A 1,040,732-nucleotide genomic window follows, 5' to 3' on the forward strand; every position below is an offset into this window, starting at 1 on the left:
AAAATAATTTGTTTTCGTTTCCACTCAACCTGTTCTTGAAAGCCAGGAAATGGGGGAATTCAGCACAGCAAACCATTTGTTCCTAGCTCTTACAAGGAAAAAAGCACAGGCTTCTTTGTACATCATTTTATTAGCATTTTTTGAAAAAACCCAAAATGTTCGCCCTTTTTGCTTATTTTCTCTCACCCCCCTACAGCAACCTAGGATTCCTGGGTGGTGTTACGACCGCCTGCATGTGGAAAAAAAGGAGCCAAATTTGGCCGAGATATCTCATTTAACAAAAAAGTTACAAGGCTGTTAGGCAGAATCCTGTGCAGTTCCCTTGGGGACCACTGCAAAAAGATTAAGACTACAGGAGTAAACAGTAAACCCAATTGGTGGCAGTCTGTACCACCCAGATTTACCTGGTAGCTGTGGCTGAGAAGTCAGACTTCTCTCAAGAAGAGTAAGGCAGTATATAGAGTGTACACAATAGGGCTAAAAACACAGTGGAACAAGCAAACACTGACCAGAGCTTTGTATCAAAAGTATATAATTATTTAACACACACTTTAGAAAATACACTAGCACTATAAATCAAAGCAAGTTCAAAACACAATCAGAAAAGTATTTACACCTCCACTAGCAATTACTAGACAAGTCTAAGTTAAAACACCACTTTTTGTCAAAACAGAGGTGAGCGTGTAACTTAGATGGCACTCCACTAATTAGGTGAAAGGGGGAGAAAAAGGCAGAGCATAAAAATAAAACAGTTCCCAACACTTTTCTAAGTCCAAAGCAAGTCAGTGAAGGCAGTATACACTGTAGAGCGAAAGTTCATAGGCCAGGCCCACTTTAAAGGGAGCAAGGCGAAATATGCCCAGGATCACACTGTTTAAAATGCACTAAAAGTCTTTGCAGAGTGTTCAAAAGAGGATGGGGTGATTTGAGAAGTAAAGTTAGAAGGTCTGGAGCCAACCCAGTTGGAAGGCCAAGGATTTAAGGGTCACCTTTAGCAATCAGAAGAAAGGGAGGCCAGGTGGAACACAGTACCTTAATTCGAGAGGAAGCTCCAGCGGCGGCAGTTGTTCCTGGCAGTGGATGCAAGTCGTGGATTCGACCAGGGGAAGAGAAGATCTCATCGAGGAGGAACCTTGTAGTCGTTGCACTGCCCAGGGAAGAGACCAGCCGTGGAGTTTGTTGGTAAAAGGTGCATTCCTTTTCTTCGTGGTCAAAGTGGTGAAGCTTGGCTATCCGGTCGCCGGGGTGCTTGGCACGGGCGAGTTGACCAAGAGACGTCTTTGGAAGGCGAAGTGGCGAGCTGGTTGATCCCACCAGCTCAGAGGGAGAAGACTCTTCCAGCAGAAGATCTCCTCTTGTCGTCGGGAAAGTGGTGAGGTCGTTGCAGCAGGGCTCCACCGGTGGTGTCGTCATTGCAGATGGATCAGCTTCTTCCCTCTTTGGATTTCTTAGATCCTGTGGCGACCTCTGAAGTTCCAGCCCCAAAAGTCCTGCTTTTATGCAGAAAAACCCCCATTCAACAGCCTAGCTGTCCCTCAAACATGCTAAGTGGTGAGCTGGGCGGCTCACCACTGGGCCAATCAGAATAGAGTGTGACTTGAGTTGCTAAGGCAACGCAGTCCAGGGTGCAAATTCCCCTCCCCGCACATCCTGTGGAACCCAGACAGTGTGGCACCATTTGGAGGGCTTCTGTGGAGAAGCCTGCCAAAAAGTGGAACAAAGGGCTCGACCTTGGTCAGAGTTACAGAGACGGACACGAACACCATTTTAGAAAAGAGTTCTGGCAACAAAAAAAACAACCGTGGATTTAATATTAAATAAATAAACCGGCGGTATCTTTAACATTGCACCAAAAAAGTGGTGCGTTTAAAATCAATGGGAAAATCCCATAGGAAATATTCCGGTGGAATATTTTGCGTGGTAACCACTGCCACCAGCCAGAAACTCGACAAGGGGGGACTGGACAGTGCCCCCTTGAAAACAGTCCCATCACTATCTTGTTAAGAGCTTTCTGTACTTCTTTAGGAAGTTCCCTCTTCACAACAAAATAAAAGAATGGGATTATTCAGTCCAAAGAATCTCCCATTTCTGTCCTTTACATTTCCTGTATGTGTAATATGTACTGAGCAGGGTCCTCATCATTTCGCATCGCTCTCATCCTGAATGATTGAAGATCGGCCGTATCTGGGTATGTGCGCCATAGGCGTGGACACACTTGGGGCCTAATGTCATTAAAGTGCGCTACGGCATAGTTGACGTCAACGATCGTCACACCTGGATAACCGGCTTTAACCCATATGTCATCAGTTGGATGCCCCAGTATCGAAATAAAGAAACTTTTTAGGTCCCCTATAGCCATGGTAGTAGCAGCCGTTTGCTTCTCAAAGGCATCTATCCATTTACCTGCTCCAGCGCTACAGGAGTGCCTTTGTGAGGTTATTTTTGTCCATTTGTGTCCACAGTATATACTGTGCTCTTCCTGGTCCCTAGTGTAATAATGGCAACTGCGCCCCTACTGTCTTCTCCGTTCCCTTCTTCCCTGTTGCCAATTTCTTAGCCACTGCAATCTGCCCATACCTGTTTCGTAAACCTGGTCCCCACAAACGTTCTACTCATGGGAAAATTGCAGGTGGCTGTTCCTCTTCCAACTCGTCTACAGTATCCCACTCCTCATCTCCCCCTTCAGTATGGTCATACTCATCATCCGACCGTACCGCACCGTAATCCAAACTTTCTGTCTGCCTCCTCCTCTCCTACTCTATATGCGCATCTTTAATAGCAGTACTGTCTATATGAAAAAAAATGTATCTCCAGCTCTCCATTCATCTGTTCCTACAGGTACTCGTTGCACATCCCTCCTATCCAACTTCCATCTAATTCATTCTTCTTCCACCTTCCTCAATACATCTACCAAATCTTTCTGTGGCTTCTGTCAGTTCCTTTGAGTGCTCTATCTCTCGCAGCGGCAGACGCTATAGGGTTGGGGAGGTTATGATATTGGGCCGATGTAGGTGGTGGGTGAGTGGTAGTAGGCAAAGGAACAAATGTGGTATTTGTACCCCCTGATGCGGCATTAGTAGAATAGCATCCTAGCAGGGGACAATGCTGGGGGGTTTGTGGGGTTACTCAGAATAGCTGACATGGTCATTATCGGGGCTCACAATGTGAACCACTTGCTCCCCGTTTTAGGGGAATCTATAGGGACATCGTCCAAATCCTCCACCATTTTCCATAATTCTAACACTTCCTTCCTGTTCTTCAATGTTCTCCCCTTGTACTTAGCCACCAAGTATGTGTACATATAGAGATGCTGGAAATGCATCGGAGGGACAGTGCTTCTGTATCCTTGTCCTTTATGCCTTTATCATGTATGTTCTGTCTTGTTTTACGCGCAGGAGTTCATGTGGTTTGGTGTACAGCCCTTTGGGATACCCTTCTCGCAACCATGGGTGGGGGTACAACCCTATACCCCTAGTGTATATTTTTGGGCACCTTTGTGTGGTCCACAGAGCAGAGTATGGGCTGGTGGCAGCTCGATGCTGAATTGACAGGTGCTCTGAGTATCCTCCATTTTGGGATACCCAGTCCCTGCCATTGGAATCAGTTGATTCCTGATAGGAGACAAGATGGCCCCTGTGGCCTCTTGCTTTCTATCACCTGTTACCTTGTTTTCCCGAAGTCCCGGGAAGCCCTGACTCTGTCCCTTCCCCTGACTGGCTGTTGGGTGGAAGTTCCATATACAGTATTGTGGGGAAGTCCAGGCCAGACTAGCTGGAGCCTTCTCAAAGATTGTATGTTGTGGGTATGCCCATGGGGTGGGACCTGGATGAATGGAGTGTGTGACAAATATGCATTTCCTCTTATGGGTGTCTAGTATCTGGTGTGTGACACAAAGACCGAGACAGCCCTGCCCGAAACTGGTATGAATGCAGGGTGTAGTGCTGAATGGCTGGGTGCTTGTCCGAAACCACATTCCGTGTTGTGAGTGTCTGGATGGAGAAGAATGGCCTGAATGCACTGTGAGCCCGATTGGCTGCCTGACTGCGTGAATGCCCTTCTGAATGATTGATTGCCTGAGTGTGACCCAGCGGAGTGAATGGGAGACCAACAGTATATCTGAGGACCTCTCACTGATGGAAATCAGTCAGAAGCTGAAGTCGATACTTGATGTTTACTCTCAAAGCCGAGCCGGAAGAAGAAGGTGAACCGCTGTTCCCTTCAACGTAATCTGAAAGCTGCTGTGCCTCCAAGAAACTGATCCAAGAGGGGGCGTGGCCAGCGGCGAGGCGATGTAGACGTGCGCCTCCATCGCTCCCGTGGCCGTCCGTGAATATCCTGGTCAATCAGCCTGAATCCGATGTTTTTGCAGCACCAAAAGACCACTGCTGATATCGCACGCCCGATCACAAATGCAGCTGAAAAAATTGTTCGGAACCTTGGACGAAATCCTGCCCAAATAACCTTCAGAAAATCGTCGCAGAGCCAGAAATAGTGGAACCAAAATGGCCGCCCGCCAGGCCCTGCCCCGACGCGCCTGAAACAGAGGAGGCTGACGCAGCGGACAGCCCTAGGTGAGGCCCTGCCAGGGCACCGGTGGTGATAACAACCTACAACCCACCCGGGGCCGCGTTGCCGGAGCGGTGCGCCCTGGTGGTCCGCTGGGGATCCCCGGCGGGGGAGGAACGCGAACACGCTGCTGCCGAAAGTGTGTGACCTCCCTCTCGTCCCATCCCGGCTCTGCACTGGAGGCGACATCACGCCGTCACAGGCCAGACACCATCGCCCTCACCCCGTTACTGGGCGGACTACGTGCCTCGGAGCCGTAGCGCATCGGGGCGCTTTGGGGCTGTCATACAAGAGAAGAAGTGCAGTTTGGTGATCCTCGGACGCGGCCTCACCTCCGGCGGAGGGACCCGCCGGAGGGGCCAGGCTACAGATCCCACAATACAGCGCGCACATCATAGTGGCAACAGCTGAGCCAGCCAGAACCACTCTCTGGCCCACTGATGCCTCGACGAGCAGACACCCCCCTGAACGGGTGAGCGCTTGCCCCCCCTGATCCCAACAATCGTACTGTGGAACGCCTGACAGTGCACCGCTCCATTGGCCCGCAGAACACAACACTACTGAAGGGAACTCTCAGAACCCCACGAGAAGCTGCACACTGGATCGATGTTAAATCCCACCCCGGGCGGACAAGGAGAGGCCCGAGACGAGCTTATAAACTGACTGTAACTGTAGAAAACACGTGGAAAGAAGGAGCTGACGGCCCCCTCGCCAAGAATTTCATGACCCTAGGAAGGCATCACAGCCTGGAACACCCGCTGTGAATCTCCCTGGACGACGGCTCGCACTCTCCGGATACCGCAACCCGGGAAAGAGCCCTAAAAGCCTCAACAAAAGTCAGAAAGCCCTAACGTTGTTACAGGAACTTTTGAGATACCCGCACCTAGCACCTGGCAGCCTGACCTGGGGGAAAGCTTCCCCCACCACCATCCAGTGCCATCAATCCATCTAAAAAACAACTGAAACCCACAACGCCACGTCGGAAAAGTGCTTACCCCCGAAACTGGCAGAACCAGCGACCATCATGGGCAAAGATAAACCCAAAAAACTCGCTGTACAACACAAAATGGATCAATATACCATGCCAACCACACAAAACCAAGAGGAGCCTGAACCGACCACAGATGCCCCCAACCCAGAAGCCGCAATATCGCTGAAAGATGTCATGGCGGCGATAGCCGACTCATGTGCCTCTATGGAGCAAAAAATAGACGGTATAAGCATGGACGTGTCGCTCCTCCGCCACGATTTACAAAAGCTGACATCTCGCACAGGGGAAGCGGAACAACGCATCTCTAACACCGAGGATGAAATGCGCACCCTACAACACCAACTGGCCAGCGTCAAAATGGAGCTTAAAACACTGACCAACCGAGTGGACGATAGTGAGGGCAGATCAAGGTGCAACAACGTCAGGATTCTTGGCCTGCCCGAAAACACAGAAGGGGCAAACATGGAAACCTTCTTTGAACAGTGGTTCACGGACATGTTTGATGCCGACGCCTTCTCTAAATTCTTCTCGATTGAAAGGGCACACCGCATCCCCTCCGGGAAATTGATTCCGGGTGCACCTCCCTGCACCGTAATTGCCAAGTTTCTCAATTACAGAGATCGTGACGTGTTACTCCGGAGAGCAAGAGTCAAGGGCACACTGACATACAACAGTGCAAAAATAGCTTTCTTTCCAAACTACACAAGGGAAGTCCGAAAGGCCAGACAATCCTTTGATCAGTTAAAGAAACAACTACAAACCCTGAACGTCAAATGCGGCCTCTTGTTCCCAGCACAGCTCAAAATATATTACAAAGGGACGACAATTCACTTCGAAGATCCGAAACAGGCCCGGAATTGGGCAGAGCAACACATTGAAGGGGACTGGAACACCCCGAGCAACAATAGGCGGAGGAACTCCCGGGTCCACCGGGACCGGAACCCACAGCCACCACAACAACCACCCGAAGACCCCCATGCTGAGGGAATGGGGTGACCATGGATAGCATCTACCGAACAATGACAGTGTGGCAGCATACACACGTCAAGATTGGAGCAATAGGACGGCCGCGGCAAAGGTGGGCCACCCCATAGATAGTTAATTGTTTGATCGCTGGCCACTAGGACCAGCCTTGGTTGTTGTGTGAAATTTAGGCGACAGGTACTTCTAGTTGGGAGGAGTATGGGGAGGGGGATGATACAGTTTATTGTTATTATGTTCACCATCACAAGGGTCCTGGATAGTACACCTACACACCATGAGAAGGTCCCACACACCACAAAACGAACACCACTACATCCACGCGCAATGTGTGACAGCGCACCTAAGGCCCCGAATACACAGACCAATGTCACCTAACAGCAATGAAGTCAGAACTCTCAAGTTCCTGACTTGGAATGTTAATGGCCTGGGTGGAGGAATCAAGAGACGACTGGTCATGCAGTTCCTAAACAGACACAAGCCAGGCATAGCTTCTTTAACAGAAACACACCTTGCAGGCACCACATGTAACCTTTTCAAACGCACTAACTACAGACTGGCAGAACACACAGGCTTTACCATGGACTCCCATGGCCTCCTCATACTGGTACACAAAAGGTTACCCTTTACCCTTAGGAAAGTCAGACATGACCCTAATGGGAGGTATGTATATATTACAGGAGAGCTGTGGAATCAGACCATAGCAATGCTGGCGGTTTACGCGCCACCGGCGCTACTACCAGCACTCATAGCTGACATCACGTCTATAATCACGGAGGATGAATCTGACCTGCTGGTCACTGGCGGGACTTCAATGAAGTCATGGATATAGAAATGGACCGCACACACTTGAGAGGGAGGAACCCGGCCAACCGCACCAGACTCGCCACCTTCGCCGCGGCATTAGGCCTACGTGACGTGTGAAGGGACCTTCATCCTGACAGAAGGGAATACTCATTCCACTCTGGGGCATATGCCTCACTATCACGCTTGGATTACTTCTTTCTTCCTGCACCAAACATGCATAGGGTCATAAAGGCAACATTACTACCCCGAGGCATATCAGATCACTCCCCCCTGCTCATTGAACTGCGCACAACCAGACCACAACCTCCCCCCACATGGCGTTTGAATAATTACTACCTGGGTTTCCCAGAACTCCTAGAACAGATGCAAACGGCTACCACAATGTATTTTGAAACAAATGTTGGTTCCGTTGACGATCCAACCGTAATATGGGAGGCCCTTAAACCAGTGCTGCGCGGCGAGGTCATCTCCTGGACCGCTGCACATAGGAAAGAACACCAAAAGGAACTCTCGAGGCCGAGCAATTAGTCACGCAAGCCGAGGCAGACCACCTAGCTCTCGACCAGCCCAACACCCACCGCCAGTTAACCCTAGCCCATAAACGCCTCCAGAACGCGGCCCTAAATTGTGCCAAGCAAGCTCATCGAACAATGCGAGCTAGGATATACGAAACAGGAGATAAAGCAGGCAAAATACTTGCATGACGGAAAAAAGAGACGAGGGCAATCGCCAAATTAGAGCGATCGTAACAGAAAACTCAGAAGAATTAGTGAATGATAAAGACATAGCCGAAAGCTTTGCCTCCTACAATGCTGAATTATACAGATCTCCCGAAACACCTGCGAACACTGACATATTGAATGAAATCACCCTTCCCACCCTCACCCAAACACAACAAACCCTGTTAGAGAAGGATATCACAGAAGAGGAGCTGGTAACAGCAATGTCCCAGCTTCAAACTGGGAAAGCGCCAGGCCCGAACGGCTTCCCGATAGAAGCATGGCGAAAAGTGGGGACGAATGTAATAGCCCCGCACCTGTTGCGAATGTTCCAACACGCCAAATCCCGAGGTGCTCTCCCCCCAGACCTCCGGCGAGCCACGATAGTGGTGATTCCGAAAGCGGACAAACCACCAGACCGCTGTGGTTCATACAGGCCCATCTCCCTTATTAATACAGAGACCAAAATTCTCGCAAAGGTACTCGCCAACAGACTGCAGCAGGTGATAACATTACTGATACACCCCGATCAATGTGGATTTATGCCGCAAAGATCCACCCGTATGAACATACACAGGCTGCACTCAGTACTTGAGAGAGCTCCCGCTCTCCAAGGCCCCTTAGCATTGCTCACAATAGATTTTGAAAAAGCCTTTGATTCTGTGTACTGGGATGCTATATGGGTAGTGATGCACCGGATGGGCTTCGGGCCCCAATTCATAAGTTGGGTTCAGCTATTATAAGAGTCCACTGAGGCAGAAATGCGAGTCAATGGGTGGCCCTCGAATCCCTTTGCGCTGGGAAAGGGGACTAGACAAGGGTGCCCTCTGTCTGCAATGATCTTCGCGCTGGCCATTGAACCCCTGGTGATATTGTTGCGTACATCCACGTCTTGGACAGGTTTTCAATGGGAAAGCGACTGGGAAGACAAAGTTTCCCTATACGCAGATGACCTACTTCTCTACGTAAAAGACCCACACACCGCATGCCCCGTAATAACGGAATTACTTGATAGATATGGGTCATTTAGCGGGCTACGAGTAAACTGGTCCAAATCAACACTATTTCCAATTAATAAACACAATTTTAGAGCCCCACCAGATTGCCCATACAAAATTGTGACGGATCAGTTTCGGAATCTGGGAGTGCAGGTCACCAACGACTTAAAAGAATATGTAACTAAGAACCTCCATCCAATAACGATAAGATTTACATAGATGTCCGCCATTGGGTCCCCCTCCCACTAACCCTACTAGGCAGGGCTGCATTGTTCAAAATGATGACACTTCCCCGTTACCTGTATATACTACAGAATGCCCTATTATACATTCCGAAGGGAGAGTTCCAGAGAATCGACCGCGTGTTGAGGAAAGTGCTATGGTGCAACAGACACCCTCGCATTGCACTGAGCATCCTCCAATGCTCGGTATGGGAAGGGGGGATTGGCCTCCCGCGCCTACAATCTTACTACTGGGCCTTTAAAATGGCCGTAGTCAATGATATGTTACATGGCGCTACATCACTGCCGCACAACAAGGTGGCGAGTGCTGGGGACCCAGGCAGTGCCCACCTAGAATGTCTTTACTGGGCAACGAACCCCAGGAATCCCCAAACCATGCACTCCCACATCACACGAATCTGGGAGGAGACACACAAATACATAGGCTGGGATGCGAAAATCACACCCTTACAACCATTATGGGGAAATAAGAACCTTCCTGAACTGAACAAACTCCCGAGATGGCACCAGTGGATGAACCAGGGAATCACCACGGTTGGTGACGTAATTGTTGACGGCGGGCTGGCACCCTTCGAGCACCTAATTACCCGCTTCCACCTCGCACACACGGAACACTATCACTACATACAAATGCGACACGCACTAAGACCCCACCTCGCAGGCCTCGCAGACATGCCCGAAAGCACTCCCCTTGAAAGAAACATAGTTCAAGCAAGAATCGACACCAAAATAACATCCACTATGTACGCTGTTATAACATCCTTTCCCACCACTGAATTGTTGAGTCTTAAAACAAAGTGGGAACGGGATGTTGGTGCCATCCAACCAGAGGACTGGATGATTAGCCTAATGTACCCACGAGAGGTAGCGATTTCCGCCAGACTTCGACTCATACAATTCAAAATCCTGCATAGAGTATATTACCCTAGGGTTGCACTCCATAGATGGGGAAGGGCTACCGACCCGCTCTGCCTACGATGTCAAAAAGAGGAGGGCACCTTCTTCCACATATTATGGGGATATGATCGGATCCAACAATACTGGCAACAATGCTGCGATGAACTCACATGAGTAATGGGGAAAGAGATTCACAAAGACCGGAAAGTACTGCTACTCGGGATGGAGGGTGAAGAAGACCTGTCCAGATACGAAAAACTGTTTCTGTCCACAGCCACGGCACTAATCAAAAGGAACATTGCGAGACTGTGGGGTTCAGCATCACCCCCGCAATACGAACAATGGGTTGCGGATGTGGACATGTGCGTGATGATGGCTGCCCAAATAAGGTGGAAAAGATATGGTAGAAATGGGAAGATATGCAGTGAATCAGGTGACCGTATGTACATAACTTGATTTAAACAATGTGGGATATGACCGGGAAGATCCCTATATGAACGATGGTGTTGCTCCCGAGACCCAATTCAAAGGTGTGAACGATTAGTTGTTAAGGGTCCGTTGACCCCATTGTAATGTTTGTTGTTGTAAAATGTGATTAAAAACAAACAATAAAATGTGTTATTAAAAAAAAAAAGAAACTGATCCAAGAGAGGACCCGGCTAGGAGACCTCTTCCCGAGTTAAGAGAGACCATCGTGCACCAGCTGATCTTTGCCAAAGCTCCCTGGAAGTCAGACCCTCAAAAGTCTGCCGACCTAAGAAGGGGACTGCTGCGGAATCCGAAGTGAAGCACCCGGAATTCCGTCCATCGTCGTTGACCAGGGTTTGCAGGTTTGCTATAACCGCTGGAAGCACATCGAAGTGGGTTGCCCAGACGTGGGGACAACTTGACGTCGTGCTGCTCAACGACCGGAGCTGCTACGCTCCATCTTTGCCTAAGACATTTGATTCAAGGACTCCCTTGATCATCATCGCCGACCGCTTTGTCTGGCTGGCGAAAGTCAAGATTGTCGATGACCAGGGAGAATCCACCGGTGGGTTTCCTGCCACCCGAACACCTCAGACGCCGACAAAGTCCCGAGAGCCAGCCGTGGTCACATCCTGATCGCCAACGCCAGACGCCGACGATCCAACGCCCTTGCTGGGCCAAAGTTCTTCATAGACTCTTCGGCAACTAACTATCGTGGTCGAGGTGTACCGCACGCCTCATCTTCACAGAACGTTCATGAGATTTCATCAACGAGCACCACGAGGATCGGAGCTGCTTCCCTGACAACAGCGTTCAGGTTTTCTTCACTTTGAATCTTGACGACCCGTGGCTCCTGCCTTAAAGAGAGTTCACTCAAGAAGGGCCTGTTGACAACTCATCGAAGAACTCTACGAAACCAGGTACAGTGGGGTTGTAGAACCTTTAGAAGGAATCAAGACTATATTAAGCATATCTGGACTGGGCTTGTCAATACGCTTTATTTACAGGTTTCCCAGGTGGAGGGATCCTCACGCAGAACTGTGTCGGGTGGTAGCGACCCAGTATTCTGCCATTGCTTGATTTAATTTGCATTCTTTCTGTGGTCTATCGTTGATTCCTCGTATGATCTGATTCGTATGTCATTTGAACTGTTAATAGTTGATGCATTTCAAAGGAATCGATAGTTAAGAGTGGTACCACGTAAACCTGTATATATTTGCCATTATAGTATTGGCAGAGTACAAAGTGTGTTATTGTGATTGTGTACATAACTTTGAACCTTATGTATATAAAGTCTGTGTTTTCACTAATGTAGTGTGTGGACATTCCTTTGTGAGTGCTTGGGGACAACACTGTACTTAAGAACCAGCCTGCATCACCTCCTGAGAGCTTAAGCCTTGATTGCTCGTCCACGGTTTACCTGATAGAGAATCTTGGCTGGGGTGCTCTGTGCCTCAACTCTGCCATATAGAGATCAGGAGTACAGATACCCCCCTCCAGTCCCTTTACACAGATGACTTAATATATCTCTGTTATGTGTTCCCTGTTCCGGCCATGGCTTATACATACCTCCCTTAGTTTCCACCAATCATTCCTTGTGATACTTGAGAATGTTTTCTCGGTACAAGCGAAGTGCTTTGCACATGTGCTCCAATGGGGTTTCTGGCTCCATCATAGCCGTCCCTTTATCACCATTATGCCATATGACCAACACCCATACTCCGAACCAGCAGAGCCATACCCACCCAATAACTCTCCCCCCTTTATCGCCCTCTGGCCGTCAATGCCCAACCACCTGCTCAATACTTACAGCCTTACACACTCCCCTTAAGACCCATCCCCTCATTGTTCACAAACCTCCTTTCACACAACAAATCAGGCTCCCACTTTTCCTCTTCCAGCCACAATAAAATAAGCAATAACAAAACATATTAGAACTATGTTTTTGTTCCACCACTCCCTGTATATTGGATGAGAAGGTCCAAGGCCCACAGGACCTCTACAACAACTGCTTCTTGTTCTCACGCCCCCCCCCCCATGCCCACTAACTAGAGGGGGCCTCTATCCATATCCTCTTTTTCCTCATTACACAGCGCTGTCTTCTTCCCTAATAACATAGGAAAGGGTCTTGTGACACCATAATCCTCTATATAAAAATCAAAATGACTCATATACAATTCCACGTGACTTCCAAACTATCCATGCATTCTTCCCTCACTACACGCGCACCACTCTTCACATACTCAAACACTAATGCTCTCTTCCCGTACCCCACTTGTTTTTCCCTAAAAAAAGGTGCACTTACATCTATGCGTTCCTCTGTCACTGGGTCCCATCAACAGGCTGCACAATCCAGAGACAGCGCCCCGCTCCAAAGAACCTACAGAAATTCTGATAACACGTCTCCTCTAAACCTCTTGAAGGTGTGCACAGGGGGACTGTTTGCTGCAGGTGGGCACGTCCCCTCCGGATGTGCGGCCAGGATTCCTCCGTCCTCGTGGTGCGGTCTGGGATCATGTCGGGGTCAATAACAATGTAGGGTAACTGCACAACAACCAGACATATAAAAAAAACACTAGGCAAAAAGGGTTGATGCAACCTTTTTCGAGAAGAACAAGAGCTTTATTTTGCTTACAAAAGAAAATGGTGACAGTCCACTACCACGGAGCTCTCTGCCTCCATCAAAGCAAACATCACATTATAAACATAGAAATCGTCATGACGCATTTGATATACACTGTCCATCCCCCACCCTCCTTGGGTACTGCCTATTTACATGCTAATATTCACGTACAGGCCCCTCTCCTCACCTTCTCCTCCATCTTCTTAACACGTGGGTAATGGCCTCGTCACCTGGGATTACTGTAAAATTATTGGTTGTGCTTTAAAATGCACCACCCTGTCTTAAGACCATACCACGTGATGTGCATCTGGTCATCAACATGAGCTCGGCAGATAACGTTGAGGTTAGCCTGGTCCTTCCAAACAAAGTAACTCATTTCTCAACCCATACATGCAGGCACCCCCATCATGCCTCCCCGCTGCAATCTTATAAGCATTGGCATCATCCTTTGCTCTCCCTGGTACAAAACACAGACCTTGTTGTTCTCTGCTCCCGCTTTATCAGTTGCTCCACCCAAGGTATAGGCCTGGAATCCCTGCATGTCCCACTAATCCATCTAATTCATGAAGGATTTAGGAGTATTATTCCTGGGCATCTGGTAGTTCAAATGGAATGACCATTATTCTGGGGGGCGCTGGTGTCCTAAATCTCAGCTCGTGTTTTGGCAGCTCAGGACCTCTGACCTGGCTCCCATGAGTGTGGCCTTCGAACTGGGCTGCAGCCCTACTTCCATTTGGCTGCTCGCATTTCTGCCTAATTGTACAAAGTTCTAGCTAGATACATTTATATGTGGTTGTAGGTGCGCGTTCCCTGCCATGCCTGAGAACTGGAATGTAATAATCACGTGATAGAAGGGGCCTTGTTGTTCTGTGTGTCAAACACAGCCTGCGACGATTCAGGCCTACTCTCAAATACAGTGTTAGTTCATGTTATAGATATCACGCACATGCAATGTGTTCAAGATGACACTTACAAAGCAGATGATTAGTTTCCCTTATATAAATTTCGACAATGCATGTGTTTCCTGCCAGTCACCTCCACCCATCAGGTTCCCTCCTCCCCCTACAATAACCTCTAGAGGTTCCTAACATATTAGTATATTTTCCTCAATAAAAATAGTTTGGGAGGCACAGTGATTTGAACGTGCATCCCAACAGAGTGCAGGCCTGAGCAGCCGTGTACAGGGCTAGCACTTCCTGCTCTTGCTACTCCTTCATCGCCTTCTGCTCAGCCACTTTCCACTCGCAGGTCATCCTAAATTTCCTGTTGCTGTTGCAAACGTGGAAGAACAAATTGCTTACCCTTGGTAATGTACTTTCTACTGGATGATCCTCCCATGGATTCCTCATCTTATATATATATTCTCCTACTTTGCAGCTCTCATAAACTTTTATCCCAACAGGGGCGTTGTACGCAATGGCGTTGATGGTCATCGAGTCATCATCTCTGTAACCAGACGTGACATTGATGCAGGTACATATAGCGCGCTCAGCGCCCTGTGACCTCAGTTGTATTTTTTCTGATTTCACAGCCGCGTTACAGATTGGAGACAAGGATAGCTGGTGAAGCGTTAAAGTTATAATCATATTAGGGAGCTCCTTAACCGTGGAGTAGGCTGGGAGGGCGTTGAGGAATCTCTGGTGGCGGCCACGGATCTACCTCCAGGCCTGACCTGCCAGTAGATCAGGCCTCCACTGGCAAAAAGATGCCACAATTACCGGCACCCATCTTACTGGTGACAGTAATTGCGGCAATCCCCTACACTGACTCATCTTGCCACTTCCCTGCTTCCTGCTCCCAACGACAACGTTGCAAGGCTTTTCCATCTGCCTCACCATGCTGCCTTACCATCAAAGATTACTGGGGTAAGCCTGGTTTAATTGTTGTAGCGCTCATTGGCGGGACATAATTTTTCTTCACAACAAAAAAGAAAAACACATTTAAAATATTTAATTTAAGCCGCACTCCGAGGATTCCACTGGATCAGCAGTGTTTTCACATTCACTGCCTTTGCCATCTGATTGTGGGCATCTTGCAGGCCCGCCTCATTGTCTTTTGCCATTCCAAAATGCTCACCTTTCTCCACCGGACCTGCTGACTTGGCTTGGCTCTGCCCCCGCCCCATTGATTGCACTTGGCTTTTAAGTCAATCACAGTAACCAGGAGGCGGGAGCCGGCCACTACTACCTAAGGCCCACAACAAGGCCCCTCTACTCATCTTGCCACTTCCCTGCTTCCTGCTCCCGATGACAACGTTGCAAGGCTTTCCCATCTGCCTCACAATGCTGCCTTACCATCAAAGATTGCTGGGGTAAGCCTGGTTTAATTGTTCCAGCGCTCGTTGGTACAACATCATTATTTTTCACAACAAAAAAGAAAAACGCATTTTAAATGTTTAATTTACGCCGCACTCAGAGGATTCCACTGGATCAGCAGTGTTTTCACATTCACTGCCTTTGCCATCTGATTGTGGGCATCTTGCAGCCCTCCGTCATTGTCTTTTGCCATTCCAAAATGGCCTCACCTTTCGCTACTGGACCTGCTGACTTAGCTTGGCCCTGCTCCCTCCTCCTATTGGTTGTACTTGGCTTTTAAGCCAATCACAGCAACCGGGAGATGGGAGCCGGCCACTACTACCTTAGGCCCACAACAAGGCCCCTGTCTGCTCCTTGTCTGCTACCAGAATGCTGCTTGTGGTATATTCCTGACACCCCTGCTTTTGGACTTCCATGATGCCGCTACCTCACTTTACTAAGAAATCTGGACTTCCATATCACACCTACATAACTATGGGTTTATTCCCTCCTTCTGGACATGCCTATACCCTCTTTTGACTATTAGTTTCCTTCTCTTCTTGTCTCCCATGTTTGCACTTGTGACTGCACTGCGTTTTTGCACCCACTGCAAGCTTCTGATTCTGGTTGCTATTCAAATCTGGCTGTGTTTTATGCATTTAACTTAGTCCCAAATCTGGCAGTGTGGTGTATGCATTTAACTTAGTTTCAAATCTGGCTGTGTTTATGCATTTAGCTTAGTTTAAAATCTGCCGGTGGTTATACATTTAGCTTAGTTTCAAATCTGGCTGTGTTTTATGCATTTAACTTAGTTTCAAATCTGGCTGTGTGTATGCATTTAGCTTAGTTTTAGATCTGGCTGTGTTTATGCATTTAGCTTAGTTTCAAATCTGGCTGTGTTTTATGCAAACTTGCTCTGCCATTTGAGCAGCCCCTCTGCTGTATGCTTGTGATCCCTGTCTGCCTGCCTGTTTGCATGCCTTTTGTACTTGCTCCCCCTCCCCCTCCTGCTTGCCTCTTCTCTTTCACCACACTCACCGTTTCTCAGTCTTCTCTCCCTCTCCCCATCTTTTTCCCTCTCCCCTTTTCCCCTTCCCCTTACTATATTCTTTGCACTCTATCTGAAATGTCTTCTGACCTAGTACGATACTAGCTTGTTTGTTTTCCTCCCCTTCCCTCCTTGTTTGTTCCTCCCCTTCCTCCCTCCTCCCCCTGCTCCGCACCTCATGTCAACTCTCCGGCTCTACCAGAAATGCTGTCAGGCCTAGTACGATAGTTGCTTGTCTGTCTCATCTCCTAACCCCCTCCTTATCTTTTTCATAGCTCTTGCACTAGTACGATAGACACTTTTTTCACATTCTGAATGTCTCAAGGTCTTGTAAGAATGGCATTGTATTTTCCCGTGCTTCCTCCTTGCCTTGAAGCACTTTAAAACACATTGGCGCTATACAAATAAACTATCAACCAATTGAGTCCTCTGGGACTTCATGGAATGGGGAGTTACCTGCATTCCCGCTGCCCATAATATCCGGGAATGCCGGGATACCAGGCAGTGGGAATGCTAATTCAGTTTTGGTGGCATCCTGCCCACCAAACTCGGAATGAGGGCCTATCAGTAAAACCATTATGAAGGAGGGAAGAAGCGAACTCCAAGGCGATTAGGTCACCACTGGTTGGAGGACGGCACAGCCGAAATGAGACTCATTTGAGGATACTGTGTCCAGGCAGTAGTGTTTTGCGAATGTGTGCATAGAGGACCAAGTCGCAGCCTGACATATGTCCTAAACAGCTTCCCCCTTTTTAGAGCTTTGGAGAGCAGAGGCAACTGCCACATCTCTAATGGAATAATCCCTGAAACCTTTGGGAACTTCCTTAACCAGTCTTGTGTAGCATTCAGAAACACAAAACACTATCCATCTAGAGATAGTGTGCTTTGTTATTTTTTCCCCATCTTCTGGCTTGTGCATCCAATCAATATCTGATCTTCCAGCCTGAATTGTTTTGTCTTGGAGATGTAGAAACTCAAAGCCCTCTTGGGGACAAGTCTATTCAGTCTTTCATCCTCCTTGGATGGATGAGGTGGTGGATAGAAGGCTGGCAAACAAATTGTCTGCGATAGGTGGAATTCTGATACGACCTTTAGGAAGAACAAGGTCACCTTGCCATTCGAAAAAAGATAGTGAAAGGTGGTTTACAGGACTGCAATTAGCTCACTCTCCGGGCTGAGGAAATGGCAACCAATAAGGCCTACTACTAGGATAGCAGCCTTACAGGACATGAATGTAATGGCTCAAACAGGGAAGCCATGAGAAAAGTGGACACCAAGTTTAAGTCCCATGCTCTGGTGTATGCTTAAAAATGGATAGCGCCACTGGGCAGCCCTACATGGTGGGGAGCTGAAGACCCTGTCTTTCCAAATGCTGAAGGAAGGCCAACACCCTGAGGTGTCGCTTATGAAGGGATCCACATCATGTGGTTTGAACCAGCTCCAGAGTTTCTTCCAATGGCAGCAATAAAGAGCTTTTGTTGCTGGCCTTCTGGCCGAAAGCAACACATCCATGACGTCTTCTGGAAGGCCCCAGACCCTGTATCTTATCCTTTCAGAAGCCACACATACAGGTTGAGTGTGTGTACGCTCTGGTGGAGAACCAGCCCCCTCTCCTGAGAGAGGTCTGGCCTCCGGGGAAAACGATGTGGAGGACAGATGGCCATGTCCAGAAGCTCCGGATACCACAAACTACTGGCCCATTCAGGGGAAATCAGGATCATGGTTGTTCCGTAACGATTCAATTTCCTGATCACTTGAGGAATGAAAGGCTTCAGTGGGAATGCATACTTGAGCTAGAAGTTCCAATACACCACCAATGCATCCCCCAGTGCTCCTGTCTGGGGAAATTCCCTGGAGAAGAAGAGTTTGCACTACTTGCTCACACTGAAGGCATACATATCCACCTGAGGGGTCCCCCAAAGGGAGAAGATCTTTAGAGGAACTTCCTAGCACAGCTCCCACTCATGGGAGACCAAGCGTTGCCTGCTCAGGGCATCCGCTTTCATATTTTCCTTCCCACCCAGCTAAATTGGTGACAGGGAGATCTTGCTCTGTAACGGCCAGAACCAGAGCCTCATCGCCTCTCTGCACAGGGGAAGTGACCCTACACCACCTCTCTTGTTGATGTAGTGATTGACCATTGTGTTGTCCGTCATGCTCAGGACAGTCTTTCCATGTATGGAGGGCAATAAGGCCATCAGAGCCAGTCTGATCGCCTTCAGCTCCAATAGGTTTATAAAAGGTTTTGTCTCTGCCAGGGACCACAACCTGTGCGCTGTCCGCTTGTTCAGGTGAGCGCCCAAGCCTTTCAGAGATGCGTTCGTCACCACGGTTCCCTTTGGCCACTGTTGCCAAAACAGTCCTCCTGCCAACATGTTCTCTGTGCGAGTCCACCACAGGAGCTCCTGAGCGACTCTGCTCGGGCCTTGAATCAAGTCCATGCTACTGCCAGAGAATGACGACAACTGAGATCTGGGGGCCCATGTGAGAGTGTTACCATCTTGAATTTGTTCTTCTGATGAACTTGTTCAAGCGCCTCAGGTACAAGATGCGTCAGAGACCTCTGCCTTTCTTTGGGACCACAAAATAGTGGGAGTACACCCCCTGTTCCTTTCTTGAATACCAACTATATGTCGCCCTTATCCAGAAGAGAGGAAACCTTTTGTAAGAACAGTGAGTCTAGAACAGGTGGTGGCCTGGCCAGAGTGGGGCAATCCAGGAGGCGCTTTAAAAATGGGAGGCAGTAACCTTGGAAGATTGCCTGAAGGGCCCATGCGCCCGTAGTACTCATGGGATTATGGGAATCATAGTCCCTGTTAGGCAGAATCCACTGCAGTTCCCTTGGGGAGCACTACAGCAGATTAAGACTACAGGTATATGCAATAAATTCCCTTTGGTATCAGTCCGTACCACAAAGATTTAGTTGGTAGCTGTGGCTGAGCAGTCAGATTTATCTCAAGAGGAAGATGAGCAGTATTCAGGGTTTACACATTAGGACTATAGCACTATGGTACAAGGAAACACTGACCAAAGCTTTGTATTAAAAATAATATATATATTTATTTTACACACTTCTAGTTCAACACATAAATCACAGTTGTCAAAGTAAGTTAAAATTGTCAAGAAAAGTATACACAACTCCCAAATTTAAATTATATACAAGTTTGAGCCAGAGTGAAAACTGAGCAAAATGGCACAGGGTCAACCAAGCAAAATGGCACTCTAGTAATTTCTCAAAATGGAGGGAAAGGACAAGTTATACAGAATTAACCTCTAAAACACACAAGCAACACTTCCCAAGTGGATTGTGAACAAGTTAGGCAAGGTAGCACTTTAGTATTAGTCATACATAGGAGAAAACCGAGCAAAATGGCACTTCAGCAATACTTAAGAGGGAAGGAAGAGTGGTTATAAGAGTTTTTGGTGCACCAACACAGTTGAGGGTGAAAAGCAATCTAGTGAAGGCAGTTGTAACAGATCTAGCCAAAGTCAATAGGCCTGTGCCAGAGTTAGTGGTACAGGGCAATGTGCCCAGGATCAAACTGTTCTAGTCGCTGCAGTCAAGTCTTTAACGATTCAAAAGGAGGGTGCAGAAGGTAAAAGATAATGTTAGTTGATAGGGGCGGCCAACCCAGGAGGTAGGTAAAGGATTTCAGACACCTTTAGCAGTACCCCTCGAAACGGGAGGCCTGGTGGAACAATGTACCTGAAAAAGTGGAAGCGGCTTGTGCGGTGGCGGTAGTTCCTGGCAGTTCTTGCAGTTCGTGTTGTCCAGAGGAGGAAGAGAATCTCATTGTGGAGGAGGTTCGGGTTACTGCACTGCCCAGGGAAGAAGCCAGCCGCGGTGATGCTGAAACTGATTAAAAGGTACGCTCCTTTAAATCGTGGTGGACGGGCGCCTGGCTATCTGGTCTCCAAGTGCAGGGCACTGGCGATTCGACCAAGGCAGGTCCTGGAAGACGATTGGTGAACTGGTTGGCCCCACCAGCTCAAGGGAAGAATACACTTGCAGAGGAAAATCTTCTCAAGTCGTTGTAGAAAAGTGGTGAGGATCTGCAGCAGGGCTTCACCGGTGGTTCAGTCGTTGCAGATGTCTTCAGCTTCTCTCCTCTTCGGTTTCTTAGTTCCAGTGGCAACATCTTGTCCTCCAGTCCTCAGGACCCTGCTTTTATGCAGCAAGACCCCCATTCATACAGCCTAACTGTCACTCACACAGTGAGGTGTCTCTCCTGGTGGGAGAACTCCCCAGCCTATCAGGGCAGAGTGCGTCTTGGGTTGGGTACGCAACCCTGTCCAGGGTGCCTATTCCCCCTCCCACACATCCTGTCTACCCCAGACTGAGTGGCACAGAGAGGAGGGCTTCTGTGCAGGAGCCCGCCAAAATGATGAACAAAGGGTCCCCGACCTGGGTTAGGATTTCAGAGAAAGACACGAGAAAGAAATATTATTAAAGTTCTGGGGAAAAAAAAACACTGGATGAAAGTTCATATTAAAATAACCCGGCGGTATGTTAGAGGCTGTCAGTAAAAGTGGTAGCCTCGAACAATGGGAAAATCCCTCAGGAAAATATTTGCGATCGAATATTTACGGTAGAAACCACTGCCACCAGCCAGAAACTTTTGAGAGAGGGACTGTACGGTAACCCCTCGAAAATGAACACTAGAGAAAAATGATTAACCCTTCCGGGTACCTCCGTAGTAAGATGGTTTGTACTGGTTTTGTTCATAATGATTGACTAGTAAAGTCAATGGGGACTTTACATGCCCTGGGAGACAGTAGTCAGTCCCAGGGTATGGAGTCTATGTTTGGGGGTCACTACGACACCCCTGTGGTACGGCACAGAGGGTGATGTGTACCACACATGTAAAAAGATGAGTCCTATGAGGGTGAGAAAAACCCCATAGTCCATAAGCACACAAGATAGCCTAAAACACACTCTAGCAATCTGTCTAAGAGTGGGAAAAAAGGGTCTCACCCTTAGCAGGAGAAAAAATAAACCCCTCAAATCCAGTAAAGCTGCTGGGGGACTCTATAGGTAAGGCAAATTAGCCTTTTTTAAGAGAATTCTCCCTAACGGTCCCCAACAACAAAGTTAGTTATTTTAACTTCTGGTGTTTGGCACACAGCCATCAAAAGTGTGGGATTACAGGGAAAGTCTTCCTAGCCTGTTCCCCCCCCCAAAACCCCCTGTGATCCTTCCGAAGTACACCACCCCCACGGTCGGGATCAGGATGCGTCTGCCTTTCCCTGGCCACATGAGAAGGGTCCCAGGCCAGGTTTCTGGAAGGAATCGTGACAGATTCATCACACTTGTCCTGGAACTCCTCAGGACATCCAGGAAGCCCCATGCGCCCAAGCCCAAAAGGAACCAGGTCATCATCCTTATCATAAATGTCATGAAAAGTGCACATTAAATCCCTAGCAGATTTTGGGATGAATCTATTTGAGGGATCCTTGACTGTTTTCAACAGTTTAGTCTGTGACATCGATGGTGCTGATGGAGTCGATGCAACGTCAGAAAACGCATCAGCTGCTGATTGCGTCGATAGCGTCGACAGACAGATCGAGGATTTCACTGGTCTCAGGCTCTTAGTCACACAATGTGGTTGGTGAGGTCCCTGCCGGCCTTTTCGGGTGCAGTGGACTCAGAGGACTTCTTCCCAGAGGAAGAGAGAACGGGCAGGCCCGCTTTCACGAAGACCTGCTTCATTTTGATGCAAAACTCTTCCCATTTTTCTGCTAAGGCGGATTTTCGGCAGGAACCATACCTGTCTTTCGGGGGATGAGTGAGGACTGGCAAACGTCATTTTTGCACCGAAATCACAGCACTTTTTGAAACCGGAGGGTTTCGGAGTAGACATGTTGTAAAGGCTACCAGAAAATTCAAAAGAATTTTGAAGAAAACTGAGTGTGCCAGAGGATTTCTGAAGCGAAGTTCTCAAGCATGCTGAGAATGCAGAAAAAAAGGAACTGAGGTCACAGTTCACCAAGCGTGCTATTTGTACCGGCATTGACCTCACGCCCGGTCATGGAGATGACTCGACGGCCATCGACGCCAGTGGGCACGACACCCTTTGCTGAGAAAAAAGTTTCAGAGAGCTGCAAAGCAGAAGAATACATTTCTAAGATGAGGAATCTGTGTGAGGACACAATCCATTTGAATGTGTAGTTCCAACTCATTGTCCCTTTATCAGCCTTGCAACAGGCATTAGAATGCTACTGATGGGTTAGGGTAGGGAGAAAGGCGGAAATGCAGAAAACAAATACAGCTGTCTGTTAGCTCACTGCCCCCACAGTCTGAAAAATAGTCATAGAAAGGACAATGGCACAGGAGTCAAGGGAATTGCAGTGGTACACAATGGTAACAGTGGCAACCCCTAAATGATGTATATGATCAAAGATTTTTTTAAAGCATGAACTAATCATCTGTCTTTTCAATTCAAATGGAGATGTATTCATACAAAGAGGAGTTTATCTGATTTTGAAGCACAGGATGAATTCTCAGTTTGACATCCTTCTAGTATTTTTCTGGATAGGTTTTGAGCAATCTGGATAGGTTTTGAGAATACATTTCTAAGATGAGGAATCTGTGTGAGGACACAATCCATTTGAATGTGTAGTTCCAACTCATTGTCCCTTTATCAGCCTTGCAACAGGCATTATGATGCTACTGATGGGTTAGGGTAGGGAGAAAGGCGGAAATGCAGAAAACAAATACAGCTCTCTATTAGCTCACTGCCCCCACAGTCTGAAAAATAGTCATAGAAAGGACAATGGCACAGGAGTCAAGGGAATTGCAGTGGTACACAATGGTAACAGTGGCAACCCCTAAATGATGTATATGATCAAAGATTTTTTTAAAGCATGAACTAATCATCTGTCTTTTCAATTCAAATGGAGATGTATTCATACAAAGAGGAGTTTATCTGATTTTGAAGCACAGGATGAATTCTCAGTTTGACATCCTTCTAGTATTTTTCTGGATAGGTTTTGAGCAATCCTCAGCAGGTACTTGTATCTTTTTAGAATTATAGATCCTCCAAAGAGAAAGGGGCAGACTCTTAGGTGAAACGTCTAATGCTTAGGGTGGAGGACCTTGAAGGTAGCCAGGTCAGAAGATGTAGGGTCTGTACCAGTGCCAGATATGATGCCTGGTAATCTGTACCTTTGTTGAAAAGTAGGTGGGGTAATTATTACAGAACAGTAAGAGAGAAAATAACTGGATGATGGTAGAATCCTCATCCCCTAGCAGGTAGAAAGGAGGAAGGTCTGTATCAGCTTCTTTCAGATGCATACGAAGCTGAAGGGGCTGAAAAGCCTGCTGATTTGACTATTTTCAGAGAGGTCTGAAATGTCTTTATACTTTCACCTACCTTTGTTAAAAAAAAAGGAGGAACCATCAAGCGCCATGTGAAGTAACTGTGCCGGACAGAAATTGGGGTTTAAACAGCCTTTAACTGCAGCTAGTGGGTCCCTAATGATTGTAGGTTTGATTCATATTTAACAGGAAATTCAGGCTGCAATGTTGGATCCAGGCTGTCCAGAACCTTGATCCTTATAGTAATGTCCTTGGTTGGATCCTATTTTATTGCGCCAACAATGTTCAATAATGATAAGACATATTAATGTGCTGTTTTGTCAAAGTAAATTTATTTTGATCAGACTTCTTATGTAAAAAATATAATGTCTTATTTTACATAATTTTCTGCTTAAGTTCATGGAGTTGACTTTACATCATTCAAACTTGATTGTCAGCTCGATGAGTCAATTTGCATATACAAAATTCTTTCAAAGGGTCTTTTTGACTATTTCCTTTAATCTTGAATTAAATAAATCAAATGACTTGCATTTGATTCATACTTGTTCTGATTGTCTCTATCCTCCTGCTAGTTCTGATTGCCTCTAACCTCGACCGTCTTTGAAAGTTGGACGGTTCATCAGGAGGTTTAGGTAGTTCTCGAATTCAATTTAAGTCAAGTAACTAATGGTATAATTGCATTGCTTCCTTGTGGCTTGAAACTTGAATAACTACTTTCCAGTTTTGCCTTTGTATAGTTATTACGAATTATGCAGGTTTTCCTGAAAATATATGTTTTCCTTGCTAGGTGCACATTTCTATCCTCATTATAGAGGTGCTTGTTGTCAGAATCGTTGCATTTCAGTTTCTCTTATGCTTTCTAGCAGTATAGATTGTACTCTTTCACCTTTTGAGTTTGAGTGGCTTTTCCTAGTTCTAATATGTCTCCTTGTGTTACGAATGCCTTAACTGTCATCAGCCTCAAAGTTAGATGTTCTCGCTCAGGTGTGACTCTTTATTATGGTCCCGATGATCATAGACTTTCCCACGTAGCCCATTGTTTCTAGTCCACATTAAAAAATATTTCTGGCAGTGTCGTTCCTATCAACCACCAGCTCTTAGAAGGAAGCCTGCAAGCCAGGATGGAAATTACTCCCAGCTACCTCGACAGCCTGCCACTGGGCATGAATATAATGAGCAAGTGAGCATGGGGCAATTAGGGCACTCAATACTTGGCTATCTGAGGTAAACATTCTTCTGCTCCAAGAATCAAGCTTTTTTGATTCTCTATCAGCAGGAAATATGGGAAACACAGTTCGTCTCAACCCTGCAGTGGCACCTGAACCACAAAGCTCCTAACAGATCTGCAGCACCAGCCCTATGTATCTTTATCAGGTATCTGTGTAGGATAGTAATTGAAGAAGGTCTATTCCATGCAGCTATTCGCTTATCACTTAGGGCTTCGCCCAATGGGGCAACAGACAGTTGGGCACTTTTGGAACCAAAATATCAGTATGGGCATCAGTTCTTACCTCCTGTGAGGGAGCAATGAGGCCCAGGGAATCAATTGCCCACAATATCATAGCTTTTAAGTAGACCAAATTTGGTTCTGTGGTCTGAAAAGGAGTTACTATAATTTCAAAATCTGGAGAAGCATCAAAACCACTTGCATTTCACAAGCTACTTTGGAGTTCAAAAAGAGATTCTTCTGAATGGCACGCCATATACAATTCCTCTGGAGGTTTCACTTTTCTCTTGTAAGACCCCATTCTAAATGAGAAGGGTAAATTGTCATCATCATTGTTCGAATAAAAGATATAATGGAATTTTCTAATCTTAGTGCGTGTACTGTGGCTCACAGAAGGCGAACATTCAGTTTCAAATATCTCACAAAAATGTTCTACTAAAATTTGTTGTAGATTCCATTACTGGAAATACATGTGACGAGACCCGTTCCAAAGGACAGGACTCCAATTGAATCCATGGCTGTGGCACTGATAATGCTAGTGCTGTAAAAATCGGCACCAAGGACTTTGGCATCAGAGCCGATGATGTGCCGGGACTGGCATCAAAATTGATGATGTGCCAAGACTGGGGCTAAGGGCGCCGATCATTTTGTCTCTCTCTGGCACTTACCGGGGCCTTGGTCTTTAGGGTTGTAGGAGCGAGGTATGTGAAGATCAGAGCTGTCCTTGATAGGATCACCAAAGTAAGGACTGCCCAGAGGTGCTTCCTCAAACCTTGTGTAACATTTTCCACTGCTTGGAGGTGGAGGAGGCTGTAGGCCTACTTACTTCCACTAATTAGGCGGGCTCTCTTTGGAGATTTGCAAATGGTGCAGTGATTTGTGGTACCGCTTCCGAGAGGAAGAGGAATGGGAGTCAGAGTAGGAGGCCTCGCTTTGGGGGTGGTGTTACCTCTTATTCTTTTTTCTCTTGAACTATTCTTTGGTTTGGAAAAAAATTCTCCAACTCAGAATTTCCTGGTGTGGGTCAGTTATTTTGGAGTAGATTTTGTCACCCTAAGGTATCTGGGGGGAACCCAGAGGTGGACCCCTTGCTCACTGTGCTCAGAGAGGCACAGCTCCACCTCACTGATGAGGCCCAACAAGGCTGAAACACGTGTACGGGGTTGCTGTTGGTAGTATTGTTCAAAGGAGGTTTGCCTGGCATTTCGGTCGTGGAATGCCCTTGTGGCCAGGACAAAGATTGATATGCAAATGTATATTCGTCCTTTGTGAAAAGTACAGTGAGCTAAAAGAGATGGCTGCGGACTCTCAAAGTGGGAAAGAACCATAGAACAGGTTATCATGCCATGTTCTTTCTAGAGAGGGGCGCCTGATACCTTTTTTGTATTTTTAACAGCTCAAAATACTTGCAGCGTTTTGGATAAGCCAGACTCAGAAAAACAAAATTGGCTTTATATTTTAAAAATGACAACCAGTAAATTGAAAATAAACTGCAATAAAATGCTTCTCCTCTGGCAAATTGCCGACCAAGGCCTGTGCCTAGTCGGCCTTGGTGTAAATATGTCTGAGTGCTAGCACTTCCATTATCTACAAGTGCTTCATAGAAGACTCAGTCAGTGCACTTGCGAGTTTAACTAAGAGTTGTAAGCTTTGTAGGACTGTGCTTGGTGTGTGCTTGATTTGCATCAATGAGGGCCTTCAGGGCAATAGATATGTCATTGGTGTTGGTTTATACAGCCGCTGGTGTTAAGCAGGCAAGTGTGCAACATATTTGTGTAATTTTCACATGAGCACAAGCGTGCACATTCCCTGTTATTCGTGCCAGATGTTTGACTTCTTCAGCACTTCCATGCGTAGACATTGCTTTTCGGTACCCTGTAGGAATTGTTCCTTTGTTCCCTGTGTTCCATGTATGGCAGATGTTGTTGGAAGGGCCGGTTGGTTTTGTTTTCTTGAGGAGACTGTAATCTCACATAGAATGTTGAGGACAGCGTCCTACAGTCATACCACAGTGTCTTTCAGTGATGTGTCATTAAGTGCATCCCCATGTAATATATTATTCTCACTGTTCTCTGACTTAAGGGGAGGAGGCTTGATTAGCCGGTCCGATAGCACAGCGAGTAGAGCGCTCACTTCGACATCTTTGCAGAACCTGCTGACGCAGGTGCGAATCCCGGCAGAACCAAACTCAGCCTTTCATCCTTCCCACCTCAATAAATGAGCACCATACACGGTGCTAAGCAGCACTCAGATGTCTGAGGGTTCGTAGCGCTATATAAATGCTAAATTAGTATTATTATTATGGATAAACACATTGATGCTGCCGTCATCTTATCTGCGATTACTTTTTCTACGTCCATATGTGTACCATTGCCGGGCTTGTGTTTGTTTTTTTGGCCCTTTCTCCTCATCGCAGCCCTCTTTTTCAGTATGTACATGTTAGATCGAACACTTAACACAAATATCTGTAGTAAACAATGTGTACACATTAGCTAATGCAACACATCATGCTAAACACATTGTGCACAGATATGTCATAATAAATCTACAGTTCACTTGCAGGTGTTCACTTACAGGTGTTCGTGCAGTGCTCAATTCTACCAACTCCTTTTTCAAATGTGTGAGTACCACTGGCTTTGTGACTCCCCACCTTTTCTTCAAGAGTTTTCATGTGCCTTCTGTGACCGGGTCGTGAACCTTATCCTGCCAACAGGGTGTGGGAATCCCTCTAAGTCTGAGGTGTGAATTGGAAAAGTCTCAGTCCACATCCCTTCTACATGTGCCTGCATTTCTGAAATAAGAAGCACCCTTTCTTGCCTTATACCTGTATTGTACAATGCCGACGGATCCGCGTACAAAAAGGGATGGACTTAACACCCATTAGATGTCTTTGCTTACCTGTTATCCCACTCCTGAGGGTATGGGGGGATACAAAAGACAAAGATTGGCACAGGGAACCAGGTGGGCGTCGGGACCTATGGGAGGGGTGAGAAGGGGCATAAAAGGGGACAAGAGAAATAGGCAAGTGTGGGTTGTTCAGGTGCGGTCAAGGAGGAGGAGGAGGAGGACCAAAATACCAAGCAGAGGAAGGAATGTGCAGAGGAGCGTGGAGAAGGTTTGCTGAAAGAGTATGCCACGCAAGGTACTGGTTGGTGAGAGAAAGTAGTACTTGGGTGTAAGTGTGCATGCAAGGAGTGAGAGTGGGACTAGCAGAGTAGGGGTGAATGAAAGTGAATGAGAAGGTGACTGACTGGGAGAGTGAAAGGGGGTGACTCTGGGAGGTGTGGGTGAAGAAGGGAGAGTAGTACGAATGTGGAGGGAAGGGTAGTTGTTCTGGAGAGATTGAAGAATAGTAGTAATATGGAGAGGTAAGAGTAGTCATAGTGGGGAGAAGGCAGAGACATAGTAGTGTGGAAATGGGAGAGTAGTAGTAGTGGTGTGGAGAGGGATGGAGAGTAGGTGCAGCAAGAGAACATCAGAAAGATGAAGGGAAGACAGGCAGAGCGAGAGACAAATGAGAGTGTGAGGAAGAAGGAGAGGAGATTATAAAATAAGGAGAGACAGGATAGGTATGAGAGCAAGGAGTACAATGGTGTGAAAGTAAAGGACCAAGTGGGAGCTGATTCTCTGGAAGGAACCTCTTCATGTAAAAATTATATTGTGGGACCTAGTTTAGGATTCACCTGGATTGTTCCCAGAGGGAGTTAGATAAGGGTGTTTGCCCTTAGGACATCACAAGCAGGCGGGCAGAAATGTAGACAGTGCGGGGTTAGCGATCTCTAAAGAACCTCCAAGGGTAGATAGATGCCTTGGATAGGGAGGCACTCATACTAGATGAGAGAGACATTGCACAGGGGTCCTTAGAAAGCCCCTTTGCAATGTTTTAAATAACCCTTGAGCTGGTTTCAAGAGTTGGTGTGTTCTCTTGAGGCCTTCTATGACACTTGCCACACAGCGACACAGATCATCCCAATGTTTTTGAAATATGTTTGCTTCTGACAGTGCCAGAAAAAGCAATTAGTTTGGGCAGTATATCATAAGATAATTTTATATGAATGCGCAAAGCTACTGTAGTTCTTGTGATGTCACCTTTTCCAAAAGGGTCTCAAATTCAGCCCACTGAAACTACCCGTCCTCTTTCTAATGGCTAATTTATTCCAACCTTAGGACTTCCATAATTTATTGTAAAATATGCAATTTTTTTTTCTTTTTCAGTTGTGCTGCACCAGCTACAAAATTCCACAGGTGTGGAAGACTAGTAAGTGCAGCAAGAGCACACGAAACACACATGCATTGCATGTGTTGGCATGCTGTTGGCAAATAAGCCATACCTTAACAATTAAAGGCCTAGCATTTATTTGGCTGGAGGTAAATCAGTGCCCCCACCGGCAAACTTGCATTTTGCAGATCAGGTAAAATTGCTGGTGCTGGAATGACCAGCAATTTTACTGTACCAGCGAAACTGTAATGAGGCCCCTAGTCTGAAGTGGATTTATCTCATCCAAGTAAGATTATCTTCCCAGTGATGTCTTGGGAGATAAATGGGCAGTGAGTCTTGTTAGAGTTCGAGTCATTTCAAACTGTTTTTCTAGACAGAATAATTGTAATCAGTCCTTGACATCTCTAATATCATTCATATAGACCATCACCACTTACTGTAAAAAAAACACTTGTCTAATTGCTTTTAACATTTTTCGCATGATTATACCAACCCCATGCCTGGCCCCCTTGTGAACGAATGACATCCCATGCCACATCCATATAAAAGGTCAATTCCTTAGTAGAGTATATAAGGAGCCAATACAATAGCACTTTAGAAGCAATTTCATAACTGATAAGGTCACTCTCTGAATATAGAAATAAGAACGAGGGTGTGCTTAATGGTAAACAAACCATTTGTTTTATACATTTGTTTTCTAAACTCGTTAAATTAGCCAGTTGATAATAACCCCATCTTTCCCTGCTGTATGTGGCAGCCGAGAGAAACAGCCTGACTTTTGAACACTTTCAGGGTAGTCAGTGGCAGATTATTCCCCAATTTGCTACTCATTGATTTTAAGTTTTTTTTCGAAACTTTTCAAAACACGTTGGGGCTCATTTACAATGAGCCTTGACTTAAGACACATGTAAAATCCTTGCGTACATTTGTATGGTGGAAAGAATGTGTGGAAAGCAACTTGCGTTTCAGTCACCTCCCTTCCTCTTAGCCATACAAATGCTGCAGCATTTGGGCCAGCATGGATTTTCATGCCAGCGGAAATGCTGGGTGTCCCTATGGGGCCAGCCAGCTTTATTCACCAGCTAAAAGCAGGTGGGACCCCATATGGATCTATTGTAAATGCCGCCTGCCATGTGTGCATGGCAGGCATTGTTTCCACCATTTGCATGTCGGAGTGCAGAAGTGGAGTGCAAAAGGTGGCATACATGTTTGTATGCCGCCTTTTAGCCTGCGATTAAGCGCTACAACGTCTAAATGACCACAATTCTGCGACCCGCCTGTGTGTACGTCTATATGACTGTATGGAACAGATCGCGCCACTGGATTACACGGCTCAATAAAATGGGCCCCATTCACTTTTTACCATTTACCGAGGAGAGGTTACTTTGTATACAAACCCCCGAATACTCCTAATGATCTGCCTGCCTCAGCATTGGCCCGTCTGACAGTATTGTATGCTTCCACTTTATGCCTGAGTGATGACAAGCCTTGACTCCTGTCGTATTTATGATAATTGTACATTTTCTTTCTGCAAAGAAAGCGGGTTAGCTCTAGTTGCTTCATCAACCCAGCAGGAGTTTTAATGAAGATTACTGTGCCATCGGCATAAAAGAGGACGCCTAATTTTCTCCCAACGACTTTTGGGGCATCCATATTTCAATTTAATATTCTAACTTCCAGGTCTTTTATGTAGATAAGAAATAACAGAGGGGCCAAATCACACCCTAGCACTATTGTCGCCAGATACTCTCATGATTAGATTGAATGTTTGGTTTAGCGCATTCACATTATGATAGGTTATTTATAACGTACTTAATACCCAGAGGTTTGTAAGCGCGGACCCGGGGATCGAACCTGTGTTGCTCCATGACGTCTTGCTTCCATGGCGAGCACGGCTGAGTGCATGTTTGTAGTTGCACATAGCTGACTCTGATTAGCCCAAGAGGTCGAGTCCTCTTTCTATTTTTCACGGAAGGCGGCATGGGTATTGCTAGATCTGGAAGGCGGTCCCTGCCTCCTTCGTGTTCTCACACCGGTATTAATGTGCTGTGGGGAACGCCCATGCAGCAGACGGGTGCAGCGGCAACAGGCGCGTTTAAGGCAGGACCGTCTGTGCCAAGGACGTGATGACACAATGTTGTCACTACAGTAAATTACAGCTGCCGTCACTCACTCCCACTAATACCATTCCCTCGGGGACGGAATGTTACTCTCCCTATCCTCAAATCTGCTACATCTGGACAATTGTTACTAGCGGATGTTACCCCCTCTTCTCCATCTATGCTGTTATTAAATACGCGGTCACTGCCTGCACATACAGATGATTTCCATCATCTGTTAACTGACCGCCGTCCGACATTACTTTGCCTGACTGAAACCTGGCTTGAAACCCTGCAGTACCTTCTCTGACACCCAGTCTTTTCTTCAGTTTTACTGCTGGGGGTGTGTTTCCTGCTACACCCTACACCATAAAACACCTAAAACACCGCGGAGCGGCGCGGAGTGGCGGAGAGTGGCAGTCCTGCAGTACCTTCTCTGACACCCAGTCTTTTCTTCAGTTTTACTGCTGGGGGTGTGTTTCCTGCTACAGCCTACACCATAAAACACCTAAAACACCGCGGAGCGGCGCGGAGCGGCGCGGAGCGGCGGAGAGTGGCAGTCCTGCAGTACCTTCTCTGACACCCAGTCTTTTCTTCAGTTTTACTGCTGGGGGTGTGTTTCCTGCTACACCCTACACCATAAAACACCTAAAACACCACGGAGCGGCGCGGAGCGGCGGAGAGTGGCAGTCCTGCAGTCATGTCAGGCAGGACGGGCCCGACCACTTCCTTACCTCCTACGCCACTATTACAAGACGCTGAAGACTCGACAAATCGAGTCTTAAGAAGTAACGCTAAACTGTTGCTTAAAAACACACTTACAATCCACCCAGTCAACTATAACCATCCCCCTGTGACCAGGGAGAATCATTAGACGACCATCCATTACCCCAGAGCTGCGGACTCAATTCACCAGCGCACCTGGGCAAAGGATACTTGACTTTGGGAAAAGGTACTGGCAAAAAAGCAACCGATACGCCTTTAGGCGTTCGTAACATCAAACAACTTCAAGTCCTCAACGAAGCGGACTCACCTGAGGAAAACGCCACAAACCCGGACCTCCACGACGCTGAACCTCCACCGCCCACGCTGCCTGTGGCCTCCACTCCACCTTCGCGGACTGGCCTAGTACCGCCGGGAGCTCCGCGGCAGCCCGGAGGGGCGGCCGCGTTGAGTCCCCCGGCTACCCTGTTTGGCCTACCGCGGGAGGCCGTGCCGGCGAGACGGGCCGCAGTCGGCGAGGGGTCCGCTCCGGAGGGCGGGCTCACACCAGCGGGGCGTCGACGGACGCTCGAGGGGCCGGCTTCGGCCGCAGCCGTGTTTCCATGGTCTCCTGAAGGGGAGACGGCGTCGAGGGAGCCAACGTCGGTGAGCCTGCTGAGCCAGGCGAGAAAAGACAGCGCCGCCTCGGAGGGCGGCGTTTCATCCCCGGCACGGGGGGCGTCGGGGGTTCGGGCTCTCGATCTCCCTGGGGGGTGCCGATTCAAGGCCCAAAAGCTGCAGAGCCCGAGCAGGCCGGGAGCGGAGGGTGCGCTCCTGGCGCGGATGAGTGGAGGCGAGACCACAACAGCGCCCCCTGCTGCTGGAGCCCCGACAGCTTCATCAACCCACAGTGTAGACACTCTTAACCTCACACCAGCCCTTTCTAACGCCGACAAAAACGAGGGGATCGCTTTAGACCCACCACCACCACGCGAAATGAGGGCCTCACCCCCTGACAACATAAAAAAGAGATCTCGGCTCTCGGATGTCCCCAACAAGAAAAACAGCAACCAAGACCCACCTACTAAACAAGAAAAACCTTCGAACTCGGCCAAACCCGCATCAAAACAGGCGATCTTTTCCAAACCACTACGGGTGACACCCAAAATCTCAAGAAAGGGCCTCAAAAAACCTCAACGCCCCCTGAAGTTATTATCAGACTTCTTTCACAAGCACTCTAAAGCTATCCAAGAGAAATGTAAAGAACTGACTGACGCGGAAATTCTCGAGGCTGCAGACGCAATTACTCCCCCCCGAAAACATCGCAGGCTGATACAAGCAAGTCGAAAATTACCTCACCCTCTCACAAAAGAAGATAATAGTGCAGCATCCGCCCGGAAGCCGACAAAAATGCACTTTTCAGGCCAAGTTACCCCAATAATTCCACAAATAACGTCTGAAAACGAGGGGGGGACCAACACCAGAACCTCAACCCCACCAACAATACCCATCTTCACACCAGTTGCACCTACAGTTAGCAACTCAATGACCCCAACCTCAGTTCTTACTCAGCCTCTTCTACACAGTCAAAGCAACACCAATCAAGAAATCCTGATCCAACCCCAACCTTCAAATCAAGAGACCCGGGGAGAGGAGGGGTTTATACCCCACCCACATAGTCCGACGTCCTTGGAACCAACAGACCCCCCCACGACGAGCACCATCCAACCAGACTCAGAAGAATCGGTCCTCGACAAGGCTCCAAGACCCCGACAAAGCGACAACAATACCAACAAAGAACAACCACCAGAGACCTCGCCATCGTCTCCAAGTGAGGCGCTCAAATCAATGCAACAGATCCAGGAAAGGGATCCTGAAAGCAATTATCCTGTCAGAGCAAAAAACAGACATCAGTTCGAGAAAACTCTAGACTCCTTCTACTTAAATTTGGACAGTTACAACAACCAAAGAAGACACTCTTTCGACCTTCCTCGTAGAAGGACCTTAGCTACTACAACGCCAGCCTTTCAACCACCTTCACCCCCCAGAAGCAGACCGTCTCCACGTAGTCACACATCCTCAAACGACTCGCAGTCCAAAAAACTCGACACCTGTACTTTGATGTCAGCCTTATCGATAGCTCTAAATCCATTCGTCAAATTGTACGAAACAATCGGAGATACGATGAAAGATCACACGGCGATACAATCGTCAATGTTAAATAAATTAACACTCTTGGAAGGTTACATCTTGGCCCTAGAAGCAAAGACCCAGTTAACAGAGAAAAAACAAACCCATGATCCTCTCACGCTCTTACCTCAAAAACAGCCGCAACCCATGTGCCTCTCTTCACAGGAAAGGACACTAAAAACTTCTAAAGGCACGCAAACTCATCTATTTATCGACCTAACGGTACCTCAAATCACCACGATAGAGAATACCAAGTTATCAAAAGGAGGGAAAGAAGTAATCCCTAAAAGAACCGGAACTGTGGCACTTGAACCAATCTTCCAACAACTGGCTTCAGTCAATTCAGACGCTTTGATAACCCAAAAAGGTTCAACAACCCAGTCAAAAGAAAAAGGAACAGCCAACGTGTCCCGGGAAGCAAACAAGGCCAAACACGAAATAGAAAACCTCTGTTCAAGAGCAGTCGAAATATCCCCAAACGAAGATGATTTGATGAACACTACCCAACACTTTTCAGATCAATCCTCAACTCTAATTCAAGAGGAGCAAGGAACAACAGACCCTCTTACAACATGTACAACCTCACAGGACAACTTCGACATAGAACAAGAGCTCACGGAACTACCCTCCTCCATTCACAAAGATCGAATACAGCGGCCGACCATGACCAATGACAACCAAAAAGATCGAACACTGGGAAAGTTGGCGACTGAACCAAACCTCACCCGTCATAAGTCAAAAAAAGATAAGCGAGAAACACAACCCTATCGGCAACCCCCAAGACCAACCCGAAGATCGTGCAGTAGCCCCCCCTCTTGCAGACCTAAAGTCCAGTCACAGAACCCACAAACCAGACCTTACGCAAAGGAACCCATGAGGAGAACTTATAAATCGAAAACGGCTAAATACTATCCAAAACCTCAAATACGATGGATATGGAAACTAGAGCAGATTCCGGGTAACACTGACAAAGTGACACTAAATAGAAGAGCAGTCATGGACCTGTTCAGTTACATTCCGACACTCAGTCTAGTTAAATCAGCCGATCTCCAGATTGTCGACCCAAGCCATAGGGGCCATAAGGCTATCTCACACCTATACATAGCGTCACAAACAATAAACAACGCTTTCAAGTCAGCCCTCGAAGAACTTTTAATCATGGGCTATGACCTCACGAAATCAACAAGAGAAATAAACTCACGCGACCACCAAGAAAACAAGTACTACCAAGAGCCCAAAAAAGAACTTGAGCACCATCGATCGCCACGACAAACCCGTCCTTTGTCTAGGAACAAATTATCTAACACCCTCCTGCGGGTTCAAAAACCAACCATGAGAAAAGCGAACCAAAAACATGACAATATTAGACCCGCTAAAGGCAGGGAAAACTTAACTCCAACGCCCAAGAAAATTGAAAATCCTAAGACATCCGCAAGAACCAATTATTCGACGGAACATCAAAAGCTTCAAAGGACAGTCCAAAACGAACTACACCAGGCAGCAGCAATTTCACCACAAACCCCGCCTCCTCACTCCTTTTGGTCCTGGCTGCCGAAAGCCCTCAAACAAAACCTACAAAAATAGCCATCCAAGAGAAGGACTCACAGCAACTTCTCTAACTACCAGACCTTAAACCCCCAAGACAAAATAAACATGTGTTCGTGGAATACCCGAGGTTTTCTTCACCTCACATCCCCAGGATCCACGAACATAACAGATTATGACATCATCTGCCTTCAGGAGACATGGCTGCTTCAACCGCCCGTCCTCGACGGCTACGAGATCCACACAGTGGAGGCCAAGAAGGGCCTTCTAGGCCGCCCAACAGCGGGTCTGCTTATCGCAATCCGCTGTGGACGAGGCCTAACAGACTCACAAAAAATAAAAGAAACTCACTTTATGATGATGGTCAAATTAAACTGGATCACAATAGACGAAAAAGTAAACAAACCAATAACGAAGAAAATAATAATTGTTACCATCTACTGGGACCCCGCAACTGTCGACTGTGCGAAGTTCATCAAAACACTAGAACAAGATTTGGATTGGGCGCAAGTCACACACCACCCAGACTACGTCGTCCTATCCGGAGACTTAAACATCTCTAGCCAGTATTACGAAAAAACAAAAGAGCCCAAACTGAAAAAACGTCCAACTGACCAGAGATCTACCAAATGGCAAAACCTTATGAAATCCAGATCTTTTGATAACCTGGACCAAGTCTTTGCTGACCCAAACAGACTACCTACATGGGAAGGAGCGAAATCTAATTCTACAATTGATTATATTCTGGTATCACGTCCTTTACTACTACACATCAACTCTTTTAAAGTGATCAAAACAAGGGAAAGCGACCACAACCTCCTCGAGACCACCTGGACCACTAATCCACCGAAAAACCATACAATGAGCGCAGACCTTGACCTTAACGCCCAAGGGACAAGACTCAGGATTACGGAAAAGGACATAACCACTATTACACAGCTTTATAACGACCGCACTAAACATCCACACCCGATGGCGGTGGACTACACCCCCTTGTTGACTGTTTGGAGAGTTCCACAAAGGAACAAAAAGTCAACTGCAGTCGACCAAAAACATAAGTACGACAAACTGGTCGCCGAAAGAAAAAGAGAGCTAAGGAAAACAAAAAGACTAGCACGAAAACTTGCCTTTCCACTGGCTACGTCAACTATTGAAGAAGCCGTTTTAAAATATAAATCTTGGCTAAAGGGCCATCGGCACAAGCTTTACCAGCAAGATGCAGAAGACATCCTGAAAGCTGTAACAGGAAACCATGCCAGAGACTTCTGGTCCCTCCTACATTCGACAACGCCAGGCGCGCGACCATGCCAGTTGAACGGAATTGGTCAGTCGGCCTGGGAAGTGCACTTTAGCACTCTTTTCAAGAGTACCACGACCACAGCTTCTAGGACGGTAAACAACGACACCCCTTGGATTTGCTTAGACAATATCGAAGATATCATAACGTCAATTAAAAAACTAAAACCATCACGCGCTCCTGGTCCTGATGGCATCACGAACTACGATTTGAAAGCACATCCGGAAACCTGGGCGCCTCTGTTAAGCCAAATCTTCAGATGTTGTTCTATCACAAAATCCATTCCTCCAACGTGGAAACGTGCTAACGTGGTACCCATCTTCAAGAAGGGAAACAGGCTAGACCCTACCAGCTATCGGCCGATCGCTCTTCTCGACCCAATAGGAAAGTTGTTTGGGTCCCTATTGCTAAACCATTTCACAACATGGGCGAACAAAGCCCCTTGTCAGGACAACCTACAAACTGGCTTCAAAAAGAACCTGGGTACAAACGTCAACATACTAATACTGAGCACCTTGAAAAGCAAAATCATGGAGTAACGCCCACGCTTACACATTGCCTTCGTTGATCTAACACAGGCTTTCGACAAGGTGGATCGGGAAAGACTATGGAAGAAACTGGTCCAATGGAAATGCCCCCCAGACATACTCAACCCAATCAAAGCCCTACATGCTAACACTTCTATGCGGGTACGTCTGAACCAACAAGGACTGCTAACAGAAGAGATAACAACAGCCAGAGGGGTCAAACAGGGTTGCCCTAAGGCCCCAGCCTTGTTCTGGTCCTACCTAGGCGACTTCCAAGACACAGAAAAAGAGATCCGAGCCTTCCCTCCTAAACTCGGAGGTGATCAGATCAGTCGTCTTCTATACGCTGATGATTTAATCCTCTTGGACAATACTCCAATAGGCCTACAACGCCAACTTACAAATTTACAACAATATATGACAGTAAACAACCTGGAAATCAATCAAGCAAAAACTAAAATGATGACTATAGAGAAATTCGCAAAAAAGAAACCCACTTTAACCTTAAAACTAGGCTCAACAACCATCAAGAAAGTTTCGAGTTTTAAATATCTAGGGGTCATCCTAGACAGCTCACAAAGAGACAACGCGATGAAAGAGACATTGCACGGAAAAACCACAAAACTAGCTGCACAAGGAAAAGCCATCGACACCAAATTCGGCAGATTCTCAATCATACCAGTACGAGACTTCTATAAAAAGAAAGTCATACCATCCTTGTCATACGGTGCCGACGCAATGCCGAGCCTCCCCCAAGATCTGTGGCAAAACCTGGAAGCAACCTTTTGGAGAACAGTCCTAGGTCTTCCCAAATCTACCCCAATAACACTGATTAGACGCGAACTTACTCTCTCATCATTAAAATCAACTATCGACTGCAACAGTGTCTTGCTCTATCGGAAGTGCATCCAGAAAGACGCCTTATACGCCTATAAGCTGATAAGTGAAGAACTTCGCCTTGGAACTTGCCAAATGCTGACTCATTGGGAAACCAAAATCCTATCCATCTTAGACTCAGTTGCCTGCAGCACGGAGGACCTCATCTGCAACCCAGTCAGAGTCACCAAAAAAATCAAGGAACTGGACTGGATTACCACCACTGATACCGCTACCCGATACAAACTTTACCAACCATCTTCCAGTCTTTTGTAAGAAACTTGACTCTGTTCAACCGTACCTGAAACTATTTCCAAACAGGTCCGCGCGAAATTACTACTTAAAAATTCGACTTAACCTTTTGGAAACAAATGAAATCTTAGCGATCAGACACTTATCCTCTACTAATAGCTGCCGCCTCTGCAAATCCACCACGGCAAAGGAATCTATACGTCACCTTCTTCTGTCTTGCCCGACAACGACAGACATCCGCCACATCTACCTGAAAGAAATCTTCACAAACTTCACCCTACAAGACGAAGAATCGTGCTGGAACAAACTGATAGATGGCGACAAACAGTCATGGCAGTTTGCAACAATAAACATTATGACACACATTTTCAACGTGCTCCTTCCGCAGCAGGCCTCAAGAAACGTTCAATCAACATGACCACCAAATACGCAGGACACCTTCTGTTTTTTTTTTTCTCTGACTACAAACGCCCCAGACGCTCTGGAAGTTTTAAGTGCAAACCAACTCGAAACCTTTGTTAAAAAATCTTTTAAATTAAAAAAAACAAAAAAAAAAAAAAGAAACCTGGCTTGTACCCAGCTCTTCCCCTGCTCTGATCCAGACCATTCCATCTGACTACTGCCTGATACATGTTGACCGTCCACCACCTCAACGTGGAGGTGAGATTGCGGTAATCTATCTGCCAGAACTCAATGTTACACAGTTGAGCTGCCCACACAGCTTAAACATGGAAGTGCTCCTTTTTAAATGCACCATTTCACCTAACTGACTTTGCTATTTTCTCCTTATATATCGCCCCCCTGGCCCCTTTGGGAATACAGGTGAACTCCTACTTGATCTTATAGCGGACCTAAAAATGCGCTACGCCCATCTGGTAATACTTGGAGATCTTAATTTAAAATTCAATTTACCGAGGTCACTGGCTCTCAATTTCTTTTTTGATAGCCTTTTGGACCTTGAACTGCATCAATTAATTCAGGATCCTACTTATAAATTGGGTAACACACTAGACCTAATCTTTGTTAGTGAATCTTTACTCACTCTTCGATCAAATTAAAGGGATAGTCCAGTAAAAAATTTTATTTTAAAAATAGATAGGCAACATTAAAAAAATACTAGCACTTTTTTTTTTTTAAACTTCCTATGTAAAATTTTGAGCTATTCAAGCTCAAAATTCGCAAAAGCAAGCACATGGGCGCATCCATTTTGTGAAATGGATGCCCGCCTGTGCTGGCTTTTGCTTTTGCGGCACTAATGAAGGAAAAGCCAGCCAGCTGTAGTAAACAAAAGCTACCGCTGGGTGGCTTTTCCTTCATTGGTGCCGGGACTCGGAGGACGCGGACCGGAGACCAGAGCAGGAAAGCTGCAGCTGAATCTTGGTAAGTGCTATTTATTTTTTTTTAAAAAAAAGCACTAGCTGCGTTTTTTTTTCTAAGTTTTCCAGGCTGGAGGAGCCTGGAAAACTTAGAAATAAAACCGCAGCTTTAAAAACGTTGTATTTATGTTTGCGGTTGTTAGGCAGAAACCTGTGCAGTTCCCTTAGGGAACACTGCAAAAGATTTAAGACTACAGGGGTTGGCAGTAAACCCACTTGGGAGCAGTCTGTACCACCCAGATTTACCTGGTAGCTGTGGCACTTCCCTCAAGAAGAGTTAGGCAGTATGCAAAGTATACTCAATAGGCACTCAGATACAATAATACAAGCAAACACTGACCAGAGCTTTGGTATCAAAGTATATAATTATTTATTTAAAAACACACAGTTGAAACACTCCAGCACTCTTATTGTAAACTTATCCTAAACACAGTTACTATTATGATATTTACACCCCTTTTTCCCTATTAGATAAATCACAGTAAAACACCACTTATTTTCATACAGAGGTGATCTCTTAACTAGATTGCACTCTAATAAGTTTGTGAGAAAGGGAGGGAAAAAGACAGAATATGAAGAGGTACACCACTCTATGATTCAGGAACACTGTTAGCAAGGCAGAGAGCAAAAAGTCACTGGTGAGCCAAAGTCCAAAGGCTGGGCCCACTCTTAGAGAGAGCAGAGCACAAATGCGCCCAAGATCACACAGTTACACTAGGCTTAGAAAGTCTTGCAGAGGGCTCAAGAAGAGTTTAGAGAGGCTTAGAAAAGTTTAGCCAAGGTGTCCCAAGCTAACCCAGGTTCGAAAGCCGGGGGCTAAATCTACCCCGTACAGTCGGTAGCAAGGGAAGCCAGGCGGGACACGGTACCTTAAGTGGGAAGGATCCTCCAGCGGTGGCTGTTGTTCCTGGTAGTGGGTGCAAGTTGCGTCGTCGTCCAGGGGAAGAGAAGATCTCGACTTGGAGGAAAGATGAAGGTCGTTGCACTACCAGGGAAGAAACCAGCCGCGGAATTTTCCGGTTAAAGATGGTACCTTGGTTTCGCGGTCGTGGTAAAACGTGGTATCCCGGTTGCTGGGGTGCTTGGCACGGGCAAGGCGGCCACGAGGTACGTCGGGAAAGCGAAAAGACGGTGAAACTGGTTATCCCCACCAGTCAAAGGAAGAAGACTCTCCGGCAGGAGATCTCCTCTGTCGTTGGGAAAAGTGGTGAGGCAGTCCAGCAGGGCTCCACCGGTGGTGGTGTCATGGCAGGTCGGCTCAGCTTCTCCCTCGTCGGATTCTTAGGTCCTGTGGCGACTTCTGAAGTTCCAGTCCCCAAAGCCCTGCTTTTATGCAGCAAACCCCCATTCACTCAGCCTAGCTCACTTGGGCCAATCAGGATGGAGTGCGACTTGAGTTGCCTAGGCAACTCAGTCCAGGGTGCCTAAATTCCCCTCCACCCCTTCTAAGTACCCCAGACATAGTGGCACCACTTTGGAGGGCTTCTGTGGAGAAGCCCGCCAAAAAGTGGAACAAAGGGCTCGACTTGGGTTGGAGTCACAGAAGAGAACACAAACGCCATTTTAGAATCAAGTTTTGGCAAAAAATACCAACCGGAGAATTAATATTAATTAAATAAACCGGCGGTATGTTCGAGGATACCGTAAATAATTAAATAAAGATAGTAGCCTAAAACAATGGGAAATCCCATAGGAAAATATTCGCGGTTGAATATAAAAAGTAGTATCCACGGCCACCAGCCAAAACTCGATCAGGGGGGACGGAGACGTGCCCCCTCGACTAACAGACCCAGCCAGTACGTCCACAATATGATGGTTTGTACTGGTTCTGTTCAGAATTTAAGACTAGTAAAGTCAATGGTGACTTTACATGGCCTGGGAGACAGTAGTCAGTCCCAGGGTATGGAGTCTATACTGGGGGGTCACTAAGACACCCCTGTGTCACTGCACGGAGGGTGCTGGGTAACACATATCACAAAAACACATGAAACCCTATGGAGTAAAAGACCCCATAGCCCATTAAACACTTTTAGATTCAAAGAAACACACTCAAATCATGTCCAAGAGTGAGGGTAAAAGAGTCTCACTTTTGGCAGGAGAAAAAAATAAACCCCAAAAATCCAGCAAAGCTGCTGGGGGACTCACTAGGTTAGGAAATTCAGCCTAAACAGAGAATTCTCCGTAACAGCGGCCGCTTTTGAAGCGACCGCAAACATAAATACAACGTTGTGTTTGAAAACGCTGCGGTTTTTCTTTCCAAGTTTCTCAGGCTCCTCCGGCTCGGAGGAGCCTGAGAAACTCGGAAAGAAAAACCGCAGCGTTTTCAAACACAACCGCGTTGTGTTTCTGCCTGCTGTGGCTATCACTTTGGGTCTCCGGTGCTCCCCCAGAGCCCCAAATGGGAAATCATATTTAGGCAGAAACACTGCAGCATTTAGCATTTCCCATGTGGGGCTCTCGGGCCCCCCATGGGGAGCCCGAGAGCCCCAAATGGGAAATCAGCTGTAGGCAGAAACACTGCGGCATGTAAACACAACCGTGTTGTGTTTCTGCCTGCCTTGGCTTTCAATTTGGGTCTCCGGTACTCCCCTAGGGGAGCACCGGAGACCCAAAGTGATAGCCACAGCAGGCAGAAACACAACGCGGTTGTGTTTGAAAACGCTGCGGTTTTTCTTTCCGAATTTCTCAGGCTCCTCCGAGCAGTGCCAAACAAACATGAGACATTTGCATAGTAATCAATATCAGCCCATTTGAGGATTCGATTCACCTGCTTTTGGTGACCAGGATGTCTAGGTAGCGATATTTTCTGTTGAAAAACGAGTAATCACAATTCCCACCCTTCCTTACAGATAGTCAGACTGGGTCATGGTTGATTTCTATTTGTTGCAGAACCAAAAAAAGTTTTTTTTTCTAAGGTTTTCAACCTCCAACCATGCCCCAGATATAATCTACGTGGCTTGTGTATTCCGCCTGTCTGCATGTTGGTTTTGCTGGCCGATCCCCTAAAAGGTGACTGCTGCAATCTCTGAGTCCCAAAGTACAGAACTGAGCTTCCAGTTTATGATATACCAAGGTGCAGTATGTAGGTGGGCAACAGAGTATATTAGCTATCTTCTTCCTGTGATAAGATAACAAATTTCTCAATGGTTCAAATTGATTGTTAAAGTAACTGGCAACCAACAACAGGGGTTGCCCCTTACAACTGTCCATGCTACCATATTGAGAGATCATCTCTTCAAGTATTATTATCAGAGAGGTCTTATCATGAATTAACAAAGTTATTAAGTGTCTATTGAACAATCCAGTTACTAGGCCTGAGGGCAAAATAAGCTATACACACATCAAACCACAAACACCCAACTAGACAGATTCCATTTGACAAAAGCATTTGTAAAAATATCTTTCACAATAAGGCTGATCAAAAATGGCCTTTTTTGGACATGTCATTTCTTTAAAATCTTTTTCACTTAACAGGGGTCCACTCTGTAGGCCTCTTCCGCTTTCCCCTTACTTATTAAAGACATGTTTTCGCTGTAACCTTTTCCCCACTACGCAATGTATTTATTACGTTGATCTTATTTGGATCAGTCTTTTGTAGGAAAGGATTAAAAAAACAAAATCAATACAAAAAGAGCATCATTAATAAAAGTATGCAAAAGGTATTCCTCACCTCTTCGACGAGCTGCTGCATGTTGAAGGCACAAAGCACTAGTACAATTGCTTATAGTGTCGCTTGAACTGGTCTTTAGATTTGCATTGGCAGTACTTGGCACAATAAGAAGTTTTGTTGTATTAGCAGCACCTTGCATCTGAAATCGTTTTGCAAAGACACACATTAATAGCTAATTCAAATAACCTTGTAAAATTTCATTTTATATCTGACTTTCTACTTTCATGAACATGTAAGAAAATGTTACTTACCATAGTGACTACTGTACCCCTCGTCTAAAGACCCCTTTCCTCTGTACTTTGTGGGTGCCTGTCCCATGGGGACAGGACCAGCACATTTTCACAGCAAACAAAACAATTTCCTCAAAATTTTAAATTTGGGGGCAGAATCCATGCAAGCACAGGACATGCTTTTTCGAATGCCAACTTTGCTCACTGGCAACTCTCACCAGTCCCCTTTCTCAAGTGTTATGCAGGTCAATGTAATATGGCAACTTTTTAAAGTGGCTGGAGGGTTAGGCATTTAGAGAAAGGGGAATATGAAATAGGTGCACAGTAGTCACCACAGTGAGTAACGTTTCCTTACTCCTACATCCTGTCCCCTTTCCTCCATACTTTCTGGGACACTACTAAGCATTCTCTCCTCCGTGTGGAGCACGACCACAAGCAAAAAGATTTTGGAGTACTGACTGACGAACTCTAGTGTCCGCTCTGCTATTTGTATAAATGCAGTAGTTTTTGCAAAAAGCAGAAGGGGAAGACCAGGTAACCGCCTTGGCAAGAACATCTGACAGAATGTTCGTGTGAAAAGCCACTGTTGTAGTATTAGCATGAACAGCATCCATTACGCAATAGTTGCCTTTGACGCAGATGACCCCGGTTGGGTTCCGCCGTAGGTGACAAACAGGTGGGCTAATTTTCTGAATTAGCTACTTTTGTCCAAATAGAATTTGAGGGCTCTCCTAACATCCAGGAAATGTAAATCAAGCGCTGCCTGTGACTTTCTTTGGAAAAAACACTGGTAATGTGACCTCCAGTTTAATGTGATATGATGAGACCACTTTTGGTAAACTAACTTTATCTATCTGGAACATAGTGTATGCTTCCAAAATAGCCAGTACTTGCTTCTCACTGATGCATCTGGCTGAAGTCACCGCCACTAGGATACCCTTCTTCCATGTAATTAAAGTCTGCCGACACCATGGGCTCAAAAGGTCAGTGAGATCACTGACAGGACCAATTTAAAATCCCACACCAAGTGCAGTGTTTTGACTGATGAATACATCTGTAACATCTCATCCAAAATTCGGCCAATAATGTGGTTGGAAGTAGAGAAGACCGCTCCCTCGGTACTCTTCTAGCTGCCTTTGGCTGTGATGTATGTATGGCAAGACTCTGCTCACTACAAGTGCCACGAAGGATAACACACACAAGCACCTCACAATATTAATGTTCTTGTATGGGGTCCAGTGACAGAATCTGGTCCACTGAGTCTTATACTAAACTCGTGTGGAAGGTTTCCTGGCAGCCAGTTGATTTTTAGATTCTCTTGTGAAAGCCCCAAATGCCCCTGTGTGAACATCTCAGGAAGCAGCTTATTAAGCAGAGCGACTGAGGTGATTGATGATGAACTGTCCCTGCCTGCAGAGATAGCATCTATGGAAACACAGGAAAAATGATAATTCCTTCTGAAACCAACTTTATCAGATCTGAGAACCAGATCGTAATATCCCTGCGATGCAGGCCTCACTCACTCGCTGATGCAGGAAGACTACACAGCTTATCATTTGGCACGTAACTGCTGTTCAGTGGATTCCACCCCTCCCTCATACATAATGGTCACATGACCTCTCTCACCTCCCAATGCTGTCTCGTCAGGTGCACTGTGCCACATCACATCCCCCCCAAAATACAAAATAGCAATGTCCAACCTCATTTCTTCGATCCATCGTCTGGTCTATTTGTGGTCCGGCAGGATCGCCCATCAGCACCCGGGCGTTCGTTGTTGTGTTCGATTTCCCCTTCTGCTTCAGACTCTTCTTCATCTCCAATGTGTCCGGACTCCTCTCTCTCTTCTCCTTCCTTGTCACTATTTACTTCTGGTTCTTCATGGGGGCTCCCTCTCACTCTTCTGAAGAAAGAAGCATTCCGAGTCACTCGCTTGTCATCTCGAACCACTGTGATCATGGATCCATTTTGGTCCGTAATTATTAGCGGTCGCAGGTCAAAAGGTGGCATGTCTTTGTGAGTGACTGTCTGTTTCAGAATGACGCTGTCCCCAGTTAGAGGTCAGATGTTCAAGCGTTCTGGCGGGCATCGGCGTATGCTTTCATTTTTCCATTTGCTGTGTCGTCTCTCACCCTTATTTTGTGATCTTCACGGCTCGTGGTTCGACAGCTGGAGTCGCGAGGAAGCCTTGAGCGGACAGGCCGGCCAAACATCAATTTAGCATGGCATACTCCTGTGGATCTATGTGAGGTGTTGTGATAGTCCTGCAAAAGCTGGTAGAATGTCTGTCCCAGTGGTTTGTTCATGATGTTGGCTACCATCACTGCCCTTTTAACATTTGCAAAGAAGTGTTTAACTGTGCTGCTGGCCTGGGGCCACAGAGGGGTGACCTTCCTCTGGTGTAAACCCATGTACTGAGTAAAGTCTGTAAAGTGGGAGCTGGTGAAGGGGGGGTCTGTTATCTGACTTCACCACTTTAGGGATGCTGTATGCTGAAAACATTCTGTCCAGTGCTGGGATTACAGCCATGGCTGCGCTCGATTGCAGGATTTCCACTTCGGGAAAACGAGAGTGCTCGTCGAGTGCTACCAGGATGTATTCGATGGTCCGGTGAGGCCTGTAGAAGTCGGTGGCTATTTCTTTTCAGACGTGGTTCAGCAGGGGCGTCGTCTGAAATGGTTCGGGGACCGTCTGTGGCTGGAGGCTGAGACATACATGGCAGGAATTCAGCGTGTTCTCAATCAAGTCATCCGTGCCAGGGAACCAAACCTTCTTGCTTAGCTGTCTCTTGGTTGATACAATCCCACGGTGTGCCATTGTTGTACTGGTGTTGGAGTCACTATTCTGTTCCCTTTTAGTATCAAGTTTGGCGGTGTGATGGACAGCTCGTCTTTCACTTTCATGAGTGTTTTCCAGAGTTTGTGGTCGACCGCTGGGTTGGACTTTCCTGCGTTTTCTAATGATTTCCACCTTCCATCACAAATACAAGATGCTGCTAGCTCCAGTGTAGAGTCTTTGGCCATCATTCACTGCAGTTCAGTCAGAGATCATTGGTGGTATCACGTGGAGTACTACATAGTTGACGTAGCCATCTGCCCGATCAACTGATGGCCAGGTTTGCATTACAGGGTGCCTGGATAGATAGTCTGCTGGGTTGGCTTCCTTCCCTGGCTTGTGGACGATGTTGAATCAGTATTCTTGTAAAGATGTGCCCCACTGGGTGATGCAGGGTGGCATTTGGGCTGTCAGCTTGCCAATATGGTGACAAGCGCTTGATGATCTGTAATAACGGTGAATGGTTTTCCGTATAGAAACAGGTGGAGGTGATGCACGCCCACACGACAGCGAAACTCTCCTTTTCCGCTTGCGAATAACGATGTTCTGTGTCTGTCAGACTCTTGCTGGTATATGGTACGATCCGCCTGGGAGCATGGTCACTGCCCGGGTGGTTGGCCATGATGGCTTCAAGGCATACTGGACTGGCGTTCAATGCTGCCTCAGTGTGCAGTTTGGAGTCAATGTATGACGTACATTGTGACGCTGCCATTACTTTTCTGATCTGGTCAAACGACTCCTGATGAGACTGCGTCCATGTGAACTTGCTGTCTTTCTTGGTAATGGTCAGGAGAGGGGGCGGTCTGGGAGGTAGCGTGTACAGTAACTTGCCAGCCCTAGAAATGACAAGACTTGTGCAATGTTCGATGGGCGTGGGGCTTCGGTTAGGGCTTTAATCTTCTCTGGATCTGGGTGAATGCCCTTGTCTGAAAAGATGTGTTCGAAAATTTTGAGCATTGTTTTGTTGAACGCACATTTCTCTTTGTTGAGTGGGAGGTTCGCTTTGTTGAGTGCATTGCATGCTTTCAGTAGTGTGGCTTCATGGGACTCTTCTGATCTTCCAAATATGAGGATATCATCACTGTAGTTGATGCAGTGTGGTATGTGACAAAAGACTTTCCTTTTTCTTAAAAGATTTTGGCTGTTGACGATATGCCGAAATGTAGTTGTTTGTAACAAAATAGACCGAGGCGGGTAGTGAATGTGGTGATGTAGTGAGACTCCTTGCTGATCTCGACCTGGTGGTATCCTTTGTTGAGATTGATTCTGGAAAAGACTCTGGCTCCGTTCAATAGGTGCATCATGTCGGTAATACGTGTACATTGATTGCGTTCTCGTCATATGGCCTAGTTGGGGACAAGCATGTCAATGCAGAGTCTTTTCTGTCCCTTTGGCCTTTCTTTGGAACTGGCACTACCGGCAAGATCCATGGGGTGGGGCCAATGGCGGGTTTGATGATGCTGGCATCAAGAAGTGACTGTAGTTCATTCTCTACTTGGCCCTGGATATTGAAGGATATGCCTCTGTAGTGTTGTGTGAACGGTTTTACAGGGATGTCAATATGAAGCTCAATCTTCTTCCCTTTCATGTTTCCAATACACTTAAATAGAGCTGGGAAGGATTCCAAGATGGCCGCCGGCACTGTGTAGACATGCTGACGGCGCTCTCCGGACCCGTTAAATGTAAGGTGCCCACCACCCCATTTACGGACCGAACTGAGAGCCCCCCAGAGTGGCGGGGGTGACGGAGAATAGTGGGTCGAGCCACCTGTGTTGAAGAGGCAGCGAGGAGGCAAGGCTGCGCTGAGCATTCGGGCGGGTGCCGGAGAGGCCGCCGAGGAGCGCAGCTCAGCAGAGCTGGGAAGGCCAGCCCGCCTTGAGAGACGAAAAGGAAGCGCATCCCCCAGAGAGGCGAAGGGCCATGCAGTCGGGGGATCCCCGTGAACATCTGCGCCGGAGCAGCGCGAGACGGAGACGCCCTTGGGGAGTGGTTGGCTGCTATCCCGGAGCCAAGAGAGAGAAGCCGGGACGTTCAGCTCTGTGGGCGGCCCGCTCCTGCTGACGGGTCCGGCTGCGCCCGGGGAGACGCTCTTGGGGAGCTGTCGGCCACTGACCTGAGGATAAAGGAGCGGGGCCTGGGCGGTCGGCCCCAGGGGCGTCCCGTTCCTGCTGGTGGATGCGGCCCTGCCTGGAAGGCGAGAGGTGTGCGGCCGGGAGCGTCATTGGAAGAGAGCAGCTGAACGGAAGACAGCCGCACGGGACAGGGTTCCCAACCCGTTGGCGGTCCCCGAAGGAGCAGCAGTTCTGGAGCAGGTGAAGCAAGGAATCCGGGCCTGACGGGCTTCCCGTGTATGGGAGAGCGGACTGGTGCTGCGGGGCCCCCGGACAAAAGAGCAGCAAAGAGGTGGAAAAGTGTGAGACCTCGTGGACATGGACTTACGCCCACAGTCACTGGCACTATTATTCAGGGACCCTAAGTGAACTGTTATCGCGCCATCACCCCACGGACAAATAGGGGGTGGACGGAGACGCGATCCACCCCCCTGGAGAGTTGAGAGCCCGGTGAAGGGGGTGGGGCAGGTTGGAACCCTAGTATAGCGGAGGCAGTTGTGCGCCCTGCGCACCGGTCAGAGGGAGAAGAGACGAGAGGGAGGCCGGTCGGGGTGCTGGCTGAGAGCAGAGGGGGAAAGCCAGTCCCACCCGCCCTAACATTCGGTTGGATCGGCCGGGAGCTGTTGAGGACTGGATCAGGATGACAGCCGTGGGACGCGCCTGCTGGAGAGTGAGCGGCATGTCTACGAAACCCAAAGGGAAAGGGGGGAGAGGATTGCAGACTGCGGGGGACGCCCCGGGCACTTTGCAGGCGATGTGGCCACCCCAGCCTTTCAGAGAAGGTGCGGGGACCCCCCGGGGGCGAACAGGAGAAGACCCCACGCAAGGGGAATCAGAGGCCATGGCCCCCATGCCTAGACAGGAGTTCCTGGGGGAACTACAAGCCTTGCAAGCAAACTTAGCAAAGACCTTCCAGGAACAATTCCAGCTGATGCACAACAACCTGAATGAAGCCCTTGGGGAAAAGAAACACGAGCTGCGACAACTGGGCGAAAGAACGGATGCCCTAGAGAAAGGGCTCCAAGAGGTGGACACAGACACGACAGCCAATAGTGAAGCTATAGAGAGGCTAGACATTGCCACCAGAAACCTCGAAATCCAAATGGAGGACCTAGAAAATCGCTCTCGCAGAATCAATATAAGAGTAAAACTGCTGCCGGAATCGGTGATGGACAAGAACTTGAAGGCGGTGCTGCAGGGCATTTTTGCGGATATCATGGAAGGGGACAGCCCAGAGAGGGTTGAGCTGGACCGAGTGCACAGAACTGGTCGACTATCTAAAGGCCAGACAACACGGCCGAGAGACGTCCTGGCAGCGTTTACGAGGTACGCTCAGAAGGAGGCGGCCCTCAGAGCAGCAAGACAAAAGGAACCAATCATGTATGAGGGCCACCAGATTGCTCTCTATCAAGATCTGGCGAATAGTACACTCCTGAAAAGGAAGCAAATGGCACAACTACTGACAGCCCTCAAAGAGAAAGATATCCGCTACAAATTGACTTTTCCTTTTCGCCTGCTTTTTGAGTGGGAGGGGACTCGGAGGCGGATCACCTCTCTCCAGGAAGGGTCGGATCTTCTGCGACTGGATCGCGAGGAAGCGCCGGCGGGAGCGCGCCAGAAACCCTGGAATGGTCGGCCGAGACCTCGCCCATGGGAATGGACGAAGGTTGGAGATAAAAGACGGAGAGAAGCCAAGAAATCCAGCGAAGCACGAGGCGAATCTGGGACTGAGCCCTAAAACGGACAGTTTTGTCAGGGGTGGTGGGCCTCTAGAAGGGTGATTTGGCAGAAGGGTTGCAGGCGGAGCAACCATGTTGGAACCGTAAGGGCGGTGATGCCCGAGTTGGGAGCGAGGAGAGGGCGGGAAGGCCTTAGCCTTTGGGGGAGGGAAGGGGGGGGTTAAAGTGGGGGAAGGGGGGGATGGCGACTAGCAGTGGATTGGGGGGGCGAGCAAAGGAACACTCCAGGATAGCAATAGCCCTTATATGCTAGGAATCTTCTCAAGTGGCTAACGCATAACATAAGAGGGTAAACACCCCTCTTAAAAGGAAGAAGTTGGAGCACTTTACGCTGAAGTAAAAGCCGGATTTCATGGGGCTTCGGGAAACACACGTGCTGCTGAAAGATCAGGGCAGGCTAAGGTTGCAAGGTTATGATCAGATTCTCCATGCCTCAGGCCAAAGCAAAACAAAGGGCGCAGCCCTGGCTATTCGTAACACGGTGGGCTTTACTGTTTGCGGCACGATCAGGGATAAGGACGGGAGGTATGTAGTGGTTAGAGGGAAATACCAAGAGTCTCCCTACACAATAGCCGTGGCTTATGGCCCCAACTCAGGCCAAGAGCAGTTCCTCCAACGGGTTTTAAATATACTGGAAGAGCAGAGTTGCGGCCAAATAGTCTTAATGGGGGATTTGAACACAGCATGGGACAGGGAGAAAGACAGAGCCGGCAGACAAGGGGGAGGGGGAGGGGCAGTGATGTCTGGGGAACTGAAGGAGAGGATCAGCAGGATTGGGTTAAGAGATGTTTGGAGGGAATTGAGGGGGCAAGAGGATGGCTATACCTTTCTGTCAGGAGTCCATGGATCGCAGTATAGGATTGATTATATATTGTTATCGGTAGGCCTTCTGGGGAAGGTCGGGGAGGTCTGTACTGGTCCAATTGGGATAGCTGACCATAAGATAGTTTCCATGGTAATGGATCCAGGTCGGAGGGCTAAGGGGATTTGCGGCTGGAAACTACCAGGGGCGTTATTGAGAGACCCGGAAATCTGGGGGCGTATTGAAGAGAAAATTAAGGCCTTTTTCGAGATTGACGGGAAGGAGGACACGAGTGAGGGGATAAGATGGGATGCATTTAAGGCCACCTTTAGGGGGGAACTCATTGCGGCATCAGCCCACCGGGCGAAGAAACTGCAGGCACTAGAAGCCCAACTCGAGGCTGAAGTGGAAACGGCTAGACAGGCAGCGAGAGGAACCCCCTCCCGGAAAGCTATGCGAGCCTATAGGAAAGCGGTGGGGCAACTGGAGCTCCTACGCACGAAAAGGGCCGAGGGTGCCTTATTAGCAGTAAGACAAAAGTATTATGCTAAGGCCAACAAATCAGACGCACTTCTGGCGCGTCTGCTGAGGGGCAAAAGGACGAGAAACGCGATCACGGCTTTGAAGGCAAACGAGGGGGTCCGTGTCACGAGGCAAGATAGCCTGCAGGAAATATTAGCAGGGTATTATGATTCTCTATATACTTCGCAGAACCCCTGCGATGTCAAGGAGGAGCAATTCCTGCAGCAAGTGCACCTGGGCGAAATCAGTAGGGAAACAAGAGAATTTCTTAAAATCTCGGAGGAGGAGGTAAGAGAGGCGATAAGAGACCTTCCGATACACAAAGCCCCGGGTCCGGACGGTTATACCGCAGCGTTTTACAAGATGTTTGTCACGCAATTGGCATCACAGTTGACGTTGCTATATAACTCCTTCCGCCAATCAGGTAGATGTAACGCTCACCTGACTCCCACGGAGGCGCTGGCCTGGTTCGCGCTGCTGTGACCTCTTCTAAGGTGATGCGCAGGGTTCGGAAGACGGACTGGACCAGGCACCCAAATTTGGCTTGTCTGGCTCGCAGAAGTATCCTTCTGTAGGCGAAAATAGGGGATTAACTGTCTGCTGGGTAATGCAATCAGCCTCCCACTTTCCCCTCTCACCCTCCTCGAAACCCTTCTGTGATTCCTTGTAGCGTCTCACCTTAGGGTCTGGAAGGACGAGCTCTCCATCCTGCTTCTGATGCAGGGGCGCGTTGGTATCCAGTTACTTCACTGGATTTTCGGATTGGTGAGAACCAAACTTGCTTGGCTTCCAGGTAAGTTTTTTGATAAGAGGTTCCCCTGTGTCCATGCATTAATGTACTAATGCTAGTGTCTTTTTCCCCATAGGGGCCGGGGTACGGAATGCCGGGGAACAGGCACCGACCCGAGATGAGAGGTGAAATCCTTGTAGAAATAAGGTAAGTCTTTAATGAGCTTTTTTTGGTAATGTCTTTTCATTCGCTCATTAACGCTGATGTCTCTTTTTCCCCTTAGGGGCCGGGGTCCGGAAATGCCAGGATGCGGCGCGGACCCGAAATGAAGAGGGAATGAATCAACAGGTAAGTCTTAAAATGGAGATTTAGCTTTCCTTATTCCCTTCTCTCTCTCACCTTTTGTTCTGGTCTTTTTCTCCCTAGGCGCTGGGGCGTGACTGCGAATCCGGATGATCGCTGCTGAACATGGAGGCGCCCTGTAAAGGTGAGTGGAATGCGGCGCTGCAGCGATCGACGCGATGAGCTTTTAAATAAAAGTCTTCCTTTTCAGGATTGTCGGCGAGATGTCTCCGGGATGCGGATTTAGCAGGTAAGGACTTTTCCTTCTTCTGTTCTCTTCTTCTCTTCCTTTGCAGGTGATCCAGGATGCTGGCAGGCGTGGCAGAAGTCAGGATGCAGGAGCAGACACGGTGAGCGTCCAGCTGCTAGATGCAGAACAACGCGAAGCACGTGTGGCTGTTCGGGTGGGGTTTAAATAGCCTTGGATGAAGTTCCAGGTATGTATCCTTCCTCCAATCAGGTATGTATCCTTCACCGACCACGCCCGGATGGTAAATTAGTCCCACAGGTAAAGTAGTTCCTTTCAGGCCTCAAGGAGGCCGGGATCCTGCAGCATGGTCTGCATCAGGTAAGTGCACCCAAGCACTTCCATAATGAGCCTGGCGCCTATGGACACTGTCCAAAGGGCCCCTATATAGGGTTGCTGGGTCCTTCCTTGGGGACTGGATGTCCGCTTTCGGGGACGCAGGGCTTGAACCGGCTCCCCGGGAGCGGGCATCATGACAGCACTCCCCCCCAAGGCCCCTCCCAAGGTTGTTCCCTCTGGGGGTTTTGGTTTGTCTGGGAAGAGTCGGTGGAATTTCCTGACTAATCGAGGTGCATGCACATGGTCGCTGGGTTCCCACGACCTCTCCTGAGGTCCGTACCCCTTCCAATCAATTAGGTAGAACAGTTTTGACCTAAACATTTTTGAGTCTAAAATGTTCTTCACTTCGAATTCGGGCTCCCCATCTATTAGAATAGGTTCTGGAGGTTTGAGTAGTCGGGTTCCGGGTACCACTGGTTTCAGAAGTGACACATGAAAAACAGGGTGAATTCGCATACTAGCTGGTAAATCAAGTTTAACAGCCACTGGGTTAATTATTGCCGTAATAGAATAAGGTCCCAGATATTTTGGGTTAAAAGTTCGAGGCCCTTTGAGTGGTAAATGTCTGGTAGCTAACGACACTTGATCACCAATCTGATACGGAGGTGCTTCACTCCGATGTAGATCAGCATTCTCCTTGTATTTTCTCTTGGCTTGTTGTAAATGCGTAGTTGCCTCTTTGAAGGCTTGGGTAATTGTAGAATGCAGATGTTCTACTGCAGACATTCCGAGGTTCTGAGGTGAGTCAAGGTTTGAGGTTCGAGGGTGATGCCCAAACAAAGTATAAAAAAAACTGTGGCCAGTTCCAGAGTGTACCGAATTATCATATGCGTATTCGGCTATCCAAAGAATGTCTTTCCAGTTGCTTTCAGATTGCTGTAACATACACCGTAAGTATTGCTCAAGGGTCTGATTTGTCCTCTCGGTCTGACCATCGGTCTGAGGGTGGTGACTGGTCGATAATCTTACGTCGATCTGCGCCATTTGACAACATTTGCGCCAGAAGTGGGAAATGAATTGGCTTCACCGGTCAGAGATTAGTATAGATGGGAATCCATGTAGCCGAACAATATTTTCGAGGAATTCTTTGGCTAGGACAGAAGCTGAAGGTAAACCTTTCAAAGGAATAAAGTGGGCCATTTTGGAAAACAAATCCACAATTACCAGAATAGTATTGTACCCCGAACAAGGAGGCAGGTCCGTAATTAAATCCATTGATAGGGTGTGCCAGGGTGCTGCTGGTATGTCTAGAGGTTGAAGGAGACCGGCAGAACTTTTCTTTTGACTTTTATTTTGGGTCCAAACACCACAGGACATCACAAAAGATTTTACATCTTTTCGCCAAGAGGGCCACCAAAATTGTCGTTTCACCTTTTCCTCTGTCTTGGCAATACCGGGGTGTCCCGCTATTAATGCATCATGATAACCGGAAATAACTAGTTTGTGTAATTCCTTATGTGGCAGGAATAAGCGTCCTTGGAAATAAGGTAAACCATTATCTATGGTAAAGTCTCATCCCTTTTGTATCCAATCCTGTAAGGTTGTAGGGTCCAGGAGTTGTTTCACTCTGGCTTGAATGTCTTCAAGCGTCTGTAACGAAGTCATGCCTAGAATCCTCTATTTGGGAATTATTGGTACTGGTTCTGAGTTTGGATCAGATTCTCCCATTCCGATTCGGGATAAGGCGTCTGCTTTGCCATTCTTGCAGCCAGGTCGATAGGTAATCACGAAATCAAATTCAGCGAAAAACAAAGCCCATCGGAGCTGCCGTGATGACTGAGCCTTGGCGGTTTTCAAATACTGTAAATTCCGGTGATCAGTGATCACTGTGGTATGTCAAGCGCCAAGCAGATAATGCCGCCAGGCTTTAAAAGCGGACTTAATGGCTAACAGTTCTTTGTCCGTGATTGCATAATTAACCTCGGGTGCCGAGAATTTTCTGGACCAAAATGCTACGGGATGCAGTTGGTTGGTTTCTGGATCTCTTTGGGACAGGACAGCCCCCATGGCTAGGCTGGATGCGTCAGTCTCGACGACATAAGGGAGACCTGGACGCGGGTGTTTCAATATAGGTGCAGAGGTAAACTTAGCTTTTAAATCCTGAAAGGCCTGCTCGGATTCTTCAGACCATTCAAAACGTTTATTTTTCCTCAAGAGTGCAGTAATGGGTTGTACCACGCGTGAAAATTCCGGGATAAACCTGCGATAGAAATTGGCAAAGCCGAGCATGCTTTGAACCCCTTTTACAGAGCTAGGTGATGGCCATTTGAGGATGGCATCCACTTTTCTTGAGTCCATTCGGACTCCTTTGGGTGTCAGGATGAAACCTAGAAACTCGACTTCTGTGGTATGGAAAACACATTTCTCCAATTTAGCAAATAGTTTGTGTTGGCGCAGTTTTTCAAGTACTGCCCTGACGTGTTTTCTGTGATCAGATTCCGAAGAGGAGAACACCAGAATGTCGTCGATATATACGACAACACAAACATCGATGAGTTCCCGAAGGACATCATTCATGAAGTATTGGAAGGCAGCCGGCGCGTTACACAATCCGAAAGGCATCACCTGGTACTCGAATAATCCGTATTTAGTACGGAAGGCAGTTTTCCATTCGTCGCCTTCTTTAACTCGTACCAGATGATAAGCCCCCCGGGGATCTAACTTGGTGTATATGCAAGCGTCCTTCACCTGGTCAAGGAGTTCAGGGATCAGAGGCAGAGGATAATGGTTTTTAACTGTTATCTGGTTCAATGTGCGGTAATCGATACAAGTTCTAAGGTCGCCTTCTTTTTTGGGCACGAAGAACAAAGCCGAGGATGCCGGGGACTTTGACGGGCGAATAAAACCATTAGCTAGGTATTGATCCAAATATTGTCTCAAATGCAGATTCTCAGGTTCGGTAAGGGCATAAATCCTGCTACAAGGGGGTTGTGCACCGGGCACCAGATCGATTTGGCAATCGTACGATCTGTGAGGAGGTAACGTGTTGGCATGTTCCTTTTGGAAGACGTCCTGAAAGTCTTGGTATTCCGGAGGTAGTTGCATGGAGGCAGAGGTTACAGATGCTAGATTAATCTTCAGGTTTTCTGGGTAGCAGGTTTGTGTACAATCCGGGAAGGTTATTCTCTTAGCTCGCCAATCAATTCGAGGATTATGTGTCTCTAACCAAGGGATTCCAAGAATAACCTGAAACTGTGGAGCCTTGATTACATCAAACACAACACCCTCCCGATGGCCATCGGGACCAATAAGAGTCACCTCAGTAGTGGAATGTGTTACCGGTCCAGAGGCAATTTCAGTTCCATCGACTGTGGTGATGACATCTTTGCTGGTTTTAGGACGGAGAGGGAGGTTAATCCTAGAGACCAATTCACGATCCACATAGTTTCCAATAGCCCCACTATCGATGTATGCCTTTATTGCATGCAACCGCTTAGGCTGTTCTGGATCTACGAGAACCATTGGCACAATGAAATGCGAGGTCTGAGAGTTAGTTTTCAAGCTCGGCAAGCGGACCCCTACACTTGTCGGGCGGAGTCGTTTCCCGAAACAGAGTCTTCATGGTTTTTATCAGCGGCTCATACCGCCTTTCGGGGCGGTTTTGCCGAGCAACCTCGTAGAAAGTGTCCAGAATTCCCACAATAAAGACATAATTTTAACTGCCGCCTCCTTTCACGTTCCTTTTGAGTTAAGGGTCCTTTAACCCCTCCAATTTGAATAGGCTCAGAGACATCAACTCCCTTGGGATTAGCATGGGTCTTGACCAACACCGGGGTCTCAAACCTGGACCGATCTGCTTTTCTGTTTTGAAGTATGTGATCCAATTGGACCACTAAGTCTATATACTCTGTGCATTCTTGGGGCGGATTTACAACTTGGGCCAAGACATCTTTAAGTTCTCCGCGTAGGCCTCGATAAAACAACGTGACTTTTTTATCCTCTGGCCATCCCATTTCCACAATTAGTCTATTAAAGGTTGCAATATAGGATAGGAGGTCCTGATTGCCCTGTCGCAGGGATAGGAGTTCGTCATCCAGAGCCTGCCCCTGAGAGTGTCGAGCAAATAACCTTTCCATGCTTGCTTGAAACCTTTGAAAATCACGGAGAATCGGGTCATCTTGAGTAACCAGTGGAACAGACCAGTTGGCAGCGCAGCCGCTGAGATATGACAATACAAAGGCTACCTTGGTCTGATCATTAGGGAAGGCCCCAGGTCTGCATAGGAAGTGCAAACGACACTGATTCATGAATACGGCGAATCGTTTGGGGTCCCCAGCAAAGCTTTCGGGTGGGGCCAGCGGCATGTTTCCAGGTAGATTAATCTGCACAGGGTTACTGGAAACCACAGGAGCGGGGTTTCCTCCGGAACCGGGTAGAGGAGTTTGCCCAGCTTGACCTTGCAAAAGCTGTCTGGCCAGCTCATCAGTTCTTTCCTTTGATATTATTAATTCCCTCCTGAGGGCATTAGTCTCTTGACGAGCGGCATGTACTTCGGCCCGTAATTCCCCCAGTAATTGGGCCAACTGATCAGTCTCAGAACTTTCCATAGCGCCTGGGTGGGAATTTGTAGGAAGGCTTCGCGTTCTGTAACGCTCACCTGACTCGCACGGAGGTGCTGGCCTGGTTCGCACTGCTGTGACCTCTTCTAAGGTGATGCACAGGGTTTGGAAGACGGACTGGACCGGGCCCCCAAATCTGGCTTGTCTGGCTCACAGAAGTATCCTTCTGTAGGCGAAAATAGGGGATTAACTGTCTGCGGGGTAATGCAATCAGCCTCCCACTTTCCCCTCTCACCCTCCTCGAAACCCTTCTGTGATTCCTCGTTGCGTCTCACCTTAGGGTCTGGAAGGACGAGCTCTCCATCCTGCTTCTGATGCAGGGGCGCGTTGGTATCCAGTTACTTCACTGGATTTTCGGATTGGTGAGAACCAAACTTGCTTGGCTTCCAGGTAAGTTTTTTGATAAGAGGTTCCCCTTGTGTCCATGCATTAATGTACTAATGCTAGTGTCTTTTTCCCCATAGGGGCCAGGGTACGGAATGCCGGGGAACAGGCACCGACCCGAGATGAGAGGTGAAATCCTTGTAGAAATCAGGTAAGTCTTTAATGAGCTTTTTTTGGTAATGTCTTTTCATTCGCTCATTAACACTGATGTCTCTTTTTCCCCTTAGGGGCCGGGGTCCGGAAATGCCAGGATGTGGCGCGGACCCGAAATGAAGAGGGAATGAATCAACAGTTAAGTCTTAACATGGAGATTTAGCTTTCCTTATTCCCTTCTCTCTCTCACCTTTTGTTCTGGTCTTTTTCTCCCTAGGCGCTGGGGCGTGACTGCGAATCCGGATGATCGCTGCTGAACATGGAGGCGCCCTGTAAAGGTGAGTGGAATGCGGCGCTGCAGCGATCGACACGATGAGCTTTTAAATAAAAGTCTTCCTTTTCAGGATTGTCGGCGAGATGTCTCCGGGATGCGGATTTAGAAGGTAAGGACTTTTCCTTCTTCTGTTCTCTTCTTCTCTTCCTTTGCAGGTGATCCAGGATGCTGGCAGGCGTGGCAGAAGTCAGGATGCAGGAGCAGAAACGGTGAGCGTCCAGCTGCTAGATGCAGAACAACGCGAAGCACGTGTGGCTGTTCGGGTGGGGTTTAAATAGCCTTGGATGAAGTTCCAGGTATGTATCCTTCCTCCAATCAGGTATGTATCCTTCCCCGACCACGCCCGGATGGTAAATTAGTCCCACAGGTAAAGTAGTTCCTTTCAGGCCTCAAGGAGGCCGGGATCCTGCAGCATGGTCTGCATCAGGTAAGTGCACCCAAGCACTTCCATAATGAGCCTGGCGCCTATGGCGCCAGGACTGATGTCTTTTATGAGCCTGGAGCCATAGGCGCCAGGACACTGTCCAAAGGGCCCCTATATGGGGTTGCTGGGTCCTGCCTTGGGGACTGGATGTCCGCTTTCGGGGACGCAGGGGTTGAACCGACTCCCCGGGAGCGGGCATCATGACAGTAGAATTGCTCCTTCTATGGAAAAGGTTACCCTTATACTTAAACCTAATAAGAACCCGGAGGAGAGGACATCTTACCGCCCTATAGCCCTGATTAACATCGACGCCAAGATCTATACCAAGATCCTGGCGAAGAGACTCAACCCCTTCCTCCCACAGTTGATACACCCTGAGCAGGCTGGGTTTATTAGGGGAAGGCAAACAGCTGACAACATTAGGCGAGTGGCCCATATAGTAGAAAAGGTACACAAAACTAGCACTCCCGCGGTCCTAGTAGCTTTGGACGTGGAAAAGGCTTTCGACCGCGTGGAGTGGACGTTTCTTTTCCGGGTGATAGAGAGGATGGGCTTTGGGGGGAGTTTATGTCGATGGTTAAGGCTAACTATCAGAACCCCTCGATTAGAGTAATGGTAAACGGAGTTCCCTCGAGACAGATATTGCTGCAGAGAGGGACAAAACAGGGCTGCCCGCTCTCTCCGCTGTTATATGCGATCTATCTAGAACCCCTTCTGCAGGCCATTAGAGACTCCACTGAGATCCGGGGCGTTCCCTTTGGGGGGTTACAACACAAGGTTGCAGCTTTTGCCGGCGATATGCTGCTTATGCTTTTGTCGCCAAACGAGTCTCTTGGAGCGAGTGTGGCCTTGCTGAAGACGTACGGAGAGGCCTCAGGACTAAAAATCAATGTCAGCAAATCGGAGGTTTTGAACTTAACATTAGGAGCGGCAGAACGGGATAGTTTAAGGAGGAGCACCCTCTTCCAGTGGAGCCCGCGGGGGATCCGTTACCTTGGGGTGCGGATCACAGCTACCCTGGATGGATGGTATTCAGCTAACTTCCCCCCCGCTCCTTAAGATAAAAAAGAGGGATTTCCAGAGGTGGAAAGCTTTAAGGGTGTCATGGTTGGGAAGGTTGGCAGCTGTTAAAATGGTTATACTCCCGCACCTACTATACTTCTTTCAGGCGATTCCCCCAACTGGTCCCGGCAAGCTTTTTTAAGGAGTTGGGGGTGCTGACTAGACATTTTATCTGGGAAGGGAAGAGGCCCAGGGTGGGGTCCAAGCTCCTGATGGCTCCTAAGGGCGAGTGGGGGCTGGGGTTGCCGGATTTTCGGCGATACTATGAAGCGTCCCAACTTCGGGTCATCAGGGAGTGGTTACATGACGAAGACGCCAAGCAAGACAAGTTATGGGTGCGGATGGATAGGGCGGTGGCGCACCGCAGTTTGGCCGAAGTGCTGTGGCTCCCGAAGGCGTGTAGACCCAGCCATCTGTATCAGAGCGCCATTACCAAACTAATGGCAGACATATGGGACAGACTAGTGGGCTCGGAGGGGATTACCACATTCCCGTCCCCCTTTACTCCCATTTTCGGTAATGGAGAATTTACCCCAGGGTTGGAGAAGGGGGCATTTACAAAATGGCGGGAGGGAGGCTGCGAGAAATTGTGTGACATGTTCAGGGAGGGGGAGATACTTTCCTTTAATGACTGCAAGAGGAGCTTTGCTGTACAGGAGGGGGAAAGGCTTAGGTATGCGCAGATACGCCATTGGGTCCTATAGCCGGGGGTCAGGCTCGCAGCCACCCAGACCCCAACACTATCTGAGAAATTCTTACTCCCCAATGATGGATCGAAAGGGCTCATCTCTAATATATATAAAATCCTAGTCGCCGCAAAGGCAGGAACGCAATGGGCCTACATGCGGCAATGGGAACGGGTCTTGGGACGTGAGATTGGTAGGGGGGAATGGGAAAGGCTTTGGAGGAGAATACCTAAGCTGGCCAGGGCGTCCCAATTACAAGAATCTTGGTATAAGATACTGATGGGATGGCACTATACTCCTGCACGGCTTCACAGATTTGATCCTGCTCTATCAGGGTCCTGCTGGAGAGGGTGCGGACTGGCAGGCACTGCGGAGCATATTTGGTGGACCTGCCCAAAGATCAAGCCCTTTTGGGGAGAGGTACGGGAGGCGCAGGAACAGGAATTTGGTCAGGGTGACGACAGAACTCCACTGCAGATCCTCTTGGGTATGCGTGACACCGCAGGTGCTGGGGAGGATAGAGGAAGGGAGAAAGCAAAAGCGATTCTGACCTTGGCGGCTATGCAATTAATAGCGCAAAATTGGAAAGGACCCGAGGCACCTAGATGTCAAGACTGGCTGAGGAAAGTGTGGGAAATCGTGGCTTTGGAATGGGCCACCTACGCCATGAATGACAAGGTGCAGACCTTTGCAGCCGATTGGGGAGAGGTTCTGTCTGTACTTAAAGATGACTTTAGGGTGATGTGGTGCCCGCAGCGTTTAAGACTATTGGAACTACAATAAACTCGAAGATACAGCCTGGAGGGAAGGAGAGAATCTAAGCTAGTCGCTGAGGGGGGGGGCGTGGGAGAGGGAGGGAGAGCGGGGAGGGGAGAAGGGGTGTTTTTCTTTGACTTCTTTGACTGTTTTGTTGTAAAACTTAATAAAAAGAGTTTACAAAAAAAAAAAAATAGAGCTGGGAAGGCTGCTTTGATGTATTTGCGAGATGTATTTGCTGGCCATGAGGTTGCAGGGATATGGATGAGCCCCATCTGGATTACTGACTGGAAGCTGAGGATACAGCCGCAGGCCACTTTGGCATCGATAACATGGATGGTGAAACAGTCTTGTTTTTCTTAGTGTGTGCAGGTGGCTGTGAATGCTCCAATACAGGGTAGTGGTTGCTTTGCACCGCATGCTTATACGTCTACTTGAGGCTTCTTGAAGTGGGGTGGATGTGCTAGCCTTTGAAATTCATCTTCAGGCATCACATTTACGGTTGCGCCTGAGTCTATTAGGAAGTTAAATATATTTCCTCTCACTGTGAATGGCAGTGTGGCGCTGTGTTCCGCCACATTGCGATTGCCTAGGGCTTAGAGGTACTCTCTCCTCCTGCGTTCTGAGCTTGACAGTGATTCTGACTCACTCGTTGAGGGGGAGGCAGTGAGCAGGTGGTGGATGCGCCTCCTTCCTTTGTGCCTCGCATCTGGTGACGGTGAGCGACAGACCCTTGTGCCACGCCTGTCTCTGTTATTGTATTTTCTGTTATTCTGATTTTGCCTGTCATCCCTCAAAGGACGGGATGGAGACCTGTATTGTGGTGTCCTGTGTTCTCTCTTTCCTTAACAGGGAGTCCTTGGAGCGCGGCACATGGCCTTGAAGTGGTCTTCCGCTCCGCACATGGAGCATTCCTGCCCTATAGCTGGGCATGTGCCTTTGTGTGGCAATTCACATCTGCACCGGAAGCAGTGGTTCTGGTCATCCTTCGGCGTGGCAGGATGTGTTATGACATTTTGCACTGTCTCTTCCTTGATGGTGACTAAAGGGTTAATGTGTAGGTTAGTCATGGCCGATACTTGGACCTCCAAAGCCGTGGTCATCTGGACCAGGAGCAGTATTTCAGCTAGGTTGTGTGGTCTTTGCAGACATTTTTTCTCGAGGGTCATGGACTCACAGCCTGCGATCACCTGCGACTAGATGGTTTCTTCGTTGGAGTATTAGTGGAATTCGCAGTGCTTCACTTTTGCTCTCAGCTGTGTCAAAAATGTGTCCATCATCTCTCCTGGTAGTTGCCTGGTGGTATGAAACACATGACGTTCGTAGTCCACTTTTTTGTGAATGGCGAAGTGTTCTCCTAGGATGTTTTTCAAGTCAGTGTATGTTTACCCGACATCTTCAGGTAATTCAAATAAAATGTTTCTGACTTTGGTGCCCATTGTAAGGGTGAGCAAGCCTGTAATGGTTTTTTGTGGGCCAAGTGCAGCTAGGTATAGGTCAAATTTCTTGATCGATCTGGACCATCTTGGGCCAAGGTTTGTACGATTTGTTGTGTCAAAAGGGAAGGAGTCGCTCATCGCTCACCTGTTCCCCTATAGGTGCTGGGGACGGGGCTGGATCCTGGACTCCCATACTGATGCTGTGGTCTTGATCTCCCATACTGATGGCATGTTTCTTGGGTGTTGGTGCTGCTTATCTGCCAGGTTTTGATGGTGAACCAGTGGTGGGCTTCTGTGTTCCCTCAGGCCCCCACTGTGTGGCTGCAAAGTGACAGACTACCGCTTCCAGAATCCTGCATCTGAGGTGTCCCTTCAGTGCAAAATGTGGACCAATAGGTAGGAAATATATGTATTCATTACACCTTGCATAAATACATGCTGTCCTCCTTGTATTCCGATATCCTGTTTATTTATCAATGTATTCTTCAGTGGAGATGTTTCCTATATGTAATCACACCCTTTTGGGTACTTTAGGGCCTGGGGCCTTCTGGCCCACACCAGCGTAACACACAGCGTGGCAGGGAGCCTTCTATGGCAGCCCAGTGCCATGGATGCAGCAGCTTGGTTGTGGGGTGGCAAGTGCATTGTGTATTACTCTGTGCTGGAGCAGAGGAGCTGCACGTCTTACTTGGGAGCTCTGGTCTGGCAGCGCTGGTCGTGCACAATCTGGAGTGCGGCTGGGCGTGGGTTCCCCGCTGAGCCACTGGTCCGAGAAAACACTCCGATAGTGATCATAGCACTCGACTGAGTGCCTCGGCAGGCTGTGCACGGCAAGCAACACACAGGCTCAAGCGGGCTTCCCATTGTAGCCAATGTAATATCCCTGAGAGGCAGGCCTCACTCACTCACTGATTTAGGACATAGAAGGAGATGACAACACATCTTAGCGTGGGTATGTTACTGCTTTTTAATGGATTCCGCCCCTCCCTCATCCATAATGGTCACATGACCTCTCTTAACTCCCCGTGCCGTCTCGTCACTTGTCTCGTGATGGTCCATGGAACGACATTACACAGGTGCTCAAAAGCCAATGAGGCATTATGAGCATCATAGAAGCTTGGCGTGTCAGGCGCCACTTGGCAAATGTCCTTATAATGAGAGGAACTGGAAAAAATGCATAAAGGCTCATTTTGCACCAAGAAATGTGGAAGACATCTCTCTGCAAAAGATGCCCCATGCCCCCTCAAGATGCAAACCCCTCACATTTCATGTTGCTCTTGGAAGAAATAAGCCTAGACAAGGGAGACCCCCATCTCTGAATGATCAGCAGAACTATGGACGAATGAAGCACCCACTATGGTTGTAATGGGATAGTCTGCTTCCACGTTCTCTGACCCCTGTAGGTGTATGGCCTGCAAAAGAATAGAGTGCTTCGGGCCCATTCCCGGATCTGAAGAGCCAGCCTGCAGACAGCAGGAGATTTGGCTCCTCCCTGCTTGTTTATAACATGTAGCAATCAATCCTTCCATATACCTTATTTGGCTGGGACCTATACAAGTATACAAAAGTTAACAGATCATACATTTTTTACAAATAAAATCATATGAATATAAACATTTAGATAACAGGTTGATATTTAATCAAAGACATATAAAGTGGCCATTGTGGGTTGCGGCATCGTATCACAAGTATGACACTGACACAATGAATACAATTTGTAAAACCTTTATCAAAGTTATTGGGCTGGAAAAACTCCTACTTTGCCTTATAGCTAAGATGGGAGTAGTCTCGACCATCAAACGATTAACAAAACAGTCCTAGTGGAGTCCCCCAAATCAATATGGCCTATGCTAACAAAACCTAATACCTGCCTAATCAGTGTTCAAAAGAATAAATGTGGTTGAACCAGCTCTCCTTCCCAAGTTAGACCTCACGGAGTAAGGTTGTCCCTCTAGTCAGGATGACACACTCTGGCTCGGTTTCAACACAATAAACAGTTCAACAACGTGGATTGAGACCTGCCTGTCCTTCCACGTTAAAGTCTCTTTTCCTGACTTCCAAATAATGTTTCACAAAAAGTTCACGCAGGTCTCCCTCTGTCTGGCTCAGACCTTTCCCACCAAAGTTCACCTATGTCCCCCTCTGTCGGGCTAAAACCTCTCACAACAAGGTTTGCATAGGTCCCCCTCTGTGGGGCTCAGTCCGTTCACAACAAAGTTCACCAAAACTTGCAGGGAGGTTCCCTTCCCCAAGTTTATTACACTTTGGGTCTCCCTCTGACATGCTCACACCACTTCCGGATGTCAAAGACTTTTGAATGTGCGTGGCTTTCTTTACAGACTACCACAGGACCACTTTGACTCAAGGATCACTATTTAACTTTCGCTCTCCCCTTTTGTAGGAGTTAATTTTGCTTCATTTTTGCCGTTCATTCGCCTTATTGCTTCAAACAATGTACCTTTCACAGAGACCTTCGAGTGGGCTACTGTCTTTCGCTGGACCACTCCGATACTTAGTATAGTTGATTTCACAGCTGTCCTTAGTTCAAAGTTCACTCACAGGTCTGCCTCTCTTCGTGTCTAACAACACAGGCATGCAGCCTTCACTTGCGATACAATGTTACCACTTCAAACCATAACACACACGGTCTCTCAGGTCGATTGTCAACTCACCGGCTGTATGTGTTTCCCCTCTTGATTTTACGTTTTCTGATTCATGAATCAAGGTTAATACCACAGGCTTGGCCTTGCCTCCCCTTCTCTGCCGCTCACCCGGGAGAGTCGCTGGCATCCTTGAAGCATAATTCAGTTTTCTTGTTTTCTCCAGTGGTCTCCCTCGATCAGGCTTGGATCCCCTCCTTAAAGTTTACACACGGGTCTCCCTCAGCCAGGCTCAGGCCCCTCTTTAATGTGCAGGTTTTAATGTCTTTGGACTTCAACTCCCAAAATACACTCTTATTTTGCTCTCACTTCCCTAGATCTCCTTTTGGCACTGGCAGTTTTGGGAGCACCAAGAGCACAAGGGGATGTTCTGTTTAGGTCAGGATCCTACCACCTGCCCCTCAAAGGCCTGGGCCCTCCTGTTTGCCATGGGGAGGAGCTCTGGTAAGGGCACTGCCAGGTGACCCCAGCTGTCCCTGGTTTGGCTCCTTGGCACTCCCTCGCCTTGCGGATCCTCCCAGGAACTCACAAGCTCGGCAGTTAGGCAGTCCATGGTTCTCCAGGCCTTCCAGGGTCTCCTCAGCTCGAAATCTCCTCCTGGCCTCTGCACTGCATCCAGCATCCCCAGCTTGCTCAAAACGTGCTTGTGTTCTGCTTTTTATAGTGATTGGGAGTCTTGATAGATTTCAGGTGGAAATGGTTATAGTGGGAGGCCTGGCCTTGTCACTGGGACAAAATGGTGACTGCCCATCGGAATCCCTGGTGCATTGGTTCCTATGGGTAATTTTTACAGCTTTTGTTTCCTCTTCTTCATCCCAGTGGTTTTTGGAAACAGCAGTGGAGAGGAATTATGGGAGTTGTGGTATTTTACAAAAAGGGATAAGGATATTGTGGATTTATATTAAAGAAAGGGGATCTGAGTGTAGGGTTGTTGAAAAGTGGGGGTCCAGGGAGGAGGGATAAAACTTATGTTGGGATTTAGGGATAATTTTGGTTTTTCCGGACGGTTTTCGGTATAGGGAAAGGTTGCGGCATGATGGGTCTTTGGTGACAATATCCCATACAGACAGAGGAATGTCGGGTAGGGGTAAGTCAAAAGAAAGGTTATACTGCATCTCACACAATGGCATTCCTTCCGCAGTCCCCAAGGATCCCCTGCCCAGGTGATCCTCCCTTGCTTGTCCACCTCCAGGGTTGGGATCTAAGGGCAATGGCTCTTCCCTGGCCACCTGAACAAAGGATCCCTGAGGCATACCAGTGAGAACACACTTGGGTTTCTCACACCATGCAACAGTAAAATAATCCACTCGACATACAAAATACAAAACTTGTTATGTCAGTAAAAAATGATAAAATCCACATCAGATGATTAGGCCATTATTCTGAGTAAGTGTATAAGTAGTAGTATCCACATCAAGAGATTTAAGTCGTTATTTTCAATAAAATGTAATCCCTTAATCCATTTTACTGAATTTACTAAGAATTTGATTGACAATACAATCTGTGGCAAGTGACCACTGGAATACCTTAAATTACATCTTGATTCCAAGAGCTCCTATTTGTCCATGGATTGGGAAGACTGTTAAATAAAATTGTCTATCACTTTCTTTCTACACATCTATGATATAAAAAATGTGCCGCAAGTGAGAACAAGGGAATCACGGTTAGTACATTTACATGCTTTTATAGCATTCACAGTATTACGAATATTCAGATTGTGAAATCTGCTTTTCAGCTAAAACATTCTCAGATTAAAATACAAAGGACATATGAAGAAAAAGTGAATCTCAGTTTCACTTTGATATATACAGTGGGGACAATGATCACAAGGGGTCATGCCGCACACAAAAGTGTGAGTGCCTAATGGTAAAGTGCCACATCTAAATTTAACAAATAACGTACAAGCTGGATTGGGTTTATTCATGTCAAGATAATGTTTGTATCCAATCATTGTTCTGCAAGCTCAATAGTTTATAACTTTGTGTGATTGCATACTTTTATCCATAATCTGCTCTAACGCCTTTTATTCGAATTCTGCCTGTATGGCTCTTTTAATGTTAAAACAAACTGTATTTGCGTGCATTGTTGGGAAGGAAATGAGCCTTTCCCGCCACCATAGGCGCTTTAGAGTGAGGCGAGTTCCATAGATAGACGTGCAGTGTATCAGGGGGTAGAGGGCTGTGCTAAGAAAAGCGTCACAAATACAATATTGCAAGAATTATAGATGCATAGAATGAGTGCATGCATATAAAGAGAAGCCATTTTATAGTTATGATAGGCACAGTCATCCCTGCATGGCTGCGCGGTAAAACGTAGGCCAGGAGGAGAAACCTGAACAGGCCCAAACACAGAGAGCAGATGAACCTGTGCTGCTAATTCTCATAGAAACTTCCCTTTGTTCCCTAACTGTTGAAATTATGTGTTATCCCAGAGAGGAATGCGCCCTGCAAGGCCATGAGACAGCACCAGGCACACAGCCAGGTCAGCAGCAAACCTCCAACCCCCACCCAGCCCACCAGGAGTAATGGCACCGCCACTGACCCAGTCCAAAGACCCCTTCATTCCACGATAGTGGGTGACCTTAGACCACCACCCATAAAACCAATAATCATAAATGATCTAAACGAACACAACCATGTCTCCTTACCCCATAGATATGCCCTTCGTAATACGAGGTAGAGGGAGGAATACATTATAGTTCAAAACAAGGGTGGCAGCCTTGGGTGAGCAGAGTGTGATATGAACTGAGCAAAGAATGTGGGGGTCAGCGTGATCGTGTTCCTCCCACTGTGCCAGTCCCCAAATTTCCCAGGTGAATGCCATAATGATGTAGTATTACTATGGCACAATAGTAACTCTTTACCAGCAACATATGAAGAGCTTGACATTCAGTCCCCGCAGAGATGGGCCCAGCTGACCCCGTGTGATGGAAGACAGGCGGACAAGACTGCAGCCAATCATAGCCTGACATCCCCTATGGAGCAGGCCCATGTATAGGGTTTTACCAACCAGCCACATTGGTTTCTACCATATGTAATGATGTGACTAATGATACTGTATCCCCTTATAATATGTTTCTCATGCAGATTCTGGCAGAACGTTCTCGAGCAGCAGAGTTCTTTGCTTGCACCCTTACTTTTTGTACGATTAAAACTTGTTTTCCTTGCAAGAATTCTCTTGGCCTTTTGTAATTTTTCTGGCGTAAGCGTACAGGGGCATGTCTTCAATTGGGGACCCCGACGTGATCCCAGTGCCCTGTACCTGCGGAGGTATCCAGGCAACTTCTCTGGAAGGACCACGCCCACCTACAGCGACTAGCCCCAAAATGCATACTTCCCAGTGGCTGTGCAGTAGCCGTCTTTGCAGAACCCTGTCTGCTCTTTGGAGCGGGGTGCGGCCCCAAGGAGAGGTGCATGCAGTGTTGGACCCCTGTAAACGAAGGATTTTGGGTGAACGTGCGCACGTGAGTATAGCCTTGCAAGGGATACCAAAAAGGGATGTGGAAGTGTGAACAGTGTGAACGCGCAGAGATTGAGATTGGGATTGTGGCATTACTGTGGTTTGTTTTGTTTTTTGTTTTTATGATTTTTTTTACTGAGAATAATGAAGAGAAGAAAAAAAAGGCGATAAGGAGCCTCCCCGAGTGACGGGGGAAGGTGGCACCACAACCTTTGTTTAACGGAGAAGAAAAGACGAAATACATAGGAGTTCGGAATAATTAGAGAGCTTGGGCATGGTAGTGATAGTTATTTTAGCTTGTTATTTTAGTTTGTTTTATTAGTGCATTTTTATTATGTAGGGAGGAGGCCAGGAGGGGCGTTGTGTGGTTGTGGTGCGTGTGCGGAGAGTGTGAATCGCTTGAGTAATTAGACCAAAAGGGGAAAGAGGGAGTGGGAAAGAACATTTTTTACTTTTTAGTTTTTTGTTTCGACAAAGGCGGGGGAATTGAACTGTGTTTTTGACAACATCTGCATTACTGTGGCACATTAGCACAGGGGTAGCAATACTAGCAGGCACACAGGAGATGCAGCCATAGGGGGAGAAACGCCCATAGAGCACATGTGCAAGGTTTTGCTGTTGTACTGCGAGAAGATTAAGAAATATCACAACCAGTGGGTGACCAAGACTAAGGGAGGGGAGATGCCCTGCTCCTGGCCAGAGCAGGGCTCCTTCGACAGAAGTGTGCTGCAACACATGGCCATCTTTTTGACAGCGAAGTACAAGGGGAAGCAATTACAGAGCAGAAGGGAACTATTGAGCCTCTGGAAAATATTCAAGGATACAGAGGAGTGCAAGGCGGAAGGAGGGGTGCGCAATGATAGTAAAGGCGCAGACCCGAGCATAGATGGGAATGCCTTGGCAGGGTGCAAGGGAATATATCCTTTACCAGCCAGTCCTGCAGCGGGATACACAAACCCAACCCATATGTCAACAGTTTTGAATGTGTCAACACCAGCGTCAGCACCAACGCCCCGATATGTCTCCCTTCCAGCTGTCGCAGGGCGTGCAGATGTTAGTCCAAGAGACCTAGAAATAGCACTTGCATTGACACAAACAGAATTAGCCAAACTGCGGGCGGCAAGTGACATAACAAAGGCAGACACACCAGTGCAACAGGGGATGGATGAGTGGAAGGCAGGAGATTTTTTATTCAGAATAGACAACACACCTATAAAAAACATGCACATAGAGCATGACGGCGACGCAGACAGATTGGGTTATGAGAATGTTGGGCCTGTAGGGGAGAGGAAGACAAGTGGAACGAGTTGGATGAGGTTGAGGACGGGGAGGATGGAGAGGCAGAGCAAGCGCCTCAACACACCCTGAGGGTGGAAATCTTATGGGATGGCAGGTTGAGGAAGAGGTTTGGCCTGATGGCAGTAGTAAGGAAAAAAGAAAGTGCAACAAAGGGCAGAAAGAACAAATTGAAAATACAAAGGCTGCTAAAACACAAGGAGGCAGGGAGGCCGCAATATGTAACATGGGCGCAGATGGAAAAGAATAACCTAATAAAGGCACTTCCGGCAATAACGGCGAGCACAGAGAAGTGGATATACACTTTCCAAAAGCCCATAACGGAATATCCCCTTGCAATAGTAGAAATGAAAAGCTTACCGGTGGCTGCAGTTGGGGATCACGCTGCCAATGTGTTGGTGAAGGCGGGGTTGTAACGTTCACCTGGTATCCATGGGGACGTCACTTAGCCAGTTCTGACCTCTTACGACCTCGAGCCCTTCCGTGGAGGCTATTCGACTGGAGACTGGGCCTGAAAAACAGGATTGGTAGAGTTTAACTCCCTATTGTCTCTGTGTGCTTGAACCCCTTCTTCCCCGGGGTCCAACCCTTCCCTTTGATCCACAGCTCACCTTGTTTTCTTGGATAGTGTGCTCTCCGTCCTGCCTTCAGTGCAGGGCTGCGTTGATTGATGCGAGCTCGTTGCTGCCTAGTTACTTCATTGGCAAGAGTCTGACAGGTAAGTATAATGAGTCTTTTGAACAGTTCTCTAACTTCGTTCCTTTCCTTCCTTAGATGATGGCCCGCGTCCGGGGATGGCGGCGTGCTGCTTAGATGAGTAGCGCTGACGGTGAGTGAGAGCGCGATGCACCCCTTTCGTATTTGCATTGGACTGAGTTCTTTTTCTGTGCCTTATAGGTGCCGCGACGTTTTCAGCGTGTATGCCGGTTATGAAGAACAAATGCGGTGGGTAAGCGCGGTATGCGGTGCCTCTAGATGTTTCCACGCTAACCTGGAGTGTCTTTTCCCTCTTGCAGATGGATGAGAAGTTCCAGAGACAGAGTTCCCCCAGAGTGGCTGGGATTCAGGTAAGCGTTTGAAGCTCGTACAGTATTTAAAAATAAGCGAAGATTTGCAGAATGCTTACTAATGCCTTTTTTCTGTTCTTTTCCCTTTTCCTTAGGAAGCGGCGTGCCGGGATGGGAATGACTCCGCCGAAGATGCCCGCAGAACAGAAGGAGCGATGACTGATCGGAAGAAGCCCCGCAAGGTAAGGCTGTTCCTAATGGTGTTCTTGTTCTTGCAGGAGCTGAGCGCAGAAGAAAGATGCAGGCCTACTGGAGACCTATCCGAACACAGTGAGTGTCATGCTGCAGGTGCAGAAAACGCAAAGCATGTTTCTTAGCCTGGGTGTGGCTTAAATAGTCTCTGGGTATCCCAGGTGCCTCTGGGCTGAACCACACCCAAAAGACTAGACCGCACATGCAGTTCTGGGAACCAAAATATGTGGGGGCATCCATCTTGTCCCCATCAATGTACTACAAGTCCAATCCCCAATGTTATCCTATGGGAGTGAGTGAGTCTGGTGCCACAAGCGCCAAGTCTGACTCCAAGTGGGTCTTTGGAGGGATGGAGAGGCCCTTAAGGGCCATGTAGGTGATTGTGGCCTTGCTCCAGCCTGACATCTTGGAGGGCTGGGGACATGAGGGGCAGGAATCATGACAGGGCTACCCGGGTGCAACACTGAGTAACGATGCTCACAATGGAGCATCATTTAACCAGATCAGAGCAAAAGTTTGGGATGCGCTGTGGCGAGTGTTCCCAGACACTCCATATTTGCAGTCCATCATGCAATGTACAATGGGCAATGATGAGGACGCTGCACAATTCATTCTTAAGTTCCAAGAGATGTGAATCGCAGAAACTGGTAACGCCTGGGACCAGTCAATACCCTTTTTTTATTTTATAGTAAAGCAAGGCCTGCCCAAAGAAGTGAAAAAGGCGCTCAACAAAATTGTAGGGGTCGAGGCGAAAGGGGGGTCTGGAATTCAAAGCATTATAATGCATCATTGTGTGATATATGATATGATATGATATTTTATTTATATCGCTCTCATACACAAGTGGTTCAGAGCGCAACCAAGCAAAGGGAGGGGAACAGGGGAGAACAAAAATAACGATCTTACTAGGCCCAGTGACATTAGGAACATGCAAGTGCATGGAAAAAGGAAAGGGGGGAGTGTGTGGAAGAGAGAGAAGTGCAAAGTGCAGAAAGAGGAGAGACAAAAATAAATAAGTGAAATAAATAAATGCAGTGAAAAGGGTAGTGCAGCCAGCAAGTAGCAAGTTCATGATTAGTCAGATGGGGTATATCTGATAAATGCGGAAGAGGAGTGGGGGACTGTATAGTAGGAGAATAAAAGAGCATAAGAAAGAAATGATTCAGAGGCGACAGGCAGAGGAAGCAAAACTGGAACAGAATAAATTAGCCAAAGTGGCTGTGGTGGCATCGGGACCAACGCCAACACAGATAGAGGAGGGAGGATATGCCCCTAGCTTTACAAATGCCAGAATAGCTGCATTGTGGGCCGAAGGACGACAAGGACAGTAAGGGCGGAAACCTACAATTCTCTGGGCCACAGTGGCAAGGAGGGCAGCAGCGAGGATGAGGTGGGTTCAGAGGATTAAGGAGAGGGGAGTTTGGGGGTGTGGGACTGAGAGGAGGAGGACTGGGGTAATGTTGGACCTGTGGGAAGTGGGGGCACTTCTCAAGGGAGTGCAGGAGTAGACAAGGTATGGGGTATAATTATGGCCAACCACCCCAAGAGGCCCCTCAAGGACCACCCCCCAGATTGACCTTAATACCATATGGGATTCACAAAGCTTATACTCAGTTACCCCAACAGATACCAAGCATCCCAGCCGCGACACCCCCAACAAGCAATGCAACATTACCAGCCCTACCCCAACATGCAGGAGGCTGGGAATGCAAAAGCGTTTGGTGGAGCGCCCAATGGTACAGTGGCCCTGTTTCAAGTCGCTACAGTGGTGGGGGGAAACCCTTTCTCATTTCCAGGAACATAAACCTATCCTGACTAGTACAGCTGAAAGAGAACACTTGTGTGTCCAGTTGTGTCGATGAACCTAAACCCAGAAGAGGAACCCTTGGTGGGGCAGATACAGGAAACAATCAATTCATCTTTATGGTAGAGTCAGGAGCCGAGAAATCGTGCATCAGTGAAGGTGACTTCTCTGTATCAGGTAAAACTCTCAACACGCAGGGATTTTCTGGGGCTGTTTTAACGGTTCCATGTACAAAAGACTTAGATGTAAAGGTGGGAGGAAGGGTAGTATGTACTCCCCTACTGTATTCTGAGAGCTCTCCTTTCAACTTGCTCGGCAGGGATCTGATTAGCAAGTTTAACGTGACAATCTCATTCAGGGACAACAGCATTGTCTGTGCCACGACAGGCAAGTGCTCAATGAGAGCAATGCTTGTAATACACACCATGGGACATGATGAAGTGGTGCAAGGCATTCCTGTTGTCACAGAAATGTTCATCTATGGCATAACAGTGCTTGTGCAAGCAGTGCCACCGATTACCAAGGCCTGCTGGAGAGTGTCAACTGATTTCATTTTCCACCCTGTAGCGTCCCCAGAGTTAGTAGCAGGCACCATTCTGTCCATAGATCTGCAGGGATTGTTGGTACCTGCCAAGAGAATTGTGGTCCTAGTGAAAGACACTCAGGGATGCCAGTGGTGCACCGTCTTGTGCATTGATCCCACTTTACCCTTGAAGGAATTAACAGATGCTGAGCATTTTGAGGATAATGACAATGACAGGGAAATAATACTCAAGATTTGCATCCCTGCGATATCATGGTGCAGTATAGGAGAGTGCAGAGCCCCCTCATTGTCGCACCACCCCCATTCACCCAGGGCGACTTACAACATGTACCGACACAGTTATGGACAACTAACCCTCACTATGTAGGGCTACTATGGTGCTCAAATGGGAATGGGGAATGGTTCCTGCAAGGAGGACTTACCGGGTCCTCCTATGTCGGAATGACCCGGCAAGTCCCCATTGCAGGAACCCGGTAATGGAGCCCGGTTTGGAGGCAGCCATGGAGCTAATAGCTCCATGGTTACCTCCAAACTGATAATGAGGCCCATTACAGGCCTTACTACACCAAGGGATCATAGTGCCCTCTACCCCACCATGCAACAAGGCCATATACCTTGTCAAAAAGGCAATGGGGGTAACTGGAGGATGCTTCAGGATCTCTGCTTCCTCAATGATGCAGTACAGAAGGAATTTCCTCTCGTTCCAAACCCTGCCTCCATTTTGTGCAGTATCCCCAAAGAAGCGACGCACTTCACAGTGGTCAATTTAAAAAATGCTTTCTTCTCGATACTACTGCACCCAGACTCACAGTATCTCACAGCATGTACACATTGCGGAAAGCGCTATGAGCACACTCGTCTTCCCCAAGGATATTGCGAGAGTCCTAGCATATTCAACAGGATATCGCACAAAGAGTTAGGTAACATCCATGTACCCAGCATGGTAATCCAGTATGTAGATGACTTATTGGTGTGCAATAAAGTGAGCAGAACTGTTGCAGAGACTCTGTCACCCTGCTGCAACTGTTAGCCCACAAGGGATATAAGGTTGACAAGGCCAAGCTCCAATACTGTCTGCTTGAAGTACTCTATTTAGGACAGCTCATTTCAGCAGACGTCAAGAGAATTATACCTGACAGAGCAGCGACAGATTGTGCCACACCCAAGCCAGTTACAGTAAGAGACATTCATAAATTCCTGGGGTTAGTCAACTACTGCAGGGCTTGGATTCCAGACTATGCAGCATATATGAGGCCACTCTTACAGGGCCTCAAGGAAGCACAAAAAGGCAGCCACAAGCTAGAACGGACAGCAGACACGAAACAAAGTTTCGATGACCTAAAAGAAGTGATTTCCACAGCTCCAGTTCTCGCCACCCCAGACTGCACACAGGAATTGTACATATTTTCACACTCAATTGGCATACTCATGACAGCTGTACTAACACAGAAGAACACAATGGGCCATAAGCCTCTGGCCTACTACAGTGGTACACTAGATTCAGTGATGCAAGGACAGTTTCTATGCAAACAAGTTCTTGCTGCAGCTGCCTTCGTCATGGAGAAAAGCTCCACAATCATGATAGGGTGCTCAGTAACATTGTACGTGGACCACTCTGTATTTGCGATATTGGAAAGATTGAAGTCCACCCTCACCATCCTGAGAGCATCTCCATGTGTGATTATCATCTCAAGCCCAAATGCCCATGTTGTAAGATGCAAAACAGTGAATCCTGCCACATTCCTAACAGAAGCGTGCACAGAAAAACATTTAGAGCAACACAACGGCGCCACCTATGAGGGCGAAGAGGATGACATCCCCAAGGCCAAAGCCAGTACACTAGGAGAGGGTGAGGTGCTCTTTGTTGATGGGTTAGCGACAATCAACCAGGACACAGGACAGAGACATAGGGGCGGCAGTGGTGTGCTTAGAAGCGGGGAAGTATGAAACACTAGTAATGAAAAGGCTACCTGTGCACTACTCAGCAGAAGCAGCAGAGCACATAGCGCTCATAGAAGCGCTTCGAGCATCAAAGGATTGTCATATAACCATTTATTCAGACTCAGCATATGACATTACAACGGTGCACGTTGGTCTGTTGTGCTTGAAAAGACGGGGCTCCCGACGGGCAGACGGATCACCCTGCAACATGCAGCGCTACTAGATTCCCCAATTTCTGCCCTGACAGAGCCATCTCTAGTGGCGGTCGTCAAATGTGCCGCCCATACGGATAACAATGACAACATTTTGTTGGAAAACGCGGCCACAGATGTGGCAGCCAAAACAGCAGCGTACATCCCAGTGCCTGCACCTACTGAGTACGTTGTCACTACTATTTTGAAATGGCCAGAGAAGGACCTGTACACAACACTGCCCACAGCACAAATAATTGGACTCCAATGTAGAGCAGCACAAGAAGAGAAAGTCATTTGGCTCAAGCGAGAGTGCGTACAATCACCAATTGATATCTTATGGAAACAGCAATGTACAGGAAAGGCAGTAATGCCCACTGAACTACTGTAAATGGCATTTGAGCAGTTGCACTACCCTTCTCACTGCTTGCAACAACACCTTGTAGCAGACATCCAGGAGGACTGGTTCAAACCAAATCTCCAGGAACACCTCTTAACCATGGTCCTACAATGCACTACATGCCAAGTGTTCAGCACTGGAATGACACTCTGCATGTTACGAGGCACCTTGCCCCATCCCATCGGGCCGTTCCGCAAGCTATACATTGATTATGCAGACATGGGTGTACCCCTTCTCCCGGTGGGTTGAGGCTGGCCCTTGTTCCCACCCAGATGCCAAATGTGCTGCAAAATTCCTCATACGTGAGGTCTTTCAATGATGGGGTGTGTGCAATGTTTTCATATCCGTTAATGGCACCCACTTTTTCAATGAGCTCTTCAAAGAAATCATAGCACTACTTGGCATCAAGCACTGCATGTGCTCGATTTATCACCCCCAAGCAAATGGCATTGTGGAACGAATCAACAGCCTTCTCAAAAGCAAACTTTCCAAACTTTGCACCACCCTAAAAAAGAACAGGGTGCATTATTTATCCCTGGCCCTTTTCAATTTGCACATTCAGCCAAATAAAGACCACCATCTCTCACCACATGAGATAGCAACAGGTAGGCGCATGCACACAACCATCTCCCCTGTCAGGTGAGCATTAGATGCCCATAAAGCTGCAGCAGTTCTGGGAGAGGAATTCAAAGAGTACTTGACGAATTTAATAAGTGCAATCAAATGCATTTCATGACAGATCGCGATACCTCACCCTGACAGTCCTCAAAGCACTACAGATCAATCCGGCCCAGACACCACACCGACTCAGCCATTGTTTCTGGGTGAGCTGGTGTATGTAAGGAGCTTTGTGCGCAAGTAGAACAACCCTAGGTTCCACAGACCTTATGAAGTGTAGTTTTCCACCCCTTTCGCCTCTCAGACATTCCCAAGGGACCGCCAAATTCCACACCAGTATCCTAAAATTCGACAACCAATCTACCTCACCTTACTTAGTTAATGCTGCCAATATATGTGCATGTACAAGATACTAAACATGCATTGCTGCTAAAAAGCATTAAGCTCTGTAAATTAAAACAAACTATCTCTCTATCTCCCTTCTCCCTCCCTTTCCCTCCTCATACCCTCCCTTTCTCCCCACCCATTTTTGTTCCCATTTCAGGAGGAAAATGCAATGTTCAACATCAAACTGTTCATTGCATAATTATAGAAATATTATTAGCTCACCTAGAATATATTCCTATCACTGTGGCTTGCACTTTACTGTTATCCTGTTTACCATACTTATATTTAGCTTGGGAATTTATTGGGGGTCATCTTTTATCTGGGCAAGTCATCTAAAAGAGGGAGGAGGGGAACCTGAACAAAAGTACACATCTCCTTACACCCTTCTTGAATTAAAGTACATCTCTCAATAAAACCGAACTACTAAACACAACTTTATATATGTACAATACGTCCCAAACAAGTAACACCAGTGCCCGTATGAGCGTATGCATGAGTAAAATGTTTGAAACATTACTCTGCACTATTCAAAACCTTCTTTGTAATGCAAATAATAATAGCAGCAGCAATGTTAGCAGTAGCATATCACCAAAGAGGTATATATCGCGCCATGATAGAATGAAAAGACAAGCAAGTAGGCCCAAATATGATGCTTACCATGGCTTAGGCATGGATGCTATCAAAGATATTCATCATCCTGAGCACTCCAATAGTTGGTATTCTGACATGACTGTGGTGGGTAGACAAATTACCAATAGCAGTTGCTATGTATGCTCAGTGATACTGCATGCATCAGGGGCGCCTAAGGTTTTAGTACCACAAGCAGTCCTTATTATAAAGGCACAATGTCTGATTCATCTTACGTTATGTAGGCTTAAAGGCACCTTCAAGGCACACAGCGTGTGTCCAGAGCTTGTCGATCCAGATGACCAGAATTGCAAGATCAACCCGACAAACACCAACTGTTTAAAGCAACCATATTTAGTGATAGATAGAGCAAAGTATGCAAACAGCAGGTGGCAGGAAACAACCCTCAGATGCCGAGCTGAAGGCCTCCTGGGATACGTAGAACAAACAGTGGCCTTTGTGGAAAGAACATGTGCACAAATATGGACAGAGCATGTCACATAACTGACATGGATTGTAGCAATGGAGAAGCCAGTGAAAGTGCACAGAGAGGAGAACTATGAGTTCTGCTTTCACAGCGAAGGAACTGTCTTTGTCAGCTCCAACGAACCATGCAACAGAATATTGTTGATTCCAGATCTGAAGAGAGGCACGGCAGCACTGATGGACTACTAGTACTGGGTGTGTGGCCAACAAGCGTACTTGCATCTCCCACCATCATGGAGGGGCTATTGTTCGCTGGCCATGCTACACTCAGCACTATTAGTAGTACCATAAGAACACCTGAAAGGGGGGGCCACTGCCTGACGAAGCACAAACAGTGTCCCCAACAATCGCAGAACAAATTGCACTACCACCACCAGAATTTCGCATCCTCCTTGGGAAGAAGCCATATGGCCAACTCCAAAGAAAAAATAGAACATGAAACTATCCATAAAAAGATGACTGATCAGCAGCGCTTGAACAAATAACCGAAGAATACAAGTTGTTCAGCTCAGCAGAGACGTTCTTTGCATCACTTTTGTTACCTAGCGTACAAACACGAGCCAACGCTAAATGTCTCCAAATTATGCGCTGGGAACTGGTCCTGTTGGCAAATGACACTGAGCAGGGGTTCAACGTCATAAGGGTGAAGCTGCGTGCCCTGAGACTGATGACGATGCAGAACCGCTATGTCTTGGATATGCTGATGGCGATGGAAGGAGGCTTGTGCAAAAAGATCAGGAGCTCATGTTACACGTTTGTGCCTTCTGAAGAAGCAGAACATGGGTCCCTTTCACACGTCATAGGTGCATTGCATGACCTGGGGGCCAAAATGAAAAAAGAAGCTGGCATTCAATAGGAGGACTGGTTTACAATGGCCTACATCTGGGCTCCTTCCTGGCTGGGAGCACCAGTGAAGATGCTGGTACCTATGATCGTGTTCATCCTGGCACATGCCAATCGGGGCTCCGAAATTATGCCAAAGCAGTGCCTAATAGCGCAATGATGATGGTTTCAATTGGAGTTTCAAAAGTACCTCATAATATGAAAGAGATAGAAGTGCGAACTGACCACCCTATCCCATGCATGGTCCCCATGCCCTATGGAGTTGAAGTAGATAAGGTCTACCACCTTATCATTGTCCCTACCCCAGACCCTGAGAATTATAAGGACGTATGGATAGACTTAGCAATCCATGAGGCTGCATCTATATGACAAGTACTGAAGAGTATGCGAAATCAGGAGAAAGCCTGCGAAATGTGTATAGGGCGTGGATACCAATAAAGGGAACGCCCCCATAAGAAGCTGCGGTAAGAAGGGAAAATTAGTGCAAATATGCAGAAGAATTTGTTACTGTAGAAGTAACGAAAGGGGGCAATGTTGGGCAGGAAATTAACCTTCCCCACCCCCCAGGAACTTTAGAGTGAGGCGAGTTCCATAGATAGACGTACGGCGTACCAGGAGGAGAGGGCTAAGAAACCTGGCATGAACAAAATATTGCAGAATTATAGATGCACACACTTAATGTGTCTATAAAAAGAGATGCCATTTTACAATTATGATAGACACAGTCAGCCCTGCATGGCTGCGCTGTAAAACGTAGGCCCGGCAGAGAAACCTGAACAGGCCAAAACACAGAGGGCAGATGAACCTGTGCTGCTTATTCCTATAGAAAATTCCCTTTGTTCTTTAACTGTTTCAATTACTTGCTATCCAAGAGAGGAATGAGCCCTGCAAGGCCATGAGACAGCACCAGGCGCCTTGGAGGGCACGTTCATCACAGCCAGACCAGAAGCAAATCTCCAACCCCCACCCAGCCCACCAGGAGTAATGTCACCTGGCACTGACCCAGTTCAAAAACCCCTGCATTCCACAATAGTGGGTGACCTTGGACAACCACGCATAAAACCAATGGTCCTAAAAGATCTAAACAAAGCCTACCATGTCACCTTACCCCATAAATATACCCCTCATTGTGCGAGGTAGAGGAAGGAATACATTATAGTTCAAAACAAGGGTGGAAGCCTTGGGTGCGGAGAGTATGATATGAAATAAGCAAAGAATGTGTGGGTCAGCGTGATCCTGGTCCTCCCACTGTACCAGTCCCCAAGTTTCCCAGGTGCATGCCATAATGATGTACTAGTATTATCGCACAATAGTAATTCTGTACCAGCAACATGTGAAGAGCCTGACCTTGAGTCCCCGGAGAGATGAGCCCAGCTGACCCCACATGATGGAAGACAGACGGACAAGACTGGAGCCAATCATAGCCGGACATCTCCTGTGGAACAGGACTATGTATAGGGTCTTACCCACCAGCTGCACAGGTTTCTAGCATATGTAATGATGTCATTAGTGATGCTGTATACCCTTATAATGGGTTGCTCATGCAGATTCTGGCAGAACGTTCTCGAGCAGCAGAGTTATTTGCCTGCACCTTTACTTTTTGTACAATTTAAACGTTTTATTCTTGCATTCTTGTATTTTTCTGCCGTGATCATACAGAGGCGTGCCTTCAGCATTCAGCAATTGCTGTAACCAAGGCAAGAGGATACTTCTCATGTGGGTACAACATATTCACATGTTCAACATATTTCACATGTTTCACCCATTGTAAATTGCTGCCACCTTCTTGATGTATAGCATCATAAGTGCATTTTTATATTTTTCAAGTATGGGGCACTCCAACTTCAGACCCAATATAAAAGGGGTTTAGTGCAGCTTCCCGACCAATATAGCTAATTCCTAGCTGCTCATGAAGAGAGATCATATGAGTATATATAAATCCATTTTATCGGCGGCCTCCAATTTCTTGTTATTACAGTGTCTCCATAATTCCGATCCATACAGTGTGTCCTGTCAAGCTTGTAGTTTGTATGTGGTCAAAGTTGGCCTCACTTCATCATAACCATCCTCTCGCGCATATCTAGCCATAGCCTCGCTATACCTATATAGGGTGAGATTGGATTTCACTAATGTTGTATCCAACTTCCTCTATAAATTAACATTAAACTGAGACAATCAAAGGTCCTAACTTGTTCAATGGGAAACCCATTGATTTCCAGGTCCAGATTTAGTTTAAACTGTTTTTCCCTTGGAGTTTTAAGTACAAAACAATTCGCTTTGGAATGATTTATTAAAAGGCTATTTATTCTTGCAGAATGTAGTAAATTAAGTAGTTTACTCAACCCATTCACAGTCATAGAGACCAATACTGCATCATCTGCAAACATCAATATTGGGAATTTATTTTATCCCAAAGATGGAGCAACAGTTGCAGTGGAGAAGACAGACTCTATAGCAACTTTGATGGCGTAGCCGCCACGATAACCCCTCTGACTCTGATGGCAAGTCTACGGGTCTTTATTTCAAAATATAAGACAGAATGGGCCTCATTACGAGGTGGGCGGTAAGGGATTACCGGCACCGTTAAGGGCACCAGTGCCGGTAATCCCTTACCGCCCTACTACGAGTTCCCTTTGCGGGTCCTTCCTTAATGCCTGTTTTTTTCAGGCGTGAAGGACAGGACCTGCAAAGGGACTCTAGAGCTAATAACGGTACCGCAATTTGCGGTACCGTTGTTAGCGCCTTCCCCATTCCCATTGAGCCCTACGGGGGCTCAAATGGGAATGGGGAATGGCCCTGGTGAATGGGGAATTACCAGTCCCGCCAACCTTGGAATGGACCAGTAATTGCTCCATTCACCAGGGCGGAGTCGGAACGAGTTTGGAAGCAGCCATGGAGCTAATAGCGCCATGGCTACCTCCAACGATCTCAGAAAGGTCTTCACTGCCCATCAGGCTTTTAAGGAAGTTTGATGCTGTGGCTGACCCTTTATAACTCCACTTCCCCAGCCTTTTCCTCACCACCCTAACCCATGCATCCCTAATGGGGATGCTAGCATTCTCGCCAACGGTGACCACAAAATTTCTGATGTTCTAGCTGGTTTCGATTAGTGACTTACCTTAAGTGATGGCTAACTGACTCCCCAGGGGCCTTCTAATCTTTCCCTGACTCGCCCGCTTAGTGTTCTACGAGATTCGTTAGGGATGGTGCCTTCTTTTATACAGTGTCACTCTCTCGTCTTTCACATATGGTCTTACCATGAGTCCAAATAGGCTTGGAAACTATCATGCCAATATCTTGCCTTGCTTGTAAAAGTGGGTGATTGTCTGTTTTATGTCCTTGACCCAGTCCTGAGAAGGGATACCACACCCTTTGGCAGAGCCCCATTAAATACTGATACAAAGAATGTTCTGTGTGGGCTGAAAGTGGGATGTCTGTTAATTCACTGCATACCAAGAGCTGCCCCTGCTTTGTCTGCTGCTGCAGCTCTGATCATCCTAATAACCAGGTGCTGGTAGATATGAATACCTCGCCAATTTAAATGTGCCCCAACTGGTGCTGGCAATTAATTTTGTAAGCACTCTGGGGGCTGCATACTGGCTGAAAGGTAAACCCTCTTTTGGAAGGGCCAATTCCTCAATCACAGGTACAGAACATGCCTATGTAGGGGTCAAATTAGAATGTGAAGGTAAGCGTGCTTCAGGTCCACTGTGCATAACCAAACTCCTTGCTGGAGGGCAGCACTGATGTTAGCAGGTGTTGTCATCTTGTTCTGTGGTGCAGGCCAGGCTGGATTTTCTTGGGGAGAGTGAAGAGTCTGGTGCATAATTCATGGCTGTATTGGACCACAGGAACCTAATCAAGAGCTCTCATCTCCAGTAGTTTGCCCACTTCCTGGAGGAGACTTTCTGAGCCTGCCTGTCTCAGGAGAGGAGGGTGAATAGCTGGAAGGTATAACCTGTACCTTGTGGACAGCACAGCTAAAACTCATGGATCCTTCAAAAAAGTGTTCCACCCTGCCACAAAACCCAAAATCCTGCCTCGGACAGGAGCTGGGAGGATCATAAGAGCATATCATTCTTGCTTCACCTTCTCAACCTCCTGATCACGTGAGGAATGGCAGGAATCAATGGGACCGCATACAGGAGCGGGAAGTTCTAGTCCACTAAGAATGGATCCCCCAGTGCCCCTCCTGGGGGAAATTCCCTGGAGCAGAAACATTTGCACTCCCTGCTCACACTGGATACAAACAGATCCACCTGTGGGGTTCCCTAGAGGGTGAAGACATCCAGAAGGACTTCCCGCACAGCTCCCATCCGCGTGAGAACCAGCCCTGCCTGCTTAGGGCATCCGCCACTGTATTCTTCTTCCCAGTGAGATGAATTACAGACAAAGAGATCTTGTACTGTAACGTCCAGAACCACAGCTGCATCACCTCTCTGCGCAGGGAGATTGACCCTACACCACCTCCTTTGTTGATGTAGTGCATGGCCACTGTGTGTAACGCTTACCTCTGGGGCCCTGCAGGAGTGCCTGGTCCTGTCTGTTGGCGGGCGATCTCTGATCCGGTCTGTGGTCTTCGTGGATTGCCCAGAAGCACTCCCTCCACTCTGCCCACTGACGGATTAATTACCCTATGGGCAGAGCGAGGGGGGTGGTTTGGATTATTAGTAGTTCTAGGTCCCTTGGTGTTGCTGGGTCCCTTGAAGCCTGTAGGGCTATTGTCCTTTATTGTGTTTCCGGTTCCTTCACTGGAGGTAGGCGGGCTTTCAATGTTAGTCGCAGTTCCTTCACTGGTCCTAGGTGGCCCAGACCTGCTGCGGCGCACCTACCCGCCTTGGGGGGCACACTCTTACTGAGGGCGCAGGTTGGTGTGGAAGTCTGCCCCTTAGTGGCACTAATGAGTGTCTTAATGGGTTCTGTATAGTGGTAACCTCCCCTTGGTTAACTTCTGCTGCTTGTATTTATATTTGGGTGAGTCGCTACTGGAGGGGCGCGGTCTTGTTTGGAGTCTCTGCTTACCCCATGTGTTTTTATCTTGACAGGCGGTTGCGGCTGGGAAACTCGATGCAGGCAGTGCCGACGAGCTGATCAGCTGCTGATGTCCCACGACGTGAAAATCAGCTGCTGAAGTCCCGCGAAGTGAAGATCTGCTGTTGGAGTCCCGCGACGTGAAGATCAGCTGTTGGAGTCCCGCGAAGTGAAGATCTGCTGTTTTGGAGTCCCGCGATGTGAAGATCAGCTGCTGGAGTCCCGCGAAGTGAAGATCTGCTGTTGGAGTCCCGCCACGTGAAGAACAGCTGCTGGAGGCCCGCGTGCAGAAGAAGCCGTTCCCTTCAGCTTACTGTGGAGTTTGGAGGGGCCGCTGGATAAGCAGAAGCTGGATCGTGACAGGGAAGCGTCACGCTGCAGAGCCGGAGAAAACGCTAAGCGCTGGGTGTGGCCCAGGGCGGGTTTTATATAGCCCTAGGCCCATCCAGCACCGCAATACCACCATGGATGTTCAGGTTGCAGGCCGCTTTGGGGGCCATGTTGAATTCTATTTCCTGGGCCAACCCGGGGGCCATTTTGGAAGGGGCAGCTGCTTGAGGCACTGTTCCCACGCCATGCAGTCATCCTTCTGGTCCAGATTTCCCCAATGTTACTAACTGGGGCTTGTGGGGTCATGACGCTGTGTTCCCTGTCATGATCTGGACAGTTTTCCCCTGTATGAAGAGCAAAAGAGTCATCAGCGCCAGTCTGATTGCCCTAAGCTCTAAAAGTTTAATCTGAATCTTTGTCTCCTTCAGGTGAGCGCACCAGCCTTTCAGAGAATGTCATCTCTGGCTATGGTTGGCAAATGGGTTGAAAAGCCATCGCATTCTCTCTGCCAATCCACCACAAGATCTTGCTTTGCTCAGGACTTGAATAAAGTCTGTCATACTGGCAGAGAAATATGACCATTGATATCAGAGGGCCCGTTGGAGTGATCTCATCCTCAACCGGGCCTCTGGCACCAGGAAGATGGAGCAGGCCATGAGGCAAAGCATCCATAGGAAGTCTAGTGCTGCCAGGTATTGGGCATTCTGGAATCAGGTGACCACCCGCTGGATGTGTAGAGCCCTGTCCTCGGGAGGAAAAGCTTTGACTGAGGGAGAATCTAGGACCACTCTGATGAATTGAAGTGTTTGAGAAGGTATCAGTTGGGACCACTTTAAATTGAGGAAGAAATCCAGTCTGTGAAGGAAGTGGCAGGTGCAATTGAGATGATCCAGGGCTTGGTCTGAAGGTTGAGCCCTGTTAACAAATTGCCCAGATAGAGAAAGCAGTCCACCCCCCACCCCTTCCTGAGACTGGCTGCCACTACCGCCAACAGTTTGTTTTGTTATTCCCTTGTCCATTTTTGGACCAGTGTAACCAATGATAAGTTGGTCCTCCAGCCTAAATTGATTTGTCCTTGCAATGTAGAAGCTCAGGGCCCTTTTGGGTTCGAACCTATGTAGTCTCTCTTCCTCCTTAGATGGGTGAGAAGATGGATAGAAGACTGGCAAAAAATTGCTTGCAAGAAAGGAAACACAGACATGACCTTAGGAAGAGATGAAGGACATACCCTAATAGTCACTTTGTCTATGGTAAAAGCCATGAAAGATGGTGTATAAAACAGGGCCTGCAATTCACTCACCCTTTGAGCTGAAGGTATAGCAACCAAGAAGGCTGTCTTCCAAAAAGGAGCCTCAGAGGACACAAATGAATTGGCTCAAAAGGAGAATCCATAAGCAAGGTCAAAACAAGGTTCAAATCCCTTGCCAGCACCACAAAGCGGGCCAGAGGGAAAGTGCTTGTCAAGCCTTTTAAAAATTAGACCACCAAAGTATACCGAGAAATATTATCCTTGTTTGGGAATGCGCTTCAAAATAAAGAGTGCTACTAAATAGCCCTTGATGGTGGTAACCTGAAGAGCCTGTTTTGCCAAATGAAGAAGAACGGAAAACACTTTTGGATATAAAAGGATCAACATTGTGGGCTCTGCACCAGCTGCAGAATGTTTTCCAAAAACATTGGTACAACTCTTTTGTTGCTGGCCTCCATCACGTCTTCCAGAACATCCAAATATGTGTACCATAGCCTTTTAGAAACGAAGCTTGCATGCTGAATGTGTGTACGCTCGGGTGATGAACCAGCTCCAGCTTGAGAAAGAAGGTCTGGCCTCCGGAGAAGACAATGTGGAGGATGGCCAAATCCAGGAGGTCAGGCTACCATGTTCTCCAGGCCCAGTCCAGGGCAATCAGGATCACGGTAGCTCTGTACCTCCTCAACCTCCTGATTACATGAGGAATGAAAGGAATCAGTGGAAACGCATACAGGATCTGGAAGTTCTAGTCTACCAAGAATGCATCCCCCAGCGCTCCCCCCGAGGGAAATTCCCAGGAGCAGAAACATTTGCACTCCCTGTTTACACTGGATATGAACAGATCCACCTGGGGGTTCCCAAGAGGGTGAAGACCTCCAGAAGGACTGGCACAGAGACCACCCGCGTGAGATCGATCCCTTCCTGCTCAGGGAATTCACCACTGTATTCTCCTTCCCGGTGAGATAAATTGCAGGCAAAGTGATCTTGTTCTATAACGCCCAGAACCAAAGCTGCATCACTTCTCTGAACAGCAGGAGTAACCCTACGCCACCTCTCTTGTTTATGTAGTGCATGGCCACTGTGTTATCTATCATGATCAGGACAGTTTTCCCCTGTATGAACAGCAAAAATTACATCAGCGCCAGTGTGATAGCCTGAGGCCAAGCATCCGTACGAAGCCTAGGGCTGGCAGGAATTTGGCATTCTGGAATCTGGTGAACATCTGCTGGATGTATAGAACCCTGTCCTCGGGAGGAAAGCTTTGACCGAGGGAGAATCCAGGACCACTCTGATGAATTGAAGTGTTTGAGAAGGCATCAGTTGGGACTTGTTTAAATTGAGGGGTTAATGCTTTTGACTAAAACATGGCATCTGTGAGAAGTGCATTTTGGTCACTCCCATAGCCACAATGGACATTTTCTTCAGGCCTCAGCGAAAGCTGCATTTGATGTGAACTCGTAACATGGTTTATATTATTCCACTGGCAAACATGTTTCTTGATAACGTTGCAGGGGAATTTTGCAAAGCTGAAGAAAAGTTATGTACCTGTTTTCACACTTTCATGGGAAAGGGAGAGTTTTGTCTCTTGGGGTTGCCATGAGTCACACCGGCCGAGGGCCCATGGGAACTCTTCACAGGTAAAGACTTTGAGAGCCAGAAAGTTCTTGAAAATGCCATCATGCATTTGCAGATGGTTTATAATGAGGGGCACCAAAGCAGTCAGGCAGAAAGCTTCTTTGGAAGATGTGACACGCTGCCTCCATGCCCGTTGATGCGAGAATCTCTCTGCCTGTGCCTGTTGTGTGGCTTTTCAGTGCATTCCTGGCGAGTTGAGGATTTCTCTTGCAGTTGCTTCCACAGAGAAGTATTTTGAAACTTTTTATATTCCTTATATGTGTAGTAATTAACCATGAATTTACTATTTTTACTGCATTTATTCATTCATGATTACTATTTGTGAATAAATGGCCATAAAGAGCCATTTTACTGTTTTAGCTGGGTGTTTGGGTACATAATTGCCCTTTAGTGTTCAAGGTTTCTTCATTTTGTGTGCTGGGGCTGTGAAATATTTTCTGTGCACTTTTGAAGCAAAACAAGAGGGAAGCCAAGTATGTGAAGGAGGTGGCAGGTGCGATTGAGATGATCCAGGGCTTGGTCCGAAGGCCGAGCCCTGATTAACCAATTGTCCAGATAGTGAAAGCAGTGAATCCCCACCTTCCTGAGACTGGCTGCCACTACCGCCAACAGCTTGGTGTAAGCCCTTGTGACGAAGGTAAGCCCGAAAGGCAGAACTCAAACCTGGCAGTGAGTATTGCCTATGATGAACCTCAGGAATTTCCTGTGCTTTGGCCGAATCAGCATATGGAAGTAAGCATCCTGAAAGTCGTATGACACCAACCAGTTCTGAATTTCCAGGGCCTGGATGATCGGCAAGATTGTTACCATATTGAATGTGTCCTTCCTATGGAACTTGCTGAAGTGTCTCAGATGGGTCGTAGTTCACCGTCCTTTTTTGGGACCAAAAAAATAAAGGGAGTACTGCCCTCTGTTTCTCTCCTGTGCTAGTACTAGTCTATGGCACCCTTCTCCAGGAGATCAAAACCTCTTTCATGAGCAGTGGCTCCGGAACAGGCGGCGATCTGGAAAGAGGGGGCAGTCTGGTGGATTCTTTAAGAAAGGGAGGCAATATCATTGAGAAACCACCTGCATTGCCCATGTGCCTGTAGTAGTAATGTACTATTCTTGAGAATGGTATGACAGATGCCCCCCTACCAGTGTAGAATGGCACAAGTTCTCAAAGAGGTTGTGTGGCAGGGGCCTCACCGGAGGGGATAGATGCAGAACTGGTCTGTGCTATGTTACCTCATCTACCTCTGGAGGGGCTAGAAAAACACCACTGGCCTTGGTGGGTAGTGGCTTGTTTTCACTTTTGGTAATTACTATAGTACCAAAAGGGTTTGCATTTCCAGTGCGAGGAAGTCTGAGCAGGCTGTCTTACCACAGCCCCTAGGGACTTTGCAGCGGCCTTGGAGGCCTACAGTTTCTCCAGGCTGTCCCCAGCCCTGGGTCCAAATAAATGTGACCCATCAAAAGTCATATCAAGCTGTTGTAATTGCACATCATGCTCAAACCCCAATTTACAAAGCCAAGCAAATCTTCTCATGACAGAGATTGCCACCATAGACCTTCCAACACAGTAAGCTGTGTGAAGTGCTGATTGTAGGGCTTCACGATTAGCCTCTTTTCAATCATCTATAATTTTAAAGAGCCCATTCCTCATTTCCCCCTCAGGGATGTGCTCTGAGGCATCAGCCACAACAGAATATAGGGTATGTGTGTACTTCACAAGTGCACAAGAGCCATACTGCCCGAGGCAACCACTTTTTTTGGCAACAGCATCATATTTTTTGATGTCCCTGTATGGGGCAAGGAGGGGTAGGAACGTGCCTTGGAGCCAGCAGTAGCAGCTTGCTCCATCAGACAATCATGAGACTGGTGTCTAGTGAGGAACTCTGGGTTGGAGGAAGATGGTCTGTATTTCCTGGCAAAATCCTTATGGACTGGATTTTTTTATAGCATTCTGGAAAGGGAGGGCAGGTTCAACATGTGTCCAGAATGTCAGTGAGATCACATTACACACTCTCTTTGACCAACATCCTTCTATATGCCACACTAGGGTGGGCTTGAGGATTACCTTGAGGAAACCCCACTTTAGGGGAGGTATCCAGGCCATTTGCATCAAGCAAAATGGAAGCCAGATCCAGCAAGAAGGACTCACCTTGCCTAGTGACCCTGGGTTGGGACTCATAGCAGCCTTAGAAGTCCAAAACAGGCCAGGAATCCTGTTGCACTGCTTCGTGCTGGCATCAAACTGCTTTGACTGTGCATAATGCCTTCAAGCCCTCACAGGACTTGTGATGGAGATTTTGGCAATCTTTGCATCTTCAAACCGCAACCTGCATGTTTGAGCTCATTCAAGGTCGTCTAGCACTGGTAGCACTCCACACCACCTCGACTTGAACTCCGGATCACTGATGTGGAAGCACTTGACTTGTTACATCTTCGAGTACTGCTTCGATCCTACAGGATCTCCTATTGGCCTAACTTGATGGCGATTCGAATCGCTGGATGCCATTGTGTTACACATCAACTCGACTTAGCAGAAGCATCGTCTCCACTTGACTCAACCTCTGACTCAATCCTGTAGGACCAATCGAACCGAATCGCCTCAAACACTAACCTGAACCACACAGTGCCCTATCTCAATGCCAACCCAACACGAACTGGCCCCAGGATGAACATGACTTGCATCATCTCAAACTTGGTTCAACTGCCAAAAAGCACAAAGAAGCCTATCTCAAAGCTGTAAATCCTCCCAAGATAGGAATACAGTACTATTAAGAGGCCCTGTCCCCAGTACCCTTTCTGGTACCATAGTGATTTATATGCCCCCTTGTTCAGCGTTTTATTCTTCAAAAACATATCCTTTTGAACAGTTTATATTGCTACAATTGCTTGCCTGGTCAGCCCTGCTCAAATATCCAGACTGCCGTATTATACAAGCTATGCATTTTTTGTGTTCTCTTTACATGGAGGAGCTTTTGCTTGCGTTTTCTAGTTAGTTACTTGCATTTGTATTGTTTAACTAAAGTACATACATTTTCATAGAACCTTGAATGGACTTACTTTTTTTGGGAGAGTTTGCACAAGCACTATTGCTGTTTTGGTTGCTACTGTTATCACCTCAAACCCCACCTGAGAGTATAATCTGCCCTCGGCCAACATTACCACAAAAGGCAAAGGGGTTATACACGTTTGGCTTTATGACTGAGACCACTGCTGCTTTAGTAGAAATGTGGGCCTGAGTAGGTGGTTTAGCCACTACATCTCTGTAATCCTTTGGAGCAGCAGTCATTTCATTACAGGGAGACCCTAAAGCTGAAGACTGTAAGCACTCTGGTTATTTGATTGAATTACTGGTTGTCCTGAATGAACTCACCCGCAATGAACCTGAAACACCCGAATTTTGGGTAAATCATCAAGGATGAAGTTTTTAAAACTTTATCTGAAGATCGTCCACAAAGTTTAAAGGAGCACATGTGACTGAAGCTCCCATTCAGTCTTAGGTAGTTTCAGAAAGGCAAGAGGTTGTTGCTGAAGGCAGGTTTAGGATATATAGGGAAGTGTATAGATATTTAAAGTTGTAGGGAGACGTGAGCAACTGATAGCCATTCAGAGAGTAAGAATTAGGGTAGGTTTAGCTTACGAGGCACTGTGTGACACTTTCAGGGAATCGGAGTGGGTGAACAACACAAGTGTCATCTCCAGAGATTTAGGGAGGTGGGTGACACATCTGTCAGTGCACATCTCTTGAAGTGAGTGGTGAGAACATGCCATTGGGTGAACCCTGGGAGGAGTGGGAGTAACCAGAAATTCTTGAGGGCAGCTTCTGAGAAAGTCAGGCTCACCTGATTTATTTGGAAGTTAGCTGAGATGTCGGGAGGCGTGACACACCAGTCAGGGTTTGTTTCTTGATACATGTGGGAGAGACACATGCCATCGGGTGACACCCGCGAGGAGTAACAGCAAGAACCGGGAATCCTAAAGTAGCTTGCAAGAGAGTAGCGCTTGCCTGATTTATTTGCGGGTAGGAGCAGATGTTCAGGGAGGAAAGAACCACACCAGTCAGTGTCCTTCTCTTAACAAGAGTGGGAGAAACAAGTGCTGTCGGGTGACACCTGAGATGGGAAGCGGGCAGAGCTTGGATTCCCTGAGGGTAGCTTGTGGGTGAGTCATGCTCACCTGATTTGGGAGCAGTAGAGATTTAGGATGTTGGAAGACATACCAGTCAGTGTCCACATCTTGATGCAACTTGGCAAGACACATGCCATCAGGTGGCAGCTGGGAATAGGAGCTGGAGGAGCCGTGGATCCCTGAGGGCAGCTTGTGAGAGAGTCACCTTTTCCTGGTTTACCTGGGAAGGAGCAAAAGTGATTCAGGGAAGTGGGTGACATACAATCAGACACATTTGGAAAACATTGTCCACATCCAAACGAGAAAGAGGTAGGGAGACTGGTGGACTTTCCACTCCTGAAGCAGCACTTGCTATGTGCATTGGGGAGGCCAGAGTTGCACATGGTCAATTGAGGTAATCATCCTGCTTCCATTGCACTCCCTGATCACAAGTCACTCAGGAATATATGCACTAGTACAAGAAATACACATGTATTATGAACTGGACTTAAAGGGGCTGAAACAGGACTAAATGAGTTTGACAATGTGCTGCCCAATTGAATACATTTTGGAGTCCATGAGTGTAAAATGGCTTGCAACCAATCAACCGATAGTGGTGTTGAAGGTTTAGAGGAAGGTTTATTTTCTAGTGACAGCAAGAAATGGAAATGGCTTTTTGAGATACTTGCCTGGTGTCAGGCTGCACAGGTAGGCTTCCCCAAACCAGATACTAAATAAATGACCACAAAATAAGACATTCTAAAGTCTTCTGTAACAGGGTGACGTTTCTGCCAAGAGTGCAGTGTCCGTGATATGAGAACACACACGGTAACCAGGCGGCTCAGGCGAAAAGATGGCAGGAGCCAGATGGCACAAAACATCACTCCCATGCTGCAAAGAAAACAAACAAATAGATTGTCATCAACAATGAAAGGATAAGGAACGGAAATAAACAACTCCCCCCGAATCCCCTTCTCCTACTAGTAAAGGAGGGACTGATGAACCTACGTGTGTCATGCACATTTCAGCAGTTGTGTAGAGAAACATTACTGAGTACATAGACCAGATAACCGTCCCGCTGGGTTGTTGACGAAGGGGGGGTTAGAAGGAAAAAATAGATGCGCAAGGGACATGACCCGGACGGCACGAGGACACCAAGCTAAAACAGAGAAAACATGAAAGGAAACCCAAAAAGAAGAATTGAAATCCAAAAGATGGTATCCCTAGCAAAAAGTCTTGATGTCCACAAACGCCAACACCAGAAGGTATAATGCAAAAGAAGAAGTCGAATTAAGGCCACAAAGCCGTTATTCTAAATTGGTCACCAATGCCAGAAGGAATACACAGTAGCAGAATCCAGGATAACAAAGCCAAAGCGAGGGAAACAATGTTAGTATGACGTTGTTGAAATCACCATCCATGTAACGTGGAAGAGGACACAGGGTTCATGGGAAGGGGAGGGCCGGGGAAGGGAAGTTAGTACTGGGTTGGAGTTGAAGGAATAAAGACGTGTGGCATATTTGAGTGAACCCTGTCGGGTCCAACTCGACAGTAAGCAGAGAAAAGAGGAGTGACCAGAGGTACCCGGCAACTGTTTACCTTGAGATGCACCGAGCCCAGAAATGCTGGTGTTTTTCAATGCTCGTCGTAGGCTGTCTGATCCGACGCACTTGACATCATGGCACATGGTCCGCACGTTGTAACGTCACCAGCCCACGTCTCGTCCAGCCCGTGAAACTCTGCAGAATGTAGTTCATGAATGGCGGTGGCACTGCTGAAGGCGCCATGGTATCGCCAGCCTGTAGGGCTTCTGGGATTTCAAATTCTCCACATGATGAAAGAGGGAATCCTGACACCTGGCTAATTTCTGTTGAGAAAATACTTTCTTAGCAGCAGCCATTTGGAGTTTATATTCCTTTTTGCTGGCAGTTAAATGACCTATGTCATTAGAAGTGGATCCTTTTTTCCACTTATGCCAGAGTTTCATGACAAAAGATTGTATTTTATGCAACTCTGGAGTACACTGTTGGTACTCTTGTTCAGAAGAGAATTGCCATAGCATTTCGGTGCTGGACTGCCCATGTGGGCGGGACAAAGACTGATATGCAAATGGATATTTCCCTTCTGTGAAAGGTACAGTGCGCTAAAGTGTGGCTGCAGACTCTTGAGTGGGTACCTTCCCAAAGAACAGCCCATTTTGCCATGTTTGTTTTTGCAGAGGGGCGCCTATGACTATTTTTTGATTGTTTAAGGGACTTTGGTTTAGTCACCCTAAGTTTCCTAGGGTCATCCAGATGTGGACCTCTTGCTCAGGCACTATGCTCAGAGAGGCACAGCTCCACCTCACTAATGAGGCACAACAAGACTGAAACACGTGTCTGGGGTTGCTGTTTGTACTCTTGTTCTTGTCTTCCCTTCTTATAACTTTTGCTTCCGAACATTGACAATATCGAAGTACTTTTGGCTCTGTTGAATCGTGAACTGTTAGACCGTGTGATCTTCGGCAACTGGCCCCGGTGTCTTTCGACCCTGGCTTCGGCCCTTTGGCTTTTGAACTCCTGTCTCTGAGTGTTTCTTGATTCTGCCTGCCTAACCAAAATATTGCCTGTGATTTTTGCCTCCAACTCCCTCTGGGTATCTCAGGTGCTAAGTGTGTTTTTGCCCCGGTAGCATTTGATGTCACGGATACGCGTTTGTTTAGTAGACAGAACTGTCAAAAAGTGATCGCAATCGTATCCGCGGTATCGTGTTTTTGTGCCTAACACCTGTTCATTCCAACACAGGGTACTTACCTTGAGACTTACTGAACAAATTGAATTGGTTAGTTGTAGTATATTTAGCGCGTGGTTTTTATTGAAGTTTAATAGAAGTGTTGTGTTTATAACGAATGGTTTAACAATAAATGTACTTATATTTTTCTACCTGAAACCTTGAGTCAGTGTTTGCTTGAGTCACAGTAATTGTGATCCCTTTGTGTAATATCTGCTACTGCTTATATACTCTTGAGATAAGCCTGGCTGCTCCGCCACTGCTACCACTATGACATAGTAGTACAGGCTTGTACCAAAGGTAAAACTTGTATCACCACCTGTAGTCTTAATTGTGTGTAGTTGTCCCTAAGGGCACTGCACATGATTCTGCCTAACAAGGATGTTTGAAGAAACACCCCCTACAAATAACAGAGAGAAAGAACAAGAAACACCAGCCATGCCAAAGGGTGGGCCAGAGGAAAAGGAGAAGGAGGGGGCAGAACCAAAGGAATTATACCCTCTACTCACAAGACCTGCTGAAAGGTATTGTGACCCACTGTATTTGCCACAACCAAGCGCACCAACAACCCCAGTAGCTCCACCACCTTCCCCATATGTCCCAGATAACCCGAAAGGTGCCTTGGATTTGGAAGTATTAATGACAAATACACAGGCTGAATTAGCGCGATTGCGGACATTATGCAAAACAGCATTTCCAACCCAGAGGAAAGGACAGCCACAGTTACCGCACCCATTACATAGCTCCACTGCACTACCAGAAGATTAATAGAAATCTGGAGATTTCCTGGTCCGAATAGACAGCACACCAATCAGAAAGGTCTGGGTGGAACGAGAAGGAGAAACAACGAGCGTAAGATATGACACAGTAGCATCAGATGGGGAAGAGGAATGTTGGAGAGTCTTTGACGAGTTAGCGGAGGACAAAGCGGAAGGAACACAACAGATAAAGTGGGCAAAACCACAGGTGACAGAAGCAGGAGAAGAGGTGTGGGATGGAAGGCTTGGCAATAGATTAGGGCGAATGGCAATATAAAAAAAAGGAGTTAAGGTAAGTAAAGGAAAAGTAAGGTCAAAATTGAAAATGCCTCTCATTCACAAGGGTGCACGGCACCCCCATTACGTCCCGTTGGTGCTGAAGGACAAAACTAATTTACTAAAAGCATTCCCCCCACTTTCAGGGTGGAGCAGGGAAATGGATATACGCATTTGAGAAAAACACAGCAGGGGTAACCTTAGCAATTGGGGATATAAAGAGCCTCTTGGTATCGGCAGTGGGTGATCAAGCAGACGGAGTGTGGGTGAAGGCGGGGTTCCCGCTTGTGATGATGGGCAATGACTGACATGACGGGGTGTCATTTAATAACGTAAGAGCACAAGTATGGGATGCACTGCGACGGACTGTCCCCGACACCCCAGATTTACACTCGGTTATACAATGCACTATGGGTGACGAGGAAGAGGCTCCCCAGTTCATTCTTCTGACGCAGGATATATGGCAAGCGGAGAGGGGTACAGCGTGGGACCAATCCACCTCCCTATTCTATTTCATTATCAAGAAAGGCCTCTCAAAGGAGATATAGAAGGCCCTTCATAAAATTGCTGGGAAAGAAGCCAAGGGATTGGCAGAAATTCAGAGCATCGTAGTGCACCACTGCAGGAGGATCAAATAACGAGAAAAGGAATAGCACAAAGAAGATTAACAGACGAAGCAAAGCTCGTACAGAGCAAATTAGTGAAGGTCGCCGCGTTGAGAGCAGGACCGCCCCAAGAACGGCAGGGAGATGAGAGGGAGGGAACAGTAGCATTACAGGCTAGAATGGCATCTGCATGGGCAGAAAACAGTCAGGGGCATTGGGGTGGAGAAGAGCAGTGCACAGGACCCCAATGGCAAGGAAGGCCCACACTAGGAAGAGGTGGGTACTGAGGGCAGCGTGGAGGAGGATATGGAGGGCAAGGACAGAGGGGAGGAGGGCAGGGTGCATGTTCGTTGTGTGGAAGGTCGGGCCACTTTGCAAGGGAATGTGGTAGCTGTTCTATGGCTAATTATCAAGACAATCAGAGATACCAATATGGGCACTCGCACCCATGGACCCCTTATGGATTGCCTATGGGAGGGTATGCACAGGATGAGAAAAACAATAACAGATATACAGCAGGACTCAACGCACCCAGACAGCCACTCAAAACATGCAAACACATTTCACACGTCAAAACCGAATGACACACACACATGCTAACCCCTTTGTCACCACTGCAAATGGTGCACCAGTACCGTTTCGAGGAGCAAGTGTGCTCTGTGACAATGCTTTCTCATACCCCGGAACTGACACTCATCCAGATTAGGACAGCCCACAGAGAGCCCTTCCGTCACCAGTCCTATCCACTACCTTATGCCCAGACGAGGAACCACTAGTGGGGGCAGAGATAGGAAACAAACAGTTCATCTTTATTGTGGACTCTGGGGCAGAGAAATCATGTCTATGTGAAGGCAAGTTTCCGCTATTTGGCAAAAATCTCAAGACGCAGGTATACTCTGGGGCTGTGGTCACGGCACCTTACACTAAAGCTTTGGATGTAAAGATGGGGGTAAAACAGTGAGAGCACCCCTACGGTACCATGAAGACTCACCCATAAATTTATTGGGAAGGGAGCTCCTCAGTAAACTCAATATGACCATTGCATTCACAGAGAGGGCGTGGTATGTTCAACACCTGGCATGTGCCCCTTATGGGCGATGTTAATAATACATACAATAGCAAATGAAACAGCAGTGCAAGGATTTCCCACCAATGCAGATATGTTCAGATATGGCATACAGGTATTGGCAAGAGTAGTACCGGAAATAACATGGAAAGAGTGCAGAGTACCTTTGGATTTTGTTTTCCTGCCAGTAGCAACATGTGACATATTACCTGGTACAGTGCTCTCACTGGACTTGCAGGGAGTGCAAGTGTCGGCAGAACATATTGTGGCAGTTGGACTGGACAGGCACGGGTGTGAATGGCGACCTGTGTTATGCAGAGACCTAAATAAAGCTTTGCACAAATTGACAGATGAGGAGTTGTTCACTGACAATGACCAGGATGGAGAAATAATTATGGAAATATGCATCCCTTGTGATACAATGATACAAAACAGATGGATCACGAACCCCCTCATGGCCATTGTCAGTGCACCACCGTCATTTTGCAGTACAGACTTGCAGCAAGTACCACCAGATTTATGGACCAGTAATCCCCATGATGTAGGGTTATTAAAAGAAGTGACCCCCATAAGGATAAAAATAAAGCCAAGGGCAGTGCTACCCAGAGTAAAACCATACCCTCTATCTAGAGAAGCGGAGGAAGGAATACAAGAAACAATACATGCATTACTCCAACAAGGAATAATTGTCCCCTCCAACTCCCCATGCAATACTGCAATCTATCCTATTAAAAAAGCAAAGGGGGGTCGTGGAGGATGGTGCAGGACCTTCACCCTCTTAATAATATTGTCCAAAAAGAATTCCCTGTTGTTCCAAACCCGTCGTCCGTCTTGTGCAGTATCCCATAGAAGGCAATACATTTTACTGTAGAGGATTTGAAAAACGCATTTCTTCTCTGTGCCCCTTGACCCAGGCTCACAATACCTGACAGCATTCATACTAGGCGGGAGAAGGTACGAACATTGTAGATTGCCCAGGGGTACTGTGAAAGACCTAGCATTTTCAACGGAATATTGCACGAAGACCTCGGCAATATTGCTGTTCAAAGCACAATAATTCAGTATGTGGATGATCTGTTAATATGTAGTGAGGGAGAAGACATGTTCAGGAAGGATTCCATTCAACTACTCACCCTGTTGGCCCACAAGGGGTACACGGTGGACAAATACAAACTCCAATTTTGTCTCGCAGAAGTATTGTATCTGGGACAATTGATCTCAAAAGATGGAAAAGGAATAATCCCTGATAGGGCTGTAACAGTAAGAGCAACAGCAAGGCCCCACACAGTGAAAGACATGCACACATTCCTTGGCATATGTAATTATTGCAGAGCATGGATATTAGATAATGCTGCCTACACAAAACCATTACACTAGGGCTGAAAGAAGCACAGAGGGACACAAAACAATAACATGGACACCCAAAATGCACACTGCCTTTACCACATTAAAGGAACTGATTTGTACAGCAACCGTCCTTGCCACTCCAGATTATGAACGGGAATTCTTCTTATTCACCCACCTCGGATCGAACACTAATGACTGCAGTGTTAACACAGAAAACATCATTAGGTCACAAGCCACTAGCATATTACAGTGGCACTCTTGATTCCATGATGCAAGGCCATTTTGCTTGCAAACAGGCTCTTGCCACAGCTGCCTTCGCCATTGAAAAAAGTTCCACCATCATGATGGGATGTTCTATCACCCTGCTTGTGGAACACTGCCTGTTCACAATACTCTAAAGATCCAAATCCACCCTAACAACCCAAAGAGTAACAGCATACGAAATAATACCATCAAGCCCAAACATTCATGTCATACTCTGTAAAATAGTAAATCCAGCCACTTTTCTCACAGGACCCTATACAGTAGAAGACATGCAGAATCATGATTGTGCCACGTATGAGGGGGAAGGAGACGACATTCCCAAAGCAAGTGAAAATGCATTGAGTTAAGGAGAAGTGTATTTTGTAGATGGATCAGCTTCAATCTGTCCAGAAACAGGTGAAAAGCATGTGGGAGCAGTAGTGGTGAGGTTGGAAGAAGGAGAATATGAAATACTGGTACAAAAACGTTTGCCCATGCACTATTCATCACAAGCTGCCGAATTGGTAGCACTAATAGAAGCACTCCATGCAGCTAAAGGTTGTGCAGTGACCATTTATTTGGGCTCAGCATATGTAACCACTACGGTACATGCTGGGTTGTCTAGGTGGAGAAGGGGGTTCAGGAGAGCAGATGGGTCTCCAGTACAGCACGCTGAAATTTTAAATGAACTAATAAAGGCACTTGAAGAACCATCAACAGTGGCACTGGTAAAATGCCAAGCACATACCAATAAAAGTGACGAAATATCACTAGGAAACACAGCGGCGGATTCTGCGGCAAAAAGGGCAGCGTATCTTTCAACAACGCTGCCTGCAGAATGTGTGCAAAAAAGTAAAACTGAAGAACAAAGGGAAGATGGGTACAATGCTTTGCCAATAGCACAGGTGATAGAATTACAAAAGAGAGCTCCACCTGCAGAACAGGATTTATGGCTAAAAAGGGGTTGTACACAATCACCCATGGATCTCCTCTGGAGACAGAATACAACAGGAAAGGTGGTAATGCCTGTAGAGTTATTGCAAATAGCATTCCAACAATTGCATTTCCCGGCCCATACGACAAAACAGCACATAGCTGCAGACCTTCAGGAGGACTGAGTTTCAAACCTCCATGAATACCTTACTAAAATGTCTATCGAATGCATTACGTGTCAAACATGCAGCTCAGGAATGACCCTCCGCACACTACAAGGAACACCTTGCCCCATTGGACCTTTCTGTGAGCTGCACATTGATTACGCAGATATGGGAGAGAGGTGCAATGGTGCAAGATACTTAATAGTGGTGGTCTTCCCCTTTGCACATTGGGTAGAAGCAGGACCTTGTGCACACCCGGACGCAAAATGCACGCTGAAATTCCTGGTGAGAGAGGTGTTCCCACATTGGGGCATATGTGACATAATTCACTCCGCCAATGGAACGCATTTTATCAATGACCTATTTAAAGAAGTCACTGCATTAGTAGGAATAAAGCATAAAATGTGCACAATGTATCACCCGCAGGCAAACAGAATTGTCAAGAAAATCAAAGTACTCCTTGAGAGTAGATTATCAAAATTGTGTCACACCCTTAAGAATAATTGGGTGTATTGCCTACCTTTAGCCCCGTTCCAACTCTGTACACAGCCCAGCAAAGACCACCACTTGTCACCCCACGAGATAGTGAAGGGGAGACGCATGCAAACACCACTTTCCCCAGTAAGAAGAACAGCAGATGCCCACAAAACAGCAACAATAGTAGGGGAAGAGTTCAAGGAATACTTGACGCATTTAACGCGAGCAGTTAGAAGCATTGCTAAACAAAAAGCACCACCCTTCACACAGAATAAGAAAACAGACACAATGACAGCAGCAGCAGACAGCCCCACAACTGCGGCAAGGGAACTGGTATACGTCTGCAGTTTTGGCAGGAGATGGAATTCTCCAAGATGTCATGACCATTATGAAGTGGTATATTGTACTGCTACGGCAGTGAAGGTATAGGGCCTGACATATTGGATCCATCTGACTGACATTAGGAAAGCACATGGCAGCGTAGCACCATAGACAGTAGTGCCAGAGGAACATGAAGTAGCAGTGCCATGATGAAGAGAATTTAACAGGGGAGCACGAAAGAGTAAGGTGCGCAAATAACTATAAGGAGTACTGTGCAATGGTACTATTTTTGTGATTACGAAGAGAAACTAAAGAAAAAGAAATAATGAAAATGTACAGTATATAAATGAATAGTATTTCTCCTACCTTCTCTCTCTCTGTCTCTTTCTCTCTCTCTCTCTCTCATGTACGTATTTTAATAAATATGACAGTGGTCTAATCACTGAATATGTACTTAACCCACTTTTATTCCACTCTATAAGAACAACCATGGCTTAGACAAGCCCTCTGAATACAGACAGAAGAGAGTCAGATAGTAGTAGGGCTTACTCTTATAATTGTGGACATTATTTCGTAGCAATAGTGTTCTCCATTATATTATTGTGTTTGGGGCTCTACTGGAGTGTGTCTTTTATCATTGCTGGTGTAAAAGAAGGGGGTAAGGGGGAAAACTAATACAAGAAGGTACTAAGCTAATATGAGATGGAGTAAAATTGATATGGGATCACTATACTTCTGCATATCTCACCACATTACATAAGAACCGTACAGATACCCCTTTCCAGCCTGATTTAACTATGATGAACGCTAGTGAAAATGTAATATATGTATATAATGATGACCAATCTACTACAGAAGCGTTTGCAACACCACACATTCTTTTACAGACAACCTCTGACCCTACCTCAAATGTTGAATTCATGCACACTATGGTACCACATTACCTATGGCCCCAAATACACAGTATTGGAAGTATAATAATAATTATAAGGAACTTTTGAACACAGGTATTTTTCCTATTTATTTTCAGAATGCTATGCATGCCCATAATGGTCTAGGGGGGAAGGGATGAGGAAAAGGGGAATCCAACAGCATAAATATGATGCCTATCATGGCCTGGGATTAGATGAAATTGAAGACCCCCGTCACCCTGAACAATCCAACAAATGGTACTCGGATATGAGCGCCACCGGCAAGCAAGCCACTAATGAAAGCTGTTATGTGTGTTCACTGATCTCCCATGCATCAGGAACACCTAAAGTTTTAGTGCCGCAAGAAATTCCCATAGTTGAAGCCCAATGTCTCCTTCATCTTGCATTGTGCAGAACTCGAGGCACACACAGTAAAACTACAACTACAACCTCTTCATGAAAACATATGCAAAAAGATGCAAGGCAATGCTACTTGTTTCAAGGAGCCATTTTTTAAATCAAAGGAACTATGTTTACTGAAAGCAAATGGCATGATGCAACAGTGATGTGCAAGGCTGAAGCACTACGTGAACAGACCGACGAGAGATTGAAGTGGATGGAAGATACATGCGCAGGAACGTGGTAAAAACAAATCACAAAGCTTACCTGGGTCACAGCTCTCGAGAAACCCATCAAAATACAGCATGAAGACATAGTCAAACTTTGTTTCTGAGAAGGAAAAGTGGCCCTGGCATCAATCAAACATTGCAACAGAACACTTGTCATCCCTGACATGTGAAAAGGAACTGTTGCTTTAATGGACAATTATTGGGTATGTGGCAACCAGGCATACTTGCATCTCCCGCAAATAGGGAGGGGCGATTGTGCTCTGGCATCGCTGCATTCTGCCCTGATGGTGATCCTGGAGAGCCATGTCCAGGGGGAAGGGGTGGCCACCAGACTGAACCCCCATCCAGAAAATATTAACAGAACACCACCTGCAAGATCAGGTATCGCACAAAAAGAGAGCATCCAACTACCTCTCTCGTGACTCTTTCAACCTCCTGGCGCAGATACCTGATTGATATATTTTGTTCAGCTCAGCAGAGACATTCTTTGCATCACTAACACCAAGCATCCAAGCTCGAGTAAATGCCAAGTGGTTACAGATAGTGAGATGGGAGCTGATCCAACTGGCCAATGACACTGAAGAAGGGTTCAACGTCCTCAAGGTGGAACTCCGAGCCCTGCGGTTAATGACGATGCAGAACCGTTATGTCCTGGACCTCCTCACAGCAATGCCAGGCGGTGTTTGCCGGAAAATCAGTAGGGCATGTTACACATTCATACCTTCTTCAGATGCCGACAATGGGACACTGTCACATGTGATTGCTGCTGTGCATGACCTCGAGTGAAGATGAGAAAAAAGGGAGGGATCCAACCCAGTGACTGGTTCGACACGGTGTTTGACTGGATACCATCAGGGTTCGGGACTGCCATGAAGATGCTGGTCCCCATCATTGTTTTTCTGCTGCTGATTTTCTGTGTGTGCCAGGTAGGGGTTTGATGTTGTGCTAAAGCAATCCCTAGTAGTGCTTTGATGATGGTAATAGTGGGTAATCCAAATAAGGTGCCTCACAACACTAGGGAAGCACAAGTACAAACAGGTGAAAATAATGAGCCCAAATACTGCATGAAAGCAGTGTATGACACAGGAGATAGAGTGGATAATCTGTGGGATACAACCATTGACGAACCCCAGGACTTAGGGAACCATAAGGAGGTATGGGTAGACCTGGCTGGGGATGGTGGTTGTATCTATATGACATGCACTCCTGAAGAATATGCTAGAAGGGGTGAAAGCTTGAGACTTGTATGCTGTGCATGTATGCCTATAAAAGGCACTCCAGATGGGATGCAGCAGTAAAGAAATTAGAAGAAAGCAGAAACATTGGCCAAAGGTATTTGTTACTTTAGTAGTAACGGAAGGGGGGAATGTGGGAGGAAAGGTCTTCTAGGACCCCACCTGACATTCCCACATGAAATGGATCTCATGTTTATCCAAATGGAGGGGGACGTCCCCGCGTTTGTTTGTTGGTTCTAGTAATTTGGCCTTAATGTAATCACCAAAAACATAATAAACAAACTCCATTTTGTGCCACCCTAAAAAGCCATCTTTTCCTAGCCCCCATCATGATGTCTGAAAAGCCATCTATCCCTCTGTCCAGTGCTGCGCACAGAAAGCCCAGCCTCCCCCTCTACCTCATGGCAGCTCCGCACTGACACATTTCTCACAGAAGCGCCTGGCTATGTATTGTTGCAAATATCCAGTATCCTTCTCTCTTCCTCTGAGCTCATGGCCCTGCATGTGACAGGAGCACACCCTGGCCTGCATGCTCATCCGTCTCCACAAACCTCCCTGTGCCACCTCGACCCCCACCTTTGGAAGTTACATCTTACAGACTCTTTGCCTGCATTCCTCACTCTCTCCTTGAAGTAACTGCTGGAGGACCCTTGCCCCCAGACCACCCTAAATTGCACATCATATACCTAATCCCGTGTAATTGTATATCCTCCTTTTAATTAACCTCCATCCATTCATTTTGTTTGAGTCGTGAGGCACCAGGGGGAATAAATCACAGATCGGGCTCTGTAGATAAGGCACCTGGGAGCAGGGACAAAAGTATCCTGGCCCTCATAAAAGTATGGGTTAGAATGTACATATATCGGATCACATTTTATAGCCTCCTTCATCTAAATAATGGCTTCATGTCTAACATTATTCTTTGCATGTCAATGGTCACTGTGTAGCTTAGATTAGTTAGAATTGTGACACATTGTGAATCAAGCCTGACCTTCACCCTGTGAAGATGAGCCCAGCTGACCCACGTGCCAGTTGACCGCCCGGCCGCAGCAACCAATTGGAGCCTGATGTCACCTACAGCCCATACTGCGCCGTGTGGGCCATCCAATAGAAACTGTCAAACTGCACTTTATTTCATGATGATTTTTCAATTCATAAAGTGCTGCTCATGTATTGTTTGGCAGAGCGCTCTCAGGGCAGCAGAGTTCTCTGTGTGCACATCTTTATTGATATAAAACGTTGTTCAACTTGCAATCTATCTCCTGGTCTCATTCCCCACTAGGGTCTGTCCTTTTCTTTGGTTTTATTTTGTATCATGTTTTAACCAGGCGCCTTCAGAAGTCATAAGTTATGTCAACACCAAGTTCAAGCCTCGTGCCGGGACCACAAAGGGGGTCGGAGAGAAGGTGCTTGAAAGTCCTTTTAAAAATGGAACCAACAAGGCGATTGTGAAATACAACCCCTATTCGGGTGTGCTTAAAGATAGTGCACACAGATAAATAAACTTTGACAGTGTTGACCTGGAGACCCTGTCTTGCCAAATGAAGCAGAAAAGACAACACATTAGATATGTTGCATAGAAAAGGATCCACATAATGTGCTCTGCACCAGCCGCAGAACTCCTTCCAATGGCAGCTTCACAAAGTCTTTGTTGCAGGTCTTCTAACCGAAAGCAACTCCTCCTTTGCATCTTCTAGAAAGTCCCAATCCCTGTACCTTAACCTCATAGTTTCTCCAAACCTCTTCAACCTCCTGATCACTTGACGAATGATGGGAATTGGTGGAAATGCATATAAGAGCTGAAAGTTCTAGGCCACCACAAACATGTCCCCCAGTGCTCCTCTCAGGGGAAATGTCTTGGAACAGAAAAGTTCACACAGGACACAAACAGATCCACTTGTGGGATCCCCAGAGGGTGAAGATCTCTAGACGAACTCCCTGGCACAGCTCCCACTTAAGGGAGACCGAGCCCTGCCTGCTCAGGACATCTGCCGTTGTATTCAACTTCCCAGCGAGGTGAATTGCCAACAAGGAGATCTTGTTCTGTAAACACTGAGAACCAGAGCTGCAACGCCTGTCTGCACAAAGGGGGTGTCCCTACACCATCGCTCTTGCTGATGTAATGCATTGAGACTGTGCTGTCCGTCATGATCAGGACAGTTCTCTGCAGTATGGAGGGCAAAAATGTCATCAGCGTCAATCTGATCGCCCTCAACTCCAACAAGTTTATGTGAAGTTTTGTCTCCCTCCGGGACCAAAACCCGCTCACTGTCAACTCGTTCAGGTGAGCGTGCAAGCAGAGAAGCGGCCGTTACTATGGTCTCCTCTGTCCACATTTGCCAAAACAGTTCTCCCGCTATCACGTTCTCTCTGGAAGTCCACTACAGGAGACCCTGAGCGACTCAGCTCGGAACTTGAATCAAGTCTGTCATACAGCCAGAGAATTGCAACCATTGAGATGTGAGGGCCAATTGGAGCGATCTCATTCTCAATCAGCCCTCTGGCACCAGAAAGATGCAGGGGGCCATAAAACTGAGCAACCATAAGAAGTCTAAGGCTTGCAGGTATAAGCCATTCTGGAATCTTAAGGTCATCCGCTGGATGTGTGGAGTCCTGTCCTCTGAAGCAAAAGCCTTGCTGAGGGGGAATCCAGGGCCGCTCCAATAAATTGGTATAAGGTGAGACTTCTTTCAATTGAAGGAGAAGCCCAGTCTGTGAAGGAGGTGGCAGGTGCAATTGAGATGATCCAGGGCTTGATCTAGAGACCTCCCCCTGATTAACCAATCATCCAGGTAGGGAAAGATGTGAATCCCCCTTTCCTAAGACTGGCTACCACTATCGCCAACAGTTTGCTGAAAATCCTCGGGGCAGAACTGAAAATTGGTAATAAGTATTGCCTATGATGAGCCTTAGGTACTTCCTGTGCTTTGGATAAATTTGGCACATGGAAGTAAGTGTCCTGTAGGTCGAGTTACACCAACCCATCCAGAGGATTTGCGAGAGTGTTACCATCTTGAACTTGTCCTTCCTGAGGAACTTGTTCAAGCACCTAAGGTACAACATGGGTTGCGACCTCTGTCTTTCTTTGGGACCAACAAATAAAGGGAGTACCAACTCCTTTTTCTCTCCTGTACTGTTACCAGCTCTATGGCACCCTTCTCCAGAAGGGAGCAAAGCTCCAGAAGACAGGAAACCTCTTTCAGGACGAGTGGATCTGGAATAGGAGGTGGCATGGAAAGAGGCAGGAAGTCTTGTGGACGCCTTACCAAGTGGAGGCAGTGTCCCTGACAAATCACTGCCGAGCCCATGCGTCTGTAGTAGAATTGCACCATTCTTGAAAATAGTGTGAGAGATGACGCCCCACTGGCGTGGAGTGGAACAAGTCCTCAAAGAGGTTTTGCAACTGGGGCCTCACTGGAGGGGACAGACACAGAAGCTGTCTGTGTCTTACCACCTCAATCCTTATTTTGTTTTTACTTTCTTTATTGGTGTATGATCCAACATAAAACAACAATCAATCATTTTGGTAGTAGGTCAAATGACCTTTTTCTTTTTTCCAAAAGGAAAAAAGACTGATTTAGAAAGACTGCTTGGTGACTGCACACAGCGGTCTTTCTAAATGGAACAGTCAGCCCCTGCACCGCACACAATTGAGTGCAGGGGCTGACAGGTGCAGCGTGATGGAGAAGACGTGCTTCAGGAGTCAGAGGTAATTGTATGTGTAGTGTGTGTGTCTGTGTGCGCATGTTACGCTCACCTGGTTTCTGCGGAGGCATTGGGGCACGGTTGCAACCCTCCCTGAACTTCAATCACCCTCTTCAGGCCTCTCCCTCAATAGAAAAGCTGTGAGCGGTGGTACGTGGTGATACTGCACCTGAGTGGAGATAAGAGTGTGTGAGTGCGCCAATCTGTGATTGTTGTACCTCTCTAACTCTTTACCCCAAAGTACGGTTTCTGTGAGCATACACCGGCCCATAAAGCTCACCTGTGAATTATGGAAGATAAGCTCTCAGTCCTGCTACTTCTGGGGGGGGCGCGTCGAATGTAATCTAGTTCCTTCACTAATTCCTGATAAGGATTAGTCCAGTCCAGCTGCAACTATGCTTCTCCTTATGATTGGTAAGTCTTTCTTGAGCTCTTGTGATGCTGTTCGTTCTCTTTAATGTCTTTATATGTTGCTCCTATTTATGCCCGCAACAATATCTCTCTTCTGTTTTCTTCCCTTAGATGGAAATGTGGCCTCAATGCAGCTGTGAGACGCGAGACACAACTGGATGGGAGATGGATGTTACAGCAATGTTCGACAGGAGGTAAGTATGGTTTAAGGAAAGCGCGAAGTATGGCGAAGCGCAACCTTAAACTGACTGTTTTTTTTTATGTCTAACCTTGTCTTCTGTTTTTCCTTGCAGGCGCTGCTGTCGACGATGTAACGTGTCGTGCTGCGGTGCTAAAATGAAGATTTCGGCATTCCGGAAAGTGTAAAGATGAATACCTGGTTCGCCGAAGAGATGTACAGGTAAGAACAGCTTCCCCCAGTTGGTAAGTATGCTGGCAAGAAGCAGTATGTCCAGGAAGCAGGATTTTCAAAGGTAAGTCTGACCTCAGGCGACGGTGAGCGTTACGCTGCTTGCAAGTGCAGAATAACGCGAAGCGTCTGTCTTGAGGATCGGGACAGCTTATATAGCTGAGATCGTGGGCACGCCCATTGGGGCCGGCTTACCAGCCACACCCTGCCACTACTAGAGAGTGAGCACGTGCAAAGGCAATCCATTAGCAGCCACACCCAAGAATACACTTGGGGCTGCTTAATGGATGGAATTTTCAAGGTTAATGCATCCTGCTTAATGGATGGAATGTTCAAGGTCAATGCATCTGAAGTGCTATGTCCATAATAAAAGCTTTTTAGTGTTAAATGGATAATTCTTGTTTACTTTTGTTCATGAGACTGGTGCCAAAGGCGCCAGGACAGTGTCCACCCAGGTCTCCTGTGCATGCAACCCCTGCATGTCTGTGCCCCTGACTTCATGAACATGACAGCACTCCCCCTCAAGGCCCCTCTCAAGGGTGGTTCTCCCCTTGGTCCTTGTTTGGTGGGATTATTGCGATGTAACTGTCTGATTAAACGCAGAGCATGGACGTGTTCACTGGGTTCCCAAGTTCGGTCTTGAGGTCCGTAACCTTTCCAGTCAATTAGGTAATGCAATTTTGATCGAACCACCTTGGAGTCCAGGTGCCACAACTCGATTCCCCTTCTTCAATCCCCTCCTCACCTGGATCCGATGAAAGGTTATCTGAAGAGTCCTTCCTTGTCTTTTTCTTTCTTTCCACAGCGGCCGCCTTCTTTTTTCCCTTGCGGTCGTGTAGATATGGGCGGGCTCCTCCGGAGGCCACCTTGCCCAAGTGGAAAACACTAGAGGCAAAAGGGGGAACTCGGGGGAGCCAACCCCCTTCCAGTCAGGGAAAAAAGCCTTGTTGGTGTTAGACAGAATCCTGTGCAGTGCCCTTAGGGACCACTACACACAATTAAGACTACAGGTGGCAATACAAGTTTTACCTTTGGTACAAGCCTGTACTACTATGTTAAAGTGGTAGCAGTAGCGGAGCAGCCAGGCTTATCTCAAGAGTATATGAGCAGTAGCAGAGATTACAAAAAGGGACCACAATTACTGTGACTCAAGCAAACACTGACTCAAGGTTTCAGGTAAAAAATATAAGTACATTTATTTTTTTTAAACCATTCGTTATAAACACAACACTTCCATTAATTCAAAACCACACATTAAATACACTACAACCAACCAATTCACTTTGGTACACTCTAACTCAAGGTAAGTACCCTATGTTTTAACAAACCAGTGTTATGAACAAAAGATGTTACCGGGTGTTAGGGAGAATTCTCACTTATGGATAATTTCCCTTACCTATAGAGTCCCCCAGCAGCTTTGCTGGATTTGAAGGGTTTATTTATTTTAGCCTGCTGAGAGTGAGACTCTTTTTCCCACTCTTAGGCATCTTTGCTATGTGTGTTCTAGGCTATTTTTGTGTTTAATGCCTATGGGATCTTTTCTCTCACCCATAGGAACCATCTTTATGCACATGTGTTACACAGCACCCTCCGTGCAATGACACAGAGGTGTCGTAGCGACCCCCAATCATAGACTCCATACCCCGGGACTGACTACTGTCTCCCAGGACATGTAAAGTCCCCATTGACTTTACTAGTCAATCTCTATGAACTAAACCAGTACACCCCATCTTAATATGGAAGTACTGGAAGGGGTTAATAGTTTTTTCCCTATGTTCATTTTCGAGAGGGTACCTTAAAGTCCCCCTCTACAAAGTTTCTGGCTGGTGGCAGTGGTTACTACCTTTTATATTCAACCGCAAATATTTTCCTATGGGATTTTCCCATTGTTCAAGGCTAACACTTTTACTGACAGCCTCTAACATACCGCCGGTTTATTTTATTATTAACTTTACTCCAGTAGGTTTTATTTGCCAGAACTTTAATATAACTTCTTTCTCGAGTCTTACTCCATTTTCCTAACCCAGGTTGGGGATCCTTTTTTCGCTCTTTTGGCGGGCTTCTGCCAAGAAGCCCTCCTTTCGGCGCCTCTGAGTCTGGGGTGGGTTTGTTGTTTGGGAGGGGGAGTAGAACCCCTGGACAGAGTTGCCACAGCAACTCAGGTCGCACTCTAACCTGATAGGCTGGAGGGTCTCCCGCCAAGAAGACCACTCCACCGTGTGAGTGACAGCTAGGCTGTATGAATGGGTCTCTTTGTGCATAAAAGCAGGGTCCTGAGGACTGGAAGGGGAAGACGTCGCCACTGGAACTATGGAACCTAAGGGGAGAGAAGCCACAGACATCTTCAGCATCTACACCACCGGTGAAGCCCTGCCGGATCGTCTCACCACTTTTCTTCCACACGACGAGAGGAGATCTTCAGCGAAAGAGCCTCCTTCCCTTGAGCTGGTGGGGTCAACCAGTTCACCTATCGCTTCTTCGGACCTGCCTTGGTCGAATCGACAGTGCCCAGCACTTGGAGACCGGATAGCCAGGCAGCTATCGGCCCGGACCGTGAATAAAAGGAGCGTACTTTTTAAACTTCGTTTGGCAGCACCGCGGCTGGTTTCATCCCTGGGTAGTGCAGTGACTCGAACCTTCCTCCACGACGAGAGCCTCTCTTCCTCTGTTGGACCCCTCGACCTGCAGGAACTACCAGGAACAACCGCCACCGCAGGAGCCACTTCTCCACGTTTAAGGTACATTGTTTCGCCAGGCCGCCCTTTCTCCGTGGTAGCCCTAAAGGTGTTTTAAATCCTTTAACTACTCTCTTAACATTGTCTTTCGCCTCGCATCTACCTCTTCACTATTTTTCTACTAAAGACTTGACTGCAGCTACAAGAACATTTTTGCTCCTAAGCTCTTGGTCCTTTACCGCTGACTCTGGCTCAGGCCTATTGACTCTGGCTGATTTGTTAGATCTGCTCTCACGAGATTGGTTTTCAATGAGAAATGTGTTGATGTACCTAAATCTTCTAAACCCCTCGTCCTTCCTACTGTTTTAACTTGTGGAGTGCCATTTTGCTCACTTTTCATTCACTTATCTTTTGTCTAAAGTGTTACTGTGCATTACTTGTTCACAAAACTTCAGGGAAGTGTTGCTAGGGGGTGTCTGAAGATATTTCGGTTTTACTTGTGCTTTGCCTCGCTTTCGTTGAATTGCTAGAGTGCCATTTGAAGTTGGTTTTCATTGTGCCGTTTTGCTCAGTTTTCACTTTACCGCAAACTTGTCTACAATTGAATAGGGAGTTGTACATGCTTTTCTTTGACTAAACTTAACTGGTTATAGGTTAAAGGATCGAAAAAAAGGGTTGAATGGTCAAAGGATCGACTCAAAAGTACAGAAAACAAAAGGATCGAATTCTTTATTTTTTTTAACATTCTTTTTTTTTTGGGGGGGTCCCCCCACCCGTTTTTTTGGTAAAAAACATTTTTTTACCTATACGAAAACCAACAAAAATATATATATAATTAAAAGAAATGTGATCCTTTTGTTTTTGGCCCTATTGTGTCGATCCTTTTGCATTCGATCCTTTTTCATTCAATGCTTTAACTGGACAGCAACTTAACTTACTTTATCAACTGTGATCTATGTGTTGGAACTAGATGTGTATAGAATAAATATCTTCTCTTTTTGATACAAAGCTTTGGTCAGTGTTTCCTTGCTCCATAGTGCTGTACTGCCTATTGTGTAAACCCTGAACACTGCTCATCTCCCTCTTGAGATAAGTATGACTGCTCAGCCACAGCTACCAACTAAATCGCAATCAATTTTTGACAGTAATGACAGTTTGGTCTTACTAAAGAAACGCGTATATGCGGCAAGAAATGTTACCGGGGCAAAAACACACTTAGCACCTGGGTTAACCAGAGAGAGTTGGGGGCAAAAATCATAGGCAATACTTTTGTCAAGGCAGACAGAATCAGAGAACACTATTTGACGGAAATTCAAAAGTCAATAGGCCGGAGCCAGTGTCAAGTAGAACCGGGTTCCTGTTGTCGAGGATCACACAGTTGGATAGTTCAAGATTCAACGTTGCCAGGAGTACTTGGATATTGTCAACAGAGGAAGCAAAAGTTATAAGAAGGAGGGAAGACGAGGGCAAGCCTTGGAGATGAAGAAAAGGGATTCACCCTGATTCCTCAAGCAGAACACAGTACCTTATTCAATGAAGAAGCTGGTGCCACAGCAGTTGTTCCTGTTGGTTTCCTGCAGACCCACGATTCCTGGAGCTTCGGTGTGAAGGAGGACATCTGGAGGGGTCTGCACCACACAGGGATGAAGCCGCAGCAGCGACGGTGAATAAAAGGTGCGCTACTTAACAATAGGAGAGGCTCTTCAGATGGCTATCCGGAACACTACAGCAGTGTGCAGCAATTTCGACCAAGACAAGAAGAGGATCCTCTGGCTGAGGAAGAAGACTCCGGACTGGATCTTATCTGGTCGTCGAAGGTTAGATAGCTCAGGACTGCAGCAGGGCTTCACCGGGACGGGGTAGTTACAGCATCCGTCTTCTTCTCCGCTTCTCTTCGGTTCCTTGTAGTTCCAGTGGCGACTCCGACTTCTAGACCAAGAGACCTGCCTTTTATGCGCAAATCCCCCATTCACACAGCCTGGCTGTCAATCACTCAGCAGGGGGGTTGTCCAGCCTGGACAACCACCTCAGCCAATCCTGGCAAAGTGCGACTTGGGTTCCCTAGGATACCCTGGGCAGGGGGTGACTACACCCCTCCCTCACATTCAGCCCACCTAGACACGCAGGCGCCTGTAGGAGGGCTTCTGAGCAGAAGCCCGCCAAAAGACGGTGAACAAAGAAGGCAAACCTGGTTTGCCGCGCAAAGTAAAACACAAGAAGGACTTTAACAAAAAGAAATGGCGAATAAACCCGACCAGAGCCAAAAGAAAAAGTATTTGGTTAGGCGGGTTTAAGTTTGATGCTAATATAATAGCCCAAAACAATACCACGTTTATATAGTTTAATCGCGGTAGAAATGTAAGGGTAGATACCACGGCCACCAGCCAAGTCTAAATGTTAAAAGAGCGAAACAATGCTCTAGGAGGTACAGATACAAAGGGATACAAAGTAACCCTTTTCAGTACTCCATGGAAGATGGGGTGTACTGGATCTGTGGTTAAAATGACTAGGTAAAGTTAATGGCAACTTTAACCTTTTCTGGGGGACTGTAGCCAACCTCAAAAATGGAGTTGATGGGAAGTCTAAGAGACAACCCTGTGTCACTGCACTGAAGGTGCTGTGTAACACACAAAAGAAGGGGACTACTGAAGTGGTGTACTCCAGAGCCCACAATCACAAAAACAGGTAAAAGACACAAGGCAAAACATGGGTAAGAGTGGGGGAAAAGCTCACACTCTTACCAAGTGAAAAAATAAACTCCAGAAGTCCAGCAAAGCTGCTGTTGGACTCACTAGGTGAGGGAAATTAGCCATAAAATGAGAATTCTCCCTAACAGTTGGCAAAAAAAAACCCTGTTGTAGAGTCAGATCTTCGCGGCCGGATGTTCCGTGTAAGGTAAGCTGAAGTTCTACGAAGGTGTGAAGTCCCGTAGTTAGCCTGCCTTCGTTGATGGAATACGAAGGCCAGGAGGCGGTGGGATGAAGAGAAGAGGATGAATCTCTAGCAGTGGGCCCCTCGGTAAGGTGAAGGTAGCAGTAAGCGCCGGAATGACAAAGTTGAAGCAGAGAAGCAGTGATGGCAGACATGCACAGTACCAAGGAGGAAGGACGGGAGAAAATCACAGAATATGAAAGAGAAAGAGAAGGAGGAATACCTGAGCGGCACTTGAGGACCAAAGAAACAGCGGTCTGAAACACACACAAGCGAGCGTACCGGCAAGTGAGCACGGTTGCAACGCTCCGATCCCTCTACAGTGGGTTTTTACATAATGGTGGTGGCCATCTTGAAATAAACTAGACCGCCGAAGTAGATACAGAAGGTAACATAATGGCACATCTAATGGCGGTGCCACCTGGTCCACAGGCGCCATGACCGAATCCTGACACCAGGATGGATTTGACTTCATATTCCGGTTCTCCATCTTTAACTTTGGGCACTGGCAGAGAACTAAGCTGGGTATTGGACTTCATTGGTTTGAGGAGAGACACAGGAAATACACAGTGAATTTTCATGTGAGATGGTAGCTCCAATTTCATGGCGACAAGATTGATTATGGACTTTATAGTATAGGGGCCTAGGTATCTTGGGCGGAAAGCTCTTGGCCCCTTCAGGGGAATATATTTGGATGCTAACCACACCTTTTCTCCAATCTGGTAGGCGGGAGCTTCCTTCCGATGTCGATCAGCAAACAGTTTTTGTCTTTCCTTAGCCTTGGTCAGATGCTCTGTCGCCTCCTTAAGAACCTGAGTGATGGTTTTATACATGTTTTTTATGGCTGGCATTTCCAGGGTATCGGGTGGATCAAATATTGATGTCCTTGGATGTCTTCCGTGCACAGTGTAGAATGGAGTTTGCCCTGTGCTTGTGTAAACTGAGTTGTTGTATGCATACTCATCTATCCAGAGAATATTTTTCCAGGAATCCTCGGACTGTTGCAACATACATCTGAGATAATGCTCTAAAGTTTGGTTGGTTTGTTCAGTTTGCCCATCAGTTTGAGGGTGAAGGCTTGTGGACAACCAAAGATCGATTTTGGCAATCGTACAACACTTTCTCCAAAAGGCAGAAACAAATTGCGTTCCGCGATCAGGTACTAAAATTGATGGAAATCCATGCAATCGAACTATTTGCTCTAGGAACACAGAAGCGAGAGTTGACGCAGTTGGGAGTCCCTTCAGAGGGATGAAATGGGTCATTTTGGGGAATAAATCCACAATGACTAATATGGTGTTGTATCCATTGCAGGGTGGAAGATCTGTGATGAAGTCCATCGAAAGGGTATCCCAAGGTGCTGGTGGTACTGTTAGGGGATGTAGTAAGCCAGCGGGGTTCTCTTTCTGAGACTTGTGTTGTGCACAGACACAGCAGGTTTTGTCACACTCAGCCCCTGTTCTCACCTGTTTGCCCTTGGTCGTCGTCTTCTTTGGAGGTCTTTCAGTGTTCCGGGACGTCCGGGATTGTGGGGACTGTAGGCAGACTCGGAAGGAGACAGGAGTTCAGGATTCCAGGAAGGTAAGAATCAGGTAGTCTATATCTGGGATGAAGCGTGGAACCAGGAAGGGAATAGCACAGCTCGCACAGGGGCATAGCTGCGAGCATGGAAGAAACGGGTTGGTTTCCAGGAAGGAAGGAAAGAGCGGCCTCAGGCGGAGGAAAAGGCTGCACTTAAAACTCCAGGAAGGAAGAGGAAGGGAATGAATATCGGATGGTTGGTACAATGAAAAGGAAGGAAAGAGCGAGCACACTAGCCACAAACTCGAAAGGGAGTGTTGAGATGCGCAGCACCGCAGGGGTGTGCCCGTTTTCTAGGAAGCCAGAATTCCTGCGTAAAAGGTGGACCGCTACGTGTCTGGGCTGTCGGCCAAGTTGGGAGGATCGCGGCTCCAATGTTGTGGTGGGCCATGGACCAGGAAGTCCAAAAGGGGCGTAAACGGCGCATCATGATAGGTTTCAATAAATTGGGCGATGTCTTTTCACCAGGTTGGCCACCAGTAGTTTTGTTTTACATTAGCCTGAGTTTTGGCTATTCCTGGGTGTCCTTCCACTAATGAATCGTGGTAATTTGTGATGATTTGCTTTTGCAGTTCTTGGTCTTGGACACATAATCATCCTTGGAAATACAGTACATTGTCTTCGATGGTGTACTGGTCACCTTTTAACAGCCATTCCTGTTGTTTTGATTGATCCATCAGGGATTGCAAACTGGTTCTTTGGTCATCCACACACGTGGTGGCAGCTATTCTGGTTTGAATCCTTTCCTCAGGAATTATGGCCACGGGGTTGGATGCTGTAAAAGCCTCTTTTTCTTCACTCATGCATGATAGAGCATATGCTTTCCCATTGCCTATTCCAGGTCTATAAGTGATAATAAAATCGTATTCCGCAAAAAAGAGAGCCCAACTAAGTTGACGCGAAGATTGTGCTTTGGCGGTTTTCAAGTATTGCAAGTTACTGTGGTCTGTGATGACAGTGACCGTATGTCTCGCCCCAAGAAGGTAATGTCTCCAGGCCTTGAATGCTGCTTTAATCGCCAGTAATTCCTTTTCTGTGATTGCGTTGTTCAACTCGGGGGCTGAACATTTCCAGGACCAGAGTGCGACAGGGTGTAGTTGTCCTGTTTCAAGGTCTTGTTGTGACAATACTGCTCCCATGGCTTTTTTTGAAGCATCCGTCTCAACTATGTAAGGTAGGTCTGGTCGTGGGTGTCGAAGGACTGGTGCTGTAGTGAATGCTAGTTTCAACTTCTGGGAGGCTTCTTCAGCTTCTGTCGACCAATGGAATTTTTGATTTTTCTTTAACAAGGAGGTAATTGGATGTACAATTTGTGAAAACCCAGGTATAAACCGACGGTAAAAGTTGGCGAATCCAAGCACGCTTTGCACTCCTTTCGTGGATGTTGGTGAGGGATTGGAGGATTGCATACACCTTTCGTGTATCCATAAGTACGCCTTGTGGTGTGAGCATGAAACCGAGAAACTCAATCTTGGTTACATGGAAAAAACATGTTTCATACTTGGCATACAATTGGTGTTTCGAAGCTTCTCTAAGACTGTCCGGACATGGCCTACATGTTCTTCCATGGAATTTGAGTATTTAAGAATGTCGTCAATGTCAACAAGAGCACAAACGTCCACTAGTTCACAGAGTACATCATTCATAAAGAATTAGAACGCCGCAGGGGCACTGCATAGTGTTAGGGAGAATTCTCTCTTTTGGCTGAATTTCCTAACCTAGTGAGTCCGGGGTTTGTTTTTTTCTCCTGCCAAGAGTGAGACTCTTTTTCTCCCACTCTTGGACATGATTTAGGGTGTTCCTTTGACTGTTAATGTGTTTTCTGGGCTACGGGGTCCTTTACTCCATAGGGTCTTGTGTGTTTTTACTATGTGTGTTACACAGCACCCTCTGTGCAGTAACACAGGGGTGTCATAGTGACACCCCACCATAGACACCATACCCTGGGACTGACTACTGTCTCCCAGGGCATGTAAAGTCACCATTGGCTTTACTAGTCCCAAATTATTGACAGAAACTGGTACAAACCATCATATTGTGGACGTACTGGTCGGGGTAATTCGATAGCCCCGGGGTCTTTTAGTCGAGGGGGCACGTCTCCGTCCCCCCTGATCGAGTTTTGGCTGGTGGCAGTGGATACTACTTTTTATATTCGACCGCGAATATTTCCCTATGGGATTTTCCCATTGTTCGAGGCTACCAACTTTAATTATTTTATTCTCATAGCCTCGAACATACCGCCGGTTTATTTATTTAATATTAATCCGCCGGTTGGTATTTTTTGCCAGGGCTCGATTCTAAAATAGCGTTTGTGTTCTCTTCTGTGACTCCAACCCAAGTCGAGCCCTTTGTTCCACTTTTTGGCGGGCTTCTCCACAGAAGCCTCCAAAAGTGGTGCCACTGTGTCTGGGTACCACAGGGGGTTGGGTGGGGGTTTAGGCAGCCTGGACTGAGTTACCTTGGTAACCCAAGTCGCACTCTTGTGTGATTGGCCCAAGTGGTGAGCCGGCCAGCTCACCACTTAGCATGTTTGATTGACAGCTAGGCTGATTGAATGGGGGTATGCTGCATAAAAGCAGGGCTTTGGGGACTGGAACTTCAGAAGTCGCCACAGCACCTGAGAATCCGACGAGGGAGAAGCTGAGCCGACCTACAACGACGACACTACCGGTGGAGCCCTGTGGAACCGACTCACCACTTCCCGACGACAGAGAAGATCTCCCGGCTGGAGAGGCTTCTTCCCCTGACTGGTGGGCACAAACAGTTTACCTTCTTCTCTTCGCATCCCAGACTGGTTTGTGGTCGAATTGCCTGTGCCAAGCACCCCGGCAACCGGATAGCCACTTACCACTGGACCGCGAATCAAGGGACCGCTCCTTTTACCTGAGAAACTCTGTGGCTGGTTTCTTCCCTGACAGTGCAACGGACTCCTGTCTTCCTCCCCGACGAGATCCTCTCTTCCCCCGGATGAAGCACCGACTTGCATCCGCTGCCAGGAACAACTGCCCCCGCTGGAGTATTCTCACCACTTTAAGGTACCGTGTCCGCAGGCCTCCCTTTCTAAAGATTGCTACAAGGTAATAATAACCCCTTAACCTTCTGGACTGGGCTGGCGGCCTTGACTCTCTAACTGGTCCCTTTCTTTGGTCCAACTCCTTTTTGAACCGTTACAAGACTTTTGTGCACTGCAACCGTGTGACCTTGGACACATTTCGTTTTGATCCTCTTAAAGCGGATCCGGCCTACTGACTCTAAACTCACAGTGTTACTTTGCCTTCCTCTCTTGTTGTGTTTGTGAAAAAGTGTTGGGATCTGTTTCAATTTATTCTCTACTTTTCTCTCCCTTTTTAAATCAAATTATTACAGTGCCATCTACGTTAAGCGCTCACCGCTGTCTGAAAATAAGTGGGGCTTTACTTAAGACTTGTCTAATATTCTTCTAAGGGAGTGTATATATTTTAGTGACCATGTTTTTGAATTGCTTACTATTAGTGCCTGTGTGTTTTTCTAGATGTGGTTTTAAATAAATAATTATATCTCTTTTACACCAAGCCCTGGTCAGTGTTTACTTGCTCTATTGTGTTCTTTTGACCTATTGTGAATACTCTGTATACTGCCTAACTCTTCTTGAGGGAAGTCTGACTGCTCAGCCACAGCTACCAAGTGAATCTATGTGGTACAGACTGCTACCAAGTGGGTTTACTGCCAAACACATGTAGTCCTAAATCTTTTGCAGTGGTCCCAGAGGGAACTGCACAGGTTTCTGCCTAACACATAGCCCGAAGGGCATGACCTGGTATTCAAAGAGGCCGTACTTCGTGCAGAAGGCCATTTTCCACTCGCCTCCCTCTTTTGCTCTTACACAATGGTATGCTCCTCTTGAGCATGTTTCACTTGGTGCAGGACATCTGGTAAGTGGTAAAGGATATCGATTTTTTACTGTGATCTGATTAATGGCTCTATAGTCGTTGCAAGTTCTTAAATCCTCCTCCTTTTTTGGCATGAAGAATAAGGGCGAGGAGGCAGGTGACTTGGACGGGTAAATGTAACCGTTTGCCAGGTACTGATCCAGGTAAGTTCTAATATGCTGATTTTCCTGTTCTGTCAGAGCATAAATTCAGCTGCAAGGGATCTGGGCTCCAGATACAAGATCTATTTGTCAATCGTAGGATCTGTGCGGGGGCAGAACGTTGGCTTGCTCTTTTTTGAAGACATCCTGGTAATCTTAGTATTCAAGCTGTAAGGAGCTGATGAGGGCCAACATGATTCCTTTCTTCGGTTTCAGTTTCAGATTGCTGTCATCTTTTTTGTAACATGTGTCGGCACAATCATGAGGAAAATATCAGAACTCGTTTTCGCCAGTCGATCCTAGGATTGTGTGTCTCCAGCCAGGGCATTCCCAATATCATCTGGAACTGTGGAGCACCAATGAGATCGAAAATAATGTCCTCTTGATGCCCGTCCTGACACAGAAGCTTGACTTTCTCAGTGTATTGTGTCACTGGGCCGGATGATAGCTGAGAACTATCCACAGCAGTGACGTTTTCCGATTTCTGCTTCTGTCGGAGAGGAAGACCTATTCGGAGAGCCAAATCTTCGTCCATGTAGTTACCCACAGCTCCACAATCAATATATGCCTCCAAGGCATGTATATTTGATGGTTTTTTGTGATTCACCAAAAGCACTGGAAGGACTAGATGTGAGGTCTGTACGGATTCCTTTTTCATGCTTGACAAGCGGACCCCTACACTTGCCGGGCATTGGCGTTTCCTGAGTTCTGTTCTTCTTCTTCATCAGTTTTGTCTGTTGCCCCAACCATTTTCTTGGGTGGGCTTACCGGGCAGTCACAGAGGAAGTGACCTGTTTGTCCACAATATAAGCAAAGCTGTTGTTGTCTTCTTTTTTGCTTTGGTAAGGGGACTTCGTAATCCACCAATTTGCATTGGCTCAGACTGTTCATGTGGTTTAGTCTTATTCTCACGAGGTCGTACGTAAGATGACCGTCCCTCTGATCTAGCTCGATCCATTTTCCGATTCTGCAACCTATGATCGAGTTGCACCGTCAGGTCTAGGTAGTCCGCACACCTCTCAGGCGGATTCACCACTTGCGCCAACACATCCTTAAGTTCTCCACGTAACCCTCAGTAAAAGAGTGTAGTCCTCTTCTCTTCTGGCCAGTTGGTTTTGACTATGAGATGATTGAAGGTTGCAATATAGGATAATAGATCTTGACTCCCTTGTCTGAGTGACAACAACTCGTTGTCCAGAGCTTATCCTTGAGTATGACGGGCAAACAATTTCTCCATCTCATGTTGGAAATTCCCAAAGTTCCGGAGTAAAGGGTCATCTTGATTTACCAGAGGTATAGACAGACCAGTCTGCCGAACTACCTCCTAAATACGAGAGTACAAACGCCACTTTGGCTTGGTCATTAGGAAAGGCTCCTGGTCTGCACAAGAAATCAAGGCGACATTGGCTCATAAATACAGCAAACTTGTTTGGGTCAGTGATGAAGCGTTCGTGGGGTTGGCTAGAGGCACTGCTCCTGGAAGAACCACCTGAACAGGTGTTGATTGTTGTGGTCTGGAAGAATGAGAAGAATGGGTCACTCCAGGCAGTGGAACCTGTCCTGCTTGTGCTCGTAGCATTTGTCTTGCCAATTCGTCAGTTCTTTCTCGAGTTACAATAAGATCCCTCCGTAATGCACTGGCTTCCTGTCTTGAAGCATGTACTTGTACTTCAGCCCGTAATTCCCCTAGTAAGAGGGCTAACTGATCTGTTTCTGAAGTTTCCATAACGCCCAGGCAGAGAGTATTGGAGGCTTCACGTTCTGTTACGCTCACCTGGTCTTTGCGGAGGCGTTGGGGCATGGTTGCAGTCCTTCCTGAACTTGAATCACCCCCTTCAGACCTCTCCCTCAGTAGAAAAGCTTTGAGCGGTGGTACGTCGTGATACTGCTCCTGCGTGGAGATAAGAGTGTGTGAGTGAGCCAATCTGTGATTGTTGTACCTCTCGAACTCTTCACCCCAAAGTATGGTTTCTGTGAGCATACGCCGGCCCATAAAGCTCACCTGTGAATTATGGAAGACAAGCTCTCTGTCCTGCTACTTCTGGCAGGGGAGCGTCGAATGGATTGTAGTTCCTTCACTGATCCCTGATAAGGATTAGTCGAGTCCAGCTGCGACTATGCTTCTCCTTATGATTGGTAAGTCTTTCTTGAGCTCTTGTGATGCTGTTCGTTCTGTTTAATGTCTTTAAATGTTGCTCCTATTTATGCCCGCAATAATGTCTCTCTCCTGTTTTCTTCCCTTAGATGGAAATGCGGCCTCAATGCAGCTGTGAGACGCGAGACGCGACCGGATGGAAGATGGATGCTGCCGCAATGTTCGACAGCAGGTAAATGATGGTTTAAGGAAAGCGCAAAGTATGGCGAAGCACAACCTTAAACGGACTGTTTTTTCGATGTCTAACCTTGTCTTCTGTTTTTCCTTGCAGGCGCTGCTGACAACGATGGAGCATGTCGTGCTGTGGTGCCGAGATGAAGATTTCCGGAAAGTGTAAAGATGAATACTTGGTTCGCCGAAGAGATGAACAGGTAAGAACAGCTTCCCCCAGTTGGTAAGTATGCTGGCAGGAAGTAGGATGTCCAGGAAGCAGAATCTTCAAAGGTAAGTCTGATCTCAGGCGACGGTGAGTGTTACGCTGCTTGCAAGTGCAGAATAACGCGAAGCGTCTGTCTTGAGGATTGGGGCAGCTTATATAGCTGAGATGGTGGGCACGCCCAATAGGGCCGGTTTACCAGCCACACCCTGCCACTCCTAGAGAGTGAGCAAGTGCGAAGGCAATCCATTAGCAGCAACACCCAAGAATACAATTGGGGCTGCTTAGTGGATGGAATGTTCAAGGTTAATGCATCCTGCTTAATGGATGGAATGTTCAAGGTTAATGCATCTGAAGTGCTATGTCCATAATACAACTTTTTGGTGTTAAATGGATTTTCTTGTTTACTTTTGTTCATGAGCCTGGTGCCAAAGGCGCCAGGACAGTGTCCACTCAGGTCTCCTGTGCATGCGACCCCTGCATGCCTGTGCCCCTGACTTCATGACCATGACAGCGCATGAGTGTGAGTAAACGTGTTTGTATGCAGAGGGGGTTGGAGGGCAGCAGGAAGCAAAGGGGAAGCTTGAGGGGGTGAAACCCCCATGAATTAAAAAAAAAACAGTGGTGATGTCCCTTCTGGGGATCGCACACAATCGTCCGGGAAAACGTTTTCTTTTTGAAATGCGACCTTTGGAAAACAGGAAAATGACATAGAACCATCATTTCTCATCATACATGTATGAAACCACCTCCAACCCCACCAAGATGGTACATACACCTGATTTCTAACAGCAAAAAAGTTGTAACCCAAAACAGACAACAAACAATGTGGGATGGGCTGTTCCGTTTGTACAATCATAACTGTGTTTACAGTACTGAAGAGTGCTTTAGTAAGAGGGTCTGTAATAGTTATGTTCCCTATCTCTTACCCATCGTGGAATGGGAGCCACACCTTCAGAAAACTTCTGATAGGACCCATCCACCAGCATACCTATCTTTTTCATAGCCATTCCATTTCATATTCTCACACATTTTAGAGCTGCCCCTGGCCCCTCGGCCACTTTCCATTGGTGCGCCAGAACCATTCTAGCAGCAGTTAGCATGTGCGTAATCAGGACTGCCTGTGACCCACTCACCGCATAAACTCCCTCCACCACCCTGAGGAGAATCACGATCGGCTCAAGAGGCAGTTGGACCCCTACAATATCTTTGATATGCCCAGGATCTCTTTCCAGAAAATTCTCACCTTTGGGCAGGTGCTCCACATGTGAAACAAATCCCTGACCTCCCAATAGTTCCTCCAACATAAAGACGAGTAGTGTGCATATATATTCTAGAGCCTCTGTGGTGTTAGGTACCATCAAAAATGTAGATTATATGCTACCTCTTTAATCGAGGAACACCTCAACACCTTGTGGGACCTCCTCCAGATCTGCTCCCACTCTTCCACATAGATCACCTATTCCATGTCCTTTTCCCATTTCTCCATGGATGGCATTTTGTCTTCCGGAACTGCTATATCTAATAACGAGGTAAATTTGGTTATATGTGATGTTACCGAAGCAAATTTCAGAGTGGTACATTTCATCACAACCAAAATACCGAAAAAATACTGAATTTTCTTCTTTTTTTTTATTTGGGGTGTGTCACCCCCAGGTCCACCATTTTTTTTAAAAACATCTTTATTTATTGACCGAAGGCATACGAAACTGCATTATCATAACATTTTCAGTGAACTAGTAACTTTAATCTATATTCGGCTTGCATTCATATCCTCCAGTTCAGTGATTGTCCCCTTTGCCTCAGAGTTTTCACATTTATCCCTTGACCTGCCCCGCTCCCACCACCCACCCGCCTCCCAATTCCCTTTTGTTTATATCATCTTACATCAAACAGCATGAGATCGCTCACAGAAGATTGACCTGGGGTAATGCCCTCGTCGTGGGGATCAGATGACATGTGTGTTTTTGAGTAGACGTGGTCTGAAGTATTGGGCTTCTCTGTCCTTCACCAGTTCATGGAAGGGGTTCCAAACTGTCAGAAATGTTAGGTATTTCCCTGTGTTGAGGGCACATATCTTCTCCATGGCCATCACTCCCCAAACTTTGACCCACCACCAGGTGGATTGCCGTCTGGCTTCTTTTCCATTCCTGTGCGAGGGTCATTCTCGCCGCAGACAGAAGATGAGTGATTAAGGTGGCTCTCGCCCCCGACACAGCGTATACTCCGTCTATGGGTGCACCTAGCAGGATAATTTTCGGATGACATCTGTAGTTCCGTTCATCCAATGTCTTTGATGTGACCTAATATTTCCTTCCAAAAAGTCATTGCTTTAGGACATGACCACCACATATGGAATAGGTCCCCCCTCTCGCCACAGTTCCTCCAGCAATGGGGTGGATAAATCTTGTTGATTTTGTGTATACGGTATGGGGACATGTACCATTTCAGGCATAATTTGTATGCTGACTCTTTAATCGTGGTGCATCTGGAAGTACCATGTGCCCTTGCCCCATGTATTATTCCAATCCTCCTCCGTTATTGTCTCTTCCATGTCTCTTTCCCAATTCGCTTATATGGGAGATTATTCGTTGGTTGCACCTTGGAGAGCAATCTGTAGAGCCTGGTCACTCCCTTCATGGTCTGATCCTCCTGCAGGGTGAGCTCGAGACCTGACTGTGTCCTTGTGCCCGCCTTCTTCAATGTTGGATGGGACGTCCAGTGTCGGACTTGAGCGTATCTATACTGCTCTTTTTCCGCTATTCCGAACTTCAGCTGGCAGTCTGTGTAGAGCAGTGGGGAGCCACTGCTATACATGTCTTTCAGGGTAACATTTTCAGCACCTGACCACCCCTCCCAGAACTTCCTCTGGAGGCCCGGTATGAAATCCGGATTGTGCATTAGCATTGTACAGGGGCCTAGGCTCTTCCACCTTCGAGCTTTATAACAGCTTAGCACAGACATTTTAGTTGATTCTGGGAGCATTCCCCCTTCTGCCGGCACTCCGCTTTTAGACCCAGCAGGGCATGTAGAGGAATTGTCATAGCAGACTGTTCAATCCGACACCAACCTTTGTGATTTTCAGGCTTCGCCCATCTCAGTAATAGGGCCAGCTGTGCTGCCAATATATATCTGTCCACCTCTGGAACTCCCGGGCCTCCCAGGAGCAGAGGGCGCATTAGGATGCGTTTTTGAACCTTAGGTTTTTTACCCTGCCATATAAACTCGAGTATTGCTTTTTGAAGCTCTTTGGTCTTGGCAAGTGGGATATGCACCGGGAGCGATCCCACCATGTAGAGGAGACGGGGAGGATTGTCATTTTTACCGGTGTGATACGGGCGAACCATGACAGTTCCTGGATTTCCCATCTGAGCATATCGTCCTGGAGCTGTTTCCATAGGGGTATTATATTAGTTTTGTATAGCTTATTTAGATCCCTTGTTAGATGAATCCCCAGGTATTCTAACGATTCCCCCACCCAGATCACCGGGAATGTCTACTCGAGAACCTCTATCACCTCTCGTTTCTAAGTGATGTTCATTGCCTTGGATTTGGAAAAGTTAACAGCGAGCCCAGAGACCTTTCTGAATTCCTGCAGCTTTATCATGGCTCTGGGCATTCTGACTTCCGGCTCCCTCATGAAGAGCATGATGTCATCTGCATATAGCGTGATTTTGTGCATCTCCTGGCCGTACGTTACCCTCTTGATCCCTGCATCCTGTCTAAACTGCATAGCACACTGTTCCATTGCCATCACGAAGACCAATGGCGAAAGGGGACGTCCTTGACGTGTACCGTGTCTTATCTTGACGAACTCTGATCTTTGACCATTGAGTGTGAAACCTGTTGACCGGATCTGGTAGTTGGCCAGCACCATCTTTGTGAACTCCTGGCCACACCTGAAGCCTTCGAGAACCAGTTTCAGGTATCGCCAGTCCATGCTGTCGAAGGCCTGTCTAGCGTCCAGGGCGGCCACCGCAAACAATTGTTGTGTTCGAGACCCCACGTCTATCAGGTCTATCACCATTCTCACGTTGTCCTGAGTGTGGCGTCCTGTAATGAACCCCCCCTGATCGTCATGTATTATTCTCGGTAGGACCCTCATTAATCTAGTTGCAAGGATTTTCACGTACATTTTAGCATCTGTGTTCAGTAGTGTGATGGGCAATAGCTGGAACATTCGTGGGGGTCTTTCCCCGGTTTCAGGGGCAATATGGTCATAGACCTCCCCATATCGGGTGTTACCTGCCCCCCTTCTCTGATTGCGTTGAATAATCTTGTCAGCAGTGCTGCAGCTGCTTACGAAAGGCTGATCTCCTGTGCTGAGATTGAGGCCCCTAGGTTTAACCTGTTTAACATGTCTTGTTCTGTATCTGGGGTAGGGGGATAGATTGAATATAGGCGAGTTGCTGTGCTGGATCTAGGTTCTCGCATCACTGTTCCTCATGAAAATTCATCATTATGTCCATCTTTTCCTGCTCTGCTGTACAATGATTGCCATCTTTGTTGGTTAGCTGTGCTATATAGTTTCTGGCTTTTTATTTTCTCAATTTTGCAGCAACAAATCTGTTTGCCTTGCCCCCATGTATCTAGTAGGAGTGTTTTGTGTTTAGCAGTGACTGGGCCACTCGTTCCGCCGTGTGGTTCTCGAGCTGGGCACTGATCTTCCTGAGTTCCCGTAGGGACTTTTTTGTTTGTCGGGACTTGTGCTGGGATTCGGCTTTGCTCACCTCTTTCTCCAGCTGACGAGTTACCAGGGCCCTTTCCCTATAATTTGCCGCTGCCTGTGATATAAATTCTCATCTGACCACCGCTTTCCCAGCGTTCCAAATCACCCCCAAGGCTGTTTCTCCATTATCATTCTCTTATGGGCTCTCAGAGCTATGTCTTTCAGGAGTATCTCATTTAGTTTCCTGGGTGGCTTTTGCCGGTGCCCTTCCTCCCCCACTCTACCCCCACTAACACTGTTGCGTGGTCCGAGGGATATTCCACTCCAATCTCAACCTTTGTTATTTGTGGGATGTCACACACCCTGCACGTCCTGCACACACCTTCAGCGACCTTAGGGTTCCTTCAGCTCGACCTTGTCCCATACCCTCTCTGTGTATCCCTCACAAGGTTCGGGACTCACTTGTGCAGCTAGGGGTCCCTCGTGGACGTGCACGGCATGCCGGCAGCATTCCGCAGTCCTGATTGCGCCCGTTTCTCCATTGGCTTGGGAAACGGGAAAAACAGACGAACGCTTCCGTGTCACGTGACCGCCAGCACCCGCGATTCGAGATCCCGTTCACGTGATGTGGTTCCCCGTCACATGACCAGGAAGCGGCTAGTACTAAAGCGGCGATTTGCTGTACGATCATCGCTTAACAGCTGTTTCTTGGAACTCTGTTTGGCGTCGCTTACCTGGTATTGGTATTTTGGAAATCTCGACCTTGGCTTTTGCTTCACAGACTCCTTCGGATCGCCCTTCTTGATTACTGGTACACTGCCTTTGGACTGCCTTTTCTGGTAAACGGACTTTGGATTGCTTCAAGGACTTCTTCGGATTCCCCTCCAGTTTTTGGCACCTCATTATCCAGAATTCAACCTTGTACCTCGTCACTGTCTGGGAACTATTCCATAGATTCCTGGTCCTTGGCTCCTCATCAGGTGGGCCCTTTTACCACAACAGCTCAGTGGGCTTTCCACAGTCATCATCATCATCATCTGGGACTGCAGCTCACGTGGGTCCCGGAACCACATTGTCCCCACCTCAGATGGTTAGCAGCACTCTAACTGCCATCACGTGGTAAGCCACTTTCCGTTTCTTCTCATAAATATAGTCACTGTGATTGCCTGGTACTTCTTCCTGTTTCCTTTGCAGCGGTTTTGGGGTCTCCAGTGTTCCGTGGTTCCGGACTATCTCCCACCTGTGGCCTCAAGGGTTGCGCAGAGAGTGGCTTTGGTTTCTTTCTGTGCGGCACTTGGGGACGGAGGTCTCTCATATCTTCACAACACTCAAGTCACGACATGGGACTAGAGTATCGGTAACCAGGATCATGTCTATTCTGGAATAGCCTAAATGGACCGCCGAATAATGGGTATATTCCCGTTTCTACCCTTGAAAAAATCGTCAGGTCTCTATCACTCCCAATTCCCTAAAGAAGCGACCCAGTGCCTGCTGATTTCTCCCATCAGCTACTGTGGGAGGGAGAGTTTTGTCCAACAGTGGGTCCATAACACAGTTAAAGTCCCCTCCTATAATCAGTTGGCCCTCACACCAGCTGCCTAATTTACCCCGTAATCCTGTTATGAACACGTCTTGTCGTTCATTGGGAGCATATATAGCAAGGATTGTGTATATGCAGCCTTTTATCGTCCCTTTGTGCCCAAGTTATCTCCCCTCTCTGTCCTTTCAGAGTTGCAACTTTTTAAACTCTAATGCCCGCCCAATCAGAATGGCTACTCTTCTCTTTTCCCCCCCACTGGATGCATAATATTGTTGTGGGAAGGTCCTTTCTCGTCTTTAGGGATCCCTATTGAGGCCTACATTGCCAGCAATCTTCCCAGAATCGTCCGGCGTTTCATTGGCGAGTTCAGGCCCTGTGTGTTCAGGAAGATTACGTTCGACTCAGCCATTACTATTTAGGGGGTGGCCATCTGTTGATCGGGTTGTGCTGTGGGATTCTCTGTTGCCTCCATCGCTTCTCATGCTGCCTAACTTGCTCTCTGGTGCGACCCCCCCTATGCTTCAGACCCCTAATCCTATCCCTTCCCCCTCCCGCTTCCCCTCTCCACCCGCCCCCTCCCCACCCTTCCCCTTTGTGAACATCGTGACCGGGATTAACAAGAATCCCCCCCACGGACAACCTGGGGTGTTGGATCACTGTACGGTGCACAAGTTCCGAGTGCCCGAGAAGTTCCATGACTCAGATTGGATTCCAAGGGTCGGGTTCGCCTGTCCCTGCACAGGCAAGCCTTTAGAGTTGTTTGTTGGATTCATGTTGTGAATTTATGTGTCTGTTTGAGGGCCTTGATGGAAGTGCCATTCTAGTGCCGTTGCTCTTCCAGCTGTGGTTGGTTGTTTTGAGGGCCCAGCAGTTTTGGTTCTCTCCTGGACCTGCCTTTTCGGGCTGTGGACCATTCCCAGGGGTTGGCCCCAGGGGGCTGGGTGTTTTGAGTGGGGCCGGGTCCTTCACGGTTCTGGACCTCGTCCAGTTTCAGCAGGGCAAGGCCCTCTTCGCAGGTGCCGATCTTCCTCTGTTTTCCTTCCCAAGTAAACGTTCGGCCAAAGGGGTACACCTAGCTATAGGATACGTGTTTTTCCTGGAGGGCCTCTGTTACCGGACGCATGAGTCTCCGCTTGTGGAGGGTTGAAAGCGCCAGATCTTGGAACAGTTGAATCGGATACCCATTGACCGTCAATGGGTTCTGGCCGTCCTTAAAATATTTTCCTTCATTGTGCAGGATGTGAGGGCCACCAGTACATCCCTGGGCCGTGCGCCCGGGTCCGACCTTGTGGGCCCCACGTGGTGTATCCTATCAAACCCGATTGTTTATTGCATGATGTCGTGTAGCATGTTGCTGAAGGTTTGTTGCAGCGTGCCCCTAAGGTCCCCGTCCGGTATCGACTCAGCAGGCCCTTAACTGTGATGTTGGACCGTCGGGATATATTTTCAAGATCCTCCGCCTGTAATTCAAGGTTGGTCGTGGCTACTGCTATTTGATCCAGTAGAAGACTAGACTGAAGCTCTCTAGCATGGAGGTCTTCCGATCTTCCCTCAGCTGACTGATTTGGGCTTGAAATGCGTTCGTCATCCTAGTCTCCATGCCCTTCAGGCAGGTCAGCAGTTCCTCCTTGTCGGATTCCATTGTACTTCGGGGTGTAGCTGGGGATATCTCTGTGGTGTGGGCTGAGGACTCAGCTCCTGCGGCTGCCTTTGACCCCAGGACTTGGCCAACTGCTTCTCCTGCTTTTTGGGCGATCCTTTCACTCTTGGGGGTGCGCTTTTCATCCTGGCGCCTGGAATCTAGGCTGTCCGGTCGGTTCCCATGCTCTGTACAGACTCCGCTCAGGTCGTCCGCAGTAGATAGGTCTGCTGTCTTGGGAGTTTATGATTGCCGGATTGGAAACTGCCTGACCGGCTGCGTGGGTCCTAATTATAGTTCTCACCTGGTCTTGCTTTGGAGGGGAAATATGAACTCAGAGTCCGAAGTGGGGGTCATCCGGAGGCGTTGTACGCCAGAGCTACGGTTGCAGAGATGCACCAGTGATCTTGTGGTTGTTTTAACTCGGAGTGGGTGTTATGGGAGAGAGGAGCGCCTCTCCCAGTCCTCTGGCTATACAGTGTGGGGCAGAGCGTTCTCGGTTGGCTCCCCTGTGGTTTGCCGTGTCACTGGTGCGGTGGGGCCACCGGGTGTCAGTAGCCCGCCCCCGTTCGATCCAGATGACCCTCTCACATTTTAATGCCATGTTCGTGGGCGGGAGCTCCCCGTTCTCTGGCCGCCCCACGGGAGCTTCAGGACCGTTGTGTACCTCTCTCCTATGGCTGGCTCCAGCCTAGGAATGCTTCCCTGGGGTACCCAGAGCGGCCAGACCTGGCTTGTCGTGTGTGCTGGGGGGAAGCCTACCTTCCTGCGCCGCCGTCTGGCACTCCGTCTGGGGTCCCTCGTCTTGCCGGTCTCCCACTGGATTCTTTGGCTGGAGCTTTATCCTCAGGATGGATGAGGCCGTGACTGTGGCCCACTTCAGCCTTCCGCTATCACTGTCTTGTCGGGCCGTGATACGCGCTGGGGATGTGTGCTGGGCGGCCCGGTGGGGGGCGGGCAGGCCAGGCTCGCCTCTGACAGCTCTGAATTCGCCACCTGTGGAGCCCCCAGTCCGTCAGTCTGTGTATGGGGATTGTTAGCAGCCCTTAACTCTGGGCGTGTGCCACGGTGCACTTATTGCCGGAATGTCTTCCCACGCCCGACTTCGGACTTGCTGCTACGGCCGGCACAGTCTTGTGTGGGGGATGCCTTCTCTCTGTCCGATCAGGACTCTGCTAGTCGCCACTGGCCATCCAATGGTGCTCTCAGGCAGTAGTTGGCCACGTTCCACTTCACTTCACTGTATGGGGGCTGGTTGACCTTTTCTCTTCCTTTCTGCTGGCGGATCGCGCCCGTGGATGGGTCCTGCGTTGGGCCTAGCCGCTTTATCTGAATCTGTAGGGAACCATGGGCTGCCGTCGGCTCCTGTGTGTTTCGGGCTGCCGGGCCCACTCCCTCAGCCACCAAAGCTTCTTTCGCTGTGTATGAGTAGCTCTGGCGGTCTGCACTCCGGATCCGCTGCCCGTCAGCATCCTCGTTTCCGCCTGTTCACTGAGGGCTGCCGTGGTGTCTGTGCTCACACGGGAGAGATGTCTTTTCGTTTCGGGCCGTAGGCCGCCTGAAAATCCTGCCAGACCGCTGTAAATTAGCCTCCTGCTGCTGATTAATTCTCCTTTTGAAACTTGCAGATGCGGAGCGCAGGGGACCTGCGTCAACTTTAGCTGGCGGCCATCTTGGAATCCAAGTCCACCATTTTACTATCCTTATAACCCCCTAACCCCATCCCAACCCATTTCAACCCCATACCCCACTACCCTATATATATTTATTTAATATTTTCAGTATTATGGTTGGAATGAAATGCACCACTCTGAAATTTGCCTCAGTAAATTGACCTGTACCGTAAGTTCTAGATACCCTCTTTTGATTAACTCCTTCTCTCATAGATATTTCCAGACCAATCAGGAGTTTGACTCCTGCTGGTTTAACCTTCTTCTGTGAGTGCAAGTGTCAGAGTTGTATGTAATGGAACCCCTCCCCCTCGCATAGCTGGAATTCCATTTTTCAGAGGGGGGAAAAATCCTCATACAAGTCTGCTAATGTTAGTGTGGAGTACTCACGCCAATGATCCCAAAATGTACCGGACTAGCCGGGACTAAAGTCTGGAATACCCCTCACAGGTCTATAAGGGCCCAGTCCTGGGGTCAGGCCTCTGTGTAACAAAGCCTGGTTCCAATAGCGCAGTGCATATTTGGTGGCCTCAAGGGGGACCCCTCCCTTTGTTAGCACTGAATTCCCTCAAAACGGTAAGGCTTTCAGTGGTATTATTTATTGATTTATTTTGTCACTTATATAGAGCACAAAGCCCAGAGGCATCCAGGCGCTGTTAACTTAAGCAAATGGTTACAGAAAGTGCTTCTGAAAAGTAGGTTACAGGAGTTACCTGCCCTGCATACATAGGTCATGGTCAGCGCAGACAATACATGCTAGCAAAGCCTTGCCACCTCTTATGGGGGGCTGCATCAGGCATGAATACATGAGACATAATAGATACAGTCAATAAATGCTGGGAAAGCTTGCCTCTTGTTTTGGGGGCTACACCAGGCATGGATGCATGGGACATAATGGGTGCAGTCAATACATGCTAGGAAAGCCTACCTCTAGTTACGGGGGCTATACCAGGCATGGTTGCATAGGACATAATAGGTACAGTCAATACATGCTAATGAAGCCTATCTCTTGTTACGGAGGCTACACCAGGCAAGGTTGTATGGGACATTATAGGTACAGTCAATGCATGCTAATGAGCCCTACCTCTTGTTACGGGGGCTACACCAGTCCTGGTTGCATGGAAAGTAATAGGTATAGTCAGTACATGCTGGGAATGCCTGCCTCGTGTTACAGGGGGCTAAATCTGGCATGCATGGAAGCTAAGGAAGACAGGATGAGTAGACTGTCTGAGACACGTCATAGTTTGAGGGTTGCAGCAGTCGTGCGTGCACTATTCGATAGATGTAAAAGCAGAAATACAAACAAGAGGCAGCACGACTCATATTGCATAACTGTAGAGCTAAAGCAGTTATTGGTGGAGGTAGAGGGTACAGATGTATAGACAGTAAAAAGGGCATTTTGAAACATGTAGACTAGACGGTCTTGCATGTAACAGCGAAGGAGACAGTGCAGTGCATAGAGGAGCGTGTCCGAGCTGGATTGCAAAGCTGCGTGCAGTCGCTTTTATGCAGTGACAATGCGCTTTTACTGAAATAACATTAATTGAAATTCAGAGTTCATTCTTAGGCAATGTCTTACCTCAGATGGGTGCAGCATGACCAGATCTTACATGTGGGGAGGCTCAGGCAGTGCCAGTTACTTATCGTGGTTCAAGACATGTAGTGGAACGCCTGGTGTGCTATAATCCATGCATCAGACTTGTAGGGTAGTTAGAATGTTCAGCAATGATGGGACTAGTCAGAGTTTGGGCCGCCCTACTGCACAGACAGGGGCCTTCTCTGCGGGCCTTGCCTGCAGGGGCCAGCTTATGCCTTCCGGCGACCGGATAGGCTGTAAAACAGAACTACATTGATGGTTGCTAGGCATCCAAGTAAACAACCAGCGCGCTCATGGAGACTGGTTGTGCCGCAAACAACACAGCCATTTTGTTGAATGCAGATTGCCAATTCCTAATGCAGGCTGCTCATATGAGCCGCTTTGTGGGTCACTTGATGGAAATATTTGCGGCGTAGCTGTAGTCAGAGAACGTCGTTGTGGTGTAGGATGAGGAAATGCTGGAAAATAAAAACAGAGTAAGCAGGGGGAGTACGTTCCACTCCTGGTCGTTATAAAGTCTGCTGCGTGTGAGGCTGCTTCAGCAGCAAGGTCGAGGAAGCGGGCACCAGAAGCGGGCACCAGCCCTCATACCGTCACATGTAATCATATCCTGCTCCAAGTTGTACCATCCCCTGCCCAATCCAGCATGGGAACAGTTTGTGCCAGCATAATATACCATTTAATATCAGGGACACCCAGCCCTCCCAAACATGTAGCGCATATTAGTACTTGTCAAGTGACCCTGGGCTTCTTCTTTTGCCATATGAAGGCGAAGATCTCCTTTAGCAGTGTCTGCACCACAGGCACTGATTTGCGAATCGGCAAGGCATTCACCACATATAAGAGCCTGAGATGGAGTGTTATTTTGAAAGCTGTTATGCGGGTGAACCACCACAGGTCAAACTTGTGCCATCTCTGGAGATCATACACCAGCTTGCCCCATAATGGAGTTATATCGGTTTTATACAAGCTTTGATAATCCACTGTCAATTTTATCCGCAAGTAATCTATGTCCGTTGTTGGCCATTTCAATGGGAATCTGTCACACCATTCACTCAATTCTCGGGGATCCTTGGTTATATTAAATACCTTAGAATGTGCATAATTGATCTGGAACCCTGATGCCCCTGCAAAGTACTCCAAGACCTGCATTAATTTCGATAATGAGTGCGAGGTGTCCATCAGAAACAGCAGTACATTGTCTGTATACAAGGCAAGCTTATGCAATTGGCCGTTCCCCCCATATCCCCTCTTCACTATGCACCATGGCCACTAAAGGCTCCACTGCCATGGGGGAATCAGCAGGGGAAAGGGGCAACCCTGTCGAGTGCCTCTTCCAATGGCGATCCTCACAGAGAGTCTCTCATTGACAAGCAGCTACATCCCAGGTACCTGCAAATTCGCGAAAACCATCTAGACAAAGGTCGGCCCACAGCCAAACTCACCTAGAACCTTTAGCAGGTAGCCCCAATCCATGCAATTGAAAGCCCATGAAGCATCCAGGACTCTGAGCGAAAAGCTCTGCCCCGTTCTGCATCCCCAATCTATAACGTTTACGGCCCTTCTGGTGGTATCCTGAGTGGGACGCCCCAATACGAAAACCCGCCTGATCAAAATGGACCAGATGCGGAAGAATCCCCATTATCGGTCTTGCCAATATTTTGGCCTATGATATGATACGTCATTTAAAACTTGCCTGTACACAAGTGTTTCTAGGCGCGACATGACAACAGAGGGAAGACAGAGGAGGACAAAACAAATGATCTTACTAGTCTTTGTGTATTTTAGATCGTGCAAGTGCAATGCGCAAAAGTGCAGGGGGGAGGGATAGGGGAAGTGCCAGGGAGAAGGAAGGGGGAAGTGCAATCAGGCAGCATTGCTCTGAGTAAGTGCAGCCAGGGCTTTGTGGATCTGGGTAAGTGCAAGGAGGCAGGGGACTGTAAAGTGCACGGTAGCCCTGGAGGCAGTGCAGGGACTACTGGTCATGGGGGAGCCTGGTACCAGTGAGACTCTGTGGGTAGCCAGGCAACCAGTCAGTGCGGCATTCAGGTTTGCCACAGGGGGAAGAGAGTGAGAGGGAGAAAGCAGAAGTGAAAAGGAAGGTATTGAGCTGCTTCAAGAGCTTCAGGTGGTCCGGCTCAAGTTTGAGAGCAGCAGGGAGGCCATTCCAGAGGGAGGCACCTCCAGAGGAGAGAGATCTACTCCCCACTCTCTGCCTGGAGAAGCGTCTGACCCTCAGAGAGCTGGAGGTTGCTCAGCGAAGGGCTTGAGTTGGAAGGTGTTTAGGAAGCGAGAGTTTGATTAATTGCAGGCCCCGGCCCCAGAAAGCCTTGTGGACGAAGCAGAGGGTCTTGAACTTGATCCTTGGAGCCACCGGGAACCAGTGGAGAGAATTCAGACTGGAGCGATACGGCCTTCGGGTTTGAGGCCAAGGACATGTCTCACAGACCTGTTCTGAATTATTTGCAGAGGGCACAGAGTAGAGGAAGGCAGATAGAGAAAGGCGCTGTTCCAGCAGTCCAGCCTAGAGAGAACCAGGGCTCTAGAGACAGTGAGCTTCTGAGGGAAAGTGAGAAAAAGAAGAATACCTCTGAGGAGGTGCAGCCGTTAGCGGGCCTTGTTGGCAATATTCTTGATGTGAGGAGAGAAGGAGAGAGTGGAGTTGAAGGTAACCCTAAGGATTTTAGCCTCACAGTAATACGAAGGAAGATGGCCCAAAGAGGGGAGCCAGAGTGAGAAAGGGAAAGCAGGAGCAGGGATCCCAATGAGAAGGATCTTAGTCTTACTGGCATTAAGGCAGAGATTGGGTAGACCACTCCTGAATCGTGGAGAGACAGTCAGGAATGAGCGAGGGAGGAGAGGAGAGTGAGGGTAGCCTCAAAGAGAGGTGAGTTTCATCTGCATAACACAGAAAGTTAGAGGAGAAGGTAGAGATAAGGTGGGCCAAAGGGGCACGTAGACATTGAAGAGCCAGGGTGAGAGGTTAGAGCCCTGGGGAACACCACATGTGGAGAGACAGGTGGCGGAGAGAAAGGACCAAGTTGGACCTGGGAGGGTCGGTCCAGGAGGAAGGAGGTCAACCAAGCCAGGGCCTGATCCGTGATGTTCAGGTTCTCATGGAGACGATTGATCAGGATGGCATGATTGACTTTGTCAAAAGCAGAGAAAAGATCAAGGAGGATGAGGCCAGAAGGAAGGCTATAACTGGGATTATGCCTGCCTTTTCGGGCTGTGGACCATTCCCAGGGGTTGGCCCCAGGGGGCTGGGTGTTTTGAGTGGGGCCGGGTCCTTCACGGTTCTGGACCTTGTCCAGTTTCAGCAGGGCAAGGCCCTCTTCGCAGGTGCCGATCTTCCTCTGTTTTCCTTCCCAAGTAAAGGTTAGGTCAAAGGGGTACACCTAGCTATAGGATACGTGTTTTTCCTGGAGGGCCTCTGTTACCGGACGCATGAGTCTCCGCTTGTGGAGTGTTGAAAGCACCAGATCTTGGAACAGTTGAGTCGGATACCCATTGACCGTCAATGGGTTCTGGCCGTCCTTAAAATATTTTCCTTCATTGTGCAGGATGTGAGGGCCACCAGTACATCCCTGGGCCGTGCGCCCGGGTCCGACCTTGTGGGCCCCACGTGGTGTATCCTATCAAACCCGATTGTTTATTGCATGATGTTGTGTAGAATGTTGCTGAAGGTTTGTTGCAGCGTGCCCCTAAGGTCCCCGTCCGGTATCGACTCAGCAGGCCCTTAACTCTGATGTTGGACCGTCGGGATATATTTTCAAGATCCTCCGCCTGTAATTCAAGGTTGGTCGTGGCTACTGCTATTTGATCCAGTAGAAGACTAGACTGAAGCTCTCTAGCATGGAGGTCTTCCGATCTTCCCTCAGCTGACTGATTTGGGCTTGAAATGCGTTCGTCATCCTAGTCTCCATGCCCTTCAGGCAGGTCAGCAGTTCCTCCTTGTCGGATTCCATTGTACTTCGGGGTGTAGCTGGGGATATCTCTGTGGTGTGGGCTGAGGACTCAGCTCCTGCGGCTGCCTTTGACCCCAGGACTTGGCCAACTGCTTCTCCTGCTTTTTGGGCGATCCTTTCACTCTTGGGGGTGCGCTTTTCATCCTGGCGCCTGGAATCTAGGCTGTCCGGTCGGTTCCCATGCTCTGTACAGACTCCGCTCAGGTCGTCCGCAGTAGATAGGTCTGCTGTCTTGGGAGCTTATGATTGCCGGATTGGAAACTGCCTGACCGGCTGCGTGGGTCCTAATTATAGTTCTCACCTGGTCTTGCTTTGGAGGGGAAATATGAACTCAGAGTCCGAAGTGGGGGTGATCCGGAGGCGTTGTACGCCAGAGCTACGGTTGCAGAGATGCACCAGTGATCTTGTGGTTGTTTAAACTCGGAGTGGGTGTTATGGGAGAGAGGAGCGCCTCTCCCAGTCCTCTGGCTATACAGTGTGGGGCAGAGCGTTCTCGGTTGGCTCCCCTGTGGTTTGCCGTGTCACTGGTGCGGTGGGGCCACCGGGTGCCAGTAGCCCGCTCCCCGTTCGATCCAGATGACCCTCTCACATTTTAATGCCATGTTCGTGGGCGGGAGCTCCCCGTTCTCTGGCCGCCCCACGGGAGCTTCAGGACCGTTGTGTACCTCTCTCCTATGGCTGGCTCCAGCCTAGGAATGCTTCCCTGGGGTACCCAGAGCGGCCAGACCTGGCTTGTCGTGTGTGCTGCGGGGAAGCCTACCTTCCTGCGCCGCCGTCTGGCACTCCGTCTGGGGTCCCTCGTCTTGCTGGTCTCCCACTGGATTCTTTGGCTGGAGCTTTATCCTCAGGATGGATGAGGCCGTGACTGTGGCCCACTTCAGCCTTCCGCTATCACTGTCTTGTCGGGCCGTGATACGCGCTGGGGATGTGTGCTGGGCGGCCCGCTGGGGGGCGGGCAGGCCAGGCTCGCCTCTGACAGCTCTGAATGCGCCACCTGTGGAGCCCCCAGTCCGTCAGTCTGTGTATGGGGATTGTTAGCAGCCCTTAACTCTGGGCGTGTGCCACGGTGCACTTATTGCCGGAATGTCTTCCCACGCCCGACTTCGGACTTGCTGCTACGGCCGGCACAGTCTTGTGTGGGTGATGCCTTCTCTCTGTCCAATCAGGACTCTGCTGGTCGCCACTGGCCATTCAATGGTGCTCTCAGGCCGTAGTTGGCCACGTTCCACTTCACTTCACTGCCTTTTCATGTATGGGGGCTGGTTGACCTTTTCTCTTCCTTTCTGCTGGCGGATCGCGCCCGTGGATGGGTCCTGCGTTGGGCCTAGCCGCTTTATCTGAATCTGTAGGGAACCATGGGCTGCCGTCGGCTCCTGTGTGTTTCGGGCTGCCGGGCCCACTCCCTCAGCCACCAAAGCTTCTTTCGCTGTGTATGAGTAGCTCTGGCGGTCCGCACTCCGGATCCGCTGCCTGTCAGCATCCTCGTTTGCCGCCTGTTCACTGAGGGCTGCCGTGGTGTCTGGGCTCACACGGGAGAGATGTCTTTTCGTTTCGGGCCGTAGGCCGCCTGAAAATCCTGCCAGACCGCTGTAAATTAGCCTCCTGCTGCTGATTAATTCTCCTTTTGAAACTTGCAGATGCGGAGCGCAGGGGACCTGCGTCAACTTTAGCTGGCGGCCATCTTGGAATCCAAGTCCACCATTTTACTATCCTTATAACCCCCTAACCCCATTCCAACCCATTTCAACCCCATACCCCACTACCCTATATATATTTATTTAATATTTTCAGTATTATGGTTGGAATGAAATGCACCACTCTGAAATTTGCCTCAGTAAATTGACCTGTACCGTAAGTTCTAGATACCCTCTTTTGATTAACTCCTTCTCTCATAGATATTTCCAGACCAATCAGGAGTTTGACTCCTGCTAGTTTAACCTCCTTCTGTGAGTGCAAGTGTCAGAGTTGTATGTAATGGAACCCCTCCCCCTCGCATAGCTGGAATTCCATTTTTCAGAGGGGGGAAAAATCCTCATACAAGTCTGCTAATGTTAGTGTGGAGTACTCACGCCAATGATCCCAAAATGTACCGGACTAGCCGGGACTAAAGTCTGGAATACCCCTCACAGGTCTATAAGGGCCCAGTCCTGGGGTCAGGCCTCTGTGTAACAAAGCCTGGTTCCAATAGCGCAGTGCATATTTGGTGGCCTCAAGGGGGACCCCTCCCTTTGTTAGCACTGAATTCCCTCAAAACGGTAAGGCTTTCAGTGGTATTATTTATTGATTTATTTTGTCACTTATATAGAGCACAAAGCCCAGAGGCATCCAGGCGCTGTTAACTTAAGCAAATGGTTACAGAAAGTGCTTCTGAAAAGTAGGTTACAGGAGTTACCTGCCCTGCATACATAGGTCATGGTCAGCGCAGACAATACATGCTAGCAAAGCCTTGCCACCTCTTATGGGGTCTGCATCAGGCATGAATACATGAGACATAATAGATACAGTCAATAAATGCTGGGAAAGCTTGCCTCTTGTTTTGGGGGCTACACCAGGCATGGATGCATGGGACATAATGGGTGCAGTCAATACATGCTAGGAAAGCCTACCTCTAGTTACGGGGGCTATACCAGGCATGGTTGCATAGGACATAATAGGTACAGTCAATACATGCTAATGAAGCCTATCTCTTGTTACGGAGGCTACACCAGGCAAGGTTGTATGGGACATTATAGGTACAGTCAATGCATGCTAATGAGCCCTACCTCTTGTTACGGGGGCTACACCAGTCCTGGTTGCATGGAAAGTAATAGGTATAGTCAGTACATGCTGGGAATGCCTGCCTCGTGTTACAGGGGGCTAAATCTGGCATGCATGGAAGCTAAGGAAGACAGGATGAGTAGACTGTCTGAGACACGCCATAGTGTGAGGGTTGCAGCAGTCGTGCGTGCACTATTCGATAGATGTAAAAGCAGAAATACAAACAAGAGGCAGCACGACTCATATTGCATAACTGTAGAGCTAAAGCAGTTATTGGTGGAGGTAGAGGGTACAGATGTATAGACAGTAAAAAGGGCATTTTGAAACATGTAGACTAGACGGTCTTGCATGTAACAGCGAAGGAGGCAGTGCAGTGCATAGAGAAGCGTGTCCGAGCTGGATTGCAAAGCTGCGTGCAGTCGCTTTTATGCAGTGACAATGCGCTTTTACTGAAATAACATTAATTGAAATTCAGAGTTCATTCTTATGCAATGTCTTACCTCAGATGGGTGCAGCATGACCAGATCTTACATGTGGGGAGGCTCAGGCAGTGCCAGTTACTTATCGTGGTTCAAGACATGTAGTGGAACGCCTGGTGTGCTATAATCCATGCATCAGACTTGTAGGGTAGTTAGAATGTTCAGCAATGATGGGACTAGTCAGAGTTTGGGCCGCCCTACTGCACAGACAGGGGCCTTCTCTGCGGGCCTTGCCTGCAGGGGCCAGCTTATGCCTTCCGGCGACCGGATAGGCTGTAAAACAGAACTACATTGATGGTTGCTAGGCATCCAAGTAAACAACCAGCGCGCTCATGGAGACTGGTTGTGCCGCAAACAACACAGCCATTTTGTTGAATGCAGATTGCCAATTCCTAATGCAGGCTGCTCATATGAGCCGCTTCGTGGGTCACTTGATGGAAATATTTGCGGCGTAGCTGTAGTCAGAGAACGTCGTTGTGGTGTAGGATGAGGAAATGCTGGAAAATAAAAACAGAGTAAGCAGGGGGAGTACGTTCCACTCCTGGTCGTTATGAAGTCTGCTGCGTGTGAGGCTGCTTCAGCAGCAAGGTCGAGGAAGCGGGCACCAGAAGCGGGCACCAGCCCTCATACCGTCACATGTAATCATATCCTGCTCCAAGTTGTACCATCCCCTGCCCAATCCAGCATGGGAACAGTTTGTGCCAGCATAATATACCATTTAATATCAGGGACACCCAGCCCTCCCAAACATGTAGCGCATATTAGTACTTGTCAAGTGACCCTGGGCTTCTTCTTTTGCCATATGAAGGCGAAGATCTCCTTTAGCAGTGTCTGCACCACAGGCACTGATTTGCGAATCGGCAAGGCATTCACCACATATAAGAGCCTGAGATGGAGTGTTATTTTGAAAGCTGTTATGCGGGTGAACCACCACAGGTCAAACTTGTGCCATCTCTGGAGATCATACACCAGCTTGCCCCATAATGGAGTTATATCGGTTTTATACAAGCTTTGATAATCCACTGTCAATTTTATCCGCAAGTAATCTATGTCCGTTGTTGGCCATTTCAATGGGAATCTGTCACACCATTCACTCAATTCTCGGGGATCCTTGGTTATATTAAATACCTTAGAATGTGCATAATTGATCTGGAACCCTGATGCCCCTGCAAAGTACTCCAAGACCTGCATTAATTTCGATAATGAGTGCGAGGTGTCCATCAGAAACAGCAGTATATTGTCTGTATACAAGGCAAGCTTATGCAATTGGCCGTTCCCCCCATATCCCTTCTTCACTATGCACCATGGCCGCTAAAGGCTCCACTGCCATGGGGGAATCAGCAGGGGAAGGGGGCAACCCTGTCGAGTGCCTCTTCCAATGGCGATCCTCACAGAGAGTCTCTCATTGACAAGCAGCTACATCCCAGGTACCTGCAAATTCGCGAAAACCATCTAGACAAAGGTCGGCCCACAGCCAAACTCACCTAGAACCTTTAGCTGGTAGCCCCAATCCATGCAATTGAAAGCCCATGAAGCATCCAGGGCTCTGAGCGAAAAGCTCTGCCCCGTTCTGCGGCCCCAATCTATAACGTTTACGGCCCTTCTGGTGGTATCCTGAGTGGGACGCCCCAATACGAAAACCCGCCTGATCAAAATGGACCAGATGCGGAAGAATCCCCATTATCCGTCTTGCCAATATTTTGGCCTATGATATGATGCGTCATTTAAAACTTGCCTGTACACAAGTGTTTCTAGGCGCGACATGACAACAGAGGGAAGACAGAGGAGGACAAAACAAATGATCTTACTAGTCTTTGTGTATTTTAGATTGTGCAAGTGCAATGCGCAAAAGTGCAGGGGGGAGGGATAGGGGAAGTGCCAGGGAGAAGGAAGGGGGAAGTGCAATCAGGCAGCATTGCTCTGAGTAAGTGCAGCCAGGGCTTTGTGGATCTGGGTAAGTGCAAGGAGGCAGGGGATTGTAAAGTGCACGGTAGCCCTGGAGGCAGTGCAGGGACTACTGGTCATGGGGGAGCCTGGTACCAGTGAGACTCTGTGGGTAGCCAGGCAACCAGTCAGTGCGGCATTCAGGTTTGCCACAGGGGGAAGAGAGTGAGAGGGAGAAAGCAGAAGTGAAAAGGAAGGTCTTGAGCTGCTTCAAGAGCTTCAGGTGGTCCGGCTCAAGTTTGAGAGCAGCAGGGAGGCCATTCCAGAGGGAGGCACCTCCAGAGGAGAGAGATCTACTCCCCACTCTCTGCCTGGAGAAGCGTCTGACCCTCAGAGAGCTGGAGGTTGCTCAGCGAAGGGCTTGAGTTGGAAGGTGTTTAGGAAGCGAGAGTTTGATTAATTGCAGGCCCCGGCCCCAGAAAGCCTTGTGGACGAAGCAGAGGGTCTTGAACTTGATCCTTGGAGCCACCGGGAACCAGTGGAGAGAATTCAGACTGGAGCGATACGGCCTTCGGGTTTGAGGCCAAGGACATGTCTCACAGACCTGTTCTGAATTATTTGCAGAGGGCACAGAGTAGAGGAAGGCAGATAGAGAAAGCCGCTGTTCCAGCAGTCCAGCCTAGAGAGAACCAGAGCTCTAGAGACAGTGAGCTTCTGAGGGAAAGTGAGAAAAAGAAGAATACCTCTGAGGAGGTGCAGCCGTTAGCGGGCCTTGTTGGCAATATCCTTGATGTGAGGAGAGAAGGAGAGAGTGGAGTTGAAGGTAACCCTAAGGATTTTAGCCTCACAGTAATACGAAGGAAGATGGCCCAAAGAGGGGAGCCAGAGTGAGAAAGGGAAAGCAGGAGCAGGGATCCCAATGAGAAGGATCTTAGTCTTACTGGCATTAAAGCAGAGATTGGGTGCATCACTCCTGAATCGTGGAGAGACAGTCAGGAATGAGCGAGGGAGGAGAGGAGAGTGAGGGTAGCCTCAAAGAGAGGTGAGTTTCATCTGCATAACACAGAAAGTTAGAGGAGAAGGTAGAGATAAGGTGGGCCAAAGGGGCACGTAGACATTGAAGAGCCAGGGTGAGAGGTTAGAGCCCTGGGGAACACCACATGTGGAGAGACAGGTGGCGGAGAGAAAGGACCAAGTTGGACCTGGGAGGGTCGGTCCAGGAGGAAGGAGGTCAACCAAGCCAGGGCCTGATCCGTGATGTTCAGGTTCTCATGGAGACGATTGATCAGGATGGCATGATTGACTTTGTCAAAAGCAGAGAAAAGATCAAGGAGGATGAGGCCAGAAGGAAGGCTATAACTGGGATTATTGAGCAGATCTTCAAGGGTGTTCAGGAGAGCAGTTCCCATGCCTCTGGCTGCTCTGAAGCCAGACTGATGGTCATGGAGACAAACAACAGATTCAGTGTGGCGAGTAAGCTGGGAGATGGCCAGCTTTTCCAGGAATTTGCAGAGGAAAGAGTGATCGAGATCGGGCAGTAGTTTGCTGGACAGGAAGGATCGGCACAAGGCTTTTCCAGGAGCGGGTGCACAACAGAATGCTTGAGGGGAGAGGGGAACGTTCCAGTGGCAAAAGAGTGATTGCAGAAATCGTCCAAGGCTGCAGCAAGGGTGTCAATGTGGTCCTTGATGGTTCTGGAGGAGCAGTGGAGCAAAGAAAGTAGCGGCAAAGGCATCCACTGACACACGCTTCATGGGCCAAATGAACGAGAGGTAGGTGGCAGTGCTGGGGTCGGCTTCGCCTGGGGGACAAAGAGCTTCAGGTGAGAGGAGAGCAGAAAGTGGTGTGGAAAGAGGAGTGGTGAGTGTTCAAGAGGGAGATGTTTAAGGCGATAAAAACAGCCAAGGTGTGTCCAGCAGAGTGTGTCAGACCAGATGGTAGAATGGAAAGAGACCAGAGTGTCGCAGAGGTTGCGGAAGAGCCCAGAGGAGGGATTAGAAGCATCCAGATAGATGTTGAGGTCTCCGAAGAGGAGAAGTGGAGAGGTAGAGGCAAGGAGAGAAGAGGAGAGGTCAGCCCACTCTGAAAGGAAGAGGGCGACTTGGCCAGGTGGCCTGTAGATGGTGGCCACAGTCAGAGAGAGGCTAGTAGAGTTAGAGAGGCTGCAGACCAGGCACTGAAAGGAGGAGTAGGCCTGCATAGGAATGACAGAAGCATGGATCCACTCCGGAAAGATCAGAGCTACTCCACCTCAGGGATGGCTGATTCTGGGTTCGGAGAAGATTGTGTAGCCAGCAGGGAGGAGTGTCAAAACTCGGTGAGAGCAAGGGCATCCACGTAAAGATGTTAGAGGAGTGTTTGACAGCAGAGTGAGAGTTGAGAGCAGGGACGTGGAGCAGGTTGCCAAATTTGAAAGACTTCCATGGAGGGGTACAAGCTTGAGGTACACCCAGCAGAGGTGGTAGAGGGGCCTGAGAGTGGGCAGAGGAGGTAGAAGGAGATGGCAAAGCATCCAGAGAGGATGAGGAGGGTACCAGAGAGGTGGCGGAAAAAAAGTGGCGGAGGAGCCAGAGAGGTGCTGGTATGAGTAGAAGGAGAAGGAAGGAAGTTCATAAAACGCGGGAGATGCATATCAAAATGGAGGAGATTGGGCTGAGGGCCCTGGACCAAGATGATGCCATTCCGATAGACAAACTATTTACTTACTCCTTGTAACGTTCTTTCGATTGGATGTTCCTCCCACGTGTTCCTTATCTTATGATAATTATCCTTCCAGCTTCAGCTGCTTCGGAAAATATTTTGACAAGGGGCACTGTGTGCCGTCTCGTCGATGTCCCTCGAGGGCATCCATTCGACCGTCAACGTCATCATCAGAATAAGTAGCGCACGCAGCGTCTGTTGGCTTCAGTTCTATTTTACCCCCTCCTGAAGTGGAATCACCAGGCATACCATAGACCGTAGGCTCCAAGAAAAGGTAAAGTGTAAGAACACGTACATTCTACGGCAGGGTAGGCTGGGAGGGGCGATGAGGAATACGTCAGAGGAACATCCAATTGAAAGAATGTTACCAGGGGTAAGTAACTTGTTCTTCAAATGGATAGTGTCCTCCCACGTATTCCTCATCTTATGATAGACTCCCAAAGCAGTGAGAATTTGGAGGTGGGAGTACGAATTGTGTTAATTGTTGTCATGGAATGAATGAAGGACCACTTTTGCAAATTGCCCTTCCTGACTGGAAGATTAATCCAGGCAGTAATGTCTCACAAACGTATGCATAGACGACCAAGTGGCCGCTGAATAAATGTCTTTGATTGGGACACCTCTTTGAAGAGCAGCAGAGGTTTCCATGGCCCTTGTGGAATGTGCTCTCAAGCCTTCCGGCGGGTCTTTGCCCACTAACCTGTAACATTCTCCAATAGCCAGGATGATCCATCTGGATATGGTTTGTTTTGTAACAGCTAAACCCAATTTTGGGCCTGTATAGCCAATTAATAATTGGTCATTTTGATGAAATTTAGCCATTCTTGATATGTAAAAACAGAGAGCCCTTTTTGGGTTCAGTCTATGTAATCTTTCCTCCTCTTTTCCAGGATGAGGAGGTAGATAGAAAGTTGGCAAAATTATTTTTTGCGACAAGTGGAAGTCAGCAACTACCTTAGGTCGAAAAGAAGTTTTCACCCTGAGAACAACCTTGTTTTTATAGAAAACCATATGTGGGGGTTTACAGGAAAGAATCTTCAACTCGCTTAACGTGCGAGCTGACGTTATTGCAATTAGCAAAACTGTTTTGAAGGTTAACAGTCTTAATGGGCATGATTGTATAGGCTCAAAAGGAATGCATTTTAGAAATGTTAGCACCAGGTTAAGATCCTATTCAGGGACTTTGAATAGAACTGGTGGAACTACATTAGTAAGACCCTTAAGAAATTGAACAATCAGAGGGATTTTATAATATGAATCCTCCTCTGAAGAGCGCTTGAAAATAGATAGTGCCGACAGGTAAACTTTATTTGTTCCAATCTGGAGCCCCAGATTTGCCAAATATAACAAAAAAGAAAGCACGATAGGTGTGTCACATAGAAAGGAATCCACATTCTTATCCCTGCACCAGCTGCTGAACTTGTTCCAACGGCAGTAGTACAAAGATTTTGTTGCTGGCCTTCTGGCCAAAAGCAAGATCTCCATTACGTCATCGGGGAGGTCCCAATCCTTGTATCTCAACCTCTCAGAAATCATACGTGAACGTTGAGAGTCTTGACCTCTGGATGGAGAACCCAACCCTCCTCTCACAAGAGAAGGTCCTCGCTTTGTGGAAGTTGCATTGGAAGGCAGATGGACACATCCAGAAGGTCCTGATACCACGTCTCCCGGCCCAATCCGGCGCAATTAGGATCATGTGTTTCCTGAACTTTCTCAACCGCCTGATCACATGAGGATTGACGGGGACGGGAGGAAATGCGTACAGGAGTGGAAATTCCCAGTCCACTACAAACGCATCCCCTAGAGCTCCTCTTGGGGGAAATTCACTGGAGCAGAACAGTTCGCACTTCCGGTTGACACTGGTCACGAACAGATCCACTTGAAGGGTTCCCCAAAGGGTGAAGATTTCTTGAAGGACTTTCTGTGCTAGTTTCCACTCGTGGGAGACTGTGCTCTTCCTGCTCAGAGCGTCCGCTGCTGTGTTTTCCTCTCCGGCTAGGTGAACTGCTGATAGAGAGATTCCTTCTTGAATTGCCCAGAACCATAGCTGCATTGCTTCTCTGCACAGTGGTAGCGACCAACCGTGCTGCCATCCTCGCTGGGAAGTTCTCATGGCTTCCTTTGACTCCTTTAAAGTCATCATTAATGTCTGCCTAAATGGCACTGTCATGGTTCAAGGCCCTCAGGCCAATATCCTCCTCTTTGATAGGCGCTTCCATCGCCTCATCAATTTCCTCTCATTTCCTGCTTTCCCCTCCTGTTCCCCCTTGGCTAACTTGCCCTCTCTCCCCTCCTCCTCTGCCCCTCCTAGGGCTCTTTCTCCTCTGCAGAGCATACCTATGATCTGTACCCCTCCCTGGAAGGTCTTTAAGGCTGGCAACCTTCTTCATATAGCCACTATCAACTCTCGCTCTGCTGTCAAATACTCCTCTGACATCTGCCACCTCCTTGAAGAACTACACCTTGATGTCCTTGGTCTTACTGAGACATGGTTCACGTCCAGCTCTGTCACGAGCTTTGACTCTCTCCTCCCTGATGGCTACAGGATCCTTTCCGCACCCAGATCCTCCTGGTCCGGTGGCGGGGTAGCCCTGATCTTTCCTGAGTGGATTCCTGCCTCTATCATTCCCACTCAGACCTACTCCTCTTTTGAATGCCTTGTCTGTAGGCTCTCTCTCTCGCCTACCCATTCTCTTACTGTGGCTACCATCTACCGGCCTCCTGGTCAAATCACCTAATTTCTCTCGGAGTGGGCAGACCTCTCCTCCTTCCTCCTGACCTCTACCGCTCAACTCCTCCTCAGTGACCTCAATGTACATTTAGACTCTCCTTGTTCCTCCTCTGAACTCTTCTGTGACCTCTGCGACTCCCTCTCCCTGTCCATCCTTCCCTGTGGCCCGGCTCACTCTGCAGGGCACTGTTAGGCAGAAACCTGTGCAGTTCCCTCTGGGACCACTGCAAAAGATTTAGGACTACAGGGGTTTGGTAGTAAACCCACTTGGTAGCAGTCTGTACCAAACAGATTCACTTGGTAGCTGTGGCTGAGCAGGCAGACTTCCCTCAAGAAGAGTTAGGCAGTATACAGAGTATTCACAATAGGTCAAGAGCACACAATAGAACAAGTAAACACTGGCCAGGGCTTGGTGTAAAAGAGATATAATTATTTATTTAAAACCACATCTAGAAAAACACACAGGCACTAATAGTGAGCAATTCAAAAACACGGTCACTAAAAGATATACACTCCCTTAAAAGAATATTAGACAAGTCTTAATTAAAGCCTCACTTATTTTCAGACAGCGGTGAGCGCTTAACGTAGATGGCACTCTAATAGTTTGTTTTTAAAAAGGGAGAGAAAAGCAGAGAACAAATTGAAACAGATCCCAACACTTTTACAAGAACATAGCAAGAGAGGAAGGCAAAGTAAAACCGTGAAGTCAGAGTTAGTAGGCCGGATCCGCTTTAAGAGGATCCAAACGAAATGTGTCCAAGGTCACACGGTTGCAGTGCACAAAAGTCTTGAAATGGTTCAAAAAGAAGTTGGATCAAAGAAAAGGGACCAGTTAGAGGGTCAAGGTGGCCAGCCCAGTCCAGAAGGTTAAGGAGTTATTATTACCTTGTTGCAATCTTTAGAAAGGGAGGCCTGGCGGACACAGTACCTTAAAGTGGTGAGAACGCTCCCGCGGGGGCAGTTGTTCCTGCAGCGGGTGCAAGCCGGTGCTTCGTCCGGGGGAAGAGAGGATGTCATCGTGGAGGAAGACAGGGGCCCGTTGCACTGCCAGGGAAGAAACCAGCCGCTGAGTTTCTCAAGTACAAGGAGCGGTCCGTTGATTCGCGTTTCAGTGATGAGTGGCTATCCGGCCGCCGGGGTGCTTGGCACGGGCAGTTCGACCACAAACCGGGCTGGGGTGCGAAGAAAGAAAGCTAAACTGGTTGTGCTCACCAGTCAGGGGAAGAAGCCTCTCCAGCCGGGAGATCTTCCCTGTCGTCGGGAAGTGGTGAGTTGGTTCCGCAGGGCTCCACCGGTGGTGTCGTCGTGGTAGGTCGTCTCAGCTTCTCCCTCATCAGATTCTCAGGTCCTGTGGCGACTTCTGAAGTTCCAGTCCCCAAAGCCCTGCTTTTATGCAGAAAACCCCCATTCACTCAGCCTACCTGTCACTCAAACATGCTAAGTGGTGAGCCGGCCGGCTCACCACTTGGGCCAATCACACAAGAGTGTGACTTGAGTTACCACGGTAACTCAGTCCAGGGTGCCTAAACCCCCTCCCACACCCCCTGTGGTACCCAGACAGAGTGGCACCACTTTTGGAGGCTTCTGTGGAGAAGCCTGCCAAAAAGTGGAACAAAGGGCTCGACTTGGGTTGGAGTCACAGAAGAGAACACAAACGCTATTTTAGAATCGAGTCTTGGCAAAAATACCAACCGGAGAATTAATATTAATTAAATAAACCAGCGGTATGTTCGAGGCTATGAGAATTAAATAATTAAAGTTGGTAGCCTCGAACAATGGGAAAATCCCATAGGAAAATATTTGCGGTCGAATATAAAAAGTAGTTTCCACTGCCACCAGCCAAAACTCGATCAGGGGGGACGGAGACGTGTCCCCTCGACTAACAGACCCCGGGGCTATCGAATTGCCCCGACCAGTACGTCCACAATATGATGGTTTGTACTGGTTTCTGTTAATAATTTGGGACTAGTAAAGCCAATGGTGACTCTACATGCCCTGGGAGACAGTAGTCAGTCCCAGGGTATGAAGTCTATGGTGGCGTGTCATTATGACACCCCAGTGTTACTGCACGGAGGGTGCTGTGTAACACACATAGGAAAAACGCATGAGACTCTATGGAGTAAATGGCCCCATAGCCCATAAAACACATTACCAGTCAAAGGAATACCATAAATCATGTCCAAGAGTGGGAGGAAAAGAGTCTCACTCTTGGCAGGAGGAAAAAAACAAACTCCAGAAATCCAGCAAAGCTGCTGGGGGACTCACTAGGTTAGGAAATTCAGCCTAAAGAGAGAATTCTCCCTAACAGGCGCACACTCGATGTCTTGATCTCCTCAAGACCTCCCCCTCTACATCCCTCTGACCACTCCTCTCTCTTGGAGAGATCACTCCCTCCTCTCCTCTCATCTCTCCCTCTATTCCCCCCAAGCCAAGCCTACCCCAACATTGCCACCTACCTTCTCGGATATCTGGCCCATGAAGCGTGTGTCAGTTGAGGCTTTTGCCACAACTTTCTCTCCTACCCCTCCACCTCAGGCTGTCTCACATCCAGACACAGCCCTGTCTCTGCTCTACTCTTCAATTTCTGATACTCTTGATGCTCTTGCCCAAGTCATGAGGCTCCATTTGAAGTCCGAAGCCAAGTGCAATTCCTAGTATGACTCCGACCTAGCTACACTTAAACATAAGTGTAGGGTGGCTGAGAGGAAATGTAGGGCTTCTTGATCATCCTCTGACAAACTGGCTTGTTGCCTGCTAAAAAGGCAATACCGATTCTCTGTCCTCACCAAGTGGAGAATCCACATTCAAGCTTATGTCTCTGCGGCATCTAACAACTCGGCCGAACTCTTTAAAATCTGCAAGGAGCTGGCCAACCCTGCTGCAGTCACTACCCCTCCTGTTGCCTCCCAGGCTCTTTGCAATGCCCTTGCCTCTCACTTTATCTCAAAAACCCAGGACATCCTGTCCAGCCTCTACACCCACACCCCTCCTCTTCCCTCTCCATCTTCGCTTGCTGGCCCTCCTTTAGCCACCCCGTCACCTTCCTTCTCGTCCTTTCCTCTTTTCTCCCCTCACAAGGTCGCTAGACAAGACCGATCTATGAAAGCCTCGTCAAAACAGGTTCATCCCTGTTCCTCTAAAACCATCAAGAACCACATTGACACCCTCGCTCCGGCCCTTGCTGTTTTTGCAACCACTCCTTTGCCTCAGGATCCTTCCCCTCCCCTCTGAAGCACTCCCTTGTGCATCCTCTTCTCAAGAAACCCACAGCTGATCCTTCTTGTCCAGCTAACTATCGCCCAATTTCCATTACTCCCTTTCTGGGCAAACTCCTGGAAAAGTTGGCCATCTCTCAGCTTAACCTTGATTCCAATTCTGTTAGCTGTCTCCATGACCACCAGTCTGGCTTCAGAGCTGCCAGAAGCACGGAAACCGCTCACCTGAACATCCGTGAAGATCTGCTCTCCAACCTTCACTCTAACATTCCCTCTGTCCTCATCCTCCTTGATCTCTCTTCTGCCTTCGACACGGTCAACCATACCATCCTGCTCAACCGTCTCCGTGATAACCTGGGTATCACTGATCAGGCTCTGGCCTGGCTGACCTCTGAAAGGTCTAATGTGAACCATACCTCATGAAGAACCGCACATAATGATGAGCGGGGAAAACACGTGTCGAGGTTTGAGGTTTTCTTAGCAAACAGAGGTTTACCAAGCAAAGAAATAGATTTACTCTGGATAAAATATACTGTTTATTATTGTGTATTCTTTTTAGTACAACTGCAAACCAGGACAGCCCTTTTTCTACATGTATGTTCTAGCTCAGGCCAGTCTCTGAGTAAGTCCAGGTTGCAGCTACTACTTTCAACTTGCAAAACTATTATCTGTTTAGAACTTCTTTGGAGTGCGCCATGCTGCTCAAGACTGGAATTCAACATTACGCATCATTCTTACACAGCAGGCAGCCTCCATACTTTAATTTGAAACAACATAACAATGTTGAGAAATTTCTCACAAAGAGACGAAGAAGCTGAAGTTCTTTTTTCTGAACTCCACACACAGGCTTCAACTGAAGCTGGTGAAACCACTAAATCATTGCGGAAGTTATTCCAACATCAGGAGAAATTACTCATGTAAGAACTTTCCCATTGGTGGGAAATTAAATCTTTAGAAAAGTACTTACAAGTTAACCGCATACCGCACGGATCACGGATCTGCATATTTCCACCCTTTGAAGATGACGACACAGAAGGAATTCTAGATTGGGAACAATTATTAACTACGACTTCCAAAGAAATGATTTACAGACTCATTAATAATGCACAAAAAATATGATAAACTAATTAGAGACATAACTCAAGTAAAAGAAGCCATTGGACAACTTAACATACTGGAGAAAACCTTTAAAAATGATGAAATATTGGACGAAATCATAGACCAATTCTTTGCACAAATCAAAGTCAAAATCAAAGACAATTTTTACGGGACAAACTCGATTACAAGTTCAAAAGAGTTTATACCTTCAATAAACGATTTACCTCAAGTACCAAACAACCCATTACATCGCTGCAACCCAAATCATCAATCACACCATCAACTTCAGACAACGATACTGTCAGCGATTCGGAACTTAAAGAAAGACCCTCTGCATCTCAAGACCTACAACCTACCAAACAAGCAATTCCCTCTCAGCCCAAGACAGCATACACTGGTACCCCTTTTTTAAGAGGAATTTATTCAACAAAAACATATGAGAAATTATCAAAGGCTGCCTACAAACAGAGGAAATATTACGACACAAAATCTAGGACCCGGAGGGGCAGAAGGGGTAGAAGATCCAAACACAAAAATTGCCAAATCAAAAACAGGAGTACAAACTCGATAGTAGAACCCTCTACAACACCGCAAAACTTAGTGGTAAAACTTACAAGTACAGAGTTTTCTCCACATCTAATCATGGCACTTAACAAGGGACTTAACTTTTGTCCCACTAATCATTAGGACTATTTTTCTACCATTGTAGACCTGTTCCAATTTTGTAGAAAAATTAAATTCCAGAAATTCTTTGCAAATTTGAATGCACAGAAACATCCCACTATGCAAGACGTTCCATTAGACCTAACTGTACAACAAGTAGAACAAACAATAGGTTTACTAAACATACCGGATCCCGATGATCAATACACTATGGAAAAGTTCTTATCTGAACAAGAAATTGACCCAGGACTTTCAGAAAGCACCAAACTTAAGCCCAAGTCTAAATTTGTACCACTGTTAGCAGCAGATAATGTAATTGATACTTTCTTCAAAGCAACACAAAACGATTTAAGAACCATTTATCTCAAAGGCATCACTCAAAAAAACCAAAAAAGTAATCTCACTTTTCTTCAAAATGAAGCACTCGGAGAACTACAGAACAATCAAGATATTACTATCAAGCCATCTGATAAAGGAGGCAAGATTGTTTTACTCTATACAAAAGACTACGTCAGAATGGCAATGCAACACCTCCAAGACACTGAATGTTACGAGCCACTACACACCAATCCATTACCACAGCTTCAAGCAGATTGGAGGATTATAAGTAAACATTGGAAAGATCAGTCTCTATTAACAGATGAAGAATACTTATACCTGAACATCCAATTTCCTATCATTTCAACAATATACTTCTTACTTAAAATACATAAAACCTTCACAGAGTTACTTCCATGCAGACCAATCATTAACAGCATTTGATTCCTTATAGAACAGATGTTAGAATATATTGATCATCACATTTAACCACTCACCACGTCATTATCATCTCACATCAGAGATACAACTCAAATCATTCAATAATTGGAAACCACTCGTTGGGAACACAATTACTGGCTCATCACGGTGGATGTCTCCGCACTCTACACTAGCATTCTCCATAGCAAGGGATAACTAACAAAGGAATACTTTCTCAAAACAAGATCCATATCTTACCATGAGCAGAACCAGATGATCTTGGAAATGTTCCATTTCACTCTGAGCAATAATAATATATTCACATTCATCCAACAAACATATAGACAGATTCAAGGTACCGCCATGGGTGCTAAATATGCTCCATCATATGCCAACTTATATATGGGGCATTGTGAACTGGAGCATGTATGGTGGCACCCATCATTTACCGACCATAACAATGTTATCTTTTGGGGTCGCTACACTGATGACATTATTATGATTTGGAACGGCACTATCCCACAAGTTCAGAATTATTTTCAACACCTCAACCACAATACTTGCAACTTGAAAGTTACTACTGAATACAGCCAATCAAGAATACATTTTCTGGACATCACCTTTTACATAGAAAATAACATGATCCATACAACTTTATATACAAAACCAACTGCAGAAATAGCTTACTTCATGCAACAAGTAATCATCCCCTCCATGTCATCAACAACATCCCCTATGGAGAAATGTTAAAAATAAAGAGGAACTGTACCACCAATGAAGAGTTTGTTGAACATGTATCACACACAATGAACAATTTCAAAGAAAGAGGATATAGTCAACATCTCATCTCTAAGAGCTATCGTAAGTCCCATAACAAGACCAGAGCTCAGATCCTACAAAAAAAAGGACAATTCTCCACAACAACCAGTTCTCATCGCAAAACACGATTTATCACCACAGACACTACCAACAACAAAAGCATCGAAAGGATCCTTGAAAACAATTGGAATATTCTAAAGGCAGATTCAGATTTACACAAATTATTGGACAACCATCCTCTTATCACTTTTCACAAAGCTAAAAATCTAAAAGATCAATTAAGTCCATCACACTTTCAAACAAAGAAATCGATCGCAACAACTCCAGAGACAATGTGGTTGCAACCATGGGTATTACAAGTGTGGACAGTGCACAATGTGCAAACATTCAGTAAATGCCAAAACCACCATCCTTAAACCTAATGGCACAAGAGTCAAAATTCAACAAATGATCAACTGCAATAGCAGATATATAATCTATGCAATTGAATGTTTATGCCATCGTATATATATATATAGGAATCACTATTCGTCAACTCAAGACAAGAATGAGCGAAAACATTAGAGCAATTCAAAATAATGACTTAAGATCACATATAACCATGCATTTATTGGAAGCCCATAACCCAGAACAACTGCAAGATCTCAGGTTTTTTGGCATAAAAAACTATGCCCCCCCCCCCCGAAGGGGCAATCAAGAACAACTTCTCAGAAAACAAGAAGCAAAATGGATCTGTAATATGGACTCTTTTCATTCTGGTTTGAATTTGGATCAGGAGTTGTTTCATTTTCTATAAACAATAGCAAGTACTCAGACAATTGTATACTTTTGATGTGACTACTTCTCTTTACTGTCCCGGATACACAACTGCTAAACAGCTCAGGAATATATCTTTGGTCTTGTTTATAACATTGTCACTATGTTATACCATGTTTATTATTATTTGAAAAGTTCAGCTTATTCAAATGTCCATTCCACAATGGACTTTATACAATAATGTTATTATGTCTCATTCTGGTAAGCAACATTTAAGAAATACAGTTTAAGTGCATCTCTCAATTTTCATAAGCCAAACAATAATGGCTATTCAGTCAATTATTTCACCCTATAACGAAGACAAATCATTTGTAGGGCCATGTCACTTATTAATCTAGTTCCTTTGGTTTTCACACAATTCGAGAACTCATGAACAGATCACCACTGTCAAGCCTATGTGCTTACCTATCCAAGATGGCCGCCCTACGTGCATCTATGACATCATCATGTTTACGCACGTGATGACGTCATCGCACACTATTTAGGACAGCCATTTTGGTTCACATTCACGGCTATTGGACTGTGACTATCATACTGCCTCTAAATTCTCAGTTTTTCTGACCAGGTAAGCGGCTTTTTGAACCTCAATAAAGTAAGTCAACTTGTCTCTAAGATTAATGATATTTAATCAATACCACATCATAAGAATTACCAATAACAAGGACGTTTATTTAATCCCAGGCACTTTATCTGTGATGAACCTTAAAGACATGAATATAATAAGAATAACCCTAATCTAAGATCCTAACACCATAGAGTAATCATAAGTAGGTACCATTTTCTATTTGGACCTTTTGCTTTACCTACACATTTAAATGGCCCACAACTTTTGATCTGTCTTCGGTTTACAGGGTACAATCCATATCATATGGCATTAATTGAGCAACTACCAGGCACAAGCAAAACCAATGTATGATCTCAATACATACCAAAGACTTTAACACTATCAAGTGCCACAAAGGTCAACTTTGAACTTAACTGTATGAAGTTAATACAGGTCTCCAGTTACGTCAACCTTGAAGTTAACTGTATGAAATCAACACAGGGGTCGATAATCAAGGATTGTTTCTTTCATTTGAAAACTATTGTATGAAACCAATACAAGTTGAAAAGGTCTAATGTGAACCATACCTCCTAAAGAACCGCACATAATGATGAGCGGGGAAACGCGTGTCAAGGTTTGAGGTGTTCTTAGCAAACAGAGGTTTACCAAGCAAATAAATAGATTTACTCTGGATAAAATATACTGTTTACTGTGTATTCATTTGAGTACAAACGCAAACGGGGATAACCCTTTTTCTTCATCTTTAACTCCACACTTTCCTTCACCGCCCACATCTCTGATGTCTCTAAAAAGTCAAACCTCCTACTGCACCTCCTCAGAGGTACTCTGCCTTTCCTCTCCGTCCCCCAGAAGCTCATGGTCTCCCAAGCTCTGGTTCTCTCTAGTTTAGACTATTGTAGCAGCCTCTTTCTAAATCTACCTGCCTCTACTCTCCGCCTTCTGCAACTAATCCAGAACAGGACTGCAAGACTTGTCCTTGGCCTCAAGCCCTGGGATCGTATCTCTCCAGCTCTGAAATCCCTCCATTGGCTCCCAGTGGATAAAAGGATTAAATTCAAAACCATCTGCATTGTCCACAAGGCTTTCTGGGGCCTGTGTCCAAAATACTTCAGCTATGCCTCTGCAAATACCTCCCCTATCAAGCTCTTCCCTCCTCTACCTCTAACTCCCTCAGGGTCAGTCTTTTTTCAAAGAAACAAGCTGGTGTAGATCTCTGTCTTCGGCTGGGGCCTCCCTCTTGAACAGCCTCCCTGCCACCCTAAAACTTGAGGAGAACCATCTCCGGTTTCGGAAGCACCTCAAGACCTTCCTCTTTTCTTCTGCCGTTGCTCCCGCTCTCCCCTGCTGATCTGTTCTCTCTTGGCGCCGTGCACCGGGCCACCCTCTGTCCTCCGGGCCCAGGTACCTGCTCACCCTGCCACCCTTTCGGACTGCCTCAGGGCCACTGTTAGACAGAATCCCGTGCAGTTCCCTCAGGGACCACTACCCAGGATTAGGACTACAGGTGAGAGCAATAAATCCCCTTTAGTATCAGTCTGTACCACAAAGATTTAGTTTGTAGCTGTGGCTAAGCAGTCAGACTTATCTTAAGAGGGAGATGAGCAGTATTCGGGGTTTACACAATAGGTATCACAGTACTATGGAACAAAGAAACACTGACCAAAGCTTTGTATCAAAAAGAGAATATATATTTATTTTATACACATCTAGTTCAACACATGAATCACAGTTAATAAAGCAAGTTAAGTTCAGTCAAGGAAAAGTATATACAACTCCCTATTCAGTTGTAGACAAGTTTGCGGTAGAGTGAAAACTGAGCAAAACGGCACAGTGAAAACCAACTACAAATGGCACTCTATCAATTTAACGAAAGGGAGGGAAAGCACAAGTTAAACCGAAATATCTTAAGACACCCCCTAGCAACACTTCCCTGAAGTTTTGTGAACAAGTAATGCACAGTAACACTTTAGCAGAAAGATAAGTGAATGAAAACTGAGCAAAATGGCACTCCACAAGTTAAGACAGTAGGAAGGAAGAGGGGTTTAGAAGATTCACGTGCATCAACACATTTCTCATTGAAAATCAATCTAGTGAGAGCAGATCTAACAAATCAGCCAGAGTCAGTAGGCCTGAGCCAGAGTCAGTGGTACAGGACCAAGAGCTTTGGAGCAAAAATGTTCTTGTAGCCACAGTCAAGTCTTTGGTAAACTAATATTGAAAAGGTAGATGCAAGGTGAAAGACAATGTTAAAAGAGAGGGCACCCAACCCAACAAGTAGATAAAGGATTTAAAAGACCTTTAGGGCTACCACGGGGAAAGGGAGGCCTGGCGGAACAATGTACCTTAAACGTGAAGAAGTGGCTCCTGCGGTGGCGGTTGTTCCTGGTAGTTCCTACAGATTGAGGTGTCCAGCAGAGGAAGAGAGGCTCTCGTCGTGGAGGAAGGTTCGAGACACTGCACTACCCAGGGGTGAAACCAACCGCGGTGCTGCCAAACGAAGTTTAAAAGGTACGCTCCTTTTAATCGCAGTCCGGGTCGATAGCTGCCTGGCTATCCAGTCTCCAAGTGCTGGGCACTGTCGATTCGACCAAGGCAGGTCCGGGGAAGCGATGGGTGAACTGGATCTTCCCACCAGCTCAAGGGAAGAAGGCTCTTTTGATGAAGATCTCCTCTCGTCGTGTGGAAGAAAAAAGGTGAGACGATCCGACAGGGCTTCACCGGTGGTGTAGATGCGGAAGATGTCTGTGGCTTCTCTCCCCTTCGTTTCCGTAGTTCCAGGGGCGATGTCTTGCTCTTCCAGTCCTCAGGACCTTGCTTTTATGCAGAAAGAGACCCATTCATACAGTCTAGCTGTCACTCACTCCAGCCTATCAGGTTAGAGTGCGACCTGAGTTGCTGCGGCAACTCTGTCCAGGGGTTCTACTCCCCCTCCCAAACCACAGACCCACCCCAGACTCAGAGGCGCCGAAAGGAGGGCTTCTTGGCAGAAGCCCGCCAAACGAGCGAACAAAGGATCCCCTCGAAAATGAACCTAAGGGAAAAACTATTAACCCTTTTCAGTCTATGTTTGGGGGTCGCTACAACACCCCAGTGTCACTGCACATGTGAATAAAGATGGTTCCTATGGGCGAAAGAAAATCCCATAGGCATTAAACACAAAAATAGCTTAGAACACACTTAGCAAAAACGCCTAAGAGTGGGAGAAAGAGTCTCACTCTTAGAAGGTAAAAAGAAACAAACCCTTCAAATACAGCAAAGCTGCTGGGAGAGTGTAAAGGTAAGGGAAATTAGCCATAGAATGAGAATTCTCCCTAACAGCCACCCCTTGCAATGGGGTCTGTATCTATACCCATACAGCCCCCCCTTTTCTTCCTGCACTTATCAGACCTACCCTGTCTGCTGCCTTAAACGTAGCACATGCCAATTGCTGGCTGCACTACCACTGTTTGTTGCCTTTATTATTTATTGATTTATTATTATTTACCTGTTTCTCCTTTGCTTCGCACTTTCCACTTCTTCCCCCTTCCATGCACTTTTCCCCTCCCCCTCTCCCATACACTTGCTCATTCTCAATGTCACTGGGCCTAGTAAGATCGTTGTTTTGTTTGCCACTGTTCCCTTCCCTTGCCTTGTCGCGCTCTGAAACACTTGTGTACGAGCGTGATAAAAATAAAATATAAATATCAATATCAATATTCTGACCAAGCGGACGGTAAGAACACAGTGAAAAATAAACTTTTGGGGAGGAGGTCTAGACAGCGTATCGGTGTGCTGAGACACAATCGGGCAAAAGGAGGCATCGTGTAAACTAATTGCAGTCAATTACAAACGATTGTATTTAGCACTGATTGCACACACACTGTACAGCACCGGCCTCACAACAAAACAAATTGAATGGATTCTTTTATTATCTATGGACGGAGCCACAGACTCATAACCTGGGGGAGCAGGGACATAGTCGGGCTGCAAAGAGGGGGGAGAGGGGACGCATTAATACACAAAGCACTATTTCATAAGGCCCCCCCGCCACGACCCAGGTCTGTCAAACAAGCAAACAGAACACGCCATCTTACATGAAGCTATGGAGTACAACGCATGCAGACGCAACATAACCGTCTGAATGGGACGGATCCTATTTGGAACCCCTGTCCCAATCGACTACAGCTGAAACGCCGATAATGCGTGAAATTGGAACTGCTCCAAACAAAATGCCTATAAAAATCAAGGCACAAATTCATAGAACCAATCCTCAGGTAGAAAAAAAAAGAACGAAACAACATCCAAAATGAACTGACAAATCAGTGGAGACGAGGATTTGAACACAGTCACTGTTGTATAGGGAAAAGGGACATGGCCCCTTTAAGAGGACCAAGGCGAAGCGAGTGGCAGAAAGACGGAAGGGGAGGGGCAGAGGAGGAGAGGGCAGAAAGTGTGAGAGGGGGATAAAGAAAGTTGACAGGACCCCAGGCTCCGTGTTGTTATTTCGGTGTATGCATGAGCAGTGCATACGGCAGGCCCAACACTGGCGACGAAGCCGATGCGGAAACTCGCGTGCCGGCAGCAGCAACTGGAGGGCCCGTGTGCCCGGCAGTTTAGGCCCGTGCGAGGTGAGGCCTGTGCGTGGAGGGCCCGTGTGCCCGGCAGTTGGAGGCGGCACCGTACACCCGGAGCCCAGCAGTGGCCCGTGTGCCCTGCAAGCACCTCGAGAAGAGGAGAACTGCGTGTGAAGGGCCCGTGTGCCCAGCAATCCTGCAGCGGCCCGTGTGCCCTGCAGCCGGAGGACTGTGCGCCCCGAGAAGGAGAGGGCCGTACGGAGGGCCCGTGTGCCCGTAGCTGACTGAAGGCCCATGTGCCTTGAGAAGGTGTGGCCCGTGCGCCCGCCATCGACCGGCGGCCCGTGCGCCCGCACAGAAGAAGTCTGCGCACCTCGAAGGACGCTAGAGGACTGAAGAAGAAAGGGAAGAGCGCCGGAGGACCAGAGCGGGCCCGTGCGCCCGGGAGGGAAGAAGAGCGTCGGAGGACCAGTGCGGGCCCGTGCGCCCGGGAGTGAAGAACCCAGTCCGACGTGGAGACTGGCACCGTGACGACCACGTGAAGTAAGGAGAGGGGGAAAGGAGCCTCGCATCTCCCGACGGTGACAGGCTAAAGCAGTCGGGACAGACCGCACCTCGGGGAAGGAACCCGTGCCCCCCCACACGTGACACTCACATACCACGGGAGAAGAAGAACCCCGTGTCTCCCCATGTGACATTTACAGGTGACACGCGGAAACCGCAACCTACACAGGGAAGCCCCCACAAAAGAACCCTGTGTCTTCCCACGTGACATCTGCAGTTAACACGCGGCAACCGTAATTCAGACAAAGGGGCTCCCGCAAAAGAACCCCGTGCCTCCCCATGTGACATTTACAGTCGATACGCAGAAACCGCAACTTACACAAAGAGGATCCCACAAAACAATCCTGTGTCTTCCCACGTGACACCTTCAAAAAAAAAAAAAAAGAGAAAGGAAACCAATCGAAGAAAGGACGATCACTACACCACGCAGGAAAAGGAAACCTGCACCCAAGTGGTAACGGTACAAAAAGGACCATAACGCCGTAAGTAACCACCACATGCACCCAAGTGCTACCAACCAATAAAAGGAACTTTAGTGACACCATCATGTCGGCTTCAGACGCCGCAGACCCCAATGCACAGCCTGCACCACTAGAGGTACCATCCTCATACGCCAGCCTAATGAGGAGACCCGCGCCGTTCACTCTAAACCCACAACATGACCAGGGCCAACGATGGGAAGAGTGGATGGAAGAATTTGAGGATTTCGTAGGTGCCATAGGAACACAACAACCACCCAACATACTAAGCATCTTCGCAAATGTAGCTGGCAGAGAAATTAAGAACATCATACGCACGATCCCGCTACAGGACCGTTCCACATATGCAAAATTACGACAAGCCATCAATGACAAAATTGTCATCTCACCCAATCGCGACTACGAGAGATATACGTTCAACCAATGCAGTCAACTACCCCACGAGTCAATGGGAGAATTTGTCTTTCGCCTTCAGAGGAAAATATCGAAGTGTGACTTCGCCAACTTTAATGATGAGGAAGCCATCAGGTTGCGTATAATAGAAGGCTGTGTATCGTCGATGTTCCGGAAACACCTCCTAAAGAAGCCCTTATCCCTGAAGGAAGTATTAGACCTATCCAGAGTCTACGAGAGGGTGGACATCCAAGCAGCGGCCATCGAAAACCGCAAGAAGGGTGAGGTAATAGCAGCAATACATCCCTATGCCCGGAACACAGCACAACAAACAAGGATGAACATGAGGTACCCATCGCAACGGACACAAAGTGACCGCCAATGTTATCGATGTGGTTTTGAATACCCACACAGAGGTCCCTGCCAGGCCATCGGCCAACGCTGCATGAGATGTGGCATGGAAAATCACTTCCAGGTGATGTGTAAAGAACTACTACCGGAAGGAGGATCATCACGCCCGAGACCCGTCGCTCGCACGATGGAAGCCCACACAGACCAACTGCGCCGGACGGACAGAAACATGCCAACCTCCGCGAGTGGGTATCAACGGCCAAACACTATAAGAGCCCTTGAAGGTCTCCAGATCGAGCCAGACAAAAAAGATCATGAACTATATGACACACACAGGAGTAACATCATGCAAAACGTGGAGTATGAAGTGACCCACAGGGGAGAGACCACAAGTTTATATGAGCAAGACAGAGACCCATACCTCAACTTCCCCCCCCAGCATCACCCAGGAGAGAATGACCACACTCAATACCTGCAAGATGGCTACGACAGAGAGTACGTATGTCTCCTCAGTGTGGAAGAGGAAGACACGTCGGCCCCCAGAGTAACGGTCCAACTGGGCAACATCAGAAACAGATTCATCCTTGACACAGGAGCGACAGTAAATGTCATGAATGAAGACATCTACCGCAACATAGCGTCGTCATACCCACTACAGGAATCCAGAACACACATTTTTCAATGGGGAGCGACACAGCCCATGTCGTCTAAAGGGAAATTCCAATGCAACCTACGGCACAGAAACATCACAATACCAGCCACGATACACGTCGTGAGGAGCCCATCCGTCGGCCGCTGCCTCCTCAGCTACCGAACAGCTAAGGCCCTCGCGCTAATTGACCTACACTACGACCCGTCAGAAGAAATAGAAGGGCTACCACTGCCCCACGGACTCATCAGATCAATAACAGACAAGCCCCTATCGAAAGAAGACCTCAAACGCCAATTCCCCAGGCTATTCGAAGGGGTGGGCATGTTAAAAGACTCATGCATCAAGCTGCACATTGACAACAACGTCAGACCGGTCCCACAGCACCCGCGCAAAGTGGGTTTCCACCTTCAAGAACAAGTATCAAAGGAAATACAACTTCTTCTCTCCAATGATATCATAGAGAAAGCAGATGGTCCAACACCGTGGGTATCGCCAATAGTTATCGTCCCCAAAGATAACGGCCGTCTTCGCATATGCGTTGACATGCGCATCCCAAACACCGCTATCCAAAGGGAAAGGCACCCGGGCCCGAGCTTAGAAGACATGCTGATCAGGCTCAACCAAGCCAGATTCTTCTCGAAGCTTGACCTCAACCAAGGATATCATCAACTTGTCCTGGACCCAGAGTCACGGCCCATCACTACATTTGCAACGCACGATGGGCTATTCCGATACAAAAGGTTAAATTTTGGCATATAATCAGCCGCAGAGATCTTTCAAGAGACCATCAGACGGTTCATAGCATCGGAAATGAATGCACTAAACTATAGTGACGACATCTTGATATTTGGGAGAGATCAGGACCAGCACGACAAAGCCCTTAGAACTGTCTGCTCCTTCCTACAGGACGCGGGACTGACCCTCAATGAACCCAAGTGCGACATTAACAAAACAAGCTTAAAATTCTTCGGACACACTTTCTCGAACAAGGGCATAACAGCCGACCCGGACAAAATAAAAGCAATAACCGAACTCAGAGCACCTACGACTGCTGCTGAGCTACGCTCCCTCTTGGGAATGGCAGGATACTGCGCGCGCTACCTCCCGAACTATGCCTCAACAACTGACCCGCTCCGCAACCTCCTAAAGAAAAATACACCATTCACCTGGGACGCACCTTGCCAGAAAGCGTTCATGGCAATCAAGGAAGGCCTCTCCAATAACCGTCAACTGGCATACTTTCGCCCAGACTGGCATACCATTATTACGGTCGATGCGAGCCCGGTGGGACTAGGAGCCATCCTAGCCCAGACCGACCCCTCGGACAGTACTCATCACGCAATAGTCGCATATGCCAGCCGTGCCCTGTCACACACTGAAAAAGCGTACTCTCAAGCGGAGTGAGAGAGCCTAGCTGCTGTATGGGCATGCGAAAAGTACCACCATTTCATCATTGGTCGAAACTTCACTCTGGTCACGGACCACCAAGCCCTGCTGTCAATCTTTGGAAACCCCAGGACGAAAATGCCGCCCCGCATTGAACGGTGGGGGATAGACTACAAGAGTACGATTACTCCATCATCCACAAACCAGGGGGAGGTGCCAATCAAGCGGACTACTTATCCAGGCATCCCCTAAGGGACGAAAAGGACACACTAGAACACGAAGCCGCTGAATACATCTCATACCTGTCAGCAAACGCCACGCCACCCACCATCTCCTTAACAACATTCGAGGAAAGGAGCAAAGCAGACCCGACAATCAGAGCCGCGATCTCCCTCACCCGCTCCAACAAATGGAGAGAGCACCGCACAAGAAAAACGGAAATGGAAGAGGTAGACCAGAAAGAACTCGACCGGCTATCCAAGATACACGAAGAACTCATAGCAACCGACCAAGGACTCCTGTTACGGGGGAAGAGACTAGTAGCACCCAGAGACCTGAGAAAGACCCTAGCAACCCTAGCTCACGAAGGCCACAGGGGCATAGAGAACACCAAACGATTCCTCCGGAACTACGTCTGGTTCCCATTCATGGATGTGATAGTAGAAGACATGCTCAAGCACTGCAGACCCTGCCAACTAGCAGCGCAAGAACCGAACCCAAACCCTCTGCAGCTAACAACGCTCCCGACAAGACCGTGGCAAAGAGTCGCAATGGACTTCTACGGACCCCTAGAAGAAGGGGGCTATCTACTAGTAATAATAGATGAGTATTCAAGATTTCCCTTTGTCAAACAAACGATGTCGACATCTTTCGAGGAAACCGCACCCATAGTGGATGAACTGTTCAGCGAATGGGGCATCCCCAATGTTGTCAAAACCGACAACGGATCTCCATTGCAAGGAAGGGAATTCGCAAACTTTGCAAGCCACCTGGGATTCCACCACCAAAAGATCACCCCCTGTGGCCCCAAGCCAACGGGATGGTGGAACGATTTATGGCTACAATCAAACTGACAAGACAAAAGGCAGTGGCAGAGCAGACGCCACATCCGAAAGCCATCTGCAGCATGCTCCGGGGCTATCGGAATACCCAACATGACGCGATAGGAAAACCACCAGCCGAGCTCATGGTGAGATACCAACCCAGAACACGCATTCCCCGATGGGAAGATTATACACCCGAGGAAGACCTAGCCATCAGAGAGCGGGACGCCGAAAAGAAGAGGAAAGCAAAGCAATGGGCCGACACGAGAAGGAGAGCGAAGGAACAACAGCTAGAGGTCGGACAAACTGTCCTTGTGCGACAAAAGCAGCGCAAGAAAACAGACACCCGGTACAGTCCTGAGCCGCGCATAATCACGGCCATCAAGGGACCCATGGTCACAGCAACTGGGGACCTAGGAGACATTACCCGAAACTCCTCATTCTTCAAGAAACTGTATTTAGAGGAACCCGAGACACAAGGAACACCCACTGAGGACCACAGCGAAGAAGAAGAAACAGAGCCCCCAGTGGAATCGACTGGCGAGAGCCGCGAATCACCAGGGAGACCCCCTCGGACAATAAAGAAGCCAATGAGACTCATTGAACAGATGTAATTGGGCTTTCGTGTTAAGCACGGGGGAGGTGTTGTATAGGGAAAAGGGACATGGCCCCTTTAAGAGGACCAAGGCGAAGGGAGCGGGAGAAAGACGGAAGGGGAGGGGCAGAGGAGGAGAGGGCAGAAAGTGTGAGAGGGGGATAAAGAAAGTTGACAGGACCCCAGGCTCCGTGTTGTTATTTCGGTGTATGCATGAGCAGTGCATGCGGCAGGCCCAACAGTCACCACAAAAAATATCCAGAAAAAGATTAAAGAGCACTTCGGGAAAAGGAGAAACAAAAGCCTGAACGACGTTATTGGAGAGGCAAATCCAACTTGGTGTCTACAAATATCACCAATGAAGGATGGGGGCCATTACCATTCTAGGGAAGGGCAACTGCAAGACACCCTCCAAATGGCCAAAATACAAAGGACAAGGGCACGCTAGACAAGCTGACCCCTTTGAGGGGTTCAGAAGAAATACAAGAGTCACAAACGGAGAAAAACACACCACTGCTGGGGGTGGAGAACATAGAAAATCAGCAGCCAAATGACACCATACTGAAGGTCCTCAATTTTGTATTGAACTCCCTGGCCTCGGAATTTGAATTGTTAGAAGGCGAGGTGCAATCCCAAACAGGGATCCTCATCGAGTTATCAAATGAAGTGGCAAAAAGTGACTCAGCAATAGTGGGTCTGAACAATATAATCAACTCCACGAGTATTCCAATGGTGATTGACACCAGAATTAAAGTGGCTAAACAGGGTCTTGATATTTCTTCGATCCTCTGCCACCTCTCCGAAAGTAAAAATGAAGAGAAAATAACAACAAGCCAGCTGCAGGAAGTGCTGAGGGCTGTGCAACCATCAGCACTACCACAAGAGATTATTGGGACAAAGACCAGCGAGAGTCTGCAGATCTTTGATGATACTCGACTCTCAGAGTCTGTGCTGGAAGAGTTCAGGTTAGCCCAAGTAATAGAAGATTAACCGGAAACAATAGGGGAGGCCTTGCCCCCGCAACAAGATGAGCCAGTACCAAATATGGAAGACAAGGAACCATCTTGGATTGCGGCAAGCAACCAAAGCTACAAAAGGAGAAGAAAAATAAAACAAAAAAAGCCAAAGGGAATAAGAAACTGGAAAACACCCCTTGGCAGGTAACTAAAAAGAAGGAAAAATATCAAGAAATCTGAAAATAATAAAGTGAGAAGAACAAATTACTTCTTACCTTGTAACGTTCTTTCGATGGGATGTTCCTCCGACGTATTCCTTATCTTGATAGATTACATCCCAGCTTGCTGGCCTCGGAAATCTTTTCAGTAGAGGGCGCTGCGTGTCAACGTCCCTCGAGCTGGTGTCCCTCGACAGCCTCCGTCTCGGCACCAACGTCATTGTGCGTATAAATAGACTTACGCAGCGACCGTTGCTCAGTTCCGTTTTGAAGCTTGAAATTAGCTGTGCATGAATTGGTTATTGACCTTGAAGCTGCAACTACAAGGGAAGTTTTACTGTGGGGATGGATGGGAGGGGCGATAAGGAATACGTCGGAGGAACATCCCATCGAAGAAGTTACTTGTTCTTCGAAAGGATTGTGTCCTCCGGCGTATTCCTTATCTTGATAGACTCCCATAGCAGTGGTGTGAAAGAGGAGGTGGGAGTAAAATTGGAATATTTCCCTTTAAGAATGAACAGAATGTAACACAGCTTTTCCAAATCTTGTCTCCTGGCTAGAGGAGGAATCCAGACTGTAGAATTTTGTGAAGGTATGTGCGGACGACCACGTGGCAGCCGCACATATGTCCCGAATCGGCACCCCTCTTTGGAGAGCCGAAGAGGCTGCGATACCCCTGATTGAATGAGCCCTAAGGTGTTGAGGGGGCTCTTTCCCTGCCAATTTGTAGCATTCTAGAATGGCTAAAATAATCCATCTTGAAATGGTCTGTTTTGTGATTGCCAATCCTAATTTGTGTCCTGCATAACCTACAAACAGTTGGTCTGCTTGCCTTATCCTAGCAAGTCTGTTGATATAAAAACTCAAGGCACTCCTTGGATCCAGCCTATGTAGCCTCTCTTCCTCTTTCCCTGGATGCGGAGGTGGATAGAATGAAGGTAAGGTTATCTTCTGAGTGATGTGGGATTCAGAGAACACCTTTGGGAGGAAATTAGGCTTCACTTATAAAACAACTTTGTCTTTGTGAAAAATTGCATGAGGAGGTTTGCAGGATAGAGCTTGAAATTCGCTCACTCTTCTGGCAGATGTTAGAGCCACTAGGAAGACTGTTTTAAGGGTGCGAAATCTTAATGAACAAGAATGGAGTGGTTCAAAAGAAGTACCCATCAGAAAATTTAAGACTAGATTTAAGTCCCTCAAGGGAACTTGGAACGGCTTTGGGGGATAGACATTATTTAACCCTTTCAGAAATTGGATTACTAGCGGTAATTTGAAATATGATGGCTCCTCCGCAGTGCGCTTAAAGATTGACAGCGCTGCGAGGTAGCCCTTGATCGTATCAACTTGAAGACCTGAATTCGCCAAATAGAGCAAAAAAAAATAACACCATTGGTGTACTGCATGAAAAGGGTTCGATATTCTTTTCTCTACACCAGCTGCAAAATCTGTTCCAACGGCAGCGGTACAAAGTCTTTGTTGCTGGCCTTCTAGCTGAAAGCAACACCTCCATGACGTCATCTGGGAGGTCCCAATCCTTGTATCTCAACCTTTCAGAAACCAAGCGTGAAGGTTGAGGGTTCTGATGTCTGGATGGAGAACCTGACCTCCCGTCTGCGAGAGAAGATCCTCTCTTTGCGGAAGACGAATTGGAGGGCAGATGGACATGTCCAGAAGGTCCGGATACCACGTTCTCCTGGCCCAATCTGGGGCAATTAGGATCATAGTCTTCCGGAATCTTCTCAACCTCCTGATCATCTGAGGAATGACAGGGACTGGAGGAAACGCGTATAGAAGTGGAAACTCCCAGTCTACTACGAACGCGTCCCCTAGAGCTCCTCTCGGGGGAAATTCCCTTGAACAAAACCGAGCACTTCCTGTTGATAGTGGTGGCGAACAGATCCATTTGAGGGGTTCCCCAAAGGGCGAAGCTCTCTTGAAGGAGTTTCTGAGCTAGCTCCCACTCGTGGGAGACTGTGCTCTGCCTGCTCAGAGCGTCCGCTGTCAAGTTCTTCTCTCCAGCTAAGTGAACTGCCGATAGAAATATTCCTACTTGAATTGCCCAAAACCAGAGCTGCATCGCCTCTCTGCACAGTGGCAGTGATCCTACGTCTCCTCTTTTGTTGAGGTAGTGCATGGCCACTGTGTTGTCTGTCATTATTAGGACATTGTTCCCCTGTACAGATGGCAGAAAAGCCTTCAGCGCTAGTCTGATTGCTCTCAGCTCCAACAGGTTGATATCTAGTCTGGACTCCGATGGAGACCAACGACCGCTGATGATCAAGTCGTTGGCATGGGCTCCCCACCCCGTAAGTGATGCATCCGTGACGACTATTATCTCCGGCCATGGTTGCCAGAACTGTTCTCCTTTCAAAATGTTCTCCCGACAGGCCCACCACTGAAGGTCTCGAGCCACTCTGTCCCAGACTTGAAGGAGATCTGTCATTTTTCCTGAGAATTCCGACCATCGAGTTCTCAGCACCCACTGGAGAGATCTCATTCTCAGGCGAGCCTCTGGTACTAGGAAGATGCAGGATGCCATGAGGCCTGGCAACCTCAAAAAGTCAAAGGCTGGAAGAATTTGGGCATTTTGAAATTTGGTGACCATCTGCAGAATATCTTGGGCCCTCACCTCTGGAAGCTCAGTTTGTGAAGAAAGTGGCAGACATAATCTAGTTGGATCTGAGCTTGTTCCAATGTTACTGCTCTGATCAACCAATCGTCTAGGTAGGGATAGACATGCATCCCTTCCCACTTTAGACTCGCCGCCACTACCGACATGAGCTTGGTGAAGACCCTCGGGCGGAGGTCAGCCCAAATGGCAGAACTCAAAATTGATAGTGAGAGTTGCCAATTGCAAACCTCAGGTATTTCCTGTGTTTGAGATGGATTGGCACATGGAAATAAGCATCCTGAAGGTCTGGAGATACCAACCAGTCCTGAAGCTGGAGGGCCTGAAGGATCTGAGAAAGAGTTACCATCTTGAACTTGTCCTTCCTGAGGAATTTGTTCAATTCTTGTAAGTCCAAGATGGGTCTCAGTCCTCTGTCCTTCTTGGGTACTAGGAAGTAGGGGGAATACCAACCCTTGTTCCTCTGCGCTGCAGGTACCAGTTCTATGGCACCTTTCTCTAGCAGGTCTACAATCTCCTGCATAAGGAGCGGATCTGAAAACTTCAAAGAGTTGTTCCCCGGTGGATGACTCTGAGGGGTATGTAGAAAAGGCAGGCAGTAACCTTGGGCAACTGTCTCAAATGCCCAAGCATCTGACGTAATAGCCTGCCATTCTGCCAGATGTTGAGTTAACCTGCCCTCTACTGGTGTCTTGTGAGGGGAGACCTCAGAGGGGTTTAGAAGCAGCTGACGCAGATGCCGAGGGCAAAGTGGCACCTGCTACTGCGGTTTTTGTACCTTTTCCCCGTCCACCACGGGTGAATCGTTTCTGGCCCCTTTGAGCTGGCTGTCCTCTGCCTTTTCCGAATGCGGAGTAAAAGCGAAAGGACCTACCCCTCCAGGAGGTTCCTGAGGGGCGATTCAGAGTCTGTCAGATTGCAGCCCCAAGAGATTTCGCTGCTGCCTTGGATGTTTGTAACTTCTCCAGGCTGTCATCAGCCTTCTTACCAAATAAAGAAGTGCCGTCAAAGGGCATGTTCAAAAGTCTGGCTTGTACATCTGGAGCAAAACCAGACTTCCGCAACCACGCAAATCTGCGGATTGTGGTACTTGACGCCATGGCCCTGCTGATACTGTAAGCAGAAACAACGCCTGTTTGAAGGGACTCGCACATTGCATCTTTCCCATCTTTGATGATGTTTAAAAATGCTTCCCTTTCCTCTCCTTCTGGGAGACAGTCAGCCGCAGATGAAGCACACTCCCAGAGTGTATGGCTGAATCTTGCAAGCGTGCAAGTGGCGTTAATAGATTTAAGCGCCATGCTACATGCCGAAAAGACTTTATTTGACATTGCATCAAACCTTTTATCATCCCTGTCCTGTGGAATAGTAGGGTATGCAGATCTACTATTTGATTAAATTGCTGCTTGTGCAACCAAACTCTCTGGAGTTGGATGTTTGCTCAAGTATTCAGGATCTGTAGCAGATACCCTGTATTTGGCAGATTGTTTCTTGTTAACTGCGGGGATAACTTCAGGAGTTTCCCAATTAGCAGAGACCTTTCTTTGCAGAGCAGTATGAAAAGGAACAACAGGATCTTCCTGTGGACCTTTAACTAAAATGTCAGTAAGGTCATCCTGCTGAAAAGAAGGTGTAGGTGTAGACCACCCCATGAATTCTATTATTCTAGCCATCAGAACCCTATAAGGGGTCTTAGCATGCTCCTCAGGGTCTGGTTTAGCAAACTCCACTTCTGGAGAAATATCTAAACCACTTGCCTCATGTAAAGAGTCTTGAAGATCTTTTAACCTGTTCTCTTCAGAGATAAATTCCTCTGGTATGGGTGTTGTGGTCCTTTGTAAACCAAAAGGTCTCTCATGGTCAGAATCCTCCCTTTACTCATATATAGAGGACAAAGCTCTAAAGTAATCAGACCTAGGATATGGTTTGAAACCGATTTCTAGAGTAGAAGGGGCCAAATTGGTTGTCACCGGTTGAGAAAACGTCAAAGTTCTCAACGTGGAAGTCAAAGGCTTTGACAAACCCGAAAAGGGTGTCGAAAAAGTTAGAAGAGGCCTCAAAGTACTCGAGAGGATCGGAATCCTACCCGGATTCGTTGAAGTTGTCGACGGCATCCTCGAGGTCATGGTCGAGGTCCTCGCTACTGTCTGAGATGTAGTGACAGTTGTGGATCTGTCTTTTATCGGCGTCGACATTGGCGTTGACGACGGTGTCGATGCAACCGATTTATGCGTCAACGGACCCTTCGACAAAGGCGTCGATGACGCAGATTTATTAGTCAAAGAAACCTTCGGCGACGGCGTCGATGACGCGGACTTGCTGTCTTTACTCGAGGATTCATGACGCTCTCCGGTAGTTTCTTTCGCAGGTGCAACGACTTGCAGAGTTTTGATTTTTCGGGTCTTCCACCCAGGGTATCACCTTTAGCCGTCTCCGAGGGGGTCGAGGCTGGTTTCTCGCTGACGCTAAGCATTTTCTTACGGAATGCCTCCCACTTAGCTGGAGTGCTGTGTTTCGTGGGGCAGGTGACCCTTTCCGGGGAGACAGAAGAAGACGAAGAAGAGGGAGATCTACAACGCCTCTTCTTAGAGTGTTTCGATCTCGAAGACTGATTGGAACCGCTTCGAGACCTTTAACGGGAATGTTTCCTGTGACGGCGAGGAGATGAATGCCTCGACTCTGCCGAAGGAACTTTTGAGGGAGTAGACGTTTTAAGAGTCTTACCTCTTTCTAGCTTCCCCTTATGCACCTTCAAGGCTATCGCCGCCATGGACATACAGTCCTCGCATTCCGAACAGTGATGCTCCGATCCCAGGCACCACAAACATATCCTGTGAGGATCCGTCAACGACCTTTTCTTCACACAATCACAACACTTTTTGAAGACGGACCGTGGGGTCGACGGTTTGGATGAGGAAGCCATCCAATTAAGATGATATCTTCGAAGAATAAGTTGAATATTCTTGAAGAAAGAACTGAGCAATACAATTCCGAGGCACACGAAGCGCGGAAAAACAGAACTGAGAAACGGTCGCTGCGCGAGTCTATTTATACGCACAATGACGTTGGCACCGAGACGGAGGTTGTCGAGGGACACCAGCTCGAGGGACGTCGACACGCAGCGCCCCTATACTGAAAAAAATTCAGAGGCCAGCAAGGTGGGATGTAATCTATCAAGATAAGGAATACGTCGGAGGACACAATCCCTTCGAAATACTGGTTTACAAAAGTTCCTGGAGAACATTATAATACCCTCCTCAGATAAACATATTGAAGCAACGGAGAAGAATTTGGGCACCAGCCCACAAGAGTCAGAGCAATCAAGCACCAGGCAACAACAGGGCAAAGCAAAACAAAAACAAAGAAAAACATTGCAGGGAAATCTGGAGATCGTGAGTGTGCTCAAAGATCCCAAAGCCAAGGAAGAGAAGGCAGAATCAAGAGTGGCAAAATCCTCGTCTGCAGCCCACACTAGCACCAACCTCACCATTCCTACATCCCCCATTGGCCACCGTGGTCAAATTCTACTGCTGGCCCCAATATTCAGGCAGAAGAAGATGGTGCAAAAATAAATGTTGATATCAGAAAAAGAAATAGACAACGAGATGCAAAGAGCACACATAAAAGTGCCACCGATCTTCCTGAATACGAAAAGAACTGGAAAGAAATTGACAGGAGAGGAGCAGAGAATAGCACAAGATGTGTTTTCCTTGAAATTGGGCGAAGGGAAACATCAAGCACTCCCAGGTGTATCGAATGGAACAGGGAAATCGAGAGCAGTTGAGTATGGTCAGGATCAAGGTCATCAGCTCCAAAATGATCCTAGAGAGATAGATGACACCAAAGAAAAAGGCCACTACCGGATTCGAAATACCAATGCATGGTCAAAAACCGTAACAAAAATGAAGCATCAAACCTCACTGAGCAGACTCGTGATTCTATCCATACTCAAAAAAAGTCAAAAGCCTTTTCCTATTCTCCACCACAGACATAGAATATGTAAAATTCCCAAGCCGGAAAGATACTTTTATGGTAGAGATATGATTAACCTCAAAGAATGCCCAACTGGCTATACTGACGGCTGTGAAAACTACAGTAAAACACGGCTTAAGAGTAGCAAGGGTACAATTTAAAACAGAGGAAGAGGAGTTCCTACAGGGCTCTGAACTTGCAAGGGATTGCATTCAGAGAAATGGAAGAGGCCCTGCTGGTCCAAGAAACGAAGATTTAAAAAAAGAATGTGAAGGTATAAAGGCTTATTGGCTGTCTGCGGCACCAGTTCATTCCCCCCCACGCTGTCAAATAGGAAGGAGGGCAGGAGCCCCCCTTCTCCACCTCCGGATACTGATCGCTGCACTACGCTGCAGACATCATCCCTCATCATCCCTCCACCCACCCACGAGGGTAAGGCATATGAGATTCAGGTCTCATTCGATTTGTACAGATTGCACCACCTGACGACCTTTACCAAGCCATATTTACTCATGCTTTCTACTGCCGTTCGAAAGCTAACGCTGATGTCCACGAGGCCTATTAAGATGGCCGCCACGTTTGTTGCTCGTCCCTTTGCCTAGCAACAAGTGCTCCAACCCCATTGGCCATCTAAGCCCACATTTCGCCTCCAGAAGAACCGGAAGGTGAGAGCCCGCAGACCCGCCCATCAAAGGCCTGGCTTCTAAGGCTTATCGGCTGTCTGCGGCTGTCCGCGGAGGGACGCAGTAAAACGTACAATTGTGCCCAAATACCGGGGCTCAACCTCTTTTAACACCAGCCATCACAACCTGCAACTAAACACCCTGCACAGAGCACCGCTGCATGACTAACCGTCAGCACCATTGTCCTCCTCAGGAACTTCACAAACTCGAGATGACAATTATCATTTTACCATCTAAGGTAACAACCCGAATGAACTATAGCCAAACCTATGTCCTTTTTACCTGTAATTTGAATCAACCCACCTGGCTAAATTATTCTGTGCATTTTGATCATGTCTCCCAGTACCTTGTTTCTACTATGTGTCATACCCTCCCTGTATCCTGAACCAGCCCATTCCACTGTAATGGCAGTCTACTCTGCCTATACAAAACACGTGCATCTGAGACAGCCTATTCCAGAATAATGGCCAGGTTCTTGTGGTAGCCCATCCTGCCTAATTGTGACTAGCATTTGAATGTACCTGTTATCAAATGATGCTGATTTTAAACTAGCCTACACCATTATAATGTCTTAACATTTGTTGAAGCCTATTCTGCCTGCACTGTGTCTTAGCGCCTGAACTTATTCTGTTTAAACCTACCTTGCATTCAAACTAGCCTATCTTATCATAATGTCCTCGCATCTCGTGGTAGCCTACCTTATCTGAACACTGCCTGCCCTAGTTTGTTGTTGCAGCCTACTATCACAGCTTATTCTGTCCACACTGTGTCCTAGCTGTATTGGTACCCAGAGTCTAGGTCACGCCTAACCAACCTTTCATCCTACTCAGAATAGCTAAGTCCTAGTGACCTATTGCTTTCCCATTGCCTCTTACCTGATCTATGACCGCCCTTGACTGTCACAATCTGCCTAATCTACCTGTCCTAGTGACCCATCATCACACCATTGCATTTGCCTTGCTAGCGATCTACTGTTTGCCCATTGCATATTGTACGGAGTCGCAGTATACTATTTGCCTATCACATCCTGCCTGGCCTAGCAACCTATTACTTGCCTACTGTATTGTGACTAACCTAGCAGCCTATTGCCTACTCACCTTAACAGAATAGTCACTGGCTTGTATACTGTATCTTACCTGGCCCAATGGTCTTGCACTGACCATATACACCCAGCCAGCCTCAGCTCACAAACCTCCTATCTATCTACCCTAGACTTAGTACCTTAGCTCAGTACAACTAGCTGCCTAGCCACTAACCATGGCCACTTTAAGAGTGACACTCACCATGGCCACTATCCTCCCACTATTCCACAACATATCACCCTCTAACCTCCCACCTACCACATGGTACAAAGAATTGCCTACTACACCAACCGTAGCCTCCTCCCTCTCAGGACCACCTCTGGCTCCGGCAGAATGGATCACCAGATTTGCCACCCCCCCACACTCCTCTCATCCCATGTCCCACACTCTTGAGAAACGCAAAACTAGGCTCCCATACCAGCATCAAGCATAAGACCCCTAGGTCTAAGTCTCTCACCCTGCTCACCTGGGACAACAACCTTCTGCCCCTACTCATTCAGTGACACACACTGACACTCTTAATGACCACAGTCCCTCCACGTCATCTGAACCCCCACCAGAAGACCCAGCGTCACCTGCCACTACCACAATCAATGGCGCCCTCATCAACGCCTGATCCCTAGTAGCTCACACTCCTGATATTGAGGACTTGATCACGTCCAATCACCTAGACTTCCTCGCAGTTACAGAAACATGGCTACATCCTGCTGCTGGCCCAGCACTCTCAATAGCCATTCCAGAGAACTACTCTATCATACGAACAGACAGAAAATCTGCGATTGGAGGTGGAGTGGCTTTCATTGCGAAATCCAATCTGAACATCAGAGAAGTCGCAAACCTAAGTCTACCCTCCGCTGAACTTCTATCCATTAAACTCCCACTATCTAACACACAAACTATACTACTACACCTCATCTGTAGACCTCCTGGTGCCATCTCCTCACTTGAGGAGGACATCTCCCATCTACTGACATTCAACACAAAACCAGGCTCACAAATTACTTTAATGGGCGATTTTAACCATGGCCTTCATGACCCCAACAATGCCAACACTTCACTGCTTAATGACACTATCACTCAATTTGGGCTCACACAACACATCAATAAGCCTACACATGCCAAAGGTGGAACCTTGGATTGTCTGGCCGATGTGAACTGTGACATCTCCTTGATTGACTTCACACCATGCGCCTGGACCGACCACCATCTTATCTCCTTCACCATACCCAAAGACTCTCTAAAAAGCACACCTACAACCACTACTCCACAAACTATGGCTAGGAACAATCGCAATATCACTATAGAGAACCTAACCTAAGACCCCTAATACATCCAATCACCAATACTGATCATACCATCACTAACTTCAATCCAGTCTCACTAGTCGAACTCTATAATGACACTCTGGAACAAGCTCTGAACCAAATAGCCCCACTCAAATTAACAAAGGCCAACTGCCCACCCGAACTAAGGGTTCACTGCAGAATTAAAAGCACTTCGTAATATCAAACGAACTGCTGGAGAAAAGGCCCTTCTCTCTCTACTAAAGAAAGGTTCTCCACTGCAACAGCCACCTACAAAGCTGCCATTACGAATTCCAAAAAAGAGATTTTCAACACAAGAATCCACAATGCCAAATCTGGCACGAAAGAGCTATTCTCTATCTTAAGAGAATTGGAATCACAAGTGCCCCCCACCGATGACTGCATCAAGGGCAAGGCTTGGTGTAATAACATCCAACAAGTGCTCTGAAACAGAATAGCTCTCTTACAAGCCAAGATAGAATCCAAAAAAGCTAACCTCGCCACCAAAGACCTCTCTAGCAATAAACATAGCTCTCCCCAACCCGACTGCCCCCCTTCCACTTCTCCTCAGTCACAGAGGACGAAGTAGTTAACATAATTGCTAGCCTAAAACCCTCGTATTGTTAAGGCGAACTGTGCCCTCTGTCAGTTATCAAGGATGGGGCAAAAGACCTAGATCCTTTCATCACCACCTTGATCAATTCTTCATTTAAGAACTCATCCGTCCCCAACAACCTTAAAGAAGCATGGGTACAACCTCTTCTCAAAAAACCTAATCTAGACCCTAATATACCGACTAACTACAGACCCATCACGACTGTCCCTTTCCTCTTGAAAATAATATACAGAGTGGCATACCTCCAAATACAACGACATTTGGAAGACGACAACCTCCTAGGCCTGCGACAATCTGGCTTTAGGCCCAGGCATGGGACCGAAACAGCCCTCCTGGACCTAAAAATCCAAATGGATAAAGCTAAAGACAAGGGCAATCTGGCCATCCTGCTTTTGTTGGATCTGTCCGCAGCCTTCGACCTGGTCAACCATCAAATTCTGACCGAATACCTCTCCTCGGCTGCCACATTCTCCCAGAATGCCACGAAATTAGATTTGGTCCTTCCTGTCTGACAGAACGACCAGGGTTTTCACCCCCTCTGCGGCAGCCAACCCCATCCCAATCCAATGTGGAGTCCCCAAGGATCCTGTATTTCACCCAAGCTTTATAACATCTTTACCAAGCTCCTCTTGGACCGTCTTGACGACCTGGGTGTCACATATACAAACTATGCAGATGATACCCAGTTCCTCATCACACTCACTGGGAGCTATGAGAAAGATGTTGCAAAACTCAATTAAATCTACCTCGAAATCCATGGATGGCCACTCATAGCCTCTGCTTAAATGACGACAAGACTGAACTGCTTATCGTCGGTTCCTAGGCCCGTCTCAACAAATTCTGTCACCATTGATGGCAATATCATAGAAGACTCAAAAGAAGTCAAAACAATGGGCGTGTATCTCTCGCTCAAAAAATGAATAAACGCTGCTATTTCATCCACTGCCTACACTTATAAACTTATCAATGCCTGTAAAGCATTCATATTTACCAACAGCTGCCTCACGTTGGCTAGGGCTCTGATATTGTCCAGATTGGTTACCAGAAATTTGGTCGAAAAAAATTGGTCGACTGGACAAATGGTCGAACCAATTTGGTCGAAAAGCAAATGGTTGAATTTTTTAAATTTTTTATTTTCACCCCTTTTTTGGGGGGGTCCCCCCCAACCCCCTTTTTTTCTAAAAAACCCTTTTTTAAAAAAACGAAAACCCGAAAAATATATATATAAATAAAAAAAAAATTCGACCATTTGGTTTTCGAACAAATTGCGTCGACCAAATGTCTTTCGACCAGTTTTCAGTCGACCAAATGTCTGGACACCGTCCTGATTGGATTACTGCAACACCCTCTTCGTTGGCTCTACTAATCACAACCTAAACAGACTACAGGTTCTACAGAATAATGCCCTCAGATGTGCCCCTAATCTCCCCCGTAAGGCCCACATCTTCACCTTCAGAAAGGAAGTGCACTGCACTGGCTCCCTATCCATGACCGAATCAAGTTACGCTCACTCGTCATCACACAAAAAATGCCTCTCCCAGACAGACCAATGCTACTTATCAGATAAGTTCACCAGACAAAGCTCATTCAGACCTACTTGATCCCCATATTTGCACCAATTTAACATTCCGAAGTTTAACCTGAAAACAGCAGGGGGAACAAGCTTCCCTGTGCTAGCAGCGAAATGCTGGAACGCGCTTCCCATGGCAATTAGAGACGACGCCTCGTTTTGGTCGTTCAGAGCCAAGGTGAAGGAGCCGCTCACGACTCAGCAATAGCCGGTTATCTGACTTCAGCAAATTCTCTAAACCTGTAACACTGTGCTATCTATAGCTGCAGACCATTCTGTAACCCTATCCTCAGCAAACGCTCACACCCTGTAATTCTGTGTTATCTATAGTGTCGGACTACTCTGTAACCCGGTCCACTCTATAACTATTTATGCTTTCTACTCTCTGGACCATCCTGTAACACGGTTCCTCATGATATTTATTGTATTGTCCTCTGCCATCTAATACATGTGCAACCATCTGTAACCTATGTTGCTTCACAATTCGAATGCGCCGAGTTACCCCAGGGTTTGGCTGAGCTATATAAATAAAAAAACGAAACTAAACTGAACTAAACACAAGAAAAAGTGATAGCGGCCCTGCCGGAGATACTATCTCAGGTTCTTATGAACATGGGATTGGGGACACAACAATTTTAATTGGAAAGGCTTCAACATCACGAGCTGGAATACGCAGGGCTCTAGCATACTGACATCAAGAGAAACAAGGGATTACCTGTTAAAGAAAATTGATGTTCTCCTACTTCAGGAGACCTGACTGGTAAACCCCATTGCTCTGGAGGGATTTACATTGTACTGCTTACAAGCCAGTCAGAAATCAAAAGGAATGCCAGCGGGAGGGATGGTCCTGGCATTTAAAAACAGTGCAATAAAGAGAACTACTCTGCTTTGTAAAGACAAGCTGGGAATTCTGGCCTGTAAAACCCATTTAAATCTGAATATAGGCAATCCAGTATTAGTATTAATAAACATCTACTGGAACCCTGCCTCTTCCGAACTCGTTATATTCCTAGCAAAGCTGGCAGCGCTCCTGAGAGCATCAAATTAGAAATGGGTGAAGCCAATATTATAATAGCTGGAGACCTCAACACTGAATGCGTTCAAACAAAAAATGGGACTGGGGCAGCAAAAATGAAGAAGATCTCCAAAAAAGGACAGGATTGGCTAGACTTTATGGAAGAATGGGACCTAAAAATTATAAAAGAGAGCTCTGGCGACTACAAGGGCCCTAGTAAGACATGGCACAAAGGCAATTCTTCATCAATTATAGACTATACATTTGTCAGTTAGGGCCTTCTTTCCTATGCAGCCAACCTGGTGATCAAACAGGATCAAAGAAGTGACCATTCCCACCTAGAACTGTCATTCACAGATCTAACCAGAGCGCCCCAGATGGTGCATAAATAGAATATAACAGGGAAAAAAGGAAGACTCAAACTAGTAAAATATGGGCATGGAGGTATGGATCTAAACAGAGAACTAACAGAAATTACCCAATCTAGGCTGCAGGGTTGTTGTCACCCAGACAAGTTTATCAACTTTATATGGTCCGTGGTTCCCCCAAAAAGACCAAAAATGAACATCAGGCAAATACATATACATGACTTTGACGAAAGTACATGGATCAAGAAGCGGAAAGTAAGGAGAGACATTCGCAGGATAAGAGCAGCAAACCCAAATGAAGAAACATACAAAAAAAATCAAAGAAGTAAAAATAATTACAAGCACTGGTCAAAAAACCATAAAATGATGAGACTCCAAAAAGATGGGGAGCTAATGCTAAAACTCCTGGCAGAAACCAAAACAAGAAGCTTCTGGTCAATAATGGGCGAATTAGACTCTCAGTCTAATGGCCTTATGTACCAGGCCCTCAAGAACAACGTAGAACTTTGGTCCAAGCTTCTAAAACAACTATACAATGAGATTCTGAGGACAAAGAAACCCCCCCTCCTCATGGAGCAACAGCTCCAATTATCCCGTTTTTTAAGGGGGGGCGATAGGACAAAACCTGAGAACTACCGTCCTATGGCCCTCCTGGACATCGAGAGCAAAATCTTTATGAAGCTGCTGCTTAACGATCTCAACATGTGGGTGGATCGAGAGGAGATCATGTCCCGCTTCCAAACAGGTTTTAGGCTAGGTCTCTCAACATTGATAAATGGATTGACTCTGAGCCTGGCTAGTGAAGCAGCTACGGGTAGGGGGGGAGATCCAGTTTATGTTGCATGGATAGATCTATCCAAAGCATTTGATTAGGTCGACAGTGCGAAACTATGGGCCAAACTCAGCGCCAACGGAATACCAGACACTTTGCTGGCAATGTTAATGGAGTTGCATAGCAGCACCAAGGTAAGGGTCCGCTATACGAGCAAGGCCATCTCTCAGACTCAGTTCAGGTTGAGAGGGGTATAAGGCAGGGGTGCCTTGGAGCAACCCTGGTCTTTAACCTATTTCTATCGGACCTGGGAGAAAATCTAGAGTCTTTGGCCCTGTCCAGCCAGAATTATGTGGGAGAAAAATATTTTGGCTGGCCTATGTGGACGATATTGTCCTACTGGACAAGACGCCCATAGGACTGCAAAGACTTCTGATAAAACTGTGAGAATACGCCATCCTGAACAGGTTGGTAATAAACCCCGGGAAATCAAAGATCTTGGTTTTCAAGCACCCATTGAAGAAAACTAAATTTAAAAAATGGTCATTGAATGATCAGAGCATCTCCCAGGTGGAGTATTTAGCAAACCTGGGATATACAATCTTTGTAAATCCCACGGCATCTGAATTGAAGCTGGACATCCTAAACGAAATGCAGAAATTGGTTCCACATATGAAAAAAATCAATAACAAATACTGCAAATTCTCCCTTGTGTCCATGATCAAGTACTATACAATGAAAGTGGTCCCCATCCTGCTTTATGACCTGGAGGCCAAACCACATCTATGGAACCAAAACTGGGCTAAAATTGAAGGCAGGCTTTGGAAAGAGGGCCTGAATCTACCATCATGCACCCCAGGATGGAAGCTGCACTTTGAACTGGGGCTCAAATCGTTAGAATGCCTAGCGGAATGGAAGTTAGTATCACTGTATAGAGAAATCATAAATCCCAGAACAAAATCTCTATATGAGGATGTGAAAAAATTATTACTAACTCGAAATCCAAACTTCTGGGAGGACTAGGAGAAAAAGTGAAAACCATCCTGGCAAGAATGACATTAGACCTAGAGATCCTCGTTACCAACCCTTTAAGGATAAAAAGAGATTTGGAAGTATTAGATTGAATCAAGACAATATTAAAAGTTCGGAACTCAGTCCCGAGAAATACTTTTTTGGTAGTAGATAAAAAAGTAGGTTTTCTTCCAAGATACCTGGAGAAGTATCCTGATTACAAGGTGAGGAACAGCTTCCTGCGGATCAGGCTGAATCTACTACCTACAGGCGAAATCTTAGAAACACGACATCAGAGTGCCAGAGCGGTCACATTTTGCAGAACCTGTGCCACCCCACTGAAACAGACCTTTTATCATCTCCTAATGGAATGTGAAGGGACTCTGACCTTGAGACAAGACAAATTCGAAAGATTTGTCAGGGGGGTGGAAAGAATTACATCAGAGCATTTGTGGAATAGATTGAAATGGGAACATGGAATCCTCCTCACGTCAGCAGTGGTGGAAGAACTGAGGGCACTTAGCCTTCTAAATTAGAACATTGGTAAATCGGCCATTGGCAGTAAGATGGGGGAATGCATAAGTACAAACCAGAATGCAAATAAGATGAGCAATAAGGAAAATCAAAGACTTTGATCATATACCTGAACTTAATTATTTTACTTGGAAATGTATTTCTCTTTTTGATATACAAGAAACTAAGAATAAATCTTTGTAAAGGTTTACATTTTATCAAACCAAACAAATTTTGTTTTTAAAAAAAATCCCCAGAACCAAAGCTGCATTGCTTCCCTGCACAGTGGTAGTGACTCTACACAGCCTCTCTTGTTGAGGTAATACATGACCACTGTGTTGTACGTCATTATCCGTACAGAAGGCAGGAAGGCCTACAGCACTAGTCTGATTGCCCTCTGCTCCAAAAGGTTGATGTTTAGTTTGGACTCCGATGGAGACCAACGACCGCTGATTTCAGGTCGTTTGCGTGGGCTCACCACCCAGTGAGTTAGGCGTCCGTCACTACAGTTATATCTGGCCACGGCTGCCAAAATAATTCTCCCTTGAGAATGTTGTCCTTGCAAGCCCACCACAGAAGTTCCCGAGAGACTCTGCCCTGAACTTTCAGGTGGTCTAACATTCTGCCTGAGAATTGGGTCAATTGAGTCCTAAAAGCCCATTGGAGGGATTTCATTCTGAGGGGGGGGGCCTCTGGCACCAGAAAAAGGTGGGAAAGTGCTGGGCACTCTGAAATTTGATGACCATCTACAGAATATGTTGAGCACTCACCTCGGGTGGCGAGGTTTTCCCTTAGGACGCATCCAGGACTGCTCCAATAAATTGGAGCTTTTGAAATGGTATTTTGGGGGACTTCTTGTAATTGAGGGAGGAACCCAGTCTGTGAAGAGAGTGGCAGGTTACGCTGAGATGTTCCTGAGCTTGTTCAGGTGAACGTGGTCTGATCAGCCAATCGTCTAGGTAGGGGTAGATGTGAATCCCCCTTCTCCTGAGACTTGCTGCCACCACCGCTATCAATTTGGTGAAAATCCTCAGGGTAGAGGGCAGCCCGAATGGCAGAACTCGAAACTGATAATGAGAACCGCCAACCACGACCCTCAGGTACTTTCTGTGCTTGAGATGGATAGGCACATGAAAGTAAGCATCCTGAAGGTCCAATGACACCATCCAGTCTTGGAGTTGGAGAGACTGAATGATTTGGGAAAGGGTAACCATCTTGAACTTGTCCTTTCTGAGGAACTTGTTCAAGTTTCTTAAGTCAAAGATGGGTCTCAATCCTCTATACTGTTTAGGAATCAGAAAGTAAGGGGAATACCAACCTTTGTTCCTTTCCGCACAGGTACTTGTTCTATAGCACCTTTCTCTAGCAGGCAGTAACCTTTGGCCACAGTTTCCAGTGCCCAAATATCTGAAGTAAAGCCCCACCATTCTTTCAGATGCTGAGTAAGTATGCCTCCCAACAGGGTCTTGTGAGTAAAGGACTCAAAGTGCTTTTGAGGCGGCTGAAGCGGCAGGTGGGGGGTAAAATTGCTGCTGCTTGGGTTGGCTTAGCACCTCTCCCTCATCCACCAGGAGGGAATCTTCTCTGACCTCTTTGACCGGCTTGTCCTCCTTCCTCTTCCAATTGAGGAGTAGAATCAAAAGGAAGTACCCCTCCAAGAAGATGAACCAGAGTAGGGGTGTTGAGGCTGTCTAATGACAGCGCTAAGGGATTTAGCCGCTGCTTTTGAGGTCTGCAGTTTTTCCAAACTCTCATAAGCTTTGCTGCCAAACAGCCTTGAGCTGTCAAAGGGAATTTTGAGTAGTCTAGACCGCACATCTGGTGCAAATCCAGATTTCCTCAACCACGCAAATCTGCATAACACTATGCTAGTTGCCATGGATCTGCTGATGCTGCCTGCAGTATCCAGACCTGACTGGAGGCATTCACCCATTGCCTCCTTACGATCCATGATGATTGCCAGGAAGCCATCTCTTTCTTCGCCTTCCGGGATGTGGCCAGCCGCCATAGCTATGCAGTCCCACAGGGTAAACGTAAACCTGGACAAGGTACAAGTTGCGTAAGTTGACTTTCATGCCATACTGCCAGCAGTAAATATTTTTCTCGCCCAGGCATCTACTCTCTTATCATTCCTATCAAGAGGGATGGATGGGTATGCTGACTGCCTGGTAGATGTTGCAGCCTGAACTACCAAACGTTTTGAGTGTTTTGTCATCTGGGTCGCTGCTGGATGATCTATATTTTCTAGCAAAATGTGTATTCACTGCAGCTGTAGTCTCTGGTGTCTCCCAATTTGCAGAGACCCTTTTTTGTAATGCAGTGTGAAATGGCAAAATTGGATCTTTTTGGGGGCCTTGATCCAAAATATCTGTCAGGTCATCCTGCTCAAAAGTAGGCCTGCTCAGTCAACTACAGAGGGACCTCACCCCGTTCGAAAGAATCCTCGATACTTGCACGAGCTCGATAGGCCTAATAAGTGCAATGTACTCAGAACTGATTGAGGTCCGTATAACACCATCCCTCATGCTGAAGAGTAAATGGGAAGCAGACATGGGCAGACAGATTTCACGAAAGCTATGGTTACAAATATGTAGGAGAACAGCGAAATCATCCATATCCTGCCAGTACAAATTACACGCCTTTAAATTGATATATAGATGGCAGTATGACCCACTTAGTTTGGCCAAAATGTATCAGGGAGTGAGCCCATACTGTTGGAGGGGCTGTGGGAAAAAGGCCGACTATTGGCATATGTGGTGGCAATGCAAGGTGGTCCAAACTTATTGGTCTGAAGTTCTTAGTTGGATCAAAGAGTTAGATGATGACGAATGGGAAAAGCAGCTGTTGTTGATCCTATTTGGTCTAATTGAAACAGAGGAGACTACCACTAAAGTACCCAAAATGATACAAGGTCTACTGATGTCCGCAAGGGCTTGTCTCACTATGGTGTGGAAGAGGGCTACGCTCCCTACCAAAACGGAATGGATAAGCGTTTCCCGAAATATTTATAGAATGGATAACCTGACAGCAGCCCTTCAAGGGGACTGCACATCCATTGAAAATGAATGGTCAGAATTTCGACCCAAATACATTGATATGATATGATATGGCATTTGTAACGCGCCTACACACAGGTGTTTCAAGGCGCGACGAGGCAAGGGAGGGGGAACAAAGGGAGGACGGACAAACGATCCTACTAGGCAAGGTGTCATTCAGATCATGCAAGTACGTTGGAAGGGGGCAGGGACAGTGCAGTATAATGGTATAAGATAATAAGTAAGTAACGGCCAGCAAGTTGCAAGTGCATGGGCAGGTAAGGGGACTGTAGGGATACAGAAACAGTCCCCAAGTGTGGGTGTTGCCTTGTGGGCAGTGCAGGTGTGAGACGCTGGCGGGGAGGACAAGGGCCCTAGATCGGGGGAGGGGAGGCGGCAGTCCAGGAAGCCAGTGCAGTTCCGGTTACAGCCAGGAGGTCAGCAGAGGAGAGGGGTAGAAAAGGCAGAAGCAAAGAGAAAGGTTTTGAGGTGCTTCCAGAACCGGAGATGGTTCTCCTCAAGTTTAAGGGAGGCTGTTCCAGAGGGATGCACCAGTCGAAGAAAGAGATCTACCACCAACTCGTTGCTTGGAGAAGCGACTGACCCTGAGGGAGTTGGAGGTGGAGGAGCGAAGGGCTTGAGAAGGAAGATATTTAGGAAGAGAGAATGTGTGCGCATCATGCCAAAATGTCATAGACATTCTATAAAACAGCCGACAATGTCTGCAAAATCAAAATTAAAATGTACCAATGTGTGCCTCTGCTCAATGTTATGGTTCTACTATTGGCCCTGATATGAAAAAGTTGAATTATATTGATCTTCCCTTGGACAATATGAGAAAAGGGCAGGGGTAAATTGAGGGTGGACAATATTGGAAATGTTATTGAGAAAACGATATGCTTCACAGTGATACCATGTGTTATGAGCGATGTTCTGAATACTCTTCATACAATGTTTTGTGGAAAATGTTTGTAAATGAATGTTGAAACCTCTACTTTAAAACCAATAAAATTGAAATAAAAAAAAAAGTAGGCCTGCTCCAACGTAAAAACTCTATGGCCTTATGCATCAGTTTCCTATATGAGGAGTCAGCGTGGTGAGTGGTTGCCAGACATTTGGTCGAAAAAAATTGGTCGACCAGACAAATCGTCGAACCAATTTGGTCGAAAACCAAATGGTCGAATTTTTTTATTTTTTTTATTTTAACCCTTTTTAAAAAAATTTTGGGGGGGGTCCCCCCCAACCCTCTTTTTTTCTCTAAAAGCCCCTTTTTTTACTAAACGAAAACCCGAAAAATAAATATATAAATAAAAAAAAAAATTCGACCATTTGGTTTTCGACCAAATTGCGTCGACCAAATTGCAGTCGACCAGTTTTTTTTCGACCAATTGACTGGACACCGTGGTGAGTAGGATCTGGTTTGCCAAATTCCAGTTCTGGAGAGGTATCTAAAACACTGTCTGACTGAAGGTTATCATATAAGTCTTTTAATCTAGACTCTTAAGAGATAAATTCATCTGGCACATTAGGGGTGCCATATTGTAACCCAAATGGTGGTGTGTTATCATCTGAAGGTTCATTATCTTCATAAATGAAAGTTAAAGACTTTAAAAAATCTTTCTTGGGCAAAGGTTTGAAAACCTTTTCCTGGGTTACCACTGGCTTTGACAATTTCGAAGTAATCGTCGACAATGGCTTCGAAGTCTGAGTCGTTTTTGTCGGAGTCGACTTTGATATTGGTGTCGATGGCTCTGACGCTGACTGTGTCAGTGAAGGTGTCAAACTTGTCGACTTCTTATGCTTTTAAGAAGGAACCCTTGATGGACTGGGTTCCTGACTTGTCGAAGCCCTCGATGATTTTAAGTCGTTTCTTGATACTGGGAAGGTGCTTTTACTTACCTGAACACTCGTTCCTGTGTTAAGCGAGTCTGCTCTTCAAGCAGCACTGCGAGCCTTGCTCTTGCTGCCGGCCGCTTCCTCAAGGGGGCGGAGCTTCTGCGGAACACGTGACCAATCACGTGACAGGATTCGCTTTGAAAACCAGCGCCCAGCCGCCCGAGCGGCGTGTTTCTTGATACTGGGAAGGTGCTTTTACTTACCTGAACACTCGTTCCTGTGTTAAGCGAGTCTGCTCTTCAAGCAGCACTGCGAGCCTTGCTCTTGCTGCCGGCCGCTTCCTCAAGGGGGCGGAGCTTCTGCAGAACACGTGACCAATCACGTGACAGGATTCGCTTTGAAAACCAGCGCCCAGCCGCCCGAGCGGCGTGTTTCTTGATACTGGGAAGGTGCTTTTACTTACCTGAACACTCGTTCCTGTGTTAAGCGAGTCTGCTCTTCAAGCAGCACTGCGAGCCTTGCTCTTGCTGCCGGCCGCTTCCTCAAGGGGGCGGAGCTTCTGCGGAACACGTGACCAATCACGTGACAGGATTCGCTTTGAAAACCAGCGCCCAGCCGCCCGAGCGGCGTGTTTCTTGATACTGGGAAGGTGCTTTTACTTACCTGAACACTCGTTCCTGTGTTAAGCGAGTCTGCTCTTCAAGCAGCACTGCGAGCCTTGCTCTTGCTGCCGGCCGCTTCCTCAAGGGGGCGGAGCTTCTGCGGAACACGTGACCAATCACGTGACAGGATTCGCTTTGAAAACCAGCGCCCAGCCACCCTTGCGGCGTTAAGCCCTGGAGACTGTAAGGGCTGGAGATACTGTTTTGCTGTTTGGCTGTGATCTGTGAGTACACTGTTCTGGCCCTTCCTAAGCCAATCCAATTGAAGTTGCATTCCTATTACGAGGGTTTGGGGTGGAGAGTCGGACTCTGGCAGCTCCACAAGCCGTCGGGCGTCCCCTTCCCAGAAAATGACTATTACGCTGACACAACTCACTTACTAAAATTTTATTTAATTGAGTGTGTAACATTGCTCTCTATTTTAATTTGGTCCTAATGCTAGGCTACATATATATTTCGTAGGATTTTTAAACAATGTACTGGTTTTTTAGAGTTTGATTTTTGCTATTTGTGCCATATTTTAACACTTGCACTTTTTAAAAAACTTTTAAAAAACTGCCTAGTATTCTTTGCTGTGTGTCTATATGTCTAACTTCCCCTGACATCTAGGCTTATTTCCAGTGTATTTCTGGGTACCTTCCCAGGCATAACTCTTATTTTTCTTTCTCTTTCTCCCTACTGTTAGGCTGAGGTTTTATCCGAATGACACGTAGGGGACTTAGAAGTCAGACTGCTATGGAGGTCTCACTTCCTTTGTCCCCTTCGCCCACTGTTAGTATGCCCTCCATGCCATCTACAGTTACTGTGCCAGAAACCCCCATTCCTATTGCTATGGGGAGTTCTGATGATGCTCCACTTCAGGACCATTATAACCCTCTCTTTTTAAGGGATATAGCCCAGGCCCAGAGAGAGAGGTCCGAGGCTTGCAATGCTTTGGGTATCACTTCACGTAATACAGCGTATAATAGCTGTATTTTCAATGGAATACATGACATTTCTATAGATACTCAGGAAGAACGTCTAGCTGCTACTCTTGCCTCCAATCTTTTGGTTGGGGTCAGTTTTTCAAAGATTAAAACTAACATGGCTTATGACAACAACCCTCTGCCTAATATCCCTGTTCCATCGATTCCCTCACTGAATCCTAGTATGCCCATACCCCCAGTCATGGTGGGTGAATCAGAAGTTATTGTACCACAACTATTAGAGAAGAAGGACAGTGGGAGCGTTGCTATTTCTCACACTCTACCCTCCTTAGGATCCAAAGCTTTACTCAGTGATTCTAAGCACACATCTTCTTCTCACGTTAACCTTTCTACTAGTGTGGTGGGAACTCCCTTCTCCCCTAATGGGATCTCTTTGCCGTTCAAAACCCCTCTTAACAAGCCCCGCAACTCAATATCAAAAATAAAAATTAATCTAGGTACCCAGGGTAATCCAATCCAGGGGAAAAACATCACACATTTTTTTGGTAAGAAATCTGTTTCTAGCACTCTGGCTAAATCTCCTCACCCTCTTCCTTCAGTATATACCCCGGCCCATACTAACTTAATTAACGTAGCTAAGAAACTGGATATTGAAGATCTCTCAGTCCAGGATATTGATGATATCAGTATCATAGAATGTGCAGATAGGGCAATTGCTGATAGCCACTTGGACTCCCATCTTAACAAAACAAATAATGTAACACAACAAATTTGTGATGAATCATTGGCAGGTTCCCCTTCAGATCTCACCAACTTTATTGACGAGTATACTGAAAAACAAAACTGGTTAAAAGAAAGAGGTCTTCTTCCAGACTTCAAAACTGATCCGCCCAGTGAGTCTATTCTACATCATACCCTTAAAGATGTTGATGATAGAATTAAACTCTCCCATCCAACTATCTCTGCGCTGAATATGGTTCTGAGTTCTTTTGTGAGTCTCTATGATAACATCTGGTCAGAGGTTAGATCCCATTCACGTATACTTACCGAAATATATTCTAGGCTGGAGGGCCTAGATAGATTTGAAGAATTAGTAAAAATTATAAAAGAAGAAAATCAATTTTTGACCACTCAAGGCCTTGACCCTACCTCTTTCAATCCACCTTTGGCCCCTACACACGATTTTCATCAGGGGCCTACAGGGATCACGGCAACTACTTTAGGGGTGGTCCCCAATGCGGCCCTGGGTCTTCTGGTCCTCCAACCTCCAGATCCTGATTCCCGGGGCTCTTCCTCTATGACTCCCCGTGCTGCCTTTGATGGTTTGCGAGAGGCTGACGACCCTACAGATATACTTCCTAGTGTCCCGACTGTATTCTCTATGGAAAGAGGAGAGGACAAAGTACAGGAGGTTCTGCCAAGGGTATCTCTCAAACCCTCTATACAAGACCATCCATGTGCAGGTGGGACTGCAGAGTTGGCCGTCCGTTCTAAAGGTGACCATGTCGCATCCTCAGGAGAAAACATGACTATCCTAACTCCAGAGATCGCAGCAACTTCCTCTGAGCCCCCAGTGGAAACTTTCTGTCCAAAAGTCCTCCCCTGTCTAGGAAAGAAAAGGAAAATGACCCAACAAATGAAGAAAACAAAAAATCAGAAGAATGTCAAAAAGATTACTAATCAATTTTTCAAAAACCTCTTTATGGCAAACTCTCTAGTCCCTTCAACCATTCTTTCAGTTCCACAGGGGACTGATAACTCTGTTGAACCAATCCCCTCTCCCATCCATGTGACCACTCCAGATACCGCCAATGCTCCACCTATTTTACCACGCGCATCTGTTTCAACGGATGCGGTGGGTATGCTGATTAACACCTCTGCTTCTATAGATGCAGGCCCAATGATTGTTGGTACTGGTGAAATTGCAGTTTCTAGCATTCAGATAACACCTCTTACTGTACCAGCATCCACTAGTACTAACCCTGTAGCACTGCCAACTGATATTGTTGCAGCGGAGGTTATGGACTCTGCCCCAGAAGCAATTCTCCCCTCTACTTCTCTGGAGTCTATTTCTGGTAAAAGTCTGAATCACCCGGACACTTCTCTAACTATGCCGACTGTTAATATGGTTAACATTGATATGGCTAAACATTTACTTCAGTCGCTACTTGTTCCCAAGATCTGCAAGGTGACAGTGTCTAATTCAAATGTAAGCTTGCCACAGGACGAGGTTCCTACTACTCGGCTCTCCTCTTTTGACCCGGCACTCTTCTCTGCTTCTGAGGAGCCCCCTGTTAACATGGGCTGCACTAAGAGGGATGGAGATATGACAGATCGATCAGACAATGTCTTATCGACTCTCCCCCCTTCTAACCATGCTTCTCTTAGCATCTCAAATATGCGCATGTCTGCGGTTCGAGAAGCGGTCCCCTCTGGGTTTGACTTTGCCCATAACAAGAACGTTTCCAATTCTTGGGAAAGATTTCCACTGGGGCCAAATGTCAACCATAATAGGACTATACTAAGAGGGGCGAGGGGTTGTGATCTGGCGGCTGACCCCTTTGGGCACTTTACTAAAAAATTCACTGAGTCCTTACCTGTCTCTGCAACAACAAAAGTTTCTGGTGATGTTATACAGCTTTCCAGTCTTTGGGGCGAAGATATGCCAATCTGTTTAAATCGTGGTAACATACTTAAAATCTTTCACCAACTCCCTTCGCTTTCGCTTATTTCTAGCTATGACATAGATTGCATCTTATTCCCTTTCCATGATCGGGTAGATGTTAGTAATATCATTCTTAGATCGAAGGTAGTTTTAGACTTGATCATGGGGCATATGGAAGGGTTGAAGCAACTAGGATTTGAAGCAAAAATAGTGGACTCTTCTCAATTTGCCAAAAATAAAGGAGAGGGCGCGGAATATAGAGGTAACCTCACAATGGTCTACCATCCAGAAAGAACTCCCCCACCCCAACGGAGGCATTTCTTGCCCAAATCTAATGGAGACTTCGCGAGCTGGGCACATGTCACCGCAGGCTTATGGAAATGATTTAACTCCCGCTAAATCAGAATCCTCTTCGAATGCCCGCCCTCTATATAGCTTCGGTTTCTTTTCTTGGAACTCTAGAGGTAACTCTCATTTGTTCACGAACCTAGAAACGGTTGCCGTGATTAAGGCTTCGCATTGTTTTTTTCTCCAAGAAACTTGGCTACTTTCAACTCCAGTTCTTGATGGATTCGATATTTTCTCTCAATGTGCCAAACCTAGCCTGGGAGGCCGCGCATCGGGGGGACTCATTATAGGGGTAAGAACCTCCTTCGGTTCTGTTGCTAAGGAGCTTTCGGATACACCTTTTGGCTTTATGGCCTTAGAGGTGTTTTTTCCGGACTCTAATTGTTACTTTCTCTTGGTCAATGTTTACTGGCATATGGGAATCTCTCCTCTCGAATTGTTTCTGGAGAAGTTAACTGATACTATCATTGCCTGGAGATATCTGCACCCCACGGGCAAACTCATTCTGGCGGGCGATTTAAATTCAGACTGTACTCTCTGTCTGGAATCCAATTATGATGACCTGGGCTTGGTTATGGAAGACGATCCACGTACAGGACTAAAACTTACATGGGGTCGATCTTGGAATCTGGCCTTGGATTCAATTGGCCTAACTTGTCTTAACAGCCATTATGATGCTACTAATCCTTCCTGCCCAACTTGGCGTAGATCGTCTTTATCTTCCACCTTAGACTACGTCTTTGTCGACCATTCCCTGATTCCATTTTCTTCTAATGTCGAGGTGTCCTTCAATTCATGGAGTGACCATGGTATTCTCCGGGTTCAATTTCTATGCCCCTTTTTTACCAAGCTTCTGCCGGAGGGTGGACCCACTCAGCTTTATACTGTTAGGCAAGGGACAGGGATAAGGTGGTCTCCTTTTAACATCAGTGTTCTCAATAACAAACTGATCTCTTCCCTTAACCACACCTCGCTCTGCTGGAAAATAGCAGTCTTTAACACCTCTTCTTTTGATAGCTTTCTCAATGTCTTACAGAGTAGTATTTATGGCCAGCTAAGGAAAGGAGTCTTCAAAAAACTCCACAACCATAGTTTCGACCAACAATTGGCCGATGTAAAGGCCCTTACTAAGAAACTTATTAGGGATGTTCAAGCCCTAGATATGGATTGGGCAGATAAAACTACAAAAATTAAAACCATTCGCCAAAAATACAAAAACTACTGTAAGCATAGAAAAATTACTATGATTCAAAATGACGCACAGTATATGCTTGCAGTATTAATAAAACGAGATGTGAGGGCCTTCTGGGCTTCGGTTTCCAGCCTAGATAACACATTGATGGCTGATCAGCTTAATGCAATCCCAGAGGCCAAATGGTTTGATTACTACTCTAAACTTTTTGATATTGGGGAGGAAGACTTGGCTTCGGATGCATCGATGATTTACCCATCGAAAGACGCATGGAAACCAGTCTTTGATCTTGAGACAGTGATCTGTCTTATTTCTAAGGCTAAGAAATCTAGGGCGCCAGGTCCAAATGGCCTTACGAACAATACATTCAAAGCCGAGCCCGAGATTTGGGCTAATCTACTTTTCCTGCTTTTTCAGGACGTAGTAAATTCCGGGAAGGTCCCTATGAGTTGGCATACGGCCCATATTGTCCCAATCTTTAAGAGAGGCCTACGTTCTGAGGTAAAGAATTATAGACCGATCTCTCTTATAGACGCGGACTGTAAGCTTTTTGCTTCTCTGCTCCTCTCCCATCTTAACACATGGATTAGGGAAAATCATATTCTCCCCAAATACCAAACTGGCTTCAGGGCCGGCCACTCTACCAATCTCAATGGTCTTATTATAACTGCCCTTCAGACCTCCTCTTGGGGAAAATCTGACGGTCCTCTGTATGTCGCCTCTATTGATTTATCTAATGCATTTGATCTGGTCATTAGATCCAGATTATGGGAAAAATTAACTAAATGGGGCATCCCGGCGGGCCTCCTTTCTCTTATTATGGCCCTCTATGAAAACTCGGGGGTACACATCAGGCTTGATTTGGCTGGTACTCTCTCTAGGAGGATTAGGAAACGTATTGGGGTGAGACAGGGTTGCTCGTTAGCTCCCTGTCTATTTATCCTCTATTTGGCTGATGTGGATAACTTCCTGAAAAATGCAGGCATGGTTAGTGCTAAACTTGGGGACTTGAGATTCTCCTGGTTGGCATATGCCGATGACTTTCTCTTGTTCGACCAGACCAAAGTGGGCCTGCAGAGGCTCCTGTGTAAATTTGAACAGTACGCACTGCTAAATGGGCTGAAGATCAATCCTGGTAAAACACGTATCATGGAATTCTCAAAGGGGAGAACCCGAAACAACAAAGTATGGAAAATGGGGGGAGCAAACATTTCTCGAGTTAACAAAATCGTCTATTTGGGCTTTTTGATCTTGGCCCAACCATCGGTGATAGAACTGAGACGATTTCTTAGACAGAAACTGCTGCCTCTCATCTCCCAATCACGTACTTTGGAGAATAAATAGTGTATGTTTTCCCTCAAACCCGTGGTAGACTTTTTCAAGGGTAAGGTGACTCCAAAGTTATTGTATGGTATGGAACTCCATTACTTTACACTTTTGCCCTTCTGGGACTCTCTTGAGGGCATTTACTGGAGGAAAGTTTTAAAACTGCCCAATTCAATTCCTACTGTTGCCATCAGATATGAGTTGGGTCTGGTTTCTCTACGAGCTAGGATTCTTTGGAGGGTTCTCTCACTGTTCTCAGCCTTGCTTTCCCCTAGACCTGATACTTTATATGTTGATGTGGGCCGCATGATTTTTTCCCTGACACACTCGGGCCACAACATATATCTCCATCTTTTTTCCACTCTCTGCGATAAGACCCTGATGGATATATCCTCCGACAGGGATACATTACTTACAAACCCTAATAAGGTTAAGGAGTCCCTCTTCAGCCATGATTGGAGCAACACTATCGAAAAACTTCATGGTTATTCCTCACTGAGTGATCTTCAATTTGATCATAAGAAGAGAGGTGTGTTGTCTTTTATTTTGATCCAATTTCCTAATAGACATTACCGCTCTCTTCTCATTAAACTCAGATGGAACCTTCTTCCCACTCGGGAAGTCCTATGCAAAAGGAAGAAGTTTTCTGATTTGGATCCCACCTGTCGTTTCTGCAAACTTTCGGGGGTCACTGAAACTTCTCGGCATCTCATTCTTGACTGTAAGGCCTTGACCTCTTTAAGGGACAAATATCTAGGCATTTTTAATGTTATGGGGCGACTGGGGGTAGACAATTGGATTTGGTCACAATGTCTCTCAATCTCGAACATCAAGGTTGGTCTGGCTGTGGCGGGCTTTATCAGAGCCCTTGACCTATATGCCCCTTTGGTCTGATTCCTGCTCCTATTTTTGGAATTATGAATTTTTTACTATATGAGCACAGTGTTTTTTAATATGAGCAATGTATTTTGTATTTTATACCCTGCATTTATTCTATTTGTTATTCTCCATAACTAGTACTTTGTATTGACTTGACTAATCCTAGACAATCAAATTTTAAATCTGAAACCGGTTGATTATCTATTGTTTGTTCCTTTTTTGTAAAATTTGCAAACTTTTGCAACTTATGTAAATCTGTAATTTCATATTTCTTTAGTGGGTATTTTTCTTTTTTTTCTCTTTTTTTTTTTAAATGCAAATGCAAAGCAATGAATGTTTATCTTTTCTTTTACTATCTTGTTTTTCTAATTATAAAGTTTGTTCTATTTGTAAAGGTTTTTTGTAAACCATATACAATAAAAAAAAAAAAAAAAAAAAAAAATTTTAAGTCAGTTCGAGATTTCTCTCGACACAGTTCGGGTTTATGGCTCAGTTTCAAAGATTTCGTCTTTGACATCCCTTTGTCGTCTTTATGCAGATCGACAGGGGCATGAGCTTTCTGCTTGTCCTTTGAGGGGGTCTCAAAGATTTTAAGCATTTCATTACGAAACACATCCCATTTTGCTGGGGAGTCCCACATAGTTGGACATTTGATGATTACCTCAGCCGAGGAATCACTGAAGGTCGAAGGTGACCTGTGACAGCGTATCTTGGCCTTCTTCGAAGAAGATGACAAAGAATGGCGTGATTGACTTCTTGATCAAGAACATTTAGATTTTTTTCATCGAGGAGAATCAATCGACTCATCAGTCTTTCTCTTTGACCTCTTCGAAGGACACTTCAAAGGCAACCTCCCGACAGTCAATTTACCTTTATGCTCCCTTAGTGCCTTTTCGGTCATAGCCTGACAGGAGTTCCAGTTGGAGGTACAGTGACCGGTACCAAGGCACCACAGACATATGCTGTGGGGGTCAGTGATCGTAATCTTCGATATACAGTCTTGGCACTTCATGAAGCCCGTCTTAGGCGTTGATGAAGCCGACAGGGAAGACATTTTCGTAGATCACAGAAGAACTGAAGCGTGCCGTAATTCTTCGAAACGTTAGCTCGGAAAAAACGGAACTGGAGCCAAAGGACTCTCTGTGCGCTACTTATACTGATGATGACATCGACAGTCGAACTGAGGCCCTTGAGGGACATTGTCACAATGAGATGGCACACAAAGCCCCCTGTTGAAAATGTTCCAGAAGCAGCTGATGCTGTAAGGATAATTATCATAAAATGAGGAATACGTGGGAAGACACAATCCATTTGAAATTAATGATGATCTTGGAGGAGTGGAAGGACGCCAAGAGGACCTGCCATTGCGTGCCACCATTAATGGGAGAGGAGGAAAAAGGAGAGAGAACAGAGACCATATGAGGGGTCCATAGGTCTGGAGAGGGAACGAAAAAGAGGATGTCAGTAAGAGTCTGTCTGGAGGAAGCACTGATACAGATATCAGCGATAGGGAGGCCTGGGTTGGAGACCACGATGTCCCGCTTGAACTTCTTCCTTCCTGACTTAGTGAGAGGGATAGGATAGGAGATAGAGTAGCAGTTAGAGAAGATAGGGGGGATGGAAAGCACCATAGAGGGTGCGAGGAAGAAGTCAGAGTAGGAGGGAGCAAAAGTGAGAGAATGTAGGATGCACAGACAGGGTGGGGTGGGTCACACAGTCGGAAACACACAGAAGGGGCAGACAAGTACACTCAACAGTACAAATGGTACGCCCAGCGAGGTGGGGTCCTAGAGAGTGGGAGAGAGCCTTAAGGACATTGATCATAGTACAACAGTAACCACAGTTATGGGGGGGACCTAGAGAGACGGAAAGAGCCTAAAGGACACATATAGCAGTAATCACAATTGGGGGAAGAAGGGCTAGAGAGTGGGAGAGAGCCTAAAGGACTCAGATCAAGTACAATCGTCACCACAGTTAGGGGGGGGGCTAGAGAGTGGGAGAGAGCCTAAAGGGCACAGATCACAGTACAATAGTAACTGCAAATGGGACCTAAAGAAAGACAGAGAACACAATGTATGGCTAACTGCTGGAAGGGAGAGAGCATAGGATTTTGCAGGGACAGAGTATGTTATGTCAGACAGTTAGGTGGAATTATGCGCAAAGGCTGGGAAGTTTAGTAGAGAGCAGTAGTGGCTGCTCTCCCTCCCCAAACCTTTCTCGCCTTTCAAACGAAGATTGTCGACAGCTGCGTCGCGCGATCACACTCTGTGCCACTGTCCCTTCGCTGCCAAACACCTGCGTCGCACAACACTGCAGCCTTGTCCTTGGAGGGCTTTGCCGCAGAGGGTTTGATCCACGGTTCTTAAAGGTTCGGATGCATGGATGTAGGCACAATGTATTATGTATCGACAGGCAGCATCTCCTGCGCACCTGCGTCACACAACACCGTGGCCTTGTGCTGCGAGGGCTCTGCCGCAAAGGGTGCAATCCTCAGTTCTTAAAGGTTAGGATGCGTGGACATAGGCACAACATATTACATATCAAAGGGCAGCATCTACTGCAGAGCTGCGTCGCACAACACCATGGCCTTATCCTGCGAGGGCTTAGCCGCAGAGGGTCCGATCCTTGGTTCTTAAAGGTTTAGATGCGTGGACGTAGGCGCAACATATTACGTATTATGTATATCGTCACGTCGTTGTTCAACAAGGACATAGGGTGGTAACTATCACAATCTGTTGCATCCTTTTTGGGCTTAAGAATCAGCATAGTGGTGGCGATACCCATATCCCAAGACTCTAATTGTTCAAAAGGTTTAAGGTAGAAATGGTTCAATTGAGAAACAAAGGGGGGTCATTACGAGTTGGGCGGTAAGGGTTTACCAGCATCGTTAAGGATGCCGGTGCCGGTAAACCCTTACCGCCCTATTCCGAGGTCCCTTAGCGGCCCCAGCAGGAACGGCTGGTCTGACCAGCCGTTCTCTGCAGGACCGTTAAGGGACCTTGGAGCTAATAACAGGCCCGCAATTTGCGCCTTCCCCATTCCCATTGAGCCCTAGGGGGCCTCAAATGGGAATGGGGAATGGTTTACTGAATGGGGATTTACTGGGTCCGCATACGTTGGAATGTCCCGGTAAGTCCCCATTCAGTCAGACCGAACCCGGGTTTGGAGGCAGCCATAGCGCTATTAGCGCCATGGCTACCTCCAAACTCATAATGACCCCCAAAGTCTATGTGCCCACACTGTACGTATATGATGTATGTATGGATGCATTATTGTGGCAATGTGAGCCTCCGTAAGGCCCATACCGGGGTGATGTGTCACCCAGAAGAACCCAATCCCACTGTTGTTGCTGTTGCACGTATATATGATTCCCATTGGTGGCTATCATGTGACTCATTTAAAATTATTTCATAGTTGCACCATTATATACTCTGACACTTGACAGGGTGCTACATGTGTCCATTCTTGGCTGATCACTGCATTGCATCAGCCAATAATGGTATGATCACAACAACATAGGATTCCTGGCTAAGCTTAGTACTTCCAAAGAGTGCTTGCATTACTGATACCCTGTATCATTCTCATCAGTAGCTTGTTACACTTTCCTTTATAGTTACACCAATCTATATGCAGAGACATAGCCCAGACCCACCTTTGAACGAACATGTCCCAATTGCTGCTGGTCTGTTACTATTATAACAACAAAGGATTCCTGGATAAACTTGGTATTTACAATGGGTGCTTGCATTACTTGTACACTGCATTAATCTGTCTCTTTGTCTCAATCTGATTGTTTTGTCTTATTTCATACGCAGTTGGAAAACTCTGTTTCAATTAACTGGGGGATCAAGTTCGAACCTCCTTTCCCTGGATGATCAAGTATAATTCTCTCTTGTCCCACTGTTGTCATCCCTGCAAAAGCTTTTGGGACTACCAGACTGTCCCCATTATCAGTTTAGCAAGCCATTCCATTCTATGGCTATTTTCAGACCATGACGGATGCTGTCCAACATGTAAATCCATCTCTTTTCAAATTCTCCTAATCGATTTCATTGTCACGTCCTCTTATGTTTGCACTTTACAGTTTGTATCACAACCATTTTCGGTCTCCATCCATATGTTTCAATTGTCTGTAATGATCGACAAGGGGTTTGTCCACTACTAAATGTCTGCTCCATGAGCGGTGCTCAGAAATCCTTTGCTTAATGGGTCTTTTCCTTTTCCTACCATAGATCAATTCACATGGGAATTGGATGGCATAAATCACCATTTTACTGTTGCAATTGATGTGTCCGTTTAGGTTCCAGAGCACATGGCCATGGTCAAATGTGAGTTTCCTTTCCGTGAACTGGCATGCTACACATATCCCACACTTGTGGTGTCCTTTCACTGGTGGTAGACCCCAGGTTCTCTCTATCGTAGGTTGTAGCCTAGTATTTTCGGTAAGTATATACCAGATATTCCCTTATATTCCTGTTCTTTTTGAAGGCAATACTGTTTTCTTTTACTAAGTGCCAGTGTTTTTTATTAGGTGCCAATGTTTATTAATGGTGCTCTTCAAGATGTTACTGATTGGGCTACATGTAGTGACACAGACAAGTCTTTTCAGCGGTTCTTTCACTTTGGCTGTAAAACAAATTTCTCTAGGCGTGTTGGCAGCCCTTTTTCGAGTATGCTTCTCCATTTATTTTGAATATCCTCTTTGGATTAGCTGTTGTTGTAAACCTTTTGCCTGTTTGATGAACGTTTCTTGAGCTGTACAATTTTTCCGGATTCTGAGGAATTGTCCATATGGAATGTTTTGTATGAGTCCTGCCAGATGGTAACTGTCAAAATGTAAAAGACTATTACGAACTGTGGTTTTGCGAATAGTTCACTTTTTAAGACCGGGCCTGATTTATATATGTGGAGATCCAAGACGTCCACGGCATTGTAATCCCATTTTATGGTGCTCCCCAACCAAAAACTGTCAAAGAAATGCAGATGTTCCTCGGGCTGTGTAATTATTGCAGAGCGTGGATCTTAGATTATGCTGTGTATGCTAAACCCCTGTTGCAAGTCCTTAAAGAAGCGCGGAAGACACACAATAAAATAACATGGACAGAGGACATGCTTACGAGCAACAAATGGAAAGAGGTCATCATTTCCACTGCCCCCGTGTTAGCAACTCCCAATTACATGCAGGAATTGTACTTGTTCTCCCAGTCGAATGATCAGATGATGATGGCAGCACTCACTCAGAAGAGCACTATGGGCCACAAGCCATTGTTCTATTACAGCGGAGTGTTGGACTCTGTAATGCAGGGAATGTTCCCTTGCGAGCAGGCGCTTGCCGCTGTTGCATTCACAATTGAGAAAAGCTCTACAATCATCATGGGGTGTATCCGCATATGAGGTTATTCTATCCAGCCAAAATATCCACATAGGGCGGTGCAAGACAGTAACCCTGCTATGTTCTTGACAGAACTGTTGTGCACTGAGGAAGACCTGGCTAGACATGACTGTGTAACATTTGAGGGGGAAGTGGAGGACATACCAAAAGCAAAGGATAGCCCGCTTGAGTGTGGGAAATCCTGTTTGTTGACGGGTCAGAAACTATTGACAAGGGGACAGGCCTGAGTCATACAGGTGCAGCAGTGGTCCACCTAGTGGATGGTGAGTATGAGGTAGTGGTGCAGAAAAGGCTACTCATGCATTATTCACCTCAAGCAGTGAAGCTCATAGCACTCATTGAAACACTTCTAGCGTCCTAGGGGTGCTGAGTGACTATTTATTCTGATTTAGCCTATGTCACTACAATGGTGCACTCAGGGCTTGCAAGGTGGAAAAGGAGAGAGTTCAGAAGGGCTGATGGGTCCCAAGTTCAACATGCAGCATTACTGGAGAAATTGATTGTTGTCCTTTTTGAGCCCGCCATGATGGCAGTGCTTAAATGCGCCGCCCATACCAATGACATAGACGCAGTTTCACTTGGCAACACCGTCACGGATGAAGCGGCGAAGCATGCCACTTATCTTAGAGCGCCTATCATTTCCGAGTATCCAATAGCATAGAAACTGAGCAGTTGCCGGATCCATACACTTCCCTTTCGATAGCACAGATAATTGAATTACAAGGTTGAGCCCTACAGGAGGAGAAAGAGTTGTGGCAGAAGAAAGGGTGTACACAGTCCCCTATGGATTTGTTATGACAGCAAGATAGTATGGGTAAAGTTGTTATGCCACGCAAACTGTTGCTGATTGCCTTCGAAAAGTTGCATCATCTGTCTCATTTGTCAAAGCAACATATTGCTGCAGATATACAGGAGGCCTGGTTTGTTCCCAATATCCAGGAAGTTCTTACTAAAATGGTAATAAATTGCATCACATGCCAAACCTAGAGTACTGGTCACAACCTGAGAACAATATGAGGTACGTTGTCTCGCTCTACTGGGTCATTTCCGGAGCTCCCACATTGATTACACTGATATGGAAGAGCGGTGTAATGGGTGTAGTTATTTGATTGTAGTGGTATGTCCATTTTCCCGGTGGGTGAGGCAGGTCCTTGTGTGCATCCAGACGCTAAATGAGCTGCCAAATGTTTGGCGAGAGAGGTCTTTCCTCGTTGTGGTGTCTGTGATGTGATGTGATAATGGCACCCATTTCTATAATGAACTCTTTAAAGAAATGAACGCATTGCTAGACATCAAGCATCGGATGTGCACAATTTACTGCCCCCAGGCCAACAGGCTTGTAGAGAGGATCAATGGATTACTTAAAGCAAGACATTCTAAGTTACGTATCACCTTTCAGAGAAACTAGGTGCACTGTCTCCCCCTTGTTTTATTCAGTGTGTGCACGCAGCCCTCTAAGGATCATCATTCATCACCACATGAGGTGGTAACAGGCAGGTGGATGCATATGCCTCTATCTTCTATAGGGAACGCCTCTGATGCTCACAGGTCAGTGTCCGTTCTGGGTGAAAAATATAAAGATTATCTAACTGTTGTGATTAGATCGATTACATTTATTTCTCATTAGACAGCACCACAGTGGTCTGAAGAACCAACCAGCGCTGCATCTACTACAAAGCAGTCACAGCCTCTTCAGTTGTCACCAGGTGCTTGTGTGTTTGTGAGGAACTTCGTGTGCAGGTGGAGTGAACCAAGATGCAACAGGCCTTTTACCGTTGTCTATGCCACTCTGTTTGCGGTGACGGTCCAAGAGCTGCAATATTGGGTACACCTTTCCAATGTTCAAATGGCTCCTGATGCTGCACTCCCCACTGATGAACACAACAGTAATATGAATACACTTTCCTCCAGAAGCTCACTGTCTCCAGAGCCCTGGTACTCTCTAGGCTGGACTATTGCAACAGTCTCTTTCTCAATCTGCCTTCCTCAACTCTCCGCCCTCTGCAACTAATACAGAACAGGACTGCAAGACTGTTCCTTGGCCTCAAGACCGGGGATCGTATCTCTCCAGCCCTGAAATCTCTCCACTGGCTCCCAGTGGCTGCAAGGATCTAGTTCAAGACCCTTTGCATCATCCACAAGCTTTCTGGGGTTGGGGCCTGCACTACATACAACTCTCTCTGCTTAAACACCTTCCTTCTGGAGCCCTTCACTCAGCCACCTCAAACTCTCTGAGTGTCAGACGCTTCTCCAGGCAGAGAGTGGGGGATAGATCTCGTTTCTCTGTAGGTGCCTCCCTCTGGAATGATCTCCCTGTCCCTCTCAAACCTGAACCAGACCACCTGAGGTTACGGAAGCAGATCAACACCTTCCTTTTCGCTTCTGCTTTCTCTCTCTCCCCTGCTGACTGACCTGTCTGCTGCGTTGCCTGGTTGCCTGGCTACCCTCAAAGTCTAGCTGGTAACAGGCTCACCCACGACCAGTAGCCCCTGCACTGCATCCGGGCCTACCACGCACTTAGGGGCTGTATCTGGACCCCTACAGTCCCTTGCCTCCTTGCACTTAACCAGAGCCGTGCTGCCCTGGCTGGACTTACTGAGAGCAATGCTGCACTGATTGCACTTTCCCCTCCCTTCCCCCTTGTCGCCCCCCCACCCACACTTTTGCAGTTCATACTTGCATGAGCAGAATGACACAAGGCCTAGTATGATTGTCTGTTATGTCCTTCCTCTGTCTTCCTCACATTGTCTTGTCGCGGCTAGAAACACTTGTGGTCAGGCGCCTTATAAATGACTTATCATATCATATCAGGAGTGAATGTATATTTGCAGCACAATTCCCCAGATGTATATATGTCTCTGAACTACACACACAATTTTTTCTAATTGCTAATTTTAACATAATAATGTTTTTATTCCTGGTTTGGTGTATTCCCATTGTGTTTCCTCTCCTTTTCTATTTAATAATGCCAGTGAAATCGCTCATCAAGTTGCCTATTTACAATGTGGACCTAAAAAGAGGTTTGATAATTCTGTTCTTTTTTTTCTATGTATATGTGCGTGATGCGTTTCACATTGAAAATATTTTTTTCATATTTGGTTTAGCACTATATTTAGTATGTCATTTTATATGGTTAGAGCATATAAAAGGGGCAATACCAGAGGGAGGTGTACCAGGGGCAGGTGTGGATATCAGAGTGGGAACAACAACACAGTAGTGGGAATCCACACTAATAGACTAGAATGAAGTAAACAACGAGAACGACTGTCGTATCATAGGAAAGGGAGCCCGAAATATAAGTGACTTCGCCCTGTGCTGTTTGAGGAGAGAGCGGATCAATGGCAATGTGAAAGAAGTAACATCACAAAGGACTTTGTAGCCGGAGTGGCGAAGAGTGGCAGTCTTGCAGCTTACCCGTTGACTGTGCTGAATCTGAGTCTGTTTCCTGTGTTCACGCCTGGAGGCGTGTCTCTACAGCTGCTCTACCTCCCTACAAAACACCATCTCCTCCGCGGAGCGGACGTGGAGTGGCGAAGAGTGGCAGTCTTGCAGTCATGTCAGTCATGGCTGTCAGGACTGCCGACTCGTCCAAACACTTGGAACAAGAGGTACAGGCTCATGATTTGGAAGAAGGATGTTTCTTGCGCAGTGCTCGCCTGCGCGCACCACCAAACAATTCCAAACCGGGAATGCGCCCACTCGAAAAGGACTGTTTCTCCCAACCTCTGAAAACCATTGAGGCTGTGCTTTCCAAGAAACATGTTCTTAGTTCGAGAGTGGAAACCAAAACGACCAAATCGACCTTACCGCCTTTTGAAGCTGTCGTTTCAGAAGAGCAGTCAGCCAGGGACTGCAGAAGCTCAGGGGAGGACCTTCGAACCCAAGAGCCATCGTCCCATTCCACAGTAACATCAACAAACGGCTCGCGGGCGCCCACTGCTCCCTCCACCCTTTTCCAGCTCCCTAGTCCCTCCGGAGGGAGGGGCGGGCGCAGTGAGCCAGAAGGGCGGAGCACGGGTTTGCCGACGCCGAGCAGCGAAAACCGGGCTGACCGTGAAGCCGAAGCGACTGACGACCTGCAACGCGGGGGAGGCGGTGCCGAGGATCGATCAAGCCCAACTGTATCAGTGCTCTGTGATCCCATGACAGCGCCGCCCAGACGAATGTCCAACACCGTGCCCGAAACCACAGCAAGGTCGACACCTGCCTTACCATCAAACAAAGTGCCTCAGACATCAAATGAAGAAAGAAACAAAGTGCAAATTACTGCCATCATTCACACGCATCCAGAAAACCAAACGTGTGAAAAGATGCTAGCAAAGGAAAAAGTTCTGAGAAAACTATCTCTGCTTCATGAGACCGATCCGTACTTTTCACATCAGGAAGAGGTCCAAGAAACCAAAACTTCAAACACTCCAATGCTGGAAACCACGAGTAACAAAAAGAAGCGACGCTTGAGTCAGACAGCGTCCCCAAAAAAGGGGAAAAAACATTGTCAAAAAGCAAAAGTGAACGTAAAGTCAAACACACAGAAAAAGAAAATGCCCATTCACAAACAGGAACAATGCAAACCCAGGAGTAAGAACGATAAAAAAACTATGGGCACTGGATCCTGGTAGAACCCCAGCTGTAAGTCTAGTAACTGACTTCTTCAATGCTTTTGCCCCACAGGCCAGGGGTTCCCAAGATGATCTCACAGACGACGAGATACTAGAAGCAATAAACTCTTGCCAACCACCTCAAAAAACCAGGAAAACTGATATTTCCATTCCATCTGCCACCCCCACTGGTACCCCCCTGAAACAATCGACTCCCCATAAGTCACAACATTCACCAACACCCGAACACTTGCCGCCAGTGCCGGGTGCTTCAACACAGGACCCACTTTCATTACCAAAAGAACATGTGCCAGGGGTCGTCGCAGTAAACCTACAACCTTCCTTGGTAAATTTAGCAACTCCTTGCGAAAATACTCCAAGTTTGGCTCCTTTGACACTTACACCACCTGTAGAAAACCTAACACCGAATGAGGAAAAACTTCCGGGATTGGACGGAAATCTACCTGTCGATTTAGTAACACCGCCAGGGACTCCACCACAACGAATTTCGCAAAAATGGCCAACGCCGACTGAAAAAGCTGAAGAAGGAAAAAGCCTCGTGGTTACCCCGCCGCAAAGGAGCCCTGAGCCAAATCACAATTAACGACAACAAAAAGCGGGCGGGAGAGCCACTTCAGGTGGGGGACCAGAGAAAACCACAAAGGGACAAAGGGACAAATCAAGCCGGGAGACAAAAATCCATCAGGAGCCACAAATGAATCCCCGGCAAAAAAGAAACTGGACTTTATATCCATCATGTCTGCAGTCTCGATTGCTTTAGCGCCGTTCACAAAGCTATACAAATCTATCAGCGATAATCTTAAAGACCACACCACTATGCAGGCAATGATGTTTACAAAACTGATCTTTTTGGAGGGATGCATTACTGCACAGGACGAATGTTTAAAAACAAGCACCTCACTGTCAAAAGAACAACCAAAAGTTGTACCTTCTTGAAGCAAAGAAAGGTCTTCTGTGTCCACACAAACACAAAGTTTACCCACCCCTTCACTGACGACGGTGCGGTCAATTATGAACAAAGTGAAATCATATACATCAGTGAAGAGACATCATCAAGACCGCCCAAAAATCAATCCGAATCCAACGAAAAAGAAACATCACCAAGCCAAAATGCAAAATGGAAACCAAATTGAACCAGACTTACCCGATCTTCTGCCTACAACATGGAACATCGGCAGGGAAAACGGATATGCCAGAATCAGGGCCTACACTTCAGAGGCCAAAGAAAATCCAACCTTCAAAGAGTAGCCCCGCTACACTCCATGGGCCACCCCTCATCTTCAAGATCACAAATGATACAGGAACTAAACACTCGTCAAAAACAGTAGAAGATTTTCTGGCTGACGACCAGCTAATGAACATCAGCGAACACCTAGACAAGGATCAGACAAGTAGTTCGCAAATTGGAAAAGATGAAGCCGAGAAAAGGGCCAATACGAGCAGTCCTCCTTGCCAACAAAAGAGTCCACCTTTCTGTACCATGGAAGAAAGAAGAAACAATCTCCATCATACTTCAAGAACCAACCAAAACAATACTAGCCAAAGAAAAGTATCATTCTCCTCAAGAACTGAGTCTCCCTCAATGATCCAGGAAACCCCAAAATTAGATAATCGACACAAACTCAGAGAAAGGGACAGAATATCAAGTAGAGATGACCTACGGTGTGATCCAAGGAAAAAGAGCCCAAAGGACCATTCAATACAAGAAAAGGAACCGTCAGTGAGAGTTCACTACAAATCCAGAACTGAAAAATACCACGATCGACGTAGTTTCACCAAAAAGTCTGTTTGGACTTTAAAAATAGAACAACGGTCAGAAAATCGTGATGAAATAATTCTCAACAGAAAAGGAGTGCTAACCCTCTTTGGATTAATTTCAGCACTTCGATAGGTTAAATCAGAAGACCTGAAGCTAGTGGATCCTTACCACTCCAACCGTAGAGCAAAAACCAACTTGCACATTCCTTCAAAGAAAATACAGACGCAAATAATCGACGAAGCAGAGGATGTATTCAAACTTGGCTTCAGGGTATTCGGAAACTCGACGAAACCTGAAGAACAGAGAGACACTCAGAAAAACGATCAAAGGAAGTACAAAAGCAAAGACTCCACTGGCTACAAGATAAAAGACCACTCTGTTACTGAGAAACTGTATCAGGAACAGGCACACCTAGGAAGAAGAACCGAAAGGAATTCAACAAGCGGGACAAACGGAGACTCAAACACTCATAAAAACTTACATAAACCAGTGAATCATGAAGCTCCAAAAAAATGCACGCCTAAGGTGCTGCAAAAAACCAACTTACTTCCAGTGAAACTTCCAGAAACTCGTCAACTAAATGGAAATTCGCAGGGAATCTGGTCCTGGCTGCCAAAAGCACTTTCAAAAAATCTGAACAAATAGCAACTCGAAGGTTGGCAGAGCGCCGACAACGACACCTTGCCAGCCGACACATTCCCCACAGTACTAACTGTGGATGTACCCGAGTCGTCAGGTGGATGTACCCACCTGACGACTCGGACTGACGCCGATCTGGTTTCATTCGACATGATTTGTCTCCAAGAAACATGGCTCGTTGACAAACCCATCCTGAATGGCTACGACGCAGTCCTGGCAGCTGCAAAAAAAGGCCTCTTAGGCCGCATCATCTCGACTACTAGTGGCATGCAGAAATGGTGTAGGCTTAAAAATAAAAGAAACCTTGCTGTCAAATCTATTCATATTGGCAGTCCTTATCGATATCGAAGGCCCTGAAAGGACGCTAAGCTCAGAAATAGCGATCTTAAACACCTACTGGAACCCAGTGGCAATAGATGCAAAAAACTTCACCCACATGATGGAAGAAATAATCGAAGAAATTCAGTCAAATCGCTAAGTTTCGTCCTTTATAATCTGCGGAGACCTTAACATCACTCTTAAAAACTCCTGTTCAACAGAGGGGAAAAACTCCAATCCAACACTAGCAACTCAAAGAGGAAAACTTTGGTGCAAACTGATGGCCTCACGACACATGTTAAATCTCGACACAGTCTTTACAGAGAAAGATCGTTTGCCGACCTGGGAACAGGGAGTGTTGTGAGCAACAATTGATTATACCTATGTCTCCCGCCCCTTCTTGGACACTGTAATGACTTTTAAGGTGCACAAGACAACAGACAGTGACCACAATCAACTAATAACAACTTGGTCAACCAACTTCCGCAGAACCAGCAATGAACCATACAGTATGTAAGTAAACAACCAGGGAAATTGCCTAAAACTCTCAACATCGGCAGTAAAGAAGCTCACACAAAAATATTCTGAAGAGGGTATGTCAGAAGAAAATCCTGAACCAGACTATGTGCCTTTGCTCGTGGCGTTCTCCATAAAAAAAAAGACAGCTCTAACCACCGATTCCACCCATAAACATACCTATGATGTTCAGCCAGCCCAAAAAAGACGTGAATTCCGAAAAATCAAGAGACAAACGAAGCAAACGCAGTCCAGCGACCAGGAGATAAAACTATCAGAAGCTTCCAGAAACTATAGAAACTGGGTTAAAAACCATCGCTCAAATCTTTACCAACAAGATTCGGAAAAAGTACTGAAGGCGATCTTTGGCAATAAAGCGAGAGAATTTTGGTCCCTTATAAAAACCACAACATCGTCAAAAAAAATTCTATTATCAACTCAATGGGGGAACAGAAATGGATTGATCACTTTACAACACTCTTTGAACCCGCAACAAAAGAAGACGATGACTCTACAGAGAACGACCCCTTGACCTGGTTATGTTTCGACGACCAAGAAGAAATCCTCGAGACTTTAAAAAAACTAAAAAACTCACGAGTGGTCGGCCCAGACGGAATTTCCAACATGGACCTTAAAAAAAATCCGGTAGAGCGGTCAAATCTCCTAAAAGAGATCTTTACGAGATGCGCTAAATCGAAATCCATTCCACCCTCCTGGACCAAGGCGACCATCGTTCCAATTTACAAAAAGGGGGATGTGCGTGACCCTTCAAATTTTCGGCCAATCGCCCTCTTAGATTGCATTGGAAAGGTCTTCAGAGCCTTATTGCTGAAAAGGCTGCAAACCTGGACTAAACTTACACCATGCCATGATCGATTCCAAACAGGTTTCAATAAAAATGTCGGTACAGCGGCCAACATCCTGGTCATCAGCATACTAAAAAGCAAGGTCCTCGAAGGGAAACCAAGGTCCTTTGTGGCCGTCGTTGACCTTTCTCAGGCCTTTGACCTGGTAGATAGGTCGAGACTCTGGTCAAAACCCGAAGGATGGAAATGCCCTAAGGAGATCCTTCTACCATTGAAAGCCCTGCATTCAAACACCACTTTCAGAGTACGATTAACTCCGCAAGGACAAGTCTCAGCAGAAATTCCCACGGGTAGAGGGGGGTCAAACAAGGGTGTCCTCTCGCTCCAGAGTAATTCCTTGCATACATGGGCGACTTCAGTGAAACGGAACACCTTACAAAAAGCTTTCCGCCAAAACTGGCCAAGGTACAAATCAGCCACCTCATGTACGCCGACGACCTCGCCCTGTTCGACCAGACCCAAATAGGCCTGCAGAGGCAACTGCCAAACCTCCTATGTTACACAGCGAAAAACAACCTACAAATCAACAAAGAAAAAACTAAAATACAAATTCTAGAATCAGCACCGAAAAGATCAGACAAATTCAAATGGTACCTAGAAGATACAGAGATTGAAAGAACAAAAGAGTTTAAGTACCTGGGCGTGACCCTTGACAGTTCCCGCACAGAAAGTGCAATGCAAGAAAGTCTGAAAATTAAAATCAGAAAGCTAGCAGCACAATGCAAAGCTATAGACCTGAAATTCTGAAAACTTTCAACAATCCCGGTAATTGAATTCTATAAGAAAAAAGTAGTTCCTTCAATTACATATGGAGCTGAAGCAATGCCTCAAATCCCCAAAAAGCTCTGGACAAAGCTGGAAGGACATTTTTGAAGAAAAGTGCTGTCCTTGCCGAATTCAACCTCAACGCCGGCGATCCGACGAGAACTGAGCCTCCTCTCTTTAGCAGGCACAGTAAATATCAACTCGGTCCTGCTCTATCGTAAGTGCATCACCCAAGACAAACAGAACATCTATACAATGATAGGTGAAGAAATGAAAATGGACACAGTGAAAATGCTGACAAATTGGAAAAACAAAAACTTAGCCCTATTGGATTCAGTAGCATGCACAGAAGCTCATCTGTCTTCGAATCCGGCTAGAGTGACCGATAAACTCAAAAATCTGGACTGATCAGACACCATAGCAGAAGCAACAGCAAACAAACTTTTAGCCCACCTCCCTCACACTCAGTGTAAAGTAAATTAACTCCAGAGATATATCAAAAAATTCCCAAATAGAGCATCTAGAAACTACCTGCTCAGGATAAGACTGAACTTAATCGAAACAAATGAAATTCGTTGCATTCGAGGTATCACAGAAACAAGCGAATGCCGATTTTGCGGTGCCGAAAAGGAAACCATTCGCCACTTATTAATGGTCTGCCTAAAAAATCAAGCGATAAGATCAGCTTACCTCGACCACCTATTTGTAAAGGAACACTTTGACGAGGACCAATGGTAGTTAAGATTGATTGGAGGAGATCGAACAACGTGGCAAATCGCTTTGGTAAAGATCATCCAAGAAACACTGAAAAGGCTGGGCAAAGGCCCCTGAGGACTTGCGGAAATACAGGAATGAAACATTTTGTAAAGTTCCATTTAGGAACAAACACAAGTAAATAAAAAAAATAAAAAAAATAAAAAATACACTAACAAATGGGAATGGGAATGTGATGACACAGAAAATAAATATAAATGTATTATGAGATGTAAAGTCATATGTGCCATATGCAAACATATAAAAGTGTTTTAAAAGACTAACTAGGAAGAAATACGATGACTATAGAGGTTTAGTTTTTGATATGATAGAGGATGTGCACCACCTAGAGATGAGTAATAGTCGGTGCGCGGACATGAGCTTGATGGGGAAACAGAGGGTAAATGGGAATTCTAGTATTTGCTCCTTAATACCCCACACGTCGGTAGCTCCCAAGATACTAATGCCGCAAGAGGTTTCACTCTTGGATGCTCAGTGTCTTGTCCATCTAGCAATATGTCCATCCGAAGCACGTTTCAAATGCACAGCATACACCTTGTGATGATGGATCCAGACGAACAACAGTTTGCTCGTAATGCCAGAAGCCCACAATGCTTACAAAAACCATACATGCAGTTAGAAGGAATGAGGTTCGTGATAAGAGACTGTGATAAGATGTCTGGAAGATGGACTCATAGGACACAGAAGAGAAGTGATTGAGAGGGTAAACAAAGTATGTCAAGAGTAATGGGTGAAGCACGTGGCAAAGCTAACATGTATTGAAGCAAAGGAGAAACCAGTGAAGGTGCAGAAACAAGAAGAATATCAACTGTGCTTCTATAATGCAGGGGATGTCTCTGTGGGTACCAATGACAAGTGCAATGTGACAATAAACATTCCAGACCTCAAGAAAGGAACATCAGTATATGTACTGGGTCTGTGGCCAGCAGGCATTTTTGTACCTCCCAACATCATGTAGGGGCTTATGCTTGCTGACCACACTGCACTCGGCTCTACTCGTGGTTCCTGAAGCACACCTAATCATGAGACCATGCAGCTTGGTTACCCCAACCCCATCACCAGGGACAACCGGATCTGCATCGCCACTACAGCCCCCTGTTTTCCGGTTCTTGCCAGTGAAAAAGGAAAGCATACTTTTGAAAAGAAAAAAAGAGATCAATCTGTCACAAAACTCAACTCAATTGCTTCACAAAATACCTGATCAATATAGACTGTACAATAAGGAAGAGTAATATTTCACTACAACGTTAGTGCCAGAAATATAAGCAGCGGCCAATGCTAAATGGCTGCAAATAGTTAGGTGGGAACTGATACAGCTGGCAAATGACACCGAACAAGGATTCAACGCCATCAAAGTTGAACTGAGAGCCTTCCGCTTAATGATGTTGCAGAACGGGTATGTGCTCGATCTCCTCGCAGCCATGGAAGGGGGCGTTTGTAAAAAGAAATAGGAGAATCCTGCTGTACATACTGCAAATATGTCTCTCACGCAAACAATAGAGCGTGTGCACACCTTCGGAGAACATATGAAGACGGAAGCAGGGATCCAAAACAGCGATTGGTTTGATGATCTCTTCTCGTGGACACCATCATAGAGGGGAGCAGTTGTGAAGATACTAGTGCCAGTGGTGGTGTTCGTGCTGGTGATCTTCTGCACATGCCAGTTGGGACTTCGATGCTGTGCGAAAGCAATCCCTAATAGTGCAATAATGATGGTTTCAATTGGGTAAGCAGTGCACCTCACGGTACAAAAGATGGACAGGTAAAAACAGAGGACCCAAATAAGCCTTGCATGGTGCAAACAGAGCAAAGAACTGATCCCCCCAGACCAGTTATTACAGCCCCACCAGATCCTGAGAACTATGAGGAGCACTGGGTTGATTTAGAAGGAGATGGGGGCTGTATATATCTTACTTGTACCCGTGATCAGTACACCCAAGTGGGAGAAAGTTGTGTTCATTATGTAGAGTGTGGGTGCCCAAGAAAGGAACATGGAGGTATAAGGAGGCTGAGAGGATGGTAAGGGTGTTCGTTAATATGGAATTAACAAAAAGGGGGAATTTTTGGGGAGCAGGGACAGAAGGCCCAGGTCCCTCTGCAATTTAGGATGAGACAATTGTAGAAGGAGATGCTGTGGGGGAGCTAGGAGAATGGAGGGGGAAGGGTGTCACCCATAAAAAATGGATTGTAGCGTAAAGTAGTGGATTTCAGAAGTAGTTTCCCATGTGTAAGGAAACTCAATTTTAGAAATTAGACACCATCTTGAAATTGAGGCCTAGTACCATACCTATGCCAGTACACTTACATCCAGTCCTGAGTGTTAGAAGAGCATGCGTGTGTTCTTTGCTCGCATTTCTGGTAGCTTTGCAGAAGGTTAAGCTCTTGAACACACACACACACAATTCTTTATTGTGTCTTATCAGTAGTGCATGCAACCCAGAATGAATGTGCCCTGCAAGGCCAAGAGAGGGTCACAATGGGTCTTTGAAGAGTTATCCCATGTGAAATGGGGTGACGGCTTTAGGTCCATATTTATAATTTATAATGGCTCGAGACACCCAAATCCGGGACACAAACATTTTAGTACACTGACCAGCCCAAGACCCCTGGCCGTAAAACTGTAAAAATTACCAATTGATCAGGAAGATCAGAGAGCAGGGGCAGGCTGCCCCCAACATCAGTTCATGTGATTTGTGCTGCGAGGTGCCAGGGGAGAAGGTAACAAATGTATGCCGCGCGTTGGGAAAGTTGTGGGGTGCCGACATGTCTGGGGAAGGAGCGGGGGTGCACGTATTTCTGAGGAGTTATCGTGACGTCAAAAGTATCTACCTCGCTCATGTCCATGGTACCAGGTGCACTGTAGAGCTTTGAAATAATGACTTGTGTAACCAAATTGCCAATTACAGTCTTTGTACTTAATGACGACAGCAGAAGATTCCCATTTGGAAGAAGATAGGCAGAAGATGCTGCGATCAATCGCCTGGCATGCCGCATGGAGCAGGGAATATGTGCATAGGGTCGCACCAAACAGCTACCTGGATTTGTAACCTATGTGATGTATGTCTCTTGTGACGCTGTGTATCTTTAAAAGCCGATGCTTATGCTGTTTCTGTCAGAGTGCTCTGTGGCAGCAGAGTTCTTTGCTAGCACGTACTTGTATTTTTATGAGAATAAACCTTGTTATCCTTTCAAGAGGTTGTTAGGCAGAATCCTCTGCAGTACCCTTAGGGATCACTACAGGTGATTAAGTCTACAAGTGGAATTACAATTTCACCTTTGGTACCAATCTGTACTACACATTTATAGTGGTAGCAGTAGCGGAGCAGCCAGACTTATCTCAAGAGCAAATGAGCAGTAATAGGAATTACACAAAGGACTACAATTACTGTGACTCAAGCAAACACTGACTCAAGGTTGCTGGTTAAAAGATATAAGTACATTTATTTTTTAAACCATCTGTTCACACAACACTTCACTTCTATTAAACAAAACCACACTCTTAAATATACTACACACATCCGATTCCCTTGGTTTAGGACAATTCAAGGTAAGTACCTTAGGATTTGACAGACCGGTGTTGTGAAACAAAAGACGTTACCGGGGGTTAAGAAACACTCACTTTTTTTAGCAGTAATGACAGTTCAGTCTTACGAAAGAAAAGCATACCTGCGGGAAGAAATGTAACCGTAGTCAAACACACTTAGCACTTTGAATAAAAACCAAGGCAAAGGGGATAAAAATCATAGGCAATACTTTTGTTAAGGCACTAGAATCAGAGGACGTGTTCAAAAATACAGATAAAGTCAATAGGCCTGCGCCAGTGTCAAATGGAGCAGGGCTCTGTTGTCGAGGATCACACGCTTTAGAACAGTTCGAGATTAACGATGCCAGGAGTACTTGGATATTGTCAAAGGGAGGCAAAAGTTATAAGAGGGAAGGAAGAAAGGACAAGCCTTCGGTAAGAAGGGTTCACCCTGATTCCTCAAGGTCAGCAGCAGCAAAAGCAACAGTGAATAAAAGATGCGCTCCTTTAAAACAGGAGAGGGCTCTACTGATGATTATCCGGACCACTACAACTTTGTGCAGCGATTTCGACCCAGGAGAGGATTCTCTGGCTGTAGAAGGGTGAGCTGGTTGATCCCACCAGGCTCAAAGGAAGGAGACTCCGGACTGGATCTTCTCTGTCATTGAAGGGTAGATAGTTCAGGACTGCAGCAGGGCTTCAACGGGACTCGGGAGTTGCAGCAGCCGTCTTCTTCTCCGCTTCTCTTCGGTTCTTGTAGTTCCAGTGGCGACTCTGACTTCCAGCCCAACAGTCCTGCCTTTTATGCGAAAGTCCCCCATTCACACAGTCTGGCTGTCAATCACACAGCAGGGGGGTTGTCCAGGCCGGACAACCCCTTCAGCCAATGGACACAAAGTGCAACTTGGGTCTCCAAGGAGACCCTGTGCAGGGGGTTACTAAACCCCTCCCTCACATTCAGCCCACCTAGACACCCAGACGCCAAAGGAGGGCTTCTTCGTAGAAGCCTGCCAAAGGTCAGCAAACAAAGAAGGCAAACCTGGTTTGCCGCGCAAAGTAAAACACAAGAAGGATATTAACAAAAAGAAATGGTGACTAAACCCGACTGGAGCCAAAGAAAGAGTATTTGGTCAAGCGGTTTTATGTTTGAGGCTAATATAATAGCCTAAAACAGTACCACATTTATATAGTATAATCGCGGTAGAAAAGATAGGGTAGATACCACTACCAGCAGCCAAGTCTTAGTGTTAAGGGAGCAAACCAAGGCTCCAGGAGGTACAGACAAAAAGGGCTTAGAGTTATCCCTTTCCAATACTACATGTAAGATGGGGTGTGCTGAGTCTGTAGGTTAAATGACTAAATAAAGTAAATGGCAACTTTACCTGTTTCTGGGGGACAGTAGTCAGCCCCAGAAAAATGGAGTCAGTGGGAAGTCTCAAAGACATCCCTGTGTCACTGCACTGAAGGTACTGTGTAACACACACAAAAAGTTGGGCTCATGAAGTGGTGAGGCTCCAGAGCAGAAGATCACACAAAAAGTAGAAATACACATGGCAAAACACATGTAAGAGTGGGAGAAAAAGGTTGACACTCTCACCAGGTGGAAAAAATAAACCCCAGAAATCCAGCAAAGCTGCTGAGGGACTTACTAGGTGAGGGAAATTACCCATAAATGAGAATTCTCCCTAACAGAGGTGTGCTGTCTCCCTAACAGAGGTGTGCTGGGCCTTTTTCCCTAGTGAGTTGTATTTGCTCTGGTGTGAGCGTTGAGTGGTTACTCTACATTGGTCATCTCCAAGTAGAACGTTAATGCTCTGTATACATCTAGGCAATGCAACACTTTATCTGCCTCTGAGATGGGATTCGGAAAAAAGGATTCGGAAAAAAAGGTTGGAAGTACTATCTCCTGGTTAAGATGGAAAGCTGATACCACTTTAGGAAGGCAACCTGGTATGTTCTAAGCACCACCTTGTCCCATTGAAATACTGCATATGGCTCCTTACAATAGTGTTTTCAATGTGACAAATGTAATGTCGACGGATGCCATTGGTTTGAATGACTTAGGAGCTAGTGATGCCAGCACAATATGTATATACTGTATGCGGACGAGAAACCAGGGGATACATTCTTGTAAGACTTTGTAGATGCCTTTTGACTATTGGGTTAGCTGTCGATAGCAGCAGATGTTCAGAGTTTCTGTATGCACTTATGGCAGCTAGATAGGTCCTGCAAGTAGCCATCTGCACCCCTGACTGGGCAAGGTAGGATGAGAAAGAAAAAAAATAAGTAATTGTCTAACGATCACTGCGATGTTTTGCTATTGCTGCCTGTAGCCCAAAAGCAAAAGCTAGACCATTTACTCTTGTATTGTGCCCCGGTAAATTATTTCCTGGCCTGCTGAATTAACTGGACGTTTTGTTGCGAAAGACCCAAGTTATCCAATGTTAATTCCTCAGTAACCAAGCCCTCAGGGCTAACTGGTCCTGGGCTGGATGAATCACAGCCCCACCTTGTTGGGTTAATAGGTGAAGCTGCTCTCTGTAACTGAATAGGCTATTTGTGGGCTAAATGCAGGAAATCTGAGTATCACACTCTAGTTGGGCATTGTCATACTATTAATATCATCGTACAATTTGCAGAGTCCCTGAGTTTGCGAAGGACTTTCTGAATCAACAGAGTCGGGGAAAAACAAATAACATCACAACCCGTCCAAAGAAATGTGGAATGCATCCACCAGAGATCTTGCACCATGGCCTGTCCATGAAGCATAGAGGGATCATTTGGTGTTCTCCTGTGCTGCGAACAGATCTACCTCTGGATGACCCAAACATTTGAACACTCTGCTGAGCACAACACTGTTTAGTTCCCATTCGTAGGGTATGGCGTCCAATCTGTTGAGCCTGTTCGCTTCCGTGATCTCCTCCCCTGGAAGATGCACTGCCTGGAGGTCAATGCCCTGACTCACCACCCTGTTCCAAGTGTCCACTGCTAATCAGCAGAGGAGTGGAGACTAGTTCCACACACCTTGTATATGTAGTACATTGTTGTGAACTGTCCTTCCTGATGAGACCAGCTTTGTTGGTTATGATGCGCTTGAGCGTTCTTAGTGCTAGTGCAATCGCTAACAGTTCCAGATAGTTTATGTGGAATTTCTTCTCCTGAACATTCAGGGTCGCTCCGCCAGCCTTCCATGAAAGAATCTGTGGTGATCATTTCTGCATGCAGGATTTGACAAAAGGGAGCCCCTTTCATAACATTGGACTCCTGCTTCCACCATAGGAGGTATTGATGCAGAGAGGGGGAATGGAGATTTTGTCCGATTGACTCCCCATTTCCTGGTACCATGAGGTGGCTAAATTAATCTGAATTACCCTCATCCTTAGCCTGGTGAATGGAACTGTGAGGACACAAGAAGCTAGCAGCCCCAGAAGATGCGGGTACCACCAAGCTGATGTTGAGTGCCCCATGATGAAATTATTGATTGCTGGAACAATATCCCTGAATCTTTCCTGGGTTGGGAACATCCTATTTGCTACAGTGTCCCACCTTATTCCTTAAAACACTGCATTTTGAAATGGTGCTAATTCCGACTACTTGAGGTTGAGGGAAAACCCTAAGTCGAATAGTATCTGCAGCACCCTGTGGAACGTGGATGTCACCTACTGTAGGGAAATGGCCCGGATGAGTCAGTCGTTCAGGTAGGGATATATGTGGTGCCCCTCCATTGTAACTACAGTAGCAATGGCATTCATTATCTATTTGAACAAACATGGAGCTGCCTTAAGCGCAAACAGGAACATTTTGTACTGAAAGTGATGGCCCATTACCATAAATCGTAACATTTGCCTCTGCCAAATGGGACATGCGTCCTTCAGGCCCTGGGAGAACATTCAATCTTCCGTAAAGAGTGCCTCGGCTATGTGAGCTGGCATCACCATCTTGAACTTTTCTATGGGGTGCAAAAGGTTCAGGTAGGATAGACCTAGGACTACTCTCAGACCAGCCTCATTTTTCTTATGAATAGCAAATATTCTCAACTTGTAGCCCAGACCATCCTCCTGTGGGACTTTCTCCACTTCTTGATCATGGACCAGCTTCATTATCTCCCAGAGGAGAGCTGGTGATCCTATTTGAAGAAGGGGAGGGAATGGAGGATGGCGGGCAGGAAGCATGAGTCGAAAACCTGTGGAAATGACTGATCTGAGCCAAGGGGCTTGAAAAAGGTGACGCCAAACCAACATGTCGGGCTAATATGCCCCTCAAAGGGGTGTTGTGGACATGGAAGCTGGCCTCATTGCTTTTTAGGATCTGAGGCTTAGGGAGAGGAGGGGGATGAGAAAAACCCCTTGATTGCCATACGTTGTTGTTTTCTACAGTGCTTACAGGATGAACAATCGGGTTGCCTGGCTCTTCTGTCCTGAAACCTGGGAGGAACATCCAGTCGAAAGAACATTACCAGTTGGTAAGTAACTTGTTCTTCGAATGGATTGTGTCCTCCCACGTATTCCTCATCTTTGATAGACTCCCAAAGCAGTGACAATTTGGAGGAGGGAGTACTACTTAGATTTATCATGAATGGAATGAAGGACTGCCTTAGCAAAAAGACCTTCTTGAGAAGAAGAGGAGTCTAAGCAATAATGCTTAACAAAGGTGTGAATTGACGCCCAAGTTGCCGCTGAGCAGATGTCAATTATAGGGACACCCCTTTGTAGAGCCGCGGAAGTTGCCATGCCCCTCGTGCTTGAAGCCTTTCCGGCGGCTCCTTTCCAGCAAGTCTGTAGCACTCTCCAATAGCCAGTGTAATCCACTGGGATATGGTTTTTTAGTTACTGCTAATCCCAATTTAGGACCGATATATCCCACAAAAAACTGATCATCATGGCAAAGTTTTGCCATTCTTGCAATATAAAAACCCAGAGCTCTTTTTTGGGTCCAGCCTATGCAGCCTCTCTTCCTCCTTGCCCAAATTAGGAAAAGGGTAGAAAGTTGGGAGTGTTATCTTTTGCGACAGATGAAAGTCAGAGACTACCTTTGGCAGAAATTATGGTTTAACCCTATCATTATGAAACGTAGTATGAGGAGGCTTGCATGAAAGAGCCTGCCACAAGAAGAGCAGTTTTCAGAGTTAAGAGTCTTAACGGGCAGGAATGTAAAGGTTCAAAGGGTATACAAGTTAGAAACTTTAACACAAGGTTTAAATCCCAAACAGGGACATGAAATGGGAATGGGACTAGAGGGTACACATTAGTGAGTCCCTTCAGAAATTGCAAAATTAAAGGTATTTTGAAATATGAGACCTCTTCAGAGGAGCGCTTAAAAATGGAAAGCGCTGCCAGGTATCCTTTTATGGTTCCAATCTGGAGCCCCAGATTGGCCAGATGCAACAGAAAAGAAACTACCATAGGAGTGCCACATTGAAAAGGATCCACATACACCTCTAGAAACAATTAAAAGAGGATTTGCTCAGATGGGGTTCCCAAGAAATGTCTTAGTTTGCGAGAATCGGGGCAGTGAAGATGACCCTCCTCCCCCGCTTGTTGTAAGTGGTAGGCCCAGTCCCAACGGATATACTGCACCGCTCACTTCAGGAGCTTCAAAAAAGCGATATACACTTTTATCTGGCAAAAGAAGAAACCTAGTATCCAAAGACAGATCCTGGAACGCCCACCTCTCCTGGGGGGTTTGGGAGTCCCAGACATCGGGAGATACATACTGGCGGCCCAAATGGACCTGATGCTTAAATAGGGGGGACAGAACACCTTGAAAGGGTGGTGTGGGTTAGAACAAGCGGCTAGGACAATCCCACTGAAGGTGCTGAAATCCCTCTCCAGTGGAGCCTGCAAATGCCGGTGTACCCTATTGGAGGTGACCACAGTGGCGTTACGTAGCTGAGACAGCGCACTGGGCATGAAAAACATGCAGTGGGGACTCGGTCCATTCTCACACCTTGCGCATAACGCAGATTTCACTCTGAGTCTACAGCAGAAATTCTGGGGGGTTGGCTGGGGGGGATTCACTGACCCTCAAAGATCTGTACCACAAGGGAGCCCCCTTATACTTCATAGAATGTAAGGGAAAATTATATAAGTATGCACAAGTAAGGCACTGGATCTCTCACCCATCAGTGAAAAGGGCGGGAACTAGATCCCCGATCGGACTGGAATTAACCATGCAGGAGGGTTCAAGTGTGATGGGGATAACAAGATTATACAGACTACTGAATAACACGCAAACAGGAGACAAACTCCCGTACAAGGACAACTGGGAAAAAGATATAGGGGAAGCACTCACAGAAGAGGAATGGGGCCAGATATGGCTGAGAGCGCACAAATCGTCCAAATGCATAGTAATTAAGGAGTCGGCGTACAAGTTCTGCTTTAGATTGTACATGTCCCCCCTTCGGCTACACAACATTAATGCAAAATACCCTCTGGACTTTTGGAGACTTTGTGGGGAGAGGAGGGACCTGTTCCACATGTGGTGGACGTGCACGATGGCAGTAGCATACTGGAAAGAAATCCTGGGGCACATAATGGAGATAACAGGAGCAGAACTGCTGATGTCATCCAAAATAGTCCTACTGGGAGCTGTTTCGGAGGATTACTACCCGGCCTCGGGGCATAAAGCCACCTTAATCACGCACCTATTAACAGCAGCAAGAATGGCACTCGCCCAGAGATGGAAGAATAAAGAAGGCCCAACGGCGGCATGGTGGTGGGTCAAGGTTTGGTGGCTGATGGCAATGGAAAAAATAAGTACTGTAAATGCTTGTTTGTTTGTTTGTTTGTTTTTTTATTTTATTTCTATAGCGCTCCGGACCCGAGATTAAAAGGGCGCTTAGTACAGGTTACAAGGCACAGTACATGGTAATTAGCAGTGATACTTTAACAGCAGTTATATACAGTTATATACAGTTATATACAGCATATAAGGCAGTGATACTTTAACACCTGTTATGTACAGAATATACAGACAGTGGAAGTAGAAGCAACCAGTAATGACATAAGTGAGGCATGTGCAATATGTTCAGTTTATAACTAGGTCCAGCTTAAAGGTTGACTTTTTGTCAGTAGCCACCCAATGGCAAGTTTCCTGAATAACTGGAAGGATTTGGATGACTTGATGTTCAGTGGCAGGGCGCTCCAGAATTCGGAGTCGAGGACAGGGAAGCTCGAGCCTCCGGCTCTTTTGGAGATAAATCTGGGCATTGTGAGACATAAGGTGTTAGAGGATCTAGTGGTTCTGATGGAGGGCTTCATGGTGAATTTGTTGGTGAGGTGGGGGGGCTAGTTGGTTGAGCGCTTTGTAAGTGAGGCAGAGGGTTTTTAGATCAATTGTTTGTTGGATGGTGAGCCATTTGCATGTAATTCTGGTGGCAGAGATGTGCTCTCGCCTAGGAATGTTTAGTGCTGCTCATAGCGCATTATTTTGAAGGACTTGGAGTTTGCTAATTATCGCTTGGTTGGCACCTAGGTAGAGGCTGTTACAGTAGTCTAACTTAGATTGTATGAGGGCTCTAGCTAGTGTGAGGCAACTGTTAGAGGAGAGAAAATGTCTGCAGGCTCTAATTATTTTTCCTGTATAAGCGGTGGCTGAGGCGGTGGAATTGACTTGTTTAGTAAGGTTGATATTGGCATCAAGATAAAAGCCAAGTGTTTTCACGTTTTTGGCGACAGGGATGGTGTTGCCATCGATGATGATATTGGAGTAGTTAGGGCTCAGCTTTTGTAAGTTGTTCGGTGAACCAACACTGAGCAGTTCAGTCTTCTCGTCATTCAAGCAGAGGCCATGTGTGGCCATCCATGCCTGAATGACAGAGAAGATTTCATTGATCCTGGTGACATCAGTGTTGTAGTTGCCCGAGATGGTGAGGAGTATCTGGGTGTCATCCGCATAGTTTGTGTAGGTGACACCCAGACAATCCAATTTATCAAAGAGAGGCTTTGTAAAGATGTTGTATAGGGTGGGGGAAACACATGAGCCTTGTGGGACACCACAAGTGATGGGGATGGGGTCTGCTGTTGCCACCGGGGAGAAAACCCTCATGGTTCTATTGGCCAAGAAGGACTGTATCCACGTGACTGTAGAGGGGGAGAAATGGGCAGCAGAAGAAAGGTGATTGCAGAGTATTTTATGGTCGACCAGGTCGAAGGCTTCTGAGAGATCTAGGAGGAGTAGGAAAGCAGCCTTGCCTTTATCTTTAATGTCGTTGATCTGACTTTTGAGATCAACAAGGGCGGTTTCTGTTCCATGTTGAGGCCGAAATCCAGATTGACGCAAACCGAGTAGTTGGTTAGACTCTAAGTAGTTCTGAATTTGCAAGTAAGCAACTCTGTCTAGGATTTTTAGCAGGAAGGGCACGGTGGTGATAGGCCTGTAATTACTGGGAATGGCTGGGTCCAGGGTTTGTTTTTTTAGAAGCGGGAGGACCCATGATTGTTTCAAATTGTTAGGTATGGAGTTGGTGGAGAATTAAGTGTTTATAAGCTTAGAAATGAATGGGGAGAGGTCTCTTGCAACTTTTATAATCTGTGCAGGGCAGCTGTCCCCTTTGCCGTTTGATGGTTTGAGAGAAGTTATAATTTTTTGCACTTCTAGGGCAGATACTTTTTTGAAGGTGAAGCCATGGTTAGTGTTAGAGGTAGTAGGTAGGCAAGGAGTAGGGGGAGGGGGTTACTGTTGGAAAGTTGTAGTCTTTTGTTTTCAATTTTCGTTTGTAGGCCAGTAATTTTATTTGCAAGGGCATCTTGGATGCTCGTGCACCAAAGTTGGTCCTTCACAGACATGTCCGTCGGTGGATTGGGGTTTTCTAACTCCTTCAGGATGGTGAATAATTCTTTGGTGCTGGAACTTGTTATTCTTACATTGTAGGCTTCCTTTTTAGTGCAAATTATTTCTTTTTTATAAAGAGAGGATGCATTAGTGAGGTTGGTTTTGTGTTCCTCTGATGGGTTCATTTTCCAGAGGGTTTCCATTTTAGTTTTCTTATTTCTTAGCATTTTAAGTTCAGGAGTGTACCAGGAGTTAAGATGGGCTCTGGGTTTACCTTTACGTAGTTTTAGTGGGGCAACAAGGTCGATAGCTTTGGTCATGACATTATTCTAGGTGTCTACTAGTAGGTTGAGGTCCGATGTGTCGTGGATCCTGTTTGGGGTGGGTAGAACCAATGGGAGGAGGGCTTCAGCGGTAATGTTGCGCTTGATTCTCGTTAAACATGCAGGAGCAGGAGGGCACTGTATATGGAGCGGGTTATTAGTGCTAATGGCGAATGAAAGTAGGAAGTGGTTGGTCCATATAAGTGGTTGGGGGTCCTTGCAGATGGTGTTACAGTTGTGGACAGCGAGCCAGTCTAAGGTTCTGCCTTTCTGATGTGTAGGTAGGGTGTTAAGTTGAGTGTAGTTGGCAAGGGAGGATGCAGGGGTGTCGTGAGGATCATTGTATCCCAAGTTGAAGTCACCTAGAATAATATTTTGTGAGAGAGGTTTGGATTTTTCTGCTATGAGGGAGGTTATATCTTCCTCGAAGGTACCTGTGGGGCCATGGGGTCTGTATATTAGTTCCAAGGTGATGGTGTTCTTAGGGGTGGTTTGGATTTTGATGGATAGGTGTTCACAAGAATTTAGTAGAGGGGAGGTAACAGATCTAATGTTGAGTGAGGATTTGAATATGAGTGCTACACCTCCTCCACGGGCATTGGGTCTAACGGCCCTGAGGATGGAGTATTTGTCGGGAACCGCAAGGGTTAGATAGGGACCTGCTGCGGCATGGAGCCAGGTTTCTGTGATGGCGAGGAAATCCAGGTCTGCTGAACGGATGATGTCGGCAATTTCAGTGGGGTGAGCCACAAGGGATCTAACATTAAGTAAGGCTCCTTTGAGTGGCACGGAATTAGCAATGGTGTTTTTATTAGTGACTTTGGTTGTAGGAGTAGTGGGCATTTTTCTGGGTAAAGTGAGAAGTCTGCAACCTAGTCTGTTGTTACGGGTAATGAGGTTGGGGTAGGCTGTAGGGCGATGTTCTGGCGTATTGAGTGAGTTCTGGATATTGTCAGTGTAGGCATCTTTGGCGAAGTTAGGTGGAGGGTTGCCTAAAGTGATACTGATTTTAGCACTAAAATCTGTAGGGGCACTGTGGGGGAAAGGAGGCAGGGAAAGCAGGAAGGGTGTGGGGCAGGGAATGGGGTGGTGTTTAGGGCAGCCAATCTTGGCGAGTCCATTACTAAATGAGATATAGCTATTTCTACTACATGGCGTGCAATCGGGTATAATGCAGAATGGCAACAGGATGAATATGAGCCAGGCTGGCATAGTACAGATGTGAGGTTGGGACGGGATACTAGAAGGATGGTAGATGTTGACTGAGCTTGTGCGTGTAAGACCTAGGGCAGTTACAAGCGGTTAAGGTTGGTACAGCTAAATTACAGCTGAAGTAGGAAGGCATTCGTAGGTGCTGAGTCTAGGTAGTGCACCAGTTAGATTCGAGTTATATGCAGACTGGCAAAATAGCTTGCACATGGGACAATGAGCAATCTAGTTAAAGTAGCAGCTAGATTCGAGTTATATGCAGACTGGCAAAATAGCTTGTACATGGGACTATCAGCAATCTAGTTAAAGTAGCAGCTAGATTCAATTTATATGCAAACTGGCAAAATAGCTTGTACATGGGACAATCTGCAATCTAGCAGAAAAGAGACTATTGACTACTCTAGGCAGCAGTGTGAGCGGCCGGAGGGTAACGCTAGTAAAGGCTGCTTACCCTATTGGATAAGTCAGATGAGTACAGTTAGTGCAGGCAACAGGCCACGTGGTCAATAGTTAAAGCCGGGGCACAGAGAATATGCTGGTGAGTATCAATCCGGGTCGGCAGGTGGCTAACTTCAAATGCAGGTCGGAACGGATGTTTAGGTGTCGGTAATATAATGCGCAGATCAAGGGTGCTGTGAAGACGCAGAGCCTACTGATTGCCGTGGGCGAGTAGAAGGCTTAGTGCGCAAAGGTTGGTAATAGTAGGCAGTCTTTAGTGGGGCCAAGGGGTGAGAAAGTACTTACAGTTGTGCGAGCAATGAGCACCAAATGCAGGGATGCAGGGGTACTGGTCGACGGTCCGACGGCTTCGGACAGGCTTAAGAGAGGCAACAGCCTTGGAAGGTGAGCCTTAGAGGGGTGGGCCGGCTTACGCCTGCCGGTCTGGGATAGGTGCAGATGAGGCACTGGGCAGCCAATCGGCACTTGGATAGCAGGTCTCAGGCTCGTCGGGTCGTCGGAGTCGATTCGTGATCAGGGCGGCCATCTTAGCCTGTTTCACACCACATGGAGTGTAATGGAGAACAGGTACACTGGATTCAACACTTTACAGTGGGCGCAGGTGGGGTGCCCCTGGCACTATACTAGTTGTGCCACTATAATTACAGCACATTCCACAGTGCCGAGATAAAAATTCTTCATAAAACGGTCGTGGATAGTGTGAGGTCCTTGGGCTTACCTCGCGCCGAGGTAAGCATGGACTTCTCTTCCATGGAGGGGGACACTGCTCCTGCAGTGTTTTAGAGCTCCGGCTCCTGCGAAAGGGGAGGCAGCAGGCTAGTGGGCTTAAGACAGGCAACAGCCTTGGAAGGTGAGCCTTAGAGGGGTGGGCTGGCTTACGCCTGCCGGTCTGGGATAGGTGCAGATGAGGCACTGGGCAGCCAATCGGCACTTGGATAGCAGGTCTCAGGCTCGTCGGGTCGTTGGAGTCGATTCGTGAGGCAGGGCGGCCATCTTAGCCTGTTTCACACCACATGGAGTGTAATGGAGAACAGGTACACTGGATTCAACACTTTACAGTGGGCGCAGATGGGGTGCCCCTGGCACTATACTAGTTGTGCCACTATAATTACAGCACATTCCACAGTGCCGAGATAAAAATTCTTCATAAGACGGTCGTGGCTAGTGTGAGGTCCTTGGGCTTACCTCGCGCCGAGATAAGCATGGACTTCGCTTCCATGGAGGGGGACACTGCTCCTGTAGTGTTTTAGAGCTCTGGCTCCTGCGAAAGGGGAGGCAGCAGGCTAGTGGGCTTAAGAGAGGCAACAGCCTTGGAAGGTGAGCATGTGCAAATGCAGGTAAATATCTGAAATTCCTGGCGACATGGGACCCCTTCCAGGACTTTGTAGAAGACAGAGAAGCCCACTTTCACAAACCTCAAATTCTTAAAAACATCCATATACGTTAACGAACTCAAGAACGTAAAGGCACACTTACACAGAGCCAAAAGACGCTAAAGAAAGCGTGGAGATCCAGGGGGACATCTAAGTTGCAGAACCGGGAGGGGAGGGGGGAGAGGGAGATTATATAGATACATTTTTTAAACTTTGAGGGCACCTGAGTGATTGGCGACAGGGAGAAAGTCAGAACCACCGCACAGGTGTGAGATTGCTATGACTTATGTATATTGTAATGTGATTAAGCCCTGGATGAATAAATAAAATTGGGTAAAAAAAAAAGAAAAGGATCCACATTCTTATCCTTGCACCAATTACTGAATTTATTCCAATGACACCGGTGCATGGATTTGGTTGCTGGCCTTCTGGCCGAAAGCAAAATCTCCATTACATCTTCCGGGAGTTCCCAATCCTTATATCTCAGCCTCTCAGAAACCATGCGTGAAGGCTGAGTGCCTTGACCTCTGGATGGAGAACCCAGCCTTCCTCTTGCGAGAGAAGATCCTCTCTTTGTGGAAGACATATTGGAGGGCAGATGGACATGTCCAGAAGGTACGGGTACCACATCCTCATGGCCCAATCCGGAGCAATTAGGATCATGGTTTTCCTGAACTTTCTCAACCTCCTGGTTACGTGAGGAATCACAGGGACTGGAAGAAACGCTTACAGAAGTGGAAATTCCCAGCCCACTATGAACTCGTCTCCTAGAGCTCCTCTTGGGGGAAATTCCCTTTGTTAACACTGGTCACAAACAGATCCACTCGAGGGGCTTCCCAAAGGGTGAAGATCTCTTGAAGGACTTTCTGAGCTAATTCCCACTCGTGGTACACTGTGCTCTGCCTGCTCAGAGCGTCCGCTGCCGTGTTCTGCTCTCCGGCTAGGTGAACTGCTGACAGAGAAATGTCTTCTTGTATTGCCCAGAACCAGAGCTGCATTGCCTCTGTGCACAGTGGTAGTGACCCTACACCTCCTTTCTTGTTGAGGTAGTACGTGGCCACTGTGTTGTCCATCTTTATCAGGACATTCTTTCCCTGTACAGAGGGCAGAAAGGCCTTCAGCGCTAGTCTGATTGCCATTAGCTGCAAAAGGTTGATGTGTAGTTTGGACTCACATGGAGACCAATGACTGCTGATTGTCACATTGTTGGTGTGGGCTCCCCACCCAGTGAGTGAGGCATCTGTCACTAGCGTTATCTCCGGCCATGGTTGCCAAAAAGATTCTCCCTTGAGAATGTTATCCTTGCAAGCCCACCAAATTAGGTCTTGAGCAACCCTGCTTGATACTTGCAGGTGATCTGACATATTCCCTTAAAATTGGGACCACTGAGTCCTGAGAGCCCATTGAAGGGATCTCATTCTCAATCGGGCCTCTGGCACCAGGAAAACGCATAATGCCATGAGACCGAGCAACCTCAGAAAATCGAAGGCCGGAAGATGTTGGGCATTGTAGAATTTTGTTACCATCTGCTGAATATATTGAGCTCTCACCTCGGTAGGTGAGGCTTTGCCCAAGGAAGTTTCCAAGATCGCTGCGATGAACTGGAGTCTTTGGAATGGTATCATATGGGACTTCTTGTAACTGAAGGAGAAGCCCAGTCTGTGTAGGGAGCGGCAGATGATACTGAGATGTTCCTGGGCTTGCTCGGGTGAACGATCCCTGATAAAACAGTCGTCCAGCAAGGGGTAGACATGAATCCCCCCTCTCCTGAGACTTGCTGCCACTACCGCCATCAGCTTCGTGAAAACCCGCGGGTGGCGGTCACCCTGAATGGCAGACCTCAAAACTGATAGTGAGAACCGCAACCGCGATCCTCAGGCACTTTCTGTGCTTGAGATGGGTTAGCCCATGAAAGCAAGCATCCTGAAGGTCCAATGATACCAACCAGTCTTGGAGTTGGAGAGCCTGAAGGATATGAGAAAGGAATACCATCTTGAACGTGTCCTTCCTGAGAAATGTGTTCAAATTTCTTAAATCCAAGATGGATCTCAATCCTCCGTCATTCTTGGGAATGAGAAAGAGGGGGAATACCAACCCTTGTTCCTCTCTGCTACATGTACATGTACTATTGCACCTTTCTCTAGCGGGGTCAAAACTTGTATCCCGGTGGATGATCCTGAGGTCTTTTTGGAAAAGGAAGGCAGTAACCCTGGGCAACTGTTTCTAATGCCCAAGCATCTGAAGTAATGCCCCGCCATTCGTTCGGATGCTGAGAGAATCTGCCTCCCACCGGGGTCTTGTGGGTCAAGGCCTCAGAGTGGCTTAGAGGCGGCTGCAGTAGCGGCTGAGGGTACAGTGGCTGCTGCTGATGCTGATCTAGCACCTCTTCCTCTCCATCACGAGGGAATCTTTTTTGTCCCCTTTGTCCAGCCTGTCCTCTTCCCTTTCCAAATGAGGAATAGAAACAAAAAGGACAACCACTCCAGGAAGATGAGCCTGAATAGGTTTGTTGCTAAGGTTGGCGTAGGGAGGCGCTAAGTGATTTAGCCGCCGCTTTAGAGGTCTGCAGCTTCTCCAGACTCTCATCCACCTTGCTGCTGAACAACATCAAGCGGTCAAAAGGCATATTGAGTAGTCTACCCTGCACATCTGTTGCAAAGCCTTACTTCCTCAACCACGCAAACCTGCGTAGTACGGTGCTAGAAGCCATGGACCTGCTGATACTGTCAGCAGTGTCCAGTCCTGACTGGAGACACTCCCCCATTGCCTCCTTTCCATCTTTCACTAAAGTCAGGAAGCTGTCTCTTTCCTCACCTTCCGGAATGTGTTGAGCCGCCATGCTAACACAGTCCCACAGGGCGTAAGTAAACCCCGAAAGGGTACAAGTAAAATTTGTTGACTTCAAGGCCATGCTACCCGAAGAAAAAATCTTGCGAGCACAGGCATCAACCCTCTTGTCATCCCTATCCGCGGGAATAGAGGGGTAAGAGGACTGTCTAGTTGATGTAGCTGCTTGGACCACTAAGCTTTCAGGTGTAGGGTGCTTAGTCAAATAGTCCGAATCAATGCTAGGAGTTCTACATTTTCTCGCAAAGTTCTTGTTAACAGCTGATCCGGATTCTGGAGTTTCCCAGTTTGCCATGACCTTCCTTTGAAGGGCTGTATGAAACAGCAATACTGGGTCCTTCTGAGGGCCTTGGCTCAGAATATCTGTCATGTCGTCTTGTTCAATGCTGTTCAGTTGGATCAGGCCTGTCAAACTCCAGCTCTGGCAAAATGTCTATGCCACTAGCTGATTGAAGGCAATCATAAAGATCAGACATCTTAGAAGCCGGGTCAATAAGCTCCTCAGAAGCATTTTCTGTACCATAACTCAATCCAAAGGTGGAAGAATCCTCCTCAGAGGCTTGCTCCTCTTCATAAATGAAGGCCATCAACTTGAAAAAGTCTTTCTTTGGCAAATGTGTATACATCTTACCCGCGTGGTTAGAGGCCATGAAGGTAACGACACTGACTTCGACAATGGCGTTGATGACGCTACTGGAATCGACCTTGTCTTAGACAATGACGCTGATGCATCGATGTCGTTGACGCTGGCTTCGACAAAATCTTCAATGGCGTCTTGAACAATGGTGTCGATGGAGCCTTTGACAAAGGTGTCGATGAAGCCTTCGACAATGGTGTCGACAAAACCTTCGACAATGGTGTCGTGGAAGGTTCCAACTTTAACGCTGATTTGTCCGGCGTTGCCTTTGATTTATGCACCGATAGGCTTGTCGATTTTCTCTTTTTCAGGTATCAGAGAAGGTTCTCTAGACAATATCCTCGATGATTTCTCACCGGTTTTAGAGCGTTTGGTAGTCTTTGACCTTCCTCTGTCATCCGAAGTATGAACCGGGGCATGGTCTTCACGTGACTTCTTCGAGGGGGAGCTGCATTCTCGAAGATACGCATCATAGAATTTTTGAAAGCCTCCCATTTTCTGGGGGAATCATTTTTAGTTGGGAATCTGATAACCCCTGTAGAGGTATCAGAGGAAGAAGAAGAAGGGGGGGACCTGTGACATCTTTTCTTCGCCTTCTTCGACGAAGAAGACAAAGATTGTTTTAAATGACTCTTCGATTTTTTGCGCCAGGATGAGTACCTACACTCCCCAGACTTCTTATCCCTCTTCGAAGAAGTCTTCAAAGTTTCCCTCCCCACCACCAGCTTACCTCAGCACTCCCTGAGAGCTTTTCCAGTCATGGCCTTACAGGACCTGCAGTCATCGGTCCAATGTTCAGAACCCAGGTACCACAGGCAGACGCGGTGGGGATCAGTGATGGACATTTTCTTCCCGCCGTCATAACATTTTTTAAAGCCAGACTTTGGGGTTGAAATGTTTGAAGAAGAAGACATATTTGACATAAAATTGAAACGCACCGTTCAATACTCGAAGCGAAAGCTTTCTGAAAAACAGAACTGAAGCCAACAGGTGCGGCTCAAGCTATTTGTACTACTGATGATGTCAACGCACAACGACGGCCCTGGAGGGACATTGACATCATGACATCGAGCACAGCGCCCTCTGGTGTGGAATTTCTTTTTCCAAGAACAGCAAAGCTGAAGATTCGAATATCAAAGATGAGGAATACGTGGGAGGACACAATCCATTCAAAAAGGTCTGTTCCCTCAAAAGGGAGATCTAGTATCCTCTCCTATACATCAGTTGTAAATTTAGTTGTGTGCATTCACGCAGACCTCCTCATATCGGTAGCAACACACATGACTCAGCTGGCCGTATCGATGTGTGATACTGATGCCTCCAGAATATCCTGGGCAATCCACTTTGCTTCTGATAGACCTGCCTTAAAGGCAACTTGCCATTCTACTGGCAGATCAGGCACAAAATTCCCTATTTCGCACCATAACTTCTGGTTTGCCCCTGCAAACAGTGCATCCGCATTAGCTTGCCTGAGATGCAAATCTGCATTTAAATATACTTTTTTCCAAAGGATTCTAAGATCTTGCTCTCTCTGGATAAACAGGCTATTGCCGATGATGCTGAGGAAGAAGGCCCTGCTGATGGCATTGAGTAAAGCAAAGCCGCGGCTCTAACAGAAGAATGTGGCTGAGGTTGGGAGACTAAAAGCAATTCGGCAAGACCAGACGTGCAGTCATGAAATGTCTTTTCCGAGTATGACGTATCTTCTTCATCCTCTTTATCAGTATCTCGGTGGGGAGACTTTACTCCCTGAGCATTGGGTTCTAGAGCCGTACTGTGAATTGTGGCTGAGCCGGCGAAGTAGGAGCTGACTGCGCTGGTGTAGCCAGCACCTGCACCAAAGGAGGTGGTGGAGGAGGAGGTGAAGGTGGTGGTGGCGGAGGAGGTGGAGGTATTGGATCCAAAACTTGAGGATCTGGCTAAGGCCTTGGTGGCTGAACCAGTGGAAACATCTTCCTGATCCAATTCTTTACGATGCCTGTCAGCTGTTGGGGCTTCATCAACAACATAAAACGGTTGAACCACTTCTCACCTGCTGCTTGAGATGAAGATTGCCTCTGTGACACAGCTGACATAGCCACAGCTGTTGGTGTGTAAGGGGCCACAGTCGTTGGTGTATAAGTGGAAGCAGCCCTTGGTGTATAAGTGGCAGAAGGCCATCTGACATTCGTCTAGTGTGGTAGCCTATTGATTCAGATCTATTCCCAGATGGTAATGGGAATGTTGTACACAACAGCAAAGGAAGCTGCTCCTTGAGTCCCCATAGCCTAATGGTGGATGACTGCCTGGCTGTGAGACCACTCTTAGGGAGATGAACCAACTGAACATAGTGGGCAAGGTTGCTCTGGGATACTCAGAGGCTGTTTGCTCAAAGTAGAGCCCTGATGAATAGGCTCTTTATTGCCCTCAGGATGTAATCCGGTACTGTGAATAACCTCTGACATGGGTCTGGGAGGCTTAATGCCCTCAGGCATTAAGCCTCCCAGACCCATGGCCTGCTAGTCTTATCGCGTATAAGTGCCCCCTCAAGTGTGGACCTGGTTATAGATCTTCAAAGCCCCTTGGACTGCTGTCTGGTAGAAGGACCGTTAGGCCCCTCTACGGCTTGCCTCTTAGAGTCAGACAACCCCTCAGTAAGTGTACCTGTAGCCCTAAGGGCATCAGGCGCACCACCAGTGCGAGAATCTCTAGGTCCCTTGTTAGCCAGAGTGCTTCCTGGGAAGGAGTCTCCAGGCTGAGGTGGAGTGGAAGACATATGACTTACCTGTTTCTTGGAGCTCCGTCGAATGAAGGCCTTGAGGTGCTGCGGCAGGGACCTTGAAAAGATTTCCCTCCACCAAGCAAGATGGCTCTTCAGCGACCGAACATTTTAAAGTTTGAGCCCAGGAGGGAGATTGGCCTGATGGATTATGTCTACTCCGCTGAATTTTAAAACTCTGGTAGTTAATTGCCTTTTTCCAGGAATCAGGAAATTCCTGGACCCAACGTAGCATTGCTATTTTTTCTATATTTAAGAGCATATGACTAAAATAAGTTGTTCGCACTCACATATATTATAAAATCGAAAATAATACATTGCATGAAATACAATCATTTCAAAGATACAAATATTCATCATGTTTCAAAAAGATAGATAATATCCAATACAACTAAAAACCACTAATAATGGAGATGCTTGTATGCCACCACCCTAACCCACCCAAGAAATATGTAGGCATTAAAGCAGAGCAGGAATATAACACTGCAATTAACAATATATCCAAGTGTGGTGTTCGAGAATCCATTCACAGATGTAAAAAAGAAGCAGCCGAAATGACCAAAGATTAGGCTGAGAAGATAGCGGCCCAGAACTGATCTGAGCAGATACTTCTCAAAGAGGTATCAAATTTGCTGTAACCTTTGACATATTGCGCCATTAAGCACATACAGTTAGTCAAGATGTGATGTGCGGTCTCTATTTTTGGCCACGTATACGGCAAAGCCGCTTCTCCAAAGGCAGACCAATCCATGCACCATGATATTCTAATACTGGCAGATTATTAAAATGCAGATATAGTATGTATCACCTAAGAGAAGGAAGACCCATCTTAGTATGATTACTGCATGGAAGGCCCGCAGTGTTATAGTGTGGCGGTCCGGAGAGGGTGCCGGTACTGTGTGACCGGCATCCTTATTTCCAGACCGCCACACTTGTAATAAGGTCGAGTGAGTGGTTAGCATCCGTTTTGCTGATCTCAGCCAGTGCAACAGAGTTTATTTTTGGTTTAGATTTGAAAGCAGAAATATGGGGTATCAAAAACTGCTTCCTCCTATGACATCTTCTGCGTTTGCCTTTTCTCACCCTTCTTAGATTGGGAAGGATCCTCGATTACAGAAGAAGGAGCTGACTCAAACTCTTTAACTGCAGAATGACTCAATTTGTCATTAGTTGTCTGTAGGATATCCAGAGTAGGAGGTAATGAGGAAGTCATGGAAATGCCATTCTCTCTCCCCGCAGAAGGGGACAGATTCTCCCAACTGGTGTTCAGCTCATTATTCAATCGACATTCATCACTTTTAGTCATTATCACGTCTACCACCCGCACCAGAATTTATTCCAGGGCGAGTTGATCTTGAGCTATAGGTGAGCATAGACCAAAAATGGCATCCATCATTACCGCAATGGCGTTGAGACTTGGGGTATATTCTTACTCGTCCAAGTAAGAACAAGTCAAATTAGCATTAGAATTAGAGCCCTTAAAGGAACTTTCAGATTCAGATACAGCTTAGTTGCAAAAGGCTCAAGGCAGCAGATAGATTAGTCCAGAGACTAGTCCAGAGATAACGTTGCTGGAGATCTCCCCCCTAAAGGTGGGGCAGGGTCAATTCCCCCTAACAAATCACGCAGCAAACTTAAGCATACATTTAATTGGTGTTATCAATTGAAGGCGAGATCGCAGGTGTGCTTGCTATAGGTAGATTCAGCCAAACAGATGTTCAAAGCTCAAGGGCAAAGACTGTCACCATTGTAGCAGCCAGGAAAAATCCAGTGATTTTAGGTTGTTCATCATGCACAGTCACAGCATCGGTTTGCTTCTTCTTATTGCCAGAAACTCTGGCAGATCATCCATGTGCAGTAGAAGAGTGAGACCAGGCCATAGATTGGTTAGCTCTACTACAAATAGCGTATGAATGGAGGAGAGGTGGTTTAGCAGACTAACCTGAGACACACAAGAAGTGGATGCTGTCATTCTAAGCAATAGTCATTGATTGCGTGTGAATGTTCACCTGGAGTTAATGAAAAGTGCATCAAAATACACTCACCAGAACTGTTCATGTGCAGGCTGAGCATGCGGGGGGACACTCCAATAACCAGCAAAAGCCCAACTGCTTGCCAACTGCGCTTTGATGCGCTTAGCTCATGCTAATTTAGAGCTGGGTTTTGTTGTCAAAGCCCCTCCTCCAGAATCGAACCACTAAGCTGGCATTTTTTAAAATCCAGAAAGTCTGCAGGCAATACGTCCTCTCTACTCCAAATATGGTCCCCAACTGCGCTTTGACGCGCTTCACTTGCGCTCAGGCATAGCCGAGTTTTGTTGTCGAAGCACCTCCTCCGGAGTAGCACCAATAAGCTTGCACTGTTTAAAATCCAGGAAGTCTGCGGGCAAATACGTCCTCTCTGCTCTAAATACACTTGCCAAGCTAGCTTTGATGCATTTCGCTTGCGATCAGGCAAAGCCAGGTTTTGTTGTCAAAGCCCCTCTTCCAGAATTGCACCAATCAGCTTACACTGTTTAAAATCCAGGAAGTATGCAGGCAAATATGTCTTCTCTGCTCCAAATACGCTAGCCAACTGTGCTTTGACGCACTTCGTAATTTATGGTGGTTGAGGTTTTGATGAGGATGTCAGTTTGAAACGTTCAGAGACAGAGACACTCACATAGGTGCTAGAGGCAGTGGGTTTGCACTCAGTTGTGCCCACATCTTCAACACTAAAGTCTGGCCCTACTTCTGCATCTGTAGGTCCATATTGTGATGAATCAAGGGTATTCGTTCCTTCTCCCTAAGTGGGAGCCAACCCCTTTGAGACTTGGGATGTGAGCACACTATGCAAGACCTTCCCCAGGGGTCTGGGCAAGTGGGACCTCACTGGAAGTGACTCCCCCTTAAGAGACAAGGACATTCATTCCCACAAGGAACTCCCTAGACCAACAACCATATATGCCTATATGGGACTGCCTTCCACAAAGAATACTGTGAAATCCTTCTATTTGGCTCCAGGCAATGCTGAGCCAAACGAGTCATCCAAAGGAAAGAACAAGTTACTTCTTACCTTGTAACGTTCTTTCGATGGGATGTTCCTCCGACGTATTCCTTATCTTGATAGATTACATCCCAGCCTGCTGGCCTCGGAATATTTTTCAGTAGAGGGTGCTGCGCGCCGACGTCCCTCGAGCTGGTGTCCCTCGACAGCCTCCGTCTCGGCGCCGACATCATCGTGCATATAAATAGACTCGCGCAGCGACCGTTGCTCAGTTCCGTTTTGAAGCTTGAAATTAGCTGTGCATGAATTGGTTAATGACCTTGAAGGAGCGTAAGCTGCTACTACAAGGGAAGTTTTACTGCAGGATGGATGGGAGGGTCGATAAGGAATACGTCGGAGGAACATCCCATCGAAAGAACGTTATATAGACTCCCATAGCAGTGGTGTGAAAGAGGAGGTGGGAGTAAAATTGGAATATTTCCCTTTAAGAATGAACAGAATGTAACACAGCTTTGCCAAATCTTGTCTCCTGGCTAGAGGAGGAATCCTGATTGTAGAATTTTGTAAAGGTATGTGCGGACGACCATGTGGCAGCCGCATATATGTCCCGAATCGGTACCCCTCTTTGGAGAGCAGAAGAGGCTGCGATACCCCTGGTTGAATGAGCCCTAAGATGTTGAGGGGGCTCTTTCCCTGCCAATTTGTAACATTCTAGAATGGCTAAAATAATCCATCTTGAAATGGTCTGTTTTGTGATTGGCAATCCTAATTTGTGTCCTGCATAACCTATAAACAGTTGGTCTGCTTGCCTTATCCTAGCAAGTATGCTGATATAAAAACTCAAGGCACGTCTTGGATCCAGCCTATGTAGCCTCTCTTCCTCTTTCCCTAGATGGGAGGAGGATAGAATGAAGGTAAGGTTATATTCTGAGTGATGTGGAATTCAGAGACCAACTTTGGGAGGAAATTAGGCTTCACTTGTAAGACAACTTTGTCTTTGTGAAAAATTGTATGAGGAGGTTTGCAAGATAGAGCTTGTAATTCACTCACTCTTCTGGCAGATGTTAGAGCCACTAGTAAGACTGTCTTAAGGGTGAGAAATCTTAATGAACAAGAATGGAGTGGTTCAAAGGGAGTACCCATCAGAAAATGTAAGACTAGATTTAAGTCCCACAAGGGAACTTGGAACGGCTTTGTGGGATAGACCTTAGTTAACCCCTTCGGAAATTGAATTACTAGGGGTAATTTGAAATATGATGGCTCCTCCGCAGTGCGCTTAAAGATTGACAGCGCTGCGAGGTAGCCCTTGATCGTACCAACTTGAAGACCTGAATTAGCCAAATAGAGCAAAAAAGAGAACAACATTGGTGTACCACATGAAAAGGGTTCGATATTCTTTTCTCTACACCAGCTGCAAAATCTGTTCCAACGGCAGCGGTATAACGTCTTTGTTGCTGGCCTTCTAGCCGAAAGCAACACCTCCATGACGTCATTCGGGAGGTCCCGATCCTTGTATCTCAACCTTTCAGAAACCAAGCGTGAAGGTTGAGGGTTCTGATGTCTGGATGGAGAACCTGACCTCCCTTCTGCGAGAGAAGATCCTCTGTTTGCAGAAGACGAATCGGAGGGCAGATGGACATGTCCAGAAGGTCGGGTACCACGTTCTCCTGGCCCAGTCCGGGGCAATTAGGATCATAAGTCTTCCGGAATCTTCTCAACCTCCTGATCAACTGAGGAATGACAGGGACTGGAGGAAACGCGTATAGAAGTGGAAACTCCCAGTCTACTATGAAAGCGTCCCTTAGAGCTCCTCTCGGGGGAAATTCCCTTGAACAAAACTGATCGCACTTCCTGTTGATACTGGTGGCGTACAGATCCACTTGAGGGGTTCCCCAAAGGGTGAAGATCTCTTGAAGGACTTCCTGAGCTAGCTCACACTCATGGGAGACTGTGCTCTGCCTGCTCAGCGCATCCGCTGTCAAGTTCTTCTCTCCGGCTAAGTGAACTGCTGATAGAGAGATACCTTCTAGAATTGCCCAAAACCAGAGCTGCATCGCCTCTCTGCACAGTGGCAGTGATCCTACACCTCCTCCTTTGTTGAGGTAGTGCATGGCCACTGTGTTGTCCGTCATTATTAGGAATTTTTCCCCTATACAGATGGCAGAAAAGCCTTCAGCGCTGGTCTGATAGCTCTCAGCTCCAACAGGTTGATATGTAGTCTGGACTCCGATGGAGACCAATGACCTCTGATGGTCAAGTCATTGGCATGGGCTCCCCACCCCGTGAGTGAGGCATCTGTGACTACTGGTATCTCCGGCCATGGTTGCCAAAACTGTTCTCCTTTCAAAATGTTCTCCCGACAGGCCCACCACTGAAGGTCTCGAGCCACCTTGCCCGGGACCTGAAGGAGATTTGTCATTCTTCCTGAGAATTGCGACCATTGGGTTCTTAGTGCCCACTGGAGGGATCTCATTCTCAGGCGAGCCTCTGGCACTAGGAAGATGCAGGATGCCACGAGGCCTAGTAACCTCAAAAAGTCAAAGGCTGGAAGATGTTGGGCATTTTGAAACTTGGTGACCATCTGCAGAATATCTTGAGCCCTCACCTCTGGTGGCGGGGCTTTCCCCAAGGAAGTGTCCAGGACCGCTCCAATGAACTGGCGTCTCTGTGATGGTATCATCTGTGACTTCTTTAAGTTGAGGGAGAAGCCCAGTTTGTGAAGGAAGTGGCAGACATAATCTAGCTGGATCTGAGCTTGTTCCGAAGATACTGCTCTGATCAACCAATCGTCCAGGTAGGGGTAGACGTGGATCCCTTCTCTCCTTAGGCTTGCAGCCACTACCGACATGAGCTTGGTGAAGACTCTCCGGGCGGAGGTCAGCCCAAATGGCAGAACTCAAAATTGATAGTGAGAGTTGCCAATTGCGAACCTCACGTACTTCCTGTGTTTGAGATGGATTGGCACATGGAAATAAGCATCATGAAGGTCTAGAGATACCAACCAGTCCTGAAGCTGGAGGGCCTGAAGGATCTGAGAGAGCGTTACCATCTTGAACTTGTCCTTCCTGAGGAATTTGTTCTTTTCTCGCAAGTCCAAGATGGGTCTCAGTACTCCGTCCTTCTTCGGTACTAGGAAGTAGGGGGAATACCAACTCGTGTTCCTCTCCGCTGCAGGTACGGGTTCTATGGCATCTTATTCTAGCAGGTCTAGAATCTCCTGCATAAGGAGCGGATATGGAAACTTCAAAGAGTTGTTCCCCGGTGGATGACTCTGAGAGGTGTGTAGAAAAGGCAGGCAGTAACCTTGTGAAACTGTCTCTAATGCCCAAGCAGCTGACGTAATAGCCTGCCATTCCACCAGCGGTTGACGCAGATGCCGAGGGTAAACTGGCGACTGCTGCTGCGGATTTTGTACCTTTAACCCGTCCACCACGGGTGAATCGTTTCTGGCCCCTTTGAGCTGGCTGTCTTCTGCCTTTTCCGAATGCGGAGTAAAAGCGAAAGGACCTACCCCTCCAGGATGTTCCTGAGGGGCGATTTGGAGTCTGTCGGATTGCAGCCCCAAGAGATTTCGCTGCTGCCTTGGATGTTTGTAACTTCTCCAGGCTGTCATCAGCCTTCTTACCAAATAAAGAAGTGCAGTCAAAGGGCATGTTCAAAAGTCTGGCTTGTACATCTGGAGCAAAACCAGACTTCCGCAACCACGCAAATCTGCGGATTGTGGTACTTGCCGCCATGGCCCTGCTGATACTGTCAGCCAAATCAATGCCTGTTTGAAGGAACTTGCACATTTCATCTTTCCCATCTTTAATGATGTTTAAAAATGCTTCCCTTTCCTCTCCTTCTGGGAGACAGTCCGCAGCAGATTAAGCACACTCCCAAAGTGTATGGCTGAATCTTGCAAGCGTGCAAGTGGCGTTAATAGATTTAAGCACCATGCAACATGACGAAAATACTTTTTTTTGACATAGCATCAAACCTTTTATCATCCCTGTCCTGTGGAATAGTAGGGTATGCAGATCTACTATTTGATGAAGTCGCTGCTTGTACAACCAAACTCTCTGCAGTTGGATGTTTGCTCAAGTATTCAGGATCTCAAGCAGCTACCCTGTATTTGGCAGATAGTTTCTTGTTAACTGCAGGGATAACCTTAGGAGTGTCCCAATTAGCAGAGATCTTTCTTTGGAGGGCAGTGTAAAAAGGAACAACAGGATCTTCCTGTGGACCTTTAACTAAAAGGTCAGTAAGGTCATCCTACTGAAAAAAAGGTGAAGGTGTAGACCACCCCATGAATTCTATTATTCTAGCCATCAGAACCCTATAAGGGGTCTCAGCATGCTCCCCAGGATCTGGTTTAGCAAACTCTACTTCTGGGGAAGTATCTAAACCACTTGCCTCATGTAAAGAGTCTTGAAGATCTTTTAACCTTTGTCTTCAGAGATAAATTCCTCTGGTATGGGTGTTGTGGTCCTTTGTAAACCAAAAGGTCTCCCATGGTCAGAATCCCCCCCTTCCTCATATATAGAGGACAAAGCTCTAAAGTAATCAGACCTAGGATATGGTTTAAAACCCATTTCTAGGGCAGAAGGGGCCAAGTTGGTTGTCACTAGTTGAGAAAACGTCAAAGTTGTCGACGTGGAAGTCAAAGGCTTCGACAAACCCAAAAAAGGCGTTGAAAAAGTTTGGAGAGACCTCGAAGTATTCGAGAGGATCGGAATCCTACCCGGAGTCGTCAAGGTTGCCGGCGTCATCCTTGAGGTCATGGTCGAAGTCCTCAACACCTCTACTGTCTGAGATGTAGTGACAGTTGTAGGTCTGTCTTTTATCGGAGTCGACAGTGTCGTCGAAGACGGTGTCAATGCAACCGATTTATGCATCGACGGACCCTTCAACATAGGCGTCGATGATGCAGATTTATGAGTCGAAGAAACCTTCAACGGCGGCGTCGATGACGCAGATTTACTACCTTTACTCATGACGCTCTCGGGTAGTTTCTTTCGCCGGGTGCAACGACTTGCAGTGTTTTGATTTTTCGGGTCTTTCACCCAGGGTATCATCTTTAGCTGTCTCTGAGGGGTTCGAGGCTGCTTTCTCGAAGACGCTAAGCATTTTCTTACGGAATTCCTCCCACTTAGCTGGAGAGCTTTGTTTGGTGGGGCAGGTGACCCTTTCCGGGGAGACAGAAGAAGACAAAGAAGAGGGAGATCCACGACGCCTCTTCTTTGAGTGTTTCGATCTCGAAGACTGATGGGAACCGCTTCGAGACCTTGCACAGGAATGTTTCCTGTGACGGCAAGGAGACGAATGTCTCGACTCTGCCGAAGAAACTTTCGAGGGAGTAGAAGTTTTAAGAGACTTAAGAGACTTACCTCTTTCTAGCTTCCCCTTACACTCCTTCAAGGCTTTCGCCGTCATGGACATACAGTCCTCGCATTGCGAACAGTGATGCTCCGATCCCAGGCACCACAAACAGATCCTGTGAGGATCCGTCAATGACATATTCTTCCCACAATCACGACACTTTTTGAAGCCGAGTCGACGGTTTGGATGAGGAAGCCATCGAATAAAGATGATATCTTTGAAGAATAAGTTTAGTCTTCTTGAAGAAAGAACTGAGCAACACGATTCAGAGGCCCACGAAGCGTGGAAAAACAGAACTGGACAGCGGTCGCTGCGATGACCTTGGCGCCGAGATAGAGGCTGTCGAGGGGCACCAGCTCGAGGGACGTCGACGTGCAGCGCCCTCTACTGAAAAAATGTCCAAGGCCAGCAAGCTGGGATGTAATATATCAAGATAAGGAATACGTCAGAGGACACAAGCCCTTCGAAAGATGATTTCTCTTTTAGAAGAGCGTTGAACATGAGTGCAGAGGAAGCCCACTAACGTAATCACATCTTGGAGAGGCAGATCAGAATGAAACCGCAGAGCCTGTGACATTTCAGCAGTTGAAGTATGCCAACTCGAGATGCCAGAGGGAAAGCGAAGCAGACAATGGGGAGTCTGTTGTAGAGACAGGGAGAGAAGACCCATTGAATGCGGTAGCGTGACCATGACCATACCGCGGTGGGCCAGGTGCCCATTGAAGAATGACAAGACCACTTCAGCCAGGAGGGCTGTCAGCTCCCATCTGCCAGCGATTTCGTGTTGAAATTAGTAATCATAGGTAGAAGGTAGGGCCTCAACGGCAGAGGCAGCATTGCATGCACTAGGCCCAAATTGTGAGACGAGGGAAATCTCCAGCCATGCACGAGCCCCCATGAGGACAGCCCACACCCCCAATTGCCACAGCACCTATTCATTGTTCTAAACAGTGTTGCAAAGATGTGTTTGAATTCCATGGAACCAGGTGCCATTTCACCATCAACCCCAAAGTAACATGTCCTGAAATGTTCAAAGAGGACAGACAGGGTACATCATTGAGTGACAAGCGTATGATTTCTATTGCGAGGTGCTGGGAGGGATACATTATAGTGCAAAATGAGGGTGGAGACCTTAGAGCCGGATGGCGCAGAAGGGAGTGAGTGAAATGTGTGTGTGCAGGTTAGAGTGCCCCAGAACCTCCTTTTTGCACATCTTAAAGCCTGCCAGGTGCACAGTATAGTGATAAAGTAGCATTATGTTAGGAATGTAGTTCATTTGTTCTTTGACCTTCGACGTGAGAAGAAGATGATCACTGCAGCACCCACATGATGGAAGATGGACGGACTTAGCTGGAATTAATGACCTGGCATCTCTAATGGAGCAGGTGGATCATGTATAGGTGCACACCAACCAGCCGCGCAGGTTTTTACTGTATGTATTGCATCATCTATGATGATGTTTTCCTTTACAAGAGTCTGCTTGAACTACTTTTCGGCAGAACGTTCTTAGCAGCAGCTTTCTTTGCTGTTGCTCTCATCTGAGTGTGAGATTAAAACTTGTTATCCTTACAAGATCGACTTGGTCCTTTCTTCCACAGCGGTTGCATTTTCTCTGGTGTAAGCGTTCAAGGACTTGCCTTCCATTGGTGACCCCAATGTGATCCCAGCACCCCCCGTATTTGCGGAGGCTTCCAGACCGCTTCTCCAGAATGAGCCACGCCCTCCTACAGCGACCGGTTCTGACAGAACAAGTGTTTCGAGTGGTATAGCAAGAGCCATTTTAAGAGAAGTCCTCTCTGCTATTTGATGCGGGCGCGGCTCTGAGGAGAGTGCATGCTGGTGTTGGAACTCTGTGACAGAGGAGTTCGGGTGAGCATGCACATTTGAGTAGATTCTTGTAAGTGATAACATGTAGGGGACAGATGCATGGGGAAGTGTGAAAGGTGTGAGTACGTGGAGAGTGAGGTTGTTGATGTGATGTGGTGGTGGTTTGTGTCATTTCATATTGGTGTTTGTGCTGGTAAGATATTATAAGGTAAGGCAAAGGTAAGACAAAGGTAAGGTAAAGGTAAGGCAGGGAGCTCCCCCTCGGAAGGGGAGGGAAGGTGGTACTATGATAAAATATATTATTTAAAGGAGGAATATGGAAATAAAAGTTTGTTCTCATATAAGTAGTAGACCTGGACCAAATAGTGGTTGTTATTTTAGCTTGTTATTTTAGTTTATTGTATTTGTGTTCTATCGGATGAAGAACAGGCCCAAGGAAGGGCAGTAACTGTGTGTGTTGCGGCTTGCGTGGCATTGGATGGTTTTGTGGAGTGCTGTGTGTACGCAAGAAAGGGGGACAGAAAAGGCTGGGGGGTTGATTTTCTTTTCTGTCACAAGCAGGGCAGCATGCACAACGCGTTAGTGGGGCTTTGCGGGGTGAATAAGGGATAGACATCACTAGCATGGGGGGAGGAACACCAATAGAGTATATGTACAAGGCCCTGCCACTATATCGTGACGGGGTGGAGAAATACCATAAGTAGTGGATCGCAGACACATGAGAGCAGGGCTCCCACAATAAGAGCGTCTTGGAACAAATGTCAACATTTTTAGTAGCTAAGTATAAGGGGAAGCAGCTACAGAAGAGAAAATAACTCTTAGACCTCAGGCGCATGTTTGAAGATGCAGAAGACCAAGGGGATGGAGCGGGCACAGATACAGAAAGACAGAAGGTGCCAGAGGGGAGAAGGAAAGGGTGGGGCACCAGCAGAACGCAGGGGATCATATCCGTTGGCAGCGTGTCCCGCAGATGGGTACACAAATCCAATCTATATACCCTCTGTGGTAGGGACCCCTTCAGCACCAGTAACACCACAAGCTACCGCTCCTCCACTTCCATACGTACACCCGCCAGAAGTATCAGCAACCATGGGTTTCAGGTCAAGGGAGTTCGAAGATAGGTTGTCAGGATTACTAACATAATTGAACAGGATACAGACATCCTCAAGAGCAGTGAGGGATGTAGGGGTGTCGGGAGAAGGGTCTGGAGAATGGAGATCAGGGGAGGTACTGATTAGGATGGATACTGAAGGAATAAGACATGCATGTGTTGAGCAGGAGGGAAACAAGAGTGAGTGGACGATTCTTGCATAGGAGAATACGGCGTTGGGAAACAATGTGAGGGAGGAGAACAATGATAAGTTTGATGAGGGTCAGGGTGAAGAAGAAAGGGGTGAAGAGGCAGTTGAGAGTACCCCCCAAGTAGAAGGTTTGCGGGGTGGGGCAGGCTAAGTAATAGGGCCTGCCGGATGGCGTTGGTAAAGAGGAGAGGAGTAATTAATATAGAAGGGTGTGGGAAATGGGGCGAAGTTGCAGATGCCACTCATACATAAGGGGGCAGGGAGGACACAGTATGTGCCCTGGCCCCAGATGTATAACAACAATTTGATTAAGGCTCCCCCAAAGCTCACAGCAGGGGCGAGCAAATGGCTATATGAGTTTTAAAAGCAAACAGCAGGGGTGCCCGTGGCAATGGGGACTTTAAGAGCTTGATTGCTACTATAATTGGGGACCAGCCAGGGGACGTGTGAGTTAGGGCTGGATATTCGGGAATGACCCTGGGGGATGATGGATATGATGGAGCCTTTGTGGGGGAATCCTCAGTAATTGTCCTGCTCGGGAGTTTTCTCAAGCTGACCTTGCTCCCTCCCTTCACACCATCCATCTTGAGCCTGAGGAACTTTGCATTGCAGACTATCACTGACTGCAGCTTCATCATCGCTCTTATCTTCCACCCGGAAGACACAGAATTTTCAATTGCTATTACCAAGTGGTTTTGTGTCCCTCCTACAGTGGTGTCATTGTTGGAACTTGCGGTGGTTGCCAAATGGCAAGCACACCCTCAGGAAACCAAAAAACTGCTTGCTGCAAAATTGCATTGCACATCTTTTTTTTTTTAATTTGGTTTTATTAGATTTTACATAGAAGAAAAAGAAACAATGTTCTCGCATTCGAGAGTAAGCAACCAATGAGTGTTCATACATATATATTTGTACATCAAAATATTGTCAGAGAAGCAAACAAAGAGGAAGTGAACAACAAAAGAACATGAAAATATTGTACCTGTTGGTACCCTAGCATAGTATCGTACATTCACAGGTCGATCTGGTGACCAATTTTGACAGAGCACAACGAGTTACTTCTCTCGTTCTCGTTTCATCAATCCCCCCTCCCAGCCCCCGGGCTGGGTCTATAACTTCTAATTTTAATGTGCCTACGGGTTCTGTACTTGATATTTTACTCCATTTTATTTGGGATCTCCTTTGTTGGGGGGCGCTCTTGCGTCATCAATTCAGTTTCTTTGGTCTTACTCTGTGACGTCCAATCGTGTATTGCTGGGATTGAAGAGGGTGTCATTACTCTACCGTGGGGGCGCATATTTCAAACTAAGCTTGGGTGGTGTCTGCCCCATTCATTGCGCATCTTTTAATTTTCGTCTCTCTATCCCCTCGTCATCAGCAATGGTCTTCTGTGGCCTAAAATCAATCAGAAAATTTGGAAACTTCTCCTTGTGACATTTTCACAAGAGGGCTTGCCCAAATCCACATAAACTGGCTGCTCTTGTGCAATCGTAAAACTCCTGGCAAGGTTAGGAAAAGTATTTTAATCCTGTGATTGCATTTTCCCTTCTAGGAAAGACTATTTTTAAACTTCTAAGAACTCTTAACTACCTGTTGCATTAATTTTAGGAATTGTACTTCACTAAGTGTAGTATTTTATCTCTTGCCTTTTTTCCATGTAAATCATAGAATTTAATATAAATATATTGTGTGGCCTTGCTCTCGTTCTGTATTTGTGAGAAGTGTGTACTGTACCCCTTTACAACCCCAGTTGTTTTGTAAAATAATTAAGCAAGGAAGGATGTCCCCCTCTTCATCGCGGGACCCCGTCTGCCGGACCATCATCTGCTTCTGCTGATGCAGACTTCGCAGGCCTCGCACTACAGGAAGATGGCTGCTCCGTTGGCGTCCCATTCTGGGCTGCCTGTGATCCCGGCAGAGGCACCTCTGAATGCCCCTCAACCTGATTGGTTGTTGAGCCCTGCAAATACAGAGGCTCGGCTGAGCCGTGAGGCGAAGCCGAGCCCGGTAATAAATGCTGGTTTTTAAAGCCACCTGTCTTCTCCCTGTCACCTCCATGGCGCTCCAGGAATCCAGGTACATTTTCTCCCACCATCACTGAATATTGTTCATCTTCTGAAGGTAAGAAAGTTGTTTCTGTTCCGCCGTGTATGCCTTCATGTTTTGTCTCAAAGCAGCATCTACACGTTCCTTTTCCGGACTAACGGGGTCATTCCGAGTATGGCGGTAGGGGCTTAACGGCACCGTTAAGGATGCCATTGCCATTAAGCCCCTACCGCCATATTTTGAGGTCCCTTAGCGGGTCCCAGCAGGAACAGCTGGTCTGACCAGCCGTTCTTAGCGGGACCCGTTAAGGGACCATGGAGCAAATAACGTCCTTACCCATTCCCATTGAACCCTATGGGGGCTCAAATGAGAATGGGGAAAGGTTTTCTGAATGGGGACTGAATGGGGACTTACCGGGTCCTCCAAGGTTGGAATGACCCGCTAAGTCCCCATTCCGAGAGACCGGACCCGGACCTGGGTTTGGGGGCAGCCATGGCGCTAATAGCGCTATGGCTCGCTCCAAACTCGTAATGACCCCCTAAGTCTCATATATCCTTACTAGTCAACTTGTACACATGTCTATGCTCATGTGTTCTGATCATGCACTGGCCACCTATATACTGTTGTCGCCCTGCAACACGACATCTGTTGTACTATGTGAGCCCCACCCTATGGTCGCCCATGTGCTATGTGAGCCCCCATCCCTCCCTATGGTCGCCCGTTGTACTAGGTGAGGCCCCACCCCACACCATGGTCACCTGTTGGATTATGTGAGCCCCCACCCCATGGTCGCCCGTTGCATTATGTGAGCCCCCACCACTCCCTATGGTCGCCTGTTGTACTATGTGAGCCCCCACCCCACCTTATGGTCGCCCGTTGTATTATGTGAGCCCCCACCACTCCCTATGGTCGCCTGTTGTACTACATGAGCCCCCGCCCCACCCTATGGTCGCCTGTTGTGCTACATGAGCCCCCACCCCACCCCATGGTCACCCGTTGTATTATGTGAGCCCCCACCCCTCCCTATGGTCACCTGCTGTACTATGTGAGCCCCCACCCCACCTTATGGTCACCCCTTGTATTACATGAGCCCCCAACCCACTCTATGGTCACCTGTTGTGCTTTGTGAGCCCCCACCCTAAGGGTGCTTGTTCTGCTATGTGAGCCCCCACCCCACCCTATGGTCGCCTGTTGCACTGCATGTACCCCCCACCCCCTTCCCGCTGTTCCCTCCCCTCTCTTTTCCCTCTCCCCAAAGTCATGCACGACAAAACTGTCTCTATGCATTTGAGTGCTGCTGCCGCCCTGAAACTTGGGGCTGGCCGACATGCTTGTGTCACCTATACTGACTTTATGCATTTGTATGCTATTGCCACCCTGCAACGTGGGACAGGCAACATGTTTCTGCCACCTATATTGACTTTATGCATTTGTATGCTGCTGCCGCCCTGCAACATGGGGTTGGGCAACATATTTGTGCCAACTATATTGACTTTTTGCATTTGTATGCTGCTGCCGCCCTGCAACATGGGGTTGGGCAACATGTTTGTGCCACCTAAATTGACTTTATCCATTTGTATGCTGCTGCCGCCCTGTAACATGTGGCTAGGCAAACTGTATGCCATTGCAAGCACTTATGTAACTAAGCAAGCCGCCCCCTGCAATATGGGTTTAGGCAACATGTATGTATGTATGTTTCTGTAGCTCTTATGTAACTAAGTAAGCCTTCTGTAACAGCACTGCGATGCTCGAGGGCTGCTGTGTGCTTTATAAATGTAAATAAATACATTTTTTTTTAAATTAATAATTTACAGGGGACTGTGGATATGATCAAACAGTTTGACGATCTAAAAGAAGTCATTAGTTCAGCGCTCGTACTGGCTACCCCAGACTACACACAGGAATTTAACTTGTTCTCACATTCAGATGGCCAGCTCATGACTGCAGTGTTGACACAGAAAAGACTTTGGGGGCCATCACGAGTTTGGAGGTAGCCATGGCGCTATTAGCGCCATGGCTGCCTCCAAACCCGGGTCCGGGTCCGGTCTCACTGAATGGGGACTTACCGGGTCATTCCGACCTTGGAGGACTCGATAAGTCCCCATTCAGTAAATCGTTCCCCATTCCCACTTGAGCCCCCATCGGGCTCAATGGGAATGGGGAAGGTCCTAATAACGGGCCCGCAAATTGCGGGCCTGTTATTAGCTCCAAGGTCCCTTAACGGGTCCCGCTAAAAACAGCTGGTCAGACTAGCCGTTCCTGCTGGGACCCACTAAGGAACCTCAGAATAGGGCAGTAGGGGCTTAACGGCACTGCCATCCTTAACGGTGCCGTTAAGCCCCTACCGCCCAACTCGTAATGACCCCCTATGTGCCATAAGCCATTGGCCTATTACAGTGGCACGCTGGATGCAGTGATACAGGGGCAGTTAGCATGCGAACAAGCTTTAGCAGCTGCTACATTTGCAATAGAAAATAGTTATACTATTGTGATCGGGTGCTCGGTTAAGTTGTATGTGCAACATTCTCTATTTGCCATCCTAGAAAGGTCAAAGTCCACCCTGACTACACAGAGATCCTCGGCATATGAGATTACTATTTCAAAGTCCCACATTCATGTTGTTAGATGTAAAACAGTGAATCTGGCTACCTTTTTAACAATTATGCCCACTGCCGAAGATCTGACAATGCACAACTGCGCCACATACAAGGGGGAGGAGGATGACATCCCCAAAGCAAAGGATTGCGCATTGACGGTGAGGTACTTTTCGTTTACGGGTCATCCACAATTGATCAGGAGGATGGGCAAAGACATACAGGGGCAACTGTGGTACGACTTGAGGAAGGGGAGTATGAGACAGACAAGATTGCCCATACACTATTATGCAGAGGTGGCAGAACTCATAGTACTTATCAAAGCATTGAAAGCATCCAAAGGGTGCAATGTCACAATATATTCAGACTCAGCATAAGTCACAACTGTGCATGCCGGTCTATCCCGCTGGAAGAGGAGGGGTTTCAGAGGGTGGATGGATCTCCAGTCCAGCATGCAGCACTGCTAGCAGTATTAATAGAAGCATTATCCCAGCCATCTGTTGTGGCCGTCAACAAGTGCACAGCCCACACCAACGGGACAGACGAAATATCAATGGGGAATGCAGCTGCTGATGCAGCATCCAAAATGGCGGTGTATCTGCAAAACAAAACGCTTATTGAGTATGTTGTGACTGACCCACCAGCAAGTGAACATCCAGTGCTCTACACAGCATTGCCCATCTCCCAGATTATCGAGTTTCAAGGAGGGGCATCTGAAAGGGAGAAATAGTTGTGGTCACAGAGAGGTTGCAAGCAATCCCCGACAAATCTGTTATGGAGACACGAGAGCTATGGGAAGACAGTGATGCCCCTGAGTGGCTCAAAGTTGCATTTGAAAAGTTAATTTACCCATCTCACAGTTCGAAGCAGCACATAGCAGCAGAAATACAGGAAGATTGGTGTATACCAAATATACAGGAGCGTATCACATAAATGGTTGTACATTGCACCACATGTCAAAGTTTCAGTACAAGGATGGCACTGCAAACGTTACGGTGCACCTTGCCCCGCCCTACTGGGCCATTCCATGAACTACACATAGATTACGCTGACATGGGTGAGTGCTGTAATGGCTCTAGGTATCTCATTGTAGTGGTTTGCCCTTTCTCAAGGGGGGTGGAAGCAGGGCTGTGTGCACACCCGGATGCAAAGTGTGCTGCTAGATTTTTGGTATTCAAGGTTTCCCCTCGATGGTGTGTGTGCAAGGTTTAAAGGACCAACAATCGCACACATTTTTTCAATGCATTGTTTCAGCATGTCACAGCACTACTTGGCATCAAGCACCGGATGTGTTTGATTTACCACCCACAGGCCAACAGCCTTGTGGAGAGAATAAACGGGCTCCGCAAAAGGAAATTGTCCAAAATGTGTACCACGTTGAAGAAGAACTGGGTGCACTGTTTCACCCGGGCCCTCTTCCGTTTACGCACACAGCCTAGCAAACACCACTATTTGTCACTTCACAAGGTGGTCACTGGTCGGTGTATGTACATCCCCAGATACCCTGTGAGAACAGCTTCAGATGCACATAGGGCAGCAGCGGTGTTAGGTGATGAGTTCAAAGATTATTTGACTACACTAACAAGGGAAATTAAATGTGTCTCCCGACAGATTGCACCTCCCAGGATGGAGACGGCAGACACACTGGATGTAGCAACCATGACAGCGACAGACCCTGAGTGCAGGGTTACAACCGCTGCTGTCTAGTGACTTCGTGTATGTTTGCAATTTCGTGCGCAGGTGGTACAACCCTTGGTTCCACTCGCCATATGAGGTGGTATTTTGCGCTCCCTTTGCAGTGAAGGTGAAGGGCTTGCGATATTGGCTCCACCTCTCCGATGTTTGCAGGGAACCTCCAGACAGCACAGTGGCACTTCAGTTATCTTAAAAGGAGGGGAGGGGTAGCACTACCTGCACCCTATCTACCTCACCGGCCCATCCAGGTACGATACATGTGCATTGTAACACTTCGTTGATGGCCCGAAGCCCAGCTGCTAGCTCCTTATTTGTCTTTTTTCAGGAGCTCTCTTTTCCTCTCTCTCTCTTTCTCTCCCTCTCTCTCTCTCTCTCTCTCTCTCTCTCTCTCTCTCTCTCTCTCTCTCTCTGTAAAAGTAAGTCTTGTATGTCTCTCCTTTTATTATTTGACAATGCATAGGGTGCAAACTATGGCCTAAAGGCATTTAGGTGCTAAAAGGACGGCAGCCCCACAACTAACACTTCACACTCCTACTTGAGGAAAAGAAAACTGAGTTAAAACAGATGGGTTTTCAACGCTCTTCTAAAAGGGAGATACTCAGCAAGAGTTCTCAAGCATAACAGAAGAGCATTCCACAAACTGGGGGCCAGGGCTGAGAAAGAGCGACCACACAATCACTCTCACTGATATTTAGGGATCTTGAGAAGCAGGTGGTACGCAGAACGCAACTGTCTAGCTGGGCAATACCACTCTAATTTCCCTTTTAGATATTGGGGACCAATGTTGTGCAAAGCCCGATGGACGACAAAAAGAATCTTAAATTCGATGCGGGCTGCCACAGGCAAACAGTGGAAACGGTGCAGGAGCACTAATGAGGGGGTCAGACGAGGCGCGATAAGTGCCAGTCACGCTGCCGAATTTTGGAGTACCTGCATCCGCTAGATCTGATATTTGTATTTATTTATTTGTAACGCGCAAACCCACAGGCCCGGAGGCATCAGGGCGCAATTTGTACAGGTTACAGATATACATATGTACAGACATAATATTAAAAAATTTACACAGAGACAGTAGGTGACTAAAGGAATCTATCTGCATATACTACAGTTGCACAAAGACAGTAGGTGACTAAAGGAATCTATCTACGTATACTACAGTGATGCCGGTGCTGTTTGGTAATAACAGAGGACAGCAGGTCAGAGTGTGTAAGACAGAGGCGCTGAGCAGGGCTTAAAGCTGGTCAAAAAGCCAAGATCTAGTATTAGCTTTGAAAGTGTTAAATGAGTCTTCAGCTCTGATGGTAGCAGGGAGGGAGTTCCATAGCTTGGAGGCTAGGACAGGGAAGCTTGATACTTGGGTTGTCTCAGGTAAATTCCATTGCAATAGTCCAAGGACCCCATTATAGTAGATGTCAGCAATGTTGTTCGATTGGCTGGGGGAAGCAAAGGGAGAATCTTCCTCAAAGCCTTTTCTTTGTTTTGTGTTTTTGCTTTCATTTCAGGAGAGAAGAAGATGGACGTGACTACTGTAAATAATTGCTTGTTAAGTTGCAATCAGAGGTGTGGATGCTCGAATGAGAAAATATGGACATATACTTTCTATTGTGGGTGGACCATTATTGCAGGTCTATGTGTGATATTAACGATACTATTGTTACCGTATTGGGGGAATATGTTATAGGGGAGGTCCTATAAAGGGGAGGGGGTGGAATTGTATATTATCCAAATGGGACAGTACATATAAATGTTAATAATATTATAGATTTACATATATTAGTAGCAATATGAATATGAATGCTAATAATAATAGAAATGAATATAGGAATAACAATAGTTTTGATATAAGTATTAGTGATGATTATGACAGGTACAATATGATATTGAAAGTACGTGAACATTTGGCAATGGGGGAAACACTGAAAAGGGCATTTTTAGCAAATAGACAATTGGTTAATAATTCAAAACAATATGATGTTATTTGCGATAGCAGTGTTACAGTTAGCACCCCTGAGAGAATGTACAAAATAATGAAAAGAGAGGTACGAAAAAAGTATGATACATATGAAGGGCCGGGTTTGGAGGTGATTGAGGATATCCGTCATCCCAAATTTATCAACTTGTGGTATACTGATATGAATGGCATGGGAAGAAATGTTGTGAATGGACGCTGTTATGTGTGTTCATTCATTCCACATGCATCATGGGCTCCCAAGGTGTTAGTACAGCAAGCAGTCCCAATCATAGAAGCACAATGCCTAGTTCATCTTGTGCTATGCAGAATAAAGAGAACGTTCCAGGCACACAGCATGCAACTTCAAATGGTAGGTCCAGGTCTTGCACAGTGCAGCGACGATTCAAAAAACAACTGTGTGCAACTACCCTATCTGATGGTGTAAGGGTGTAAACATGTGAATAACAACTGGGAGGACACCACGCTACGTTTTTTGGCAGAAGGACTGGTGACATATAATAGCAAGGGAATTATAGCACGAGTGGACAATTTTTGTGCACAAATATGGAGAGAGCATATCACAAAGTTGATGTGGATTGCAACAATGGAAAAGCTGGTGTGAGTGCACAGGGAAGAAGAATACAAACTTTCTTTCCGCAGCAAGGGTACAATCTTTTGAACGAACATTGCAATAAGACTCTCCTGATTGTAGACATGATGAAGGGAACAGCAGCTGTGATGGATTACTACTGGGTCTGTGGCCAACAAGCTTACTTGCACCTCCCACCATCTTGGACGGGCTGTTGCTCGCTGGCCATGCTGCACTCAGCACTACTAGTAATCACAGAAGACCACCTGAAGGGGGGAGCAATGTCTGTTGAAGAGCCAACTAGTCTCCCTGTATTCAAAAATGAAGAGAAGAACCCCTTACCCACACAAGAACTCTGCATCCTGCCAGGGAAAGGACAATTCCAACAACTGAAGAGGAAGAAAAGGTCGAATTACATATCCAAAGATTTGTCTGCATTGCTTGCTGAAATACCTGAAGAATACAGGCTCTTCAGCTCAGCAGAATCCTTTTTCGCATCTCTACAATTGGCGGGAGTGCTGGCTGCCGCAAACACCAAATGGTTTCAGATTGTAAGATGGGAGCTGGTCCAGCTCAGGAACGATACAGAGAGTGGGTTCAACGTGAACAAGGTTGAGTTGCGTGCATTAAGACTTACGACGTCGCAAAATCGATGTGTGTTGGACATGTTAACAGCAATGGAAAGAGAGGTTTGCAAAAAATGTGGCGATTCCTGCTGCACATTTGCGCCTCCAGAGGATGCAGGGAACGCATCATTATCCGACATCATTGCAGCTGTCCATGGCCTGGGTGTTCACATGAAGAAGGAGGGAAGGTTACAGAACAGTGACTGGTTTACTTTGGCATTCAATTGGGACCCGTCGTGGCTCAGAGCAATCATGAAGATGTTGATGCCCATCATCGTGTTCATCCTTGTTATTTTCTGCACATGTTAACTGGTCCTTCGATGTTGTGCCAATGTGGCACCTAATAGAGCAAGAATGATGGTATCAATTGGGGTTTCAAAAGCACCTTGCAAGACAAACTATATTGAAGTACAGACTGATATTCCACAAAGTGGCCCTAAGTATGAAAAGCTCCCCATCCCGTATGGAGATGAAGTTGACCATCTATACCAGACTATCATTTCTCCACCCCCTGATATAGAGAATTGCACAGAGGTTTGGGTGGGCCTGGTAGGGGATGGGGGTGCATCTATATGAATTTGTGTTTTTGGTAATTTTGTATTTTATTGTATTTTATAAAGCACCTCAAACCAAAGCGCTTCACTTTATAACAGGGTACAGTACAAAATAATGATAAGGGAGTAGTTTCTTACCTGTAACTCCATTTCTCCAGCGTTGGTATCTTTCATGGATTCACATGCTGTGAATATTCCCCGTCGTCAGGTTGGGAACCCCGGTCACTTTAACCTAGCGCTTTTCTATTGAAAACCTTGACACTTTAGTGTCCTATCAACGTCCTTTTTGCATGCTTAAGTCCCCACCAATTGGACGTAGGCTATAAATAGCCCCGCCCCGCGGCTTCCCTTCAGATTTTAACCTCCAAACTAGAGGAACCCAAACCAGGTTTGCCTGCAGGGGCGGCCGGAGGGCGCATGTGAATCCATGAAAGATACCAACGCTGGAGAAATGGAGTTACAGGTAAGAAACTCCTCCCTACTCCAGCATTGTGGATCATGCATGGTGAAGTGTAAAGGCCAACCAATACAGAAACATCACCACAGACATGAGACCAATAAAACCCATACAGTGATCAAGTTCAACAAAGAAAACACCCCGAAGCTGCAGGGCTTACCTTATTGAAATGAGCGTTGCTGGACCGCCCGTCCCACCTGCACATCATCACCATGCTGCTGCCCCAGACAGTAATGCCGGGTAAAGGTATGCAGCACCGCCCAGGAGGCCGCCTGGCAAATGTCCACCAGTGGAATCCTAGAGCATGAAGCCACCGACAAAGCCGTAGACCTCGTCGAGTGTGCCTTCGCAGTCCTTCTCAAAAGCTTCCCAGCTTTAGTGTGGCAGAACGAAATAGCAGATGACACCCAACGAGGCAGTCCCTGTTTGGAGATTGCCCGTCCCTTGATGGACGGCCCATAAGCCACAAATAGCTGTTTAGATTTCCTGAAATCATGAGTACAATGCAAATAAAACTTCAACGCCCTCTTTAGTCCAGCGAATGAAGAGCCTGTTCAGCAGGCATGGACTCTGAAGCAAAAAACAAGGGCAAAACAATAGAAGAGAGTTTGTGAAATGCCATTGGCACTTTAGGGATAAAGTGCGGATTGGTGGCCAACACAAACTTGTCCTTCAAGAACCTCAAGTATGGGGCATCCATCACCAATGCTTGCAACTCAGATATCCTCCTGGCCGAAGTAATGGCCACCAGAAAAGCCACCTTCCTTGACAGAATCTGCAAAGGAGCCGTCGACAGCGACAGTCTCATCAGACCCGAAACTACCCCATTAAGGATCCACACCAGTGCAAACTTCTTGACCGGAGGAAAAGTACGAAAAAAAACCTTCAAGAAATGCTTGATTAGGCAATCACTAAACAGAGGAGCCGCATGCCGCCTCGGAGTAAATCTAGAAATCGCGGTCAAGTGTACCTTTATGGATGATAAAGCCAGTCCCTTTTCCACCAACTGCAACAGGTAGGGAAGAACTTGTTCAGGGGAAATGTTCAAAGGGTTCACCGGTCCGCGAGGAACTCTTGCACCGGCCGCATAAAGAGACCTAAGTTTGGCAACAGCGGAATGCAGCACGCCAAGGGCCCACAGCAGCGACATGTAGGTCCGTATCGACACCCTTGCGACGATCATCCACTCGGCTGCCCTTTGCAGGAGCTTCACGACCCTTTCGGCCGAGGGCCTCACAAGTCCCAGTTGAGTCCAAAACTCCGCCCCCAGAAACACCAAGTCCTTGGAAGGCGACAGAAAGGATTTCTCGAAGTTTACGGCGAAGCCTAGCCGTTGCAAAAGCTGCATGGTAGCACCGAGACTTTCCTGTGCCTCCCCTGGCGACAAGCCTCGCACCAGCCAGTCGTCCAGGTACGGGTATACGTGATGACACTCCTGTCGGAGCCACGCTGCCACTGGTACCAAACATTTGCTAAACGTCCTAGGGGACGACTTTAGCCCGAACGGGAGTACCCGAAACTGTTAATGATCTTCTCCTACGACAAATCGCAGAAACTTGCGGTGCCGTCGGCACATGGGAATGTGGAAGTATGCGTCCTGTAAGTCCAAAGACGCCAGAAACTCATTCAGGTGTACCGACCAGATAAATTCCTGAAGAGTGAGCATCTTGGATTTCAGGTGTTGCAGAGTCTTGTTCAATGCCCGAAGATCCAGTATGGGTTGCCACTTGCCGTTGGGTTTCTTCACTACAAAGCAGCGGGAATAGACCCCTTGCCCTCTCTCTGGACCAGAACCAATTATATAGCCCCTTTCTGTAGCATAAGCACTACCTCCTGCCGTAGAATGGAAAGGTGAGGTTGCAAGGCATACACCGGAGGAATGGAAACCGGGGAACACTTGAACTCCAGTGAGTGGCCCAGACGCACTGTGTCCAACACCCAACGTCCGAAGTAATCTTGTACCACTCGTCCACGTGCATCGCCACCCTGCACCCCTAGTAGATTGTTCTGAAGGCAGTCATTGTTGGGGTTTAGCCTGCCTCCCCTTAGAGGTAGAGGGCTGCGCACCCCTCTTCCGCTGGGCCTGAAAGTGCTGACTCTTCTGCCCCGATTGCACTGATCTCTGATACCCCTGGAAGGAATAACCTGACCGACCGTAACCCCGGTCTCTGGTAGAAGCAAACCGGGTATTACCCGAAGCCCCCTGGAATGGTTGAAAGGAGCAAAAAGAGCGCCCACTTTGCAAAGCCCCCAATGACTTAGCAGTCTCCGTGTCTTCCTTCATCCTTTTGAGGGCCTCATAAATGTTCTCGCTAAACAACTGCTTCCCCTCACAGGGCATGTCGAGAACCTTATAATGCACCTCCGGGCGAAAGTCTGTGCACTTAAACCAGGCTTGGCGACGCAGCACTACCCCGTTGTTAATCTGCTTAAAGTCGGTCTCCGCTAGGTCAACGGCAATATTAATACTGTGATTGGAAGCTTCCTCCCCTTCACGCACCAAAAGCATGGCGATCTTGCGGTGCTCCTCCGGCAGATGTTCCAAAATAGGTGCTAGCTGATGCCACATCTCACGTTCATAGCGTGCCATGATCGCTAAGGAATTGGCCGATTTCACTGTCGTTGCCCCAACAGTCAAAACATTCTTCCCAAAGGCATCCTGTCTCCTGGCTTCACTGTCCGGAGGAGTAACACACTTGTGTTGACCCCGGGCTTTACGGCTGGCCGCGCCGACATCACAGACTCAGGAGTGGGCTGCGACACTAAGCACTTCGGGGTAGAGTCCGCAGCATTGAACTTTTTCTCCAGTCTCCCTTTGACAGCCAGTTCCAAAAAGGGATGCCGCATTGTGCGCAGGCTGTCCTGCCACACGGGGTCCAGAATAGGCATGGGAGAATACCGGCTTTCCATCTCTTGCCCATGTGATGGAACAGGAAACACTCCTTCCATTCTTCTTCAGGTGTCAGCCCAAATTCCACACACGCCCTCGCCATCATGGCGTGGAATGCCCCAACATCATCGGGTGGGGAAGGCTGCGCTGGACTCCGAGGCTGTTCCACCTCCCTGTCCGTATTCCATACATCGCCCCTCGTCGGCGACGATGAACCAGTAGACATGGTGTCCCGAGGCACACTCTCCGACTCCGATTCCGGCAGTTCACCCTCCTCCGGGTATGAACGTGGACGGTCTTCCCTCACCGGCCACGGCACCAGCAACCCAGCCGTGGCAGACGAACGCGGTGGAACACCAGCAGCGTCCATGACAGGCCCCACCGGGACCCCACTCAGCGGAGGCAAACGCGCATCCAGCTGGCCTAACAATGATTGCAGCGTGGACAGAACCTGGAGCGACAGCATAGACTGCGGGTTCAGCAGCGGGTAACTAGCAGGACCAGCCCCGACAACCACCGACGCCGACGGTCCAACACTCTGCAGACCCAAGGCTGATGGGCCCAACACTGGCTCCCGGTTGTCGTCCACCTCCGAGGACACTGAAAAGCTGCCGTGTCCTGATGTAGAATGGTGTCAGGCAGAAGCAAGTCAAAGGCGAAAAACTGCCAAGCCCCACTCATCGGCAACAAACTGTCCCTGTCCATCCTCGAAGATGAGAAAAGTATCGGCCCTTTATCCAACACCTTCGTGGCCGTAGCCGATGACACAACCGTCGATGACGGAACCGTAGATGGAATAGCAACCGTCGACGACGGAACCCCCGTCGACGAGGACGTCGTCGGAATCGCCACCTGCAGTGTAGATTTTGCAGGAGACCCGGCCATCCTGGAAGCGCTGGACTGGTGCATAGAGGACTCCCTGTTAGAGGATGACCTGCATACTTCTCGGGCCTACCATCAGACCCTCGGGAATGGTCCGACCGTCCATGCTTGGACAAAGAAGCCTCCTTCGACAGCTGCTTACTCGAAGAGGATCTACCGCTCTTCCCCACTTCCGACACAGGAGCAGGACGAGGTTTCTTAGGCGGAGGCTCGGCCAACGCCACCCGGCGATGTCCCGCCAACTGCACAGGCCGCTCTGAGGACAGGGACCGGATCGACCCCACCTCCGAGGCCGGGTAGGTGCCTTCATTAAGCCAACACACCAACCACTGATTGTGGTCCTTAAGAGTCTTTTGAGAAAACCCTCTACAGATCTCACAAGAGTTAGCAGAGTGATGAGGGTAAAGGCAGTAGAGGCATTCCATATGCTTGTCACCCTCATACACCTTCTTCAACCCACAAGTCGCACAGGGCTGGAACAGAGACTTCTTCGGAGCCCCAGAAGTCATCCCAATACGCAAAGAGCACACGCACGTGCAAAAAACACAACGAACACGAGGTGATCCCAACAGTTAGGAGACGGTTGAAATCTGAAGGGAATCCATGGGGCGGGGCTATTTATAGCCTACGTCCAATTGGTGGGGATTAAAGCACCCAAAAAGGATGTTGATAGAACACTTAAGTGTCAATTTTTTCCATAGGAAAACACTAGGTTAAAGTGACTGAGGTTCCCAGCCTGACGAAGGGGAATATTCACAGCATGCGAATCCATAAAAGATCTAATGCTGGAGAAATATCAAAACATCAATTCTTTCTGACTTGCTCACCTGAGGAATATGCGCATAGAGGGGAGAGTTTGTGGTCAGTATGCAGGGCGTGGGTACCGATAAAGGGGACACAGCCATACATGGAAGCATAAAGGAGACAGCGGGAGTGGAGGGGTATTAAAGAGTTTGTTACTGTAGAAGTAACAAAAGGGGGGAATGTTTGGAAGGGGCAGCCTGTCCCACCCCCCCTAAGCGCTTTAGAGTCATCCAAGATGCATTCGAAGCGCTTGATGGGCTAGGGAGAAGGGGGACGGCGAGAGGACCACCTCCCAATATAAAGGACCCCACTTCAATATAATCAAATATAATCAATTCACACAGTGTAGCGCAGGGCACGAGCAACATTGCTATTTTGCGTTGATATTAGTAATCATAGGTAGAAGGTAAGGTCTGCGTGGCAGAGGCGGCATTGCATGCACTAGGCCCAAATTGTGGTATAAGGGACATTTCTAGCCAGGCACGAGCCCCCATGAGGACAGCCCACACACCTAGCCACTGTTAGGTAATTCACCTTTTGGTATAGGTCTGTACTACACAAGTTGGTAGTGTGACTGAGCAGCCAGGCCTATCTCAAGATGGGTAAATGTGAGCTGTAGAGCTGTACAGATGAAATAAGTTAATACAAGTAAGCAAGTAACACTTACACTCTCAAGGTTTCAGTTATAAATATTTATTTATGTTGTGGGGACAAGAGGTTGGACATCTGGCGGGCTCCTGCAGCAGTACTCGGGAGAGGGCTTCGTCAGTTATGGATTTTTTGGATTCAGCGGCTCTTCGTGATTTCAGAGCCTTTCAAACAGCACTGATGGAGGACAAATATCCCTGGTTGGACTTTCCTTGTTCCCTCGGTCATGGACTCTGGTGAGGGCACTCTGGATTATGATTTCCTGCTTCTGGAGGTTCCTTAAGAGGTTCCTGGAGCTTTTGGCTGGTTTTGTTCCTCGGAAGACGTTGCACTCGATAATGGACACTCGACCCCTGGCCTTGGGCTTCTGCAGCACTGGAGAGGTACAACAAGTCGGGGGTTGCTCCAAAGTGGAGTTCGTCTCGGGGCTAGTTGGTCCCACCAGCCCAAGGGGAGAAGTTGTTTCGTCTGCAGGGTCTCTGTCGATTTGAAAAAGGAGGTCAGCACAGAAGCAGGGCTTCACCGGGCACTTTGAGATCCAGGAGGATTCAGCAGGCTTCTCTTCATGGTTTCTGTGGCTGTTTCTTCAGTGGAAGACTTTGCCTGTTGTCCCAAGAACCTTGCCTTTTAAGCTTGTTCTCATTGATTCACAGCCCTAGGTTATCAATCACCCAGCAGGGTGGCTGTTCTTTGCAGACAGCCAGCCGGCAAATCAGGACTGGTTTCACTCAGGCACCCCTAGAGGCAAAGGACAGGGGAGTTTCGGGATCCTCCATCACTTCCTGTCCTTCCAGACAAATTGGAGCCAAAACCAAGAAAGACTGTACAAACAGAAAATGGCGAAAAAAGAAGACAGGGGCCATTTTGACAAAATGGTCACCCATGGGTGCTGTACTGCAGCTGAGAGTTCAGCCTGCAGTAAAAATGCACACTGATAGTAAAAAGTAAAACACTACCACCAGCCATTTAAAGTAGTAAGTGTAAAAAAAAGTTACATGAGAAAGTAGGATAAGGGGCTACTAGGTAACCCTCCAGTACTCCACATAAGATGGTGTGTGCTGGACCTACAAAGTAAAAAGGTAAGTAAGATAAATTTCAACTTACTATTCCTGGCAACAGTAGATTACCCACAAAAAGATGCTTAAATCTTAAGATAAATCCAAGGGATTTCTCAGTGGCACTACACTGAGGGTGCTGTGTGTCAATATCCAAAAAGCAAATGCCTGTGGAGTTTGTCAGACTCCAACAACAGTGAAAATATAAAATCCTAGTTAGGGAAAACACAGGAGGGAGTGAGAAAAAGGTCCCACTCACTCCGGAGTTAAAATTAAAAACTCCTAAGTCCAGCAAAAGAGCTGGGGGTCTCTAAGGTAGAAGGAAATTAGCAACTGGTAACGGTCTTTCGAATGGATGTTCCTCTATCATATTCCTCATCTTTGACATGAAATATCCAGCTTCGGTGCCCTCTGCTGAATATGTTTTCTGAAGCAGCCGAAGCTGGACATTACATGTCAAAGATGAGGAATACGTTGGAGGACACAATCCATTTGAAATAAAAATTCTCCCTAACAACCGCCACAACACATATTCATTGATCTAAACAGTGTTGCATAGATGTGTTATTTACTCAAGAGGAATGTTCCCTACAAGGATGTGCTCAAAGACTGGCGCCTGGTGTGCATGTTATCTCACACTGGCCAAAGTATGACCCAGCCGATCCCCAGGCAACCACGAGTTATAGCCCATATAACTGACTAAACGGGGGCGTGGCTTGGCGCCGATGGCGAGCGGTAGCTGATCCGCCGAGCTCCGGCCGAGACGCCGTTTCCTGATCCTTTTTCTCCGGCTCGCGTGCGACCCCGACTTCTGAAAAGGAACGAGCGGTTGGGCGAAGCAGCCCTGCACCTGAATAGTTGTTGGGCCCACCAAATTGGACCCCCCTGAGACTCCGGTGGCCCTGAATCGGTTCTCCCCCCCTCCCGTTCTTACTGGATCCAAGATGGCGCCCCGCACAGCATAGCGGTGCCTGCGAGGGGTACCCCCTCCCCCAACGGATTCCAGGGCCCGGCGGGGAGAGGCAGCAGCAAAGGAGAGGCTCCGCTCTTCTAGAGACCACCTCTACGGACCACACCATCACACACGGGGGCAGACCACAGCTCACGGCCCGATATTTGGCCAGGTGAAGGGCCCCACCAGTGATCTCACAAGTGAACTAACTTTTGAGGCCTAAAACACCCGCAACCATCGCCCCAAGATGGCCGCCAAGAACAAGACCAGAGCCGCCACCATGGACTCCTTTGTTTCCACCAGGGCGAAGACCCCCACTCAATCCAAGGCCAGCTCCTCTGAAGTTGCCCAGTCGAGCGAAGAGGTGGCGGCCGATAACCACTCTCAGATACTTGATGCTATAGCCTCGCTAAAGACGCATATCGACTCCAAGATCGACGAATTCAAAGTCGATATTCAACTGATCCGCCAAGACGCTCGCAACTTAACGGAGAGGGTCGCGACCGTCGAACAGTCGGCAGAGGAAGCCTCCACGGCCATCACAGCCATAAAGTCCGAAGTTGTCCTCCTGAAGAGGAAAGTCACCTTTTTGGAGGAAAAGGCGGAGGAGGCCGAAGGTCGGGCCAGACGGAGCAACATCAGGATCCTGGGGGTCCCGGAGGGGAACGAGGGAGTAAATACCACATCCTTCGTCGAAACCCTTCTGCTACAAGAAATAGGGGCCGGCAAATTGACCCAGGGATTCTCTGTCGAAAGGGCCCACAGATCCCTTCAGAGGCGCCCTCCCCCCGGATCGCACCCCAGACCCATAATCGCTAAGATACTGAACTTTCAGGACAGAGAAACTATCTTACGGCGATCCAGGGAGGGGGGCCCCATCGAGCGAGGAGACTCCAAAATCTCCATTTATCCGGACTACACGCAGAAGGTACAAAGAGAGCGGAACTCATTTGTCCCGATAAAAGCCCGGCTCCGACAACTGAACCTAAAATATAGACTACTTTATCCATCGCGCCTAAGGGTTGTCTACAAGGAGAGAGTGGTGTTTCTCGAGAACCCAGATGCGGCCAACATGTGGCTTGAGGATAATAACCTGGCGGATGGCAAGGACAACTCACAGACTGAGACCTAACCCCCCAGCGACCCCCATGTAAGAAACATCGCACGTGAGACCGGAATACAGAAGATAATCCAACTACAGTTTTTTCACTTGGAAACGGCCTCGTTCGGCTCTGCCGCCAGGCCCTTGCCCCACCCCCAGCGTAGTATTTACCCGGTCTGGGCACCCGCCTGACCCAGCTCGCGCCCGACTCCCGGATGGGCTCCGACGGCTCGAGAGCGCCTGAGCACCGCGACAATGTTGTAGTTGCTGGGCGCACCAGTTTAAGTTTTGTTGTTAGTTTTATTAGTTGTACAGTCTTCATGCCTCTTTTGCCAACGCAGACCGAGATGGGTCTGGGACATGACACCGATGAACGAAATGCAGTGGTATCCCCCCTGCAGCCCACCCGAACAAGACTAAAGTGGAGTCGGACCCCAGAGTCCCACACCAAATCTGAAACTCGAACCGGATGGCGACACAGCTTACTGTAATGACCTGGAATGTGCGGGGCATGGGCTCATACCTCAGGCGCAATCGTATACAGTCCTACCTCAGGAGGAAGAAAATCTCCATTGCACTCCTTCAAGAGACTCACCTCACGACGGAGACCATGTCTAAAATTGCAGACCGATGGGCTGGGACTGTTAGAGGGTCCCCCTACTCTAAATACGCCAGAGGGGTGCTAATATGGATAAGCCCGGACGTCCCCTTTCAGATGGAGGGAAGTGAACAAGATAAAGAAGGGAGATTCACAGCGATTTGGGGCACATTGGAACAAACCCCAGTCTGCTTCATCAACTCTTACTTCCCTCATCACGGGATATCGGCGTACCTCGCCACATTGATAACGAAGCTGACTCGGTACCGGGACCGCACCTTCATATGGGGAGGGGACTTCAACTGTGTTGCTGACACGAGTGCAGACAGATCGCTGCCCCCCCCACGCCCGAGCAGCCTCACATCCGGTGCCTTGAGGGAAACTCTGGAGCAACTCAACTTAGTGGACATCTGGAGGGAACACCATCCGACCGACAGGTCCTACTCCCACTACTCAGCTCCACATGGAGTTCACACAAGAATTGACTATCTGTTCATCAATAAGGAACTCACCCCACACATAGCAACCACAGAATACCTGGGGCGGACGATCTCCGACCACTCCCCACTGACCATGTTATGGCAAATGAGAGGCCCCAGACCCCCGATCCCCATGTGGAGGATGCCGACCGCGGCACTTGCGGACCTCGAGTTCAGGGAAACCCTTGCCGAAAAATTGGAAGAATACTTGGAGAACAACATCGGTTCGGTCCCCTCCTGGGGCACATTATGGGAAGCAATGAAGGTGGTGACCAGAGGCGAAATCATATCGAGAGCCGGCGGAACTCGCAGGCAGTTGCGGAGCACCCTGGAAGCACAGGAAGCTGAGATCTCCCGACTGGAGTCCACATGCGACAACTCTATGGAGACAGAGACCAAGCTGAAGGAAGCCCGCACAGAATGTCAGCAGGCATGGGAAAGACTGGAAAAATTTGATTTCGCCACGCACACCGCCAGATCTCATAAAGAATCGGACAAACCGGGAAGACTACTAGCATGGCTCTGCAAACGGGAACACCCCAAACATCTCCCAGTGGAGATACGGGACGCTAATGGGTCATCCCACTCGACTCAGCTAGGGATCAATGAAGCCTTTGCTAAATTCTACACAGAACTGTATACCCACAAGACCCAGATTCCTGCTGCAGACATCATAGACACACTCGAGGAGATAGAACTTCCCCACATTTCGCTCGAGCAGAGAGAGGAGCTGGAAACCGAGATCACTCTTGAGGACGTTCAAGGGGCAATCAGGTCCCTCTCCAACAACAAAGCCCCTGGCAGTGACGGCCTCCCACCTGAGTTCTATAAAGCGTATGAGTCCATCCTTGCCCCAGTTCTCCACGAGGTCTACCAGGAGGCACACACGGATGGGATTCTCCCCAACACCATGAAGGAAACCATAATAGTCCCCATGCTCAAGCCACACAAATCGCCCACCGACTGTGAGTCCTATCGCCCTCTGGCTATGCTAAACTACGATGCCAAGATCCTCACATCCATATTGGCCCGCAAGCTAGCCAGGGTGGTGGGTTCCATCGTTCACGAAGATCAGAACGGATTCGTTCCTGGGCGCAACACCACTGCTAACCTCCGGAGGCTGCAGCATGTAATGGCCGAAACATATGACAGGGACGAGGACCTGGCGGTGTTGTCGCTCGACGCCATCAAGGCCTTCGACTCCATATACTGGGAGTGGATCAGGGAGGTCCTGAGAAGATTTGGCTTTGGAGAGGGCTTCATCAGGTGGGTTGAGGTCCTCTACAATTCCCCGACGGCGAGAGTAAGAACGGGAAGAGTGGTTTCAGCGGCTTGGGATATACAAAGGGGAACAAGGCAGGGCTGCCCGTTATCACCCATGCTGTACATACTGGGCCTGGAACCGATTGCATTATACTTCAGGCAGCAGCTCTTCGATGCTGGCATTAAGGTGGGCAATGCACACCACATAATATCCTTGTATGCAGACGACGTCCTTCTTTACCTAAGCTCCCCCGAAGTTAACGCGCCAACCGCGTTGGAGATACTGGACAACTATGCGAAGTACTCAGGGATCCGCTTTAGTAGGAATAAGTCCTCTGCCTTCCCCTTGGCGGGCTTACGCAACATTCCGGAAAACAATCTCCCAGAGATAGGAATAAGCTGGCAACTGGTCCAGTTCCGTTATTTGGGGATCAACATAAGCCACACCCCGCTACTCATGCATGAACACAACACCGAGGCCGCCATCACGAGTCTCCGAAGTTCTATAAAGTTTTGGTCCAAGCTCCCATTGGCCATGGTGGGCAGGGCAGCGATTGTCAAGATGATCGTACTCCCCCGATTCCTGTATTTCTTCGTAAACATTTGCCATTACATTAGACCGTCCTTCTTCAAGAAGCTGGAGGCCATCTTCAGGGACTTCCTTTGGGGCCCACACAGGCATAAACTGTCGCTGTCCGTCCTCTCTCTCCCACACAAAGAGGGCGGAATAAAGTTACCGGATCTCCAGTTGTACTACCTGGCTGCCCAGCTGAGTCACATAACGAGATGGCTCTCGGATGAGCCTTCAGCAGAGACCGAACTGCTGAGGCAACCCTTGGACAATGTGATCCCCAAGGAGATCCTATGGCACCCTACATGGCAACCCCCGGTCCCCTCCATGGTGATTGACCTGGGAAGAAAGATATGGGCCAGGTCCTGCTGCATCAGGCGAATACGACACCCATACTCTCCGGACAATCCCATCCTAGCAGACACCTGTCGAACGGCTGCAGACATCTCTACGGCAAGGAGGTGGGAAGAGGCCGGCATTTACACATGGAGCGACATGTATGAGGAGGGAGAATTCAGGGATTTCGAATCTCTTAAGGCTGCCGATGGAATTCCCCCGGGCCAGTTCCTCTGGTACCATCGCCTCAAACAAACTGCTAAGAAACAATGGACCGGATGGCCGGAGGAGCCCTCCCCTGACCCTCTGCTACAAGAGATGCATGACCTCTCGGACGGCTGGAGACCTGTCTCCAGGCTTTACAGCAGACTATGTGATAAAACCAACCCTAAATGCGAAGATCTGAGGACAAAATGGGAGGCGGACCTTGAGACCCCGATTTCAGATAAAGAATGGGAAAGAGCGCTGATATTTCCCAAAAAAGTATCCAGGAACACCAGGTTTGGCCAGATCCAATTGAACGTTCTTTACAGGACATACATGACCCCACATAGGGTTGCCTCCTTCAATAAGACATCCTCCCCTGCATGCCCCTGGTGCGGGAATGATAAAGCAGATGTGATTCACATGTTCTGGACCTGCACCAAGGCGATGGCACTGTGGTCCAAGGCCAAACAGACCTGCATGGACGCCGGAATGACAAGATACGAATGGACTCCTGGCGAGTGCCTCCTGGGGACCTACCCCAGACCTAGCAAATCCAAGCACGCTGTTAAATTAATGGACATCTCATGTATCCTGGCTAAAAGAACAATAGCGATGGCCTGGAAGACGCCGTCGGGCCCCAGGCAAGAGAGATGGCTCAAAGAACTCGAGAGATGGACAACAGCTGAAACCAGGGCCTGGCAGGAAGGAATCACGAACAGTGGCGAAACCGAAGGTGGCACTTTGGAATCATGGAAGGCCCTCCTCAGAGACATACGCTTCAGCGCTGACTACAAACCCCCCTGAAGTCCCACACCACTGCATTGACACTGCTCGGATGCCGGCATTGGTGGAACCACCTCTGTGTTTGACCCCTCTTGCTTCCTGAAACTGTGGGTCATTGCCCCTAACCCACCCGTCCACTGTAAGTTTGCTACAACATGAAGACTGTTGTTGATTTGTTTGTTCCCCCCCCCTTGTTTCCCCCCCACCGTCTCCTCCCCAGTTCAAACCAATGTTGATTTCTTGTTGTATTGCACGTTTTCTTTTTCTTTTTTCTATCAAAATCAATAAAATACGTTTTAAAAAAAAAAATAACTGACTAAACCTTAAGATCTTTGAAATACATGGCATCAGGTGCTCTTTGACCACCAACCCCAAAGTAACAAGTCCTGAAATGTTCAAAGAGGACAGACAGAGCACATCGTTGAGCAACAATCGTATGATTTGTATTGCGAGGTGCTGGCAGGGATAAATTATAGTTCAAAACAAGGTTGGAGACCTTGGAGCCAGATGGCGCAGAAGGGAGTGAATGAAATGTGTGTGTGAAGGTTACAGTACCCAGAACCTCCTTTGTGCCCTTCTTAAAGCCTGCCAGGTGCATAGTATAGTGATAACGTAGCATTATGTTAGGAGTGTAGTTTATTTGTTCTTTGACCTTCGACGTGAGAAGAAGATGATCACTGCAACATCCATGTGATGGAAGACACTTGTACTGGGCTGGAACCAATGACCTGGCATCTCTTCTGGAGCAGGCGGTTCATGTATATGCGCACACCAAACAGCAGCGTGGGTTTTTACTGTATGTATTGCATCATCTATGACAATGTTTTGCTTTAAAAGATTCTGCTTGTAATACTTTTCGGCAGAACTTTCTTAGCAGAAGAGTTATTTGCTGTTGCTGTCATCTGCATGCAAGATTAAAACTTGTTATCCTTACAAGATCGACTTGGGCCTTTCTTCCCTAGCGGGTTGCATTTTCTCTTTTGTGAGCGTTCAGGGACTTGCCTTCACAACTAAAAATACTGGGGTGAACGAGAGAAACGGGAGGCCAACCGGGCAAACAGGAGGAAAGAAACTCATCAAAACCACAAGGGTGAAATACGAGCAATATGCCAGCATAACTGGACATGTGAGAAACAGATAAATAACATGACAGATAAGAGAGCATCGGAAACAGAAGGAAAGTGTAAACAAGCACACTGGGAAGGAGGGGGCAAGCCATGAGAAGTCTGATTAAAGTGTGGGGTAAGCACTTCACACACATCTGTAACAAGTGTTGTGAATTTAGACTGGCAAGAGAAGGAGTGTCAGATTTGCGCCATACCTTGTTGAATCTGATGGTCCTGTTTGGGTAGAGAAAGGACTTGTCCTTCCATACACCAACAGTGTAGCCTGAGGTAACAGAGTAAACAGTGTACCCTGAGGTAACAGAGTAAAAATACTGTGGCTCCCTTGGAGGAACAGACCACAAGGAAGGAAAAACTTGAATGAGAAAAACCCCGCTTTAGGTCCAGGAAAGTTGTTGAAACACTGGCTGAAGATGCAGCTGTAAGTAGTTATGAGCCGCTCAGCAACAAGATGGTAGTAGGGGTAGCAAGTTAGGGTTTCAAAAGATAATGACGGAGGAGAACAGGTTGGAAGAAAGCAGGATAAGGGATCAAAAGGCAGGAATAAGAGCAGAAAAAACACAAGGAACAGAGCATCATGGAACGATGGGGGGGGGCAGTTGTGATGCAAGGCTTACCGTTTGCTGCGATTATCTTCGGGGTGCCTGGATTCCGGTATGCAACGTCAGCTGACGTGCATTACCTGGAACCTTGTTGCAATGGGTCTGCTTGGATTTATGGTTCGTCCATCTCGAAGAGGGAACGGCACGCCCCCCCAGTGCAACCATATGGCCCAGCGGGGGAGGATCCTAACAAACAGATAATAAGAAACAGAATCTGGTAGAGAGAACCCAGCAGAGGGGGATTCCTGAGTTGGGAAAAGATAAACAAAACCTCAGAAGGGTTGAACCTCAAGAAAGTGAGAAATATAAAACCAAGGGAAGAGTGTGACATCATTTGAAGGAGAATTGAACGTTTAGGAGGAGCTAAATGAGCTCATAAATAAAAACCCAAGAGGGTGTCAAAGAAGATCATCCAAAGAAGAGCAGATTACTTACCCCTGATAACGTCCTTTCGACTGGATGTTCCTCCCACGTATTCCTAATTTTTAGATATCTCCTTCCAGAATCAGCTACTTAAGAACATTTTTTTCACCAGAGGGCGCTGTACATTGTCGTCTTCGACTCAATGTCCCTTGAAGGCCTCCATCTCCCTTCGAGGTTGACATCACCGATAGTGTTAATAGCATGCACTTCACCTGTTACTTCAGTTCAGTTTTTTCACCTTCTTCCTACAGGATAATTGGTATTAGTGCGGTCCAACGATATCAGACACTCAAGGGACGCAAGGTGTCATGCATGGAAATTCTACTGTGACGTAGGATGGGAGGGGCGATGAGGAATGCGTGGGAGGAACATCCAATTGAAAGAACGTTACCAGGGGTAAGTAACTTGTTCTTTGAATGGATTGTGTCCTCCCACGTATTCCTCTTCATTAGTCAGTCTCCCAAAGCAGTATGAAACTGGAGGAGAGAGTAAGCATTTTCAGCACCAATAATACATTTCAGTGTTTGTCATGAATGGATTGCAGGGCAGCCTTTCCAAATTCCGCCTTCTGGCCTGAAGCAGAGACTAGACAATAGTACTTTGTGAAGGTATAAACACATGACCAAGTGGCTGCCACACACATATCCTGAATCGGCACCCCTCTTTGTAAGGCGGAAACAGGCAGAAACACCTGGATAACATCTGCTTAGTAACTGCCAGACCAATTTATGTCCAGTGTAACCGACAAAAAGTTGGTCATCCTGTCTTAGTTTAGCAAGACGTGAGATGTAGACGCTTAAAGCTCTTTTAGGGTCTACTCTGCAGTCTTTCTTCCTTCTTACTAGGGGGTGGAGGAGGGTACAACGTTGGTAAACAGTTTTTTGGTGAAATCTGAACACTTTCGGTAGAAAGGTAGGTCTAACACTCAAGACACATTTGTCTTAGTAAAACGTTGTGAAAGGTGGCTTACATGATAAAGATTGTAATTCGCTCACCCTGTGGGCTGATGTTAAAGCTGTTAACAGGATTGTTTTCAGTGTAAGTAGCCTGAATGGGAAAGAATGAACAAGCACATTTTAATACTTGGACTGGAGGGAACACATTTGTGAGTCCCATTAAAAATTGAATAAACAGCAGAATCTTAAAGTAAGAATTTCTTCTGACGTGCACTTAAAAATCAAAAACACTGCCAAGAAACCCTTGATAGTGCCAATCTGGAGCCCCAGTTTAGCCTGATGAAGTAGGAATGAAAACACCATAGATGTGTCGCATTGAAAGGGATCCATATTCTTCTCCCTGCACCAGCGGCAGAACTTGTTCCAACGGTAGTGATACAGAGACTTTGTTGCTGGCCTTCTGTCCGAATGCAAAATCTCCATCATATCGTCCAGTAGGTCCCAATCCTTGTATCTCAACATCTCAGAAAACATGCATGAAGGTTGAGGGTCTTGACCTCTGGATGGAGAACCCGACCCTTCTCTTGCGAGAGAAGGTCCTCTCTTTCTGGAAGATGAATTGGAGGGCAGAAGGACATGTCCAGAAGGTACAGGTACGATGTCCTCCTGGCCCTATCCGGAACAATTAGGATCATGGATTTCTGGAACTTTCTCAACCCCCTGATGACTTGAGGAATGACAGGGACTGGAGAAAATCCACACAGGAGTGGGAACTCCCAGTCGACTACAAACGCGTCCCCTAGAGCTCCTCTTGGGGGAAATTCCCTGGAGCAGAACAGTTTGCACTTCCAGTTGATACTGGACGCAAACAAATCTACCTGAGGGGTTCCCTAAAGGGTGAAGATCTCTTGAAGGAGTTCTTGAGCTAGTTCCCACTCCTCCGCTGTCGTGTTCTCCTCTCTGGCTAGGTGAACTGCTGATAGAGAGATTCCTTCTTGAATTGTGCAGGACCAACTCTGCACTGCCTCTCTGCATAGTGGTAGTGACCCTCCACCTCCTCTCTTGTTGAGGTGGTTCATGGCCATTGTGTTGTCTGTCATTATCAGGAAATGTTTATCGCTGTACAGAGGGCAGGAAAGCCTTCAGCGCTAGTCTGATTGCCCTCAGCGCCAAAACTTTGATGTATAGTTTATACTCACATAGAAACCTATGAAGCTTACTGTAAGATCGTTGGCAAGGACTCCTCACCCCGTGAGTGAGGCGTCCGTAACTACCGTTAACTCAGGCCATGGTTGCCAAAAAGGTTCCACCTTCAAAATGTTGTCCTCACAGGCCCACCACAGGAGATCATGTGTGGCACTGTCCTTCCTCTTCGCTTCCTATTTCTCTCTCCCTCTCTCCTGCTAACCTCCTCTCTCTTTCTCTCCAGCTTCACTCCTACATCTCTCCTCTAACTCTGTCAGTTTTGCTGACTGGTCACCTGGCTCACCTCCAGAGCCTCACAGCTCCCAGGCTACACGACCAGTCTTTGTACTTGTCTCAGGGCCTCTGCACTATCCTCAGCATTACTGCACTTACAGCATACACTCCATGAGAGGGGTTACCTCTCCGCACTTTACCCGTGGGCCTACTGGATTGGCCGCAATCCCCCCTCCCTTGCACCTCCTTCTGTACACTTGCATGACCTGAATTTATTAGGCCTAGTAAGCTCTTTCTTGTTCCCCCTTTGTCTCCCCTCCCTAATCTGGTTGTGCTTGATACACTTCAAGCACCTTCCACTAGGAGAAATGCCATCAGGCCTAGTACGCTAGTTACTTCTTTGTTAGATCATTCAGAAACTTCAAGGCCTAAGAATGACTACTGCATTCCCTTATTCCCTTCCCGCCTTGAAGCGCTTTGAAGCACTTCACTTTTGTATAAGCACTGTACAAATAAACAATTACATTGCAAGCAGATCTGACATCTTGCCTGAAAATTCAGACCATTGGGATCTAAGGGACTACTGGAGGGATCTCATTCTCAGACTAGCCTCTGGCACTAGAAAAAGGCAAAATGCCAGGAGGCCGAGTAACTTCAGAAAATTGAAAGCCGGAAGACGATGGGCATTCTGGAATTTGGTGACCATCTGCTGAATGTGTAAAGCCCTCACTTCGGGTGGTGAGGCTTTCCCAGAGGAAGCATCTAGGACTGCCCCGATAAACTGGAGCTTTTGTGATGGTATCATGTGGGACTTCTTGAAATTCAGGTAGAAGCACGATTTGTGGAGAGTGTCAGGTAATGCTGAGATGTTCCAGGACCTGTTTGGGAGAACAGGCCCTGATCAGCCAATCGTCCATGTAGGGGTCCCCCCTCCTGAGACTTGCTGACACCACCACCATCAAAATGGCAGAACTCAAAACTGATAATAAGAACCACCATTGACAAACCTCAGGTACGTTCTGTGCCTGTAATGAATAGGCACAGGTATGTATTCACCCCTAAGGGCTAATGACATTATCCAATCCTGACGTTGAAGGGCTTCAAGGATCTGAGAAAGGGTAGGTAACCATTTTGAACTTGTCCTTCTTGAGGAACTTGTTCAAGTATCTGAAGTCCAAAATGGGTCTCAATCCTCTGTCCTTCTTGGGGATCAAGAAGTAAGGGGAATACTACCCTGTTTTCCTTGCCATCACATGTACTAGTTCTAAAGCACCTTTCTCTAGCAGACTCAAAATTTCCTGCAAGAGAAACGGATCCAGAGTTTTGTAAGAGTGGCTCTCTGTGGATAATCCTGAGGCCTTCTTAAAAAGGGGAGGCAGTAATGCCCTGCCATTCTTCCAGATGGTGAGTGAGCCTGCCTCCCACTGGGGTTCTGTGGATTAAGGCCTCAGAGTGGTTTTGAGGCAGCTGAAGCAGCGGCTGAGGGTAAAGAAGCCGTTGTTTGGGCGCGCTTGGTACCTCTTCCTCATCTACCATGAGGGAATTTTCTTTGACCTCTTTGACTGGCCAGTCCCCTCCCTCTTCCAAATGAGGACTAGTAACAAAAGGACTTACCCCTCCAAGCCTGTGGAGTAGGGTGCAAAGGTTGTGGTTATCTGGTGGCAGTGCTGGGTGACTTGGCCGCCGCTGTTGAGGTCTGTAATTTTTCTAGGTTCTCGTCAGCCTTACTGCCAAATAGTTGAGTGCCATCAAAGGGCATATTGAGAAGTTTAGACATCAAGCACAAACCCAGGCTTTTCTCAACCACGCAAATCTGCTTATAATAGTGCTCGCCGCCATGGCTCTGCTAATACTATCGGCAGAGTCCAAACTTGATTGGAGAGACACACACATAGCGTCTTTCTCATCCATCAAGATGTTTAGAAAGCCCTCTCTCTCATCTCCTTCAGGGATATGTTCAGCTGCCATGGAGATGCAATCCCACAAGGTGTGGGTAAATTTAGCAAGGGCATCAGTGACATTGACTGACATCAAAGCCATACCGCCGGCTGAAAATACTTTTTTTGTCATAGCGTTGAAACGCTTGTCATCTCTGTATGGTGGTATTGTTCAGAGAATGACAAAGACTGATATGTTTTGGATATTTCTCCTCTGTGAAAGATAGTGAGCTAAAGAATCTGGGTAAGGCTCTTGTAACCAGGACTAATGTCTGGCAGAGGGACGTCCCAGGACCCCCCTGTTTTTTTGCATAATTTAAGTAGTTTTGGGTCTCACCCTAAGTTACTAGGGGAATCCAGACATGGACCCCTTGCTAACTATTCTTAGAGAGGCACCGCTCCATCCTACTGATGAGGTCCAACCAGACCGAAACACATGCCATGGGTTGCTGTTAGTACTCTTGTTCAGAGAAGAATTGCCTATTATTTCGATGCTGATCTGCCCCAGGGAGGACAAAGACTGATATGTTTTGGATATTTCTCCTCTGTGAAAGATAGTGAGCTAAAGAATCTGGGTAAGGCTCTTGTAACCAGGACTAATTTCTGGCAGAGGGACTTCCCGGGATCCCCTTTGTTTTTGCATTGTGGGATATGCTGCCTGTCTTGAGGTGGAAGTTGCAGCTCGTACCACCAGGGTTTCCTGAGTAGGATGTTTGGAAAGATATTCTCGGTCGCTACTAGAAGGCCTATGCTTCTTTGTAAAGTTTTAATTTACAGCCGGGCTTGTCTCCGGCGATTCCAATTAGCTTCTACCCTTTTTTAAGGGCTGCATGAAAAGGCAACACAGGGTATTTTTGAGGATCCTTATCCAAGTTGGCTGTGAGGTCTTCTTATTCAAATGGTGTAACAGGCCTGCTCCAACCCAGATTTTCTGTTACTTTGCCCATTAACTGTCTGTGAGAAGCTTCAGCGTGCTCTGATAAATCAGGTTTTCCAAATTCTAATTGTGGCTAAGTGTCAATGCCAGTTGCTGTTTGCAAATTGTGATATAAATCCCTCATGTTGATTCCTCTGATATGATGGCCTCAGGGACATTGGGTGTACCATATTCTAACCCAAAGGGCAGTGTGTCTTGATCTGAAGGCTCCTGTTCTTCAAAAGTTTTTCTTTGGAAGAAGTTTGAATGTTTTCTTAATTTCCTTCGAAGGCATTGAGGGCTTCAACGCCTTTGACATCGATGTAAATGGCTTCGAAGGACTCGACCCCCGACTCGAAGGAGTCTTCGAATGATGAGGGCTGGGCCTGTACTCGACATGAGGGCTTCCGATGGGTCATCGGCCGTTCACCCGGGCTCGAGGGTGTGCAAGTTTTAGCCTTACCTTCCTCCTTGTCAGTCTTGGAAGGCGCGATAGGGTCATGGCTCTTTTCCTTTTCTCTCAAGGGAGCCGGCGTCACCTTCTAAAATATATATATTTTTTTAACTTCTCTTTATTGATTTCAGCATATAAAACATAACAAATTCAATACAGAAAAAAGGAACCAGCAACATTTCCTTCCCCCCACAACCCCCCAACACCTGTTGTAGCGTAGGTAGACTCTATAGTTCGAAGACCCCTATCACCCTCTTCAATAATGTATGTCCAGCAGCTTCAGTCTTTGGGGGCACCATTGTTCCCTAAAGTCCCCCTTCACATAGTCCAGTGTCTCACCCCAATCGGCTGCAAAACTTGCCAATTTCCCCTCCGCCGCGTACGCGATGAGACAATATCCCATATTTTCCTAAGCCAGTCCTGCTCCACGTGGATCACTGGGCTCTTCCAGTTTTGAGCGATAAGACCCATCGCCGCGAGGGTGAAAACCACTCTCGCCTTGAGGTTTCCCCGACTCCGCCCCTCCCCTTCTTTTACAGTCTTCCCCAACAAAATCTCCCGAGGGTCTTGACCATCCTCCAACCCCAATGCTGTAGATTGGGCACGAGCCATATCACCCCAGAAAGGCCTAATACGTGGGCAGTCCCACCATATATGTGCAGCAGAGCCCACCTCCCCACATCCCCACCAGCACTCATTCGAGGTCGTTGGATACATTGCACTCAACCGGGCAGGGGTATAATGCCAGCCAAAGATGTACTTATACCAAGCTTCCTGTAGCTGAGAAGCCCTAGCAACTTTTGGGATTAACCTCCACAGTGCCTCCCAGTCCCCCCATTCCATCTCCGCCCCCCCCCCCTGATGCTCCCACCTCTTCATATACAGCCAAGTAACCTTCGGGGTCATGCTCTCTAGCAGTTTATATACATCCGATATAAGACCTCTGGAACCATCATGGGTTAGGAGAAAACGCTCAAACTGCGTCAGGTCGCGTGTTGCTGCCTTCCTGACGTCCGTTGACATGACCCAGTGTCTAATTTGGAAGTATCTGAGCCTTTCCCCCTCCCCTACTCCAAATTGCAACTTACATTCCTCAAATGTCATCACTCCCTGGGCAGCAAACATATCTCTAATGGTCCTACATCCTCCCTCCTCCCATCTCCGGAACGCCCGTTCTCCAGCCCTGGTGTGAAGTCCCCATTATTAAACATCGGCGTAAACGGAGACGGGAAAGATGAGATCCCTCGCCTCTCCACTGCCCTGTCCCATGTGTCTACCATCCCCTTCGTAATATCGCTCAGATATATATGAGGCGGCCTCAGCCTTTGGGGGAGCCATAATACTTCACCCAGGTGGTGTTGGGCAACTGCCCTATCCATTTTCACCCAATGCTTTTCATGACTCGCTGCAAACCATTCCCTGATCACCCGGAGAAGCGCAGCCTCATGATATCTCCTAAAATCCGGCAGGCCTATACCCCGCGTCCCCTGGATGCCGTGAGAAGACGCCAAGAAAGACGTGGCCTCTTCCCCTCCCAAACGAACTGCTTGACCACCCGATCCAGTTCCTTAAAGAAGCCCACGGGGACAGATAGAGGAATTGCCTGAAACAGATAAAGTAGGCGGGGAAGGATCAACATTTTCAATACCGCCCCCCTCCTGAGCCACGAAATCCTAAGATTGCTCCACCTATTCAGATCCTTTTTGATAGCCTTTAATACGGGGGGTAGTTCGCACTATACCAGCCGCCAAGGGAAAGGGTCACCCAGACCCCCAAATATCGTACCCCCCCCGGGCTCCACTTGAACGGGGAGAGTGCCTTCAGTGCTTTAGCATCATCCTCTCCAAGGGATAGGTTCATCAGTTCGGACTTCTGCCAATTAATCCGCAACCCCGACACTCCCCCAAATTCGGTCAACATTTCTATGCTCGCCCTAACTGATTCCTTTGGGTGCTTCAACATCAGAAGCATATCGTCCGCAAAAGTCGCTACCTTGTGCTGGTATCCCCCGAAAGGCATGCCCTGAATCCTATCTGTCTCCGTTATAGCTATTAACAGGGGTTCTAAATATATAGCAAAAAGCAGGGGAGACAGTGGACACCCCTGTTTTGTTCCTCGTCAAAGCCTAATTGAATGCGATACCTCCCCGTTAACTAAGAACCGTGAGCTAGGGTTTTTATAGTTTGCCGCGACCATACTGATGAATTCTGATCCAAGGCCCATTGTTTCCATAACCAAAAACAGGAACAACCACTCCACCCGATCGAACGCTTTTTCGGTGTCGAGCGCCAAGAGGATCGCCGGAGTGGACGTCTCCCTGCTTTCTCAACAATGTGGGCTACCCTTCCAATGTTATCAGTCGTCTGCCTCCCAGCCACAAACCCTGTCTGATCTTGCTGTATCAGCGCGGGCAGGTACTTTTCCAGCCGGCTGGCCAATATTTTAGTATATATTTTTGCCTCCGTATTTATGAGGGCAATAGACCGATATGATGTACACTCCTCAGGGTCTTTCCCTGTCTTATGTATGAGTGTTATTTTGGCCTCCTCCATTGACGGGGTTATCCCACCGCTAGACCCAAATGAGTTGAACAATTGTGTTAAGTGTGGAACCAACAAGTGGGAGTACGTTTTATAAAACGATGCAGGGTAGCCATCTGGGCCAGGAGCTTTCCCCCGAGGGAGGGCCGCTATAGTAGCTCTGACCTCGTCTTCAGTGATGGCTTTGCCTAACTCGCTCCTCTCCTCCCTGGATAGTCGCAGAAGGGGAAGAGCCCCGAGAAATCCCCTCTGCGGACTCCGCGCCGTATTTTGTGAAGAGTACAGTTCGTCATAGAACTCCGCCAGCCTCCCCTTAATCTTTTCCATCCGAGTGAGCCTTACCCCCCTCCTATCCTTCATGGCCACAATAACATTCCGCTCCCTATTCCCCCTAAGTAAACGTGCCAGGAGTGAGTCCGCCTTATTGGCCTTCGCATAAAACTTTTGTCTAACACTTAGCATAGCCGCCTCGGCCTTTTTAGTCCTTAGAATTCTCAGCTGACCCTCCGCTGCCCTATACTCCTTATACACTTTTCTAGTGGGGTTCCCCTCCATGCGCGCTCTGGCGGCCTCAAGTTCGCCTTCCAACAGTGCATCTAATCCCCTCGACAATCTGTTTCTTTCCGCCTGTAAGGCGATCAGTTCCCCCCTCAATGTTGCCTTGAAAGCATCCCACCTAGTCGCTAAGCTTGTATCCACGCTATTGTTCCGCCTAAAGAAATCCCAAATCTTGCCATCGATCTCCTCCCTCATCACCTGATCCCTCAGGAGCGTCTCCGGGAATTTCCAACTCCACACCCCCTGCCTGCGCCCCCCCAATCGGAGTTCCATTTGGACAACCTTATGATCGGCGATCCCCATGGGGCCTACCTCTACTGACTCCACCCCTCCGACCAGGCTTGCCGACACCCAAACATAATCAATTCGTGACTGGGTTCTATGAACTTCTGAGAGAAAGGTAAATCCCTCTTCTTCTCCCCTCAGCGCCCTCCACACATCCCGCAAGCCCGCTTCCTCCCACCGTTCCTTTAAATGGGGCGAAGCCACTGCTCCCCCGCAAACCCTCCCCTGCTGCGTACGGTCTCCCCTCCTATCCCAAGCCAGGTTGAGATCACCCATCAGGACCACCTGCCCTCTAGCAAATCCCTGTAAAGTACCTAAGGTCTCCCGGAGAAATTGATCCTGGCCCACATTTGGGCCGTACACCGAAGCTATCGTGTACGGCGTGCCCATGTACTCGCCCCTCACAATGTTAAACCTGCCATTCTTATCCCGGAGGGTATCGTGCACACGAAAGTCCATCCCCCTTCCAAATGCAAAGGCCACCCCCCCTTTCTTCGTGGGACCCGATGCAAATAGTATTTGCGAGTAGCCTCTCAACCTCAGGCGATACTGATCTTTCCGCAGCAGGCGGGTCTCCTGAATGGCCAAAACATCTGGTTTCTGAGTCCTGGTGAACTGTTCCAGTTTCGTACGCTTGAGAAGGGAATTCAAGCCCCTAACATTATGCGTTAACCACTTGAATACTGAGTTAATGACTCAAGTGCACAGCCTGCTCAAGCCCTGCCAGTCGCACCGGGTCCCACCCTGTGCCCCATCCGTCCTTTTCCTCGTCGGTAACTTGAGAGCCTCCATTACCCCTTTGCTCCCTGTCTCCGCTTCTCACTCCCCTAAGATTCGAGCCTACCCGCTGAGCGCTACGACCTCCACCCGGTCCCCCCCCTCCCTTCTCCCACCCCGAATCCCCAATTTAGGGTGAGATCTCCCTCCTGCCCCCCTCCCATCCCACTCACCAACTCCCCAGAGCAGCCGCTTCCCCTGCTCCTCCCCCTCCCCCCTGTCGGGCCTCATCGCCCTTCCTGATCCCAATCTGCTGCACCCCCAGCCCCCGAGCTCAACTGCCACCTTTACGGGTCCACCACCCCTGGCCCATCTTGTTATTACATATGACACTCCCCTTGCCAGCACTTGCTCACTCTACCCGGGAACCTTCTCGCTCTCCCTAGATGATCTACCATTCCGTTGCGTTCCCTTCCGCCTATTGTCCCCCACCGTTGACCATTCCCACACCCTCTGCCTTGACCTGCTACTTGCCCTCGAACCCTCACCACCGGAGGACCCCTCCTCCAGGTCGATCTGCAACACCTCAGCCCCCTCCTGAACAGACGTTTTCGGTTTCTGATGACCCTCCCAGTCAAAGGCGAGGCCAAATGGAAAAGTCCACTTGTAGCGCACTCCGCGCTCTTTCAGTTTCTTCAGTACTGGCGCCATCTGCCTCCTCTTTATCAAGGTGACACTTGCCAGGTCTTGATACAAGGCTACATGTTGGCCTTTAAACACTATTGGCTCCTTTTTCCTCGCGGCCTGAAGGACCGCCTCCTTCTGAGCATATCTGGTGAAGGCCGCGAGGACGTCCCTCGCTCTCGAGGAGGGCCCCCTGGACAGCCCGCCCACTCTGTGGACACGGTCCAGCTCAATGCTGCTCGGGGCAGCCTCCCCCAGTATTTCTGCGAAGAGGCTCTGAATCTCTAGTTTGAGGTCCTTGTCCAATACCGACTCCGGAAGTAGCCTCACCTGCATGTTAATCCTTCGGGACCTGTTCTCCAAGTGCTCCATCTGTGCCTCCAGGTTGCGGGTAGCCACGTCCAAGCGCTCTATAGCTTCGCTATTAGCAGTGGAGTCCCTTTCCACTTCCTGGAGCCCCCTTTCCAGAAGATCAGTTCTTTCCCCTAGCTGCCTGAAGTCTCGCTTGATTTCCCCCAGCACTTCGTTTAAGGCTGCCCGCATGAGCTGGAACTGCTCCTGAAATGTTTTAGCCAGGCTGGAGTGGAGGGCCTGGATCTCACCCACCAAATCCTGCCTGTGGACCGGGGATAAAGCCTGTGCCTCCCCTGCGGGTCCCGCCCCCTCAATCCCTTCGATCCTACCCTCCGAGCCCTCACTTCTCTCTTGCACAGACCACAAGGCGCGGAGGGTACTCTACGGGTCCTGAAGGTCCTGGGACGACCTGCCACCTTTCCCTCTGTTCCGTGCCGCCATCTCTTCACTTTTTGGCACCCAAGTGGGATCCGGCACTTGTTTCCCCCTCAGTCCTTTACGGAGTGGGATCCAGCACTTTTTCCCCCTTCAGTTCTTCTCCTCTTGATGTCCTCACAAGGGACAGCCTGTCCACTTGCCTCTCAGCGAAACCAACGGGACTCCGACAGCCTCCCCCGCAAGTCCTGCCCCACCTGGGCCTTTTTGTACGTTTGCAACCCGCGTGGCGGGGAGCTACAGTTGAGGGGGGTAAGGCAAGGGTAGTCACAAGCTCCAGCCACTCCAACAATGTGCGGGGCCCCTCAGTCAGGAGTGATCCTCAGCTGTCAATCCTAGCGCTGGAGGAAAGCTTCCATCTGCCCCCGTAGTAAAAGCCTTGAGGGGTACACCGGGTCTCCGTCTCCTCCGACAAAAAGAAGAAAAAAAAAAAACGGGAAGGGGGAACCCGGGCCACACCGCCACCTCTGTCGCTGCTCCCGCCCAGGCCTCCAATACTCCTCGGGGGTGGCTAGGTCGGCCCCCCGCCAGCTCTCTCCGGCGCAGACCACTCTCAGGTAGCAGGGTACCCGCTCGCCCCGCCTCAGGCTTCCCTCAGAGGGGCTCCCACCTCACCGCGATGCCTCGGGGGTGTATCCGCCTCCCGCAGCCAGCAACCAAGCCCGTCCTGCAAGCGGGGACTCGGCCAGTCCCTCCTCTCTCTCCTCCTTCAGCCGGAGCAGCTGGCGCCCGCCTGAAGCCGCAGCGCCTCCCGCTCACCAGTGCTTCAACTGTTGGCCTCCGCTCCCCTCCGCCTCGCGGCTCGAGCACCCCCAGCCAGGCGACACCCGGCCGGCAACGCCCGTCGGACGCCTCTCCTCCGGCTCCTCTCCTCAAGAGGTGGGTCCCTCGGCGACACCGCAGGCCGAGCCCGCCCGGGGCTCCTGTTGCGCACAAATCAGCCCTCTTCCCGGCAATCTTCCAAATGTCTCCTCCCGCCGGCGCGCCAAGGGGCCCTCCTCCGGCCTGCGGCAGAATCGATTCGTGGCGGGGTGGTGAACCGCACAAATTTCTCCTCGAGGGACCGGAGCGCATGGCTGGTGCGACTACCCTCTACCAGCTGCCATCTTAGAATCTCTCAAATATTTTTAACATCTCTGGCCTAAGAGCCTCCCATTCAGCTTTATTGGCTGACTTACCCAGGGAGGCTACACTGCGTTCAGATGAGGAATCTGAGGACTGGGATCTCTGGCGTCTTTTCTTTGATTTCTTCGAAGATGATGAGGAATGGTGAGAACCACTACGCCAACAGGAACGATTTTTCGAACGGATCCTCAACATACAATCACCTCTCAACTCATCCAAAGAACACCTTTTAGATTGAGTCGTAGAAAGGGATTTTAGTAGGGGGCCTACCTGCTGCGAGTTTCCCTTGCATTCTTTAAGAGCCTTACCCATCATAGAGTGGCAGGATCCACAGTCAGCTGTTCTGTGGTCAATGCCAAGACACCATAAACAAATATGATGTCGATCAGTTATCGATATTTTAAAACCACAGTTGGCACATTTCTTAAACCCGGTTTTCGGGGTAGAAGAAGAAGCCATTTTCAAGTTGTGACGAAGTTTCATGAGGAACAAAACACGCCGCATCTGAAACTAAAGCTAATCCGGAAAAATAGAGCTGAAGTAACGGCATAGTGTTTGCTATTTATATTATCGATAACATCAACCTCGAAGGGAGATGGAGGCCCTCAACGGACATCACCTCGACAACAACGCAGGGCGCCCTCTGCCGAAGGCCAAAGAAAAAATAATTCTGAGGAGCTGACATTGGAAGGAGAAATCTAAAGGTGAGGAATACGTGGGAGGACACAATCCATTCGAAAAAATATATTTTCAAGAAGAGACATTTTGACTATGGACAATACACCAGAAACAAGATAAAAACCCTGCGAGAAAGTGTCAGGAGAGAAGGCATCAAGGGGAGCGACCAGAAGGAGAGAGTGGCTCACTTTGAGTTTTTCATATTAGTGGTAGGGTCAGATAGAATTAGGTTTGGGCTGAGGACATTTACTTTGGACTTCCTAATGACAGACAAGCAGTTAGGTAGGACAATCTCCATTGCAATATGTAGAGATAGGCCTTTCCTTTATCATTTTATTAAAGAGAAAGTACACATGCCCATAGTTTGTCTGACTCCTCCTTCCCACTCGCCACAGTATCCAGCTCAGTCTTGGCACCACCTCTTAGCATATCATTCACTTTGATTTCTTTGCTTGATGAGGGCTTTGCTCCTTGTTCTCAACTTTCTATGGACAACATTTCTGTTTGGCTTCTTGAAATGGTGCTGATAAGAAAAATCAATTTCTGCAAGCTCCTAATGAAGATGCTTTAATGGTTTCTCCCTCAAATGGAGGCTAAAGCCCCTTTTGGATCTGCAGGAAAGGCCTCTTATGTACGGCATCAAGCTCTCATAGGCCATGGCAACGACAGCACCAGCAGCCTTGCTGTTCTTTCATCAGCCTTCAGCAGTGGGCCTTTCTTCTTTTATGCTATCTTCACGCAGGAACCCATATTTTTCTTTGGCGATGAGAATGATGCAGCCTTTACCATGTTTGAAACAGGTCACTCTAGTAGACCCATGAACTATGCTGGTGAACTTATAACATATAAAGGGCCTCAGTTAATTCTTCCACTCAACTGGGGATGACCTGCATAATCACACAGTTCATCCTGTGTATTGTCTGTCTGTAGCGTGTCTGTCTTGTATTTCCTTTTGATTACTGTTTTTGGGGAGTCATGCATTGCCAGATATTTGCCCTTCGGCACATGTGAAATCGTTACATTTATGGCTTGGTTCTATGCTTCTACCATGGGTACGTGTTTCCCCCTTTGTGTTTGTTGAAAAGTAGGGTCAACAAATAAATAAAGATTTGTACAGAGGGGAGTGGGAACATTTTGCTTTACAGGTGGACTCTGTGATCATGAATATGTTGAAATGTGTCCCCACCTCCCATGAGGACATACAACAATTCCCATTTCCTTAGTCTTTTTTTTATTTTTTTTAATTCAATTTGTATTGATTATTTGAAAACAAATCGCCCTCAACAAATCGAACTATAGGCCATTATTCCCTGAGTTTATCCCCCCCCCCCCGGCCACCCACCCCACCCAGTTTCTCAAGCGGTACAGTCTGCTTATAGAAGTGATGCGGCATAGGGCAGCGTCGATCCAGGTTTTGTCCGCCAGTGGTTAACCGGCTTTCCAAGTTCCAGGTCCATTCTTTCCATGTCGGGGCTTGTTTTTGGGCCGGGCCAAGGACGCCAGAGGGTCTAAGGACGCGACCTCTGTTTTACCAAACACCTCTTGAAACTGCAGCCAGTCTGTCTCTATTTGGGTGCTTGAACCATGTAAGGCCGCTGTAAGTCTTTCCATAAGGAATATGTCTTTGGCTAACATCACCCATTCTCTCTTTGTGGGGAGGGCGGGTCTCTTCCATGTTCTAGCACGGGCCGCTCTGGCTGCCAACAGTAGGGAGTGTGAGAGGTCCGGTAATTTTTCCCAGTGGTCATCCTTATGCTGCAGGCCAAACAATATCAAAATCAGGTCCAGTGGGAGTACACCTTCTCCCGCCTCTTTCAGCCAGCTGAGGACTTCGGCCCAGTAAGTTTGGACCTTCCCGCATGTCCACCACATGTGCCAATAGTTTGCCCTTTCCCCACACCCGTGCCAGCAAAGGGGGATTACATCTGGGAACATCCTAGAGAGTGTGATAGGGTCCTACTGCCATCTGTGCAAGAGTTTAACAGCATGGGTTTTGTATTGGCAGGAGATCGAAGTCTTAAATGATCTACTACAGAGTCGCCCCCAGAGACCGTCTTCGATCCTACAACCCAAGTCTCTTTCCCATTTCCCTCTGAGGCTTTTGGTGGTTCCCTCCAAGGGGGTTAAAAGGGCAGAGTAAGGGAGTGAGATGAGGCCCTTCATCACTACGTGGGTGTCTAAGATTTTCTCAACTGGGGTGAGTTTTCTTTGTAATTTGGGCTTTAGTTAAAGTTGACTGTTTAGGCTCTGCGGTTCCATTTTGGCTTTGGCACTACTTGCAGTGAGTATGGACTTATTCATGCCTGGGACTAGGACAGAGGTCAACATAGAGCGGTCTAAATCTGCTCGAACTACAATGAACAATAAGTCGCCATGGGGGTGGACGTCTGATGCTCCTAGGCCGAGATCGGCAGGCCAGAAGTCATGATATGAGGTCATAGGGAGAAAATGGCAGTAAAGAGGGACTGCATATTACTGAATGAGTTCATCGTTTTGGCAGGAGGCAGGATAAATATGTCGGAAGGCCTAGCAGTAGGATTCTCTATTATTCTCAGGTCAGGTGACTAGCACCATATAAAGGTAAGGGCTCTCTGGATGGCGGGTCATGTCAGTATGGTGGGGATCCTTTAGGTGCAGGGTGTTGTGAATCTTGACTTGTAAGCCAATGAATAAAAGATGCCTCTGTTTGCCACCATCAGAATTGGATGTGTGAACTTGGTTTCTCTGACAATTATGAAGATCGCCTACGGTGCAGCCTATTCAAACTGTTTTATGAAGTATAGTTGCATTTGCTGGGCTAGATGTTAATTTATTTTAATTTTTGTTTATTGGTTTAAGTCAGCATAATATTACATTCATCACCAATGTCATAACAGTAACCACAGCTAAATGCTATTCAAACATAACATGTGAGATGAGAGTGTGGCGAAAGCAAACAATGTTCAAGCAAAGTAAGAAAACAAGGGAATCCCAGAGTCCTCAAGACAGTTAATTGGGGGTGGTGAGGTCACATCCATGATGCATTCACAATCGAGGGGCCATTTCAGTGATTAAGTCATTACAAATTCCTGGGGGAAGGGGGACATTTAGAGATGCTACAATTGCATGCAGGTCAGAGGATATACACAATCAGCAAGGAGTACTCTAGAGATTCAGACTTCACAGGGCTTGTCATCCATTGGGTGAAACAATGCGAGGAGTGGGGCCTTCCACGCCTCTACATTGTCTTTGGACTCACTCATTCCTGCTCTTAAAGCTCTGCGCCAGGCAGTGGTGTGAGAAACCTAGGGGTGTTCTCCCGAGTAGAGCCCAGGAATCCCTTAGCCAGGTGGCCAGGACACAGTCATCGCTGTTGGATCCAGTTCCTGGAGGTGGGGCAAGATCACCTGGGTAGGGGAAGCCGAGGTTGTGTTTGGGGAAATACCCCAGGTGAGACGTGGTATGACATGGGGCAAGAAGACGATGAGGACCAAATCCCTGAGGTTTGTATAGGGCATTCTAGATCAACCTCCATTCCACCCTATGAATTTCCCTTACCAAAATTTAACAGCCCCTCTGCATCTGGTAAACCTATAAGGAATACCTAACCCGGCTGCCATGGAAAACTACATCTCCCAGAATCCTGTTTTTCTTTTGCCTGCCCGAGTACTCTCAGTCATTCTTCTCAACGTTCCTCTGATTATTATTTCCGTTATTTAACAAAACACTACCATTCCCACAATCCCTGCTGTTCATTTCACGATCCTAAACCCGGTCACTTGTTGCCCAAACTTTACCCATCTCATCCTTCTACATTTATCAGCCTCCTTGGTACGACGGTTGTAATTCTATATAACACATTTTCCCCATCCTACCATGTAGGACAACTAGACACTTACCTCTCCCCTTTAGGACACAAACACTGTTTTACGCCACGAAAAAAAGGACTAATAATATAACTGTTTACCTGACATGTCCCAACCTCAGGGTTGGGCAAAGTCAGGCAATTAACCAGAATCACACACACCTGACTGCCCTTTCCTTCACTCACAGGGATAAAAGGTGGATCACAAGAGAAGCAAGGCAGATCACAAGATTCGAGAGCTAACTCAGCACGGCAGTTCGAAAGGAGGCGAAAGATGTCGAATACCCAGAGGGTGGCAAGGAGGCCCAGGTCCGTGAAACCTCTGCAGATGGAAACATAAGACCACGAACAAAAGCAAGTATGTATTGCAGCAAATGTCTATGGTACGCAAGTCCCTCCTCCACTGATAACCAAGCCGGGGAAGGACGCTGGTCTCAAAGGTACCGACCTTGACTCCAAGGATAAAGAACGGCAAGCGGTTCCTCACACCTGGTCGAGGGGAGAACTGATAAGAAAATGCACTGTCTTGAACGAACAGTAGGCAACTGCTAATTTGAACTTTGAAATTGTAAAGATACGATTGAAGAAAGAGAGGGAAAGCCAGCAACAGAGAAGGCTAACAACATGCGGGTGCTCAAGCAGGAGACTCCACCAGAAGCCCTTGGGAAGAGGCGAAAAGAGGTCAAAGTGGTCATACAGGGGTCTTGTAAAATCCTCTGTACCCTCGAAAGTCTTTGACCAGCAGATGATTGAGAAAGCTAAGGGAAATGAATCCTGCATGGTGAAAATTAATACATGAACTGTATCTCGTAAACATTGGCAAGAGCGAACCCAGTGGAGGGATGCCAATCGAGAGGAGCAAAGCTAAAGTCTCGAGAAACAGTGTGTTGACAAAAGTGAACCCGGCAAAGGGAGAACCACGATCATTGTTTAAAAATACATTAAGACTGCTTAAAGTTAAAAGATGAACTGTCTTTATGCACAGTGAACCCGGACGAGGGAGACTGAAAACCGATGTTTGAAAGGGGTCTGTGCCTGGAAGAGGGGGACCCAGGGGTAATAATTCCTCACCTTGGGTGCAATCCGAAAGGAACTTTTGCTTATTGTGTTGTTTCGTTTCTTTTGGAAGTATCAGACCCTTGAAAGCAGGAGACTCAGTCACCCAAGGTTCTGATATTGATAAACAACTGTTTGAGGGGTCTATGCCCGGAAGAGGGAGACCCAGGCGTGAAGCCATCACCCAACGTGAACTGTGGAACATAACTTTTTGTTTGTTTGTTTGTTGGATACATCAATCCTCAAAGGCAAGATAATTTTTAATGCAGACACTTTACCATTAAAGAACCTGATAGCTGGAACGGAACTGTCTGCTCGTGCTGAGAAAGCTCGAGCATGTGCTGTGCTCCAAGGTCTCACCTTATCCCATGCTGAAAACGTGGGCAATGGAGACTTCTGGCAATCACATCCTGACTTATTATTTGGAACACTTCTTTTCTTTATTGAAACATTATTCCACACACTTTCTTTAATTAGTTATAAAGAATTGGCAATAGGTTTTTCTTAGTATAGGCCCTTTTATTTTCACACAACGACACTAGCATTGCCGTAATTTTCATTTGATGGTCGACCCTTGCTCCCATCTTAGATTTAGGTTTAGGTTAGGCGCTTTTCCACCTCACATTTGTAGTTCAATAAACACCTTTGAACTGTGATCACTTGTGTCTGTCTTTACTATTGCCACCATGAGTTCCTTACAGTGGCTTCTGCCGCACTCCAGCTCATAAGATCTGTATACCATAAAGAGTATTGTGGCCCCCCTTTCAGCTTCCAAGCCATGGCAATGAGTCTTTTGGCCAACACACATATCAGATCCATCAGGTTGACCATGTGGGGGGGCGTGGTCTGCACGCATTCTGTAAGGACAGGCTCCCGTGGAGCTCCGTCCGAGATCCTTGTAAACGGAACTAATATCGCTTCAACTGGTCTGCGAACCGTGAATAAACCGAATAATATTGAAGGGGAACCACTTCCCAACACTCGACCGGATCCTTGGGACGAACCGGAGCGGGGAAGGCAGAAAACGAGGAGCCTGAAGCTGAGCCCCTGGGACCAACAAGATGGCGGCGCCCGCCACGGATTAAGACCGAAGCCGCGGCTGACCCAAGTCACCCTGCGGAGCGCCGCTACAAAGGGCACACTCCCACACCGAAGCTGACGGGGCGGACCGCTTGATGCCCAGTTCCACCCCGGCTCCTGTGGCTGTGCGGAGGAGCCGCGGGGTCTGACACTGGAGCCCAGCGGCAACAGCGCGGAAAGCAGCCCGAGGCAGGGCTGACTTGCGGCGCGGGACACCACTAACACTGGCGAACCCCACGAAAAGGACGGGAGAGGAGGTGCAACGCCTGCGGCGCAGAAGTGGACCACGGGTAGACGGAACCTGCGGTGGTCACCCTGTCGAACGGAGCGAAGGGGGAGATTGTTGAAGACCTCGAGAGTGGTTGGCAGGCATGCTCAGCAGTAGGTGAGGCGGAGGGGAACCGGGGAAATCCCCCCCGTATCACCCGGATTAGGGGTACGGGAGCGAGGAGGCCCCCACCCTGCTCAGTCAACTTGCGGGAGGGGGTGGCCTAGTGGATCCACGGCCCCGACACCCTATGATCAAGGAACAAACGAGGGGACAGCCCAGAAGGAACGTGCGGCTCACGCCCTAAGGCTGAGGGAGCGCTCTGGGGAACCATCCACACCCCCATTACTAAAGCTTTTAGAAAAGCTTCGAGCGAACTGGGACCCCCTGGAAGCCTGATTCATAAGCGGCCGGGAAATACCAACCCGCCGGCAGCCCAGCGACAAAGTAGGCGGGAGCCAGAAGCCGCTTGATCATACGTTTAGGACCCAGACAAGCTCATAGAAGAGCGCCATTTTTGACCAGTGCCTTTAAACAGCCTACGGCCACACTCACTGGTAAAGGGACCAAAGATTGACCCTGGGGGCATTCATTGCCAGAAATAGAGACAGAGGTGGGCCTGGATCCCCGAGGCCAGCGAACCGCTGAGGCCTACACCTGACCAGATCAAACAATCAGAGAAGACGAGGTTATACCCCAACTAATTGTCCTGAAAGCAAGGGAAGCAGGGTTGGGTGGTTAATGTCACATCTGAGCCACCTGACACTGATCTGCCAGGGGATCCTGATTAATGGGACATATCTGGTGCTTAAAGTACTGAAGAACGAAATAGGGGCCGCAGGACAGATCTGCATACCACACGGAACCGAACCTGCGGATCTAGAAGCAGGGGATGTCTCCCCTCAAAAGCAAACCAAAATTGGTCACGATGGATTCCTTCACGACAGTCAGACCCCAAAGACAGTCACAACAAGCCTCTGAAGAACTGTATCAACAGGGGGAGGACCTCAGATATGTGCAAGTCCTACAAGCAATAGCGGCCCTCCGCACATCACTTGAAGGAAGGATGGAAGAGGGGAAATCGGAAATACAGCTCATGTTCCAGTGCGCCCGCAACCTAACTGAAAGGGTCACGGCGACGGAAACCACCCTGCAGGATAACGTAGAGAGTTCCCGAGATCTAAAGATAACGGTCCAAGACTTGGAACAGAAAGTGGCAGGGCTGGAGGCGCGCTCTGAGGATGCCGAAGGGCGAGCCCGCCGTAATAACATTTGTATATTAGGGGTCCCTGAAGACTTGGAAGGCCCAGACCCGAAAGACTTTATCGAAACATTATTGCAACAGGAAATAGGGCCGGGGAATCTCTCCCAGGGGTTCTCCGTGGAAAGGGCCCACAGATCACTCCAGAAACGTCCCCCCCCGGATCCCACCCACACCCAATCATAGCCAAAATTCTAAATTTCCGGGACCGGGAAACTATATTGTGGTACTCCAGAGAAGGTGGAGAGATCAAGAGAAAAGATTCGACAATAGTTATATACCCTGATTATACCCCTGTAGTGCAGCGAGCGAGAAACTCCTTCATCCCAATAAAAGCTCGACTAAGGAAACTCAACTTAAAATACATGCACCCTACCCGTCACGCCTTAAGATTCTCTATAAAGAAAAAGCGATATTCCTGGAGACCCCAGCCGCAGCAAACATGTGGCTTGAACATAATAACCTGGCTGATGACAAGGAAGATCCACCAAGATCAGACCTGGGTTGACTATGCACCTGCCGTGGAGTGAAAGAAATGGGTTTTTCCCGACATATAGACAGACAGCAGGCAAATACACCACAACAAAGTCCTACTGTAATGTAAGCTAAATCGGACGAGAGCTCGGAGGAACACACGAGCGAAAGAAAGGCAACCCACCCACCCAGAAACTGTGTAGGCAGCTTGCTTACACACAACCTGATCCGGAAGGCCAGGAGTGGCCTGGAAGGCTCGGGACCTCCTGAACACTGCAAGTTAAAAGCAACTGCTAGGGACAGTTCGAGTTGTTTTGTTTGTTTTCCCCATTCAATGCAATGGGAGTTATTCAAGTTAAAAAATCTCCAACAAGGAAAGCAGAAGATGCCAGGAGAGGGGGACAGGAGGGGAGAAAGCCAAGACCAGGTGAGCATGCAGAAGAAACTGTTAGGTGGCGGACTGAAGCTGAGGAAATCCTATTAATCTGATATGGCATCTAACGTTAAAATAAAGATAATGGGCCTCATTACGACCCAGGCGGTAAGGGGTAAACGGCAGTGTTAACAGCGCCGACCCTTACCGCCTGAGTACGAGGTCCCTTAGCGCCATGGCGCTTTTAACACCTGCTTTTAGCAGGTGTTAAAATCCATGGCGCTAAGGGACCATGGAGTTAATTACGCCACCGTAATTTACGGTGGCGTAATTAACGCCTTCCCCACTCCCATTATACCCTATGGGGCCAAAATGGGAATGGGGAAGGGTAAATGGGGATTGGGGATTTACCGCCCCGCCAAGGTCGGAATGGGGCGGTAAGTCCGCCAACCACCATGGCGTAAACATAGTTTACGCCATGGTGGTAAAGTCACGGCCCAGGCGGTAACTTACCGCCTGGGTCGTAATGAGGCCCAATGACTTGGAATGTGAGGGGCTTGGGAACTTACTTACGTCGGAACAGAATCAAGTCCTATTTGAACAGAAAGAGAGTGCAAATTGCACTGCTGCAAGAGACACACTGCACGGCGGACTCCCTGGCTAAATTGGGGGAACATTGGGGATGGCAAGGTATTGGTACCACTTACTCGAGATATGCTAGAGGAGTGTACACTTGGATCCACCCCCAACTCCCATTCCACTTAATCAGGTCGGATATAGATCCTGAGGGCAGGTTTGCAATAATGTGGGGCCGATTGGAACAAGAAGAGGTATGTATAGTGAATTCCTACCTCCCCAATACTAACATTCCAGCACACTTAAACTCTATGTATACCAAAATCGCACCATACAGAAACGGCATCTTTTTCTGGGGGGGAGACATCAATTGTGTTCGCGACCCGAAACTTGATAGGTCCTTGCCCCACCCGAAAGGTCCCTCAGCAGCACGGATAGCCCTGTCCCTATTAATAGACAGATTGAACCTTGCTGACACGTGGAGAGAGCATCATCCCGACACCCGGGGTTACTCATACTTCTCCTCCCTGCATGATCTTTACACAAGGCTAGACTATGTTTTCATAGGCAAGGAACACCTGTCACAAATAGAAGGAGCACAACACCTAGGGAGAACCATCTCTGACCATTCACCACTCCTAGTAGAATGGAACAACGCCAGCTCTAGACCCCCTCCTTATTCCTATGTGGAGAATGCCCATAGACGCCCAGCGAGACCTGGCGTTCAGGGAGGAGCTACATGAATTCATAGATAGCTTCATTGAGAGGAACACTGGAAGTGTTGACCACCTGAGGACGATGTGGGACTCCCTAAAAGTAGCGACGAGGGGGGAAATCATAACGAAAGCAGGATGCATTAGGAAACGACTGCGGGGAGAATTAGACCAATGGGAACAAGAGATTGAGCAACTTGAGGCCACCCCGGTGAACACTTATCAGAGAGAGGACAACCTGAAAGAACCTAAATGTGCTTCGGCATGGGATAGGCTAGCTAAATTCGACTATGCCACCAAGACTAATAGAATGCACACAGAAGCCGACAGACCAAGTGGAATGCTGGCCTGGCTGTGCAAGAAAGACACCCCAGGCACACAATCACCACGATACAGGATGAAGAAGATAAGGTAGTGCAAACACAGCAAAATATAAACAAAACCTTCAAAGGCTTTTATGAACACCTCTACTCTCACAGGAACCAGGTTCCCCCCAGAACAAATCATAGACACCCTGGAGGAGATAGGGCTCCCCACACTGACCCCCGAACAGTCTGAGGTCCTGGACGCAGATGTTACAGCCAAGAATATAATGGAGGCAATTAAGTCACTGGCCACCGGTAGGACCCCTGGGAATGATGGGCTACCCATTGAGTTCTATAAAGCATACGAGACCTCCCTAACACCCCTATTACACAAGGTTTTTCAAGAAGCACATGAGAGAGGGATATTGCCTGACAGTATGAGGGAGACCCTATTGATCCTGATCATCAAGCCTAAAAAACCTGTTGACAAATGTGACTCTTACCGCCCAATAGCTATGCTTAATTACGATGTGAAAATATTGACAACGGTATTAGCAAACAGATTGGCCAGAATCATAGGGGACAGGGTGCACGAAGGATCAGTGTGGCTTCATACCGGGCCGGAACATGGCCATGAACTTATGCAGAGTGCAACAGGTTATTGTTCAGACTGAGGCTAGCACGGAGACATGTGCACTGTTGTCTCTTGATGCCATTAAGGCGTTTGATTCTATATTTTGGGAATGGCTCGTAGCAGTTCTAGAGGGTTTCGGCTTCGGCCCGGGGTTCATTAGGTGGATTAAGATACTTCATACCAAACCTAGGGCCAGAGTAAAAACTGGAAAATACATATCTGAGGCCTGGAACATATGCAGGGGCACCAGACAGGGATGCCCACTTTCCCCCATGCTTTATGTACTGGGACTGGAACCTATTGCTATCTATTTTCGAAAACAATTCTTCGACGCTGGGATAGGGCTGGGGGATATAGAACACATTATCTCTCTCCACGCTGACAACGTATTACTATATGTCAGGGACCCACACAACAACGTGCCCACGATGCTAGACGTCTTAGATAACTTTGCGAAGGTTTCAGGCATACAATTTAGCAGGGCGAAGTCCTGCCTATTCCCTCTGGCAGGCCTCAAGGACAAAGACGTAGCCAAACTTCCTTTAGTGGGAATGCAGTGGGAGCTGACCTCGTTCAAATATTTAGGGATACACATAATGCACACCCCCACACTAATGCATGAACATAACACGAAGGCCGCAATCCCCGTCTTGAGAAAATCCATGAACTTCTGGGCGAAACTTCCCCTATCCATGATGGGCAGAGCCTCAATAATTAAAATGATTGTCCTTCCCAGATTCCTGTACGGGTTCCAAAATGTACATTACTACATCAATGTGCCTTTTTTCCGACTGTTAGAAAGGATACTCCGGGATTTCCTATGGGGGAAAGGAAGACGTAAAATAGCACTCACCACCTTGGTATTACCGTACAGCCAGGTGGGAATCCAACTTCCAAACTTTGAAAAATATTATTTGGCAGCACAGCTCAGCTTTGTCACCAAATGGTTAGCAGACGACGCCACATCTGAGACGCCCCTGCTGCAGTCCCTGATCTCCCCGTTGCATTTGAGGGAACTTATCTGGGCCCCCAGCCACCTGATGCGTGACGCCCCCTTCATGGCCGCCGTAGGATGAAAAATTTGGCACAGAACAGAAACACTTGCCTATGCAAAGCACCAGTACTCCCCGGACATATCATTGATCTCGGACCTATGCTAATCCGTCGTGGATCTACAACACCTCAGACACTGGGAAAAGAAAGGGATATATTCATGGGGGGACCTATACGCTGATGGTACTTTTAAGGAATTTGAAACACTTCAGGAGGAAGACGGAGTCCACACAGGCTAGTTCCTGTGGTATCAAAGGATAAGAACTACAGCACGAACCAAGTGGACAACATGGCCGGAGGAACCAGAACCCCCCTGATTATATTACTGCATAGCTTGGGAGAAGGATGGAGGCCGGTGTCCCAGATCTACGGCCACCTGAGTGACACAACTAACCCACGAAGTGCCGATTTGAAAAGAAGATGGGAAATGGACATGGGCCGGGAAATAACGGATGGGGAATGAGAAAGGGCTCTGGCGTATCCCAAAACAGTCTCCAGAAACCATAGATTTAGACAAATACAACTGAACCTGCTGCACCGGACATACTTAACCCCATCCAGGCTGGCAAAATTCAATAAAGCACCACACTCCAACTGTACATTGTGTGGAATGGATAATGCAGACTTGATCCACATGTTCTGGTTGTGTACCAAACGCAGTCCCTGTGGACCACCATACAGCAGACAAGCGAACAACTAGGGTCGACCACATACAAATGGACCCCGGAGGAATGCCTACTGGGCACGTACCCCAGGCCGGCCAAGCTTAAGCACCTGGCCAGACTAATGGACATTATGTGCATACTGGCAAAAAGGACAATTGCGATGTCCTGGAAGAAATCAGCTGGGCCCCAACAGAAAATATGGTACAGAGAACTGGAACGCTGGGAGCGAGCGGAAACAAAGGCTTGGCAAGACAGTGTTGCCAGACCTACAGACGCCTCGAGTATGTCCCTAGTGGCCTGGAAAGAACTCACAGGCTCCCTGTTTTACCCCTCAGACGACAAGCCCCCATGAACAAGAACAAATCCACTGAAAGCGGATTTACAAACCAAATCAGAGGACCCCGAGACCAACCAGCCGCAACCTCACTGGGTCCTTACAGGCTCAAGGCCCTTTTTCCCCCCTCCTCCCGGCCAACCTAACCCCCCCTTGGCCACCAAACTGCCCTGGCATAATGGGAAGAACACTTGGAGACAGTTAAAGTTGTATTGTTAAACTGTTAATGTTTTATTTTGAAATGCTAATTATCCTCTAATCACAGACATACTATGTGTCATGTACTTGTAATAAATAACAAATGCCAATAAACAAATTTAAAAATAAATCAGGTTGACCATGTGCCTGTATTTCTCTGGTCTGGGTATATTCCCAGCAAGCATGCCGCAAATGTTCCCTCTAAGCTGTGCGCATGTACGCTTCCCTAGCTTCCTTCTGGGTGCCGCTAGAAGATTTTTAGCAGCGCACACAGACAATTCTCACCTATTCAAAAATATTTAATAAGGCACAAGCCACAGCAATTACCTGAAATGTTCTTTCTCTTAAAATAAGCAACCAGTCTTCATATTGTGCTAATTTGCATCACACTACTCTGCACCTAAAATCCCTAACAGCAAAATACAACACAAGAGGTTAAAAACCAATATGAAAAACTGGCTCCATGAACGGAAGAATCTAACCAAGATATGCCTTCATACATTAACCAAAAATGTTCCTTCCCCACCCATGACTCTAAACCTGACTCTATCACACTTTTACCATATGACTCTAACTTCTGCCCCAGACTACATTAAGATTCTACCAGACAACCTTGACTCTGTCTCTCTTGGTTCTGCAAAAGGTTAGCAGACGTGTACCTACATCCTCTTGTTTTATGTTTGTTGTAACATGAATAACGTTCACGTGCCAGAATTTCTGTTACTCATTGTGCTTTACCAAAAGCGTCACCCACACTATATAATCGAACTACCAGCTAAAATTTCAGATACTGACTGTAAGTAAGCAGGCTACTTGGATGTGTAACCAAATCCCATACTTCCTCTTCTTTGTACATATGTCACGCAAGTGCTTTGAAGAGGCCCCCTTGTAAGTTAACGCATTATGAAACTCAAATATTAATTTGCCTTCTAAAGATTTTGAAAAGACACATGTGATGCTCAGCGTCTCCTACTTAAGCATTACTAATATTAGCCTATAAGTGGCGAGCAACATTGCAATATCATTGACTTAGCGTACAAGGGATAATGGGTATGAACTATGCCTGGGATTACTCGTCCATAGGATCATGGCACCGGATAATCAGACAGGAGAATGCTTTTCACACAATCTGCATCGTTTACAAGTGTTCAGAGTTCCTTTGGACATAGACCTTCACACATTATATGGTAACTCGCTTCTATACAAAAACAGTTTCACTGAGCACTTGTGTAATCCTACACAACAATATTAGGGTGGGGTATGTTGCAAACAATCTTGTATACACTGCAAAAGAATTATGTGCATGCAGAGTTATAACATTCTTAAAATGCACATCATATGTTGAGGCATTTAAATATGCCTTGCTTGCAAAGTATTGTGGGTCTGCAAATATCCCAGTGAGTGTTTACTGCTACAATCCCTCACTTTTTAAAGGGCTCTATCAACTAGTATTGGAGACAAGCACAAGGACCGGGCAAGGGTATGGGTGGAAGCATAACTCCTTCCGGGTGATGAACAAAGCAGCAAATTTCAAAGACCAAGTCAGACGTTTCGGCAGTACACTGAAGGAATTGTATTGCATGTTTACTAAAGGATAGGAAATTCTAGTACCCATCTAGACAACAGCACCTTCTTTTTCTTTCTATGCTCAACTGCTGAGGGCTTTTCAATATAACCATGTGTTCTGTGTGTGCAGTCTCTAGCATCTCCCTGCATCTGATTTAACTGATCACAAAGAATTTCAGAAGAGGGATCCATAGTTACAGAAGAAGGTACTCAAACAGTTGTATCTCTGATTAATTGATGCTAGTAACTTAAAAGGCGTATATGTGTGATTTTCTTCAACAGGGCTCCATAATAAACCTCAGTAAGGCTCTTGTTTCATTTTATTTAGGCTGTGGTGCGGAAGGGTGAGCAAAACTATACACTTTAATACGTGCCCTGTCATTTCACTTCCTACATCAGGGGTACAAGCAGGGCTCTAATCAGATTGTCCTCACTACTTGCAGTCAAATGATTTTTCGGGGAGTAAAAAAGTAATTAGCTTTGCCAATAGGGATACTTTCTGCTTATTAAAAGATGTTCTTTCCTCCATACAATTCCTTTTAAGATCGGGCATTATTATTATTAGAGTTCCTTCCTTCCTATGCCACTGCTCTACTGGTCACTAATTCGAAAAAATGTCTGTGGAGCTTTGTGGGTTGAAGCAATGATATGTTCATTATTTCTCATTAGGCACATTTTTCTTTTTTAGGGATTAAAAATGCATGGTGCATATGTCTCTTAGCTCTAGGGCTGGGGTTATCACTACCCACAGGAGAACGTAATGTGGATAGTAAGCAGAGGCACAGGAATTTTGGATCATCATATTCTAAGGTGCAGTTATTCTGATGCAATTATCATACTTACGAAGCATGTTCTCCTGGCACTTAACTTACTTAATTAAAGCAGACCTTTGAACTCCTTTCAGCATGTTTTTGACACATTGGGCCTCATTACGTACGTGGGGGCACTGAATGAACCGTGCAGGTAAGGGACCGGCACCGTTCATTCCGGGCCACCACATTATGAGGTCTGCAGTGGGTCCCGCTCTGGATGCCTGGCCAGACCAGACGTGCAGAGCGGGACCTGCTAGCTGTACAGGATGCTAACAATGGGCCAGTCATTAACGGGCCAATTGTTAGCATCCTCCCCATTCCCATTGAGCCCTATAGGGCTCAATTGGGAATGGGGACGTACCGGGTCCGGGTACCGTGAAAGGGAATTACCGGGCCCGCTAAAGTCGGGATGGCCCGGTAATTCCCTATATTTGGGACCCGGACCCAGTACCAGGTTTGGGGGTAGCCATGCAGGTAAGAATGGCCTGGCTACCTCCAAACTCCTAATGAGGCCCATTGCTTTTAATTGCCGTTAATCCATCGGCAAATGTATTCTGTCTGAGTTTCTTGACAGCCGCATCAGTTATGACAAGAGATATCCCGGCATAAATCTGCCAGAATAGGGCCCAACAAATGGCCATTACTGCCACTTTGTCCAGAGGAATTTCTCCCGGATTACAACTGGTGGGGACGGTGTAATTCCCCATTCATATTGAGTCCATAGGCTTTTTTGGCAGAATTACTGCAGCGGAAATTCCGACGATTTCAGCTTTGAGTTGTAGGATTTACCTCCAGGATTTTCCTGGAGGCAAATCCTCTACTCCAGGCCCGAAATCGTAATTTAGTATAGTGGTAAAGTTGGCGGTAGTGGAGTTACCACCAACTTTAACACTTACCGCCAAACTCGTAATGAGGCCGACATTTTTCTCTGTGCAGAAGTACGTTTGCAAGGTTCTGTGGCAGATATTGAAGTCTTGGAATGGTTGATGAGTTTTCTGTATAATCACATATGACATATTTTATTTTAGTCTGTGGGCCTCATTACGAATCAGGCGTTAAGGGGTTAACGGCGCCGTAAACGGCGCCGACCCTTAACGCCTGATTCCGAGGTCCCTTTGCGCCATGGTGAGTTTGACGCCTGCTTTTTGCAGGCGTTAAAATCCATGGCGCTAAGGGACCATGGTGCTAATTACGCCACCGTAATTTACGGTGGCGTAATTAGCGCCTTCCCCACTCCCATTATGCCCTATGTGGCAAAAATGGGAATGGGGAAGGGTAAAATGGGAAATGGGGATTTGCCGCCCCACTCACCTTGGAATGGGGCGGTAAATCCGCCATCCACCATGGTGTAAACGTAGTTTACACCATGGTGGTAAGGGTACGACCCAGGCGGTAACTTAACGCCTGGGTCGTAATGAGGCCCTATGTGTTTGGAAAAAGTGTTCTAAGATTTTTATAGAATTGCAGTGGCTGGGAAGAGAAAATTCCTTTCCAAACTCTCTTCGGTGATGGTAGCTCACAAAGCAGCTTACCTCACTAGTTAGTTGCGCACATGGTAAATAATGTGCCCAGAACAGCCAACAGGTTCAGCAACATAGAGAAAAATAATTAGAGGGAACATTGGTCCCAGCCATAGCACATGATCCCAGCCCCAACACACACCAGCCGTACCTGTTGCCAGAAAGCTGTGTGCAGTACCAGAACATATGCATAATACCAGCGTTTTCAACATTACACCATGGACAGGCAGACGGTGCAGTGGGGTTTAATCGGGCTACTCGACCAGGTGTTATATACGTTCTGTGGTGTATGTTCAGCTGCAGAAGGCGGAATCTCATATTTCGGGAAACTTTCTTAACATAAATCAGTGCCATATCCCATTGAGTGTCACTAAGTTCCAGCCCCAAATCTGTTTCCCATAAAATGTTTAGCCACATGTTTCGCACAGACTGTTCCCAATACGCATTTATACACTTGAGATACTGGGTTCCAGCCATCCTCTATACAGTAACATTAACAGCACATTGGGTCCCGGTTCGTCCGGCAAGCCCGCCCATTTCCTTTTTGCCAATGCCCCTAGCTTCTGATATTTTAGGAACTGACCCTTGGGAAGGACCTCAGTTTGTATCAACTCATCTAGGTCCCTGAACTGTTCATGACTGTACATGTCTCCCCACGTACTGAGCCTGAGATCTTCCCAACTCCTGGCACCCGCTAATTAATTCCTAACTGGGCATGTATCCGCATGAAGGGAGTATGGACTGCGAAGCCCCTGTATCTTCAGTGTTCTTGCCCATATCTGTCGCCCTACCGTAATCAATAGTGACATGTGACCCACACAGCACTCTGCAACCCATAAAACCTCCTTCAGCAGAGCTGGATGTAGCATATCCCATAGTAGCCTGGCCTCCACACTGGGTTCATCCGACAGCCAGTTCACCACATACTGAAGCTGCGCCGCTAAATAATAAAGTTCAAACCGCAGAAGTTGCACTCTCTCATTTTCATAAGCCATGCTCAGTGTATCCCCATAGAAACTCCCTGAGTAACGTGTCCAGCTGGCAGAAAAACTCCCCCTCTCTAAAGTAGTGTCCATTGGCAAAAAGTGAATAAAACGCAGGAGTTTTATCATCTTCACTATGGAGACTGGACATAGAAGGAACAATGGCAGTTTAGCCCAGAACGACATAGACATTGAGTTTTTAGAATGCATGTCATCTGGTGTGTGGTTTATGTGTATTATTCCCAGGTATTTAAACGTGTTGACACCTCCCTCCCCAGTGTATCCCCAGGTTAGGTACGTCTCTTACATCATATTGTCACAATCCTGCCAAAGGGAAGATGCTTGAATTCCATCTGCTGAATGTGATCCCAGATGGTCTTCCAAAGTCATCTCAAGTATCTAGGATAATGGCTAAGTTATGCTCTGGTTCACATAGATATAGAATGATATCATCCGCATATAAGGAAATAAGGTGAATAGTCTTTCTTAACATTACCCCAGCCTCAGAGAATTCCTGGTGGAGGACAAATGCCAGGGGTTCCAAAGCTAATATATAAAGCATGGGTGACAGCGGACATCCCTGCCGCGTACCCCTATCTATGCCCCATGCCACTGATACTCGCCTCCTGGTTTCACCCTAGCCATTGGTTGTGTACATAGGATTATGCACGTCTGTCGCATACTAGGTTGGAGTAGGCCCCAATCATATGTGTCCGTATAGACTTGTATGAGAGTGGGGGCGATGATGGGGGCGCAAGCTTTGTAAAACTCCAAAGGAAGTCCATCCCCGCCAGGCATTTTTCCTTTAGATAAGCATGAAATCACATCCCTCAACTCCTCCTCAGTTAGAGGAAGCTCCAGAGAAGCTGCTTGCTCGTGAGTTAGTGAAGGCAACTGAATCTGGGAGAGTGCCGAGTGCAGGTCCTCAGGGGGTATTTGCATCTTGTGACTATATAATGCTCTATAAAACCTACTGAAGGTGTAGTTGATCTTTGTCTATCATTGCCAAGGAGCCCACATTCATCATGTATTAATGTGATTGCTCGTCAAAGCTTTTCAGCTTTTTATTGCCACGGCAGCAGTTTCCCAGTTTTATCCCCTTCTTCATGCACACGCTCTATATGTACTGTGTAGTCAAAGTTACAGAGCCTCTCCATGCACTGGGCTCACAACAGGCAGAGCTCAGCTTCAGCAGCGGGGTCAGTATCAACCCCTCGAATCTCCTACTTGGATTTGGTCCTCCAAGGCCCCCAAGATGTGCCGCAATATCTTCCTGAACCCATCAGCCTTTGCTATAACTTCCCCTCTAGTCACCACCTTAAGTGCCTCCACATCATCGCCCAGCTATTAACACTGTCCACGTTATTCTCATGGAAGGCAACCAAGACCTCTTTCAATTGGCCCTTGAAGGCCTCATCCTGTAATGCCTCTGCCAGCATACGCCAGGTTGGATGGGTCGCCTCGGTTCCTGGACATCCCAATGCACCAGCACCGGGCAGTGGTCTGAAATAGTATGCTCCATATATTCTGCCCTCGGAAATTCAGCTAGATGTTCAGCTCCAGCAATAAGTAATCAATTCTGGTATTAGGTTTATGAGGGGCCAAATAAAATCAGTATTCCGGTCGACCTGCATTCTGTTCCCTCCATAGATCTGCCAGCGACAATTCTGCCATTATATAATTGAAGGATGCAGAGGCCAGGGTCCCTAAAGCAATTAAAGCCCCCCTCCCAGAAGAAACAGGGAGTCCCTCCTGTGAACCAGCTTACTGCCTAGGGAGCGGTGAAAGGCAGGGACAGCGTGAGTGGGGCAGTAGAAGTTCACTATCCACATAGACATGTACAATCACATAACTACCCTCTTTATAAGCCTTCACATCGAGAAGTTGAAAGTGAACTTCCGGGTCAACCCATACCATAACCCCTCTGGTGGATTTGGAATAGGCAGATCCGTAACCCACACCCCTGCCCCCATCTGGCGATCACTGACTCTTGTTCAGCAGGAAGCAAGTCTGTTTCCTGCAGTTGAGCAATGGATACATACTTCCTGCATAGAAAGGATTTCACTCCGTTCCTGCGTAGGTAGGAACCCAATCCCCTGACATTCCAGGTCATTATTCTAAACTGTGCCCTTGTGATGATACTAAAGCCCTGAACCCTCCCGTAGGGGCGCCACCCTGGTTTGCACAGGACATCTCTCCACAAAGCATGAATTCCTCTAATTTCAAACCTCCACTGTCTGTTACCAAGCCCAATGCCTTGCCCCCCTTCACCCGTCATTACTCGCTCATCTGCCAATTTCCTCCCAAAAGACAACAACCATCTACAATACAATAACCAGAAAACATCCCAAACATTTGGGCAATAACAGCACACAACAGCTTCCAGCAATTCGAGCATAGCCGTCCCCTCCTGAACAAGAGATTGTCAATTGGGAACCACGTAGAAGGTACCAGTCCAAGGTTAGCACCTGCTGTGTCCATTGTTCCGAGGATATCTGTGGTACCACGCCCTGAGCAGCTGTGTGGTGCTCTCAAAACTACAAAACTTAACAAGTAGCAGCTATACACCAGTATCAAGTATAGCCTGTGCAGTACTGCGCATCACATTAGCATGGGTTTAGGGCTGTCATTTCTGTCTGCCTACACCTTCTTCGGAGGTCACATCTGCCATCACATTATGGTCCATCCATAGGTTAGTTGCCTCAGGGGTTTTAAAAAAAAGTGATTTCCCTTTGTGTAGCACCTTCAGCATAAATTTAAGGCCCTGACTGCGGAGCCGTTCTTCACTTGAGGCAAACTGGCTGCTCCTCTTCTGAACCAGTGGAGTGTAGTCTGGGTAAAAAGTAATCTTTGAATTATCCTGCTGGATAGTGCCACCCTCTCTAGAGAACTGCAAAATGACTTCTCTATCTTTAAAGTTCAGGACCCTAGCAGTAATAGGTCGAGGATTAGATCCCAGGGGTAGTAGTTTCTGCAGCGATCAATGTGCCCTCTCAATTGCAAATCCCTGCAACAGTTGTCTGGGGCATATCTCTTGGAGGATCTGGTTTTCAGTGTTAGGGGTGGGGTCCTATCCCTCAACCCCCTCTGGGAGGCCCAGTAACCGAACATTATTCCTGCATGACCTTCCCTCTGCATCTTCAGCACACATTTCTAAATCAGAATTGTTCACTTCCTGGGTCTTCACTCACCATTCCAGATCAGCAGTGGTTGTCGATGTTTCCTGGAGCTATTCTTCCATAGTAGTAACCTTCTTCGTCAGCGCCCGAACATCTTGTCGTAGGAGGTGTATGTCAACTTTGACCTCTTCAATCCTGCCCTCCAGGGAGGACCTCAGTGCCGCAATTGCAGCCAGGATCCTGTCTTCTTGCGTCTCCGCCATCATCGGTGGCCCCGCAAGCTGTTCCGGTTTCATCATTGGGAGGGAGTCACGCTGTCTGCTTTTGGCTGCAAAGGACTCCAGGATTGTGCTTTTGTTGCCTCCTTTGGGATTAGTGGACAGCATACCAGAGAGAGGAGGTAGTTGCAGATCCACCACTGCAATCGTACTGTTAGTTGGCAAAGGGGTGGGCAATCGGGACTTGTGCAGGCCCGCTCCGTCTCATGTGTTTTAAGCCAACATGAGCTGCAGAAGGGACCCTCCAAGGGCATGCAGGCCAGCTCTCCTGTATCAGTCACCTCCCCTCAAAACGACTCGTAACCTCAGCCAGTTCTGTAGGGAGAGTACATTTAAGGGCGATGTCAGCTTAGGCAGATCCAGGACCGGTCAGGGTTTTATTCCTCAATCCAGCAATACCTGCAGTGATAACCCACCACCAGCGCAAGCACTGGTCATACTTCAATCACATGCTCATTTTGCAGTGACCACAGGCTGCCAGTTGCCAGCCTACTGGCAGGCAACACAGCGTGCACAGAGGGTAGCCTTCACAGCTACCACACTGACCACACGGGAGACTTAGCAGGTCTTCGCACTCAGTTTCTCTCATCAAGCACCCGCCTCCACACCCCCCCCGAGCACAAAGAAGTTCCTCCCAGTGCAGTCGGGCAGTGGCATGCACCCGTGGTACTCCCTGCGGTCACCAAAAAGTTTTCTCCATGTGCTGCAGATTCAGCTTCACATACAGGGTGGGAGATTCAGCAGGCAGCAGGGCAGGGGACCAAAGTGCACAGTATGAGCGGAATACTCTAACCACAGGTCACTGTCACCCAGCGCCGCCTCAATATGCTTTTCCAGCAAATCACCACGTATGCACCCCTAATAGCTGCCAGGTGTACAGGGATGCATGACAGTGAGGGGATTGTCTCCCAACTCTGCAGCAGAAGTCAGCTAATTCCGGCCTCTGATGTTGGATCATCACAGTTTTGTCTCAGAAGTTCCCCTCGCAGCCAGTAGCGTTATTACCAGGATCAGCTCCGATGCGCAGCACATTCCCGTGGGGTCAGGGCGGCTCACCTTCCGGAAAGCTCACACCAGGGTCCCTAGCTGCCACCCCGGTCCGACTCCTTCAGTCCCGTAGCGGTGCCGCGACCCGGCACCCTCTTCCAGCTCAGGTTGTGTAGCGTAGCAGATCTTCAGTCCAAGTCGGGGTCGCCGCTCCGGCGCACCGGCGATTCCCAGCGCAGCAGCAAGCGCAGGTGCTCCCTAGTATTTAGGTGCTGGCCTGAGTTTTCAGCACCATACCAGCCCGGCCGGTATCTTGAGGTTCCCCAGTCAACAGCAGGCCGCACGGGTGTTCGGCTTCATTCAGCATATTGAGCCACTTCAGAGTGTCCTGCAAGACAGCGGTTCATACAGCAGCTATTTAGCCTGCTCTATTGTGTGACAGGGGAAAGAACTGTGCTACTAAAAAGGATTTATATGAAGGATCTTGCGGGAGTTCACACCAGGCACGTCCTCAAGGCATGTACCCTGGCCACGCCATCTTGCTGGGCTAGGTGCTAAGGTGTGATTAAGTGGTGGTAGTGATTTATTGGTGTCCTCCATGCTATTTGATCTTAGCATAGTATTGTTTTTGTGACACTAGCTTAGATGTGCCACAAATAAAGTGATGGATATGAGCTTCTTGATCAATGCTATTTCTTCTCCTACATATTCTTTGTGACTATCATAAAAAATTACTGTTCAGTGTCTAAAACAATGTATACTACGAAACATCTCTTGGCTTTGTCATAATGGGTCTTCTTTCAAAGGCCATCAACACTAAAGTTTGGTTATTGCTAAATTCATGTGATCTATTTTATTTACATAAAGTAATGAATGGCTTCTTACCTGACGAGATGTTTTTGGTACTACACAGGGAGCATAGTATGATTCGTTAAGGTAGGTGTCCTTTAAACTTCCATACACCAGAATAACATCTTCCATAGTGTCATCATAAATGGCGAATTTCTTGTTGATCTCAATGTCCTCTAAATAAGCATTAGCAAGCCAAGAATACATTTTTTTTGAAGTCCAGTTCTGCAATATTAAATGTAAGATATTTCAGTGATAATCTCTGTGTCCTAAGGTTCTAAACAAACATTAAAAATTCAATTGACATGGATTTTTGTGTGCATGTTACAAATTCAGATGATCAGATGCAAACATCATCATCAATGAACTACTTACCTTCGGTAATGTTCTTTATGAGGGATGTTCCTCCCACTGATTCCTCATCTTAAATATATTTCCCATGCTTTTTTTTTTTTCATTTTAATGATTTTTATTGTTAAAATATTGATTTTGATACAGATATCAACAGGTTACAAACTTTGAATAAGAACAAGAACCGCAAAGAAATGACATAGTAAATGATTTTGATCCTTTGTAATAGTATTTCTATAAAGCTAAGTCATTTGTTAAATTCACTTGCGAATGTACTATGAACTATAATAGATATAAACCGCATTAATATAACATGTTGTTTAGAATTAATTATATCACAGGTCTGCAGCGAGTGACTTATATGTAGTGAAAAATAGAGATTTTGGGGGGAGACTTACAGGGAGACAGACTAGAGACATATAAGGATAAGGAGGGAAGAGGATAGGGGGAGGAGTGGGTATATTGGATTATTTCATCAAAATAATCTGGTCATTTCAAAAATTATCTAGTTCAAGTATTTCTGAATAAGTATGGAAATATGAATAATGATGCTAATATAAGGGTGATATCGGTATCAGCAAATATATCACAACACTATTATTTCTTCATGCACAGAGCATTTATTACTCCTGCCAAATTGGCTAAGTCTAATCCGAGTTATAATGCTAAATGTTGGTCATGTGGCATATCTCCCGCCACGTATATGCATATGTTTTTTGAATGTTCATTTACTGTTAAATTTTGGCAGGAAATCTGGATGCTTCTTAAATATATCTTCTGTGTAAATGTGCCCTTTTCCGTTGTTAACATATTTTTAGGAAGTATAGCCATTACAACTTATTTCCCATCCGACTCTGCAAGACTGTATGACTTATTCATCTGCATAGCTTTAAAATGTATTACGGCTAACTGGAAAGACTCTAGTTTACTTTCCACCAAAATCTGGTGGAACACCATTTGTAACACTCATAAACTAGAGATGTGCATGGCCAATAATCACAACACAATTCCTAAGTATAATGCTAAGTGGTATTATTTCACCAGGTATCTTAACTGATTTCCCATGCTTTAGTAGATCTCTGAAAGGTTTTCCTCCTGGAGGCCGGGCGTGACGTCAGTGTTGGTATAAGTAGTTTGCACCTCAGCCCACGACATTAGTTAAATCATGTTTCCCTGTGCTCAGACGTGTTGGGGAAACATTTTCATATAACACATGTATTTTTAAGGTAGACATTGAAGACAGACCGATGGTGAGACTTCTTGATTTGAGGGGCAGGATGGGACGGCGATGAGGAATCAGAGGGAAGAACATCCACCAAAAATAACATTACCAAAGGTAAGTAATTTGTTCTTCTAATGGATTGTGTCCTCCCACAGATTCCTTATTTTAGATGGATTCCCATAGCAGTACCAATTTTGAAAGTGAAGAGCAAACTGCAATAGATATTAAATCAAGACATTGGGCCTCATTACGAGTCCGGCAGTAACCCCGGCGGTAAAACTGCCTGGTTACCGCCGGACTCGTATTACCATTCCGCCTCCGTGACTCCCGGAAATACTAGGGCATTACGACCCTGTTGTCCTGGGAATGCCGGAGGCGGAATGGTGTAAATCCCCATTCTCATTGAGTCCCATAGGACTCAATGGGAATGGGGAAGTGGAAACACCGGCACCATCTCGTGATGGTGCTGGTGTTTCCACGTCCGCCTGCAGGCGGGAGGTGTTCAACCCGCCAGGTCAGACCTGGCGGGAAGATCACCTCCCGCCTGCAGGACTTGGGATCGGGCGGTCCGGAATTAACAGTGGCGGCAGGTTTACCGCCACTGTTAATTCCGGACCGCCCGACCTGTAATGAGGCCTATTGTGTAAGACCGCTCTACCAAAGTAGGCATCCTGACTCGACATCTGGTCTTCATTACAAGTTTGGCGGTGTGGGAAAAAACGGTTGGAAATTCCGTTACCATCACCTTTTTTGGCGGTAACAGAATTTCTGGCATTCTTACTCCACCTCCGAACAACAAGTTTCACCTTAAAATTGAGGATTTTCCTCCAGCATTATTTTACTCCAGGATCATGCCAGAGGTAAATCCGCCACTTCAAGGCCAAGTATCGGTGGAATTACTGTGGTGGAATTACCACTCACAGTCATTCTGCATAATCCCCATGGAGTCCTTCCATCAATTTTAATCCCATGGTTAACCCATAGGGCCAATGGAAATGGGCAGTGACAGTAAGCAAGTTTGGTGAAAGTTTGACAGATTTACTGCCGAATTACCACCAAACTCGTAATAAGACCCTCTTGTATCCAAAACAGTAGTGATTTGTGAAAGTGTGTAGGAAAGACCATGTTGCAGCCTCAAATGCCCAACGTTGACACTCCTCTCTGGAGCACTGAGGTGGCAGTTATTACTCTGTTTGAGTGTGCCATGAATCCATATGGGATGTCTTTTCCTGCCACGGTGTAGCATTCTGAGACGCACAAAACTCTCCACCTTGATAATGTCTATTTTGTGACTCCTTTCTCGAATAAAGGGCTGGTGTAACCGATGAAGAGCTAGTGTTGTAGTCTGAAGTTTCTTTTCTTGTTATCTAAAAATGTAAGGCCCTTTTAGGATCCAGCCTGTGCAACCTCTCTTCTTCCTTGGAAGAATGAGGGAGAGGGTAGTAGGCTGGCAACATTGGGTATATTATCTCATATAATTTCGGGTGAGGACGAAGCCTCACAAGCTTGCGTTTCACCTTCCGAAAAGCTCTGCAAGAAATGCGTGGGCAGACGGTTCATAGATGGCCGCCACCCACCGAGCAGCGGATGTCGGAACTCAGTCTGCTCGACAGCAAGTCTGATTAATCCTGATGGTGTCTGAAGACTTACTGGTGGCAGCGGTTTCCTCCTGCCAAGGAGCAGAAATTGGGCGCAGCACAACATTGCTGGTGCAGAGATCGTCTTAAGGCGAAGAGGCAGAAACGGGGGACCCAACCAGACCCGTCCTCACAGCAATAAAGCACTGAGGGGAATCTGATGTCCCTCTCAAGCTGGGGGTAAGTATGCAGTGAGAGGCGAGGAGCAGAGTCGGACCATCCCCAGCTCGGGACTTGAACTGCCTCAGAGACAACAAAGCTCCTGCTGGCACGGGGCGATCCTCTTCCCCCCTCCCAAAAGACAAGCGGCACGGGCAGGAGGCACTGCCGGCAAGAAAAAAAGACCATGGGCCTCATTACGAGTCCGGCGGTAACCGTGACGGTACAACCGCCTGGTTACCGCCGGACTCGTATTACCATTCCGCCTCCGTGATTCCCGGAATTACCGGGGCATTACAACCCCGGTTTTCCGGGAACCACGGAGGCGGAATGGTGTTAATCCCCATTCCCATTGAGTCCTATGGGACTCAATGGGAATGGGGATCATGGAAACACCGGCAGCATCTCGTAATGCTGCCGGTGTCAGATCAGACCTGGCGGGAACATCACCTCCCGCCTGCAGGAGTTGTGATCGCCCGGCATGGAAACAACGGTGGCGGCGGGTTTACCGCCACCGTTGTTTCCATACCGGGCGATTTGTAATGAGGCCCCATGTCTATAGCAGCAGGTGGCGTGCAGCAAAGCCCTGCCACCACCACAAACAGCAGGAATGTCACAGGCGTGAGCAGAGTCCCTGGAGGCATACATGGGAGCCTCAAATACCCATGGGGAAGAGAGGCAGTTGCTGAGCAAGGTCTGGCCCCCTAGGGAAGGGGTGAGGGTGGACACTGAGGTGGACACGGCCACACAACAGAAGGGGTAAGAGGGCCCCCCACAGACACTATAAAGCAGTCCTCCCCCTGCTGAACAATACCTTGATCTCCCCCAGAATTAAGCTGGGGGTTAGAAGAAGCTTAGAACCCCTGCAGCCCAGTCAGCACACCAGAGAGGGCCCATGATATCAGAGAGTGTTAGGCAGAATCATATGCAGTACCCTTTGGGAACACCACACACAATTAAGACTACAAGTGACAGTACAAATTCACCTTTGGTACAAGCCTGTACTACACAGTAAAAGTGGTAGCGATGGTTGAGCAGCCAGACTTATCTCAAGAGTAAAGTGAGCACTATCAATATTTACACAAAGGACAGCAATTAATATAGTTCAAACAAACACTGACTCAAGGTTTCTGAGTAAAAGAATATACATTTATTTACACATCAGTTATAAAACATTTCACTATTATCAAGCAGTTGAAAAATCACAATCTTAATACACTACACACCACCCCATGAATTCTGGACAAGTTAAGCTCAAAATGAAGTGTGAGCAAAATGGCACTCCAGCAATATAAAAGGGATGGAAAGACAAAGTTAGACGAAAGTTGAGCAGCACCAACAAGTAAGTAAGCAGGGATGTCTAGAAAAGGCAACTACAGTTAGGAAATCAAATCAAGTCAATGGACCAAAGTCTTTGCAGAGGATCACACAGTTCAGAATAGTTTGCGGTTAAGTCTTTGCCAAGAGTTCAGAACGAAGTTGGTCGGATGAAAAGTTACTTTAAAGAATAGAGAAGGACAAGCCCTTGGATTGGCAAAAGATTTCAAACACTTTTACCACGGTCGGACGGAACGAACGACCGGATTTGAACAGTACCTTAAATGGAGAAGAAGGCTGTAGCTGAGGCAGACGTTCTTGGCAGGTCCTGCAGGCTCACGGTTCCTGAAGTGACTGTCGGACTGATACAAAGTAGGAAGACTGGAGGGTCCTGCACTGCCCAGGGAAGAAACCAGCAGCAGAGCAAAGCAACAAATAAAAGGTGCGCTCCTTAAAACCCAAGCAGGGTCTGGTCCTTCTGGCTATCTGGTTCACTGTAGCTGTGCACAGCAAATAAGACCAGAGGAGGGAGGCCTGGCTTGCAGTTTGGCGAACTGGTTGGTCCCACGAGCTCAAGGGGAGGAGATTCCTTGCAGATCTTCCCTGTCGTCGAAGTTTGTAGATTCGGACCTGCAGCAGGGCTTCACCGGGAGGTTCAGTCGTGGTAGGGGTCCTCTTCTGTCAGCTTCTCTCGATCCAGTGGTGACAATTTCTTCTCAGTCCCAGATGCCTGCTTTTTATGCAGTTTTCCCCCATTCACACAGCCTGGCTGTCAATCACACAGCAGGGTGGCTGTCCCGGCGGGACAGTCACCACAGCCAATCACACAGAGTGCAACATGGGTCTCCAAGGAGACCCTGTGCAGGGAGTCTCAAACCCCTCCCTCACATCCTGTCCCCCTCAGACATTTAGGCGCCTAATGAGGGCTTCTGTGCAGAAGCCCGCAAAAGGTCGACGAACAAAGGAACCAAACCTGGTTTGGCACCTACAGTAAAACACGAGAAAGACTTTTACAAAAAGAAATGGTGACTAAACCCAGCTGGAACCAAATAAAAGTAAATGTGGTCCAGTGGGTTTCAGTTCGAGGCTACCAAGATAGCCTAAAATAGTACCAAGGCTATTTAAATTAACTGCGGTAGGGAAAATATGGTAGATACCACTGCCACCAGCCAAATCTTAATGAAAAGGGAACGAAATAATGTTCCAAGAGAAACAGACAAAAAGGGATAACTATTAACCCTTTCCAGAACTCTATGTAAGATAGTTTGTACTGGGTCTGTGGATTTAAAAAGACTAATAAAGTCAATGTCAGCTTTACATGTTCTGGGAGACAGTAGTCAGCCCAGAAAATGGAGTTTAAAGTGGGAAATCTGAAAAAGACAACCCTGTGTCACTGAACTGAAGGTGCTGTGTAACACACATTAAAAAGATGATGCCTATGGAGTAGGTGAAGCGCCACAGTCTATGAACACAAACATATTAAACACACACAGCAAAACACATGTAAGAGTGGGAAAAAAGTCTCACACTCTTACCAGGTGAAAAAAAGAAATCCTAGAAATCCAGCAAAGCTGCTGAGGGACTCAGTAGGTAAGGGAAATTAGTCATTCTGGAGAATTCTCCCTAACAGAGAGGTAGGGGTAAGGACCAGAACAATCAAACGGCCATTTAGCAGCCCCCAAAACCCCTCACAGCAGAGTCAACGCTTGAGCTTGAACTCGCCACTCACTCCCCACTCACTGATCCAGCAAAAGACTTTGGTGGGTCCCATTTGTGGGGGCATCCCCATCAAGGCATTAGACACATAGCTGCACTGCACCTGTTGTAGGCAACATGGGGCTGGATGCAGAGACAATGCAAAACTAGCCCAAGAGACTTGCCTTCCCGCATCCTTCAGCGCTAATTCTGTCCCCTGGCAGCGTACCTGGAAAAAGTATGGGAGGAAAAGGACAACAACTGAAGATGGACTTCTACACAACGCCGGCTATGCGTTCACTGGCCCCTGCGGCCACAGATATTCTGGCAGAGAGGGCAGAATCGGCAACAACCTTTGAGGCAAGAATTTCAGAGGTTCTCATTACAGTGCAAAACTCAAGGACCGTCTTGGAGCTGCAGATCGGACACATCAGGGAAGAGCTGAAGTTGCTGAATGCGGATGTACACAAGGCATCAGAAAAACAAAAGGAGACGGACATTAGAGTCACATCAGCGGACGCAGAAATACATACACTCAAAAAACAAGTCTCTCAGTTAATACAGACCACGAAAACACTGACAGCAAGATCGCAGGATGTGGAGGGCCGCTTCGCAGAAATAATGTGCACATAATAGGCATTCTGGAGGATGAGGAGACTGAGATGCATTCCACGGATGGAACTTTTCTTGGAAGCATGGCTGCATAACAAACTGGACTCCAAAGGCTTCTCGGAATGCTATGCAGTGAAAGGGCCCATAGGGTCCCCACTCACAAACTGCCACCAGGTGTCCGGCTCTGACCAGTGATATATTCAACTACAGAGACAGAGATGCAATTTTACAAATGGCTCGGCGGAGCGGCTCAATATGAAGAGATCACGAATCAGTCTTGATATTCCTGGACTACTCAAAACAAGTCCAGAACCAGAGGCAACACTACAAGGAAATAAAACAGACCCTAAGAAACAATGGGGTGTGATACATGCTGCTCTACCCAGCCAGACGGAAGATAATACAAGGTGACAGACACTGGTTCTGTAACTCTGCAGATGAAGCGTGGAATTGGTGGGAGACAGAGGGGAGCTGGACTACTACATCTTCAATGAGCCACAATAAGTGCAAATTCCCCCTGCTTCAGAAATCCACAGGGAGGCAAACCCTGAGGCGCAGAGAACGCATAATAGACAAACCCAAAGGGGGAAGGATAACTGTGACAGAGGATGGCACCATACAGGTGGAGGGAGAGGACACTGGATGAGAACAGATGTGACCACTCAGATAGACGAACAAGCCTACAGAGATGAATCATCAGAACAGTCGCAGGGTTCCCCCACCATGGACACTTGAAATTCGGACTGCACAGGGCTGGGACCCTAACAGGCCGAAAAAGGGCATCAGCGGAATGATAGTTAGAACTGCGGAGGAGAGTAATTGAGACTCGTTGCCTACCGACCATAGGCTCCCAGGCACCAGCCCCCACCCCCGTGCGGAGGAGGGGCACCCACACTAAGCGCAGGTTGACTGCCGATCCTCCCTAGTGGTGGAGGGCACAACCAGCTGACAAGCGCATAAAGTACAGGAATTGCATACAAATACCCTCATGTTGGAGGGGAAGGTTCAAGTTGCTTCTTCAGGTTTAAAAGCTGTAATGTTGTGGGACAAGGGAGGCGGAATATGATTCAGGGGAAAAGGGATACGTTTTACATCTAAGACCAGGGGTGGACTGGCCCATAGGGAACTCTGGAGATTTCCCGGTGGGCCTCTGCACCCTGGGCCTCTTTTCTGTGGTATTTCCAAATTTTCTCATAGGAAAAGCATTGGGCTTGCTGAAAAGGTGTCATACAGGGCCACTTTGAACTTTATTTCCAGGGCCTCTTTTGGTCCCCAGTAATTATTTCCAGGGCCTCTTTTAGTTCCCAGTCCAGCCCTGTCTAAGACACAGAATTCACGGGGCCCAGGGCATCACCACAGTGGCCTCAGGCACACTGTTAAGTGGAAAGTGGAGGGGCAGGGGGAGCCATCAGCAGAGGAGGAAGGGAGGGTCAATTTCCAACTGAGAGCAGGGTACAGGACGGACATTACACTCCAGTCAGGGGGGAGGAGACGGTTGAGATGGTTTGGGGGTTGGACATCACTCACTTAAAATGGGAAACCTTACAATAATAACTTGAAATGTGCGAGGGATGGGCCAAGCCAATAAAAGTGGGAGATACCGGGCTCTTTGAAAAGGTGGGGAGGTACAAGACACATTTGACTAAACCGGGATTTGAAAAAGTCAAAGCAAATTGGGGCGGGGAGATGTACAGAGCACACTTCTCAACTAACTCCAGAGGCGCCTAACATGGATACCTAGAGGGACCCCGCTACACATCTCCAAAGCTTTTACAGACGAGGAAGACAGAACGCTAATCCTTCTGGGCACCCTGGAGGGAAGGGAGATCAGCATTATAAACTCTTATGCCCCCAAATGAGTCATACTTCCTGGGGGTGGCAAAGCTGCTCATAAGTATAGGGAAAATTGATATGGGGGGGGCTTTAATTTAATGTTACACCCGTGGTTGGATAGGTTAGGACCCTGGGCAACACATAAACCGCTGACAGTGAAGTCCCTGCGAAAAGTCATCACGAGCTAGACTTGACAGATTTGTGGAGAGAGGTGAAGAGTGGGGCTACTCCTTTTCCCATCCCCATGACACATTCCTGTATATATCTCCTTTAAGTGGGGGAAGACCGCTTCACGGAGTACAGGGAAACCATCTACCTAGCGAAAACAACGTCAGACCATGCACCTCTACGAACCACATTAATATGGGGGAAAAGAAGAAGGGCGATACCTTTGTGGAGACTCCGAACGGAAGCGGTTATGAACGATATGTACAGGGAGAATATACAACAAGCTTTTGTGGAATATTTCGACTTCAACGAAGAGTTGGTAGAGGACTATGGAGTAATGTGGGACACACTTAAGGTGAGTATCTGGGGGAAATGTATAGCTACCACCCATGGAGTGAGGACCAAGCTCCTTTCCCACTTAAAAGACTCACAACCCGAATACAAAAAATTGGGGGGGGGGGGGCTAGCCAAAGACTCATTGTGTGGAGCAGAGATACTGTGAGAAAGAGGGTTCAGAGCTGAGGCACAAGAACGGTCGGGGAATCACGGTTATGCCCAGTATGTTCAATGGATCCATGGGGAGGTGGAAAAGTTGGGGGATAAGGCTGGACAGTTACTGATCTGGCTTCTCAGATGGGAGAACACCAGTGATACAGTTACCCTAATTGTCACGGACAAGGAGGAGGCAGTTACGACACAAGCACGCATGAACAAGTTATTTCAGGAATTCTACACCGATTTATATACAAGTGGGGAGCCGCCAGATATAAAAATCATGGCGTACATTCTAGACCAAGCCCTGCTGCCGAAACTGATGACTATAATAGCAGAAGACTCACAGAGGGTGAGATAAGGGAGGCAACCAACTCTTTGGGGACGGAAAAGTCATCAGGGGGGTGTTAGGCAGAAATCTGTGCAGTTCCCTTAGGGACCACTACAAAAAGTTTAAGACCACAGGAGTAAGCAGTAACTCCAATTGGTAGCAGTCTGCACCACCCAGATTTACCGGGTAGCTGTGGCTGAGCAGTCAGACCTCTCTCAAGAAGAGTTAGGCAGTATGTAGAGTATATACAATAGGGCTAAAAATACAGTAGCACAAGCAAACACTGACCAGAGCTTGGGTATAAAAGTATATAATTATTTATTTAAAAACACACTTGTAAAAATACACTGGCACTAATATGTCAAGCAAGTTCAAACACAGTCACTATAAGTATATACACCTCCCTAGTTAATTATTCGACAAGTCTAGGTTAAGACACCACTTATTTAGCAAAACAGAGGTGAGCGCGTAACCGTAGATGGCACTCCAATAATTTGTTTAAAAAGGGAGAGAAAAGGCAGAATAGGAAAAACACACAATACCAACACTTTTAAGAAACCACAGCAAGTCAACAAAGGCAGGGTCTACTGTATAGCAAAAAGTTCATAGGCCAGGCCCACTCTTGGCGAGAGCAAGGCGGAATGTGCCAAAGATCACACAGTGGAAATGCACTCAAAGTCTTTGCAGAAAAGTCAAAAGAGGTTGGATCAAGTCAGAAAGCTAATGTTAGCAGGTCCAAGGTCACCCCAGGATAGAGAGTCAAGGATTTACGGGACACCTTGGACAGTCTGTTGCAAGGGAGACCAGGCGGGACACAGTACCTGAAAAGGTGAGAAAGCTCCAGCGGGGGCAGTTGTTCCTGGCAGCGGGTGCAAGTCGGGGCTTCGTCCAGGGGAAGAGAAGATCTCAACGTGGAGGAAAGCTGGAGGTCGTTGCACTGCCAGGGAAGAAACCAGCCGCAGAGTTTCCCGGTCAAAAGGTACTACCCTTTTATTCGCAGTAGTGGTGAAGCGTGGCTATCTGTAACGCTCACCTGATTCCCGTAGAGGCGCCGGTCTTGACTGGGCGTATACCGTATCTTCAAAGGGGATGTGTAACACACGGCTGGCTCTTTAGGCTGGAACTCTGTGCACTGTATGTCTGACTGGAAGGGTAAGATGTCTGCAGATAGAAAATATGGGATTAATGAACTGGGTTATTGAATGTCTCTCTCTTCTTCCCTTTCTCTTCTCCTGTAGAACCCCAAAGGTTAACGCTCTCACCTTAGGTAAGTGAACGCCGTGCTCTCCATCTTCCTCGGGGCAGGGTGCTGTAACCAGTTTCTTCACTGGATAAGGGGAGCAGGCCTCTTGACTTCAGAGGACTGCTGTCCGTCGTTTACTGCACGAACGGTAAGTTTCGAGTAATTCTAATGTCTTTAAAAGTCTTTAGTAATGATGTCTCTTGTTTTGCAGGGTTCCGGCGATGGCGGATGACGGGCAGAAGTGAGTTGAAGATGGAGCCCGTGTGATGAATAGAAGCGCCTGGAAGCACGTAAGTAAACGCTTGTTGCCTGCTTCACGATGCGCTCTAACTGTCTTTTTATTTTGCAGGTACAAGTTCGGAGCGGCTGCAGGGTGCCGGAATACCCACTGGGTTAGATGTGGAAAGGAGTAATGGCACGTGAGTATTAAAGTTCCCCAATGTCTTTAAACGCACCTTGTTTTGTCTTTCAGATGCGGGATGCAGCGCCGAAAGCCTCCGGAGCGTGCAAAGAGTTGGTAAGCTTTTGTCTTTCAGATGCCGGAATGCAGTGCGAAGACCTCCGGAGCGCACGAAGAGTAGGTAAGCCTTTGTCTTTCAGATGCCGGAATGCAGCGCGAGGCGTTGGTGACAGCCGATGGACCAGGTAAGTGAAGCGCTGTCACTGAAGACCGTAATGCTAACCTGTTCTTTCTTGTCTTTATAGGTGTTGCTGAAGACTGGATTCAGGATGGTAAGCCTTTTTCCTTAGGCCCAGGATCAGATGCAGAAGACACGATGAGCGTTCTGCTGCAGAGGATGCAGAATAACGCAAAGCAAGATTCATCCATCGGGTGTGTTTTAAATAGCCTCCTGTAGTGCTTAGGTGTCTCCTTCCACAGCCACGCCTAGGTAAGAAAAGAGTTCCTGCTTTCCAGAAGAGTTCCAGTGTTCTGAACCTAGGGAGTGGCTCCTGCCCCACCCAACAGGAAAAGTAGTTCCAAACAGAAGAGGATCAGAGGCTCAACTGGCAGGCAAGTAAGCAGCATGGTCTGCTGCAGGTAAGTCCACCCAAGCATTATGAGCCCGGCGCTTCCAGCGTTGGGACTGGGCATATTTATGAGCCTGGTGCCACTGGCGCCAGGACTGGGTCCAAAAGGTCCCAATTGGGACTGGTTGGCACTCGGAACCTGGGTTATGGATCTGCTTCCAAGGGAGTTGGGAAAACCCTGACCTTTTGGAAGCAGAGATCATGACACTATCCGGCCGCCGGGGTGCTTGGCATGGGCGATTCGACCATGAGACGGTCCAGGAAGGTGAAAAAGGAGAACTGGTTGGTTCGACCAGCTCAAAGGGAAGAAGACTCTCATGGAAGAAGATCTCCTCTGTCGTCGGGAAAGTGGTGAGTTTCGTGCAGCAGGGCTCTTCTGGTGGTGTTGTCGTTGTAGATGGCTCAGCTTCTCCCCTCTTTGGATTCTTTAGGTGCTGTGGCGACTTCTGAAGTTCCAGTCCCCAAAGCCCTGCTTTTATGCAGTAAAACCCCTATTCATCAGCCTAGCTGTCACTCAAACATGCTAAGTGGTGAGCTGGGCGGCTCACCACTGGGCCAATCACACAAGAGTGTGACTTGAGTTGCCAAGGCAACTCAGTCCAGGGTGCCTAATCCCCCTCCCACACATCTTGTTGACCCCAGACAGAGTGGCACCATTTGGAGGGCTTCTTTGGAGAAGCCCGCCAAAAAGTGGAACAAAGGGCTCGACTTGGGTTAGAGTTTCAGAGGCGAACACAAATGCCATTTTAAAACCGAGTCCTGGCAAAAAGACCCAACCGGGGAATAAATATTAAATAAATAACCCGGCGGTATCTTTAACATTGCACCAAAAATTGATGCGTTTAAAATGAATGGGAAAATCCCATAGGACATATTCCGGTGGAATATTTCGCGTGGTATCCACTGCCACCAGCCAGAAACTCGACAAGGGGGGACTGGACAGTGCCCCCTTGGAAAACAGACCCAGGGGCAATCGAATTACCCCTACCAGTACTTCCACAATATGATGGTTTGTACTGGTTCTGTTCACAATTTAAGACTAGTAAAGCCAATGGTGACTTTACATGCCCTGGGAGACAGTAGTCAGTCCCAGGGTATGGAGTCTATGTTTGGGGATCACTATGACACCCCTGTGTTACTGCACTGAGGGTGCTGTGTAACACACTTACCAATAACACATGAAGCCCTATGAGTAAAAGACCCCATAGCCCATAAAACACATTACATAGTCAAAGGACATTCTCAAATCATGTCTAGGAGTGGGAGAAAAAGAGTCTCACTCTTAGCAGGAGAAAAAAATAAACTCCAAAAATCCAGCAAAGCTGCTGGGGTACTCAGTAGGTTTGAGAAATTAGCCTTAACAGAGAATTCTCCCTAACAGGGGGGATGGCCTCCCTATGGAATTTTATGTGGTCTACGCAGATCTCCTGGTCCCTGAATTGAAGATACTCTATGATAAAGTATTTCAGAAATGAATACTGGCGGAATTTATGTGGGAAGCAATAATGATGGTGCTTGCAAAGCCAGGGAAAGACCCACATGCAAGTCATACGGTCCCTTCTCCTTGCTCAATGTAGATGGGAAACTCCTAGGCAAGTTACTAGCCAATAGGCTGACAAAGCACTTGGAGGCAGGGGGTGCTGTTACACCACAACCAATGTGGCTTCCTAGAGGGGAGGAACACAACCATAAATCTGAGGCGTCTGCATCATATCATGGAGAGGGTGGAGGGTGCAGACAGGGTGCTGGCGGTAGTAGCCATAGACGCAGTCAAATCGTTTGATTCAGTGGAGTGGGAATGGCTCCTTCACATACTAACTAGACTAATGATAGGCCCTGTCATGCGGCAACGGATAAGGCTAATGTATCAGAGCCCCCTGGCGAGGGTGAAAACAGGTAGTGAAATCTCTCCCAATTGGCAATTGGAACAGGGCACACGGTAGGGCTGCCCCCTCTCCCACATCCTTTTCCTCCTTACACTGGAACCCCTGACAACCCTTGACAACTTCAGGGACCAATTTCAGGACGCAGGAATTACACGTTCTTTCCCTATACGCGGAAAATGTTCTTATTTATGTCCACAATCCAGTCTGCAGATACCTTATATGCTGGAAGTAATGGCCAATATAAGAAGGATGTTGGGATTAAGGATTAATAGAGACAAATCGGTGCATTCCCCCTGGGCTCCTTGAAAGAGAAAGTACTAGCAGACCTACCGCAGGTGGGAATATAGTGGGAGACAGAATCCTTTAAATACCTGGGCATACACCACAACGCTGTATACATATTTAAATATAACGTGGGCAGGGGAGTTACAGTCTTAGAAGACCGGATCAAATTCAGGAGAAAACTGCCCCTCTCACTCATGGGGAAAACAGCGGTGTGTAAAATGGTCATTCTACTGCAACTACTTTACTTATTTGCAAACATACCATACCTGATTAGAACCCCTTCTTCAAGAAGCTGGATAGTACTATCTCTGAGTTCTTATGGGCCAGGGGAAGGAGAATGCTATCCCTAGCCACACTGCGTAGGAGCCACTCAGAAGCAGGACTTTCCCTACCAGACTTCGAATTATATTCTATAGCCTCCCAGCTATAACATGCAGCTAAATGGGACACACCAGTAGGAGGGTCGGACAGATTGTTGTTAGGTAAGCCCCTGAAATATCACACAGGGCTGGGGATGCTAATGGGGAACATGTGGAAACTTCAGATAACAAATATCACAACAGTGGTGCAGCAGGTATGGAAGCAAACACACATTAAACTGAAATTCGGGGAGGGTTCCAGCCCAGACATCCCAATGAGAGCAGATCCCGAAATCACAAATGTTTTGAGTGATAGTGGCTCAAATAGATGTCCAAATGTAAAGCTCAACACGCTGGAGGATGTGTTTGAGGGGGGGTGCAAAGATTCCACATGCCAGAAGGGCATTTTTTAAACTTTGCATGGTTGACTAGGACCCGAGCTAGCAAGTGGGATTCAATACTGGATGAAACCTCAACTGCCCCAGTTCTTCACGCCATTCTCACGATGGGGGCAGAGCGACACGCAGTTACAAGATTATACGCAGCGCTCCAAGATAGCGCAAAGCCACCCCCCTAAAAGTTAAAGAGAATTGGGAATGGGCTTTGGGAATGCACTTGAGGGGAAAACATGGTCCAAAATCTGTGCCACGGTCTTGAGGTTTTTGCGCAATGCACATTTTAAACTGATTCCATTTAACATCAAACTCCGAGTATATATAACTTCACAGAGGCTACACATGATGGACAAAAAAGCCCCACACATCCGCTCAAGATGCAAGTGCAAGTCCACAGATTTTTAGCACATGGTTTGGGTATGCCCACACACTGAACGTTATTGGCAGGATGTGATTGACAGGATCAATGACCTACTGGAGAATGCACACCTCGAGTATGCTTGTTGGGGTTGGGGTAAAAGGATAGAAGAACAAGTTACTTACCCCTGGTAGCATTCTTTTGATGGATGTTCCTCCCACATATTCCTAATCTTATGATATGATATCTTCCAGCTTTAGCTGATTTGCAAAGAAAAATTGACAGAGGGCGATATGCGTCGAAGCTGTCGACTCGATGTCCCTCGAGGGCTTCCATCCCTCAGTCAACGTCACTGTCGATATATATGGCACGTGCAGCGCCCGTTGGCTTCAGTTTCGTTTTTACGCCTTCCTTATGCAGAATTACCAGCCTCAGTGAGCCATAGACAGTACTAGGCTCTGAAAGATCGTAAAGTGTAATGTCTGGAAATTCTGCAACGGGGTAGACTGGGAGGGGTGGTGAGGAATACGTAGGAGGAACATCTAATCGAAAGAACGCTACCAGGTGTAAGTAACTTGTTCTTCGAATGGATTGTTTCCTCCCACGTATTCCTCATCTTATGATAGACTCCACAAGCAGTGTTAGGTTTTGGAGAAGGGAGTACGAATTTTCAGTTTCAAGATTTGTCATGGATCGAGTTTAAGAATGCTTTCACAAATCCTCCTGCTTGGCAAGAGGATGAATCCAGACGGTAATGTTTCGTAAAAGTATGGTTGGTAAACCAAGTGGCTGCCGCACAAACGTATTTTGTTGGCACCCCTCTTTGAAGAGCGGAAGACCCTATGTCCCTTGTGAAATGGGCTCTTAGGCCTTCTGGGGGATTTGTCATTGCCACTCTATAGCACTCTGAAATAGCCAAAATTATCCATCCGGACAAAGCTTACTTTGTAACTGGAAGACCCAGTTTGTGTCCAGTGTATCCAATGAAAAGCTGGTTATGTTGACGTATCTTTAACATCCGAGAAATGTAAAAGCTCAAAGCCCTTCTGGGATCAAGCCTATGTACCCTTTTCTCCTCTTTCTTGCCAAAATGAAGGCACGGATAGAAATTTGGAAGCACAATTGTCTAGGCTAACTGGAAAGCCAAGACAATTTTTGTAAAAAAAAATAGATTAACCCTAAAATCAACCTTATCTTTGTACAAAATGGCAAACGGAGGCTTGCTAGATAAGGCCTGCAACTCACTCGCCCTGCAGGCTCATGTTAACCAACTAACAGAATGGTTTTCAATGTCAGCAATCTTAATGGACTTGAGTGTACTGGCGCAAAGTGAGCACACATCGGGCATTTTAATACCAGATTAAGATCCCAAATTGGGACTTGAAAAGGTGTAGAAGGGAACAGATTAGTCAGCCCTTTAAGAAATTGCATAATCAATGGTATTTTGAAATATGAGAGTAGGTCCTCTATTTGTGGAAGACGCATTGGAGGGCAGATGGACATGTCCAGAAGGTCCGAATATCATGTTCTCCTGGCCCAATCCGGAGCAATTAGGATCATGGATTGTTAGGGGGAATTCTCTGTTAAAGCTAATTTCCCAATCCTAATGTGTCCCCCAGCAGCTTTGCTGGATGTTTGGGGTTTATTTTTTTCTCCTGCTAAGAGTGAGACTCTTTTTCTCCCACTCTTAGGCATGATTTGAGAATGTCCTTTGACTATGTAATGTGTTTTATGGACTATGGGGTCTTTTACTCCATAGGGCTTCATGTGTGTTTGGTATGTGTGTTACACAGCACCCTCAGTGCAGTAACACAGGGGTGTCATAGTGACCCCCAAACATAGACTCCATACCCTGGGACTGACTACTGTCTCCCAGGGGAGGTAAAGTCACCATTGGCTTTACTAGTCTTAAATTGTGAACAGAACCAGTACAAACCATCATATTGTGGAAGTACTGGTAGGGGTAATTCGATTGCCCCTGGGTCTGTTTTCCAAGGGGGTACTGTCCAGTCGAGTTTCTGGCTGGTGGCAGTGGATACCACGCAAAATATTCCACCAGAATATTTCCTATGGGATTTTCCCATTCATTTTAAACACACCACTTTTTGGTGCAATGTTAAAGATACCGCTGGGTTATTTATTTAATATTTATCCCCCGGTTGGTTCTTTTTGCCAGGACTCGGTTTTAAAATGGCGTTTGTGTTCGCCTCTGAAACTCTAACCCAGGTCGAGCCCTTTGTTCCACTTTTTGGCGGGCTTCTCCACAGAAGCCCTCCAAATGGTGCCACTCTGTCTGGGGTCAACAGGATGTGTGGGAAGGGGATTAGGCACCCGGGATTGAGTTGCCTTGGCAACTCAAGTTGCACTTTTGTGTGATTGGCCCAGTGGTGAGCCGCCCGGCTCACCACTTAGCATGTTTGAGTTTCAGCTAAGCTGATGAATGGGGGTTTTGCTGCATAAAAGCAGGGCTTTGGGGACTGGAACTTCAGAAGTCGCCACAGGACCTAAAGAATCCGAAGAGGGTAGAAGCTGAGCCATATACAACGAGGACACAACCGGTGGAGCCCTACTGTACGAAACTCACCACTTCCCCGACGACAGAGGAGATCTTCTTCCAGGAGAGTCTTCTTCCCCTTGAGTTGGTGGGACCAACCAGTTCGCCTTTTTCACCTTCCTGGATCGTCTTGTGGCCGAATCGCCCGTGCCAAGCACCCTGGCGGCCTGATAGCCACGCTTCACCACTACCGTGAATAAAAGTGTAGTACCTTTTAACCGGGAAACTCAGCGGCTGGTTTCTTCCCTGTCAGTGCAACGACCTCCAGCTTTCCTCCATGTCAAGATCATCTCTTCCACTGGACGAAGCCCTGACTTGCACCCGCTGCCAGGAACAACTGCCCCCGCTGGAGCATTCTCACCATTTCAGGTACTGTGTCCCGCCTGGTCTCCCTTGCAACGGACTGTTCAAGGTGTCCCGTAAATCCTTGACTCTCTATCCTGGGTTGACCTCAGACCTGCTAACTTTACCTTTCTGAACTGATCCAACCTCTTTTAACTTTTCTTCAAAGACTTTGAGTGCATTTCCACTGTGTGATCTTGGGTACATTCTGCCTTGCTCTCTCCAAGAGTGAGCCTGGCCTATGAACTTTTGTTTTGCTCTACAGTAGACCTTGCCTTTCTTGACTTGCTGTGGTTTCTTAAAAGTGTTGGTACTGTGTTATTTTCCTATTCTGCCTTTTCACTCCCCTTTTAAACAAATTATTGGAGTGCCATCTACGGTTACGTGCTCATCTCTGTTTTGCTAAATAAGTGGTGTCTTAACCTAGACTTGTCGAATAATTAACTAGGGAGGTGTATATACGTATAGTGACTGTGTTTGAACTTGCTTGACATATTAGTGCCAGTGTATTTTTACAAGTGTGTTTTTAAATAAATAATTATATACTTTTATACCAAAGCTCTGGTCAGTGTTTGCTTGTGCTACTGTATTTTTAGCCCTATTGTGTATACTCTATATACTGCCTAACTCTTCTTGAGTGAAGTCTGACTGCTCAGCCACAGCTACCAGGTAAACCTGGGTGGTGCAGACTTTTACCAATTGGGTTTACTGCTTACTCCTGTAGTCTTAAACTTTTTGCAGTGGTCCCTAAGGGAACTGCACAGGTTTCTGCCTAACACTGGTGGCAGCGGTGGGATTTGTATACATTTTAGTGTGCTTTCAGATACCTTAGTCCAACTAACCACAAAGCTTATCACTAAAAACTTTATTTTCTAACCTGTCAACTATGGAAAGTTATAGTCAAGAGTCCCTTGCTACAAAAACTGCTGATTGTTTAAGAGTTCTCTGCAAGCATGAGAATCTCCTGACTAAAGGCAAGAAAATGGAGCTAATAGAAGAACAAGTTACTTCTTACCTTGTAACGTTCTTTCGATGGGATGTTCCTCCGACGTATTCCTTATCTTAGATATCTCCTTCCCGCTCTGCTGGCCTCGGAACATTTTTCTCTAGAGGGCGCTGCGCGTCGACGTCCGCCGAGTCGATGTCCTTCGACAGCCCCCGTATCGACGTTGACGTCATCCTGCCTATAAAGGCCGCGCGCAGCGTCCGTTGCTCAGTTCCGTTTTGTAGCCCACAGTATTTCTGTCTGGACTAGACTAATCACCCTGAAGGAGCGTAAACTGCAACAACAAGGGAAGTAGAACTGCGGGGATGGATGGGAGGGTCGATAAGGAATACGTCGGAGGAACATCCCATCGAAAGAACGTTACAAGGTAAGAAGTAACTTGTTTTTCGAAGGGATTGTGTCCTCCGACGTATTCCTTATCTTAGATAGGCTCCCATAGCAGTATTCTATTATTGGAGGTGGGAGTACTGACTTCATGCTGCCTTCATGCTGCCTTCTATTGAAGAATAGAGTGCAATACTGCCCTTCCAAACCTAGTCTCTTGACTGGAGGAGGAATCCAAGTTGTAAAATCGTGTAAAGGTATGGACGGACGACCATGTGGCGGCCGCACAAATGTCTTTAACCGGCACTCCTCTTTTGAAGGCCGATGAAGCTGCAATACCTCTGGTCGAATGAGCCCTAAGGTTTTGAGGGGGCTCTTTTCCTGCCAGTTTATAACATTCCAAAATGGCTAGAATGATCCATCTGGAAATGGTCTGCTTAGTTATCGGTAACCCCAGCTTGTGACCTGTGTAGCCTACAAACAGCTGGTCTGCTTGTCTTATCCTGGCCAGTCTACTGATGTAAAAACTTAAAGCCCTTCTAGGGTCCAGCCTGTGTAACCTCTCTTCCTCTTTCCCCGGATGAGGAGGAGGATAGAAAGATGGCAGGGTAATCTTCTGAGTGATATGAAATTCAGAAACCACCTTTGGGAGGAAATTAGGCTTCACTTGCAGGACAACTTTGTCTTTGTGAAAGATTGTATGAGGGGGTTTACAAGAAAGAGCTTGTAACTCGCTCACCCTTCTAGCAGATATAAGTGCTATTAATAAAACAGTTTTAAGGGTAAGAAATCTTAACGAACAAGAATGGAGTGGTTCGAAAGGTGTGCCCATCAGGAAAGTTAGGACTAAGTTTAAATCCCATAAGGGAACCTGGAATGGTCTTGGGGGATAAACGTTGGTTAACCCCTTTAGAAACTGTATTACCAAGGGTAACTTCAAATAGGATGGTTTTTCCGCAGTGCGCTTAAAGATGGATAGCGCTGCGAGATAGCCCTTAATGGTGCCAACTTGAAGGCCTGAATTCGCCAAATAGAGTAGGAAGGACAAAACCATTGGTGTACCACATGAAAAGGGGTCGATATTCTTTTCTCTACACCAGCTGCAAAATCTGTTCCAACGGCAGCGGTATAAAGACTTTGTTGCTGGCCTCCTTGCCGAAAGCAACACCTCCATAACATCATCAGGGAGGTCCCAATCCTTGTACCTCAGCCTTTCAGAAGCCAAGCGTGAAGGTTGAGGGTTTTGATGTCTGGATGGAGAACCTGACCTCCCTTCTGTGAGAGTAGGTTCTCTCTGAGTGGAAGTCGAATTGGAGGGCAGATGGACAAGTCTAGAAGGTCCGGGTACCACGTTCTCCTGGCCCAATCCGGGGCAATTAGGATCATGGTTTTCCGGAATCTTCTCAACCTCCTGATCATTTGAGAAATGATAGGGACCGGTGGGAACGCGTACAGAAGCGGAAACTCCCAGTCCACTATGAACGCGTCTCCCAGAGCTCCTCTCGAGGGGGAAATTCCCTTGAGCAGAACAGATTGCACTTCCTGTTGACACTGGTGGCGAACAGATCCACCTGAGGGGTTCCCCAAAGGGCGAAGATCTCTTGAAGGACTTCGTGAGCTAGTTCCCACTCGTGGGAGACTGTGCTCTGCCTGCTCGGAGCGTCCGCTGTCAAGTTCTTCTCTCCGGCTAGGTGAACTGCCGATAGAGAGATTCCTTCTTGGATTGCCCAAAACCAGAGCTGCATCGCCTCTCTGCACAAAGGTAGTGATCCTACGCCTCCTCTTTTGTTGAGGTAATGCATGGCCACTGTGTTGTCCTTCATTATCAGGACATTCTTCCCTTGTACAGCTGGCAGGAACGCCTTCAGCGCAGGTCTGATGGCCCTCAGCTCTAACAGGTTGATATGTAGTCTGGACTCCGATGGAGACCAACGACCGCTGATGGTCAAGTCGTTGGCGTGGGCTCCCCACCCCGTGAGTGAGGCATCCGTGACTACTGTTATCTCCGGCCAGGGTTGCCAAAACTGTTCTCCTTTCAGAATGTTCTCCTGACAGGCCCACCACTGAAGGTCTCGAGCCACCCTGTCGGGAACCTGAAGAAGATCTGTCCTTCTTCCTGAGAATTGTGACCACTGAGTCCTCAGTGCTCACAGGAGGGATTTCATTCTCAGGCGAGCCTCTGGCACTAGGAAAATGCAGGATGCCATGAGGCCTAGCAACCTCAAAAAGTCGAAGGCTGGGAGACGTTGGGCATTTTGGAACTTGGTAACCATCTGTAGAATATCTTGAGCCCTCACCTCTGGTGGCGAGGCTTTTCCCAGGGAAGTGTCCAGGATCGCTCCGATGAACTGGAGTCTCTGCGATGGTATAATTTGTGACTTCCTTAAATTGAGGGAGAAGCCCAGTCTGTGAAGGGAGTGGCAAACGTGATTTAGCTGGATCTGAGCTTGTTCCGAAGATACAGTCCTGATCAACCAACCGTCCAGGTAGGGGTAGACGTGAATCCCTTCCCTCCTTAGACTTGCCGCCACTACCGACATTAACTTGGTGAAGACCCTCGGGGCGGAGGTCAGCCCAAATGGCAGCACTCGAAATTGATAATGAGAGTTGCCAATTGCGAACCTCAGGTATTTCCTGTGTTTGAGATGGATAGGGACATGGAAATAAGCGTCCTGAAGGTCCAGAGATACCAACCAGTCCTGGAACTGAAGGGCCTGAAGGATCTGAGAAAGAGTTACCATCTTGAATTTGTCTTTCCTGAGGAATTTGTTCAATTCTCGCAAGTCCAAGATGGGTCTCAGTCCTCCGTCTTTCTTTGGAATGAGATAGTAAGGGGAGTACCAGCCCTTGTTCCTCTCCGCTACAGGTACCGGTTCTATGGCACCTTTCTCTAGCAGGTCCAAAATTTCCTGCAAGAGGAGCGGATCTGGAGCTTTCTGAGAGCTGATCCCCGGTGGATGACTCTGAGGTATGCGTAGGAGAGGCAGGCAGTAACCTTGGGCAACTGTTTCCAATGCCCAAGCATCTGACGTGATAGCCTGCCATTCCGCCAGATGTTGAGTTAACCTGCCTCCTACAGGTGTCCTGTGAGGGAAGTCCTCAGAGTGGTTTTGGGGCTGCTGATGCAGATGCCGATGGTAAAGAGGCACCTGCTGTTGCTGCGGCTTTTGAATATCTACCCCGTCCACCTCGGGTAGTTCTTCTTTGCCCAGTTTGAGCTGGTCGTCCTCTACCTCTTCCGAATGCAGAGTAGAAGCGAAAGGACTTGTCCCTCGCAGAGGTTCCTGTGGGACAAAAAGATGTCTGACGGATTGCAGCGCCTAGGGATTTTGCTGCTGCTTTTGATGTTTGCAGTTTTTCTAAACTGTCATTCGCCTTTTTCCCAAACAAAGAAGAGCCATCGAATGGCATGTTCAAGAGCCTGGCTTGCACATCTGGGGCAAAACCAGACTTTCTCAACCAAGCGAATCTCCTGGTTGTTGTACTTGCCGCCATTGCTCTGCTGATACTGTCAGCCAAATCAATGCCCGTCTGGAGGGATTTGCACATAGCGTCTTTACCATCCTGTATGATATTTAGGAATGCCTCCTTTTCTTCTCCCTCCGGGATGCAGTCAGCCGCTGTAGAAGCACACTCCCAAAGTGTATGGCTGAATCTAGCAAGGGTGCAAGTGGCATTAACAGATTTTAACGCCATGCTACATGCCGAAAAAACTTTCTTTGCCATAGCATCATATTTCTTATCATCCCTGTCCTGTGGGACGGTAGGGTAAGCAGTCTTGACGTCAGTAGAAGATGCTGCCTGTACCACCAGACTTTCTGGGGATGGGTGTTTTGACAAAAACTCCGGGTCTGCAGAAGATACCCTGTATTTTGTAGACAGTTTTTTATTTACTGCCGGGACGACATCTGGGGTTTCCCAGTTCGTCATAATCTTCCTCTGAAGAGCTTTATGAAAGGGCACTACAGGATCCTCCTGTGGACCTTTGTCAAGAATATCCGTGAGGTCATCTTGTTGAAAAGCCTGTGAAGGTGTTGACCACCCCATAAATTCTGTGATCCTGGCCATTAAGGCTCTATAGGGGGTTTCAGCATGCTCCCCAGGGTCTGGCCTAGCAAACTCCACCTCAGGGGAAGTGTCTAACACACTTGCCTCATGTAAGGAATCATGAAGATCCTTTAACCTGCGTTCTGCTGAGGATAACTCCTCTCTAACTAGGGTTGCAGGTCCCTGCAACTCAAATGTGTCTTCCTGTTCAGATAGTTCTCCCTCTTCCATAATTGAGGACATAGTTCTCAATTGTTCTGAACTCACAAAGGGTGTAAAACCCATCTCCAAGGCAGAGGGTGCCAAACTTGTCATAATCAGCCTTGAAAACGTCGATGTCATCGATGCCGACGTCGAAGGCTTCGGGCGTGGCGTCGAAAACAAAGGCGGAGGCCTCGAGGTCCTCGATAGAATAGGGATTCTGCTCGAGGATGTCGACAATCTCGACGCCATCGTCATCGAGGACCTGGGGATAGCCACTGGGTGCGTCGTAACCGTGACTTTCCTTGGCGTCGATGCCGGTGTCGAAGATGGCGTCGAGTCGACCGACCCGTGTGTCGAAGGTCCCTTCGACAACGGCGTCGAAGACACCGACCTCGGCGTCGACGGAACCTTCGTCGATGGCGTCGACGGAACCTTCGAAGAAGGTTTTGAGGTCATAGCTTTACTCGAGGGTTTGTGACGCGCTCGAGAAGCTTCCTTCGCCGGGTACTGCGACTCGCTGCGTTTTTGACCTTCGGGTCTTTCGACCAGAGCATCGCTCTCGGCAGTCTTCGAGGGGGTCGAGGCCACTTTCTCGAAGACGCTCATCATATTTTTGCAGAATTCCTCCTATTCAGCCCGAGAACTATGTTTCGTGGGGCAAGGGATTCTCTTAGGAGAAACAGAGGAAGAGGAGGACGGAGAAGAGGATCTTCGACGTTTCCTCTTCGAGTGCTTCGATCTCGAGGAGTGATGGGACCCACTCCGAGACCTGGAGCGCGAATGGTGACGAGGAGACGAATGTCTCGACTTTGTCGAGGAAGAAGAAGCTTTTGAAGTCTTACCTTTCTCCAGCTTCCCCCTACGCACCTTCAGGGCCTTAGCTGTCATGGACATACAGTCCTCGCACTCCGAACAATGGTGTTCAGCTCCCAAACACCACAGACAAACTCTGTGAGGGTCAGTCAGCGACATCTTTTTCCCACAATCTCGGCATTTCTTGAAGCCGGACCGGGGGGTCGTCGGTTCCGACGAGGAAGCCATCGAGTATGGATCGAATATCTCGAGGTAAATAGGATAAATTGTCTACGAAACTGAGCAACGGTATTCCGAGGCACTGAGTAAGCGCGGAAAAACGGAACTGAGCAACGGACGCTGCGCGCGGCCTTTATAGGCAGGATGACGTCGACGTCGATACGGCGGCTGTCGAGGGACATCGACACGCAGCGCCCTCTAGAGAAAAATTTTCCGAGGCCAGCAGAGCTGGAAGGAGATATCTAAGATAAGGATTATGTCGGAGGACACAATCCCTTCGAAAGATTGTTAGCAAACCAAAGTCTGGGTGATGGTTCAGAGGAATCCACTCTCCCAGAAAATGTAGATAACAGTGATGAAATTGATATTGATAAAAGTATTGATAATCTTGAGGCAGAGTCAGAAGAGGAGAGTGAGGCTGTTGTAATTGTCCGCCCTGCGCCCCTGTCTGCTTGTAACGCTCACCTGATTCTCGCAGAGGCGCCGGTCTTGACTGGGCGACTACCGTATCTTCAAAGGTGATGTGTAGCACCCGGTTGGCTCTTTGGGCTGGACCTCTGTGCACTGTATGCCTGACGTGTAGAGTAAGATGTCTGCAGATAGAAAATATGGGGTTAATGAACTGGGGTTATTGGGGTGTCCCTATCTCTTTCCTCTTCTCCTCTCCTGTAGACCCCAAAGGTTAACGCTCTCACCTTAGGTAAGTGAATGCCGAGCTCTCCATCTGCCTCGGGGCAGGGTGCTGTAGCCAATTTCTTCACTGGATAGGTAGCGCAGGCCTCTTGACTTCAGAGGACTGCTGTCCGTCGTTTACTGCACGAACGGTAAGTTTCGAGTCATTCAAATGTCTTTTTAAAGTCTTTAGTAATGATGTCTCTTGTTTTGCAGGGTTCCGGCGATGGCGGATGACGGGCTGAAGTGAGTTGAAGATGGAGCCCGTGTGATGAATAGAAGCGCCTGGAAGCACGTGAGTAAGCGCTTGTTGCCTGCTTCACGATGCGCTCTAACTGTCTTTTTATTTTGCAGGTACGAGTTCGGAGCGGCTGCAGGGTGCCGGAATACCCACTGGATTAGATGTGGAAAGGAGTAATGGCACGTGAGTATTAAAGTTCCCCAATGTCTTTAAACGCACCTTGTTTTGTCTTTCAGATGCGGATGCAGCGCCGAAGGCCTCCGGAGCGTGCGAAGAGTTGGTAAGCTTTTGTCTTTCAGATGCCAGAATGCAGTATGAAGACATCCGGAGCGCACGAAGAGTAGGTAAGCCTTTGCCTTTCCGATGCCGGAATGCTAACCTGTTCTTTCTTGTCTTTATAGGTGTTGCTGAAGACTGGATTCAGGATGGTAAGCCTTTTTCCTTAGGCCCAGGACTGGATGCAGAAGACACGATGAGCGTCCTGCTGCAGAGGGTGCAGAATAACGCAAAGCAAGATTCATCCACCGGGTGTGGTTTAAATAGCCTCCTGTAGTGCTTAGGTGTCTCCTTCCACAGCCACGCCTAAGTAAGAAAAGAGTTCCTGGTAAGAAAAGAGTTCCTGCCTTCCAGAAGAGTTCCAGTGTTCTAAATCTAGGGAGTGGCTCCAGCCCCACCCAACAGGAAAAGTAGTTCCATACAGAAGAGGATCAGAGGCTCAACTGGCAGGCAAGTAAGCAGCATGGTCTGCTGCAGGTAAGTCCACCCAAGCATTATGAGCCCGGCGCTTCCAGCGCTGGGACTGGGCATATTTATGAGCCTGGTGCCACTGGCGCCAGGACTGGGTCCAAAAGGCCCCAATTGGGACTGGTTGGCACTCGGAACCTGGGTTATGGATCTGCTTCCAAGGGAGTTGGGAAAACCCTGACCTTTTGGAAGCAGAGATCATGACACTGCTCTACCAGCTGTGACTACTGGACCTTTGCCAGGTCCCACATTTATTCCTCAATGTATTGAACTAGAGAAAATGAAGCTTGAATTGGAGTTTAAGAGACTTAAAGCTCAAGCAGAAGAAAGGCACCAAGAACTGAATCAAGAACTAAGGCTCAGAGAAATGGAGCTCAAGCATGACCTAGAAATGAAGACATTGTCTGTTGAAAATGCTTCTCTCTCCGGATCCTCTAGGAGTACCAGTCCCAAAAGACCCTGGATGCCTAAAGAGATTGTGGGTATGTATGAGTCTAAGCTGGATGTGTTGGATTGGTTGGCTATGTTTGAGTATAATCATGGGCTCCAGGACATCTCAGGGAATGAGTTACTTCCCTGGTTGTTCTCTAGGCATCCCCCTGTTGCAACTGATGTGGTAATGGAGTTGGGGGTGGAGGATAAGAAGGATTATGAATGTGTGAAACTAGCTTTGATAGCTAGATTTGGGAAGACCCCTTCCCAGTACCTTAAGAGGTTTAGGACCCTCAAAAAGCATGATGGTACCCCTTGGGCTACCTGGGTGAGTGAAAGTTTGAAGAGGGATGGATTAAGGGTTACAAGGTGAACACTTATGAGGGAATGAAGAATCTTGTGATGTTGGAGTGAATTTATGATGCCTGCTCTCCTGAGCTCAGACAGCACTTGGCTAATTCAAAGGAATTAGATTCCAGGAAACTAGCTAAGGCTGCTGACTTGTGGGTTGCCAACAGGGCTACTCACAAGGACTCTGGGGTAACTCAGAAAAAGGATGAGGGGAAACAGCCAAAAAAGGACTCCAAAGAGAATTCTAATAATTCCAATCCCAAAGAGGGCCCCAAACAGAACAATAAGGGTAAACCACCAGGGAAACCAAATCAGAGTAGTGTACCCTCTGGTGGTAAACCAGAAGGAGGTCAGAGCAAGCCACCATTCCAGAAAGCATTTGGTAAATGTTTTGTTTGTGGCTCGCCTGACCATGTGAAAGGAGATCCCAGATGTAAGGGTAAACCTTCAGGGGTCCAGCTTGTCTCCTTAGCCTTCGATCCAGAGGAGGAAGTACAAATGGCAAGTAGAAACTTTCTACTGCTGGCTGATGAACCCATTGGAGTCTCAGCCAGTGTTTCTTTAGTGTCTCTGGGTCTGTGGGAACAACAGAATTTAGATGTCTATAACTCTATCCCAGAAAATACTAAAGAGTATTATAAGGACAGTGTCCAGGTGAATGGTCAGGAGACTCCTGCCGTTAGGGACACTGGGGCCAGCATAACTGTGGTGGATAAATCTTTTTTCCAGGCTGAGGATGTTGCTAAGGCACACAAACGCCTCACCAAGTTAGCTGGAGGGCCTGTGCAGATGCTTCCCCAATTACCAGTTCTCATCCAGTGTAATGACATGACTGTGAAGATACCTGTCAGCATACAAAGTGAGGTACCAGGAAGGGTTCTGTTGGGTAATGACCTGGAAACTCTTGGAGTAGTGTCACAAACCCCCAGACCTCCTAGTAAAAGGTTACAGGAGCTCACCAGACCTGCAAGGGAGAGAACCATGAGAGGTACTCCCAAGGAGATGATGAAGAAGGATATCACTGGAGTTACAACTTACTATCAGTGAACAAAAAGAAGCAAAGGGGAAACCCAAGACTTCCAAGAAACAGCCAACGGCAAGCACTCCAGTGCTTCCAACCAGGACTTCCCCTTGGTTGTCCAAAGTTACACCTGTAACTCCACCTCCAGCTGAGGCTGAGAGGGAGGTACAACCCTGTATGGTGGAACTAGACTCTGAAGAAGAGCTAGTGGAAGGCCAAGAACTCATTGGAGATCTGGATCCTGTTGACCATCCTGAGCTGCAGTCATTACTGGCAGAAGGTGGACCCAACAGGGCAGACTTCAGTAAGGGACAGAGAGAATGTCCAACTCTGGAAGGTCTTCGCCAACAGGCAGCTTCTCAGGCTGATGGGCAAGAGCCTGGGATGTATAGGTTGCACTGGGAAGATGGCCTCTTCTACAGTGAACCAACTGAGTCTGCACCTGGAGAATACAAGCGGCTTGTAGTACCTCAAGAAAACAGACAACAGTTCTTGCAACTAGTCCATGAGATTCCTTTGGCTGGTCACTTGAGTTTCAAGAAGACCAAGGAAAGGCTCTCACTCTACTTTTATTGGCCAAAAATGGGGGCTGAGGTAGATAAGTTTTGCAAGAGCTGCCATACCTGCCAGACGTCTGGTAAGGTTGGGTCCAAGAATGTGGCACCTTCAGTGCCTCTCCCAGTTGTGGGAGTCCCATTTGAGAGAGTAGTGATCGACATTGTTCGTCCCCTTGATCCCCCAACCTCCTCAGGCAACAGGTTTATCCTTGTTGTAGTAGACCATGCTACTAGGTACCCTGAGGCAATTCCTATGAAGACTGTTACAGCTCAGGCTGTGGCTAAGGCCCTCCTTGGTATTTTTACCAGGGTTGGGTTTCCTAAGGAAGTAATCTCTGACAGGGGGTCAAATATTATGTCCCACTACATGAAAGCCAGGTGGAAAACCTGCGGAGTTACTTACAAGTTCTCTACCGCCTACCACCCTCAGACAAATGGGTTGGTAGAAAGGTTCAACAGAACCATGAAGAGCATGATAGGTGCTTTAGAGGATCCCCTTAAAAGAAAGTGGGACCTTCTATTGCCATGCCTTCTCTTTGCTTATAGAGAAGTCCCTCAGGAGGGAGTAGGTTATTCTCCCTTTGAACTTCTCTATGGCCATCCGGTCAGAGGTCCATTGGCCCTGATCAAGGAGGGGTTGGAGAGTGCTCCTTCCCCCAAGCCAGTCAGAGTGACTGACTATGTGATAGGTCTCCGCAGGAGAATGTCACAAATGATGGCAGAAGCTAGTGATAACCTGAAAGCTGGACAAGCCCTGGTCAAGCATTGGCATGACCAGAAGGCTAACATGGTTGAGTTCACTCAAGACCAGCTAGTTCTAGTTATGATCCCAACAAGGCAGAGGGCCTTGCAAGATAAATGGATGGGACCCTTCAAGGTTGTGGGTAAACTTGGAGAGGTGAACTATCTGGTGGACTTGGGCAATCCCAAGGAGGCTCCTAGGGTCTTCCACACCAACCTACTAAAGGTGTATGTCTCCAGACCTGAAGTAGGAGCCTTGCTTCTAGCTTCAACAGAAGAGAAAGAAGAGAGTGAAGCTCTACCTCATCTCCTCAGGGGCTTACCCTTGGACGAAAAGATTGAGGGAATAAATCTCTATTCAAATCTGACACCTGAGCAACAAGATGAGTGCAAAGCCATGTTAAATCAGTTTGCCTCTCTGTTCTCACTTTCACCAGGCTTGACCCCTTGGGGACAGCATGATATACTCACTGGTGACTGTCTGCCATTCAAAAGCAGAGGATATAGAATGTCAGAAAATGTAAGGACCCACATCAAAGTGGAGGTCAACAAGATCTCAGAGTAATAGAGCCCTCTACGAGCCCATGGTCTAGCCCAGTTGTGTTAGTACCAAAGGCAGGATCCAAAGAATTGAGATTCTGCGTGGACTATAGAGCTCTTCATGCAGTCACCAAGACTGATGCCCACCCTTTGCCAAGGACAGATGAGTTGGTGGATAGACTTGGTTCAGCCAAGTTCCTCAGCACATTTGACCTTACGTCAGGCTATTGGCAAATAGCCCTGACAGACCATGCCAAGGAAAAGACTGTATTTTCTACCCCAGTTGGCTTATACTATTTTAAGGTTATGCCTTTTGGATTGAAGAATGCACCTGCTACATTCCAAAGAATGGTGAATCAGGTTCTGAATGGGATGGAGGACCTCTGCATAGCATACTTGGATGACATTGCAGTATTCAGCCAATCCTGGGAAGAACATGTGAACCACTTAGGGTATGTTTTGCAGGCTCTTGGACAGACCAATCTGTCCATAAAGTCAAGTAAATGCCAAATTGGTCAGAGTAAGGTGGTCTACCTTGGGCATGAGGTAGGAGGTGGAGAAATGAGGCCTTTGCTCAGTAAGATTGAAGCTGTGCAAAATTGGACAACATCTACTACTCAAACCCAGGTGAGAGCCTTCCTAGGCCTCACTGGGTATTACAGGGATTTCATTGAGAACTATGGGACCATAGCTTCTCCACTGAATGCGATCTCCTCTCCAAAATTCCCTAAGAAGGTCAAATGGAATGAGGAATGCAATCAGGCCTTTGAAAACCCGAAGAAAGCTCTTTGCCAAGCACCAGTATTGAGAGCTCCTGACTATCACCAAACTTTCATTGTGCAGAAAGATGCTTCCAATGTAGGTATAGGTGTAGTCCTTAGCCAACTGGATGAGAAGGGTAGGGAGCACCCCATTTGCTTCATCAGTAGAAAACTGAAGGATCCTGAGACAAGGTGGGCAACAATCAAAAGAGAATGCTTTGCTATTGTGTGGGCACTGAAGAAGTTTAGGCCATACTTGTATGGTTCTACTTTTGTTATTCAGACTGACCACCAACCCTTGAGATGGTTAATGCAAATGAAGGGAGAAAATCCAAAACTATTAAGATGGTTAATCTGCCTGCAAGTGTTATGATTTCACCATTGAGCACAGGTCAGGGTGTCACCATAAAAATGCTGATGGACTCTCTAGGATGTATGTCATCGACTAGAGGTATGAGGTTCATCCAGGAGTGGATTAAATCCTCCTGTCCCTTAGTCTGGGGGGGGGTGGGGCGAGTGTTAGGGAGAATTCTCTGTAAAGGCTAATTTCCCAAACCTAGTGAGTCCCCCAGCAGCTTTGCTGGATTTTTGGGGTTTATTTTTTCTCCTGCTAAGAGTGAGACTCTTTTACTCCCACTCTTAGACATGATTTGAGGTGTTCCTTTATCTTGCCATGTTTTTTATGGGCTATGGGGTCTTTTACTCCATAGGGTCTCATGGGTTTTTGATGTGGGTTACACAGCACCCTCCGTGCCGTAACCCAGGGGTGTCGTAGCGACCCCCCAACATAGACTCCATACCCTGGACTGACTACTGTCTCCCAGGGCATGTAAAGTCACCATTGGCTTTACTAGTCCCAAATTATGAACAGAAACCAGTACAAACCATCATATTGTGGACGTACTGGTCGGGGCAATCGAATTGCCCCGGGGTCTGTTGTTCGAGGGGGCACGTCTCCGTCCCCCCTGGTCGAGTTTTGGCTGGTGGCAGTGGATACTACTTTTTATATTCGACCGCGAATATATCTCTATGGGATTTTCCCATTGTTTGAGGCTACCAACTTTAATTATTTAATTCTTATAGCCTCGAACATACCGCCGGTTTATTTATTTAATATTAATTCCCCTGTTGGTATTTTTTGCCAGAACTCGATTCTAAAATGGTGTTTTTATATTCGACCGCGAATATATCTCTATGGGATTTTCCCATTGTTCGAGGCTACCAACTATAATTTTTTAATTCTTATAGCCTCGAACATACCGCCGGTTTATTTATTTAATATTAATTCCCCGGTTGGTATTTTTTGCCAGAACTCGATTCTAAAATGGCGTTTGTGTTCTCTTCTGTGACTCCAACCCAAGTCGAGCCCTTTGTTCTACTTTTTGGCGGGCTTCTCCACAGAAGCCTCCAAAAGTGGTGCCACTCTGTCTGGGTACCACAGGGGGTGTGAGGGGGTTTAGGCACCCTGGACTGAGTTACCTTGGTAACTCAAGTCGCACTCTTGTGTGATTGGCCCAAGTGGTGAGCCGGCCGGCTCACCACTTAGCATGTTTGATTGACAGCTAGGCTGAGTGAATGGGGGTGTGCTGCATAAAAGCAGGGCTTTGGGGACTGGAACTTCAGAAGTCGCCACAGGACCTAAGAATCCGAGGAGGGAGAAGCTGAGTCGACCTGCAACGACGACACCACCGGTGGAGCCCTGCCGAACTGTCTCACCACTTTTCCCGACGACAGAGATCTCCAGTCCGGAGAGTCTTCTTCCTTTGACTGGTGGGGATAACCAGTTTTGCCTTCTTTTCACCTTCCTGGAGCATCTCGTGGCCGCCTTGCCCGTGCCAAGCACCCCGGCAACTGGAATACCACGGTTTACCACTACCGCGAAGAGAAGGGTAGTACCTTTTAACCAAAGAACTCTTCAGCTGGTTTCTTCCCTGGCAGTGCAACGACCTTCATCTTTCCTCCACGGCGAGACCTCCTCTTCCTCTGGACGAAACACTGACTTGCACCGGCTGCCAGGAACAACTGCCCCCGCTGGAGCTTCCTTCACACTTAAGGTACTGTGTCCCGCCTGGCTTCCCTTGCGACAGATCGTTCGGGGTGACAGTAAAGCCTCGACTTTCTAACCTGGGCTAGCCTGGGACAACCTAGCTAACTTTTCCTGACTTTAATTTCATCCTCTTTGTGCAAACTATCTACAAGACTCTTTGGGCATAACCCCATTGTGTGAACCTGGACCCCTTCTGCTGCTCTCTCCAAGAGTGGGCCTTGCAATTGACTTCCTTGCTCTTCAGTAGAACTCTGCCTATCCTGCCTTACTGTGGTTCTTGTAAAAGTATTGAAACTTGTGTGCTTCATAACCCTGCCTTTTCCCCTCCCTTTTTTATAACTTATTAGAGTGCCATCTTATGTTAAGCGCTCACCTCTGTCTGAAAATAAGTGGTGTTTCTCACTAAGACTTGTCTAATAAGTGATTAGGGTTGTATATATATATATATATATATATATATATATACATATATATATATATATATATATATATATATATATATATATATATATATATATATATATATATATATGATAGTGACTGTGTGCTGAATTTACTTACCTCTTTTTGCTAGTGTAATTTACAAGTGTGTCTTTAAATAAATAATAATATACTTTTACACCAAAGCTCTGGTCAGTGTTTGCTTGTGCTACTGTATCTCTGTACCTATTGTGTATACTCTACATCCTGCCTAACTCTTCTTGAGGGAAGTCTGACTGCTCAGCCAGAGCTACCAAGTGAATCTGTGTGGTACAGACTGCTACCAAGTGGGTTTACTGCCAAACACCTGTAGTCCTAAATCTTTTGCAGTGGTCCCTAAGGGAACTGCACAGGTTTCTGCCTAACACTTTAGTAGAGTAAAAGTGTCAGGCGGAAGACAAGCCCTCAATAACTGATTAAGATCTTTACAAGTGTGATTATAACAGTCAATAATAACTTGTAACTCTTCTTGTAATTTAGCAGGGAGTCACAATTCTTGAGAAACCTCTGCGCAATTGTAAATAAGTTAAGTTAGTGGAGCAACACAGTGTGTGCATGGTAAATGATGCATTACTTGCCCCAGTTAACTGTCTTAGAGGGAATGCTGCAGACCCAGTTTGAGGGGATGGACTTTGAAATCCTTTAAAAGTCGCAGATGCATTAGATACTGATGAGGATCCAAAAAGATTAGGTATTGCCCATCTATCAAGCAACCCATTGATATCTGAAAGCAGTTGCGATGTAGAGCCTGCTAGCTAGAGATCTTATAGTTATTGTCTTACTATATGCCGCTGGTTGACTGGTTCACTGAGGGTTGAATCTGGGCTCCGAATATGGACCTATCCACCAATTGGTAGCCGCGGAGCAGAAGTAGTCATTTGAATTTGATTAGACACCTGATCAGCTACAGGATTCAATATTTCAGACATATTTGAGTGTATCTGGAGTTTCATTTGAGCGTGGTACACCTTGAAGAACTGGATAAAGTCTGTTGTAACCCTTTATGTTTTTAGGGACAACCAAATTAGCTCTCACAGCTTTTAATTCTTTTTACAGTCCTTGGAGCTTCTGAAGAGCATTTTTCAGAGCTCTGGTCTTTGATTCAGCCTGACATTTAGTGGCTTCCAAGTCCAATTGGAAAAGCAGTCCCACTGCTGCTGGTGCATTCTGAACCCCAGTTTTCTAGGGTACCTCGTAGATAAGTAATTCAATCCAGATCAAATGTACCTTCTTCATGGAACTGATTAGTGGGGATGTTATGAGTAAAATAGTGGCATTTATCCAGGAATGTACAAGTCTTGGGTGAGTATTGGTGACATGGGTTACACACACAGGGGGAAGAACACAAATCCTGATCAGTTTTGTTTTGCAGGATAGAAAAAGTGCAAACCAAAGTCTTCACCAAAGCAACACCTGCAAAAAGCAATGGGTCTATGGCTGTGCAAATTAATTGGGTATGGGGATGGGTGGACAGACGGATAGCAAAACTTGCACACACAATACATTTCTCATTCATACAACGTCATGTGTATAAAAGTTGTGACTGAGTGTCCGGTGTGCCGTAGATGCTGGATTCTTTTGCCGGAATTGTATTATTGCAGTGACTGTGAGGACTGCAAGGAAAATACTGTGAAGCAGCGCGCATTGTATCTGCATCTGAGTCTTTCTTTCCCTGGACCTTGTGGGAGTCTTTCCTCCCTGGACACTGTGGGATCCACCGGCAACCAAACACTCCACCTCCCTACGTCCGCTTCCAAACAAAAACCGGAAGTGAAGCGGAGCGTAGCGGAGTGTGACAGTGAACAGTGTGCCCAAGGACCTGCACCAGCGAAATCAGAAGGTGAGAGGAGCACGTCGTAGAAATGTTGACCCTGACAATACCCTTGCAAGATGACATGCTGCTGCAGGAGGCTCAGTTTGAGTCTCTGCCCTCATCTAGTGGGGCTAAAACTGTGACTAAAGTGGTGGATTTAAGGTCCGATGTGCCCCAAATAGGAGGGGTCGAAGGGGGCCAATAAGCCGCCTGCTCAACGTCGTCATGGGCAGCAGAAGCAGAAGGGGAACGAGCAGAGGGTAGTCGGATGGTACCGAACCCCCAAAGTAACTGCCCCTTTAACATCAATGTCTCAATCGGTGCAAGTACAGCCCTTTACATCGACAATGAAGATTCCCCCTGCTAATAGCGCAGGGAGCTCTTGATTCTATTAAAGACAAGGAGGCGAGCATTAAGCTTTCTCTTCTCTTTAATTCACTCTCCAGCAGTTTCAACAAATAAATCATATTTCGTGAAAACATTTTTTTTTCCAAAAAACTTCAAGTCCCATCATTCCCTGTAGTTCCAGTCTCTGGTCTCTGTGCCTTAGCCCTTCCTGTTCCTGTGTTCCTCCTCTTCTTTGACTGCTTTAAACTGTAATCCTCTGTAACATTAACTTGCCAACGGGCCCAACAACTTTGCCTTTCCTGCTTCCAGCGGAATCGATCTCTTGCTTCAGAACTTGCAATCCGATCGGAACAATCCAACCTCCTCGAATAGAATTCAACCGTTGTTTTGGTCATCTCCTAGTGTCAGAAAAATAACAATAGAGATATGTTAGGGCTGGGAATACACACCCTATTCTGGGAGGAAAATGGTCATCATGGTTACTCACAATGCATACTTCCTTCATTACACTAACCTTTCCCATTTCCTGTGTATCTGTGTCGGGAATGTAATGCTCGCCTCCTTGTCTTTAATAGAATCAAGAGCTCCCTGCGCTATTAGCAGGGGGAATCTTCATAGCCCTGAGATTTTGGGGTGGCTCTTTCCCTGCTAGTCTATAACATTCCAGGATGGCCAAAATAATCCACCTGGAAATGGTTTGTTTTGATATGGGTAGTCCTAACTTGTGACCTGAGTATCCTACAAACAGTTGGTCTGCTTGCCTGATCCTAGCCATTCTGCTGATGTAAAAGCTGAGAGCTCGCATAGGGTCCAGCCTATGTAGCCTTTCCTCCTCTTTCCCCAGATGGGGAGGAGGGCAAGGTAATTTTCTGAGTAATATGAAATTCAGAAACCACCTGTGGGAGGAAATTAGGCTTCACCTGTAGGACAACTTTGTCCTTGTGGAAGATTGTATGTGGGGGTTTACACGAGAGAGCTCGTAGCTCACTCACCCTCCTAGCAGATGTTAGTGCTACCAATAGGACAGTTTTAAGCGTGAGAATCTCAACGCGCAAGAGTGAAGTAGTTCGAATGGAGTGCCCATTAAGAAGTTTAAGACTAAATTTAAGTCCCATAAGGGAACCTGGAATGGTTTTGGAGGGTAAACATTAGTTAGACCCTTGAGAAATTGTACCACTAGAGGAATTTTGAAATACGATGGTTCCTCCGCAGTGCGCTTGAAGATAGAAAGCGCTGCGAGATAGCCTTTTACAGTGCCAACTTGAAGGCCTGAGTTTGCCAAGTAGAGTAGAAACGATAACACGGTTGGTGTACCACATGAAAAAGGGTCGATATTCTCTTCCCTACACCAGCTGCAAAACTTTTTCCAACGGCAGCGGTATAAAGACTTTGTTGCTGGTCTTCTGGCCGAAAGCAACACCTCCATGACGTCATCAGGGAGATCCCAATCCTTGTACCTCAACCTTTCAGAAGCTAAGCGTGAAGGTTGAGGGTTCTGGTGTCTGGATGGAGAACCTGACCTCCCTTCTGCGAGAGAAGATTCTCTTTGAGTGGAAGACGGATTGGAGGGCAGATGGACATATCTAGAATGTCCGGGTACCACGTTCTCCTGGCCCAATCCGGGGCAATTAGGATCATGGTTTTCCGGAATCTTCTCAACCTCCTGATCGTTTGAGGAATAACAGGGACTGGTGGGAACGCGTAAAGGAGTGGAAACTCCCAGTACACTACGAACGCATCTCCTAGAGCTCCTCTTGGGGGAAATTCCCTTGAACAGAATAGATCGCACTTCCTGTCGGTGCTTGTGGCAAACAGATCCACCTGAGGGGTTCCCGAAAGGGCGAAGATTTCTTGAAGGACTTCCTGAGCTAGCTCCCACTCGTGGGAGACTGTGCTCTGCCTGCTCAGACGGTCCGCTGTCAAGTTCTTCTCTCCGGCTAGGTGGACTGCCGATAGAGAGATTTCTTCCCGAATTGCCCAAAACCAGAGCTGCATTGCCTCTCTGCACAGTGGCAGTGATCCTACTCCTCCTCTTTTGTTGAGGTAGTGCATGGCCACCGTGTTGTCCATCATTATCAGGACATTTCTCCCCTGTACTGATGGCAGGAAAGCTTTCAGCGCTAGTCTGATCGCTCTCAGCTCTAATAGGTTGATGTGTAGTCTGGACTCCGATGGAGATCAACGACCGCTGATGGTCAAGTCGTTGGCATGGGCTCCCCACCCTGTGAGCGAGGCGTCTGTGACTACTGTTATCTCCGGCCATGGTTGCCAAAACAGTTCTCCTTTCAAGATGTTCTCTGGATAGGCCCACCATTGAAGGTCGTGGGCTACCTTGTCCGGAATCCAGAGGAGATCTGTCATTCTCCCTGAGAATTGTGACCACTGACTTCTCAGTGCCCACTGAATAGATCTCATTCTCAGGCGAGCCTCTGGCACAAGGAAGATGCAGGATGCCATGAGGCCTAGCAACCTCACAAAGTCGAAGGCTGGGAGACGTTGGGCATTTTGAAACTTGGTGACCATCTGTAGAATATCTTGAGCCCTCACCTCTGGTGGCGATGCTTTTCCCAGGGAAGTGTCCAGGACCGCTCCAATGAACTGGAGTCTCTGTGATGGTATCATCTTTGACTTCTTTAAATTGAGGGAGAAGCCCAGCCTGTGAAGGAAGAGGCAGACATAATCTAGCTTGGTCTGGGCCTGTTCCGAAGATACGGCCCTGATAAGCCAATCATCCAGGTAGGGGTAGACGTGGATCCCTTCCCTCCTTAGACTCGCGGTCACTACCGACATCAGCTTGGTGAAGACCCTCGGGGCGGAGGTCAGCCCAAATGGCAGAATTCGAAATTGATAATGAGAGTCGCCAATTGCAAACCTCAGGTATTTCCTGTGTTTGAGATGGATTGGCACATGGAAATAAGCATCCTGAAGGTCCAGAGATACCAGCCAGTCCTGGAGCTGGAGGGCCTGAAGGATCTGAGAGAGAGTTACCATCTTGAACTTGTCCTTCCTGAGGAACTTGTTGAATTCTCGTAGTCCAGGATGGGTCTCAGTCCTCCGTCCTTCTTTGGTATGAGAAAGTAGGGGGAGTACCAGCCCTTGTTGCTGTCCGCTACAGGTACCGGTTCTGTGGCACCTTTCTCTAGCAGGTCTATTATTTCCTCCAAGAGGAGCGGATCTGGAACTTTTAGAGAGCTGTTCCCCGGTGGATGACTCTGAGGGATGTGTACAAAGGGTAGGCAGTAACCTTGGGCAACTGTCTCCAATGCCCAAGCATCTGACGTTATAGCCTGCCATTCCGTCAGATGGTGAGTTAACCTGCCCCCTACAGGTGTATTGTGTGGGAAGGCCTCAGAGTGGTTTGGGGGCGGCTGATGCAGATGCCGAGGGTAAAGAGGCACTTGCTGCTGTGGTCTTAGTACTTTTGACCCGTCCACCTCGGGTGGATCTCCTTTGGCCTCTTTGAGCCGGCTGTCCTCTGCCTTTCCCGAATGCGGAATAATAGCGAAAGGACTTTCCTCTCCCAGAGGTTCCTGAGGGGCAAAAAGGAGTTTGGCGGATAGCAGCTCCTAAAGATTTTGCTGCTGCTTTAGAAGTCTGCAACTTTTCCAGACTGTCATCAGCCTTTTTCCCGAATAATGAAGAGCCGTCAAAGGGCATATTCAAAAGTCTGGCCTGTACATCAGGGGCAAAGCCCGACTTTCGCAACCACGCGTGCCTGCGGATTGTTGTACTTGCCGCCATGGCCCTGCTGATACTGTCAGCGGAATCAATGCCAGTTTGATTTGATTCGCACATGGCATCTTTGCCATCTTTAATAATGTTAAGGAAGGCTTCCTTTTCCTCTCCTTCAGGTATGCAGTCAGCCGCTGATGAAGCACACTCCCATAGTGTGTGACTGAACCTGGCGAGCGTACAGGCGGCTTTGATGGACTTCAACGCCATACTACAGGCAGAGAAGACTTTCTTTGCCATAGAGTCGTACCTCTTGTCATCCCTATCCTGTGGGACAGTAGGGCAAGCAGTCCTACTGCTGGATGAAGTTGCCGCTTGAACCACCAGGCTCTCTGGGGTCGGGTGTTTTGACAGGTATTCAGGGTCAGCAGCTGCTACCCTATACTTGGTTGACAATCTTTTATTGACTAAAGGGATAACTTCGGGAGTTTCCCAATTAGATGCAATTTTTCTTTGTAGGGCTGCATGGAAGGGGACCACCGGGTTCTCCTGTGGGCCTTTGTCCAATATATCTGTTAGGTCATCCTGTTGGAAAACAGGTGAAGGCGCAGACCAACCCATAAACTCAATTATTCTTGCCATCAGGGTTCTATATGGTGTTTCGGCATGTTCCCCTGGGTCTGGCTTAACAAATTCCACTTCTGGGGAAGTGTCCAGCCCACTTGCCTCATGTAGTGACTCCTGTAGTTCCTTCAGCCTTCTTTCCTCAGAGGTGAAATCCTCTGCAGTAGGCAGTGTGGTTCTCTGTAATCCAAAAGTTTCCTGGTCAGAATCTTCCCCTTCTTCATAAATTGAAGAAAGTCCAGGGTATTCTGACCTCTGAAATGGAGTAAAACCCATTTCTAAGGCAGAAGGAGCCAAACACGTCGTTATTGAACGAGAAAACGTCGATGTCGTTGACGCCGATGTAATAGGCTTCGAAGGCGCCGAAAATGGCGTCGAAAAAACTGGAAGGGGTCTCGAAGAACTTGAGAGGATTGGGATCCTACTCGAGGGCATCGACGACGGTCTCGGCGTCGTGCTGGAGGCCCTTGAAATCACTGTTGGCTGTGGGGTGGCCTTGGTCCTCTCTTTCATCGGCGTCGACGTCGGCGTCAACGATGCCGTCGAGTCGATCGACCGGTGCGTCGAGGAACCCTTCGACAACGGTGTCGATGGCGCCGATCCGTGCGTCGAAGGAATCCTCGACGATGGCGTCGAAGACGGTGCCTTCTTACCCGATGGCTCATGGCGCTCTCGGGTGGAATGTTTCGCCGGGTGCTGCGACTCGCAGCGTTTTGATTTTTTAGGTTTTTCACCCGGGGTATCACCCTCAGCTGTCTTTGAGGGGGTCGAGGCCGCGTTCTCGAAGACGCTTAACATTTTCTTTCTGAATTCCTCCCACTCAGCTTGAGAACTGTGTTTGGTGGGACAGGAGACTCTTTCTGGGGACACAGAAGACGACGAGGAATGGGACCTTCGATGTCTCTTTTTTGAGTGTCTAGATCTCGACGAATGGTGGGAGCTACTTTGAGATCTAGAATGGGAATGTTTTCGACGGCGAGGAGACGAATGCCTCGACTCAGCCGACAAAACTTTCGAGGAGGTTTTGGCTGACTTACCTCTCTCGAGCTTCCCCTTTTGCTCCTTCAAGGCTTTCACCGTCATGGATATGCAGTCCTCACACTCCGAACAATGATGCTCGGATCCCAAGCACCATAAACAGACCCTGTGTGGATCCGTTATTGACATTTTTTTACCGCAGTCTCGACATTTCTTGAAGCCGGATCGCGGCGTCGTCGGTTCTGATGAAGAAGCCATCGAGAACGATAAGGAATATTCGAGTCGAAATAGATAGTTAACCTGACTGAACTGAGCAGCGACGTTCCGAGGCCCCACGAAGTGCGGAAAAACAGAACTGAGCAACGGACGCAGCGCGTGGCTATTTATGGGCATGGTGACGTCGGTGCCGATATGGTGGCCGTCGAACGACATCGACTCGGCGGACGTCGACGCACAGCGCCCTCTACAGAAAAAATTTCCGAGGCCAGCAAGCTGGAAACGTATTATCAAAGATAAGGAATACGTCGGAGGACACAATCCCTTCGAAGTTTGGATCTCGTCCCTCCTAGGTGGTTGATGTATTTTACTGCTGAAATGTTGTCCATGCAGTCAGCCGCTGATGAAGCACACTCCCATAGTGTGTGACTGAACCTGGCGAGCGTACAGGCGGCTTTGATGGACTTCAACGCCATACTACAGGCAGAGAAGACTTTCTTTGCCATAGAGTCGTACCTCTTGTCATCCCTATCCTGTGGGACAGTAGGGCAAGCAGTCCTACTGCTGGATGAAGTTGCCGCTTGAACCACCAGGCTCTCTGGGGTCGGGTGTTTTGACAGGTATTCAGGGTCAGCAGCTGCTACCCTATACTTGGTTGACAATCTTTTATTGACTAATGGGATAACTTCGGGAGTTTCCCAAATAGATGCAATTTTTCTTTGTAGGGCTGCATGGAAGGGGACCACCGGGTTCTCCTGTGGGCCTTTGTCCAATATATCTGTTAGGTCATCCTGTTGGGAAACCCATAAACTCAATTATTCTTGCCATCAGGGTTCTATATGGTGTTTCGGCATGTTCCCCTGGGTCTGGCTTAACAAATTCCACTTCTGGGGAAGTGTCCAGCCCACTTGCCTCATGTAGTGACTCCTGTAGTTCCTTCAGCCTTCTTTCCTCAGAGGTGAAATCCTCTGCAGTAGGCAGTGTGGTTCTCTGTAATCCAAAAGTTTCCTGGTCAGAATCTTCCCCTTCTTCATAAATTGAAGAAAGTCCAGGGTATTCTGACCTCTGAAATGGAGTAAAACCCATTTCTAAGGCAGAAGGAGCCAAACACGTCGTTATTGAACGAGAAAACGTCGATGTCGTTGACGCCGATGTAATAGGCTTAGAAGGCGCCGAAAATGGCGTCGAAAAAACTGGAAGGGGTCTCGAAGAACTTGAGAGGATCGGGATCCTACTCGAGGGCATCGACGATGGTCTCGGCGTCGTGCTGGAGGCCCTTGAAATCACTGTTGGCTGTGGGGTGGCCTTGGTCCTCTCTTTCATCGGCGTCGACGTCGGCGTCAACGATGCCGTCGAGTCGATCGACCGGTGCGTCGAGGAACCCTTCGACAACGGTGTCGATGGCGCCGATCCGTGCGTCGAAGGAATCCTCGACGATGGCGTCGAAGACGGTGCCTTCTTACCCGATGGCTCATGGCGCTCTCGGGTGGAATGTTTCGCCGGGTGCTGCGACTCGCGGCGTTTTGATTTTTTGGGTTTTTCACCCGGGGTATCACCTTCAGCTGTCTTTGAGGGGGTCGAGGCCGCGTTCTCGAAGACGCTTAACATTTTCTTTCTGAATTCCTCCCATTCAGCTTGAGAACTGTGTTTGGTGGGACAGGAGACTCTTTCTGGGGACACAGAAGACGACGAGGAATGGGACCTTCGACGTCTCTTTTTTGAGTGTCTAGATCTCGACGAATGGTGGGAGCTACTTTGAGATCTAGAATGGGAATGTTTTCGACGGCGAGGAGACGAATGCCTCGACTCAGCCGACAAAACTTTCGAGGAGGTTTTGGCTGACTTACCTCTCTCGAGCTTCCCCTTGTGCTCCTTCAAGGCTTTCACCGTCATGGATATGCAGTCCTCACACTCCGAACAATGATGCTCGGATCCCAAGCACCATAAACAGACCCTGTGTGGATCCGTTATTGACATTTTTTTACCGCAGTCTCGACATTTCTTGAAGCCGGATCGCGGCGTCGTCGGTTCTGATGAAGAAGCCATCGAGAACGATAAGGAATATTCGAGTCGAAATAGATAGTTAACCTGACTGAACTGAGCAGCGACGTTCCGAGGCCCCACGAAGTGCGGAAAAACAGAACTGAGCAACGGACGCAGCGCGTGGCTATTTATGGGCATGCTGACGTCGGTGCTGATATGGTGGCCGTCGAGGGACATCGACTCGGCGGACGTCGACGCACAGCGCCCTCTACAGAAAAAATTTCCGAGGCCAGCAAGCTGGAAACGTATTATCAAAGATAAGGAATACGTCGGAGGACACAATCCCTTCGAAGTTTGGATCTCGTCCCTTCTAGGTGGTTGATGTATTTTACTGCTGAAATGTTGTCCATTTTCAACAGAATACAGGAGTTCACTTTTCCTTTCGTAAATGCCTTGATCACAAATGATCCGGCTAGCAGTTCTAGACAGTTGATGTGAAGTTTGAGTTATTCCGAACTCCACCTCCCTCCTGTCTGAAGGTCCCCGCAACGGGCTCCCCAGCCTCCTCTGCTGGCGTCCGACTCTATAATCAGGTCTGGACGATCGCCGAAAATGGCTCTCCCGTTCCATGCCTCCATGTTTGCTAGCCACCACTCCAGTTCTGTTCTGGATTCCTGGTCGATGTGAACTAGCTGATGATATTGCAGACCCTGTTCGAGGTGTCTTATCTTTAGCCTCTGCAGGGCTCGATAATGTAGTGGCCCTGGGAATATTGCTTGTATTGAGGCTGCCAGAAGGCCTACTACTCGTGGTATCATGCGTAGTGATATGACTGATTTGCCGAGACATGTTCTTATCTCCCTTTTTAGGTCTCTAATTTTCCTGTTTGGAAGCTCTAGTGTTGCTGACCTGGTATCTATGATGAAGCCTAGGAATTCTATTCTCTTGGTTGGTTTCATTTCCGACTTTTCCTGGTTCACTAGGAATTCCAGTGACGTCAAGAGATTCACTACCCAGCTAGACTGGTAGAGGAGCATCTCCCTGCAGTCGGCCATCAGAAGGATATTGTCTAGGTATATAATCATACGAATCCCCTTCTCTCTGATCGCCGCTGCTACTGGTTTCATGGTCTTCGTGAAAGCCCATGGCGCTCGTGGCAAACTGCCATAATTGCTCGCCCCAGTAGAATGCTAGGAATGGAGGGAAATCTCTTTGGACTGGTATTGTTAAATAAGCGTCTTTGAGGTCTATTCTCACCAACCAATCGTCTTGCCTGAGTGTGTCTCTTAGATGGTGGGCTCCTTCCATTTTGAAATGGTTGTACGCTACCCATCTGTTCATGTCTCTTAAGTTTATTACGGGTCTCACTTTGTCCTTTCGGTGGACTAAGAACATGTTGCTCACAAATTTTGGAGGAGTCTCGCAAGGCTCTATCGCCTGCTTCTCCGCTAACTTCTGTAGCTCTGCGTGTAAGAGATATGTCTCTATTCATGTTTTTGTTAAGAGGACGGGGCACCTGACCTTGAGTGGGAGTCTCTATAAAATCTATGTGCATGCCTTTTACTGTCTGTAAAACCCAGGCGTCGCTGGAAAGCGCATGCCAGTTCTCCCAGAATAGTGCTGTTCTCCCCCCAACTGGTGGGTACGTAGGGACTCTCACCTGTGGGGAAGTTGTGTCCTCTCCCTTGTCCTCTGCTACGTCTTCCTCTTGGGAAACGACCTCTAGGTGGGAAGAACGCGTCTGGCTGTCTCTTTTCCCAGTAATTACTCCTGTTCCCTTGAGGCCTCCTGAATGCCTGATAGCGACCGGCCGCTCGGCCTCTAGACTGACCGGTCCCTCCAAAAATTCGTCCTGGGAAAATCTTTTTCATGGAAGCCTGGGCCTTTTCAAGGGAGGTGTATGTTCCCACGAACATCCCCATTTCTTTGCCAAAAGTTTCCCCGAATAGAAGGCCATGGGCGGCTTCGCCTGCTTCACAGGATGACAGGTCTCCTAATTTCTGATCAATTTTAAGTAGAAGCCCTTTCCTGCGTTCAGAAGAAATTGCGCAGTTCGCGTTGCCTAATAGGCATACTGCCCTCTGGGCCCATTTTGCTAGGACTCCTGGGTCCACTTCTTCCCCCGTGTCTTTTGCACTTTCGGCTAGATCCATAATCTTCGCCAATGGTCCCGCAATGTCAAGAAGTTTCTCCTGACAGCTTTTCCAAGAACGATCTATGCCTTTCCTTGGATCTTTGTTCGATTTTGAGACAAATGAAAGCATTTTCGGGTCAAGTTCCGGAGCCTCTGCTACCTTGCCTGGTAACTCCGGTTTCGGGCATTCCACCCTCATCCTCTGCCTGACCTCTTTCTCTAAAGCTTTTCGAAATCTCTGCGTCATGTATTTCGCCACTCTTGGCGATGGTACCCATTCCGATGATCTTGGGTTCCTGATGTCTTCAGGATTAAACATATCGGAGGTCTCTTCCTCCTCTAAGTTGTTGAGCTTTCTGAGCCTCTTCCTCGGCGGAGGTTGGCTGCTCTCGTCCCCTTCGTTGTCTGCCTCTTCTTGTGAGGAGGTAGGGGATTCTGGAATTTCCTCTTTGGGGAAACCCCCTTCTATGTTGCCCATATTATCATCCCCTGGGTAGGGGGTCTCGAGGCTCGGCACCTGCGATTTTTTCATGAACGCTTCTCGTAGTTTGCTAAAAGCGTCCAAAGCCTCCGGGGCCTCAGTACTTGCCCCCTCAGTTTGGCCCGGGGAGTCAGAAGAGTCTTTGCTCTTCCGGGCCTTGTTACACCCCTTAGGGTCCTTTGCTGCGACCCTGGTGGACGTGCTATCTTCGGTACATTTACCTTTTGTACTCGGGTATAATTCAATGGTGTGTAGCCTGTCTTGCAGGGGTCTCACATCCTGTGCTACTGCCTCTGTGAGCGAGTCTCCCAGCACTTCTTTAAAGCTGTAGGCTAAATCTTCTGGATAGATTGCCTCTTGCTCCTCATCACTCCACTCAAAATTAGACATTTCTTTGTGCTGTTTAGGTGCCTTTCAAATACCTTTCCAGGTATAGGGGCACGTCCACTGCTCCACTCTATGAGGCTGCACCTGTCTGCACAATTTTTATGTGTAGGATTCCTCAGGTCTAGGCTCTCTGCTCTATGCCTGAGAATATATGCTCTTATGTGAGGATATGTTGTGTTAACTCCTCGACATCAATCTCCTGAGCTTATAAACACTCGTATCGTATTGCGTGGTGAGAAAATATCCCTCTAACACGAAGTTCTCTCTGTGCCATGTGTTTAACTCCTCCCCTCCAAGGGTGGGGGCTCCTCAAGCCAAGCGCTCGCGCTCTTATTGGCTTCTAGGAACGGAGCTCGCTCCTCCCTCGCAAAGGAGGGGGGGAACTCTCTCTTCGGGAGCGTGAGCTTCCGTGTGTGCTCGCGCTCTGCTCCGCCCCCACAAGGGTGGGGGCTACTCTGGCGTGAGCGGGAGCGTTAAACTTCCCGCTCGCTCTGCTCGCTCCGCCCCTCCACGGGTGGGGGCCACCCGCACTCGGCCGGGCTAAGGAGCGCCGCGGGCCTAAATGAGGAGAGTCGGCAGGCCCCTGATGTGATGGGTAATGCGACACGGGGCCGCCGATTCTTCTCCGTGAAAAAAAACTCACTTCTTCCGCACGCTGCGCTGCGCTCACGCTGGGCCACACAATGAACCTTATATCATTAGCCCCTGTCATATCAATAACTGCATCACAATACTGTACTATAGCACATAATTCACGGAGCTCTGAAAATAACGTGTACTTATCTGGAGAGCAGGAAAAGAAGAGGAGGAACACAGGAACAGGAAGGGCTAAGGCACAGAGACTAGAGACTGGAACTACAGGGAATGTTGGGACTTGAAGTTTTTTGAAAAAAATGTATATGTTTTCACGAAATATGATTTATTTGTTGAAACTGCTGGAGAGTGAATTAAAGAGAAGAGAAAGCTTAATGCTCGCCTCCGTCTTGACATACAATTTGTCCACAACATGGAACACAAAGGACACAACAACTACAAGGGACCTGGGGCGGGGGTCGGAAAGTCTGGGGCAAGTAATTTATCACTACCTGAGCGGCTAACACCCCTCTTGGATCAACATTCAGCCGTATATATAAACGAACTGAAGCACGCAGAGAACCCTGAGAAATCAGTAATCCCCCAGGACTCAATAGGCGCGGGGGCATGGCCGCAGGGACTGCCAGAAACTACTGCTGACGGACAGGTTGCAACAAAGGAGAAACCCAGCCAAGAGTTTGAATGTGGACAAAAAATCACCACCTTGCAGGGGAACGGACTCCCGAAAGTTATCTTGAAAAGGAAAAACTTAACGGACCTCGAACCAGACGAGGTACCTTCAAATAACTCACCTAAAGTGACAGAGGGAAAAACGGTGAGCCCCCCTTCAAGATATACGGTAAAAACAACAAAATATGTCACCCAGAGAGATGGCCCGGATGGTCACAGCAATACATGGAGACCTTACAAGGTGGGGTGGGCAGCGAGACACGCTGGCCATCAGGGTGCCTTCGGCACCAAAACCTCTAATCTCTGGAAACCCTCAACAATGATGAATGAGCAGTCAATAACCAGCTTCCCTTTCGGTTCTAAACGACTGAAGAGTATGACGGCGACATCCTCACCCACAAGCCTGGAAGGCAACGAGGACGAAATATCAGATGACATTTTGCTCGAAACTTCACTTAATATGGAGAAATGGAGAAATTAGCCATAGAAAATAGCCAAATTACTATCGAGAAAAGGAGCAACCAGACGCAGCAGGAATAACTAGTAAGGAACATAAACCAGGCAACACAGACAAATGGCGAACATCTCCGCACAGACCAACAAAAGGCCGCCACATTGAGGTCATTGGAGAAGAAACCGTGCAAAAAAGCCGGTAGGTCGGAGGAAGAAAACTTCTTTGTAGTTGCAACAATTACTTCTATTTTGGCTCCTTTTATGAAACTTTAAGAGGAGATTGCAGGAACGCTAAAAGACTAATCAACCCTATTAGCAATGGTCCACTCAAGAACTATATTCGTGGAAGGGTTCATAACAGCTATACAAAGCAACTTGGACAACAGCACCGCAAGTGTTTTGCAGCTCTTACATGACATAATTGAACCCATAATGAAAGATAAAGAAGCAAGAAGAAAAAGTCAAACAGGAAAAGACGTATCAAGTGCTGTAAACACTTGGAGGAGGTCAGCGGTACTCCAGACGCCTAGAGCAGATTTGGATGGTCTCAAAGAAACAATCTCAGAAAGTACCAGGGACGAAGGGTCGAGAGCCCAAGAACCAACCCCACAAACAAACTCCAGTATAAGACAACCGCCTGTCTCCCAAAACTCTACAATTGTGGAGAAAATAAGTAGAGTAGGGGGGATGGCGAAAAAGGCAAAAATTTAGAAAATAGGATCCAACTTGAGGATTCAATCATCTCAATGGAACTTGAAAACATAAGAACAGAAACAGGGGGGTGTCGCCCTCAAAATGTGCCCACTCTGGCAGGGCAACCAAGTAAGAAACTGCAAGTGGTTAACAAAAAGAAGGAGCAAACGCATAAATACTCGGATGTTGTGGCTACAAAAACAAGAACTCAAAAAATTAACATCAGTGCATGAAATAAATCAGTAACTTGGGTGTATGTGACTTCTTTAAGAAAAAAAACCTAAACATGAGGAATAACGAACAAGAAGACGTCCCAAAATAAAAAAAGTGGGCAGAACAGAGAGCAAAAAAAATTACAAAGAGAACATCTATGTCCTGGCGAAAAAACAGAAAAATCAAGCACTACCAAAAAAAAAAAAACTTCAACAAAAGCCGTGTATTTATAAAAAAACTAACGGTACCAAAAGATCAACCGAGTATAATGGAGCAGTTAATCAATCCAAAGAAACAGGTCAGGACAGAACAGTCCATCAAAGAAAACGCTACCCCAGAGTTTGGGGATGATGAGTACGCGGAACCAGACCTAATGGACCTCTCGGCCTACTCAATATCAGATGACGAGGAGAGGCAATGGGAGAAAGAACAGAACAACGAGACCATAATCACTGAGGATGGTGATATGATGGAGAGCATAGAGAACATCGGGAGTGAAGGGCTCACATCGAATGAAGACACCCCTAATTGTAATCAAGAAAGGAGGGAGGTCGAAAGAGACCAAGAAAGGAGGGATGGTGGAAGAGACGAAGAAAGGAATGAGGCCGAAAGAGCCCACGGTCGCTCCCAATCCACAGCCCGAATAGCCCCAAAAGATCCCGGCAGAAAAACAAGGAACATACCCCTAAAGAAGTCCCTCGATACAGAGAAGTGGGGCAAGGGATGGACAAATCGACCTGTGAAGGTAAGAACCCAGAAAAAGAGGCAGGACCGTTCCACAGCGACTCCCAACAAATAGGTTGCCCAAGAGAAGGGGAGAGTAATGGACAGTAACCCGAGGGAAACCACAAACCAGCAGGGACAGCGGAGCCACCATGACAACAACCAAACTTTTAGGCAACCTGGACTCATCCTGGAGCGAATATTACACTTTGAGGATGGACTGATTCTAAACAGGGCGAACGTAATACGCCTGTTACATCATATTCCAGCATTATGGCTAATTACTACCAATGACGTTGCCATAGTGGAATTCGGTAACGAAGCCTGCACAGACAAAGTCATGTTATACACAGTCTCAAACTTGGTCAGGCAACTGCTCTTAGAGGAAGCTCACCACCTAAGAGCAATGGGCTTTGACCTTCAAGAAAGTGCTGAGATAATGATAGAACTGAGAAATCACTCACCCAGGCCGAATAATAAGCAAAACAAAGAGCCTAAATATCAGAAGAGCGACAGGTCATCACCAAGAGACCCCTATCTCGCAGCAGATTATAAGGACACCAAAGACAAAGAAAGAATGGCTAAACAAGGTGGGGCCTCAAGAAACAGGCGCGGGGGGGTGTCCTTCTCTGATACTACGAGCTCAGATTCATCTACGGATGACCAATCACAAGCCAGAGGCAGACAAGCTAACTTTGGCCAATTTCAACCATTCCAAGAACCACCCACCATGCCTTTTTTAGGCCAAGGGGGTCCGAGAGGAGGATACTGACCAAAAACCTCAGTTCCCCTACTACAACTTCTCCCAGTGGTGTCAGTCTAGAAATACGGATACCTCTACTTTGAGACCGCAAACGCATTTTGGTGGCCGTGGGCCAACCGTCTCATGCACGATACGACAGAATATAGGTTTTCGAGTTTGCCAATGAACGGCCATTTTGATGTAACAAGAATCGCCATTTTGTTTTCTAACCATTGCTCATTGCTTTCTGTTCCTATTGCTTCGCAGTATATTTTCCGCTTACACTGCTCGACTGTGAAACACTGTTGTCTGTATGTGAAAAGGACAAGGCCGCAGGGCCGTGAGGATAACAAGAGTTAGCTGAAACACAAACGTAGGCAGCGCCAGGAAGAATGCCCGGCTCCCTCCCGAATGTAGCCTTGAAGCAGAGCTGCAGGGCATTTAATCATTTCACAGCTGCCAGCCAGTCTCGTTATATGGTAGAATATGTTAGAATAATACCGCTAAAGGCTTGAATTATGCTTTTCTAACGGCCCCCCTTTGCTGAGCCCGCTACAGCATGTCGGCTCCCAGGACGCGAATAGCACCTGATAGATAGCAAGGTCCGGAATGCAACTCCCCCGTACGTAGTTCGCTTCCAAGAACAGAAGCGCCGTGTTCTATTCCATAACCGAAAGATGCCTTTGCACTCACAAATTGCAAATTGTTACTAGAATAGATGTTTGAAGGTGTCATAGTGGTCGGAGATGTCCATCATCACACCAAGTTCAAAGAAACCCAATAAAGGGGGGTGTTAAACATTCCATAGCTGATTGTTTGATATGCATTTTGTATATATGTAACTGATGTACGTAATTCACTCTCTTGCGTCCCTCGAGGTCTAGAGATACACGTCTCAGGGCATGAGACCGAGTTGGCCAACTGAGACTTTTGCTTTGCAATAAAACCCTAGCTTTGGGAATACAACCTCGTGTCTGGCGTCTCTATCGTGTGTGGTGACCCACCTTGTTTCCATAGACGTCAGGGTCCCCTAGGGGCCCCTTTCAAGATGGCACCCGAATAGGGACCCTCCCCCACTTGTTCCTTCGCGTAACGTTGTAATTGAGAAAGGCAGAGAACGGCGAGGACGGGACGATCGAGCCGGAATCAAGAGGTGTTCGGGGCGCCCTGTAAAAGTGATGAGAGACTCCTTTGCAGATCTGCACACATCTGATTCATGATCGACGTGCCTGGCTAGAGAACAAGGAGGCGAGGGTCCCGAAACGAGGCGGAAGCCAAGAAATGCAGACACAACGTCCTTTGGTGCGTCAGTATACAGACGACTTGATTTATCAGGTGAGTCATTCCCCGATTCAAAGCATCCTGATATTGGTTGAGAGTTGACTTTGCAAAATCAAACGCCCTAGGTAAGGTTGATTAACCAGGGGGAAGGTTGAAACATGCCTGGGGTATTGTCCACCCTAGCAGGGTTTTTCCGCTGTGATAGTCAATCTTTGGAAGATGGCCAAATTGTACCACCTGGGGGAACGCCGGCGTATGAGATGTATGTGAAGCATGGAGTGGGTGCGATAATATTCTGTGAGACTTGGCATAGGCAAACCAAAAAGCAACAAGACCATCAGTGGCCGATTAATGATAGTTTTGAGATGGCGAGGATAGATAACCTGGAAAGGGTTTTGATAAGAAAGAAAGCGCGTCCTGCAGCATTTGAGACTATTAAAGACTGGAGAAAGGAAGCAATGCTCCGATTTAAAAGCAGAGCAAAGCATGCGCGCAGGCATAAATCAAAAGGTGAGGTAGCAGAAGAAAAAGAAGAGGAGGAGTGGACTGAGAGAGTAAGAAGGGCAGGTAGGCATGACCAGTTGAATATAGAAATGATATACCAACAACGAGAATTACACATAGCAGATGAAGTGATAGAAAATATATTGACCCATACAAAACAAGGCCCAAGATCAGAAGTAAGACCAGACACGTCAGTAGCTATTGCCCAGACCCCGCCCGTAGCCCAAGCTCCCCTCCGGTAGCTCAAGCCCTCCCACAGCCACAGACCGCGCACATAACACTTCCTATTAGCCAACCAGGCCGACAACATACACTCCCTGTTCCCATTGTCCCATCCGCACCTCCCGCCTTAGACACAGACTCGGTACCGTCCGTTCCTCCCGGGGTTGAAGTTGAAACCACGGGGGCAAGAGGCGGGACTGACCAACGGGGGTGCACGAGGGTAACCCGCAGCGCAATCAGCAAAGAAAGGAAGGTGGAATTGCAGCAACAGGCAGAGATGTATATAGACGGGAATGATGGGACGGCAACATTGGCTTCGATATATGACTTCCGTAGAAGTAACGAAAGACAGGTAGTGTTGGAATGCATGGGTGAATATTTGGTGGAGAAATGGAAACAGCTCATTTGGAAATTACCACTGCAGCGATTGTTAGATTTGAATGCATTAGCACGCTGTAGGGAGAGGGATGAAGAAGTGAGAGAACATGTGTATAGACTTTTTGAGCTTAAAGATGAATTAGATAATGATTATGCCGAAATGTTTACTGCACCTGGGTACAGGAGTAGAGATATCGGGAGAAATAGAAAGGAAACTGTAGAGCCATATATACGACGACGACATTCGATGTCGTCAGTACAAAGGGGCGACAAGTTAAAAGTATGTATGCGAGAAGCGTTTAGATGGATGTCAGATCCTAGTATTCCCACAATGGAGATACACAAGATATTTGATGAATATTCCATGCCTATGAAAAGAAAAGCGCTACAATCGATGGTTGAACATTTATTAGATAAAGATATAAAAAACGATAAGGCCAGCCCGCCCGAAATAATGGCAGTATATAGAAGAGCACTAGAGCGAGGGACAGGAGAAACAGCCCTATCATTGGATCTGGGAATATTGTTACATCTAAGAGAAAGGGAAGGGACGGTAAGTGGGGCATTTCCTATGAGAGAGGTCCCACCTACCTTTGTGCCCAAAGTGGAGGTTCCCGCAGTGGGCGGTGCAGCGGCGCAGGTGACACCAGCCCATTATACCGCCCAATATGTGCAAAACCCTTTTCCAGACAGGAGGTGAACAACATAAAGCAGACTATTCCTGATATAAGAAAGAATCCTGCTGGGTTTTACAAGGAAGTAGAGTCCTGCCTTCAATCATCCATGCTTACCATGGGTGATATAGACCTAATATTCCCGGTGATCCTGCCAGCAGAAATATGAAAGGTAGATGACACAACGGCCTTTGGCGCCACATGGGCGGACTTGATAATAGAAGATAGAAATAAAGCGGTTGGAGGGACACCAGAAGCGAACCTGGCGGCGTTACCAGCACGTATAGTACAGAAGAACAAGTTACTTACCAACTGTAACGTTCTTTCGACTGGATGTTCCTCCCACGTATTCCTCATCTTGTGATAAATCGTTATCTCAAGCTTCGCTGCTTCGGAAAAAAAAATTCTCGCCAGAGGGCGCTGTGCTCGAGGTCGTGGCGTCTATTGTCCCTCGACGTACTCCGTACTCTGTCGACGTCACCGATGGTATAAATACCTCGAGCCGCGCCTGTTGCTTCAGTTCTGTTTTTTCGATGAAATATATATATATATAGGAGGAACACCCAGGCGTTTCCCATGACCGATACATTCTTCGTGAGAGGAAAGTGTAAGAAAACGTACTGTACTGTGGGGTAGGATGGGAGGGTCGATGAGGAATACGTGGGAGGAACATCCAGTCGAAAGAACGTTACAATTGGTAAGTAACTTGTTCTTCGAATGGATAGTGTCCTCCCACGTATTCCTCATCTTGTGATAGGCTCCCATAGCAGTATCAATTTTTGGAGGTGGGAATACTAATTTCAGTTTTCGTGGACAGAATGCAGAACTGCCCTTGCAAATAAACCCTCGTTAGAGGAGGCAGTGTCCAAACAATAATGTTTAACAAAAGTATGCATGGTTTTCCAGGTTGCAGCTGGACAAATATCTGCTGCCGGGACTCCCCTCTTTAGAGCCACAGAAGTAGCCATTCCCCTTGTAGAATGGGCACGAAGCCCATCTGGTGGTTCTTTTCCCGCTAATCTGTAGCATTCAACTATGGCTAATATGATCCAGCGGGAAATGGTCTGTTTTGTTACAGATAAGCCTAATTTATGACCAGTATAACCCACAAATAGTTGGTCATCTTGTCTCAATTTAGCCATACTTGAGATGTAAAAACTAAGATCCCTCTTGGGATCTAGTCTGTGTAATCTCTCCTCTTCCTTGCCCAGATGAGGAGGAGGATAAAAAGTTGGTAGTACTATTTTTTGTGACAAATGGAAGTCCGAGACTACTTTTGGCAAGAACGAAGGTTTAACTTTAAGGACTACCTTATCCTTATAAAAAATAGTATATGGTGGTTTGCATGAGAGAGCCTGAAGTTCACTAACCCTGCGGGCTGATGATAGGGCCACAAGGAGGACAGGTTTTAGAGTCAAAAGCCTCAATGGACATGAGTGCAGAGGCTCAAAGGGTATGCAAGTCAAGAATTTTAATACTAAATTTAAGTCCCAAGTTGGTACATGAAAAGGTATTGGAGGGTATACATTAGTAAGCCCCTTTAAGAATTGAATTATTAGCAGTATTTTGAAATATGAAACCTCTTCCGAGGAGCGCTTGAAAATGGACAGCGCAGCAAGGTATCCTTTGATTGTTCCTATCTGGAGCCCCAGATTGGCTAGATGTAACAGGAAAGAAAGCACCATTGGGGTGAAAAGGGTCCACATCCTTGTCTTTGCACCAGTTACTAATCCTATTCCAGCGACATCGGTACAAAGACTTTGTTGCTGGTCTTCTGGCTGAAAGCAAGATTTCCATTACGTCATCCGGAAGATCCCAATCCTTGTATCTCAACCTCTCAGAAACCATGCGTGAAGGTTGAGTGTCTTGACCGCTGGATGGAGAACCCGAACTTCCTTTTGCGAGAGAAGATCCTCTCTTTGCGGACGACGTATTGGAGGGCAGATGGACATGTCTAGAAGGTCCGGGTACCACGTTCTCCTGGCCCAATCCGGTCCAATTAGGATCATGGTTTTCCTGAACTTTCTCAACCTCCTGATTACTTGAGGAATCACGGGGACTGGGGGAAACGCGTACAGCAGTGGAAACTTCCACTCCACTACGAATGCGTCTCCCAGAGCTCCTCTTTGAGGAAATTCCCTTGAGCAGTACTGATCGCACTTCGGGTTGATCGCGGTGGCAAACAGATCCACTTGAGGGGTTCCCCAAAGGGCAAAGATCTCTAGAAGAACTTCCTGAGCCAGCACCCACTCATGAGAGACCATGCTCTGCCTGCTCAGAGCGCCTGCCGCCGTGTTCTTCTCTCCGGCTAGGTGAATTGCCGACAGAGAGATTCCTTCTCGTATTGCCCAGAACCAGAGCTGCATTGCTTCTCTGCACAGTGGCAGTGACCCTACACCTCCTCTCTTGTTGAGATAGTACATGGCCACTGTATTGTCCGTCATTATCAGGACATTCTTTCCCTGTACAGAGGGCAGAAAGGCCTTCAGAGCTAGTCTGATTGCCCTCAGCTCCAACAGGTTGATATGTAGTTTGGACTCCGATGGAGACCAACGACCGCTGATTGTCAGATCGTTGGTGTGTGCTCCCCACCCCGTGAGTGAGGCGTCCGTCACTACCGCTATCTCTGGCCATGGTTGCCAAAAGGACTCTCCCCTGAGAATGTTGCTGTTGCAAGCCCACCATAGAAGATCCTGAGCAACTGCGCTCGGGACTTGCAGAAGATCCGACATATTCCCTGAGAACTGGGACCACTGAGTTCTGAGAGCCCATTGAAGGGATCTCATTCTCAACCTGGCCTCTGGTACTAGGAAAATGCAGGATGCCATGAGGCCGAGCAACCTGAGAAAATCGAAGGCCGGTAGATGTTGGGCATTCTGAAACTTTGTTACCATCTGCTGGATGTGGAGAGCTCTCACTTCGGGAGGCAAGGCTTTTCCCGATGAAGTGTCCAAGACTGCTCCGATAAATTGGAGTTCTGGGATGGTATCATGTGGGACTTCTTGAAATTGAGGGAGAAGCCCAGTTTGTGGAGGAAGTGGCAGGTGATCGACAGATGTTCTTGAGCTTGTTCTGGCGAACTTGCTCTGATCAACCAGTCATCCAGGTAGGGATATATGTGAATACCTCCTCTCCTGAGACTTGCTGCCACAACCGCCAACAGTTTGGTGAAAATCCTTGGGGCGGAGGTCAACCCGAATGGCAGAACTCGAAACTGATAATGAGAATTGCGAATCGCGAACCTTAGGTACTTTCTGTGCTTTGGATGGATCGGCACATGAAAGTAAGCATCCTGAAGGTCCAATGATACCAACCAATCTTGGAGTTGGAGAGCCTGAAGGATCTGAGAGAGAGTCACCATCTTGAACTTATCCTTCCTGAGGAACTTGCTCAAGTTTCTCAAGTCCAAGAAGGGTCTCAGTCCTCCGTACTTTTTTGGGATGAGAAAATATGGGGAGTACCAACCCCTGTTCCTCTCCGTTACAGGTACCGGTTCTATGGCACCTTTCTCTAGCAGGGTTAAAATTTCCTGCAACAGGAGCGGATCTGGAATTTTGACGGAGTTGAATCCCGGTGGATGATTCGGAGGCCTTTTTTGGAAGGGGAGGCAGTAACCTTGGGCTACTGTTTCCAGTGCCCAAGCATCTGAGGTAATGCCCCGCCATTCCTTCAGATGCTGAGAGATCCTGCCTCCCACTGGTGTTTTGTGTAACAAGGTCTCAGAGTGATTTGGAGGCGGCTGCAGGAGTGGCTGAGGGTACAGATGCCGCTCCTGAGGCTGATTTTGCACCTCTTCCTCGTGCCCCACGAGGGAAGTTTCTTTTGCCCCTTTGAGAAGCCTGTCCTTTTCCTCTACCAAAAGAAGAGTAGTAGCGAAAAGAACGACCCCTCCAGGAAGATGAGCCGGAATAGGGTTTTAGAGGCTGGCGCAAAGAGGCGCTAAGTGATTTAGCTGCCGCTTTCGAGGTCTGAAGTTTTTCTAGGCTTTCATCAGCCTTTCTGCCAAAGAGCCTCGAGCCATCAAAGGGCATGTTGAGGAATCTAGATTGCACGTCCGGTGCAAATCCCGACTTCCTCAACCACGCAAATCTGCATAACACAACGCTTGCAGCCATGGATCTGCTGATGCTATCCGCAGTATCCAGTCCAGACTGGAGACATTCCCCCATTGCCTCCTTCCCGTCTTTGACTATATTCAGGAAGCCTTCCCTTTCCTCGCCTTCCGGAATATGATCAGCCGCCGCCGAAATACAGTCCCACAGGGTATGGGTAAACCTGGCTAGGGCTAGCAATAGTTTCTGATTTCTCCCAGTTTTTCTCTACAGTCATTTGAAGGGCCCTGTGAAAAGGAAGAACAGGATCTTTCTGAGGTCCCTTGACGATTATATCAGTCATGTCATCTTGTTCAAAAATGGGTGAAGTATTACCCCAACCCATATATTCAACTACTCTGGTCATAAGACCCCTGTACCCAGCATCAGCATTGTTCTGCAGGATCAGGTTTGGCGAACTCTAATTCTGGGGATGTGTCAACTCCACTGGCAGAATGTAGAGTATCACTCAGGTCTCTCATTCTAGATTCCTGGTCAATGAGTTCTTCAGGAATTTGTCTTGTACCATAAGTAACTCCCAAAGGAGAAACATTGTCTTCTTCTGAAGCAGACTCTTCATAGATGCTGACATAGATTTGAAAAAATCTAATCTGGGTAAAGGAGTGAATCTCCTTTCTTCCTCTTCTATCTGCTTTGAAGAAAATTGTAAATCTCTCGAAGTTTTCGAGGTTGTCTTCAAAGTCTTCGAAGTTTTCGAAGATGACTTCGATAATGGCGTCGATGACGCATCTGGCTTTGGCGTCGAAATTATCGACGTTGAGGCGTCGACGAAATTGTCGAAGTCTTCGACGACTTGTGTTTCTTATACGGCACTGGAGATGTGCTCGACTCTCGAAGAGTCTTCGACGGTTTTACGTCGACTCAAGGTTTTTTGGATTCCTCGACGCTACTGGTCTTAGCCATGGTAGCCTTGGACTTCCCTTTGTCATCCAATGGAGCGACTTTAGGGCTATGGCTTTTTCGAGGGTCTTTCGAAGGGGTCAGGGCTGCATTCTCGAAAACCTCCATCATCTTTTTGCGGAATTCTTCCCACTTACTGGGAGAATCCGATTTAGTCGGACAACGAATTTCTTCGGTCGACTCTGAAGAAGAAGATAATGATGAGGGAGATCTATGTCTCCTCTTCATTTTCTTCGATGACGACGAAGAGTGTCTCGATCTACTCCTAGATCGAGATCTCTTCGAGTGCCTATGTCGATCCGATTCCTTAGAATCAGTCGTTTTCTTATGTCTTTTAGACGAAACCTTTTTTGAAGCCTCCCTCCCTACCAACAGTTTACCTCTCCTCTCACGAAGAGCTTTTTCGGTCATCGATTGGCAGGACCCGCAGTCGTCGGTTCGGTGACTGGAACCGAGACACCAGAGACAAATCCGGTGGGGATCGGTGATCGACATCTTAGATCCACAATCTGCACACTTTTTAAACCCAGTCCTGGGTGTCGAAGGTGTCGAAGATGACGACATTTTCTTCACAAAAAATAGAAGCGCGCCGTTCTCGATATCGAAGCGATTGGAAAAACGGAACTGAAGCAACGGGCGCGGCTCGAGGTATTTATACGATCAGTGACGTCGACAGAGTACAGAGTACGTCGAGGGACAATTGACACCACGACCTCGAGCACAGCGCCCTCTGCCAAGAATTTTTTTTTCCGAAGCAGCAAAGCTGGAGATAACGATTTATCACAAGATGAGGAATACGTGGGAGGACACAATCCATTTGAAGTTAAAAACAATTGTCCCAGAGAAAAGAATCCAATGGGACAAATTGACTGCATGTGTACAAGGCAAAGATGAGTTGGCTACAGATTATTTTAATAGATTTGAAGAAGTATTCACAGACTTCAGCGGGCAGGATGTGGGTTCGGAAGCAGGAAAGAGGTTATTTGTTGATAAATATGTGAGGGGGTTAAAACTTCCAATTCAGGATCTAATAATGACATCAGAGAGTGCATGGCAAGCAAAAACGTTGGGCGAAGTATTACATATGGCCCAATATTATGAGCGCAGAGTGACTGCAGGAAAATAAAAAGAAGAGAGGAATAGGGTAAATCTAAAGACATGAGTATTAATGCAGCAAGTAGTGGGACATAATAGAGGGCGAGGGAACGCACAAGGAAGGAGTAATTCGAATATGCATGGGGGAACAGTGGGACCGAATCAGTGTGCATATTGTAAAGAGGAAGGACATTGGTGAGCGCAATGTCCGCATCTACAGAATAGAAATGGGTCTGGTCAGAGGAGACAGCATAGAGGACACCCAGGAGCAAATGGACCAAATAGGAATAGTATGCAGCAGCATCATAATAAAGGAGGTAATCAAAACCAAGGCCAAAACCAAAATGCCCCAAACCAGAGTCAGGGACAGCAAAATCAACAATATGGAAATCAGAGTGGGGGAAATAGAGGGAAGAGTGGAAATGTTTTCGATACACAGCCAAACACGTATTACAGTAATAGTAATGATTACACATCGGACGATGTGTTATTTCCCCAATAGGACAGCCCAGGACAGGGGTCGGAACCAGTGTCTATTCCCGTGAATCAGAGAGGACCCTACATAGAAATGAGAGTCGGGAATGAGGAGCACCACTTTCTTGTAGATACAGGAGCACAGAAGTGTTCAATAGACCATCACTTGGTTCCGAATATACCACTGTCAGGGCAAAAGAATATTTCCGTAGGGTTCGCAGGTACACAAGTCATAAACCCAGTGTCCAAACCAGTCCCAGTTACCATAGGACCATTTACTGAACATTGTCCTTTCCTTCTAACAGAAAATTGTGGAGAAAATGTGTTGGGATTAAATTTGTTGAAAAAACTAGGTTCTGTTATACATTGCACGGCAGACGGAGTGTTTCTAACGATATGGCCACACGATGCCCCTGTGTCAGAATTCATGTCTGAAGCGTTACCAGGGGAGCTAAGTAAAGTACCAACCTGTATATGGGCAATGCATGACAACGATGTGGGATGTTTAAAGATAGAGCCAGTAAAGATTATTTTGAAAAAAGGTGTTACCCTACCGCGAATACCCCAATACAAAATTTCGGTTGAAGGTGAGAAATGATTGAAGAGTATTGTTACCGATTTGGTGAAATTAGGGGTAATAGAGGAAATCGCAGGCAGTACAAGCAACAGCCCGATTCTTCCGGTTTATAAGAAAGGAGGTAATGAGGTACCATAGCGTTTCATAATTGATCTACGCGCATTGAATAAAGTAGTAGATCCGCAATTTCCCCTAGTGCCAGACGTCACTACAATATTGACATATTGACAATGATACCTGTTTCAGCAGAATATTTTAGTGTAATAGATTTGAAAAACACATTCTTTAGTATTCCAGTGGACAAGGACAGTAGATATTTGTTCTCGTTCACATTAGGAGGACGATCATTTACATTTACGCGGATTCCGCAAGGTTATACGGAAAGTCCAAGTATTTACAGTAGAGCATTAAAAGAATAGCTGGACATGCTGGAATTACCCATGGGTTGTGTACTTTTGCAATACATAGACTATTTATTGCTAGCTGCAGACACAGAGGAGATTTGTAAAGAAAGCACTGTATTACTACTGTCACACCTAGCGGCACATGGCCATAAAGCTAGTTTGAAGAAATTTCAGTATAATCGAAAGGAGATGGCTTATTTGGGCTACCTACTTTCAAAAGGAGGGAGAAGACTAACGCCAGAACGCATAGAAAGTATTTCTTGTATGCCTATTCCAAAGACACAAAAAGGAGTCAGAGCCATAATAGGCATGGCTTCATATTGGCGACAATGGATTGGTAATTTTGCGTTAATTGTGAAACCATTAGTGAATTTAACTAGAAAGGATGCGGTTATGCCTTTGCAGTGGGATGAGGAATGTCAGAGAGCATTTGATGGATTGAAAACTGCACTATGCTCGGCTCCATTTTTGGGTACGCCGAACTATGAGAACATTTTTAGACTATTTGTGTGTGAAAGTGAAGGATGTGCATTGGCGGTTTTGACACAGGAACAAGGTGGAAGAAATCGGCCGTATGGCTATTTTTCTTCTGCGCTGGACCCTGTAGCGCGCGCACTACCACGATGTTTGCGATCTTTCGCGGCGGCTGCTGCGTCAGTGAAACAAATGGAAGGGATGGTATTGGGGCACACTTTAATTGTGATGGTGCCACATGCCATAGACGTTCTATTAAATAGGACACAGACGCAACACCTCACCTCTGCTAGATTGACAAGATATGAGATTATCTTGTTCGCGCCCCATATCCAAATTATGAGGTGTAGCGCTTTGAATCCTGCAGAATGAATGCCACTGACCTTAAAAGAAATTGGGAAGAATGTATCACCCCCCCACAATTGCTTAATGGTCAATGAGGAAGAAAACAAGGGAAGAGTTGATTAAAGTGATATTCCACAGAAAGAGCCGGATGGAGAGTTATTTTGTGACTGCTCATGTTTTAAATTACCAGATGGCACGACAACTGCCGCATACGCTATCACTACAATAGAGAGTATTGTATAAAGTAAAAGAATCCCCTATAATTCAGCACAAGCCGCGGAAATAATAGCATTGACCAGAGCCTGCGAGATTTCTGAAAATTTGAATGTGAATATATATACTGATAGTCAGTATGCTTTTGGAGTGGTTCATAACTTTGGTCGACTCTGGGCTGAGAGAGGGTTTCTGACATCACATGGTGCCAGAATTCAACATGGCCCTTTGATTGTACGATTGCTGTCTGCACTCACGTTTCCAAAGCGCCTAGCAATAGTGAAATGCGAGGCACATAAAAAAGTATCATGCAAAATAGGAGAGGGAAACGCGTTTGCAGACAGAATTGCGAAACAAACTGCAACTGATTTGAATACCAAGATGATGACGGTTCAGACAGAGGAAGTACCCTGTATGATAGAAGATGGAGTTGCGACTGTGAAAGAAATGCAGGCCGAGGCTACGGCCGATGAAATACAGGGATGGGCAGAGGGATCTGCTGAGTTGGATCTGGAGGGTTGTTGGGTGGATAAGGGAACTAGAAACTGGATGTTGCCAAATTCGTATGTGACTACAATGGTCACAATGGCCCACAGCCCTACGCACATCTGTGCCAAGAAAATGATACAGCACCTTTCTACAATATGGCAGAATGTAAACATAAAAAAGAATGCAGAGAGGCTGGTGCAGAACTGTATCACGTGTTTACAACACAATGTAGGAAATGGAACAGTGACTCCAACAGGCAGTTTTGGCCCGCCCTCCATGCCGTTTGAGGTAGTTCATTTTGATTTCCTAGAGATGGAGAGGTGCCAAAACTTAAAATACGTCTTGGTGGTTATCTGTGCATTCAGTAAGTGGGTGGAGGCATATCCTTTGAAAGATTGCACAGCAATGAGTACGGCAAAAGTAATCTTGAAGGAGTACTTTTCCAGATTTGGCTTGCCCCGGGTCCTATGGTCTGATAATGGACCACATTTTGTGGGTGCAGTGGTATTACAGATATGTGCTGGTCTCCAGATTGATAAGAGATTCCATAGTTCAAGGCATCCAAGTTCTGCCGGTCTTGTGGAGAGGCACAACGGGATTCTTTAATCAAAGATTAGCAAGATGTGCCCGGGAAGCAAGTTGAGTTGGGTGGATGCATTACCAATAACACTATTATGCATGCGTACGTCTGTACAGGCTAAAACTGGGCTCTCCCCGTACGAAATCGTAATGGGGAGGCCGGCAAATGTTTGGTGCGCACCTCAGCCAAAACGACTTAGTGAAATAGAACATCCTGTGCTTAGTACTTATAGTGGCCTTTTAATGCAGAAATTGCGTTTGATTCATCAGCAGGTGCAGGAGGCATTACCAGTGAGATACACCGGTTCGGGGCACACGCTGGAGCCAGGAGACTGGGTGCTGCTAAAAAACTTTGAAAGAAAGTCATCATTAGCACCCATGTGGCGCTGGCCCCATCAAGTACTTTTGGCAACGCAGACGGCAATACGGGTGGATGGAAGGAAGTCGTGGATCCATACCACCCATGCCAAAAAGATTCCAACTGCACTGAAAGTCTTGCCTGACACTGATGACCGGAAAGAGACAGCAGTCCCAGAAACGAAAGAAACTGTTGCCAGTGAGCAGCCACATAATCTGCCAAAACGAGAAGTGAAACTCGAAACACCGCCTGAGACGAGTGCCAAAGAGGGGGAAGGGCAAAGAGTGCCCCAACGTTGCCCAGCAGAATCGACATCACTGCTGACCAATGCGAAATCTGCCTTTCAAATACCAGCAAAACCAAATCGTGTACCCCTTTGGCACCCACCAGCACTTGCCAGCACGCCAAAAAACGGATCTGCATCATTGGCGCGGCACACACCTGCAGTTTACCTGCAGTAGCGCCACAGGCTGACTTTGAGCCTGAATCTGGAAGTGCACCGGCACTGTTCACGGATCATACGATACCAGAAGCAAGGCGATACAACCTGCGGCCTCGGAAGACAAAGTGATCCGCAGTTCTTTTTGGTGTTTATGTCAACCTCTGGTTCAGCTCATGGAAGGAGAAGGAACCAGAGGTGTAGAGGAGAGAAGTGTGAGAATTATGCAAGTCGGACAATTCAAGACTCGCGGCTCCTCGGTGCGATCATAAAAAGTACATGTGTCCGGAACCAGAGCGGACAAGCTGGGCGCACATGGTACTATGGCAAGTGAGATAACTAATTAACAGTACATGTGTCCGGAACCAGAGCGGACAAGCTGGGCGCACATGATACTGAGGCCATAACTGATCAAAGGTCCTCTGAGCAGTATAAGAAGGGACAAGTGATCTCGCCTAAAAACGAATAATCGAATCCAGGCTAAAAAGGACAGGCAGAACTGAACTGTGACAAAGAATTCCATTGAACTTATAAACATCAGAGCAAGCGCGACGAAGAGAGATATCCACAACGAACTGTGATAAGGAAGGGGACCCCGATGCGTGAGGCGTGATAGAGATAATTTGCAGGAGGGATCAAACCCTAGGACTACAGTTACGTAATTCGATTTTAAAAAAAATATTTCCCGGAAGGGGGACTTCAACCTAGATAAGCAAGGCCCGGATTTGAAAAAGGCGCTAGTTAAATGCCGAAACACGTGTCATCCAAAAAGGGCAGAAACCGTACCAAATAAACCAAAGATTATTCATATCAAGCAATTTGACTTTTGTCAATTTAATTTGCTACGTAAGGAGTTTGGCGCAATTAGGTGTGGGCAAACTTTTTCTCAGAGATAATAATGAAGCCTGTGGGTTGTTCCATTTTCCATAAAGCACAAGTAATAGCCCCAGACCCCACGAGGAAAAGTACACAGAAGATAACACGACAAAATAGACGAGATAGATTGTCCCTGCCAGAAAAAACATCTGTAATGACGTTTCGTGTAAGAACATAAGGGGACAAAGATGAAATTCCCCCATCTTACACGGTGAATTTCTAGCCCAAGAGCTGTCCCTTTTTATCTAAAAAAGAAAGGCTCTTTTTCATCCGGAACTTATACTGGTCGTATGAATACAGTGGTACTAAGATGGGAAATAGAACCAGTATACGTAGGTGATCGAGTTTATTTTATATGTGGAGAGAAAGCATACCCTTGGTTGCCCAGAAACTGGGGAGGCACATGTTACCTAGGGCTACTGTTCCCAGGAGTATTCCTCTTAGAAACAGCAGCCATGGCCAGATTATCCAGAACTAGAGTCAGAAGGACTGACAAAGGTGTTTTGATAGCAACTGATGTAGCGAAATCATTCATTCCATTCTCAGGACAGATAGTGAAATATAAGGCAACTGTCCAGAATCCTAAAGAATACAATAAACACAACAACAGATATATTATTTAACATGACGTTGGAAGAAAGAGGAATAAGGTTAATGACGCTGCAAAATAGAATGGCTCTCGATGGAATCCTGGTTGATCGTGGGGGAATTTGCAAAATAGTGGGATCAGCATGTTGCGTTTATGTCGATGACTATTCCCCCACGTTCTTTGAAGCAATAAAGAAAATGCACGTTCTAAGCTCTGAACTCCCTACTGGAGAAGGGAGCTGGGGAATAGGATCTTGGTTTTGGGGAATACTACGATCTTGGGGATGGAAGTTGATCTCAATATTAGTAGTGGTGTTCAGAATATTCCTAACGTGCTGTTGTTGTATACATTGTTTACCCATAGTTTGCGCAGAGGTAACTGTGGGATGTACGGAACGATGCATGCATATGATAACAAAGAAAAAACAACCTCATGATCGAACTAGCCCAGACCCAAATGAGATGAGAGCAGTAAAAGAGTTGATGGCAATAGATATTGATGAAGACAATGATGTCCACGATAGCATGCAAGACTCAGACATAAGTACTTCAGATTCATCATCACTAGAGGAGGTTTCAAAAAATAGATGAGACGTTTGGCATACAGCCAAAGGAGGGTTTGTCAGTCTAGAAATACGGATACCTCTACTTTGAGACCGCAAACATATTTTGGTGGCCGTGGGCCAACCATCTCATGCACGATACGACAGAATATAGGTTTTCGAGTTTGCCAATGAACGGCCATTTTGATGTAACAAGAATCGCCATTTTGTTTTCTAACCATTGCTCATTGCTTTCTGTTCCTATTGCTTCGCAGTATATTTGCCGCTTACACTGCTCGACTGTGAAACATTGTTGTCTGTATGTGAAAAGGACAAGGCCGCAGGGCCGTGAGGATAACAAGAGTTCGCTGAAACACAAACGTAGGCAGCACCAGGAAGAATGCCCGGCTCCCTCCCGAATGTAGCCTTGAAGCAGAGCTGCAGGGCATTTAATCATTTCACAGCTGCCAGCCAGTCTCGTTATATGGTAGAATATGTTAGAATAATACCGCTAAAGGCTTGAATTATGCTTTTCTAATGGCCCCCCTTTGCTGAGCCTGCTAGAGCATGTCGGCTCCCAGGACGCGAATAGCACCTGATAGATAGCAAGGTCCGGAATGCAACTCCCCCCACGTATGTAGTTCGCTTCCATGAACAGAAGCGCCGTGTTCTATTCAATAACCGAAAGATGCCTTCGCACTCACAAATTGCAAATTGTTACTAGAATAGATGTTTGAAGGTGTCATAGTGGTCGGAGATGTCCATCATCACACCAACTTCAAAGAAACCCAATAAAGGGGGGGGTGTTAAACATGTCATAGCTGATTGTTTGATATGCATTTTGTATATATGTAACTGATGTACGTAATTCACTCTCTTGCGTCCCTCGATGACTAGAGATACACGTCGCGGGGCGTGAGACCGAGTTGGCCAACTGAGACTTTTGCTTTGCAATAAAACCCTAGCTTTGGGAATACAACCTCGTGTCTGGCGTATCTATCGTGTGTGGTGACCCGCCTTGTTTCCATAGACATCAGGGTCAAGTAGGGGCCCCTTTCAGTGGGGTTATCCGAACAGACGCCGCAGGAACAACCGGAAGCGCTACCCATGACCCCCATTTTCAACCTTTCAGGATCTCCTCTTACTAAAGACGAAGCATCCTTATTAGCCAAAGGACTCTCATTCGTTCCCACCAACCATACTGACTGGTTCCAACTGGACCTTGAACTCGCAAATTTCTTTCGAACTATCAGGAGGATAAGGACCTCCCGACAGTGCCCGACAACATATGCCTTAGGCCTAAATCAGATTTCCTTCCCAGCGACTCTGAAACACCTGCCTCCATCCTTTCTTTTGAAAAATGTATTCGGCAAGAGATTCTGAAACTCCAGCCCACGCCTGAACAACACAGACAGAACTTAACCTCAGGGGAAAGGAAAGCCCTCAAAACCCTAGGTGCAAATAAACTACTGGTGATTAAACCAGCTGATAAAGGTGGAGGTATTGTGGTACAAAACAGCATCCAGTACAACAAAATGGTGATGTCTCTCCTCAACGAAGAGGGCAACTATAAAAAACTCAAAAAGGAACCCACAGCGGAGATAAAAATCAAGATCCAAGAAGCCACTTGTTATGCACTAGAGTGCAACTGGATCACCGATAAAGAAGAGGCTTTTCTGAAAACTTCAGAAGGAAGAACTCCTGTACTGTACAACCTCCCCAAAATTCACAAGAACAGTCACTGACCTCCTGGAAGACCCATCGTCTCAGGCTGTGGCCCTATATTGGAACCCATCGGTAAATGTATCGATTATTTTGTGAAACCCCTCAGCCAGCGCACCCCCACCTACCTGAGAGTTACTATGGACACAATTTCCAAATTTGAAAACCAACCATTCAATCCACTGGAAGACCTCCTAGTGACGCTTGACATCAAGAGCCTTTACACCTGCATCCCACAACACCAAGCATTGGAGTGCATAAGATACCACCTTATGCAGCACATGACACAAAGGGCCTCATCACGAGTTGGGCTGTATTCCCGGCTGTAATACCGCCGACTGTAATAGCCCTAGCACTGACCGGTCCGATGGTATTACCACTGGATCACGGGTTGGGCCTTAACGGTAAATCCCCATTCCTGATTGTGTCCATGGGATACTGCAGGCTAATACAGCCAGCTGTAATACAGCCGAAAACAGGGATTTTCACCTCCAGACAAAAGTTGGAGGTAAAACAGCCAATTTAGCGCCCAACTCGTGATAGGGCCAGCCCTTAAATGCGGCGGTAATACCGTTACCACCACATTTAAGGGCTACAGCCCAACTCGTGATGAGGCCCAAAGAAGGGTGCCCATCAACTTTATTATCAAATTACTCGAAATAGCACTCACCAACAACTTCTTTGAGTTCAACGACACCTTCTATCTACAAACATGTGGGACGGCAATGGGAGCCGTCTTAGCACCCAGCATGGCCATCATCTCAACACCGCCAACCCGTACCTCGATTCAGTGACCTCATGGTTTAGGTACATTGACGATATTATTTTCCTCTGGAAAGGAGAAGACAACACCCTCATGCAATTCTTTCAGTGGCTTAACTCACGCACGGTAGAAATTCAATTTACCATCAACAAAAGCAACCTGAAAATTAATTTTCTTGACCTCACCATAACACCCAAAAACAATAAGCTTGAATGCTCAATTTTCAAAAAAACTACAGACAGAAATACGGTCCTCCATTACAGCAGTCACCACCCTAAAAACATAATCTCCCGTATGGGCAGTTTCTCAGGATACGCCGCAATTGCACCCAGCTGGAAGATTTTCAGAAACACTCCAACGCTTTACAGCTCAAACTGGCCTCCAGGGGATACCCCAAAAAACGTATCAAAAATACCCAAAGAAGAGCCCGCTTCACACCCAGAGAAGCCCTCTTGACACCAAAAGTACACACTGAGACTTCGGCATGGCCTGTGTCACTACCTTCTGCCCGACCACCTCTAAACTCAAGTGACACTTAAGAGGTCTAAAAACCTCAAAGACCTGCTTACCAACGCCAAAACCAGCAAAAATACTGCGCGTTCCACCCTGTGGAATATGAGAGAGATCCGCGGACACCATCCTTGCGGGCAATGTACGGCATGCAGACAAACACAAAAACTCAATTCCTTCACTACTGAAGGCAAAGAGTGGCAAATCAGGCACTTTTCAAACTGTAAGTCTGCCAACGTTAACTATGTGATCGAATGCCCCCTGCGGCCTATGATACATAGGGCAAACTTCTCGACCCATCCACAAACGCATTGGGGAACATAGATCTAGAATACGTTGCAAAAATTCCAACCGCTCCATTGGTCGACCACTTCAACAAATTCCACCATGGCCCAGACTCCTTTACCTGGTCGGTGGTGGACAAAGTCCAGAACAAAACCAACATTGCAAATGCTTTTTAAAGAAGCATGGTGGATGTATAAACTCAAATCCACCACTACCGGCCTCAATGAGGCACAACCAGGACAATTCAGCACTAAGCATCTTGCGGTACCCACACTCTGTCCAATGCAGGCCCGTATTAGCCCTCATCTACGGCTCCAGCAGTTAATCTCTAATCATTTCTCATGGCACCTTAGCCCTCCCTGTCTTTGGCTGCGCCTCCTGAATCTGGACGCCTCCATCTAATGTGCTACTTTCAGTACCAGATGCACATACTCTGTGATATGATTGCTTCTCAATGAACTATATAGCCATGACCACTGTGACTATTGTTGTATATATAGTTACCCACCACCTTCTGATGTGTACTCCTTTAGATCCAACAATGTGTATCATGTACCTAGGCTACTGTATACTATTTGGTATATTACCTGTCATTGCACTTTTTACGGGTTGTTTACCCCCATTGTTGGCCTCCAACGCCTTGGAGCCTTGGAAATGCACAATGCACAAGACATCACCAGCTGGCCTGTGTGCCTATTTTACTATTGGTCCACTCATAGCTTCATATTCACACATCTACTATACCTTTATTCAATCCGTCTACCCTGTCTGCTATGGACCCAGCTGCTACGTGCATCTTGCTAGGCCCTCTACAATATCGTGACACTGGTCACACTCAGTGCTGCCCACTGCCCGCCAGGACTTCGCACTGGCTGCACTTCACACAGCATTTCATTTCTGACAGGCACCTACCCATTCTTCCTCATCACGCTTCATTGCCGCATTGGCTCCCAGCTGGGCCACTACCCCCACGCACATGCGCGGTGTCACCTAGTGACACTACTCTCGGGGGTATGCACAGTGGCGTCCTACACCCTCTGCATCACATATACTCAGCTCTTCCTTTCCGGAGTCAGCACAGGCATCACACTTAGACGCCGTCCTGATCAACAGAACCCAGACTTTTGCAGGTAAGGCTGGCCGCCCATCCTACTGCTTGCCTCTCCCCCTGTGAGACACAGCTCACCCAGTGACTCGCTCTTTGGCTTCCACCAGGCCTTGCGCTTTTCTCATTTATGTCTCTTTTTTACTTGCACAAGGGGCGAGCTCTTCAATCTTTCTGCCTGCCATTCTCCGTGATGGCTTCAACTTGGGCTGCCCACCTTTAAGCCCCAGTCCAGCTCCTGGTCCAATTCAGATGGATCGTTAAGGTAAACAGTGCTCTTTCACTCTGTTCCTTGACCCTGTCTAGCACCCAACACACCCCTCCTTTGTGTGCACACAGCAAATGCCGTGTCACTATTGTTTCAGGGTGCCTGCCCCAAGACAACCGACCGGACCTTGATTCGATCCTCAGGGGGCCCACACCTCCACCAGGCGATTCCGCCTCCCCCTATCCAGCCACCATCAAACCATCTGTCCTACTTGGGACCTCCGACCTTCAAACTGCCCAGTCTTTATCCCCATACTAGCAGCTACTCCTGCTCCCAGCACGACCAGTGGTGAGTGGTGGATGTAACTGGAACTATATAGGTTTTGTCCACATGATTAGATACACTTTTTGTACCCACTTAAGCACTCAGCTGCTTTTTTAATACATGTATCCATTCTTTTACTTTTCTCCCACACAGAGTGCCCTGACTCTCTTGGCCCTAGAAGAAGGCTTTCATCTCTTCAGCCGAAACGTCAGCAGGACACAGACCCAGACTACACTGAGCGGAAGGGAAAACAAACCCGAATCAACTGACTAAGATCCATTCCCACGCATATGATAGACTGATACGAAAAAGAAAAAAGATTTGAGGAAAAACATCACCCGTCTGAAGAAGACTCAATGCCCGGATAGCAGCAAGGAAATACACAAGCTGAAACAGAGACACCGGAACTGGCTATATCTACATAAGAAAATCATGCTCAATCAAGATGCAGAGAAAATGTTAAATAAAATAAGATCAAAAAACACAGCAGAGATATGGTCAATTATCAATGAAACAGACACTAGACAAGATGTGTCACTATCAAACCCAATTAGCGCAACAGCGTGGTGTGAGTTTTATAACCAGCAGCAAGACGATAACTGGGCTCCTTTACAACGAAGACCTTTGGCAAACACAGAGAAAGACGGACCAGATATTGGCACAGAGTCAATCGAAACTATACTAAAGAACCTAAAAAACTCTAGTGCCCCGGGACCAGGCGGGTTGACAAACCCCATACTCAAAAGTAACATACCAGAGTGGGCAAGGTTCCTGCATCAAGTCTTCAAATATGTGATACGCACTGAAAAAATCCCGGAGTCCTGGAAGGTAGCGGTGGTCGTTCCAATTTATAAAAAAGGGTTGAGAACATCTGATAATTATAAACCGATTGCCCTCCTGGATGTGGCTGGGAAAATATTTGCGTCCACATTATTGAAGGCCCTAACAGAATGGAGCCTCCGGAAAGGTCAAAGAGACCCTTGGCAGTCCGGCTTTGTGAAGGGAAGGAGCACTGCATTAAACATCTTTTTGATTAATTTGCTAAAAGCCACAACTGCCAGAATTAAAGAACAGAAAATTTACATCGCCTTTATTGACCTGTCTAAGGCCTTTGACACAATTAGAAGAAAGAAACTCTGGGACAAATTGGAGAAGTGGAAATGTCCCCAAGTCATTGTGGAGAATCTCAAAGACCTTTATTTGGACACAAACATCAGAATAAGGGTGGATAAGACAGGGACCCCGTCGGACCAAATATCCATCAAAACGGGGCTGAAACAAGGTTGCCCCCTAGCACCGGAGCTCTATAATCTGTTTACATCAGACATGGGAGAAGAATTTGATCTTATTCGCAGCTTTCCACCTAAAGGTGTGGGGTCATCAATAGTGAGACTGCTATATGCAGACGACATTGTTCTGATAGATCACACTCTGATAGGCCTACAAAGACAGTTAGCCACCTTACAGTCATATGTGGACGCAAATGATTTGACTATTAACCCAGAGAAATCAAGAATAATGAGATTTCCCCAGGGAGGGAACAACGGTAAAACCAGGAAAATGGATTGGACACTAAAGGGGAAAAAAATCTTGGAAATAAATTTGTTTACATACTTGGGAGTTTGCATCAACAACACCAACAGTGAAGCACCAGGAATTGAAGGGATAAGAAGGAAAGCCACCAATCTGCCTCACAGGGGAAAATTATTCTGAAAAGGTATTGCAGGTTCACCATAATACCTCTGATACAATTTTACAGAATGAAAGTAGTACCCATAATGACTTATGGAGCCGAATCATCAACATCTTTGCCAGTACAAACATGGCCGACTCTGGAGGGCTTGTTCTGGCGGAAAGTGCTCCAACTCCCCAACTCTGTCCCGATACAAGTAATAAGGAGAGAGCTGGACCTGACATCACTGAAAGCTATAGCCGACTGGAAACAAATGTCCTTTTATCGCAAATGCTTGGAGGAGACCGCACCCAGAGGCTTTAATGTGCTGAAAAAATCCTTATGAGAACAAACGGACATTGTGTTAGCAGAATGGCAAGAATCCTGTAAAGTAAGGTTAACAACTCTTAACGAAACAGAGGAAGATTTGTTAAATAATCCAGACAAAACAAAAACAAAACTGTACACAATGGACTGGATAGAAACTCAAGAGCACAACGGAAAATATAAGAACTATGGAGAATTCTGGGCCCAGCCAATAAAACTGGACTTGCTTCCAGGGTATTTGTCATTGTTTCCAAATTGGTATTTCAGGTCACTAGTAATAAGATATAGACTCAATGTATTGCCGACCGGAGAAATACTGCAAAGAAGAAACATCTTGAGTAGAAACATAGGATGTACACTGTGCGAACTCCCGGGAGAGAAAGAATCCCTAAAACACCTAACCCTTTGCTGTCGGGGCCTTAGGCAGGAATGCGATAACTGCCTAGGGGAGATGTTTAGAACTTACCCAACCAGAAGCACGGACGATTGGTGGAGAACATTGATTGAAGGAGGGAACACCAACATTAACATAGCCCTTGTAAAGCTGGTAATTACAATGCTCAAGAAACTAGAGGCCCCGGATGAAGAAGGACCGAGGAAGAGGCAACATAGCATTGGGCGACCGCTTCTCTAGAATGAGACTTCTAAAACAATTTTTAAAAAACGACGAAACTGTGGTAACTGGGTGGAAGGGTTAAAGGTTTTCAAAGTGTAAACCAAAGGACCTTGAATAATAAATGATAAAAAAAAGTTCTGACTATCTTCCTATACTGCTATTTACTCATCCAAAATATTGTGCCTGGTTGTAGACTGCTTAAATAGGCTATTTTACTTCTTTTAAGAGACAGCTGTGTTCTATACAGATAGGAATTTCAACAGAGATCACACGTTTTATTCAGTCTAGATTATCATTTATTTTATTCAGTCTAGAATATCATTTACCAGAGATAAAAGCATTCTAGAGAGAACAATAGAGAGAACAAAAATATAACAAAAACATGGATCTGCTGGAAGGACTTCAGAGGGCTGCCGCTCGATGTGCCTCTAGCATTGCAGCTCTGCCGCATTTGACCCACCCAGCACCCTCCTGAGCCTCTGCAATGCCCCCACTATCATGGCCCTCATGGGCGGACTATCTGAGGGCAATATTAATTCCCTGTTTACGTCGGTTTGCACCTGCCAGGGCTTGGTATCCATTATCATTTCTCTTCTTAGCTTACCCACTGATTTCACAACTCACCGTTACCAAGACATCATTCCTCATCTCCTTCTATCCTTGTCTACATTCTTCCTTCTCTGTTAATCCTTTGCTCCTCATTACTTTCATTATTATGATATTGTCTATCTCTATCCACTACTGTGCTGCATCATCCCTAACTCCTACCCGTTCCCGCAACCACTTACTCCTCATCTATCCCCCCTCACTTTGTGTCCCCTTTCCTGCATCTTCATTGAGCTCGGAATGCATCTTGGTTTGCAATAAATTCCACTCAATTCTTGCCTTTGTCTTTAGATTTAAATTCCATTTCTTACGTCTGACTGAAACCTGGATTTCCCTTTCTAATACTGCCACCCCCTGTCTATTTTCCTCTAGTACTAACTTTGCTCATGCCGCTTGCCGTACTGACAAAGGTGGTGCTGTTGGCATCCTCTTTCCTTCCTCTTGGACTTTATCTCCCACTCTCACATAACATTCCTCTATTTTCATTCTTTATCACTGCTCCACCTTCTCGCATCCTCTTTGTCTTCCCTTCTTTATTCTATACAGACCTCTTGGTCCTCTATCAACTTTTGTTGACATTATCCTCCACTCTTCTCTTTTTTTCCTTCTTGGTTAATCTTCATCTCTACTCTTGCTACCTCTCCCTTCCTATCAATTATTGATTCGTTTTGCTTAATTAAATACATAGTTGGTCCATAGCACAGCAAGCTTTGACATCTGTGCAGAGCCTGCTGACGCAGGTTGGAATTTCGGCAGGGCCAAACTCAGCCTTTTATACCTCAGTGGTCGATAAATGAGCACCACACACAGTGGGTAATAATAAGCAGCGCTCAGATACCTGAGGGTTCGTAGCGCTATATAAATGCTAAATTATTATTATTTATTATTATTATTATTATTATTATTATTATAGTCCTCCCACTCACACCTGCTGTTCTTCTCTCAATCTTTTTTCCCCTCCGTCTGAACTAATTCTCATATTGCTGCTCATACGGACCACCATCTACTTACACTATCTCCCTCTTTTCCTCCCACCCCTATCCCTTCTCCCGCTATGTTGTAATTTGTTGACATCACCTGCGCTACATTCATTATTCCTCCTTTCTTTCTGCTTTTTCTTCTACACTCTATTGCTCATTTTCCTCTATCTTAGCCAGTCAAGCAGCACTTAAGCTTCATTGTAACATTTCAGCTACCCTTGACTCCCAACATCCATACCATTCCTTCCTCGCTTCTTGCAAATCCACTCTGCCATGGCTGTCTCAATCGGTGCACTCCCTTCGATCTTCTTCCCTGGAACGCCGTTGGAAAAAATATCACTCCCTGAATGACCACACTGGGCTCTCTGCTTTTTAATCTTCCTACGATTACATTTTACTGAATACTAAAAAACACAATTCTCTCTGACTGTACACGTTCTCTCTCTCCTCATCCTCATTGTATTTTTCAATTTCTAAATAACATCCTCTCTAACCGTCCCAATCCTTCCTTTCCTCGCTTCTTTTATTTAGTAACTCTGCTAAAGCCTCTGTTTCATCTCCTTTGTTGTGGGCCGCTCCTCCTACCCAAGCTCCTCTTCAGTCCACCACTCCTCTGCACTCTCCTTCTTCACCCCCTCACTGATTCCGACACTGCTTCCCTCTTCTCCAAGGCTCAGACAACTGCCTCTCGCGTTGACACTCTTCCCTCTTTCTATATACCTGCTGTCTATCCTTTTCTGCTTCTGTTGCCAGTCTTTTTAATCTTGTTCTCTCCGTTTTCACCTTTCCAGCTTCATTCAAATATGCACCCATTATCCCTCTTCTCAAAAAACCTGTTCTTCGTCCTAAATTTCCCTCTCATTTCCAACCTAATTCTCTCCTTCCCTTCTTTTCCAAACTCCTGGAAAGAGTTGTATATAACCAGATCTCCTCATTTCTCAATTTACACTTTGTGCTTCCTTGCAACCAATCTGGTTACCTACCATCCCACTCCACTGTAACAGCTGTACTACATATCTCAAACTCTCTTCTGGCAGTTCGACAAGTTTCCGTCCATGCTCGCAATCTCCACCTCAGCCCCTTTTGAACTGAAATTATTTTCTTTCCCCTGTCTTCTTCCTATCCTCCTTGCAACACTACTGGCTGCCTTTTTCCCCTTTCTATTCCCTCCTTCAGCTTGAAATCGCAGTGTTATCTTTGACCCTTTTCTTTCTTTTTCTATCTTAATCACTAGCAGTACCCACACTTGTCATTTGTTTGTCTATAATCTTCGTCAGGCCGACCAGTTTCTATCCGTTCACGCCACTAAGCTTTTTATACCCTCCCTCATCTTTTCTCCTCTTGACTACTGCTCCGCTCTCCTGTTTAGGCTTCTCACTGTCACCTAACCCCTCTTCATTCTGTCTGGAAGTCAATAATTTGTCTACTTTTATTACTACCACCTCGTTCTTCTATATCACCTCCTCTTCTGTCTGTTTCATGCCTCCCCTTTGATTTTGGTCTTTCATTTTACATTTATTGCATTGTCTATAAATGTCTCTATGGCTTTACCCCTCTATATCTTTTTCCTTGTTCTCATTCTACTCCCCCACTTGCAACCTCTGTTCTCAACTCCTCTTTCTTCTCTCTGTCTCCAAGCCCCATTGTGCCTCTTCTCGTTTTGGTGCTTTCTCAATCCTTGATACTAAACACTGGGATTCCCTTCCTATGCCCATTTTATCCTCCCCCTCATTCCATATTTGTCTTAGTCATCTTCTGTCTTCTTTACTGACTCTTAAACTATACATATATTTCTCTGTACATTATTTATTATCATCTTTGCTGAGTTTATTGTACCAAATATTAACATTTGTCCAGCGCTTGCAAAAAGAGCATTATATGTATTTATTTATTTATTTTTGCATTGGTATCTAGGCATAAGTTACATTGTGAGACAAAAATAAAATAAAGAGTACAGCGAATGCAAGAAACAAACTAGAAAACACAATGGGGAGTGAGGGGTGTCATGGTGTCTTAAAAGTCTTGGTTCGAGGAGCGGGGTGTTGGAGGGGGAGAGAGGTATCTGAATGTCTTAGTTAGTTCGGGGGATCTTTTAGGCGAAAAGCCACATTTTTAGTTTTCTTCTGAAGGTGCAGCAGGAGGGTTCCTTTCCCAGGGGGATGGGGAGATTGTTCCAGCGCTTTGCAGCCAAGACAGGAAAGCTCTGTCCTCCTGCGGTCTTTCTGGTGAAAGTGGGCACTCTGAGGAGATGGCTGTTCATGGATATTAGAGGGCGAGGGGGGGTGTATTTCTCCACTTGTTGTGGTAGGTAGGCCGGGGCAGTGTTTGTGGTGCACCTTTGTATGATGGAGAGGGTCTTGAATGTAATCCTTTAACGGATCAGGAGCCAGTGGATGTCTTTCTTGGCCTTTGAGACATGGTCGTGTTTGGACAAACGTAGGGCTGCTCGGAGAGCATTGTTTTGGATGGTTTGCAGCTTGCAGAAGTTGCGTTCGGAGGTTCCTACAAAGAGAGCGTTATAGTAATACAGTTTGGCTCCGGTGATGACTCTGGCTATGGTGAGTCAGTTGGATGTGGTGAGGAATGGCTTGCTGGCGTTCAATAGTTTTGCGCTGTAGGCAGCATAAGAAGCAATAGCGTTGACCTGGCGAGACAGGTCAAGGGTGGCGTCTATGTAGATGCCCAGGGTTTTGGCTGCAGAAGATATTTGTATCCCATTGCCGTCAATGTCAAAAGCTTTGTAAGCTTGGTCAATGCTGCAGAGGGTGGAGTGCGAGCTTACAATGAGTATCTCCGTTTTGCCGTCGCTGGGGCATAACTGATGGATTGCCATCCAGTTTTGGACAATGTCATAAACTGAGTTGATATATGATATGATATGATATGGCATTTATAACGCGCCTATACACAAGTGTTTCAAGGCGCGATGAGGCAAGGGAGGGGGAACAAGGGAGGACAGACAACGATCTTACTAGGCCAGGTGTCATTCAAATCGCGCAAGTGCAGGGAAGGAGGGAGAGGGAAAGTGCGTGGGGGAGGGGAGAGGGGAAAGTGCAGTACAAGGATAGTAGAATAAATAAGATAATAAAATGACCAGCTGGTGGCAGTGCGGGGTAAGTGCAGACATAAGTGCTGGTAGGGGGACTGTAGGGATGCAGAAAACAGTCCATGGGGTTGCCAGGGAGGCAGTGCAGGTGTGCAGCTGGCAGGGCCTGTGCCCAAGATCAGAAGGGGTGGCCAGGTAACCAGTGCAGTTTCAGCCAGGAATTCAGCAGGGGAGAGAGGGATAGAAAGCAGAGGCAAAGAGGAGGGTTTTGAGGTGCTTACGGAACCGGAGATGGTCCTTCTCAAGTTTCAGAGAGGCAGGAAAGCTGTTCCAGAGGGAGGCCCCTGCTGAAGAGAGAGATCTACCATCAACTCATTGCTTGGAGAAGCGACTGATCCTGAGGGAGTTGGAGGCAGATGAGCGAAGAGCTCGAGAAGGAAGATATTTGGGAAGAGAGAGTTGAAGGTAATGCGGCCCCAGGCCCCAGAAGGCCTTGTGGACAATGCAAAGGGTTTTGAACTTAATCCTCTCAGCCACTGGGAGCCAGTGCAGGGATTTCAGTCTTGGAGAGATATAATCCCTGGGCTTGAGTCCAAGGATAAGTCTTGCAGTCCTGTTCTGGATAAGTTGAAGAGGGCTGAGAGTAGAGGCAGGCAGATTAAGATAGAGGTTGTTACAATAGTCCAGCCTAGAGAGAACCAGGGCTCTGGAGACGGTGAGCTTCTGGGGGAAGGAGAGGAAAGGAAGAATACCTCTGAGGAGGTGCAACTGGTAGTGTGACTTCTTAGAGACGTCAGAGATGTGAGAGGAGAAGGAGAGAGTGGAATCGAAGATGACCCCAAGGTTTTTAGCCTTGCAGGTGTGAGCAGGAAGAGGGCCAAGAGAGGCCGGCGAGATACCTATAGGGAAGGAGGGACTGGGTATGCCGATGAGTAGAATCTCAGTCTTACTGGCATTAAGGCTGAGGTAATTGGCGGCATTGTGGCGTCAAGGTGATAGGAACCAGAGAGGAGGATTTGGGTGTTGTCGGCATAATTTCTTGTAGGATATGCCGAGAGCATCTAGATGATCAAAAAGGGGTTTGGGATAAATGTTGCACAGGGTTTGGGGAGATGCAGGACCCTTGTGGGACTCCACAGGTTACTGGTGTCGGTGGGGCAGCATGGTCCTCCATAAAGACAGAGGAGGATCTGCCTGCTAGAAAGGATCTGATCCAGTCTGTTGCAGCTGGGGAGAAGTTTGCTGTTTTGGTGAGGTGGTTGCAAAATGTCTGGTGGTCGTCGAGGTCGAATGCTGCTGATAGGTCCAGCATGAGGAGCAGGGCGAGTTTGCCTGAGTCTTTGATATCATCTAGCTGTTTTTTTAGGTCCAGTAAGGCGGTTTTGGTTCTGTGTCTTGGACAGAAGACTGATTGGTGGATGCCCAGGATGTGGTTGTCCTCGAGGTGTTGTTGGACCTGGATATATGCTGCACGGTTGAGGATTTTAAGGATGAGGGGTACGGTGGTGATGAGGCGGTAGTTAGTGGGGATGGTGGAGTCTTTTTAGAAGCGGGAATATCCAGGCTTCTGTCAGGACAGTTGGCACAGTTTTTGTTGTGAAGGAGGAATGGAATTGATGATAGATGTGATGATGGGTTTAAGCGTCTCGGCGCAGTCTTTAATGATAGGGGCCGGATAGGCATCTCCTTTGCATAGGGAGAGTATGAGGCCTTTGATTATGTTTTATGACTTTGGGCTCCGATACCTGGCGAACGTCAAATTGGGGAATTGGTCGTATGGTAGGAGGAGTGGGGAGCGAGGGGTAAACTGGTGGTGTTTTGGCAAAGATGGCCACTTGCTTAGTGCAGATTTTTACCTAGAGGGAGGCAATTTTCCCAGTGAGGGCTTCTTGTACCTTGGTGCACCAGGTGTCGTCTATGATGATCGGTGGTGTGACGGAGGGGGAGACTGGCGACTTCAGTTCATGTAGGATCATGAAGAGTTTGCGGGTGTTGGATTGTGCGTTGATTATTCTGCCATTTTAGGTGCAGGCTTTGGCAGTGTGAATTGCTCTTTTGTACTCTTGGGATAGGGAGGTATACAGGGCTTTAGAAATTGTGGAAGGGTCTTTTTTCCACGCAGATTCTGCAGCACCTGTCTTGGCGTGGAAGGCAAGGAGCTCAGGGGTGAAACAGGCATTCTTTTTTAAAGCTTGTTTGGCTTTGCGCTTTTTAAGTGGGGCTAGAGTGTCGACAGCTAGAGCAATGGTGTTGTTGTACAATTTGACCAGGTACTCTGGGTTCTTGTCAGTGTTGGATGGGATTATGAGGGCTGGAAGGAGGGGAGCGAGGCGGTCCTTGTTAAGGTTTTTGGTGCAGCGGGCTAAGGCTTCAGGTTTCATTGGGTGATGAGGGCTGGGTTGTCTTGTTGATGGGGAGGTTGAATGTGATGGCGTGGTGGTCGGACCATGGGCAGGTTGTGGTGGTGAGGCCGGACATTTTTCAGTTAAGGTCGGCAATCCAATCGAGGGTGTGGCCATGGACGTGGTAGGTTCAGTGGTTTTCTGGGTACAACCGATGTGATTGAGGGTAGTGGCTGGGCTTTTTGCAAGTGGGTCTGTGGGGTCATTGAGGCCAAGATGGAGGTCTCCCAGGATTTGGATTTTTGAGATGGGCTTGATGGTGGAGTTGATGATAAACATGAGGCCTTCCTCGAAGGAAGCGATGGGGCCTGGTGGGTGGTAGATCAGATGGAGGTTGAGAGGGCTGATGGGGGAGACAGTGAGTTCAGTGGATAGCATTTTGCAGTTTGGGATTGGGCTGGAGTTGGTGGCTCTGATGGTGATGGTGTTTTTGCATATAAGAGCGACTCCACCGCCTCTGCTGTGGGTTCTGTCATCGCCCACAATAGCGTATCCTGGGGGGATAGCGATGGAAAGAGCAGGGACTGCTGCAGGGTGGAGCCAAGTCTCACATATGGCAAGGAGGGCGAGATCATTGGAGGTGAGGAGGTCGTGGATCTCACGGGCATGCGCAGGGACTGATCTGGCGTTTATCAAGGCGCATTTGAGTGGCTTGTTAGGAGAGGCCACTGGGGTGAGCAAAAACAATGTTTTGGGGTGGGTGGGGAAGAGGACTAGGTGCGCACGCAGAGGAGCTTGTTTATGGATTGGATGGAGGGTGGCGCTGAAGGGGGTGGCGTGGGTTCATTGTGGGTACAAGGTCTTCTGGTGCGGAGCTGGAGGAGCTGATTTCTGATAGATATGGGAGGCTGATTGTGAGCGCAGGGTCTTCTGGTGCAGAGCTGGAGGTGCTGATTCCTTATAGATATCGGGGGAGGTGGGTAGGTGGGAGCCATGGCGTCTGTGGATTTGGAGAGGGGAGTTTTGCAGTGAGCCTATGCGAGGCACATCTCGGGGTGCGAGATGCAGGGGCTTTGTGCATCTGACGCAATTATGCTTGCCTCATGCAACGGGTGGCGGGCCTGGGCTGGAGTCGGTGCGCTGCTCGGGGAACGAGATGCAGGGCCTAGGTGTAGGGCCGAGGATTGCCCACAACAAGTTCACAGCACGTGCTGCACACCAACTACTCCACTCCTGTCATGTTGTGCCAGAGTTCAATGGAGGGGAGACCATACGCCCCCCACCCCGAGGCTCCTGCGTAGATCACAGCTCAATTCCCCTGTCAACGCAAGTGCGTGATGAATGGGCAATGGCATGATTAGATAAGCATACTTCCTGCCTCCGCTGGTCTTGGAATTAAGACTTGTGTATAGACTCCCACGTGCCCGAGATCTTAGAAGAGCCTAAAACAGCAATATAGGAATTTGCATAAAATCTTCAAAGCAAATATCCTGCAAAATGACACTGAAATGATGTTAAGAGCACTTTGAAATCAAAATACTAGCAATCTGTGGAACTTGCTAAATCAAAATCAGGAAAACGAATTAAAGTTAATTCAGGACGTCTCAGAGATAGAGTGGAACAATCATTTTTCTGTACTCTATAGTAAACGATCTGAGCACTGTCAAACAGAAGTTATATCTAAAATAGCTACATGGAACATCACCTGGGATCCCGAAGATCTACTGAAACTTATGAAACATCTAAACCCATCTCGTGCCCAGATGGTTTAAGTAATGAAAATCTCAGCCAAAATCCTGAAATTTGGACTGAACGATGTATCGAACGATTTGGGATCATTAACAAAACGAAATCTATCCCAACTACATGGAAAACCGCCATCCTGATACCCATTTTTAAGAAAGGAGACATAATAAACGTGGCGAACCTTCGTACCATAGCGCTACTAGACCCTTTTGGCAAGGCTTTGGCCTCCACAGTATTACAAAAACTGACTGAATGGGCTGAGTTAGCGGGAAGACTCGATCCAAGACAGATGGGTTTTATAAAGAATGTAGGGACAAACGTCAACCTGCGCCTCTTAAACATCCTAAAACATGAAGCAATGAAAGAAAAATCCACAACACATGCGGCTTTCATCGATCTACAACATGCGTTCAATGCAGTTAACAGAACGAAATTGTGGGACAAACTTGAAAGCTGGAAATGTCCAAAGGAAATTCTTGAACCGATTAAAGCTTTATATTCAAACACATCGATAAAAATCAGATTATCAGAAAGGGATCATCTATCTTCAAATATACAAACTTGGAATGGATTAAAACCAGGTTGCCCATTGGCAGCAACCTTATTCAACCTTCTCATATCAGATTTTGTTGACACTCAAGGAACCATGAAAGGCAATCCACCAAAGCTGAACAACACGAAAATAACATATATGATGTATGCAGATGACGCAGTGATCCTCGATAAATTGTAAGTAGGATTACAACAAAGAATGTACCAAATTGTATCTTACGTCAATGCTAATGAGTTAAAGATCAATGTCACAAAAACAAAAGTGATGACTTTATCACGTCATCTGACAATGAAAAAGAAGCCTCTGGCAATATTCCCTGAAGGAAAATAAGGAAAATAAATCGAAACAGTGACTACTATTACATATCTGGGTCTTCGGTTAAATCAAAAGAATGGGTTAACAACTTAAAAGAAAAGGTCAGTTCATTGGCTCGACAAGGAAGGTTTCTTCATCTTAAATATGGCTCATTCTCGATGAAGCCCGTCATTGCCTTCTATAGGCAAAAAACAATGGCCATTCTGACATATGGAGCAGAAACAATTCTCAATGCTTCGGGAGAATTGTGGATACATTTAGAAGGCATCATATGGTGGAAAATCCTATCCCTTCCACCGGCTTATCCAATGCCACGTATTCGTTTTGAGCTAGCATTGCAATCATTAGAGTCTGCAAAGAATTGGAAATCCCTCACTCTTTACAGGAAGACGCTAATAAATGACAATATTCCTGCAATTGAAATCGTGCAACAGAAAACAATATCGGTAAAGGATACAGTGCTAAAGAAGTTGAAGGAGGCTTGTGTCGCAAAGAAATTACTCTAGACATGCTAATCAACCGTCCACAGAATGCAAAATTAAAACTATTAAGAAATTACTGGTGTTGTACTTGGGAGTAAAAAAAACACAATATCAACTTGCACTCACATGCGAAAATGACATTCGAGCTCTGAACCAACTTCCACAGTATTTACAAAGATTTCCTGATCGGAAGATGAGAGATACTTTCATGAGATTACGTCTAAATCTCCTTCCGACGAGAGAGGTTTTGGTTAAGACCAAACAATTGTCAGAATCATTGGTTTCTTGCAGACTCTGCCTGCAACAAAATCAGGTAGAATCCCTGCGGCACATCATAATGGAGTGTACTGCTCTAGAAGAGAAAATACTTTTATTCAGTGGGATGCTCCCTCAGAGAAGATCACAACTTGAACTTGAACAGCGTTGGGCTCCAATACTATCTGGAAATGATAAATTGTTGACATTTAGAGTTATCCAATTCTGGAACACTATAATACTTTTCACCCAATAAGGATGACAAAAGTTTTGGTTTTCTTATAGCCTGTTCTTTTTGGCATTGAAATAATTTTGTTGTAAAATGATGTTAAGTAATTTTCATAGAAATTTGAATGGAAAAGCTTGTAATAAACTATAACATTCCATAAAAAAGAGCTCACCGCAGCACCTCAGCTCAGCTAAACAGGGGGAACACAGATGCCGTGGATGACTGCCGGGGTATACATGGGGGAAAGGCACTGGCAAAACTTAATGGCATGCTTCTCCTGGAATGCTTGGCGCACTTGCCGGGGGATGGCTCTCCATTGTCGAATTTCCGCAATGGAAGGACTGCAGGGACGCTCTTGTGCTGGGGTCCAGCATGGCTGCTGGGGCAGCAGGGCTAACTGTGCGGTGGGGTGTTGCCGTTCTGCTCTTTTCAGCCTCCTTTGTGGGTTGTCTCATGTATGATGGCCTGCTCCGAGTGCAGGTGCCTGTTGCTAAGCTTCGCTGTTTCCTCCAGAGATGCATCCCCTGCGGTGTGACCTGGCGATTTTAGTGGCCTGCAGGCACTGTGAGCTTTATCCTAACCATCCAAATCTTCCAAAAAGCTCTGGCGCTTACTGCGTTTGATAAACGTTCATGGACTGTGGTTCACCACTACTCCTCTTATGATGTCCACATAAAGCTTTTGGCGCAAGCTTGCCATTTGCTGTGGTTTGCGTGGTGGGCGCCCCTTCTCTGGGCTTCTAAGTCTTCCCAATTAGTTCAGGCGCCTGGTGTAGTTAATTCCCCTAATGCCCGTGATCCGCAATTTTGGATGAACCTTCATGGTATGCTGCTCAAGATGAGGGAGGAGGCAGGCAAAGAGGAGTAGGGCTGGAGGGAGCTTGATGTACTGCTGCTTCTTGGCTGGGAAATAAGAGTCTATCTCCCCTGAAGACTCACTTTGTGTCTGAAGAGGTGAATCACTGAATGCCTTTATATATGTCCATACCCCTTCCAGGCCTCAGTTATATAATGACACCAGGCTTGCCTCTGGCTTTCCGAGGCTCAGTGCTGTCCTCTGCACCAGCTCCAGTGACCTCTGCCAGGGCTTCCAATTAGTCAGGGCAGAGCTATCTCCTGCCAGGGCTTCTATTGGGACCAAACAGGCCTAAGTGTGTGCCCTACGTGCTCAGTTGCTTAGTGCTCAGGGCTGCGGATCAAGGGCTGACTGGGAGCACAGGACGCAGAGAACCCAGGCTTGCTACTTCAATCACCCACTCCATTGCACAGGCTTTCCAGGGCTCAGGCCCCCTGCACCCTGGCTTTAAGAATGGTTGCCTGGGTCACCCCCTGCAGCAGGAGCTCCTTGCACTAGTTCGTCTCCAGCAAGGATCCTCTTATCACCACTCTTCTCTGCGTGGCTCTGCTGCACCCCCCCTCGCTGCGGGGCACTCTCTCACCAATTAAGGGGACTAGTCAGGTTCCCAGTCCCTTAGGTGCACCAGATCTTGCTGTAGCCCTCTTCTTCCTCCCAAAGTAATATAAGTAATATAAAAAATAATGAACAGTAAAATGTTTACCTAATCAACCTCTGGATGGAAACACAGTTTCCTTTCAGGTGACAACAGACTTCACAGTCTACGGACATCAGTGTTACTTAGTATGCCCTGGTGTTCTGTGGAGGAAGGGAATGAAAAACATCCTCCCACCTTTGGAACCAGTGAGGCTGTAAGCTTCACCATAATCACGTCACTGAACAAGCTAAAGTCCCTGATCTGGTCCACCACTGGGCACACCAAACAGAAAGCATGCAAGTCTGCTGCACCTGAAACCCTTTTGCTTTGGCTTTTGCCAGGACGCCTAAAACTTTCATGCCAAATACATTTACTTGAACTCCTCAAAGTTTGAAAAAAAGGAAGGAAAGAGATTTCTTCTTGCAAATGGAAATCATTGACAATCCTGCTCTTCAATAGATATCTGTTTGTCAAGGAACGTTTACTATAGAATAAACTCCTTGGTATCGCAACATGTGACCTATGGTTTTACCAATAGAGACATTTTAAAGCATGTGAAAATAAGGAAAATTATTACTTAAACAATTAATGTGTGTCCAATACATTCCCAAGAGGAATAATTGGGAGTTCAAGCACTTGACCATCTCAAACCATAAGTACAAAGACACAAATATGTAGGGGCTGATTAGAGATAAGAACTACCTCTACCACTTTGCAGCGCCTTATCAGCAGATACCCTGCCCCAGCGAGCTCATCGCTTCTGATCATTCTATTTCCACTGCACAGCCAGATGGTAACATTGTGGTCACTGATACCGCTCAGCCCTGTTTTAATGATCAGCTCTCCACGTTGACTAGTGTTACCAGCTCTGTGTATATCTTAAACTCCAAGCCTTCTGAACTCTCTGATATTACACACACCAAGGTAAACAATTACCCCCATGGTTTACCTACTATTGCTCCACCCATCTCCCCTGTTATTGTTGCTCCCTTTCTGCGAGCTGCACTTCTCAATACTCTCTCTCTCCAACTGCATGCAGTTGAGATTGCAGATCTCTTACTGTCCGCTAGTCTCGACTTACTTGCAATTACAGAATCATGGCTTAATGAATTCATTCCCTCAGAAGCTTTACTTGCTGTTCCAAATAACTACTCCCTCCTTCGTGCTAATCGAATCAGTTGTCGTGGGGGTGGAGTAGCCTTCTTTGTAAAAGATTCACTACATTATCACGTAATTCCACACGACTCACCGACTGATTGCGAATCTCTTTTGGTAAAACTGAAAATATCAGAGCATACATTGATTGCCATGTTTATTATTTATAGACCCCCTAGAGTCCTCCCTCTCTCCCTTTTGTTGCTGATAATTATCAACCAATTACAATTGTCCCTTTTCTATTAAAGATCCTTGATAAGGTGGCATATACCCAGTTTCAGCACTTTGTCGAACAAAAGGATATCCTTGATGCTCGTCAGTCAGGTTTCAGAATGGGGCATGATACTGAAACGGCCATGCTGGACCTCAAGGCTAATATACTGAATATCATCGACTTTGGACAACCAGCACTGCAACCAGTACTGTTGATGCCTTTGGATGTGTCCTCTGCATTTGACCTTGTGGATCATGTATTATCGGATGACAGACTCTGTACTGTTGTTGGCTGTTCCCCTAAGGCTTCTCATAGGATCTCCTCCTTTCTTGGTCCGCTCAAGGCCATAGTAAGTGTGGGTGAGGCCTCCTGCAAGCCCAGTCCCATCACCTGTGGTGTCCTGCAGGGGTCTTGTCTTTCACCTTCCTTGTTTAATATCTATATCATCCCCTTCCTGAGGGGCAGCCTGGGTGTCCAGAATACCAATTATGCTGATGATACCCAGGTAATCGTAAAAACTCACAGGTTCCTATTCCCAGGATCTGGCTTATCTTAATTCCATCTATTCCACAATTCATGCATGGATGGCTACTAACTCCTTGGCGTTGAATACCAAGACCACCAAACTTCTAATTGTTGCCTCCAGTGCTAAACTTAAATCCCGACCATCGGAATACAAGAGCTTTTCCATTTTTGGTACTATTATCCCCGTGGCAAAAAAGGTGAAGACCTTGGGTGTCACCCTAGATGCAGAGCTTACGATGAACCACAATGTTGCTCAGAATCGGTCATCCTGCGGATTGATCAACAAATTACTTTGCCATATTCTACCGTTTTTGACACACGAAAATGTAGCTATTCTTGCCACCGCTCTCGTCAATTCCCGCCTTGATTCTCAGTTGAGTGTGTCACCCTTTCAGGTATCCCAAAAATTGAGCAGTTCACGCTATTTGGGGTCTCTCTAGGCGAGCTCATGCAACCACTTCCAGGCAGGATCTTCATTGGCTCCCCGTGAAGCTTAGGGTCACTCACAAAGTGCTTACTTTGACCCATAAATGTTTTCTCAATTTGACTCCAAAATATCTTGCGTATCGCTTCCGAGAATCAACTCAGAATGGTACAGCCTAGATTTAAACTCGCCAAGGCTGGTTGGTGGACGCAGTTTTGATGTCCAGAGCCCGATTGCCTGGAATGCACTGCTGCATAGTCTTAGAGCTAGCTCAACAACCGTTGCGTTTTAAAAAAAAGGCTTAAGACATATCTTTTCAATCTTCCGCCAGACTAATCTATCTTTTTGCCTTTGCCTCTTCCTGCCTTTTACCAATCTCTTGTTTTATTTGAACTGTTTTGTTTGTCTTGTTTTGTCTCTTGTGCGCGCTCTAAGGCCTATGGGCATGTGGCGCGGTTTATCAAAACTTTTAATAAATAAATACCTAGTCTCTGTTCAAATCAGAATGTAAGGAGAATAATCACCTTACTTGTCAAACATCTGGATAAGAAAATGTGAAGCTTTAAAAGCATCAAGCAAAACACAATAATTACAGAGATGCCTCCCTGGGATAGGCCGGACAACCTTTCCTGCACAAACCCGAATTACCAACATTTCTGGTGATGTGCCCAGGGTGAACCTCAGATATACTTTTTAAAAGTGTGTCCCAAGTTCGACCACATGTCTTAAAGGGGAACACAAGGTCAGACCTCCTGTCTATTGTCATGCAGATTCCCGAGAGGCAGGAGGTTATTGCTGGGGGAAGGCTTTGAATTAATAAACTGCAGTGGATTTTGAGTAATTGTCGGATAAAGAGTAGGGGGTGGTAGTGAATGACTGGAACCCAGTCACAGAGTGAGAGTTAGGGTTATTTTTGCTTATGCAGAACAGTGTAATACTTTCAGTGATTTTGAATGGGTGAACAACATGAGTGCCATCATCAGAGAGTTGGGGAGGTGGGTGACACATCAGTCATGTTCGTCTCTTGAAGTGAGTGAACGAAACACATGTCACAGGGACAACTGGGAGGAGGATGAAGAAGAGCCAGGAATCCCTGAGGGCAGAATGTGGTGGAGGCACGCTTGTTTGATTTTGCTGGGAGGGAGCGGCAGAGATTTTGGAAGTGGGAGACAAAACAGTGTCAGTCTCTTGAAGTGAGTAGACAAGACACAACCATCTGGTGAGACCTGAAAGGAGGAGCTGTAGGATGCTGGATACCCTGGGGCAGCTTTTGCGAGTTGCACAGTTGCCTGATTTTTCCGAAATGAATGAGCAGAAATTAGGGGAGGCAGATAACACACTAGTCAGTGTCTGCCTCTAGAAGTGAGTGAACGACACCTGTGAAATGTGGGAGGAGGAGGAGATTCCGTGAGGGCAATTTGTGGGAAAGGCATGTTCACCTGAAATCACTGGCGGGAGCAGAAGAGATTCGGGGAGCCAGTTGACATACAGGTGGAACAACAGGTCAGCACCCAAACAATGCACCGGAGGAGCCAGAATTTAACATGATCAGTTAAAGGAATTATCCAACTTACTTTCCACGCTCCCCCTCTCAAGTCAATCTAGGGTAATTGAGCCAGTACAAGACACAACAATGAGCATCCTTTGAGACCAATAGAGGAGGGTGAACTTCCAGCTCCATCCACTATCTTAGGGGCAGAATGGGAAAATGTGCGGATCTTATCTACAGAAGATCAAGGAAATACAACATGAGGAGGACCTGACCAGTGGGAGGAGATTGAAAATAAATCCCAGGTCTCTCCGCTGCCACCACCTTCATTAAAACAAATACAAATGTATACATAAAGAAACTAGAAGATTGCTCCCATGTGAATAGTCTCTTTGGCCATCATACCCACATGAATCCACTATGAAAGTCAAAAGTAAAATGTGTGGCAATACTTGACACAGAATAAACATCAACCGAACATTGCCACTTGCACAGTCTGCTGGCAAACCGCGTGGTGAGGGAAGCCAGAGACCATCTTAGGTAACACATACTGGTGGTCCCATAGGCTGCGACACCATGCACCGACATGGGAAGAAGTCAAACGATATGAGGTTCATCCTTTCCCAAACCATCAGACAAGGAACTTAGCTTCATCATTCTGAAGAATTAGCCCTGAAAATACTTCAGATGGGTCGGTACTTGAGAGAGGAAAACCAACCTCTAAACGCTGCAAACCAGCGGGTCAAAGCAGTGATTGCCTGTTCCATCAGGACAGTGCTATGGAAGCGTTTAAGCAGGGCCACAAATAACACAAGTCCCAAGATAGACAGTGACTGCCTGATGCTAACTTGGTTATAATGTTGGCAATAGATCTCTTGCCTTTATCTTTGGTGGAAATCTCTGGATTCCAGTGCCTTACGGGAAATGCCCATCACCACTGGAAGGTTCCTGGCTGAGGTTTTTTCTCATGCAAACAGGTACCAGAATTGTAAAACAATGTTATACTACTGAATGGTGGGTAACACAACAGTTAATCAGGGAAAAATTCTACTTCAACATGGACAAAGTTCACTTCATCATAGACATATGGCCCAGTGGTAAGAGAAATTGATAAATGGCTCCCACAGAACAGTGGATGGCCTCTCCTTCCTCTAAAAACCAAGTGTGGTCTCAGAGTAATTTAAGGGGGAAGCAGTTGTGTGCAATTCTGCAGCAGGCAATGTTGAACATGCCAGGGTTTCAGGACAGAAGCCATATGGGGTTGACATTGAGGGAGGGTAGAGGAGCGGGAAGCACTTTTGCTAAGGGCTACATAAAACAAACTGTTTACAGAAGTACAAACTCTGAATAAGAATAATAAAAATAGAAATCAGGCAATATCATGATGATCCTAAACATTTTAGGCTATGCCATAATTAACCTGTTTTTCTAATACACATTACATTAATTAGAAAACCTTCCAATGCAATACAATCTCTTAAACATTGGTCATGCATGACATAAAAATATGCAGTACGACAATGTCTAAAATTGTGCATATTAAATTCTATTGAAACATTATTAGAGACTAGGCCTCAATTTGTTCCAAGCCTTTCTATTTAAGGTAAGGCGGAGTTGGTGAAACCAGACTTTAATTATGAGTTTTCTTGCATAACTATCTGATACTAATGTTAACTATCTATCTGTAGAAATTGTATTACTCTATTGGTGAGGTAAATACGTGTTAATCGATTCCTTTTGGTCTTTTGAGCCCATAAAGATCTGATGTTTTTGGTGCAAGTAAGGCTTTATTAAAATAGACTTAGCGCTCTTCTTGATTAGTTTTGGTTATAAAAACAAGTGGGCCAATCCAATATCTACCAAGAAGTATTTGACACAATGTATCCATGGAATGCTTTGGCCATTTTCTAAACAAAGAGCATCCTTTAGTATCAGCTTATTCAGGTCAGTATGTTCATTGCTTCATGTCGAGACCCATAAGCGTTCAGGAGCATATTGCAGTTTGAAACAAATCAGGGTGAGGTTAGTCTCAAAATACAACAATTCCTCTGCAGTTGCCGATAAAACACCCAAAATGGCTCCATATAATGCAGTTGCTGATAAAACACCCAAAATGGCACCATATAATGCAAGCACAACATATCTACTAGAACTAGATACTTTAAGGGCTGGTATTACTACAGCCTGACTACCATATGCTGAGATAAAATACAAAATAGCCATATTGCTATGTTTTATTTTGTAAGCAAAATAGTCTATTTGAAGTCGCCAGGACACAGATTCCGAAAAGCTTACACCAAGGCAATCAAAGTGTTTGAATCTCGTAAGTGCTATTCTATCCACATGTAAAGTATGCACTCTTTTTTTTAATCGATCAATGATGGATCTGAACATGGGATTTGTTTGTGTTGATTATCATGCCCTTGGAATTCATGAATTCAACATATGCAACATATGCATTCAATAACTTTTGAATGGCATTAGGAGTCCTATCTAAAAGCACCAAATTGTCTAAGTATGTCAAACACGGAATGTGCAGATTTTGTACAATTGGAACATCAACAGTAGCCATCTTTGAAAATAGATCTAACTCACACAGATAAATATTAAAAAGTAAAGGGGATATAGAACACATCCCTGATTGACACCTTGGTTAATGGAAACTGTGGGTGTACATTCACCATCAGTACCATAGACAACAAAAGCTTCTGTACCTGAATAAAGTTTGGCCAAGAAACTCAGAAGCTCTGGCTCAATACCCAACTTAAATAAAACACTCCATAACAGGCTTCTATCCACTTTATCAGACGCCATGGATAAATCCATAAAGGCAAGATACATTAGCCCTTTTTTATTTCCAAAGTACTTGTCAATGAATGAATATAGATTGAGGCATTATTCAACCGTGCCAATAACTGGGCAAAAAAAACAATTGGGGTCTGGTAATAGGCTCGACTGCAAAGTCCAATAATGTCTCACTCTGGGCAGTCCATTTGATCCATCTTTTGTTTTTAGTATCTGGAGCCAAAGGAATCAGGTTATTAGATACCTCAACCACATGCATGCCCATAATCATAGTTAATAACAGAGGTTGCTGGTCACTTTTAACTCTGTCTAGGATCTCTAAGTCAAGCATCCTCCACCAATCACACATACGTGTGATGAACAAATCAATAGGTGCTCCATGTGTTCTTTTAAAGGTACCCTTACCCGGCTTATATGTTTCAGATCTATCATTAATACAATACAAATTCAATTCTATAAATCATTTTAACAAGCATTTCCGGTTGATTATGTATGAGATCTTAACTACTTTCAAAAATGGGGATAACCAAGCAACCAATTCATTCATATCAAACTCAGATCCATTTTCACCCAGGCCTATCCCGGCATTAAAATCTCCTGCAATAATGATTCACAAATCAGATAAAAACATCAAATCATGAGGGATTACTATATATTCGTAAAAAGCAAGCAAAAGCATCGAAAAAACTTGAACGTGGGTCCACTCTATTAAAGTTATTATATATGTTGAACGTAAACCCCATTGCACCAGAACCCATCTGAAAGTTCAAAATTTGTATTGAACTAGGAGAACCTGTTTGAATGTTAAAAACTGCATCAATGGTAGTCCTAACCCAGCAGATCAATCAGCCCTTGGCTCGACGCTTTGATAGAAGGTGTGAAAAAAGTTAAGTACCCTGGCATGTGAGGGCATTTGAGCGTCCATGTTTCTTGCAACAATATGATGTCATACTGGGAGATAAAGGAGCACCAATCAGGATCATTCAGCTTCTAACCCGATCCAGCGATATTCCATGATAGAATAAACCATTTCAGGTCTATACCGATCCTTTCAGTATCGCATAATCAAACAGACTCTGCTGAAGATCCCACATTTAATTCCAGATAATTTGTATCCAAATAACATGGCAATACAGTTAATTGTGCAGCCACACCTTCCAAGCTAGTATTAGTAATCACTCTGTTGAGCCCCATATCCAGTGGCCCGGATACAATATATTTCTCTAACATAGCTTCTACCCTTATGTTGGTTGGTGAAATATAAGTGGGTGACTCCACATATGTTCCAGTAGGATTGGATATGGCAATTCCCTCCTCACCTTCAGGTCTATAGACCGATAGAAGAGGCTTACTATCAAGGGAGATTGGTCGACATATCCATTAAACAAGATCAGGTTACCATCATTGGAGAAAGAGTTATCTCTATTGGTAGTGATAGTCACATTGGGGGGTCCAAGAGGAGATAGTATGGCATGACTCTGATCTTGCCCCCCTGAAACGCAAGTGTAGGATGGCTGAGAGGAAGTAGAGGGCATCGGGTGCATCCTCTGACAAACTGGGCTTCCGCCTACTCCAAAGGCAATACAGACTTTCTGTCCTGTCCAAGAAGAGAGCCGACATCCCAGCCGGCCTCTCTACAGCCCCTAATAACATGGCCAAACTCTTTTAAATTTACAAGAAGCTGACCACTCCTTCTGCAGTCTCTACCTCTCCTGTTCCTTCCCAGGTCATCTGTACGGCTCTGGCTTCTCACTTCACCACTAAAACTCAGGACATCCTGTCCTGTCCTCTCCTCTTCCTCTACCTCTCTTGGCTCCCCTTTGGCCGCCTCTCCCTCTCCTCCTCCTTTCTCCTCTTTCTCTCCAACCACTCCTGATAATGTTTCTAGACAAGTCTTATCTATGAAAGAGTTGTCCAAGCAAGTGTTCCACTGCTCCTCCAGAACCATCGGGGACCACATTGATACCCGCGCTCCAGCCTTGGCCGATTTGTACATGCAATCACTCTTTTGCCATTGGAACTTTGCCCTCTCCCCTCAATCACTCCTTTGTGCACCTCCTCTTGAAAAAGTCTTCTGCAGATTCTTTCTGTCTGGCAAACTACAGCCTGATCTCTATCACTCCTTTCCTGGGCAAACTCCTGGAAAAGATGGTCATCGCCCAGCTTACTCACCACACTGAATCTGTTGGTTGTCTCCATAAACAGCAGTCTGGCTTCAGAGCGGCAAGAGGCACGGAAACTGCTCTCCTGAACACTCGTGAAGATCTGCACACAAATCTCGATTTTAGCCTTCCTTCTGTCTTCATTCTCAGTGATCATTCCTCTGCTTTGGCGCAGTCAATCCTGCCATCCTGATCAATCGTCTCTGTGAGAACCTGGGCGTCACGGATCAGGCCCTGGCTTGGCTGACCTCCTTCCTCCTGGATCGTCCCTCCCAGGTCCAACTTGGGTAATTTCTCTCCACCATCTCTCTCTCTCCACGTGTGGTGTTCCCCAGAGCCTTAACCTCTCACCCTAGCTCTTTAAGGTCTGCTTGGCCCCTTTGGCCCACCTTATCTCTACCGTCTCTAACTTTCAGTGTTATGTGGATGACACTAAGCTCTCCTTCAGGCTTCCCACAGCCTCCTCTCCTGTCTGGCTCATTCCTGATTATCTAACTGCGAATCAGGAGTGGTGAACCTCCAGCGATCTCTGCCTTAATGCCAGTAAGACTGAGAACCTTCTCATTGGGACCCCTGCTCCTGCTTTCCCGCTCTCACTCTGGCCACCCTCCTTGGGCTATCTTCCTTTGCCTTCCTGTGAGGCTAAAAACATTGGTGTCATCTTGAACTCGACTCTCTCCTTCTCTCCTCACATCACAGACCTGCCAAGAAGGCCCACTACCATCTGCACCTCTTTGGAGGTATTCTTCCTTATCTCACTTTTCCACAGAAGTTAATTGTCTCCAGAGCCCTGGTTCTCTCTAGGCTCGACTACTGCAACAGCCTCTTTCTCAATCTGACTTCCTATACTCTGCGCACTCTACAAAAAATCCAAAACCGGACTGTGAGACGTGTCCTTGGCCTCAAGCCCAGGAATCGTATCTCTCCAGCTCTGAAGTCTTGCCACTGGCTCCCAGTGGCTGCAAGGATCAAGTTCAAGACCCTTTGCATCATCCACAAGGCATTCTGGGGCCGGGGCCCGCACTACATCCATTTTTCTCCCTAAACAGCTTCCTTCTCGAGTCCTTCACTCAGCCACCTCCAACTCTCGGAGGGTCAGATGCTTCTCCAGGCAGAGAGTGGTGGGTAGATCTCTCTCCTCCACTGGTGCGTCCTCCTGGAATGGCCTCCCTGCACCTCTCAAACTTGAGCCAGACCACCTGAAGTTCCGGAAGCAGCACTAGACCTTCCTTTTCTCTTCTGCTTTCTCTCTCTCTCTCTCTCTCTCTCTCTCTCTCTCTCTCTCTCTCTCTCTCTCTTTCTCTCTCTCTCTCTCTCTCTCTCTCCCCTGGTGACTGACCTGTCTGCTGCACTGACTGGTTGCCTGGCTACCCTTAGAGTCTAGCTAGTACCAGGTTCCCCCATGACTAGAAGCCCCTGTACTACTTCCAGACCTACCATTCTCTTAGGGGCTGTATTCGGAACCCTGCCTCCTTGCACTTAACCAGAGCAGCGTTGCCCTGGCTGCACTTACTCAGAGCAATGTTGCCTTGATTGCACTTCCCTCTCCCCTCCCCCTGGCAATTCCCTTCTCCCCCTGACCCCACCACCCTGGACATTTGCATTGCGCACTTGCACGATCTGAATGACGCAAGGCCTAGTAAGATTGTTAGTTATATCCTCCCTCTGTCTTCCCTCCCTTGTCCTGTCACGCCCAGAAACACTTGTGTATAGGCAGGTTATAAATGACTTATCATATCATATCACACCATAGCATACAAAAAAGGGGATTTGCTCGTACTTGTAGTGGGAAAGTGTGTGATATTCAGTTGATACCAGACCTTCAATAAGTCTATTATCGAAGAGCACCATTTTTATACAGTTCAATCGCCCTTCACCACTATATGGAACCTGTCGGCTGAGATGATGTCAGAATGGATAATGGATAGACATCCTTTGACGTGTCTCAGCCAATGAATAAACGTATTCTTAAGTGAGTCCTCATCTTCCGTCATCGCTCTCTTTCCTCTCTGAACACCACACATAAAGGACTTGTTAGGCTCCCACCTCTGACTACTTTATTTAGACTTAGTTACCCGTGTATTAGATAGAGGTTTAGATGAATTCAGCCTTCTATCCTTGTCAAGTTTCACATAGACATATCCCCGCTTGTATGATTAACCTGTGTGAAGTATAGCAAAGGTGGGGGTTTACTGTTATTTACTTTCTTGTCAATGGCCCTCATGACGGGGCTGACAGTAAAACCCACCGGCAGGCGGTGGGTTACCGGTAACCCCGTAACACCGTTTCCGCCGTCTGACATCCCGGTGCCACTGGGGTATCATGGCAGGCGGTGGTACGGTAAATCCCAGTTCCTGTGGAGCCCCATAAGACTCCACAGGAATGGGGTCACTGAAGCACCGTTACTAACAGCGCCGGTGCTTCAGTGAAAACACTGCCAGTAGGGGCCTGCACTCAGAATTCTGTGCCCTTACTGGTAAACTCGCTGTTTGGCAGTCTGGAAAGGGTGCCGGTACGTTTCTACCAGCACTGTTGTTTCATTTAATAGTTCCTTTGTGTGAGCTCCATTAATACTGGGTTTGAATCCATTTATTTTCCCAGGGTCACAATCAATACTGCTTCGAACCCTCACTGACATATTCTTTTCATGGTTGACAATATTAATATCACCTGTAGAACCATTAGCGACTCCTAAAGATGTAACTATGTTCATCTGAGTGCAAACCTGCAATGAAACATAAAAAATGCTACATTATTTTATATAATGAGTAGAGAGATTAGATAGCTCAACCCTCAAAAATGCTGCATTTTAGTAAGTTCTTTATCTATCTAAGTTCAGCTATCGCGGTGCAAGGGAGATGTTTGAGACACTCCCCTCATTTGCAGTCAAAAACTATTTGACCATCAACATGGACAAAACAAAGGTCATGTTAGTTACTGCTCAGAAGGTAAATCATCCCACCTTTCTGACAAGTTTTGGCAATGTAGACTACATGGAAAAGTAAGTTTACCTAGGACTGGATATGAGTGCCGGTATTAAATATGCCCCTGGATATTCCATAGAGGGGATACTTATGCTGTACAAGCAAAGTTACGGTTGTATGGTACTATACAGCCTTGATGCAATGGCTATGGGTGATTTAAGCTGGCTTGATAAACTGGATGGTTACTTTTGGAGAAGAGTCTTAAAGCTGTCCTCCTCCACCACAGTGGAATATCTTAGATTGGAACTGGGGTTAGTTTCTCTGAAGGGCTTATTGTTGACAAAGCGAGGAGAATTGTATTTAAAAGCTAATTCTGATCCCAAATGCCAATTATTATCGGTAGTACGGGGGCAGCAAGAGGTTTGAATCTGGAAACAAGAGAGAGAAAGTCCCACTCTTGAATGAAGAGCTACATGAGAAAATCACCTAGTACCCTGACTTTAGTCGAGGTACAGATTATGTCAGGTTGAAACCCTTATTCATGAAGAAGGTTGAACGATGGGACTGGGCTAATGACTATTTAAACCTGTCAACCCTACGATCCCATAGATATGTTTCAAATGCTACACATTGTTACTTGAGACCTCAAACCTACCTCCAACAGAGCTCTACGCCGGCATTGGGTGATCTAATACTTAGATTGTGCATAAACCAGCTCCCACTCTTTGTGCTTACAGGCGCATGCCCCAAGATACTGTTCGATCAACAGTTGTGCCGCATTTGCAAAGTACCAGGAATGACAGAGACAGCAAAGCACGTCTTTACAGAATGCAAATTACTGGGGTCCGTCTATATGTGTACTTTTGATCAATACGACCGCAACTACAATTGGATAAAAACCGAGGCATTCTAGGATTGCTGCCTCAATTCAGAGTTGGAGAGTTTACATTTTGCTTTGTACTGGCTGTGGCATCATATCGTAAAGTTACATTGCTGTAAGGAGAGAATTGGGTAGAATTTGGGGGTGGGTTACCCGATTTTAGCTACATTTTACTCAGCTGTTGTACACTTAAACCTAGATTGTGTACAGTGTGGTTCTTGTTTTTTTGGTTTATGATGAAATGTTATGTTGAAACAATCAGGCTTATGTATTTTTTTTTTAACTCTTTTTATCGAATTTTACAACAAATCAAGGTCAGAAAGAGAAACCCCTCCCCCCACACACCCACCCCCCAAAACCGGGAACAAAAAGGAGCCTTCAACAAATTAAAACTTCTTAAGACTGGACAGTTCCTCCACCTCACTGTAACTCCAACAGTCTGAGGCGTTTGCGGGCACCACGTCACTCGGTAGTCATCCTTGAGAAAGTCCACAACCTCCCCCCAGTCTGCGGCAAAGTCCTGTAGTTTGTCCTCCATTGCATAGGACGCTCATTCCAATGCAGCGATCTCCCAAATTTTGCGAACCAATCAGGACTCACAGGAATATCCAGGCTTTTCCACCTCTGGGCTATTAACATCATAGCCACGAGGATCAAAATTACCTTTGCTTTTTCCCTTCCCCTGATTTCCCCTCTGTCCTTGGGGTCCCGAAGGCACAATAGGATCTGTATCGGAGTTTATCTCCAGTGCCAAAAACCTGACTTTGCGCCCTCTGGACCTCCTCCCAAAAGGGCTTGATTTTGGGGCATTTCCACCAAATGTGATCTACAGTTCCCACCTGGCCACATCCCCTCCAACAAGTCACCCGATCTTGTGGGAAACATCCTATGCAGCCGGGCAGGAGTATAATGCCACCCGACTAGAACCTTAAACCATGCCTCTTGCAGTTGGGTCGCTTTTGCCAGTTTGGGTAACCTCCTCCACAGTCTCCCCCATTCCTCCATGCTAATGTCTCTACCAAGTATCTGCTCCCATTTCTGCATATAGGGCCACTGAGGATCAGTATGAGAATCATTCAAAATCCTATAAAGGTTAGAAATGAGGCCCTTCGTTCCATCGTTAGAAAGTAAAAAAGCCTCAAACCGCGTTGGGGCTCTAGTAGCCGCCCTCTTGACCTCCGGTTGAAGTGCCCAATGTCTCAACTGTGCGTATCTCAGCCTTTCCCTCTCTTGTATTGCGAATTCCCGTTTACATTCTACAAAGGTTAGCAGATCCCCGCCTCTAAACAGGTCACAAAGCTTCCCACATCCTCCCTCCAACCAGCTCTTAAACGCCCCTTTCTCCAAGCCAGGGGTAAAGTCCCCATTATCAAAGAGGGGGGTAAATGGGGATGGGTACGAAGTGATGCCCTTGGTGCTCACCATCTTATCCCACGTATCTGCTATTAGCTTGGTTATTGTACTCTCATAAAGGTGGCGCGGCCTATGCTCTTTAGGCAACCACAACACTTCTGATAAGTTACGATGGGCCACTGCCCTATCCATTCTCACCCAAAGTTTATTTTCCTCAGCCTCTTCGGCCTGCAGCCATTCTCTAATGATCCGAAGCTGAGTAGCCTCGTAATAGCGTCTAAAGTGTGGTAGCGCTAAGCCTCCTGCACTCCAGGGGGCCATTAATAAGCCACCGCTCACTCTAGGCCTCTTACGTTCCCAAATAAAGTCCTTGGTTAAAATCCCCAATTCCTTAAAGAAGCTAGCGGGGACAGGCTGTGGGATCGCCTGAAAGAGATACAGCAACCGCGGAAGCGCCACCATATTGACCGCCGCGACCCGCCCAAACCATGAGACCTGCAGGCCCCTCCATTTTTGGTAGTCCCTCTTAATTATTTCAAGAAGAGGGGGGAAGTTTGCAGCATACCACCCCTCCAGTTTAGCAGTGATGCGTACCTCCAAGTATGTTATCCCACCCGGGCTCCAGAGAAGGCGAGTGCCCCCTTTCATCTCATCCCCCTCCCTTCCCCTTAAAGTTAGATTTAAGACTTCCGACTTGGTGGAGTTGATTTTTAACCCTGATGCCTCCCCAAATTGTTCCAGCAAGGCTATGCCCGCTAGGAGCGATTCTCTCGGGGCCGTGAGCATTAGTAACATGTCATCCGCAAAAGCAGCCACCTTCTGTTGTTCCCCCCCCAAACGGGATACCCTGAAACCCCTCCGCTTCTCTTATCGCTTGCAGCAAAGGTTCTAAGTAAATCGCATAGAGGATTGGGGACAGCGGACAGCCCTGTTTTGTCCCCCGCTGTAAGAGGACCCTTCTAGAAGCCACCCCGTTTACCATTATTCTGATGGATGGATCTCGGTAATTCTCTTTCACCATTGTCATGAATTCCCCCCGTATGCCCATCTTTTCCATAACCCGGAACAAGAATGGCCACTCCACGTGGTCAAAAGCTTTTTCCGCATCAAGCGCCACCAATACCGCGGGAGTGTCCATTCTCTGCACCTTTTCGACTAAATGGGCCACCCTCCTGATGTTGTCAGCCGTTTGTCGGCCTTTAACAAAGCCTGCCTGATCGGGGTGTATCAGTAAAGGGAGAATACCCTCCAATCTATGAGCTAATATTTTTGTGTAAATCTTGGCATCTATATTAATTAATGAAATGGGCCGGTAGGCCGCTCTCTCCTCTGGGTCTTTATTTGGTTTTAAGACCAGGGTCACTTTCGCTTCCTCCATGGATGGGGCTATTCTACCCGACTGGCGGAACAAGTTAAATAAAGAGGTCAATTGAGGGGCCAACTGCGTGACAAACAGCTTGTAAAATGCTGCAGTAAAGCCATCAGGCCCCGGGGCTTTATTTGTAGGGAGGGCTCTGATTACCCCTCTAACTTCCTCTTCCGTAATTTCCCGGTTAAGGTCTGCCTGCATCTCCCTATCAATTCCCCTTAACTGTACTGACTGCAACAACCTTACCTGCTTTTCGCTACAGGGATTCTGGGACGCATACAGAGAGTCATAGTATTCTGCCAAGGCTTCCTGTACTTCCTCCCTCTTCGTTACCCTTTCCCCAGAGCCCACCTTTAACGCTGTGATAGAATTCCTCACCCTCCTACCCCTCAGAAGCCTCACCAACAGCGTACCCGCTTTGTTCGCCTTCGCATAGAATTTCTGTCTCACTGCCAGTAATGCCCCCTCCGCCTTTTTAGTTCGCAGTAGTTCTAACTGCCCCAGCGCCTTCCTATAAGCCCGCATGGCCGCCCGAGAGGGAACCATGCCTGCCGCCTGTCTGGCTGCCTCTACCTCCGACTCCAGTCGGGTCTCCAAAGCCCTCAATTGCTTCACGTGAAAGGCGGTTGCCGCAATAAGATCACCCCTTGTAGTAGCTTTAAAAGCATCCCACCTAACCCCCTCACCTGTGTCCTCTTTTCTGTTAACTGCAAAAAAAGCCTGGATCTTCTCTTCGATGTCCCCCCGTATCACCGGATTCCTCAGGACCGCCCTTGGGAATTTCCAGCTCCATATCCCCCTCACCCTCCTACCCAGGTCAAAGACAGCCAAGACGATCTTATGATCTGCTATCCCTATCGGCCCCATAGCGACTTCCCGAATACCTCCCACTAGTTCCGCCGAGACCCATATGTAGTCTATTCTAGATTGTGATCCGTGGACCCCAGAGAGGAAGGTGTAACCCTCCCCCTCTCCCTTTAACTCCCTCCAGACATCCCTTAGCCCCAGCTCCCTAAACCTCTCCTTCAATCCCGCTGACATCACTGCTCCCCCTCCTCCCACGCGTGTACCATTCCGATCTCTCTCTCTATCCCAAGCGATATTCAGATCTCCCAACATCACTAACTGCCCCCACGGTTGGTCTTCTAAAGCTTTCAAGATCCGTAACAGAAACTGTTCCTGGCCCGGGCATACACCACAGCAATTGTATAAGGGGCCTCCTGGTATCTCCCCTTTACCACTATAAACCTTCCTTCCTTGTCCCTAATAACAGTTTCAACTCTAAAATCAAATGAACTTCTTATGGCTAGCGCTACCCCTCGTGCTTTACTGGGGCCTGAGGCATGTAAAATCTTCTCGAACCCCCGTAGCTTCAACCGACCCTGGACCTTGAGCAAAAGGTGCGTTTCTTGTAGCCCCATGATATCGGGTCTCTCCTTTCTCGTAAATTGCTCCAGCTTTTTCCTCTTTAAAGGGGAGTTCAGCCCCCTCACATTATGTGTTAACCACCTAAGAGGTCAGAGTTATAACTTGAATCCCACCATAAACTCCTGTCCACCTTGCCCTCCCCTTGTTGAATGGCTCGTTACCCCACCCTGAATCCCCACCCCCCTTCCTCCCCCACCCTCCCTGGAAGGCTCTCCCCTCCCCGCTTGCATCCCCCTCCCAACTCGGGCATAACCGCCCTTTCTGTTTCCAAAATGGTCGCTCCTCCGACAACCCAACACCTCAAGTCTCCTTTTTGGGGTCTCATCATTTGTCCATTAGGCACTCGGCCAGTTCTATGTACTCGGTCTAGTTTGACCTTCTCCGGGTGTTCTTCGTTCAGGAGCTCCGCAAATATGCCTTGCACCACCGCCCTCAAATCTTTATCTAGCACGGTTTCCGGCAACGCCTTCACCCTAATATTGAACCTTCAGGATCGATTTTCCAGATCTTCCATCTGAATTTCCAGATTCTGTGTTGCCACATCCAACCTCTCAATGGCTTCACTTTGGGCTGTGTTTTCTTCCTCAACCTCTTGGAGGCCCTTCTCCAAAGAGTCTGTCCTTTCACCCAGTTGCCTCAGGTCCTGCTTAATTTCCCCTAAGGCTTCATTCAAGTCCGCTCGTATCAACTGAAACTGGTCTTGAAAAGTTTTGGCCAAGTTCGACTGCAGGGCGTGCAGCTCCCCCAGAAATTCCTGTCTAGACATCCCGGGCTGTTCCTCCGCGCTCTCCTTATCGTACGACCTCCCTGAAGACTCCAGTGGCAGTCCCAGGCCCTCCTTCGGGGCGTGTGCCGGCCAGACGGCAGTAAGCGTTCCCAATGTGTCTCCTGCAGATTGGCCCACTCTTCCTCCTTTACCTTTAGGTTTTGCGGCCATGTCGCACGTCGCCCACTCCCTGAGCGTCTCTTATACTCCTGTTGGGTAGCGCCCCGAGATCAGCAGTAGCACCAAACCTCCGTTGTGCTCGCCGGGTCTGAGCGCAGAATTCCCACCACTGCGGGATACCCCTCCTCCAAGAACTCTCGCCGGGATGTAAACCAGCCCCGCTCCACCCCGGCAGGGGGAGGCAGGGAAATGGTGGCACACAAATCCCCCTCACTTCTCTGGGACAGAGCTCCTCCAGAGCACTTTCTCCTTTGGATCACCGCCTCTCCCCCACGTGGCCTCCTCACAGTTCAGGTCCACGATCCAGGCCAGGAGCCCAAAGCCTTCTCACCCGCCCCCGCCAACACTCGGGACCGGGTTCACACTCTCACCTCTGGCTGCCGTCGGGGTCCGGGAACAGCAGCGCCAGGCCTCCTTCTCCAAGCCTATATCCACAGGCTATCACTGCAGGCCACGGTGCCACTGTTCTTTGCCAGTAATCCGGGGGGCAGGCCGTTCCCGCCCGTTGTTCTACTCGAGGCGGGCTCTTAAGCTTCAGCCCCTACTGCTTTCAGGTGTCCCTCCGGGGCCTACAGGCAGCACTCCGTATGGCGGGGGAGGGGGCGCCGGGCCCACAGGCTCCAGCCTCCAACGTCTCCATCTCCCCTCTCCCTAACCCCGCCGCTTTGCTGTTCAGTGCCTCTCAGGAGCACCGGAGCCCGCAGCACTCCACACACTGGTTCAGCAGGGGGGGGGGCAGCCAGGACACCCACACAGTGCCGCGGGCGCAATCGTCCGTACCGCCGGCTACCAGCGAACCCCCTCCGCCGGCCCCTTCAAGAGTCTCTTCACTCCTCCGATCTTCTTGGACCCCGTAACAGGAGTCCACGGCTCTCCCTCGCCCGCGCTCACTTCGGGATCAGTCGCAGCCCCAGCGCAGTTCACTCCAGCGTTGCTCCCGGCGGCCGCCAAGCACCGGCTGACTGCGGAATTCATTTCGGATCTGTCGCCTGACACCACTAGAGGAGCATCCGATGCCCCAAAATCGCTCTGGAACGGGCGGTGGGCAGCCCGTCACTGGGGTTTCGGGAGCGCCGTCGGCACGACTACTCGAAGCCGGCGGCCATCTTGGAATACAGGCTTATGTATTTTAATGTAAAATGTGGTCTTATTCCTTTTTAGCCCTCTTTAATAGGATACAAATTTGAAATGTACTCACATTTTAGTAACAAGATTAATTATGTATCATATGCTAATAATAATAATGATGATACATTTAATTTAGGTAAATGTATTCATTCTTGATTTTTGTTTGAAGTTTGTAAAGGTTCTTTAAGAATCAAATACAATTATTTTTTCAAAAAATAAGCTCTTTAACCGCAGTATGACAATAGGAACAACACTGTTTAACACATGCCCTGTCACTGTCCTCCATTATAGCATGGTTAATCGACCCTTTTGCTGCAATATCAGTATGAACACCAATTGTGCCTTCTTTGGGGTGACCTATGTCAACATTGACAACCAAATCATCATCATCTAAATCATCTAGCAGAGAATATCTATTTGCCATTTTAATATCCTCAATTATAACAACTGAGGAGTGGATCTCAATCGGGATCGAGAAACCTCTCCCTTCCTCTTCATGTGACGCTCTTGGAATCTCAAACTCCAGAAGGGGGTCCTTCTCATCATGCTTGCGACAGTTGGAACTTGTCTTGTTATATAGTAAATGGCTAGCAGTAGATAATCCAGCATTTTCTATTGTAGCTGGAGACGCACAAAAAGCCTCAGAAACCTTCTGACAATATGAATTAGACAGAGATACACTTAAGATATATATAACTCCATTGGATGTGGCTGTGATTGATGGTAAAGAAGAAGATGGTAAAGGTGTACTTTTTGTTAGTTCTTTGACTGGTGTAGGAGGATTTTAAAATAGTGTAGACTCCTGCTTCAGAAGACAAGATTCAGTTTCTTTAATCAATAGATTAGCTTGTTTGGTTGTGGTGTCCTAAGTAGACTGTTTTTTTAAATGGTGTACTGGTGAAAGGAAGAACTTAGCTTTGAGTTTTGCCATTCGGACCCAGTTAAGTCAGACCTTGTTAGCTACAGCAATTATATATTAGGAACAAACGACTTCTTAACAGCTTTCAGTAACTCTGATGCAACAAATTGGTTTACAGGGCACCCATAGTCTGCCTCCCCGCCGTGTTGATCATAGAATAGTTGGTTTACATTTAAAAGTAAAAGACAAAGTAAGGCAGGAACATCTACTTGACTGCTTACTATAAAAGCTACAAAAAAACTCCTCTGAGATACCCCTGTAAAAATATGAATACAAAATTACTTAAAATGTATATTAAACCAAAATTTGGATTCCTTCATGGCTACTTGACCAAGAGAGTATCCCCAAGATGACAAGTTGACCATTTAAACATTTGCTGCATGGCCAACCGAAAATGCTCTTCTTACCCTGCTGGATCCATATGTAAAAATCAAGATAATAGTCTAAAATGCCAAGACAATACCTTCATTCAGTTCGGTATCTGGGCTTCTATTTCTCCGCCTGGAAAGACCCTAAAATAGCTAATGAGATCTTGCTGCACAAGGCTAAACTTTTAGAAGCTCAGATTATTAGAATTGACCGAAGGTTTGGCAGATTCTCCCTCAAACCCTCAATGAAGTTCTATGAAGGCAAAATTGTGCCTAAATTGACCTATGGTTTAGAATTAAGATCTGATAATTTGTGTAAAATCCTGAGCAGAATTGAGGGAAAAAGTTGGAGGAGAATCCTTGGAGTGCATGACGCGATTCCGATCTCAGCTATCCGTTTTGAGTCTGGTGCTTGAATGCCTCCCACTACAGGGCTTAAGAACTAAATATCTCAGTCCACTTGCAATGAATCCATTCCTATATGATGAAGATATGATATGGAAACATTGTCTTGAAAACTTTAATATGCAGGAAGGGTTTCATCAAATCACTGAATTTGTAGACCCGGTAAACTGATGACACTTGTCAGGGGATGCATTTCATTTTATTTTATTTTTATTTAACTTCCCACAATCTGCACAATTTGGACCTATTCCGAATGTATTCATTTTATTTGAATTGTCTGTGGCTTCACTGTCTCTAGACTACAACTGGTAGTATTTAATATCTGATGTGAATGTAATTGATGATCTTTTGTATATGCTGGTCTATCTGTGGTATTATTAACTGCTGTGTGCACACTGAACCAACCCAATTAATCACCTTAAGGGAGAACTTCAGTTGATGTATAGGACTTAACTTGATCACCCTTCACTTAATCTATTTTGTTTTCCTGTTTGGTAATTCTGTGTGTACTATTTTACTGTATTCTTCTTTTAGCATCTTCTTCTTTTAATTGTATGTACTATGTGATTACTTGAAATTGTTTTTTGTAAAGGTTTGAACTAACCAAATACAATTAAAAAAAAGAAAAAAAAATAACTTCATGGGGGCCAACAAGACTCAAGCCACACAACCGCCAAACAGCCCGAATAGCGGATTTGTGCGCTGACTTTGGAACTGGCACTGGCATGCCAGAAATAGCCCTTTGTTCCTCCGGGCTGTGGTGTTGCTGAAGGGGGAGCGGCTTAGCTCCAAGCAGTCCAGACAGCACAACGCCCAAACAGCGGACTTGTGCGCCAGCTTTGGTGCTGGCACCCGAGAAACAACACTTGGTTCCTTCAGGTGCAGTGTTGATGAGGGGGCGTGGTTTAGCCCTAAATGATCCAGGCATCACAACACCCAAACAGTGGTCTTGTCCGCCTACATTTTAGCTGGGATTTCTATGCCGAAAATGCACTGTACCAACTGCAAGTGCGCCACAATTTGCCACTGCACAACCCAAAGACATGAGTGGTCAACTGTTGAATGTCTTATTTGCAGCTGCTGGAAATAATACATTAGCAGTACAATGCCATAACAAATTATTGCAAAGATTACTGACCAGCATACATTTTGCCATGCACAGCAGACATGTCAAGCTAATGAATGAAGGCATCAATGGCCACTACATCACGTTCACCTGTTGAAAGCTTTGGAAGCAGTGTGAGTGCAGCCTACAGAGAGGAGAATCTGCGGGACAACCTCGTCAGTGACCTGTGCATCTTGAATACAGACAGACCATCAACAGGAAGAGAGAGTGGACCATCAACCACACAGATGCTTAATGCCCATTTACTGGACACTTCACCCGTGGGACGGGAAGATGACACATTACAGCATTGAGCAATCGGTCTGTCTGGCTAGTTGCACTTGTGCTATTTGTTGTAGAATCATGAAGCCGTCCACCCATGAATGTGCTGTGTGAGAGAGTTCTAAGCACATGATCTTATCCCCAGAAAATGGTCTTTGTCTGATAGGGCAATTCAAATTCATATATAGCAACCCAAGACAGACAGCTCCTGAGGATACAGGAAAGTGTGCACATGTTTCACTCTTATTTTCATCTGAGCTATTATGCAAACCCACAATGCATTGCTCTTGTCATTTCGAACCGGAGGTGAACTTCTCGTGATGCCTACTGTGTGGCATTGTGGCATTGGTGACTTAGCTGAAATGGCTTATCCTACTTTCACATTTCAGTTCTAACGTTTTTTCAAGTTTTTATAAACCCACCAAAGGTTGCTAGTTTTTGCTAAACATACGCCATTGCTCCAGACAAAAGGATGTTAGACTATACTGCACTGATCAGCCATAACATGTATGCAGTTGTACATGCTGAAAGAGATGTAACATATTCGTGGAGTCGGTGTGGGGGTAAAGTGGGCTCTGGGCTGAGCCACAAGCCAGGCCCAGTGGTTACTTTGGGTGCCTATGGGGCGTAGCGGTCTCATTACCCTATTGTCCTTGCCCATCACACCAAGCCCATCCCTTTCCCATCACCACCTTCCGTTGCCCTGGCTTATAAGTAGACAATAGACTGCCCTGATTTGCCCGTCAGCCTCTACCAGACACAACAAGGAACTGGGCTCAGGGTCTTGCTGTTAATTGTGAAACTAGGGTCTCCAGTTTGTCAACACAGAGCTAAAGGCCTCAAGGGGACTTAAGTTTAATTGTGCTTCCAAGTTTCAGTTTCATTGATGATCGTCTGTGTACTTCAATTCAGGGAGGCAAAAAAGACTGTGAGGGGAGTTCGTCTGAGAGTTGGTGATGGAAAGGGATAAGGGTAACCTATTATATATGTGTTTACAAGGATGGTGTTTGTGTGTGTGTTTTTATCTGTGTCATCTGTTTGACTATGGTTGTTTTTAGCATAACTGTGATGCTGTAAAAGTGCATATAGTAGGATATATCTGTATGTTCATGCAACCGTGTATCCGTATTTGTGTACATGGTTCACATAAGAGTTTTCTGGACAGTGGCCTCATTACAATTGCGGCAGTCTGGAAATAAGGGTGCCGGTAGCAACGTACCGGCATGCACTCTAGACCGCCACACTACAAGTCTGCCTGCAGGGGCCATTGTGCCCAGCAGGTCTGACCTGCCGGACGCAACGGTCCCAGTAGGCAGACTTGTCATGGAAGCACAAGCACCGTTAGCAATGGTGCTGGCGATTCCGTCTTCTCACTCCTATGGAGTTCTATGGGACTCCACGGGATTGGGGAACAACATTTTCCGGCGCCTCACTTCCTGACGCGCCGGGACTTGTAATGTCCCAGTGGCACCGGGATATCAGGTGCTGGAAAAGTGTTATGAGTCCGGCGGCAACCCACCGGTACCACCGGCAGGTTACCGCCAGACTTGTAATGAGGCCCTTAAGTTATTAAGTAATTTCTTCATAGTTACCAACTTCAACTACACCAACCAGTGACTTAGTTCACAGAATGGCAAAGTGGATAGTCTAAGAGTGGTTAGATAGCAAAATAGTACTCAGTTGCCACAATAAGCTGCTGCCTTAAACTTGTCTTGCATTGTTTCTAGTGGAAATTCAGTCACCATTCTGGATCTATAAGAAGTCAAACAAATGATAAAATCACAATCCTCTTCCAAACCAATCGTTTCTTAGTTGCTCTTATTGTCTGAGTATTACTAAAAGTCTGTGTTTTTACTTGAATTGGCACCAGACAGGGACGTCATTTGGGGGTTGCCAGGGGTCGCAGCTGTTACCCCTGAGGTCTCCCTTGCTACCCCTGTGGTCTCCCTTGCCACCCCTAAAAAAGATTTTGAAAAAATATATATATTTGTTTTTAATGGATGCTCCTCGACTGTGGCCAGCATCATGTGGCTCTTTGTTTCTGGAGTGGCTGGTTTTCTTGTGCAGGCCTCTTAAAAAGAAACAGGGGGTTCCACAAGTGTAACTCTTTGAGCAGTGACCCTAAATAGGAAAGAATAGGAATAGCAAATAATTTGTCTTTCTGGAAATCTATACAATTATTGCTAGACTCATTGAAGGTTCATTTCAGGCACACTTCAGGGGGGGGGGGTGAGTCACTGATTTAGTCTGTTCTTAAACACCTCAAATTCACAATGCAGACAAAAACATCCAAAAAGCCTTTAGAGTAGAATAAGCATCCATTTTGGATTATGTATTTAGCTTTTCGCACGTTTTCGTTATAGCAAGTTCTGTCGTAGTCTCTGTTAAGAGCATCACAGGACAATCTCGGTGTCCTTAGTCACTTGACAAAATCTTTGTGCCTAAAAGCTTGTGTACAATGTAGAAATGTTTGACCATGGCACATAAATTGGCCCTTGATTTCATTGTGCCACAATGAATGCCTTGTTGTAATTTGTCTATCTTCCCTATCTCCCAGGCATGCTGTTCAGGATGTTTGTATGCATGTATGAGGTAGCAAGTGCCCAGAGTACAGGATGCTTTCCCTTAGCTTCTCTACATTCTGTAATGCATAGTTATTAACCCTCCCAATGGTATTTTGCCAACTTCTGAAGCCTGAAAAGTAGATCCATGCAGGCTTGACATGTGGCCAACTTTGCACCAGACCAGCAGGTGGACTGGCCTGCTGTTAAATCTCAGTTACCGGTTTAATGGTATCCGCTATAGAGTGTAATATGCTATCTGACTTTGAGAACATTCAGACATGTAATTGCTCAACTTACTATAGGTGGTAAGATAGATATAGGCGGTGAGAAACCTCAGTGGGTTAAGCACTCGCTGCCGTGATGTGTGTGTGATCTGCAGGTTGCAGGTTCGAATCCCAGCAAGGCAAACTCAGCCTTTCATTCATCTAAGGTCGATAAATGAGTACCAGTTTGAGTGATACTGTATGTATATTGTTTCTATATAAATCAGTTAAGCGTAAGTGCTATATAACAACACATCATTATCATTTGGCCTTGGACCTCTGCTTGCATTCACAGTAATTTGGTAACATGGGTCTATACGCACTGATATTAACGATACATGTGGTGATCCATTCTTGTATGAAATGTATATCACATTACAGTGATATGGTAACCATATGTTTCTTAGTGTACTTAAGAACAATGCTATGTTATGCCACTTTCTGTTTTGTCAAGGGGTAAAAGGTCATGTCCCATCGCTTCCTGTGATGTCACTTTGAGGTGGGGTCAATGACATCACGTCCTGTGATGTCATCATAGGTCAAGGGTTGTGTGATGTCACTTCCGCTACTCCTGGCATTTTGGTGAAATTACGTTCCTGGCACCAGACATCTAATGCAATGGAATTGTGGAAGGGAATCAGCCATTCTATGTATATTTTATGTTTTGGAGTTATATTCTACCTAAGAGTTAAGGGATGGATGGGTATATGTGCACTGTGAGTCAAAGCAGTGTTTGTAAGCATGGCCACAGTAATAAACAGGTAGAATACCAGCTGAATGGGCTGATACTTGAACAGCCAATATAAAATAGAATTGGGTACGCTTATACAGAGCAAGCTGGGGATGAATGTTGCTACCTGCAAAGAAAGGCATAAATCATAATGCATTTAATGAAGCATACTTTGGTTTATGAATGTTATATAATGGGATTGTCACAGATATGTCATGCAACACATATTTTTGAAACCAGATTGGCTAATTAATTATAAGGCTTGGCTTTGGTGGGCAATGCAATTGAGAGGAACAGAAGTGCATGTGATTCAGGAATTGTTCATATTGTAACAATGGGGGGCAGCAATTGTTTTTCTTTTCTTTATGTTGGGTTGGTTAAGGGTCAGTGAGGAAATTGTGTACGTTATATTATTGATATTTAGTATACAGTTGAACTCAATGGACTATGTTCTTTAGCAAACATAACATCTATTGAACTACATTTCATGACAAAACCTTACCTGATAAGCTATGTTTTCCTTGAAAGTGGTCAGAGCAGTACGAATTGCAATTGATAGCCATATTTTATATTCCAGGGAAGGGTATTCCAGAAATACATCAAAGGCTTCAAACAGTTCATTGATTGCAATAAAACAAGTCTAAAATGCAAAATGCAAAGACACAGCATACTTTAAAGACAATGGAAAGAGATGCTGCATTACCAACCATGCACGAAATATACAAAGAATTCCAAAATAAAATAAAGTGCCTTTCACTCTTTCCTACTCATCAGAGTCCACATACGTGAATTCATATTTGTCTTTTGGCATTTCAGTGTCTCAATTCAATGTAACGGTTTATTCCTTTGTTAAAAGGTTAAAAACGAATATTTTTATTTTAACTTATTTTAATAAAATAGTGCATATCTGGATTGAAAAAAGACATACTTTATGCATCAAACAAAATACTGTACAAAATACTGTACAAACAATTGATTTCTAATAAAACACCATGAAATACAATAAACATGAGCTGAGACAATCTGCATCATTTAACAACCCACTAATTGTGTTCCAAAAATTCAGTATACTGAGGATTAGTTATACCAGGTTTCCATTTAAAAGTCTCTGCCAGAAGAGAGCCACACAAAAATGTAGCTAAATAAACATAATCTGGAATAATGCAAAGGCCCTCATTGCAAGTGTGCTGGTCTGGTAATAAAGTGTCAGTAATGCTATTACCGGACCGACAAATCATGAGTGACACAGACCCCAGTCACTGGAATCACTGGCGCCGGTAACACCTGCAACGGTATTACTGGCGTGGGAAACAGAGGCAGTTTTAATACCGGCAATGCTGGTAACATCAGCCTGTATTACCAGCATAACGGTAACACAGGCATATTATGAGCACAGACTTTCCGATAATACAGGCAGAAATATGCTGGTATTACCAGTAAATCCATGCCGGAGACACATACCACCTGAGAGCTGCTGGTAAGTGGACACAGGTGGGGGGTATTAAGGCCACAGGATCACCCATTCCACCCAGCTTTACCCAATACACATAGGAACATTATTAGAGGGCCACACCCAACACAACTATGCTGCCACTCATTGTTGCTGCCATGGACATGGAGGCGCTGCAAGCTGGAGTGCAGCTGATTGAGCTGGAGCAGCAGTAGTGGTGACAGGAGGCCAGGGTTAGGAGGAGGAGGAGGAGGAGGAATGGGAGGCAAGTGGCGAGGCGGAGGCGTGCTTTGATACCCCACATAGGGGCCACACCCTGGGCTCTGACAGCCAAATGCACAACCGGTACTACCAAAACAGTGAGACAATACTTGAACTGGATTTGTATTTATTTATTTTATTGTGAATTTGTAAGGCACTTATACATCAAGAAATTGTGTTTCAAAGCGCCCACAGGGAAAAAAAGAGGAGGGAACATAGGAGCAAAAAGGCAATAGCATAAACTGATGAAACAGGAAAATGCAGTCCTACCAGGGCTTGTGAGCATTCGGAACGTGCAAGTGCAGGGGCAGATAGAGAGGGGACAGGGAAAGGGAGTAAGTGCTAGGATGATGGGAGCAGTATTGACATCAGGACAGCCATACCACTGATTGCTGAAGCTGGTGTTGGTGCTGCACTTCCTTGCCACTGGCACATTTCAGCACTCTGTGAGCCAGTTGCATGGTATTTTGCAGCCTGCTTTCTCCAAAGTGCTGGTGCATGTACTGGAACCCTCCCGCGTCATATGCCAGCACATCGCCCTTCCAACCACGCAGGCACAGGTAAACACCAAAGCCTGCTTCTATGTGATTGTGGTCATGCCAAATGTGTTGGCAGCATTGGACTGCACACAGTCGTGCTGGTGGCTCCCCATGCCTCAGAGGAGGTCTACAGGAACGGGACGCAGTACCATTCCCTCAATGTCCAGGTGACCTGTAACACCGACCTGACTATCACGCACTGCTGTGCCTGCTTCCAAGGATTAACCCACTAGTCCATGGTCCTGCGGAACAGCATCCTGGCCGCCCACATGGCACGTCATGGAGGACAAAGGACCTGGATGTTGGGTGAGTACATGTACATTTGCACCTACATTGCAGCATGGGGCACAGGCAAAGGGGTGTGGGGGGTTAATGCCCCAAATGCAACACAGCCACCCCTCCAAAGCAAGTGTATCAGTAGACTTTGCCACCTAGGGCCATGAGACATATGTCTTTGTGAGACATGGAGCATGCATGCACAGACTGACTGTTGAGATTCTGCTGTCACAGCCAACACCACTGCCAAGCATCATCATACAGACATGTCAATGTCCATGTGAAAGTCAATGGATCTTGTACCGCACACTGTTGCCACTTGCATAGTTTCTTGGCGCTAGGTACGTCTGCAATGGGAGTAGTGTTTGGGTGGATCATCAAGGGGATTGAGAGGGAGAGGAGCAAGACGGCTTTGATGTGCTGTTGGAAGCTTCAGTGTCACCGAACTGTTCACTGAGTGTTGGGGCCTCCTGTGCTTGGTAGCTGTCATGTGGCGTTGATGCATGAATGTGTATGGTTTATCCGCATTGCAGGTGTCATAGAGTGCGTTCAGTCAGTGGTGCAGTAGAGGCATGGTAATGTTCATTTCAGACAATGAGAGTGTGTATGCAGACTGGTGAGTCCTCACTATGGCTAGTTAGTGACAATTAATTTCCTACCCCCAGCAATTCAGAAGCCAGCACGTCACAGATGCAACTCAGTGCCTGTCCCAGGGTGCAGCAGGGAGCATAAGACACACCCATACCATTGTACCAGATGCCTGATATTGCTGAACCGACACAGATGGGCTAAGTGTAAGACATGGCAAATTGACACAGTCATGCCACAAGCAAGAAAAGACTAACCTTGTGTCCTCACCCCTTGCAGGTGACTCTGGATAGCCACTGCTTCTGTGGCTGATGACCCCTTTGAGGGATCCCAAGATGCAGGAGGGGATGGCATACAACATTTTGCATTTTCGGACCAGGGTGACAATCGAGCGGACGTTCGGGCTCCTGAAGGCACATTTCAGATGCCTATACAGGTCTGGGGGTGCACTCATGTACAGACCAGAGACAGAGGAGCAGATAATCCTGGCCTGTGCAATGTTGCAGAACATCTGCGTCAGACGCAACATACCCCTGCCCCCAGATCTGGACATTCCAGTGCTAGAGGATGAAGATGATGATGACGATGCTGCTCCAGCCAGGCCCAGGCATGTGCACATGGATTCCAGGGAGGGGTGCATGGTCCGTCAGGAACTCATTGAAAACTTCTTCTAAATACTAAGTCCACTCTGTACTACCCATGCAGCTTGCTTCATACAATGCGCACACACAATAAATACTTGGACCCAAAGGAGGAATGTCCACTCATTGCTACAAGTGAAAACCAGGATGTATTGAACAAAATATTCCAACTACAACTAACATCCTGTGCCCCTCTCCAACTCCCAACACACGCTGTCCCCACACCCCTTTCCCCTCCCCACACACCCTGTCCCCAAGCACCCGCTTCCCACACACCCTGTCCTCACACATACCCTCCCCCTTCCCACACACCCTGTCCCCACACACCCCAAACAACCAAATGCCCCAATGTCATAACATTAATGTCACTTTTTTGGTGTATTGCCCACAGGGCCCTTGCCTGGCCCAGGTATGCCTGGGAGCATCACCTCGGGCTGCTCTGCTGCAAGATCGCTGGAGTGGTCAGATCCCTGGATCCCCAAGTGCTCCACAGTAGCCTGCAGGGTGTGGCAGAGGGACTCTGCCATTGCTGACATGCATTCATTACCCTATGGAGGAGGAGCCAAGTACCCCCACCTCAACCACCTCACCCATATTGCCTATATGTTGGGAGCCCGGATGTGACGCACGTGCGATACCAGTGAAAATACTGATACCTGGAAGAATCCTGGAGGCAAGATTCCCATATAGAAAACCATACCTGCATACAAGGAAATATGATGGCCGTTTGTATGTAATTCAGGAAGAAGCGGAGCAAATGAATGGTCAAGACGAATGGTGACGTCACAACAGAGCTGAGCTGACATACATGGAAGAGATGCAGAGACAAGAGAATGCAGATATCCTAATAAGGCATCAAGAAAGTATCAAGGGTAAGTGACATCTTGGGATCAAGGTGTAGAAACGTATGCCACAGAACTGGCAGAGATTTCAAGTCAGTTTACACATGTACAGATGCAAAAGAAACACAAGCAGATGAAGTAATCCTGAGGATAGCTTTATGGTGACTAGATTGCGGCATGCACCAATATATACATATATGCATAAAGAGTAAAGGATGGATGTTTCCACTACGTATTATAGCAGTGCTGGACTTTAGAGAGAAGGCCTCGTTTCTAGTGTGTCACAGTAAGAAAACAAATGAAATATTAAGCGAATCTCGGAAAGGCGAGGTTGGATGAGCTATGAAGCCAAGCCAATAAGCTAAGGTCTTATCAGACTGAAGTTAACTAACATTGGATACAAACCATGGGAAAGAACAACTCCTGTTCAGAAGACATGAACAAAATAAGGAAGACGTCAGAGGTCTAGTAAAAAATAGTATTTTAAAGACAGTGAAAGCTCAAAATCATGGTCTTCAGTCACGTGGAAGGATGAAGTTGGACGAGCAAGATGCTCACACCTACGCATGAGGGCAGAGCGTGCCTTCACTCCCCTGATTCTCCACAGTACAGAACCAACTCAAGGCCGAGCTTCAAAGCCTAATTGACTGCGCTGACCACTGAGGTGATGAAAGATTGATATGCTAATTGGCGGGAAGCTGGGGTTAAGACCAACTCACCAGTACCTGGAAGGCCAGCCTGCATGCTACTAGACGTAGGTGGAAAAGTACTGACGAAGGTTAGAGTGCCAACCAATTGTAGGGGACCGTGTAATTAAGGGTCCTATAGCTTACGTAGCCAATGGGACATTGTGCATTTAGTGATGTTCATAGTGGCCATTTTGAGGGGAGGGCTCAGTTGCCACACCTGATGTTAAGAAACCAATTACCTTCACTCACTGTCCCATACTAGTATAGAACGTATACTTAGATGTTTGCTTAGAGCCTATCACAGTAGACACTAGGTTTTTGTAGTTTGCCACGTAGGATGACGCTGGTTAGTGACGTAGGTCAACGTCAATGATGACGAGTTTTTGATATAAAAGCTCTGTTTTTTATGAAAGTAGTTGAGCAAGAGGATCGAGCGGATTTGTTGATGTTCGTCATGCTCCGTTTTAGACAATTGAAAATAAAACAGTTATCCTTTTTGCCAACTGAGTCGTTTTGATTATTGAGGTATGAATAAAATCTGCATCCCCACCCATCTCCAGGGTAATTGCTACTCATCTTAAAGGGCTGAGGTTATTCAGTTCACTTGGTAGCGGAGACGATGGGTTTGAAAAAATCCATCGACATAATTAAACTTTGGAGTCTCAGCAATATCGCACAACCTCTGCCATTAGGCTAACAGGACGTGAAGCTCCCCGTAGATAGTAGTTTAGTTTACATTGCTAATAATCTTGCAAGTAGGGTGTGACAGACCCCTCTGGTTTGAGACGGAATCCCCTCCCACAGTCTATGAGAAGCTGAACGAACAGGAAGTTGGAGAGGCAGTAAATGAGGTGTATGATCCCGAGAGTCTCAAGATGAACATGCGAATGGTGAGTAAAAACTGAGTAAGGTGGCAAAACTGTATGGGCAATGAGTGATAAGAAGTGATAAGGGAAAGAAGTGTAACAGATGCAGGTGGGATAAAAGTAACTTGAGAATAAGAGTTTTAAATATTAAAGAGAAATTGACTTGTGTGAGGCCAAGCAATTAAGAGGTATCGTGAGGAGAGTGCCACAATAATAGAATACGCCCTGTGCCTGCATTTTAAAGAACATAACAGAAGGAATATTAACCTAAAATCCCATAGCACAAGCAGTAGACGATGAGTTTGGTTAAAGACGTAACTTAAAGAGGTTGATTTAAACTCTGTAGGAGTATTGATTTAGAGGGCAAGACGAGATTGTAAGAGATAAGAGATATATGTGACCGGTCTAGTGTGTCTGTTTGTCTGTTCGTTTTATGTATTTATGTGCTGGTGATGACATAATAGTTCAAAGTGATTGTTGAAAAAAGGAGAAACATGAGATTGGAAAATTTAATTGTTTATTTGAATTTAAGTTGATGGTGTTTTTTAGCAAGATTAAAGTAAAAAACTTGATTTAAAGGGATTGGAGCTTGGGACGATTGGTGCACGCTCATATTATATTGTTTTTCTGAAACATATTGTTTTTCAAATCTGTGACAAAGACAAACGAGCATTGATAGTCGAGAGTGACGAGTCAAAAATTGACGATGTTACTCCACTTGTGCACCTCTGCAAGCAGTTGCCGAAACATGTACCTAAGCTTAGACAGTGTAGTGCGGAATGGGTTATGGGAACCGCAGACAATGGCCCTCATTACGACCCTGGCGGAAATCGCGGTGCTAAATGCACCGCGGAGCACGGCGGAAAGCTGCCGATAGCGCCATGGAGGTTGGCGGATTTTCCGCCCCATGCCGACCTTGGCGGGGCGGTAAATCCCCATTCCCCATTTTACCCTTCCCCATTCCCATTTTTGCCCCATAGGGTATAATGGGAGTGGGGAAGGCGTTAATTGCGCCACCGCAAAATACGGTGGCGTAATTAACATCAAGGTCCCGTAGCGCCATGGATTTCTCCGCCCGGAAAAACCAGGCGGAAAACGTTCCATGGCGCTACGGGAACTCGTAGTAGGGCGGACGGGTCCGCCGCGAATAACGCTGGCGTAAACCCACTCCGCCAGGGTCGTAATGAGGGCCAATATGTTTATGCCATGGCCGCAAGGAGGGTCATTATCAAAGGCAGTTCTGCAGCATATGATGACAAATTTGCATGCAGCATATACAGGAAAAAAGTTAGACAAGCGACTAGCTTGCTTAGAACTCTGGAAAATGTACCAGGAGGAAAGAGAAGAGCCGCCTCCTATAGATTGGATCCTTAATGTATGCACAGAGGGGGGGTGAGGAGCCTTCTGCTCCCTCTGCCCCACCGGAGATAGACGGCAAAAACAAGAAAGACGATGGGTTATATCCGTTGAGGGAGCTTAAGGCAGCAACAGGGTATAGTAACCCGGCATATGAGTTGCCTGAGCAAAACAGTGATGGGGGTCCGGACAAAAATACTGAGAAAGATGTAATCCCTAAAGTCCCGAGGTACAAGGAGAGATGCGACAAGGAGAGAAGCGATCGAGCAAGCAAATCTTTAGATATAGGCAGAGAAATAAAGAGATTGAAAGGAGAAAGAGATAAAGCTGATGAGTTAGCACTTCTACAGAACGAATGTATGGGTGGTCAGATTTTGCTCAAACTCGATGGTAAAGGCATTGAGGATATAAGACAAAGAGAAGATCAATATGGGCAAGATAAAAAGGATAGAGAAAGGGAGGAACGGTTGAAAGACGAAGAGACAAAAAGAAAAGATAGACAAAGACGAGAGCAGTTATATCAAGATGAAGAATTGAAGAAACAGGAAAGAGCAGAGGAACAAAGGAAACAACATAATAGACAAAGGGCAATCGATGAGCGGGAAAGGGTAGAAAGAAAAATAATAGAAGAGGAGGAACAGAGGTTAAGGGATAAGAGAATGCAAAGACGAAAAGATGAGGAGATATGATGGGCAAACGAAAGAAGGGATATGAAGAAAAAGGAGGAAGACAGGGTGAGGGAGGTAGCAAGAAAGTGTAGAGAGCTTGATGATGACATAGAATGAAAAAGAAGGCAAGGAGCATGCAATCTCGATCACCTGGAGAAGGAGGTAGGAAATCCTGATCCATACGTAGCATGGGAGGACATAGAGGAGTTCTTCCTGGAATACAAGTCATTACCAGGCCCATCTAGAGTAAATCTAGAGCACGAGTCTGACTCTAGAAGCATTGGGGAAGCGATTGATAAAGTTTATCATGAGATAAGAACCCAGAACGAATTAAAAGGGAAGGGAAAAAATGATCGACTTGAGAGTACACAGCTTTACGACATAGAGGGAACCTCGTGTGGTACGAGGCCCAAGGAGTTGTCTTTAGATAGACTGACTCTACACAGAGATAAGGAGGAGAGCAGTTATATGAGTTGGGCACAGGAAATGTCAGATGAAGACAGAGACACCTTCCGTGGAGAAGAGAGAGGTGCCGTATATGGTCCTGAGGGTTGTTTTACAATGGACAAGGAAGTTAGATGGTCAGATTTAGATGTGACTATACCTTGGGCGTCAAAATCATTGACACAGTCAGACCAACCTAAAGGGCAACCCATGGTGAGAGGGGGGAGTCGCCACATTATGTGAGCAGATTAAGGTTGCTGCCAAGAAGAAGGCAGTGTGGAAATTTTGTCCCTGCCTTAAATAGACAGACGATGGGAGATGAGAGTGAGTTTGGGGTTTCACAGTTTCCCTTGCTAGAGAAAGGGGGAGCTAGACCACATTATATACCTTGGCCTCAGATGGACAAGGATAATTTAAGATGCAAACTTCTGAGTTTAACTTCTGGCACTGGGAAATGGAAACATGAATTAGAAAATATGACAGGAGGAAATACATTGGCTATAGGGGACATTAAGAGTCTCCTGATTGCCATCCTTGGAGAGAGAGCTGATGACGTTTGGTCCAGAGTAGGCTATGCTGGTGTTACTACGGTTAACACTGCTCATGACAGTGCACCATTTAATAACTGCAGAGCGGCAGTCTGGAAACAGCTTAGAGTATTGTATCCAGACGCATCTGATATGGGAGCTATAATGATGAAAAAGATGCAGGAAAGGGAAGGCCTGCTTGTTTACATTCAGATTTCCCAAGAGCAGTGGGACTTGGAGACACGCAAAGCTTAGGGGAAATCTATACCTGAGTTCTATCATATATTATGCCAAGGGCTGCCAGACCTGGTACAGAAGCAGCTCAAGAATTAGTGGGTATGGAGGCAAAACCGTGGTCAGAAATTCAGCTGACCATCGCACATTATTGCAGACTCTTGCAAGAAAAGAATTGCAAAAAAGATGATGGGCCTCATTACACGGTAGGCGGTAGGGATTTAACGTTACCGGTAATGGAATACCGGTAACGTTGAATCCCCATGCCAATTACGACCCGGCTCACCGGTATTAGCGGCACCGCTAAGTACGGTGCCACTAATAGCGGCCAGTCTGCGTGCGCGCGACCCTCCATCCCGTAAATAACGCCATGCCGCTAATAGCACACCATCACAAGCCAAGCGAACATGCCAATAGCGGCATGGTAAAGCCCCCAAAATCCCTTACCGCCATGGCGCTAATACCCGCATCGGGAACCACCCATTAAGAGAACGGAGCAGTGTTCCCACCTGCCATAGGTGGACACAATCAGCACAGGTGGAGGCAATGGAGACTGTGGCAGCACAAAAGGAGCACACCACACCCCTTCACACACCCCTTCCCACACCAAGATGGTCCCAATACTAGCAGCATTACATGGGCTGGAGGAGATGATTGCAGTGCAGCAGCAACAACAACAGGCAGCACAGAGGAGACGCAGGAGGAGGAGGAGGAGGAGGGCAAGACAGGCACTGCAAGCACCACCACGGCACCTAGTCATACCACAGAGGCAGCCACCAACCCCCAGGTTCAGAGCCAGTCCATTTAACCTAACCCCTGAGCAGATACACACCCTGTACCATCTGGACTGGGATACCATCACCAGCATCGTGGACATAATACATGATGACATTGTGAGCCTCATAGACATCAGAACTGCCATCCCCCCTCTACTAAAGGTGGTGACGTGTGCCACTTCCTGGCCACGGGCACCTACCAGCATACAGTGGGGCACATGCATGGCATCTCACAACCAGTATTCTCATGCATGCTGAACCAGGTACTCAATGCCCTCCTGAGGCATGCACATATTCATGCCACGGACTGCCCAGGAGATTGCAAACACCAAAGTTGGCTTCTATTCACTGGCAGGCATCCCAAGTTGCATTGGGGCCATCGACTGTACCCATGTGGAATTGGTGGTCCCACATCACAATGAAGTTGTCTACCGAAACAGGAAGCAATTCCACTCCATGGTATTTGACGCAAACAAGATAATCACACATTGTTGTTCCCGATTTCCCGGATCAACCCATGATTCCATGGTCCTGCGGAACTCAACCATCCCACGCTACATGGAGCGACAAGCCGGACAACGTTCGTGGCTACTTGGTGAGTAGCAGGGCAAGCACATGGCAGTGTGATTGGGGGGGGGGAGATACATACTCCAACTGGGTGTAGCTTGTCGTCCGTAGGACAAATGCACATACACATGTACGCCAATGTCCATCTGGGAAGGCCGCAATATACCTGAGATGAACCGACATGCAAGTATAAGCTACACAACATAGCGAAAAATCTAGGTCTAGAAACATCAAACATCCATCCACATCCACATTGCACAACATTCAACACCACAAAATACACAAGTCTCCTACATGCCGTCGAGACAGTCATACAGAATCAGCGCTGCACAACCCCAATAATGCAATGTGCCCTTGAGTGCATGCAAAGGGATCACCCTACCCATAGCATTGTACCACGCACCTATAGCACCACTGAAGTGATGCCTCTCAGCATGGCAAAATAAATGTTTGGATGGCAGTACACTAGCAGTGTGGTACCAATTCTGCCTGGGCCCAGGGACACGTAAGATCGGGCCTCACCCAGGACATGTCAATTACTTTAGGAGTCATCAATGAGGCATGTTCACTTGCAGGGTCGAGCTCAACTTTGCACATTGCAGTCACACAGATCGTCTGCATGCATGCTGTTAATTGTGGACTTCAATCACAATGCAAAGTCAATTTGTGTGATATGAACAGGCCGCTCTTGAGGTGAACAGTAACCAGAACCCATTTGTCCCCCCATACAGGTAATGCCGGCTACCCCCTGAAGAGGTGGCTGCTTACCCCTGTACGGAACCCACAGAACAGGCACGAAGAGGACTACAATCGTGCACATACCCGTACCCGCGTCGTGATCGAGCAGACTTTTGGCCTTTTGAAAACACGGTTTAGGTGCATTAGCAGGTCTGGTGGCGCTCTCTTGTATGGCCATGAGAAGGTGGCCAAGATCACCATGGCATGTGTCATGCTGCACAATATGTGTATCAGACGGAATGTGCCACTGCCCCCTGATGTAGAAATAGAAGCACCTGATGAGGATGATGATGGTGATGAGGACAGAGTTGACGGGAATGCAGGTCATGCAAGATGGGATGGCCAGGAGGGACGTGCTGTGAGACAGCATCTGATCAACCAAATATTCTGAGTTACATTTTTTCTTTTTGTAGGAATGGATATGGGTAGTAATGCACTGGTGTCTGTTTGGAAGCGCACTATGGACCCTGTCGCCAATAAAGTACACATACACAATGAAGAAGTCCAAGTCTGTGTATGGATCAAACACCAGTGTATTAAGAAATGTAAAGATGTAAGAGTGCATGCCCCCAAACATCCCACCACCCTTCCCCCCTCCCCCCACAACAGCCCAAAAACACTCTTCCCCCACCCCCCACAACAGCCCAAAAACACCCTTCCCCCCACCCCCCACAACCACCCAAAAACACCCTTCCCCCCACCCCCCACAACAGCCCAAAAACACCCTTCCCCCCACCCCCCACAACAGTTCCTTATGTGTCTGGCACAATGTTGTCGTCCAGCTATACACGTGGAAGCTTGACCATGCATTCCCTATTTGCCATTGCTACCACCAGCATTAGGAGGCTGGCTAGACGTGCGCCTGATGGTGCGTGAGGAGCGGCGGAGGGGGCTTGTCTGCCTCGAACTGGCAGATGAAGAAGTGGCTGACTGTCCTGGTGGTGGTGGTGGTGGGAACTGGCGGTCCATTGCGTCCGCTATCCGTGTGAGGACCTCCCTAAATTGCACAATCTCCCCACACAGCCTGTTTGTACAGGCCTCCATCGCCTCCCTGGAGTGCCTGGCTGTCTCGGTAATCTCCGCCCTGAGACGAGCAGCCTCCTCCACATGCTGCCCAACCAGCACAGTTATGTCCTCTTGGCGCTGGCTGATGCTGGCCAGGTCGAGGGCACTGTTGCGTTCTGGTGGTATGGCTGCTGCGCCTTCTGATGCAACCAGGACAACAGGTGAAGCCACCGGTGGGCTACTGAAACTTCCCATGTTGTCCTCGCCAGGGACACTGGACCCAGGTGTCTGCTGTGGTGATGGCTCAGGGGCTCCAGGGGGGGTTGGGGTGTGCATATCCATGTGGAAATCTGTCGTATCCTCCACATCTGAGAGTGGTGCAGTGGCTGCCGCCTCTCCTGTGGAACTAGTTGCAGCTGAGGGTGGGCCCTCCGTGTCTGGGATCTGTGGTGGTGGGTTCACCACAGAAGGTGGGGCAGTTGGTGGTGTGGACAGTTGCATCTTGGCAGTGGCGCTCCATGGATGTTTGCCACTCTGCATGTGGACTCTTCTACCTTTGCCCCTTGATGTCGTGGGGATGTCCTCTGTGTCCTGTGCCCTTGATTTTTTACTCGCAGTGCCAGTATCCTCACTGTCTGTATGTGAGCCTGTCGGGGACAAAGAGGGGGATGGCATTGGTTACGGTTCTATGTACTTAATGCAGTATACGTTAATAATGCAGTTGTGGGCATTTGGACTTCATTGGTAAGGATGCAGGTGATGTGTCAGTTCAGTGGCTCATCCATGCATGGTTGTGTGTGGCACTTGTCTCTGGTGATGTGTGCATGTGTGTGTGTTTGGGTTTGACACTGACATGGCCAGGGTTGTATGCATGTGTGGATGTTTGGGCATCCATGAGGTGATTCTGGGCTCACATTTGGGGGGACCTGAAGATTCACAGTGCATACTTTCATGTGTACACTCACTTCCATCTGAAGTGGTTGCCACGCCATGCCCCATTGTCCCGACTCCCTCTGTTGATTCCACTCCAATGAGGTTGGCGCAGGTCTCTTCCCACTCCTTTAATTTAATGGGCGAATCAGATCCACCTGCTGTGGCAATGTTGTGGTTTGCAGACAGGATGCTTCTGACCCAGAGGCGGAGATCATCCCACCGCTTTCTGCACTCACGCACATTGCGGGTGGTGGTGCCCACAGCACTCACTTTCAAGGCAACCTCTGCCCAGATTGCCTTCTTTCGTATAAAGGTCTCCCGACGCATGTCGCTCGCAAAGACCACATCGGCATTAGCAGCAACGGTCTGTGTGAGCATTATTATCTCCTCCGTGGTAAACTTTTCCTTGCGCTGCCGGTCCGTGGTTTTTTAAACAGCCTTAGGCATGTCGAGGGTGTCCCTGTGGATTTCCAATTGCAAACAATTCAAAACAGGTCCAGGGGGCAGAGGATGGCAATGGATTGTGTTTTTAAAGATGGCCGCCGTGCTCCTTCCCGTTCCTGTGCGATGACGCTATTTCCGGTTCTGCAATTTAACGGTCACCGCTAATAGCGGTGACCACTATTTCCATGTAGCGTGAGGGCGGAGGTGCTATCTGCACTTTCATCGAAGCCGGTAAGGGACTTTTTGGGGACTTTAGCGGCATGCGGTAGGGTCATTACCGGCATGGCGCTATGCTCGTGTCTGCGTACTCGTAATGGTACGCTATTAGCGCCCTCTTGCAAGGGCGGACACGTTAATAGCGCCATGCTGGTAATTTGCGATTTTTACCGCACAACGTGTAATGAGGCCCGATATCAGGAAAGGCGAAGAGGCAAGGTTAGTGCAAAAAAAGTTATCTAAGTACGCTATTGAAGGGGCAATGATAACTAGTGCAGACGGATCGAATTCACAGCAGGTAACAAACATGCCGCATGGGAATAATCAAAGGCAGTTTGATCAGGGCAATAATGGATTTGCTCCACAGGGAAGAGGGGGATTTTGAGGTAGAAATGTTCAATATAATCAGGGGAATTGGCAGAATAATCAGGGGAACTTTCAGAACAATCAAGGAAGGTTTCAAGATATGCAGAGTGACAATCAAGAGATGCAGGATGGGCAGAATAGGACATTTCCGCCTCCTGTATGTTGGGAATGTGGAATGACAGGACATTTAGCTCGTATGTGTAGAAGTCAAGGGTTTGTGCAGAGTGGTCAATTTTCCAGAGGGGGGACCTTAAACCCGCCTGCATATTCACAGCAGAGTGGAGATGGGTTTGCTCAGAACCAAACAGTGCAACAGGCACAAGTGCAGAGAATGCAGCAAGATTTGCAAACGCAGCAAGCAGCATTGAATCTGCCGCAAGGGCAGTCGTAGCATTCACCTATGCCGATACATCAAAGTAAGAGCATGGGGCAGTTAATGACTCCTAAGGTAGGGGGTGTTACTGTAGAGGGAGGGAATCCTTATACAGGTACAGGAATTAAACTGTATCCACAATAGGACAGCTCACTGGGAGACCTGATATGTTCAATACTATCCGTGATGAATCCTCACAAGGAACCTAGGGTAGACATCAGTATTGGAGGCAAAAGTTTTTCATTTTTAGTAGACACGGGTGCTATAAAAGAGGGAACATTTTCAATGTCTGGAAATGCCATGAATACTCAAGGTTTCACAGGAGCTACAAGCAGAGTGCCTTTTACTAAAGACTTACCAGTCTCTATGAATGTGACATGTCGGTGCCACTGCTGTATTCAAGGCAGACACATGTCAATATATTAGGTTGAGATCTAATGACTAAGTTGAATATGACAATTTTCTTTCCTGATAAAGGTATGTGTTCAACACCAGGAATGCATTATTTAAACTTGAGTGAATTTATTATGGCATTTACAGGGCAAGTGACCATGAGAGCAGTTCCATTGGAACCTGAAGTTTTTCATTATGGGGTACGCATTCGGTTGACATGGCTACCAGGACTAGCAGGCAGAGCTATGAGAATACCTGATGAGTTTCTATTCAGACCAAAAATACTTATGGATGAATAGGAAGGGCAAATCTTTCCCTTAGAATTACAAGCAGCCATAGTGCGAGGAGAAATGGCTTTGCTTGATAGAAATGATTATGAAGGAAGACGATGGTGCACAGTAATCGCCTTCGGGGAGGGATACAGATTAACTGACGTCACTGATGAAGATCTGTTTGGAGATCACCCATCTGATGACGAAGTAGTGTTTGAAATGTGCATTACTTCTTGGGTACGAGCCATCAAATGAGATGTTCCTCAAAAACTGATGATAGCACAAAAGCGTCCCGAATATTTTGATGAAGACATGGCAAAAGTGCCAGTCTCATTATGGACTAAAGGCCCTTATGACGTAGGCCTATTGAAGGGGGTTGGAGAAGTAAAGATTAAATTAAAGCAAGGAGCAATTCTATCTCGAGCACGGCAGTATCCAATGTCTCCAGAGGCAGACAAAGTTATTTTTAAAACAATTTCTGCCATGAGGGATCAGGGCATCTTTGCGACGTCAGAGTCACCATGTAATACGTCAGTGTACCCTATCAAGAAATCTAAGGGGAGATCATGGAGGCTAATTCAAGACCTTCGCCCGATTAACCAGACTGTAGAGGCTGAGTTCCCTCTAGTTCCTAATCCTGCTACGATCATATGTAACATACCTGTTGAAGCGCGATATTTTACTGTGATTGATTTGAAAAATCCATTTTGTATCAATCCCCTTACACAAAGACTCACAGGATTTGACGTCATTTACGTTCAGACAGACTAAGCGGAAAAGCACAAGATTACCTCAAGGGTATTGTAAGTCTCCATCGATTTTCAATAGGGTTCTCTTGATGGATTTAAGCAATATTGATCTGGAAAGTGTTGTGTTGCAATACATCGATGACATTTTTGTTTGCAGCACTTCAGAGGAAGAGTGCAGATGTGACTCTATTCGGTTGATGATTATGCTTGCTGATAAAGGATATAAAGTTGCCGAGGAGAAGTTACAGGGCCTCATTACAGGTCAGGCGGTCCAGAAATAACGGTGGCGTTGAACCCGCCGCCACCATTGTTTCTGGACTGCCTGATCCCGACTCCTGCAGGCGGGAGGTGATGTTCCCGCCAGTTTTGACCTGGCGGGTTTAACACCGCCCGCCTGCAGGCGGACGAGGAAACACCGGCAGCGTTACGAGATGCTGCCGGTGTTTCCATGATCCCCACTGAGTCCTATAGGACTCAATGGGAATGGGGATTTACACCATTCCGCCTCCGTGATTCCCGGAAAACCGGGGTTGTAATGCCCCGGTAATTCCCGGGAATCACGGAGGCAGAATGGTAATACGAGTCCGGCGGTAACCAGGTGGTTTTACTGCCTCAGTTACCGCCGGACTCGTAATGAGGCCCACAGTATTGTCAACAGCAAGAGTTGTACATAGGTCAGTTGATTTCACATGAGGGAAAAAAGATTACTCCTGAAAGAGCTGGAGCTATTTTGAAAACCACAAAGCCATACACGGTAAATTACATGCAAAGATTTCTGGGATTATGTAACTATGTCAGAGCATGGGACTTTGACTATAGCTCATATACAAGGCCTTTATTGCAAGCTCTAAAGAAAGCACAAGCAACGCAAGAGAACATTGTTTGGCCTAAGGAGATGGAAGAAGGGTTTGAGGAATTGAAAAAGGCAATTTGTACAGCTCTAGTATTAGGGATTCCTAATTATGCAGAGGAATTCTTTTTATTCTCGCATACGGATGGTACCATTATGACAGCAGTCCTTACACAGAGAACCCCATTGGGGTACAAGCCCCTTGCATATTACAGTGGGTTTTAGACCCAGTGATGATGGGTCATTTTCCGTGCGAACAATCTTTGGCAGCCGCCGTGTTCGCCATTGAGAAGGCTGCAAGCATAGTGATGGGATGCTCTATGACGTTGTTTGTTGAGCATGCATTATTTGCCATCTTGGAGAAACCAAAAGGGACGTTGACTTCTCAAAGGGCTTCTTCCTACAAAGTAGTCATATCAAATCCAGTGATTAAAATAGTTTGATGCAAATTAGTGAATCCTGCCATGTTTGTAGCTGAATCACTGGCAGAGTATGAGCATGCGCATGACTGTTCAAACTATGAAGAGATAGAACACAATCACACCCTCCTGAAGATTACTGCGCCATACTCAAGATTCTTTAGTTAAAAAAACATGTTTTTTTGGACAAAACGTTCAGAATGAAAATCACAAATTGCCCTTTGCTGATGACACGTGTTTCAGCAAAAATCCTTGCCTTTCTCAAATCAGGGCTATTCAACACAATCATAATCATAAACAATAGTATTAACAGCATGGATAACCAAATTAAACATTTTTGACATGTCGTATATAGTGGTATTTGAGACAGAGAAATGAGGGACGGGGAGTAGGGAAGGATTGATGAAGGGATAGAAAACATTACAAAAACAAGACATAGAAACACAACAACAAAACATAAGAATTAGACCATGTTTTCAGAAAACAAAGCAACACAAAAACAAGATCAAACAAACACTCATTTTTTTTCCCTAGGGATGTTTCGTAAATTGTGCCGATTGAAGGACAGATATAACGGTCAGCGTCATAACGGATAGTCTGGACTTGCATAACTACACATATTTCACCCTGTTTGTTTTTATATCTATTTACAGCATCATTCACAAATGTATCAAGTCAACCGTTACATGACTGTGTTAAGTCACTTAGTGTGAGGCAACAATGTTGAGGTACCTGGTTGAACACACCAACAATCCCTTCAAGCAAGTGTATAACACTGGTCTTAACATGCTATATTAGTTGTTTACCTCATTAAGTCGTATTTAGTTGCTCTACTGTGGTCTGGTAGTGGCGTAATAACTGGGTTAAATCCCCTCTGCAGAGAAGTAAGGTAAAACACTGTATAAATCTATAAAAGTTCACTGTGTACATATATACACGTCAGTGTTGCAGTCATTATTGTGCGTGAATCGGTTACGCACTTGACACATGTTAATATACAAGTCTACACGCATCTATCAAAAGGTTTGTGTCAGCATTATCTACTGTTTACACGTTATGTGCATTTATAGATAATTCAAATGGCTCGTGGTCATCACAAGTGCGGATTTCTTAGCATCAGACGTATTATCTTAACTAATGTCTTAATCAAACTGTAATGCGTCTGTGTGATTATCCACCAGAAAATACAGACAGAAAATGCCTGGGCCTCGTATTCAATGCTGGATAGCTGACGTGCTATCAGGCTGCAAACCCGCAGGTATGTGTCTTCTAATAAGAAAGTTCAGATATGTACAATTGCAGGCTAGTTACTCGACCGCGTAACGGATAAGGGGTTTACACGGAACGTTGCTTTTTGAACACTGACATTGGTGGATAATCATTACAGTCTTGTGTTCAGAGGTGGGGTCTTGTACCTCTGTCCCTCCTGAGAGTGTCATACCCGTCCAGAAAGGAAATCCCATATCCACGGTCACAGAGTACCCGAAAGTTGGTGCACAATAAACCCCCAGTTTCTGTTGGTCAAACTATGAAGAGTTCTATGATGAAATCCCTAGGATAAAAGAAAATGCTTTGGCAGGGGGAGAAATTGTTTTTGTTGACGGTTCTTCAAGGACTGATCAAAATGATGAGATATACAGATGCTGCTGTGATTAAATATATGGACAATTGGGAGTTTCAAACATTGATAAGTGCACGACTACCGTCTCACTATTTAGCACAGGCTGCAGAGTAAGTGGCGCTGATAGCCATCCTCGAGAATCAGGCAGACCCGGAAGTAACAATGTACAGTGACTCCGCCTATGTGACGTCGACAGTACACACAGGACTAGCGTGATGGAAAAGGAGGGGCTACCTCAGAGCGGATGGCCCTCCAGTGCAACATGCCGCCTTATTGGACAGACTTATTAAGACATCTCCCACTAGCCAAGGCAGTCTTTAAGTGCGCAGCTCACACACAAAAGGCAGATTTTATCTCACATGGAAATCAATCAGCAGACGATGAAGCCAAATGCGCTGCATGTTCACAAGATATCATGTCATTTGATACGCCTAATGTAAATGAAAAAATTGTGGTGATGATGAGCGTGTCTGAATCCTATAACAATCTTTCAGAGACACACTTAATAGAGGAACAGGGAGAAGCACCTCAAGATGAGAAGGATCTATGTACATGTAGAGTGTGTTCTTTAAACCCCTCTAAAGCATTGTGGCAACAAGACAGCACTGGTAAACAAGTAATGCCTGTAGCCGTATTAAGGGTGGCGCTGAAACAGCTACACTACCCTGCGCACACAACTAGAGAAAACCTTGCTGTAACTATTGCATATGATTGGTTTGTACCAAATTTATTAGAACACGTTGCATTCTATGTAGTGAATTACATCGTTTGTCAAAAGTTCACTGCTGGGCACACATTGCGCACAGGTAGAGGAGTTATCCTGAGACCTAATGGTTCCTTTCAGCATTTGCATATCGACTATGTTGATATGCTGCAAGTATGTAATGGGTATAGATACATGATTGTAGTAGTTTGTCCCTTTTCACAATGGATTGAAGCTGGTCCATGTACGCACCCAGATTCCACCTGTGCAGCAACATTTTTAGTTCAAGAAGTGTTTCCTAGATGAGGGATATGTGAAGTATTAAGATCAGATAATGGCCCTCAATTTGTTAACACAGTCTTTGAGCAAATAAGTGTGTTGCTTGGTATAAAGCACAAGTTTTCTTCAACTTATCATCCACAAGGAAATGGGATCTGTGAGAGGCTCAATGGCTTGCTTAAAGAAAGAATAGCCAAGTTGAAGCTTACCTTGAAGAAAGGGTGGTTGCATTGCCTACCACTGACACTATATGCATTGAGGAACCAATCAGGTTCGGACCACCATCTTACCCCCATGAAATAGTGACAGGTAGGCAAATGAGGACACCCCTCACACCTCCATCCAGAGTTAGAAGTGATGCCCAGCCAACATCAGAACTGTTAGGAATGGAGCTACGTGACTATCTTACCTGTATGACCTCGAGTATCTCTGTCATTTCAGATCAGCTACGGCGAAAAGGGTGTGGGGCAGTACAGAAAATAGAAGGAGATGCTTCAACAAGTGGATTCCAATAACTATGTGTTCCTAAAGTGTTCCTCAGAGATGCGATCCTAAACCACAACCATACGAGAAAAAAGTGGGACGAGCCCTGCTCCCTACTTCAACTGTCCTTTTATCATGGAAAACGGTCTGCCGTCTGCAGGCAGAGTGCAGGGCCGACGTGCTTTGACCTTTCTAGGAGACGTAAAGATCTATGCTGGAAAGACCCCTCCACCACCGCACCCTACGGAAGCATTCATCGGGGAAGAATCTCAGCATGTGCAGACTAGGTCTATGACAAGGAAGAAGGACGCAGAAGCTGTTGAGTTAAGACAAAAGGCCTCATCACGAGAATAGTGCTGAAAATCGTCAAAATCATAGCGGATTCGCCCCCAGATAAGAGCTGGGGATAAATCCGCCAAGTCTGTGATTTGGCGGACCCTTAAATGCGGCAGTAATAGCGTTACCGCCCAACTCATGATGAGGCAGAAAGAGTTCATTGGACTGTGGCTTAGTTTCGAACACTCTTTTCAGTAATTTGGGGAAGAGTTAAGGGAAGATATCTGTTCTTGAGCCACAGGAGTTTGTGACATTGGACTGGGGCATGCTTAAGCCTTGATAAGAAGAAAAATATGACAGATCTTGATTTCGTATTCGACAACTGGAAAAGGTTGCAATACCCAGATTCATTCCTCACTGAGTTCCTGTTTGGATTTGCTCATGGTGGTAACCAATGAAGTTTCACGGATCATATTTGAAGTTTTTCTTTTTGTGATGCGCACATATCCTGCAATTGTGGAGAGAACTACTAGCATTCACGTTTTCCTGCAAGATCGTAAGAATGGTCTGATCATAAGGAGATTGCTCACAGCGATTAATGAGCAAGTTCGGAAGCTTTGTGAGTACAGTGGGGAAAGTGCAAATGCCCCTATCAGCTGACAATGTGCTCAGACTGGTCAGCCTTGTATTTTATTACCTGATTGAAGAATGCCCACAGCTTATTAATAGACACACGGATGTCCACACCTTTCTAAGGGACCCGAGAAATAATGCAGCATTGAATGAGATTTTGAGAGACATAGTAAATGCTTATTGCGAGAGAACTCTGAGATCTGAGTGAGGCTTTCTTTCGAGGGACAGATCGAGGAATTGCAGGCTAAAAAGAACCCTTGTTTCATGCTGAAAGAAAATCATCTTATCGTCTAGTGAAAAGCCGATACGGGGGGTCCACTGGGAATGTGTGTTTATTGTCCAATAAGCAATCAGTGGATCAAAGAGGGTTTTCAAGTGAGATCAGCAGTTTCCAGAGGCAGGGCATAATGGTGCCATATGAAAGTTTCATTTTTTCCTTGCTTAGGCAATAAAAATGGGCAGCAATAGTAGCAATACCATCATGCCAGATCCAGAGAGACGTCCACGTTGTGTAAAAAAATCGATGCTGTACACTTTCGTATCTATATTTTATTTATGCTTATATTCTGTTTATAATAATACTGCTTTCACTCGCTGTGCAAACAGCCTATTACATAGATGTGAATGGAACAAAACCTCCTGAGAATCTTCTTAAGCAGTAGGAAGGTATACACGTGGCAACTACGAGGCAGACAAGACCCTATGTAATTATCCCTGTTCCAAAGAATGATGAAGAGTTACCTAATTCTGAGGTGAATGTCACTGATAGTCAGTCACATGCTAAAAGTTTCTTAGATATTATTTTTGGAAGCCAGAGACAGGCTTTGCAAGGGAGACAAAAGAAATGGGTATTGAAAGGTGAACCTACACATAAAGTTCATGTAACCACACCCAGTCCACTGACAGATGCACTTATGATTGGTCCAGTGAGAAGGAGTTATGCTGATGTTGTATGAGATACTCATAGCAGATCATAAGAGAAGAATAATACCTAGGAGAGATACTGGCTAAATGATTACCTGGATAGTACAGTACACTTGGGAAACAACATATGGTATCAGCATATGAGGGAAGTGGGAAGAAGACCCTCAAAGGAGGAATGCTTTGTATTTCTACTCCTTGCCCTTTAGTATGGGGAAGTGTAAGATCTTCATAGCTATTGAAATAGATGTCCAGACAGCACACTGTCTTTCTCACATAGCACTTTGCCGCACTAGAGGCCAGTTTATGGGCGGTGATGCCTATCTCAAATGGGCAACTGAATGGACAGATCCAGATGAAGATGATTATGTGCAAGACATGAAGACAGGAAACAGAGCTCACATCAAGAATCATGTGATCAGGTACGAGAAACCTGGAGTGAAAGGAGCTGGAATCAGATGGGAAGTAAACAAAAGACTGGAGAGTCCAGGAAAATCTGCAGAAGAAATTCGTAGATGGAAGAACAGAGGCCAAATGCAGATCTGGGGATCAGTACTATTACCAGATGGATGGGAAGACGGAGTGGTCATCTGCAGAGCCTGGGTGGTCATTGGTTTCTACAAACCAACCATTGACATAGTGAAGAATGGTTGCAAACCACTATTGCCAATACTTGCTAAACTACTGACCTGGGTCAAAGACGGATGTAACTGTAACCTACGAGTTCATAAGCGCCCAGTTGCCTAACGGCCCGGTGCGCTCTACAAATAAATACACAGTACAACAATACAGAGGAGGAGAATTGCAGATAGTGCCTTTGGAAAGTGCAAAGCTGTGCTTTAGAAATAATGGCACAAGAAAAGTTGGAGAGAATCAGAACTGTGGTCGAATCTTTGATGTATCAGGAATGACAGCAGTAATCATGGATCACAATTGGGCTTGTGGATCCAGAGCATATATGGGGCTACCCAAGGATTGCGGAGGACGATGTTCACTGGTGAATGTGCATGTTCCAGCATTGGTGATTCCGAAAAGTGACTTAAATCTTGACAGTTTTCGAAAGGCAGAGGCTCACCTGAGAAAGAAGAGATCTGTGGAGATGATTAAAAGAATGAAGAGAGAGAACTATTTCTCAGCAAAATCTATAGAGGCTTTTGATGCTATTCCTTATGAGCACAGACTATTTAGCCAGACAGCTTCAGTGTTTTCATTGATCTTCATGCCACGTGTCCAGGTTGGAGCAAATACCAAATGGCTGTAGATTACCAGATGGGAATTGCTACAGACAATCAACACTACCATAAAGTGATTCAATGCTATTAGAGAAGATTTGAGAGCCATACGACTAATGACTCTTCAGAATACATACGTCCTGGATATGATCACAGCTACGGATGGAGGTGTTTGTGCAAAAATCAGAGAATCATGTTGCATATTCATACCTTCTCATGATGACGAGAATGGAACCTTGACGGAGGCCATAGGTATGCTGACAAAACTCCATGGCCAGATAATCGACGAAGTAGAAGACATTACTGATGACAGCTGGTTTGGATCACTTTTCTCTTGGGTTCCACAATGGATGGCAGACAAGTTACTTGGAGCTCTGATACTAATGATATTGCTTGGAATTTGTGTGATCGAGATAATAATCTCCCAATGCAAGAAAACAGCCAGAAGGCCATAGGGATGAAGATTATGATCGATGTTGAACCAGGATGGAAGGCCAAAGATTTGACAGATGAAGAAATAAGAGACTTTGTAAAGGCCAGTATATGCACCTGAGAGGACAAAGTTCCTGTATCCAACGAACCATAAGAAGTACGTGGGAAGATGGATCTATTGTAGTCCAAATGGACAGTGCAGCCTCATGACATGGAATAAAGATGAGCCTGTGAAGTCAGCAGGATGCCTGAAGGGAGTCATAAAGATATGGATCACAAAGAAGCTCTTCTTCAGACCAAGATGTCTGGATGTGAAGGATGATGAAAGAGTGGTCAATAAATTGCCCAGAGCGGGGAGTGTAGAGGAGGAGCCAAGTACCCCCACCTCAACCACCTCACCCATATTGTCTATATGTTGGGAGCCCGGATGTGACACACATGCGATACCATTGAAAATACTGATACCTGGGAGAATCCTGGAGGCAAGGTTTCCATTGAGAAAACCGTAGCTGCATACCAGGAAATATGATGGCCATTTGAATGAAATTCAGGAAGAAGCAGAGCAAACGAATGGTCAAGACGAATGGTGACGTCACAACAGAGGTGAGCTGACATACATGGAAGAGATGCAGAGACAAGTGAATGCAGATATTCTAATAAAGCATCAAGAAAGTATCAAGGATAAGTTACATCTTGGTATCAAGGTGTAGAAACGTATGATACAGAACTGGTAGAGATATCAAGTCAGTTTACACGTGTACAGATGCACAAGAAATGCAAGCAGACAAAGTAATTCTGAGGGTAGCTTTATAGTGAATAGATTGCGGCATGCGCCAATATATATATATATGCATAAAGAGTAAAGGATGGATGTTTCCACTACGTATTATAGCAGTGCTGAACTTTACATAGAAGGCCTCGTTTCTAGTGTGTAGTAGTATGAAAACAAATGAAATATTAAGCGAATCTCGGAAAGGCGAGGTTGGATGAGCCATGAAGCTAAGGTCTTATCAGACTGCAGTTAACTAACATTGGATATAAACCATGGGAAAGAACAGCTCCTGTTCAGAAGACATGGACAAAATAAGGAAGCTGTCAGAGGTCTATTAAAAAATAGTATTTTCAAGGCAGTGAAAGCTCAAAATCCTGGTCTTCAGTCACGTGGAAGGATGAAGTTGGACGAGCAAGATGCTCACACCTACGCATGAGGGCAGAGCGTGCCTACACTCCCCTGATTCTCCACAGTACAGAACAAACTCAAGGCCGAGCTTCAAAGCCTAATTGACTGCGTTGACTAAGGTGATGATAGATTGATATGCTAATTGGTGGGAAGCTGGGGTTAAGACAAACTCACCAGCACCTGGAAGGCCAGCCTGCATGCTACTAAACGTAGGTGGAAAAGTACTGATGAAGGTTAGAGTGCCAATCAATTGATGGGGACAGCGTAATTAAGATCCCTTTAGTTGAGGTAGCCAATGGGAAGTTGTGTATTTAGTGACTTTCATAGTGGCCATTTTGAGGGGAGGGCTTAGTTGCCTCACCTGATGTTAAGAAACAAATGACCTTCACTCACTGTCCCATACTAGTATAGAATGTATACTTAGATGTTTGCTAAGAACCTATCACAGTTGCCACTAGGTTTTTGTAGTTTGCCACGTAGGATGACGTTGGTAGTGACGTAGGTCAACGTCAATGACGACGAGTTTTTGATATAAAAGCTCTGTTTTTCATGAAAGTAGTTGAGTAAGAGGATTGAGCGAATTTGTTGATGTTCGTTATGCTCCCTGTTTTAGACAATTGAAAATAAAACAGTTATCCTTTTTGCCAACTAAATGTGTCATTTTGATTATTGATGTATGAATAAAATATGCATCCCCATCCATCTACAGGGTAATTACTACTCATCTTAAAGGGCTGGGGTTATTCAGTTCAACCCTCCCGGACCCTTTCAGCAAGTAGACCTAGTGCAGCAGTGGTGCGCCCTAGGGGCCGTGCATACCTGCGGCTGCTGGCTTGCACACTCTCCCTTATGAGGCGCAACTCATTAGGTTGTTGCTGCACCATGTTGGCCATTGCCACATGCGTTCCTCCATTCCACAAATCCACGCGTCCATGTCCCAGATGTTGGTCATGGGTGGTGGAGGTGGGCTGTGCAGGGTGGCTGAGCTGAATGATGGTGTGGGGTAGGAGGTGTGCTTATCAGATTTGTCATCCTCACCTCCCTCCTCTGCCTCTTCCTCATTGCCGTACCAGGCCTGGAGAGGCTGGTGCCTGGTGTGGCGTTCGGGTCGTAGAACGCACAGGAGTGATGATGGGGCATCTGGTGTTGTGTGTGGGCTGTCCAGCAGGTCGCTGTGCTTGTGCAGATGTACGGTCATCACCACAGGTAGAGTAGGCTGGGTCACAGGTGTTGGCTGTGCCGCAGGTGGTGACTGGGTTGTGGTTGGTGGCTGCGCCACAGGTGATGGCTGTGCCTCATGTGGTGGCTGGGCTGTGGGTGCTGGCTGGGCTGTGGGCGGTGGCTGGGCTTTAAGTGGAGGCTGGTCTGTAGGTGGTAGTGTTGAGGAGGTCTTCCCACCTGCACTTGCCCCATCAGATGATGGAACAGCTGTGTCGTTGTCGCAGGATGTGCCTGTTGGGGTGAGATGAACATGCAGTTAGTGTTCAGTGAGTCACTTCCACAGACTTACTTAACACTGATGCTACATTGGGTGTGTCCTGCTCCTGTCATGCTGTCTGATAGTTCGGTTTGCTCTGACGCATGCTTGTACATGTGGGTGGTGGGAGTGCACATTGACTATTGGTCTGCCACGGGGCGTGTAGTTGTGTGTGCTTTAGGACTATGCTTATTGTCCTGCACTTTTTATTTTTTATTTTATTTTATTGGCTATTTATAAGCGCTTATACAACAAGACACTGGGCTTCAATTCGAGGTTGAAGGCTACCTCCAAACTCGCATCCGGGTCCGGCACCCATGAATGGGCAATTACCGGGCTATTCCGGCCCAGCCGGACCCGGTAATTGCCCTTTCGCGGGTGCCGGGCCCGCTACATCCCCATTCCCATGAGCCCCATAGGGCTCAATGGGAATGGGGAAGGTGGTAGCACTGGTACCGTTAATAACGGTACCAGTGCTACCATCATGTTCTGCTCGCGGGTGCCGGGCTGCAAGGGCACCCGCAAGTAGAACTCCTAGTATGGTGGTACGGTAGCAATGGTGCCGGTAGCAATACCGGCGCCGTTGCTGCCTTACCGTCATACTTGTAATGAGGCCCAGTGTTTCAAAGTGCCCCAAGGCAAGAAGGAAGGGAACAAGGGAACAAATAAGCAATGAAAATGTCAATGAATACAATAGAAATGGACAGCGGCCCAACTAGACCTTGTAACATTCGGAAGGTGCAAGTGCGGTGAAAGGAAAAAAGTGGGTGAGATGGGCTAAGTGTTAATAAGGGTCCACCAAAGGAGGAAGTGGCAGAGTTGCCTGTTGGGGAGGCAACAGGTAAGTGCATGGGTGGAGATGTCCCAAGTGAAGAGGGATGTTATACCGCCCAACAGGTAAGTGCAGGGCAGAGGCAAACCACCCGACAGGCTTGTGTGGGCCCAGAGGGCAGTGCAGGGGGTGGGGGTGCTGGTGGCGATTGGGCAGAAGGCCAGGACCCTATTCGACTCTTGAGGGGCCAGGCCAACAATCTCAGCAACAGAAGGGGATGTTTAGCACGGGAGGGGGAGAGGTAAGGAGGTGGAGAAGAGAAAGGTCTTGAGTTGTTTGCGAAACATGAGGTAAACCGGCACTTGACAGAGAGAGAGAGGGAGACTGTTCCATAGGATGGAGCCAGCTGAGGAGAGATATTTGCCCCCAGCTCTCTGTTTAGAGAAATGCTTGATCATCAGAGAGTTGGAGCCAGAAGATCAAAGGGATCTGGAAGGAGAGTATTTAGTAAGAGAGAGCTGCAGGTAGTGTGGATCCAGGCCCCAGACAGCCTTCTGGATGATACATAGGGTCTTGAATTGATCCTTACAGCAACCAGGAGCCAGTGGAGAGATTTTAGAGCTGGAGAGATGCTGGATTAGTTGAAAAGGACAGAGTGAAGAAAAAGGCAGGTTGAGGAAGAGGCTGTTACAGTAATCCAGACTGGAGAGGACCAGAGCTCTAGAAACATTGAGCTTTTGTTACAAGATGCAGATAATACAATGAATGCAGTTTATACAGTTTATACAGACAGAATACAAGTAATACCTTCAAGATAGTAGAGTAAGGCATGGATAATGATATATACAGTTAGGGGATGGGAGTGCAAAGTAATGGTGTAAGGTTAGTGGTGCCAGTTTTTATTCAGTAACCAAGTGATGACGTGGCTTCTGAATGTTTGAAAGGTAGGAATCGTTTTGATGTCCTGTGGAAGTGTGTTGCATAATTGGGAGGCTAGGACCGGGAAACTAGCTCTGCCAGCTCTTTTTAGGCTATACCTGGGCACCACCAGGCAAGATGTGTTAGTAGATCTTGTAATTCTGGCTGATGATTTTAGAGCACATTTATCCGTGAGATAAGGTGGGGCTTGGTGGTTTAAGGCTTTGTAAGTGAGGCAGATGGTTTTTAAGTCATTTTTTTCTTGCATGGAGAGCCATTTGTGCACTTTTCTGGTTGCAGAAATGTGCTCTCTTCTAGGTACATTTAATGCCGCTCTGAGTGCATTAGTTTGCAGAACCTGCAATTTGTTAATTATGGATTTGTTGGCGCCTAAGTATAGACAATTGCAGTAGTCCAGTTTTGACTGTATAAGTGCTCTGGCCAATATAAGGCAGCTATCGGAAGACAGTAGGGGTCTGCAAGCCCTGATCAGCTTGCCAGTGTAGGCAGTGGCTGAGGCAGTCAGGTTTACTTGTTTGGTTAGGTTAGTATTAACCTTTTGGGCGAAGGTGAGGAAAGGGAGAATGCCTCTGAGGAGGTGAATTGAAAGTGAGCCTTCTTGGCAAGGTTCAAGATGTAAGGACTAAAGGAGAGAGAGCAGTCAAAGATGATCCCAAGGTTTCTGGATTCAGTAGAAGGAGAGGGAGGTGAGCCCATAGAGAGCGGGCAGAGTACAGGAGGAAAATGGGGAACAAGTGTCCCGATAGTAAGAATCTCTGTCTTACCGGCATTAAGACAGAGATCATTGGAGGTGCACCAAGACTAAATAGCAGACAAGCAGACGGGGATGATAGTGAAGAAGGAAGAAGAGGAGGAGGAGGAGGAGGGAAGCTTGGATAAGAGTTGTGTGTCATCTACGTAACAATGGAAATGAGGAGAGAAGGCAGAGATCAGGTGAGCAAGAGGTGCAAGGTAGATGTTGAGACCCAAGGTGACAGGCTGGAGGCCTGGGGAACACTACTTGTAGAGAGAGAGGTGGTGGAGGAGGAGCCCAGGAGGAGCCCAGGAGAAGCTGGGAAGGGCAATCGGAGAGGAAGGAGGTCAACCAATCAAGTGCCCAGTCTGAGATACAAAGGGTATCATAGAGCTGCTTTATGAGGATAGCGTACTTAACCGTGTCAAAGGCGGAAGAGAGGTCAAGGAGAATGAGAACAAAAGGAGAGTTATAGCCAAGATTTGCAAACAGTTCTTAGCAGGTGTTCAGGAGAGAAGTTTCTGTGCCTCTGGATGCTCGGAATACAGATTGATGGTCATGTAAACAACCAACGGGCTCAGTGTGTTGGGTAAGTTGGGGAGAACCAACTTCTCTAGGAGTTTCCCAAGGTAGGGTGTTGTAGAGATAGGGCGGTAGTTGGCTGGACACAAGGGGTCGGCTGAACGCTTTTCCAAGAGGGGGTTACACAAGGGAGTGCTTGACAGAGGAAGAGAAAGAGCCAGAGACCAAGGAGTGGTTGCAGAAGTCAGCAAGAGCCAGAGTGAAGGAGAAGATGTTGTCCTTAATGGTTCTGGAAGAACAGGGGGACACCTGTTTGGATGAGACCTTCATATAGCGGACTACTCTAGAGACTTTGTTCGTTGTGATAGGTGAGAAGAAGGAGAACGTGGTTGTGGGTGTAAGAGAGACCAAGGGAGGCAGGGCAACAGGGGTGCAATGGGGAAAAGTAAGAAGAGAGAGAGAACAGAATGTCCGGAGTTTTAGAGTTGAAATGGGTGGTCAGTTCAGTACAGAGTGGCTGGGAGGAAAGAGGTGAGGTTGAGACTGCAGATGGATTGGCTAGTTACTTGCAGATTTTTAAGAGTTCAGCCATGTTGTTAGAGGCTCCAGTGATATGGTTCTGGATGTGAGCCCTCTTCTTGGAATGGATGGATAGACGATATTGTTTTTGGAGTAGGTGACAGGCCAATTTGTCAGTGTATGAGCCAGAGGTCTGCCACTTCTGATAAGCAACTCTGCACTTGTTTTTCAGAGCAACTAAATCAGTGTCGTACCAGCTATTACGCTTGGAGGCAGGTTTCAGGCGGATCCTCATGTCAGGGGCAAGAATGTCAAGAGTGTTAGTGATAGCAACATGAAGATTGGAAAGGATAGAGTCAGTGGGAGAGTCAAGAGAGGAAGGAGGAGGGATAAAGGTGGAGGCAATCGCAGCAGCTGACACTCATTTCTTCTGTCGGATGACCACAAAGGGGGCTGGCAGTGCTGGTGGAGGCTCGGTCAGAGGGGCGAGAGGTCCCAGAGGAAAAGAGATGAGAGAATGGTCAGACCAGGAGAGAGGGGTAGTGAGAGGGTAGGAGAAAGGGAGATCAGCAGCGACGAAGGCATCAAGAGTGTGTCTGGCAGAATGGGTAGGGCCGGAAGGGAGAATAGTGAGGGAGAGAGAGCTACAGAGATCACGGAAGAGTGTAGAGGCAGGAGTAGTGGAGTCACATTGGATGTTGAAATCTCCTAGGAGGAGGAGTTTAGAGGTAGAAGTCAGAAGAGAGGAGGTAAAGTCAGCTCAAACCAAAAGGAAGATGGAAATAGGGCCAAGGGGTCTTTAGATAGTGCCAAGGATAAGAGAGAGAATCAGAGAGACACCAAGCTTGCAGACAAGACTTTCAAAGGAGGAGTAGGGCTGGGTAGGTATGAGAGAGGTAGGGACCCACTCAGGGAAGAACAGGGCTACTCCAAAACCAGATTGGTTGGGTCATGGTTTGGAGAGGATCTTGTAGCCATCAGTTAGGAGGGAGTCAAAAGCAGTGACAGAACTGGCATTGAACCACGTCTCGGTATGAGCGAGGATGTTGAGATCAAAGTTTTTAAGAAGGAGGCAGATGGCAGATGAATGTTTGACAGCAGATCGAGCGTTCAGAGTTGCTAAGTGTAACCGGTCCCCACCTTTGAAGGTTTTGCGGGAGGTGTACAGGGGGTGGTACACCATTCGGAGGTGGTGAAAGTGGTGCAGAGAGAGAGGAAGGAGGAGTAGCAGGAGAAGGTAGGAAGTTGATGAGGACCAGCAGGCGCCAGTCGAAGAGGAAAATATTGGGTTGAGGACCCTGGGCCATGATAGTGCCATTGTGATAGATGTTAATGATGCACCTAGAGGGTGAGAAGTGTGTCAAAAGTACTTCCCATCTAGTGCTGCCATTAATGGGAGAAGAGGAGAAAGGGGGGAGGGAGGAGTTCAGATGAGGGGTCCATAGGTCTGAGCAGGGGACAGAGTAGAGAATATCAGTGATATTCTCTCTGGAAGTAGCACTAACGTAGGTGTCAGCAATAGGTAGGCCAGGATTAGAGGCCAAGAGATCTTTTTTTAACAATTTTTTTCCAGACTTTGTGAGAAAGGCTGCACAACGCACTAGCAAATTTACCAGGCGGCGTAGCAGCTGAGGGAGGCAGGAGGATGCATAGATGTAAAGCACACCTACATTTCGAATTATCCCAAAAGCACAATAATGCAGTACAAAAAGGAGGATGCATAGTAAAGCATGCCTAAATTTGAATTATCCCAAAAGCACAGCAATTCAGTACAAAATGGAAGATGCACAGATGTATAGCACACCTACATTCGATAGATCCCAAAAGTACAGCAATGCAGTAGAAAATGGAGGATGCGCAGGTGTAAAGCACACCTAAATTCGAATTTTAGGCAAGGCAATTAAGAAACAGCAGAAAGTATTCAGTTTGAGGCACAGCAAGAAACATTTCAGTAGGTGCAGGAAAAACATCAAGCTGCTAGCGCAAATTCGCCCTGATATTGCTAAAGAAAACTGTGAAATAATAGTAGGAGCTATTGCAGGATCTAAAATAGATTACTGTGGTAGCCTGTTAGTGGGCATTACGAAGGCAGATTGTGCCAGACTCCAGGTAGTTCAAAACAGTAAGATTAGAGCGATCGCTGGGCTGGGTCACAGAGACCATGTTACCAAAGCATGGAGAGAATTGCTTTGGCTGCCAACTGAGGCAAGGATCAAGGTTTGTCTCCTTGTTATTTTGCATAAATGCCAAGCAGGCTCTAGCCCTGCTTATTTGAGTGAGGAATTGCAGACTAAAGTGAATGTTATGATCAGAAGATCCAACAATACACATCAGTTGAAGGAGCCTAGATGTAAACTTTCACAAGTTGCTAAGAGTGCCTTCCTTTGCCGCAGCCCCCAAGGCATGGAATGCAATTCCTCCAGATCTCAGAGGGAAACGAATATTGAAATATTTAAGAAGAAACTGAAGACGTTGCTTTTCAGATAGTCTTGTATTTTTAGCATTATGTTATCTTAATCTGTATTCTTGATCTGACCTTTATACTTTGTTGTCTGTCTTGCGCCCATAAGCCTGAGGGTCTCCAGGTGCGCAGTACAAATATGTAAAGTAAAGTAGAATATACAGTTAAGCTAGTGGAGAAAAGGAGGTATGGAACAACCAAGCAGCCAATGGTAGAGGGTCCAAGAGAGGTGTGTAGGCCAGACCAATGCGATCCAGGTTGATTACCGGTGCATTGTAAAAGGCAGGTTATCCCTGGTCAGAGCATGCAGGGGTCAATGCCAGTTTGTTCTTGGGAGCATTGCCTTGATGTAGGATGATGAAATATCAGCATGGATTGGGGATCTCTCTAGCTCCAGACAGGGCAAGACAGGGACTTTTGTGTAGGGCTTTTGTGCTGGGGGCCAGCTCCCAGTAGGCCCAATTGCATGCAGGGCTAGCAAATCAGGAGCCTTGTTGATTGGGCTCCATGGCAACCCTCGGAGGCACTCCAGTGCCTATGATGAGGGCAGCCACTTCCAAATGATGTAGAAAGAACCGGAGAGACGAAGCCCACATATGCTGTCAGCAGAAAGAAAGCCGGCAAGAAGCCAAGTTGCAGTGCAATGTTTCTGGGCAGACTTCTGCTACTGATAGTAATTTAAAGTACAGCAAACACACCACTATGCGTGCTGTTGCCCAAAAGGACTTACCTGCAGGGGATGGCCCTCCTCAGTGCTTCGGTGGACAGAGCGATCGGCTTGGTGAGGTGGGGTGAATGGGGGAGCCCAGTGACCACCATGCTCCCAGGCGGGCAGGAACAGGAATGCAGAGAGGCCAGACAGGGGCCTTTGTGTAGGGCCTTCATGCTGGGGGGCTCCCATGGGCACTCATCATATGTCCATGTGTGGGGCACTGTCTACAGTGCCTGTGCATGGCTTCCTCTGTCCATGACCCCTGGCGTGTGTGAGTGATTGGCTCATTTGCTGTGGCTGACATGTGTCAAACCCATTCGCTTTTTCCCTGCCTGGGGATTTTTTTCCTTTGACACATGATTGACATTTACATGGGCTTTGTAGTACTTACCATCATAGCCTTGTGTCCCAGCTCCAGCCTCTGCTGCCCTGACTCCCTCAATGCCCTCAATGTACAGTAATGAGTTGCACGTCTCCTCCTAGGGCATCAGGGTCATGGGTGATGCTGTCCCTTCTCCTGTGGCTTGGGATTCCCTGCGATGGGTGGCCAGGATCAGGGGCGTAGGAGACACATAAATCTGGGGGGACAAGGGACACCTTGGGGACTTTGCTTTTATTTATTTATTTATTTATTGTGTTCCTCCCCTCATTAACTCTTTCCCAGGTTCAGCCCCCACTGCCCCATTCCTTTCACACTGAACGCATCCCACATAAACACCTCCCTAACACCATTTCTATGCACCCCAACACTGTGTCTCCCCACCTACACAACTATCCCTCCGTCTGCTTAAAAAAAAGATGACCTTTTTAAACTTTGCCTAAAATCTTTATTTGAATCATGTCATTAGATAGAGCTTGTGAAAAAGTTAATTTGGTAATGAGCGAGTGCAACATAGACCCCCCACCACTGCACTGCACATGACAACACTTACATATTCTGGGGGGGATAAATGTCATTATATCCCCGCCACTTAAAATTGTGGGGGGATTTGTCCCTCCTACCCTCTCCATGTCCTACGCCCATGGCCAGGATGTTCCTCTCCCGGAGCCGCAGGTCGTACCACTGCTTGTGGCAATCACAGGGCGTGCGGGGGACAGGACCCACTGACCTTCTCCACCACCTCTTGCCATATGGCAGACTTTCGTCCTTGGATTGTGCGCCTATTTTCAGCCCTATATAGTGCATCTGCATGTTGCCCTACATGGTCGGTCAGTGCAGTGAGTTCCGGCTCTGTGAAGCATGGCTTGCAGAGCCGGACCTCTGAAGCCTACATTTCCCACTCCATTGCATGTCTCCGGGGTTGCATTGGGTGGATGGCAGGAGGAAGTGACAGATTGGGTTTTTCAAAGTGGAGACCGGAAAATTTCCTGTTCCGGTGATGACGCTGTTTGCGTTGCCAGTCATTCTGGCGCCAGTGATTCCAGGAGTGCAGGTGCCAGTATAGTTGTTTCTGACATATTTTTGCCAGAATCACCAGTATTTTGTAGTTTGCGCCGGTGATTCCAGCATGCCGATAATAGCATTTCTGGAAATGGCGGAAACGTGCACCCGTGGACATGGAATATGCTGGTAATTCCGGCAGTTGCTTTGCCAGAAATGGTACTACCGGCACCACGGAATTACCAGCATTTTACTGACTAACTCGTAATGGGGGGGGGACCAAAAAGAAAAATGCCATTTCAAAATCATATACATTTCATTTTTTATCACAATCTCCCTGTTGTCAGACATTATACACTAGTTTATCTAAGTTTTGTTAACATTAGGAATACAAAGTTCAGTGTTCTTGTTAACCATCCTGCCCTGTAATTCAAAGCGCACTATAATTATTCTGTAAGATCATCCAACTGTAGTCAGTTGAAACACGACATCTGCATCATCATGTAAATACTACAAAATATTCACCATATTAAAGCAAAACGTTTAAATGTGGCAGCTGAAGAGGAAAATAAGCCCCTCTTATACAGTGAGCAACTGCTGGTTACTAAACAGTGGTCAACTCGACATTAATTAATCTTCATACATCATCTCAAGTTCTCATAATGGATGCACCAAAGTCTCAGGAGGACTGATTTCAAGCCAGCAACAAATATGTTTGTCTCTATGGACTTCACTGAAGCCTCAAAATATATACAACCAGAGGGTTGCATCAGTTGAAAAGTTATAAACTTGTGATAAACTGTCTGATGAAAGTTTATTCAATATCACAGCAGGATATATCCCAGCTTAAAACTCCTAATGGAACCGAGGACCCTAGTTTGATCTGACAGCTTTGATCTGTGTTCATGTTCCTCTCTCTTTTAGTGACTTTAATACAACTTGAACGGTGCATACTTTGAAATAGAAATTGTGTCAAATGTCTTTCCGACACCAAAGTCATAGCTATTTGTCCTGAGCACATTTATATACGAATTTGAATATGTACGGAATACCCTTTATAATTGGATTGAACACATAAACAGTTGATTGGGCAAAAGGCAGGACATAAAGACTAAACTAACAGTGATGACTGGGTAAATGCCTGCAGAACTTCAAATCTGAAAGAGCAAGATCTTGAATGAAAAGCCTCAGTGGCCACTGTTTGCGAGCCTCTTGTCAAAAAATGATCTGATCCATCTGAGACATTTCTTTAATGTAAAATCATCCATCCTAAATGGTACATGAGGATGGTGTGACTGACGGTATTGAATTCTGCTGAGTGATCTAACAGAATAGGAGCACTGACATCCCCACCCTCCTGATGTCAGTCATCATGGCTACTATTACTGCATCAATTCCTATGCCAGGCTAGAACATACCTGGGACCAGTCAAGCATATAGATATTATGTACTTTTCCCAAAGCTGATAGATTACTGTCCTTTTGAGAAGCATGCTAAAGAAAGTGAGGTGAGGTGTGTGTAAAGTTTGCAGGATCAGCAGCATTCAAGGATTTTAAGGGCTGGGAGAAAGGAAATAGGTAATTTGTGTGTAGGCTGGTCCAGTCTTAAAGTGCCGGTATTCATGTATACCAGCGCTTTACCTCACTGACCGACTACAGGTTTGCCAGTGGGGCACCTGAGTTCCCTCCAGCTGGAGGGAAGGCAGGTGACCTACTGGCAAAAAAAGACGTCATTATCGGCATTGGTACTGCCGGTGCCGGTAATGACAGCAAATCCAGTCATGGGGCCTCATTATGAGACTGGCGGTAGCCATGCCAGTAAAACTGGCACGGCTGACGCTGGTACAATTTTTTTGCGGCGCCCGCAAATGGGCAATTACCGGGTCATTACAGCCCTGCCGGACCCAGTAATTGCCCTATCGGGCTCATATGGGAATGGGGAGGTTGGATGCACCGGCACCATTCAGAATGGTGCCGGTGCCTCCGACATGCTCTGCTCGCGGGTGCCGATATGCCTGCCAGGTCAGACCTGGTGGGCGGGAATGCACCCACGAGCAGAACTCATAGTTTACCGGTCCGGTAACAACCGTAACAGCAAGCTTGCCGGTACCGTTGTAACCAGACGGGCAAATTTATAATGAGACCCATGGATTCCTATGGGACTCCATGAATAGGGATTATCACTGTCACTCCTGCACTCATAATCCAGCGGCAATGCAGTCGGACCGAGTGCTGGAAATAGCCTTTTCCGGTATCCTGGCGGGTTTACTGCCAGGATACCGGCAGGTTCATAATGAGGCCCACAGTCTCTTGGGTAATCTGAAGGTTTTGCTTTTCTTAACAAGTCTTCAATATCTTAGTCAAACGGATTTTTTAAACAAAGAAAACACTAGAGGATAGTTTTCTAGCTTCCCCTCTGGTACAATGGGGTTATTTAAAGCCTTTGGTTTGCAAAGCTCATTATTGCAAATAAATCCCTCCAAATATTGGCTGAGGAAAAGACTCTCTTGGCACTTTTGGCTTTAACCATTTTCTTTCGGGGTGTCTCCTTTTATGTTTCCTAATGGTGAACCCCTAGCTTTGCCAAAATTACAGCCTATGACAATCATATTTTTCCCTGCAAACACGTACAGGTACCAGTGCTGCAAATGCTTCAATTAGGATTTTATTAAGAGTTTATGGCGACTTATTTTGTTTGTTGTTGCCTTCGCTCTCACTTGAGCAGGAGCATAGTTAAGGCAAGATAACTTATTACTGACAATTTCGGGAAATGCATTCTAACTATATCAATGTGTGAAGCATTTATCATTATCAAATGTGAAACATTTGGGAACTATAGTATAGTTTTTCCATGACAGTTCTCCCATACTGCCAATTTATATGGCGTGGTCAAAGGAAAAAAGACCATTCAACAATTTTATCTTGATTGTGTGTTGGTTCAGAATCTACTTGGTAGCGATTCACAATTCCACAGGAGTCCAGAGGTTTATGGGGTCATTTACATTTTTCAACCAGAAGTTAGAATCCCCTGCTAAGTAGAGATAGGAACATGTGACAGTTGTGGCTACTATGTAATCAGCCAAGCATTTCTCAAACCCTTGATCGTGGCCTGGGGGACCAATGATTGGTAAAACATCCAAGATCACTTTATGGTTTAAACTTAATTTAATATAAAGAAAATACATCTCCTATCTCATGTCTTTCTGAGTGTCTTTATATATGAACGCTAAAGCTCCGCCACTTCGATTTTCTCTTTTCCATAGTACAGCTTCACAGCTAAAAAGGCATTGACTGAAATAGCACAACCTCATCTTAGATGGTTGCTCTTGAGACTACTTCCTGGGAGGGCCCAGCACCCAACTGGCATAATTACCTGCATAAGACGTTTGCACACTTATTTACAAGTAACCCCTAAGGTAGTAGTTTCTTACATGTAACTCCATTTCTCCAGCGTTGGTATCTTTCATGGATTCACATGCTTTGAGTATTCCCCTTCCCAGCCTGACGACGGCAATATTCAAAGCATGCAAATCCATGAAAGATCCAATGCTGGAGAAGCATGCTAACACTGCACCTATCAAGGGATACAGCTAGGCCACAGAGTAACATCCCAATTAAGACTTTAGTGGTGTAACAGTGAAATCATGACACCACAAAGAAAAAACATCAAACCGGTCTCTCCATCAGGGTGCAGAAGCTCACCATTTCACATAGAACAGTGTGCGAAGGTCACTTCGGCACATACAAATCGCAACACGGTTGGCTTCGCAAATGGGGTGAAGACATTTCATCAAGGTGATCACTTTTGTGAAGTCACCTATGTTTTACTTGTTTTGTCTATGCTTTTCCCTATGTTTTCTGCTGCCCCATCTTCAGATGATATTGATGCGGCTTTGGCATTATATTCAAACATCAGCCTAGTCGGGAAGCCTCCACAATAGCGGATGTTCTTGCTCTCGAGCCATGCATGAGTAAGCTTCTGCATTTTCACGATGTCTCCAATGTCAGAACTTAAAACAGCCAGAGCCTAGTGCCTGAACACTGGGATGCCTTTATATAATGGGCCTCATTACGAGGTTGGAGGCTCAATGCGAATGGGGAAGACGCTAATAACGGTACCGCAAATTGCTGTACCGTTATTAGCTCTAGAGTCCCTTTGCGGGTCCCGTCCTTAACTCCTGCAAAAACCAGGCGTTAAGGAAGGACCCACAAAGGGAACTCGTAGAAGGGAGGTAAGGGATTAACGGCACTGGTGCCCTTACCGGTGCCGGTAATCCCTTACCCCCACCTCGTAATGAGGCCCAATGTCTTTCTAAGTGATTTTAATGCTCCAGGCTGACAACCACACTCGAAGCACGCTTTTCGTACTGACCGCTTCCATGGAACTTAGGCAAATTGTGCTCTGCCCACGCACAACAAAGGCAACACCCTTATTGAGCCTCATTCCAAGTATGGCGGAGCGGGAAATAATTGGTGGTAACAGAATAACCACCAATGTTCCCGCTCCGCCATACTACGAGTATGGCCCTGGAGTGGAAGATTTACCTCCAGCAACATGCTGGAGGTAAATCATCCAACTCTCATCTGAAAAATCATCTAAATCAGCAGAATTACTGCTGCAGAATTACGGCTGCGGTCATTCTGCCAATAAAGCCCCAATGAGTCCTATGGGGATTTACACCTCCACTGCCACTTGTATTCCCGCGGTAATACCGTTGAACCAAGTGGCGCTAACAGAAATTCTACTTTGGTGATATCTGGATGGATTTACCTCCCAAATACCACCAAACTCGTAATGAGGCCCTAATTAGTCTTCACATCATCCCATCCCCCTGCACTACCTGTGCAGACCCTGTCCCAATTGACTGGTCTGACCACACCGCCATCCCATCATCAGTCACCCACTCAAGTATGGATCACAATGGTCAGGCTAAATGACCCGTCATTCAAGGCCGCTCATCAAAAACCTTCCGGTCAATGAGCTAGAAGCAAACGTTGCAGGCTTCCCCACCACAGGGAATGCCTCAGGCTTCCTGGAATTATTCAGCAACTCTGCTATGAAACTGGTGGACAATCATGCCATCTCTAAAATCCAGCCGGGCTAAAACCAAACCATTCGCCCCATTGAACACCCCCGAGCTAGCCTCCAACAAATGCTCAGTCAGAGCCCTAGAGAAACAGTGGTGAAAAAAGCATAACTCGGGAGACCCCTCTCTGCGCAAACCGTAGGATTCTGATTACTGAGGCCAAAGCTGCTTATTACTCCACCACCATTAAGGCAACCTCTGATAGGAGCAAAGCCCTCTTTCATGTAGTAAAGCATTGTACCAAACCCTCACCCAACCTCGAGGTACTAGCAACTCAGGAAAAAATGTACAGAATCAACACATTTTTTATTGAAAAAATAGACTAAATCTAAGGGGCCAGCAAATCAACCTCTCACAGCATTAGTATCCCTGCATTCTGGCATGCACACTGCCCCTCTGGACCAAATGATCTCCACTCTTTCCCGTGGTCTCCTAAAAATGATTGTCTCCCTTAAAGCTACTTCTTACTCCGACAATATCATTCTAGCCTCCATCACTAAACAATCAATGCCTCCCTCACAAAAGAATAATTCCTGGACACCCTCAAGACTGGTCTTATACGACCCATTTTGAAAAAAACAACCCTAGATCCAGACGACCTGGCCAACTACAGGCCCATTATTACTATCAGTCAGGTTTCCACCCCAAGTGTAGCATCGAGACAGTCACCATCCAGCTGGTGGATGATGCTCTCCAAATCACGCATAAGAGCGACTCATGCCTCCTCGTCCTCCTTGACCTCTTGGCTGCATTCGAGACCATCGACAACAACATCCTTCTCTCCCTTCTTGCTGACAGGATGGGATTCTCTGGCAGTGGCCTAAATTGGTTTACCTCCTACTTCTCAGGCAGACACCAGGCTGGTCAGATGAACTCATTGCCTTCTAACTAACTGCATGTCTCCTGCGGAGTCCTCCAAGGCTCCATCCTCTCACCAATCCTTTTTCACCTTTACATGGAGCCTCAGGGCATTCTCCTCAAAGATTCAAATATGTAAACGATACTCAGTTCTAGATGAGAGTAAACAGCATGCAGGACATCATTCGTCTCTGCGATGATCTAGCCATCATCCAGTAAAGGATGTTGACTGCTTACCTCAAACTAAACCCATCCAAGACTGAATTTGTCTTTGTCGGTCCGCCTGCTAAAAAACAACTTGTCCAACAATGGCTCAATGTTATGCGCCTCAGAATCAGCAAAATCCTTAGGCTTCACTATTGACAGCAGCCTGTCCTTCCAGAAACACATAGCCAAGAAGGCCCAAATAGCCTGGCTCAGAATCTCTATCCTTCGAAAAATCAAACATTTGACCGTGCCATAGGATTTCAACACAGTAGTGCACAGTAGTCTCACACATTGATGGGGGAAATGCTCTCCTGAGTGAGCTCCCAGTTACTCACTTGACTCCCCTAAAAGCAGTCCACCATGCCGCAGCAGGTCTTATGATGGGAGCATGGACGTTTTACCGAATTACACCCATCCTACACAAACTACATTGGCGTCTTCCCAAGTCAGGACACTGTTCAAGACTGCATGTATCATCTACAAAGCAGTCATGAGTGGCACACCAGCGTACCTGGTGGCTAAGCTCCACGTATATGGTAGAACACGCTCCTCGTGCATCAAATCGACCAACCGGCTTGAATCACAACTTGTCCGCAAAGAGAAGACCTGCAAACAATCCTTCTCTTGTCAGGCACCCACCCTCTGGAACTCGATCCCGATGTCGGCTTAGAAAACCCCCACAATTCTCTAATTTCACAAATCTCTCAAACCATGGCTTTTCAACAACACCTGACCAAGGACAAACTCCAATGGACGCACATACCAATGCACAGACCTCACAGATCTGCACTACTGTTAAAAGATGCCAGCCCAAATGCCGGCTACCCACACTTTGCACAGCGCTTTGCTGCTCTAGAGCTAGGTCTGTACTTTAAATAATAAAAATAAAAATAAAATAGGGTGCACATTTAGCTTTATTTGCCCCTTCAGCGTGTGAAAGGGAACTCTGGTGAAAATATCAGGAAGGTATCCTTTGCTGTATTGAAACTTGGCATACGCTCTGCGTCAAGCAAGAATCATCTCTGAGTCGACGAACCTCTGTCATCCGCAATCTCTAAGGAAACCCCTGTAATGAAGTTGCTGTTCCACCGCAACCTTTGGTCTACATGTTTTTGTGTGCATGTTGTTGAGAAACATGCTATTTTGTCCTTAAAGCTCTTCACCCTGAAAGGTATTTCCGTCTGCTTATTAAACTGTTCACACATGTCATTTTCTATGTCATCTGATCAATGTTCAACATCCATGACATTATTATTCTGATCTGCACTGGTTTTGGTAAGATCCAGTTTGCAGGTTGATACTTAAGTTTTCATGCCTTGAACCATTGGCAGTGGATTTACTTTGGTGGACAAAATGTCTTGCAACTTGCTTTGGTATTTTTTTGTTCTATTGGACAACTCACATGTCAAGGTATGCTTTTCAGGAACCTCTTAGTCTTGGATTTGCACCATTGCTTTTATAGCAACAGATTTGACTTGCTCTTGCCATTAAGTATAAGGATTCTCTGCTTTGCCTAAGAAGAAAAAGCAGTGCAAGATGTTGCCAAGACTGCTCAGCAGACCGACAAGACCAGCTAAATGAACAGCCACAACAGAGAAAGTCCACGTCTGGCGAGGTAAATGAAGCTCTAATGACCCAAAGCTACATCCCAGCAAATCTGTTATATGTTGAGAAGGGGAAAGAGAGCCAGGCAAGGGGGTACTATATCCTCCTAGGCACTCCAGTACCCCCATAATGGATAGCTTAGCGACTTAAAACTGAATTCATTGAGGGAGTTTACCCCCTGAGTGCCAACCAGATTGGAGACAGATGGCAGTGAGAAGCAACTCCACGGAATTCCTCTCTAAATTCTGAACAGCACGCTCTGCAAATCAGCCCTCCATTCACCCCAAACCCAGTAGAGATATCTGAATTACAGGGCACTAGGAGGAACCACTATCCGCAGGGACTCTCCGTGCCACCTCCTGTGACAGACTCTGCTTTGCCACTTTTCCTGTAAACCCAAAAACTGGAGGGGAGGGAGACACCACATGGGCCTCATTACAAGTTGGATGGTGTGGCTATAATTTCATTACTGAGCCGGCCCAACTATGGTTTTGGCGATGGGGTGGAGCCACCTTACTGCCCAAAAATTGCCATTTCAGTGGAATTACCACCAGTGGTAATTCCGCCAGAATCCACATGGAGTCCTATGGACACCATAAATGGGTGATAACAATGCCATACCACCACTTGTAATCCGGTGGTAATTCCGCCGGACCAAGGGGCAGTAACTGTAAATCCGTTTGGTGGTCGCTTGGTCGTATTTCAGTGGATTTACCACCAAAATACCACCAAACTTGTAATGAGGTCCAATGTCTTTAGTTCATCTGTTGATAGGGGCTGATTAGGACTCTGAGAGTATGTCCAAGTTCAGCAACCAACCATAGCAGAAACATGCAAAGTTGAAAGCATGACATTTGGGCTCCCCTGGGTTCTTCTGCTCTGATGCTTAGAACAATCCAGGGGCGTTGCTAGGGGGGGGCTAAGGGGGCTATAGCCCCTGATCTTTTGGTTGTAGCCCCGGATAGAATCTCAGGAGCTACAGGCAAAAGACTGGCTAGCCCCCAGTCCCAACAGTTCCGACGTCAGCTTAGCCCCGGGTCTTTTCCAGACCTAGCAACTCCCCTGGAACACTCTCTGAATTCTCAGCGCATAGGCACAAATGGCAGTGAGAGTAGAGAGCTGTCTGGCATCTGTTATGCTCAGGCACTGCTATTCTTGATCATGGCTTTGATGATCCAAATATCGCATCACCATCTAAGTACTGCCATATGGAGACGCCAGGGCACAGCTGCAAAGTCAAAACAGGGCTCTGATCCTCCCTCGCTGGCAACAAGCTCACTGGGTTCAAAACTATACGTCCCTTTGGAATGTCTTCATTTGAGGTAAAGACCATTTGGAACATACTTCAGATCCCAGGAAGTTACCAGTTATTTACTCCATCATGATCCATCACCACCAAGTCACATCAGCTTCTCAACTTGTGTATGAAAATAGGATTGTTATGTTTTTTTGTTTTCTTTTTAACTAATAAAGCACAATGGAATACGTCTCATTGCCTGACAAGGTCATTACAGATAGTTCAACATACTAATAATTACTGGAACAGGCTCCTACAATACAATTCTCATATCACCCACCAAACATACCCATCATTATCACTGTTGACAAAAGAAAATTATAAAACAAATAAGAATCACACTCGTATACAAAATGCATCTGTTATCATCAAACCACTGTTGATGCTGTTTGGCACATTCCTGCCTGAAGGAAAGCCAGTCCATTCATTCAAATTGGGCCTGTCACCACCGGCCATCACCCTCTCCCGCAGTCGATATTGCTCATCTGTCTCCGAAGGGGATTACAAAGTTGACTAAGGAATAAACTATCTATTTTATGAGCAGCCTAATAACAATGAAGGTAGTTTATTAATATCTGTTTTTTCTATTTCGAATTGCCCGGTTGGCCTTATTCATTTTATATTCTGATATTACAGGTTCCAACTTGTCTAGTTAATTGGGGTACAGTAGTTCACAGCTATATTTCTGTTATCAGCACTTTTTCGTCTTTATGCAATGTTTGACACTTCTTTTCAAACACCGTTCTGATCACTTATGAATCTGTTTAGATTCGGGACCCCCTTTCCTCTTTAATTAATTTTCCAAATCTCTGTGATTTCAACCTTGTCTGCCAAGTCATCAAACTTCTAGATCATTTGTAAAACTTTGCTTGTATTTGTAATTCTCACTGCAATGTCCTTGATGCATGTTCCTTATAAAGCTCTGGTAAAATCAGATGCGTGGTTCTCATCTTTTACATGCACGTCTCGCCAGATATTCTTTTAAGCCCAATTGCTGTTACTGGGATCTTTTCCACTCTTACTTTCTTCACTACCAAGTCCATTGCCTTAGCTTTTCAGGTATAATCATTTTCATATCAGGCTTATTTTCCCTTTATGTAGTATATATAGGTATTTTGCATGATGATCCTGTTTTCATAGTTTCCAATATTGTTTTGGTTAGCGTCTATTTACTAACATACTGTACAATAAACTTTATATGTCCTTCATCTATTTTCCATTGATTCACTTTCAATCCACCCTGTCTCTCTTCTACCAGATATGATATGATATGATAAGGCATTTATAACGTGCCAGTACACAAGTGTTTCTAGGCGCGAGAAGACAAGGAGGTGGAAACAAGGGAGGACAAAACAACGATCTTACTGTGCCGGGGGAGAGTACGGGAGAAGTGTAGGTAAATCAATAAGTGCAGCCAGCGGGTGGCTCATAAGTGCAGAGAAAAGGGACTGTAGGGTTGCAAGTACAGACTCTTAAGTGCTGGGGGAGCCCAGAGGCAGTGTGTGGGCAACTGGACATGCAGGAGCCTGGGCCCAAGTTCAGAGGGTATCCAGGTGAGCAGTGCCCGGAGCAGTCAGATACATCAGCAGGGGAGAGGAAGAGAGAAAGCAGAAGCGAAAAGGAAGGTCTTGAGTTGATTCCGGCACCAGAGGTGGTTCTGCTCAAGTTTGAGAGAGGCAGGGAGGGCTGTTCCAGAGGGAGGCCCCACCCGGGGAGAGAGATAAGCCCCCAATGCTCTGCTTGGAGATGCGCCTGACCCTCAGAGAGTTGGAGGTGGATGAGCGGAGAGCTCGAGAAGGAAGATGTTTTGGAAGAAAAAGTTGGAGTTAGAGCAGTTCCAGGCCACAGACAGCCTTGTGGACGATGCAGTGTCTTGAATTTGATCCATGCAGCCACGGGAGCCACTGAAGAGATTTCAGGGCTGGAGAGATACGATCCCTGGGCTTGAGGCCAAGGACAAGTCTCGCAAGTGCTGTTCTGGATAAGTTGTAAAGGTTGAAGAGTAGAGGCAGGCAGATTTAGAAAGAGATTGCTGCATTAGTCCAGCCTAGAGAGGAGCAGAGCTCTGGAGACAGTGAGCTTCTGGGGGAAAGTGAGAAAAGGAAAAATACCTCTGAGGAGGTGCAGCTGATAGTTTGACTTCTTAGAGATGTCAGAGATGTGAGGAGAGAAGAAGAGGTTGGAGTAGAAGATGACACCAAGGTTCTTAGCCTCACAGGAAGGAGCAAACGAGGGCACAGATTGGGCGGCCAGAGGGAGAGGAAAGGAGGGAGCAGGTGTCCCAATGAGGAGGATCTCACTCTTAGTGGCATTAAGGCAGAGATTGTTGGCAGCACACCATTCCTGAATTACGGCCAGACAATCTGGTATGAGAGAAGGAGCAGAGGTGGCTGAGGGGAGCCTGAAAGAGAGCTGGGTGTCACCTGCATGACACTGAAAATTGAAGCAGAAAGTAGCGATGCGGTAGGCAAGAGGTGCCAGGTAGTGGCTGAAAAGCAAGGGAGAGAGGTTAGACCCCTGAGGAACACCACACGTAGAGAGAGAGAGAGAGAGAGAGAGAAGAAAGACCTCAGTTGGACCTGAGAGGGTCGGTTAGTGAGAAAGGAGGTCAACCAGGCCAGGGCCTGATCAGTGATACCCAGGTTGTCACAAAGGCGACTGATCAGGATGGCATGGTTGACCGTGTCAATAGATGGAGGAGAATGAGGACAGAAGGGAGATTAGAGTCATGATTGGATGGGTGTTCAGGAGAGCAGTTTCCTAACAGCTGGTTGTGGAGACAACCAACAGATTCAGTATGCAGATTAAGCTGGGAGATGGCCAGATTTTGCAGGAGTTTGCCCAGGAAAGGAGTGATGGAGATCAGGTGATAGTTAGCCAGAGGAGTGAAGAAGAGTGTTGGCAGTGTGGGAGACGCTGCTTTTGTCATCCATCTGCTTAGTTATTCAAGGAAGTCCTTTTTCAACCTTAAATACTCTGCTCTAGTCGCGGAGCGACGCGGAGTGAAGCAGAGTGTTGGCAGTGTGGGAGACGCTGCTTTTGTGATCCATCTGCTTCGTTATTCGAGGAAGTCCCTTTTCAACCTTAAATACTCTGCTCCGGTCGCGGAGCGACGCGGAGTGAAGCAGAGTGTTGGCAGTGTGGGAGACGCTGCTTTTGTGATCCATCTGCTTCGTTATTCGAGGAAGTCCCCTTTCAACCTTAAATACTCTGCTCCGGTCGCGGAGCGACGCAGAGTGAAGCAGAGTGTTGGCAGTGTGGGAGACGCTGCTTCTGTGATCCATCTGCTTCGTTATTCGAGGAAGTCCCTTTTCAACCTTAAATACTCTGCTCCGGTCGCGGAGCGACGTGGAGTGAAGCAGAGTGTTGGCAGTGTGGGAGACGCTGCTTTTGTGATCCATCTGCTTCGTTATTCGAGGAAGTCCCTTTTCAACCTTAAATACTCTGCTCCGGTCGCAGAGCGACGCGGAGTGAAGCAGAGTGTTGGCAGTGTGGGAGACGCTGCTTTTGTGATCCATCTGCTTCGTTATTCGAGGAAGTCCCTTTTCAACCTTAATTACTCTGCTTCGGTCGCGGAGCGACGCAGAGTGAAGCAGAGTGTTGGCAGTGTTGACAGGGGTGCACGGGGTGCATGGGGTGCACTGCCCAGGACCTTGTAGACTTGTTGACTGGTACGGGCAGCCCCTCACTGCAATTGGCATTGGAAAATGTCATGACCGCGCTGGAGCCTGGCCCTTCTGGGTTGACTATGGAAGAAGTTGCGGTCTTTCAAGGAGGAGGCGACGTGGTTCACCCGCTTACACGACAGCAGAGGCGCTTTCTGGCAGCCGGTGGACGAGGGACCTCTGAGTCACGGGCGTCCCCTATGGTAAGCAACGGCAAATCCCGCAAAAGGGTAAGCGCCTCTACTCCTTCCATTTCATCTATAAGTTCTGAATCTTTCTTTGACTGCTGCACAACAAATTCTCCAAAAACTGTAATGACTGCACCATCATTATTGCTGCAAAGGCATGCAGCTAACGACTTGATCCCGGTGGGTGATTACTATAGGTACATAGTACCAGATGTCTTTTTAGAAGCTCAGATTGATGTTGTGGCTGGCAGACGATCGAACAACAATGTCCAACAAACATCTACAGTCCCTAGTCGAGAGGACGCAGGTGAGCCCCTATGTGTTAAGACCCTACAGGTGCTGGCAGGTCTAGCAGTGGGCCACAACATGGACCCAGTGGAGGGCCGTGTGATCTTAGGTGAAAACACCGTAGGAGCGCAAGCCTGGCCCCCTGCCTGGCTCAGTCCCACGGCGAGTCCAGCGGATGCCAACGAAAACGACACAGTCGCGCATGACCGTAGTGGAAATAAAGCACTGCTGCATTCACAACGCGGAACTGGTCCCAACAGTGCGAATCTATCAAGGAACTTGCAAGCTGAGTCCGAATCCGGCCCCGTAAACAGAACGGACCGGCCCAGCTCGGCTAGCCTTTTGGACCAAGTCTCTATCCCTGGGACAAGTTCTAATCGGCGGAGTTCGATCGCCATTGTGGACAAGGTCCTAAAAGACCTTATTGAAATTAACATCATACTGGGAAGTCAACAGAGCTCTGAGAACACAGCTGAACCTCTATCGTCTGAAGTTCATGAGTCTTTAAAACTAAACGAACAGGAGAGCTGTGCATCTAATCCTGTGAAGGAGAATGCCTTCTCCCACCCCATCACAACACGAGGAAAAAATCAAAAGAGAACCCTGTGGACGAACCCACTGATGAAAAGGAAAAGAACTGACTCCTTAAATGATGACGACAGCGATCAGCTGTCAGTATCACAAAAAAGACACGCGGACGAGAGCGACTAAGTTCTCCAGACCACAGCTACACATGAAGGTACCCCATCTTTAGCCCTAGCTGGTTCCCCCCCAGTTGATTTGCGTTCAAAGAAATGCAAACTACAGAGGAGGAAACACAAAGCTGATAAATCAAGGGTAAGCATTCAGGAAAAGGCTAGTGCCTCAACACAAAATTTGGCGGAGCGTCTGTCGAGGGAAATTACAAGAGAGATAAACACATTGATAATGGCCGCACATACTATATCGATGCTGCCATATGTGAAACTATATAAACAACTGAATGAGAACATCAAGGACCAATCCACGCTCTTAGCTATGCTAAATTCGAAAATGATAAACGTGGAAGAAGAACTAAATTTAATGAAACAAGTGAAATTAGATGAACATTTAAGAACTGAACCAAATGTGAGGATTATAACGGAGCACACAAAGAACAGTGCGACTGATAAACGACTATTCGCAGAAGTAGCTTGTGAAGCTATTGGATTATTAAAACTACAGGAGTCACACACCTCCTGTATGTGGTTAGCTCCAAAAGAGAACAAAGACTCCTGTGTAGCGACTGAGGAGGTGATACAGGTCGTAAATGCAACCAACCTAGACACCTGTTACACAGCTCCAGACACAGGGAAAGTCGGACAGAGAAACCTGAAAGGGACAAGGAGTGACGAGGGTCGTGAGAAAAACGCATCAATGAAATGCAAACAAAAATTAAAACGACTAAACAAAGTCATCTCCCTGAAAAACAAAGCTAAAAGTAAAAGTGGTGAAGATCAGGTGAACGAGAGAATTGCCTCAATAGATTGTGCTTCTCAAAACCTGGAAAGTGACATGGAAATGAACCTACCCCAACTGCATGATGAGCATCATGGGCTTGCCAACCGCTCTATACTTGAGCACTCCATATGTCCTGGCGTCAGTTTTGTTACACCTGTCTCCCAAGATGTCCTTAGTATGGCCTCCCAGAATCTAAGTTCAGTGAATCCACCAAATGGGAAGGATGAGAGCGGCTCTGGAAGTGCACCAATGAATAATGTGGCCGCCACTTCAAAAGAAACGTTCTCCATTTTTTCAAAATCATTGGACTCCAACACAACTACTAAAGCGGGAGAGCCCATAATGGGAAAAAAATCGAAAAACATGAAGAAAAGAAAAATCCAAACAAGATCTAGTGTGCGTTCCTTTCTAAGGAATATATAAAAGGCTATTGTACTACAACACCTGCTAAGCAAAACGTCGGCGTTCCAGTAAAAACCATCTCTGGCAATGCGAAGACTCCCTCGATAACTGACAAACTGAACAGTCAGGAAGTAACCAAAGCACAACAAACCGGAAGTTCGGGAATTACATAGGATCTAGCCGGACCCCCATCTACTGACATTCAGAGTTCCTCAGAGGATCTCCTTGACCTCTCAACATATGAGGACTGCAAGGATGACCCAGAGGACGGGAACGTTGTGTCCGAGGTGGCACGGAACAAAGACTGTGCATCATTAGGTGTTGCCATAAACATTGACCTCAGCTCAGTACCGAGTAAAGAGAAATTGCCACCCACAAAAAACCATCAGCCTGATCAGCTCATAGCCAAATCAGCTTCAACCTGTAAACCCTGCTGTATAGCAGTGAAGAAATTAATAAACCAACCGAGATGTGTCACAATGGATGTGCTGAGACAAGACGGAAGCAGTCCAATTTGTGCAGAAAATAAAGCCTCAGAATGCATCACGCTAGAGGCAAGAAGAGCCTCAATTATAGCCCTAAAGAAATGCGAATCGCTTGATATGCCTCGCACCTCTCATAACATGGATTTTCTAAAATATGAGCACACTTTATAGCCCTGGAGGCTAAAATGGCCTCAATGGACGCTGGTACATCTGAAACCTGCCCATTTACCGGGAGTAAACCCGGAACTGAAGTCCGGAAAAACAACGATCTCTTTGTTCAACGACTGTTGAAAGACCCATCACCACACAAAAAGAGCCTCCATGATACGGGCTCATTCGCGATTGAAAACACACGGTCCATCGCGAGATTGAATGTTGCTGGTGGGAAAGCTCACGGTAATCAAGTGCGAAGCAATAAGAAAACGGGGAAATATATGCTGCGACTGGAAAGAATAGTGAGAGAAAAGGATGGTCTTTTCCTAAACAGGAAAAATGTGATGAGACCATTACATCACATTCCGCAATTGTGAACTGTTACCTCCGACGACATTCAAATTGTGGAATTTGAAGAGGAAAAAAAAAACGACTTTGTGATCTTACACATAGCGTCTAAAATCATTCGTGACTCACTTTTGAACACCGGTGTTACAATGAACTCGATGGGGTTCGACATAAACGAGATTCAGACTCCCAAAGAGTCGGAACAACTGTCGGATAAACAACTGCCCTCAGGAGCTAAAGCCATACTAAGCAGCATTCCCGCATCACGAGCAGAAGAACGTAGTATAGAGACTAAACCCGTCATCTCAAGGAGACTACCTGATGATGCTACCCTAAAGACAACGGACAAATCAACTGCAACAATGATGGGGTCTCTCAACTCCATAAGCAGGAGGAAATTCAATTTACGAAATGAAGATCTTGATTGGTCTTGGGTCGCAAAAACCATAAATAATTCAAAAAACAGTTAATGCCAAAAGTCAAATGCGTATGGCAACTTATGTATATCGTCATGGAACACACGCGGGCATATGCATTTGTTTGAAGAAACACCAAATGACCTGAAAGACATAGATTTACTGTGTCTTCAGGAGACGTGGCTAATGCAACCTCCTATCGCAGACGGCTTTGAGATCGCCTTCAACACGGCCATTAAAGGAACCAAAGGACGCCCCATGTCAGGAATGGCAATTTTTGCAAAAATCGAAAGTGGAGTTCGCATATTGCCTGCAACCAATGTGTCTGCGTACCTACAGGTATGCAAAATTCAATTGCCTGCGACCCCAACGAAGAAAGAAAACTTACTTATGTTGGTAAACATATATTGGCAACATTTAGCTATAGATCTTGATCGATTCCTAGAAACCATTTCAGAACTCATTTGTAACATCAAAAGGAACGGCAAAGAAGCTCACATCATTATATGTGGAGATCTAAACATAACTTGTATGATTGACAAAAAGCAAACCGCCTATGACAAGAAAGAAATAAATGGCTTACTTGCAGCTAGGCGCTGGCTGTCGGAAATTAAGGCGTGGAATCTCCACATGCTGAACGGGCAAACTACAGGAGACATTCCCGCCCAACCAACTTGGCGAAGGAACCACTCTAGATCGATAATTGACTATATGTTTGCCGACGAATCTCTGAGACGTGAAGTATCTTATCTAACTATTATCGAAATGGAGTTCAGCGACCATTGCATACTAAAACTGTACCTGAAGTCACATAAAAGTGGACGTGAAATTATCTTGCCAAAAAATCCTCTTGAAGTTGGACCGGGTCGTAATCGGCTGAGACTCAATGCGAACAAAGTGAGCTCACTGTGTAAAGCACTGGGAGAAAAAACAGAGAAAGAACAAACTGAATACACAACTCTATTAGAGACCTGTAGAGAAAAAAGATCCGGCAAAGCTAAAGCAGACTTCAAACAGGTACATGTATGGGATGCAGAGCTTAATCTAAGGAAAAAAAATCTGCTAAAATCCTTAAGATTGCTTAAAAATAATGGAGTCTTCAGCAATCAAGACAAGGCAAAGCAACTGAAACAGACTTACAAGAACTGGCTAATCAGTCACAAACACATAATGGTGCAAAGAGATGCCGAACACATGATGAAAGCGCTTGCAAACAGGAATACAAGCGACTTCTGGAGCTACTTGAAAAACATCTCAACCTCTCAGGGTGCAATCATAAAATCAATGATCCCAGAAGACACATGGGTAAGCCATTACGCAGGGGCCTTCAATAACAATTCTACAAAGGCCATAACAGCCCCATGTCAAGAGCAGTAATGGTCAATTGAAATAAAGAAAGAAGACATATACAGGAACATCGTCCGACTGAGCACATCAGGAGCGCCTGGGCCAGACGGCTTAACCAACCAACATCTGAAACAATATCCAGATTTATGGGCAGAATTTTGTCACACCTTGTTCAGATCAATCTTACAGTGGCGAACGATACCCACTTCTTGGAGGAGTGCTATTGTGGTACCGATCTTTAAAAAGGGTGATCGAACAGATCCAAAGAACTACAGGCCGATAGCCCTGCTCGACGTAATTCGGAAAATCTTTGCAGCGCAGCTCCAAATTCAACTACTCAAATGGATTAAAGACTCCAAAAGATATGATCCCCGTCAAACAGGATTTGTAAAAGGAGTCGGTTGTGGGCTGAATTTGACTATCCTGAACTTCTTGAAGATGGAAGCTATCTGCCAAAACAGTAAGATATATGTGGCGTTCATTGATTTGTCTAGCGCCTTTGACACTATTGATCGAGAGATGCTATGGAATAAGTTGAAAAAATGGCACTGTCAGCCTATAAAAACAAATCAAGGCATGAAACAAGGCTGCCCGTTGGCAGCTACACTGTTCGGCCTATTCCTGTCTGACATTGGAGAAAGCCTTGAAGCTGTAATATCATTTCCTCCGAAAATCAATGGGATGACCGTAAATTGGTTGTTATATGCAGACAATATTGCAATACTGGACCAAACCCCAATTGGGTTATCCCGGAAGCTTGCTGCATTAGAAGGATACGTAAAAGAAAACAAACTGAAAATCAATCCTGCAAAGTCGGAAATAATAATCCTTCAAGATCTCACAAGAAACAACAAACGGAACTCAAAAAGTGTACCGAAATGGAGGCTGTGTAATGACAACTTGAGATGTGTGAAAAAGGCCAAGTATTTAGGAGTCTGATTTAATAGCAACATAAATGATGCACCCTGGATGGAGAACACTATACAAAAATGCAGGCTACTAGCATGCCAAGGGATTATCATAAACAAAAAGTTCGAAAAATTTTCCTTGCTACCAGTGTTAGCTCATTATATCCAAAAAGTCACTCCAATGCTGATTTATGGTGCGGAAAGCGCTCTAGGAGCCCCTGCAACCCTGTGGCCACAGTTGGAAAATCAATACTGGAGACGAGCCCTGTACATACAAAAAGGAATCTCGAGTGCGTGTGTTAGATATGAATGAAACCTTATCTCCTTGCAGGCACGAGTGTTATGGAACATGCTATCCATCTATCGGAAAATAATCATAGACGACTGCACTCCTCAGTTCAAGATCCTACAGGAAGCGCTTAAAGGCAACTCTGAAACCGTGTTGTGCAGATGGGCTACTGGCTGCAAAAATCAGCTTACGCAACTTGGCACGGACCAAATTACACTGCAAAATAATCCAACCCACGTCAAGAAAAAACTATGGGAACAGGACTGGTGTCTGACAGTGGATGAGCAAAATGGTCACAAGCTCCTTGATGATGCACCCTTTGAAGCCAAAGACCGTAAACAGATGCTGCAATACTTGATTAAGACACCCAATGCTCGACACAGAATGACCTATATGAAATTTCGTTTAAACTTATTCAATACAAGAGTGAGCCAAGCGATAAGAGCACGGAAAACAACAGTAATGCTTAATTGTCGCTTTTGCGAGAAACAATATGAGACTCTTAAACATCTCACACTGTACTGTGAAAGTCTGAAAGATCTTAGATCTGTTCACTTAGGAAGTTTGGTACTACAGTACGACACTTTATGTGGAGAGGACTTATGGCGCAAATTTCACAACCCAAGGGAAAAAGAAATCTTTGGGCTAACAAACTTTCTACAGAAACTGGAAACGCTACTCAAAGCTGGACAGGAAAGATGATAAACAGTGGGGCCTAAGACGCTGGTGTGTCGGAGAAGCTGTGATGCGAAAACAGGATAAAGAAGTATCTTGGGACATTGCCGAACGAATGGGATCTGAGAGTCCAGAAGCGGTTGCTACCTGGTTCCAAGTAGCCGCATAGAGTACCTACTCTATGCAACATTTTGATACCATGGGACTTTTCCGACACACTGTGGGAGGGGCATGGGAAATCTCTTTTCAAAAAGTTTTGTATAAACTAAATGAAATAAAGAAAAAAAAATAGTTAGCCAGAGAGGAAGAATCAGCCGAGGGCTTCTTTAGGAGGGGTGTGCCGAGGGCTTCTTTAGGAGGGGTTCACAAGGGAGTACTTGAGGTGGGAGGGGAAGTTCCAGTGGCAAAGGATTGATTACAAAAATCGGCAAAAGGTTGGAGCAAGGGTGTCAATATGGTTCATAATGGTTCTGAAAGAGCAGGGGAGAACCTGCTTTGATGAGACTTTCATAGATCAGACATGTCTAGAAACATTGTCAGGGGTGAAGAGGGGAAACGAGGAGAAGGGAGGAGGAGAGACGGCCTCAGACAGGCCAGGTGTGGTAGAAGAGGACAAGGAGGAAGAGGAGGAAGAAGAGAGGGTGGACAGGACATCCTGAGTTTTAGTGGTGAAATGAGAAGCTGAGGCTGTGCAGAGGGCCAGGGAGGGAATAGGAGAGGTAGAGTCTGCAGCACGATTGGCCAGCTCCTTGCAGATTTCGTATAGTTCGGCCAAGTTGTTAGATGCTGCAGAGACGAGGGCTTGGATGTATGCTCTCTTTTTAGAGATGACAGAGAATCTCTACTACCTTTGGAGTAGGTGGCAGGCCAGGTTGTCAGGGGGTACGCCAGAAGCCCTCCACTTCCTCTCTGCCACCCTACACTTGTATTTTGGGATGGCAAGGTCTGAATCGTACCAAGAGTTGCACTTGGCTTTGGGTTTCAAGCGGATCCTCATGACAGGGGCAAGGACATCCAGAGTGTTAGAGATAGAGAGATGGAGTTTAGAGGGTCTGTGGCAAGGTGTGGAATTGGATAAAATGAGAAGCCCGGAATTGTTATCATTAGTAGAAATCATAACACCCATTAGAAGAATAGGTACTATCTGTAGAGACACCATTACCCAATCATTAGAATCTTTGCTATGGAATCATTCCATTATTTGCATTCTGTTTAGTTATCCATAGTACATTGCTGAAGTAGACACCATTACCCAATCAATATTAGCCTGTCACCTTTGTATGCATTTGCAATATGCTTTTAGAATGATAGAGAAACATGCTGCCACTTTGCACTTTGCCATTTGAAATAGAATGACACTTACACTGCCATATATCTGAAGTGCCATGCAGTGTTTTAGAGACACAATATGATATGCTATGTATCTATGTTTGCATTAGATATAGGCTTAGGCTGAGAGAGAAAATGCATTACTTGCACCACACACACACTGTCATATTTGAAATGCATGAAAAGCCAGTCGCACATTGTTATGCTTTGTAGAGACACATTTAGAGACTGTCATGTATGCATGTATGCATGATTGAGTATGCACCTAGAATGAGTTTTGCATTTAGTTAGTGCTTGCATTGCGAGAGATTTGCGGTAAACACTAAGAAGCATTCAGAATGAGACACAAGGCATATGAGCCATTTTTTGATGGAGAAAGACAGAAGTTGCTCAGTGCGGAGAAATGTTATGGTACACTGTTCGTAAACATTGGCAGACATACACAGATAACATGAATCCTTGTCCGAAAGGGAAGCTTATCAGCTTGGCTGGTGTGCTTCGTGGAGACAACCCAGAGGGTTGGTGCCATGAAGGGAGTGACGATGGAGAGATGGAAGAAGGTGCTTTTGTATGAGAGGGACGGGGCCTAAGAGCATTTTGTAATGCAGAGTGAAGCCTACAGTGGAGAGAATGGAGAAACAGGGAATAGATGATGCATTTCGCAACATATTCGGAAGGCCAAGAGGGAGAGATATGAGGCCACGCTGACAGCACACGAAGTAACAGGACATGCCGAGACAAGTAACACGCAAGGAGACAGGCAGGCATTTTGCAATACGCCGAAAGAGACATTCTTAGACATTCTGTGCGTCACTGGAGACTATAACGAGGAGGGCTGGAGAGAGAGAGGGGGAGAGGAGTTCGGAAGAGTTGTGAGGAGTCGGAAGAGTTGTGGGAGTCTGAAGAGAGGGGACTGCACGAGAGATCGAGAGTTGGCCAGAGAGATCGGGAGAGCCACAGAGAGAGAGTTGGCTGGAGATGGTGCTTGGTGCAGCAGACTGATGGGCCTTGATGAGATTGATGAGGCAGAGAGAGAGCTTGGCAGTTGGCAGTCTTGAGGCCTGCCACTGGCTGGAAAGACAGCAGAATGGGAAGTATGGGTTTGGCCTAGGCTTAAATTGATTGATAAGAACAGACAGACACACACACACACACACGCACAGGTTTGGGTGAAGGGGAAACTAGACAGGGATTGCCTAGAGCGTGGATGGTGTGGATTGATGGTGTGGATTTGCCCATGAAGGTGATGGATGATTGGCGCTTGCATTAGATTGCATTAGAACCACACACTTGCAGCAAAGGATTATAGATACTGCATGGTAGCTTTGCACCAGAAGTATAAAAGTTGCAAATTAGACATAGCATTAGAACTGCCTGCATTGTCATGTATTATGCTTAGCTGTGTGTATATAAATAAATGCATCCCATTGTTATAAATTGAATCGATTCTTTGTGTTTTCTTTGTGTCTTAGTGTTATTTCTTATTGCCCACGGTAGTAAGATAGGTGTATGTTATTTGGCGTAATCTAGGAGTACACAGTGCACATGGGGCCTGATACGAATGCAGCCAAAGGGGGTGTATAGTGATCCACACCCTCAATAGGAGGTTGTCAGATTGTCAAATTTTGTCTGAAGACCGGAGCGTGCTTGCCCAAAGGGGGAGGCAACACGTCGGTTAGGGGTTTGGGGTTTTCAGACTGACAAAGGTGTGTGTCAGACAAAGGTGCAAGAGGAGGAGAGAAAATAGCAGAGAAATACTCAACTGACACACGCTGCAAGGGTCGGATGACCGAGAAAGTAGGTGGCAGTGCTGGAGTCGGCTTGGCTTGAGGGATAGAGATAGAGAGATGGGAGGAAAAGAGAAAGTGATCAATCCAGGAGAGAGGAGTGGTGAGAGGGTTAGAGAAGGGGAGATCTGAGGAGATCAGAACATCCACGTAGTGCCCTGCAGAGTGAGTCAGTCCAGAGGGAAGAATAGAGAGAGACAGAGAGAGAATCGCAGAGGTTGCAAAAGAGACCCGAAGAAGGGCTGGTAACATCCAGGTGGATGTTCAGGTCTCTGAGGAGAAGTTGAGAGGTAGAGGCAAGGAGAGCGGAGCAGAGGTCAGCCCACTCGGAGAGGAAGAGGGTGACCTGGCCAGGTGGCCTGTAGATAGTGGCCACAGTGAGAGAGAGGCCAGGAGATATAAAGGGCATGCAGACCAGGCACATACAGTGTTTGTGTGATATGAGTTAGTTGTGGGTATACATAGATATGTTTAACCAATCATACTTGTTGCCTAGACGACTACGGTTTGCCGGTGGGCCACCAGAGTTACCTCCTGCTAAAATTGGGATTTACACCGTCACTCCGGCACTCATAATCTGGCAACAATGCCATCGGACCGAATGCCAGAAACGGTAATAACCTTTGCCGATATCCTGGAGGGTTCACCTCCAGGATACCGACAGGGTTATAATGAAGCCCAAAGACTGCTGAAGTCTCATTAACCTTCTGTTTTGATATATGTTGTTCCCATTACAAACAGTAAATCTGTTCCATTTTATGGTGTCATCAGTTTTAAATTGTCCCCCGTTGAAATAAGGTGTTGTGAACTGTGCCTGTTTTAGCAACAGTGATGTCAAGTGTACAATAACAACAGCATATTTTCAGCTTAGCTAACAACTGAGCCAATTCATATTTGCCTTCCTTCCTGGAATTTTAAAACGTTAATCACGGCTGCTACTGATGTACGTCTAGTCCAGTGTCCCCTTTTCTCCATAATTATGGACATTTCGTCCGGAGCACTTTTTTGTAGAACAAGAAAAATCTTTTGTCCCCTTTCTATTTTTACAGGGGTGCCAGAGCATTTGCAGCTTTAGGTTATGTTATGAACTTTTATAAAGCGCAAGGTCACCCAAAGGTATCATGGCGCAGGACAGGGAGGTAAATGCTCCACATACCCATTTAAAACTAAACGTGGTCTAAAACACATAGGTTTTTAAAGCCTTTCTAAATACCAGATGATTTGACAAGTTTTTCAATGCCAATGAGAGTTCATTCCATAATTGGGCGCTGCCGCCGAAAAAGCCCGGGCTCCAATACAAGAGCGGCAGAAGGATGGTACACACAGCAGGCCCGCTGAAGCTGATCGTAATGACCAATTAGAGGGATAACGGGTGAATTTTACCAGTAAATATTCTGTCCCTTGATTGTGCAACGCACGATGGGCAAGGCAGAGCGCCTTGAACCCAACGCGCTGACTGAGCCACAGGCAGCCAATGCAAAGAGTGCAAAACTGGCAAGATATCAGCCCCATTAGGGGATCCCGTTGCCACCCGAGCTGGTCAGATATTGCAGGCACTGCACCCGCTGGACTATGCCCTTAGACTGGGCCACGTATAATGCGTTACAGTAGTCCAAGCAACTCAAAACCATGGCCGCTACCACTGGTGGCCACAGGTTCGAGGGTAAAAAGGGAAGCACCTTTCTCAGTATCTTGAGATGAAAATGGCCGGCTTGACAGACTGCCAATACTTGTGCACCCATAGAAAGAGTAGCAGAAATGACCACTCCTAAATTCATTACTTTAACGACAGGGACAGAAAGAGGGCCAAGAGAAGATGGCCATAACGATGACACCCAAAGTGAAGGATCAGGGGGAGAGACAACCACCAGCACCTGCGTCTTGTCCCCATTTACCTTCAGCCAACTGTGGTTCATCCAGTCTCCCAGGCACTGATGCAAGCATGATGACATCTCAGCCTCGTCAGGATCTAAGCGGATCAGGATCTGAGTGTCATCGGCATATGAATAGCACCTGATGCCGAAGGAGCAGATGAGACACGCTAATGGCCAAATATAGATGTTAAAAACAATAGGGGACAAAGCGGAGCCCTGCGGCACCCCACAACTAAGGGGGCAAGAACTAGAGAAGAAAGGAGAGAGTGAAAGGATTTGCGTTCTGTCTACCAGGAAGGAAGTAAACCAGGCTAACACTTGACCTGAAATTCCCGCCTGAGCCAGGTGGGCCAGCAGGGTATGATGGTCAACGGTATCAAAAGCCGCCGAGAGGTCAAATAAAATCAAGGCGCCAACACCCCCTGCATCGACCAGCCTGGCCATATCGTCCTGGACCAAAACACTTTCTGTACCCCGGCCAGGCCTAAAGCCTGACTGAGCGGGGTCAAAAAGTTTGGAGGACTCCATGAAAGAGGACAAGAGTGGGGAAATCAAAGATTTCAAGTGCTTTATGAAGAAAGGTAAGAGTGAAATGGGGACGGAAATTAGATGGAAGTGTAGCATCCAACAATGACTTTTTTTAAAGGGGAGTCACAGTTGCAGCCTTAAGCTGCGGTGGGATGCAACCCGACTGGCAGGAGGCATTAATAGCCGTTGTGATCTCCCTCAGTAACTCAGAAAAAATATCCTTCATTACTGCTAGTGGGACCACATCAGACTTAGCCCCTGACTTAATTTGTTGGATGGCTATAGATATCACTGACTCAGTAAGGGCGCGGGTGTTGGCGTCCCGCGGAGGAGCAGTTTTGGCCCAGGAGGGCTCCCATACTTGCGTGCTAGCCACGCCCCCTCCACTACTTACCCCAGGACTCTCGGCCCGCCAGGGTGAAGCCCGCGGGGACAAGGGCGCGGGTGTTGGCGTCCCGCGGAGGAGCAGTTTTGGCCCAGGAGGGCTCCCATACTTGCGTGCTAGCTACGCCACCTCCACTACTTCCCCCAGGACTCTCGGCCCGCCAGGGTGAAGCCCGCGGGGACAAGGGCGCGGGTGTTGGCGTCCCGCGGAGGAGCAGTTTTGGCCCAGGAGGGCTCCCATACTTGCGTGCTAGCCACGCCCCCTCCACTACTTCCCCCAGGACTCTCGGCCCGCCAGGGTGAAGCCCGCGGGGACAAGGGCGCGGGTGTTGGCGTCCCGCGGAGGAGCAGTTTTGACCCAGGAGGGCTCCCATACTTGCGTGCTAGCCACGCCCCCTCCACTACTTCCCCCAGGACTCTCGGCCCGCCAGGGTGAAGCCCGCGGGGACAAGGGCGCGGGTGTTGGCGTCCCGCGGAGGAGCAGTTTTGGCCCAGGAGGGCTCCCATACTTGCGTGCTAGCCACGCCCCCTCCACTACTTCCCCCAGGACTCTCGGCCCGCCAGGGTGAAGCCCGCGGGGACAAGGGCGCGGGTGTTGGTGTCCCGCGGAGGAGCAGTTTTGGCCCAGGAGGGCTCCCATACTTGCGTGCTAGCCACGCCCCCTCCACTACTTCCCCCAGGACTCTCGGCCCGCCAGGGTGAAGCCCGCGGGGACAAGGGCGCGGGTGTTGGCGTCCCGCGGAGGGTGTTTGCGGACCCGTGGAGGTGCATCTTCTGGACTCTGTCCCTTTGACCCTGAGGCGGTACACGGACACAGTGTTTTTGCGGTGAAGAGGGAGGCTCGGCCTGGATACACCTGGGAGAAGAGGGTGAAGTAAGTGCAGGCGAGGGACTGTACGAGGAGCTGTTTGCCTGTGTGTCTTGGACAAGAGGGTAGAAACACTGGGGTGGACCTACTAAACTCGCAATGTCACTCCTCAAGTCCCTGAGAACTTTGAAAACTCAGGGACCACCAAGGAAACCCCTCCCTCCATTACCAGCTCTCTCACCCTTCCCCCTCCCCTCATTTTGTTCAGAGGTTCTTCTCACCCGCCAAACGAGTGGTCCCAAACCCAGGCGAAAGGTCCTGGCTGTGAAGAGGTTTTGCTCCCAGGGTCAAAAGGGAGCGCCAGCCAAAGCTCCAATCCCGGATGTGCAAAACTCTGTCCTAATTCATGGGGGTGAGCCCCTCCCATGTTTCCCCGAACCCCCACTAGTGATGAAGGATGGGGGCTGTCGGCTGCCACTGGGGGTCAGTATAGCCGCCGGACAAGGGACCAGGGAAGGTCCAATACCTACTAACCATGGCAGTATGTCTGATCCTTGCGTAGGAGGGGACTGTACCTCTAAGCCTCAGGAGGACCAGGCTATCATAGGCCCCAACGGAGGAAGACATCCAGGCCCGATGTCCCGTCCATCTACTGCAGATGTGCTCTCTCCCCTTGTCCCCACCTTGAGCCTCAGTCCCCCCAAGGTGTTATCCGTCTCCGGTAATCTTGGCCCCGGATCAGAGATGCCTGAGTCTAATGAGGGAGACACTGCAGGAATCAGAGTACTAGCCAGCAGCTATCCCTCAGTAAGCTCCACTCCTGCTTGCAACATCGTGGCTTCCACCCCGTCACCATGTTCTATCATTCGTGCCAGCCCGGGAAAGTCACTTTCTAGCTCCGCTCTGGCTAGCCCAATTGCGGGGGCAGTACATTTATTGATGACGACCCTGTGTGCAATCTCTCCCTGGATAACAGAAGTTTCGGGAGTGTACCTATGCCCACAGTGTGCCCGTTGGCCAGCCCCTCTCTCTAACTATCTCCACTTAGGGTGTCCATGCAACCAAAATGTGAAACCTCCCCGGCTGTAGGGCCGGTTATTAACCCCCCAACCGAGGTGGTTCTGTCACTCGGGGGGTGTAAGTGCAACCAAGTTTTGGCTGAGTTGGCTGCCATCAGAAATTTGCTCACAACTCTAATAGCCATTAAGGGGAGGGAGCAAAGGGAGGGGGAGCCCTTTCCCAATCCGATTGTCTGTAAGGGTCTCTCTGACTTCCCTCTGGTACACCCTAAGGACCAAACCCCCCTGTGTCCCGAGACTATAGCTCCAACATCTTTTTGCCCCAGCCTGTTGTCTGAGTTTGCACATTCAGACATTGGAAAAGATCCCAGGGCAGGCGGCACCAAGCGCAGTGAGCTTGGTGGGGTGGTGGATTTGCCCCAAGTCTAGTAGTCCTAAAAAGCCCTAATCATGAGGGTAAGATTGTCCTTGGTCCACGGCACAGAGTCGGCCCATCTCAGCTTCCTGTTCATGACCAGAATGGTCGAGCTACAGTGTATCTTCACAGTGTACCAAAAATGGAAAAGAACATGTTGGAGTCCAGGGAATCTCTTGTAAACAAAAGTGTACACTGGTTACGTTCCGTGAGGGGATGTCCCTTTGTGTCCAGGGAATCCTTGGTAGGCTGTCGGAGATTGGCCAGTGTGGGCAAGAGCCCGAAGGACATAGTAGAATTGGCCTTTTGGGACTGGAGACTGGCGAGCAGGGTCCTGGGTCAATGGGGGGAAACGGGAGGGACACCAGGGAGCGGAATTCTAATCAGCCCACACTCTTATTTAGGCTCTATATCGCCCATGAGGCCAGTCAGGAGGTCCTACCCCCTGTCTGGAGCAAACCTCACTCCCCTGGGCCGTGACCGGACAGGTTTTTTGGGGATCAAGCACAGGCAGGGGGAGCTATCCAGAGGGTGATGGGGGGGCCTTTGTTTCACCCTTTCCTTTCCCTAAGAGACTCTTTGCTGTACTGTTCGAGTATATAGTCTATTGATTGTAAATGCTTTTTGTGTGATGTTTTGCTTTGTGTTTGATGGATTTTTTTCAATCCGAATAAACTTGTTGACTGACAAAAATAGAGGAAAAAGAGACCAACCTCCAGATGCAGTCAAGCCACTAGGAGCTAATGGTTCAATCACAGGAACAGATGCTATCGCTGCCACTTAAATACTGGCACAAATGGTCTCGATTTTGGTGGTAAAGAACTGTGAAAATGAGTCAAAGAGTTCCTGGGATGGGCTCACTGTAGGCACAAGTTTGGCCGATGATGACAAATATTTCACCACAGCAAAAAGGGCTTTAGACTGACAAAGAGATTGCTCACTTTTCTGCGCCAAGAAATATTTCTTCGTAGCCACAATTGCTGCAGTCAACTGCTGCACAAGCTTTATACCAAGCTCTAAAACCAGGATCACAGGCTATCTGCCATTTCCGCTCTACCTGTCTAAGTTGAAGTCGAGCCAATTTGAGCTGTTCAGAGAAGCAAGGTTCAGACGGGAGCCTCCGTGGCTGGATTAGCCCTAAGGGGGCCACCTCACCTGCTGCTTCTTGCAGTGAATGGGATAGCACCGAGAGGACGGCTACAGGGGACGCACTACATTTAGCTCTAACTGAAGAAACAAGACCATGCAGGTAAGCCAAGCGCCAGCAACACTGCCACACTCTAGGATGGACAGTCTTAGGCTGCTCGCGAGCTACTTTAAGAAGACAGGTCACCAGATAATGATCCAACCATAGTACCTGCTCAACTGAATGAACTGTTAATAATGCTTCATTAGACAAAACCAAGTCAAGCATATTCCCCAATTTATGGGTGGGTCCTGAAACAAATTGTAGAAGGCCCAAGTCGGCCATACTGTCAAAAAAAGATCAAGCACTGGGGCCCGAGGGCCATTACATTTCAGATTAAAATCTCCCAGCACCACAAGATGTGCAAATTTTGTTTGAAGGTCGGCTACAAGATCTAATAAGGGTTCAAGAAACCCTGCATAAGATCTCGAACGACGATAGATGACCAAAAAATGACAAGTAAAGAAAGGGGAACTGACACATCTCAGTAGTAATGCTTCCATAGCCAGAGAGTGAGAAAACATCAGCTGCGTGACTATGAGATTGGATTTAAAAATCACTGCTACCCCACCCCCTATCTGTGGAGAGGGCCGGTCGAGATGAATAATTTTAAAATCAGCGGGAATGGCCTGAACCAAAGCCGAACACTCCTGCAACCAAGTCTCGGTTAAGCAGAGCAGATCAGGCCGACAATCAGCCAGAAGATGATAAATGTTGGTGGCGTGAGCTGGCAGCGAGCGGGTGTTAAGCAGCAACACTGCCAGATCCATCACGCTCCAAGCCTGCAAAGGCGGCAAATGTAGACCAGATGGCATACCTGAAACAAATAAATCTTGCCAACCACAAGGAAACTGGGTATCAGGGGGCACTAAAGTCAGAAGATCCTGCCTGGAGAGATGTAAAACTCCATTGTGCCTGTCCGTAGCACGGACAAGCACAGACGGGCTTGTCTTAAGCGTGCAGAAGGCACACCCATCTGCTGCACCCATCCGCTGCGCAGGCGCTCGATCCGGCACATAAGATGCTGTGAATGAGTGAAAGCGAGGCGTGAGAACACACACGCCGGGAAACAGAAAGAGGACTGACCACCAAGGCGGCATCATAAAATAATATTAGAGTTATTAAAACGCAACTAAGTTGCATTGAAGCATCAGCATTCAATAAGTAAAAGCCCCAATTAGATGCAACATAACAGTAAAAATGAGTATCCTGCAGTGTCTACCGCAGAGGGGCTTTATATGGCAGTCCTCGCAAAATGACAACCACACCTCTCTAGCTCCACCGTCCTGTGCCTTGCCCCACGCATCACCAGTCAATCTTTTTCCGTTCTGCAAGTTCGGTGATCTAATGACAACTATGTATATTTTAAGAGGGGAATGCGGGCAGACGAAGGGATGAAAGGGGACTCTATATTAGGAGTAACTTAGTCACTACGGTGAGTACCTTTTTCATACTCCTACATCCTGTGCCCTTTCCTCCATAATTATGTGAGATTTGCAAGCACTGAAATAGGATTATTGGGTCGATGGACCTAATCCCACAATATTTAAAAAGATATTTGGGAATTGCCTGACCGAACTGAGTGTCAGCCCTGGTACTTAGATCTTGGCAGTAGTGTCTATGGAAGGCCAAAGGGGAAGCCCAAGTAGGTGCCTTTGCTATGGACTCCCAGGGAATATATTTTTGAAAGGCATCGGAGGCCAACTTTGCTCTAACTAAATTAGCATGAAGATCTTTAGGTGATGGGAGGCCCTGTACAGAATAAGCCTGCAATATGCAGGAAACAAACCCCCTCCAGATGGTTGCTTGAGAGGCTTAAGCTCCTTTCTTAGAATTGCCAAACGTAGCAGACACACTTGAAGTCACCCTGAAGTCCTTTGCCCTATCAAGTTAGAATTTGAGTACTATGCTATCGTTTAAGCTACGGAGGACCCTTTCTGTGTCCAAAGATGGTTCAAGGAAAAGGACAGGTAAGGATATTGTTTGGTTGATATGAAATTCTGTCTCAAACGTCTGCAAAAATGATGGACGAGTCCGGGTGACCACTTTATCCCTATGAAAAGATGTGAAGGGTTCCTCTTGCGCAAAGAGTTTGCAACTGGCCAACTCTTCTTGCAGAAATGATGGTGACAAGAAAAGCCACCTTGTAGAAAAATATTTTATTTTTGAAAATATGTTTTTACTGTAAGCTTCGACAGGGCACAGCATAACCAAACCATAATAAATCATCAAAAATTATAAAGTCAGCAATCCATCTCCATCAGATATATAGTTCACTTCCACAATATAACGATTCTCCTAAACAGTGACCAAAGGCAAATGAAAAAAGAGTTGTGGCTCCGATACTGTAACATTATTGTTGTTCACTGGCATTTTTTGGCATGCAGTAGTACAACCAGCTATGCCCCCAATCCTCTGCCCTGCTGTTGGGATGGTGAAAGATAAGGAATCATAGTGTCACTGGTGGGGCGGCATATAACTAGAAAGACTGGGACATCTTGCAGGACTTGGACAACTGTATCTGAGGAGGGCTCATTATTCAAAGTACACCGGGGTCTCAATGTTTTCAACCGTTCACATGCGGCGAACCAGACTGCACGACCTCTGCAGCTTTGTAAGAAGAGTAATACTCAAGAAAGGGAAGCCACACCATGTCTACATGTGCGTGTGACTCCAGTAAAATTGCTGTCAGACTTTCCATATATATTTCGTGAGCCTTCTCAAGCCATTCTCTCTGTGAGGGTAGTTGGTTCCTCTTCCAGTGATGGGTTATGCATGCTCGAGCCGCTAAGAGCAAGTTCCTCTGCATATGTGGCAACACCAAAAGTCCTCGCCACTCCTTTCCACTGCAAACAAGACCAGCAATTGGACCAGGTCACCCTCAATTCCATCCATGTCCCTGATCCACCCCAACACCTCCATCCAGAATTTTCTCACCAAAGGACAATGCCACCACATATGCCAATGCATACATTGTAGCCCACAGTTCCTCTAGCACAGGGGACTCACATCAGAATACATTTTGGACAGTCTACCAGTGTCAAAAGCCCTCTGAACAGTAATCTGCCATGATGTATTTTATATTGGGTCGCTATAGAAGAAGACCAAACTGCCCTGTATATGACCCCTACAAACATCTATATCCTCAGAAAGCTGGAGATCAGTGGACCACTGTGTCTGGGTTCTGGGTACACCCACGTGCCCCCTCATTCGTAGTGACAAATACATTAGTGAAATTAGCCCGTTAGATCCGGATTGTTTATCCAGAAATTGTTCGAATTGGAGCGGGGGCGATCCAGGTACCCAGGCCAATCCTACCAACATGCATTAGTCAACACCCCCTTTAGTTGGAGGTATAACAAAGGTGCTGTCAGGGGCAGGTATAGTCAGGTATAGTCAGGAATTTACCTTCCTTCCACAACTGGCCGGCCCTACTCCAGGCCCAACTCTTAGCAACCCTGAAACCTTGAGGTGCCTTCAATCTTATCCCTGATGGGGGGTGACCAAATACAGCTGAGTGGAGCGTGCCATGTGATAACCCCAGTCATTTCCCTTGATATCCTGCTAATGTGCCACTGTACTGAGAGCATAGGATGGTTGTGAATCCTCTGGGGAAGGTGCCGCTGCGCAACCCACAAACACTCTCCCAATGTGACAGAGGGCAAAGAGAAGATTCTCCAGGGTGACCCATTGTTTGTTCTTGTTGTGCCACATGTGATTGACCAAGATTCTAAGCTGGGAAACACAATAATATTCATAGAGGTTAGGGAACCCTGCCTTGTCTTACTCTTAGGGTAAAATCAGGGTGGAATATGCTATTTGTCACCATTGGCCCGCCCCCAAAAAAACAAGATGAGCTCTCTGAACGTCATTGTGGTAGGAGGTCAGGACTATAACTGGAAGGAGGTTCATTTTTATTGCTGTCAAACGGTTCACCCAAGACAATATAATCTTTGACCATGAATAGAGTCCTTTATTAATCGTGTCCCAGAGCGGGATAAAGTTGGCCTCATATAGTTTATCTAAGTCTTTGGTTATATAGACTCCCAGGTATTTTATCCTCTCCGCCTGAATCTGGATGCCTAACACCTGAATACCGCTGATGGAGCAGGTTGAGGAACTGGGCAACGAGAGCGCAACCGCTTTCACAATATTAGCATTAAAACCAGAAAGCTGATGATTTTCGGAGATGGTTCTCAGAAAGGCAACCACCGACATACTCGTAGAGCTCATGTACGCCCAGATATCATCGGCATATAACACCAGTTTATACTGTCCAGGTCCCATTGTTAGGCCTCGGATTGACACATTTGAGCGTATGGCTGCTGCAAGCGGCTCAAGGGTGAGTGCAAATATGAGCAGTGACAAATGACATCCCTGTCGCCTCTCATTACTTAGGTGAAGTTCTCAAGAGGCAATCCCATTCACCACCACCCTCCCCCTCATGTGTTGGTAGAATCCCATTGCCCCTGTCAGCCATCTGGGCCCTATACCAGTCTTCACCAAAGTTGCTCTCATGAACCGGCATTCAACCATGTTGAATGCTTTTACAGCATCTACAGACAACAGGACTGTGCCGTCACCCCTTCTATCCGCTCCCGCCATCAGGTTCAAGGTCTTACGGATATTGTCCATCCTGAACGAAGCCAACCTGGTCACTGTGGACCAGCGAGGGGAGGACAAGATTTAACCTACCCGCAAGAACACTGGCGTACATTTTGGCATCTGTGTTGATCAGATATATGAGCATGTAAGACCCACATACCATGACATCCTTACCCTCTTTGGGGATTACAGTTATACAGGCCTCAGTAAACGTGTTCGGGGTAACACCTGTATCCAGCATGTCATTAAAGAGCCTCATCAAGAACAGGATTAAAAGAGGTCATGTCTCCTGTAAAATTATGTCCTGCCCTGGAGCCGATTCTGCCTGTATCCTTGAAATGGCTGTTTGAATTTCCTCTCCAGAGATGGGTGCATCTATAGCTTCCTGTTCCTCTGGGTCTAACACCTTCAGTGGGAGAGAATCCAGATATTCACGGATCGGCCCCTCGTCTTCATGATCTTTGGTAGTATATAGCTGACAATAGAAGTCTACAATGTGTGGGCCTTGTCCCCTTTTTTGAAAAATCAGTGCTTTACAAAACATAAGTGGACTATTGCATCCCCCTTCCATATCGCCCCTAGTTCCTGCCTCAGTCTCCTTATCTCCTGCAATAAGTCTTCGGAGTGGCCTCCCGTGGATCGCATCTCCTCCTCCTTCCCCTTGATCTGCTGTTTTAACTCGGCCTAATGCAATCATCTCGCCCTATTTGGGCCTTTGCTGCTTCCCATACTATATGGAGAGGCACCTCGCACGTGTCATTGTGCGGAAACAAGTCCTGTACCTCCGCCTGAAAAAAGTCTGTAAACACCCCATCTCTAAACAGGGTATCGTTACAAACGCAGCGACTGTCCAATGGGGTTCCAGGTCCCATGTACAATATCACTACGCTCAAATTGTGATCAGACCATCCCATTATCTGAATGTCAGCCCCTGTCATAAGATGTTCCCCTGACGTCTCGAGAAGTATGTAAGCTATTTGGGTGGATGTTTTGTGAGGCGGGGCGTAGAAGTTGTAGGCGCGTGAATGGGGGTGCACAGTCCTCTATGAATCTATTAGAAAATGATCCCATATGAGTGCCATAAGAGCCGCCCCCTCTTGCGGTGGGGAGGGGTGGCCCCACTTCTCACCAAGGTCCAGTCTATGGCAGGGTCCATGATAAGGTTCAAATCTCCCCCACAGATCAGTAGTCCAGTCCCCCAGGAGTCTATCAAAGCCAGCACTTCAGAGAAAAAAGATAAATGCTGCTGATTAGGGGCATAGAGTAAGCACTGTGCAATGGCCCTTTGTCCCAGAAATCTATTCACCAGCAACAATCGGCCCTCCATTCCTTTCTTAACCTGGGTCACATCAACACCAAGATTGCTCTGTGTCAGTATACCCACACCCGCTTTCTTCGTCGGACCCAAGGACCATCACGACTTCCCCAGCCCTTTTTCCTGTAGCGTATATTCCTTTCCTGACTTAAATTCAGTCTCTTGCAGAAAGAGTATGGGCCTCATTACGAGGCGGGCGGAAAGGGTGTAACGCCGCCGGTAATGGTGCCGGCACCGTTAATCCCATTCCGCCCTATTACGAGGTTCCCTTGCGGGACCCGCTCTGGACGTCTGGTTTTACCAGACGTTCCACAGCAGGTCCCGTGAGGGGACCAAGGAGCTAACAACGGGCCCGTTATTAACGGGCCCGTTGTTAGCTCCCTCCCCATTCCCATTGAGCCCTATGGGGGCTCGAATGGAAATGGGGAAGGTCCGGGTCCAGGTTCCCTGAAAGGGGAAATATCGGGCCCTCCAAGGTCAGAATGGCCCGGTATTTCCCCATTCAGGGAACCCGGACCCGAGTTTGGAGGCCTCCAAACTTGTAATGTGGCCCAATGTCTAAATTAGACAGTCTAAACTCTTGCACTATCATGGTGCGTTTCTGTGGTGAATTTAAACCTTTTACATTGAGTGAGCCCACCTTAATCACTCTGGATTGTTTGTGCCGTACTGTCATATTAACAATATATGCAGTCGCGCCATTGTAAAGCCATTTCTCTCAGCAATAGTCATCCAGTTTGGCACTACAGGTGTTCTGCATAGCCAGTGTAAGGCCCAGCATGAACGATTTTCTGAGCACTCTGAGTAGAGATTACAGAGGTAACTGACTTACTGGCAGCGCAGCAGGTCTGTGGTAGAGACAGTTTACGCCAAAGTGAGTGCGAGGTGAGCGCGAGGAGAGAGCAAGTTAGGACTGGGTCGGAGCCTGTTGTAATGGGTGACTGAATACACTGGTATATCGGAACACTCACAATGGAGGTGCTGGAGTCTTCGCCCTTCTACCCCTCACCTCCTCTTCTATTCTGTACACAGCTCGACTCCCAGTTTGTTTTGAAAAAAACACCCTGAGACCATGATGCAGGGCAAGATACTTGTCGTAAGGTGGGAACGGAGGCTCGCCATATGAACCAGGTCAGGGATTGTATTATTGATCTTGTCTCTGCTCCTAGGGTTAAAACCAAGGTGGGGGAATCAACAATCCCATCTATTCTACAGGGGCGGCATATTCCTTGATTAACGAGATCCACCAATTCCTGGGATATGACCAAGACGCTCTGGGAGGTGTTACAGCTGCACCAGATAATTGTCATGGGTCAGAGTCATCCAGCAACATGAGTGGATGGCTTACTGAATGCCTTAAAGCAAGTCCCACAGTAAACATCTGAGAAGACCCTGCTAACAACGAAAGTACATTTATCATTGTGGAGAAAATTGCAAGCATGGTCACCGACAACGCAAAAGCCACATTTTTAGTTAGAAGGGATGACCCTCTGTCCTCAACCCCGCTGTCAACCATATTTGAAACCTCTGAGTGTTGTGTCGCCCTTGTTCCCTTGTCGGTCCCCATTTTGTCGACCCAGTACCCATCACTTGACCCAGCTAACCTTGAGATGGGGCACCCCCAATAACAGTGGAGGTCATCGCAATACCAGTTTTCTCTGCTGACGGCTCTCTTCACAGAACCCAGGGGGGGTATGTTATCTAAGCCCTCTCCTGTAAACACAAACTTGGTCCTGGATCCCTTGTTTGCCCCTGACTCCACTTCAGATTGCCTATTGTGTATTCCTGCATTATGCGCCAAATATTCAATGGATACGGAGACCCATGATCCAACCGTAGATATGCCCTCTCACAGCTTTACTTGTAGTACTTGGAGCAATACCCTGCTGTCCATGTGTTCAGGGACTAGTTCCTTTATCCGCCTAACCTCACTTAAGGCCCCCAAGCCACCAAACCAAGGTATTCAATCCTCCATCGACTCACCTGCCAAGGAGGCTTACACAGCCTGGGGATGTAACTGTAACTGCAACCAAGTGCTTGACAAATAGGCAGCTATTAAAAGACTGTTAATTGATAGAGATTCGGGGGGGGACCGCAGAGGGTGCTTCCGATTGCATCACCTGCTGCCGTGAGGCCCTACTAGTTATCTTTGGAATGTCCCCTCAAGCCAAATATATCCAGCCCAGTGACTCTGGAAGAAAATGTTGACTGCCACAAATGTGATTCAGTGAGACCCCCCCCGGCCATTGCCTCTGGTGAGCTTAATGTTCCCCTGCACACGATGCATCCCCGGGACGAGCAGCTACTACAGCATAATATGGCCAGGGAGCCTAGTAAGACCCACAATCCTCATGCAAAGACTATCCCATTGGAGGACCAAGAGTCAAGCTCAATGGGAACCCAATGTTCCAATGTGAAGGAAACTAGAGCTCTTAGACCCATGTTACAGAGGGAGTATGTCTAAAAGTTATGTCAAGTGGGGCTAGGAAGCGCCACAATATTTCTTCATGGGGTACCTAAACTGTTAGCGACTAAGCGTGAACCAAGGGACGTTCTCTTGAACAAATGTCTACATTGGCTTTGCACCGTTGGAGGGTGTGATTTTCTGTCTTGGGAAGCCATGGTGGGCTGCCACATAGTGTCCAAAGAGGGCGTTAACCCCTATGACTCTGTAAAAGTAGAATTCTGGAATCATACAGTGGCAAAAGGAGTCTTGGCACACCCTGGTTATGGCAATTGGGTCGGTAAGAGCAAGATTTCAATAAGCACCCACCCTCATCCAGGATTTGTCAGCCTTTCGGAATTATCTCACCCAATCAGTCTCTACCAAATTTGTTCGTTCAGGGAACAATCCTTCAAAACAGCTGTAGACCAAGCGAAACACTTAAGCATCTTCTGCTCATTAACACCTACTGGAACGCAGCGATGATTTCCTCATGTCATTTTATTCAATCAATAACAAAACTGATTGATGATTCCATGGAATTGCTGGTTGATTTACAAGTGCTAGTATGCGGTGACTTGAACTTTTCGTGGTTCGATGATGCCATGAAAACGATTAAACTAAAGCAGCAACCACAAACCTTGTGTAGAGGTTATCAATTTCAGTTAGCAATGAATGCTAGAAATTGTTATATGCTCAACGGTCATACAAAAGGAGACTGTCCCCCAAGCATTACATGGCAGCGCGATGGATATGGAACCATCATTGACTATGTTTGGGCATCTAACACCATGTCTAATGACATCGTCCAGTTGAAGGTCTTGAAGTCAAAATTGAGCGATCACTATCCACTCGAATTAACTCTAAAGGCGTTCTCGCAACGAAATAAAGAGCTTTTCATTCAGCCAATTGAGGTAAATCAAAGAGGAAATCGACTAAAAATAAACACCAAGCATTTGAGAAATCTAAATGAAATGATGTCTTCTGAAGAAATATCTCTGCATGAGAAAATAAATTACACTGCTCTGTTGATAGACTACCAAATAACATTTAACCACTCAAATAGCTGTTCATATTTAAAAAAATATGAATTTAGTCCATTGGTGTCTCTCAAAAAAAAAGAGCTGCAACGTGATTTGAGGAAATTAAAGAAAAACTTAGATCCCAATACTATGGCACAAATGAAACATCTAAAGGTGAAGTACCGAAATTGGTTAAAAAGTTTCAAAACAATGAGAGATCAAGAACGAGGAGAACGTATCCTGAAGATCATTATCTGTCATCAGACAAAGGACCTATGGAACATCATAAACCACAAAGCAACATTCCATCAAGCAATGATGCATCATGGTATTTCCAAGGCCAGTTGGGAAATACATTTTGCTAAGGTCTTTGGAACTGCGGTATTTCGGCCCAGAGACGAAAGGTGTGAAGTGGTCCAGTCTTGGGATGTAATTGAAACAAGAGAGGATATATCATCTACAATTAAAAGGTTAAAAAACCCCAGAGCAGCTGGCCCTGATGGCCTTCCCAATGTCACTCTAAAAGCCAACAACGAGCATTGGACAACCTTCATCTACCATCTATTCCAAGCGATAGCTATCACAAAGCTAATCCCTGAATCTTGGAATTCGGCCATCATAGTCCCCATTTTTAAAAAGGGTTGCCGAGACGATCCGGCGAATTATCGCCCTATTGCTCTTTTAGACATCTTGGGCAAGATATTTGCTTCCTTCTTACAACAGAAGTTGGCAAAGTGGGCTATCAGCTCAGGACACTTTGATATAAGACAGTCAGGTTTTACCAAGGGCGTGGGAACTGAGGTAAATCTGACCATACTGAACCTATTGAAACTAAAAGCACTTCAACAAGGCAAAAACCTGTATGTTGCATTCATTGACATGAAACAAGCGTTCGATTCTCTGGACCGCACAAAATTGTGGAAAAAACTGACTACTTGGTCGTGTCCGCCTGAATTATTGTACCCCATTATGGCCCTCCATAATGAAACCTCAATCCGAGTGCGAATTAACGAAGCTGGCGAACTTACTGAGAGAATAAGAACGAACAAGGGAGCAAAACAGGGATGCCCCCTTGCTGCCTTACTATTTAAACTATTTATAGCTGATATATCTGAAGCATTCTCTCAGACACAATGCTTCCCCCCAAATATCGACAGCAACAGCATCAGTTGGACAATTTACGCTGATGATATTGTCCTAATGGATGCAACCCCAATTGGTCTTCAGAGACTCTTATTAGCCCTTGAAAAATATCTAGGTGACAACTCACTACAAATTAATGTAGAGAAAACTAAGATCATGGCGATTGGAAATTCAACCAAAAGACAAATCAAGAACTTCAGATGGAAACTCGATGCATTACAGCTACAACTCGTAACATCTGTTCGGTATCTAGGCATCATTTTCAACACCTCAATTAGAGAACATGATTGGATGTCTGACCTTAAACAACGTATGTTGACCTTCGCGCTACAAGGGGCTAAGCTTCATGCTGAATATGGGAAATTTACCTTAAAACCAATTCTAACCTTCTATATACAAAAAGTGATCCCCTCAATCACCTTTGGAGCCGAGGCCGGCTGGAATTTAGATTATCACCTGTGGCCGACCCTTGAAGGCCTCTTTTGGAGACGCATTCTTAAGCTTCCAAAGGGCACCTCAATGATCTCTATAAGACATGAACTTGGAATTGAATCAATGTACAATATAGTTGTCTGGAAATCGTTGGCCTTGTTACGGAAAATGTCAATGACAGATCAGGCGTCGGCTTATCAAATCTTTGCAAATGCAACCAAACAGCAATCTTGCGGTATTCTGCATTCGTGGTGCAGTGGTTTAAAAATGATTCTAGACTCTGCAGATATAAAGTGGGAAATACTAATAGCAACCCCCCAACTCGCGAAACAGAAACTAAGAAAGTGGAACTGGATCCAAAACTTAGAACACAGGAATCTGCTGTCTTCGTCGATCGACTTAGGGCCACTAACAAACCGTCTAGATCAATTACCTAGATATCTCCAAAAATTTCCTTCAAGGAAACATCGCAACCAATTTATGAGATTACGGTTGAACGTTATTACAACTAAGGAAATCCAATGGAGACGAAGAGCAACTACTACTAACATCGAGAATAACCTCTGCAGGTTCTGTGGAAACTCAGTTGAATCAGTAAAACACCTGATTATTGAATGCTCCAACATATCATACCAACGAACTCGCTATCTTGGGCCTTTCGCCCCAGCTGATGAAGACTTGGACAGATGGTGGTTTTGGATCCTATCTGGATCAAATGTATCACTCACATGTGCAGTATGTGAGTTTGTGGAAAACATTTTGACTGAGGAAGCGCTCTAACCAGAAAGAGGTTGGCAATATTTATTTATTTACTCATCTATTCTCCTATTCCTGCAAATTCATAGAATGTGCTGTTTTGTTTTGGTTGTATGGCTGTTTTTTCTTGTTTTGTTATATATTTATGTGAAAATTGGATATTTTATTGTAATTGAAGTTTACTCATAAACTAATTGTTACAATTAAAAAAAATAAAAAATAAAAAAAAAATCAGTCTCTACCTGGAGCAAACCTTATACCCCTGGAGAAAAGGCCAATTAGGAACCAACGTGGATTGGGTCCACGAAATGTGTGGTGTCCAGAAGTGGGACTTGAGTAAAACATTGGAATTAATTTTAGCCCTTAAAATTCCCTTTTTCTTTATTCTTTTCTTCTCTTTTGATACGATGCATTGTGGAAAACATTTGTTGTGATGATGTACTTTGATGGCCTGATGGCTGAATAAAGTAATTTGATGATTGATAACTGGCTGTTTTCCAAGGAATCACGCTTCTCCTCAACCTTATCTACCATGCCCTTTAAGTCTGATATTGCAACTGAGAGACTGCTCTTTATTGACCTGATTTTGAGCAACCTCATGTCTGCCTTGATAGATCCTGCCTGCTCGGCTTCTGTGGTGGACGGGAATTCTTCCATCCTGATCACTACTCTGTCATCTGGTGTCCGTCAAAAGCTGTACAACAACTTTGTTGTTCCGGGGTCCAGCATGCAGCCTCCACCGGTGTCTAAGCTGCAACTCTGTGGATGAATACGGGGTAGGCCTCTGCAAGGCATGCTGCAAGTGCCGTTCGCTGTTCCCACTCCTCTACACCAGCACTACCGCGGGTCACAGCTCAGGCCCCACAGTTCAAGTAGGAGGAAAGTCCTGAATGCCCAGCTCAGCTGCCGATTTTCAATTCACCTGAGGACCAGGCGAGCCAACCGCTTCACAAAAAGAACATCGTTCCAGAATCTACTGTCAGGGTCCACCTCAGGGCAATGAGGCCAGTGTGTAAAAATGGATTGTGCCCTTTCAGTCCAAACTCCAACTTCACCCCACCTCACAGGAGGGTACAGGAACTTCAAGGAGACCCTGTAATCACACGAGGCAGGTTGGAGCGCAGGGGCAGAGCCAGCCTCAACATTTTGGGGGTGGGGGCTGGATAGCAGTTATGAAAACTGTTAGTGAGACGGGACATTAAACCTATTGTGCTACTGATTACCTGTCCTACCGCCCCCTCCCCAAGCCCAGGAGGCTGAGTAGATATTACGCTTTCCTTTGGCCCATTAGATCCATCGTTCACTGCAACTCCCCTCAGCTCACTAGCCATGATTCAGTACCAAGTGGGGCCTGGATCTAATGTAGTAGGACCCACACGAAGCACAGCCAGCAGAAGGAAGGGCACTTGTTCTGCCCCCAGCCAAATTCACAGCAGTGAGAGAGAGCAGTGAGGGATGCCTAACCAATCAAGGGGGGGTTGTCCCCTTGAGAACGGTTTTTAAATAATGGGTTAAAAATAGTGAATTTTTCATTAAGCTTTCTGTGATAAATTAGGTAAAAAGCTACACAGTTGACAATCGGTTTTCCAGGGTAAGGCATAAAAAGTCCATTAGATGCCAAGCCACCAACAATGCACAGGAGCATTTTCAAACACATTTTCATAATGCCTTTGCCCACTATATGTCAGTATTCTGCAAGTGTAAAAAAGTATTTTCATATCGATTGTGCTCAAACATGTCCATTCTGGTGCACCTATATATGCCACTATTCCCATATAGGAAAATACTAATGTTTGCTTTGTCCATAATGCCAGTAAGGATACTATAACACCGAATGTTTATGGTGGCTCTGCCAATACATGCCAGTATCCCCATGTAAGAGCATACTCCTGTTGACTTTGCCTTAATGCCAGTGAAAAAAGCCATGCCATATCAAGAAAACATATTGTGGCTGGCTACACAAATCCCCCACTCTCAATATACGAAATCTCATCATGTTGTATTTTCTGCCTAATGGCAGTAACAAAAGTGTCATGCCAGAGTAAAAAAACATTGCCTTGCAGGTTGCACGAATGCTTATGTTGCCTTTGGCCTTACATCAGTAATAAATTGCAATGCCACAGTAAGAAGGCATGCTCTTGCTGGCTAGCCGGTGAGCTAGCTCAGCGGGCTGAGAGCATGCTGTTGTAATCTGAGTGTGATTTGCAAGTTCAAATCCTGGCAAGGCCAACTCAGCATTTCATACTTCAAAGTGACCTCCCTGATCTCTACCCTCCTCTACGCACCTTGTACTATTATGTTGCTTGTTTTCCCTGCTCACCAAGTTGCACCAGCGCAGTGATACTTAGGGGTGTGGGCGCTGTTAATAAATGCAATAAATAAAGCTTTAAATGAGTGCAGACTTCGGTTGGGTGATACATTTTACGTAAATATGTTCTCTGGACAGCGCTTTGGAGATAGTGCTATATAAATAACATATTATCATTACACAAATCCCCCCATATAAGAACACTTAAGTTGCACTCATGTTATATTCCCCCATGTAAGAATATTTATGCTGCCTTTGACCTTAATACCAGTAAAATAAAAATCCAAGTTAAAATAAGGAAAAATGCCCTCCCCATGTGAGAACACTCATGTTGGCTTTGCCCTTAATGCGAGTACAAATTCCATGCCACAGTAAGACCCAGCCAGGCCAGCCCCACTGTAGTATTTCCCCCAATCCCCCACCCCACCAACCTCACCATCACACTCAAGTTGGCTTTCCTTTGCCCAAACATGCCATGCTCTTGTCAAAAAATGTTCATGCTCCAATGCCCCTCCCCAGGTCCAAGTGTGCATACACACAGCTACACACCTGATCATGAGTTGGGCGGTAGCCCTTAAATGCGGTGGAAACGGTGTTATTGCTGCATTTAAGGATCCGCCCAATCTCGAGTCTGGGGTGTTTACCCCCAGCTGACAGCTTCTCTCTCTCTCCGGATCCTCTATGAGTTCCAGTCCCAAAAGACCCCGGGTGCCTAAAGAGCTTGTGGGTATGTATGAGCCTAAGTTGGATGTGTTGGATTTGTTGAGTTTGTTTGAGTATAATCATGGGCTCCAGAACATTACAGAAAATGAGTTACTTTCCTGGTTGTTCTCTAGGCTCCCCCCTGTTGCAACTGATGTGGTAATGGAGTTGGGGGAGGAGGATAAGAAGGATTATGAATGTGTGAAGCTAGCTTTGATAGTTAGATTTGGGAAGACCCCTTCCCAGTACCTTAAGAGGTTTAGGACCCTCAAAAAGCATAATGGTACCCCTTGGGCTACCTGGGTGAGTGAAAGTTTGAAGAACTTAGAGGGCTGGATTAAGGGTTACAAGGTGAACACTTATGAGGGAATGAAGAATCTTGTGATGTTGGAGTCAATGTATGATGCCTGCTCTCCTGAGCTCAGACAGCACTTGGCTGATTCAAAGGAATTAGATTTCAGAAAACTAGTTAAGGCTGCTGACTTGTGGGTTGCCAACAGGGCTACTCACAAGGATTCTGGGGTAACTCAGAAAAAGGATGAGGGGAAACAGCCAAAAAAGGACTCCAAAGAGAATTCTAAAAATTCCAATCCCAAAGAGGGCCCCAAACAAAACAATAAGGGTAAGCCACAAGGGAAACCGAATCAGGCTAGTGTACCAAACCAGAAGGAAGTCAGAGCAAGCCACCATTCCGGAAAGCATTTGGTAAATGCTATGTTTGTGGCTCGCCTGACCATGTGAAAGGGGATCCCAGATGCAAGGGTAAACCTTCAGGGATCCACACTGTCTCCTTAGCCTTTGCTCCAGAGGAGGAAGTACAGATGGCCAGTGGAAACTTTCTGTTACTAGCTGATGAACCCATTGGAGTCTCAGCTAGTGTTTCTTTAGTGTCTCTGGGCTTGTGGGAACAACAGAATTTAGATGTATATAATTCTATCCCAGATAATACTAAAGAGTATTATAAGGACAGTGTCCAGGTGAATGGTCAGGAGACTCCTGCCATTAGGGACACTGGGGCCAGCATAACTGTGGTGGATAAATAATGTTTTCAGGCAGAGGATGTTGCTAAGGCACCCAAACGCCTCACCAAGTTAGCCGGAGGGCCTGTTCAGATGCTTCCCCAGTTACCAGTTCTCATCCAGTGTAATGACATGGCTGTGAAGATACCTGTCAGCATACAAAGTGAGGTACCAGGAAGGGTTCTGTTAGGTAATGACCTGAAGACTCTTGGAGTAGTGTCACAAACCCCCAGACCTCCCAGTAAAAGGTTACAGGAGCTCACCAGACCTGCAAGGGAGAGAACCATGAGAGGTACTCCCAAGGAGATGATGAAGAAGGATATCACTCCAACTCCACTGGAGTTCCAACTTGCTATCTCGGAACAACAAGAAGCAAAGGGGAAACCCAAGACTTCTAGGAAACAGCCAGCAGCAAGCACTCCAGTACTTCCAACAAGGACTTCCCCAAGGTTGTCCAAAGTTACACCTGTTACTCCACCGCCAGCTGAGGCTGAGAGGGAGGTACAACCCTGTGTGGTTGAGCTAGACTCTGAAGAGGAGCTAGTGGAAGGCCAAAAACTCATTGGAGATCTGGATCCTGTTGACCATCCTGAGTTGCAGTCTTTACTAGCAGAAGGTGGACCCACCGGGCAGACTTCAGTAAGGGACAGAGAGAATGTCCAACTCTGGAAGGTCTTCGCCAACAGGCAACTTCTCAGGCTGATGGGCAAGAGCCTGGGAAGTATAGGTTGCACTGGGTAGATGGCCTCTTCTACAGTGAACCAATGATGTCTGCACCTCGAGTCTACAAGCGGCTTGTTGTACCTCAGGAAAACAGACAACAGTTCTTGCAATTGGCCCATGAGATTCCTTTGGCTGGTCACTTGAGTTTCAAGAAGACCAAGGAAAGGCTCTCACTCTACTTTTATTGACCAAAAATGGGGGCTGAGGTAGATAAGTTTTGCAAGAGCTGCCACACCTGCCAAACATCTGGTAAGGTTGGTTCCAAGAATGTGGCACCTTTAGTGCCTCTCCCAGTTGTGGGAGTCCCATTTGAGAGGGTAGGGATTGACATTGTTGGTCTTCTTGATCCCCCAACCTCCTCAGGCAACAGGTTTATCCTTGTTGTAGTAGACCATGCTACTAGGTACCCTGAGGCAATTCCTATGAGAACTGTTACAGCTCAGGCTGTGGCTAAGGCTCTCCTTGGTATTTTTACCAGGGTTGGGTTTCCTAAGGAAGTAATCTCTGACGGGGGTCAAATTTTATGTCCCACTACATGAAAGCCATGTGGAAAACCTCTGGAGTTACTTACAAGATCTCTACCGCCTACCACCCTCAGACAAACGGGTTGGTAGAAAGGTTCAACAGAACCATGAAGAGCATGACAGGTGCTTTAGAAGATCCCCTTAAAAGAAAGTGGGACCTTCTATTGCCATGCCTCAGGAGGTAGTAGGTTATTCTCCCTTTGAACTTCTTTATGGCCATCCAGTCAGAGGTCCATTGGCCCTGATTAAGGAGGGGTTGGAGGGTGCTCCTTCCCCCAAGCCAGTCACAGTGACTGACTATTTGATAGGTCTCCGGAGGCGAAAGTCACACATGATGGCAGAAGCTAGTGATAACCTGAAAGCTGGGCAAGCTTTGGTCAAGCATTGGCATGACCAAAAGGCTAACATGGTTGAGTTCACTCAAGATCAGCTAGTTCTAGTTATGATCCCCACAAGGCAGAGGGCCTTGCAAGATAAATGGATGGGACCCTTCAAGGTTGTGGGTAAACCTGGAGAGGTGAACTATCTGGTAGACTTGGGCAATCCCAAGGAGGCTCCCAGAGTTTTCCACACCAACCGACTAAAGGAGTATGTCTCCAGGCCTGAAGTAGGAGCCTTGCTTCTAGCTTCAACAGAAGAGGAAGAAGAGAGTGAAGCTCTCCCTGATCTCCTCAGAGGCTTACCCTTGGATGAAAAGATTGAAGGAGTAAATCTCTCTTCAAATCTGACACCTGAGCAACAAGAAGAGTGCAAATCTATGTTAAATCAGTTTGCCTCCTTGTTCTCACTTTCACCAGGCTTGACCCCTTGGGGACAGCATGATATACTCACTGGTGACTGTCTGCCAGTCAAAAGCAGAGGATATAGAATGTCAGAAAATGTAAGGACCCACATCAAAGGGGAGGTCAACAAGATGCTTGATCTCGGGGTAATAGAGCCCTCTACCAGTCCATGGTCTAGTTCAGTTGTGTTAGTACCAAAGGCAGGATCCAAAGAATTGAGATTCTGTGTGGATTATAGAGCTCTTAATGCAGTCACCAAGACTGATGCCCACCCTTTGCCAAGGACAGATGAGTTGGTGGATAGACTTGGTTCAGCCAAGTTCCTCAGCACATTTGACCTTACGTCAGGCTATTGGCAAATAGCCCTGACAGACCATGCCAAGGAGATAACTGCATTTTCTATCCCACTCGGCCTATACCAATTTAAGGTTATGCCTTTTGGATTGAAAAATGCACCTGCAACATTCCAAAGGATGGTAAATCAGGTTCTGGCTGGGATGGAGGACTTCTGCGTGGCATACTTGGATGACATTGCCGTATTCAGCCAATCCTGGGAAGAGCATGTTAACCACCTAGGACATGTTTTGCAGGCTCTTGGACAGGCCAATCTGACCATAAAGGCAAGTAAATGCCAGATTGCTCAGAGTAAGGTGGTCTACCTTGGGCATGAGGTAGGAGGTGGAGAAATAAGGCCTTTGCTCAGTAAGATTGAAGCTGTGCAAAATTGGACAACACCTACTACTCAAACCCAGGTGAGAGCCTTCCTAGGCCTTACTGGGTATTACAGGAATTTCATAGAGAACTATGGGACCATAGCTTCTCCACTGAATGTAATCTCCTCTCCAAAATTCCCTAAGAAGGTCAAATGAAATGAGGAGTGCAATCAGGCCTTTGAAAACCTGAAGAAAGCTCTATGCCAAGCACCAGTATTGAGAGCTCCTGACAATCACTAAACTTTCATTGTGCAGACAAATGCTTCTAATGTAGGTATAGGTATAGGTGCACTCCTTAACCAACTGGATGAGAAAGGTAGGGAGCACCCCATTTGCTTCATCAGCAGAAAGCTGAAGGATCCTGAGACAAGGTGGCCAACAATTGAAAGAGAATGTTTTGCTATTGTGTGGGCACTGAAGAAGTTTAGGCCATATTTGTATGGTTCTACTTTTGTCATTCAGACTGACCACCAACCCTTGAAATGGTTGATGCAAATGAAGGGGGAAAACCCAAAACTATTGAGATGGTCAATCTGCCTGCAAGGGTTTGATTTCACCACTGAGCACAGGTCAGGGTTTCACCACCAAAATGCTGATGGTCTCTCTAGGATGTATGTCATCGACTAGAGGTATGAGATTCATCCAAGAGTGGATTAAATCCTCCTGTCCCTTAGTCTGGGGGGGCGAGTGTTAGGGAAAATTCTCTGTTAAGGCTAATTTCCCAAACCTACTGAGTCCCCCAGCAGCTATGCTGGATTTTTGGGGTTTATGTTTTTCTCCTGCTAAGAGTGAGACTCTTTTTCTCCCACTTTTAGACATGATTTGAGATATCCTTTGACTCTGTAATGTGTGTTATGGGCTATGGGGTCTTTTACTCCATAGGGTTTCATGTGGTTTTTGGTAAGTGTGTTACACAGCACCCTCAGTGCAGTAACACAGGGGTGTCATAGTGACCCCCAAACATAGACTCCATACCCTGGGACTGACTACTGTCTCCCAGGGCATGTAAAGTCACCATTGACTTTACTAGTCTTAAATTGGGAACAGAACCAGTACAAACCATCATATTGTGGAAGTACTGGTAGGGGTAATTGGATTGTCCCTGGGTCTGTTTTTCGAGGGGGCACTGTGCAGTCCCCCCTCGTCGAGTTTCTGGCTGGTGGCAGTGGTTACCACGTGAAATATTCCTTAAGAATATTTACTATGGATTTTCCCATTCATTTTAAACGCACCACTTTTTGGTGCAATGTTAAAGATACCGCCGGGTTATTTATTTAATATTTATTCCCCGGTTGGGTCTTTTTGCCAGGACTCGGTTTTAAAATGGCGTTTGTGTTCGCCACTGTAACTCCAACCCAAGTCGAGCCCTTTGTTCCACTTTTTGGCGGGCTTCTCCACAGAAGCCTCCAAAAGTGGTGCCACTCTGTCTGGGTCTACAGGATGCATGGGAGGGGGGTTTAGGTACCCTGGACTGAGTTGCCTCGGCATCTCAAGTCGCACTCTTGTGTGATTGGCCCAGTGGTGAGCCGCCCGGCTCACCACTTAGCATGTTTGAGTGACAGCTAGGACTGATGAATGGGGGTTTTCTGCATAAAAGCAGGGCTTTGGGGACTGGCACTTCAGAAGACGCCACAGGACCATAGAATCCGAAGAGGGAGAAGCTGAGCCGACCTGCAACGACGACACCACCGGTGGAGCCCTGCTGAACCGACTCACCACTTCTTCCAACGACAGAGGAGATCTTCATCCCAAAGAGTCTTCTTCCTTTGACTGGTGGGGATAACCAGTTTGCCCGCCTTTTCGCCTTCCCGGATCATCTTGTGGCCGCCTTGCCTGTGCCAAGCACCCCAGCAACCGGGATACCACGTTTTACCACTACCGCAAATAAAAGGGTAGTACCTTTTAACCGGAGAACTCAGCGGCTGGTTTCTTCCCTGGCAGTGCAACGACCTTCAGCTTTCCTCCACGTCGAGATCTTCTCTTCCTCTGGACGATGCCGCGACTTGCACCCGCTGCCAGGAACAATTGCCCCCGCTGGAGGATTCTCTCCACTTTTAAGGTACTGTGTCCGCCTGGCCTCCTGTCATCCTGTCATGATGCCCGCTCCCGGGGAGCCGGTTCAAGCCCTGCGTCCCCAAAAGCGGACATCCAGTCCCCAAGGAAGGACCCAGCAACCCCATATAGGGGCCCTTTGGACAGTGTCCTGGCGCCTATGGCGCCAGGCTCATAGAAGACATCAGTCCTGGTGCCATAGGCGCCAGGCTCATTATGGGAGTGCTTGGGTGCACTTACCTGATGCAGACCATGCTGCAGGATCCCGGCCTCCTTGAGGCCTGAAAGGAACTACTTTACCTGTGGGACTAATTTACCATCCGGGCGTGGTAGGGGAAGGATACATATCTGATTGGAGGAAGGATACATACCTGGAACTTCTTCCAAGGCTATTTAAACACCACCCGAACAGCCACACGTGCTTCGCGTTGTTCTGCATCTAGCAGCTGGACGCTCACCGTGTCTGCTCCTGCATCCTGACTTCTGCCACGCCTGCCAGCATCCTGGATCACCTGCAAAGGAAGAGAAGAAGAGAACAGAAGAAGGAAAAGTCCTTACCTGCTAAAGCCGCATCCCGGAGACATCTCGCCGACAATCCTGAAAAAGAAGACTTTAATTTAAAAGCTCATTGCGTCGATCGCTGCAGCGCCGCATTCCACTCACCTTTACAGGGCGCCTCCATGTTCAGCAGCGATCATCCGGAATTCGCAGTCACGCCCCAGCGCCTAGGGAGAAAAAGACCAGAACAAAAGGTGAGAGAGAGAAGGGAATAAGGAAAGCTAAATCTCCATGTTAAGACTTACCTGTTGATTCATTCCCTCTTCATTTCGGGTCGCGCCGCATCCTGGCATTTCCGGACCCCGGCCCCTAAGGGGAAAAAGAGACATCAGCGTTAATGAGCGAATGAAAAGACATTACCAAAAAACGCTCATTAAAGACTTACCTGATTTCTACAAGGATTTCACCTCTCATCTCGGGTCGGTGCCTGTTCCCCGGCATTCCGTACCCCGCCCCTATGAGGAAAAAGACACTAGCATTAGTACATTAATGCATGGACACAAGGGGAACCTCTTATCAAAAAACTTACCTGGAAGCCAAGCAAGTTTGGTTCTCACCAATCCGAAAATCCAGTGAAGTAACTGGATACCAACGCGCCCCTGCATCAGAAGCAGGATGGAGAGTTCTTCCTTCCAGATCCTAAGGTGAGACGCTACGAGAAATCACAGAAGGGTTTCGAGGAGGGTGAGAGGGGAAAGTGGGAGGCCGATTGCATTACTCCGCAGACAGTTAATCCCCTATTTTCGCCTACAGAAGGATACTTCTGCGAGCCAGGCAAGCCAGATTTGGGGGCCCGGTCCAGTCCGTCTTCCGAACCCTGTGCATCACCTTAGAAGAGGTCACAGCAGCGCGAACCAGGCCAGCGCCTCCGTGGGAGTCAGGTGAGCGTAACACCTCCCTCGCAACGGTCTGTGTAGGGTCTCTCTTAAATCCTCAATTTACCACTTGGGTTGGCCCTAGGCGGGCTAACTGAACTTTTCTGAGCTGAACTAATTCCTTTTTGAACTCCCTGCAAGACTTTTCAAGACGTTTAAACTGTGTGATATTGGGCGCATTGGTGTTCTACTCTCTCCAAGAGGGAGCCTGGCCTCTGAACTTTTTGCTCCCAAGTAGACTTTGACTTACCTGCCTTGCTGGGTGCTTCTCAGCCACAGCTACCAGGTAAATCTGGGTGGTGCAAACTGCTACCAATTGGGTTTACTGCCAACACCTGTAGACTTAAGCCTTTTGCAGTGGTCCCTAAGGGAACTGCACAGGTTTCTGCCTAACACTGGTTGACAGTCTTGATGCGCTCAACCTGTCCCAACATAACACTGATCCAACCCACTCAGGTGGGCACACCCGTAACGCAATTTTCGGCTCCCATGACTTGGTTTATATATACTGTCCCAAGCCACTGATCTGGAGCGACCACTTTGCCATCCCTTTCTCTATCCACTCATGCCCCTCCTCCTACAGCTTCCCCAGACCCCAACCCTGATCTCAAATTCTGGAACAAAGTAAAGATCCTTCCCGACCGAGCCGAAGCCCTGCTTCTCCGTCCCCCTAAAACACTGCTCTGTGATAGACCCTTAACCATTGATTCCTTCGACTCCTGGCTTAAAGACTCACTAATTCCTCTCACCCAGTAGCACCCCGCATCCTCACGCAAAGGACCGTCCCCTAAATGGTTCACACTGTACCAGAGGAATGCCAAAATACTCTCTTGAACGCAAATGGCGAGCATCTAAAACTGTTCTCAGCAGATCCTTGTTCGCCCTGCACCATCTTAACTACAAATCTGAAATACAAAAGGCCACCAAAACTGTCCTGGCTCTCCCCTTCCCTTCATCGAGCCCTCCTGATCCCATTGTCCCGACACCCACTTTACCTACCTTCGACTCCTTCAAACCCATCTCCAGAGACGAGTTCCTTGACCTACTATCAGCCAGCAAACAGTCTGGGTCACCCCTCGACTCCTGCCCCCAAAGAAATATTCTCCTCTACATGCGCAGGAGAACAATGCGAGAGCCATTCTAAACAACTCCCTCATCTCTGGAATCTTCCCTGAAGCCTTCAAAATAGCGCATGTCAAGCCACTTCTAAAAAAGACATCCCTTGACCCCCTTGTCCCCAATAACTACAGGCCGATCTCCAACACCAGATTTCTTGCGAAACTCATTGACCGGACAGCATACTCCCAGCTCAACTCCTTTGTAGAATCCAACGGTCTCGTCGAACCTGCACAATCAGGCTTCAGACCATGACATGGAACAGAAACCACTCTGATCTCGATCTGGGATGATCTCAAGGTCACTGCAGACTCTGAAGGCTGTGCAGCACTGATTCTCCTTGATCTCTCTGCAGCCTTTGAAACGGTTAACCATTCAATTCTCCTTGGCCGCCTTCACTCCCTAGGAATCCATGGCACTGCCCTCAAATGGTTTGCCTCCTTTCTCAGCAACAGGAAACAAATAACCTTCTCTCCCCTTTTGTCTCAACTGCTCGCTCTGTGAGTACCCCAAGGTGCATGCCTATCTGCTCTCCTGTTCACTCTACCAGGAATCATCTGCACGTTTACCTTTCCTGTTACAACTACCCTGACGATACCCAAATGAATCTAAGAATCCCCAAGACTAGCACCCACCCTCATCCCGACCTTGAATCTTGTCTCTGTGATATCGACCAATGGATGACAAAAAAACACCTCCTTTTAAACCCTGATAAAACTGAAATCATGGTGTGCAGCAATACTCCCCTTCTCCCGCATCCGCTCCCATGGCCCCCTTCCTCTGCCCTCTTCTCCCCCTCTCTCATATAGTCAAAAACCTAGGCTGCACTATGGACTCAGGCCTAACCCTCTCCCGTCAGATCAACAATGTGTCAAAATGATGTCACTACCACTTCAAACTTCTCAGATCCATTTTTTCCTACCTCTCACACCCACACAGACTTGACGCAGTTATGTCTATTGTGATATCGAGACTGGACTATGGCAACTCCCTATACCTGCGAGCACCGGCATAATAACTCAACAAACTCCAAAGAGCTCAAATGATGCAAAACTGATGCAAAACTGCTCCTCGCCCTGGGTCAAAAAGACCACTCCTCACCCGCTCTCCGAACCCTCCACTGGCTCCCGGTCAGACGAAGTGCCACCTTCAAGACCCTATGCATCAGTCACCGAGCAGTACACAAGACTGGCCCAACGTACCTACAAGAGAAGATAAAACCCTACCTCCCATCTCGCCCTCTAAGATCAAGCACTGCCCTCCTTCTAGTGATTCCAACTTCCAACTCTGTCAGGATCAGAGGATCCGCCTTCTCAACCTTGGCGCCAACTCTGTGAAACTCATTCCCCCACATATTTGACACACACAAGACTATATGACCTTCCACAAAGCTCTAAACATGCGGCTCTTTCCGTAATGCTGACTATGACAATCTGAGGGGACTACGACCTTGTAAATTGGTAACAAATGCTCAATGAGATCCTGAGCAATGACGCCACTAAATATGCTTATTAAGTCACTATCAAGCAAACGCATGCTTGAAATCCGGAATAGCAAGCTCCTTAGATCATAACTCCACCCAAACACTCACCTCCCATATCACTATGCTTACTCTCTATAACAACACACAATTACAGTGCAGCTACACCCCTTGATCAATTTCGGCCTAGCTGCTCGCATACAAACATTACTCCATGAACACCTCAACATTCTGATAAAACGCAGCTACATCCCATGACAAACCGACCTAGCTGCACACATAAGCGTCCTAAACAGGCCTAACACAGCCAGAACAAAGTCTTGGTGTCCATCCTCCAGACTGCAAACATTCAACTGATATCAAATACCACCTCACCTAATGCTAGGCTGCAGCTACCATCAGGCAATTTGCACTGGCTGCGCACATAATTGGTGCACCCAAGCACCCTATGACACCTTGCTCTCTCAAATGACCTGGACTACGATCCCCGAGGGTGTTCAACCTACCAGCGCTTTGAGGTCATACCAATGATATATAGAGCACTATATGAATGCCAAATAACATAACAACATCCCTGCCAGGAAACAGCTCAACTCGTGATCAGGGACTGTGCGCTCATTAACACGCGCAGTGACCATTCACACAGCATTCATTCATAGGTGTGCACTTGCAGACACCTCCTAGCATACAAACATACACCCATTTACACACTCCCTCACATGTATACACACATACATTCATACATGCATACATACAATCCCTGCATGCACACAAATACACTTTTTATTAGTAAATGGTAATTATTGAAAGCATGGGCCATGCAAAAGCTGAGCCAGCAGTTAAGCCTTTAGCTGCATCATGGTACGGGGCGGGGGTCAACTGATATCCCCATGGCAGGCTTCTGCCCTCTGCCTCTACCTTCCCTTCAAAGCCTGTGTTCACACCTCGGACAGTAGTGTATTTGCTTAAGTAAACACACTGCTCTCCGAGGTGAGAAATGTAACAGGTTCTAGCCCTGGGCTGGCCGTAACAGCAGAGTGAAGACTTCTGAGTCAAGGTGGGTGGGCTTTAGCCCTCCCAAGCCCATGCCTGGCACCGCCTCTGCTGGAGCACACACTCAAAGTCTTCTCTATCGCACTTTACTCAAGTGGTGCCTGACCCACACCCAATGTCCAGTCACAGATCTGCAGCTGCACAGCCCAATCCCTCAATGCACTACCGTGGCCTGGCCTCCAGTGTTTTGCTGAAGGGAGACTGAACTGGGCCAAAATTCTTCTGTTGCACAGTGCACGGATATGGACTCTCAGATATCCCTTGTAGCACGACTCAGCTGGTTCGCGCCAGGGGCACTCTGGTAGCCAGCACACGATGCCTCTGGCAAACCACTGCCCTCATTTACCGCCACAGGTTCTTATCAACCTGTCAGTGTAGTCCGATGTACGGCGTCGACTGCTGAAGCTGATACTCTCACCCGATGCAGCACACAGTGCTCTTAGCTCTGCTGCTGGGCCGCAGGCAAGATGGGAGAAGGGGTAGGAGCTGAATGGGACATGTGGCACGTGCCACCAATCTCTGGACTGGCTGATGTAAAATGTACAGTTTGTAAGATGGTGATTATGATATCTCCTTACCGGGCCCAGGACACAACTCTCCGCTGTGATTTTCTCAGCCGCCCTGCAGCGTACCAAGCTCTGACTCGGATGGGGGACTCCAGGGGTCTTACGACACCTGTGATGTCGATCGCAAGGCAGATCATGTAAATTTAATGCGTTTATTTGGCCATATCATGCTCGGGATGAGAGAGACAGCAGTCAAGGAGACATACTGCATGAGCTCCCTGGCGGGCCCCTATTGAGGGTTGCCATGGGCTCAAAAAGTTTATGATATAATGCATGAAGCACCACATTAAGATCTCAATTAGTATGAGTGGACTTAACCGGAGGGTGGGGATGAGAGAAACACTCAAAATGGCGCCCCACCACTGGATTTGATAAAGAGAAAGAGCAAGATTCTGAACTCAAATATGCTCCTAAAGCCATGAGTCCTGCATGAATCCATTCTATTCCCCATGACTGTGAGTTACTAAGTGAATGAAAGAACCTTATGTAAGGAAGATGACAGGGAATTAAGCCCCTTGTTTAGTCTCCAGTGACAAAAATAAAGCCATTTGCTTTCATACTGGGCTTGAATAGATCGTTTTTGCACTGCTTGGCTGATGCAGAAATTCATATCGGGAAGGCCAAGATGACCTAGTGACCTGATCTCAGGAACCACGCCACCAAGTTCAGAGATTATGGTGTGAGACGGACACCATGATGTTATTCTTACAGAGGAGGTTTGGGAATATCTGGCAGATGTACAGGTTGGTGGAATGAAAGACAAATTAGGTGGGAGAACCAGACTCTGGAAAGAGACCAAGGGGCTATGAACACCAGAATGTAGTTAATTGATTTCTTAGCTTCATGATGGATAAGCGGTAGAGGAGGAAATGCTAACTCTGACATATTGCCCAAGTATATGTCCAGTGAATCTCCCAGAGAGTTTGTGCCCAGTGCATTTGTTGGGGCATACAAGGGAAGTTTTTTGTTGCAAGCCATTTCAAATAGGTCAACTTGAGGAAGTTTCCATTCGCAGAAGGCCTTACTGAGGACTTCAGTGTTCAATTCCCATTCCTGGCTGAGGGAATCCACAGCTGAATTCTCTAACCACAGAATATACACTGCTTGAAGCCATATTCCACTCTGAACTGCCCAGTCCCAAATCTGTACCACAAACTGAACTACGGGGTAAGATCTAGTTACAGCCTGTTTATTCACATAAAACACTGAGACGCATTTGTCTGATTGAAAACACACTGGGCCTCATTACAACATAGGCGGCCACGGAATTAACTGTGCCGGTAAGGGACCGGCACCGTTCATTCCGGCCCGCCACATTACGAGGTCTGCAGCGGGTCCCACTCTGGATGCCTGGCCAGACTAGACGTGCAGAGCTGGACCCGCTAGCAGACCAGGATGCTAACAACGGGCCCGCCATAAACGGGCCCGTTGTTAGCATCCTCCCCATTCCCATTGAGCCCTATGGGGGCTCAAATGGGTATGTACCGGGTCCGGGTCCCATGAAAGGGAATTACCAGGCCCTCCAAGGTGGGAATGACCCGGTAAATCCCCTTTGGCGGGGCCCGGACCCGGTACCCGGTTTGGGGGTGGCCATGCCACTTAAAAGGTCATGGCTACCTCCAGACTCATAATGAGGAACACTGTTTTGTTCTCGATGTTCATCTGAAAGGCTTTTAGAGCCAGGAAAATCACTGTCAATTCCAGGAAATTTAGATGTATTTGTTCTCTCTTCTCTATAGAAGACCAAAGATCAAACACTTACAGATAATCCAGAGAGTCGCTCCCTAACCTAAAGATGAGGATTATGTAATACAGTAAAAAGTCAGAATTTTGCAAAAAAGCAGACTTCTGTCTAGTGGGTTTAGTCAAGACAGAGATTTCACTGTTACAGTGCTTGTTTTTCTATTTGTAAGTGTCCCATCAGTTGAATTATGAAAGAGTTTTTAACCTTCAAATGGAAGGTCAATTACCTCATCCTGAAGGTCTTCTGTGAATTTTGTCACATATGGCCATGCCTGACAGCAGGTATCCACTCCTATTCCAATGCTCTAGCTGCAGATTCAAGTAATTCTTGTGCGACTAGTCTAACATCAGTTAAAACGCTTTTAAAATGTTCAAGTTTTTCTTGAGGAATATATTGCTCAAACTCTGATAACTCTTTCTAGAGTTTTGAATTGACCATGGCTAATGTGGCTTCAGTGTTCACTTGTCTAAGGTTTGATGAGGTTTCTAGACAAGTCAGATCTATGAAAGTGTCATCCAAACAGGTGTTCCCCTGCTCCTCCAGACCCATCAAGGACCATATTACCACCTTCGCTCCAGCCATGGTCGATTTCTGTAATCAATCTTTCGCCACTGGAACTTTCCCTCTACGCTTAAGCACTCCCTTGTTCACCCCTCCTCAAGAAGCAATCTGCTTGATCCTACATGCCCGGCAAACTATTGCTCAATCGCCACACCTCTTTCCTGGGCAAACTATTAGAAAAGCTGGCCAGCTCCCAGCTTACTCTCGACCCTGAAACTGTTGGTTGTCTCCATGACCATCAGTCTGGCTTCAGAGCTGACAGAGGCATGGAAACTACTCTATCCTGAACACCCGTGAAGATCTGCTTTCTAACCTTGATTCCATCATTCCTTCTGTCCTCATCCTCATTGATCTTTTCTCTGCTTTCGACACAGTCAACCACGCCATCCTGATCAATGAACTCTGTGAGAACCTGGGCATCATGGATCAGGCCCTGGAGTGGCTGACCTCCTCCCTGTTGGACCGCCCCTCCTAGGTCCAACTTGGTTCCTTTCTCTATGCCACCTCTCTCGCTACCTGTGGCGTTCCCCAGGGCTCTATCCTCTCACCCTGGTTTTTAACCTCTACTTGGCCCCTTTGGCCCACCTGATCGCTACCTTCTCCTCTAACTTTCAGTGTTAGGCGGATGACACTCAGCTTCCCTTCAGGCTCCTCTTAGCCTCCTCTTCTCTCGCTCATTCTTGACTGTCAATCTGCGATTCAGGATTGGCGCACCTCCAACTATCTCTGCCTTAATGCCAGTAAAACGGAGATCCTTCTCAATGGGACCCCTGACCCTGCTTTCCCTCTCTCACTCTGGCCGCCCACCTTGGGCCCGCTTCCTTCCCCTTTCTGCAAGGCAAAAAACCTTGTTGTCATCTTCGAATCCACTCTCTCCTTCTCTTCTTACATCTCGGACATCACCAAGAAGTCCCACTACCAGCTGCACCTCCTCAAAGGGACTCTTCCCTTTCTCACTTTCCCCCAGAAGCTCACTAACTCCAGAGCCCTGGTTCTCTCTAGGCTGGACTTCTGCAACAGCCTCTTCCTCAATCTGCCTTCCTCTACTCTCCGCCCTCTGCAACTAATCCAGAACACGACTGTGAGACTTATCATTGGCCTCAAGCCCAGGGACTGTATTTCTCCAGCCCTGAAATCTCACTGCTGGCTCCCAGTGGCTGCAAGGATCAAGTTCAAGACCCTCTGCATTGTATGCAAGGCTTTCTGGGGCCGATGCCTGCACTACATCCAACAGTCTATTCCAAAATACCTTCCTTCTCGAGCCCTATGCTCAGCTACCTCCAACTCTCTAAGGGTTAGACGCTTCTCCGGGCAGAAAGTGTAGGGTGGTGGGTAGATCTTTCTCCTCTACATGTGCTTCCCTCTGTAATGACCTCCCTGCCCCTCAAACTTGAGCCGGACCACCTGAATTTCCGTAAGCAGCTCAAAACTTTCCTCTTCTCCTCTGCTTTCTTGCTCCCTCCCCTGCTGACCTACGTGTCTGCTGTACCAACTGTTTGTTTAGCTACCCTCAGAGTCTCACTGGGTACCAGGCTCTTTCTTGATCAGTCACCCGTGCACTGCCTTCGGACCTACTATGCACTTAGGGGCTGAAACTGTAATCCTACAGTCCAATGTTCTCCTTCCACTACCCAGAGCCACGCTGCCCTGGCAGCAGTTACTCAGAGTATTGCTGCCCTGTTTTCCCCTCCCTTCACCCTTGCACTCCCCCCTTTTCCCATTGCACTTCTCATTCTCGCACTTGCACAATCTGAATGACGCAAGGCCTAGTAAGATAGTTTGTCTTGTCCTCTCTCTGTCTTCCCTCCCTTGTCTTGTTGCTCCGAGAAACACGTTTGTGTACACGCGCTTTATAAATTACTTGTATCTTATCATATCATAAACTGAAGAGTTGAATTTGCAAATATTTCCTTTCCCACTCCCTCTAGGATTTTTTATGTTTTTCATTTAGGAAACATTGGGCCTCATTATGACCCTGGCGCTCCCGGAATGAAGGGGGCCGGTACGGGATCGGCCCCCTTCATTACGGGAGCACCGATTACGAGCTCCCCTTTGCGGGACCCAGATCGGACGCCTGGTAAAACCAAACATCCGATCCGGGTCCCGCGAGGGGAAGAGGGAGGTAACAACGGGACACTTGTAATGTGCCAGTTGTTACCTCCATCCCCATTCCCATTGAGCCCTATGGGGGCTCAAATGGGAATGGGGAATGGTTCCTGCAAGGACGAATTACCGGGTCCTCCTATGTCGGAATGACCCGGTTATTCCTTATTGCAGGTACCCAGTAAAGGAGCCCGGTTTGGAGGCAGCCATGGAGCTAATAGCTCCATGGCTGCCTCCAAACTTGTAATGAGGGTCATTGAGTCCTTTCACACATAAAACAATAAAATACATTAATATGACATTATAAGGTATACAAAGAAAAACTTCATCAAAAAAACACTAAAATATACATTTCATTTAAGCATTACACAGTATACAAAAATCCATCCATTCTCTACAGGTAGACAGTCACTTATAGAAAGGGTGCATTGCCTTGATTTTGAGCCATATGTGGAAAGCGGCAGCTGAGGTAACATACGATTCCCCACAGTAAAGCATGCTTCAAAACTGATCAGACCCATAGTTTACAAATTTGGCATATCCCTGTATGTAGAGAGCGCTAAGAGCCTGACAATCCATGAAGACATATCGCCTCTTCCACCTGAGAAAAGCATAACCGGCAGAGGTGCTCCACTCTTTTCATCACCATCCATGCCCCAGTATATGCCAAGACAGTAAGTATATCAAATCGGAGATGGAGTATAAATCTGATAAGACCAGGGAGATATAAGGGGAGATTGCTCATATTGGAACAGGCTAGATTGATATCTAGATAGAGTAATCCTACCATGGTCTCAAAATCCCTGAACCATATGCTTTTGGAGCGGAGCCTGCAATGGTCCAGAGTTAAGTAAAGCAAGGAAGAAGTAGAGCTCCAATTACATTTGATTTCAACCCAAAGCTTGCATGCCACCACTTTCTATCGGGACAGGAGTGATTGTAGGCCCAATTCCAACGCAAGGCCTCAACTGGGATGGAAGTAGGTAGGTTAAGGGTTTATAGTGATTGTTTCGAAAAAAAAGTTTCGAATCACTAAAGTCTCAAAACAAAAGTTTCGACATGCTATTTTTCACATGCAAAAGTGCATTTATATCTAAACCAATCCGTCGACAATAGACATGGGGCCTCATTCTGAGTTGGGCGGTAAGGGATACCGGTCACCGGTAAGGAGACCGGTGCGGAGACCGGTGCCGGTAAACCCTTACCGCCCAATTCCAAGGTCCCTTAGCGGGACCCGCAAAGGACGTGTGGTCTGACCACATGTTCTTTACGGGTCCCGCTAAGGGACCAGGGCGCAAATTACGGCCCGCTATTCGCGGGCCAGTAATTAGCACCTTCCCCATTCCCAATGAGCCCTATGTGGGCTCAAATGGGAATGGGGAATGGTTGATTGAATGGGGACTTACCTGGTCCGCACAGGTCGGAATGTCCCGGTAAGTCCCCATTCAACCACACTGGACCCGGACCCAGGTTTGGAGGCAGCCATGGTGCTAATAGCGCCATGGCTACCTCCAAACTCGGAATGAGGCCCATGGACTGGTTTCGATAGAAATGCACTTTTCCATGTTAAAATTAGCATTTCAATGCTTTTTTGTAACTTTAAAATGTTACAAGGAGCTGTCCAGTGCTGAAATTTCAGGACTGGTCAGCCCCTTGTTACGTTTTAAAGTTTTTGTGTATATTGGGGGCGTTCCCCCCCAGCTCCCCCCAACCTCCACACCACCCCTCCCACCCCCCAACCCTAACCCAAGCCCCAACCCTAACCCTAAAGCCTAGCCATGACCTCAACCCTAACCCCAATGTAACCCTTAAACTAACCCAAGCCCTAACCCTATTTTAACACCTAAACCAACCCTAACCCCAACCCCAACCCTAACCCTAAGCCCTAACCCTAATGTAACCCCCCAATGTAACCCTTAAACTAACCCAAGCCACAACCTTAACCCTATTTTAACACCTAAACTAACCCTAGCCCCAACCCTAAATCCCAAACCCCAACCCTAACACTAAGCCCTAACCCTAATGTAACCCCCCAATGTAACCCTTAAACTAACCCAAGCCCCAACCGTGCACTAGTACTTACCTGCATTTAGATACCATATTCGATTTTTTTTCGGAAGAATGACAAGTCAAAAAATGACAATTAGAAAAAATGTATTCTCAAAAATTGCATTAGAAAGTTTTGCTTTCGAAAAAATGACTGGACACCAGGTTAAGAATAGGATGCAAGATTTTAGCCTCAAGTTTGGCCACAACACTGCCTTCAAAAGGGAAAACTTCTAGGGCATACAGGACAGTCGGTATGATCAACACCCTATATGTTATTAGCAGGGCTTCAATGGATCTGCCACCATTATCGAGGGTAACCCCATTTATAACGAACCACTTGGCCCAGTTTTGTGTAATTATCCCTTCCCCTAAATGGGCCATAGACGAAAAAAGCCAAGACCTGCACGCCAACGTATTTGTAGTCACTAACAGGATCAATGCTAACACTATCCAAGGCCCACGAGAAACTCCCCTTTCATTTCGGGCTTTTACTGTAGATCATAAACTTGGTCTTCAATATGTTGATTTTTAGACTATTGATTTTTTAATATGCATGTAACGCATTTAATTATTGCTGTAGCCCCAAGGCAGTCCTGTCCATGACCATTGTATTGTCCATGTACATAAGGCAGACTGTCTCCTCTCCTAAAAATTGAGGAGAAAAATTGTGGGCCACTTTTAACAACTGCTGCATATCTGATTCTTAAAGATTATAAATTAGGGGTGCCAGAGCACACCCCTGCTTGAGGCCCATATTAGTGTGATTAGACCCTGACAGGGCACCCTCTTGCGAGAGTCTGACCCTGGTATCAGAGTACAGCACTTAACAAAATACAACAGTGTGCCGTCTATTCCCCACGCTACCAATTTATCCCAAAGGTGAGATCGAATCACAATATTGAAGGCAGCACTGTAGTCTAAAAAGCATACGTACAGTGGCATGTCGGGATAATTGTGGGCGTCCGGTATGAGTGTCTAGAGGATCGAGATAGAATGGGATGTGTTAAAACCCTTTCTGAAGCCAGATTGATGCGGGCCAAGTAAATGTTCTCTTTCAACCCAGTCGTTCAACAGCTGGAGTAATAGGCCCGCAAAAAGTTTCAAACTGCAGTCTAACATAGCCAATATGTGAATGCAGGAAGGGTCAGCGCGCGATCCATGTTTAAAAACAGGGATCAATATCGAGTCTTGCCTGGATTGTGGAATCTCTCCAGTCTTGCAAATACATTAAAAAAACAGCTGTTTCAGCAGAGCAGCCCAAAAAGATGGGGCCATCTTCATTACTACATTGCAGAGGCCATCCGGACCAACATCTTGAGAGGACTTGGAGTTCATGATCATTCCCTCCAAATCTGCTTCAGCCACATGCTGCCAGACAGTGGTTTTGATCATAGGGTTGGCTGGGGGAGCACTGCTCGGTTCCTCAGGACAAACAGAGGTCTGAGATGTATCTTTCCCAGTTTGCCTCGGCAACGCAGCAAACATCATGTGCCTCAGAGTTAACTCGAAAGGAACCCAGCATATGCCAAAACTTCTTGGAATCGTGGGTGGAGATCCAAGTGCGTAGTATAGCTGATTGTGTGGCCCTTTAGTCACACCCGATATTGATTTTGTAGGATTTTAAGTTTGTCCCTGCATTCCCCTGGCAGCTTAGCCAAGCTCTGCTTGATTTATCTAACTGAGATCTCTTTTCTTGGCCGCAATTAGAGCATCATAGGGTGCACCTTGCTTAGAGGATTGAAGGAGAGACTGCCACGTCCGAGGTGCACCCACCCCACAAACCCCTAAAGGGCACTTCGGGTTAACCTCCTGAGCAAATTCAGATTCCGCCTCTTCACTCACTGAATAGTAGGAGAATTCGGGTGTTACCAATGTTACCAATTTTTTCCCGGTTAGGAGTGTCAGATAGATTTGAGTTCCCAGTATTTATTTGGCTGCAATCATTAGGTAGCAATGAAAGCTGCTTCAGATTAAGACAGTGGTTCAGCACCGATTGGTTTTTGTCAATCAAGAACAAACTTTGCAGAAGATTCACAGGATGAACGTCACACTGCTGCTGTGCTGATTTCTTGGTCAACTCAATCCCGCTCTTAGGCATAATAGGCTTAGCTTCAAAATAGGTAGTCATTTTCTTTTGAGGGGAATGTTGTGGTTTATTAGTACCATGCTTAGTCGAGGCATGCGGCTGCTTTGTCAATTTGTTCTAATTGAGTGGAAAGGGGTGGGATGGCTGTTTAGAAATGTGGGTAGTCACCCTACCCGGAGCAGATTTAGTGGGATTGAGTTTCCCCATTATGTCACTCTTCAATCCCAGATTAATTTGCCCTGTCAGCACTTCAGCCCGTCTCTTGTTGCCGAACAGTGGAGAGAAAGTGAGTCAGATGAAGGAAAAGAGGGGGGGAATAGGGAAGGAACGGCTTGTGTAATAGAGATAGTCAATGTGCAGCCATGACCACGGAGACAGGATCACCCTCAATGGTCCCCAGAGGCTCACGCCGACCGCAACAGTAAATCAGCGGTAGCTCCCCAATGCAATGTACTGGACAGAGTCAGTTCTAGGATCCGTGTATGGAACACAAAGGCAATGAGCATGAGAGCTAAAAGGCAAAGCCTGCAGTAAATCTCGCAGAAGAAAGGAGGCATAGCCAAAACCAGGAGAACATAAGAGGCACTCAGTGAGTAAACTGGACTCTGAAACGTAAAATATATCTCCAAACCTCTGAGTGGGACATACCTCAAACCCCCAGACCTTCTTGGTCTGCACGGACTGCGCAGACAGAAGAGCAACTGTGATCAACTCTGTGGCTGCTCCGCAGGAAAGGGAAGGTTTTGAGCACAGCTCCTCCAACACACCATCACACGATATCAGCCAGGAAGAACAGACTCCTCTACCAACTTGCAGACTGCAGAGCAACTCTGACATCAACTCTGTGGGAAAGTGAGGATTTTGAGCACAGCTACTCCTCCAGTACCACATCACAAAGTATCAGCCAGTAAGAACAGCTTCCTCTCCCAACTTGCTGACTACAGAGCAACTGTGCAATGAACTCTGCGATCAACTCTGCGATCAACAAGGATTTTATTCTCTTTGGTCAAAAGCTGAGATACTGAGGAAGTGGATGATGATGATACCTTAGAATAAAGTGTAGCAACTGCTACATCTGTTGAGGATGGTTGTGGATAAGTTGTCAATGGCACCTCCTCGGAAGGCAGAAGTCTGCATTTGGAATTGATTTTCCGATTGATGTTTGGCCCCGAATGTGATTTTCCCACAATTTATTGCATTCTGACAGAACATCCTTTTGCAGGAAGAGTTCTGAGTGATCTGACATCTTTAGAGATAGGGCGCCTGCTAAGACTCCCACCTCAGATGGGAAATTCTGGCCTTGGAATGTCCAGAATATGATCAAAGGCTAAAACACTGTTATGAAATGCACTGACTGAAGATGAGGGTTCATCTTTTTGTTTCCGTTTGTCAGCTCTCCTTTATCAGCAGGGGTTCTGTTGGCTCTGCTGGTTGTAGGGGCTAAGGGTGTGGTTTACGCTCCTTTGGTTCTGGAGGATGCTCCGCCGGCCCCGTAGGAGGATGCGGGGGAGGTATCTCTGAGGCTTTAGGCAACCTGTGGTTGTGGAGGAAATTCTATGAAGAGATTCTTACAATAATTCTTTATGAGCTCAGAAAAAATGAGGGTTTGACATTTTGTGAAAAAGCCTCTTACGAGGACTGACTCAGCTGAGGTTTAGGAGTTGGGATAGGTCTGTAGAAAGGGTTCTGCTTCCAATGTTCAACTGAAAAAGGTTACCGTGGGTCCACATATTGGAATGGGGATGAATTAGGAAGAAGGGATAATATTGAAGGCAACTGCTTGCTGTTGCGTGGTGTCCATTCAACCCTTGGGGCAAAGGAGTCCCTGCCCAATGATGTGCTCCACACTGATCTTGGTCTGGATCTGATGAACTTAGGAGCAAAAAATGTCGAGGGAAATGGCTGTCACTGCAACTTGGGCTGCCATTTTCTGTAGATCTGTGGTAAAGTGCATCACAGGTTCGCCAGACAATTCAGGTGACAAGGTCATTAAATTGGAGTCCTTTGCCTGAATCTTTTCAGGATTGCAGATTTCTTTATCCTTTTTGTGGGATCTGGCAATGCTGTTTTTTCAGTCTTTGGGTGAACCTTCAACCTCTTACCCTTGAGGGATCCTTGTTGTGGCCACAATTGTTTTTAGCCCCTTTATGGGGATCCTCGGATAATACTTTGGTACTTTTAGCCATGATATTGCTGGTGGATGTTTTTTAGCCTGTGGAAGGGGAACTGCGGCATAGCCCCTGATAATTTTAGCCCCTGAATGGGCAACCTTAGAGGAGACTCTGGTCTCCAGCTTAGTCCCCTTATGGAGTATTGCGGGGCACGTCCTGGCAAGGCTAGGGTCTACATGAACCCTCCCTGATCCAGACTTCTCTGAGAAGCGGTCACCTTGCTGGAGTGGTCTGAAAAGAAACATATTCACCGCAGGGCAACGCTTTTCTTTTGTGAATTTGTGAGCTGGAGGAATGTGATGAAAAATGTACTTCAACCTTTGAAATCTTGTCTCGAGTGCCAGACCCGATAGGGAGTCGCAGCAGAAACAGTAACTCCAGAGATGTCTTGGACCTAAACCTTGAGACAAAGATAATCGGGATCCGTCACTGCATACTGAAACCCGCAGGACACACACGACGCAAACCATTTATGCTGCGGCCTCAGTGGAGGGAAAAGGCAAATCTCAGGAAGTGGCCAGGAAGCTAAATTGTCACAGGACAAAAAAAGGTGGAAAGAAATAGCCTGCAGTTGCTACCACGTGTCCGACTGAAATAAAAAAGACTGAAGGGCGAGGTGCGGGCGGTGCACAGGAAGGCAGAGATTAAACCCCCATATGCGCCGGCACTTGCGTATAAATAAAAAGAGGAAAAAAGCGTTTTGGTGCTACAAAAAAGTGCTCCTGTCCCATCCCGAATGACGGAATGTCACATACAAATGGAGGAAAGGCAAAGGGACATAGGAGTACCCCATTTTCTTATGCACAAGTTACATTTACCAACATCATGAACTACTTAACATGGGCATCATTTTAACTTGCCAACTGGTCTACAACTTGCTTGTATGTTTGTTTTTTATTTAATAATGTTGAATTCCTTAGATCAGTTTCCTTTGGTGACGTAAGTGTCACTTTAGTCAGTTCTAAGAAAGCTATTACATTTGTCTAGGTTTAAGTAGCCTGTTGGCTTTCCATCTAATTGCTTTACACTTTTTTAAATGTGTACAATCACTTAATAAATGTTTGTACTATCACATTCTTTTTTTACATTTTACTCTCAACCCTATTGAAAACCTACCCTCACCACTCGATGGAACCACTGAACTACAAATGCTTGCTGAAGTTTTCCTTTACCCCAGTTTTACCCTCCTCTATTTCACTCTCTAGTATTGAATTACATTCACTACTTTGAACCCCTGAATTATTACTTTTACACTAACACTGCTGCTTTATTTACCATGTCTGTTTTTCCATTAGATAACTTTTTTTAATTTGCCCTTAATCTGCACGAAAACTTGAATTCTCAGAAGACATTCAAGTGTATGTGAGGAAGCATATTGTTTTGCAATATGCATATGATATGCATCTAGGTGTGAAACACCATGGAGTGAACCTGCCACCTCATGTTGTCAACATTATATCATATGGTGAATTTAGTGGATTGAGAATTGTGAGAAACCTGAAAGTGTCTCACTCGCTAGTCCCTAGGGATCTGTCATCAGGTGGCCAGGACACGGCCATCGCTATACGATCCAGTTTCTGGGGGTGGACTAGTGAGGGAGGGTCACCATGATGAGGGGTCCACAGGGAGTGGAAGTGGGACACCGAAAGGTGAGACGTGGTATCCCTTTCCTTATGACACCTTTTCCTCATCCTGCCCAGCAGGATACTTAAAAACTCTACCCCACTGCCCCTTTTCAATACGAACTCTTTCTAACGGTGTCTGCGACAATGAACTAATACCCGAGCCGTTTAACTGACGTGTCCCAACACAAGGGTCAGGCAGAGTCAGGCAATTACGGACAATTACACACGCCTAACTACCCTTTCCCTTCACCATAGGGATAAAAGGCAGAGCACAAACAAGAGCAGACTCCGATTGAGGATGAACGCACGAGGAAGCAGCCATTCCTGGACGGCAGTTCAAACAGAGGAGAAAGGCGGGGAGATCTGAAAGGACGTCAAGGAGGGAGTTGCCCTTGCCCTTTTCAACACAGACCCGCAAAGCCTCCGATGAAAGATAACTAAGGCCAGGAATCGCAGATGGCAGGTGGTGCGATGGATGTCAGCGGTACATGGCACCCTTCCGCACTGACAGCCAGGATGAGGAGACCTGGTTGCCATCGAGGTACCATCCTTGAGTCCATCGACAAAAGGAACTTCCAACGAGTGCAACACAGCCAGTGAGTCGGATGAACCTGATAGCCGACCGGCTTGTGTTAAATCCAAGGTTGGAGTGGCAACAGTAAGTCAAAGGAACTTTTTTTCATGAACTTGTTACCAGAGTCAGAGTGGTCCAGCGCCACGTGAGTGCTCAGTCGAAGGTCTCTGAATGGTACTCCTCTCCTGAACAGAGACTGTGTTGAATGTTGAGAGTGCAAGAAAACTACACGTATCAAGAGGCCATAGGGAGGGCCGGTATAACGGGTCAAGGTGGTCATACAAGGGTTAAGTCAAATCCTTTGTACAATCAAAAGTCCTTGACACATTGCAAAGGTTTTTGTTAGTATAAAATTGGCATTGGCGTCCGGCTGAGGAGAACGCTATACGAACTATGATGGTTAAAATCCTGCACTTGCCGTAAGTTAACAGAGTGACCCAGAGAGACGAAATCACCCTTCGGACGTCTGTTTGAATCGGCAACCGCTCTGAAGGTCAGTGCCGGGACGAGGAGGACCGAATGTAAAATTGTACGATTGTTTAAAAAGACATTAAGACTTTCGATTATCATAGGAGAAGAGAAAAGCTAAACAAAGCAAACTGTGTTATTGGGGCAAAGGTGAACATGACCGAGGGATGCCTGAGAAAGCATACTAATGAAAGAACTGTGTGAAGCCTTACTGGGGGCTAAGAGAGAGGCTGACTGGTGGCTTAAAAGAAAGCCTGACTGCAGCTGGAAAACCAAGGAAAGTGAATCCTGCATAATAAGAAAACACCCATGAACATTTTGATGACAAGTGTGAACCTGACTGAGGGATGTCCACAGTGAGTAGATGGTCTGAACCCGACTTTGGGAGGCTGATGATAGAGAGAAGGATTGGAACTTGGCTGAGGGGGATCCAAGGGTGACAGATATTCACCCCACATTAAGATTACCAGAAGGCATTTTAGATTTGGTTGATTTGGCGTATCAGGTCCTCTGAAGCAAGAGACTTTGCATGAGAAGAGACTTAAGCACAGAAGGCCCTGATACTGGAAAAGGAATTATAACCTTGTGCTGGGGAAGCCCAGGAGTGTGCCGTGCTGGCGAGTCCCGCCTTGTCCTGTGCTAAAAAAGTGGGGAAAGGAGACCCTGGCCATAACATCCTCACTTATCATTTTGTGGACATTATCCCACACACTTTTGTAATATAGCAGTAAGAATTGCCGATATTTTTTTTTAGTATAGGCCCTTTTTATTTGATTAGACTCCACTAGGACTGTATTATTATTGTTATTTTATTTTTTATTGTTACATTCATGGTTTACAAGAAACCTTACACAACATAAAAACAAAATGACATTCAAAAAAAAGAATTCAAACATCAACAAAAATCACAATAAGAGATATAAGAACATAAAAACAAGAAACAAAAAAACAACAATACCTTTTTATACCCTCCATAATTACTAATAAAAAATCATACATTGATTTTTTTTATCCAGTTCATTTAAAAGAAAGTTCAAAAAAGTATTCATAGCTAAAATAGGAGAAGCATTAGTACCCCACATAAGTCGACACCATAACAAATTCCTTGACACCTCAGTGCTATTGCCACTTATATCCTTAAAACAGGAACACCGGGTGTTGGCAAAGTACGGACACATAATAACCCGATGTCTGAGGGTTTCAGGTGTGTCCACAATACCACAGAATCTACAATTTGAGGTGGAATGTGGGTACAAAGTATAATCTTTCCAGTGCTTAATCCTCTCGCTCGTATGGAACTGGTTAAGCCTGAAGTGCATGTAGGTCGCACATATTTTTTTGCATGGACATCGCGGTAAGTACAGAGGAATGCAATCTCTGGAGTGTATGAAATGTGAATAATCAACATAAGTAGCATATGATGCAATATTTTCCATTGTCTCAACCCGTATCTCCCCTACACAGACGCATCTTGACAACTCCCGGGTGCTGCATAAGATCTATCTTGGAAGCCCCAACAGAAGCAGGTACACCGTGCATCCTCTATTTGTAAGATATTATGGAAGAGACAGACTTGGCATACATGACTGTATCCAGAATCTCGTATAATGAGTTTACTGGAGGATCAAGGATTTTCCTGAAGGTAGAAAGTTGTTTCCACGTATGAAATGAGGCATAGTTTGTGTCTAATAACAGCGTTGGGAATTGCAAAGGATAGTCCAAGGACCTCCTTCCACAACTTGCCTTGAATGGAATTAAGCAAGTTGCCCAAGTCATGGAGGGACAAATCAAGGCCATATAAGATCACAGGTTCAAACTTGGCTAAATAGTAGCGCCGTATAGGTAGGATGGAAAATGTGCACATTCTATGTAGCAGACGTTTCAGTTGAGAAACCAATTTATGCGCCTTAGCGTGAAGACTGATTTTCCAAGATTCCATTGTGGCCTTGTTAGTGAGATTATAGCCCAGATATCTCACTGCCAGGACTTGCTTCACTCTTTCGGATCCCATGGCCCAGGCTCTAGTTTTTACTTTAGTTCCCCTACAAAATAACAGAACCTTAGATTTGGAAGCATTCGGTAAGAGATTGTTAGCCAGAGCATAATCAAAAAATGTATTCATTTTGTATCTCAGACCTCTATGAGTTCTATCAAACAAAATAAAATCATCGGCAAAAGCCATCCAGTCAAGCTTAGTGTTTCCCAGCCTAGCTGGCGCAATAGATGGATCCTACCAAAGGGCCTGCATATCGTACACATACACATTGAAAAGTATAGGGGCCAGAGTACAACCCTGTTTCACCCCTACAAGCGAGATTGTAACTCGCGACAGTGACCCCTCCGTGGACAAACGTACATGTATGGTAGTATAACTGTGGAGAAGCGCAAGACGCTGGACCAACTTTCTTGGAACATTCATATCAAGTAATTTCTGCCAGAGCCTAGATCTAATAACTCCATCGAATGCACTTGACATATGTAGGGATGCTATAAATACTTCCCCAGCAGATGAATGTTGCACGTGGTGTCTTAAATGGGCCATGATGGTAGCATTGAGGGAAGTGCCCAAATCCTGCCTAAACCCAACCTGAAATTGACTCAAGATGTTATATTTTTTAACTACAAGGTTTTGATTCCTCAAAAGGAGAATAGCAAAAACGTTGCTAGTGGTCTCTATCAAGGCAATCGGCCTATAGTTGTTAGGATCTAGTAAGTCCCCCTTTTTAAAGATGGGTATAATGATAGATTGGGCCCAGGAAACAGGAATTACATGTGTCAAGAAAATTTGGTCAAACATAGGTTTCAGTAGTTCAGGCCAAATTTGTGATGCCTCTTTAAAGACAAAAGGTGGGGTGCCGTCTGGTCCCCGGGCAGGGGACAGCTTGCATTTGCTAATGGCCCAGGAGATGTCTACTCTGCCCAGGGGCAAGTTCCCTCAACAACATGACCCAATTCGACCCCCCAGTATCAATAATGTTATCTGCCAGAGAATATTTTATAGCGTAGTATTCAACCCAAGTTTCCTGTATCGGGTAATCTATGCCCCGATGTTTTAGACCCAAGGTCCGATTGATGATAGACCAGAAGTTATTATCCTTATCCTTGCATAAGTATTCCAACGTAGTCTGGTGGGGCTGTAGGTAAGATTCCATCTTCAACGATTTCACCAAGTTCTTATGCAATTGGCAGATTTTAGATTTAGCAGCCTGATAGTCAAGAGCATCAAAGGACTGCTTTTTCAGGACAGCCAACTGCCTACATTTAAGAATCTTCGACTTCAAAATTATATCATCACCCAGATAGCTGGTTGTATCTCAGGTAGCAGAGGGACATTAACACAAGCCCAAATAGTGTTGTCGTAAGAATTGGGATAACCTTCACTCATACTGTGGTAAAGGGGAGAAGGGCTCAAGTTGACCAAGGAAACAGTCAAGAGATGGTTCAATTTGGCAACTGTCTTTCTGTTCCATTTAAGTATAGCCTCCCTCTTAGTCACGCAAAGCCCCACCAGATCAGGTCTAGCGTCAAAGATGGGGAAAGGAAGAGTCAAGGAGAAGGACAGAGGTAAATGATCACCCAAGCCAATATTGATATGGTTCTAATAAGAGCAGTTGGCCCTTAAACCATTAGAAATGTAAAAATAGTCATTCCTATATGTACAATCACCTCTTTTCCTGGTATACTAAGAAGAATAAAAAGATGGGCAACAGTCCAACAGGGATATGTCCCATCCCTGAAGAAAAAGGTCCCAATGCATGCTCCGAAGGATTTTATAATGAAAGTAGGTGTGGGTAGCCTTTACATCATTCCACAAAGTGCCCTCAGCGCAGTAGGAATTGACGTCACCCCCCGCAAGATTAGTCTGTTTCCAAAACCCATCTTATACCAACCCTGAAATATCGCGATTAAACACTCCTGCATTGTCTCAAGCATAACATTTGCGGGGTTCCAACAGAGGTTCACCAATAATACCGGCTGCTGACCCACCCCCAGATCTAACTTAATCGCCAACAGCCATTTGTTGCTTAAAATCGATTCCCATTTAATCTTGAGAATATAATCAAAAGTTACTGCAATGCCCCCTATCGGTCATCCCAGGGCCCCTCTTACTGCTGGACTGATAATGGTATAAAAGCCCTCGAGTACAAAGTAGGATTGATGCATAGTCTCTAGGAACATATAGATTCGAGGAGATCCCCATCAATAGATTTAGCCATACATTTATATAGGTTCACACCTAGACACATGTTCCAAGAAAGCATCTCTGCCCTAATATTGTCATAGATGCCCTGATCCTTGTCTAATATTCTCAGAAGTTTTCAGGGCCAGCTGTATCCAAGACCAATCCTGTCTGTTACTAAAAAAATTAGCAATTAGAGACAGTACATCCCCAGGGTCCCTTGAAACAATATCATTGGGCAACCCAGCTACCTGCTTTGGTGACAAGTCTATTGCTTTAAAGGATAGGAAAGTTGTGGCATCCATGGTGCTTTTCAGTCCAACTAGTTCATACCCCAAAAACAATAGGTTTTCCCTCTGACCCCACATCATGTTGGCCACTATTTCCGAATGAAAGTAGCTGACCATACAGTGATTATCCACAATGGGCAGAGAAATGGCATCAATATCATATGTGGTAATGGATCTCAAGAGTGGAATCTTTTTAAAAATATATAGTACACTTGATCTATTAAGCCTAGATTGTTTGTCAGATTTATTGTTGGTAACCCAGCCTACTATTTTAGTAGCAGATCGAATAGACTCCTCCTTCGATGTTAATAATGGACGGTATATGGGTGATTAACCTGGGAACCCGATGTGGGTAGCTACTGCTCTTGAGTGGCCATCGTTTTCTCAGAGTTAGAAGGGCCATTGTCCCTGGATTGGGTACTTGGCAATGGAACAGTGAAACCCAACTCTTGATAGGCTGGGAACCCTCGCCCACCCCCATTAGCCGATAGGTTCACCATAATCTGTGAGCATGTTGATACTCGAGCGTGGGTAGTACTAATGATCTCACCAAAAGCAGTGATCTTAGTCTGAATAGTCTGGGCACACTCAGACAAAACTGCCCCGGTCTCTGCTACTACACATCCGGGAGATATTTTAGCAGACGCTTCGATCCCCTCTTCACAGGCTGTAGACAATGCGGTATGGTTGTCCTGAACACCAGATCGCTCTTTCGAGCATACAGGACTACTTCCAAATGCGTGGTGTTAGGCAGAATTATATGCAGTACCACTTGGGAACACCACACACAATTAAGACTACAAGTGACAGTACAAATTCACCTTTGGTACAAGCCTGTGCTACACAGTAAAAGTGGTAGTGATGACTGAGCAGCCAGACTTATCTCAAGAACAAGTGAGCAGTATCAATAGTTACACAAAGGACAGCAATTACTATGATTCAAACAAACACTGACTCAAGGTTTCTGAGTAAAGGAATATACATTTATTTACACATCAGTTGTATAACATCTCACTAAAGTAAAGCAGTTGAAAAATCACACTCTTAATACACCACAGCACTCCCAATAGATTCTGGACAAGTTAAGCTCAAAACGAAGTGTGAGCAAAATGGCACTTCAGCAATTTAAAAAGGGAGGGAAAAACAAAGTTAGACTAAAATTGAGCAGCAGCAACAGGTAAGTAAGCAGGGAAATCTAGAAAGAGGAACTACAGTGATGGAATCAAATCAAAAAGGCTTAGGGCCAAAGTCAATAGGACAAAAGTCTTTTGCTCAAGATCACACAGTTCAGGGTAGTTTGCGGTTAAGTCTTTGCCAAGAGTTCCAGATGAAGTTGGTCGGCAGAAATGTTAGTTTAAAGAGTAGAGAAGGACAAGCCCTCAGATTGCCGAAAGGTTTCACACACCTTCACCGCGGATGGACGAAACGAACAACCGGATTTGCACAGTATCTTTAAACGGAGAAGAAGCTGTAGCTGAGGCGGACGTTCCTGGCAGTTCCTGCAGGCTCACGGTTCCTGAAGCGACTGTCGGACTGACACAAAGTAGGAAGACTGGAGGGTCCTGCACTGTCCAAGGAAGAAACCAGCAGCAGAGCAAAGCAACGGATAAAAGGTGCGCTCCTTAAAACCCAAGCAGGGTCCGACCTTCCTGGCTATCCGGTTCACTGTAGCTCTGTACAGCAAAGTCGACCAGAGGAGGGAGTCCTGGCTTGCAGTTTGGGCGAACTGGTTGGTCCCAGCAGCTCAGGGGAAAAAGATTCCTGGTAGATCTTCTCTGTCGTTCGAGTCTGAAGATTCAGACCTGGAGCAGGGTTTTACCGGGCGGTTCAGTCGTTGTAGGGGTCCTCTTCCATCAGCTCCTCGTTGGTTCTTTCATTCCAGTGGTGACTCTGCCTTTCCAATCCCAGAGACCTGCTTTTTATGCAGTTTTCCCCCATTCACACAGCCTGGCTGTCAATCACACAGCAGGATGGCTGTCCTAAAACCCCTCCCTCACCTCCTGCCTACCCAGACTTTCAGGCGCCTAAGGAGGGCAACTGTGTAGAAGCCCGCGAAAAGACAGTGGGCCTCATTAGGACCCAGGCGGTAAGGGGTTTACGGCGGCGTAAACAGCGCCGACCCTTACCGCCTGATTCCGAGGTCCCTTGGTGCCATGGAGGATTTAACACCTGCTTTTAGCAGGTGTTAAAATCCATGGCGCTAAGGGACCTTGTTGTTAATTACGCCACCGTAATTTACGGTGGCGTAATTAACGCCTTCCCCACTCCCATTATGCCCTATGGGGCAAAAATGGGAATGGGGAAGGGTAAATGGGGATTGGGGACTTACCGCCCCGCCAACCTCGGAATGGGGCGGTAAGTCCGCCAACCACCATGGCGTAAACATAGTTTACGCCATGGTGGTAAAGGTACGACCCAGGCGGTAACTTACCGCCTGGGTCGTAATGAGGCCCAGTGAATAAAGGAACCAAACCTGGTTTGGCGTGCGGAGTAAAACACTAGAAAGACATTTTCAAAAAGAAATGGTGAATTAACACAGCCGGAAACGTATAGAAACGTATATGGTCTAGCAGGTTTAAGTTCGAGGCTACCAAGATAGCCTAGAACAATACCAGGGTTATTTAAGATAACCGCGGTAGGAAAAATAGGGTAGTTACCACTGCCACCAGCCAAGTCTTCATTAAAAGGGAGCGAAACAATGCTTCAAGAGAAACAGACAAAAAGGGATAAGTATTAACCCTTTGCAGTACTCTATGTAAGATAGTTTGTACTGGGTCTGTGAATTTAAAAGACTAATAAAGTTAATGGCAACTTTACATGTTCTGGGAGACAGTAGTCAGTCCCAGAAAATGGAGTCTGAGTTGGGAAGTCTAAAAGGCAACCCTGTGTCACTGCACTGAAGGTGCTGTGTAAAACACAGTAAAAAGATGATGCCTATGGAGTAGGCGAGGCTCCACAGTCTATGAAGACAAGAAAATGTTAAGCACACACAGCAAAACACATGTGTGGGAAAAAAGGCTCACACTCTTACCAGGTGAAAAAAATAAATCCTAGAAATCCAGCAAAGCTGTTGAGGGACTCAGTAGGTAAGGGAAATTAGGCATTGTGGAGAATTCTCCCTAACACCTGGCCCCAGCATAATTAATGTCAATCTATTTATAACTTCCTGATATTTGGCAAATATCTTTTAGATTTGAATTCCGCCCTCTTAGCCTAGCAGAAGGCATATTTTTTGTTGTTTTGTATGCTTCTGCTTGTTCCTAAATGTTTTACCCCTAGATGGAAGTCTCCTGTCTAGATAATTAGGATTTTCACAATTAGATGTTGTAGGAGGTGCATCACATATCGTAACATCAGTGCAGTGTTATATCTGCAAATTTTCTAGACCCTCATCGGCCTCCACTAAAGCAGAGGGACTGCCCAGAGTGTCTACAATTTGCACATCATGTGAACTATCAATACTGCCTACCCCTACTAAATGTGTAGGGACACCCTTTGTATTGGCCGCCAGGGCTTTGCTGAGCTCCTTTGATGTATTATGCTGGATATATGCTGGATATTCTCCATTGTAGAGAGCTGTTTGAGAATTAAAGAGACCTTGGCATCAAGATTGGTGAATCTTTCAATGTGCTCCTCTGGCATTTCCTTATCGTGCCTTGTACGCACGGTTTGAGGAACCATCCCCCTAACAAATCCCTCCAAAAATGTCATACGTGTCATAGGTTTGTTAAAGGCTGATTGTTGACCGGTTAACACCCAACCCTATATTATCCTGCGTGTCAGCCAATGTCTTTAATGCAAGATTAAGGCTAACATGCATGTTAGATAACAAGGGAAATACTAACTCTCGAGCGCCCAGAGAACTTCTCTGAGCAGTGCGATTTAAAATTGCCTGAGAATTAGAACCTTCTCTAGAAATGGAAGCTACAATCCTAGGAGGTACATTAGGAACTCCATTCTCGTTAGTAGAATCAAACTGAGCATGAGACAGGTTTAAACAGCCCTCCCTCTCCTTAAGTGTACTCTGGATAACGGTACTTAATGGCTGATATGACATGGTTTCCTGCACCATATTGCAAAGATCGGCCTGTACCAGATCTTGCGCTATGGGTAATGGATATACCGACAGTCCAATCCCTTTACTCCTGAGGACTGTGTTATTATTATTTGATGGTCGTAGCTTGCTCCCATTTTAGAGTTCGGTTTAGCTTAGGCATTTATCTTACCCATTTTACAGTTTAATAAACTCCCTTGAACTGTGCTCACTTGTGTCTGTCTTACTTTGATGTCATGCCTTCCTTACAGAATTACCTGGGAGAATTCTGAACTGCTACTGGTCCCGCCAATCACTAATAGTGTTGTAATACATTTAGATTTAAATGGAGTCCACACAGTTTACAATACTTGCAGACAACGGTATCAATTAACATATAAACATTACTTAGAGAAAAATATGTTAACACTTTGGAAATCATTGACAAAAGGCAGACAATTGTTTAAACTGCCCATCCTTGTGATGGCCCGGCTCCCACTCATATAACGTCCCGAAATTACTGTACGTGACCTAGAATGTACTCCCGTCAGATACTTTAAAAGGTTAAGACTGTTGACAAACAGGATTATGTGGGATGGGAAGTTTCTATGAATTGCTTTAAGCATAATATTCCACCTTTATTGTATGGGAAGCTTGGCAGTTCCAGCCATGGTGCAATGTTATTACATAGACCAAACACAACACATTGATTGGTAGCATAGTGAAAGACCGGGCATATGGTAATAAATAATGAAAACACAACCAGACTTCTGGTCTCATTACAATGGCCTAGCATTAAACTTCCAAAGAGAGAGACACAGATATGGGGCATATCAGGGCTATCCATATCCAAATTAATTAAACAAACAGGTCTGTCAGTAATATACTCATATAATGCCCCAAAGTTTACTGTAGAAGGCATCGTGATCATTTTTGAGAAAATAATTCAGGTCTCATTAGGAAGGATTGGATGTTTGCAGATTTGGGAGACCTTTTTGAAGTGCTCTCACACTTTTGCCTAATTTTGAAAGACTTTTTTACTTCAAGTTGTGATGGGTAAACCAGGTATGGTAGGGCCCATTCCTTGTTTTCTTTGCATACAGAGATACAGTATCACCACAGTTATGATGCCCAATAAGGCAGATTCACGCCTGGAGCTTTCATACTTACCATTTTAAGAGGAGAATTGCCTAGCATTTCTGTCCTAGACTGTCCTTGTGGGTGAGACCAGCCTGATATGAATTGGATATTATCCTCTGATATGGCACAGTGGGCTAAAACCTGATTGAGGCCCCTTAAGTGGACATCTCCCCACAGAATAGGCCATCTAAGGAGTGTTCGTCTCACAGAGGCCCTTACACTAGTGATTAATTTTGAGAGACTTACGTTTCACCCTAAATTATGAAGGATAATCCAAGTGTGCACCCCTTACTCTCTGTGCCTAGAGAGAGACACAGCTTCATCTCACAGATGATCCCAAATAAGGTTGAAACACGTGTCTGGGGTTTCTGTTGGAACTCTTGTTGAGAGGAGAATTGCCTAGCATTTTGGCATTGGACTGTTCTTATGGGCAGGGCCAGACTGATATGCAAATGGGTATTTCTCCTCTGGCATGGTGCAGTGGGCTATAACCTGAGTGTAGAACATTTGGAGTGGGCACCTTCTCACAATTTTGCCTATTTTAAGAGGGATCTTCATTAATCTCAGAGAAATTATGCAGGACGTGTGAAGTAAATGGGTCAACTATGTTTCATTTGTTTCGGCTGTGACTAGCACCTGAGGACTACATATGAAGATTGTCAACTGTGCTGCTGAAGTCCCCTATTTTAGAATATACAATTGGCCCAATCCGATAGTAGCCACAGGTGCTAAAGCTAATCAAAGATTTTTGACATTACAGATGGAAGAAAAGTCTGGGTTTACAGTTGAGTGATTAAGAATGGCACAAAGCTGGTGAGCAGACAAGGCTGGTGTCTACCAATCACTGTAACACCTTTTATATCAGTCATATCACACCCCACAAAGTTTGCAATCTTACATACCAATGGTGAAAGATGAATGCTTTGGATGTAGGTATAATAACGTGGATTCCATGTATTTGTCTTGGGTTTGTCTGCACATTCAAGAATTCTCGAAGAATGTAAGCGATGCAGTGGTTGTGTGGTGATAGTGTTCAAGTATACATACCATTGTCCCCACACAATCTGGTTGTTATGTTCATTTATTGAAAGTCCTGAGTGAAATTTAAATTTCGGACAGTTGCTTTAATACGTGCGAGACGCAAATTAGCTTTGGATATGGGAACAGGCCTTGGCCCAAACAGGAAGAAAGAAAATCGCAGACTAGACATATTGTAATATGCAAGTGAACATTTACTGCACGCTGATCTCCTCAACATGTTGACCAAAAGATATTTGGAAGGATTTGCGAACTTAGCCAAGGACACAAAGGGATGTGGAACTGGAGGCTGCTGATACAAATTAGACTAGAAATTAGACTGAGGGGCTATTTAGTGCTGATTTGGTTTTACTGTATTGCATGGTTATACAGTATGCCTTCTTGGTATGGATTCACAACCTGTGCTCCTGAGGTTTGTGGCATAAGTAAGTCGACTCCTGAGACTCTAACCTTATAATTGTGCTTGTTGTAATATCACCATTTGCTCAATGTACAAATCTGTTTGTCCCATATGCTCTTTTAATTGTTGACTGCTTTTGATTAAATGTATAAATGAAGGTTTAAAATAAAATAAAAGGAAACAGAAGAAGAGGATCGGGACCGGCAAAGATACAGTATGGCTTTGCACACAAACTCAAAAAAGAATAAATACCTCTTCCCCCATATAGCCACCCCAAATGTAAGAACGTCAGGTACATATCAGATAAAAAAGATGCTGGTGCCAGAAAACTAATATAATAGATGTGTGGGTTTTTCAAAGAAGGTGCTGACATTTCATGCAGCTAAAAACACAAAGCTAATGGCAATAGTTGAGTTATTGAGGGAGGTTTCATTAAGAGCCCTGCAGATGGTAGTTAGACTTGCAATCATGGCACAATCGCACAAGAACACTATAGTCATGTTCAAATCTGGAGGTTGAAAAGTGACCAGCGGACCTGCCTTGGTAGCTAGATGGGAATTCAGAAATGCAGCTGCTTTTAAAATAAACCTGTGAGGTAGGGAAATACACTTGGTACACCCGGAACAGGGCCAATTGGTGTTTTGGCACTGGAAGAGCTGACAGGGACTGTGCGGGTGTCCTATGCTGAGAACCTAGATACTAGTCTGGGATGGGTAGTTAAGCAAGTGCATATTTTTGGCCCCCAAAGAATTCGTGAATGCTAAAAATGTACTTCCACCAAGGGATATTTGGTATTTTCCCTCTTCTTCACTCCCTCGAACTGTGCACTCCTAAACAGGCTTGACACAAGCCTATGATCTTGTAACACACCTAAAGACAAAAAAGATACATACACACGGAATCATAACTCGATAAAAAGGGATGATAAGGCACTGGAACTGAGGGTGTGTGTTACTGCTCCTTGGAATCACCTTTAACAGAATTTAAGGTTCTATCTGAGTATGTGCAATGATATGAAATTCTTAAAAAGGAACTGCATAATGTTTCCATGCTATGGGAGTTATGTTACACAAGATACAGGTTTTGATATCTTTTATTGGATAACTGAAACTAGTATTCAGAGATGAAACAAAGCATTAGCTTTCAAACTTCTACAGATTTCTTCATCAGATATTGCGGAGTGAAATGATTAGTAAAAGAAAGCTTAAGCACACATCATTCCAAAAATGACAGAAAGGAACATTTAAACTTCATTGGCTGAAGGCACAGTGTGATTGGAAAGTGGGTTTGGAATTGCTGTCTAACCTAAAAGGCAATACAACTCTTGGAAGCAGAGAACACAAAGGTTTGGAAACAGTAACCATTCTGAGAGTTGAACTTAACAAAAAAAGGAAAAAAAATATTTTGACTTGCAACCATTATGCATTATGTTAGGCGCAGGCAGTCTTAAGGTAAGCCTGCACGTTTTAAAAATTAAAAGGCATATTGAAGTGAGATGTTTGAAAATACTTAATTGTGAAACAAGGACAGTATTGCATTTTTCTCACAGTCTTTAAATGTGTTTTGCAGCCTCTAAGTAATGTCAGGACATTGTAGTGGCTCCAATGTTGCTGCTAATGTTTCGTAGCTGGTACACAATTTGGCTATACAAAATATGCTCTCAAAGTTCAGCTGGTTCAGTCTCTAATGTTACCACAATATGCCTAAAGCTTCACAACAGATTCCTGGCCTACATACAGTGTGTCAAATGCAAAATACGTTACTCATTTTTAGTGTGGCCTATTAGGTGTCGCTTGCAACACCTATAATAGCCCAAACTATTGCATTCAAATACTGATTTATGTGTACATATGAAGAAAGGCTTTTGACAAGGGGCACACACAAATGAAATTTGAGGATGGATACTGTGTTGTTTGGTTATGAACCATCCCATTCCTTGCCCCTAGCTGTGCTATTCCCTATGGCTAATCCCACCTATTCCTGCCTATCTCCGCCCAAAATGGGAACTCTATGTTCTCTGAGCTCTTCCATGGTGGTGGCCATGTTAGATGACTGTCCCTAAGGAAACAATCCCGAAACAAGCCGAAACGAGCAGCTGTCTTCGGATATTTTTGGAAAACCAAATCTAGAAATAATGGAACGTAATTCATAATTATTCATTCGATATATTTTCTAATGTTTTGACTTCATCTTTTTGTGTTTTATGTTTTTTGAAAAAAGCCTTGTGATTAGAATAATATTTTCATGTTTTTATTTAGTTGGCCACTTTCCCTGTCACTTTTTGAGCTGTTGGGAGGTGTTTACTTCCACCCTAGCAAACAGGCACTGTAGAGGACAGGCTCTTCAGAAGGACCTCACCCTACCTCTTGACTGTGCCTAGCAATGGCTGTCAGTGACTGTCTGAGACTGGGGAGCTCAGTGTGAAGGTCACCAGGACACAGGCACATGAGCGTAATTATAGGGGGCAGAGAGGGTTTTGTCCTCCCCAACTTCTGTGGCATGCCTTTTTGTCCCCTCCATCTTTTGGAGGTAGGGCAGGGGGGCCGCAATCATCAATTATTCAGTGGGCGAAGTGAGCAGGAGCGGTCGGGAGCCATGCTTCTACTTTTTTAAATTAAGTTTTACTGTTCCTATACTTTTATTTAAAAAAGAAACCGTTCCCGAATGGTTTCGTTTTAAAATAAAAGTGTAGAAAGAAGTTGAAACTTGCACTTTTAGTGCACTGCATTGAACATTCCCTTAACCAGCAGGCGCATGTGTTTGGGGGGTTGCATTGTGTGTTGGAGGGGGCGTGGTGATAGGGTTTGTGGGGAGTGGGTGCAGGCCAGTCGGAACATAGTTCCACTACTTCTTTTTGTACACTTTGACCACTGCAATTATGTAATTGGACAGCGGGAGCCCAGTTGGGGATCCCAGCAAGGCTTGCGCTGTCTCATTACATAATGCTGAGATACCTGGCAGCCGCGCTGCAACACATTCAGGACCAGGATGCCCTGCATGGCTCAGTCCCTCACCCTGGCTGGCCAGACACAAAGTCAGCAGCCAGAGTGCTGAACTTGGTGTTGCAGGGACTGGCGCCTGTGCTGCCACGCTAGCAGCAGCACCTCCAGGGGCTGCAGCTCAGAGAATCACTTTCTGGCTTTGTGTTTGTGCAACACACAGACCGGAAGTAGGAGGCTCATTCAGCTTGCTGGTTTCTGTCTGGAGGTGCATGAGTGCGTAGAGGTTAGGTTGGTGTAACATGAGACGTGACCCTGGCGACATTTGAAAGCAGAGCAGAGGTACTTTTCTTTTTGTGTGGCGGAGCAACGAAATGCAGTGTGTGGAATTCCACATGGTCTCATTGGTGCCCCCAAACCGCCCACCCATGCCCCAATCTACTTTTTTGGTAACATTAGTGGAAGATGGCATTTTAACACATAACAAAAAAAAACTGCAGGATCATTCCAGATGCAGGAAACTCACCTATTAGAGCTCTGTCCAAGCCCTCTGAGGCAAAATACATGGAAACTTCCTAATTATTATATGGATTGCACCAACAGAAGTGACTTTATAGAAAAGGACATTGCAAGGCACTTCATCTTCATATTTTTTTTAAATAACTTTTAATTGTGTTTGTGTATGTTTGTTGGGGGGCTGGGCTGCGGGCTGACCCTAGTGAGTGCGCGTATCACATTTGGACAATGTGAGCGGAGCTCACAGTACACATTAAGGCCCCAGGTATGAAGACACACTAACAATAACAAATGGTGCATTCTCTGTGGCAAGCCACAGCTCTGCAACGCCTCTAAAATTAGTCTTGCCACTTTTCAGATGTTACTAAAGTACCACCATCCTAATTTCAAAATGAAGTTGGCGGAAGGTGAGCCCTCAGCAAGTAGAGTTGAAAGAGTCAAGCTGAGAAAACCTGTGAACCAAAACTGTCGTATTCTGGAAATTCTGTGAAATTAATTTGAGTGCTATACGCTTTCCAAACATGGTGAACTTATGTTAAGCAGTTTTTGCTCTAGGTGCGCAGAAAGAACCCTATCGGATTTTGTGATCAAAGCACGCTTTTAGGAGCCCTGTATAACCTTTCCCCCTGCTGCCAAAATTAATTCTCACCAAACTGGCAAAAAGTATTTCGAGTTTTGCAGACACTTTTTCAGGACGGCTGGGTGCAAATTAGTAAATGGGTGTCATGGTTCAGGTTACAGGCCATCAAAACTGCTTCACTCACCAAACTAAGCAGGAGAGTATCCAGCATTGTAAGAGTGTGTGGGGCAGCAACAAAATGCAGTGTGTGGAATTCCACATGGTCTCATTGGCGCCCCCAAACCGCCCACCCATGCCCCAATCTACTTTTTTGGTAACATTAGTGGAAGATGGCATTGTAACACATAACAGAAAAAACTGCACGATCATTCCAGATGCAGGAAACTCACCTATTAGAGCTCTGTCCAAGACCTCTGAGGCAAAATACATGGGCCCTCATTACGACCCTGGCGGAAAGTAACTGACCTGACCGCCATAGCGTAAATAGCGTTTCCGCCATTGCACGACGGAGTAAAGTGCGGCTAATTCTGACCCATCGGGCACGAGCACTACGCCATGGCGGAAGTGCAAAGTCCGCGATGGCGGAAATGTCCCCAAAACGCCCCTCACCGCCGTCGTACGGCGCCCTAGGTGCAATTCCGCCACCCATCATAGCGGTCACCGTAATGAGCGGTAATCGCAAAATACGGTGACCGTAAATATACGGAAACGGAAGTAAAAACATGGGCCCGGAACGGGAAACAGCACGCCGTACACCTATAAAATCAGAATCCCAACTCAACCATCAAAAATCCTACCCTGAGACACATCCCAACCCGTTAGCCACCCTAGTGAAAACAATAAAAATGGGAAAAGTTGCGAAAAAAGCGTGCGACCGCAAGCGGCAGGTCCACTTCTCCCATGAGGAACTCACCGTGCTCACAGAGACCCTCCAGGAGAATGCTGCCGTCGTCTTCTCGACGCAAATGACCAGGACGGCACTTGCGAACAAGAAGGCCATATGGGCCCTGGTGGCACAGCGGGTAAGTGCGGTGGGGACCGCACCCCGCAACCCACAGCAATGCAGAAAGCGATGGGACGACTTGCGGATACGCGTACGGAGCATACTATCAGCCAACCGTAACATTGCCACAGCTACCGGGGGAGGATCGGAATCACCCATCAAGTTGACCCCCTGGGAAGAAATCTGTGCCTCCACCATTGGAATGGAGTATATAGAGGGAGTCGGAGGGATGGAGAAAGGAGTGCAGACATCCGAAGAATCAGGTAGGTGGGCCAAATAAAACAATGCTAAATCCACAATGTCCAATCATGTGAAGTACCATGTGTCCACATAGTGCAACAGAAACACATGTCCAGGAGAACGTCCACATACATTGGCCTGATAGCGCACTTTAAAAGTCACTTTAAATACATAAATAATTAAAAATCCTAAAAACACCCTCTACACGTGCAGCATGCACACCCTAACTGCAGGCTGCAAAACAACTGCATCCTCAATCCACACAAAAATGAAACCACCTCCAAGGCCCTGACCCAAATCACCCTCAGGTACCACCCCGATGCATGTGATACATTGCCATTCCAATTTCCACAGACCCATAAATAACGCTCGCCCTCCTTTACTCCAACACAGGGTCCGATTCAAACGACGAGCTTCAGAACACCCCTACCAGCACACCTGCAAAGAGGGCCAAGACCAACGGCCAAAGACCCTCCACCTCAGCTGCACGGATCAAGACACGGCAGCAGCACAAATCAAGTGGCAGCACACAGGAGGGGACTTCAACAGGCACCCCAGCAGCCAGCATGCCCACAACAGCAGCACCACAGGTCCCCCCAATGGATGCCACAGAAGGCACTGCTTCTGGTGGCAGCAGCACCATAGGTGACACTGCATTAATTGCAGCATGCTCCGACACAGAAAACGGTGCTGTCGATGTAGGATCCATCCATGACCTGTCTCAATCCCCCTGTTCGTTTCATCCCGTACACCATGAGGATACCACGCAGGGGCACCCACAAGACGACGACTGGCCATCCCCCACAAGCCCTGTGGCAAGGCAACATGAGGTGATCAGCCCCTCTGTGACACCACCGCAAATGGGCATGGCCCAGCAGAGGCAACAGTCCCTCGACCAGGTGATCGTGCAACAGCAGCAACTGGCCACGCTCCTCAAGGAGCATGCTGATGAATGTGGGGGTACTAAGGCAGCCATAGAAACATCTACTGAGACACTTAGGGCAGAAATGGAGAGAAGTACAGAGACACTAAGGGCACAAATGGAGAGAAGCACAGAGAGCCTGAGGGTACAAATGGAGAGAAGCACCGAGAGCCTGAGGGGGGAACTGCATGCGACGTCCAAAGACGTATGTGCTGAACTTGCCGCTGTGCGCCGTGTGCTCACTGAGCTCTCACAAACCCTTAGGGACATGCATGGACGTGAGCAGGCAGAGACATCATCCGTTGCAAGTTCCGTCCAGGGCAGCCCCCAACGTAGATCTGGGAGGAACCTGCGCTCCACAGGCAGGGGTGCCCCTGATACCCGGAGAGGGGGCTTGCAATAGCGTCTGCCCACTGACAATGAGCATCTTTGGACACTGGTGTTCGGGGGGGAGGTAGGAGGGTGGAGGGGGTGTGTTGGGCTTTCTTGGGTGGCGGGTCGATGGGGTGTGTAACATAATTTCACATATGCTATAAACATTTCGCAATCATCCAATGAGATGTGTGGACATTGATCTTTGTGTGCGAGGCCTTTATAGGCGTACAGTTCATATTGTGCATGTTCCAGACACACACAGTGCCACAAGTCCCGTGTCCATGTATCAGCCACCAGGCGTGAGTGCTAGAAGCATGAATCTATGATAATCTGACGAATTTCACGGCCCTCCTGTGCCTCGCGGACTCCTTGAGGTGCTGCCACATCCCCACCCTCATCATGACCATCTTCAGGTGCTTGCAGTTCTGCGTCAGGGGCATGGGCACATTTCTACGTACGCACATGTTGTGTAGCATGACACATGTCATGACCATCTTTGCAACCTTCTCATGGCGGTACAGGAGTGCCCCGCCAGACCTGCTGAGGCAGCGGAAACGAGCCTTCAGTAGGCCGAATGCCTGTTCTATGACTACACGGGTACGTGAGTGGGCATGGTTGTAGTCCTCCTCATGCTGGTTCTGTGGGTTCCGGAGTGGTGTAAGGAGCCATCTCTTCAGTGGATACCCGGCATCACCTGTATGTGGACAATAAAGGATGTTTGTGGAATGACATTGCTATGTACGCATCCCCCCCCCTTCCTGCCAGGTCATTGCCGCATCACATACCCCACATTATCATGCATGAAATGAGACTCACCGAGTAGCCAGGATCTGTTCCCTGCGTGTCGCTCCATGTAGCGTGGTATTGTAGAGTTCCTCAAGACCATAGAATCATGGGTTGATCCAGGAAATCGGGCACAACAATGTGTAATGATCCTGTTGGAGTCACACACCATTTGTACATTAAGAGAATGATATTGTTTTCGGTTGCGGTACTGGGCCTCCATGGCATGTGGGACAACCAATTCCACATGGGTGCAGTCGATGGCACCAATGCAACCCGGTATGCCGGCAAGTGCATGGAATCCCACTTTTGTGTTCGTAATTTCCTGCTCCGAGCGTGGTAGAGAGATGTAGTCGTCTGCGTGCTTCAGGAGGGCATCGAGCACTTGCAATAGTGTCCGTGACAACAGTGGCTGTGAAATGCAATGCAACTGTCCGACTGTGTGCTGGTAGGTGCCTGTGGCCAGGAAGTGTAGTACAGACACCACCTTCAGTAGGGGTGGGATGGCGGTTGGGCTATCTATCATGCTGGCAAGGTCAGCGTGTGTCATGTCCACAATGGCGGTTATGGTGTCCCGGTCCAAACGGTAGAGGGTGTGGATCTGCTCATCAGTGAGGTTGAACGGATGAGCTCGGAGGCGTGGGATTGCGGGCTGCCTGCGTGGTGGTAGTGGCTGTGCTGGTGGGCCTTGCTGGCCCTGCCTTGCCCTCCTCCTCCTCCTGCGTCTCCTCTGTGCGGCCGGTTGTTGTAGTAGTTGGTGTTCGTCTTCTTCTTGAAGTTGGAGTACTTGCAGTGCTATCAGGTCCCCCAGGGCCAACATCGCTAGTCCTGCCGGTAGCATTTTGGAGTGGGTGTGGTTGTGGGAGGGGGTTGGGTGTGCAATTTATGTGTTTTCAGGCAGTATAGCCTCCACCTGTGGTGATTCATTCCACCTGTGCAAGCTGCAATCCCCTTTGGGCGAGCACGTCCCGCACACAACGCTGCAATTCGACGCATGGCATCTTGCTATTACAATCATGTATTTAATCCCGATGGCAGTGGAATATTGGTTCATATGTTCATTCTGCTATGGTCCCATTGTATCACATACTATCTTTACAGTCGCGAACAAACTTGTGAAGGGTCAGTGGAATGTAGTACTCGATTAACGGTGGACCCTCATGCAGCACTGTACCGAGGTTCACCGACGGGCGGGACGTCCCATTTGTGAGTGAAGGCAGTTGCCATTTGCACACACTGCCGCACTACATAGATGAATTTGTGATTTCAAGCGGTCACAGATGCCTTTTCGACGTGATGTTGCAAATGAGGAATTCGAAAGACAGCGCTTTCGGTTTTCAGCTAGCGGCGAGGAGAGGCCCACAGGTCTGACTGCAGATATAAAGTTCTATTGTTTAATGTCCTTCGGACAGGGGCCATGGCGAGAATGCAATGATTGATATGAATAGTATGGGATGCGCAATAGCGTAGTGGACGATAAGGCAGGACGTTCCCAAATACATGTTACTTCACAACACTAGAATTCCGGGCTGGAGCACAGTGGATTTTGCAGACTGCATTACGCACAGACTCAATGGAAATTTCACATGTTATGTGAGTAAATAATCAGGCGTTTTCATACCCGGATGAGGGAATGATGTATGGATGCATGGACAGATGATTTAATTGAGAGTTTACCATGTACATGGCTTTTTGGAATCTATCCACTTGCCCTGCGCTATGTGATGCAGAGCTGCCATAGTGGGACCATCGTCTATCTGCCCTTGTTGAACCCTCCCTGTCTCGACGCGCCTTCAAACACTTGTGTCTATGCACGTTACTAATCCCATCTAATGGATTCTGTTTTGACAGACGCATGCACACAAAGACTCGTTTGTAATAGTGTATTCACCTCGATTTATATAGTTATGATTCGCAAGTGATTTTTGGGTGGGAATAATCCTTTTGAGTGGGCTAACATGCATATGGCTGTAGATTTAGTGTGATCATTGAAGTGAGTAATTCAAATTAAGTTCTGATGCCCATACCATTCTTTTTCATTTCATTTGGGTGACAGGTATCTCCTCCCCTTTTGCCGCTGCCATCTGTATGCGACTCCTGCAGATGGCTTTTACTCCCGACACCTGCTGCTTCGTGTTAATCAGTGGAGCACCATTACGATGTTATGGGACGATCGCCAATGGGCCACATGCCCTTACGCAGTACTAGTGGCTAGGAGAAACATATCGACCTTTCAGCTGGACTAGTGCCTACCTAATGGGACGGCCCTGCGGTTCTAGGCGCTTCCATGTTGCCTTTTTGAACGTGAATGTAGCCCCTGTGTACCATGAAGGAACAGGGCGTCACACAAGAAGAAGCTGGTCATTTATTGCGGATGCAGCCCACAATAATGAAATATATTTTGGAGTTCATGACCTAATAGCTGTATGGGCTTGGTGATTTTGTTGTGCATTAAATTTCTATTATGATATTAACCGTGTAGCGTTATTCTTTGCAAGTAATGTAGCATATTCCTATTTGTGGAGCGATGTATTGTGAGAAGATCTGCATTGGGTTCCGGCTTCTGAGTATAGTTGCGTGGTACTGTACTTGGCGCGTTTGCCTACGAAGCCCAGTGAGGTCAGGGATAGGGGCTGCCATTATGACTGTTTTAATGATGTCATGCTCAGGGGCGGGGGATTAGCTTTTGTGTAACAGATGCCGGTCAGCCAGGTGGATTGGTGGAATGATGTGATTATCAGAATATGGCTGGTCACAGGTGCCTGTGTTTGCGTGCGTTTCTTGGAGGGAGACTGAGGTCATGTCCATTGGAATAGCTTCTGTATTCGTGCCATCTGTGCCCTGCAGCTCCCATTGGCCCCTCTTGAGATGGGCCTGGCTGCTCAGTCACTCTGCCAACTTGTGTGGTACATGCTTATGCTGATGGTTGGTTTGTTTACTGGCAAGAGTACAGGGCTGGTGCAGTCTCCCTCAGGTTACTGCTTTGAATGTTGCCTTACACTGGTGTCAAGCGATGGGGGCCTGTTGTTGTTTTGTCTCATATTTCAGTTCATATTGCTGTACTTGAACCTTCACATGCCTGTGCTGCATCAGTACGGCAATGGTGACATGGCAAATATGGATGGCCACTCACAAGGCACTTGGAGCCCCTACATTCATTTGTTCGTTGGCATGCATGGGTGACTTGTACATTTCACTGGTTGCATTGTGTGACTTCATTGCACCTACGAGGAGTTGTGCAATGTGGCCAGGGAGTGGTGTACAGGCACTCAGTAGGGCCATTTACGGTTGGTTCGCGTTGCCGTACTTCTCACCATGGCGGAATGGTACTTTCCGCCATGCTTGATGGCGTTAGGTAAATGTCCGCTAGGGTCAGAATTCGCGTACCGTTGCGCCATGGTGGTAATTACGGTTTCGCATGGCGCGCGTGCGCGTACTTGGTGCAGTTAGCGTTGGCGTTCACTACGGTGTCGCTAATGGCATCGTACTTTACGGTGACGGGTCATAATCGCACCGAGCACTATTCGATGGCAGTATTGCATTTCCGCCATCGTTTTTCGATTTCCGCCAGGGTCGTAATGAGGGCCATGGAAACCTCCTAATTATTATATGGATTGCACCAACAGAAGTGACTTCATAGAAAAGGACATTGCAAGGCGCTTCATCAGTCTTTGATGCTTGGAGGCACCATGGAAGTGACTTCAGAATAAGTTGCCATAAATGTGCCAAGTGACTAATAACTTTGTGGTGCAAAATACCTAAATTGCACTATTGTTATATGTGGAGCAACTCTATAGTCATTAGGCTTTTCCATTATAATACCATGATACATGAACATAAGCTTTGAAGTGAATCAGAGTCACTTGCAGAGCTGCAGATAAGGCACAATGTGATTAAATGATTTGCTCAGGATCACACACTTGGTTAAATGGTGAAACTGGGATGTGGACAATTTAAGCGACCATGCACATCTTTCCAGGTTTAGTTGATATAGATATTTATTAAGGTTTTGCTTTACATTTCATGTGCTTAAACAATTTTTATAGCAATGCCTTGAAAGCAAACCACATTACATAATGAACTAGCCTTTCATAGTAAACTAACCATACACTATATACATTGTCATAGAAATATGTTGAGCAATGGGAGTATGGCTTTAGTTTTATTCGCCTCATTCTGCATGCATAGTCACAATAGCATCATGTAGATTAATGTGAGCCTAACAAATCCCCTTTAGGTTTTAAAGCCATAGTCATTATTTCATAAAGCATGCAACATTATGCACCCTTCTCACTTCTGATCACTCCCTCCCATTCACATTTCCAAAGGGACAAAAGTCTCTGCTAATAGTACCCCCATCCCTCCCATCAGTTCCTAATGGCTCACATTGTAAAGCTCTGTTGATACAGAGCAACGTGAGGACCCTCTGCTGCCCGGAGCTCCTTGGGACATTGCCCCTTCAGCGGGACACCTCTACCATTCGGATGGGGTAAGGTGTACTGCTGCCAGGACAATGGGCCTCATTATAAGTTTGCGGGTCCGGAAACTACGGTACCCGTAAGCTTGCCGGTACTGTAGTTCCCAGACCGGCACACTACAAGTTGTGCTCGCGGGTGCCTTTCTAGGCGCCAGGTTGGACCTGGCAGGCAGAGCGGCACTCGCGAGCACAGCATGGCGGATGCACCGGCACCGTTATAAACAGTGCCTGTGCATTCAACCTCCCCATTCCCATTCGGCCCTATGGTGCCGAATGGGAATGGGGAGCATATTTTTTCCAGCACCCGCAAATAGGCAATTACCGGCTCCGGCAGGGCCGTAATGACCTGCTAATAGCCCATTTGCGGGCGCCAGAAAAAAAATTACAAAGATGGCAGCTCTACCTGCATTACAGGCACGGCTACCGCCAATGTCATAATGAGGCCCAATGAGCGTGCTGAGCAGGAATTGCTCAGCACACATTGTCCTGCCAGTGGGACACCTTTGCCGTTGGGCGCCCTCTTTGATGTGCCTAATGAGAGAGGTGTCCCTATGACAAATCTCCCGGTCTGGATCTTAAAAGAACCACGCGGGGCAACTTGCCATCCCCTGCCTCTCCATGGCTTGTTACTCCACTGCTTGGAGCCATTTGAACACATTAAAACATACCTTAATTTTAATCAGTCAGAATCTTGTAGAAAGAATCTCTCAGCACGTACACATATAAGGTGCTGTGCAGAACCCAAAATTGGAATATATGGCATTTAAAAATGGATACCAAGTATACTTGGTCACCGACTGCACTGCATTAACTGATGGCTTCTGCCTTTGAATGAAAGGAAAAATCAAGGGAATTGCTGACGTTATAGTGAATCTGTTCCTTTTGGCCATGGCTTTATAGTTCAAATGGGTCAAGTCAATTTAGCCCAAAATTTCTGGGATCAGGGGCTGATAAAGTCTGGTCTGCTCAATGGACTTTGCGCCACTGTTTCCATGTGTTATTGTATATGTACATATAAATGTTGTGTGCACACAGTGTATGTCAATGGAGGTGGTGGGTGCATTTGTGTGCGAGTGAGAGTGTATGTAAGCATATGTGTGTTGACTTTTGTGTCTGAATGAATGATAAATAATGCATTGTTTGTATGTTCAATTGGAATTAAGTTTGTGAATGTTATGTTGTGAAACTGGGGGCATGGCAGGCCAGCTGAACATGTGTGGGGGCCCAAATGAATTTTAAAGACAGGCGACCAGTCTTATGAAAGTTATAACAGAGCGTCAGCAATGGACTTTTGTGGTGTAGTAGTCTAGTTTTATCCCTAAGGGATTTAGGTTGTTTGACCGAAGTACAAAATCACGGCGAAATTGACCCTAGTCATTTTCGCTGCAAATACGTTTTTACCTCGGTACAAAAAACCAAACCCATGTCCCCCCAAACTGCCAGTACACCCGAAAACCCCCCATCTTACCTTTTCTCCATCCGCTGACTCTCCTGTACCCTGCAACGTCAGATCCAACTCTCTAACATGGGTCGGATCTGAAGCTGCAGGGTCCCTTTTTCTTCTTTTTTTGTTGAGTCATCTGCCACCAATGCTGAGAAACCAGGGGACACCTCGGCAACCGTCGAATCCAGAAATACTGAACATGGGGAGCGGAGGACACCCCCGCAACCCCAGCTCTTCATGTTTGGTATCTTCGGCTTCAAACTAATGGTGGTGACCGAATTTAGTCAAATCTCCCATTCGACCAAATTATTTTGAACTATTTGGCCGAAACGATCTCTAAGAGCCACCATCCATCCTCCCTCCACCCCACCCCTGTCCCCCCCAATATTTTCAGCTAAGTTACTCCACCGCCCAGGCAAGTGATTGCGTTCCAAAGCTGGAAATACCATAGGTGCGCAACAGATTTGCTATCTCTGCCTCTGGTGACTGTCGGCTGCACTGTGGACGTCCCAATTCAATGAGAGGTTAGCTCTGCGTCCACGGCTTCTCAACTCGAGGATAGGCATACTAGGAAATGTAGTCTCTCCTTTTCTGTAAAGCTTTGGTATCCTCAAATAATTGTTGATGCTATTTTTAGCAATTACAACAATATTATTATGTATTGTTTTTAAATTTGGTTGATTTATGTGTAATGATTAAGTGTAAAGCATTATGCAGCGCACCACACGCAGCTGCTTCTTATGTGCTGTCCTGCACATACCAAGAGAGGGACAGCCAAAAACGACTCCAGTTAAAGAGAAACGTGTACTTGTTGCTATTGGTTGGCCTCAGGGGCCCACGGGCCAACCAGATGGTTGCCTTAGTCAAACAGCAGGGGATAATATTGCTGCGTTCACGCGTCTGGACTGTTGCAGGGGTCACCATGGCTGAGTACCTAAATTCGTGCTCACACGGATCAGAGACACACAAGGCCGTGAGCACACGGCGTCACATCCAATAATGAGTCAGACACAGTTGCCACTCATGGAATCTGCTGCCATACTGCAGCACGTGCCGGCAAAAGGCCCCTTTTATTGGGAGCACGTCATCACGTAGTAATGACCTGTAATTCCAAAGGAGACATCACCACACTCCTCCTTTTTCATAACAAATTAACAATACCCATATACATAAAACATGTTAACCAACATCACAGAAGTGGATGCATTCAAGTCCTTGCACCCATCCCACTAACATCTGGGACAACAGTCCTGCCCTTAAAACTGGTGGTGCTCTGTTCCCGGGTCAAACTTGTCGCTCAGTTCATCCTGTAGAGCTTTGATCCAGCCTCCAAGTGAGACTCCCGGCATAGTACGTTTGATCTGACTATCCACCGCGTCTTCTCTACACTCCTCGAGCCCTGGGGCCCTTCTGTGCAATACCCCTTAGGCACCACTGCTTCCTGATACCTGTGATAGGCCAGCACAGTTATTGTCGGGACCAGTTGCGACGGGCAGACTGTTGGTGGCTCTCATGGCAAGAGCCTCTCAGTGCCTCTAGTTAGGCCGGCCTGTACCCCATGTCCTCCACCCCATGTGAGGCTCATCAGTGGTTCGGACAGTGTGACCCATCCTTTGCTGGATGCTTCACCATGGGTGGTCATTTCCAGAGAGCAGAAGTCTTCATACACGTGTTGTTCACACTCCTGCTGATCGTCTTGTGCATTGAAAAGGAAGAAGACATCTTCATCATCTTCTTCTACCCACTTAGGCACTTCTTCTGTTGGTACGAGCTGGGCAACTGACTATTTGGGCAGTGTTCCTCCAGCTCTCGGTCTGGCATATTCCCTTGTGGGGGTGGCTGGTGCCGGGTCTCCACAGACAATTGCAAAATGGTCGGCCATTCCGCACCTCCCACGTGTGACCCGGCAGAGCACTCATGTACGTGCGCTAGGTCCCTTCCACACTGTGGGCAGGATGGGGTCAATCCTGCGCCAGTATCTTTTCTGGGCCATTCATTCTTCTTAAAGGTTCTACCTCACCAAGTTTTTCCTACCGCACAGGCACCTTCCAGCTTCAGATTGCTCTCACCTCTAAAAGCTCATGCGATCGCCCCACCTCTAGGATTCTAGCCAGCGTTAGGCCTGGCTCCCTCAGGATCTGTCTCCTCATTTTGGTGGAGCTGCAGGCATAGATTAACTATTGCCTGATTTCTTCATCCTCATTATTTCCTAATGCACATGATAATGCAAGATGCCTCAACCCCCCATGAAATGCGTCCAGCCTCTCACCCTCATTCTGTCTTGCCGACCTCAGCCTGAAGCGCTTGTATTCGAGACTGACCATAGGAGTGAAATAGTCATTAAGTATTTCGATGGTCGCAGCGTATGAGTTGTCCCTGGGCTGCAAGAGAAACCCGTCCCTAGACATGAACATATATTGGTGCCTCTTTTACTGTTCTGGTGCCTATCAGTCTGGCGTGGTCAAGTCTCTCTAAGTTATAGGTGATTCCCCAGAAGTGTGGCGATTTGAACGGCCTGATATCTTGATAGCATGCACCAGATTTCTCTTATTCAATTCCTGGTATAGATAATGGTTCCGGGGAATCAGCCCAGTCCAGAGCCAAACATCAAGGACTACAAGTACCACAATTCACCTGGGTCCAACAGCCAACACCTGTCCCAGACTAGAAGGAAAAGAGATGGTTGCTCTTGCACAAATTTACTCTTTTCCCCCCTTTCAGGAGTCAAATGGCAGAACCAAAACCTACCATGCAACCCCAGACTGACCACAGGGTAGCAGTGGAACAGCAGTGGATGCACTGGACCCAGCAAGGGACTACATAGTACTGGTGGAGATGAGGACATACTCCTCCAACCCTTTTTGGACAAGGTCTTACCGAGTACAGACGGGAGCAAGAGGACGAACAATGTCAGAGACTGCATGGAAGGCTTGACATAAATGGAGACTGAAAGGAGGGTGGGATTGAAGGCCTTTCAGGGAAAATTCCAGCTCAAAAGGGGAAGGAAAAGGGAGGAGTTTGTATACAATTAGAAAGAGATTGGCCTAGGGAAGCAGCTGATTCAAGTGGCCAATGGGAGTTTAGAGAATCTTCCAGACAGCAAGGGGAGGGATATAAAAAGCATGGAGAGTCAGTCTGCATTGAAAGGTGATTGGGTGAGGTTGGAGAAGGCAAAGGAGGACAGAGACCAAAGATGAGTGTGCAGCAGGTGGGGGAGGTTTTGGAGGAGAGTTTTGGTGTGTTTGGAGAGAATGAAGGTAAGGGTTTGGGATTAAAAGAGTGGTACCAATTTTGTTGTGTTTAGCTAGGTGAGTGAGAGAGAGACAGAGAGAGAGAGGGACAGTGAGTGAGAGACAAAGGGAGGAGAAGGGGAGAGAGAGGCATATTAGAAAGAGAGGGAGTAAGACCAGGGGTGGGTACAGGCAGTAAGATCAGGAGGGTAGAGGGGAGTAGATAATGAATAGTGACAAGGGGAGTAATACCAGGAGGGAGGTGAGATCGGAAATGAGTGGAGCAATGGAAGCGATAAAACCAGGAGAGGGAAGCAGTGTAGAGAGGTCGAGTGAGAGGCGGAATGAGAGGCAGAGAAGAGGAGTGTCAGGAGAGAGTCAAGATAGGGTGTGAAATATTGTCACAGGACCAAGGGTACAAGAGTACCATCAGAATAGCCTGCTTTAGGTCACCTAGGAAGTCGCTGAGGGATTTAGACAGATAAGGGTATGGCCTTTAGGCCTCCCAACTACAGAGACAGCCCAGACAGTATGAGGTACCCTGGCTACGGTGAACCAAATTTATCGCAAGCCTTCTTGGAGTAGGGGGCATGAGCAAGGAGCCCCCTTCAGGTCTTCGGGTTTGAACGGAAAGCATACAAAGACCACTCCTAGAGTTGGAGCCCCAACAGCTTTTTCTTGTATGATGTTTTTTAATAAAGACTGAAAAGGAATTAATGTCATAATGTGACTTAATTTAAATCTTTTCATGAGACTTCAGGAAGACAGCTGTGTTAGTTTCGGCCTACAGCTGTTATTCAAGTGAACACATAATGGATGCAGAGAAGTTGCTGATACAAAAAGGGATTAGTTCTACTTCAGACACACATATATAGCCTAGCACAAGAAGGGTTTTGATCTGTTAACTGATACTGAGTACCTGAGTGTCAGACCAAGAGTTAAAGTGAACAAATTACTTAGTTTCTGTAATCTTCTTTTTGATGGATGTTCCTCCCATGGATTCCTCTTCTTAGATATATTTCTCTTGCTTCAGCAGATCTTGGAAACTTTTCGACAGCAGAGGATGGCGTTGCGGCATTGGCACCAATTTCCCTCTGCGCTCTTCATCCTCAAAGCCAACATGACTTTGGCATTGGTATAAGAATCTTGCACTGCATCCCATGATTTCAGTTGAATAATTTTTCCCCTGGAATCAGCCACATTGGGTAATTCATTTTCATAGAGAACTGTTTTGGTAAGGAAGAAATTGAAAAGGGAGAGAGATGGAGAGAGCTCTACATTTTAGGGGCAGGGTGGGAGGGTGATGAGGAATCTGTTGGAAAAACATCCATCAGAAAAACATTACTAACAGTAAGTAACTTGCTCTTCTGATGGATTGTGTCCTCCCACAAATTCTGCATCTTTGAAAGAATCCCATAGCAGTATTCATTTTGAAGGAGGATGGAAGAGCCAACTCCCACAGATATTAAATTAAGACATTTTGTAAGACAGCTCTGCCAAAGGAGGGGCACCCTGACCCAAGAGAGTGTCAGACAATCTTGTTTCCTGAAAGTGTGTAGTAAAGACCAAGTTGCGGCCTGCCAAATGTCTAAAGTTGGTATTCCTCTGTGGGATCTAGCCCTTTGGTGGAGTGTGCCCTAAACTTGTCAGGGATGTTTTTTTCCTGTTAAGGTGTAGCATCTTGAGATGCACAAAACTATCACATTAATAGTGTCTGTTTTGTGACTCCTTTCCCTAATCTAGGGCTGGTCTAACCAATGAAGAGCTGGTACTGCAGTCTGAGGTATTTGTTCTTGTTAGGTAAAAACTTAAGGTGCTTTTAGGATCCAGCCCATGCAACCTCTCTTCCTCCTTGGAAGGATGAGGAGGAGGGTAAAAGGCTGGCAACTACATTTTTTGGACAAATGGGAACTCAGACACCACCTTTGCAAGTAAGTAGGGACATATCCTGAGCATGACCTTGTCCTTTGCAAAAGGTGGTTTGCACGAGAGAGCTTGTAGTTCGCTCACTCTGCATGTGGACATGATTGGCACTAGAAATACGGTATTCCATTTGAGGAGCCTGAGTGTACAAGAAGATAGTGGCTCAAAGGGTGCTCCCATTAAGAAGGTCAATACCACAAAAGGAGTCAGAGGGAAAGAGTGTATTCGTCCGTTTAGAAACTGGATTACGGTGGGCATTGTGAAGTATGAGCCCTGTTTAGGTGTGCACTTGAAGACGGAGGGCGCAGCTAAATGTACTTTCACTGTAGTAACCTGTAACCCTTGCTGGGCAAGGTGTAAAAGGAAAGATAGTGCTGTGGATACACTGCACAAGAAAAGGGTCAATGTCCTTGGTCCTGCCATAGCTGCAACATGTCTTCCATCAGCAGAGGTATAGGGCCGTTGTTGCTGGCCTTCTGGCCAAGAGAAAAACCTACATAGAGTGTTTAGGGAGACCCCAGTCTCTGTACCTTAACCTTTCAGAAGCCAGGTGTGAAGGGTGAGGGTTTTCATGTCTGGGTAGAGAATCAGTCCTTCTTCCTGCAAGGGTAGGTCGACTCTCTCTGGAAAACGATGTGGGGGGCAGATGGCCATGTCTAGGAGTTCCAGGTACCACATTGCCTGGCCCAATCCAAAGCAATCAAAAACATGGTTGCCCTGAACCTCTTCAACCTCCTGAGTACTTGAGGGATGAAAGGGACTTGTGGGACCGCAAATAGAAGTGCTAATTTCTAGCGTACATCTCACGGGGAATTCCCTGGAGCAGAACAGCTCGAACTTCCTGTTGGAGCTGAATACAAACAGGTCAATCTGAGGGGTTCGCCAGTAGGTGCATTTTTTTAAAAGAACTTCTGGGCACAACTCCCACTTGTGGGACACTGAGCCCTGCCTGCTCACGTCATCCACTGTCATGTTATTCATGCTGAGCAAGTGAACTGCCGCCAAGGATACCCTGTGCTGTAATGCTCAAAAGCAGCAGAGCTGCATTTTCTCTGTGCACAGGGGAGAAAATGCCCCTATCACAAAGTCACACAATTGTAAGACAAAATCAAATCCAAAGCAGCTATCCAGTCAACCAGCCGGCCAGACCACACCCAGACTGGTCCACCCGCTCATATCAAACCTTTAAAGTTCAAACCAGTTACGGAGTCCGACTTGGCTACAATTATCAAAGGGCCAAACCATCCCGCTGCAAAGGCGACATTTGCCCTGCCGCCCTGGTAAAAGAATGTGCAGACCCCCTGCTAACACTGATTAAAGCCATAGTTAACTCCTCCTTCGACTCAGGCACTATGCCCTCCTGCCTTAAAGAGTCCTGGATCACCCAGCTGCTCAATAAACCCTCACTATATCCAACCATCCACACTAACTACAGACCCATCACCAGTGTGTCTTTCTTCCTGAAAATCAGCAACAGAGTGGCCTATAGCCAAATTCAGACATTCCTGGTAACACACTACATCCTTAGCCCCTGCCAGTCTGGCTTCTGACCCCCGACATGGGACAGAAACAGCTCTCCTTGATTTAAAGAATCAACTCTACAATGCCAACGACACAGGAAAGCTATTCCTCCTTCTACTCCTTGACCTATCAGCAGCATTTGATCTTGTCGACCACCAGATCCACTGCAACCACCTCACCTCCATCGCATGCTTCTCCCTCGAAGTTGCCATTTGGATTGCCTCCTTCCTCGATAATAGAACCTCCAGAGTTTTTGCAGACGAAGCGGCTGCCATCCCGACTCCTATGTCTTGCGGGCCACCACAAGGCTCCTTTGTCTGCCCTACTCTCTATAATATCTACACTAAACCGCTATTCAACCACCTTGATTCATTGGCATCACCTTCACGAATTATGTTGATGACTCCCAGATCCTCACCCCCCCTCTGGCACCAACAAGCAGGACTCGGCTAATGTAAACAGGATCTATGAAATGATCCAAATGTGGAGTGCCCAACACAGTCTATGTTTGAATAATGAGAAGACAGAACTCCTTATAGTTGGCACACAAGCCTGTCTGGCAAAACTCAACTCAGCCTTTGTTTTTTTTAGCATCGACGGCCACAAGATCCCTGTCTCCCCCGCTGTGAAAACCCTGGGCATCCACCTTGACGCTTCATTCAATATGTCCCGCTAAATCAGCCACATTACGTCCACATCAGCCTACGCCGCCAAGCTGATACAGGCCAGTAAACCATTCTTATCCCCAGACAATCGTCACATGGTTGCCTGCGCCCTTGTGGGTTCTAAACAAGACTATTGTAATGCTTTGCTCTGCGGCACCTCTGAAAAAAACGTAAACAGGCTCCAAGTTACACAAAACAATGCCCTCCGTGCTGCACTGAAACTGAAAAAGTATGACCACATCTCTGATGCTAGAAGATCTGCCCATTAGCTCCCGGTCAGAGAAAGAATTAAATCCAAATTCCTGTCAAATACCCACCGATACCTGTATAACAATGCCCTGACTCACCTAGCCCAGAAACTCTACATTCAAACCTTGTCCACGCCGCTGAGATCCTCCCAAAGCCAGTGCCTTGCCTGACCAAGATTCAGATGTTAAAGAGTCGGAGTTGGAGCTTCCCAGCGGTGGCAGCAAACCTCTGGAACAACCTACCCATTCCCCTGCGATTTGAACCTTCCTATCATCACTTCCGAAAAAATCTCAAGACACCTGTTCTACTAACAAAGACTGTACGAACCTACTTACTGAATGCACCACGTCTGTAAATAGCACCTAGATGCCCATGGGCTAGCACCTAGATGCCCATGGGATATGCGTGCTCCTACAAATGTAAAAATAAATAAATAAAAAAGTGAACCCATACCACCTCCCTTGTTGATGTAGTACATGGCCACTGATTGCCTGTCATGATCAGGACCGTTTCCCCCTGCAAGGTAGGATAAAAAGGCCATCAGCGCTGTTCTGAGAGCCCTCAGCTCCAACCTTTTCCTCTCTGGCTAAAGGTGCTGAACTATTGAAAGGGTCTGAACCTTCCAGGGTTGGTTCGTAGGGCGAGTCTGTTGCTGGTGCACTGCTGCCCCTAGCTTTTCTTCCGTGCCTTTTGATGCTTGTAGTTCTCCAAGCTATTGTGTGACTGATGCCCAAATAGGGTTGAGTCAACGAAAGGCAGGTCCATGAGTCTTGCTGGGACATCTGAGGCAAACCCTGACTTCCTTAGCCTTGAAAAACTCTGTGTTACAAAAGAATAATACTCCTGACAAACATAGCCTTCTTTAAAAACATTAACATGATCCAAGCAGCATACAGGGAGTATGGTTGTAACAGAAATAACAAAGCAGGGTGACACTGTCTAAAATTTAAATGCCTGAGCACCGGAAAAATGTATGCTTCTCTGATATTATCATAGGCAGTTCAAAACATTACAAAATGCAAAATATTCGCTAGCCCTATGAGCACATAGCTATAAGCAGTTGTTAGGGAGAATTCTCATAAATGTGCATTTCCCTTACCTTTTGAGACGCCCAGCAACTTTGCTGGATTTCTAGGACTTTGATTTTTACCTGGAAAGAGTGTGAGCCTTTTCTCCCACTCTTTCGTGTATTTTGATGTGTGTTTTACTTTTGTGTTCTTTGGATAGGGAGTTTTAGACAACTCCATATGCATCATCTTTTCTTGTGTGTCACACAGCACCCTCAGTGCAGTGGCACAGGGATGTCTTTCAGACTTCCCAAGGTTTAAGTACCTTCTCTCGGACTGACTACTGTCTCCCAGTGAATGTATAGTTAAATTGACTTTGCTAGTCTTTTAAAATTACTTCTAAGAACATTGGCAAAGACTTAACCGTTTACTACCAGAACTGTACTAGCCTATCCAAGACACTGATCCATTGACTTTGGCCCATGCCTATTGAATTGAACTGCCTCTTGTAGTGAACTGAAACTATTTGCCCTGCCTAAGAAAATATTTGTGTCTAATTCTTATAACTTGTGTCTTTTACTCCCTTTTCAAGTTACTGAAGTGCCATTTTGCTCTCACTTCTGGGGAGCCGAACATGTTCAGAAACGTATTGGTGGGGTACTGGAGTGTATTATAGTGTGATATAGTGTGATATTGAGCTGCTTATTGCTAGTGGAATGTTTTCTAAAAGACTGTGTAAATAAATTAATATTGTTTTACCAAGAAACCTGGAGTAAGTGTTTGTTTGAACCACTGTGACTACAAGTCCGTTGTGTAACACCTTGTACTGCTCACATCCCTCTTGAGATAAGCCTGGCTGTTCAGCCCTGCTACCAGAAAACTGTGTAGTACAGACTTATACCAAAGGTGAGATTGTGTTTACACCTGTAGTCTTAATTGTGTGTAGTGTTCCCAATGGGTACTGCATGTAATTCTGCCTAACAGCAGTTAAAACGAGACTGATTTATCAGCCACCAATCAGATTTTTTGGAACCCAAGTGAGATAGAATTGCAGCGAGTACACCGGGCTAATGGATGTAATCAGTCAATTAGCTCCCGCCCGTAATTCATTGAACTTGCACTGTACTTTAACCAAAATACTAAAAGAAGTCATGTAAAAGGTTTTCTCCACATCGGACAATAAGATACCAGGAGGGAAAATGCAAATGCATTCATGGAAGAGACCTTTTTCTATACATACTGCAACCAGGGAATTTATTTAGGTATTTATTTATTTATTCAAATTTGTAGAGCGCCCAACAGCCCGGGTGCATCGTGGCGCTTGTTACAAAGAGTGGTCAGAGCTTAGTTACATATAGAAAACATACAGGCATAATTAATGTACAATTTGCATAGGACAGTTTTAAAAGCATGAAGATTGGATGTAGTGGGGAGGAGAGATGGCAGAGAGCAGTTCGTTAAAGAGAGCAGTTTTTAGGTTTTTACAAAAGGCAGGGGGAGACTTTTCTGCTCTAAGTGCAGTGAGGAGCGCATTCCAAAGCTTTGTAGCTAGATATGGGAAGCCTATCCCTCCTGCTTTGGCCATGTTAATAGGCGGAACAGTGAGTTGGTTGGCGTAGCAGGTTCTGGTGGGCCTGGTTGAGTTGGAATCTTAGACCAATCACACATATCCAATAGAGATTTAATAATAAACTTAGAACCATGGACGTCATTCAGGGGTCGCCAGGGAGGTCTCCCTTGCTACCCCTGTGGTCTCCCTTGCTACCCCCAAAAAAAAAGAAATGGGATGTGGCCAGCAGCATGTGGCTCTTTGTTTCTGGAGTGGCGGGTTTTCTGATGGCTATAGCCGGTAAGATAGCTCAGTGGGTTGAGTGCTGGCTGCTGAAAGGTGTGTGTGATCTGCAGGTTGCAGGTTCGACTCCAAGCAAGATCAACTCAGCCTTTCATCCTGCTGAGGTTGATAAATGAGTACCAACACAAGTTGGGTGATATTGTTTGTATATTTGTACTATATGAAGCGCTTAAGCCTAAGTGCTATATAATAACACATCATTATCGTTTGGCCTTGGACGTCTGCTTGCAATCACAGTTATTTGGTTATATGGGCCAATACGCACTGATATTAACGATACATATGGTGATCCATTCTTGTATGAAATGTATATCACTTTGCAGTGATATCATAACCATATTTTTCGTAGTGCACTCAGAAACAATGCTATGTGATGCCACTTCCTGTTTTGTCGTGGGGTGAAAGGTCGTGTTCCATCGCTTCCCGTGATGTCACTTCGGGGTGGGGTCAAATGACATCACTTTCTGTGATGTCATCAGAGTTCAAGGGTCGTGTGATGTCACTTCCGCTACCCCTGGCATTTTGGTGAAATGAGATCCCTGGTTAGACCTGCTTTACCATTGGCTCAAATGCAAAGTCAATGGAAAATTGGGGCCATAGCCCAATTATCTTCCAAATAACTGATACCCAATCCAGTGTGCACAGCAAAATTAGGCACGGAAACGGGAAGACCCAGGAATCTTTTTAAGAAAAGATTTTCCTGCATGGGTATGGTTGTTGGAGAAACTATACCCCAGAGTGAGGCCCCATAATTGGTTGCTGCCTTCGTCTGGGCCACATATACTTTGAGAATCATATCAAGGGGACAGGAGACAGCCTTGGCTCATAGTCATGAAACGTAAAAGTCCCCCAAGGCTTGGCTAATCTTAGTTTTTTGTTTAAACATATGTGCAGAGCTAGAGACCACGGAAGAAAATCGGATGCCCAGATAATACAATTCCTGGACTCTCGAAATAACTGCCCCATTGCATAACATAGAATTCATCTTAATTTGCTTTTTGCCCTTCCCACAAGCCATCACCACAGACGATTATGGGCCTGGCTTTCAAAGATAGTGATTACTTCTTTTAAGGTAAACTGTAGCAATACAGGAGGCGCAAACTGATCTACCGGGTTTCATTCACCATACTATAGTGAGGCAAAATGGTCAACCCACGCCCCAGCAGCTACATGTGATCCTTGGGCCCTTTTAGTCCTCTTATAAACAGAACCCTCTGTCACAAATTCCCAGAACCTCCTGGAATCTTAATATATATCTATGATGAGGAATCCATAGGAGGACAAAATCCATTTGAAAGTAAAATGTGCACCTGGGGCGGAGGAGTCAACCAATCAGCTTGTGATGTCTGTCTGCTGTGCAGCATGCAGACCCGACATCCTTGTGTAGGCCTTGATGGGCCAGCGATGGCGCGCAGCGCGCTAGGTTCGCGGGCAAGGAAGACGCGACCACTCTGTTGGGTGCATAAACCCGGACTGGCGTTCTAACGCCAGTTCCGGTGATTCCTTTATTTCTCCTGTGTCACGTGACCCCGAACTAACTGGGCACGTGACACCACATTCCTCCCCAAAGTGGAGGTGTTTACACAACTGTTCAACATAAACAATCATAACTGGGTATTACATATTCAGATGTTTCTGAGTTCATCTTGGCAGGGTTTTCTGTAGGTAGATTCCGTCCACTACGTATCCTTGGAGACGGGATGATGGTCTGGGATTTTCTCTCAAAAGGTACTGGGTGCTACTTCTCTCTGGTGTGGCCACTCTTGGGGTCACAAGTTCAGTCGGGTCTTCTTGCTGGTGTGGTGTCTCGGAGGTTGTTGGTGAGGCACAGGCCCTGGGAGATGTTTGGTCCCGGGGCGTGTGAGGTGTTATCGCCTCGCTTCTTGGGGACACTGGGTGCTCTTCTCATAGTTCAGCTGGTACTCTCCTGAAGTGTGACACGTTTCTTGTCACGGTTTCACTTCCTCGGGTGATGGTGACCATGCTGGGGTTTGTCGCGCTGACCGTCCATGGTTGAAGCTCAAAGTTGAGGGACATTTTCTTGGGTGTTGCTCGGTTTTTGACGATCACAGTATCACCCGGTGTTAGATCTCGGTGGCAGGCTCGCCTGGCAATGCTTTCTTGTTCGTTCCGCCTCAGTCGCATGGCGTCTATGGCTGGGATATCAGGTTTGGGAGCAACCCACTGAGGGTGTATCGGGAGCTCTGCCTGTATGGGTACTCCGAGCATGAGGGCAACAGGGCTGATGCCTGTGGATGAGTGTGGGGTTTGCCTGTGTGTTCTTAGGAATCGATATACGGCCTTCAGCCATGGATGTCCTTTTTCTTTGGCGATGCGAATAACTTTATTGAGCAACCCCATGAATCTTTCTGCGTCGCCATTCGCTTGGGGCCACCTTGGGGTGATTCGCTGGTGTTTAACGTTTATTTCTTTGAAGAAGTCACGCAATTCTTGGCTGGTAAACGATGGACCGTTGTCGCTCTTCACTTTTCTTGGGATTCCATGTGTCGCGAAAATCTTTTCCAGTGTGAGGATCGTGGTCTCTGCGTTAGTGGATGCTACGTGTTCTACTTCAGGATATCTGCTGAACTCGTCGATCACCATGAGTAGGTATCCTTCGCCGGCAATTGTACAGTGATCCATGCTAACTGCGTCCCACCGCTTGCTGCTTCTCGGAGCGCTGCTGATAGGCTCTGGGTTCTCAGGTCTCCTGGAAGCTTGGCAAGCAGCACAGGATTCCACTAGCTCCACTACCCTTTGTTGTATGTTGGGCATCCACATTCTGGACTTTAGGTATGCCGTTGTCTTGATGATGCCCTGATGTCCGCTGTGCACTAGCCGGAGGGCTTGGTCTGAGCTGATGTGGTGCATTGAGCCATGGACGTGAGGTAGGTCTTCCAGTTTCCTAACTGGACAGCAGCAGTGGTGTGTTGTAGGATAGTGTCGACCTCTGTCTCACGTGCTACCTCTTGTAGGGTCAGGGCTCGTGGTCGGCGACGACGTGGCATACGTGTTCATCGGTTTCCTTAGAGTGGCGTTGCTCTCCCTCAGTGGCAGGTCTCGGGTGACGGGACAAGTAGTCCGCTGGGTTATCTGTCCCTGGACGATAGTCGACTTCTATGTTATAGGGCTGCAGCTGCAGCATCCATTTCTCAATGCGTGCTGGTGGATGAGGAGCGGAACCTCGGAATATCGGGATCAGGGGCTTGTGATCCGAAAAGACCTTTGCTTTCTTGCCTAGCAGGTATACTTTGAAATGGCGGCATCCCCACAGGATAGCGAGGACTTCTTTCTCTATGTGGGTATAGTTCTGTTCTGGTTTGGTGAGTGCCCGACTGGCGAATGCAATGGAGAACACGTTTTCTTCATTGTCTGTTTGGATTAGTACCACTCCCAGGCCAACCGGGCTGGCATCCACGAGGAGTTCAGTATGTCTTTCTATTTTGAAGAACGCCATGGTTGTGGATGCTGACAATGTGTCCTTAATTTGTTGGAATGCCTGTTGGTGGGTCGATGTCCATTCCCACTTCTGGTCCTTCTTGGTCAGTTCTCGGAGTGGGCTTGCGATGTTGGCGAGGTTTGGAATAAACCGTGCACAGTATGTCGCCATCCCCATAAAACTTCTCACCTCTGTGGCAGATTGAGGTGCCTTTGTGTTCTTTATGTCGTTTACCTTGGAAGGGTCAGGGGACACGCCTTTGGCACTGAAAATGTATCCAAAGAAACATAGTTCTTCCTTTGCAAACTCACATTTCTCTGCATTTAGCGTTAGGCCTGCTGCTTCCAGTCTGCCCAGGACTGCTGCCAGGCGTTTGTGGTGCTCTCTCTCATTCGACGCGTACACAAGAATATTATTGCTGATGTTTGTGGTGCCTTCTAGGCCAGTGATGACCCTGCGGATTTCGTGTTGGAATACCTCTGCAGCTGATGATATTCCGAAGTTGAGCCGTTTATACCTCATTAGACCAAGGTGAGAGGAGAATGTGGTGATATATCTTGAGTCTCTGGCTAATCTGAGCTGGTGGTAGCCGGATCTTAGGTCAAGTTTGCTGAATATAGTTGCTCCTGTGAGATCTACAATGAGCTCATCTATCGTTGGGATTATGTGGCGTTCCCTTCCAATCGCTGCATTGGGAAGTCTCATGTCTATACAAATTCTTACAGCGTTGGGCTGCTTAGGTTTTTGGGCTACCACCATGGGCGATACCCACGGGGTTGGTCCTGACGTTCTTTCAATTATACCTGTTTCTTCGAGCTTGGCCAGTTCTTTCTCCACTGCTCCTCTCAGATGAAATGGTATCCGTCAATGCCATACGGCTTTCGGCTCTATAGTGGGATCTATATGAAGTTTGATGGTTCGGCCTTTGAGACACCCTATGCCTTGGAATAGTTTCTTGTGTTGTTGTAGTAAACCATCGAGTTCGTTGTGTTGGAGGTCAAATGCAAAGTGGATTCATTTTAGTTTTTCCGCTGTCCTGCAGCTGAGCAGTGTCTCACAGCCGGCATCTACAACATAGATGCGCGCCCTGCAATTAGTGTTTTTGTGGGCGAAATCTGACTTGAAAGACCCTTGCACGGGTAGGGGTTTCTTACATCCATATGCATATAGTCGGACCTTCTTCTTGTGAAGCGTGGGCTTCGGGCGAAGCTTGCTGAATGCCGTCACTGGCATTACGTTCACCGTTGCACCAGTGTCAATGACTACTTTCAGTGGTTCACCATTGGAGATGACTGTGCACGATGGTCTCTTCCTTTGTCGTGACCGGTGCGGTTCAACGGCTGATATGAGGTGTACTCGGTGTATCCATTTGTTTCTTTTCTTCCGTCTCTCTTTTCTCTCGGGGGACACACTGTCATCGCTGTCGTCGCTATCGCTCGTGTCTGGGGATCTTTGAGAATGGTCAACGGCCCTGGCTTTTCCTTTCCGGTCAGGTTGGTATGAAGACTATCTCGGTGCAAACTTCTTCTGGCGCTCTTGTGCCGGTCGTGATGTAGTTTCCTTGTCGTTTCGATTTGGCGGGTTCAGGCAGACTGCAGCATAATGATTGAGACGGTTGCATTTCCTGCACGTGGATCCCCATGCTGGGCAGGATTCCCCCTTGTGCCATGGGCCGCCACACCATTTGCAAGCTTTGCTGCGCTTTTGCGGCATGTGTGTTTTCTGGCCATATTTCATGCGAGTGTTCTGGTGTTTGGATATGGCTGCGACGTCTTCTGTTGGTTCAGGGTTGTCAAGCGGGAGTCTTTGGATCGCTGCTTCAATCACTGCTACCTGGTCTTCCGTCTGCTCACGAAGGCGCGCCATTTCTAGGATGCGGGATAGGTGCATGTTCCTCTCCGAGAGTATAGCTCTTCTCAGCTTTTCTGAGGATATGCTGTTGATTATTTGGAGGCGGATTGCGAACTCTTCGTCCGGGAACTCACAGCCTACTGCCATTTCACGAAGGCGAGCATGAAATTTGTCCACAGTTTCTTTCTCACGCTGCCTGGCCATGCAGAAGTGAAAGCGTTCGTAGTCTGGGTTAAGATCTGGTTTGAACATGTTTGTGAGTACAGCCTTGGCCGCGTCGTAGTTGTTGTGGTCTCCGCGGTCTGGGGTAGCGTTGAATAGGCGCAGGGCGGCAGCCCCGATGTTGAGCAAAAGAAAAGTACGCTTTTTTTTTGCTATAGTGATGTCCCTGGCGTCAAGGTGCATTTCAAATTGTTGTAGCCAGATTTCCCATCTGATGGCTGCCCCCGTGGTGAATGGGTCAAATGGCGGCATGAGCGTGGTTAGTGCTGGGTCAGGGTGGTCTGTGGTGAGGCTCTTTCTGACGGATGAGCTTGTGCTGGCCCTCACAGGGCTAGTTTCAGAGCTTGACATGTTGCTGGGAAATTTCTGATGGGATGGCACCTTCAGTGAGGGTGGTTATAGGGGTACACTCACCGGTGATTGCTGCTCCTAGTGTCGACACGGGTTGTCCTGGGACCTTGCACGGTGTGTGAGGACAGGTTGCCAAGATGCGGACTAAATCTCATAATCCAAACCCGTGTTCCCAGCAACCTAAAGGTCGGTCTCGTCCTGCCATCTTCCCCCCACCTTCTCCTTCCCTCCGGTCACATTTCCCTTCCCTCCCCACCCGCTGTCCCACTCACCTTATTCTTTTGGCTGCGGCGCAAACGCCGCTGCTGCCACTCCAGCCTCCCGGGCTGCCATTGAAATGGAAGAGGGGCTCCGCATTGAGCCCCGCCTTCCAGCTCAGGGATGGACAGTATTTTGTATGAATGAATGGGACGCTGCGAGCGCATCCTGTCCATTCAGCACAAAATACATTGCTATCAGTACCACAGGTTTCTAGATTGAAAACACAGGGTGCTAATTGTAGTAACACCCGGTCCAGCCCAATGTGAATTATTAAGGTCCTCGCGTAACTTGGGCCCCAGGACGTTATCACCCGATCCACCCCCTCTGATCCCCTCCCCCCCAATTGGGTGTTATTGCTTGAAAATGTTCCTCTCCTGTATCCTGAGACTGGGGAGGAACTCTTTTCTTGTCCTCTCCTTGTGAGGTGTACAGAATCTGTGGCAATTCACTTTAACTAGTTTACCCTGCAAAGTCTTCTTGTATGTTTCCGAGGATATTGTATATTGAAAAAGCGCACAACATGTGGTTTTGAGGCAGCATGTATACAGTTAATGCCCTCATGCTTATGGCAATCAGGGGCAAAAGCCTTTTTGGGTGTCTTGATGTTACCCTTAATAACCAGAGGAGCAGGGTGTGCCCATGGGCCACCGGACAAGAAGTTTAACATGTGTCACCTTCAATATACAAAACAGAAAGCAGGTGGCTGGAAAGTATTAACATTTTCTAAACCACTGGCAATACTCTGGACAACTCTTCAGATGACCGTTTCACAGCATGCCTAGAATTACAGAAGAGGAAAGACCATATGCAAATCAGGTATGTTCCTAAACCAAAACGGATAGTATAGCTGAACTGTTGCTATGTCATCTTGCTTCTGCACGGAATTGGCCCAGAATTAGGTGTTGCAAGAGCTAAAGAGCTTGTGTGCAGCAAGGGAGTTGGAGCAGCAGGACCTCATGGAGGTTTATGAGTTGGAGCAGGATACGTTCCATTTGTTGGAGCTCCATCACAAGGACCCTAAAATATGCTGGTATGCCTTGCGATCTCATGAGTTACTAAAAAAAGTGTCCTTCTGCATGGTCTTACATGACATGCACTGAAGGTTGAAACCACTGGGGTCCAGGTTGCAATGATAGCAGGAACCCAGAGCAACAGACTCTGATGAGGAGTCCAGGAGTCTTGATACCAAGTGGCAGAAGAGGTTGTGGGTTGAACTATGGGCCTGTCTGCTTGGTTCAAACTGGAGCGTGGGGTAAGGGCACCTCGTTGTGCTGTGGGCAGTAGGAAATCGGATAGGATAATTCATAAATTAAACCAGACTTTGCTGTCAGTTTACCCAAGGAAAAATCTGCCATTGAAGCCCCTCCAAAAGCCTCCTTCCCTAGATGGGATGCACAAATCCTAGGTGCATTATTCCATCATGTTATGGTTTTGGTCTGTCATTTTCAGATATGCAGCATGCTACACCTGAATGTGAAGATGGGGTCTTTTTACTGCTGTCGTGAAGCCTGTGTGCTAGGCCCTTGAAGGCCTTCTGGTAATTTCCAGTTGGCAAGGAACAAAACGTCAGGCATTGGCCTAGGTGGTTCAAGGGTTGCACAGTCAGAGCTAGTGTCCCCAGTAATGTAGTGTCCTCAGCGCACCCCCTTGGACTTCTGTCTGGTTGCAGGCATATACAGACAATTGGAGCAATCCCTGTTCATAGCCTTAATGCAGTTATGGTCACCCCCCGTGTATCTTGGAGGAGCTGAAAGAGTACTTCTGTACATGGCAATACTATCGGAAAGGAATCTCCCCTGCAGGGTGCCTGGGATAAAAATTGACTTGCATTTCTGGACATCCCTTACTCTGTACCTTCTTCCTTGCAGGCTTTCATTTGATGTGAGGCGTAGGGAGTCCCTGAAGAACATTCTTCAAAACCCATAAAATTCCTCGCTTGCAGGAAAAATGCCCTTGTGCCCAAGGAGGCACAAACAACCTAAGTGTCCTACCTATCCTCTTGATCATGGCACTCTAAAACAGTGCATGGGTGGCAGAAGCACAAAAGCTCCTCATGCAGGATGATCAGGAGGAAATGGCAATTTTACCAGGTTACTCAATATAGTGACCACCTTACTCCTAGTCCATATTCCCCTTTCCTCCATACTTGTGGGACATCTCTCCGTCCTGTGGGACGGGACCGAAGCACTTTGTAAAAAGCATCCACATGTTTTTCAAAAATGTGTCCCTCCTCTCTTTCCTGCGTGAGGCCCGGCACGCGGCCGTAACCCCGCCCACCTTGGCTGTGCCCCGCGCATCGCCCATCAGTCCTTTTCTATCGCCGGGTCAAAGACACATTAGCAAGAGGAACCTTATTAGAGGGGACGGCGGGCAGGCGTATGGAGGAAAGGGGACTATGGACTAGGAGTAAGGTGGTCACTATGGTGAGTAACCTGGTAATACTCCTACGTCCCGTCCCCTTTCCTCCATACTTGTGGGAGATTCCCAAGCACTCCTTACAGGAACTACGGGTGGATGGAAATACCCCTTACTGAAACAGGTTCTTCAGCACAGCCTGACCAAACTGAGCGTCAGCTCTAGAGCTCATGTCGAGACAGTAATGCTTACAGAAAGCAGATGGGGAGGCCCAAGTAGCTGCCCTAGCGATGGACTCCCAGGGAACATATTTCTGAAAAGCAACTGCATCTGCCTTGCCCCGCACCAGGTGTGCATGGATACCCTTAGGAGGTTTCAGCCTTTGGACGGTGAAAGACTCTGTGATGCAGGCGGCGATCCACCTGGAAATAGTTGCCTTAGATGCCGGCTTGTCCTGAGGGTTACCAAAGGTCACAAAAAGTTGAGAAGAACTCCTAAGCTCGGAAGTCCTGTCCAGGTAGAATTTAAGAGCTCTTCGGACATCAAGACAGTGTAGAACTCTTTCAGCCTCTGAGGCAGGGTTCGGAAAAAAGACCAGAAGGGAGATCGACTGATTCAGATGGAATTCGGTCACTACCTTCGGTAGAAAAGATGGGTTTGTCCGAAGGACTACCTTGTCCTTGTGAAAGACCAAGAAAGGATGCTCCACCGACAATGCCTGGAGCTCACTCACTCTCCTTGCTGACGTAACGGCGACCAGAAAGGACACTTTCCAAGACAAGTACTTGAGGTCTACCGTAGCCATTGGTTCAAAGGGTTTATGGCACAGCGCCGTCAGGACTACATTTAGGTCCCATGGCGGGTGCGGATTCCGAACCGGAGGGTAGAGGCGTGTCAAGCCAGCAAAAGGCCTCTTCACCACTGGGTTAGTTAGAGAATAAGAACACAGGTCTGTAGAAAGGTAAGCGGAAACCGCTGAGAGATAAGTCCTGCATGACAGAACATGAACCCCTGACTCTGCTAGGGAGGACACGAAGGACAGCACCGTGTCAATCGTGGCCACCCTCGGATCCAACTTCTTCTCCAAACACCAATGACAGAACCTGAGCCATTTACTGCTGTATTGAGATCTGGTCGAGGGTTTCCTGGCTGCCTGGATAATGCGCATGTTATCCGCAGACAAACTCAGTTGCTCTAAAGGCTTGAACTCAGGCACCATGCCGCCAAGCTGAGCGATTGTGGGGAGGGGTGCCACATCTGTTGTTCCCCTTGGTGAAGAAGATCGGGAGTTACTGGTAACCTGATCGGTGGATACACCGACAGGTGTTGAAGTTCTGAGAACCAAAACCTGGCCAGCCACCACGGGGCTATCAGTAGAAGGGAACAGTTCACTGAGTTCTTCAACTTCCAAATTGCACGGTGAACTAGAGGCAAAGGCAGGAAGGCGTAAGCTCTCATGTTGTGCCATGGAATCTCTAGAGCATCCCCCAGAGAGGAGGCTCCCAGCCCCCCTCTGGAAGCATACTGAGGAAGTTTCTTGTTCACCGCCGCGGCGAAGAGGTCCACCTCCGGTGTGCCCCAAAGTGAGAAAATCCATGAGAGGACCTCCGCCTTCAGCTCCCACTCGTAGCTGACCACTGTCCGCGGGCTGAGGGCATCCGCTGTGACATTCAGCTGGCCCGGGATGTGCACTGCAAGCAGCCAGACACCATGAAGCACGGCGCACTCCCAAATCTGGATGGACAGGTCCACGAGGTGGGGGGGGCTTTGTTCCCCCTTGCTTGTTTATGTAATACATTGATACCACAATGTCCGTTCTTATGCGGACCACCTTGTTGACAATGAGCGGTCTGAACGCCCTGAGCGCTAGGAAGATCGCCAGAAGCACCAAATGATTTATGTGCAGGAGCTTGTCCTGAGGCGACCAGAGGTCGGAGACCTGAAGAAGATCTAACGTCGCACCCCACCCAAGGAGGGAGGAGTCCGTCGTGATCGTTACCGTGGGGACTGGGTCCTGAAACCCCGCGACCCCAGACAGATTGCTGAGAGATGACGACCAATCCAGGTCCACTCTCATGGAATCCGGAATCATTATCCGCATGGAATCCGGATCCGCTGCCTGACGCCATGAATTCCGAAGAGCCATCTGGGTCCGTCTCATTTTGAGACGAGCAAGAGGAAGAGCCAGTACACACGAGGCCATGAGGCCCAGAAGCCTCTGGAACCACCAGGCCGACATGCTCTCCGACTGTGCAAACATCTGACACGTGGCCAACAGATCCGCCATTCTGTCCCCGGTCAGATACACTCTGCAGTCGATCGTGTTCCAACGAAAACCCAGGAAGATCAGGTCCTGTGAGACCGTCATGGAGGATTTCCGCCAGTTCACCGACAGCCCAAAATGGAACAGGAGCTGAAGGAGAGACTGGAGGTGTCCCCCTGCTGCCAACGGACAAGAGCTGCGTAAGAGCCAGTCGTCCAAATAAGGATACACATGGATACCCTGGAGACGAAGATAGGCCGCAATCACCGACATCATCTTCGTGAAGACACGTGGCGCCGAGCTGAGGCCAAAAGGAAGCACCTGAAACTGGAAGTGCTCCTCTCCCAAAGAGAAGCGGAGGTATCTCCTGTGTGGATTCCAAATCAGGATATGCATGTATGCATCCTGAAGATCCACAACGCTGAGCCAATCACCCATCTGCAAAGAGGAGCGTATCTGGCTGGGCGTGATCATCTTGAATTTCTCTTGGGCTAGGAAAAGATTGAACTGGGAAAGGTCTAGGATGGTGCGCAGGCCAGCCTGGCTGGGTTTGGGCACCGCAAACAGCCGATAATAGAAGCCCTCCCCTCGCTCCCCAAGGGGAACGGGTTCCACAGCTCTGAGGTCCAGAAGTTTCTTAACCTCGGCCTTGAGGGAGGGTGAGCCCGACAGCTGAAAAGGAGGGTTGAGGGGTGGGCTAGAGGGTAAAGGTAAGCGGAAGCCCGCTCGAGCGACTGACAAGACCCATCTGTCTTCTGTGAGGGTCTGTGAGGGTCTGACCCAGACCAAGTCCAGCAACCCCGGAAGCAGGCATCAAGTTATCCCAAGCAAGCCCAAAAACCCCTGCTAGGGGCTATTTGGGTCCAGTCCTGGCGCCTATGGCGCCATGCTCATATGGAGAGTCAGTCCTGGCGCCTATGGCGCCAGGCTCATAGATTAAAACTTACCCGATGCAGACCATGCTGCAAACTTACATGATGCAGACCATGCTGCAAGAGCTCCAAGCCAAAAGAAGCTTGGAAGGGACTACTTTACTTAGGGACTATTTTTTACTCGGGCGGGGCTGGGGAGGAATACTTACCTGGGACTACTTTAGAGGCTATTTAAACCACGCCCGAAGAGCAGCACACGCTTCGCGTTATTCTGCATCCAGCAGCATAACGCTCACTGTGCCTGCAAGTCTGCATCCAGCCTTCTGCCACGCCCGCCTCGAGTTTGGAGCTCCTAGAAAAAGGGAGAAAGAATGAGAAAAGGTTAGAACAAGAGCAATACCTTTGATCCTTACCTGAATTCCCGATCCATCGCGCCTTCGAGCTGGAAGAAAGAAGCTATTTATGCGCGTCACCTCGCCTGCTGCAGCGCCGCGCTGAACTCACCGGCCTTCGCAGCATCTTCACATTCCACTGCTTCCTCCTGCATGTTCCCACCGCACTCCGGCACCTAAGGAGAAGACAAGAACAGCAAGGTGAGCTAAGGGAATACACAGAGGAATATTAGTTACCCCCCCATAGACTTACCTGATTTTACCACCGGGGGTACTATTCCTCTTCACGGGTCAGCGCAGCTTCCACTGCATCTTTGCCGAACCCCGGCCCCTAAGGGGAAACAAAAGGACAGCAAGGTGAAACAAAGGGACTAACAAGGGGAACCCTCCTCACCACAATAGACTTACCTGATTTTACCGCCAGAGGTATTATTCCCCGAGACTTCATACTTTCTCTCAGCGCCTGAATAAGGGAGAAAGCAACAGGTTACATATTGACATTATTTTATCGAACTGTGTTGGAAAATACAAATCCTTACCAGAATACTACCGGTTGCCACAAGGAACTCTTCATTAGGGTCAAGCTGCAACCTGCAAGGAATCGGACAAGAGTGAAAGTCAGGCATTTGAACTCTTACGAACTTTATACTTACGGAGTCTTGCCGGGAATCTCGGAGTCAATATTGTTCTGGAACTCACCAATTCCTTTGAGCCAGTGAAGCAACTGGTTATCAACGCACCCCTGCGCTCAATGCAGGATGGAGAGCTCATCTTTTCAAACCATCAGGTGAGACTATAAGAGGGGACATCAAAGGTGATCTGTGGGGAGAACAGCGGGGGTGGGTGGATTTACGCTCAACTCCACGGGTGGTTAATTCCCTTTCTCCATTTGCAGAAGAATATTCCTACGGGCCAAGCAAACGAAGCTAGGTGGACCAGTCCAGTCCGTCATCTCGGCCCTACGCGTCACATTGGTGGTGACCGCAGCTGTCCAGTTCCGATCGACGCCTCTGTGGGAGCCAGGTGAGAGTAACAGTTGTCTACGGCGGTTATTCCCCGCAGGAGTATCCACTCTGCGAGATTTGCAGTCGAGGAAGCCCCTAAAACCAGAGGAAGGCCGACTTTGCGACAACGGTCTCTGGGATTTGAAAGGAGCTTTAACCTGAACAGACAATGATTTAGCCGCCTGAGTGCTATCCTTGGTTTTGGTGAGCTCTACATAGGTAGAAGAATGAAAAAGCTCCTTACCATCGAATGGAAGGTCCAACACCTTGACTTGCACTTCCTTAGAAAATTTAGTGGCATGCAGCCACGCCTGCCGTGAGGTATCAACCCTAAGCATCAGGCCCCGAGCCGAGCTCTCTACGTGATGAGCCGCAGCCTCCAGGAGATCCTGGGCCAAGACCCTGGCATCGGAAAGGCCTCCTTTGAAGTCTTCCAACTTCTCGACCGGGATATGCTCCTCAAACTCCGACAGACCTTTCCACATCTGCATGTTAGCTCCCGCCAATATCAACTCAGCGTTGGCCTGCCTGAGCTGCAAGGCTGAGTTGAAGATTTTCCTCCCTAGAGAGTCCAGGAGCTTGTCCTCCTTTCCCAAGACCTGAGTAGCCGTCGTGGAAGAGGATGCTTCAGGTCTGGATTGCAACGTAGCCGCAGCCACCACTGTGGAGGAGGGAGGCGGACAAGACGACAGGGCCACCTCTTCCGAAAAATGCAGCCTGTACCTCGCGTCAATCTTTTTATTGACAAAAAGTCCCAAGTGTGGCTTTTCCCAGACTCTTCGGTTCTCGGCCAATACGTCCTTCTGCAGGAACAGGCCAGTACGCTCCAAGGAAGACAGGGTGAACGTCCCAGAAAGAACGCCCTCCTGCGGAGCGGGTGCCTCGGGCACCGAAACATCTAAGAAACTCATCATGTCCAGTACCCGGTCATGAAAGGCTCTGATAGAGCGGGTAAGGTCCTCGTTGTCCTGATCGCCTTGAGGGTCATCTGACAGATCAGGATCCTGCTGAGCCGTGTCAGGCACTGCCTTGTCCACTGGGGACAATGGAGGCAAAGGCGGAAGTGCAGGGGGGAGGGGCACCACGGGCAAGGGAGACGCCGGCGGAACCACTGGAGGAACGGGTGAAGCCGGAGGCGCAGGTGGACATATCGCCTTGAAAAGCCCTTTGAAATATTCCCTCATGGGGTCGGTGCACATAAGCGCTTGAAATTTACCGAAGAAGGCATCCTCAGGAGATTGTTTTGGGACCTGAGGAGGCATCTCATGAGGTGGACAAATCCAGGGACGTAACGGGGAAGGGTGCCACACCGGACCCTCCACTGTATCCACATAAATCAAAGGAGCCGCCCCCGTGGGCAAAGACACATTGTGCGGAAGAGGCATCCGGGCGTTCCAATCATAAACCGGCCGGAAAGGATGCGCACAAGGGACCTTAGGTTCACCCTAGAGACCGAGCCCTACACCAGAAGCCGATGGCGTAGTTGTAGGGGTAGCACCTAAAATGGCCACCGTGATCGTGGCGGGAAAGGGCGCCATTTTGTCCTCATATGAGGGGAACTGCGGCACGTGAGGAAGTGAGGCAGGGGTCCCGTCGATGGATCAGGGGTCTTAATCTTAGCCTTAACATAAGAAACCTCGGCCGAGCCGGTACTATGAGGCCTGGAATGTTTTTGTGACATACCAACCGCCAACTGAGCCTTCGAAGGAAGGACCTTGGCCCTGCCGGTAAAAGAACTTTGCTTCTTTGCCCCCTCAACAGATCTGGTGTCACCACAAGAGCGGGAATGGTGAGCAACTGCTTTCACCGACAAAGCCTTGTCCGGCCTCTCAGAACTGTTGGTAGCTTTAGCCTCTGTACGAGGGACGCGGACCCAGGCCCGGTAACAGCCTTATCTGCGCAGGCCTCGAACATCCGTTCGGTAACTACAAGCCCAGCCAAGGCCTCGGGGCGCACCCCGGTTTTGTTTTTGAGGGAAGCCGGCAGAGAGGCCTCAGAGCGAATTGCGGTACCCCACGACTCAGTAGAACTGGGTCTACAAACAGCCCCCACAGGAGGGGCCTCGGAGCGTACTCCGGTGTTCACAGGCCCCTTACGGAGACCCTTGGAGAAAACTCTGGTAGAATTATTAGGCTCAATGGGCACCTCAGGGCAAACCCCGGTAACAGAGCGATCAACGCCCCTCCCGGACCGAGAGGAACCCGGGAAGGTTTCCCCCGGCTGCGGTGCTCTTAAAAGTAAAGAACTTACTGGGCGTTTCTTCTTCTCGTCGATGAACGCCTGAAAATGCGAAGGAGGAGTGTGTCGGAACACCTCCTCCCATCGCTCCAACCGACGTTGAAGTGCCCGGACCGAAAGGGAGTCACAGTAAAAACAGGAGTCCCAACGGTGTTCCGGACCCAAACACTCTAAACAAAGAGGATGGGGATCCGCCCTCGCGAAGCGACGGTGACACGATGAACAATCTGGAAAGCCTAATTTGAAAGACATAGACAGACTAGTAAACGAACGCTAGCGAGAGCCAGAGAGGAAAAAAGGGAAGAAAACCTTCCGAGGATGCAAGTGCGTCCGGCCCCGATCGAGTGGAGAAAAGGACTGATGGGCGATGCGCGGGGCGGAGCCAAGGTGGGTGGGGTTACGGCCGCGTGCCGGGCCCCGTGCAGGAAAAAGTGGAGGGACACATTTTTGAAAATAATTTGGATGCTTTTTACAAAGTGCTCCGGTCTCGCCCCACAGGACGGAGAGATGTCCCACAAGTATGGAGGAAAGGGGACGGGACGTAGGAGTAATTACAGGCATATGCTGAGGGAGTGTCCGAAAGGAGGCAGTAACACAGACCTGTAATAAAGAAATTAAGTAGGGGAATGAAAAATAATCAGCTAATTAAAAGAAAAATGCTGAGCTGTTACAGGTGGCTTCCAATCCTGTTGTAGGGGCTCCTGTAGGTGTGGAGGAAACTGGATGTGACCTAATAGTATATTTTTGTGACTGCTATAGAGGCTGTCATCAGTGCTTACCTAGATTAGCGAATCACAGTTTGGACATCAAACACAAGAATCTAGCAGAAAGACATATGCATACCCAAATAGGCGTCCGGGGGAGTTGGTCTCTCTCTGACAGAATATCATCATTCACCACATGCAGCGGTGCAAGTCAATGGAACAGCTACATGCAGTGAACAGGCATGCACATTTGGCTGAAATAATCAATTACATGGGCTGTCATGACATAGAGGGCAGGTATCATTGCTAATGGATTCCTAGCTACTACGCCTGCTTTTTCCTGTGTCACAATGCGTGACAGGAATACAAAATCAGACCAAGACAGAGACCTGATCTAACTGTTAGTCTACGTACAGAGGAGGGGGATAATATGTACAGGATGGGTACAAATAAGAATCAAAGTTCATAAATCAGTTCCATGATGGGCCGTTGTTCATTGAGGCTTTAAGGAGTTCCTGAACCCTTTGCCTTCTTTTGTCTCTAAGCCACTTATCATGGACTGAAAAGGGTTCCTGAATCTTGATTATTGAATTATCTCGAAGTCTTTCATAAAGGTCTTAAATAGATTCCTGAGTCCTGCACTTCTGGTGTCCCCAAAGTTCAGGGTTTCCTGCTCACAGAGGTTCTTCCCGTCTGAGAGGTGTATCTTTTAAACTGCTGGGAAAGTCTTAAATCAAGAGGAGAGCAGAGGCAGGAAGCTTTGACTAATTCCTCATATAGCGAGTCTCCTTGCAGGTTACTGTCACCTCCATTTCCTAGGGTCCTGACCTGGTTCTTGTAGATTGCCTCTCTGCTTCTACTTTGGGCGTTTCCCTCCTCAACATCAGACCACATACTCATTCCTCCTTCCAATGTGGGTCCCAGATTGGGGTTGTCTCTCTACCCCCTGCCTTTGGGTTAACATGCAATCTGGAAGCTTCTTATGTTGTCCGGCTGTTACTCCTTCCCTTTCCCACAACCTCTACAGAATTTACTAGATGCACCCTTGATGTGCACAAACCTTGTCCCGACTCTCATCAACATTCCCCCATACCACTCTCCTCCGAATAGCCTGCAGGTAGATCTTCATTAAAATACGTTCCCCCTTCCTCCTTCAATATTACTACCACCTTGTCAAAATTCCTATCACTCACATCCCCCAGCAACCTCATCCCCTAGATGATAAACCTTCTCCTCAAAATCTCTTTCAGCGATCTCCTTCTCAAAATAACTCTGCAGCCAACTTCTCAGGATGCTTCCACCTCAAAATAGCTCTTTCCAAATGCCTCTTTAATTAACCTTTCACTGGCCAAGTCTTCAAAATAGCTCGTTCCAGCCCCCTCAAAGTAATTCCCCCAACCTTCTCGAAATAACATTTGCCTCCTTAAAATAACTCTCTCAACTTTCCTTCTCAAAATATTATTCTCCAACCACCTCCACAATGTTTTTCTACCCCCTCCTCCTCAATAAACACTGCCCACTGCTGTGTCCCTCTCTAATGAAAGATAATTTCTCCTCTGAGTCTAAGCCCATGAATTTTTATAGGGCAATATTCGCTCCCCTTGGGCTGGGTCCCTGTGACATTCTGCACCTGTGTTCTGGAATCGCTGATAGGTTCTGAGTGGTTGCCCTTAATTGGCTGACCTGAGTGTATTTTTCAGTTTAGTGGCTGGACCAAGCCTTTACCTTTCCCTTCTCTTCCTTCTTATAACCATGGCCTGAGAGTTGTAAAGCTTCTGTGACTGCACAGTATATGGGATAGATGTTGGCAAACCTTATAAAAGTGTGTTTCACTCACACGTAGTCTCTGAATTGGCAATATTGTGTTGTTTGCGAGTGGAAATGCTACCGGTAAACAATGTAGTGGGAAACTTGTATCACTTGCTTGTAGGTGAGTCGCTAGAAAAACCTGTCTTGAACTTTTTTAAAGTGTTTTTTTTTACTAGCGCAGGGATCTTGTGACAGTAATAGCCTGTGTTTAACGTGTGTCCTCTTTGGAGAGCTGACTATCGATAAATCTGTTTGTTCTCTCCAAAAATGTGGGTCTGCCTACCCTAGGGAGGGCACTGTATAAATTCATTGGGAATACAGGAGAGACTTGGCACAGGTTATACTATAGGTTTAAGGGGGAACCCTAAAATCTAAGTGATCAAAACAGGTGAATATTCAGCACACATGACCTGTGACTGTCGCTGTGATGAGTTTACTTCTGCTCTGCAGGCATACAGTGAGGAGTACTGGCTAAAACGCTGACTTTGTGCCACACTGCTACTAAACCAGCAATGATCCCAGTCATAAAGGTGAACTAGGCACAGTCCGATGGGTTTATCACTTTCACTCATTTGGTAACGTGGGCTGAGGGCAGGCTTCAGGAGGGGCGTGAGATGGCACAGAAACAACAAACAACAAAATCATGGGACCAAAATAAAAGGATGACCAAGCAAGGTTCTATAAAAATAAGATCTTTAATTCAACTAACAAAAACTCACATAATTAGTAGAAATATCACTAGTCCACCGCTGTAACTGAAAACACAGAGAAAGCAGACTCTAAAGAAAAGGGCACTTTGGGTTATAAGACAGGGGATCTCAGACAAGCCTTTCAGCATCAAAATGCCAAATTATGTGAGGGTGCCTTTAAAACGGTAGAGGATAGGAGGGGTTGAAAGTCACAATGTTGGTTTAAGGTCGACATAAGGGGCAGGGCCCCTTCAAATACTGTGTTGTTGTCTTTCAGCCTCAACAGCGTCAAACCAAACTTTTTGGTGTCGAACTGGGCGTCTAGAGGCTTTTGGCACCATGCTACGGATGAGTCTGTGAGTGGCAGTGACAGGTTCCAGCAATGAGGTACAGTTTGCCAGCTGCAAAGGCTTGCCGGTCGAAGATGCAGGGAAAGTCAGGCGATGGTGGATCGGTGGGGCTGAAAGACTTAGTGGTCTTGGGTGTGGAGAGGCGGTGACTTGCCTTTGGTGCCGAGTGGGCTTGGCAGGCTCAACACGGCATCTGCGTACTGCAGCAGCAATGGCTTGGAGATTGAAGAAACTGGTAACCAGGCACCAAGTGTTGAGTTCAGGATGATAGAAGACTTGCCGGGTCTATGATTCAGAGATGGCACAGCTTCAGCACTGGCATTGAGTGACACTTGCCAATCCAGAGGTGGCCGAGCGTCAATATTGAAAAAGATTGTTAATTCCCTTGGAGCAGTTTAGATGGGTTTGAAGGTACCCAAACTGCATTGCAGTGGCTCTGAGATGCAGGGGGAACCAGTAGTCACTTCCATGGTTCTGTGGTTGCTGGGACACCCAGTCCAGGGTCTCAGAGTCACGTTGAGTCCTTTCATCTGCCCTTCAGAACCATGAAGGTTTGTAGAGAGCACTTACAGGGTTCTGTTACCTCCTGTGAGCAGGCTCCTGGGTACCAGTGTCTCATCAGCGATCTGAATGACACCTGGCCTAGTAGGATCGTTGTCTGTCTTCCCTCTGTTCCCCGTCCCTTGCCTCGCCGAGCCTTGAAACACTTGTGTATTGGCGCGTTATAAATGCCTTATCATATCATATCATATCAAGCCTTGTCCAGCCAGCTGGTCATCATCCAAATTTCCCCTTGGGGTGGGTAGTCAGAAGACCTTTGCTCTTCCTTGGAGCTCTCCGTCTTCCCCTTTATAATAGATGACTTTGAGTTCCAGTTGAATGCTCTTTGTTTTGAAGTCCAAAGATGACTCAACTAATAGGAAGGTTTCCAGCAATCAGCACCCTTGTTTGAGTTGGCCATTGTAATGACCAAACTGTGTTTGAAGCATTGGTTTACATGAGACCTCCAATTGAGGGTTCCTGTTTCCTGGAGGATGGTGTTGACACTCCTCACTAGGATCAAAGAAAGGCTTCTTGGGCTGGGCCCCACATGGTTGTTTTGAGCACACCTATGACAGACAGCTAATAAACACCCAGCCCTGTCATGAATGAGTCCCTTTTCAATAAGCTGGCAATAATATGATATCCAATGCTTGTGGCTGTATAATTGTGTAACGTCAGTAGCCACTGTGTTAAAAGTAGAAAGGGCTTGTATTTAAATAACTGCCACCAGACTGCTAGGATACCCAATAACATTATTTTGAGCCAAAGGTGATGATGGTTAAAAAGCCCCCTCTGTCTGCTGGAACTTTTGAGTACCAGCAGCTAAGATCAGGGATGTACATGTGACCCTTGGACCTGCCCTGCTCTAATTGCAGTGTGGCTGCTAGGGATGCAAGGAGACAGGCTCAGCAATGTTCAGTGTCTATAATGCTTTTTTGTTCAGAGCTTTATGAAACTGGACTCTGATAAGAAGATCTCACTTTCAGAAACATCACTTTATTGTTAAAATTTAAAAAGGTGTAGGCTACTTAAAAAATTCAGATGGCATTCTGTCACAATCACTGTGAGTGCCACCTGCCTTATGGTGGGATCTAACTGAGGGTAACCAGGGGCTCATCCTTATACCTGCTCTGAGCCCATCATCCCCTAGCTTCCTGTGGTACCCATCCTCTTTGGTCAACCCACTAGATGTCCACAGAAGCAGGAGTGGACTTCATTACAAATGTAGAAAAAGTAGGCATAATCCACAGAAATCAAGCCACCCTTCAGTGTTCAGAATACTGATCCTATTAAATCGCCCGTACTGTGTGACAAAACCTGCAGGAAAACTTTTTTTTGTTTTGAAGTGTCCTTGAAGTGTCCTTGTTGGCTGGGTATAATTATAGAATGGGGCAGATGTGGCGAAGACCGCAGAAATACTTTTCCACCAGTTTTTCTACCTCGTCAAATCCCTAGAGAATGAGGGGCTATATCGATTCCTCTCCAAGAACCTACTACAGAATATACACAAATTACAAATTGCCACTATACTCTGGGATAAAGTTCTATAGAAGTGTGATGCTACTGGAGATGCCATGAATTGCCTAAACAGGCTCGCAGATTATAATCAAATTCTCTTCAAAGGGCTTTAATTTGATTTTAAAATGCCTTACGGTTGAGGTTTCCACATATCAAACAAACTTAGTCAAATCTTGCTTGCCAGTAATGGAAGTAAAAAAACACAGAAAACACTAAAATCGAACATTTCAAGAATGTACAATAGATTTACCATTTGAAATGCAAAAACATGGAACCAACTCCTGTCTGATCCGGTTAATATCGCAAAATACGTCAAAGGCCAATTTAAAAAAAAAAGCTGTACCCTTTTTCTCCCATCCTTAAATACATTTTCCATTAGTTCTTTTCATTCCATATGTTGACTGCACATGTTAGGGTCCTCTTGAGCAGTACTGTTCAAATACAGAACCATGCCCTAGGTTCAATTAGCTGTGCTTTGGCACTATATGCACATACCGATGATTCAATCCCTCACTCTGCAACACAGTGAGCTTAAGTCCAGCATAGAGACATACCCTTGTATATTAACATAGAACAAGCAAACTATTAAGCACGAAACAGCTTTGTTTATAATTTGTGCAATTCCCGAAAATATCGGCCAGGGCACGATCGAAAGAATCAGACAGCAAATTCTGACAATTATGAGGTATTACATTTCCTCAATGAGGAAACACAATAGACACTGCAAGTTCACTAATAATCAAAGTTGCAAGATAGATAGCCCAGTTCCTTTATGTGATGCAATTGGGAATGCCCAAAAGGGGTTCAATTCACACTCACTGTTTTATTATCAGTCATGACACTTTCCCTTGTTAGCCAACAAAAGGCCCAATGAGCTACCCTTATTTTGCCCTCAAGCAGCACGCTTTTTTCTACCTATAAAAGAGTTTGATCCAGGTGAAACCCAGGAGCTAAGTCATCACTCTTCAGCCTCTTATCAAAGCTGTAGCAGAAAGGGCATTATATTCTTCCATATAATCCCAGTTCCTTTACAGCCACATACCAGAAGTTCTGTCCTAGTGATACGTACAGGGAGATTGCCTGCAGTCCAGTTGTCTTTGGTGCAAGCTCGATTTAAAGCTGTACATGAGCCATGGGGATGTACAATGATATGAATGCATGAACATTTCAAGAGGTAAGAATTTACAGATGAAGAAGCCATATTGAGAAATGTAACATTGTCTCCGTACCTGAACTGCAGTTTCACATATGATTGAGACTTCCATTTCCTGTTTGGTGAGACAGTTTAGCTCTCCTAAAATTGTTCCTATTCCTCTATAATCTGTAAAAGGAATCTTTGCTGTGCTTTCAGTTTCTTCGTGGCTTTTGTTATGTCCATAAAGGGGATTTGAACCATAAAGCTGTTGAAATAGAAAAATAACTAATTGCACAAATTCATGAATTGTTCATTATAAAATTGGAATGTTAGTGGGCCAATACAAACAATGGGTCAGCACAGTTTCTTAATCACTGTCACAATGCCTGCTGTTTCTCACCCAACATTCTGCATCAATGTGCTTTGTCTCCCTCAATCAAAATATCATCTTGGCAATGTTCACTACCAGGTTCCAAACACATTTTCCAACGGTGTTCTTTTGTTTTTAACCTGTTTGTGATTTTGTCTCATAATATTGGCATTACAGAAGCTGGGCGAGTGGGAGGGCTGTACCAGGTGTTATTGTCCTTTGCTCCTGTTATGCACACTCAGCATAGCCAGTGTTCCATAACTCGGGTGTGGGCAGATAACACCAGCTACAGCCCTCCTCCCCTGCAATGTAATGCCATAATATGGCTTTCAACCCCGCTATGGGGGAATTTGCTGAATCCTTGGATGTCGTCACTTCTCCCCAAGAGGGAGCCCCTCCTATGAGGCCAGGGAGGTGAGGCCACTATCCGATAGTCCCCCGGGGGGTGGTACTCAGTGGGTAGATCTCATGGGGAGGGACCCCCCTGTGGGAGCAGGGATGACTATCTAGGGAGAATGCAGTATTCCCCACTCCAATCCCCCTCACTTACCCCACCCTTACCTTCTAACCCCATGTGTCATGTAGCCAAAACCATAAGTACTGGGACGAGGAAGAATCAAGCCAACCCAAGGGAGGACTTTAGTATAAATACTGGGATGAGAAAGAGTCTAGTCTACCCAATGGAGGACTATAGGACAGGTACTGAGACGAGGAGGCAATGCGGAAGCATGAAGAGCACTCCAGGAACCACTTGTGAGCATTCTAGTGGTTCCCGACTTCCTACTGGTCAACTCACATTCAAAATAGAAGAGGGAAAACAGGAACAGGAGTTCAGCTGTCCCTGGAGGAGCCGCAAGCAAGTCGACGGTGCAGTGGAGAGAAGCAAGGCGAACCGGGGTGCAAGATGAGAATGCAAAGCATCTCCTGAGGGTCGGAAGCAGAAGGACCCTTCTCCCTAATGGAAAGAAGTTGACTTACCGGATGGAGGAAGAGGGACCACGCTGTCTGCGTCAGTAAAGCAGCCCATAGGGAACCAGCAGCTGCAGAGCAGCCGTAGCTGAAACGAAGTCGGCAGAAGGCACGCCAGGACCAAAGGCGAGTCCTGGGACCGATCAGAGTGCGCAGCAATGTTCCTTGAAGGTAGGGTACAACGCTGGCAGTCCAGTGTGGACAGGAGAGAGGCTAATGGTCCAGATAACAAGGGTAAAGATACCCTGGGAAGAAGAGCTGATGAAATAGCCTGGGAGAAAGATTGTGGGAAAGTAAACTGTGAAGCAGTACGGGTCACAAGAAGAAAGGTTAATTAGTAATTTGGATAGCCGCAGTAAATGGCATGTTAGTGAACCAGGTCTGCCACACTACCAGCAGAGAATCCAACGGGTCTGGGACTTGCACCCACAAGACTGAAAGCCAATTCTACAGGGAAGGGAGGCATTTCCCCTGGTATTGTGAACTGTGCCAAAACTGTAAAGAGATCTAGGAAAGAGAGTAATTCTCCCTGGCATTGCAAACTGTGCCAGCACTGTGAAATACACCTGAGAAAAGGACAGGGAAAAGGAGACACTCCCCTTGGTGTTGTGAATTGCTGAGTAAGCTTAGGAAAAGACATGGGGAAGGGAGACATTTCACCTGGTGTTGTGAAGTGCCAAGTACCCCTGAGAAAAGGCATGGGGAAGTGAGACATTCCCCCTGGAGTTGTGAAGTGCAAAGTAAGCCTGAGAAAACGCCAAGGGAAGGGAGACATTCACCCTGGTGCTGTGGACTGCAAAATAAGTCTGAGAAGAGATCAGGGGAAGGGAGTCATTCCCCTGACAATGTGAAACAAAGACCAAGATACCTGGAGAACGAAGGGATCCTCCTTGAAGCCAATAGTGAAGAAACAACTATGGGCAATAAGGAATGTTGATGTTTTGAAGTGGAACTTTACCTTTTGAATTTGAACTGAGAACTTTGCTGAATTTTAGTATTTCAGCGTGGAACTTTGTTTCGGACCTTGGAAAGGGATTAAGACCTGGGGAAGGGAGTCATCCCCTCAGATAGAGATTCCACCTAACAATTGGAATTGTGAACCGTTGTCCAGAAGAAGGAAGTAATTCTTTTGGACCAAGAAGATCCACTACCTCTTTAGTTTAGTTACAAGTGTAAGGGACAGAAGAACAAATTACTTACCACGCATTCCTCATCTTTGATATACTCCGATATCCTGCTTGCAACTTTTCTCAGCAGTGGGCGCCCTGTGTTGTCGCCGACCTCGTGTCCCTCAAGAGCCTCCGTCCTCCTCGAGTATGACATTGATGCTGGTATATATGGCACGCACTGCGCCTGTTTCCTCAGTTCATGATTTTCCTCTCACCAGCATAGCAGTTTCAAAGCTGAGAATACTTGAGCGTTAACAGAGAGGAAGGTGTAAACCATGGAAACTCCTTCTTGACAGAGGGGAACGATGGGAGGGGCGATGAGGAATACATGGGAGGAACATCCAGACGAAAGAACATTACCAGGGGTAATTAATTTGCTCTTCAAATTAATTGTGTCCTCACACATATTCCTCATCTTTGATATTCTCCCATAGCAGTGTGTTGCAGGAGATGGGAAAGAAGAGTTTGATTTGTATTTAATTTTGGTTGATGCTGTGTAACACAGCCTTTCCAAATCTGGATTCCTGGCCCTAAAGGGAATCTAAACAGTAATATTCGCAAATGTATGCACAGAAGAGCAGGTGGCAGCATTACAAATGTCTTGTAGCGGTACCCCTCTTTGGAGGGCTGAAGAAGTGGCTACACCTCTGGTTGAGTGGGCCCTTAGACCTTCGGGAACCTCTTTCCCAGCCAGATTGTAACATTCGGATATACATGGTATGATCCACAGAAACAGCATTTGTTTAGTAACCGCTTGTCCCATTCTGTGGCCCGCATAGCCAACAAATAGGTGGTCATCCACTCATATCTTAGAAACCATGTTGATATAAAAGCTCAAGGCTCTTCTAGGGTCAAGTGTGTGCAATTTCTCCTCCTCTTTAGATGGATGAGGAGTAGGGTAGAAAGCCGGTAAGACAATCTTTTGTGTCAAATGACTGACACTATTTTTGGCAGAAAAGAGGGACGAACCTTCAAAACTACCTTGTCCTTATGAAAGACCGTGAATGGGGGTTTAGAAGACAAAGCCTGAAGCTTGCTCACTCTGCGAGCAGAAGTAATGGTCATTAAGACTATAGTTTTCAAAAAGAGTGTCCTAAGTGGACAAGAATGTAATGGCTCAAATGGAGAACTCATCAGGAAGCTGAAAACTAGGTTGAGATCCCAGACTGCAACAATAAAAGGAACCGATGGGAAGATGTTGGTCAACCCTTTCAGAAATTGGATGACTATAGGAACCATGAAGTAGGAACCTTGTCCCAGAGAGCGCTGGAAAATGGACAGCGCAGCCAAATAGCGTTTGGCTGTAGCAACCTGTAGCCCCTGATGGGTTAAAGTTAGTGGAAAAGACTAAACCAATGGTGTGACACAAGTAAATGGATCAATTCCTTTATCTCTACACCAGCTGCAAAATGTGTTCCAACGTCAGCGGTATAGAGATTTAGTTGCTGGCTTTCTGGCCGAAAACAATACCTCCATGACAGCTTCTGGTAGGTCCCAATCTCTGTACCTCAACCCCTCAGAAACCATGCGTGGCGATTGAGCGTCCTGATCTGTGGATGCAGAATGCGACCCTCCTCTTGCAAGAGAAGGTCCTCTCTTTGTGCAAGATGAATTCAAAGGCAGGTGGACATTTCCAGAATTTCCGGGTACCACGTCCTCATGGCCCAGTCTGGAGCAATCAGGATCATGGATTTTCAAAATGTTCTTAGCCTCCTGAGAACATGAAGAATGACGGGGATCGGCGGAAATGAGTACAGAAGTGGAAATTCCCAGTTCACTATGAATGCGTCCCCTAGAGCTCCTCTCGGGGGGAAATTCCCTGGAGCAGAACTGTTCACACTTCCGGTTGACACTGGTCGGGAACCGATCCACTTATGGATCCATCGAGCGTCAACTTCATTGTTAGTACAAATAGCTTGTGCAGCGCCCTTTGGCTTCAGTTCTGTTTTTCCTGTTCCCCCTTATCAAGGAACTAACCAGGCGTACCACAGACCGCAAGCTCTCAGGAAACGCAGAGTGTAGTACACGTAAATTGTACGGCGGGGTAGGGGGAATGAGGAATACATTGGAGGAACATCCAGTCTAAAGAACGTTACCAGGGGGTAAGTAACTTGTTCTTCAAATGGATTGTGTCCTCCCATGTATTCCTCATCTTTGATAGACTCCCAAAGCAGTGACAATTTGGAGGAGGGAGTATCAATTCATTCATCATGGATTGAATGGAGAACTGTCTTTGCAAAGAGACCTCCTTGAGTAGAGGAGGAGTCCAAGCAATAATTCTTGACAAATGAGTGGATGGACGATCAAGTAGTCATTGAACAGATGCCATTTACTGGGACATCCCTTTGGAGAGCCACAGAGGTTGCCATGTCCCTTGTGGAATGAGCTTGAAGCCCTGCCGGCGGGTCCTTTCCCGTAAGTCTATAGCATTCTCCAATTGCTAGAGTGATCCACCTGGATATGGTTTGTTTAGTGACTGCCAGGCCCAATTTGGGGCCGGTACACCCAATAAAGAGATGATCATCGTGGCGAAATGTAGCCATTCTTGCAATGTAAAATCTTAGAGCTCTTTTCGGGTCTACCCTATGCAGCCTCTCTTCCTCTTTGCCTGAATGAGGAGGAAGGTAGAAGGTTGGTAGCATTATCTTCTGTGACAGATGGAAGTTGGAGACTACTTTCGGTATGAATGATGGTTTTACTTTTATTGAAAATAGTATGAGGAGGCTTGCATGAAAGGGCCTGCAACTCACTTGCGGACTGATCTTAATGCAATAAGTAGGGTTGTTTTCAAAGTTAGGAGCCTTAACAGACACAAATGTAAAGGCTTGAAGCGGATACATGTTAGAAATATTAAAACAAGATTTAAATCCCAAGCAGGGACATTGAATGGGACTGGGGGACACACATTAGTAAGCCCTTTCAGAAATTGAACAATTAAGGGTATTCTGAAATAGGAAACCTCTTCAGAGGAGCGCTTAAAAATAGAAAGCGCTGCTAGATATGCTTTTATGGTCACAATCTGGAGCCCCAGATTAGCCAAATGCAACCGAAAAGAAAGCACTATGGTAGTGCCACATTGGAATGGATCCACATTCTTGTCCTTGCACCAGTTACTGAACTTATTCCAATGACACCGGTACAAGTATTTGGTTGCTGACCTTCTGGCCGAAAGCAAGATCTCCATTACGTCGTCCGGAGGTCCCAACCCTTGTACCTCAGCCTCTCAGAAACCATGCGTGAAGGCTGAGTCTCTTGACCTCTGGACGGAGAACCCAACCTTCTTCTTGCGAGAGAAGATCCTCTCTTTGTGGAAGACGTATTGGAGGGCAGATGGACATGTTTAGAAGGTCCGGGTACCACGTCCTCCTGGCCCAATCTGGGGCAATTAGGATCATGGACTTCCCAAACTTTCTCAACCTCCTGATGACATAAGGAATGACGGGGACTGGAGGAAACGCGTAAAGGAGTGGAAATTGCCAGTCCACCACGAACGAGTCTCCTAGAGCTCCTCTTGGGGGAAATTCCCTTGAGCAATACAGTTCTCACTTCCAGTTGGTACTGTTCGCAAACAGATCCTCTTGAGGGGTTCCTCAAAGGGTGAAGATCTCCTGAAGGACTTCCTGACTTAGTTCCCACTCGTGGGAGACTGTGCTCTGCCTGCTTAGAGCGTTCACTGCCATCTTCTGCTCTCTGGCTAGGTGAACTACTGATAAAGAGATTCCTTCTTGTATTGCCCAGAACCAGAGCTGCACTGCTTATCTACACAGTGGTAGTGACCATACACCTCCTCTCTTGTTGAGGTAAGACATGGTCACTGTGTTGTCCATCATTATCAGGACATTCTTTCCCCATACAGAGGGCAGAAAGGGCTTCAGCACTAGTCTGATTGCCCTCAGCTCCAAAAGGTTGATGTGTAGTTTGGACTCACATGGAGACCAACGACCGGTGATTGTCAGATCGTTGGCGTGAGCTCCCCACCCTGTGAGTGAGGCATCGGTCACTACAGTTATCTCCGGCCATGGTTGCCAAAAAGATTCTCCCTTGAGAATGTTGTCCTTACAAGCCCACCATAGAAGGTCCTGAGCAACTCTGCTCGGAACCTGCAGTTGATCTGACATATTCCCTGAGAATTGGGACCACCGAGTGCTAAGGGCCCATTGAAGGGATCTCATTCTCAATCGGGCCTCTGGCACCAGAAAAATGTAGGATGCCATGAGACTGAGCAACCTCAGAAAATTGAATTCGGCAGACGCTGGGAATTCTGGAATTTTGTTGCCATCTGCAGAATGTGTTGAGCTCTTACCTCGGGTGGTGAGGCTTTCCGCGAGGAAGTATCCAGGACTGCTCCGATGAACTGGAGTCTTTGGAAAGGTATCATATGGGACTTCTTGTAATTTAGGGAGAAGCCCAGTCTGTGAAGGGAGTGAAAGGTGACTCTGAGATGTTCCTGGGCTTGTTCGGGTGAACAAGCCCTGATACGCTAATCTTCCAGGTATGGGTAGACATGAACCCCCCTCTCCTGAGACTTGCTGCAGGTCAGCCCGAATGACATAACTCGAAACTGATCATGAGAACCGCCAACCGCAAACCTCAGGTACTTTCTGTGCTTGAGATGCATTGCCACATGAAAGTAAGCATCCTGAAGGTCCAATGATACCAACCAGTCTTGGAGGCTATCTTACAATCGCCTGCAAAGTTATTATTTAAAAAGATTGATCCTTGAGAAATTTGTTGAGGGACCAGGGATCTCCGAATCGGCCTCCAGCTTGTTGAATGTATGCCTGGATTTCTTTAGTCTTGAATCACTGGTTCTATTGCTCCTTTATGCAATACATCAAAAAAGTCGTCATATTGTTTATATCGGAAATTATTCCATTAAAAACAATCTACAAATACAAAAAATGAAGAAACTTGAGAACAATGGTTATAGTTTATCAGTTAAAAAAATCATCATTCCATTATCTAACAATATAAAACAAAAACTAAATCGCTAAGTCTAAAAAGCACCACATTAAATGTTCTTATTCTACACTACTTCACACGTCATTGCTACACAAGAATTTCAAGATGTTTTTCTGGTCTGTGAACCGGGGGCATTGCTGGTGTTTTTTGCAGAAATTCTAGCATGTAGCCAAAGATCAGCAGCATGGGCAAGTTTTGCCATTGCAGGATATATAATGAAAGGTACTCCTGACTGGGGTGCTGAAGTGTGTGGGATGCTGGATGTCGAAGTAAGACTTCTCTTGATAATTGCCACTTAGATTGGGATGAACATTTGTGCCTGGTATTTAGAATGCAGTCGTGAGACGCAGATTTAAATTGGTGATCTGTCGAAAAAGAGAAGCCTTTGTTTCAGAGAAAGCAGTATGAAGAATGTCAACTTCTGCCCAAATGGTAAGATCGATATTGTTAGAGTTAACACATGGATTGGCTATGTGAGTCTCATTTTAATCTCTGACAGGGTATTGCGGATCTTTTGGCCAACAAGATGTTCACTGTCAAACGGCATGTAAACCACCGTGGCCTGCACATCTGGTTTGAAGTTAGTGGCTTTCAGCCATTCCTGCTGCCTTATGGTAGCCCCATTGCCTCGCTGCTGAAAACCTGCACTACCACTGTGATGGTGTGGTCCGACACTGTCATGCAATATAGACATTGGGGCTCATTGCGAGTTTGGTGGTATCTCAGCGGTAGTACCACGGAGATTCCACCAAATAGTATTACTGTTACTGCTACTTGGTCCGGCGTTGTTACCACTGAAGGTGTCACAACTCCTTTCCAACGCTGGTCACGGTGGAGGCGCAGGAGAGGGCAGTATACTATTGTCCATGCCTCTCCCAAGCATGAAGCGACGTGCCTGAAGCGACACGCATCTTTGCAGTGGTTCCCTGCATTCATGACAGCTTCCTGGCTCCGCCCCTTCTGGGTCTGAACAAGGATTATCAGCAGGGATGGATGAAGTAGCAGCACGTTGCTACTCTGCATAGAGACGCTTCGTGAGTTCAAACACCCATTATATCGTAGATGGTTGCATTGATACTCTGCGTAAACTAACTTTCTCTTCCTGTGTTCTAGACCTCCCAGTCCTGCTATCCCGCTTCCTTCCCTCCCAATACTTCATACACTCGTTGATTCCGCATAGTCCCAAACGGACGGAGCAAGACACATAAACTTGCTTCCACACTGCAGACACACTGCGCACATCTGAAAGCTCAATTTTCTCTCCCTTTCTGACAGCGCGAAACGATTCTCCCTCTGATCTCCGAGCCTGTACTGGACTCTCTTCCCAAACAGCTTCCCGGGGAGTACATTACCTCCGTACCAGGTTTGGTTTCGTTCTCATCCCTCCTCATCTCTCTTTCCTTCCCAGGCAGTGGCTAATCTGATCCCGCTTCCTCGCGCAATCAGCACGAGATTCCGTTCCCAGTTACGTTGCAAACACCTGCAGGAATAAAAAAAAAGGGTAAGGGTAAATTTAACAGTCTTTGAGTCTCCTGAGCTAGATTCCACAAGAGACTTCCCTTTTACCTGTTCTTCTTACAAACAGAGATTTCTACGTTCCACAGCAAGCAACCTCAGCCTCCCTTATCAGTGCTTACAAAAGAAAGACAGCCTCACAGACCGCAGCCTCCAGTCATCAGGGTTTTCTACCCAAGGGTTTCTCTGGACACCCTTTTCCTCCCAGCTATCACTTCTTGGGACAGGAAGAACAGGGTGATCAGGGGGATTTCTCATTGTCTCCAGGTGCGGCAACTGATCCAGGTTAGTGGCAGCCTTTTGTTACCAGTCAAATCGTCTGTGCATGCCAATTCATGATAGAAGGTAATACCGCTGGATTACAAGTGGCGGTTTGGCAGTGTAAATCCCCATTTTATGTCGTCTGTAGGACTCCAGTGGGGATTTTTGCCGGTATTATCTTCGGCATAATTACTGGATGGTAATAGCACAAATTTGTGGCGGTAAAATGGAGGAGTTACCTTAAGGTAACTCCTCCACTTTACCTCCAAATATCGGCTGTATTGCCTTCTGGTAATTCCGCCAGAGGTAATACCGACAAACTTGTGGTTTGGCTTTGAGGGAAAAATTGAGGTAAACTAAATTACCTCCACTTTTTTCCAGCACCGTCAAACTCTTTATGAGTCCCATTCTCTCTTCCATCTTGTCATATGGTAGGTAGTTCAGGAATGGGCCAAACTTAATCCATACTTCACAGCCGTTCCAGGGGAGAAATGCAAGGTCATTAACAGCTTTAACTGGTTTTGTGCCAGTAGGTATTATGCTTTTTCAAAAGGCATCAAGTTGGTTGCCTTCTTTGTCCTGTGGCACTGAATAACAACGGGATGGTTTGCCTGAATCACTGCCCTCTTCCCAGATCTCTTCTTCTATGTGAATACATACAATGGGCCTCATTACAAGGTTGCCGGTCCGGATACAACGGTATAAGCTTACCGGTATCGTTGTATCCGGACCGGCAAACTCCTTTCATTCTGCCAGGTCTTCCCTGGTGGAATGAAAGGCACCCGTGAGCACAGTAAGCCTGTAGCACCGGCACCGTTATGAACGGTGCCGGTGCAGCAGGCATCCCCATTCCCATTGAGCCCTATGGGGCTCAAATGGGAATAGGGATATACCGGCAGTGGCACCCGTGAATGGGCAATTACCGGGTCCGGCGGGGCTGGAATACCCCTGTAATTGCCCATTCACGGTTGACAGATTTTCTTGCCGGTATGGAGGTAGCCTTGCCGGTAAACCCGGCAAGGCTGCCTCCAACCTCGTAATGAGGCCCAATGTCTTTGACTCTCTTCTTATATATGCTGTACGACGTAGTCTTTCTTTTTTTTGTAAGTAAGGTAAACATTCTCTAGTCTTTCAAGACAGTGGAATACAATGCTCCAATTTCATCAGGTGGAGAATCTCTAGAATCTCTAGAAGGATGTTGCCTTTGTTCTACACCTTCAACTATGAAAGTGTCAAACTCATGAATGCAAAAGGAGTGATTAGGAGAGGTTTCTCAGTGTCTTTTCCCTTGTATCTCTGAGCCAGTAATGTGATTTTTCTCTTCTTGTGGCCCAGATGGTTCCTTGTCTCTGTATAAGAGTGCTTGAAGGCAAAGACATTCCCAAGTTCTGAGGCCATGTGTATGTTATTCATTTTTGTGATGTTGGGAGGGCCAGGTATGCACCTATGGAACTCAGGTTGAGGTGGTGGGGTACCAGTTGAGCTGGAAACTCCAGTTCATAGAAAGCATTATCTCCATCTGAAAACTGGTCCACTGAACCTTCACGTTTTGAGATAATATGGTGTTCTTGGAACTCGAAAGAGAAAATCCCTTGCTTGGGTCGTCTTGGAGAATGTAATAACAGTTGACGAGGGTCTGTTGCAGTAGTTCCAGAGGTCAATATCATTAGGGTTGACACTACAGACAGATTGTGAACGTCCTTAGAGGATGACATCACTGATTCTACCTATGCTGCTTCACCCCTTGCTACAACAGTATCCTAAGTCTCTTTGTCATTTTGGGAGAGCAATAAATATTTCTTCAATGCACGAGTCATGTTCTAACCTTTGACCTTTTTTGCCTAAGCCCCTAATCCAGCTTGGCCACAAGATGTCTGCGTCCATCCCGCACAGTCTTGTTAGAAAAGGATTTGCAGTGAAAAATCAAGCCAGGATTAAGGAGCCACTTTACTTTTGTTTTTATTCTTAACTTTTGATATTTATTGAAATATTTTAGAACTACCGTTAATAGATATAAGTAATTACAATAACCATTATATTTAAAAGGAATATCTCATGACAAGAGGGTCAAAACAGACTGAAGCATATCATTATAACATTCATTTATTAATAGAGATCAAGTTATAAAACAGGTAATTACTTTAATTTGTGCCTCACCATTTCTGACTGTTCATTCTATATTTTCCAGTTTCTGTTTGGTGTTGTAAAATTGATGTGTCAAGTGATTAAATAAAAAATGTTAAAAAAGAAATGGACTTGCAAATGTCACAAACGTCCATGCCATTGTCTGGATGAATATATTATAGACATTGCTCATGCTTGTCGTCCACATAGACATATTTTGAGGTGACAGCACAGCCCTTAAAGAGAAATGTCCTCCCTTTGTCCCCTTCAGCCATGGTAACCAAATGTTTGTAATAATGCTCCACACAGTAGCTCAGATGCTGAGGGGGTCCTAGAATTTCCCCTGGTCTCATCCAGGGGAGCACGCTATCTGAGGAACCTTTCAAAAACCTCTCAAATGTGAAAGACCTTGTCCAACTAGAAATGCTCAGATTGAAGCTGCAGCATCGTTTCTTTCTTTTTTTTTCTGTTCCGAAACACTGCAGCGTTTCGGGACAGAAAAAAATGCTTTTAGTGTCCCGGTCACGCACATAATGTGGGCCGGGGTACTAATAGCAATATGACCTTGCGGCCGGGGCATTACTATAACTATGGGCCCCGGGCATTACCTGAGTCGGTAATGCCCCCGCCGCTCGGCTCGTATTGATTAAATAAAATATATTCTAAAGGCCTGATGGTTTATTAGAAAGTTATCCCACGAGGGGTGAACCGAATGTCTGGCCTTGTTATCTGCTAAGGTGATCGTTTCACAAGAGAAAGGAGACTCTTCGGAAAGCTGAGCAGTTTTGGGAAAAAAGGCCAACTCTTTCCCAGATCTTCTTGCGTTTTTCTCTTTGCATTCCTCCTAAACCGTGAACTTTTTAATGTTAAGCAACTTAATTATAAGTCTCTTATTTATTTTTAATGAAGACTCTTGGTTATTACAAACCTTTGTCAAAACGAAAAGAACAGCTGATAACATCGAACGAAAGACATGCAACATCGATCATGTGTGTTACAAAATCCAATGGCACTTCTCGTGCTCATCATCATATTCCGATCCTATTCCTTTCCAAGACCTCCTTTAGATATTGTATTAGACAGAAAGCTGTTGTATCGTTTTTTGCCTTGGAGGAGATGTGACCACAGGACTCAGGCGTCTCTTTGCTGTGGGTCTGCAACCCATTTTCCCAGGTGGTTGGTTCTTAAATTTGTCAGACCTGAACAGAATAATGCGATATGCTTCAGGATTTCCATTACCCCAGGCTTATTACAGAAGTGACATCCAGAGGAGTCAGCTAGTTTGTAGATCTGCATAAGCTGCTTCGTGGGTAAAAGGTTTAGCCTGAAGTGCATACATTGATTACTGTACCAGTTGTTGGGGAATTTGACCAGATATTATGTCAGAGAGCCCCAGGGCTTATCTTCGTCCCTCATTGCTGTGGGGAGTTTGTAAGGATTCTTTGTCATCTTGAGTCTTAATCCATTCGTCCTGCCAGAGCTTCCATTTCACGTTAGCCTGATTGGTAATCAGTTTGTGTAGGTTAGTTCCGGAGTGTATCAACTGGCTCTGACATCCTTTTCTCCATTGGGCTAATATGGCGTTGCTACCTTTCCTTAGATCTTCTCCCAGAACACGATATGGCTCAGCAGGGCGAGGGAGCATGCATTTTCTGTAAAGCACCAGTGATTTCCATATCGACCTCACCAGTAGCGAGATGGGAACCAGTTCATATCTAATAATGGAAGTAGGGATCAAATTAGGATGCCTGAGTATTTTCTTCCAAAAGCTTACTTCCAGTGAAGGCCAAATCTCCCATGGGGTGCCTAGAAACCCTTCAGCACCATATATTAAGGGCGGGCTGACGTTAGATTTGTAGAATGTCAGAACTGGAAGAAGTGAAAATTACAAAATATCCTATGGACCAGAAGACCCTGGCCCATTTAAGTTCTATGCTTTGCCTTCAAATCTGTCCGTCGGGGATGGTCCACCTTGCTGTTGCTGATCAGTGATCCTAGGTAGAAGACCTCATTAGCCTGAGCCAAGGGCTGCTGCTCCATGTACCATTTGAACAAGGGTCTTTGTCGCGTCCAGTGTGGGCCAAATACTACAATGTTGGTTTTAGCTAAGTACAAGGCCAGCCCATTGGAAGACAAGTACCCATAGATGCTATCCAAGGTCCTCTGTAGACGAATTGGTATAGTATCGATCAAAACAAGGTCATCTGCATAAAGCAGTCTTGAAAGATGTTGTCCACCCATCTTAGGAGGAAAGGCTCGAACCTTACTCAAATGAAACTCAACGTCTGAGAGAAATGAGTTAAACAAAGTCGGGGCCAGCGGACATTCTTGCTTTAAGCCCCCAAACGTGTTAATACGGGAGGTTAAGAGCCCTTGAGCGTTGAAACAAATTTGCAGACTGGTAGATTTGTAGAGGGACTTAATCGCCACCATAAGATCTGGCGCACAGTTCCAAGCCCCCAATTTAGACCAAAGCAGATGGCGATAGATACTGTCAAAGGAATTTCTTAGATCTATAAAGGCCAGATAAATCTTATTGTTTTCCTTGAAAGCTTTGCCTTTGCAGAAATTTAGCAGACAAAGATTCAGATCCATTCCGACACCTTTCACAAACCCTGTTTGTTGCTGGTCCTCTCTTTCCTCGCAGGAGATCCACTTCTGCAGCTGGCGCAGAAGAAAAGCTGCAAAGAGTTTGCCCAGTGAATCCAAAAGGGCAATCAAATGATAGTTTGTCGGATCGGTTCTGCTTCCTTTTTTATAAATGGGAATGATAATAGCTGATCTCCAAGAGCTTGGAATCTCTCCCTTCTTCAGTCTCTTACTACTTCTCTCTCTCCTCTTCCTCATATTCTTTTTGTTTTTCTGAATCACCTCTTGGCACCTCAGGCCCCTGACCTTGCTCTTAATTCTGTACTCTTTGCTTCTGATTTTGCTTCTAAAATGTATATTCTTCACCAATTATTTTTCTCACCTTCATCACCAGCTTCTTTATCATTGTCTCTTTCTCTGTCTTTTTCTTTCTCTTCCTTTGACACGCTTAGTGAGCTGGAATTGGCTGTCCTTTGCCAAAGGGCTAATCCGACTGCTGTATCTCATGACCTTCTCTCATCAACACCTATTAATCCAATTTTCACCTTTCTTTTGCTGCTGTTTAATTGTTCTTGATCTGTTGTTGTATTTTCTTGGGAGTGTATCAATCAGGCTTGAGGCCTAATCATATCACAGAATCCTCTCGTCTACATGTGAAGGGCAATCTTCTTCAACTACTCGAAACAGATGGCTCAGGCATTTTAATTCTGCTAGACCTCTCAGTGGCATTTGTTACAACCAACTACCACATTTTCTTAGACAGGTTCAATTTGGAATTAGGGTTTGAGCAGACCACACTCAAATGGTTCCACACATTTCTCCATAACAGATCTACATCTGCTACAAAAAGGCCCTATTAATCCTATGTGTCTACACTTCTCTGTGGTGTACCACAAGGTTCATGCCTGTCACCTCTCCTACAAAATATATATGTCAAACCCCTGCATGACCTCCTTGAAAAGTCTGGAGTGACATTCCTTAACTATAAGGTTGACACTCAAATTCTCTTTAAGGCACCAGCTCCCCCCCACAGCCGAGGATAATCAGGAGAGTATCCAAATATCCAGATAATCTTCACCCTCCTTGGCATATGGATGAGAGATAACTTTCTAAGGGCCTCATCATGAGTTGGGCGGTATCCCGGGTGGTATTACCACCAGGGTTATTAGCGTTACCACCCAACTCCCCGGCACTATTAGCGCCGGATCACGGGTTTGGCGGGACAGTAAGTTCCCATTCCCCATTGGGCCCATTCGGGAATTCCCCATTCCCCAGTGGCCCAATGGGAAATTTTCGACGCTATTACCGCCGGTGGTATTGACGCAGCGGTAATAGCGCCGAAAATCTGCAAAATCGTAGCGGATTTGCCCCCAGCTCAATGCTGGGCGTAAATCCTGCCAGACCCGTGATTTGGCTGACCCTTATATGCAGCTGTAAAAGCGTTACCGCCGCATTAAGGGTTACTGCCAAACTCGTGATGAGGCATTAAGTCTCAATCAATCCTAAACTGAATTCCTTCTTTTACACACAGATCAATTTAAATTATAAATGGCCTCCATTAATTTGCTTATCTCCATCTTCCAGGAACAAATGAAAACTTCAGATAAAGTACAATCCCTCAGTGTGCTATTTGATGCTACGTTGTCCATGCTTCCTCAGGCCAATGCTGCCATCAGTTCATCCCCATAATATTAAATGCTGTTCAAACATATGTGGCTGCTATTATCCGAAGAAAATGGAATCACCATTGCTTGGGCTATCATTGGTGCTCAACTGGCTCAAAATACTTCTAAACAAAGCAGCACATATGTGTAACAAACACACATAGACAAGCACATATCTCACCCATGGTAAGCCCTGAGGACAGAAGGGCTGGGGCAACGCTGTTGAGCTGTGGCAGCGTCTCTCTTTGTATTGCAAGTCTCCTGTGACGAGAATTCCACGAGTGGGAGAAGCCTTTCTACTTGTCTTCATTTGTTTTTTTATTTTTGCAATTCTGGTGAAGCTGCGGTGAAAATAGGCGAAAAGGACACCTACCGCTTTAACCAGACTCGGACTCGGACTACTGACCGCTGACCCAGCAGTGTTTAAAACCACCACCCGCCACCCTTGAGGCGTAAGCCCTGAGGACAGAAGGGCTGGGACGACGCTGTTGAGCTGTGGCGGCTTTGGTGCGTGTGCCGGAATCTGTCCAACTAAAGGATTTGCCACACACAGAAGGCAGCCGGCTGAGATCCAGTGACCGAAAAGAGCAACGACTCCAATTCAAGTAAACAAGTAAGAGAGTACACGAACATTGAAGGGGGGGGGGGTCGTATTGAAAGCAACTTCATTGACTAAGCACTTCCCCCGCTTTAGGAACGTTTCACCTAAGTAACACTTAAGTTAGTAGAAGAGACTTATTGAGTCATAACACCCGCTGAACCACATCTTTTTACAAACACATTTATTTTGCGGGCTAGTCTCGTCCCTGAAAATGGAACTCCCGAAAGTCTCTTGGCAACCTTCACAAGTGTGCGAACTGACTGCCTCCTCCCCTAATTCCTGTGTTACTAATTCGCCTGCTTTAAAGAGCGTTTTTTGTGTCCCAATGTCGACTCACACGTTTGCAAAAACCACTCTGAAAGCTGATTTGAAGAAATTCTTGTGTGATGACAACATCCATAATATCCACAATATTCATACGGAAAACCGCAAATGGGACATCTGGCTAGCCGACCCCGATCCATTTACAACGTTCTTGCATGGCGAAAACCATAAGATTCCAATGGTATTAAAAGAGACCGGAAACGGTAAGTGCAAACGATCCTATGGTGCAACTCCGATTCCAACTTTAAAAACTCTTACATGGCACATGGTGACAAAACTTACACAGGAGTGTTCGGGTAGCAAGAATGCAGCTAGCTCCAAGTCCCCAATGCTGCCAGCCATATCAATTAGCCAAAACCAACTGGAAGGGGAGAACCCAGTACAGGGACCTAACTCAGAGATTGCAGATGAAGGTATTGCCCACTTGCTGCTGAGGTCGGTTCATCCAAGGCCCCCCAAGGCCCTAGATTCTCTATCTAAAAATCCACTCATTATCATCAAGAAGGCTGACAAAGGCGGGGGGATTGTGATCCTTAATCGTAGCGATTATATTAAAGAATGCGAAAGGCAACTTGGTAATAATCACTATTATTGTGTTCTTACACAGGACCCTACCCCAGAACTATTTATACTTATCTCTGACAAAGTCTCTAAGGCTAAAGATCGAGAATGGATTTCAAAACAGGAAGCAGACTTCCTAGTAAACAAAAAACCTAAAATCCCTACGTTTTACACCCTACCTAAGGTGCACAAAACTCTTATCAACCCTCCTGGCAGGCCGATTGTGGCAGGGATTGACTCGGTCCTCGAACCCCTCTCCACTTTTGCTGATCATTATTTGAAAGGATATGTTCAAGCTATGCAATCCTATCTGAAAGACTCCAGAGATGTCATCAATAGCTATGAAAACCATGATTTCGATCCTACCACACAGTTGCTATTGGGCCTGGATATTGTCTCACTCTACACGAATATCCCGCAACAAGCCACTTTGGATGTTATTGAAGAAACACTTCTATCTCGCACAGATAAGGACCCCGTGCCAACATCGTTTATCCTTTGGTGTGTTGAACTTGCACTCAAACGCAACTATTTTGAGTTTAATGGTAAATTCTACCAACAAATCGAGGGAACAGCAATGGGGGCGACTATGGCTCCTAGTGTAGCCAATCTTTATGTTGAGACTTTTGAGAATTCCCATATTTACAATAATTCAAACCCTTTCAATACCAACATTGTTAAATGGAGTCGTTATATCGACGACATTTTGGTACTTTGGAAAGGTACTGCTGATGAGGCCAACCATTTTTTCACCTGGCTCAATAGTTTGAATCCACATCTCCAGTTCACCATGACTTCGAGCAATGTTTCCACCAATTTTCTAGATCTCACCATCTATTCATCTAATGGGGTTCTCAAAATCAAACCATACCACAAACCGACTGATAAGAATTCCTTATTAGACTATTCGAGCCATCACATAAAACATTTACGTGATAACCTTCCATTTGGCCAATTTTTACGCCTAAAAAGGAATAGTTCGGACAAAGAAACATATGAGACCGAGGCTGCATGTCTCAGTAAAAAACTCAGACAAAGAGGCTACCCCAAAAAATTGGTGAAAAAATCTGCAAAAAGGGCTTTTAATAACAATCGCGAAGCATTGCTTGAACCAAAACCGGCTAAACCCAAAGATGATCGTATTGTCTGTGTTAACACCTTTACAGACCAGAGTTTTAAAATCACCAACATCATCAAGAAAAATTGGAAAATCTTTGAAACTACTTCTCTAGGTATGCCACGACCTATCTTTGCATATAAAAGAAGCACCACTATTGGCAACAGAGTCAGTAATAGCAAACTTAAATGTAGTTACATTTCGGAACCCAGACTTACCACTTTATGGGGCCTTCCCGATACCACCGGGCATTACCCCTGCGGCTCATGCGGTGTCTGTAAATTGACTTCCAAAACGAAAACAATTGATGTTGGCCTTTCAAAACTCTGGACGCAAAAGAATTTGACAAATTGTAATACTGAGTTTGTGGTGTACATGATCACTTGCATATGTGGACTACACTATGTGGGCAAGACCACTCGCAAAGTCAAAACCAGAATCATGGAACATCGAAGCTGTTTGAAGAATAAGACTGAAAATGCTCCCATGGTGAAACACTTCAACTTGCTCAAGCATAATCATGAGGACTTTAAATGGACTGTTCTAATAGCCCTCAAAGGAACTAATTTTTTAGCACGAGAAAAGAAACTGCTGAAGATGGAGCAAAAAATGATATATATGCTGCACAGTGATGTGATTGGTCTCAATGAATCGATTGATTGGCAGAATATTTAGCACCATTTATGCTTTTTTCTTGTTCAATCACTATGATGTTTGTACATTTGCCTCCCTAACCTGTATAGGTCGTGCACATTCCCATGTTGATCTTCTGCTACTCTCTCCCCACCTCCGTTTACGTAAGGTCCAGTGACTTGTAGGCACATACTTTTCTTCTTAAGATGGCCGCCACCGTGATCTTTGTTTTTCCAGGCTCTGGGCTTTTTCAATAAACATAGAGGTAGGACTACCAGGTAACCATGACTACCTGCTAGCTTTGGTGACTAGCCTCCTGAGCTATTCGGGGAGTCATTCCCTTTGAGTACAGAGCACTTATCCTCTGGCGGTGATTAGGTGGAGGGTAAGCGATTTGAATTTTTGAACTTTTTGTGCTTATTCCCTAAGCACCCTTGAATAAGTTTGTAAGAGATGGGCAACAAGCGTATATTTACCCTAGGTCCGCTGGGATGTGTCCTTGCTCTTTTAGGGTCGATCGAAGGATTCCCGCTGAACTGTAGCATTTACGAGTTTTCCCAAGGTATACAAGTATGGGTTTTTTCTATACCCCATAGTAACACTTCCGTGGGTGTCATCTTCGGGTTCGGGACATTACTGTCTACCACCTTACCCTCTACCTTTCGGAGCGATGCATGGCCCCCTTAGTAGTTGTAACATTGTGGAGCCTTTATTTATCTACACTTCTAGCATAGCGGTTTTCTATCTTACCTATGATGAAACGATCCTACCCCCTTTTTCTGTTCGGAGATCCACCTCCGCTAACCTTCGTACCTCTGAAGTATCCTGGTGACATCCACTACTCACTACTCATTACTTGACTTCTGCAATTTGGTCTCCTTTTCGGTTGTTGTGTGTGTAACACAATTTTTGTTTTCCTGGAAGCAACTTATTATGCTTATAAGGTAATTTTTTATCTCTTGCAGGATTGACCACGGGGTCTTCCTCCTCCTACTATTCCAAGTAGCGAGCACCCACAGGCGTCATTTGAGGTATTTGTTTCCCCCAGATGTACGCTACGTTCATACTTTATGAACCTCTCATAGTATCTTGCTACTCAAGAGCTAACTATTTGTTTTTTCTGTTTTATTCCCGCAGGTGCTAGGGAGTGCTCACTGTTATGTGCTATATGTCAACTGTAACTGGGTTACGTTAATAATTTCCTCCTGATGAATGTTCCACACTTGTTTTAGGAACAGAAACATGTCGAGATACCTCTCTGTATTTTAACCAGAGATTCAAACTTACGACACATTGATGCTTACGAAAGTAGGGTACTATATAATCTGTTTAATAGGTACCCACTTGTGCTCTCTCAACACTTTGGTTTTATAACTAGCCGAACTAGTCTGTTACGTAATTCCTGTTTTAGTTTTTGCTTTGATGTTTGGAATATTGTATGTTTTGTATTATGGACCACTTTATTTAATTGGTTGTTTTAACTTCTTTGACTCATCATTAAAATTATATTTTAATTGTGATTGGTCCCCTATGTGATAAATTGTTCTCTGCACCCCCAGCATCTACACTCTAGCTTTGTCTTTCTCTATATATATACCCTGTTGGAGCAGGCCACGTTGTCACCCGAAGTAAAGTCTCCTAGCGCTGCCAGCTTTGGTGTACGTGAGCTGTGTCCAGGGACCGAAAATTCGGACCGTCCTAAAACATCTGAACGTCGCAACTCACTTATGGTGGCTGATCTGCTAATAAAAAATCTAAAAGAAATAAATGCTTCTATTTCCAACAACGTGAAACTCAAACCTAGGGATCATGAACAAGAAGCAAAAGAAACTGCAAGCTCCGAACGAAGGACCAATTCGGCTAGCTTGCCCAACAATCACAATGTTTATCTGAGCCAGAGTCAATCAAACATTCCCCCCAAAAGAAGGAAACTTGATCCTTGTGCGATGCCCTTAATAGCATGCTCTCAGAAAAGACTACCTTCCCACAAGCCTAACATAACAACTCCAGTCCTAAAACCCAAAGGCAAAATTACTCCAATTCGCAAGCAGAGCACAACATCTTCTGACAAATCTTCTGGAGAAGGGCCAACGGACTCTTCCTTCATGGAACGGGATTTCCCAAAAATCCGTTAGCCTGTACCCAGACCAGAAAATAGACCTCAACCTGGGGACGATCGTGAGTCATGTACAAACTTGGTGGAGCAAGTAATAAATGAACTGCGGCTAAATTTGATGTCTGCATTGACGATTACAGAGGCTCTCTTATTAAAACTTTATGTGCACCCAAACGAAGCTTGTCGTGATCAGAATAGCCTCCTTGGGCAATTAACTAAAAAATTATTGAAATGGAAGGTGTACTTCATGATTTGAAACAACAGGATTCCAACCACCTTAAGAAAAATGAAATGTTAAATGTTTTATTGAGAGACCAACTGAAGAACAACTCTGAGGATAAACGGCTACTGGCAGGGGTTGCCAGAGAAGCCCTCGCAATTTTACAAAAAACAACAAAAAAAGAGCAATGATAATCAAAGTGAAAAAAACAGCCAAACGCAGCGGATCGACTCAGAGGCACCGTCCAGAGTAGATGGTGCTTTGTGTGTCAGTGAGGCACAGACCATTGACATTAGACCCCAAAATGACCCTGACTGGGATTCTAGCCAGCCCGAAAATGTCTCTGATCTATCTTCTTCAAAACCTCAAAATGTAGCGTCCCACCAGATTGATCTAATAACTTGCCTGGAAGTAGACGCCCCAACTACTGACACGCTGCTTGGCATATCCGTTGCTGTGCCACCGACAGCAGCCAGCGAGGGCTCGTCAATTCCTCTCATAGCTGCTCCGAATCCAAGTGATGACAATGCTGTGCCGAAGGAGCAGACTTTTTCTATCTTCGAAAAGCAAAAATCTGGAGATGCCGTTAAAAAAGGGACACTCCTTAAAGCACCAACCCAAACACGAAAAACAAAAAACGTAAAAAATAGCAAAAACATTCGGGCTAAAAATTCGAACAAATTCTTACGAAACATGAAAGCTTTAAATATAACAATTTTGACTGAACAAAAGAAAGATTCTAAAATTGTCCCTCCCCCCACCCCCGGAATAGCTGGTAAAATCCAAGAGGTGGGGGAGAAAGTTCCATTAAATGTTTCAAATAACCCTAACGAATCAGCAAGTCAAAAAATGGAAGACGAACGAATAATCAATTTACTATCAAACCTGTCTACATATGAGGTGGAATCGGAGAGTGAATTGAGGAATAACGAAATCGGTGACGATGATGACATCAGTCAAATCCCAGATGAGGAATCTGCCCTGCCCCCTGACCAATCTTCCCAGGAGAACCATGTTCTGAGCGGTGCTGCAAAACGAATATGTACCTTTCCAAGTCCACCATCCGACAAGAAAAAAAACGACCAGGTGAATCATGGAAGTCCACATGGATTTATGACAATTGTGGAAAAGGGCAGTTAAGAAAACGTACGTCGCAGTGGTGTCCATAAAACTTCTAAATGACCATGATAGTGATGGAAAACAAAAGGCTCCAATTGAACTAGGAATAAAAAGCAATATGGGCCATCCTGAATCTGCTAACCAACTTGTTACTCCTCAAATCAAATACCCTCAAGATTTGAGAAATGGCACGCGGCCTCAAGCCAGCAGAACGCCGGCCAACAAGAGCAAGAGACTTAGTAAATTACCTGAAAACCATTTTCTAATTGAGAGACTATTTAGATCTGAAGACCCTCTTATTCTGAACAGATGTAACGTGCACCAACTGCTCGGCCATATACCAAAATTACGTGCTGTCTCAACAGATGACATAAAAATTGTTGAATTTGTTGACGAGTTTGTAACAGACAAGAGTCCTACTGCACATACCGTTGAGAATCATCTTTAATCTAATTCTTAATTGTGACTCTGAGCTAAACTCCCTAGGCTTTGACATCAAAGAAGTCTGTGTCACTACAATGTTATCACAAGATAGAACTTCAAAAAGTGATCGACCAAATGGAAATGGAAATGTAAAATGGAATCCGGCCTGGGAGGACAAGACTGTAAACCCCTTGCAGGGTTTTGTTGGTTCCTCTCGGGATAACGAAAAGGGTGTGTTGGCAAAGTCTGCATCATCTGATTCCATCCTCTGGCAAAGTCCTATGAAACTAATCAAAATCACGATGAAGAACGATCGGAACGAAGCAAATGGTACTGATAAAGACTTCAGAGTCGCTAACGCTGGTATCCCCCAGGGAAGTTGGTGTTGGCTGCCAGGGACCCTGAATAACAGCAAGGTACTATAATGTCAACCGGAAAAGACCTCTCAATTAATACAGATGGGATCCTGGAATATGAGAGGTTTTAACCACCTATTTGGAAAAATGTCCCAAGACCTCGAGAAGTTAGATTTAATTTGTCTCCAAGAAACGTGGATTCAGGATGTCCCCTGTGCAGAAGGGTTTGAAATCGTTCTGAACCCAGCAATTAAGCAACGGATGGGTAGACCGATGGCTGGGCTACTAATTATGGTAAAAAAATCCAAAACCTGAAAATAACAAAATTTGAAAATCATTCACCTTACTTGCAAACAGCGACCATTGTACAAAATGAAAGTACACTCAATGAATCAACGGTTCTACACATCATCAACATATACTGGCATCATGCTGCCACAGATGAATTGGAGTTTCTCGAGCTAATCTGCGACTCAATTGACAGCATAACGAAGTCCTGTGCAGCTCCTAACATAATTATATGCAGAGACTTAAACATGGAATTCTTAAAATTGAAATCTGATATCATACAAAAATCCAAATCAAATAGAAAAACCAAAGAGTCTCATCAAATCAAAACTGCATGGGAAGACGAGATGGAGGACCGCAAATTCACCCTGTTAAATGGAAATACCTGAGGAGACATCCCTCCTGCAGCAACTTGGACTCAAGGCTCAAAAGCCTCGATCTGGGACTATTTCTACGTCTCGAGTGCCATTGTGGAAAAAATATACCAGCTAGTAGTGATCACTATGGAACAGAGTGACCACAATTTAGTGACCATCCAAATTTCTGGCTTGGGATGTGTAGAAAGAAATACCTGGGAAGCAAAGATAAGTGTGGTGCCGGGTCGAAACAGAGTGCGTATCAACAGAGAAAACATAATTGACATTGCATCGGCACTTAAGAACAACAACGTCAGTACATCATGGGACCAAACTGATTATCCAAGATTATTGGAGAAATATACCGAACACAACCTTGGCTCTTAAAAGAAAGGATTTCATCATCAGCACACCTATGACCCTGAAATCGGGAAAAGAAAAAGGGTGCTGAGAAAATCCTTAAGAGATGCCAGGAGACCTTCCGTACAAGACCGCCTACTAGAAACAAAAAAAGCCAAATCATCATACAAGCCATGGCTGCGGGGTCATAAAAATCGAATTCTACAAAACGATGCAGAGGTGATACTAAAGAGTGTGATACAAAAAAACTCTAAATCCTTTTGGTCTCTAATAAACAGCCCAGAAGCTAGTAAAAGAGCATTGCAGGTCTCCCTGGTCACGGAAGCCCAGTGGATTACACACTACACTGAGCTATTTTTAAACCAACGGAAGGCCTGCAAACTGAGTGTTGAACATCTCGCTCCCTGGGACTTTGAGATCGCCAAATAAGACTTTTTGAAGAACATCAAAAGGCTATCCCTGTCCAGAGTCCCGGGTCCTGACGGGCTGAGTGGATTACACACTACACTGAGCTATTTTTAAACCAACGGAAGGCCTGAAAACTGGGTGTTGAACATCTCGCTCCCTGGGACTTTGAGATCGCCAAATAAGACTTTTTGAAGAACATCAAAAGGCTATCACTGTCCAGAGTCCCATGTCCTGACGGGCTGACAAATTGGATGCTCAAGCAAAATCTAGATCAATGGGCCGATTTTTGCTATAATCTCTTTTGTAACATCATAAAAGAAGGAAGACTTCCGCTAACGTGGAAAAGCGCACTGATCGTCCCAATCTTTAAAAAAGGCCTGCGTTCTGATTCTAAAAACTTCAGACCTATATCCTTACTCAATGTGATCGGGAACATTTTTGCTACCCAAGTCCTGAATCATCTAACAACTTGGATTAAGGACGTAGAGGCTATAGACATTCGCCAAACTGGTTTTTCAAGCAGCGTCGGTTGTTCACTCAATCTATTTATTTTAAACATACTCAAAATGGAGGCGATCAAGAATAAAACTAAGATATACCTAGCTTTTGTTGACTTGGCTCACAACTTCGATAGCGTCGATTGAGATTTGCTCTGGACAAAGATGACACACCACAAATGTCCACCGAGTCTAATGAAAGCTGTACAAGAACTGTATTCTGAAACAACAGTGAAAATTAGATTAGACCAGAAGGGCTCTCTGTCCTCAGCTATAAAGACGTCAAGAGGCATGAAACAGGGTTGCCCGCTGGGAGCAAACCTATTCAACTTTTTCATACACTACGCCCCAAAAGACTTAGGTGAAGTTAGATCCTTCCCTCCCAACATAAATGGACTTCACATAGGGCACATCCTATATGCTGACGACATAGTTCTCATCGACGCAACGCCAGTTGGACTCCAAAGAAAACTGAGGGTGTTGGAAAACTACACCGCGAAAAACGGTCTTGAGATCAACGCTTCAGAAACCGAGATCCTCGTTTTACAAAGTCTAACCGTTTCTACTTCTTTAGGAAGAAAGAAATTCAAATGGGACGTCGGTGGTAAATTGATCAATTGTGTCAGCCAGGTACCTTATTTGGGTGCCATGCTCAGTTCCAACATAAGTGATGAGCCTATGGTCCAAAAGATTAAAAGAAAATGTAAACTTCTGTCAGTCCAAGGTGCCATGATCAATAAGAAATACGGAAAATGTTCAATAAAACCTGCACTTGAATACTATAAAGCCAAGGTGGTACCGTCTCGAACCTTTGGAGCGGAAGCGATGCTGGGATGCGCCCACGAGACTTGGTTGTGGTGTGAGAACACTTATTGGAATGGAATCCTACACCTTCCGAAAGGGTCGCCCACCGCCTGTACTTGTTATGAACTAGGGCTGACATCCATCAACGCCATAGTAACATGGAACACTTTGTCCTTATATACCTTCCCCAATTTAAAAACTTGAAAAAAAGGGAAGGAAATTCACCACTGGATTCAGTCCAGGACTAATGGGAGAGAAGATGTTCAACTCTTTTAGGCCAACTGAATTCAGACAAAGAAACTCTGGTACAAAACCCTAACGAAAGTCAAAAAGAAACTGTGGGATGCCGATTGGTGTGAAACGTGTGACATTCAAACTGCCCACCGTTTTATGAAACTTGCAGCTCCTGAAGCTAGAGCCCACGGATCAATTCCAAAATACTTGGACTTATTTCCCTGTGCAACAAAACGAAGATTTTATATGAGATTTCGTTTAAACCTTTTTTTAACTAAGGAAGTTTTGAACTTACGCCTCCGTCCTCCATAGCTGGTCTATCCTTGTAGATTTCGCACCAGAAAAAACGAGACATTGGGCCTCATTACAGGTTGGGCGGTCCGGAAATAACAGTGGAGGTAAACCCGCCGCCACTGTTAATTCCGGACCACCCGATCCCGACTCCTGCATGCGGGAGGTGATGTTCCCACCAGGTCTGACCTGGCGGGTTTAACACCACCCGCCTGCAGGCGGACGTGGAAACACCAGCACCTTCACGAGATGGTGCCAGTGTTTCCGCTTCCCCATTCCCATTGAGTCCTTTTGGACTCAATGGGAATGGGGATTTACTGAATTCCGCCTCCGGAATTCGCGGGACACCAGGGTCATAATGCCCTGGCATTTCCAGGAGTCACAGAGGCAGAATGGTAATACGAGTCCGGCGGTAACCAGGCGGTTTTACCGCCTCGGTTACCGCTGGACTCGTAATGAGGCCCATTCAAACATCTGACTCTTTTTTGCCCCAAACTAGCTGAAAGATGAACGATCACGATGGGGAAGCTATTGGAGGCCAGTCCGTGCTTAAACGCGGACGATCGGTGGAAGAGGATGTCAGATGGAGCAGACAGGAAGCTAATTTAATTCGAAATTACTGTGTCACGAGGTAGACTAAAGTATCTGATACTTCTATCTCAAATGCCTCAATGGACAAACATTGAACAGCGTTAAAGTTCTCTGTGTTGTTTATGAGCTTGATGGAAGGATAACTGACTTCTTTTGCGTTCTTCTGTTTTCTGTGGCTTCCTAGTCCGCTGTAAATCCTCCTTTTTTCTTTGGTTTCTTTTTCTTTTGGTTTCTCTTTTTTAAAAGTTTGTAAATAGACTGATAAAAAAAAAAAATAATAATAATAAAAAAAAAACTCACCCATTTTAAGGAAATTGCATTAGGTATCAGTGGCTGCCAGAGGAAACATAAAGGCACTTACACTTGTAAACATTTTTTTAAAATTGGCAAAGCCACAGCCTATCCGAAAGACATGATCTCTGGGTGTGCGCCGGGTAGAAAACTGAGGAATTGGAACAAATCCCTGGCAAATGGGGAGCAGGTGCAAGTGCATCTAGGTCACCTGGCCTAAGCCCCGCCTACCTGGTGCCGTCCTGCCTGACGCTCTTTTTCACCACTTAGCAAGCCCCGCCCAACTGGTGCCTTCCTGCTTGCCACTCTTTTTCACCACTTAGCAAGCCCCGCCCACCTGGTGCCTTCCTGCTTCCCGCTCTTTTTCACCACTTAGCAAGTCACGCCCACCGGGTGCCTTCCTGATTGCTGCTCTGTTTCCCTACTTAAGGAGCTCTCCAGCTTCTTTTCCTTTGCAGATGGGGAGCAGGTGCAAGTGGATCTAGGTCACCTGGCCTAAGCCCCGCCCACCTGGTACCTTCCTGCCTGCTGCTCTTTTTCACCACTTAGCAAGCCCCACCCACCTGGTGCCTTCCTTCACCATCACGGTCTTGTGGCCAATGCTGGATTTGACTTTTATGGACTTCATTCATTCACGGTGCGTCACTCTTTCTCAACACTCATGCTGGACTTCCTTTGCATCTTGTACTCATGGTGGCCCTGAATCATGCTGTTCCCATCTTCATCTTGTATCCTGGCTCACAACATTATGTGTTACTACTGACTTCTGCAATTGTATTCGCTCTCCACTCTTGCTTCTCCACGCTTTTTGACTGCTTACTCTCTTTTCTCTCCTCCTTTCCATTCTCCCTTTTCCTATCTTCTCCCCTTACTTTCTTCTATGCACTTACTCTATCAGAATTGTCCCTGGACCTAATATGATAGCAACCTCATCTGTTTTCTCCATCCTCCCATTACTGTTTTTTTCCTCCCCACCACCCCTCCAACACTATCTGAAATGTCGTCAGGCATAGTATGATAGTCGCTTGTTTTGTTCCTCCCCTCCCTTTCTGCATCCCTCTCCCTCACCTTTTGTTTTTCTCCGGCTCTACCAGAAATGTCGCCATGCATAGTACAGTAGTCACCTGTCTGTTTCCATTTCCTTCCCACTCTCCCCCTCCCTTCCTTATCTATGTCTTAGCTCTTGCACTATCTGAAATGTCGTCAGGCCGAGTACGATAGTTAATTTCACATCCTTACAGTTCATGGCCTGTAAGAATGTGGTTGTATTTTCCCTTGTTCCCTCCGTTGTCTTGAAGCGCTTTGAAACACACTGTGTATAGGCGCTATATGAATAAACGATCATATCATATCATGTCTCTGTTCCTCTTTTCAAATGTAAGAGAACCTTAGGTTGTTCCTTTCAGGTTTTGGCACCATCTCCATGGAATACCCTATCAGCATCTTTCTCTCATTCCAAAAGAAGTTAAAGACGCTTCTATTTCAATAGATTATTTTCTTTTTGTGATTTACTGGCATTTGACCCACAAGCACTCAGATAATTTGTTGGTTGTGTGATAAATCAGAGGTGATTCATCCCAGAAACCTGGCTGGGACCCTCTTCATGTGGCCAGGGAAAGGCAGACGCTTCCTGATCCCGACCCTGGGGGTGGTGTACTGCGGGAGGATCACAAAAGGGGGGAAACAGACCAGGAATACAGAGACAACCCTCTCTTTAACTTTACCCATAATCCCACACTTTTTGATGGCTGTTTACCAAACGGCAGAAGTTGAAATAACTAACTTTGTTGAAGGGACCTACAAGTCCCAGAATTCCAAAAGGACTGAGATGAGGAAGATGGCTGAAGAGGAATGCAGTTATAACAGTCACGCAATTACACCTAACAGACATTATAGTAGTCAAGCAATTGCGTCTAACAGCCCACACCTGAAGGAACCTGGAAGGCATAAAAGGCATAAAAGGCCCACTCAGGTGCAGAAGGAGCTGAAACAGCTGTATTGCAGGCTGCAGCAGTAGAAGCAGAAGGAAGGCACAAGGGTGGCAAACCAAGCAGAAATGGGAAAATAAGGGGGACACCAGAAAGTGGAGACAGCAGATTTCACCTGCGTGTTCTGAGAGAGTCCTGTCCTCCCAAGTTGCACAGTGGAAGACGTGCAGGAGAGACGTTTTCCCCATGTGAGCCTGATTGCTGTGGTTGCCGAGCTGCTGGTGTACCAGAGACTGAGGCAAGAGGCAATTGTCACGCCGAGGGTCTCGGAAGTAAAGGAGACTCCCTAAACATGTAGCTGGACCGGAGACACCTGTTCAGGGGAAGGGTGTGGGTCCCCAATGACCTAGAAGCAGTAGACGTCATAGTAGAAGTCAGGAAAGTAGTGCGACCGGCACAGCAAGCGTTTCAGAAGCTGGTGAGTGAAGCACAGCATTCTAAAACATTGTACCTTGGAGGTAACAGTAACCAGTTCCTTAGCCACTCGCATAAGACCGGAAGCAAATAGAAGTTGATTGCTGTATTAAAAATCCTTTGAACAATGGAATTGTAAAACATGCGTATAAAGTGAAAAGGTTCTTGCTCGCGTTCGAAGCTAATGCTACTAACAAACATTGTTCTACTATTCAAAGACAATTACTGTTCCAAGAGTGGTCGCATGTCCCTAATTAAGGAGAGGGAACTCTGGGGCGACCATTTCTGAACATTTAACTTTAATGATACAAGAGTCACAATCTTTACTGTGGGAACACTGCATTAACTAATGGTTGCGTTTGCCTTATTGTGATTCCCCAAGGAGGCCTGAATGCTATCCTTTTCTTCTACGGGAATACAATTACAAATCCACTTTTAAAGCTTGAGGACTACCTCAAAGTGTGGTCGTGTGTGCCTAATTGTATTTTTTACCAAGAGATTGAACCTTATACTTTGTATAAAAGTGACACTCCTTGCATTACACAATAGAAGAGAACACGCATTGCCTAAGCCAAGAGGTACCCCATACTAATTGTGAAGCTGATGCTTTCTCAAGAGTTTAGAGCAATCCAGCTGCATTGTGAAGTCAATAACAATCAAAAGGCCTAAAGATACAAGTGTTACCTGTAGCTAAGAGAGTGGCACCAAAGCTTCTTGGTAATTGTTTGGGCTAATAGCTGGGAGAAAGGCAAAGGTACATTTGGGGAAGGAGAATTTGATACGTGTAAAGACTATTTGAAGCAGGCTCAACCTGTAATGCCTAAGACTGTGGAGGTCAGAGAGAAGAGAGTCTTGAAGGAAAACTCAGGTTGTCATTGTGGCCGTTGGACAAGAGAGGCTAAGAGGCTGCCCCCTTCAAGAAAGCTATTCAAAGAAGAGTGCCTAGCCTACCTGAGGAGGTTGAAGTACTTTAAAAATCTATCTTGTTGATGTCCATCTAGAAGTCATTAAAGCAGTAGCAGTAGTTCAAAGTATTGAATCTGGAGTTGTGGCAGTAGTTCAAAGTATTGAAACTCAAGCGGTATATCTGGTTGTCAGTAGATGCTACATTGCAGTTGTCGAAACCAAGGTGAATTACTGTGGGACAAAGGTGATTGTTCTCATGGTAAGACAAGTAGGAATATAGTTGTTGAAGCAGACCCAGCAGTACTACGAAGTCATCCTGACAAATATACCCTTTTGAAAGTTGAAATTATAATTCAAGGAATACTAACTGTTAACCAAGAACTGTGTATCATTGACAGCGTGGATATTGCATTTGCTTTTGAACTGTGGCAAAACATTCCTGTGGGAGTGACAAAGCATTGTGGCTAGGATTACCATTGGGTAATTTTGCTAGAAGTGAAAAGTAGATAACTTATCCTAAAAGAGGAGATTTGTTGCCAGTGGAACTATTGTGGATGAACTTTTACTTTGACTTTAAAACTTCAGGAACTGAGTTAAGACAGTGCCTTTCTTTGAATGAACATTTGCCAAAGTGACTTTGAATCCTGGGGAAGGGAAATCTCCCAAGACATTAGGAGGTAATCTAGGAAATGTGGATATTTTTAATGTTATGTTGAATTGCCAATGCCTTCCTTTATGTGTTTGTTGTTTTGTGTGAAGGCCAGTTATCCTGTGTTAGAGGGTATTCCCCTAGCTTTTCGGATAAGCAGGGAATTCTTCAGCAGAACTGGCACAGTGAGGCATTTTGATATATTTTCTGTAACAATAAAATTACATATTTTGAAAGATCTTCAAACAGTTGTCCGAATCGCATTACTGACCCCTCACAGTTGTTAGCGTGGTGACAAATCTTAGAAATCTGTTCCCTTTATTGCCATATTATATTACTCTTTTTCCATGTCTCTGCAAACTGCTAGAATGCAAAGTTTATATTCATTTTTCCCGCTGTCATAATGCTTACTCTATCTTGCTTTCCCTTCTGTCTGATTTCAATTGACCACATACTACTGAAACTGCTCTTACACTTGACTAATTTTCTTACTTCTGCTTGGCAAAATTAACTATCATCACTAGATTTGTCCACAGCTTTCGATAATTGTGGATTACTTTATCCTTTCTTCAACCCTTTCCTCTCTTGCTGTATCAGGTTCTTCTCTCTCTTGTCTATCTTCCTACCTTTCTTATCGATCATACTCTGTCACTTGGACAGGTGATACTTCCTGACTTCTACCGCTATGTTATGGCAGACCAAAGTGCTATTTCTTGGATGCTCTACTGTTTTCACTTTTTACTACTGCACTGTCTTCTATCACCTCCTCTTATAATTGAATCTGTCAAAGCAAGTGATGAACAGTTATTTGGTTCTTTCCTTTAATCTTCTGATCATCTTTATGACACTCTTTCTAACTGTCTTCCTGCCATCAGAAGGAAGAGCAAATTAGATACCCTTGGTAATGTTCTTTCTGGTAGACACATCATTTCTTCTACTGACTCCTCATCTTTGAAATATCCCAGTCGACGAGATGTTCATCCTTCCTGAAGTCCTTAGTTCTGTTTAGATAGGACTTTAATGCTCTAATTGGCTCCAGTCTGTGTAGTCTCTGCTCTGCATTTGATGGATGAGGAGGAGGAAAAAAGGTCATTAAATTGATATTTTGGGCTATGGGAATTCCTATATGACCTTTGGCAAAAATTAAGATTTTATCCTTAGCGAGACCTTGGGCCTCATTACAAGATTGTCGGTCCAGAAACTAGGGTGCTGATAAGCTTACCGGCACAGTTGATTCCAGACCGACAAACTACAAGTCTGCAGGCGGGTTGCCTTACCGCCTGCCAGGTCTGCCCTGGCAGGCGGAACGGCACCCGGCACTGTCATGGGACTCAATGGGAATGGGGATTTACGAATGCCGCTGCCTGACTTACCGGACTGCCGGGGCTGTAATTCCCCGGTTATTCCGGCAAGTCAGGCGGCAGTAAATCATCATGAGTCCAGCGGCAGCCTGCCAGTTTTACTGGCACGGCTACCGCTGGACTCCTACTGAGGCCCCTTGTCTTTAAAGAATTGAATAAACTCTTGCTTGCTCTTGGGGTTCTGCAACACCACTTATAGAGGTTAAAGTAAATAGGAATGCAACCTTAAATGACAACATTCTTAAAGAACATAAATATAAACACTCAAAAGGAGCTGCCGTTAAGAAATTGAACACCAAGTTCAAATTCCACGGGGGGACTACAAATGGTGCAGGTGGAAACATATTTGAATACCCTTTCAAAAATTGTATAGCCATGGGTATTTTAAAATCATAATCCTGCTTTGGTGATCATTTAAATATGGAGAGAGCTGCCAAGTACCCTTTCACTGTGTGTACATTAAGCCCTGAGTTGGCGAGCGAGAACAAAAATTCTGGAACTGTGGAGGTGGGACATAACAATGGCTCCAACTCTTTTTTCCTGCATCCGATTTTGAATGTTTTCCAATGACAAGTATATATAGACTTTCTCGATGGTCATCTTGCTGATCGCATTACTCCCAGAACCTCTTTTGAAAGATCTTTATTCTTGTAGCTCAACCTTTTAACACCCAGGCATGAAGGCTGAGACTCCTGGTGTTGGGGTGGAGGGAGCACCCTGTTGCCTGATTGGGTCAGCAGATTCTCCCTCCAGGGGTTCTTACAAGGAGGGCATAGGAGCAGGTCCAGCATGACTGGGTACCAGGTCCTTTGTGCCCAGTCCGGTGCGATCAAGATCATGGTTGTCAAGCTCTGCCTCAATTTCCTCATTATTAGAGGAATGATCAGAAAGGTAGTGAATGCGTAGAGCAGCTTGAACTGCTACGGTATTATCAGCGAATGGCCCGAGTACCCCCATGAGGAAACTCCCTGGAGCAAAATGTTTTGCACTTCTTGTTCGGGTTGGTTGCAAATAGGTCACAACCAAGTGTGGTGTCCTCCACATGTAGAAAATTATCTCCACAATATCTCTGGTCTGTTCCCACTAGTGAGAGACTTTAGAGAGTTGACAGAAAGTGTCTGCTTGTGTGCCCGGACTGCTGGCAAGGTGCAGAGCTGTCACTGACACCGTGCTCCGGATTGCCCAAAACCAATAGGTGCATGGCCTCACTGCACAGTTCAAGAGATTCCACACTGCCCATCATATTGATGATATTGTTCAGGACAGTCAAACCTTTACTACCTGGTTGGTTGGAACAATCGCAATTCCAGACATACTGCCCTGAGTTCCAGTAAGTTGATTGCAAAGGATCTCTCTGGGCCTTCCCACAGACCGCTCACTGAAAGATTCTGCAAGTGAGCTCCCCATCTCTTCAAGAATACATCCTTGACAGTGTTGAAATCGGGCCACGGTTGTTGGATGGGGCACCACGAAAGAGGGTGGTCATTGATGCCCGCGAAAGTAGGCCTTATGAGAACTGTGGGGTAACTTGAAGCATGCTCTTCATGTGCCCACTGAGCTGGGGACTCCGGGAACACTGTAGAGCCCACTTCTGCACTCTTGCTTCCAGGACTATGAAGATGCAGGATGCCCCGAGTCCTAGCAACCTAAAAAAAAAATTGCCGGGAGTACCCCTTTCGATTGGAAGAGCAGCACTGTGGTCTGTATGCTTGTCACTCTTTCTGGTGGAGGGAAAGCATTCCCCTTCTCTGTATCGAGAACAGTGATCTGCAACTGTTTTGAGGGGGTCAGAAAGTTACATTGAGAAACCTAACCTGTGGAGAAGATTGCATATTTTCTCCAGGCTCTGTACGATACTCTGTTCTGATCTGGCTCTCAAAAGTCAGTTGTCGAGATCGGGACTAATATGTATCTTTTTCTCATGAAGATGAGCCACCGCCACTACCTTCATGAATAATCTTATGGTCAAAGTGAAGCTAAATGAGAGCACTGCAAACTGGTAATGAGTACTTCCCACCACAAAATGAAGGTACTTACGATTGTTGGGGTGGATTGGGATATAAAAGTATGCGTTCTGCAAATCCAGAGACACCAGCCAGTTCTGATGCGCTAAGGCTTGTGGAATCTGTCTCAAAGTGCCCAATATGAAGTGGTCCTTTTGGAGGAGCGTGTTGAGGACTCTCAAGTCTAAAATAGCTCTGAGGCCACCATTCTTCTTTGGAATTAGGGAGCCCTGGGAGTACCAGCCCTTCTCGTTTTCCACTTCTGGTACAAGAAGCTACATGTCTTGCCACCCTATTAAAGTGGCTAAACGTGCCACGTGCCACGAGGGGTGCTGGACATCAAGCAGGCTTCTTTACGCTAATGTTGACATGATGCAAATCCACTAATGAATGGGCTACTGGTTGTATAATCGTTACTATGTACAGCCTTTGAAAAAGAGCTTTGCTCGAAACACGTGTCAGGCTGTGGAATGGAATTAAAAACATAATTCAATTGTTATTGTATTACTGCTTATTGGCGCAGTTCACTGATTATAACTAACTTACTTCTTATTGAGGGTCCTTGGTCCGGGCACCCTCACACTTTCATGTTGAACGCTGCCTTTTTCATACTTCTAACATTTGTGCAGTTGCGCTGGTCGTTCACATAGACCTTGGACCACCTTGTTCTATTGCTAATTTTCAGGTCTTGAACCCAGCAGCGTTGCATTGTACTCCTCTCTAACTCATGGCTGAATCAGCAGAATATATTCTTACTAGAGATGCGGATATTAAAGCACTATTCGCACCTCGTGGGTCTACTCTGAACCCATTCAAACGATTACCTAACATTACTGAGGATCTCAGATCTAAATTCATTAAGCTCGAGAGGTTGAGCATTAGAGAAATTAACAAATTTTGGGAAATGATCACGTTGCAGCATTATACTCAAGAACATAAAATACCAAGAGGCCTTCGTATTCTTATCTTACCGGATTTTGAAGATCCTCAGGATAATGATTTGGCAGTGGAATGGGAAACCAACCTCACTAACAGCTCTAACAAAATGTTACTCTTACTTATTGAACATGCAAAAAGAGCACATTCTCGTATTGTTCAACAGATTGACGAACTCAAACAAGAAATTCAATTATTTGATGCACCTGCTGCAACTATTGATAAAAACTTTAAAACAATGTACAATATACTGAGAAGACATCAGGATGAGGTCAAAATGAGAAAGTGTAGGAAATTTTCAAGAGATGATAGGGATTATCGAGACAACCGGGTCTACACTTATCAACCTAAGTTTGATGAAGTGTCTAGATCACGGAATAGTAGTGTGGCCTCTTCACCTGTTAGTTCTGATGTCGAAAGTGATTCAGATCGATCTGGTAACAAAAATACCTTAGGGAATACACCTCGTGATGATGAATCACGGGATGCAGAAGATGCCGAATCTGTTGAATTGTCAGAACCACCTAGCTTTTCTCCGGCACCTTTTTTGGAACAGATGAGAAGATTCAAAAAGGGCAACAGACAAGAAGCTATCAGAAAACAGGTCAGGTTTCGTCTACCACCCACTGCCAATATCGCAACGCTCGGTCCAAACCAAGGGGATCAAGGGGTGGTCAACACAGGCGGCGCCAACGCCGCTCCACTAGGCCAGCGTCTAACCAGAGCCTCTTATCAGAAATCAATACAGAATCAAACCGATCAGAATCAGTTCAGATAAATTTAATTCACAATTTAAGTCAATATCAGCTCTCTCCAGAAGAACACTCATTGCTTAATAAAGGATTATCATTTGCTCCATCTTGCATCAAGGATATCGTGCAGGTTCAAATTGATCTATTTAAATTTATCAGGAAGCTTAAGCTCAAGAAGTTTTTTGCTACACAGGTTAAACAATATTCCCCTACGACACCTGTCGCTGCACTATCTGAAATTTCATTACAAACAATGATGAGCACACATATACTCATGTCTATTGATGAGTCAATATCTGATAGTGAATCTAATCTTCTTGATACGATGCATGAACTAGATATTCAGCATCGTAATTTGACAATTAAAGAATTTGCAAATAAATCTAAATTTACTCCAACTTTTTCAGATGATAATGTTATAGACACGTTTCATCGGGTTGTGACCAATGATATTCACACATTAGTTGATCGCTGTTCTTTTCGTTCCAAATTCACAAATTCTAATCTGTCAGTAGCACAGCGTTCCGCCCTGAATAAATTAGTATCTAATGATTCGCTGGTAATTAAGGAGGCTGACAAAGGCGGCAACGTTGTGATTATGGACAAAGTAGACTACATTTCCATGGCACTTGACCATTTGAACTCACCAGGTTGTTATGCTATTTTGAAAAACAATCCTATTCCTCAAATACGAAATAAAGTTCATTCTTTAATTGACAAATGGTATAAAATAGGTATCATTACAGATGTGGAAAAGTGCTTTTTGGTTTCTGATAAACCCACAATGCCAACTGCTTACTTTCTTCCCAAGATTCATAAGTCATTTGATAGGATACCTGAAGGTAGACCTATTATTAGTGGCCAGGGTGGTATCTTGGAACCTATATCAGTGTATGTTAATGAATGTATTGCACCTTTGGTCCACTCTACACCCACATATTTACGAGATACTATGCACATTCTTGAGATTCTTGCACAATTGCCTTGTACTCCTGTATTATTATTGGTCACACTTGATGTTAAATCATTATATACTTCTATTGATCATCATAAAGCAATTGCTAGCATTTCTTATATTTTCCGACACAAATCAGCATCATACCACCTTCATATTGAAATGATCAAAGAATTTCTTCTTTGTGCTCTGCAAAATAATGTTTTCCTTTTCAATGATACATATTATCAACAACTGATTGGTATTGCAATGGGAGCCAGCTTTGCTCCTTCTGTAGCGAATATATTCATGCACCAATTTGAAGAACAATATGTGTTTCATAATAATGTCTTTTCACCGTTGATATATCTTTGGAAAAGATATATTGATGACGTTTTTATGATTTGGACGGGCAATGTGGTTGAATTAAATGAATTTGTAAAATTTTTAAATGCCAATAATTGGGGTTTGCAATTTGTGCACTATGTTTCAAATGATTCTGTAGATTTTCTTGACCTGAATATTTCCAAGTCCCCTATTGGTTTTATTACTAAAACTTTTCGCAAACCCACCTCGGTTAATGCAGTTTTACATTCATCTAGTTCTCATATACGGTCTGTTATTAACAACATTCCGAAAGGTGAATATATTAGAGCAAAACGTAATTGCTCTCTGACTGCAGATTTTGATGCGGAAAAATTGTTTATCCGTGACCAGTTTGTACAACGGGGTTATCAACCTAATCTTCTTACTAAGGTTGAACGCGAAGTGTCCAGTATGAAGAGGGCTGATTTACTTAAACCTAAAATCCGAACGAACTCAGCTAATACGCGTTTTAATAAAATCAGGTTGATTACTAGGTACACTAGTGATAGCAATGAGGTGTATGCTATACTAAAACGTCATTGGCACTTACTCCACTTAGACAAGGATCTCACCAAACTATTGGAACCTAATCCAACGATAGTTTTTAGTAGAGCTCCTACTCTTAAAAATCTTTTATGCCCCTCTTTCATGGCACCAGTACCTACTGTTAGAACATGGTTAGATCAAGGTCGCGTGAATGGGTTTCACAAATGTGGGAGTTGCAACATTTGCTCACATGCATTTGAATCTGAGGCATTTGACTTTGGTACAACAGGCAAACATGTTATCAATTCATTCATTAACTGCAACACAAAATTTGTGGTGTATTGCATTATATGTGTTTGCGGTTTATTTTATGTAGGGAGCACCATTAGACCACTTAAAATGCGTATTCGAGAGCATTTGGCTTCTTTGCATAAACAGGATGCCAAATATCCACTGGCATTACATTGGCAGACTTTACATCAGCTGGATGACTCTAAGGATTTTAAATTTATTGGGTTATCTCAAATACGTCCATTAAAAAGAGGTGGTAATATGGAACTTAGACTTAGACAATTAGAGGCTAGACTTATTTGTAAACACAGATTAGTAAATTGTGGACTTAATTCCGATCATGAATTTCATGTGTTCTTATGATTTAACTTTATATTTATAGTTGGTTTGGTGCCAGCGATACTTAGGTAGCTACACCTGTTTACCGTGTTCTTTTTATTACTTAATTTCTATCTTGAATGTCTAATTGTTTGTATAGTTTTGTGATTATTAATGGGTGTGTGCGGCTGAATACATAACCTGTGGTAACAGATTTTTATACACCGCCAAGATTTATCTCTTCATCATCAGCTCAACAAGTGCGTTTTATGCATTGTTACTTTTCAACTTTTTTATTTTTCGACTGTATTATGAGTTGCAAGTGGATATTTGGTGTATAGCACCGACAGATTGTGTGGTTCACACATAACCTGGATTTATAATTTTTCGGTAGTCAATAATATATTACATTTCCCCTTATTTACAAGTATTTAAACACAACCGCGTCAATTTTTAATTGCGCGGGATCTTTAGATGTTACATATAACCTGAGAATTGATCTAATTAACAACCGGCTCTTTTCCTCACCTAACATGGCCGCCGTGGGATTCCTTGTCTTGTTGTTGCCTATGCGATCCAGTTCTCTATTTAATTACACGAGAAGCATTGCGCGCGTGCGCTCTCTTTTTGTACATTGTTGTTGCCGGAAGGCTGGTAAGCAGTTTGTGTGCTCTTTCGATATGATTCCTATGTTGCAATCAATTGATTGTATTTAACTAAGAGCCTGTTTCCTCTCTTTCTTTTTGATAATTGTCCAAATTAATATTGGCAATGGATACGTGACTTGTCCTGATTTGGTTGGTTGTTGTTATCTACGCGCTACATTTCCCCTTTTGGATGTGGATTCTTGCAGTAATTAATTAATGGTCATTGCAATTGCAAGTAATATTAAGGTAATCACAATTTTCATTTTATATTCAAGGTGGGATAATTGGTTGCTTTTAATGCACATGACAATAGATAATTCTTGTTAATTTATCTTTTTTCTGTATAGTTTCCCTTGGACAAGGTTCAACGGTAAATATTTAGTCAGTTGATCCTTTTAGTTGGTTTAACAAATTATGTTATCTATGGTTGGTTTTCCACCGCACACACCTAATCTCTTATTATGTTATGTTTTTATTCCTTATTGGATTTGTAACCGGATGGATCCTCTGTTAATACGGTAATTGTCTGCATGGAAAATGATTTATATTATATTATGTTCCCTTTAATTTAATGTCATGATGTCCTTCTCCCTTGCTACCCCTTGATGTTTGCCCAATTGACATGATGCAAATCCACTAATGAATGGGCTACTGGTTGTATAATCGTTACTATGTACAGCCTTTGAAAAAGAGCTTTGCTCGAAACACGTGTCAGGCTGTGGAATGGAATTAAAAACATAATTCAATTGTTATTGTATTACTGCTTATTGGCGCAGTTCACTGATTATAACTAACTTTCTTTACGCTAATGCTTCTAATAACCGTCTTGCCACTCCCGAATAAAAGAAACATTATTTGAGTGTGTTCCCTGGTCTTTTGTTCGGGTGAGTGTATGGACAAGTTCAGAGCCTGTGGTCCCATTCAAGAGTTAAGTCACTTGTTTACACACCATTAGCAGACAAGAGACGCCTGTCTGGTAAATGGCAAACGGGGCCTTCACGAAACAGTCTCATATGGGAATGTGAGAGATCCGGCAGACTGGAGGAAGCTGTTCAGCGCCGATGGATGAAAGTGCCTGCCTCTTTCCCCATTGCGTGGTTTACAGTTAAATAGAATGCACAACTCTTGGTATGTGGGAGGGTTCCATAATCAAGGTGGACGTTAAGGTATTTTTCAGGAGGAAAGGTTGAGCAAGTGCAAAGGGCTTTACTGTTATGCGCACAGCAGGCGGTGCATGGCTAGTGGTTTCTGTGGTACAGGGTTTCAGGGCCGAATTGAGTTTCTTTTGTGATGCTTAAACTACATTTAATGGTAGAAGTGGCATGGAGAAGGCCTTGCAATTAAGGTATTCCTTAGATTGTTTTACAATGGCAAGATGTGCTCTGGTTAATTGACGAGCTGAGTGTACAGAGAGGGCGGAGGGAGGGAATGGATGGGGTAGCGTGAGTGGGAGGGCAAATGGACAAGGCCTACCAATTAACTTATCAAGAAGACTTGCGTTGAACTGTTGACGAGAAAAAGGCAATAGACATGAGTTCAGAAATAATGACCCTTACATCCTATAAGAATATTAAATAATGATGGGGGCATTAGGTGTTCCTGACTGCAGTGCTCCTTCTTACGTGCAGTTTTTGTCAAAATGAAAAAGCCTCTTGTAATAACATCTGAATCCTTATGGATGAGCTCCCCCCCATTCAAAAAGTAAGGCAATGGCACCACCTTGTGGACGGCAGAAAATGTTTCCGATAATACAGTACATGGAATGAGGCCAACCATGTAAGTAACTTCGGCTTCGATTAAGCATTCCATTAAGTATTCTGCTGAAACCGAATACCTAATGTTCAGCCGGAATTCGGCCGAATACTTACTCGAAGCCGAATTTCGGTACACTGTTACGCTCAGCTGGTATCCACGGGGACGCCACCCAGCCCTGGTTGGATGATTTGCACTCTCGAACCCTCTCCCGGTCCCGTGGTAAGGCCTCCGGTTAAAGATGGGTCTGCAATATAGGAGAGCTGGATTCAATACCAGATTGTCTTTATGTTTTCCCACCTCCCTTGGCCTCAACTCCCCCTCCCCCCCACTGGGCCTTCTCCTCACCTTAATATTGTAAAAGGTGGATTCCCCGTCCTGCTCCTCATGGCAGGGGCAAGTAGATGTGGGGGGCAAGCAGCGACCAAGTTACTTCACTGGTGCAAGCCCCCCTGTGGGAATCCAGGCCTGCTGCGACTCCGTAGGTTTGCTGCTTTACAGTCTTTATATGCAGTTCTTATGTTCCTCTTAGTTTGAATAATAAAGTCTTGCTTCTTTCCTTTTAGGTATGGAAAGGTATTTTGGTGTTGTCATGCAGTTTGAAGATCAGCATGGCCCGGTAGGCGAAAGCACGGTGTGCGCGATGCTGTCCGGTGAGTAATGCGCGATGTGCGGCACTGTTTCGCCTTTTATATTGCTAACCTGTGCCTTTTCTCTCCTTGCAGGTTGCGATGTTCCTCGCCGAGCGCTGTAATGTTCCAGCAATGATACTAACCAGGAGATGACTACCCAGGTAAGAATTGTGTGGCTTTCTTCATTCAGGAGGAAACATGAGTAAACGCTTTCTAATGCTGTCTTTCTTTCTCCTCTTTCCAGGTTATGGTATTCCAGGATGCATGCGGTGCCGGATGATGGAGTTCGTACCTTCAGGTGAGTGGAACTGAAGTCAGCGATGGATTGAAGACAGGATACTGTTCCAGGTAAGTTTTGTGGTGTTCTTTCTCTCTCTGCAGATCCTTGGTTTCAGGTAAGCTGGCATCAAAGAACTGGACACGGTGAGTGTTACGCTGCCCACAGCAGAATAACGCAAAGCATGTTCTGCTGTTTGGGTGTGGTTTAAATAGTCTCAGGTAAAGTAGTCCAGATGAAATAGTCCCAGGCCTGCCACACCCAAAGTAGTCCAGGTAGAGTAGTCCCAGGCCTGCCACACCCAAAAGACTAGATCGCATAGCTCAGTTCCTTGTAACTGAGCTATGTGTGTACCTCCATGTTGGCTGAACCCCCCCAAGTTAAACAGTCCCAAGTGAATAGTCCCATTCTAATGTTGGTCTTCATGATGGTTATGAGCCTGGTGCCAAAGGCCCGCCAAAGGCGCCAGGACTGACTCCAAGAGAGTCTTGGATGAGGTTTTAAGGCCTTTGACCTGGCCCTAACTGGAAGGCTGACTTGCCAGTGAGGGCCAGGGGCAAGGGTCATGACATACACCCCTACTTATTTCTCATGAAGGTGGTGGACAAAGTGGCCATGTCGCAACTGCAAGAACATCTGGAAAAGGCGCAAATTTTACACCCCAGAAAATCAGGTTTTAGATCTCACCATGGCACGAAAAGTGCCCTGTTGGACCTCCAGAGCGAAATGCTCACAATTGTGGATAACAGCAAGGTCGGGCTGCTGATGTTGCTTGACTTATCAGCGGCTTTCGACATTGTGGACCAAAGCAAGTTAATGGACCGCTTGAAGAACATTGCTGGCTGCTCTGAGAAGGCAGCCCTTTGGATTGAATTGTCTGGGGTGAAACTCGATCTGAACCTGAGAGGTTAAAGTGTGGTGTACCACAGGGTGCCTGCCTTTCTCCAGCTCTTTTTAATATATGTTGCCGCCCACTGTGTGACCTCCTTGACTCACTAGGAGTGAGATTTTCTAACTATGCTGATGATACCCAACTGATTATAAATATCAGTAGGAATTTCTAGAATCTATAAAACCAGTCAAAGCTGGATGGCCAACAATGGTATGTGTCTTAACACAGCCAAAAATGAACCTTTGGTTTTTGGCTCTGCCCAGGCACGTGCAAAATTGGATGGCGCTTACTCAAGCTTTATCCTTCAAAATCAGCCAGTGAACACCGTCCCAAAGGTTAAGACCCTGGGAGTCGTATTGGAGGCCTCATTAAGCTCAGAAGCCCAAATCCAATATACCACAAACAAGGCGCAATACTTTCTAACATTACTTAGATTAGTCAAACCCTTTGTATTAGAGGTTAATTGTGCAAAGTCATTGCAGTTGTGCAGTGAGCTAGGAGCTGGCGCTACAGACTTTGGCTGTTCTACTGCTATTCATATTGGCACTTCGAACGTCTCTGACAGCGTGCAGCGATCCTTGCACAAGCCTGGGAGCTTTGGTTGCTCGGCTCGCCGTGCAAGGAACCATTCTACCACTATAAAGTCACGCCGCATGCGCGAGTGAAGTCATGCAAAGTCATTGCAGTTGTGCAGTGAGCTGGGAGCTGGCGCTACAGACTTTGGCTGTTCTACTGCTATTCGTACGACTATAAAGTCACGATGCACGCGTACAAAGTAATTACATTGTGCAGTTGTTTCAGAGGGTGCAGAACTGCGAGTGCCGAACACTATAGACAAGTAAGTGAATTTTGGAAAACAAAACATTGTTTTAACCCTCCCTCTCCTACTGAGGTTGACCGGGAGGGGAAGGGATAAACAAACTAATTTAGTACAAAGAACGCCATGTCACGCTCATACAACCTCCGCAGTGGAGCTCTAGGTGATGACCTTAAGGCCCCAGAATATGAGGACCCTGCCAGGTGGGGTAAAAATCCTACGGTTGTAGAGAGATACATTTTTAAACCCTATCCGGTGGGTGGGGGCCGTTTTTTTCCACCCAAGAGTTTGTTTGTGAGGCATAACCAAGTGCCCACGGGGTCTGGAACAAGTGATCTAACTAATGTTGAATTGAGGGTCTCTGCTGCCTCAACACCTACTAATCCAATTCTGAGAGGCGTGCTGTCCTCAAACTTGGGAGTACACACGGACCGCACCCACGCTAAAAAATACTATCTTGGAATTTTTTCCATCAGGAAGCTCACCAGGTCTCTATGAAGCCCCTTTGGTTCAGAATGTGAGCCTCTCATCCCAGCCAAAGGAGGGCAAAACTCACAACATGACCTGAGAGGGGAGGAGGGGGATGTCCCGGCCCCCCATATATCCCTAGACTCCTCATTTGAACTAAATGCCATATCAGCATTGTTGGAGGTTTCGAAAGGGGCAGCAGAAAATCGTGATGTAAGCAAACTGAGGGACTCTAGGCTTTCACCAAAACATAAGACCTCACAGACAAATGTGGTCCAAGATGATACAGCGCCAATGCTTACAGCCCTAAACTTTGTCCTCAGCTTGTTGGTTAAGGCTTTTGAAGCCTTGAAAACAGGGGTGCAGCAACATTCTGGAATACTTCTGGAAATTACCAAAGACATGGAGATAAATTAAACCTTGTTGGTAGCTCTGAAATCAGCTATCAACGGCTCTGTGGGGGAGACCCTAACAGAGATTTGAGCGGCCTAAAAAAAAAAAAAATCTGAAAAATTGGACTTTCTGCAGAAGCAATGGGAGGGGGCCAAGCAGGAACTGAAGGTGCTCAATTCAAACTTAGCTGAATATTTGCTGGGAGGCCATCATATGCTCCACGTGAGATCCCCACGATATCCAGAAAATGTGTACCGTGATTCCTCTATTGTTCCTTTGCATGATACACCTTTATCGGCCTCAACCATAGCGGAATTTGTTTGCCTAGCCCAGTTGGCAGAAGAACCAAGCATAATTATGTCCAACGTAAGATCTTCCCCAATAAGGCTGAATTTCAAGGTTAGAGGAACTAGAGACAAACTCAAGAAGACAAATGGAAAAACTCAAGAGGTGGAAGAAGCGACAGTTGGCCTCAAATGAGGACATACCAGGTGCCGAGGGGGACCAAAAGAAAACAAAGCACCTGAAAAGCAAAAAAAAACAGGAGTACTGATATCAATCAGTTTATTCAAAAGCTTAAAGGGGTGGATCCAGAAGAGGTGGACAAAGTTAAGAAGAATGGGATAGTACTACCGGCAAATCCGGGGAAGAGAAAGAAAAAGGCAGTAATTGCAAAACCTGTTGGCAAAGAGATCACTAACCCAGTGATTACTAAAGCAACAGTGGGGGTTCAAACTGAGATTCCTCATGATCCCCCGAAGATTGCCCCTATTTTTTTGAGAGGCAAACAATGAGTTGAAGCCACAAAAGTCTCAGGGGTCCCCTCTCCAACTGGCCAACATATTGAAAAGACTCCAACTGGGCCAAATGTGGCCAGTAAAGGTCCATTTATAGTCCACAATAACAACAACTTAATGACTTTGTCCTCTGACGAGGTCTCTGCTTTTTCCGTACAGAATGGCCTGTCTATTGAGGCCAGAATGATGGAAATTTCACAAAGGCTGGTGGACCTAGTTGAACCTGTGCATACATATTGGTCGTGTTCAAGGGGCCCCTCGGATCAACCCCCCTGGGCGCAAGGAGAAAAACTGCAAGGTCCTCCCAATAAAAGGGTGCCAAATGTGTTTATACCAAGGTCAGTTTTGACAAATCAAAGGAGAAGTCAGTTGAATCGTAGCATGATCCTTCCAACAATTAAAAGAAATCCCGGATCTTCAGTTCTCCACCTCAGCATACATTGAGTATATCAGGTTCCCCTATTCTCCATTGATAGACCCGGTGGAAATCGGATTAAAGTCCAGTCTGGGTGTTGACGCTATCTGGAGATCTGGACCGGAATTGACATGAAGGGGCTACAAAGGTTCATTGGACTTGCCCTCTAAATTAAAAATGCGCATTGCTTCAACAGCTAGGCCTAACGCTGCGCATACGAGGCAAAGTGATTTTCAGAAATCAAAAATGACCTCAAATGTGTGGTCCATGGTTCCAGAGATTGTCTCGCAAATTGTTCTCAAGTTTGGTTTACCTGAGAAGCAGATCTAGTGAAATAGTCTGTCAAACTGTTGGTCTGGAACACAAGGGACCATAGATCATTCAGTACTGAAATAAGAAAGGCCTATATCTTTGATGAATTTGTCATGAGTGTGTTCCAAGAGACATGGATGAAAGTTGCTTTTGGGCTAGACGGGTTCTCTGTGTTTCACCAACTGGCCTCTGGCGAGGGGGCGGGACGGCCTTCAGTGGGTTTATGTATCGCCTGTAGAAGTGAAGTGGTTTGTCACTCTGTGTTGATGTCTAATACGAATACAGGTATTTTGGCAGTGAAGTTTGAATCTGGGTTGGAGAGGTGTAGCCTCAAATGGATTATAGTGAACATCTACTGGACACCGTCGAGTTCTCTCTTGCTAGACTTCCATCATGCTTTAGCAGATCTGTTTCTTCTTTGGTCTGCTCAGTTTCCCTCTCACAAACTCCTGGTCATGGGTGATCTAAACTCACAGTGTATACAAGGGGGCGCCCCGGGGTCCTTGATCTATAAACTACCTTCTAATAATGGGTAGATGTGGCTGAAATTCCTGCTGGGATGGGATTTGGTAACGGTCAATGGTAATACCATAGGGGATATCCCCATGACCCTGCATGGAAGAGGGAGGAAAGCTTCTCGACAATAGATTATCTATTTTTATCAAAGACCCTGTTCAATAGGTGTGCTCATTTTTCCATTACTAATGGGACACCGAGCGATCATGACATTTTGGAAGCAGTCTTTGATCTAAAAGTAGAGTCGTCTGATGATCGTTTTGTACAAGAGCTCACCTTGAATAATGGTAGGAATGGAGTGATAAGATTCAAAAGTGGTGGGCGGGCCTTGGTCAACGTAATGGGAAGGGCTACCAGCTCCCAGTCAGAGAGGGAGCTTTCAAATTTGTGTGATCCCAACAAGTTTGTTGAATTTCTGTGGGACATTAATCCTCCTGATTTGATTTTTGCCCCTGTGGCCGTCAAATACAAACATAATGTTGACGTCTAGATCTAGGAGAAAAAAGAGAAATGAGTAAGCTTTTAAGAAAGCTCAAAGCAACGCCCAAAGACATACAGGACTATATGAGGGAGGCTAGAACCCGGAAAATCAACTACAGCAATTGGTCTTGGTCTCTTAAATGTCACTGATTACAACTGGAGGATGTAGTCATGCTTAGGGCTCTTTGCCTAAAGACCTCACGCAACTTTTGGTCTATTATTGGGTCGCTGGATGAGTCTGTTAATACAGATCAGGACGGGGTTACCCAGGAACAAGTTTTGGTAGATATCATTTCTGAGCTTTTTGGTACTGTGTGCCCTGTTAACACCAAGATCGCAAACGATGTACTGTGGTCCCACAATACATCGCAAGAGAAGATAAAAACCTTGATAATAAAATCCTCAACTTCTAGATCCCCAGGACCCAATAGTCTAAGTAATGAGATCCTAAAATCAAATCCGGATCTCTGGGCCCAGGTTCTGGCAGTCTTGTTTGGCAGAATAATATACTCAAAACAAATACCTGAGTCGTGGAAAAGGGCGATTATTATTCCTATATATAAGAGAGGGGATTGTTTGGCTCCTTCAAACTATCGCCCGATCTTTCTCTTAGATGCTCACTGGAAAATATTTGCCGACCTAATATTGAGGGATCTTGAAATATGGGCAAAAGCAGAGGGCAGCATTCCCAAACACCAGACAGGCTTTAGGAGAGGCCTTTAGACGTCTCTCAATGGTCTTGTTTGGAGTAGTGTGAGCTGTGGGTTTTTCTCCAAAGGCAGCCCCCCTCTATTTGGGGCATGGATAGACCTGTCCCAAGCATTTGATACCATCAATAGGTATTGCCTTGGGGTAAGTTAATAGATTGGGTACTACTGGAAAACCTGCTAGCCGGAGCTGCATAAGATATCAGAACTTCAAGTAAGATTGAACAGGACAGGGAAACGCTCTAAATCCATCGGAATAAAAAGGGGAGTACAGCAGGGATGCTTAGTAGCTCATTTTCTGTTCAATCTTTATCTGATTTGACTAAATTGTTACAACATTCGGCTCTAGCGAGTCCTAGACTTGGCAGCATTAAAATCAATTGGTTGGCCTACGTAGATGATATTGTTCTTCTAGATCACACTCAGATTGGTCTTCAGCGGCTCCTTTCTGTTCTACAAAAATATGCAGAGCTGAACGATCTGAAGATGAATCCTGAAAAAACGAAAATCATGATCTTTAAACACCCATTAAGGATCACTAAACCCTTCACTTAGCGTTTGGACAACCAAATAATTCCCATAGAGAAAGAGGTGACTTAATTAGACTCATTGGTTAGAACTTTCCCAACAAAGGGGCCTGTAATGTTCAGTCTGGAGGCCAAAATTTTGCAACTAGGATCACAAATGAAAAAAATACTAAACAAGTTCTGCAAATTCTCCATTACCCTAATTATAAGATACAATATTGGTAAAATAATTCCAACATTATTGTATGGTTTTGATTAGGAGTGTACCGAACTTCGGCTTCAAGTACGTTTTCGGCCGAATTCCGGCTGAAAAAAAGCTATTCGGCTCCGGTCGAATAGTTTCTTGCTATTCGGCTCTTGACGAATACTTTGACATTTGCATTTGAATACAATGCAACATGAACTCAGAAAGACAAATATAGACTTCAGTTTGCAAAACTGAATAGAATTAGGCCAGACAAATTGCTATCACTCAGCTGAAAAATATCTTATATTGTAATCTGCTCTTTAGGGCATGTTTTGTTACAGATTCTTAGACAAAAAAGGTACTTATCTTTTATACTTAGCCTGCAACAATACAGGAACATCTTTTCTTTTGGTGAATGTTTATACGCAATGTGCACTTTTTTCAGTTGGAAAAAACAAACTCATAGAAATGTGCATAGGTACTTTCAGTTCCTGTCATGTCACTTCCCATTGCGTACGTCATAGTCCCCTCTATTCTTTTTTTAAGGACTTGAGTCTTGAGTTTAACATTATCTGATATTTTATCAGGAATTACAAGTTGCATTGGTTTGTGTAATGGCGAGGAAGAGTGGCTAGGCGAAGTGAAAAGTGAGCAGCATTTGTTTGGGTGGGGTGAATAGTTGTGAGATGGAGTTCACGCATTTCAGATTTCCTGTTGACTTGTGTCCTGCATGAGCCGACATGAACCATTTTATGCATTTCTATGTGAGCTGCAAAGAAGTTTTGAAACTCGACCACATCGACGTTGCAACTGGATAGAGAATGCAATGCATTTGATTCACAAAGGCAGTCCTTTTGCATTTGTGAAGCCTCCTACTTTAACTGGCAATAAATATGCAACAATCCTCTGTACATTTGGTCCGTTCATTTTGGTTAAATCTGCTTTATTTCTGGCTTTTATACTTTAAATAAAGATGCTACATTAATTATAATGAAGAGAAATAAAAGTATAGAATGCATTTAAAATGGTGCTTTATTTGTTTTTGTAATGAGTGTTTTTTTTGGAAGTTTGGAACATGATTTATTGAATATAGCAACTATTCGGCTTCATATTCGGCTTCGGCCGAATAGTTGACAAACTATTCGGTATTCAGCCGAATACTAAATATGTTATTCGGTACAGCCCTAGTTTTGATACCAATCCACAGTAGCACTAAATAGACTTGGAGAGATTAGAGGGAACATTATGGAGATGAGTTTTGGGTCTCCCTAACTGTGTCCCTTTAGCGTGCCTAAGATATGAGCTGGGACTCCAATCATTGAGAGCATGTTTGGAATGGAAGTGGATCTCAATGCTGAGGTTGATTCTGGTTCCCCCGTCACCCCATCTATATGAAGATGTGTTCGTCTCTCTTCGGGGACTTTTGAACACATACCTGAACAATCTGAAAGAGGTATGTACCAATATTCTACCGGAATAGGATTGCTCGGAAGAGGTTCTGATCCAAAACCCATTGACGGTAAAGCAATCTATGAAAAGGATGGGTTGGATCAGAACCATTGAGACGATGAGATAATCTAGGATTTTTGTGTCCATGACTCAAACGGACAAACCGAGAGCCTCAATATCCACCTATCTGAAGACATTTTGAAGACATTTCCAGACCCAATTGATAGAGCTGAGTTTCTGAGATTTCATCAGAACTTATTGCCAACTCTTGAAATTCATAACATTAGATGTGGAGTAGAGATAACTAACTACATCTACCACAAATGTGATAGGGCAGAGTCACAGTTCCCAAGACATTTGCTGGTTGTTTGTCCAGGGACTTTAGAGTTGAGGGTGCTTAGGCTAGCAAGATTTGTCACAACTGGTGGCTAGAAACAGACAGCAACGAGGCCTTCCTAACAACTGAAGTAGTAAAACTGCTGAAAGAGTGGAATTTGGTGAAATTGCCCTAATAACTGAATGGCACCTGATTAACAACGGAAAGGATAGCTTGGACCAGATAATGTTGAAGACCACCATTTGTTTATCCTACGTTTTATATTTATTGCATGTTAATGCTTATGAAAGTATCATTGTTTAAATCTTATTTCTTTTAAAAAGTTTCTAATGAGGTCTGATTATTTGTAATGCTTTGTTTTATTTGATATGTGAATTGCGTTGTTTTGTGAAAAGTAAAAATATTTTTTTTTACTATAACACAATAAATTAACAAATAATTGTACCACTATTTTCGGAGCTCTGATTATGCCACAAGTTGACGTTTGCAGTGCACTACCGGCCGGCGCAGGCAAGGGTTGTTTGCAAAGGCTTCAAATTCTGCAGAATGATGATGTGCGCATCATGAAGGAGGTCTCTAGAAGAGAACATATAACAGAGTATGGCAAAGGTCTGCACTGGCTTTCGGTAGCAGCCAGGATCCGTTTTAAAGTATGCACTATTGTGCACAAGTGTCTTTACGGTCATGCGCCTAGTTACCTTCAGGACACAGTAAGGGGTTTTTGCCCTAAGAGAGTAACTACATCTAGTGACTCTGTTTGTTTGGTCATCCCTAAGAGTAGAAGAGTGAATGGCCTGGGGAAATCGTTTCAGGTACAGGCGGCACATCTATGGAACAACCTTCCAAAAGAGTTATCTGCAGAAAGAAACCATCTATCTTTTAGGAAAAAATTGAAATCAAGTTCTTTTTGACTAGCACCTTTTCTTGGTGGTCCTTTCTTGTCTATCTTCTGCGCCCTGATGCCTGCGGGCTATCGGCGCATTATAAATATAAAAATAAACAAATAAATACATTTCGCGTATTTACTAGGGGTGTACTGAAATTTGTCTTCCAGTAAGTATTCGGCTGAATTCCGGCCATAAAAGAGATATTCGGCTTTAGCAGAATACTTAATTATTTTAGCACTCAAAGACACATTTCAGTACATGGGGCCGTCTGACTGCTTCTAGGAGTGTTTTGTGATCAGCGGATTGCCCTTCTACACAGAAATGTGAGGAGCAGAGAAAAGAGCTTCAAGCACTTAAGGTTCTCCGCCCCTCTCCTTTGTCAAGTGTTGACAACATACAAAACCAGGTGGCTACAGCTACAGCCTGTCTGGATATCACGTTAATGCAGATGCATTTTTGGTCATGCTGTGTATTTGTAGCATGTGCTCTGATGGAAAGGAGAATCCGGGCATCCTTTTTGCTTCTTCCAGGACCTTGAAATGCTTTGCAAAGATGTTACTGAAATAAGGGATACATCAAGGGCTTGATTCACAAGGAGGCATTTTCTTTCTCTTCGAAAACTGTGTAGATAGGTCTGCTAGTTTCTAGACTGGTATTAAACATTTGCCATTCACCCCTCTTTGGAAAGTTGCTCAGATTTGAATGGCAGTTTGAAAGGTTGCTTAGATAGGAGCCACGCCAGAACTGCAGTGTGCCGACCCATGTAAGATTAGGTATCCTCTATCTGAGGAGAGTTTATAGGGGGCAGGCAAGTCATGTGAATTTATCAGATAAGAAACGAGGTGCTACAGAAAATATGCTTTGCAAAATAAAAGAAAGCAAGAAGTATAGATCAGTGGGTTGAGTGCTAGCTTCAAACTTCTAAAACTGCAAACAAACACCTTTAGCCTAGCATCTAGTCTGTAATTTAAAACATTCTGCTGGAGGAATACTTAAACAATTCACCTACAGGAACATGTAGGTCTATTCTTCAGTGTTGAATTCACTTGCTCTAAGCCCATGTAATGGTTTTTGCATCTAAACAGTTTGCATTCAGAATCACTTTAGCTATCAGCAGGGTGTGAACTACTGTAATGACTGTGCTTAAATGCTCTGCTTGAGGCAGAAGGCAAACGTGGACCAGCCCAAAAGAAACATTTGAAAGGGTGAGGCCAAACACTGCCCTCACAGTGATTGTACATTTGCATTTTCTTGCCATATGCTCTTCACAGTTACTTGTTCCAAGCCCCATGCTACATGGCAGCATTACCCAGGAATGCACAAATAAACACCCTCTTCAATGTGTTCTTTCATTTAAGCACATTCTATGCTTAACAAAAAGAGGAATAAAATGAAGAATGGATATACATTATAATTTACAAAGTATATTCTTTTATGTCACAACTTTATGCATAAAAAATTTAATTATTCGGGATTCCAAGATGGCCGCCGCAATATGAGGACGTGTTTGTAACTCTCCCCTCCACTGCGAGAGGAGTGGTCTGCTCCCTCAGCATATCCTGATATATACGGACACCGGAACACTTTATTTGGGGACTTAATCAACTAGCTACAGCAACGGAGCACTAAACCTACTGGAAATACGTTTAAACCGCCAAGACATTGTTAACAGTGGCTCTGTGGAACGGACGGGGCGTGGCAGCAAGCACCCAGAGCATGCTTATCCCTCATTCCGGTCTAACCTTGCAATCAGATTGAATTCGGAATTACTACACATGCTAGGGTGGACTCGCGCCTTGGAGTGCATGCATTCGGTGGTCCTAAAGCAACCCTGAGCCCCTCCTCACAAAGCAGGTACTAGTCTTTGCACTGCCAGTACAGGCTGCGTAGAGGAGGGCTATCATTTTGACTGCGTGTGCGGCACAGCTCTTTTCTTCGGCACGGGTGGGATGAGGCACTACTGCGCCATGCCCGCACTATCTCAGGCAAGTCTTTCTTTAAGTGGGCTGTAGAAATGGACTCTGCAGGGGAAGCACAAATGTACGCCTGAAACTGGATACTCCGGGGATCAGAGATCGCTTGGATGCAGCTTCACGTGGAGGTGCCCATTATCGTTGTCTTTTGCATCGGCTCTCGTCTTGGGCCCCGCCTCCCCATCTTTATTTTATCGCTGAAGAGCGCCAGTTGACTGTGACTATAAGAGGGACACCAGGAGGAGCGCAAGGACTGGGATAACCCCACGACACCCTTATGGGGAACAGTTGCCAGTTATACCTCTAGCTTTTATTTGCTGCGGTGGCAACAAGTGAAATTGAAGCGAAGGGCCTGCAAATGCACTGCAGTTCTCCTACCATATGCCTGCATGGACTTAACAGTGAGAAGTACAGGTTGGGGCAGGGAGATAACTACTGACGGCTTTGCCTCTCTCTAGGTACATCGCCAAAATAATAAACACTGCGCAGGGGCCCATAAGAAAGCACTGACATGTATATCTTCAAGGGTGAATTTTATGTCCAGCTACACTAGTGGACTTACGCCGCAAGATCTTTTGCCCTGTGTATAACTGCCGTTGCCCTTCTTACCCGTAAGCTTATAGCTAGTGTGAACTAGCTGTTATATGCTGAGGGGAAAGAAGAAAATTATCCAACACCAGCCCTCTAAGGACGCTCTTGTCAAACAAAATCCACTTCAGAAGCTTTGGGGTGCAATCGGCTCAGCGAAGGCTTCCATAAGCGCAGAAGGGCAACTATCATTGTCTGAAGATACAAACATCCCGGGAACGGCAATGGCTGCTGCCAAAGACGATTCTGCGACAAGTTTTCAACAATTTCAGGACAAATTCTCTGCTTACTTCCAACTGCAGTTTACCTCCTTCACGTCAGAAATAAAGCAGTCACTCTCAGATTTTAGCAGACAAATTGCTACTCTTGGCGAGCGAGTAGAGGTCAACGAGAAGGCAATTCCGGAACTTTCAGAGGAAAGCAAACAAGCTGGCATTGCATTAAAAGAACTCGCTCTGGTGACACGAAACCTCAAATTGCTATGTGACGATCTAGAGTACAGGTCCCGTCGCTCAAATATCCGGGTGAGAAACCTACTGGAAGCAGTTCTAGACTCACAGCTAAAGGAAGCAGTAACCCAAATGTTTGTTGACTTACTTCCGGGGAAAGAGACTACAGTAATATCTCTATACCGTTTACACCATACAGGCCTGAAAAGGAACGACCCTGGAGCTCGTCTACGAGATGTCTTGGCAGAATGCTCCTCGTATCAGCAAAAAGAACAACTACTGAGAACGGCCAGGGAACAAAGCTCGATGACATATAATGGGACAGAAATTCAGCTCTTTCGGGACCTGTCTCAGATCACTTTACAGAAGAGACGAGAAATGCAACCGGTGGTTAGAGCACTACGAGATTGTGGGATCAAGTATAAATGGACCTTTCCCTTTGGCATCCTATTCCTTTATGAAGGCACACAGCGTAGGGTTACTTCCTGAGAAGCAGGTCTGGTGTTGTTACAAATTGAAGAAGAGGATGGGTAAAACGCAACGGTATCTGACTCTGGTCGTGCGTCCCAGCAACCTTACCCATGGGAGTGATCGACAATATCGCGCCGGTGGACGAAACAGAAAACACAGCAGAAGGAGGAGTGGAAGGCTTGTCTAAGAGACCCAACTCCTAAACCCTCCGAATAAAGTGTACCAATAACTAAGTTGGATGGCAATCAACGCAGGATATATTGTATTAACACTAATCATGGAGGAGGAGCAGTTGCGCAACATTTCAAAATCTATCTGTTCAGGTAACAGATGGGGGTACTAGAATACCCTGCACGTTGTCCTGGGGATATAGTGGGCTCACGGCTGGGGCCAGTTGCCCCAGATTAAGTTAGGTACTGTGGCTCACACCAGCAGACGTTGTTGGGGGTGTACTTTGGGATAGTTGGGGTTAGGGGGGAGTGAAGGGTAGGGCGCAGATGGATGGGGGCTGGATGAGGAGGGAAAGCATGGTATATCTGGCTAAGATTGGTAGGTGTACCGGAACACGCTGAGTACAATGTAATGACAATTGCTTTAGTGAGATGGGACAGCTTAAATGTTTAAACTTATATATAAGGGGCCTGAATGCACAGGCAAAGCGCAGGAAGTTAGACGCTCTTTTGGGGCGTCACCAACCGGACTTGGTGGCGCTCCAAGAGACACATATATATTTATCAGATAGATACAAACAGCGGCTTCGTTGGTAACCCATGGTGTTGCAGGCCAATGCAGGGGCTAAAGTGGTGGGAGTCCTAATAGCAGTGTAATCTGGCCTCCACTGTAAAGTGTTCAGAACACACATTCATAAAGAGGGACGATATGTATTTGCGATTCTGTGAATTGGCCTCTAGAAGAATAACGGTGGCTTCCATATATGCTCCCAACATCTGCCAGGAGAGCTTTTGAAATCAGTTCTTGCTCAATTAGAAATGTTCAGTGAACGGGTAATTATTTCGTTGGGAGACCTCAATATAGCTTGGGACGCCATACAAGACCGGAGTGCAGTTGCTACCTCAATGCACTTCATACCTTCTAAACTATTGAAACAAAACATTTCCAATTTAACATTGGTTGACGTTTGATATGCAAATGGAAATTTCCCATCTGTGAAAGGAACAGTGAGCAAAAAGCGTGTGCGGCAAACTCTCATCTCAGAACAGGTTATCATGCCATGTTCTTTCTGGAGAGGAGCGCCTGCTACCTTTTTTGAAATATTTGAAAGGAACTTGGGGTTGGTCACCCTGAGTTACCTGGGGGCAACCAGACGTGGACTCCCTGCTCACTGTGCTCAGAGAGACAAAGCTTCACCTCACTGATGAGGCCCCACAAGGCTGAAACACGTGTATGGGGTTGATTTTGGTACTCTTGTTCAGAGAGGAATTGCCATAGCATTTCGGTGCTGGACTGCCCATGTGGGCGGGACAAAGACTGATATGCAAATGGGTATTTCCCATCTGTGAAAGGTACAGTGAGCAAAAAGCGTGTGCGGCAAACTCTCATCTCAGAACAGGTTATCATGCCATGTTCTTTCTGGAGAGGAGCGCCTGCTTCCTTTTTTGCAATAACTAAGTTGGATGGCAATCAACGCAGGATATATTGTATTAACACTAATCATGGAGGAGGAGCAGTTGCGCAACATTTCAAAATCTATCTGTTCAGGTAACAGATGGGGGTACTAGAATACCCTGCACGTTGTCCTCGGGATATAGTGGGCTCACGGTTGGGGCCAGTTGCCCCAGATTATGTTAGGTACTGTGGCTCACACCAGCAGCCTTTGTTGGGGGTGTACTTTGGGATAGTTAGGGTTAGGGGGCAGTGAAGGGTAGGGCGCAGATGGATGGGGGCTGGATGAGGAGGGAAAGCATGGTATATCTGGCTAGTATTGGTAGGTGTACCGAAACACGCTGAGTACAATGTAATGACAATTGCTTTAGTGGGATGGGACAGCTTAAATGTTTAAACTTATATATAAGGGGCCTGAATACACAGGCAAAGCGCAGGAAGTTAGACGCTCTTTTGGGGCGTCACCAACCGGACTTGGTGGCGCTCCAAGAGACACATATATATTTATCAGATAAATAAAAACAGCGGCTTCGTTGGTACCCCGTGGTGTTGCAGGCCAATGCAGGGGCTAAAGTGGTGGGAGTCCTAATAGCAGTGTAATCTGGCCTCCACTGTAAGGTGTTCAGAACACACATTCATAAAGAGGGACGATATGTATTTGCGATTCTGTGAATTGGCCTCTAGAAGAATAACGGTGGCTTCCATATATGCTCCCAACATGTGCCAGGAGAGCTTTTTGAAATCAGTTCTTTCTCAATTAGAAATGTTTAGTGAACGGGTAATTATTTCATTGGGAGACCTCAATATAGCTTGGGATGCCATACAAGACCGGAGTGCAGTTGCTACCTCAATGCACTTCATACCTTCTAAACTATTGAAACAAAACATTTCCATTTTAACATTGGTTGACGTTTTGGCAGCATTAATGGGGGAAGCGAAGAGATATACATTTTATTTGCACATTCACCGTTCCTTTTCCCGCATTGATTACGCATGGGTCTCCAAAACTCTTTTAGGTAGGGTAACCTCAATAACTTGCCACCCGATAGCCTTGTCAGATCATGCACCTTTGGCTATTTTGATTGATCTTGCAGGGATGACTCAGAGGGTGTAGACCTGGCGGTTCCCTTATGAGATATTTCAGGATATAGTGGTAAGGGGGAAAGTGGAGGGTAAAATTACAAAATTCTTTGAACTTAATTTGACACCTAATATTTCTGTAAACATGATATGGAACGCTTTTAGTGCCTCAATCCGCGGCAACAAAAATTTGCTTTGGAATCTATACTTGAAGCTGAACTGCAACAAATAATGAGAAAAATGGAAACGCGCTCAGACCCAGCAATCTTAAAAGCATACAGCATAACAAAAGGTACAATTAAATTTGTTTCAAACGAAAAAGGCTGAGAAATCGCTGTTGTATTTGCGTCAGGTTTATTATGTTACAGCTAATATGACAGATAACCTCCTGGCGAGACAATTACTTAAAAAAATTTCTTCGCAAACTATCAATTCGATGAATCACCAGATGGGGAAGATGTTACCTAAACACCCCAAATTATGTTGCAAATCCATATATTCTACTTGAACTTATATAGTACTGAAATCCCAGATGAACAAGCTCAGGAACAATATTTACAAACAGTTACTCTTCCCCAGATCTCGTTAATAGATTGGGAAATCCTTGAAAAAGATCTCACCCCTGAGGAAGGGATGAGATTTATAAATTCGCTCCCTCCAAATAAATCCCGAGAACCCGACGGTTTTTCCGCTCCTTTTTACAAGATATTTCGGCAGGTGCTAGCTCCAAGGCTAACACAGCTATACAACTCTTTCACTAACTCAAGATGTAATACTTTTCCCAAAGCCTGGTAAGGATCTAGGTACATGTGGATCATATTGCCCTCATTAACCTTGATGCAAAGATTTACTCTAACATCCTTGCAAATAGGTTAGTGGACATGCTTCCCTCTATAATAAACTCGAATCAATCAGATTTCATAAAAAACCGACAGACTCACAATAATGTTTACTGGAAAAGGTGGGAAAAAAACAGATTGCTGCGATACTGCTTTCATTAGATGCCCAAAAGGCTTTCGACCGTGTTGAGTGGTCGTTACTTTTCCAGGCAATGGCAAAGATGGGTTTTTGCCCCCAGTTTATAGCGAGAATCAAAGTAAATTATAAATCTCTGTTGGCAACTGTCCTCACCTATCTCCCTTCAGAGAGGGACAAAACAGGGCTACCCCATGTCACCTTTGTTGTACGCTATAGGCCTGGAGCCTTTTCTAGCAACGGGTCAACAGAAATCAGATATCCAAGGTATTCAATTCAGGGGGACTGATTAAAAAATCATGGTTTACGCTGATGATATGTTAAGTGGCAGGACTAAAAATGTACTTAGCAAAATCAGAGATATTAAATCTATCTTTGCCCCTTACCACAGTAAGTACCACAGTATCTTTCTTACGCACTCAAACTCAGTTTGGCTGGGCACAAGGTGAGATTAAACTACTGGGAGTACCAATAACCCTGGATTTAGCTGGTTTACACGAAGCTAATTATCCTCCTCTATTGAAACAGATTACGAACCAACTTGGAGAATGGGGTCCGTTATCAATCTCTTGGCTTGGATGGATGAATGTCATAAAGATGACTATCCTTCCTAAAATACTATATTTCTTCCAGGCACTGCCGGTCGGTATCCCCGTCACTATGTTTAAAATACTGCATAAAAAGATTTCTGAATATATTTGGAATAACAAACCTCCTAGAGTGGCATATGAAGTTTTGACTACTCCCACTGAAAAAGGAGGAATGGGCCTTCCTAACTTGCAAAAAGTCTATCAAGCTGCACAACTTCCCCGTGACGGAGAGAAATGCTGGATGCAGATGGACCGGGCACTAGGGGGACCACAATTGGGTGAAACGTTATGGCTTTCAAAAAAAGACTCCCCCTTTCCCCCAATATTCATAGGAGTAAGATTACGAATTTGTTAGAAGATGTTTTGATTTAGCAGCCAAAAAGTATAGTCTTGCGGCATTCCCTTCACCATTCACCCCTATCTTTTTTAACCCTAATTTTGATCTGGGTTGTGATCATCTGGCATTTTACAAATGGAAGCAAGCGGGATGCAGGAAAATATGTAACATGTTCATTGGTAGGGACATTAAATCTTTTATTCAGTGTAAATTTGATTTTGGTCTCGATGACCGGGAGCGATTTTGATACTTTAAACAGGCAACAACTAGGGAGCTTACCCCTTTTGAAAAATGTGCTATCACTCACGCCGGCAATAAGGCCCTAATATTGCATCTATATAAAATAATGACTGTGACGTCCCTTGCTCTTCAACCACATTACATAACAAGATGGTAATTAACATTTGGAGAACAAATTACGGACAAGGAATGGGAGGGACAAAGGAAGGATATTCCTAAACTGACCCGCTCTATACAAATTTGGGAATTTTGGTATAAATTGTTAACTCAATGTCATTATACACGGCCCGTTTACACAAAATTAAACCATCCCTGTCAGATCAATGCTGGAGACAATGTGGGGTGATTGGGGGCATGTTTGGTGGCATTGTCCGCTACTAGCGGGTTACTGGGCAGATATTGATGTATCAATGAAACAAATGTTTGGTTCATCGAAACCTAACTCTTTGAAGTCGAACCTATTGCTGATTCTTGAACCTAGCATGCCTGTAATTTGAAGCAAAAATGTATAATTTATGTGATATTACAACTGGCTGCACTATTGGGAATTGCTAAAAAATGGAAGGCCAAAGATCCACAGCTGATTACTGAATGGTTCTATATAATTTGGAACTTTATCGCATTGGAATGGATTACTTACATGATTAAAGGTGAACAGTCAAAATTCTCACACGAATGGTCGGAAGTGCTTGGATTCTTACTATCTGACTATAATCTACAATACTGTCCTCAACGCCTGCGTGTTCTTGACATTTATTGACACATTGATTTTTTGAAATTTGCTAAATGTACCTTGTAAGGGCTTCTAGGGGGGACATCCAGTTGGGTGGGGGAGGGAAGGTTTGGTTTTATTGTAAACATTTTCAAAATGCTATTAAACACAAAATATATTTAAAAAACTGGAATTATTTGGCTTCGGCCGAATACTTTGGTCAACAATTCTGTATTCGGCTGAATACTAAATCTACTATAAATACCCCATATGTGTATGTCTGTTGTGTTGATTTTTCAAACACATTTGATTTGGTACCACGCACAATCATTTGGAAAAAATTAACCGACTGGGGAATAGACAGAAATTTCCCTTACTATATCCAACGTCTTTACACAAACACATGTATCGCAATCAGGTTAAATGTAGAAGGGCATTGTACGAAATATCAAGAAACAAATATAGGATTAAAACAGGGTTGCATGCTTGGGCCAATATTATACAACTTATTCACTGCGGATATGGAAAATATATTCGTAGAGGCAAAAAACTTCCCACCCAGAGTAAATGGTGCGAAGATTTCAATGTTGGCTTATGCCGACGATATTATTATATTCGATCGCACCCAGATCGAGTTGCAGAGATCATTAAACACTCTGGCAAAATACACCACAGAGAAAACAATGGTGATTAATATAGGGAAAATAAAAACGTTGCGTCTAAGTAAAAAGAATATTGACAATAAGAACAAATGTATCTGGTAAATTAATGATGCTCCATTAGTTAACGTATTGGAGCATAATTATTTGGGATTCTGCATAACAACAAACACCTCCGGAAAATGTTATTACGAAAAAGTGAGTGATAAAGTTGGGAAGAAGTGGATAGCGATAAAGCACTATGTAAGCCACTGTGGGGCAAACAATATAGAGGGTTTATTAGAAATATATAAATTGAGCATAGTCCCTACCATAATGTACGGATTGTCCGCACTGGACGCTGACCAGATAAGTTGTCTAGAGCAATTGGACGGCAAAATTCTGCGATCCATTATAAACGTTACAAGATCAGTACCAATGGAGGCACTACGTCTGGAGTATGGGGTGACCTCACTACGAACTACTTGGCGAGTACAATTAGTTCAGCTGAACTTGGACCAGGAAATACTAGTACAGGACCCTAACGCTGAGAGTAAAATAAAAAAGAATGCAAAAGATTGGGACATTGTAAATAATGTGGACATTTTACACACAAAGAAGCAATATCAGGATTTAGCCTGACAGGGTTGGCAAAGATATATACCATCCCTGTATCTGACAAAGATAATTAGTATCGAGCTAAAGGGTTTTAATTGCACTTGCGCATTAAAGTTTTGCATACAAGGGGTACTTATAGGAGCTTGGTTGGATATTCCTTATGCAGAAAGATTATGCAGCTGTTGTAATGAAGAAATATAAACTACTTGTCATATCTTGTCTCAATGCAAAGCCTTGAAATGCATGTATGTGAAGGGTTACTGAAAACTTTTGAGGTTCAGGAGACCAATTCTGGTCATTTATATATGGGGCAACTTCTGTGGTAGCAAGTACAGCAGCACATGACATATGGAAGGAGATCCAAAAAAAGGGGGATGAATTCCCAAACTGTACGTCTTGAGAGATTATGCATTTAACTTGAATTCTTTATGTGTTGGAAAATGTTTTAACCACGTGCATTTTGTTGTAGCTAAGTGTTAGAATGACATTTACGTTGATAATTTTGAGATGTATTTTGATATGAAATGTGCTTAAATTTTTGATGAATTAAACTAATTGCACATAAAAAAAGAAAATAAAATCTACTTTTCGGTACAACCCTAGTATTTACATTGCTTTAATACTTGCTAGAGGGATCAGCACAGGTAGCTTGAAGGGAAAATGGAAAACAAATCTGTGCATGGAATTAGAAACGGTATTGTGGGAGAAGTTATGTATCAGGGCACATCAGACCTCAATTGCGTGCCAGTTTAAGTTGAATGGAATAAAACAGTTGCATAGCTGGCAGTATGTCCCTGCTCGACTCTCTAAAATGTTCCTGATGGTGAGTCCCCTGTTGTTGTATCCCGACTGAAGTCGGGTGCACCACACAAAGTAATGAAGCAGAATAAATGAGGCAGAGCAATGATATGCGGGAGCCGTGTCTGTGGCTTCTGATCTCTTTAATCATCGGCGTGAAACTGGCGCTTGAGGCGGTAACCCCGCCTCTTCCCTTCTACGTGGGGCACAGCCCACCACAAAATAAACAACAACAGAAATGGGACTTAGCTCCCACTTAACAGTGCTAATGAAATGGAAAGGGGACACAACATCTCCCCGCGACTTAAAGAAGGAGTGGACTTCAGTTCATTTCTTCTATCCATCTGGTGGGTCTGCATATAGTTCGTCTCGACGGGCTTCGTCTTGGGGTCACCATCCAGTTTGCTGAGGTACCGCTGTCACTGTCGTCGGCACCCCGCTCTTCTCCTCTGTATTCAGATTCTATGTCTGACGACTCATATGTTGCTGTGGCGGTTGCTCTATCAGGTTCTGAATTTCCTTCAAAGGTTTTGAAGTATGATGAATTTCTTGTGATGGTTCCGCGCGGGCTAGCTGCTGTTATCATGGACCTGTTGGTATAAGTCACTGTCATGGGTTCTGGTCTCAACGCGGGGGTATCCTTGGTGTTTTGATCCTGTCGTACCAGCTCCACGTCACCCACTTGAATCTGGCATGGTTTGGCTTGTCTCCTGTGATCTGAGTATGTTTTCATTTTTTCTTTGTTCGCCTTGATATGATATGATATGATATGGTATTTGTAACGCGCCTATACACAGGTGTTTCAAGGCGCGACGAGGCAGGGAGGGGAGGAACAAGGGGAGACATACAACGATCCTACTAGGCCAGGTGTCATTCAGATCGCGCAAGTGCAGGGGTGGGGGAGGGGGAAAAAAGTGCAAGGGGAAGGGGAGGGGGGGAAGTGCAGTAAAGGTAAGTGGCATAAAGTAATAAATAAAAAGGGCCAGCTGGTGGCAAGTGCAAGGTAAGTGCAGAACAAGTGCTGGGGAAGGGGGGGGGCTGTAGGGATACAGAGACAGTCCCGCAGTGCAGAGGGGTTCCAGGGGATCAGTGGCTGGGCCCAGGACCGAGGCCGTTTAGAGTGGTCCAGTTTCAGGATCAGTGCAGTTTAGTGAAGAATTAATTAGCTGTTCAGCAGGGGAGAGGGAGAGAGAAAGCAGAAGCAAAGAGGAAGGTTTTGAGGTGCTTCCGGAACCGGAGGTGGTTCTCCTCAAGTTTCAGGGAGGCAGGAAGGCTGTTCCAGAGGGAGGCCCCTGCCGCGGAGAGAGATCTACCCCCAGCTCGTTGCTTCGAGAAGCGGCTGACCATGAGGGAGTTGGAGGCGGATGAGCGAAGGGCTCGGGAAGGAAGATATTTGGGAAGAGAGAGTTGAAGGTATTTAGGACCCAGGCCCCAGAAGGCCTTGTGGACAATGCAGAGGGTTTTGAACTTTATCCTCGCAGCCACTGGGAGCCAGTGTAGGGATTTCAGTCCTGGAGAGATACGGTCTCTGGGCTTGAGGCCAAGGACAAGTCTCGCAGTTCTGTTCTGGATGAGTTGCAGAGGGCGGAGAGTGGAGGCAGGCAGATTAAGATATAGGCTGTTACAGTAATCCAGCTTCGAGAGAACCAGGGCTCGGGAGACAGTGAGCTTCTGGGGGAAGGAGAGGAAGGGAAGAATACCTCTGAGGAGGTGCAGCTGGTAGTGTGACCTCTTGGCGACGTCAGAAATATGAGGAGAGAAGGAGAGTGTGGAGTCGAAGATGACCCCAAGGTTTTTTGCCTTGCAGGTAGGAGCAGGGAGGGGGCCAAGGGAGGCAGGCCAGAGAGCTGCAGGGAAGGAGGGAGTGGGAGTACCGATGAGTAGAATCTCAGTCTTGCTGGCATTAAGGCAGAGGTCATTGGCGGCACACCATTCTTGGATAGCAGACAGACAATCAGAGATGAGGGAAGGAGAGGGGGAGGCTGAGGGTAGCCTGAAAATGAGCTGGGTATCGTCCGCATAACACTGGAAATTAGGGCAGAGAGCGGCGATGCGGTGGGCAAGGAGTGCCAGATACTGGTCATTTGCTCGTGCATCTTCGATGATGGTCGCGGGTGGACGGACACAAGGGTTATGAGGAAGTCTTGTCCATATGATTCAGCCAAACATTAGGGTGGAGGGACATTCACCTGTGGTGCTGTGTGGTGATGGAACAGACTTGCAGTGTCCTTTTGAGATTGCTCATACATTTTTCAGCCATTCCATTGGCTTGTGGCCAAAGTGGTGTTATTGTTCTGTGTTGGAAACCCATATGTTCTGCAAACATTGCAAAGTCATGACCACTGAAAGGCGGCCCATTGTCCGACTTTACTGTTGAGGGAATTCCGTAATCGGCAAATGTCTTGTCCAGGGCAGGTATTACGGCCTGTGCACTGGTTGAGTGTATGAGGTGTACTTCAGGGAAGCGTGACATTTCATCCACAATTACTAGTACATACTTTCCGTTTGCTAAAGGTCCAAACATGTCAACTGCCACCTCGTCCCAAACTTGCAGGGGCATTTCAGATGGCCTTAGTGCTGCTGGGAATGTTCTCTGGGCCACCGCTTGACATGTGATGCACTTGCTCAGGAGACTTTCTACCTTCTTATCCATTTTCGGAAACCAGACTTTTGTCCTGAGCTGTCTTTTTGTGGATACTACTCCACGATGCCCTGCGTGAGCTATGTCCAGTACTTGTTTTTGTAAGCTGGATGGAATCACAAGCCTGTTTTCTTTGAGATTTTTCCTGATTCTTCACGTGCCATCGGCCTGATTGTACGACTTGCAAGAGTTTGTCTTTGCCCGTAGCTTTCACCATTTCAGCGTTGGAAATGTGTTTTGGGAGTGCGTTGTTGACAAGGTAGTTGACGTATTGGTTTGCTTTTTCAGATTGACGTTCCTCTTGTGGCGGCAAAGGGTATCTGGATAGGAAATCTGCTGGGTTGCTGTCCTTTTCTGGTCGATGAATGATGGTAAATGAGTATTCTTGTAGCCGCAAGCCCCATCGAGCAATGTGGGGTGGCATTTTGCGGTGAACATGCCTTTGCAGTCCAGCGGTTTGTTGGAACCGTATGGATATATCAATGTGTCAGCTTTCCATCATTCTTTCTTTACCTCGAGGGCTTTATATACTATGTCACTTATAACATTGACAGAGGCTCCTGTATCAATTAGAAATTCCAAATGTTGTCCATTTAGTTGAAGCAACAGTGTTGGGCTGTATTCAGCTGCTGTGTCGTTACCAATGGCATGTACATATTCTCGTTTTCTCTCCCCACTGGATGATGATGATCTGGCGGTTCTTCTTTCTTGTGGTGATTCATCCAGGTACCTGATTCTTTGTCTTGGTTTTCGGTGTGGGGAGTGATGTCTACTTTTGCGATGACTGGAGGCGTTTCTGCTTTCTTCCCGCCACCGGGTGGATGGAGTGTGCTCCCTTGACAAGCTGGGTGAGCGCCGCCTGCTGGGGGCGGTGGATTGGCTTTTGTATTTGCGCTGACTTTCCCGCCTTGAGTTTCGGCCATCTTGTTTCCAGGACTCTCTGTTAGCCTCAGCGCTTTGGAAAAACTTTATATTTTTGCAAACGGAGTGGAAGTGGTTCTCTCGCCGCATTTGTCGCAGTGATGCCCTATTGCAGGACACGGTCCTATGTGGGGAAATCGGAACCCACATCTGTAGCATTTTCTTTGGTCTGATGAATCAGCGGGAGTGCGAATGGGGCATACTGTTGCTGCATTGGCAGTCTGCATGATGGTGATGTTTCCAAGCGACTCAGTTTGTAATGTTAATGCTGCGTCAGCCCTTGCTATCTGAAGGATTTCTTCTAGCATCCTACTTTTCTGCAGTAGTTTTTTGCGAAATTCAGGGGATCCACACCCTGCGATGGCTTGTGATTTAAGGGCCTCGTCGGTGGAATATTTGTCAAAGTCACAATATTTGGCTCTTTTTCTTAGTCTCATGACAAAATTGTCCATGCTTTCATTTTTGTCCTGGGTAGTTTTGTGAAACACATGTCTCTCATAATCGACATTCCTTAAGGGTGTAAAATATGTCTTCAATGAGTCAATTATACCTTGGAATGAGTCAGTGCTGGAATCAGGCATTTCAAAAACGATGTCACGTACCATGGGACCCAGTGAATGTAGCAGGATTCCTCTCAAGCAGCGTTCCTCTCTCACTCCGGAAGCGTCAACGTAGATATGAAGTTATTTCAACCATCTGGCCCACCGGGGTGTCAGACTATTTGTGTCTGACATGTCAAAATGTGGCACTGCTTGCAGTTGTAGTGACTCTGAGTTTCCTTCCTCCCTGTTGCTGGCAGGTCTGGGGGTGGAGCTGGCCTGGGGGCTTTGGAGGCCACTATCAGAGTTACCATCTGACATGGTTGCAGGCACGTGTGATTTTCTGTACTTTGGCGTGCTCTTGGGCTATTAGTGGGAAGTTGAAGTGTCGTGGAGCCCATGTGCTTTTATCTGAAGCGTTCGTGTCCTGGGCTGCACTTTCCTCCGTGGCAGTGAAAATGTGTAAGTCCACTGAATGGTGTGCGTGCAGGCGTGCGGGTGGGCCGTTCGTGCTTGTGCTGTGTCAACGCTGCTGCCTAAGCGCGAAATGTCACTGTTCTATGAAGCGGCAAGAAAGCTGTGAGAGTCCGGGTGCGGTCCTCGCACCTCACTGTAGCATGGTCGGGAGGGTTCAGCTGGGCTTGACGATCCAGTAAGAAGATCCTTGTCGCCATTTTTGTATCCCGACTGAAGTCGGGTGCGCCACACAAAGTAATGAAGCAGAATAAATGAGGCAGAGCAATGATACGTGGGAGCCGTGTCTGTGGCTTCTAATCTCTTTAATCATCGGCGCGAAACTGGCGCTTGAGGCGTAACTCCGCCTCTTCCCTTCTACGTGGGACGCAGCCCACCACAAAATAAACAACAGAAATGGGACTTAGCTCCCAATTAACAGTGCTAATGAAAAGGAAAGGGGACACAACACCTGGCTTGAAAAAAAAACTGGATAATTGGGTCCTCTCCCACATATGGCCCACTGTTTGTTATTCTCTGATGGGGCTTGCTTGACAATGCAGTGGAAAAGGGAAATTCTGCTGACTGAGGACGAGTGGCCACTCAAAGTGGGGGAATGATTTGTCATGGAAAATATCATGGCTTCGAGCACTCGAAGGAAATGGAGTAGGTGCCGTTACTGCAATGATATTGTTCAAGGAATGAGTCAGATGCTCAGGGGAGGCAGCCGGCCACTCAGGACGGTTCAGGGATCCAGAATGTTTCAGAGGTTTTTGAACTGAAGGGAGGTGGGTCAATGCTCTCGGGTATGGGTACATTTGACCACATTGTGTTCATGACTGATTTGTTCTTTTGACTCTTCAGAGCTCTGTATGGGATAGTCTGCATCCCGGACGGGGTGAGGCGAGAGAGTAGGGGGAATGGTCCATAATGGTGTTTTGACTGTGATTTTTGTGGGTATTTTTTGTATCGTTTTCTCTACAAATGTTCTAAAACTTTAATAAACAGATATTATACAAAAAAAACATAAAAGTAAGGCGTCACAGAGCATGCACATCTCCGTGTAGGAACGTCCCTATGCATACGTATGACTCCTAGGCGTCAGTCCATTCCACAGCATCCCTGCTAGCTATTCCAATCAAGGGGGGCGTATGGAGGAAAGGAGTACATTAGTCACCACTGTGAGCAACATTTCCTTAATTCTCCGTCCCATCCCATTTTTCTCTCCATACTTATGGGTGATTGCAATGCACCGCCCAGTTCAGAAGGCAGGCAAATTAAACGGCTCTAATTAGGATATTACAGCATCTCAAAAAAAAGTATCTGTATGAGAATCAGTAAGCACATACCTGCAAACAACACATACCTGTATGTTAGTTGAAGTTGTTTTGGTGGACCAAATCATCACCCAAATCGGCACCTTGCAGATGTCTGCAAGAGGAACGTGTCTTTAAAACGCTACAGGTGCCGCTTTTGCTCATAACAGATGTGCATGCGGGCCCTTTAGTGGTGTGATTCTCTTGTGCCAAAGTGCTGAATGAGCCTTGTGACAATGTATATAGGGTTTCAATTTCTATCATAAAAATGTATGGAAAGGAGGGACAATTGGGGATTGGAATGGTCCATGTACCCTTTACCATCATCCTTGAAGGAGGCTCCCACCTCCCTAACCCAGGCTTCCCTACTCTCAAAAAGTCCTGAGGAAAAATAGATGCTCTATAGCCAGTTGACTCCTACTGGCTATTGAGCCCACCTCCCGGTGATCAACAATCACCAAGAGGTGGGCTTCTCCAATGTTATTGTCAGTGGAGTAACTTTGCTGAAAATGTTGGGCGGGACATGACAACTGAAGGAAATGGGCAGGGTGGGGGATCGGCGGGTGGTGGCTCCGAGAGATAACACTAAACTACTACACCACAAGAGTCCCCTTCCGATGCTCTGTTATAACTTTCATAAGACTGGTGGCGTATCTTTACAATTCAATTCTAAAGACACACCAGTCTTCTGAAACTTATAACACCAGAGTGGGTTTTTAGAATTCACTGTATTGATGTACCTCCAACCCAGACCTTCAAAGCCGAGAACTGCATGCCCCCCGCAAGAGTTGGTGACTGATAATGATGCCAATACAAAATATCATGACAGCCACCGACACAGTAAGAAATGGTTAGAATGGCTGCCCCAAAATGCCCAGTCTAACCAATTAATAACACATATCATGCTTGCTTTAGCAAGATGCCCAGAATAAAGTAATGTCACAGTAAGGGCTAGAATGGCTGCCCCAGAAAGGACAATCCAGCCATGTAATATTTCATATTTGCCTTCTTGATGCCCATAAACAAATACCTTGCCTGCCAAGCGCCTCTCGCACACACATATACATACACAAAATTCAGACCCATTCACCATGCATGGCATCAGGGCCTTTCAACCTTTTCAAATGAAAGAGGCATCGGGCTTCAGAGGTGCACCCCAGCACATGCCCTCATGTTACCAGTCTGTAGTCTTGTAACACTGCAATATAATTGTGTCCCTCTATTTTTCATTCTGGGGCATAAAATGTACACTTTGCAGCGCTCGCATTACAAGCTGTGTTTTCTCTAACCACAGCATACACAGAAGTGTTATCATGTCACTGCCTTCTAACACTGGTTCCTCCACATCAACCAGTCGCTGACAAAGAAGGTTTTAGAGCTCTTCCGTGGGTATTTAGAGTTTAAGCTCCCTGCTGGCTGGCTGACTTGTGATAACTGGCAACTATTTATCTTATCTTTTTCGCCATTGTAATGTATGCACCCCACGGGTGCCTCAGACTGTTTTCACTCTAATCGGGGGCCCCCAACCATCATGTTGAAAATGGGTCCCCACACATCTTCAGCTGTATATGCCATTCACCCAGTGACAGATTACATCCACAAACTTCATTCCACTCAGAACATACAAACAATGCATTATTGATCATTCAGATACAAAAGTCAAAACACATATACTTGCACACAGTCACTCACACATACATGCACCAAACACCTCCATTGACATGCACTATGTGCACACAAAATTAATATGTACATACACAATGACACATGCAAACAGTGTCGCAACGGCCATTGGGCATACCAGACTTTATTCCCCCATCCCTGAAATTCTGGGCTATGTTGACTTGACCTGGTTGAACTACAAAGCCATGGCAGGACAGGACCGGACAATAAACAGTGCTTGGGGTGGTTGCACGTTTAACAAAGGCCTGGCAATTAGTAATAATTTAACACATGTCATTGCTAGCACCTGCATTTGTATGCATACATATTTAGGCAATTGAAATCATGATGGGTGACTTGGTACTTGCACGTCAATGGAGTGAGCAGGGAATGAGAGACAGAATATAGCTCATTCTCACAGCAGTTCTTAAGTGTGTGTTCTGCCACAGAGAGTCAACAGCTTTTAACATTTAATTTAACCTGACTAGAATAGTTTCATTAGAATATGTTAACAGTTAGATGCATGCACCCACAAAGTTCGCCACACTCCTGGCGACTCCCGCAGTCTCTAAAAGTCACATGACGTTTTTTTACAGACGTCAGGGGGCAAATGCAACTAATAATAATGATTTGTTATTTTTATATCGCTTTTGCCAAAGTACTGAAAAGAGAATATATTTATATAAAAGTATCACCCAATGAAAGTTGGTACTCATTTCTCAACCTCAGAAGGATGAAAGGCTAAATTGGATTTAGGATTTGAATTTGTGAACTGCAGATTGCACTCAGGTTATAGCAGTGAGTGCTCAACCCGCTGAGCTCTTGTACCAGCTAGCCAGCAGGGACCTGTTTTCTTACAGTGACATGGTTCTTTTTAACCAGAATTAAGGCAAAGCCAACAGAAGCATGTTCTTATGTGGGCATGCGCCTTATATAGGTAGAGCCAGGCCAGCATGACAATGTTTCGTTATAATATTATTTAGAATGGATTGTGTCCTCCCACGTATTCCTCATCTTATGATATTCGTTATCGCCAGCTTTGCTGCTTCGGAATTTCTTTTTCGGCAGAGGGCGCTGTGCTCGAGGTCGTGGCGTCCATTGTCCCTCGACGGGCTCCGTATCTTGTCGACGTCACTGTTGGTATAAATAGCTCGAGCCGCGCCTGTTGGCTTCAGTTCCATTTTTTCGATTGCTTTGCTCTCGAGAACGGCGTGGTTCGAAATTTTCTACTGAAAATGTCATCTTCTTCAACGCCCAAGACTGGGTTTAAAAAGTGTATCGACTGCGGATCGAAGATGTCGATCACAGATCCTCACCACGTTTGTCTCTGGTGCCTCGGTTCAAGTCATCAAACCGGCGACTATGGCTCCTGTCAGTCAATGACGGAGAAGGCCCTTCATGAGAGGAAAGGTAAACTGGCGGTGGGGCAGGAAGCTTCTAAAGCCTCGAAGGCTTTGTCTAAAAAACATAAAAAAACTAGCGATTCCAAAGAATCGGATCGTCATAGACACTCTAAGAGATCTCGATCTCGTAGTAGATCGAGGCGCTCTTCATCTTCCTCTTCTAAGCGAGTGAAAAGGAGACACAGATCTCCTTCGTCATCTTCCGATTCATCCACCGAAGTGGTACGATGCCCGACTAAGTCGGATTCCCCTAGAAAATGGGAAGAATTTCGAAGGAAGGTGATTGAGGTCTTTGAGAATGCGGCCTCAACCCCCTCAAAGAAACCTCAGAAGAGGCGGACCCCTGTCGCTCCATCGGACGACATAGGGAAGTAGGAAACTACTGTGGTAAAGCCCGGTAGTATGGATGAAACTTGAAAATTTCGAGTTGACGCCAAGTCGTCGAAGACTCATCGAGAGTCGAGTATTTCTCCGACACCACATAAGAAACAGAAGTCGTTGAAAACATCCACGACTTTGTCGATGCAATCGGCGCCGGCAGCTTCGACATCGAAGCCAAAAGCGTCTTTGACGCCTGTGTCAAAGACTTCATTGGGGTCGTCGAAGATTCCTTCGACACCTTCAAAGAATCCTTCCATTCCTTCGACGAAAACTCAGGAGAAAGAGAGGAGATTTACGCCATTACCAAAATCAGACTTTTTTAAATGTATGTCTTCGATTTTTGAAGAAACTGGCTCTGAGGATGAGGAAATCTCTCCTTTTGGAGTGCAATATGGCACTAGACAAGTTCCTGAAGAACTTATAGACCCAGAATCTAAAATGAGAGACCTGTGCGACACTCTGCATTCTGCTAGTGGCATTGACACGACACCAGAGTTAAAGTTTGCAAGACCTGACCCTGCAGAACATGAATACAGAATATGTGAAACATTGGATTCAGGAGTTTCACACGAATACCTCAATTCAAGTGAGAACTTCACTCGATGGCACCCTAACTCGCAACATTCTTACCTTTAGAGGCTTGAAGCAGGGGTGCCGAATGGCCTCCTCCTTATTCAATTTCTATATAGCTAATATAGCTGAGGATTTTAAGACTGTGGTGGCGGACTCTCCACGGCTGGCTGCAAGTGTGATCCCCTGGTTGTTTTATGCGGATGATTTGGTTCTGCTGTCAAAAACAGCCAGGGGGTTACAGAGGCTGCTGGAAGTAGTAGGAACTTTTGTCAAGCAAAATGAATTGAGTATAAACTTGGCAAAGTCAAAGACTATGACGATTGAAAATAAGTACAAGAGAAAGACCGCTCATCTCTCCTGGTTTTTGCAAGCACAGCGGTTGGAAAATGTTAAGGAATATAAATACCTTGGCCTCAATGTAAATACAACTGAGGCAGACACACCTTATTATAAGGAAATTAGACAGAAAATGAAAACAGCCACTGCCCAGGCTACCTTATTGAATCATAAATATGGAATGTTTACATGGAAACCTATTATCATATTTTACTGCCAGAAAGCAGTACCAACAGTGACCTATGGTGCTGAAACGAGATCCTGGAGAGATGATAGGTTTTGGTCTGTGTTAGAGGGTATTTACTGGAAATCGATCTTGAAGCTGCCCAAATCGGTGTCAATACATTTAATTCGATATGAGTTTGGGTTGACATCACTCTACACAATATATATGTGGAAAATGTGCTGCATATATCGTAAATTTCTTATCTCAATAGTAGAAGACTCAATCATGCATATCTTGTCAACATATATTCTAACGACAGAGCACCATGCGATGGCATTGTGGAGGCGAATGGTTCGAGATTTTTTGATAAAAACTGATGTATCTGATAATATGTTGATCACTAATCCAGTGAAAGCAAAGACCAAAATTCTATTATGGGATTGGTGCAAGACTTATGACCAATGCATAAATAGTAAACAAGGAAATGTGTATAAGGTGGAGATAAAGAAGTTAAGAACAGCTGAATCATACGTAATGAAATTCCCGGGTGCGAGACATAGAGACATGTTCTTGAGATTTAGGCTTAACATCTGGCATACGAGGGATGTATTAGCAAAATGGAAACTAATCTCTGAAAAGATGAGCTATTGTAGATTTTGTAAAATTACTGGAGTGAGGGAAACATTACATCATCTAATAGTCATTTGCCCCTCTTTAATTGAGAAAAGAACTGTGTTTTTTAGACCTCATTTCGAAGATTACACACTATTGTCGAAGGAATCACTGTGGTGGTATTTATATAATACCAGACTGACAAAAGTCAGAATTGCAATAGTCAACTATTTATTGGCCTTGAAATTAACTGATGACAACAAATGATCCAATGTTTGATGTGATAGTTGAGTACGATCATTAAGCAAGAATGTGTTCAATCAATGCCTTGGTTATATTAAATGTATTTAACTTTGAAATCGTATAAGGGCGTTGGCTGCTGAAATAATGAAGAATAAATTGTATTGTAAGGGTAAAGAAGATAGGAAGGAACTTTTAACTTAGTTTTCATTTTCACTTGCATTGTAAGGGCAAAGAAGACAGGAAGGAATTTTTAATGTAGTTTTCATTCTTACTTTTCTGTCCTTTTACTTTTCTGTGGGCTGTATTGTAAATAGAGAGTTGAATGAAATTTTAATAGTTAGTGTCATTAAGGATTTAGTTTGATTAGATATGATCTGAGGATCGATTTAGTCATTGGCCAAGGCTTTGGTTATGATTATGGTTATGCTTATGGTTCTCCTTTTTATCTTTGTAAGCTTTAATCTATGTTGTCATGTTATCAAGGTGGAATTGAATTGATATGTAATGCTTTTTATTTCTGTATTTTATATTGAAAAGTTGATTTATTAACTGTAACAATAAAAAAAAAAAAAAAAAAAAAACATGCAGATTCAGGGTACAGGAGTTTAATGAACAGAGTAATAGAATATATGGGCTGGGGTAGAGCCTCACCCACTTTTGAACAGGAAGATATGACGGACATAATTGTTCGGGGCCGCCAGAAGGATCCAGTTCTCCCCTTCCATAGGGCACTTCAGAGAACAGTGGAAAAGAACTGGGAAATTCCTGACAATATTGCTGCGATAAACGGTAATTTTCCTAATAAATATAGACCGTCTAGTTCTCATCCTGAATATTTAAACAGACATCCCAGACCAGAAAGTCTGGTTATTTAAGCTGCAACTACTTCAAGACAGACTGCATATCCTACTATCCCCCCGGATAGAGAGGATATGAAAGTGGATGCTTGGGCCCGTACATTTTGTACTTTGGGTAGTATGGCTTTTAAATCAACCAATGTCACTTGTACACTGGCCAGGTTTACCCATACCCTGTGGGGCTGCATTTCGGCAGCGGCTGATCATATTCCGGAAGGCGAGGAAAGGGAATGCTTCCTGAATATTGTCAAAGATGGAAAGGAGGCAATGGGGGAATGTCTCCAGTCTGGACTGGACACTGCTGATAGTATCAGCAGATCCATGGCTGCAAGCACTGTGCTTCGCAGATTTGCGTGGTTGAGGAAGTCAGGGTTTGCACCGGATGAGCAGGCCAGACTTCTCAACATGCCTTTTGATGGCTTGAGACTGTTTGGTAGTAAGGCTGATGAAAGCCTAGAAAAATCACAAACCTCAAAAGCGGCAGCTAAATCTCTTAGCGCCTCCATGCAACAGCCTCAGAAACCCTATTCAGGCTCATCTTCCTGGAGAGGTCGTTCTTTTCAGTACTATTCCTCTTTTGGTAGAGGAAGAGGACAGGCTTTTCAAAGAGGCAAAAGAAATGTCACTCGTGGTGGATGAGGAAAGATTGCAAAGCCAGCCTCAGGAACGGCATCTTTTCCCTCAGCCGCTCCTGCAGCCGCCTCCAAATCACTCTGAGAGCTTGTTACATAAAACCCCAGTGGGAGGCAGGATCTCTCAGCATCTGAAGGAATGGCGGGACATTAGCTCAGATGCTTGGGCACTGGAAACAGTAGCTCAAGGTTACTGTCTCCCCTTCCTAAAAAGGCCTCAGAATCATCCACCAGGAACCAACTCTGTCAAAACTCCAGATCCGCTCCTGTTGCAGGAAATATTAACCCTGCCAGTACTATGCATGTGTAAAAAAACATTTTCAAACTGATTGTGCCCAAACATGTCCCTTCTGCTGCACCTATCTATATATGCCAGTATGCCCACATTAGAAAATGCTCATGTTTGCTTTGTCCATGATGCCAGTAATAATATTATAACGAAACATTGTCATGCTGACCTGGCTCTGGCAATATATGGCACATCCCCACATAAGAACATGCTCCTGTTGGCTTTGCCTTAATGCCGGTTAAAACGAACCATGTCACTGTAAGAAAACATGTCCCTGCTGGCTAGCTGGTGCAAGAGCTCAGCGGGTTGAGCATTCACTGCTATAACCTGAGTGCGATCTGCAGTTCACAAATTCAAATCCTAAATCCAATTTAGCCTTTCATCCTTCTGAGGTTGAAAAATGAGTACCAACTTTGATTGGGTGATACTTTTATATAAATATATTCTCTTTTCAGTGCTTTGGCAAAGGCGATATAAAAATAACAAATCATTATTATTAGCTGCATTTGCCCCCTGACGTCTGTAAGAAAAGTCATGCGACTTTTAGAGACTGCGGGAGTCGCCAGGAGTGTGGCGAATTTTGTGGGTGCATGCATCTAACTGTTAACATATTCTAATGCCACTATTCTAGTCAAAATATGTATGCATACAAATTCAGGTGCTAGCAATGACATGTGTTAAATTATTACTAATTGCCAGACCTTTGTTAACAGCACTGTTTATTGTCCGGTCCCGTCCTGCCATGGCTTTGTAGTTCAACCAGGTCAAGTCAACATAGCCCAGAATTTCAGGGATGGGGTAATAAAACCTAGTATGCTTAATGGCCGTTGCGACACTGTTTGCATGTGTTATTGTGTATGTTCCTATTAATTGTGTGTGCACACAGTGCATGTCAATGGAGATGTTGGGTGCATGTATGTGTGAGTGACTGTGTGCAAGCATATGTATGTTGACTTTTGTATCTGAATGATAAATAATGCATTGTTTGTATGTTCTGAGTGGAATGAAGTTTGTGGATGTAATGTGTCACTGGGTGAATGGCAGGTCCGGCTGAAGATGGGTGGGGGCTCATTTTCAACATGATGGTTAGGGGCCCCCTGATTAGAGTGAAAACAGTCTGAGGCACCCGTGGGGTGCATACATTACAATGACGAAAAAGATAAGGTAAATAGTTGCCAGTTATCACGAGTCGGCCAGCCAGCAGGGAGCTTAAACTCTAAATACCCATGGAAGAGCTCTAAAACCTTCTTTGTCAGCAACTGGTTGATGTGGAGGAACCAGTGTTAGAAGGCAGTGAGGTGATAACACTTCTGTGTATGCTGTGGTAAGAGAAAACACAGCTTGTAATGCGAGCACTGAAAAGTGTAGATTTTATGCCCCAGAACGGAAAATAGAGAGAAATTAATATATTGCAGTGTTACAAGACTACAGACTGGCAACATAGGGGCATGTGCTGCGGGGCACCTCTGAGGCCTGATGCCTCTTTCATTTGAAAAGGTTGAAAGGCCCTGATGCCGTCCATGGCGAATGGGTCTGAATTTTTTGTATGTATATGTGTGTGCGAGAGGCGCTTGGCAGGCAAGGTATTTGTTTATGGGCATCGAGAAGGCAAATATGAAATATTAGATGACTGGATTGTCCTTTCTGGGGTAGCCATTCTAGCCCTTACTGTGACATTACTTTATTCTGGGCACCTTGCTAAAGCAAGCATAGTATGTGTTATTAATTGGTTAGACTGGGCATTTTGGGGCAGCCATTCTAGCCCTTTCTTACTGTGTCAGTGGCTGTCATGAGATTTTGTTTTGGCATCATTATCGGTCACCAACTCTTGCGGGGGCATGCAGTCTTCGGCCTTGAAGGTCTGGGTTGGAGGTACATCAATACAGTGAATTCTAAAAACCCACTATGGCGTTTTAAGTTTCAGAAGACTGGTGTGTCTTTAGAATTGAATTGTAAAGATACGCCACCAGTCTTATGACAGTTATAACAGAGCATTGGAAGGGGACTTTTGTGGTGTAGTTTAGTGTTATCTCTCAGAGCCCCCATCCGTCAATCCTCCACCCTGCCCATTTCCTTCAGTTGTTATGTCCCCCCCAACATTTTCAGCAAAGTTACTCCACTAATGAGACAGCGTGAGCCTGGCTGGGCAACCCAGCCAGGCTCATGCTGTCAAATTACATAATTGATGATTGAGACGCCCTCAGTCCCCTGCCAAAAGATGGGGGGAACAAAAAGCCATGCCACAATAGTTGGGGGGGGGACAAAACCCCCTACCCCCCTATAATTACGCCCATGGTTATAGTTCTGTTTGGTAGAGTATGTGATCGTTTTTTACAAGAGATCGGGTCCAACCGTGAGGAACTTCTGTTTAGGCCATAGAATACAGAAAAAAGGCTTGGGAATATGGGATTGGATTAAAACTATTGGAAAAATGCATGGTTATTCCTCTTTTGCTCATTTAGAGACAGCACACAAGAAACAAGGAACCTTAGCCCCATTTCTTTTTTTCAATATAACATTTTATTGGCATTTTAACATATAACAGTACATCAGACATTTCGTAAAGTCCTTGTTAGAACACATCATGTGCTAGTTTCTTAGATTGGTTGTTTGGTGGTCGTGGTGGGAGGCTTTGGGAGTGCGACTGTTCAGTCCATTGTGGGGATGGAGGGGGGGGGGGTGATGTAGCTGTTGTGGTGTTTCGTGGCTTCTGAATTATCCTAGCCAGCGTGTGAGTGGGGGTCTGCGGGAGAGGGTTGGGAATTGTTCTGCGAAGTCCATGAATTTGCTCGGGTTCTTTGCTCGTAGGGCGGTGATCTTCTCTGCGACTACTGTGCCACAGCATTTCACCCACCACAGTGGGATTGATGGGCCTGTGGGCTTCTTCCAAAGCTGGGCTAGCGCGATTTTCGCTGCTGTTAGGAGATGTGTACATAGGCCAGCCAGGTGTCCAGTAAGGGGTAGTTCGCCATCGCCCTTAGTCCCATTTCTATCGATCTACCCATGTCAGTCGATAAGGAATGAATTCTTGAGATTCCGATGGAATCGGAATTTGACCAAAGAAATTCTCTTATGACATAATAAAATTGTAAAAGCAAAGACTAATTGTAAATGTGGTGGAAACAATCATTCATCTAGTGGTGGATTGCCATGCCCTTAAATGTTCCCGATTGAAATTTATTTTTTAAAAATGTCATTCTTTTGATTAAATTGACCTTAATTATTTTTGGGAAAGAAATTTGGGAGGCCTAGTAATGTCTGATATGATAGCTGTAGTAGGCTTTCTGAGATCATTTGATTTATCGCAGGGTAATTTGTGAGTTGGATAAGCGCTTACACATGTTTTTAATTCTCATAAATTTCCTTTTTGATCTGTTTAATTCTTCTTTTAGAAAAGATATGCTATACATTAATTTTTTTATAGGAATTGTTGAGCGTGGCTGAGTTTTAATGGAATATGGTGCAATGAAATGTTTAGTTTTTTTAGTGTATCATTTTTAAAATTTCATGAAATGTGTTTTATTTGTAAACTGTTAAAGGTTGATTATTCAACCATATTAACAATACAATTAAAGACTCCTGCTGTATAGTCCCTAGTGAGAGCCTAAAGACTGTAGTTTTATGTCTCTAACTCCCTCCTGAACTTTCTAAGTGACCTAGATGGGTTCCTTTGATTTCCCTGACATCACCTGGATGACCTTCTTTCAACCTTTAACCCCACTCTTCTCTCTCTGCATCAGTCTCCACTTTTCTACACCCCCAATGCTATATCCCTCTCTCTCTCTTTCAATCTCTTTCTTTATAAAGTATAAACTCTGTATCCTGACCTTATCACTTCTCTTCCATCTCCTGTCTCTACCGGCCTCCCCCGTTCTAGACCTGTCTCTGCTCCCCTCAAACCACTTTTGGGTTATGGTGCCATGTTGACCTTCTAGGGATACAGTGCCCTGCTCACTACAATGGCCCTAGGGATATATTGCCCTGCTCACAAATCTCCATCTCTAAACCACACCTAGTGCCCTGCTCACTTAACTCCTTGTTCAACCCCTTCCTCCTAACTCAGGCCTTACTGCACTCTTTCACACACTCACCCACATACATACAATCAGACAAAATGTGTACCTCTCACTCAGTCACAAAGCCTTACCTGTACTCTCTGAAAAATGAGCCAAAACAAACAGTCTTCTCAAAGTCCTCCTACACCCGGTGTACACTCGTCTCTGGTCTTTTGGTCCTCTGTTTCCCTCCTATGACTTTAACCGAACACCTGTCATTGTTGACTGACTTTATGCTTTTTATAGCCCAAACCTTCCTATGGTTCTCTCTGCTCCCATTGGCTACCCGAGTTCGCTGCTTTCCTGGCTCAACCTCTACCTAAGATAATACCAAGTACTCTCAACTCCTCGCCTTGTGAGCTGGAATTTCCCAATGAAGTCTTTCGAAGGGCCCATAAACCTGCCTGGTTTACAGTCTCTATTTACTTCCCGCCCGCCATGCGGTATCCTGTATCATTTGCTCCCTGCTTCCCTCTTGGATCAAGTAAGTCACTGTACAAATGCGCTTTCGGGAGTGTTCCCTGGTATGCCCTACTACTGTACATTTCCCAACTGGCACTAGTTCAGCCACCGCTTCTACACTGTTCACCTGTGGTGACTCTGGGGACCCTGTGAGGGTGTTCTGTTTTTAATTTGAATCCTGAATTGGGAAGCCTAGTCCATGTTCATTTGAATGACTTGTCCGTTCCTCTGGTTTAGGGCTGACTCTTGTCTTTTGGGCCTAGATACATTGTAGTACTTATAGTAACCGTTTTTCTTAATGTTATGCTGCTTCCCAGCACCAACAATCCGGCCCAGGTTACTGAGAAGCCTGCTGCATGCTGTTGGCTGTAGTTGTGTTGATACATATGGCTGCTCTGAACGCCATGTCTCTGCGGAACCACGTGAAAGTTTAAAGAGAAGGATCTGGCCAGGACAGAGGCTGATAGGTATCGCATCAGCAAAAGGGGCAATTATGCACATGCACACCTCTATGCTTACCAAGAACGGGGTTCCCCCCTCAACTTGTCTACACCCACTGTGGGGATCTTGGCCTCCCTTGACAGCATTAGACCCAATACCCTGTCACACTATTCAATTTATATGCGGATGTAGTCCATCACCGATCTGGCTATCATGGTCTTTGAAGCTGGTTTTAGTCCCAAAAAATAGATATGCTTTTCTATGTCCACAGGGGGCCGCTGATCATAGAGTCATAAGTGATTCCCTCACCCAAGAGTGAGGCATCCGTTCAGATGGGAAATCTTGAGCCTTGCTGACAAAAAGGAACTCCTGGCGGTAGATTCTGTGGGTTGGTCTACCAAGTCAAATCCAATCTTAGATGAGGGGAAACTGTCACCAGAGATGATTGGGGGTGAACATCCTTTTCCAGTGCTTGGCCAGATGCAGCTGGATATTCCTCATATACAGCCTTGCATGAGGGACTGTCAGGACAGAAGATGACATAAGACCACTAGCTTCTGTAAAGAGAAAGCCAGGAGCCTGTCTGATAAGAGGAAGGTTGTCACTAGTTTCTGGAAGGAAACACTCCTGTCCTGAGTAGGGAACGCTCTCACCTGCGCTGTGTCCAATCGGAACCTTATGTAGGTGATAGTCCGGCTCTGGGAAAGGGAGAATTATTTCACTGAGAAGCCCAATGAGTGAAGTAGGTCCAGGTTCTTCCGGAGATAGGAGGAGGCCACCTCTGGTGACACCCCTTGGATCAGCCAGTTGTTCAGGTCAGGGTTGATGTGAATTCCCCATTGCTGAAGATGAGCTACCGCTGCTCACATAATCTTCATGAAGACCGGCAGGGCCGAGCTGAGCCCGAAGGGAAGGCCCCTGTATGGGTAAGAACAAGTAGGGATAGCAATGCTCAGGACATTCCCATGAGGAAGCCAAATGAGGAGGTGCAGATAGGCATCCTGAACGTCTCTCTCACTCAGCAAATCCTTTTGTAGGGCTGACAAGATGTATGTGTGGTGACCATTGTGAACCTCTAAGCAACCAAAGTTCACACCCCAGATCGGAAACGTGCAGGTCTATTACAACTTGAGTCAAGTTGACCATTTGTAAGTTTTTATGACAACGCTGTTTTTATCATTTTTCAGGAAACATTGTTAAAAACCAAACACAGTTGGTACAATAAAAAAATGAGAATGACAAAAACCCATATATGTCATAAAATCAAGAGAAATCAAGAAAAAAGTGTGTTGTCTCAACAGAAAGAAGTTTTAGAAAATACATTCAATTTACTTCCCCATATCTAAACAAATTCCAAAAACAAAATCAATGTGTTGCTTTTCACCAACTTAACATGTTTTAGTTCCTAGATGTCAACAGTACTGAACAGGCGAACCAACTTAAAATAATCACCCAATGTGAAAATTATCCAATTATAATAAAGCAAGACATTCAGAGTGGCATGCACCCCCACACAAAATTTATAAAACTATCAATCTTTTCTGGTCTCCCATTTCTTCATATTATACCTACGAGTAACGTGATAGAGAACATTTGCATTAATATATACCTATCGCTCAAATCTACTTTATTTTATTGTGGTAATATTGGGTCTTATACACAACTGTATCTTGTTGTGAACAGGGCTTGTTTTTAATACAAGTTCTCTTGTGTGCACCCAATCAGTAGGAGACAACCTGTAAAAATCCAGTTATAATCTAGCCAAACCTCTCACCAGTACCACCATCACCAACCCTAATGATGGAGCACATACCTTTTGTCAGCTGAATATCCAGTCCGTCGGCCCGATTTAGGAAGGCAACTGTCACAGCCATGTGAATTTGATCTGCCAAAACCAAATGAGTTTTGCAACAACAGAGTCAGATTTAAGTTTTCTAATGCCTCAAGTTGCACCCTCCTACTATTAGAAGGGTGGTCAAGGCCAGTCTTTGCAGTGGACTCTCTGCTGGTTTGGAGCTGCTGGAAGACGAGAGGCTCTCTAACCTGCAATGTACCTGCCTTACCTTAAAATTACCTAAGGTGGCGGAGCTGCTGCAAAGGGCAGTCAAGGACAGTCCCTACAATGGACGTGGTGCTGGTTTGGAGCTGCTGGCGGAGGAGGGGCTCTCTAAACTGCAACACTCCTGCCTTACCTTAAAACCACATAAGGCGGCAAAGCCGCGGTGAAGGGCGGTCAAGGGCAGTCTCTACAGTGGACTCTGTGCTGATTTGGATCTCCTGGAGGAGGAGGGGCTCTCTAACCTGCAACACACCTGCCTTACCTTAAAATCACCTATGCCGGCAAAGCTGCAGTCAAGGGCAGTCTCTGCAGTGGACTCTGTGTTGATTTGGAGCTGCTGGAGGAGGAGGGGTTCTCTAACTTGCCAGACACTTGCCTTACCTTAAAATCACCTATGGCGGCGGAGCCGTGGCAAAGGGCAGTCCAGGGCATTCTCTGCCGTGGACTCTGTGCTGGTTTGGAGCTGCTGGAGGAGGGCTCTCAAACTTGCAACACACCTGCCTTACCTTAAAATCACAGAAGGCGGCGATGCAGCAGTGAAGGGCAGCCAAGGCCAGTCTCTGCAGTGGACTCTGCGCTGATTTGGAGTGTCTGGAGGAGGAGTGGCTCTCTAACCTGCAACACACTTGCCTTAGCTTAAAATCACTGAAGTCGCCGAACAGCGGTCAAGGCCAGTCTCTGCAATGGATTGCGCTGGTTTTGAGCTGCTGGAGGAGTAGGGGCTCTCTAACCTACAAAACACCTGCCTTTCCTTAAAATCACCTAAGGCAGCAAAGCCGCGGTCAAGGGCAGTCTCTTCAGTGGACTCTTTGCTGGTTTGGAGCTGCTGAAGGAGGAGAGGCTCTCTAACCTGCAAACACCTGCCTTACCTCAAAATCACCTAAGGTGGCGAAGCCACGGCAAAGGGCGGTTGAGGGCAGTCTCTGCAGTGGAGTCTGTGTTGGTTTGGAGCTGCTGGAGGAGGAGGGGTTCTCTAACCTGCAAGACACCTGCATTACCTTTATTTATTTATTTGCATTTATAAAGCACGCAAACAGTCCAGAGGCATTGTGGCGATGTTACAAGAAAACAACTTAGTTACAGTTGCAGGTGGGTGGGTGTAGAAGCTTGGGCATGTGTTACATAGGGGGAGATATGGCTACACAAAGGTTACATGGTGTATAGCATATTGTGTCATAGCACATATTACATATCGATATTACATATAGTTTGTTATTAAAAGTGTACACACATCGACCTAGTCTGGAGGCACTGCTGGGGTACATAAGGGATTAGGTGAAGAGCCAGGTTTTGATAGCTTTGCGAAACGCCAGGTGTGAGAGTTCAGATCTGAGGGCGAGAGGAAGGGAGTTCCATTGCCTAGCAGCTATGAAGGGGAAGCTAACTCTTTCCCCCCCTCTGGCACGCTTAACTTTGGGCACAACCAGCAGGTTTGAGTAGGGTGTCCTGGTAGTTCTGGAGGAGAGAGCCCTGTTAACTCTCTGAGATAGGTTGGGCGGGCTGAGTGATGGATGCAATTATGGGTAATGGCGAGTGTTTTAAAGAGGACACGTTCACGAACGTGCAGCCAATGGGCTTGTCACCTGGCTGTGGAGATCTGTTCCCTTTTTGGGATGCCTAAGGTGGTGCATAGGGCAATATTTTGGATAGTTTGAAGTTTGTCAAGGTTTTTCGCTGAGGTGCCCGTAAAGAGGACGTTACAGTAGTCTAATCTCGAGCCAATAAGGGTTCTAACAATAGTCAGGCAATTAGCGGAGGTGAGGAGTGGCCTTAGTGCATTTAGGAGTTTAGTGTAGTAGACTGCAGAGGAAGCAATGGCGCTGACTTGTCTGGACATGGATAGGTTGGCATCTAGATAAACCCCAAGTGTTCTGACTGCCTGGGAGACTTGGATGGCGGTGTTGTCAATGTTGAAGGATGAATATCGGTAGTCTAGTTTTTTCAGAGTGTCGGTGACTACTAGGAGAAGTAGTTCTATTTTTTCACCATTTAGGCAAAGCCAGTTTTCGGCCATCCAAGTGTGGATGGTGGCCTGGGTGGAGTTAAGGGTCTGTGCATCCGCCTCATAATCGCCAGACAGGGGGAGGAGACCTTGAGTATCGCCGGCGTAGTTGGTGTACATGATGCAGAGCGAATCAAGTATGTTGAAGAGGGGCCTTGTGCAGCTAAAGCAGTTGGTTAATTCACAGCACTAGAACACTTTATTCTCAGATTTTAGATGTTTTAGATGTTATTGTTATTTTATATTATTCACTTGGCAGCTAATAGCAGTTTTATACGTTTTTAGCAGGTTGCTGTTACGTGGTTTTACTCTTATAAGACTTTTCAAGTGAATCCAAATTTGGAATTATTTTGAAAAGGAAAGCAGAGGGATCTGCTTTGGGGTGGGGTTTGGGGGGCAGACAACAATCTCTAGGATGCTTAAACCAATTTCTGATGTGAACTTATTGATCACAGAAATGAAAGGCCTTTTTTTAATGTAGATTGAATGGATGGTGTGAAAGAAAGTGAGCCGTTGGAAGATTCACTAAAGGAAACCAGGGGTAATGGGCCACTTGTTTTTTCTAACAGTGTCTCTCTCTAGAGTTGGATGATTTAATCTTCTTTTGTGATACAGCATTGGAAAGTGGGAGGGCTAAAGAGAGCTGTAAGCCATGTATTATGAGGGAAGACCACCTGGTGCCATTTGAAGTGGCGCCTAATTTAAACAAAGGGGGTGGTAGAAATGTTGTACTTCAGGAGAATTGTAATGGCATGGCGGTAGGAGCCCATGATCCTGATATTACTGAAATGTATCCACGGGACGCTGAGCTGCTCTCCCCTGTTCACCATGAGACTATAGTGACTCACGTTGTATCCGGCTGCCCATTGGTTACCACCTTCTGGCTTTAACCCAGTATTTGAAAAGGAGGTCCAAGGGCAGTCAGTACATGACCATATAAGTGGCATTATTCTGCCCCTGCCAAATCATTATGAACCCCTCACAAATTGTGCCTCTCCCGTTGAACCTTTTGGCTCTTTTTAAGCGGATCCCCCCTGGCAGACTGTGACCCACAAGAAACGTTAAAAGGCATGTATGACCTTCTCCTAAAAGAAGAAGGGTGTGCCCTTCCAGGGATCTTCCCCCCTCCCCCGGACTCGTGAAGAAGGTTCCTAAACTTGCCCTACTGACCTCAAACCCACTCTAAGCACTGACTATAATAATGTGTGCATCCCTACAGAGTCTACACCCTCTTCCCTTAAAGATTTTATATCTCATATAATTGCTATTCAATTAAATGTTTTGGTTGCATAATTTAAGACCTTTGTGGAGCAGTTTACCCCTTTGCTTAAAGAGTAGAGCGAACCAAGTAAGATGGTCCCGCTAAAGCTTCTCAAAGGAAATGTTCACCCCGTTTTTAACTCTAGCCCCACTACCAAGCAGGATGGACACTTGGAGATGGATACCCCTACCAAGAGAGTTTGGAAATGCGTCTCCAGCCTTCGGCCAGTGCTCAGGGAGTCCCCATGAAAGGTCTCATACATGGAGCGGTGTCTCTCTCCCTCCTTTGTCAGGGCCAAATTCCATACAGTCAGGAAAGCATTCTGAGTCCCCTAGTTATCATAGCCCACATAAACTCACAAGGCCCGGGAGTGACGCTAATAGACCCTCTGTAGTGATGGTTAATGTAAAAAAACAAGGGGGTCCTGGGAGTCCCTCTGCCGGACATTAGTAATTGTAATTGTTTATTTGTAAAGCTCTTATACACAAGTGAAGTGCATCAAAGCGCTTCAAGGCTGGAAGGGAACAAGGGAATACAGTTGTTATTCTTAGGCCTTGAAGATTCCGAATAATCTAACAACAATAACTAGCATACTAGGCCAGAGGCCTATCTACTAGTGTAAGTATGTGACAAAGAGTGGGAGGAGAAGGGGGATGTGGGGGAAAAGGACATGCAGAACATTAAACTACCATACTAGGCATGGCGAGATTAGTGGTTGGTCATCTCATGCATATATGCATGTGTATTTCATGCACAACCAAAACAAGGGAGGGGAGACGGAGGGAGGACAGGACAGACAAACTTGCTAGGCCTAGTAGATTCAAGTAGCACAGACAGGAAGTGCGAGGGAGGAGTAGGGGGACAAGTATGCCCAGTCCAGCAGGGGCTTCAGTTAAGTGCAGGGTGGTTGCCCCTCTCATGGAACATATTCCAAGTGCAGTAGTGCCAAGCAGAATGCAGAGGCCCGGAGGCAAGTACTGGACTGGCGGGGGAGCCTCAGTCCTGTGAGGCTCTGGAGGTGCACCAGGCAACCAGTCAGTGAAATGAGCAGGTTGGGGAAGAGAAAGAGGGAGAGAGGGAAGCAGGAGAGAAGAGAAAGGATGTTAGCAGGGGAGTGGGAGAGAGAAAGAGGAAGAGAAGAGAAAGTTCTTGAGGAGCTTCTGGAACTTTAGGAGGTCCGGCTGAAGATGGAGAGAGGCAGGGAAGCTGTTCCAGAGGGAGGTACCTGAAGAGGATAAGGATCTACCCCCAAATCCCTGTTCCGAGACCCGGTTACAAAAGCCTTATCCAGATTATTTAGCTCACAATCTTTCACAGAAGAGAAATATCCAAAGCATACCTCAGTAACACCACACAACCTCACCAAAAACCTAAAAAGGCCCTCACTGCTACACGAAAGATTACACCCCTCATAACACCCACTACTAACACTAGCACCCCCATTACCGGAGCACTGATCAACGCTAGATCCTTAGTCGCCCATGCAATTGAAATTGCCGACTTGATCACAGAAAGGAACTTGGACTTCCTGGCAATCACTGAGACCTGGCTACATGATGCAGCCGGCCCCTCACTCCTCATCACCACACCGACAACTACTCGATTCTTAGAGCCGATAGAAAATCATCTAGAGAAGGAGGTATCGCTTTCATTGCTAAGAACTTGCTTAACCACCGAGCCGTCCACCATATCTGCACATCTGCCTGCGAACTACTAACTGTCAAACTACCACCTTCCACAGCACAAACTCTGACCATTCACCTCATCTACCGCCCTCCTGGTCCCTTAGGGTCCTTCGAAGATGACATTAATAATATCATCACAACTAATACCAAACCTACCTTCCAAATCCTAGTCCTAGGACACTTCAACCTGAGATTCAATGACCCAGCGGACCACTCAGCATCACTCCTTGCCAACTCCCTTTACGAATTAGGTCTCACCCAAAGAGTACTCCTCCCCACTCATGACAAAGGTTGCACCTTGGATTGGTTAGCGGACTTAGACTGCCCAACTAATATAATGGCTATTGAACCTTTACCTTGGACAGACCACAGCCTACTTAACTTCACTCTCCCAAACTGCATGGCATGCCGCCATCAATAACTAAAACTACAGCACCTTCTATTCTAACCAGGAATAAATAAAACATTACTGTACACTATCCTAAGGCCTTTTCTCAAACCCCTACAGGCAGCCTCATTACCTCCTTACCCTGAGGAACTAGTAGATTTGTATAACAACACCATAAACTTTGCTATAGACTTTATTGCACCCCTAAAAATGTGCAAAAGCAAACCTACAGCCCATGTGAACTCTTGTTTCACCCCTAATCTCAAAGAGCTCCGGAAAGAAAAGAGGAAACATGAATCCTTATGGAAACATAACCCATTTATCACTAACAAAGAAACCCTATTAAAAACCACTGCCACGGATTCCAAGATGGCTGCCGGCGGTGGAGGTCGCGTCTAGATTGCGTTTCCGCCGGGCCCAAGACAAAAAAGCATGCCAACTGAGCAGATCTGAGGGTACAGACACGGGACCTACCGCCGCAGCACCCCAGTACCTGAGGCTCGGTAGCGAGCGAAGATAGACCGGCATTACCCACTCCGGGGAGTCAGCCCGCCGAGAGACGTGTCCGCCCCTCCCCCTCCGAGGGAGGACAGTGCGGCCCAGAAGGGGAGACGCCGCAGAGTGCTGCTGGCAGTGTTGAGCGCCAAGGGACCCTGGGGAGGCCTCCGTCTCCCGCTGTCGGAGTGGGGAAAATAAAGCGGCTCTGGGGTGCAGGGGAGCACGCGCACACCACACGAGCCACCGGAGGTGCTGCGCAGAAAGAAGCGAGGCAGCCGGAGCACCGGAGCATAGGCAGGGCGGGGACACGCTGCACCGACAACCTGGCGGGCCTGGGAGCCCCCCCCCCACGCTGGCAACCTATTAGGAGGGCCAGCAGCAGCAGGACGAGCGGGGCCCCGGCAAGTCGGGGGTGACGCACGAGAGGAGAAGGAGGTTCCGCCCGCTCACCGGCAGACAGGACATGGCAGGCATCGGCGGCGGAGAACAACAGTTGTAGAGGTGAGCGTGCCGGCAGAACGACCCTTCACAGTTTCCCTGGAATACTGGGCCTGAGACTGGAGAATACCCCCAAGCAGGACCCTAGAACAGCAGAGCGCCTCCCCCACCTCATCTCCACATAGCAATACGGAAAGAAAATATGCAGAGGGGGAGGCTGCAGCTCCACGGGAGTGTACATAACTGCGGGCAACTCCCACAACAAGGGAGAACTCAAGAGAGACCTTTCTACCCAACCCATAGGAGCTAGAACTAACCACACTGAAGGGGCGCAGGGGCCCGGAAAGGAATAACATTATAAGTGGAAACTGTACCGAAAGTCACTAGGGGAACCACATAAGCTGTCACACCACTACCCCCCGGTGAAGCGCGCGGGAGTGGCACCTGACCCTCATAAGCAAGAAAAATGTCACGGGCGAAGGGGAAAGGGGGCACTTCACAGCCCACGTCGCAATCCCACAAACAGGACACAAGTCTTCTCCAGATGTGGTCCTCAGATACAGGGGCGAACTCAAAAGACAGGGCAGCTGAAGAGCCCACATTGGACACAAACCCCCCAAACCAGAGCGCTCTACCGCCCTCAAAGGACGATATGCAGTCAGTCCTGGTTCGCAGAGCTACAGGACAGGTTCATGACCACAGTCCAGGACCAATTTGCCTCAATGAGGAATGAGATGAAGCAGGTGGTGCAAGAGTTGAAAACAGATGTGGCCAAATTGGAGGAAAGGACAGACATCGTGGAGAGGATAGTACAAAATATAGAAGAGGAAGCGAAACAAAGCAGTGAAACACAATAACATCTGGTTAGACTCACCCATAACCTAGAAATACAGTGTGAGGATCTGGAGAAGCGCTCCCGCAGATCCAACATCCGCATCAAGTTTGTGCCTGAAACGGTGTTGGATAAAGATCTCAAGGTTTCGATACAAGAGGTATTCAGAGACATAGTCGAGGCACAAGATTCAGCGGACATAGGAATTGACAGAATCCACAGGGTTGGGCCGAAAAGAACGGGCGCTCCAGGGGAGAGACCAAGGGACGTTTTTGCGGCACTTACATCCTACCCACAAAAGGAACTGATACTTAGGAAAGCGAGGCTGCTAGAACACATAAGGATGAACGGAGTGGAAATCCAATTGTATCAGGATCTGGCGTCAGCGACACTCTTAAAAAGAAGGGAAATGGGTCCGCTGGTGAGGGAATTGGTGAAGAAAGAAATTAGATATAAATGGACATTCCCCTTTGCTCTACTATTTGAGTGGGAGGGCAAGCAGAGGAGAGTGACCACCTGTGAAGAAGGCCTCCAAATAATGGACATGCAAATGGATGAAACAGATACGAGAGCTGACAGGATGAAAGGGGACCAGCACAAAAGGCCAAGAGGATGGGAAGAGGTGCGACAAAAGAAGAAATCAACTGGAAGGGGGAGAGCGGTGTAATCCCTCAGGGGACCTTTAAAGAGACGTAGTAAGATATGACGGCTCATCCGGCAGAGGGATAATAAGGAGGAGGAAGAATAAAATAACCTCGGAACACCTTGTAATCAGTGGCCCGGTGGGGGACCGGGAACAACACCACGGTGGTCAGAGGATGGCGCGGGGTTTAGGACTCCCGGCACAGTTAATCCAGAGTCATGAGAGGGCAGGGAGCGAGGGGCAGAACGCACAAGCACCCATAGGGGCCCTTGCCCTCCTCAGGATAGAAGTTACATTTTGGTTTACAGTTATGGGGGGGTTGGACAGTTGGGAGGGGGGATGGGTGGGGAAATCTCCGGAAGAGGGAAGAGGTCACAACAGGCGGGAATGAAGGCAGAAGCAGTAGATTAGACGGGATGGGGATGCTCAGAATCTATTCACAAAACGTAAGGGGGCTGAACTCACCGGTTAAAAGGGAAAAAATGGAGGCCATGGTGAGAAGGGAAAAGGCGGACATTCTCCTCCTCCAGGAGACACATATTAAGACTGCGGACAAAAAGAAAGTACATCTCAGAGGCTATACGATCTGGGCGCAGGTGAACGCTGGGGAAAAAAGAGCAGGTGTGATGATTGCAGCAAAAGTGGGTCTGGTGGCAAACCTCTTAGATAATCGAGTGGACAAGGAAGGGAAGTTTGCATTTGTCAATGTATCAATAGATGGTCGTAGGATCACCCTAGTGGCAATCTATTCCCCGAATATGGGGCAAGATGGATTCCTTAGAGACACCGTGGGGAAACTTGAGGAATTCGCAAAGGGTGAGATAATACTGGGTGGAGATCTCAACTTGGCTTGGCAACCCAATTTGGATAGGAGTGCGGGGGGAACGTAAGGGTATGGGTCTCCATCCAAACAACTTAAACAAAGGATGGAACAAATGGCACTACGGGATACCGGGAGAGAAGACAAGGGACAAGACAGCGGATTCACGTACTACTCGCACGTGCATAACACGATGTCGAGGATTGACTATTTTTGGGTGTCAGTGGGACTGGTTGGAAGGATCCTGGGGATCGAAAAGGGATCAATAGCGCTATCAGATCATGCCCCGCTATGGCTCGATATTCAGACCCCCGGAAGGGGGAGAGGCCTCTGGAGATGGAGAATGCCGCCTGACATTTTAACGAACCAAGTACTGGGGGAGGAACTAAGGGACGAAATTAAGGAATTTTTTGAGTTAAATGACAATGGAGAAGTCCCCGTGGGGTCAGGATGGGAGGCCTTTAAGGCAGTAACTAGGGGTCATATAATAGCGCTAAAAGCCACCAAAGACAAACAAGATCAGGAATGGGAAAGAACGCTCGAGAAGAAATTGACAGAAATTCAAGGGGAGCTCACAATCCATCCCACAAGGAGCCTCAAGAAAGCAATGAAACATGTGCAGGGATATTTAAAGATGCTCCGCAACAAAAAAGCAGAGAAATCACTCCTCTACTTAAAACAACAGTATTACATCAGGGCCAATAAGGCAGACAAATTCCTAGCGAGACAACTCAGGGAAAGCAGAAAACAATGACGATATTGAACATCAAAGACGCACAAGGAAAGCCCCACACAAACACAAAGGATATAGGGGATGCATTCAAAGCTTACTATCAAGAACTGTATGCAACGGAGCACCCTGATGAAGAGACTCAAGACAGGTTTTTACAATCCATCCCCATACTGACTATAGCAGAAGAGGACAAGCAGACCCTGGAATCTAAGATTACAGAAGAAGAGGTCACTAAGGCAATAAAGAGCCTCCCAATTTCAAAGGCACCTGGCCCGGACAGCTTCACGGCCCCGTTCTACAAAAAATATGCAGATACATTAGTTCCTGTCCTGACAAGGCTTTTCAATACATTCAAAGACAGTGGTAACGTAACTCCTTCCATGAATGAAGCGAAAGTCCTCGTGTTCCACAAAACAGGTAAAGACCCTACTCTCCCGGGCTCATATCGTCCAATAGCCCTAAATAAATCTGGATGCAAAAATGTACACAAAGGTGCTGGCGGCCAGACTATCGCCCCTCCTCTCGACCCTAATAAACGCAGATCAATCAGGCTTCATCCCCGAGAGGCAAACACATCACAATTTAAGAAGAGTAACCCATCTGATAGAAATAATAGGCATTACCCAAACACCAGCAATACTACTCTCCTTGGACGCCAAAAAAGGCATTTGACCGGGTTGAGTGGTCTATCCTTTTCAAAACATTGAAGCACATGGGGTTCGGGGAACAGTTTATAAACATGATAAAAGCTAATTACAACTCCCCAGAGATAAGAATAGCCATAAACGGAGAAGTCACAGACAGGGTGCTGATCTCAAGGGGTACGAAGCAGGGCTGCCCCCTCTTACCTCTACTATATGCCATATTTTTGGAACCCCTTCTAATCAAGATAAGGGAGCTCGAGAGGTAAGGGGGATAGAGATGGCAGGCAGGCAACATAAAGTTATAGCATACGTGGACGACATGCTGCTTGCCTTAGAGGACCCTGGGAACTCTCTACCAAGAGCCATAGAAACACTCGAGGAATTTGGGGGGATCTCAGGCCTGAAGATCAATAGGAAAAAATCAGAGATTATGCTCCTCGCCGAGAACAAGGAATCACTAGAAACAGTGGCGGTCCAGCTTAGTCTAAAAACAGTAGAGGAGGGCATCAAATATCTAGGGGTGACACTCACACACAGGGTGGACAAGATCTATAAGATTAATTACACACCCCTACTGGCTAGAGTCAAGAAGGACCTAGAAAGATGGTGCCCGCTTAGGATCTCCTGGTGGGGAAGAATCCAATCTGTAAAAATGAATATACTCCCCAGGGTACTCTACTATTTCCACCCTCTCCCAGTGTCAGTCCCCGACCCCTTTTTCAAAGCTCTCTCCAAAAACATATCACAATTTGTGTGGAACAAGAAACCCCGAGGGTCGCCAGAGCCGTTCTCACGGCACCAACAAAGGCCGGTGGTATGTCCCTTCCCCACTTTAAGAAATACTATCAGGCAGCCCAACTCTGGGTCCTGAAGGAATGGTTGGGGAGGACCAACAGACGATCTGGGTAACGCAAGATAGGGCGGTCGCTAGGACCCCCCTAGAGGACCTACTGTGGAAGAATAAACAACACAGTCACCTGAACCTTCGAGTAAGCGAAGTCATGAGATCTACTTTAAACGCCTGGGATGTCCAAACCCTCCCTTCACGCCTATCTGCAGGAATCCACAGTTCCCACCAGGACAGGAGCCCAGCGGCTGTGAGAAGTGGGAAGTAGCAGGATGTAGGAAAATTGGTGAATTGATCCAAGACAATGAAATACGATCTTTTGCGGACTGTAAAAATATGTGGAAGCTAACAGAAGCAGATAGATATATATATGAACAGTTAAAGCACTGGTTGAGTACCCCAGAGGTTTTCCAAGCGGCCACAAGGGACCTCACACCATTTGAGACGTATGTAATAACCAACCCAGGTGAATAAAAGCTGGTGTCTACGCTGTATAACTTAATTAGCACACCAGAAGAGGAAATCAAATGGACTTACATGAGGAGATGGGAAGCCACGCTAGGGGAAGAAATTGTCAGGCAGCAATGGGAGGAACTGTGGGTAGGGCATCCCCAAACTCACCAGGGCTGTCCAAATCAGAGAAATGTGGCTGAAAATAATCACCAAATGGCACTATACCCCAGAGAGGCTCGGGTCAATGTACCCGGATACGTCGAACCATTGTTGGAGGGGGTGTCAGGTAGCAGGAACCTGGAGGCACATATGGTGGGAATGTCAGGGAGTGAAGGGCTTCTGGAAAGAAGTGCAAACGAAAATGGCAAAAATATTCCCTGAGGCAGGCCAAATGCGGGTGAGGGTGTGGTTGTGCGGATTTAAAGACCCATATGCCAAGAGACTTCGCAAAGCACATTGGAGGAGCTTTATGGGCCTGGTCATTGCAGCATGGGCAACAATAGCCCAAAGCTGGAAGAAACGAGACCCACCACTGGCATACACTTGACTGCAAAAGGTGTGGTCCCAAATGACCATGGAAATGATCACGAACCATCTTCAGGAACAGAACAACTCATTCACGAGGGAATGGGGATCAGTGTTGGAATACCTGAACTCAGACTATATGGAACAATGGTGTCCACACAACATCAAAATATCGGACATATATAGCACGTAAAAGTTCCCGAATAGGAATTCATAGAGGACCCAAACTCTTCCGGAGGGGTGGGAACGGAGGGGGGGGGGGACTGTTGGGGGAGAATACTTGTTGTGATGTTTATTGTTCTGTTGAAAATAATAAAAGAACAAGTTACTTCTTACCTTGTAACGTTCTTTCGATGGGATGTTCCTCCGACGTATTCCTTATCTTTGATAATACGTTTCCAGCTTGCTGGCCTCAGAAATTTTTTCTGTAGAGGGCGCTGCGCGTCGACGTCCGCCGAGTCGATGTCCCTCGACGGCCACCGTTTCGGCGCCGACGTCACCATGTCCAAAAATAGCCACGCGCGGCGTCCGTTGCTCAGTTCCGTTTTGTAGCATAAGAAAAGTCATGCCTGAATTGGTTATTGACCTTGAAGGAGCGTAAGCTGCAACCACAAGGGAAGTATTACTGCAGGGATGGATGGAAGGGGCGATAAGGAATACGTCGGAGGAACATCCCATCGAAAGAACGTTACAAGGTAAGAAGTAACTTGTTCTTCGAAGGGATTGTGTCCTCCGACGTATTCCTTATCTTTGATAGACTCCCATAGCAGTGGCATGTAATTGGAGGTGGGAGTAAGAATGTCATGTATCCCTTTAGGAATGGACCGAATGTAATACGGCTTTGCCAAATCTGGTCTCTTGACTAGTGGAGGAATCCAGGTTGTAAAATGTTGTGAATGTATGTGCGGACGACCATGTGGCAGCCACACATATATCTCTGACCGGTACCCCTCTTTGGCGGGCCGAAGAGGCTGCGATACCCCTGGTTGAATGAGCCCTAAGATTTTGGGGTGGCTCTTTCCCTACCAGTTTGTAACATTCCAGAATGGCCAAAATAATCCACCTCGAAATGGTTTGTTTTGTTATGGGTAATCCCAACTTGTGACCTGAGTATCCTACAAACAGTTGGTCTGCTTGCCTGATCCTAGCCATTCTGCTGATGTAAAAGCTTAGAGCTCACCTTGGGTCCAGCGTATGTAGCCTTTCTTCCTCTTTCCCCGTATGGGGAGGAGGGTAGAACGAAGGTAAGGTAATTTTCTGAGCAATATGAAATTCAGAAACCACTTTTGGGAGGAAATTAGGCTTCACCTGTAGGACAACTTTGTCCTTGTGGAAAATTGTATGTGGGGGTTTACAGGAGAGAGCTTGTAGCTCGCTCACCCTCCTAGCAGATGATAGTGCTACCAATAGGACAGTTTTAAGCGTGAGAAATCTCAGCGAACAAGAGTGAAGTGGTTCGAATGGAGTGCCCATTAGGAAGTTTAAGACTAAATGTAAGTCCCATAAGGGAACTTGGAATGGTTTTGGAGGATAAACATTAGTTAATACCTTGAGAAATTGTATCACTAGAGGTAGTTTGAAATACAATGGTTCCTTCGCAGTGTGCTTAAAGATTGAAAGCGCTGCGAGATAGCCTTTTACAGTGCCAACTTGAAGGCCTGAGTTTGCCAAGTAGAGTAGAAACGATAACACCGTTGGTGTACCACATGAAAAAGGGTCGATATTCCCTTCTCTACACCAGCTGCAAAATTAGTTTCAACGGCAGCGGTATAAAGACTTTGTTGCTGGCCTTCTGGCCGAAAGCAACACCTCCATGACGTCATCAGGGAGATCCCAATCCTTTTATCTCAACCTTTCAGAAGCCAAGCGTGAAGTTTGAGGGTTCTGATGTCTGGATGGAGAACCTGACCTCCCTTCTGCGAGAGAAGATTCTCTTTGAGTGGAAGACGGATTGGAGGGCAGATGGACATATCTAGAAGGTCTGGGTACCACGTTCTCCTGGCCCAGTGCGGGGCAATAAGGATCATGGTTTCCCGGAATCTTCTCAACCTCCTGATCATTTGAGGAATAACAGGGACTGGTGGAGACGCGTAAAGGAATGGAAACTCCCAGTCCACTACGAACGCGTCTCCTAGAGCTCCTCTCGGGGGAAATTCCCTTGAACAGAACAGATTGCACTTCCTGTTGGTGCTTGTGGCGAACAGATCCACCTGAGGGGTTCCCCAAAGGGCGAAGATCTCTTGAAGGACTTCCTGAGCTAGCTCCCACTCGTGGGAGACTGTGCTCTGCCTGCTCAGAGCGTCCGCTGTCAAGTTCTTCTCTCCGGCTAGGTGGACTGCCGATAGAGAGATTCATTCCTGAATTGCCCAAAACCAGAGCTGCATTGCCTCTCTGCACAGTGGCAGTGACCCTACGCCTCCTCTTTTGTTGAGGTAGTGCATGGCCACCGTGTTGTCCGTCATTATCAGGACATTTCTCCCCTGTACTGATGGCAGGAAAGCTTTCAGCGCTAGTCTGATCACTCTCAGCTCTAATAGGTTGATGTGTAGTCTGGACTCTGACCAACGACCGCTGATGGTCAAGTCGTTGGCATGGGCTCCCCACCCCGTGAGTGAGGCGTCTGTGACTACTGTTATTTTCGGCCATGGTTGCCAAAACAGTTCTCCTTTCAAGATGTTCTCTGGATAGGCCCACCATTGAAGGTCGCGGGCTACCTTGTCCGGAATCCGGAGATCTGTCATTCTCCCTGAGAATTGCGACCACTGAGTTCTCAGTGCCCACTGAAGAGATCTCATTCTCAGGCGAGCCTCTGGCACAAGGAAGATGCAGGATGCCATGAGGCCTAGCAACCTCAAAAAGTCGAAGGATGGGAGACGTTGGGCATTTTGAAACTTGTTGACCATCTGCAGAATATCTTGAGCCCTCACCTCTAATGGCGAGGCTTTTCCCAGGGAAGTGTCCAGGACCGCTCCAATGAACTGGAGTCTCTGTGATGGTATAATCTGTGACTTCTTTAAATTGATGGAGAAGCCCAGTTTGTGAAGGAAGTGGCAGACATAATCTAGCTGGATCTGAGCTTGTTCCGAAGATACAGCCCTGATCAGCCAATCGTCCAAGTAGGGGTAAACGTGGATCCCTTCCCTCCTTAGACTCGCAGCCACTACCGACATTAGCTTGGTGAAGAACCTCGGGGCGGAGGTCAGCCCAAATGGCAGAACTCGAAATTGATGAGAGTCGCCAATTGCGAACCTCAGGTATTTCCTGTGTTCGAGATGGATTGGCACATGGAAATAAGCATCCTGAAGGTCCAGAGATACCAACCAGTCCTGGAGCTGGAGGACCTGAAGGATCTGAGAGAGAGTTACCATCTTGAACTTGTCCTTCCTGAGGAACTTGTTCAATTCTCGTAAGTCCAGGATGGGTCTCAGTCCTCCATCCGTCTTTGGTATGAGAAAGTAGGGGGAGTACCAGCCCTTGTTCCTGTCCGCTACAGGTACCGGTTCTATGGCACCTTTCTCTAGCAGGTCTATAATTTCCTGCAAGAGGAGCGGATCTGGAACTTTTAGAGAGCTATTCCCCGGTGGATGACTCTGAGGGGTGTGTAGAAAGGGTAGGCAGTAACCCTGGGCAACTGTCTCCAATGCCCAAGCATCTGACGTAATAGCCTGCCATTCCGTCAGATGGTGATTTAACCTGCCCCCTACAGGTGTTTTGTGTGGAAAGACCTCAGAGTGGTTTGGGGGCGGCTGATGCAGATGCGGAGGGTAAAGAGGCACCTGCTGCTGCTGCGGCCTTAGTACTTTTGACCCGTCCACCTCGGGTGGATCTCCTTTGGCCTCTTTGAGCCAGCTGTCCTCTGCCTTTCCCGAATGCGGAATAATAGCGAAAGGACTTTCCTCTCCCAGAGGTTCCTGAGGGGCGAAAAGGATTTTGGCGGATAGCAGCTCCTAAAGATTTTGCTGCTGCTTTAGATGTCTGCAACTTTTCCAGACTGTCATCAGCCCTTTTTCCGAATAATGAAGAGCCGTCAAAGGGCATATTCAAAAGTCTGGCCTGTACATCTTGAGCAAAGCCAGACTTTCACAACCACGCATGCCTGCGGATTGTTGTACTTGTCGCCATGGCCCTGCTGATACTGTCAGCGGAATCGATGCCAGTTTGAAGTGACTCACACATGGCATCTTTGCCATCTTTATTAATGTTAAGGAAGGCTTCCTTTTCTTCTCCTTCGGGTATGCAGTCAGCCGCTGATGAAGCACACTCCCACAGTGTGTGACTGAACCTGGCGAGCGTACAGGTGGCGTTGATGGACTTCAATGCCATACTACAAGCAGAGAAGACATTCTTTGCCATAGAATCATACCTCTTGTCATCTCTATCCTGTGGGACAGTAGGGTAAGCGGTCCTTCTGCTTGATGAAGTTGCCGCTTGGACCACCAGGCTTTCTGGAGTCGGGTGTTTCGATAAGTATTCAGGGTCAGCTGCAGCTACCCTATACTTGGCTGATAATATTTTATTGACAGCAGGGATAACTTCAGGAGTTTCCCAATTAGATGCAATCTTTCTTTGTAAGGCTGCATGGAAGGGGACCACAGGATCCTCCTGTGTACCTTTGTCTAATATGTCTGTCAGGTCATCCTGTTGAAAAACAGGCGAAGGCGCAGACCAAACAATAAATTCAATAATTCTTGCCATCAGGGTTCTATATTGTGTTTCGGCATGTTCCCCTGGGTCTGGCTTAACAAAATCCACTTCTGGGGAAGTGTCCAGCCCACTTGCCTCATGTAATGACTCTTGTAGGTCTTTCAACCTTCTTTCCTCAGAGGTGAAATCCTCTGAAACAGGTAGTGTGGTCCTCTGCAACCCAAAGGTTTCCTGGTCAGAATCTTCCCCTTCCTCATAAATTGAAGATAATCCAGGGTACTCTGACCTCTGAAATGATATAAAACCCATTTCTAAGGCAGAAGGAGCCAAACTCGTCATTATTGGGTGAGAAAACGTCGATGTCGTCGACGCCGATGTGACAGGCTTCGAAGGCGCCAAGAACGGCGTCGAGAAAACTGGAAGAGGCCTCGAAGAACTCGAGAGGATCGGGATCCTACTCAAGGATGTCGACGATGGTCTCAGCGTCGTGCCGGAGGCTCTTGGAATCACCGTTGGCTGTGAGGTAGCCGTGGTCTTCTCTTTCATCAGCGTCGGCATCGACGATGGCGTCGAGTCAATCGACCGATGCGTTAAAGAGTCCTTCGACAATGGCGTCGATGGTGCCGATCCATGCGTCAAAGGGATCTTCGACGACGGCGTCAAAGATGGTGCCTTCTTACCCGATGGCCCGTGGCGCTCTCGGGTGGAATGTTTCGCCGGGTGCTGCGACTCGCGGTGTTTTGATTTTTTGGTTTTTTCACCCGGGGTATCACCCTCAGCTGTCTTCGAGGGGGTCGAGGCCGTATTCTCGAAGACGCTTAACATTTTCTTCATGAATTCCTCCCACTCAGCCTGAGAGCTGTGTTTTGTGGGGCAGGAGACCCTTTCTGGGGAAACAGAAGACGACGAGGAAGGGGATCTTTGACGTCTCTTCTTTGGGTGTCTTGATCTCGACGAATGGTGGGAGCTACTTCGAGATCTAGAATGAGAATGTTTTCGACGGCGAGGAGACGAATGCCTCGACTCAGCCGAAGAAACTTTCAAGGAGGTTTTGACTGACTTACCTCTCTCGAGCGTCCCCTTGCGCTTCTTCAAGGCTTTCGCCGTCATGGACATGCAGTCCTCACACTCCGAACAATGGTGCTCGGCTCCCAAGCACCACAAGCAGATCCTGTGTGGGTCCGTTATCGACATTTTTTTACCGCAGTCTCGAAATGTTTTGAAGCCGGATCGCGGCGTTGTCGGTTCCGATGAAGATGCCATTGAGAACGAGTGGGTATATTCGAGTAGATGTAGAAGGTTTATCTGACTGAACTGAGCAACGATGTTCCGAGGCCCCACAAAGCGCGGAAAAAAGGAACTGAGCAACGGACGCCGCGCGTGGCTATTTATGGACATGGTGACGTCGGCGCCGATACAGTGGCCATCGAGGGACATCGACTCGGCGGACGTCGATGCGCAGCGCACTCTACAGAAAAAATTTCCGAGGCCAGCAAGCTGGAAACGTATTATCAAAGATAAGGAATACGTCGGAGGACACAATCCCTTCGAAATATGTTTTAAAAAAAAAAAAAAAAATGCCACTACAAAGAGGCAATCCTCACAGCCAAACATTATTCCTACAACGAAAGGATTTATAAAGCCAGCTCAAGTACCCACAAGCTCTTTATCATACTTAGGGAACTTTAGTCACCCACCATCCAAACTGACCTCGGTGTCATGGACAAATCCTGGTGCACTAAAATCCAGGATGCACTGGCCAACAAAATTGCACTTCATCAAAAGAAAATCTCTAATAAAAAGCTCTCCTTGCCACCTCAAAATGAAATCCCTCAACATTCATGTTAAGACCCCCACTACCACCCACTGCTTTAAGTTTACACCAGTATCCCCCAGGAGGTATTAAAAATCACAGAGTCTCTCAAACCATCTAATTGCAAAGGAGACTCTTGCCCTGCAGCCATCATCAAGGAAGCAGCAAACATTCTTGCTCCCTTTATCACATCACTCAGCAATGCCTCCTTCCATACCTGCACCGTACCAACCAACCTGAAGGACTCATGGGGGCTACCCCTGCAAAAAAAACATACCCTAGACCCTAATATACCCACGAACTTCAGACCCATCACCACTGTCCCCTTCTTGCTGAAGATTATAGATAAAACGGCATATAATCAAATTCAAAACTTTCTAGAGACTAACAAATTGTTAGGCCTCCGTCAATCATGCTTAAGGCCTCAACATAGCACTGAAACAGCCTTGATTGACCTAAAAATGCAAATAGACAACCTTAAAGATAAGGGAAATTCAGCACTCCTACTCCTCCTGGGCCTGTCTGCCGCATTTGATTTGGTTGAACACAAGATCCTCTGTAACCACCTTCCCACCACTTCTCACTTCTCACCAGAAGCCATAGCTTGGATCAAATCTTTCCTAAGCAATAGGTCGAGGAAAGTGATCTCGGCAGCTGCGGCCGCAGACCCTATCCCCATCACATGTGAAGTCCCACAAGGATCATGCGCATCTCCAACCATGTACAACGCTTTTACCAAACCATTGTTTGATGACCTGGATCATATGGGTGTCACCTACACAAACTATGGATGACCACACATGGCCTCTGCCTGAATGATGAAAAAACAGAACTCCTCATCCTAGCCACTCCCATCAACACTTCCAAACTAGGTGAACAATATCGGCCTTTCAATATTGACGGTAACATCATAAAAGCCGCCAGTGAAACAAAAACGCTAGGCTTCTATCTAGATTCCTCCGTAAACCTAAAAAAACAGGTCAGTGCCACGGCCTCAGCTAGCGCCTATACCTGTAAACTTATCCGGGCATGCAAACCTTTCGTCTCCACACAAAGCTGCACCACTCCGGCCTGAGCCCTAATATTGTCAAAACTCGATTATTGTGATGGACTTTACCTTGGAGCCAATAAATACATTACAAAAAAATGACAGATCCTGCTAAATAATGCCCTTAGGACAGCCCTGAGCATTCCTCGCAAACAACACATCTCTGCCATAAGAAGAGACCATAATTGTCTTTCTACTAAAGAAAGAATTCAACTTAAAACGGCATCCCTCACTTACAAATGCCTTAACAACGCTGCCCCACAATACCTTTCCGACAAGTTCACCCCTAAACAACAATCCAGACTTACCAGATCAGCTAGCCTCGGCCTTCTACAAGTGCCCAGATATAAACTACAAAAAGCAGGAGGTAACAGCTTCCCTGTCCTAGCTGCCCAACTGTGGAACTTCCTCCCCCCTAACTTTAGAACCAGCCCTTCCCTCTCCAGCTTCAGGCTCAAAATGAAAAATTGGCTAATCGCCAACAATGACCCTTAGAGGCCCTTAGCCTCTTACTATGTATATAGATGTATATAGATAACCATATGTTCTTGCACCTCTCTATGCCCTCCTTTACTGCCTTGCCTTCCTTGCATCTACTATAAACAACCTTGTAATCTCTATCGCACAGCTTGCTCAAGATTTGATTGTATAGTTTATTTTTACCTTGTTTCTATGATATTGCACTGTACAGTTTTTCTCTGCCTGTGTAACTAAGAAATTTGCATTATCTTGTACTACGCCCAGATACCTTTGGGTGAGGCGTGCATTATAAATAAATAAACAAACAAACAAACAAACAAATCAGTCTTTGTCCTGCCCTGGGCAGTCCAGCACCGAAATGTTAGGCAATTCTCCTCTGAACAAGAGTACCAACAGCAAACCCAGACAGGTGTTTCGTTCTGGTTGGACCTCATCAGTAGGGTGAATCTGGGTAAGGCTCTCGTAGCTGGGACTAATGTCTGGCAGAGAGACTCCCAGGATCCCCCTTGTTTTTTGTGTGATGGTTAATCTGCCAAGATTGGCTCCTAATGCTTTTGAGGATGTTGAAAGCTTGAAAAATACATGTATTTTCTGGATTCACCACTTAAGGGGATTTTTTATCTGTTATTAGAAATGAAATTGTGCATTGTTTTAGAGGGGCTACTCCTAAATCAGACATGGATTATATCTGTGTTTTCCCCGACTACCCAAAAACTTGTCAAAGGCCTTTTGTTAATCGATTTTAGATCTTACCTGTCTGAGGTGGTAAAGATTGGTATTAGATTTTTTGAGTCTTTAAAGCAAATTTTGGTCTCTCCAGTTCAGCCAAATGGCAGTGGGGTTGTTAATCGGTTCCCTACACGACCTGACCCTTTTGGTCCTTTTATAAACAATTCTAGTGTAAAGTCGGGTGGTCCATCGGCTGACCTGGAGGAAGTAGATTGACTGGGTGGGAAGTCAGCACGTCATGTAGAGGATGTCTTGAGCTAGAAAATGCTTTCTTGATATGTGGCGACGGTGACCAGACTCCTGGTTGATCCGGGCTGGTGTTACTTTATTAGTGAATTCTATATTACAGTGTTATAGGAAAACCGGGCAATAGAGCTAAGTCTCCTCCAGGGTTATAAGACCTTCCACTTGGCGGATAGCAAAGGGGAACGTGGTAGGCCATGCTAGTGTGGGTGGACATTACTCTGAGTTGGAAGATTGAAGTCGTGGACACTGGCTCTCCGAATTTACAATCTTTGTTAATCTGGATGGCCAAGGACGATTTGTTATATCTCTATAACATATATAATAGACCTCTACTGGGCTTGGCAACATTAGTCTGTCTTCAAATTCAATTAATAACAAGCGCCATCCAGCCCTGTGCTCCAACTACACCTTTATGGCCAGAGATCTTAATCTCCAAACTGAACCCCTGACAAACCTTTTAGACCTATGTGAGGATCAGGAACTGACTTGGGACATTCCTATATTAAAAGCCCTGGCACCCCTATAAACCCATAACCTTGCAATGGACTCAGTCTGCATCCTTTTTTTTATTTGAATCCCAGGGCCTGTAACGGGTGCTTTGTTTGTGAGCGACCTGCCAAAAAAAGTTTCATGGTCATTACGGAAGCTCCTTGATAGATTATTTGATAATCTACGGGAAAGACTGGGCAAGAGTCGGAGACTTGATCTGTGAAAGATTGGAAAGCTAACACTACCCCCTAACGATTGAAGTTTTGGGCAATCCAAGGGAGAGAGGCAGTTATAGGGATTACTCCACTGTCCAACCTCTGGAGTTAAATGGACACACCAGAAAATCGGTTAACTGAATTAATCTGTTGAACCACGATGTAAAACCCGATATGTATTCTTCCATTTTAGATAATATCTTAGTTATATGCGATGAGCGTTCTAGTGATAGGACTATTCTGAAAGAATATATAAGAAGCTAAATAGTAAATTAATTCCCTTTTATCTCTATCAGCCCTAGAGAAATGAAGAAAAGGGGCTAGACCAAGGCTGAATGGTATGACAGTGATTGCCGTAAGGAGAAAAGGGATATTGAAGCCTGTGTATGAGCTCAATCAGGAATAGATAAACCTACCCAATGTTATTTATGATCTAAATACGAAGGGTTAACTACTTTAAAAAAAAAAGAGATTTTGTTAGGGAGAAGTGGGGTTTACTGGACAGTGCTCTGCAAATGGAGGATGTTTGTCTCTTTTGGAAACTGGTTTTGGACGGAGAGTTAAATGGGGACCAGGATCTACAATGTTCCTTTTGTGAAAACGTTTGGTGGTGTCATTTTTCTGGACTCTATGGATCGGAGTGTACACCAGCCCCTTTGCCTGGAACCGGAAACCCTACTCTTTATACAAACGCCATTTCTTCAGTGAATGAAGTGGCAGTTGCTCTTAAGACATTAAAGAATGGCAAAGCTGCTGGGCTGAACCTAATTCCACTAGATCTATTTAAGGACGAGGTGGATATATGGGCTCCAGTTTTTTGTAAGATTTTTAACATAATCCCGAGTAGTGGAGAAATCCCTGTATCTTGGCAAATGGCCACCATCCTACCAGCTTTCAAAAAAGGAGGTAAGGATCTACCAGTCAACTACTGCCCAATTTCCCTTTTGGACTGTGCTGGCAAACCTTTTGGGAAATTCATTCTATGTCAAGACAGGAGGCTGACATTATGCTTCTCTTTCTTTTTATTAAACATATGAAAGAAAGCTCAGCAGAAAGTATTTTATGCACCTGACTGCGAGCAAATAGTATGCATAACAAAAGGTGCACTAAAATATCAATAAAGTATCAAACAAGACCAAAGTTCAGTCTATAACTGTCTTTGAAGGAAGCAAACTCCATTTCCCACGAGACTACACCAAAGTTCACAAAAGGTCACCAACATGTGACAACAGTTCACCAATAGGTACACAGCTGCCCTCATAAACAGTCCTGGACATGATGTAACTTCCTCTTTCTTTGCTCGTCCCAGCAAGAGATAAGTACATCACATGTTCTTCAGTTTTGTTTTACTGGGATCATATGATTATGTTCATTTAGGATAATTTGATATATTAATTATATACATATTGTGAATTGTACTATGATTTTTTTCTTCATATATTTCTGAACTTGAGGTGTTTACCGTTTTAGAGAAGTCGCTGCGTTTTGCATACGTAGGGTATTATTGTGTTCATATTTACTGGTTGCCTTCTTGAAGAAAGCTTGTCGCGTCCTCTTTCTCCCTCTTTTCTACTCTGTCTCCGATGCCAGCTGCTTCCTGCTGGCATCGGAGAACGTTCAGGGAGACACCGAAGCCGGCGCGCTTACTCGCGCAGTTTGCTTTGTTTATTTAGAAGTTCCGCCTTCGCGGACCTCATCGATCATCCTACAAAAAGCTTTCAGCGGCCGCGCTAACTCCCGTGGCTGCCAGAGGGAGCCCCGCGCATTGCGGTCCTTTTCTCTACTGCTGGCGCTCGTGCCACATATTTCCGTTGTTTTTTTCTAACGGATTTGCAAACGCGAGTGTCAGCAGTGATTACCATAGCATTGGGGCATATTTTTTCATATAATTAGCATATTTAGTCAAAAAAATAAAAAATAAAAAAAAGCAGAAAGAAGGAAAAGAGGGACTGAAGGAGAAGAAAATCAAGAGGGGAAGATAAACAGTGGTAACACATACTCCCTCTTCAGTGGATTAAGGTGGGTGTGAGAGAAGGCGATCTATTTGCCCACACATAACTATATATATATATCTATCTATATATAACAGAAGGGTGCATTTGAGATTTTACATTATGGCAGCACAGTACTCCCCTCAAGCAGATCATGAGTGGTCAGAGTACGAGGAGGATAACTACCAAATTGAAGAGGTCGCTATGGCACACAGCTTCAAAAAGGTGCTGTGATCTTCTGTGGAGACCAGCACCAAGAGAGCTGTTACTGAAATGCTCTTGCCCATGCAGCAGCGCCTGGACAGTATGGAAGAGCACCTGCAACCGATTACCTTGATAGGGAGGAAAAAGACTCAGAAAAGAAAGCACCTTTCTGATGGGGGATGTACCCCGGCTCATAAGAGTAAAGACTCTCAGATCCCCCACCCCCCGAGCCTGCCAGAGCAAGCCACTGCTGCTGTTTCAGACGCCTTCTCCAGGCTGAAAAAAGTATTTTTGACTCGGAAGGAAGCCCCTTCCCATGATAGAACCTCTCACCCCAAGGAAGACAATAGGGGTGTCAGACCCTCGAGCCCGGAGGGATACCGACAGGGCACTGACGACGAGCAGGACAGAAGGGGTTATGATGACTACGAGACCCCATCTCCTCGGACGAGGATGATCAAACTATAGGGTCAAAACCCTCCACCTCAGGGCTTGCGGCAGCCCCCATCTCCAAGGAGGCACCCAGTGAACGTTCCCTGCTTCGGGGGATGTTTACGCCAGAGAACCTGGTACACCCCAGATCTATGGACTGGGAACCGTTGTCTAGAACAACAGAATACATCAAAGCCAGGCTGCGCATGCCCCAGGATAGACAGACCCCCTCCTTCACCAGAGGAGCAGGAGCTCCCCCGGACCCTGCAGGAGCAGTGGTCTCCCTTTCCTGGATCCATCCTGAATTGCCCTCGAATTCGGGTAAGAATCATTATTCCGTGCGAGATTCGTTTTTTCTTGCTGCTAATTGCACCAGTGATCCGCCGACCTGCAAGAATATCTACTCAGCCTGCATGTTTTAAACTTGATGCCTACAGCTGCTGTGTTTGCCCCTGCCACCATTAGCCACCACGAGGTTTTTACACTTCCAAGATGGCCGCCCGCCATGTCTCAAGGAACCCCAGTGCCTAACTGAGCACATCCGACTGTCCTCGCATCCGATTGGCCATTGAGCCACCTTAAGCAGCCTATCGCCAGCCGGTAGGCGAAGCCGGCCCACTCCCAGCAAGGCCCAGGATAACAAGGCCAATACCTGTCTTCACCTGTCCCAGCCGTGGAGCAGACCCCCTCCTTCACCAGAGGAGCAGGAGCTCCCCCGGACCCTGCAGGAGCAGTGGTCTCCCTTTCCTGGATCCATCCTGAATTGCCCTCGAATTCGGGTAAGAATCATTATTCCGTGCGAGATTCGTTTTTTCTTGCTGCTAATTGCACCAGTGATCCGCCGACCTGCAAGAATATCTACTCAGCCTGCATGTTTTAAACTTGATGCCTACAGCTGCTGTGTTTGCCCCTGCCACCATTAGCCACCACGAGGTTTTTACACTTCCAAGATGGCCGCCCGCCATGTCTCAAGGAACCCCAGTGCCTAACTGAGCACATCCGACTGTCCTCGCATCCGATTGGCCATTGAGCCACCTTAAGCAGCCTATCGCCAGCCGGTAGGCGAAGCCGGCCCACTCCCAGCAAGGCCCAGGATAACAAGGCCAATACCTGTCTTCACCTGTCCCAGCCGTGGAGCAGACCCCCTCCTTCACCAGAGGAGCAGGAGCTCCCCCGGACCCTGCAGGAGCAGTGGTCTCCCTTTCCTGGATCCATCCTGAATTGCCCTCGAATTCGGGTAAGAATCATTATTCCGTGCGAGATTCGTTTTTTCTTGCTGCTAATTGCACCAGTGATCCGCCGACCTGCAAGAATATCTACTCAGCCTGCATGTTTTAAACTTGATGCCTACAGCTGCTGTGTTTGCCCCTGCCACCATTAGCCACCACGAGGTTTTTACACTTCCAAGATGGCCGCCCGCCATGTCTCAAGGAACCCCAGTGCCTAACTGAGCACATCCGACTGTCCTCGCATCCGATTGGCCATTGAGCCACCTTAAGCAGCCTATCGCCAGCCGGTAGGCGAAGCCGGCCCACTCCCAGCAAGGCCCAGGATAACAAGGCCAATACCTGTCTTCACCTGTCCCAGCCTTCCTCGCCGTTTGCCCGGACCCCCTGCCGGATTCCAGACCAACCTGACCGGTAAACACCACTTCGCTTTTAAACTGAACTGCCTAGACTCTGGAAAAGGCTTTGTTACCACAAGCTACTTATTGCCACTCTCGTGCACTCAGGCCTTACTGCATGCTGTATCTGTGCCCAAAGTTGCTGCCATTTCCAGTACATAGGTGCTCATTCGTATTTAGACTACTGTGTCGCTAATCATCCCTGTCACATATAACTGCACTGTGCCTCACTACTGCTCGGCTACCCTATGCAATTCTAGCTGCCATTTTTAACCACATTGTGACCATCTGCCCTGTTCTGCTGATCTGCTCACCAACTGCCTCTAGATCTGTTGACCTGCAGCCCAATGTGCCCCCGCTCAACATACTTTTATAGCCACTAAACTCAATGTTGTGCTTAATCTGCTCTATGTGCTATTCTGAAGTTAGGGGTTATTCTGATTCTAGGTGTTATCTTGAACTAAGTGTTACTCTGAACCTAGGTGCTATTCCCATTCCAGCCGCTATTCTGAATACATGATACTCTGATCCAAGATGTTAATTGGTACACTGGCACAATTCTAAACCTAATGCTGTGCTAATTGACAAACGCTTACTATGACCACTTTGCTTACCTGTACCTGAGTCAGATGCCAATCTGCAACCTTGCACTACATGGATTAGGTAGTATTCGACTACTCCAAGCAGGCCGCACTGTCCACTGCTAGATTTCAACCCTAGACAGGACACACACTGCACCTTACCCCCCTCACACAATGTTCCTCCCGGGCCTTTACTCTATACTACTGAGAACCATTCTCCACATCACCAATTCCGCATGCCTGCCCAGCTCACCCCTTAACTTGACCAGCCTAGGCACCGCATCACCCACCCTCACAGAGCCCAGCACCACAATCATGCTTAGCCTACTCGCTCCCCCATGCCTTTCGGACAGGCTGACCAGGTTACGATCCAGACTTCCAAAAATACACGAGCCTAGAGCCAGGGACTCCTCACAATCCATACTCACACACCGAACCTCCATCAGCTCCTGCGCTAACCTTACGCTAAAAAAACCCGAACCTAAACCCGTCAACTCCACTACAACCAACAATAGAGCGCTCATCACAGCTACCACCCCCACCCCTGCCAAAGCCAAAACCCTACCTATAAAAGGTGCCCTCATCAACGCACGCTCCATGATTGCCCATGCCACGGACATCGCTGATCTCATTTTAGCTGAAGATCTAGACTTCCTAGCCATAACAGAGTCCTGGCTTCATGCAGCCGCAGGCCCAGCCCTTTCGCTAGCCATCCCCACTGACTACACCATCATCCGAGCGGACAGAACTGAAGCTAAAGGCGGTGGTTTGGCCATCATTGCCAAGACCCACCTTAACATCAGACTCAACTCCGCCACACACCACCCATCATGTGAATCACTTACAGCCAAACTACCCATCGCTAACTCCCAAACAATATCCATTCACTTACTATACAGACCTCCCGGACCCCCGGGATCTTTCGAGGAAGACCTCAATGCCATCCTTACCGACAACCTAAAAAACTCCTCACAATGCCTTCTCTTAGGAGACTTCAATTTAGGCTACAAAGACCCCAAAGACAATCAAGCCACTCTCATCAGCAACACCCTGTCTGAACTAGGCTTCACACAAAAAGTAACCAGCCCCACCCATAACAAAGGGAGAACCCTTGATTGGATAGCAGACTATAACTGTGCCGTATCGATCACTAACAACACTCCCCAATCCTGGACCGACCACCACCTCCTCTCCTTCTCACTTGAGGCCTCAAGCCCTACAACCAACATGGCACTAGCCCCAGCCATCCACACGAGAAGCAAAAAAAATATCACAGTAGAAAAACTGATCCCACTCATTCTTCCTACACTAAGCCAACTCCAAGACTCTAATCCCTATGACCTCGTAGAAGGCTATAACAACACCATGCGCATAGCCTTAGACGCCATTGCACCATTGAAACTTAGAAAATCCAAACCAAAAAAGCACCTCAACCAATGGTTCTCCAGCCATCTTAAAACCCTTAGATTGGAAAAGAGTAAACTGGAACAAGTCTGGAGACAATCTCCGACTGACCACAACAAACTATTGCTCAACAAAATAACGGCCAACTATAAAAAAGAAATCATAGCGGCCAAACAAGAATCCTATAACCTGAGAATCCCCCAATCCAACTCCAGCTCCAGAGAATTATTTACTATCCTGAAAGAATTGGAAACCCCGGTAACAATCCCAGATACTTGCGTTAAAAACAAACAATGGTGCACCAGTGTCCAAAATGCACTAAACAACAAAGTCACTGGCCTTCAAACAAAAATTAAAAATAAGAAAGACTCCCTCACCAATCTTACCAACCCCATCAACGCCCACTCGAGCCCTCCACCCTCACACCACACACCTAACTCTGCTCGCTTCAGCTTTTCCAAAGTCTCTTCCCTCGAAGTAGAAAAAATAATTCTTGGCCTTAAACCCTCCAACTGCAAAGGTGACCTCTGCCCCCCACAAATCATTAAAGACGCGGCACGAGACCTCTCGCCATTCATCACCAGACTCATCAATGCCTCCTTTTCCTCAGGAACAGTCCCCAGTAACCTTAAAGAGTCCTGGGTCCTCCCTCTCCTCAAAAAACCCTCCCTTGACCCGTCCATCCCAACCAACTACAGACCGATTACCACCGTCCCATTCCTGCTCAAGATACTAGACAAGACAGCATACCTACAAATTCAAAAGTATCTTGAAACAAACCACCTTCTAGGAATAAGACAATCCGGCTTCAGACCCCAACATGGAACTGAAACAGCCCTGATAGATCTGAAAGCCCAAATAGACGACCTTAGAGATAACGGGAAAACTGCATTACTACTCCTGCTAGACCTCTCTGCGGCGTTTGACCTAGTTGACCATAAAATCCTATGTAATCATTTAGACTCAGCTGCCCACTTTTCACAAGAAGCCATCAGTTGGATTGAGTCATTCCTCAACAACAGATCCATGCGAGTCTTCTCCTCCTCTGCCGCCGCCGAACCCATCCCCATTACATGTGGAGTCCCACAGGGCTCGTGCGTCTCCCCCACTCTGTACAACGTGTTCACAAAGCCCCTGTTTGATGATCTAGACGGCCTGGGTATCACCTACACTAACTACGCCGATGATACACAGATCCTCATCCCGTTGACGGGAGATTACAACCAGGATTTGGCCTTGGTGAACAGGGTGTATCTCATCATCCAGGCATGGATGGCTTCGCACAGTCTATGCCTGAATGATGACAAAACTGAACTCATCATCCTTGGTTCTACGTCCAACCTAACCAAACTCGACCACAATTATGCCAACTTCATCATAGATGGGAACCTAATCAAGGTTTCGAAAGAAGTAAAAACCCTAGGAATATACCTCGACTCCTCCCTAACCTTCCACAAACAGGTTAGCTCGATGGCATCCTCTACGGCCTACACATGTAAGCTCATAAGAGCAGCCAAACCCTTCCTCTCCACCCACAGCTGCACTACACTTGCCAGAGCATTGGTATTATCCAAACTGGACTATTGTAACGCCCTCTACATAGGAGCCACCAAACAAATCACCAACAAAATTCAGACGCTACAAAACAACGCCCTTAGGGCAGCACTCAATATTCCCAGGAGGGAACACATTTCCAATATCAGGAAATCCCATAACTGGCTCAGCACAACAGACAAAATCCTGCTTAAAGTAGCATCGCTCACCCACAAATGCCTGAATAATGCTGCCCCACGCTATCTGGCAGACAGAATATGCAAACACAGCCCCATCAGACCCACCAGAACCTCCAATGCTAATCTGCTCACCGTCCCCAGGTTTAAACGCACTAAAATGGGTGGCAACAGCTTCCAGGTGAAAGCACCCCAACACTGGAACTCCCTACCACCATCGCTCAGAACTCCCCAACCTTACTCACTTTTTAGACGCAACTACATCCATTGGTTAAAGATCACGAACCACTAACACCTCTAACACCACACGGCTGCTCTCCGCGTTGCATGCTTTAAGAGAATCTGTAAATTTGTAATACTAAACTTGTATATATTTGTAATTCTTTAAATACATCTACTGCATTCTCTCCTGCCAAACTGTACACATGTTCCTTCATCGTCACACTGTAATTATGTAATGTAATGTATAATTATGTAATGTAAAGTATAAGCATCCTGTAACCAAGCTTTGAATCACCTTGCTGCTCATGCGCCCTCATACCCTCGGGTCTGGTGCGCAATACAAATGAATAAACTAAACTAAACTAAACTAAGGAAGTTGGAGCCAGACTCAGGGCAGAATGCCCTTGCCCAGAGATACCAGGGAAGGTGGCTCTAACCCCAGAACTAGACCCCAAAATGATCACCTTCCTTGGAAAGAACGCTAAAGTCCAAAGGAAAGGCATTGACTGTGCCTGGAGATCCTGCCAGGACAGGGTCCTGGATGTCACTGGTCCCCTTGCAAAAAGTATGGATCTCACAGAAGCCGCTATTGAGACAGGCAACAACATCGACCCTGTGATCCTCTCAGGTTGGGTCCAGAGGGCACTTAGTTTGCTGGGGAACGCCAGCTGTGCCATCTCAGCCGAACGCCGGAAGGTCATCCTACTAAAAATTGATTCCAAGATGGGTGAACTGGCAGATACTGAATCCGGAGCAGCTAAGGGCTTGCTATTCGGGGACCCATTTATGAAAGAAATGGCCAAGTTTGTCGGCACCTTCACTGCCTTAGACAAGGCTCAAGCATCCATTATGAGGGTTTTTGCCTCCAAATGTTTTCCCGGGCCCGACGAGGTAGGGGTCGCTCCTCTGGCCGATACTCATTTGATAGAAGACTTCAACAGTCAAGGGACCAGCGCTATACCTGGCAAGACCGCTCGGATACCTTCTTCCCTTCAAGAGGGCAAGACAGAGGTTGTGGCTGGAGTAGAGCCGCAAGATATCCAACCCAACAACAGTCAACAGGTCCATGTACTCGTAACAGCGCCAGCGCCACAAACACCCGTAGGAGGGAGATTAGTTCTCTTTGCGCGAGCATGGGTTCCTTATCGGGGGACGCTTGGGTCAGGGACGCAGCTCGAGGCTTGCGCCTAGAATTTTTTGCTCAACCCTTTCAAGCGTGCCTGGCCACTCCAATAATAATGTCCGAAGAGGACGTAGCAGCGTTAGACAGCGAAGTACTAAGTCGCTTGGGTCAGGGACGCAGCTCGAGGCTTGCGCCTAGAATTTTTTGCTTAACCCTTTCAAGCTTGCTGGCCCACTCCAATAATAATGTCCGAAGAGGACGTAGCAGCGTTAGACAGCAAAGTACTAAGTCTACATCAGAAACAGGCAATTTGCCCTTGCTCGAGCCAGAGTGGCTTCTTCAGCCCCATATTTTTGGTTCGCAGAAAGCAAAAGGTACGCCCAGTGATAAACCGTAAGGCTCTGAACCATTTCATAATCTGCCACCATTTCAAGATGGAGGGGATACACATACTAAGAGACATCCTGAGACCAGGCGACTGGCTCATTCGCCTGGATCTCAAGGACGCTTACCTCGCAGTGCCCATACACCAGTCGCATGTGAATTATCTAAGGTTCTCCTGGAAGGACCAGGACTGGGAGTGCACGAGCTCGCCTTTCGGGCTCTCCTCTGCACCTTGGGCATTCACCAAGCTCCTAAGGCCCGTGGTAGTGCGTCTAAGAGAGCAAGGTGTCAGAATAATAATCTACCTGGACGACATCATTTTCATGGCTCAGTCCCAAGCCTTGGTAGAGCAGCAGGCCAGACTCGCCATGGATCTGTTACACAGCCTCGGCTTCCTCATAAATTGGGAGGAATCGATTCTGTGTCCCTCCAGGAACATAGAATTTCTAGGCTTCGTAGTGGATATGCAGATTTTGCAGCTCCTTTTCCCCGTGGCCAAGATTCATTCTACGCGTCGGGAGATTCACAGACTTCTGCAGAGGAACGTCAACTCTGTCTGAGATTTAGCCAGAGTGATAGGTCTCCTATCCTCCATTCAGGCAATATTTCCAGGGTCTCTTCACTACCGAGAATTGCAGAGACTGAAAGGACAGCACGTCCGGCGCAGCCTGTCCTACTCTCAGCGTCTAACACTCTCGCCCCAGGCGAAAAACGGAACTCATATGGTGGCTGTCGCACATGGAAGCCTGGAATGGCAGAGCTATCTTTGGGTCCACCCCGGATATTGTCATCGAGTCAGACATCAGTCATTCCGGTTGGGGTGCAAGATGCGGCACAGTTGCCACTGAAGGAACCTGGTCACCTCAAGAGCTGGAAATGCATATAAACTGTCTGGAGCTCCTCGCGTGCTCTTTTGCGGTGCGCTCCTTTGCCAGAGACAGAGTGAGTTGCTGTATTTTGCTGAAAATGGACAACGTCTCAGCGGTAAGATACATCAATCACCTGGGTGGAATCACCTGGGTGGCACCAAATCAAGACCTCTAGCGGAGTTAGCCAAAGACTTTTGGCACTTCTGTCTGGAACACTGGATCTCCGTCACGGTGGAGTATCTCCCAGGTCTCAGCAACCTAGTGGCGGACTGGCCCTCCTGTCATTCCACTGACTACAGCGACTGGAGGCTCAACAGAGACATCTTTCTCCGCCTCCAGGAAGTATGGGGCCCCATGTCCTGGGATATTTTTGCCTCCCGCCTCAACACTCAGCTCCCAGAGTTTTACAGCTGGAGACCGGATCAAGCAGAAATCGCTACAGAGGCGTTTCTGCAACACTGGATGGAGGGGGTACTTTATGCCTTCCCCCCGTTTACCATGATAGCGAGGACCCTGGCGAAAAGGCATGTCAGGGGCGAATAGAGTTAGTCCTCATAGCCCCGGTCTGGACATCTCAGACCTGGTATCCAGTTCTACTGGAACTTTCCTCGGATTTTCCAATCCTTCTACCCCAGTTTCCAGATCTGTTATTGGATCTGTTAGGACAACGCCCTCCCCCCCCCTTCTCCTCAATGGGTCTCTGACCCTAGCAGCCTGGAGGATTTCAGGGCAAGATGGAGAGTTCCAGGGATGTCACTCAAGGCCATCAGTCTCATCGAGGAGAGCTGGGCTTCAGCTACCCTCAAGAGATACTCCAACTCCTGGAGCACATGGACTGGCAGGTGACACGGGCGAGGCCTTCATCCGGTTTCAGCTCCTATAGAAGACATTCTAAATGTTCTAGCCTCTTTAGTCGAGAGAGGCCTTGCCTATAGGACGGTCAATGCTTACTGCTCAGCGATTTCTGTGGGCCACAATCTCGTCCAAGGCGTCCCAGCAGGAGAGCATCACCTTGTTTGCAGACTACTCAAGGGTATTCGGCTTACGGTTCCACCACTGTCCCGTTATGACAAGCTTTGGGATGTGAATAAGGTACTTAACCTTTTTATTACCTGGCCTCATAACGAAGAGTTATCCGTAGGACGCTTTCCGGCAAGCTGACTACATTGCTCTGCTTGGTCTCCTGCAGGAGAGAATCGGATGTCAGAGCTCTCGACCTTGCAGACAGGACCATTTCTCCTGATGGCATAGTGTTCCACATACTCAGAAGGACAAAATTCAACTCTAGGGTAATTTCCTACCCCGCCTTCAGACAGCAACTCAAACTTTGCCTGGTCAAGTGCTTATAGGTAAGTTCTAGGAAGAGGTAACTGCACCTAACGGACAGCTTTTGATAGCAGTGCGCAAACCACACAGGCGGTTGCTGCTCCAACATTGGCACGCTGGGTGCATTGGACACTGTCATAAGCAGGAATAGATACCGATCACTTCAGCACCCACCCCATGAGAGGGGCCAAAGCCTTTCAGGTCGGAGTACGACTGGAGGACATCATGAGAATGGCTGTTTCGGCAGGTGAGTAAATCTTTAAGCAATTCTACCTGAAACCGGTAGAACAACCTGCATCGATTGTGGTAAGTAAGCTTTAAACAAGCATAATGTGAGCCTCCGGTCTTGACATAGAATAAAGATTTTCCATAATAACTTACTAGAAAGTCTTAATTCTATTAAAGACACAGAGGTGAGCATTATCCTGCGCAGCGAGAGAAATAGCGGCGCACACCACGCTTGAGAGCATTTGTTACATGCATTGCTGGGGGGGTTGTTGGCAATTTTCAGGATATGTGTACTCTTCAAAATAACACACTAATTTCTCTCCCACACCCACTAGGGGAACTAGTGTTATCATACGCATGAAGTAATCTTAGTTATTTGTTTCTTCCTTGACAGTGCATACAGACAAGTCCGCCTGATCTCCGGCTCGACCCTATTTCTCCTTCCACAGGACGGCCTCTGTTACAATTTCGCTCTACGTGTTTATTGTACAGCCAAGTTCGCAGCCTCGGAAGAGGAAGTTACATCATGTTCAGGACTGTTTATGAGGGCAGCTGTGTACCTATTGGTGGACAGTTGTCACATGTTGGTGACCTTTTGTGAACTTTGGTGTAGTCTCCTGAGAAATGAAGTTTGCTTCCTTCAGAGACAGTTATAGACTGACCTTTGGTCTTGTTTGATACTTTATTGATATTTTAGTGCACCTTTTGTTACGCATACTATTTGCTTGCAGTCAGGTGCATAAAATACTTGCTGCTGAGCTTTCTTTCATATGTTTAATAATAAGAAAGAGAAGCATAATGCTCGCCTCTGTGTCTTTAATAGAATTAAGGCTTTCTAGTAAGTTATTATGGAAAATCTTTATTCTTAACCGTCTCCAGGATTGGGCTGATTGCAATAATGTAATTAGTCATCTTCAGGCAGGGTTCAGATCAAATTGGGGCACACTGGACCACTGTTTATTTTATTATCTATGCCTATACAGAAGTGCACAGTGCAAAACAAAATGTATCTTTATGTGTTCTTTTTAGAGCTAAAGACTGCCTTTGAATCAGTTTCAAGGGAAGCTTTATAGCAGATACTCTTAGCCTGAAATGCCCCTGCAGGTCTGGTTTCAATAATTTCCTCCCTTTACTCAGTCAACAAAGCATGAGTCTGTTATGGCCTAGGTGGTGAGATGACACAAGCATTTGGTGTACATACAGGTGGTAGAGCGTTATCTTAAGTCAGACTACATAGTTGTTAATTACAATTCTTCTTCAAGGTGGCCATCTTTCAATGAATTGCGTTTTAACTTTCAGGATGTATTTTAACATACTCCTTGCTAGCTACAGACCCCTACATGCATATTTTAATATTTACTATTTATAAAATCGAACACTTGAGATTATCAGGCACACTGATCTTCAAAATGAGTGTTCAAAAAAGGGTGTGCCATCCTCAACTGGAAGTTACCTGCCAATTGAAGGTGTTTAATGCAGCACTTCAGCCAAAACAAATGTTACTATTTGATGCATGACCAAAATTTCCCATTGGTTATCAAGATAGGCAAATAGTTTGTGTTTTTATTTCATAACTCCCTGTGAAACCTATAGGATCCAAACACCCGAAATTGTATGTGCTTGTAGCTCTTGTGTGGGGCCCCCATCAACAAGGTGGCTATAATGCTGTGTGAGTAGTAAAAGACAGATCCTGCATACTCTGAGTGACTACTGATTTCTACCTCCCAGTGATGTGTTCTCATACCAGTAGGTTCCACACATCAGAGGTTATTTGTAATTTTAAATATGGCAACACTCAAACAGAGAGTGCATGACTTCAGTGCGTCTTGTGGCACTCAACCCCTTCCTTCAGACCATCTGGCAAACTGTGGGTCAAGAAGATCAACTGTTGCTCTCTTTTTGTCAGTGCGCGGTCAAAATTGCTTCGTGTAGTGCCTTTAATATTTTGTAGCACCGTCCACTTAAACTCATTGAATTTGTGATTAGCTCTAATGAAGTGTTTAAACAATGGTTCTTTCTCTGTTCTGTTTTTGAAACAGCTCCGGTGGTCCATGATTCTAGTTTTAACCTTGCGTGTCGTTTTATCTATCTATTGTTTACCGTAAGGGCACACCATTTGGTACACTACATTGGTTGTGTCACAATTAGTGAACTGACATTGTTTCCATTTAGTTCTCAACCCAATCTCACCTTAGTGGATTTTTTGGTGTGACTGCAGATGATGCACTTACCACATGGGTAATGTCCCTTTAGTTGTGGCAAGCCCCACAATTCAGTGATACTTGGTTGCTTAGCTGAGCTAATTCTGATGTCAGTTTGCATTACAAAACCATTTTGAACCTGCACACTGGAGAAAGGTGTTGAAATGTGAGAGATTGAGGATCCCTGGCAGATCTGATATCCCTTTCTTCAGAATTGCATAGAATCCAAGTACATCCCCTGTTCAATTTCTTATGTTGGATCTGGCACCACCTCTCAAGGCTAGAAGCTTCCAGACCTCTGTGATAAGGAATTGTTAAGTGCTTGAATGGTTGGAGGAAGGGGATGTTGGGGTAGTGGAAAATGAAAGCCCCTATTTACCAATGACAAGGTCCAGGAATCTCTGGTTTTCTTTTACTGCACTTATGCATACATAGAGACTCTGTCCCCCCCTGGTGAGGAGTGCTCCTTGGTCTGTTGAACATCAATTTCCCTTGGCCTTGGAGACCTGGTGCTGAGGAAGGAAAGAAGCCTTTGGTTGTGCATTTATTTTTACATGATTGAAGGAAGAGGCGGAAGAAGAGGCCAAGGAGCTTATGTGCCTCTTTTCTCCTTGGCTCGGTTGGAATCCTCTGAATCCTGAGAAGTTCCTTGACCAGTCAGAAGGACTGAATGAAGAAGAAGTCTTGGGCATTGATGAAATGGTGGATTGGGATTTTGCTGTTTGTGTGGTGTTCTTCTGCTTCCGGAGTTCTCCAATCATTCCTTCATGGAACCATTGGAACCCATCAAACAGTTTGGTACCTTTGAGCCCTGCTAATCTGTGCAAACTCAATCCCAGGCACATGCGCCTTGAGGCTGACTGTACATTCCCCATTGTCCCTTCCAGCACGTTCATATCCAATAGTTTGGCAACACCAACTCTTGATAAGAATAGCTCTGGCTTGTCTTCTAAGATGAAAGAAAAAAACTATCAGATCTCTTTGCAAAGGTGCAAGTTGCACGAAGCTGGGATAGAGTCAGTTTTAGACTGCCTCAGATGTACTAAGCTATTGGAATACACTTTCCTTCCGCTACAGACTAGGGCTTTCTTGTCTTTGCCGGTAGGAGTCATATTAGACCAGGTTGAAGACCCCAATGAGGGCTGCTGTTGCTGGATAGCAATAGACTCTACCACCGACTGGTCACAGACCATTCTGAATTTGGCAACAAGTCTCCTATTTGTGGAGGCCACCAACACTGGCGCTTCCCAGAGTGTACGTCCCTACTTCAGCACGTCATGTTGAAGTGGAATGCTGATGTTAGTTGTTAGTTGTTTAGTGGCCAGCAATGCTGAAGAAACCCCTGTTTCAACTGGTGTTGGCACTGTTACCAACCCCAGGTCCATCTACTCCAAAGTGCCATTGTAGAATGCTTTAACTATTAAGTAAACCTCTTCATCCTCAACCCAGGCATCATCAGCCCCAGCAGGACTTGCCAAATGGGTTTCTGGTTGAGGTGATCGTTGTTTTGTGATATCTGCTCCAGCAATGGTCACTGGTGGACCTGAAGAAGCAGATACTGGTGATGGAGCAACTGGCTGGGGGGCACTGAGATGCCTGTGATGACCGGTGCTGGGATAACTGGGCGTGGAGCTGGCAAAATAAGATAGTCAATAGGGGTGGGATCTATTCGGTGAGGTACCCCCACAGACTTAGGGGCTGTCGGTATTGGCAATACTGGTTGAGGAATAACATTTAAGTTGTCTGCGAAAAAAGAACGCATCGCTGATGTCATCAATACATGATAACGTCTTGTAAGCAGAGTCTCTTTGTGATGCATGGAGTAAGGTAACACAGATGGAATAGGGTCCATAGGCAGAAATTGTGTTCTTACGCCTCCGAAGAATACCAGGGGCCTGGGGGGTGGTGCAACCCTTCCCCGTGTTAAATGATGGGCCTATAGCAAGAGCAGGCCCACTGGGACTAGGGATGGCCAGGAAATCAAAAGAAAGAAAGTCTATAGATTTGGTAGATGCAGGTTGGGTAGGAGCCGGAGGACTTCATTTGATATTCCAGACAAAGTCACAGAAGTAGTTGGCCATGCAGAGATGACAAGGTATGTCACTTCCTCTTTTCTGCATGCATCTGAGAAGCTTTGTCTGGCTTGTCAGCCATTGTGGATGATAATGGTGCCTCAGAGGCTTTCTTGAGGTGCTAAAATTAGAGAAGAGAGAAAGAGATAGAAAGATAACTAATTAGAAAATCACACCTCTGTCACCCAACCCTGCAACCCACCTGGAGCTGAAGGTTCGTAGGCCCCAACATTCAGTTTAAGTGGGCCCTTACTGACACACTATTACACAGATCAACCTGAGAAAGGGGTATCTGAGAAGGCCTAAAGTGGACACCTAGCCTAAACCCCCACCAGTTACTTAGCCATTGAAAAATGTGCTTAGCGCAAACAGGAAGACCACATACCTGAGAACCTCACATATCCTATATGTAGGTCCATAGAATCTTTGCACATGTGGTAGAGGAGAGGCATTAAAGGTCCCAAACAGAATTCCATCATCAGGGTGTCCTCTGAGTAGCCAAACTACAGCTTCACTTTCTTGTTTGTGATGAAGGCATCAAATTCCCCTGATAGCTATCATACAAAGATGTTCCCCCTCCTAAAAATGTTTGATTAGAGGGCCTTGACCGAGGTGTTTAAGAAAAAATTCAGGAGGGCCAAAAATGGCCACCACCAGACCCTATAGTCAATGGGAAGTGTCCATCTAAGCGAAATGTCCCAGAGGACATGCACCTTTTAAAACTTTCCAGACGTGGGTCCCGTACCTGCTGAGCCTAGAGACCCAAGCTACTCCTCACTGATGAGGCCCAACAAGGCCGAAACATGTTTGGGGATGCTTGTGGTCTCGTGCAGAAGGGATGTGACCTAGCAGTTCAGGCTGGACTGCCCGTTTTGGGGTGGAACCAAGCCTGATTTGCATATGGTCTTTCCCCTTCTGTAATGGCTTGGCAGGCGAGGAACGATGTTCTGGACGGTTTCCCAGAACAATGCTAGATGTTAATATTCATTCTAAACATTCCAGCCATCACGTCTTTGTTTTTGCTTTGTCACCCAGAGTGGGACGGGTATGTCCAGATATGAGTCCCGTGCCTGCTGGGCCTAGAGACCCAAGCTACTCCTCAACTGATGAGGCCCAACTAGGCCGAAACATGTTTGGGGATGATTGCGGTGTCGTGCAGAAGGGATGTGATCTAGCAGTTCGGGCTGGACTACCCCTTTTGGGATGGGACTAAGCCTGATTTGCATATGGTCTTTCCCCTTCTGTAATGGCTTGGCAGGCGAAGAACGATGGTCTGGAGGGTTGCCCACAGCAATGCCAGAGGCTAAGATTCATTCTAAACCTTCCAGCCATCACCTCTTTGTTTTTGCTAAGTGCAGATGGAAGACAGATATTGGGGGCGATTTGGTGTGGGAGGTCAGGGCCAGAGGATGCATAGAGGCACTGCGCACCAAACAAGCAACTGTGAATTTATCAAAGGAAAGTGGGGGTAGGGTGGAGGAAGGAGGAGGTAAAGAGGAAAGTCTTGAGGAGCATCCATAATTTAAGAAAGTCCTGCTGAAAACGAAGAGGGAGGGGGGAGACTTTTCCAAAGAAGGGAGCCAGCAGAAGAAAGCGATCGATCACATACCCTCTATTTAGCGAAACGCTTTACACACAAAGAGTTGGTGCCAGAGGAGTGCAGGGGTCTAGAGGTGGAATATTTAGTGAGAGAGAGTTGCAGATAGTGTGGTCCCTGGACCCTGACTACCTTGTGGATGATACAAAGGGATTTGAATGTAATCTGTGAAGCACCCAGGAGCCAGTAAAGACTTTTTTGGGTGGGAGAGATGCGGTGCCTGGGATTGAAGCCAAGGATAAATCTTGCTGTCCTATTCTGGATTAGCTGGAGAGGTCGCAGAGTGGAGGAAGGTAGATTCAGGAGGATACATTTGCAATAGTCAAGCCTAGAAGGTACCAGGGCTCGGTTAATATTGAGCTTCTGCGGGAAGGTGAGAAAAGGTAGAATTCCTTTGAGAAGGAAGAGCTGAAAGTGGGACTTCTTGGCAGTGTGAGGGAGGAAGGAAAGCAAGGTGTCGAAGATGACTCCATGTGTCATGTGTCATGATGTACTTTTATAGCCTTATGGCTGAAAAAAAGTTATTGAATCGAAATCTAATACATTAACTTGGGAACATCTAATCCGTGCATAGTGAGGAATTTCATCTCCAGCAGTATTTCCATTCAAAATACACGCCCCCATGCTTCCATAAGTAACAAGTCTCTCCATCTTTTCCACCCAAGTCTTGTCATAAAATGACAAATCTTTACCACCTGGCGGTGAAACACAAAGGGCATTTAGATCCCCACACATAATGATGGAGTAGGAATTCCTTTGGGACTGCCACATAAAAACAATATTTTCTATAGAATCGAATAATTCCACTTGGACAATTTTCAAAGTGTTCCAGTATAGGTTCACTATCAAAGTGCACCCTAAGAGGCGGAAAACATAAGGGTTCCACTTTAGCTCTACTACCTGGACCGACACATTAGGTTGTGCAAATAGTGATGCTTGGGCACCTAAATTATTATTCATCCCCACCAGATAACCAGAAGCTGGACGGCCAGCTTCACTTTTCTATGCAGGGGACAAAAACAAAGTAAAAGCATTCAAAACAGAAGACAGAAAACATCCACAGAGAATAGGTCCAAACTGCCTTCTCGGAATAAGTGGGCAAAGCCTCTAGTATTCCAGGATAATAGTTGAATTTCTTTAAATGATGGGTCAGGTTCATTACTATTGGACTGCCCTAGATCTTGTATCCAAGGCTGACACCAATCAGCTCCAATTATAATTTTCATCCATTCCCTGGCCGCCAGACGGGATACTGGATATCTGCCTTTTTTAATTGACCCCCTTGAAACATTTAATCTGCAATGATGGGGCATTATCAGGGAAAACATTTAGCTGACTTGGGGTGGAGATGTTGTGCGTGAATTGTTCTATAGTCCTTGGAACAAATACAGAAATGTCGTAACCCCAAGATCTAATATAATCAGCGGCAACAAGGACTTCATCCTCAACTAAGCTTCAGTTAAAGTGTAGCATGACTTTCTCAAGACAATAGTCATTACAAAATTCTACCCATGTGAGAGCTCTAGAATTGAGTTCCTCAAGTGACTGAGCTCTCTTTAATAGGCGTAAAACATTAGATCTATTCAGAATCACTATCTCTTGATCCAAATGTAATTTTTCTAGGATTTATCGATTTTGCGTAAAAGGGCCCGAGATTTTAACACTATTCCCCTCTATGGGGGTGGACACTAGCCCAGTACATTCTAAGAGCCTTTGTTCCTAAAAAGTCCAGAATGCCTTCGTCGACAGCCCAGTAACGTTATTCAAGGGCGCACATTGCCAACCACACCAAAGTTCCGACTACGGTGCTCCATTTCCATTCCCACTGGTTCCCTAATTTGCGTAACTAAACCTCCCTCCATCTGAGTCCTCCCATTAACCCTGACAGGTGATAAAGATGCACATCCTGTATAGTTGAGTTGAAACTCTTGAGAAGCAGGATCTGTTTGTTGCAACTTCTCTGTACAAGAGTTAACTCTCTGCGCCTCACAACTACAGGAGCAACCTGTACTGAGGGTGCCTTATCAGCAGTCAGATTATTCACAGCATGTTGGATCCTTGGGAGCTGATGGCAGATGCGTTACGGAGGAACTTTCTAGAGCCAATAATAACATTCTTTTTTGATGCTTTTTTTTCTTCGATTTTTTTTTTGTTCCAGAAATGTTATCACTATCACCCTTTTTTACTTTTTTTAATGGAAAATCTCAAGATTCGTTCTTTGGAAATCCAATTCTTCATCGACAACTCCCACAATGATATGGTCATAACTCTCTGCCATCAGCTCCTCCACTACATGGAGAAGCCTTGCACTTGGCGGGGATAAGGGTGGTATGCCCTCATGTCTCACATCAACCGAGGCGGCGTTCACCGGCAGGAATGAGGGGTGAAGACATCAATCAGCACTTCCCTAGTATTCCCTAAATTTACTTTTGTTGCATTATCAATGGAAGTATTAGTCTGTGTAGAGATTTATTTTCCAACTAGGTCATTTTTAAAACTCAAAATAAAACCTTCACTTAGACGAGAAAACTATTCTACTCTATAGAATTTCTGTTAAGGGGCAACTCACCTGCAGGCCTCAGAGCGTTGACAGATGATACAACATAAAACATTGAAGAAGCAGTGAGAGACATAGAAATTATATTGATGCTGAGTTAAGATGTGGGGAAAAAAGTCAGGTTCCTCCACCATCAAACTTATAGGTTTCCAGTGCTTTTTTAAATTAATAAAAAATAATAATAATTAGGCTTTTATATAGCGCTACAAACCCTCAGGTATCTGAGCGCTGCTTATTATTACCCACGGTGTGTGGGGCTCATTTATCGACCTCGGAAGGATGAAAGGCTGAGTTTGGCCCCGCCGGGATTCGAACCTGCGTTAACAGGCTCTGCACGGGTGTCAAAGCGGGCGCTCTACTCGCTGTGCCACTTGACCGGCTGTATGGCTGTATGTGCCAGCGAGGGAAGTTGCCTAATTAATAGGGGTAGGTTATTCCAAATCCCTGGGCCCCAAGCATTGAAGTTCAAGTCTCCAAACTTTTTAAATTTGGTGCGAGGTTGCAGGAGTAAATCCCTATTGTTAGACCGCAGAGCCCACCGGCACAGCAGTCTGCTGATCCGTGATTTGAGGTAGCTGGGGGCTTTACCTGCCAGGCATTTACATATCATGAATGCTGTACCGGCAGCCAGTGTAATGTCCTTCGGGCATCTAAAACGTGGTCTCGCCGTCCGATGCCACAAATGGCTCTAACTACCCCATTCTGAACCACCTGCAGTTTCTTAACATTTGCCTGAGAAGTACCAATCAAGAGCCTGTTGCAATAGTCGAGCCTGGAGTTGATTGATGGTTGCTAAGGCTAACAAAACCCTATTTCCTTTCCGACAAATAAACTCGGATTTACCATAGTAGCTGTGTCATATAGGTACAATTGGAGGTCACATAAGAAACATGTACAACGTAGAGCATTGGTCTTTTAGCTTCCCCCACCCCCACATTATCATGCAAATTGAGCTGGGCTGTAAGGGTCAAGTCCAATGATTTACCCATGCTGCCCATATTGACAAATAATTAATTCAAACCTTGTGACACATGAAAATCATTAAGACACCCATTTTTTGTCAATGGAAAAGCGTAGGCTACTGGTGTTGACAGACGAATCAGTCATTTTCACGAGAGATTGAGAAGACTGAACACCATCCTTGGAAAAAAGGCCTTATATTGTATGATGGAGCTGGGCCGTGCGGGGAGAATGAAGTCAAAGGCGCACCTTTCGAACCACAGTCCCAATCATAACGGAAGGGCATAGGTGTCGAAGTGGAAGGAAGAGCAAACACAGATACAGGAGATGAGGGATTGGGGATGATGGAAAAGGCAAAAAAAGGGGTTCACAGAAGGAAAATGACTTTTCTGTAGTCCTTTTTACGCTGCTTTTTCCTAGCCCTGAACTTGAGAACTTACCAAAGCGGGGGTTATTGAATGCGGGGGCACCTGAAATCCACCCGCCACACCTGTAAGTGTTGTAGGTGCTAAAAAGGAGGCTGGAATGGGGCCCAAAGCAGAAGGATGTTCAGTTGAGGGGTCATTCAAAATGCCTCCCGAGCCGTTGTCTGCCGCCCTGCCAACATTTAATTTGCTATCTGAGTATTATGGACAGGCAAGACAACACGTGTGTAGGAAGGTTATTCACTAGGTTTAAAACCGCACTACTAGTATGGTTGCAGGAGTTGCTCAAGCTGTCCTTATCCTCCCTAGTTTTATTTAAACCCCTTTTCTAGGATTTTCATACTCGATATACCCCAGGGGTCATCCAGGACAACATTAGCTTCAAGTTGGTCAGAGTGAGTTAATTCCATGTCCGTAATTTCCCTTGAAATGCCCTTGCCGTCTGATAGAAGCGCATGAAAAAAGTAATTTACGACCCCCACTTCAACTTCATGGGTGAGCTTTCTCCTGCATTGCCTGAAGCACTCGCCAAACCACCTGAGAAGGAATTTACAATTGACTTCACATAATGGGCAGAAAAGAAAGCAGACTTGATTTAGGCACAATTTAAGAATTTGTCATGCCTGCGCCATGGACGCATCCATTTACGCTCAATATGGACTATTTGTTTATCATTTATTTGCAACAGACTCTTGGATCCATCTATATTTACTTTGGGAACTTTATTATTTTTCCTACAAACTACGCATACCACAATGCACCTGGCTACAAGCATCGATTCCTGGCTGTTCCTATGGGTTATCAAAGGAACTACACCCCCCAGAAGCCCAAGGGAATTGCCCTGCTTCCACCAGACAAGGAACAGAAAGGGAGGTGGCCGATTGCCTGCAGGTGTGCTTAGCCAGGTGCAACCAATTAGCCTGCCTCTGTGCTGGGCTAGGCAGTATAAAGGCTGCTGCCTGCAGTGGCTCAGCCTCTTGCATCTGAGAGTCCTTCCTCCACCTTTCGCGGCTTCCTACGGATCCTGTATGCTGTTTACCTTCACTCCTACTTGGACCCTGCCTTGTTGCTTGCTACACCCTGCTGCCTACAGCCCTAGCCTTCTGGGCTACCTGCCTCAGTCCAGCTCCTCTGGGCTTCTTGCCTTGCAGCCTGTTACACTTTGCTGCCTTCCAGCCTCCGCCCTTGCCCTGCCGGGCTCTCCACATTGCAGCCGATCACGCTCTGCTGCCTTCCAGCCTCCGCCCTTGCCCTGCCGGGCTCTCCACATTGCAGCCGATCACGCTCTGCTGCCTTCCAGCCTCCGCCCTTGCCCTGCCGGGCTCTCCACATTGCAGCCGATCACGCTCTGCTGCCTTCCAGCCTTCAGCCCTTGTCTTCTGGGCTCCCTGCTCTGCAGCCTGCCTCACTCCGGCTGCCTTAGCCCTTGTCCTCTGGGCTCCCTGCTCTACAGCCTACCTCACTCTGACTACCTACAGCCCTTGTCCTACTGGCCTTCCTACTTTGCAGCTTATCACGCTCCGCTGCCTACTACCTACCTTTTCCGCTGGGTGCTCGGCCTAACAGCCCTTTACAGTCCTCTGCTACCTTCTACGTTCAGCGGCCCTGTCCCTCAGGGTTCACTCCTTACTGCCCGGCCCTTTTGGGATCCTTGCCGTGCAGTCTGCTTTACTCTGCTGCCCTAAGCCCTTTTCCTCTGGGCTTTCTACCTTACAGTCCTACTCCTGTGGGCTTACTCATTGCTTTCCTGCTCCTCTGAGCTCTCAACCTTGTTCCTTACTGTCCTCTGCAATCCTATCCTGTTACACGACTTTCCCTTCATTTCCTTCTGCTAGTTTGCTATCACCTTCTTTCCTGGATTTGTCTGTAGTATCTTCTCTTGTACTGTTGTAGACCCTTTTGTACAGAGCTTGTCTGTTGGTTCCCATCAGTCAACCTCTGCCCCTTCCCTTGTCTCGTTTCTACATTACAGACACCCAGAGCTGCTGTTCCAAGTCATGAGCAAACAGCGTGGGTCTCTGTTATAGCAAACTGTGCAGAAGGCTAGAGTATTTCCAAGGTTCGTGGAATACTCTTTTCCTATATCTGCATACACCCCAAGAGGGTATTCATTCTGTATCTTTTCCCTTGCTACTCTTGCCTACTCTTCGTTCTCTTTCCTTTCCGCTGTGTGTGTTCTTATCTGTCCAATTTATTTGGCACAACCACCCAAACCCTTTCTGGGTGTCCTGTGCCACTCTTAATAGAGTGCCATCCTTGACAGAATTACAAGCAGGGGTCTTTGATGTGGAGACAAGCAGCTGCACATTCAAATTGCTGTTTAAAGTATCTGTCACAAGCAAAGACCTCGGTTGAGGTACCAGTATGAAAGTATGGATGAGAGCTTTGATGGATTGGTGCTACAAGAGGTGGCCGAATGCTAGTTGGGGGCCACCCTCAACCTCTCAGAACTCACTGGCACCGGGTCAAGCATCGGATCGGGCAATACACAACACCCCTTACTTCTTAGTTCAGATGCCATTGCGATAGTTTCCAGCTCCAATATATCCGACGTAGACAATTGTTACACTTGACACCAAATTCAAGTCGAAGTCAAAGGTCAAAGCCAAATAAAGAGCAAATGCTGGAACAATTCCAATAGCAAGTAACAGCAGAAGGGATGAACAACGGGAGCACCGTTTCTCCAAAGGCCAGAGTCGATAGAGTCAGCCAGAATAAAAATAAAAAAGATGAAAACTCCTACTTGGACTTTCTCACTGCTTGGTTCTTCTGGTGAGAGCTGTTGTTAGGACTTTGCTTAAAAATGCATAGGGCCTATCAAAATAAACAGATCCAACATTAGCACTTTTCAAGAAGACTTGGAATTTTGCAGATGAACGGTCATTGAAGTTTAGACTTTACTTCATGACCATTTTGCGCTGCCGATTGCACAGCGCTTATTTCACACTAGTGCTATAAATCACAGCTCAAGAAACGCCATCGAATTCAAATGTAAATTAGAGCCTGACATGAAGCCCATTCACAGGGCCGATCTTACACCAGATTGAACCCCAGGCGGGAAGCATCATTGGCGCCCCCCTCCACCCCGACCCCTAAAAATGATAACCGGAAAAATGTGTTACAAATGTTGTAAATAGGGCACTTCATTAAGAACCAGATGGAAATACACACACAATGGAAAATGCATACATTAGACACTAGGTGACAGTCTTAGAATGTTACCTGTATTATGTGGTCAAAAAGTAACTTTTCTTTACTTTGCCCTTGCAAATTAAAGCACAGCATTGGATAGATCCTTTGCCAGGGGCTGCATTCAAATCGGCAGTAAATCACCCCCCTATTTCAACATAACATCAAACGCATAAGCCCTCACCACTTAGCAAGAGACTGCCACCAAACACCCTGCAACTCATATCAGTTGTAGAGTGTGGGGTGACATGCCCAGGTACCCACCTCTTTACAAGGGCTGGGCAGTCAATGATTTGTGAGGAAGTGCCCTCAAGTGTCCACTAGATTCGATAATTGCACTGCCATCACTGCTTTGGGAGTCGTAGCGAGATGCATTGGCTGATGCCATTGATTTTAATACCAAATTTACGTGTTCATTGAATGTATTAAACACCCCCTTGTTATTTATGCTCTCTAGGCCAGACCCCCAAATAGATATTGTTGTTTGACTAGTTAGCTGCCCCCACACCCTTGACTTTACATCTAGCTTAAACAGCATGTATCCGGAAGGTCTGGCTGCAGAAAGAGGATTGCAAGGAACCTCGTGTCACCCCATAATGTCACTTCCAGTACCACCCTTTAGTCACTTCCCCTATAGCGCTTAGCAAAGTCCTCAAAGTGATGTTAAGCACTAAACGAGAAATCTGCATACATAGACCCATGTTTGCAGTTTTCAAACATAGTATTAAACATTTTAAATTAATTTTGTGTGATTTTGATTTTCATTTGCTTATTTGTTTAAATTATAATTAGTCAGGAATCAGGATTGGCACCAACTACGAGCCTAATGTCATTTGGCAAAAGGAGAAATACGCTATATAGGCAAATAAAACAAACAAAACAAACAAACAAACCTGCACAGAAGTTGTTAAAATTGAGAAGGTCTGTAGAAATGCACTACTTAGCTGGCAATTCAGCAAATAGGGTACAAAGTGCAATTATCACGTCTGGACTACATTAAGGTACACAAACTGCCGCAGCCACACATGCCTGCATCTTGGCACGCTGCTGCACCCCTTTGCAATTTAGAGATTACAATGGTGCACTTTTTTCTTTGATAAACTTGAAGTTTGTATCATAGAGTTTCACGGTGGAAGGGAGGATTTCCTTCAGGGAGGTAACTGAGTCAGAAGTACAAGACATCATCCAAAGAATCAAGCCCTCTAACTGCAAAGGGGTTGCCTGCCCTGCCTCCTTAGTTAAAGATTGTATTGATTCCCTAGCACCATTTCTGACATCTTTCATCAATGCCTCGTTTAAGTCTAATTCAGTCCTGTCCACCCTTAAAGAAGCATGGGTGCGACCACTACTCAAAAAGCCCAATCTTGACCCTGAATCTCCAAATAACTACAGGCCAATCTCCACGGTCCCATTCCTTCTAAAAATATTGGCCAAAGTTTCCCACACCCAAATTCAACAGTTCCTTGAATCTAACAACATCCTAGGCAAGAGGAAGTTAGGCTTCAGACCAGGACATGGCCCTGAGTCTGCCCTATTGGATCTTAAGATCTAATTGGGCAACCTAGTTGACAAAGGCCAAGTGTCACTTTTCCTCCTACTGGACTTGTCAGCGGCCTTTGATCTTGTGGCTCATGACAGTCTGTGCAAACACCTTACGAATGCGGCTCACTTCTCCACCGAAGCCACTGCTTGGATAACATCCTTTCTCAAGGGGCGACTCATGAGGGTCTTCTCAGACCACACGTGCGCATCCCCCACCACCTTAATCTGTGGTGTCCCACAAGGCTCTTGCACAGCCCCCACACTCTACACTGTTGTCACCCTTCCCCTCTTCAAGGTCTTAGACAATCGAGGCATAGATTACACTAACTATGCTGACGACAGCCAAGTCCTACTCCCACTCACTGGCTCCTATGCACAAGATACTGCCACCCTCAATAACATTTACGCAGCCATTCAGAAATGAATGTCAGCAAATGGACTATGTCTTAACGGGGACAAAACCGAGATCCTCCTTGTAGCCTCCAAAGAAATGCTTGATAAAGTTGACTCGCCATACCAGAATTTCATCATTGACAACACACCCATTAAAGTCTCACCAGCAGTCAAAACCCATGTTTTTTGGGGGGATTCAACCTTATCCATGACACACCAGGTGAGTGCTGTTGCCTCAGCCTCTGCATTCACCACTAAAATCATCAATGCGGTGAAACCCTACCTATCCAATACCAACCACCTAGCAATAGCCAGAGCCACCGTTGGGGTAAAACTTGACTATTGTAATGCCTTACTGTTGGGGACCTCCACTAAAAACCTCCATAGGCTGCAAGTTACACAACACAACGCCCTTTGAGCCGCCCTTAGCATCCCCAAAAGGAAACGCCTCTCTCAAGCCAGGAGGGAAGCACATTGGCTCCCAGTGAAAGAACGCATCTTGTTCAAAGCCATGGCCATCACGCATAAATGCATCTTCCAGAGTTCCCCTGGCTACCTAGCTGAGAAGATCATTCCCATCACTTCTACCAGACCGATCTGTTGACACCTTTCTGACATGATGGTTGTCCCCACTTTCAAAAGAGCTAAAGCAGGTGGGGCTAGCTTCCAACATCTAGCACCCAAACACCGGAACGCCTTGCCTACAGCCCTCAGAAATGAAGCATTCTACACCACCTTTCGCAAAGTTTTTAAAACCCAACTGTTTAATTAACCTGTTCAAGATGTGCTTAATCCATGTTCCAATGTAAACAAGGTACACATTGTATTTGCCGCTTCATGAAACTTATCCTCAGTGCATATTGTACGATGTTCTCAAATGCCTGCTCTGTCTGTACTACCATCCCAACTAAGTAAGGTCTCTGCAACAGCACCACGATGCCCAAGGGCTGATGTGCGCTTTACAAATGTAAATAAATAAATAAATGCCTCCAAGTAGCCTTTACTTAGGAAAGCGCCATGCAGACGTGAAAGTGAATGGTTGACTATACACATGAGTCCAGGATTCCTCATCCCACGGCTCACCTGAATCCTAAATTGCCTCCATCATATGCGCTGACATCCTTGGGAAATATGGTTGTGAGAAGGAAATATTTACAGAATTTGATATTCACTTCTTCATTCTGAGCAGAATCATGGCCTGTGAGAGTATAATTACCATAAAGATAGAGCAATACAGGAAGATTCCATTGTCTGATGTAATCTATTGGAGTCTTCGGAAGCAATTATAAAATAGGTTCCTATCTGCAGAAGATTGATACAAGTTATTTTTATAGTATGATGAAAAATACTTGTAATAAAACATTGGGGCATAACATGTGCTGGGCCACTGCCTACACGTGTTATCACCATAGGACATTCACGACAGTGGTTAGCAGCAGCATTAGCAGCACACTGAATTACCTTATTGATCGGCAGAACTTAAGGCAGAAGCACTCGGCACCCGCGGGCTGCACGCACCAGTCACAGTGCCCCAATGGCAAAGTCAGCAAGCTCTGGCTCACTGGGTTTGGCTGCGCCTGGGCCTTCTGATTAGTTTCACGATTCAGCACAATTTCGGGACAGCAGATCAAGGAAGGAGAGGCTGCCCATGCCGAGCCCCAATCAATCCTGTGTCACTGCACACTGTGCACTCACATAGCCTGGAGGAGGGCACGTGCACCCAGGCATGGGGCCTTGCTGGTGACAGCAGCACCACCCGGGGGGTGGGGGGTGGGAGGGAGTGAAATAAAGCAACAAATGTTGCTAATTTGCTAATTGCTGCCTGTTGCTCCGTGTCGTCCTGCTTCCAAGGCGAGCACGTTGCTGCTGAGCTATCCTCCCGAGACGGATTGTAGCACCTGGCCCAAAACGTGTTACACAAAAGGCCTTAATTGCTCTGAAACAAACAAAATGCCCTAAATTCAAACCTGCAGTCCCTCCCACCCATGCCGCATGTAGGCAGAAACAATGGTGGAGGTGATGAGCGTCTACACAATGATGGGGTGATGCGGGGGCTGAATGAACGTGCTCGCCCAGATTTACGTTCTAAAACAAACCTCCCTAGCTCCCCACTACTGCCAAAGTTAAAATGCGGGTTGCAGGTAATCTAATTATAAGCAGAGCCATCTGCTAAAAACCCACTGCCACGCATGCTTTAGCTTTTTGCCAATTATGCTGCTCCTGAACAAAACTCAGCGCACCAAATGTAACATTGCATCCATTCTCATTAAATCGCACCCATTGATGGCATGGCACGGTAGTCATGTGAATGTGCCGATCCAATAGTGTTACCCATCGAAATAGATCTCGAACACATGATGCTAGCTAAGGATTCAATCTAAGCACTTTTCCTTGCTTATGGTATACACATGTAACTGGATCATAGCGCCCTGATGCATGAGGGCTTTGCGCTGTATAAATGCAAAAAATGTAAAAATTCAAATGCGTGACCAACTCCTTTCATTTCAATCAAACACATTACTGTACATTAGAGAGTTTTTTGCTGCCCTGCTTTCTGGCCTCACAGCCCAAAAATGCTTTGAAGTGGAAGATCAGCTGGTAATAAGATAACCCTTGCCACGCCGCAAAATAAAGCTCTCAAACTTCCCAGGCGAAATTGCTGCGAAGCAGACACAGTTCAGACGCGTTAGCGCCGTCCATAGTGCTCACATGTTAACCCAATGGACTACTAGGATAATAGCTACTGGGCCTGCCTCCCCATGTGCTCTTGCATATTAACATGGTCGGGAAACAAGGAGCTTGCCTTCTGTGCCACCCTGCCCAGCACAAAACTATTATAATGCTGGAGCGGGAAATGGGTGAGGAAGGTGGAGGCACACAAGAAGGCCCCCTGCCCGCCGAGGCAGTGCCTAGTAAACTGCATTCAGGGTCCGCATGGGATCCCTGACCTTCAACCCCACTCACCTCTTATCCCATCCTGCCATGTGTGCGTCCAACGTATATAAAAAATTATTGTGGCTGGCTGGTGCTTGCGGCCTGGCTTTGCAGGAGCACTGGCTCGAAGCTCGAGCGATAACAATGCAGAGAGACTGCAGTCTCGCACTCGCCACTCAGGCTGGCCGGCACCCTTGTAACTGTGGACTGGTCGTTCGGCGCCCCCTAGATGCTGTCTGATGTCAGGCACCCGTCTGAGCTGCCTGACACAAAGACCGGCCCTGCCCATTCATGACAGCTCTGATCGAATGCGAACCTCAAAACTCCACAGGCTTCTCTTAATCCAACAACCCATATATCACTCCTGAAGCTTCCCAGGCTGTAAAGTGGAAGGATTATTTTTTCTTAATACTCCCTAGTTTTGAAACTGGGTGCAGTCCAATGAGGGAGATTACCTGTCATCTGGAGAATTGAAATGCGGGTAGGTGGCCAACTCTTAACTGGACAACCGCACCTCAACCTTTTCATCAGAGATGGTATGGGACCAGACGGAAGATGATTTCCACCAAGTCAGAAAAATCAGAACTACACACAAACCCCTTTCGCAAAACATTGTTGGCATTTTTTAACATACATGTGAAGATTTGCACTTGGCAACAGTACTGAAAAACAAGATGCACGGGTCTTTTCAGAAGTGTGGGAGACGGCAGAGCTGACACTAGATGTAAGAAGTAGCCCATTTAGGCATGAACGAGGCAGGGAGTGGCTGGACTCTGTCTTGGCAGTTTGGCAAGGGGAGACACACGCCCACTGCTAGACTGAAGCTCACCATCCATGAATGCCAAATTTTCAGGTGCTTTCCAAACATAGCAACCAGATACTCATGATCATGGTCATGGCAAACAGCTTTGCTATTGTCCATAGTATTGAAAAAGAATAATAAACAGCACATGGAGTAAGAGCAGGCAGCCATGTTTCCTGAATTCAGGACTGTGAGAGTATGATTAGATGCAATGCTGTATTCCTCAGCTTTCAGAGGCCAGTAAGCAATCTAATTTCAATGTAAACCATTTCTCTCTGTAGGCCTACGTGGACATACGCATAACATAATTTAGTTTTGCAATGTGTATTTTTGGGAATGTGTGGGAATAATTTAGACTCCTTTCTCCTATCTGGTATTATATATCTATATATATATTTGTGAAAGTGTTCTTGTATGTTCGGGGTTGGCTCCAGTCCCATAACAGTTGGTGTGCTGAAATGTTGGCCCAAGGTCGGCATACCAGTCTTGGGTGTACTGATGTTAGTGAAATTCAAGCAACGCCACCCACTCACCCTGCACACGGCAGGGTCTGGCCCTGTGCTATCAATATAGGTGATTTTGCAAGATTGCCGATTTTGCCATTGTTGGCTCCAGCCCCACAGCAGTTGGTGGGCTGAAATGTTGGCCTAACATTGGCATATCATTCTGGGGTGTACTGGCGATGATGAAATCAGACCAACCTGACCCATTTTCCCTTCACAGGGCTGGGTCCGGCACTGTGCTATCAGTATAGGTGATTTCGGGAGATTGACGATTTTGCGACTTTTCCAAAAATAGGAAATTAGGACACAATAAAACATACACCAGGCTATAGCAGACCCCCACGTGCATGCCAGCTACAAACCTGTGCAACATTGGGTGGTACCGCTAGGTATATCCTATAGGGAGAATACGTAGCTGTGAAACAACATTTACAGTATTGTATATTGTGACTTACCTTCACTAGCCCAGAAACAATCAGATGAACACCTCGTGGTGCCTCACCTTCCCTGCATAACATATCACCATAGTCAAAGAACAAAATCTTGGCTTTGCTCTAAAATCACAAAAAACACAAGTAAATGACATTTTGAACTAAAGTTCAGAAATAATTAATAAGTAAAACAAGTTTAGTTACTTTCAGGTAGGATACATTGCGCTATATGTATATAATCCAACATGTATTGTACAATGACACATTAAAATCAAGTATCCTGGAATGCTTTACTTAATGTTAACGATTATCTGTTTCCATTTCTGTTGTCTTATATCTAAAAATTGGCATACCACATTCTAAATTTTGCTTGCTTGTGCAAACTAATTAGACAAATCAGATAGGTATTAACTGATATTTTTCAATTCCACTTTTTCAGATTTTGATAGCTCCACAAGACCTTTTGTTGATAGTGAAGCACATTCTTATCATGGCATATTATAACAGTTTGTCTACAGTAACAGTCGAACATTACTCACAAAAAGGGGGCCGGGCAGACCTAGCTAACTTCCGACCAATCTCACTTTTAGATTCTGGTGGGACAATATTTGCAAGAGCGATCTTATTGCACCTTGCGGCATGGATTGGGGAGAATTATATTACACACAATCTCCAGGCAGGCTTATAGGCTGGGATTAGCACGATTGATAATTGTCAAAGGCTGAGTTTAATCATTGAAAAATATCTTTCTCTAAGGGAAATGATCTTCTATAAAGGGCCTGATTCACAGAAGCGTTTTATACTGACGCAATCCCATAGGAAAACGTTCTGTGAATCAGGACCATAAATTTTCATCGACCTTAGGACAGCATTCGATTACACCCCTTGCCAAAAGCTCTGGTCCCATTCAACATACACTGGGGATGCCTCCTGCACTCCTCTTACCAGCACCTTTGATTTTATACAGCAGCAATTCAGCTGTTGGCAGATGGGGATCTCGGGAGAATCAACACAACCTTTCCCAATCCAACAAGATGTGCCCCAGGGCTGCGTGCTTGCCCCTAAGCTTTTCTGTATATTTATCAACTAGGTCCTAGAAAATCTAGTGGCTAAAGACACAGATGCACCCACCCTAGGTAATGCAAAAGTTCCCATTTTAAGGTTTGGAGACAATGCAGTATTTATTTCCCTCACACCTACTAGTCTCCATAAAGAGTTTACCCTTTTAAACAGTTTATAAACAAAATGGCCCCACAATAAACTATACCAAATCTAATACATTGGTACTCAGTAGAAAGAGGAGCACGCCCGCTAAATTATCATTTAACATAGAAGGCGAACGTATAGAACAAGTGGATTCTAATGATTATCTGGGTTTGAGCGTGACCACACCTGGTTTTGGGGCAAAACATGCGGAAAAGACTGGGATGGTCTTAACCAAATACAGTGGCGCCATAGCAAAAAGTGCAAGAAAGAAGGAGATGGGGCTGTAAGTGTTAAAATAGAAACAAATTAGCTCCAAGCTCGACAGGCTGCACTCTAGGGGGCTGGACTATGGGCCTATATAAATATGAAGTCATTAACAATCATGAAAAATTGCTTTTTGAAATATATATCAGGGCTTCCATCTAGTACTCCCTCACTCCCCGTATTAATGGAGCTTAACTAACGTAATATCAGCATAGTTGCTAACATGAGACCACTATTATACTGGGCAAGGATCTTGGGTACTGCAGAATTGGGGATCTATAGAGACGCCCTGAAAGCAATATTAGCCCATGAAGGGGGGGGGGGGACCTACCAAGGTGCAAACATGTGAAAACAATGTTGGTGTGAGGTCAATCATGTGTAATACTGGGACACAACAGACCCCCTGGACACAGCATCAAAATACTTGATGAAAAAATCTATCTTTGAGATGGAGGATGTGAAGTTTACGTTTAAAATACATGGCTCAAGTTCACTGCGCACCTACTGGGGAAACAAATGAATACTGGTTTTGAGAGTTATCTAGAATTTCTAGGTGTGATTTATACTTAAACTTGATGAATGTGTTTTATCATCTTTGCGTAAGATACTCTGTATGTTATAAACACAATAAAAAAATAAGTTATCTTGATTATATGAAGCCTCGATTCGCGAGGTCAGTGTATATTAAATTCGGCACTGTCATTGTCCCGTTAGCCCAATTGTTACACAAATGGGATCCTGATGTTTCAGATAAATGTCCTTGTCCAAATAGGAGAGAGGACGAAATCCATGTCATGCTAATCTGCCCTGCATATGTAAACCTGCGAAAAAATGTATCTGAGACCACTGTTCATCGCCTCTCTGGGGTACAACATATAATGGAGGCTATGGTTACGTGTAATGCAACAAGCATGAATTAATTGTGCAACCAGTAGTTATATGTGTATGTAGAGCATGGCTAAGGAGGCAGCATCTGTTAAGCCTTGCAACGGAAAGGCAAGGTCAGTAAGGCCTTGAGTGTACAGCGAGTAAAGATGCTGCGAACCCCTGAAGGAAGCAGTTTCCGTCTAATGAACCGGGTTGTTATGGAGTAAATACAAACATAGGCGAGCTGGATTTCCAGTATAATGCCTCCTCCATTTATACTTGCACTTTCTTGTAGTGGGACTAGACTGAGGTGTTTACTCGCCACATATCTGCACACATGTGTCTTGAAATTAATCTATTTGTAGTGTTTTACCTATGGCACTTGCTAAATTTTAACTTATGCTCACATATCACAGTTTGTATTATATTATTCATGTAATATTGTGTGATTGTATCTATGTGTACCTGTGATTGATTGTCGAAATGGTAATAAACTTGACTTGCATGCAAGCCAGAACCTAAGCATGCTGTAGACTATGCTGGTAAGCATTTACCAGAGTCAGCCCTATATAGTTCCCTGATATAAAGCACATCTGTAAAGCCCACAAAACCGAATTATAAAAACATTGAAACACAAATTACGCATAGAGTTTGGAACAATTAGGTTTATTCGGATTTTTTGAGATTCAAACTATACATTTGCACATGGAAAGGGCACTCACTATATGTGTCACTCAAGAAGAACAAATGACTTACCTTTGATAATGTTCATTCTGGTGGAAACATAATTCCTCACATGGATTCCTCATTTTTGCAATATCCGAATCAACACAGTGGTCACTGTAATTTGTTTTCCCCACTCCACACCACTCTTGTGCAGCACTTCGCTTCTGTGTGACCTTTTTAAAAGTAGTGCTGGCTGTGATTCCTGCAAGGTCTGCCTCCAACAGAACTTGAAAAAAGACTCCAAATGGTCCATACTATGACACAGTAGACCACACCACACCTCTCTCTCTTTTCACCTAGCAAATGGTGCCGTTTGGCTCTTTCCTCAATCATTTCCTCTCGGTTACGTCCGATGCCGAGGTCACTTCATCGGCGTGCTAGAACAGAGCCGTCTGAGCCATTTTCTCCATATCTAACTTCTTTCATAAAGACAAGGCAAGGTGGTGAGACAGAGATTTAGTTAGCTTTGTCACTCGTCAAAGTATCTTTTTGTGAAGGACAGTTCCATTAGTGGGGTAGGTGGGAGGGCGATAAGGAATCTCTGGGAGGATGTATGTGTGCAGCAGAAAGAACATTACTGAAGGTAACTAATTTGTTGTTCTAATGGACACATTGCTGCTTCAAAAGTGCGGTTGCCATCTTTAAATGGTCCGCGCACTGAAGGCTTGGAAAAACTAGACTGTATATTGGACTTCAAGCTCCTGTCACTTTCCACAAACTCCCTCATCCTCCTCGTCTCAGTACCTGGGTGATTATGGGAGTTGGAGTCCATGGATGTTATTAGACTTTTAACTCTTACATGGTTTTAAGCAGAGATTTTACATAAAGGCACATCAGAAACAAAAGGTGTTGTGTGTGAGTTGTGGGTGTTTAGATCAGAGGTGGGGGCCAAGGTAATGTGGAGTAAAGGTTTCTTGACTTCCTCTACAAGGGGAACCGTTAGTTGACAACAGGCCATTAAGGACGTGGGTGTCAGAGGGTCTTCCTCATCGGAAAGGGGGAATACAGTGTCTTCTCCAATGAAGTCAACACATCTCCCCGGTAGTTGTCTCTTCCATGTAATGCTCCCTCATATAATCACCCCCAGGGTCAGGATCAGGTAGCGGCTGTCTTGCCCTAGGCCACATGGGCGGAGGTTCCGGCCTGAGAATCTGTGATGACTCCATTGGATTCATCACACAAGTAATGCTTAGAGAAGGTTTGAATGTATGCCCAAGTAGCTGCATGGCATACGCTGGCCACAAGTACACCTCTCTGAAGAGCTGATGTTGCTCCTAAACCCCACCTGGAGTGTGCTCATATGCTCTCTGGTATGTGTTTCTCATCAAATCCATAACATGAAGTAATACATAGTATCACCCAATATGAAATTGTTCTTTTGGAGACTGCTTGCCCTGTTTTCGGATTGGCGTAGCTAAAATAAAAAGGTTGTCGTCTTTTCTAAAGGCACTGGTGTTGCTTAAATAAAGTTTCAAGGATCTCATTGGGTCCAACCTATGTACCCTCTTTGCTGCATTAAATGGACGAAGAGGAGAAAAAATGGAAAAGTTACTTTTTGGGCTAGGTGCAAATCTGACACTATCTTTGTTAAAAAGTATTGTTTTATTCTTATCTTTATGGAATTGCATAAATTAAAGTGAACTTTATACGGCCTGCCGTTCTGAAACCCTCCTCACAGAAGATAAAGCATTTGTCTGCCAGAGGTACACAGTAACACTACCTTGAACGACAGGAGCCTTAGGGAACATGAGTGTAGGGGCTCAAAAGGGTCTGCCACCAGGAAAGTTAACACAAAGTTTAAATCTCAAGAAGGAACTAAAAGGGAATAGGAGGAAACATGTTCATAAGCTACAACAAAAATAGCAAAACTAAGGGTATCTTAAAACAATAACCCTGTTCAAGTGTGCGCTGGAATATGGAGAATGCTACCAAATAACCTTAGCCAGTGTGAAAAAGAATTCAAGAACTGTGGCGGTGGAACATGACAATCGTACCACTTGTTTTTCTCTGCACCAACTTTCAAATTATTTCCAACAACATGTATGTATTGGTTTGGCTGATGCTCGCCTTGCTGAGAGCATCACCCCAAGAACCTCCTTTGAAAGATCCCAGTCCTTGTACCTCAACGTTTTAACATCCAGACATGAAGAATGAGGCTTCTACCACATGGGTGAAGTACCCAGCCACATGATTGGGTTAGTACATCCTCCTTAAAGGGCATCTTACTGTTACGCTCACCTGGCTCCCACAGGGGCGTCGATCTGATCTGGACAGCTGCGGTATCCACCAATGTGATGCGTAGTGCCGAGATGACGGCCTGGACTGGCCCACCTAGCTTCGTTTGCTTGGCCCGTAGGAATATTCTTCTGCAAATGGAGAAAGGGAATTAACCACCCGTGGAGTTGAGCGTTAACCCTCCCCCACTCCCGCTGTTCTCCCCACTGATCACCTTTGATGTCCCCTCTTATAGTCTCACCTGATGGTTTGCATTTAGCGCAGGGGCGCGTTGATAACCAGTGGCTTCACTGGCTCGAAGGAATTGGTGAGTTCCAGAACAATATTGACTCTGAGATTCCCGGCAAGACGCCGTAAGTATGTAGTTCGTAAGAGTTCAAATGTCTGACTTTCACTCTTGTCCGATTCCTTGCAGGTTGCAGCTTGACCCTAGCGAAGAGTTCCTCGTGGCAACCGGTAATATTCAGGTAAGGATTTGTATTATCCAACACAGTTCGATAAAATAATGTCAATATGTAACCTGTTGCTTTCTCCCTTATTCAGGCGCTGAGAGAAAATATGAAGTCTCGGGGAATAATGCCTCCGGCGGTAAAATCAGGTAAGTCTATTGTGGTGAGGAGGTTTCCCCTTGTTTGTCCCTTTGTTTCACCTTGCTGTCCTTTTGTTTCCCCTTAGGGGCCGGGGTTCGGCGAGGATGCAGTGGAAGCTGCGCCGACCCGTGAAGAGGAACAGTACCCCCGGTGGTAAAATCAGGTAAGTCTATGGGGGGTAACTAATATTGCCTCTGTGTATTCCCTTGGCTCACCTTGCTGTTCTTGTCTTCCCCTTAGGTGCCGGAGTGCGGCGGCAGCATGCAGAAGGATGCGGAGGAATGTGAAGATGCTGCGAAGGCCGGTGAGTTCAGCGCGGCGCTGCTGCAGACGAGGTGACGCGCATAAAATAACTTCTTTCTTCCAGCTCGAAGGCGCGATGGATCGGGAATTCAGGTAAGGATCAAAGGTATTGCTCTTGTTCTAACCTTTTCTCCCCTTTTTCTAGAAGCGCCAGACTCGAGGCGGGCTTGGCAGAAGACTGGATGCAGACTTGCAGGCACGGTGAGCGTTACGCTGCTGGATGCAGAATAACGCGGAGCGTCTGCTGCTCTTCGGGCGTGGTTTAAATAGCCCCCAAAGTAGTCCCAGGTAAGTATTCCTCCCCAGCCCCACCCGAGTAAAAAAATAGTCCCTTAGGTAAAGTAGTCCCTTCCAAGCCTTCTTTGGCTTGGAGCTCTTGCAGCATGGTCTGCATCAGGTGAGTTTGCAGCATGGTCTGCATCAGGTAAGTTTTAATCTATGAGCCTGGCACCTATGGTGCCAGGACTGACTCTCCATATGAGCCTGGCGCCATAGGTGCCAGGACTGCACCCAAATAGCCCCTAGCAGGGGTTGTTGGGTTTACTTAGTATAACTTGATGCCTGCTTCCGGGGTTGCTGGACTTGGTCTGGGTCCCCGGGGGTAGGCATCATGACAGCACTCCCCCCCAAGGCCCGACTAAAATCGTTCTTCCCTGTGGTTTCGGTTTGTCTGGGAAATTTCAGTGGAATTTTTTCACCAATCAGGGTGCATGTACGTGGTCACTAGGTTCCCATGATCTTTCCTGTGGTCCGTAACCTTTCCAGTCGATTAAATAAAAAAGTTTTGACTTTATCAGCTTGGAGTCCAGGATGTTCTTAACTTCAAATTCGGGTTCCCCGTCTACAAGGATGGGGTCTGGTGGCTTGGTTAGTCTTGTCCCTGGTTGCACTGGCTTCAAAAGTGACACATGAAAGACGGGGTGAATTCGCATATTAGCAGGTAAGTCCAACTTGACAGCCACTGGGTTGATAATGGCCTTAATAGAGTAAGGTCCCAAATATCTGGGGTTAAAGGTCTGTGTTCCCTTTAGAGGTATATGTTTTGTGGCTAACCATACTTGGTCCCCTATCTGGTATTGTGGAGCATCACTTCTATGCCGATCAGCATCTTTCTTGTATTTTTCTTTCGCCTTTTTTAAATGTTCAGTTGCTTCCTTAAAGGCTTGTGTAATCGTAGCGTGCAGATGGTCCACTGCAGGCATTTCTAAGTGTTGGGGTGAGTCAAGGTCTGAGGTTCGAGGATGGTGCCCATATAAGGTATAAAAGGGGCTTTGTCCAGTTCCAGAATGTACTGAATTATTGTATGCATATTCGGCGATCCAAAGAATGACTTTCCAATTACTCTCAGTCTGATGTAACATACAACGCAGGTATTGTTCGAGAGTCTGGTTGGTCCTCTCCGTTTGACCATCGGTTTAGGGGTGGTGACTGGTCGATAACCTCACATCGATTTGCGCCAATTGACAACATTTTTTCCAAAAATGTGAAATGAATTGACTGCCCCGGTCAGAGACCAATACGGACGGAAATCCGTGTATGCGAACAATGTTTTCGAGGAACTCTTTGGCCAGCATTGAAGCTGAAGGTAATCCCTCTAAAGGAATAAAGTGGGCCATCTTGGAAAAAAGATCCACAATGACTAGAATGGTGTTAAATCCATTGCATGGGGGTAGATCAGTAATAAAGTCTAACGATAAGGTGTTCCATGGTGTAAGCGGAATGTCTATAGGTTTTAAGAGTCCAGCTGGTTTTTTCTTTTGACTTTTGTTTTGTGCGCAAATGCCACAAGACATCACAAATGATTTAATATCCTTTTGCCAGGTGGGCCACCAGAATTGTCTCTTAATTTTAGCTTCAGTTTTTGCAATACCTGGGTGCCCCACCATTAGGGTATCATGATAACGGGAAATGACTAGCTCTTGTAGTTCCTTATGTGGCAGAAATAGCCGCCCTTGGTAATAAGGCAGGTCACTGGTGACAGAGTATTCCGGGCCTTTCTTTACCCAGTCCTGCACGGCTGTAGGATCAAAGAGTTGTTGGATCTTTACCTGAATGCCCTCTAGTGTCTGTAGAGTTGTCATGCCAAGAATCCTTCGTTCGGAAATTATAGGTACTGGTTCTGGGTTTACTTCTGCCTCTCCCATCCCTATTCGGGATAAGGCGTCTGCTTTACCATTCTTACAACCTGGTCGATAGGTTATCACGAAATCGAACTCGGCAAAGAACAATGCCCATCGGAGTTGGTGTGACGATTGGGCCTTGGCTGTCTTTAAATACTGTAAGTTCCGGTGATCGGTGATCACAGTAATGGTATACCTGGCACCGAGACGATAGTGCCGCCAAGCCTTGAAGGCGGATTTAATGGCTAATAACTCCTTGTCGGTAACTGCATAGTTTAACTCGGGTGCCGAGAACTTTCTGGACCAAAATGCTACTGGGTGAAGCTAGCCAGTTTCAGGGTCCTTTTGAGACAGGACAGCTCCCATGGCTAGACTGGATGCATCAGTTTCCACTGTGTATGGAAGTTCAGGGCGCGGTTGCTTTAATACAGGTGCAGACGAGAATTTCGCTTTCAGCTCTTGGAAGGCATTTTCAGCTTCTTCAGTCCACATAAAGCGTTTATTTTTTCGCAAGAGTGCTGTGATGGGATGTACAACATGTGAAAAATCTGGGATAAATCTGCGGTAGAAAAAGGCAAAGGCAAGCATGCTTTGTACTCCTTTAACTGAACTTGGTGATGGCCACTTAAGAATTGCGTCCACCTTTCGTGAGTCCATTCAGACTCCTCTTGGGATCAGGATAAACCCAAGGAATTCAACTTCTGTGGCATGAAAAACGCATTTTTCCAGTTTTGCATATAGTTTGTGCTGGCACAATTTCTCAATGACTTCTCGGACATGCTTTACATGGTCAGATTCTGAAGAGGAGTATACTAGAATATCATCGATATATACGACAATACAAACGTCAATGAGTTCACGAAGGACATCGTTCATGAAGTATTGGAAGGCTGCTGGTGCATTGCACAACCCGAAAGGCATCACCTGGTATTCGAATAACCCATACTTAGTGCGAAAAGCAGTCTTCCATTTATCGCCCTCTTTTACACGTACCAGATGGTATGCCCCCCCGGAGATCTAGCTTAGTGTATATGCAAGCGTCCTTCACTTGGTCTAGTAGTTCAGGGATCAGAGGCAATGGGTATCGGTTCTTAACAGTTATCTGGTTCAATGCACGGTAGTCTATGCACGTTCTGAGGTCACCTTCCTTTTTGGGCACAAAGAACAAAGCTGAAGATGCAGGGGACTTGGATGGGCGAATGAAGCCATTAGCAAGGTACTGGTCTAAGTATTGTCGTAGGTGAAGGTTCTCAGGTTCCGTAAGGGCGTAGATCCTTTACAAGGGGGTTGTGCACCGGGTATGAGATCGATTTGACAATCGTACGATCTGTGAGGTGGTAAGGTGTTTGCCTGTTCTTTTTGGAAGACATCCTGGAATTCTTGGTATTCTGGAGGTAGTTGCACGACTGCTGTGGTTACTGGGGACAGGCTGCGTTCAGATTTTTCTTTGGGTAACAGGTTTGTGCACAATCCGGGAAGGTTATTCTCTTCTCTCGCCAATCAATACAAGGATTATGTGTTTCCAACCAAGGTATCCCCAGTATTATTTGGAACTGTGGGGCTTTGATTACATCAAACACAATAGTCTCTTGATGCCCATCCTGACCCAATAGTGTCATCTCTGCGGTGGAATGAGTCACAGGCCCAGAGGCTAATACAGCTCCATTGACTGTGGTGATGACATCTGAGGTGGTTTTTCGGCAGCGAGGTAGATTCATCCTGGAAGCCAATTCATAGTCCACATAGTTTCCTATGGCCCCGCTATCAATGTATGCCCTTACTGCGTGCATACGCGATGGCTGCCTTGGATCTACGAGGACCATTGGTATGATGAAATGCGAGGTCTGAGTATCCTTCTTCAAGCTCGGCAAGCGGACCTCTACGCTTGTCGGGCGTGGTCGTCCCGAGTCTGACTCCATATGGCTTTTATCAGCAGCTCCTACCACCTTCTTGGGTGGTTTTACAGGGCAATCCCGTAGAAAATGCCCAGAAGTTCTACAATATAGACACAATTGCATTTGCTGTCTCCTTTCTCTTTCCTTCTGGGTTAAGGGTCCTTTAACCCCTCCGATTTGCATGGGTTCTGAAGCATCTGCTCCTTTGGAGTTAGCGTGGGTCTTGACCAACATCCGATTCTCAAACTTGGCTCGATCAGCCTTTTTGTTCTGAAGTCTGTGATCTAACTGGACCACTAAGTCTATATATTCAGCGCAGTCTTGAGGTGGGTTCACAACTTGAGCCAAGACATCCTTGAGTTCTCCTCGAAGCCCTCGATGAAATAACGTGATTCGTTTTACCTCAGGCCATCCAGTTTCCACTATCAACCTATTAAAGGTCGCAATGTAGGATAGAAGGTCCTGGTTACCTTGTCGTAGGGACAAAAGTTTGTTATCCAGGGCCTGTCCTTGGGAGTGCCAGGCAAATAGTCTTTCCATGCTCATTTGAAAGCCCTGAAAATCCCGAAGAATTGGGTCATCCTGAGTAACTAGTGGAATTGACCAATCAGCTGCACTGCCGCTGAGATATGACAATACGAAGGCTAACTTGGCTTGATCGTTTGGGAAGGCTCCGGGTCTGCATAAAAAGTGCAAGCGGCATTGGTTCATAAACACGGCGAACCTTTTGGGATCTCCGGCAAAGCGTTCAGGCGGAGCTAATGGAATACTTCCTAGTAGGTTTATTTGCACAGGGTTACTCGATGACACAGGAGCTGGATTCCCCCCGGGACCTGGTAGGGGTGCTTGTCCAGCCTGGCTTTGCAGTAGTTGCCTAGCAAGGTCATCAGTTCGCTCCTTTGACAAAGTCAGTTCTCTCCTAAGAGCATTGGTTTCTTGATGGGCGGAATGCACTTCAGCCCTCAGTTCCCCTAGTAATTGGGCCAATTAGTCAGTTTCTGAGGTATCCATAACGCCCAGGTGGGAATTTGCGGGTAGGCTTCGCGTTCTGTTACGCTCACCTGGCTCCCACAGGGGCATCGATCTGAACTGGACAACTGCGGTATCCACCAATGTGATGCGTAGTGCCGAGATGACAGACTGGACTTGACCACCTAGCTTCGTTTGCTTGGCCTGTAGGAATATTCTTCTGCAAATGGAGAAAGGGAATTAACCACCCGTGGAGTTGAGCGTTAACCCTCCCCCACTCCCGCTGTTCTCCCCACTGATCACCTTTGATGTCCCCTCTTATAGTCTCACCTGATGGTTTGGAAAGATGAGCTCTCCATCCTGCATTGAGTGCAGGGGCGCGTTGTTAACCAGTTGCTTCACTGGCTCGAAGGAATTGGTGAGTTGCAGAACAATATTGACTCTGAGATTCCCGGCAAGACGCCGTAAGTATGTAGTTCGTAAGAGTTCAAATGTCTGACTTTCACTCTTGTCTGATTCCTTGCAGGTTGCAGCTTGACCCTAGCGAAGAGTTCCTCGTGGCAACCGGTAATACTCAGGTAAGGATTTGTATTATCCAACACAGTTCGATAAAATAATGTCAATATGTAACCTGTTGCTTTCTCCCTTATTCAGGCGCTGAGAGAAAATATTAAGTCTCGGGGAATAATGCCTCCGGCGATAAAATCAGGCAAGTCTATTGTGGTGAGGAGGTTTCCCCTTGTTTGTCCCTTTGTTTCACCTTGCTGTCCTTTTGTTTCCCCTTAGGGGCCGGGGTTCGGCGAGGATGCAGTGGAAGCTGCGCCGACCCGTGAAGAGGAACAGTACCCCCGGTGGTAAAATCAGGTAAGTCTATGGGGGGTAACTAATATTGCTTCTGTGTATTCCCTTGGCTCACCTTGCTGTTCTTGTCTTCCCCTTAGGTGCCGGAGTGCGGCGGGAGCATGCAGAAGGATGCGGAGGAATGTGAAGATGCTGCAAAGGCCGGTGAGTTCAGCGCGGCGCTGCTGCAGGCGAGGCAACGCGCATAAAATAACTTCTTTCTTCCAGCTCGAAGGCGCGATGGATCGGGAATTCAGGTAAGGATCAAAGGTATTGCTTTGTTGTAACCTTTTCTCCTTCTCTCCCCTTTTTCTAGGAGCTCCGGACTCGAGGCGGGTGTGGCAGAAGACTGGATGCAGACTTGCAGGCACGGTGAGCGTTACGCTGCTGGATGCAGAATAACGCGAAGTGTGTGCTGCTATTCGGACGTAGTTTACATAGCCTCCAAAGTAGTCACAGGGAATTATTCCTCCCCAGCCCCACCCGAGTAAAAAAATAGTCCCTTAGGTAAAGTAGTCCTTTCCAAGCCTCCTTTGGCTTGGAGCTCTTGCAGCATAGTCTGTATCAGGTGAGTTTGCAGCATGGTCTGCATCAGGTAAGTTTTAATCTATGAGCCTGGCGCCTATGGCGCCAGGACTGACTCTCCATATGAGCCTGGCGCCAAAGGCGCCAGAACTGCACCCAAATAGCCCCTAGCAGGGGTTGTTGGGTTTGCTTAGTATAACTTGATGCCTGCTTCCGGGGTTGCTGGACTTGGTCTGGGTCCCCGGGGGTAGGCATCATGACATTTACGCAGATGACATAGCAGCATGTCCATCAGAACTGCTTACCAGGTCCTCTGTGCCCAGTCTGCTAAGATCAAGATGATGGACCTCTGTCTCTGCTTCAACTTGTTAATTACTAGGGGAATCAGCAGAAAGGGAGCACATAAACCAGTTCAAACTCTGAGGGTTTCACCACTGCATTGTCCCGAGAGGTTCCCTGCGGAAACAGCTTGGAGCAAAGATCTTGCATTTCTTCTTCGAGTTGGTTGCAAACAGGTTGATTTGGGGTCTCTTCCAACATGGAGAAAATCCCCTCCACAATTTACCTGTTCAGTTCCCACTCATGAAACACTCCACAGAGCCCACTCAACATGCCTGCTTGTGTGTTCAGACAGTGACCAGCACCCTGTTCTGGATTGGCCAAAACTATAGACTCATGGCCGCCCTTGTTGATGTAATGCATGGCAGTGGTATTGTCCGTGAGGATCTGGACAGTTGAACCATGGTTTGATTGAAGGAAGGATAGCAATGCCAGACGAACTGCCCTGAGTTACAGAAAGTTGATATGGAAGGTCCTTTCTGGGCCTTCTCAAAGACTCCTCACTGAAAGTTCCTTCAGCTCCTAATCCCTTGAAGAATATAGATGTAACCATGCTGTGAGAATGCCACTGTTGTTGGAACAGGGCCCCCCAATGGAGGGTGGTGGTCGATTCCCACCAAAGCAGGTACTGTGGGGACACACGCATAATGTCCCTTATGTTCTTGTTTAACTGAGACCGCTGACTTCTCCAGGACCACTGTAGGGACCGCATCTGCAGTCTTGCATCTGGGACTACAAAGATGCTGCATGGCATGATCCCTAGCATCCACACAAAAATTCTTGCTTGGAGTCCCCCTTTTGATTGGAAGAGTGGTTGTGTAGTCTAAATGCTTGTCACTCTCCCTGGTGGCGGAAATCATATCCAGAACAGCCCATATAAACTGAAAGCATTTTGAGGGTGTATAAAAGGACATTTTTTGGTTCATGGAGAAACTTAAACCGTGAATGAGATTGCACATTGTCTTTAAGTCCCGAAAGGTGGCCTCTTCCAATCGGGCTTGCAGGAGCCAGTGGTAGACCTAAGGGAAAATGTGCACCTTCTTCCTGTAAAGATGAGCCACTATCACTGCCATTACCTTTCTGAATACTCAAGGGGTCGAAGTGAGGAAGAATGGGATCATTGTAATCTGGTAATGAGTTCTTCCCTCTACAAAACGAAAGTACTAGAGATGTTTGGGGTGGATAGGGATGTGAAAATTGGTCCTGCAAGTCCAAGAATACCAGCCAATTCTGATGTTTCAGGGCTTGCAGGATTTGTCACAAAGGCGCCATCTTGATTCAGTCCTTTCAGAGGAGCTTGTTGAGGAGTCACAGGTCTAAAATAAGTCTGAGTCCATCATCCTTCTTGGGAAGTAGGAAGTAACAGAAATACCTGCCTTTCCCCAATTCCTGTGCTGGTACACGTTCCACCACTCCCTTTAGCAGTAGCTGAGCTAGCTGTTCCAATAGGTGCGGTTCAAAGGGAGGTATGGGTAAATTGGCTATATAGAGATTTAGTTGCTGGCCTTCCAGCAAAAGCAACACCTCCATGACATCTTCCGGAAGGTCCCAATCTTTGTACCTCAACCTCTCAGAAACCATACATGAAGGTTGAGGGTCCTGATCTCTAGATAAAGAATGCAACCTCCCTCTTGCGAGAGCATATCCTCCCTTTGTGGAAGAGGAATTGGAGGACAGATGGACATTTCCAGAAGTTCTGGGTACCATGTCCTCCTGGCCCAATCCGGAGCAATCAGAATCATGGATTTCTAAAACTTCCTCAGTCTCCTGTGAACATGTTGAATGACAGGAATTGGTGGAAACACGTTCAGAAGCGGAAACCCTCAGTCCACTACGAACGCGCCCCCAAGAACCCCTCTCTGAGGAAATTCCATTGAGTCGACCAATCGCACTTCCTGTTGACACTGGGGGCAAACAGATCCACATGGGGTTCCCCAAAGGGGGAAGATCTCTTGAAGGACTTCCTGATCTAGATCCCACTCGTGGGAGACTGTGCTCTGCCTGATCAGAGCGTTTGCTGCCATGTTTTCCTCTCCAGCCAGATGAACTGCTGATAGAGAGTTTCCTTCCTGCAGTGTCCAAAACCAAAGCTGCATTGCCTCTCTGCACAGAGGCAGTGACCCTACACGTCCTCTCTTGTTGAGGTAATGCATGGCCACTCTTCTGTCCGTCATTATCAGGAAATGTTTTCCCAGTTTAGAGGGCAGAAAGGCCATCAGTGCAGATCTAACTGCCCTCAGCTCCAAAAGGTTGATATGTAGTTTGGACTCCAGCAGAGGCCAAAAATGTAGGATGCCATGAGGCCAAGCAACCTCAGAAAATCGATGGCTGGAAGACTTGGGGCACTTTGAAATTTGCTTACCATCTGTGAAACGTGGATGGCCCTTACTTCGGGTGGCAAAGCTTTCTCTGAAGAAGAGTCCAGGATTGCTCCAATGAATTGCAGCTTCTGGGTAGGTGTCATGTGGGACTTCTTGAAATTGAGGGAGACGCCCAGTTTGTGGGGAGACAGACAGGTGCTGTCCGGATGTTCCAGAGCTTGTTCAGGTTAACGAGCTATGATCAGCCAATCATTCAGATAGGGGAAGATGTGAATCTCCCTCCCCTCTGTAGATTTGCTGCCACCACCACCATCAACTTGGTGAAGACCCTCGGAGCGGAGGTTAGCCCAAATGGCAGTACTCGATAATGAGAACTGTCAACTGCGAATCTCAGGTATTTCCTTTGCTTGAGATGAATTGGCACATTAAAATAAGCATCCTGAAGATCCAATGACACCATCAAATCCTGGAGCTGAAGGGCTTGGAGGATCTGTGAAAGATTGACCATCTTGAACTTGTCCTCCCTGAGGAACTAGTTCAATCATCTCAAGTCAAAGATGGCTCGCACCCCTCCGTCCTTTTTTGGAATCAGAAAAAAAGGAGAGTACTAGCCTTAAAATTCTTTCCGCTGCAGGTACATGTTCGATTGCACCTTTCTCCAACAGTGTCTGAACTTACTGTAGAATGAGCGGATCTGGTACTTTCAAGTACTGGTCTTGTGGGTGACAGTTTGGAGGTTTCTTCCGACAGGGAAGGCAGGAACCATGGGTGAAAGTTTGGAAAACACAAGCATCTGTCCTAATACTTCGCCATTCCTTCAAATGCTGGGTTAATCTGCCCCCTACTGCAGACAGATGCTTTAAGTATTTAGCGGTTTTTGGTGCAGCGGTTGTAGCAGAAGGCAAGGAAGCAGCTGCTGTGGCAGCTCCTCTTCCGATACGTCCTCAACCAGCCTGCAGTTGCCTTCTCTGTCCCCGCTGTCAAAACTGGCCTCTTGTTCTTCCCACAAAGGAACAGTAGCGAAAATATTGTTTTTTCCATCCCTGCTTTCGAAGACAGAGCTGTCCGACCTTGCTGAGGCTGTCTAATTGCCAGACTCAAAGATTCTGCTGCAGCCTTAGATGTGTGCAATTTCTCAAGGCTTTCATCTGCCTTTAAACCAAACAAATATGATCCTTCAAAAGGCACATTTAACAACCTAGATTGTACATCGGGAGAAACTCCTGATTTTCTCAGTAAAGTGAATCGCCTGATTACAGTTCCTGCAGCCATAGATCGGCTAATGCAGTCTGTAGTGTCTAAACTTGACTGCAAAGATTGACTGGTAGCCTCCTTCCTGTCCTGAACCAGTTCATGGAACCACCCCTTTCTTCCCCGTTTGGGATGAGTTCAGATGCCATAGCAATTACCTCCCACAGAATGAAGGTAAACTTTGCCAATGCACAGGTTGTATTGGCTGCCTTCAGCGCCATAATTCCTGCAAAGAAGACTTTGTTCCCAATAGCGTCTAGCCTTTTGTCTTCCCTATCCAGAGGAACCGTGGGATAGTCTGCTCTGATAGAAGCAGCTGTGGCTGCTTGTACAACAAGGCTCTGTGGACTCAGATGTTTTGAATGAAATTCAGGGTGCAATGAATAAGTCCTATATTATTTTGCTAAGTCCTTGTGTACTGCAGAAGTGGTGTCTGGTCCTACCCAGTTTCCCACAACTTTGTTCTTGACAGCAGTATGAAAAGGTAGGATTGGGTATTTAGGTAGCCCCTTATCCAAAATATCTGTAAGATCATCCTTTTCATACGCCACAGTTGGAGTACCCCAGTCCAGATAATCTGTCACCTTAGCCATTACTGATCTATATGAAGAATCAGCATGCCCTAAGCCAGTGGTCTTCAAACTTTTTTGGCCTGGGCCCCCCCTGAGCAAAATTTGGGCAGGCCGGGCCCCCCCAAAATTCCAAATGGACAGTATGTACAAATGGCTATGAACTATTGTGCGCTGTCACCGCTCCCTACGCCCAGTATAGTCCCTGGGCTCCCCCACCTGCTCCCATCACAGTCGCTGGGCTCCCTCATCCCACTCCTACCCAGTCCCTGGGCTCTCTCCACCCCATCACAGACTCTGGGCTCTCCCCACCCTGCTCCCACCACTATCCTAGTGCTCCTGCCCATCCTGCTCCCACCAAAGTCCCTGGGCTCCCCCCACCCTGTCCCCAACACAGTCCGAGGGCCAGTGGGAGCTGGTGATTTTTTTAAGTGGTGTTGCATTAATATTTCCCTCAAAAATGTCTTAGCGCCTGAGCGCAGTGAAGGAGCCCGAACCAATGAAGTGAGGTTCGGGGGGTTTTACCCCAATGAAATTTTTTTTAATAATGGGTTAATTTTTTAGCATACGTTTCAGAAAAAAAAAGGGTAAAAAGCCAAACAGTTTACAATTGGCGCTGGGGGGCCAAGGGGGAAAGCATGGTATTTTTGACTGGACATCTGATACATAAAATAAATCCCATCCCTGTCCCCTGGGCTCCACAGCGCCTCAGAAGGAGAACTGATTTTGGCAGGAGGGTAGGGGCATTATGCAACAAAGGCATTTTTAAAATACCTTTGTTCTACAACCCTCCTTCCCCTCTTACCCCCCACTCACCAAAATCAGCTCAACGGACCAAAACAAACACACACACTTTCACACAGCAATCACTATCATTCATTCGAGCACCCATCACCGTACACTCACTCATAACACAAGCATACATGCATCCATACACATATTTAAATACAAAAATAAATTAACATAAATGTACCTTCTGCAGGGACCTGCGCGTCGGTGCTGAAATGCCCCACTCCAGGTTGCTCTGGACGTATGTGCGATGAAGGTGCAGGAGCTCCCCCTCACACATACAGACATGCAGTGCCCCAGCCAGAATTTCCAATGAGCTATGTAAGGCTGGCGAAGCAAAACGCCCCCAGCCTTGCATAGCTCAGTGAGCATGTGTTTCCCTTTCACAGTTCAGCCAGCCCAGGGGCACGCCCTCAGCTGGAAAAAACAGCTGAGGGAGTGCTCAGTGTTTCACTGGGCTGGCTTATTGGCTCCTCCATAAAGGGTGAGGGGGCCACAGACTGGCCGATAGGGTAATAGGGCAACGACTGTACCAAAAAACGCAAAATGCTAGGATAGGCCAGTCAAAATGGGTCACTCTTTTTGGCCAATGTTGGCCAGTTTAATGAGTTACTTCACTATGCAGCTAGTAGTTTTGACCATTGTTGCTGAATAAATATTCTTTAATATCACACTTTGCTTACATTTACAAAAACACCCCGTTGGGTACTATTCAAACATTCTGTGCCTTAAGGAATGAATATCCATTTGCAACTGTGGGACACTTTTTCATTGTTGCCTGAACTGTTTTATGCTCGAGTCCGACCATATGAGCCGCCCCTGCCCATATCCTGCAAACTAATTAAAAAAAACCCCTTTTTTTCTTTATTTATTTTTTACACATTTCCTGCTGGGCTCTCGCGCCCCCCTAGGGGTGCACCCCACAGTTTGAAGACCTCTGTCCTAAGCTGTCTGGGATGCCAAAATCAACTTCTGGAGAAGTATCCACACCACTGGCATCCTATAAGGTGTCCGCCAAATCTTCAATTCCACATTCTTGGGATATCAACTCCTCTGGAATACCAGGAGTACCATACTGCAGTCCAAAATGATCATTTGAACTTTCCTCCTCCACACCCTCCTCATAAATAGAGGTCATGGACTTTAAAAAGTTTATTTTTCCCAGATGTTTGTAAACATTCGACTTTTCCGAAAAAGACGTCAATGGTCTCGACTCCGTAGAATTCGGCATCGAAGAAGTCGACTTTGACTCATTCGATAATGTAGATTCGATAGGAGGAGATGTTTCCCTTCGAGGCATTGAGGTCATGAGAGGCGCACAATGTGCCTTCAAGGATTTTGAATCGTTCAAAGCCTTCAAATCTTTCAAAGACTTAGAGCCTTTCAAAGCATTCGATGATCTGCTGTCTGGGCTCTTTGGATGCGTGGTCAATGGTCTTTTCCGAAGGCTTGTCGGCCAATAGCACAATGAGGTCGTGAGTCTGTTTCGATTTCGTAGAAGGGACTGATACTGCCGCCTTCTCAAACATCTCTAACATCTGTGTAAAGAACTTTTCCAATTCTGCTGCAATAGCCCCCTTTTTTGGAAAGCTTACCTGTTTCTTATCAGGCGAAGAATCCGAGGAGGATGATCTGGAGCAATAACGCCTTTTTTGTAATCTTCTCGATGAAGATGAAGAGGAATGTCCAGATCTCAAACTCTGAGTGTGTTTACCGTGCTTCTAGGGCCTGTGAGGTGACCTCTCTCTCTAACATTTATCTTTGGACGATCTTTTTGTGGGGGTCACCGAAGATGATTTCGGGGAGGGTTTGCCCAAGTCAAGTTTTCTTTTCCTCTCCTTTATCACGTTTCCAGCCCCCCCTTCTATCCTCTTTCCACCCTTCAATCTTTCCTTCTCATCCTCTGCTCGTAACTTTGGCCTCTACTTCGACTCTAACCTCTCATTTACTGTCCACATTTCTCTAACCTCACGTGCCTGCCACTATCACCTCTTCAATGTTCATAAAATCCGATCTTCCCTCACCTTCCACGCTACCAAACTCTTAATCTCATCCCTCATCTTTTCCCGTCTATTCTACTGTTCTGCTCTCCTCTTCGGCCTCCCTGCCTCTTATCTTGCTCCCCTCAAATCCTTCTATCACTCTGCTATCCGTACTCTTTGCTTTCTCTCCCCTCTTGATTCCATCTCCTCTTCACTCTCTTCTCTTGGCTGGCTTCCCTTTCATTCCCAACTTAAATTCAACTTTTTCTGCCTTGTTTTCAAATTTCTTCATGACCTTGCCCCTCCCTACCTCTCCACCCTCCTCTCTTTCTATACTCCCTGTCGTCCTCTCCGTTCTGCTGACCTATTCCTCCTCTCTGTTCCTCCACCACCCTGTGCCCCTTCCCGCTTCTGTTCCTTTCAGCTCCTCGCCACACTACATTGGAACTCCCTACCTTGCCATATCCGTTCTATCTCCTCCTACCACTCCTTCCGCTCCTCCTTTAAATCTCATCTTCTTCAACCTCCTTCCTGACCCTCATTTCACTCCATGCTTACTTTCATCCATTTCTCTCATTCCTTGTCCTCAGCTAATTGTGCATAATGTTATTGATGTTTCGATTCTAGTTTGATATTCATGCTTCGATTGTAATTTTGTTGTTGTAATGTAAAGAGCTTTGGTGTAAAGCGCTATATCAAAATGAATAAATACAAATACAAATAGACTGGCACAAGCCACAATCCTCGAAGATGTGGCCCAACCCCATGCACCAGAGACATACCCAATGCAGATCGTTATAGACGTTTTCGCCAAACACTCAGGCACATCTCTTGAAGGCCGTTTTCGGGGTATGAATCGACATTATTGTTAGTAAAACTCATACTACACAGTTTTTTTTAACACGTCGAGGCAAAAAAAAACGGTTTGAGCTGTGGGCAGAAAAACATAACTGAGCCAATGGGTGCGGTGAGTGCCTTTTATACCAGCATACAAATTCACACTCAAGGAGGACCAAGGCCCTTGAAGGACACAAGGTCGACAACGCATGTTGCCCTCAGCTGGGGAAAAAAGTTTCTGAGCTGTAAGCAGGATATCGAAGTATATCAAAGATGAGGAATACGTGGGAGGACACAATCCATTCAAAAAATGAATTTGTCTATCAGGTTGGGCAGCTGCTGATGGTACTCTTCTTGAGTGGGGCATTGCCTAGCATTTTGATGCTGGGAAGTGCCTGTTGGTGGGACCAGACGGATATAAAAGTGTATATTTCTCCTCTGTGAAGGGCACAGTGAGCTCAAACTTGGTTGTATACCCTCATGAGTGGAATACATTTCGAAAGAATAGGTTATTTGAACCATGTTCGGTCTCAGTAGAGCGACTCCCACACTTTTGTACGTTTCGGAAATAGCTCAAGAGTATTAGAGACAATGATCATATGGGCCAGGATTGGAAGCAATTAACACCAGGTATGCTATTGCCAAAAAGCCACACACAGAAACCATAAGGTCTGATTTTGTGTCCGTCTGAATCTGGCAGTGTGCAGTGGGTGACTGGAAAAGTGTGGCAAACATTGGCAAAGTATTTTAAGTTATCCCTCACTGGAGGTATTCACGTTTTACCTCTAGTAATGGTATGGTGTTCAGATTGTCTGTTCAGATGTTCCCGGGTATGGTCACTTTGCCCAGAGCATTTTAGCAACCGTCACATGGTGATTTCCCTTGTCACGCCTCTCTTTAAGTCATTGATGTGGTTGCTTACCATTGCGAATGTGACGGTAATGCCCTTGAAGGGCTATGGCACCTCCATTCGGGTGTGGAAGAGATGTTTTGACCGTTTTGGCACGCAGCGCAGGTAATACACCGGTCACGCAAAGCAATATTTTTTGGTAAACATTTCTTGAAACTTGCGTGGTAAAACATCTAGCTAATTTACACAAAGGTCTAGCTGCAACAGTTGCATAAAACACCCGGTTTTGGCCATTTCCCTAACATACTGTATACGCAGTTCCCCTATTTCAGGAATGTTAAATAGCTAGTTGGATCAAACAAAAGTGCAAGTGTTTTCACAGTCCCATGATGTTTGTATGTAAGTTTTCACAACACCTATGGGTACAAATAGGTACAAGGGACTGCATAGCTGGAGATATCTCCATGGCCGCACTACAATGCGATATTTTTGTTCATGAACTTTTACTTCCATCTTACTGGCAACTACTGACTCCAAAACCTTCCGAATTTCTAGCGGCCTTTCCCCATTTGCACAGCGGCTACACACAAAATCTTCCAGAGTTAACGTGGGGCCTTAAGTGTAACACACTAAACAAACAATTTTCAGTCATTAAAAGCCTTACTCACATACAGGGGAGGTACAGTATAAGCAGGAGCAGTGCATGCTCCTCTAGCACACAGATGAAGTACAGCACAGATAGTAAAAGGGCATCTTTCTCTCACACACAGAAAACACATAGCAAGGCAAGCACAAGGCAAGCTTAGCTCCCTCCATGCGCAGAAGAGCGACCGCACTGGCTTTCTTCACACTGAATAGGTAGAGCACAAGCAGCAGCAGTGCAAAATCCCCTCAGACAATAAGTATGTGAAGTACAGACAGCAACCACGCAGTCTTCACTTATACATACTTTAGAACAGGTACAGAATGAACAGTAGCAGTAAAGGTCATTGTAAATGAAAAAGATGTACATGTAGCATAGGCAGCAGCAAAGCAAGTGCCCCTCACACTTTGAAAAGCAGATTGCATGGTCAGCAGAGCAAGATTACCTCTGACATATAACAGGCACAGCATGGAGAGCAGCACTGCAGCGAACACACAGGTGTGCTGACTTGTTCAGGCCGCAATGCAGCATTCACAGATAATTCAGGTTTTGCGGATTTCTCCAATGTTTGTTGTGAAATTGCAAAAGATCACCTTTGAGCAATGGGAGGAAGGGGCTACTAGAGAGAAGAACAAACATCACATTTTGTTGTGGTATATGTGCCGAAGTGCTGCATCACATGTTGAGCTTCTAAAAAAATGTAGAGCCTATTTGATTATTATTGTTTAACATGGAAATTAACGAAGTATTGTGTAAAGAATATACAATGTCCAGATTCATTGTGGAAAATGTATCACTGCCATTACAAAGTCATTGGGAAAACAGTTTGCAGTGCACAAATCACTCCTTTGGGCAGTCTTCACCACACTCACTATATATTCCTCCCCTAAATAGTTTCAGGAGCTAGCTCTCATCTTTCCCTAGTACCGATAAAGACTAAATCAAGCGTTTAGAAGCCAGTTCCCCTCAAGTATGGCAGATTACATTATTTTATAAACCATTTCCCAATTTCAAATTCTAATTCCCACGTTCGCAGCATTTCTTTAGTGGTGCTATGCTGTTCTTGTAATTGAATTATCTCCCTGAAAGTGCTTTAGAGGAGCCAGTCTACCTTTGCTTATTGTTCTACTTCAGTAGGTCTCTATGCCACAATGCCATTTTTACACTCCTTCCCTTAAAAAGCAAAATGCAGAACTTCCTCTCTGCCTCATCCGCCTTCAAACGGTCCTTCCCGCGCTGTCCCCTCTTCTTACAAGCACTTTCTCTCTTCCACCACACCACCCTTTTTTTTTTTTTTTTTTGATATTTTAGTTTTGTCTCAAACTTTTTCATCTTGTGGTTCGTGCAGAGTACGTGGATAGAAGAAGAGTCAGAAATGCAGTCTACATTTCTAGGATATCATTTTTCCTCCATTAATCTCGAGAATGCTGTGAAGGTAAAGGACAGCTGTGAAAATGTATTTGTTATTTTGTCCACTGAGAATCGCAGCCCATCTCTCATCTGTTGTCATTTGCTGCGAGGCCATGTCAAAGTAGGCCCCAAACTGCTTGCGGTGGTTGGCAAGAAAGGGACATTCCATGATCAAATGAAATATGGTTTCTGGTATCGTGGTGATTTCACAAAATCGACAGTGGTTCTGGTTTTTTGGAATTTGTCTAATGGATGCCAAGTACTCATTAGTTGGTAAAGTGTTCAGGTGGATTTTTAAAAAGGTCGATCTGATATTTGGATCAGGGAATGACAAGATGTATGGCTGTGGTTCATGTAATTTTCTGTTGTCCTTGTTGCATCGCAAAGTCCGTTTGTATGTATTTTTCTTTTCGATGGTTTTGATCCAATCATTTTGTAGAATTTTGGTTTTAGCGTGTTGAGGACGTTTCGTTAGGAGTTCTTCAGATATGTTTTCTTGTTCCATTTCATTGGTTATTGTTTTTTTCCAGGTTTGTAGTATTGTGTTATTTAGAGCAGTTGAATTAGTTTTCAGAATTTGGGTTGCCGGGGTCTTGTCATCCGACAGTATTTTTCGGTATATGTCTAGTCTTTTCCATCGTACCATGGAGCCGATGGATTGAGTAGCTACTTCGTATCGAATTCTCGCCATGGGATACGATTGAGGAAGAGTTAAGATCCTGCGCCAGAATATTGCTTCAAATTTCACCCAGTCTACCTGGTCTGCGTTCATCATTGTTTCCGTTCCATAGGTTATGATGGTAATGTATTTTTGTCTGTAGAACATGATGATGGGCTTAAATGAAAATTTTCCATATTTTCTGTGTAGGATGGAGCCCTGTCGTGCGAGTGCTTGAGCCTTTTGTTCTAGGTTGTCTAGCCAATCTCTTTCTGTCTTTGATTGATTGATCATGATGCCAAGATATTTAAATGTTGTGACATTTTCCAAACGTATTCCATTGATGTTGAAATCCGGTGTTTTCTTTGCTTTTGGTTTAGGTTTGGTTAGAGCCATGGTTTTTGTTTTTGTGCTGTTAATTGTTAGCTCATTTTGATTCATGTAGGCACTTAGTGCTGTAAGAGAAATTTGGAGACCAAATGGTGTTTTGTCGAGCAAGACGATGTCGTCTGCATAGGACATAATGGGGACCGGTATTGAGTTTATTTTCGGAGGGTTTGTTTGAGTGTTGGAGAGGTATTGATCAATGTCTGATGTAAACAGGTTGTATAAGGTCGCTGCAAGGGGACATCCTTGTTTTAGACCATTCACTGTGTTGATAGGCTCCGTTGTCAGACCTTGTTTTGTGAGTCTGATTTTTATTGAAGTGTTTGAATAAAGTTGTATAATGGGTTCTAGGATATTCGCAGGGCAGTTCCATTTGCTCAATTTAGCCCAAAGCTTTTGGCGAGGTATTGCATCAAAGGCCATCTTTAAGTCAATGAAGGCCGTGTAGATCATGGACTTGTTGTTTATTGCTTCGTGCTTAATTACGTGCAATAAAAGAAGATTGATGTTAGTTCCAACGTTACGTGTGAAGCCTGTTTGTCGCGGTGATAGTCGTCCAGTGGAAGTGGCCCATTCAGTGAGTTGCCTCAAGAGTGCTGTTGCAAAGATTTTTCCGAGTGGATCAAGCAAGGCAATCGGACGAAAGTTCTGAGGAAGGTCACGTGGTCCTTGTTTATGGATCGGCACTATGGTGGCTGTTCTCCATGTAGTTGGAATTCGGTTGTGTGTGTTTATAATTTCCAAGATCTGTATCATGAATTCAGCCCATGCCTCAGGATCTTGTTTGAGGGCAGCATTGGAAAGACCATCAGGACCCGGGGCTCTTGAGGGATTAAGGTTTTGGATCATGAGTAGTAGCTCTTCGTACATGATGACTACAGTCCAGTTTGTTTTGGGTCTGAGGTTGAAGTTTTCTTGAGATTGTTGTTCGTGTGCTGCATACATGGACGAGAAGTGGGTAATCCATGTTTGTTCTGGTACGTTAGCTACGAGCTTGTGTTGTTTTTGCTGGTTATCGTTCAGTAGGTTCCACAGTTCTCTTGTATTATTTGTCTTGTAGGTTTTCATTATTGTTTCGGCATCTGTCTGGAGGAGGATTGCTTGTTGTGATTTCCTCCAGTTGTTGTATCGAAGTTTCAGTTTTCTACTCTTTGTCATGTTTTCTGATGTTTTGTTTTTCTTGAGTTGGCGTATCTGTTTAGCTAACTCTTTTTTTCTTTGTGCTATTTCTCCGTTGTAGGAATGTAGATGAGTTCTTTGTGGACGGTTTTTTAATGTTTGATGAAATGGGAGCAGAATCCATTCATAATTCAACTTTTCAAGATCTGGTTTTGTTGAAGCGTGTAGTTTCATCGGCAGGAGTGTTAGCGCTGATTGTGGTATTCGTAGCCTTGATGATGTGCCAGTAAGTTCGAGCGGAGCAACTTTTGCGTTTTGTTGGCTGATGGTGTGTGAGGTGACAGTTATCTTGTTGTGGTCGCTGTGGTCAGAGGTTAATGTTAGAGCTGTCTTGACCGATTCATGAAGGTTTTGGGAGAGAAATATATAGTCAATTATTGCTGCTGAATGGCCTCTGTTCCATGTTGGGACAAAGGGAGTAGAGTTATCTTTTGCATGATTTAGGAGAGTAAGGTTTCGCGTTCTGATTTCGTTGATCCATGTCGCTGCTTTGCCTGTCAGTTGTTCGAGTGGGCGCGGGGTTCCATTTGGTGTGATTAGGTTGATATTGAGATCTCCGAACAGTATAAGTTCAAGGCATTGATGGGTCATTACTAGGTTGTCTATTGTTGTGAATACGCCATCAATGAATGCGACAGGTGAAATGGCTGCAGGATTCCAGTACAAGTTCAAGATGGCGATTGTTGTTTCGCCATCTCCTTTTTTTCGTTGTTGGTGCGCTTGTGTTGTTATTATCAGCAATTGAATCCAGGGATTTATATTTTCATTGCGTACTACTTTCCAATGCGGGGTAATTTTGATTAGGGTGAGTAGGCCTGATGCTGGTCTTCCTTGTTGTTTTTTTATGGCAGGATTTAGGAAAGTGAGGTAGTCGTCGCATGCTGGTGTTTCAGTGATCCAAGTCTCTTGGAGACAGATGATGAGATAGTTCTCGAGGTCAGGCAAAGGTTGAGTGAACAGATGTTGGTTTCCTCTTGTGTTCCATGAACAGAGTGACCATGTTATATTCTTATTGTTTAGTTGCTATGCTTGAGAGTAGATTGAACTTCTTGAGGAAATGGTTTCTGTAAATGACGTTTCTGGATCATAAATTCTCTTGAATGGTCTTTCATGTATGTTCAATTCTTCTAGAATTGGGAAGTACGGGGGGATTGGGTGTTTCGTTGAGTGTTTTTTATTACGATTTTGCGTGTACTTTTTTGTAGGATTTTTCCTTGATGTTGAGGCCCAGCAGTTGAATCCAAGTTTGAGGAGTTGGTCACGTTTTGTTATAATTAGTTCTTGATCGTCTGGATCAGATAATTCTACGATGATTCTATCTAAGTGCTCTTCATCTTTGAAAATTATTGAATCGATCTTGCTAGATGTTATGTGTTTTAGCTGTGATATCGCTCCAAATAGTCTAAGGGTATTAGTTCTATTGAGTATTAGAGGTTTTGGTCTGGTAGTTTGATTTTCAATGTGAATTTGATAAATTAGGTTTTGTTCTAGCGGATTGATGAAGGAAGGAAATGTGCAGTCAGTGGAATCCATTTTATGAGAGGCAAAGGAAGCATCTGAGACTTGATCATAGTCATCAGCAAGTGATGATGTGCAAGCAGAAGTATTCGAGGAAATCTTGGAAGTTTCCTGTAAGGGATGTTCTGAGATATTTTCATATTGGTATGAGAATTGTGATTCACGGGTGGTGGAGTATTCATCAAGAATGATATATCCTGGTGATGTTATGGAGTGAATGGGTGGCGGTGTGTCATCTAGTTCGGAGTCTTCGTGTGTTGAACAGTTTAGAAGTTCTTCGTCGTTGGCAGGTGAATGTGGGAGGAGTTGTGGCAGCTGCATATTTGAAGTATCTTTAGAGGCTTGTAGTCTGTTTGAAGGTTTTGCCAGCTGTGATGTTGCTTGATCCAATGATGCTTGATGGGCCTGTATAAGTGTTTTGTTTTTTGACGCATGTATAGGTTGATCCGTAGATTTTATTGTTCTGAGGAAGGCTCTAGATCCTGTTTGTTTTTTCTTAGTTGTCTTGGGCTGTGTTGATTTGGTGGTAAGAATCGGTTTTTCTTTCATGAAGATCTTGAACTGTTCCGGTTTGGTTGCTTGTGGTTGAGAAGAGACGAGGGGCTCTATTGGAATGGCAGGAGCCACTGGTACGGGTTGTAGTGCAAGGGTTGTGTCCGAGCTTTCGGTTTGTGTAGCAGTCTGTTGGATATTTGAACACTGAGGTATTTGAGGTTGAATGCTCTTTGAGATTAATTTTTGGTTAGATTGGCATTGTTGTTGTAGTTTCAGTAGAGCTAGAAGTTCGTTGTTTAGGTGGGTTTTTTCCTGTCGGTCGGTTCTGGCCATTTCGATTAGACGTTGTTGCCATCGATTCGAATGCTCTGCTTCTGAATTGAGACGGGCCTCTGTTTTGTTTAGAAAGTTTTCGATATAAATCTGTTTGGCGTGGATCATTGCTAAGAGGGTTCCTTGGTCTTTGATATTATCGTTCATTGCTTCGTGTAATTTGATGAAAGGTATCATAGTTTGAGAAAGTACTGCCATCAACATGTTTTGTAAATCGATCATTGTAGTTGGAATTCTTAGGTTGGTATTTTCGTCATTTCCGGTTTGTTGGGTGTTGTGGTAGGAGAATTGCGTTCTGTTGGTTCTGGTAGAAGCATTGAGTTGTCGTTTTTGTTTATGTTATCCGGTGTGTAGAAGGATTCTATCGTATCGTAGTTAAATCGGTCGGGGATATTCTGATTTCCTAGTTGGTTCGTGTCGCTTTCTGTCTTGATGAGTCTTTTTCCGGTTACTTGTGTTAGACACGGGGTTGATGTCATCTGTAGTTGTTGGTTTCCTGTAGTTGTACTAAATATTTCTTTGAGTTTGTCGAGGCTTGACATGATTGATTCTATTTCTGTTATGTCCATTGATAGTCTTTTTGCTTTGAGTAGAGTTTTGGTGTTGGTAGGTTCTTGGGAGTGGGGGCTTTTGGTTGAGTTGTGAGTCTGTAGCCATGCAAGTTTGGCTAATCTTGCTTTTTGCTTCTGTGTTTGCTGCAATGTGTTATTTAAAGAGGTGCATAGTTTGGTTGAATTTCGTAAATCTTCTGGGTGCGGTTTGATTGGTTCATGGTTAGAAAAGTCTACATTTTTATTGTAGGGATAGTCTTTATTATGATTGTGATTTTTGACTAAGGAGATAGTATTGTCCAATGGGCTTTGTTTTCCGTTGTTCTTTTGTTCGGTATTATCGGTTCGTTGTTGATTTTTTGCTGTGGCTAATTGCAGCTCGGAGTTGTATCTGTCTTCTGTCGAGCCGAGAGCTTGTACTCTGTCGTGTGGTTTGATTGATGGAGAGGTCTCTCTGTTTGCACTTGGTTCTGCATGAGGCTGTGTAACGGTGTTTAGAAGCCAGTTCCCCTCAAGTATGGCAGATTACATTATTTTATAAACCATTTCCCAATTTCAAATTCTAATTCCCACGTTCGCAGCATTTCTTTAGTGGTGCTATGCTGTTCTTGTAAGTGAATTATCTCCCTGAAAGTGCTTTAGAGGAGCCAGTCTACCTTTGCTTATTGTTCTACTTCAGTAGGTCTCTATGCCACAATGCCATTTTTACCCTCCTTCCCTTAAAAAGCAAAATGCAGAACTTCCTCTCTGCCTCATCCGCCTTCAAACGGTCCTTCCCGCGCTGTCCCCTCTTCTTACAAGCACTTTCTCTCTTCCACCACACCACCCTTTTTCTTTTCCTGCTCCTCCTAGCCTTTACTAGTCCCTTCATCTTCCTCCCAACATCCCTTCCCTCTCCAATGTTTCTCCCTTCTGCTTCCCTTCCACCTCAAACAGCTGCTAAGTGTCCCTATGTTGTGTGTGACACCCTCAGCTAGTGATAGCTTTTAAGCCAATACATTTTTTAATTCTGCGAGTTCCAGTCTCATGCTTCTATTCTAAAATAGGATGGGCGCTGTCTCAAATGCTATGGGACCACTAAAAAGCTAGCCTAATCCTTCTTCTTTAAACCTTTTCTTTCTGTGTCATTCTTCTGTGAGATTATTTTCTCCTCTATTCTGTATGCCTCCCCTCCTTCTCACCATCTCCCCCCTTCAGTCCTCCACCAATCTGCTCTTTCTCTGCTCTTTCCCACTTTTCTCATTCTGTACACATCAGCAAATCCCTCCCCTCCAATGCACTGCTAAACCCTTAGTTCACTTTCCGTTTGCTGCTGCAGTCTTTTTTCTTCACAGCACCCTCTCTACTCCACCTCCTTCCAGCTCCTCCTCTATTCTCTCATGCCTTCCCCATCAATCTGCTCCCCATTCTTTCTTGACACTCTTTCTTTAAATACTCACTCCTTCACTCTCCTTCACCCTTCTTGCAGTGAAGCCCATCTCCCCGTGCCTGTGCATTCCCCGAACCCGGCTCTCTTGCAGCACTATCCTTCAGGGCCGGTCTTTGCATTAGGCAGTGCAGGCGGCTGCCTGAGGTGCCAGGGTCTAGGAGGCGCCAGTCTGATTCCCACAACACCATTGTAATCATTTTAAATACATTTTAACACAGACGTGAATAGCCCTTTCTCTGCTGCGCTCTGGGTGTAGCACAAATTCAGCAATTTATAAACATCAAGTGTTTTAATTAAGAGTGTAAAATAAACTAAAATTGCTTCTATTTAATATTAATGGGCATCCAATGTAAACGCTATAGAGGAACGGGCTTTCAGAATGTAGTATTACACTATAATGCCACAAGGTAAGGTTGGGGTGAAGACCGCAGAAGCAACAATCTATGTTTAGAAGTTCACCATTTACGTTTCCGTCTCACCATCTGTGTTGTCACTGAAATAATGCAATCAACTTGAATATTAGGGGCTGTCTGCAGGCTGAAAGGGCTGCGAAGAGAAGTGATACATCACCCACATGCACTTATATATTTTATGGGTCGTCCTCGATTCCCAAGTACTTTGCAATCTGTTGCAAAGGTGCCCACCGGCCAGGCTTCCCCATATTGCTGGGGTTTGCTAAGAGACTGGACATGGCACAAACACAGACACAAAGCTGCACCCATCATTGTGTTGCACCCGGTCACACACCAAAGCACACACAGGCACTGGAGAAGTACCAGATCAGATAGACATGAGAGGGTGGGGATATAGGGTGGGCACAGCCACCAGTTAGACCACCCACCCATACATGTCCCTCCAGCCCCCCATCCATCCATGTCCCCCAACCCCTCACCTCGAGTGAATCAAGCAGACCCCAGGCAAATACCCATGATCACCTTCAGTGATACAGATCTGACACCTGGAATCTTAAGCAAAACACATCAAACCCCATGACCCCCTCCCCTTATCTTAGTAAGACATTTCAGACTCCAGCGATCACCCCTCTTCCGTTCATCATGTTTGGTAAGAGGAACAGAGCTGTAGAAGGACAAGGCACAGACAAATAGTGGTGGCGGCTGCACAGTTACAAATGCCCAGCAATTACTAATGTAAAACATTTAATTGTTAGCACCTGCAGTCATATGCATACATTTCTAGGCAATTGAAATCGGATGGGTCTTCATCCTTGCATATCAGGCGAGTGATTGTAAGGATAGGGACAGGGGCCGTTCATTCTCACAGCAGTGCTTAAGTGTGTGGTTTGGGTGGTTTTAGAAGTGAAGGAGAGAGGTAACTGATTGTAACACTAAAGCTGCACTAGAATAGTCTCATTAGAATATGTAAAGAAGTTGGATGCCCCTACACGAGTAAGTGTGCCCCTCCCCCATCGTCTCTGAAGTTAGCACCTCTTCCAGCATTTTGGGGGGGTGCCAACGATGCTTCCTGCTTGGGGTGCAATCTGGTCTAAGACCGGCCCTGAGACAGAGCATCATATGCATTGCATGCTTAATGCACCGCTGCAAATATTTTGCAACTTTGCAAAGTTTAGGACTCAGAATCAAATTTTCAATGAGGAAAAAGGCAGGACAACTGGACCAACAACTATGTGTATTTTCTTGGCCAAGAAATATACAGAAGAGGATGGAAGATTGTTCATCCGTGTGATAACCCTAAAGACATTTGGGACCCTTATAAACAATACTTAATTGCACAAGCACAATTAGCTGAGGGAAATGCAGAAGAAGAGGCATCTTAAAAGATTGATGTTGTTAACCATTAAAGGGTCGAGGGGGGATGCTGCTGTTATGCCTGTGGAGGAGGGAAGTACGTGTATTTGGAGATGAAGGGGGGAGCACTCACTGAACCGCTGCTCTTTTTGTAATGTTAATTATTGAAACAAACAGAGTAAAAAAAAGAAGAGGATGGAAGATAGTGGATTGCCTGTAAATGTCACCATGAGCTTTCACTGTTTTATGGCCATTTCGATCAGCTGTTGTCATTAATGTTATTTGAATGGTTGGTTACCTCTGTGCTTGCTTCTTTGATGACTGTGGGTTCAAGTCATACCGATTGTGAGGTGCACCCTCCTTAGAGGGTACATTCAATTGAGAACTTCCACCAGGAATATACTGTGTGGTAATAAAACTGGGCACGTACAATTCAATGATATACCTGTCATTTAAGAGTTAAAGTTACCATATAGATTGCTTTTGTAGGGCTTTTAAGTCAGGAACAGAACTTGAACGATACACACACTTTAGCCATGGCCAGTGCAGTGTTTACTCTCAGGGTGAAGGAAAGTGTACTTCTGAGTGGATAAGCCCCCCCCCCTATTTTGAGAGAGGATACTCAGTCAGTGCTTTAAATGGGCATGTCCTCACTGGCCCTTAGTACCTGTTACCATGTTGATCACCTGGGCCATAGAAGGCACCAAAGGCTGTTGATTTGGAATCCTGCCAAAGAACTGTCCTTCTTCCTATCTTTCTTTTCTTATTCATCATCTATTTAAGAATGGAGTAAATTGCTAGCATCAAAAGGAAGATCCAAAATCTGTTCCAATATGTCTTGAGGAAGAACACATGGAGTGCATCCATGCTGAACTCTGCCTGTCTACAATAAAGCGCATACCCTGGCTTGCAGTGTCAGTGTGATACATTGTGGACTCGAGCAGGTCATACACAACTTACTTATACTTGACATGACCAGATTTAAATGCAGCTTTACTGTCCTGTAGAAGATCTGACAGAAAATGTGCTACTTCTTGCAGAGGCAATGCTTGACAACCACCAATGGCGCATTTGCATTGGGTTACTACTGCAACTATGGATGAAAGAGATTAAGGATGGGTTGACAGCTGAGGCGCATCCATTGAAAGCTGGTGGTATCTGGCATTTATTTCTTTATTTATGGGCTGAGAGGAATGAGGATTTTCCCAAATCTTCATCGCCATTGTGGGAATATCCTTTTGAATATGAATGCCTGACAGTCCAGAAGATTGGAGAGCCATTATTACTCTCAGTATGCCAACCTGTGACTAGGTTTAAGGGTGCTGAGCAACGCCAAGGAAGGTAGAGATGGCAGATATGCAATTATGAAACAATCTGACAGATGAAGGAAAGTTGTCATCCTCACCATCATTATCTGTCTCATCATGTTTGTAAGGATGAGATTGTTTATCTGCATGGGACCAGAATCAGCTGGGTCTGCAGTATCTGCTGGCCTCTGTGGCACTGGTTCTAGAGCCACCAGAGTTGGGGCTGGAGCCATTGGCATTTGGGTCAAAGGGGGCTCTCTTGGGGCTGCAGTCAAAAGAGGGGCCTGAGAAGTTGGCATTTGAGGAGGAGGAATTGGTGTCTTAAGCCAGTCTGTCATTAAGTGCAACCCAATTAACACCATGAAGCATGATACACATCTGTCCTACTACGTCTGCCACTGTGCCTGACTCTGATTTGTATGAGGGACAGAGAATGAAACCCTTAGGGTATTTGTGGACCAAGTACACCAATAGACTGGCATAGACCAGGGGTCAGAGTATTTCAGCATCCACAAAGATGGTGGATATGCCATGCAAGAGGATTTTTGAACTGATGACCATGGCACAGCCTGATAGGGGTATGTGGCTCCTGGCAATCCCTAGAACCACTGCCATCTGTTATGGCTATGATTCACATGATGATAAGTCTGACTACCTCGAAGTCATGTCTATTCACCATGTTGTGTATGCCACTGTGATGTGGTATGTAGGGATGCATAGGAAACTCGTGCCCGGCGCAGAGCCCTTGCGCACCTTTTCTCCTGAAACTCATGAGAGATCCTGGTAGTGGTTCAACGGACCTCAAGGTTCAGATCAGTAGGCTTTGAGACCTTGAAGTGCAAGAAGAGCCTCCAGGCATCCTGCCCCTTATATGTGGACGCTCGAGCCTGGGACCCTGTAGCAGGGCTAGTGAACTCTGTTATGCGAGAGCAGTAGAAATAGTCATAAAGGCATGATGCTTTGTGTTGTTGGAAGAGCTCATACACCCCTTGCCATGTGTGCTGGTAGATAGGCTTCTGCGAGCCTAAGGGGATTGCCCAGTATGGCAGGAAGACTTTGCCAAGGAGTCAGAGCACAGAACCCTCTCAGCCAGGGAACTCTCAGGAATAAATCCCCTGTTGAGGTGTCTTAGAAAACAAAGGAGCACTTACCTTGTCCATTCAGGTCTTCTTCATGGTGAAGTCCTTCAGATGGTCTGGAGTGGATCTAGAAGAAATATTCCCCCAGTTCTGCAAACAGCTTTTGTTTGCAGAGGGACACACGCGTGCTGTCGGTGGTCGGCCTTGAGGAATTCCAAACAGAGTACATGCGGTGAGGACAACAAGAAGGGACTTTCATATGGTGCACACCTGGAAAACTCGGCAGACACTGATATACACTGAGAGGACGGTCCTGCTGAAAGCCGGGTTAAAGTAATTGAAAAAGAAAAAAACATTGGGCAAAGTGCACCAAAAAAGAAGCACCACAGTGAAGGCAACATTTCCCACTGAGGCGGAAAAATCCAGGGCACGGAATGTGTGTGTGTGTGCGTGTTTGTATGTGTCATTTTTTATTTTTTGTGTGGGGAGGCAGGATTTGTGGGGTGTAGTGATGCTCCATAGCCGCACAATGACACTCTTGCAGTGCTAATGGCTCTGGTCCCGTCCCCAATGGGCTGACGCACGTACAGTGTGAAGGAGGAAAGGAGAGGGGATATAGGAGTCAAATAGTTTGAGAAACGTAGGGCACATAGACATGGTATGTAGAGCTTTATGTGCATGGACAGCCATTGTGAGAATCCATGGGGGCATTGACAGACAGTTTGAGATGTGTTATGCAATACTAAGTGTGAGAAGCATGATGTTTATGATGTCCAGGGTGTGGGTTTCATGTGCAGTATGAGCAAATTAGACCATATTTATAGTGCAGGGGGTTTGGAATTTATACGTGCAGACAGTGACAAGAAATCAGGGAACACATATGATCATAAAACGTGAGCAACAGACAGTGTACAATAGCTTGAGGAACAATCTCACATCACCCCTTACCTACAGGACTCTAGTCCCCAGCACCATATTCTGTCACTTTCTTTAACAGGTAGTGACAATTCTATCAAACTACATAGCTAACATTAACTTAGTAAAAAAAAATCAGAACAGTCTTTCATGCTCACTTTCTTCAGGTCAAGATGTACAGAGTGACAAATCTGAAACTCAAGGCCAGTAATTGAATTCTCGATATTCCAAATGTATCATACTTAGTTTCCCTTGCCTTTAGTTTTTCCCTCCACTCATCAAATGATGCATGTCACAAAGACATGGTTTGGATCAGGGGTCTGCAAGCCAAGCCCACAATAGCCAATTTTACTACATATTTTACAATATCCATGCAATCTACATTTGAGAACATTGTGCCTCATTACAGCAGCATCAGATTTGTTGGTTGGATTACGACTGGTGGTAATTAGCTGAAACACCGGTAGTAATCTGAGGAGTCCACCATGTTACTGAATTTCTGCCGTTAAGGCAATAAGAGAGGAAGATTCACTGAAATATGGCCAGCTTTATTTCAGTAAATCTGGATGCATCCTAATTTTGTCATCATTTCCATCCTCAGATAGAGAACAGAAATAGATAATGAATAGTAGAGCATCAAAACGCTACTGTACTTTTTTTTATAATTCAGGTTTTTAAGGACGGCTGCAATCTGGTTTGATAGCACTGAAATTGGCAGTTACAAAGAACCATGAAGTCTCCAAGTAACGTAGAGAGAACCATCGTTTTTGATGATATGGGATCAAATGCAATAGACAAAAGCTACATTTATAGGCAAAGCATGCTAATTGTTTTCCAGTATGTCACCTTACAATAGCAGACACACATTTCACATTGTGGTGTGCTGAACCACAGTACTAATAACATTTTAATAAAGTTCATTTCTTGGTTTGAGGGCTATGTTATCTGTTTCATGGTCATCAATAAGTTTGAGAGATCTAGTGTATTGTAAAGACAGTCATCACATCTCCATCTATTTCAAATACAACATTATCTAGCCATACTTTTTTATTTGGTAGAAACTTGCATATTCATTTTGTACTATTTATTCGAGTTTTTTGCAAGGTGCTTAAAATGGTCTCAAGGCTACTTTACCAAACAAGGTATAGATAAATATTAAGGGTCACATTGACTGAAGAAGGGGGGCCAGAACCGGTGCATCTTTAGGGAGTCACTGATATTTGGTAATTCGGGCTGGAATTTGAGATAGGTCCAATAGTCTCATCCTTGTGTTTGTAGAGTGCTACTACCAAAATATTTCAGACTGTGCTGGCATGATGTTGGTACATTTTGCGAAATTTACTTTATTAATCTGGTCAGCTGGTAGCAATGAAGATTTTCCTAATTTAATCTGCCGTGTGGGACTATGAATCTCGCTTTTTGCCAGGCAATACATATTGACGTTAATCTGGTGTTCGACCTGCACCCAGTAGAGGGATTCCAATGATAAGACAATGTTATGTGAGGCCTTCAGTCCAAAAAAGGATGCGTGGTAAAGGACAGTTTCCTTTTTTTTTTGGTATTTTTTCCAAGAAATATTTCTATTCAGTTTTACGCAGGAGACACAACAATCTGCATCAAAAATAATTGCAATAATAGACCCAGTCCTCCAATTTACTCCCCATCTCACTTTTCTACCTTTTGTTTATTATCTCTCTGTCTTTTCCCCTTGCTCCCACCCTCACGTGAAATCAAGCATAAAAGCTAAAGACACGTACAGGTGTTTTGACTGAAAAATAATCAGCAACAGAACTCAACATATGCCATGGATTTCATATAGATTGAGGGCGTGTCATTTATTCAGCGAATAATTAAAGAACATTTAGCAATTACTCACCACCAAAAGGGCAAAAAAAAGACAATCCCGCTTCTGTCTCTTTACCATAAGAATACATTCACTCTCTCAATATCCTGATGTTGACTCCGGAATTAATTAGTTGTGGCTCCTCTGTTTCTGCCCTTATGGATCTTTTTTCCTGGACTTTTTCACTTGCCACAGCAATCCATGCCTCCCTTCTTTCGTCACCAAGTGTTCTCTGGGGGGGCTTTTGCATACATTGAATATCTTGCTTTCTGCTTCTGGTGTCACTCCATTTTAACTTTGTCCTTGCACTTGATGTGCATGCAAAATAGATAAGTTCACTTGTACCTGATCTGGCTCCTTATTATCTGTAATTAAATCTCCATTTAATTTGTGTGACTAGAGAGAGATCCTAGAAAACCTGTACAATGTTGTCAAGGAATTAGATTGCACCCCTAATGCCTTGCTTCCGTTAGATTATCTTCTTTAACTTTATAGTTATGTAGTTCGATGACAATATCTCTCAGCGGTTGGTCAGAGCCCACACTCTGTGCACTCAATCAATCTTAAATTCTGTTGCAGATTCAATATTTAGAATTAAGCAGAACACGTTGTGTACACATTCCTTCATTTCATTTAGAGTCTTCGTTATGAAAGCAAATTCTTATTTTTTCTCTGTGCTCTATTTTCTAAATCTCCATACTTTCATTGGATTGTTAGCATAGAATATGTTGGCTCTGTCAGTTCATCAATCGATTTTGGAATCTTGATTTCTATCATGGTAATTTCAGTACAGTATGATTTACTATTTTGCCTACTTATTCTATATCTTTTTATATTCTCTGATACCGCTGCAGTAAGATTAGCATGTGATGTACAAAGTTCATTTTTCAGCATAGCCTTCAAGTCATCTTTCAGGCCTTGGATTGTTTAGAGGAGTATTGTTTGTTATTGGATTTCCTCTAGATGGATCCCCCCATGCTGCGCCACTGTCGGGCATCTTGTTTTTAGCAGAGATTTGATAACATGCAGCCAGGCTTTTGGTCGTAGTAAGAAACGCCTCCATAACACCTGATTCTTTTTTAGCTTCATCTTGGAGGACATTTTCTCCCTCGTTCCCACCATGAGCTCAGAAGTGTTGAGCAGTAGGCAGTGTTAGTCTGGAGATGTTCTCGCCTATACATTATGCTGACAAGATTATAGGTGATGTCTCTGTCTGCCCCAGTTTTAGCATCTTATGCACCCCAAGGAAATGTCATACTTTCCGTGAGCGTGCCACTGGGAGTTAATGAAATAGTATTCTAAAGATGAGATGGAAGAGACCATTGGAGAATCTGTGGGGAGTAGGAAATCACTTTGGCCCAAGTGACCATGCAACTCTTGTCAGCAAGCTAAACTGCGGTCTTACCATGATAGTGCATTGAACATGACAATCAATGCTGTTGGATCTGGTATTATTCTATTGTGGTAAAAAGTGTCAGGCTCCATGTCTCGCAGCAGGGAAGTGGTAGTCACACGCCATCCTCGGTTTCTCAGAAGTGTGGCTGCCACTTTCTGCCTCAATCCACAATGCAGCTTGGGCTACTTGTGCTCTTGTACCTGCATCGACACCTCCATGCTTCAAGCTAATGCTGCCACAATCAATGCAGCCCACGGAACACACTTATCACAGCATGGGGGAAATCTATCCAGTCTGGATATAAAGCCTTCACCCTCAAGGGTACATTCAGTCCTGACCTTAGATCTGGCAGTGGATTCCTCGCAGACAGGGGTGCACCCCTGCTCTCTGGCTACATGGCTCAACTGTGAGCAGTATCTGCCCTATTGAAACTGCTCCTCGCTACCACCTGGATCACTCATGGGTACCAAACCTCCCCTCTCCAAGTCTGTTGGTTAGTGCAGGATTTTGCTGCTCACAACTCCATGACACTTCGTCAATATTGTGAAGGGAGGGTAGCCCCAAAAGGTGAGGTTTTAGGAACGCCAGAAAGGTAGGAGACAGAGTTAGCATGGCAGGCAAATGCTCGCTCAGCCATGTTAGCTAAACCCACCTCTCCCTGTGAAGTATTTATAAAAGGGAGCTCAGCGTAGTTTCTACAGTCCCACAATAATCCAGGTCGCAAAGGACAATAATAGACGAAAGAAGGAATTTCTGATCCATCTGCAATGGGGGCATTTTACTGCGAAGAGGCTGTTGCTGGAAGAAGTCTGCCTGGTAACTGTATTTATAAGAGGTATACAATGAAAGTTCAGTGAGGAAAGTCAGACCTACATTATAGACATGGGCATTGGGATTAGTAGGCTGGCCCAGTGCAGATAGCCAAGAGAATGGTAAAAAACTCAAGAGTAACAGGGTCAATGAACCAAACCGCAGCCTTAAATATATTAAGACATAGGCAGTTGATAGCCATCCCGGATTGTTTTTGCAGAAGCTGACCAGAAACGGCTTGGCCATCATCAGATGTCTGCTAGTGGAACATGTATACATTAAAGAGGAAGGGGATAATAGCGAACTGTGAAAAACCATGCATGAGGTATTGGTAGGGGTAGATGAGGAGGACGAGTTTCTACGGACTGAGTTTTGTTAGTGAGAAAAGGTCAAAATCAGCTGAGAGTGGTAACTTTGAATGCCAAAGAGACTTTCATGTGAACACTCAAAGTACCAAGATCTGTGGTATGTAGTCCAGTAAAGGGTGCACATATGTGGTACCAGTCTTTAGTTTACTAAGCACATGTGCTATAGTATTCTGGGTCATTTCTGGGCCACCTCCTTTCTACGATGATGAATTATGTAAGATTATTGGTTTGCTTTGTTCTGGTGACTATTTTTGCAAATGTTGCATTGTAAGATATTACTGGAGTATTAAGAACTTTTCTTTTCCTCAGACTCCACTTAGGACCTTCCTTTGTGGTGTTGGTGAATTAGTTAGTGACTAGTTCTTGTGGTGCAAAAGGATTCTTTAAAGGGTTTGGTGGGTTTCACCCTCTTATGAGTGTGACCTTATTGCCATCCCAATTGATACACTGGTTGGTGTTGTGTTATCTACTCCCTCCCGAGGGCACTGTATGTTGGTGCTTGACACAACATGCAACTTTAGGCCGAGGATGGGTTTGAAATTGGTCAGGGCTTCCAGGTCCGCAGATGGTTTAATAATGGGGTGACGATAACAGGCTAGACAATAGCTTGGATGGTACTTTACCCAGGCTTATGGAGACATTGATGAGATTAGTTTTCATAAGAGTTATTAGAGGGAAGTGAATCTTACGAGTTTGATACTACAGACATCATAAGAAGGAGATTTAAGTATGTTTGTTGTGCCACTTGGTTTTTTGAACAACCAGGGTAACCAGATGGGAGAATGGTGATCGTGCAATAGTGGTAGCTTGGAAATGACATGGGATCTATCAGCTTGATGTATGGCTATGAAATGCTAGCCAACCACTGTGTTACATTGTTGTACATGTGGGTAATACATATGGCTAAGGGTCTCCTGTGGTTACCACAAAGTAAATTACTTAGTGGTAAATTACTTTGTGGAAATTACTTCAAAATGATTTCAAAATTCTGTATGTGATGTGGCATTTATAATGCGCCTGTACAAAAGTGTTTCTATGTATTTGTGGGTACAGAGGTAAAAGGGGCGAGGGGAGGACGTTGGGGCAGGGGTTGTAGTGAAGGGTGGAAGCAGATTTGGGCGGTGGGGAGCCCCAATAAAGAAACATTGTAAGTGACATTTTGAAGCAATTTCCACAAAGTAAATTACCACGAAGCAACTTATTTTCGTGGAAATTACATGGAACTGCCAAAAGTGTTTTGTTCTGAATCCATGCAAACAGAGAAAAAAACTGAACTTGTCTGCCCCCTCACTGTTTCCTCTCACACCTACCACGTCACTAGCTTGGCTTGCTTTGGCGTTCACTGTGTGTAGGTCCTCCTAAGATATTCTGACTCTTTGGCTCTTGACCTGCTGCTCAGCAATTTTTGTATCTGCTTTGGTTAGTATGCCTTTGCTTCATCTCTGTCCAAACCAAACTGTGAAATAGTCTTTAAGGGGTAATACAGGAGATTATGCTGGCCAAATTGTAACTTTGCATATTTCAGCTATATGTAGGGATGTATTTGCTTATGTATGGTGTCACTGACATCACAAATGTTTAACCTGTGAAGAAAAAACTACTTACCCATGTTAATGCTCTTTTTGATGGATGTTCCTCCCACTCATCTTATATATTCTTCTTAACAAAAACCATGATTAACGCTCAAATCGGAGCTCACCTCAGTATTATAATTTCGGATCTTGGAACACACGGGGATTTGTTCACCTATTCAACTCCCCTTGGATGTACAACTTAGACCTGATTTGTCTACAAGAAACTTGGCTGACAACCTGTCCGCTGTCGCCTGCCTTCGAGAGAGCGGCAAATCCAGCCATTAAGCCACCCAAAGGTAGGCCAATGTCTGGCCTTTTGATAGCGGTCAAAAAGGATCGCGGACTCAGAATAATCGAGACAAAAAATGTTTCATCGTATATACAAATTGCTAAAGTGGGTATTACCTCCCTTGACAAACCAGAGTACATGTACATAATTAATCTTTATTGGAATCATACTACTACCGGTGCTGTCAAGTTTATAGATCAGGTGACCGCTATATTGGACAACCTAATGGAAAATTCTAGCAGTCCATCGATTCTTCTATGCGGTGATCTCAACGTAGACTGCCTGAATTTGAATACTGTGTCAAAAATAAATTCCGTAAATCACAAGGTCAACGAAAAAACGGGACAGCTTTGGATGAACGAAATGAACCTGAGAAACCTTACACTTTTGAATGGGAACACACCGGGTGACATCCCGGCACAGCCCACATGGAGACGAGAAAATCAATCTTCAACAATAGATTATCTCTTCGTGTCTGAAGACCTTGCAGCCAAAGTACATCGGCTCGAGATCACCAAAATGAAACATAGTGATCACGACATGCTAAAGATGTCGTTCAATGCCTATAGCCAGACATCCCGAGAATTATGGCCCCATGACATCACGTACCGATCCGGAAGAATTCGCCTCAACCTTAAAACCAAAGATATAAACTCGGTAACATCTGCTTTGGAGGACTCTCCAGGCGTGATTGAATATCAACACCTGCTGATCCAATTTGTGGAACGTAAACAAGGCCTTAAACAACAAAAAACACTACACAAACATAAGTTTGATCTACAAGTATTGCAACAAAAACGAACTCTACGTAAAGAAACAAGGATGTTACCTAGAAGTAACAAGGAATCATACGCCGTGGCTAAAAAACGTATAACGCAAAAATACAGAAATTGGAGAAATAACTACTACGCTACAATCCTGCAGAATGACTCCGAAGAGATGATGCGCAAGCTCAAAAACAAAAACTCAGCTGAATTTTGGCATGTAATAAACAATCTTGCCGCCCCACAAATAGCACTACAAGTATCTCCAATTTGCCAAGAAACTTGGGTTAAACACTATACGAACTTGTTTAACACACTTGAAGTGGAAAATAAAAGTACAAACGAGCATAAAATCCCGTGGACACTGGAGTTCGATATTAATGACATCACAAACTCAATTAAGAACTCCAACGCTTCAAGAGCTCCAGGGCCGGATGGCCTTACGAACCACACAATGAAACAAAACCCGAAAGAATGGGCAAAGCTCTGTCTACTCCTCTTCGAAAGAATAAAAATAAAACGAGCTACCCCAAGATCTTGGAAAAATGCCATAATTGTGCCAATCTTTAAAAAGGGGAACAGATTGGACCCGAGAGACTATCGACCTATTGCCTTGTTAGATGTAATAGGAAAAATCTACGCAACTCAACTTCAACAAACCTTAAAATCGTGGGCACTCAAAAATCATCGTAATGACCCACGACAAGCGGGTTTTGTCAAAGGCGTAGGTTGCGGTCTTAACACCCTTTTGCTGAATCTCTTAAAAATGGAGTCAATACGAACTAACACTTCCATCTATGTCGCATCTATCGACTTTTCACACGCTTTCGATAGTGTTGACCGCCACATTCTGTGGGAAAAACTCAAAGCTTGGAAGTGTCCTGCGGATCTTATAGACGCAATAAAAGAGCTCCACTCTAACACCACTGTGCAAGTCAGACTCGACCAGGGAGGTTCCTTATCTCCTCTGATTCCAACTTATAAAGGAGTGAAACAAGGATGCCCCTTGGCTGCAATTGTGTTCAACCTCTTTATTTCCGACATAGGAGACGCATTAAACGAGGTAACAGCTTTTCCACCTAAGATTCACGGCTCGCAGTTGGGTCACTTGTTGTATGCTGATGACCTATTAATCCTGGATGTCACACCGGTCGGCCTACAGCGAAAACTAGATGCCTTAGAAAGATACGTAATGGAAAACAAGCTCTGCCTAAATAAGAAGAAATGCGAAATCTTGATATTGCGCAACCTGTCAGCCTACAAAAAGAGATCAACCCATTTTGTGTGGCACTTGGAAAAAACACCGCTCAGGATCTCCACTCACATAAAATACTTGGGATCCATAATAAGTGCACACATAAATGACAACCCTTGGGTTGAGGCCACCAAAAGGAAATGTCAACAATTGGCTTGTCAGGCCGCGATCATAAACAAAATATTCGGGAAATTTTCTATAAAACCGGTGATCAACTTTTACAGACATAAAGCAATACCGGCCCTGATCTATGGTGCTGAAAATATGTTCGGTTGTTCACACGAGTTATGGAACACACTCGAAAACAACTTTTGGACCAGAGCGTTACACATCTCTAAAGGATGTCCGACTAGCAACATAAGATTCGAACTGGGACTGACCTCCATACAAGCAAGAGTTTGCTGGAACGCTTTAACTCTATACAGGAAGTTACAGCTTGCCAATGCAGCCCCTCCATTCAACATAATATATAAGCCAGACTCAGAGCCCGAATACACAATGCTTGCTAAATGGAATCGGCAATGCACTGAAATTCTGGACGCAAATGACATTACCATTACTACCTTATTTGAAAATCCTGAGAAGGCCAAAAGTAAAATATGGAGCGCGGATTGGCACCAAACCTGTACTGACAGATCTAGCTCTCGTCTCTTAAGAGAAGTTCCACCAGAAGCCAGAGAGCTAGACAAACTACAACCGTATCTGACGCAATTTCCTGATCAGAACTCAAGACTACTATATCTGCACTTCCGGCTCAATCTGTTCATGACAAAAGACCGTACAGGCACTTGGCTACCTAAGGAACCTGCCGACTTAATCTGTCGCTTTTGTAAATGTTCGACAGAGACACTAAAACACTTGACGTTGCTTTGCCCTGAATTTCGCTCCTTGCGAACAAAGTTATTCGGACCACTCTTTGAGGCACGAAGTACCTACACAGCTGATGATTGGTGGAAGGTTATGTTTGAAGGTGCTGATCGAAAAATTATGTTTGGTCTAGTTCAACTGTTGAAGGACTTGAAAATCCGGCTAAAAGAACTAATCTAGAAAGTAGGAGGAGCCGACTGACAAAGTGTCTAAACAACACATGTTTGGTGAAAGAAGTAGGAAAAAGTGTATTTTGCTATCTGTTTTAAAGGTTTTTCTTGCAAACCATATAAAACTAATAAAAAAAAAAAATATATATATATATTCTTCTGCTTTTCAGCACTCTCAGAAAATATTCCCCAGCAGGGGGCGCTGGTGTCCTGGTGTCAGGGATACTCGAGTCGTCTCGAGTCGTCGACATCGGCATGTGACGTCGACATCAGTACAAATAGCGCACTCAGCGCACCTTGTTTTCAGTTTTCATTTTTCCCCTGGCACAGCCACGTTACGTAATAGAGACAAAAGAGTGAATGCTTAAGCGTTAAAGGAGAGAGGTATTGTAAAAACAGAGGAGGAAGCTCCTTAACCGTGGGGTAGGCTGGGAGGATGATGAGGAATCTGTGGGAGGAACAATCCATCAGATAGAACATTACCAGGGGTAAGTAATTATTTTCTTCTAATGGATTGTTTCCTCCCACGGATTCCTCATCTTAGATGGACTACCATTGTAGTAAGATATCACGGAGGAGGGAAGGAGTGCACTTTACAGCAATAATGTCAGCACCTGTTGGAGGACAGCTCTGCCAAAATGAGACTCATTTGGGGATGCTGTGCCCAGGCAATAGTGTTTAGCGAACGTGTGTTGTGAGGAATCAGCAATGTGAGGCAGACAACTTTTTGATGATTGTTCAAAACATGCCATTTTATTAAATTATAAATTATGTTAAAGTCCTGACTATCTCTGCTCTGATGAGGATATTCCTGCCTAACATAACTCAAGGGAAACACTCTAACACAGGATGTCTGGCCCTCACACTTGAACATCAAAAACACAAAGAAAATATATGGCAATTCACATAACATCAACAATGATATTCACAGTTTCTTGATAACCTGTTAATAGCCAGGGTGAGTTCCTTTCCCCAGGATTCAAGGTAAATTCAACTCAAATGTTCATCAAAAGAAATAAGGAAGTCCACATAGGTAGCAAAGTCTTAATTCAGGTCTTGAAGTTTCATTGTCAAGGTAAACTTTTGTAAACCAAAGTTAAAAAAAAAACAAATATCTTCTTCTTGTTGAAATAAAGAGCTTCAACTTCCTCGGAATAGCATCAAAGTTATTCCTAGCCACAATGTTTTGCCACCACTTCCAGATATCCAAGATGACTTGACAGAGTTCAAAAGAAATACAACTTCTAGAAATGTTAGTGAAACACACGTCTTGGTTCACAGTTATTATGTTGTTATTCAGGATTAGGATTAACAATAGGTATATTTGTCAAGATGACTTCACAGTGCTGCTACTTCTACTTCAACAACCTCACTTCTACTAGAGTTTACCATGAGGACATTCTCCTTTGCCTCATAGCCTTCCACTTCACTTGTACGACTGAAGTCTTTGATCTACTGACAACCATGTAAAAACCACCACAGCTTTAGTATTGTGTGACTTAAAACAGTTCTGACAAGATTCACTTTAAGGTACTTCAATGCCTTCAAATAGACAAGGCACTCTCCCTCTGAATATCTCTCTTAAAAAGGGCAGCCTCTTTGCCTCTCTTGTCTGTCTGCCACAATAACCTGCGGTTGCCTCAATGACCACTTCTCTCTTTGTCTTATAGTCGCTGGCAACATAGGTTGTGTCAACTTCAAATAAGGTTTATGAGCAGCATGTTTCCCTTCCCTAACTTTGCCTTCACCTCTCTGCCAACTGTTAGCCAAAGTAATTACCCAGAAGCCTTGGTGCCAATCTCTTGGCTTCAGGTAATGCTTGCACACTGGTCTTTTAGGCAAGGTTGAACTTCTATTGGGCTCACAGCATTGGTTAGATTCTTTTCCGGCTTTGAGAAGGGCTGCTTGCAACCGCTTCGTCATAAAGCGCTTGCATGTTTTAAGGGTTTAAAAATATTCTTTGCATCATTTGCTCTTAATGCGAGTGAAAGAGGAATTACTGATCAGACTCGAGTGCTACTTTTCCATTGTTCCCTTGTTAAAGACTCAACAAACAACTTCAGCTCGCTTCTTATACACATGTGAATACTAAGCTGTATACTGTTGCCGGCAGTGCTCGCGCAAGGAATCAGAATGCCATGTTTAACTCACCGGCTTCTGTGATTCTCTTTCCACGTGTTGCACAACTTCGACTGCTTTTGGCTTCACTTGGGACCCACACCCTTCCTCACTGAAGATGTCTCTGGTCCAGCCACTCAGTTAAGGAGCCCCTCTTGCTCCTGAATCACACGGCTTGACAACAGCTCCTTGCCTCGGTCGCCGACACATTTCTTGCACGGCAACCTGTGCAATCAGGCTCACATGGGGAAAGGCAGCCTTCCTGCACGCCTTCCACTACACAGCTTCTGCACTTCAGAGTTTGAGGGAACAGGACCCTCTCAGAACAAGCAGGTGAAATCTGCTGCATCCACTTTGTGGTATCCCTTTGGTTCTCCCACTTCTGTTTGGATTGTCAAAAATGTGCCTTCTTCCTTCTGCCTCTGGTATTACTGCAGGCTCTATACCGCTTCCATAGGAAAATGTTTTGCAGCTGGTGTAGAACACAGGATGAGGATCCCTTTTTATTCGGCATCTCAATGGTGGTATCTTTTCTACTTCATCTGACAAGACAAGGCCTTCAGATGGCCACTGTCAATGGCTACTTACCAGTGCTATCCATGTTTAGGCACGCACCAGAGCATAGGTCAGACTTCACAATCCCATTGGTGGTTCAATTTTTGAAAGGCCTTACACCTTTCCTCATGGTGCCGGCATAGGACTTGAACTTGGTGTAAACATTTCTTATGGCTTCTCTATTTGAGCTATTACATGTGTGTCCTCTAAGACTCCTGTCATGGAAAACGGCACTCCAGATGGATAGCACTGGTAAATAGCCCTTGGCGGTGGCCACCTGAAGGCCTTGTCTTTCCAGGTGAAGTAGAAAAGACACCACCCTTGAGATGCTGCATAAAATGGCATCCACATCCTGTGCTCTACACCAGCTGCAAAACATTTTCCAACGGCAGCTGTATAGAACCTTAGTTGCTGGCCTTCTTGCCAATAGTATCACCTACATACCGTCTTCAGAAGGTCCCAGTCGCTGTACTTTAGCCTTTCAAAAGCCAGGCATACAGGTTGAGTGTGTGTATGTTTGGGTGAAGAACCAGCACCCTCTCGTGAGAGAGAAGGCCTGTTCTTCTCTGATGTGGAGGACAGATGGTCATATCCAGAAGGTCAGGGTAATAAGTCCCTATTGCCCAGTTCGGGGCAATCAGGATCATGGTTGCTCTGTACCTCTTCAACCTTCTGATCTCTTGAGGGATGACGGGAATCGGTGCAAACGAATAGAGGAGCTGGAAGTTCTAGCCACCACAAAGGCATCCCCCAGTGCTCCTTTCTAGGGAATTTAACTGGAGCAGGAATGTTCGCACTTCCTGCTCACACTGGACAGCAACAGATCCAGTTGGGGGTTCCCCAGAGGGTTATGATCTCTAGAAGGACTTTCTGCTGCCACAGCTCCCACTCGTGGGAGACAGAGCCCTGCCTGATCAGGGCATCTGCCGTTGTATTCTCCTTCCCGGTGAGGCAAATTGCTGACAACGAAAGCTTGTTCTGTAATGCCTAGAACCAGAGCTGCATCACCTCCCTGTGCAGGTGGAGGGACCCTACAACACCTCTCTTGTTTATGTAGTACATGGCCATTTTGCTGTCCGTAATGATCAGCACAGTCTTCCCCTGTATGGTGGGCAAGAAGGCCATCAGCGCCAGTCTGATTGCCCTCAGCTCCAACAAGTTTATATGAAGTTTTTTCTCTTCCAGTGACCACAACCTGCTCATGGTCAGCTTCTTAAGGTGAGTGCCCCAGCCTTTCAGAGATGCGTCTGGCACTAGGGTTGCCTCCGGCCACTGTTGCCAAAACAGTTCTCCCGCCATTCCTTTCTCCAGGGCATCCACCACAGGAGATCCTGATCAACTCTGCTTGGGACTTGAATCAAGTCTGTCATACTGCCAGAGAACAGCAACCATTGAGATCTGATGGCCCATTGGAGCAATATCATTCTCAATCAGGCCTCTGGCACCAGGAAGATGCAAGATGCCATGAGGACGAGAAAGTCTATGGCTGGCAGATATTGGACGTTCTGGAAATGGGTGTCCATCTGTAGGATGTGTAGAGCTCTGTCCTCGGGAGCCTTGCCCAAGGCAGAATCCAGGACCACGCCAATGAATTTGAGCATTTGAGAGGGTGACAACAGAGACTTCTTTAAGTTGAGGGAGAAGCCCAGCTTGTGAAGGAGGTGGCAGGTACGATTGAGATATTCCAGGGCTTGACCTGGAGACAGCGCCATGATTAGCTAATGGCCCAGGTAGGGAAAGACATGGATCCCCCTTTCCTGAGATTGGCTGCCACTACCGCCAACAGCTTGTTGAAGACCCTCAGGTGGAGGCAAGCCCAAAAAGCAGAACTCGAAACTGGTAGTGAGTGTTGCCTATGACGAACCTCAGGTAGCAACAAATCCTACATTTCTAGGGCCTGAAAGATCTGCGAGAGTGTTACCATCTTGAACTTGTCCTTTATCAGGAACTTGTTCAAGTGCCTCAGATGCAAGATGGGTCGCAACATAGCCTTTTTTCCCCCTTCTTGGAAAGTTGAATCTGGGTGTTTTGCATTTTGGTAACTGTGGCATTGTTACAGGGTCTTTTTATGCTCCCTCCAACCCTAGATGCCCCGCAAGGCGTGCCATTTACTGGTGTGGGTTACGTGTTCTCCTCCTGTGTCTTCCTTTGTTGTGACCCCCCCTCTGCACATCCCGAGTTGTGTGCCACAGGGCTGTGCGTCTCTCTCTCTCTCTTCCCTCAGCACTGACTCCTCCCTCTAACCTCCTAAACACCCTCTGTGGTGCTTGCTGTCCCGCCGATCTTTTCTAACTGCTACTCTATCTCCTATCCTATTTCTCTCACTAATTCTGGAAGGAAGAAGTTCAAGAGGGACATCCTGGTTACCAACCCTGGCCTCCCTATCGCTAATACCTACATACTGTGCTTCCTCCACACAGACCCTTACTGACATCCTCTTTGCCGTTCCCTCTCTAGGCCTATGGACCCCTCATATGGTCTCTGTTCTCTCCCCTTTTTCCTCCTCTCCAATTAATGGTGGCACGAGGCCCTCCAGGCCGGATTCCACTCCTCCAAGACCATCATTAATGCCTATCTGAATAGCACAGACTCGGTCCAGGTCCCTCAGCCCAATCTCCTCCTTTTCTACAGGCATTTCTTGCGTCGTATCAACTTCCTTCGTTCGCCTGCTACTCCTACCTACACCCCTCTGGCTCCTCTGCCACCTCCCTCTTCCGCCACATCTCTGGCACCTGCCTCATCCTCTCTGTCTACTATGCCATCTCCTTCTTCCACCTCTACCCACTCTCAGGCCCCTCTACCACCTCTGTAGGTACCTCATGCCGGCACCCCTCCACGGAAGTCTTTTAAATGTAGCAATCTGCTCTATGTCCCTACTCTAAACTCTCCTTCTGCTGTCAAACACTTCTCTGATATGTGGCAACTTCTCGAAGAACTTGATCTGGGTGTCCTCGGTCTCACTGAGACATGGTTCTCAGCCAGTTCTGTCACAAGTTTTGACACTCTCTTCCCTGATGGCTACAAGATCCTTTCCAAATCAAGAACTAGCCGTCCAGGAGGTGGAGTAGCCATAATCTTTCCAGAGTTGATCCCTGCCTCTATCATTCCTATGCAGGCCTATTCCTCCTTTGAATGTCTCGTCTGCAGACTCTCTATCTCTCCGGACCTCTCTCTTACTGTTCACCACCTACAGGCCACCTGGCCAGGTCGCCCTCTTCCTCTCTGAGTGGGTTGACCTCTCCTCCTCTCTCCTTGCCTCTACCTCTCAACATCTCCTCTTCAGAGACCTCAACATCCACATGGATGCTCCTAACTCCTCCTCTGTGCTTTTTCGCAATCTCTGCAACTCTCTCTCTTTCTATTTTACCCTCCGGCTTGACACAGTCTGCTGGGCACACCCTGGATGTTCTCATTTCTTCAGAGATCCCCCTCTCTAACCCTCTCACCACTCATCTCTCTTGGCACGACCACTTTCTTCTCTCCTCCCACCTGACGCTCTCTGGCCCCCAGTTGAAGCCGACCCTGGCACTGCCGCCCACATTCTTGGTCATCCGGCCCATGAAGCGCGTGTCAATGGAGGCCTTCACCGCCAGTTTCTCTCCTCCTCCTACACCTGCGACTGACTCACACTCTGACACAGCCCTCTCTTACCTGCATGTCTCATTCTGTAACACTCTTGATGTCCTTGCCCCTGTTGTGAGGATACCTTTGAAGCCCACCTACAAGTGCAACTCTTGGTATAACTCTGGCCTCGCCACCCTTAAACGCAAGTGTAGGGTGACAGAGAAAGTGCAGGGCATCAGGCGCATCCTCTGACAAACTGGCCTGCCACCTGCTCCAAATGCAATACAGACTCTCTGTCCTGTTTAAGAAGAGAGCCTACATCCAAGCCCACGTCTGCGGCTTCTAACAACATGGCTGAACCCTTCAGAATCTGCAAGGAGCTGGCCAATCCTGCTGCAGTTTCCACCTCTCCTGTTCCCTCCTAGGCCCTCTGCGATGGACTGTCTTCTCACTTCACCACTAAAACTCAGGACATCCTGTCCTCTCTCTCCTCTTCCTCTCACTCTCTCTGCCTCTCTCTAGCCGCCTCTTCCTCTCCTCCTCCTTTCTCCTCTTTCCCAGTGTTCAGTCCTGACAATGTTTCTAGAAAAGTCTGATCTATGAAAGTGTCATCCAAGCAGGTGCTGCCCCACTCCTCCCGAACCATCAAGTCCGATCTCTATCACTTCTTTCCTGGGAAAACTCCTGGAAAAGCTGTTCATCTCCCAGTTTACGCTCCATACTGAATCTGTTGGCTGTCTCCATGACCATCAGTCTGGCTTTAGAGCAGCCAGAAGAACAGAAACTGCTCTCCTGAACACCCGTGAAGACCTGCTCTCTGATCTCGACTCTAGCCTTCCTTCTGTCCTCATCCTCCTTGACCTTTCCTCCGTTTTTAACATCGGTCAACCACACCATCCTGATCAATCTTATCTGTGACAACCTGGGCATCACGGATCAGGCCCTAGCCTGGTTGACCACCTTCCTCTCTGATCGACCCTTGCAGGTCCAACTGGGGTTCTTTCTCTCCACCACCTCTCTCTCCTCATGGTGTGTTCCCCAGGGCTCTAACCTCTCACCCTGGTTCTTCAATCTTTACTTGGCACCTCTGGCCCACCTCATCTCTACATTCTATTCAACTTTCAGTGTTCCCTGCTGCCTCCTATCCTCTCTCACTCATTCCTGACTGTCTAGCCACGATTCAGGAATGGTGTGCCTCCAACGATCACTGCCTTAATGCCAGTAAGACCGAGATCCTACTAACTTGGACCCTGCTCCCGCTTTCTCTCTGGCTGCCCTCCTTGGGCCCTTTACCTGCGCATTCCTGCGAGGCAAAAAAACATGGTGTCACCTTCGACTCCATCCTCTCCTTCTCTCCTCACATCATGAACATCTCTAAGAAGTCCCACTATCAGCTGCACCTCCTTAGAGTTATTCTTCCATTTCTCACTTTCCCCCAGAAGCTCACTGTCTCCAGAGCCCTGGTTCTCTCTGGGCTAGAATACTGCAACAGTCTCTTTATAAATCTTCCTTCCTCTACTCTTCGCCCTCTGCAACAAATCCAGAACAGGACTGCAAGACTTGTTCTTGGCCTCAAGCCCAGGGATCGCATCTCTCCAGCCCTGAAATCTCGCCACTGGCTCCTGGTGGCAGCAAGGATCAAGTTCAAGACCCTCTGTATTGTCCACAAGCCTTTCTGAGGCCAGGGGCCACACTACATCCAAATCTCTTTTCCTGGGCATCTTCCTTCTCGAGCCCTCCGCTCATCCACCTTCAACTCTCTGAGGGTCAGATGCTTCTCCATGCGGAGAGTGTGGGTAGATCTCTTCCCTCAGCTGGTGCCTGCCACTGGAATAGCCTCCCTGCTTCTCTCAAACTTGAGCAGGACCACCTGAGGTTCCGGAAGCAACTCAAGACCTTCATGTTTGCTTCTGCTTTCTCTGTCTCACTCCCCTGCTGATGTTTATGTTCTGCTGCGCTAACTGGCTACCTGGCCACCCTCTGAACCTTATTGCAACCAGGCTCCTGCACGAACAGTAGTCCCATGCACTGCCTCCTGGCCTACCATGCACTAGGGACTGTATCTGCAACACTACAAACCTCTGCCTCCTTGCACTTACTTAGGCCACCGTGGAGGCAGTTACTTGACCTTGCTTTTGCACTCTCCCTTTCCCTGGCACTTCTCCTCTCCCTTCCCCTTGCACTTGCATGATCTGAATGACACAAGGCCTAGTAAAATCATTTGTTTTGCCCCCCTTTGTCTTCCCCTTCCTTGTCTTGTTGTGCTTAGAAACACTTGCGTGCAGGCACATTATAAATGCCTTATCATATTATATATCAATATATCATTGCCTACCGATCATTTGATATCGATACTGATGGCGTAGGCGGGACGTCGAAGAACATGGTGGCCTTTAAAGATGTCAGGGGCATTGATGGCTCTCGAAAGGGTGTTGAGGCCTTCACCACTCCAGGGCTTTTAGAAGCACAAGAAGATTGATGATCCAAGTCCCTGCCAGCTTTTTTGGGCTTGGTGGGCTTGGTGGGCTTGGCGGTGTGCTTACCGGAGGAGGACAGAGCGGGTGGGCCTGCTTTCTTGAAGACCTGCATAATCTGGATGCAAAACTCTTCCCATTTTTCCACAGCGGTTTACGAGGGAACATACCTGTTCCGGTGATGAGTCCGAGGATGAGTGACCCCTACTTCTCTTCCTCTTTTTGGGTGAAGAAGAAGATGAATGGCAGGAGTCGCTCCACAAGTGGGAACATATACAGTGTTTTTCAACTGTTTTCTCTCCCTCTCTGGCGATTTCTCGGCTGTGGAGCTCTTGGCATTGTTGGGTCTTTGCTTTGACGGAGTCAAATTCAGCAACTTTGACGTTGAATGGCACACTGATAATTTGGACGCTCTATCTTTTAAGGCTTTCTGCGTCATGGTTTGACGTTAGCTGCATTCTGCCACAAAGTGGTTGGTACGAGGCACCACAGACAAATTCTGTGTAGGGGTCGGTCAATGCCATTTTAGCATTGCAATTGCAACACTTTAAAAAACCTAAAGAATTAGGAGTCAACATAGTCGAGTTTTATGATGAAATTTGTACAAATTCAAAGAATTATTCTGAGTGCGTCAGAGAGTTTCTCTGAGGCATGTTCCCGAGTAGGATGCTGGGCATGCGGAAAAAAAACTGTGATCACGCAGCGCTGAGTGCGCTGTTTGTACTGGTTTTGATGTCACAACCGGTCCCAATGCAGACGGCTCGAGGATCCCTGAGCACCACCTGCTGGGGAAAAGGTTTTCCGAAAGTGCTGCAAAACTGAAGAATATATCTTAGGTGAGGAATCGGTGGGAGAACACAATCCATTACAATGTGCACATTTTTGTTTCACAGAATATTTATAGAGTAGCAACATGACTTCAGACTTATAAAAAGACACATTAAAATTACTGCATTCTAAATGTTGTGAATCTCTGGAAGATTTAAGATGAAATGTACATATTTGAAATGCTTATGTTTTATTTGCTATAATTCTATGTTGAGTTCACTAGCACTAAACTATGGTAACTTGTAAATAACTAAAGGCATTACCTTGATAAAAGTAGTTTGTGTTTTTGAATTCTCCAGCCAAGGCACATTCCGTAAGAGTTCTTCTGCAGTAGGTGTTGGGACATAAGTTGGGAACGTCTTCAATTGCCGCAATTTTACTAGAATTATCTACAGAAGATTTAACATAACATCTCATGTTGTACAATTCTACACAAGTATTTTTATATATTTTGCTTTTGTGTTTGGATTTTATATTGATAACTTACCAGAGATTTTCAATAAACAGCCATATTTACAAAAGCGATTTTCAATGGGAAAGTCCCATTGATAAACAATTTGTAAATAAAGCCCACAATCTCTGAAACAATTTTATTTACAATTTGGCATTCATAAATTTGATAAAAAATGCATAATATTAAGAAAAATAAATTGTAAATTACTCACTGTAGTGACTAACGTACTCCTAGTCCATAGTCCCCTTTCCTCCATACTGCACGAGCATCCCTCGCTAGGGACGGGAACAGGACATTTTCCACTAGAAAAAATGCCTTTTCCCCTTTAAATGTAGTTGGGTGCCGGGGTGTGGCCCTGGGAGCATGCGCTCCCTTGACTCCACCATCCGGCACCACACCTCAGTCCGCTTTGATGCGTCGGCTAGATTATGCTGCCTAACACCATACCTTTTTTAAGGGGGCAGGATGGTGGGACGTATGGAGGAAAGGGGACTCTGGACTAGGAGTATGTTAGTCACTGCAGTGAGTAACTTAGAATTACTCCTACGTCCCGTCCCCTTTCCTCCATACTGCATGGGCAATTACCACTGATTGAAACCCCAAGGAGGTGAGATGTTGAAGAGCTTAAGAGAACAGGTTCCTCAGGACCGCTTCCCGAAGGCCACGTCTGATCGTGCACTGCCATCTACACAATAATACTTGCAGAATGCTGAGGGGGAGGCGCCCTGCTGATCATTTGCCATGGCACATGCTTCTGGAAGGCGACCACTGTTGACTTGGCGCTGACCACATGAGCTTGAAGATTTGCTGGCTTCTCCTTATGCTGTCCCTAGAAGGCTTCCTGAATGGCCGCGACCATCTGCCTAGCTATCAAGGGTTTCGAGGCCTGACAATCTGGCGTTGATCCACCGAAGGTGATGAAAAACGCATCTGACTTGAGGAAGTCTTTTTTTCTGTTCAGGTTGAGCTCCAAGGCTCTCCTGGTGTCAAGACAGTGCAATACCTTTTCTGCCTCATACTTTGGGTCAGGAAAGAAAGTTGGTTGGACTAGCTCTTCGTTGAGATGAAATGAAGACAACAGCTTAGGGAGAAACAAAGGGTGGGTGTGGAACACCACCTTGTCGCAATGGAACATGGTATAGGGTTCCGAGGCCACGAGGGCCTGAATCTCGCCAATCATATGTGCTGAAGTAATGTCCACCAGGAGCGCTGTCTTGATTGTGACCAATCTGATGTCAATGGACGCCATGGGCTCAATTGGTATATGCGCCATGGCACCCAGAACCACGATGAGGTCCCAGAATGGGTGTGGATGTTTGATAGGGCGGTGCAACCTCATCAGCCCTGTCAGATGCATCTTAACACAGTGTTGGAAGAGGAGAATGAGCTGTTGTCCGAATTTTTGTCAGCATCTATCGCAGCCAGGTAGGTCTGTCAACCTGAATCCTTCACTCTGCCAGATGTGCTGAGAACAGGTCTACACCTTTTTCCTTGTCCCAGAAGCAAAACCTGGTCCATTTGCCTCTGTGTTGGTTCCCGTTGGAGTCTCTTCTTGCCTTCTGAATTATCTTCAGGTTGTCCTGAAACAGGTGCAGGTGCTGCAGTGTTATGTGCTCAGGAACCAAGCTGCTAGGGCTAATGTCTGCTGCTGGGAGAGGAGCAGCGTTCCCCCCGCTTGAAGAGGTACCGGGGCCTGCGCCGAGAGCCGCAAGAGCTCCGAAAACCTGGTTGGGCTGGCCACTGCAGCGCTATCAGGATTAGCCGCAAGTAATGAGCTTCTCTGATCTTGCAGATGACCTTGTGGATCAGTGGGGTCAGAGAGAATGAGTAAGCCCACATCCTATTCCATTGAAGTTGCAAGGCATCCCCCAGGAACCCTCTGCCCTGTCCCAACCAAGAATCAAACTGTTGGCATCTGCGGTCCAGCTCAGTGGCGAATAGGTCTATCTAGGGCTGGCCCCGCTTCCTCAAGATCTCCTGCTGGAGCTGCTTGTTCAACTGCCACTCATAGTTGTCGACACCCAATCTGCTGAGTCGGTCCGCCTCTAGTTTGGAGTCCCCCTGGAAGGTGAATTGCAGAAAGCCACAGGCTGTGGGCTATAGCCCATTCTCATATCTCGATGGTGAGCCTGCATAGGGGAGACGATGTGGTGCACCCCTGTTTGTTGAGGTAGTGCATGCAGGTGGAGCAGTCCGTCTGAATACATACTGGGCTGTTCTTGATCAATGGTCGGAAGGTTCTGAGAGCCAGCTCTATGGCTATCAGCTCAAGCAAATTGATGTGACTCTTCTGCTCCTCCTTTGTCCACAGACCATGTACACTGTGGTCGCCCACCCATACAGGGAGGAGTCTGTCCTGATGGCATAAGCTGGCAGGGGCTGTCTGAACAGTCTTCCCACCTTAAGATTGGTCTCTTGCCTCCACTAGAACAAATCCTGGTGTAGTTCTGCCGGGATGGTGACTGATGCTTCTTGAGAACCCGTTTCCTGGTTCCAGGAGGCGTAGAGGTGTAACTACACCATCCTCAATGTCAGCCTTGAATGCGGGATGACCAGGAGGCATGCTGCCATAATTCCCAACATGTGTTGTTACTACCAGGGCAAAGTTTACGACCTGCTGAGAAAATTCCCAGTAGCTGCCTTTAGAGCCAGGGCTGTCACGAGGTGGGGGGGGGGGGGCATGAGTGGCAAACTGCCCCAGGCCTCGCGCTTGCAGGGGGCCTTGCGGCCCCCTCTCCTAAGTAGCAGGCAGCACAGTCCACTCGTGTCCATTATTCACACGGGGGACTGTGCTTGTCTCCTCTCTGCCACTTCAATGATTTTGCTGTTTGTTGCGAAGCCGTTTGGCTCCGCAACAAACAGCAAAATAATGGGAGGCAGCAGGGCTCAGAAGTGAGCTCTGCTGCTTCCGTTATTCAGAGTACAAAGTGGACATGCTGAATGACAAGAGAGGACTCCGCTCCTGTCAGTCAGTGTGCTCACGTTACTCAGTGTGAACACGCCGACTGATAGGAGAGGAGTTCTCTCCTGTCAGGTGTTAGGGAGAATTCTCATTTATGGCTAATTTCCCTCACCTAGTGAGTCCCGCAGCTTTGCTGGACTTCTGGAGTTTATTTTTTTCCACTTGGTAAGAGTGTGAGCTTTTCCCCCACTCTTACCTGTGTTTTGCCATGTGTATTTCTCTGTTTCTGTGATTGTGGGCTCTGGAGTACACCACTTCAGTAGCCCCCTTCTTTTGTGTGTCACACAGCACCTTCAGTGCAGTGGCACAGGGTTGTCTTTAAGACTTCCCCCCGACTCCATTTCTGAGGTTGACTACAGTCTCCCAGAAAAGGTTAAAGTTGCCATTAACTTTACTTAGTCAATTTACCACAGAACCAGTACGTCCCACCTTCCGTGGAGTACTGGGGAGGGTTACTTCGTATCCCTCTGTATCTGTACCTCATAGAGCATTGTTTCGCTCTTAACATTTAGACTTTGCTGGTGGCAATGGTATCTACCCTAACTTTTCTACTGCGATTATATTAGATAAACGTGGTATTGTTTTAGGCTATTATATTAGCCTCGAACATAAACCCGCTTGACCAAATTGTCTTTCTTTTGGCTCTGGTTGGGTTTATATACCAATTCTTTTTGTTAAAGTCCTTCTTGTGTTTTAATTTGTGCGGCAAACTAGGTTCACCTTCTTTGTTCATCGTCTTTTGGCGGGCTTCTGCTCAAAAGACCTCCACCAGTCGCCTGGGTGTCTAGGTGGGCTGAATGTGAGGGAGGGGTGTAGTCACCCCCTGCACAGGGTATCCTAGGAAACCCAAGTCGCACTTTGCCATGATTGGCTGAGGTGGTTGTCCAGGCTGGACAACCCCCCTGCTGGGTGATTGACAGCCAGGCTGTGTGAATGGGGGTTTTTAAGCATAAAAGGCAGGTCTCTTGGGCTAGAAGTCAGAGTCGCCACTGGAACTACAAGGAACCGAAAAGAAGCGGAGAGAACGACGACTGCTGCAACTACCCTGTCCCTGTGAAGCCTTGCTGCAGTCCTGAGCTATCTACCCTTCGACGACTAGAGAAGATCCAGTCCGGAGTCTTCTTCCCTTGAGCCTGGTGGGGATAACCAGCTCATCTTCTAAAAGAACGCTTAGACGCTGAGAAAATAACCTTGAAATAAGCAACTGTGTGCCACTCACATATTCTTCAATGGGACCAATTTAAAGTCAATTATCGATAAAATGACGTTCAGTTGTTGACTATACGAGAACGAGATAGGGTTTTCTTGTTCCTTTGTGATTTGTCCTTGTGATCTGTCATGTGCTTGCTTTCTATTTAAATTTTTATTTAAACCAATTTTTTTTAAAAAAAAAGATAACCAGCTCATCTTCCACAGCCAGAGGATCCTCTTCCTTGGTCGAAATCGCTGCACACTGCTGTAGTGATCCGGATAGCCATCGAAAGAGCCTCTCCTGTTTTTAAAGAGCACACCTTTTATTCACATCGCTGCTGCTGGCTTCATCCCTGTGTGGTGCAGACCCCCTTCAGGCGTCGTCCTTCACTGCAAAGCTTCAGGAACCGTGGGTCTGCAGGAAACCAACAGGAACAACTGCCAGGGCACCAGCTGCATCATTGGAATAAGGTACTGTGTTCTGCTTGATGATACAGGGTGAAGCCCTTTTCTTCATCTTCAAGGCTTGCCCTTGTCTTCCCTCCTTCTTATAACTTTTGCTTCCGAACATTGACAATATCGAAGTACTCTTGGCTACGTTGAATCGTGAACTGTCTGACTGTGTGATCTTCGGCAACAGGTCCCCGGCGTCCCGTAACCCTGGCTCCGGCCCTTTGACTCTTGAACTTCTATCTCTGAGTGTTTCTCGATTCTGTTTGCCTAACCAAAGTATTGCCTATGATTTTTGCCTCCAACTCCCTCTGGGTATCTCAGGTGCTAAGTGTGTTTTTGCCCCAGTAGCATTTCATGTCATGGATACGCGTTTATTTAGTAGACAGAACTGTCAAAAAGTGATCGTAATTGTATTCACGATAACGTGTTTTTGTTCATAACACCGGTCCATTCAAACACAGGGTACTTACCTTGAGACTGACTGTACAAAGTGAATTGGTTAGTTGTAGTATATTTTTTTTTGTGTGATTTTTGGGATTTAATAAAAGTGTTGTGTTTATAACAAATGGTTTAAAAATAAATTTACTTATATTTTTCTACCTGAAACCTTGAGTCAGTGTTTGCTTGAGTCACAGTAATTGTGGTCCCGTTGTGTAATCTCTGCTACTGCTCATATACTCTTGAGATAAGCCTGGCTGCCCTGCCACCACTCTGACATAGTAGTACAGGCTTGTACCAAAGGAAAAACTTGTATACCCACCTGTAGTCTTCATTGTGTGTATTGGTCCCTAAGGGCACTGCACGGGTTTCTGCCTAACATCAGGCAGCATGTCTACGTGTCGCAGTGAGGGCCATCGGTCCCCCGTGGCTGCGCAGGGGCTTTTCAAGGGTGCATGGAGGTAAGGTGTTTTTTATTTTAATTTAAATGTGTGTGTGTGTATATATATATATATATGCATATATATGGGATACATTACTCACCGTAATCGTATTTCTGATGCTTGTATCTGCTTAGATTCACATGCTGTGCATAGGCCGACATCTAGTGGAAGCTGCGGAGTATTACAGTTTGTTTTTCGAAACTCGAAAATGGGCGTCGACACAGGCGTGCCAGTAATACTATCCCTAGTGTGACGTCCACTGTACCCAAGATCCCTCACGCGTCTGGGATCCTCAGATTGTATTTTTTCTGACATGAGGAAGCATGAGGAGTAGCATGAGTACAGATAATCCAAGCAGATAGACAGAAAGGTAAGACTACAAGTAATCATGCGCCTTCTCTCGGAGGGGAGGAAGGGTGGGGCGCATGTGAATCTAAGCAGATACAAGCATCAGAAATACGATTACGGTGAGTAATGTATCCCTTCTGAGGCTTGTGGAATCTGCTTAGATCACATGCTGTGCATAGATTAGCGAGCAGTACCCGAAGAAGGAGGTGGGATGTGAGAAGGGTCATGAGCAAACAGGTGACTTAGAACCGCTTGTCCCACTTGTGTATCTGTCTTGGAATGAGTGTCAATGCAGTAATGCTGAGTAAAAGTGTGAATAGAGCTCCAAGTAGCTGCTTTGCAAATGGTGTACTGTCCACTTTGAAGCGCAAGTATTTTTTGTGCGCTGGGAGCATGGAAATATGAAAATAAGCATCTTTCATATCCAAGGTTGCCATGTAGTCCCCCTTTTTTAGGAGGGGGATTACCTCTTGTAGCGTGGTCATACGGAATTTTTGGGGCTTGACATACTTGTTGGCAGGCCGTAGGTCCAACACTGGGCGCATTGTCAAATCTTTCTTTGGCACGAGGAAGTAAGTTGAATAGATACCCTTGTTTACCTGGTGTCCTGGGACGAGTTCTATCGCGTCCTTTTCTAGCAGAATGGCGATCTCCTCGAGAAGGATCTTCTGATGTTCTAAGGAGTGTATTCTTTGTCGTGGAGGGTGGTTCCGGGGACGCTGCAGTAATTCTATACAATATCCTGTGGACACTGTTGACAGCACCCATCTGTCTGAGGTGATCCCTTCCCAAGCCTGGGTGAAGTTGGAAATGCGTCCCCCTACTGGGGTTGCGTGAGAAGGGACCCTGAACTGAGCGTCACTGCTTTGGCGGAGGCGTGCCACCTCCCTTGTTGGGGCTGCCTCTGCCTCTTCCACGACCTCTCTTGTTACCCTTGCTGTAACTTTGGGTAGACTGCTGGTTGTTGTTCCATTGTGTACCCTGTCCTTGGGCATAGTTGCCTCTTTGTGAATTTTGGCCGCGTGGGCGACGAAAATTACTGTTCCCCCTCTGGTTCGGGGGTTTGTTGGTAAGCTGGCCAAGGGATTTGAGAGTCTTGTACTCGTCCTTGGCATTCTTAAGTGCGTCTTCGACCGCTTTCCCAAACAATAGATCTGGTTCCACCGGCTTGTCTATTAATGAAGCCTGTGTTTCTGTTTTGAACCCCGACTGCCGTAACCACGCATGTCTCTTGATAACAGTACCTTCTGCTATCAATCTTCCTGCGTTGTCTGCAGCGTCGAAAGTTGCTTTTAAGATGCAACCAGACACGGCTCTCCCTTCTGCCGAGATCCGAGCCAACTGGCCCTTTAACGGTTCAGGAGCAGAGGCTATGAGCGCCGCGACCTCTTCCCATTGATGGCAGTTGTAACTTGCCAACAGGGTGGTGGAGTTTGCAATCCTTGCTTGGTAGGCGGACGTTGAGGCTACCTTCCTGCCAAACCCGTACAGTCTTTTGCTCTCCTTGTCGGGAGGAGCTTCTGACGACGATAAGGGTGTCCCAGCCCTCTTCCGAGTGTTGGTAACCACTAGGGAGTCTGGTTTAAGATGACCTCTTATATAAAGAGGGTCAGACTGGGCTGCCCGAAAAAGTTTTTCGACTCTGGGGTTGACGGCTCTGGTGAGGTTAGGATTCACCAGGGATGGATCTATTCTACGTTGGATGGATTTAAGGATACGGATGGTCTGAGCGACCGGCCTCCTCTCTCCCACCAACTCTTCTGCGAAGTCCCTTTCCTCCTGTACACCGTGGGTGTCGATGTGAAAATGTTCTGCTGCGCGAGCAAGAACTTCATTAAGGAGGGGTTGGTTATCAACTGGCGAGTCGGTAACTGGGGCTTCGCTCTCTACCGGGGAATCTACTCTGTAAATTTCCTGCTCATCTTCTACTTCCTCCAGGTCCTCATCCTCCGCATAGTATTCAGACCCGGTTCGTTCCTCCATAATCGTAAACTCCTGGTCCCCTTCAGGGAAAGGTTTTCCTTGGTATCTGGGGTGTGGAGTAGAGTATGGAGTAGAGTAAGGCTGCACCTCGAAGGGGTCAGGTTTTTCGACCCGGGCCTTTTTACTTAGGGGGATAGGATCAGAGGAGCCTGAGGGTGTGGCCCCTTGAGGGTCATACGAAAGGAAATGTTCTGGGTTTTTGTCATAAAAATCAGCTAAGGAAGACATCCTTGACATGACCCTGTCTATGTCCTCACTGGACCATTCTTTGGAACAGGGTATGACTTTAGTAGGCAACTTAGAGGACTTATCAAGGGTACCCTTGCTTGATGTTGATGTCCCAGTAGATTTATGTTTATCTGTCTGCTTGGGGTGGAAGGATGGTCTTACAGGAGTGGAAAGCTGAGCTTTCCGCTGTTTCCCTCCCTCCCCGTGCGTGGAAAAATGTTTTCCCTGCCCCTTGGAGGCCCCAGAGACTTTCGACGCCTGGCGCCGAGGGTCGGGAGAGGTATCTTGCTTCGAGCGTAGGGCCTCGCTGGTGTTAACTGCGCTCTCGGTCTCTTGGAGCGCGGCCTGGGGGTGGAAGTCGTCTTCGTCTTCCGACGATCGAACTTCTGTTAATCTAGGGAGCGAGGCACTCTTGGCAAGAGTGGATGATTGCCTTGCGTCATGAGGCGATCTCGATCGAGAGCGCCCAGAGGACACCGAGTCGGACCGTTCTATCCGTGCCTCTTTCCGAGAAGTCGACGTCGTCGAGGTTCGGTTGGACTTGGTGTGCTTAGTGTGTGTAGGGTGTGTAGCGCTTGCGTCGCCGGGGGTCTTCCCCATAGCCGCCCTGCCGGACAACCTTCCGAGGTCGGGGACCTGCGCTCGGCAGTCTTTCGACGCCGTAATGCCCTCGCCGTCCGAAAGTACGGCGTCGCTGCCATCGCTGAAGGCGCCCTCCGCTGCCATGGCTGCCTGCCTGGCGTGGTGGGCCCAACGCTTTGTCGAACGGTCCTTAAGTGTTTTAGGTTTAAACCTACTACACGCTCTGCAGTTCGCTTCGGGGTGGTCCCTCGGCAAGCAGAGATTGCACGTGGCGTGCCTGTCGACCCAAGGGTATTTGCGTTTGCTTTTGGGGCAGAATTGGAAAGGGGTACCCTCCATACGCACCTTGAGGCAGCGGGCTGGTAAGTGTAGGAAATATATAAGGTGTACCTATATACCAAGAGTGAAGAGTATGTACCACCCCCCACTCTCCCTACTTGCAGGGCCGAGGCCAGCGGCCTACTAGGCCCGGGCCGAGGCCAGCGGCCTTCCGAGGCCCAGATCCGTCGTGCAGCAGCCGACGGTCGATGTCTTCTCCAGCCGTCGTCGAGTGTCGATGATCGATGTTGGGGTGGGGAAGGATGTCAATAAATAATTTTAAATTGCAATAATTAGCAAAAGTATGGCTAAGGCCAGGGGACTCCGCAAGATGCTTCCGACCAGTATGGCGGAAAAAAACAATCTGAGGATCCCAGACGCGTGAGGGATCTTGGGTACAGTGGACGTCACACTAGGGATAGTATTACTGGCACGCCTGTGTCGACGCCCATTTTCGAGTTTCGAAAAACAAACTGTAATACTCCGCAGCTTCCACTAGATGTCGGCCTATGCACAGCATGTGATCTAAGCAGATTCCACAAGCCTCAGAAATGTATATATATTAAAATGAGTATGTATATGTACATGAATGTGTGCTTGTATGTTGGTGTTTATGTTGGTGTCAATGCTATGTTTACATTTCTGTATGCGTGCATGCAAGGAGTTGTGTGACTGGTGAATGAATGCATGGGTGAAAGTGTTGCATGTGAGTGTGTGCACCAGCCCCAGCCCTAAATTTAGCAGACCTGTGTGCCACTTAATTAAGGGATGGGATCATGGCATCAGAGGTGCGTCTAGGCTACATTTTCGGGGGGCGACGGAGTCGGACTAATAGTTCAAATGTTGGGAGGGGCGGTAACGTCAGAGCCTGTGGGGGGGACGTGGGCAAACTTACTTGTGTGAGCACATCTAACATCTTTCCACATTAGAATGAGACTATTCTGATGACGCATCAATGTTACAAGCAGCTAACTCTCGCCCTCATTTCAGAAACATCACAATTAAGGACTGCTGCGAGAATGAGATGTCTCATGTCACTACTTCCTTCTCTTCCAATCACTACCCTGGCATGCAAGTGCTAACCCCACATCACAAGTTCAATTACCTAAAAATGTATGTTTATGAATGCAGGTGCTAATAGTGAAATATTTTATGTTAGTAATTTCAGGGCCCTTGTTAACCGCAAAGCCCATGCTTGCTTAATGTCTGTGCCTTGTTCCATTTGGCCACGGCTCTGTTGGTCAGCCCGGCAGGGGCTGGATGACAGTTTTGAACGCGGATAGTAAGTGGGGCCAATATGGGGCCAATAGACCTATTGCACTGTCGGCCTCCCCACTGAGGGATGACGTCTGGGTCTTTCAGCTTTTGCAGTTGAAATGGGGCCCCAAGCAGCTGCACCCATGTTGGCAGTCTTATGACAGATACCTACTGATATATCATCTGCAGCTTTTAACCACCTCACTGTATTATTCTGACTTCAGTTTTGATTTAAGAACCCCACAGGGGCCTTGGCCTATTTTTCCAATCTGTAAGGCTTGGGGTGCCCCAAAAACAACACAAACAAATGGGCCACCACCAGCCCTGACACATCTTCAACCAGCCCTGCTCCCACTTGCCTCCCAATACTCTGAGCCCAGCCAGAAAGCTAAATAGCTAGTTCACCTTCCCTATGGCCACTAGTTGTACCTATCACCCCAATTCAGAGGCTCTTTAATTTCATAATGCTATGCTAATCTCTGGAGAGGTGTGCCATCTAAAAACCGAGACCAGAAGTTAAGACTTTGGCTTTATCAAAGTTAGTCTGTTGATATCGCATGGATAGGCATTTGTACTTTGCATGTTTGATGCTGCTTCCGCTCGATAACAAGCGACACATCGAAAGAGTCCTTCTGCCTCAAAGTGAGAGGGCTTCAGCCCTCCATAGCCAGGGGCTGGCTCTGCCCATGCAGCCAGGTCAAGTCACCAAAACACAACATTTCGGGAGGGGGCTAGAGCCAGATCCGCTCAATGGTGTTGCACCCTATGTGTCTTTCACTGAAGTCCTGTTAAAAACAAACATTGGCAAAGCCAACCGTTTTAGAGTGTGCATAAGCATTAGGCATTTAGCAGGCACTGCTATTAGATGCTCAGGTACTCAAACCAGTTTGCCCCTGCTACCATCAACGGCCAGTTAATACCAATACAGCAGTGCCTTTACCATGCCTACATGACATCCCAGACTGTTAGCATTTCCAATGCTTGTTTTGCTTTACCTATGTTGCACAGGACCATGCATCAAGGTTAAAGAACAAGTTACTTTCTTACCTGGTAACGTTCTTTCGACGGGATGTTCCTCCGACGTATTCCTTATCTTTGATATACGTTTCCAGCTTGCTGGCCTCGGAAATTTTTTCTGTAGAAGGCGCTGCGCATCGACGTCCGCCGAGTCGATGTCCTTCGACGGCCACCGTATAGGCGCCGACGTCACAATGCCCATAAATAGACACGCGCTGCGTCCGTTGCTCAGTTCAGTTTTGTAGTATAAAAAAAGACATGCCTGAATTGGTTAGTAACCTTGAAGGAGCGAAAGCTGCAGCCACAAGGGAAGTTATCACTGCAGGGATGGATGGGAGGGGCGATAAGGAATACGTCGGAGGAACATCCCGTCGAAAGAACGTTACCACGTAAGAAAGTAACTTGTTCTTCGAAAGGATTGTGTCCTCCGACGTATTCCTTATCTTTGATAGACTCCCATAGCAGTGGTATGTAATTGGAGGAGGGAGTGATAGTGTTATGTATCCCTTTAGGGATGGACCGAGTGTAATACGGCTTTGCCAAATCTGGTCTCTTGAGCAGTGGAGGAATCCAGATTGTAAAATTTTGTGAATGTATGTCCGGACGACCATGTGGCAGCCGCACATATGTCCCGGACCGGTACCCCTCTCTGGAGAGCCGAAGAAGCTGCAATACCCCTGGTTGAATGACCCCTGAGGTTTTGGGGTGGCTCTTTCCCTGCTAGTCTATAACATTCCAGGATGGCCAAGATAATCCACCTGGGCATGGTTTGTTTTGTTATGGGTAGTCCCAACTTGTGACCTGAGTATCCTACAAACAGCTGGCCTGCTTGCCTGATTCTAGCCATTCTGCTGATGTAAAAGCTGAGAGCTCGCCTAGGGTCCAGCCTGTGTAGCCTTTCCTCCTCTTTCCCCGGATGGGGAGGAGGGTAGAATGAAGGCAAGGTAATTTTCTGAGTAATATGGAATTCAGAAACCACCTTTGGGAGAAAATTAGGCTTCACCTGGAGGACAACCTTGTCCTTGTGGAAGATTGTATGCGGGGGTTTACAGGAGAGAGCTTGTAGCTCATCACCCTCCTAGCAGATGTTAGTGCTACAAGTAGGACAGTTTTAAGTGTGAGAAATCTCAATGCGCAAGAGTGAAGTGGCTCGAATGGAGTGCCCATTAAGAAGTTTAAGACTAAATTTAAGTCCCATAATGGAACCTGGAATGGTTTTGGAGGGTAAACATTAGTCAGACCCTTGAGAAATTGTACCACTAGAGGAATTTTGAAATACGATGGTTCCTCCGCAGTGCGCTTGAAGATAGAAAGCGCTGCGAGATAGCCTTTTACAGTGCCAACTTGAAGGCCTGAGTTTGCCAAGTAGAGTAGAAACGATAGCACCGTTGGTGTGTCACATGAAAAAGGGTCGATATTCTCTTCCCTACACCAGCTGCAAAACTTGTTCCAACGGCAGCGGTATAAAGACTTTGTTGCTGGTCTTCTGGCCGAAAGCAACACCTCCATGACGTCATCAGGGAGATCCCAATCCTTGTACCTCAACCTTTCAGAAGCCAAGCGTGAAGGTTGAGGGTACTGATGTCTGGATGGAGAACCTGACCTCCCTTCTGCGAGAGAAGATTCTCTTTGAGTGGAAGACGGATTGGAGGACAGATGGACATATCTAGAAGGTCCGGCTACCACGTTCTCCTGGCCCAGTCCGGGGCAATTAGGATCATGGTTTTCCGGAATCTTCTCAACCTCCTGATCATTTGAGGAATAACAGGGACTGGTGGAAACGCGTAGAGGAGTGGAAACTCCCAGTCCACTACGAACGCGTCTCCCAGAGCTCCTCTCGGGGGAAAGTCCCTTGACCAGAATAGATCGCACTTCCTGTTAGTGCTTGTGGTGAACAGATCCACCTGAGGGGTTCCCCAAAGGGCGAAGATCTCTTGAAGGACTTCCTGAGCTAGCTCCCATTCGTGGGAGACTGTGCTCTGCCTGCTCAGAGCGTCCGCTGTCAAATTCTTCTCTCCGGCTAGATGGACTGCCGATAGAGAGATTCCTTCCCGAATTGCCCAAAACCAGAGCTGCATTCCCTCTCTGCACAGTGGCAGTGATCCTACGCCTCCTCTTTTGTTGAGGTAATGCATGGCCACCATGTTGTCTGTCATTATCAGGACATTTCTCCCCTGTACTGATGGCAGCAAAGCTTTCAGCGCTAGTCTGATCGCTCTCAGCTCTAATAGGTTGATATGTATTCTGGACTCCGATGGAGACCAACGACCGCTGATGGTCAAGTCGTTGGCATGGGCTCCCCACCCTGTGAGCGAGGCATCTGTGACTACTGTTATCTCCGGCCATGGTTGCCAAAACAGTTCTCCTTTCAAGATGTTCTCTGAATAGACCCACCATTGAAGGTCGTGGGCTACCTTGTCCGGAATCCGGAGGAGGTCTGACATTCTCCCTGAGAATTCTGACCACTGACTTCTCAGTGCCCACTGAAGAGATCTCATTCTCAGGCGAGCCTCTGGCACAAGGAAGATGCAGGATGCCATGAGGCCTAGCAACCTCAAAAAGTCAAAGGCTGGGAGACGCTGGGCATTCTGAAACTTGGTGACCATCTGTAGAATATCTTGAGCCCTAACCTCTGGTGGCGAGGCTTTTCCCAGGGAAGTGTCCAGGACCGCTCCGATGAACTGGAGTCTCTGAGATGGTATCATCTGTGCCTTCTTTAAATTGAGGGAGAAGCCCAGTCTGTGAAGGAAGAGGCAGACATAATCTAGCTGGGTCCGGGCCTGTTCCGAAGATACGGCCCTGATCAGCCAATCGTCCAGGTAGGGATAGACGTGGATCCCTTCCCTCCTTAGACTCACCGCCACTACCGATGTCAGCTTGGTGAAGACCCTTGGGGCAGAGGTCAGCCCAAATGGCAGAACTCGAAATTGATAATGAGAGTTGCCAATTGCGAACCTCAGGTATTTCCTGTGCTTGAGATGGATTGGCACATGGAAATAAGCATCCCGAAGGTCCAGAGATACCAGCCAGTCCTGGAGCTGGAGGGCCTGAAGGATCTGAGAGAGTGTTACCATCTTGAACTTGTCCTTCCTGAGGAACTTGTTCAATTCTCGTAAGTCCATGATGGGTCTCAGTCCTCCGTCCTTCTTTGGTATGAGAAAGTAGGGGGAGTACCAGCCCTTGTTCCTGTCCGCTACAGGTACCGGTTCTATGGCACCTTTCTCTAGCAGGTCCATAATTTCCTGCAAGAGGAGCGGATCTGGAACTTTTAGGGAGCTGTTCCCCGGTGGATGACTCTGAGGGTTGTGTAGAAAGGGTAGGCAGTAACCTTGGGCAACTGTTTCCAATGCCCAAGCATCTGACGTTATAGCCTGCCATTCCGTCAGATGGTGAGTTAACCTGCCCCCTACAGGTGTCTTGTGTGCGAAGGCCTCAGAGTGGTTTGGGGGCGGCTGATGCAGATGCTGAGGGTAAAGAGGCACCTGCTGCTGCTGCGGTCTTAGTACCTTTGACCCGTCCACCTCGGGTGGATCTTCTTTGGCCTCTTTGAGCTGGCTGTCCTCTGCCTTTTCCGAATGCAGAATAATAGCGAAAGGACTTTCCTCTCCCAGAGGTTCCTGAGGGTCGAAAAGGAGTTTGGCGGATAGCAGCTCCTAAGGATTTTGCTGCTGCTTTAGAAGTCTGTAACTTTTGCAGACTGTCATCAGCTTTTTTTCCGAATAACAAAGAGCCGTCAAAGGGCATATTCAAAAGTCTGGCCTGTACATCTGGAGCAAAGCCAGACTTTCGCAACCACGCATGCCTGTGGATTGTTGTACTAGCCGCCATGGCCCTGCTGATACTGTCAGCGGAATCGATGCCAGTTTGAAGAGACTCGCACATGGCATCTTTGCCTTCTTGAATGATGTTAAGGAAGGCTTCCTTCTCCTCTCCATTGGGTATGCAGTCAGCCGCTGATGAAACACAATCCCATAATGTGTGACTGAACCTGGCCAGCGTACAGGTGGGGTTGATGGACTTCAACGCCATACTACAGGCAGAGAAGACTTTCTTTGCCATAGAGTCGTACCTCTTGTCATCCCTGTCCTTTGGGACAGTAGGGTAAGCAGTCCTACTGCTGGATGAAGTTGCCGCTTGAACCACCAGGCTCTCTGGGGTCGGGTGTTTTGACAGGTATTCAGGGTCAGCAGCCGCTACCCTATACTTTGTCGACAGTCTTTTATTGACTGCTGGGATGACTTCGGGAGTCTCCCAATTGGATGCAATTTTTCTTTGTAGGGCTGCATGGAAGGGGACCACCGGGTCCTCCTGTGGGCCTTTGTCCAATATATCCGTTAGATCGTCCTGTTGGAAAACAGGTGAAGGCGCAGACCAACCCATAAACTCAATTATTCTTGCCATCAGGGTTCTATATGGTGTTTCGGCATGTTCCCCTGGGTCTGGCTTTACAAATTCCACTTCTGGGGAAGTGTCAAGTCCACTGGCCTCATGAAGTGAGTCCTGTAGTTCCTTCAGCCTCCTTTCTTCAGAGGTGAAATCCTCTGCAGCAGGCAGTGAGGATCTCTGTAAACCAAAAGTTTCTTGGTCAGAGTCTTCTCTTTCTTCATAAATTGAAGAAAGACCAGGGTATTCTGATCTCTGAAATGGAGTAAAGCCCATCTCTAGGGCCGAAGGAGCCAAACTCGTCGTTTTTGGACGAGAAAATGTCGAAGTCGTCGACGCCAATGTAACCGGCCTCGAAGGCGCCGAAAATGGCGTCGAAAAAACTGGAAGGGGCCTCGAAGAATTCGAGAGGATCGGGATCCTACTCGAGGGCATCGACGACGGTCTCGGCGTCGTGCCGGAGGCCCTTGAAAACACTGTTGGCTGTGGAGCCTTGGTCCTCTCTTTCATCGGCGTCAACGTCGCCGTCGACATGGCGTTGAGTCGATCGACCGATGCGTCGAGGAACCCTTCGACAACGGCGTTGATGGCGCCGACCCGTGCGTCGAAGGAATCTTCGGCAACGGCGACGAAGGAACCCTCGACGACGGCGTCGAAGACGGTGCCTTCTTACCCGATGGCTCATGGCGCTCTCGGGTGGAATGTTTCGCCGGGTGCTGCGTCTCGCGGCGTTTTGATTTTTTGGGTTTTTCACCCAGGGTATCACCCTCAGCTGTCTTCGAGGGGGTTGAGGCCGCGTTCTCGAAGACGTTTAACATTTTCTTTCTGAATTCCACCCACTCAGCTTGAGAACTGTGTTTGGTGGGACAGGAAACTCTTTCTGGGGACACCGAAGACGACGAGGAATGGGACCTTCGACATCTCTTTTTTGAGTGTCTCGATCTCGACGAATGGTGGGAGCTGCTTCGAGATCTAGAATGGGAGTGTTTTCGACGGCGAGTAGACGAATGCCTCGACTCGGCCGACGAAACCTTCGAGGAGGATTTGGCTGACTTACCTCTCTCGAGCTTCCCCTTTCGCTTCTTCAGGGCTTTCGCCGTCATGGACATGGAGTCCTCACACTCCGAACAATGGTGCTCGGACCCCAAGCACCATAAACAGACCCTGTGTGGATCCGTTATTGACATTTTTTTACCGCAGTCTCGACATTTCTTGAAGCCGGATCGCGGCATCGTCGGTTCTGATGAAGAAACCATCGAGAACGATAAGGAATTCTGAGGCCCCACGAAGCGCGGAAAAACAGAACTGAGCAACGGACGCAGCGCGTGTCTATTTATGGGCATGGTGACGTCGGCGCCGATACGGTGACCGTCGAAGGACATCGACTCGGCGGACGTCGACGCGCAGCGCCCGCTACAGAAAAAATTTACGAGGCCAGCAAGCTGGAAACGTATATCAAAGATAAGGAATACGTCGGAGGACACAATCCCTTCGAAGCAAACATACTGCTTGGCTAAATTGACCCACATAGAATTTAGGCCAATCAAGCCAGTAATAACACGTATGGTGCACAGTCAGCCTAGACATACTTTCTGTGGCATGGCATGTTTACTGGCTGGGAGTGCGTACATGGTAATAATGGCATATGTTGGTGCAGCCTGCATGGACCGCATGAGAGCAACCAGCATGAATATATCTTTATACTAGCATATGTTGTGTGCAACAGCGGCATGACATGTATTGGAAAATGTTCCTGTGCACGGTTGGGTTTTTCCATGTGCTTCCATACAAAACCAATAGCAAACTATGGATTTCTACCCAATTTTACAAAGAAAGAGCTGTAAAATGCATAATTGTAACAAAGTGTTTCCAACATTCTCTTTGGAGTGAGAAACCCCATCAAATAACCCTAGTTTGGTTTGGGCACCCTCACTGTGGTCTGTCGATCCTGCATAATTGGCACAAACATTTATGCCTCTTCAGGTCAGAAATTCACCAGCCTCCACTGTACGTTATCTATCTATCACTGTTATGATGTGTGTTTTAATGTGCACCCAGGGGAAGGGTGCTCCTTAATGCTGGCGTCACGCACCATATGGCGTCATGCCATACTAAATATGTTTATGCCTATGATACATAAGTTAGTCTGACATGAACCTTTCTTAACTTTGCTGTAGTTGATTTGCAGTTGTAGTAATAAACCATATTTGGGTTCCTCCACACAAACTCAAGGGGCGATTTCTCAAGTCCCCTGTTGGGAATGGTGCTGCTGCTGGCCCAGTGCGTAACATCAAAAGGGAGCCTCACCAAATGTTTTGCCCCGGGCCTCACCACATCTTGCGACAGCCCTGTTTAGAGCTGCCATCTTTTCCATGTTGGGGAAGATCCTCTGCCCCCTGCTATCCCACATCAGACGCAGGAAGACTAAGGCTTGGGTAGGCTGGAGCTGGGACTTCCTGTGGTTGATGGAGAACCCTAGTTCATAAAAAATATCCATAAGTCTGGAGGCCGTATTCCGCACCTTCCCTGGGGATTCCGCTCGGACCAACCAATCGTCGAGGTATACGTGGTGGCCCTTTGACCTAAGCAGCACCGCCACTGCATTCATAAACGTTGTAAATACCTGTCGGGCTGAATTGAGTCCAAATGGAAGGACCTTGTACTGGAAGTGGGAGCCCATCACTCAGAACCAGAGGAATAAGCAGAGGGGCTGCCATTTTGGAACATGTAGGTATGCTTCCTTCAGGTCCAGGTAGCACATCCAGTCTCCCCCACACAGAAACTCTGCTATCAGAGCTGCGTAACAACCTTGAACCTTTGGAGCCGTAGGGATAGGTTTAAGAAGGATAGATAGGGAACTACTCATGGGCCTGCCTGGTTCTTCTTCTGTATTGCAAAAATCCACACGGAAAACCCAAGCCTCTTTGCAAGGGGGGGATTTTTTTACTGCCCTACTCGATACCAGTGAGTGGATCGCTGCAAGGGGAGCTGGTGTCCCGATCTGAGCGAGAGGTGGAGAGAACGGGGTCTTGAGGGAGAGGGAGGCAGAAACCAAGAGAGACCATTGATAGGACCCATGGCTCCGCGAAGAGTGTCTGCCAAGACTGAATGTGAAGAGCAAGCCTGCCCCCCAACTGAGAAGTGTGGACCTTGATGACTGCGTCATTGCTTCTTTCCATTTTGAGGCGTGTGCACGAGAGGGGGACTGGAAGAATCCCTTGTGGCACCTGTGTTGGCTGGGGGACCGGTCAGGTTGCATGGCCCTTCAGTCCTGAAAGCCCCAGAATCCGATAAAGGTTCTTCCCCTGTCAGATCGGGCTTGCCCCTGCCTGAATGGCTTGGATGCAGCCTTTGCCAGTGTAGCCAAGGACTTGGCGATTTGGGAACTGTTCTTTTTCTTGTCCAATTCCAGATCTGTCGATGAATGGAACAAATCCCCCCTTCAAACGGAAGATCCAGGATGCGTTCTTGTACATCCGGGTTAAACCTGGTGGGTTTTAACCAGGCCGTGTGCCTCATATCTGTGGCTACGCAAATGGCCCTGCCGGCCGTGTCAATATGAGCCACAGACGACTCCATTAAGTCCTGTGCCACTAGCCTGGCTTCAGCCAATCCCACCTTGAAGGACGCTTGCTTGTGCACTGGCAGATCAGGAAGGAGATCAGCAATTTCCCTCCATAGCCTCTGATTTGCAGCCGCCACCATGGCATCTGCATTAGCTTGCTGCAGGTGTAGGCAAGCGTTGGAGTATACTTTCTTGTTGTAGGCCTCCAGAACCTTCTCCTCCTTGCCCAATAAGGCAGAGGTAGATGAGGAAGATGTGGATGTCTGTGGTTTGGCGTACATGGAAGCCGCGACTATCACCGATGAGTGAGGTTGAGGGTGAACCGATAAGAGGAGTGTATTCCCTTCTGCCTGCCGATGTTTAGCATCCAGCCATGTGTTGGTGGGCTGTGTAGAATGGGGCTTGCATCAGTCCTTTTTTGATAGGGCTTTCCTGTCTTTTTGAAGAGGGATGCCCGATATGGTGGCTGACCTGGTGCTTAGGACTTCAGCTAGGACCCCAGCTTCTGGTTGTTGCTTCCGAGGCTGAGGGATACCCAGGTACTTCACCAATCCTACTACCCTATCGTGGAAGGCCGTTGCTGAAGATGGTTCCTCTTCTTTGATCATGTCCCCCTGATCCGCAGTGTCCAGTGGGTCTGAGGATCCACGTGCAGCATGGCCGGTGCAACAGTTGCCTGCGGGGCCGCGGAAGGCGGGGACAGGGCTGTGATTCTAGGCTGCGTGGGAGCCAGTGTCTGTGTAGACGATGAAGCCACTGAGACAAAGGGTGGAGCCGGCTGCAGCTGGACTGGAGCCGAAGGCTATGTAGGCACAGGCGGAAGCAGGTCTTTATTAATTCCCTTCAGGATGCCCCCTATTTGAGAAGACTTCATCAGCATGAGGATCTTCTCAAAGAATCGCTCCTCGTACCTTGGAGATGGGCATTCCTGCACAGGCACAGGCGGCAAGATGGGCATGGAAGGCTGCGCTCTTCCTGTGCTGTGCATACCCTGCAAGTAACTCACCTCAGTGTAGCACACCTGCTCTGAGTTCACCGGTTCAGATGTGCACCACATTACCTGTGGTGTGATCATGGGAGTCCATTCCACCCTGGGGGTGAAGTCCTGCCTCTGGGGTTCACTGGAGTGGCATGCGTCTGCATGTGCCACCATTTTGTTAGTCTGAACCGCCATCTTGTCCTGGACGACACACACGTGGTCTGCATGTCTGTCGCGGTACTGGCTCTGGCCTCTACCTATGTGCTTTTGAGCATAGGCTCAGGCCTCCTCTGCACCTCTGGAGTGGACCTGGTGGCAGATCGCCCTAGGACATGGAGCCAGTAGTGCTACTGCATGTAGGCACCACCTCAGACATATGCCTGTTAATAGGGTTGAGCCACTCGGGAGATTTTCTGGTACAAGAGCGGTCTGACCCCTGAAGGTTTGGGACCGGGAGGATTTGTCAATCCCTCAGCGGTTAGACTTGCAGATCGGTGAGCCTCAGTAACGTGGCTGGTGACAGAGCCCGAGCAGCCCCTCTCACTTGGCTGCTTCCCAGGGAAGGAGTCACCCTCGCAGGGTGGTTTGGAGAACAGAACACTTACCTTGGCCTTTGTTTTCCTATACACGTACTCCTTGATTTGTTCGGGTTGAGGTCTAGAGAACAGCTCCCTCCAGCTCGTGAGCCAGTTCTTAAGTGCCCGGGGAGTAAGGGTGTTGCATGCCAAGCAGCCATCCCAGATGTGCTCTTCACCAAAGCAGCAGAGGAAGATCACGTGCTGGTCTCACGTCAGAAAGGGTATGTCGCAGGACAGGCACCTACTAAAGCCTACTGTGACCGACATGCGCCGGAAAGGGGCGAGACACCGGAGGCCGGTGTAAATTAAAGTTTCCTCTTCTGCTGCCCACAATACAACACTTATCAATGCCTCCAGATCCTTCCTATTCCAGGATAGCTGTCTCACCATCGCCAGAACTATCATCAGGGCAAGGCTAGACTATTGGTACACCCTGTTTGCTGGCACTTCGCAACACAACATTAGCAAGATGCAGGTGATCCAGAACAATTCCATATGAGCTGCCCTCAACATATCCAAAAGGGAGCACATCTCTGGTGTCAGGAAGCAGCCACACTGGCTACCAGATCGTGAACGGATCATTTTCAAGACCCTAGCCATTACACACAGATGCCTCTCTTACTGAGCCCCACCTTACCTCTCTTAGAAAATCAACAGAGCCCATTCAGACAGGCCCCTCAGGTCAGCATATACTAACAGGCTTATGCTTCCCAAATTCAAAAGAACCAAAGCCAGGTTGGGGAGCGAGGGGGCAAGCTTTCCTATCTTTGCGGCGCGACAATGGAATACACTCTCACCGGCTCTGAGAGTAGAACAGTCGTACTGGGTGTTCAGGATAACACTGAAAACCTGGCTGTTGTAACTTTGTAACAAGGGCCTTGCCCCCTATTGTCTTTCCGTTTACTCTGCTGATTTCCTCTCTCTATCTCCCCTCACTCTTTTCCTTCCATGCTCACCTAAGATTCTGCATAACTTGTTGTAACAGTGCCTTGATGCCTCCGTGTTTAGTTAGCTTTATGAATGAAAAATAAATAAATAAATGTGACACATTTTCTTCTCCTAGTTGAACTTGATTGAAATGCGAGTGCTGAATTTCATGGATTTTGTTGCATTCAATCTGATCACCTTAACTCTCTAGTAACTGATCACTGAATTTCAAGGGTTTTGCTATCCCTTAGTTTCTTCATGGCCCACTAGCCATGGCCTTTGTTACAAGCGATTATATTGAATGAGAAACGAAAGAATGAATTTTGAGCAAACAAAAAACATCTAAAAAAAATAACACATTTTTTTCGTTGTTTTTGGGGGCTCCCCCCCTTTTTAAAATACTTTTTACTCACCCCAAAAACTGCTATTCCCATTGCCAACCACATATGTATATTTTTTTAAAATGTGTTATATTTTTAGATTTTTTGGGTTTGTGCAATAATCCATTTGTTGTTTTCTATTCAATAATATAATTGCATACTCATGGCCTTCTGCTGTGGCCACTGTACATGTTTTACAAATAGTTTTCTTTTGGGCCCACTAGCCAAGGCCTTCAGGGATATGTTGGATGCAAAATAAATGTGTTCTATGTGGGTCCGATCCAGATATGCAAGATGCTTTTTTATCATATTCTTAGTGAGGGCCTGATTTACAAAATGGTAAATGCGACAACGATTCACAAATCGTACTTTGGGCTGGCCCCTAGTCCTTTCGCCCTGCTCCAGCACAATGCGTTCAGCGTCATCAGCGACACATCGGCACAGAGGAAGGGCTAGCATAAAGTGCGAAAAGGGGCGGAATATGCAAAATTGGCTGAAATGATTAATAATATGGGCGTGTAGTGGAAAGCACTGTCCTCTCTCAATCCATAATCCTGCAATTTCCTCCTGCAGTAGTTGTACGTTAGCTGACAATCATTCACTGGTCCGTCACTCACAGCACCTTGGCCTCATCATGGACGCCTGGGAAATTGTTAAATTGTGAAGTGACAAATAGTGGTCCAGTATTGGGTCATTCTGTAATGGCCCAAAGTGCCATTGTAGGTTCCTCTTTGATGATGCTGTGAGCACACACATGCCTGAACACAAGGACTTGAGGCGTATGCTATTCTGAACAAGAACGCACATGTTAAGGTATCTCCCCGGATGTCCTCCAGCACTGGGAGGCAGTTGATTTACCTCTAGACATTCAATTAACCAGAATGCAATATTTTGGGGAGAGTGTAAAATTGCGCTTCCATGCCAGTTTTGTATACCTTTGTCACTTGCTTGTCCATGTGGATCAGGTCACCCTTCCACAATGGATAAAGCTTAAAAGCATTGCGAGTCCTGCAAATAGATGTTGATTCCCTCTAATCCCATGGACTCGCCCCCCTCACATGAGGACTATTTCTCCTGAAGGGAAAAGGACCCGTCTGTAACACACCACCCCATCTGCCTGCCATTTGTAGTGAGGGTTGTAGTGAGCGCTTTGAAACATATAGGGCCTCACTATAAGTATGGCGGTAAGGCAACAACGGTGCTGGTAGCACTACCGGCACCATTGCTACCATACCGCCATACTACGAGTTCTGCTTGCGGGGTGCCCTTCCAGCCACAGGTCTGACCTGGTGGCCGTACCGTCACCCCTGCGAGCAGAACATGATGGTAGCACTAGTACCGTTATTAACGGTACCAGTGCTACCACCCTCCCCATTGAGCACTATGGGGCTCAAATGGGAATGGGGAATCATTTTTCCGGCGGCCAGAAAAGGGCAATTACCGGGTCCGACAAGGTCATAATGACCCAGTAATTGCCCTTTTCTGGGCGCCGGCAAAAAATTAATACCGCCAGCCTCGTAATGAGGCCCATTGTGTATAGGCGCTATATAAATAAAATATCATATCATATCAGGATGAGTGGCTGAGGGTGACCCAAGAACCCCTGAATCTGGTGATTGTCCTCAATCAACCAGCCCAGCTTCCTCCTGATGATATCAAAGATTTATATTTGCCTGGTGTAGTTAATGGAAGATGCAACGCAGCTAAGCAGGGGGTGACAAAATAAAGGTCTCAAGTAAATGGTGGGTCATGGGACCACAACGTACATAGCTGGCAAGAGTGCTTGCACTTACAACCATTGTAGGGCTGGCTCCCTCTTCCTGCTAAGCAAGCCCTCTGCATGTCACTGCAGCTGCTTAGGTCTGTGAGGGGATAAGGTGATTAATCACTGATGTATATGGGAACAACCTCCTATTGACTGCAGTACCGGAGTCAGGGACAGCAGAGAGTTCTGTGAGTTCACCAGACAACAACTGTACAGGGGTGGTCACACAATAGCTGTGTTCCTGAGGGCATGGGATGACTAGGTAATATGCAGTAACTATTTGGCCAGATAGGTGTGAAGACAAATTCCCTGGGAATGGAGTATGACTACTAGGGTAACCTGGACATTTATCACGACACTCTGAGGCAAGCTCATTCAACTGTGCAGCAGTTAGACAATTAACAGATCCTCTGCCACCTGGTATAAGTACTTTGAGGATGAAGAGTGGGTGTCGGAGTAATGTAGTTCTGCGGTACACGATTGGGAGTGCGAACCTTGATGAACAAATGACTTACCCCTGGTAATGTTCTTTCGAATGGATGATCATCCCACATATTCCTTATCTTTGATATACTCTAATATCCTGCTTGCAGCTCGGAAACGTTTCGGAGCAGAGGGTGCAGTGCATCGTCATCACCGACCTCATGACCCTCGACGGCCTCCGTCCGCTCTAGATTATGATGTTGGCGTCAGTACAAATGGCACGCACCGCCCCCGTTGCCCAGTTCATGTTTTTTCTCTCAACAGCACAGCCGTTTCAAAGATGAGAAAGTTATGAACATTAACAGAGATTAAGGTGTAAATCATAGAAAGTCTCTCCTGACAGAGGGTAGGATGGGAAGGGTGATGGGGAATATGTAGGAGGAACATCCAGTCGAAAGAACATTACCAGGGTTAAGTAATTTGTTCTTCAAATGAATTGTGCCCTCCCATGTATTCCTCATCTTTGATAGTCCCAATAGCAGTGCCTTGTTGAAGGTGGGAAAGGGAGAATTTATTTCAGATTCATGCTGTGTAAAACACTTTCGTATAGGTGCGTTATAAATGCCATATCATACCATATCATACAGCCTATCCGAATCTGGTTTCCTGGCCCGATAGGAAATCCAAGCAATAATGCTTTGTGAAGGTATGCAATGAAGACCACTTGGCGGCAGAGGAAGTAGCTACTCTTCTAGTTGAATGTCCCCTTAGGCCTTCAGGAATTTCTTTTCCAGCTAGACTGTAGCATTCGGAAATGCAGAGGGTAATCCAATGACACAATGTGCCTCATAACAAGTTAGCCGGTCTGGATTTAACGGTGCCGATAAAACTGTACCAGCACTGTTTTCTGGACCGGCTAAGTACGACTTCTGTGGCTGTGTGGTGTTACACCCGCCAGGTCTGACCGCATAGTGCCCGTGTTTCCACGGCCCCCATTCCCATGGAGTCCTATGGGACTCCACGAGAATGGGTTGTAAAGGAATGTCAGCTCCAGAATTACCGGACCACCGGAGCTGTAATGCAAGTCTGGGGCCGGTAAATCCCTACGGGTCCGGCGGCAGCCTGCCGGTTTTACCAGCACGGCCACCGTCAGACTCATTTTGAGGCTTGTTTTGAAACCACCTGTCCCTTCCTATGGCCCATATAGCCAACAAAAGGTTGATCATTCTGTCTCAATTTAGGTAGCCTATTAATGTAAAATGTAACGCTCTCTTAGAGTCCAGTCTGTGGAGTCTTTCCTCCTCTTTAGATGGATCAGGAGGAGGATAGAAAGCAGACAAAATGATTTTGCGCCAAATGGAATTCTGACACCACCTTAGGTAGAAACGAGGGGCAGAACCTTTAAAAACTCTTGGCCCTCATTACGACCCTGGCGGAAATCGAAAAACGATGGCGGAAATGCAATACCGCCATCGATTAGCGCTCGGTGAGATTATGACCCGTCACCGTAAAGTACGATGCCATTAGCGACACCGTAGTGAACGCCAACGCTAACTGCACCAAGTACGCGCACGCGCGCCATGCGAAACCGTAATTACCACCATGGCGCAACGGTACGCGAATTCTGACCCTAGCGGACATATACCTAACGCCATCAAGCATGGCGGAAAGTACCATTCCGCCATGGTGAGAAGTACGGCATCGCGAACCAACCGTAAAAGGCCCTACTGAGTGCCTGTACACCACTCCCTGGCCACATTGCACAACTCCTCGTAGGTGCAATGAAGTCACAATGCAACCAGTGAAATGTACAAGTCACCCATGCATGCCAACGAACAAATGAATCTAGGGGCTCCAAGTGCCTTGTGAGTGGCCATCCATATTTGCCATGGCACCATTGCCGTACTGATGCAGCACAGGCATGTGAAGGTTCAAGTCCAGCAACATGAACTGAAATATGAGACAAACAAAAACAGGCCCCCCATCGCTTGACACCAGTGTAAGGCAACATTCAAAGCAGTATCCTGAGTGAGACTGCACCAGCCCTGTACTCCTGCCAGTAAACAAACCAACCATCAGCATAAGCATGTACCACACAAGTTGGCAGAGTGACTGAGCAGCCAGGCTCATCTCAAGAGGGGCCAATGGGAGCTGCAGGGCACAGATGGCACGAATACAGAAGCTATTCCAATGGACATGACCTCAGTCTCCCTCCAAGAAACGCACGCAAACACAGGCACCTGTGACCAGCCATATTCTGATAATCACATCATTCCACCAATCCACCTGGCTGACCGGCATCTGTTACACAAAAGCTAATCCCCCGCCCCTGAGCATGACATCATTAAAACAGTCATAATGGCAGCCCCTATCCCTGACCTCACTGGGCTTCGTAGGCAAACGCGCCAAGTACAGTACCACGCAACTATACTCAGAAGCCGGAACCCAATGCAGATCTTCTCACAATACATCGCTCCACAAATAGGAATATGCTACATTACTTGCAAAGAATAACGCTACACGGTCAATATCATAATCAAAATTTAATGCACAACAAAATCACCAAGCCCATACAGATATTAGGTCATGAACTCCAAAATATATTTCATTATTGTGGGCTGCATCCGCAATAAATGACCAGCTTCTTCTTGTGTGACGCCCTGTTCCTTCATGGTACACAGGGGCTACATTCACGTCCAAAAAGGCAACATGGAAGCGCCTAGAACCGCAGGGCCGTCCCATTAGGTAGGCACTAGTCCAGCTGAAAGGTCGATATGTTGCTCCTAGCCACTAGTACTGCGTAAGGGCATGTGGCCCATTGGCGATCGTCCCATAAGATCGTAATGGTGCTCCCCTGATTAACACGAAGCAGCAGGTGTCGGGAGTAAAAGCCATCTGCAGGAGTGGCATACAGATGGCAGCGGCAAAAGGGGAGGAGATACCTGTCACCCAAATGAAATGAAAAAGAATAGTATGGGCATCAGAACTTCATTTGAATTACTCACTTCAATGATCACACTAAACCCACAGCCATATGCATGCTGGCCCACTCAAAAGGATTATTCCCACCCAAAAATCACTTGAGAATCATAACTATATAAATCGAGGTGAAAACACTATTACAAACGAGTGTTTGTGTGCATGCGTCTGTTAAAACAGAATCCATTAGATGGGATTAGTAACGTGCATAGACACAAGTGTTTGAAGGCGCGTCGAGACAGGGAGGGTTCAACAAGGGCAGATAGACGATGGTCCCACTATGGCAGCCCTGCATCACATAGCGCAGGGGAAGTGGATAGATTCCAAAAAGCCCTGTACATGGCAAACTCTCCATTAAATCATCTGTCCATGCATCCATACATCATTCCCTCATCCCGGTATGAAAACGCCTGATTATTTACTTACATAACATGTGAAATTTCCATTGAGTCTGTGCGTAATGCAGTCTGCAAAATCCACTGTGCTCCAGCCCGGAATTCCAGTGTTGTGAAGTGACATGTATTTGGGAACGTCCTGCCTTATCGTCCACTACGCTATTGCGCATCCCATACTATTCATATCAATCATTGCATTCTCGCCATGGCCCCTGTCCCAAGGACATTAAACAATAGAACGTTATATTTGCAGTCAGACCTGTGGGCGTCTCCTCGCCGCTAGCTGAAAACCGAAAGCGCTGTCCTTCGAATTCCTCATTTGCAAAATCACGTCGAAAAGGCATCTGTGACCGCTTGAAATCACAAAATCATCCATGTAGTGCGGCAGTGTGTGAAAATGGCAACTGGCTTCACTCACAAATGGGACGCCCCGCCCGTCGGTGAACCTCGGTACAGTGCTCGCCCAAAGGGGATTGCAGCTGGCACAGGTGGAATGAATCACCACAGGTGGAGGCTATACAGCCTGAAAACACATAAATTGCACACCCAACCCCCTCCCACAACCACACCCACTCCAAAATGCTACCGGCAGGACTAGCGATGTTGGCCCTAGGGGACCTGATAGCACTGCAAGTACTCCAACTTCAAGAAGAAGACGAACACCAACTTCTACAACAACCGGCCGCACAGAGGAGACGCAGGAGGAGGAGGAGGGCAAGGCAGGGCCAGCAAGGCCCACCAGCACAGCCACTACCACCACGCAGGCAGCCCGCAATCCCACGCCTCCGAGCACATCCGTTCAACCTCACTGATGAGCAGATCCACACCCTCTACCGTTTGGACCGGGACACCATAACCGCCATTGTGGACATGACACATGCTGACCTTGTCAGCATGATAGATAGCCCAACCGCCATCCCACCCCTACTGAAGGTGGTGTCTGTACTCCACTTCCTGGCCACAGGCACCTACCAGCACACAGTCGGACAGTTGCATGGCATTTCACAGCCACTGTTGTCACGGACACTATTGCAAGTGCTCGATGCCCTCCTGAAGCACGCAGACGACTACATCTCTCTACCACGCTCGGAGCAGGAAATTACGAACACAAAAGTGGGATTCCATGCACTTGCCGGCATACCGGGTTGCATTGGTGCCATCGACTGCACCCATGTGGAATTGGTTGTCCCACATGCCATGGAGGCCCAGTACCGCAACCGAAAACAATATCATTCTCTTAATGTACAAATGGTGTGTGACTCCAACAGGATCATTACACATTGTTGTGCCCGATTTCCTGGATCAACCCATGATTCTATGGTCTTGAGGAACTCTACAATACCACGCTACATGGAGCGACACGCAGGGAACAGATCCTGGCTACTCGGTGAGTCTCATTTCATGCATGATAATGTGGGGTATGTGATGCGGCAATGACCTGGCAGGAAGGGGGGGGGGGTGCGTACGTAGCAATGTCATTCCACAAACATACTTTATTGTCCACATACAGGTGATGCCGGGTATCCACTGAAGAGATGGCTCCTTACACCACTCCGGAACCCACAGAACCAGCATGAGGAGGACTACAACCATGCCCACTCACGTACCCGTGTAGTCATAGAACAGGCATTCGGCCTACTGAAGACTCGTTTCCGCTGCCTCAACAGGTCTGGCACTCCAGTACCGCCATGAGAAGGTTGCAAAGATGGTCATGGCATGTGTCATGCTACACAACATGTGCGTACGTAGAAATGTGCCCATGCCCCCTGACGCAGAACTGCAAGCACCTGAAGATGGTCATGATGAGGGTGGGGATGTGGCAGCACCTCAAGGAGTCCGCGAGGCACAGGAGGGCCGTGAAATTCGTCAGATTCTCATTGATTCATGCTTCTAGCACTCACGCCTGGTGGCTGATACATGGACACGGGACTTGTGGCACTGTGTGTGTCTGGAACATGCACAATATGGACTGTACGCCTATAAAGGCCTCGTACACAAAGATCAATGTCCACACATCTCATTGGATGATTGTGCAATGTTTATAGCATATGTGAAAATATGTGAAATTATGTTACACACCCCATCGACCCGCCACCCAAGTGAGCCCAACACACCCCCTCCACCCTCCTACCTCCCCCCGAACACCAGTGTCCAAAGATGCTCATTGTCAGTGGGCAGACGCTATTGCAAGCCCCCTCTCCGGGTATCAGGGGCACCCCTGCCTGTGGAGCGCAGGTTCCTCCCAGATCTACGTTGGGGGCTGCCCTGGACGGAACTTGCAACGGATGATGTCTCTGCCTGCTCACGTCCATGCATGTCCCTAAGGGTTTGTGAGAGCTCAGTGAGCACACGGCGCACAGCGGCAAGTTCAGCACATACGTCTTTGGACGTCGCATGCAGTTCCCCCCTCAGGCTCTCGGTGCTTCTCTCCATTTGTACTCTCAGGCTCTCGGTGCTTCTCTCCATTTGTACTCTCAGGCTCTCGGTGCTTCTCTCCATTTGTGCCCCTAGTGTCTCTGTACTTCTCTCCATTTCTGCCCTAAGTGTCTCAGTTGATGTTTCTATGGCTGCCTTAGTACCCCCACATTCATCAGCATGGTCCTTGAGGAGCGTGGCCAGTTGCTGCTGTTGCACGATCACCTGGTCGAGGGACTGTTGCCTCTGCTGTGCCATGGCCATTTGCGGTGGTGTCACAGAGGGGCTGATCACCTCATGTTGCCTTGCCACAGGGCTTGTGGGGGATGGCCAGTCGTCGTCTTGTGGGTGCCCCTGCGTGGTATCCTCATGGTGTACGGGATGAAACAAACAGGGGGATTGAGACAGGTCATGGATGGATCCTACATCAACATCACCGTTTTCTGTGTCGGAGCATGCTGCCATTAATGCAGTGTCACCTATGGTGCTGCTGCCACCAGAAGCAGTGACTTCTGTGGCATCCATTGGGGGGACCTGTGGTGGTGCTGTTGTGGGCATGCTGGCTGCTGGGGTGCCTGTTGAAGTCCCCTCCTGTGTGCTGCCACTTGATTTGTGCTGCTGCCGTGTCTTGATCCGTGCAGCTGAGGTGGAGGGTCTTTGGCCGTTGGTCTTGGCCCTCTTTGCAGGTGTGCTGGTAGGGGTGTCCTGAGCTCGTCGTTTGAATCGGACCCTGTGGTGGAGTAAAGGAGGGCGAGCGTTATTAATGGGTCTGTGGAAATTGGAATAGCAATGTATCACATGCATTGGGGTGGTACCTGAGGGTGATTTGGGTCAGGGCCTTGGAGGTGGTTTCATTTTTGTGTGGATTGAGGATGCAGTTGTTTTGCAGCCTGCAGTTAGGGTGTGCCTGCTGCACGTGTAGAGGGTGTTTTTAGGATTTTTAATTATTTATGTATTTAATGTGAGTTTTAAAGTGCGCTATCAGGCCAATGTATGTGGACGTTCTCCTGGCCATGTGTTTCTGTTGCACTTTGTGGACACATGGTACTTCACATGATTGGACATTGTGGATTTAGCATTGTTTTATTTGGGCCACCTACCTGATTCTTCGGATGTCTGCACTCCTTTCTCCATCCCTCCGACTCCCTCTATACTCTCCATTCCAATGGTGGAGGCACAGATTTCTTCGCAGGGGGTCAACTTGATGGGTGATTCCGATCCTCCCCCGGTAGCTGTGGCAATGTTTCGGTTGGTGGATAGTATGCTCCGTACGCGTATCCGCAAGTCGTCCCATCGCTTTCTGCATTGCTGTGGGTTGCGGGGTGCGGTCCCCACCGCACTTACCCGCTGTGCCACCAGGGCCCATATGGCCTTCTTGTTCGCAAGTGCCGTCCTGGTCATTTGCGTCGAGAAGACGACGGCAGCATTCTCCTGGAGGGTCTCTGTGAGCACGGTGAGTTCCTCACGGGAGAAGTGGACCTGCCGCTTGCGGTCGCACGCTTTTTTCGCTACTTTTCCCATTTTTATTGTTTTCACTAGGGTGGATGACGGGTTGGGATGTGTCTCAGGGTAGTATTTTTAATGGTTGTGTGGGAATTCTGATTTTATAGGTGTACGGCGTGCTGTTTCCCGTTCCGGGACCATGTTTTTACTTCCGTTTCCGTATATTTACGGTCACCGTATTTTCCGATTGCCGCTCATTACGGTGACCGCTATGATGGGTGGCGGAATTGCACCTAGGGCGCCGTACGACGGCGGTGAGGGGCGTTTTGGGGACATTTCCGCCATCGCGGACTTTGCACTTCCGCCATGGCGTAGTGCTCGTGCCCGATGGGTCGGAATTAGCCGCACTTTACTCCATCGTGCAATGGCGGAAACGCTAGTTACGCTATGGCGGTCAGGTCAGATACTTTCCGCCAGGGTCGTAATGAGGGCCTTTGTCTTTATAAAAGACTATAAATGGTGGCTTAGATGACAAAGCCTAAAGCTCGCTAACCCTGTGAGCAGAGGTAATGGCTGTCAAAACCACTGTTTTTAAGGAATGCATCCTAAGAAGACAGGAATGCAAAAGCTCAAAAGGAGTGCTCATCAGGAAGCTCCTGACTAGGGTATGATCCCAGACCGGAAACAAAGAAATGGAAAGGGGAGGAAGATATTTTTCAACCCTTTCAAAGATTGAATGACAATAGAGACCTTGAAGTAGGAACCCTGTTCCGGCGAGCGTTTAAAAAGGGACAGCTCGGCCAGATAGCCCTTGGCTGTAGAAATTTGAAGCCCCTGATGGGTTAGATGTAGAAGGAAGGACAACACCGATGGTGTGTCACAAGTGAATGGGTCAATTTCTTTATCGCAACACCAGATGGAAAACTTGTTCCAACTGTAGCAGTATAGAGATTTTGTCGCTGGCCTTCTGGCCGAAAGCAAGACCTACATGACATTGTCCGAAAGGTCCCAATCTTTGCGTCTTAACCTCTCAAAAACGAGGTGTAAAGGTAGAGGGTCCTGATTTCTGGGTGAAGAATGCAACCCCCTCCACCCCCACCATCTTGCGTGAGCAGATCCACTCTGTGGAAGACGAATTGGAGGAGAGGTGGATATTTCCAGACGTTCTGGGTACCACATCCTCCTGGCCCAATCTGGAGCAACCAGAAGCAGAAAATACCAATCCACCGCAAACGCATCTCCCAAAGCTCCTCTGTGAGGAAATTACCTGAACTAGAACAGGTCGCATTTCCTGTTGACACTGGACACAAATTGATCCACTTGAGGGGTTCCCCAAAGGGCTAGGATCTCCAGTAGGACTTCCTGAGCTAACTCACACTTGATGGAGACTGTGCTCTGCCTGCTAAGAGCGTTTGCCGCCATATGCTCCTTTCTGGCAATGTGAACAGCCAAGAGAGAGATTCCTTCTTGCAGTACCCAAAACCAGAGCTGCATTACCTCTCTGCACAATGGTAGTGACCATATACCTCCTCACTTGTTCAGGTAATGCATGGCCTCCGTGTTGTCCGTCATTATCAGGATGCTCTTCCCCCACAAAAAAAAGGCAGAAAAGCCATCAGCGCTAGTCTGATTGCCCTCAGCTCCAAAAGGTTGATGTGTAGTTCAGATAATTGGAATCTCCTAACCTGTGAGAGAGGTGTCCGTAACTACCACAATCTCCGGCCATGGTTGCCAAAAACGTTCCCCTTTCAACACGTTCTAACCACAGGAGATCATGCACAACCTTGCTTGGGATCTGAAGTAGATCCATCATTTTGTCGGAGAAGTGTGACCACTGGGATATGAGGGCCCACTGGAGGTGCCTCAACCTCTGACGCTCTTCTGGCACCAGACAAATGCAGGATACAATGAGGCCCAGCAACCTCACAAAATTGAAAGCTGGAAGACGTTGGGCACTCTGAAATATGCTTAGCATCTGCAAAATGTGTAGAGCCCTTACCTTGGGTGGCAAAGCTTTCCCTGGGGTAGAATCCAGGACTACTCCAATACATTGCAGCTTTTGGGAAGGTGTTACGTGAGACTTCTTGAAATTGAGGGCGATGTCCAGTTTGAGGAGTGTCAGGTGATGTCCAGATGTTGCATAACCTGTTCGGGTGAACTGGCTCTGATCAGCCAATCGTCCAGATAGGAATAGATGTGAAACCCCCCTTCTCAGATTTGCTAGCAGCACCACCACCATCAACTTGGTGAAGGCGCTTGGGTGGAGGTGAGCCAGCAATGCAGCACTCAAAACTGATAATGAGAAATGCCAATGGCAAATCTCAGTTACTTCCTGTGTTTGTGATGTATTGGGACACGGAAATAAGCATCCTGAAGATCCAATGACACATCCAATCCTGGAGCTGAAGGGCCTGGAGGATCTGCAAACGAGTGCCCATCTTGAACTTGCCCTCCCTGAGGAACTTGCTCAAGCATCTCAAGTCCAAGATGGGTTGCAATCCTCTGTCCTTTTTCGAGATTAGAAAGTACAGAGAAGCATGTATTGAATCTCAGCCCTTTAAGTACCATGCTGGTCACTATGTGTACCTTAGCACACAATGGCTTTTGTATGCGCGCATACGCAGCCGAGTCACAATAATATGCGGCACAACCCTTTTTTTTTTAACTTTCTTTATTGATTTTAACATAAACAAAAACAAATTACATAACCCCGATTCAATACCCCCAGCCAATGCCCACCCCATACCCCAAACCCCCACCTCCCTGCACTCTCCCCCCTTACCCTCCCCTCTACTTGGCTTGTCTACTGTCTCTACATTAGTCTTCATCACATTGACTCAACCAGAAACAAAACAAAAAAAGTCTCTTCAGACATATAATTTAGCAATCCTCCCTTCCCAGCTCGTTCCCATAGAAAAGAGCACCCTCCGTGGCATCTCCCCTTTTCACCCTTAGGCACTTGCCACTGAATTCTGCTCCGATCCCTTCTCAGTTGCCATCTATTGTCTAAAGGGACCCCAATAGTCCAGTGGTCGACTAGCAGGGGGCAGCGTGGAAGCATACCTAGTTTCTTTAAGTTCACACATTCTCATATTCTCAAGCCAGGATGCAAACATTGGAGGAGTATTCCTACGCCAGGCCCTGGCCAGGACATACCGAGCCACCCCAATTGCCATGCCCAGAAGTTTCTTATCAGTCCGCGACTCCCCTTCAATTAATGCCAGAAGCCATTGTACAGGTGAAAAGTTCCGTTCTGCAGAGAGCATCTCTTTCACAGCTGTTTCTATCCCAACCCAATATGATCGTATGTTAGGGCATGCCCATGCCATCTAATAGAAATCTGCTGCCACCTCCCCACATCTTTTGCATGCTATGTCCCTCTCCGAGTAAAACCTGCTAAGCCTCCGCGGTGTATAGTAGGCCTGGTGTAAGAATTTATAATGCACCAACCTATGCCTGGCATTTAATGAAATAGTTCTAGTCTGCATACACACCCGCTTCCATTGTGTCTCGCTCAGCTCCATTCCCAATGAGGCCTCCCAGGCCACTCTAAATCCCTGTCTCGCTGTTCCATTGTCACTTCTGATCAACTTATATATAGTAGCAACAATCTTCTTATCTATCAGGGGTTGGACAACATGTTGTTGCACTAAATGCGGCACAGGGATCCTCAGGAATTCAGGCCATTTTGACTTTAGCACTTCTCTAAGTCTATAGTATTGAAGTAGAGTCACTGCATTATGTTCCCCCTGAGCCCGCAGTTCGTCCCATAATTTAAACCGCCCCTCTACCACCACATCACCTAACTTCCAAACCTCCAGCTTCTGAAAGTGGTCTTTAAATGACTTCTCGGTTGTAAGCGGAATCCCAATAATATCATATATAGGCAAATTAGGGTGATAATTCGGAGAGGACCTAGTCAGTTGTGCAAGGCGTTTCCATGCCCGACAAGTTACTGAGATCGGATGGATCTCCCCCATAGCGTGCCCAGCAGGTTGTCCGGATAAGATACAGCAGCAGCAACCCTTATATGCGGCATATTAGACTGTGGATGCCCCCACCCCGCCACGTACTGCAGCTGTGCCGCCAAATAATACAGTTGTAGATTCGGATACTCCAGGCCTCCATTTTCATACGCTGCTGTCAAAGTTTCATAGGCGATTCGGGGTTGCCTACCCGCTCACACCTGTCTGACCATCATCCTCTTGACTCGAGACCAGAAACTGCCTGGGGGCCAGAGGGGCACATTTTTAAAAACATACAGCATCTTGGGCAAGATAACCATCTTAGCTAAGGCTACCCGGGCTGCCTGGGAAATCGGTAGGAGGATCCATGATTCCACCCTCTGTTCCATGGCCTCAAGGGCTTTGATGTAATTGTCCATATAAAGAGTCTTCACCTGGGTGGACACTGTACCTAGGTATTGAAGGCCCTGAGGACACCATCGAAAACCCCCCCTCAATCTCCTCTTGCCGTACCCCCGGAGTCAGAGGTAGGATCTCTGACTTGTTCCAATTAATCCAAAGGCCAGACAGTTCCCCAAACCTCTCCACCTCCTGGGTTAATGGCGTTAAGTTCCTATTAGGATATTTAACATATAACAGAATATCATCTGCATACAATGAAATAATCGTACGCGACCTATTTACCCATATGCCTTTCTGAATATGCATTTCCCGGATATGGCATGCCAGTGGCTCCATGGCCAGGGCAAACAAACTAGGGGAGAAGGGACACCCCTGGCATGTAGCCCCAGTGGAATATATGGCATCCGAAACCACCCCGTTTGTGTATACCATAGCCTTGGGAGTTGTATATAGCAATTTTATCCAATCAATATATGCAAGACCTAGACCCGAACGACGGAGCACCTCAAACAGAAAGGGCCACTGCATCGAATCAAAGGCCTTTTCTGCATCAAGGGCCGCTACTGCTATTGGTACCTCAGGGTTAACATTGTGCATTAGATGAAACAAGCGTCTCAAATTATTCTGTGTGGATCGTCCCGGAATAAAACCAACCTAGTCTGGCAGTACCAAGGCGGGCATGTATGGCAGCAATCGGTCGGATAGAATTGTTGCCAAGATTTGATTGTCGGTATTGATTAGGGACAACGGTCTATAGGATGCTAGTTGTCTAGAATCCTTACCAGGTTTGGGGAGCACCGTCACCAACGCTAACCTAGTAGTTTCTGGAAGGACACCCCTAGATCTAGCCCCCTCGAACATCTGCAGTAGTTGGGGAACCAAAATCGATGCATATTCTTTATAAAATTCAATCGTTAACCCATCCATACCCGGGGCCTTACAATTGGGGAGAGCCTTGATAGCCTTCTGGATTTCCTCTTCAGTGATCGGTACGTTCAGCGCCTCTCCCTGCTCCCTCTCCAGCCATCCAAGTGCCACCTCATCTAAGTATTGCACCAGAACATCATGTCCCTTTGTACAACGAGAGCTATATAGCTCCTTGTAGTAAACCCAGAATTCCCGGTTTATCCCCTGTGGATCCCTAACAACGTCCCCATTTCGTCCCTCAATCTCGATAATGGGAGGGTAATGATGCTCTTGTCTTATGGCCCAGGCCAGGGTGCTGCTCGGCCTATCCCCCTCACCATGCCTCGCCGCAGCAATAGGGTCACCCAAAAATTTCTCTTGGCTTTCCGCCAGGTGCTTAAACTCCTCCCTGCGATCCCTTAGCTCTCACTGAAGATCAGCTGTGTCCCCTCTCCCCACCTCATTCTCCAGATCCCGGATGCTTCTCTCAAGTCTACCCATGGACCTCCGGATCATTTTCAGCACCCCCCCTCTTTAGATATACAGCACCCCCTTATGTACGCCTTAAAGGCGTCCCAAATTATATTTTGATCAGGAACCGAACCATTATTAATTTCAAAAAAAGTTTGTATGTCTTGCCTTACCGCTTCTTTGAAAGCCGCATCTTCCAAAGCCGAGGCTCTAAACCTCTAACAGTGCCGTCCAGGCTCCTGCGCAAGACCAGCAAAGCAGGCCAGCACTGGCGATAGGTCCGAAAGGGCGCAGGGAAGTATAACGGCTGTTGTAACTGTGTGTGCCATTGAGCAAGTTGCCATAATATAGTCAATCCGCGATGAACTATGATGGACCCCCGAATAAAAGGTAAATTCCTTAGTCCCCGGGTGCTCACCCCGCCAAACATCATACAGATTATGGTAGATGGATATTTCAGCCCATGCCTTTGCCGCTCGGGGGAGAACTTGGTGTGTCGTAGTCGATCGGTCCATTTCAAGTGTAAGAGCAAGGTTAAAATCCCCCATCCACACAATCTCATAAGATGGGAATTTATAAATATGTTGCGCACATTGATAGAAAAACTCAGGGGTATCTGTATTAGGTGCATAAATATTTATAAAGACTATCTTAGTGTTGTGTATCTCCCCCGCTAGAATCAAACACCGCCCTTCTTCATCACTAATTTGTTCATGCAGCCTAAACTGGAGGGAGTTATGAATATACGTGGCAACACCCCTAGAATGTGTGGAATATGATGAGCAACATCTATGCACCCCCCATCCAGGGAGTCCAGGAAGAGGGGCGTCGCTAGCCAGGTGCGTTTCTTGCAGGCTTAGTACATTAACCTTGTGAGCCTTCGCAAAATTAGCTATTGCCAGCATCCTTTTCTGATTCGTAAACCCCTGAATGTTCCATGTCATTACTACTAGTGATCCACCCCCCACCGCTGGAGAGCTCAATACAGCCACATCACCTTATAGGTGTTGAATGATGCAGATTCACTCCCCAGGGCCTGCCCCACATTCGTAGTCTTCGTACAAAGAGGACAACAGATAAAACCTGTTGTAGACGAGCCAATACACTCCAACCCCAAATGAGACAACCAAACCAACTCAGATCAACCCAATAGCACCCCATCTCACTCCCGCCCCATACCCTCCCACGCCAGAAACCATAACCTACCGGCAACCCTCCCATACCCTTAACTGTAACCAAACAGTGCCGCAGTTCCCACAGCTATTGGGGCTCCGATGGCAGGCCCATGGCTCCATAGGCCAACGGCCCCAGCATGATCAGTCTCTCCAACGCCTCTAAGGGCCACAGGAAATCCCGGCCCTAATCCTCCCTGTGTAAGATGCACCACTCCAAGGATAGCGTATAGATCGCAGGGATAATGCCCAGACGAGCCCCCCGGGTCAGGTAAATCTCTAGCGAATTGTGTCGCTGCCTCCGGTGTGGTAAAAAACACTGTTGATCCTTTGTGCTGTACACGCAGCTTGGCCGGGTACATCATTGCATATGTTATCTCTTTTTTCCGAAGAATTTCCTTCGCTGCTTGAAAGGTCTTCCTCTGGTCTTGAACCGCTGGGCTAAAATCAGGGTACAGGCGGATAGTAGAGTTCCTCCATTTCAACTCTTTCTTCTCACGTGCCACACGTAGGATAGCGTCTCTGTCTCGGTAACAGAAGATTCTGGCAATTATGGGTCGTGCGGGTGCACCTGGAGGCGATCTCGCAGCCAGCGAGCGATGAGCGCGCTCCACCATATACATTTTAGAGAGTCGGGGGTTATCAAGTATATCAACAACTTCTCTATGAACGTTTCCATGTTGTCTATGTTTGTGGATTCTGGGACCCCCCAGAACGAGAACGTTGTTTCTCCTAGCGCGGCCCTCTAAATCTTCATTCTTCGCCGCTATTTTCTTAACCACCTGCTGCAGGTTGGCCATGTCGCGCTGCAGCTGCGCAACATTATCCTCAGTTGTTCCAATTCTCTGTTCAGCTTCCCCCATACGTCCGCAAAGCTTTTCAATCTGCACCGCTGAGATATCCACCTTGCTGGAAAGGGTGTCAATCTTAGCCCCGAGGCTATCCGTGCTACCCTTCAATGCCAAAAGGCGAGTTGGATGAGGATGTCGAAGGTTTCGACAATGTCGACTTCAATGTTGAGGGGAAAGTGAGAGTATAACTCCAGGAATTTGCCCCAATTAATGACATACAAAGATATTATGACTGCTTTATTCCGTCAAGGTGCCCTTTAAGTGATAACATGTGTTTCGGCTCGGCAGAGCCTTTCTCAAATGTGGGCTAATAATTACGATCACCGGGGGTGCTGTTGCGCAGCCAACGGATGCAGTCATAGTCTGCTGCTGCTCCATATGGGCTGCCCGTAATCCTGGAAATATCCTGTATTTAACCCAATATAAAGCTCTGGAATTATTACATCCCTGCTGGAGAAAGGGTCGACAACACCCGGCAGAATACTGGGCTGAAATCTGGGCTGCCCGGCGGCAAAACACAGACTGAGGGCCGTGGTGCTCTGCGTGGGAAGGAGGCCGAGCTGTAACACGGAGCGGACTTGTCGGGCCGCCGCGCAGGAGTACAGGGACTGTGGGATGTTTTAAGCCACCAGTCTATGCCCTGCAACACTGGTGTGCGCTGGTGGCATCTGAAACTACAGGACGGCCGCCAAAAAGATCTTTGCGCTAAAAATCTCTGAAAGTGCGCAGGAAAACCTGAAACAAAAGGCTGCCAATCCATTTTTCCTATGTCAGTGGTAACACAGAACACCACTGGCAAAACTATCAGTGGGCTACCCACAGAGTAACAAGAAATCACTTGAAAAAGCAGTGCTACACTGCAAAGGAAAACTCAGAACTGTTTTAAAAATCTGTTTTTCCTTGGCTGTGGAAATTGCAAAAATCATGGTTCCCAAACATCACAAAAGATCCAACATCCTTGTTGGGTGTTAAACATCACTTTATTAAATAATTCACCTGAACAAAATGTCAGCAGAAACATCTTTTATCAGAAGAAAATCCACATTTAAAGATGCTTGCTTAGAAAAATATGTTAAAAATGGGTGCAGTACCGTAGCTCGCCTGTGTCAGAAGCCGGCATTTACTCATACTGTCATTTAAACTTATGCCTTAAAATCAAAGTATGGAAGAGAGCAAAAGAGGTGGATACAATTCAAAACTATATTTAAAAAGACTGGAACTAAGAGATTTGTGGCTATATTTGTAAAAATGTAAATTGTATTTTAGTGAAAGACTATTTTAAACTTTGTTTCTAAGTTAAAGCCAGCCACACTGAGCTTCAAAGACATTCCACACCTTCTACCCAACAAAGGAATCTTCCCCCCTGCTCTCTGCTTAGAAAATGGCAGGGAGGTGTGAAAGGAACTGAGAGGGGGACTTTGGCCTGTTGCTCTGACAAGAAAACAAAAGGCTCCCTTGACTGAAAAGAAAATGTTAATTTGGGCGTTAATAGAAAACAGCTGCTGGCAGGAACAAGCTCAGGTTGCATCTCTGGCTCTGCCAAGCCCTGGAGGCGGAGCTAGGCTGAAAGGTGTATTTGGTACTGAAGAAAATATATATTTGAGAAAAAGACTTATAGAAAACTGTGCTAAACTTGTACAAATCTGGAATTTATAGATTGTTAAAATGAAAATGTTGCTCACAAGTAGAAACTACTCTGGAATGTGTGCGATGTTCAGAGACTGAATTATCAAAATATTGACTTTGTAGCAGTTGTGATAATGTTAAAAATATGAAACTTCACAGAAGTATGCCCAGATTGTATGTGCATGTATCTGGAAAAATTGGTACAGATCTGACACTGGGTAATCAACCAAAAGCGTGACAAACTGTCATTTGTGAACCAAAACTCTTAGGAAGATGAGACTTTGATGGATACGTGCCTTATTTAATCTGTAATGTAAATATGTATTATTAACAAGTTGTTGAAATTGGAAATATGTTTTATATGAAAAACAGATTTTCTGCATAGGAACAAAGGGGAGGTCTCTCTCTGGATTGTAAATGGCAGCCTCACTATGACACATTATGACACACTGTTTTCCTCTCAAATCAGGGGAGAGGAAATTCTCTGACCTATCGGATTCCTAGAGGGTCGGCCTTAGTATAATCAGTCTACCCACCCCTTTGGAAAATAGATAAATAGGGACTGTTGAGGACCTAGAGGGACACACATTCACTCATCAACAGATCTACTGGCGAAACACTCTGCAGGAAGAACCCGGATCCAGACTCCAGAACCCTGAAAGCAGAAAGCCCAGAATACAAAGCTGAACCCTTCTCAGCTGGCCTTTAAAATCTTGCAACCTGATTTTAACCCCAAACTTCCAAGGGGCACAACCAATTCAACAGCCGGGCTGTGCTGTTTTTCTTCTTCTTGTCAAGAACCTTGCTAGAACCCAGAGATCCAAACCAGTAGAGCAGAGCTGTAACCCAGAACCAACCCATTAGATCCAGTCCAAGAGTGCCTTGCTGAGTGCAGAACCAAGCGCCTGAATCCTGTCCGGTGGCGAGCAGATTCCAGTCCAAACCCTTGACCAGATCCCTGACGGGCATATTCCAGAACCATAGTTGTGAGTATTTAGACTGTCCATAGCCAATCTCTTATATTTAAGTAATCTAATCCAACCCATTCCAACATATCCAGACTCCATTGTGGAATCTCTTTTGTCTGTCCTGAATCCTTCTTTCATCCATATAATCCTTTGATAATTGTAGTGATAAATCATTTTTGTGCTAATATATATTTTCTGAAGAAAGGCAAGTGTTGCAGCGGACAAAGATCAGACAGAGGCGCCTCTGGACTGGTGGCTGTACTGTTGGTATCTCGCATCTTCATAGCCTCCCTTAGTGTTAAGGAATCCTTGTGGTAATCTTCAAAAGTGCCTATCTCATTTGTAATCTTGACTCTTTTTGAGAAAAATCGACCTTTACTAAAACCTCTGTAACTTCTGAACCGTACATGCTAGGAACGAAATTTAAATGTCACTTTGAAGCTAAGATCCTCAGCTTTCAAACAGATCCAAATACTTGCTGCAATCGCAATTTCCCGCACACGGAAAAGCTTGCTGCGATTCTGCATTTGGCTCAATTTCACCACATGTAAAATAGCTATTTCTTGCACTCAACCTCTGAATTCAGTTTCCTATCTGCCAATCACCCAACCGTCATTGCTAGTAGGTACCTGAACCTATCCAAAGCGGCTCTCAATAGTTTTGAATCCACTTTAGCGAATTAAAGTCATTTTAGCATTTTTCCTACTCATTTCAAACCACATTCAAAAGCCTTTGACCTGTTTAAAATCATTCCTGTTCTCTAAGCTTGCTGGGGGAATTGGGATTGAACTTGCATTTGTTGATAGTACGTTCCTGAAACCTGCGTGCCGTCATTCCATCTCTTCATCTTGCATATTAGGGGGGGATTGAGTAGTATCAGGGGGAAATAGTGATTACATTGTCTTTGATTGAATTCATATCAAGTTTTATCCTGTGCTGCATTATTTCATATCATTTCATTTCATTTCATTGAACCACACAAAGTTTTATTCTCTGCTACATTATTCTTTTCATCCATACTCCTATTGATTAAAGAGATTGTTGATTGTAATATTACCCATTGCTGATCAATGTTTAAATATTAATAGTGTGATATCCCGATTTTGTTCATAATTCATAAAAGTGTGATATATATATTGTTCAATCCATCAAAATAAATCTTTTAACTTTGCAAAATAACCTACTTTTTGGTTCAGTTAGACCGGGGGGATTCAAAGAGAGGGGCGTGATATAAGGGTACATCGTTCACAAATAAAATAACTTTTGACATAAAAATATATAATTAAGGGTTCCAGCTGGGCATCTCACGCTAGGCATTGACTTAGTTGGAGTGCTCGGTTGAAACCACTTACAGGACTCCCCAGGAGAGCAGTACTGCCGCCCTTGAACGAGTGACAGACACCGCGGAGTGGGGTTCCCCCCCGCCACAGCCCACGTGGATTTGGACGGAGTGTGGGCGAGTGGTGGCGGCCTCGGAGAGCAGCCGGGAGGCTGCGGGGGCATGTTGGCCCTGCGGGCGAGCTCCTGGCGGCGGGCTTGATGGCCTCCTGCGGGATGTGATGTGGCAGTAAAAGGTGGACCAAAGCAGCAGCTACGATCCCCGGCCACTCTCCCCCCGCGATCCTTCCGGGCTGCCTCCGTGGGTGAAGAGAGCACCGGGAGCAAGGAGGGGCCATGGCGGCCTGCTGTGCGGGAGGACAGTGACTCCCCAGGAGAGCCCTTGATCGAGGGGTAGGCACCGCAGAGGGTGGCTCCCCCAGCCGCGGCCCTCGTGCAGCCGGATGGAGTGCAGGCGAGCTGCGCCGGTCTCGGGGAGCCAGGAGGCTGCGGAGGCGTGTTGGCCCCCTGTGGTGCGGCAGTAAAAGGCGGACATCATTGGGCAGCGGCGATACCTGGGTGCTCTCCCCCCTGCGATCCTGCTGGACTGTCTCCGGAGGAGGGGAGCGCTCCGGGAGCGGGGAGGAGGTCATCTTCTCTTCACGAGGTGGAGCAGGCTGATTTAATGATGGTGCAGCTAAGTAAGACTCTTAAGTAAAACACCCACTTGTTGATGTCTGCGCAGCTACTGCATGTTCAATGCTCACATCCTGGCAAGAGCTTTCTCATCCTGTCAAGTCTGATTGGGTTGGGCAGCAGCAACACCTGTTACCTGTAGCACAGGTGGGCAAGTGGAACGCACAAGCAGAGGTCTCGAGGACCCCGCCTGCATAGATCGGTTGAGTCTTTGGGGAGACCCGGGGGGCTACGGTTCGACCAAGAGGATTCCCATGGTCCTGCAGAATCCACGGGGGATATATTAGCCTGGGACCCCCCCTCTATTGAATCAAAGAGGCACCACCGACGGCTGCCTCGGGGTTCCCCCCGGACATTGCCACCGCATCTGTGGGAGCTTGGGACATTTACCGGGTGGGGCACGGGTGGCTGCCTTCTGGACCCGAGGATCGGGGATACCCCCCGAATGGGGCAACATACACTCCGCAAGAACACTGCGCAGAACAACATGGACAAATACACCACGGTTGTCTCAGAGAAGGCCCCCTCTCCCATCGACCAGGCCGGAAAATGCATTCCAACCAGCGAAACAGGGCAGGCATTATCCCTTACAGACATTATGGCCGCCATTGGGGAATCGAGGACGTCTGTGGAAAGTAAAATAGACGGCCTGTCTTCGGAGGTCTCCTTGCTCCGCCAAGACTTCAGGAGCCCGTCGGCCAGGGTGGGGGGAACAGAAAGGAGAATCTCCAACGCTGAGGATACGGCCCAAAGAGTGGAGGAGCGCCTAACACAAATGGAGAAAAAGCTTGCCAATCTTGAAGCTAGGGCTGAAGACAGTGAAGGCCGTTCCAGGCGTAGCAACCTTCGCATACTCGGGCTTCCCGAGAGGGAGAAGGGCCCGTCCATGGAGCTCTTCCTGGAAGGCTGGCTTGCTGATTTAATGGCTCCCCAAAAGCTCTCCAAATTTTTGTCCATTGAGAGGGCACACAGAGTCCCTCCGGGCAGACCGCTACCCGGTGCGCCGCCACGAATGGTAATAGCTAAACTCATGAATTACCGTGATCGGGACACAATCCTCCACATGGCGCGCGCAAAGGGCCCAATTACGTATAATGGGAACCGTATAGGGTTTTTTCCGGACTATACGCGGGAGGTTCAAAAGGCCCGTCAGTCCTACGATTCCATCATGAGTAAGCTGGCAGCATTGAGCATCAGATATGCACTGTTCTTCCCGGCTACCCTCAAGTTTTATCATAACAGCAAGGTTCATGTGTTCCAGAATCCAAAAGAAGCTTGGGACTGGCTCGAAACCCAGGTCTTATCCTCCCCAATGTCCAAGGGACATATTCCAAAATAGGGAGTCTGGCCGTATTACCCCGAATCGGGAATAAACACCCATCCCAAGCATGGACAGTACAGAAGATAACTCGCCGGGAGGAACTGGAAGGACATGAGAACCACAGAAGCACAGGCGGGCCCTCAATGAGGAGGGGCATAATGTTCCCTTTGCGCTTCCTTCCAGATGATGCAGGAGAAGCCTAATTCATGGGGCATAACCATTTCAACGGGCAGCCCAGGGTAGATGGTGGTACACTAACCCCCTGGGGAGCTTCCCGAACAGGTTTTTGTGTTGTTGGTTGCAGGTTTGGGTGACAGGTTCTCGCGGTTGGGGGGAAAGTATGGGTTGGGGGGAGTTCATGGGGGTTGTTTACAAATTCCGCAGAACCCGATGCTAAGGCGTCAGATGTTAAAGACGCCAGTTGCGCTGGTACGGGTGGTCCGGTGTTTTGGATACCTGACAAGGTTTCAGTTTCTAAAGTGCAGTCTTTTGGTGGGGATGGGACAGAGGCTGGTGTGGCCTCCGGGGAGGGGCGGGGGGGAGGCGGGGAGGGGCAGGCGAATCGAATAACCTTCTTTGATGGTAGAACGCAACCTACATAATAACGGACCGATGGAGGGAAGTTGTCCTTGTTGAGCAGGAATGTGAACGGCCTTGATTCAGGCATCAGACGGAAGTTAACATTGCATTACCTTAATAGATACTCCCCAGATGTGGCCTTCCTTACTGAGACCCACTTGGTGGGAACGGAATGTGGGCGCTTCAAGAGATCTAACTACCCGCAGTCCTATCAGGCGGGATTCTGAAGGGGCACCAGGGGTGCAATGATACTTTTTCATAAGCGTATCCCCTTTCAGGTTAAAAAGGTCCGCACGGACCTTGGTTGTCAATATTTGGTGGTGCTGGGTGACTTGTGGGGAAAGCGGTGGGGTCTCATTGCGGTATACGCAACCCCTGCACTCACAGGGGCCCTCCTTTGCGACCTACAGTTGTTAATATGGGAGGAAAGGGTGGAGGTGTCGGCCCAGGGAGGGGATTTCAATTAAGTAATGGAGGTGGCTAGGGATAGGTCCCGCAGAGGGGCCGCGATTCGGGAGGGCCTGACGGCACTTTATAGATTCACTGACTCCACAGGGCTATTCGATACCTGGAGGGCTCTGCATATGAATGAGATGGGGTTCTCGTTTTATTCGCATGCACACAAAACAATGTCCAGGATTGATTACATCCTTATCCCCCAGAGTTCATCTCACAGACTTATATCTGCGACCCTCCTGGCCAGGGGGATTTCGGACCACTCTCCCCTTCTAGTGATCCTTAAGAGCAATCATCAAAAGCCAGACACCACCTGGCGCCTGAACACATATTATCTGGGGTTCCCAGAGATAGTCTAGGGGCTGTCAAAGAAATCAAATGAATACTTCGAGCTAAATATGGGCTTGGTTGAGTGTCCAATCACGATCTGGGAAGCTTATAAATCTTTCCTTCGCGGAGAAGCTATTTCCTTGGTGACCGCCCATCGGCAAAGTCACATTCATGAACTCACAGAGGTGGAGGGGCTGGTTTCCGAACGGAGGCTCAATTCTTGGAGTTAGGTACCGAGGCCTCACAAGAGGCCCTGGAAACGGCACAGGAGACTCTGAGTAACCTGGCCCTAGATAACGCTCGGACTGCCTATTTGTCGATCTGGAGCCAGATTTATGAATGGGGGGATAAGGCGGGGAAAACACTAGCTTGGCTGGAGAGGCGGGAACAGCGCAAAGGGTATGTCCAAATGATCTGAATGTCCAATTGGGAGAGGTTGATGGAAGACTCCGCCATAGTGGAGGCCTTCGCCAAATATTACAAACACCTGTATTCCCCCTCCAACGAGAGCCCAGAGACTGAACATTAAAACTTCCTGGATACGATTGTACTCCCACGCCTCACCGTACAGCAAAGCGAGGCACTCGACCTTGAGCTGACGGAGGACAAATTACAATTGGCGCTAACGCAACATCAAACAGGTAAGATTCCGGGACCTAACGGGTTCAAGATGGAAACCTGGAAGCGCATTGGCGGTTCACTAATTACGCATATGCATTGCATGTTCCTCCAGAGCAGAGAACTAGGCGTCCTCCCCATAGATCTTAGGGAGACCTGTATCGTGGTGCTACCTAAGCAGGGACAACCCACAGATCGGTGTACCTTCCACTGGCCAATCTCACTGATAAATGGGGAAGCCAAAATCTTTGCTAACAGGCTATTGTGGGTGATAGAGTCTCTGGTCCACCCCGATCAGTGTGGATTCATGCCTAATAAGTCCACCCGCATGAATTTACGCAGGCTTCAGTTGGCGCTGGAGCGTGCCCCCAAGATACCTGGTCCGCTAGCCCTGCTAGTGATAGATTTTGAGAAAGCATTTGATTCGGTGGGGTGGGGCACTCTGTGGGACATCCTAGAATGAATGAACTTTGGACAAGGTTTCATTTCATGGGCTAAACTCTTATATGCCTCTCCAGTTGTGAGAGTCAGGGTGAATGGTAGGCGATCAAAGGCATTTCCACTAAGGCGCGGGACGAGACAGGGGTGCCCCTTCTCTCCCCTGTTGTTCCTCCCGGCAATAGAGCCGCTTGCGATCAGGCTCCGGGCGGACAACGGCTGGTCCGGATTCGTTTGGCCCGGGGGCAGGGAAGACAGGCTTTCATATTACGCTGACGTTCTCCTTATTTACCTCGGCACTCCGTCAGAGTCATGCCCGGTGGTGTCTCAAATCCTCGCTGAGTACCAACGGAACTCCGGCCTTTGGGTGAATACCCAGAAGTCTGTGTTCTTTCCAATTCAGGGGGTTGCGAATGTGCTCCCTGACCCTTGCCCATACCCAGTCTCCATCCGGGGATTCAGGTATTTAGGTATACAAATCAGCCCCTCGTTAGAGGAATTTCTCCAAATGAACCTGCAGCCGGTCTTGGACAGGCTTGCCATAGACATCTTCCACTGGAAATCCTTACCACTGTCCCTAATGGGTAGGGCTGCATTATTTAAGATGATGTCACTCCCGAGATTGTTATACGTTTTACAAAACACCCCATTGCCCAACCCCCCGGGTATCTTTACGTCATTAGACGGGCTTCTACAGGCTCTCTTATGGAAGGGGAAACAACCCAGGATCGTCCTTAAGACAATTTGGGAGGGAGGGATTGGACTACCATGCATCCGTGCATACTACCTAGCGGCGCAGACAGGGGTGGTCAATGACTGGTTACATGGGAATAGTGAACTTCCCCACATCTGCTTAGAGCTATTGGCTATGCACCCATGCTCCCCTCTTCAGGTTCTGTACGCCCCTGGGGGCGAGTTGGCTAAAATCCTCCGCATGTCACTTCATATGCTGCATTCATGGAAGGAGGCACATAAAAATATCGGTTGGGGCTCCAGGCCCACCTTGGTACAACCCTTATGGCACAACGCGCACCTCCCCGAAATCCAAATGATGGAGCCCCTGGGGAACTGGGAGGGGCTTGGGATACATACACTGCAACAAGTGGTTCAGGGAGGGTGCATGGTTGAATTCAATGTCCACAAGGAACGCTTTGACCTGCAGCCAGGGGACCACTTTAGATACATACAACTTGCACATGCCATAAATGCCCAGTTTTTGGTCTTGGGAGAAGTCCCGCCCTGCTCCCCCCTGGAAGCTAATGTCCTTACGGAATGTATCCCTTCTAGGGTTACTTCTACGCTGTATCAGGTGCTTAACTCCTTTGGCACCCAAGAGCTCACCAGGATGAAGGAGAAATGGGAGGGGATATAGAAAAGCTGGGGCAGGACGAATGGGTGGAAGCTTTGATGTTTCCTCAAGAAATAGGCATAGATGCAAAATTCCACTTGATCCAATGCAGGGTATTGCACCGCTCCTATTATTTCCGAATCATGCTGGCTGAATGGAGTGGGACGGTCGGGGAGGCCTGTCTCTGTTGCAAATATGAAAGGGGATCCTTTTTCCACATAATTTGGGAGTGTCCTGTGGTACAGTCTTTCTGGGAAGGCTGCATGTGCACAATCTCAGGAATGGTGGGAATCCAAATACCGCTAGACCCAAAGGTGATTCTGCTTGGGATCTGGGGAGAACTGGGCCTCACCAAATATGAAAAACTGTTCGCGGCCGTAGCATTGGGGTGGGCAAAAGACTGATCGCAGCTAATCGGGGGTCCGATGCAGCATTGAGCATGACCCGGTGGACTAATGCTGTTACCACGTATGCTTCCTTGGAGAGGCGAGTCTACACTGCAAGAGGGTGCCCACGCAAGTTCCAAAAGGTCTGGGGGAGATGGATGGACAATCAATGAGACTTAGTCCCTGGCGCCGACCCCCTCTTTTCTCTTCTTTCTTCTCCTCCTCCTTCCTGCTGCCCTCCTCTCTTCCCGATTTCCCCTCCGTCCCTGCCGACTGAGGCAACCCTCTCTTTATATACGGTGTAACCTTGGCTGCAATTTGGTTGTATGCATTACCGAGTCTACTGACTTTTGTTCACCTCACCTGTATGTTTTATGCACTTGTTAAAATAAATAAAATGTGTTATAAAAAAAACAAGAATCACGATCAACAATACCAATTTCAAATTACATTTTTTCTTACCATAATAGTATTCTTAATCCCTGGGATTGATCCCACAATTCTTTGGAATTCATTCGTTCGGAATGGAAAGAATTGTGGGATCAATCCCAGAGATTAAGAATACTATTATGGAAAGAAAAAATTTAACTTGAAATTGGGATTGTTGATTGTGATTATTAGCCCACATTTGAGAAAGGCTCTGCCCAGCCGAAACACGTGTTATCACTTAAAGGACACCTTGACGAAATAAAGCAGTCAAAATTCCTTTGTATGTCATTAATTGGTGCAAATTCCTGGAGTTATACTCTCTCTTTTCACTTCAAATTGACGGGTTAGGCTTCATACCGTCCCTCCAGCGAACTGCAACAAAAGCTTGTATTTGGATGCACAACAATTGTATTCAAGTTCTTTCCTCATAACGGGAACATTGCAGTCATTAAGTCCAATTGATGCCTAAAGAGTCGCTGAGTAGACCAGCTGTACTAAAAAGCCACACTCTCTCCATTCAATGTCGAGGGACTTGACATCGACACCTTTGAAGGGACAGACTGGAGTGTAGACAGAGTTTTAACATGAGGCGTCGAGTCACAAGTTGCACTCGAGGGACCTTCGAGACCTTTCTGTCCGGACTCCTAGGTGCGTGAACAGTGTTTTTTGTCAACACATTGGCGTCCAGATGCAGCACAATGGGGTCGGAAGTCTTTGACTTCTCCAAAGGGGTAGGTGTTGCCGCCTTTGCAAATACCTCCAACATTTTCCGTCAGAATTCCTCCAACTCTGCTTTAGAAGCTGTCTTTTTTAGGTAAGCTTACCCTTTTCCCCTGGGCCGAGGAATCGGAAGATGTTGATTGAGAACAATGGCGCCTCTTTCTGGACTTCCTCAAGGAGGACGACAAAGAGTGCCGAGACCTCGACCTGGAATGCTCTTGTCTTCAGAAGATTTAACCTTCGATGGAGTAGTCGAAGCTGATTAGGTGGAAGGCCTGCCCAGGACGAGTTTCTCCATCCTCTCTTTTAAGACCTTCACTGTCATCAATTGACACGAGCCACAGTCATCGACTTCGTGGCCCATTCCCAAACATACTCGATGCAGATCCGTTATCCACATTTAGGAGCTGTAATCAGTACATCTTTTGAATCCTGTCTTCGGGGTAGAAGTAGATATCATCGAGTAATTAGAAGTGTGTAGTAAAGATGAATGCTGAGGCGAGTGAGCAGTTTCGAGCAAGCTGTGCGGAAAAACAGAACTGAGGCAACAGGCGCAGTGCATACAATTTATACTGAAGCCGATGTCATACTCGAGAGCAGACAGAGGCCTTTGAGGGACACAAGGTAGGCAACGGCGACAAACGGCACTCTCTGCTGTGAAAACCTTCAAAGCTGCAAGCAGGATATCAGAGTATATCAAAGATGAGGAATAGATGGGAGGACACAATACATTACAAAGTGTAAGTACTTTGAGGAAGAAGGGTCGGTGTAGGAGTAATGTGGTTTGGCGAGGCATGATTGTAAAGGAGCGTCTTGATGCAAGTAGTGCAACTACTGTGATGAGGAAGAGTAGGATGGGAGGTAATGTAGATTTTCGGTAAGTAATTCAAGCATTCCTTTGGTATCATTACCCCACACAATCTCTTGTTTAGCACTTCCCGGCGTGGCACAATGCAGTTCCACATCGCTATCTCATTCTGCGCAAGGGGCGTATTGTGGGCGTGCCCAGGGCTTCAGATTTTCCATTGCACTATTGGTATCTATGAATCTGCTTCCTGTGAAATGCGTTTGCGCTGTGCAATCTTAGCGTTAGCGCAAAAACACTTTGCTTATTTTGTGCTTCCATTCAGTGAAATTAGAGGGTTCTACACCCCATCTTCTCCTGGAAGGCGAGAGCCTCATTGGACATTTTCATTAAGCGTATGGCAGGGGTGAATATATGATCCATAAAACAGTCCCATAATATTAAAATCTAGAGGGCAGATATCTGCTTGTAAAGACAGCTGAATATAAGGAAACATGGGTTAAATTATCTAAAATAATTCTCTAGCTGTTATTACGAAAGCACCAACACATGACATTTTGATACCGTAAGGGTGAGGCAAATGCTTTGTTATCAATGAATTGCAGTTTTCTAAACTGCAATATGTTTGATATGATATGATATGGCATTCATAACGTGCCTATATACAAGTGTTTCAAGGCACGACCAGGCAAGGGAGTGGGAACAGAGGGAAGACAGACAACAATCCCACAAGGCCAGGTGTCATTCAGATTGCGCAAGTGCATGGGAAGGGGGAAGGGTGAGAGTGCAGGGGGAGGGGAGGGGACAGTGCAGTATAAGGGATAAAAGAATGAATAACAATAAGTAAAAGTACGGCCAACAAGTGGCAAGTGCAAGGATAAGTGCAGACAACAGGTGTCAAGTGCTGGTTGTGGGACTGTAGGGAAACAGAAAACAGTCCCCAAGTGCAAGGGTTGCCAGGAAGGCAGTGCAGGTGTGCGACTGGCGGGGGAGGGGACCTAGGCCCGAGAACAGATGGTGGCCAGGTAACCAGTGCAGATTTGGTTTCAGCCAGGAAGTCAGCAGGGGAGAGGAGGAGAAAAGGCATAAGCAAAGAGAAAGGTTTTGAGGGGCTTCCGGAACTGGAGATGATTCTCCTCAAGTTTCAGGTAGCAGGGAGGCTATTCCAGAGGGAGGCCCCAGCCGAAGAAAGAGACCTACCACAAACTCTTTGCTTGGAGAACCGACTGACCCTGAGGGAGTTGGAGGCGGATGTGCGAAGAGCTCGAGAAGAAAGACATTTAGGAAGAGAGAGTTGAAGGTTTTGAGGCACCATACCCCAGAAGGCCTTGTGGACAATGCAGAGGGTTTTGAACTTGATATTCGCAGCCACTGGGAGCCAGTGCAGAGATTTCAGTCCTGGAGAGATACGATCCCGGGGCTTGAGACCAAGAACAAGTCTCGTAGTCCTGTTCCGGATGAGTTGCAGAGGGCGGAGAGTAGGAGCAGGCAGATTTAGAAAGAGGCTGTTGCAATAGTCCAGCCTAGAGAGAACCAGAGCTCTGGAGACAGTGAGCTTCTGGGGAAAGGAGAGGAAAGGAAGAATGCCACTGAGGAGGTGCAGCTGGTAGGGTGACTTCTTAGAGATGTCAGAGATGTGAGGAGAGAAGGAGAGTGTGGAGTCGAAAATGACCCCAAGGTTTTTAGCCTCAGAGGTGGGAGCAGGAAGAGTGCCAAAAGAGGCCGGCCATAGAGTGACAGGAAAGGAGGGAGCGGGTGTCTCGATGAGGAGAATCTCGGTCTTACTGTCATTAAGGCAGAGATCATTCGTGGCACTCCACTCCTGGATGGCGGACAGACAGTCATAGATGAGGAAGGGAGAAGAGGTGGCTGAGGGAATCCTGAAAATGAGCTGGGTGTCATCTGCATAGCACTGGAAGTTGGGGCAGAGTGCGGCAATGCGGTGGGCAAGAAGTGCCAGGTATTGGTTGAACAGCCTGGGAGAGAGGTTAGACCCCTGGGGAACACCACAGTACCACAGTTAGAGATAGATATAGAAGAGAGGAAGGACCCAAGTTGAACCTGGGAGGGTCAATCAGAGAGGAAAGAAGTCAGCCATGCCAGGGCCTGACCAGTGATCCCCAGGTTATCACGGAGACGGTTGAGCAGGATGGCATGGCTGACCTTGTCAAAGGCAGAAGGGAGATCAAGTAAGATGAGGACACAGGGGCTGATGGAATCAAGTTTGGAGAGCAGGTCTTCACTAATGTTCAGGAGAGCAGTTTCTGTGCTTCTGGCAGCTCTGAAGCCAGACTGATGACCATGGAGACAGCCAACAGATTCCGTATGGAGATTGAGCTGGGAGATGGCCAGCTTTTCCAAGGGTTTGCCCAGGAAAGGAGTGATGGAGATTGGGCGATAGTTAGACAGGCAAGATGGGCGGGCAGAGGGTTTCTTAAGAAGAGGGTGCACAAGGGAGTGCTTCAAGAGGGAAGGGAAGACTCCAGTGGCGAAGGAGTGGTTGCAGAGGTCGGCCAGGGGAGGAGCCAGGGAGTCAATGTGGTCTTTGATGGTTTTGGAGGAACAGGGATGAACCTGCTTTGATGAGACTTTCATGGATCAGACTTGTCTAGGAACCTTGTCTGGGTAGAACAGGGGAAAGGCAGAGAGGAGGGAGGTGAGGTAGCCGAAGAAGGGCCGGAGGAAGAGCAGGGAGTAGAGGGAGGAAGGGGAGAGGAAGAGAGAGGACAGGATGTCCTGAGTTTTAGAGATGAAATGAGAAGCCAGTGCCATGCAGAGAGCCTGGGAAGGGACAGAAGAGGTAGAGACTGCGGCAGGATTGGCCAGTTCCACATGCAGATTTGAAAGAGTTCAGCCGAGTTGTTAGATGTCACAGAGACGCAGGCTTGGATGTGAGCTCTCTTCTTGGTGAGGAAAGAGAGCCGGTAGTGCCTTTGGAGCAGGCGGCAGGCCAGTTTGTCAGAGGATATACATGAAACACGCCATTTCCTCTAGGCCATCCTTCGCTTGCGTTTAAGGGTGACAAGGTCCGAGTCGTACCAGGAGATGCACTTGGCTTTGGGCTTCAGGCGGATCCTCATAACAGGGGCAAGAACATTGAGAATATCAGATATAGCAGAGTGGAGCATGGAAAGGGCTGAGGAGATGAGAACATCCAGAGTGTGCCCTGCAGAGTGAGTCGGGCCAGAGGGGAGAATAGAGAGTGAGAGAGGGTCGCAAAGGTCGCAGAAGAGTCCAGAGGAAGGACAGGAAGCATCCGGGTGGATGTTGAAGTCTCCAAGAAGGAGTAGTTGAGCAGTCGAGACCAGGAGGGAAGAGGAGAGGTCTGCCCACTCAGAGAGGAAGGAGGAGATCTGACCAGGTGGCCGATCGAGAGTAGCCACAGTAAAGGAATGGATAGGAGAGGGAGAGAGCCTGCAGACAAGGCATTCGGAAGAGGAGTAGGCCTGCGTGGGAATGACAGAGGCAGGAATCCACTCGGGGAAGATCAGGGCTACACCCCCTCCGGAGCGGTTGGACCTGGGTGCGGAGAGGATCTTGTAGCAGTCAGTTACGCTCACTTGGTATCCACGGGGGCGCCACGCGATGCTGGATGGAGGTCTAAGCGCTATCCCGGACCCCTCTCTGCTTGGTTATGTGCCAGGCATTGGGTAGCGCCTATAACAGGAGAATGGAGGGTTAAGATACTGGTTCTGTGATGGGTGGACTCCCACCTCCCTCTGGTCCAAATCCCCTCCCTTGGGGTTATTGCTCACCTTAGGTTTTCCTGCATTGAACTCTCCGTCCTGCGTCTCTGTGCAGGGGTGTGTGGTTGGTGCGGGCGTTCCGTGGACCTAGTTGCTTCACTGGTCCGTGTGCCCTTTTTTCAGGTCCAGATTGGCTGTGACTCCGACTCTGCCTGTTGTCTTCCAGGTGAGTTATAATGTCTTTTCTGTCTTTATTCTGTCTCTTTCTTTGCCTCCATTTTCTCTGTCTTCCCGGCATCTTGCTCCACTACGCTTTTCCCTAACAATGTCTCTTTTTGTTTTCACAGGGATGGTTGCGATCTCAGAGTTGCTACGCCGATGGCGAAGATCACAAAGAGTTATTGATGTGCGGAGTGCTGTGCTGTTTATTGGTGTTAATTGCTAACCTGTGTTCTCTTCTCTTCTTTGTACAGGTTGCGGTGATGTTCTGAAGTGTTGAGCGATCGAAGCGCTGCTTGCCCAGGTAAGTGATTTGTTATTGCCAGTGCTTTAATTGGGGTAAGAAATGGAGGGGGGGCCCTCGTTTGGGGGCGTGGCTTCCATTGTGGGCGTGGCCTAAAATGTGCACAAATCATTGTAAGGTGCGCAAACAAATATATAAATGTATGTGAGCATTTATATATTTGTATGCCACTGCTATGGTTTGTGTACCTTTCAAGCCTTACAAACATACTAATGTTACGTATTTCTAGGTTTATAAAAAGGTGGCTTGAAAAGTGCACAAACCATAGTAATTTACGCACATTTGTGTGCTTACCTTACTATGGTTTGTGCACTTTTCAAGCCACCTTTTATAAGCATAGACATTTATAACATATTTCTATGTTTATAAAAGACGGCTTGAAACGTAAACAATTCAAGGCATCTTTTATAAAGCGTTGAGGACGGACAAAACCCGAGGTGGCTTTGTCCATCGACAAAGCTTTATAAAAGATGCCTTGAATTGTGCACGTTTCAAGCGGTCTTTTATAAACATAGAAATATTTCTACGTTTATAAAAGATGGCTTGAAACGTATACAATTCAAGGCATCTTTTATGAAGCTTTGCCAACGGAGACAGTCACCTCGGGCTCAGTGATCTCTGCTCAGAGCAGATAGATCACTGAGCCCGAGGCGCCTTTCACCCTCTGTGAACCCGCGGGCTCCGTGATCTAATCTGCATATTAGATCATGCAGCCCACATGTTTGCTGAGGGTCCGTGACCTGGCGAGGGCAAACAAAGGAACTGTAACTTCCCTGATGACCCCTCAAATGAGGGGTCATCAGGGAAGTTACAGTGACTGACAGAAGTGCCAGCCAGCCTCAGCGACGCTGTGCCTGGCTGGCACTTCTGTCAGCTCGCCTGAAATTAAACTGGCGGGCGCATCTCCCGTCGCGGCTGCGGCCGCGGCGGGACAATGCATCCTGCCAATGTTGTGTGGGATGGGGGGCCCCGGCAGGGCCCCGGCTCAGTCCCACTTTTTGGAGACTGCCGGGGCCCGGCCCCGGCAGGCCCCGGCCCACTTTAAGCACTGGTTATTGCTGACCTTGTTCCTTCTCCCTTGCAGGTTGCGGTGAAACCCAGAGATGGGCGAGGTAAGACAAGCACAGGGTGATGTCAGGACTCGCTGCTTGCCCAGGTAAGAATTATTATTAATGCTGTCCTTGTTTCTTTACCTTTGCAGGTTGCGGTGAACTCCGGAGATGGGCAAGGTAAGCGAAGCGCAGGGCGGGTTCAAGACCGGTTACTTCACAGGTAAGAGTTCTTGCTCGCTAATGCTGTTCTTGTTCTTCAAGGTTATTAATGGAATCCAGATCTAGGGCTTCAGGATCGGGCCGCCGGAGAAGCAGATGAGCAGGAGCTGGACACAGTGAGCGTTACGCTGCAGGAGTGCAGAATAACGCGAAGCGTGTTCTGCTGTTTGGGTGTGGTTTAAATAGCCCAGGTAAAGTAGTTCCAGGTCAAGTAGTTCCAGGCCCAGCCACACCCAAAACACTAGACCGCATGGCTTGGTTCTAAAAAACTGAGCTGTGTAATAGGCCACCAAGTTGGATTTAGGTCCAAAACTGGTATTGCTTTATTCCTGATAATGAGCCAAAGGCGCCAGGACTGACTCCATGTATGTTTCTGATGGAGTTTTAAGGTCTTTGTGGCCAGTGTGAAGGGCTTTAGCCCCACTGCTGTCAGGGGGCTGTTGTACCTGAGAGGGTCAGGGGCATGGATCGTGACACCGTCAGGGAGGCGAGTGTAGAAGCTTGTGACAGAGCTGGCCCTGAATCATGTCTCGGTGAGACCAAGAACATCTAGGTCAAGTTCCTCCAGAAGGCAGCAGATGTCAGAGGAGTGTTTGAGAGCTGAGTGAGTGTTTAAAGTGGCAATATGGAGACGGTTGCCGTCCTTGAAAGACTTCCGGCGAGGGGTACAAATCAGAGGTTTGCCCTGCGGAGGTATAGAAGAAGCCCGAGGGGGGGGCAGAAAGGGAAGGAGGAGAGGGCAAAGTAGCCAAGGAGGAGACAGCAGGGGGAGACAGCAAGCCGTGGAGAGGGGAGAGGGGACAGCAGGAGAAGAAAGGAAATTGATGAGGCGCAGGAACCATCTATCGAAGAGGAGAAGGTTGGCCTGAGGGCCTTGGACCAAGACGGTTCCATTCAAATAAACATTAATGATGACCTTAGAGGAGTGGAAGGAGGACAGGAGGGCCTCCCACCGTGTGGCACCATTAATGGGTGAGGAAGAGAAGGGAGAGAGCACAGAGACCATATGCAGAGTCCATAGGTCTGGCGAAGGAACGACAAAGAGGATGTTGGTGAAAGTTTGCCTGGAGGAGGCACTGGTATAGGTGTCAGCGATAGGGAGGCCTGGGTTGGAGACCAGGAAGTCCTTTTTAAATTTCTTCCTACCAGATTTTGTGAGGAGAGCAGGATAGTCGATAGAGAAACAGTTAGAGAAAATGGGAGAGACAGAGAGCACCATAGAGTAGGTAGGGAGAGTAGAGAAGAGGAAGGGAGAGGGAGTGGGAGAGTGTTAGGGAGAATTCTCATTTCATGGCTAATGTCCCTTACCTATAGAGTCCCCCAGCAGCTTTGCTGGATTTGAAGGGTTTATTTCTTTTTACCTGCTAAGAGTGAGACTCTTTTTCCCACTCTTAGGCATTTTTGCAATGTTTTATTCTAGACTATTTTTGTGTTTAATGCCTATGGGATCTTTTCTCTCACCCATAGGAACCATCTTTATGCACATGTGTTACACAGCACCCTCCGTGCAGTGACACAGGGGTGTTGTAGCGACCCCAAAACATAGACTACATACCCTGGGACCGACTACTGTCTCCCAGGGCATGTAAAGTCCCCATTGACTTTACTAGTCGATTTTTATGAACTTAACCAGTCTACCCCATCTTAATATGGAAGTACTGGAAGGGGTTAAAAGTTTTTCCCCTATGTTCATTTTCGAGAGGGTACCTTAAAGTCCCCGTCTACAAAGTTTCTGGCTGGTGGCAGTGGTTCCTACCTCTTATATTCGACCGCAAATATTTCTCTATGGGATTTTCCCATTGTTCGAGGCTACCACTTTTTCTGACAGCCTCTAACATACCGCCGGTCTATTTTATTATTAACTTTACTCCGGTAGGTTTTATTTGCCAGAACTTTGATAAAACTTCTTTCTCGAGTCTTACTCCATTTTCCTAACCCAGGTCGGGGATCCTTTGTTCATCCTTTTGGAGGGCTTCTGCCGAGAAGCCCTCCTTTCGGCGCCACTGTGTCTGGGGTGGGTCTGTTGTTTGGGAGGGGCAGTAGAGCCCCTGGACAGAGTTGCCACAGCAACTCAGGTCGCACTCTAACCTGATAGGCTGGAGGGTCTCCCGCCAAGAAGACCACTCCACTGCGTGAGTGACAGCTAGGGTGAATGAATGGGTCTCTTTCTGCATCTGGAAGAAGAAGACGTTGCCACTGGAACTACGGAACCGAAGGGAAGAGAAGCCAGAGACATCTTCAGCATCTACACCACCGGTGAAGCCCTGCCGGATCGTCTTACCACTTTTCTTCCACACGACGATAGGAGATCTTCAGCGAAGTGCCTCCTTCCCTTGAGCTGGTGGGGTCAACCAGTTCGCCCATCGCATCTTCGGACCTGCCTTGGTCGAATCGACAGTGCCCTGCACTTGGAGACCGGATAGCCAGGCAGCTATCGACCCGGACCGCGATTAAAAGGAGCGTACCTTTTAAACTTCATTTGGCAGCACCGCGGCTGGTTTCATCCCTGGGTAGTGCAGCGACTCGAACCTTCCTCCACGCCGAGAGCCTCTCTTCCTCTGTTGGACCCCTCGACCTGTAGGAACTACCAGGAACAACTGCCACCGCAGGAGCCACATCTCCATGTTTAAGGTACATTGTTCCGCCAGGCCGCCCTTTCTCTGTGGTAGCCCTAAAGGTGTTTGAAATCCTTTAACTACTTGTGGGGTCGGCCGCCCTCTCTCTTAACATTGTCTTTCGCCTTGCATCTACCTCTTAAAAAGTTTTCTACTAAAGACTTGACTTCAGCTACAAGAACATTTTTGCTCCTAAGCTCTTGGTCCTGTACCACTGACTCTGGCTCAGGCCTATTGACTTTGGCTGATTTGTTAGATCTGCTCTCACTAGATTAGTTTTCAATCAGAAATGTGTTGATGCACTAAAATCTTCTAAACCCCTCTTCCTTCCTACTGTTTTAACCTGTGAAGTGCCATTTTGCTCAGTTTTCATTCACTTATCTTTTGGTTAAAGTGTTACTGTGCATTACTTGTCCACCAAACTTCAGGGAAGTGTTGCTAGGGGGTGTCTGAAGATATTTCGACTTAACTTGTACTTTCCCTCTCTTTCGTTGAATTGTTAGAGTGCCATTTGTAGTTGGTTTTCACTGTGCCGTTTTGCTTAGTTTTCACTGTACCGCAAACGTGTCTATAATTGAATAGGGAGTTCTATATGCTTTTCTTTTGACTAAACTTAACTTACTTTATTAACTGTGATCTATGTGTTGACTTAGAAGTGTATAAAATAAATATATATTCTCTTTGTAATACAAAACTTTGGTCAGTGTTTCCATGATCCATAGTACTGTATTACCTATTGTGTCAACCCTGAATACTGCTCATCTCCCTCTTGAGATAAGTCTGACTGCTCAGCCACAGCTACCAACTAAATCTCTGTGGTACAGACTGATACCAAAGGGGATTTATTGCTCTCACCTGTAGTCCTAATCTGGTGTAGTGTTCCCTAAGGGAACTGTCCTGGATTCTGCCTAACCGAGACGACTAGGGAAGGACACAGGGCAGTATGCAAGCAGGCGAGACAAGTTGAACAATTGGACAAGACGACAGACACCAAGATGTAAACAGGAGAAAAACACACCTAGGTTTGAGAGCCCTGAATAGTGGGGAAAAAGGCCTATGTATCACAATGCAATTTTAAATACTTTTACAATGCAATTTTTTAAAACAGGAGAAAAACACACCTACATTAGAAAGTCCTGAATAATGGGGAAAAAGGCCTAGTTTTAAATACATTCACATGCAATTTTTATAACAGGAGAAAAACACATCTAAGTTTGAGAGTCCTGAATAGTGTGGAAAAAGGCCTAGGTATCACAATGCAATTTTAAATACTTTCACAATGCAATTTGTTTTAAAACAGGAGAAAAACACGCCTAAGTTTGAGAGTCCTGAATAGTGGGGAAAAAGGCCTAGGTATCACAATGCAATTTTAAATACTTTCACAATGCAATTTGTTTTAAAACAGGAGAAAAACACACCTACGTTTGAGAGTCCTGAATAGTGGGGAAAAAGGCCTAGGTATCACAATGCAATTTTAAATGCTTTCAGTTGATATATTTTTTTAATGTTAACATTATATAACACATCCTGATTAATTTATTTCATGCTAGACTGTCTGGGGCCAGGGACCACGCTACTGCAACTTCCTCTTACTAAATACTCTCCCTCTAGACCTCTACGTTCCTCCGGTACCAACTCTTTGTGTCAAGCGTTTTGCTAAACAGAGGGCCGGAGGCCGATCTATCTCCTCAGCTGGCTCCCTCTTGTGGAACAGCCTCCCACTTCCTCTTCGTCTTGAGCCGGGCCTCCTCAAATTCCAGAAGCTCCTTAAGTCTTTCCTTTTCACCCCCTCCCTCCCTACTTCAGTCCTCTGCTAATCTCACGGTCGCTGTGATTGGTGACCAGGGCCCTTATGTGTCCTTTCGGGCCCTGGTCCCCCACACCCAATCGCCTTCAGCCTCTGCCTAAGCACAGAGCTTGACTTGGCACTTACTGGCCTTCGCCACTATAGGCATGCACTTACCCATTTATTTTTTACAGATGAATGTTTCCCTAGCACTTCCTACACTGGGCACTTACACCTGCTGCTCACTCATGAGCACTGGTACTACAGCACTTACCCCCCTCTCCCTCTTCCCCTGTGCTCTCTCTGCACTTGCATGATCTGAATGCTCACAAGGACTAGTAGGTTCGTTTCTATATTCCAGTGTATTCATTATTTTCTATCCCATGTTCCCTCCCTGTTGCCCTGTGGGCGCTTTGAACCACAATTTACCTTTTGAATAAGACGCTAACAAATGCACAAGAAATAAATTAAATAAATAAATAGATGCCAGGTTAAATACAGTCCACATCAACTGCAATAGGTGTTTTCAAAATTCTCCACAAACAGCAAATATTTTCCTACAAATATATTTTGACTTACCTCATCTAGTTTGTCTCCTTGAAATTGATCCACTATTCCTCCTGCACGCAGTCCATGAAGAGTATCTTTAATACTATTTAGAACAGTACGGATAGCCTGGCTGGTTTTCGCAGCAGTCACAATTGCGGGATTGTCACGCTGCAATATACCTGATGTGAAAAAATAACATATTAATCATTCATTTCGCATTTATAGTCATCATGCAATATCACCTATGAAGCAAACATCCTAAAGTATCAAAAATCTAATCCTCATTTAAAATTGACCCAAGTAGCGATACAGTGAAGTATCTGTCATCAAGCGCAGTCCTAGGAGAAACAATTCAGTGTAATTAACTCTGACCATCCCAAAATGTTGTGCCCTCAGAATGTTGAACCTTTGGAGATTTGAAAGCAAATTTGTTGAAGTAGAGAACAAGCACAAACATATTGCAGCCTGCCACCAGTCTGTGACCACTGTAAAGGGAGGAGAGCGGCCTAGTACCTACGGACGGACAGGGGTGGGGGGACCAGGGCTTTACAGTGCAGAAAACGGAGACATTTTGGAGTTGGTTCGGGACTTTTTGCCATCTGCTTCCTTGTCAGCCTGTTAGAAACTATCCTTGCTGCTCGCCCATTAGCAACCTGGGCAGAAAAATGTCCACTGTTGTCCTTGTTACTAGGAGTGCCCTTGTATTGGGCAGCAGTCACAGTGCTGCGGCCACAACCCTCCCACAAAATCCTTAGCATTGCTTAAGGAACCTGCTCACCTATAAAGTTGTCATCAACAGGACCAAATTAAGATAAATAGCTTTGAGGCACCTTCACAACGGTGTCACAATTACTTTTGTAAATCATTTATTTAGTAATCTTCAAGGCTTTCTTAAGCATGAATGCTTAGAAAATTTGTCATGCCCATGGGACATTTCCAACTTGAAGTCTCCACACATCTCAAGTTAGCAACCAAATATTTGGCTGCTTCCAAGACAATTAAAGTGAGACAATAAAGCTCCTTTTAAAGATTAATGTATATCCATGATGTTTACTAGCTTGACGCCCAACGGAATTACTGTTACTGTTAAGTGGTGGTGGGTTATCCCCAATTGGGGATTTCGGTAGAATTACCGTCACAGTAATTCCATTGATGTGTGTGTGTTAAAGTGCTGAAAGTGCAGTAGTGTAAAACAGGAGATTTTTAGATTGCCACTATTTTGTATTCTAGATTTTGTGTTTATCCATCCACAATGTGGAGATAAAGCCGCAATTATATTCCTGTGGCTTTACATCTTTTGATAAGGACCAACATATGATTAGATTGGTTTATTATGTGATTTATGCGTGATTTGCAAGAGGTGGACTAGAGGGCAAATGTGCTTTGTTACAATGTTGATGTGTGCAGATCTGAAATGATAGGAATCCCTGCGGTGTGTACGTTTTTGATATTTTGTGAGCTTTCTGGATCAGTGGTTTAAGTGTGCTACAGGTACATAATGTAAATTGTTTGTGTGGTTGTCTCTAATGACTGTCAGAGTGATATAAGTGTGAAGAGTTGTATTGCTCTATCTGTTGTGGTTGAGTGTGGTGGATAGGGACATTTAGTTTAGAACAGTGTCTTCAGGTAGTGTACAATCTATTATGTAAAATGTGTTGAGCTGTGTTGTTGGTTTATTTATTTGTATGTATTTTTTGGGAATTTATAATGCACCTATACAAATAAGTTTCAAGGCGATCCAAGACAAGGGAGGGGGAGGAAGGGGAGAAAAAACATAACGTTCCTACTAGGTGTTGAGGCATTCGCAGCGTGCCAGTGCAGTAACAAGAATGCAGGGTGGGGGGAGGAGGGAAGGTGAAGGTTGGGATGAACAGGAAGAGAGACAAACAGTAAAGCAGTAAAGATCCTACTAGATCGTGAGACAATTCAGAGCGTGCAAGTGAAGTACAGAAAAGAGGGGAGAGGGGGAGGAGGGGAAGTGAAGGTTGGGATGAACAGGGAGAGAACAATAATGTTCCTACTAGGTTGGGAGACAGTTTGGAGCGTGCAAGTGTAGTAACAGAAAAGAGGGGATAGGGGGAGGAGTGAAGGACAGGTTGGAAAGGGAAAGGTGGGAGGGAGGAGAAGGGAGGAATAAGTGCAGGTGAACAGGTTCACTTGCCCTTAGAGGAGAGGGTGAACAAGGCAGGGCTTGAGGAGAAGCGGGAGGGAGCCAGTGACAGGGAATGACTGCAGAAACACCAGGTCCGACTTTCCTAGAGAGAGGGAGAAAAGCTTACATTTCAAACACACCCCACAAGCAAAACACCCAGATTCGACTTTCCTAGAAAGAGGAAGAAAAGCCTACATTTCAAACACACCCCACAAGCAAAACACAGAGAATCGACTTTCCAAGAGAGAGGGAGAAAAGCCTAAATTTCAAACACACCCTAAATGCAAAACACCCAGATTCGACTTTCTAAGAGGGAGGAAGAGAAGCCTACATTTGAAACACACCCCACAAGCAAAACACCCAGATTCGACTTTCCTAGAGAGAGGGAAAAAGCCCAATTAGACTAACTAAGACAAAAACGTCTACATGCTAGATATGGATAACATACACAGTGGGTGATGTGCAGCACACTGCAATAATTGCTAATGAGAGTAATACAAAAGGAGGAGCAGTTGAATAGGGAACAGTAATGGCTGTTTCCCATACCTGCACCTTTCTTACCTTGTCAGTCGCTGCTGGTTGACCGCTGCTCTCCTTCCTCCAACAAGGAACACAGTCTGTAGCCGCTACTGTACAAGCTGCCCTTTGCCTTGGGGCCCTTAGCCGCAGGAGATGCCGAGGCAGGAGGGCTGCCCTGAGTGGCTGTGCTAATATGGCTTCAGGCAGCCAATGGAGGGCGTCGGGGGGTTAGGGGTGGGAAGGAGGACAAGCCAGGAAGCGGAGTAGGAGAGGGGGAGAAAAGCTCAAGGAGCACCAGCAACAAAAAAAAGGAGATCAAATTAGGTAAAACAAAGGGGGACGGGGTAAACAAGAGGACACACAGGGGACAAAGGGAGGAGTGAAGGACTCATCTGCGCTCTGGATCCAAGTGGAGTGCAGGGGGGTTGCGAGGCGCAACATAGTTCGCAGTAGTGAGTTCTGCAGCCAATGGAGGATGGGGGAGGAGTAGGGACAGGAAGCAGGACAAGCCAGGAAGTGGGGTAGGGAAGGGGGATAAAATCTCAAGGAGCGCCAACAACAAAAAATTAGGAAGACAGCTAAGGTAAAAAAAAGGGGGCCGGGGGACAAAAGAGGACATGGGGGACATGGGGGACAAGGGGAGAAGGGAAGAACTTACCTGCGCTCCGGGTGAGGGCTAGGGGCAGGAAGCAGGGGTTAGGGTGGGAGGTACAATGACTTTGAACTGGTTATTGCTACCATGCATGGCCCAGCATTCCACCCAATAATTCGAGAAAACCTTTTTCAATTTAAAAACATCATAATTCATTGTATTCATCTGTATATATCCTTGCAAACTATTCTTTCTCCAGCTATTATGCCTTGGTGTGCCAGATTATATGATGTTAGGCTAAGTTATGCAATGTCAGGTGACACTATGTCTTGGCACAAATTCAGGGCTTGCATTTTCTAGGGAGTTGCCTTAGAACTCCTATTCGACTGCCCTCTTACATCAAAAAGACTGTCCAAATGTAGCTCCCCTCGGTAAAATGAAGAAGGACATGCACCATGTACTAGCAATCGACAAAAACAACCACAAACCACATCACAGACTAGCATTACCATGCTGGCCGGTACAATAAAAAATGTGCTTTTTTCTTTAATTCCCAGCATATTATCAGCAATATCAAAGACCCAATGTGTTTTAAATTGCACTATTTGCAACTAATTTGGCATTAGTTACCAATCACATTTCTTGGAAAAAAGGGAATTGGAACCCATCCAAGTAAGTTTGCATGGTCGACACAAAACCTATGAAGGTAGCCTCACCTACACTAATTACCACTATTAAAAGTGTTAACCCCCACCCCAAAAGTTTCAGTCTAGTTGTGCCCCTGGTAGCAGATAAAGAGAAAATGCAGGGGCAGCTATTTCTTCTAAAAAATATCAGCTCTCCTTAAGTGTTACAGGTGATTTTGTAGGCAAAATAAAAAGGTACTCACTGTAGTGACTGAAGTACTACTAGCCATTGGCCCCTTTCCTCAACTCTGCATTGGCTTGCCTTCATTTTTACCTACAAAAATGTGCTTTCCCCTTCAAATTTAGCCCACACATAGGCGAGACTGTGGGCGTAACCATGCCCCGCCAACCCCGCCCACGGGCACCTCACCTCAGTCCCCTGTGTAGCATCATCGGATGCAAGACGGTCCATATTGGCAACTTTTTTAGTATTCGGGATGGTGGGTGGGACGCATGGAAGAAAGGGGGCTATGGAGTAGGAGTACTTCAGTCACTACGGTGAGAACTTTTTATTACTCCTGCGTTCTGCCCCTTTTCCTACATACTGCATGGGCGATTACAACGCACCATCAACATTGGGAGGAGGTCTACACTCCTTTATGAATTGTTGGCAAACATGTTTTTCAACACTGCTTGTCCAAATGCAGCTTCTGACCTGGCGCTGGTATCCAATTATGTTTACAGAAAGTGAATGCACAGCGATTGCCGCTTTGCTAATAAGATCCCACAGAGCTTGTCTCTGAACGGCTATAGCTGTGACCTTTGCCCTGACTACATGAGCATTCATACCCAAAGGAAGGGTTTTGTTTAGGAGTTTGTAGGCTTCTGTAATGGCAGCTACTAGTCACCTAGCTATTGCAGCTTTGGAAGCCTGTGTGCCGGGGGAGGAACCTCCAAAGGTGATGAAGAGAGCTTCTGATTTTATACATTGCTTAGTCCTGTCTAGGCACACTTTTAGTTCTCTATTTACATCAAGGCAATGTAAAACTTTATCAGTCTCTGAACAAGGGTCTGGAAAAAGGTCTTGGGTCAGATGAAATGCAGACACAATCTTAGGTAAGAACGTCGGGTGCAATCTGAGGAGCACCTTGCAGCTATGAAAAACTGTATATGGTTCACTAGCAGACAATGCTTGAAACTCGCTATTCCTACATGCTGACATTATAGCCACTAACAGTACCATTTTACAAGTAAGCAACTTAATATCTGTAGAGGTCACAGGTTCAAAGGGCTTAATGGGCCACGGCGGCTAGAACCACATTGAGGTCTCAGACTGGATGAAGCCTAGATTTGTAGGGTACATCCTTGTCAGCCCCTGGAGATGCTTCTTGACCACAGGGTTTGCCGAAGAAACATGTAACTTCTCTGAGTTTCTGTAGGCTCCTATAGCTGCCAAGTAAGTGTGGCAAGTATCAACCTGCCCCCCCGGCTTGACTGGATATGCATAGAAGGATAAAACCTTGTCTTAAGATCATGATAGCGGGTTGACTTTGTAATCACTCGTCCAAAAACAGAACCAAGACCACTTGCTTTTATACTGGGTTCTGGTTGATTCCTGTCAAGCTTTTTGAATTATTTGTAAATTCTGCTGAGAAAGACCAAGGTGGCCTAATGTTAACTCCTCAGGAACCACGCTGTGACGGCATGTTTGCGAGGACCCGGGGGAATCACTGCCCCACACTTGTGTTAACAGCTGATGTCGCCCTATCAGTTATAGAATGAGCTTTAGCTGTGACAGGTGTAGGAGATCGGAGAACCACACTTGTGTTGGCCAATGAGTGGCTATCAGAATCATCCTGCAGGCCTGAGAGTCCCTGAGCTTGCAAATGACCCTTTGTAAGCGAGGATTTGGAGTAAAGGAATAGCAGCAAAGCCCATCCCAGGGTTTCTAGGATGCATCAGCCAGGGACCCCCTGCGCTGGCCTGTCCAGAAGGTAAATAGGGCAAACACCATACTGAGGGCTATTTGATGAAGTTCCCACCGTAAGAATTTGTGCCGAACCTGCTCAATTTGTCTGCTTCCGATTTGACCTACACATGAAGGTGAACTGCTCTGAGGAAAATATTCTGGGTCAATGCCCAATTCCTCGTTTTCACTGCCAGTTTGCAAAGCGCTGGAGACCTCGCCCCTCCCTGATTGTTGATATAAAACATGGCAGTGGAGCTGTCGGTTCTGATCAATGCTGTCCTGTTTCGTATTCATCTCTGAAAAGATTTCAAGGCTAGAACTATTGCAAGAAGTTCCAGATAGTTCATGTGATGATGCCCTTCCACTTTGGACCACCTTTTGTGCACAGAGTGGGCTCTCAGAGTTGCACCCCACACATCCATGGGCGAGTCTGTCGTAATCATAATAGAATGAGAGGTTGGACAATAGGTGTCGGTCCACTCATGACATTGGTCTCCTGAGTCCAGGAGTTTGGGACAGGTATCTTGTTGGATTGATTCCCTGTTTCCTGATCCCATGACCTGGACAACTGCATCTGCGTGGATCTCATCTTGAGCCTGGCGAGAGTACAGTGAGAACACAAGATGCTAAGAGGTCTTGCAAATGCTGGTACCACCAAGCTGAGGTGCAAGGACTTGAGAGAAATGGGTTTACATCTTGCACAATGGGCCTCATTACGAGTTTGGCGTTGTGGGAAAAAAGTGGAGGTAATTCTGTTACCTCCATTTTTCCTACACCAACAAACTACAAGTTTGGCGGAATTACCTCCGGTGGACTTACTAGGTGGTAATTCCACCAATTATTGGAGGTAAATGGAGGATCTACCCCCAGCAAGATGCTGGAGGTAAATACTCCATGTTACCTCCAGAAATCTGGTAATTCCGCCAGAGGTAATACTGCCAAAAATGTCCAATAGAGACCTATGGACTCCATAAAATGAAGATTTACACCACTAAAACACCACTTGTAATCTGGTGGGAATACCGCCAGACCAAGTGGTGATCACGATAATACAGCTTGCTGGTATCTCATTGTTATGATCGCCGGAATACCACCAAGCGCGTAATGACCCCCAATGTACCTGGGTCTCTCCTGTGTAAGGAACATCCTCTCAGACTGAGAGTTCTGACTTCTTGAGGTTTATTGAAAAATCCAGCCCGTATAATATTTCCATTACTCTCTCACTGGACATTGCGGCCCCTTTCGGAGAGCTGGATCTGATTAGCCAGTCGTCCAAGTAGGGGTAAATGTGATGTCCCTCCCGCCTGAAGAGATGCAACTGCATTCATGATTCATGTAAATATTCGAGGAGCTGAGTTTAGACTGAAAGTAGGGACCTTGTACTGAAAATGATGGCCCATCACCTTGAATCAGAGAAACTGTCTGTGTGGTTGCCATGTGGGGACATGAAGGTATACGTACTTCAGGTCCAGGGAGCACAACCAATCTCCCCTGCAGAGCGATTCGGCAGTGTGTTCCGGCGTCACCATCTTGAACTTTTCCAGGGGAAGGGAATGTTTAAGGTAAGACAGGACTAGAACCTCTTGCAGGCCACGTAGTTATCCTTGTGGATCGTAAATATCTGCAAGAAAAGCCCTTGACCCCTGTTTGCCTGGGGAACCAACTCTACAGCTTCATCCTGAATGAGCTTCTGCATCTCTTTGAAGAGGGCTGGATATGCAATTTGCAGGTTGTGGGGGAAAGGGTGAGTGAACATTGGCCAGAAGAGGGATTCAAAAACCATTTGAAACTGCGCATAGTAACCATGGACCCTGGAAAAGGTGACAACATTGAGACACATGCTGAGACAATCTGTCCCCAAAAGGGGTATTGTGAACCCGGACATTCGCCTCATTGTTTCTTTGAGGGTGACAAGAAGAAATCTTTTGTTGCAGATGTTTGCTGCTTCCTGTGATGTGTGCTGCGAGAATGATCTGGCTGCCTGGCTCTTCTCTCCTGGAAGCCGCTACAAGCCCCAAAAGAGCAAGGTCGCTGATCTGACCTGGTCTTTGTCTGTGAGAACCCTGTGAGAACCCCTTTGTCACTGGGTTAGACACAAAAGCCAGAGACTTAGCTCTCTGGGTACTAGTTTTTTTGTAGTCAACTCCTCATCATGTAAATCCCACAAAGGGTAAATCGAGTATTCAGTCTTGTACATCAGTTGTAAACCTGGTGCCGTGCATCCAAGCTGAACACCTATTATCAGCACCTACACACATTCCTCTACTTACAGTGTCTAAGTGCGAAACAGAAGCTTCTAACATGTCCTGAGCAATCACCTTTGCCTAAGCCAAACCAAGTGTGAATGCCGCCTGAGACTCTACAGGCAAGTCTGGGAGGAAGTCACCTAATTCTCCCCCATAACTGTTGGTTGGCTGCCACCAATAACACACCAGCATTAGCTTACCTGATGTGTAATCCAGCGTTCAGGTAGATCTTTTTTCCAAAATACTCTTGCAACTTGCCCTCCTTAGAAAGACATGAAGTCACTGATGACACTGAGGAGGATGACACAGACAAAAGCTTGGGGAATAAAGAAGCAATCACTACCACAGAGGAATGAGACCGTGGGTGAGAGGATGAAAGAATTGTCTCACCTTCCCTCTGCCTGAATCTGGCATTTAAATGTTTAGTGATAGGTGGGGCAGAATGTGTTTTGAGCCACAACTTTTTTGCCACCTATACAATGTCCTCTTGCAATGCCCGACCAATTAGACACTCTTAATGACAAAATCCCTGCCAACACACCTCCTTCCAGTTGTGTTTGTTGAGATTCTGGAATCTAGAGGAATTCTGCTAGTCCTTGCATGCAATCATGGAATACACGAGCAGAAGTATCTTCATCATCCTCTTCAGAATCTTGGCATCATGCTGAACAAGAACCTTAGAAGGAGATAATTCCTTCTCCTGTGAACTTGCACTAAAACTGGTGTCTGATGCACAAGGTAAGCAAGTTGTGATAGCGCAACGTGAGGCTGTGAAGGGGCCAGGGTCTCCTGCACTCGTTGAGGAGGCAGCTCATCGGAGTCAGTGGTGGAGGAGGCAGAGGAGGGGGTGGAGGCATGGGTTTTGGCACCTGAGGAGGCTGGACCTGAGGTGCCACTTACTTAATTTAGGACTTTACATCCCTTTCATCTGTTGTGACCTCATGCGTTGCATGAATTGATCAAACAACCTCTCCTCACATGCAGCCTGCGACTTTTGTGCATGGACGGTGGATGACTGAGCTGCCACTGTAGGATTCCAGGTAAGTGACAGTGGTGTTCCTCCCACATAACTGTACTCAGGGCCACTTCGCTCTGATAATCTCTGTGATTGTTTGGGATAAGCAGTACTCCATGGTAACTGATGGGTACCTGTCACCAGGGACAAGACTGTCTGTAGGCTATGCAGGTAGCTCTGAAAACCTACGTGATTGTGTAGCCCACTTCAAAAGAGATGAGGCTATTGATATGACAGACTCATCATCTGACTAAGTACTCAGTGCCACTGGATGGCTGCCATTGTGGTGGCCTTGGGGGGAATACACAGAGGCTGGAATTGAGGCCTCTGTAGGCTCTAGAGACTTGACCAAGTGTTGACACTGACCTCAGAGTGAGAGCGCCGGTAGCAATAGAGGCCTCAGGTCGAGCGTCGGTTTAAGGATCTCTAGGACCGCTCAGTGGAGGAACTCCATGGACAGAAGTCATCCCACTTAAGTACTGAAGAAAAATGAGGACTTACCTGCCTACTATTCTTCGTTTTGTGGTGTCCTTGAAGAAATCTCCCTCCACCTCGATAAACAATTCTTCAAGGATCATGATGTGAGTGCTGCAAGGCAGTATTGGGGAAAAAACTGCCATGCAGCAAAAAATGTGCGTGTTGACGTGGGTTTGGTCTGATCTCATCCATGCAGAAAAGTGGACTGGGGTGAGGCGCAGGTGGGCAGGGCTGTCAGGGTCCAAGGCCGCACCCATGTACGCGCTAATATTAAATGGGAAAATCGCATTTTTGTGGGGCAAAGTGTTTTTTTTCCGTTCCATCCGTATGCAGGGGCGCCCATGCAGTAATGAGGAAAGGGGGATGGGAAGTAGGAATATTTTGTGTACATGATGCCGCCTTACTACGAGGTCCCTTTGCGGATTGGGGAATTTTTTCTGCAGGCGTTAAAAACCAACCCGCAAAGGGACCAGGGAGCTAATTACCGTACCGCAATTCGCGGTGCCCTAATTAGCACCTTCCCCATTCCCATTATGCCCTATGGGGCAAAAATGGGAATGGGGAGGAGCAATGGGGGAAGGGGGAATTACCGCCCCACCAACCTTGGAATAGGGTGGTAATTCCCCTTTCCACCAAGGCGGTGCTGGTATTTTACCAGCATGGACTAAGGTGCGAATAGCACCTTGGTCCACCGCCATCCGTGTAATGAGGCCCTTAGTCCCCAATTATGGGAGTCCATAGGATTCTGTGGGGATTTTGGCAGACTTAGGGCCTCATTATTACATAGGCGCTCCCATAATGAAGGGTGCCGGTACAGGACCGGCACCCTTCATTACGGGATGCCCTATTAGGAGGTCCCCTTGCGGAACCCGATATGGACACCTGTTCAGACCAGATGTCCTTTGCGGGTCCCGCGAGGGGACCAGGGAGCTAATAACGGGCCCGTTATTAATAGGCCCGCTATTAGCTCCCTCCCCATTCCCCTTGATCCCTATGGGGGCTCAAATGGAATGGGGATGGGTTCCTTCAAGGAGGAATTACCGGGTCCTCCAAAGTCGGAATGACACGGCTATTCCTCAGTGAAGGAACCCGGTACTGGGACCCGGTATGGAGGCAGCAGGAGGCATAAGGCTTTATCCCAGAATGATCTACCTCCTACGGCCTCTGGTGGCTATTTGGGATGATGGCAGGAATACCGTCTGTAGACTTGGTAGTGGCAGGCTTACTGGACGCCACCAAAGCGTTCGATTTGGTCGAATGGCCGTTCCTGTTCGCTGTACTGCAACAAATGGAAATGGGGGCAGGATTTATAGCTATGATTAAGCTGATATATACACAACCAGTGGCTAGGGTGAGGGTGAACGGCCAGATGATGCCACAAATGGCCCTCGAAAGGGGTACCCGGCAGGGATGCCCACTCTCACCACTACTTTTTGCTCTGGCGATCGAGCCATTCGCCGAGCGGTTACGGGAGGCACACATACACCGAGAGGTGAGGTTGCACACACACAGGATAGTAATTTGGCCATATGCGGATGATATGGTGCTGGTGGTCAAGGACCCCAAAAACAATTTAGATCCAATAATGAGGGATGTCCAGAGGTTTGGGGAAATATCTGGTCTGAAAGTGAATGCCTCTAAATCACTGCTCTTTCCACTCACGGATGTTGTTGAGCAATATCGGGATGGATGGGGTTTTCAGGGGCACATGACTCAGACTCGCTATTTCGGTATCAATGTTCCAAGGGATGAAACTGTGGTGTACCATAGCAATTATCTGAAAGTCCTGAATCAAGCCCAGGCGGCAGTGACACAGTGGAAGAATCTCCCATTGTTCGGGTATCCCTAGTCAAAATGACACTCCTCCCCAGGTTCCTTTACGTGTTTCTGAACGCTCTGGTTTTGGTACCCAGGGTATACTTTCGGAATGCAAAGTCGATCATTTCACAGTTCTTGTGGGCAGGGAAACCTCCCAGAATGGCCTAGGATATGTTACTGGCGCAGATCTCTGCAGGGGCCTGGCGCTGCCTGATCTTGAAGTATATTACTGTGTGGCACAGGCGGGGTATCAAAAACACTGGTATGAAACACAGGGGGAAAGGGCGGTAGAGCACCAGACCTTCTTAGATCAATCATACTCACAGCACCAAACAGAGTGCACTCAATGGGCACACCTTGAACATAAAAAGAGGGGAGAAGTTCTCTATTCCCCCAGAATTCCCGTGATACATGTGCCGGGGGTACTGATCACAGCAGAACCAGGCTACGTGGCTTTGATGAAAAGGCTAGGGATATTGGATTTCGGGTGACTCTTCCAGAGGGGAAATTTGTGACTCTGGAGGGGCTAAAGGAGAAAGTGGTACTATCAGCCTTATACATAATTATGTAATTTCGCTTACGGGTGAGTTTGACCCAGGTGTTTGATACACTGCCGGAACAATCCCCAAGTTTCCCCCATGTTGGACAAACTGCTACAGGGCATGGTTGGTAGTAAAGTGACGTCCGGGCTATACGCTATGTACATGAACACTAAGAGTAGTGTGCGAACCTCACCGAGGGCAAAATGGGAAAACTCCTTGGGGAGGGAAATTGTGGATGAAGTATGGACATTCTGCTGCATGGGGACCAGGAGGGGAGCCATAAACGCACGATTCAAACTGATTCACTTTAAATACATTCACCAGTTTTAGCACACCCCGCCTAGGCTAAAGGAATACTACCCAGACACCACAGGGAGATGCAAAAAGTGCAACGCTGAACAGGCAGACTTCCTTCACGTGTCTTGGAATTGCCCGGCGGTACAGCGATACTGGGAAGAGGTATTTGACACTATTAGTGACATAACAGGCCAAATGATATGTTTTGATACACTGGGAGGTCTACTGGGTTACACGAAAGAAGTCCCCAGGCACACCAGGAAACTGGTTAGTCTACTTCTTATACTACCCAAACGGCGGGTGGCGATGCACTGGGGGGAAGAGAGGCCCAACATACTTGCAAAGGAAATGAGATATAACATACTGTCTTGATATGGAAAATGGCTGGGGGTCGCTGAATCAAAGTTGAGGCAATGCCGGTAACAGTTGGGATGGGGTTGGGATGGGTATATTCATTATCTGATCCAGCAAGCTGAAGACACTGGAGGTGCTTCGCATACAATTGAGGCTGGCTGTTAATTGACATGAGCAAAGTGTTGCACAGTAACAGTAAAAACTGAGGAGTGATTATAACACGGCTATCTCTGGGAGACCAGCACACGCTTGCCGTGACTCAACACATGGAACAATCGAGCATAGGGACTGTTAGGCAGAATTACATGCAGTACCCTTTGGGAACACTACACACAATTAAGACTACAGGTGTAAGCACAATCTCACCTTTGGTACAAGCCTGTACTACACAGTTATGTGGTAGCAGTGGCTGAGCAGCCAAACTTATTTCAAGAGGGATGTGAGCAGTACTAGGTGTTACACAAATAACTTGCAATCACAGTGGTTCAAACAAACACTCAAGGTTTCTTGGTAAAATAATATACATTTATTTACACATTTAGTTAGAAAACATTCCACTAGCAATAAGCAGCTCAATATCACACACCAATACACTACAATACTAAACCAATAAGTTTCTGAACAAGTTAGGCTCCCCTGAAGTGGGAGCAAAATGCCACTTCAGTAACTTTCAAAAGGGGTAGAAAGACAAAGGTTATAAGAATCAAAACACAGTTACTTTCATAGGCATGGCAAATAGTTTCAGTTCATTACAAGAGGCAATTCAATTCAATAGACCTGGGCCAAAGTCAATGGTTCAGTGTCTTGGATAGGAAAGCACAGTTCTGGTAGTAAACGGTTAAGTCTTTGCCACAGTTCTTGGAAGAAGTTTGCACGAAAAAGAGTTATATATAGTTGGGAAAGTTTCACAAACTTTCACCGCGGCAGCAAGGAGTTCTCAACCGCATTTGCACAGTACCTTATGGATGAAGAAAAGTGGTAGGTGAGGCAGTTGTTCCTGGCAGTTCCTGCAGATCTCAACTGCCCACCGTCGATGCAGGTCCCTGGCCTAGACAGCGTTGATGTCCTGTGGAATGATGAAGGCTGGGCAGGCACAAAGTTTAGTTAGCTTAAGTCTTCTTCTGCATCTTCACTTATTTTTCTTACCCGAGTGGTAACTAGGCCGTGCACGTGACGTGGGCCCTCTGCTGCTCTCTGGCCAGTTTGTCTTCTACTGCGGTCAACAACTCAACTCAGCTGGAAGCGAGAAGGTGGCACCGTCACCTCACCACATGCGTGCGCCCATCACCCGACCCCACCCACACTCATGAATGTCATTAGCTGGCAAACAGCCAATGACATTCCAATAAATGCTGTTGCTATGCCTAAGCCTAATTTACAGTCGGATGAGATCCTCAGTGGTGCGCCGTTTGCGCACAGATTAACACTGGTGGGCCACCCCTCTAGTGCCCTGCCAGCCTCCTAGATTGTGATGGTTAAGTAGAGTGAATGGAGCTACGAGTTCCACGCATTTTACAGTACAAAAGCTGTGGAAAACGAGACGCACCCCTCTGTATCAGTCCCAGCCATGAAGACGAACATTGCAGAGGGGCAGAGCGGCAGATTATTTATTTATTTATTAATATGATTTGTCGACACATCGTGTCTGTTAGGCAGAATCCAGTGCAGTTCCCTTAGGGAGCACTACACCAGATTAGGACTACAGGCGAGAGCAATAAATCCCCTTTGGTATCAGTCTGTACCACAAAGATTTAGTTGGTAGCTGTGGCTGAGCAGTCAGACTAATCTCAAGAGGGAGATGAGCAGTATTCAGGGTTTACATAATAGGTAGTACAGTACTATGGAGCAAGGAAACACTGACCAAAGCTTTGTATCAAAAAGAGAATATATTTATTCTATACACATCTAGTTCCAACACATAGATCACAGTTGATAAAGTAAGTTAAGTTTAGTAAAGGAAAAGCATATACAACTCCCTATTCATTTGTAGACAAGTTTGCGGTAAAGTGAAAACTGAGCAAAACGGCACAGTGAAAACCAACTACAAATGGCACTCTAGCAATTCAACGAACGGGAGGGAAAGCACAAGTTCAACCGAAATATCTTCAGACACCCCCTAGCAACACTTCCCTGAAGTTTCGTGAACAAGTAATGCACAGTCACACTTTAGCCAAAAGATAAGTGAATGAAAACTGAGCAAAATGGCACTCCACAGTAGGAAGGAAGAGGGGTTTAGAAGAGGTAGGTGCATCAACACATTTCTCATTGAAAACCAATCTAGTGAGAGCAGATCTAACAAATCAGCCAGAGTCAATAGGCCTGAGCCAGAGTCAGTGGTACAGGACCAAGAGCTTAGGAGCAAAAATGTTCTTGTAGCTGCAGTCAAGTCTTTAGTAGAAAAATATTGAAGAGGTAGATGCGAGGCGAAAGACAATGTTAAGAGAAAGGGCGGCCGACCCCACAAGTAGTTAAAGGATTTAAAACACCTTTAGGGCTACTACGGAGAAAGGGCGGCCTGGCGGAACAATGTACCTTAAACAAATAGAAGTGGCTCCTGCGGTGGCGGTTGTTCCTGGTAGTTCTTGCAGGTTCGAGGGGTCTAACAGAGGAGGAGAGGCTCTCGTCGTGGAGGAAGGTTCGGGTCGCTGTACTACCCAGGGGTGATTCCAGCCGCGGTGCTGCCAAACGAAGTTTAAAAGGTACGTTCCTTTTAATCGCGGTCCGGGTCGATAGCTGCCTGGCTATCCGGTCTCCAAGTGCTGGGCACTGTCGATTCGACCAAGGCAGGTCCGAGGAAGCGATAGGTGAACTGGTTGACCCCGCCAGCTCAAGGGAAGGAGGTTCCTTCACTGAAGATCTCCTCTCGTTGTGTGGAAAAAAAGTGGTGAGACGATCCGGCAGGGCTTCACCGGTGGTGTAGATGCTGAAGATGTCTGTGGCTTCTCTCCCCTTCGGTTCCGTAGTTCCAGTGGCGACGTCTTGCTCTTCCAGTCCTCAGGACCCTGCTTTTATGCAGAAAGAGACCCATTTATACAGCCTAGCTGTCACTCACACAGTGGAGTGGTCTTCTTGGCAGGAGACCCTCCAGCCTATCAGGTTAGACGGGGTTCTACTCCCCCTCCCAAACAACAGACCCACCCCAGACTCAGAGGCGCCGAAAGGAGTGCTTATTGCCAGAAGCTCGCCAAAAGAGGGAACAAAGGATCCCCGACCTGGGTTAGGAGTTTAGAGTAAGACACGAAAAAGAAATTATATCAAAGTTCTGGCAAATAAAACCTACCGGAGTAAAGTTAATAATAAAATAAACCGGCGGTATGTTAGAGGCTGTCAGTAAAAGTGTTAGCCTTGGACAATGGGAAAATCCCGTAGGCAAATATTCGCGGTCGAATATAAAAGTTAGTAACCACTGCCACCAGCCAGAAACTTTGTAGAGGGGGACTTTAAGGTACCCTCTCGAAAATGAATATAGGGGAAAAACAATTAACCCCTTCCAGTACTTCCATTTTAAGATGGGTTGTACTGGTTTAGTTCATAGAGATTGACTAGTAAAGTCAATGGGGACTCTACATGCCCTGGGAGACAGTAGTCTGTCCCAGGGTATGGAGTCTATGTTTGGGGGTCGCTACGACAAGCCTGTGTCACTGCACAGAGGGTGCTGTGTAACACATGTGCATAAAGATGGTTCCTATGGGTGAGAGAAAAGATCCCATAGGCAGTAAACCCAAAAATAGCCCGGAACACACATAGCAAAGATGCCTAAGAGTGGGAAAAAAGAGTCTCACTCTTAGCAGGCAAAAAGAAATAAACCCTTCAAATCCAGCAAAGCTGCTGGGGGACTCTATAGGTAAGGGAAATTAGCCATGAAATGAGAATTCTCCCTAACACTCGACCCCTCCCCCCAGACTAAGGGACAGGAAGATCTAATCCAGAGCGTCTGCCGCCGTGTTCTTCTCTCCGGCTACGTGAATTGCTGACAGAGAGATTCCTTCTCGTATGGCCCAGAACCAGAGCTGCATTGCCTCTCTGCACAGTGGCAGTGACCCTACACCTCCTCTCTTGTTGAGATAGTACATGGCCACTGTGTTGTCCGTCATTATCAGAACATTCTTTCCCTGTACAGAGGGCAGGAAGGCCTTCAGAGCTAGTCTGATTGCCTTCAGCTCTAATAGGTTGATGTGTAGTTTGGATTCCGATGGAGACCAACGACCGCTGATTGTCAGATCGTTGGTGTGTGCTCCCCACCCGGTGAGTGAGGCGTCCGTCACTACCGTTATCTCAGGCCATGGTTGCCAAAACGACTCTCCCTTGAGAATGTTGTCATTGCAAGCCCACCATAGAAGATCCTGAGCAACTGCGCTCGGGACTTGCAGAAGATCCGACATATTCCCTGAGAACTGGGACCACTGAGTTCTGAGTGCCCACTGAAGGGATCTCATTCTCAACCTGGCCTCTGGTACTATAAAAATGCAGGATGCCATGAGGCTGAGCAACCTGAGAAAATCGAAGGCCGGTAGACGTTGGGCATTCTGGAATTTTGTTACCATCTGCTGGATGTGGAGAGCTCTCACTTCGGGAGGCGAGGCTTTTCCCGATGAAGTGTCCAAGACTGCTCCGATAAACTGGAGTTTCTGGGCTGGTATCATGTGGGACTTCTTGAAATTGAGGGAGAAGCCCAGTTTGTGGAGGAAGTGGCAGGTGATCGAAAGATGTTCCTGAGCTTGTTCTGGAGAACTTGCTCTGATCAACCAGTCGTCCAGGTAGGGATATATGTGAATACCTCCTTTCCTGAGACTTGCTGCCACAACCGCCAACAGTTTAGTGAAAACCCTCGGGCGGAGGTCAACCCGAATGGCAGAACTTGAAACTGATAATGAGAATTGCCAATCATGAACCTCAGGTACTTTCTGTGCTTTGGATGGACTGGCACATGAAAGTAATCATCCTGAAGGTCCAATGATAGCAACCAATCTTGGAGTTGGAGAGCCTGAAGGATCTGAGAAAGAGTCACCATCTTGAACTTGTCCTTCCTGAGGAACTTGTTCAAGTTTCTCAAGTCCAAGATGGGTCTCAGTCCTCCGTCCTTTTTTGGGATGAGAAAATATGGGGAGTACCAACCCCTGTTCCTCTCCGCTACAGGTACCAGTTCTATGGCACCTTTCTCTAGCAGGGTTAGAATTTCCTGCAACAGGAGCGGATCTGGAATTTTGACGGAGTTGGCTCCCGATGGATGATTCTGAGGCCTTTTTAGAAAGGGGAGATAGTAACCTTGGGCTACTGTTTCCAGTGCCCAAGCATCTGAGGTAATGCCCCGCCATTCCTTCAGATGTTGAGAGATCCTGCCTCCCACTGGTGTTTTATGTAACAAGATCTCAGAGGGATTTGGAGGCAGCTGCAGGAGTGGCTGAGGGTACAGATGCCGCTCCTGAGGCTGATTTTGCACCTCTTCCCCGTGTTCCACGAGGGAAGTTCCTTTTGCCCCTTTGAGAGGCCTGTCCTCTTCCTCTACAGAAAGAGGAGTAGTATCGAAAAGAACGACCCCTCCAGGAAGATGAGCCGGAATAGGGTTTTAGAGGCTGGCGCAAAGAGGCGCTAAGTGATTTAGCTGCCACTTTCGAGGTCTGAAGTTTTTCAAGGCTTTCATCAGCCTTTCTGGCAAAGAGCCTTGAGCCATCAAAGGGCATGTTGAGGAGTCTAACTTGCACGTCCGGTGCAAATCCTGACTTCCTCAACCACGCAAATCTGCGTAGCACAACGCTTGCAGCCATAGATCTGCTGATACTATCAGCAGTATCCAGTCCAGACTGGAGGCATTCCCCCATTGCCTCCGTCCCGTCTTTGACTATATTCAGGAAGCCTTCCCTTTCCTCGCCTTCCGGAATATGATCAGCCGCCGCCGAAATACAGTCCCACAGGGTATGGGTAAACCTGGCTAGGGTACAGGTGACATTTGTCGACTTAAGTGCCATACTGCCTGACGTGAAAACTTTACGTGCCCAGGTGTCCATTTTTTTATCCTCTCTATCTGGAGGGATAGTTGGATAAGCAGTTTGTTTTGCAGTGGATGCTGCTTGAATGACTAAACTCTCTGGAGTCGGATGTTTATTCAAATATTCAGGATCCGATCCAGCTGGTCTATATTTTCTTGGAAAAGTGCTGTCTGCAGCAGCAATGGTTTCTGGTTTCTCCCAGTTTTTCTCCACAGTCCTTTGAAGGGCCCTGTGAAAAGGGAGAACAGGATCCTTTTGAGGTCCCTTGACGATAATATCCGTCATGTCATCTTGTTAAAAAATGGGTGAAGTATTACCCCAACCCATGTATTCAACAACCCTGGTCATAAGACCCCTGTACCCAGCATCTGCATACTCTGCAGGATCAGGTTTGGCAAACTCTACTTCTGGGGATGTGTCAACTCCACTGGCAGAATGTAGAGTTTCACTCAGGTCTCTCATTCTAGATTCCTGGTCAATAAGTTCTTCAGGAACTTGTCTTGTACCATAAGTAACTCCCAAAGGAGTAACTTCGTCTTCTTCTTCTGAAGCAGACTCTTCATAGATTGCAGACATAGATTTGAAAAAGTCTGATCTGGGCAAAGGAGTGAATCTCCTTTCTTCCTCTTCCATCTGCTTCGAAGGAAATGGCAATTCCCTCGTAGTTTTCGAGGGTGTCTTCAAACTATTCGAAGTTTTCGAAGATGACTTCGATAATGGCGTCGAAGATGCATTTGGCTTTGGTGTCGAAATTATCGACGTCGAGGGCGTCGACGAAGTTGTCGAAGTCTTCGACGATTTGTGTTTCTTGGTCGGCACTGGAGAGGTGCTCGACTCTCGAAGATTCTTTGACGGTTTAACGTCGACTCGAGGTTTTTTGTATTCCTCGACGCTACTGGTCTTAGCCATAGTAGCCTTGGACTTCCCTTTGTCGTCCAATGGAGCGACCTTAGGGGTATGGCTTTTTCGAGGTTCTTCCGAGGGGGTCGAGGCCGCATTCTCGAAAGCCTCCATCATCTTTTTACGGAATTCTTCCCACTTACTGGGAGAATCCGATTTAGTCGGACAACGAATTTCTTCGGTCGACTCTGAAGAAGAAGATGATGAGGGAGATCTATGTCTCCTCTTCATTTTTTTTCGATGACGACGAAGAATGTCTCGATCTACTTCTAGATCGAGATCTCTTCGAGTGCCTATGGCGATCCGATCCCTTAGAATCAGTCGCTTTCTTATGTTTTTTTGACAAAACCTTTTTTGAGGCCTCCCTCCCCACCGACAGTTTACCTCTCCTCTCACGAAGAGCTTTTTTGGACATCGATTGGCAGGAGCCGCAGTCATCGGTTCGGTGACTGGAACCGAGACACCAGAGACAAATCCGGTGGGGATCGGTAATCGACATCTTAGACCCACAATCTGCACACTTTTTAAACCCAGTTCTGGGTGTCGAAGGTGTCGAAGATGATGACATTTTCTTCACAGAAAATAGAAGCGCGCCGTTCTCGATAGCGAAGCGATCGGAAAAACGGAACTGAAGCAACGGGCGCGGCTCGAGCTACTTATACCATCGGTGACGTCGACAGAGTACGGAGTACGTCGAGGGACAATCAACGCCATGACCTCGAGCACAGCGCCCTCTGCCGAGAACATTTTTTTCCGAAGCAGCGGAGCTGGAGATAACGATTTATCACAAGATGAGGAATACGTGGGAGGACACAATCCATTCGAAAGGGCTATTTGCGTGAGATCAAATGTGCTGAGGAACTTGGCTGAACCAAGCTTATCCACCAGCTCATCTGTCCTTGGCAAAGGATGGGCATCAGTCGTAGTGACTGCACTTAGAGCTCTATAGTCCACACAGAATCTCAACACTTTGGATCCTGCCTTTGGTACTAACACAACTGGGCTAGACCAGGGACTAGTAGAGGGCGCTATTATCCCGAGATCAAGCATCTTGTTGACCTCTCCTTTGATGTGGGTTCTTAAATTTTCTGACATCCTGTAGCCCCTGCTTTTGACAGGTAAACAGTCACCAGTTTGGATATCATGTTGGCCCCAAGCGGTTAAACCTGGTGTCAGAGAGAACAGGGGGGCAAATTGATTTAACAAAAGTTTGCACACCTTCTGTTGCTCAGGTGTCAGATTAGAAGAGAGATTGACTCCTTCTATTTTCTCGTCTAAAGGTTTGCTTCTGAGGAGGTCAGGCAGAGGCTCACTCTCCTCCTCTTGAGCTGAAGCTAGAAGCAATGCTCCCAGTTCTGGTCTCGAGACATAAGCTTTTAGACGGTTGATGTGAAAGACTCTAGGAGCCTCCTTAGGATTGCCTAAATCCACCAGATAGTTTACCTCTCCAGGTTTTCCCACAACCTTGAAGGGTCCATCCATTTGTCCTGCAAGGCACTCTGCCTTGTGGGGACCATAACAAGAACTAGCTGGTCTTGAGTGAACTCAACCATGTTGGCCTTCTGGTCATGCCAATGTTCGACCAGAGCCTGACCTGCTTTCAAGTTATCACTTGCTTCAGCCATCATGTGTGACATTCTCCTACGGAGTCCTATCACATAGTCAGTGACTCTGACTGGTGTGGGGGAAGGAGCACTCTCCAACCCCTCCTTGATCAGGGCCAATGGATGTCTCGACCGGATGGCCATAGAGAAGTTCAAAGGGACTGTAACCCACTCCCTCCTGAGGGACTTCTCTATATGCAAAGAGAAGGCATGGCAGTAAAAGATCCCACTTTTTCTTAAGGGGGTCTTCTAAAGATCCTATCATGCTCTTCATGGTTCTGTTAAACCTTTCTACCAATCCGTTTGTCTGAGGGTGGTAGGCGGTTGAGAACTTGTAAGTAACTCCACAGTTTTTCCACATGGCCTTCATGTAGTGGGACATAAGATTTGACCACCTGTCGGATATTACCTCCTTAGGAAACCCAACCCTGGTAAAAATACCAAGGAGGGCCTTAGCTACAGCCGGAGCTGTAACAGTCCTCATAGGAATTGCTTCAGGGAACCTAGTAGCATGGTCTACTACAACAAGTATAAACCTGTTGCCTGAAGAAGTTGGAGGATCAAGAGGACCAACAATGTCGATTCAAATGGTACTCCCACCACAGGGAGAGGCACTAGAGGTGCCACGTTCTTGGATCCACTGTTACCAGAGGTTTGGCAAGTGTGGCAACTCTTGCAATACGTATCTACCTCAGCCCCCATTTTAGGCCAATAAAAGTAGAGAGAGAGCCTTTTCTTGGTCTTCTTGAAGCTCAAGTGACCAGCCAAAGATATCTCAGGGGCTAGTTGCAAGAATTGGAGTCGGTTTGCTTGGGGCACTACAAGTCTTTTGTAGTCCCCATGGAGTGACTCGGTTGGTTCACTACAGAAGAGGCCATCTTCCCAGTGTAAGCTATACTTCCCAGGCTCTTGCCCTTCAAGCTGAGAAGCTGCCTGGTGGCGAAGACCTTCCAGAGTTGGACATTCTCTTTGTCCCTTACTGAAGTCTGCCCTTTGGGGTCCACCTTCTGCCAGTAACGACTGCAGCTCAGGATGGTCCAGAGGGTCAAGATCTCCAATGAGATGCTGGCCTCCTACTAGATCTGAGTCCTCAGGCTCTAGTTCAACCACACAAGGTTGTACCTCTCTCTCAGCCTCAGCCGGAGAAGGAATCGCAGGTGTGATTTTTGCTAACCTAGGAGATTTCCAATTTGGCAGTACTGGAGTGCTTTCTGCTGTCTTTTTCTTTGAAGTCTTAGGTTTCCCCTTTGCTTCTGGTTGCTTGGAAATAGCAGTTAGTAACTCCAGAAGGGTAGGAGTGATTTCCATCATCTACTCGGGAGAGCCTCTTAAGGTCCTCTGCCTTGCAGGTCTGGTAAACTCCTGTAATCTCGTACTAGGAGGTCTGGGGTACTTAACACTACTCCCAGATCTTTCAGATCATTGCCCAACAGCACCCTTCCTGGTACTTCAGATTGTACACTCACAGGTATCCTGACAGTCATTTCATTGAACTGGATGAGAGCTGGTAATTGGGGAAGCATCTGCACAGGCCCTCCAGCTAACTTGGTGAGGCATTTGAGTGCCTTAGCAACATCCTCCACCTTGAAAAAAGATTCATCCACCACAGTTATGCTGGCCCCGGTGTCCCTAATGGCAGGAGTCTCCTGACCATTGACTAGGACACTGTCTTTATAATACTCTTTAGTATTAGGAGGGATAGAATTAAACACATCTAAATTTTGTTGTTCCCACAACCCAAGAGATACTAAAGATACACTAGCTGAGACTCCAATGGGTTCATCAGCCAGCAGTTGAAAGTTTCCACTGGCCATCTGTACTTCCTCCTCTGGAGCGAAGGCTAAGGAGACATTGTGGACCCCTGAAGGTTTACCCTTACATCTGGGATCCCCTTTCACATGATCAGTTGAGCCACAAATATAACATTTTCCAAATGTCTTTATGAATGGTGGCTTGTTCTGACCTCCTTCTGGTGTGGGACCAGAAGGTACACTAGCCTGATTAGGTTTCCCTGGTGGCTTACCCTTAGAATTTTGTTTGTGGCCCTCTTTGGAATTGGAATTATTTGAATTATCTTTGGTGTCTTTTTCTTAGGCTGCTTTCCCTCACCCTTTTTCTGAGTTACCCCTGAATCCTTGTGAGTAGCCCTGTTGGCAACCCACAAGTCAGCAGCCTTAGCTAATTTCTTAGAATCTAATTCCCTTGAATTAGCCAAGTGCTGTCTGAGCTCAGGAGAGCAGGTATCATAGATAGACTCCATCATAACAAGATTTCTCATTCCTTCATAAGTGTTAACTCTATAACCCTTAATCCATCCCTCTACGTTCTTCAAACATTCATTCACCAAAGTAGCCCAAGGGGTACTTGTCATGATGCCTACCCCCGGGGAACCAGACCAGGTCCAGCAAACCCGGAAGCAGGCTTCATGTTATTTTGAGCAAGCCCAAAAACAACTGCTAGGGGCTGTTTGGGTGCGGTCCTGGAGAGTCAGTCCTGGCGCCTATGGCGCCAGACTCATAGAGTAGAACTTACCTGATGCAGACCATGCTGCAAGCTTACCAGATGCAGACCACGCTGCAGAGCTCCATGCCAACTGAGGCTTGGAAGGGACTATTTTACCTAGGGACTATTTTTTACTCGGGTGGGGCTGGGGAGGAATACTTACCTGGGACTACTTTGGAGGCTATTTAAACCACGCCCGAAGAGCAGCACACGCTTCGCGTTATTCTGCATCCAGCAGCGTAATGCTCACAGTGTCTGCAAGCCTGCATCCAGTCTTCTGCTACGCCCGCCTCGAGTCTGCAGCTCCTAGAAAAAGGGAGGAACAGAAGGAGAAGAGGTTAGAATAAGAGCAAAACATTTGATCCTTACCTGAATTCCGGATCCACCGCGCCTTCGAGCTGGAAGAAAGAAGCATTTTACGCGCGCCGCCTCGCCTGCTGCAGCACCGCGCTGAACTCACCGACATTCGCAGCATCCTCACGATCCACCGCATCCTTCTGCACATTCCCGGCGCACTCTGGCACCTAAGGGGAACACAAGAACAGCAAAGGTGAGCCAAGGGAATAAACAGAGGCAATAGTAACTACCCCATAGACTTACCTCATTACCGCCGGGGGTACTATTCCTCTTCACAGGTCGGCGAAGTCTCCATTGCATCCTCGCCGTACCCCGGCCCCTAAGGGGAACAAAAGGACAACAAGGTGAGACAAAGGGACAAACAAGGGGAACTCTTCTCACCACAATAGACTTACCTAATTTTACCGCCGGAGGCATTATTTTTGGACTTCATATTTTCTCTCCACACCTGAATAAGGGAGCAAGCAACAGGTTACATTCTGGCCTTCTTTAAGTGAACTGTGTAGGATAAGCCAAATCCTTACTTGAACTTCGTCAGCTACCACGAGGAACTCTTCGCTGGAGTCAAGCTGCAAACTGCAAGAATCGGACAAGAGTGAAAGTCAGACATGTGAACTCTTACGAACTACATACTTTTCGGAGTCAATATTGTTCTGGAACTCACCAATTCCTTCGAGCCAGTGAAGCAACTGGTTATCAACGCGCCCCTGCGCTCAATGCAGGATGGAGAGCTCATCTTTTCAAACCATCAGGTGAGACTATAAGAAGGGACATCAAAGGTGATCTGTGGGGAGAACAGCGGGGGTGGGGGGATTTACGCTCAACTCCATGGGTGGTTAATCCACTTTCTCCGTTTGCAGAAGAATATTCCTACGGGCCAAGCGAACGAAGCTAGGCGGGCCAGTCCAGTCCGTCATCTTGGCCCTAAGCGTCACATTGGTGGAGACCGCAGCTGTCCATTTCAGATCGATGCCTCTGTGGGAGCCAGGTGAGCGTAACAGAACGCGAAGCCTACCCACAAATTCCCACCCGGGCGTTATGGATACCTCAGAGACTGACCAATTGGCCCAATTACTAGGGGAACTGAGGGCTGAAGTGCATTCCGCCCGTCAAGAAACCAATGCTCTTAAGAGAGAACTGATTTTGTCAAAGGAGCGAACTGATGACCTTGTTAGGCAACTATTTCAAAGCCAGGCTGGACAAGCACCCCTATCTGGTTCCGGGGGAAATCCAGCTTCTGTGTTATCGAGTAACCCTGTGCAAATAAACCTACCAGGAAATATTCCATTAGCTCCACCCGAACGCTTTGCCAGAGATCCCAAAAGGTTTGCCGTGTTTATGAACCAATGCCGCTTGCACTTTTTATGCAGACCTGGAGCCTTCCCAAACGATCAAGCCAAGGTAGCCTTTGTATTGTCATATCTCAGCAGCAGTGCAGCTGATTGGTCAATTCCACTAGTTACTCAGGATGACCCAATTCTTTGGGATTTTCAGGGCTTTCAAACTAGTATGGAAAGACTATTTGCCTGGCACTCCCAAGGACAGGCCCTGGATAACAAACTTTTATCCCTACGACAGGGAAACAAGGACCTCTTATCCTACATCGCGTCCTTTAATAGGTTGATAGTGGAAACTGGTTGGCCTGAGGTAAAATGAATCACGTTATTTCATTGAGGGCTTCGAGGAGAACTCAAGGATGTCTTGGCTCAAGTCGTGAACCCACCTCAAGACTGCGCTGAATATATAGACTTAGTGGTCCAGTTAGATCACAGACTTCAGAACAGAAAGGCTGATCGAGCCAAGTTTGAGAATTGGGTGTTGGTCAAAACCCACGCTAACCCCAAAGGAGCAGATGCTTCAGAACCCATGCAAATCGGAGGGGTTAAAGGACCCTTAACCCAGAAGGAAATAGAAAGGAGACAGCAAATGCAATTGTGTCTATATTGTGGAACTTCTGGGCATTTTCTACGGGATTGCCCTGTAAAACCACCCAAGAAGGTGGTAGGAGCTGCTGATAAAAGCCATATGGAGTCAGACTCGGGAAACGACCACGCCCGACAAGCGTAGAGGTCCGCTTGCCGAGCTTGAAGAAGGATACTCAGACCTCGCATTTCATCATACCAATGGTCCTCGTAGATCCAGGGCAGCCATCGCGTATGCACGCAGTAAGGCCAGACATTGATAGCGGGGCCATAGGAAACTATGTGGACTATGAATTGGCTTCCAGGATGAATCTACCTCTCTGCTGAAAAACCACCTCAGATGTCGTCACCACAGTCGATGGAACTGAAATTGCCTCTGGGCCTGTAACTCATTCCACCGCAGAGATGACACTATTGGGTCAGGATGGGCACCGAGAGACTATTGTGTTTGATCTAATCAAAGCCCCACAGTTCCAAATAATACTGGAGATACCTTGATTGGAAACACATAATCCTTGTATTGATTGGTGAGAGAAGCGAATAACCTTCCCGGATTGTGTACAAACCTGTAACCCAAAGAAAAATCAGAACGCAGGCCTGGCCACAGTAACCACAGCAGTCATGCAACTACCTCCAGAATACCAAGAATTCCAGGATGTCTTCCAAAAGGAACAGGCAAACACATTACCTCCTCACAGATCGTACGATTGTCAAATCGATCTCATACCCGGTGCACAACACCCTTGTAGGAGGATCTATGCCCTTACGGAACCTGCGAACCTTCACCTACGACAATACTTAGACCAGTACCTTGCCAATGGCTTTATTCGCCCATCCAAGTCCCCTGCATCTTCAGCTTTGTTCTTCGTGCCCAAAAAGGAAGGTGACCTCAGAACGTGCACAGACTACCGCGCATTGAACCAGATAACTGTTAAGAACCGATACCCATTGCCTCTGATCCCTTAACTACTAGACCAAGTGAAGGACGCTTGTATATACACTAAATTAGATCTCCGAGGGGGCATACCATCTGGTACGTGTAAAAGAGGGCGACAAATGGAAGACTACTTTCCGCACTAAGTATGGGTTATTCGAATACCAGGTGATGCCTTTCGGGTTGTGCAATGCACCAGCAGCCTTCCAATACTTCATGAACAATGTCCTTCGTGAACTCATTGACGTTTGTGTTGTCGTGTATATCGATGATATTCTAGTATTCTCCTCTTCAGAATCTGACCATGTGATGCACGTTCGAGCAGTCCTTGAGAAATTGCGCCAGCACAAACTATATGCAAAACTAGAAAAATGCGTTTTTCATGCCACTGAAGTTCAATTCCTTGGGTTTATCCTGACCCCAAAGGGAGTCCGAATGGACTCACGAAAGGTGGACGCAATCCTTAAGTGGCCATCACCAAGTTCAGTTAAAGGAGTACAAAGCATGCTCGGCTTTGCCAATTTCTACCGCAGATTCATCCCAGATTGTTCACATGTCGTACATCCCATCACAGCACTCTTACGAAAAAATAAACGCTTTATGTGGACTGAAGAAGCTGAAAAGGCCTTCCAAGAGCTGAAAGCGAAATTCACGTCTGCACCTGTGTTAAAGCACTCGAGCCCCGAACTTCCATGCATAGTGGAAACTGATGCATCCAGTCTAGCCATGGGAGCTGTCCTGTCTCAAAAGGACCCTGAAACTGGCCAGCTTCACCCAGTAGCATTTTGGTCCAGAAAGTTCTCGGCACCCGAGTTAAACTATGCGGTTACCGACAAGGAGTTATTAGCCATTAAATCCACCTTCAAGGCTTGGCGGCATTATCTTCTTGGTGCCAGGCATACCATTACTGTGATCACCGGAACTTACAGTATTTAAAAACAGCCAAGGCCCAATCATCACGTCAACTCCGATGGGCATTGTTCTTTGCCGAGTTCGATTTCGTGATAACCTATCGACCAGTTTGTAAGAATGGTAAAGCAGACGCCTTATCCCGAATAGGGATGGGAGAGGCAGAAGTGAACCCAGAACCAGTACCTATAATTTCCGAACAACGGATTCTTGACATGACTACTCTACAGACACTAGAGGACATTCAGGTAAAGATCCAACAACTCTTTGATCCTACAGCCCTGCAGGACTGGGTAAAGAGATGGCCCGGACTACTCTGTCACCAATGATCTGCCTTATTACCAAGGGCGGCTATTTCTGCCACATAAGGAACTATAAGAGCTAGTCATTTCCCGTTATCATGATACCCTAATGGAGGGGCACCGAGGTATTGCAAAAACTGAAGCTAAAATTAAAAGACAATTCTGGTGGCCCACCTGGCGAAAGGATATTAAATCATTTGTGATGTCTTGTGGCATTTGCGCCCAAAACAAAAGTCAAAAGAAAAAACCAGCTGGACTCTTACAACCTTTAGACATTCCGCCTACACCATGGCACACCTTATCGTTAGACTTTATTACCGATCTACCTCCTTGTAATGGGTTTAACACCATTCTAGTTATTGTGGATCTTTTTTCCAAGATGGCCCACTTTATTCCTTTAAAAGGACTACCTTCAGCCTCAATCCTGGCCAATGAATTCCTCGAAAACATTGTTTGCATACATGGATTTCCGCCCGTGTTGGTCTCTGACCGGGGCAGTCAATTCATTTCACATTTTTGGAAGAAATGTTGTCAATTGGCGCAAATGGACGTGAGATTATCGACCAGTCACCACCCCCAGACCGATGGTCAAACGGAGAGGACCAACCAGACTCTTGAACAATACCTGCGTTGTATGTTACATCAGACAGAGTAATTGGAAGGACATTCTTTGGATCGCCGAATATGCATACAATAATTCAGTACATTCTGGAACTGGACAAAGCCCCTTTTATACCCTATATGGGCACCACCCTCGAACCTCGGACCTTGACTCACCCCAACACTTAGAAATGCCCGCAGTGGACCATCTACACGCTACGATTACACAAGCCTTTAAGGAGGCAAATGCACATTTAAAACAGGCGAAGGAGAAATATAAGAAAGATGCTGATCGGCATAGAAGTGATACTGCACAGTACTAGATAGGGGACCAAGTATGGTTGGCCTCAAAACACATACCTCTCAAGGTAACGCAGACCTTTAACCCTAGATATTTGGGACCTTACTCTATTAAGGCCATTATCAACCCAGTGGCCGTCAAGTTGGTATTACCTGCTAAAATGCAAATTCACCCCGTCTTTCATGTGTCACTTTTGAAGCCAGTGCAACCAGGGACAAGACTAACCAAGCCACCAGACCCCATCCTCATAGACGGGGAACCCGAATTTGAAGTTAAGAACATCCTAGACTCCAAGATGGTGAAGTCAAAACTTTTTTATTTAATCGACTGGAAAGGTTTCAGACCACAGGAAAGGTCTTGCGAACCTAGTGACCATGTGCATGCACCTCGATTGGTGAAAAGATTCCACCGAAATTTCCCAGACAAACCAAAACCACGGGGAAGAACGATTTTAGGAGGGGCCTTGGGGGGGGGGAGTGCTGTCATGATGCCTACTCCCGGGGAACCAGACCAGGTCCAGCAACCCCGGAAGCAGGCATCACGTTATTTAGAGCAAGCCCAAAAACAAATGCTAGGGGCTGTTTGGGTGTGGTCCTGGCACCTATGGTGCCAGGCTCATATGGAGAGTCAGTCCTGGCGCCATAGGCGCCAGGCTCATAGAGTAGAACTTACCTGATGCAGACCATGTTGCAAGCTTACCAGATGCAGACCATGCTGCAGAGCCCCAAGCCAAATGAGGCTTGGAAGGGACTATTTTACCTAGGGACTATTTTTTACTCTGGTGGGGCTGGGGAGGAATACTTACCTGGGACTACTTTGGAGGCTATTTAAACCACGCCCAAAGAGCAGCACACGCTTTGCGTTATTCTGCATCGAGCAGCGTAACGCTCACCATGTCTGCAAGCCTGCATCAGTCTTCTGCCACACCCGCCTCGAGTCTGCAGCTCCTAGAAAAAGGGAGGAACAGAAGGAGAAGAGGTTAGAATAAGAGCAAAACCTTCGATCCTTACCTGAATTCCGGATCCACCGCACCTTCGAGCTGGAAGAAAGAAGCATTTTACGCGCGCTGCCTCGCCTGCTGCAGCGCCACGCTGAACTCACCGGCCTTCGCAGCATCCTCACGATCCACCGCATCCTTCTGCATGTTCCCGCCGCACTGTGGCACCTAAGGGGAACACAAGAACAGCAAAGGTGATCCAAGGGAATAAACAGAGGCAATAATAACTACCCCCATAGACTTACCTGATTACCACCGGGGGTACTATTCCTCTTCACGGGTCGGCACAGTCTCCATTGCATCCTCGCCGTACCCCGGCCCCTAAGGGGAACAAAAGGACAACAAGGTGAGACAAAGGGACAAACAAGGTGAACTCTTCTCACCACAATAGACTTACCTAATTTTACCGCCGGAGGCATTATTCCCCGAACTTCATATTTTCTCTCCACACCTGAATAAGGGAGCAAGCAACAGGTTACATTCTGGCCTTATTTAATTGAACTGTGTAGGATAAGCCAAATCCTTACCTGAACTTCGTCAGCTACTACGAGGAACTCTTCGCTGGGGTCAAGCTGCAAACTGCAAGGAATCGGACAAGAGTGAAAGTCAGACATGTGAACTCTTATGAACTACATACTTTTTCGGAGTCAATATTGTTCTGGAACTCACCAATTCCTTCGAGCCAGTGAAGCAACTGGTTATCAACGCGCCCCTGCGCTCAATGCAGGATGGAGAGCTCATCTTTTCAAACCATCAGGTGAGACTATAAGAGGGGACATCAAAGGTGATCTGTGGGGAGAACAGCGGGTGGGGGGGTGGGGGGGTTTACGCTCAACTCCACGGGTGGTTAATCCAATTTCTCCATTTGCAGAAGAATATTCCTACGGGCCAAGCGAACGAAGCTAGGCGGGCCAGTCCAGTCCGTCATCTCGGCCCTACGGTTCACATTGGGGGAGACCGCAGCTGTCCAATTTTAGATCAACGCCTCTGTGGAAGCCAGGTGAGCGTAACCGTACTATCATGCTTTTTGAGGGCCCTAAACCTCTTAGGGTACTGGGAAGGAGTCTTCCCAAATCTAGCTATCAGAGCTAGCTTTACACACTTATAATCCATCCCATCCACCTCCCCCAACTCCATTACCACATCAGATGCAACAGGAGGGAGTCTAGAGAATAACCAATGGATCAACTGATTCCCTGTGATATCCTGGAGCCCATGATTGTATTCAAACATAGCAAGCCAATCTAATACATCCAACTTAGGTTCATACATACCAACAATCTCTTTAGGCATCCGAGGGTCTTTTTGGACTGGAGGATCTAGAGGATTCAGGGAGCGAAGCATTTTCCAAAGACAATTTCTTCATCTCAAGCTCATGGTTGAGCTCCATTTCTTGGAGCCTTAGTTCTTGATGTCTCTGTTCAGTTTGGGCGCTAATTCTTTTGAATTCAAGTTCAAGTCTCATTTTTTCTAGGGATATAAATTCAGGACTTAATGTGGGACCTGGTAAGGGTCCAGTAGCCACAGGTTGAGGTCCTTGAGCAGGCAGAGGAACAGAGGGGGTGACATTGTTATCCTCCTCTTCCTCATGTGACTCAACAATAACATTTTCAACATTATCCTCATTACTGTTTGCCACATTTGCCGGGGTAGTAGGGCCTACAGCACCACTATCCAGACTTTGTTTCTCTAACAGTCTATCAATCATTTCTGTTTTCTTGCCTTTGACAGGAAGACCTTTCTGTCTGCACAAATCTTTAAGATAATCAGCAGTTTTTGCAAGGAGGGTCTCCTGATTATAACTTTCCATACTTGACTTTGTTAAAATACCTTTTTGTGATTGTTAACCTTGTGGTTAGTTGCACCAAGGTACTAATAGCACACTAAAATGTAAATCCAATACTTTTATCCAACCGCTGTACACTAGTGTTAGGCAGAATCCATTCCAGTTCCCTTAGGGAGCACTACACCAGATTAGGACTACAGGTAAGAGCAATAAATCCCCTTTGGTATCAGTCTGTACCACAAAGATTTACAGTCCGATTCATGGAATTAATGTGCGCCGAAAATTTCAGTGCAAGCGCGCGAAAGCGTGTGAAAGCGTCCGAAAGCATGCGAAACGCAGTGCCAGTGCGAAAATCGCAGCGAAACCCGCGCACAGCGATTCATGGAAGTACGTACGCGTGGAAATCCATGGATGTGTGCCAAAATCCTGTTTGGCGCACACGCCTTCAAACAGCGTGCGCTAAGCACACAGCGAAAGCGCACATAGGGCGGCGCACACAACAAAAGTAGGCATAACACGGGGCATGACAGGCGGAATGGTGAACAACACGTGAAAATGTGGGCGTCATGGAGGAAGTACAGGAGGCAAGTGTGCGGAACGCCCACACGCTCGGCTACAACACGTATTCATGGAATCAAACGGGGCTAACGCGTGCGCCAAAAAAGACGCACTAATCCGGAAACACGTACGCCAGCAGGAAGCAGGCGTACATGGACCCGCGCAGCATAAAAGTGCGCGCAAACAGCAAACAAGCACAGACGCCAGGATGAATATACCGTTCCTAGCAGCAGTGGTCATGGGATACCGCAGGAGGAGGAGGAGGATAGACAGGCCCAGAATTTTCACACCCAGAACCAGCCTTCTTGGGATGCCTGATGTCCAGATGTATGGGAGGTACAAGTTTCCACCTCACATAATACTCGCCCTGGTGAGTGAGTGGGAGGATGACCTCACATCACCCACCCTGTGCTCCCAAGCACTCAGCCCCCTGGAGAAGGTCCTCAATGTACTGCACTTCTTGGCCACTGGATCATTTCAGCGGACAAGTGCCATAGTGGGGGGGGGGTGTCACAGGCCACGCAGTCACGCTGCCTGCACCAGGTGTTGGGTATGACTGCACGCCCATCAGTCCGCAGGCACATATACCTGCCCAGAACACCTGCCGAAAGGCAGGCTGTTGTCCAGGATTTTTACAGGGTGGCACACTTCCCCAAAGTGCTAGGTGCCATTGACTGCACCCATGTGGCTCTACGTCCTCCCAGGGCATCTGAGCACATCTATAGAAACCGCAAGCACTGGCATTCCATCAACGTCCAGGTAGTATGTGATGCCAAGGAAATCATCACCTCAGTATATGCCAACTATCCAGGGTCCACCCACGACAGTTTTATTTACAGAATTTCAACCCTAAACCCGGGACGTAGAAGCTGGGCGGCATGGTGATACATGGCTGCTTGGTGAGTATAAATGCCACAGCACATGCATGCATGTCAGATACTGAGTAATGTCACAACACCACTAATGATACCCATCACCACCTCCCCAGGGGACAGCGCCTACCCTCTGAGCACCCACATGATGACGCCAATTCGGAACCCCACTACGCCACCCGAGGTAAGATACAACACAGCCCATATTGCAACCCGGGGCATAGTGGAGCGCACATTCGGAGTGCTCAAGTCACGCTTTCGCTTCCATGACCGTTCTGGCGGGCAGCTGTTATACGCTCCCCCAGTAGTGTGCAGGATCATAGTGGCAGCATGTGTCCTGCACATCGTGCCAACACGCCGGGGCCTGCCGGTGGACATGGTGGTGCCCCCACATCCCCAACCACATGCACGCCTGCTGCGCATGGGAGGGGACAGGGCACGGGGTGAGGCAGCCGTACGCAGCTGGTGGCTAATTACTTCACCTAAAATCACACCCCTGTGGAGTGCACACAGCCCTGACACATACCAGCTGACAATCAATGATGATGACATAAGGGACAGTCAACTGTCACAACCATACCAGCTTAGGGTTGGTCACCTGGAAGTGTTACATTGTGTGGATCCCTACCTACACAAACACCACCAATGCTGTGTCATCAAAAGACACTTCTATGCTGCTAAATTCATGACCCCCTTGCAAAATACAACATGACAACAGCGCCATGTCACCCAACCCCTCCCCAGCTCCGGCCACCCAACACACCATGGCATGTGATGCCATGTGAAAGCAAACAAAGCAATCCCCAAAACCTGACACAAGTGTCACAAAGTACACTGTCCCTAATGGAAACTGGCCACACACAATATGCTCCCAGTAATGTAGAACTAACAACACATATAAACAAATACTTACCAATAATACAATGCAGCAACACAACCTCAAACATAGAAAAACATGACAGTACTAAGTTAAAGTAGTCGTAGTCTTACAACCTGAATATGCCACCACATCGACCCCTTCCAACTGTAGTGTTGCAGCATTCCAAATTTGTCAGTGTACTGCATAGAACATGAACTCCATCTCCATCTCTGGCCTTGTGAAGACATGAGGAATGAACCTGCAAATTTGGAGGGAGACATAGAAGCACAAGCACATATCAATACACCATGCAGTGTACAATACAACAACAATATCCACTAGGAATGTATACACAGTATTGACTACAGACTGCCCACACAGCTCATGGGAGTCCAACGTCACTGTGTGATTCACTGTCACTTGGGCACACCCTTTGCAAGCCCATGGAAAGGGGAAGCAGGAGGGGTGTGTGTCTCACGAACCCAAGCATCTAACCCAAACTCAGGACAAGCCTGCAGGTCCCCAGCTGGAATACAGTGGATCCCCACAGGAGCCACACAAGGCAACATACTGTAAAAAAATTTAAAAAATCAAAAATCAAAATTGGCCATGTGGGGGCCAAAGAGGGGGTGGGAGGCCACCCAGGAGGTCCGAGGACAGGTGCGCACCAACAGCCACCTGTGTGGATGTTGGAAAAAAAAAACACCTCCATGGGCTCATGGCCTGCACGGCTACGCTATTGTGGGAGGATAAACGTACTGCACGAAATGTGTGCAGTTTTGCATTCTGGAACACTCGGGGATTCATGCACTTATTCAACTCAAATTGGACTAACGAACTGCAGATTATCTGCTTACGAGAAACGTGGCTAACAGAAGCCCCGGTTTTGAATGACTTTGAGGTTGCGCTCAATCCTGCCATAAAATCTAGGAAAGGTCGCCCTATGGCAGGGTTGGCCACCATGATCAGAAGATCTTCAGGCTGGAGACTTGTAAGCTCAACGAATCACTCGCCATTCATTCAGTCTACCTCCTTAGAATGGTCTGGCCCAGCAGGTTCGCCGGCCGATTCCCTAATAGTGGTAAACATCTACTGGAACCATAAAAGGGCCGGCGAACAAGTCTTTATAGACAAGACTATGGAAATATTGGACTCTCTCGTGGTGTTATCAGGATGGCCTAACATAATGATATGTGGAGACCTTAACATTGACCTGATGAAAACATTGAACTCGATAACAAAAAAACACCTGAAGCAGTCGTGGTTAGAAGAGATGGCTGCACGCAATTTTCAAATGTTAAATGGAAACATCCATAATGACGTGCCCCCTGCAAACACTTGGCACCGTGCAAATCAGGCCTCTATAATTGACTACATGTTCGTTTCAGAGCTGTTACACCCGCGAATAGTCTCACTGAAGGTCACAAAGAAAAACAAAAGCGACCATGATATGCTGGTAGCAGAATTTTCAACACTTGAAAAAGTTCCTACTTGCACGTGGCAGCACAAAATTCAGGCTACCTCAAATAGAGTGCGATTAACATTGAAGAGAGATGAGACGGAGAATCTTACAAGTGAATACTGCAGTGTTAGTCAGCATTTGGAATACGAGCAGCTGCTGAAGCAGTTTAAACCTAAATTAGCAGGATTAAAAAACAGTAGCTATGTGCGTGCTCACAGCTTCGACTTGGAAGTGCTGAAACACAAGCGTATGCTACGCAGCGATCTAAGACACGCGAAGTCCTTAGGTAAACAAGCTAGCTTAAAAGCTGCTAAGGCCGCCAAGCAATCGTATAAGAACTGGTTAAAATCGCACAAACACATTATACTCCAAAACGACGCCGAAGCGATGATGAGGACATTACAAAATAAGAGCACATCAGCCTTTTGGTCTCTTATTAACAATGTGCACGCGCCCCAAGATGCAATTCAAGCTTGCATGGTGTCAGAGGCTGACTGGATATCGCACTTTGGAAGCCTTTATATCTCAACTGAGCCTGTGGATGCCTCGACGGAGGAATGTTCCAAACCATGGGATCTAGATTTTCGAAAAGAAGAGATAATAGACATCATTAAGAAAGCAAAAAACTTGCGTGCACCGGGACCCGATGGTCTCACAAATTTTACAATTAAACAGTTCCCAGAAATATGGGCACGATTGTGTGAGACACTCTTCAAAAGAATAGCACAAATTCGGCAAACACCTAAATCTTGGAAGTGCGCGATTATTGTACCAATCTTTAAAAAGGGCGACAGATCGGACCCTAAAAATTACAGGCCTGTTGCACTATTGGACGTGTTAGGCAAAGTCTATGCTACAATGCTACAAAAGAAACTACTAGCTTGGGCAAAATCATCATCACATGTTGATAAACGTCAATCAGGTTTTGTAAAACAAGTGGGTTGCTCGCTAAATCTTCTATTGCTAAACATAATCAAAATGGAGGCAATCAAAACGAATACAAAGGTATATTTAGCATTTATAGATTTCTCGTACGCATTTGATACCATCGATAGAACGCTCTTGTGGGACAAATTGAAGAACTGGGGATGTCCACCAGACTTAATGGCAGCAATTAAGGAACTCCATTCAAAGACCTTCATTCGAGTGAGACTGGATCGATCTGGCTTGTTATCTTCCTCCATCGACACATTCAAGGGAGTGAAGCAGGGCTGCCCACTAGCAGCAGCCATTTTTGGGTTGTTCATTTCTGACATCGGCGACTCAATCAACGAAGTAAAATCCTTTCCACCTAAAGTGGCCAATACACATCTAAGCTGGCTGCTTTACGCAGATGACTTGATCGTAATGGACGTGACGCCGATCGGGTTGCAAAGGAAACGAAATGCTGTGCAACGATACGTCACGTCCAATAAGCTCACAATTAACATCAAAAAATGCGAAATATTAGTCCTGCAGAATTTGAACGGCGGTAGAGTAGGAACAGAAAAAGCATAACATTGGCTTTGGGACATGAAACGTTGCAGATCTCACAAAGTGTCAAGTATCTGGGGATGATAATAAGTTCGGCCATCAATGACGGGCCTTGGCTTGCGGAAACCAAAAGGAAATGCAACCAACTAGCAAACCAAGCCCTGATAATCAACAAGAAATTTGGCAAATTCTCATTACGTCCAGTCTTGGCCTTTTACCAACAGAAGGTCATACCGGTTGTGACATATGGCGCAGAAAATGCGCTGGGATGCCCCCATGAGATCTGGGCCAAACTGGAAAATTGTTTCTGGACAAGAGTTTTAACACTTCCTAGGGGTGTGAACACCTCTTGTATAAGATATGAACTGGCTTTAATATCCTTGCATGCAAGAATATGTTGGAGCCTGTTGTGTTTATATCGAAAGACCTGTAGTCGGGCGCAGATCCCACAATTTGAGATCTTTTACAATGCCCAACCTGGAAATCACAAAATTATCCAGATGTGGTCGAACAGATGCGAGGCAATCTTGAAAAAATACGACATAACAGTCGATTTGCTTCATGAGAATCCGGATGCAGCTAAATTAAAGATCTGGTGTACAGATTGGGACGAGACTTGTGCGGAAAGAGCTGCCGCCGGTAGTTCGCGCAACGCTCCATTAGAAGCACGTGCCTTTAACAGCCTTCAGAAATATGTGCTTCTATTTCCTAATCCACAGGCACGCAGACTATTTATACTGTTCAGATTGAACTTGTTCAAAACGAACGATCGCCTCCGCTCATGGAGGGGTTTTTCCCACCTGAGACCTGAATGTAGGTTGTGCTTAAAGCGAAACGAATCACTAAAACATCTAGTCCTATTTTGCACAAAATTAAGATCTGAGAGGACCATACACTTGGGGCCCTGGAGCTTAGCTCATCCATCATTGTGTGCGGACGAGTGGTGGAGCTTAATGTTCCAGGGAACCGACTTGAAACTAATCCTGCCCTTAACAAGATTGCTGGAAATTATAGAAGCACGTCTGCTACCAATATTTGAAAGTTCTCTGGTAAACGGTGAACTTGGTTGAATAACCATAGATGGAAAAAAGTTGACAAAGTTATAGTAATGGATGTTACGTGGATGGGTCTAAGGAACTTTGATAAAGATGTGTGGTTAACTTGTGTCAGATTTTAAAGGTTTGTAGAAACCAATAAAATTTAAAAAAAAAAAAAAAAAAAATTGTGGGAGAATTTCTGCTGTCGCTCTCATCACCCTCTGCTGCTGCATCAGGAGGTGGTGGTGCTATGGGAGGCAGCCCACGCAAAGCCCTGGTATGGTCCTCCATGGCAGCAAGCATGCAGGTGTTGAAGGTCTGATTCTGGAGGATGAAAGTGCAGAGATCCCCATGCACCACCTCACGGGTTGCATGCATTTCTGCACGCATGGCCTCCCGTGATGTCCGGATCTCCTCACGTGTTGCCTGCATCTCAGCTTAGAGCGAACGTGTGAGCCACTCCAGCTGCTGTTTTGTCCTGAAATTAGTGGTAGCCTCAAGGTCAAGAAGAGTCTCCCTGAGGTTATGGAGTTCTTTCCTCAGGGCTTCCCTGTGGGCCTAGGACTCTATTGAGATGGATTGGCGCAGAGTCTCCAGTGCCACCCGTCGGTCCCTGTTGGACGCCAACATGTCTTCCCTGTGTGATTGGCAAATGGAGTCTGTTGCCTGCTGTAGTAGCTCAATCTGCCTTTCAGGGGGGACAATGGAAGTGGCCACTCTCTCCATTGCTTGACCCATCATCTCAACTGATGCTGCCTGTTGGGTTGCCGTACCATACATGGATTGTTCCCATACGGTATTGCCTGGTGGCGTACGGCCACCGCGTCGATGGGCACCACACCTGTTTGGGGCAAGGCGATCTGCGCCTTGCTGTGCCGGCACTGCCTGAGGCTGCAGGACAGCATTCCCACTCTGATCTGCTGGCCCAGGAACAGGATCAGATGTTGTGCAGTGTGACCCTGCATCCGTAACTGCCAAAGGCGGACTTACCAACACTGACATCCCCATAGAGGGTTCTACCCCTGGTGCAGGTGGGTTGGACAGAACAGAATCCCTGCCAGAAACACTTACCTGCGACGGCACATAGGTCTCATCATCCGAATCAGCACCTGATTAGAGGTCTGGGGAGGTGCACCCAGAGACACCCCTGGACAGAATGGTCTGCAGCAAGATTGGGTTCTCACCGACCACCACACCAAGTCCCCCACTGGTGCCCGGTCGTGCCTGAGAATCCTCCTGGGTCTGCACCATCTCCTCAACCTCAACAGCATCAAGTGCGTCATCCCCTGCAAAAACATGAAAGACAAAAAATGGAAACAGGCATTAGCACCATAGCACACAAATAGGCCTGACAAGCTACAGAACCAATACATGATTTACACATGTCTCACATGACTATAACTCTCCCATGCATGCACTGTCACTGAATTTGAAGGGGAGGCAAAAGGCAGACACTGATGACAACAAGATGGAAGAGCAACACATTTGCTGCATGCTGGGTAGCACTGCCATCACACATTGGCCTGTGAGTGGCATGTCCAATACATATACATGACACATGCCATCACACAGATGGCATGTACCATAGCCATGGTACATTCCACAAGTACATCCATATGTCAGTGAATGAGTACTGACAGCCATCCATGTGAGATGGACATGATAAGATGAAAAATGCTACATAGTGTGACAAAATACGCATGTGCCACACACTGCAACACATCCAGTGTACAAAAATACAGTGATTGCAGGCCGATGTACACATCAATGGTTGTGCACTTCAACATGACAGGAAACAACTATCATGTTCCACATTCAAACAGGCCCCTAAAATGTATGTGATCAGGCCAATACTCAATCATCCTGAATGGTCAAATCATTCACCTAACAAGGTAACACATGTGGGCCAATGTGGGGTTCATCAATGACAGAAGCATGTCACATATGTGACAATAGGGCTGAGGAATGCGTAGCAAAAGTGGGAGAATTGAAACAATCAGTCTGAACGAACACTGAAAAATACAAACAATGTTGTTGCAAGATGCCACTTCAAGGGCAACTGCCATAATGTTGCACTAAATTACTACTGTGGGCAGAAGGGATACTGTCACACCCAAATCCAAGGCTGCTGAATGTTTTGGATGAAGCACATGGGTGACCATACCACTCAGGCACACACACCCTCACCTGGCACTCAATCAGAACCCATCACCCAAACAACATACACATGGATTACACACACATGCATGGGCACTCACCCAACAATGCTTCGTAATCAGGTAGTTCTCCCACACCTTGGATCTGTTCCTCTGTGACAAAGGCCCCAGCAACAGACTCATGTTCAGTGAGTTTGTAGTCCTCTGGTGGAGACCCACCGCCAGACACCAGAGTAGTGACATGATTTGAGGCCAGCTTGTTCTTTGCTCTGCGTTTCAAGTCATTCCACCGCTTGTAGCAATCATCAGCTGAGCGCCTCACAAATCCAAGGGCACTTATGTGGTCCGCGATGGTCTGCCAGTGTGCCCTACGTTGACCAGGTGCGGTCTTGCACCTTGGAGTCACCAACATTTCGCGGCTATGTGCTGACACATAGGTCACAAGTGCATCAAGTTCCGGGTCATTAAAGCTAGGCTTCCTTGACGTGCCGGAGTGTGTAGCCGTGTCTGGGGTCTCAGCCTGTTGTGACAGAGCACCCTTCTTCCTCTTTTTTTGAAGGTGGAGCGGAGCCAGAGTGGCTTACGCCGCTCTGGTCAGTAGGGGCAGAAGCACCGGTGGACTGGGTAGTAGGAGTGTGGGAATGCACAATGACTATAGGTCTTGGTGCAGGCATTGGTTGCAGGGTGTTGTTGGCAGGGGGAACGTCAGTTTGATGGACCTGGACCGACACTGTCCTGGCTGGGAGAGTCAGAGCTGGGGTGGATGGAGCTGCAGCTGCCCCTGCAGCCTCCCCACCCTGCCTACTTGGGGCAGCAGATGACATAGCTGCCCCAGATCCATGTGGCTTTGTGACAACAACTTGCACCGCCACACGTGGCCTAGACTTGCTGACCTGGAAGTCAGCCTGGGAGTCATCCTGTGCCAGGTCAGGTGCCACAATGGGCTGGTCCAACAAGGGCTGAGCTGGGATGGTCTCAGCCACGTTTCCCTCAACCATGGGGGGGGCATGGGTGTCCCTGATAGGTCCTCCACACATGGGGGTATAGGGGCAACCTGTAAATCCTAGCCACGTCCCCTACCACGCCCACCAGGTCCACCTTTTGAAGGTCGGCCACCTTTGCCTCCCTTACCGCTTGGTCGCCTCCCAACCATGGCACTGATGTTGTTGTGCGTATGGGAGGAGCAGTAAACTATTGTCCTGGGCAATTGGGGTTCAAAGGGGTAGGGTAATAGATGGAATTCGTACCCTAGTGCTCTAACAAGGCTGTCTGTGACCCCTGGGGGAAGATGACGGGTCACGCAACGCACAGGCAGCCCCAAAACAAAAACTAACATGTACGCAACCCCTCGTAGACCACGTGCGTGGAAAAATGAACCCGCACTACGCTGTGGCACCCAGAAACACAAAAATAAGCATACGCGTAATACGCGCAGCCTACAATGACCTCTGAAGGGGTACGCGACACACAGGGCAAGCACAGTTGGTAAATACGTGCGCGACTCACCGTCTGCCTGGAAAAAGAACATGAAAAAGAAGCGCGTGTGCACGTTGGCAACACCCCCGCCAAAAGAAGAATTGTACGCTGTCTGAGGAGACAGGCCAAAAGGAGAAGTGAACGCTGTTTGAGGAAACAGGCCCAAAAAATGAAGAAAAATGAAAGCTGTCAGAGGTAACAGGGAGTACGAACTAGAAACGCTGTGAAGTAATCGCATGTGAACCGACAAGAAGTACAGATTTCACCCACTCGCTCTCCACGAAAAGCACGTACAAGGAAATGGCGTCCTACACGTAGCTTTTAAACCGGCCCACACGTACACATCACATACGCGTGTACACGGCCCTTTCCTCCAAACACGCGATGACACTCGGACGTGCAGTTTTTCCACGTGGGCTCTGTCATCACGTGCTATGAGGGAAACACCCGCGCGCGTCACGTCACAGACGCACTTACACGCTAAGGGCCTTTGGTCCAATGAAACCGCGTATGTGTGCTGACACGCTTACGCGCTAAGGGTCTTTCCTCGAATTACACGCAGACGTGCAAGATTTTCACGTGCCAAATCACTCCGTATCAAGCTGGCCACGCAACAACACACGGAAGATCACGCTCCTGCCCAGAAGGCCGAATTACTGCCCCCCAGAGCCCCGAGCACGCTCCCACCTTCCATCTGCTGCTGCCTGACTGCCTGCTGCCCACGTGCCCTGCTATTTGCTGCCTGCACATCAGCCACAGGTGCAGTTGCTGTGACCACCCCTGCTGGAACCAAAGACTCCCGACTGGTATACCATCGCTCCACAGCCCAGCCCCAGGACCCAGTTGCCCACCAACTCCTGCCTCTGGGGTTGCCATGTCGGGCACAATATCATCTGGCACCACTGGCAACCCCCAGCCAGAGAGGCAGAGGGCCACCAGCTTCAGTGCCAGGGAAGTTGGTGTCCTGGTGGAGCAAGTCATGGGGCAGTATGATGCCCTCTTCGGAAGTTCGCGCGCCGACAAGGAAGGACGGACCAGGATCTGGATGGACATCGTGAATGCCATCAACGCGGAGGTGGTGGCAGTCCGCGACTTACAACATGTCAAGAAGCGCTGGGAGGACTTCAGGTCCAGGACCCTCAACAAGGCCCAGCGCCTCTTGAAGGCAGCGGATGCTAAGGGGCACCGGGGCCACCTGTCGGAATACCAAATGAGAGTCCTGGAACGCATATGCCCAGCGCTCCACGTCCAGGTCCTTGAGAGGCAGACCCGTCTGGAGTCGAGCGGTAAGTGTACATGCATACTGATTGTACGCTGTGCATTTCGTGGTGTGCCTGTAGTGGGCAGGTTGCACATGTGTTTTTGTATGGCCATGTATGGATGTGTATGTATAGGGGGGTGATGCTGATACATGTGAGTCCTCTCATTTGTGAGACAAATGGATGGTGTATGTGTGGGTAAGCATGCAGGCCAAATGCAGATGTGGGAGCACACATGTTTGAAATTCTGTGTATGTACGTTGGCATGGTTGTGGTGTCACACATGGATGGTGGTTCCTGCTGCATGTATCTGCACTGTGTACATGTGCATGTGCGTGTATTTGACAAGTGTGCAACTGTGATGCAACTTGGATGCATGTGACAATGACATGTAGAAGGCTGAATGCCAGATGTGACATGGATGGCCATCTCATCACTGTGACAGTTGGTGGACATGTACACATGCATGTAAGTGTGGTGGCGTGTGTGCATGTGTTGTGCACTCCCCGTGTTTCATGTGACGTCAGGCTCACATGCTCACCTTCGGATGCTCATGCTGTCGTATGTGTATGGATGGTGCTGGCTGGTGCGATATGGCTGTGGAATTGCTCATGTGTGTGAGTTGAAATGACATGTGTGTTGGGGATTGTGTTGCCATGTCTGAAGTTTGACACTGCCACTCATGTGCAACTGTCATGTGTGTGTCAGTCCATTGTACAGTGCCCTGATGCCTGTGTTCTTTCTCTCCCTGTCTGCAGCGTCAACTGATGAAGAGGGCAGAGAGGGTGCTGTGGAGCACAGCGGCAGGGATCACAACGCCAGCCGTAGACGCAAGGCCCAGCTCCCCTCCCAAGTTGTCATCTCATCAGGGAGTGAGGAGTCCGATGCCGCGTCCCAGGCCGCAGCTGCCGAGGGTAGGTCCAAGATGCAGAGGTTGGAGTTGGACTCCTTGGCAGCAGAAGGGGCAGCTGAGACCCCACAGGGTCCGACGGAGGAAGATGGCACAGAGTCATCCAGGTTGGTGGGGGGTTTGGTGGAGGAGAAGGCCATGGAAGGGACAGACACGGGGTCTGGAGGTGGGGATTCCACTGGTGCTAGTGGTGCAGTGCAGGGGCTGGGACAGGAGGCAGCACAGGCCACCACGGAGGTGCCTGTGTGTAATCCTGTCCCCGATCCTGTGACTGCATCATCCTGCACCAGCAGGGATGCCTACGTCCAGACCAGTTTTCAGGGAAGGGGATCCGCTTACAACAACTGGCCTTCCTCTCCCTGCGGACGTGGCTATCCGGGACCGGGTTGAGCCTGTCCTGAGTGGGATAGCATTGCGTCAACAGGGCATGCGAGGTGACCTACAGTGTTTTCGTGAGGACACTGCACGTCATCTCGAATGTCTCGTTGGCCGCGTTGACCTACTGGGACAGGTCACCAGGGCCGGATTCCTCCGTTTGCTGGACCTTGTTCCGTCCCCCTCCTTACCTGAACCCCCTATGCGCCAGTCGTCCTCCATGCCATCTTCCCACCCATGTATCACCTGGGTAACCTGTGGAGCTGCCTCTGACCCTGCGGCCAGGCTGGTGGAGGAAAGATCCCTGCCACAGTCGGGAGTCGGACGTCCAGCAGGGGTGGCCACCTCAACATCTGCACCCCAGCAAGAGGTGGACGTGCAGGCAGCAAGAGCCAGGGCACAGGCACAGGCACAGCAGCAGCAGCTACAAGGTGGGAGCCATGATGGCTCGGGGTCTTCAACATTGGAGGGGCAGCCATCGGCCAGGGGGCAGGAGGACCCAGGACTGGAAGTGTCTTCTGTGTGGCAGCGGTTAGGCCATGCTATAGATGGGGAGAGGCAGCGGGCGGAAGAGGCACAGCTCACGATGGTCAGGGCGGAGAACTCCATGTGTAGGGCTCTGAGGCGGGCCGAGTGCCTCGAGGCAATTTGCAGGGACCTGGAGGTCCAGATGTCATCGTCCCTGCGAACCCTCGGGGCCATGGAAGAGGACCGCCTCCGGGACATTGAGCAGGAGTTCGATAATGCCCTGGCCCAGGAAATCGGGAACTGAGCCGTCAGACTAGCCCGCTGCCATTGTAAATAGTTTTTAGAGTTAGGTTTCCTTTTCGTTTTCCTTTTATTTGTGGTGAATGGACAATGCCACACAAATTTGTATATAGTTGTATTTTTAGGTAGTTTTTTAGATAGGTTTCATTTGTTTGGTTGGGCTCATGGACCCTTTTCATACTCTAACAATGGATTTATTTGAATTTTTTTTGGGAGTTTGCACATGGATTCATGTTTTTTTTTTTCCCACATTGGATTGTAAATAGTTGGACTATGGATTCATTTGATTTTTTTTTTTCATCATGGACATGAAGCAATGGATTTTCTTTTCCTTTCCTTTGGATTTGCCTTGGTGGAGGGAGAGTTTGGACTGTTTTTCTTGCAAATTTTTTGGGATTGGTTATGATTTTCATTCACTCATCTTTTGCACATGCTTTTCATTTCATTTTTGCTATTTTGGTATGCTTTCTTTTCATTGATTTATTTATGTACATAATACATTTTTAAATTTTAGTTCCATGAGTGGGATTCCCTCATTGGGTTGATGCATTTGAAAATGTGGGTTTACACAATCAATGCCAACCAGTGTATGTGTGTGACGGACATGTGTTGATGTACATAGTTGACTTTTGGTTTGTGTCTTGAGATAGTCATGTCAGTGTGGGGTGGATTGGGAAATCATTGCGTCTCAAGAATGGGGTGGCGTGAAGTGTTTTTTTTGGTGTAGAAGTGGGCCATGATTGTGCATCATTATTTTGTGTAGGGGGGACATGGGTGGGGGCCTGCTGGCAGGTGCCCCTGACTGCTGTGGGGTGGGGGTGCTGGGGGACATGAGTGGGGACCTGCTGGCAGGTGCCCCTGACTGCTGGGGGGCAGGGGTGCAGGGGGACATGAGTGGGGGCCTGCTGGCAGGTGCCCCTGACTGCTGGGGGTGCAGGGGGACATGGGTGGGGGCCTGCCGGCAGGTGCCCCTGACTGCTGGGGGGTAGGGTTGCAGGGGGACATGGGTGGGGGCCTGCTGGCAGGTGCCCCTGATTGCTGGGGTGGGGGTGCAGGGGGACATGGGTGGGACATGGGTGGGGGCCTGCTGGCAGGTGCCGCTGACTGCTGGGGGGGTGGGGGTGCATGGGGACATGGGTAGGGGCCTGCTGGCAGGTGCCCCTCACTGCTGGGGGGCGGGGGTGGAGGGGGGACATGAGTGGGGGCCTGCTGGCAGGTGCCCCTCACTGCTGGGGGGCGGGGGTGCAGGGGGACATGAGTGGGGGCCTGCTGGCAGGTGCCCCTCACTGCTGGGGGGCAGGGGTGCAGGGGGACATGAGTGGGGGCCTGCTGGCAGGTGCCCTCACTGCTGCGTGACTGGGGCGCGGGGGACATCGGTGGGGGCCTGCTGGCAGGTGCCCCTGACTGCTGGGGGGTGGGGGTGCAGGGGGACATGGGTGGGGGCCTGCTGGCAGGTGCCCCTGACTGCTGGGGGGGTGGGGGTGCAGGGGGACATGGGTGGGGGCCTGCTAGCAGGTGCCCCTCACTGCTGCGGGGTGGGGGTGCAGGGGGACAAGAGTGGGGGCCTGCTGGCTGGTGCCCCTCACTGCTGGGGGGCGGGGATGCAGGGGGACATGGGTGGGGGCCTGCTGGCAGGTACCCCTGACTGCTGGGGGGCGGGGGTGCAGGGGGACATGGGTGGGGGCCTGCTGGCAGGTGCCCCTGACTGCTGGGGGGTGGGGGTGCAGAGGGACATGGGTGGGGGCCTGCTGGCAGGTGCCCCGCACTGCTGAGGGGTGGGGGTGCAGGGGGACATGGGTGGGGGCCTGCTGGCAGGTGCCCCTGACTGCTGGGGGGTGGGGGTGCAGGGGGACATGGGTGGGGGCCTGCTGGCAGGTGCCCCTCACTGCTGGGGGGTGGGGTGCAGGGGGACATGAGTGGGGGCCTGCTGGCAGGTGCCCCTCACTGCTGGGGGGTGGGGGTGCAGGGGGACATGAGTGGGGGCCTGCTGGCAGGTGCCCCTCACTGCTGGGGGGCGGGGGCGCAGGGGACATGGGTAGGGGCCTGCTGGCAGGTGCCCCTCACTGCTGGGGGGTGGGGGTACAGGGGGGACATGGTGGGGGCCTGCTGGCAGGTGCCCCTGACGGCTGGGGGTGGGAGTGCAGGGGGACATGCACTGCTGGGGGGTGGGGGTGCAGGGGGACATGGGTGGGGCCTGCTGGCAGGTGCCCCTGACTGCTGGGGGGTGGGGGTGCAGGGGGACATGGGTGGGGGCCTGCATGCATTCTTATAGTGATTGTATTCTACTTGAGAATATCCCTGGACTATGTTTGTACCCTTGTGGAAGTCTCATGAAGCAAAACCGTTTCTCTCTGAATGTTATTGCTGTATATGTATAGTTGTCTGGATCCAAAGTTGGGCAAAGGTCAATTTCCCAAATCAAACACAGTCTTATATTTACATCTCTGTATGTTACTCAAAAGGCCTGAACTATGCATCTCATGAATAGCCTCTGCGCGTATGTTTGCATTTAGAAGCCTAAAGTCTCTAATCAGCCAATTCGAACCATCAGGCTTGGACACTGGAAGTAGTGCTGTGTTGTGTGGTATTGCCTGTAGTACTAGAACCCCTTGGGCCTCATTATAAGATTGGCGGAATGGGTTAACGGGTTCCGCAAATGGGTGCGGACCTGTTAACTCCATTCTGCACGATTACAAGCTCCCCTTGCGGGACCCGGTAAGGAATGCCTGGTCAAACCAGGTGTCGTTACCGGGTCCCGCGAGGGGAAGAGGGAGCAAACAACGGGCCGCTCGTAATCGGCCCATTGTTTGCACCCTCTCCCATTCCCATTGAGCCCTATGGGGGCTCAGATGGGAATGGGGAAGGTCCGGGCCCGGGTTCCCAGAGGGAGGAATTACCGGGCCCTCTGTACTCGGAATGGCCCGGTAAGTCCCCATTCTGGGAACCCGGTAAGAGAGCCCGGTTTGGCGGCAGACATGGAGCTAATAGCTCCATGGCTGCGGCCAAACTCGTAATGAGGCCTTTTGTCTACTAACTGATCCACAATTATTTTCAAATGTAGTATTACCTGTGCATTGATTGGATATTGTCTCTGAGGCTTTTGGTGTTGCAGACACTGGCATTTTAAGTGGAGGGCAATCTGTGTCATGTCCTACGTAATTCTTAAATAGCTGTGCTGCACCCTAAAAAGCCCATGAGGCTGCATAAGTGTTCAGTTCATGTTCCTCAACCTCTTCTGAAAAACCTGGTTTAATTACTTCTGCCCCCTAGGGCTTTCCCTAACATATAGCCTGGGCCATTCGAGTTCTGCTAAAAAGCCATCTTGTGTTATGTGCAATTTAGTTCAAATGTGTGCCTCTATTTCCTTTGGAGGTACCCCTTCAAGTTGTATTGTAACTATGTACACTTCATTTTCTTCAACCACTTTTCCTATGGGAGTTATGACATCTATTATTTCATCAGTATGAATATGATGTAAAAGCTTCTTGTGCCTTTCTCTGAATATGGAAATTTGTGTACCAGTGTCCAACTGGCCAATCATTTGGTTGTTTAGTCACTGGTATTTTCCTGTGTGTCTGGATTAGATCTTTTGCCACTGTCCACTCTTAAGGCTGCAGTTTGCTTCCTTTCTTCTTTCTCCTCCTCCCTTCTGGTGGACTTCCCTCTTTCTTTTTTTTCTGTGAAGGAGAAGGATAATCCTCATTTCAGTATCCTTGTGGTTACCTCAGATGTGCCCTAGCTCTTCACTGATAGGTAATTTTCTCACCACTTCTGCCCCTATTGGATCTTCTACCCCAACCAGTCTCTTGCATTGGGCTTGTACCATCCCTCTACAGATACTGTTCTCCATGAAAGGGGCCTCTTTCTTCCTCTCCTATGGGGGGCATACTAGAAGCACGTGCCCTTCCCTTTCCGCCTCTTGCTGGGAAGGTGTTCCTGCCTCTGGCCTTTCTGGTACCAATAGTGTTGGTAGGTGATACCTTTTTAGTGTGCTTATTCTCACCGGATTCCTTCTTTGGACCCTCCCCAGAGCATCCACCCAGGTGATCTTTACCTAGGGAGCTGAAAGTAGCTGACACAATGTGGCGTTTCCTTTCCTGGTCACTGGGCAGCACTGCTAGGCGTCAGAAGAATTCTAGCCTCACTGACTCATCTTTTACAAGGGACATGAGTACTCCCTCTATCATGAGATAATTGACCCCATCTATTGCCATCCCCAGACCCATTGCTGCTTCTGCTCCATGGGAGGTTGGCATCTCTCTCAGAATACAGGTATAGGTTAGTCCCTATTAAATGCAGGTATAACAAACAGGTATAACAAACCATAAACTAAAACCCAACTATCACAGTGTTTCATGGGTGGATTGCAACCTTTTGGCATTATGATTGCTAAAGCCCCCTGCCTCCGTTGAGGAGTGACTTAAGGGTAGGCTGCCTATAGCTGAGTCAATTTATTTCAATACCATCTAGGAATTTCCTCCGGCCCAGTAGGGCAGGTGCCCAATAGGGCTTTGAAGGCCTGGAAGGGAAGTATTCCTTCCTCCCCTGCTATTACCGGTCTAGGTGGTGCTGGTGCAGCACCCAGAGCTCTGTGTCTAGAGCTTGAGCGCGGACAGCGTCAAAGTGTCTCCTCAGGAGTTCATAGCATTTGCCTCCCTATTTGGGTGGAACTTCAGAATGTGTTCTAAAGTTAACCCTTCCATAGCAAAGCCATGTTTTGCCCCAGTAGTGGGATATGTCAAACTCCCTTGAAACCAGTTCTGGTGGTCTACATGCTGCAAGGCTAACTCAGGATACCTATAGGGTGTGTACTGTATCTGGTCTAAATCCCTTCTGACATATAGGATTACAATCTGTACCATGGCTTGACGCCAGGTGTTTTCAAAATATGTAAAGAGGATTTCCCGTAGCAATCCTCCAGGTAAAGCCACTGCCATTGTAAAGTTGGTGTTCACATCTCTAACACCCCCTTCTTGTAACCATCTGTTTACTGCTTGGCGGCAATCTACAGGTATAGGGACATCACCATGTGGGTTAGCCATTCTAGTTTCTCTTAGTTAGATAGCTGTTAAGAGTACTTGCTTAAAAGACACTAAAGTGTATTTTTAGGATTTATATGTTTATTCTTTGTATCTCAAGGCCTGTGTCAACCCCCCTAGCCCCTCTTCAGTAGCTAAGTAGGGAGAATATTTTAGGGTGTCGGATTGTTTGAGGAGTTGGGTCCCATCTGTGGGTGCTAAATTGATGTGATTCATATCACCCCTGTCTCATAGAGCTTTCCCTCCACATCCAGGGGAGTGTCCTAGACCCCCCAGCAGGGGCTGTGGTAGGATTAGAGATCGCAAAAAGCATATACGCATCACTGTGCATCAACAAAGAGATTAGGCATCAACCTCCTGCAGTGGGCGGCTATTGTCAGTCATCCGCACCGGAGTGGTTTGCTAAAGTTGCATTTATTTTAATGATAGTCCAATGCTCAAACCTTCTACCAACTCTTTTTATATTAAAACATGGACCATTGAGATTTGCTCTGGGGTTGGATGGGGGGGCTCTTGTTCCTGCTGTGGTTGTCTTTGAGGTTTTATGGAACCGGGGCAGGAGGCACTGGTGGCCGGACCTAGCGGCAGGATGAAGTCGCTTGGGTTTCAGGCGTTCTGGGGAGAGATGGGTAGGGGTTCAGGTTGGGGGGGTGTTCATGAGGGTTTTGTTCTTGTTATTCCAAGTAATCCAGGAATTGGTGAAGGGTTGGGGGGCTCCGTATTTCTGGGAGGCCTCGAACCTGGGTGGTGAGGGCGGTACTAAGGGATCCCCAAAGGGGCATGTGAGCAGCAACAACACCTTTAATGGAGGATAGGCTTCAGCGGTTGACAGTGGGGTACCTGAATGGGCGGGGTTTGAACTCCCCAACAAAACGGTCATTGGTGCTGCGAGAGTTTACTAGGCTTCAGCTTCATTTCTTGTTTTTACAGGAAACTCACCGGGTCAAAGGTAAAGAACCAAAAATTAGGGGCAAGGCAACTCAGCATGTATGTACCTCCTCCTATGTTGCTAAAAAACGTGTTGTTGCCCTCTTGGTCTCTCCCAAGGCGCAGTTTGTGCTTAAAGCCCAAAAAACAGACCTAGACGGCCGGTATATTATGGTCAAGGGAGAGGTGAGGGGCTCAATGTTAACACTGGTAGGTATATATGCTTCGAATGAGGCACAGGATGACTTTTGGAGGGGGATGAGGGGTAGAATTGTGGAGTTCACTGAGGGTAATTTGTTAGTGGGAGGGGACTTTAATATAACTCTCTGTCCAGACAGAGATAGGAGGTCGCCCGTAACTTGTCTGGACTGGCGAGTTCAGAAAAAAATGGCAACCGCATTCCAGGAGGTTAACGGGGAGTTGGGGCTGTGAGATCTAGGGACACCGGAGGAGGGTCGAGATCCGTACTTTACCTACTATTCTAAGACGCATGGAGCGTTCTCTCGGATTGACTATGTCCTGGTAGATTTGTCCCTTAAGGAGGAGATTACAGAAGATGGGGTAGAAGTCATTCCTTGGTCCGACCATGACTTGGTTAAGGTTAAACTGGGAATCCCCTCTCCACCGGTTGGTTCCCAGTGGCGGTGCAATGATTTTCTGCTGCAAGATAAGGAGGTGCAACAAATGGTTTTAGCTGCTATCACAGACTATTTTGCTAATAAAGACAATGGGGAGGTGGGTGTCATGGGAGTTTGGGACGCGTTTAAGGCAACCATTAGGGGTGTCCTCATTGAGGTGGGCTCGAGAAAAAAGAAGGAGCGCGAAGAGAAGCATTTGAGAGATAAGATCGCAGCGATCCAGCCTGGGGGGAAATTGAAGACACAGATGTTTCCGGGTAAATGGGAAGAATTAGAGCAGCTGCGCTCAAGTCTTGCTGCTTTTCTTGTGGGGCAGACAGAAAGAAAGCGGTCTTTCTTGAAGCAGAAATACATGGAGAAGGGGGAAAAAGCAGATCAGATTCGGGCACGGGGGCTCCGGGAACTTATAAATAGTAGGAGCGTCAAATCTATTCACACCCCCGAGGGGGGTAGGACTCTAAGGGATGGAGAGATAGTGGAGCAATTTAGGTCATACTACGAGCATTTATATACTGCTGAGTACTTTCGGGATGGTGCTGATATCGATAACTTCCTGGCGTTCCTACCGATTCCCCGTCTGTTCCCTGAAAAAGCTGACCCTCTCAAGCAACTCATAACCCCCCAAGAAATAGTCGACACCATTGCTTCCCTGAAAAGTGGCACCTCCCCGGGCGATGATGGTTTTACTGTTAGTTTTTTCGAAGTGTATCGCTCCACCCTGGCCCCCTTCATGGCTAAAATGTTTAATGCAGCCCTGGAGCTGGGTACCCTTCCACACACCATGATGTCTGCCCTAATAGTGGTCCTCCCCAAAGAAGGGAAAGATCCATCCCTATGTCAATCGTATCGCCCCATTTCCCTTCTTAATACGGATGTCAAGATTTTACCCAAATTGTTGGCAAACAGACTTGCAAAACTCCTTCCGTCGTTGGTCTATGGGGATCAGGTGGGCTTTATCCCTGGTCGTCAGGGATCTGACAACGTTTGGAAGACCCTGGATCTTATGTACGAGGTCTCGAGGCGGGATGAGGAGGGCTACCTTCTTTCGCTCGACTCAGAAAAGGCATTCGACAATGTCAAGTGGCCTTATCCGGGAAAAGTGCTCTGGAAAATGGGTGTGGGAGATAACTTTTGCAGGTGGGTCTCGGCCCTGTACAACGGCCCCATGGTGCGGGTTCTAGTTAATGGGTATGCTTCATCTCCTCTCTAGGGGTACTGGTCAGGGGTGTCTCTTGTCCCCCCCGCTCCTATACGCCCTGGCAATGGAGCCTCTGGCCATTGCAGTTAGAGCTGATCGTGGGGTCACTGGAGGTAGGTGTTGGGACCGTGGCTTCAAACTTTCATTGTTTGCGGATGACATCTTGGCCTACCTTACGAATCTCCAGTCCACTCTACCTCGGCTGTTGGATCTTATAGCGCTTTTTGGATCTTTTTTCAGGGCTCAAGGTGAATGCCTCCAAATCCTGCATAATGCAGATGGGCAATAGAGATGGGTATACACGGGGGAGAACTGAGATTTTGGGCCTGAGAATAGAACGGGAAGCTACCCCGTATCTAGGCATCACCATCCCTAGAGTGATGACACAACTTTTCCAAGCTAACTTCCCCCCGATTTTGGTAAAGATTAGTAGAGAGCTTTTATCGATGGGCCCCTCTTACCCTCTCCTGGTTTGGGCACATGGTCTTGATAAAAATGAACATCTTGCCCCATCTTCTCTATCTTCTCTATCTGTTCTCTGCTCTCCCTGTGGTGATTGAGGCGTTGCACTCTAGTATTGTCCGATTTATCTGGAATGGCAAAAGAGCTAGAATTAAGCATGCAACGTTAACCCTTCCTAAGCTGTATGGAGGCTTTGGCCTTCCGGATTTTAGGTTGTACCATAAGGCAGCTCAACTTCATGTGATGCTGCAGAATATGAGAGAGGATATGAGGACTTATTGGACCTATATCGAGGATTGTCACCCCCATCCGAAGAAGGTGCAGGATCTGCTGCTATGGGCCCCACCAAGGTCTCTCCCTCCCTGCCTTAGAGGTCATCCTACCCTTGCCGTTTTGTGGGACTCCTGGAAACCTGATAGGTTTAATAAACGGCTTTCCTCCTGGCCTTCTCCTTTGTCGTTGCTTTGGGATCCCCCTTCCTCTTTAGGGTCCCGGGGGTTCAGGGATACCCAGGCGTGGTCGGATGCATGTCTGGAGAGGGCAGCTCAGCTTTTTTGCCAGGGGGGGGTTCATTGAATATGATCAACTGTCCGAAGCATTGGGTGAGGCGTCTCTCTCTGTTTTTGAATATCTTCGCCTGAAGGGAATACTCATGCACCCGAGGTGGGTCTCTGATTTGAAGCGTTCCTTTTTCCCCTTTGAACATTTCCTGGCTAGCGCCCCGACCAGAAAGGGCTCTCTTTCTAAGATTTATATATTATTGGTTACGGCGGACCTGGAGGGTAGGCAGCCTTTTAAGCAAATTTGGGAGGGGAGATTGGGTATGGCAGTGGAAGACTCTACATGGAGGGCTATCTTTAAACCAATTTTTTCAGGGGAGCTGTATACTGTGGCGATGGAGCATGGCTTTAAGGTTCTCCATTCATGGCAACGCCCACCGGTTGTTTTGTCTAAAATGATAAAAAATGTGTCCCCGTTGTGTCCCAGAATGTGTTCACAGCGAGGTACTTGGTACCACATGTGGTGGGAATGCCCTGTGATCCAGGTGTTTTGGGCAGAAGTACTTGGCTGGATTAAGGATATAGCGGGGGGTCTCTCCATCCCTACTCCCTCTGGAGGTCCTCTTGGGCACGCCTATGCCAGGCGCTGAGATCAGAGTGGTTGGCACTTGCTCAAAAATGTAAGAGTCCGGTTGCCCCTTCTAAAGCGGAATGGCTCAATAAGCTAAGGGCGATCTTGATCTATGAGAAGATAGCAGCTATAGCTAATGGTACTATGTCCTCTTTTGTGCAGGAATGGATGGCAGTCGTCTTGAATGATGAATGTGACTCTATAAGACTGTAAATCCTGGAGGCCTGTGGACTTTTCAGAAATCTTTGTGCTTTCCTTTGAGTTCACCATTACCTGAAAGTTACAATTGTAGGGGGTTCTCCTCACTATGTCAACCTATTTGAAGGGTTTTTGTTGGCCCTTACTCTTCGTTTGTTCGTCCTTGCCACAGTTGTTGTACCATGCATCTTACCCGGATTTTGGAATGTTTTTGGGTGGGGGGGGGTGTGATGGGGGAAGAAGGGAGGGGGGTTGTGGTTTCTTAAAGCATTTAATGTAAAGATAATGTCTTCTTTTGTTGTTGGTGTTCTGGTGACAGGGATTTCCAGTGTACCTGTTTGTATGCGCAAGTAAAAAAAAAACATGGACCATATATATCATAATGATATACAGTACTTAAAATAGATGTCTCACACATAATTCTTATGCTCGATAGCTTCTGACAGGATTCTCAATAAGGAACACTCAATGAATGCTCTTACACTCATGTATACTGTAATTCTTTTTTAAATATGTGAAAAGTAATAAAGAAACATTGCTTCCATAATTGTCACTACACATAACACACTTAATATGCAAAAGGTTATTATTTTTTTTAAACTCTTTTCATTCATGGTTGCTAGGGAGAATTTTCTCTTTAGGCTGAATTTCCTAACCTAGTGAGTCCCCCAGCAGCTTTGCTGGATTTCTGGAGTTTGTTTTTTTCCTCTTGCCAAGAGTGAGTCTCTTTTCCTCCCACTCTTGGACATGATTTATGGTATTCCTTTGACTGGTAATGTGTTTTGTGGGCTATGGGGTCCTTTACTCCATAGGGTCTCAAGCATTTTTCCTATGTGTGTTACACAGCACCCTCCGTGCAGTAACACAGGGGTGTCATAGTGACACCCAGTGCTTTAAGTGGGCCGGGGCCTGCCGGGGCCGGGCCCCGGCAGTCTCCAAAAAGTGGGGCTGAGCCGGGGCCCTGCCGGGGCCCCCCGACCTCATCACGCCATGGCAGGACGCATTATCCCGCCGCGGCCGCAGCCGCGTCGGGAGATGCGCCCACCACTTTAACGTCAGGCAAGCTGACAGAAGTGCCAGCCAGGCACACCGTTGCTGTGCCTGGCTGGCACTTCCGTCAGACACTGTAACTTTCTCTGATGACCCCTCATCTGAGGGGCCATCAGAGGAAGCTAGAGTCCTTTAGTGTTCCCTCGCCAGGTCACTGACCCTCAGCGAACCCGCGGGCTCCATGATCAAATATGCAGATTAGATCACGGAGCCCGCGGGTTCGCAGAGGGTGAAAGACGCCTCAGGGTCTGTGATCTCTGCTCAAAGCAGAGATCACTGAGCTCGAGGCGCCTTTCTCCTTTGGCAAGGCTTTATAAAAGATGCCTTCAACTGTGTACGTTTAAGCCATCTTTTATAAACGTAGAAATATTTCTATGTTTATAACAGACTGCTTGAATCGTACACAATTCAAGGCATCTTTTATAAAGCTTTGTCGACGGACAAAGCCACCTTGGGTTTTGTCCGTCCTCGACGCTTTATAAAAGATGCCTACTTTTCAAGCCGTCTTTTATAAACATAGACATATGTTACAAATGTCTATGTTTATAAAAGGCAGCTTGAAAAGTACACAGACCATAGTAAGGTAAGCACACAAGTGTGCGTAATTTACTATGCTTTGTGCACTTACAAGCCACCTTTTATAAACATAGAAATATGTAACATTGCTATGTATATAAAAGAAGGCTTGAAAAGTCACAAACCATAGTAGTACGCAAACAAATATATAAATGCTCAAATACATTTATATATTTGTTTGCGCACCTTACTATGATTTGTGCACTTTTAGGCCACTCCCACAATGGAAGCCACGCCCCCAAACCAGGGCCCCCCCTCAATTTCTTACCCCACTTAAAGCACTGGTGACACCCCACCATAGACTCCATACCCTGGGACTGACTACTGTCTCCCAGGGCATGTAAAGTCACCATTGGCTTTACTAGTCCCAATTTATTAACAGAAACCAGTACAAACCATCATATTGTGGACGTACTGGTTGGGGCAATTCGATTGCCCCGGGGTCTGTTAGTCGAGGGGGCACGTCTCCGTCCCCCCTGATCGAGTTTTGGCTGGCGGCAGTGGATACTACTTTTTATATTCGACCGCGAATATTTTACTAAGGGATTTTCCCATTGTTCGAGGCTACCAACTTTAATTATTTAATTCTCATAGCCTCGAACATACCGCCGGTTTATTTAATTAATATTAATTCTCCGGTTGGTATTTTTGGTCAAGACTCGATTCTAAAATGGCGTTTGTGTTCTCTTCTGTGACTCCAACCCAAATCGAGCCCTTTGTTCCACTTTTTGGCAGGCTTCTCCACAGAATCCTCCAAAAGTGGTGCCACTCTGTCTGGGTACCACAGGGGGTGTGGGATGGGGTTTAGGCACCCTGGACTGAGTTACCTTGGTAACTCAAGTCGCACTCTTGTGTGAATGGCCCAAGTGGTGAGCCGGCCGGCTCACCACTTAGCATGTTTGAGTGACAGCTAGGCTGAGTGAATGGGGGTTTTCTGCATAAAAGTAGGGCTTTGGGGCATGGAACTTCAGAAGTCGCCACAGGACTGGAGAATCCGACGAGGGAGAAGCTGAGCCGACTTACCACGATGACACCACCGGTGGAGCCCTGCAGAACTGACTCACCACTTCCCGACGACAGAGAAGATCTCCCGGCTGGAGAGGCTTCTTCCCCTGACTGGTGGCCACAACCAGTTTACCTTTCTTTCTTCGCACCCCAGCCCGGTTTGTGGTTGAACTACCTGTGCCAAGCACCCCGGCAGCCGGATAGCCACTCACCACTGAACCGCGAATCACTGGACCGCTCCTTGTACCTGAGAAACTCTGCAGCTGGTTTCTTCCCTAGCAGTGCAACAGCCTCCTGTCTTCCTCCACGACGAGATCCTCTCTTCCCCCGGACGAAGCACCGACTTGCATCCGCTGCCAGGAACAACTGCCCCCGCTGGAGCGTTTTCACCACTTTAAGGTACCGTGTCCGCCAGGCCTCCCTTTCTAAAGATTGCAACAAGGTAATAATAACTCCTTAACCTTCTGGACTGGGCTGGCCGCCTTGACCCTCTAACTGGTCCCTTTTCTTTGATTCAACTTCTTTTTGAACCATTACAAGACTTTTGTGCACTGCAACCGTGTGACCCTGGACACATTTCGTTTCGATCCTCTTATAGCGGATCCGGCCTACTGACTCTGAATTCACGGTTGTACTTTGCCTTCCTCTCTTGCTATGTTCTTGTAAAAGTGTTGGGATCTGTTTCAATTTGTTCTCTGCTTTTCTCTCCCTTTTTAAAAAACAAACTATTAGAGTGCCATCTACGTTAAGCGCTCACCGCTGTCTGAAAATAAGTGGGGCTTTACTTAAGACTTGTTTAATATCCTTTTAAGGGAGTGTATATCTTTTAGTGACCGTGTTTTTGAATTGCTTACTATTAGTGCCTGTGTGTTTTTCTAGATGTGGTTTTAAATAAATAATTATATCTCTTTTACACCAAGCCCTGGTCAATGTTTACTTGTTCTATTGTGTGCTCTTGACCTATTGTGAATATTCTGTATAATGCCTAACTCTTCTTGAGGGAAGTCTGACTGCTCAGCCACAGCTACCAAGTCAATCTGTGTGGTACAGACTGCTACCAAGTGGGTTTACTGCCAAACACCTGTAGTCCTAAATCTTTTGCAGTGGTCCCAGAGGGAACTGCACAGGTTTCTGCCTAACACTGGTGGCAGTGGTGGGATTTGTATTGAGTATACACTTTAGAGTGCTTGTTGAACACTTTAGGACAGTTTAGCACTAAAAAGTTGATTTTCTAACTATGTCTGCTATGGAGAGTTATACCCTAGAATCATTGTCTGCCAAAACTGCTGATTGCTTAAAAGTATTGTGTAGACATAAGAATCTCTCTGGAAGGACAAGAAAATGGAACCTATAGAAAGATTGTCAGAAAACCAAAGTCTGGGTGTTACAGAGGAATCTACCCCCCCCCAGCAAATGTAGAAAACAGTGATGGTATTGATCTGAATCAAAGTCTTGATAATGAGTCAGAAGAGGAAAGTGAACCTAATGAAGTTAGCCACTCTGGGCCTCTGTCTGCCTTACCTCCTGTACCTACTGGGCCTATACCAGGTCCCACATGTAACCCTGCTTATTTTGAACTTGAAAAAATGAAGCTTGAATTAGAGTACAAACGTTTTTTAGCTCAATCTGAAAGAAACCAAGAGCTAGAGTTCAGAAGAATGAATGCCCAGGCTGAGCAGAAGCAAGCTGAGTTAAGACTCGGAGAAATAGAGCTTAATCATGAATTAGAAATGAAAAAGTTGTCTGTGGAAAATGCTTCTCTCTCCTCTGGTTCTTCTAGGAGTTCCAGTCCCAAAAGACCCCGGATGCCTAAGGAATTAGTGGGTATGTATGACCCTAAGTTGGATGTGTTGGATTGGTTAAAAATGTTTGAGTATAATCATGGGCTCCAGGACATCACAGGGAATGAGTTACTTCCCTGGTTGTTCTCTAGGCTTCCCCCTGTTGCAACTGATGTGGTAATGGAGTTGGGGGAGGTGGATAAGAAGGATTATGAATGTGTGAAACTAGCTTTGATAGCTAGATTTGGGAAGACCCCTTCCCAGTACCTTAAGAGGTTTAGGACCCTCAAAAAGAATGATGGTACCCCTTGGGCTACCTGGGTGAGTGAGTGTTTGAAAAACTTAGAGGGATGGATTAAGGGTTACAAGGTGAACACTTATGAGGGAATGAGAAATCTTGTTATGTTGGAGTCAATTTATGATGCCTGCTCTCCTGAGCTCAGACAGCACTTGGCTGATTCAAAGGAATTAGATTCCAGGAAGCTAGCTAAGGCTGCTGACTTGTGGGTTGCCAACAGGGCCACTCACAAGGATTCAGGGGTCACTCAGAAAAAGGATGAGGGAAAGCAGCCACCAAAAGGGAACCAAGAGATTTCTAATACCTCCCAACCCAAAGAGGGCCCCAAACAACAGAATAACCAAGGTAAGCCCCAGGGTAAACAACAACAGGCTAGTGTACCTTCTGGTCACCAACCAGAAGGAGGTCAGGCCAAGCCACCCTTCCAGAGAGCATTTGGAACATGCTATCTCTGTGGGGCAACTGACCACATCAAAGGAGATCCCAGATGTAAGGGTAAACCTACAGGGATCAGCACAGTCTCCTTAGCCTTCACTCCTGAGGAGAAAGTCCAAATGGCTAGTGCGCACTTTGAAGTCTTTGCTGAAGAACCTTTGGGTCTTCAAGCAAGTGTAACAGTAGAGTCCATGGGTCTGGTTAGTGATCAGAATAGGAGTGTGTACAACTCCATACCAGAAAACTCTAAAGTTTATTATATGGACAGTGTTCTTGTCAATGGTCAGGATACCCCTGCCAGGCGAGACTCTGGGGCCAGCAGAACAGTAGTGAATTAAAGCTTTTTCAGTCCTGAGGATGTTGCTAAGGCACCCAAAGGTCCCACTAAGATGTCTGGAGGCCCGGTCCAAATGGTTCCAATTCTACCAGCCCTCATTCAGTGTAATGACATGACAGTGTTGATTCCTGTCAGTGTTCAGACTGAGGTGCCTGGGAGAGTCCTGTTGGGGGATGATATAAGAACTCTAGGAGTAGTATCCAGTACCCCCAGGCCTCCCAGTATGGAGACCCAGAACCAAACCAAATTGGCTAGAGAGGCCACCTTAAGGAACCACTCTAAGCCTGTGGGAACCTCTACTGAGACCCCCACTACAAGCCCTGGTGTTGGTAAGTTGACCTCTGACCCAGGCAAATTTCAGGCTAAAATGTTAGGAAAATGTGAGCCCCAACCAAGCTCCATCATTGTTCCCCCAGTTATAGAGTCTCTGACTCCCCCTGCTTCTGAGGAAGAGGTGGATAGACCTACTGGAACCCTAACTAGGCCTAAGAGAACTGGTAATTCTCAGTGCTGGTGGAAAACCAGAAAAGAAAAGTCTAAGGCCAAAAACCTTCAGACTGTTGGACCTTCCACAGAAGACTCCGACCCAATTCCTAGACTTAAGGGGGAAACTCCTAAAGTAGGTAAAGGTAGATCTAAGAGGAAGGAGAAGCATGTACCTTGCTTATCTCCATCCCTTCCAACCAAGAGGCCTAAAACCCAACCTTCTCCCAACAGAGAGGTGGTGAGGACCTCTGGAGGCCCCTCTAGATCTAAGGGAATCCTTTATAAGGACCCCTTGAAAAAGCCTAACACAGGTTCAGAAGTTGTAACAACTTCTGAGGGACTGGTCAACCAGATCCCCTATAACTTTAAAAAGACTGATGTTCCTCAAAGGGTTTGTAGGTCATATAGCTTACAAAGGAAAACCTTTGATTTGACCATAGAACATAGGTCAAGGTGTCACCATCAAAATGCTGATGGACTCTCTAGGATGTGTGTCATCGACTAGAGGTATGAGGTTCATCCAGGAGTGGATTAAATCCTCCTGTCCCTTAGTCTGGGGGGGGCGAGTGTTAGGGAGAATTCTCTCTTTAGGCTGAATTTCCTAACCTAGTGAGTCCCCCAGCAGCTTTGCTGGATTTCTGGAGTTTGTTTTTTTCCTCCTGCCAAGAGTGAGACTCTTTTCCTCCCACTCTTGGACATGATTTATGGTATTCCTTTGACTGGTAATGTGTTTTGTGGGCTATGGGGTCCTTTACTCCATAGGGTCTCATGTGTTTTTCCTATGTGTGTTACACAGCACCCTCCGTGCAGTAACGCAGGGGTGTCATAGTGACAGCCCACCATAGACTCCATACCCCGGGACTGACTACTGTCTCCCAGGGCATGTAAAGTCACCATTGGCTTTACTAGTCCCAAATTATTAACAGAAACCAGTACAAACCATCATATTGTGGACATACTGGTCGGGGCAATTCGATTGCCCCGGGGTCTGTTAGTCGAGGGGGCACGTCTCCGTCCCCCCTGATCGAGTTTTGGCTGGTGGCAGTGGAAACTACTTTTTATATTCGACCGCAAATATTTTCCTATGGGATTTTCCCATTGTTCGAGGCTACCAACTTTAATTATTTAATTCTCATAGCCTCGAACATACCGCCGGTTTATTTAATTAATATTAACTCTCCGGTTGGTATTTTTTTGCCAAGACTCGATTCTAAAATGGCGTTTGTGTTCTCGAGCCCTTTGTTCCACTTTTTGGCGGGCTTCTCCACAGAAGCCTCCAAAAGTGGTGCCACTCTGTCTGGGTACCACAGGGGGTGTGGGAGGGGGTTTAGGCACCCTGGACTGAGTTACCTTGGTAACTCAAGTCGCACTCTTGTGTGATTGGCCCAAGTGGTCAGCCGGCCGGCTCACCACTTAGCATGTTTGAGTGACAGCTAGACTGAGTGAATGGGGGTTTTATGCATAAAAGCAGGGCTTTGGGGACTGGAACTTCAGAAGTCGCCACAGGACCTGAGAATCTGACGAGGGAGAAGCTGAGCCGACCTACCACGACGACACCACGGGTGGAGCCCTGCGGAACCGACTCACCACTTCCCGACGACAGAGAAGATCTCCCGGCTGGAGAGGCTTCTTCCCCTGACTGGTGGGCACAACCAGTTTACCTTTCTTTCTTCGCACCTCAGCCCGGTTTATGGTCGAACTACCCGTGCCAAGCACCCCGGAATTTGGAAAAAGAGAATAAAGCCTAATGTTGATGAGTGGCTAACCGAATTGCATGTTTTATCACAATATGATAAGGTTTCAATGGAGTGTAAAGATAAAAACGAGGAATACGTGAGAATATGGGGACCTTTTTTGGCCCTTTATGATTGATATGATTGTGGATCTGTTTTGTTGGATATGCCATTTGGGGGAGGGGGAATAAGGTGTATGGGGTTTCAAATGTTTTTTATTTGTTTATTTTTATTTGTTTTATTTTTTTTGTCTTCTTTCTTTCTCTTCCCATTTGTGTTGTCTATTGTGCTGTTTTGTGTATACCTGTGGGTTGGAATGTTGTGTTTCACAGGATAATACTTCTTTTGATGTTTTTGTTATTATGTGATGTTTAATATGTTTAACTCATTACGTTATGCTATTTTCTGTGAGACATTATGTACTTGATGTATGGTTCTTATTGTTTTTTTTATTGTAAACTTAATAAATTATGTTGGAAAAAAAAGCAATGGAACGGAGATCTATGGGGGATGCGGCAAATTTCTCTAGCCATATATGGGGTGAGCGATCTTCCAGATCATACTAATGCTTTGCAAACCGTGCTTGCGCCACCAGGTAATATAATTCAAAATCTGGTGCTGCAATTCCACCCGTGCTCTATGGTTTGGTCATTTTCTCCCATTTCATTCGAGGGGTCTTCCCATCCCAGACAAACGCTACTGCCATCAAGCGTACTTTCTCAAAAAAGGCTTTATCCGGCCATATGGGTATGTTTACAAACAGATATAGCAGTTTGGGGAGAACTACCATCTTGAGAACGGCGACTCAGCTGTTTAGGAATATGGGCAGTTTAGACCATGAGCCTCATCACGATTCTGGCGGTAACCCTTAAATGCGGCAGTAGCGCTATTACTGCCGCATTTAAGGGTCCGCCATATCATGGCTTTGGCGGATTTCCCCCCAGCTCTGCGCTGTGGGGAAATCTGCAGCAAAATTGCTGATTTTCGGCACAATTACCGCCGGTGGGAAATCCACCGGCGGTAATAGCATGAATTTTCCCCATTGGGTCCAACGGGGAATGAGGAATTCCCGAATGGACACAATGGGGAATAAGCAATAACCCTTCTGCCAAACCCGTGATCCAGCGCTAATAGCGCCGGGGCGTTTGGCGCCCAACTCTTGATGAGGCCCCATGTCTGGAATTTGGCGCCAAGCGACTGTAGGGCTTGTTCATGATTGTCTGTATATAGTGTCTGGCTGTCTTGGGACACCAATACTCCCAGCTATCATTACCGTCTGGCATTTCGTGGTGGGTGTCAGAGGGAGGATTTCTGATTTTTCATTATCAATCTTATACCGAGAGTATTCAGAAAATGTATGTATGTCTGCCATGAGGGGTGTTAAGTTAGTTTCAGGGTCATGGATGTATAGCAGGGTGTCATCAGCATATAGCGAGATCAATTGGGGTGGGCCTGACATTCGTATCCCTCTATCTCCATGTTTTTGTCTAACAAGCATTGCCATGGGATATATGGTTAATGCAAATAATATGGGTGAAAACGGGCAGCCCTGCCTCGTACCTCTGCCTAGCATGTGTGGTTCGTGAGGACTTTTGTGCCTGTTTCTGTGTATAGTAATTTCACATATTGGATAAAATTGGATAAAATTGGTGCCTATTCCAAATTTTCTGAGGACCTCAAGGAGATATGTCCATGACACCAAGTCAAACGCTTTCTCGGCGTCTAGGGAGACCGTTACCGCTTGTGCTTCTGGGTTTATTTGTGCCATTATTGCAAATAGTCTGCGTAAATTCAGGGCCGTAGATCTTGCAGGGATAAATCCACATTGGTCAGGGTGGACCAGTGTTGGCATGTTTGGCAATAGTCTGTTTGCCAGTATTTTCGCGACCACCTTGGCATCTGCATTTATTAGTGACAGTGGTCTATATGATGACATGTCCTATGGAGGATGTCGGGATTTGGCAGGACAGTTATTGCTTCTCTCATTGAGTGGGGAAGTTTGTTTCGTTCCAGTGCCTCCTCCCATACTTTCAACATGATCGGGACCAGTTCTTTTTGGAACTCCTTATATAATTCGACCCCTAGCCCATCTGATCCCGGTGCTTTCCCAGAACTCAATGCTTTTATTGCCTCAGTGATTTCTTTCTCAGTTACCGGCTGCTCAAGGGCCATTCTAGTTTCTAACGGGAGTGTTGGAAATTCCAAGTTATCGAGGTATGCTTGTATTTCTGGTTTCGATTTTTTATCGCTATTAGAGTATAATGCCTGGTAGAATCTGGAGAATTCCTGATTTATTGCCTGCGTCCTGGTGATCACCCCCCTTCCTGTGCATTAATGCTGATGATTGGTGTATGACGTCGATCTGCTTTGATGAGGTTGGCTAGTGCCCTTCCCACCTTATTGCTCTCTCCATATCTACGTGCTTTCGCTGGGCTTCCATGTATTGTACTTCCCTCGTGGCCAGCCTATCAACTTCCTTTAAGAGTTTATTGATATCTGCCAAGGTGTCTTTGTTATGGGTTGCGCTATATAAGATTTCCAGGTTTTGGAGTTCTGTCTCCACCTCGGTCAGCTCGCGTCTTACGGATTTCAATAGTCCAGTGGTTTTAGAAATCAATGCCCCTCTCACCCAGACCTTGAACGTCTCCCAGAGTGTCGAATATTTATCTACCGTTCACCACATTGATATTGAAGAATTCCTCTTTCAATTACTTTGGGGTCTCTAAGTATATTTGGGGCCATTCTCCATATCTTTTGGGGTTTCAGGAAGTTTCTAAATATTAGCTTGAGCGTCACCGGGGAGTGGTCTGACAATGTTCGGGGATGAATTTCGCATTTTTCCAATGTGTCTAGCATATAATCGGATAGGAGCAAGTAATCTATCCTAGACTCCGAATCATGTACACTTGAATAGTAAGTGTATTGTTTCACAACTGGATGTAATGCCCTCCATGCGTCATGCAATGCCAGCTGTGACATGATCTGTCCCAATGCGATTGCTGCCTTGGTTGGCAATCTTTTGGTTGTGGAGGATCTGTCTAACTCTGTGTCTAGTATTAGATTAAAGTCTCCACCCCATATAATGCTGGAGCTGTCTTGTGTTGATAGCAATTCCAATAGTTTTAAGTAAAACTCTGGGTCATCTATATTAGGGCCGTATGTGTTAATTAGTATGAATGATTTTTCTGTTACCTCCCCCCATATTATTGCATATCTTCCTTGGGGTCCACTTTGCGTCCTTTGGTCTGGAATCCCTGTGATGGGTGTAATATTGTTATCACCCCTCTAGCCTGGGTGGAATATTCTGTATGATATCTCTGCTTACCCCAGGAAGCCAGTATATTCGCGTTACTGGTCCCCTGTGTGTGTGTTTCCTGTAGCATAACTAAGTGGGGAGAAATTCTGTTCACATATGCCCCAATTTTCCTGGCCTTTGAGGGATTGTTTAGGCCTCTGACATTCCAAGATAGGAGCTTAATCTTCAATCCGTTCCCTGTGTTGGCGCTATTCATGTGTGTATCTATTCAGTACTTTGCTAGTATAGGGGCACTGCTTAGTGTGTGTAGTGCAATTATCCGCAAGACCATGATTAAGAAAACTTTTAAAACTTTTGAACAATTCAATCAACTCCCATCCTCTTCCCCGCCCTCCCATCCCGCCACCCACATCATCTAGCCCAACTTGATGATTGTCCCTTACAAACTTTTGGAGTACTCCTGGGGTTGCCAGGTTGCCGCCACACGGCCGCTGACTCCAGGATCACGACCCGGTTCTCATATATACGTATGGAGCTCCCTGCAGATGCCTGCATTGCTAGTTTCAGATTTTTATAAAGGATATCTGCGCAATTTCATTCAGTTGACTGGATCATGTCCGTCAGCCTCAGGAGGGGGTCTGCCATTTTGATCCGGTCTGCGGTTTCAGGGGGGTGGAGGGGTATGGAGGCCTCCACGTAGGCCATGGCTGCCGCCGGAGTTTCCAAAAGGTGTGCTCTCCCCCAGTGCTGTATTTGCTGTATTCTCATTTTAGCTAGAAATATTAGTGCATATTGTACTTGCCGTGCTCTCAGAAGTCTCTTAACTGATTCATATGGTCTCCGGTTGGCTTGAACACCCGCTGCAAAGTCCAGATATATATGGATGCGGTTTTCCTCGTAATGCAGCGTGCCTTGCTCACTTGCCATTCTGAATATTGTGTCTCTGTCTCTGTAATTGAGGAGGCGCGTGATGATCGTACGAGGCGGCGCTCCTGGTTTCAGCACAGGAGCTAGCGTGCGGTGTGCCCTTTCTACTAAGAAGTGGTTCGAGAAGGCCTCGGCTCCAAATAGGGTCTTTAAGAGGGACTCGACCTGTTGTTCCATTTTTCCCGTTACCAGATTTCTCAGAAACACCCACAATCCTTATGTTGTTTCTCCTGGATCGCGATTCAAGGTCCTCGCACTTAGTTTGTACGTTGACCAGGTAACTTTTCAGTTGTGCTACGTCTTGATCGAGATGGGTGATGGTGTCTTCGTTGGTTCTGATTCTGCCCTCTGCCTCTGTGATTCTCGAGCTCTCTTTGTCCACTCTTGCCTTTAGTGATCCAATGGTGGTCACTGTTAGGAAGAATCCTATGCAGTTCCCTTAGGGAGCACCACAGAAGATTAAGACTACAGGTATATGCAATAAATCCCCTTTGGTATCAGTCCGTACCACAAAGATTTAGTTGGTAGCTGTGGCTGAGCAGTCAGACTTATCTCAAGAGGGAGATGAGCAGTATTCGGGGTTTACACAATAGGACTACAGTACTGTGGAACAAGGAAACACTGACCAAAGCTTTATATCAAAAAGAATATATATATTTATTTTACACACTCTTAATTCCACACACAAATCACTCTCATTAAAGCAAGTTAAAACAGTCAAGAACAGTATACACAACTCCCTATTTAAATTGTAGACACGTTTGAGCAAGAGTGAAAGCTGAGCAAAACGGCACAGTGTAAACCAAGCAGAAATGGCACTCTAATAATTTCTTCAGAGGGAGGAAAAGGTCACGTTATACTGGGTTAGACTCCTAAACACACCAGCAACACTTCCCAATTGGATTGTAAACAGGTTAGGCAATGTAGTACTTTAGCATAAGCAATACGTAGGTGAAAACCGAGCAAAATGGCACTTCAACAATATTTAAAGGGGAAGGAAAAGGTGGTTATAAGCGTTTAGGTGCACCAACACATTTCTTGATGAAAAGCAATCTAGAGAAGGCAGTTGTAACTGATTTAGCCAAAGTCAATAGGCCTGTGCCAGAGTCAGTGGTACAAGGCAAGTGCTCAGGATCAAACGGTTCTAGTAGCTGCAGTCAAGTCTTTGTTTACCGGTTGAAAAGGAGGGTGCAGAAGGTAAAAAGATAATGTTAGACGATAGGGACAGCCAACCCAGAAGGTAAGTAAAGGATTTAAAACACCTTTAGCAGTACCAAGCGAAACGGGAGGCCTGGTGGAACAATGTACCTTAAATGTGGATGAGGCTTCTGCGATGGCAGTAGTTCCTGGCAGTTCCTGCAGTTCGGGAGATCCAGCAGAGGAAGAGAGGCTCTCCTCGTGGAGGAAGGTTCGAGTTCCTGCACTGCCCTGGGATGAAGCCAGCCGCGGTGATGCCAAAACGGAATAAAAGGTACGCTCCTTTAAATCGCGGTCGTGGTGGACGGGTGCCTGGTTATCCGGTCTCCGAGTGCTTGGCACTGGCGATTCAGCCAAGGCAGGTCCTGGAAGGCAATTGGCGAACCAGTTGGCCCCACCAGCTCAAGGGAAGAAGGCTCTTGCAGGTGAAGATCTTCTCTGGTCGTTGGAGAAAAGTGGTGAGGATCTGCAGCAGGGCTTCACCAGTGGTTCAGTCGTTGCAGATGTCTTCGGCTTCTCTCCTCTTCGGATGTCTTAGGTCCAGTGGCGACTTCTGTCTTCCAGTCTGCAGGTCACTGCTTTTATGCAGAAAAACACCCATTCATACAGCCTAGCTGTCACTCACACAGCGGGCTGGTTATCCTGGCGGGATAACCCCCCAGCCTATCAGGGCAGAGTGTGACTTGGGTTGCTTAGATAACCCTGTCCAGGGTGCCTCTTCCCCCTCCCACACATCCTGTCTACCCCAGATTCACTGGCGCCTAAAGGAGGGCTTCTGTCCAGAAGCCCGCCAAAAGGACGAACAAAGGGCCGCAACCTCGGTTTGGATTACAGAGAAAGACACGAGAAAGAAATATTATTAAAGATCTGGCAAAAAAAAACCACTAGAGTAAAGTTAATATTAAAATGACCCGGCGGTATGTTCAAGGCTGTCAGTAAAAGTGGTAGCCTCGAACAATGGGAAAATCCTATAGGAAAACATTTGCGGTCGAATATTTATGGTAGTAACCACCGCCACCAGCCAGAAACTTTGGAGAGAGGGACTGGACAATACCCTCTCGAAAATGAACACCAGGGAAAAACTATTAACCCTTCCCAGTACTTCCATAGTAAGATGGGTTGAACTGGTTTTGTTCATAACTATTGACTAGCAAAGTGAATGGTAACTTTGCATACCCTGGGAGACAGTAGTCAGTCCCAGGGTATGGAGTCTATGTTTGGGAGTCACTGTGACACCCTGTGTTACTGCACTGAGGGTGTTGTGTAACACACATGGAAAAAGATGATACCTATAGAGTGAGAAAAACTCCATAGCCCTTAAGCACAAAAATAGCCTCAAACAAATATCACACATATGCCTAAGAGTGGGAAAAAGAGTCTCACTCTTAGCAGGAGTAAAAAATAAACCCTGGAAATTCAGCAATGCTGCTGGGCGACTTTTTAAGAGAATTCTCCCTAACAGTCACTATGTCATCTAGTTTAACGTTTATTGCAAGGAACCCATTCTGAACTATGGTGGTCAGTTTGTCCACTCTGTCTCCGCCTCAACCTGAGCATTGGAAGTGGTCGGTGTTGCCGGCACCGAATCTGATGTTTGGCCATGGTGAACGAATCAATGGGGCCTTTCTTTCAGAACCTGCACCTTTTGTCATCTTTTCAGATGTTTGTGTGATTCTTTTACAGTTCCTCACAGTTTGTTGGATGGAATCGTGCAGCGTATTCGGAGTTACTATTTCGCCAATCGTGCCTAGTGTTATAACAGTTGTTCTATGGGTTACTGTACTCTTTCCATGCAGCGAGCGTAGTTTCTGGGCTCTCGTGGGATTGACAGCTGGTCGTTCCTGGATGCGAAGGGGTGTCTTGCTGTGGGGAAGGATATATCTTTTTATTCTCAGGTGTTTCAGGTTCCCCCTTGGTGGGTTGATTCCGCACTGTCAACGATTGTGCTCTTCCAGGTTACTGTAACCGTCAATGCCTTTATCCATTCCACCCGTGTAGGATTAATTTCTCTGGGTTGTGTACGTAGTAACTTTATATTCACTGTTTTTTCATAGAACCGTGATTTCCTCCTGGCTTTTATTCAAGCTCCTACCTGTGCCTGCCTCCTGTATTTCTGTAAGGATGTATTGTCCTGGTTTTGAATTGGGACGAGGGACCCCCTGAGCTGTCGTCACTGCATGTCTTGTATAATGTAGTAGTCTTTCCCCATTTTAGCCAGGTTGGGATTGCTCCGATTCCTCTGTTCCGGCAAATTTGTGAGCAATAGCTGTATGTGCCTCTGTGTTGTGTAGAGGTTTTCTGTAGTGCAGTTCAGTATCTTGGTTGACTTGTGTCCTTGCAATCCCTGTGTTCATCCCTTGCCTGTTGTTCTTTCACCCACGTTATTCAGTGCCAGAGTTATCGTTTGCTCCTGCTGTATGTCGGCGAGTGGGTTGTGATCTCCCACGACATGTGGTGTCTATCTGCACCACGTATCGTTCTTTTAAAACATATGCAATTTTGGTGTTCTTTATTGAGGGTTAATTATCACGGTTTGCTGCTAGTTGTGATTTCCCCAATGTAATATTCACTCGCTCAGGTTAGCAATCCGCTGCCGGGCCGCCCGCCACGCCATGGGGCACTGTCCCCACTTCCAGCTTCTCTTAGTCCCACCTTTGTTAGGGTCCCAATATCTGGGCTTCGCTAGTTGTTAGGGTCCCAATATCTGGGCTTCGCTAGTTGGTGTGCCCGTTTCCCAGCTTTGAATTGTCCGCAGGGGTAGGGGCACACAGAGCCCACGTGTGGCCCACCGCCTCCGTAAGCCCGAGTAAGGGGTTTCTATTTGCTCAGGGTTAGTGTTCGTTGCGTACTCATGGCATGCGTTGTATCAGCGCCCCTTCTCCGGCGCACGCGGCTGGATCCTGTGTCCAGAGGACTTGCGGGCGTTGTCCTCAGTATGGCCCCAGATCCACCTGTCGCTTACTGGTTCGTCGGAACAACCTTGCGGGGCTCGGCGATCCAGCGTTTGTTTTGTCGCCTTCTTCTGAGCATTTGTCTCCTTCTCTTCCGGGGGATATATCCGTCCCTCAGGCCACTCACTCAGGGATGCCTATCTTTCTTAGCACAGAGTGTTGCCCGCCTCACTCTCATGGATTGTGCAAAGCTTGCTTCCCTTGCGTCCGGGTCTCGCTTACAAGCGTTTGTGCCGTACAGTGCCGCGCTCCTCTTCTCTATGGTTGTTTGGCAGAGCATCTCCGGCTCAGCCCTAGTTTCGCTCGGTTCTGGATCACGACTCGCACTGCAGTCTTCTTACGGCCAACTTTCACCTCAATGTAGCGACTCGAAAACTGCTCTGTTTCTGGCTAGGATTTTTGCTGTTTAGTCGTGGGATCTTTGCCTGCGCAGTCTGGTCCTCTATAGCCCACAGGGTGCTCCTGATAAGGATGGTTTCTACTAAGGATGTCTGTCGGATCAGAGCACTTGATTTAACCAGCCATTTTCGTTGTGCGTAACAGCACCCCCTCTCATATGCAAAAGGTTATTAATGAACATGCAGCTATCTTTGCCATTGCCTCTATGTCTTCTCAAGACCAATCAATCATTTCAGACATATAATATCGATTTCAAAAGTAATTCCCTACTTCAGATCTCGCTAGGCAACATTATAGAATGACCTGCCTTGATTAATACCCCTCCTCTTTCGCAATGTGATATTAAAGATGGGTAAACCAGGTTCTCATAATCACTACTATCCTTAGAAGGTAGGGAGATAAGAGCTGGAGGCTGGATGCCTGGAGGCCCGTGGTCTCCACAATCCAAGAAAACATTAAAAAAAAATATAAAAACAACACCTATCAAAATCACCATGGCACCTTTTAGCAAAACACAACACAAATAGGAAAAATGCTTTAAAAGAAATCAGTGTCGATTGGAATTGGCCATGGTGTTAACAATAGTCAGTTGTGTATAGGTGGTGAGCTGATTGCCATAGGTAGCATGCAGCTCCATTAAAGGTAGTAGTTCAGGTTTATTAAGATGTGTTTTCTCATACTGTCCCATGAAGAGATTAGCCAGTGAGGGAGTGTATTTAGCTCCCATGGCTACTCCTTTTGCTTTGCTTTGTTAAACAGAAAGACATTATTGTCCAAGATCAATCTAAGAATTTCTTTAATCATCTGAACATGTGTAAAAAATGAAGCTGAGCTTTTGGTAAATGTGAAGTCAATAGCAAAACAAGAAAACAAGCTGTAAGAATCTAGATTTGGTGGTACTCAAACGACTGAGTAAAGATTATGAAATGGGTGTGTTGAGATTGTCTTTCATAAATGTATTGGTTCTAGAAATCTTTCTGTAACTAATCTAGACTCCACCTTCTATATAAGAAAGGATAAAAGGATAGTGTGACATTCCAACTCTTATGTATTGTAACATCATGATAGGTGGTTAGATGCCCCACATTACTGCCTATTTGATTTTAATTGCTTGATAGGATATATCTGCATCCACTATTTTCAATTAGTTAGGAAAATAAGATGTAAGAATTTATATACAGCCTCAACATCTTCTAGATGAGCTCCATGCGCTTTTAACAATATGGATAGGTTAGCAATACATGTATTATACTCATATATAAGTCACACGAAGATTCAATGATTATGAGGACAGTTTATGGTTACGCACTATCCCTATAAGGTTATCTGCAACGCATAAATATCAAGAATTTCAAAGAATTTGTTTAAACTTAGTGCGTGCCTGTATAGACACAACAACTAAGGTCATGTCCAACATGACGATAATCTGTCATACTTTCATAAATATTAATTTTGTTTCATGTGCTTATAATCAAATAGTTATGGTCATCTATTGTAACGCTCACCTGGTTCCCTCTGAGGCGCGGGTCTTGGCTGGGCGGTGAAACCGACTTCAAAGTTAGGTGTAGGGTCCGTCTGGCTCCCTGGTTTGGTCCCCTTCTCACCGAAAGCTTGACTTGGAGGGTGAGATGTCTACAAGTGGAAAAGATCAGGGGGTGTTAGTAGCTGGAAGGTTAGATGAAGTCTCTACCCCCACACTCTCTCCTCCCGTGGTACTCGGTTGCTAACTGTGCTCACCTTAAATAGGTGAATGCCGGGCTCTCCATCCTGCGTCTTGTGCAGGGGCTCTGGGTCCAGTTACTTCACTGGTTTTGGGATCAGCCTCTTGATTGCAGAGGGTAAGTAGAGAGCGATGCCGCCGTTAATTGCACGAGCGGATTTTGCATATATCAAGTCCTTAATGTCCTCTTTTAATGTCCCTTCCTTGCAGGGTTGGCTGAGAAGAAATGATGGCGAAAGAATGCCAAAGTTCGTGGAGGCACGTAAGTAGAAAGTCTGTGCAGGGCCTTTCAACGCACCTTAATGTCTCTCTCTTGCTTTCAGATGGAGAATGATGAAGGCGCCGGTGATGATGCCCAGGTTCGTACCGAGGCGCGAACAAGATGATGGAGAATAGGAAGGCACGTAAGTAGAAAGTCTGTTCAAGGCCTTTAAACGCACCTTAATGTCTCTCTTTGCCTTGCAGGTAGCGGAGTGCGGTGCGAGCTGACTTTGGAGCGTACGTCGCAAAGGTAAGCCGTTCAGAAACAAAACGTTACTAACCAATGTTCTTTTGTCTTTGCAGGGCTCGATGGCGGAGAAAGGGTGCGGCGAATACCTTAAACGCTCCGGTGGATCGGGTAAGTTGAAGCGCTGACCTTGACTCTTCTAATCTGTGTTTTTGTTGTTGTGCAGATGCTGCTGAAGACTGAAGAATGGATCCTCATCAGGTAAATCCGGAGATTTCGCGTTCACAGGAGCTGGAATGGAAGATTCCCTGGAGCTGACACGGAGAGCGTCTTGCTGCTGATGCAGAATAACGCGAAGCACGTGGCACCAATCGGGTGTGGTTTAAATAGTGCACAGGAGTGCTTAGGCGTCTTCTTCCACAGCCTCGCCCAGGTAAGAAAAAGAGTTCCAGTCCTAGGGAGTGGTTCCAGCCCCACCCAGAAGAAAAGTAGTTCCTGCCAGAGGAGGATGAAGACATCATCCTGTTGGTAAGGAAGCAGCATGGTCTGCTGCAGGTAGGTCCACCCAAGCACTTCTGAATTTGCTATGAGCCCGGCGCTTCTTGTGCCGGGACCAGTCTCCACAATGAGCCTGGCACCAACGGTGCCAGGACAAGGCCCAAAAGGTCCCTAAAGGGACTTGCTGGCGTCTGCAATGAATGTTATGAGCCTGCTTCCAAGGGCGTTGGGCTTCTCCTGACTCTTTGGAAGCAGTGGTCATGACAGCACCCCCCCACAAGGCCCCTCCCAAGTTCGTCTTCTCCGGGGGTCTTGGTTTGTCGGGAAAAGTTCGGTGAAACTTCTTGACCAGACGGGGTGCATGCACATGTTCCGATGGTTCCCACGATTGTTCCTGGGGTCCATAACCTTTCCAGTCAATCAGGTAATATAGTTTTGATTTGGAAATCTTGGAGTCTAGGATGTTCTGAATTTTGAACTCCAGTTCTCCATCCACTAGGATAGGGTCTGGAGATTTTGGCAAACGGGTTCCAGGTTGCATGGGTTTTAGCAAGGAGACGTGGAAGACGGGATGAACTTTTATATGAGTAGGTAAGCCCAATTTTACTGCCACTGGATTTATTATGGCGGTGATCGGGTAGGGTCCCAGGTATCGTGGATTGAAAGTACGTGGTCCTTTTAAGGGTAAATGTTTGGTGGACAGCCAGACTTGATCTCCCACTTGATATTGGGGAGCTTCCTTTCGATGTTGGTCTGCACCCTTCTTGTAATGTTCCTTGGCTTGCTGAAGGTGAGAAGTGGCTTCCTTAAAGGCTTGAGTGATTGTAGAGTGCAGGTGATCTACAGCAGGTGTTCCAAGAGTCTGAGGTGGATCAAGATTTGAGGTGCGGGGATGGATTCCATACAAGAGGAAAAAAGGGTTTTTCCAGTTCCAGAATGGACTGAATTATTATAAGCGTACTCCGCAATCCAGAGGATTTCTTTCCAAGTGCCTTCTGCTTGCTGCAACATGCAGCGTAGATATTGTTCCAGAGTTTGGTTGGTCCTCTCTGTCCGCCCGTCGGTCTGGGGATGATGGCTGGTTGAAAGCCTTACGTCAATTTGGGCTAAACGACAGCAACTCCGCCAGAAGTGGGAAATAAACTGACTTCCTCTATCCGAGATTAGAACTGAAGGAAAGCCGTGCAACCGAACGATGTTCTCGAGGAATTCCCGGGCTAGAATTGAAGCTGTGGGTAACCCCTTTAATGGAATAAAATGAGCCATTTTAGAAAATAGGTCCACAACTACTAAGATCGTATTATATCCGGAGCATGGTGGTAAATCCGTGATGAAATCCATGGAGAGAGTATGCCACGGGTGAGGAGGAATGTCTATTGGATGTAAGAGGCCTGATGGTTTCTCCTTCTGGCTTTTGTTCTGAGCGCAAACCCCACAGGAGATTACAAAATCTTTAATGTCCTTCCTCCAAGAGGGCCACCAGAAATGTCTTTTTACTTTTTCAGACGTTTTAGCAATGCCGGGATGCCCTTCCATTAAGGAGTCATGGTAACATGAAATGACTTGTGATTGTAAATCCGTACATGGCAGATATAATCTACCTTGAAAGTATGGCAAGTCTTTTTCCATTGTAAAGTCTTTCCCCTTGAGTTTCCAGTCTTTTATTTCTGCTGGAGTCATACGTTTTTTAACTTTCGCTTCAATATCTTCAAGGGATTGTGTGTTAATTAAACCCAGGATTCTTTGTTCCGGAATTATTGGTACGGGTTCAGGACTAGTCGTGAGTTCATCTACTCCCACTCGGGAGAGGGCATCCGCTTTTCCATTCTTGTTGCCTGGTCGGTAAGTAATTACAAAGTCGAACTCGGCGAAAAATAGTGCCCAACGGAGTTGTCTAGAGGATTGAGCTTTGGCTGATTTTAAGTATTGTAAACTGCGATGATCCGTAATGACAGTGACTGTGTGTCGGGCTCCCAGGAGATAGTGCCGCCAGGCCTTAAAGGCGGACTTAATAGCTAAAAGTTCTTTATCGGTAATGGTATAGTTGATTTCGGGAGCTGAAAATTTGCGGGACCAAAAGGCCACAGGGTGCAACTGGTTTGTTTCTGGGTCCCTCTGCGAAAGCACTACTCCCATCGCGAGACTGGAGGCATCGGTCTCAACAATATAGGGAAGTTCCGGGCGGGGATGTTTTAAAACCGGAGCTGAGATGAATTTAGTTTTCAGTTCTTGAAAGGCTTGTTCGGCTTCTGTAGACCATTCGAAACGTTTGTTTTTTCTGAGAAGGGCTGTAGTAGGTTGAACTATTCGAGAGAAGTCTGGAATAAACCTACGATAAAAGTTGGCAAAGCCCAACATGCTTTGGACTCCTTTTACTGAGGTTGGCGAGGGCCACTTAAGAATAGCGTCCACTTTTCTTGAGTCCATGTGAACTCCGTTAGGTGACAAAATGAATCCCAAAAATTCGACCTCAGTAACGTGAAAAACGCATTTCTCCAGCTTAGCAAAAAGTCGGTGTTGACGGAGCCTCTCCAGTACCGCTGTGACGTGTTTTCGATGATCAGCCTCTGAGGCCGAGTAAACCAGAATATCGTCAATATAGACAACTACACACACATCAATGAGTTCTCTGAGGACGTCATTCATAAAGTACTGAAAAGCGGCCGGTGCATTGCATAATCCAAAGGGCATTACTTGATACTCGAATAATCCATACTTAGTACGAAAGGCCGTTTTCCATTCATCGCCCTCTTTTATTCGTACCAAATGGTAAGCTCCTCTGAGGTCCAACTTAGTATAAATACAGGCACTTTTAACTTGGTGAAGTAGTTCTGGGATCAATGGTAACGGATATCTGTTCTTGATTGTTATCTGATTCAGGGCACGGTAATCTATACATGTTCTCAGGTCTCCCTCTTTTTTTGGAACGAAGAACAGAGCTGAGGAGGCTAGGGACTTTGAAGGACGGATAAATCCATTAGCCAGATATTGGTCCAAATATTGTCTTAGGTGAAGATTTTCTGGTTCGGTAAGGGCATAAATTCGACTGCACAGAGGAATGGATCCCGGAATCAGGTCTATCTGACAGTCGTATGACCTGTGAGGAGGCAGGGTGTTAGCTTGATCTTTCCGAAAGACATCATGATAATCCCGGTATTCAGAAGGCAGTTGTGGAGTCTCACAGGAGATTGCTGCCAGCTTGGTGGGAGGCTGAGGATAACAGGTGGGAGCGCATTCTGGAAACCGAATTGTCTTTGCTCGCCAGTCGATTTGAGGATTGTGCTTCTCCAACCAAGGGATTCCCAGAATAACTTGAAATCGCGGAGCCTTGATCACGTCAAACACGATCTTCTCTTGATGTCCATCTTGGCCTACCAACGTCACTTCCAAGGTGGTGTGAGTTACTGGTCCGGAAGCTATTTCCGTACCGTCCACTGTGGTAATGACGTCTCTCACCGCCTTAGGACAAAGAGATAGATTCATCCTGGCGGCCATTTCACAGTCCACGTAATTGCCGATCGCGCCACTATCAATGTATGCTTTTATGGCATGCATACGATTGGGCTGCTCTGGACTCACGAGGACCATAGGCATGACGAAATGCGAGGTCAAAGAACGGGTTTTAACGCTCCGCAAGCAGACCTCTACACTTGTCGGGCGAGGTCGTTTTCCGACTCAGAACCTTCGGCACCTTTATCGGATGCTCCTACCATCTTTTTCTTTGGTTTCACAGGGCAATCTCGAAGAAAGTGTCCAGAATTTCCGCAATAGAGGCATAATTGCAATTGTCTTCTCCTTTCTCGTTCCTTTTGGGTTAGGGGTCCTTTCACGACCCCAATTTGCATGGGTTCCACGGAATCATTTCCTTTAGCGGAGCTCTGTGGTCTTGAAAAAACACGGGATTCAAATCTGGAACGATCGGCCTTCCGATTCTGCAGCCTGTGATCTAATTGAACCACCAGATCGATATATTCAGAACAGTCTTGTGGCGGATTTACCACCTGGGCCAGAACGTCTTTAAGTTCCTCTCGCAGGCCTCTGTAGAAAAGCATGATTCTCTTGTCTTCCGGCCATCCGGTTTACACCACTAGTCTGTTAAATGACGCAATGTAAGTCAAGAGGTCTTGATTACCCTGTCGTAGTGAAACAAGTTCATTATCCAAGGCCTGACCCTGGCAGTGTCGTGCGAACAATCTCTCCATACTAGCTTGAAAGTCTTGGAAGTTATGAAGAACAGGGTCATCCTGAGTCACTAAAGGTATAGACCAATCTGCGGCACTGCCACTAAGATATGAGAGCACGAAGGCCACCTTGGCCTGGTCCGTTGGAAATGCGGCGGGTCTACACAAAAAGTGCAAGCGACATTGATTGAAGAAGACAGCGAATCTCCTTGGATCACCAGAAAAACGCTCGGGCGGGGCCAAAGGTACATTTCCTGGTAGATTAATCTGCACCGGATTAGTGGAAGTCGTTGGAGCATGGCTCCCTCCCGAGGCGGGCAGAGGAGTTTGTCCCGCTTGGGCTTGTAACAACTGTCTGGCAAGATCATCAGTTCGCTCCTTAGAAACAACTAACTCTCTCCTTAAGGCATTCGTTTCCTGGCGTGCTGCGTGTACTTCTGCCCTCAACTCCCCAAGCAATTGGGCCAATTGGTCTGTGGCTGAGGTTTCCATTGCGCTTGGGCGGGAAATATGCGGTAAGGCTTCGCGTTCTGTCACGCTCACCTGGTTCCCTCGGAGGCGCGGGTCTTGGCTGGGCGGTGAAACCGTCTTCAAAGTTAGGTGTAGGGTCCATCTGGCTCCCTGGTTTGGTCCCCTTCTCACCGAAAGCTTGACTTGGAGGGTGAGATGTCTACAAGTGGAAAAGATCAGGGGGTGTTAGTAGCTGGAAGGTTAGATGAAGTCTCTACCCCCACACTCTCTCCTCGGGTGGTACTCGGTTACTAACTGTGCTCACCTTAAATAGGTGAATGCCGGGCTCTCCATCCTGCGTCTTGTGCAGGGGCTCTAGGTACAGTTACTTCACTGGTTTTGGGATCAGCCTCTTGATTGCAGAGGGTAAGTAGAGAGCGATGCCGCCGTTAATTGCACGAGCGGATTTTGCATATATCAAGTCCTTAATGTCCTCTTTTAACGTCCCTTTCTTGCAGGGTTGGCTGAGAAGAAATGATGGCGAAAGAATGCCAAAGTTTGTGGAGGCACGTAAGTAGAAAGTCTGTGCAGGGCCTTTCAACGCACCTTAATGTCTCTCTCTTGCTTTCAGATGGAGAATGATGAAGGCGCCGGTGATGATGCCCAGGTTCGTACCGAGGCGCGAACAAGATGATGGAGAATAGGAAGGCACGTAAGTAGAAAGTCTGTTCAAGGCCTTTAAACGCACCTTAATGTCTCTCTTTGCCTTGCAGGTAGCGGAGGGCGGTGCGAGCTGACTTTGGAGCTTACGTCGCAAAGGTAAGCCGTTCAGAAACAAAACGTTACTAACCAATGTTCTTTTGTCTTTGCAGGGCTCGATGGCGGAGAAAGGGTGCGGCGAATACCTTAAACGCTCCGGTGGATCGGGTAAGTTGAAGCGCTGACCTTGACTCTTCTAATCTGTGTTTTTGTTGTTGTGCAGATGCTGCTGAAGACTGAAGAATGGATCCTCATCAGGTAAATCCGGAGATTTCGCGTTCACAGGAGCTGGAATGGAAGATTCCCTGGAGCTGACACGGAGAGCGTCTTGCTGCTGATGCAGAATAACGCGAAGCACGTGGCACCAATCGGGTGTGGTTTAAATAGTGCACAGGAGTGCTTAGGCGTCTTCTTCCACAGCCTCGCCCAGGTAAGAAAAAGAGTTCCAGTCCTAGGGAGTGGTTCCAGCCCCACCCAGAAGAAAAGTAGTTCCTGCCAGAGGAGGATGAAGACTTCATCCTGTTGGTAAGGAAGCAGCATGGTCTTCTGCAGGTAGGTCCACCCAAGCACTTCTGAATTTGCTATGAGCCCGGCGCTTCTTGTGCCGGGACCAGTCTCCACAATGAGCCTGGCACCACCGGTGCCAGGACAAGGCCCAAAAGGTCCCTAAAGGGACTTGCTGGCGTCTGCAATGAATGTTATGAGCCTGCTTCCAAGGGCGTTGGGCTTCTCCTGACTCCTTGGAAGCAGTGGTCATGACATCTATTGACATTTGATATTATTTTTAAAGTGGTAATCGCACACATTTCATCAGCCATGACATACTAATATATTTAAAAAATCACTCACACGTATCCAATTGAGGAGCCTTAGTCACAATGTGAAGTCATCACATCTGACGTCTACTTACCTAACGTGCATGTATACCTATGGTATATAAACTGTGTTTAAAATGTCATCCATGCTTACACATGCGGTACAACACTGAAGGGAGTGAGTGACCCTTGAGGGCACCCTACTCATATTTACGGTAAGCTAATTCTGCACAATGCAATATTGTTAAAAGAACAAATAATATAAATACTGCTAGATGACATTGTGCACTTTATGTTAAGCATTATATTATTTTCAGATGCTGATTTGACAGTAAATATTATGAAACTGTATCCTTTGACAATCTAGAGCTATTTTGAGGTTAGTAAGCTACACCATACAACTATAATACAACCACTCAACTTATTAAATCTTATTCTCTTCTCTAGAATTAATATTGTTTGAGAAATTGTTTTCTTCAACAAAGCTTATTTGATATAGAAACTAAGTCTTGACTCCCTGGAGAGCATATTAATGTTGCATCAGTAGCTGCATAACAAGCACTGTTATTTCTTGGTTATTTACATCAATGAAGTTGGAATGCACTATGTGTTAGGGCATCACAAGGTTTTGTTGCTTAATTAAAGGCACAGTGCATGGTAAATGGATCAAGTTGTAATTGTACCAAATTGATTTGTGACGACATAGACCAGTATTCAGTGAAGTCAGATGGCAGTGTGTATTTCATGTGCAGTATAATCTCACTTTCAGATGCTGATTTTACAACAATTAACAGTGCTTGTGAAATCGAGTATCTTATTACTCTTCACTTGATATATCAAGTGAAGAGCTACATTTTTGACTGGTTGTTGAGTGTAATTATGTTGTATTAGTAGCTTCATAATAATCATACCTACGCTGTGCCTAATTTATTCACTGAAGTAGGAATGCACTATTTGATAAGGTCTCACATGCTTTTATTGACAAATGTAGGTCACAATATATGGGTAATAGATTGAGCTGTATGAACTATGCATGAACAAAACTAATTTGTGGTGATGTATGGAATAGTTTGGGGTGATTGGAATATCTATTCATATCATCTTATTGTGGACATAATTGATATTCTGAGAAACTTTGTTCTGTAATTCTTATTGATACATTTGGTGAATAAAACCAGTAATGAATGTTCTTAGATACCGTTTATTACCGTCATATCTATTTTTCCTAATTTGTTTTTCTCTTCCTGCTGTTATTTTTCCCCTTTTTTATTTGTTATGTTATTGATATTGTCTACTTTTAATGTTGTGCTGAACAATGCACTCATTCACAATATCTGTTAAATTGATGGATGATGTGATTCACTGCCAATAGACAGTCTTGAAAATGACAAAATTCATTCGAAACATGTGTTGGCTTAGTTCTCTGTAGTTTTGGAACTATATTAGTTTTTATATTTTCAAATAAACATTGTTTATACATTGAACCAAGACTAAGGATTTTGTAGTGCTGGCAATTAAACGGCTCTTACGTTTGCCATATAACTATAGTAGTTTATATATCCACCAAGGTACTTTTAGAATTGTTGTTATATGCGCAGTTGCATTGGTGTATGGTTTTGTATTTGTCTATGTTAACAGGTTTTGGACACAGCCTGTCATACACCCAACACGCAATAATCTACCATCAAATATAAATTGTTTTTAGATTATAAAAAATTTCCTAATTGCAGCTGAGTCTAGTCTGTCCACTAGTTAATATCCTGATTAACAAGAGTACTTTGGAGACTCAAAAGCCAAAAATCGAATTTAGTGGCATCACAAAGTCAGGCAGAAAAAAGGAGGGATTTCCCCCCACTATCCCACTCCATATGGTTTGCATGGAGAGAGTGATTCCAGTCGGCTCCTGGCTAGTCATCTAGCTTCTGTCTGTCTCCTGCTTCTTCCAGCACTGTCAGGTCCACGTACAGCTCAACCCCAAAGCTAGCCTTTTATAATATTGGAGCTCTGTTTACTTTAAGCCGCCATGTCCTCCTCTCCTATCAGAGTGCCTTGAGTGAGCCGCTCTCCCCTCCCCTCGTAACCAGCAAGGTGCCTAAAACTTTAGCCTACATTCTCCCTTATCCAGCCTTAGCAGGCTGTTACCTTGTAACGTATTTCTGTTTTATCAGCGTAGTGAGTTGCTGTCTTATCACTAAAGCAAGACCAACACAAGAAGCCTAAACCTTTCACTGAGTGGCGAGCTGCTTTCTTATCGCACTACGGCTTGGTGCCAAATAACCTCTAACCTACATTCACCCATTCTGTCCCATATTCGGCCTTGCCCGGAAACCTAGTTCATTGTAGTTTCTTCAGACATTGTTATTGTTTACGAGAACAATTAGTTTTATTTGATATAACAATTGGAACAATTTGGAACACTTCCCGGACTGTTGGAATACAGTCAGAAGTTTTGTTTATGCAATGTGCTTGCGTGTTCCAAAACAAAGATAAGATTGCCTGCATATCCCAGACATCCAAACTAAACGTTTGTTCTCTGTTCTTAATTATTAATTCTGCTCATTGCCTGAATATATTTTAATGCAATTGCACTATGTACATGCCTGCCTGATGACTTGAAATACTGCACATACTTGAGATACCACTCAACACTAGCATTCAGGCTAAATTACACGTCATGGCCACGGGTGCCAAATGATTTTCCCACCATCATGCTCTCCCTGCGAGTCCACCACAGTAAATCCTGAGCGACTCTGCTCCGGACTTGAAGGAAATCCATCATACTGCCAAAATACTGCGACGGTTGAGATCTGAGGGCCCATTGCAGCAATCTCATTCTGACTCTGGCACCAGGAAGATGCAGCACGCCATAAGGCGGGCAACCATACAAAGTCTGGGACTGGCAGGTATTGGGCGTTCTGGAATCTGGTAACCATCTGCAGGATGTGTAGAGCCCTGTCCTCGGAAGGGAAACCTTGCCCGAGGGAGAATCCAGGACCGCTCTGATGAATTAACAATAATCTGACCGGATGCTTAACAATCAGCCGGTCCGATAGCACAGTGAGTAGAACGCTCGCTTTGACATCTGTGCAGAGCCTGCCGATGCAGGTTCGAATCCCAGAAGGGCCAAACTCAGCCTTTCATCCTTCTGAGTTCTATAAATGAGCACCGCACACCGTGGATAATAATAAGCAGCACTCAGATACCTGAGGGTTCGTAGCACTATATAAATGCCAAATTATTATTATTTATTCGGTCCGGGCCCCACTCACCCACTACCCCCCATATTCACCACCATGTTTTTCAGTGGTTCACAGGGATCAACTAGACGTGGGTAACGGGAATGGGCACAACCTACAAGTTAGCCACCTGCTCAACACTCGCCACCCACTCCAGGCACTACAATATCACAGCAAAGGGCCTAGCGACCCACATGCCACACCTCACCACTTTCCTACCGCTGCTGCACGATTTCACTAAAACGTAGGGTCATAACATGGCACTTAAGATGAATCCGTTGTCACTTCACCTGGTCGTCACATGCACCCATACACCTGGTACCACATCAGCACAGGGAGGACTAGGGAAAGTGGTTAATGGAGATGGACTTAGCCCTTCACCAATTTGACCCAACGTCTGCATACTTTCTCCCCAGCCTATCCAGGACAGCTACCAGCCCAGAATCACAGAGGGCAGATATAGCATTGCTCTAACCGAAACAGAAGTTTAACCAGCCCAGGAATCATATTGGGCATGACACAATTATTAATAGGTAAGACAAGGACAGAACATGAGGACTGTATGATATCAGTCATGCTGGCAACATGCACTTTAAACACTCAAGAGACTAACCCATACACTCTTCGCTCCCCTCCTCTCCTTTCTCCCACTTGACCACATCTGAACATTGTTCTGTTTTTGAACCTCAAAAATGGATGATTATATTATATGATATTTCTGGTTTGCAATATGTGGCAAACACTGTATGACTGGCATACTCAAATCTATTCTCTTTTGTTACGACAAATGGGGCCGTCCCCATCCTGTTGTGCACATATGTCACAAAAACACACTTGTCACAATCACCCCTATCACACATGTATGTATAATGACTACCTTGAAAAGGACCCTAGAGGTCGAAACACGAGTCGGCTGACGCATTAAGGCTACATGTCTTCACTACTATAATAAAACCACTTGGGTTTAGAATCAAACTACAGTGTAGATATCCATCTTTTCAATTAAAAAGCGCAAGGTATCAGGGACTGTACCAATTTGACTGCGTTATTAGTGTGCTTATGTGTTGTGCAATGGGGGGGTCCCAGTTAAAGTGCTTCAAACTATGGAATTTCAGGGAGTGTTGTTGTGTTAAATCAAAACCTTAATTTCACACTAATATGTGTTTCCCTGAAATTCTGAGTTTTTGGTGCATTGAATCGTTTCTCAACTATTGTTTTTTCACAGGTTTTTTTATTCTATATCCCACCACACCTGTTGAACTCCTGTTTTTCTTATGTTCGCCAACACGACCTTTTATTGTTAATTGTAACAGATATGTTCATAAAATATGCTGCAGTGGGCTACAAGTAAATACTGTTCTCCCTCAAAGATTTTTGCTGTTTAGTCTCCTCCAAACATTAATTCACAATAAAATACATAGTAGCTCACTTTCCTGAAGGGGTAACGTTAATGGAAGGCATAAAAGCCTTGCGTAATGCTATTACGCATTCTTGTACTGGTTTCACATGCCTTATCCTTATTACAGTCCCTCATTACCCGCACAAATCACACCCTAAAAGCTGCTCATTATTACTGCAAACCTCATCATTGTCATAGTCCCTCATTACATCTGCAACCCTCTCATCGTCATTACAGTCACTAGTTTCCCCTGCATCCCTCATCCACCTCACAGTCCATTATTACCATGTCTGTGCACTCCCTCATCACTGTCCCGGATTATCATTACCACAAGCATCCTCATCCCGGTCCATTATTACCATTAATGCACAAATCTGTGTCCTGCTCCCCCATTATCATTTCTGTGTGCATCCTCACCCCTGTCCCTCATTGACACAACCATTCTTGTACTGGTTCCCCATTACTGCCAGCATGCTCACCCTGGTCCCTCATTACAATGCTAATCTTTGTTCCATACCCTTATTACCCAGCCATCTTTATTTTGGCTCAAAAATAGATAGGCCCAAAGTTAAACAAAACCAATGAGAGCTAGGCCCAAACATAGTTAGGGGGATATACCGATAGGCAGAGATTTTGGTACCCATGAACACTTTATTATGCAGTTGTGTTAGTAAAAAAATGCTACTGATACTTTACACATCATCATCTCAATCCTTCATTGAAAAGCCCACCCTGCTTCCATTCCCTCATATCTTTTTTGTTTATTATTTATTTGTTTATGGTTTTACAAAGAAAACCTTTACAAAGTATAAAAGGGAATGAATAAGAGAGCAGGCAAAAAGAAAAAGAAAAGAAAAAGAAAAAGAAAAGAAAAAGAAAAAGAAAAAGAAAAAGAAAAAGAAAAAGAAAAAGAAAAAGAAATTCCCTCATATCAACGTGCCTCCTTACTCCATCATAAGGATAGATAGGGCCATCAATAGATGATAGTGAGATAGTTTGATAGATAGATAACTACATTTGTACTTAAAAAATACTGAAAATAACATCAAACAAACTTGAGATATTAAGTTGTAAACAAAAACAATGGGTCTCATTATAAGGTTGCCGGTCCGGTAACAACGGTACCGGTAAGCTTGCTGGTAACGTTGTTACTGGACTGGCAAACTACGAGTTCTGCTTGCGGATGCCTTTCAGCCCGCCAGGTCTGACCTGGCTGGTGGACCGGCACCCGCGAGCAGTCCTCGACGGATGCACCAGCACCACTCACGAATGGTGCCGGTGCATCCGGCCTCCCCATTCCAATTGAGTCCAATGGTAGTCAAATGGGAATGGGGAGTAATATTTACTGGCACCCGGCAATGGGGATGTACCGGGTCCGCCGTGGCTGTAATACCCCGGTAGGTGCCCATTGCCGGGTGCCGGTAAATTCATGACTACGGCAGTAGCCGTGCCAGTAATTACCAGCACGACTACCGCGGAAGTCGGAATGAGGCCCATTTTATTTGTTTACATGAGCACAACATGTGTAATGTGAAATCTGTAATATGACAAACAAGCACAAGCGAAATAACGAGTAAACAAATTCCGGGAGGACCCAGGGAAACACCCAGGACTGGTGCTGTAACAGGCAGATAAGAGGCACACGGATCAGACCAAAAGCAATCCAAACGTGCTGTAATTCGGGGCATACACCCACCTGATGGCAGGGAGTGGGAAACTAAGACTGTTGCACAAAATGGTACGTCAGATGAGAAGTGCCTAATGCAAAATGCCGATGTGCTTTTGATGGTGCAGTGGTACGCCTGTTACACAGCATGATTAGAGGAGAGTGTCTCCAGGTGACTGTAGTCAACAATAAAGAGGCCCTGCCCTGGACATAAAAGCAGGGGGGAGGGCGGATGTCGGAACAGCGGAAAAGGCCAGTTCCATAGGTGAAGCGAGCAGAGTGAGGCTGACAAATGCGTGAAGCAGAATCATCTGGACATGCCAGGATATGCACTGCCGAATAGGGGCTGCACTGTGTAAGCAACAGACGGTCCCTGATATAGGTACTAACGGGACCCACTGAACAGCGGAGGGCATTGTCAAATGTCAGAGGCGCCTAGAGCAGATTTACAGCTATGTGGAACCTGGAACCCTCAAGAGATGTGGCGCCGACTACAGAGTGGACCTGGACACTCAGTTATGCCAGAACAAACAACGATCCGCATCCTGCACTAGAGCCTAACGTTAGACAGAACCACGTAACAAAAAGGCTCCCTGGGTTTGAAGTATGGTATTACGGCTCGGCGGTGCTGCATGAAAGACTTGACGTGACGGCGAGAAGGCGCTATAAGCAGACCTGCTCATGCGAGTGAGATACGAGGCTGGGGCAGAAGCAACTCAGAGCAGATAAGAGACATCCTCACCCAGAGAGCGTGCAGGTCCCAGAGCATTCAGAGTAATGGCTCTGAAAGGGGGAAAAGGAAAACAACCAACAATGGACATTTACAAAACAGCAGCAGTCCCCAGGCATGCCGACACAAACCCTGGTCACTGCTGCAGTGGAAGGGGGAATCACACCAAGAGACGATCACTTGATTCTTGCGGCCATCACTGAACTAAAATCCTTGTGGGGGACAGCAATGGCAGACCTGAAAGCATCACTGGAAACCAAGATAGATGCAATAGGAATAGAGGTCAACCTGTTGAGACAAGACGTGAGAGCACTGGCGGACCGAACAAGTGGCTTGGAAAGCGCAGTGAAAACCAACACATACACGAGCGCCACTAATACTAAGAAGTCCACATATTGAAACAACAGGTGGCCAACCTGGAAAACCGAGCAGAGGAAGCAGAAGGAAGAGCAAGACGCAACAATATACGTGTGGTTGGCCTGCCTGAGGGAGAAGGATCAGACCCAACAGACTATGTGGAAAATATGATAATACAAGAAATAGGCGCTACCCAGCTCTCTCAGGCATTCGCAATTGAACGAGCGCATAGGGCCCTGATAAAGAGACCCCAGCCCGGATCCCCCCCACCCCCAAAGCGCAATCATAGCAAAGATTTTGAACTACAGAGATAGAGAAAAGATTCTGGAGTTCTTTCGAAAAGGTGGAACTATAACCCGTGCGTCAGCGACCATCACTGCATACCAGTACTACACTATGTTAGTACAGAGACAGCGTTATAGCTATGTGGCAGTGAAAAGAAGACTCCGATGGTGTGGATTCAAATATATGCTTTTGTATCCTGCAAAACTCAAGATCCTACACAAAGGCAAATCTTTCTTTTTTGAATCTCCAGATGAGGCAGAAAGATGGCTGGACGCCCAGGGATGTCAAGAGTCTAAAGAGAGGCCGGAGCGAGATGCACAGGATAAGTGAGCCGACGCTATGGTTGATAATGTTTGGGGGGAGATGTATTATAAATAGTAGTGTCAGAGGGGGTGTAAAAGGAAGATACAACAGAGCGAAGGCAAAGTAACTGGCACACTTGATGTAAGGACTTGTTGGACTGGAATATAGAAGTGTGCATACCAGATAAAAGTTGAAGTGCGCAGTGATTTGGAGTTAATAAGGGGAACCACAAGAGACAGCAATTTATCCCCAAGAGGTAGTGTAGTAGAAACACCATTAAGGCGGTCTCTCCCTGCTGTGTCCTGAGTACAGTCTATTGCCAGGAAAGGACTAGATGCCGGGGTGCCTGACATCCAGGGACAACAGTTGGGGTTGGGGCGGGAGGAAGGGGAGTTGGAGTTGGGGGTAGAAAAGGAGGAGGGAGGGAGGGAAGTTGGGAAAGTAGTAAAGTTACAAGGGAGGGAGAGTTTGAAGTTCTGGAGTGGACTTACATATACGAGCGATGGCTTTCAAGTAAGAGCTGGGAATTTACGACAGGATGTGCGGGATGTATTTAAATTATGGGGGATCTTAAGGTAATTACTTGGAATATTAGGGGGCTTAACAGCTACCTAAAAAGGAACAAAGTAATGATGTACCTGCGCAGACAGAAAATAGATATAGCCCTAATTCAAGAGACCCACCTCACAAAAGAAAGATTAGAGGTGATTTGGAAGAAATGGAAAGGGATCGTAGTGGGCTCGACATATTCAGCCTATGCTAGAGGGGTGATCATCTGGGTAGCACCACATGTTCCATTCCAGGTATTACAGTCCACAGTGGAAGCAGATGGCAGGATGGTCACAATAAGGGGGCTGGTGGAAAATAAAGAAATATGCATCATAAATACATATGCCCTGAACCAGGATACAGTGGCTTACTTCAAGACCCTATACAACAAAATGAGCATGCTCCTGGGAGGGGTGGTGATCTTGGGAGGTGGTTTTAACTGTACACTAAACCCAAAGGTTGATAGATCAAACAACAAAATAGATAGACCCACCCCTGCGGCAATGCATTGCAGCTGCTGCTGACAGACTTTAGGCTTGAGTATGTATGGAGGGAGTGCCATCCACGGGATAGACAGTATTCACACTATTCTACCCCGCACAATTTACATACCAGGCTGGATTATATGTTTACCACACAAGATCAACTGGCAGAAATAAAACAGATAGAATACAAAGCGAGGGTCTTATCAGACCACTCGCCACTGATCCTAAGGTGGCAATATCGACCCCCAAGAGCTAGGATACCAACATGGCGTCTTAGAGCCGAAGCACTAAAATATATTATGTTCCGGGAGGACCTGAGGGAGGCAATAACAAGTTACTTTGAGATCAACACGGGTAGTGTGGAGTCAGCAGGCACGCTATGGAAAGCATTCAAAGTGGTAGAGGGATGAGAGGGATGGCTATAGCTAAATCCAAGGGATTACAAGGGGGGGGATATTAACAGAACTCCAGGAAAGAGAGGCTAAGCTAGAAATAGCGTTGAGAACAGGGTGTGACACCAAGGACAAAAATGAAATCATAATTGAGTTGCAACAGAAATGTGTTCAACAATGGGAGAGACTATGCAATTTAAACTATAAAAAGTACATAGCGAGACAACATGCAGGAGGAGATAAACCAGGGAGGATGCTGGCATGGTAATACAAAAACGAAACCCCCAGAGCTACAATTAGAGTAATAACCAGGGAGGATGGGCAGACAGTGGACACTCAAGAACGTGTCAATCACGAGTTTCTAGAATTCTACCAACAATTATATGGGGAAGTAAGTAGTAGCGAGTATAGAGAGATAAAAGAAACACTGGAAGATATAGGCATGCCAGAAATCAGTGCAGAAGAGTGAGAGGAGCTAGATGCCCCGATAACGCTGGAGGAATTAGAAGAGGTGGTAATGCAGCTACCCCCTAGTAAGACTCCAGGGGCAGACGGACTCCCTAGCGAATTTTACAAAAGGTATAAAAACAAGGTGCTCCCCCTGCTCTTAGCAATGCTAAATGAAGCATATGAAACAGGACGGTTGCCAGAATCCTTAAGAGAGGCGATCATCATACCACTCCCTAAACCTAATAAGCCGGGCACAGACTACCGATCATTCAGACCGCTATCCATGCTTAACCAAGATAGCAAAATGCTCACAGCGGTTCTGGCAATCAGAATGAGAAGAATTATTACTAAATTGATACATCCTGATCAAACCAGATATGTGCCACATAGGAATATATCCGATAACCTTAGACGACTCCATCGTGTCACAGAACATACGAAAGGAGACGCAGGCGAGATTGCAATTATATTGCTAGACGCAATCAAGGCCTTTGATTCAGTCAGGCGGCCCTGGCTGATGGCAGCCCTGACTAGTTATGGGATAGGACCTGGGTATCTTAAATGGGTCAAACTGCTACATAGTGCACCGCTGGCCAGGGTTAAAACAGGAGCAATAATATCAGAGAGGTGGCAACTTAGTAGGAGCACTAGACAGGGATGTCTGTGGACCCCTATGCTGTATATTCTAGCGCTAGAACCCCTGGCGATATATCTGAGGCAACAGTATGACACAATAGGGATTAACATAAAAGGGGAACTGCACTTAATAGAGCACACCCTGCAGAAAATGCTCCATTGGGCTCCATGACCAGCAAACAGAGTGCAGAGAGAGAAGCAGTACTTTGCAAATGAAACTCCAAAATGTGCCTATAAATGACATTTGCTATGTTGCTAAAAACTCCAAAATGCCTATAACACAACACATCCCAACATCCAAAAACTTGCTCGGCGCTAAAATTCATGTAATCTTATGAAGCATTGCAAACATACAAAGTCTTAATGTAAAGAGCAAAACAGTTCTTCAGAAAAACTGGATTTTCTGTAAACTGACAGCCCCTGTCAGAATCTGGGTGCAGTACCATGGGCTACCTGAATGACAGCTGTCAGATGAGTTACTGATTAAACTTTAAAGTGATCTAAACTAAAAAAATCTGCCGGATCAGCAAACATAAAAAGGATTGTGGCTAAAAAGAATACAGATCTCAGTTGCTTTTATCCCACAGAGTTTAAGCTAAGAAAGTAATGTATTTATGTTTGATGCTACAAGTTCGGTTTTCCTGGATTTTTAATTAAGAAAAAATTAGCTTGGCTGAGCTGCAACCCTTTGGAAGTGGACAAACAGGTTTCTCCCTAGAGGAGGGCCTTCCTCTCAGCAGAAACTCACAGGGAGGTTCTAATTGTGGGTTGGCCCAGAATTTTGTCTATAGACAGAGAATGAACACTAGCAGGCCCTTCAGCCCAGGAAACGGAGGTGTGAGAGGTTCGTAAATGGCTCCTGGAAGGAACAAACCAGGAGGGTGATGCTCCTGGACTAAAGGGAGAGAAAAAGGGGCGTAGCATTTGCTGTTAAGCATGAACAAAGAACAATTTTTAAAAGACTCATAACTGGTGATTCAAAATGGTAAAAAAATATACCAAGGACATATCTGTTAGTCTAATTTTTGGCTGCACGTTTTAAGAGGCGGCAGAACCGTGTAGCATGTTCTGGACAGGAATGGCAATATATGGGGTTTTATGTGAAATGTATGAATCCTAGAATTGTGAAAGTTTACACACACATTCCTATGTTAAACACACACATTTGTGGAAATTTGCATAAAGTTTGGAAATTGTGTTCATAGCAAAAAGGACAAAATTCTATAAAAAGTTGAAGCAACATCCTACAGCTGTGAGATTTTGATGAACAGCTACTCCATAAAATAATGCATCTTTGTATGTGATTTGTGTAAAAGTGACTAAGGTAGAAATGTATATTAATTATAAAATCCGATTTTGAGACCAGTAGCTAAAGGGAGGTCGCTGAGAACTGTAAAGCAAACCCTAAAATGTGACATCTTCCAATTGGATCCAATCACTCAAATGCAAGTTGGAGATTAATTTCTGATCCAATCCCAGCTCACAGGGCAAGCTTAGCCAAGCCGGCCTATACAACCATTTTGTGAAGTCATTTTAAAGCATAAACAGAGACAGCTGACAACACATAGGCACTCACAGATCCACTCACTTTCCTGATTCTGGCAAAGTACTCTGATACAGCATTCTACATCCAGCTTTAACATCCTACCAGATCCAGATGCCAAGACTCTTGCAAGAAGTAAAGAACTATTGACTTTCTGCAAGGCCTAAATCTTCAAACTTATTCTTGCAACCCATGAAGCGCTGTGGTGTGAGAAGGCCTTTTGAACCAGTATCCTGAAATTCTCTGGCTTGCTATCACTAGACTTGCCTTAGGAACTCGCTATCCAGCTGATTGAAATATCCACAGACTAGGAGGGCTGATCCTGTGCAAATCCGGTGACCGGCCTAGCTGACCCGATCCTGTGCCTGATGTGCTGTTCTTCCAAGACCAGATCCAATCCATGACCAGAACTGACGGTCCAATTAATAACTTATCCTGTGAGTATTAATAGGAAGAACTGTGACCCATAGTATATTTGCCTTGTTTTATCCCAATCTCAAACCCATCCCATTTTTAATTCAGAACCATAGTGTTGCTAGAACTATCTTTGCGCTGACTCTTTTCTCATCTGAAGAGGTAGAGTATCCAGAACAGGCGGGTTACGCTGATCACGTGACTGTAAGATCCATCTGTGGCATTCACTTTTTCATAGTCATACTCTATTGTAATCAACCCATCTTTCATTTTCAAAGTGCATTTCTGTTTTCCCTTCTCGCGCCTAATTTACAAAAACGACCTTTACTTAAACCTCTATAACTCCCTACGTTTTTATGATAGACACAAAATTTCAACTCCTACTTGTACCTAAGATGCTTAGCTATTCATACAACCCAATAACAGTGCAATTCTCCCATTATAGTGAATATCGCGGAAGGAAAAGTTTGCCGCGATTTTACATTCTGAGACATTTTACACATGTGAAATAGCTTTAATGTATTTCCCACTTGGACTTTGAGATTTCAAAAGTGTTCTTCTGACTTAATCATTGCTCGTGATTGTTTGCAACTGTTCAAAGCGGCTCCCATAGGAATTTATAACAAATATTTTTTTACCACATTTGGTGTTTTTGCTCAGTCAATTCCAAAGACAATTTCAAAGCCAATCTGACAGCTGAAAAGTCAATTCCGTTTTTCTCTTGTGCTTGAAGGGGGAAGGTGGGACTGATATTCTGTTTGATTTCTGCTATTCCTGAATACTTGCTCTCTCCTCCCATCCCTTTACATTGCCTATTGGAGGGTTGAGGGGGCTGCAGGGGGAACTCCTAACCAAAGTGCCATCTGTTCCACACCAATTCAAAAGTATTCTTTTTTGTGCTGCATTTGTTTTCATGCTCATTACTTGATTCATAGTGTATTAAAGATATCATTCAGTGTTCTGTCATCCCATTGGTGATTGATGTTTACCTATTAGAATATATTGTGATTACATTTTAAATACATAAATAAATATTTGCCTTTGCAAACTAGCCTGATTCCTGGTTCAGTGTGACCGGAGGGGGTCTCAGGAGAAGGGTGTGATATGAGTGGTATATCGTTCAGAACATTTAACTTACAGATAAAAATAAATAAGGGTTTCAATTGCGCACTACATGCTGGGCTTGACTTGGGTATGTGCCAGATTGAAATCACTTATAACTCACCTCCTTCCTCTTCTGCCCCTCCTCGGGCTGCTTCAACACCTCCGCAGGGCGTACCTCTGATTTGTACCCCTCCCCGGAAGTCTTTCAAGGACATCAACCGTCTACATACTGCCACTCTAAACTCTTGCTCAGCTGTCAAACACTCCTCTGACCTCTGCTGCCTATTGGAGGAATTTGACCTTGTTATCCTCGGTCTCACACAGACATGGTTTACGGGCAGCACTGTCACAAGCTTTGACACTCTCCTCCCTGATGGCTACGGGATCCTCTCTGGCCCAGATCCAACCGCTCTAGAGGGGGTGTAGCCCTGATCTTCCCTGAGTGGATTCCTGCCTGTCATTCCCATGCAGGCCTACTCCACTTTTGAATGTCTCGTTTGCAGGCTCTCTCCCTCTCCTGGCCATTCCCTTACAGTGGCTACCATCTATCAGATCGCCTCCTTCCTCTCTGAGTGGGCGGACCTCTCCTCTTCCCTCCTAGTCTCAACCACTCAACTCCTTCTTGGAGACTTCAACATCCACCTGGATGTGACTCTCTCTCTCTCTCTCTCTTCTCCCCTCTGGGCCGACTCACTCTCACCCTGGCTTCTCATTTCATCTCTAAAACTGAGGACATCCTGTCCTCTCTCTCTCTTCCTCTCCTCCCCCTTCTACTCCCCTCCCTTCCTCTGGCCCTTCTTCGGCCACCTCTACTCTCTCCTTCACTGCTTTTCCCCTGTTCTCCGCTGACAAACAGGTTCACCCTTGTTCCTCCAAAACCATCAAGGACCACATTGACACCCTGGCTCCTGCGCTGGCTGATTTCTGCAACCATTCCTTCGCTACTGGAGTCTTCACCTCTCCTCTGAAGCACTCCATTTTGCACCCTCTTCTTAAGAAACCCTCTGCTGACTGCTTCTGCCCTGCTAACTACCGCCCAATGTCCATCACTCTTTTACTGGGTAAACTCCTGGAAAAGCTGGCCATCTCCCAGCTAAATCTTCACACTGATTCTGTTGGTTGTCTCCATGACCATCAATCTGGCTTCCGAGCTGCCAGAAGCACAGAAACTGCTCTCCTGAACATCCGTGAAGATCTGCTCTCGATTCTTGATTCCAACACCTGTTGTGTCCTCATCTTACTTGATCTCTCTTCAGCCTTTGACACGGTCAACCATGCCATCCTGCTCAACTGTCTCCATGATAACCTGGGTATCAACGATCAGGCCCTGGCTTGACTGACCTCCTTCCTCTCCGATCAACCCTCCCAGGCCCAACTTGGGCCCTTCCTCTCCTCTATCTCCATCTCTACCTATGGTGTTCTCCAGGGGTCTAACCTCTATCTTCTGGCTGTTCAGCCAATACCTGGCACTTTCTGCCCACTGCATCGCTGCTCTCTGCCCTAGCTTTCAGTGCTATGCGGATGACACTTAACTCATTTTCAGGCTCCCTTCCTCCAACTCTTCTCCTTCTCTCATCTCTGACCGTCTGTACGCCATCCAGGAGTGGTGTGCCGCCAATGATCTCTGCCTTAATGCCAGTAAAACCGAGATTCTCCTCATTGGCACACCTGCTTCCTCCTTTCCTGTCACTCTCTGGCTGGCCTCTCTTGGCCCTCTTCCTGCTCCCACCTGTGAGGCTAAAAGCCTTGGGGTCATCTTCGACTCCACGCTTTCCTTCTCTCCTCACATCTCTGATGTCTCTAAGAAGTCACACTACCAGCTGCACCACCTCAGAGGTATTCTTCCTTTCCTCTCCTTCCCCCAGAAGCTCACTGTCTCCAGAGCTCTGGTTTTCTCTAGGTTGGACTATTGCAACAGCCTCTTTCTAAATCTGCCTGCCTCTAATCTCTGCCCTCTGCAACTCATCCAAAACAGGACTGCGATCCTTTTCCTTTGCCTCAAGCCCAGGGATCGTATCTCTCCAGGACTGAAATCCCTGCACTGGCTCCCAGTGGTGGCGATGATTAAGTTCAAAACCTACTGCATTGTCCACAAGGCCTTCTAGGGCCTGAGACCTCAATATCTTCAACTATCTCTTCCTAAATATCTTCCGTCTCAAGCTCTTCGCTCATCCGCCTACAACTCCCTCAGGGTCAGTCGATTCTCCAAGCAGCGAGTTGGTGGTCGATCGCTTTCTTCAGCTGGTGCCTCTCTGAAACTTGAGGAGAACCATCTCCGGTTCTGGAAGCACCTCAAGACCTTCCTCTTTGCTTCTGCTTTCTCGCCTCCTCTCCCCTGTTGATCTCCTGGTTGAATATGAAATTGCACTGGTTACCTGGCTACCCTCTGATCTTGGGCCCAGGTCCCCTCCCCGCCAGTTGCAAACCTGCACTGCCCCCCTGGCAACCCTTGCTCTCGGGGACTGACCCTACCAGCACTTGTCCCTGATGTCTGCACTTACCCTTGCACTTGTCACCAGCTGGCCGCACTTTTATTTATTGTATTTATTGCATTTATTTGTTACTGTCGTCCTATGTACTGCACTACCCCCTGCCCTCCCCCCTGCCCTTTTCCCCTTTCACCCTCGCCTGCACTTGCGTGATCTCAATGTCACCTGGCCCAGTAGGATCGTTGTCTCTGTCTTCCCTTTGTTTCCTCTCCCTCGCCTCGTCCCGCCTTGAAACACTTGTGTAAAGGCGCGTTATAAATGCCATATCATATAATATCATATAATATCATATGGAGGAAAGGTGACATCAGACTACAAGTACAGTAGTCCCTAGGGTGAGTAACCTTTCCTTACTCCTACGTCCCGTTCCCTTTCCTCCATAATTATGGAAGAGTATAAAGCACTACTTTGACGCAGAAAGGATGGAACTAAACTGTCACTGAGGACTGCCTGTCCAAATTGTGCATTGGCCCTGAAGATGGAGTCCAGCGCTTAATGGTTAAAAAAATTGAAGGAGAGGCTCAAGTGGCTGCCTTGCAAATGGACTCCCATGGTACATGGTGCTGAAAGGCTACTACCATACTTGTATCTCTATTCAAACAGTCATGTAGACCTTGAAGGGTCGACTTGCCCTGAACTTAATCATGGGAAACTCAATCCATCTCGCAATAGTAGTTTTAGCTGCTTGTTTGCAGGATGCATCCTTCCAAAAGTGACAAATACCCTATCCAAGTACCTGCAAGGCCTAGAGCTGTCGAAATAGAACCTCAATGCCCTTCGAAGATCTAGGTTATGTAAAATGGGATCGCGTGTCTGGAAGAAACATGTGTAACTTGATCTCCTGCTTTATATGGAAGTCAGAAACCACGTTGGGTAAAAATAATGGATTCAATGCCTCTGCAATATGTAGCTTACCTGAAATCCATTGGATTTAATTGCACGCTTGTGTCCTGTATTCGGTTTATATATATAAATATATATATATATATATACACACATATATATGTATATATATTTTTTTCAATTAAAAAACTTTGTTAAAGGGACATTATGGTTAAGATGCACTAATAGAAACCTATGAAATTCAATGAAAAAACTTAGTTAAAGGGACGTTATGGTTAAGATGCACTAATAGAAACCTATGAAATTCAATGAAAAAACTTTGTTAAAGGGACGTTATGGTTACAAGTAAAACCCAAAACCCCCAGAAATTTGCCAGTTATGGTAAACTGAGCAACCATAACTCGCGCCACCACCATGCACTGCTAAGACTAACACCCAGGACATCAAAGATGACATGACAAATGTCATTGATGACATCACTGATGACATCACATGTGAATTACATTTTGATGAAAAGTCCCTACAAGGGGTTGTGTTTATATTGCTGGTAACACGATGTCAGGGGTGATCAGGAGACCTATCATGAACTACTTAATCCATTAACACAACCACCTCTCGCCACCCAATCCGCATCCACTTCACCACACTGCTACAACACATAAACCACACCAACAGCACATGTGGACTGACATCTCCCTGATACTCGCACCAAAAGCTCAGGATCTGGTGTACACCGAGTTGAAGCTGCCAACAGAACACCACACCTCCCACTATCCTACTTCCTCTTCACCCTACTAACCCATCCCACCTTCTCGTTTGCAGATCCGCCAGAGCGCCTGGTGACCAACGCTGTTGGTGACGGTGCGCTGTACAAATATCTTTAACATTTAACATTTATTAAAGAATGTACTCATCTAAAATCATTGTATTGGAGTGTTGTTGTTAATAAAGAAACCTAATCATATATACACATAGCCAAAGCGGGAACACGTGGTGTTAAAAAAGTATTTTTCTTCCTGGAATAGGGGATGAAATAGGGGATGAAGGCCATTAGCACCCTAGGTTCCCAAAGCGGGAACCCAGGGTGCTAAAAAATAGGATTTTTCTTCCAACACCGGGACGCCTGCGGCGTCGCAGTGAAGGAAGAAAAATCCTTTTACAAGATGGCCACCATGGAAAGGGAAGGCGGGGTTCCATACAGGGCCCCTCTTCACTTTCCATGGCAGCCTGCAGAAGATGAAAATAGAATCCTATGACCATATTACCACAAGCACATTTTTCTTCCATTTCAAACCTATCACAATTTCAAATAACTTTACCGCAAAGCCAGTCCCAGGTGGCTGTCATGATCTCTGCTTCCAAAAGGTCAGGGTTTTCCGAACTCCCTTGGAAGCAGATCCATAACCCAGGTTCCGAGTGCCAACCAGTCCCAATTGGGACCTTTTGGACCCAGTCCTGGCGCCAGTGGCACCAGGCTCATAAATATGCCCAGTCCCAGCGCTGGAAGCGCCGGGCTCATAATGCTTGGGTGGACTTACCTTCAGCAGACCATGCTGCTTACTTGCCTGCCAGTTGAGCCTCTGATCCTCTTCTGTTTGGAACTACTTTTCCTGTTGGGTGGGGCTGGAGCCACTCCCTAGATTCAGAACACTGGAACTCATCTGGAAGGCAGGAACTCTTTTCTTACCAGGAACTATTTTCTTACTTAGGCGTGGCTGTGGAAGGAGACACCTAAGCACTACAGGAGGCTATTTAAACCACACCCGGTGGATGAATCTTGCTTTGCGTTATTCTGCAACCTCTGCAGCAGAACGCTCATCGTGTCTTCTGCATCCGGTCCTGGGCCTAAGGAAAAAGGCTTACCATCCTGAATCCAGTCTTCAGCAACACCTATAAAGACAAGAAAGAACAGGTTAGCATTCCGGCATCTGAAAGGCAAAGGCTTACCATCCTGAATCCAGTCTTCAGCAACACCTATAAAGACAAGAAAGAACAGGTTAGCATTCCGGCATCTGAAAGACAAAAGTTTACCAACTCTTTGCACGCTCCGGAGGCCTTCGGCGCTGCATCCCGCATCTGAAAGACAAAACAAGGTGCATTTAAAGACATTGGGGAACTTTAATACTCACGTGCCATTACTCCTTTCCACATCTAATCCAGTGGGTATTCCGGCACCCTGCAGCCGCTCCGAACTCGTACCTGCAAAATAAAAAGACAGTTAGAGCGCATAGTGAAGCAGGCAACAAGCGCTTACTTACGTGCTTCCAGGCGCTTCTATTCATCACACGGGCTCCATCTTCAACTCACTTCAGCCCGTCATCCGCCATCGCCGGAACCCTGCAAAACAAGAGACATCATTACTAAAGACTTTAAAGACATTTGAATGACTCGAAACTTACCGTTCGTGCAGTAAACGACGGACAGCAGTCCTCTGAAGTCAAGAGGCCTGCGCTACCTATCCAGTGAAGAAACTGGTTACAGCACCCTGCCCCGAGGCAGATGGAGAGCTCGGCATTCACTTACCTAAGGTGAGAGCGTTAACCTTTGGGGGTCTACAGGAGAGGAGAAGAGGAAAGAGATAGGGACACCCCAATAACCCCAGTTCATTAACCCCATATTTTCTATCTGCAGACATCTTACTCTACACGTCAGGCATACAGTGCACAGAGGTCCAGCCCAAAGAGCCAACCGGGTGCTACACATCACCTTTGAAGATACGGTAGTCGCCCAGTCAAGACCGGCGCCTCTGCGAGAATCAGGTGAGCGTTACAGTGGCCATGGCCACTTTAAGCCCATGTGTTGTCCCTCATGGTCATGGCCAGTAGCCAGATTGTCCGGATCATGACCTTATTCCATGACCCAGACAATGTGGCCACTGCTTATGGCCACAGGCTACACCTCAGTCACCAAAGGTATAGCACAATGTTTTGTACCTACATTATGACACTTGTCAAAAAATAAAACACAGACACATTTGCAAAACCATGCTTTAAGGTCCTTGCCAATGCTCCTTACACAAGTTTCCTGGAAATCCACCCATGTTTTATTTTTTCAAAAGTCTCAAATGTATGCACATCCATTAGTCATATAACTTAGCCCTCACTTAACAAAATCCATTCAGACTTTACAAAAAACATTTATATCTAGATTGCAGATCTTTTTGCAAACGTTTGTGTAGATTCGTCAAATTGCACCACATGTATAAGCCTTTACAATATTTTCTGACCCTCCTTCTAATTTTGCCCCCTCTTGACAGAATCCCACCAGACTTTGCAAAAACATCTAGATCTATAATCTTTGTGATCTATTATCAGTTTGCCAACTTAAGTGTAGATTCATCAAATGGCACCTCATTTTATAAGCCTTTACATTATTTTGGGACCCCCCCTCTAATTTTGCCCCCTCTTCACAGAATCCCACCAAACTCATTCAGAATCGGGTTAAGAATATAAACGCAAAATTCCATGCAGTTACATTAAGAGGCACCAAAGTTAAAAGCCATTCAAGAACTGCTTTTCACCAACCCTGTAATGCAGGGGTGCCCGCAAACTTCACAGGACTGTTTGCGAACATCCAAACTGTTTGAGGACTTTTAGCAGTGAAAAACACCTGTTTTTTTACTTCTTGCGGCCATATCCCATCCTCATCACCCCTTACCTCCCCAGAGATTATTTGATAAGTTTGACGAGTGCAATGTTGTGTTTTTTAATATGTTTTTAACGCCATGTCTGCGGACTCCGGCCGATGTTCGCGAATCCAAGCTGGCGGGCACATCAAGAAAATGTGACGCACCTCACGCTTCACTCCAACCAATCAGCAAACACGTTGTCTGTCCACGGACACGACGCAGGTCCATTGGCCAATCAGTGTCCTGTCTGCGGAGCAAACAGGGAAGTATGTCTGCGCAGCGGACATAGATATCACTTATTTTTTAGACCTACTTTTTGTAATAAAAAAAAAATACTGGACGGATTTCCACCAAATTTACAAAAGCACGCTTTCGGGACCAAGCCGCCGCTCCTGCCGCAGATTTGGTGAAAATCCATCCAGCGATTTGGGCTGCAGGCATGAGCAAAGTTTAATTTTGGGACACCCCTATAACTTTGCCCCCCCCACCCCCCCTTGACCAAACCTCACCAAACTTTGCAAAGTTTGCAGAGGATTCGTCCAGGGGGAGCGAAGTTATGAGCCGCCCAAAAAGTGCTCTTCCTATGGGTTTAGCAACTTAACCATAACTACTGCGGTCATGTAGTTATGGTAGTGAATATATATATATATATTCACTAAAAAAAAAAAACTTTGTTAAGGGGACATTATGGTTAAGTTGCGCTACTAAAAACCTGTGAAATTCACTAAAAAAACTTTATAAACGTGACATTATGGTTCAAAGTAAAACCGAAAACCCCCTGAAATTCGCCAGTTATGGTAGGCTAAGCAACCATAACTGCCCGCACCACTGTGCACTGCTAACACTACCACCCAGGACATGAAAGATGGCATAAAAAATGTCATTGATGGAAACTGCAGAACTTTGAAAAAGGACACATAAAGACATTATAAGTACTAATAAAAAAAAAAGTGAACCTAAACGTCCGAAACAATACCATGCATTTAATGACCATGTAGAATGAAATGGATTATATCATAACAAAAAAAGGTATGCCTCCAACGTAATTACCTCACAAAACTGTGCAACCAGGAGCGACAGTAGACGCACACAGTACAACGATGAGAAATTACAACAAAATAGTAAGTGAATTTCGTTTTTCTTATATGTGTGTGTATTTTTTTTGTATGAGACACAGAAAAAGTAATGTATTTCTGTTGTTTTGACACAGAAATGTGCAGTACTTTGGAGTGGCTGGAGGAGAATTTTCCGCATGGGGAAATGTCGGAAGATAGCGATAATAATGGTACACACTACTCTGCATAAGCACATTAATGATCAGTATTTTATGGCCATTTAACATATATATATTTATTTTTAACAGACCACGTAAAAAAAGAAGAAAGTCCAACAAACGACACAGAGGAAGATAGGCTGAAAAGGATGGAATTGAAAATGGACATACTAAATGACAATTTTAACAATTTAAGGCAATTTGTATAGGAATTTGTTAGAGGAAAAATACGATATCACTGTCCCACCTGTACCTGCCCCCCTTCTCCATTTCCTAGTGGAGCATCCCCAAACCTTGAAGAAGAAAAGAAACGTTTTGATGAAACCTCCATCCCTTCATCCCCTCACAAATCATCCCCTCAGAACCAGCCTATATTAAACCCTAATTCCCCTATATTTGTTTCAGTATCTGCTTCCCCCAGTATTTCTTTTGATTGATGTGTGTGTGTGTATTGGAACAATTCTTATGTTAGTTGTAGTGGAAGGGTGTGAGGGAACATTTTTTTTAAAAAAAAGAGTTAAAATGTTTGCGGACAGCGTGCCTGTTCGAGCCAGCCGTAAACAATAGAATATGAATGTTCTACGAGCAATACACCCACCCCTACCAATGGCATCCAAGATGGAACGGATCTTAGAACGCACCATCTGATCAATTTGTGTGTAAATGAACAGAATGGGGCGTCCTAAGGAGATTACACCTCTCCGTACTGCTCACAAACAAGATAAAAACATTTCTTAGAACACACCAGGTGTCCGGGATGTCTGTAAATGAACAAAATGGGAGTGTCCTAAGGACAGTATACCTGTCCGTACCATCCGCAGCCAAGATGGAACTGTCCGTAGAACAGGCGCGGTGGCCGGCATGTCCGTAGGCAAACAAATTGGAGGTATCCTAAGGACACTGTATCTGGCCGTACAGTCAGCAGATCATGTACGCACATGCACATTACACCCATAAGTACTGCGAACAGTGCGCCTGTCCATGTCACTTGTGTCGCACTTTTAATTACTTTCAGGACTCGAACACTGTCCTAGAACAAACGAGCGCATGCGCACGTCCGTTACTCTGCATTTGCTGTCCACCAGGCACACATTTCCTTCACAGATGTGTTTAGGACGTCATCATGTGACCGCACCGATGCTGAGTGTGTGGACTAATTTGCGCAGTGTCTGCTTCCGCAACATTTCAAAAGTACACATGGTAAATTATTTTACAGTATAAAATCACCATTTCACATGTCCCATACAATGGCCCTACCTTTGAATGTAGTGTTTGGAATTTTTGCAACGCTTTTGAGTGACCAATAAGGTCACGAGCCGCACCCCTCCACCCCTATAAATGGACACACCCCGGAGCTCATCTTCATTGTGCTTCTGCCTATAGCAGATTCACTTGTGCTGCCTTTACAGCTGTAGCAAACTTTAGCTGACTAATCCTTATGGCATCCATGGCTACTGTTGCTTCATTAGCCTCAGCACCACCCCAAAAAACCCTCCACCGCCACCACCTCCCCAAGGGCCTGCAGAGGGAAATACGGGTGAGGATGTAGAGAGCGAGGAAGAAGAGGAAAAAGAGAATGATGTGGAGGAACTCCGCACTACAAGCACTCGCTGGGAGTTGTGGGTGTGGCGGTTGTTTTCCATTTTTGGGAACGTACCAAAAGCATGTGCGAACCTGGTCAGGTGTAACCAGTGCCAGTTGGTGCTGAGTCGCGGGAGACCTGGTGCGTACAGCTTTGATACAACAACCACGAAGCAACACCTAACTTCGTTCCACAGTGCGGACATTCGCAAGGTGGTACCATGTGAATAACGTAGTAGATTGAGTTCCTCCACAGCATCCTCCGTGTCCGATCCTCTCACCACAAGAGACACTCCTGTGGGGGAGCGCATCCCTCCAACTGCCTCACAAGCCATTTCGCGATGCTGTTGCCCCTTACCTTTTGAGGGTCACAATATTGTGTATATACTGCAACGCAGTACTCTGCAAGGGGGAGAGTTTTTGAGGTGCTTTTGAGGCTACGGTCATGGACCACCGGAAGAACTGCGCCCTACCTAAGTAAAGGCCACCCTACATCTTTCTCTCTCCACCTGCCCTTTCTTATCCCTGTGGTTGGTGTCCCTTCCTTACCCTCCTTTGCCCTCCTCTCCTAGTGTGTCGTATGCTGAAAAGCAATAAACTGGAAAACAACAAAAATTACAAAAAAGGCTCTTTTCAGAGCTGCCTTTCTCAGTTTAACAGTAGAACTATCAAGTGACGGTTGTAGGCCCCCGCACTTCTCTCAAAAAGTCTGTGGACAGTTGTAGGATGCACAGAAATTGAAGGTGCAAGCGGAGCAAAACCAAAGCACTTTTCGCTGGGAGTAAGTGGTGGCTCTGAAAAGAGCCTTTCGGTGGTGTTTTGTGTGTTTCGAAAAATATGGATTGGAAAAAACAGATTGCCAAATAGGTGACTATGAACCCAAAAAAGGTCGCAATGCATTTTGTACATTTTGAAGAAAAATCTGATTGCCAGCATATGTGAGATGGACTCCATCTCTGCGAAAAATGAAAGTGCTGTGAAACAAAATGTTTGCATTTGAGGACATGTCACAAACAGCCTTATTAACATTGCAGCTCACTTTCTCCATTTGTGGAACAAATGCAGAAGAACGCAGCCATCTTTGTCGTTGTGCAATACGGGAAAAAAGTATTTGGCAATTTGGAAACATGTCCATGACCTTTGCAAGTCCTTCCTTCATTGCAAATTGCAAAGAAATTCCTGAGACATGGCCTAAACTGTTTCCTCCGCAATGAATGATAATTATATCAGGATGAAACTCTGTTTGTAAAGTAGCACAGAGATGTACCAAGTCCAGCCACCTCATTCCACGCACGCCATGCCAATGCACTTCCACATGAGGAAATCCAAGATCTGCAGCTAGATCGCAACTTTCTGCATGCACCATCAACCAATGTATTCATGAGTCTCCCAAAATCCAGATAATCTGTTTTCGAGCACACAGAGCCATGGCTGGCTGGTGTCCTGTCAGGGAGAAGACGTTCACAATACATTTCTCAGTTCAGAACACACCCACTGAACTTTACAGACCAATCCCTACCTTCGCACATTCTCATTTGCATGCGTCTCCACCCCAGAATCCCAGTTGGTAATACGCGCTGTCTGCAGACTACCGCCATGTCCGCGGACACGTAGAGGATCAGAGCGTGACGACTGTACATTTAAATATTATTCCCCTTTTCCCCTTTAAGGTGGGCTCTGCAAAGAGCAGTTTTTTTTGTTTTTTGGGCAGATGATTTACAGACACCTGTTATTTTGTATTTTTTTAAAAAAAATTTCTTCTTACTTTACTCCTACAATTATTACAGAACCTTCTCCAAAGCAATCCTTACATTCCAAAAGAACATGGCTTTTCCCAAAGCAGATAATGCAACACCATCTGCTTCAAAATAAGCCGCATTACTGGGAACAATGTTCTTGTGGCTGCAGAAAAATATACCAGCCCGTAACATGAAAGCACGCATGCCGCGATTGATGTTACACCTCCCAATACTTTGATCAGGACAGAAAACAGAACTGTTGTCCCATTTTCCTCTAGGGAGTAACCCAGAAAAAATTACTTTTGCAGTTGGAAAGATGTTAATGACTGCTTGCACCAACTGTTCCAAATCTTCCAACAAAGTACGTGAATTCACGTAGCCCAAATGGCAAGCACTGTAGTGCAAAAGTACCACATTTGGAGCGGTCATCCTACGCATGTCTCTGCAAACTTGGAAAATTGCCGCAACATTCCGATCACTCTAACCGCGCCACACCACCTCCACTCCTCTCACATCGAAATTGTGTGCCACATGCCTACTTTCGGAATAGTGCTGTAAACCATGCACAAAAATATCTCCAAGGACCAAAACCCTGACTCTCTCCACCTCTGCCAACTTCAGTATACGCACCGTCGTTCCACACAAAAGAACAATGTGAACATCTGATTGGCTGATGCCTACAGTCCCCTTTCCATGCTGGATTTGCTGTAGAACCCTGTATGTCACATGTCCTACCCGCAGACAAGCGCTGTCTACGTGCGGCACGTATCTCTTAGCCAGTCCTTCTACCCTTTCAACATCACTAGCAAATCCATTCCCTCATTGGACACAGCTAAGCAGTCACACAACCATCCGCCAATCACATGCAACATCTCTACATCTAACTCTGTCATCAAAATTTCACTATTCAAATGTACTATTGATCACTCTGAATGCAAGTCGCATATCATTACAAAGCACCTACTTCAAAAACTACTGTACAAGTGTCGCGGATTTCTACATACAGCTCCAAGCATGCGCACATGCATGAGTATAAAGTACAGGTATGTATATTTTAATCAGAGAACATGTGCAACCCTTATGATTTAATGTAAACGAATTAATGCCACTAAATCTGCATAGCCAATACATACCAATGCTCCTCCTTTAAGTGCAAGACTTCCGATTTTTCATACACAAACCGCACTACTTCTCACTGTCTCCCGCATAACCTATACACACGTAACAACACTCCCTATTTAGCGCAAAGCTCGATTTTCCATTAGAAAATGTCACAATTTTTTACTGTGTACCGCCTACATTAATGCTACTTCCAATCCGATCGTATGAGAAAAATAAATGCTCCCTATTGCTGTGGTGACATCTCCCTCTGAGGGTCTCCCGATTTTTCGGATTCGTACTTATAATATGAAAGTAGTGAATGTTTTCCCATCTACTACAATGACCTATAACTTACAAACCTCTCTGCTATGGACAACACAGCTTAACTAAAACAAGGCATTTTCATAAACTAAAAATTGTACTCATTTGCGAATCACGTTCAACTAAGATACTGCAAATAACATACAAAGGCAGTACATAGTGTAGTGAAATGCACACATACACTCTGTTGAGATGTGAAAGGAGAATACTCAGAAGAAAGATGCAAAATTAACGTGCACAGTAACATCACTGCTTTAAACACACAAAGTTACTAACTTCTTCTTTTTACAATCGCATTGTAGACTACTCTCCTTAAAATCAACAGCATCTACACTGCAAATAAAATATCTGAAGAAACCTGGTTAATCCGCAAAAAAAAAAAAAGTAAGCACAGTACTACCTTTATATTCTTACTGCTCCTCAAAGAGACAATGGGCCTCATTACGACCCAGGCGGTAAGTTACCGCCTGGGCCGTGACTTTACCACCATGGCGTAAACTACGTTTATGCCATGGTGGTTGGCGGACTTACCGCCCCACTCCGACCTAGGCGGGGCGGTAAGTCCCCAATCCCCATTTACCCTTCCCCATTCCCATTTTTGCCCCATAGGGCATAATGGGAGTGGGGAAGGCGTTAATTACGCCACCGTAAATCACGGTGGCGTAATTAACTCCATGGTCCCTTAGCACCATGGATTTTAACACCTGCTAAAAGCAGGTGTTAAAAGCACCATGGCGCTAGGGGACCTCGTAATCAGGCGGTAAGGGTCGGCGCTGTTAACGCTGCCGTTAACCCCTTACCGCCTGGGTCGTAATGAGGCCCAATGTGGATTATTTATTTAATTTGCGCACCAAAACAAACATTGATTTCTGAACCATTCTACGTACAAATCCCCATTTATTGAACAAAGAATAACAGGCAGAGTGGCTCACAAATCCCTTTGTTTTTGGAACTCAAATAACATACAGAAGCCTTAGAATGTTAGTACTAGAAAAGAAATAGCTGTTTCAATTTTATACCATTACGTTTACTATTAATGTTCTCCTCACCACTAGCTCACTTTGTACTCTCATCTGAAGCACAGTGTAGTAGTATACAAACAGAAAATTAGGCTCCCCGCCTCATTTTAACAGGCCAATGCACATTCACACACCACCACAAACAGCTTCCCCATCAAACTCATGCACTCATCCACACAGCACACATACATTGTACAACAGACCAAACCATGCCTTCTTTTTTTCAACAGACCCCAAAGAATACCTACCAAAAAGTAAGTCCGTAGAAAGGAATGCAGAAATAGAGCAAATGAAAATAAAAGTGTCCAAAGTAAGCATCCATCTGTAGCAGAGTTTGTAGAGAACGTTGGAACAAAACACCTAATACAGTCGTTTAGCGAAACAAAGGAAGCTTCAACTACCCAAACTGTGCCTCCTCTATCAAAATATGGCACGAAACACAAAACGCTTCACAAAAAATTGGCTACCAGTACTGCTAATAATGCTCCTATTAATCCTGATATAGTAACAAGAACCCATAGTAAAAAAAGTATTTTAGCAAAAATGTTTCACCACAGAGTCCTTCAGAATCTAATAAGAAGAGGACCGAAATCATCCTCAACCCTTAAAACCTGCCATAGAAAATGTATCCTACAAGCTCTCGTAGACAGTGCAATCCTTCTCAAAAGGAAGTTGTTTATATTAGTGTTAAATAGGATGAAACCACTAACAAAACTAAGTACTAAACTACAAAAGAAACTTGTCAATAAACGGAATGTGAACAAAAATAACTTCTTAAATATTTGTGGAGGTGAATGGAGTCACACAACAACCACAGAACCATATTTTAATTTAATGAAGAAGCATACAAAAATAATCAAACAAACACAATTGCCATCCATAGCAATGGACGAGGGTATGAAAAAATCAATAATACCGTCATGGAACAAGAAACACTGCTTACAAAAGTATCCCCTGAAAACTCAGAATTACCTCTCGATTCGACTGAACCAGACCGTCCAGTATACAAATGGCCATGCACATCAATGTGTGACATTCCTAACAAATCTTTCAAATCTTTACGTCAGTTCTTCAATCAGTATGTGTTAGGGAGAATTATCTCTTTAAGATGAATTTCCTAACCTAGTGAGTCCCCCAGCAGCTTTGCTGGATTTCTGGAGTTTGTTTTTTTCCTCCTGCCAAGAGTGAGACTCTTTTCCTCCCACTCTTGGACATTATTTATGGTATTCCTTTGACTGTGAATGTGTTTTATGGGCTATGGGGTCCTTTACTCCATAGGGTCCCATGTGTTTTTACGATGTGTGTGACACAGCACCCTCCGTGCAGTAACACAGGGGTGTCATAGTGACACCCCACCATAGACTCCATACCCTGGGACTGACTACTGTCTCCCAGGGCATGTAAAGTCACCATTGGCTTTGCAAGTCCCAAATTATTAACAGAAACCAGTACAAACCATCATATTGTGGACGTACTGGTCGGGGCAATTCGATTGCCCCGGGGTCTGTTAGTCGAAGGGGCACGTCTCCGTCCCCCCTGATCGAGTTTTGGCTAGTAGTAGTGGAAACTACTTTTTATATTCGACCGCAAATATTTTCCTATGGGAATTTCCCATTGTTCGAGGCTACCAACTTTAATTATTTAATTCTCATAGCCTCGAACATACCGCCGGTTTATTTAATTAATATTAATTCTCCGGTTGGTATTTTTTGCCAAGACTCGATTCTAAAATGGCGTTTGTGTTCTCTTCTGTGACTCCAACCCAAGTCGAGCCCTTTGTTCCACTTTTTGGCAGGCTTCTCCACAGAAGCCTCCAAAAGTGGTGCCACTCTGTCTGGGTACCACAGGGAATGTGGGAGGGGGTTTAGGCACCCTGGACTGAGTTACCTTGGTAACTCAAGTCGCACTCTTGTGTGATTGGCCCAATTGGTGAGCCGGCCGGCTCACCACTTAGCATGTTTGAGTGACAGCTCGGCTGAGTGAATGGGGGTTTTCTGCATAAAAGCAGGGCTTTGGGGACTGGAACTTCAGAAGTCACCACAGGACTTGAGAATCCGACCTACCACGACGACACCACCGGTGGAGCCCTGCGGAACCGACTCACCACTTCCCGACGACAGAGAAGATCTTCCGGCTGGAGAGGCTTCTTCCCCTGACTGGTGGGCACAACCAGTTTACCTTTCTTTCTTCGCACCCCAGCCCGGTTTGTGGTCGAACTACCCATGCCAAGCACCCCGGCAGCCGGATAGCCACTCACCACTGAACCGCGAATCAATGGACCGCTCCTTGTACCTGAGAAACTCTGCGGCTGGTTTCTTCCCTGGCAGTGCAACGGACTCCTGTCTTCCTCCACAACGAGATACTCTCTTCCCCCGGACGAAGCACTGACTTGTATCCGCTGCCAGGAACAACTGCCCCTGCTGGAGCGTTCTCACCACTTAGAGGTACCGTGTCCGCCAGGCCTCTCTTTCTAAAGATTGCAACAAGTTAATAATAACTCCTTAACCTTCTGGACTGGGCTGGCCGCCTTGACCCTCTAACTGGTCCCTTTCGTTGGTCCAATTCCTTTTTGAACCTTTACAAGACTTTTGTGCACTGCAACCGTGTGACCTTGGACACATTTCGTTTGGATCCTCTGAAAGTGGATCCGGCCTCTTGAACTCTAACTTCACGGTTTTACTTTGCCTTCCTCTCTTGTTATGTTCTGGTAAAAGTGTTGGGATCTGTTTCAACTACTTGTTCTCTGCTTTTCTCTCCCTTTTTAAAAACGAACTATTAGAGTGCCATCTACGTTAAGCGCTCACCGCTGTCTGAAAATAAGTGGGGCTTTACTTTAGACTTGTCTAATATTCTTTTAAGGGAGTGTATATCTTTTAGTGACCGTGTTTTTGAATTGCTTACTATTAGTGCCTGTGTGTTTTTCTAGATGTGGTTTTAAATAAATAATTATATCTCTTTTACACCAAGCCCTGGTCATTGTTTACTTGTTCTATTGTGTGCTCTTGACCTTTTGTGAATACTCTGTATACTGCCTAACTCTTCTTGAAGGAAGTCTGACTGCTCAGCCACAGCTACCAAGTGAATCTGTGTGGTACAGACTGCTACCAAGTGGGTTTACTGCCAAACACCTGTAGTCCTAAATCTTTTGCAGTGGTCCCAGAGGGAACTGCACACGTTTCTACCTAACCGTATGTGAAAGGTAAAGACAAAATTTAAATGAAAGTGCTGCAAAATATGGATATCTGTCTAGTGCGCAAATACACAGGACTACAAGGACATTCATTAGCCTGCATTTCAGGACCTATTTGCAAAAGCACCTTCCATGATATCAAAAAGATATCAATACATCATTCAAATGTAAGAAATCTATTCTGTAAAATGTACTATGCTAAAAGTCCAGCTTTAGAATTAGCCAATTTAAGTAACACTCTTCTGCATTGTACACCCAAATACCTACAACAAGAAATCAACCGTATCCAGAGAAAATATTTTGGAAGTGAAAGCCACTTACAAAATGCAATAGTTTTAGAACAGACTAGCAACAATTCTGCACATAGCAACCTTCTATTACACACATACAAAAAAGAAATACTAACATTTAAAAGTGCATCAGCTGAACTACCAAACCATGTGTGTGTGTGTTGCCGCAAAAGAAACACAAAAAATATAGACATATCATACAAAATAGAAGACAATGAAGATTCCGAATGGTTTGAATTAGCTCTCTACCTTGCAGCAGAAAACAAATACCAAATAAGTGAATCCCTAATATGTTGCAGTTACTGCACTACAAAACTGGACAACAACCAAACTCCTTCACGTGCTATCACAAATAATTTGGAATTTTTCCCACTACCAAAACCCCAGTAACAACTCAATTTATATGAGAGCATCATAATTCAAACAGTTCACCCATTTCAAGCAATTGTACGCCTTCAACTAAAAACAGCAAAATTACTCCCTCTGAATTGGTGAAAGGCATTTGTGGCAAAGTAGTATACCTGCCATTAGATCTAACAGAAAATGTACACACTCTAGGAGTGCAACGTCCAATACAGCATTCTTTAATTGTCTTGGTAAATGGTGTACCAACAAAAGACAAAAAGATTTGGCAACAACTGCTGGACTTACATAAAGTTAGACAAGCCTTGCAATATCTGAAAGACAATAACGAATACTACAAAGAAATAAATATTGATGAAAGCTTAAGGGAAACAACTGAAATAATTCAAGAGTCATCAGAAACTGGTCAATTTGAACTTCTGGATCCTGCTGCAGTATCCACTGTTTTGGACCATTACACAATTCATGCATTGCATTCCAATGAAAGCATAGATAATGCACTAGAAACTTAACAAATGCGACAAACCAAAGGGTCACCAATGAGCATATGGGAAGAAAGTATAGAAGCACATGCTTTTCCACTGCTATTTCCTACTGGCAAAGGCGGAAGATATGATGATCGACCCACTCAGATTACAGCATCAGAATACCGCTCATTGGGCCTCATTACACGGAAGGCGGTAATGGTTAACGGCCACCGTTAATGGTAACGGTGGCCGTTAACCATTACCGCCTTACTACGAGGTCCCTTAGCGGGTTGGTGTTTTAACGCCTGCTTTTTGCAGGCGTTAAAAACCAACCCGCTAAGGGACCTCGGAGCTAATTACGGCACCGCAAAATTGCAGTGCCGTAATTAGCGCCTTCCCCATTCCCATAGAGCCCTATGGGGCAGAAATGGGAATGGGGAAGGGCAATGGCGGAAGGGGGATTTACCGCCCCACCAACCTTGGAATGGGGCGGTAAATCCCCTTTCCGCCAAGGCGGTGCCGGTAATTTACCGGCATGGTCCAGGGTGCTAATAGCACCCTGGACCACCGCCTTCCGTGTAATGAGGCCCATTGTATTCGCAAGATCCCAGATTTAGACAAAATGTGGAATACATATTCCACCTACTCTTTCAAAGTGAACTAGCAATCCTATGTTACAGGGTTGCACACATTTTGAAATCTTGAACCCACTTTCAAAATATGTCAGCTACGCAATTAATACAAAAGAACAAGAAAAAGATGAGGTTTTACAATCAAGTATAACAAATCTGTTTGAAAACATGCGTGGTACAAAAGAATACTGGTTCCGACGGCACGGAGACGTACAGTGTATGATCAGAAACCTTGGACCACCGACTTGGTTTGTTACACTAAGTTGTGCAGAATATGCATGGGAAGATTTACATGAGTTCCTACGCATATAAAACAACAACAAAACCAACATAGATATATTAACACCTGGAGAACTTTGCTCTCTAGATCCAGTTAATGTGTCAAGATATTTCCATCATAGTTTCATTGCTATGCTACACTTTTTTGTAATAAAACTGTTCCTCCCCTCCGAGAAGTGCAACACTTGTTTTGGAGAATAGAATACCAAGCGAGAGGAGCACCACATATTCACATGCTTTTATGAATCAAAGGCGCACCTAAATTTGGTCACGACAGTGATACCATTGTTTTGCAGTTCATCCAAAAATATGTCACTTGTGAAATCCCTTCACAATGGACACATAGTGACCTGCATGGACAGATTTTACAATTTCAAAGATACAAATGTGGCAAATATTGTCGTCGCAAATACAAAAGCAAAGGGAAATACTACACCAAATGCCGCTTTGGTTTCCCTAGACCAGTTACAGAAACAGGTGAAGTGAACAACTTCATGTCTTCAGTTCGACATAGTGTTAAAGGTAAATCACCTTAGAACACGAATTACATAAAAAGAACAGAAGAATCAAAATATATCAATGATTACAATACAATCATTGCCCTCTTATGGAATGCAAACATAGATGTGCAATACATTGCAGACAATTCCACTGCAGTTGCACGATATGTTACAGCCTACTTAACAAAAGCAGAAAAAACAGAGCTTCAGGACCTCTGGAATGACCTATCATCAGACAAAACACTATCTCAGAAATTGTACAGCCTACGCATAAAAATGCTCTCTCATAGAGAATGCGGTGCCTATGAAGTGGCAGATCGCTTAACCGGAACTGCTTTGTATGGAAAATCAGACAACATAGTATGGCTAAGTCTTGGTCCTGCTAAATCTAGAAAAAGAGTTCTAAAATCAAATGAGGACATAGAAACAATTGCCAGAAATGATCCCAACAGCCAAGACATTTTAAAAAACAATTTACTGGACACATACTATCCGAACAGGAGTAGCACTTTGGAAAGCATGTGTCTATACCACATAGGTCAAAACTTTGCATACAAAAATAATATAAAACCTGATGAAAGCAAAGGTAGATATAGAGTGACAGGTTGTGATGGCAGCTTAGTGAAATTTACCAAACAAAGCTTAATTAATCATATCAAATTGTCATTAAAAACTCCTCAACAGAAAAAACTATATATTACAAGTGTCTGCTACAACTTTTTAAACCATGGAGAAAAGAGGTAGAAATACTAGATAACTGTGACTGCTATGAAGATGCTGTCAAAGCAAATGAAAGCGCGTTCACCGATGTGAACTTTACGCAGTACAAAACAATGTTGCACAATGAACAGCAGCATGAAGAAGAACTTCAGGCCCAACTAGATAAGGACACATCCGACAGTAGTCAACCTTCCGTAACAGGAAGCCAAGAAGCACTAGGACAGCCACTAATAGCAAATGAGGCAGAATTAGCTATGACAGAAGTGGAAAACACATTTGGGGTCATTACGACCCTGGCATTAAGGGTTTAATGGCGCCGTAAAAGGTGTCGGCGCCGTTAAACCCTTAACGCCTGATTACGAGGTCCCTTTGCGGGACCCGACCTTAACGGCTGGTTTTACCAGCCGTTAAAGTAGGGTGCCACAAAGGGACCTCGGTGCTAATTACGGTACCGCAATTTGCGGTAACGTACTTAGCAACTTCCCCAGTCCCATTGAGCCCTATCGGGCAAAAATGGGAATGGGGAAGGGCCATGGTGAAATGGGGAAATACCGCCCCGCCAACCTTGGAATGGAGCGGTATTTCCCCATTTCACCATGGCGGACTCGTTACAACACCGGCACCAACCATGGTGCTAATAGCGCCATGGTTTAGCGCCGGGGTTGTAATGAGGGCCCATGTACGCAATTTCAATGTTCGCTAACACAACGCGTGTCCTTAGAACAGTTTCAAGTTCCCTGCACACAGCACGGACTAAAGTACTATCCTTATGAGACCCCTCATTTTCTGTACTTAAAAACATCCCGAAAAAGACAGCCATAGGGAATACATCATTAACACCTATCACCTGAACAAATACACTATTTCACCCATCTCTTACTGTCTCACCTCCCCAAGCACTCTGACACAGCAAAACAGTTTCCAAAATAGCATTTTGCTGCTGTTAGGGAGAATTCTCTCTTTAAGCTGAATTTCCTAACCAAGTGAGTCCCCCAGCAGCTTTGCTGGATTTCTGAAGTTTATTTTTTCCCTCCTGCCAAGAGTGAGACTCTTTTCCTCTCACTCTTGGACATGATTTATGGTATTCCTTTGATTGGTAATGTGTTTTATGGGCTATGGGGTCCTTTACCCCATAGGGTCTCATGTGTTTTTCCTATGTGTGTTACACAGCACCCTCCGTGCAGTAACACAGGGGTGTCATAGTGACACCCCACCATAGACTCCATACCCTGGGACTGACTACTGTCTCCCAGAGCATGTAAAGTCACCATTGGCTTTACTAGTCCCAAATTATTAACAGAAGCCAGTACAAACCATCATATTGTGGACGTACTGGTCGGGGCAATTCGATTGCCCCGGGGTCTGTTAGTCGAGGGGGCACGTCTCCGTCCCCCCTGATCGAGTTTTGAGTGGTGGCAGTGGAAACTACTTTTTATATTCGACTGTGAATATTTTACTATGGGATTCTCCCATTGTTCGAGGCTACCAACTTTAATTATTTAATTCTCATAGCCTCGAACATACCGCTGGTTTATTTAATTAATATTAATTCTTCGGTTGGTATTTTTTTCCAAGACTCGATTCTAAAATGGTGTTTGTGTTCTCTTCTGTGACTCCAACCCAAGTCGAGCCCTTTGTTCCACTTTTTGGCGGGCTTCTCCACAGAAGCCTCCAAAAGTGGTGCCACTCTGTCAGGGTACCACAGGGGGTGTGGGAGGGGGTTTAGGCAAAGTGGTGCCACTCTGTCTGGGTACCACAGGGGGTGTGGGAGGGGGTTTAGGCAAAGTGGTGCCACTCTGTCTGGGTACCACAGGGGGTGTGGGAGGGGGGGAGGGGGTTTAGGCAAAGTGGTGCCACTCTGTCTGGGTACCACAGGGGGTGTGGGAGGGGGTTTAGGCACCCTGGACTGAGTTACCTCTTGTGTGATTGGCCCAAGTGGTGAGCCGGCCGGCTCACCACTTAGCATGTTTGAGTGACAGCTAGGCTGAGTGAATGGGGGTTTTCTGCATAAAAGCAGGGCTTTGGGGACTGGAACTTCAGAAGTCGCCGCAGGACCTGAGAATCCGACGAGGGAGAAGCTGAGCCAACCTTCCACGACGACACCACCGGTGGAACCCTGCAGAACCGACTCACCACTTCCCGACGACAGAGAAGATCTCCCGGCTGGAGAGGCTTCTTCCCCTGACTGGTGGGCACAACCAGTTTACCTTTCTTTCTTCGTACCCCAGCCCGGTTTGTGGTCAAACTGCCTGTGCCAAGCACCCCGGCAGCCGGATAGCCACTCACCAATGAACCGCGAATCACCGGACCGCTCCTTGTACCTGAGAAACTCTGCGGCTGGTTTCATCCCTGGCAGTGCAACGGACTCCTGTCTTTCTCCACGACGAGATCCTCTCTTCCCCGGGATGAAGCACCGACTTGCATCCGCTGCTAGGAACAACTGCCCCCGCTGGTGCGTTCTCACCACTTTAAGGTACTGTGTCCGCCAGGCCTCCCTTTCTAAAGATTGCTACAAGGTAATAATACCCCCTTAACATTCAGGACTGGGCTGGCCGCCTTGATCCTCTAACTGGTCCCTTTCTTTGGTCCAACTCCTTCTTGAACCTTTACAAGACTTTTGTGCACTGCAACCGTATGACCTTGGACACATTTCGTTTGAATCCTCTGAAAGTGGATCCGGCCTCTTGAACTCTAACTTCACGGTTTTACTTTGCCTTCCTCTCTTGTTATGTTCTGGTAAAAGTGTTGGGATCTGTTTCAACTTGTTCTCTGCTTTTCTCTCCCTTTTAAAAACGAACTATTAGAGTGCCATCTACGTTAAGCGCTCACCGCTGTCTGAAAATAAGTGGGGCTTTACTTAAGGTTTGTCTAATATTCTTTTAAGGGAGTGTATATCTTTTAGTGACCGTGTTTTTGAATTGCTTACTATTAGTTCCTGTGTGTTTTTCTAGATGTGGTTTTAAATAAATAATGATATCTCTTTTACACCAAGCCCTGGTCAGTGTTTACTTGTTCTATTGTGTGCTCTTGACCTATTGTGAACACTCTGTATACTGCCTAACTCTTCTTGAGGGAAGTCTGACTGCTCGCCACAGCTACCAAGTGAATCTGTGTGGTACAGACTGCTACCAAGTGGGTTTACTGCCAAACACCTGTAGTCCTAAATCATTTGCAGTGGTCCCAGAGGGAACTGCACAGGTTTCTGCCTAAAACTGGTGTACAGCGGTGGGATTTGTATTGAGTATACACTTTAGAGTGCTTGTTGAACACTTTAGGACAACTAACCACAGAGCTTAGCACTAAAAAGCTGATTTTCTAAATATGTTTGCTATGGAGAGTTATACCCTAGAATCATTGTCTGTCAAAACTGCTGATTGCTTAAAAGTATTGTGTAGACATAGGAATCTCTCTGAGAAGGGCAAGAAAATGGAACTTATAGAAAGATTGTTAGAAAACCAAAGTCTGGGTGGTACAGAGGAATCTATCCCGCCCCCCCAGCAAATGTAGAAAACAGTGATGGTATTGATCTGAATCAAAGTCTTGATAATGAGTCAGAAGAGGAAACTGAACCTAATGAAGTTAGCCACTCTGAGCCTCTGTCTGCCTTACCCACTGTACCTACTGGGCCTAAACCAGGTCCCACATTTAACCCTGCTTATTTTGAACTTGAAAAAATGAAGCTTGAATTAGAGTACAAACGTTTTTTAGCTCAATCTGAAAGAAACCAAGAGCTAGAGTTCAGAAGAATGAATGCCCAGGCTGAGCAGAAGCAATCTGAGTTAAGACTCAGAGAAATAGATCTTAAACATGAATTAGAAATGAAAAAGTTGTCTGTGGAAAATGCTTCTATCTTCTCTGGTTCTTCTAGGAGTTCCAGTCCCAAAAGACCCCTGATGCCTAAGGAATTAGTAGGTATGTATGAACCTAGATTGGATGTGTTGGATTGGTTGAAAATGTTTGAGTATAATCATGGGCTCCAGGACATCACAGGGAACGAGTTACTTCCCTGGTTGTTCTCTAGGCTTCCCCCTGTTGCAACTGATGTGGTAATGGAGTTGGGGGAGGTGGATAAGAAGGATTATGAATGTGTGAAGCTAGCTTTGATAGCTAGATTTGGGAAGACCCCTTCCCAGTACCTTAAGAGGTTTAGGACCCCCAAAAAGCATGATGGTACCCCTTGGGCTACCTGGGTGAGTGAAAGTTTGAAAAACTTAGAGGGATAGATTAAGGGTTACAGAGTTAACACTTATGAATGAATGAAGAATCTTGTAATGTTGGAATCAATTTATGATGCCTGCTCTCCTGAGCTCAGACAGCACTTGGCTGATTCAAAGGAATTAGATTCCAGGAAGTTAGCTAAGGCTGTTGACTTGTGGGTTGCCAACAGGGCCACTCATAAGGATTCTGGGGCTACTCAGAAAAAGGATGAGGGAAAACAGCCAAGAAAGGACTCCAAAGAGAATTCTAATAATTCCAATTCCAAAGAGGGCCCCAAACAGAACCAAAAGGGTAAGCCACCAGGGAAACCAAATCAGGCTAGTGTACCTCCTGGTGCCAAACCAGAAGGAGGTCAGAACAAGCCACCATTCCAGAAAGCATTTGGTAAATGCTTTGTTTGTGGCTCTACTGACCATGTGAAAGGAGATCCCAGATGTAAGGGTAAACCTTCAGGGGTCCAGCTTGTCTCCTTAGCCTTCGCTCCAGAGGAGGAAGTCCAAATGGCAAGTGGAAACTTTCTATTACTGGCTGATGAACCCATTGGAGTCTCAGCTAGTGTTTCTTTAGTGTCTCTGGGTCTGTGGGAACAACAGAACTTAGAAGTCTATAATTCTATCCCAGATAATACTAAAGAGTATTATAAGGACAGTGTCCAGGTGAATGGTCAGGAGACTCCTGCCATTAGGGAAACTGGGGCCAGCATAACTTTGGTGGACAAATCGTTTTTTCAAGCTGAGGATGTTGCTAATGCACCCAAACGCCTCACCAAGTTAGCTGGAGGGCCTGTGCAGATGCTTCCCCAATTACCAGTTCTCATCCAGTGTAATGACATGACTGTGAAGATACCTGTCAGCATACAAAGTGAGGTGCCAGGAAGGGTTCTGCTGGGTAATGACTTGAAAACTCTTGGAGTAGTGTCACATACCCCCAGACCTCCTAGTAAAAGGTTACAGGAGCTCACCAGACCTGCAAGGGAGAGAACCATGAGAGGTACTCCCAAGGAGATGATGAAGAAAGAGATCACTCCTACTCCACTGGAGATGTCAGCTGCTGTCCCTAAGAAAATAGAAGGAAAAGGGAAACCTAAAACTTCTAAAAAGAACCTCACAGCCAGCACTCCAGTGCAGCCAACAAAGACTTCCCCTAGGTTGTCCAAAGTTACACCAGTAACTTCCCCTCCAGCTGAGGCTGAGAGGGAGGTACAACCCTGTGTGGTTGAACTAGACTCTGAAGAAGAGCTAGTAGAAGGCCAGGAACTCATTGGAGATCTGGATCCTGTTGACCATCCTGAGCTGCAGACTTTACTGGCAGAAGGTGGACCCAACAGGGCAGACTTCAGTAAGGGGCAGAGAGAATGTACAACTCTGGAAGGTCTTCGCCACCAGGCAGATGCTCAGGCTGAAGGGCAAGAGCCTGGGAAATATAGGTTACACTGGGAAGATGGCCTCTTCTACAGTGAACCAACCGAGTCGGCACCTGGGGACAACAAACGACTTGTAGTACCCCAAGAGAACAGACCACAGTTCTTGCAGTTAGCCCATGAGATTCCTTTGGCTGGTCACTTGAGTTTCAAGAAGACTAAGGAAAGGCTCTCACTCTACTTTTATTGGCCAAAGATGGGGGCCGAAGTAGATAAATACTGCAGGAGCTGCCACACCTGCCAGACTTCTGGTAAGGTTGGCTCCAAGAATGTGGCATCTTTAGTGCCTCTCCCAGTTGTGGGAGTCCCATTTGAGAGAGTAGGGATCGACATCGTTGGTCCCCTTGATCCTCCAACTTCCTCAGGCAACAGGTTTATACTTGTTGTAGTAGACCATGCTACTAGATACCCTGAGGCAATTCCTATGAGGACTGTTACAGCTCCGGCTGTGGCTAAGGCGCTCCTTGGTATTTTTACCAGGGTTGGGTTTCCTAAGGAAGTAATCTCTGACAGGGGGTCAAGTTTTATGTCCCACTACATGAAAGCCATGTGGGGAACCTGCAGAGTTACTTACAAGTTCTCAACCGCATACCACCCTCAGACAAATGGACTGGTTGAAAGGTTCAACAGAACCATGAAGAGCATCATAGGTGCTTTAGAGGACCCCCTTAAAAGAAAGTGGGACCTTCTACTGCCCTGCCTTCTCTTTGCTTATAGAGAAGTCCCTCAGGAGGGAGTAGGTTATTCTCCCTTTGAACTTCTCTATGGTCATCTGGTCAGAGGTCCATTGGCCCTGATCAAGGAGGGGTTGGAGAGTGCTCCTTCCCCCAAGCCAGTCAGAGTGACTGACTATGTGATAGGTCTCTGAAGGAGAATGTCACAAATGATGGCAGAAGCAAGTGATAACTTGAAAGTTGGACAGGCATTGGTCAAGCACTGGCATGACCAAAAGGCTAAGATGGTTGAGTTTACTCAGGACCAGCTAGTTCTCGTTATGATTCCAACAAGGCAGAGGGCCTTGCAAGACAAATGGATGGGACCCTTCAAAGTTGTGGGTAAACTTGGAGAGGTCAACCATCTGGTGGACTTGGGCAACCCCAAGGAGGCTCCAACAGTCTTCCACACCAACAGACTAAAATTGTATGTCTCCAGACCTGATGTAGGAGCTTTGCTTCTAGCATCATCAGAGGAAGAAGAAGAGAGTGAAGCTCTTCCTGATCTCATCAGAGGCTTACCTTTAGACGAAAAAATTGAAGGAATAAATCTCTCTTCAAATCTGACACCTGAGCAACAGGAAGAGTGCAAATCTATGTTGAACCAGTGTGCCTCTCTGTTCTCACTTTCACACGGCTTGACCCCTTGGGGACAGCATGACATACTCACTGGTGACTGTCTGCCAGTCAAAAGTAGAGGATATCGAATGTCAGAAAATGAAAGAACCCACATCAAAGGTGAGGTCAACAAAATGCTTGATCTCGGGGTAATAGAGCCCTCTACTAGTCCATTGTCTAGCCCAGTTGTGTTAGTACCAAAGGCAGGATCTAAAGAACTTAGTTTCTGTGTGGATTACAGAGCTCTTAATGCAGTCACTAAGACTGATGCCCACCCTTTTCCAAGGACAGATGAGTTGGTGGATAGACTTGGTGCAGCCAAGTTCCTCAGCACATTTGACTTGACGTCAGGCTATTGGCAAATAGCCCTGACAGACCATGCCAAGGACAAAACTGCATTTTCTACCCCAGTTGGCTTATAGCAGTTTAAGGATATGCCTTTTGGATTGAAAAATGCACCTGCTACGTTTCAAAGGATGGTAAACCAGGTTCTGAATGGGATGGAGGACTTCTGCATTGCATACTTGGATGACATAGCAGTGTTCAGCAATTCCTGGGAGGAACATGTGGAACACCTGAGGTATGTTTTGCAGGCTCTTGGAAAGGTCGATCTGACCATAAAGGCAAGTAAGTGCCAGATTGGACAGAGTAAAGTGGTCTACCTTGGACATGAGGTAGGAGGTAGAGAAATAAGGCCTTTGCCCAGTAAGATTGAAGCTGTGCAAAATTGGACAACACCTACTACTCAGACCCAGGTGACAGCCTTCTTAGGTCTCACTGGGTATTACAAGAATTTCATTGAGAACTATGGGTCCATAGTTTCTCCACTGAATGTCATCTCCTCTCCTAAATTCCCTAAAAAGGTTAGGTGGAATGAGGAATGCAATCAGGCCTTTGAAACCCTGAAAAAGGCTCTTTGCCAAGCCCCAGTACTCAGAGTTCCTGACTATCACCACACTTTCATTGTGCAAACAGATGCTTCAAATGTAGGAATAGGTGCAGTCCTCAGTCAACTGGATGGGAAAGGTAGGGAGCACCCCATTTGCTTCATCAGCCGAAAGCTGAAGGATCCTGAGACAAGGTGGGAAACAATCGAAAGAGAATGCTTTGCTATTGTGTGGGCACTGAAGAAGTTTAGGCCATACTTGTATGGTTCTACTTTTGTCATTCAGACTGACCACCAACCTTTGAGATGGTTAATGCAAATGAAAGGGGAAAATCCAAAACTATTGACATGGTCAATCTGCCTTCAAGGGTTTGATTTCACCATTGAGCACAGGTCAGGGTGTCACCATCAAAATGCTGATGGACTCTCTAGGATGTATGTCATCGACTATAGGTATGAGGTTCATCCAGGAGTGGATTAAATCCTCCTGTCCCTTAGTCTGGGGGGGCGAGTGTTAGGGAAAATTCTCTCTTTAAGCTGAATTTCCTAACCTAGTGAGGCCCCCAGCAGCTTTGCTGGATTTCTGGAGTTTGTTTTTTTCCTCCTGCCAAGAGTGAGACTCTTTTCCTCCCACTCTTGGACATGATTTATGGTATTCCTTTGATTGGTAATGTGTTTTATGGGCTATGGGGTCCTTTACCCCATAGGGTCTCATGTGTTTTTCCAACGTGTATTACACAGCACCCTCCGTGCAGTAACACAGGGGTGTCATAGTGACACCCCACCATAGACTCCATACCCTTGGACTGACTACTGTCTCCTAGGGCATGTAAAGTCACCATTGGCTTTACTAGTCCAAACTATTAACAGAAGCCAGTACAAACCATCATATTGTGGACGTAATGGTCAGGGCAATTCGATTGCCCCGGGGTCTGTTAGTCGAGGGGGCACGTCTCCGTCCCCCCTGATCGAGTTTTGGCTGGTGGCAGTGGACACTACTTTTTATATTCGACCGCAAATATTTTCCTATGGGATTTTCCCATTGTTCGAGGCTACCAACTTTAATTATTTAATTCTCATAGCCTCGAACATACCGCCGGTTTATTTAATTAATATTAATTCTCCGGTTGGTATTTTTTGCCAAGACTCGATTCTAAAATGATGTTTGTGTTCTCTTCTGTGACTCCAACCCAAGTCGAGCCCTTTGTTCCACTTTTTGGCGGGCTTCTCCACAGAAGCCTCCAAAAGTGGTGCCACTCTGTCTGGGTACCACAGGGGGTGCGGGAGGGGGTTTAGGCACCCTGGACTGAGTTACCTTGGTAACTCGAGTCGCACTCTTGTGTGATTGGCCGAAGTGGTGAGCCGGCCGGCTCACCACTTAGCATGTTTGAGTGACAGCTAGGCTGAGTGAATGGGGGTTTTCTGCATAAAAGCAGGGCTTTGGGGACTGGAACTTCAGAAGTCGCCACAGGACCTGAGAATCCGACGAGGGAGAAGCTGAGCTGACCTACCACGACGACACCACCGGTGGAGCCCTGCAGAACCGACTCACCACTTCCCGACGACAGAGAAGATCTCCCGGCTGGAGAGGCTTCTTCCCCTGACTGGTAGGCACAACCAGTTTACCTTTCTTTCTTCACACCCCAGCCCGGTTTGTGGTCGAACTGCCCGTGCCAAGCACCCCGGCAGCCGGATAGCCACTCACCACTGAACTGCAAATCACCGGACCGCTCCTTATACCTGAGAAACTCCGCGGCTGATTTCTTCCCTGGCAGCGCAACGGACTCCTGTCTTCCTCCACGACGAGATCCTCTCTTCCCCCGGACGAAGCACCGACTTGCATCCGCTGCCAGGAACAACTGCCCCCGCTGGAGCGTTCTCACCACTTTAAGGTAAAGTGTCCGCCAGGCCTCCCTTTCTAAAGATTGCTACAAGGTAATAATAACCCCTTAACCTTCTGGACTGGGCTGGCCGCCTTCACCCTCTAACTGGTCCCTTTCTTTGCTCCAACTCCTTTTTGAACCTTTACAAGACTTTTGTACACTGCAACCGTATGACCTTGGACACATTTCGTTTGAATCCTCTGAAAGTGGATCCGGCCTCTTGAACTCTAACTTCACGGTTTTACTTTGCCTTCCTCTCTTGTTATGTTCTGGTAAAAGTGTTGGGATCTGTTTCAACTTGTTCTCTGCTTTTCTCTCCCTTTTTAAAACGTACTATTAGAGTGCCATCTACGTTAAGCGCTCACCGCTGTCTGAAAATAAGTGGGGCTTTACTTTAGACTTGTCTAATATTCTTTTAAGGGAGTGTATATCTTTTAGTGACCGTGTTTTTGAATTGCTTACTATTAGTGCCTGTGTGTTTTTCTAGATGTGGTTTTAAATAAATAATTATATCTCTTTTACACCAAGCCCTGTTCAGTGTTTACTTGTTCTATTGTGTGCTCTTGACCTATTGTGAATACTCTGTATACTGCCTAACTCTTCTTGAGGAAAGTCTGACTGCTCAGCCACAGCTACCAAGTGAATCTGTGTGGTACAGACTGCTCTACCAAGTGGGTCTACTGGCAAACACCTGTAGTCCTAAATCTTTTGCAATGGTCCCAGAGGGAACTGCACAGGTTTCTGCCTAACAGCCGCTGGTCGCCGCCGCGCTGTCGGCAGATCCAAGATGTCGGGCGCATCCAAACAATCTGACGCAGAACACGCCTCACTGCAGCAATCGGCGGAGACGTCACGTGTCCGCGGTCATGACGCCAGCCCCTTAGCCAATCGGTATCTTGTCCGTGGAGCGAACAGGGAAGTGTGACGGCGAAGCGGGCATAGATATCACTAATTTTTTAGACCTTCTTTTTGGTTGTTTTAAAGAAAACTACTGCACGGATTGTCACCAAATTTACAAAAGCACGCTTTCGGGACCAAGCCCCTGCCGCAAATTTGGTGAAAATCCGTCCAGCGGTTTGGCCTGTAGGCGTGCACAAAGTTTTTCCCCATTCAGTCTATGGGAAAAAAGACGTTTTGGGACCCCCCTATAACTTTTCCCCCCTTGGACCAAACATCACCAAACTTTGCAGATAAATTCAGAGTAGCCCACATACTTCTTTTGCAGAGTTTGGTGAGGATTCGTCCAGGGGGAGCGGAGTTATAGGCCGCCCAAAAAGTGCTCTTCCTATGGAAACAGCAACTTAACCATAACTACACAACCACTACCGTGGCTTTGTAATATATATATATATAGAGTCAGTAATCGCCGCACTAAAGTTGAGTATCAAGTTCTATTGGAAACCCTCACAGATGTTAAAAAATTTAAATGTTATTAAGAAAGCAAAAAAACACTGTTTTCAGCCTAATCCCATTCATTTCCTCATAGAGAAAAAGTACAGATTTCTGCATAGTGCACAGCAAAAACTGCTAGACGGAATTGGAGCAGGTACGAAATAACTTAGGCATGAAGCACTCACTCAATTTCGGGGAGGGGTCTGGGGTTATTCCATCCAGTAGTTGTTAAAATATTTGACAGAGGGGCTTGCCGGCATGTAGAGAGGATGTGCAGTTTGTGAGCTCTCTTGCTAGATTAGAATAAATAGGATCCTGTGCAAAGCAGACCGCCCCAAACGTCGGAAAAACTAATTCCTAAGTGCCCAGCTGACTACAGAGATCAGGCACAGCTGATCCCGGCAGAGAAAGCAGCCGAAATCCCCTGCGAGAGAGACCCAAGCAGACGCAGGAAGAAGCCTTCCAGATAGCCCCGGACAGCGTCGTAAGATTGGGAGGAGGACCGAACCTCATCTGGCATCTGAGATCCCGGCAGACCAACGGAGCAGCTTAGAACTGATCTGAGGGAGAGCCGAAGAAGTGCGACCATTCGACAAGCAAGGTAAGGACAAGAAAGCTTCTGCCGCAGTAAAAATTGAAGCCGCGTAGAGCACTGTGCTGCGCTACGCAGCTGCCCCAGCTCTGCCACGCGACACTGCACATTGCAAATAAATACGGGACCACAAGCCGCGAGGTGCACAACGATGCAACAAGCGGCTGCGAAGCACTGGAGCAGCCGACACCATTACAGCAGCCCCTAGCTCTCCCGGGTGACAATACGCAATAAATAAAACAGGGACAGAAGCCGCGTGGTGCATGGTGACACACTATGCGGCGGAGAAGCGCCAAAGGAGCCAACACTATTATAGTGACCCCAGCTCTCCCGCGTGACATGCCACAATAACAATAAAACAGGGCTAGATACCGCATACTGCATGGTGACACACTATGCGGCAGTGATGCGCCGGAGGAGCCGACATCACCATAGCAGCCCCAACTCTCCCGCTTGACACTGCGCTACAAAATAAAACGAGGCAAGGAGCCTGAATGGGCCTGCTTGCCAGAGATCACACTCAGCCACACCAAGTCAACACCCCAAGAGAGACTCGCAGAAAAATATATCCCAACAGAAAATAGAACCGCAGATTACTCCCATTGGTCTCCTTTGCATAAATGCTAACAAACACTCACACCATATAGGAAGCAACCGGAAAGCGCAAGAAGCAGGCTACCAGATCCGCCAGATAAGGTGCACATACACGCTTCCACCACAAACAGAAAGACAATTGCACTGTGGTGGGCCCAAACCACTACAGCATATACCCTTGGAAAGAAGGGAGCTTAGGAGATACGGATGACCAAAGGGAAGGAGGAATGAAGCCCCAGGTAGCAGCATAGCACCCACCATTAAGTAATACAGGCGACACACCTACGGCCCACCAGGACACCACACGTTAAGAACTCTGAGCACTGTAGACATCCAGTGGAACCGAAGAGTAACCTGAAAGTAAGCTGAAAGTACAAACAAGGAAGGAACAACACTGCTAAGTGCGGTACACACACAAACAGCTCATTAGAACGCCAGACACCAAAAAGAAAAGCGTTAAACTGCAGAGATGCCCATAATTAGACCATTGCAGACAAATCCCTGGACAACACTTAACTGTCTAACATCCCCTCCAATATCGCAGACCCAGAAACACTGCATCCAAAGGATTAGTTGAACACAGCAGCAAATATGACTTCTACGTTCCAGAAGCTAAGATTGACCTCCAAAAGTAATAACTAGTGATGACCCCTGAACCAACAGGAACAGACAAAATCCCAAATTCCAGAAGGGAAAAGGAGGGCAACGACACTACCCAAACAGGCAACAATGGATACCTATACAAAGAAAAGCACATCCAAGACAGACCCCACACACTCCCCGGAACAACAAGAGTGCAATGCTACAAAAACCCGACATAACGCTGATGAAAGCAAGATACTGGAAGCAATCGCAGCCATGCGTACTTCCATGGAAACCCACATAGGAGAGATTAAATGTGATATGAGCCTTCTACGCCAAGATATGCGCAATCTTGCCGGCAGAGTAGGGGAAACAGAAAAAACACTAGAGGAAACTACATCAACAGCCAAGGAACTTAAAAAGACAGTCCAAGAATTGACAACCAAATTGACACTGCTGCAAGACAGAGCACAGAAGGCAGAAGGAAGGGCGCGTAGAAGCAACATTAGAATTCCGGGACTACCGGAAGGCGCAGAAGGGAGAGACCCTACAGAGTACGTCGAAAACCTACTCCTCCAGGAAATAGGACCAGGAGCCCTTTCACAAGGATTCACAGTAGAAAGGGCCCATCGAGCCCTCACGAGAAAACCCCCTCCAGGTGCATGCCGTGAGGCCAATCATTGCGAAAATCATCAACTATCGTGATAAAGAAATAAATCTTATCCTTCTCCAAACTGGGCGGAACAATTCAAAGAGGCTCTGCAACTCTGACAACATATCCAGACTACATAGTCCAAAGAAGGCGAGCACAATTTATACCCACTAAAGAGATACTCCGCCGCAAAGGAATGAAAAACATGTTTCTCTACGCAGCAAAACTGAAAATAATACACAAAGGGAAATCACTGTTCTTCGAGACTCCGGAAGCGATAAACGACTGGATGGACGAACAAAACCTAGGAGAGACCTCAGAAGAATCAACAGACAAAGACCACCGCAACAAATGAAGCAGACAGCGGTGGCACCCAAATCCTAGAGGCTGCAAGCACGACAAGGAAGAAAAAGAGTAAGCAGAAACTCAACATCTCAGGATAACCACACCCCAACAAGAGACACCGACTCAATACACAACAGCAAACACAAAAACTGCACCTCCCCTCCTTTCCTGTTCTAATTACCCTATGACTCATCCGGGCATCGTACCCACACCCAAATAGACTAAGAGTACATTGAGTAGCCAACCACCGATCCCCGAGTTCCAACGGGAAGATGGTGAGGACGCCTCTACGGAACTAAGCCGGTGGGCACCAAGTTCAGAGTTATGGTGTGGTTTACCTGTTAAAATCACAAACAATAATGACCTGCAGAAGAGGCGGCGAAAGCAGAAGCAGATTGCAAAGAATCCAAAGATTACAGATGCAAAGGAAACTTAAGAACGTGGACACAAGAACATACCCTAAGGTAAAAGAGAGTAATAAAAAGAAAGACGTAATGATGAACGACAATGACCCAACGAAAAGAACAAACTCTAGATGGCGGACACTGTAAGGATTGCCACGTGGAATGTACGTGGCCTAAATAGTAACGTCAAGAGGATGAGAGTGGTGTCATACCTATGCAGAAAAGCTATCCAGATCGCACTACTACAAGAAACCCATTTGACGGCTGATAAACAATCGCACAATCAATTGGCAAATGGAGAGGCAAGGGGTATGGCTCGGCCTACTCTAACTAGGCAAGAGGAGTACTTATATGGATAGCCCCTGGAGTTCCACATTGAATACTACACACCCACTCAGAAGTTTCATACTGTTGCATAGATACATTGGGGGTCATTACAAGTGTGGCAGTAAGGGGTTAACGGCACTGGTAAAGATGCTGGAACCATGAACACCTTACCGCCACATTACGAGTTCTGCACGTGGGACCCCCTAAGGCCGCCTGGTAAAACCCGGCACCCTTAGCGGGTCCCGCAAGCAGACCAACGGGCCGTTGTTAGCACCCTCCCCATTCCCATTGAGCCCTATGGGTGCTCGAATGGGAATGGGGATGTACCGGGGTCCGGGTTCCTTGAATGAGGAATTACCGGGCCCTCCAAGGTCGGAAAGGCCCGGTAATTCCTCATTCGAGGAACCCGGACCCGGTACCCGGTAAGGGGGTAGCCATGCCGCTAACTGATTCCATGCATGGTCAATGATTGTATATGCTACAAAATGTGCTTATAAAACTTAATAAAACAAATAAAATATATATATATATATATATTTGACATAGAAGGGGGTAACCTCTTATCCCCAAATTATAGCTATATATGTGGCCCACAATGCATCAGCAAGGCTTTTCCAAAAATGAAAAAGGCGCCATTATTTTTTGCTCAATGTAACAGGTATAACAGGGTTAGTCGAAAACAAAAAGTGGAAAAAATGCCATTTGGAGGAGGAAAAATAATGAAATGGCATCAGGCTAGAGGTGGGGAGGGGAAAAGAGGACACAATGAAACATTTGGGAGTCCATTTGGGGGAACAAGTTCAGAGCTCGAACTTTTTCAAATAACCTGGGTTATACTTGTGAAAACCAGGGTAATAGTAGAAAATGGGATCAGGAATGAAAGTGCGTCACATGGAAATAGCCATGGTTATTTGCGATGTTCACGGATAACCGGTTTATTTGTAGTACATTGAAAATATAACTCCTGTTATGGGAATGTTTTTTTTAAAAAGAGAGGTTTAAAGAAATTAGATTACTACCCCCCAAAAGGAGGAAGTTTACAGCTACATTGTGGTGGGGGGAGGGCGATATGTAATGGGTGTGGCCGAAGAATATGGCTACTGGGTTACTTTAAGGAACAAAATGGTGCATTATGGAAAGTGCACACTGCCAAAGGCTAGTGGGCCTCAACAAAACCTATTGTGGCAACATGTCAAGGGGTACAATATGGAAAGTGGACACGGCCAAAGACCGTGGCCACTGGCCATGGACAAAGGCCATGGCTCGTGTACCCAAAAGAAACCTAGTGGTGTGGCCACAACCAAAAGGCCATGGCTAGTGGGCTCATTGTTGGCGACCTATTGGAGCAATATGTATAGTGGCCACGGCTAAAGGCCATGGCTAGTGGGACAAGAAGGTAGCTATTGGGGTAACATTTAAAGGGACCACTGCCGAAGGTCGGGCCAATGGTCATGGGCAAAGCCCTTGGCTAGTGACTAAGAAAGAAAGGTAGTGTTTTAAAATATACAGTGCGCACGGCCGAATGCCCTGGCTAGAGGGCCCAAAAGACATGCATAGTGGCCAAGGCCGTCGCCACCTAGTGGGTTCAAAAGAAACATATTGGGGGAAAATGTACAGGGGACACCGCCAAAGGCTGTGCCCAAAGGCCATGGCTAGTGGCCTGGTAGTGTTTTAAAATATACAGTGGGCACAGCTGTAAGCCGTGCTTACTGGACAGGGCTGGGCGTCGCCAACTAATGGGTCCAAAAGAAACCTATTGGGGGAACATGTACAGTGTTTTAAAACATACAGTGGGCACGGCCAGAGGCCGTGTTCACTGGTCAAGGCTGAAGGCCCTGGCTAGTGGGCCTAAATGACATGAATAGTGGCCATGGCTGCCTAGTGGGTCCAAAAGAAACATATTGGGGGAACGTGTAAGTGGAAATGGCCAATGGCTTTCGTAATCCTCAGATAACTTCATCAGGCATAGAAAGAATGAGGCTTTTGGAATAGCATAATAGTTTGAGGATTCCCTTCTGGGGTGTCTAATCTGTTTGTGTCTATTTCTAATTGGTTTCCTTCACAAGGAGCCCTACACTTTGACCATGCAGTTCACTATGTCCAAAACATACCAGCCTTTAGTAGATTTGCACATGCTATGACTTACACTACCCGATTCCTTCATGCATCTCTGAGAGCAGCCCAGCAATGTTTGTTTTCTGCCTGCTTGCATGCCATTTTCAGAGCCCCACTTAAATATTTGTGACTGGAATGTGTGGGGGGAACTTCTAAAGTGTAGGGCTCCTTGTGAAGGAAACCAATCAGAAACAAATATGAACAGGTTAGACATTCCACAGGTGAATCCTCGAACTGTTCTGCTATTCCAAAAGCCTGATTCTTCCCATGCCCGATGAAGTAATCTGAAGATTACAAAAGCTTCCAAATAAATGACTTTGTTAGCCTAACTAAGGTAACATAAATCTGAGTTAATGGGTGTCCTTTTGTTTGACCATGAATACACCCTGATTCCTTTGTCCTATAAGTTTCCAGCCTTGAGGAAGGAAATCTGCTCGTATGGCACATCCCTTAATTCCGGTATCCAATTGTGCCTACGCAGTTTTTCCTTGTTATAATACTGTGATTTGATACAGACTTTTATCCCCAGTACAAAGCATATCATCAGATTTTTCTAGAAATGCTGCTTCTTTAGAATGAAAGGATATAGTGCTTTCATTTTTCCTCTGAGGTATTATTTCCCTTGAGTGGGCATACATAATGCTTGCATAGGAAAACCCAGCTTTCGGTTTGCCTCTATGCTCCAATTTCTTCACTAATGCTAGGGTAGAGCTTTCCAACTTATTGGATGGACAATGTTTTGGGGAGTGTCCCAGACTTCCACAGAAAAAACGCTTCTGTTGTGGGGGCCGGTAGCCTGCAGGGAATCCAGAATCCTCCCATGAGGGATCTCTGCCTCCAATTTCGAGCCATACACTAAGAAATCTTGGTCCCACCTCACTTTAGGTGGTTTTTCTGGTTCCTTTCCATCTCCCTTCCAAATGTCAGAATGGGACCATGGTTCCCATGGGGTTTCTTATACCGAGCGTTCTACCAGCTCACCCCTCTTAATATGTATCAGATTGTAAAACAAATTCAGGAGGGCAATTTTATTTCCTCCCTACTGGACAAAAGAGGCAACACCTTTAGCCTCCCCTTTCATCTAGTTTCACCCAGGGGAATCAGATACGTAACTGAGCTGGCAGGGATATCTATCTTAAGCTTGAGGGAGAAGATTATTGTGTCCCTACTGGGGATTTGGTAGTCACAAGGAAAGAGAAGCTTGTAAATACTACCCTCCACATTCTTCCTAGTCATGAAAATAGCTTGGGAGGTCAAGGGAAGAAACCATACTCTGATCATTTGGTCCAGTTGTTGAAAGGACTTTCTTGGCCGTTCTGTAGGGTCTAGCACACTGGCAGAAAAGAGGATCTGTTTAGATTTCTCCCCAAGTACAAGAATAATGGAACAGGAACCTATCTTGGTTTCTTGGGTATAAGACCCACTTGTGGGTGAGGTGATGTTAACACACTCTTTCCCAGATGTAATAAATGGGGGCTTAGTATTTACTTTACTCATGTGGGTTCCCTATCAACTAAATCCAATCCCACTGCTAAAACCATATATGAGGGGTCAGAAATTAGAGGTGGACACAAAGAGGTATCATCCTCAATATTAGCCATTTCATTAACAGAAAGGATTTTGGATGAAGGCCTAACTTTCCCTATTATAACATGAGTTTCCCTTCCTATAAAAATAAAACTAAAGCAAGCAGGCTGACCTTGTGTCCAAACTAAATCCGACCCTCACACTTACATACAGAAGCAAAAGGTGAAAAGTAAATGTTTCAAAGTTGAACTCAATTGAAAAGTGTAACAACTCAAACATATAACTTCAACCAAAACAGTTCTTGTATCTAGGGGTTGGTCCCCTTTCCTTGGATTATTTCAGGTAAATTGTTCAAATTTTTCTATTCTATGTCAAAACCAGCCTCTTAAAGGCACTGTAAATGTCTCTTTTACCTAATACTCTCCTTAGGATGGAAAAACAAATGTTCCTTCCACAAGCCCAGCTGGAATATGACAAAGAGGAAGCCTCTACCAGTCTTTCAGAATGGTAAAACAATATGCCTTTTCCACAGCGCTGTTTAGAATATTGCAAAGGAAAGTCTTGGCTACTTTTCAGGTTGGCAAAACAGAATGGCCCTCATTACGACTCCGGCGTTAACCAATGGCGCTAATAGCGCCATGGTTAACACCGGTAACTTACCGATTCCGCCAATGGTAAATGGGGAATTACCACCCCATTCAAAGGTTGGCGGGGCGGTAATTCCCATTTACCATTGGCCCTTCCCATTCCCATTTTTGCCCCATAGGGCTCAATGGGACTGGGGAAGGCGGTAATTACGGTACTGCAAATTGCGGTACCGTAATTACCTCGAAAGTCCCTTTGCGGGTCCCTACTTTAACGGCTGGTCAAGACCAGCCTTTAAGGTCGGGAGCCGCAAAGGAACCTCGTAATCAGGCGTTAAGGGATTAATGGCGCCGACACCTTTTATGGCGCCATTAACCCCTTAATGCCAGTGTCGTAATGAGGGCCAATATCTTTTCCGTAACGCTTGTTGGAATAAGGCAAAGGAAAGTCTTTACTGTTTTTCAGGATGGTCAAACAAATGTCTTTTTTGTTACAGTGATTTAAGTATGGCAAAAGGCAAGTCTTTTCTAAGCTTCTGGTTGAAAAATTGTTCAATTGAAACAAGAACTTAATATGACCAAATCTTTCTTCAACACACCGGTTCAAAGTGAGTTTCCTGATACAATCTCCTGCCAGAAAATGTCTTAACTGAAAAACTCTTTATATCCTGATTTACTCTCCTGCCAGGAATATCTCACTTTTAGCTCACATAGATGCCCTGGTGTACTCTCCTGTCAGGTATTTCTTTCAAAAAAGTTATCACTACCTCATACCTCATCAGGTTTTTCTGCAACATTCACTTTCTCCTTAGGTATCACACAACTGTGCTGCTTCTCTAGCACAGTTTTGTTAACTTCAGTTGCTATTACTTGTGCCAATTTCTCCCATACTGATATTCCAATTGTGAGGGTTTGTTCAAGCTCTGTCAACCTTTCTTTCAATTTCTCTTGACTCTTGGCAATTCTTGTTCCATGTTTCCTCCAACTGACAACTCATGTCAGGAGAATTGTACAAATCCTGCCTCTTTATTTCTCTCACAACCTCTTTTGCCTCTTGGCAATGTTGGTTCCAGTTTTCTCTCAACTGACCTCTTATGTCAGGAGAATTGTACCATATTTGCCCCTGCTGTTCTTTTGGCAATGTCTTTGGATTTGGCAATGCTGGTCCAAACTTTCCCACAATTTACATCTCATGTCAGGAGAATTGCACCATGTTCGCCTTTTCTTTTCAGTTCTGTTTGGTCGGTATTCAAAATTACTTTCAAAATACTCTTTAGTGTATTTGCACATCCGGGGCACCCAACGCTGCTAGGGTGACTCACTGGTTTGCCGTGCAGTTGCTGAGATGTGCTTACGAGGGGCCAGCTTCCCCTTCTGGTCAGAGTCTCATTAGGTATCTGCGTCAGCTCTCCTGTCCTTCACTGCCAAGACATGCGCAGCTCACGTCTCCTTCACACAGCCCGCTGCGCACCGTCTGCTTTCTCTCCTCTGGTCCGAAACGCTGCCAACCTTCTTCTGGTGAGCGTTTCTCGTTCTCCCCACAGCCCTTCGCGGATTGGGTCTGCCACTGGTCACACTTCTTGCTCTGCGCACTCTGCAGCCCTTCGTCTCTCTTCTTCTTTGTTTGGTTCCTCGTTCTACTTCCTGCAGGTGATCTGGGATTTTAAAGGTTGGGCACAGCTGGTTAGGTCTGTAACAACTACACTGCACATTATCTTTATGGTCAAATTTCCACTTTATGTAATCCTTGCTCCTCTTCCTCATCACAGTACTTGGTGCTTTCTGGGACTTGGAGTCCAAGGAAGTTTCAATGGATTTTAAATCACATGGTTGAACAATTGCATTTAAATTATAATCACCATAAACATCAGATTTTCATATGGTCTAGGTTCACCATATACTCATGAAGACTGAGGCCCTCATTACAACTCAGGCGTTAAGCGGTTAACGGCGCCGTCGGCGCCGTTAACCCTTAACGCCTGATTCCCATTTAAACGCATGCTTTTTGCAGGCGTTAAAATGCAAGGCGCTAAGCCACCTTAGTGCTAATTACGACACCATAATTTAAGTTGCCGTAATTAGCGCATTTCCCCATTATCCTTAAACCCTATGGGGCAAAAATGGGAATGGGGAAGGGGCCATTGGTGAATGGGGAATTACCGCCCCACTCACCTTGTAATGGGGCGGTAATTCCGCCATCCACCATGGCGTTAACGTAAATTACGCCTTGGCGGTAAAGTTGAAAACTTACCGCCAAGGTTGTAATGAGGGCCTGAAAGTTTTTGTTTTTAAACAAAGTGGATCTCAGAGTTTTATAATCAGGTGGTTTTGAATAATGGCAACAAGCCATAAAAGACTCTAGAATGAAAGGTTCTTCCTCATAAGAAAGAATGTATACTGCCTCTTTCCTATTGGAGTCACCACTCTCCCCTGACAGCCATCTCCTCCCATGTGATCCAACCTCAGAATACCACCCCCAGGGTTAGGATCAGGTAGTGGCTGCCTTCCACTGGTCACACACTACACAACACCACCTAGTAGCCATTGCTGGAAATGCACCTTCAGTTCAGCGTCAAATGAGTAAAACATTTCGGCTATGCAAATTAGCTGCAAGCCTTTTGCTCCAGGACATATTCTTTGTCTTAGAGGACAGTGCTACTTTATCCATAGCGTTATCAACACAAGACAGACATTTCTCAAGGCTGCCAAACAACTCCATACATGGTTTCACCCTTATTAGTAATCATCAGTGCAGTAGAGTCTTGACAGCCTTCTTCTTCTTCTTGGGATGGCTACAGAAATCTGGAGCCGGCGATTACCATCTGTGTAGATGATGCTCGTCTTAAGACACACCAATCAGCCGAGCACAGCCTCTAAATCTCTGCCCACTTCCCAGTCTCTGATACATACTGAAGATGGAACCTGCACTGTTTTTCATACGGAGCAAATCGGACAGCCCTTGCACTACCACCCCAATGCCACTCACCCTGGCTTTAAACAATCCCCTCTGCACACTATACTTTACCCAGTCCAACATATAGTCAGTCATCGCCTCCGGGCAACCGCAAGCCTCACAATCCGCAGAGGTAACTCTACCCATCATAAACCTCCACCCTGCCAGACCTGCATGACCCACTATGAGGTGATTCAAGATTGTCTCCACACTCTGTGCCCACTCTGCTCCCCATCAAACTTCCTTCCACCCCTTCCTGCTCAAATCCAAATGACTTTGCCACAGTCTCTTAATGGTGACTTACACCACCACCTGCACCTCAGCCACACAAGGGGACCTCTACATCCACCACCCCCCTCTTCGTGGCCTCATACGCTGCTCTGTCCACCAATTTGTTACCCAAAACCCCACAATGACTGAGAACTTGACAGCCTTTTGGTTGAAGCATGGGGGCATGTTTACAAAACACCAATAAAGTTATGGTGGGTTTAAAATGGCTTGAAAAATCCCTTGCATATGAAATGTGAAAGTAGGATAATCTATTTTAACCAAGTCACACATTACACAAAGACACCTAGTAGCCATTGTTGGAAGTTAACCTCCAGTTCAGAGCCACATTAGCAAGGCATTGTGGGTATGCAAATTAGTCCCAAATTGTTTATATATTTATATTTCTACACAGGAAAGAACAATGCTCTTTTGAAAGCAAAATAATGTACAATTGATAAGATATCAGATTTGACGGGAAGCAGTAGGCTTCTTCCAATGGGTGAGTTTGAGTGATATTTTGACAAGGTTGTGGGGGGGAAAATTGAACAGTCACAGCGACAATACATGGGGGCACATTGTTAGGAAAGATTTTATTTATTTGCAATATTCCCTCCATTTATGGACCTCTCAAACTTTTTGGTTTTTTTGGCTATCCTAACTTGACTTTTCCATTGAAGCCCAGCCTTCAGCTGAACTCCCCTGGGCATTTGTTCACTTGTTATGGGGAAAACTGACACGTCCTTCCGACTGCCAGTACTGGGAAACTATTTTTCCCTTAGTCTTTGACTATGTTGCCATTCCTTGGTAACTTTTTAACAGTGCACATTGCACAATGTACCTTCCAGTACTGTGCACTGGGGTCCCTTTTTGTTTTATGGCCCTAGACACCCTCAAAGGATTTTTGGGTGATTGTACGGGAGTGCCTGGGATGAGCTGGTGGCAGGAGTTATTTTTTATAAGGTTTTACTTCTTTTTATCACGTTAAACCGCGTTTACCGCGTTTGGCTCAAGACTGTGGCAAGGTCTGAAAATGGCAGAGCAAAGACTTTTGTTCTGTCCCATGCCCATTTTGTCCCTTGCCTTTACCTAGGTCGAGTAACCTGGGTTTTCCTTATTTGGGCATGCAGCCTCCCGCGAAAGCCAATCTCTTTTGCAGGCTTTTGCCTGTCACATATGTGTGCACAGGAAGAGGGATGGAACTGTCTAGTTCCAACCCACACTCCTGGTGCAAAGACATCTGAATGACTGAGACCACCGTGGCCCGTGATTGGTCCACGTCTGGGATGCCTGCAAGAGAGCAGACCTTCTATAGGAAAACCTTGATTTTGGCATGAAGCTAATCTTGGATAAGAGAAGCGGCTCTACAGCCATTCCAGGTTGATCACCTGTGTTCTCACCGAACTGCAGAAGGAACAAAATCTCCTACATGAAGAAACAGACTTGTGAAACCGCCGGAGACGCTTTGGAAGGTTTTGGCACCCTTTGCCCTCTGCTGTCTCGTCGGAGCCCTACTTTCTTATTTGACCCAGAAGGCCTGCCAAGGCGCTTGGCCCCTTTGGAGTAGTGGGAACAACTTCTCCCTGTGCCCCCTGCTTACCCACCGAACAAGCCCCTTCGGAAGTGTTCCTGGGCCAACTGTCCAGCTCTACCCCAGGGTAACTCGCAGCTCCGCCGCCGTCTCGAGTGCAGACCCGGGACATCACTTGCTTGTGGTTCCATGCATTCTCCCACCGAATTCTGCAGGCCTAGCTCCCGAATAAGGAGAGTGCGTAATGCTGCCCACATCCACGATTCCTGCGTCACTACCTGGTGGTGACGGTCGCTATAGTTCCTCTGCTGTTCTACTCTCTTGTGTCCTGAAGCCAGCTGCAATGGAATTTTCTCGATACCTCGTTCGGAAGCTGATAAAAGGCAACTGTCCCGTCATGGACGATTGCTCTCCACCACAGCCACTGAGAGCTGGAGAGCCGTGAAACTGCAGGACTCGAACCGCGTAGCGACCTCGACTAAACTGGCAAAGTTTGGTCTGGACTGTGCCGAGGGTCGTTAAGTACTTGCATAACTTACCGCAGGACCCCTCGCACAGCTAATCATTTTTACGCACGAGTATCCTTTAAAGGTATTTGAACTTGGCTGGATTAGCCTGCGCTTCCTAGCGATTCTCACCACTTGAATACTGCTTTGCCGCCGAGGGCAGGGCCTACTCGGATAGTGGGAACTTATTCTTCATTGCCTCAAGCCCCTTCCTGAGTTGCTAAAACCCTGCAAAGAAGACCTGCTCTCTTGTTCATCTGCGCGATTCTGTGTTTTTACGCACAACTTCTTAGGTTTGGAAAGTTAGGGAACAAACTCTGAAGGATAACCTAATGCCATTTGCATGTTAACGTAAACCTATCTTCACAGGTTGTGGTTTTATCTCGTAACTGAATTGCATTAGGAAATGTGTTGTATATATACTGCATAGATTAAAGATTTGTGTGATCATTGTTTTACTCATTGCTAAAGTTACTTGTGTCTATTTGGTTCGGCCGGCAATAAATGTATAGTGTAGGATTTTGTTGGATTCCTACCTAAATGAGGCTTGCACATATGGTTATAAGCATCTTGTAGTTGTTATTCAATCATCATTCATTGTTCGTTATAATAAGGTTTAAAGGTCCACTTGTTTTTTCTTTATACCATTGTGGATTTTTTCATTGTTGATTTGATCACCATAGGTGCCGACATGTGTTTCGACCGACAGACGGTCTTTATCAAGGCTTGTGTTAGGGTGTCTCAAGCGTCTCAATTAAGTAGGGTCTGGTGGACCAGGATAGGGTGTCTCATGCGTCTCAATTCAATAGGGTCTGGTGGCCCAGGATAGGTGTGATTACCAAAATTGGTGAGTCTCTCTCATGTGGTGCTTGAATGCACTGCAGTCTGGTCTGCCGTCGATCGGTCCTGTGAGGCTTGCAGTACCTTTAAACCTTATTATAATGAACAATGAATGATTGAATGACAACTACAAGATGTTTATAACCATATGTACAAACGCCATTTAGGAAGGAACCCAACAAAAACCTACTCATCCCAGACTTAGTGCCTTAGAGCACTGGCCCTTCGGTTCCTACAACCGGCAGCTTGTGCAAACAAACCCGGTATTTCACTAGAAGTTAGGCGCAGCAACTAACAGTTCCAAGTGCTCTGACCACTCCCTTGAATAAATGTATAGATATTTCTCATATACAATTGTCTAAGATTAATTTGTGGCTCGTTGCTGTGTGTGCTCACTGTGGGCTTCCGATCACTCTCACACCTCTTGATACTTAGTCTTAACTGCCTGCCAAGCTACCTAGATTGGTCTGGCTTGTCCAGAAGGTTCCCCTGTTTCACTAAACCAAGGGTGTCCTCCTGAAACCTCTGCCCACCAGGTCAGAGTTTAGAAATCCATCTTAACAGACATACATAGATTAAGGACAATCAACATTAGACATGTTTAAGTGCACGTAGACGGTAAGGCCAGCTGTGTTAGGGATGGGACCATAATGGATGAAGTGCTAAAGTAGAGTCAGAGAAAGTGAGAGACAGAGGCAGGTTATTTGCGAGGGACAAATGTTAGCTTGAAGGCAGATGAGAGGTGAGTTAAGAGGGTAGCTCAGAGGTGAGGAAGTAGGCTTTAAGTATGGCTTTGAGCACCACCTTGTCCCGGTCAAAGGAAAGGTAGGGTTCCTCAACTGATAAAGCTTGAAGCTCACTAATGCGGCAGGCTGAAGTGATTGCAACCAGGAAGGCAGTTTTACAAGAGACCAGACGTAAGTTGATGGAAGCTATTGGCCGTTAGGACTATATTTAGGTTCCAAAAGTCAATCGGACGTTGAGTTGGGGGAAACAGGTGCAGCAGTCCCCGAAAGAGTTGTTTGATTATAGCATTGGTGAAAGAGACTAACCTATCTTTATTTGAGAGGTAAGCCCGAGCGCTGCAAGGTATGTATTTAATAATTCCAAGTTAGCATAATCCATCTCCATGTCTCCAGCCCCATTCAATATGAGGCATGACTGATGCTTTTAACAAGTTACCTTTATTGAAGCTAAAGCATCACCGGCCAGTGATAAGAGCATGTTTTGCTCCTCACTGAGCTTTATCGACAAATGAGCGAAGGTATGCACATGTTGAAATAGCACAAAATAAGTTCATAATAGGCAAGGCCTTTGTATTCTAAAATGACAGAATATATTACACATACGACATCAACAGTACATGTCATAGTGTAAGCACATGAACACTGAAAACATACATTAAGGCAGTAAAATGCATGTTCCATATACACAGCAACAGGTAAGTGTAAAATAATAATTCCAGAGTTAAAAAAGGAGTTCTAGCAGATCGTTAAGTAAAATTGGTATCCATAATAATAGGACCATGTATGATGTGATAGTATGAGTGACTTTTGTTATTGTTACATTTGAAAAAAAATCAACCTTTCAATTGATACAGAACAAATTTAATTCAAAACAATCAGTTAGATAAATAGAGAGATAAGAGCAAAAGAAGAAATTGCACCATTACATAGTCTTATGAATGTAAAATCACATAAAATTATGTGGCTAAAAAAATGCATACACTTGTACTTAGTGTGTTAGGTGTTATTTTTAGCCAACACTTTCGGCACTTAATCATCTTGTAAAATATAATCAGAAACAAAGTGAATCTAAAAAATCGACACGTTTAACCTTGTGTCAACAATTACAGTCCGAAAAGGCCTAGAGCATCAGTTATGCACATATTTCGAAAAACATCAAAAATGAGGTGTATTATACTATTTAAGACTTAATGACAATAACAATGTCAAGGCTGCAATACTAACACAAATGTGCTCACCATTAAAAACCTTGTACCATAACATGTCACAAGTTAAATCTGAATAGTCTTGAAATAAGGATTGCAAAAAAATAATTCTCTTTGGTAACAAGAATGGACAGAATGTAATGTAAGCAAATGCTTCAGTGCTTCAGGTTCTTTTGGATTTTGACAATATCTACACAGACTATCCACTCCTGCAATTTCTCTACGATTGGCCAACACATCTGTCGTTAGCCATAAATTTAGTCAAAATCGAAGAAATACATTTGTGTTCATGGGACATTCAAAAGATAAGATTCTGGTTCATGAAGGCTCTTGATCTTAAAGTTTCCAAACTTGATGTGTTGATAAGTCATGCATTGTTGGCGAGTTAAAATACAATCATAGCGCCATCATTTCTGCTTTGCACGATCCGGGTTAGTCGTCAGAAGCAGGGTTGAGATGTCTGCAGTCTCCATTACTTCAGCAAGCTGTTGTCTCCAGACTACCATAAAATGATCCTTAGTAGAGTTCAAATAAGTAGCCAAGTTATATAACAAGTATTGAGGATCATCTGCCAATTAGCATTTCCTATACATTTCCTATATAGACTGTACAATTTCCAGATGTAAGAAATGCAAAGTGAAAGAAACACCAATTAATTCCTAATAACACTCATGGGTTGGCTGGCTGGCAAGGAAAGCACTTACTTCCAGAAGAGGCCAAGTAGCCTCAACCAGAAAGTCACATTCTTCCAGGCTCTGAATTCAGCACCATCGATGATAATTGGTACTACTTTCTGTTTATAAAATGTGTTTAACTGTTTAGTAGAATATTTGCCATATTTTGTATGAATGATGCGTGCTTGTGCAACAGTTGTTGAACTTTTCTCCTTAACTCTGTACAATACGGCCAATCAGATGGGTGGCCATTAGTGTTAAGACCCAAGTAGCGATACTCACTAACCACTTCCAAGCGTGAACCATGCAGATGCCATACATATGAGCATCTGTTAATCTGATGATTGGTTGCGCAAATCATAATCTTAGTTTTTGCCATTTTCATTATCAACTGATGTGTAATGGCATTTTGTCTAGAAGCTGTTAAAAGGTGTGGAAGACCTTTCATAGTTTTGTAGAGAATAACAAGGTAATCTGCATACAAAAGCCATGACACCACAAGCTGACCAAATTTCGGAGAATCAGAGACGGTGCTTGTGAAATAGTGACCAATATTGGATATAAAAAAGTTAAATAGCGCTGATGCCAAAATACATCCCTGCTTGAGACCTCTAAAGCTAGGAATTGATTCTGAAAGTCTTCCGTCCAAGGACAAACGAATTTGGACTGATGTATTTGAGTGTAACTGCGAGACCAGAACCTGGATATAAGCGGGGCAAGCTGCTCTCGCCAGCTTATCCCCCAACAGTACTCTCGAGACGGAATCAAACGCTGTTTTAAAATCCACAAACGCCATATAAATAGGTTGTTTGACCTGCTCATGCATTTTTATCGCAGAAATGGTCAACAAATTAATGGCAGTGCCTAGCTGAGGGACAAATCCTGTTTGAAATGTATTATGCAAACGCTGACTAGTCATCCAGTGATTGAAATCTCTCAAGATCAAGCAAGCAAATAATTTACCGGGGATGTCTAACAACGTGATTGGCCGTTAGTTCTCTGGCCACTCTCAATCACCTCTTTTGAAAATTGGAACTATACTAGACTTTTGCCATGACCTTGGAATCTGTTTTTGCATAATGACATTAGAGAAAATATTCAAGAGAATCGTCGCGAAAGCTTCAAGGTGAGTTTTCAGCATTACATTAGTAAGCCTTTCAGACCGTGGAGCACTAGAGGTGCTTAATTTTGAGATCTGGTATATAATATTAGCTCTATCAAATTGCATGTTAATATCTTCCATCACTGTCTGGATTATTTCCCATTGATTATTGGGTGATTGGGCATATAGTGTTTGATAGTAGTGTACCTAGACTTCTTCTTGTACAGCATTGATTTGCATCGGGAGTTTGGGTGTTGTGATTTGCAGGATTTAACATACTCCAAATCGACGATGTATTTTTAGAGGCTAAAGCATTTAACATTTGTTCAGCATCTTGTTGCATGATAATGGCTTTATGAGATTTAAGCCAGTTTTTATGTTGCATCTTCTGGTGCCGCGCTCTTAAAAATCTGATCTCACAGGGCTGGCTAATAAGATTTCTTATGCGTTTGCATAATTTGATCTTTCTCTTGTGCAGCTCATGATCATAGACATGTTTATATCTATAGATTGGTTTTGCTATGGTTGCAATTTGAATATTTGCAACACAGCCACATATAAGCCATCCGACGTGATAACTTCTGCATTTAGCAATTCATGATGATGATCCTGCATGTATCTGTTAAGGTGCATCAATGACTCTGGGGACCATCTGAATCTATTTCTGCCACCATAATGTTTGATGGCGGGCTTGTCGTACTGGATGGGATTTAGGGGATATGTCCAATCCCAAGAAAGTGAAAGTAATTCATGATCGCTATGTTCTTGAGGGATGACCTAAACATGCTCAATAATTGCAAACATATCTCTATCTGTAAAGATGTAATCAATGATAGCTGTTTGTCGTCCTCTCTTCCAAGTACTCTGGGGAGGTATGTCACTCTGAATGGCTCAATTGATCCTAATAAATTGCCTTTCATCCATTCGTGTTAGTCAACCCTGCACCAGATCCGCAGATTTGTGCGACTTTTTTGGCTTTTTGGCTAGGCATTGAAGATTGAAATTGCCCGCCACTATAACATGGCCTATGGAAGAATCGTTAGTGATTAAATCTAGAGTGTGCTCCATATCTCAAAGAAATGACCTGGCCTCAATAATGGAGTGATTCCAATAAAGGTTCACAATGGCCAATGCCTCAGAGGGAGTTGTAACTTTAACAAGTTGAATGAACATGTTCAGGGTTGACCACAGCTCCAATTGGAGATCCTGACTTGCTGGCACTAGCGAAATAGCATAGCCATCCCATACAAGGGGCTCCGTTAGCCATATTTCTTGTAGATCTACAATATCAAAGCCAATTAGTGGGTTGGTAACGGAGGTTAAGAGATGTTTAAAGCCCCTAGTGTTCCAACTGGCTAACTTACAAGTTTGCTGCTGCATGGGCATGAGTTGTTAATTGTAGCTTGGGTCCTGTGTCTGAGGAGTGCATCTGGATTTGTGTGTAGTTTCCACATGCCGGAATGTCTCAAAGGCCCCCCAAGTGCAGGTAATTTTTAGGGGAGGATTTTCTGTAGTATTATCATTTGTTTGCGCAGTTGCACTAGATCTATCATGCATAGTACATTTGTAAAGTGTTCGTTCTTGGAAGAGTGTGAAGCCCATTTGATATAGTTCTGCTCTCGTTCTGCGATAAGTAGTTTAGAATTATGCCAGATTGGATCCAGAGTCTTACAGCAAGATCCTTGTCATGCAAGAATTCCTCTTGAGCTACTACAGAGGAACAAAGGTCCTCTAACGTTTGAATGTCACTGAAGATGTTCAATATACTTGTTCTATTTAGATCGTATACTGGATAAAAACCACCTAAGCATTGAAGAATTAGATGGTTATAGTCCTATGCAGATTTAAAGAATCTATTCTGTTGACTTGCGGTCATTTGCTGCATACTTTTAGCATGATTAACAATAGCATTGTGCACTGAAGAGGACCGTATCTCAGCCCTGGGCTCTGGAAATGACTTTGGAATGATCGGGTTAGCTGAAAAATTGTGACTCGACACAGGCCACTTCTGATCCCATGTCTCATATGATGGTTTATCACGGCCAGTTTGAAATCTGGGCAAGGCAGCATACTTAGTGACTGATTTGGCAATCTCATTTCTCCTTTGTTCCAATGTAAGGAATTTCGTAATCTTGATGGCATATCGACTACCACCAGAAATCTCAATAGGCAAGGCCAGAGAGGATTGAGAGACTGTCTCATCTGGCTTCTTATTAAGAAGTTCCACCTCATGTAATAAATCATCAAGGTGTTCATAAAGTAACTCGCCTGTGATCAAGGGAGCAGAAAGTGAGAGTTGGACACTCTTTTGAGGGACCCTTTTGCCTCCAGCTATGGCTGCATGTATATGGTTGTAGCATTCTTAGCTACTAAGCTTTGTTTGCCAGGCATTGTCAGAGATTGAATGAGTTTGCACGAGCCTGACTGAGCCAGGCCATGCAGAGCTTTCATATTTTTAGTTTGTTTTCGTAAATCAGTTCATTTAGCAACCGTTTTGGGCTGGGAAATAATTGTAAATGCCGGCTTCATGGGCGGCAGAAGAGTCGGAACGTCATTAAGAGAACAGGATTTGAGGACTACAATGACTGAATCATACAACATAGACTAAGAAGGAGAAATGTCCATCCCCGGGAGAACCACCCTCTCTATCGGCATTCTGCTTGATTCCGAAGTAATTAACTGCCCCTTCTCATATTGCATCTGGGAGGATTTAGTCTGAGGGCCCTCTGGGCAATTGTTCAATAGCTTTGTTAGCATAGAGGTTTGTTCGTTGATCTTCATGTCTAGATTTTCAAATAGTTTAGTTAAGGACAAGAGTGCTGTATTCATGGCGCTAAGTGTTAGTTCAACGAGGTGCATTGCTGGTACTTGAGGGAGAGTTGGTCTATGTAGTGCGGAGCGAGTAAAAGAAAAAGAAAGAGCAGATGAGTAGAATTGGCAAACATAATTGGAGATTGAGATAGGTTAATCGGGCGGGGAGGGGACAGATGGACTGGAGAGAGCTGAGTTTCAATTGTCTTGCACCTCCAAATTGGATAAATGACTGGCCGCATCAATTGATTCAGCAGCAATCGGACGTGTAGCAGAAGCAACATTTGAGCCATTCAGCCTGTACCTGAACACCTTTATCATCCTCATACTGGGTTGGAATTGTTTGCAGTGTGACATCATTGTGTATTTGGGCTAATGTCTCAATGTCAGATTGGAGTATCATGCGTGAATCACTGGGCTGAGCCATGGGCGGGATCTCCATTAATTGATTGGCGGCTGGAGCAGTGCTGAGAATCGAACAAGCAGCAGACAAGGTGAAGCATACAGCCATAATCGAATCTGGGAGATCCGACAAATCAATTAACGACTTGTTGGCGCCAGAGTCTATGGGCCTCATTACAAGGTAGGCGTTATGGATTCAACGTTACCGGTAACAGAATACCAGTAACATTAAATCCCCATGCGGATTAGGACCCGGCTCACCGCTATTAGCCGCACCGCTAAGTACGGTACCACTAATAGCGGGCAGGCCGCGTGCGCGCGACCCTCCATCCCGTAAATTACCCCATGCCGCTATTAGCACAGCATCACAAGGCTACTGGACATGCCAATAGCGGCATGGTAAAGCCCCCCGAACCCCTTACCGCCATGGTGCTAATACCGGCATCGCGAACCACCCGTTAAGAGAACTGAGCAGTGTTGTCACCTGCCACAGGTGGACACAATCAGCACAGGTGGAGGCAATGGAGACTGTGGCAGCTCAAAAGGAGCACACCACACCCCTTCCCACACCCTTTCCCACACCAAGATGGTTCCAATACTGGCAGCATTACATGGCCTGGACGACCTCATTGCAGCGCAGCTGCAACAACAACAGGCAGCATAAAGGAGACGCAGGAGGAGGAGGAGGAGAAGGAGGAGGAGGGCAAGACAGGCACAGCAAGCACCACCACGGCACCTAATCATACCACAGAGGCACCCACCAATCCACAGGATCAGAGCCAGTCCATTCAACCTAACCCCGGAGCAGATACACACCCTGTAGCGTCTGGACTGGGTTACCATCACCAGCATCGTGGACCTGATACACGACGACATTGTGAGCCTCATAGACATCAGAACTGCCATCCCCCCGCTACTGAAGGTGGTAAGTGTGCTCCACTTCCTGGCCACAGGCACCTACCAGCATACAGTGGGACAGATACATGGCATCTCACAATCAGTATTCTCCCGCACGCTGAACCAGGTACTCGATGCACTCCTGAAGCATGCACCTGAACACATATACATGCCACGGACTGCCCAGGATATTGCAAACACAAAAGTTGGCTTCTATTCACTGGCAGGCATCCCAAGTTGCATCGGGGCCATCGACTGTACCCATGTGGAATTGGTGGTCCCACATCACAATGAATTAGTCTACCGAAACAGGAAGCAATTCCACTCAATCAATGTCTAAATGGTATGTGACGCCAACAAGATAATCACACATTGCTGTGCCCGATTTCCCGGATCAACCCATGATTACATGGTCCTGCGGAACTCAACTATCCCACGCTACATGGAGCGACAAACCGCACAACGTTCGTGGCTACTTGGTGAGTAGCAGGGCAAGCACATGGCAGCGTGATTGGGGGGGGATACATACTCCAACTGGGTGTGATTGGGGGGGGGGGAGATTCATACCCGAAATGGGTGTAGCTTGTCGGCTGTCTGCAAAAATGCACATACAGATGTACGCCAATGCCCATCTGGGAAGGCGGCAACGTACTTGAGATGAACCGACATGCAAGTATAAGCTACACAACACAGATGACATTCCAGGTCTAGTAACATTAAACATCCATCCACATACACATTGCACAGCATTCATGGACACAAAATACAAACATTTCACACATGCCATCAAGATAGTCATCCTGAATTAGTCCAGCACAACATCAATAATGCAATGTGCCCTATAATGCATGCAAAGGGATCACCCCTAGCCATAGCATTTCACCATGCACCCATAGCACCACTGCAGTGATGCCTCTCTGCATGGCTGTCATGATGCCCGCTCCCGGGGAGCCGGTTCAAGCCCGGCGTCCCCGAAAACGGACATCCAGTCCCCAAGGAAGGACCCAGCAACCCCATATAGGGGCCCTTTGGACAGTGTCCTGGCGCCTATGGCGCCAGGCTCATAAAAGACATCAGTCCTGGCACCATGGGCGCCAGGCTCATTATGGGAATGCTTGGGTGCACTTACCTGATGCAGACCATGCTGCAGGATCCCGGCCTCCTTGAGGCCTGAAAGGAACTACTTTACCTGTGGGACTAATTTACCATCCGGGCGTGGTCGGGGAAGGATACATGCCTGATTGGAGGAAGGATACATACCTGGAACTTCTTCCAAGGCTATTTAAACCCCACCCGAACAGCCACACGTGCTTCGCGTTGTTCTGCATCTAGCAGCTGGACGCTCACCGTGTCTGCTCCTGCATCCTGACTTCTGCCACGCCTGCCAGCATCCTGGATCACCTGCAAAGGAAGAGAAGAAGAGAAAAGAAGAAGGAAAAGTCCTTACCTGCTAAATCCGCATCCCGGAGACATCTCGCCGACAATCCTGAAAAGGAAGACTTTTATTTAAAAGCTCATCGCGTCGATCGCTGCAGCGCCGCATTCCACTCACCTTCACAGGGCGCCTCCATGTTCAGCAGCTATCATCCGGATTCGCAGTCACGCCCCAGCGCCTAGGGAGAAAAACACCAGAACAAAAGGTGAGAGAGAGAAGGGAATAAGGAAAGCTAAATCTCCATGTTAAGACTTACCTGTTGATTCATTCCCTCTTCATTTCGGGTCCGCGCCGCATCCTGGCATTTCCGGACCCCGGCCCCTAAGGGGAAAAAGAGACATCAGCGTTAATGAGCGAATGAAAAGACATTACCAAAAAACGCTCATTAAAGACTTACCTGATTTCTACAAGGATTTCACCTCTCATCTCGGGTCGGTGCCTGTTCCCCGGCATTCTGTACCCCGGCCCCTATGGGGAAAAAGACACTAGCATTAGGACATTAATGCATGGACACAAGGGGAACCTCTTATCAAAAAACTTACCTGGAAGCCAAGCAAGTTTGGTTCTCACCAATCCGAAAATCCAGTGAAGCAACTGAATACCAACGCGCCCCTGCATCAGAAGCAGGATGGAGAGCTTGTCCTTCCAGACCGCAAGGTGAGACGCTACGAGAAATCGCAGAAGGGTTTCAAGGAGGGTGAGAGGGGAAAGTGGGAGGCCGATTGCATTACCCCGCAGACAGTTAATCCCCTATTTTCGCCTACAGAAGGATACTTCTGCGAGCCAGACAAGCCAGATTTGGGGGCCCGGTCCAGTCCGTCTTCTGAACCCTGCGCATCACCTTAGAAGAGGTTACAGCAGCGCGAACCAGGCCATTCCTCCGTGGGAGTCAGGTGAGCGTAACAGAACGCAAAGCCTTCCTACAAATTCCCACCCAGGCGCTATGGAAAGTTCTGAGACTGATCAGTTGGCCCAATTACTGGGGGAATTAAGGGCCGAAGTACATGCCGCTCGTCAAGAGACTAATGCCCTCAGGAGGGAATTAATAATATCAAAGGAAAGAACTGATGACCTGGCCAGACAGCTTTTGCAAGGTCAAGCTGGGCAAACTCCTCTACCCGGTTCCGGAGGGAACCCCGCTCCTGTGGTTTCCAGTAACCCTGTGCAGATTAATCTACCTGGAAACATGCCGCTGGCCCCACCCGAACGCTTTGCTGGGGACCCCAAACGATTTGCCGTATTCATGAATCAGTGTCGTTTGCACTTCCTATGCAGACCTGGGGCCTTCCCTAATGATCATACCAAGGTAGCCTTTGTATTGTCATATCTCAGCGGCTGCGCTGCCGATTGGTCAGTTTCACTGGTTACTCAAGATGACCCGATTCTCCGTGATTTTCAAAGGTTTCAAGCAAGCATGGAAAGGTTATTTGCTCGACACTCTCAGGGGCAGGCGCTGGATGATGAACTTCTATCCCTGCGACAGGGTAATCAGGACCTCCTATCCTATATTGCAACCTTTAATAGACTAATTGTGGAAACGGGATGGCCAGAGGATAAAAGAGTCACGTTGTTTTATCGCGGCCTTCGCGGAGAACTTAAAGATGTCTTGGCCCAAGTTGTAAATCCGCCCCAAGAATGCACAGAGTATATAGACTTTGTGGTCCAATTGGTTCACAGACTTCAAAACAGAAAAGCAGATCGGTCCAGGTTTGAGACCCGGGTGTTGGTCAAGACCCATGCTAATCCCAAGGGAGTTGATGTCTCCGAGCCTATGCAAATTGGAGGGGTTAAAGGACCGTTAACTCAAAAGGAACGTGAAAGGAGGCGGCAGTTAAAATTATGTCTTTATTGTGGGAATTCTGGACACTTTCTACGAGATTGCCCGGCAAAACCGCCCCGAAAGGCGGTAGGAGCCGCTGATAAAAACCATGAAGACTCTGTTTCGGGAAACGACTCCGCCCGACAAGTGTAGGGGTCTGCTTGCCGAGCTTGAAAACTAACTCTCAGACCTTGCATTTCATTGTGCCAATGGTTCAGGTAGATCCAGAACAGCCTAAGCGGTTGCATGCAATAAAGGCATACATCGATAGTGGGGCTATTGGAAACTATGTGGATCGTGAATTGGTCTCTAGGATTAACCTCCCTCTCCGTCCTAAAACCAGCAAAGATGTCATCACCACAGGCGATGGAACTGAAATTGCCTCTGGACCGGTAACACATTCCACTACTGAGGTGACTCTTATTGGTCCCGACGGCCATCGGGAGGGTGTTGTGTTTGATGTAATCAAGGCTCCACAGTTTCAGGTTATTCTTGGAATCCCTTGGTTAGAGACACATAATCCTCGAATTGATTGGCAAGCTAAGAGAATAACCTTCCCGGATTGTACACAAACCTGCTACTCAGAAAACCTGAAGATTAATCTAGCATCTGTAACCTCTGCCTCCATGCAACTACCTCCGGAATACCAAGACTTTCAGGACGTCTTCCAAAAGGAACAGGCCAACACGTTACCTCCTCACAGATCGTACGATTGCCAAATCGATCTGGTGCCCGGTGCACAACCCCCTTGTAGCAGGATTTATGCCCTTACCGAACCTGAGAATCTGCATTTGAGACAATATTTGGATCAATACCTAGCTAATGGTTTTATTCGCCCGTCAAAGTCCCCGGCATCCTCGGCTTTGTTCTTCGTGCCCAAAAAAGAAGGCGACCTTAGAACTTGTATCGATTACCGCGCATTGAACCAGATAACGGTTAAAAACCGTTATCCTCTGCCTCTGATCCCTGAACTCCTTGACCAGGTGAAGGACGCTTGCATATACACCAAGTTAGATCTCCGGGGGGCTTATCATCTGGTACGAGTTAAAGAAGGCGACGAATGGAAAACTGCCTTCCGTACTAAATACAGATTATTCGAGTACCAGGTGATGCCTTTCGGATTGTGTAACGCGCCGGCTGCCTTCCAATACTTCATGAATGATGTCCTTCGGGAACTCATCGATGTTTGTGTTATCGTATATATCGATGACATTCTGGTGTATTCCTCTTCAGAATCTGATCACAGAAAACACGTCAGGGCAGTACTTGAAAAACTGCGCCAACACAAACTATTTGCTAAATTGGAGAAATGTGCTTTCCATACCACAGAAGTCGGGTTTCTAGGTTTCATCCTGACACCCAAAGGAGTCCGCATGGACTCAAGAAAAGTGGATGCCATCCTCAAATGGCCATCACCTAGCTCTGTAAAAGGGGTTCAAAGCATGCTCGGCTTTGCCAATTTCTATCGCAGCTTTATCCCGGAATTTTCACGCGTGGTACAACCCATTACTGCACTCTTTAGGAAAAATAAACGTTTTGAATGGTCTGAAGAAGCCGAGCAGGTCTTTCAGGATTTAAAAGGTAAGTTTACCTCCGCACCTATATTGAAACACCCGCGTCCAGATCTCCCTTATGTCGTCGAGACTGACGCATCCAGCCTAGCCATGGGAGCTGTCCTGTCCCAAAGAGATCCCGAAACCAACCAACTGCATCCCGTAGCATTTTGGTCCAGAAAATTCTCGGCACCAGAGGTTAATTATGCAATCACGGACAAAGAACTGTTAGCCATTAAGTCCGCTTTTAAAGCCTGGCGGCATTATCTGCTTGGCGCTCGACATACCATCAAAGTGATCACTGATCACCGGAATTTACAGTATTTGAAAACCGCCAAGGCTGAGTCATCACGGCAGCTCCGATGGGCTTTGTTTTTCACTGAATTTGATTTCGTGATTACCTATCGACCTGGCTGCAAGAATGGCAAAGCAGACGCCTTATCCCGAATTGGAATGGGAGAATCTGATACAAAATCAGAACCAGTACCAATAATTCCCGAACAGAGGATTCTAGGCATGACTTCGTTACAGACGCTTGAAAACATTCAAGCCAGACTGAAACAACTCCTGCACCCTACAACCTTACAGGAATGGATACAAAAGGGATCAGACTTTACCATAGATAATGGTTTACCTTATTTCCAAGGACGCTTATTCCTGCCACATAAGGAATTACACAAACTAGTTATTTCCGGTTATCATGATTCATTAATAGAGGGACACCGCAGTATTGCCAAGACAGAGGAAAAGGTGAAACGACAATTTTGGTGGCCCTCTTGGCGAAAAGATGTTAAATCTTTTGTGATGTCCTGTGGTGTTTGCGCCCAAAATAAAAGTCAAAAGAAAAGACCAGCCGGTCTCCTTCAACCTCTAGACATACCACCAGCACCCTGGCACACCCTATCAATGGATTTTATTACGGACCTGCCTCCTTGTTCGGGGTACAATACTATTCTGGTAATTGTGGATTTGTTTTCCAAAATGGCCCACTTTATTTCTTTGAAAGGTTTACCTTCAGCTTCTGTCCTAGCCAAAGAATTCCTCGAAAATATTGTTCGGCTACATGGATTCCCATCTATACTAATCTCTGACCGGGGAAGCCAATTCATTTCCCACTTCTGGCGCAAATGTTGTCAAATGGCGCAGATCGACGTAAGATTGTCGACCAGTCACCACCCTCAGACCGATGGTCAGACCGAGAGGACAAATCAGACCCTTGAACAGTACTTACGGTGTATGTTACAGCAATCTGAAAGCAACTGGAAAGACATTCTTTGGATAGCCGAATACGCATATAATAATTCGGTACACTCTGGAACTGGCCACAGTCCTTTTTATACCTTGTTTGGGCATCACCCTCGAACGTCAAACCTTGACTCACCTCAGAAACTCGGAATGCCTGCAGTAGAACATCTGCATTCTACAATTACCCAAGCCTTCAAAGAGGCAACTACGCATTTACAAGAGAAAATACAAGGAGAATGCTGATCTACATCGGAGTGAAGCACCTCCGTATCAGATTGGGGATCAAGTGTGGTTAGCTACCAGACATTTACCACTCAAAGGGCCTCGAACTTTTAACCCAAAATATCTGGGACCTTGTTCTATTACGGCAATAATTAACCCAGTGGCTGTTAAACTTGATTTACCAGCTGGTATGCGAATTCACCCTGTTTTTCATGTGTCACTTCTGAAACCAGTGGTACCCAGAACCCGACTACTCAAACCTCCAGAACCTATTCTAATAGATGGAGAGCCCGAATTCGAAGTGAAGAACATTTTAGACTCAAAAATGTTTAGGTCAAAACTGTTCTACCTAATTGATTGGAAGGGGTACGGACCTAGGGAGAGGTCGTGGGAACCCAGCGACCATGTGCATGCACCTCGATTAGTCAGGAAATTCCACCGACTCTTCCTAGACAAACCAAAACCCCCGGAGGGAACAACCTTGGGAGGGGCCTTGGGGGGGAGTGCTGTCATGATGCCCGCTCCCGGGCAGCCGGTTCAAGCCCGGCGTCCCCGAAAGCGGACATCCAGTCCCCAAGGAAGGACCCAGCAACCCCATATAGGGGCCCTTTGGACAGTGTCCTGGCGCCTATGGCGCCAGGCTCATAAAAGACATCAGTCCTGGCGCTATGGGCGCCAGGCTCATTATGGGAATGCTTGGGTGCACTTACCTGATGCAGACCATGCTGCAGGATCCCGGCCTCCTTGAGGCCTGAAAGGAACTACTTTACCTGTGGGACTAATTTACCATCCGGGCGTGGTCGGGGATGGATACATACCTGATTGGAGGAAGGATACATACCTGGAACTTCTTCCAAGGCTATTTAAACCCCACCCGAACAGCCACACGTGCTTCGCGTTGTTCTGCATCTAGCAGCTGTACGCTCACCGTGTCTGCTTCTGCATCCTGACTTCTGCCACGCCTGCCAGCATCCTGGATCACCTGCAAAGGAAGAGAAGAACAGAAGAAGGAAAAGTCCTTACCTGCTAAATCCGCATCCTGGAGACATCTCGCCGACAATCCTGAAAAGGAAGACTTTTATTTAAAAGCTCATCGCGTCGATCGCTGCAGCGCCGCATTCCACTCACCTTCACAGGGCGCCTCCATGTTCAGCAGCGATCATCCGGATTTGCAGTCACGCCCCAGCGCCTAGGGAGAAAAACACCAGAACAAAAGGTGAGAGAGAGAAGGGAATAAGGAAAGCTAAATCTCCATGTTAAGACTTACCTGTTGATTCATTCCCTCTTCATTTCGGGTCCGCGCCGCATCCTGGCATTTCCGGACCCCGGCCCCTAAGGGGAAAAAGAGACATCAGCGTTAATGAGCGAATGAAAAGACATTACCAAAAAACGCTCATTAAAGACTTACCTGATTTCTACAAGGATTTCACCTCTCATCTCGGGTCGGTGCCTGTTCCCCGGCATTCCGTACCCCGGCCCCTATGGGGAAAAAGACACTAGCATTAGGACATTAATGCATGGACACAAGGGGAACCTCTTATCAAAAAACTTACCTGGAAGCCAAGCAAGTTTGGTTCTCACCAATCCGAAAATCCAGTGAAGTAACTGGATACCAACGCGCCCCTGCATCAGAAGCAGGATGGAGAGCTCGTCCTTCCAGACCCTAAGGTGAGACGCTACGAGAAATCACAGAAGGGTTTCAAGGAGGGTGAGAGGGGAAAGTGGGAGGCCGATTGCATTACCCCGCAGACAGTTAATCCCCTATTTTCGCCTACAGAAGGATACTTCTGCGAGCCAGACAAGCCAGATTTGGGGGCCCGGTCCAGTCCGTCTTCCGAACCCTGCGCATCACCTTAGAAGAGGTCACAGCAGCGCGAACCAGGCCAGCACCTCCGTGGGAGTCAGGTGAGCGTAACAATGGCAACATCAATGTTGGAATGGCAGTACACCAGCCGTGTAGAACCAAACCTGCCTGGGCCCAGGGACACCGAAGACCTCGCCTCACCCAGGACATGTCAATTAATGTTGGAGGCATTAATGGGGCATGTCCACTTGCAGGGTCGACCTCCCACTTGCACATTGCTGTCACACAGACCATCTGCATGTATGCTGTGAATTGTGTACTTGAATCACAATGCAATATCAATTTATGTGATATGAACAGGACGATCTTGAGGTGAACAGTAACAGGACCCTGTTCGTTCCCCCATACAGGTGATGCGGGCTATCCCCTGAAGACCTGGCTCCTCACACCTGTACGGAACCCACAGAACAGGCACGAGGAGGAATACAATCGTGTACATACGCGTACCCGCATCGTGATCGAGCAGACTTTTGGCCTTTTGAAGTCACGATTTAGGTGCATTAGCAGGTCTGGTGGCGCTCTCCTGTATGGACATGTGAAGGTGGCCAAGATCACCATGGCATGTGTCATGCTGCACAATATGTGTATCAGACGGAATGTGCCACTGCCCTCTGACGTTGAAATAGAAGCACCTGATGAGGATGATGATGGTGATGAGGACGGAGGTGAAGGGGATGCAGGTCTTGCAAGAGGGGATGGGCAGGAGGGACGTGCTGTGAGACAGCATCTGATCAACCAAATATTCTGAAGAACATGTTTTCGTACTGTCACATGGATATGGGTAGTAATGCACTGGTGTATGTTTGGAAGCATGCAATGGACCCTGTCGCCAATAAAGTACACAAACACAATGAAGATGTCCAAGCCTGTGTTTTGATCAGAAACCAGTGTATTGAGTAACGGAAAGGTGAAAAAGTGCAAGTCCCCAAACATCCCACCACCCTTTCCCCCACCCCCCACAACAGACCCATAACACCCTTCCCCCCACCCCCACAACAGACCCATAACACCCTTCCCCCCACCCTCCACAACAGACCCATAACACCCTTCCCCCAGCCCCCACAACAGTCCCTCATGTGTCTGCCATGTTTGCATTGGCCCATGCACGCAGAGGAATCTCCATTGACCCCCTATTTGCCATTGTCTGTAGCAGCATTTGGAGGATGAACAGACGTGCGCCTGCTGGTGCGTGTTGAGCGCCGGAGGGGGCTTGTCTGTCTAGAGCCGGAAGATGACGATGGGGCAGACTGGCCTGGTTGTGATAGGTGGCGGTCCATTGTGTCGGCCATGCGAGTAAGGACCTCCCTGAGCCTGGATATCTCGTTACATAGCCTGTCAGTGTTTGCGTCCATCCTCTCAGTGGAGTGCCTCGCCGTCTCCACAATATTCTCCCTGAGATGGGCAGCCTCCTCAACATGCTGGCCAACCAGCACAGTCAGTTCGTGTTGACGCTGCAGGATGGTGGTCAGTTGGAGGGCAGTGCTGGGTGATGGTGTACTGGATGCTGTGCCCTCAGATGCATCCACTGCAGCAGGTGAAGCCACCATGGGGGACATAATGGCAGGATTGTTTTCCTTCATAGTCACATCAGACCCAGGTGTCTGGAATTGTGCTGGCTCGGGGGTTCTAGGGGGGCTTGGGGTGTGCATCTCCATTGGCGCAACCAGGGTGTCCTCAGGATCAGATAGGGGGGCAGTGGCGGCTGCCTCACCAGCGGAGCTTGCTGCAGCTGATGGTGGGCCCTCGGTGGCTGGTATTGGTGCCTGTGGGTTCACCTCCGGTGGTGGGGCTGCAGTTTGTGGTGCAGCTACTTCTCCCCTGGCAGTGGCACTCCTACGATGTTTCCCGCTCACCAGGTGTGACCTTCCCCCCTTGCCCCTGGATGTTGTTGGGGTGTCCTCCGAGTCCTGTGCCCTTGGCCTCTTACTCGTAGCTGGTGCCTGGGAAGCATTAGCGGCATCCTCACCATCTGTATGTGAGCCTGTCAGGGACAAGAAGGGGGATGGCATTGGTTGTGTTTCAATATACTTAATGCAGATTACATAAATGATGCAGTTGTGGCCATTGGGACTTAGTAGTTGTGGATGCAGGTGATGTGCCAGTTCAGTGCCTCATCCATGCATGGTTGTGTTTGGAACTTGTCTCTGGTGATGTGTGCATGTGTGTGTGTTTGGGTCTGACACTGACATGGTGAGGGATGGATGCATGTGTGGATGTGTGTCCATGCATGAGAGGAGTCTGTGCTCACATATGGAGGATACATATGGGGGAACAGTACATTCACATCACATCCTGTCATGTGTACACTCACCTCCATCCGAAGTGGTACCCACGACGTGCTCCATGGTGCCTACTCCCTCAATGGATTCCACAGCAATCAGGTTTCCACAGGTCACCTCCCATTCTTTTAGTCTGATTGGTGAACCAGCTCCACCTGTACTGGCAATGCGGTGGTTTTCCACAAGGATGCCCCTCACTCGCAGTCTGAGGTCGTCCCACCTCTTCCTGCACTCACGCACCGTGCGGGTGCTGGTGCCCACTGCACTGACTTTGACTGCAACTTGCTCCCAGATGGCTTTTTTTTGGAGTAGTGTTGGCCGCCGCATGTCATTTGCAAAAACAACCTCTGCATTCTCAGCCAGGGTCTGTGTCAGCATATTCAATTACTCTGCTGTAAATTTCTCCTTGCGCTGCCTATCAGTACTTTTTTTTAATGCCTTGGGCATGATGCAGGTGTCCCGGATGATTTTGAACTGCAAATGACTCAAAACAGGTCCAGGGGGCAGAGGGTGGCAATGGATTGTGTTTTTAAAGATGGCCGCCGTGCTCTTTCCCGTTCCTGTGTGATGACGCTATTTCCGGTTCCGCAATTTAATGGTCATTGCTATTTGCGGTGACCGCTATTTGCATGCAGCAGGAGGGCGGAGGTGTAATCTGCACTTTTGTCGAGGGCGGTAGGTGACTTTTTGGGTCTTTACCGCCATGGCGGTAGGGGGTTTACCGGCATGGCGCTCTGCTCGTGTCCGCATACTCGTAATGGTGCGTTATTAGCGCACTCTTGCGAGGACGGACACGTTGATAGCGCCATGCCGGTATTTTGGAATTTTTACCGCACAACGTGTAATGAGGCCCTATGTTAGTAAAAGAAGTTGTCAGTGTTGAGGGGAGGCCACCCGCCGCTATTTTAACCTGGAGCGTTCAAGATACGCTCTGCGCCGAAAAAAAAACTGTCAGCTGTGAGAGATTGCGAGCGAAGCAGTGAGGGCGCTGCTGTTTGTCATATCGAACTTGCAGGGTTAACAGCCCTCGCAGGTATACGTTTCACTTGATTTAAAAGTTTGTTGATCTCATTAGGGGGCAGCATAGCTGTTTTCAAAGAATACATTCCAGGCACAGTGAAGCAGTAATGTACTTTCAGCAAGGGCAGATTAGGTAACTATTGAGGTGTAACGTGTACAAGGTAGGCAGTAAGGGTTTACCGGTACCGGTATTTTACCGGTACCGGTAAACCCTTACCGCCTTACTACGAGGTACCTTTGCGGGTTGGGGAATTTAACGCCTGCTTTTTGCAGGCGTTAAAAACCAACCCGCAAAGGGACCAGGGAGCTAATTACGGTACCGCAATTTGCGGTACCGTAATTAGCGCCTTCCCCATTCCCATTATGCCCTATGGGGCAAAAATGGGAATGGGGAAGGGCAATGGGGGAAGGGGGAATTACCACCCCACCAACCTTGGAATAGGGCGGTAATTCCCCTTTCCACCAAGGCGGTGCTCGTATTTTACCGGCATGGACCTAGGTGCTCATAGCACCTTGGTCAACCGCCATCCGTGTAATGAGGCACAGTGAGTACAAATAAATGAGCACTCACCAGTCACCAGCTCAACTGCTTAAAGGAGAGTTCCGGGAATTTTTTTTTATTGTCCCTACGGTTCGGCCATGTGTTTTTAAGCATAACTCGGTAGATCGTGGAAAACTTTCCTATGGACCTTACCCGACTTTTCGTCCATTAACGCACTCGAAATCAGCCGCCATTTTATGATAATCCTATCACTTGCCGCATCGCCCTGGCTCACCTGCTTTTGCGGCACTAAATCAAATCCCCCGCCCCTGAAACAGACTTGATCAAAACATTCATATTCCCCGCCTCTATCCGTGACGTGACTGAGCTGCGTAGGCAAACGCGCCCAGGCGTCTTATACGCGACTCCACACAGAACCAGGAAATCAACACAGATGAGCTCAAACAACACAGCGCGCCACAATTGGGAATATGAAACTGTACTTTTAAATTAAACCGCAAGATTGTAAATTTGGTAAAGTAAATTTATTTGACATCAAATGTTTTGAGAATATTCAGCGATTTGCATTTTTATTTGTTCACGTTCCGAAAAGTTCGTTTCGAGGCACACGATGTTCCTTTGCTGTACACAGGGTCTTAGATCATCTCACAATACAGCGCCACAATTCGGAATATGAAACAGTGGTTTAAAAGCAAACGGCAAGATTGTACATTTGGCAAAGTACATTTATTGGACATCAAATGTTTTGAGAATATTCAGCGATTTGCATTTTTATTTGTTCACGTTCCGAAAAGTTCGTTTCGAGGCACACGATGTTCCTTTGCTGTACACAGGGTCTTAGATAAATGAATTTTTATTTGCTCTCGATCCAAAATATTTCGTCTTGAGGCAAGCGATGTTCGTGTGCAGTAGACATGGTGTTGGTTTACGATAAAATAAGCTCTTCGGTCGCACTGATAATCGCATGGCTATTCCAACAACGAGGCACTAGGGCACCACAACGGTCTGTATGTTGCATCTAGCCGTTAGTACCGCGTAAGGGCATACTTGTACTTGGCGATCGTCCCACAAAATGGTCAGGGTGCTAACGTTGTTCACGCGGAGAAGCAACTGGCGGTTAAAAAACCCATCCGCCGGTGTCTGGTACTCGTGACACAGACAATAATGGACGATGTATCTATTTGAAAAACATAAAAAAAGGAAATTAGTCTCACCATCAGATCTTTATTAAAATTATTCATTTTATATATTAGGTCTGGAAATTATTTCATAGCTAGGACAGTGCAACTGGGTTTTATACGTCAAGGGGGGCTGTAGGATACTGAGACAGTCCCCCAGTGCAGGGGTTGACAGGGAGTGCAGGTGGAGAGTGGAAGGGCCCAGGACCGAGATCGCAGACAGTGGACCAGTTGTAGCAGGGGAGAGGGAGAGAGAAAGCAGAAGCAAAGGTTTTGAGGTGCTTCCGTAAAAGTATGATATGATATGATATGGTATTTGTAACGCGCCTATACACAAGTGTTTCAAGGCGCGACGAGGCAGGGAGGGAGGGGAACAAGGGGAAGACAGACAAACGATCCTACTAGGCCAGGTGTCATTCAGATCGCGCAAGTGCAGAGGTAAGGGGAAAAGGAGAAAGTGCAAGGAGAGGAGGTGGGGGGGAAGTGCAGTACAAGGTAAGTAGCGTAATAAAATAATAAATAATAAATAATAAATAAAAAGGGCCCGCTTGAGGCCAAGGACAAGTCTCGCAGTTCTGTTCTGGATAAGTTGCAGAGGGCGGAGAGTGGAGGCAGGCAGATTAAGATAGAGGCTGTTACAGTAGTCCAGCCTAGAGAGAACCAGGGCTCGGGAGACAGTGAGCTTCTGGGGGAAGGAGAGGAAGGGAAGAATACCTCTGAGGAGGTGCAGCTGGTAGTGTGACTTCTTAGAGACGTCAGATATATGAGGAGAGAAGGAGAGTGTGAAGTCGAAGATGACCCCGAGGTTTTTAGCCTTGCAGGTAGGGGCGGGAAGGGGGCCAAGTAGACGGTTCTCCCCAAGATAGTGCGCGGTACAAAACAACATGCCACATAGAACGAACAAGTACAACTTAACCCGTCTTTAAAGCAACTGTATAGTAATTAAATTGCGGTATAAACTCATCTAAAGAGTTACTTACATTATATTTGCATTTTCCATTGCGTCTGTGCGTAGGGCAGCCCCGAAATACCACTCCTTCTATGCCGACGTTATTTCTTCTAATGAACGAACATGAAATGGCTTTCGTTTCTGAAATTATATTCATTATCGTTTCTTACGTGGTCCAGGCCTGTCAAGGTCAAAATACAATAGAACCTTATTCTGAGTCGTGGGCCATTCTGGCACCCGAGAAAAAATCAAAGCAGCTGACCTTCACTTCGAACGAGCACACATTCCAAGTTAGCTACATTCAGTGTAAGGCATTCTCACAGGACTTGAAATTTACACTCCATCTTTGCATTTTGTCTGCGTGCTTTGCAGCCACACAGAACCATATATACGGAGAGATTCTATATTTATTGAAAAATGATTTATATTACTGTTTGGTTTAATTTAATGCGCAAATGAACAAGGGTGGAGAGACACATTGCATGTACACTGAGCAATCACTTTTATTTACACAATACATAGATACACATATTCAATGGGCCTGCGACATGAGGAGACTCCAGAGCAAAGTCACAGGTGACACCCGGGTGGTTCGCACTACTGCACGGTGAAGGGAGGGGCAAGGGTGGAGAGACACATTGCATGTACACTGAGCAATCACTTTTATTTACACAATACATAGATACACATATTCAATGGGCCTGCGACATGAGGAGACTTGAGAGAACAGACAATCAAATTACAATCATTTAAACCGTGATGTGTATTTCTCAATGAGTTCTTCTTTAGGTGGACATGGAACAGATGCAATGTTGGGTGGCAATGCAGTTGTCCCCTGCACAGGTTCGTTCACAGCTCCATTTATGTGCCTACCTAGGACGTCAACAATAAGTTTCTCAATAAACTCATATTGCATATCCTCAAACACTGGTTTGATCACCCATTGTTTACTTCTTTTAGTGAAGGCCTTATTGTAGCGAAGCGTCCCTAAAGTTCCGGTCGTCCTACTTTGTTGACGGCCAACATTATGGTTATGTGCCAAGACCGCTAAAAGAGTCCGATTTATCATGCCCTCCATGCCAAAATGCAATCGTTTTGGCCTGTACTTTAGGCACATATTGTGGAACACCTCCAAATCTCCTGTGTGGCAGAATTCCGTGAGTCCACTCAAAGCTTTTGTTATAGTTTTATCAAATACAATCTTTTCAATGGCTTTGTGAGTGGGTGATGAAGGAATCAACCACTTCTTCTTCCGTGCCTCCTCTGTGGACAAATGGCCATGTTCACAATTGTGGAAATGTTGGTTCGTGTTCCATCGGTGAACATTTGTACAGTGTGGCATTACTGACCGCCATTTTTCCAGTAGAATTTCCAACGACCCTCCACATGTTTTTGAGCTCCACCAAAGATGGTTGCTGATTGACTTGGACCACTGTGAAATACCTTGCAATTCTTTTTTTTTACCTGCAGCCGACAATTTTTTATTGATTGATTTTGCAAGATGCCAAACGTCAAATTGGTGATTTATATTTTTGTACTGTTCTCTCATTGTCTTGGCAATTGAAACGTATCTGTCCGTGGCTATCAGGTCGATCACCATTCCCCGCGATTGTAGTTCTTGCAATGATGCTACAAAGCCAACTTTCTCCATGGCCACTGAGGATGTACTTTGTGACACCTGCACGACCACCGAACTCACAATTTTCTTACTTTCCATGTCCTGAAAGTGGTAGGTGCAGTACTTGGCTGAAAATCCTGGGCTGTCGCACTGTCCATCACCGGCTAGCCTGAACCGTTTGCCCGCGAATGTACTATCAATAGACATTTTTTCCATTCTCCAAGCTTCGCTAATGGCTGGAAATAGATAATCGGTTTGGTATTTGTAGAACTGAGTTTTCGCAATGAAATGGATTCCCACAAACTGAAAGAACGACTCTAATTTTTTAAAACTTGAACCACTAAAAAGTGCAGCCGCTGCACAAAGTAGATTGCCTGCTGGCAGTTGTCCCAGCATAGGTTGTGCAGACCATGTGAAAGGATGATATTTTGTACAGGTGGCATGTATTTTAAGGTTAGTGCCTCAAATTGCACGAGTCACATTAATCAATGGCTCCCCACATACTTCCCCACCAACCAAATGCCCACATTTCATCCGAATAATAATATCAATCAAACAACTATCGAATACAATGAATTTGGCCTCTTTCCTTATACTGTCACTCTGCATCCCAGCTGGTTCGGCCTGTAACGTTGAGGACATGTCACTCACATGAAAGGTAGAATCTCTGATATCGTCTTCCGCTATGTTCAGTGATATTGATGGTGTTTCATTGTCGCCTACTTCATTCTCTTCCATTGCAACATCTGTTCCTTCTCCGGCGATGGGTGAATAAAACAATTTCTTCAACTTTCTCGCGGTCTTAGTTTTTGCGGGTGTGGATTCTGTGAATTGATCTCCGACTGCATCCGAACTACCAGGAGGACATTCACTATCAATGGCTGGTGGTGGTATAGCTCCGTTGTCAATCACTTCATATTCTTCCCATTGGCACGATGCTTCTCCAGTCTCAAGTCCCTGCCAAAAGGTTTGACAAGCAACATCTCTCGTTCGCTTCACTGTCTGTGTAGATCTAGTTCGTACACCCACTCGCAACTAGAGGACAGATTGGAAAAGGGGTGTTCAGTTTAAACACAACTTACAGTATTGAACTATTAACAGTGAAAAACAACATAATATAGTGACCAGGACACTAACCTTCCTTTGCTTTCTTTTCTTTGAAACTTTCTTGCCTCGAACTTCAACATCAGGACGCTGTTGCTCGAACTCGTGTGTATATGTCTCCACTTCCTCTTGCGCTGCAACGACTATGTTTTCCTGATAAGCACATCCATCACGCACTGACGCTCCATCGACTCCCTGAAACATAGAACTTTCATTAGTATGTATAATAATATCGAAAACACAAAATGTACTTGGGGACCAATACCCACGTACATCTCAATAGCAAAACACGAATGAACGCTTTGTGTAGAACATTCAAACGACAATTATTCACGCATTGTTGATCTAGTTAGATGGAACTGTCAAGATCCATACCTCGGGCTCCTCATAGACTTCCATTGATGATATTATTGAAGATGATGCTTCAGTGACTCCCTGAAACACAGTAATTGCATTAGTATGGTTTTCTATTTTGATAAAAAGAACATAAAGTTTGTGCAGGCGTCAACGGCTCATCTAAATAGACCTGCACAAATGATCAGTTGTCTAAAATAAATAATGGATATCTAAATATGATTCGATTTGCTCGATCGTTGGAAGTGTCACCACCCAGAAATCTACATCAACTACTAGGGGTGATGTTCTTGTAGAAGAAGCTCCGTCATCTCCCTGAAACATAGTACTTGCGTTAGTAAAGAAGGAAGTATAGCGGATGTAATCAAGTCATATGATCTCGCTTGATCGAGCTGTCAGTATCCATACCTCGAAATGCATAAGAACATCAAGGGACGATGTGACTGCGGTGCACACTTCTGCAAGCTGTTGCGCCGACCCGTAACTGCACGCTCCCCCTTCTTCTTGGACTAATGCTCCATCGACTCCCTGAAACATAGGACTTTCATTAGTAATGAACACAATATTGAAAAAAGAAGACACATAGGAGGGCGACGACAGAAGGACATATCAATGGCTAAAAACGATAGAAACATTGTGTGTAACAATCACGCTACAAGAATGCAAGATCTGATGATCTCCATCGATGGAACTGTCCTGAAACGTACCTCGAGCATCTGAGTGACATCAACGGTAGTCGTCAATACGTTGGACTCCTCAGCATCTCCCTGAAAGACAGTACTTGAATTATTTTGGATAACAATAATTATAACTGAAAGCAAAGACTAGAGGACGAGTACAAGGGTGTACCATTAGGTAAAATAATTACACGATAAATTAAAACTATTGATTTACATGCCTAAAACAAGTCAGTGGCAGAATAGCCAAGTAAGATTACCCGATAGGCGCTTGAAGTGGCTGATGACTGCAATAACGACACGGATGGAGAATCTTCCGCCTTCATATTGAGTGGATACATAAATGGGGAAATTATTGTTAGCTAATGCTACACACTACCGCAAGGCCGAGAGATAAATACGTAAACTTGACTCACCAGTGGAGGGATGTGGACGAATAGAGTGGGAATAGCGGTTGAGAGCAATTTTCGCCTCGCTCGCGGTGTGTTCTTCTTTATTAGCAATGATGTGGAGTACATGTCAGAGGTAAAGTGCCTGCTGCAGATGCGGTATCGATCACCCCTCTTGTCCGCAAAGACTTCTAGGACTCTACTTTCAAGCTCAGAGGGTGGATATCCGCAATATCGGACCCATTCTCATGCATTATAGTACCTTCAGATTTATTATGGGTCTTCGAAGGACAACCGCCAATGGTACAGGCAGGCATTGTGGAAAGTTCTGAAAAGTAAAGATCAACAATTCTCGATGAATACCATTGTGTTAAAAAATTAAATACATAAAAGGTTCAATGCAAGGTATGTTTTGGTTCTTGGAACTATACACGTTATTCACATGCGGATAAGTATTTGAATAACTTTAAAAAAATACAAAAATAATTTCACTAAACTCAGAACATGTGAGTAGTTCCTTGCATGTACTGTCTTGAACGAAAAGAAATTGGACGCAAAATGAGTATGGTACATGGCCTTACCTTGACGAGCAAACAGTTAGATGCAGGGATCAGAGTAGTCTCTTGTCGTAGAACAGGGAGCAGTTCACAGGTTGCAAACTGATGAGTTTGCTCAAAGTGGTCACGGAAGTTCACAGAGACGAAGAGCAGACAACCAGCACCTTCACGGGTTGACTAGCAAAGCGCAAAGAAGTTCTCATTAGAAATATGAAGTGGGTTATAAAGAATTCGAAACAGGGGTGTGTTTGTGAATGAATGACGTGTATATGTCGTGGCATTATGCGGTTTGCAGGGGGGCGTCCCGCGTGAGGGGAGATGCTTGGCAGGAGACACGGGGTCTGGCGGTAGACATGGGAACAACAACCCATGCTCTATAGACCACTTTGAAGTGTACATGGTCTTTGGCACCTCTTGGCCTTTATCGCTCCCTGACAGCTCCACTTGCCAGCACAAGTACCCCGGTGCGAACTGCCTTTGATAGGGCGGGGGGTGGATTGGGGCGGTGGTCGTGCAGACAAGACACAGGAAGACTCGTGAATGGAGACACACTTATGTGGATTGCAGGGGGCCGTCCAGCGTGAGGGGAGATGCTTGGCAGGAGACACGGGGTCTGGCGGTAGACATGGGAACAACAACCCATGCTCTATAGACCACTTTGAAGTGTACATGGTCTTTGGCACCTCTTGGCCTTTATCGCTCCCTGACAGCTCCACTTGCCAGCACAAGTACCCCGGTGCGAACTGCCTTTGATAGGGCGGGGGGTGGATTGGGGCGGTGGTCGTGCAGACAAGACACAGGAAGACTCGTGAATGGAGACACACTTATGTGGATTGCAGGGGGCCGTCCAGCGTGAGGGGAGATGCTTGGCAGGAGACACGGGGTCTGGCGGTAGACATGGGAACAACAACCCATGCTCTATAGACCACTTTGAAGTGTACATGGTCTTTGGCACCTCTTGGCCTTTATCGCTCCCTGACAGCTCCACTTGCCAGCACAAGTACCCCGGTGCGAACTGCCTTTGATAGGGCGGGGGGTGGATTGGGGCGGTGGTCGTGCAGACAAGACACAGGAAGACTCGTGAATGGAGACACACTTATGTGGATTGCAGGGGGCCGTCCAGCGTGAGGGGAGATGCTTGGCAGGAGACACGGGGTCTGGCGGTAGACATGGGAACAACAAACCATGCTCTATAGACCACTTTGAAGTGTACATGGTCTTTGGCACCTCTTGGCCTTTATCGCTCCCTGACAGCTCCACTTGCCAGCGCAAGTACCCCGGTGCGGGCGGTGGTCGTGCAGACAAGACTCGTTTGCCGTAGGGCCTCACCAAGGAGAGGCCATCTAACTGCATGTAAGAGGCAGGCTGCAGGATCTAGTACATGGAAGGCAGGGGGGTGAGTTTATAAATACCTCAGCCTCCCAGGAGAATATATGGGTGCAGTTCACCCTGGAGACCCTGAACAAAGTGGTGTGGTAAGTATTTTTGAGGGAGGAGGCAAGGCCGGGAGGCTTGATGCCAACCCGCAAAATAACATATGTATGTCTGCTGCATATGGGTTCAACGGTTATGTGGATTGAAGGTGGGCGGCCAGCGTGAGGGAGGATGCTGGCCGGAGACATGTGGTGTGACAAGACAAGGCACAGGAAGACTATTCAATGGAGACACACTAGATTCATTTAAAAAATCAAAACAACCATTGTTAAAATATATGTTGGGTTTTATTTTAGATCTTAATTTCAATTGAACATAAATAATAAACATTACACATTGTAAAGTTGCGGTTGCAGCACATCCCGGGAAAAGCCGCGGTATTGTCCACTGTCGCTGGGGAAATGTTGTCTAATGGCAAGTACCGCACAGGCAGGTATTACTCTCCGAACGCGGTGTCCGAGCCTCCCGTGAAGCCACCAAGTGAAGCAACGATAGGCCACCAGCCTGTACCACCTGTGAAAATGAAAGATGCAAACTGTATTAAAATGACAACTTTCTTATCACTGTCGATTCAGGTACAAAAATGTCATTCTGCTTTGAAAAAAATTCTATCTAGAAAATGCACAACATGGAACCAATTTACATGCATTCGAATGATATGTAGATGTAGTTTTATATGTGGGAGACGACCATGAAATAGTAGTGGCATCACTGACATCACAACCAGAGTATACTTACTCGTTACTCGGATTACGCGGACGAACAGTGCCGCAAAGTTCGTGCATAAGCACCATCATCATCCTCAACACTGTCCGTGAGAGGCAGGCTTCCCTGAACTCTGGCAGCTCGGTGATGCATTGCGGACTTGGCTCGCCTTCCGAAATGTAGGCCAAGCACCCGGAATTTTCACGGCAGCAGCAGTTCTCCTCCTCAGTTGGCATTAGCTCGCAACGATTGCACGTGCACCAGGTGGAGACGCCGTCCATGCGACATGGTCCAGGCTCTTCATCCGTTGACTGGTCCTCCCAACTGCCGTCCGAATCCCCATCGTTTTCGCGTGCTTGCCTTTCCAGTAGTTCTTCCTCGGTGTACTCGGGCTCGTACATATACGGCATTATTGTAGCCATTGTGTGGTAAAGAAAGTAAAATAATTTATAGCGGTGGTACTGGTATCTGTTCACACGGGCTACAATCAACGAAGGTATTTGACCAGAGCACAGAAACGAGTCACAGAATACTCAAAGTAACACAGCGAGAGTAATGGAATCGAAAATCTGCTGCTGTGTGTTGTGAAACGGTGTGTTTATACTTATTGAGGAAAGAGGCGTCCTGCCGTTTCCATGGCGACACTTCATTAGCTGAGGCGCAGCGATTGTTGACACGAAACGTGCTTTGGCGTTGGGAAATGGGCGGTACGCGTCTGCTGATGTCAGCCTCGGGGGCGGGGGATTTGATTTAGTGCCGCAAAAGCAGGTGAGCCAGGGCGATGCGGCAAGTGATAGGATTATCATAAAATGGCGGCTGATTTCGAGTGCGTTAATGGACGAAAAGTCGGGTAAGGTCCATAGGAAAGTTTTCCACGATCTACCGAGTTATGCTTAAAAACACATGGCCGAACCGTAGGGACAATAAAAAAAAAAGTCCCGGAACTCTCCTTTAACTGCATTCACCAAAGCACTCCGCAAGCCACGTGGCTCCTTGTCTTTATGGCAATTGTGGGTAAAAAGAGGCAGACCTAATCGCTTGTTAGTAAGTTAACAGCGTTTTCCTTCAAAAGGCAGTACAATTGTGCTCTAAAAAAATATTTCATAAGAAGCTCAACATTACATTAATGTCCAAAATGTATCTGAAAGGTTGGCAAATTGTTGAAGTCCAAAAAAGCATACCATCCAACAGCAAAGAGTTCAGGTGCTCTACTGCATTCACCAAAGCACTCCGCAATGTGCCCGCGTGAATGCGCGCAGCTACATGTGTTTATGGCAATTGCGGGTAAAAAGCGGCAGAGCTAATCACTTGTTAGTAAGTAACAGCATTTTCAATCAAAAGCAGTACAATTGTGCTCATCCAATAGCAAAGAGTTCAGGTGCTTAACTGCACTGACCAAAACCCACAAAATACTATAAAAATCTCATGTAAGGATATATAGGACCATCATATAGGACATTTATAAGATCTCCACTCTCAAAGTGTATTAAGGCTGCAAGTGACAGACATAAAAACGTGAGATGGAGGGGAGGAAAACAGGTAAACAGAGGGAAAAGAAGGGAAGGGCTTGGAGGATTGCTGGAGTCACCATGTGCAACCACCACAGAGCTCATGTTTGAGTCTCCTAGTAATTCGCCGACGAGGACCTCTACGCATGCACTTTGGCTTGCACAGGTCCTTGCCGCTGAATTTTTGTCATTCGCAAAGCAGACCCAGCAATCCGAGGGGGCGACTTTGTTGAGGATTAATACCTGCAAGCATTGCCCAAGCCAAGAGAGACTAAGACCAAGGCAAATACAATCTAGCAAATATTGCCAACAGCAGAAGGGGGCTAATGCAAGGTCTATACGCTCTGAAACTTGTTGACCATACTTTGTGCAATGTATGCTAACAGCTGAGATAAACATTGACAAAATCCAGGGAGAACCAGAAAGAGACCCTACCTTTATCAGTATTTGCTTGCTGGAGTAGTGGAGAAACAAGAGTGTCAAAGAGGCTGCTCTTCTAGGAAGAGATATCCAGAAGTAGAGGAGCATCATTTTGAAGAGGAGTATTAAAGAGCACCAATGTGAATCTTGTTTTCCTGAAGAGTTGTTGAAAGTTTTGAAGCTGCAATTTGTTGAAAACTGTGACGCTGTTGTGAACCCCCTGTCAGTTGATCTTAACCACAAAATGAAATAATGTTTGGGCATGGGAGTATATCCGGATGGCAAACCTTTGAAGAAGTGGGTCAGTTGAAACTTTGTTGCATCGAAAGAAGTTGGAACTTTGTTGAAAAATAGGATTTCCTTGTTTTCTTTTCTTAAACTGTGAGGCAGAATCACTTTTAAACCCAGGGAAGGGGAATTTTCCCAGGTTATGAAGAGTGACTGTGGTTTCAGTGCAAACTCTATGTCGAATTACAGACACATTAGTTCCCAAATAGATGATGCAGAACTGTCTCATACTTCACGCACTCTCATCGACATTTCTGTGCGTTACAATCTTATTTATTTTATTGGCACTGTGTATGTTAATTTAAGTTTTCACATGACCTTTTTTGCCAAAGTCACATCCAATGTAACACTTCCAATAAATTCCATTCCATTTAACATTCGATACACATACTATCTTCTAGAGTCACAAGCCCAATTGCATTACGCGACATTTGCAAGATGGGCATTGATGTCCTACACAGGCGGCCATCGTGTCAGGCAAGCCAGACCTTTGTTACCATAGAAACAGGGTCATACATATGTCTATGACAAACCATATCGCATAGTTTACTTTTCGCCACACTGCAGCTACGCGCCGCGCTCCCTTACAGGAAACTAAGATAAGATATGCAAGGAGCGGATAGTATTGACCTAAAGATATAGTCATATTTAGTACCCTTATAGAACATCTTATACATGCTTTCAGAGAGAGCGTGTGCGAGCAGTGCTGCGCACTAGGACCACACAAAACAGGTTAGTCACTTTTACACCGAGCATGATTCTCATCCTTCACATAGTGTAATTGACATTGATTCATCAACACATGGTGACACTAACTATAAGCAGCTCGAACACTAGGTATTGACTGTTAAAGACAAGTAGTGCAGTAGAAGCATGCATAGAACAAATTTATGCTAGCTCGTTGCACTACAAGGTGTAATGAAAATTAAAGGTTCACAAGGTGTAACGAGAATGAATAGTACAGAGATAGCCTAGTGATTTGAGATTCTCATGTACCCTTTCTTTCTTTTCTTTATGTTCTCTTAAATGTTTCTCGATTTGTCTGTATGTAATGTTTACGTCCGTTTCGTGGCCATTGAATTACCTGATGACACACTCTGTAATGTATTGCCGGCACAATCATTTGTGATAATGCTGCATAACGTGCAATTTTTTTCTTAAATGATCTGTATCATTGACCACCATTTGAACAATTTTTTTCTGACTCCATGGTGTGGAAGTTTTCTGATGTGTTCATATTTAAAACATTGACTGCCTATATGATTTTGGTGGGATTCCTTATGTTGATGATTGATAAACTTTGTATGAGGCGAGGAAATAAGGCCCTGATATAGGACTTTAGTAGTCCAAAATGCATTGGCAATCTTTCGCATTTGCATTGAAACCAATATGAATTAAAAACAGCAAAGCTCTACCATCAACTCGCATTACGGAATGTTTTTGAGCTTATATTAACTTTATTGAAAAATGTCATTTACTTTTTGACTGCTCTAAGCAAATCCCTTGTGGGCAATAGGGTGTGCAGCCCACACAGAAGGCTAATTAGCCTAGGTCTCTTCTTCTTTCCATTATCCCGAGTGCCCAGCACAGTGGCACCAACTAGTGGGCTGCACTCCACACACACACTACACCACTTGTAAAGATCAAGTTTGAACTTTAAAATACTAAGAAGAACATAAAAGAAGTTGTGCCCACTCATAACGCTGATAACTACATTACGAACAGTCATTATTGTTTTGAGTTGCCATGCATTTTCTTGTTTATTTGTTGCATGTAACAGTGTGAGAGACATATACCCTTTCATTAGAGGGTTTCTTTTAGTTTATTTTAGGAAGGGAAATCCTCGGCAGGGTAGGGATAGTGAGGCGTTTATCCAACCTTTGAATTTAATAAAACTGCATATTTTGGGAAAACATCACAACGTGGTCTGCCTCACATTTGTGGCCCCTCACATAAAGCATTTTGGGCTGGATTGCCCCTTTTGGGCGAGACCAAGTCTGATTTGCATATGGTCTTTCTCCTTTTGTAATGGCTTGGCAGTTAAAGAGCAATGGTCTGGAGGGTTACCCAGAGCAATGCCAGATATTTAGATTAGTTCTAAACCTTCCTACCATCACCTCTTTTGTTTAGTTATGCAACAAGGAAAGTAGGAAGTACCTAAAAGGACAGAAATTACTGCTAGGGCTGCTGGAAACCTTTGTTAAATAAACACATAGATTTCTTTGTTAGTGTTGTGCCACTTGGGGCATTTTCTGCATTTTCTGTTCAGATCCCAAATATACCTGCTCTCAGACTATGTAACTTTTAGATCCCTATCCTCCCCCCTGGGATGTGGGGTGATATGGCGACTGTCTAAAAATGGAAAGTCTTTCAAATTACTTTTATAGAGTTTGGAAAAATGTGGAGCCACTGCATAGGTGTGATCTTTATTCACAATGTTGAGCATATGTTGTAGTATTACATTTGGGGCTCTCCACATATCACTTCTGACATGTGCACAAATGGCTACATACTACAAATTCAGTCACACAGGTAAATGCACTGCTTACTGGAGATCTTCTTCTGTGTGGCTGAGTTATACGATCCATTGGTGTTAGTAGCATATTTACAGACTTTACACGCAAGGCATTTAAAAAAAAGCCTTTTGGGGGTTAGCCAATTAGTACTGTTGATGTTTCATTTTAATGAATTACTTGGGAACAGGGGCTATTATGAAAAGTCATTTCAATTTGGTTTCCTGGTTCATCACTCAGAGCTGGATCAGAGGAAACAATACTCAAATGACTATTAAAGATGTTTGTCATATATTTGCTCCTGATTGTAAAGCAGTTATGAACTTTGACGTTTTTTCTTTAGTTTGACAATTTTTTGGGTGCTGTATTCTAGTTGCTCAAGAGATCCTCCAGTGGGTGTGCCTTTGTTTTCTCATACATGTTTTCAATAATGTTAGGGTGATAGTTATGTTGTTTAAATCTGTGTTTGGTTAGCATTGTGTAATTTTCTGTTTATTAACAATTTCATTTAGCTCTAATGAACTCGCCGTAAAGGATGCTTTGGATTTGGTTGTGTAGATGGCTGCTTTTGGAATTATGGATGGAATTGGTACTAGCTGATTTATGAAATAGTTCACTGTATGAATATAGGTCCAAAGACCAAAGGCATAGAAAAGCCTGCTAAGAATGCAAAAAATATGGAGCAAGGTCAGAATCTGAAAGAGTCCTTTGCCATTTTCATACTGAAGATTACTCACAATAAAACAAAACATAAACAAGAAACAAACCCAAAAATAAAAGATAACCGGAACGGTTCTAGAGCTTTCTTGAGAAAGTTAACTCCTCCTGAGGCTATTATAAAGAAACAACAAAATAAAAAAGCCCACTTCTGCTGATCAAAGAAATAAATTAGTATTTAGACCAATAGCAAACCCAGAAGAGCCATAAGTGGTTCAATCAGAAAAAGCAAGTCAGCGCGAAGACCAAGCACAACAAGGATTACTCCTTAACCTTTCTACATATACAGATATGGTTCAACAATCAATGAACAAAAGCGATATATCTACAAATAATATTTCGCTGATAATCAACGACCAATATGACAAGGGTGGTTTGCAAGACTCTGATTGTGAGAATCTATCCTGTGAGGACATAACAGATGATAACCTAGACAACTTAGGTAACAACCTCTCTTGTGAGGATAGATCAAATGATAACCTAGGCTTCTCAATTAATGATCAATCGGAGATCATTGATCTAACAACTGACAATGAGAGGTCACCAACGGGGAACAGAAAGACTGTGACACCAAAGAGTCTAATGCAGGAGAGGAAGATGAAATCCTCATTATATAACACTCAATTGAAACTACCTATTTTTTTTTACCCAAGAACTAAGCCAATCATAAATAGATTGCAGCTGGAAAGAATTACAAATTATAACGAGGGATTGATATTAAACAGAACTAACATCCTCTGTTTGTTGCATGCAATTCCACAGCTGCAGTATATATGCTCCAAAGATCTGAAATTGGTGCAGTTCGTAGACAAGTTCCTCCTGGATGTTGTATGGATAGACTTACACTCAAAAACTGTAATGGATGACATCCTGTGGTATAGAAATCTGCTATACCAACTTGGCTTCCTGTGTATTAAATATAATGAACAAAAGATCGAAGAGAACAGACCGAATAGAAGTATGCAAGTCACCAAGAAAAGAGGATGAGTATATGTCAACAACCAACAGACCATCTGAGGAGAGAAATCTAACCTCAAGATGGTATCCAGATGACAAAATTGATAACAGACCAAGAACACGCTATACCAGACATTTCATATGGAGAGATTATGAGGACACTGAAGAAACGATGTTCAAACAGAATACCTCACAATGTTAAAAACCAATTATTAAACAAAGTGGATTGACCTCTCTATATTTGTGGAACTCGTGAGGACACATACATTTATTCCACCAGAATAATTTAGATTTGAATAAGTTTTAGATATTTTGCCTCCAGGAGACATGGCTGGTGCAGCAGCCAGCCTCTGAAGGATATCTTACCTTCACTTAATCCAGCTATAGAACGCAGTAAAGGATGGCCCTCTGCGGGACTCTTAACTTTAGGAAGGTTGGATGCAAATATTGAAATCATTCAATCTACTAACCTGAATCCGTGGGTCCAAATTACTATCTTGAGATATCAATCATTGATATTGAGGAAAGAAACTGATAACATCTTCTCCACCGTAAAGGACACGTTGGCAATTGGGAACTTATACTGGAATCCAGTAGCTATAAATGACAAAGTGTTTATAGATATTGTTTTCACTGCCATTGATAAAATAAGTATGAGATTCCAACGGATCGAAATCATTATATGAGGAGACCTGAATTTGTATCTCTTCAAACAACAGGGAGACAGACATGAAAAATCTAATCTGACATCAAGAGCTTGTCGGTGGTCTAAAGAAACTGATTATAGGAATGTATGCCTCATGATCATCCCTACAAATGAAAACGGGAAAATGCAGCCTACCTGGTCGCGTGGAATCTCTATAGCGACTACTGATTACATCTATATCTCCCAAGGCATTAAAGAAAAACTTCTCACTACTGATAAAACCTATTCTGACAATAGCGACCATCGGATATTATCAATAGTTTGGTCTACCGAGAATCCAACAAGACTAAAATCCATACTTCCACTGGGTGAACCTAATGGAAGATTAAATAGACTACAAATGACTCAAAAGCAAGTAGGACATCTCACAGAGACTTTTCAAACAACAACTCGACAGGGGCTAGATAAATTAAACTATGAGTGGCTCCTACGTCCCTTCCAACAATCATCAAATAATGGGAATAAAGACAAATTACAACATATACATTGTTTAAACCTGCAAATGAAAGAGAAGAAAACAGAACTACGTAGGAAGCTCAGAACTATACTAAAGGGCACAGAAGAAGATAAACATAAACTCGTTAAGATCGAAAAACAGTGTTACGCAAATTGGATTAAATCTAACAGGTCTCTTGTACTACAACATGAAGCTGAAAAATATGTTAGAGGCTTTAAAAAATAGTAACACCACAAATCTTTTTAACCTCTTAAACCAGCGATCTAATTTGTCTGCAAGAATGATTCCAGATGTATCAGTATCAATCTGGATTACACATTTTACAGAGATATATAAAGAGAGACTAAATAAATGTGATTGGCCCCCTGAAAAGCAAACAACAAGATGGTCATTTGAATATACCCATGAGGACATTTTAACTTTAACCAATAAGTTGAATATGTCCCGTGCTCCTGGACCTGATGAGCTTTCAATTGAGCTGTCAATTGCTGTAATTAAACATAACCCTCTATATTGAGCAAAACTATGTGCACATGTATTTGAGATGATTGCAGAAACAAATACCATACCTCGTGCATGGCAATTAGCGATACTCATCCCCATCTTTAAGCAAGGCGATAGAAAGAACCTGGCCAATAACCGCCCCATTGCTCTGCTACACCCATTGGGGAAAACTTTCACTTCCTTTTTGCTACAAAAGCTAACCAAACAGGCCATGAACAATAACCGACAGGCAGTAAGACAAACTGGATTCACCAAAAATGTCAGTACAAACATCAATCTCTTTTTATTAAATCTGCTAAAACAAGAAGCTGTAATCAATAATAATAATATATCAAAAATACAGATATATGCAGCTTTTGTTGATCTGCAGCTTGCATTCGACACGGTCAACAGGCAAGCACTTTGGGACAAACTCAATCACTGGAAGTGTCCCCGTGAAATTGTGGAGACTATTAAACAACTATATAGTAACACCAGTCTTCAAATCCGCATGACAGCTGACGGGAACCGTGACAGCACCGATCCAAACTTGGAATGGGCTAAAACAGGGGTGCCCCTTAGCAGCCACCCTTTTCAACCTTTTCACTTCCGACTTTGGAGATGAAATGAATATTACAGCATGCAATCCCCCGAGATAAAATGCTATTCAAGTACCCCAAATGATGTATGCGGATGATATTGTTATTTTTGATAATAGCCCACAGGGCCTCCAGATATGTCTCAGCCAGTTGGAGAGTTACATGAATCGGAATTAACTAAACATTAATACCCTAAAAATGAAAATCATGCCACTAACCAAGAAGCGAACTAAGGGAATGTTCACATGTTTTTTTAGAAAACAACAAATTGTCTGAAGTTAAAACAACAAAATACTTGGGTATGTGGATTAATCAAAACAATGGGTACAACACCTGAAATCAAAAGCACATGCCTTAGCTAGACAAGGCGCTTTCATCCACCGCAAATACGGGAAATTTTCATTGAAGCCAGTCATAGCCTTTTATAGGCAAAAGGTGGTAGCAATCATAGCGTATGGAGGCAAATCAATGATTAAGCTTGCACTTTCAACATGGCAGAAGCTAGAAGCAATATTCTGGTGCAAAGTATTATCGCTGCCTCCATCATTTCCTATGCCACGCATATGTTATGAAATTGCTACACAATCGCTGCGGTCTATTATGATCTGGAAACAATTGGACCTCTATCGGAAAATCTTAAGTGACGAACGAATTCCAGCTATTGATATTCTGTGAACTAATCCGATTGCCTCGAATAATCATATACTGAATGAATGGAAAAGGACAATGGAAGAACAGTTGCGCAGCTCAGACATCTCGGTAGAAATGCTGATTTTGCACCCTCAACATGCAAAAAAACGAATATTACTAAATATCCAATATCAAATGGATCTTAACTGTGAGCATGAGATAAAACCGATAAACCATCTCCCAAAATATCTCACGCTCTTTCCAGACAAATTGATTCGAGATACTTTCTTGCGATTTTGTCTCAATTTATTACCAACACGAGAACTCTTATTGAAAACAAACCAAATTCCGATCACCCAAGCATTCTGTTGACTCTGCAAGAAAATGGAAACTGTTGAGTCCCTTTTTCACGTAATAATGGAATGCAAAGCATTAACTCAGAAACAAGATCTTTTTAAGGAATTGTTTATGAGATCTACAACACAGCTGGAACCAAAGGAACGATGGGCTCAAATCTTGCTGTGCAACAACAAAAAACTGGTCCATACGATTTTTCCATTTTGGAATGAGATAATAGAAAATGATGCAAAATTCTGAGTATGAATGATGCGTGAAATCTGTTTTGTTTTTCATTTCTTTCTGAGAGTAACCACTTGTATAAATGAAAAGTTTAGAAAATAACTATCATTTAAAAAAAATAAAATAGTTCAGTGTGAATCGGGTTGCCTTTGTTATATATCTTTATGTCTAGAAAAATAACTTAATTACTGTTAGGTTATTCAGTAAATGTGAGTTTTAATGTGTTCTGATAAATATTTAGACATAGATCAACCATTCACGCTCAATGCCATGCCAGATAATACGCAGATTGCCTTGTGAATGTGGCACAACGATAAAGCATTATTTTCAGTGTATAGGTGATGTGTTTCAGTTCACATATTTCTGCTCTCCTATTCCACTACCCTAGAGTGAGTTTAGAATACAAGGGTGCAAAATGTGTCCCTATGGGCAACTGCCTCTTCTAGGGATAGCACGTGCCAACAAACATGAAGATGTTCTTAGTCAGGGAGATCATAAGCATTTATATGATCATCCTAAAATGGTCTACGCAATCGAGTGATTTAGTTTGTAAATGGTATTCACAAGGCCTCATTACCATCATCATGTTTTATGCTGATAAACAGAGACACCATATCTAAGGTGGCAAACTTGAATTTTGTTTTGCAAGGTATGTTGTCACGTTGGGCTAAAAGATTTGTGGTGTTTCCCAAATATGATGGGAGGCTAGAGACAATTCTGAATAGAAGGGCATTAATACATTTCAGCGTAGTTTTCACAGGAGGTCCAATAGTGGCTACAATAGATCTGCCAAGTGGTTTGTAAAGGCTTTCTGTATTTTCTGGGAGGAAATAGATAAAGGGGATGACCCAATGCATTCTAGTGAAATATATATTCTCATTATGATCAAATAGGCCCATTTCTTGTCACTTGTTGAGCAAGCAGTTATACTCTACTTTAATGTTTGTTGTTGGATCTGATGGCAACTGTTTGTAACAATCTTTGTTGTGTAGTTCTGTTTTGGACTCTAAGAAGTAGTCCTCTGTGTCCTGAAGTTCTGCCCATTTTTCTTTTTTTGGATGGTAGATCTTATGGTGTTCCATGGCCTTCAGTTTTTGGTGATCTTCGATGACCACCTCCTAAAAAACACTTCTATCTTCCTGTTAGCCCGTATGGACAGCGTGAATTTAGATGTAACTTCAAGATCACTCATCAATTTGATAAATCCATCCACTTTTAATGCCAAAAAGCAGAGAGGAAAATGCTTGCTATAGTAGTATCAGTTTGACTTTCTGCAGTTAATGAGTCTAGTTCAAGTAAGGTTTTAGATCGTCAATTTTTAAGCTAGATATCTTTTGTGGTCAAGAGCTGAGGAAGATAAGGCACTAGAAATTTGAGGATCGCCGTGCTAGATCCGTGCATTCGTGATTGTGACTCAGCTGCCTATGACTGGTGCCTTTCCGTCTTGTTTCTTGTTCTAGACAGTGTGGGTATTGAACCTGTGCCACAATGGTGCTAGGTTGGTTGGTAGTTTTCCTTTGATTCCAGGCTTTCATGATGTAGAAAAAGGGCGTGAAAAGTATGCCATATTGATCATCCTCATGGTCACATGAAAATTGTCTTTGTTTATCTGACTTATACTCATCTTCATATGTGTTGATTTCTTCCTCTATGTTTTACATAATCTTATTTTTTCCTCAGTCTCATCAATATTTGGAGTTCTTCCTCTGCTTTGGCAGCTTCATGCAAGGTTATATTTCTATCAAATTAGGCATGTATGACCAATAGTGCCAACAGTTTAATGGAGCATTCATTGATAATACTACAGCACTCTTTTAGCATATGTATTTATTGGATATTTGTATGGCACCTATACACAACTGTTTCCAGCACCACAAGACAACATGGAGGGGCAGGGGGAGACATGGGATCCATAAAGGAAGGACAACAAAAACAGTTATATTAGCCTTGTGACAATCCTACCGTGCAAGTGCATGACAAAGGCAAGTGCAGGGTGGGAGGGGGAAAAGGGAGGAGTGCAGGATGGAGTGGCCCAAGGGAGGGAGTGGACAAGTTCTGAGTGGGCCAAGGCAGAAAGTGCCAGGGGAAGAGTGGGTGGGATGAGTGCAGTGGACAGGGAGGACCAGGTTGGGCTGGAGAAGGGGGCTGAGGGCAAGTGCTGACAAGGGGTGCTGGGTGACTGGTTGGGTGTGGTCTGGCCCCAGTATGACTCAGAAGGGACCAGGCCCAGTCGCAGCGGCAGAAGGAGAGTTAGCAAGGGAGGGGGAGAGGGAAGGAAGAGAAGAAAACAAAAGTCTTCAGAGGTTTTTGGAACTTAAGAAGATCCAGCTCAAGACTGAGGAGAGTAGGGAGGCCGTTCCAGAGGGAGGAACCAGCAGAGTAAAGGGATCTACCTCCCACTCTCTGCTTGGAGAAACGTTTGACCTGCAGTGAGTTGGAGCCAGAGGACCGAAGGAGTCTGATGGAGAGGTATTTAGGGAGGGAAAACTGGATGTAGAGAGGTCTCTGGCCCCAGACCGCCTTATGGATGATGCAAAGGGTCTTGAATTTGATGCTTGCGGGCACTGGGAGTCAGTGGAGAGTATATAGGGCTGGAGAGATGCAGTCCCTGTGCTTGAGGCCAATGATGAGTCTCACAGTCCTATTCTGGATTAGTTTAAGGGGAGAAGGGAGGAAAGAGGCAGATTGAGGAAGAGGCTGTTGCAGCAGTCCAGCCTTGAGAGAACCAGGGCTCTGGAGACTTTGAGCATCTGGGGGAAGGTAAGGCAAGGTATAATGCCCCTGTGGAGGTGCAGCTGAAAGCTGATCTTCTTGGCAAGGTCTGTGATGCGTGTAGAGAAAGAGAGAGCGGAGACAAAGATGATCCCACAGTTTTTTTCCTCACAGTTGGTTGAGGGGAGGGGACCCAAGGAGTCTGGCCAATGAGAAGAATCTCTGTATTACTGGCATTAAGGCAGAGATCATTGGCAAAGCACCATGCCTGAATAGCAGTCAGGCAATCAGGTATGAGGGAGGAGGTAGGGGATGGCAGCTTGAAAGAGAGTGGTGTGTTGACTGCATAACAGTGAAAATTAGGGGAAAAAATGGATATCAGGTGGGCCAAAGGAGATGTTGAGCCATGGCGATAGGATAGAGCCCCGAGGGACGCCACAGGTGGCGAGTGAGGTGGAGGAGAGAAAATGTCCCATTTGCACTTGGGATGGTTTGTTAGAAATGAAGGAGGTAAGCCACACCAGTGCCCTGTCGGTGATGCCTAAGGTATCACAGAGGCAGTTTATGAGGATGGAGTGGTTGACTGTGTCAAAGGCAGACGAACGATTGAGGAGGATGAGAACAGACAGAGTGTTTGAGTCCAGATTACAGAGTAGGTGTTCACAGGTGTTGAGTAAAGCAGTTTCTGTGCCTCTAGAAGCCCTGAAACCAGACTGGTGGTCATAGAGGCAGCCAGCCACTTCAGTATGAAAGGTCAGTTGGGGGATGACTAGCTTCTCAATGAGTTTGCCCAAAAAAGGGGCGATAGAGGTAGGGTGTTACGCTCACCTGGTCTCTGCGGGGGTGTTGGGGCACGGTTGGAGCCCTCCCTGGACTGGACTCCTCAGGTTTGAGCTCTTCCCTCGACTGCAATAGTGTAGACTGCTCGAGTTGCTTCGTATACGCCTGGGAGAAGGTAAGAGGCAATGAGAATGCTGCGGTGGAAGTGCGATCTAATCGGACCCTTCGTGCCAAAATGATATGAGCATGTGTTTTCCCATATGACCCCCCCCATGTTGTTTTGTAATGAATAGCTCTCCGTCCTGCTTTCTCTCAGCAGGGGCGCCGTGGACAGACCAAGTTGCGTCACTGGTCCTTATGCATGGTGGCCCAGACCGGCTGCAACCAATCCTTCCTTGGAGGTAAGTTTTTGTAACAATGATTATTGTCCGTAACCTTTGTGTTGATTTTTCCCCAATGATCTTTGTCCGTTACGTGGAAATGTCCTTTCTTTCCCCCTAGGTATGAAGATGGCCCGGAGAGTCGCAGTGATGGAAGAGGGTTCTAAACAATGCCAAAGAAGATCCAGAAGAACCCACTACTAGGTAAGTTGGGTTTCTGGTTGAAGCGCAAGTTTGTGAGTTGCGCAGCCATGGAGTTAAAAGTTTATGCAGTTGCTAACCTTATGCTTTCTGTCTCCCTTGCAGGTTCACTCAGACGGTGCTTGATGGCGAGCGATGTTCCAAACACCTGTCGGCTGCCAGATGGAAGGATCCGTGAGGATTTTGAGCCGGAAGATGACTTCCATGACTTTTCCTTATGGAAGACTGTATATTGAGGTTCACAGGACAGTGCTTGCAATTGGCTCACCCTGCGGGCAGATGTGGTTGCAACTAGCAAACGTTTTTAGTGTCAATAGTCCCAATGGACATGAATGCATGGGTTCAAAAGTATTGCAAGTTAAGGATTTTAATACAAGATCTAAATCCCAGGAGTAGGAGGAAACACCTTAGTGAGTATTTTAAGAAACTGAATGATTAAAGGGATCTTAAAGCATGACCACTTGAAAGCACTTGAAAATCGAAAGCGCTGTCAGATAACCTTTTATTGTTGTGATCTGGAGCCCCATATTTGCTAAGTGAAGTAGAAAAGAAAACACTGTGGGTGTATCGCACTGAAATGGATCCACATTCTTATCCCTACATCAGCTGCTGAACTTGTTCCAACAACACCGGTATATGGATTTTGTTGCTGGCCTTCTGGCCGAAAGCAAAATCTCCATTGCGTCTTCCGGGAGGTCCCAATCCTTGTATCTTAACCTCTCAGAAACCATGCATGAAGGTTGAGAGTCTTGACCTCTGGATGGCGAACCCGACCCTCCTCTCTTGAGAGAAGGCCCTCTCTTTGTGGCAGATGTACTGGAGGGCAGATGGACATATCTAGAAGGTCCGGGTACCACGTCCTCCTGGCCCAATCCAGCAAAATTAGGATAATGGATTTCCTGAACTTTCTCAACCTCCAGATGACTTGAGGAATGACGGGGATTGGAAGAAATGCGTATAGGAGTGAAAACTCCCAGTCCACTATAAACGCGTCTCCTAGAGCTCCTCTTAGGGGAAAGTCCATTTAGTAGTACCGTTCGCACTTCCGGTTGATACTAGTCGTGAACTGATCAACTTGAGAGGTTCCCCAAAGGGTGAAGATCTCTTGAAGGACTTCCTGAGCTAGTTCCCACTCGTGGGAGACTGTGCTCTGCCTGCTCAGAGCATCCACCGCCGTGTTCTCTTCTCCGGCTAGGTGAACTGCCGATAGGGAGATTCCTTCTTCAATTGCCCAGAACCAGAGCTGCCTTGCCTCTCTGCACAGTGGTAGTGACCCTAAACCTCCTCTCTTGTTGAGGTAGTACATGGCCACTGTGTTGTCTGTCATTATCAGGACGTTCTTCCACCACACAGAGGGCAGAAAGGCATTCAGCGCTAGTCTGATTGCCCTCAGCTCCAAAAGATTGATATGTAGTTTCGACCGCTGATTTTCAGATCTTTGGTGTGGGATCCCCACCCCATGAGTGAGGTGTCCATTATTACTGTTTCCCCCGGCCATGGTTACCAAAAAGGTTCTCCCTTTAGAATGTTGTCCTTGCAGGCCCACCACAGAAGGTCCTGTGCGACTCTGCTAGGAACCTGAAGGAGGTCTGACATCCTGCCTGAGAAGTGGGACCATTGAGTCCAGGGAGCTCATTGGAGAGATCTCATTCTCAGCCGATCCTCTGACACCAGAAAAATGCAAGATGCCATGAAGCCGAGCAACCTAAAAAATCAAAGGCCAAAAGACTCTGGCACTCTGAAATTTGGTGACCATCTGTAGAATGTGATTTGTGAATTGTATAGTTGGTACTCTTACAAAGTGCGATCCCCAAAAAAAATCTGTTTTTTTTTAACAATCAATTTTCCAATATGGTTTGATTTATTAATTTTGTATGTATCTGATTCTTCATATATTCATTTCATTTCATACATTGAGGATTCTCTAAACCATGCCATGAGAAGAGCAGAAAAGGTATCAAGAGCAAGCCTATTGAGTGACAAGCAGAAAATTGGGAATAAAAATTGAAAAACACACTTCATTACAACATTCAGTAGTGAAGCAAACATTATGAAGAAAACATTGAGTAGACATTGGAACATCCTGCAAACAGATGAAACATTGAATAAATACATAGAAGAGAAACCAACAATGGTTTTCAGAAAAGCACCCTCTCTGAAGCAAAAATTAAGTCCAAGTCACCTAAAGAATTTAGCCAAAAGTGATCTTAGCAGCTTTTTGAAAGTGCTTGCACCAACGTGATCGTACAAATGTGGCAAATGCACTGTTTGCACCCAGATGCTCAATGGTACTAAACAGATCAAATTGCCAACCGGGAAAATAAAATGCAAGACATAAAACAATTCATTAACTGCAGAAGTAAATATGTGATCTTTGTAATACAATTCATAGGCGGCAAGAAATATATTGGGCGCACTATTAGAGAATTAAAAACACATATTATGGAACATCTAAGAGCAATCAGGAATGGAGATGCCAGATACCCTATGGCTACTCATTGTATACAAGAACATAGCCAATTAGACATTAAGGACATTAAATTCTTTGGCATAGAAAAAATTGAGCAACCGGAAAGAGGAGGAGACAGAGAACTCATACTACGAAGAAGAGAATCAAAATGTTTCTGTATTTTGGACACATGCCATACTGGTCTGAATACAGAACCTGAGATGGCCTATTGGCTTTAAGAACATGTTTTTGTTTTTTAAATTCAATTGTATTGGTTTTTTAAAGGCAACAAAGCGTTAATACAAACAATGACATTGGGGCACCGGCCCGTGCCAACTTCCATTAGAGAACCATAATACTCTGCTGTATACACCCTCCCTGCCCCCTCCCGCACAAGACCCCTAATGATAGGACACACGATCCACATCTCCATGAATAAACGTTACGGGCAGCTCCAAGCGGGCATACAAGAAATAAACATACGTGGACTTTACTTGGGGAAGTACAATGAGTCTTATGCCACAACCAGTTTTCGGGCCGGGTGAAGTGCATCTGTTAAACTCCTGTGTCGTCCTCAACATTGGAGAACGCTTCCATGAATTGCAGCCAATCAGTCTCAACCTGCGTGCTGGAGCCATGTATTGCTGCTGTTAGTCTCCCCATAAAATAAATGTCTTTGGCCACAATCACCCATTCCCTCTTCGAGGGGAGAGATGTCCTCTTCCAAGTCCTGGCCCGAGCAGCTCTGGCTGCCAATAGCAGGAAGTGTGTCAGGTCCGGAAGTTTCTCCCAGTGGTCATCCCTGTGACGGAGACCAAATATTAATAAGAATGGGTCTAATGGGTAAACCCCCTCTCCCGCCTCCTCAAGCCAGCTGAGCACTTCTGACCAATAGACTTGTACTTTCTTGCAGGACCACCACATATGCCAGTAGTCGGCTCTTTCCCCACATCCGTGGCAACACAACGGGACAGTATCTGGGAACACCCTAGAGAGGGAGATTGGGTTGTACTGCCACCTCTGGAGTAGCTTGATGGCGTGGGACTTGTACTGGCATGAGATAGAAGTCTCAAATGCCCTGCTACATAGCCTCCCCGAGAGCCCATCCCCGATGGTGCGACCCAGATCCCTTTCCCATTTCCCTCTGAGGCTCTTAGTCGTTCCCTTGCGGGAGGTCAACAGTGCTCTGTACAGGAGGGAGATGAGCCCTTTCATTTCAGTGTGGGAGTCTAAGATTTTTTCAACCGGGGTAAACCCTCTTTGTATGCATGATTTTAGTTTTGGCTTCATTAGGATGCCCTTGAGACACAGGTATAGGAGCGGGGAGAGCCTGCCGATTCCCAGTGCCGCTTCGAGGTCCTGGATGCTTATGAAAGTATCTTCTCTTACCAATTGGCCTACCCTACACAGGCCCGCGTCGAACCATGACTGGTAGTGTTCGTGGCCTGAGATTTCTTCCAGGACTGGTGTCGACCAGATGTGGCTCAGAGGAGAGGGCCATGTGGTGACTTTCTCGCTGGAGCCTTTCCCGCTAGTGCTTTCCACATTGTACCCAGTATTGGGTGGTCTCTAATTCTTTTGGGGAGCTTTCTCAGTGGGACCCATAGCCATTCACCCACGGTAACTGGGCGTAGGTAGACATTTTCAATGTATAGCCATTGTTTATCGGGGTCCTCTCTAAGGTGAGGAGCCAGGGCCCTAAACTGGGCTGCTCTATGGTAGGCATTCAGGTCCAGCAGGGCCACCCCTCCTCTATCCTTGGGGAGGGTGAGAGTCTCATATCCAATTCTATGTCTCTGGCCCTGCCATATGAACTTCACTATACGCCTCTTGGCTTCTCTGAGATATGGTTCAGGAGCCTCCAAGGGGAGCATCTGGAAGATGTACAACACCCTGGGGACCAAATTCATTTTTATGGCGTTTATTCTTCCCATCCAGGAGATCTGCCCCTTCCCCCAAGCCTCCATGTCCCTGAATAGTTTGTCAAAGAGCGGGGGGTAGTTTGCCAGGCATAAATCCCCGTCGGGACGGACTATGTTGATCTCCAAATATTTTATCTCCTCCGTACAAATTTGGAGGCCCAGTGGGACGAGTTCCGCCAGATCTCTATCCGCATCGGGTGTGAAGGGAAAGATCATTGACTTGCCTACATTTACCTTGAATCCGGAGAAGTGGCCGAACTGTTGAATCACCTGCAAAGCGGCTGGGACCGACCTTGCTGGCTCCCGCAGGTGGAGCAGGATGTCATCTGAATAGAGGCCTCATTTAAAGGTGTGTTCGCCCACCTCAATTCCTCTCACCATTGATGCGCCCCTGAGGTACTCCGCCAGGATCTCCATTGTCATGGCGAAGAGGAGAGGGGAAAGGGGGCAACCCTGCCTCGTACCTCTCTGGAGATGGAAGACTCGTGACAGACGCCCGTTGACTGTAACTCTGGCAGTTGGTGACACATATAGGGCCCTGATGGCTTGTTTAATCCCCGCACCGAATCCCAGCTTCTCGAGTACCCCCTGAAGGAACCCCCAGTCAACCCGATCAAATGCCTTCTTAGCATCAATGGACACCAGGACGGGGTTCCCACCCTTCGGTGCTGCCTCTCTCATCAGGTGCAACGTATTGCGCAGTGTATCTGCACCTTGCCTTCCCCGTATAAAACCCACCTGATCTGAGTGAATTATCCTCGGCATGTAGCTGTCCAGTCTCGAGGCGATAATCCTGGTAAATAGCTTTGCATCTACATTCAGGAGGGAGATGGCTCTATAGGAGCGGCAATCCACTGGGTCTTTCCCCTCCTTCGGAATCACAGTGATCAGAGCTTTGCCAAAGGAAGGGGGTGCCCTCCCCGTTCTCATAATATTCGAGAAAAGGTCCGCCAGGAATCCCGCTAGATGGCCCGAGAAGGCCTTGTAGAAACATGCTGTGAACCCGTCCTCCCCCGGGGCCCTGCCCAGTTTCAATCCCAATATGGCTCTAAGCACCTCCTCCTCAGTTATGGGGGCGTCTAGGGCCGATGCTTCTAAGGGACCAAGGGCTGGGAGGGTGACCCCATTAAGATATGCCTCACACGCTTCCTTCTCTATATCCCCTTCCCTCCCGTAGAGCTTCTCATAGAAAGAAGCGAAACTCTCGACTATCCCTTCCGGATCAGACCTTTCCCCCTCTTCAGCGCTAACCACTCTTGCCACCCATCTATCAGCACTTTGGCCTTGCAATTTTGCTGCCAGCATAGCATCGGCCTTGTCCCCCTTCTCATAGTATTTCTGACATAGATGTTGGAGTCCCGCTACAATTTTCCCCATCTCCATTTCTCTCAATTCTAGTCTCTTCTCCCTCTCTATGCTCTCTTTCTCTGTCTCTGCCTTCCCCTCTGAGCTTTCTAGGAGGATTATTTTCGATCTCAACCTGTGGGTCAAGAGGGTCCTAATTCTTTTTTTGGATGCCCCTTCGCTGATCAACCTTCCCCTCTAAGTCGCCTTAACCGCCTCCCACACCATCTCCCGGCTCACCTCTACCGTGTCATTTAGCTCAAAGAATTCTTTAATTGCAACGGTCATTTCTTCCTTAAAGACCGCGTCCCTCAGCAGGAAGTCACTGCACCTCCAAAGAGACTCCCTGGGTTTCAGCCCCGCTATGCTGACATCGGACCAGACCATGTCGTGATCTGACCAGCTGACTGGGCGGATGTCACAGGCCTCTATTCTGCTCATATGCTGACTCCCCATGAAGAGGTAATCTATCCTGGTCCTGGTGCCATGGACTGCGCAGTAGAAGGTGTATCCCCTTCGTCTAGGGTGCAGCTCCCTTCATATGTCCACCAATCCCTGCTCCCACATTAATTCCCGCAGCCCGCCACGAAGTTCAGCTCCTCTATTGCCAGATGTGGCCGAACTCCCACTGTGGTCCAACTCTCGATCTGCCCACATATTGAAATCCCCGCCCAGGAGCAGGAGCCCTTCCGCTTTAGCCATCACCTCCCCCAAGGCCACTCGAGCAAATTCTCTCTGACCCACGTTAGGGCAGTATATCACTGCTAGGCTGACTCTGGATTTATTTAAATTGCCGGACACTATCAAGGCTCTTCCATCCTTCCTCTCCCACCGGGACACCTCTGTCAATTTCTGGTTCCTTTGGAGTAGGATGCCCACTCTGCCTTTCTTTACATGACCCGATGCCCAAAAGGTCTGGCCAACGTGAGATCCTGGGATGGCCCTCTCCTCCCCCCTCACTGTTCTGGTTTCTTGGACAAACAGGATGCCTACCTTCCCATTTTTCATTTCCCTCCCGAGACGGGAGCGCTTTGGCGGTGAGTTGAGCCCCTTGACGTTGAGCAAACCCACCCTGAGTGACTCGACCCGGCCCCTTTTCTCATTGACTGCCATTGCTTTCCCTTCTTAAGCATGTTGTCCTCCCGATCATGTTGGAGCTGCCCAGTGCCCATTTGAAGTGTGGTGGATATCGTGCCCCGAGCCACTTACCATCAATTCCCACCCCTCCCCCCTTCCTCCTCCCTCCTTTGTCCAAGACGCCTGCCAACGGGCAAGCCACCAGGGTACGTGCATGTTCCTGCACCGCAGTTCTCTTGATAAACTCTGTGTCCCCAGCCGGGGTCGCCTACGAGCCAGACTTAATCTTCTCGTTAAACTATCTTTACACTCCTAGTCCCCTTCAGCCTCGGACGTCAGTGTGTTAGGTTTTCTGAATTTTCTCCTGCCCTTTGTCTTCTTCTTCGTGGACCAGGGACCCGCCGGTTCTTTCACGGTATCGCCTGGTTCTTGGGTCTCCATCATATTTCCCCCTTCCGGGGTGTCCCCCTTGAGCACTTGTAGTACTTGCGAGGCTGCTTTGCCACTAATCACTCTATAGTCTACCCCGCCCCGTTCAAAGGAAAGGGCGAAGGGGAAGGACCATCTATATCTGATATCCTGGCTTGTAAGCCACTGTGTGAGTGGACGACATTCCCTTCTGCGGGTGAGCGTGAGGGATGATAGGTCCTAGAATATCTTAATTGTATCTCCTTCAAAGATAAAGCTCCCCAGTCTTTTTGCCTTCTCCAGGACCTCCATTTTCTCTCTATAGCGGAGGAACCGCACCACAATGGACCTCGGTCCCCCGCACGCACCCCCTCCACCTCGATGCGCTTTTTCCAGCTGGACCTCCTTGCCGCCCTCCAGAGTGAAAAGCTGATTTATCAGGCCCTGGACCTTCTTCCCCACGTCTGCCGCAGTTTCCCCTCTCTCTTGAGTCACACCCATAATGCGCAAGTTGTTTCGGCGCTCTCTGTTTTCAAGATCGTCCATTTTCAAAATGATGTCCTCCTCTCTCATTTCCAAGTCCGTTAGCCTAGCCTCATATTTCATGTCGAGCAGGTCTGCCTGGAGGTGATTATTTTCCATGTTTTCCATGTTATCCTCCATGGTCTCCACCCTCCCCTTGAGATACACTATGGAGGCTTGAATGTCTGTGCGAATCGCTTTCATCTCTTGGAGAATGTCCTTGAGTTCCTCTTTGGTAAGTGCAGCGGGAGGGGGTTCGCCGCCCGCTGGCATGGTGGTTATGGCGTTCCTGGGAGTCGCACCTGTGGCCGTGAGGGGCCGGCAGAAGCGCTGGAGGGATGAGATCGCCCCAGGTACTGGGGGTCGCTCCAGGGTCCAAGACTTCTGGCGCACCTCCGGACGGTGCTGCTATACCCCTTATGAGGGACGGTGTCAGGGCCGATGGTCCAGGGCCCTCTCAGTGGCCGGACCACTGGGAACTCGGGTGATGAAGGCACGTGGTACTGTGAGTGGCGCTGTGCCTTAGGTGGGGCCTGCTTGTCTAAGTAGAGTCTCCGAGATACTGGGCCTAGTTGGATCCGTAGATTTCAAGCGGCACCAACCTCTTTTCGACGCGCCCCAACCGGGTGGCGTTCCTGCGTGCAACCAAGGAGAAGGCCCCGGGCTGCCCCTAGATGGCTTGTCCACTCGATTGTCCCTTCCCCCCATGTTCTCCTCACCTCCTACTGCTCCCCGTTACTGTGCTGGCCCCCGTCGGGTAGGCCGAGGCACTTCCGTGGCGTCCACGGGGCCGATGCTTCCTTCCAGGCGTTGTCTGTCACGGGGCCTTTGTGCGCTGGGTGTGGGCCGGGAGCGAGCTCTGGGCCCCAGGGTGCTGGAGGGCGCCCCTCTGTGCTGCCCCCGTTCCGATGCGCTGATAGAGGGCGGGAAGCCCGGGCCATGTCCTCTTCGGTCCTCGGCTCTCGTAAGATTCACTGTGTCCGTGGGGGCTGTGTTCGTATGCGCCCCACTCCAAGCCCCCTACGGTGCGGTGTGTCCCCTAGCACACCTCCACAAAATATACTTCCGCAACAGGGGGGGTGGGGCCTCTTCGCGGAGCCGTGGGGACGGCTGCGCCCGGTGTCGCAGGTCCGCACCGTTACCCACTGCTCGTGTGCACTTTCTCAGGACACCTCTGTAGTCAGGGCCCCGGGCCACGCTGCGGCGGGTCCCAGCGGCGGGTCCCCCGGTACTCTCAGGGTGGGGCCCGCTGATCAGAGGACACGTCTTCTCCAGCTCAGTCTCGTACTCCAGGCCGGGGACTAGGGAAGTCCACTAGGCCCTGCGGCGCTTTCAGGAGCGCGATGCTTACGCGTCCTGCATGCTCCGCGCCCCCTGGTGGCCTCCCCAAGAACATGTTTTAAGATATCCATTAATGTCTGAAATGTGTAAATCCAAATTCAATATGTGTTCTACAAAATTTGAAATGTGTAAATTCAAATCTAATAGATATTTTTCACCCTTTAATTTTTGAATACCTAATACTCAGGGCTTACAAATATCTTTTATTGCTAGAGTGGGTTACATGCCCACGCAAACAAAACATGAAATTAGAAATACAAAAAATACATGTAAAGGACAAAATTGTGAAAAACAATACGGCTTAGCAAATAATTGATTAATCAATGGCACGTTCCAGCAGGTCTTAATATAGACACAACGCCTAGCATATAACATCATGTCAAAAGGACTAACCCAACATCTATGTACTTAAAATCATATACATAAACAAATTGGGGATTTGCCACTTCAAAATGGCCGCCGTACGCATTTGCGCGTATGATGTCATCACGGCACGATAACGTGATGACGTCATTACGCGCAAAGCGTAGCGGTCCTTTATAAGCAAAAAACCAGATGGCAGGATCCATCTTGGATCGAGAGCACATCATGGAAATCGCACCGTGATGTGGGAAATTTGTATTTTGTATTTTGTTTATTTGTAAAGCGCAAACCAGGCCTACGGGCAGTAAAAGGTAAAATTTCGAACCTTGCTTCTTTTTCTTATTTTCCCCTTTTCCCCTTCTAGACCTAACAATTATTCACTAAGCCAACTTAACCTTTTATTTTATTTAGAACAGAAAACATTTGATAGCTAAGTGAACACTTTTTTGACTAACCTTTTTTCATTTCCTTCTGCCCAATGAAGCGATTCAAGCCAACAAACTATGTAGAACATTACACATGGGATAGCTAATGCATAATTCTGAGAGCACTTGGCATCAAGCCTTCTCTTATTAGATCAAAAACACCAATGCCCATGTCTACAGTTAGTCATAGCCAATAAAGGTTTTTAGCGAAATAAATAATCATTACATGCACTTTTTTCACAGATTTAACCATTCAGAAAAACTGCAATAAACTTTAAAAAGTGAATGATTAGCCCAACTTTACTGACACCCAAGATCAAGAAAATAGCATTAAGGGTGAGTGGTCACATCTATTATAAGAAAAATAGGTCCTTTTTCTTCAAACAAATATGTGTGGTTTTGTTTTTATTATATAAGGAAACAAATCAGACAGATTTTTTTCTCCCTTTTTCTTTTGGTACAGAATCTCTCCTGAGGAACCACAGCTAAAGCTGTGGGGAAACACGTGTTGGGAGATCATTGATTTGATGACAATTCGCAGCTTGGAACTGTATATAGGTGTATGTAACAAATTGATGGAAGCTCATACTGAAAAAAAGCAATATGGATAATGCAAAGAACTAAATGTATGAAATGAATACATGAAGAATCAGATACATACAAAATTAATAAATCAAACCATATTGGAAAATTGATTGTTCAAAAAAACAGATTTTTTCTGGGGATCGCACGTTGTAAGAGTACCAACTATAAAATTCACAAATTAGGTTTGATATTGTCTCAGCCATAATATAGGCACTCTTTGTGCAGACCCTGGTACCCCAAAAAGCACAAAAGATTTGTTCCAGGAGAGGAATAAAAGCTGACAAAGGCTGAAGAACTTGTTTTTCTAATACTAATCTGCAGAATGTGATAAACCATGACCTCGAGTGGAAAGACTTTTCCTGAGGAGACATGCAGGACTGGTACAATGAATTGGAACCATTTTGATGGTATCATGTTTGACTTTGAGGGAGAAGCCCAGTTTGTGGAGAAATTGAGGGAGAAGCCCAGTTTGTGGAGAAAGTGGCAAGTCACGCTAAGATGATCCACGGTCTGTTTGGGAGAATGAGCCCTGATCAGCCAATCGTCCAGGTAGGGGTAGACGTGAATCCTCACTCTCCTGAGACTCACTGCCACCACCACCATCAACTTGGTGAAAACCATCGGGGCGGAGGTCAGCCCAAATGGCAGAACTCGAAACTGAAAATAAGAACTGCCAACTGCGAACTTCAGGTACTTTCTGTGCTCGGCGTCAATGGTGCAGCTGAAAAGGCACATGAAAGTAAGCATCCTGAAGGTCCAATGATGCAATCCAGTCTTGGAGCTGGAGGGCCTGAAGGATATGAGCAACGGTAACCATCCTCAACTTGTTCTTCCTGAGGAACTTGTTCAAGTTTTTGAAGTCCAAGATGGGTCTCAATCCTCCGTCCTTTTTGGGGATTAGAAAATACGGGGAGTACCAGCCCTTGTTCCTCTCCACTGCAGGTACTGGTTCTATTACACCTTTCTCTAGCAGGATCAAACTTTCCTTCACAAGGAGCGGATCTGCAATTTCCAATGTGCTGTTCCCCGGTCGATGATCCTGGGGCCTTTTTAGAAAAGGGAGGCAGTAACCCTGGGCCACTGTTTCCAGTGACCAAGCATCTGAATGAATGTCTCGCCACTCTTTCAGATGCTGTGAGAGCTTGCCTCCCACTGGGGTCTTGTGTATTAAGGCCTCAGAGAGGTTTTGAGGCAGCTGAAGCAGCGGCTGAGGGCAAAGCTGCCGCTGCTTGGGCTGATTTAGCACCTCTCCCTCATCAACCATGAGGGAATCTTCTTTGTCCTGCATGACTGACTTGTCCTCTCCCTCTTCCAATTGAGGAGTAGAAAAGAAAGGACTTACCCCTCCAAAATGATGTACCAGAGTAGGAATGTTGAAGCTGACTCATAGTGGCGCTAAGAGATTTAGCCGCTACTTTTGAGGTATGTAGCCTTTCCAGACTTTCATCACCCTTGCTACCAAACAATCTTGAGCCGTCAAAGGACATATTGAGTAATCTAGATTACACGTCCGGTGCAAATCCAGACTTCATCAGCCACGCAAATCTGTGTAGCACAGTGCTAGTTGCCATGGATCTGCCAATACTATCTGCAGTATCCATACCTGACTGGAGGCACTCACACATTGCCTCCTTATGATCCTTGATGATAGTGTGAGAAACCTGAAGGTGTCTCACCCGCAAGTCCCCGGAGATCTGTCATCTAGATGGCCAGGACCCAGCCATCACTATTGGATCCAGTTCCTGGAGTGGATCAGTGGGGGAGGATCACCTGGGTGAGGGGTCTTCGGGGAGTCGAAGTGGGACGTAGATGGGCCAGATGCAGTTCCCCCTTCCTTCTGGCCTCTCTTCCCCATCCTACCCCGTGAGATACTTGGAGGCTCTACCCCTCCCCCCCTTTTCTGACACAAACACTTTCCAACACCGTGAAAGACTATGGACTAACACCAGAGCTGTTTACCTGACATGTCCCAACACAAGTGTCAGGCAGAGTCAGGCAATTGACAATAACTACGCACAGCTGACAGCCCTTTCCCTTCCCCACAGAGATAAAAAGCACAGCACAAGCGCACACTTTGAGCAAGGCCACCCGCACGATAAAGCAGCTGTTTCGGACTGGCTGTTCAGATGGAGAAGAAAAGCGGCGAGACCCGAAAGGACGACAAAGAGGGAAGTGCCCTTGCCCTTTTCAACCCAGACCTGTGAAGCCTCCGCAAAACGAAACATAAGACCAGGATTTACAGCTGATGTGTGGAGTAGCAGATGTCAACGGTGCACGGTGGCCTTGTGCATTGATAACCCACGGGCGGAGGAATGCTTGCTACCGTGGTACCGTCCTTGACTCCAGAAGCAAGACAAGCCGACAGGTTCAGCACAGCCGGTGAGTCAGAGAAAGCTGATAGCAAACCAGACTGTGTTGAGCCCAAGGTTGCAAAAGGCAACATTAAATGAACTTGTGAACAAAGAACTTGTGTTTAGAACCAGCGGCAGAGTGGTCAGGCGCCACATGGGCGCTCATTAGAAGGACTCTGGCTGGTCCCCTTTGTTGAAACTACAAGTACCAGAAAGCCATAGGAGAGGCCGGCGTGAGGAGTCAGAGTGGTCATACAAGGGTTGAGTCAAACCGCTGTACAATCGAAAGTCTCTGACACTGTAACAAGAAGGAGAGCAAAGGGAAGGGAATCCTGCATTAGGAGAAAGCAAAGTGAACTGTGAATGTGGCAAATATGAACCCGGCTGAGGGATGGCTGTGCATTGTGTGAAGAACAATCCACTTGTGAACATTGTGTAGACCATAGTGAACCTGACAAAGGGAGGCCTACATTGTAGGAAGGATCTTAAGGCGAGGAGTAATCGCACCATCAAGATTTATTGAAGGAATTATTGTTGTTTTTGTTGATTGTGATACATCAGGTCCTCTGAGGCAAGAGACCTTTGTGTGAAGGAGACTTGACCACAGAAGGCCCTGGTATTTTGGAAACAAACTGCAACCCCGTCCTAGCGGGGCCCAGGAGTGTGCTGGGTTCAGGAGTCCCACCTTGTCCCGTGCTACAAAAAGAGGGAAGGGAGACCCCAGCCATGCCATCCTGACTTATCATTTTGAAAACACTTCTTTCTTTTGTTATGAAAATTATCCCACACTACTTTGTAATTTATTGTAAGGATTGTAAGGATTGTAAGGATTGGCAATTGTTTTTATTTTAGTATAGGCCCTTTTTATTTGACAAGATGCCACTTGGACTCCCTAATTATCATTTGATGGTCGTAGCTTGCTACCAATTTAGATTAAGGAGGGCCCTAAGGAGGGCTTCTGCGGAGAAGCCCGCGAAAGACGGTGAACAAAGGAACCAAACATGGTTTGGCGCGCGGAGTAAAACACGAGAAAGACATTTTAAAAAAGAAATGGTGAATAAACCCAGCCGGAAGCTTATAAAAACGTATATGGTCCAGCGGGTTTAAGTTCCAGGCTACCAAGATAGCCTAAAACAATACCAAGGAAGACAACCCTGTGTCACTGCACTGAAGGTGATGTGTAACACACAGTAACACACAGTAAAAAGATGATGCCTATGGAGTAGGTGAGGCTCCACAGTCTATGAACACAAGAATGTTAAAACACACACAGCAAAACACATGTAAGAGTGGGAAAAAAGGCTCACACTCTTACCAGGTGAAAAAAAAAAATCCTAGAAAACCAGCTGCTGAGAGACTCAGTAGGTAAAGGAAATTAGCCATTCTGGAAAATTCTCCCTAACACACACTGCACAGCCCCTGACCGTTGGTAGAAACGCCCTGAGTGTGAGCCAAAGGGGCATCATCTCCTACTAGTTGATATGGTTCTGATGGTCCTCCGCCGACCACAGCCTGTGCATGGATGGCTTTCCAGGGTGGCTCCCAACCCCCCGAGGGAGGAGTCTGTCATAATCGTGTGCTCCAGCTTGGTTTGTTTGAATGGCCTGCCCGCCCTGAGGTTGGAGTCCTGCCTCCACCATCCAATATCTTGGTGCAGGCTCGCAGGTATGGCAACTGCCGCTGACTGGGACCTGCCCTCCTGATTCCAGTAGCCTGAAAAGTGTAGCAGCAGTCGGCCCTTTTTGAGCCTGGTGTAAGGCACCGCCAGGAGCCATGCAGCCATTATGCCAAACAGGTGCTGATACCACCATGCTATGGTGACAGCCCTTTGATGAAATACCCAACAGCCGTCTTGATAGCAGCCACCTTCTCCGCTGTAGGAAATATCATCTGCCATTGTGTGTCACATAGGAGTACCAAGAACACCAGGGTTTGTGTGGGCTGAAACTGCGACTTCTTGAAGTTGATGGAGATCCCCAGGTCATCGAGGCTGGTCATGAATCTGTCTGCTGCGTTCTTGACCTGCCCGGGAGACTCCCCCTCCCCCGAACAACCAGTCGTTGAGGTACGGATAAACATGTAGGCCTTCGACTTGAGCTGCACTGCCAGTGTTCATGATCCTTGTTAATAGACCCTTGGTGCTGAGTTGAGGCCAAACACCAGCACCTTGTATTGGAAATGTAGGCCCCTGGCCCAAAACCTGAGAAAGGAAGGATGGGACTGCCAAATAGCGACGTGTAGATATGCGCCCTTCAGATCTAGGCAGCGCGCCAATTCCTCCCCAAACAGAGACTCTGCTATCAGAGCTGGCATAACCATTTTGAACTTCTGCAAGGGCAGGCACTTGTCTAAGAAGGATAGATCTAGGATCACTCAAAGACCTGCCTGATTCTTCTTCTGAAAAGCGAATATGCAGAAGTAAAAGCTCAACCCTCGCTGAGGGATTGAGACCTCCTCTACCGCTTTGCTCAATTAAGTGAGCGTATTTCCACTAGGAGTGATGGTGCCCCGACCTGGGGCAGGGGAGTAAACATGGAGTGGGACGGAATGGGGAGATGGAAGCCTTGCAAGACCACCACCACCACCCAAGGGTTCCGAGAGCAATGTCAGCCAGGACTGACTTTGGAGGGCCAATCTGCCTCCCACAGGAGTGCTGTGAATCTGACACATCCCATCATTGTTTCTTTGCCTCTGAGGCTGGGGTGTGGGAGTGGGACTGGAAGAACCCCTTGTGCAAGGATTTTTGTAGCTTCCAGTTGGGTTGACTGGGGGACCAGTCTGGCTGCCTGGCCCTTCAGTATTGCAAATCTCCGAAGTCCGCAGAATGTTTGGGATCTATATGTTCGAGGTTGCCCCTGGCCAAATCCTTTGCTCCCAGCTTGGTAAGGATAGCCAGTGAGTTGGCCGTTTGGGAGCTGGTTTTCTTTTTGTCAAGCTCCCAGTCCGTGGTGGAGTAACACAAATCGCCCTCTTCGAATGACAGATCCAAAATTCTTTTCTGGACATCTGAGTTGAACCTTGCAGCTTTGAGCCAGGCCATCCTCATGTCCATCACTAAGCATATGGCCATACTCGCAGTATCAATATGAGTGAGCATGGCTTCCAAGAGGTCTTGTGCCACTATCTTGGTCTCTGCCAATCCTGCCTTGAATGGCGCCTGCGTGTGAGCTGAATGTCCCGGAGGATGTTTGCGATTTCATGCCAGAGTCTTTGATTTCCTGCGGCGAGGATAGCGTAAGCATTTGCCTGCCTAAGGTGAAGCCCTGCGTTGGAATAGACCTTTTTGCCATAGACCGCAAGAACCTTCTCCTCCGTGCCGAGTAGCGCCGAGCTGGATGTGTTGGTAGAAGAAACCTGGGGCCTGGCATACATGGAGGCTGCTGCGATGATGTATGACAGCAGCTGAGGGTGTACGGACAACCTGCCTAAACTTAGCATCCAGCTTTTTGTTCAATGGCTGTGTGGAATGTGGCTTAGCCCAACTATTTTTAGCCAGAGCTTCGACATCCTTCTGCAGAGGTTTACCTTACCTGGAGTCTGTGTGGATGGTGAGAACCTCTGCCAAGAGGCCAACTTCAGGCTGCACCTTCTGGGGCTGGGGGATGCCCAAGTACTCCACCAGGCTGGCGATCCTGTCATGGAATGTTCTTGCTGACGAAGAGGTGTCCTGTTCTTCCTCGTCAGTGGCTTGCTGGTCACCCACATCGGGAGGGGCCACAGGGTCCACCAGAGGTGGAGTGGCCAGAGCGGTAGGCATGCCGGGACCCACTGGGGTCGCGGGTGGGGCTGTAGGTTGCGGGAGCAGGATGCTTCCAATTGGAGCCTGTGGCTGTGCCGGCCTCTGCGCTGGTACTGGCTGCTGAGGGAGCATGGGAGGGATTATGTCCTGGATGATGCCCTTTAGAATGTTACCCATTTGCGGAGACTGCATGAGTGTCAGGAATTTGTCAAAGGACCACTCCTCGCAGGCTGGTGCATGCGCAGGCAAAGCCATGTAGCCCTGCTGTCTGCCTCCACTGAGCCTGTCATGTGAAAATGAGGCCTCCATGTAGTGCATGGGCCCTGACACTGTCGGGTAGGTTGTGGACCATGTGACCAGTGACGTAGACATCGGTGTCCAATCCACTCTGTGTGTCAATTCCCGCCTTTGGTGCTCGCCCGAGTGACGCGCATCTGTTCTGGCTGCCATCTTGTCTGCTTGGGCTACCATTTGGTCTGCCCCTGTAGGGCATGCCTCTGTGGTTGACACAGGTCTGGGCTCAGCCTTTTTGCTGAGACGTGTAGGCTCTGCCCCTGCCTACACCTCAGGGCCTTGCTTGGTAGGTTGTTGACCCTCGGCCATGGTCCTGGTAGTGCTGTCAGCGCTGGATATAGGCACCCCGTCAGGTGTAGGCCTGGTGACAGAGTAAAGCCCCTCAGGACACACCCCGGTGTTTGAGCCGAATGGATCCTTGGCTGTGTGACCGGGGGGATCCTTGGATCCCTCAGCCGTTAGGCCAGTAGCTAGTGGACCCTTGTCTCCAAGACCGACTGGCCCCTCCCACTGGTTTATCTCCCTGGGAAGGAGTCGCCCTTGTGGGGTGCTTTGGAGAACAATATACTCAGCTTCTTGGTATTCCTTATAATGTACTCCTTAATGTGGTCTGGAGGAGACCTGGTGAACAGTTCCCCCCACCATGCAAGCCGGTTCTTCAGGGACTGGGGAGTAAGTGCGTCACACGCCGAGCAGCCGTCCCATCTGTGGTCTTTCCCAAGGCACCAGAGGCAGAGGTCGTGTAGGTCCGATGTAGGAAATGAACTGTCGCAAGACAGGCACCTACTGAAGTCTTCTGTGGCCGACATGTGCCGGGGATGGGCGAGGCACCCGTGGATGGTGTATCTGCAAAAATAATACTAAATTTAACAAAACAACAAAACAACAAAGAAACTAGGGACAAGGGCGTGTAGAATTATAGGCCGTGAGGCTTAACCACAAGCGTTGGAAAATTCGGTCCAATCCCGTTGACACAGAAAAGAGGGCTGAGGTGTTGTCAGTCTAGAAAAATGGATACCTCTCATGATTGATGGCAAACGTATTTTGGTGGCCGTGGGCCAACCGTCTCATGCACGATACGACAGAAATACAGGTTTCCGAGTTTACCAATGAACGGCCATTTTGATGTAACAAGGATCGCCATTTTGTTTTCTAACAATTGCTCATTGCTTTCTGTTCTTATTGCTTCGCAGCACATTTTCTGCTTACACTGCTCGACTGTTAATATTGTTGTCTGAACGTGAAAGGACAAGGCCCCAGGGATGCGAGGCTAATAAGAGTTTGTTGAAACACAACGTAGGCAGCGCCAGGAAGGAATGCCCGGCTCCCTCCTGAATGTAGCCTTGAAGCAGAGCCGCAAGGCATTTAATCATTTCACAGCTGCCAGCCAGTCTCGTTACATGGTAGAATATGTTAGAATAAAGCAGCTACAGGCTTGAATTATGCTCTTCTTATGGCCCCCCTTTACTGAGCCCTGTAGAGCGTGTCGGCTCCCAGGACACGAATAGCACCTCATAGATAGCAAGGTCTGGAATGTGACTCTTCCCCGTATGTAGCTCACTTCCAAGAACAGAAGCACTGTGTTCTGTTCAACAACTAAAAGATGCCTCCGCACTTGCAAATTGCATATTGTTACTAGAATAGATGTTTGAAGGTGTCATAATTGTCGAAAGTTTCCATCATCACACCGAGTTCAAAGAAACCCAATAAAGGGGGGCGTTAAACATGTCATAGCTGATTGTATGATATGCTTTTTGTATATATGTAACTGATGTACGTAATTCACTCTCTTGCGTCCCTCGAGGTCTAGAGATACACGTCGAGGGGCGTGAGACCGAGTTGGCCAACTGAGACTATTTGCTTTGCAATAAACCCTAGCTTTGGGAATACAACCTCGTGTCTGGTGTATCTATCGTGTGTGGTGACTTGGCTTGTTTCCATAGACGTAAGGGACCCCTAGGGGCCCCTTTCAAGATGGCGCCCGAATAGGGACCCTCCCCCACTTGTTCCATCGTATACGTTATAATTGAGTAAAGGCGAAGAACGGCGAGGACGGAACGATCAAGCCGGGATCAAGAGGTGTTCGGTGCGCCCTGTAGAAGAGATGAGAGATTCCTTTGCAGATCTGCACACATCTGATCCCTGATCGACGTACCCGGCTAGAGAACAAGGAGGCGAGGGTCCCGAAACGAGGCAGAAGCCAAGAAACGCAGACACAACCTCATTGGTTGCGTCAGTATACAAACGACTTGTGTCCTGAAGGACAAATTGATTTATCGGGTGAGTCATTCACCGATTCAAAGTAATCCTGATATTGGTTGAGAGTTGACTTTGCAAAATCAAACGCCCTAGGTAAGGTTGATTAACTAGGGGGAAGGTTGAAACATGCCTGGGGTATTGTCCACCCTAGCAGGGTTTTTCCGCTGTGGTAGACAATCTTTGGAAGATGGCCAAATTGCACCACCTGGGGGAACGCTGGCATATGAGATGTATGTGAAGTATGGAGTGGGTGCAATAATATTCTGTGAGACTTGGCATAGGCAAATCAGAAAGCAACAAGACCATTAGTGGCCAATTAATGGTAGTTTTGAGATAGCGAGAATAGATAACCTGGAAAGGGTGTTGATAAGAAAGAAAACGCGTCCTGCAGCATTTGATATTGTTAAGGACTGGAGAAGGGAAGCAATGCTCCGACTTAGAAGTAGAGCGAAGCATGCACGCAGGCAAAAATCGAAAGGTGAAGCAGCGGAGGAAAAAGAGGAGGAGGAGTGGACTGAGAGTCTAAGGAGGTCAGGTAGACGTGAACAGTTGAATATAGAAAAAATATATCCACGAGAATTGCACATAGCAGATGAATTGATAGAAAACATATTGATCCATACAAAACAAGGCCCAAGATCAGAAGCGAGGCTAAGCACGTCAGTAACTATTGCCCAAACCCCTCCCGAAGCCCAAACTCTCCCTCCCGTAGCTCAAGCCCTCCCACAGCCACAGACCGCGCACGTAACACTTCCTATTAGCCAACCAGGCCCACAGCAGACACTCCCCACTTCCGTTGTCCCATCCGCAACTCCCACCTTAGATACAGACTCGGTACCGGTCGTCCATCCCGGGGGTGAAATAGAAACCACGGGGGCGAGAGGCGGGACAGAACAAAGTAGATGCACGAGGGTAACTCGCAGTGCGATCAGCAAAGAAAGGAAGGTGGAATTACAGCAACAGGCAGAAATGTATATAGACGGGAATGATGGGACGACAACATTGGCTTCGATATATGACTTCCGGAGAAGCAACGAAAGACAGGTAGTGTCGTCAGTACAGAGGGGCGACAAGTTGAAAGTATGTATACGAGAAGCGTTTAGATGGATGTCGGATCCCAGTATCCCGACAATGGAGATACATGAGATATTTGATGAATATTCCATGCCCATGAAAAGAAAAGCACTGCAGTCGATGGCTGAACATTTACTAGACAAAGATATAAAAAACGACAAGGCCAGCCCACCCGTAATACTGGCAGTATATAAGAGAGCACTAGAGCGAGGGACAGGAGAAACAGCCCTATCGCTTGATCTGGGAATATTATTGCACATGAGAGAAGGGGGAGGGACAGTGAGTGCGGCATTTCCAATGAGAGAGGTCCCACCTACCTTTATGCCCAAAGTAGAGGTTCCCGCAACGGGCAACGCAGCGGCGCAGGTAACACCAGCCCATTATACCGCCCAATATGTGCATGTCCCCTTTTCCAGACAGGAGGTGAACAACATAAAGCAGACGATTCCCGATATAAAAAAGAATCCTGCAGGGTTTTACAAGGAAGTAGAGTCCTGCCTACAATCATCCGTGCTTACCATGGGTGACATAGACCTAATATTCCCAGTGATCCTGCCAACAGACATATGGAAGCAAATAAGAAAGGTGGATGACGTAGCGACCTTTGGCGCCACATGGGCGGATTTGGTAATAGAGGACAGGAATAAAGCGGTTGGAGGAACACCGGGAGCGAACCTGGTAGCATTACCAGCACGCATAGTACAGAAATTAAAAGAAATTGTCCCAGAGAAAAGAATTCAATGAGACAAATTGACTGAATGTGTACAAGGCAAAGATGAGTTAGCTACAGATTATTTTAATAGGTTTGAAGAAGTATTTACAGACTTCAGTGGGCAGGATGTGAGCTTGGAAGCGGGAAAGAGGTTATTTGTTGACAAATATGTGAGGAGGGGGTTAAAACTTCCAATCCAGAACCTAATAATGACATCAGAGAGTGCATGGCAAGCAAAAACGCTGGGCGAAGTATTACACATGGTCCAATATTATGAGAACAGGGAGACTGCGGAGAAAGAAAAAGAGGAGAAGAATAGGGTCAATCTGAAGACACGGGTGCTACTGCAGCAAGTAGCAGGACATAATAGAGGGAGAGGGAATGCACAAGGAAGGAGTAATTGAAATATGCATGGGGGGCCATTGGGACCAAATCAGTGTGCGTACTGTAAGGAGGAAGGACACTGGCGAGCGCAATGTCCACATCTGCAGAATAGAAATGGGTCTGGTTAGAGAAGACAGCACAGAGGGCACCAAGGAGAAAATGGACCAAATAGGAGTAGTATGCGGCAGCACCAAAATAATGGAGGTAATCAAAACCATGCCCAAAACCAAAGTGCTCCTAACCAGAGTCAGGGTCAGCAAAACCAACAGTATGGAAACCAGAGTGGGGGAAATAGAGGGAAGAGTGGGAACGTTTTCGATGCACAGCCAAATACGTATTACAGTAATAGTAGTGATTACACGTCGGATGACGTGTTATTTCCTCAATAGGACAGCCCAGGGCAGGGGTCGGAACCAGTGTCCATTCCCGTGAATCAGAGAGGACCCTACGTAGAAATGAGAGTCGGGAATGAGGAGCACTGCTTCCTTGTAGATACAGGAGCGCAAAAGTGTTCAATAGACCATCACTTGGTTCCGGAAATACCACTGTCAGGGCAAAATAATGTTTCCCTAGGGTTCGCAGGTACACCAGTCATAAACCCAGTGTCCCAACCAGTCCCAGTTACCATAGGAGCATTCACTGAACATTGTCCTTTCCTTTTAACAGAAAATTGTGTGGAGAACCTGTTGGGATTAAACTTGTTGAAAAAGTTAGGTGCAGTTATACATTGCACGGCAGACGCGGTGTTCCTGACGATTTGGCCACATGATGCCCCTGTGTCAGAATTCATGTCTGAAACTTTACCAGGAGAGCTAAGTAAAGTGCCAACCTGCATATGGGCAATGCATGACAACGATCTAGGATGCTTGAAAATAGAGCCAGTAAAGATCCTTTTGAAAAAGGGTGATACACTACCACGAATTCCCCAATACAGCATTTCGGCTGAAGGTGAGAAAGGATTGAAGAGTATTGTTACAGATTTGGTGAAATTAGGGGTGATTGAAGAAATTACAGGTAGTACATGCAACAGCCCGATTCTTCCAGTTTATAAAAAAGGAGGCAATGAAGTACCATATTGTTTCATAATTGATTTGCGCGCGCTAAACAAAGTAGTAGATCCACAATTTCCTTTAGTCCCAGATGTCACTACAATATTGACAATGATACCTGTCTCAGCAGAATACTTTAGTGTAGTTGGTCTAAAAAATGCGTTCTTTAGCATTCCGGTGGACAAGGACAGCAGATATTTGTTCGCGTTCACATTAGGAGGACGATCATTTACATTTACGCGGATTCCGCAAGAATACACGGAAAGTCTGAGTATTTACAGTAGAACATTGAAAGAGCAGCTAGACATGCTAGAATTACCAGTGGGTTGCGTACTCTTGCAATACATAGATGATCTGTTGTTAGCTGCTGACACAGAGGAGATGTGTAAAGAAAGCACTGTATTACTACTGTCACACCTAGCGGCACATGGCCATAAAGCTAGTTTGAAGAAGTTTCAATTTAATCGAAAGGAGGTCGCTTATTTGGGCTACCTACTTTCGAAAGAGGGGAGAAGGCTAACGCCAGAACGTATGGAAAGTATTTCTTGTATGCCTATTCCAAAGACACAGAAAGGAGTCAGAGCCATAATAGGCATGGCTTCGTATTGCCGACAATGGATCAGTAATTTTGCGTTAATTGTGAAACCAATGGTGAATTTGACTAGAAAGGATGCGGTTATGCCTTTACAGTGGGATGAGGAATGTCAGAGAGCGTTTGATCAATTGAAAACTGCATTATGTTCTGCTTCAGTTTTGGGGACACCAAATTATGAAAAGGTTTTTAGACTGTTTGTGTGTGAAAGTGAAAGATGTGCATTGGCGGTTTTGACACAGGAACAAGGTGGAAGAAATAGGCCGTGCGGCTATTTCTCTTCCGTGCTGGACCCTGTAGCGCACGCACTACCACGATGTTTACAATCTGTCGCGGCGGCTGCTGCACCGGTGAAAAACGGAAGGAATGGTATTGGGGCATACTTTAATTCTGATGGGGCCACATGCCATAGACGTTCTATTAAATAGAACACAGATGCAACACCTCACCTCTGCTAGATTGACAAGATATGAAATTATCTTGTTTGCGCCCCATTTCAAAATTATGAGGTGTAGCGCTTTGAATACTGCAGAATTAATGCCACTGCCCATAAAAGAAATTGGTGACAACTAATCACCCCCCCATGATTGCTTAATGGTCACTGAGGAAGAAACGAAGGGGAGAGTTGATTTAAGTGACACCCCACAGAAAGAGCCAGATGGAGAGTTATTTTATGACTGCTCTTGTTTTAAATTACCTTATGGCACGACAACTGCCGCCTACGCTATCACTACCCTAGAGAGCGTTGCAGAAAGCAAAAGAATCCCCTATAATTCAGCACAAGCCGCAGAAATAAAAGCATTGACCAGAGCCTGCGAGATTTCTGAAAATTTGAATGTGAATATATATACTGATAGTCAGTATGCTTTTGGGGTGGTTCATAACTTTGGTCGACTCTGGGCTGAGAGAGGTTTCTTGACATCACACGGTGCCAGAATTCAACATGGCCCTTTGATTGTACGATTACTATCTGCACTCACGCTTCCAAAGCGCCTAGCAATAGTAAAATGCGAGGCACATAAAAAGGTAACATGCAAAGTGGGAAAGGAAAACACGTTTGCAGACAGACTTGCGAAACAAACTGCCACTGATTTAAATACTAAGATGATGACAGTCCAGACCGAGGAAGTAGCCTGTATGATAGAAGATGGAATTGCCACTGTCAAAGAAATGCAGGCCGAAGCCACGGCCGATGAAATACAAGGGTGGGAAAAGGGCTCTGCTGAGTTAGATCTGGAGGGTTGTTGGATGGACAAGGGAACTAGAAACTGGATGTTGCCAAATTCTTATGTGACTGCAATGGTCACAATGGCCCACAGCCCTACTCACATCTGTGCAAAAAAGATAATACAGCACCTATCTACAGTTTGGCAGAATGTAAACATAAAGAAGAATGCAGAGAGGTTGGTGCAGAACTGTATCACGTGTTTACAACACAATGTAGGTAAGGGAACAGTGACTCCAATAGGCAGTTTTGGCCCGCCCTCTATGCCTTTTGAGGTAATCCATTTTGATTTCATAGAGATGGAGAGATGCCAAAACTTGAAATATGTCTTAGTGGTGATCTGTGCATTCAGCAAGTGGGTGGAGGCATATCCCTTAAAAGACTGCACAGCAATGAGCATGGCAAAAGTAATACTTAAAGAATATTTTTCCCGTTTTGGCTTGCCCCGTGTCCTATGGTCAAATAATGGTGCACATTTTGTGGGCGCAGTGGTGTTACAGATATGTGCGGGTCTTCAGATTGATAAGAGATTTCATAGTTCAAGGCATCCAAGTTCGGCCGGTCTTGTGGAGCGGCACAACGGGATCCTCAAGTCAAAAATAAGCAAGATATGTGCAGGAAGCAAGTTGAGTTGGGTGGATGCATTACCAATAGTGCTATTATGCAAGCGTACGTCTGTACAGGCTAGAACTGGGCTCTCCCCGTATGAAATCGTAATGAGGAGGCCGGCAAATGATTGGTACGCACCTCAGCCAAAACGACTTAGCGAGGTAGAACATCCTGTGCTTAGTACTTATTGTGGCCTTTTAATGCAGAAATTGCGTTTGATTCATCAGCAGGTGCAGGAGGCTCTACCAGTGAGATACACCGGTCCGGGGCACGCGCTGGGGCCAGGCGACTGGGTGCTGCTAAAAAATTTTGAAAGAAAATCATCGTTAGCACCCAGGTGGCGCGGCCCCTATCAAGTACTATTGGCAATGCAGACGGCGATACGGGTGGATGGACGGAAGTCGTGGATCCAAGCCACCCATGCCAAAAAGATCCCAACTTAACTGAAAGACTTGCCTGACCCAGACGACCGGAAAGAGACAGCGGTCCCAGAAACGAAAGAAACTGTTGCCAGTAAGCTGCCACCAAATCTGCCCGAGCGAGAAGTGAAACTCGAAACAAAGCCTGAAACGATTGCCAAAAAGAGGGAAGGGCAATGAGTGCCCCAACGTTGCCCAACAGAATCTACATCACTGTTGGTTGACACAAAATCTGCATTGCAAATACCGGCAGACACTAAACGTGTACCCCTTTGGCGCCCACCAGCACTTTCCAGCACGCCAAACACTGAATCTGCATCACTGGCGCAGCGCACACCAGCACCTGCAGTAGCACCACAGGCTGACTTTGAGCCTGGATCTGGAAGTGCACCGGCACTGTTCACGGATCACACAATACCAGGAGTGAGGTGATATGATTTACGGCCTCGAAAGACAAAGTGATCCACAGTTCTTTGGTGCTTATGCTAACCTCTGGTTCTGCTCATGGACGGAGAAGGAACTAGAGGTATAGAGGAGAGAAGCGTGAGAATTGTGCAAATCGGACAATTCAAGACTCGCAGCTCCTCGGTGCTATCATAAAAGTACATGTGTCCTGAACCAGAGCGGACAAGCTGGGCGCACATGGTACTAAGGCAATAGATAACTGATCAAAAGTCCTCTGAGCAGTATGAGAAAGGACAAGTGATCTTGCCTAAAAAAAATAAGCAAATCCAGGCTATAAAGGACTGGCAGAACTGAACTGTGACAATTCCGTTGAACTTTTGACATCAGAACAAGTGCAACGAAGAGAGATATTCACGACGAACTCTAATAAGGAAGAAGAAGGACGATGAGAAACATATTGGGACCGGCTTCAGCCTCCTCCTGCCCCACTGCTGAGAATAAGTTGATTGTAAAGACTGTAAGCTTAAGGAAAACGCATGGTAAAAAGAATTGTATGCTGGCACTGACAATAATCATGTGCTTCATGAGTGTGGTAGCACCAATAACGACAGCCTTAGTATTATGGTATGTGGAATCTATACACCCATTGGGAATGTTTTTACCAATAGTTAATATATCCACTACTGAAAGCCCGGTTTAGGTGATAACTTATACCTTGTCCCCAATGGAAGAAAGGCACAGGGAAGGGTATGGGAACAATACGCTGTTATTGGTTATGAATATGACACATGCAATTCTAAAGAAAACAAATTGCTGGGTATGTGCCCATTTACCGCAGCATGCTGGGAAAGGAATAGGTTGATATGTACAACCATTACCATTAAGTTCTGCATGTAGTGCATCTTTAAGTGCAATGTTCTATGGGAAATGGAATCAGAGTGGTACGGGTCAATTAGACAGAACAAGCATGAATGAGTTTGAGGAAATAATTATGAGGCCTGTGGGTTGTTCCATATTCCATAAAGCACAAGTGATGACCCCAGAACCTACGAGGAAAAGTACGCAAAAAATAACACGACAAAATAGACATGATAGTTTGTCCCCACCAGTTAAAACATCTGTGATGACGTTTCGTGTAAGAACAGACGGGAACAAAGATGCAGTTCCCCCTTCTTACACGGTGAATTATAACCCGAGAACTGTCCCTTTTTGTCTAAAAAAGAAAGGCTTCTATTCAGTCGGAACATTTACTGGATGCATGAATACAGTGGTATTAAAATGGGAAATAGAACCAGTATATGTGGGAGATCCAGTTTATTTTATATGTGGAGAGAAGGCATATCCTTGGTTGGCCAGAAACTGAGGAGGTACATGTTACCTAGGTCTACTGTTCCCAGGAGTGTTCCTCTTAGAAACAGCAGACATGGCCAGACTATCCAGATCTAGAACCAAAAGGACTAGCAAAGGTGTTTTGATAGCGACTGACGTAGCAAAATCATTCATTCCATTCATGTCCCAGATAGTGAACTCCTATAACATAAGGCAGCTGTCCAGAATACTAAAAGATACCATAAACACGACGACAGATATACTATTTAACATGACGTTGGAAGAAAAAGGAATCAGGTTAATGACACTGCAAAATAGAATGGCTCTCGATGTGATCCTGGTTGATCGTGGGGGAATTTGCAAGATTGTGGGATCAGCATGCTGTGTATTTGTAGATGACTATTCCCCTACGATTTTTGAAGCGATAAAGAAAATGCATGTCCTAAGCTCCGAACTCCCTACTGGAGAAGGGGGCTGGGATATAGAGTCCTGGTTTTGGGGAATATTGTGTTCTTGTGGGTGGAAGTTGATCTCGATATTAGTAGTGGTGTTTGGAATATTCATAACGTGCTGTTGTTGCATTCACTGCCTACTGTTAGTTTTCACTGAGGTAACTGAGGGATGTACGAAGGGATGTATGCATATGATAACAAGAAGAAAACAAACTTATGGCCGGGATGACAGAGACACAAATGAAATGAAAACAGTGAAAGAATTAATGGCTATAGATATTAAAGAAGATGATAATGCTTATAGTAGCATGCAAAACTCAGACATAAGTGCTTTAGACTTGTCGTCATCAGAGGAGGATACAATAAATGAATGAGACGTTTTGCATACGGCCAAAGGAGGGTTTGTCAGTCTAGAAAAATGGATACCTCTCATGATTGATGGCAAATGTATTTTAGTGGCCGTGGGCCAACCGTCTCATGCACGATACGATAGAAATACAGGTTTCCGAGTTTACCAATGAACGGCCATTTTGATGTAACAAGGATCACCATTTTGTTTTCCAACAATTGCTCATTGCTTTCTGTTCTTATTGCTTCGCAGCACATTTTCTGCTTACACTGCTCGACTGTTAATATTGTTGTCTGAACGTGAAAGGACAAGGCCGCAGGGCTGCGAGGCTAATAAGAGTTTGTTGAAACACAACGTAGGCAGCGCCAGGAAGGAATGCCCGGCTCCCTCCCGAATGTAGCCTTGAAGCAGAGCCGCAGGGCATTTAATCATTTCACAGCTGCTAGCCAGTCTCGTTATATGGTAGAATATGTTAGAATAAAGCAGCTAAAGGCTTGAATTATGCTCATTTTACGGCCCCCCTTTACTGAGCCCTGTAGAGCGTGTCGGCTCCCAGGACACGAATAGCACCTCATAGATAGCAAGGTCTGGAATGTGACTCTACCCCCGTATGTAGCTCGCTTCCAAGAACAGAAGTACTGTGTTCTGTTTAACAACTAAAATATGCCTCCGCACTTGCAAATTTGCATATTGTTAGTAGAATAGATATTTGAAGGTGTCATAATTGTCGAAAGTGTCCGTCATCACACCGAGTTCAAAGAAACCCAATAAAGGGGGGTGTTAAACATGTCATAGCTGATTGTATGATATGCATTTTGTATATATGTAACTTATGTACGTAATTCACTCTCTTGCGTCCCTCGAGGTCTAGAGATACACGTCGCGGGGCGTGAGACCGAGTTGGCCAACTGAGACTATTTACTTTGCAATAAACCCTAGCTTTGGGAATACAACCTCGTGTCTGGCGTATCTATCGTGTGTGGTGACTTGCCTTGTTTCCATAGACGTAAGGGACCCCTAGGGGCTCCTTTCAGTGTGGGGAAGGTGGGTGGAGTAAAGGGAGTGCATGCTCCCGGGGCCACGCCACCTGCGCATCCAAATTTAAAGGGAAAGGCAATTTTTCTCTCGAGAAAAGGTTCCGGTCCCGTCCCTCGCGAGGGACGCCAGTACGGGATGGAGGAAAGGGGACGGACGTAGGAGTATGGTGGATGCACAGTTGGAAGCACACCTAAATTTGATTATTGCCAAAAAGCACTACTAAGCAGTACAAAATGATGGATGCACAGTTGGAAGCAAACCTACTTTAAATTATTGCCAGAAGGCACTTCAAAGCAGTACAACATGGTGCATGCACAGCTGGAAGCACACCTGAATTAGATTTTTGTCTGAGAGTACTAAAAGGCTGTTCAAAATAGTGAATGTACAGTTGGAAGCACACCATAGAATAGAAAAGGAGTTTTAAGTAATTAGTGACTTTTTCGCTTTTTTATTTTAGGCACAGAGAAGATCAAATGCAAGAATTAATTGAGGCTGTTTGGAGGATGCAGGCTTCCGTATGCAAGTTCAAGAGTGGGCCGTGGCAAGAGGTGCAATGTGAGGGACAGCAGGACCGCCTGAGAAATCACAGAAACAGGCGTGGATAAAGTTATGTGTTTGCAGCAGAACCGGGCGGGGGGTGAACAAGAGTGTCAGGGTGGCAGAACGCGATATTGCTAGGCAACGTGCATGAGCAGTGAGCATTGGCGAAGGATTAAGGGGCATACCTGTACTTACTGGAGAATGACGCGATGGCAGGACCCAGTATTGTTGTAGGGGGTACACACTGCCCACGCATACCCAAACTGGGCCAGACAGGGGAGGGCGAGAACATTTCAGGTGTCCCTTTGAGGGGGCTCGTGATGGCCTGCTGGCTTCGGGTGGGCAGCCAATCAAGGCAAGCCTCGGTTGCAGACCCGGTGCAACACCGGAAAGCAGCAACAGCTGTTTTAGATGCCCCGCGGGGCGGCCATGTCACTGGCTTCTTCAAAGTGGATGCCCTGTGTGAGGTGAGGGGACAGTCTCCAAAGATCAGTAAGAAGAAAACATATGTATTATGTTGTGGAACAGATCTCGAAGGATGACTTGTGCGCAATCCTGTTGGAAGTGGTTTCACGTCAATGTCATTTTGGGAGATTTCCTTCCATCATTTGCTGATATCCCTCTTATAATAATAATTTGGCATTTATATAGCCTAGACTGAACACTGCTTATTATTACCCACGGTGTGTGGTGCTCATTTATCGACCTCGGGAAGGATGAAAGGCTGAGTTTGGCCCTGCCGGTATGGAACCCGCGTTAGCAAGCTCTGCACGGATGTTAAATCGCGCGCTCTACTCGCTGTGCCACTTGACCGGCATTAAGTAGTCTCTCAAGAAGTCTAAATTGTGTCACCCATATTTACTGTTTTTATCTGTGCTCTTATGATTTCCCTCCTACATCTGTACAGTGGTTATAGTTTCAGCAACAAAGGCAGACGCCTCTGCCAATCTTTCTGTTTGCCTTGTTGTCATACTGTGCAAAATGAAAACGCTGCAGGTAGCTGGATGTAATGTAGCTCTACACCTGTTTACAATCCTACTGGTGGCCTGGTGTACGATGGGTTCCTAATATTAATATAATGTAAAACGCAGGGACGTCATTTGGGAATCGCCAGCGGTCTCCCTTGCTACCCCTGTGGTGTGGTCTTCCTTTCTACTACTAAAAAAATATATATATATTTTTTAATGGAAGCTCCTGGGATGTGGCCAGCGCCATGTGGCTCTTTGTTTTTTGTGTGGCGTGGCTGGCTTTTTTGTTCAGGCCTCTCAAAAAAAACATGGGGTTCCACAATTGGAACACTATGAGCAGTGACTCTAAAAAAGAAAGAATAGGAACAACAAATAATTTGTCTTTCTGTAATTCTATACAATAATTGCTAGACTCATTACAGGTTTATTTCAGGCACACTTCAGGGGGTCAGTCACTGATTTAGTCAGTTCTTAAACACCTCAAATTCACAATGCAGACACAAACTTCCAAAAAGCATTTAGAGTAGAATAGGCATCCATTTCGGACTATGCATTTTGCTTTTCGCAAGTTGCAGTTATAGCATGTTTTTTCTGCCATTGTCTCTGTTACGATCATGTT

At 46.6% G+C, this 1,040,732-nt stretch overlaps 1 protein-coding gene across 1 annotated transcript; it reads right to left on the reverse strand.

Annotated features, from left to right (window-relative positions):
- Nucleotides 1-39,207: 39,207 nt before the first annotated feature.
- Nucleotides 39,208-828,641, reverse strand: LOC138505087 (sodium/hydrogen exchanger 11-like). Its single transcript, XM_069625403.1, has 8 exons — nucleotides 828,508-828,641; nucleotides 766,601-766,726; nucleotides 712,339-712,437; nucleotides 577,010-577,180; nucleotides 417,263-417,400; nucleotides 306,066-306,254; nucleotides 44,153-44,291; nucleotides 39,208-39,212 (listed from the first exon to the last, which is right to left on the reverse strand). The coding sequence occupies exons 3-8, from the start codon at nucleotides 712,399-712,401 to the stop codon at nucleotides 39,208-39,210; spliced, it is 705 nt and encodes a 234-aa protein (XP_069481504.1). The 5' UTR covers nucleotides 712,402-712,437; nucleotides 766,601-766,726; nucleotides 828,508-828,641.
- Between the last annotated feature and the right edge of the window lie 212,091 nt (nucleotides 828,642-1,040,732).

Source organism: Ambystoma mexicanum, chromosome 11 (assembly GCF_040938575.1).
Source record: "Ambystoma mexicanum isolate Mex_15411 chromosome 11, UKY_AmexF1_1, whole genome shotgun sequence".
Classification (NCBI taxonomy): Eukaryota; Metazoa; Chordata; class Amphibia; order Caudata; family Ambystomatidae; genus Ambystoma; species Ambystoma mexicanum.

Excerpts from the sequence above, each read along its gene's own strand:
- LOC138505087 (XM_069625403.1), bottom strand. The coding sequence starts at position 712,401 with ATGTTATGCAGGGAAGGTGAGGCACCACGAGGTGTTCATCTGATTGTT. Across the intron at positions 417,401-577,009 it reads TATGTGAAACTGCAGTTCAG|ACTTGTTTTATTGCAATCAA; the intron begins GTACGGAGACAA and ends TTTGCATTTTAG. Across the intron at positions 44,292-306,065 it reads TACCAAAAACATCTCGTCAG|ATGCAAGGTGCTGCTAATAC; the intron begins GTAAGAAGCCAT and ends AAACGATTTCAG.